Below are 1,153,433 nucleotides of genomic sequence, written 5' to 3' on the forward strand. Positions count from 1 at the left end.
ATACACTACAGCATCTCTTATGCTGAGCTGTTCTTCATCCTGTTCCTTATTCAATGGATCGACAAGGTATCACTACAAGTTGTGCCAATTTTGCTATCAGTGTTTAGAGCACGTTTGCATGATGTTTTGTAATGGCCACAATTTATCTGGTATTGGTGCACATAAACATTTTAAGAGATGGGTTTCAATATAGGGTTCTATCCTAGTAGCATTAGAATGCAAAGATGTTATTTTGCTACCGATCTCTAGGTGGTTCATACCATTGTTTGTAGTCAATATACCATTGTTTGTGGTCATTTCAACTGGACATCCATTTCGTGTGATCTGTGTGACATGTCGGTCAAGGTCATCTCTGGGTCTTGCCATAAAGTAGGATAATATTGTGATGAATTGTATGATGCCACAGGGAGATGGGTTAAGGTATGGTTTTAGGACTGTGCCTTCACATGTTTTCCTTTTTCCTAGTTTTGTTAGTGAGAGTGTCTGATGATGTGTAGGCTAGTTACCATCATTTGTTCTATAGTAAGTATTTTGTACAATAGGTTTATGGCTGAAATAATTTTCTGAAAGGATATGTACCCTGTACTATATTTATACTAGGGTTAATTGAAGGTGGTATGCTGTATTACCATGGTTCTAGTATGCTTTATGGCCTTCCAAAAATGTTCTGTAGGGATATGCACAGTGTACAAAATTTATAATAATGATGATTGAAGATGGTATGCTATATTGCCATGGTCTTAGTATGCAATATGCCCTTCGTAAATTTCTCTGCTTTATATCTAGCACACATTGACCAGCGATCGCTCTAGATTTGCTTCAGAGCTCCAGTTTGTGACATCCTCATCAATATTTGGCTCAAGTCGAAATTCCTTGCAGATGATTGGATTTGGACTTTACAGAACACCTGTATGCATATTATTAAATACAAACTGGCAATTCACTGTCACTGTGGCTCTTTTCTCTTTATAGAAACAGGCTTGTACATTGAGACTACATTGGAGCACAGTTTAAAAAGGCACTCTTAGTGTATGTGCCTTTCTATGGAGCGATTAGTTTGTCTTGTACTAGTTGAACATTTGATGATGGTCTACACAAGCTTTTACTTAGATGATGATGCATAGTTATCACAGCACTCTGAATCTGTTTGTAGTTTTTGTATAGGCAAGCTTATTCCCAGTAGGTAATCCTGGATTGTGTCACCTTAAACTCATGGACTCTGTGATTCAATGATTGAGAATAAAGCTGGTAATAATAACATCATGTATCTGTTGTTCAAGTCATTCAGGACAGTCAGAAGAACAGAGAGAGGGAGAAAGTCAAACTCCTTTAGCCCAGTGGTCGTAGCCAAATATATTGTGTTCTACTTCAACTCACATCTGACTAGAGTAGCTCCTCCCTCCAAATGTTTTTCCTCCACTCTCTTCCATTAGGGGGTTGAACCATGCCGCACTTCACCTCATCACTAAACCAAGGTGATGCCTTCTATCAGTGAGCATGGCAAGTACAACAATTGAACTAGGATTGATGATAAGTCTGGCTAGAACTGTCGACATTCAGCTCTGGAATTATTAAGGTAAGGTTTTCCTGGATGTAAGAAATTTGGGTTATTGGTTGACTGGGGTGTGAACTGTGGGCAAAAATTAACCACAATACTTGTCAGGGGGAGGCACAAGTCAAGCCTAAATTAACCGGTGCACAACCCACTGGTAGCTTGGCCCAAAGCCATAAGTCTTAACCGAGAGACAATGTATAACGTATTTGTTCAACACTTCAAACAATCTCAAAATGAAAACACCACACAACATGGATCCCACACCAAGTTAGACAAAATAGAGTATTTTTGATTAAAAAAGACAACAAAAATGGCAAAAACTCAATCAATTGAAACTGAGAAATGCAGTTTTAAAGCTTTTTGTGAAAATAATGCCAAAAAGCACCACCCGCCAGCTGTAAACAAGTGCTGGAACAAAGGAAGCTGCTGGAATTAGAAATTCTCTAACTTTACAAGACATATGGTTCCACACCAAGGGATTCTAATCTGAAGTTGCTAACTTTGCAAAAATATTAACTCAATATTATTCCCACACATCAGGCTGTAGAAGCACTAAATTGTATAAAAAAGGTGACTGTGAACATGGAGAACATGCTGGCGGGCATTTTGCTGTGCAACTAAGGCAGAGGGAAGCATAATCAGCCATTTTGGTTATTTATGACAGACATAATATTTGTTCGAGGTATTTATGACTGGCATATTATCCTACTTACCTGCCTTTGAAATATCATCAATGAATTTTGCTGCCTTGTACCCTACATTATGTACCTCTGAAGATAAAGAGGGGGGCACAGCTCAATAGTGCTTTATGCACCAAATCCCACTCCCACAGCTTTTGTTAGAAAGGGACATTACAGAAGGGTATATCGTGGAGGTGGTGAAAACTATTTGAATTGTAAATGCTCCAGGGGTGGTTGGAACTCCTGTTAAATGCTACAAAATAACAGTCAAATATAAAGTTGCCTCATTAGGGAAGTTGCACGGGAAAACTGAGCTGAGAGAAGGCCTACAACCTGATTTTAATAAGGCATAGATCTTATTGATCCCTAAGCTAGGGAAAGAGATTCTTGATTCTGTGGAAACTATCAACCTATTTCTCTTTTAAATGGCAATAGGATCCTGGTTAAGGCAACAACCAGCTGCATGAACTTCAGCTACAATGGCCAGCACCACTGTCTATCTGGCTGACAATCTGACCATCTCTGGTGACTCTTGGCACAACAACACTCAGAACATTGTCAGAATGGTGACAAAGAAGTACAAAAAACCCCAAAGCAATAGGCCTTTCCCATCTGTAGATCCAGGATCAAGAACAACAAGCCTGCATTCACTAGGGCTGCTTCAACCCAGCTCCAATATATAAAATAGCTAAAAAATGCACCTCTTTAAAGAACACTACACCATGATGGAAGAGTACACTTTCTCTCTTGCCATTCAGCTATTCCTCCAATCCACATATTGACTGTAGTTTTTCCTTGGACCTTGTATAGCACCCCTCTGCCTTTCAGGATACGTTTGTGCTATATCAATTCTACATACACACAGAAATAAATGGCAGTGAAAGGAGCACTCACACAGAACACCTTTTTTCAGAGCACAGGTGCTAGGTGCTGTAATACAATCTAAAGTGCTGCATGTGATTCATTAAAAAAACATATTTAGATGAAGTGGGGGAAGAGCAGTTTGAAGCATGAAAACAAGAATGTATTTATTTGAATAATCAAACTTAGAGCACTTCATAACAGTAAAGGTCAGCAACTATATATAAAGTACCCACTTTCTTACATTACAAGGATATTGCAAGTCATGTATTAATTCAATGACCAAATAGAAATGAGGTTAATGGAGTGATGGAACTTCAAGATTATTTGCAAAATTCTTTATCATGTACCCAGAGGATGCTTTATTCCTCACCATCACCTTTCCCACAAACCACTGAAATCCTTAGTGCATAACCTTTTTATATGAAAAAGAAAGCATATTTGAAAACATGAAGAATTAAAATCGTACCTTTATTGCACAGTTAAACATATAAAAAAAGCTGTTAGACATTTCCTGGCAAAAGTTATTCTTATCAGTTTAATACAAGTACGTTTTTTTAAATACAAAGTAGCTCAGATTTTGTAGAAACATGTAAAGGGATTCTGACTTTTCCTTAACTACCTATGGAGTGCACACAATAAACATGCTGCAATAAATATCTATGCTTATCACAGTTCAGCTAGAAAAGCCACGTTTGTTATTTGTTTCTTTTTCAACAGCTGCTTTAGTTATGCTCCTGACTTGACTTGCTTTTCCCCTCTGCTCCTAGCTGTGGCAGAAGGCATTGAGACTTCTGAAAGAGACTTCTAAATGAAGATTCCTCAACATTGGGGTATTCCCCAGGTGTCACATTGGATCTGGAAACTTTTGAGCAGTACCTCTGCAAGTTGGTATGTGGCATTGTGTGGCTTTTCCCAAGGCTTCAAAACCGGATGCAATCTGATGCCTTGGGAATATAAAAAAAGTGAGGAGTCTGCAGTTTGATTGATTCTCTACCAGAAAGAGCGTTACTAAAGGTAAGTACCTTGTTCCTCAGAACTCATCTGTAATGAGTTTTTACAGCTTAGAGGCTATGTCATTACTTTATAGTAGGCAAAGGTGTGCATCACAAGTCACCTATTATAAAGACATTAGAGGCTTTTTTATACAGGGATTGCAGAATCCTATGTATTACATTACCTGATGGCTTAACAGTAATACGCATGTTACATATCACATGTACCATATTCCTACAAGGGTACCAAGCCTGTTGCGTCCTGTCTCTAACTGTTCATGGTATGTCTTGGTTTCCATCAATACCATTATGATGTATTGTAGGGATACCTTATACCAACACTTCACCTGCAATGTTGCTTTTAACAGACAGCAAAATGACTGCTGAAAACTTAGCAGTCAAACAACATTGTAGTTGTTAAACTTGCTTTTCTGGAAGTAGTAGCTCATAGACTGCATGACTCAGATGCCAATTAGTCAAGGTAACAATAGGGCATTTACAAACAGAATGTTTCTTTCATACATTACTAAATGAAACAGGTACACAACTCATATTCTAGCTATTCAGAGTAGAGTGTTTGGAATGTATTTATTTTGCTTTTTTAGTCAGCATAATCAAAATGGTTTGAACAGTCTGACTAACTCTCTATTCTGTTCTTTATAGCACTTAAAAGGAAGCACATTGCTATAGGGTAGTCATTATTATTCCCTATATTTTGCCTACATCCTTATTTCAGCCTTTAAAATGTTATTATTAAAGTAACTCACACATTTATTTGAAAGTATTTTTGGGTTGCTAATTATATTCCCTGCCCTTCATAAAGAAAAACAAAGTGCTTTGGTGTTTTTATGAGGCCAAAAAGGATATGTGCCCTATATGTTTCATAAAAAAGTTTAGTTTTGTGATTGTACAGTATAGTTTAAAAAAAAACATTCTTCAGAATATGGAAAGGTTTCATTCTTTTAAATATATGCATGCAAATTTGGGAAGCCTGAAAAAGGCTTCAATTAAAGGCCTGTGGGATATATAGTTTACTATTTTATTGTGATGTTTAGCATGAGACAAGGCATGCAATGTTGGGTGTTTCACAACATAAAATATTGTAGATTGAGAAATGTGACAACCCTGCAAAAGATTCATGTTGCTGTTCCTATTAAAGATCTTCATAGGCTATGTTTTGATTGATGTGCATGAATAAAATAACCAGTTTACTTCTTGGAAAACAAATATTCCGTTTAATTTTGTTTGATATGTTGTGAGCTACTGCAAAACATAAACACACAAAGGTGATAGAAAGAATGCTTGCAGTACGTTTAACCACTGACCATTGCTCGTGGGCATTGAAACCCATTGTTCTTTTGCCCACCATACTACCTCAGTTTGAATCCAGCCATACACAAATCAATCTTAATCCTAGCCCGAACTGCCGTTCCAGGTTCTCTCTGAAGCAGAACACAAGCAATCCAAAGCCAAATGATTGCTAGTGGCTGGAGTTTTGCAATCATTCCTACCATCACCTTTTATTAGATTGCTGTATTGTCCTAAGGGGCAGTGGGTATGCCCAGACCTAGAGCTAACTGTGCCAGAGGATCTAAGTTATATCTCACTGACAAAGCCTAAGTAGGCTGAAACTGATTTGGGATTGCTTGTGGTCTCTTTTAAAGGGGCTTCACTTGGCAGTCTGGGATGGACTGTTCTCATGAGAAAGAGGATCTTTGCTGATTTGCATTAGGCAGGCCTTTGTCTGGAGTGGCTGCAGGGAAAAACAATGGGCTGGAATGCTAGCTAAAGTGATTGCGAGTGGTTAGACTTTTTTTTGGAAGCATCCCTCCTATCACCTTTTGTGTGACAGATTTAACACCTTAAGTAGCCAAGGGTATTGCACAGACTTGAGCCCCTTGCTCTCACTGTACCATAGAATGCAAGCTATACCGTGCCTATAAGTCCTAAGTAGGCCACAACTGATCTGGGGTTACTTATGGACTCTTTCTAGAGGGGGGCTAGCCTTGCAGCTCGGGATTTACTGTTCCAATGTGAAGCTGGTTCAGTACCGATTTGGTTAAAGTGGGCCTTTGTCTGAGGTGTTACAGTGGGACAAAAACAAAGGCTTGGAATGCTACCCCAAGCAATTGTCAGTGGCTCAACTTTTCCAAGCATTTCTCCCATTAAAGTTTGTGCGATTGCTATTACTAAACACATACAGCATCTTTAACGTCAATCTACACATTTCTAAACATGCATCAAAACAATAACCTAAAATTGCATAATACAATAGTGATCCATGCACACACAGAATTTCATCTAATACTAAATATATGCTAACAAATGTATACATTGGGCCTCATTTCGTTTTTTGCTAACTGGATACTCCGTTAACCAGTGACTGATATCCCTTCTGCTGTGTTACTTGTGCAATAGGCTATAATGCACTTGTAATGTGGGGGCGTGGGGTATTTGCCACATTTGTGATGGAGTATCCTATCTGCCAAACTAAATAAAACCTTTAGATACTGGGAGTAGGAAATGCCTCATAACTTAAACAGAAAAGTATTATTTTACCGCCACTCTTCCTCTGTTGCTATGCAACACATACTTACTTTCATATGAAACTCAGTACCAGGACAATTAGGTCAATAATTGACCTGGAATGGACCTGGTATGACTGGAGTTACAAGTCACAGGATATTCATTGGCCACATAAATTCTATGTTGATTCCTGCGAAACAGTTACACTGGAACACTGAATATTACCCAACATATCCATAGGGTGCTTGGGAACAATGTTCTGCATTAGATATGAAGGTTACTAATGGAATCATCCTTAACTTTTGTGATGAGCACGTCTTGTTATAAAACAGTTTTTACAACATTATCTAATAATTTTGTCTGTGAGGACCCTGATTTTGAGAGGCCAGAGAGGGTGTGGTGAATGGACAGGTGTCACACTCCTCTCATTTGTCCAAAGCAAAACTCAAAATGATGAACCACTTTGGCAAGCCAACTCAACAGGTTGGTGTGTTGATATCACCACAAGACTAGTTCCATTTAAATGGTCTGTGACTACAGCCCAATCTTTTCCAGTTTAGGGATGGTGGTGTAAGAATCAAGGTCAATTCCCCTGCCTTCATTTCTCTTACTTTAGGGTAGTTTCTCATATTGTTGTGATCATTTGGGGATAGATTAACTCTGATGTGGTCTCCTATGCGTACAATCTTTTTTGTGATATAATGTTTACTTTGATGGTGTGGCTAAGGGTCAATGCTTTGCTGATTTAATGTTCTTCAGAGTCAAAGACCTGTGGGTTCATTATTGGTTGTTGAAGTGCAAGACCTTCCTCTGATAACTGGAGCTAGATACATGGGAAAATCCCTGTTTTCCCATTTGAGGTCTTTCTTGATTTTCTTTTCTGCAATGTACTAGGCATGTCAGTGTGAGAAGTTGGGCTTTTGGTTGAGTAGGGTATTAACCTTGGTCAAGCAACAGCAACAGCCCCTGTCAGGGTGAACCACAAAAGTAATTACATTGTGCTTATGCCTTTGTAACCTGGCACAAAAGCAGCCAGGTTTAACATGGAGGCAAAGTGTAAAGTATTTATGCAGCACACAAAAAGTTATAAAGTGAAAATACAACACAAGAAAACCAATTTCAAAGAATGGAGTTCATTTAAATAAATTGTTTGACACCAAAACAACAAAAATGCAGTCAATGGAAAAACAATTATGCTTTTTTTAAAGCTTAAGGTAAAAACTAACATTTAAAAGAGCCATCCCCAGATATCCAGTTGCACAAGACTGGGTCAAAGTTAAAAAATATGGGCATCCACTGAGGAGCGCGAGTTTGATAGTTAAAGTTCTGTGGGGGAACGCTGCAGGCGTGTCCGAGGAGGAGGTGTCTTTCTTTGTCCTGGGAGCTGCTGGACAAACTCACAGTGAAGATTTCCACATTTGGACTTAGGCCCTGATTACGATCTTGGCTGATAAGGTTACTCCATAGCAATCACGATGGATATTCTGTCTGTCGTATTACTATTCCTTTATATCCTATGGAGATCATAATACGTTCTGTCACGTTTGTGACGGAGTGCTCCATCTGGTAAGATCAAAATCATGCCTTAAGACCCTTTTCTGGAACCCAAAATTTCCAGTGGGACAAAACTCGAGGCTGTAGACAGCGAGAGTTCCACAAGGCCGGAAACCCCTTTGGCAAAGGACCCCTGAACAGGATTTGCTGTGAAGAAGAAGGCCAACTTGTGATGCACCTTGTGTGAATAGAAGATCAGACAGGTCCCGGTCTCCTCTCAGTTTTCAGAACAGTTTTCAGTCGAAAAGTTTCTAAGTCCCCACTTTTAGATTTTGGCTATATTGCCACCTTCACAACCATCACCAAGGATCTAGGGCTGGAGGGTTTAGGACTCATTCAGGCTGGGTCCCGGTGTGGGTTAAAGATGAGTGGAGCTTTTTCTGTTCCTGATCAGGAGGCCAGTCAACTGGCCGTTGGAGTCACTCTGGTAATCCTGGGTTCAAGTGGAACAGGATTCAAGCAGTAAGGCAGACCTCTAAGGGCTCAGGCTAGCTTCTGGCATCAAAGAAGTCCTTCCAGGTGCAGCAAAGGAGTCTTCTAAAGTATACAACAAGCCACAGCAGCAGACAGTAATCTGAGAAACTAACGCAGGTCGAGAAAGTGAACTGAAAAATGGGTCTGAGGGTTCTATTTTACACCTAATGCTTTCTTTGAAGTAGGAGAAGATTCAAGAGAATTACCTTTAAAGTGCTTGAAGTTTCCTGCTTCCCCTGTCCTGGCACCAAGCTGTCTGCATGAACAATGCAGGGGCAACAAGTCCTTTGTGTGAAGGCAGAGCACATCCTATTCAGTTGCAAGTAGGACTGTGCCCGCAGTCCAGCCAGTGATGGTCCATGCAAGCACACCTAATACCTCTTTGGTGGTTTTATGGGAGGAATAAACAAAGTCTAACTGCCAAAAACACCCAGGCATGTGCCCCAATAAAATGCTACAAGCACCAAATAGCTAGAGCAAAAAAATGGCAACTTTGTAAAAGTTGCAAATTCAAACTTATGGGCCTTATTTATGAGGCTGGCAATCCGAAGACCACCAGCCTCGGGGTTGCAGTCAGACCGCTGTGGCTGTGGTAGCCAGACTGCCACATTATGAGATTGGTGGGAAGACCCACCAACCTACTGCCGTCCCTGCCAGGATCAGTGATCTGGATGGGCTGACGGCGGTCATAGTTGTAATCAGCCAAGGCATCGCTGAACTTAGCGCCACCCTGCTGATTACAGCCTTGTTCTTCGCCAACCTTTTTATGGCAGTCTGACCGCCATGAAAAGGCTGGCGGAGAACAAGTGCAGTGGGTGCCGACTGTGTGCATTTCAAGGGTGCTGGTGCCCCCTGCCTGCAGCAGCATTGCCGCCAGCTCTATTATGAAGCAGCAGGAGTGGTGCTGCACCTTTCCCACAAGGTTTCCACTGGTTAGCCAACTGAGAAAGTCATAATGGGGCTGGCAGAGAGGTCGCCAGCACTGCACTCTGTAGAGGGGGCACTCTACACTCTCTCTCTGTCCACCACCCGGTACAAGGAATGAAAAACAACAATACACAGTTGACCAGGACAATTTTAGGCTGAGCCTTGATGGAACAGAAGTTGGATGCAGCAAGCAGGTCTTTCTGGCAAAGATTTTACCTTTAGACTTAGGGAGTGATTTGTTTGTAAACAGACAGCTCACTGTTCTACCATGAAAATGGAGTAGGCTGATTTGTCACCATGATGGAGGGAGAACCTGCCTAATTTATAAATTACCTCCAAGCAGTTAGTCATTTACAGAAGCATCGGTATGAACTGCCGTCACTGCAGTTCATGTCAATGCATTGCATTTTATTCTTTGCTATAGGGCTGCAGCCCTGTATCAAGGAGTATTCTTTTTTCTTTACAAAAAGGAAATCCCCTCACCATTGGAGTCTTCTCTCACAGTTGGAGAACATTTTAATATTTTACCGTTTACTGTTTCATACACCAGATTTTACCTGGCGGTAGGAACCAGTAAAAAATGACTACATGCCCACCCATCTAAATTGGGCAGACAGACATGTAGCTATTTCTCTGACATCCCTTATCCCAGAGAAGTTTGACCATGGCAGAGACAGAGTAGTCTCTGCCATGCCAAACTGAAGGTCCATCCTGCATTTAAATTGGGTGGGCAGACCTTCATGTTGGTGGTATGTATAATCTGTCACTGTTTTGAAGGAGTATACATACTGCTAATATATAAATCACCCCTTAGTCTCCAACTACTAGAAAATGTCCTTCTGGTAAGAACTGGTCTCCTAGCTCCCCAGGGCATGATTCTGGGCACCTGATCTCTCCAGCCAATTCTCCTGCAGGTGTCAATCCTCTGTGGTCAGCTGGACCCTGTTGGGGTCAGGGTTTCTCTTGTTTCATATGTCCTTGAAACAGGCATACAGGAGGACAAACATTTGCCCCTTGAAGATCAATTCTGTTCCTTGGATTATTGTGTGAATCTTGTTCTTATAGCAGGAGTCCGATGTCATGAGTCTCTTTCAAGCAAAGCCTTCTTCTTCGGATGAAGTCTTCCCAATACCAGGTATGTTCTCAAGAGTTTGTGGTTGAGGAGCCAGGTTTAGTCTGTGCACTAGTCAGTGGCTGAAGAAATTCTGCCACCCAATCCTATTTTTTTAGTGTCCATCTACCTAAGTTTACAGCACTTTCTATTTGCCTTACTATAAACGTACCTATACACCCCTGTTTCAAGATTGCAGAACCCAACTGTCTTCAGCTCCTTGCCCACTCCCTGTTTAGATGATCCCTCCTTCCATCTGACATGGGTAAAATGAATGGGTTCTCTCTGTACAGTGACAGGGGCCTGGATGTCTGGGAGAGTCCTGGGAATTAATAGGGGAAGACCCTGCTTGGCACATCCAAGTCAGAAGTGCTAAAATTGCCTTTTGATCTGTTAACTGCCCCTATCCACTCCCAGAGAGTTAATCCCGGCTAAGTGGTCAGCAGTTAATTCCCATTTACTGTTCCTGGGATCAATGGCGGGCTAGTCAATGATGTATAACTCTGGAAATATGACAAATGATCATATAAAAAATGCTTTTCCCACATGACCAGGGCACTTTGCATTTCTGTGTTGCACTAAAGTGCATTTAAACTGCAGCCCAGCAAAAGCACATTGGTGCTCCTGACAGACATATATTTTGTCATATATGTATGTGGTATAAATACATACTGCATATGAGATTTAACTTACTATGCCATAGGTGTATTTTAGGCATCATTTACAATGGACGTACAGGAAAGCAAACTTGGCCAAGGCAAGAGTTTCAATGTACAGCACATGTTTTTACGTGGGAGGAGTGTTTTACTGGTATTCAGGCATGACAAGGTGCACAGACTACTAAAGGCAGCACAAATAGGGTGGAGATAAAGATGAAAGATCTGCAATAGCGACGCAGAAAAAGTGACTTTGCTGCAAGGTTTTTGCCAGTTGCTCAGCTAAGATCCACTTTAAAAAACAAATCTTTAAACTGACCACTAAAGCAAACGAACCAAGTAACCCTCAGAAAACTAGTCCTCATCGACCATCAGACGCTCCTAGACTGCATGCCGCGCTTCTCTACTCGGCTTTTTCAGGTATGTCTTAGTTTTCTTACATCCAGTCCACACTTCTGCCGTTTATCCTCACGGGTATTCCGTCCATAATTAGTACTTAGTATTATTAGTTCTAACTGCTGAGTCTTCGCTCACGCTCGCGTTCGCCTGGTGTTTACTTTTGGTTAACACTACCATTAGATTTACATGCTGCTTTTTAGACTTGACACACGCCTCTGCCCTTCTTTTACCACTAATCCTCACGGCTATTCCGTCGGTGCCAAGACATAGTGCCACTAATCCTTATTGCTGAGTCTTCGCTCACGCTCACAGTTGCACCCGTTGCACGCGTTCGCCTCCCGTCCACTCTTAGTTAACACTACCATTAGAGTTACGTGCTGCTTCTTTGACTTGCCGCACGCGGCCGCATTTTCTCTCCGACTTGCATCTGAAGCACTTTGTAGTCCCCTCGCCTCACAGCTATTTCTGACTACACGATTTCTTTGCCACATGTTTTTATCTTTACTGCCACTACGACCGCGATAGCATTTGGCAGATTAATTCATGTTAACGACTGAGTTATAATTGGCCTTCACGTTAGCGGTTTGTTTTACTTAGACCAGTGTTACCAATCACACTATTTAGTGACGCTTTACCTGAACTTTTCTGGCGAATTTTACCATTTAGTATTTGATACACTTCTCACCACGTCAGGATCACCTTGCCGTCATATAGGACTAAACTCATACTGGTCTCTAATCACGTAACTACAGATACACTTCCCATAGCTTGGGTCTTGTCCATCCATTACTACATCCCCTTTTTCCCTTTATCCAGGTTTACCTATTCACTATTTTTCCTTTTCCCATTTTTTTATCTGACACCTCTGTAGGTTTTGACTCAAAGCTTATCAGGGCTTTCTATACCTGTCTTAACCTACGTGCTCAATACCTTGTTCACCTGCTGCTGCTTGGGCAGCCATACTACTCTCAGGTTAACTATTCTAATAAGGTATGCACACAGTGACTGACTTTGCTCTTCAGTCATACTACTTATTCTTTTAACTTCTCCTCCAGACTACTTTCTCTTTGATTATTCCTATGACTATTCTCTGATCTTGTTTCACTATTGGCTACTCACAGCCAACTATATCGTATATAATCTTTCTTCTCCCTTCCCAGATCATTTTCACCTAACCCACTTAGCTGATTATTACCTACCACTCTGGCCGGACGGCCCAGGTAGGAGTTACTGTCTTTGGCCCCCTAGGGCCCCCCCACCTTACTGTTTCTCTGTCACTTTTTTATTATTATGGCTCTGTAGCTCCCCTTTTGTGTTCTTACTCACCCATATGCCTGGTCTCTCTCAGTCCTGCTATAGTCTCCTACTTGTCACACTTCACTCTACAGTCTCTGTACACGCCATTTACATTTTAAAATATACACTGTCCGGGATTTTTGTTCTCACCATGATTCGCATGGGCACGTTGACTCAATTTGTCTTGCATGCTTTTTAGTTCGGGTCCCTATCACCTATTTTGCTTGCCATGTTCACTCAATGCTCACTTACTCAAGCTCTCACACTGATCACCGGTCACTGGTTTCAGGTTTTGGAATCTTTTCTATATGGTCACCGATGAGTCACCAATCGATTCCAAACATATATATATGCCAATTTTTGCTTTCATTACTATTTTGCAGCCTTGATGAAGTCACCTGTGTGACGAAACACGTGTTGGCTGTATATCTATGATGGCACATTGATCTCTAATACCCACGAATAAAGGCATCATCTACTAACAAGACTTGAGACTCTTCTTCAACCTCATACTTCCTCCAACCTACAACACACCATCAGGGATATTCATCCTTGTCATATTATTGGACAATACATTCTGGGGGTGATTCTGACCCCGGCGGTCTTAGACCGCCGGGGCCAGGGTCGGCGGGAGCACCGCCGACAGGCCGGCGGTGCCCTGCAGGGCTTTCTGACCGCGGCGGTAAAGCCGCGGTCAGACCGGCAACACTGGCGGTCTCCCGCCAGTGTGCCGCCGCCCGTATGAATCCTCCAAGGCGGCGCAGCTAGCTGCGCCGCCGAGGGGATTCCGATCCCCCCTACCGCCATCCAGTTCCCGGCGGTCCGCCCGCCGGGAACCGGATGGCGGTAGGGGGGGTCGCGGGCCCCTGGAGGCCCCTGCAGTGCCCATGCCACTGGCATGGGCACTGCAGGGGCCCCCGTAAGAGGGCCCCTACGAGTATTTCACTGTCTGCTTAGCAGACAGTGAAATACGCGACGGGTGGAACAGCACCCGTCGCACCTTCCCACTCCGCCGGCTCGATTACGAGCCGGCTTCATCGTGGGAAGGACGGTTTCCCCTGGGCTGGCGGGCGGCCTTTTGGAGGCCGCCCGCCAGCCCAGGGGAAACCTCAAAATACCCACCGCGGTCTTCCGACCGCGGTACGGTATTTTGGCGGCTCCTGCCGGGCGCGCGGTGACCGCGCCCGGCGGGAGTCAGAATGACCCCCTTTGTGTGCTGTGGCCAAATTGTTCCAGATTCTAAATGTAATTTTGGTCTAATTTGGAAGCCAATGTAAGACACTCAAAATCAAAGTAACGTGGCTTGGCATGTAGGACACTCGTGATTGGAGCAGCAAGGAACTTAGGATGACTAAAGAAAATGTAGTTGGGGTATGATTAAAGCATGATCAACATTTTTCACTTGATTATAAGTGAGGACATTTTTGGAATTCTAGGGCAGATGCATGCATTTGTTGATCTGAGGAAACACCGAAGAATGGTTCTGCAAAAGTTTTTATAATTACCTTATAATTTTTTTTAACATTTTGCCCCTCATTACAACATTGGCAGTAAATGCCACTTACCGCCGTGCAGAAGACCGCCAACACACCGCTGCGGCAGCGGAAATCCGCTACAGCTATTACGACCCACAGGCCGGAATCCGCCAAAATCTAGACACCCACACAAGTCCGCCACACCAAAGGTCAGTGAGAAACTGGCGATAACAAAACCTCCACCGTCACGCCAACAAGAATACGCCCACACTATCATGACCCATGAATCCACGTGTCGGTCTTTCAACCGCAATATTCCATTGGCGGTACACATCGCCGCGCTCAAAATACACACACAATAACAAAACACAACCACATTGGACAATTCGAAATACACACACCTGATAAACATACACACACCACTCCCACACACCCAATACAATATAAAACCCACACCCACAAACCCCTACGACAAAAATTTAGAATGAAGCACAGAGAGAGACACCAGCATCAACAAACTAGCATCCACAGGCACACAACACCATCACTCACAAAACATCCACGCACCTCACACAACATACACAAACACATCCCCTCACACATCACAACACACACCACCTCACACATCACCCACACCACACCATGGCACCGCAAAGACACCGCAGGTTATCTGAGGATGAGCTCAGGGTCATGGAGGAGGAAATCGTCTGGGTAGAGCCACAGCTTTTCGGATCACAGGTGCAGCACACCTCCTTTGCTAGGAAGACGGAGCTATGGCACAGAATCGTAGACAGGGTCAACGCAGTGGGACAGCACCCAAGAACTAGGGATGACATCAGGAAGAGGTGGAACAACATACAGGGGAAGGTGTGTTCCGTGGTCTCAAGACACCAGATTGCAGTTCAGAGGACTGACGGCAGACCCCCACCTCCTCCACCACAACTAACAACATGGGAGGAGCAAGTCTTGGCTATACTGCATCCTGAGGGCCTCGCAGGAGTAGCAGGAGGAATGGACTCTGGTAAGTCAGATCTTAACCCCCCTACCTGCATGCTATCACATATCTCACCCCTTCACTCCAACACCTCGTAAATGTCCCACTATCACAACCCACACATCCCAACACAAAGCCCTGAATGCAACACCAAAGCATAGACACCCATCACCAAAGCATGTCCACTACACATACCCACACAGATCCCCAAACCAAATATCACACAAGGTCCTAGACAAGAATGTAAGCACTGGGGTACAGGGTCACCCACCCATTGCACACGATGGCACACACAGATGCAATAATCATGCCTTTACACTCCTGCAGGACCCCTACCCAACGTCACCGAACAGGAGGTTCCAGACATGTCCACCCCCCACAGAAGAGGCCCACAGTGATGACAGCAGATCTGTCCAACTGGATCCAGATGACCAGCCCGGCCCATCTGAGACCTCGGGACAGTCGGTTCTCCACACTCTGGCACGTGCCACCACAGAACCTCCCTCCTCAGGAAACACCAGCACAGCACCCACCCAGCGGGCCCATCCCTCTGTCCCCAGGACACGTCAACTACAGGGAACCCAGGCAAACCCACAAACCCAAGACCATCAGGGACCTGGGGGCAGTGGGCACACGATTCAGGGGACAGAGGAACAGGAAAACCGGGGAACTTGGAGGACAGCTCTGCGACAGTGGGAGGACAGGCCCAGGGAACCAATTCTCCACGAGGCCCTCTCCAACATCATGGGAGCATACCATCATTCCCAGGATACAATGGCAATGGTACTGGCCAAGTTTCAGGAGACCCAGTGGCTGCAGGAGGAACAGTATTTGGGGATCAGGGAGGAACCCAAGTCCATCAACACCACCCTGGTCACCATTGTAGGGGTCCTGAAGGACCTTGTGAACACCAGGAGTGGCACTGTGGCACAACAAGGGGCCCCTGACACTAGCCTTGATGATGAACTGCCCACCATCTCGGCCGGCGCTAGTGGACAGGAGGAACCGCCACAGGACCATGACACCAGCACCCACCCCCTGAAGATGGAGAACCACCCTGCAAACGGCCCCTGAGATCCAGGACAAAGACAGAGAACAATGCCAAGACCCCCGACAAGAAATGAGACCAACCTGAATGTCATCCTTATGTCCCACTTTGTCACCCTGTCCATCCTTAAACTGCCCTAGCTCCACTTCCTATGCCCCTTTGGACAATGTATCTGTGAGACAAATAACTGGACTCTGTCATGGGCATTCTTCCACCATCATCCCTGCCCATTTCCCAACCCCCTCCACTAATTTGCACTTAAATAAACACCCTTGAATCACAAAACAATCTGGAGTCAGTCTGTGTTTTCACAAATGTGTTTTTGCTATAACTAAGGAACATAGCAATGTCCATTGTATTGTCAACATACCTATGTCACACAGCTCTAGTCCATGAGGTAACATAGCAGAGGTCACACAGTGGGACCCACATCTGTGAAATGGAAAGGCAAAGTGACAGGTCAGGGTCCATACACTGGGTGAAAGTGACAGACATATGATAGGTCTAACCAGTGTATGAGATGTAGGAGGCAGTGAAGTCTTCTTACCCGTGTCTCACTAGAAGTATTGCTGGATCACGTTGTTTCTGTTGTCGATATCCTCTTCTTCTGCCTCCTCTTCTTCACTGTCCACAGGCTCCACAGCTGCCACAAGACCTCCTTCTGGACCATCCTCCTGCAGAAAAGGCACCTGTCATCACAAAGCCAGGTTGTGCAGCATACAGCAGGCCACAATGATCTGGCACACCTTCTTTGGTGAGTAGTAGAGAGAACCACCTGTCATATGGAGGCACCGGAACCTGGCCTTTAGGAGGCCGAAGGCCCTTTCGATCACTCTCCTCATTGTAGCATTCCTCTGCACTTGTCCTGGGATTTCGCACTGGGGTCAGTAGGCATGACAGGTTGGGGTACCCAGAGTCACCTGCAAATGTCGAAGGACAACTGTTAGACACACACTAACCCTTAGGGACAACCCCAGACAACTATTCACAGGGTATAGGCTCCTTGTCCTCACCTATTAGCCACACACGGTGCCTCTGGAGTTGGCCCATCACATAAGGGATGCTGCTATTCCCCAAAATGTAAGCGTCATGCACTGAGCCTGGAAACTTGGCGTTCACATGGGAGATGTACTAGTTGGCCAAACACACCATCTGCACATTCATTGAATGGTAGCTCTTCCTGTTTGGGCACATGTGTCCCATCAATGGCACTTATGATGTTAGGGATATGTCCCAGGGCATAGAAGTCATCTTTCACTGTGGGCAAATCCTCCACCTGAGGGAAAATGATGTAGCTGCGCTTGTGTTTCAGGAGGGCAGACAACACTCTGGACAACACGTTTGGGAACATAGGCTGGGACATCCCTGATGCAATGGCCACTGTTGTTTGAAAAGACCCACTTGCCAGGAAATAAAGTACTGACAGGACCTGCACTAGCACGGGGATTCCTGTGGGATGGCGGATAGCTGAAATCAGGTCCCGGCTCCAACTGGGCATACAGTTTCAGGATTGTGGCACAATGAAGTCTGTAAGTGATAATGATGTGTCTGTCTTCCATTGTCGACAGGTCCACCAGCGGTCTGTACACCGGAGGATGCCGCCATCTCCTCACCTGCCCCAGCGGACGTGCCCTATGGACGAGAACAGGGAGCACAGAGTCAGCCAACACTGAGGTAGTAAAAAAGAATTTATTGCACACATTTGTCAATCCGCTATGTGCCTGTCACTGTGTGTATGCAAGGCCTAGATATGTGTGACGTATTTAAAAATAATGCCATGTGGCCACCTGAAATGGCGGCTGCCTGACCTGTAATGTGGGACAAGGGGATAGGAGGTAACTGTGCTAGCGTTGTACACCACCGCGGTAGGCAGTCGAAGACCGCAGTGCAATCCTGCATTGGTTAACTTTGGGCCCTATGGGTCCGAGGAGCCAATGAAGATGTACGCCGGCGGTGACGATACGCACCGCCGCGGACGTGACCATCATTTTCTTTCTGTTCACTCACTTGATACCTGACCTTTGACAGGAGAGGACCTACACTGCAAGTGCTGCTGTGACCTGTGTCTGAAAGCGACGATGCTGCATGTGTCTGGGGAAAGGGCCCCTGCCTTTACTTCGGAGGAGTTGGAGAAGTTAGTGGATGGGGTCCTCCCCAGTACACACTACTCTATGGTCCTCCAGACAAACAGGTGAGTACACAGTGAGCATGCTGTATGGGCAATGCCTGTTTGCAGGGGTGTTGATGGAAGATACAAAGGGTGGGGGGGTTTTCCCCTGTACTATTCCTCTATGTCAGTGCCCACCAGAAGAAGGATATTTGGTGTGCCATCGTCAAGGACGTCCGGACCCGGGTGTTCCACCACTGACGGAGCACTCACTGCCGGAAAAGATGGGAGGACATTCGCCGCTGGAGCAAGAAGACGGCGGAGGCCCAGCTGGAGATGACCTCAGAACGTGAGAGGGGTGCCCATCGCACCATGACCCCCCTGATGTTCCGGATCCTGGCGGTGGCGTATCCGGAGTTGGATGGGCGCTTGAGGGCATCACAGCAGCCACAAGGGGGTGAGTACCGCCACATACATCTGACTCTGCACGCATTAGGAGGTGCCTGGGTGAGGAAGGTGGGCAGTGGGTTACCCTAGGCTAGGGCGAGCTTTGTAGGCAAGGACCCTTTGTGAAGCAGGCTATGTGGCACCCCACCCCCACCAGTGGAAGAGCTATCTACACCTAGTCAGGCTGATGTGACTTCCATGTGTGCAGCAATCGGGCATAGGCCTTGTACCCCATGTCCCTGTGATTAATTAGGGAGCTCTAAGTGCATGACGTAGTGCAGAGGGCTGCTGTGTCTTTAGTGTCCGCCAACAGTCGCGGTATTGCATGCACTGAACATGTCTTTCTTCTTTCTTCTCCCCACTTGTTGTGGTCTCCCTTTTCTTGTGTGCATTAGCATCATCAGGCGGAGGAGCAGTGCCACCGGAGCAGGAGGGAGCTGCATCCTACATGGCCCTGGAGGGCGAGACAACGGAGACTGAAGTCACCAGTGGGACGGAGGGTGAGGGGAGCTCCACGGCGGGGACAGGAGCAGAGACCAGCCCCACCGACTCCTCCTCTGATGGAAGCTCCCTTGTGGTGGTGGGCCCCTCTGTGCCCACCGCATCTACAGGTACAGCCGCCACCTCACCTACCAGCAACGCCCTCCCAGCAGCCCCTCAGCATGTGTCCTGTGGCCGCTCACCCAGGAGGGTGGGCATCTCCTTCGCTCCAGGCACCTCAGGCCCTGCCCCAGTCAGCCCTGCTGCCCTCAGTGAGGAGGCTATTGACCTCCTGCGATCCCTCACTGTTGGGCAGTCTACCATTCTGAATGCCATCCATGGTGTAGAGAGGCATTTGCAACAAACAAATGCATACCTGGAGGGCATTCATACTGGCCATTCAGCCCAACAGAGAGCATTTCAGGCTCTGGCCTCAGCACTGATGGCAGCCATTGTCCCCGTGTCCAGCCTCCCCCTCCAACCTCCTTCACCCTGACCCAATCCCCTGTACCTCAGCCTATCCCAAGCACACCATCAGCCCAGCATGCACACACCTCAACACACAAGGGTGGCTCAGGCAAACATAAGCACCACACATCCCACAGGCACTCACACAAGCACCATACCCATGCAGACATACCAACATCCACTGCCTCCACTGTGTCCACCTCCTCCACGTCTCCCTCCTCCCTCCCTGTCTAGTCTCCACTCACACCTGCATGCACTACATCTTCAGCCACTATCTCCAAAACCATCACGCCCATCACCACACACCGCTCACGTGCACTCACCACCCCCACTACCATTCACACATCCCCTGTGTCCTCTCCCAGTGTGTCTGTGAGCCCTCCTCCCAAACTAAACAAATGCAGTCATACACCCACCCAACAGCCATCCACCTCACAACAGCCTCCAGCCCATGCACCTTCACCCAAAGTCAGCAAACGTACACCTCCTACATCCACTACCTCTTCCTCCACTCCCAAACCCCCTCCATCTACCCGTCCCAGTGTGGCTAAAAAGCTTTTCCTATCAAATGTTGACCTCTTCCCTACACCTCCCCCCCCCATCTATCCCCTAGGGCCCACCTTTCCAGGTCCCAACCCAGCACCTCACCACCAGGCACAGTGGTGCCAGCAATAGCGGGATTCTGGAGTGCGCCAAGCAACGGGGCTGCCAGTGTCCCAAGGAGCGAGGACAAGGACATTCCCCCACCTACAAAACAGAAAAAGTTGCCCACATCCCAGAGGGAGAAGGCGAAAACACCTGCCACCAAGGGCTCAGACAAAACAAAAGTGGAAAGTGGGAAGACAGCTGCGCCACCATCCAAGGTGGGGAAGGGCCAAAAAATCAAAGGCAGGTCCACGTCGATGCCAACCTGCACGGTGGACAACACTGCCACCGGCATCGCCACCTGCACCGCCACCCCCAGCACCGCCGCCAGCTCCGCAGACACTGAGCCCTTCACCAGCACCGCAACCAGTGAGCCCGCCACCAGCAGCGCAGTCAGTGAGCCCGCCACCAGCACCGCTGCCAGCACTGCAGACACTGAGCTCTTCATCAGCACCGCAGTCAGTGAGCCCGCCACCAGCACCACCGCCACAATGACCGCCGCCAGCACCGTTTCCACAGAGCCCGTCGCCAGCACCGATGCCACAGAGCCCACTGCCAGCACCGATGCCAAAGAGTCCCACGCAAGCACCGCCGCTACTGACGCCGCCGCCAGCACTGCCAGCGGCCCCGCAACATCCTGAGCCAGTGGTAGCACCGCAGACATGGCTGCCATCCCCAGTGGTCAGTCGTACGAGGCTGGTGGTCAGTTCCAGGAGCCTGGCCAGCTTGCATGTTGCACCACCGTAGTGGAGTGTTGCATCCACCACCTCAGTCCTTGGCAGGATGAAGCACTCTGGGCACAAAGCCCCCTCCAGAACCAGTGGAGAAAGGCATTGACTACCTCAGTCCTTGGCAGGATGAAGCACTCTGGGCACAAAGCCCCCTCCAGAAGCAGTGGAGTATCACATCCACTACCTCAGTCCTTGGCAGGATGAAGCAATCTGGGCACAAGCCCCCTCCAGAACCAGTGGAGTATCACATCTATTACCTCAGTCCTTGGCAGGATGAAGAACTCTGGGCACAAAGCCCCTTCCAGAACCAGTGGAATATCACATCCACTACCTCATTCCTTGGCAGGATGAAGCACTCTGGGCACAAAGCCCCCTCCAGAACAAGTGGAGAAAGGCATCCACTTGAGAGACTGTGGCTTTGCACTCTCCAGGATAAAGCAGTGGGCAACCCACCCACTGAAAAGACTTGAGAGACTGTGGCTTTGCACTCCCCAGGATAAAGCAGTGGGCAAACCACCCACTGGAGAGACTTGAGCGACTGTGGCTTTGCACTTCCCAGGATACATCAATGGGCATGGAGCCCCCTCGTGGAGCTGGCGTCGTGCACTCATCTGGCTGAGGTGCCCTCCTTCCCTTCCCCCTGAGGTGCCTGTTTCATTTCGATCTGATGCCCCAGCAGTGTTCTCTCTGTTTGCAGTCTGGTATCGAGTGTGACCCTCACCCATGCATTTTGGGTCCAGTGGTCCACGGACTTTGAATGGTGCACTATCCGGACTTGTATAGTTGGTGTACATAATTGTTTATACTGTATTTAAAGTTTTGACTAATGGATTTTTATTGATCACAATCGTTACAATCATTTCCTTTTGTCATTGCGTTCTTCCAGGAGGGATTGGTGGTGTAAATCTATTGTTGCAGCATGTTTTGGGGTGTGTGTTGTTGTGGGTGAGGGTTGGGTGGGGGTGTTGCGTGTTGCATGTGTGTGTCACCCTCTTTTCCCTCCACCCTCCCCTGTGTTGTAGGTGCAGTACTCACCGTGGTCGTTGCCGCCGTCTTTCGTGCTCCTGGTAGTGGAGCAGGAAAACTATTGCAGGGAGTATTTGGAGTTCTGGCTCCATGGTGTCCTGGTTCCTCGTGGGTTGTGTAGAGGTGAGTGTTTCCCCTTCCAAGTCCTGTTTCTGCCGTGTTTTTGTTCGCGGTGAATCCGCCCCGGAAACGGTGGCGGATTGGCCTCTCATAATAGTGTGACTTTACAGTCAGACTAGAGATCTCTGCATGATAAAGTCTAGGAGCATATTAAAAAGTTTGTTAAACACAAAAATAATTATTACACATATCATTAGGTGTAAAAATACTGTCAATTAATTTTATATTTTTATTTTTTGATACATAACTAAATGAAAAAATCTACAGCACTATTACCTTACTTTTTAATTAACTTTTTCATGTAAAAATAATAAATCAAATTCAAATTATTTTTCTGAAGTGTAAATTAAAGTATAATTCCCACCTAGAATAAATAAATATAAAAATCTTTATTCATTTATAATTAAAAAAAGTAAAGTATAGAATTTAGAATTAATTTAATAATATTTTTATAAAATTTATTTGTGTATCACTTATTAAATGCAAAAAGGATATACAAAATATTTTATAATAGAATTATTAATATTTAAATTTTTGGGGTTCATTATTTTTAACATTAATTTAGAATTGATAATATTTTTTGTATTTAAATGCTTTTTTTAGTCCAACATTATTTCCTGTGGAGTTTTAAGTACCTAACTCCATTATTGTCTGTGGAAGAGGGCTCTCAATACCAGTAGTTGGCCATGTGTGGTGCTAACCCTACTCCAGCTCTGCGCTGGAAGTCTTTCCTATACGTTTGAGGCCCTTTTTGGCTATTGTAACTATAGAAGTGAAGTTTGTGAATGCTCTTCTGCGTGTGGGTTGATGTCCCTCCCTAAACCTCTTCATAACCCCTCCCTGACCATTTCTAAATCCCTCCTTATGCCTCCCTAACCCCCTCCCCTTTATTTATGAATTCCTCATTTTCCAGAAACTCCGCTGTGCCTCTTCCACTTTACTACAAAAACATGTCTATGTGTTTAGAGATTCTGCAGTCGAGTGAGACCTCCATATATATAGGTATAGGAGAGGCAGAGGTGTAAATTTTACTCATAGGTTTGTGAATAACATTTTGTAGTAAGTTTTGTAACATTAGGAGCGTACTGCAAATGCAGTTTGTTAAAACCACCATACTAAATAAACGATTAGCAATCATATATCATTGTATTTATCTGAAAAACAGGGCATTTTGTAAGGGTACTCCTAATGCATAACTATGGTAAACAACACATACTCACCATTAGGACATTGTTAGTGTTTGCAGCTTCTCAGCAGTAAGGGTATTTATTTCCTTCTCGTCAATGAAAATAACCCAATAAAAATAATGTTACGGTTCCAATAAAAATGTAAACATCACTTGCTAGTTAAGATATGACTTGTGCCCCATACCTCCCACCCCACCATACAGTGCTGATCACCTCACACAACATCACTTTTAAAATATCTAATTACATCTTTAATAACATTACTTATGACATCTCAACCGCCATAATATGCAATCTCTGTTGCAAACCCAAATGACATTACAAATGACATCATTGAGGTCGTCATTGCTGTATGCAAAGCTCTTTTTTACCAAGATTTCAAGATGTTGTTAATGTGGCATGACAAACCTTTTTCTGGAGAAGCACAGTTTCACAGTTTTACTGCTCTAACTCTATCCAGTCATAGTAGCATGTGTGTGTGTACAAAGTACTCTGTTAAATGTGGCAGCATTGTTTGCATACAAGATGTACTTTTATTGCCTTTCTTCAACTGCCATAATTCCTAGTGTAAGTAGCTTACACACTTGTCTTTAATAACGTATTGCACTTCATCTTACTCTATACAGCATGTTGGGCCACATGTATCATCATCTTGGTTTGCATTTCCTAAATAGCGAGTTTTAAGAAATCCCTATTTAAGAAATGCAAAATGGGATGTATGAAAATTGCGATTTGGTAATAGCGATTTCTTAAAAGTCACAATCGCTATCACCGAATCGCAATTAGGGAATGGGACTCCATTCATCCCTATGGGCCTGTAGACCCATAGATGCAAATGGCTTTGCATTACCTAATTTGCGAATTCCTGTTAGGAATTCGCAAATTAGGTAATGCAAACCCCAGGGTGCTAGGGGCCTAAGGCCCCCTTTGATGCACCCCCAAAAAATATTTGTGGATATGTAAAGCGCACACATGCCCAAAGGGCATGTGTGCGCTACATGTAATTTTTAAAAATGCATTTTTAATGCATTTTTATAAATTGCACATGCTTACCATCAAACTTGGGTTTGTGGTAATTGCATTCCCTAAATGCCAAATTTGCATTTAGGAAATGCATGATACATGTGAATAGGTCATCACAAATAGGTATTCCCTATTTGCGATTACCTATTTAGGGAATCACAAATTGCTTTGATACGTCTGGCCCGTTGTTCTTACTTCAGGTCACAATCAGTGATCTAGCAGCTTTGTGTGACCTCCAGGGTACTCTAGGTAACACTACCTTACTGTACACATTAGAACACACTAAGCAAGTCTATTTTGCCACATTTTATGCCCATATTGCCTCCGGCTCTTACCAATACGTCACCCATGTCTTAATAATTGAAATAAGAACACAAATTCAACTGCCCAGATCTTGTACACTCCCTTTTATTCCTTCATGTGCGAGAAAAGATGTTAAAGTGTGGTTTCAATTTGGTATGTAATTCAAGTGAACTTTAAACCCATCCTATCACGTTAATCTTGTCTCTCTGCAACGTTGGCACATTGTGTATATTTGTCCTTTTATAGGCTATGTGCATACTTTCATTGGCACACTGAATGCTTTTTCCCCTATAAAAAATGTACACAGTGATGGTTACAGTTGAGAAAAGCTGCGTAACTCTCTATATCCTTTCCAGAAACAGTTATGTTGAGTGTATTAAGCATGCCACTTCTAAATACTTTTTTTGAATTAAATGAGTCATAAAAGACATAGGCCCTCATTACAACCCTGGCGGTCTTTGACCACCAGGGCTGTTTCGTCGTGTTTCGGGTATTACGACCGCAGTGGAAGCGCCGCGGTCGCACCGCCAGAGTCCCCCTCCCGCCAGCCTTTTCATGGCGGTTTGAACCGCCATGAAAAGGCTGCCGGAAAGGGGAGTTGTGGGGCCCCTGAGGGCCCCTGCCACAGCCCCGTGCAGCTTTTCACTGTCTGCTGTGCAGACAGTGAAAAGCGCAACGGGTGCAACTGCACCCATCGCACAGCCGCAACACCGCAAGCTCCATTTGGAGCCGGCTCCTCTGTTGCGGCCATGATCCCTGCTGGGTCGGCTGGCGGAAAGCGGGATCTCCTAATGGGCGCAGCGGAAGTGCGGCCGCCCGGGCCACCCGCCATGGTTGAAATTACCCCCATATTCAATTACATGTACAGTGATCAAATAAAATATAGATATGAATGAGAATAACAGAATAAATATATATTACAAAAAATTACAGTATTTACGAATTTGAATAGCAGCAAGTATAAAATTCAGCACGGCATGTATCATCCCTTCACCTCCCAAGTCATGTGAATATAAATAGGCAAGATGGCTGGACCTGATACCTGTAGTCAAAAGTACTGGACGTAAAAACCTTCTCCTTGGTGCAATATATAGGTTACAAAAGAGAACAAAGCGCAAAGTGCTTTGGGGGAATTTACCATCACAGGTACATGGGAGGAGTTTTCTAAACCAAGTGCCTTGGGTGGGAAATGCTACTAGATAATGTATATTCTTCAATCGAAATCTAGTAAGTAAAAACCTATGCCGCTCATAGGTAATGAAAGTGAGATACAGCTTGGGGTGTAACAGTTGTAACAGCATGCTCTCCAGATCCCCTGGGAAGTTACTAGTCACGTTGGATACAAATATGTAAGGCACACATCCAACAAGTCCATTTGAAACAATGTCCATATCTTTATTCCATGATTCCACCACAATTGTGCATATCCTCATTATTCAAATCTTGAATTTCCAGTCAATTGGTATTCCGTCGCAACCAAAGTTCACCAACATCTATGCTTGCCAACACGTGTTTCGTCAAAGGTGTACTCCATGACTTCCTCAGGGCTGTGATTAATACATATATTTAAATTAACTATAAAATCCAGATCAACCCCAACATTAATCAGAAAAATTATAATTAGTGTTTGTCCTTCTTGCAAGGAGTGGGAAATATATTTTGTGGCAATTCCTGCCACCTCCTAAATAAAAATAATATCACGTGAGGTCTGTGTATTCCACAAGTACTCAATTGACACGCTGTTAATTGGGATAGTGTGCACAACAATCTTCATGCAGTTACAATAAAGAGATTAAAGAAGCGACCAGACATTTTTAAATAGACAACTCTATACTTATTCCATAATTTACCAATAATTCACCACCATTATATGGCCAAAATCAAGTTTACACATAATGTTGCCATATTGATCTATTTAAATCACAGTCTGGTCCCCCAATGTGCAAACATACAAAGAATATAAAATATAATAAGTGTTTGCAGACAAATAACAAGCAAATATAAAATGTGAAACCAAAAGAGGAAACCCTTCACCTCACAAACAGTACCTGCTAGATCTAAATTTTATCTCTCTTGCATTACTTCAACAGTTTCTCATGAGCTCCAATCGAGAATATCTAAAATAAATCGATGTGAATAAGTAACTCCATATACCATTTAACAATTGAAAATGAAGACCCCCATTTATAAAAAAGTTAGTAGCCCATCCTATTTGTGTGCTCCCTCTAAGTCTTCGTATAAGCACCATCTATCACTGAAAAACCCCTAAATTCTGATAACATTTATTTGGTACATAACGTACTCGGTGAATCAATAAAGACGATGCAGCTCCCGTCATTGCACAGTTCTCTAAGATTCCGCATTTGAGCAACTGCAAGTGTACAACATTCAATAGAACACACCGCTTCTAAATTGCGGAACTCTCCTCAAACATAATTCAACTGAAAGCCCAGAGGTGTAATTCCACCTGTGTCGATACCCGGGAAACCTCCTGAGTGTCTTCATACATAACGCCATGTCTTACGATTCTAAAATCATAACTTGGGAAGCCTGCGATTTCTAACAGAGCAAAAGAACCCGCTTAACGCATTGTCGCAATGTGTTCTGAACGCTGCGAGTACACGGCATTCAAGAAAAGAATGCCAGTAAAGCTCCTTAATCCTCTCTTTGGCCTTCGCCGGTATAGAATCGGGCCTGTAAATATTCGTCTGCCCTGAGGCGAAAGAGTAAGGAATTTACATATTTAAGCCAGGGGATGTCCATTGACTGAGTCAGTGACAGACAATCCAAGATCACTGATCAATACAGTCAGGCTTCAGGATTTAGCCAGACTGTTAACCAAAGCAATAAAGGTTGCAGTCTTAAATAATCAGCTATGCCCCTCAGACCTACTTCATCATGACAAAATGTGGCTGGAATGGATTGAGGGGCTGATTGCAGCCTCCTCAAAAACGTATTTTCCACTACCTGGAGCCTCATACAGTTGTGTAGCCCCACACCCCAACTCCGAACAACGCAATAGAAAAACATTTACTCTTAAAAACAGTCAGCATTTTCCTCACTGGTTTATGACCCACCTTCTTTGAAAACCTAAAAACTGAGTCTATGGCTCTTTGAAATTGGATGACACATACACCAACTAAAAATTTCCAGTTAAAATCAGCATCTATTGGGACTCCAAGGTAAGTAAAATTAGGAACTTTTAATCTTTTTGAGCCTTCAAGAACAAATTTCTTAGTTTTTTGATAGCTTTGGTCCACTCGTCATCGCATAAGACTTCGTTCTATTTATTTTTAAATCATGGCTCACCCTAAAAAGATTAAAAGTGTCCAGCAAGGTTTGAAGGCCATTTGCTGTCTTTGAAATAAGGACAGCATCATCCGCATAAAGTAAGACAGGTATTTGCTGGTAAATTAATAAGTGGCAAGCCCCTCCCCATTTTACATAAAAAATCTTCCAGGCCATTTACGTAGAGAAGAAAAAGAAAAGGAGCCAGCACACATCCCTACCCCCTTTAAGGAGGAAAATTCCTCTGTTAAATCGCCCTTCTGACTAAAACAAACCCTAGCAGAGGTGCAAGCGTGAAGTCTGCTAAGCAAAGAAATCATGTCTCTGTCCACCCCCCATGTCTAACATAACAATCCACAGTTTGGATTTGTCAAATGTGTCAAAGGCAAAGGACAGAAAGGCTAGATGGGCACAGCCTTTTTTAGCCTTGGTGTATTTTTGCACTATCAAAGTCAAGTTAAGAGTCTGTTCAATTGTGCCCAACCCTCGGCCGAAATCCAAACTGTACCTTTGATAAACAATTGGTCTCCATGGCCCAGGTTTCCAATTTGTTTAATACTACTCGGCCTAACATTTTAACAGAACTGTCTAGGAGGGAGATTGGACGATAACATTGTGGATGATCCCTATTCCCCTTCTTAAAAATAGACATGATAATCGCCTCTCTCCAGGTGTCTATCAGGGGGCCCACCACAGCAGACCTCATAACATTGATAAGTAGTGGTCCCCAGAATTTTGGTAAAGATTTATATACATTAGCTGGAATTCTATCAGGGCTGGGGGCTTTATCAAAAGGACAGTCTTGGATAGCTGACAAAACATTGGATACTCCTATTGAGTTGCAGAAGTCTATGCCTAAGGGTACATCTATACCATCAGTGGGGCTGTTCACTACTTCCTTGGAAATATTATCCTCTGTTTAAAATATTTAGAGAAGTAATACACCCACAATTGAGCTGCGATGACAGTATCTAATATGGCATTATCTTTATCAGCCAATGGAATGGAATTGACCACTAGCCAGAAAGCCTTCATATCTTTATTTTTACTAGTTTCAATTACATTGGCCCATGCCTTCTCCCTCAATTTTTTCTTCCTGGTAGCAAGGGTTTCATTGTATATCCTTCTTACCTCTTAATAGCTGTCTGATTACATGGGGCAGAACTAATAGTCTTCATTAAGTCTTTGAGGGCAGAAGTGCTTGCTTAGTTGAACCAGCGAGGGCTCCTGTCTTTATGGATACTCACTTGCTGTAACTTTTCTGCCATTTAACTTGTTAAATCAGAAAATGCCTCAATAATTTTATGTGCTGGGGTATCTTCCCCCAATGCAAGCATGACCTCCTCCAACTTATTAATGATCAGATCTTTGTGAAAACTATATTTGTCATTTTTTCCCCACTTAATGGTCAAACCTTTCTGTCCATTGACCCTCAACACCGGCTGCCGTGCCTCAGAACCAGAGTCCTTGACCAGGCCCATCCTGGTGTCCAAAATTAAAGGATTATGATTGCTTATGCAGGTTGGCATCACCATAAACTTTCCTACAAAGGGGGTTAAGTCTTTTGAATTAACTATAAAATCAATTATAGATTGTGTGCATCCCCCCAGAAACGTAGGGACCCCCCTTAACTTCCAGAGATGAAAAAATCATGGAATTGGCAACCAGTGCTCGACTGAGTGCATTCCCATAAGGGGAGTGTTTAAAATGCTGGATACGATAATCATACTCATCTGTGATCCCACAACAGTCTAAAAATTCAGGTCCGCACAGATGGGCAATGAAATCTCCAGCCCAAATAAATATTAAGCATACACTATGCTAGTCATTTATATTGTCAAACCTTACCCTTCCTCCCCTTCTTACCTGGATAGTGTTGTGTCATTGTGCTTTGCAAAGTTGTATACAATTTGATTATTTCACATATAGACGGTTTGCTTAATTTATTGCCTTTGTACTACAATTACTACATTGTTGATGCCACTGGTCATGCTATGTATGATCTCATTTTTGGTGCAACGACTAATTTCAATTGAAATGCCATTAGTTACATCATGTGTGGTGTATAGAATTGTGCATTCATTTGATTTGATTAATAGTGCATGGTGGGACACATGGTAAGGTTTACAAAGTAAAATAGAGCATAAACTACTCTTTAGATATTTTCAATTGCGTTTTAATGCTCGATTACTTAAACCATTGGAATACAAATTCATTGTGTGGCACATAAAACATTTCCAATCATTCTTTTTTTATAAAATACAATATAAATTGTTCCTTCCATAAATGCTGTTTAAAATAACTCGTTTTATAATTAATCAAAGTTAAACATATGTGCATTAAAACCCATGTATAGTTTAGATAAGTCAAAGAAGAAATACACCTTCCATACATGGTCAGCTATCCCCAGGATCCTATGTTCTTTTAACTGCCCTGTCTGTTTAATCCAGATAAAACATATGTGCATTAAAACATGAATGACAGTTTATCATGACTCAGAAGAGAACAAAGCATTCCGTGCATGGCAGCTGTCCCCAGAACCCTATGTTCTTCAACTGTCCTGTGCAGAGTAGGGTGATGGGTTGCAAAGTGTATAAGTGACAGTCAAACAGTAGTTAAAGTGCATACAATTTAAGAGAATTGTGAGTGTTCTTACTGGCTGCAAAGTGTATAAGTGACAGTCAACTAGTCAAAGTGCTAGGAATTTAAGAGAAGCTAAAGTGTGAGTGCTCCTGCCGTTCCAACCCATGGGGCATGGGGTTGCCCTGAGTCCTCATGACTACCAAAGAAGTTCTCATGCCTCGCTAATAAAATATTCAAGCTTTAAGTCAGTCCATACTGCCCACATGGACCAACTGTTCAAGTGCATGCGATATAAAAAGGCTAAAGTGCAGATGCTCTTACCCCCTTTCAGTCTATTCTCAAAGTATATTCTGATAATGCTCTAAGCAAATTATTGTATGGGCACCTTGCTGCCATATGTCTAAGGAAACGTATTCAATCCTTACAAATAAAGTGCTGGTACTCTCATGGTCTGGTCTAACACCAAAGTGCTTACCACTAAGGGATTACTGCAGTTAAAGTGCTTAATTTCTTAAAGTACTTATGCCCTAGCAGCACCTTCTAGCTTACTGTCCAGCAAGGGCAGGCTTTTGGGCAGTGCGACTGTTGTGGCCACACTGGTCACTAACCTGAAGGGAGGGCACTGACCTGTTCCTGGGGTGAGTGACAGTACAATTTAAAATCACCTGCTGCAGAGTTCCTTGTGCTTTCAGGCAGCAATAAAAATGTCATGATAACTTTTTGTTAATGTTCCTGCGAGAGAGAGAGAGAGAGAGAAAGAGAGAGAGAGAGAGAGAGAGACTGAAGTTTTGTCTAGTAGCAGTTTTGACGTGCCATAAAGTAACACAGAGGGTTAATATGACTGCTGCCAAGAACAGATCTGTATTTTAAGTGGATAGCTGAAAGGATCAGTAAAGCCAGCCTTTACCAGCGCTTTAAAACAAATGAAATGTATTTAAAAGAAGGGCTATGGAGAAATAAGGGCCATTTTTTGCTGGGTGGTAGTGAGGGAATCTGAAGAGGAGGTCAAACAGGCTTCAAAAACGATTTTGCACTGAGTGCAATCAGCACTAAAGCTGGTTCTGTGCCCAGCTATATCAGGCAGTCATGTTTACTGAAAGATTATTTACTTAAAGTTAAAGTGCAGGAGCTCATACCAGCACCAGCTGATGGGGTGTAAGAGTGCCCCAAATTCTCATGACTGGCAGTAAAGTACTCATGCCTTCTAATAAAGTGCTGGAGGTTTTTAAGTACCTCCCGCTGCCTATATTGTCAGCAGTTAAAGTGCATGCGCTCAGGAGAGGTTAAAGTGCAGCTGCTCTTACCACCTTTTAGTTATTCTGGTACTGATTCCAACAGTAGATCTTATGGGCACCTTGCCACCAAACGTTTGATGGCAAGGTATTCATCCCTTACTAATAAAGTGCTGGTGCTCTAGTGGCCCGGTTTAACACCAAGTGCTTATCACCGAAATTCCGAGGGGTGAATACTCTTAAAATGCATATACTGAGTTTCTTAAAGTGCTTATGACCTACCAACACCTTCTAGTTTACCACTTAGCCATAATGAGCAGGTATGCTTACATAAAGTTACCCGTAACTTGTGGATAATTAAAGGGTTGTACCTTGGCTGGTATGGCTACTGGGGCTCTCGCAACTTAACTGTTCACTCCCCTCCGCCTTTAACATTATAGTGGCAGCTATTTCCAACTTTTCCTGTTCCTCTACAGAGCCACTTGATGTGGGTTACACTGGATAGACAAAGGAATGAATGTTGTGCCTTTCGTGACTTTCACTGCTTCCTCGTATTCTTTGGCCTAAATCCTTTTTTCGAATCTTTGGAGAAACTTTAGCACTGCACAGTTCAATCTGGGATCAGTTCGTTCAAAGCAGGCTACCACCAGCTCCTTAAATTGGCCATTAGATGGTCATTACTACCCTGGCGGTCGGGGTTAAAGCGGCAGTAAAACCGGCAACAGGCCGGCGGTAAAAAAAAATGGAATCACGACCGTGGCGGAAACCGCCAACATAGACAGCCACTTTAACACTCCGACCGCCATGGCGGTAAAAACAAACACCACGGCGGTAACCGCCAACAGACAGGCGGAAGACAATGTACCACCCACAGTATTACAACAGTCCAATCCACCACCTTTTCCGGGCGGATTCACCGTGAACAAAAACACGGCGGAAACAGGATTTTGAAGGGAAAACGCTCACCTCTACACACCCTACGAGCAACCAGGATGCCATGGAACTGGAAATCCAGATACTCCCTGCCTTTGACTTCCTGCTCCTCTACCAGGAGCACGAACGCCGGCGGCGAAGACCATGGTGAGTACTGCACCTACGACACAGGGGAGGGGGGAAGAAAAAATGAGTGACACACACACACAACACCCCCACCCCCACCCTCACCCACGACAATACACACACTAATACATCATGATACATTACAGTTACACCCCCCAACCCCCCCTGGAAGAAGGCAAAGACAAAAGGAAATGATTTGAACATTTGTAATCGATTAAAATCCAGTACTCAAAAATATATATAACACTATAAACAAATATATACACCAAGAATACAAGTCCAAGGTATTCCACCATTAAAGTCCGTGGACCACTGGGCCCAAAATGCATGGGCGAGGCCCACACAAGATACCCGATCAAAACGGAGAGAACACTGCTGGGGCATCAGATCGAAATACAACAGGCACCTCAGGGGGAAGGGAAGGGGGAACACCTCAGCCAGATGAGTGCACGATGCCAGATCCACGAGGGGGCTCCATGCCCACTGATTTATCCTGGGGAGTGCAAAGCCACAGTCTCACAAGTCTCTCCAGTGGGTGGTTTGCACACTGCTTTATCCCAGGGAGTGCAAAGCGACAGTCTCACAAGTCTCTCCAGTGGGTAGTTTGCCCACTGTTTTATCCTGGCGAGTGTAAAGCCACAGTCTCTCAAGCCTCTCCAGTGGGTGGGTTGCCCACTGCCATATCCTGGGGAGTGCAAAGCCACAGTCTCACAAGTCTCTCCAGTGGTTGGTTTGCCCACTGTTCAATCCTGGGGAGTGCAAAGCCACAGTCTCACAAGTCTCCACAGTGGGTGGGTTGCCCACTGTTCAATCCTGGGGAGTGCAAAGCCACAGTCTCACAAGTCTCTACAGTGGGTGAGTTGGCCACTGCCATGCCCTGGGGAGTACAAAGCCACAGTCTCACATGTCTCTACAGTGGGTGGGTTGCCCACTGTTCAATCCTGGGGAGTGCAAAGCCACAGTCTCTCAAGTGGATGACAGTCTCCACTGGTTCTGGAGGGGGCTTTGTGCCCAGAGTGCTTCATCCTACCAAGGACTGAGGTAGCGGATGTGATACTCCACTGGTTCTGGAGGGGGCTTTGTGCCCAGAGTGATTCATCCTGCCAAGGACTGAGGTAGCAGATGTGATTCTCCGCTGGTTCTGGAGGGGGCTTTGTGCCCAGAGTGCTTCATCCTGCTAAGGACAGAGGTAGTGGATGACAGTCTCCACTGGTTCTGGAGGGGGCTTTGTGCCCAGAGTGCTTCATCCTGCTAAGGACTGAGGTAGTGGATGTGATACTCCACTGGTTTTGGAGGGGGCATGGTGCCCAGAGTGCATTATTCACCCCGTGACGGACTCAGTTGCGTCAGTGCCCTTGCCGCTCATGGGCCAGTGGTGCTTGAGACGGCGGTGCCCTGTTCAGCGGTGCTTGAGACGGCGGTGCACTGTTCAGCGGTGCTTGAGACGGCGGGCGGTGCCCTGTTCAGCGGTGCTTGAGACGGCGGTGCCCTGTTCAGCGGTGCTTGAGATGGCGGTGCCCTGTTCAGTGGTGCTTGAGATGGCGGTGCCCTGTTCAGCGGTGCTTGAGACGGCGGTGCCTTGTTCAGTGGTGCTTGAGATGGCGGTGCCCTGTTCAGCGGTGCTTGAGACGGCAGTGCCCTGTGCAGCGGTGCTTGAGGCGGCGGTGCCCTGTTCAGCGGTGCTTGAGATGGCGGTGCCCTGTTCAGCGGTGCTTGAGATGGCGGTGCCCTGTGCAGTGGTGCTTGAGGCAGCAGTCTCCATTGCAGGGACTCAGCTGCTGGCGGTTCTTCATGGCCCAGGACAGGTGGGCTTGTGCTGGCGGTCCTGTCCTGGGCAGGTGGGCTTGTGCTGGCGGTACTGTCCTGGGCAGCTGGGCTTTTGCTGGCGGTCCTGTCCTGGGCAGGTGGGCTGGTGCTGGAGGTGGCCTCCTGGGCAGCGGGGATGATGGTGGTCTTCTCCGCCGTGCTGCTCTTCTCACACTTTCCTGGTTTCTTGTGGCCCTTCCCAACCTTGGAGGGTGTCACAGCTGACTCCACACTCCCACCGGGACCCCTGGGAGCGGCTTTGGTGGCTGGAGTCTTCCCCCTCTCCCGCCGGGCACTGGACAACTTCTGATGCTTCACAGGTGGGGGACTGTCTGTGCTGTGGCTCCGTGCCACACTGGCTGCCCTGATGGCTGGTGCACTCCAGATTCCGGTGATGACAGGCACCACTGGTCCCGGAGATGTTTTGGCTGAGGTGCTACTTTGGGATCTAGGAGACGGACAGGGTGGGGGAGGTGTGGGAAAGAGGTCAAGGTTGGACATGAAAAGTTTTTTTGACATACTGGGATGGGTAGCTGGAGGGGGTGTGGGAGTGGAGGAAGAGGTGGTGGTTGTAGGAGGTGTTCATTTGCTGACTTTGGGTGAAGGTGCATGCGCTGGAGGCTGTCGTGAGGTGGATGGCTGTTGGGTGGGTGTGTGCCTGCCTTTGTGTATCTTGGGAGGGGGCGTCACAGACACACTGGGAGAGGACACAGGGGACGTGTGAATGGTAGTGGGGGTGGTGACTGCAAGTGAGCGGTGTGTGGTGGTGGGTGTGCTGGAAAGGGACGTAGTGGCTGCAGGGGTAGTGCATGCATGTGTGAGTGTAGACGAGACTGGGAGGGAGGAGGGAGACGAGGAGGAGGGGGACACAGTGGAGACAGTGGATGTTGGTGTGTCTGCATGTGTGTGATGCTTGCGTGAGTGCCTGTGGGATGTGTGGTGATTATGTTTGCCTGAGCTTCCCTTGTGTGTTGAGGTGTGTGCACGCTGGTCTGTAGGTGTGCTTGGGATGGGCTGAGGTACAGGGGATTGGGTCTGGTGGAGGAAGTTGGACGGGGGAGGCTAGACACAGGGACAATGGCTGCCATCAATGCTGAGGCCAGAGTCTGAAAAGCTCGCTGAAGGGCCGCCTGACCAGAATGAATGCCCTCCAGGAATGCATTGGTTTGTTGCAACTGCCTTTCTACACCCTGGATGGCATTCAAAATGGTAGACTGCCCAACAGTGAGGGACCTGAGGAGGTCAATGGCCTCCTCACTGAGGGCAGCAGGGGTGACTGGGGCGAAGGTGATGCCCACCCTCCTGAGTGAGTGGGCACGGGGCGAAGGCTGAGGGGCTGCTGGGAGGGTGGTGCTGGAAGGGGGGATGGCAGCTGTACCTGTAGATGGGGTGGCACAGATGTTGCCGCCACCACAAGGGAGCTCCCATCAGAGGACGAGTCCGTGTCACTGGTGTCAGCTCCTGTCCCCGCTGTGGAGCTCCTCTCGCCCTCCGTCCCACTGGTGAAGTCCAAGTCCGTAGTGTGGCCCTCCATGGCCATGTGGGATGCAGCCCCCTGGTGCTCCGGTGCCACTGCTCCTCCGCCTGATGATGCTAATGCACACAAGAACAGGGAGACCACAAAAAGGGGACAACGACAGAAGAAAGACATGTTGAGTGCATGCATTATCGCTACTGTTGGCGGACACGACAGACACAGAAGCCCCCTGCACTACGCCGCGCTCTTGGGCTCCACTGTTCAATTCCTGGGAAACGCCTTACAAGGCTATGGACGACATCTGCACACATAGATGTCACAGGGGCATGACTAGGTGTACTTGCACTCTACAGAGGTGGGGTGCCACATGGCCTGCCTTACGGAGGGACCTTGCCTACGGAACTCGGCCTGGCCTAGGGAAACCCACAGTCCACCTCCCCCACCCAGACCCCTCCACTGCACGCAAAGTCAGCAGAATGAGAGTGTACTCACCCTCTTGTGGCTGCAGTGATGCCCTCAAGTGCCCATCCATCTCCGGGTACGCCACCGCCGGGCACTCCTCCCACCCTGGGAGGCCATCCCCAGCTGAGCCTCCGCCATCTTCTTGCTCCAGCGGCGAATGTCCTCCCATCTTTTCAGGCAGCTGGTGCTCCGTCTGTGGTAGACCCCCAGGGTCCGGACGTCCTTGGCGATGGCACGCTAAATATCTTTTTACTGGTGGATGCTGACCTACATGAAATGTACAGGGGGAAGAGTAAGTTATTACCAACTGCACCGTCAGAGTGATTGGCCCCCATCCCTACCCTTGCCATGTAGCACATGCATTTACCGTTGTTTCATGCATGCCACACTCTCCCCCCTTCCTTCTTACATCCAGCCCTCTCCACACAGGCATAGCCCATACAGCATGCTCCCAGTGTACTTACCTGTTTGTCTGGAGGACCATAGAGTAGTGTGTACTGGGGGAGGACCCCATCCATGAGTTTCTCCAACTCCTCTGATGTGAAGTCAGGGGTCCTTTCCCCAGACACTTGAGCCATTGTCTCTTCTAGACCGAGGTCACAGCAGCACTTGCAGTGTAGGTCCTTTCCTGTCGAAGATCAGGTATCGAGTGATTGAACAGATAGAAAATGGCAGTCATGTCCGCGGCGGTGCGTACCGTCACCACCGCCGTACATCGTCATTGGCTCCTGGGACCCATAGGGTCCAATGTTAACCAATGCAGCATGGCGCCTCGGTTTTCGACCGCCTACCGGGACGGTGTACAATGCCAGCGCAGTTGCCTCACATCCCATTGTCCCACTTTAGAGGTCAGGCAGCCGCCATTTCAAGGGCCCACAAGGATTAATTTTCTACTGTGTCACACATACCTAGGCCTAGACTCAACACACATACAGGCCACCTTTTGTGTATGAATGGTGTTCTGTGTAAACTGTGGGTATGTACCTCTGAGTTGTTTGACTCTGTGCTCGCTGTTTTCCTTCATAGGCACCGTCCGCTGGGACATGTGAGGAGATGGCGGCATCCTCCGTGTACCGACCGTTGGTGGACCTGTCTGCACTGTGATTATCACATACAGGCTTGACCCTGCCACAATCCAGGAACTGTGTACCCAGTTGGAGCCAGACCTGATGTCAGCAATCCGCCATCCCACAGGAATCCCCACTCAAGTGCAGGTGCTATCAGTGCTCCATTTCCTTGCAAGTGGGTCATTTCAAACAACAGTGGCCATAGCACTTGGCTTTGCGACGACAGGTGCCTTTTCTGCAGGAGGATGGTCCAGATGGGGGTGTTGTGGCAGCTGTGGAACCTGTGGACAGTGAAGACGAGGAAGCAGAGGAAGAAGACATGAACAACAGGGACTCAGTGATCCAGCAATATTTCCAGTGAGACACAGGTAAGAGTACAGACCTGCCTACTACATGTACTTTAACACTACTACCTCTCTACTGTCTGTCCTTTTCACCCAGTGTGTTGGCACTGAGTTGTCACTTTCCCTTACGATTTCACAGATGTGGGTCCCACTGTGTGACATCTGCTAAGATTCCTCATGGACTAGAGCTGTGTGACATAGGTATGTTGACATTACAATTGTAAGAACATTTTGTCACTGTAATTGCTAATACACTATTTCGAAATCACAGACAGACTCCAGATTGTTTTGTGCTTTAAGTGTGTTTATTTAAGTGCTCAATATTGGAGGGGGTAGTAAAATGGTGATGGGTGATGGTGGAGGAATGTCCATGGCAGAGTCCAGTCTATTAGTCTCACAGGTGCATTGCCCATATGGGCATAGGAAGTGTAGCTGGGGCAGTTTATGTATGGACAGGGTGACAAAGTGGAACAGTAGGATGACAATCAGGGTGGTCTCATTTCTTGGCGGGGGTCTTGGCATCGTGCTCTGTCTTTGTCCTGGATCTCAGGGACCGTTTGCGGGGTGGTTCTCCCTCTGCAGGGGGTGGGGTGCTGGTGTGGTGGTCCTGTGGCGGGGTGTCCTGTCCACTAGCGCCGGCGGAGGTGGTGGGCAGTTCACCGTCCATGCTAGTGTCAGGGGCCCCTTGTAGTGCCACAGTGTCCCTCCTGGTGTTCACGAGTTCCTTCAGCACCCCTACCATGGTGCCCAGGGTGGAGCTGATGGTTCTGAGTTCCTCCCTGAAGCCCATATACTGTTCCTCCTGCAGGCGCTGGGTCTCCTGAAACTTGGCCAGTACCGTTGCCATCGTCTCCTGGGAGTGGTGGTAGGCTCCCATGATGGAGGAGAGGGCCTCGTGGAGAGTGGGTTCCCTTGGCCTGTCCTCCCCCTGTCACACAGCAGCCCCCCCAGTTCCCCTGTGTTCCTGGGCCTCCGTCCCCTGAACCGTGTGCCCACTGCCACTGCCCCCCAGGTCCCTGTTGTTGTTGGGGTGGTGGGTTAGCCTGGGTTCCCTGTAGTGGTGGACACACTGCTGATTGATGTGTTCTGGGAACGGAGGTATGGGCCCGCTGGGTGGGTGCTGTGCTGGTGTTTCCAGAGGGGGAAGGTCTGTAGTGGCCTGTGACTGTGTCAGGGGAACCGACTGTCCAGAGGTCCCCGATGGGCTGGGCTGGTCATCTAGATCCAGTTGGACTGAGCTGCTGTCATCACTGTGGGCCTCTTCTGTTGGTGGTGTGGACACGTGTGGACCCTCCTGTCTGGTGACGTTGGGTAGGGGTCCTGCAGTGGTATAGAGCCACAGCACAGAAACCGCCCTCTTAGCATGCACCGACAAAATCAGATCGACATGGGTGAAACCATAGCACTCATACTCCTGGATCTCTCTGCAGCCTTTGACACCGTCTGCCACCACACACTCAGCACACGCCTTCACGATGCAGGGATAAGACACAAAGCCCTGGACTGGCTCACCTCCTTCCTCACCAACAGAACCCAAAAAGTCAGACTCCCCCCCTTCCAATCGCCCCCCACCAAAATCACCTGCGGAGTCACCCAAGGCTCCTCCCTCAGCCCCACACTATTTAACATATACATGACCCCACTAGCCAACATCATCAAACCCCATGGAATCACCATCCTCTCATTCGCCAATGACACTCAACTCATCCTCTCCCTCACCCGCAACCCCAACACTGCCAAATCCAACCTACACAACGCACTCATCGACACCGCCACATGGATGACAGCCAACCACCTGAAACTCAACTCAAGCAAAACCGAAATAATCCTCTTTGGCCCACACAAAAACACCTGGGACCCCTCATGGTGGCCCACCATGCTAGGCACTGCACCCACCCCCGCCAACCACGCACGCAACCTCGGCATCATCCTGGACTCCTCCCTCTCGATGACCCAACAAATCAACGCTCTCACCTCCTCATGCTTCAACACACTCCGCATACTGAAAAAAACATTCAAATGGATCCCCACAGAGACCAGAAAGACTGTCACTCACGCACTCATCAGCAGCAGACTTGATTATGGAAACGCCCTCTACGCTGGCACCACTCTAAAACTCAAGCGCAGACTACAGCTCATCCAGAACTCAGCAGCACGACTCATCCTCAACCTCCCCCGACACGAACACATCTCTCCACACCTCAAATCCCTCCACTGGCTCCCCATAAACAAAAGGATCACATTTAAGATCCTCATCCTCGCACACAAATCACTCCACAACACAGGCCCTGCCTACCTCAACGAAAGAGTCACCTTCCACACCCCCACACGAAACATCCGCTCAGCCGACCTCTCTCTCGCCTCTGTCCCCTGCATCAAACACACCACCACCGGGGGCAGATCCTTCTCCTACCTTGCACCCAAAACCTGGAACGCCCTCCCAACCCACCTCCGCAAGACCCAAAACCTACTTCTTTTCAGGAAGAGCCTCAAGACCTGGCTTTTCGAACAGTGATCCCCCCAGCTTCTTTTCCCCTCTGTCCCCCCAGCGTCTTGAGACCCTCACGGGTGAGTAGCGCTCTTTATAAATCTCTTTGATTGATTGATTGATTGATAAAAGGGTGGTTATTACATCTGTCTGTGCCATGGTGTGCAATGGGTGGGTGACCGTGTACCCCAGTGCTTGCATTCCTGTGTGGGACCTTGTGTGATGATGGTTTAGGGGGTTGTATGGGTATGTGCAGTGGGCATGCTTTGGTGATGGGTGTCCATGCTTTGATGTGGCATGCAGGGCTTGGTGTTAGGATGTGTGGTTTGTGTTGTTGGGACATTTGTGAGGAGTTAGAGTGATGGGGGTGAGGATGAGGGTGGGGGTATGTGCTGGCATGCAGTAAGGGTGGGGGATGTAATAGTTAAGATTTGACTTACCAGAGTCCATTCCTCCACCTACTCCTGCTAGGTCCTCAGGATGCAGAAACGCCAAGACCTGCTCCTCCCATGTTGTTAGTTGTGGGTGAGGAGGTGGGGGTCCGCCGCCAGTCCTCTGAACTGCCAGGTGGTGACTTGAGACCACGGAACGCACCTTCACCCATAGATGGTTCCACCTCTTCCTGATGTCCTCCCGATTTTTTGGGTGCTGTCCCACTGCTTTTACCCTGTCCACGATTCTTCGCCATAGCTCCGTCTTCCTTACAATTAAGGTGTGCTGCACCTGTGATCTGAATAGCTGTGGCTTTACCCGGACGAGTTCCTCCACCATGACCCTGAGGTCCTCATCTGAGAACCTAGGGTGTCTTTGCCGTGCCATGGGGTGGTGTAGGTGATGTGTGGGGTGGAGTGTGTGGTGATAAGTGTGCTGATCTGTAGTGGTGTGTTGTGTGAGGTGCGTGGAAGTTCTGTGGGTGATGGTGTTGTGCGCCTGTGGATGCTGTTGTTCTTGCTGGTGCTGTCTCTCTCTGGCCTTCTTTCGGAATTTCTGGTAGTAGCGGTTTGTGGGTGATGTGGGTGTGTGTTTTATATTGTATTGGGTGTGTGGGAGTGGTGTGTGTATGTGTATCAGGTGTGTGTATTTCGAATTGTCCAATGTGGTAGTGTTTTGTAAATGTGTGTGTATTTTGAGTGCTGCAGTGTGTACCGCCAATGGAATTCCGTGGTTGAAAGACCGCTGTGTGGATTCGTGGGTCGTGATAGGGTGGGCATATTTCTGTTGCGTGACTGTGGAGATTTTGTTTTCGCCAGTGTGGGTGTCTGAATTTTGGCGGATTCCGAACTGTGGGTCGAAAATAGCTGTGGCAGAATTCCGCGGCCGCAGCGGTGTGTTGGCGGTCTTCTGCACGGCGGTAATCGGCTTTTACTGACAAAGTTGTAATGAGGGCCTAAGTCCCTTAAAGACTGTACATTAAGACGGATGAAGGAGATCTCAATGAACATGAAAATCTCTTACAATAATGGATGGAAATGGAAAATACATTTTACGGATGAGAAAGTGGACACCCTCGTCAATAATATCAGCAGACAAAAAATCAAAATTACAGATAATCGAAAGTTGCACCTTTCATCATCTAGAAAAAAATCCTGTGGCAGCCATAGAAAGGCTTAGTTGAAATTTATAATTTCGACTTTCTTCTGCATCGTGTGGGGTGTTTCACATGTACTGGATTATCCAGATAATAACCCACTTCCTCTCTTATTAAACACTGACTGAGGACCATGAAAGTTCTGCTCAACGTCTTTGTTGGATAATATTCAGTCCACCATCAAGTGCTTATAGATGCTTTTGCTGAATATGTTATCCAAAACATGACAGTGTAAACAGCATTAAGGGTTTCATTTGTATAGCAGTTGCTTCTAGAAGTAGTGCTGAACTGAAAATCAAACATGAAACGAGAAAGAAAACTCAGTGCACACGCAGACCACTTGCTTTTTTGCTTGGCAAAAGCAAACTCCTGCTTTGTTTTTGTTTTTAAAACTAAAAATGTTTGCTAAACATGTACTTCTAACAAAACCCCCTCTTTGTAACTCTGCAGTGCTGTGAGGAGTATTTCAGAGTCAGTGGCTTCCTTAACAGCAAGTAGTGTGGCACAGGCCAGAGCCTGAAGTTCTCTCTTGACCAGTGGAACATCCAGCAGGGTCTACATGACTCCCTGTACCTTTTGAAAAACATATTTTTAGATTTCCTCTATCACACTCCAAGAGAACTGGGGTCTCTGATGAATGTTAGTCAGCGAAAGGCTCACAGATTACATCAGTCATGGTGAATAAATATAGTCAGTTGGTAGTGACTATATACCACTAAAGTGCCCATGTACAGGATTTAAAATGTACATTCTCAGGCTAAGATTGTCTCCCACTCAACTCCTGTTTACAATACTGACAAGAGACTGATCCCCTTGTCAGTATTATAAGGGGATCAATTAAGTATTTTTAGGAGTTTTTCCAATGCCTAAATCATGGAATGGGGCCCGATTACTTTGATCCTGAAACCGAACAACGATCCTACACAATGTGAGTCCTATTGATCCCTGCTCAATTCAGATTATAAGATCTATACTCATATTTAAATGAAGAGACTTGGTGGGGTAATTAATATATTGATACACGAGGAACAGAAGGGTTTTAACAGAGGCAGGCAACTTTTTGAAGTGACACACAAAATGTTTGGTGCAATAGATCTTGTTCAAGTGAACAGTCACTCCTTGGAGATCAACACCATGAATGCTGCTAAAGCTTTTGATCTGGTCAGCTGGAAGAGGTATGGAGGAAAGTGGGTTTGGAGGTACTTTCATTAAAGCAATTGAGGCATTATTTAAAGACCCTGTAGCTAGGATATTGATAAATGGTAACCTAGCAAGTGAAAATTGAGCGAGGCACCTGACAGGGTTGTCCACTTTCTCCTCTCCTCTTCGATTTGTATATGGAACCTTTGGAAATCATGATTAGGTCGAATGCAAATATAATACCGTTTGGTCTTAGAGGGTGGGAGAAACAAGTGGCATTGTATGCTGATAATCGTATGATATATACTAGTGACTTGGTAGGTTCATTTCCAAATATCTGGAGGGCTCTGGAAGAGTTTGGAGGGGTGTTGGGGTACCTGACTAATCTACAGAAGACAGAGGCAATGTGCTGGAATATCTCTTACGATTCTCCCTTGGTTAAAAAAGAAATCAGATACTTGGGGGTCTAGATTACAGCAAACCTGGAGGAGGTGGTGTGGGCTAATTGTAACAAAGTATGCCTATCAACAAAGAAGTTATTAACCCCTTGGATACGGGCGTCGGCCACTGGCCTTTCTGGTGCGGGTCACGACCAGTGGCCGACACCAGGGAGGGGGTTAATAAATCCTCGGGTGCGTCGCACCTGAGGATTTTTTATTTATTTTTGTTCCGTGTCTCCCTCTGCCCCCCACCCGTCCCTTTGTGACATCAGCGCACCGCGAGGCGCGCTGACGTCACTTTGTGGATCTCCCCATCGGAGCAGGAAGCGGCCTTGCGGCCGCTTCCTGTTCAGATGTGGAAAACGGCCACAAACGGCCTTCCCCACGTTCGGGAAGGCCTTGTAAGTAAGGGGAGACTCTCCCCTTTCTTACGAGGCCTTCCTGAAAGTGTTTCCTGGCCCCCAATCGCAGCTGTGCTGCGATCGGCGGCCAGGAAACACTTTCAGGTTTCCTTGCCCCCGATCGCAGCTGTACTGTGATTGGGGGCCAGGAAACACTTTCAGGAAGGCCTCGTAAGAAAGGGGAGAGTCTCCCCTTTCTTATGAGGCCTTCTGAAAGTGTTTCCTGGCCCCCAATCGCAGCTGTGCTGGAAACACCACTAGACACCAGGGATTTCACTTGGGGGGGTCGGCCCCCTCGGAAAACGGGCCCCCCAGGGGCTAAATTTTTTTTTTTTTAAAGAAATGGATAGGGGGTCGCCAGTGGGCAGGGCGACCCCCTGTGGGGGCAATATTTTTTTTAGTTGTTGTAGGGTTTCCCTGGGGACCATTTTGGCCCCCAAGGAAACCATACAACAACTAAAAAAAATATAGATCTATATAGATAGATCTATAGATATTTATAGATATATGTATATATATATATATATAGATCTATCGATAGATATATCTATGTAGATAGATATATATATAGAGATAGCTCTATATATATACATATATATATATATATATATATATATATATCACTTTTGTCAATACATGTGTGGTTTCTCTGGGGGCTGCGATCGGCCCCCAGGAAAACCAGACCCACATATAAAAGTGATATATATATATATATATATATATATATATATATATATATATATATATATATTTGCCACCAGTTGTCTTGCAGTTGCAGCTTGTGTCTTCAAAGCAATGCACATACTTCAACTGACGCTTTTCAACTGTAGCTTTTAGGCAGCAATAAAAAAGTCAAGTAAGTATTGTGATTATGTTTCTGCTACAAAAGGGTCAGACTTTTCTAGTGGCAGTTTTAGTGCCATAAAGAAGCGCAGAAGGTTTATATGCCTACTGCAAAGAGCAAATCTGTATTTTATGTAAATAGCTGAGTACATTAGTAAAGTCGGCCATTACCTGCGCTATAATGCAAATGAAATGTAAGTGCGGGGTGGAGGGCGGCTATGAAGAGATGAAGGGCACTTTTGCTGGGTGGTAATGAGGGAATCCGAGGAGGAGGGAGTGGGAGCACCAATAATGATTGTGGGACTGGGCGCAGGAGGTGCTAAAGACTGTGACGAATGGTATGTGGCAAGGTGTTTTTTGAGTGTCTTGAAAGAACGTGCTGATTGAGGAAAGAGGCGCAGGTAAGGTGGCCTCTACTGTTGCACGTATCTCACACACACCATCGATTTTGTGACTGTCTACGTAGGCTAGTGGTTGAGAGCAACAGTTTAGCCAATAGGAGAGATGGCATCTTGATTGATGACTGCTGCCGTCCCTTGGGTTATAGAGGACAGCTCTGACATAGGATCAGAGACTGAGACATCAGATACTGAGACAGCATCTGAGGGATAGGACAATGGCGCAGACTCTGGGAGTGATTTTTCAGTCGGAGGAGTCCCATTCGATAACTCCTCTTCCAGTAAATTATGAGGGAGGTGATGAGGACAGTCCTGCTGTCCCTTCGCAAGCAGTCTCTGCAACAGGGTAATAGTGGGTTAGCCCAACCCATAGAGCAGGTGAATGCGGCGGCAAGCAGAGAGAGAGCGTGCTCTCTTGGGAGCTCCCCAATTTAGTTCAGCCCCAAATTCCACCGCCCAAATCGTATTGTGGAGACATCAAAATTATCTTTCGCAAAACAAACTGGTTTTGTAAGGCAGGCACCTGTGTTTTTGGTCCTGGGTTCGGCGGCCATATAGAGAAACACACTAAACCCAAACATTTCTGGAAACTAGACATTTGGGGGAGTCCACAGAGGTGTGACTTGTGTGGATTCCCCAAAGTTTTCTTACCCAGAATACCCTGCAATGCTGAAATGTTGAATAAAAACTCTATTTTTCTCGCATTTCTGTCACACAAACTACTGGAATATGCGGGGATCCACAAAATTCCTACCACCCAGTGATTCCTCACCTGTCCTGATAAAAACACTACCTCACTTGAGTGCCTACACCTAGTGCCTGCGTCAGGAATGGATCACCCCAGGGTCAACAGCTGCCTCATGTAAGGACCAACATTGACCGTTGTGTGATCTATTCCTGTCGCGGTCCCCAGGCCTACCCACACAAGTGAGGTACCATTTTTATCGGGAGACTTGGGGGAATGCTGGGTAGAAGAAAATTTGTGGTTCCTCTCGGATTGCAGAACTTTCTGTCACCGAAATGTGAGGAAAATGTGGGTTTTTTTAGCCAAATTTTGAGGTTTGCAAAGGATTCTGGGTAACAGAACCTAGTCAGAGCCCCACAAGTCACCCCGTCTTGGATTCCCCTAAGTCTCTAGTTTTCAGAAATGCACTGGTTTGGTAGGTGCCGGCTGAGCTAGAGGCCAAAATCCACAGGTAGGCACTTTGCAAAAAACACCTCTGTTTTCTGTGAAAAAATTTGATGTGTCCACATTGTGTTTTGGGCCATTTCCATTCGTGGGCACTAGGCCTACCCACGCAAGTGAGGTTCCATTTTTATCGGAAGACTTGGGGGAATGCTGGGTGGAAGGAAATTTGTGCCTCCTCTCAGATTCCAGAACTTTCTGTCACCAAAATGTGAGGAAAATGTGTTTTTTTAGCCAAATTTTGAGGTTTGCAAACGATTCTGGGTAACAGAACCTAGTCAGAGCCCCACAAGTCACCCCGTCTTGGATTCCCCTAAGTCTCTAGTTTTCAAAAATGCACTGGTTTGCTAGGTGCCGGCTGAGCTAGAGGCCAAAATCCACAGGTAGGCACTTTGTAAAAACCACCTCTGTTTTCTGTGAAAAAATGTGATGTGTCCACGTTGTGTTTTCGGCCATTTCCATTCGTGGGCGCTAGGCCTACCCACGCAAGTGAGGTACCATTTTCATCGGGAGACTTGGGGGAACACAGAATAGCAAAAACAAGTGTTATTGCCCCTTGTCTTTCTCTACATTTTTTCCTTCCAAAAAGACGTCTATTTGAGAAATGGCCTGTAATTCACATGCTAGTATGGAGGCCCCAGGGTTCAGAGATGTGCAAATAACCACTGCTTCTCAACACCTTATCTTATGCCCATTTTGGAAATACAAAGGTTTGCTTGATACCTAATTTTGACTCTTTATATTTCAGCAAATGAATTGCTGTATGCCCGGTATAGAATGAAAACCCATTGCAAGGTGCAGCTCATTTATTGGCTCTGGGTACCTAGGGATCTTGATGAACCTACAAGCCCTATATATCCTCGCAACCGGAAGAGTCCAGCACACGTAACGGTATATTGCTTTAAAGAATCTGACATTGCAGGAAAAATTTACAGAGTAAAATGTGGAGAAAAATGGCTGTTTTTTTCAGCTCACTTTCAATATTTATTTATTTCAGCTGTTATTTTCTGTAGGAAACCCTTGTAGGATCTACACAAATGACCCCTTGCTGAATTCAGAATTTTGTCTACTTTTCAGAAATGTTTAGCTGTCAGGGATACAGCATTGGTTTCACACCCATTCCTGTCACTAACTGGAAGGAGGCTGAAAGCACCAAAACAGTAAAAATGGGGTATGTCCCAGTAAAATGCCACAATTGTGTTGAAAAATGTGGTTTTCTGATTAAAGTCGGCCCATTCCTGAAAGGTGGGAAGATAGTGATTTTAGCACAAGAAACCCCTTTGTTGATGCCATTTTCAGGGAAAAAACCACAAGCCTTCTTCGGCAGCCCTTTTTTCCCATTTTTTTGAAAAAAAACAAATTTTTCACTGTATTTTGGCTAATTTCTTGGTCTCCTCCAGTGGAAACTACAAACTCTGGGTACCATTAGAATCCCTAGGATGTTGGAAAAACAGGACGGAAATTTAGCGTGGATAGCTTATGTGAACAAAAAGTTATGAAGGCCTAAGCGCGAACTACCCCAAGTAGCCAAAAAAGATGCTCAGCACTGGGGGGGGGGGAAGGCCCAGCAGCTAAGAGGTTAAGACTCTGGGCTGCTCTCCCATTGTCCTTGATTGGTAGATCTAACATCTTGAAAATGGTTATTCTTCTGAAATGCACCTTTCTATTTAATACTATTCCATTAGAATTTAAAACAGTATGGTTGTCTGGGCATCAAAGGGAGTTCGAATTGCTTGGAGAAAGCTGTGTAGGAAGAAGAAGCAAGGGGGAATAGTTGCTCCAGACTTGTACAAATACTACATGGTGTTCCAGTTGAAAAATATAAGGGGGCTTTTGAACTATCGATTTAGTTACACCTCGCATCATAAAGTTATGATTGAAGATACCCTGGAGGCCGGTGATCACTTTTTATATAAGTATGGCCACCCAAAGTACTTTAAAAAATTAGATTAAGGTGCCTTACTGCAGCCTGCACAATATGGTTCCCGACATGACGAAAGCTTGGGATTCTGTATTATAGTGTCTTGGCGCTGATATGGGACTCACCGGGCACTCCGGAATGCCTTCAGGATAGGTTATCCCTTCCACTACAAGAAAAAGGGGTGGTTAAGTGGAGCCAAATGTTATTAAAGCAGGAATTGATACCATATATATATGTATATATATATATATATATACATATATATATATATATATATTGGTCACCAGAGAAAATAACTGCCTTGGGGAAGGTAAAGAGACTCTTCCCATAATGTAACGAGGAAAAGGCTAACAACATCCATATGTTTTGGTGTTGTTTGAAGCTTGAGCCTTTTTGGACGGATGTGGGGAGGGTGCTCAGAGGTGTGGTAAGCCTAGCCTCTTGTTAGTAATTTTCAGATCTAATATGGGGGATGATTGCTCAGTAAATCTAGATAAAGAGCAGAGTTATATGTTATTTGTGTTAATTCTCCTGGCACGATGAGAGATATGTCTAAAATGGATTATCCCCCAGATACCAGCTTTGCACGAGTGGATTACATCAGTCGATAAACTGTACCATATGGAAAAGAGCTGATTTCAGATCAGTAGAAATAAGTTCTAGGCATTTTGGCAGGAAAGAAAGTTTGATTTAAGTTAAATTTGGCAGTCTATAGTAACCGAGAGTCCAATGATTATGAGTTTGGTTAAAGCCCACTGGTGATAAGGGTTGGTGGTAATGCAATGAACCTGCCTCTCTTGCATGGAGTCTCCTGGTGGAGCTGGTCTGTAACCAAATGGCGGTTGGATGGCTGGGCAGAGGTCGGAGGGGATGTCCCCCATTCCTCCTCTCGGTGCTCTAACCTGCTGTGTTAGTAGCCTTGGTGGATTCAATATGAGACAATAAAAAAAAAAGAGCCTGATCCCGAAAGTGCCAAGTGTAAAACTCTAAAATGCCTTAATTACAACTCCCCTTATAATAATAGTTTCCTGATCATCCAAAGAACTTTTAGGGTTCCTAAAGGGCAATCCTATATTAGGGCCATGGGATGTTTCCATGTTGTAAATCTCTGATCACCTCACTGTATCGGGTGTGACATAATGTAGGCAATTTGTAAAATAACATAGTACTTATACATCACACACATCGGGGTTTCAACTAAATACAATGAAAAGGTAACCAGCTAAATTCATTCTGCGCAGGTCATGATATGACACAAGGGCATCTGGGATCAGCCCAATAACTGAATTAATTATCAGCTCTACAAAGGCGGGCACAAGAATGTATCTAATGAGGGGATCTGAACTCAATGCCAAAGCGGTCAGATAACATACATCACCAGTAGTCTGTTACATGTAAATCAATGAAACCTTATTAAAAGCAAAACTTTGCTTCAATCTACATTAACTCTAAGCAGAAAACAATATTGCAAGTTCCCCTCTGGAGGGTCATAGGGGGCAAACGCGATGTTCACGTGGGTGGTCTTCATATACCCCCAAGTTCTATAATCAGCAGATGCCATCAAATAGTACTAGGGGCCATGCATCTTTGAATCAACAACTCTGTATGACTTCAATGGTGGGTATACTGGACAATGCCCCCATTCAAGTGTGAATTTGTAGCCCCGGAACAAGATTGTGGCTCCAGGTTTTTTCTGTCTTCAATAAAAGTATCATTTTTGATTCACATCTCTGCAGTTCACGCTCGCAGTCTCCTTTTTGTGGATAGGTCTTTATGTGGTTGATGTCATAAAAGCTCAAACCGCTGTGGTTTCCCTGCTGCAACTCCCGAAAGTACCTGGACACGGGATTGTTTCTGCCCTGATTTTTAATCCTGTGAGGTGCAGCAAAATCCAAATTTTCACTTTGTGGATTGTGCTCCCCACATCTCATACGGTATTGCACTCAAGGACATAAACATCAGACTCAGTGTAACATGTGATTATAGAACCTGATCTGCCCATAAAAGTCGCATATGTTTTCCTGTTCAGATGATGCCTCCAGGCCTTGTAATGTTTGTATTTCCGGAAGCTGAGATTTTTGCTGGATAACCAACTTCCTTTATCATCATTAATAAGCATGGTTCTAGTTAAAATATCCCCTAGTGATCTTGCTTTTTGCTAAGTAATCTGGAGATATTGGCCTACCGTTGCATTCATCATGTTGTAAAACATGCCAATTGCATGCTAAAATAGATCTTATGAAGTGATGGTCCTGATTGTAGTCCAAGAAAAAAACAAATCTCGAATTAGCCTCCCTTATTGCATGATGTTAAGGCTGACCCCTGGGTCTTCTTCTGTGTGTAGCCTTATAACAGTTCCTCCCTATTTCTGGATCTCAGTCTTTGATAAGCTTCACTCCTGTTTCCAAGAATCTTATTATCATGGCCTCTGCTTCAGTTTCAAATGACATATCATTAGAGCATATCCTCTGAGCTCTTTATAGATGGCTGTATGGAATGCTCCATTTCAGTGCTTTGGGGTGCCCACAATTACTATGTAGGATGGAGATACAGGCACTCTCCTCATGAAAATTTCTGGTATCCACCACTTGATGAACATCTAGGAAAACAATCCTGCTTTTACTCTATTGGCTGATATCTTGATATTGAACACATTACAGTTCAATTTTCCAACGTATTCCTGCGAAAGAGCTCCTTCTCCATCCCATATCAAAAACATGTCATTAAAAAAAGCGCACCAAAAACACAACCGTTCTATGTACTTGGCGTGGGTGTCAGACTAAGCCACCTCCTTCTCCCACCAGGCTACATACAGGTTGGCATATGTGGGAACAAAAGAAGCCCCCATAGCAGTCCCTTGTCTTTGTAGATAGCTCTCATTATCAAATAGAAAGACATTGTGAGTGAGGCAGAATCTTAGCATGGTGATCAGCAAATGTGTGTGTTGCGCACAATTCAGGGGGTGAGCTCTTAAATTTTTTTGGCAGGCTTCAAGGCCACAGTCATATTTGATGAATGTACTCAGTAAGGTAATGTTCACTGTAAACATAATGTAGGTGTTAAGCCATGGGATATTGGTAATCTTGCAAAGAAAATCATTTGCGTCCTGGATGGAGGAGGGTACGCCTGTGACATATTTACAGAGTGTAGGAAAGTCCTTTTTTTTTGCCTGATCACCCCCACTCTTTCTGGATAGGTACTGGTGGTTACTGACTCTTGGCTGTGCCCTGGGTACTGCTTACCAGTCCCAGGGCCAGTGCTCTGTGTAAAATGGATATGCAAATTAGGCTAATTATAATTGGCTAAGTTAACCTACCTATAAGTCCCTAGTATATGGTAGGGCATGTAGGTTTAGGGACCACAGCATAGGTGGTGCACACCTAGGTGCATTGCTGAGGTGCCCAGTGTCATTTTAAAAGCAAGCCTGCCTTGCTGGCTGCTTTTAAATTAAAGTTATATGCAAATTCGACTTTGGAATTAAAGGTACTTCCAAAGTCTTAAACTACCTTATTTTTACATATAAGTCACCCCTAAGGTGTGCCCTATGTGCCCCTAGGGCTGGGTGCCATGTAACTATAAGCAGGGACTTTATAAAAATAGATTTATAAGCCCTGGTGAGGTAAAAACAGCCAAATTCGTTTTTCCCTCATAGAAGTAAATGGCCTTCATAGGCTAGAATGGGCAGACTTTATTTAAAATTTTAAAGTCTCCTTAAATGTTACATACCAAGAATTTGGTATCAAATTGATTGTTATAATAAATCCCACAACTTCCAGTTGTTGGATTTAATATAACTAGTGCAGGTAAAAAGTTTAGACTTTACCTAAAAAGTTGCCAATTTCAGCTCTGCATTGCTTTTGCTGCTGTGCTCTGATTGGCCAGCCTGCAGCAGCTTCTGCCAGGCTACTTTAATGAGGTGTGAAGTGGCCTGGCTTCACACAAAGGAATGTGCTTGGGGGAGAGAATCTCCCCTCAGCAGATGGTGAGGCAGGAAGGGGGAGGGCTGCCAAACTGGTCTTCAAAGGCAGAGAAGGACATCTGGAGCACCCAGCAACACCCCCACATCCTGCAACCCCAGACAGCTAGGTGCCCCCTTGATTAGATTAGGAGAGGGCAGGAGAGGGGTGTGTTTATGATTTTTAGCCACACCAGTGGGTGGGCTCAGCCAGATCTCTCCTCCAAAAATCAGATTCATCCATTTTGGATTTTTAGAGACTGTTGCCTTCTGGGATGGATTTTTGCCACACTTCCCAGGAAGTGGTCATCACAGGGGGACGACCCTGTCCCTGATTGGAGAACCAGGGCCCCCCTGCTTTTCACCCAGGAGCAAGGATAAAACTGGCAGACCTGCACCCACGCCTCAGATCCCCACCAAATTTCAAGAAGAAGGAACTACAAGGAGAAGAAGGACTGCCCTGCTGGACCCCTGGCCTGCACCTGGACCCTGCACTCAGAAAGACTGCACCAGCTGCACACTTGGGCTTCACCACAAGAAGGACTTTGCCTGGCTTCCACTGGTTCAAGGAGGGACTCCCTGTTTGCTACAGGTGAAAAATTGCTATCCAGAGTCCCCTGCACCAACTCCTGAAAAAGTGACCAGCTGACCACTGTCCAGTGGCCAAAAAGGAGTTTGCGCCAGGTGCATTCTGGGAGTTGAAGTCCGCACTTCCCAAGGACCATCACAGAACTTCTGGACCCTTGGGGTGAGCTGTGGACCCCAAAAGAACCTTAAAAGAACATCTGGGTGAAGCCCCAGAAGTTTGGAAAAGATTGGAGAATTTTTTAAAAAAAGCTCCATAAAGTGACCGACCCGACGCGGAAATTCTAGCCGGCTTGCCTCAACCGCGACCCGGCCTGACTTCGTGGTTCGTCCCGGTAAAGAAAAACATCCAAAAAAGAGACTAAGTCCGAACGTAAAAAGTTGACCGGGACCTTCCAGCCATCGTATCCGAGAAGGGCTCCACGGACGTCGGATCAAGATCCAGGTTTACCCCGGTCGAAGGATTTTCATCTCGAAAAAACGACTAAGTCCGAAGGTAAAAATCACCACCGAGGAAACCGACTTCGCGTATCCGGACAAGGGCTCCAGGAGGTCGGATCCAACTGGCAGGTTCGTCCCGGGGAAGAAAAACATCAAAAAAGAGACTAAGTCAGAAGGTAACTTTTTAACCGAGGCCTCCCGCGACTTGTAGCCGAGCAGGGCTCCATCGCGGTCGGCCTGAAAGTTTGACTTTGCCCCGGTCCTGGTGCAACCAGATGACCCGATTGGCGCTTTTTGTTTCTAAGCGCTAGAAAATAATAATACTTTAAAAATTCATATCTCCGGTTCCCCTGAACCGATTTTAATCGTTTTTGTGTCATTTTAAAGATAAAAATATAAGCTATTTTTATAAATTGGTTTTGGATTTTTAAACTGTTTCCTGTGTTTTATTTAATTACTGTTTTGTGATATTTGAATGCTTTACACTTTGTCTCCTAAGTTAAGCCTTGACGCTCGATGCCAAGCTACCAAGGGTAGAGCTGGGATTAATTTACTGAGACCTAAATGTACTTATGTGGAGGTTTGTGGCTTGTTGCTAGGTGTAGGTACCTACGTACCCTACCAATAACCCATTTTCCAACATAATTGGAAGCAGCAACGGGATCCTGTACTTGTGTTCAATATCACGTTACAGTTTTAGGTAAAACAAATTAAAAATCCTTTAAATTGTCCTAGTGCAAAAATTGTTTTTAATTTTTAATTTGGATTAATTTCAATTATTGAATTTTTGTAATTTTTCTAAATTCTTGTTTCCAATTTTTGCAAAAAGTTTTTGTTGACACAAAACTAGGGAACCATGGAGCTTGATCTGGCTAGCCTACCCACACTGACAGTAGTCCAGCTTAGGGGGTTGTGTATTGAGAGGGGGTTGCCTGCAACCCCTGATCTCAGGAAGCAAATCCTGATTAAATCCCTGACAGCATGGGCTGAGGCCCAAGAGGTAGAAACAGAGGAAGCTCCAGAGGAGGAAGAAAAAGAGGAAGATGCTAACTCTAACCACTCAGGGGAGGGAAGGCATCAGACCCCAAGTGAGGAAGAGGAAGAACGGTCCTCAGTGGATACAGTCACTAGGGGCAGACCCAAAGCTAGTGGTAGGAAGGGGGTCCTTTCAGGAGGAGAGAACCCATCCATCAGAGAAAGAGAGCTGGAAGCCCAGCTAGCCTACATAGCTTTGGAAGCAGATAAGCTTGCCCTAGAAAAGAAAAAGTGGGCAAGCAAAGAAAAAAAAGATGGAAGCAGCGAGAAAGAAACTGAGGTGTCCCTGGGTGGGGGTTTTGCCCCCAGATTACCCAAAGGGGTGGTTCCTGCCTATGTAGAGGGGGATGACATAGATAAGTGGCTGGGGGCCTTTGAGAGGGCCCTCCAGATGAGGAAAGTCAAGCCTCAGTACTGGGGTTCACTCCTTTGGGAGTTAGTTCCCAACTCTGGGAGGGATAGGCTCCTAACCATGAGTGGGGAGGATGCAGACTCATACACCAGTATGAAGAGTTGCTTGACTAAAAAGTTTGGTCTAACCCCAGAGCAGTATAGGCTTAAGTTTAGGGACACCCAAAAGACAAGCACCCAGTCCTGGGTGGACTTTGTGGACATTTCAGTAAAAGCACTGGAGGGCTGGATACAGGGCAACAGGGTAAGTACCTTTGAGGGGCTGTACAATTTGATTATGAGGGAGCACCTTCTAACTAATTGTGTCCAAGAGAGGCTCCGCCAGTATCTAGTAGACTCTAGGTTGACCAACCCCAGAGAGCTGGGGGAGGCAGCAGATGACTGGTTAAGAACTAGGGTTAACCAGAGACCCCCAGGGGGTGATCAGAAAAAGGGAGGACATGGTTCTTCTCAGGGGAAGAACCAGGGGAAAGATGACAAAAAACCCAAAGAGTCCTCACAAGAGTCCCCAAAAACTTCTCAGGGAGGGGGAGCCCCGAGCCAATTCACTTTTAAAGGGAAAGGGTATCAGGGAAAGAATTTTGATCCTGCTAAAGCAGGAAAGTTTCAGGAGCTTGCTAAGGCCGGCAAGTGTTTTGACTGTCATCAGCCAGGACATAAAAGAGGAGATGCTATCTGCACCAAGAAGCCCCCCACTGGTGGGCAATCCCAGGGGATTGCTAGTGTAGGGTTGGGGGTGGAAGTTGGCCCAGGGGTGGAATCAGGGTACACTGAAGTCACCTTAGTATCCGTGGGTGGGGTGGACATTGCAACTATGGCCACCTTACCTCCCATCATGCAGAGGTATAGGCAGAGGCCTAAAGTCAATGGGACTGAAGTGGAAGCTCTGAGAGATACAGGAGCCAGTGTGACAATGGTTGCAGAAAAGCTGGTTTCTCCAGAGCAGGTCTTACCTGGTGTCTTCCACCAGGTGACTTATGCAGATACCAGAACCAAACTCCATCCCATGGCTATGGTGAGTCTGGAATGGGGAGGTGTGACTGGCCCTAAAAAAGTAGCTGTAGCTCCTGCCCTCCCAGTAGAGTGTCTGCTGGGAAATGATCTTGAAGCATCTGAATGGTCAGAAGTGGAGAGAAGGGTCCATGCACAGATGTTGGACCTCCCTGAATGGGTGTGTGCTGTGACCAGGTCACAGGCAGCACAACAGGGAAATGCTGGACACTTGGACCCTGGAACAATGGGCCAAGCCTCCAAGAAGAAGAGAAAGGGCACTGGGTCTGGCTTACCAGCCCCAACAAGTACAGAGGGTCAGGAAGAATCCAACCCTGAGGGGGAGGATCTGAACTCTGAGGGAGGGACACCTTCTCTGCAAACTCTGCCTGACTTGGCAGAACTGCAAGGGGCAGGTGGGCCCACCAGAGAAGATTTGTGCCAGGGACAAAGAGAGTGTCCCACTCTTGAGGGCCTGAGGCAGACTGCTGCCAGGCAAGAACAAGGGGATACCAGTGGTACCCACAAGGTTTACTGGGAGGATGGAGTTCTCTACACTGAGGCTAGGACCCTTAAAGAAGGGGCTACTAGGAGAGTAGTGGTCCCCCAAAAGTATAGAGAATTCCTCCTTACCTTAAGCCATGATATCCCCTTAGCTGGTCATTTGGGACAGACCAAGACCTGGAGCAGGCTGGTCAACAATTTTTTTGGCCCGAAATGTCAGAAAAAGTCAGGGAGTTTTGCAGCTCCTGTGTCACCTGTCAAGCCAGTGGCAAGACAGGGGGCAAGCCAAAGGCTCCCTTAATTCCACTGCCAGTGGTTGGGACTCCCTTTGAGAGGGTGTGGATTGACATTGTTGGTCCCCTAGACCCACCAACTGCTTCAGGTAACAGGTACATTGTGGTGGTAGTGGACCATGCCACCAGGTACCCTGAGGCAATACCCCTCCGGACAGTCACTGCTCCCACAGTGGCTAGGGCCCTACTTGGTGTGTTCACCAGAGTGGGATTCCCAAAGGAGGTGGTCTCAGATAGGGGCACAAACTTTATGTCAGCCTATCTGAAAGCCATGTGGGAGGAGTGTGGTGTTACTTATAAGTTCAGCACACCCTACCATCCACAGACCAATGGTCTGGTGGAAAGATTCAATAAGACCCTGAAGGGCATGATCATGGGTTTGTCTGACAAACTCAGGAGGAGATGGGATGTCCTCCTCCCATGCCTGCTGTTTGCCTACAGGGAGGTGCCACAGAAGGGGATTGGATTCAGCCCCTTTGAGTTACTGTTTGGGCACCCTGTAAGAGGCCCATTGTGCTTGGTGAGAGAGTCTTGGGAAAAGCCTCTCAAGGAATCCAAGGAGAATGTGCTGGATTATGTACTAGGCCTGCGGTCTCGCATGGCTGAGTATATGAAGAAGGCAAGCAGAAACCTGGAGGCCAGTCAGGAGCTCATGAAGCTCTGGCATGATCAAAAGGATACCATGCCTGAGTATCACCCAGGACAGCTGGTGTGGGTTTTGGAGCCCATGGCTCCTAGGGCACTACAGGCCAAATGGACTGGGCCCTATCCAATCCTAGAGAAAAAAGGTGAGGTCACCTACTTGGTGGACCTTGGCACCCCCAGGAATCCTCACAGGATTCTACATGTAAACAGGATGAAACCCCACCAGGACAGGGCAGACATGACCATGCTGATGGTCACTGATGAAGGGAAGGAGGAGGAGGGTGAACCTCTGCCAGACCTCCTGTCCTCAAAGGAAAAAGATGGGTCAGTGGAGGGAGTGGTACTCTCTCCCAAATTGACAGATCAGCAACAACAAGACTGTAAGCAAGTCTTGGGACAGTTTGCTAGTCTGTTCTCCCTGACCCCTGGACTCACCAATTGGTGTGTCCATGATGTTGACACTGGTGACAGCTTGCCTGTCAAGAACAAGCTGTACAGGCTGTCTGACCAGGTCAAGGCCAACATCAAAGCTGAAGTGGCTAAGATGTTGGACCTGAAGGTAATTGAGCCCTCTGATAGTCCTTGGTCCAGTCCAGTGGTACTGGTGCCCAAAGCTAATCCCCAAGGTGGGAAGAAAGAATTAAGATTCTGTGTGGACTACAGAGGTCTAAATGCAGTCACTAGGACTGATGCTCACCCCATACCTAGAGCTGACGAGCTCATTGACAGGTTGGGGGCTGCCAAATTCCTGAGCACATTTGATCTGACCTCAGGATATTGGCAGATTGCCTTAAGTCCAAGAGCTAAGGAGAGGTCTGCATTTTCCACACCAGAGGGCCACTTTCAGTTCAAGGTGATGCCCTTCGGGATGAAAAATGCTCCTGCCACCTTACAACGGTTGGTGAATAGAGTCCTGTCTGGGTTGGAATCTTTTAGTGCAGCTTATCTGGATGATATAGCTGTATTTAGTTCCACCTGGAGGGACCACCTGGTCCACCTGAAGGAAGTGCTTCAGGCCCTGCTTCAAGCAGGCCTGACTATCAAGGCAAGCAAGTGCCAGATAGGGCAAAGTTCTGTTGTGTACCTGGGCCACCTTGTTGGTGGAGGCCATGTACAACCTCTCCAGCCCAAGATCCAGACTATCCTGGATTGGGAGGCTCCAAAAACCCAGACTCAGGTCAGGGCCTTTCTTGGCCTGACTGGGTATTACAGGAGGTTTGTTCAGAATTTTGGGACCATAGTGGCCCCTCTGACTGAGCTTACCTCCAAGAAACAACCCAAGAAGGTCATTTGGACCCCAGAGTGTCAGAAAGCTTTTGACACCCTAAAACAGGCTATGTGTTCAGCACCAGTGTTACTGGCCCCTGACTATAGCAAGGAATTTGTAGTGCAAACAGATGCTTCAGAGGAAGGGATTGGGGCAGTGTTAGCACAAGTTAATGAAGAGGGCCATGATCACCCAGTTGCCTTCATCAGCAGGCGACTACTCCCCAGAGAGAAAAAATGGAGTGCCATTGAGAGGGAGGCCTTTGCTGTGGTTTGGTCCCTGAAGAAGTTGAGGCCTTACTTGTTTGGCACTCACTTCCGTGTACAAACTGACCACAGACCTCTCAGATGGTTGATGCAGATGAGGGGGGAGAACCCAAAACTGTTAAGGTGGTCCATTTCCCTACAAGGGATGGACTTCACATTGGAGCACAGACCTGGGACTGCTCATGCCAATGCAGATGGCCTTTCCAGGTTTTTCCACTTAGCTGATGAGGACTACCAGGGTGTAGGTTAGTACCCATCACCTTTCATCTGGGGGGGGCAGTGTAGGAAAGTCCTTTTTTTTTGCCGGATCACCCCCACTCTTTCTGGATAGGTACTGGTGGTTACTGACTCTTGGCTGTGCCCTGGGTACTGCTTACCAGTCCCAGGGCCAGTGCTCTGTGTAAAATGGATATGCAAATTAGGCTAATTATAATTGGCTAAGTTAACCTACCTATAAGTCCCTAGTATATGGTAGGGCATGTAGGTTTAGGGACCACAGCATAGGTGGTGCACACCTAGGTGCATTGCTGAGGTGCCCAGTGTCATTTTAAAAGCAAGCCTGCCTTGCTGGCTGCTTTTAAATTAAAGTTATATGCAAATTCGACTTTGGAATTAAAGGTACTTCCAAAGTCTTAAACTACCTTATTTTTACATATAAGTCACCCCTAAGGTGTGCCCTATGTGCCCCTAGGGCTGGGTGCCATGTAACTATAAGCAGGGACTTTATAAAAATAGATTTATAAGCCCTGGTGAGGTAAAAACAGCCAAATTCGTTTTTCCCTCATAGAAGTAAATGGCCTTCATAGGCTAGAATGGGCAGACTTTATTTAAAATTTTAAAGTCTCCTTAAATGTTACATACCAAGAATTTGGTATCAAATTGATTGTTATAATAAATCCCACAACTTCCAGTTGTTGGATTTAATATAACTAGTGCAGGTAAAAAGTTTAGACTTTACCTAAAAAGTTGCCAATTTCAGCTCTGCATTGTTTTTGCTGCTGTGCTCTGATTGGCCAGCCTGCAGCAGCTTCTGCCAGGCTACTTTAATGAGGTGTGAAGTGGCCTGGCTTCACACAAAGGAATGTGCTTGGGGGAGAGAATCTCCCCTCAGCAGATGGTGAGGCAGGAAGGGGGAGGGCTGCCAAACTGGTCTTCAAAGGCAGAGAAGGACATCTGGAGCACCCAGCAACACCCCCACATCCTGCAACCCCAGACAGCTAGGTGCCCCCTTGATTAGATTAGGAGAGGGCAGGAGAGGGGTGTGTTTATGATTTTTAGCCACACCAGTGGGTGGGCTCAGCCAGATCTCTCCTCCAAAAATCAGATTCATCCATTTTGGATTTTTAGAGACTGTTGCCTTCTGGGATGGATTTTTGCCACACTTCCCAGGAAGTGGTCATCACAGGGGGACGACCCTGTCCCTGATTGGAGAACCAGGGCCCCCCTGCTTTTCACCCAGGAGCAAGGATAAAACTGGCAGACCTGCACCCACGCCTCAGATCCCCACCAAATTTCCAGAAGAAGGAACTACAAGGAGAAGAAGGACTGCCCTGCTGGACCCCTGGCCTGCACCTGGACCCTGCACTCAGAAAGACTGCACCAGCTGCACACTTGGGCTTCACCACAAGAAGGACTTTGCCTGGCTTCCACTGGTTCAAGGAGGGACTCCCTGTTTGCTACAGGTGAAAAATTGCTATCCAGAGTCCCCTGCACCAACTCCTGAAAAAGTGACCAGCTGACCACTGTCCAGTGGCCAAAAAGGAGTTTGCGCCAGGTGCATTCTGGGAGTTGAAGTCCGCACTTCCCAAGGACCATCACAGAACTTCTGGACCCTTGGGGTGAGCTGTGGACCCCAAAAGAACCTTAAAAGAACATCTGGGTGAAGCCCCAGAAGTTTGGAAAAGATTGGAGATTTTTTTTTAAAAAGCTCCATAAAGTGACCGACCCGACGCGGAAATTCTAGCCGGCTTGCCTCAACCGCGACCCGGCCTGACTTCGTGGTTCGTCCCGGTAAAGAAAAACATCCAAAAAAGAGACTAAGTCCGAACGTAAAAAGTTGACCGGGACCTTCCAGCCATCGTATCCGAGAAGGGCTCCACGGACGTCGGATCAAGATCCAGGTTTACCCCGGTCGAAGGATTTTCATCTCGAAAAAACGACTAAGTCCGAAGGTAAAAATCACCACCGAGGAAACCGACTTCGCGTATCCGGACAAGGGCTCCAGGAGGTCGGATCCAACTGGCAGGTTCGTCCCGGGGAAGAAAAACATCAAAAAAGAGACTAAGTCAGAAGGTAACTTTTTAACCGAGGCCTCCCGCGACTTGTAGCCGAGCAGGGCTCCATCGCGGTCGGCCTGAAAGTTTGACTTTGCCCCGGTCCTGGTGCAACCAGATGACCCGATTGGCGCTTTTTGTTTCTAAGCGCTAGAAAATAATAATACTTTAAAAATTCATATCTCCGGTTCCCCTGAACCGATTTTAATCGTTTTTGTGTCATTTTAAAGATAAAAATATAAGCTATTTTTATAAATTGGTTTTGGATTTTTAAACTGTTTCCTGTGTTTTATTTAATTACTGTTTTGTGATATTTGAATGCTTTACACTTTGTCTCCTAAGTTAAGCCTTGACGCTCGATGCCAAGCTACCAAGGGTAGAGCTGGGATTAATTTACTGAGACCTAACTGTACTTATGTGGAGGTTTGTGGCTTGTTGCTAGGTGTAGGTACCTACGTACCCTACCAATAACCCATTTTCCAACACAGAGGAAAAGATCTAGGAACCTGGATGTGTTCTCCAATAGCGATTCAACCATGCTCACAATTGGTCTGTCTGGAGGATATTGTCTATCCTTGTGTATTTTGGGCAGAAAATATATACCTGGCTTCGTGGATAATTGACCTTAAGATACATGTACTCCTCAAATTATAACTGCACTTAATCCAGCAATTCCGTAAACAGGCAATGGTATTCTGCTTGATGTGCCTTTGTTGGATTAGTTTTCAAGTTCTCATAGTGATTTCCGTTGTTGAGTTGTTTGTAAGCTTACCTGGTGCATTGTTCAGTGTCCATGACAATGATATCCTGCCCTTATCTGAGGGTTTAATAATGATGGATTTATTATTTTTCAACTGGTTAACCTCCTGCCAGTCCTTGGAAGGAAAGTTGTTGACCCCCTATGTCATGATGATTTCCTTAAATTATTAATGTTCTCAACAACTAACTCATGGAAGATGTCAATTATATTGCCACTCAGTAATTGAGGATTGAATTTACTGGGTGGTTTCAAGCCACATTTACTGTGAGAATCTGTGGCAAAATCCGTTTGTTCCAACTGGCAAAAAGGTGTGTTAATTTGATCTGATGCACATGATATCCAACTACTATTTTACTTCTCTAGATCATGTAAGGTTAACAACTCAGGGATATCAGCAATAGTAAATGTATCATTCAATGAGGATGCCCGTTTCTGATTGATATCATGCAGCAGGACTTTCATGGCATAGTATTTACAAAGTTTTAGCTTCCTGATAAACTTGAAGGTCTCAATATGAAGATTGATGAAGTCAGAGCCAGTTGTGGGGCAAAAACGTAACCCATAGTTCAAAATTCTTTCTCAAGTCTCAGTGAGGGGTGTGCTGGAGATATTAATGACACTTGGATTCTTTGTAGGGTTCTCTTTCATAGTCTTTCATTCACCTGGTAAAACCAAAATAAAATGATGGACAGATTGTCAAAACTTTTCAAACACTCAGCCCCATTCAGAGAGCAGAGTTTAATTCATTGTTATTTTGCTTGCCATGTCACCCCAGTTTAGACCCAGTTATATGCAATTCAGCCTTAACCCTGCTCCCCATGGGAACAGTCCAGCCCAGCCCCAACTGCCAAGCTAGGTCCTTCCTGGACCAGAAACAAGCATCCTAGGACCAGTTGTGGGGTATCACCCTTCATCAGCCAGGCTAGCTTGAAACCAGTGGCGCAGTGAACAAGGGACCCATGTCTGTATATACCTTGGACACTTAGGGCGCACATAGGAAAACCAAAATAAAATTATAGACGGAGTGTTGCAACTTTTAAAACACTCACTCCCAGTCACAGATCCGGGTTTAATCCATTGTTATCTTGCTTGCCATGTCACTGCAGTTTGGACCCAGACATATGCAAATCAGTCTTGACTCTGCTCCACATGGGAACAGTCCAGCCCGAACTGCCTAACCAAGTCCTCACAGGACTGGAGACAAGCATTTTGGGACCAGTTTTGGGGTACTGCCCACCATCATTCAGGCTAGCTTGAATCCAGTGATGCAGCAAACAAGGGACCTACATCTGGGCATGCCCTGGCCACTAGGCAGAACATAGCAAAACCGAAATAAAATGATAGACGGAGTGTTGTAATTTTTCAAACACTCACCTCAGTCTCAGATACAGGTTTAATCTATTGTTATCTTGCTTGCCATGTCACTGCTGTTTGGACCCAGACATATGCAAATCAGTCTTGACTCTGCTCCACATGGGAACAGTCCAGCCCGAACTGCCAAACCAGGTCCTCCCAGGACTGGAGACAAGCACTTTGGGACCAGTTTTGGGGTACTACCCATCATCAGCCAGGCTAGCTTGAATCCAGTGATGCAGCAAACAAGGGACCTACATGTGGGCATGCCCTGGCCTCTAGGTAGAACATAGCAAAACCAAAATAAAATGATGGACGGAGCGTTGAAACTTTTCAAACTTTCACCCTCAGTCTCAGATCTGAGTTGAATCCATTGTGTTTTTTGATTGCCAAATCACTCCATTTTGGACTCAGCCATATGCAAATCAGTCTTGACCCTGCTCCCCATGGGATTATTCCAGTCCGAACTGCCAAACCAGGTCCTCCCTGGACTGGAAAGAAGCATCTTGGAACCGGTTTTTGGGTATTACCCCTTATCAGCCAGGCTAGCTTGAATCCAGTGGCGGAACGAATAAGGGGCAAGGGGACCAAGTCTGGGCATACCCTGGCCACCTATGGCAGTACATAGCAAAACCAAAATAAAATTATGAATGTAGTGCTGACATATTTCAAACACTCGCAGATCTGGGTTTGATCCAATGTAATTTTGCTCACCATGTCACTGCAGTTCGGACCAAGTCATGTGCAAATCACTCTTAACCCTGCTCTCTATGGCAACAGTCCAGCCAAAACTGCCAAGCTAAGTCCTCCCTGAACAGGAAACAAGCATCCTGGGACAGGTTTAAGTGTGTCACCTCTCATCACCCATGCTAGTTTGAATCCAGTGGCAAAGCGGACAAGAGATCCACATCAGGGCATACCCCGGCCAGGCCAGGCAGTTATGACTGGATTGTTGTAATGGGAAGCCTGCTCACTGTTCCTATGGATTCATGCTATCTTTGCTGATGAGGGGTGATGTCCAAAAAAAGTCCCATGATGCTTGTTTCCGGTCCAAGGAGAACCTGGCCAGGAAGTTCTGGCAGGACTGTTCTCATGAGGAGCAGAGTCAAGACTGATTTGCACATGGCTGAGTCCAAACTGGGGTGTCATGATGGGCAAAAGAACAATGGATTCAACCCAGAACTGTGACTGGGGTGAGTTTTTGAAAAGTTTTCAGCACTCCATCCATCATCCTTTTGTGATGCTGAAGTTGCCCAAAAAGGCCAGGTTATGCTCAGATTTGGGTTCCTTGCTCACTGTGCGACTGGATTCATGCTAGGTTGGCTGATGAGGAGTCTAACACAAGTCCCAGGATGCTTGTTTCCAGTCCATGGAGTGCCTTTCCAGGCAGCTTGGTCTGGACTATGCCCAATGGGAGCAGGTCCAAGTCTTATTTGCATATGCATGAGTTCAAACCGAGGTGGCATCGTGAGCAAAAGAATAATTGATTCAACTCATATCTGTGACTGTGTGTGTCTGAAAAGTTTCAGAACATCATCTATCATCATTTTGTGTTGCTAATGTTGCTGTAGTAGGCCAGGGTGTGCCCAGACGTGTGTCCCTTGCTCACTGTACCACTGGCTCACTCCTCATGAGCCATGCTAGCATGAATCCAGTGGACCTGGCAAGACAGTTTGGGCTGGACTAGTCCCATGGGGAGCAGGGTCAAGACTGACTTGCATATGGCTGGGTCCACACTGGGGTGGCACGGTGAGCAAAAGAACAATGGATTGAACACAGATCTGTGACTGTGGGTGAATCTTTGAAAAATGTTAGCACTCTGTCCATAATCCTTTTGTGTTACTTTAATTCAGCGATGTATTGGCAGCTCTTACTCGCCCTCCTCCTCATTTTGTGCCACCGCTTCCTCGGCCCCTTCCTCTGCCATGTTGTTGTGTGTCCATTCTCAGCACTCTCATTTCAGCATGATAATCCAGTTTCTCTTTGGGATCCTCAGAGGATCCTGGTTCTGAGCTCACTTTTGTTACTTTGGACCGAGCTACTGCAATCATCTTTTGCTTCACTCGCAAAGGTTTAAATTGTTTAGCAAAAGTGTATATCCTGCCATATTAGTAGTACAACTGATCTCTGTTGAATGTATATGCCTTGTACAACCTGGTTTCCTCCTCTTTTTTAACAATATGTTCCTCCATTTTGGCCATTTCCTTGTTTTTATCCCCTCCCGGTCCTTGACAGGTTCAAGTTCTTTCAGTAGTTCATCTGTTATGGCTGTATGTTGTTCTATACAGCATTTAACATGTGTTATGAAAGTACCCATCAGTTCCATTGTGCACTCCACTGCGTGTGTCCTCCATTCCTCAAAGAGTTCTGGATTTATATTCCAAAATCTAAGCATTACAAGGAGTGCCACAGGGTCTATGTCCTAGCGCCTCCTTGTGCCACATTAGCGTAATTTATTTTAACACGAATGTGGCCCAATGAGGCCAAAATCCTGACACCATATTTTCAAAGTGGTGCAATGCATGCATCGCGCCACTTTGTAACCCCTTGCGCTACATCATGCCTGCGCCAGACAAAATGTATGCAAAGGGGGCCTTACCCCATTAGGGGGGCCAAAAAAATGACACAAAGAAATCAAAAAGATTTCTTTGTGCCATTTGTTTGCCACTTTTAACACCTGCCCAGAGCAGGCATTAAAAGGGGGCTCCCATTAGTTACAATGGGCCTTAATGGGCTTTGCAGGATTAGTGTCGACATTTTTCACGCTAATCCTGCAAAGCTCTGGACTAGCGTCAAAAATTCTGAAGGTAGTCCCCCAACTACCACCATGGTGGCAGGCGCTAAGTGGTGCAAAGAAAAGTGGCGCTGCACTGAGTGCAGCACTACTTTTCTTAAATATGCACCTCAATGTATTTGGTGATTGATATCTTTTACCTACATTTCTGAAGCTCTGAGATGCAGGTTTTTACCAAGTCCTTAATTGTCACAGTTTGGGGGCCTGTATTGATTCTCTGTTGTTCCAAATTCAACATAAAATGACTCTTGAATACCTCTTTCGCTGCCTTTTCCCATTTTGCTCACCGTTCTACCATTGTATTTACTTCCCGCACCATGAACTCGAGAGTTAATGAGACAGTGATAAACTTGCTTCGGTAACAGGTGGAGAGCTGCTTCCCTTTCCTTCAAGTGCTGTTTCCTGAATCTAGCTGGGAGTGCTATTCATTTCGGCTTGTGGATCCTTTGCATGCGGGCTCGCACATGACTCATCAGCACCTTTAGTGGAACTCCTTCCACCACGATAGCTACACCACAGTCGGAGACTTGTAGACATGGAGCTTGGACACCGCAAGGTATCAATAATCTTCATTCGTTTTTTTAGTCATATGCCCCAAACACAAACAGGACACCAACGCGTTTTGGCTCACACCTTCAATTGGGCAACTCATGTCCCCACACAAAGACACAGATTTATGTGGGCCTAGCGCCAGTCCAACGCCACATTAGCATATTTTGTTTTACGCTAATGTCGCATTGGGAGGCCAATAATGCTGCACCAAATTTACAGTGGCGCAGTGATTGCATTTTGCCACTTTGTAACCCCTTGAGCCATGTTATGCCTACATATGGTAAGCAAGGGAGGGGCGTTCTGGCGCTGGTGGGGCCCAAAAAATGGTGCAAAGAAATCAAACAGATTTCTTTGCGTAATTTTCATTGACATTTTTTAACTCCTGCTAAGAGCAGGCATTAAAAAGGGGCTCCCATTGTGTTCAATGGGTCTCTGGGTGCTTTGCAGGATTAGTGTCATCATTTTTTACGCCAATCCTGCAAAGCGCGGGACTAGCGTAAAACATTATGACGCTAGTCCACCTGACTACCGTCATGGTGTGCTGTATTTTGAATACGGTGCACACATTGTGGCGTTAGGGAGATGCCAAGGGGGGAGCAAGAAAAGTGGCGTTGCACTAGGTGTAGCGCCACTTTTCATAAATCTGACTCCAAGGGCCAGATTTATACTTTTTGATGCAAAACTGCACTAACGCAGTTTTGCGTCCAAAATTTTTGCACTGGTTTGCGCAATTTCTTAATGCCCGTGCGTCAAATTTATTCTTTGAAGCACGGTGGCGCTAAGAACAGGTTAGAGTCATTTTTTCTGACGCTAACCATTGCGCCATGTTGTAAGGTAGAATGACATTAACGCAGGAAAAATTACTCTAATCCGGTTTGCGACATGGAAAAACAGATATGTGCCATTTTTCACCGCAATAGCATCAAAAAGCGATGCAAACACCACAAACAGTGCTAAGGAGCCCCAAAATGGATCCCAGAAGCCAGGAGAGACCCCAGGGAGACCTCAATCAACTAGGAACCAGCCAGGAGGACACAGACAAGACACAGGGGAGAGACAAGAAGAAGAGGAAGTCTCGTTACAGCGCAGAGGAGCATGAAATACTGGTCAGAGAGGTGACGGAGCACCAGCATCAATTATACATCACCTCTAAAGTGCCAACTGGGAGGAGAGAGGCAATACGACATCAAATTGTGGACAATATTAACAGTGTGGCAGAGGTCAGGAGAATTGTCATCGAGTGTAAGAAATGCTGGCATGACTTATAGCGCAGGACAAAGGAGAAAATGGAAAGGAACAGAAAGGCAGCACTGCAGACCAGAGGTGGAAGTCAAGCACCGCAAGAGGACCTGAACGAGATGGAGGAGATGGTTACAGCCATCATCCCGGAAGAGATCGTCACAGGAATCGCAGGACAGGACATCGCAGACTACTAGGAAACAACACATATACAGGGTAGGTTCCATGGGGCACAAAAATGCCTAAATGTCAAGTGCAAGAAGGAGGAGGCACATTCCTACTACACAATGCATGTCAGACCTGAAAATCAGGCAGTGGAAAGGGCAAAGGGGCACATCACAGGACTCCCTGCACTGCCCATGCAAGGTGCATGGGCTGTGCAGGGGCATCCAGGGACACAGCACAATACAACACCAACAACCTTTGCTTGGGAGTACACCGCCATGCCAAGGCTGCTGGAAATGCTGAAGCAGACCAGGAGGGTAGGGGAAAACGGAAAACTGGGCTGCTGTCACAGGACAGGCGGTATTTTCAGAGTATAAGCTAGGGGACAATGCCCACTCTCAGGCCATTGGCTCAAGCGGCATTCACCATTGACAACACTTGCCACTACTACCTGTGCTGTGTGTGCTGGTCAAATAGGAAATGGCAGTTAAGTGCCCATGGCATAAACACACCCAAAATGAGGGATCAGAATGACTATGTGATCAATCCCCATCAATCCCCATCCAAGTGCAACTCCTGTCAACTGCTCATGTCCATACACTCAATAAACATCAGGCACTGTTACATACATTATGAAGTATACAGCAGTAATCTTATACCCATGCTGCCCATTCCAGGGTGTTCCCCTGTGCCTGTGTCACAATAGCTGCAATGCCACCATGCAACATCGCAGGTGTCATAGTGCTTAGACAACTGTATTGAGGGGGAGGACATATGTGTGTAGTTAGGAAAAAACACCAGCATAGTCATAATAGGAAATTGAACTTTGCCATAGCCCATCAGTGCAATGCAACATAGAACACATACACAAACATCAACATGAGAAACTACCATTGGTGACACCTGTATTGTTTCATGGAAATTCAATACATGGTATGTTGCTAGGTCTCAGCACCGTATAGGTGTATGTGAAAAACGATAGACTGGGACAGGGCCCAATTTTTATGTGTGGTGCATGTAGCATCAGCACCCCAACAAGCATTGCAAGGCCTCACCATGATAATGTTAGCAGAGGGAGGGTTGATTAGGACAAGAAGGTGGCAAGCCAAAATCTGGACAGAAACCACACCTAGAAGATTTGACACTACACATGACATGCATGTGGGGCATAGGCCAGAGAGGCTTCAAACATTAATGACAGGAACAATGAATGGGAACCGAGATTACAACGTACCACCAATAGGAAGTCAGTGACGTCACATTCCAACTGCCACAACACAGACACACTAATTGTACAATATCACTTTGCAGAGGACGATTGCTCTCCTGTGGATCTGTCTGTCCTGGACTGCACTGATGACATGGATGACCAGCTGACAAACATCACCCAAGAAACCATCCAAAATGTCCTGGAAACCCTCCAGACACCACCCCAAGTCACAAGGAGGAGCACACATGTAGCAGCCATCCCAGAGGAACCACCCACCACCCCAATTGTATGACCTGTCAGATCAAACACTGCTGAGGACTCTAATGACACTGGGACCACTTTTGAGAGGACAGTTGTGGGCGTACAGCTGTAGCTGGCCAAGGAGGTGCGGATGGGGATACAAACTATGGCAGCCAGCCTTGAGGGGATGCACAAATGCATGATGACTTCCACAGAACAGTCAACAGCCATACAAGTCACCCAATCACAACTGCAAGGAGTCCAACAGTGTGTGAGGGACCTCACCACTAAGGTGAGGGAGTTGCAACAACACCTGCCCTCCCAATCTTGCAGCTGCATGCATGACAACAAGCTGGACTCCCTCAGGGCAGACATGACTGCCTACCACAGGGATGTTGCTGCCATACTCAAAAATCAGCAGCTCCTCCTTGCTGCAGTGATGTCATATCTAGCTCCACAGAGGGCAGCTGCCGGGAATTTGGAGTCCACTTTTCCAACCACTGAAGGGTGTGTTGCCCCCTCAAACCCACCACCACCACCACCAGGGGCACAGAAGACGACAGACACATCAGAGGATGAAGATGCGGAACAGATCAACTTCACCCATAAGAGTACCTGGTAGCACCAGCCCATATCACATGGGCACTGTTTTTCCTTTGTCCTGTGCTTGACAACATACCAGTGTTGCTACAGTTGGTGGCATGCACTCTTCACCCACACACTGTTAACCTTACCACTATGGACTGCAATTGTCTCTCACTACCCAACTGGCAATTCATGTTCCTCTGCACAGAATAACACTTCATCTCACCATTTTCAATGACATGTCCCTCAACCTTGCACTTGTGTTTCGTCACAATAGAATGCTTTACACTAATGGGCTCTCAAACCTGGACTATGTAAATATTGCACTACAGCACTTTAAAATAATCAGCACATACACAACCATTATGTCTCTGTGTAATGTGACACATCTACTTTGTTGGAGATTTGTGATGCATGTAACATGTCAATGGTCACAGAGTGTCAATACCAGAGTTCAGAAATAATGTGGGCAGATATTTACGCAAAAGGGCCAGGACATCTAAATCTTCTGTGCTGCCTGTGCCTAATTTCTGAAGTAAAAGCAGCACAACCGTACAAAATATAATTGTAATTTGTACGTTTGCGTTGCTGTTGCATTACAAAATGAGGCAAATGCAGTGTGAAAATAGTATATTTCAGGCCCAATGTATCTACAAGATTAAACTCAATGCTGGCCACATCCCCTACAAGACAGTCATTGTGTATGTGACATTTGCCTCAAAATATACATGTTACACCCACAGCATACAGCAGGAATGGCTGTGTGAGAGTGTTTGGCCAATAACATCAGCTGGGAGTACAATTAAAACACCTAGGCATGAATTTTGTATACTTGACCTCTTCGGAAATCAACACCATTCAGTTTAGCATTTTTCACATGAACATCAGGCTGCAGGCAGACGTCCCTCAGTACCCAAGGTTCCAACACAGCACCCAAATGATGACAGCTTTAAAATCACACCTACCTGTCCAATACATGGGAACCATAGTCACCTTGAGTGGTGGGTACAATGGATGGCAGATGCATAGAGATTTAGCTTTGTTGTAGCTGCCAATGTGACAGCTCAGTTGGAAGTGGGAATTAACATGTCAAGAGTGGGATGTGGATGCAGGATGGAATACACAGGCCAACAGAAAATTGGCACTGTACACTCCTGCAAAGACCCAGATCCCAAAACATATGACACATGCCTAAAGGAGTACCTAAAACTTTATTAACTATGCATAAAAGAGAACCTAAAACTATGTCACACACCTATGCTAACCTAAGCTATCCTAACTATACATTACCCACAACTGTCCCTGACTACCCTATGCTAAACTTACTTACCACATTTAACTAAACACTCTAAACATTTACCCCTCCCCCCTTTTATGACGGGACACATGTAGGACAACATATACTAACCCAAACAGATACTTACTAATACTAAACAAATATATATTTTTTTGTATTTTTTTAATTGTTCTTTTTCTTTTTTTTAATTAGAATACCCAAAAGCTCCAACATTAACCCCCACCCACCCACAAACTAACATGTAAAAATATGAATCCCCAACCTACTTATTCTATCTAAACTACTAGCCTACTCTAACCCACCACAAAACCACATGAACCTACTGAAACACTGGATAAGGAAAGAGATGGGAGGGGACGGAATTAGGGGTGAGGTAAGGCAGGAGTTCAAACGCTTGCTCTCTTCAGAGTTTTTTCTTATTGACTTTAGCCTCCGGCTATTCCTGTCCACATCCAGCTGGAGAGTGTCATTCTTCTTTAGGACTTTCCTCATGTTCCTATGTAGCTGTTATTGCGGCCATGTCCAAAGCAGCTGCTGTAGTGGTCTGTGTCCCTGACTTAGTTGCTCCTGCAGATGCCGTGGTTGGGGGTGCTGTAATTGAAGGTGCAGCAGGTGTTGTGGCTGTTCCTCCCCAGGTTGAGGGTGCAGCAGGTGGGGATGATGTACTGGTGGCCACTGTGCCACTGGCTGCAGTCGTGGTGGCAGCTACACCTGTTGAGGCCAATGCCGGACCCTTTGGCTGAAAGCCCTCCCATGCTCCTGTGGCTCTCTCTCTACGTTAGCGTCCTGCCATCATTCTGAACCCAGACTCCACATCCAAGATATGCCTGTACCTCACTGCCCACCTCTGGAACTCCCTAATCTCAGCGGTATTCATGTTGGCAGCTCTAAAAATGAGACAGGCAACCATTAGTGTCATCAATGTATGATGCATGTGCAGTTGATAATCTAACACTCTCCCTCAAATTGCACATGCAGTCCAAATCACAGTACAGATGATACATTGTCCCTGAGGAATGACATGGCAACACTGCCTAACCATCAAGTATTTAACAGCACAGCAAAGCACAACAAGGGGTCTACCAAATAAAGTGATCTGTGCATTTATGTAGTGCAATGTGTCACAATGCAAATGCAGCAAGTACTTAACATGTGCCAGGCCGACTAATCCCTATCATCTGGATCAACTTCAAGGCACCCAAGACCAGTCATTTGTGGATGTAATTGGCAGGATGGTATGTTGTTGCCAATCATAAGGGCTCTGTGTTGTTTGGGACACATGCATGCTTGAATTAGATGACTGTCATCTACACTTTGACCATCACACCTGCCTATATATATGTTCTCCCCCTACCCCTGTGCCTCAGGGGGATGGGCATGCAATACATCATCACAACTGTCAAGGACAACCACAAAGCCATGTCCACCTGTACATGAATTTAGTGAATGGAACACATGTGAGGAGGCCTGCCAACTAGGAGTTAGAAATCCATTGGTCAATCACATCTACATTCATGTTTCCATTTGTGGACAATCATCAACACCTGATCTGCCAACACCTTTCCAAAATCACCCACATTGATGCCAGCACACATCTGGCCTTGACCTGCATGTACCCCTATACCATACCACATAAGTGTCATGTAAATGGAGTACAACATATGGGGCTAGATGCTGGGGAACAGTTACCCATACAATCCTACATGCACAGTACAACACAGGGATGCACAATTTTGTGTTGAAAAGTGATACATCACTTGTGAAAATGAGGGTATGACTTGCTGACAATATTCTGACACTGGAGCATTTCCAAATCAAATGTGGGCCTACATGTGGCTACTAATCACCTTGTTCACATGCTGCTGCCTATTGCGGAGCACAAGACTCCGAAGATATGACTCTCTGCCTTTGAATGTCTAACCATTGATGGAACACTATGTCAACCTCCAGTCAAGTAATATATCTGATCACGTGCCAGCTCATCGTATCTTGCAGTGAGTGCAACATACAAGAATCACTCACACAACTGCTGCAATCACGACACAGGACAGACATTTTCACACTTACTGGATACGTTGGGGTCCTTAAAACGAGCCACTTCCCCGATGGTATAGGGGACCGGTCCACCTGTAAGACATAGAAAGGAAATATAAATTCAGGTCCTCATTTGGCCCTCGGCGGTCTTTTTCAAAGACTGCCGAGGTACCGCCGTGCTGAAGACCGCCAGTGCAGGCGGTTTTCTGCCCAGCGTATCATGACTGCTGGCAGCCCTCTGCCCTTTTTTGGACGGAGAGCGCCAGCAGCCATACTGGCGGTCGGTGGTGAAGTGGAGGCTGCTCCACCTCCACCACCACATCATCAGAACACCGACCACCGAATCACGTCCCAGGATTCGGTGTGGCGGTGCTCTGGTGATGGGGAGCTGGTGGCGGAGCAGCCCCCATGGATCCCATTCCCTCCCGGAGGATCACTGGAAAAGGTAAGGTGATCGTCTGTTAAGGGAGGGGGTGGGTGGGGTGTTGTGTGTTATGTGGGTGCATGGGGGTGTGCGTGTGTAGAGGGGGTGTGTGAGTGCGTGTATGCATGCGGGGGTGTGTTGTGTATATGGGACATGTGTGCGTATATGTCTGTGTGTATGTCTGCGTGTAGGTCTGCATGTATGTCTGCATGTAGGTGTAGTAGTTGTGTGAGCATGCGTGTAGGGGGGTGAGGGTGTGTGTGGCAATGTTTTGGGGGGTGGCCAGGGGGGTCCTGCCAACTTTGGTGGGTGATCGGGGGTCGTGGGTTTGGGGGGAGGACTCTGGGGAGGGGGAGGAGGGTGTCGGAGACCCCTATCAGTGACAGGGAACAAATTGATAGTGCCTACCGCCATGGGTTTTGTGGTGGTACAGAACCCCACGAAATCCATGGCGGTATGCGGGGTCATGATAACGCTGGTGATCTAGTGACGGCCGCCGGGCTGGAGACTGAAGTCTCCAGCCCTGCGGTCGTTACCACCCTGCTGGTCGGAGTGTAGAAGTGGCAGTTTGGCATGGCAGTAACTGCCATGCTTGTAATTTTTTTTTTTTTTCACCGGCCTGTTTGCGGTATTACCGCCCCTTCTACACCGACAGCCAGGGTTGTAATGAGGGTCTCAATGACTGATCACTCAACAAACATGTGGACAACATTTCACAGTGTGTGACATTTTATATGAATGAGCTGTTGATCCTGCATGTAGACACTCCAACAGACATACCACTGCAAACTTGCATCAACACTGACACTCCAGTGAGTGATAGACACACATATGCACACACGCACTCGGCCTAACAATCATGTGGTGCTAAACCTGACTACAAAAATTTGTGGCTAATCCATTTCAAATGGTACTCCATGTCATGATTTGTAATTGGGTGACAATTGCAATGGCACTTCACTGGTGCACTGCAAAACAAGTGACTCAGGTATTGTGGCTTGTGCGTCAAGGGACAAAGATTAACTGTGTGATGGACATGTGAGTCAATTTTCAGTCAGCAATTATCGTGCATTCAGTGGTCCATAACAGATGTGGCACAGTTGTACGTAGGTAACAAATGCCCCATTGGTAGTGTCCCCTAAGCCGTATATGCCCCCTATGCCAACATGATGACAGGGATCATGTGTGTGTAATGATGACAATGTAGCGCTAAACATGGATAGCCCTCTTTGCTGTCCCAAAACTGTGAATATGGTATTCTGATGTGTCTTAGTTGATCATCTTTGACAGAATGCATGGGCACAGGTGTTGTCATTGCATCTGAAGTGTGTTACTCAGGGCCATATGTTCCAAGATCAGGTTTTTTGAGTCACACATTGCAAGACTTAGCAACTAGCAATTAGCAAGTTGGATGATCTGAGGTAGAACACTCAAAATGACACTGTTTGCAATTCAAAAATGGGGCAGCAAATGACCTACCTCTTGAATAATGATGAGGTCTCATTTTGCAAACCCCTTGGGAATGGCGGCACTAACAGGGATGCTGGCCTGCTGGGTTCAGCAGACCACCATGTCTGTGACTGCTTTCAAATAGGGATGTAAATATTCGTTTAGTTGCAGCCTTATTTCAGCAGGGGTAAACAAAATGTATTTCAAAAACCCATTTTATAACTGAAGAATATTTTTGGAAGCAGTCAGTGGTCCGTGGCACAACTTCCTGCTCAGAATCAATTTTTGGCCATGCATTCACTAATCGGAAGGGAGCCCATGGCGACCCCTCAACTTTTGCAAATGGGTTAGCACTAACTTGAAATGGATGGTAGCTGCAATTGCTTAGTGCCAGCATTTGTGCCCAAGAAAAAAACAATTAGCGGCATGCGACTCGATAATAGGATAAGAACGCCCATTCCTAAATGCCACTAGCAAACCCTGTTTTGTGAATGTGCAATGTGATAGCAGAATGGTAAAATTTGAGTTGTGATTTGAATAAATATTTGTCCTGACATAAACACAAAAATTCAGAAAACTAGGCTGTTTGTGAAAATTATAAATAGCTTGGTACATATGTCCCTTAGTAATAGTCGGACATGGCTCAACAAAACTCTGGACTGCATTGCTAACATATAAACAGGTGTAATACATCTCAGTACTGGTACACTAACAGTTTGTTCTACTTGCATTTTACATGGCCACAGACAATTCATGCAGCACTTCAAGACATCTGCTACTGTCACTCAGGAGCATTCTACTGTACACATTTCTCAATGTGATACTCACCAACAGGGCCACTGATCACCACAATCAGGTGGTCCAGCAGGTCCTGTTCTTGTGCCACCAGGTAAGCCCAACGATGCTTCAGATGGTGCTCCTTCCGGGAGGTGTTGGACACACGGTTCAGGTGGAAGAGCACCTTGGCCCAACACAGCCGCCTTGCCAATGTGTGAGGCCCCAAGCTCCTCCTCACCCATGCAGCTCAGCCTGCCCTTCCCAACATGTTATAGTACAAAATTACAAAAAGAAAAGTGAAAAATTAAGGAAAAAAAAACTGAGGAAAGGAAACTTACAATCGAAATTACAAACCCCAACTAACCCAACTAATCTAACCCGGAAACAGACACCCAACAGTAAAAATACAATTCAGACAACACTAAAATACACAAAAATGCTTACACAGGTACAATATACAAATAGAAAACATCAAAAGACAAAATATAGACATCACAAGATACAATATACGCAATCCAAACAAGAGCAACCCCAAGACTCAGCCACACAGTCAAGACTATAAGTGAAAGTGAAAGTACACCCACTGTACTATGGGGGTCATTATGACCCTGGCGGAAGGCGGAGAAGCGGCGGTAAGACCGCCAACAGGCTGGTGATCTTTTTTTTTGTATTATGACCATGGCGGTTACCGCCATGGTCATCCGCCGGTTCTCCGTTCCGCCCGCCAGGGTGGAGACGACCGCCGGGTTTGAGACCTGGGTCTCCAGCCCGGCGGCTGTCACTATACCACGGCGGTATTTTGACCCGGCTTACCGCCGTGGATTTCCTGCGGTTGGAACCGCCATGATTTCATGGCGGTAAGCACTATCAGTGCCAGGGAATTCCTTCCCTGGCACAGATAGGGGTCTCCCCCACCCCCACCCCTCCCCCGACTCCCTCCCCTACACCCCCCACCACCCCTGCCACCCCCCAAAGGTGGCAGGGCCCCCCTCCCCACCCTGACCCCAAACATCACATCACCCATACCCACACGAAACGCCTACATCCACACACACAGTCAGACACGCACACCCACATACAAACATACATGCACACATCCATACAGACATACCCACAGACATACACGCACTCACACACCCCCTCTACATACACAGATGCACACCCCCATGCACCCACACAACACACAACACCCGCCCACCCCCCCCCCTACCGGATGATCGACTTACCTGTTCCGTCGATCATCCGTGAGGGGACGGGAGCCATGGGGGCAGTTCTGCTGACACCACACCACCAACAGAACACCGCCACAGCGAATCACAGGACGTGATTGGCTGGGCGGTGTTCTGTTGGTGTGGCGGTGGAGCAACCTCCACTTCCCCGCCTTCCGCCAGTATGGCTGTTGGCGGCTCTCCGTCCGTAAAAGGACTGGGAGCTGCTAACGGTCATAATAGGCCGAGTGGCAAACCACCACCACTGGCGGTCTTCCGCACGGCGGTCCCTCGGCGGTCTTGTAAAAAGACCGCTGAGGTTGTAATAACCACCTATGTCTGTAAACAGGATTTCCTATTACATCACTTCCTGTCCCCTTTGCGCCCCGTTTTCCATCTTGTCTGTATTTTTTTAGACGCATACATAGTTTGCTTGAATATGTTCGCCGCATAACCTACATGTGTGGCAAAATACCACGCATTACTGGGAAACTACTATTGTTATGGATATCCGCATGCGTCGGGTGTGCTAGTATAATTAACTCTAGGGGCACATTGATATTTGGTTTGTATTTGCATGGTTTTTCAATGCATCAACATTTCTGACTCAAACTGTGTTTGCGTGAACTTTAAATATTTAACATGCATGCAGTCTGTATCTAGACGAAGATAGAATGGTATGGCCTGCAGTGTGTGTTATAGTGTTTAGCCATATGTGGTAGACCATGCAACTGCGGCCCACATTTATACTATCTTTGCTCAGCAATCCCTTTTTTTCTGGTGCAAAAGCAGCACAAAGTTAGGAAATTCTAATGGAATTTGTAAGTTTGCGCTGAGTTTGCATCAATAAAAGATGGCAAGGCTGCGCTACAAAAGTGTAAATCATGGTCTGTGTGTTTTGTGTGTGAATTGACTGTTACAACTGTATGTCTGCTTTTGATGGAATGGCATGCAATGCATTTGTCATAATGGTCATGTATGAATGCGTTACAAATGTGTATCAACATCAGATGGCAATCAATGATGTACAACAGTCATGATATGTGTTTGTAATGTGTCGACTCATTTGATGTGTGTAGTTGTTTGACTTTGGGGACATTACATTTCCCACGACAAACAATACACAGGGATGACCGAGGATGGCAGATGAGGTCTGTCAGATATGTTACCCCTCACATGTCAATAATTGTTGGCTACGACTTCATGGTGACATGTGTAAACTACCCATATGTTGGGCATTTATACATGTTTGATAGGTACAGTGTACAGTGTACACTGTACCTGTCAGTTTGACTAATGTAAATTACCTATGTTACTCCTGTGGCTGTGGTGGACCTGCAGCCCTGGCTGCATGTGTTCACATATTTTCAGAGGTGCATTGCACAAAAGTGTCCAGTTCAAGTGTGTGGGCTTGTGTACCCTGTGTCAGTATTGGGCTCCATTGTGTTATGGTTTCGTGCAGGTCTAGTCAGGAGTCTGTTGGGGAAACCCTTGAGTTCAAAGAGTATCTTGCAAGGTAGATTTGTCCTAAAGCAGAAGATCAGCTAAAGGCATACAAGGGGTTAGGGCAGCTATGGTATGGCAGATAATACAGAAGAGTGAATACAGAGCACCCTTAGTGGGACAAATATGTAACGGGTCAGTAATGGACAAACATGCAGGGCTCATCACTAAGATTAACAAGAAAACAGAATGCAGCACGCTCAAAGCAAACACACAAAATCCCTATATGTGTCTGATACTTCACAGTACTAAATGTACAAGAGCAAGCTTATAGTATCCACAGGCGTGCAGCTCCGCCAAGGCTCCTGCTGCATAGAGAGCCACAAGAGCTTCATGAGCCCCACAGACATAAAACCCTAATAGGCGGTGCACTGCCACATTAGAATCACAGTTCGTGGAAAGTAGAATAAAAGTCTGGTACTCCAATAGTGAAGATGTAAGATATTTCTTTTTAATTCTTGTCAGTCCGATACTTTGTGTTCTCACATTTCCGTGAATACAGCAAACGGTACAGTGAAAAAAACAGCTGCTAGACAGCCAACACGTTTCGCCCACTAGATGGGCTTCTTCAGGGCTGTAATACAACAGAGCATAGAACAATTGTATATAACATGTGATCTAACAAAAAACAAAGTACAGGACAATAGATAGAATACATATAAAGATCAGAAAAAAAAGGAGAGAAAAGAAAACGTGAAAATGCATGCCAGCATGAAGTAGAATAACGAGTACGAAAAACCAAGGGGAAAAACATGAAAAACGTACGTACAGTGGAAAAAAGGGGGTGGTGTCAGGAAAGGAACAAAATATGTCATACGAGAACTGAAAAGGAAATACAAATCAACCACTAAGCGAAAAATAATTAATAGAGATAAATCTGTACTCAGACAGATGAGAGAATACAGTAAATCACCCGGTAAATGACCCAATGTAAAGCTGAAAAGATACTTTGATTGGAAAATCGCTTGGAGATCACAATAATCAAAAGGAAACTTTGTCATTTGTGACTCATTACACTGTTCATAGCCAGGACATTTTTAAAATATTTAAACGTCACTGGACCTTACTGACTGACATTCCGGGTCTCAAAGGACATTTATCTGCTAAACCTAAGATCACCTATCGTAGAGGGTTAACCCTAAGGGACTATTTATGTCCCAGCTATATTTCTGTTCCTAGTCCCACCACCTGGCTCTCTAGCATACCAAGGGGATTCTACAATTGTCATGACTGTAACGTATGCATTTTTGGCCTTGACAAAACCAAAGAATTTTGTTATAATAACACAAGGTCCTTTATTATTAAACACTTTATAAATTGTAACACCAAATTTGTTGTTTACGCTCTGCGATGTGCATGTAACTTAATCTATGTGGGCAGTACGAAACGCTCCCTGAAAATCAGGATACAGGAACACCTACGTGCTATTAAAAACCATGACTCTGACTACCCAATAGCTACACACATAGCATCTGCTCACTCTGGTGATTCACTTCTCTGGTTTCATGGAATTGACCATGTTCCGGTTCACCCCAGGGGGGGTAATAGGGAATTGGTTTTACGCCAAAGGGAGGCTGTCTGGATCTGCCGCCTACGAGCGGTGGATTTGGGCCTTAACACTGACCATGAATTTCACTTTTTTCTATAGCGCAACTACTGCGTTGGGAACAATATGACAAGTTTAGATTAGGACTATAAATGTGCAATTAGGTTTGGTATATTGTCTGCTCTTCTCCTTTTAGTTTTCTCTATTTGGAACGTTTGGTCTTATGTTGTATTATGTTCCAATTGATGGGGATCTTGTAATACTTTTTTTTTGGGCATGTGAATATGGATTTGTTGCAATTTTGTATAATTTTGTTGTGTATTTATGTTCTGTACATGGTCTGATTATACAAGACCAGGATCAAGAACAATATTTTGAATTATAAACAGCTATATTTCTTACTGTATACTTGCTTCAAATTGCCCTTTTTGCCAATTATCGTTGTACTCTTTGGTATTTATTTTTCCTAGTTTGACTTATCTTGAGTCTCTCTTCCTTATTTTCTTATTTTCCACTTGTTATCATTCATTATTATTTATTATGTTTTATTATTATTTTTTGTTTGGCTTATTTACTTTTTATCCACTGAAAGCAACTAATGTTTCTACCATATGGATTCCAGTCAGTTTAGGTCTCAGTCTTTAATTTTGTTTATCCTTTGTGACCAGTTTCTCTTTTTTGAGATTGCTTATTATCCCTTCTACCGTGTATTTTAGTCCGGTTTAATGTCTCTATTTACTTTTTTCTTTATCTATTACGAGCAACAACAGCTTCAAGATGGCCGCTGTTGTTGTCCTCTTTCGATGTTTGATTTCCGTGTGGTTTTCACACTACCCTGATATCCGGGTTCGGTGTCCCCTATTTATATTACTTCAAACGGGGGATCCCATTTGGCCTCCACGCTCACTGGGACCGGCGTTACACTGCCGCTGCGCCCTACAATTATTTTACAGGTCGCTCGGACCTGTTAAACTCTCCATACTTGATCCTCGAGGTGAACTGGTCTAAGCTACCAGGTAGGATACACCTTCTCTTTACCCTTTTTCCTTATTTTTATTGTTTTTTGTTTACTTATTACTTGGTCCTGAGACGCGGGTAGGACGTCGTTCAGGTTGTAATGCTTATTATAACAATTTTATATATGGAGGCACGTTTGAATATACATCTCTCTCTTGGAAATTAGACTATATCACCGTTGCATGCTGCTTGCTCCGTGTTTAACTTTGTACTAATTACTATCAATAGTTGTCCCACATACGTATTGGTGTTTTCTTTCTTTTATATTTGATACGGATCATTGGGCTATCCAGGAACCCTGCTCTTTTTTCTGGCAATATTTTCTCAACTATTACGGTTAAAAATACCTTCTTTTCCTTTCCAATTTTATTTCTATTTTTACTTTTGTTTTGTAGGTTCGCTTTGTACTATTTCTTTAGTGGGCTTATGACTCTCTTTTCTTCTTATCAGGCTTTATTTTTGCAGTTATAATTTGTCTACTGTGACTGACTGGACTCCAGTGTGGTAGGTTAACTTGTGTATGCACTAGTTTTTTCGACACCTTTTTCTTACTTTCACTTTTACTTAGGTATATTCTTATCTATATGGTTTTCTTGCGTCCATTTTTGGACTTTCTCTTACACATTAGTTTCGCACTCGGTCTATTCAGCCTTACATTGGGTCATTTACCGGGTGATTTACTGTATTCTCTCATCTGTCTGAATACAGATTTATCTCCATTAATTATTTTTCGCTTGGTGGTTGATTTGTATTTCCTTTTCAGGTCTCGTATGACATATTTTGTTCCTTTCCTGGCACCACCCCCTTTTTTCCACTGTACGTATGTTTTTCATGCTGGCATGCATTTTCACGTTTTCTTTTCTCTCCTTTTTTTTCTTATCTTTATATGTATTCTATCTATTGTCATGTACTTTGTTTTTTGTTAGATCACATGTTATATACAATTGTTCTATGCTCTGTTGTATTAAAGCCTGAAGAAGCCCATCTAGTAGGCGAAGTGCGTTGGCTGTCTAGTGGCTGTTTTTTTCACTGTACCGTTTGCTGTATTCACGGAAATGTGAGAACACAAAGTATCGGACTGACAAGAATTAAAAAGAAGTATCTTACATCTTCACTATTGGATTACTGGACTTTTATTCTACTTTCCACAAACTGTGATTCTAATGTGGCAGTGCACCGCCTATTAGGGTTTTTTTCTCATCACTAAGATTGTACACAGGGATGGGCTCAGAACTTCTCACAGCAACAGGGAACATCAGTGCCTCTGTGCAGATTAATCTCACAGCTAGTCATCATGCAAGCCCCATAGAAAGGTGGCAGCAGAAGTTAATCTGTCTGGACCTTCAGGGCACAAACATGGATTGTCCTTACATACACGAGACTAACCCTTGTTTGTCGGGCTGGAGACACAGTAACAAATCCTGGAACATAGCCATAGCACACTGTAACTGTTATGCACTAATTATTACATGCAAAACTAGACAAAGGACAGGGGCTGGATTAGCCTCCTAGAAACCAGGTGCCAGAACAAGTAAAAAGTTAAACAATGCTATATATAGTTGAGGACTGATAGTACACTTACCAGACACAATACCCCAAGAGGAAACAGAGAGCAAGGGAATCAACTAGGAGGGGAATGCAGGCACATGGAACAGGCTCTGGTTGACGCAAAGACTGGAACAGATCCGGGTAATAGAAAGCAGGCTCTGGCAGAAACAAAAATGAACAAGGCTGAAAAACAGGGAGAAGAGTCTGACTGGAACAAGCAGGAACAGCACTGTGTAAACAGAGAGCAGTTTCAGGCGTAATCAGGACTGCAACACAATCTAACAAGGGCTCTGGTACACAAATGAATTGTACTCCAATTCACGATGAGGAGTTTCAGGAAATGGCAGCTTCTAAGCAGTTCCAGGCAGCAGCAAGGCCACGGCAGAGTCACATGGCTGAGCTGCACGAGAGAGCTCACAGGTGTGTGCAGCTTCAGTCTCTTACAGGTCCTGGAGGAGAGAATCCAGTATAATTGGACAACTGGACATTTCCCCATAGGAAACTATGGATAGAAGATTACAGGTCTTACCAACGACCAGGCAGTGCATTATGGGACCTGAAGTCCATACAGGCAAATGTAGTTGTTCTATAGCATGCCATGTGGAAAAGGGAAGCAAACAGGAGTCAGAATGGGAGTCTGGGTGAGTGTTAACGTTGATTCCCAGAGTAAAGCTAGTCCATTTACAGCGCTCCCTAGAGAAGGGAGGGCAGAGACTTAACATATGGCAGTGACTAGACTTATTACCAGGGATGGACATCACAGGGCATGTGTTGTGACCATTGCTTGTCATACCTGGGACACTCATGCTATACATTTTCTGGATCGATGTACCTTTTGTCACACAAGCTCCTTGCCGAGATAGCAAATGTCACACTAATGTCAGGGGTCTGTTTATACATTCCTGTTACCACTGATATTTCACATACACTGCCTCATGTATGAGGCGCTTATTTACCTTATGATTAGAGATGTCATAGATTTGTATCATGTGCTACAGTAGACCATGTTGGCAACGTGGATGTCTGTCATATGCTGTGGTCCTATGATTTTGTCGTTCATATGTGAAATTGAAAACATGTTTAAAAAAAAACTGTGTGTGATGTTTGCTGTACAATCATACGCATCACATGTGATGTTGCATAAGAAGTAGTCAGATTTGTCTTTGTGACATGCTCCGTGAGGAAATACTCACATTCCTAAAGAACCAGTGATGCAGAAATAAGTAACCAGAGCAGGATTGAGTGATAAAGTGAGGTGTTTAATCACATATCGTAACAATGGGCCTGATTATAACTTTGGAGGGCAGTGTTAATCCGTCCCAAATGTGACGGATATACCACCTACTGTATTACGACCCCATTATATCCTATGGAACTCGTAATACGGTGGGCAGGATATCCGTCACATTTGGGACGGATTAACACCGTCCTCCAAAGTTGTAATCAGGCCCAATGTGTTTAAAGTGACTATTAGTGATAAAAGTTTTGAACCATCTGCTGTCTGCGATGCATTCCTGCAGCTGTGTTTAGATGTTCCCCCTCATTTTCCCTGGCGCCATCAGCCTCCTCCTCCTCCTCAGGCAGTTCTTGTTCAGCTTCATATAGGGGGATGGTCTTCCTAACACAAATGTTGTGCAGGATGGCACAAGTCAATATGAACTTGCAGACCATTTCTGGAGAATATAGGAGGCTGCCTCCTGTGATGTCCAGGCACCTGAATCTGGACTTCAGGGTGCCAAAGGTCCATTCCACAATGGTGCGTGTTCTCCGATGTGACTCTTTATTGGCACGCTCTGCTGCATGCTTGAGTGGTTGGATGGGGTCATGATCCATGGCTGGATCCCGTAACTGTAATAAGCTGAAAAAGAAAATAGGAGTAAGTATTTTGTTGTTGCTTGCACCAGGAATGTCATGTGGCATGGCAGTTGATATCTTGTGTCATCTGTGACTCATATGTGTTTTTGGCATTGTGTGTAATACTGGGCTTCTGTGAGGTTCTTTCTGCATTGGGTTGCTTGACTTGACAACTTGTGTTTGGCTCATTGACCTGATGTCTATAGTTTAGGTTCCAAACTGCAGTTCACTATGTATGTATTATACGTTGTGTAGTGAGCAACATGTTTTAGTGTGCCTTCACTGGAGGGGACATGATACTTCCACACACACAATAGATTCTGATGTGGTGGTAACATGGTTGCACTACATGGCCTGGACATCCCATCCACTTAGCCATACATCTTTGCTGACGAAATCCAGAAGTGAGGCCCTTTGATTAGGCTTGGTGACAATGCTCAACACATCTCCCTAAGTTGGCAGCATGGAGGTGTTCAGTATTGTCAATGCACAATTGTCCCATGTGTGACTCGGTTCTATGTAGACCTTTGTGGTTCCCTCTGCCAGTGGCTCACGTGCAACTGTGCACCTACACTATTGAACTTGCTCCATGTAACCTGGCTAACTGCCTTGTGAAGGTGGTTGTATCTCTATAGGAAGGGCCAGCTCCCTGTACATCTGCTATTTTGATGGACAATTGGCTCTTTCAGTGTGTGCAGTAGTGTGCAGTTTGCAGTAGTGGTACATCAATATGTGTTCATAGCACAGTCCACTTCCTTATTGCTACCTGGCAACGTCACCCCAGAAGTGATGTGTGATGTTGGAACTGCCTCAGCATTTCCATGTCCCCTACATGTGAGTCAGCAGCATCATGCAATGTGTCTTATGGTGTTTGACCTGCAGCAACACACATTGCACACCCCTTCCACAGTACTTATTGCTTTGGAGGGTGTGGGATTGACTATGTGGTCTAATGTAATAGTATTTGGTTCATCTTCCAAATTGTACTTCCAGGGCAGGCCATGTCATTGTCACTGTGTGCTTTGACATTGGTCCCTTGTAGCTCTAGAGTGGCATCTATTGTTATTGGCAGTCGTCATTTGTTCATAGGTTTCTATCCCATTGTGTCAGGATGTACAACATAACCTGTGTCACACCTCAGTGTCTTCCTGCCCACATGTCAATGTAGTGGTGTATATATTGTGTATATTGTGTGTCCTACAGGGTTGCTGTGCCGTGTGTATTTTGCTAGGTTTAATGACTTACCAACAAGAAGGCCATTGCCATATCGTCCGTCCTGGAAGTGCTGATTGATGGTGCTGTGGCGGAAGATTAAGGAATCATGTACACTCCCAGGATACTTGGCGAAGATGTTAGTAAACAATACCTGTTGGTCAACTATGGACTGCACATTTACGGAGTTGGTGTGCTTTCTGTTCCAATAGAGATGCTCTGTTGCAGCAGGTGGTACAATCCAGACAAGGGTGCAGTCAATAGCACCAAGCAAATGCGGGAAGCCATGTATTTGGTAAAACCCCTGTTTGGTCTCATGCTGCTTCTGCTGTGTGTTGGGGAAGCTGATGTGGCGGGGTGTGAGGAAGATGATGGCATCTAGGACCTTGGGAAGGAAGGCGGAGAATGAGGGCTGTGATACCCCAGCGACCAGGGCACCCATTGTTTGGAATGAGCCACTTGCCAACATGTATAGGACAGCTAGCAGCTTGGTCACCGGTGGTATATTGTGTGGTGTCTGCAGACTGGCTGTTATCTGTGGCTCAATTTTGCATAGCAGCTGGTGTATTGCTTGCCGGTTGAGTCTGTACCTCTGGATGATATCCTGTTCCCTGAGACCCTGGAGGGTTGTCCTGGTCCCGAAGATCCTCTCCTGCCTTCAGCGTTGCCTTTGGGGTCCATGTTAGGGTGGTGGTGGCTGCTGCTGTTGGTCCTGTGCTCAGCATCGTTTGGTATGCTGCATCAGTAGCACCTCCATGTTGTCCTTCTTAAGCAATGATGTTGCTTGTGTGTGTTTTCCTTAAGTAGTAGTGTGTTTGCCCCATTTTAATGCCTGCCTGCCCTGACCCAGGCATTAAAAATGTATGCAAATCACGCTTTGTGTCATTTTTCGAGTCCACATCACAACTGTGCATAATTTTTGCCCTGTTGGATAAATATGGCGCTAGAGTGTTTGAGTAATTTTTTGGACGAGAAAGCCTACCTTGCATCTCATTGACGCAAGGTGGTTTCACGCATCCTTAACGTGACGCAAACTCCAATATTTTGACGCTAGACAGATCTAGCATCAAAATATAAATATAGAGTTAAGTTTGTGTCTGATTTGCGTAAAAAAAAAAGATGCAAATCTGGTGCAAACAGAGTATAAATATGCCCCCAAGTGACTTAAAAGTCATTCTTTAGTTGCAATGTACCTAATGTCAGTGAGCTAGACCACTGCAGTAGTTCAAATATAGACCCCACTCAGATGCCATGACAGTGTACATGCAGCAGCATTGCATGCAATTTCTCCATACATTACCACGTTTGATTAGTGGATTTCTACAATATGTTGCTGTGACAAAACATTTTATGTACCATGAGATAATATAATATTCAATATCATCTGCCACATTTCTGATGTGAATGAATATATCAATCCTCCCATTGTTTACAATACATCAGTTTCGACACCTGCCTCACATTTATTTACAAAGGTGCCTGTGTGCAAAATTCTCAAACATCAAAATAAATAAATAACACTTGTAACTTGTACAACAAGAAAAATACATTTTCATTTGCATGCAACTCAAATATTTTTCTAGAGCTGAAATCTTATTCTGGGAAATTAAATTGTCTCTCAATCTTCTAGGGACACTAGTTTCCACATGCTGTTACCATCACACTGCCTGATAGTCAGTAAAGCAGATTACATTCAAATTGTCACCCGTATTGTATATGTTGATGAACCAGCGGAAAACCAATTAAAACTGTTAGGGGCGTATTTACAAACCCTTTGCAACTCCTTGTGCCACCGTAGCGTAATTCTTTTTTACGCTAAGTAGGCGTTAAGGAGGCCCCCACTGTTCGCCATATTTACAAAGCAATGGATTCATTATGCCACTTTGTAACACCTTGCTAGAGTTGTGCTTGGTACTAGGGCTAGGATTTCTATTGGTATAGAGTTGTTATGGTTACTGTTGTGATTGGCTGTCATGGCTAGGGTTGTGCTTGGCACTAGGGCTAGGATTACTACTGGTCTTGAGTTTTTATGCTTACTGCTGTGATTGGCTGTCATGGCTAGGGTTGTGCTTGGTACTCGGGTTAGGGTTCCTATTGGTCTAAGGTTTTAGGTTTGTTGTGAGTGGCTGATAGGGCTAGGATTGTGATTGGGTAATAGGGCCAGGTCTCCCATTTTATGGTTAGAAATCTGATTGGTTAGGGCTAGGCTTCTAGTGGCCAATAGGGTTATTTAAATTGTGGGCTCAGTATGTCTTAGCCTGGGCCTCAAGGCTAAGGGTGCAGAGGACAAGGGCAGTTGCCTGTTTGGGCCTGTTCGGGCCTAGGGCCAGCGATGTTGTCCAATGTTCCATCTTTCAAAAAGGACCTTAATCCGTCCAGATCCTCCAACATCCAAACACAAAATCAGCAAATGCATCCAACTCCTGCACCACAAACAAACCTTATGCAGATTGTAATGTGTTAACAACAATTACAAACCCACCCAACTTGATTTTCACACCAAATACAACTCTGTGTATTACCACTAACAAATCCACACATTGCCCACACAACACAGAGCCATATTATACATAACTTTCATCCATCCAGACACAAACTCCCTGTTCATATAAAACACTAGCACTATCCTCCAATTGCTCCTACCAGACCCCTTTTTATCATGAAAAAACTATACTTAGCCTTCCATCACACCATCCACCCACACCCTCCCCATCCTTTTACAGATTACACTCAACCATACAATCTTTACACTCCTCTCCACCACACATAAAACCCCTTCCGGTGAACAAATCTAACACAAACAAGCTTAACTCTTGTCCATCCCCTCTTATACATCTCATATACTCTTCTCCAAAACACATCACCACCCCCTCACTATTCAAACACCACTCACAAGCAGTAGCTCACATGGAAATCCTTCACAGGAAACCATTGCATCAATATCTCCTCTCACTACTCCACAAAAACTGAACAAACCACACACATCAGCACATCAAAATAAGACAAACGTTCATAATACTTTCCATCACGCCCACTCCCATCCTCAAGAACACAAAAAATACAAATGCAGACCATTCTTTACAAAAGAATTCCTACTCTTTGCCACATTTACCACATACACCCCAACACAGCAACATTTGTTCACCCGCATGTCATCCATTGCACAATTTAAAGCCTTAGATTATGATCCACATGACCTTCTACTGCCCCTAACCCATACTCCTTCCACCCTAAACAGATGAAAACAAAATAAACAACATACCATTCTTAATAGCTTCACACCCCCTGTCTATTATACAAAAAGGCTACTCTACAAAAAGAAGTAAACTCATTATGTCACTCTCAGCCACCAAGTCCACCACCAACACACACAGGTCCAACAACATGCCTCCTAAGCCTGCTGGATGCGGACCACAATATACAAAAACAACACTATTGAGGCCCTCATACAGTTATCACAACTAATAACACACCTGTTATAAGCTCAAAATATACTTCTCATCCTTCTCCAAAACAAAATAACACCACCACCAAAACTCATTTTCTAAACTGCCTGGTTATAAAAGCTCGATCACTTTAAAAATAAAAGCACCACATCTACGACCTGCTCACTGACCTAAATTGCTATTCATAACAGAATCATGGTTGGAAGATGACATGGCCCCAGTGTTACATGAAGCCGTTCTTCCAGGCTATCAAACCATCACACAAAACCAGATAGGCAAAAGAGGAGGTGGATTAGCTATTATATCCAAACAAACAATACATCTTAGCAAAACAGAAAACATTTACATACAAGGTTGTGAAGCCCTCATGCTAGTTGCAACCTGACACCAACTTCCTCCTGTAAAGTTCTTCTCCTTTACAGACCTCCACCTAACAATTCAACATTCCCAGACACATTTCTGGATACAGTTTCAAACCTTATTATGTTATACTCAACCTCTGCATTTTTGGGGACCTCAACATTGGGGGGCAGATTTAAGAGCCCCTACCTTAAAGTGAATGTGGCCGAACGGGCGAAAATCTCAGCACCAAATTTACAAAGTGGTGCAATACATGCATTGCACCACTTTGTAACCCCCTGCACCACATTATGCCTGTGCGAGGCATAATGTATGCAAGTGGGGTGTTCATCCATTAGGCAGGCTGAATGAATGGAGCAAAGAAATCCAAAATAATTATTTCCATATTTTTTTTCAGCACATTTAACACCTGCTCATAGCAGGTATTAAAAGGAGGCACGCCATTGTTTACAATAACCCTCTATGGGCTGTGCAGTGTTACATTTAACATTTTTTATGCTAGTCCTGCAAAGCTCCAACCTAGCATCAAAAGGTTTGATGCTATTTTCCTAATTAATTCCATGATGCACCATATCTTAGATATGGCACACACTGTGTGGCATTAAGGGGCGCTAAGGGGCACTGGATGCAGCACCACATTTTTAAAATCTAGCACTTGGTTTGACAAACCCAATATGCCACATTCAAATCTATCACCACTGGCTTAGTGACACTAAACCTGCAGCAGATTGTATACAAGCCCACACACATCGGTGGACACATCCTAGATGTCATTACTGCAAACTCAGAACTAGTTACAGTTCAAAGCATCATGCCAGTCACATGGTCAGGCCACCATCTGGTAATTTTCCAACATAAAGCACCACAAATCAATACACCCAAGACCACCTTACATACATCAATCTATCGACTTTGGAAATCAATTTTAAAGATTTAGAAACACAACTAACAACCAACACAGATATAAACAGAGTAAATTATTTTCCAAAACTTTAAGAATGGCCATAGGAAGCTTTCAATTTCATAATACCACTCAAGAAAACTAAACAGGACAGGATAAATCCTTGGAGAAATAAAGAACTAACAAAGATAAAACAACAAATCAGAAGGCTGCAACTAACCTGGCTCAAAACAAACAACATTCAAGACTAACATCACTACATCACTTACACAAGTTTAGCAGATTATACAAATCATCGATCCAAAAATAAAAAAAAGGTACTTCTCAGATAGAATGCAAAATGCTAAGACTGCTAATAAAGAATTTTATAAAATTTGCAATGAATTTTGAAAACCTAAATGCATGGAAGGCACTCAGGAATCCACAGTCAAACTGGCAAATCATTACACAAATAAGACAGACACATTGGACTTATATTTAAAACAAAGGAAAACCACCAGCACCAGGCTGTTTTCTAAAATCCCCTCCAAGAGGAAGCCAACCCAGTCTCTGCACTCCCTCAAACAAATATCACAAAGTGAATTTATGGATTTGTTCAAAACAACTAGGCCTTCTGGCTGCCCTTCCTACCCTTGTCCAGTGCACTTTTCAAGAACATTATTTTATCTACTTCTGCTGTCATACCAGTAAGAAGAATCATCAATAATTCTTTAACTACGGGAACCTTTCTCGAAGACCTTAAAAAGGCCTACATACACCCATTATTAAGGAAAACAAACCTAGAACCGCATGACTCCTGCGACTACAGACCAATTACAAATGTATCTTTCATGGGTAGAGTGATTGAGAGAGCAGCTTTCATCCAGATGTCACAATTCAATTGAAGATAACTCCATATTTTCTGACTACCAAACGAGATTCTGCCTAGGAAGTGGTACTGAATTTGTACTCATTACATTCTGGGATGATCTTAAAAACACAGAATGCTGCAAAGGAGTTGATAGACTGCTTCACTTGGACCTCTCAGCTGCCTTTGGCACTGTTCACCATGACACCCTAATTCAAAGACTCCACGAAGCCGGCATAGAAGGGACTGCTCTCAAATGGATCACATCCTACCTTCAAAACAGAACAAATGTCATCTTTTCTCCCCCTTCTCGTCCAAACCCTACTTCATGGAGCTGGGGTCCTTCAAGGATCAATCATCTCACCTATGCTTTTGAACATCTACATGATGTCATTACCTGAACTGATCAATGAACTTCAACTAACATGCTACAACTATGCAGATGACACCCAAATATTCCTTACATTGGAATGCCCCAACCACATTGAAAACTCACAAATCTTCAGTTGCCTCAGAGTCATTGATCAGTGGATAACTTGGAGCCATCTCAAACTGAATGCTTCCAAAACTGAAATACTCACATGTGGCAAATGGAAAACTTATGACCCACTATCTGGCCTGACGATTTGGCACTACCTCCTCAAGTATCTAAAGAAGTTAAAAACCTTGAAATTACCATGGACTTCAGGTTAGTAATGAATGCCCAAGTGGACAAATAAGCACGATCAAGCTTCATCACCTTGAAAACTCTGCGGCACATCTTCCCCCACCTGGGATTTCCACACAAGGTTCAGGCAGCTACCTCTCTTGTACTGTCTAAACTAGATTATGCCAATGGCCTCCACCATAGATCATCTCCATCCACTATGAAAAAACAACAATGCATTCAGAACTCGGCTACCAGACTACTATTACTACATGTAAAGCCACAAGCCCACATCTCCCTTGCCTTTAGGGATCTACAATGGTTACAGGTTACCAGAGGATTCACCTTCAGGCTGCCTTGTATCACCCACAAAGCAATGCATGGAACAGGACTGCTTTCTATCAGGAATAAAATCACCAAATACATTCAACAAAGAAACCTCCGCTCAAGATTGGCACCCCGTCTTAAAACACCACCATACAAGAAAAAGATTATAGGTGGTACATCTTTCTCTGTTCAAGTGGCCAAACTATGGTATTCTTTACCCCCAAATATAAGATCCACAGATAACTAACTTGTCTTCAGAAGACTACTCAAGGGTTGGCTCTTTCCATCATAACCACCATATCCAAACAGCAATGGACTGCAGATGCTTGTGTTGGTAAACATTTATAATCTGATTATGTGTATATATCTATATATGTGTATTTCTTTAAGAATTATGTATAATTACTATTTCATAATTATAATAAAATATATGCATACTCTTTAAGCCTGTTTAGCAATAGTACATTTACTCACAGTTAAATGTATATATGTGTGTATGCGTGTGTGTGTGTATATGTGTGCATATATGTATATATATAATGTATGTATGTGTATATATATGTGTATATAAATATATATGTGTGTATATTATTCTATGCTTAACATGTTCATAGATCACTGCATAGTTCCTAGATAAGTTGTTAGATTAGATACTTATGAATCCCTGCTTTCATTTTAATCTATCACAATGTGCAAATGTTATCTTAACTATTTTATCAACAAACGTTTCACTATTGAGAATTGAGAAAAGATAAAATAATATCAGAAAAATAAACAAATACATTAACTTCATATGTTGCAAATCTTGAAAGTGTGTGTTTATACAACAAAACCTTTACCCCTTCACTGCCAGGCTTTTTCCCCCTTGGGTGCCAGACCATTTTTTGGCTATATGGGGCAGTTTGCGTATAGGCCTTCATAACGTTTTGTCCACATAAGCTACCCGCGCCAAAATTGTGTCTTTTTTTCCCAACATCCAAGGGATTCTAGAGGTGCCCAGAGTTTGTGGGCTCCCCTGGAGGAGACCAAGGAATTAGCCAAAATACAGTGAACATTTCATTTTTTTAAAGAAAATGGGAAAAAGGGCAGCAGAAGAAGGTTTGTGTTTTTTTCCCTGAAAATGGCATCAACAAAGTGGTTGGGGTGCTAAAATCACTATCTTCCCAGCATTCAGGAACAGGCAGACTTGAATCAGGAAACCACATTTTTCAACACAATTGTGGCATTTTACTGGGACATACCCTATTGTTACAATTTTTTGTGTTTTTAGCCCCCTTCCAGTTAGTGACAGAATGGGTATGAAACCAATGCTGGACCCAGGACAGCTAAACATTTCTAAAATGTAGACAAAATTCTGAATTCAGCAAGGGGTCATTTTAAAAAAAATATTGAAATTGAGGTGAAAAAACTGCATATTTATTCCCATTTTACTCTGTAACTTTTTCCTGCAACTTCACATTTTCAAAAGCAATATACCGTTACATCTGCTGGACTCTTTTGGTTGTGGAGATATATAGGGCTTGTAGGTTCATAAGGAACTCTAGGTATCTAGTGCCAATAAAGGAGCTTCACCTTGCAATGGGTTTTCATTGTATACTGGGTATATAGCAATTCATTTGGTGAAATATAAAGAGTGAAAAATAAGTATCAAGGAAACCTTTGTATTTTCAAAATGGGTACAAGATATGGTTTTGAAAAGCAGTGGTTATTTGCACATCTCTGCGACAGGAAACGCAACATGGACACATCACATTTTTACATTGAAATCTGACATGTTTTTTGAAAAGTGCCTAGCTGTGGACTTTGGCCTCTAGCTCAGCCGGCACCTAGGGAAATCTACCAAACCTGTGCATTTTTTAAAACTAAACACCGAGGGAATCCAGGATGGGGTGACTCATGGGGCTTTCACCAGGTTCCCCGGAATCCTTTGCAAACCTCAAAATTTTGCAAAAATCCACTTTTTCCTCACATTTTGGTGCTAGAAAGTACTGGAATCTGAGAGGAGCCACACATTTCCTCCCACCCAGCATTCCACCAAGTCTCCCACTAAAAATGGTACCTCATTTGTGTGGGTAGGCCTAGTGCCCGCAACAGGAAATACCCCAAAACACAATGTGGACACATCACATTTTCACAAAGAAAACAGACCTGTTTTTTGCAAAGTGTCTAGCTGTGGATTTTGGCCTGTAGCTCAGCCGGCATCTAGGTGAACCTAGCAAACCTATACATTTTTTATATCAAGACACCTAGGGGATTCAGGATGGTGTGACTTGTGGGACTCTCACCAGGTTCTGTTACCCAGAATCCCGTGCAAATCTCAAAATGTAACAAATAAAATACTTTTTCCTCACAGTGCAAGTGGAATCTGAGAGGAGCCACAAATTTCCCTCAACCCATCATTCCCCCAAGTCTCTCGATAGAAATGGTACCTCACTTATGTGGGAAGACCTAGTGCCTGTGACAGGAAACGCCCTAAAAACAATACATGGACACATCACATTTTTTCTAATGAAAACAGTCATGTTTTTTGCAAAGTGCCTAGCTGTTGATTTTGGCCTCTAGATCAGCCGGCATATAGATAAACCTAGCAAACCTATATATTTTTAAAAACTTGACACCTAAGAAAATCCAAAGTGGGTGACTTATGGGGCTCTCACTAGGTTTTGTCACCCAGAATCCTTTGCAAACCTCCAAAGTTGTCTCAAAACACTTTTTCTGCACATTTTTCTTGATGGAATGTTCTGGAATCTGAGGGGCGCCACAAACTTCCTACCACCCAGGATTCCCCCAGGTCCCGCTGATAAAAATGTTACCTCACTTGTATGTATAGGCCAAGTTCCCGCAACAGGGAAGGTCCCACAATGTATTGTGGCGATAATGATAACTAAGGCGAGTGTACTTATTATTATTGGGATAGGGAACCATTTAGGGAAACCTATCAAACCCAGATGTTTCTGAAAGGTAGACATCAAAGGGAGTCCAGGAAGGGTATTGCTTGTGAGGATTTCCCAAAGTATTGTTCCCCAGAATGCCCTGCAGCGGTAAACCATTGACTAAAAACACTATTTTTCCCTGCATTTCTGTGATGTGAGCTACAGGAATATGCAGGGATCCACAAAATGCTTACCACCCTGCATTCCCCAACTTGTCCCTATACAAACGCTACCAAACTGGTGTGCCTGGCCTTACTGCATGACAGGAATGGATCACACAATAGTAGTCCTTTATGAGGGCTACTGTTGACCCCGGGCTGATACACTCCTGACATAGGCACTAGGCACAAAAGTAGGGAAGCTTTTTTTATCAGGATAAGTGGGGATCGCTGCATATTTCTGTAGTTTGCATTACAGCTTTATAGGGTATTCGGGGTATGAAAACTTTGGGGAATCCACACAAGCCACACCTTTGTGGACTCCCCCGGGTGTCTAGTTTTGGGAAATTACTTGGTTTGATAGGATTCCCCATTATGGCCGCCAAGCCCAGGATTCAAAATGCATGTGCCCATCATCCAAAACCAAGTTAATTAGTGATAGATATTTTTGATGTCTCCACAATATTATTTGGACCCTTCCCTGTTGCGGCCCTGTGCGAAGATGGTGATTACATCAACCATGCAAGTCATCCAGCAGGACTGCGAGGTGGGTTTCTGCACTAACCCCATTTAGAGCGTAAGGCCCAAAACTATCTTCAACTCTGCCAGGGAAGTGGGAGTCTTCTGGGATGCCATGGATCTGGGCCCTACAGTGCCTCCATGCTCCCACAGAAATAGTTTGGAACAGAAATCTGTTTGCTGCACAATTTGCTGAAGGAATTCAACATCCTAGAAGAGTTGGACGTAGTCAATTGGCAAAAATTTGGCTGTATCTACTTTACATCCAGCATCACCAGTAAAAGGTGCAATTTGTGGCTGAACTAAATTGGGGGGCTGCCAAGAAGATACTCTGTCTATGCTTGACCCTGAACGCACCTCCTCTCTGGCTTGGGCTAACCCACTGTTGTCCCGCTACACAGCCTGTGCTTGTGGAGGGACAGCACAATTGTTCTCCTTGGCTCCCTCAGAATACCTGGAAGAGGTGTCGTTGGATGGGATTCTGCCAACTGCAAAATCACTCTCAGATTCTGCTCCACTGTTCTAACCCTCACATGCTGTGTCAGTATTTGCTGTTTTAGTCTCTTATCCTGCCTCAGAGCTGTTCAGTATTGTGAGCAAACAGGGATTATTGTGGAGGCCCCCTAACTTTTTGCCCCCATTTTTCACTTTTTTCCAAAACAAATTCCTGACTCTGATGGTGCCCTGGGTACTGCTACCCAGTCCCAGGGCCTGTGCTCTGTGTAAAATGAGTATGCGAATTAGGCTATGTCAACCTACCTATGAGTCCCTAGTATATGATAGGGCATGTAGGTTTAGGGACCCCAGGATAGGTGGTGTACCCATAGGTGCACAGCTGAGGTGCCCAGTGTCCTTTTAAAGGCAGGCCTGCCTTGCTGGCTGCTTTTCAACTAAAGTGATATGCAAATTCGACTTTTGAATTAAAAGTACTTCCAAAGCCTTAAACTACCTTATTTTACATATATGTCACCCCGCAGGTGTGCCCTATGTGCCCCTAGGATTGTATGCCATGTAACTATAAGCAGGGACCTTATAAAAATAGTTTTATAAGCCCTTGTGAGGTAAAACAGCCACATTTGTTTTCCTTCACTGTGGTGAATGGCCTCCATAGGCTAAAATGGGGAGACTTTATTTTAATTAAGTCCCCTTAAGTGTCAGATACATTGAGTTTGGCATCAAATTAATTGTTATAATAAATCCCACAACTTACAATTGTTGGATTTAATAGAACTAGTTCAGGTAAAGAGTTTTAAACTCTACCTGAAAAGTTGCCAACTTCAGCTTGGTAGTCCCTTCTCTGATTGGCCAGCCTCTGGCAGCCTGGCCAGGCTGCCTTTATAAGGTGTGAAGTGGACTGGGCGGAACATAAAAGATGTGCCTGGGGGAGGAGAACTGCCTCAGCATATGGGGAGGCAGGAATGAAGAGGGCTGCCAAACTGGTCTTCAAAGGCAGGGAAGGACATTTGTAGCAAACCAGCACCTCCCTCACATCCTGCAACCCCAGGCAATTTGGTGCCCTCTTGATTAGATTAGGAGAGGGCAGGAGAGGGATGTGTTTAGGATTTTTAGTCACACCAGTGGGTGGGCTCAGCCAGATGTAACCTCCAAAAATCAGTTTTAGCCATGATGGATTTTTGAAGAATGTTACTCCCTGGGATTGATTTTTGCCACACTTCTGAGGAAGTGGTCATCCCAGGGGGAAGGACCCTGCATCAGCTTGGAGAAACAGCACTCCCCTGTTGTTTTGGCCCAGGAGCAAAGATCCTTATGGCAGAGCTGCACCCACACCTCAGATTCCTACAAGGAAGAACAAGACAAAGAAGAAGGACTGACCTGGTGGACCCCTTACTTGCACCTAAACGCTGCACTCTGAAGGACTGCACCAGCTGCATACTTGGGCTTCACCACTAAACGGACTTTACCTGTCTTCTACTGCTTCACGAAGGGGCTCCCTGTTTGCTACAGGTACAAAGGAGCTGCCCAGAGTCCCTGCATCAAATCTTGCAAGCAGAGCCCAGCTGGCTAGCGTCCAGTGGCCATTAGAGGATTCTGACCAGGAGCATTCTGGGAATTGTAGTCCCAACTCCCAAAGTGCAACTCAGAGCTTCTGGAACCTTGGACCAAGTTGTGGACACATCAAAGACCCAAAAAGGAACTCTGGAAGAATATCCAGAAGTTTGGAGACGGTTGGAACAACTCCATAAGTTGAAGAAGTGCATTGTGGGAGTTGAAGTCCCAGACCCCAAGAGTCAAACCGGAGCCTCTGAACCCTTGGCTGGTGCTGTTGACCACTTTCCTGAATGAAGAAACACTTCTGAAAGTAAGTGTGACAGTGTTACCTCGTGGGTGGCCTGAACTCTGGGCTTTGTCCCTTTCCAGTGTGACCTTTTTTAACCCTTTAAGTGCTAGTTGCTTCTATGCGCTAGAGAACATTAATTCTTTAGAAATTCATCTCTCCGGTTCTCCTTATCTGATTTTAATCATTTTGATATCATTTCAAAGATAAAAATAAAATCTACTTTTATAAACTGGTGTAGGATTTTTATTCTGTTTTGTGTTTTACTTATGTACTATTTTGTGATTTTTAAATGCTTTACACACTTGTCTCCTAAGTTAAGCCTTGTCACTCATTGCCAAGCTACCAAGGGTCGAGCTGTGTTTAATTTATTGAGACCTAACTGGACCTAAGTGGAGGTTTGTGGCCTACTGCTAAGTGTAGGTACCTGCCCTTACCAATAATCCACTTTCCAACAACCATAATCCGAGTTACGGCTTCAGCAGCAGTCATCCAGAAATATGCCATGTCTGCTACCTGCTAAACTATCCCTCTAAAACAATAGCCCACGTAGGTGGCAGATATGGTGACAAAACTGATAGTGGGTGTGTGTGACGTGTGAACCAGTAAATGTCAGTCACCTTCCCTCAATCACCAGGTTCTCTGAAGAAACTAAAAAAAAAAAAAAAAAGACACACTATTTACTTCTTCTTGACACATACCCATCATCACAGCCTTTAGCGCTGGTGGCACCCAGTGCGACAAGCATTTGCTGCTCCCCCTCCCATGACCTCAACCTTGGATTCCCTCACTACCACCCAGCAAAATAGCCCTTCATCTTTTCATAGCTCCCCTTCAACATACATTTCATTTGTTTTAGCTGGCTTTACTAACTTACTCAGCAATTCACATTCAATACAGATCTGTTCTTTGCAGGAGGCATATAAACCTTCTGCTTTACTTTATGGTGTAAATCGTCAAATCTGCCACTAGTCTGATCTCTTTCTCTAGCAGGAATATGTGTTTTTTGTAATGCTACCTAAAAGCTATCTATCTATCTATCTATCTATCTATCTATCTATCTATCTATCTATCTATCTATCTATCTATCTATCTATCTATCTATCTATCCTATACACATATATATAGGGAGAGAGTCTTACACATATATAGGGAGAGAGTGTCTCTCTTTCCATATGTGTATGTAAAGAGATCACTTTTTTATGTGTGTGTGGTTTCCCTGGGGGCCGATTGCAGCCACTGGGGAAACTACACATGCAATGAAAAAAGTGATTTCAATATATATATATATATATATATATATCAACACTTCGTTTGGCATTTCTCTCTCTGCACCTAAACGCCAATGGTGCTGGAATGAGACGCGCGCCACCACGTCTTTACTTCAAACACAGTTCCTTAAAGATCGTTAAGGCTTCCAGCACTCGTGGAGTGCTGTAAGCCTTAATGATCTTTAAAGAACTGTGTTTGATATATATATATATATATATATATATATATATATATATATAGACATATATATATGATAGAGATTTCTCACCCTCTACAGAGAATCTCTCTCACTCTCTCTACTTATATATATATATATATATATATATATATATATATATATATTTTTTTTTTTTTTTTCTTTTGCTTATATAGGTGTGTGATTTCCTTGGCGGCCGATCATGGCTCCCAGGGAAACCAAACATTAATGAAAAAAAAACATTGCTCTGCTCATGGGCGACCACTTGTCAATTTCATTTTTTTCTTCATTTTAATAAAAAAAAATTTAACCCTTGGGGGGGGCGATCATGACCTTCCAGCGGTCATCACACTTATTTAAAAAAAATGGCCGTAGCAGCCTGGGGAAGGGGGGCATTTTTTTATAGGGCTGAACCCCCAGTCAATATCTATATTTTCTTAATTTTTATATGTATACTTGAACCCCTGGGGGTCCCTTGCATCCCCGCAGGGGCAAACTAACTTATATGTTTAGTACACAGTCCCCCAGGAGTGGCAAATTCCTACAAGGGCTGACCCCTCCCCCCCCCCAAAAGACATCCCTGGTGCCTAGTGGCGTTTCCTGGGCATGGATCCAGGCCTGGCCTTGATCCATGCCCAGGAAACTCTTTCAGGAAGGCCTCGTTTGAAAGGGGAGAATCTCCCATTTCACGCAAGGCCTTCCTGGAAGATGGGGAGGCCCTTTTGGGCCAATTGTTTCCACCTGAGGAGAAAGTGGCCTTACCTCTGATTCCTGATCGGGTGGAGAAAACAATCTGTTACGTCAGTGTGCCTCGTGGTGCGCTGAGATCACAGGTGGGTGGATGGAGGGCAGGGGGAGGCATGGAAACTCTTCCATGTCTCCCGAGGAGTTATACGTTTTTTTTTAAAATCCACCAGTGCAAAGCTCCTACCTTGTGTCGGCCACTGGTTATGAATCCGCACCTTGGAGGATGTGCGTGTGTCTGCCATTGGCCAATACACACACTAATAGGGTCAAGCTTTACTCTGTCTCCACGTCACCCTATATCTCTATCAATCTATCCTCCATCCCACTCTCTGACTCATCTCAAACCCATTTTACTATTATGATCTCCAAAATAAACCTGCCTAAGTTCTTGCCCCCTCTACTGCTTCTGGCTTACCCCAAACCTCAGTTTTTACTATGATCTCCCAAACACCCTAATAAATTCTCCCTCACTTATCCCACCTTTGGCTCATCCAAAAGATGATCTCCCTAACCCCTTTCTACAGACTCTTCACTCCTCCATCTCTCCTTTGCTCATCCCAAGCCTCATCCTATTACTTTAAACTCCCAATTAACACTTCTGGAATCTTCCCTCCTCTGTACGTCCATTATTCTAGTCAAACCTATTACAAACTCACATATCCTCTGCTCAAATTAACTCGTACTAATACTGTACTCATATTTCCCTATACCAATCCACCACTAATTCTTTTGGGGTCTGGACTAATGTGCTACTCGCCGAAAAGCACTTAGATGCCTCATCAGGAGTAGTAAGCAAGGTACAAATACAATTACAATTACATTTTACCTGGACTAGGTATAATGTGTGCAAGGGGGACGTTCCCACGCAGGGAGTCCCTCAAAAATGGCACAGTAAAATGTACAAGATTTCATTGTGCCATTTTTTCCATCATTTTTAACGAGTGCACAGGCCAGGCATTAAAGTGACACTCTCATAATAATCTATGGGTCTCCTTGTGCTTTGCTGAACAAGTGCCATAATTTATGGTGCTAATCTAGCAAAGTGCCACAATAGCATCATAAATGATTATGCTATTGTGCTAATGAGCTCTATGAGTGCTATATAGTAAATACAGGACTAGCATGGTGATGCTGGGATGTGCAGGATGACGCAAGAAAAATGGGGCATCATAACTGATGCACCACTTTATTGTAAATATGACCCCTAATGCTAAAATGCAGAACCGCCTCCGATTTAAACTTTCAGTACCTGTATTGTACGTATTTAAGAACAGCACTAGGGCAATTAAAGTGCTAGGTGCTAAAGTGCATAACCATCTCTAACTAACATTTTCGGAGCCCCGCAGCGCTTCACAGTATATGTATTCAACCAGTAGTTTGACATGCAAGCAATAACTTGAACACCATACGGGGAAGTCCTGTACTTAATATGCCCAGTTGAATTATCAGTGGGATAATAGTATCCTTTGCACATCATATATTTATTCATTGAAAAATCAAAGGTTACAGGGATGTTAGGTTCACATTTTAACCATGCAAAACCATAGACATTCAGCAGTTATATTCCTATACAGTTATGCTTATCTGTAGAAGCTATAACTTGGGGTGCTAAGTAACTTTAGGCTACGAGTTATAGTTTCTTAACATAAGTATAACTCTAACTATAACTGCTGAATTGCTATGGTTTGGTGTGGGTAAAATGTCAACCTATCACCGTAACTTTTGTTATTTTTATTTCTTGAATATATATATATATATATATATGGCTGTCATTAACCAAGATGGCGACCAGCCGGCGGCACCACCTACCTATGATTAAGACATTTAGTCGAAACGCGTCAGGATTTGGGTGGTGCTGCCGTTTTAAAATAAAATTGAACCCTGGGAGTCAACTGGAACCGAGCCTCAGCATCGTGTTTTTGTGTTTGTTACTGGGATACTCCACCCTTTGCGCTGAGGCCGCCCTGCAGGGTTGTGTGCCCCTGATGGAGAATTTTGACTGTCTTATATATATATATATATATATATATATATATATATAAATATATCCAGAAAAATGGTGTATTTAAATCGCACACCAAGGGCTGCACATCATTCAATACCAGCTGGTAAAATACTCAGAAAACCACTTATTCTCGATAGATTCATCGGCTGCTGTTTATTGAAAAAAGATTAGATTGCAGGTAAATCACACCAGCAAAAGTTGGTACAAAAAGCACAAAAAAACGGTCGACAATGTGCTCACCATTCAAAAGACACACACGCTGTCCCAACCAAATGTCTACGCGTTTTGGCCGAAGCCTTCAACAGGACATTGGCAGACATTTTACACTCAACTATTTAAACCATATAGTCCTTCTTTGATGTTCATTGCATAGCTCAAGAGAAGTGCAAATGGAGCGGCCATTTTATAACGTCACAATTTTAACTTAAAAATGAGAAACTCCTAATCCTGTGCATGTTTTGAAATAAACTATGAACTAAAAATGTGACATTATATATTTCTCTCATATTATAATACATTATCACAAATATAGTCTGGTCACCTGTGAACACTAAAAAATTAATTAATTGTAATCACAGTCTACAATTCTTGAATACAAAACAAATCCCATGTATGCTGTTTTTTTCTCTTCTCTTTCTCAATTTTCCTTTTTCCTTTTTCCTTTTACTCTTGATGTCCACATATTACCCACTTATACCTAATAATTTTAATTTTGATTTTAATTTTAGTTTTAATTTTAAAAGCCTGATATATAAATGCAATTAATTAATAATATAAATATATAAATATATATAAATATATGTACTGCCAATTGATTGCAATACATCCACTTCATATAAAGGCTATAAATAGATGACAAATGATGACAAATAAATAGAGTAAATTCAGTCAATTCTGAAAATACAAAATAAAATACAGGTAAAAGCGATTTCAACGTGGAATAAATAAATAAATGGATATTCATCATCATAATTCATTAAATTAGTCATAGTCCTATAAATTAATATATTCTAAAAGGAATCTGAAGAGATTAATTAATAGATCCATATCATAGGTCAAATTGTTATCGATTAGGAAATTGTAAATAAACCCCACAAATTCAGCAACAGGAGAATGTATATGTGCGCCGCTATCCTCCCCAAGGACCTATGCAACAGTATAGGAATAAAATAGATGAGTATAACACCCTAAAAGTGAATAAATTATTAATAAAAAATTATTACCAAAATACACTAAGTTTCAATCCGGCAACATGCTAATAATAATAGTAATAACAATAATGATAGAATCAATCAGTAAGGATCCTAACAAAACACAATATTCTAAAAAAGTCATCAATTTCATTTCATGTTTTCTATTGGACAAAATCTATGTGTGAGAAAATGTAAAAAAAATGTGTATATCTCTGTATGGGAAAATCTAAAAACTTACAGATGTACATGAAGCTCTGCGTCCAAGTTGTGACCCCAAGGGTGTTCTGTACCTAAAAGTAAAATAGTTTTGGACTCCATTTGTCTCAAATGTGCAATTCTATTGCCTCCTCGGGGATGGGCCGCAATGGTTTTAACACCATAAAATGCTAGGGAACTACAGTTACCTTCATGTACATCCCAAAAGTGTTTAGCTAAAGGATAAGATGGATCATGATTCTTAATGGCTCTGAGATGTTGCAGGAACCTGACTTTCAGTTTATGAATGGTACTGCCCACATATTTTTTGCGACACCCACATTCAATGACATATACAACGTATTCAGTTTCGCATGTGATACGTTCAGTTATGTCACAAATTTTTCCTTCGAACGTGGTGTATGTCTGAGTATTCTGTGCATACAAACATGATTTGCAATGTCCACATTTCCAAAAGCCCAAGCTTTTTTTGGCCAACCATGACATATTAGTTTTGGGACTCTGAAATAGGCTTCTGGTAAGATGGTTACCCAAAGATTGAGTTTTGCGATATGTGATACATGGATGTGGACCTATACTGTCCTTGATGGCAGAATCATGTCTCAAAACATGCCAATTTTTCTGTATGATATTATTTAAATGCGAATGTTGAGAATTAAACTCTAAGAACAGTCTAGGTGATGATACCTTATTGTGATCTTGATTATGAATATTATCAGGCTTGAAAAGCAATTTTTCTCGAGACATATTCAAAACCCTCAAGTGTGCATCTTTAAGGATCTTCAAAGGATATCCTCTCTCTAAAAATCTCTGTGTCATCGTCATGATTTCAGTCTTGAAGCAATCATCATTAGAACAGATTCTACGAGCCCGTAGAAATTGACTATATGGAATACTCCATTTCAAAGCTTTTGGATGACCACTATTGCCATGCAAGATTGAATTACAGGCTGTTGGTTTACGAAAAATGGTTGTCTGTAAGACATCTTTTTCAATAGAGATCTGGACATCAAGAAATTCTATAGTTTGTGCACTATATTTCAAGTCTAAGTGAATGTTCAGCTCATTGTTGTTCAAGATATCAACATATTGTTTGAGAGAAATCTCGTCACCATCCCAGATAAGAAAGAGATCATCAATGTATCTGACCCATAGTATCACTTGTTCCATGTATTTACCATTAGAGTCAGACCAAGCTATCTCCTTTTCCCACCAGCCCATGTAAAGGTTGGCGTACGTGGGAGCAAATGAAGCTCCCATTGCAGTCCCTTGTTTCTGCAAGTAATGTTGATTGTCAAATAGAAAGGCGTTGTGGGTGAGGCAAAATCTTAACATGCTAATTAGCATGTTAGTATGTTGAAGAAATTCAATTTTACGAGTGCCCAAGAAGTGACAACATGCTTGAATGCCAAATTCATGCTTGATGGAAGTGTATAATGCAGTCACATCCATGGTTACCAATAGATAGTTGGGTTGCCATGGAACATTGTGAATCTTAGCAAGAAAGTCAATGGTGTCTCGAAGATAAGACGGCAATTCGGTGACAAAAGGACATAAGAAAAGGTCCAAGAAACGGGAGGTATTTTCTAATAGGGATGAGTTCATACTCACTATAGGTCGACCAGGAGGATGTTTTGTATTTTTATGAATCTTTGGTAGAAAGTAAATACAAGGGATTCTAGGAAACAAAACTTTGAGATAAAGATATTCATTTTGGTCAATTAGCCCTTTAGTGTGCCAGCTATCAAGCATCTCCCAGTAGATGGTTTGATATTCATTAGTGGGATTAGTGGTTAGTTTTTGATAATGTTGTTTATTGGAAAGTTGATGATTAGCCTCCTTCATATAGCTATTAATATCCATAATAACAATATTCCCTCCTTTATCGGAGGGTTTGATGATAATTGTGTTATTGGATTTAAGCTCATTTAGATCTTTCCAATCTGAGGCTGAGAAATTCACTCTTTGGGCTTTTTTCATTTTAACCCTTTTCCAATCATTCCGAAACCGATCAACGTCATCAACTACCAATTCATAGAACAAATCAATCATATTACCAGTCGGTAATTGGGGATTAAATCTGCTGGAGGGTTAAGTGTGTATATATATATATATATATATTCAGTGAGAAAACAGAGGTTACAGGGAGGTTATAGTTAGATTCTGAATTTACTTATACAAAACCATAGAAATTAATTAGTTATAGAGTTATTTCAAGCCATTATAACTCGTGCCCTAAGATAACTATAACTCACCATGCACTTATCAATAATTTTATTTTAAATATTGCAGTGATAATATCAAGCATGCCACAGAAGATGTCATCAATGATATATGTAGAGTAATTAGCTGTACATCTAACTTTTGTGTTTTTCAGTGAATTTTTATGTTTTTTTAATGTAAAATAATTTTAGTTACTGTACGTTAATGCAACCACAGCTGCCCGGCAGGGGTTGGCCACAGGGCCTGACCTGCAGCCAAGCCCTTACAACCACCCAATTCCTCGCTACTCATGGTCTTTGGCGGTATGCAGCGGTGGTTGGCCACAGGGTCTGTCTCTGTCAGTGGATCTGCGAGTTGGTGCGTGAGTGTCTGAGTGGGTCTGAAAGTAGGTGTGTGAGTCTATGAGTGGGTCTGAGTGGGTGCATGAGTGTCTGAGTTAGTAGTGAATGGGCACATGATTCTCTGATTGCATGTATGAGTGAATGAATTAGTTCATGAATGAGTCTGTGAATGTTTTTTTTTTTTTGCATATTCTCAAATATCCTTGAATATTTGAGAATATTCTGGAATGTTTGAGGATATTCCCAAATGTTTGTGAACATTCTCAAATATTCACGTATTTGGCGTATGGTGAAAAAAAATCATTTTAAACCCATATTTTGACCTGACCCTCAAACACCCCTATATCACATCCGGGTGGTCAGGGTACAGCCACCCTGACTCCCTATATTACTTTTCATTTAATTGTTTCAGCCCTGGGGACCGGGTCCCATTACACAAAATGTCGGGTTCAACTTTCTGGTCAGATTGCAGGCAGCCATTCACAGCAATCCTGCTGTTGAATGCATTAGCAAATTCATATCGATAACTGCGAAAATGTCGCGACAGATCAACAGCCCTAGATATACAAATGTATTTACCTTTCATATCTCAAAAACTACTGAACAGATTTGCACAATCTGAGTACTGAAAGGTAGCTTTCTGCAGAATTTGCCGTAATTCTATCCTGTGTTTGGGCTGTAGTTGTGTTCACAATTTTTTTACCCCACTTTTTCTTAGCCCCCACTTGACGGATCAATCCAAAACTTTCCATGTGCAACAGGAATCACAGGCACACTTTTTTGGGGGAGAATTTCATTAAGATTCGTCAAACTGCCAAAAATATAGGCAAGTAAAAAATAATTTTTCTAAGGAAACCTGGTCCTAGCTATAACTACCTAATATGTTAGGGAAGCCTAGGGATATTTTATTTTAGTGCAGAGAGCTCTTACAGGTATTAGAATCATGGTTCTCCTCATACAAAACAACTTAGGCTGGTGGGATATGAGATTAATGCTTAACTCCTTCTAGTGCTTGTTAATGCAGTAATATTTGTACTTAAAACAGCTGTCAGTTTATTGTGCTGCATTGCATAGTTTTTTTCCAAAGGGTTTCTGATGTAAAGGCCCTAGATGTCAAAAATGTTAAGTTCTTTTACACTCCCTTTCTTCTTGTTTCTTTGCTCACCTTTGCTATTTTGGATAAATAGTACATGAGGGAGGCTGGTAATAATGTCTCAGTTCACTTATTCTGAGATCTTGTGGCATCCCAGGGGTCAGATTTAAGGGAAAATGACAGTCTGTGTTGCTGAGCCAAATTTGGCAACGTCGCACACAGTCATTTTCACAATGCAGGGATGCACCCCTGTGTTGTCCCCTCTGCCTATGCTGAATTTGCTGCCGTGCACCAAAGCAGCAACCCTTGCCCCCCTTGTGCAGAATGACTGCCTTGAGGAGGTGATTGCTTTTGTGCATGATTGAACACCCTCTTGCACAAAAACATTCTTAAATGGCGATTTGCTCTTTCTAAGTGTGCGCACCATAAATAGAAATACAAAAAAGACAAGGAGAAATTAAAGCATTTCTCCTCATTGCGCTCTGCTAACACCACCCCTGGGGTGGCGTTAGACTTTGGTGCTGCCTTACGTTTACAAAACTTCAGAAATCTGAGGCAGCGTCAAAATGCAATGGGTGTTGCTGAGCCACGCCCAAAGCAACTCCCATTGCATGACCCTGCAACGCAAAGTGCAGCGTGTGAAGGGACCATATTTACAAGTTGGTGTTAAGCCATAAAAAGTGGAATCACTTTGTACCATAAACGTATAATGCACACAACTGTGAATATAGAGACAACTTAGACTAGCATAATACCACTCTTGATATTGAATTTAACACCCCCAAATAAGAAATGCAGGTTGAGATTCTATAATGACACATAGGCTAATATCATATTGCATATATAACATGTTATACTTTTTTTGTACTCCCACTTTTCTAGCTTGATTCTACTTATTGGTAACTACTATCTCTTTGGTCATACTTTTGTTGCAACACTTAAAGAAGGGGGACTGTTGTCATATAGATGCACTTGTTAATAGAGACAGTCTGAAAGGATTGATTGAGGGGAGTATGTCTCTCTCACATTGACTTCTTGGATTTTAAGAGTTGTGGAGAGATTTGTTTTTTATTAACAGTGTTTTATTATTTATCTTTGGTATCGTAATGAGATCAGAAAAGAGATAAAAGCATAGTAGTTTCATATATTTCAATATTCTAGTCTAAATTCCCCTCGAAAACCTTTTAATAGTTAATTGTATAGGGTTGTGCATTTTAATCTCCTTGAGTTATTAGGATAAAAATGCCAATGAGTGTAGGGGTGTGAAATCACCTAAAACGTTGGATGAGAATGTCCTTCAAGTTAGAGCAAACTACATAAAATATTTTGGTTGTCTTAAATAAATAAATAAATAAAGGTCTCTTAAATTGATATATTTAATGGTTACCTGGGGAATTTTCCAGGTACATACTTAGAACGCATGCATAAACACAGAAACTACATGTTAGTATATTAAAATGAATAATGCATGTCTTGCGATCTGTTTAACTGTTTTCCCAGAATGTTTGCTCTGTGTGTTTGCCACTAATCTATCTTTCCTGACAGTTCTGTTATAATAAACGCACACAGATTTTCTGTAGGGTATGATGTTTTCTTTACATTTTCAGCAACTGTAATTCCCAACACAGAATATAGAAGATGACCTGAGTATAAGTGGCCTATTAGTCCGGAATCGACCTGAAACTGAAGTTTTCATTAACCCCTTCGCTGACAGGCCTTTTCCCCCTCAGGTGCCAAGCCTTTTTTTGGCTATTTGGGGTAGTTTGCGCTTAGGCCCTCATAACTTTTTGTCCACATAAGCTACCCACGCCAAATTTACGTCCTTTTTTCCCAACATCCTATGGAATCTAGAGGCACCCAGACTTTGTGGGTTCCCCAGAATGAGGCCAAGAAATTAGCCAAAATACATTTTTTTTTTTAAATGGGAAAAAGGGGCTGCAGAAGAAGGCTTGTGGTCTTTTCCCTGAAAATGGCATCAACAAAGGGTTTGCGGTTCTAAAATCACCAGCTTCCCAGCTTTCAGGAACAGGCAGGCTTGAATAAGAAAACCCAATTTTTCAACACAATTTTGGCATTTTAATGGGACATACCCCATTTTTAAGATTTGTTGTGCTTTCAGCCTCCTTCCAGTCAGTGACAGAAATGGGTGTGAAACCAATGCTGGATCCCAGAAATCGAAACATTTCTGAAAAGTAGACAACATTCTAAATTTGTGTAGATCCTACAAGGGTTTCCTACAGAAAATGACAACTGAAAAAAAAAAATATTGAAATTGAGATGAAAAAATCTGCAATTTTTCTCTACGTTTTACTCTGTAACTTTTTCCTGCAATTTCAAATTTTTGAAAGCAATATACCGTTACTTCTGCTGGACTCTTCTGGTTGCGGGGATATATAGGGCTTGTAGGTTCATCAAGTACTCTAGGTACCCTGAGCCAATAAATGACCTGCACTCTGCAGTGGGTTTTCATTCTATACCGGGTATTCAGCAATTCATTTGCTGAAATATAAAGAGTAAAAAATTGCTATCAAGAAAACCTTTGTATTTTCAAAATGGGCACAAGATAAGGTGCTGAGGAGCAGTGGTTATTTGCACATCTCTGAATTCCAGGGTGCCCATACTAGCATGTGAATTACAGGGCATTTCTCAAATAGCCGTCTTTTTTACACACTCTCTTTTATTTGGAAGGAAAAATGTAGAGAAAGACAAGGGGCAATAACACTTGATTTGCAATTCTATGTTCCCCCAAGTCTCCTGATAAAAATGATACCTCTCTTGTGTGGGTAGGCCTAGCGCCCGCGACAGGAAATGCCCCAAAACACAACATGGACACATCCCATTTTTTGACAGAAAACAGAGGTGTTTTTTGCAAAGTGCCTACCTGTAGATTTTTGCCCCTAGCTCAGCCGGCACCCAGGGAAACCTACCAAACCTGTGCATTTTTGAAAACTAGAGACCTAGGGGAATCCAAGATGGGGTGACTTGTGGGGCTCTGACCATGTTTTGTTACCCAGAATCCTTTGCAAACCTCAAAATTTGGCTAAACAAACACATTTTCCTCACATTTCGGTGACAGAAAGTTCTGGAATCTGAGAGGAGCCACAAATTTCCTTCCACCCAGCGTTCCCCCAAGTCTCCCGATAAAAATGGTACCTCACTTGTGTGGGTAGGCCTAGCGCCCATGAAAGGAAATGGCCCAAAACACAACGTGGACACATCCCATTTTTTTTACAGAAAACAGAGTTGTTTTTTGCAAAGTGCCTACCTGTAGATTTTGGCCTCTAGCTCAGCCGGCACCTAGGGAAACCTACCAAACCTGTGCATTTTTTTAAACTAGAGACCCTGGGGAATCCAAGATGGGGTGACTTGTGGGGCTCTGACCAGGTTCTGTTACCCAGAATCCTTTGCAAACCTCATAATTTGCACAAAAAAAAACATTTTCCTCACATTTTGGTGACAGAAAGTTCTGGAATCTGAGAGGAGCCACAAATTTCCTTCCACCTAGCACTCCCCCAAGTCTCCTGATAAAAAAGGTACCTCACTTGTGTGGGTAGGCCTAGCGCCCACGAAAGGAAATGGCCCAAAACACAACATGGACACATCACATTTTTTCACAGAAAGATTTTGGCCTCTAGCTCAGCCGGCCCCAGGGGTGCAGAAATGGCCTAAAATAAATTTGCCCCCCCACCGGGGAGTAACCCTTGCCTAGGGGGTCGCTCCCCTTGCATAACGGCACAAATAAAAAAGATCCCCCGTGCCTAGTGGTTTCTGCCCCCCTTGGGGGCAGATTCACCCAAAATTGGCCGATTTGCCCCCAAGGGGGACAGAAATGGTCTAAATACAATTTGCCCCTCCAGGGGAGCGACCCTTGCCTAAGGGGTTGCTCCCCATCTCTAAAAAAAAAAAAAAAAAAAAAAAAAAAACACTAAAAATAAATTAGCTCTGGCGCCTAGAGGTTTCTGCCCCCCTGGGGGCAGATCGCCTAATAACAATAGGCCGATCTGTCCCCCTGGCCTAAAATAAATGTGTCCCCCCATGCCCCCAGGGGATCGACCCTTGCCTACGGGGTCGCTCCCCTTGCGTGACGGCGCAAAAAAAAAAGATCCCTGATGCCTAGTGGTTTCTGCCCCCTTTGTGGGCAGAAATGTCCTAAATACAATTTGCCCCTCCAGGGGAGCGACTCCTTGCCTAAGGGGTCGCTCCCCATCTCTAAAAAAACAAATAAACAACAAAAAAACACACAATTTTTTTTAGCCCTGGCACCTAGTGGTTTTTGCCCCCCAGAGGCAGATCGGCCTAATAACAATAGGCCGATCTGCCCCCGGGGGGGCAGAAATGGCCTAAAATAAATGTGCCCCCTGCCCCCCCGGGGAGCGACCCTTGCCTACGGGGTCGCTCCCCTTGCGTGATGGCACAAAAAAAAAATCCCTGGTGCCTAGTGGTTTCTGCCCCCCTTGTGGGCAGATTGACCTAAAATTGGCCGATCTGCCCCCAAAGCGGGCAGAAATGGCCTAAATACAATTTGCCTCTCCAAGGGAGTGACCCTTGCCTAAGGGGACGCTCCCCTTGCGTGACGGCACAAAAAAAAAATCCCTGGTGCCTAGTGGTTTCTGCCCCCCTTGTGGGCAGATTGACCTAAAATTGGCCGATCTGCCCCCAAAGCGGGCAGAAATGGCCTAAATACAATTTGCCTCTCCAAGGGAGTGACCCTTGCCTAAGGGGACGCTCCCCATCTGTAAAACAACAACAACAACAAAAATCCCCGGTGCCTAGTGGTTTCTGCCCCCCTTGGGGGCAGATCGGCCTAAGTACAATAGGCTGATCTGCCCCCATGGGGGGCAGAAATGGCCTAAAATAAATTTGCCCCCTAGGGGAACGACCCTTGCCTTAGGGGTCGCTCCCCTTACGTGAAAAAAAACCGAAAAAAACCTCCCAGGTGTCTAGTGGTTTCTGTCCCCCTTGGGGGCAGATTGGCCTCATAAAAATAGGCCAATCTACCCCCAAGGGGGACAGAAATGGCCTAAATATAATTTGCCCCCTATGGGAGCGACCCTTGCCTAAGGGGTCGCTCCCCACCTCTAAAACAAAAAACTAAACAAAAACAAACATTTTTTTTTTTTTTTTATCCCTGGTGCCTAGAGGTTTCTGTCCCCCCCTTGGGGCAGAAAAGGCCTTAAAAAAAATGCCCCCCCTGGGAGCGACCCTTGCCCAAGGGGTCGCTCCCTTATGTCCATTTCATTTTTTAAATAAAATCCCTGGTGTCTAGTGGGTGTTTTGACTGCCGGATTGCTTTCAATCCGGCTGCCAAAACGCAGAGAGAGACTTCAAAGGGAAGGAAATAACTTTCCTTCCCTTTGAAGCCTCTCTCGGCTTCCCCCACTTGATCGGAAGAGAAATGCTTTGCATTTTTCTTCCGATCGCGCTGGAAGCTGAGCCTCCATTGCAATGGGAGGAGGCCCAGTGACTAACAGCGCGCGATCGCGTGCTGACGTCACAGTGGGGGGGGGGGTCGGGGGTGGAAGGGGAAGGGATTCCCCTTTCAGCCGTGGCCTGGATGGCGACAAAGGGGTTAAAATCTGGAAACACACTGGTTGAGGGGAAACCGGGACGCCCAATATTTTAACTTAGAAATGTAATCTGCTATAAGCAGGAGAAATATGTGTATGAAAAAAATGCCTCAGCTTGAGGAAGACCGTGGGAATGAGTACAAAACCACTGATTCCTTTGTTTGTGAGACCTCAGACACATTCTTATATGACCCCTTATTCCCGTATTCTGGAAGTATCTATACCCATGGTATTGTTTCTTCAGAGTGCAGGAACACTAATGTAGTAGTTCCACACATATATATTGTTATCAGGACTAAAGCATGTTTAACAACGTAAAAATTGTGCCCCTAAAATTCCAGTAACAAGGAACCCCTTTCAAATAATCATATATATATTAGATATAAAGAATGCAACTATTGACATTTATCTTGCAACCCTTACCTTGGCTTAAAAACATCTGACTGCTTAGAGACGTCCCCTGTAAGTCACTATGACATCCTAGTGTCCAAATTGATTTGTCTAAAACAATAGTGCTGGCTGAAGGTCTTCTATACGCATGTCAGCACTTGGAAAATAGGATTGTTATTCATGTTATGATTGCTTTTTGGAATAGACCAATATATGGTGAACCCAAATCTAAACGAGTTAAGGTTTCAAATGACAAGAACAGCTCTCTTATACATATTGTCACTCGAGAGCATCAGAGAGTGAAACGTAAAGAATATAATATGATTTATTTTTTATTTTCCCTCATAACGTTCATTGAAAACAAGAAAGCTTCAAGTGGGAGATCCCTAAAATAACAGAATTTCAATTTAAAAATTCAGAGCCTTCCATCCAACTCTGGTGTGGTTGCATATATAAGCTATGTTAAGATGAGCTCCCGCAAATGCAATTAAACAGAGAATGAGGTTATTAAAATGAGAAAAAAGGTGCGTAATTGAGGCCTTTGAATCTGCGCACATATATTCACATGGAAACAAAACTAATTTATTTATATGTTAATTGGGAACTTACTAATATTCTACTCTAATTAAAAAATAAACTTAATTACTTGATTATCAAACACATTTCGGGAATTCTGTTGATGACGGAATCTAACAAGCAAACCTCACAGGAGTGCTGTGGCGCTCTTCAGGAAGCAGGAAAGTGAAACTTAAAGCGGGTAGTCACATTTCTTGCCAGCACAGCGCAAGGCCCAAAAAGTGTGGAGTTTTAGGTTTTTTAATCTCTTGCTGCCCATTTGAGATTGGAAATTAATCACAGGCGTTAAGTGCTTAGAGGTCTGGGGAAAACGACCTGGCTGCTCCCCTTGTAATAGCCATGATTAAAACACCACAAGCAGGAACTTAGACACCCAGTCTTCCTTCAAATAGATTTAAAGACACTGAAATGACCAGTCATCTCAGGATATCCCTCAAGAACAATCATCTTGCCTTCAAAGGCCTTTGGCTGTTGCCAGATGCACCCAGGCTACAATATGCCATGGTTCACAGGCCAAGAGACCATTCCAATGGCATCTGGCAAATAAGCAGGCCTTAGGAGATTCCTCTCCCATGCCCCTGAGAACTAGGGTGTGCCTTTAGACAACCCAGCTATCTCCCATGCAAATCAACACAGTGAACGATTGTGAGAAATTGGGTTGTTGGTTGACCTTGTGAACCAAAAAAGTCACAAATTTAACTGGTGCTTAACCCTTGGTATGTTAGTACAAAAAGCAGTCAGGCTAAACTCAGAGGCAATGTGTTAAGTATTTATGCAGTACACAAACAGCAAAACAGTGAAAACACAACACAATAAAAATCCCAATTAAGAAAAATAGAGAACATTTTAATAAATTATTTGACATGAAAACCCTGAACATCCTATTAGTAGAACTAGAGTTCTGAAGTTTTAGAGTTTAAGGTTCATAATAGCAAGTCCTCAGTTTTAGAAAATGGCAACAGGGCACCTTTAGCACCACAACCAAGCCCAGGAGTAGAGGGAGACCTCTTGGAATTGCAAGACTCATTCAGGCTGGGTCCAGGCACAGGTTTAAGATGGTTGGAGCCTCTTATATCCCTGTGGCTCAAAACAGGAGCCCAGCTGAACTAGCCCTTGGAGTCACTTTCAGAGTTCTGGGTGTTGGCGGTGATGCAGGGCTCTGCAACAGGGCTAGTCTCTGAAGGTCCCAAGTAGGATCCAGAGAGCAAACCAGTCCTTCCAGGTACAGCAGCAGTGTGTCTGGCAGAGTGCACAGCAGGTGACAGCAGCAGGCAGACCTCTGAGAGTCCTTCCACAGGTCCAGTAGTGAACTGAGCAGCAGCTCTGGGAGCACCTTTTTTATACCCTGATGCCCTGCTCCTAGAAGTTGGGAGAAGTTTCCAGAAGGGTTATCAGAAGTAAGTTCCAGGAATGTCCTGCTCCCCCCCCCCCCCCACCATCCTGGGTCCTAGCTGGCTTCTCTGATAATATAGGGTCATTAAGCCTATTGTGTGGTGGCAGAGCCCAGCCTATTCAATTGCAAGTGGGGCTGTGATTAGCTCTGCCCTCATCAAATCAAATAATGGCCATTCAGTCTTTGCTAATCCCCCTATTGTGTGACTGTCTTGGGTGAATTCACAAAGCCCCAACTATCAGTTACACCCAGTCATGTGACCTATGGCAGGTTGCAGGCATGGGGGCTAAGGGCAGGAAAATGCCAACTTTTAAGAAGTGGCCTTTCAAACTTATGATGATAAATCTGACCTTACCATTAAAGAGTGTTTATCATTACAAGTCCATAGGTACAAAACATAACATATTTACCACCTCTGGTTTAGGAATCACAACTTATTTATTTTAATAAGGAATCCCCAATGTCACCCTCTCAGTAGTGAGAAAACAAATTTGGGAGTTTTTCACTTCTAAGACATGTAAAACTAAAAAGGTGCATGGCCTACCTTTGAATTACACAGTACCCTGCCCTATGGGCTAATTCAAGTCTACCTTAGGGGTGACTTCTCTGTGAAGGGGAGTTTAAGGCTTGGCAACGGGTTTTAAATGCCAACTCGACATGGCAGTGGGACACTGCCTTCAAGCTGCAATGATATGCCTGGGCCAAGTTTTAAGATGCCACTGAAGGGGATGGCACAATAGGAGCTGCAGGCCCACAGATAGCATTTAGTTTACAGGCCCTGGGTATATGGTATACCACTCTAAAAGGGACTTACATGTAAAATAAAAAAAACAATCAGGTATTTGCCAATCAAACCATGTTTAGGGGAGTGAGCACATGCACCTTAGCACTGTTTAGAAGTGGTGAAGAGTGTAGATTCCTAAGACCAACAGAGCATAAATTCAGACAAAATGGGGGAAGCAGGCAAAAGGTTTGGGGGAAGACCACCCTAAGGCTGACAGGTCCAATAACTATAATACAGAGCCATTTATTGGCAAGACAAGTTGGGCAGGAATTGACAAAGTAAATATGTAAAATACATTAAACAAAATTCAGTTCCCATGATAGTATGAAGATACTTTGGGCCTGATTCACAAAGGTAAACTTACACCTATGTGTAAGTTTACTCTTTTTCTGTATTTACAAAGATTTAAGAGTAACCTCACAGCAGAGGTCCTGCAGTCAGGGCGGATAACTCTGCATATAAAATATCAGACCTTTTTGAATAATGCCTTTTAACTTGGTGATGTGCATAGATGTAGTTTGATCTGTTAGTAGTAGGTCTCCTTTTGTATGTGTTGTACTATGGAATACTGCAGTATTCTTGATATACCTGGGAAATTAGATGTATTCAGTGTTTTCATAGGCAGGCCAAATAGAAGAAAGTGCTTCTGTCTCCAATTTTTAGTATTGGTCTTGAATTCTTTATGTGGGTGGTTGCTCTTAAGGCCATTAGGTGAGAGAGATGGCTTTTGAGAAATTATCGGGATAGTTCGTCAATTTTGGTTTTTAATGCCTTGTAGTGGAGGGTACGTAGCTCACTTTCATTGAAGCGACATCAGAATTAAAATATTCCCTTTTAGGTATTGAGCAACAGGTAAAATCTTTCCTGTTTCTGTACACACAGACGGGCAGGTTTATGAAAAGTGGCGCTGCAACTAATGCAGCGCCACTTTTCTTGCGCCTCTGTAATGGCACCATATGTGCACAATATTTAAAATACGGCACACCATGGCCATAGTCAGTTGCACTAGCATCATTATTTTTTACACGAATCCAGCGCTTTGCAGCATTAGTGTTACAAATGTTGAAGCTAATCCTGCAAAGCACCCAGAGGCCAATTGAAAACAATGGGAGCCTCCCTTAAATGTCTGCTCCTAGCAGGAGTTAAAAATGCAGATAAAAATGGCGCAAAAAAGATTCTTCGATTTCTTTGCCGGAACACCTCCCTTGCATGCATTATGCCTGGCACAGGCATAATGTGGTGCAAGGTGTTACAAAGTGGCTCAATGCAAGCATTGCGCTAATTAGTAAATATGGCACAGTGTTTTTGGCCTTCCAATGCCACATTAGCGTAAACAAATTACTCTAATGTAGCGTTGGAATGGCGCTAGGCCCTCTTAAATCTGGGCCAGAGAGTTTTGTTTGCAGAAATACAAGGGCCCATATTTTGTTGGGAAGTTAAACCAGTCTGCAAATTATGAATATATTGTATTAATGATAGGACCCACACTTCACTCCTACAAAGTAAGATTTCGGAAATGATTTTGTAAAATAGTTTTAGCATTAATCTTACTGGTGGGTTCAAGTGTACTAATCATTTTGATGGAATAGAAAAGACACTTCTTTCTTTCGGGTGCACTAGTTCGGAGCACAGGTAACCGTAATGTGCTCCTCGTCTGCCCCACTAAGAAAGAGCTTGAATTTGTTTCATTATGGGGGTCATTACAACCTCAGCGGTCTTTTCACAAGACCGCCGAGAGACCTCCGTGCTGAAGACCGCCAGTCGTTTTTCCGATGGAGAGCCGCCAACAGCCATACTGACGGGCGGTGGGGAAGTGGAGGTTGCTCCACCGCCACGCCAACAGAACACCGCCCACCGAATCACATCCTATGATTCGGCGCGGCGGTGTTCTGTTGGCGGTGTGGTGTCGGTGGAGCTGCCCCCTTGGCTCCCGTTCCCTCCCGGAGGATCGACGGAACAGGTAAGTCGATCGTCCATTAGGGGAGGGGGGTGGAGGGGAGTTGTGTGTTGTGTGGGTGCATGGGGGTGTGCGCGGGTGTATGTATAGGGGGTGTGTGAGTGCGTGTATGCTTGCGGGGGTGTTGCGTGTTTTGGGAATGAGTGCATGTATGTCTGTAGGTATGTCTGTATTGATGTGTGCGTGTATGTTTGAATGTGGGTATGCGTGTCTGACTGTGTGTGTGGATGTTGGCATGTATGTCGGTGTGTGTGCGTGTATGTGTGTTGGTGGTGCCTGCGTGCGTGTCGGGTGTGTATGTGTAAGGTAATGTCGGGGGTCGGGGTGGGGAGGGGGGTCCTGCCACCTTTGGGGGGTGGCAGGAGTGGTGGGGAGTATAGGGGAGGGAGTCGGGTGGGGGTGGGGGTGGGGGAGACCCCTATCAGTGCCAGGGAAGGAATTCCCTGGCACTGATAGTGCTTACCGCCATGGATTTCATGGCGGTTCCTACCGCTGGAAATCCACGGCGGTAAGCCGGGTCAAAATACCGGCGGCGGTATTGTCACGGCCACCGGGCTGGAGACCCAGGTCTCCAGCCCAGCGGTCGTCTCTGCCCTGGCGGCCGGAATGGTGAAGCGGCGGATGACCATGGCGGTAACCGCCATGGTCATAATCCTCAAAAAAAGACCGCCAGCCTGTTGGCGGCCTTACCGCCACTTTAACACCATCCGCCAGGGTTGTAATGACCCCCTATGTGTTATGGAAATTATTAATTTTTGTCTTTTTGTAAGTTTATTATCCAAGGTGACGTAAGATTCTCCAGCAAACATAGCCCATCATCAGATGTGCCAGAACAGCTGTCAGATATGTACAGCATACCTTAAGCAAAGTCATTATAGGACAGACAGAACACAAATACTTTCATTGGGTCAATACATATCTAGGTCACCCCCTCAATCCACTTTCAAACACCCCAAACTAATCATTAGACAGTCTCTACACACCTCAAATAATCATCAGGGACCTCTGAAAGGCCCTTGGCCAGTCACATGTTTCCCTCTGCCTACATTTAAGATACCCTCAGCATGACATTAAATATCATGATGTTGCCCTCAGTCACCCTTAGCTGTTATCTAAACACATAGAGCCTGCACTCAAACAGTCTTTGTGTGGCCCCAGAAACCTCCAGTATGTTCTCAGAGATCCCAAGAATGCCCTTATATATCCTCAGGCTTACATCAGTCACCACATTCACATTCCTGTAGTTAACCCTTTGAGCCCATCGGTTGGCCATTAGATACCACCAGCAAACCCTGAAAGACATCCAGATTGTCCCAGAGACATTTAGATGGCCTACAAACACCCAACTGATCAACAAAGACCATTAGCTCATCTTCAAACACATGATAGTTATTAGTTGCCTCTAGCCAGTTTTCAGACAACTACAGCTGGCCCTTCGTCACCATTAGTATGCCCTCAGAAGCCCTTGATGTGTTCTTGGGCCCCTCCAGCATTCCTTCAGAAGTCTGTAAGCCTATTTAAAGTCAACACAGCTGGTCCTTCCTCTCTGCCATTCAGCTCTTAGAGATCTTCATCTGTCCTCAGGCATCCCCAGCAGACCTTCAAGAGGCCCTGCTAGCACCCCGAGAGACCCTAAATCGGCTCTCAGAGATCCCCACCAGTCACAACAAGCTGGTCTCCACACATCTGTCAAAGTATAATATTATCCTACCTTCCAGAACAGTATTTTCAAACAGTGTATTTAAATATACTGAATAAATACTGATTGAAGTGTGATAGCATATTTTTGCAAAGAAGCATTCATTCTTCTACTGCATTGTTATGTTATGGGTATTTGTGTAATGCACAACTCACTCAGGATGATATCTTGGTACTGAAGCAGGAGCTGCGGCTGTATGGGCCAAGCCAATGTTAGGTCTAAGTGAAGAGGCAGGTCTTGAGTTTCTTGATCAATTGAAGAACTGAGGAAGAGGCTCTGTTGTGTAGAAGCAGGTAGATTGAGGCTTTAGGAGAGAGGTAAAAGCCACAACCATAGGATCTTGTTCTGCATATGTTTTCTTGTTGCACCCTTCTCATGAAGGGATAATTCAACAAGTTGAATGTTTGTTATTCGAACAAAGGTGTGATCAGCAAATCAGGGGGCCCGGGTCAAGACATATTTTGGAGACCCCTGTTCAGAACAACACTGACATTTAATAGGCATTTCCTGCTAATTAAAACCTGCACAATCTCAAAACTATACTGAATTATATGTTAAACTCCCAGAAACAAGGGCACACAAAAATAATTTCCTTAACAGAGACCATGAAATTCTTAATAGGACACTGGGGCGAGAGAGACAGTATAAGAGGTACAGGGAGCCAGAGAGAGGGAAAGTGGTAGTAGACAAATATCAAATGGACATAATGTTAACTCTCCCCAGGGCTTCTTAGAAGATGGGGGGCCTGGGCAATTGCACACTTTGCCCATGCCTTAAAATGTCCCTGTCACAAGTTTGAATTTCGTCAATGACTCAGTGCCTCATTGCGAGTAGCGGTGGCTTTCCGACCACTGCAACTTTGACGATCAGACTGCCGGATTACGAGTTTGATGGTCATACCACTGGAAGACTGCCAGCAGACCGCTGGCACTGCCATAGTCAGTGTGGCGGGGACTGTGGCGGTCCTGACCTCGGTGCCCCAATGGTCGAGATCCTGACATTGAGACCGCCATGGCCATCATGACCTGCAGGACTGTCAAGCTTTCAATGGCGATTCCACTGCTATGGAAAGCTTGGCAATCAGGCAGGTAAGGGCCCCAGAACGAGGGGCTCCATACGGTACGGCCCCATGGAGTGTGAGGTGGGGGCCAATATGGGCCCTCCCACAAATTTAGGGTTTGGGGGTACACTGTGTCCCATGCACAACATGATGCATGACACAGTCCACCCTTTGTGCCGACAGGTAGGGATGCATGGCCGGCAGTAGCTCCATTATACTGCCCCCTTTCTCCCCCTGCTAGTCACATCAGTCCAGTTGGGAACTCCTAATCCAGCAGTCTTGGGTCCGACTGCCTGGTGCCATTTGAAAGACTGCCACCCGTAATAAGGCCCTCAGTCTTTCCTTTTCCCAAACATCTGTATTTTGATTACCATAAATTAGGCAATAGCTACACTCTCCGATTTACACCACCTAAAGAAGTCCTCTCCAAAAATAAAATGCTATTGTTTGCAGATTGTTCAGAGTTGGTAGTGCTAGGGTCTGTTGCAGCAAGGTGGGTGAAGAATTTAATATGGTGGGTGAGCAGGTGTGGAATCCCATTTCCCAAACTGGGCGGCATAAACTAAAGACAGGCATGCTTTCAGAGAATGTCAGCCAGCTTATAGCCTCTAGCTGCTCTGTAAAAAAAACCATGGTGCTGGATCTTATACCCTCATAAATATTTATATGGCCCTGTACAGGCCAAAAGATCCTGGTCTTCAGTTCTGGAAGGGGGACAGGTTGCCTCCTCTGCAACCTCCAATGTTTTCTGTTCCCGAAAAACACACGGTTTGCATTTCAAATTCTGTAAAATGCATAATGTTGTTTTCAAACGGTCCATACTTTTTATTTGTGGAGGAAAGGCGGTTCTTTTTAACAGCAACACAATTGCAGGGAGAAATCTGAGAAAATTAAAAGGCTGCAGCAAAGATATAGCATGACCAAAGGAAATATGTAAGCCAGCTTTTGAAATTGGAGGTGTGTCAGTAAGATTTTTTATCTATCTCCAAGTCAGATAGCAGACACTGCTTTCCAAGATGCGCACATAAACAGTGTGTTAGAAAGCTTGCACCGTAGTTAACTTGGAGCAAGCATATGTTAGCTGGTTTCTTGTAATTTGGTCAAAGCTAGAGAACAGTATACGAGTATTCTTATCGAGATGCCTCTCTAACCGTAAACAACAGTGTGTGCCTTACTAAAGTTCTCAGTACGCTTGAAGAAATGAAAGAAAAGAGGTTTGCGGGTGTAGTCATTGTGTAATTGAATAAAATAGTAGATCCACATGATGTGTAAGGGGAATGGCAGCATTACAGAGTTTATATTTTGGGAAACAATGTATTGACCATTTATCTTTAAAACGAGGAATGTTACCAGAAGCATCTGTCTTTTAAGGTCAAATTACTTTAGGGAATTTATCTTGTGTTTTGGTACCTTGTTCGAAAACCATACAAACATGCAGGTGCAAGGATTTCCTTCAGTAAAAAAAAAAAAAAAAAAAAAAGACAAAACCGACTGAAAGCTCCCACGTGAAATATCCTGATACTCATACTGCTAGCATGATTCAAATAATGTAGTTTTTTATTTTATGGACTTTTAGGTCACATTCAGGGCCACTGGAAATATGTGGCAGGGAGCACCAAATTATGCGACAGGGATGGCTAAATTATGTGGCAAAAAAAATAAAATTATGCAGCGTAATGCGCCATGTTTTTTTATGGTAGTATTTCTTTATTTTGCAATTTTTACACATAATAATTGTCCCTGAACAAAGGTTTCTATGCATTAGTATCAGTTTAACAAACAAGTGCATAAATAACTAACTTAAAGATGACCATTTAACCTTTGCGAAGTTACTTCCAATGCAAATTTACACATCTCGCCACGTTTCTACTAACATTTGATCCTTTTGAGCTGGAAACACTTTTTTTTGTTAAAAAAATGTGCATTTATGCAGAAGATAATGCATCATGTGGCAAATGCTGCAAATCATTAATTATGTAATAAAAAAAATGCAGCAGCTGGAGAATTGCTTCATTCCAGTGGCACTGGTCATATAACAAATATATTTAACATGACTCACAATATGAATTTCAAAAGATCCTGGTTTTGAGAAATACACCACCTTTATTTGATTTTCAGGGTTATGAAAATAAAAGGAATTAACATGTATGTTTCACTGCAAGGCTGGCCCTCCATAAAAATGTAATGTGAGAAAAATAATGCACTGAATACTCCAAGGAGCCAGATTTATCAAAATTCCCACAAAGCAATGCAGTAAGACAAATTGCTGTGCTGTGTAACAGGGAACGAGAAGGAATGCACCATATCTTTAAAGATATGGCACCTTCCTGCTCTCTTCCTGCTCTAGTGCATTGAGTGCTGCCTTTCACCAATGAACACACCCTGGCACCATGGTGCAAGGGTATCTACATTCCTGCACAAAAATAATCCGTAAAGGCATTTCCTCTTTCTGGGTGTGCAACAGAATGCAGCACATTTAGAAAGCAGAAATAAGAAGTAGAACTAAAAATATTTCTCCTTGTTACACCTCTGTTGGGAAGGTGTACCATCTTGATGAAATCCCTGGTTTAATACCCTTAGTAAATCTGGGATTACACCAAAATCCATAGGTGGGTGCATAGGAACACCCATGCTCCACCTATGGCACGCCTTCCCAGTGCAGAGTATTGCAGGGCAGCAATTTGCTCTACGTTGAGTTACTCTGGATTTATTAAGCCACTCAGAGCTGGTGGCTTTGCATGGCTTAGTAAATCTTACTTAAGTGCTTGCATTGCCTTGAGCCACCTTGCGTGGCACAAGGGCAACGCAACGGCTTAATAAATCTGGCACCTAGTCTTTTGCATTCTTGGTAAGAAAGGGTTAGCTCTTTATGATGTGCAATGTGTGATTTTTATTTATTCATTTACTTTTTGTGCTTGTAACCCTCTACATTATTCTCTCTTTTGGACCTGAATTAGTGATGTCTCACAAGGCCTGATCACCCTTTTGTATTCATGTATCTCCCAAAATTAACTGTGCCATTGTAAGTACTCTGTGTTCCATTCCATTAGCGATCTCCACCACTACTCGATTCATTTCTGCAATTGTACAACTCACTGAGATCCCTTGCTGTGCACATGGCCTCTAAGAGCTTATTTTTGTATTTGTCCTGGTCTAGTGCAGACCTTCCATCGTATCACGGTGGCAATGATTGAAAGGGGGTTTGAGGGCGCAGGTGGGTCCAGTGTGCCATGTGGGATAAATTAAGCTTATCTCACCACAAACCAATGTGGGCCTGTAATATAAGGGGTCTGGAATGCTTTCCAGGCATTCCAATCACTTTCATCATAGCATATGCCCATCATTTACCTTCAGGGTGATGGCTACACTGTCATCCCTCTTGCTTACCTCTGGCCTTCTTCTGTGGCAGGAACAAATAGGAACATGGTGCAGACAACTGAGTAAACAACAAATATTTGCAGATACTTATGACATACTGTTTTGCATATTTATGTGGGCGTTGATTGTGTTTAGTGTGGTGTTTTCCTGTAGTTTATTTCCTTCTGTTCTGTTTTTATTGTGATATGCTGTGTTGCGAAGTCTGGCACTAGCCAAAACCTTTTGAATTTCCTAAAATTATATTATGCATTGTTCTTTCTTAACGGGGTTTTCAGCAGCCCTCTAAATGTCTTGGTCTATTGCAGCAGCATCATGGGGCATTTGGTCAGGCCACTTCAATCATTTGCTAATTTCACTGTGAGTGCTAGCATTCTTTCAGGGGAAGCACATGCACACAAAGTAATACCCCAAAGTGTCTCTGCAGAAGCTGCTATAAAAATTTGAGCTGATTGAGATTAAAAAATGTCTTTCTTAAGCAATATTGACAAGAACCCTTCAGCTACCCCAGTAATACATTTTACAGGCACCATGACAAAAAAGCATTGGCAAAGTCAAATTGCTAGTAGCCCATGGCAGACCTATTGGTCATGCCAAGGCTTGTTTATGTTACAGTGTTGTATTCTCCTTGTAGAGATGTGTTATTGTGTTCTTTTAAGTTGTGATTGTCTGCTGTGTTGAGTTCAACATGTTGCGTTTTTATGGTCAATTATGTAAGGATCACTAGATAGGGACGTTGGCTCGGTCCCATGTTGGGAGCTATGAGCAAGATGTGATTATTTTGATTATCCAGCTCCCTGAGCTTGAACTTTTAAAGGTGCACACATGACATTGTAATGCTATTAAAATGTCTTAGATGGCTATATAATTAATGGAGTTTTATGTAGCAACACAGGTGGGTGGAGGGCAGTCATTAACCTAGAGTGATATTTAGGTCTGGCTTGAATGTGCAACTGTTACCCGACCTTATAACATTATCCAATATTATTCTATGCGTACACACAAATACATAACAGTTCCTAAGCTATTTACTTATAATGCTTCACATTACCAAACAGCGTTCATTTAAAGCCAGATGTTTTGGCCGTGCCATTGCCTGTTTCTGGTACAACTGTGAAAGAAAGTGGTGCACAACCACCCACCACTACCGTCACATTCCTTGTGCACCCACCATCACATTACTTGTGCACCAAGAAAAACTATCTACCACCATTTCGAAGCTCTGCAAACAGATCCCATTACAAAAGAAAAGGCAGAATTCTACAAATTGAATCGGTTCCATGCACTTACTCTGATAAGAAGCTGAGAAGACGAGCGCAGCCTCAGCCAGATAATTAAAAAATGAAAGGTATTTGGAAATTGGAGAGGCAGAGTGGCGGGGAAAGCTGGCGAAACGAAGAGGAAGGCTGTAAGTCCTTGAGGAAAGAAGTTATGTGGATGAACATCACATGACGTGTAAATAATGGCAGGTTATTCATTTGGAAATGCACGAGTCAAAAGCTGGCAAATGGAGGAGTGAAGGAAAAAACAAACTGTTTACCAACAAAAAATGCAGGATTGGGGAAACAAAAAGTGTTTGTGAACGAACAGGGAGGGCGGAAAGGAAAGGCAACAATGAAAAAAAACGAAATGCCTATAGCAAGCGTTTTGAAAATCACTTCAGAGTTTAATGAGCGTATAAAATCCTGCTGCTTTGCACCTGTTTATCGTCACACGGCTCCTCGGCGTCTTTCAGCATCCTTAGAGTGAACATTTGAGGGTACATATCTCAATTAAACCAAGTGTTACGAATAGTCAATGGCTGCGAATCGATATATATATATATATATATATATATATATATTGTTTTTTTAATTTAGCCATAGTGGCATCTATCAGAGTTGATATTAATCTATTATATCTGTATAGTCACTGCTTCACTGCATCCAACGCACGCTTCATTTCTAAAGCTGAAATGAAAAACATGGCTCGGACACGTGACCCAGCTTTTCTCTTTCAACTTGAAAATGATTCATTCTAAACAATCCAAATGCAGCTGGTAAAGGATGTTATTATTTCAATGATTGCACTGTGGCAGCTAAATGTTACCAGAGCCTCTACAACATCAAACAAGGCTCTCGCGGCACTAACAGTGGTGTATCTTAAGGATGTACAACATGATTGAGAGCCTGTGAATAAAGACTTACTTTAGTCGTTTGCTGGTCATGTTAGACGATATGAAATACATGAAACTGTAAGATACATTTACTTCAGGAGCAGTGAGAAATGTGCAGGCTTCATTTGCACACTGAATTTATAGCGAATGAAATAGACTGCACTTTTGTGAGTTTTATAAAGATGTATGCATTTTTTTAAAGGCATTTTCCTATTTTAGATTTCAGTAATGCACACAAATCTCGCACATACACATGTAATATGCACTTGTATTTCCTTTTATAAAATCAGATACATTTTACCTATGTGTAATTACACAACCGTACAGTGGTAGTCAATTACTCCAGGAACAGAGTCCCCATTTGTGAATCAGTCACACAGGAGACTTTTCTGACGCTATTTCCAATGTTTGTTCTATATATATTAAGTGTGTCCTCAGTGGTCTCCGATCAACTGAAAGCAATTTTATGCAATTTGCAATAATATGGTATTCCTGATGCCGAAAATAAACCTGACAGGACAATACATTGAAGCCAAATGACTTTAATCAAAATAACTTTATTCGGTCTAACTGCTCCATAAAATGATACATAATAAAAACACAGTACATACAGCACTTGATCAGAAAACCCTGTTGACAGAAAGACAGCTAAAACAGAAACAATCAGTAAAACCATGCATCATAAAATCACAGACAAATATTTAAAAGAGGGGACATTTACATCATTGAAGGAGCCCTCTCTTTGGTAGCACATTCTATATAAGTGGCCACCAATAAACAAATCTTGATGGAAGGCAGTGTTTGCAGAAGGCCAAACGCAGACCTGCAGGACCGTATATTTGCCTTCTTTAAGAAATGTGAAAAATTATGCTTCTTTAAGGCAGAATAGAACATGCAGAAAAGCTTACAGTGCAGTGTGCTTTGAGCAGTATGATCGTCACAAGGCCAAACTTGTCAAATTGGAAAGTAGGGACCCTGCAGGGGGAAAGGCGGCCAGAAGGTGCACCGTACTTACCCTAAATCTACTGAGAAAAATGTATGGTGCTCACGCTAAATGCAGTGCAATGCCAGTATTTCTTGAAATACCTATACACGCCTGGACAGTTGGCTTATGCACCTCGCTCTGAGTTCCAGACAATTGGCCAGAAACTCATCTTTTAAAAGAATTTAGACAGCTTGACTTTAAGCTACTCAGCGAGCGAAAAAGATCTTCACAGCCTATACTAGGACAGGTGCTGTGAATATATTTGATCCACGGAATGCTTAGGGATCTTTCACGTTTTACAATCATTGAGAACAGTCTGATTGAATGAGGTTTGACTCCTTGTTCAAATCCTGAGCCACAGGAGAAGAGGCTGCAATTTAATAAAATCATTACTATATCCTAATCCCACCTTTGTGTGGCAGACAAAGGAGCTAGTGCTGTGAGGCACAGAAAGTAAGCTTTTGATAAAGCTGTTCTCAATTCTCTCTAGGCCAGATCGTTAAAACCTCAGACCCTGTCCCCATAGGGAGCAATAGCACAGCACTTAGCCACAGCCTAGGCTGCTGGCAAAGCTGAAGACTGCCTCCACGGCCTTAGAGAAGGCAGCAGCTCTGCAGGTTTTCAAAGGGTCTCATTTGAGGCGTTTACCAAAAAGAATGCCCAAATAAGCAAACGTTAGGAGAGGCAGACCAAACTTTACTACTGTTAACTGTGAAAACAGCATTATCATGACTCTTAGCCTGATTCACCTTCAAGTCCACACCCTCCAGGAACTTGCAAAAATGGTCCAGCAGACGCGGTAGCGAAATACTGTAGAAGTCCTAACTATGAGGACAGTATCGTCAACCTATACTAAAGTTGTTACACTGCAGTCCCCAACATGGGGTCAATCCGCTCTGAGTCTCAAAAGGTCTGCCTCCAGGCCATTAATATACAATGAAAAGAGAAATGGTGCCAGGACATAGCCCTGGTGCACCTCTTGAGCCAAATTGAAAACAGTTTTGGTTCCCCACCCCAGGGCCACACCTCACACTGGTGGTGGCTTCATTGTGAAGTCCCCTGGGAAATTGATGACATACTGATCCACCCCCATATCTGACAAGATGCGCCACAACCTGGCCCTATTGGCTGAGTCCAAAGCAGAACTCAAGTTCACTAAGGCCAAGCAGAGCTTTCCCTTCTTGGCCATGGTATGTTTGCTGATTAAAGATACAGATTAATTGACTGTTCCACCATCTCAAGATCAGGTCAGAACCCAAACTATACTTCCAGAAGAACATTGTGATCACTGGTCCAGGACTGCAGAGGCTCCAGCAAGAGGCACCCCATAACTATGGCCATTGAATTAGAGAGATGGGATGGCCACAATGGGGATCACCCTTAGAGTTCTCTTTTAAACAAGGTACAGTCCCTCATGTGACCATCTCTTCAGGGGTTATGTAGTAGGGAAAACATTAAGAACATTTATGACAAGATGTCCTTTAAATCCTTTATTGCGTCTTCCACAACATCCACCAACAGATGGCCAGTACATTTCACTCCCACCTCTTCCTTCCCTGCTCCATTCCAACTGCCTCCAAGTGGAATCCTCTCAATCGAGCATTCCACTCCCTACCTCACCATCTATAGAACTCCTTGTACATATGAAACCATAACACATCTTTCCCTTTCATAACCCAACAAATATAACAAAACAACATTATAAGGATTACAATAATGGTATAGGATATATACATATAAAATAAAAAGACTAATGATATTATACAAATACAATAATGTAAAAATCACAAAACAACCAACAGGAAAATTTACATTAAATTCCAATCATTTGCATAAATATATGACATCTCAGAGGTTATTTCACAAAGTCTATGAGATGTTTTGGATGTATTCTGTTCCTCACACTTCTCAATTCCTCACTCTCACCCAGATTAAGCAGCATATATTTTTTCCTCCTTCATTGGTACATTTGGCTAGGTGAGACATGCTCCAAACCTCACCACCTTCAAGTACAACCACATTCTTCTTTACTTTTATAATTTTCTTCGGTCCCACGTATTTGGATTCACCTTTATGACACCAGAATGGCTTCTTGATAAACACCAAATCTCCCTCACACCAATTCCTTTGTCTCACGCATCGTCTCTCATTAAACCTCTTCTTGTATTTATTTTGATTCTCAATCACTCTGACACAAACAGATTCAAAGGTACTTGACTCTCTATCATTTCGGATTCCAAAATGTAACCATGAAGTATTCAATTTAGAACCTGCCAATCTGCCCTTCAAAATACAAAAAGGAGACAATCCTGTAACAACATTAGGTGCATTCCTGTGAGCCCACAACTTTTGTCTCAGCACAACCTTCAAAGGCACCGTATTCTCAAGAGCTTCCTGGGCACTCGCTTTCACCAACTGATTAATCTTCTCCACCATTCCAATAGCTTGAGGAACATAGAGTGCAGTACGATGATGGAAGATAGCCAAATCTCTAAGGAAACTCTTCATTTCCAATGGAGTAAATTGGACACCATTGTCAGTCACTACCACCTTAGGAATACCTTCATAAGCAAACACTTCAGTCAAAAACTCTATCACAGTTCTAGTGGTAATAGAATGCACACAACTAGCAGTGACCCATTTAGAAGTGTAATCAACAAGAACAATCACAAACATTTCTTTGGGTGGTAACATTTCAAATGGTCCAACTAAATCCAAACCTAGTTTGACCCATGGTTCATATGGAATAGATACTGGAGACAAAGGAGCAGTCTGTACAACTTTAGACTTGTCATTCCCATTACATTGCACACAATCCTTTACAACTGTCTCCACTTGTTTGTCCAACCCTGGCCACCAATAACATTCTCTAATACTGGCTTTGGCAAGATTCCTACCCAAATGTCCATCTTGAGCCAAATTAATCAATTTCTCATGTAAACCAGTAGGCGGAATCAATATTTTGTCCCTATACAAATTTCCCTATATGATGATCAGTTCATCCATAACACTCCAGAATGCTCTAGCACCTTCTTGGTATTAATTTAGGCACTGCAATCCTTACACTACATAATCCATGACTATTCTATGAACTGTGTCTTTACTACATTCTTCATCCCATTCTACTTTGTCAAAGGCGGATTCTTTAACCCACAATATGGGAGCATGCTCATCCATCCTATAATCATTTACTGACATTCTAGAAAGGAAATCCGCAGGAATATTCTTCTTTACAGGATAATACTTTACTACAAAGTTAAACTCGAAAAAACTTTCTACCCAATGTTTAATCCTTGGTATTGTCTTCTCAATATTCCAGCATGCAATCAACTGTACTAAGGATCTGTGATCACATCTGAGTGTAAATGGTAAACCCCATAGATAATATTTAAAATGGTTTATGGCCCAGGTGCAAGCTAGTGCTTCACACTCTATTACTGAATAGCGTTCTTCTGACCCGTTAAGAGAACGCAAAGTAAAAGCTACTACTGTTTCTTCTCCACCCAACAGATGAGAGAGTACAGCACCCAGGCCCTTTAGGCTCACATCCATAGACAAAATGGTTTTGCGTTTGACATCAAATGACCCAACGTAGGCATCTTTCCAATGTCATCCTTCACTGCATTAAATGCTTCCTCACGTTCTGGGGGCCATTCAAATCTCACACCCTTTTTCAAAGTTACTCTCAAAGGTTGGACTGCACATGTGAAATTCTTAACAAACGTAGAGTAAAATTCAGCAATACCAAGAAATGAGCGTACCTGCCCTTTGTCAACAGGTGTTGGTACTGACATGATCGATTTGGCCAATTCTAACTTGGGTTTAATGTCATCTCCAGATATTGTGTGACCAAGAAATGAAACAGTACCAACTCTGAGCATACATTTCTCTCTCTTCAAGGACTCTGAATCTCCCAAGCACAGCTCTTAAGATAATATCATGCTTATCAGTGTTTTCACCATAAACCAATATATCATCTTGGAAAAACAAGACCGAATCAAGACCTTTGAGTACCTCTCTCATCACCCTTGGGAAACAGGCAGCAGCAGAAGCTAACCCAAAAGGCATCCTAACAAACCTGAATGACTCCAAATGATTATCAAAAGAGGTAAGATGTCTTGAATCTTCATGAAGCAAAATTTGATTGTATGCTGCTGACAGGTCCATAACACTGAACATTAGCACCAGTCAACATAGTCAAATTTCATTAATATTCGGTAACAGTTGTCAGTCTACCCATATAGATTGATTAAGGCCTCTAAGATCAACACACAATCTTATCTTTGATCCATTATCCTTGGGAGCCAAAACTATAGGGGCCAACCATTCAGAGGCTTCAATCTCTTCTATGACCCCCAAGTTTAATAATTTGTTGAGTTCTTCCTTCAATTGCTGTAACATCAAATGCGGAACTTTTCTTACTTTGTATACAATTGGCTTAGCATAGGATTTCAAAATGATCTTGTGTTTAAAATTCTTTAGCAGACCCAACTTATCACTAAAAACTTCTGGAAACTCACTTGCAATCCCTGCGTCATCACTTATATTGGAGACAGAGAACCTGATTAGGGGCATTTGGGTTCAAAATCATTCCCAAATCTCTTTGATGATGCCACACCAAGAGATTATGACCACGTTTGGCTACATAAACTTTTCCCGCTGTCTCACGCCCTTTGAATTTTATTGACATTATGGAATATCCAAATAAATCAATTTTCTGTCCACCATATCCAACAGGAGCAATGTCAGGTGGAATTAACTCAATGTTATCACCTCCAAAAATTCTCTCCCAATTTTTTTAACCTATCAGTGTAAAAGGAGACCCTGAGTCAGCAAGTACCGGAACAGTTTTGTCCCCAATTCTAATATCACATTTTGGCATGACCAACTTATCCTCTGTACTCCCATTAGGTTGCAAATTTCCAGTACTAGTATTGTTAATGCATAATATCATGTGTTGACTATTAGTTGACTCATCAACCATATCCACTTTAGAACTTTTGCAAACCTTTGCTAAATGCCCCTTCTTTCCACAATTCCTACAATTAACATTCCTGGCAAAACTCTGAGGATTATTTGCCAGATGACCTATATTTCCACACTTGAAATATCTGATCTTAGATTCCTTCTGTGCATCATTACTTATTTTAATGTTCCAGTAATTTTCTGCACTAGGTCATTTTCTCGAACACAATCACACGTTGAAATCCTCGCTGACGTAGATGTTTGTCCAGAGTCCATATGAGTACTAGGATTGAGACCCACAGCTTTCATTTTTTTCACCCAAAGGATGTCATGTTCCATGCTTTCAGCAATTATTATTGCTTCCTGTAACAATGGTTTCTTCGACAATAACTTCTCTGAACTCTGGGATTGTTGGTGCAAAACACTAATTGGTCACGTATTAAAGACTCAGTTAGATCTGCAAAATTACATATCTGAGCAAATGTCTTAAGCAATGCAAAATAGTAACTAACTCTCTCATTTCTTTCTCAACAGATGGCCAGTACATTTGACTCCTGCCTCTTCCTTCCCTGCTCCATTCCAACAGCCTCCAAGTGGAATCATCTCAATCGAGCATTCCACTCCCTACCTCACCATCTATAGAATTCCTTGCTTGTATGAAACCATAACAATTCGTTAAAAGTGGAGCCCACAACGTGATATTGGACTTAAACTGGTCTGAAGGAATCCCATCTGGAACTGGAGCTTGTCCTGCCGGGCAACTAGCTACTGCTCGCAAAACCTCACTCAGCTTGACCTCTGAGGCTGAATAAGCAGAAGCCAAAGGCTGAGGATGGAAGATGAAACCACCACCCTGGGAACAGTGGCTATGGCATCAGGAATACCATAAAGGTTTGAAAAATGAGTGACCCAGTATCAGGGCTGAGTCCTTAGGGTCCTCAAAATAGTTGTAATTCACTGTGTGCAAAAATGCTTTGCTATCCTTGAGTTCACTAGCCTGTAATAGAGAGGAATACGCCTCTTCCCGTATAGCTACCTTTCTGACTCTTAGGGCATTCTTATATAAAGTTCTATGGGCACACACCAGTTCCTGGTCCCTTGAGAATTGCTTGAGGGTCTCTCTGCGCTGGTTATGGGCCTTAGTACAATTGCTATCAAGCCACTTGGCAAACTTCATGCCCCCTGATTTAGTGGGGACCAGTAGCAAATTATTGGCCAAGTTACAGATCCTATCAAAACTATCTAAAGGCTCCTGGCCCTGCCGTTCCTTAAAATCATCAACAAGGCACCTCAAAAAGTCAGAGAGTGAGGCAGCCACCAGAATATTTAACAAGCAATTGGCGACAACCCTGGACCAATTTCTAATCACCCCTCTATTCTTGGAAATTTTTATGTTACCAGTTTAGCAGGAGGATACTAGCTACTAGCACTCGGCTCATATTATAACGGACGCTCTGCAGACTTACCAGGGTCTATGTTTTTTGATTGCTTCCATGCTATCATGCGCACACCTTGCTGTGCAACTCTTGAAACTTTGGAATCCCACCGTATTTAATCCCATAATTCATATTTAGCAAGCCTTGAAAAAGTCAAGGATGACGAAACACGTGTCGGCTGTTTGTTTACAAATTTGAAAAAAAAGCACTGTGTTCATATACCACGTATCAAGTGCATTTCATGACACCAGAGGATTTCAGCCCTGACTTGTTACCAAGGAATAAAGTGTTCTCACCTTGACCCTGTGATGTGCCGTGGTTTTCTTCTTTTCCTACGTGGACTGTGACCATTTGGTCAACAGCGTACTACACCCTGTGGCTGGGTATACTACCACTGGAGCAATCTAGACTGTCTGAATCAGACACAATATCATGAACTTCCGATATCTAGGACAGAAGTAATTTTGGATGTGCGCACCGCTTATACACAGCCACAACTTGTTTGATACTTTGGTTGTTCAGTTTTGCTTTCAGTAGGCTTCTATAAAAAGAAAGAAGAATTAAATGAGAGAGCCAATAACTTGTGGTCACTGAGGGGTGAATCATCAGATGATAGTCCAATGCCCAGCCTCTCAGAGCCTGAAAAAATAATATAAAGTCAATATGACTGGGAGGTTCTCTTCAACAAAAGTAGGTGTATCAACTGGAACAGAGCTTAAAGAATCATGAGAACAATTTAAGCTATATTTGCCCAGCAAAACGTTAAATTCATCTTGAATGGGACTATGCGCAAAATTCACCAGCCCACTGACATTAGTTACAGCATGCTGACAGAGGCGCAGATTAAAGTCCGACAAAAGTATCACACATAACTCCCCTTGATGTTACTGAAACAGTCATCAAGGTCCACAAGCAACCTGCTTGCCAAATCCACAATGGACATGTCAATCACATTATTATAGACATTGTTAAATAACAGTAAATTATTTGCACATTGCAAAAAAATGAGCTGGTAATACACAGAGGCAGAAAGCACCTTGGCAGGGAGTAATAAAAACACAAAAGTAGTAAGCCCCGCCTTGGCCCTGCCCGCAGAACTCAGTGTGGCTGGAGTAAAAAAAAGTAGCAAGACCATCCATAAAGAATCAGTCAATCACATCTCTTGTAGGCAAATACTTGCATAGTGGTCAACCTGCTTGTACCACTCCGTGCTCCCCCATTTAAGTGCCAGACCAGCCACGTTCCATGAAGCAATCCACAGTGGGAGGGAATCTCTGCTATCCTTGGCAGGGCTGAAAGAGGGGCAAGTGCTAGGGGCTGGAAAAGTGCTAGAAACCACTTCATAACTGATAGATCTAGTCTGCCCCAACTAAGTGCTACAAACCGGTGGAACTGGCAACCTCCAAAGTTGGAGTAGTAATAAAACTCGGATTAAGCCTTGCAGACCCCTTCATCCCTGCACAGACATCACATCCAGCCATGGATGCAGCCTCAAGCCATCAATCCATTTGATCCAGCTGCAAAAAAGCAGCAAATCAGTTGGAAGTATACACTAAGAACCTAGATGACAGTGAATCCAGCAAGTTAGACTGGGGTCTATAAAAATAGCCAAGTGGAAGTGCTTCAATGGATGACGAAGATGGCCCAGTAAGCCTCAATTTAGCCAAAGTAGCCATGGCCACGTCTCTGTCCTTGAAGTAGACAACAATGCAGTCCGTATTATCAGGTTAGGGATTTGGTCTATCCCTGGGACTCTGTGAACAGGGTTAATCTGGGTATATAACAGTGATGGCCCTCCCAATCTGATATAAGCCCAATGGATCACTTTGTTAACCAGCAGATCGCAGTCTTTGCAAGAGCTGCAAGCTAATAGAGGAATGTTCTTTAACATTACAACAAAAGGGGGAGCCTGAGGCGGAAAATGCAATGAAGGATGCCTTGTCGATAAGAATGAAATAGTGTGCCCAGCACCAACATTTTCAACACCAACATTTCCCAGTCTCTACAAACCAGGATGTAGAGAACGGTAGCAGGACCTAGACCATTTCGGTGAGGGGCTGGTGCTTGCCCCAAAGTCATGATTATCAAAGCCATAAGAGCGGGAGATCGCGGGGCAGGTCCTGAATTAGAGACCCTTCAGGAGGGCTAATAGTCTGTGGTTTTGGAGCAATGTAATGCCAAAAAGGTGACCCTAAACTAATTTAATGCACCCTTCACCCTCTTGAGTCTTGCCAAAATGAGATCCAGTACAGACGTGAGTGAGGACAGGGTTTCTTACACAGTATGTCCGCCAATTCAGCAGTAAAGTTTGTATCATGGCAATTTAAATAATGGCTGTTAGCAGAGTTAGAAGACCCAACAGACCTGGGCAAGGCTACTGCAGGTCCAAGAAAACTGTGCTTTGGCATGGCTCCCCTTTCCAATCTCTTCCTCTTCCCCTGTATTAGCAGGGCTAGTAGGGTACTGGAGCCTTGCAGGAGAATCCTCGGGTGCAGCAGTCATTAAAAAATCTGATTCCAGACTCACAGCACTGCTAGAAATGTAAGCAACAAAAGGGTGTCTGGGGACGACAGCTGGTAGAATGATAGAAGCTGGTGCAGGGGAAGCACAAGGAGGCCCAGAATCGGAACCCACTGTGGACAACAGGGACAAACAGAGTTCAGTACGTTCTATTTCCCTGTCAATGACACCCACCACTCATTGTAGAAAACTATCAAGAGTGGTGCCTGGCACAGACTTCACATAAGAAACCCTCTGCTTCCCCATTGTTCATAAGAAAAAATGATAAAGAAGTATCAAGCACGCCCAGCCCTGCCTCTTCCAGGCAATGAAGGGTGAAGATGGGCCTGGTTTTGGCCCAGTCTTTGCCTGGGCACACGCCCAGATGTCCCCCACGTTTATTCCATGCTGGGGTGTAAATTAAGTACTTCTAAAGCATGTGGTGCCTCCTCCTTCAAGGACAAAGCCTGCTGGGGGATATACTCCCACCCCATCATATAGCAGTAACAAGCAATGGCAGAGTCTCAAGACGTGTCCCACACTGCAGTGCAAATCAAGAACTTCTATAGTGTGTGGTGCCTCCTCCTTCAAGGACAAAGCCTGGTGGGGGACCTAGTCACATCCAGCAAGGTAGCAGCAACAGGCAGTGGCAGAATATCAAGGCGCATTGCACATTGCATTGCAAATGAAGTGCTTCTTCAGATGTGGTGAATCTTCTCTCCTTCAAGGACAAAGCCTTCTAGGAGGGGAAGTCTCAACCCAGCAGGTATCAGTAACAGGCAGTGACAGAGTCTCAAGGTGCATACTGTGCTGCTGTGCAAATGAAGCGCTTCTACAGTGCATGGTGCCTCCCCCTCGTTCTTCAGGAGAAAACCAGCTAGGGGACAAAGTCCCATCCCAGTAGGTAGAAGTAACAGGCACTGGCAGAGTCTCAAGGTGAATCCTGTGCCGTTGTGCAGGTGAAGCACTTCTATAGCGTGTGGTGCCTCCCCCTTCTCCTTCAAGGAAATAGCCTGTTGGGGGACATAGTCCCACTCCAGCAGGTAGCAGCAACAGGCAGTGGCAGAATATCAAGGCACATTGCACATTGCAGTGCAAATGAAGTGCTTCTTCAGATGTGTTGAATCTTCCCTCCTCCTTCAAGGACAAAGCCTTCTAGGGGATGAAGTCTCAGCCCAGCAGGTATCAGCAACAGGCAGTGACAGAGTCTCAAGGTGCATACTGTGCTGCTGTGCAAATGAAGCGCTTCTACAGCACATGGTCCCTCCCCCTCGTCCTTCAGGACAAAACCTGCTAGGGGACAAAGTCCTATCCCAGTAGGTAGAAGTAACAGGCACTGGCAGAGTCTCAAGGTGAATCCCGTGCCGTTGTGAGATGAAGCACTTCTATAGCGTGTGGTGCCTCCCCTTTCTCCTTCAAGGAAAAAGCTGGTTGGGGGACATAGTCCCACTGCAGCAGGTAGCAGCAACAGGCAGTGGCAGAGTCTTGAGGCACATACTGCACCGCTGGGCAAATAAATTGTTTCTATAGCACATGGTGCCTCCTCCTTCAAAGCAAAACCTGCTGGGGGCATAGTCCCACCCTAGCAGGTAGCAACAACAGGCAGTGACAGAGTCTCAATGTGTGTCCAGTGCCACTGTGCAAAATAAGTGCTTCTATAGTGCATGGTGCCCCCTCCCTCCTCCTTCAAGGACAAATCCTACTGGGGGGGTTGCATTACCCCACCCCAGCAGGTAGCAGCAACAAGCCGTGGAAGTGTCTCAAGGTGCATCCCCTTTATTTTAGCTTTTGCAGAAGGAAATTGTAGCCTTCTTAGGGTCTGTGAGCACTCATAAAAGGGTTTACACAAGTGTTGCAGACTTAGGGATTTCCGATGATTGTACCAATGCAACCACACATGTACAGTAATGCTGGAGGAACACAGAGTGATTACACAGGTGTAGCAATAGTAGGCAGGCATTTAGAAGTGGCTGCCAACCCTTTGTTGTACTAGGAGACTCTACTAGGTTGCCATCATCAAGACAGCAGTAGAAGCACTAGCTCCTGATGTCTTCTGAACAATTCACAAACTATAACCAGTGATCCCTCTGCATGAGTGTGATCATACCTGCAATTATGGCACAGAAAAGATGAGGCAGTCACGTTGTTTAGAATTAGGTCAAGGGGGTGTGATTGCCCAAGTCTAAATAGGAACATAAGCAAGAAGAATGAAGGCCTTTTGGTTAAATTGTTTCATTTTTACAGAACCCAGTGACCAGACCAAGGCAACATCGAACAAAAGATAGGTTTAGTAGGAAGCATACAGAGGCAAAATTGCAACCAAGTTCTGAGTTTCAGATGATTGCACATGGAGGCAGAATTACCTGATTGCTATAGATGTTCCTTCTTCCTGGGCTCCTTTCCGCAGGCATTTCGTGTCCCAGTAGATTTCCATGTATTTGACAATGTGCTGTGATCAATATCTTATTAGTGATTCAAGCTTTGCATTGCAAGTCTTCACCAGCACTGGTCTCCCTGCTACCTCTCACTCTTCGTAGAGCCCTTGCAGCCACCTTCTTCTGGACTCTGGTGCCCATCCTGGGCTGCTTGCACTGCCTCTGTCTGCCCATCCGCCCTCTGTCCTGCTTGCATGATGCATCAAAGAGCTTCCCACCCTGTGCAATATACCTGCCTGTGTTTCGTGTGTTGATGCCTGTCTTTTTTCTTTTTTTTTTTTACTGCTTTTGTGCCTGTTTTTCTCCTCCTGCTCCTACACCGCTGTTTGTGCCTGCCCTCTATTCCTACTCTCACCCCACCTCTATAGCCTCCTGCCCATTTCTTGCCTGTCTTTCCTGTTCTTGGTGCCTACTCTCTGTTTCTGTTTCTTGTGCCACTGTCTGTGCCTGTGATTACCGTCTATTGTGTCACTGTGTGTGCTTGTTTTTGCCCCTGCTTCCTGTGCCCCCTCTCTGATTCTTTCACTCCCCCATCCAGCTCTTGCCCGTCTTCCTGCCTTTCCTGTTTTTGCTCCTGCTTGTGCTGCCCTTTTTCTGATCATGCCCAGTTCCTGTGCTCACTGTTGCTTGCACCGCACCCCTGATGATCTTCCCACCGATTTTGCCCCCGATGCCTCACCCGCCCTCCTCCCTCTGCGCTATGCTCCCCCAGGACCTAATTAATGGTGGTCACTGCACACCAGCGCAACAGGTGTGTGCAGCGGGTGTGCTGCTGCCGTACCAAAGGCAAGCCCGTCTGCGACTGTCCACCTTTAATGTGTCCAGCAAAGGGGCCCTGGTTCTTCAACCAGACACCAGAACTCCCCGGCGAGATCAAAAAACCTCAGCCTGAAGATCACAACTCCAACTGCTGCATTGCCACCCCTTCAGACCACTAAAGGCCCCTTCTCCTGCCACAACTGCTGCTTCTCCTATGGTGTTGGAGACACCAATGCCACCTTGGATCAGAAGCCCTGCAACAAACCACTACTCCACTGCATGCTACTCAACACCTGATCCTTCTGCAAGCATGCCATCGAAATTTGGAACACCATCACCACCCTCGCACCTGACATAATGTCCGTTACTGAAACATGGCTCACCCCCGGATTGACAGTGGACATCGCCAACGTGACCACCACGGGTACAAGATGATCCACCGCAATCACCCCAACAGATAGGGCAGAGGCATCAGCATCCTCCCAAGGAATCCCTCCACTACACTGGCGTGGATGACAACACAACACAGATCATGGAACACCTCAACTACCAGATCAAACCCAATGCAAACACCACCATTAGGGGAACCCTAGCCTACAGACCTCACGGACCTTGCCCAAATGTATGCAACTCTATCCTAGACTTCATCGCACCCCTGGCCATCAACTCCAACCACTACATTTTCCTGGGAAACTTGAACTTCCACCTAGAAGACCCAAAAGACACTAACTCCACCTTGCTCCTCGAAAACCTAAAGAACATCGACTTCTCCCAGCTGGTCACCATGCCAACCCACAACACAAGACACACACTTGATCCTGTCTTCTTCACAAGCGATAGAGCCAAATTCTCCCTCACCACCGAAGTAACTTGTGCCAACCACTACATTGTATATTTCACTATCGACCTATAACACAGCTCCTCAACCAGATTCCCCTCTGCCCTGCTTCACACTGGGGCAAAGTCATCGAAGCTCCCTGGATGACTGCACTCAAGGACACCAGACCCAGCCCAGCTGACATCGTCAAACTGAGTGTCCAAAACCTCTCCAACTGGCTCTCATCTGCAGGGGACAAAGGTGCCCCCCTAAACAACACCACCATTGACAGACCCTCCAAACAGACCACCTGGTTCACCCCAGAACTCCGAACCCTCAAACGCCACTGCAGGAACTTAGAGAGACACTGGCGCTCCAACAAAACATCCGCCAACCTCGACTCCTTCAGGTCTGACCTCAAAATTGTACCACCACTGACTCAGAGAAATCAAGAAAAAAGCACTCACCACCCGCATTGAAGAAGGTGGCAGCCATGCCAGAGAACTCTTCAGCATTGTCAGAGATTTCTCCTGCCCCTCCACCATCAAGAACACAATCCACCCCCCCAAGCCCTCTGTAACAAACTACCAGACTACTTCCACTACAAAACTGACATCTACAGCAACTTTGACCCCAGCCCACCACACACAACTTCCCTCCCACCCTGCCCCACTGCCCCTGAATCACCAAATGGAAGCAGCTCTCTTCTGAAGACACTCTCACCATTATGGTGACCATCCACTCCGACTCCCCGACCGACCCCCGCATGCACTACCTCTACATCCTGGGAAAGGAATTAATTGGAGCACCCCTCACAGAAATCCTAAACACCTCCATCACTGCTGCCACCATCCCCAGTGCCTGGAAACACGCCAAGGTCAAACCCCTTCTCAAGAAGCTCTCAGATCGCAGGGAGCTCAAGAACTACCGCCCCATCTCGCTCCTCCCCTTTCCCACTAAAGTTCTGGAAACGGCCATCAACTGCCAGGTCACGGACTACCTAGAACACAACAACCTGCTCGACCCATCCCAATCCAGCTTCCAACCAAACCACAGTACCAAGACCACCCTGATCTCAGCAACCAGTGACCTCAGATGACTCCTAGACCTCGGTGGATCAGCAGCCCTCATCCTCCTCGACCTATCTGCAGCATTCAACACCGTCTCCTTCAATGCCCTCATCACCAGATGCCACAGCATCGGCATACAAGAAAAAGCCCTTAACTGGAGCTCCTCCTTCCTCCAAACTTAGAGGATCCGCCTCCCACCCTACATCTCCAACCCCAAAGACATCATCTGTGGCATCCCCCAAGGCACCTCCCTCAATCCCACCCGCTTCAACACCTACATGAACCCCCTTGCTGACATTGCAGGAAACCACAGACTCAATGTCATCTCCTACGCTGATAACACTCAGCTCATTTTCTCCCTCCATGATGACACTGCCTCCATATGCTCCGAATTCCAAAACACCATGACCAACCTCACCACTTGGATGAAGACAAACTGCCTCAAACTAAACTCAGATAAAACAAATATCTCCTCTTCAGAAACAAGACATCCCTCTGGAATGACTTGTGGTGGCCAAGCACCCTCGGCCCCCCCATCCCACACCCTCCTACCACACAGGCAACCTCAGAATCATCCTTGACACCCAGCTCACCATGAACAGATCAACACTGTCTCCTCTGCCTCCTTCTTCACCCTCTGCATGATCCAAAAGATCTTCCAATGGTTACCCTTCTCCACCAGAAAAACAGTCACCTATTGTAGGAGGCTGGACTGGCTTGTAGTGAGTACCAAGGGGTACTTACACCTTGCACCAGGCCCAGGTATCCCTTATTAGTGTAAAGGGGTGTCTAGCAGCTTAGGCTGATAGAAAAGGTAGCTTAGCAGAGCAGCTTAGGCTGAACTAGGAGACGAGTGAAGCTCCCACAGTGCCACTAGTGTCATATGCACAATATCATAAGAAAACACAATACACAGACATACTAAAAATAAAGGTACTTTATTTTTATGACAATATGCCAAAAGTATCTCAGTGAGTACCCTCAGTATGAGGATAGCAAATATACACAAGATATTTGTACACAATACCAAAATATGCAGTAATAGCAATAGAAAACAGTGCAAACAATGTATAGTCACAATAGAATGCAATGGGGGCACATAGGGATAGGGGCAACACAAACCATATACTCTAGAAGTGTAATGCGAACCACGAATGGACCCCAAACCTATGTGACCTTGTAGAGGGTCGCTGGGACTGTAAGAAAACAGTGAGGGTTAGAAAAATAGCCCACCCCAAGACCCTGAAAAGTGGGTGCAAAGTGCACCTAAGTTCCCCAAAGAGCACAGAAGTCGTGATAGGGGAATTCTGCCAGAAACAACAACACCAGCAATGCAACAACGATGGATTTCCTGACGAGAGTACCGGTGGAACAAGGGGATCAAGTCCAAGAGTCACGATCAAGTTGGGAGTGGGCAGATGCCCAGGAAATGCCAGCTGTGGGTGCAAAGAAGCTGACACTGGATGGTAGAAGTTGTGGATTCTGCAAGAACGACAAGGGCTAGAAACTTCCCCTTTGGAGGATGGATGTCCCACATCGTGAAGAGTCGTACAGAAGTATTTACGTGCAGAAAGACTGCCAACAAGCCTTGCTAGCTGCAAAGGTCACGGTAAGGGTTTTTGGATGCTGCTGTGGCCCAGGAGGGACCAGGATGTCGCCAATTGCGTGAGGAGACAGAGGGGGCACCGAGCAACAGAAGAAGCCCACTCATAAGCAAGCAGCACCCGCAGAAGTGCCGGAACAGGCACTACGAAGTGGAGTGAACCGGAGCTCACCCGAAGTTGCACAAGAGGGTCCCACGAAGCCGGAGGACAACTCAGGAGGTCGTGCAATGCAGGTTAGAGTGCCGGGGACCCAGGCTTGGCTGTGCACAAAGGAAATCCTCGAAGAGTGCACAGGAGCCGGAGTAGCTGCAAAACATGCGGTTCCCAGCAACGCAGTCTAGCTTGGGGAGGCAAGGACTTACCTCCACCAAACTTGGACTGAAGAGTCTCTGGACTGTGGGAGTCACTTGGACAGAGTTGCTGAGTTCAAGGGACCTCGCTCGTCGTGCTGAGAGGAGACCCAGAGGACCGGTGATGCAGTTCTTTGGTGCCTGCGGTTGCAGGGGGAAGATTCCGTCGACCCACGGAAGATTTCTTCTGAGCTTCTAGTGCAGAGAGGAGGCAGACTACCCCCACAGCATGCACCACCAGGAAAACAGTCGAGAAGGCGGCAGGTTCAGCGTTACAAGGTCGCAGTAGTCGTCGTTGCTACTTTGTTGCAGTTTTGCAGGCTTCCAGCACGGTCAGCAGTCGATTCCTTGGCAGAAGGTGAAGAGAGAGATGCAGAGGAACTCTGATGAGCTCTTGCATTCGTTATCTAAGGAATTCCCCAAAGCAGAGACCCTAAATAGCCAGAAAAGGAGGTTTGGCTACCTAGGAGAGAGGATAGGCTAGCAACACCTGAAGGAGCCTATCAGAAGGAGTCTCTGACGTCACTTGCTGGCCCTGGCCACTCAGAGCAGTCCAGTGTGCCAGCAGCACCTCTGTTTCCAAGATGGCAGAGGTCTGGAGCACACTGGAGGAGCTCTGGGCACCTCCCAGGGGAGGTGCAGGTCAGGGGAGTGGTCACTCCCTTTCCTTTGTCCAGTTTCGCACCAGAGCAGGGCTGAGGGATCCCTGAACCGGTGTAGACTGGCTTATGCAGAGATGGGAACCATCTGTGCCCATCAAAGCATTTCCAGAGGCTGGGGGAGGCTACTCCTCCCCAGCCCTGACACCTTATTCCAAAGGGAGAGGGTGTAACACCCTCTCTCTGAGGAAGTCCTTTGTTCTGCCTTCTTGGGCCAAGCCTGGCTGGACCCCAGGAGGGCAGAAACCTGTCTGAGGGGTTGGCAGCAGCAGCAGCTGCAGTGAAACCCCGGGAAAGACAGTTTGGCAGTACCCGGGTCTGTGCTAGAGACCCGGGAAATCATGGGATTGTCTCCCCAATACCAGGATGGCATTGGGGGGGCAATTCCATGATCTTAGACATGTTACATGGCAATATTCGGAGTTACCATAGTGAAGCTATACATAGGTAGTGACCTATGTATAGTAAACGCGTGTAATGGTGTCCCCGCACTCACAAAGTCCGGGGAATTGGCCCTGAACAATGTGGGGGCACCTTGGCTAGTGCCAGGGTGCCCACACACTAAGTAACTTAGCACCCAACCTTTACCAGGTAAAGGTTAGACATATAGGTAACTTATAAGTTACTTAAGTGCAGTGGTAAATGGCTGTGAAATAACGTGGACGTTATTTCACTCAGGCTGCAGTGGCAGGCCTGTGTAAGAATTGTCAGAGCTCCCTATGGGTGGCAAAAGAATTGCTGCAGCCCATAGGGATCTCCTGGAACCCCAATACCCTGGGTACTAGGGAATTATAAGGGTGTTCTAGTATGCCAATGTAAATTGGTGAAATTGGTCACTAGCCTGTTAGTGACAATTTGGAAAGAAATGAGAGAGCATAACCACTGAGGTTCTGGTTAGCAGAGCCTCAGTGAGACAGTTAGGCATCACACAGGAACACATACATATAGGTCACAAACTTATGAGCACTGGGGTCCTGGCTAGCAGGGTCCCAGTGACACATAACAAACATACTGAAAACATAGGGTTTTCACTATGAGCACTGGGCCCTGGTTGGCAGGATCCCAGTGAGACAGTGAAAACACCCTGACATACGCTCACAAACAGGCCAAAAGTGGGGGTAACAAGGCTAGAAAGAGGCTACTTTCTCACACCCATGCACTCATCTCTAGCCATCTAGACTACGGGAACGCACGCTACATCAGAACCACTAAGCAGCTCACTAACAACCTTCAAAACATCCAGAACAATGTGGCAAGACTCCCCCTCAACCTCCCCAGAAGGACTACCATCATCCCCCACCTCAAGGCTCTCCACTGGCACCCCGTTAAAATGACACACCCATTTTAATCAATGGGGCTTCCTGTTCTTTGCTGCTATAGTGTCAAAATGTTAATGCTAGTGCAGCAAAGCACCACAATACTGAAACAAATGTTGACGCTATTGTCTAAAAACCGCCACGGTGCGCCGTATTGTAAATACGGTGCAACCATGGTGTTGTTAGGTGGGGTAGGGGCGATGCAGGAAAAGTGGTGCATTGGGACAGATGCGCCACTTTACTGTTTAGGGAATAGCAATCGAACTGACAAGGAGAGAGGTTGCCAGTGAGCGTCTGCATTATCCGCATATTAGCCACGTGTGTAAGGGCTAAATTTTTCCATAGCGCTATTAAAGGTGCTACAGATATATATTTTTTAAAACTATATTTATGATTCAGTTAGTTAAAACGTGTAAAATGGATTCAAAAATAAAATCACACATTACTAAGGTGGAGCATTCATTGCATTCTTTCTACAAATTAAAAGATAGTTACTTACTGTCCTTTATCAGGGGCAGGCTTGATAAACCACTGTGCCACACAGACAGTTTTAGGAGACTATTTTAAAGTAAACGCTCATATTGAGAGTTGACACGCTCCCAGACAACATTACCGCCACTATTTGAGGGTAATCCCTAATTGACTGCCTTTGTTAGAGCCCAACGCCCCTTCACTGCTGCATGATGGGCAACTTCTGCACTAGGTTTATCAGGCGCAGGTCTACTGCATAGTTATTTTAAATTGCCTGGTGCGTGTGAATTATCTTCCTACTGTCAAGCCTGCCTTTATTTGCCAGAGGAGGACAACCCTAGTAATCCAAACTCCTCTGACTAAATACACCTTGTTACACCTATGTGGCACCCACAAAAACGCTAGGGACAGACAGCCCAGGGAGGAGGAATGATGAAGGCAGTCAAAGGGTCAACTAAATGTCACATCTACAGTAGAAATAATTCTAAAAGAGCAAAGATATATCTTGGGATGCTTCCTCCACCTCACACAGACAAAAGTCCATATAACCTTAAATAAAATCTGTATAGAAATGAACAGGTAAGGGACAAAGAGTAAACTTTTTCCATCGAGGTTTGAGGTAAATTTCTAATATTTGTATTTAGTCAAAATGTAAGTTTAAAATGTATCACCTACGAACTATGTAACCATATGAAATGTACCTGACATTTAAAATGTGGAGATTTGGCTTATAGACGATTTGTAATAACACTGGTTGATCATCCGTTATGAAAATGAATTATTCTCCCGTAATAGATAGTGGACATTTTACAACTGTACACAGCCTAATCCATGATCATTTATGTATTTACATGTTTTATGTAGAGGCAACTTGTCGGTTAGTGGCTTGTCCACTTCTTATCCAAAGTTGCACAACATTTTTCGACGGCAAAGCTAGAATCACATTTCTACAACAACATTTTATTTTTTTAAGCAGTGCGGAAAATAAAGAGCATGGATGCTGAATTACAGTCTTTTTCAGAATTATTCAAATTGCACGAATAGAATACAAATAATATTGCAGCATCACATTATAATTTACAATTGACAGATTGAAAAAAATCTGCAAATAAAATCCTAAACCTCAATTTAAAACATTCTTTTATGCGAGGTTATAAAGAAACACCTTTGCTGAAACATATACTATGCCTCATAAGAATACCAAGGAACATTATCTTCCTGTGTGTAAGAGGGGTATAATTAACACTACAGAAAAAGGCTTTGAAGGCTTTCAAAGGAATACCGGAGTTACTGTTAAAAACATCAATTTACATGCCGAAATACAGATGTGAGGAAAGTAGACGGAAAAAAACTACCTATACTCCAAGGCAAACCAATACTTAATTGCTATAATTATAAAACAGAAGAGAAAATAACACCGAGCAAAAATGTGCCAGAGACTGCTCATTTTGGTAAAGATCGAAAGAAATATTTTCGAACAATTAAGCAATTCAGATTGTTTATATTAAAACACCCGGAAGAGTTAAGTGTTATATACCGGTTTCATGAAGTAATTCCCCAAAATCACATGATGTGCGTTTAGGCAGAAGTGTGCGTTGGCCTGATAACTGATAGATGAGCCACCTAACCCTTGTCCCTAACAGCATGAATAGTACGGCTCTTTGAATCTTAATCTTAAAACTGTGTTAATGCGTCTGTGAAGTGGTAAGAGGTAAACTGGAGACTGAAGTATTCTCGTCCTGGGATTGTGACTGACACAATCCCATTCCCTGTTAAAACAATACTTTGTAAAGTCAAAAGGTCTCGGCAATGAAAAGCCTATCTGTTAGCTTTACCAATGTGTTTTTTTCCCATTTGTATTAGCAGGGTAAAATGGCCTTCAGAGTGCCACAATGCATGCGGTCTCATGCGTCATGGTGAATGTGTATGCTTTTAAAATGCATGGCAGGCTATCTTGGAATGAGTTTCTTACTAAAGAAGACCCATTCCGTGTGCATGTACAGTAATGACCTGAAAACCCATTCTGCACATTTTTCATTTACACTTCTAATATGGCAGAGAGCCATTATAGAACGGTAAATTAAAAGTAAAAATAATAATAAAGTACATCTGTCAGGCCCTCCCTAAAATGAAACAAGCATTTGCAATGCAATGGCTCTTGCGTTTACTCGAGTTAGAGATATTAGCGTTGTAAACACCTAACCGGACTTTTCTTGCCACATAAACTGAAAATGAAAAGTAAAACCGGTTCCCAGATCTAACTGGACTTTTCTTGTCACATAAACTGAAAATAAAAAGTAAAACAGTTTCACATAAGCGAGCCAACGGTCACCATTAGCGCAAAGCAGACACACAAAAGGAAACTCGCAGTGAAACGTATGGACAAAAGTGCAATTATCCATGCAATCGGCAAAAGTGCAAATATCTATGTACCAGGGTCAATCTCATGCAAAGCGTTCGACTACTGCCCAGCGAGATCACGCGGCCTATAAAATATAGAGAAAAAGAAGTCTAGAAACCATACCGAAAACATGGAGCCATGTACGTTTTCAGTAATTGGCCTGTGAGCTTGAGTCAGGCTAAACACTGGAAAAAGCATGACATATGCATGGCTCTCACTTATTAAATCAAGTGGATTTTAAAAGGCAAGCCCACGAACCAGCCAAACTGATGGACGTGACATAGGCGTGGTTAAAAGCCCACAGAGAGATTACACCAGGGACAGAGCGATTTGCGCTGGACCCTATAAAAGTAAAATAATATATAAAAATCATACCAAAAGAAGGGTGGTGAGGAAAGGGGAGAGGGGGATGAGAGTAAACTCAAATCATATGAGGGAAGCAGAGGAGCAAGTGTTTCACAGAACAATAGAACACAACAACAATTACACTTCTTGGCAGTGCTCATAGCTAAAGAAACAAGAATTGGAAGAGCTTGTAGGTTTGGGCTCTTGTAGGTTAATGCATTCTTTGTTGTTGCGATTGTTGGATGGAAGCAAGAATGAAGATCACAGGAGCCACTAAAACATCTGCACATGAGCATAATGGATCAGTGTTTTAAAAATGTGTTTACTCAACTTGGTCTGAGGTGAGGTTTCTATTCTGTGAGCACCTGACAATTCACAGGTTAGTAACTTCATGAGTTTAAATTCTAATGCCTTCATTGTTGTTAGACCTTTCATCCCTAGGGTGGTCGTCCCACAAACATTTTGCGTCTCCTCCTCCATTTCGCAGAACTTATTTTTGTTGGCCTTAGGACTGCTAAGGAATGCTGAAGTGCTTGTGCTCAGTTTCCTAAAACTTGGTTAACATGGCTTATACCCAATTGGTATATTTAATTTAATTTTAAGTCCCTTGCAGAGTGGTATACCATATACCCAGGGCCTGTAAATGAAATGCCACTAGTGGGCCTACAGCACATAAGTAGCACAGTGTTAAACTGTAAAGGCGACTTGACATTTACACCCTCATGCCAAGTCTTAAACTCCACTTTTGTTACATATATGTTACCCCTAGGATAGGCCCTAGGTAGCCCATAGGGCAGGGCGCTGTGTGATTAAAAAAATGTGGACATGTACTTTTAAATTTTACATATCCTAGTAATGAAAAACTCCTAAATTTGTTTTCTACTGCTGTGAGGCTTAACCTTCCCATAGGATACCATTGGGGATTTCTAATGACATTTGGAGCTGATAGCTATGTCATGTTTCGTGTCTTTGGAATTGTAATGAAAAACTCTATTTAATGATAAAGTCGGGTTTTTGATAACAATTTAAACAATTGCACTTTTAGAAAGTTTGCCTTTTTCTGCCCTTAGGCCTTTTGTGCCTGTAGCCCTGCCTGGGTTGCATGACTCGGTGTAACTGACAGGTAGACTTTGTGAATTCCTCCCAGACAGCCACACAATAGGGGGATTAGGTGTGCCTTAATAGGCCACCTGCTGGTAGGATTGGGGGTGGAACTAAGCAGAGCCCCACTTGCTACTGAGTAGCCCATGCTCTGGCTTCACACGAAGGGCATAACAACCCCACATTGTCACTCAGCCAGCTTAGAGGCAGGGCAGGGGAGGCAGGGAATTCCATGCACTTAAAAGTCACTGTCCAGAAGTTTTTCCCATCTTCCAGAACCAGGGCACCATGATATAAATATGTGAAGTACTTTTCTGGACAGGTGGATACACTGCCAGAAAGAAGGACTACACTACTGGACCATTGGAAACAGTGTTAAAGGTGCTCAGATAGCATAGATCCAAAAATGGGGACTGGGACCAACCTGCTCGCCTATCTGCCCAAGGTGCATCAGCAGTCTGATTGACTTTGCGGCTTCCCCCACTCCATTCTTCTCCACAGCAGGAAATTCTTTGCAGTGGTCCTTCGCCAAATGGGTATCCGGACTCCTGTAATTGTCTTTGGCTACGGGCCCTCTGCCTCATCCCACTGGGTTTTTCAACTTCCATTTCAGAGACTAAGGGCTTCATTATGAGTTTGGCAGTTGGACCTCCAGACCGCTATGTTGCCGGTCCTAAAAAGACAGACATGTTGGCAGTCCTTCAGACCGATCTTCTACGAGTTACACATGCAGGACCGCCGACAGTCAACCAAAAAAGGCAGACCGGCAGCAGCACAGAGGCCTGGAAATAGGACAACCTCCAGCACAATCAGCACTGCTAACAACCACTGACCATATTAGAAGCACACAATCACCATGGACGACCCCCCATGGCGGTCAGCCAATGGTGGTTCGAACCACAGGAGTCCGTGGTCACCAAAGTAATACACAACTGCACGTTGGATGAATTTGAAAAGAACACAGATGACACACATTGACACACTGGACACACCTGCAAAGGACACTATAAAACACATCTCTTCACACAACACAATCCTTTGCATTTATACTGCAACACAGAAGTCAAAGCAACTTTTTTTCCACACAGTACAGATACTAGGCACCACTTTTTTTCACCAGCCAATACAACACCCTGCACACACCTTTCTCCAGTCACACCCTTTTGCACTTCCCCAGTTTAGTAAGTCAATGTCACCCATTTTTTTTGTTCCACCATGGCACGTTAAAAAAAGCAAATTTTTCAGTAGATGAGTTAAGAGTTATGGTAGATGAAGCCATAAGAGTAGAGACAGAATTATTTGGAGAACAAGTCCAGCATATTCCTCTCAGTAGGAAAATGGAAATGTGAGACAGGATTGTTGACAGAGTCAATGCTGTAGGCACCACCCTGCACACAAGGGAGGACATTAGTAAGAGGTGGAATGACCTTAGGGACAAAGTCTGTTCCCTGGTCTACAGGCACCAGCCGCAGACCAAGAAGACTGGCGGTGGGCCTCCCAGTGCACCATTACATCTCTTTCCCTGGGAGGAGAAGGCCTTGGCTATCCGGCATCCTGCGGGCTTGAGAGGAATACCTGTGGGAGTGGAGTCTGGTAAGTTACAATACAAGACATATCACAAAAATGCTATGTCATGCATGCTCATAGCTCTGCTTTTTCCACTTTTTCTGTCACTCTACTCACCAGCACAGTGTCCACAAGTCCAAAGACCTCTATTTGGTAACTCACATTTGAAGTGTACTCACTTGGGGAGATTACTTTTGTATACTGTGTGTAGTACAGGCTCTGACACGATTACAACTCCCAGCAGGCATTGTTCTATAACTCCAAACACCAGACCAGTGATCACTTCTCAAAATACCCCAGTTTGGTGGGATCAAGCCAACATGTGTGCCATCAATGGTCCCCACCACATGTGGGATGTGTGCAAAACCAAAAAAGTCAGCCTTCACATGGGCTAAATCGTCACGTCAGGGAAACCGGATACAGCTGTCAAGGTATTTCAACATTGCTGGGAGGACATCCTTCAATACCAGACTGAACATAGGATGGGACATACCAGCAGATAGGACCACTGTAATTTGGAAGGCCCTGTGCCTAGGAAGTGCAATGCTGACATCACTTGTATAATTGGTGGTATGCTGGTTGGATAACTAATAGCTGGCATCAGATCTGGCTCCAACTGAAAACATAAATCCACTACTGTTTGCCTTTCCAGGCATTAATGTGCTATTATGTGCCTTGGCTCCATGGTCTGAAGGTCTGGCAGTGGACGGTAGACAGGAGGTTGTCGCATCCTCCCTCTCCCTGGTTACCTATGTATGACAAGGCACTATTTGTAACATTAGTCAGGGTGTCCACAGCAACATACATCATGCATGTCAATGATATCATGTTACAAGGCATTTCTGAATGGACAGACATGGCAACCAGTATACATCAGAGCTACAAATAACACAAGGGTCACATGTGTCCCCATGGTTTTCCATACGTGTCCACAAAATGTATATGGACCAAATGCAAAGATGTGCAATGCAATTGCCCCTTGAAATGTGACTGGATATCTTGACCGCCAAAATGACCTTCAGCGGTGTTGAACTGTGCCCCACTGTTAAAAGCCATCTGTGCCCTGAAACATATTACAATGGTGTTTGAGTAGTAGGACCTACATGAAAAGATAGGATAAGGATGTCTGTGAGGCCACAAATCTTTTTTTGCAGTTGTGATGCAGCTTCTAAAGTCCATTATAGCATTTCAGGCAGCCAAAATGGCGGCTGCCAGACCTACTCTTCTGGACATTAGGAACTGCCTGCAACAGCCAGCTGATGGTAGGCAGTTGCAACTGTGGCAAACACAGCCATAAGCTAATGTTGCTGCCAGGGGCGGTCGCAAGCCAATGGCTGTATCCGCCGGCAGTGACAACCGCGTCTATGACGGACATAACCGCCATGTTCTGCAGATTCACTCACTTGACACCTGATTCTAATGCCAGCAACACCTCCATGACCTGAACTGCTGTGTGCTGCCTCTGGGAGCAATCATGCCATGTCCAGCAGGTGATAGGACCCCTGCCTTCTCATCAGAGGAGCTGGAGAGGCTGGTGACTGAGGCCCTAACCCTGTATGAACAGCTCTATTGCTCACCAGAGAAGCAGATAAGTACCTCATGTGCACAATTTTCTCTGAACTTCACCATCCTTTCCCTCCTTACAGTCTAGAATGTGCCCATGTGTGCCAGTTAGACTTCTTGTGTTCCTGTTGTTGCAGTCTGTGTGGAATCAATGAGGATGGACAATGTGCAGGCATTGGTCGCCAGTTCCATATGCTAAGTTCAGTCACATTCTGTTGTTTGAAGGTTTTGTGGTCCAAGATCCTCTTTGTGTTGGATGCACATTACTAGATAAGGCAACATTAATGCCATCCACAGGCATCTCTTCCCTCATGATAGTTGTCAATATCAGACAACACGTATGTATATGACAAGATGAGCTGTGTATGCATGTTGTAGGAGTCAGTTGAGAGTTATATAAGCAATGTGTATAGTGCCACAAATCTTTCAAACTACATCTGCCCTTGCCAAACTGTTGTAATGAAGGGATATCATGAATCACTCTGACCTTCGGATTGCAACACACGCTTCCTGACAAATTGCTGTTGGCTACATAATGTACTGTCATGCATGGAAGTGATGGGAATGGAGTGTCATGAAGGTTCTGTCAGTTATCATGCAGTGACCAGGGCCTGTCAAATGTATCTCCCAGTATGTGACCTAGTCTAGGCTGTGGTAGAGTCACTGTGGCGATGCAACTGTGGCACTGTGCCCTTTCCCTGTACCCCAGCAGATGCTATCATGTGGCAAATATGAGGTTCGGGTAGCAAAACTTGCCCTGAATACCTCATTTCTTTGACTAGATAAGGAATGGGTACATAGATAAATCATCAATCTAATCCACATGTGCATTTAGCATCATTGTCAACGTGTGTCCTAGACTCATTACACATCCCTTACTCTGTTGTCACCTTCACACAGGTCATAATTGTCCTGACAGGTGTATTGTATAAATGACAGTCCCACAGTGCAGACAGTGTGTTGATTCCTGGGAGGCCATGATATGTGACTCATTAGCTTGGTCACACAGCAGGAACTGTACTATGCATGCTTTTGTTTGTTGGATGCCATCTCTGTAGGCACATATGCACATATGTCCAAAGGAGTGTTCTGTGGTACAGCAAGATAACACAGAACCCCAACCCCTGTAGAGGCATGAATCTGCATTTGATAGGCCACATGTCCACACATGCACTAGGAAGACACTGTTTGTACCCACTATGCCAGCCCCTTGATTGTTACTGATGAGTAATGTTGAAGTTTGTGCTCTGGCAGTTGCCTGTAGGGACTGTATGCAGTGAGTCGTTCTTACAGAGTGTAAATGTGTTGATCCATTCATGTCTAAGAAGATTACACTTCAGACGTCACATAGGTGTGTAGTGTTTCATTGTATTGTGGCTCACATCACATTACAGTTTGTTAGAGCATGGGCTACCTGATGTCAGTAAGCTTGCTTAGTCACTGTAGGCCACGAGCAGGGTAGTGGGTTAATTGCAGATGCAAATACATATGTCTGCAATCATGTCCCTCTACTTATTGGCTTGTGTGTTTCACACTTTGGGAGTATTGACAAATAGAAAAGTCCTAACTTGGTATTACTGCCCTGTATGTGACTCAACCATTTGTGATGACACTTATGATTATAATCTCTTGATTTGTCTCTTGCATCCATGCAGGTCAATGCACATAAAAAAAAAATATATATATGAAGAGCCATCGTCAAGAAGGTGCGGACCCTGGGGGTCCACAGCCGTGGAACACCTACTGTCGGAAATGTGGGAGGACCTGAGACGCTGGTCCCAGAAAATTGCAGAGATCCAGCTGGGGATGTCCTCCCAAGGTGGGCAGGATGCCCATCGGACCACGATCCCCCTGATAGACCACATTCTGGCAGTGGCCTACCCAGACCTTGATGGGTGTTTTGGACAGCATAGCAGCCACAAGTGGGTTAGTATAGGGCATATTCTTGCCTGTCACATTGCCAAGTCAATGTGTTAGGCTCTGACAGCTGAGCCATGTGTAACACAGGAGATGAGTAATTGTGTAGTGATGTCATGTGTTTTATACGGGTGTGCCTTGCCTAATGGCCCAGGGACCTAGGACACAGCTGTGTGCAGTCCACAAACAACTCACTCTCCAGGGACAACATATGACTGTGTACAGTGATCAATCTGTACTGATTGTTGTTGTAGTGGATATAAATGCTACGCAACAGACCAGTACTCCACAATGTTACAGGCAAAAGGTAAGGAAGTGTTGGTTCACTGTGCTCAGACATGCTTTTGGGTTAATGAGTATTTTGGCATTTGCCACCCAGACGGGTGCTGGCGCCTCACTACAGTCTGCAATGTGAAGATGGCCATCATACGTGTGACAGAGCATACAATGTACTTTGGGTGCAGCTACTGATCAATACTTTCCCTTGGTGAGTAGGGAATGCCCATTGACATGATTTATGTGCCATCACTGTTGCCAACTTTCCTTGTGCCTACATGCCAGCATGTGTCCCTTTCTTATTAGCAAAACATTTGTAAGCTGCTTTTCATGGACACGATGGGCCAGATCCTAGACAATGTGCAGGAGAACAGGTGGCTGCAGGAGGGACAGTATCAGGGAATCAGGGAGAACTTGCAGGCCATCAACAACACCCTGATCTCTATAGCAGGGGTGCTGACAGACATGGCCAACATTATGAGGGTGGCGGTGCCACACCAGCAGGCCCCTGCCACTAGCCAGTCATCTGAACAGCCCTCCACTTCTGCTGCCGCTAGTGGCCAGGACGCCCCACCACAGGACCAACAGGCCACCAGCATTCCTCTCCCTGCAGAAGGTGAACCACCACGCAAACGTTCCCTGCAACCCAGACAGAAGCCAGAGACACTTGCCAAGACCACTGCCAGGAAATGAGACTCCCTGATTGTTTCCCTTGTATCCCACTCGGTCATCTTGTCCACCTTGAACTTCCTTTGCTCCCCTTCTTATGTCCCCATGGACAATGCACCTGTGCTACCAACAGTCTGGAACAATACACTGGACTTTCCTCCATCATCACCCCATTCCATTACACTTTCCCCTTTATATATTAGCACTACAATAAACACCCTTAGATAAAAATTGACTACGAGTATTTCATGTATTTCAAATATGTATTGATTGAAACAGCTACAACCATTGCAAATGAACTGTACATAGAATGAGCATAGAATTAATGACCTGTTGCTGGCTGTTGTGATCACACCAGGAGAATTTGTCAAATCACCAACATCTGCAAAATGAATATCCAGAGGTAACAGTAAGTGGGCAAAGAAGTGAGAAGTGCCAGCATGCTAATGCCACACAGAATACAATCAATGTCATAGAAATGTAAAGTTGCACTGTCTCACCTGTGTGTCATTGGAAGCACTGGTGTATCACAAATGTTCTGTTGTCCACATCCTCATCCTCTGCATCCTCATCCTCACTGTCCTCAGGGTCCACTGCTGCCACAGGGGCATCTACAGTCTCCTCCTCCTGCAGAAAAGGCACATGGCGTTTGAGGGCCAGGTTGTGCATGCAGCATGCCACTACTATCTGGCAGACCTTCTTGGGCGAGTAGCACAGGGATCCACCTGTTAGATGGAGGCACCGGAACCTGGCCTTCAGGAGGCCAAAGGTCCATTCAATGATCCTTCTGGTTCGCCCATGTGCCTCATTATAACGTTCTTTTGCCCTTGTCCTGGCATTCCTCACAGGGATCAGCAGCCATAATAGGTTTGGGTAACCAGAGTCACATGCAAATATTGAAGGGCAACATTTAGCCACACAATATATATATAATAAATATATGGCCCACACCATAGGCATACACCAACATATACTGGGTTGGAACCAGGGCTCACCTGTTAGCCACACCCTGTGCCTCTGTAGTTGGGTCATCACATTTGGGATGCAGCTATTTCTCTGGACAAAGGCATCATGCACCGACACTGGAGACTTAGCATTGACGTGGGAGATGAACATGTCCGCCAGGCACACAATCTGCACATTCATGGAGTGGAAACTCCTATGATTCTTGAACACCTGTTCATTTGGCGTGGGGGCACAAATGCAATATGTTTTCCGTCAATTACACTAATTATATTGGAGATATGTCCCATTGCATAGAATCTGGCCTTTACAGTGGCCAAATCCTCAACTTGGGGGAATGCAATGTAGCTGCACTTGTGTTTTATCAGGGCAGACAACATTCTTGTTAGCACATTTGAAAACATTGGCTGTGACATTCCTGCTGCCAAACCCACTGTCACTTGCAAAGAATCAGTTGCCTGGAAATGGAGAACTGATAGCACTTGCACAAGAGGGGGGATCCCAGTGGGGTGACGGATAGCAGATATCAGGTCAGGCTCCAATTTGGAACACATCTCTGTGGTTGTTGCGCTGTCTAGTCTACAGGTGAGTATTATCAATCAATCAATCAATAAATTTGTTGAGCACGCTACTCACCCGGTAGGGTCTCAAGGCGCTGGGGTGGGGAGTGTTACTGCTCGAAGAGCCAGGTCTTGAGGTGCTTTCTGAAGGACAGAAGGTCCTGGGTCTTGCGTAGGTTGGTGAGGAGGGAGTTCCAGGTGATGGTGGCGAGATGGGAGAAGGACCTGCCGCCGGATGTTGTGTTTTGAATGCGAGGGACTGTAGTGATGGCGAGGTCGGCGGAACGGAGCTGGCGTGTCGGGATGTGGAAGTTAAGTCGATCATTGAGGTAGGTCGGTCCAGTGTCGTGGAGGGCTTTGTGAGCTTGGATTAGGATTTTGAAGGCAATCCTTTTGTTGATGGGTAGCCAGTGTAGGGTTCTGAGGTGGCCAGAGATGTTTTCGTGGCGAGGGAGGTTGAGGATGAGACGTGCTGAGGCGTTCTGGACGCACTGGAGTTTTCTCTGGAGCTTGGCCGTAGTTCCCGCATAGAGGGCGTTGCCGTAGTCCAGTCTGCTGCTGACGAGGACGTGGGTGACCGTTCTTCTGGTTTCTACGGGAATCCAGCGGAAGGTCTTGCGGAGCATACAAAGGGTGTTAAAGCATTAGGACAATATGGCATTGACTTGCTGGGTCATGGAGAAACAAGAGTCTAGTATGAAGCTGAGATTGCGTGTGTGGGTGGTGGGTGTCGGGGCCGGTCCCAGGGTTTGCCTGTCCTCCAGTGTAGCCAAGTCCACCAGGGGTCTGTACACGGGGGTATGTCTCCATCTCCTATTCATCCGCAGCGGTAGGTAGCTGTGACGGGCCGGCACGATGTGGCCCGTGCACAAACCGGACTTGTGCTGGCGCTGCCACAAGTGCTCTGGTTCCCCATCCAGAGGAAGCCAATCAAGTATCCCATCCGGCAACGAAGGCGGGACCAGGAAGTTGTTATGCAGGACCTCGATGGATTAAAAGTGCGGCAGTCGAGAGGAGAGGCACGCACAACGGAAGAGTGGAGAACAGCGGAGCTGGACGAAGGAACGGGGGAAAACTGACAGAAACCAGAAGGAGAAGAGGAAGCGGACGGCGGAACGGACATCGCGGCATCCCAGGAGGCATAACGCAACCCAACCAGCCATGCTTCAGGAGAAGCATGGCAGTCTCAGGTGCGTTGCAGGAGGAGAAGGGAACAAGAACCAAGGGGGATTGGGAGGACGGGAGGAGAAGGGAACAAGAACCAAGAGGGATTGGGAGGACGGGAGGAGAAGGGAACAAGAACCAAGGGGGAGTGGGAGGACGGGAAAAGAAGGGGAAGGGAAAACAAAAAAAAACCCTGCACAAGACAATATAAGGACAGAGGAAAAATACCCAGCAGTAGGAAAAAGCCTATGATAGGAAAACCGAGGTGAGATTGCTACCTCTTGAGGAAAGGAGCCTGAGCGAACACAGGCAGAAGGCTAGAAAGGAAAGAAGGAAAAGGAGGTATAAACAACAGAAACTTCAAAGACAGAGAGATCCAGAGAAGAGGCAGTGGGGGAGAAGAAGCAAAGAAAGGACCGTATACTAGAAGGTGCTTCTAGGAAATAAGAGGGACATAGAGCACTACAGATAGAAGAGGTGCTAGAGAGAGAGAAACAGAGACAAAAAGATTATAAAAAGACCAGAGAAAGAGAGAGAAAAGCTCATACAATACGAAAGAGAAGAAAGGAAAAATATAGAGTAGGGAAAGACAAAAGTTGCAAGAAGAATAGGAACTTACCGATACTTCTCTTGTTCTTTCCCTCACATGTGCTTCCTGGGAGCCCTGCAAGAGAGAAAACCAAGGAAGAGGTGAAAACCCAGGAAAAGGACAACGAACAGCACAAGAAAGACTCGTATGTGACGCACTCCTTAGTCCTAAAAATCTAATAAATCACATCCTAAACCAACCAACCATATCGCTTTGTGTCATCCTTGAACCCGTACGGCTACAAGTGGTGTCAGAAGTGGGATTTGAAGGAAGACCAGTGGCGACATGGAGGAGAAACCCACCTTGGTGGACATGATAGCCCAGCTGGCCAAAGGGCAACGCCACCTACAATTAGTCCTGGAACAACAACATAAGGAGGCTAAGGAGGAGCGGGAGGCGTTGCAAACTGCTCTGAAAAGTCAAGCCACCATAATAGCCAACAACCAGTTGGTCCACAAAACAGCCCTGGGAAAACTGACCGACACCATTGCCCACACTAAAGTATATCCTAATGTACCTAGCAGCGTGCTTCAAAAATATCATGAACAAGAGGATCCAGATTCTTTTTTTACTAATTTTGAGAGGGTAGCCAGTACTGCTAACTGGCCTGAAGACAAATGGGGACAATATATCGCACCATTACTCACTGGGCAGTTGCAAGCCCCCTACTAGGCGATAAACCCCGGAGGAACCCTTCCCTATAAAGAGGTAACGAAGGCAATTCTGGAACGCATAGGATTGGATAGTGAGAGTTATAGAACGAAATTTCGACAAACGAAGTGGCAACATCAAGAGAACCCCCGCACATTGTATTACCAGGTGCACCATGCAGGGGGGAAATGGTTGCATCCCACGGAAACCACGAGAGAGGAGATGTTCAATACAATTGTACTCGAACAGTATCTGCACGTCCTCCCACCCAGCACACGGAATTGGGATAGACAACACCCGGGGTTAACAAACCAGACCGCTGTAGATCTGGCTTGTGCCTATCTTCGGGCCCCTGATTTTCGTAGTGTCTCCGGCAGACATCCCCCTCCTAACCCCGCATGACCAGGGCTAGCCAAGACTGTATCCCCTTGACTTTCGACTATGCATAGCTCTGATCGGACTCTCCCTACTGCCTCCGCAGCTCTGAGTTATCCAACCACAGGTCCCCAATGTTATCATTGTCCTAAATGGGGGCATATTACACGTAACTGTCCGTTTAAAAAAGACCCATAAGACCCGATGGAGATAGGGCTGATGAAAGGTCGAGTACTATGGTCTGGAGGTAGGAGACCTACCTATACTCTAACGGTCCTACTTAATGATATAGAAAGGATGGCTCTAGTGGATTCTGGGTGCAGCCAAATGGGATCTGACAGAATTTGGTCCTACCCGGGCAAGGGAACCCACAGAGTCAGGTTCTAATAGCATGTGCACACAGAGATCAATGGCCCTATCCCGTGGCTACAGTTATCTTAATTGGAAAGGAGATGATGAGACAATCACTGTGGGGGTGATTCCAAATCTGGGCGAGAATCTTATCCTCGGTACGGACTACGTGGACTTTACCTCTCTCCTTGAAAAAGCAGGATGAGAACATGTAACTAATACATGGTGGAAAGAGGCACTCTTTGGAGCGAGCGAGAAAGAGACCAGAAAACCGAGGATCAAACTCAGCAGAAAACGGAAGAGAGAACAACGACGGGAACATCATAACCTCCGTGACCCCAGAAATCCAGATCCTAACCCCCCCGCTATGGTTTTCACAACCACTGGAGATTTTAGACAAAGCCAACATGAAGATCCCACCCTGAAAAAGGCTTGGCACCAAGCCTTACACCCGTATGGACAAGTGGTAGATCCCAAATTCATGAGAAAAAACAATTTATTGTATAGAAGCACTTCCAACTCCGGGAAAAGAGCATTACAGTTAGTAGTGCCACAAACCCATAGGCAGCAGGTCCTACAATTAGCCCATGGCGATAATGGGGAAGGACATATGGGGAGAGAGAAATTGAGGAAGCAGTATTACGGCGGTTTTATTGGCCTGGGGTGTTCGGAGATATTAGGAAACATTGTTCTGAGTGCCCAAAATGTCAACTCCTGAATCCCTCCCCTTATCGACCAGCTCCTCTCCAACCTCTTCCCATTATAGAGACCCCTTTCACTAGAGTCAGGTTGGACATTGTAGGACCCCTAACTCCTTCGATAAAAGGACGCCAATATATCCTTGTGTTAGTTAATTACGCGACCTGATATCCCGAAGCCATACCAATCCCCAGTATGCATACAAAACCCTTGCCCAGGATATGATCAAATTTTTTTCTCGAGTTGGGTTTCCTAAGGACATCCTCACAGATCAGGGAACTCCATTTCTGTCAAGACTTATGACAGAAGTATGCAGTTCCCTAGGGGTTAAACAAATAAGAGCCTCCATTTATCATCCCCAAACAGACGGACTAGTGGAACTATATAATAAGACTATTAAATCACTACTTCGTAAAAGTATTTCAGAAACAGGAAAAGATTGGAAAAATAAGCTACCCCTAGTACTCTATGCCATACGCGCCCATGTTCAGGCATCTACAGGACATAGCCCCTTTGAGCTGTTATTCGGAAGACAGCCCCGTACACTTTTAGAAATGTTAGCAGAGCAATGGGAAGAGTCAGAAGAAGAGGTTAAGGACATTTTAACATATACCCGAGAACTGAGGGAAAACCTTCATACCATATGGGAAGATGCCCATACAGCATTAAGAGAGGCCCAAGACAATCAAAAAAGGGAAAGAAAAAAGTTACAAGAAGAAAAGGAACTTACCGATACTTCTCTTGTTCTTTCCCTCACATGCGCTTCCTGAAAGCCCTGCAAGAGAGAAAACCAAGGAAGAGGTGAAAACCCAGGAAAAAGACAACGAACAGCACAAGAAAGACTCGTATATGACACACTCCTTAGTCCTAAAAATCTAATGAATCACATCCTAAACCCAACCAATCATATCTCTTCGTGTCATCCTTGAACCCGTCCGGCTACAGTAGCTAAGGGACAAAAGAGTGAGTAGGCTGTCACAAACTGAACAATGGAGCCACAACAGCAGTCCCCAATGTGCAAACATGTTATGGGACAGTGTAATTTGTGAAGTATGTGCCTATTTATCCTGTGATGCAGCATTAATCCATAGGCCTATTCACCCCCCCTGAAATGGCATCTGCCTTTCCTATGTGGAGGCACAGGTGAAAGTGAGGTAATGCCGCTGACGTTGTGCGCAGTGGCGGAAGGTGGTCGTGAACCACCGTGCAATTCCTCATTGGTTATAATTGGGCCCTATGGGGTACAGTGGCCAATGGTGATCTACGCCGGCAGTGACGGTATGCACCACCACGGACATGACAGCCATTTTCCTAACTTGTTTCCGAACCTTCCATAAAGAGGACCTACGCTGCATGTGGTGCTGTGACCTGTGTCTGGAACCTACCATGGCCTGTGTGACCGGGGAAAGGTCCCCAGCCTTCACTTCTGAGGAGTTGAAGAGACTGGTAGATGGGGTCCTACCCCAGTACAGACTGCTGTATGGGCCTCCAGACCAACAGGTGAGTACACTATGGGCACGATGCATGTGGCATGAATGCATGGAGTTGTGTATGAGGGCCTTGTGTAAGGGGGTGGGTGGATGTCCTCTTGGCGGTCTACACTTTGTGTGCTGGGCTATGTGTGTGCCAATGGTGATGGAAACGGGTATGGTGGGCCATTTGTGTGACTGGCTGGACTGTTTGTCTAATGGTATTCTCCTGTCTGTATTGCCTCTGCAGGTCAGCGCCCATCAAAAGAAGGGAATATGGTATGCCATCGCCAAGGCCGTGTGGACCCTGGAAGTCTATGGCAGGTGGAACACCCACTGTCGGAAATGGTGGGAGGACCTCAGATGCTGGGCACGAAAGACCGCGGAGGCACAGCTGCAGATGACCTCCCAACTAGGAAGGGATGCCCGTCAGACCCTGACCCCCCTGATGACCCGCATTCTGGCAATGGCCCACCCTGAGCTTGATGGGCTCTTGAGGGCATCACAGCAGCCACAAGGGGGTGAGTACAGTGGCTATCATTGAAACTCACGGCTGGAGGGTTGGTAACCAGGTGGTGGTTGTGTGTCAGTGGGTCCGCCTAGGCCAGGCCAGACATAGCAGCCTAGGTCCTCTGGTGGCTAATGATTTGATTGTGAAATACTGCCTATCTAGCTTTTTAGTATTCCTTGCTGGTCAGGGCTGCGTGGGTCCCAGTTGTGCTGCAGTTGGTGGTGTGTACCCCTCCTCATTCCTTATTGAGTAGCCATTTCACTGGTAGTGCCATGCATAGTGTGTAGGCCTGTTCCCTGTGTGTGAGGGTGCTGTGTATGCCAATGGTGGTGTTGGTGCAGTCATTGACCAAGTGTATCCTTTGTCTCTCTCCGCTACTTTTTTGTTTTGTTATCCTGTCCTTATGTGCATTAGCATCATCTAGTGGAGGATCAGAGGCACTGGCGACAGAGGGAGCTGCATCCCACAGGACCCTGGAGGCAGAGTCCACCGACACGGAGGGTGAGGGGAGAACCACGGTGGAGACTGGAGGGGACAATATAGACTCTGATACCTCCCCCAGTGGGAGCTCCCTCGTGGTGGCTGACACCTCTGTGACCACCCCAGTTGCAGGTACAGTACAGCCCTTCTAGTAGCCCCTCAGCAAGTTGCCCTTGCCCGCCCACCCAGGAGGGTGGGCATCTCCTCGCCCCAGGCACCTCAGGCCCGGTCCCATTGAGCCAAGCTGCTCTGAGTGAGGAGGCTATTGACCTCCTGAGATCCATCTCTGTAGGGCAAACAGCCATTGTGAATGCCATACAGGGGCTGGCAGCCCAGATACAGCAATCTAATGCATTCCTGGAGGGCATTCATGGTGGATTGGCGGCCCAACAGAGATCGATTCAGGCTCTGGTCTCCTCTCTGATGGCAGCCATTGACCCTGTTTCAACCGTCCCCCTCCAACTTCCACTTCCCAGTCCCATTCGCCTCAACCCCAACCCATCCCAAGCACACAATCAGACAATCATGCACACAAGACAACACCCAAGAGTGTCACAGGCAAACACAAGCACCACACTTCATCCCACAGGCACTCACACAAACACCATTCAGTTGCAGACATGACAACATCCACTATCTCTACTGTCTCTCCCTCCTCCTCCTCCACCTTCCACCCAGTTGCATCCACACTCACACCTGCATGGCATGCACTACATCAATATCCACTACCAGCATCATCACCACCCCAATCAGAACACAGACCTCACTGGCAGACACCTCCACAACATCCATGCACACGTCCCCTGTGTCCTCTTCCACCATGTCTGTCCCCCCTCCTAAAGTACACAAATGCAAGCACTCAGACACCCAACAGTCATCCACCTCACAACAGCATCCAGCCCATGCACCTGCACCCAATTCCAGCAGACAAACACCTCCAACAACCATCCCTCATCCTCCACTCCCATGACTCTTCCCTCTTCCCATCCCAACGTCCATAAAAAGCTTTTCAATTCCTAGATTGACATCTTCCCTACCCTTCCCCCCATCCTGCACGTACGGGCAGGGTAGCAAGGACCCAGCCAAGCACCTCAGCCAAACATTCCACAGGCCCAGTGGTAGCACCACCTACTCGTGGTGGAAAGTGTTCCAGGCCAACAATACTGAAGGGGAAGGAGCCTGCATGAGTTTCAAAGAAGGGGAAGGAGCCTGCACCAGCTGCAAAGAAGGGGAAGGAGCCTGCACAAGTTGCAAGCAAGGGGAAGGAGCCTGCACCTGCTGCAAAGAAGGGGAAGGAGCCTGCCCCAGCAGGCAGAGGGGGGAAGAGTCCATCCACCAGTGCCAGGAAGGGTAAGGGACCCCCAAACCATGAGCAGGAGGAGAGGAGACAATCTATACCAGCAGAAGCTGACAGCCAAACACTGCCACCACCACCAGCTGTCACAGAGTCCCCACCGCCAGCCATGGTTGCACAGACATTAGAGGGTGCAGGGGCTGAGCAGGAGCCTCCCATAACCACCACCACAGTGCCGCCATTGGAAGGTGCAGGGGCTCAGCAGTAGCCTCCCTCAACCCTCACCACAGTGCAGCCATCAGAGGGTGCAGGGGCTGAGCAGGAGCCTCCCACAACCACCACCAATGTGCAGCCTCAGAGGGTGCACGGGCTCCGCAGGAGCCTCCCGCAACCACCAACACAGTGTAGCCATCGGAGGGTGCAGGGGCTGAGCAGGAGCCTCCCAAAACCACCAACACAGTGCAGCCGTCACCGCTGGCAGACTCCATATAGTCCAGCTTCCAAGGGCTGCTGTGCAACCTGCCCCCTCTAGAAGCAGTGGGCAAGTCACCCACTTGAGAGACTGTGGCCTTGCTCTCCCCAGGACCAAGCACAGGGCATGTTGCCTCCTCCAGAACCAGTGGGCAAGTCACCCACTCCAGAGACTGTGACCTTGCACTCCCCAGGACCAGGCACAGTGCATGTTGCCCCCTCCAGAACCAGTGGGTAAGTCACCCAATCCAGAGACTGTTGCCTTGCACACCCCAAGACCAAGCACAGGGCATGTTGCCCCCTCCAGAAGCAATGGGCAAGTCACCCACTTGAGAGATTGGGGCATTGCACTCCCAGGACCAAACAGAGGGCATGTTGCCCCCTCCAGAACCAGTGGGCAAGTCACCCACTCCAGAGACTGTGGCCTTGTACTCCCCAGGACCAAGCACAGGGTAAGTTGCCCCCTCCAGAAGCTGTAGGCTTTTTTCCGCATCCGGCTGAAATGCTCCCCTCCCCCTGAGGTGCCTGCCTATTTGCCAACTGATGCCCCTGCAGTGTTCTCTCCGGATTGGGGCAGGATTCGAGTGTTGCCGTGGACCATGCCTTGTGGTCATGTGAGCCCTGTGAACTATGGACTGGGCAGTGTCCCTTTTTTATACATATGTACAGATCTGTTTAATGTGTAAATTGGATTGTTAATTTTATTGTTGGACTTATTACAATCATTTTCGTAAATTCCTGTTGCCTTTGCATTATTCTACAGATTTTTGTGGTCAAATTGTTTTTGTTATGCTTATGGTTGTGTGTATAGTGTGTGTGTGTGGGGTGTGTGTTGTGAGTGTGTGTCACTCTCTTTTCCCTCCCACCCTCCCTTGTGTGCTAGGCGGCTGCACTCACCATAAACGTCTTCGTCGGTGTTGATGTTCCAGGTGGAGCATGACGTAGAAGATCATCTGGAAAACTTGCAGTTCAGGTTCCATGGCGGCGTGGTTCTTCTCTGTGTCTCTGAAGGTGAGTGCTTTCTCTTCTATGATGTGTTTCTGCCAGGCTTTTGATGGCATTGCTACCGCCACAGAAAAGGTGGTGGATTGAAGGGTTAAAATATGGTGGGTGGTACTTTGTCTTCTGCCTGGCAGTAGGTGGCTGTGGTGACTGTTGTTTCCACCCTGGTGGTCAGTGTGGTACATTGGCTGTCTATGGAGATATCACTGCCATGGTCATAATTTGGCGGTACTTACCACCAGCCTGTTGGCGGTATTACCGCCACTTTATCACCCATCACCAGGGTCATAATGAGGGCCATAGTTTGAAAGTTTTACATGTCCTGGCAGTGAAAACCTATAAAGTTATAATATAGCACTTAATTTTAGCTTGGGAACAGTTAGAATCATGATTCAAGAACTCATTTTAATAGTAATTCAAAATCCAATTAAATGGTCAAGTCAAATTTTATAATACTATTTTATAAATTACATGTTTAGAAAGTTGTCATTTCTCTGCCTAAACAAAATGTATCTTTCTGCCGATGCCCAGTGTCACCTGACTGTTAGTAGTTCTCCTGCGGTGTTACGTGGATTGCTCACAGAAAGTGAAAAAAGGCTTGGGGACAGAGAGGTGTTTTTCTTCCTTGAGCAGGATGGCTTTGGGCAATGTGCTGAGCCCCTTCCTGAGCTACAAAGGGTATTTACTGTGACACTGGCAGATGTAGTTCACACCTAGGTTTACCTCCCTTTGTCTTCCTAGTCAGGTTAACTTCAACCCCAGTAGGAGGTGGGATCTGCCCCAGAACTGATTTGGAGTGAGCACAAGGGAGGGTTTGCCCATTATCATAGCCACACCACTCAGTGGGCTCAGGGAACTCTTGCTGAGGGAAGAAGAGTGCTGCGTTTTGAATTTAGGTAAAGAAGGTCACTGTGGAAATGTTTACAATAAAGCACACAGGAATTGCTGCAAAAATGGGTAGGGTCACCCCTGGGAGCTTTTGCCCATTGGTTAGAGAGTGGCCAGGAGTTTCCCAACCCACAGGCTGGAACTGGGCTTGAAGGTGGCATCCCCATTACCTCTCTCAGAACACTCCCGGATCTGAGACGAATCAGAAGAAGAACTGTTCTGCTATCTGAAGAATCTGAAAGGAAGACTGGACCTGTTTGCTTAGAAGCCAGGACCACAGACGTGACTCCAAGGGTCAGTTGTCTGACCTCCTGTTTGAGCTAAGGGGACACAACAATATTTCAGAGGCCTTTACTGCATCTCCTCAGCAAACCAGTTTCAACTGGACCTGACATGGACTATCCTGCTTGCCTCTGCTGGATTGAATCTTGACCTTCAAGTGCTGCCCCTAAGGAACTGGATCCTGGAATGGTGTCAAATTGTACTCCCCCTATAGTTTCCTGAAACCTGGGACTTGGAAACTTTTTGCCAACAGTTTGCTCTGAAAAGCAATGGGAGGCAGGGTCCAACCTCGGAAGGAAATTCAGTTACTCCCGCTATGCTCTTCTCCGTAGCAGCAAATCCGATTCAGCTGGACTTCACAGAGAAGGTGTCTGGCCTCAGGGAACTCTCTTCAGCTACAATGTGCAGCCTTGCTCTGCTGGAAAAATCTGAGTTCAAAAACATTGACTAAGACCGAAAGTACAAATGTTTACCAGCAGAAGGTGTGAAAAGTACCCAGACAGCCAGAGACATTCCCTGGGCATGAAGTTCAAATTTCTCCTGCTCAGAAGTTTCCCACCAAAAGTCAATTCCAAGACCTCATCCAGTGACTATCCTCTTCTGCCACAGCCTGCTGCCTAGCCCCACTGAGGATCTTTGAATTCCATTCAAGAGACTAAGGGCCTGATTAAAATTTTGGTGGTCTTATCGCCAATCCACTGCAGGGGCGGACCCAAAAACACTGTCAAGTCGAGGTGTTCTGCCTTCTGTATTTAGATGAATTGTGCCTGAGCAACAGCGCCACAATGCAGTGCTCTTCCTAGCTATCAGGCTGGCGGGTTCCCACCAACTCTATTTAGATTTAATAGTCCTGCAGGCAGTTTTACTGGCAGGTGGACTGCTGACGGAGGAATCCCATCGCTGGATCCAATGGACACCGTACCACGGCAGTGGCAGTGGAATGGAGGTAAGTCACGCACAACCACTGTACCTGAGACATATGTGTCCCCCTGCACAATACACTACACAACACACCACATACTCACTATAATCTATTTGTATTCCAACCCCAGACAACATGTACATGCTGAAAACACACATTGCCCTACATCCATGACACAACACAGAACGCATTATTGACACTACACCCACACACGACACAACTACAACAACTGACACAACTGCACAAACACACTCAAACACATGCACACCTACATACATCACAACAATGACAACCACACAATAACACTCACAGCACAACACACAGCCAAACATCCACAGCACGCAAACATAGACATACTGACTCACATACACGAACGGAAGCACAACATCATAGATACAGGTCCCCTTACAATGTGCACACAGGGACATAGGTGACGGGTGTGAATGTAACGTCAGTGAGGTGGCAGCATTCATTTTGCAATGAATGCTGACACCATGATGACAGTTGTGTATGGGTGCGATATGTGTCATGTACTAGTGATTCCCCATCCATGTCCCATACAAATATGCTCCCAACATATGCATGTAACAATAATTCCAAAGAATTACTGTGACATGTATATTACTGCAGTGGTCCCAACCTCCTATGCAGTGACCACACAACATATACAACCAATGCCAGTTCCCTAACTTTAAGTACGGCGATGGGGTGGTTGTATTTTCTTCATGGTCCAGTGGCAACAGGGACAGAAGGTCTTGTCCAGTTGTGTCCAGTTAAAAACAGGAGTGGAATGGAGAAAAAAGATAGGCATGTACCCCATTTCCCCTCCAATCCCCCAACACAGGTGTGGAGGTCGGACAACCACAGGCACATCCAAATGTGCTCAGCAGTAATGGTGCTGGAGTCCTGCAGTCAGCCCCAATTCCCAATGCCGCAGTTGAGGTGGCTGGTGATTCTTGGCAGAGTCATAAGAACTCGGGCAGTCTTTGTTCCACCATCATCTAAATCAGGCGGGCAGACCACCTAGTAGGAGGAAGAGTTTTCTGTTGAAAAATCGACAGCGGGACTGTTACCACCAATATCTAAATCAGGTCCTGAGTCTGAAGGTTACATTTTTAACTGGGGCACACCTAGTCACTATATCAGACTCACCCTTCATCGTGGTCCGTCTTAATGTTTGACTTTGTTCTGGTCAAGCTGAAACAGATGGTTGTGATTGGGGCTATTTTAACTTATTGGATTTTTGTCATTTTGTTTTCTATTTTTCTAAATTGGCATTGGATTTTTCATACGTTGTGCTTTCACTTTATTGCTGTTTGATTACTGCATAAATACTTTACACGTTGCCTCTAGGTTAAGCATGACTGTGCAAGCTACGAGAGGGTTAAGCACAGGTTTATTTAGTGACTTTTGTGGTTTACCCAGACAAGGATTGTGATTATTATTTGAGGTAGGTTCTTACCCACTTCAAATAACACTCCAATTTCTTACACTTTTGAGCCTACCTGTCTGCCCTGATTAGTATCAGTATTCTTTTGTTCCTGAGGAGATGTTTCAGTGCTACAGAGGAGAACATTGAGAAGTTCTGGTACTCAGTACTAGTGAGTACTGGTACAAGGTGCATAAATGTGACTTTTCTACACTAATGGACTCAAGCAGTCAGTGAACATGTACATCTAGCTAACCTGCCCAATTCTCTTGAACATGAACAAGCAGATTTTCTGCAGTGCTGTAAATATAAACCGTATGTTCTAATGGCTGGACCTCCTGATAACACCTAATTCAGAGGGTCAGTCATTGAAGGGACCACCCTAAGTAATTTCTCTTCGTGAGGGGCTTTAATTAGTAAACATTTGCATGGATACTTGTGTGGTGTAAAGCAACAGAATGCATTGCTTTGATTGTCTTATCATTTAAAAGAACCAAAAGTGCAGTTTGTGGAGTCCTGATCTTTAGTAATCTACATGTCCATTTATTCATTCATTCATGATAAAACTGACTACTCCATAAACGCGAACCTCAAGGGTCACCGCATAAAAAAAAAAAACATGCATTCCCATTTATCAATGACTATTCCCAACCAGGTACTTTCATATGTCCTTGTAAGTGGTTCTGAAGATATTTTAAAGAGAGATCCTGCAGAGGGATCCTGTATTCCACTGTGCCTTAAGTTCCATAAGTGATTTAAATTTATTAAAATTCATGAAATATTCTATCGCATTTAAACTAGGATGCTCCCCTGCTTAAATATCAGCAGAGCAGAGATCCTCATAGTATGAATCAAAGTGGTTGACTTTTGATACCTGTGCTTGCACATTTTGAAATGTTCTTTACTAAACCAGACATGGGTAATGTATTAGCTTAACTCAAACTTACTTAAATTACATCTAAATAAAAATAATTGAAATGGAAATGGTGTAATTCTTAATTATTACAGAGAAGATTCATAATAAATCATTGAAAACTGGATTAGTCGAACTACAAGTTAGCAAATCAACAAAACATGAAATTAGTGCTCAATAGGAGCCTGAAGTGACCCAGGGGTGAGAGTAATGAAGGGGTTAAGGGATCCTCCCTTTGAATGCACCAAACTCACTGACCTGGCTCTCATGTGACAAATTCAGTAGAATTATTTTCTCTGAGGTAGAGATGACTTAGATGTGGTCTGGGTGGCATGAGTGGAACTTGGAGAAGAAAGGCAGGGCAATACGAGACCATTGCTTTGTGCATGTCATCTACCTTGTACAGCATTCCTAATGAGGACCAGGGTTGTGAATACTAAGAGATGAGGTGAGCAAGAGAACCAGGTCTTAGTAGCAGTCATTCTGCAATAACATGCACACTCCTTCAGGAGGTAGATTTGGTACCCCATTGTCAGAACTCATTGTCAGAAGTGGGAGTCACAGGCAGGACAACCAGGTTCTGCTTGTCCTCAACCATGAAGGTTGAGTTAATTTGCAGCTGATTTCCCAGGACCACCCTGCTATAGCTTTACAAAGTGGGCCAAGTATATACTTTTCAGGACTTGAGTTTCAATGATAGCAATGGTGAGCATTCAAATATTTTTCAGGGATATAATGTGGGGGTGCTTGATCTCAGGACTCAACAAACACAGCATACTCATTGGTTGTCCAACCAAGTGCTTTACTTTCAAGAACAAAAGTACTTTAATGCATACTCAAACCAAATACTAAACATATAATATAGGTAAGATGCATTTGTGCACCCTGAGGTTGGGTGGTACATTATCCACTTTTCCCCTTGGTTCCTCCTTCAGTTCTAGGTTGTTTCCACTAAGGTCTAACTAATGGTGTGATTAGGCATGTGTGCAGTTCATCTCCTCTATAGCAAGGTGTGCTCAGTCTTTCAAAGTTTACTTTTACCATCCTCACCAGATGAGATTTGATTGAGGCTTGGAGGCTTAGTCCATGGTGGATTCAATGCAATTTTGCAGTTCCCCAGCTTTATCTCTGCGTGTCCTCTCTCCCTCGTCTGGAAGAGCATGTGAAACAGCAACTCTACCAGGGCCTTCGCTTTGGCTGTGGGAACCAGCTTGGCTCTTATTGAGGCAACATTGGTGAAGTTGCCTACTCACATCTCAAATAAATGGAGATAGCTGTCTCAGTCAGGGATGGGGTTCTTTCAAAAGTATAGATAATACACAGAATAGTATACTGTGGTAAGTACTGCCCCACTTGGAGTGATCTTGCTTGGGAACACACAGGCAGGTCATCAAGGGTGATGTGGCCACAAACAGGCCAATCTCAGCTGGGCAACAAGGCCACCCAGTGGTTTAAGTTCTCTCAGATAAAGTGGCTTGGTTTAGGAAATGATTTCTTTTGGCATAACGGCTAAGGTTAAGCCACAGTTTCTTCTTGATTACTGGTTAAGGTCAAGCCATAAATTCTTCTAAAACAGCTTCTAAGGTTAAACCACGGTTTATTCTGGAATGGTGTCTATGGACAATCCACAATTTTGCCACTGCTGCATTGGTGGTGTCACAATTTCTTCTTGGGACACTGGCTAGGTACACTGCTATCCTTCTGGCATAGTGGCAGTACAGGTCATGCCAACTTGGATCCCATCTCTGTCTGGGTTTTGGTGCTCTTTAGGCTGTGTCATTATGGTTTCCACCAGAAGCCGTGGGAGGAGAGTCTGTTTCTCACAAACACTGGGGTACTCAGATTGCTTTGTGTAGTCCTCCACTTCTGTCAGACCCCACAAGCCTTGGGGTCACACTAAACTTTTCTACTCCTGGACAGTCACTCCTTCTGCAGAGTGGAAAGGCTCCTTCCCTCGCTCAGCAGGCAGTCTGGCTTCTCAGAAACAGCCTTTCTAGTGAGGGGTTAGGCTTAGGTGATGTCCCCTTAACTTTGTGAAGCTGACTGTCAAGCAGACACCAGTTCTGTTTGCACAGCAGTCCTCTGAGTACTGTGCAGAGCCCCTTCCTTGGTTATAGAGAACTTCGAAGTGGAACAACAAGTTGAGTACTAGGGGTCCTACTTTTATGGAGTAACAGCAGACAGGTAATGTGTGTCCACAGTCTTCACTTTCAGAGCCAGTTTGTAGAGTTTGTCTTTTCAAGTGTCCTTTCCAGTCTATTGCACAATAGCCTGGCTGTCTGCAGCCTTGAGAACCCTCAAACGAGGCAATAAGAAGTGTGAGGTCTATGCACCGGGTTGTCATCAGCCAAACAAAATGGGTGATCAGAAAAAGCCAAATGGTTGGGCACACTTCACTCAACACCACAGAATCTAAAGCCCCACCCTTCATCCCTACCATCTACCGAATGGCAGTGTTTCATCAAGACTAAACAGCAGCTCCTAGCTCAGAAAAAGGGTAAAGTGAATTTCTCCAGGAGCCTTCCCTCCTCTTCCCTCACTTCAGTATCTAGGTCATGTTAACATTACATTTCTACATGTCCTACTTTTACCTGCCATTGCTCCATGACCACATCGGCCTGGGAAACTAAACACTAAGGGCTTGATTTAGATATTGGTGGACGGGTTACTCTATCAAAATTGTGATGGATACCCCGTCCACCAAAAACTAAATCCCACAAGATATAAACGGATTTAGATTTTGGCAGACGGGATAGCCGTTACCGTTATGACGGTGTTGCTCAACTGTGAATTTACCTTGAGAAAACAAAACCTGAGACACTTGGCAAAACAGGAACAGTTGGTTTAATTAAACACTACGACTGGTAGAACAGGTATAGAAACGGCGTCTGTGGATTGTTTCAAAGTACAATCGATCTGAGAGGTGTTTTTTACATTTCTCTGGGTACCATAAAACAATTACACCATTCCTTTTCTAGGTAAGGAATGCGGGCCATTGGCTTGGAGTGATAAATAAGGTCCTGATAACAAATGCAGAGTGTGGGCTAGTGGGTAAGGTGTCCAGATGTCTGGCCTGAGGTGCGCATGATCACTGCATTTTGCTGTGTGTGCTGTGTTCTGATCGGCTAAGTGTTCCTAACTTCATGTGGCATCTGACTTTTTTTGTGTTTTGGGAATGTGTGCACCCCTCTAGCCATGGTTGTACTATTGGGGTCAATTCCCTTGGACCATTGTGGTGTTGCTGTGCCTATCTGTGGGACTGATCTCACTTTCCTGTTGATGTGTTTGTCTGTGGGCTACATGTCACCCCACCTGTGACCTGTCAATCAGTAACCTCAGGCCTGGGTCTCACAGCTGCCTGACCATGTACCACTGAGGCGGGGTTGATGGACAGTTCATGAGGGGTGAACTTGCTATTAGTGATGCAATTTCATTGATACATATGAATGTATCAGAGTGTGCACTGACATTTTCCATTTTAACAACAAAGTACCCATCCACTGAGGTCTACATCAGGCTCTAGGAGTATTATCTGCAGGAATCTGATATAGATACCTCTGTATCTTGGCCATAAAAGAAAGATTGGAATCAATATAGATGCCCAGATTGCAAACTGCCTTTACACGTGCAGGAGGCAGATGAATCAAGGAGGGCCTGTTGGAACTTCTCTAGGCTCACATTTCTTTGAATTAAATTTTTCCTAAAGGACACCAAAAGAACAATGATACATTTACTCCAAGACCCTACAAAAAGTCTAGCACTTCTAACGAGAAAATATTGAAACTGCTTAAAGATCATTCCTTGTCAGTATTTTCATGTTTAGAATTACTGCATTCACTCTTTGACCTAAAATGCTGCCTCTCCCACCAAATTTGAAAATATGGGAGCAAACTCTGACAGTCATTCAACATATTGCTGAACCAGGATTACGCACTGTGTCAGAAAAGTCAATAATTAAACTAGGTTAAAAATAGTTTTCTTGAACATAATCATATAGTGATGCTAAGTTTGAAAGTATATTTCTTGAACTTTGCCTATTTTTGAATTCAGGTTTTATTTAAAATTGCCCTTTTCATATTTTGCATTGTATGAAGATCATTGTGTTTGAGAATGGTTATAGAATGTTTTTTGTGTTTTTTATATATGTCCTCCACTATTGTCATCAGGCACAACAAGACTCAAACTGATCTGGGGTTGTTTATGTTCCTGTTCTGATGGATTATGGTCTTTCAGTGCTGACTAGCCTGTTTCTGCTAGATCAGGACCAATGTTGATTCATGCATGGTTGCTCACTTTCTGGAGTGGCTCAGTGAGTGAAGAAATGAAGGACATGCTTGTGACCCCAAGTAATTATCAGGGCTGAGGTTGATTTAAGCGCTCCACCCTTTCATTCTTTTGTTTCTCTGTGTATGACACCCTGAGAGCATTGGGTATTCCCAGAACTGGGCTCTGCAACTTACTGTGTAATAGAATCCAGGCTTCTTCTCATTGATGAGAACGAGCAAGGTTAAAACTAGTCTGAAGTTACTTGTGTTTCTGTTCAAAGAGGATGCAGCATGACAGTACAGGTTGCACGTTTGTATTGGAGCAAGATCAAGGATGAATGATATACCAATCTAGTATGGCCAAGGTAAACGAAAACATGGACTTAAATACAGTCCAATGTAATTAGCAGAAGCTTTGATTCCCTTAGTCCCTGTATGTGAGTCCAGGAGTCAGAGACAATATCCCAGCAACTGACCTAGTAACTGGCCTCAATCTTGCTGCTGTTGTACTGTAAATGTGGCAATTGCAACCACTTCCTCCATCAAACCATGTTTTTTGTCATAAGACAGATGATAAGAAAGGAGCTCATTTTACACCTCCTCTTCTCCATTTCTCAATATCAGAACCACCATGTCAATTTTGACATAGTGGGTTGTAATACTGCTGTCAAATACCCTGTTGGGATGCCTTGGTGTGAAAAGGACCACAAAGCAATTCGTTTTCCAACACTCTCCACCGTGGTGAGTGGTCTAGTTCTTGGAATTTCTAGACTTCTTTGGCTCTTCCACCTAAACATTTTGTCCAGGTTGATGTTCAGTCATAGTCACCTACTGATAATACCATTGTTTAATCTGCTCTTGACTAGCCATCAAATTTTTGTTGGGTTTCTTCAGATACTGTTACTGTGTCAGCATGGGCCTTAGTTCCAGCAGATAGTTAATTACATCTTGTGAGGGTTTCTTGGATATATACTCCAACTTCTCGGTCATGACATTCAGGATACCTATCACAGGGTGCCTAAACAGAAGTTCAAAGGTACATAAACAAATTCCTATCTGAAGAATCACCCTTTATGTAAGCAAAAGGAACAGCAACAAGATATATCAACTGATACTGAAGCCTTCTCAGGGTCATATTGAATCTTCCAACAAGCATGTTAGTCTGTTGTTTTATGGTGTAGTGTACTTGTAAGTATCTCCTGCACTCATCACAGACAGCCTTCATGAGCCCAGACATGTTTTTCCTCTAGTCTGAAACTACGTTGTTGGGGAACAATGCCCAAATAAATACAAGTACTGACATGAACCTGTTTTCTGAAGAAGTGTTACAGTCTAAATTTCTGATAATTTTCACAGGTACCCTTTGAAAAGGTGTCCCCACCACTGTCAGTGGAATATGTGGGGGACCTTTGCTGTCTTATTCGGCTTGACACTAGTCTAACATGCCATGCAGAAACAACTGAGCTTCTTCAACCAGAGTCTGATCTGGGGCAGGTAGAAGTGGCTCTCCAACTGGGCTGCAATGTTTTAAGCTGTCAGGCCTGCTGTGGCAAGTCTTACCCCTCAGGTTCTGTGTCCCCCTCCCATAGGAACTGGGGAAAAGGTTTTATGTGGCAGTTCCCTCTTCTATTTCTTATGGGGGATGAGGCTAACAATCCAGTCCCAAAACCCTATTGGCTCCGCTATCAGGCCCCAAACATCCACTTAGAAATACCCAACATAGCTGAACGTTTATATCTCAACATTAACCCATGTAAACCCATGCAGGGTTTTGTGAGTCATTTCCTTTCTACACAAATGGCCGGAATGGCATCAACCTGCGTATGATCAATGACACTCCCTCCCTCTCCACTTCAGGCTAACCTTTGCTGTGGGATGGCTCAAATCAGAGATAATCTGCTCTGTGCTCAAGTGTGTCATGCCTTAGGTCATATTGGTACCATTATCTAATCCTGCCCTTTGTGACTTTAATGAAACATCCAGTTTTGGAAACGAAAGTTCCCTGCATTGTTCCAAAGTGCCTTTATGCCCTGACTGTTATTTCATTTCACAAAGACCCGGGCTTCATGGATTGTGTACTGTAGGTAGTCTTGTTGATAGCGAAGGGCCATGCCTTTTTACCTTTTACCTCCACTGAGAGATGGCAACTGGCTTCCCCTTTGAAAAAGTGTTACCAGCATTTCTTAACCAGTTTCTTTATGCTCAAATGAAATATATGGAGGGTGAGAGCGCATGTTTTGTAAATATTATGACTGAGTGTGAGGTCTTTGCGTGTGCCTGATTGAGCTCTAGGTAGAATTTCTTTAAGAAGGCTTGGGAGAAATTGAAATTACAGCAGCATAGATCACGTAATTTTGGGAATTTCACATTATGCGTGTTACATGATATTCCCCAAATTACTCCATTATGCCACTTTGCATAATTACACATCTTTCAAAGTAAAAATTTACAGTGAATGCCCAGGAATAACAGAATGTGAATGGCTGTTGTTCACAGTGCTTTTGTTTGAATGTATCATTGTGTCAATTTTCTCTAAAGTATAGTGCAAAATAATGGATTTGTATTTCATGCATGTGATAGGAGATGGTTATTATCCTCACAACGCCTAGAGTCCTAATAGGCCATCAGACACATTAGCTTTGCCAATGCTAGATATCACAAGAGTGAGACAGAAGCCTGCTGTACCACTGGTTGTTACTATGAATCAGTATAATGAAATGCATCAATCTGCAATTTTGTATTAGATATCCAGACAAGGAGCAGCACAAATTTATAGTTATTAACCCCTTCGCTGCCAGGCCTTTTCCCCCTCAGGTGCCGGGCCTTTTTTTGGCTATTTGGGGACGTTTGCGCTTAGGCCCTCATAACGTTTTGTCAACATAAGCTACTCATGCCAAATTTGTGTCCTTTTTATCCAACATCCTTGGGATCCTAGAGGTACCCAGAGTTTGTGAGTTCCCCTGGAGGAGACCAAGAAATTAGCCAAATTACAGCATTTTTATTTTTTTATTTTTTTTAAAGAATGGGGAAAAAGGGCATTAGAAGAAAGCTTGTGGTTTTCCCCCCAGAAAATGGTATCAGTAAAAGGTTTACAGTGCTAAAATTACCATCCTCCCAGCTTTCAGGAACAGGCAGACTTGAATCAGAAAACTGAATTTTTCAAGACAATTTTGGCATTTTACGGGGACATACCACATTTTTACTATTTTTTGTGTTTTGAGCCTCCTTCTAGTTAGTGACAGAAATGGGTGTAAAAGCAATTCTGGATCCCGGACAGCTAAACATTTCTAAAAAGTAGACACAATTCTGAATTCAGCAAGGGGTCATTTGTGTTGATCCAACAAGGTTTTCCAACAGAAAATGACAGCTGAAATAAAACAAATTGTGAAATTGAGGTGACAAAAACAGCCATTTAGCTCCACATTTTACTCTGTAACTTTTTTCTGAGATGTCAGATTTTCGAAATCAATATAATGTTATGTCTGCTGGACTCTTCTGGTTGTGGAGATATATAAGGCTTGTAGGTTCCTCAAGAACCCTGGGTACCAAGCGCCAAGAAAGAGCTGCACCTTGCAATGGGTTTTTCATTGTATGCCGGGTATACAGCAATTCTTTTGCTGAAATATAAAGAGTGAAAAATAGGTATAAAAGAAACCTTTATATTTCCAAAATGGGCACAAGATAAGGTGTTGAGAAGCAGTGGATATTTGCACCTCTCTGAATTCTGGGGTCCCCATACTAACATGTGAATTACCGGGCATTTTTAAAATAGATGTCTTTTTTACACGCTGTCTTACATTTGGAAGGAAAAATTTAGAGAAAGACAGGGGCAATAACAATTGTTCTTGAATTTGGTATTCCCCCAAGACTCCTGATAAAAATGGTACCTCACTTGCGTGGGTAGGCCTAATCCCCACGACAGGAAATGCAGCATGGACACATCACATTTTTACATTGAAATCTGACATGTTTTTTGGAAAGTGCCTAGTTGTGGAATTCGGGCTCTAGCTGAGCCAGCAACCAGAGAAACCTACCATACCTGTGAATTGTTCAAAACTAGACACCTAGGGGAATCCTTTTGGGGCTCTCACCAGGTTCTGTAATCCTGTGCAAACCTCAAAATTTGGCAAAATATCACTTTTTCCTCATATTTTGGTGATAGAAAGTACTGGAATCTAAGAGGAACCACAAATCTCCTTCCACTCAGCATTCCCAGAAGGCCCCTGATAAAAATGGTACCTCGCTTGTGTGGTTAGGCCTTGTGCCCGAGACAGGAAATGCCCCAAAACAAAACGTAAACACATCACATTTTCCCAAAGAAAAATGACCTGTTTTTTTGCAAAGTGCCTAGTTGTGGATTTTGGCCTCTAGCTCAACCGGCACCTAGGGAAACCTAGCAAACCTATACATTGTTGAAAACTAGACACCTAACCCAGGACGGGGTAACTTGTGGCGTTCTCATCAGGTTCTGTTACCCAGAATGCTTAGCAAACCTCAAAATTGGGCATAAAAAACAGCTTTTCCTCATTTCGGTGCTGGAAAGTTCTAGAAGCATTCCTGCCAGGTCTCCTGATAAAAATGATACCTCACTTGTGTGGGTAGGCTTAGTGCCCGTGACAGGAAATGCCCCAAACCACTATGTGGACACATCCAAATTATCAAATACAAAACTACCTGTTTTTGCGGGGGCACCTGAGTTTTTGGTCTTGTGCTCAGCAGCTATCTAGGGAAACCTACCAAACCCAAACATTTCTGTAAACTAGACACCCAAGGAAGTCCAGGGAGGTGTGACTTGCGTGGATCCCCCAGTGTCTTCGTACCCAGAATCCTCAGCAAACCTCAAATTTAGCTAAAAAATCAAATTTTCCCACATTTCTGAGTGGGGTCACCGCACCGGCTCAAATTTCCTACCACCCAATGTTCTTCTTAGCCACCTTACTTGTGTAGGTGGGCCACGTGCCTGTGACAGGGAGGAGCCAAATACATGTCAAAAATGAGGGGGAACTAAAGTGGGCAGTTTGAGAAAAACTATTTTAGGCTGACAAGTGGGGCAGAATTATTATCGGTATAGATGCGACAATGCTGGGTGGTAGGAATTTTGTGGATTCCTGCAGAGTCCAGAATGTTCCATCACAAAAATTTGGGAAAAATGTGTGATTTCAAACAAAGTTGGAGGTTTGCAGGGCATTGTGGGTAAGAAAATGGTGCAGGGTGCATGTGAAGCACACAGCCCTGGCCTCAACCAGATGTTTAGTTGTTAGATGTGTCTAGGTCTTGAAGATTTGTCTACATGGCAGCATCCCAAAGTACAAAAAGTGCAGCCCTCACCATTTCAAGTGGACCAATTTTTTAATTTAGAAAAGCTCTCATGGCCCAAATGTGAAACCAAACCCCAAAATAATCAAATGTCCTCTTGCTTGCCATGGGATAAGATGTTTTAGTGTGCAGGGGGGAGAGCTGAAAGGCTGTTACCCCCTTCAGTTGGGGTTGGTAGCCACCACCCCACTATTTTTTTTTTTTTTTAATTCCCCAGCATCTAGTAGGCTTTCTGCCCCCCCCCCCGGGGAGTGGATCGGGAGTAATTTGCCCTATCTGCCCACCGGTATGCAGAACAACTTTGTCCCCATTTATTTGGGGTGGGGCTGTGACCATATCCCCACCCTCTTATTTTCATAAAAATCTTCCCTGTCTCTGGTAGGCTTTCTGCCCCCCTTTGGGGCAGATGGGCCTTACAAAAATAGGCCGATTTGCCCCAAAGAGGGGTAGAAATGGCCAACAGTAATGTGCCCCCATGGGGAGCGACCCTTGCCCACGGTGCTGCCCCCCCAAACACACACACACCAATCCATGGTGCTTAAATGGTTTCAGCCCTCCCGGGGGCAGATCAGCCTAATAGAAATAGGCCGCTCTGCCCCCAAGGGGGACAGAACTGGCCTAAAAACTCTCAATGGGAGTGACTCTTGCCTAAGGCATCGCTCCCCTTGTGTGAAATTGGCGCAAAAAAAAAATCCCTGGTGTCTAGTGGTTTATTGGCCTAACACAAATAAGCCAATCTGGTTCCTGCCGCCCTTGTAGGCAGATCAGCCTAATTACAATAGGCCGATCTGCCCTCAAGGGGGGCAGAACTGGTCTAAAATAAATTTTCTCCCATGGGAGTGACCCTTGCCTAAGGCGCCGCTCCCCTTTTGTGAAATTGGCGCAAAGAATTAAAAAAATCCCTGGTGTCTAGTGGTTTCTGCCCCCCCAGGGGAATCTGCCCCCAAGGGGGGCATAAATGACCTAAAATAAAATTGCCCCCCTGGGGAGAAACCCTTGCCTAAGGGGTCACTCCTCATTAGTAAAAAAAAATTACCTCGTGCCTAGTGGTTCCTGACCCCTTTGTGGGCAGATCGGCCTAATTAAAATAGGCCGATCTGCCCCCAAAGGGGTCAGAAATGGCCTAAAAACAATCTGCTCCCCCAGGGGTGCGACCCTTGCCTAAGGGGTCGCTCCCCACATGTAAACAATAAAAAACAGAACAAAGAAAGTTATCCCTAGCATCTAGAGGTTTCTGCCTCCCCCCCCCCCCAAGGGGCAGATTGGCCCAATTACAATAGGCAGATGGGGGCAGAAAAGGAATTATAAAAAGATGCCCCCCAGGTCGCTCCCCTTCATCATAAATATTAAAAAAAAATATCCATGGCACCTAGTGGACATTTCTGCAGCCCAATCGCTTCACAAATTCAGAAAGGCCTTTCTTTTCCTTTGATGCCTCTGCCTGCCCCTAGCCCCTGATCAGAAGAGAAATGCAAAAGATTTCTCTTCTGATCCACGCTGGAAGCTGAGCGGCCTCTGATGAGGCCAGCACGCGATTGAACTCTGACATCATCGGAGGTCACTATCGGGGTAGAAGTGGAAGTGATTCCCCTTCCATCCATGTCCATGGAAGGGGGGTGCATGGCCCTCGGGGGGAGCCCTAGAACTTCCCCGGAGGGCTGGTACTAGCACAAGGTGGTTATGTTCCTGGCACCTGAGTGCCACGGCCGAGGATGGGCCACCTTGTCCTGGGAACCCAAGGAGTTAAAAAGTAGTTACGAGGTGTCTCAACAGTGGCAGCACAAACCATAAATAGCATAGGCTATTACTAGATGTCTCTAGAGTGAGTAGCAGAAGCCTTTAGTACCCCAGGCTGCTCCAAAGTTTCCCGAGATTAAGAAAGGAGCTGCAAATTATTGCAAAGTGACTGCTACATAGTTTCATAAATCGAAATTTTTAGCACAAGTTTGGTGGGTGAAACTCAATTTCTGAGAGAGAATCCTTTTTTTTACCAAAGGATAATATTTGTTACCTTTCTTCTTTGTATTTGAGTCTCAGTGAATAAAGCATATTAGATAAAAATGCATTGAACGCATAGAATATTTAAGATCCTACCATATTTGTTTACATGGACTCTGACATCCTGCACTCTTTTCCCACTAATGGAAGTGGTGCCTTGAGTTTGCCTACACTGCATAGCACTCATCAATCACATTTTGCATCACTGGCACTACAGGCATCAGGGGCTATTGGACTAGGAATACCTCGTTAAAAATTTAGACACCCCATACGTTATGAAGCTGGTTCTAATCTGTGAACTGTCACCTACTAGTTTTTGCTTGGGCCTTTGGTTAGTGGACTTCTCCTGTTGTGTGGGATATCCTAACTTAGTCTCACCCTCAGTAAGCTCTATGTTACCATGAATTTTAGCTTTAACCTCCAGCGCCCATCTTCTAAAATACAATCCACTGCTTTAAGGAGATGAAGAAGTCTACACCATCAACACACTGACGGTCCGCCTGGCTCTAAATGAGGTGGGTGGGCCTTCAGTTTGGTGGAGAGGGTACTTTGTTGCCTTTGCTACAGAATACCCTCTCTGCCAAATTGTAATTTCGGTCCTATGTCTCCGGGGCAAGTGGTGCTTGCTTCTTCACTCCCTCCCAGGACTAGTTGAAGAAAGTTCTGCCTGTGATCCTAAAAGAAAAAGGGTGCTCAGCCTTTTCTGGGCTAGTTGTGTTTCTGAGTGCCCCATGTGTGGCTAAATGCCTGGGTACTTGGAAGGTACTGACTGCGAAAGTGGTATAAGTGTGTAGGACAGTGAGGTGCTGTTTCAGGTAAGAGGGTCAAGAGACCACAAGGACTGGATAAGACGGTCCCAGGTCAATACAGCCCAGATGATGTGAATGAAGTGAGTGCAGCAGTTTAGGAAGTTACAGAGAGGCACAAAGAATTAACAAGTAAAAATGGGGATCAGGGGGCCTCACAAGAGCACCACTGGTGGATGGAGTGCACCAGGAGGTGCGCAAGGCAGATATTCATGCAAAAAGTTCACAAAGAGCTGGAGTTATCACTACTAGAAGCCAGAGCTTTGTAGTGGTTTGAGCACAACACAGCAGAGGGTCAGCCACACCCATCTCATTGAGTAATTCTAAATGAAATTTGTAATTAACCCTGGAAGAGTGTGTGGCATAATGAACCCGAAAGGGCTAAATGTGTTTGTGTACTAATTTCAGCATAGGCCCTTTAGAGCTGGGGAAACCAGTGTAAGAAACAAAAACATGGATTTTCAATGAAATGTTCATTGATGTGAAATATTCATAATGGTGAAATTTTGAAATAAGGAAAAAAAAACATCAGAATTGTAATGTGCAACGATGTTGAAAAATTGATTTCTCATTTCCGATTTCACTATGAATAAGTCTTGACAAAGTCAGTAAGCTTGACTTTTATAACTGTGTACCTTTACAAGGTTTGCGATATGAACATTTAGTGGTAAGGATCAGCTAGTACACAAACGCTGCTGCAGTGTCTACTCTCAGTTTAAAAGATTAGTTGAACACTGCAACCCTTTTCTAGGTAACATGTGTACCCCCCCATGTACTTTGTGAGCCAGTTTAGGAGGAGTTCCACTTGTTTTTCCAACATGTCATTTTGTACATATTTGTCACTGTGTGTCACTGTGTGTGTATATACACTCATGGGTTAATGATCTATTGAGTGTTGCTTGTTGTGTAGCAGAGTTAGTAGCCTTATAGCACCTCCTTGCATATGTCTTAAACTGCCAAACCTTAGGCATTTAGTCCCCTGGATAAGATAACGGTGTGCATGATGGGGACTCAAGACATCAGGTGCGAAAGTGCTCAGCTGACACTACTGGGGTCCAGTAATGTCTGACTATCTTGAGACCAAGTTGCTTTCTTTTAATAATTTAATAAATAACTAGTTTGTATACATTCGGACTAGGCCTCCTCAAGCTGACTGAATTAAGGGCTGTTACGATGAACTCAGTGTAATGATTACTGATAAGTAAAGAGGGTATTCTTCAAGGGAAATCCCTTCAAATCAGTCTTGGTTGCCTTCCGATGGTGCACCACTGTTCCTAAGTCCTGACCGAGTGGGTTGGGTAGACTAAAATCATTGTGTGCCCAGACAGCAACAAACATCATCAATTTTACCTGAAACTTAATACCAAGGACCAGCTTTACAAACCCATTTGTGGTCAAAAATCCTACAACTCACAAAATAACAGTGGTTTCCACAGCAAAAGAGTATTCAACCATGTGTTAATCCCCTTAAGCTATTTGAAAACCCTTTCAAAGTCGCAAAGGGGTTTTGAGACTCACTCAAAATCACAATGAGGAGGGGGCTTTAAAGGTTAACTGGAATTGAAGTTGCAAACCATTGAAAAGTTGCCCATGAAAAATGTACTACCAGAACTGGGAAGGAATATTCTGGCTCTGACTGAGCCAAACTTTTGGACTCATAAAATAAGAGCATTCATGAGGCAAGACTTAAGCTCATCTATTTCAAGCTTCTGAGTGACTGGATTTGGTCACAGCAGAAATTATATAAACCTAACGTTGCTCCAACAGCCACCTGGTGGAGATGCAAACATGAGGACAGCAACATAGTGCAACTTGTCTACTCTTGTGCTTCCTTACAATCCTTTTAGTGAGGGGTCCTAACCGCAATGAATTACACCATGTCTTTGGACTTATGGCTAATGATTGAGCTTCTCTTTCTCCACAAGACCCTGTCCATCTCAGACCTCACCATTCACGTCAAATACGGGATAGATACCCCGCTGGCAGTGGCCAAGATGTCGATCCTCAGACAATGGAAATAATTCTCTCCTGCAACCCACGCCAACTGGGTGCTGGGGATGTCTGTGTTGAGGTCCCTTCAGCAAATCAACTATTGCTTATTGGACAACTTGGACAAATTTGAAAGCATGTAGTCCCCTTTCCTTTTACATCTACTCTTATCCAGAACAGGTTCAAACTCTGTTTATTTTGGTGACCTTTGACACACTTGGCAGGGGAAGGGGATCAACACCAGCACAAAGAGGAACAACATCCTGCTACCGTTTACTGCAATCCATTCTGTTTATTACTCTGATATCAATAGGTGACGCATTATCATGTATCTATCTTGAACATTTGTACTTTACTCCCTCGCAGGACTAACTGGTGACTATTTGCTGAATTTTGATTAAACCTTGTATATGTATATGCGGAAGCCCTTTTTGTTCCTTTTCATTTCTCTGAATGACTACAGTTGTTTATCCTATGTGCTTTGAAAAATTATACAATAAAGAAATGGTATAAGAAAAGAAACGTTACTAACACATCCTAAGTAGTTGGTATCTGATTTGCAGAATAGAAGCTGTCCCTATGGGACAACTTCCTCTTTGGAATCATGTCAAGCAGGTTTTGGCAGCCTCAGAGGGAACAGTGTCTGCTCTTGGGTAGCCTCTGGACCACTACCTGCTCTTGTAAATGTCTTCCTAAAGATAAACACTTTTCTTTTCAGTAATTCGGACTGCTTTGAAAATGTTTTCCTGTTTTGGAACCCGCATGTAGAAATATTAGTTTGCTGCTCCTTTTAGGACACCATCCCTGTGTTCATAGCCCGTCTCATGGGATCACAAATAGCAATGTGCTTCACTCATAACTGTTAGGCAAGTCATTCAAATGAAGCCTCCAAATAGGAATTTTTCAGTGTGACCTCTTAGTAATGACCTGCCTCTTTCTACGTCTGGTCCAAAATTCAGGCGTTGTTTAGAAATATTTTAGGTTATCGAGTGTGAGCAGCTAATTTGCAATAATAATATTTTCAAATAGGAGTGTAGAAATGTTGTTACTGCGTTGTCATTTGGAGGTTATTCATAATCTCATATATTCTGAATAAAATCTCAGGGTTCGCCTTAAACAAAATGATTGGTTTAAAATGTGTACATTTTAAAGTTTCTCAAGTATGTTGAACTTAATTTTATCATGGCTTTCAAACTTAATCAAGTTAATCACAGATCCTTGTTCAAAATATAGCCATTTCATTTTCTGAAGTTACCTTGATGGGGCATCTTTTTAAATAAGGTGCAAAAAAGGTGCATGCTTGAGATAGGTTTGTGCTAAAAATATTCCCAAGCACATCACTGATGAAGATAATTACTGATATGTTTATAATCATGGCCTACTGGACATTTCTAAATGTACAGGATGCCGGATAACGTGAGCAGGTTTTGTGTTGAGGAGGTTGTATGTCACAATATCACAGCTGAAATATTGACCAATAGATACATCATGCGTATCATATGACCCTCATTTCGGCTACCAAAATATTGTCAATGTAAGTGTAGATTTACTATTAACACCAAAGATGCAAAAATTGGGGAATCAGCATTATGAACACAATATATCTGATGGTCAATATTTTGACGATGATATTATGGAATAATACTGTTGGGATATATTGCCACTTGTCAAATCACTACAGCAAGAGATGTCTTTCAGTAACCTTCGAAAATATACAAAATTGCCCTTTATTCCATCCCCAGTTTATTTCCTTCCCCTTTCAAATTTCTCTGCATGTGCTTGCCAATGTCTACAGTCAATTGTGATTCATATTTTTGATCTGTGTCTTCCATCTGCAAATATTCTAGCCCCTTGAGATTTTCTTGATGGTTAAAGGAGGTTTACAACATAAGAATTTGAGAGCAGTCGATTACAAGTCCATTTTGTGAGAGAAGTATTTTGTATGGTACAATACCAATATAAACTCCCATTTCAAGTCCTCAAGATTCTTAACATAATGCATTTCACCACCTGAATATGTTATTCTTGAACTGGTGGGCTTTACGATTTTTTGATAAAAAATGGGAAGGATGTGCCAAAGATGTGTCAGAGATTGCTTCCAGTTTTATTATATGCAGATGATGCCGTACTTATTGCACGCACTGCAAATGGTTTACATGGCCTGTTGGATCTTTTTTTGAACTTCATGTTGGACTTAGATCTGAAAGTAAATTATAAGACATTTGTTATGACATGTGGCCCCCGAAATACAAAATCTAAAATATTTACTATGGGGTGCAATATCATTAATATGGTGAGGGATTTCTGTTACTTAGGTATGCATATAAGTTCCTCTATGCTTTGGAATACTCACCTTAAATTTAAGACCCAACAAATGGCAAGGAACACGGAAGCAATTTTTCGTTTTACTCGTAAACTGAGCCACAGACCATCTTCTCAGATTATAACGCTATATAACTCCAAGTGTGTCTCAGCAGCCCTATACGGGGCTGGAGTCTGGAGCTATATTAAAGTACCCACTCTCCAATGTACTGAGAATAAATGTATGCACAGATTATTTATGGTACCTAAGTGTATAGCAAACATCATTATCCACGAGGAGGTGGGTCAATGGTTTTTAGAGGACACAGTCTCTATTGCCCCCCTTTTGCTGTGGATTAGATGTTGGACGAATCCAGTGGCAAGCCTTGGGCAGTAATGTGTTACTGAATGCACACAATTGGCTAACTTGAACAGGATTCCATGGCTCTCGTATTTGCGAACATCCTTTGACAGGCTGGGGCTTAGGTATATGTATGAAGAACCACAACTGCTAACTACAACTGCAAGGTCCTTGTTGAAAGCACGTCACTCTGAGCATACTTTGCACAAAAGACTTCATAGCTGTTTGAATCTGAAATCTTTAGATTCATATACCCAGGTTGTTACGGCCTTACAGATTGAACCCTATTTGACTTGGTTTTCATGCACAAAAATATATTCTCTTTTAATCTTTTTTAGAATACATTTTATTAATTTTAAGGTAGCCTTTCCCCAGCAGTGTATCTGTCAAAAAGAATTACCACCTTGCCTCTACGATGCTAGCTCAAAGCAAAGTACTTCTCACTTCTTTCCCTTTTGCTCCCTTCATGCCACCCCTAGAAATACTTTTATCTTACCTATTTTATGCACATTAAGACTGATCCTTTATAAGGAAGCTTTGATATATTTTCAGAAATTACCAAATGTCAACATTTGTTTTCAGGTTTTAAATTTTATTAGGTCATCTATTGCTATCAGGAACCAGTATTAATATTATGTAATTTATTAATCTCACCTATGTTGATTTTTAAAACCTATTCTTTGTCTAAAATTTAATACTTTATATATGTGGTTTAGGATAGTTTTATTCCATAGGAAGTAAGGCTTTTATCACATTTTAGGGTATTTAAACAGATTTTGGTAATATATTGCAAGACACTAGTAAATGATCTGATAAGAACATTGGAATATCTGTGAATGAGGAACTTGGATTAGATTACTTTGCCCTCTTTTTTGTAATATATGTAGATGTGTTTTATTCTTTTTTCCTGTTTGTCTGTTCATTTGAAATTGTGATCTTAATTTGTACTTTTATGGCAATTGTCGAACAAAGATCTTTGACTGACTGACTGACTGAACTGGTTAATCTTATATTTTTGTCTTCAATGAAGACCTTCCAATCAAAATGTGAAACCCAAAACGTAAAGATGCACCATGGTTTTTTACTATTTTTCCAATCTAATCTATAATCAAGGGCAAATTTCCCATACGCCTCATTTATGACAGCTTTTCTGTTATAATTAGCCACTCTTGTTAAAACTTGATATTTATGGAGGATGCAATTCATGAAATACATCGTCTGCTACAGAAACCATTTAGGGAGCTACTGAAAATATTATTCAAGTATATTTTACTTAAAATCAGAAGTCACTGTTCAAATAATAACCAGAAAATTCAAAGTAGATGGCATAATGATAATCTATATTCAAATTAAAGGTTCGATGTCAGAGGAATTGCTTACGACATTTCACATGTAATGTATAATAGAATTTTTATTCGTTTTCTAAACTCCTGAAACGTACATGACAACCGTGCTTCAAATATAACACCATAGTTAAACATTTAAAATGTATCTTAATTTATAAATATTGTACATTTGGTCCAAAGAACAGGTTGCAAGTTACTAAATAATACTGTACTCTTTTAACAGGCTCTGTATATATAAGGAATATGTATATATTACATATATATTTTCATATAGAGATAGATTTGCTTGGTGTTTAGAGAATATCTTATTGCAAGAAAGCTTATATGATCATACAATATTTTTGATATTGAGGGCAGTTACTACAAAAAGGTACAGCTATTCACAATTTACACACAGTTGCTCTACAAGACTATTCTGTGCTATATAAGAATATAAGATAACAGTTTGTACAGATGATTGCTATAGAGCACGTCTGACAAACATTTCCGAAAACATTGTTTACAATCAAACATTTAATACTGCATTTGGACTTAATTACATTAAACAATAGAGAGATGTTGATATTCGTAACAAAATTCACAATTGTGATGGTATGAGTTATATGCGACAGGTACATATGACATTTCTGCCTAAACTCTGGAATGTTACGAGACAACTGTGCTGTGCTTTGCAATGAGTTCAGCTACAAACGTTTATAATTCATTTTAGGTTTTAGATTATTGTACATTTGCTATGAGACAGTACCAAAATCTACCAAACAATACTCGTTGTCCGACAATTTGAATGCATAAAATTGAAATATATGTATATATATTATTTTTTTTCTAAAATAATGTGCTTGACATTCTGAGAATATTACCTTATTGCAAGAACATATGTTTGTTACTTTCAGACAAAAACGACAAAAGAAACCAACGTGCACAGTTAACGTTTCCACATATTAGTTTTACGTTTATGCATGTGCTATCTAACATTTTACATTGCACAACAGTTTTCTGAAAGCATGTTGATTGCATTTTTCTGTCACAGTCATTTACAATCAAACATTGAATACGGCATTGTTTTGCTCTGTCACTAGCTGCCAGACTGGAAATGTAAAATTGGGGAATTTCTTGTGCTAGAGCAACAAGTCTGCTCTTCATGTTTTTCGTTGTCTTCACCATCCTTCAAAAATGAGTAAACGGGTAAACAATAAACACAGTTTTCCAGGTTTTCTGGAGGTCTAGACATACAGAACATCATGTAGTACCTTGACGGCTAACATAAGTGTTCCAAGATCTTGAGACTGAACAGGGCAGCTCACTTGTAACATCAGGAGACAGAAAAAGGTATACTTCTTTTGCTTACCATTTGCAATTTTCAAAAGAGTGTCATGTGGCCAGCAAGAGACATTTCTGCTCATGAAAATGTACATACCAGAAGCTGGCCCTGAGCTTTTCTTTACCTTCCACACTGCAGTGCTTTAAATGTTTTGGGTACACCAGAACACTAGCGCTGTAGAATGTTAGTAAAATTGTTTGTAAACTTTTTGGATGAGCCATTTCCAAATTCAAATGGTCCATGAAAATGATCGTGTGAGTCCGTGTAAATGATATCAAAATGTGAAATAAGTGTGCTTTTTACATACTCTTAAAAATGGAAGGATTAAGCCAGTAGTATTGCCTTTATATGTCAACTAAATGTAGACTCTTTGAAGTAAAGCACTGGCTCAGGAATGATTTTAGTATTAGATTGTATATTGGTCCGAAGCCTTGCAAAGTAAATGAACGCAAGTTCAAGACAATGGCACTTACTCAAGGAATTTCGAGGGCTGGCCTTTTTTTCTGAATATTCTTTGTGTACAAAATATTGTGTAAAAAATCTCCTTTCAAATTTCTTTTTTCTTTTGTAAAATCAGAAATAACAGTCTTGCGACACAGCTTGAATAAACAAATTGACATACGATTAAGAAATAATCAGCACAAAAAACCCAAGTCTTGATGCGGAAAGATCGCTTCAAATGTTGCACGCAGCTTACAAATTTCAAGAAATTCAGCTCTTATTGAGAAAAGATAAAACAGTAACAGTCTGTAGGTTGCCTGAAAAACATAAAGTATTATGTCACATCTTATCTCACACAAGGGTATGAAAATAGCCTCATCGATTTCCTTGTACTGTTCTGGTGATGGTCCCCTTTTTTAGCTTCTGGAGGTAGGTAACTATTTTTCAGACATAATTTTGTGGTCATATCAACCATTTTGTGTTGTATGTTGGTGCCGTATCATTCTCAGACAGAAGTTTAAATATATGCTTCCTTGTTTGCTGAGTTGCTCTGGGACAACTGCTCTGGACCATTTTCGGGGTGTACAATATCTTCCTTTGGTTGAATCATTGCTTGCAAACGCTAAAAAACAAAATGGAGGAATTTTAGTTAAAATGCACACAGTAAAATAATCGGTATTTAAAAAGCGTTTGGCCTATTTGCAATGGTTCTTTGATTTGACTTGTGGCAAGTTACTCATCTCTTAATCAGGATTTCTTGAGGCAGTGTAGGAGTTGGTCAAAGTGGATGATAAAAATGAGCTCTGACATCACTCAGATGTGTGTTCGTCAGTCAAAAGGTAACGTTTTGTATTTGATTGCTCAGTTCTTAGAAAACACTGCTATTTGTGTCCATGTGGTGTCACCATTCTGAAGCTCAACAGAACAGGTTCTCGCCTTTCTTGGTGGGTACAGACTAGTGTGTAGTGTCAGGTGTAAAGCAAACGTGTGATTTAATTAGTTTTATAAATTATGAATTATTTGATTCATTTTATCAGTCAAGCAACCACTGATAAGGTAACATCGCAAATTAGAAATAGAAGAAGGTCTTCAAATCAGATGTAAACGCTATCATTTTCACTGTCATTACAACAAAGCTCAGGACAGCACCAATATGCCACAATCAAAACGGGCCCTAAATCAGCCAGTCAATTCCAAACAAGTACTTTGTGGCTTCAATGTACTCCAGACGTTGTGGAAAAAGCATGCCTGTGTCTAAGGATGTTTTTCTATACCACTCCATGACACAATATGGTTATGGATGGATAAGTCATATAATTCAGTTTTGTTAGCAGAAAATCCCTTTGTCATTACACAAAAACCTTTCAAGTGATACTAGTATGTCAGTAGAAAGTCCCATATATCACTACTGATCCGCAACTACTTGCCTCATTTGACAACTGGTATCCTAGTTAAAGTTACACATAGGAAACATGGTGCTCACTGAATCAGGAGCTAAGCAAGAGACTGAAGGGAAACATGCTTTACAATGCAGTCTTTACCATGGGATGCCTGCATAGCAACTCTTCCATTACCATGTAATGCCTTTACCATGCATTACCTTTAGAATGCAAGTCTATACCAGGCATGCCTTTACAACAACATAGTAGGGATATATCATATATATATATATATATATACATATATATAGAGATATCTATCTATCTCTCTATCGCTCTCTCTCTCAATATAGATATATACATATATATATATATATAGATATAATTCAGTGGCGGTAGCCACTAGGTAGTTATAGTTAGGACCTAATTTCTGTAGTTTAACCCCTAGGGTACCAGGTACGAGCGGGTCTCGTCCTCGTACACGGTTCCCGTGTCCCGGGGACGAGACCAGCTCATCCTGCACCCGGCCTACCTCATGGGCCTCCCACCACAACCCCCAGTCACGCATGGAAGGGGAATCGCTTCCCCTTCCACCCGACCCCCCTGGTCCCCCAGTGACATCTAATAACATCAGCACGCGATCGCATGCTGACCTCATCAAAGGTCACCTCCCATTGCGCTGGAAGCATGCTTCCAGCGCGATGCAGAAGAAAAATGCTTAGCATTTCTCTTCTGCTAAGGAGGAGGGGGCAGACAGAGTCATGAAAGCAAAGGAAAGGCTTTTCCTTTCCTTTCATATCTCTGCAAACATTTCTGCTGCCTGATCGCAATGCAATCTGACAGCAGAAATGCCCACTAGACACCAGAGAGTTATTTTTTTTAATGTAATTGAATAAGGGGAGTGGCTCCTTGGGCAAGGGCCTCTCCCTGGGGGGGCAAAATATTTTTAGGCCTTAGGCAGATCGGTCTATTATAATTAGGCCGATCTGCCCCGGGGGGGGGGGTCGAAACCCCTGGACATCAGGGATATTTTTTTTGTTTGTTTACTTGCTGTTTTTATGTATGGGGAGTGACCCCTTAGGCCAGGGTCGCTCCCCTGGGGGGGGGGAGCAATTCTATTTAGGCCATTTCTGCCCCCATGGGGGCAGATCGGCCTATTTTTGTTATTTGTTATTTCTTCACACTTGCGCATAAGGGGAGAGGCCCCTTGGGCAAGGGCCGCTCCCCAGGGGGGCACACTATTTTTAGGCCTTTTATTCCCCCCCCGAGGGCAGATCGGCCTATTATAATTAGACCGATCTGCCCCCGGGGGGCAGAAACCCTTAGACCACAGGGATATATATATTTTTTTGTTTACTTTATGTTTTTATGTTTGGGGAGCGACCACTTAGGCAAGGGTCGCTCCCCTGGGGAAAGGTGGGGAATTTATTTTAGGACATTTCTGCTCCCCTTGGGGGCAGATCGGCCTATTTCTATTAGGTCAATCTGCCCCCGGAGGGGCAGAAACCACTTAGGCTCCAGGGATTGGTGTTTGTGTATGTGTGTGTTTTGTTTAGGGGGCAGCCCCTTGGACAAGTGCCGCTCCCCATGGGGGCACATTACTGTTGGCCATATCTGCCCTGCTTGGGGGCAGATCGGCCTATTTTTGGAAGGCCCGTCTGCCCCCAAGGGGTGCAGAAAGCCCACCAGAGACCAGGTAAGATTTTCTTTTCAAAATAAGAGGGTGAGGTATGGCCATACCCCCACCCTAAATAAATAGGGCCAAAGTTGTTCTGCCCACCACTAGGCAGATGGGGCAATTACCCCCGATCCACACCCCGGGGGGTCAGAAAGTCTACTAGATGCCAGGTAATTAAAAAAAGAAAAAAAACTATTGTGGTGGTGGCTACCAACTGGTATGGGCATGGTTATGCCCCACCCCAACTGAAAGGGATAACAGTCTTTCAGCTGAAACATCTTATCCCATGGCAAGCAAGAGGACATTTTGATTATTTTGGGTTTTGGTGAGCTCGGCTAACTCTCAAAATCGTCCCACTTGGAATGGTGAGGGTTGCACTTTTTGGACTTTGGGACGCTGCAATGGAGAAAAATGCACAAGACCTAGGAACATCTGAAAACTAAACATCTGGCTGAGTCCAGGGTGGTGTGCTTCACATGCACCCAGTACCATTTTCTTACCCACAATGCTCTGCACACCTTCAACTTTGCTGGAAATCACAAGTTTTTCCCACATTTTTGTGATGGAACCTTCCGGAATCTGCAGGAATCCACAAAATTACTACCACCCAGCATTGTCTCATCTATACCGATAAAAATTCTGCCATACTTGTCAGCCTAAAAATTATTTTTTTTCATACTGCCCTTTGTAACTCCGCTTTGGTTCCCCCTTAATTTTGACATGTTTTTGGCTCTTCCCTGTGACAGGCACTTGTCCCACCTACACAAGTGAGGTATAATTTTTCCTGGGAGACTGAGAGGAACATTGGGTAGTAAGAAATTTGTCTCGCTGTGGTGATCCCATACAGAAATATGGGGAAATGTGATTTTCAAGCTAAATTTGAGGTTTGCTGAGGCCTCTGGGTAAGAAAACATTGGGGGATCCACACAAGTCACACCTGCCTGGATTCCCTCGGGTGTCTAGTTTTCAGAAATGTTTGGGTTTGGTAGTTTTCCCTATATGGCTGCTGAGCCCAGGACCAAAATCGCAGGTCACCCCCCCACAAAAACAGGTAGTTTAGAATTTGATAATTTTGGTGTGTCAACATAATGTTTTGGAGCATTTCCTTTCACGGGCACTAGGCCTACCCACACAAGTGAGATACCATTTCTATTGTGAGACTTGGGGGAAATCTGGGTGAAAGGAAATTTGTGGCTCCTCTCAGATTCCAGAACTTTCTCTCACCGAAATGTGAGGGAAAAGTGTTTTTTAACCAAATTATGAGGTTTGCAAAGGATTCTTGGACTCCCCTAGGTGTCTAGTTTTGAAAAATGCACATGTTTGGTATGTTTCCATAGGTGCCAGCTGAGCTAGAAACCAAAATCCACAGCTTGGCACTTTGCGAGAAACAGCTCTGTTTTCTTTGAGAAAATGTGATGTGTCCACGTTGTGTTTTGGGGCATCTCCTGTCACTGGCACTAGGCCTACCCACGCAAGTGAGGTACCCTATTTTTATCAGGAGACTTGGGGAACACTGGGTGGAAGGAAATTTGTGGCTCCTCTCAGATCCCAGAAAAAGTGTGTTTTTGGCCAAATCTTGAAGTTTCCAAGGATTCTGTGTAACAGAACCTGGTTAGAGCTCCACAAGTCACCCCATCTTAGTTTCCCCTAGGTGTCTAGTTTTAAAAAATGAGCAGGTTTGGTAGGTTTCCCTAGGTGATGGCTGAACTAGAGGCTAAAATCCACAGCTAGGCACTTTGCAAAAAACAGGTCTGTTTACTTTGGGAAAATGTGATGTGTTCATATTGAATTTCCTGTTGCAAGCATTAGGCCTACGCACGCAAGTGAGGTACCATTTTTATCTGGAGACTTGGGGGAAAACAGAATAGAAAAACAAGTGTTAATGTTCCTTGTCTTTCTCTACATTGTTTCCTTCCAAATGTAAGACATTGTGTAAAAAAGAAGTCTATTTGAGAAATGCCCTGTAATTCACATGCTAGTATGGGAACCTCAGAATTCAGAAATTTGAAAATAACCACTGCTTCTCAACACCTTATCTTATGCCCATTTGGAAAATATGAAGGTTTTCTTGATACCTATTTTTCACTCTTTATATTTCAGCAAATTAATTGCTGTATACCGGGTATAGAATGAAAACCCATTTCAAGGTGCAGCTCATTTATTGGTCTGGGTACCTAGGGTTCTTGATGAACCTACAAGAACTATATATCCCCACAACCAGAAGAGTCCAGCAGATGTAACGGTATATTGCTTTCAAAGATTTGACTTTGCAGGAAAAAGTTACAGAGTAAAACGTGGAGAAAAATGGCTGTTTGTTTCACCTCAATTTCAATTCTTTTTTTATTTCAGCTGTTATTTTCTGTAGGAAACCTACACACATTACCCCTTGCTGAATTCAGAGTTTTGTCTACTTTTCAGAAAGGTTTAGCTTTCTGGGATCCAGCATTGGTTTCACACCCATATCTGTCACTAACTGGAAGGACGCTGAAAGCACACAAAATAGTAAAAATAGGGTATGTCCCAGTAAAATGCCAAAATTGGGTCTGTGAGCGGGTGTGTGAGTGCCTTCATGGGTGTGTGAGTAGTTGTGTGGGTCTGTAATTGGGGTGTGAATGTGTGCGTGAGTGGGTGTGTGAGTGGGCCTGTGAGCAGTTCTGGATACGAGGATCTGTCAATGATTCACACCATGGGTCATGCTGAGCACCTAGGAGGGTGAGGTCATTTTTAGGGCTTAGGAGTGGGTAAAGGTATTGGGTGGTAAGTGTATTTTTAGATTTTAGGGTGGGTAAGGATATTTGGGTGGCCAAGGTATTTTTTGAGTTTAGTTTTAGGAGGGATGTTTGGGTGGTGAGGATATTTTTAGGGTTTAGGGTGGTAAGGGTATTTGGGTGGTAAGGGCGTTATTTGGGGTTTGTGGGTAAGGGTATTTGGGTGGTATGGGTATTCTTAGGGTTTAGGGTCGGCAAGGGCATTTGGGTGTTAAGGACTTTTTAGGGTTTAGGGTGAGTAAGGACATTTGGGTGGTAGGGGAATCTTTAGGATTTAGTGTGGATAATGGTTTTTGGATGGCAGGGATATGCTTAGGGTTAGGTAGGGTTAGGTGGGCGAAGGCATTGTGTGGTAAGGGATTTTTAGAGTTTAGGGGTTAGGAAGGGTATGGGTATTTGGGTGGTAAGGGTATTTTTAAGGTTTAGGGTGGGCAAGGGCATTTGGTTGTTATGGTTTTTTTAGGGGTTTAGGGTGGTTGAGGGTATTTGGGTGGTAAAGTATTTTATGGTTTAGGGTGGTTAAGGGCATTTAGATGCTTTTCCTTACTCTTCATGTGCCAGCACCCCACCAGAATATGAAACACTGTCAGTATTGTTTATAGTATGTGACAAGGTTAAGGTATCATCCGTAAGGTTTTGCACGTAGCATCTAAGGGATGTTCGAAATGAAAGTGGTGCTGCTTGCATGTGTGAAGCTGATTCATATGCCAATTGTGGTGTTAAATTACAAGTTCTAGCTATGTGTTATGTTATTTGCATTAAGTGTACTATAGCATTCAAGGATATATTGGCGTTGAGATGGCCTGATTGTCAATCCTCAATTCAGGTGCAGAACGTGTGCAAAAAGAGGCCTGCTCTGGGTAGAGCTCTGCTCTGCCTGGTGCTACTTCTGCGCCAAGCCAGGAAAGCTCACGTTCCAGGCTGGGCCTATCTGAGTGATTAGACTGGGGGCATTTATTAGGCAGTAATATAATAGTCCTGTTAGTGCCCAGGCCTGAACTGTTTCCTTTAGAGGCTTGACAACCCATGTGCCAGGGAAGATATGAATATGTGTTTGAATTACACTCCCTAGCTGTGAGAAGTAAACTGATGTGGTGCAAGGTCTGGATACCTTATATGCAGGATTAAGACTGCTTTTGTGCAACGACTGGCCTGCTGTTCCAATAATCTGTCTGCTACAATACCAAGATGTTTCTTTCTTCTGTGAAACTGGGAATGCTCTATTGCTAGAACTTTCATGATCTTTTTTCAAAACTGAACTGATCACGAATCAAGGCATGACTGTGCATGCGGCAGTTAGAATTCCTCATGTTTTGGGCTGGTACTTTTTATCTGTAAGACTGGACTGTTTTTTGAGTATGAGGTTGGTCTTGTGTTAGGTTGACAAATTATCTGCTGCATTGCGATGACCTGTGTTTTAAAATAGGAACGTGACAGAGCGTGACAGTGTATGTACCAGAGAGACGTGTCATGTTCTCGCTCCTTTGCACGTTCCAGATGCTCAACTGTTGGCCTCAGAGTGTCAGGTAGCAGGGCTGAACAGCCTGTGTCCATGATGTTGCTTCTTCAGGGCTAGGCTGCTGAGGTTTTAGGCCGGGAATACTCATGCTATGAATTCTCCTTTGGCAGATCAGACCTCCCCATGTGCCTGGATCGGTGTGCTAATATGTCCAGCTGGGCAGCTCAAGGCTGATCTGTGTCTGCCCCTTTGGCTTGATGGAACTCCTTCAGAGGCAGGGTATGATTGCACATGCGCTTTGGCTTTGTATAATTGCCCTGGATGGATAAATCATGCACCATTGCTAAAAATACTCTTCTGCCAGGCCTAAGGTGCACACAAGAGCAAGAGTTGTAACGCTTATGTCTCAGGCTAGATAACAGCATCTGCTCTTTCTGGGACTATCTGGATGCTACGTCTAGAACAGCATTTCGTGCAGAAAATGTATATACATTTAAATGGAATTTTACTGTCATTTATTTGTTTAGCAGACGCCTTGCTGTAGGTAGAGAGGGACCAGTTTACAAAGCTATGTTCGTATGCAAGCTCAATAGGTTTAATTTACGGCTGGGATGTAATTCACGTTTTGTAGTAAAATGAATTTGAATGTACACCTCTAAATGCAGCAGCTGTTACTAGGTATTATAAAACGGTGGGGTGCTAGAAAAATCGCAGTTAAATTTAAAACAACCGGTCAACCTTTCAGGTTTATAAAAGTATTGTGATTTTGTTTTCGATCAAAAAGATTTTTTTAAAACAAGGAGATTCAAAAACCTTGTTCTCCGATTTCGTCATTTCGTCTCTTCATACTTTGTCATGAATGTTTTTGTTCCTTCTGTCTTTTCATTTATATCAACATATTTATTACCACGCACTCCATGTTTTCTAGATTCCGTAAAGTGGCTGATGGGACTCGTAGTCTTTCTTTTATAATTTCATTGTAATGAATTTCGCTGGGAGTCCCATTGGCAATCCCATTCTGATTTACAACACACACACAAAACACCCTCTAGTGTGTAATAGTGCACAATTTATTCATTTTTTATCAGATTAACGGATTTTCTTTTTGGTGGCTTTGGGGTATGTTTGATTCCGTCTCAGTCTATTCTTTCTAATTAAGAAATCAAAGCTTTAGCCTAAATGAACATGCTTGTCTACATCAAAATTGTATTATTTGCCTTAAGTGTTAAAATATTTAATCACTGCCCAATGCAGTCTTCTCATCTTTTTCAATCTGTCACCACCCCTTCCATTCAACATTATTTGGTCTCTACATACAAATGGTAGAGATTTATCAACACCTGGGCGTGTCTTCTCATAATGAAAATTAACTTTTTTTCTTGCACATGTGTGGTCAAATATTATTTTTACTGCTTTTAAGTTTACATTTCGTGAGCCCAACGTAATTTTTTTTGCAAGGTCATTTTTACATTTACACTACATATTAATTCTCACATGTGATTCCTTTCAAACCATGGGGCAGATTTAGGAAACTTGGCGCGGCACCCAGTGCAGTGCCACATTCCTTGCATCCACTACTGCCACCATGTATGCACCGTATTTAAAAGACGGAACACCATGGCGCAGGGTAGGGGGCAATAGCGTTAGGATTTTTGATGCTAATGATGTACTGTTGAGGGTTAGTGCCAAATTTGGGCACTAACCCTGAACACTACATGGGTCCATTATAAATAATGGTGTGACCCCTTTTAATGCCTGCTCTGAGCAAGCACTAAAAATGCTGAAAAAAAGTACACAAAGAAATCTTAGATTTCATTGCTTCATTTTTTCAGCCCCCCCTAGTGGGGGAACACCCCCCTTGCATACAATATGCCTGGCACAGGCATAATGTTGCACAAGGGGTTTCAAAGTGGTACAATGCATGCATTGTGACACTTTATAAATCTTGCAATGCAATTGTGGCATAGTTGGGCTGCATTAGCATATAAAAAAATGACACTAATGTGGGGCAAGCGGGCGCTAGGGGCTCTTAAATATGCCCCCATATCTTGTATATGATAAATACACACCATTGACACACACCTTGCATTTCATAAATTTATGAAACCACTTCTGTTTTAAATCCACCCACTTTTTGGTCATGGCAAAGTGACTTTTTACAACCGTGTTCTTTGTAGAGATAGCTATTGCAAATATTATCAGTGGTGTATTATGAATTTAATTCTTCAGATGTTCCTCACTTGCTTATACTGCTGAGTGCTTTGATAACATTTCTTCACTCTCCTTGATAACTGTGATAAATTTGGTTATGAATTCTATCTTGGGCCTTGCGTTTACTTTTCTATTCAATCCTGTTTTATGCAGGAGATCATTTCTTTCATTGTTTTATACTATATACGTTGTCAAACACATCTACACACAACACCACTGAGTCACACAACGACAACACCATTGTAACCTCACAAACGCATTGGCAGAGAGGTACACAGCACACCTCCACAGGAAAACACATAATGGCAGCAACACGTAACAACAGCACACAATCAATAGAAACAATAACACTGGCAAACGATGTATCAGATCACACACCACATCCACCCAACACACAAAGTACATCAAAGATGCATCACAACACAAACACCACTACCACACAAAGCCACACAACACCAACACAACACATCACAACAAGTGCATAGCACCACTCACCCACACAACTCATGCTGCTACACAAACACATCACATACACACAAGACATACACCAACTTACACACATACAACACATATGTGGCAGGAAAGGCAGGACGAGTTTGTAACCCTTGACACCAACAGTTCACTGGTGCAGATATAATACATATATAGAAAATTATGGCAAAAATACTATGTACGAAATGGGCCTACTGGCCAGTCCAATTGTTCACAGTGCCTCAGGCACAGTGGGCAATGTGTCTGGGTCCAACTTGACTCCTGACTGCAAAGTGGCCTCCACATAACAGGGGCATCAATGGGGCAGGCGGGCATCTCAGGGGTGATGGGAGGGGGGCTGAGGTGGGGGCTTGGGTTTGAGAAGGGGGTCCTTTGGTTTGGTTTAGGGGTGTTTGCCCTTAGTCTTTGACTTTAGGGGAGGGCCCGTGGTTTTGGATTTGGGAGGGCTGACCCTCGTTTTTGTGGGGCTCAAAGTCTTTGCTGTGGGAGGGGCATGGGCTGTACCAGGGGGGCCATGGGAGGACTGGGTGTGGGGAGGGTACCAGGGTGCTTGGGGGAAACCGGGACTGGGACAGTGGGATGGAACAGGGCAAACACATAGAGGAATCTTTTTTAGGGTCACAAGGGTGCTCATTGGAAAAACGTTTGGGAGTGGAGGGAGGGTGAGTGCTTCAGAGGTGTGCATGTGTATGTGCCTCAGGTGTTGGTGCATGGGTGGATGCCATGTGTGTGCTGGGTGTCTGTTGGGTGGGTGAGTGCAGACATTTAGGTGTACTGGGAGGAGGGGAAGGAGATGCAGGGAGATGACAGGGTGGATGTGTGAGTGTCTATGGGGGTGGTATCTACAGGTAAGGTTGATGTGCTGCATGTAGGGGTGTTGGTAGTCGTGGTGAGTGTGCATGTGGTGTATGGGGTGGATGTATGGGGGTCTGCTATTGTGGTGATGGTGGGCATGAGGGGACTATTTGGCTGGATCTGGGAGTGTTGATGTGGTGATAGCAGGTTTGAGTGGTGTAGTGTCTGCAAGGGAGGAGGTGGTGGGGAAGTCTGTGTAGGGAGTGGATATTGTGGTGTCTGCATGTGTCTGTTGTCTGTGTGCATGGCAATCGTGGGACTTGTAGTGCCTGTGTTTGTCTTTGTGAACCGTGTCGGCTGAGGTGGATGAATGGTGGTTTGACTGTGTGCTCTGGATGGGTTTGGGGAGAGAGGTGTGGGATTGGGCACAGGTAGCTGGAAGGGGGGCAGAAGATGAAGGGACCCTGGCTGCCATCAACAAGGAGGCCAGAGCCTGAAGGGATCTCTGCAGGGCAGTCAGGGCACTGTGAATGCCTTCCAGGTAGGAATTTGTCTGTTGCATCTGTGATGCTAGTCCCTGGATGGTTTTCTCGATGGTTGACTGTCCCACAGAGATGGACCTCAGGAGGTCAATAGCCTCCTCATTGAGGGCAGCATGGCTGACTGGGGCAGCGGCAGAGGTGCCTGCGGTGAAGGAGACGTCCACCCTCCCGGATGAGTAGGCAACTGGGTGGGGAGCTACAGGGAGGGTGGTGCTGATAAGGGGTTGGCGGACAAGGATGGTGCTGGGCTGGTCCCAGATGGGTCTGCCACGACCATGGAGCATCCATCAGAGGAGGAATCCAAAAAGAAAGTTGTTGATCAGGTCCACCCCATGACACTCCCCTCGCCCTCCGTCATACTGGTCCCCTTGGCTCCGCTGGTATCAGCCTACTGAGAAAAAAGGGTGCAATGGGTCAATACCTACCCATCATTCACACAGAGTAACAACCTCATATTCTGCTGATATGCCAGGGCATTGCATGCCTTTACATTGACATGCACAACTGTGGGAAATCATAGGGGGAACAGAAGCTATGCAGTGAAAACCTACTAATGTGGAGACATTGGCACTCTTTGACTTGATGAAAGGTACTACAATGCACAGTAGCACAGTACTTGCCACACTCCCATGGCCGTTTACATAGATATACCCTGTACTCCTTACTCAAACAATTCCTGCATGGCAAGGTAGAATGCCAACAAATCCTTTAACAATGTAGCCAGTAACATCTTGGAGCCCTGCAGCCATCTACACTTACAGTGTGAGGCAGCTGATTGAGAACTCACCAATTACCTCTGTCATAGTAGCAGACTATGACTGATGGCAATGCTCTGACACATCAGGTATACTGATGGGAGGAGCTGCTCACTCAAAAGATGTGTAATGTGTCCAGGCAAACTCTAACATGGAAGTAAGTCCCTTCATGAGTCACTGTCTGCATGGTATTGGCACACATAATCGAGACAAATCCTGCCAGGGTGGCTCATACCCATAGCCAATGTGCAACTACGAATGATCTATACTACATCTTACCAATAGTAGGCTACCCAAACCCATACATGCCTACCATTAGCAAGGTGTGAGTGTGTACTTACCCCCTTGTGGCTGCTGTGCTGCACTCAAGCGCCCATCCACCTTAGGGTGGGCCACCGCCAAAAGGATGTCCCTAGCTGGGCCTCCGCAGTCTTATGGGCCAAGCGTCTCTGGGCTTCCCTCCACGTTCTGCAGTGGGTATCTGCCCCGCACTTGTTTGACAATGGCACACCAAATCCCCTTCTTCTGATGGGCACTGACCTGCATGGGTGACACAGACAGAAGAAGAAAGTCATGTAAAGTAGCATCACAGCAACAGCAGTGGGCTTCAAGTATCAGACACATCTCATGACCATACAAACATTTTTGTACGGCACTAAAGCACCAATTCCTTTGCCATCTGCATGCATTCACTCCATGTGCGTCATCTCAACGTCTTTCAAATCCACACACATCACTGTCAGACAGGACAGGAACATTGGACTTACCTGCTGCTCTGGTGCCCCATACAGCTGTCCATACAGCGGTAGGACCCCTTTGACTAGCTTCTTCAGCTCATCCTGGGTAAAGGCAGGGGCCCTATTTCTTGCAGGATGTGGTATAATGGCTCCCAGAGACAGTACACAGCAGCTCACACAGTGGAGGTCTTGCTTGCACGAATGTCAGGAGTCAAGTGAGCTATGCAACAGAAAATGGCGGTCACCTCCGCCGCGTACAAGACAGTTACTGCCGGTGGTGATCATCATTGGACCCAGTCTCCCATAGGCAACAATGTTAGCCAATGAGGAGTTTCACGACGGTTGAGACCGCCTACCGCCATGACCACTAATGCCTGTGGAATTAGGTCACTTCCATCTGTCCTGTGCTTTCAGGACAGGCGGCTGACATTTTACATGTGGGATACTGAAGGCCAGATTCTGGTGTCTACACATCTCAGGAGGTGCCCTGCTCTACAGACCACTAAAAGTCTACCAGATCAATGTTGCCTGCTGCATGCTTCACAATGTTGCCCTGAGATGTCACATCCCATTATTGGATGTAGAGGAGGTGGCAACTGGACCAGTGGCTGATGATGGTGACAGAGATAGTGATGAGGAGGCAGATGATGAGGATGCAGCTGACACTTGAACAGAGTTGATCCAACAATACTTCCAATGAAATACAGGTATGTGTTAATTATGTTGTGTGTGAACTGTACTGCTGTCTGCCTTGTGACATTGCTACTCCTGATGTGTGCCATCAGTGGAGGAATTAAGTGCAGCTATGCCACTGTGTGGGTTTGGGGGAACATATATTGGCCATCAGGGGATGTGTTACTGTTCTAATGTCAGAGCTATTTTTACTATGCTGTTGTCTAGCATCAAACTTGCAAAGACTTGGGCATGTTGTATGTTCTCTGTACTGCTATGTCAACTACAATAGGACTGCCAACGTATTAGTGTTATCAGTATTGCTACCTATCCTCACTGTACACAATGGATGATTATGGAACATAACTTCAGCTGTGAGGGATGGACCACTAGGAATGCATGCCTGGAAAAGGTGGGTCTGCCATAATAATATGTGTTAACATTCGACTTGCCTATTTGCACTAGGGAGCTTGACTATACTGCATGTGTGGAGAGTGTGCAACATTGACTCTTATTGTGACTGTTGTCCCTTTCTTGGTCTATTTGCAGATCTGTTGGGTGGTGCTACTCTGGTTTCTGGTGGCTTCCTTGACACACGATTTCGGAATATGTCTGTTCTAGTCTCATAGTCCCTGCACATTGCTCCCCTTATGTCCATCTTCCAGACTTTTAATGGTCAATGTGTTAACTGTAATGACATATTGTATAACAGTAAATCTTACTTGTAACAATAAAGACAGGTAAGCAGCAGCTGCGCTCAGTGTTTGTTTATTGTGATTCACAAGTGGAATGGGTGATGAGTGGGGTCATGGTGGATGACATCATCAGAGTAGTGAGACCAGCTGTAGATAGTCCAGGTCCATTATCTGAGGGGCCATGGGAAACTGGAGACATGACAGTGGACAGTCAACATGGTGTCTCATTGGCATACAAGGGAGAATGTTTAGAAGAGGCTCACTTCCTGGCAGTGGTTTTGGTCTTGGCATCAGGTCCTCTGACAGGTATGTGACAAGTGGAAGGGGCCTGCTGGTGGGTGGAGGGCGCACGCAGGATGGGAGTAAGTTCCTTGAGCACCCCTGCAATGGAGGCCATGGTGGCATTGTGAGCCTGTTGCTGCTGAATGGCCTCCTGGTGGTTTTCCTCTGCAGCCTCTGGTTCTCCTGCAAGGTTGAGAGGATCTGGCCCATCTTGTTCTGGGATTGCTGGTATGATCCGAGGACTTTGGAGATGGTCTCCTGGCCAGTTGTTTCCCTTGGGGGCCCCATCCCTTGGCCCACAGGTGCCCTCCCACTTCCCCTGGTTCCCTTTCCTGTGCCCCTGACACAATGTGCCCACTCACAGTTACACCAGGACCTTCATTGTCTTGGGTACGAGGGGTTGACCCTGGTCCCTGTACTGTAGGGCACACTGCTGGAACACGTCTGGGGACGAGGAATTGGCTGTGCTGTTGTTGCCACTGGGGTGGGGGACGCAGATGTGGGCAATGTGGGACTGGTGGTGATGAATTGACCAGTTGTCCCAGATGGGCCAAGTAAGTCGTCATAGGCCAGACATCCAATGGGGCCTTCATCCTGAGGAGGGCTGGCTGTCTCTGGCATCCTCTGCGTGGTGACAGTGGCAGGTGGTACCTGTGGATGGAGAGGGAGAGATTTACATTGTAGAGGTGTATTGTTTGTTTCATAGTCTGATGCATACAGTGGCTTGACTTGCTTCCCAGTGATGGCAATGACAGATGCAGCACTGCAGACATTGTTTGTGGGAGATGGATTGTGACATTGTTTCCATGTTCCATTGAGGGTAATGGCTAGTGGATCACATTGCTGTTATTGCCATGTAGTAGTATGCAGTAGAAACATCCAGTATGTGTAGCATGTGTGATGGTTTCAAGTGCAGGTGTTCCACTGTGAGGTGGGAATGGCATATTTTCATGTGTAGAGAGTAATGCATTGTGGGAGTTGTGGTGCTTGCCCTTGTGAGTGCTATCTGTGCACTAGGCAGTGACTTTGTGGGGATAGTGGGAGTCGAATGGTGTGGCATGCAGGGGAGGGTCATCAGGTGATTGGGGCCAGAAGTGTTAGACGGGGTGAATTGGGGAGTGATAGGGTATTGGGGACGCATGCTGTGCAGGAGTCGGTGCCAGGGGAGTGTTGTTGACTTACCAGAGTCCAGTCCTTCAGTTATTCCTGTCAGGTCCTCTGGATGCATGATGTCCAAGACCTTCTCCTCCCACAATGTGAACTCTGGGGGAGTCTTGTTGATGGCAATCTGGTGTCATGAAGCTATGGAGTGCACTTTCCCCATCAGATCGTTCCACCTCTTCCTGATGTCCTCCCTTGTGGGTAGATGGGTGCCCACTGCGTTGCCCCTGTCAACTATCCTCCACCAAAACTCTATTTTCCTGTCTATGGATGTTTGCTGGAAATGTGCTCTCAACAGCTGTGGCTCTACCCTGATGATTTCATCGACCATGACCCTCAACTCTTTGTCTGAGAATCGTGGGTGCTTTTGAAGAGACATGGTGGTAGTGATGTGGTTTGCAGGTGCTGTTGTGTGCAAGGGTGGGGTGTTCGGGGCTTGTTGTCGAGTGGGGGGTTCTTAGTTTGGTGTGTTGATGTGTTGTGGTGTTTGTGTGCAGTTGTGATGTGTGTATAGTGTTGATGGTGCAGTTGTGTGGTGTGTGCTGCGTGTGAAGTGTATATGCGCCTATGGTGTATCAGTGGTAGGTGATGGGTTTGTAGCTCCTCGCTGGCTGTCTATGGTTGTAGTTGCAAAGGATTGTGGGCTGTGTGGAGGTGTGTTCTATAGTGGTGTGTGTGTTGTATCCGTATGTGTCTCAGGTGTGAGGTATTCATACTGTTCAATGTGGTGTTGGGTTCTGGTGGAGGTGATAATTTGAGTGTGGTGGTTCGCACCGCCAATGGTTTTCCACCGTGCAATGACCGCTGTGCTGATTTGTGGGTGATAATATTGAGGGCGGGATGTTGTCAGTGTGGCGGGGCTGGTGGTGGGACCGCCTCTCTCCCACACTCGGTCAACCTGGCGGTGTCGGATTTGTGGTTTTTTTTGGGCAGTCTTCAGTATGTGACTCATTATACGGGAGTTGGGATACTACCATCACAGCCAGTATTTTGGTGTCCGCCACCATGGCGGTCTTCAGAAAAGACTGCCAAACTCGTAATGAGAGCCTGAATGTCTTTGTAAGTTATTTAAAGCTACAATCTTCATTGTATATAAACTATTTTGCCTAATCCACTTGTACTTTCTATTGATTTTCAGCTTGTTAATTTTATTGATATGTTTTGTTCCCACCTTTTATGGTGGAACAAAATACTGACTTTCTTTTCAGGTTATTGTGTCCTGGCTCGTCAGTTTTGAGTCTTAAGTCTGCCATTCAGCTTTCATTAAGATTGAGGTAATCTTCTGTCCTTCTCTGTCTTCTATCATAATGTTTTATCTTTATTAGTGCTTGACACTTGGTCAACTTTTTATTTTTAAATACATTTTCTACTTTCTTCTCCCTCTGAATGATCTTATTTACATTTTTTGATCCATTCCCACCTGAAAAGACATGTTCGAAAAAAGGTAACTTTTACCTGCAACCCAACCCCCTTTCACAGTTTTCAATAATGCATTTGCAAATGTTGCAGTGATATGATCAATAATGTCATCCAACATTTCATAGGTGATGTAATATGTGCAGTAATTAGCAATGCATGGAGAGGGTACAAGTTATAGTTACCTTAGGATACAAGTTATAGATACTTAAAATAACTATAACTGGTGAATTTCTGTCTTTTTGAAGTTTACTGGACAATAAGCCTAACTATAATGTTACTTTAACCTTTGTTTGCACAACCATGAAATGGCCCCCTTCCCTTTATCTAAGTTATCAACCCTAGGGGATGGGTCCCCGGGGCCTCTTGGAGGCATGGGGTAGTGGGGCCCTCCCTAGTCTCTCCCTCATTAAATTATTGGCCCAGAGGATAGGGTCTCTGTGGCCCCTTAGGGGCTTGGGAGGGGGGCTAGGGACCCCCTTCCCCTTAAATAAATGATGCACCTTCCTCTCCTGACCCTGGCTCACCTTGGGGTGGGGGGTTGAAAGGAGCACCTTGGATCCTACACAAATTTGTGGAAACATTAAAAAAGCATTTTTGGCCCCAGGCAGGACCCTTTCTGGGACCCCACCACCATTCCTATGGGATCAGGATATCCCTACCCTGCCCATTTCTGTCTTTTCTTTGTATTTTTATTAGGACTCAAGACCAGGTCCAGGGTCCCAAAATGGTTTCCACCACTCCATGGTTGATGTGGGTGCAGCCAATTAGATCTCAGGATGAGATCTTTGTGCTCTGCTGATCTTCCATGGCATGAAATATGTATTTTTTTAACCTTAATTTTCCCAAAACCAATTGAAAGGATTCACACTAAAATACATAAAACGCACTATCTGGACCAAGATCTAGTTTTCTTCCAAATATGGTGTAAATCCGCTAAGAGGTTTGGGCTTCAGCGGTGGCTTAGGTTCCCCAGGAAAAATTAATGGGAAAAATGCATTTTTGGACCCTCTGTTTTCTTTTCTTTTTTCTTTCTTTTCATGTGCAAATTAGTCCAAAAGTAGCACTTTTTGGGGAAGTTTTGTGATGATTCGTCAAACGCACCAAAGTTAATAGCTACACAAAAAGGCATTTCCTATGAAAACACAATGCTCAGAGTATCATGTGGTATATATTGCCATTGTTGACTGTGGGGTGGGGCCATGAATCACAAGAGAGGAAGCCTCAACTGGGCAGTGAAGCCCCTCACTCAGCAATAAATACCATATTACACACTACACATCTGCATATATGGTTTATGCCATGATATTTTTTTAATATGTATTTCCTTTTCCAGAAAGTATTTTACCCAAACCAGGATTTAAGGGATTAAGAATGTGCAGTAAGGTAACATCAGAAGCCGTATGACGACTAGGAGAGTTTTTTCTCTTTGCTCCATAATTGTTACATGCAATCTGTGACATGTGAAACAGTATTTTTCTAATGTCATTTTGAAGTACTGCTGTAATAAGTATGAACTTGAACTTAGAATTGTAATGATAAATGTGTGAATGTGCGTTTGTTAGTACAGTTACTCTAAATAATGTGTTATTGGGTCACATTAATTTTTTCGGCCAAGCTTGCAAAAATGCACAAATAAATAATAAATACATACATAAATAAATACATTTATGAATACGTGAAAAAATAAATAGCAGTTACACTTTGAGCCTGCATTCTACAACAATGGGAAAAATAAAGTTTATGACCCTTGACTGATTGTGAACATTTTTATTTGAGAACACCATGAATGATCATCTTTTTAAAAGGTTTGCTATCCATAATTAGGAATATTACCAAAAACCAAAAGAAAGCAAGATTCCACGGTGGTATGTATTTGTGTAAGAAAAAAGATTTTATTTTGGAGAATCTTTCTCCACAAGCCTGCTTCCTAGTTTTTTATTTTTTTCACAAATAAATGGCATTTCTGGGATGTTGAATCCACTCTGACTGACCTTCATGTAAAATAAATCCCAAATTTTTTTTCAGAGTCACATAAAGACCCCTTTCCCATTTCTCTACTCCATTCTTCATCCTCTCCCTCTACCCTACTGTCTGAAGTAAGATTTTTTTCTGTACCATAGCCCTCTATTCCACCTAGATTCAGCTCTACACATACCCATTCCCATTTGCATCCCCTCGTCATATGCTAGTTTCTCTGCCTAGCTATTTTGTAGAACCTCTTTCATTGCCTATTCCATAATTCATCTCTAAAGCTACCTATAGCCTAATGCCTCTACCACCACCAACACTGTATTACATTAATCCTCACCATGTACTTCTTCCAGTAATGAATTCCTTCTACCATTACCTATTCTGTATATTCTATTTTTCTATCCAAGCCCTTCTGTCACTCCCTGTTCTCTATTACTTTCAGATCTACCTGTTTCTAGGCCCCTTAATCTGGACCTATACTCACCTGCACATCTTTGATCATATTTGATTATCTTAATTACTCTTCCACTACCAGTACACTGGGACCTTCACTTGTACCTCCCTAGACATGTGTACATTTATTTATGCACTCAAATATATTCAATTGTACCTCTACTCCTACATATACTCTAGTGCCACTTCTCATGCATACACCCTAGTGTTCCAACACTCACCTGTACTCTAGCCTATGTACTAGTACCTACAACCTACAGCTTCTCCCCTAACTATGACCTAGAACTGATATGCGTGCTAATTCCATTTATCTTTACTTCTAAAAATACACCTGTATTTTTAATCTTGGCGACACCCTAATATTTCTATTGTTGCCTTTTTTCATTGTACCTGTTTTTTGTTCCTCTTTCTGGTGGTATTATTTGTGGAATTTTAGTACAGTTTTGGAGGCAATGGATGGTCATCAAAATGGTACTCTCCATTTCTTTTCTTTTAAATGATGTAGATCTAATTGTAGCTTAGTCAAGTGAAGCATCTCAGAGTCATTTTATGTTATGCACCCTGAAATCTATCTTTGGCTTTTGTTTAGGGTGTTACCAACAATGAATACATGACCATGGAGACATATATTATTACTGATTCGAGGGGGTTTTACAGAGACAATTCAAACTTTCTGGGGAACCTCAAGAATAGGCACACAGGCTTGAGTAGAACATACAAGAGTCAGGCTAATGACCAAGGAAGCAAGACATTGGGCACAGCACAGCAGCAGAGGGTCTGGACCCAATGTTTAGCTCAGGACATTTATTCAATTACCCATTCTGTGCAGATGATGAAGTTCCTAAGCTCATAACTCACTAGATGGATGCCGGTGGATATCAAGCAAGAGAAAATTTGTGAGGAGTCCCTTAATACTGTTAAAGCAAACAAAATATTGACACAGTGACGGACTGATCTCACCTGGCAGAGCCATCCCTTGTAAATAGATCTTGGACAGGTATTCTCTGGCCTTTGGTGCTTAGTGACCACATCTCTGGAGTTCTTGGGCTAGCTAGTAGCTTCCACACAGTTAATCCGGTATCAGCAGGGCGGGCCAGTCAGCAGATCTATATTGGGGCATCTGACATGGTCCTAGTCTTGAGAAAAATGGCAACATGCAACTTTCCATTCAGATAGCACCATACCCGGGACCACACAGTCAATATAGATCCTTTAATTAATGAAAATAGGCGTTAGGTTGCATTCACTTGTCTTCACAGTCCTTGTAGTTGGGCAGCTGGCTAAGGTGAATCACTAGGTATGCATCCTGACAATTCAAAAATTCAACCAGTCCAGTTTGGCTCAGACTTTCTTTCCTCAAACAGAATTCTGGATGTAGCAGATCCTGCAATGTGCCTAGTATTAATTGGCAGGGCTTGTATCCACATCCCACCAGGCAGGTGCATTCTTCAGTGGCCAGTTTTGACAGCAGACCTTTTGCATTTTATATAGTCAGAAAAGGGGACAAAAGAGCAAAGCGAGAAAAACAAGAAGGACTCGATCTGTCCCTGCTATTTATCTCTAGGTACCTTCCTTCCTTAATTGGCATCATATTTCATACAAAAGGAAGGTCATGATCTTCTTAAGGTGTGTCTCACGATAGGAGTACCAAAGGTAATAAGAATCAACCTTCTTTCCACCCTCTAGGTAATGGTAGCAAACATTTACATTCATTAAAAAAATTAATATAAGGAGGCCCCTTTTACCATAGGTCACAAGACTTAATTTGCACAGGGAGTCTAGTAAAACACATGACTTGGTGTAAAGACTGAACCACAAAACTTCACAAATGCATCCATTAGTCAGGACCTCTTAAAGGGTTGAGATGCAAACCCACGTGAGACTACACACTGGAGAGAATAGTTTAAGGTCTCCTCCGTTTTAGTGTCCCATAACTCTGTTCCACTCGTGAGCACTGGAAATAAAGTTTGGCCATTTCCATAGGAATAGGGCCCTTTTAAACATGACCTAAAAAGAAGAACAATCCAGTATAATTTTAAAGAAAAGGGAAACATGGCTGGTATCAGACAGCAGAAACTGTCATTGGTACTTTCATCCTTACATGTAATGAAAAATGTTTAGGATGACTCCTGAGGTGCCTAATGGTTGGTGTAATACTTTTCAATACTACTTTCAGACAGAAATTGAGCACATCAAGGACAGTAAGCCTATTTTGGATACTGCATGGCTCCATTACTGATGATCATCCCTTAAGCTTTGTGCTTCAGTGTATTTTCTTTAGAAGATCTCCCTTGAAGAAATGATGTCTATCATTATATCCCAAAACCCTATTTCATGCTGGGAAGTCCCTGTCTCACTAGGTTAGTAAATGTAGGATGTAAGGATATAGTACATCTTGTAATGGGCATTGTAATCATTATCTCCAGGCAAGTAATGTGTCTTGTCTCTTCATAAAACAAAATCTTGATTGATTCTCAGGAACCAAGATGGACACCATAAATTATCATTTTATTACAAATATTGTTTAGCTATTAAAAACAGTTCAGGGGGGGCCTGGTCTGGCCACGAACATAGATTGCTGCCTGATTGAGGAGCTCCGCAAGGCGGCGGGCCCTGATCTTGAGCGGGAGCGACACAGGGCTGGGTACCCACTCAAACTTGTACCAAGAGGGGCTGTGCGGTAGGGCAGTTGGGGTGCCGGGCACCAGACGAGGAGTGCGGCCCGTGGTGCATGGGGGGCGGAAGGAGGAGATGCAGCCTATCACTCAGTGCTGAGCTGTGGTCTGAAATGGCAGCAGAGCACGGCTGGGAGAGCGAGGCGGAGCCAGCAAAATGTGGTACCAACGGTGAACTGACATCGGCGTCCCACCTCCCCTCCTCTCTCCCTTAATTGGGCCCTGATCAAGGGCGGAAGCGCTATGGGGGCTGGGTACACCCTCCCCCAACTGGAGCCCAGAGGAGATGTTTGGCGAGACGTGCAGCAGCATGTTTAGGGTGCTGCGCGAGGGGCGCGGCCCGCAGCACCAGGGGAGCGGAGAGGAGGTGCGGCCTACCAACAGGAGCAGAGCCATGGTCTGAAGCAGCGGCAGAGCATGGCCCAGGAGCAAAGTGGCACCACATGGAGGCAACAACGTAAGGCGACACCAATGGGGAGCAGTTCTCGGCGCCTCTCCCCACTCCCATCGCACTGACATCGAATTTGGCGTGAACGGAGGAGAAGACCCCACTCCCCCCTATCTGCTTCGGAGACACTGGGATCTTCCCACGCAATGGAGTGGTCTCTGCCACACGACGGGGAGATGACAATACCGCAAGACCGTCAAGAGGGATGGTAGGAGACCCTCTCCTACCACCTCCTCCTCCTAAGCTCCCTGGGGTCCTCCAACGACACCCCTGCGACGATCGGAAAAAGACCAGGAGACACATCCGAATAGGAGTACCAGATATTTCCTTCATCACTCCACGGTGCCCCGAATAGTCTTGCTTCATATATCGCCCCCAGGACTAGATGTCCTCCTCGATGTTACCTCCACTGGGGGACTCCTGATTCCTTCCTGCATAGAAGGACTGCCACGGCGAAGACCCAGCGGGAGTGCCCTTGAGGTCACCATTGCCACCACGGACACAGAATAGCGGGACAAGGACCACTAGACACGGCGAGACCCTACAAGAGGGACAATCCGCAATTCGTAGATTGCGGTAGCGGGTGTTACATGACTTCCCTCCCCCTCATTCGCACCCTCCCCTAAGACACCTAGCGATCAGGGTACCTGCCCTGCCCAGGGACCCATCGACATCGCCGGGACATCGGAGACTCCGTATGCCCAACGCCTCTATATCACAGGAACCACTCAACCTGCAAGAATTGAACCTGATCCCTCACTGAGCGTTATAATCGCTCCAGATAGTTTCAGACCATAGACAGTGCAGGAATCATTACTGGGAGTGACATGAGATCGCCCCCCTCCTCCCGCTCCTCATCTTTATATCACCTCCACGTCAATCCTGTACCACAAGACAACATTAGTGGAGTGGCTCCCGGGACCCCAGATCTGCGGGCTATATCCATGTCACGAGTTCTGCGATGGCCGGTGGCAAGATAACAGGCAAAGACTCAGGTTAGGAGTCAAGACAACTACTTTTTTCCGAAGCCCTCCAACATTCACAACCTCCGTCCTTCACCACAGGACCGCACCCAGCCGCTCAGCCACACACCATGGCTGACCCGGTACAGGAAGCAACCATGGAACGTTCACTACAGGAGATCTCGGCGGTAGGTCATAGACTAGAGGGGATGGGCAATGCTGTAACCTCACTGACAGCGGAGACGAAATCCATGCGCTTGGACATAACAGGCTTCCAGTCTCGGGTGACAGCAATGGAGCAATGCGTGACGACTATGGAAGGTCATATCACCATTTCACAAGACAGAGTTAAGGAACTTTTATGCCTCCGCAGTAAGCTGATAGACCTGGAAGACAGGAGCCACAGGGACAATGTCCGCATTTTTGGATTCCCAGAAAGCATAGGAGGTACAGACACCAAATCCTTCCTATGGGCGGTCCTTCCCAAACTAACTGACTTAACCTTCGACCCGCCCTTGGAGTTTCAGAGGGTGCACAGACTGGGCCCAAAACGATGGGATTAAGCCTCTAGGCCCCGCCCGATCATTGCTTGTCTCCTACTCCCGCCAACTCCTCTAGCAGCTCGGTCACATGGGCCATTTCGGGGGGAAGGAAATGAGGTCCAGATAACAGCTGATTTCTCAAAGGAGACCTGTGACCGTCGGAAAGCAATCTTGGCCCTCAGACCCCGGCTGTGCCAGCTGGAGGTGAAATATGGATTGTTTGACCCAGCGAGAATGTGAAACACTAAAAACAGTGTATCTAAGGACTTCTACGACCCAGAGGACCTGCGCCTTTTCCTGGTGGGCTTACTGCCTCAGTCCATGGATACAACTACTCCGACCCAACCGCCATCCCCATAGGAACAGGCCGTCATGAAGCAGACTTTCATCTCAGGGGTAGAGATTTAGAGAGACTCACAAAGACCCACGATGACAGGGGGCAAGTACTACACCCGGTGGCGCTACACACCCAGATATTCAACAGGGCCAAGTCTCACTCCCCCCTGAAACCCACTTTGACTCCCACTTGAAACTGCGACCGTCATACGTATACGTAATATGAGAAGCCTGAGAGCCTGGAGCTCCGACTGGAGATCAAAGAACCCTCCATCGATATTCTCGTTGTCTCTAGACAAGTCTTCTCCCCCTCCCCTCTCCCCCAGCCTTTGCCCTTCCCTCCCTCTCCCCCGTAGCCGACCTCACCGAGCTCACTGTCTTACTGATTAATCAGGCACCCTGTTGTTGCAATTGTTGCAATTGAGGGGTAACACTGCCTGCACGCGATACTCGGGAACAGGAGTAATGCATGGAGATAGGGTCTCAGCACTAGTGACGAATGACAAGTGAATGCTATAGAGTACAATGATATAACACAATGCACTCACATTGGTATGCCACTTGCGCATATTGCCACTGGCCCTGAGGGGACAGAGCCCCCCGACCCAAAACAGCCACAGCACTCACGTGGCTTGGTACCATCACTTTCGCCAGCATTTACCGGTGATATTCACAATATTAACAGTAGTAGGAGTGCTACTGCTACCCTTCCTGCCCCCTTCTCTGCCCATATCCTGGCGAAATCTGACACAGGGAGGTGCGCCCCTCCCCGTAGCCCACCTCCATCCCCTTGCGGCGTGCCGCCCCTCTCACATTCTCCACCAACATGTTCAGCCCTGTATATTATATTATTATATTATTCTTTCTATCCTCACTTGCAGCAGACCCGGTGGCAGGATAGGAATACCCTGTTCCCCCCTTCCTGGTTGGGGCTGGCCTAGCCGAGTGTGCGGGCTCCACAGGTATAGACCTGCAGTCTACAGATAAGGACTCGTGGGGCTTTGCTCCTTTGCCCCTTCCTCTGATCCTCTGATCAAAAGTCACTTCTTTTCTTTACAGTTAGTGTCTAGTTTTCTTCTTATCTCCCCCATTCTTTTTCTCCCCCCTTTCTCTCTCTTTCTCTTTTTTTTCTTTCCTCTCTTTCCTCCCTCAATTTCTACCTCACCCCCCTCACCTCCCCCTTCCCTTCTCCCCTCCCTCCTGGTGTCCTGGTGTCTCTATCTCTCCCCCTTCTCTCCATCTCCCTCCATATTAACTCCCTCCTGCACCCATCCCTTTCCCCAACACAGGTGACCACCTATCACCCCACAACACCCTCCCATTCATACTACCTAGCCCCTACCCACATTACACAACACAAAACCTCCGCCTCCCTATCCATATAACTTACTGCACCCCTCTTGTTAAAGTAACGCTGGGAGACTCCTCGATTTGTGTGGGCTCTGTATACGCACCAACCGGTCCTAAACGATTGTTCCTTTTACAAATCAACTGCCTTCTGGCTGAAATAGGGGCAACCCTTTACGTAATTGGGGGAGACTAGAACCTGGCCAGGGATACGGTGTTAGATAGGACTGGACCCCTTGATGTTGGCAACAACAATGACAGAGCCCTTCAGACTGATGTGATGATAGGTAATGGTTTCGTGGACCACTGGAGGCTGACACACCCGACCGACAGAGAATATACTTTTCTGTCACTTGTACATGGAACCCAATCTTGACTGAATTATTTTCTAATATCACACAGCATAGTGGCCCAAACCCATGATACCCGAATATTGGAATGTGGCCTCTCAGACCACTCCCGAGCCACTTATCTGCCCACATGGGCCTAGTCTCCCTGGCCGCAAACCCTGGAGTTTTGCCATTCACCACTATCCCTCTCCCCAAGACAAGGCACAACTACAGGCCCACATGTCCACCTACATGCACAACAACACCGGCAGCATAGACTCCAAGAGGGTTCTATGGGCAGCAGCTAAGGTGACCCTATGAGGACAAATGATGCGAGATGCAGCGCTCACCAATAGGGACATAAAGACCTGTCAAAAGGCTCTGGAGGCCGATACAAGTCATATTACACGGCAATACACAACCCACCCATCTCTCCCTACACGCCGATGCCTGGAACGTGCCCGCTTAGCCCGCAATGAGCTCTATACGTCCCAAGCCGAATATGCCCTGCAATGCCTACAAGGACAGCATTATGAGCAAGGAGAGAAGGCCGGTTGACTATTGGCAGCACAACTCCACCAGAGAGCGGCCGCCCAAGCCATCCCTGCTATCACTACTCCTAATGGGGAGATACTTACACACCCGCAGGAAATTAGTAATGAATTTGCGACCTTCTACCAACATCTTTATACCCCAGAGTCGGGGTCTAGCCCCGCCCAAATAGAGACCTTTTTCAAATACCACTAATCTACCTCATCTCTCTGCTTACGGTTGCGCCCTTCTTGACGGAGAGATAAGCAGGATAGAAATAACACAAGCCATCTCCAACCTTCCCTCCCATAAATCACCAGGGGGGATGGTTTCCCTGTGGAATTTTATAAGTGGGCTGGTGAGAAGGCGATTGAAGCCATACACAAGGCGTTAGGTGAGGCCTGTCAAGAGGGCTCTCTGGGTGCAATCTCCAACAGAGCAACAATAGCAGTCATACCGAAACCGGGACGGAACACCCTACTCTGCATCAGTTATCGGCCCATACCTCTCCTGAATGGAGATATCAAGATACTGGCTAGCATTATAGCGACGTGCTTGCACAAAGTTATCCCATCCCTAATTCACCACACTCAGGTGGGGTTTGTGCCGGGACGTACCTCCAAATATCACCTGCGCACTCTTTGTCATACTCTGTGGGAATCCAGGAACATACCGCATGCAGCACTACCGTTATCTCTAGACGCTGAAAGGCGTTCGATCGCATAGAATGGCCCTATCTATTTGGGACTCTGGAAAAATTTGGATTAGGAGAACAATTCATCTCCAAAGTCCGCCTGCTTTATGACAACCCCATGGAGCAGGTTAACTGCAGGGGATTTTTTTCAGACCCTTTCCCTATTCGCAGAGGGACAAGACATGGTTGTCCTCTTTTGCCACTTTTGTTTCTGTTAGCAATGGAGCCACTTGTGGCCACCCTCTGTCACTCTCTGTTGCTTACAGGAATAGCTCTGCCGAGAGGGGCCTCAAAAATTTACCTATATGCCGATGATGTTCTACTCATCCTAACTGACTTGGAACGATCTCCACCAGCCTTACTAGAGACTATTGATGGATTTGCAATCCTGTCCGGCTACCAGGTGAACTGGGACAAGAGCCAAGCACTGCCCCTCTCGCTGGTGACAACAAAAGCCTTGATACGGGGCTTCTCATTGCGATGGACCCCGAATCACCTTAAATACTTGGGAGGACTAGTCAACCGGGGCCTGGAACGTAAAGATAACTGGGACCCCCCCATTGCTCATATGAAGCTAGACTTCGAGAAGTGGCCACACTTGGGCCTTTACATGTGGGGCAGAGTACAGGCAGTGAGAATTGTCACGCTCCAATGATTTACCTATGTTTTGGGTATGCTTCCTCTTCAGGTGCCTCTCTGGACCCTACGGCCAATAGATGCAGCGATCAGAACCTTTGTGTGGGGTACCACACATCCACAACTGGCATCGGCCAAGCTACTGGCATGCCGCTCTTGAGGGGGTCTGGGGCTCCCCTCGGTGGAACACTATGCCCTTGCCCTACACCTGTCACAACTGGCATTCATGATATCTGGATTTCTGGAGCCACTGCAATGGGTGATCACAGAGAAAATGCTGCTCTCCCATCGAGGCGGCCTTGGTGGACTATACTGTAATGGCTCCTCTCCGAACAGCCCAGCTAACCCGATCCTAAAGGCGATACGTTCAGCATGGTGCAGAGTTCACCACTTCCTCGGGATACACCCTTTCTTACATGCCCAGGCTCCCATTTGGGGTAATGATAGTTTGCAAGTAGGGAGAGCGGTTCCCAGCTGGCCACAATGGAGCATGGCCGGTATTGACAACCTAGTCCAGGTTCTTGAGGACGGGGCACCAAAACCATTAGATAAACTACGAGAGGAGTACAATCTCTATCCAAGACAAGAATGGTGATACCTATAACTCAAACACTGTCTTCAACAGAATATTGGTACCACCCGGGGGGACATCAGGCCTCGCCAGTTGCTGGTTATCGTAAGACATGGGGACGACACAAAGGCGTAAAGGCAGGCCTCTATGAGGTCATTACGCAACACCTATACTCACAGCCCCTTCTCAAAACGCTACTCTCTCAATAGCAGACCCGCCTACAGAGGGCCTATGACACAGAAGACTGGACAGACATTTTGGATGCCCTAGACAGGTGCACCCAAGACGCCTGATTGAAATTCTGTCTCTTTAAGATAATCCATAACTGGTACTGGACTCCGGTGAAACTACTCAGAGCTGGACCTCTCCCACATGTGAATTGTTGGCGCTACCCGGAGACTCGATGCAACTTGCTTCACATCATATGTGATTGTCCATTGGTCCAGTCTTTGTGGGAAGCAGTGGGACTCACCCTAGCTGAATCCCTACCGCTCGGACCACCTCTCTACCCCTTTCTCATACTAATGCATGATATGGAACTTCTCCCAGCCCTGTCAGGACTGCAACAAAGGCTACTACATATGGCACTAGCAAAGATATGTATCCGCCGACACTGGAGATCGACCGTTTCTCCAACCCCGGAAGAATGGATTGCAGCAATGGTCTGGATAGTGCACATGAAAACATCATCTACAACTTACAGGATCAGGCTACCCTATTTAATCAGATATGGGCCCCCTTTCTCACATAGACACCACCATAGCCTGCACACCATCGGCCAACCCCGCTCTTCGTCCATCTCCGTCACTGTTGTCATAACAGGGGCACCAGTCCCCCCCCACCTTTAAAACCCACGTAAACCACCCCCCCTTCTAAACCCACCCCTTTTCCTCTTCCTCTCCCTCCCCTTCTTACCCTAGCCCCCTTCATCCCGTTTCCCCCCTCCTGCCTTACTGCTCACAACGCCCTCCACTCAGACGGTATAAACACAGTGACTGATACTTCACATCCCCGGATCACAGTTACTGTACTCTTCCTCCGCGCCTTTCCCCTTTCTCCCCTCTCCCGTCACCTATTATTTGTCACCTATCTAACAACACCCCCTCATTCTTGCGAACTCCTTCCCTGACGTCTTTCATACGTACCTCTCACCCTCTTTGAGAAACCAGTCCCTCCCTCCTCTTTCACCCCTCTCCTTTTCCTTTCTTCCCCAAACAACCCTCCTCCAGTACGATGGACTACTCTGCCCTGCAGCCATTGTACCTCCTCATACCCACCTACTGCACTGCACTACAGAGCCTCAGCTCGACTACACTAACCACTGTCTTAACCCGCAGTATAATATCCGTTCCTAGGCTGCCTTCCCTGAAGGCATCCCCCTCCCTTAGCCAACCACCGTCATTATCTTCCTTTCACCAGAAGTGCCGTCCGCACACCACTCCCTCCCTTTCTTCAGCGGGCCATCTATCATGAACACCAGGGAGCAGGTCCAGTTGATATGCCCTGATGATGGCTGTCGTCCTTCGCTCTCCATACCCTCTTTAAAACTTCAACCTGGCCCTCAGCATTTAGCAGCTGAACCAACAGACGGCAGATCCAGTCCGTACACTGACAATAGATTTGCAGGTACACTGCCAGAAATAATGTTGGCGCGAGGGGAAACAGCATGCCAGAACAATACAGACCCATACGACACATTCATTCCAGGATACTACCCACTAAAAGTGATGTGCAACCCCGCACAACGCAGGATTCTCCAACCCCAGTTTCCTACCTCCTCCCTATTTTTCTATAGCTCTCATTTCCTTTTCCCTTTCTTTTCCCTCTTCTCCTTCCCTTCCATCCCCTACTACTGTCCAATGGTTAGAGAAACTGTTCATCACATTTGTCATTCAATAACACCATTGTGGTATATATTATGGTGTTCTAAACCTGTACAGTTATTTCGTTTCTTTTTCCCTTCTGTACCATCATGATCACTAATAAAAAAATTAAAAACAAAGAAAAACAAAACAGTTCAGACGGCTGCTTCAATGCGGCTGTGGTTTATGTGGAATTCAATGGTTTTCTTAGGGAGAGCTACGCAGAATTCTGACCCCGCAAAGGAGCACAGAGTCTGCACTAATAGATGTATATTCTGTCATTCTGGATACCCTCTCAGAGATCTAGCTAAAATATGCTGTGAAACTCTCCATGGCCTTTGACACCCTCAGTGATCCTGTTCTCCTGGATATGTTAGTAGGTTTGGCAGGGGTAAAAGAGATCGTTAAGCTTTTTGAAGACCTTCTTATTGGATCACAAATTCAGATTTGTAGTGGTGTAGAACCTTACTGATATTATCGCCAAAAGAGCTAGGGCCCCACCAGGTTTTCATTGTCCCCACTTCATTTTAATAAATATGATGAGACAGCTTATACATAAATTCTTAGAGTACATGGGTGACCTATGAGAACTTTATACACAAATCATATCTCTTATCAATCCTGCATTGGACCATGAGAAAGATGTCAATACTTTTGTTATTTTCCAATTGGTTCAACAAAAACTGGCTTAGACACAAATGTTTCAAACACAGAACTCTAAAATGTGAGGACTAACCACAGGTTTAAAATTCACAATAATTAATTTGGATCACTATACATTAGAAGGATCGGCATTAAGGTGGAAGATAGAGTGAAAAAAAACAAGAAGGCTATTATAATCATCTCTATGGACAGCCAAGTAAATAGTGTCAGCAATTCCTCTATCATAGTAAGTGATGGAAAATGTCTGAAGTTTGTTATACCTGGAGGACTGCCCTTCTAGACCTAAACTTGTATCATACATAAAATAATCCGTAATAATACATTCTAAGCCAGGGCTAAAATGTCACAATTTGTTAAACTGCAAGTCCTGCAACATTGGTCAAGCAATGTTTGACTTGCAAGAATTGGATAACCTTTCCTTTCTCTGAAAGCTGAATCCATTGACTTTAATGCATATATTTCAGGTTAAGGCACTAAGGCCTTGATTACAAATTGGGGTTTAGATTCAGATCCCTGTGCAAAAATATTTTTCACAGGGATTGGAATTCTGAGATGTGCAGTAATTACCACATCCTGCTGCTTGTTCTTTATACATTTCTGCAAGTCAAGCAGGCCAAATGTATCAGAACAAACAGCCTCAAACAAAGCAAAATGTGGGAAATCCCACTTCTGTATATTATACCTCATTTTCAAGCTAAAAACTCAAAATTGGAGGAACTTACCACATTCAGTAAGTACTTCACCAAAGAGTAATTGTATTTTCCTGGTGTGGTAACTACCCCTCCTATTTTTCTGCGCAGCTTAGAATCAGGGCCTAGCAAGCATTTGCAATGCAATGGTTCTTGCGTTTGCTCTAGTTAGAGCTAATAGCATTGTAAATTCCTAACTGAATTTTTCTTGCCACATAAATTGAAAATGAAAAGTAAAACAGTTGACACAAGCGATTTTGAAAGTGCTACAGCCGCCATGAGCATGAGAGCAAAGGAGAGACACAAAAAGAAAAAGGAGTGCTTTCACAATCAAGCGTATCAGCAAACGTGCAATGTAATAGAGTTGATGGCTAAGGCGGTAACAAAACCACCCCAAGGAGGGACAAACAAAACATTTTCCAGTGATAACACAGGATTTTTGAAAGGCAAGCCCAGGAACGAGTGATAGTGATGGGTGAGCGGTGGGTGTGGTTAAAAGCCCACAGATAGATTACAACAGGCCAGAGCGCTTGCGTGCTCGACCTAAAAAGTGAGGATTTGTGCCACACAGCGTGCTCCCAGCTCCTGAGTTTGTACCCTATGACCTTGTTTGGAAGGAGCTGGAGACAAGCAAAAGACTGGCCTCAATGCCTTAGCTTGACTGGCCCAGGTACTGTCTCTTAAAAATAAGAGCTTGCTGGTTACTGAAAGAAATATTAATGTGTCCAGTTAGTTAATCGCGGGTGTAATTGCTGTTTGGCAGACTGTATGGGTTTTAATTGATACTTTAAGCTTCATGGTGGATGACAAATGTGTATTCTTTTTCAGAGGTGGTGCAAGGGTGGTACTTGGTGAGTTCTGGAGAGTGTTCTTTGAATAGTCACGTAAAAAAGTTGCACTAGGTGCAGACTGATTGCTGTTGCTAAAATATATATCTTGAAAGCACTTGTTTTATCTTAACTACTAAATAATTTTTTACATTTGGCGACAAACTGTGTGTAATTCAATTGTAAAATAATGACTACAGGTTCACAGTGCTTTCAGTTACACACTGGGGCAAAGGATGTAACAGTGCCATAAATACATAAGTCAGTAGTCTGTCAGGATTCAGTACTGCAACTATTTGGATACACACACTAACACCTGCATTATTGCATAATCCAATTAAGGTTTCATACCATAAAAGAGTTCTCACAGCTTAGTTTAACTGAGATTTATTTTTCACTTAAGGTGGGTGCGTTATTTTATAGGCTGGTACCTGAAGATAAAACAGAACATTTTGTTCTTATGCCCACCACTACACTCACTGCCCACCCACCCACCCCAAGGCACTCAGCATCACACATCTCATACTTTGTGTTTTTACGACTTTCAACTACCATTCACATGACAGCTAACTTGTGTTCCAGAATCATGGCAGGTAGCATACTCTATGCACATTGGCCAGAATACCACTCTGTTGGCAACCATCTAACTGAAAGAGCATCTCTTTCTTAGTGTAATGTACGTTTTAGACACAGCCTTTGAAACAGGATTTGGGCTTCCCTCAACCATCTGCAGGAGAATGCGCTGTTAATGAGGAAGAGTAACAGTGGGTGCTACACCAGGGCACCTCCATGTATTTTCGGTCAATTTATTACAGATATTGTCCTTGCACAATTTCGCACTCACTTCTTACAAACTACCTAGGTCAGTGTCAAGCACGTTCGTTGTACTTGCTTACCCATCAAAGTTTATTTGGTGGTCTTACGCCCCACCACTATCAAATTCCACCAGCCACTACTGGAGTTAAACAAAGGTATGTGCAGCACACCACACCTGCAAAAATGGCACTTGCGTCTCAATGACTGCAGCAGTGATACACATACACGGTTTGTTGCTGACTAGATATGCTGCTGCACTCGACCACATATTGTGCAGCACCATGTTGCACACCGCTTGCTGCCTGCAAATAACAGGACAAGCATTGGCAAAGCTATTAGGTCTGCTGCTGGCAGCCAAACCTTTAGCCTTGTCAGACATTGTTTTATATTGTTTTTCCAAATAGAACAATGTTGGGAATGTTGCTGTGTTCTCATCAATCTAAAAAAATAAAAAAAGATGGCTGAAGTAAATATATTTTTTGACTCAAAAACACACATCGCCAACGCAGTTGCTAGCACTGAAGGGAATTATTTTCTATTGTTGTGCTCTTTGTGAAAGAGCAGAATGCAGTCACAGTGAAGTTAGTGGCTGAAGTTGGATGACCCACTGCCCTATCCTTTATGCCGTAGTCGGCAGAGAAAAGTATTAGTGACATAATAACAGACCAGTGGGTGAAAAGGGCTGGCTGGAAGTGGCTATGAATAAGGTTCTTATAAAAATAATTTTCTTAAAATAAACAGGTCTTAGCTAACTCCAGACCTTTAAAAAAAAAGCATTGCCAAAGCCAACATTTCCAACGTTGGTCTAGGAACTAGTGGCTTGGCTGCTTTTTATTAGTTTTAATGTTGCAAGAATGCAACTTGATGGGCATCTTAGAAATGAAAAGCAGTGCTAAAGTATAAAACACACCATTCTAAGATGTCCACCTGTGCAGGGTATGCATATGGGTGCATAGGTAGCCTTCTTCAAAGGGGTTTATATATATTTGCCTTAGATGACTGGATGTACATGCAGGAGTCATTTCTAAGGGACAGAGGCTCCTCACAGGCTAACGTAAAACATGTTTAGCTCATTTTGAAATGTACTTTTACCCTGTAAAAACAATTTACAATTGTGCAACACCTGCTGAATGTCTGTTCCTTATCAGTACTTGATGGCAATGGTTCACAGACCTTGCTACCTACTGTATACTTAGGGTTAACAAATCACTAAGAGAAAATCATCTAAAGTGAGGCAGTAAGTCTGTGTGAGATCAGTACACAGGGATGTTTCAAAGCATAATTAGCTCACATCGCTGCAGAGATGTTTCGGCCAGCCGCCAAGGAGTTCAATAACAGAATTAACAGAAAAAAACAGTAGCTGGGTTTAAATACACCTTATTGGGACCATAAGGCGATCACTATTTACAAACATTGAAATTGTCATCATTGCAATGCAGAAAATAAACCTTATACTTTCTAAAAAGGAAATTGTGTTGATTTTTGGAACAAATTGATTATAAATTAGAAAGAGGGATATTTTCCTGTTTTAAAAGTAATTTCACATTCATGAAAATCTCGATGGAAGTGTATTATGATGATTGTAAGGTTCCGCCTTATTTATTGATTTGACACGAAAATTGCGTGTACCCGAAATAAATATGGACGTTACTTCACCAGTTCTGTGTGTTAGGCATTAACACAGGTTCAAATATGAATTTGTTCCTCGTGTGTACACCTTCAGCTGTAGCATGTATGTGGCTGCTATAATTAGGGGAGGTTGGGCTAACACACAAAACAGGCCTTAAATTGTGATGCAGTCAGATGCTGGAGGTCTCAGAAACAAAGAACTGAGCACCTACCAGGACAAGCATTAGTCGACTTTGACACACAGAGTTGGAGAGGCACTGTTTATAGAATGCATAGTAATAACTGGTTTAGCCGTACATGACAAAGCCGCACCTACATTTATGTCTGAATTCTTATGTTTATTCTGCAGCTTTTAGGAGACCCGGGACGCACAGCCATTTGAAAGTTGCTGCTATTTGAGAGCTTGGCGTTCAGTAAGCAGATAAGAAAATGTGCAAGGAAGAGGTGTGGTGCCAAATGAAGACACGCCGAAAAAACCCAAAACAATGGCACTGGAATTAAAAAAATTCCACAATCCTGACAGAGACTCAGCCAGGAGCCTGAATAGTGCCTGCAGTCAGAGGCAGGGCACTGTTTTAATGAACAGAAAGATGGGGCTGTCCGCAGTTGTCTCCCAATGCACAGACATCAGTCCTGCAAACAAAACTTGATGGTTTCACCTGTTTACATTGTGGTCTGAGATTAACGCCTGGATGGCCAGGATGGGGCAAGAAGTCACCTCATATTGCAATGTGCACCATACTCAACAAATAATGCTGTAAAGCAAATAATTAGAGGCATCTGGTATCCGAGGATGGACGGGCGGGAAAGGAAATAGCATTGCAAGATACCTTTTGCAGAAATAGCCAGTGAATAGGGCTGAAAAGTAACAAGCGTCGGGCTCAGCTTTCACAGACCAGGACGAGTTACAGAAAAAAAAGAGAGAACACAGTGCTGGGGGGCCAGCACGGGAAGGGGGCCCGAACGGGATTCCTTCTGCTGGTATCATTCCCTTCTCTCTAGGCTGAGCTGGGAGGAGAGACAGGAGGGATGACTGCTGCTAGTGGAGCTCATACTGATGCAGGGACGGGATGATAAAAAGGGCAACATGACGAGAGTGAGGGCGGTTTCAAGGGACCCCTTAAAGAGGCAATGCCAGGTATAGCCATTTGGGGTCCAGAACTGCCCTCGCAGTGTTTTGTGTATGTTTTTGTGCCTGTTTCTCATTTTTGCCAGTGTATTTAGTTTATCTAAATAAACTCTAAGTTGCATTTTTGCTGTATTTGAATGCAGGCTCGTGGGATCATGCTTATACAAGCATCACACCTGCAGTCACTAATCAGCAGAGCACTCCCTTTGAAGCTGCTCTGGAGCACAGCAGCTGGTCTTTTAGGGCTATGGATGACACAACAAGGAAATTAAAGCTCCCATTCCAAGCCAAGCATGGGAGCTAAGATAAACGAGGGTGAGCTGGCCCTGGAAAAGCCCCCGTCTGCTGATGATTTTATGTTTGCAGAGGGAGCTGGGTGGGAGGAGGGACTTGCCCAAGGAAGCATGGCTGCTCTGGAACACATAACCACAGTGTAAGATGAACAGCCAAAAACTAAAAAGAAAAAATAAACAAACTGCAACACAATCTTTATTCACCATGCACTCCTGGGGCAAGCCATTGCCAGTAGAAGCCACTAAAACAAGAAAACACGGGTGAGCTGGCCCTGGAAAAGCCCCTTTCTGCTGTTGGTTTTATGTTTGCAGAGGGACCTGGTGAAGATGAGGGACTTTACACCCACCCACAGTGTAAGACCAGGCAAATACAAAAAAAAGTCCCCTACAGAAGAGATAAACAGGACATTTCGTAGTTATACAGTAGTTTTTCCTGCTCCAAAAGAGAAAAAGGCAGGACAAAGAGGCAGAACGGACCACTAGGAAGCAAGGATTTTTAAAGGGCACTGTAGCCAACAAATGAAATAGCATTGAACTCACAGTATAAGTATACTCAAAAGTATATAACACGTCGAACGCTTACGCTCGACCTAGTAAGTGGTAGTGGACCAGAATATGTAAAACAGCCCTTCACTTGGCATTATCCCACCTGACTGAGGCCAGAATCTATCTGGTACTTTCTGTTAGCCTGGGAAATGCCTTGTTTTGTGGACTGAGACAGGTAAACCAGGTTCTATAATTTAGAAAATCCCACAGAATCACAATTTTTTAATTACTCTCTTTTTTTTGTTGTTTTTTTTGCTCAATAAAGCTCTTTGCTGACCAATGGGGTTTTAGATATTATAGAAATGTACTGATTCTATACTGTGAAAAGTACAGTGCTAGTTTAGTAATCCGATCATATTTGTTTCTCAAAGGAATATGTTCAAGACCAACTATTGGGAAAGTAGAAAGCATGAAGAGCCTCTTACACTGATATTATTTCATTCTTAGTTCTCCATTGGTGGCTAGTGCTGTATTACAGTTAACTATGCCCAGATAGAGAGCAAAATGATGAATGTTGCCTCAAGCAAATCTTGGGAGGCTGTAGTGAAAAAAGTGGAACAGTGATGTGAGTGAATTTGAGTTATATAGTCATAAGGCCGACCCATTAAACTAGAAAGATGTCAAGCTCACTCTCAAAAACAATTGAAAAAGAGCTGAATTTATAAAAAGCAATTCAGTCAAAGCACATGTAATTTGTTTCTGAGTGTACGATCTTGTTATCTGTTGTGATAATCTGCTACGCTAATCACTTGAGCCTATCTAGTATATGTTCACAAAATAAGGCATGCCTTTTATTTTGTAAATTTGTTCTATTACATTTCTACAAAAATGGTCTATGTAACAATAAGTGATCTTGGCACAATAGAACAAAGACGGGAGGAATAAGAGACAATGCAGGGGATCATTTGTCCAGCTATGACTATAGATGCAAACAGCTCTATGATCAAACATATTGGCAGATTTTGCACCAGAGCTGTTGTTGTCCATGTATGCTCTTTAGTCCCTACTTATGTGTCAGCATATGTAAGTGTATGGGACGCCAGTGGGCCATGGACCAGAGCAGACACGGCCAGCATGGTGAACAATGTCTCACAGGTAAATACTTATCTCCGAGCTATCCACCCACCTCCCTGTCAATCCCTCTGAAGATAAAGGGGTTCCCAGCCCGGAGGCCCCCCGGGAACACCAGTCACAGTCCAAGAGAGCATTCCATGGTGTGCATACTAGGTTCAGGAGGGACGTTCATTATCTTTTTCTTCAATTTTCCAAATGTATTTGTCTCAACACTCCTCACCCATTGTGGCCCCTCACTGGAGGCGCAGCCCGTGAGTACATCTGATCAGGCCAAGACCAAGTCAGGAGCATCTTCACCCATCCCTTTATGTCTGTTGCTGTGTATGACTTCCATGTAATAGCTATTTGGCATTTGAGAAGAATAAACACCAGGCTTTCATGAGGCATGTCTTTGTATTGTCAAGAACTGCTTTACATTGAATGTGCAGAGCTGCACAGGTTATGATTTCTAATAAGAAAATGTATTTCTTTTTTGCAGCAAACTTATAATCACAGCTGATTCTTAATTGGCAAATACATTCCCATTTGCTGTTTGATGACTATAGCAGGTATTATTATCCAAGGTAAATGGAGTACATTTTGATATGTTGTTTTTTTGTGGTATGGGCAGTGAGCATAGGTTGGGTGTTTTTCTTGATGGGGGAATCCATAGGATCGAAATACATATTTTATGTTGTTTATGCTAATTTCACAAAATTACTTGACATGAAACTTTTAAACATTCATGCCAAATGGAGCTTGGCTCAAAAAGAAAATGTTTGTGGAAACAGTAAAACCACAACTGAGAGAAACATTTCGGCCCAAGGGGAAGGATTCAAGTAGAAAATGTCTTGTGGGAATAGTAAAGCCACAGCTTTGAGACGTTTTCATATTAAAACAATGTCTCTGATTGTATATGTTAGATATTTCCTCATATTTAAGTTCCATTCAAGATACAAGCCACACACATTTTATGCAAAACCTGTAAGTTTTCATAATATTCATATTATGAATATGCTATCCTAAGCTGGAACCTTTCTGCATGTTTCTACACCTTCTGAACTACTGGAGCTTTTTTTTTATTGACTTGTATTGAACTGTTTCTAATAACTCTTTGCAACAAATATCCAACAGATTTTTAATGTGTTTAATTTTGCACTTAAGGTTTTATTTTAATTTTTTATGTTAACAAACATGTTCACTCTTCTATATGAAAGAGCCATGCACCAGGTTTTTTACGTGGTTTGTGGCACAGGTGAAGGTGTGACCATGTATTACATCAGATAAGTTACTGCCTGGCATACATGATAAGGATATTGAACGTCAAACAGCCTTGGGGTGCCATAACCTTATAAAGGAATTCAATCTTCTGTCTTGTTACTCTACATGGTTATGGAACTCTTTGGTGCCTTGCAATATCCTTATAATGTACAGCAGGGTGTACTTTATCCCAAATTTGACATATGAAACGTTGCAAAGAACAATAAAGTGATGGAAATTAATTTCAATGGTCTGGTGCCTTCTGGCAAGGTTCAAGCTATAGAAATACCACATTCCCAAATCCAGCAAATGGTGACCACATGGAGCCACATTTCAGTTCATAGTTTTCTTCCCACTATGGCACTCTAGCCAGAGGCATGCCATAAACCATAACACATTGCGAGGGAGCCAAGCATGTCAAGAGAGAATGAAGTGGTCATCTTCAACAAAAATAAAATATATCTTTGTTGGGTTTATCTTGTTTATTTTGTGAGTAAGCTTACAATTATATCATAAGCACATAAGATGGTTAAACAGAGAAGGTATATTTGGTGCATAAAATTTGACAACAATTGAAGTTAATTTTTATCTTCATTTTCTAACATTATGACATTTATCAATTCAAATCTTGGCATATTTTCATTATTACATTTAAAAACATTTCACCCAGTGTGTTAGGAAACTGCTTTTGAAATTCCACTGCAATTTTGAAGTTACTGAGAAAGTTTCAGTCCTGCATCTCGCTACAATGTGATGCACCATTGCTTAATTCTTTGTTCCCAGTAGGTGACTGTTATAAGGTAATTCTGCCAGAATATACTGAGTCTTGTTTTTATTGCTAGATTATTGCAGGTTTTTACTCATAATAAAAACTCTAATAAAAATACAGTGCTTTTGTAATCATTTTTTTGCTAACATCTAAGGTCATCATGTCAACTCAATGACCTATGTGCTTTGTACTATGATTGTACCACTTATAGCACTAAAAACAGCAGTGGTACTACACCCCAGTTCAATTTATTGATCTGTGAAGAATCAAAGGCTAAGCTGGCTCAGTCATGATTTTAACATATTTTCTGCAGTTTACAAATATATCTTGGCAGCAAATGTAAAGACTCATTTAGTTAAATTAAATAACTGCAACCAATCATCATAGAAGCAAACAAATAGCTATGAAAGAGGAACAAGACTAGTAGCTTATTGCGGTTAGTATTGGGTTTAGTGAGTCACATTTAATATAATCCAAAAAGGGCGCTTGGAACCTGGCCATTTTAAGGAATTATGACGCCAAAAGCAAATGCTGAAACATCTGCACTTCAGTTTATTTGGTAATTATTTTGATATGTTGTTGTTGTGCACCATGATGGGACCAGGAACATCGATATGAAAAATCATCTGAGGAGGCCCAAGAACTTCCACGTTCGCAAAACTCAGCCCCTGCTTTGAACACAGCTGCAGTCTGCATGAAATTGAGCTGCAACAACTGTCCCTTACCCAACAATGTTCCATTGCCATGCCTGCATTTTTACTTCTGTTTTTCTATTGTTGTAGTATTCTCCTCAGCCTTGTTACCTACCAATGAATAGGTCACACACAGATCTATGTATTAAACGTCTTTATTCATTTGCATAAAACCACAAACTCAACATTTTAAGCCTGCATTCACTTCACCACTTTTTAACACTGACATCAAAGATCTACAGAGCCCTTCAGGAGCTAAAATGGTTCCATCATTCATACTCACATGACACTACATCTACCTCTCTGTTACATAAAAAATAAAAACATTTTTGCAATCATATACATATTCATAGCTGTTCTTCTTGCCGCTTTGATTAATCATCCTGACCGGTTCTTTGGAAACTAGGAATCAGCAACAGGAGTGTCCATGATCTGCACTATCGATGTGGGAGAGATGGCAGTCTGGAAATTTCTAATTGTCCTTTCTGAACCAGTCTCTACGTTGACATCAGTATCTGACGAGTGATGAGCCATACACCTGAAATGCGAAGAATCTCATGTAATGGATGTTCCAGGATGTTGGAAAGTCAACTTGTGCCCTTTGCTGGTTATGACATGTAATGGTTCGGCATCAAATGGAGCATCACACTTCACATTTTCTCGGCTGATGGACGAGCACTCGATCTCCTGCGGTGAAGACAATGTCTTTATCATGTCGTCTCTTGTCTGCATTGGCTTTCATTTGTACAGGTTTCTTCTTGAGTTCTTGATCTTGTGTTGGTCCATTGAAGTAACTTATCCATGATTGCTTTCCCAAACATCAATGCTGCAGGGCTTTCGCCTATGGTCGAGTGAGGAGTTGAAAAGTATTCTCGGAGGGTAAAGTTCAAGGCAGTCTTGAGTTTGAGTTTTCTAATGCAGAACACTGAATAGCTTTCTTTAAAATACTCATAAAAATTCAACAGGGCCATTAGCATGTGACCAAAGAGGTGTACTCTTCTGATGCTTTACATTAATAAGATTGAGAAAGTCTTTGAATTCTCAACTATTGAAATGTGGGCCATTGTCAGATTGTAAAATCGCAGGAATGCCCATTGTCACAAGGATGTCATCTAATCTCTCAATTACTCTTTCTGGAGTGAGAGATGAGAAATCCTCTACTAATGTAAAATGGGAGTATTCATTTACAATCACCATCAGATGATGTCCACTGCCAAGAGGACCAAAAACGCCAACAGATATTCTTTCCCATGCATGTTTTGGCAACATAAAATGCTTAGGGGCCGTTGAGTGGCTTTCAGTGAAAGGCAGTTGCATAGGTGACAGGCCCTTAATTCTCTTTTAATTCTTTCATTGAGATGAGGAAACCAAACGCAATCTCATTTTGTGGCAATGATTTCACAATGTCCTTCATGGGCCACTTCAATTATCTATTGTCACTGACTCTCTGGAATGAGAATTCTTAAACCCTGAGGATAATGCCTTCTTGTGACAAGGACAGTTCATCTTTGACATTTGTAAACTTCTGGTATTCACTGTTAGTGTTAAGAGGTCGAATATGTTGGTTCCATGACTGATGTGTTTGAACGTAGCTTCAGCTGCCTTAGAAGGGTTACCTTGACATTATATAGGCACTCTGGAGAAGCAGTCAGTAGGGTTTTGATCCTTCCCTGGATGATGCACAATTATGTAGCTGTACTCTTGTAATTGTAGACCCCAACATTCGATGCATGGAAGCATGTTGGTCATTGGATTGCCAAAGATAGTCAGCAATACTTGAGGATATGTCACAAGCGTAAAAGGTTTTCCAGGTAGGAACATGTGGAAATGTTTCCAAGCCCACCCTACTGCTAAACTCTCTTTTTCAGGTTGTGAATAAGCACATTCAGTCTGGGATAAACTCCTGCTTGCATATGTCACAATACGTCTACAAGCATTTGAGTGTCCATCGTGCTGTGCAAGGATTGAACCCAACCCGACTGGGGTGGCATCAACAACAACTTCTGTATGTAGCTTTGGATAAAATATGCCATTTCAGTAGCATTTTCAATAGCTTGTTTGATTATTTTTAAACTTTGCTCACATTCATGTGACCAATTAAATGAAATATTCTTTTTCATCATCTCTCTCAAAGGAGCACTCACAGTTGCAAAGTCTGGAACAGTGACTGGGTATGCCAAGGAACGTGTGTAACATGGAATCATCTTGTGGGGGACTAGCAGTTTATAGCAAATGCACTTTACCTGGATCTGGTCTCATGCCCCATGACATGACCAAGGGATTTTAGCTTTGTCTAATTTAATTCACATTTCTCATCATTCAGTGTTAAACCTGTATCAACAAGTAAATGACACATTTGCCAGAGAGCTGTATCATGTTCCTTCTGTGTAGCTCCGAAAACGTATATGTTAATGCTATAGTTAAAAGCATTCATGGCAGGTTGTATGATACGTCTGATGCCATCTTGAAAAATCTCTGTAGCTGATGACACACCAAGCCTTTTGTATTGAAACAGAGCAATATCTGTAGAAAAGGTTGGATTGTACCTACGATTCTTCTTGAGTTCCAACTAATATCCTTTATTTAAATCAAGGCAAGACAATACTTTTGCAGCATTCAATTGTGTTATCATGTCGCCAGAACCTGGAGGTGTGGACCTGGATATGGTCCTTGTTCAATTGCCTTGCTCATTTGAAGCATATCCGTGTAGATGCATACAGCTCCTGCACCGTCTTTTTTGGGCACTATCATGATGGGAGAAACCCATGGTGTTGGGCCAGTATACTGCTCAATGATATCAGAAGTAATGATTCAAGTTCATTTTCAACAGCTTCTTGTAAATGAAATGTAATTCTCCTGTGACTTTCATAGTCTTAAGTTTTCCTCACTCTTGGAACAATGAAGGGAACTGACTTTCTGTTTCGTGATGAGCATTCATGTTGTAGTTCACTGAGATCAATCCCATATCAGCAGCGGTGCTGAGTAAAGAGGCGCTTGACGCTGTACCTTGAAGCACGTGGATGGGCACTTGCACTTTTGTTTTCTTGTGTTTCATAGCCACTATTTATTAACCTTTACTTTTCAAGAGTGTTGATGCAGCCTATGTGTACACTTTAGTTTTTAATAGTGTTTGTTGTGGCAATGGAGATAGTTCATTATATTTCTCTGCAGGCATGATATTTATCAACACACCACTGTTGATGATGAAAGGTATAGAACAACCGTTTGTTTTCAGTGTAATCTTCAGACAATGTTTGAATGACTTTGGTGCTCTTTCATGTCCACATTTCTTTGATTGGTATTTTTCTTCACATGTGTCCGGTCCAACATGTGCACATTTCTCTAAGGTAAACATTGACATTGGACAATCATCTTCTTCACTTTCGCTCAATACTTTGTTCGGTGTTGATTTGTCTCAACTGATGCAGTTGCCTGGCCTTGCGGGCATGTGCCAAGCATCACTTCTGAAATGTTCGGTCAGCCATTTTCTTATTTCAGTGTGACACACTTATTGGGGCATATTTAAGAGCCCCTAGCGCCTCCTTGAACCATATTAGTGGCATTTTGTTTATGCTGATGTGGCCCAACGAGGCCAAAATCGCTGTGCCAAATTTACAAAGTAGCACAATGCATGCATTGCACCACTTTGTAACCCTTTGCAGTATGTTATGCCTGCGCTAGGCATAATGTATGCAAAGGGGGTGTTCCCTGTTAGGGGGGGCCGAAAAAATGGCACAAAGAAATCTCAGAGATTTCTTTGCGTCATTTTTTTTGTCACTTTTAACGCCTGCTCAGAGCACTAACTATACAAAGCTCTGAACTAGTATCTAGAATTCTGATGCTGGATCCCTACCTACTGTCATGTTGCATTGTATGTTAAATACAGCCCACACATGGTGGCATTAGGGGGGGCACTAAGGGGCAGAATAAAAGTGGTGCAGCACTAGGGGCAGCACCACTTTTCATAAATCTACCCCACTTTTTCCTTTGCCTTGCAAACCATTACAAAATGGTTTCTTTACCACAGCCTTCGCATATCTGTCCAATGGTGGGGCATTTATCTTTGTGTGGAAATGACAATCTGCATCTGAAACACAACTTCTTTTCCAGAGGAGACATCACCTTCTGTCCTTCAGCTTTGTGTTTCTGCTTCCTTTTCATGTTTATGCCTGATTCACTATGGGCACCCCTGGCCTCGATGTCAGCAGCTTGTCGATCAGCACACTCCTAAGCTCTGGCAGCCATGAGAACTCACTTGAGTCTATGAGTTGTTCACAACATTCGGCATCTGAATGAATCTTACAGGCACCCGTCAATAACTCTGAGAAGTAATGCATTTTCATCTTTAAATTAATTTAATCTACAGTGTTTGATGAGTGTATCCTGTCTCTCAACAAATTTGTCTATGGTCTCACCAACTCTTTGTTGTTTGTGACTGAAAACATACCTTTCATAATCCACATTCATCATTGGATTGAACTTGAGATTCAAAGCTTCATTTATTTGACAGTACGTAGCTTCATCAGCTCACAACATTTTCTTTATGCCTTATTTTACACCATCAAAAGCAAGATTCTTTAGGTACTTCAGAATCTTTTTGTTATCTCTTCTTCTAACACATCAATGAAACCATCAAATGTTTCTATCCAAGCAGTCCATCTATTGCCAATATTTTCCTTTTAGAAGGTATCAAATCATGGTAGTGGTTAGAGGAATGCAGCAGCATTGTAACAATTCATGGGCTTGGCTGACACTGCGACTAGAGTTTTCTCCATCTCCAATTGGCGGTCTTGGTGAATTTGTTCTTGTGAACCATCTCTGAGGCCTTGTGATGTACTGGCCTCTAGGTCATCTTGGACAGTCTTTGGAACTGTGACCTGTCTCTTGATCTCTTTTAGGGCCCTTCACTTTCTGGAGACTTCTGGAGTTGTGTTGAGCTGCCACCTAGCAGCTTTGGTGGAGTGACACTTCAGGTATTAGACAGCTCAGTAAGCACAACCCTTCTGCTTCTTCTTAGGTATCCTTGCCTGCCACTGAGGTTGTACAGCTTTTCTTCCCAAGGCTCCTGTCAGTGTGACAACAGTATGCTTTGTTTTCAATTGTTCAGTCAGCTAGTGCTCTTTTTTGTATCTGTTTGTGACTGCCTTTAGAATTATTACTCCATTCACTGTATAGATTTACATTGCATACTAGCACAGTACCTCTTTGTATGACCTTGCTAGCACGTTCTTGGCCAGCAATGCATAGATTACTCAGTGAAGCTTTCTTTATCTCCAAACGCTTCACACCAGCTGGATTTGCGCTTTCACTCCACATACACCAACCGTATATTCTGAACTTCGACGAAGGCACAAATGGCACACACAAGCAGTTTGCTTGGACCACGACAAACTCTCTGGGAGAGCCCTGTCAATCTTTGTGTTACTTATCCACTATCTCATCACCAATTGTACCATCCTCAACAACCTGTGTACCCACCAATGAATAGACCACACACAGAGCTATTTTTTACTCGCCTCTATTCATTTGCATGCAACCACAAACTCAACATTCTAAAGAGTCCTTCAGGAGCCAAAAGGGTTCCCTCATTCCAACTCACACAGCACTATAGTTCCTATCACTTCTTCTAATGTCTTATGTTGTTTTCACTCTTTATCTCTCTTCTCACCATCTGTATATTCCTCTTATGCCGTTTGGTAACTATTTCATCCATCTACAATTTCTATGTGATAAATTCAATTTTTCTTCCACAGTCCTTCTGTTTTCCACATAATTATATTTTGCCCCATTTTACAGCTTCTTATTCCATCACCTCTCACACTCTCATTTTCACTTTTGTTGTATTGTTCTTCATGTCTCCTCTATCACTTTCTAAAGGTCTTTCAATCTTCCTTTTTAGCTACCAAGACCTTTCTCCCTTTATCTCTATCACCCTCTCTTCTACAGTCACATTTTCTATCCATACTTTCACACTAATTTGTATACTTCGCCTAATCTCTTTTTCCTTTCAACCGCTTTTTAATTTTAGAAATCTCCGTGAGCCTCAACTACCAACTTTCCTCTGTCTGCATTCTATTTGCTTCCTTTCACTGCGTATCTTCTTCTGTAAGTCCAACACCTACTATGTTAGAATTTGGAATCGCACAAGGCTCTTCCTAGCTCCTTGACATCTTCAATATGTTGCATGAACCCTATACTCACCATCATAATGACTCTCATTTCAAATGCCTAGGTGTATTATCACTATACATGGCATGAAATACGTTCCCTAGACAGGCTTCTGATATTGCACAACTGCTATGCCTAGATTGGACTTGGGAGACATGATCCTTTATCAGAAACCACAGGAGCATAAAGAGCAAAGGACCAAGATGGCCTCACAGTACAGTTTCAACTTCCTAGGTGTGTGGGACTACTCTGCTGACTCCCCGATCACAGCTTGGACCTGGGCATGCCACGGCCACCTCATTGTCTGCCTGCCTCTGCTGCCTGATATGGCTAACATGGTCACATGGAGACAGGATCCATGGGCGAGCCTGAGGGTGGGGTTGTGACGTGTGCATCTCATGTGGCTTGCTCGCTCTGGCGGTGACAGACTGCAGTCAATACTACCGTCCAAGACCCCCGATGTACAGTGGAGCTTAAGTGCATGCACGTTGATGGGGCGGTGTCCCTAGAGCCTACAGCTGCGCCCAGCTCAAGGAGGCCAGAGGAAGATTGCTCGATTATGTGGCGGCCTTTGCATCGGCCCCAGGCACTCTTTGGTGCATTAACTCCACCCGACGCTTATACTTTTTAACTACCGGTAATGCTGAGCAATGTGGGGCCTCACTCACCCCCTGCCATTGCTCTGCTGAAGTGTACTGATTTTAGCTACTTGCGGTCTTGCCTTGCACGTTACTACTACCCCACACACCTCCTTCAGTTTGACCATTCAAATTACATACTGCCCCAGCGTTACAGGAGAGGTGCTACTGGAACAGTCACTGAGGGCTTTCAATTGAAAGTGTCACTGTCATGAGGCCAGTGGTTTATAAACTGTCTTCCTCACCACATCTGCACTGTGTGGATACCTCAGTCTCCTTTTCTCATATTCTGCCCTTATGGCACAGGGACGGTGCCATACCACAACTCCACTAAGATAACCAGCGGTCAATCTAATTGCTCCTCTTGTTCTGAGTGATTGGTGAGGTGCTACAAGACAAATGCTTTCACACTACATTATTTTTTTTCCTTGCATTGCGTGCCCGGTCATTGCCGCTGCTGTCACACCTGCCCAAGATGTGATCTGCCCATGATTGGAGAAGTACCCTTGAGGGGACCCTTTTGGGCATCACTACACCATTCTTAACTGGTGCCACTATAAATTTATAAGACTGCTGTACTATTACGGGCATGATGGGCTGTACAGACCCCAATCAAAATAAACTGTTGATGCATCCAAGGACCCCCCACCCAGCAATGCTGAACATTCCTCTACAGACCGTATGCCTGTCATTATGGTGGAACTGCACGCTGACATCAAATCTATAGACGCACGACTTGACACCCTCACCAGCTGACTAGAGCACATGGGAGAGCGACTAGACAGGCACACTGAGCGACTGGATGTGCGGAGCACAGAATATCCTAGATGGAGGATGATGCTGGAAGCGATGGGAGAAAGTTGATTGCTAGCTTAAAACCACCATGACCAAAAACGAGGATCTAGAAGTGCCATCCTGCCACAACAATATACAAATTGCAGGAATTGCAACATAGGACACCCTAATACCTTTGTGGAGAACCTTTTCACTGATCTGTTTAGGGGACAAGTCTTTACAGATAACTTTGTTGTCGAAAGGGCACACAGATTGCTTGGACCACAACCCGTACCAGGAGCCCCACCACGCTCGATTATAGCCCGCCTCCTTAATTTCAAAGACAGGTACACTGCATCTGGCCTGTCAGGGGCCCCGCAACTATTAGGGCTCAGCACTGTCTCTCTTCCCAGACTTCATGCAGACCATGCAGGAGGCACTGAGGAAATTTGCTAGTTTGAAATGCACAGAAACTAGGCCTCGAATATGAGCATACTTTAGCCAGGGTGTCTGTGGGTAGAGGTGAATGGTTGTCACTATACCTTTCAGTCACTGGCAGAGGCGGTTCAGTTTTGCAAGCAACATAGGAATGGCGCACACTCCCCTTCCCATACTCCTCCGGAACGCTCTCCAGTCTCCAACCCCATGAACTCACGATCACCACCTAGACTGCTCCTTTTGTGCCGCTAGTAGGTTCGACTACTACTTCCCGCCATAGTGCTAAACCTGGACAGTCATGGTCCTGGTGTCTTGACTACCCACTCAATGGATAAACCTCTGCCCATCTGGGTGGAACTTCCCCTATAACATCTACAATATCTACATCTACAATATCCAAAAGGCTGATGTCCTTGGTAGTATTGCTACAACCCCAAGGTGTACACCAAAATGTTTGATTGTTTTATTTGTGGGAGTTCTGAGGGGATTTACCAGTTGCCTTTCTTCTGGTGTTGGTGGGGATCAATTTCACAATTGTTATGTTTGTTATTTTTGCTTACACAGACCATGCTCCTTTTCTGATGTTACAGATTTTCTGACTAACACGCCACATACCCGAATTCCATACAAGATGACCATGCACACTTGTAGTACATGAGAACTCAATCTTCAGTGTATGACATGAAACATAAGGAGTCTCAATAATCCTGAAAAAGAGAAATGGATCCTTTCCTATTTAAAGAGGCATAGAGTCAATCTTACTTTTCGAAAGGGAACCCACATTTTTTCCACACACAGAATGTACGTATGCTGCTTACAGGGGGGCCTAACTATTTCTTCTCACACTAGAGTTTGTACTGCCAGGTGGTATGCATGCTCATTCATAGAAGTATCCCATACAGTGACTATGTCGCTGACACGGAAGGCAGGTACCTGATGGTGAGTGCAACCCTGGAAGACAGGTTAATATTACTGGTTAATGTTTGCTCACCTAATGTGGACGCCTCAGAATTTTACCATTAGCTGTCTGCACACAAGGCTCGCTTCCAGGCAGATCTCATATTCGTAGGTGGAGACTTCAATCTCAGTTGTTACCCTCCACTTGACAACACTGGGTCCACTATAGTCACTCAACCTCACTCACTGCAGGAGCTTACTGAGCTACTTGACACTTTAAAATTGACAGGCGCCTGGCGCGCTCGTAATCCACATGCCAGGGACTTCACGTTCTGTTCCACACCGCACAATGTGTGGACCAGCATCAACCGTTGGTACGTGTCAAGAGGGGCCTTGCTATGGCTCATAGATTCACACACAAGCCCTGCAAACTCTCGGATCACGCACTGGTTGCAATGGCGCTCCGCATAATGTACCTGTATAAGTCAACTCGCTGTTGGCGGTTCCCAGAAAATACGTTACACAATAAGGTCTTTCATACAGAAATCTGTTGATGAAATTTAGCAGTATTTCAAGACCAATGTTGTCTCCATAGACAAATATTCTACAGTTTGGGAAGCTTTTAAGGCTTATATAAGAGGAATGTGCACTGCTAAACTTGCAGGATTACTGCACAGCATTCGGAGCAACCTGGATAATGTTGAGTGCACATTTCGTGGCATGGACCAGGCTGGTGTGGCTGAGGCTTCACACTCTCGGCTGGCTGGCAAATCTAAATTGCTGCAGGAGTTTTGTGACCGGGCTGAGAGAGAAGTAGCCTATTTAGTTAAATACATCAGAACTCACCAATGCACAGAAGGGGAATTGCCAGGATGTACCCTGGTATGAGTCCTTCGACCAAATTACCATGCCACATATGTTACAGAGCCCTTTACAGATGAAGACACTACTGCCGGCAACACCGTTGCTATTGCCCAGATGTTCTCTAACTATCATTAACAATTATACACTTCCCATTTTGAAGAGAGCGATGAGGCTTTATCAAACTACCTAGCCGAAATAGCCATGATGTGGCTTACTCCTGGACAACAGCAATTTCTTGCTGCCCCAATCACGAGTGAGAAAATCACACAGGCCACAGATGCCCTAAGTAGATCTAAGGCCCCCGGGCTTGATGGGTTCACTGGGAATTTCTAGAAGGCATACAACCATATCTTAGCACCTCAACTTTTGGAGGTGTACGCTGAGTCCCTAAAACCGGTCCCAGGATGCTTGTTTCCGGTCCAGGGAGAACCTGGCCTGGCAGTTCGGGCTGGACTGTTCCCATGAGGAACAGGGTCAAGACTGATTTGCATATGGCTGGGTTCAAACTGGGGTGGCATGGTGAGCAAAATAATGGATGGATTAAACCCAGATCTGTGACTGGGGGTGAATGTTTGATTGGTTCCGCATTCCGTCCATCCAGTTATGCTATCCCACAGCGTTTGTGTTTTGCTTTGCTTTTGCCGCCCTAAGTGCGCCGGGTATGCCCAGACGTGGGTCCCGGGCTCACTGTGCCACTGGATTCAAGCTAGCCTGGCTGATGAGGGGTGAAACCCCGAAACCGGTCCCAGGATGCTTGTTTCCGGTCCAGGGAGAACCTGGCCTGGCAGTTCGGGCTGGACTGTTCCCATGAGGAACAGGGTCAAGACTGATTTGCATATGGCTGGGTTCAAACTGGGGTGGCATGGTGAGCAAAATAATGGATGGATTAAACCCAGATCTGTGACTGGGGGTGAATGTTTGATTGGTTCCGCATTCCGTCCATCCACTTACGCTATCCCACAGCGTTTGTGTTTTGCTTTGCTTTTGCCGCCCTAAGTGCGCCGGGTATGCCCAGACGTGGGTCCCGGGCTCACTGTGCCACTGGATTCAAGCTAGCCTGGCTGATGAGGGGTGAAACCCCGAAACCGGTCCCAGGATGCTTGTTTCCGGTCCAGGGAGAACCTGGCCTGGCAGTTCGGGCTGGACTGTTCCCATGAGGAACAGGGTCAAGACTGATTTGCATATGGCTGGGTTCAAACTGGGGTGGCATGGTGAGCAAAATAATGGATGGATTAAACCCAGATCTGTGACTGGGGGTGAATGTTTGATTGGTTCCGCATTCCGTCCATCCAGTTACGCTATCCCACAGCGTTTGTGTTTTGCTTTGCTTTTGCCGCCCTAAGTGCGCCGGGTATGCCCAGACGTGGGTCCCGGGCTCACTGTGCCACTGGATTCAAGCTAGCCTGGCTGATGAGGGGTGAAACCCCGAAACCGGTCCCAGGATGCTTGTTTCCGGTCCAGGGAGAACCTGGCCTGGCAGTTCGGGCTGGACTGTTCCCATGAGGAACAGGGTCAAGACTGATTTGCATATGGCTGGGTTCAAACTGGGGTGGCATGGTGAGCAAAATAATGGATGGATTAAACCCAGATCTGTGACTGGGGGTGAATGTTTGATTGGTTCCGCATTCCGTCCATCCAGTTACGCTATCCCACAGCGTTTGTGTTTTGCTTCGCTGAGTCCCTAAAGACTGGTGTGCTGTCTTTGGCCCTCCATGAATCAGTAATCACCCTACTATTAAAACCTGGCAAGCCCGCCCATCATTGCATGTCTTACAGGCCATTATCACTATTAAATCATGACAATAAGATATCGGCTAAGGACGTAGCAACTCAATTTTCCCTTCAACTGCAGCACATCATTTCTTCCATGCAATCTAGGTTTGTCCCTCGTCGTTCCACATCATTGAATCTCTGCACTGTCTTTGCAGTCTTAAATCAAATCTGCTCTGCACTTTCTGCAGCGGTTGCTCTGTTGGATGCTGGAAAAAGCGTGTGACTCACTTAAATGGCCATTCCTATGGGCAACGGTGGCCAAGCAGGTAATGCCTAATGGCTTCCACGACCTCATTATGTTACTATATAATGAACCCACAGCGAGGCTGAGAGTAAATGTTACACTCACACCAGCCTTTCAATAACTAGAGGCACTCATCACATCTGCCCCCTCCCTCCCTTACTTTTTATTATTACACTGGACCACCGAGTGAGGCACCTGCAGGAGCACCATTTGGCAAGAGGCCTACGGTTTCGACATGGCTCACTTTTAGCTTCATTACACGCAGATGATATTCAATGAATTGTGTGCCTCCATCTGTTAATCCCCCCCACATTCGCTAGATAGTTGGATAGTGCGGTTTGGCACTTTCAGTTGATTATTGATTACTTGGGGCAAATTGTAGCTTTTCCCACTTACACCCTGCCTTGCAGCTTCGACGCTGGTGTACTGATTCCACTAAATACCTAGGCATCTTTTCACACAGGGAAAAATCTGAATACATACACAGAAATTACAGTCCTGTGATTGATAAGCTTACATCGCAGATAGAACTGTGGGTCAAACTACCATTGTCGGTAGCGGGATGCATCTCCATAATCAAAAGGGTAGTATTGCCCGGTTTTCTGTATGTATTCCTAAACATCCCTATCTTGCTAACCAACAACTTCTTTGCCACAGTACGAATACTATTGACACATCTCATTTGGGCGAGACTACCCTATGAACTTGGCAGGTTTGAAGTTCCAGACAGGCAACTCCACTATTTAGTGACTCAATGCCACTCTGCCTATTATTGATTTCACCCTGATGCTAGGATACCAACCTTTAAAAATCAAAAAGACACAGGCACCCGACTCCCGCCTCCCTCTCTCTTACCTCAAGGTCTTCCCAGTGATCCTTTGGATATACATTCTCTCTCCACAACATGCTGGGCCTGGTTCAAACCTCAGCGATTTCTAGGTAACAGAACCCCCTACTCCTCACACATACCACTTAGGATCAACCTGTGGCTACCACTCACACAGGGATGTGTAGTACAATGAACGCTCACCACATATCAACTGAACGTGACAGATTACATTTTTCAAATGGCAGAATGAAAAGTAGCACAGCACTAGCAGAGGGAATGTATGTGACATGTATGGATAGATTCATATTTAATCAATTGCATAACCCTATGCGTGCAACCATAACTACTTACCAGGAGGAAAGCCCAGATTTAAATCCTCTGTCCTTGGCAATATCTACCCCGGATAGTAACAGGCTGGTCTCCCCTGTGACCATTCAGATAGACATATGATTTCCACAATATGCTGGTCCTGGTTCAAACCTCAGAGATATCTAGGTAACAGTACCCTCTACTCCCCACACATATCACTTAAGAACAAACAGCGGCTACCACTCACACGGGAACGTGTAGAGTAACCATGCTGGAGAGACCATGCAATGACAATCTCTTTCTCTCTCTCATTGTCTTTCTGACAGCGGGATCTGTTTGGCAGCTCCTGCTGTCAGAAAGCAGACTTCATTAGTTTTTGCTTGGCGGGGGCTGTCAGCTCCCCCCAAGCAAAAGCAAACAGCTATGTCACAGGGATGGGCACACTGGGACATAGCAGGAGCCAGTCGAGGGTGGCAGTCCCCAGGGCCATCATTGGCTCCTCAAGGGGTGGCGCGCTGCCCCCTCCAACTTTACACAGCCCCAAGGAGGAAGGGGGTCCCCAGGGCTTGGGGGTCTCAAACAGACCCCATTCATTGTTTTATTATAGCCCTGGGGGGTGGTGGTCCCTGGGGCTGCGGGAAGGCCATGCAGCCCCGCATCATAGTTCACTAAAGCCCACGGGAGGTGGTGGTCCCTGGGGCTGTGGAGGGGCCACACGGCCCACACCATATTTCTGTAAAGTCCTGGAGAGGTGGTGGTCCCCGGGGCTGTAGGGTGGCCTGGTGCCCCCCCGCATTAAATTAACAATGACCCCTGGGCTTGGCCCACCCAGGGGCTTCAGAATAATGAAGCGCAGGAGCCTGTGCTTAGTTTTATTTTTAATTTTATCTGACACGCAATTCACTGCAAACATTTTTAAAAAAATGCTTTTTAACTTTTGGGGAGTCCTTCTGGGACCCCAGCACCAGAGCTAAGGGGTCAGGGTGATTCTAAGCTGCCCCTTTTTAAAAACATTTTTGTGGGACTCAGCTGAAGCCGGTTTGAATTGTTTGAAGTGTTGGCAGCCCATCAGAGCTGTGCATTTCCCTGCACAAGCTCGTCTTTTTTGTGATGTCGTCACGGCCAGAAATAGAAAAACGTATTTTCCCTTTAATATCGTTAAAACTACTGAACTTTTTTCCACCTAATAAGCGAAAGCACAATCTGCATATGGATATTCTGATACTGATAGCTTTCTGCCAAATTTGGTGTAATTCAGTCCAGTGGTTCGGGCTCTGGTTGTGTCTAATGGTACTATGGGAATCAATATGTGAAACACAACTTTTTTGATCCTCCCTTTTTCTTGGCCCCCTGCCTCAGTGTAAATCCCTTTAGTAGTTTTGGAGATATTAGAGTTTTAAAAATATAGATATCTAGGGACGCGGATCCTCCATGTGCTGATATCTGATTGGCTGCCAGCACTTCAAAAAGGAAATGTTGGCAGCCATATTGGGACTTGGCTTCAGCCGAGTCCCACAAAAGAGTGAAACAAGATAAGGGGCAAGGGTAGGATCATCCTGACCCCTTAGCTCTGTTGGTAGGGTCCAACAAGGACACCCCCAGGGCTAAAAGGGCATTTTTTAAAGCATTGGACAAAATCTGTGAATCTAGATCCACAGATTTTTCTGATGTTTTTAAAAAGAACTGGCAAATTCCCACCATTTTCTTTTAAATAGCCCCCGGGTGGGCCAGGTCCTGGGGGAATTGCAAGTTTAAAAAGGAGGGAGTGCATGGGGCCCCTTTTTAGGGATTTTATTGGCCATAGGGACTGCCACCTCCCCAGGGCAATCAGAAATAAGAAGGCAGGGGCAAAACATTGTTTTAATGTAGGAGAGGCCCTATGCCTTCCCCAGAGCCCCAAGGACTGCCATTTCCCTGGGGCCAAATACATTCTGTATGCAGGGGGCCACGTGCCACACTGCAGCCCGAGCACTGCCACTTCCATGGGGCTAAATAGATTAAGACTATGGGGAGTCTGTGCGACCCCCCACTGCCACGGGGACCACCACCGCCCAGGCCTAAAGACATTAAGAATGCAGGGGGGCGTGCAGCCCCCTGCATGACCAGGGACCACCACCTCCATGGGGCTAAATACATTGTATGTGAGGAGCGCCCTCACTGTAGCCACGGGGACTACCACCTCCTTTGGTCTGTGTAAGATGGAGGGGGCTGCATGACCCCCATTGAGGAGCCATAGATGTCCCTGGGGACGTCCATCACCCAGGGTTGGCTTCTGGTATTTCCTAGGGTGTCCACCCCAGGACATAACTGTTTGCTCTCACTTGGAGGGAGTTGACAGCTCCAGCCAAGTCAGAGCAAACATTCTGCTTGCAGAAAATGTGAGCTGTTAAACAGCTCTCATTTGCTGTGAGCAGAGGTTTCCTCTGTTTCCTTCCCTGCCTGCCTGAAACAGAGGAAACTATTGCTTTCAAAGAGAATGAACTGTATCCTTAGCAGCTCCCTCTCTGTGACAGCAATGTCGGCTCCTGCAGGAGGTGGGAAGCCAGCTGGGAGCATGGGGGGCCTTGAGGCTCCCTACCCGCAGTCCCACACTTGATATTTATTTTAATTATAAAAAACAAATGTTAAAGGCTTTTTAGCCATGGGGGTCCCTTTGGGATCCCAGCACCAGAGCTAAGGGGTCAGAGTGTTCATACCATGACGCCTTTTCTATTTTTTATTCTTTTTTCTGGGACTCGGCTTCAAATTCCTTGTTCAAGTGTTGGCAGCCAATCAGATCTCAGCATGAGATCTGGGGGGGGTAGTGAATCCTTTGCATCCCTAGATATGCAAATTTGGATTTCCTTGCATTTCTCAAAAACTAGTGAACGGAAAACGAGTCTTTCTGGTCCAAAATCTACCTTTCTGCTAAATTTGGTGTAACTCCGTCCAGTGATTTTTGCGCTATCATGGTTCAATTTTGGCTATGGGAATTAACATTGAAAACGCTCAAAATTTCACACCCACTTTATCTCAGCCCCACTTCACAGATCACCCCAAAACTTAACAGACAGCAGGTCACATGACTGTCGAACTTTTTTGGCAAATTTTATGAAGATTCGTCAAGCGGCGCCAAAGATTTAGGCAAGCAAAAAACAGCTTTTTTTTATAGAAACTAGGTCCTTACTATAAATATCTAGTGACGACGACCACTAAGTAATATGTATTTATATATATATATATATATATACATACACACACATATATTTTTTGAGGTACGTAGATTTGGAGTTAAGAAAAGAAGAACAGTAAATCTATAACCCCCTCTGTGCACTTACCTCTAGTAGGGCAGGAATCTACTGCCAATATTTCCCTATTTCTCTGGAGACACTTAAGATCAGAATTTCTAAGAATTCCACGCCACCTCCACTCCGTAGCACTAAAGATGCATGTGACATCAATACTACCCAGTGGCTGAGGGGGTACTGGGTTATTTTCTGGCACAGTTTTAAGTAATGTCATTTTAAGATCCTCTGGCACTGTTTTTCTCTATAGTTTAACGTTGCAGTTAGTGGACATACATTGTTAATTTCTTCATCAACAAGAGAAATGCCCTTCCTTATTAACTTATAGGTGTATTCCTCATTATCTAAGTTCAGTTCTGATTCCACAACCTTAACATATGGTATGGTGCACCCAACCAGATCAACAGTGCAGAAATGACTACCTATAGTACTTAATAAGAATGTTATCATCATCATAACTTCTATTGCAGTTCCCGTGCATGATATTGAAGAATTTAGTTAAAATTAAAGTAAAACCTAACATTCACCTGAATTTAAATAAGCATTCTCGCAATAAGTTGAAAAATGGGACACCTTTTGCTCTCCTTAACCTTTTACTGCCAAAATCCATTCAACCCTAATAATTCATTTGTTTCAGTAATCGGAATATAGAAGTTTTAATTATAAAAAATAAATAATAGCTGTCCTATCTGAAATAATATAACATTAACATACCTGCTTTAATGAGCCTTTTAAAGTTAAGAACAAGTATCCCATATATCCCGGAATCAACACCATAGACGAGAGAGCCATGAACCAGCCAACACCTTGGCCCCAAGCAGGAAACACATAATTTCCCATTTTGAGTGGAGTCATTTGGATAGCACTAAAGAGAAACACACCCTAAAAGAGAAGACAAAGATATTAGGACAACACTTAGTCTTAAGAAGTACATGCCAGTTATTGTTCAGTCGTTGTATTGTAGGATTGAATGGCCAATACCTTTACCTATATTTGAATTAATGTAAACTTGTTATTTTCGTTGTTGTTTCACACGTGGCACAGCGTTTTAACGTATTTTTTTAATGATTGCAAAATAAATAAGACACAAATATATTTGTGTAAATAATAAGTTTGAAGATCCCTTCGTATTTTCAAATTTGCTGACTTTCACAGGAGTCCTACGAGGTCTGAGGGGTAAGGAAACCGAAATTCAAAACACGCCTGATATTAAGAAGCTATTTTTTCAGTGTTGACCTCCAGTTTTGGAATTTCCTGCCTAAGCAACTGAGGATTCTTGTAACCCTTCTTTCAGGAAAATCGTAAAGCTAATCTGATCAGTCTGTACATAAGGTAAGGCCTACTGATAATATAAACCAGGGAATGTCTACTTTAATACGTAACACTGTAGTACGGCTCACTTTCATCTAATATTCACCCAGATTAACATCTTAAAAAGAGCACGTTATTATATCTTGACTAGTCCTTCTGGGTAAAATTTGTGGAACCGCATAATACCTCTCATTATCATTGAAACAATTTTTGGGTACATTTAATTTTTTTTTAAAGTTTGCACTGTCATTGTAAAGACTGCAGTAGTGTTCATTTAGATATATTTTGGGAAAACAACTCCAAATGAGTCCCTTCCTGTGTTAGACCACAAAATGCACTTTGACTGGGGCAGAGGGTGAGGGGGATGGAGTGGGAAGAATAGGTGATGGAAAATGGCGGTTACTTCTGACAGGGGGGCATTGTGATAAAAAAAAAACACAGGGAATGAGACTTGGCTGCTGCAGCCAAAACCTCAGCCAATTTTTTCGGCCTGAATTAACAGCTGGAAAATACCAGGTCTGGTTGTCCCACACCTGTGAGCCACAATTATGTCTAGTGCCCCATTGTGGGTAGGGCAAACGTCTGCCCATAACAATGCAGTAAAAGTTCCCAGGAGTTCCCTATCCACTTTTGCAGCATTTCCTATGGGTTTTATTGCAAACAATCTCACTGTGCCCTTCTCTGCCCAAAACCAACATGGCAGAACCTTTCTTCCCCTGTGCAGAGATCCTGTGCCCACCCAAGAGGTTTGGCCAGGGAAATGAGTTATCCTTCCTTTGAAGTCTCTCAAAACCAGTTTTGGGGGCACCTCCTCTCCTACTAGGGTCAATGTCTGACTGACTAGGGGGACAAAGGGAGGGGGAAGGCCCAGGTATTGGGTACTACTGCCTGTGACAGGGTCGACCCATTTGAAGCTAATTAAGTTCCTGGGCACAGTCCAGATGGTCAGAGTTCCAGAGTAAAGGAACACCTCTTCACACCCAAGGTCTTTTTCTCAGCTTTAGGGGCTAGTTCACACCTCGTCAAGGAGGCTATTCAGGTCATGTGTGAGAGCCGGAAGCTCACACAAATGGGCTTCTAGAGGCTTACACAGGAAACAGGTAACTTGATAAAAGCACCTGTTCTAAAATATTTATTGCAAATCTGACTTTACCAATGAATTGAGTTTGTAATACATAATTTAAAAGTCAAAAATTGAACTATGCAGCTGTTTCCTTAGTGGAGACAGTAATATTAAACTTGACTATCGTATCCCAATGATTTCCTAGGAAGAGCTATCTCTGCTACAGTGAGAATAGAAGTTTAGGCCTTCTCACTGTTTAACATTAAACTTTTACCTGTCCTACTCTTAAATACCATGCACCCTGCATTAGCGGGAGGCAATGATTCCTTAATATTTAAAATGAAACTATAGACCTGTCAAAAAGGATTTATTTTGACAGGCTGATTTGGAAGTGAAACCCTGCACTGCTATCTTACACATGGCAGGCATGTAGTCATGTTTGCTCTGTCGCTGTAGTGGGTGGCACAATTTGTCCACTAGTGGCATTTAACATGCAGGCCCTGGATGCACTTTAAGTACCATAAACTAAACTCCTACAGGTAAGTTAAATATGCCAATTAGTGGGTAGGACCATTTCATTATATCGAAAGTGAAGCACATGCACTTTACCTCTGGTTAGCAGGAATAAAGTGCACAAAATTCTACAGTCAGCAAAAAAAGTTAAGGCAAAAATCTGGGGGTACACCACACAAAATGTGGTCATTACCAACAGCTGATGTGTGCCGCTTAGTCAAAGGATTGTCAATAATTGTAAGCTCTGATTGTTTCCAATAAAGCAGTCTTTTCCACAAAAGTGTCAAGAAAAGTCCTCTCAATGTAAACTAGTGCCATTGCGCTGCTTTACAATACCATAAAAGCTAAACATACTCATACTGGTGTGTTAGATGCTAGTCACCACAAATGCTTGCCCTTCTAATCTGACAAAGTGGCAGGTGAGATAGGTATTTGAAAATGGCAAACAGTTAAACAGCAAAATAAGGTTCAACATTTGATTTGCAAATTGTCAATATTATTCATAGAAATATTTGTCGTGCTACCACATCTTTGAAATCGTGAGCTTTAAAATCTTTGAAACTTCTCAGTAGTGCTACCTTTTTTATATTTGACAGTAGAAAGAAGTATCGATTTTTGTTTGAGAAACCGTTCAACAGGTAGACCTTTGAGATGCATTAAAACATGGAGTTAGTCTATTTGGAGAAGGAGTATCGGTGGACTGAATTTACACACCAGGCTGGGCAAATACTTGGACAACTTTCTCTCAATGTGCTTTTCCAGAAGCTGTGTTTCCTGTAGGAATAAGCACTAGAAATTTTTATAGCAGGAAAATAAACCCAGCAACAATGCTCTCCCTGCTCTATGTTGTCAATTTCCGAGGTTTATCCACTTTAGTTAACTACAAGTGGCCTACTGAGGAAATATTTTAAGGTACAACTGAATATTATGCACTTTGAGGACGTTTTGCTGCTATAACATATTACTTATATAAGCATTTATATCATTACTTGAATACCTATATCACACTGCACCTATTTAATTATTCATTGTGCCTTTCTCTTTTGGCACAATAAAAGTAGTGTGCATAATTTTCAAGGGGTCTGCTATGGCAATGTCTGTGTAACAATAGCCTTTTGGAATCAAAATAGATAATGCTTGTACTTAAATCTAAATTTTCTGAAAATTACTCCTAGGGGGTCGTTTTAGTTATCATGATGAAACCAGGCTGAGTGACTAAAGCTACATTTTGAATCCTTTCTCCAAGAATTGTTCTAAAGAACAGGAGCATTCTGATGAATTCTACTTAATGCTGAATGTGATCTCAATTTTGGAAATTTGCTGCCTGTGAATAGTCAACATCATTTTATATTACTCTCCTGAGCCACTTGAATGATTTTAATACTTTCTTGGAAACATAGGGGGTCATTACATGTCTGGTGGTCCTAGGACCGCCAGCCTCTCAGTGACGGCCGGACCGCCACTATCAAGGCTGTCCGACTGCCATATTACGACCCTTGCAGTCAGACCGCCGTCACTGCCGGGAACATGGTTCCTGATGGGCTGACGGCAGTTGGGTTGTGCCTCTGCGACAATCACAACCACACTTACTGACAGCCTTTCCATGGTGGGGACACCACCACCAAAAAAAGACTGGCGGTAAGCCAATGCGGGGGCCCCCTGCCCAGCACCGTCAGAAAGCGCACTGTCTGCTTTGCAGAAAATGTGCATTCCAAGAGTGCTGGGGTACTACAGTATTTGCCTCAGCTCCGCAGCACAGTTCCCGCTGGTCAGCCTGGCTGGTACGTCGTAATATGATGGGGGCACCACTGGCATGGTGGTGTTGTCCTCGATGGGGCTTTGGCAGTCCTATTGTGGGACCACCAAAGTCGTAATGAGGCCCAAAGTTGTCACAGACAAACCATACAGATTAGATGCCCTTATAAGTGAAGTGGCAAAAAATATACAGGTAAATTACTTCCATGGACAGAAATTGATTATGTCATGACACATTGCAGCAATGTCCATTGTATATATTTTCTCTCTCTTAACTCTCTGTATTTTATTACTTATAATTATGCATTAGAAAAATGTAAGAAGTAAACTAACTGATTTCACAGTTATTTCTAGTTTTATGGTATGTTGGGTACGTTTAGTACTCGTATGGCGCAAAACAAATCATTCCATCTATTCACTTACCATTAAAATGACCAGAGGGCGCAGTGTAAATTGTTTAGTGCCACTGGAGAGCACTTACAACCCTCAGAAAATCTAGGCCCTTGTTTCTATCCTTCTCGGATCTTTATTTCTCTACAAAATCCTGACAACTTAAATGCAATGGTAAACAAATGGACAACAATGAAAATTGATTAACTACAAAATTGATGTCATACTTTGAACATTTTATTTCCAAAAAGCTTTAGCTATTTTCGTGCCGACAATATGTGGTTTTTAAATGTAAAGGTCGCATTGGTGCCAACTAGAGAAACAAAGGCACCTAATATTTTTAGAAACTACAAATGTTATTTTCTTGGATGATATGTTTTGTAGCCACAAATGATTGGTATCACTGCAAAGCTTTTGTAAAGTTCTCACAAACAGGCCTAGCATTGTTTAACGTTTTGACGTTTTAAAGTATCTGGTTATCGTTTTACTTGAAATGTGCCTACTTAATGCACACTAATCTCATAAATATTTCAATTTCTTTAACAGGATTGAGCAGTATTGTCTTGAAAAGAGGAATGACATTCACATGGAATTTACAAGAACCCATGATTTGTTACCAAAACTGTATTTCAACACTTCATGTCATAGGTCAGGTTGCACACTGTATATATTAGAAAAATGTATGTCTACTTACCGCAACAATTATAGGGGTAAAGAAAGACCAGCACAGTTTCCACCAGATGCATGGCCTGTAGCCGACCATCTCCTCAATGTTGTCATAAAATCTATTAACACCTATTAGAAGTATGCAAATGTAAACAAAATAACACATTTAATAAGGTTGCATTTAAAATAGCGACTCAATACATTGAACAATATACATAGAAAGACATATACTTAATTATAACTGATTTTAGAAATATATTTGAATTCTTAAAATAATACGTGACTTAGACAAGTGAAGAAAGGGTGTCAAGGAAAAAAGCAAGGGTAATGAGCGGGGATTGAGAAGGACTTTATGCGGTATGAAAAAGAGTGCTGGGTCCCAAAAACAGGCATGGCCTAAGAAGTAACTGGGAATCCTTTTCAAAGGCCATGGCCTATGCCATTAGGGCATGTCTTAAAACATGTCAACTAAAATTCTGTTCTTTCAGTACCATGACAACTGACTTGTATTTTGTGACTTCTTTTTGAGCTTGCTTTTATTGCAGTCAGGCACATGAAACATTAAAAAACATGCACCTAAATCAAGTCAGGTGTATTGGCTTTGCCAATGCTATTTAGCAGTATCAGATAAATGAGTCACAATGATTTTGTTCTGAATATTTCGAACCGAAAGCATTTCATTTCTTTAAATATTAGACTGTGAATTAAACATTACTGATGTATGTAGAAGGAGAAGCAGTTTTTGAAGTGTCTCAATCATTCCCTTTTTACCCATCACCCCACTTTACTCTGCAGTTTATCTGCATGACAGTTGCTGGACTTTTTGCTTCCATCTTTCAGAATTCCTCCTTCTGTATGTCTCACACCTTATCTCTTTTCTGCCTTCTTCTCACTCTCCTCTGCATGTATTTCTTTACATCTACACTTCACAATTCCACTGCACACACAATGCACCGACTCACCTGCAAGCATTGCGTTACTTTCACTTTCTCCCCGTCAATAATTCAACAGCTTCTCACCTGTTTCACACACTTTAGCAAGAATCAGAATTAGAATTCCAACCTGTGACCATTGTTTTGTGCTAGCAGAAGAGAGGGCAAGGTTTGGATGAACAGGTATTCCAAATACCTTTATGACCCACTGTTAGACCTGACATGCCTTAGGGTGGTCACCCCTAACTTTTTGCCTGCCTCCCTCCACTTTTTGGACCCTGTTTTGCTGGCTTTTAGACTCTGCGCACTTTACCACTGCTAACCAGTGCTAAAGTGCATATGCTCTCTCCCTTTTTAAACATGGTAACTTTGGATCATACCTCATTGGACTATTTAATTTACTTATAAGTCCCTAGTAATGTGCACTATATGTGCCTAGGGCCTGTAGATTAAATGCTACTAGTGGACCTGCAGCACTGGTTGTGCCACCCACTTAAGTAGCCCCCCTTAACCTTGTCTCAGGCTTGCCATTGCAAGGCCTGTGTGTGCAGTTTCACTGCCACTTCGACTTGGCATTTAAAAGTACTTGCCAAGCCTAGAACTCCCCTTTTTCTACATATAAGTCCCCCCTAATGTGTGCCCTAGGTAACCCCTAGAGCAGGGTGCTGTGTAGGTAAAAAGCAGGACATGTACCTGTGTAGTTATATGTCCTGGTAGTGTAAAACTCCTAAATTCGTTTTTACACTACTGTGAGACCTGCTCCCTTCATAGGCTAACATTGGGGCTGCCCTCATACATTGTTGAAGTGGCAGCTGCTGATCTGAAAGGAGCAGGAAAGTCATATTTAGTATGGCCAGAATGGTAATACAAAATCCTGCTGACTGGTGAAGTCGGATTTAATGTTACTATTCTAGAAATGCCACTTTTAGAAAGTGAGCATTTCTTTGCACTTAAATCTTTCTGTGCCTTACAATCCACGTCTGGCTGGGCTTGGTTGACAGCTCCTTGTGCATTCACTCAGACACACCCCAAACACAGGGTACTCAGCCTCACTTGCATACATCTGCATTTTGAATGGGTCTTCCTGGGCTGGGAGGGTGGAGGGCCTGCTCTCACACAAAGGACTGCCACACCCCCTACTGGGACCCTGGCAGACAGGATTGAACTGAAAGGGGACCTGGTGCACCTCTTAGCCACTCTTTGAAGTCTCCCCCACTTCAAAGGCACATTTGGGTATAAAACAGGGCCTCTGCCCTACCTCATCAGACACTTGCTGGAGAAGAAACCTGATCCAGAAACTACATCCTGCCAAGAAGAACTGCCTGGCTGCTCAAAGGACTCACCTGTCTGCTTGCTACAAAGGACTGCTGCCTTGCTGTTGGCCTGCTGCCTTGCTGAACTCTTGCCTGGTTGTGAAAGTGCTCTCCAAGGGCTTGGATAGAGCTTGCCTCCTGTTCCCTGAAGTCTCAGGACCAAAAAGACTTCTCTTTTTCACTTGGACGCTCCGTGCGCCAAAATTTTCGACGCACAGCTTGTTCCGCAGCGAGAAAAACGCCGCACACCGACGCTGATCGATGCGACGCCTTCGGGACGACCGGAACTTCGACGCACGGCTTTGCAAGGACAACGCCGCCCGACCTCCGGAGGAGAAATCGACGCAACGCCTGCCGTGAGATCGAAATTTCAACGCGCAGCCCCGCAGAACGGCGCGCAGCCGGAAAACAAGCAGGAAAATCCACGCACAGACCCGGGACATCTGGTAATCCCCGCGATCCACAGAAAGAGACTGTCCGCGCGCCGGAAAACGACGCGCAACTTCCCCGCGTGGAAAATAACGACGCATGTCCATGTGTGCTGGGGAGAAATCGACGCACACACCATTTTTCCACGTATCTCTTCTTCTGTGGCCCTCTGAGGAGATTTTCCACTCCAAAACCAGGTACTTTGTGCTTGAAAGAGACTTTGTTTGATTTTTAAAGACTTAAGACATTTCATATCACTTTTCAGTGATATCTCTACAAATTCACATTGCAACTTTATTCGTTTTGACCTACAATTATCCTGATAAATATTATATATTTTTCTAAACACTTTGTGGTGTATTTTTGTGGTGCTATATGGTGGTATTGTATGATTTATTGCACAAATACTTTACACATTGCCTTCTAAGTTAAGCCTGACTGCTCGTGCCAAGCTACCAGAGGGTGGGCACAGGCTAATTTTGGATTGTGTGTGACTTACCCTGACTAGAGTGAGGGTTCTTGCTTGGACAGAGGGTAACCTGACTGCCAACCAAAAAACCCATTTCTAACACCCACTGATAAGCACTGTGAGAATTTTGCACTCCTTTCATACTCAACTCCAGGGCTCTCATCGTTATAATCACCCAGCCACAACCTGAACTTCTGCAGACAACCAAAGACAAATCAGTTCACAGCATGCAGACAACAAAAGTAATATGCTGCATAAAAAAAACACAGACACATGATATCCTGGCTAAAGCTAACACTGGTATCACTGTATTTTACCGGTTTTACATTGTTTTGACTGTAAAGTTAATGACATGCCTATATGGTCGAATGTGGACCCGTTTCAATGCCAGTTTTTAATTAACAATGCGGGTAGAGAGGTCAATTTATGCATAACACCATGGGCTGGATGCTCAAAGAGGCTGCTTTAAGCGCAATGTTTTGCGTTGTGACTGGCTTAATTGTTTGCTGATCTAAAAATCCCTGCAGCCTAAAGTAATTTTTAAGAATCCATCGCTAAGGGCTCACCTCAGCAGTATTAATGGAGCAGAAAGCAGCTTGCAGCTTTTGAAAAGAAGCGAATCCAGTGTCAAAGGATTGCAGAGGACAGCCCTCCTCCATCCAAGCTTTCAGATTTACATTGTGCCTGCATTATGAACTCAGGGCCAGATGTATCATTCTTCACAATAGCGATTACCTAATTGCAATATATAGCGAATCGCAATTAAGTAATTGCTATTGGAATGTATGAAACTCCAGGAGTTTTATACTGCGATTTGCGAGGGCTCGCAAATGGACCTACCTCATTAATATTCATGAGGTAGGTCGCAATTTACGAATTGCGAATGGCTATAATCACAGGGATGGTGGCCTGCCGGGCTCAGCAGACCACCATGTCTGTGATTGCTTATCAATAAAGCAATTTATTTTTATTTTTTTTAATGCAGCCCGTTTTCCTTAAAAGAAAACAGGATGCGTTTAAAAATGAAAACTGAAAAGTTTTATTTTCATTTTTTAAGAGTGGGAAGTGGTCCGTTGGGCCACTGCCTACTCTTAAAAAACATTTTCGCATGCATTCACAAAGGGGAAGGGGTCCATTGAGGACCCCTTCCCCTTTGCAAATGGGTTACCACCTACTTGAAGTAGGTGGTAACTGCGATTGTTTTGCGACCGCATTCACAATTACAAAACAGTCATACATACCTCTGCGATTCGGTATTAGGAAGGGATGCCCTTGACACACCCCTTCCTAATACTAAATTGGTATGTAGTCGCAAATCCAATTTGAGATTCGGTTACAAGTTACCAAATCGCAAATTAGACTTGTTACATACCAAAATACATTTTTGTGATCGCAAATGGCCATTTGCGATCGCAAAAATGTTTGATACATCTGGACCTCAGTCACTTAAAGGGGCTCGGGTCACAACATCACGTTAACAGCTTAGGCTTTGCAAATGGGTCTTTCTATTCGCAAATAACAGTCTTGTATGCATTAGAGCCCCGAAATGCATTGCTATTAATACACAATAAGACCAAGACCAACAAGCTTTTGTATGAACTACTACCTTTGCTCACTCAATAAGTACATTCTGCAAGGCCGAGTGGTAACGGGCCACGTTTACATATTTCTAATATTGAAGGAACTCTCCAGAACACAGTGCATATTTCTACAAATAGAAAACTGCAGCTAGAAAAAAAAGTTGATAAATCTATTTGGTTTGAAAAACGGAATCTGTCATATTATTCTTGTAGTAAACATGTTCAGCATTAGTCATCACTGATAAGCAGAACACTGTCAAGTTCAGCTCAAATATATAAGCCTGCAGAAAATATTTCGAGAAACTAATGCTCCTCTGTCAAAACAATCAGCTACAAGTTCAAATCACAACACATTGCATGAAATAGAGAAGAGGTAATGTTTATTCATCTAACATCGTGTCTATATGTTGCAAGTCTACGTCAACAGAATGTGCTCCAAACTACATTTTAAAATCAGGCAGTATCACAAAATGTTTGTACTTATGTCAAAATATGCTATGTTCAGGGCCACTACAATTATGTAGCTGGGGAGGGCCAAACTATGCAGCAGGGCTGACTAAATTAAGCACTAACAACACACAAATGATATGGCACAAAGCACCATAGTTGGGGGTCATTCCTACATTGGCGGGCGGCGGGCGCCGCCCGCCAAGTGGGAACCGCCAATTGGCCGCTCCGCGGTCAAAAGACCGCGGAGGCCATTCTGACTTTCCTACTGGGCCGGCGGTCGCCCAGCGGGAAAGGGCCTGCAACACTATAGCCGGCGGTGTTGCAGGTGTGCGACGGGTGCAGTTGCACCAGTCGCGATTTTCACTGTCTGCTATGCAGACAGTGAAAATCCTGCTGGGGCCCTGTTAGGGGGCCCCTGCACTGCCCATGCCAGTGGCATGGGCAGTGCAGGGGCCCCCAGGGGCCCCACGACACCCGTTCCCGCCATCCTGTTCCTGGCGGTAAAAACCGCCAGAAACAGGCTGGCGGGAAGGGGGTCGGAATCCCCATGGCGGCGCTGCTTGTAGCGCCGCCATGGAGGATTCGCCCAACTGGGGTTAATCCGGCGGGAAACCGCCGGACCCGGTTTTCCGACCGCGGCAAGCCTCGGTCGGAATGGGCAGGGAAGCACCGCCAGCCTGCAGGGGCCCCTGTGCAGCCACATCGTGCAGGTCACTGCCCGATCTGCGTGACAGGTGCAGCTGCACCCGCCGCACAGAGACATTGACAGCGGCTCCATGTGGAGCCGCCGGCAATGTCCCAGCCAGGCATTCTGCTGGGCCAGCGGGCGGAAACAATGTTTCCCCCTGCCAGACCAGCAGAATGTATATTATACAGCCGGTGGGGTCCGGGGGGGGGGGGGCTGACAGTCTATGGAAAGACCGCCAGCATGAACAAGGCGGTGTTAACTGCTGTGTTCATAATGACGGCCAATATGTCTTGCATTTTGTGTCAAGCATTATTTTGCTAAACCACACTAGATGGGCAATGCGATGTAGAATGACAGATATATTAACAGAGGCATTACCTAACAATTTGACAAGGAATTGTAAGAAACTGTGTTAATAATTTGTAGGGGTAGCACACCACCAACCCAAAAAGACAATTTCTTACTAGGTTGCAACTCAATGAGAAAATTGTACTCAGCCCCTGATACATATGACACCAAGCAGCAGGCTTTTCCCCCAGTGAAATGTGAAATATGATGAAGTAATACAAAACAACAATAAACATTAAAGAAAAACGTGGTTTATATAAATCAATACAAATAAATTAAAATCAATCAAGAAAACAAATTGCCAATCAAAGTGAATATTCGAGGTAGGCTGGAATCTTGATGAGATTTCAGGTCAACCAGGATGTAGAAGGGGTGGGGTAAGCCTTGTAGGACTCACTAATTAAAGGGTTAGCCATGGGACTTTTCTCTAAGTCAACCTCCTGCACTGGTACAAAGCATAATACAGAAGTCCCCAAGAGTTGCTCAAAATCAGACAAGCTCTACTTGAGCGCTCACAAATGAATTTCGTTTTTGCACCAAAAACATTGATAGGGGACAAAGATGGATTTTTGCAGCTGCCATGGTAGCTTCACTGTGGGGTAAATTTGTCAGATCTCAATTCAAAGTCTTACACTAGAATGTAGTCTGTTTTCCAGTTTTCAGATTTGGCCTGTGGGGCAAAGGAGGTGACTGTAGCTGACAAGTGCTCTCCAGGGTCAAATGCTTCTTTTAACTGGGTCATTGGTTGCCTCAAACTTCACTGTAACAATCTCTGAGTTGTACAAACAGGCAATTTGTACCTTTCTAAGGCAAACATTTTTCAGTTAGCTTTTGTGCCTCATCCCGGTCCTCCAGAGCCTAAAATAATGCCTAAGTTATTTTGGATGGTGAAAGGTCACTTCTCTTCTTTCCTACAGCTACTCAGGAAAGAATTCAAGAACCCACAGATATTTGGTGTTTGTGAGTCTTACTCTGCCAAGTGGTTCAACCCCAGTCCGGGACCCATGGAAGTGGGCCTAAAGGTGCACTGTCAGCCCATCTGTGGATCCTGCTGAATCAATGCTTCTCCTCTGGTGCGCTGCCCAACCCAGAGCAGAACCACTGCACTGCATCTACTACATGGACTTTCCCAGCACAAGGACTTTGCATTGCAGCCTCGTAGCTCCTCCGAAGTAACAAATCATCTCGGCTGCACAATGCATCCTCAAAGCTGGACTTCATATTGTAAACCTTCACCGATGAGATCCTCAATGACAATGCAGGAACTCACGTCGCAGCTCCTCTGAACCGATGAAAGGCCCGGCTGTGCAACGTATCCTCAACACCAAAATTCAGATCCCAAGCCCTCATCCATGGGATCCTCGATGATGATGAACAACCTTGCATTGAAGCCTTTCAGCACTTCTGAACCTTGGGATCCCCTCGACTGGATGACGCAACCTTTACGTGGGACCTCTTTGGCGTAACAGTGTGCTCTGTTAAACTCTTACATTATCAATAAATTAATTGATCAATCAATCATTTAGACCTTTTTCCAAGCAAGGTTTCCACATTGAACTTGTCACTTGGTTCAACTGGAGAGCAGGAGACACCTCAGACTTCCTGAGATGTAGGACAGGCAAGCCTTTTTCTTTTTTTAAATATTTCTTCCAGTTCCAGCAGTGCTAGTAGTAGCTTTTGGTGGGGCGTCATTTTTATCGAGTATGTTAGTCTACAATTGACTGTAGACTATCCCAGTGGCCTCCCCTTCATAAAGCAGAAGGCAGGTACCCCTCTCAGGTGCTCTAAGTCACCCTCGGATCCAACTCTAATTAACTAAAGCCACTCCCCCTCTTTATCATCTGGGAAAAGACAGTTGTCTGAGAAAGCTCCTCTCTTTTAAGGCTTTTATCACCTAAGCTTCATTTTGGCATTTTATTGTTATAAGTTGGTCCTTGGTCCTTTGTAATACTATCTTGTCCTGCCCATTCCTAAATCCAAATCAGCATTCCAAGATTGCCCCATAGCAATCTTCTTGCCTTTGAACTAGACTGTTAATAAACAGTAAAAGGGATCTTTGTACCAGGCTTTTACTATTTTTCTACCTGAAATGTATAATAGACTTTTATTCACAATTAGGATTCTTTTTAAAAAAATGCCACTGTACACAATGACAAACTGGATCTAGAAGCTCTTTGCTGTTTCTTTAATAGACAATTCTCCATATTCAGCCATTAAGACCCTGTCCTGCAGACCACGCCTTATAAGCTGTGGCTTCTCTAAATTATAAAAGTAGAATTTTCTACAAGGCAGAATATTTTAGTTTGATATCTGTTCCTTGCTGGTTTTAAACAGCAGCCAACAAAGTCAATAGGGTGCATCTGGAGCCAGAACTCATGCTTCTTTGTTACATACATATACACAGCAGCCCATATGTGACACTTAATATCCAAGATACTGGTGAATTTCCTTCTCTGACGTACCATGGCCATACTGGAAAGTTAAATAAGCCAAATGGGTCTATTCTATTTTACATCAGATCAGTCACACTGTACTAGCGAATAGCAATGTTACAGCACCCCAGGGTCAAAATTCAAACAATTACTTACTTAAAATCAGTTTGGGACCCCTCACTCTTTCACAAGATGCATCCTATTAATTAACATTCTTATAATAATGGACAACACCACCATTAGTTTTCAACCTAACATGACACTATTATAAATTAAGTTTCTAGTTAGTAGAGGTATGTACCTTGTCCAAGTAGGGACCACAATCCTAGTCAGGGTAAGTCACAGCACAACCTAAATTATCTTGTGCTCACCCTCTGGTGGCTTGGCACAGAGCAGGAAGGCTTAACTTAGAAGGCAATGTGTAAAGTATTTGTGCAGTAAATCATACAGTAACAAAGTGAAAACGCCACAAAATGTACTCCACACCAGTTTAGGAACATAGAACTTATTTATCTGAATAAAATAAGACTAAAATGACAAAATTCCAATATGAACAAGTCAAGATATCACTTTGTAAAGGCTTAGATGAGTCTCAATCCTTAGGAATCAGTGGTTGTGTCCTTTTAACACATAGCACATGGTCTGCATCAGAATTAATGACGCAGAGGGCTGCAGAGGAGGAGATGCATTGGAAGTTAAAGCAATGCATCAGTTTTTCTGACATGACGAAGGTGATACGTCATTTTTTTCCATGCAGCAAGGTGATGTTTCGATTTTCGGGAGCGCAGCCTTGTGTTCCTCACTGAGGTTCAGGGATACTTTGACACCCAGGGATGATGACTGGAAAATCCAAAACGCTTTGTGAAGAGGCAACAGGCATGCATCGATCCGGCAGATGATGCAGCAATCTTTCAGCCACAAGAAGGCACTGTGTTGATTCTGCAGGTGTTGCTTTGAATTTTTCAGGTGTTGCATCTGTGTTTCCGGTGCTGTGGATTTTCTCCTTCAGATGAAGTCTTTATTGTTCCTGAGACTTCAGAACAGGGGGCAAGCTCAGTTCAAGCCCTTGGAGAGCACTTGTGGGAGAATGCAGGATCCTTCCAGCAGAGCCAGGGGCCAGAAGGCAGCAAGGCACAAGCAGGAGAGCAGTCCTTCCAGAAAAGCAGTCCAGATGAGTCCTTTGGGCAGCATGGCAGTCCCTCTGACAGAGCCCAGAAATGTCTGATTTTAGAGGGTCACAGGCCCAGTATATATCCCCAATTGTGCCTTTGAAGTAGAGAAAAACTTCAAAGAGTGGTTTTGAAGTACACAAGTTCCCCTTTCAACCCAGTCCTGTCTGCCAGGAGATCTGCTTGGGGGGTATCAGTCCTTTGAGGTTAGGCCACTAGCCTTTGAAGTGTAATTGAGAGCCCCTCCACCCTTTTTGCCCAGGAAGACCCATCAATATGCAGATTAATGCATATGCAGCTGAGTTTCCTGTGTTTTATGGCTGTCTAGGTGGAATTCATAAGGGGAGTTGTCAACCAGCACAGGCAAGACGTGGATTGGAGACAGGCTGTAAGGCACAGAGAGCAGTAAGTGCAGAGAAATATTTACTTTCTAAAAGTGGCATTTCTAAAATAGTAATGTTAAATCCAACTTCACCATTAAGCAGGGTTTCACACTACAATGCCAAACATGACAATGCCACTCCTCTTAGGTCAGAAATCACTACTTAAAAGTATACAAGGTAATATCCAATGCTGGCCTATGAGAGGATTAGCCTTCACAGTAGTGAAAGCGACTTTGGGAGTTATTCACTACCAGGACATGTAAAACGTACAAGTACATGTCCTGAATTTGACTTAGATAGCACCCTGCCCTGTGGGCTACCCAGGACATACCTGAGGGGTGACCTACACATAATAAAAGGAGAGTTTAAGGCTTAGCAAGTAGTTTTAAATGCCAGGTGCAAGTGGCAGTGAAACTGTTCACCTAAGCCTTGCAATGGCAGGCCTGAGACATGATTAAGGGACTACTTATGCAGGTGGCGCAAACATTGCTGCAGGCCCACTAATGACATTTAGTTTACATGTCTTGGGCACATGTAGTACACTCAAGTAAATTAAATATGCCAATTGCTTATGAACTAATATTACTATGTTTTAGGGAGAGAGCACATGCAAGTTAGCACTGGTAGCCGTGGTAAAGTGCCCAGAGCCCTAAAGCCATCAAAAATGAGAACAGAAAAAGAGGAGGAGGAAGGCAAAACATTTGGGGTGAACCTTCAGCAGGGGTCATTTTCCAACATACACTTTTATGAGAATGTCAATGACAGCAGGCAAAACAACCCATTGACTGAGTTTTTAACATTGCATTCACACCCAGGAGCTCTAATGTAAGGAGATTGTTTCATTATACAAAAAAGGCCCTTTGAAAAGAAGCATTCTGCCTTTCTTTCATGAGAATACACCAGATTCACCAATATGCCAGCATAAATTCTGATTAGGTCTTGCTGAAAGAAAGCAGATAGAGTGGCAGCAAAGAGGGGTGTGAATAATGAAGAGAAGCCATACATATATGATTAGCTCTTCGGGTCCTAGGGCAAGCCGTAACGCTAATTTGAACCTTAAGCCTATGACTACAAGTTGTATCCAGGACAATTCCGATTTGGAATTCTGCTCAGCACAATTATGTGGTAGTCATTGTTTCTGTACCTGGATTTCCTGGGATTAGGAACACAGGACTCAATTTTACCAGCAGGAGAGTTTGGCTTGTAAAATCACCTTTGGGCTTTGCCTGCAATGCAGCCCTATCCCAGCTTCCCACCTCTGCCCCATCACTGCCCAACCCTGGGACAAGAACAGGGGCAGGATTACACACAATGAAACAACTTCTCCTCTCCTCCCTTGTATACCTCCACACCATACAGACCTCCTGCAGGTATGTACTATTTGTTCAGAGGAGGTGACAACTGCCTGTGTTAAATACCATGGAAGAGAAATGTTGCGTGGAATTCTGGTTGGTAAATCCTGTCCCACACAGTTATTCCCTAATCTGTGGGGTTTTACTTATAATTGGGCAGTGTGAGAAATCCATGTCAGAGAGTCCCAGGGCAGCCATGGTGTATTGAGCCCCTAACCCCTACTGTAACAAATTGGGTCATTCACCACTGGTGTACTGCGGCTCCCATACAAAAAATTACCACCCCTGGGAACCAACTACCCCTCTTTAGCACTTGACTCTCAGAGTAGTTAGGCATAGCAGTTGAATGGGTTACTCAGGGAAAGTACTGTAGGACAGAAACTCAGCACTGAACAATGCAACATACTACACTTAATAAATTGCTGTCCAGTCAGTGCTTTATCAATAATAAGGTGGTGAATAGAATGCTTGAATTTGTCTCAGTCACTGATAACTATTTTGGACATATCCCAGTCCATCATTTGTCGCCAATCATGACACTCTTGACATAGGCTCACGTTATGGAAATCAGCACTGACCCTGCTCAATAGTCGGTTCTGAACTGCCAGCTAAGGCCCCCTTCAGAAGGACAACAGGCAACTTCAGACGGGCTTCCACCCATCAGTAGGATGTAGTCCTTTGGAACAGTGAGTACAAGACCCATGTTTGGGCATATCCACCACCCTTAGGGCATCAAATGCAACAACAACAAGGTGATGGATGGAGAGTCTGAGCTAGCTAATCTCAGCTAGTGAAGCTGCCATTTTTCACCCATCGTGACATCACCAAATTGATGCAGCCATAACCATTTCAGCGCTGGTCCTGCTCCATTAGGAACAGTCCCGCCCTCACTGCCAAACCAGGTCCTCTCTGAACCATAACAAAAGCAACCCAAATTCAGTTTGCTCCAGTTGAGTCTCTTCAGTAAGGTGCAAACTGAGTCAAGTACAGCCCCTTCAGCACTTGACTCTCAGTGGTTGCGATGGTAAGCAGGACCAGGCTTCTCATGGAGGTAGTGGGAAGGTCATCGAACTCAGCACTTACAAAACATTATAATAAATGATTATCCAACCCAGTCATCCCTTATGGTGCAGGTGGTTCCCTTCCAGGTCTGTTTTTTGCATGATTAAACTCAGATGTAGATTGAGGCTGTAGTCTTGTGCTAGTGTACAGTCTTTGGAACTTGTTTTTAACTCAGTTCACTAGTTCTCAGGCTGTCTGGCTCCTCTGATGCTTACTCACTTACCTCTGCCAGAGTAAACGTGAGCCTGCAGTTCCTCTAGGCCTACTCAGCAGTTATGTCTTAGTGGTGTGTCTGCAGCCAAAGATGGCTGCTCAGGGGAGTGCTGGATATTTTCATGATTGGTCTTGCTGGTGCTCAGTGCTGCACCACTTTAATTGCTCAGATCGTGATAAGTGTGACCATACACGACTGGGATCTTCAAGGTGGTGAAGCCTTAAACAGGCCTTGTAGGTTAAATGGCAGATGTTAGCTTCAGGAACGCTGAGGTCTCAGTTCACATAGCAGCTCTGGGTCATGGTGGAACTAGGTGCAGTGCCTTTGGCTATGCTGTGGTTTTATAATTCGGGTGCAGAGCATCAGGTCTCACTGCAACTTCATAGAGTGAGTTCAGCAGCTCAGATCAAGCTGCAGCTTCACAGATCAGGCTCAGTTTACACTGTAGCTACATGATTCGCATTGGGACTTGCACTGGAAAGTCTGGGGCCTGCCAGCACCTGGGCACACAGATTGCTGTCCAGAGTCCTCCACTTCTTCAGACTTGCTCCCCCAGGGTCTCTTTGTACCTCACTACTCCTGGACAATCACCCCTCCTGCAGGGTTGGCAAGCTCCTTCCCTCACTCAATAGACAGGCTAACTGCAAAAGCTTCAAAATAGGTAATCAGCTCCAACAGAAAAGGATGGACTAAGGTGATCTCCTCTAACCTCTGTGAAGCTATGAGGCTTGGACAAATGTGTCCATAAGTTTCTCAAATACCTGCTGGAATATCACCAATATTTGGAGCGGGCTGTCAAGAATGGACTCTATGGTCTACCTAACGAGGAGTAGAACACAAAGGTAAAGCATGCTGTGTCAGTTTATGAGGTTTCTTGGGTCCTTAAAATAGGATACTCTCTTGAAATAAAAGCTTCTCTAGAGCCTCTAAACTAATGTCTATTCTTTTTGGTTTGCCCCTTTCTTCACTTACAGACAATGTGATGTCCATACATATTAAGGTGTTTCTCAGAAATCATTCCCAAACACTGTGTTTTGGTGTAAATGCCTCTACAACTTATCCAGCCATTTTTGGATTTCCCTACTTAGAGAAACATAACCTGTACATATATTAGAGCACAAGAATAGTTTCACTATCATCTCAATGCTGGCATGAAAACTGTTATTGTATGGAAGGTTATTGGTCCCCTCTAGAGCAAATCCCTGAAGTGTTGGCTATCAAACAGTAATCTTGAGGACTGAGAAACGCAATGTGGCTTTTTAGATGTTTTTAGGAAACACACACAATTGTGCTCTCAATCTGGGCTTGACTGTGCCATTCCAACTATTCCTGAGAGGTTAGCAAATTTTGGAAGAATCTATGTCTTGTCAGAGAAAGAAGCTCTCAAACAATACCTGGAAGAGAATCTTCAAAATGATCTCATTGTTTCAAAATGGTCTCCTCATCTCCGTGTAGAGCACCCTTTTTCTTTGTTCCTGAGAGATTGAAAGGGCTCCATCATTGTATTGAATATAGAGGTCTAAGTAAGAACACAAAGGAACAATAGCCTTTGCCCCTCATTAAAGATATTTCATGTGAGTATGAGGAGCAAGGATCTTTAAGAAATTAGACATTGGAAGATCCTACCATTTCCTAAGGATAAAGGATGGGTATGTATGGAAAGTGGCATTTCAAAATCCATTTGCCCATTATGAATATCGGGGAATGCTGTTAGCAATTTGTAATGCCCAGCATTTCTCCAGCAACACATGGGTCATATTTGCGCAAAAAGTATGAACATTTATGTAGTGGTGTATTAACATCATATTGTGGTTCATGCCAAGGATTTTAAATCCCATAAAGAACCTGTCATTTCCATCTTAAACTATCTACACTTACACCATCTGTATTGTAAACCTTGAGGAATGTGAGATAAAAAGTGGTAAGATTGAGCATCTGGGCTCCATTCTAATGGTCTAAGGTCTGGCCATGGATTCCAGAGAAATCAATATGTTTAGGTGAAGGTTCCCCTATTGTTGTTCACAACTCAGTTTGGGGGCCATGGTGCCATATGTAGCAGGACTTGTATAGTTTCTGCTTTTAAAGGAATAGTACTTAAGTGTCCTTAAAGTTCAACCTACTAGTTGCTAAATGAATATGGGGTCAAATATCAAATAGTTATAATAAACTAGATGAGGGCATTTTTGAACAAATTGCCCAACTATCCATAATCCTCTCTCTAATAGAAGTTGATATAAATGAACAATCTTTCTTTCTCACACATTTTTAGGTGTTGGGCTGACAATATGTTTGAAGAATACATTCTGGGGGTCATTCCGACCCCGGCGGTCAACAGGCTGGCGGTGCCCCGCAGGGCATTCTGACCGCAGCGGTTTGGCCGTGGTCAGAACAGGAAAACCGGCGGTCTCCCGCCGGTTTTCCGCTGCCCTCAGGAATCCTCCATGGCGGCGCAGCTTGCTGCGCCGCCATGGGGATTCCGACACCCCATACCGCCATCCTGTTCCTGGCGGTTCGCCCGCCAGGATGGCGGTATGGGGTGTCGTGGGGCCCCTGGGGGCCCCTGCAGTGCCCATGCCAATGGCTTAGCAGACACTGAAATTCGCGACGGGTGCAACTGCACCCGTCGCACCTTCCCACTCCGTCGGCTCCATTCGGAGCCGGCTTCCTCGTGGGAAGGGGTTTCCCGCTGGGCTGGAGGGCGGCCTTCTGGCGGTCGCCCGCCAGCCCAGTGGGAAACACAGAATCACCGCGGCGGTCTTCTGAGCGCGGAGCGGTGTTCTGTCGGGGGAACTCTGGCGGGCGGCCTCCGCCGCCCGCCAGAGTTAGAATGAGCCCCTCTGTCACCAATGCTCTCAGATATCGGAGGTTTCTTTTGCCTTATTTTAGTCATGACATTTTAACTCCTTTACAACAAACCTGTGATTTATTTGAAATGGTGTCATGAATGTAGGCAATATGGTTTCCACTTAATGAGTCATTATCAGGAACTATTTAAAGAAAGAACCTTTCACACTCTAGCATATCCATCTTTAACATTTCTCTTGACATTTGCAGTGAAACATCATGGTGTGCAGTGAACACTTGCATGGATGTTCTGTTTGACAAGGTTTCTATTCACTTGAACATATTGCAATTTAGGCATTTGCACACTACAGAAAAATGTATATGTTTGTATGCTGTTTTTCAGATCTCAAACAATGCCACAAAAAGGTTTAGTATAAACATTTCAGTTAAAAAATCTTTATACCTCTTAAACAAGTAGTAGGGAGAACTCGCTTAAATAGAACATCTTGAAAGAATAGTTCAAAGTTCCATTCCAGAAGTAAGCCACCTGACCTTTCTTCCATCAGATTTCTGTTCACCTAACTCTTGCTCAATCGTGATGGTCAGCTCAAATAGCTACAAAAGGTTTTATTTCATTTCACCAATTGACCCTCTATTTCAGCTTTCAAGTCCCCTCAAACAACTTGAAAGGTAATCTCTCAACTCAGCCTCAAGTGGATTAGATAAGTCCTCCTTTGCGTAAAATAACACAGAGGTTTTTTTTTAGCTGAAAACTCTCTAGCCAACCTCTCAAATATCTCAAACAGATTCAGGAAGGCTCAATAATTATTTAGAATAGAATTATCAGCAGCCATTAAATGGGTAGCCCAAGACAAGTGGCCCCACTTAAGGGGCTTATCAAGTATCCAAACTAGGGCCCTGATTTATACATTTTGGGGCAAAACTGCACTAACGCATTTCTGTGCACCAGCCGGGCACCATATTTATGAAATGGTGCAAAGGGTAGGCTAGTGTCAAAAACAATGACGTTAGTCGAGGGGGCTGGTGGTATGAAAGAAGGGTGTTTTGCACCAAAAAATGACATTAAGCTGCTAAGTGTAAAAAACAAATTACTCTAACCTGCCTAGAGTCATTTTATGATGCAAAACCATCCATACCACATGACTCCTATCTTAGAAAAGACAGGAGTCATGGCCACCACCCCAATGGCCAGCGCAGGGGACCAGGGTCCCCTGAGCATGGCCATTGCACCCTGTTTCATTTCAGGACCCCCTATGGCACTTTATAAAATAAAATAAAATAAAATACTTACCTGTACTTACCTGGGATGGGGTCCCCCGCACTGTGCTGTCCCTCTGATATGTTTGGGGGTGTCCCTGGGGCCTGGGGAGGGCACCTGTGGGCTTATTCCATGGTGTTCCACCATGGAAATAGGTTCACAGGTCCCCTAACGCCTGCCCTGACCCAGACGTTAAAAAATGGGGCACAGCAAGCTTTGCCCTATTTTTTGACCTCTCCTCCCTCCCGTGACCCATTTTTGCATGGGAGTATAAATATGGCGTTAGGGTCATAGAGTCATTTTTTGCACGGGAACACCTACCTTGCGTCTCATTAAGGCAAGGTAGGTTTCCAAGTCCAAAAAATGACTTCAACTCCATAAATTTGGTGCTAGACAGGTCTAGCGCCAAAGTATAAATATGGAGTTAGTTCTACACCAAATTAGAGTAAAAAATAATGACGCTAATTCAGTGCAAACAGAGCATAAATATGCCACCTAGTTTTTCTTTAAAGAGAACTGTCCTGAATGGAAGACAAAGAAAATGATTGTGCCTTCCAAATTTTTTTGTGGCTTAGTACGATCCCCAGAGAAGTGAAGTGAATTTGATCCAACATTAGGAATGTCATTTGCTCTATTTGCCAAGGCCTGTTTTTTTAAGGCTGCATTATCTTCCCAGAGATCAAGGATTTTTTGACTAAGGTGTCACAACACTGAAGCCATATCACACTCAGGATCATAGTTACTTCACTTGGATTTTGTCTTTGCCCGAGCTTTCATGAGGCTGGATGCTGCAGTGTTTCCTTCAACCTAGCTTTGGCCTTTCCAAATGTGGAACATGGAGGCGAGCCGTGCCTGCAATAAGGAATCCCAAAAGGTGGAAAAAGTTACAGGGCAAAAAACCTTGTTATAGGCAGGTGAATCTTAGAGATAGGTAGGCAATCATTAATGGTGGTTGGCAGAGAGATAATTTAGGAGGAACTTCAGAAAACAGCAAAATGGAAAACACAGTTTCCAGTATAGCACTGAAACTCTGGAACAACACAAAGAAACGGTCAAGCATGGGCCTTCAACAGCACTGCTATGGAACAAGAAGCAGTTCTCAAGCTCATTATCAAGAGCTGAAAAAGGAAAACAGGAACCTGTCTACAGGAACTTCTTCCATGTTGGTTTAGATGATAGGAATGGAAGGTTCCAGATATTTCTGAAAGGTGATTAATTGTGGGTTTGCAAACATTATTATACTCCTTGGCCTTTAAATGCATGTTTTTCTCCAAGATGTACTGTTAACTGTAGTGCTTTGTCCTTTTTACCAAAATTCCAGTATTCCTAGAGTGTCTCAGACACAACACAACACAATAGGTCAGGCGTGAGATTTCCATGGACTGCAAAAATGCACCCCAGGAATATAGTTTTTAGTTAGAACTAAATGTGCCCAGCATCTCCGCATTTGTTCAGTCTGTCAGAATACTTATTGCATTTAGAAGTCTTTGATCTATCTGCTGGCCAGCAATGCAATTACATTGGTCCATATGGGTAGTTCAAAGCCCAAATCTTATTAATGACTAATTCAAAACCAAAATTTGAAGTGCATGAAGGAGTGTGAATATGGCCAAGTAATATTAAATTTACACTACAGACCATTGTTAACCTAGGGAAGTACACATATAAAACTTCTCCCTTTGTCAAGTCAATGAGAAAATGTTATTAATACGTAGCTTTCACCTCGAGTTCAAATATGGTAAAGCTCTACACACTTAAAGTAAAGCACTACAAACTCACAATACAGTTAAGAAGAAATAGGAATACTTTTTCTTGAAGGCTCAATTAAATATATAGCTTCCATGGCAAAAAAGCAATTAAAAAAAGATCCTGTCTGCAAGATCCTGTCGGAACTAATGGCCTGAGTCAGACAATAGACGTATTTTCTCAGTCCACACACTCAGCACCTATCTATGCACAACTGATCATGTGAACCAGTCCAGACCCTCTTTTTCCAAATTATTTGTATTGACTTTTTCAGCAACAACAATCAGAATCACAAAAAATATATGTGAGTGAGCAAGATACAGAATCAACAGTGAATGTAAAAAAGGTTACAGCAGTGGCAGGTTTAACTCTCTTCTATCGATCACCAGCCCATGCCGAATTTTAAAGGATACTGAAGGTAGTGCTGTAAACATACCCCCAAAAATACCAGCTCCCCCCTCCCCTCCCCCTACGGCTTCACAGTAGAAAGGGAAAAAGGTACTGCATAGGGAGCTTGGCTGCAAATTTCTAAACTGCGTAAGGCAGGACCCAGTTATCAAGGTTTACTGTACCAAAGCAATCATTCAGGAGGACTATCCTAAGGAGGTGTCAGCAGGTGAATCCCCTCACGGGTGGCTTGCCAGGTCACCTATCACTGCCATTAGAGCACAGGTCATCCCCCCAGGTGAGCAGAGCATCCAGTCATTTGTCATCAAGTCTAGTGCGGTGCATGTGAGCTTCTCAAGCCCTCTCCCATTCGATGAGATCATCCCACCAGCTTTTATCAGTGGGGGTAGGGTATTCAGCCAGTGTATCACACTAGGCCACTTGGAAACCATGAGAACGAGTAGTATGTACTTCCTGCTAAGCTTCTTTTTGGGGTTGTCTGGGAGTAAGCCCAGGGGACGTGATTTTGTTTGCCTAGGAACCTTCCAGCCAGTCACTGGCCTAATAAGTGTTAGTACCATCTCCCAGAATCATATTATGACCTGATGGTCCCAGACTACATCTGAATTGTTCGTACCACAACATGTACAGGGTATATACTGTATAGTGTGGAGTTTCCTTGGTGAAAGCTAGACAATATGAATATAATTATATTGGACTAGTTTGAACTGTGCATTCACCAACACAGTTCGGACCCCTGCATATATTTTTTTCCACTCCATATGGATGATGTGTTCCTCACACATTTCTTGCCACCGTTCCTCCCTCGAGAGCTGCCCTAAGACTTTGTCAGCACGGAGTGGCTGATATAGGTGGGTAATCAATCATCGACCACCAGCAAACCCTAGTAAAGTAACTAGTGTTTGTGAAGGAGCAGGAGCCTCAGGGAATGACAGCAAGAGCAGGCGTGTAGCAGCAGCTGTCTTCACATATTGTAAAAATTGGCCTCGGCCCAGCCTGAACATGTCAAAACCACCCTGCATGGAGATAAAGCAAATGTCAGGATATAAATCAGAGAGCATGATAAAGCAGCCCTCCTGACATTTTTCAGTGGACATTACTTGAGCTATTTGGGCGAATGGACGAGCAACCTATATGTCCATTTCTGGAGCATAGGGTGTCCGCTTTATCACCTGTCAGAACTTGCAGTCCCACAAACTGCAGGTCAGATGAATCACATAGGGTAATGTGTCTGGAATATCCTTGCCCCTCATGCAGAGTTCCCGTAACTGGTAGCCATTGGATAGTGTGCTGGAGATGTGCAGCCAGATATTAAAGTTCTAGATCTGGGACCTCGAGGCCTCCCCTATTCCATTCCCTCCTGAGTGTGGCAAGCCCAACTCTAGAGCATTTCCCAGTCCATTATAATTGCAATATAGGCTTCTCTAGGTCCTTAAACACCTGTCAAGGGACCTCAAACATAGCACCCTGGAAGTGTATAAGCAGTGTGGTAAGAACACTATCTTCAGTAGGGTGATCTTCCCCATCAGGGACAGTCTGATGGGGAAGTTACTAGGGAGGGCAGGATCCCAAAAATCACAGACCTGCTTCAAGGTTGACGCTCTAATGATTAGACACTTGTGGTATATTGTTGCAGCTAGGGCGTGAGCTTGCAGTGGATGCATGCAGTGGGTGCACCTAAGGCTCGCCAAAGGCAAGCCCGTCTGTGTCCGTCCATGCCCGAATGGGAGCAAGGGCCCGAAACCCTGCTCGTTTGTCACCTAGGACCTTGCTATGTACCTCTGTCAACCTAGATAAGGGTGAAACACTATGCCTGGCATGTAGCTTTATACTGTTAACCCAGGAGGAACCCTGATTCTCACTGATAACACAGGAGAAGACCTGGTAAGGCCATGGTACAAACTCTGACAAAGGGGGATCACTGAAGGATGTATCTAATTAATTGCAGGTCCTTAGCACAGCATAAAACGGAGATCAGACTTAAGCTAGAGGAGGATCAATTGGATTTTTGATTGTTTTCGACTGAAACTCGGCACCAGGAGAGTTCAGGTCCTGATATATTGATGGCCCTCCCACAGGGCTACCGTATCTTCAGGCTCAATTGCAGTGGTAAATTAGGGGGCGGAATAGCAATTATTACCAAATACATTTATGGTTGTCTTATCACTCTGCAACCTATTTCCAAGTGTGAAAATGTCCAGTTTGATGTTTCATTATCCCCCACATTTACTTTTTCTGAGGTCCTTATCTATAGACAGCCAGGTGCCCAGGCTAGTGGGGAGATTTATGAAAAGTGGTGCTACATTACATGTAGTGCCACTTTTCTTTTGGCCCCTGTGCCCCACAACCGCCACTATGTTTGCGCTGTATTCAAAATACAGTGCACCTTTGTGCAGGGTAGGGGGGCAGTAGCATCAGAATTTCTGATGCTATTGATGTGCCGTTCAGGCTTAGCGCTAAACTTTTGGCGCTAACCCTGAACAGTACATAGGGGCCCATTGTAAATAGTGGAGTGCCCCTTTTAAACGCCTGGTGTGAGCAGGCATTAAAAGTGCAGAAAAAATGATGCAAAGAAATCATTTAGATTTGTTTGCACCATGTTTTTGGCCCCCATAACAGGAGAACACCCCCTTTGCATCAATTATGCCTGGTGCAGGCATAATGTGGCACAAAGGGTTACAAAGTGGCGCAATGCATGTATTGAGCCACTTTGTAAATTTGACACCGCAATTTTGACCTAGTTGGGCCACATTGGCAAAAACAAAATAATACTAATGTGGCACAAGGAGGCACTAGGAGCTCTTAAATCTGCCCCTAAATTTTTAGAAGCCCTACCAGACATGTTAGCTAACTTAGTGATTGGGAAAAGGACCTTCTCACGACAAGGGAATCTTAATAGTCATCTAGATGTGAGACAAGACTAATTCAGGATCTGGAAGGCATCCAACTTATACAAAAATTAACAACAATCCCACTCACAAAAAAGGACATCTTTTTGATCCCATCTTCAGTAATAAACAGAAGATTGTGATAGATCATTTCCTTACTCCATTCACAGTGAAGAGTCTGGAGGCCAGTAACATAATTAAATCCACTCTGAGGGTAGAGCGAAGATGGGCCAAGCTCTCACCCACTGACTAGATGGCTACCATTCAAAACTCACTCCCTAATTTTGGGGATGAACCAGATGATGCCTATGAGTGCTGGGAAAACTGGATAGTACAGGCCCTAGATGACCATATCCATTTATCTAAGAGAACCTGTAAAACTAAATCTAAACCAGCTCCTTGGTTTAACAACCATCTTGTCTCCCTAAGGAAAAACTGTAAGCACCTTTAGAGGAAATAGAAGAAAACCTATGACCCACAATTGAAAAATGGGTATACATCTGCCATTAAGCAATATCACAGTGAAATAAAAAAAAGGCTCAAGCTGATTACTATGAGGAGAAAATCAAAACGGGCATTGAATTCCCCAAAGGAATTATTCAAGATTGTTAAATCTCTTATTATCTTTGATCACAGGAGTCCCCTCCTTCTGTCCTCCGCAGCATGTTGTAATCAGATAGCAGCATTTTTCCAGAAAAAAGGTCACAGATATCTATGATTCTCCCTCAGGTAACCCAGCCCTACTTTTCTCGCAAAACTTTACTCCCAAAACTTTACTCCCCCAAGGGCTGTGGCTCAGCACAACTGACATCCTTCTCAAGGGTTAATGAAGAAACGCTATCTGTGCACATCAATAAGGTTAAATCAGGCTCTCCCCTTCATCCGGTTCCACTGTATATTTTGGCTAAAGCGCTGGAAGTGTTACACCTGACCATCTTGGAGGTATTAAATATGTCACCGGACTCAGGGATCGTTCCAAAGAAATTGAATCATCCATCCATTTTGGCCAATTTTCGACCAATGACCCTTTTGCCTACCATGGGGAAGCTTCATGAGAAATATGTGAACCAAACATTGTTGAGTTTTCTTGAAGAAAAATATTACTTACACCCCACTCAAATGGGCTTTCGAACACAACACAGTATGGAGTCTGCTCTTCTAGTGGTTATGGAGGAGCTAAAACACCTACTTGATCAGGGAGGTGCAGCTGCACTTCTACTACTAGATGTAAGTGCCACATTTGACACATGTTCGACCTCTCAGCCTTAGGGTGGTCACCCGCAACTTTTTGCCCTCTGCTAACCAGTGCTAAAGTGCATATGCTCTCTCCCTTAAAACATAGTAACATTGGTTTATACCCAATTGGCATATTTGATCTACTTGTAAGTCCCTAGTAAAGTGCATTATATGTGCCCATGGCTTGTAGATTGAATGCTTCTAGTGGACGTGCAGCACTGGTTGTGCCACCCACATAAGAAGCCCCTTAACCATGTCTCAGGTCTGCCATTGCAAGGCCTGTGTGTGCAGTTTAACTGCCACTTCGACTTGGCATTTAAAATTACTTGCCCAGCCTTAAACTCCCTTTTTTCTATATATAAGTCATTTTAAGGTTTGCCCTAGGTAAGCCAGAGGGCAGGGTGCTGTGTTGGTAAAAGGCAGGACATGTATCTGTGTGCTTTACATGTCCTGGTGGAAAACTCCTACATTCATTTCCCGCTTCTCTGAGGTCTGCTCCTTTCATAGGCTAACATTAGGGCTACCCTCATAAACTGTTTGAGTGGTGGATTCTAATTAGAAAGGGGTAAACAGGTCATATTTAGTATGTCCACAATGGTAATACAGAATCCTGCTGACTGGTGAGGTTGGATTTCATATTACTATTTTAGAAATGCTACTTTTAGAAAGTGAGCATTTCTCTGCACTTAAATCCTTCTGTGCCTTACAGCCTGTCTCCAATCCCCATCAGGGCTGGGCTGGTTAACAGCTCCCCTGTGCATTTCACGGAAACAACCACAAACACAGGATGCTCAGTCACATCTGCATACCGAATGGGTCTTTCTGAGCTGGAAGGGTGGAGGGCCTGACGCTTACATTTCAAAGGACAGTGGCCTGCCCTCACACAAAGGACTGCCAAACCCCCTAATGGGACCCTGGCAGACAGGGTTGCACCAAATGCACTTCAAAACCACTCTTTGTAGTCTCCCCCACTTCAAAGGCACTTTTGGGTATATAAACTGGGTCCCTGACCCTACCAATCTAGACACTTCTTGGGACAGACACTCTGCACCAGAACCTGCAACCTGCCAAGAGAAGCTGCCTGGCTGCCCAAAGGACTCACCTGGACTGCTTTGATGTAAAGGACTGCTGCCTTGCTGTTGCCCTGTTGCCTTTCTGGCCTCTGGCTCTACTGGGAAGTGCTCTCCAAGGGCTGGGATTGAGCTTGCCTCCTGTTCCTGAAGTATCAGGGCCAAAAAGACTTCATCACTGCAAGAAAACGCCTTGTGTGGCAAAAATCAATGCACAGCCTGCTGGAATCGAAGCACAGCCTGTCCAGCGGTGAGAAAGTCACTGCATCACCGAACCGGAACGACGCAGCCCGGCTCCCTGAGTGGAGATTGATGCGGCGCCAATATTGCGACCGGAACTTCGATGAACAGCCCACCAGATTGATGCATCTTCGAGCCGTAATGAGGCAGCCCAACTTCCTGTAAGAGGAATCGACACAGCACCAGTTGTGCAGTAGAAATTCCGCTGCATCACCCACCAGATTGACGCAACAGCTGTGACTTTGTCTCACACGCCACGGATTTCCACGCACCGTCTCTGTGTGTCAAAAGACCCCACATCGCAAAGAGGATTTAAGTCTGCATGCCGGAATTCGACGCAAGGCACTTGCCGTGTGGAAAAGAATCAACTCATCGTCTGTGTGCACCTGGAAAACCGATGCACACCTACCTTTTTCCACGCATCTCCTCCTCTGCGGTCCTCGTATGCGTAACTTTGACACAAACCAGATACTTTGTGCTTGCAAGAGACAATTGTTTCTTTTATGAACTAAAGACTCTTCTTATCATTACCAAAGAAATATTTCAACTGGTGATTATTAAATCTTGATTGTTTTGACCTTCATTTAATCAGATAAATATCTTATATTTTTCTAAACCTGTGGGGTGTCTTTTTGTAGTGTTCTCACTGTGTTATTGCATGATTTAGTGCACAAATACTTTACACATTCCCTTCTAAGTTAAGCCTGACTGCTCAGTGCCAAGCTACCAAAAGGTGGGCACAGGATAATTTGGATTGTGTGTGACTTACCCTTACTAGGATTGTGGCCCATATTTGGACAGGGGTGTATACCTCTGCCACATAGAGTCCCCATTTCTAACAACACTGTAGAGCACTCAATTCTAATTGAGAGTCTGAAGGAGGTGGGAGTGTAGGATAAGGCTTTGGACTGGTTGAACTCTTTCATGAAGAATAGAACTTTCCAAATAATGGAGGACTCCTATTTCTCAGATACTCTGCCTGCTGTGTGCGGTGTACCACAGAGATCGGCCCTGAGTCCCACACTTTTCAATAGCTGCTTATGCCCTCTGGTAGATATCTATTACATCCTATGCAGATGACACTCAACTTGTGGTCTCTCTTACTGATAGCCAGGTCTTCAGCAGCTTGCTCCCTGCCTAGAAAAAGTTGCCAAATGGATGGCTAACTGCTGCCTAAAATTAAATGGCGATAAAACTGAACTAATGATCTTAGGGAACTATCCAGCCCTGTCACCGGGGATCAGCTGGCCAGTCTGTTTGGGGACTTCTCTGATTCACAGCTCACAAATCTGGGTATGTGGCTGGACAAAGCCCTAGTCATGGATGTCCAAGTAAAAATTGTTGGCCACCCGTTGCAGACTATTAAGGACCATTTGTAAGATCTCAGGTCTTATTCCGAAGGACTCCAGAAGAATTGTGGTCCAAACTCTGGTGCTTTCCTCCTTGGAATAGGGCAATTCCCTCTACCTCAGTTCAACGAAATATGTGACAAAAGCACTACAGCTAGTCCAAAACATGCTGCCAGAATCATCTTCAATATTTCCAGATGGGAAAAACTGAAAGAAGCCATAATATTGTTACATTGCCTCCCAGTTGAATCATCCAGAATTAAATGTAAATCACTATGTTTGGCACATAGAGCAATAAAGAACAAGGGCCCTCCAAAGATCAGAGATCGTATCTCTCCCTACTTTCCAACCATATCACTTCAATCCACTCAGGGTCGGTTATTGACCGTTCCAAAGATTCAGAGAGCCAGAGGGGAGGAATATCGTTTGCGTATCTGGTTTCTGAATTTTGGAACCCAATGCCACTGGCGCTCAGGCATCTGGAGGAGGAACCAATATTCAGGAATATGGTTAAAGCTTGGCTGTTTCGACAATAACTGTGGTTGATTCATGTCACTTCACACTTCTGTATAGTCCGCTCTCTCCTATTTAGCACTGAGATGCATCATGAGTAGCCATGTGCTTTATAAATACATAAACATAAACACATACAAAAAGGTAAGTTATTTAAAAAGTGTGAAAATGCATAGGAGATTGGCATGATGCACTTGGTAGACAAATGAAAACCATTAATCTTAAATTGAATTTTTAAAGATTTTGCAGACATAGAAGTGTGGTGTAATAATAGAAACCATACGTACCATAGCACCATGATATTGAGATACATTCAAAGAACACAAGAAACAAAAGACTCATTCCACTCGCAGAATAGTAATCAAACAGCTTAAATACGTAAATCCCACCCTGGAAAACACAAATAAAATAGATGTTCTTTAAATAGTACAAATATAATTCCATCAATTCAAAATATGTCACAAATTTTTTTCAGAAAAGCCAGAAACACATTTAAAACCATGTTGGTCCAATTTAGGGTTTGGGAGGGAAACATTCTACTTCTTTGGGCAGTAGATATTTCAACCTACTCCATACAATCAAAACGGAATCTGCCACATACACACAGGTCCACCAAAATGCAGCAGATAAGTGGTAGCTAGTATGGATGTTTTTTCCCTAAAATAGCTGAATCTGCATGTAGAATGTTACATGCCATACTGTACATACAGTTACTGCTAACCCAATTCAGAAAACAGCACAAAATGATGCCCCCACCCTGGTGAAACTCCATTTTAGTGGTTTTTAAAAATGATTGCAGCACTTTCCATTATAAAAATAGGAAATTAAAGACAAAGACACACCAGAAAGGATCCAAGGAAAACAGATGACATTTATGGTGGAAAGAGAGTGGTTTGAGCTATTGGGGAACACACACTACTAAACATTTTAAGGTAGGCATATAGCCATGGGTAAGGCATTAAGGTTTGGGTAGAGGCAGCGGCAATAGGGTATATATATATATATAGATATATATATATTGTTAGACTTTTCATCCTTGGCATGGTCTCCCTTAACTTTTTGCCTCTGTTTCCCAGGTTGTTGATGTGTGCTGGACTCTGTTTGTGCTGTTTTTGTTACTCTGGGCACTTTACCACTGCTAACCAGTGCTAAAGTGCAAGTAATCCTATAGAAAATATGTATGTAATTGGTTCTTCCATGATTGGCATATTTGATTTACTGGTAAGCCCCTAGTACAGTGCACTAGAGGTGCCCAGGGCCTGTAAATCAAATGCTACTAGTGGGCCTGCAGCACTGGTTGTGCCACCCACATAAGTAGCTCTGTAATCATGTCTCAGACCTGCCACTGCAGTGTCTGTGTGTGCAGTTTTAAACTGCCAATTCGACTTGTCAAGTGTACCACCTTGCCAGGCCTAAACCTTCTCTTTTCTTACATGTAAGACACTCCTATGGTAGGCCCTAGGTAGCCCCATGGGCAGGGTGCAGTGTATGCTTAAGGTAGGACATATACTAATGTGTTTTATATGTCCTAACAGTGAAATACTGCTAAATTTGTTTTTCACTGTTGCAAGGCCTAGCCCTCTGATAGGTTAACATGGAGGCCTCCTTTAAATACGATTAAAGTGTAGATTCCCTTTGGAAGCAGATAGACATGTGGAATTTGGGGTCTCTGAGCTCACAATTTAAAAATACATCTTTTAGTAAAATTGATTTTAAGATTGTGCGTCTGAAAATGCCACTTTTCGAAAGTGAGCATTTTCTTGTTTAAACCATTCTGTGACTCTGCCTGTTTGTGGATTTCCTGTCTGGGTCAGTTTGTCAGTTGGGCTGTTTGCACTTCTCTCTAGACAGTGACACAAAGGGAGTCGGGTGTAGCCTGCATATCCTGATGAGCCATCTATGCTAGGAGGGAGGGAGGAATGGTCACTCACACCTCAAGAGCTGTCCCTGCCCTCACACAATGCAGTCTCCAACTCCCCTCCAATGTGTTTCGGCCGTTGGAGGGGAGCATTTTTCCAAATAAACTTTTATTTATTGTCAGCAGCTTGGAGGTGTCCCGGCTTTCCTTTAATCAAGAGGAAAATGTGTTATATGTTTGGGAGTTCCGGAGCCTGCTATATATATATATATTTATATATATACACACACACACATATTTAGGTCAAGGCAACAGGGCATAGGTAAGCATAGAAGTAATAAGGTTTAGGTGGGGCTAGAGGAGCGTAGATAGACAGTGGAAGATCCTATGAATGTGAATTCAGAAATCATATTTTATCTTATCTTATCAAACAAGAAACCTCATGATTTATTTGATCTTGGTAAAAAATAGGACTAAATGGATTTCTTTTTTTTTACATGAAGGAGCATGTTTTCACCAAAGTTATTTACAAACAACAGCCACTACTCAACTCATCCCAGCAGTAAAATGTGCAATTGTCTCAGCATTTGAGAACATAGAAACTAAAGATTTGAGAAATTGAGTTTTTAATTGAGAGGGGAAGACCCTTCTCAAGTTACAGCCACAATCCTTGCCAGAGTAACCACCAAAGGTATTAAATCAACCTGTACTTAACCCTCTGGTAGCGTGGCACAAAAGCACTGAGGCATCAATTTAGAAAATTGGAGTAAAATTAAAAAAATAAAATGAGATCTTAGCGAGAATGGGTCTGTTCACAGTTGTGAAGAGCCCATAACTATAAGATTGCTCTTTATCTTCACAGGAGGAGTTCAACTTATACTTGTGAAAAGTACACTGTTCCAAAGGAAAGCAGGAAGAAGACACATCCAAATGGATGTCATGCTTCATCATAGGGCATGCTCCTCGTCAGACCGGCGCTGCAATGTCTGACGGGCTCCCCATAAGAGGGTCAATTGACCCACTAGAGAGGGAGTTACATAATGTTTTTTTCCCCTCCGTGTTTTTGATCTAATAAATGTTTGATGAATAGAAGGGTTCTGAGCCAATTTTAACTTTATTTTTCTGCTATCCTTTTTGACTTTGCTAGGCAGCAGTGTCCGGCTTTCTATCTCTCAAGGCACATTGACATCATAAAAGACCTCCGGCAAAGAGCCTCCCTTATGGGAAGCCTGTCAGACATTGCAGCGCCGGTCTGACGAGGAGCATGCCCTATGATGAAGCATGACATCCAATTGGATGTGTGAGGGCTTGAGCTTCTGACAGCTGGGTCACCCTGTGTCTTCTCCCTGCTGTCCTTTGGAACAGTGCACTTTACACAAGTATAGACTATACCCGGGAGGCTGTACACTGGACCATTAAATCTCCCACTCCCTCCTTTCTTGATATGGAGTTCAACTTATGACTGCCAAGGGTCCAGGACCTGGGAGGCACATATTGGGGATCAGGAATTCACTTCTGCAAAGGCCAGCAGGGCTCAGGCAGTTGCAGTTGTAGGGCCAGGCAGATCCAGTGCAGCAGGTCAGCTGGACAGTTGCAGGGAGGCCTCTGGACCTTGCTGTGTCCCTGTAGCTCAGAACATGAGTTAATCCAACTGAACCTTGGAGTCACTCTCCCTGGGACGAAAGGAGCAGGTCCAGTCTTCCTTGTCAGAGAATAGAGCAAGCCTTATGCAGCAGGGCAGTACTCTGGCAGCAAGGCAGTCCTTCATCTGTGGTAATCATAGGTTCAGGAATGTATGGAAGATATGATCTGAGAGTCCAATATACAGTATATAGCCAGCTTTGACATGGGAGAAACTGCTAGACGTTCCCCTCATATCGGGTTCTGGAATTTCCTTGCCTTCCTGCCTAGTCTGCAAGGGGTTTAGGATGACAATAGGCTTGTGTCAAGTTCTTTGTGAGTGTGCTGGAGGTAGCCCATTTGAAATATGATTGGGTCAGGGAAGAACTCTGCCCCTCTCATCCTGGCTTGATGGCCCGCCCTGTCAACATCTGGTCTCCCTTTAGCTCACTTCCTAGGAAGAATACAGAAAGGCCAGCTGTCAACTCTACTTAGTTATGTGACCCAGGCTGCAGGCACCAAATGGTTTGGACAAAAAAAATGCCAACTTTCTGAAAGTGTAATTTTCACACTTGTGTCTTAAAACCTGTATTTACCTTTAATTAGCATTTTACATTACAATTCTTTTGAGGCCAAACTTGACTTTTCTAACTGTTCCCAATCAAACTTTTTCACTTATTCAAAGTAGTAAGGTAACCCAATGTTATCCTACAGGAGAGGAAGGCCTCGCAATAAGGTAAAATGAATTTGGGAGTTTTTCACTCACTGAACATGTATAACATAAAAGTACAGGTTCAACTGTTTAAATGCACTGTACTCTGTCTATGAAGTACCTTAGGAGTGACTAGAATGTATTAAAAATGATGGTTTAGGCCAGTCAAAAGATTTTTTTCCAGATTGAATAGGCATTTTAAACTTGAAAACACAGGCCGCAATGCTAGGACTTAAACAAGTTCTAAAGGGCTACGTAAATAGGTGGCACAATAATTGCTGAAAGCCCACTAGCAGCATTTTGATTTAGAAGGAACTTATATGTAAATTAAATGTGCCAGTCAGATGTAGGCCAATTGTACCATGGTTTAAGGGGTATGTACAAACATTTTACCACTGGTGAACTTTAGAGTCCTAAAGTCAACAAAAATGAATTTCCACAAACAGGAGGTGAGTAAGCAAAAAGTCTGGGGGAACACTATCCGAATGGACTGTCAGGTCTAACAAACGATATATATGCCACTGCTAGGGTTAAAAGGTTAGCATGTACTCCATAGCACGAATAATTCACCAAACAGCCACCACTTGGGAAGCACACCTTCATCTTCCAAATGTGGCATTGGTGTTGATTTATACACAATTTATCATTAAGAATATTTACAAGTTTTCTGGCGTTGTTTTGTATTGCAGGAATATTTTGATGTTTTAAAAATTCAGAGGAAAAGTACATCGATGCATTTTTAGACTTTACACTTTGTACATTATTTTACCATTCTTTTTTAAGTGTTTTGCGTGCTTATTCCCAAGAAGGTTGGCCAAAAAAGATTAAAAAATGAATCTGGCTGAGTGTTTGAGTTTCACACATTCTAACAGAGAATTACAAGCAAATTAAGCATGCCTTTACTCAGCCAAGCTATGAAAACCAAAAATGTGTATGCTTTCCTAAACTCCCACTTCAGTTTCAACATGTGGCTGACTTGTATACCTATTTTGTGTGCAAATGGAAATATGGGCCTAGCACAGGTGTATATCTCAGTTTGCTAATGGGAGCTAAATTGGTGTTTTCTGCTGTAGCTAGATGTTTATTTCTTCTGCTTTCTTGGCTGATTTTTCAATACTGCCAATCTGTAAATTATGGGTATGTAGGATTTATGTAATATGCTTTCACATAATTACACAAAATTTCCAAAAATATGCAAAATCATGTTTAACTTCGTAAAGTGCAAATCCATAATTTAGCATTTATTTTAGTGCGGAAAACACAATTGTTGATTCTGATTGTTCATGTTGTTCCTGTGCTTCACGCTATAATTTTGCCAGAAATTTTGGCGTAGTAACACGACGTGGCGAAATAGTGTAATTTCAGAAATTTTGCATTTGCATTTGATACACCAGTAAAAAAAATCACCTTAAAATGCCTTTTCTATCAACAGCCTCTGTTCATCTCTAATTGATAATCTACTAAATTTACATTTGAGTCTGTATTTCAATATGATGTGCAAATCGCACTTCCCAAAATGCAGTGAAGCAGCAGCCTCTGATGACTCACAAATGGATAATAAATTTAGTTGATCCTATTCCACGTCAATAGAGGAATAGCGATTTTAAGCAAAGTCTATAGGTCACGTTTTGTAATCATGCAAATTAGCACTATCGGTAAGCCACAGCGTTTATTGAGAGGCAGGGATCAGTCAGGGCCCTGTAGGAGCCCTTTTCTCCAAATGTCAATGGCTCTGCTTTAATTGATCTCTGGTATTTCCAGCATAATACACAACGCTGGGTGATAGCTAAACGTGAAAATATAATCTGCTGCGAATCATTAAAAGATTATTTTAAATGTTGCTGCAGTGCAATCTGTACATTTTAGTGCATTTCCTATTCCATTAATAGCCGTTCGAAATGGATTCAGAGCAGCCTGTGATTCTTTCACTTATCTTTAGCAATTGCTTCAGATACCTAACATCACCAAGAAAGGGATCACAGATTGTTTTATAGCTTTTTTATATTATGTTCCGCCACTGTTGTATATTGCGGCCGTGTACAAGGTGCGGTTTGGAACTTTAAGCAGCGCACAGGGACGGGAAATGTGCTTTACGTCTTCTGGTGTAGCCACTTACCTTTGTAAACATTTTCGACCCTACTCACAGAGGCATTAGCAGCTCTAACCATATTGTTCAATACAAAATTAGGTTAATTTACTCCTGTATGGAATTCAGGATGATTCCTGACATGCCTACAGGGTTTTATTATTGCAGAATGCACCATGAGGACTGTGCAGGCCTACAAAGTACTCAACCCCATGTAAGGGATGGGCAGTGGGCATAACAAGGCCTGGGTTGCCTTGTACGATTGTGAATGTCCTAAATATTGTGAGTTTGTGGCCTTTCAGGCACTCTGATCATTTCATGTCCCCTGGAAATGATCTACGTTTTTTCTCCTGCAAAAGGCTTGAGTAACTCTCATTTCAAGGAGGGGAAGGGAATGGATCACCTCCAAATGCATACAGTTACGTATTGGAGGACAGAGGAGAACATCTCACAGGACATTCACTGTACTAAAACTGGACACATGCACATGACAAGCTTTCCAGGAGTATCACTGGGAAACTTTGTGAAACCTCAAAATAGTAAATCTTCAGGAGAGACTTCCTACTTTGTTTTATTTATCATGTCCTTGGTGTGAAATTTTCAAAAACTGGCATATGGCTAAGCTTACAATATTCTCCTACATCTCGTTGAAAATGCTACTAATTCCAAAGTGTAATGATTAATATAGTAAAACTGTGAAGCACTATTCTATATTTCTTTGTTATTGTCGTCTAACCTTTGTGACAGTCAAAGTTGCATTTTACATATTGTTCATCTGTTGTATTAAACAACTTGTTTATACTGATACAGTACATTAAGTTTGATTAGGATGGTCAGTCGATAAATCTCGCCCCAGATTTACTAATATTCTGTAATGTGGTTGTGCCACTTTTTTGTGCAGCCACTTTGCAAAATGTTAGGTGGTATTTCCTAAGCCATACAATGGCCAACTTGTGTCGCCTTGCATGGCTTGATAAAGAAAATATAACGCAATGCAGACCCTTGTGCTGCTTTGCATTACACTGCATCTGTCGGGATTCCATTGATGGAACATGGGTGTTCCTTTGCATCCACCCATGGATTTTGGCTCATTTTTCATAATTACTACAGCTAGTAAACCTGGGAATGCATCGAAATGCTACGTCTTCCCCAGTGAGGCGTAATGAGGACATATATCTTTATTTCTCCTTGTATTTCCTATTTCGATGCATGACACATTCTACATCACGCATAGAAAGAAAAAACTGCCTTACAGAATTGTATTAAAAATTCAGAGGAAAATTCAATTTATGCATTTTTGGACTTTACATTTTGTACATCAACCATTCTGATGTGTTCTTCAGCACCTATTTCCAGGCATCCCTTCCTGTAAAAAACAATACTGCCCAAAATGCAGGAAACCTGGTAGCATGGCACAAGGGTGCTTGCATTGTCGCCAGACAGTTACAAGTGAAGCTGAAGAGTGCCATATTGTAGTAGATACAGCACTTTTCAGCTATCTCCCATTCACGCAACCCATGACAGCAACTTTGCTTTCTGCCTTGCGTTTCATGAACTTTTGATAAATATGCACCTTGATCTGGATCGCTATGAATTTTATCACTGCATCTGTTCAGACCAGAGTTTATCAATCCGTCAGACAGTAAATTCTCATAAGGTTTAAAGAATGACCACAAATAAGCAAATTATCTCAATTGAAATGTAGTACCTATAAATTTGTCATAAACATTTTCAATGTGGAAATCTGCTGAAACTGCCTTGGTGTTAGTTGAGGGGCCTGATGAGCCAAGTGCTATGAAGTAACCAGAAGGCAACATGCCTAAACTGTACAGGAATCCTATGATAAGTAAATCATATAGGGGCAAATTTATGAAATGTGGCACTGCACCTAGTGCAGCAGCACTTTTCTTGCACCCCTTAGCGCCTCCCTAACACCACCATGTGTTCGCTGTATTTAATAAATGGTGCACCATGGCTGTAGTTAGGGAACTAGCGTCAGAATTTTTACACTAGTTCTGCGCTTTGCAGGATTAGTGTCAAAAATCTTGATGCTAATCCTGCAAAGCACCCTGAGACCCATTGAAACCAATGGGAGCCTCCTTTTAAAGCCTTCTCTGAGCAGGCATTAAAAATCCAGGGAATAATCATGCAAAGAAGTCTGTTAGATTTCTTTGCACCATTTTTACAGCCTCCCTAATGGGGGAACGCCCGCTTTGCATACATTATACCTGGCGCAGGCATAATGTGACACAAGGGGTTACTTTGTAAATGTGGCACAGCGTTTTTGGCCTTCTAATGCCACAATAGCATTAAAAAAATGACATTAATGTGATGTTGGAATGGAGCTAGTCCCTCTTAAATCTGGGCCTTAATATGTTAACAATTACATAACAGTGATACTAGTTCAGATTTATCAAAACAATGACCTCAAATATATAATGATTGGGAAGTACAGAGTTAGATCAGTTGTGAAAATGAATCAACATGGATACTGGTTATGTTGGAGGGCAAGGTGCGTCCATAAGGTGAGGTAAAGCAAGTCGATTAAGACGCCACCGGCACAGAGAAGCAAAGAGTGTTGTAGTGGAAACGGAAGATGTAAATGCGAACCTTTTGCTGTGGGAGTGCTTGAGAGAGACAATACAGGTAATGCAGATTCACTTATGAAATATGATTATATAATTCTGTTTAGAACGCTTGCTCTGTTCCTGTGTGTGGTGACGACACAATCAACAGCCTTATTGTGTTAAAATATTGTTAGCTTTTTCCCTATGCCTCACTTTTAAAGATTTCTCTTATCAAACAGGTTCCCAAAAGAAATGTGTTACCTTTAGATACATTACAACCAAAAACATTTCCATTGTTCTTCTGTTTAGAAGCCTTGAGGAACCCTGTGCAGGGCCAGAGATCCCAAAATATAAACCAGAAGCAGGTAAAAAAAAATCGTCATGGTAGAATCGACCTTGACTCTGTGTTGCTGCGGTCGGTCTTTAATGAGTCTTTATTGAGGTTACGTGTTGTTCCTGCGTACTCTTTTGTACTGCATCTACAAATCACCTGGCACCATGGCAACCAACATTCACGCAGAGACGCGAACCGTACAGAAATACTATCACTGAGTTCTACATAAGCTAGAATATGAACATTGCGCGCTTTTCCTTCCACCCAAAGCGCCTACTTATTTTAAGACTGCCCAAATGCATTGTTTTGCAACAAAAGTGAAAACAAGTGGCACGCTTACCTGAGTGATATTGGAAAGACCTATCAAGTAGGAAATAACGCAGACAACAGCAATGAAGATTTCTCGTCGTGTTCGCAATAGCTTGGGAAATTCATCCACTAGGGCAGTGATAAACCCTTCCACTGTGCAAAACTTAAAAACAGGAAAAGAGAGAAACATTCTTAAAATTCTGACAATTATTAATGGTTTTTCAAAGTAAATTGTCCACAGGTCTTTCAGTTTGTCAAAACAACGTCTTACCATTGCTATTTTATACTGTTTTGGCTACAAGAAACATAACATTTCGTATCATTTAATTACCTATTTTATAACTATCCACTTTAAATTGCAATGTTGTTCCAGAAACGCAGGTTCATGCGGTTTTTTTTTTCAAATGAGTGCCTTAGTATAATTTTGCAGTCATAAATGCCATTTAGGGGTCACCAGGTGGTGTAGCTCTTAACGACCCCTGGTACTGCCTTTGCGACGCCTGGCCTCAGAGGTGGCAAAATCCTCTTCCTGAGTACAAGGGCAGCTTGTCCTTATGGACGCCGGTTGGGGCGCCACGTTCTTTGTTTTCTGACAATTTTGTATTACACTAATAGTGAGTAATACTTTAATATTCACTATTAGTGTAATAAAGAATGGATTGCAATTAGCTAGACTATGACCCTCCTTGGCAGCTGAGGTAAGTAAAAAACGCTTTCAAATGCATGTGGTGTGCATGCTTGTGGGTGAGAGTGCGTTTTATGTGAGAGAGAGCGTGTGCATGTACGAATGTATGTTTGTATAAGCACTTATGTATGAGGGAAAGTAAAGGTTAAATGGTGTGTGATGTCCCATCCACTACTCCTGCCACTTCGAAGAATTGACGTTCATGTTTGCACTGAAGAATTCGGGGATAAAATCCCCACACTACGTGTACTGAAATAAACGTGGATAAACATTGGACCCGTTGTAAAGATGAAATGATGAATGCGATCAATGTGTAGAGAAGAAAGTGCTGTTCTTGCTGCACTCTGTGCTGTTGCCTCCTCCATGGTTGGTAGTCTCCTATGCCCCAGACAGCCCTAAGTCGTGGAAGGGGTGGATAAAGATACATACTATCTGAGTGGGATTGTTTCCCAGCCTGAGAGAAAAGGCTGTGTATTTTGTTTGCAGTGTGTTGTAGGGTACTTTGTGGTGGTTCTTAATTGCTCCTCAACATACATAAATATTTGACTTGGCAAATAATTTATAGGATTGTTGGATGTATTTTGAGTTGTAAGTCTGCTCACCCTAAACCTACCTCCTTTCCAGGAAACCTTGGACTGCTCGACCTGTGCTACAAGGGAAGGTCAAGTGCTATTTTATGTTAAGTGCTGAACCAGCACTTGTCCCAGTTGTTTAGAGCCCATTGTAGCCTGGGTTCCAAGAGATCATGAGTAAAAGGCTTCAGCTACCACAGTCACTCACAGAAATTCCTGCTTGCCTTGTGGCCCTCCAAAAGGGAATCTGACAGTCCATTTTAATGACACAAAAGGTTGGCATGCGTATTAGGGCTCTGTGACAGATTGCAACTCAAAGCACAATGTTTACCCTCAATTTTCCTTTCTAGTGCTCCCAAGGGAATTTAGGAGACTTTATAACTAAACAATATTCATCTGGTGCAACAGATTGTAAGGGGGTGGCACTAGTGGTATTTCAGTTAGTGAATTCTGAGGGTTTCTCCCTAAAGATTTGTGTTATACTGGACTCTTCGCTCACCATGACCCAGCAAATCATCGCCGTCTCATCCTCATGTTTCAACCCCTCCGCATGCTTCGCAAGACCTTCAGATGGATCCCCATTGAAACCAGAAGAACGGTCACCCACACCCCCACACCCTCGTCAACAGCAGACTAGACTACGGCAACGCACTCTACGCTGGAACAACGGCCAAGCTCCAGAGGAAACTTCAGCGCATTCAGAACGCCTCCTCACGCCTCATCCTTAACCTCCCTCTCCACAAACACATCTCAGCCCACCTCAGAGACCTTCACTGGCTACCCGTCAGCAAGAGGATCATCTTCAAACTCCTGATCTACGCTCACAAGGCACTCCACGACGCAGGCCCTGCCTACCTCAATGAGCGTCTCAGCTTCCACGTGCCCACCCTCCAGCTCCGCTCCGCCAACCCCGCACTCACCACCGTCCCCCATATCAACCGTATCACAACCGGCGGCAGATCCTTCTTCCACCTCGCCGCCAAAACCTGGAACTCCCTCCCCGTCAACCTACGTCTGACCCAGGACCTCCTGACCTTCAGGAAACGTCTCAAGACCTGGCTATCCGAGCAGTAGCAACCCCCCCAGGCCCCACCTCAGCGCCTTGAGACCCTAACGGGTAAGTAGCGCGCTTAACAAGTGATTGATTGATATATGGAACGCTGAATTGTGATATGTGTAGTAAGCAATTTGGAAAGGAATGTTTCTGTCAAAATTGCACCTGTAATCACAAGCACCACACTTTCAGGAGACAGAGTGACACTGTAATGATCCCTGAGATTATATAGACATCTGAATCTTGCTAATGTTGTGGAATAATACAGGAATGACTCAGATATAGGGTTGGACTGGCCTACTGGGCAATCAGGCTGTGCCCAATGGGCTCACCTCATAGGTCAGCTTGTATACTACTGTTTTTTTGGCGGTTTGTGGGCCTGTTTTATGATCTACTGGGCCAGTTGTAATGTTGAATTCTCTGATATTAAAACAAATATTGCCTGCAGCAAGCTTAAATTCATGCAGTCTTCCATTCCCTGCAAAATAGAGACACAGTGGGGGTTATTACAACTTTGGAGGAGGTGTTAATCCGTCCCAAAAGTGACGGTAAAGTGACGGATATACCACCAGCCGTATTACGAGTTCCATATGATATAATGGACTCGTAATACGGCTGGTGGTATATCCGTCACTTTACCGTCACTTTTGGGACAGATTAACATCTCCTCCAAAGTTGTAATAACCCCCAGTGTCTCCTTACAAGCTCAAAACTGCCCCAATTTGCAAACCTTGGCCACTTTTCTGTAGCTTTCTAATTCACTAGTGGGGCCAATTTTGTTATGCCCAGGCCTATTTTCTTGCACATTCTAACCCTACCCAATTAGGCAGAAATACGTGATAACATCGAAATAATGTTTATTTTCTGCTCCTGGATACCTTATTCCAGAACTCCACCTACAAACACGGCAAAGGGCAGGTCATCTGATGGTCCTCTAATTTGTGATGGGCTACTTATCACCATATTTTATGATAGTTTTGTGCATAGTTTTAGAAGTACCAGGGTGTACTTCATTTGACTGGAGAGACACCTTCCATGATTATTGTAAACATACCAAAGCACCAATTCAGATTAAGTATTAAGTTACTAATCTGCCATGTTTAAATCTATGCCTTGAAACACAGTGTGGGGTGTGGTTTAACATATCAGACTAATAGCAGCCATGGGTGTTTCAATGATGCCCAAGAGACAATACACCACAATCTGATTCCTGTGTTTATTACTTTCTTTAGCATTCTTGAAACCAAGTTGATCTTTATAAATGTACGTACAATTAGGAGCACAAAAAATGAATAATTGAAAACAACAATGATAGAATTGGGTGACACGGAATACAGCAAAACAAAATGAATTAGCTGAAGCTGTGTTATTTAGCGAACGTATAAACAGCATATATGATTGTATTGTTTTCTCTTGACCACTGAGGGATTCTCACAGTGTTTCAAAATGAACAGATAATTAAAAGTTACGCTGCTCATTTCATTCTATCATTTAGTGTTATTGCTGGAGAAAGGGAGTTAATTGGCACATTCTATTAATGTAAGTTGAGATTTACAGGTAATATCATATAAAAGAGATGACTTCAAATGCATTGGGACACATTTATCGAAGCCAAGTGTCTCAATCGAGTTGTGAGGGAGCTATTGGTAGCTCACCACTTCCTTAGAAGTAGCTCACAAAGGTGAAGCAAACCCAGTGTTCCATTCAGAGGTTATTTTCTTACTGAAAATGGCAGCACTGCTCATCTCAAGACATTTAAAGTGGTAGCTAGCCAAACCAACGGGAGTATCTTACTATAACATTCAAATAAAGAGTGTAACAGCCTATGATGTCTGCAACATGACCATTTGTCTCCACTCCAAATATAGTAAAGTCACATGGAATTTGGCCATGTTGTAAACCCTACCTCAATGGCCACACAATGTGTGTGATCAATTGTCAAGGAAAGAAGAATGCCAGAAGGAACCACTGTGGTCTCCCCTGAATGTGGGACTGTAAGAGCTAGAGTGAAAACGTGTGATTTGGGTGCAAGATCAGCTCAGGAGCCTAGGAGACAAGGATCTGGATCCCTGCAAGAGAGAGAGACAGAAAGACAGAGATAGAGGGAGAGATTATCTGCTATCACCAGTAAACAGTATAGATCCAAGAGGAAGCTATATCTGATGTTAAAGATCACTAAATGTTTATGCTGCCACCGATCATAAGGGGTTGATCTCTGGCAAATGTATTTGTCCATGATGTAATAGTGGTAATGGGATAATAATATTCATCCTCAATATATTTTTTTTGGATTCTTGGTCTATTAATGCCATACTGGAAGTTATCATTCACATATTAAGAGGCATCCTTTTACAAAATGGTGGCCATCCCTCACATTATAATGGCCCTTTTGTTGTCCAGTCTTAGCATAAAGTTGACCAGTGTATAATGGGCTTCATCAACATATACAGTCAACCATAGTGTTACAGTAAGCATCCATGGCTATGATTGTAATACATGGGCACATGAAGCAGAATCTGTTTATATGAGGAGTTTGTACATGTGACTACTTGGTAGAAATGACAAGCTGATGTTTGGGGGCTGTGTACTTAAAATAAAAAACGTAACTTTGAAAGAAACAAAATATGTTTTTTTTTCAGAAAAGGTAATTTATTTGAGCAACTGAGCTTGTTTGCTCAAAGTGGAAAGTGGTATTTGATAGAAAGACAGATACTTTTTCAGAACTGGTACTCTGATGGACCCTGCCACTAGCTCCAGTGGAATAGTTTCACTGCATTAGTTAACCACCTTTTTCTCTTTGAGGGCCCAGCACACTTTGGTCTTTTTGCTAAATTGTTCAAGTTGAAATTTCGTTTGGGACTTTTCATCTTCCCGCTCAAGTTTCTTTAGGACCAGCTCAGGGAAAGTGAGACTCATTCTAATGCACCTCATCTCGTCCTAGGCACAGGGGAACTTGGAGGAGCGCTAGCGCGCCCCCCGTGCACCCCCCTACCCCCCCAGGTGGGGATGGAAGGGGAAGACCTTCCTCTTCCACCCCCCCCGGCAATCCGATGACGTCAGCGCGCGCACAGCGCGCTGACGTCATCTAGTGTTGCCGGGCGTGCTGGAAGCCATTTGCTTCCAGCGCGTCTTAGGAGAAGGACGCATAAGGTGAGTCCTCTCCGCTTTTGGGGGGCGGGGGGTGGTGAAAACAGACACGGGGGGAAAGGAAAGGGTTTTTCCTTTCCCCCTGTGCCTTTTTTCACAAGATTCCTGCTCCACGATCGCGGGCAGGGCCCGCGATCGTGGAGCAGGAATCTCCACTAGCCACCAGGGATTTACTTTTTTGTTTATTTTGGGGGCATTTTTTTTTTTTTTTTGTATTTCGCCCCCCCCTGGGGGCAGATCTGCCGATTTTAGGGCTGATCTGCCGCCAGGGGGAGGGAGCTATTTTTTTTTTCTGTTTCGACCCCCCCGATGGCAGATCAGCCATTTTTTGGACGATCTGGCCACGGGGGGGGTGGAAGCACACTAGGCGCCAGGGATTGTGTGGTGTGTGTGTGTGTGGTGTGTGTTTGGGGGCACCCCTTGGGCAACGGTCGCCCCCCTAAGATGGGGAAAATTCATATTGGCCATCTCTGCCCCTAATTTTGTAGGCCCATCTGCCCCCAAGGAGGGCAGAAACCACCAATACGGCAGGGATTTTTTTATTTTGTTTTGTGTTGTGCTGGGGGTGCCCCCTTTGGGAAGGGTCGCCCCCTAAAAGGGGGCACAGAGGTGTTGCCCATTTCTGCCCCCCTTGGGGGCAGATTGGCCAATTGTTTTACGCCCATCTACCCCCGAGGGGGGCAGGATCCACTTAGGTACCAGGGACAACTTCTAAGTTCTTGGTGGTGGGGTGTTTGTCAACTGGCAAAGTATTTGTATTTGTGATTATAACAATTTATTTCTTCTTTTTCTTCTAGTTCAACGCTTTTGCTTCCTTTGCTGTGGATCTTTGCGGTTTTGGCAGTAGTTGTCCTGTGGTTTGCATAGTTGCATGTTTTAGGTAAGGGAAAGCAATTTACTCCAAAGGAGTATTGTTGACATGCATGAATGACATGTTTGTAGGTGGTGTACTAAATGCAGTATTGTGTGTTTGACATTGTCCTTAGATTTGAGCACAGTGATGTTTGTGTTGTCATATGTCTAATTTGCTTTTTCCTTTTTTCTTTTTAGTGGGATATCATTGGTGATTGCTGTGTCTGTGCAGAGTAGTTGCTTGGTGAGTAGCTATTTCAGGCAACTGAGTGGTATAGTTTTTTTGTAGTACATAACTCTTTGTGATAAAGCTACACTTTGTTTATTACTTATTTTAGTGCTAGTTGTTGTTGGCAATCCATTTGTTGTTAGGATCATGGCTAGCCGCAAAGTGACCGCTCAGCAGGTTGTTCGCATGCTCTTTGAGTCGTCTTCAGACCATGATTACGACACTGACTCTGCATCTGAGGCAGAGGAGGAAGCAGGAGATTCTGGAAGTGAGTTTTCTGTCCGAGAGTATTCTTCTGATGAGGAAGCTACTCTCAGTGCAGATGAAGGGCCTGTGTTAGAGGAGGACATTAATGTGCCAAGAGTGCAGCAGCCTGGGGATGAAGGGTTTCCCATTGGAAGACCTGACACCTGAATTGCCCCAAACATGGAGCAGCCACAGTTACCTGCATTTACTGGTCTCCCAGGGTGTAGAGTTAATACGGAAAACTTTCTGCCTGTCCATTTCTTTCACTTGTTTATGGGCAATGTATTTTTGGAAGAGATTGTGGAGCAGACAAATGTGTATGCAGAGCAATATTTGCGGGAAAACGCTGCCAGACTTAAGCCTCAGTCTAGAGCTACTCATTGGGTTCCCACATATCTGGAAGAGATGAAAAGGTTTTTAGGTTTGTCTTTTTTGATGGGGTTGATCAGGAAGCCGTCACTGGCTTCTTATTGGTCTACTAGTCCCTTGATGGCAACTGCTATAATTCCTGCAACTATGACATGTAATCGGTATTTGCTTCTTCTTCGTATGCTGCATTTTGTAGACAATGCTTTAGCCTTGCCACGAGATCACCCTGATTGTGACCGCCTTTTTAAGATTAGGCCTGTCCTTGATCATTTTGTGGATCGGTTTTCAGAGGTCTATGTTCCAGGCAAAGAGATAAGTGTGGACGAGTCTTTGGTCCTTTTCAAGGGGCGTTTAGTTTTTAAGCAGTACATTCCTAGTAAGAGGGCACGGTATGGGATTAAATTGTATCTGCTGTCAGAAAGCAGTACAGGATATGTGTATAATTTCCGGGTCTACACTGGTAGGGATTCCAGTATTGACCCTCCTGGTTGTCCGGCCACTTTTGGAGTTAGCGAAAAAATTGTGTGGGAACTTGCTAGACGGCTGTTTAACAAAGGTCACCATTTGTACGTAGATAATTTCTACACTGGAGTGCAGTTGTTCAAGGAGTTGTGTAGGGTGGACACTGTTGCTTGTGGCACAATCCGTTCTAACCGGAAAGGCTATCCAAGGGAGCTTGTCTGTAAAAAACTTGAGAGGGGACAGTGCAGTGCCTTGCGGAATAATGAGCTGCTAGCTCTGAAATTTTCAGACAGGAGGGATGTGTACATGCTATCGACCATCCATGATGAGAGTACTTCCCCTGTGGCTGTTTGGGCTCAGGCTGCGGAAGTGCGCAAACCTGCGTGCATTTTGGACTACAATAGGCACATGGGTGGTGTTGATAGAGTAGATCAGAGGTTGGAACCTTACACTGCTCCTCGTAAGTCTTATGTTTGGTATAAAAAGTTGGCCCTACATTTATTTCATTTGGCAACTTTTAATGCCTTTATTGTATACAAGTATTGTTCACCTGAGTCAAGGATGACATTTGTTAAATTTCAGGAGTCAGTGATAGAAAGCCTTATTGTGGTTGAACCAGCAAGAGTTCCTAGATTAGAAGTGGTGGAGGATGTGGCTAGATTGAAAGATCGGCACTTTCCAGATCACATTCCTCCCACTCCCAAAAAAGACATGCCCACAAAGAAATGTAGAGTATGTGCCCGGAGATTAATCCGGAGGGAGAGCCGGATGTACTGCCCCGAATGCCCTTCAAAGCCTGGGCTGTGTGTGCCCGGCTGTTACAGAAGTTACCATACCCCAAAAAAATTCTGGGAAATACCTTGAGCGTAAGCTGTCTGTTTTATATTTTCATATGTTTCACGGTTGGCATCTCTGTCATGTATTTAGTTAGAGCTTTTGTGTTTGTAGTTTTGTGCTTATTTTATAATTAGTGGTTTCTTTGTTGTTTATAAACAAAAAAAGTGATGGTGGTGTGCTTGGGGTGGCGCTTGGCTGGCAGTGTGCGTGGGGTGGCGCTTGGCTGGTGGTGTGCTTGGGGTGCACTTGGCTGGCGGTGTGCTTGGGGTGGCGCTTGGCTGGCGGTGTGCTTGGGGTGGCGCTTGGCTGGCGGTGTGCTTGGGGTGGCACTTGGCTGGCGGTGTGCGTGGGGTGGCGCTTGGCTGGCGGTGCCAGCCAAACGCTAGTCCACACTCCCATCAGCTGGTGTGATTCTTGTATCAGGCATGTGGGCGTATGTAAGTGATGGGCCCTTGAGTGGCGCGGTCTGTCGATGTGAGTGTTGTAATGTGCTGGGCCCGTGGCTGGCGGTGTGAATGGTCTTGTGCGTGTCATGTATGAAAGGTGTGTGAATGGACTGTAAAGCGGTTGGTGCCTTGTCGCGGCTTTACAGCTCACGAGCTGTGAGTCATTGGTTTAGTTTTTTTGCCTTTCAGTTATTAGCAGTGCATTTCATTTTTGTGAAATCTCTTGTTAATAAAATTTGATCCACTGAACCATCACTCACCCTCGTGCCAAATCCAACCAGTATGTGTGGTAAAAATGACAAAACCTGCTCCGCTATAATCAGGCGTCGCAGCACTCCTGTGACACACTAGGTGCCTCGGGTGGGACCCCGATGATGAAGCATGCCACCAACTTGGTTGGTGGGTGAGGGGTCTTCTTCACATAACCTAAGTGTGTTTCTTTTCACAATTTTAGTGTTTGGCACATCACGGACGTATGTGCACACATCAATATGATATATTACAAAAATACCTGTTTTTGGGGGGGAGGGCCCACCTATGTTTTTGGTCCTGGGTGCGGCCTTCATCTAGGGAAACCTACAAAACCCAGAAATGTTTTAAAACTAGACATCCCAAGGAGTCCAGGGAGGTGTGGCTTGCGTGCGTCCCCCAACATTTTCTTACCCAGACTCCTCTGTAAACCTCAAAATTTGCATAAAAAAGCATATTTTCCTGACTTTTCTTAGTAGGATCACCGCTCCAGCAGAAAGTTCCTACTCCCCAGTTTTCCCCTCAGTCTCCCAAGTAAAATGACACCTCACTTATGAGGGTCCCCAAAGCAGAGTCCGTCTAAAGATGTATAAAAGAATATGCCCTTATAAACTTGCTGTGCTATCCCTTCTATCTCTTCAAGTTTTGGACCTTATTCTGTTGCAGGCACCTGGCCCACCCACACAAGTCAGGTATCATTTTTATCGGGAGACTTGGGGGAATGCTGGGTGGAAGGAAATTTGTGGCTCCTCTCAGATTCCAGAACTTTCTGCCACAGAAATGTGAGGAAAAAGTGTTTTTTTAGCCAAAGTTTGAGGTTTGCAAAGGATTCTGGATAACAGAACCTGGTCCGAGCCCCGCAAGTCACCCCTCCTTGGATTCCCCTCGGTCTCTAGTTTTCAGAAATGCACAGGTTTGGTAGGTTTCCCTAGGTGCCGGCTGAGCTAGAGGCCAAAATCTACAAGTAGGCACTTCGCAAAAAACACCTCTGTTTTCTTTAAAAAATTTGGATGTGTCCACGTTGCGCTTTGGGGTGTTTCCTGTCACGGGCGCTAGGCCTACCCACACAAGTGAGGTATCATTTTTATCGGGAGACTTGGGGGAACGCTGGGTGGAAGGAAATTTGTGGCTCCTCTCAGATTCCAGAACTTTCTGCCACAGAAATGTGAGGAACATGTGTTTTTTTAGCCAAATTTTGAGGTTTGCAAAGGATTCTGGGTAACAGAACCTGGTCCGAGCCCCGCAAGTCACCCCTCCTTGGATTCCCCTACGTCTCTAGTTTTCAGAAATGCACAGGTTTGGTAGGTTTCCCTGGGTGCCGGCTGAGCTAGAGGCCAAAATCTACAGGTAGGCACTTCGCAAAAAACACCTCTGTTTTCTTCCAAAATTTTGGATGTGTCCACGTTGCGCTTTGGGGTGTTTCCTGTCGCGGGCTCTAGGCCTACCCACACAAGTGAGGTATCATTTTTATCGGGAGACTTGGGGGAACGCTGGGTGGAAGGAAATATGCGGCTCCTCTCAGATTCCAGAACTTTCGGCCACAGAAATGTGAGGAACATGTGTTTTTTTAGCCAAATTTTGAGGTTTGCAAAGGATTCTGGGAAACAGAACCTGGTCCGAGCCCCGCAAGTCACCCCTCCTTGGATTCCCCTAGGTCTCTAGTTTTCAGAAATGCACAGGTTTGGTAGGTTTCCCTAGGTGCCGGCTGAGCTAGAGGCCAAAATCTACAGGTAGGCACTCCGCAAAAAACACCTCTGTTTTCTTCCAAAAATTTGGATGTGTCCACGTTGTGCTTTGGGGCGTTTCCTGTCGCGGACGCTATGCCTACCCACACAAGTGAGGTATCATTTTTATCGGGAGACTTGGGGGAACGCTGGGTGGAAGGACATTTGTGTCTCCTCTCAGATTCCAGAACTTTCTGCCACAGAAATGTGAGGAACATGTGTTTTTTTAACCAAATTTTGAGGTTTGCAAAGGATTCTGGGTAACAGAACCTGGTCCGAGCCCCACAAGTCACCCCTCCTTGGATTCCCCTAGGTCTCTAGTTTTCAGAAATGCACAGGTTTGGTAGGTTTCCCTAGGTGCCGGCTGAGCTAGAGGCCAAAATCTACAGGTAGGCACTTCGCAAAAAACACCTCTGTTTTCTTCCAAAATTTTGGATGTGTCCACGTTGCGCTTTGGGGCGCTTCCTGTCACGGGCGCTAGGCCTACCCACACAAGTGAGGTATCATTTTTATCGGGAGACTTGGGGGCACGATGGGTGGAAGGAAATTTGTGGCTCCTCTCAGATTCCAGAACTTTCTGCCACAGAAATGTGAGGACCATGTGTTTTTTTAGCTAAATTTTGAAGTTTGCAAAGGATTCTGGGTAACAGAACCTGGTCCGAGCCCCGCAAGTCACCCCATCTTGGATTCCCCTAGGTCTCTAGTTTTCAGAAATGCACAGGTTTGGTAGGTTTCCCTAGGTGCCGGCTGAGCTAGAGGCCAAAATCTACAGGTAGGCACTTCGCAAAAAACACCTCTGTATTCTTCCAAAATTTTGGATGTGTCCACGTTGCGCTTTGGGGCGTTTCCTGTCGCGGGCGCTAGGCCTACCCACACAAGTGAGGTATAATTTTTATCGGGAGACTTGGGGGAACGCTGGGTAGAAGGAAATTTGTGGCTCCTCTCAGATTCCAGAACTTTCTGCCACAGAAATATGAGGAACATGTGTTTTTTTAGCCACATTTTGAGGTTTGCAAAGGATTCTGGGTAACAGAACCTGGTCCGAGCCCCGCAAGTCACCCCTCCTTGGATTCCCCTAGGTCTCTAGTTTTCAGAAATGCACAGGTTTGGTAGGTTTCCCTAGGTGCCGGCTGAGCTAGAGGCCAAAATCTAGAGGTAGGCACTTTGCAAAAAACACCTCTGTTTTCTTCAAAAAATTTGGATGTGTCCACGTTGCGCTTTGGGGCGTTTCCTGTCGCGGGCGCTAGGCCTACCCACACAAGTGAGGTATCATTTTTATCGGGAGACTTGGGGGAACGCTGGGTGGAAGGAAATTTGTGGCTCCTCTCAGATTCCAGAACTTTCTGCCACAGAAATGTGAGGAACATGTGTTTTTTGAGCCAAATTTTGAGGTTTGCAAAGGATTCTGGGTAACAGAACCTGGTCCGAGCCCCGCAAGTCACCCCATCTTGGATTCATCTAGGTCTCTAGTTTTCAGAAATGCACAGGTTTGGTAGGTTTCCCTCGGTGCCGGCTGAGCTAGAGGCCAAAATCTGCAGGTAGGCACTTCGCAAAAAACACCTCTGTTTTCTTTAAAAAAAATGGGATGTGTCCACGTTGCGTTTTGGGGCGTTTCCTGTCGCGGGCGCTAGGCCTACCCACACAAGTGAGGTATCATTTTTATCGGGAGACTTGGGGGAACATAGATTAGCAAAACAAGTGCTATTGCCCCTTTTCTTTCTCTAAATTTTTTCCTTCCAAATATAGGAGAGTGTGTAAAAAAGACATCTATTTGAGAAATTCCCTGTAATTCACATGCTAGTATGGTCACCCCGGAATTCAGAGATGTGCAAATAACCACTGCTACTCAACACCTTATCTTGTGCCCTTTTTGGAAATGCAAAGGTTTTCTTGATATCAATTTTTTACTCTTTATATTTCAGCAAATGAATTGCTGTATACCCGGTATAGAATGAAAACGCACTGCAGGGTGCAGCTCATTTATTGTCTCTGGGTTCCTCGGGTTCTTGATGAACCTACAAGCCCTATATATCCCCGCAACCAGAGGAGTCCAGCAGACGTAACGGTATATTGCTTTCGATAATCTGACATTGCAGGGAAAAGTTACAGAGTAAAACGTAGAGAAAAATTGATGGTTTTTTCACCTCAATTTCAATATTTTTCTTTTTCAGCTGTTATTTTCTGTAGGAAACCCTTGTAGGATCTACACAAATGACCCCTTGCTGAATTCAGAATTTTGTCTACTTTTCAGAAATGTTTAGGTTTCTGGGATCCAGCATTGGTTTAATGCCCATTCCTGTCACTGACTGGAAGGAGGCTGAAAGCACAAAAAATTGCAAAAATGGGGTATGCCCCAGTAAAATGCCAAAATTGTGTTGAAAAATTGGGTTTTCTGATTCAAGTCTGCCTGTTCCTGAAAGCTGGGAAGCTGTTGAGTTTAGCACTGCAAACCCTTTGTTGATGCCATTTTCAGGGGGAAATCCACAAGCCTTCTTCTGCAGCCACTTTTTCCAATTATTTTGAAAAAAACGAAATGTTCACTGTATTTTGGCCAATTTCTTGGCCTCCTTCAGGGGAACCCACAAAGTCTGGGTACCTCTAGAATCCCTAGGATGTTGGAAAAAAAGGACGCAAATTTGGCTTGGTTAGCTTATGTGGACAAAAAGTTATGAGGGCCTAAGCGTGAACTGCCCCAAATGGGCAAAAAAAGGCCTGGCACAGGAGGGGGAAAAGGCCTGGCAGCGAAGGGGTTAATGGTACATGGGAAGAATTAAAGCTTTGAGCATCTTTCAATTTATTAGGGTTCTCCACCCCCTCCTTATTCTCAGGAATCTTTTTCACTTCAGGGAAACTCTTGACTTGCTTTCTGTCTTTATAGGCCTTCAGGAATATATTATTTTTGCTCTCGCTCAAAGAAAACTTTCAATTTTGGATTTTCAATAATACAGCTTCCAGATTTCTCCCATCCCTTGAGAACGACCTGTTTTTTAAGAATGTTGATGATATCCTTCCCCCAGATAAAGTCCCAGCCTGTACCATATGTTTACTCGCATGTGTCAAACACATGGAACTCCAAGATATTGGCCAACTCTGTGGAGGATTCTCCAAAACTTTAATTACTTCTACATTTTCCTTGATCTTAAATATCATATTTTTCAATGGGTTCTTTTGGATTTATTCTTCTTTTCAAATAACTGTTATCTGGGAAGCATGAAATGTGTGAAAGTGGAATATAGAACGTTATGTTATGTTATGATATGTTATGCTATGTTATATGTATAAAAGCTCATAGAGCACATGTACACTCAAGGGTTTCATGGCACTGTGAAAACCAGGAGGGAGAGGAGATGGGGCTCAGATTAATCAAAAGCTTGCTTAAACAGCCAGGCCTTCCAAAGATTCCTGTACCTCAGAAAGTTAGGTTCCAGGCTGATAGAGGAAGGGAGAGAGTTCAATAAGATGGAGGACAAGACAAAGACGCTCCTGCTCAACTGGTTGGCAAGAGAGGATCTGACAGGTTGAGGAAGAACATACTTCTTAATTCTACATGCTACAAAGGCTAGATCCTGATCATGAATGGATGTGTAAGTAATATAAGACAATTTTATAAGAGCTCTCTGATTAGTGGGGGGCCAATGAAGTTTCATTAAGGCAGGAGAAATATGCTTATGTCTATGAATATTAGAGATCATCCTCACTGCTGTCTTTTGAATGATTTGTAATTTGTATAAATAAGTTGTATGGTCACCCAATACAGGGAGTTTGCATAGCCCAAGTGGGACACAATTAACCCTGCAATAGCCGCTTTCAATGCCTCAGGTGACAGAAGAGGAGCGACCTTCCTAATGGATTTCAATAGGCCAAAGCACTTTGCCATGACTCGCCTGATCATGGACAGTTCATTGTTTACCAATCTCCCAGGTGACTCGCTTGGAACAAGTGAGGTTGTTTATTATCTTAAAAGTTTCCTTTTGCTTATTTGCCACTTGATTAATGTGGTTAGAATAAAAAGGGGATTTGGTGGTGAGGAACAAGCTGTATTACTACTAAAATATTCACCTTCTAAAGTGGCTCTTAAATCACTGCCTTTCAAGTTGGCATAGCCTGAGCTTTGCTGCTTTCAATTCATCAGTGGACCACAGAGAACATTTAGAAGGATGCAACATCATTCAAATACATTCTGGGAAATGTACATTGTGGGTGTGCTGCAGCCAGTTAAAAAACAACAGAAGTCTGTTCAACAAAGGGTTGGAGACTAGGCAGGTTTTGCGAAGGGTATTAGTAATTTCCTAGAGATTCACCCTGCTCCAATTGTGGAAGCTGCTCAGGCATACATTACTCAAAGCAGTGCTGGTCCTCAGAAATGCTTCAAATTTAAGGAGGTGGTGATTTGACCATATGCAAGGGATGACTGACACCTTCTTGATAAGTACGTTGTGTGAGCATACCAGATCTAAAATATGCCCCTTATCATGGGTAGGTAATTGAACCTGCTACATGAAGGATAAAGAACACATAAGTTCAAAGAACTCTTTGTTCATGTTGGGTTGAAATCCCCAAAGACCAGCTGATGGTTAGATGAGGTGCCAAGGCTGCATATTAACTCAAAGAAGGAGTCAGTAAAGTTGGGCATGTGGTGTGATAGCCTATACACAACCATGCACACTCTACAGAAAGAGGGAATTTAAAGTTTTACCATCATAATGTCAACCTGAGGGATAGTAGTACAGATTACATCAGCTGTGTTAAAGGTGCAATGGGCTATAATGACAATCCCCTCCCCAAACTCATCGTATGAGAGCCTCTATTAGTGTTTAAAATAATAGATTTAGGGGGTAACACCTCCAAGTTATTAGGCATAGATGACTCCTCCAGCCAGGATTCTGTAAGACAGAGTATGTCTAGCGAGTTCTCTTTCACCAAGTTGTAGGATTCCAGTGCTATGCTTACTCGGGGACCTGGTATTAATGAGAGCCACACAGGAAATAATAGCAATTGTTAGAGGAAGCAAACAGAGGTGGAGAGCTGGATAAAGTGGAACCAGATGGGACGGAGGACTGGAGAATACTTCACCAGATGACAATTTCTAAGTAAGCCTGCCCTCCACAAGGTTTCAGTAACCTTGTGAAGCTCCAAGTCTGAACAGAAAGAACAAAATATCACTTTATTTGTAAGGTGTCCATTGGGAAGCTGAGTTGGGGAGGCTGAAGTGGAGGTGCAGTCAGTGGGTTTTTTACTTAGCTGTAACTACAATCTCCATAAATGTTGTCCACGGACGTCTCAACCTACAACATCAGTAAGTGTATCACTCAGGTCCTAATTTAGAAGGAATTAGAAGGAAAACAAATTTCTACTTCATATTTTTAGAAACATTAATCTTTTTGTGGGTTACACTGTGTGATGACTATCGACTGGTTACAGTGCCCACTTTTAATACTATTTAAATGTTTTTCTCTCTTATTTCTCTTCCATCAAATACATTGGTTGCCATTTTAATTATTTCAGTTCTTTCTCTTACTCATTGCCATATTTGTTAGAATCTCTGACTAAGCCATGTATGGAATTCTAATGTCTCAATTTTTCTTGTCTGTTCCAGGTAAACTGCCTATTGAATGGGATGTTTGTTTGGACATGTTTTTAGTATATTTTGATACACTAGAGGGTGAAGACTGTTCTCATCAAATGAAGTTATTATTACATAAACATAGCTTAGAAGGTGAAAGTTTAAGACAATTCAGACAGTTGCCTATTTTGATCAATGCAGATAACAAATATTTTGGACAATGCTCTAAAACAAATCAAGGCTAGGTATGGTAAGAAAATTAATACTGTGAGGGAGTATTTGAAATGTTACTCCAGAAAGCAAGAATTAGGGGAACATGTTGAAGATTACTTGGCACCATTAAGAACACTTGCTCCAAACTGCCAATTTGAAACTATTGGTTATGAGAAGGTGTTAAGGACACAGGCTCTAATAAGAACCAATAGCAAGAATATAAAGGAAAGACTCAGGCCACTCCTAATTAACACTTGACAATGCTGTGGAACTAGCTGGCACTATTGCATTTTTGGAAAGGTTTGTTAATGAGATAAGAAGGCCTTGTACTATTGAACTGAATACCATTGGGAAAAAAGATAATCCATAGAAAAATAGGAGGATACTGGGCTCAAGAGCAGTCTGTTTCAACCAGATAAAAGAGGTGGAATATCATCTTGGAATTTCATGGAATTCTTTCGCTTTTGACAAACACTTCCATTTTGGAAGAGCATGTAAAGGCAGGCAAGTAGATATGATTGTAGGAGAAGCCTACGAGGGAGCATCTAGTTTAAACACAAATCTAGTTTTAAGTGTAGGAGTAGAAAAAGTATGGTTTTCCAAAGTGTGACACTTTGATTGATGGGCAAAAAGCTGAAATGATGGTAGATTCACTCATCTGGTTAATGATTTTAGCCAGGGCAAGGAAATATCACTCACAGATCTACACCTACATGGGGTATAGAATAAATATCAGAGGGTATGTTTGGTGGGGTATTTGGACTTCCAAGGGCTCAGAGTCCAAGGTAAGACTTATGCTGTTGACAAGAATGATTCTCTCCATGGATGGCAATACCAGGAGGAGATGGAAATTAGACTGATTCCCAGAGCCTATATTACTGTACATGTGGTTGACTTTAAGCAGGATATGGTTGAAGAAGCTGCCCTACATATGTCACAGGGTGGCACTGAAGTGAACAAAGAGGCTTACATCCAAACTGTACAGAAAGGGCTCAGAGAGGTATTTACTGAAGAGATGAGAAGATATAGGGGGTCATTCTAACCCTGGCGGTCCGCGACCGCCAGGGCTAAAATGACGGAAGCACCGCCAACAGGCTGGCGGTGCTTCCCTGCCCATTCTGACCACGGCGGTAAAGCCGCGGTCAGAAAAGGGGATCCGGCGGTTTTCCGCCGGATTTCCCCTGTCTGGGCTGAATCTCCATGGCGGCGCTGCAAGCAGCGCCGCAATGGAGATTCCGACCCCCTTCCCGCCACCCTGTTTCTGGTGGTTTTTACTGCCAGGAACAGGATGGCGGGAACGGGTGTTGTGGGGCCCCTGGGGGCCCCTGCACTGGCCATGCCACTGGCATGGGCAGTGCAGGGGCCCCCTAACAGGGCCCCAACATGATTTTCACTGTCTGCTCAGCAGACAGTGAAAATCGCGACGGATGCAACTGCACCCGTCGCACCCCTGCAACATCGCCGGCTCCATTCGGAGCCGGCTTCTGGGTTGCAGGGCCTTTCCCGCTGGGCCGGCGGGCGCTCCCTTGGCGGGCGCCCGCCGACCCAGCGGGAAAGCCAGAATGGCCTCCGCGGTCTTTTGACCGCGGAGCGGCCAAGTGGCGGTTCCCGCTTGGCGGGCGGCAATGTAGGAATGACCCCCATAATGACGTCGAACATCAGATAATTCTTAAGGAAGGAGAGGTTCCTGTCAGACATTGTGATTGGAATGTTCTGTTAACCTACAGATGAAAACTGAAAGACTTCTTGATGGATCTATTCTAGAAGCATGTTATGGATTTCCCTTTGGGTCACTCTAATTGTGATTTCACTCAAGTATTTGGGTGAACATTGACTATGAGTAGATTTCTGCGGCCTTAATGATGTTATTTAGATCAACAAACGTCCCCTTCTAAATATGCATGCATTGATATCTACATTAGATGGATCAGCTGTGTTTTCAACCTGACACCTAGCTAGTGCCTGTCAACAGGTAGTCCTGGAAAAAAGCTACATGCACCTCACAGTGTTCAGCTAGTCAGAAGGTGTATTTCAATACATGAGAATGCCTTTTAGTTTGTATAATGCGGCTTCTATATTTCAATGAGTTATGAAAAAGACTCCTAAAGGTTTGGAGGAACATTGGATAACAAGATTAAGGGGGTCATTCTGACCCCGGCGGGCTGCGCTTGCCGCCCGCCTGGCGGGAACTGCCATTTTGCCTCACCGCGGTCAAAAGACCGCTGGTGCCATTCTGACCTTCCCGCTGGGCCGGCGGGTGCTACCCAAGGTAGCGCCCGCCGGCCCAGCGGGAAGGAGCCCTGCAACACAGAAGCCGGCTCCAAATGGAGCCGGGGGTGTTGCGGGGGTGCGACGGGTGCAGTTGCACCTGTCGTGCTTTTCACTGTCTGCTAAGCAGACAGTGAAAAGCTTAATGGGGCCCTGTTAGGGGGGCCCTGCACTGCCCATGCCAGTGGCCAGTGGCATGGGCAGTGCAGGGGCCCCCAGGGGCCCCTAGACACCCGTTACCGCCAGCCTCTTCCTGGCGGTGACAACCGCCAGAAACAGGCTGGCGGTAAGGGGGTCAGAATCCCCATGGCGGCGCTGCTTGTAGGGCCGCCATGGTGGATTCGCCCAGCCGGGGGTAAACCGGTGGGAAACCGCCGGCCCCGGTTTTCTGACCGCGGCTTTACCGCCGCGGTCAGAATGGGCAAGGAAGCACCGCCAGCCTGTTGGCGGTGCTTCCGTCATTCGCGGCCCTGGCGGTCTTTGACCGCCAGGGTCGGAATGACCCCCTAAATGTTGGGGGAGTGGCTTTCGAGCTCTGCCAAACCATGGATTAACCTGAAAACTTGAGACAAGCAGTTTTAATTGTCACACTGTTGAATATCTGGGTCACCCTATTTCTATATAAGGGATCAAGTCAATAGGATGCCTATGTCAATGCAATTTTTAAACCTCCATACCATTCTATGAAAGATGAATTAGTATTCTTTCTCGGACTCTCAGAATTTTAAGCAACATTTGAAGAAAACTGTTCTTGTAAGTGTAAAAACTTATGAAAATTATGATAAAATGTTGGGTTTGTTTGGGATGGAGTTCCGAATGGGCTTTCTCTGTACCCCTTATGCAAGATATCATCTAGTCCCCACCTTTAAAGCCTTTTTTGATTGTACTGTGGCGGTTAAGGCCAGTGGTTCTAGTTTGGGATTTGTTCTTCAATAGAGTAATGAACAAAGGAAAGGGTGGTGGCTTATGTCTCTAGATCCTTAGGGGAGGCAGAGAACGATTATTCAGCAATAGAAAATTAATTGCTGGTATCCACCTGGACAGCTGAATATTCATGCACGTTTATCTGGGGACCAAATTGCAGCTACAAATTGATCATAATCCTCCAGTCAACCTGCTTTCACCTGAAAGAGGAAGAAGCATGACTGACAGGCTAGTGAAACTCACTGCTAGGCCTGATAATTACCAATTTGATGTTGAGCATGTTTCAGGGAAAAGGAACCACCATGCTGATTGCATGACTCGGTTACCTTTGCCAATTTTGTCTGATGTGGATGAGAGTGAGAGCAACGTTGTTTTCAGCATTGGAGACTTTCCATCTTTTGAATTCAACCCTGGAGAAGTGTGTGAGGAAGAGGAATGGATGTGGGAATCTGAGGTTAAGGCTTAGTATTGAGTGTTGGTGGCTGAATGAAAGTAAGCTGTACGTTGAAATGTATGCCTGGGTGAAATTTAAATTGAACTGGAGTAGTTGGAGCAATTTCAGTAATTTTGCATTACTCTTTTGACATGAAATTACTGAAAATTATGTGATTACACCTGTTTGTGTCATTCTGAGTAATTTTACACAAAAACGTTACCGCAGGAGCACAAGTACAATAAATTAAGTGACCATAAGCGGCTGTTGTATGCTGCTGTTCATGTTCTGTTGCATTTATGCATCCTCGGGTCCATTTGGATTGCAAAGTGGCATTTTGCATAAAGAAAATATCACTAAATGCGGTGGTGGCTGGTGGCATTTGAAAGTGGTGGGGCATAAAATTAGGGGATGAGTCTTACGTCGCAAGTGAGAGAAGCAAGCCTGACTGATATCTGATTCTCCCCTCGAGAAAGCTTTTAAACAGAGTTCCAAATGATGAATTTTATTGCAAACTTGAGAAAGTATGATGGTTTCTAAAGCAATGTGAATGTGTACTCTTGAAATATTTAAACACATTAAAACTGAGCCATATCTGCCTGCATTAACTACATCTGACATGAGTGGATGAGTGGATGACAGTTACTGTAGTGTGCAAATTGTACAGTGAGACAAGTAAGGGTTTTAATAATCCAACTTCAGGCATGGGTGTCTCTGTGGTACAATGTAAGAAACTGGGTTAATAGTTACACAGCATAAGTGGCCTGCACAAGTAATAGGTCCACAATTGTTTCCTTACTAGGCAACAAGTACCCCATTATAGCACTTGACTTCCGGTGCAGCAAAGCAGAGCAGTCCATGGCCTATACAGGGGAAGTGGTGTGGGCAAGTAATCTCTATTTGCTGGCACTGCACTTCTCACTGCTCCATACCTTCATTGGTACTCTATGTAGAACTGTGAGCAGTCTCTCTTCCCTCTCACCATTTGTGATTTCACAGAATGTGAAAGTTCATCAACTCTAAATGGAACATGAATTGTTTAGACTCAGTTGCCATACCACCCCTCATTCCTCTATACTCAGCTCAGTCCCACCCCAGATAGTACCTAAGGCACAAAAAGTACATTAATATGTACTCATTCTGTATTTTCCTGTAAGTGAGTTTCTGTAGTTTGATGCCGACAAATGATACTGTTTGGGGATGATAACAACATAAAAATAAGATTATAGCAAATTGTTAGTAAGGTTGTTTATTTATTACTGCACTTCCTCTGTATTTACTGATGGTCTTGATCGATATGAACAGGCAAGGCCAGGTCTCTGCTCAAAAGCCACTTGCATGCTCCTGTAGTGCTGGCAGAAACTAACTTATATAGCACAAACTTAATCAGAAGTTAATCGTGCTCAGTGCTTTACACAAGCACCAGTTACGTTACACAAGATCACATTATTTTTTAAGCACAGGGAGATTATATGATTTGCTCAGAATGTTGAGCCGTCGCTGAGACTTGAAACTAGTTCCCCAGTTCCAAAGTTAGCAGCTCTAGTCGAAATGTAACTTCCTCTCCGAGTGCTGACTATTGTTTATGATGATTCCTAGAACTTCCATATGCATCACTAAAGATTTTCCTGCTCACCCTGCACTTTTCTGATGGCCACTCGCAACCTTCTCATATGTAAACAAATGTCAGGAAGTCTGCTGCCCTATGTTAAAAGGTCCCACTTCCTAACGAAGGACCTGAGACAGAAGAATTGATTTGCAGGTTATCCCACACCCTTAGTTAAGTGGTGGATGCTAGGGTTAAAAGTCAGATTTACAGGATCCAGAGGCTGTAAATAGTTTATCCAGCACATCACCATTTAGCTTTGATAAAGAATTATCTCTGTGTTCAAGGGAGTAGCCAGAAAATTAAAATACGCCCCAATTCAACCAAAGCCTTGACTGTGCCAAGAATGTGATGTAAGTGAGCCCTAACCACCCTAGTGACCTTTGTCACTTCCAATCAAGTATCTATCCATCATCCGTTCATGCTTCACCTACCTGCTCAAATCCACCATTCCACCTTTACATTCTGTCATTCATTCATTGTTTTATCCATCATTCATTTAATCATTCCCATTCCATCCATCCACTGGACATTCCATATATCTATCCATCTGGTCACACATTTGGTATCTATGCATGCATCCATCCTTACATCCATCTACCCATGCATCCATTATTTGACTTACACATCAATCAATAACGTTTTTAGCCATCAATTGTTCCTTTTGTCCATTCATTCATCTATCCTCTCAGATTTCAATGTACTATGCCATCCTTTCACCTACCCATCATCTCAGATTTCCATTTACTGTAATGCTTTCCCCCACACATCCATCCTTTGAGATTTCCATTTACTCTGCCATCAATCCATCCATCAATCCTCTCACATTTGCATCTACTCTGCCATCCTTTTATCCACCCATCTACACATCATTTCATCCACTCATCCACCCACCCAGCTATCCATCCATCCATCCTTTCACCCACACATCTTTCTACCCACTCCTCTATCCATCCTTTCACCCATTCATTCATCCTTTCACCCACCCATCCATCTTTTTACCCACTCATCCATCCATCCAGAGCCACAGTGTGACTAGCCGGGTAGTGGAGCAAAGAGATGGGTGACTGAGCCGCGCTGATGACCCTGGGAGGAGAAGGACCTGGCTGAGGGGCAGGGGAGATCCTGCCGGTGAGGAGAGGATCGCGGCCGCAACCGAAGGAGCATTGATCCAGTGATGCACCAGAGGCCCTTCACGAGGGGTGCCCACCCTGCCAGGACCAGTGGCGATCTAGAGACAGCCGGCGGCCAGAGGAGTAAGGGAGGGTACGAGGTGAGGTGTTTACTCTCCTGGGAGAGTGCAAAGGTAGAGAGGTGCTGTGAGGGAGAACCTGGTGGAGGAAGGGCCTACTGCAGTGCGAAGATGGCCAGCCTTGTGTAGCGGCCTACATGATGGCAGTGGCAGCGGGAGGCTCGGATGAGCCACAGTGAAAACAGCGGTGTGGTGGCAATAGGGCGTAGGGCGGCTGAGCCATGATGACCACCCTGGGAGGAGAAGGACCTGGCTGGGCTGCCGGGAGATCCTGCCGGAGAGCAGCGCGGCCACAACAAGAGGAGTAGTGATCCTGTGGTGCTCCAGAGGCCCAGAGGAAGAGATGTCCATCCTGCCAAGAGCAGAGGTGATCCGGGGCGGCTGGTAGCCAGAAGAGTAAGCAAGGGGACGAAGTATGGTGTGTACTCTCTTAGGAGAGTGCAGAGGTAGAGAGGCACGGAGAGGGAAGACCCAGTGGAGGAAGGGTCTATTGCAGTGCAAATATGGCCGGTCATGCCTGGGGCTGGCTGGGAACATGAAGTGCCTCGACAAACTGCTGGTGGATGAGGGGGATGGAGGACAGCAGGGAAGTGGTGCTGAGGGAGAGTGGAAACCAACCCGGTGAATGACGAGGGAGAGCACCCGGTGGCATGGGCCCAGAAAGTTCCTAATGCAGTGAGTTGGGAGTGTGTGGCCTGGAAGTGTGATAATGGTACTGGGAGAAACTGCAACAAGAGTGTGTGAAGACAACCAGTTTGGCATTGTGGCTGGGTGCATGCTGGCCCGAGTAGAGCTAGAGCCGCCAGTACCCAGTTCATTAGGCTGGTGGGTGCAAAGGAGCTTGATATATCCTACAGTCCCCCATGATGGCAGACAGCGACCTGGAGTGACCTGTGGGGATGGATCACCCTTGCCCAGCCCAGAGTCAGTAAGTCAGTGACATCTTGGAGAGACCTGTGCCGTGAAGCTCTGGGTGACAGTCGTGGTGGAGAACTTGCCATAATACTGTAACCAGAGTAAGTGGTAAATCTACAATGGGGAAAGACAAACAACTGAAGCTGCCCACCTCCCAACTGCGCATTGACAAATATACTACTCCTGGGGGTGTTTATGGAGAAACATTTGGAGATCCTTCAGCTACTGGCACAGGAGATACGGACAAAATCCTACATGTAATACAGGCTTCGCAGGTGGCTGTGAAGAACAAGATTGGAGAAATATGGGTTGATGTGACCTTGCTTTGCCAGGACTTGAGAGGCTCTATCACCTGGATGACAGATGCAGAAAATCGTGTGTCAATGGTGGAAGATGAAGTTACAGACTTGAAACTCCTGAGGTGGCCTGGGTGTGGGTGACAGAGGAGTGTCGTTTACAACGAGCTATGCCACCTCCTCTTTCGAGAGGCCTGCAACACGCTTAAGTGGAACTCAGGAACCAAAACCTGGAAGAATGAAGAGGTCCTGCACAAGATCATGCAGGCGGTGGTCTGAAGGTGGTCCTAGGTCCGCTTGCAGAGTTTGGAAGAATCTGGGCCACAGTTGGAGCAACACAGAAATGTGTCATTAATCCCACAGGAAAGGGATGGTGATAAGGCAAAACAACAACAACAACAAGAGAGACTAAGCCAAGTACCATTAGTGTAAACTAGTCACATAAAGGCAATGGACAATGTACTGGCTGGGTAGGTGATACGTTAATCCTCCCATATGGAGGGGTCCACCACTCCACATTAACTGAGTTTTAGTTACTGTTTGGGGTGCATGGGGAAACAGATGCTTCTTGTAGTTGGGAGGGGAAGTGTAGGGTGGGGGGATGTTGGAGAAGGTGGGGAGATATTTGCATGCAAGATTATTGTGATGCTGTTGAGGCCTATTTGTTTCCAATGTCACACAAACAGAAATTCCCAAAGATATCAGAGGGAACTCTGGTTAGTCCAAAAAGAAATGAGGTGTATTATGAGGTATATTATGAGGCTGGATGTTAGACCTACAGACTCTTCACATGGCAACAGTTAAGGTGGTCTCCTGGAATGTAAACAGGTTGCTAGACAAAATTAAGGGGGGCACTATGACCCCGGCGGTGAGTGTAAATGCAGCGGGAGTACAGCCAACAGGCCGGCGGTACACACCACCACATTATGAGAATGGTGGGTTGGCTGCAGCCAACCTGCCACTTCTCCACTCATACTGCCATGGAGATGTTAATCTCCAGCCCAGTACCGTCGGCAGCAGTTTGAGCATGTCTACCACCGTGTTTTTCGTGGCGTTAGCCTATCTCCCAGAGGAGACAGGCAACGCCATCTAAGCCTTAAAGGCTGGAAAGACTCCAGGTCCAGATGGGTATGCACAAATTGTATTCTAGGTTTAAAGACCTCTTGGTGCCTCTGCTGCTTGACGTCTACGAGGAGGCACTGGAAATGGGAGCCTGCCCAGATAATTTAGATCAAGCCACTGTAGTAGTCCTGTAGTAGTCCTGCCAAAGTCAAAGCCACTTTCTTTGTCATGTGCTGATCATAGGCTGATATCGCTAATCAATGGGGAGCTGAAGATATTTGCGACAGTGTTGGTAAATCGTCTGCAAAAGGTTCTGGGAGGTTTAGTTCACCCTGATTAGTGTGGGTTCATGCCCAACCACAGTACTAGACACTGTATAAGGAGGTTGAACGTAGCACTGGCACATAGGCATATCCTTCCAAGCCCCCTGGGGCTGGCGTTAATAGACTTTGAGAGGGTGTTTGACACCATCGACTGGCGGTATTTAAGACAGGTGCTTGTTAAAGCGGGCTTAGGTGAAAGGTTTCGGAACATGGTGGGCCTACTATATTGCAATCCAACAGCTAGAGCACTGGTCAAACGGATGATGTCAGAGGGATATTCTATCTGTGGGGGAACGTGGCAGGGATGCCCATTATGCCCTCTCCTCTTTGCTTTAGTCATTGAACACTGGCGTGCATGCTCTGAGGGGATCTATTGTTGATGGGTTGGTGATGGCCTAGGGTGGAGGAAGATCATGTAGCAATGTCGCAGGATGATGTGTTGTATCTGTCCAATCCGATGGAGAGTGGGCCCAGATGTCTCTATCTCCTGGGCCTGTTTGCAGAAGCATCCGGGTTGGTGCTCAATCCAAAGAAATCACTTCTGGTTCCACTGAATAGGTCTTGAGAGGCAATTGAGTGGCAATCTGCGATCCCCATAAGGTGACTTAGTTTCACCTACTTGGGCATTAAAATAGCACTGGAACCATCCCTTATGTGGGCGCTCAACATCACACTGCTTGTTCATAAAGACAGGATGGACTTGAAGAGGTGGCAAGCACTACCCCTTAATATTCTGGGACGTATTGCCATATTTAAAATGCTGGTGTTGCCACGTTTCCTTTATATTCTTTAAAATCTCCCCATACAGTTAGCAGCCCAGTGGTTCAGAGAGATGGGCACATTGGCCAACTCCCTCATCTGGCAGAATAAGAGAAGATGCCTGAGTAGAGATATCTGCCAGTGAAGCACATAGGAAGGAGAGACGGGTATATCTAATATATATTACTAGTATCTGGCAGCCCAGGTACTCGTGCACCATGACTGGCTCATAGGAGGATGGGTGGGCCCTGCCTATCGGCTGGAAGTAGCAACCCTGGGGCTAACACGCATCACGGATCTTCTATATTGTTGCTTGGTATCACATAACATCCAGAGGTGACTAGGATGGTGTTCATAGGGTGGAGAGAGACACGTCGTCGTACTGGGTGGTGGAAAAAACTAACACACCAAACTCGGTTGTGGCAGGGTACCTGGTTGGGACAGGTGAGAGCATTGGAGGGATTAACGCAATGGAACGCGTTCAGCATAACTATACTTGGGGATGTGTGGACCAGGGATCATATGCAGTCCTTCCAGGAACTTCAACAAGGGTACAAGATGTCACACACACAGTTCAATAAATATTTGCAATTGTGGCATGCCCTAAGATCCCACATACCTGAGGCTACCTCCAACCCTGAATTCAGCCCCATGTAAGCAAAGGTGATGATTGGGGTGTTGGGCAAGGGGGGAATCTCACAAATCTACAGTTCAATTGTATTGAATACCTCTGAGGCGCTTTACCCCCTGAGATCTAGATGGGAAGCCTGGGTGGGACCAATGGATGAGGAGGAATGGCGGGATGCCTTAATGGCACAATGAGTGATTGCACTATCAGCTATATTGAGACTGGTGAAATTGTACTACCTGCACTGTGCTTACTTAACACCAATTCAACTGCACTGTACAGGGCCACACCCCAGTGTTGGCGTTGCGATGGATCCCCTGCAGACTTCTTTCAAATGGCATGGTCCTGTCCCATTATTGTACACTACTGGAAACAGTTGTTGTCAGAATTCATTACAGTGGTGGGACAAACTCTGCAAACTCTGCAACTGTCTCCAGTGATGATCCTACAGGGAGTGATGGAAGGGGTTGGGAGGCTCTCAAGCAGATGAACAACTGGTGAGCACAGCTCTTTTAGCACAAAGAGGAACACTGCAAGACACTGGTCGATGGCCAATCCCCCTATGATTATGCAATGGAAGAGGCGAATGGACTAGTGTGCCCAAATGGAGAAACCTGTTTACAAGGCAAGAGAATGCCCATTGAAATACAGTAGAATCTTGTCTAAATGGACTAGTGACCAAGTGGTGGTTGTGGTAGACAACCTTTAGATCTGTTATTCATGTGTACTAATGATATACATATAAGCCGTGCTTGTAGGGATTGTTTGGAGTGGCTGGACACGCTGGAAACACGGTTTATATGTACGGCTGTATCAACCTTGTTGTGTGATAAATGCGACTTTGGTTAAAAACAAAATGTGGTAATCAAAAAAAATGTAATGAGTTGAAAGAGTGGAGGATAGGTGTGACAGGACTTTGCACCTTGCTATTAGAGCATCAACATTATGAACTGGATATGTTTCATTGGATTAACCTATAATATGCATGCTACAATAATACATTACCTGGGCTGATTACATTTCCCGTGCCCACTTATTCACCCACTCAATCTCCCACTTAGGGTTCTCCTCAGTGGCTGTTCACCCACTCGCTGACTTATTGACTTCTTGTTTTGCTGGTGCTCAGTGATGTGTCTCAGATGCTCGCACATAAACACTCAGTAACTAAGTGTCTCATAGACTCTATCTCACTTGCTCGCTTGCTCAAATGCTTAGTCACTCACTAACTCACTCACTGTGGCACTTGCTCAATCACACTCACTATCATACCGTCACACTCACACACACATGACATACCTATAATTATGAGGACCAGCCATTGACTGTAATGAAGTGTGCATTTACTATTCTAACTCCACACACACTTTGATAGTAGGGAAGGTTATAAAGTGGTTCAAGGCAAATATAACTGCTTTTAGTTTTTCACACACTCAATCAAAACTACCTATACACCCTACAGGGACCCGTCCTCCTAACGCACCAGTCCTCACAAGGATAATGTTTGTTTAGAACTGACAGTGTTTACCCATGCTATGAGCACCGAACCGATCCTCACAGTGTGGCTATACATGCCCACATACAAACACGCACACACACACACTCACATCTTCAGTAACTCATTCACTATTTCACATACTGTTGTACTGCTCATCCACATACTGAAAGACTTGCTGCCTTGTTCGCTCGCTCACCGATTCTCTCACTTTATTACAAACTCATGCTCACTCAGGAACTCACACATACATTCATTCAATTACAGTCAAGCTATCTCATTCATTTACTACAGGAGTCATCCACAAACCCAACAACTCATAAGCTGTCTCACTCATTGATTCTCTCTCTCAATTACACTCCCAACAGGTCACACAACTGCTCACTCATTGCTTCGCTTACTCATTCATACAATCACTCATATCTCACTCACATGCTACCTGTCTCATCTATTTCATTGTAATACACAATCGCTTACACTCATCCACTCATTCACACTCTCATTCACAGACTCAGTCACTCACTCATTTGCATACAGTTTTCTAAACATGGAGACCTTTTTCTCAGATAGCAATGAAACAATAAAATAGTGATGTAACTTATATCACTTATGCTCCAGGAGAAGACAGACTTTGAATTAACTGATACCAAAGGGATCCCCAGTATATAGACATGACTTGTCCCATAGTACACACAAGTGTTCGCTCTCTGTGTTTGAATCCCGAAGCATTCAGGGAGTTTGTCAAGAAAACATCTCCAGGCTGCGGCAAACTTAGAGTGCACTCAGAGCAGCAAAAGAAAGGAGTGAGTTATTTTTTAAAATACAGTCCTGGGCTATTTTGGTGTAAATCCAGTTTCATATTAGACAGTTTGAGGCTCCTCATTGATGGGTATAAGGCAGCCCCTACGTGGTAGTCCCCCAAAACTGAAGGATCTGAATGCTCAACTTGTATGAATGCTATAAAACATAGGTTTTGCACATAATATCATCTGCTCACCCCATATACATTGTGCACATAGAATCGCAAACTGCCCTAATTGCACTCCTTGATAATGACATGCAGGTGTACCTATTCTTTCACATGAGCTTGGATTGCAGGGACTTTACAGATAGGGCTATGAATGAAGAGAAGGCTCAGAGCCTCCTTCAGCCAGATACAAATCCCACTGGCCAATAGCAAATACATTCTTTGTAATCCTGTTGCTTCCATAAGGAGTTTTGGACACTTTGGAAACTTCCTACTGATTCCAGCTGCCTCTAGCCTGCACCTCCACCTGGACCTTTTCCATGAAGACCTATAAGCAGTCTCTATTCCCTTCCACCATTGAGAAGAATGTGAATGCCCACCTCCTCTGATGGAACATTGACAGTTTATACTCAGTTTCCAAACCCCACTTATTCCTCTATACTGGCACAGCCCCACACCACAATGTATCTAAGGCACAAAAAATGCTTTAATATGTACACATTCTTTGTTTGTATCTGCCTGTATGTGGGTTTCTGTATGTTGATGTCAGCAGATAATACTTTTCAGGGTCCAGATGTGAAAATGCAGTAAAAAGGATTATAGCAAAGTAGTGCTGGGGTTGTTTATTTGCTTTGTAGTGTCTATGTAATCAGGGGTGGTCAGGCCTCCCCTCCAAGGCCACACATGTGCCTTGGTGCTGCAGTTAGACATTAAGGGGGTCATTCTAACCCTGGCAGTCGGCGACCGCCAGGGCTAAAATGACGGAAGCACCGCCAACAGGCTGGCGGTGCTTTTTGGCCATTCTGACCGCGGCGGTAAAGCCGCGGTCAGAAAAGAGCAACCAGCGGTTTCCCGCCGGTTTACCCCTGGCCCAGGGAATCCTCCGCCATGGGGATTCCGACCCCCTTACCCCCATCCTGTTCCTGGCGGTTTTCACCGCCAGGAACAGGATGGCGGTAACGGGTGTCGTGGGGCCCCTGGGGGCCCCTGCAGTGCCCATGCCACTGGCATGGGCACTGCAGGAGCCCCCTAACAGGGCCCCACTAAGATTTTCAGTGTCTGCAAAGCAGACAATGAAAATCGCGACGGGTGCCACTGCACCCGTCGCACCCCTTCGACTCCGCCGGCTCCATTCGGAGCCGGCATCCTCGTAGAAGGGGGTTTCCCGCTGGGTGGGCGGGTGGCCTTTTGGCGGTCGCCCGCCCAGCGGGAATGTCAGAATGACCACCGCGGTCATTTGACCGCGGTACGGTCTTCTGGCGGGGGAACTTTGGCGGGAGGCCTCCGCCGCCCGCCGAAGTTGGAATGACCCCCTAACTTCTTTACTTCTCAGTCAGCTTCCCTTGTGTTCAGTACCCCTACTGGTGCTGGGCACGAAGGGAAAACTGATCATGGGACGGAAAATGCTGAGTCATTGCATGGCTTCAAAATTGGCCATGCTCTAATCCTTCCTCCTCCGTGATTGCTCATGTGTGCAGGAGAATACTAGAATCTACCCTACATACCCACTTCTCCTGAGCCAATCCAGAATCTGCCCCCTTGATGCTTATACTAGCAAACAGCATGAGAGCACCGCCAGGATTAGATTGTGGAAGTAAACCTTTTGGAGACCAGGGGTTATGGCTAAGATCTCACTGGCTCCTAACATTCCACAGGTAGAAGAGTCCTCAAATGCACATGTTGGGCTGGTCACAGGAAGATACCTGTTCAACCTGACATGCATGATTCACAACCAGTCAGTCTGTTGCCAATCAAGTAAACTCCACCCTCTCCCCTCCATATGCCAATAGACATGTGACCAGGTGGCAGACTTAAAAGCACTGCACCTGAATTTTTTCTTTAACATTCACTTATCACAGGCGCAGTACAATACTGAGGAGGGAAGTGCCCTAATGCCCCTGAAGAAGAACCAGCCCTGGCTAAATGCTGGGTTATCCTCCTCTCGTAATTCTGTGAAATCTTGTGTCGTTTTTTTAATAATTTTGTGTAATTATGCTACCGCAAACTATGTGGGTAACAACTATTTTTAGTGCCAAGTATTGGATGAGATTGCAATTAGTATCCTAAGGAGATGTGAACTTTCGTGTAGCAGTGACAAAGTACCTAAAACTTGTATAACCAAATTTACTCTTGGCAAGCTTCTAGAGGGGCCCTGAGTGATACTGGGAACATGTATTTGGGGGCAATTTAATGTGGCATCTAGAAGAGAGACATATATGATGTAGTGCTCATTGACTATTACACAAAGCTACCTGAGGAAAGAGTTGCACAATGTGTGACAATTGATATGACGAGTGATCATCTGAAGGATACATTTTGCAGGCAACAGACTTAGATAATGGGCCTCAATTTAGTAGTGCTAAGTTCTCAACGCATCTCAAAAGATAAGACAAGCTGCACACGAGGACATCAGTGGGGCACCAGGAACCAAACCAACAAGTGGAGCATTGCATTTGCAGTATTAAGGAGGCAGTCCAGTTGGAAGTCAGTGAAGGGATAAACTGAAGAAAAACTTTGCTTGCTCATAGTTACTCTGAGGACATATGCTTGGTTCTTTTTTAACTCCATGCTGGCTGAAGGTTATGACTGGAATCTCAGACAGCTTAGGGAAAGAGAATGATTTTGTTCACAGGTTGTTAAGTAGGAAAGTCCACAAGTAAAAAAAGAAAGAATGGTTTTGAACATGAGTTTTAGGAGAGGGAAAGTCATGAGTAAGAGTTTTAAGAGGACAGTGTGTTTGAGTGACACAGCCAGGATGGTGTCAATGAGTGGCAGGGAAATGGTCAAATCCACTGAGAGTGATTGAAATACTATAGAGAGCTGTGAGAGTGAAATGTGCAATTGTGTGAAATTTGAATAGAATTCCAATTTGTGCCGATAGAAAATTTGGGTTGTCTCCAATTAATGCATTTTCCCGAAATCATTTCCTTGATGTTGATGTTTGTTAGACCTGGCATTTTTTTGGAGTGGTTTTCCCATGCATTTTTCTTTGACCTCGTGTTTTGACTGTGTGCTGAACTTTGTTTTTGCTGGCTTTAGCACTTTTGCTGCTGCTGACCAGTGCTAAAGTGCATGTGCACTGTGTTGAAAACATGGTAATGTTGGCTTCTCGATGACTGGCATATTTGATTTACTGATACGTTCCCAGTAAAGTGCAGCAGGTGTGCCCAGGGCCTCTAAATCAAATGCTACCAGTGAGCCTGCAAAACTGATTGTGCCACCAACTACAGTAGCCTTTCAAAATTGTCTCAGGCCTGCCACTGCAGAGCCTGTGTGAGCAGTTTAAATTCATTTTTCACTATTTCAAGGACTATCCCTTCCAATGGCTAGCATTGGGGTTGCCTTAAATCAGCTTGTAGGTATCATTTTAAGTGGGAAAATATAGAAATATAAAGTGTGGTATCTCTGGACTCACAATCTAAAAATACATGTTTTGGTGAAGGTGTTTTTTTAAACTGCAGGTAAGAAAATGTCCCTTTAAGAAATTGACATCTTCTTAGTTTAACCATTCTGTGCCCTAGTCTCTGAATACATGTCTGGGCTTAGGTGGCAGCTACATGTGTTCATTCTCTACAGACAGCCACAAACAAGAAGGTCTGTGTGTGACAGGATATACATCTGCATTCATCTGCATACTGATGATAGTCCTGGGCAGGGAGATGGAGAGGTAGTTCACACTTACATCTGAATAGATAGTGTCCTGCCCTCACACAAAGGGCTGGATACCTCCCACAGGTAGTCTGGAGCCAAGGCTGGGTTGGAAAGGATCCTTGTGCACTTCACAGAATTCTTTTGAAGCTAGCCCTACAGCAAAGGCTACTTGGGGTATAAATACTGGGCCTCTGACACCATACACTTAGAACACTTCTGAACAGAGGAAATTCTACCAGGAAAAAGGCCCGCTGTGCTGTCGGGAGGGATTGTCACTTTGCTGTTTGCTCTACAGTGTTGGTACTTAAGCACTGGTTAGCAGTGTAAAGTGTGCAGAGTCCTAAACCCAGCAAAAATGAGATGAGTAAAATGGAGGGAGGCAGGCAAAAAGGTGGGCGAAGACCACCCTAAGGCTCTCAGGTCTAACAACATGGAACTGTCTTCGGCTACAGTCTTCTGTTTTGTCCCACTGGAGTTTTTCAACTTCCATTTCAGCAACTAAGTCCGAATGTAGAAATCTTCACCATGGCTTCGATCCAAAGCCATTTAACGCCACCTCCGGTTGGCCTTAACTTTCAACATTCACCCAGTTTTGCACTACTGGATGTCCACAGTGTGCGCTTTGATCATTTAGGCACTGGTTTTCCACTTAAAACATTAAAACATCATAACTTGGGTTCTACTGATTGGATTTATGTCATTTTAGTGGCAAATATTTTATTAAAATGTTCTCTATTTTTTTATTGATTTTTCTTGAGTTGTGTTTGTGTCCTGCAAAAATACTTTACAGGTATCCTCTAAGTTAAACCTAACTGCTTCTTATGCCAAGCTAACCAGGGTTCAGTAAAGGTTAATTTACACCGCCAAAAGGCCGCCCGCCAGCCCAGTGCAAAAAACCCTTCCCACGAGGACGCCGGCTCAGAATTGAGCCGGCGGAGTGGGAAGGTGCGACGGGTGCAGTTGCACCCGTCGCGAATTTCAGTGTCTGCAAAGCAGACACTGAAATTCTTTTTGGGGCCCTCTTACGGGGGCCCCTGCAGTGCCCATGCCATTGGCATGGGCACTGCAGGGGCCCCGAGGGGCCCCGCGACACCCCATACCGCCATCCTGTTCCTGGCAGGATGGCGGTATGGGGTGTCAGAATCCCCATGGCGGCGCAGCAAGCTGCGCCGCCATGGAGGATTCAATAGGGCAGCGGAAAACCGGCGGGAGACTGCCGGTTTTCCCTTTCTGACCGCGGCCAAACCGGCGGGGTCAGAATGCCCTGCGGGGCACCGCCAGCCTGTTGGCGGTGCTCCCGCCGACCCTGGGCCGCCGGGGTCAGAATCACCCCCTAAATACTAAAAGACCAGAGACTAAAACCCTTTAACTCACATCTTTATTGACTGTTCTAAAAGTTATTATCAATTTAATACGTTGTTAGATTGTTGTGGGTAGTGCTGGCTGTTCCCGGCAGGCATGAGATGTGTAATGAGTAATAAGAGGTCAGTATGGTTGAAGGTGAACATTGGGAGGTACAGTTGACCTGGAGAAGCTGGAGTCGAGGTGCAGCCAGCGCAGTTTTCTGCAGTTTAATAAACACCGTTCACTGTCCTCTCATCTAACAACATGCTTTATTTTCTAGATCTTGTAATATTTCCCCCTCTTATATGAACCATTTTTCTTACTAAATGTGCAGCTTCTTTCTAACCCTTATGTGAACAATACAGGTTCCTTGTTACTTATTGCAGTGTTATTTTGGTTAGAATGCTCAACACAAGACTTGCATACTTCTCTAAGGCCTGCATTGCTGCTCAGATCAAAGCAACAAAATGTAAGAGAACAAATTCCAAATGAAGGTTGATTGCCACAGTGGGTCATCTATTTTTAGTGCCAGTGTTGGAGAGCAGCCATTGATAACATTGTGATTCAAATAAAGCGTACGCCTAATGTAGTTTCACAATAATGTTCACAATTGGTTAACATCTTAGAAATAACATTTCTTACTAAATCAGACATCTGTTACTTAACACGCATTTATCATAGAATTAACTCAATAGTGAATATAAAAAGCACATGTCAACCTAAGTAAAAAGGAAAGAAAACTAATAATAATGTCGACATGCAAGATTGTATAAAAAAACTTCTCTAAAGCACCGCCGTTTCAAGAGTATAATACAAAAATGTACATTTTCTGTCACTGGGTTAAAAAACAACATTCAAAGCATAGTGCCACGCAACAATACACCATTTCTGACTCAGACTCTGTATCATTTAAATGCACATGAATAATGTTTAACCATGAGGCTGTGGAGTAAATGAAAATTAAATGCATTTGCAGCCAGCTACAAAGTCAAGCCTAGCCTTTCAGATACCAAATCCAGCTGGATTTGAATAACAGTAATTTGTCCTGTGAATCACATCAAAAACCTACGGGACAGTCAAGGCTAACAATGTTCAATTACCGCTTTTGACAACTTTTGTAAATTGGTGAGAATTTTTGTAACTCGGTAAGAAACAGTTATGTTCTTCACATGTGTTAAACTGAGATATCTCTGACTGTGTATAAAGCAACATCATGTGCCCAAGGTAAAATCACATTATCATGTGTCATCCCTATTGTCGCTGCACAGTCTTATTGAGAAGTCAAAGCTCTTCTTTGGTAACAAAGTGTGCATCCTAGGAATGAAGGGTCCATATATGAATGTATGCAGACGCTATTGTGAAGCTAGTCTAAAGGGAATGGAGTGCTTTACAGGGTCAATGACAAGCATAAAGTCAATAAGTGATAGGAGAAGTAACTTGGTTATGGGCGGTTAATGCAGTGTGATGTGTTTTTTCAAAGAGATGCACCTGGAGCTCTTTTCTAAACTGGAGCAGAGTTGTGCCAGCCCTGATGAATACTTGGATTTTGTTTCAGATGCTGGGATCATAGATGGAAAATGCCTGCTATCTTGTTTTGTCTATTTTACGCACCTTAGTCTGAAATTTGATGGTATTTTGGCTATGGATGTGCCAAAACCCACACCAGATGGTGAACTTGTTTTCAAGGTAAGATGGGTTTGCTGGTCGTGGTCCCTTTTGTAAATCATATACCTGGATTTGAAGAGCCAAAAGGGCTCCAAAAGAGGTCACATCACGATGGGGATGATGTGATCATATTCCTATTTGCATATTCCTTCAGACACTGTGTGAGACATGATACGGTGAGTAGGATGCCCTGAAGAGGTACACATGTGAAGTCTGGGACACCATGAAGCAGGGTGTTATCACTACCATTCAGGTGCAAGAGCACAAGGACTTGCACAGAAGTTCTAAAGTTATTTTCTGAAAGAATTGTTTTCATGTCTTTAAAAGACAGAGTTGATACCAGGCTGTCTTTTGCAATGTGCTCCATGAGGTTGGTTTTGGTGTCCAGAGTCAAACCAATTGCCTTGGCATTCATTGAAAAGTTGTGATTCAAAGCCATCAAGGTTTATGTCATTGAACCAGGTTTGTACTGTTTCTGTCTCAGTTGGGTTGAGCTTCTGGTAGGCATGGGACATCCAGGTTTGGATTATATTCAGTCAGCAATGGAGGTGTTGGATGCCAGAAGCTGCCAACCAGAAACACATTAGCAAAAACACACACAACAGCAAAGAGATCTTCGGCGTGTTCAAGGAATTCACAAACCTCGGGACAGACACTACATACATCCCCTCTCTTAACACTTGTGAAAACCTCACCACCTTTTTCCCCTGCAAAATCCAGGACATATACGAAGGATTCGAGAGCCAAATCCCACCTCCCCCGTGGACTAGCACCACCACAGACCCCACCGCCCAGCTGACTCTGAGCCAATGGACCCCCATCTCCACAGAAGACACCCAAAAGCTTATGAACTCAATCCACTCAGGGGCACCCTCGAACCCTTACTCACACCACATGTTAAGCCCAGCCAGCACCACCATCACCCGCGAGCTGTGCCAGACAATCAACCGCTTAATCGAAACTGCCTACTTCCCAGATGACTGAAAGCACGCTGAGATCAACCCGCTACTAAGGAAACCCACAGCTGATCCTAGAGATATGAAAAACTACAGACACATCTCTCTTCTCCCCTTCCCAGCCAAGGTAACCGAAAAAGCCATCAACATGCAGCTCACGGAATTCCTCAAGGCAAACCACATCCTGGACCCCTCCCAATCTGGTTTCAGAAGTAACCACAGCACCAAAACCGTCCTCCTCGCAGCAACCCGGACCATAGTTGACCACAGAGACACTGCTGCCCTCATTCTCCTCTACCTCTCCTGCCACTTTCAATACCATATCCCACACCACCCTATGCACCAGGCTTCATGACGCCAGCATCTGTGGTAAGTCCCTTCAATGGATCCACTGCTTCCTCACCAGAAGGACCCAGAGAGTCATACTCCCACCGTTTGTCTCAGAACCCGCAGAACCCCGATGTGGAGTACCCCAAGGCTCCTCCCTAAGCCCAACCCTCTTCAATATCTATCTGGCTGCACTCACCAAAATCATCAGACAGCATGGCCTCAACATAGTCTCCTATGCTGACGATACACAACTAATTCTATCCCTCCCCGATGAACTATCAACAGCCAAGAACACGGATTGAGAGGAGTCACCGACTGGATAAAAAAACAGCTGCCTCAAGCTCAACTCAGACAAGACTGAGATTCTCATCCTGGGTTCCACTCCTTCCGCCTGGGACGACTCCTGGTGGCAGGCTGCCCTCAGAAGCACCCCTCTACCCACCGATCACGTACACAACCTGGGACTCATCCTGGACTCCACCTGTCAATGACCCGTCAAGTCAATGCCGCCTCATCATCATGCTTCCAAATCTTTGCCTCCTCCGGAAGGTCTTCAAGTGGAACCCCACCAAGGAAAGAGGGTCGGTCACCCACGCACTCGTCAGCAGCAAACTCGACTACGACAATGCTCTCTATGCTGGAATCATGAAGAAGCTCCAAACAAGACTTCAGAGAATTCAGAAGGCTGCAGGCAAACTCATCCTAGACATTCCCCACCACAGCCCATCTCCGCCCACCTTAGAGGCCTGCACTGGCTCCCTGTCAACAAACGCATCATCTTCAAGCTCCTGACTCATGCCTACAAAGCTCTGCACAACATCGGACCGGTCTACCTCATCCACCGCCTATCTTTCTACACCCCACCAGACAAATCTGCTCTTCTCAACTTGAACTTACCACTATCCCTAGAATCAGGAAGAGCACAGTGGGAGGCAGATCCTTCTCTTACCTTGCAGCACAGACCTGGAACAAGCTATCTACCCATCTCAGGCCGGCCCCTCGCTGAATTAGTTCAAGAAGGACTTCAAGACCTGGCACCTCAATTGACCGGCGCCGCTTCAAGAGCACCTTGAAACCCTATGGGTGATAAGCAGCGCTATACACATTGTTGATTGTTTGATTGAATCAGAGGAGACTTTCAAGTAAAAATGTGTATCATAGGCGTAATGTTATCTGTGATTAGAGCACCTAGTGGTTCCATGTACAAGTTGAAGATGACGAGACAGTTTGACTAACCAGTATGGCAGTTTGCCTGGATTGGCTGTTTAAAATGTTTTCCTGTCAATGATCCTGTCTATTCCTATTTGCTTCTCCTCTCTTCCATGACTGAACTTCAGGTCATGGCCTTCCTAGTTAGAATCTGGATTTGCTGCACCAAGTACAGTTCAAATTAGCTTAGTCCTATATTTCCACTGCAGGAAAAAGAAGGCGAAGCAATGCATTTAACATTCTAAATTGACTACTGGCAAAAGTAATAAAGAATGGCTCAAACCTTACCTGGCTATCAATTCCAAGCATTAGCAACATTGAGAAGAATAATATCGCCCACAGGGGTGAAACCGGTAACTGTGTCACTGCTTCAGGATAAGCCAAAAATGCAAGTCCAGGGCCTGAAAGGAAAACAAGAATTGAGGTATTAGGTGCACTTATGAGTTGGTTAGGTTGGCATATTACAAGGGGTCATTTTGTAAATGAAATTCCATTGCGGGATACTTGTTTCACAGATTTCAGAAATGTATTTTAATTTTTCAGTTCATAAAATATGTTTATTAGGACCGTATTCAATAAAACAACACCTATACAAATTTCTTCTTCCACTAAAAGACTTAAAATATGGATAAAAAACCCTTGAATAGTACAAATCAACAACAATGCAGACTATATCACGGTTCACAGTAATTACACAATATACTCTTTATTTTCCTAAACAACAGTTTTATAACTCCATTAGTCTTTCCTTGATTGCATATAAGAAGTCCCTTATTGCACATACAGTAACATGGCAGTTAAAAATTCCTGCTCACTTAAATACACCATATTTAATTAAAACTGGTTTTAAAAATCTATGTTGCTTTATCCTAAATACAAACAATCCAATAAAATATGTAAGTTAGAACATTTCATCTACAACTCACACTAACAAAAGCCATTATTTTCTTTTAACCACTTTGCTGCCTCTATGGAGGAATACCAATGATTGACCCCCCTGTCTGAAATTTAAAATTTTATTTTCCCATAGCAGTATTTAGCATTGATGACAAATAGAGGAAGGTGTCAAGATCCTTTCAGGAGCCCCAACATAAAAAGTTGGACTTCTTCATTTGAATAAATCTAAGGTCTCTATTTCCAGAGACTTCCACTTATACACGTATTTAGGCCCTGATTTATACTTTTTGACGCTAAGCTGCGCTAATGCAGTTTAGCGTCAAAAAGTATACATCCGGCTAGCGCCATCCCAAATAGTATGACAGTAGCCAGTGGTAAGGCCCGGCTAGTGTCATTAAAAAGGACACTAGCCTGGTGAGAGAGACGTAGGGGGAACAGGGGGTTTATTGTCAAAGGATGACTCTAGTATGGGCAGAGGCATAAATATTGCCTCTAACCAGACTAGCGTCATTTTCTGACGTTAAAACCCCATGGACATGACTCATTCCTTAGTTAAGAAAGGACTCATGCCAATCACCCCAATGGCCATGCCCAGGGGGACATATGTCCCCTGGGCATGGCCCTGGGCCCAGTGCCATGTAGGGGGGCCCAAGTTATGCCCACCCATGGCACTACAAAAACATATTTACCTCTACTCACCTATACTTACCTGGGATGTGGTCCCCATCCTTCTCTGTCCCTCTGGTGTGGGTAGGGGTGTCCCTGGGGCATGACCATGGAAAAAGGCCCAAAGGTCCCCTAACGCCTGCCCTGACCCAGGTGTTAAATAATGGCGCTAAGCAAGCTTAGCACCATTATTTAAGGCCTCCATCCCCCCATGCTTGATTTTAGCACGGGGGATAAATATGGTGCTGAGGTCATATCGCCATTTTTTGCCCAGGAACGCCTACCTTGCATTTCATTGACGCAAGGTAGTTTTCTGCAGGCAAAAACTGACTTTAACTCCAATATTTTGGCACTAGACATGTCTAGCACCAAAATATAAACATGGAGTTAAGTTTGTGCTGCATTAGCATAAAAAAAGGACGCTAATTCTGCGCAGAGTATAAATATGCCCCATAGTTTTTCAAGAGTTTGAGTGGACCTTCACACCTTGGGAAGGCAGAGGAGTACTGTCCTTTTACAATTAATAGACCTTATCTCATATTCATCGCCCATTTTAGATCATTCTTCAATATCTTATCTCTGCAACGCAAGGATATCTTGTTACCTACGGATTTTAATAACCTGCCCAAAAATGTCATCCTATCCTTTTCAGCAAAACAAGTCCAAGACGTCAATCCCATTTCTCACCCCAAAGCTTGAACGATTGCAGAATTGGGATGAATCAAAATCGTTTTTAAAGACAGACCTTCGATTCCGTCCCAAGTACGCATCACACTCAGAAACATGATTTCCGTGCCATATAACCATTTTGACTGGACCATAAGTTTATGTGAGGTTAGGACTGGTTTTAAATCAGAACCCCAAACTCCTTCCTGAATGTGCCTAACCCCACTAAATTAGCAGTGCATTAGCTTTAACAGCTTCACAATGCACTTCCAAGTTTAATTTAGGTGTAAATTACATGCCCAGATATCGATACGTTGACACATGTTTAATCTGTGCATTCCCGAAGACCCATTGAAAATATTTCTTTCTCTCCCTGAATACCAATATATTTGTTTTCTCCATATTTGCTGCGAATAAGGAAATATAGTTCAGCTAACAATACTCCTGATTAGAGATTCAAATTTTATTACATATCATGCTTTAAAAATGTTTTTACTGACGCACAGTTCAGCCTAAGGTAACTATTTATTTTTCAGATTGCATTGTATTGTCTCTGATGTCTGAAAGAACAATATATTTTTGAGCAATTCTGGAATGTGAAGCCAGGACTCTTTACAGCTAGTAATGATATCCGAAAAAGAAGGATGCAGCAAAATACTGACTTTTTACATCACACAGTTTTAGCGCTTCTATGTACTTTATTCTGGTATAATAGTACTCGATTTTTGGACCTCAGAAGGATCATTAGCTGAGTTGGCAGTGCCAGGATAAAAAAACTTTAACATCTTGTTCACACATGACGAAGCAGCAACTGTTTTTCTCAAGGATCCATCTTTCTGGCTCGTAAGAGCAGTGTGACTCATCGCTAGGAAGCCAACCGGCATAATTACATATTTGTGATTTTGTAGACATCACATGCCACTTGCATGCTGCTTTTTGGTCCATGGACAGGATGGTGATACATCTGACTTTATTTATTGCATTCCTTTGTGTAATGATAAATCCAGCCCTAGAATGAGGAATTCAGTTAATTATATTTGAAAATGCATTTGTACCTGCAACTGGGGCAGGTGTTGAGCGCTCAGCCTTCCATTAATTTGTACCTTGTGCCCACTCTGTATCATGATTGCGTGGGATGATGGGACGTGTAGTCACTATAGTAATGAAACATATATGAATTCTACTTGCCTAGCATCTAGAAGGAAGATACGTTTTAATGCATGAGCAAAGTCGGTAATGGGTCTGGGCCCCGTCTTCCATGGGTTCTTCTGTGAAAGTAAACTTGTTCTCTAAATTACTTCTATGTATTCTTGAATCTTAACATTCAACATATAATTCAATATTGCTAGACAACATACGGTGTAAGTTACCAAAAAATGGGTAATGAAATTCAATTTTTTTAAATATAGTGCCCCCCACCCAAAATATGTCTTGCACAAGCTTCCTAAATCCTTAAGATGACACTACTAGAATAAGAGCTGGTAAGGTGTGGGTGAGCACGAGTCCACGACTCTCGCCAAATGAGGGCACGCTTGTCACACTAATAGAATAAACAAAGATATCTTAGCGTTCATTTGGGTCACCATTTGGCAGTTTTGCTAGTGCTCAAACGCTAACTACCAGAGAGGAGCTTGGGCGACAGTTCATTAAAAACATTGGAACATTTTTAAGTACAAACATTTTTAGTTCATGTTTTGAGGACAGGTCCCAAAAAAGGAAGCATATTGATATAAGGTGGTTATGTGAATGGATGGAGCTTCTTGCTCTGAAATTACCTGAAACGTATTATGGCAACTGGTAAAATCTAATGTTAGAAATGGGGTCTCTAGGTGGCAGTCGGTGTGCACCCTGTCCAAGTTGGGACCCTCACTCCTGTCAGGATAAGGGAGATACCTAGCTCAGATAACCCCTGCTCACCCCCTTGGTAGCTTGGCACGAGCAGTCAGGCTTATCTCAGAAGCAATGTGTAAAGCATTTGCGCATAACATGGTAATACAGTGAAAAGACTACAAAAGGACACCACACCAGTTTTAGAAAAATAGGCAATATTTATCTGTGTAAAACAAGACCAAAATGAGAAAAATCCAGTATACAGAAATAAAGAATTGAAGTTTGCAAGAATTAACTTAAAAATACAATTCCATCTGGGGCTATCACAGCATCATGAACAACAAATCCACCAGTTCAGTCCAGCCACGGCGTCCCAGGCCTGTTACAGTGTTGGGAAGACCTGCAAAAAAGTACCTTGAAAATGCAGGGCATTGTGATCCTCGTGATGAGACCCAGAGTGCGGCGCCGATGGTGTCACAGGCGTCGGTTCAGGAGGTTGGTGCGGGGGTCGTTGGGCCCTTGAAGTCACACGCGTTGCAGATCGAACACCAGGCTGATGAGGAAGTCAGGAGCCCTGGCGTTGATGGCAGTGGGGCTGCGGTGCAAAGTGAGACGGTGTGACATGTGGTGCCCATAGGTCATAGTGCAGGCAGTGGCATCGTAGTTGCATAACCGCTGTCGTTGGTAGGCCCAAGGCTGCAGTACGACACTGGGCGGCCTCTGTTGTGGCACCCACGGGTCACGGTGCAGGCAGGGGCTTCTGTTGATGACACTGGAGTTGATGGCACTGGCGTCAGTGGACCGGGGCTGCGGTGCAGGACGGGACAGTCTGTTGTGTTCCTCACAAGCGGTGTGCTCAGGCCACGGTGCATGCAGCAGCATCTGTGTCAGCATGGAGCCGCAGTGGTGGGGATGCCATGGCTGCGGTGTGATCAAGGAGATGTGGAATGCAGCACCCACAGGTCACAGTGCAAGCAGCTGCTCGGTGATGGTGTCAGCTGGTGGCATCGGTGAGACCAGGGTTGCGGTGCGACATGGGGCATGGCTCTGTGTGGCATCGTCAAGTCACAGTACAGTAAGCAGCGTTGTTGATGGCATCGCTGTGATTTTTCTTCTGTTGCAGCACAAAACACAGTTTCTAGTGCTGTAGGCAGAGGAAGCTAAAGTCTTTGATACCCCTGAGACTTCCAACAGGAGGCAAGTTCTACTCCAAGTCCTTGGAGAAACTTCACAAATAGGATACACAGCAAAGTCCACTCTTTGCCCTCTTTAAGGCAGAAGCAGCAACTGCAGATCAACCCAGCAAAGCACACATAGCAAAGGGGAAGTACTCCTCCTCCCGCACTTCTACTTGGCAGAGGTTCCTCTTGATCCAGAAGTGTTCTAAAAGTCTGGGGCTTTGGGTCCACTGCTTATACCCCTTTCTGCCTTTTAAGTAGGCAAACACTCATGAGTCCCAAGATTAAAAACCAACACAGCAGAGGAGCAGTAATCCAGCTCCTAAAAAGCCATTGCATGGGAACTTTGCTGAGAAGAAAATGGAGGTCATAGGACTGATGGCGGAGCTGGGCTGAGTGACTGGAGGGTCCAGCTTGCACAGGGAGGAGAGCTGGACCCTTAGCTCATGCAACTGGAGCAGGTAGGCTTGCGGACATACCCAACAACTACAGCCCTCGTGACAGGTGGGGGTTGGTGGAGTGAATCGGGCTTCTGAGACCTGATAGTACAGGGCTGCAAAGGTGGAGACGGGCCATGCCTGGCGTGGTGACTGGGGATGTGTCCCTTAAGAAGCCCATGTCTCAAGCACTTACCAGCATATAGCAGAGGAAAGCGCCGTGAATGGAGCCCCGAAAACAATCAAGAGTGCTTGGTGTGTGGTCCGTACCATATTGCTGGGCCCTCCGCCACAGCAAAAAAGCAACACAGACCATAACATCCCAGAGGATGGCATTAAATAATAGTTCTAAGGGGCCGAGCCTGCCATCATAGACTGGCTTGCTGCCGGCAGAGCGGGTTGTACCAGAAGAACAGACAAACATGTGAGGCACTGCAGAGCGGGAGAGAAAGTGCAGCTAACTGGGGGAACTATGAAAGGGATCTAGGGTGCTTGGGCAACCTCAGTGAAGGGTGCCTGGTGCGCAGAGTGGGCGGCCTAGGACTGAGATGCCTGCAGCATTAAACAGAAGGCATTGGAGGGTAGAGGGATCGCACTGAGACCCACAAATAAATAGAGGCCCTGTAGAGTTGGGCTGCACATTTCGGACATCGAGGGGCAGTGATACATAACTGTTCAATCCCACCTGCCTGTACATCTTACCACAGGCAGACTGTCCGTCCCACCCCAAGGGCAGACAACAGGGTTTCTGACTGGGAATAAAGTGCCCCGTTGTCTAGCACAACAATGAATACTGAACTAACAGACTTGCAGTGGTTAATGCATTTGGGGGGAAACCCTGCTACAGAGATCGCCATACAAAATACTGTTGGGCTGTCAAATAGTCCTCGCTAGATGAGACACCCCTGCAACGCGTGGCCTATGCTCACATATAGCTGGAAAGGAGCCCACTTTTGACAGAGAGACTGGGAGACCCTTCCATTGCATTGCATGCCTCGCTAAATCAACTGCAGTTAAGTACACAAAATGGGAAAAGCAGACAGATATTAAACTTGCCTCACATTTGAATAGAAGTGAGCCACCAAGTCCAAACAAGACGCCCTCTCGGACTTCCAAAAGGGCTCCCAAACCAAAGAGTCCACAGCACTAGAAGCTATGCTAATCGCCATGCAATAGAGCCTACAATTGAACAAATGGCAAAATTGATGTTTAATCTGTGTATGGATCACATAGCAGTTAAATTGTGCAAGCCAACGTCAAGCCTTACAGCGGCAGAACAACTCATCTCAGAAGCTGGAAATGACCTGTAAACTACAAAAGCAAAATATCTGAACACGAAAAAGGTGCTGGCGATAATACAAGCTAAAAATGTGTACCTAGAGGCTCGCTCCCACCAAAACAATCTGAGAATTACTGGTGTCCCAGAATCTACCAACACTGGCAAGATGGAACAATATGTTGAAACAATGCTGCAGGAAATATTTGGGACTGAGCACCTGTCCATTGTGCTGATAGTGGAAAGGGAACATTGATCTCTTATGGCTCAGCTGCCCCCAAGGATATCTCCAATCCCCTTTATTTGCTAGACTTCCTAATTACAGGACTGGGGCAGAGTGCTCCACCTACCTAGGGAGACAAATACCATACACTATGAAGAAAATTACATTGCCTTCTTCCCCCACTTTATGGATACCTTCCCATAAAAAAGAAGCTACAAGAGGAAAACCTACATGCCATGCTGTACCCAGCTAAGCTGTGCATAGATCATCATGGCTCCCAGAAGATATTTGCTACGCCTAAAGCAGCAATGAACTTCATTAAAAAACTTGCCACAACCCGCAGACTGTTGTCTGAATAGAATCAAGAGACAAGAGTAACTGAACCACTGCATGCATATAGGAAATAGTCTGGAACAGATAACAGTGATATGTACTGAATACATTCTGCATACATATGATCACTGGCCAAGCTGAGCATTGATACAGATGACCAGGGGCCTCCTCAAGATTGCACAGAGGAATGTTAAAGTACATTGTCCTTTGGCAAGGAAAGCAAACCCCAAAATCTTACTGAGTGCTCGCTGTGTTGCATAGCGAGACTACACGGACCAGAGTATGAAGGAGCCTCAAGGTTCCAACCAGGTGCCACTACTAACAAAGTCCCTACATGTGGTATCAGTGCTCATATGATGACTCCTTAGTCTCCTGGTCACCTTCGGCCATCTGGAGGGGATTCAGCCCTCTGGCTGCCCCTACAAGAGAGCACCCCTTATGCCTCATTGGCGTACTTTCATATTCATAGTTGTGCATTGTAATGCCCTGGAACACAAGTTGCTGAACTGGGAGGGGGGTTGTGTATGTTGTTTCAGTGGGAAACGTCATAAACACCACATTCTAAACAATGCAAACATTTCCCATGCAAGCGGAATAACACTTGCATAAATAATGACTGGCTTTTACTCTGCCTTAACCATGCATGCGTGTTAAGGCAGAGAAAAGGCAGAGAACTGTCTAGTGGATCGGGAGAGGGCGTGGTGAGGTAAGTGGGGCTGGGGCAGGGTTTGGGTGTAGGTTTTAGGGGTGGGGTGGATTTAAGGCTTAGGGTGGGTGGGAGGTTCGGGGTAGTTTATTTTTTAGGGGCAGGGTTGAGGGAGTTAATTTTTTAGGGTTTAGAGTGGTTGGAGGTTCGGGGTAGATTATTATTTAGGGGTGGGGTGGGGAAGGGTAGTTTATTTTTTCTGGTGTTTTAGTTTATTTTTTAGTGGTGGGGAAGGTTTAAGAAAGGGTGGGAGAAGGGCGGAGTGGAGAGGAAGATCGGGAGAGGATGTGGTGTGGTAAGTGGGGCTGGGGCATGGTTTGGAGGGTAGTTTTTAGAGGTGGGATGGATTTAGAGCTTACGGTGGGTGGGGGGTTGGGGTAGTTTATTTGTTAGGGGAGGGGTTGGTGGGGGTTGGGGTAGTTTATTTGTTAGGGGAGGGGTGGTGGGGTTGGGGTAGTTTATCTTTTAGGGCTTAGGTTGGGTGGGAGATCATGGTACTTTACTTATTAAGGGTAGAGGAAGGGTTTAGGGCTCAGGGGTGTTGGAGTAGTGTTTTTTTAGGGGCAAGGGTGGTGGGTCGGGGTATTTTATTTAGGGCTTATAGGGTAGTTTAGTTATTAGGGTTGGGGAAAGTTTTAGGGCTCAGGATGCGTGGTGGGTTTTAGGGTAGTTTATATTTTTAGGGGCAGGGGTGGGGGGTCTGGGTAGTTTATTTTTTATGGCCTAGGGTGGATGGGGTGTTGAGTTAGTTTAGTTATTAGGGGTGAGGGAAGGTTTTAGAGCTCAGGGTGGCTGGTGGGTGTTGGGGTAGTTTAGTTTTTAGAGGTGAGGAGCTTTTAGGGCTCAGGGCGGGTAGGGGGGTCAGGATAGTTTTTTATGTAAACAGGCATCAGGGTTTTTTGGGGGTGGGGTCGTTTTGGGCCTCATGGCGGGTAAGGGAGATTGGTTCACTTTTTAGGTTAAGAGGGAGGGGTTGTATGACACAACCACGCATGCCGTTTCCACATATGCCTTTACTAAGCATGCTTTTACAACAAAATTCATTGTGAAGGCATGTGTGATAAAGGCATGTGTGGAAATGGTTTGGTTGTGATTCTGACCACGTTGTTAAGGTATGCATGGTTCCGCATGCATGGTTGTGTCATACAACCTGTTTCAGTTGCCATCTATTTACTACTACTTTGGGTTACCTTATGAAACCCTATAAATGCTATAAATACACATTGTCATGGAACCTGCAAACACTAATATGACTTGCACCCTGGGTTACATATCCCTTAAAACATGGAATGTCAGAGGATTTAACAACTCCTAAAAAATGGCCAGGTACTTGCATACTTATACTGACATTATGTGCATATCATACTCTTGTAGGAGACACACCTCACATGCCACACGGAAAGTGCTGTTGGTGCGCACTGGACTGGTTACAGGGTGGCCTGCCCTTACTCTTCATACTCTAGGTGGGTGATTATGTTGCTTAAGAAGGGGGTGCCATTCATCGCCACACACTCGGAAAAGGATGACCAGGACTGATACATAATACTACAGGGCAAACTCTGGTCCTAACGTTGACAATCCTGAATTTTATTTCCGGCTCTGGTGATGCCTACATATACTACACCATCAGCCACTCTTGGAAGGGGGGGCCTTACCACATGTCTAGACCTAAAATTAGACCAATCTGTCACTCCGGAATTGCAAGGGAAGCACTCCACCCAGGCCCTTTGTGAGAGCATGACAGAATATGGCCTTATGGACCTATGGCACTGTTGAAACCAGAGGAAGAAAGAGGGTACCTTCACCCTCATCAGTACAGGGCTCCTGGTCATGATTGGACAAGTAGTTGGCAACTCGCGAGGTGCACACTTGGGTAAAAGACATAAAACATATGTCCAAAACGCTCTCCATCCATGCACCGGTACAGCTGGTGATTTATTAAATTCCTACACCCCCCCCAGACGGTTCCAATGAAGACTACACCCCACAGCCCTGCAGGACCCTGTGTTTTGGGAGGGACTACACATGACTATCCTCGAATACTTTGAAAAAAAAGGCACAGTATATGGAGCAGACACCCTGTGGAGGCATGTACATTCACTAACCATGGTGTATGCATTTGAATGCAAGCAGGCATCTTGGGAGACATACGCTCTCAGTTGCAGAAGATAGAGAACAACCGAGAGGCCTGGACCATGATTATGAGTTCAAACCTAGACCTAGCACTCTAGTGGCCTTTAGAGATCAGATCAATGCATATACGGATACTGAGGCATAGGAGGTATGCCACCTCTTGCTTTGCTGCGTTGTGAGGTCCTATGGCCAAAAAGCTGAAAGAACCCTGGGTATGTGCACATGTAATCAGCATAGATAATTCATCTGGAAAGCCCTGCTATGATACACCTATAATACTGTCTGCATTCGCAGAGTTCTACACACATCTCAATGAGGCCAGTGACTTGGCACTAGAGATAGTGGAGTACTTAGATGATGTAGCATTGGCATGGTTTTCCCTGGGTCACTGGGAACACCTAACACAGCCCATTACTGTAGAGGAGATCAAAGAGGCAATACGCACAATCCCAAAAGGTAAAGCCTCAGTTATGGTGGGTATACCAGGTGAATTTGATAAATAATTCACTGAGCTGCTGGCCCTGCATTTGCATACAATGTTTGAAGAGTCATATATTAAACATATACTGCTACCCTCTCTAAAAGAGGCTTTTATCATAGCTCTGCTAATACCAGATACACCACCTGAATGATGTGACTCATATCGGCCACTATCCTTAACAAACACAGATGCTAAAACCCTGGCCAAAATACTGGCCAACAGGCTCCAACCGCTACTCAACAATATGATGCTCCTGGACCAAACCAGATTCCTCCCCACCTGCTCCACTGCACAAAACTTGTGAACTCTATTTGCATTATTCCACTAACTAGATCCCTCCATGTGGGCAGCTGCAGTCCTACTGGATGCCACTATAGCTTTTGATTCCATCAACTGGATCTTTCTGTTTTGCATGACATGGGAACCCCCCTAAGCATTTTTAAGGTGAATACACCTACTATACACTGGCCCAATGGCAGGGGCATGGATAAACTTCAACATATCCGAAATTATATACATCCCTAGGGGCATGTGGCAAGAGTGTCCGCTATCACCGATCCTCGTGGTGCTCGTCCTGGAGCCCCTGGTGTGCACGTTTGATCGACGATATCCTGCCTCTGCCCTATTTTTTCAACAGCGCTCACTGGCCATCTCGCTATATGCAGATGAAATGGTACTATCTGTATGCGACTCAGCCACCCACCTGGTGCTGCTTATCTGTGAATATATATGGTATGAGCGTTATTCCGGTTTAAGCATTAATTAGTCAAAGTCGATTGCTCTTCCTCAGACCCTAGACACTGAGCTGCACACATTGAATTTTGCCTTGGAATGGAGCATGAATCCAATCAAATACTTAGGTATCAGGTTCCACAGAGGCCCGGAACTGGTTGTCAGATTCAATTATGGTAGGGCAGTATAAAAATTGGAGGATCAGGTAAATTGTTGGTCTCATCTTCCTCTGTCACTGGCAGCTCTAGTGGCAATAATTAAAATGATAGTGCTGCCAAGGCTCTTCCACCTGTTTATAAACATACCCCTAACGCTAACACAGGCTTTCTTCGACACGCTCAAATCTCACATGGTAACCCTAGCTTGGCAGGGAAACAGCCCAGAATTAGTTGGGACACGCTCATGCTGCCATACGACCAGGGGTTTCAATGCTCTGGATCCATACCCATATTATGTGTGCGCTCAGGCATAATTCACAGACTACTAGTCCCATTCCCCTGTGTACACACCACATCTGGTGATAGAAAATTATTTGAACACCCTATTTCCCTTAAATCTATACTACCACACACCTGGAGGATACAGCATGTGCAGAAATCATCATAAATTGCACCACAAGGGCACTGCGGGTGCTTGGCAGATATGCGGCAAAGACCCCACTATATGCACAACCAGGTGCAATGGCACCCGAGGGGGGGAGGGGTTAAAGAAAATGGGAGATGTGTTCTATGGAAGGATATTTGTGGACTTGACCACTGTGACACAGACCCACCCCTGAACCCTCAATCCTGAACTTCACATATTACTACCTTTGGGCTGCCCTGTGGGAATTCTATCCACAATTTCAAGCAGAACCTCCAACCCTGTGGATGCTCCAGATCCCAATCAGTAGCACCACCCTCAGGAATCTCATTAATAAATTATACAACACATCATAGCGAGACAAGACAGAGGCCCAATGAACACTGTTAGATAAGTAGAACATAGTTCTAGAGCCACAAATAAGTATAGCGGAATGTAATTTGTTCTGCACACTGACAGGCCTGCTCACACCTCACTGCAACCTGCACATCATACATTTCAAATATCTGCAGCAAATATACTATACACCTGCCAGATAGTGTAGATATGGGCTCAAGGCAGATGACAGATGCACACAGTGTAGAACTCCTGAGACGGATTTTATACATCTGATGCGGGTGTGTGATCAGATCTGACAGCACTGGGACAAGTAACACAGATTCTCACAGACATAGTGAAAGAACGATGGATCAAACCCAGATCTGTGACTAGGGTGAGTGTTTGAAAAGTTTCAGCACTCCATCCATCATCCTTTTGTATTGCTAAAGTTGCCTTAAGTGGGAAGGATGTGCCCAGATGTGGGTCCCTTGCTCACTGTGTCACTGGATTCAAGCTAGCCTGGCTGATGAAGGGTGATACCCTGAAACCGGTCCAGGATGCTTGTTTCCGGTCCAGGGAGGACCTGGCCTGGCAGTTCGGGCTGGACTGTTCCCAAGCAAAATTTGAATCTTCCAATAGCAACACTGCATGTTTATGTGGGTATTGAAAGTGACTATTGAGACTGAGGGCTTGATTTGGATGTTGGCAGTAATGGTCCCGCTGTCGACTTTTCAACTGGAAGCCTGCTTGCTGCCGTGACGGTCTGCCCACCCTCCCTATTTAGATGTCAGTGGGAGCATAGGGGAAAGACCACCAATGGCCCACCGTCACAGCCAAGAAACTTTACTTGCATGGACAGCACCATAGGTAAAACGGCTGGCAGCGGCCAAACCTCCAAGCCTGAGTTGGTGGATAGGGAGCTATACAAGGATGAAACTCACCTTTTTAACATTTTCCACGTATCCTGCCACCATGAACCCGCGGCTACCAGTCCTACTGTTACTCCTGGGCAGGGTCCAAGATAGCAATTAACCCCATCATCGCCAGAACAGAAGCTAAGTCACAGGCATTCCTGTCACCCTTGGAGTTGTAGCGTCACAGTAATACTGGACTTGTTCAACGCTCAATAATTTGTGGAAACACCACCATAATGCTGCACAATGCTAAAGTGTGTAATTTTGCAGTTAGAAAATATATGAGAACAGACTTTGAGATATACGTAGCACCCACCAATATGCTACAAGCTGCCTTTATGGGAATGGACACCTACACAACAAGTCTCAACAATCACAAATAGTAATGTGTCCACACAGGGTGTGTGCAATAATGTCACCAAATTCTCAAAAGTATCAACTTAAACAAGTTGAACAAAACAATTCCATGATAATGTAGCAACTGCACTTCAACATGCTAAAGGTGGGTGTACACAGAATGTACTACAATTTTTACTGGTGAACTGCAAATATGGCAGAGATGTATGAACGTCACATGTCCCCATGGAATGTGCAATGTATCACAAACATAAGATCCCATTTAACTGTAACATGCCAGGTCCCCTGTGGAATGTGAATGTGTATCTTATTGATGCATCATGTCAAAACAAACACACATTGATTCTCCAGTCACAAAAACAGAAACATATATTATTTTGGTGTAGGTGTCAAGTAACAACACAAATTCTTGCGCCAAAATGAATATGTCCAGCACAAGTGTACAACACTAAAGTATGTTTTGACAAAATATCTACAAGATACAACTTATGCTTTCCAATGACACAAATTAGAGTAAGTGCATGGCACAAACTTTAGCAGAAAGAACATCATCAGCAAACAATTATTAACAATCACAAAATAAGGCCAGATAAAGGTATTCCCAAAATAAAAATGTTCATAAACAAAATAGTACAGAAAAAAGGCACAAATCTAGTAGTCCATAGTGTAGGTGCATGCCCACGATTTGCCTGCTAATGTCACTGTCAAAATAAACCTCTCCTGAAAGGGGCATTTATGGAGCAGAGAGCTGGCACCTCAATGATCTCATTGGGGTGGGTGGTTTTGTGTTTGGGAGGGGTAGATTTATGTTTGGAAGGGCTGGAAATATGTTTCAAATGGGTGGTTTTAGGTTTGGAAGGGGTCAGTTCCAGGGAAAAAAGTAGGTGCTTCCTAAGAAAATGTGTAGGGTGGACTTCAGGGAGTTGGGTTTGGAGGGTAGAGGGAGTGGCTGTGACTGTTGAAGCTGTGGGTGCTTGAGGGTCTGGCATGTATGCTGTAAGCTTTGATTTGTGTCTCTTACTGATTGTTGGGTGGGTGAGTTTGGGTCTAGTATGTGTATGTGTGTGTGTGGATGTGTGTGTAGTAGATATGGTATATGTTGGTGTTGTGTCTGAGGGTGTGCTGGTGCATGCATATTTGGTGGTGGGTGAGCTGACTGGGGATCTGCTTGTGGTGTGTGTGGGTGTTGGTGTAGTCATGGTGTTGTGTCTGTGGGTGTGCTGGTGGTGGGGGGTGTGATTGTGTCATTAATGGTACACTGACTGGGGTGTTCTTGTGGTGTGAGGATGTTGCTGTAGTGGTGAGGATTATGTCTGTGGGTGTGCTGGTGGTGTGGGTGAGTGTTTTTGTTGTGGTAGGTGTGATGCCTGTGGGTATGTTTGTGGTGGTGGTATGTGTGTGGTGCCTGCATGTGCGTGTCTGTGCCTGTATTTTTTGCTGTGTTGGTTTGAAATATGCTTCAAGTGGTTGTTGTAGACACGTTCATGTTTGTGTGTGCTTTGGATGGGGTTGGATTGAGGAATTTGGGATGGGGAAGGGGTGGGAGTGTGGGCACGAGGTTGGGGTGGGTGGAAGGGTGTGGCCAGTTGGGAGGCCAGACCTTGGGATGACCACTCTAGGCCAGACAAAGCACAGTAAATGCTATCCAGGTAAGCCAGCATCTGGGTGTTCTGGCCAGCCAACCCCTGGATGGCATTCAGAAGTGCAGCCTAGTCTACAGCGATTGTAATAGGTCTACAGCCTCCCCAGTGAGCACAGCCTGGGACACCGGGGCAGGGCAGAGATGCCTGCAGCAAAGGCGACGCCACCCCATTTAGGAGGACTACAGCCAACTGGGGGGGAGATCAATAGGAGGATAAGGATTGGAATGGGGGGCAGACGAAGACGCAGGTGTCACAGACTCTCCAGTATCTGCCTCGTCTAGGGACTGGTCTTCATTCAAGGCCTCTGAGGAAGATGTAGAATCACTTGTGGCCTCCTGGTAGTCCCCTCACCCTCCATGCCTTTGGGTCCCTCAGTGTTGGTGGTGTCCACACCCTATCCCCAGTGGCCAGTTTCATCCCCACCGATGTGGCCACTGTCACCTTTCCTTTGTCCAGGTGATGCTGAAAAACAGAAACAGCAGTTTTAGGGTATCTATGAGAATACAATTGGATATCAATGTACATCACACAACATTTGCAACAAGTTCAGTAATCCCTCATCTCAGTTTCTATATCATGTATGCCTTTGTCACGTAAACACTTGTAGTTCACTCCATGACAAAAGGTTCCAAAAGCATGAGTAAAACACTAGGCCTGGAGACATCTCTGAACCACTGCAGTACAGAGCTAAAATTGATTCACTTCTCCCAAAGGGTAAGATTTTGGGATGGAAATTGACTGCTCATGATGGGACACCACAACGTCTATGTGATGTAAGCTTCCATGTGCAAATGTCCCTTTCAGTATCGCATTGCTCTCCATTATCAATTTCTCCTCTGGGTTGGGCAGAGGACACAAAAATGTTGTCTGTGGGACGTACAACTCTCTCACCAATGTGGACACATTCCTGTCTGTTGCAATCAATACAGTTTGGCAGACAAATTCACATTGGTAATCACAGACTGGCTTACGTGCACATTTGTGACAGACTAAGGACTCAGGTCCACTTGCTACTGCCCACATTAACTTATGAGATTTTTTCTGGACAAACAGCTTTCAAGCATGTGTCAGATAAGGAATGATGCCACTGTACACAGAATACCAATACTTTTGGTGTAGATGCACATTCTCATATTATCATAGCACCAACTTAACCAATGTCAACACGACTATATCAGCTGCATTTTAATTGTGAAGTTTTCCACAGTTACCAGTAATGGAGCCTAATTTCCTACACACACTTGTGACGTACCATCCCACATGACTCAATCATGACATTGTGCATTTTTGTGCAACTGTCCCTCATGCCATTGTGAAAATGCTGGCAATCCCTCTGTTTGCATGCATCCATGTGTCATCCCACAACAGTACTTGCCTTGTGAGGAGGAATATAACGTCATCCTTCAGCACAAAGCAAAACACCACACACAGCATCAGACACTGTCTGATCAACTTACATCTCCAGAAGTCCTCATGGGCTTTGATTGTGTGCCAACCTCAATGTTGATGACATACAACATAGCTAGAAAGTAAAGAGGTCAAGACACAATATCTACAGACAATGACTTACCACCTTGTTGCTGTTGTTGGGACCTCAACTGCCCATCAAGCTCCGGGTAAGCCACAACAAGAATGCGGGTCACTCGGGGTCAGGGTGTGGTGTATCCCTCTGGATTGTTGGGAAGACTGCCTGACTTGGCTCTCAGAAGACTTGGCCCTCCCACCTCTTTTGACTTTGCAGGCTACACCCCTTGTAGACCCCAGGACATTGACCTGAATGGATGACAGAAAATGCCAAGAAGAGAAAATTCAGTGTTTCTGTTTGGCAGCACTGCTGTGATATTCCATTTTGGATATTCACACATACATTCACCAACCAGTTCCTAGATTTTTTTACCCAGAAACATATTACAGGTAGGTAGATCAGAAATACTGATTTGCAGTGATTTCGTGTGCACTATCAATACTTGCTAGCTTCTCAGGCCTACAACATCATCTTGGCCAAAGCTATGCAAGTTATCTGTTGTGAGAGCCACCCCTGATTACTCACAATCATTGTGGGGTACTGAAGGCAAAACCACCTGTACAATCTGTAATCAAGCTCATATCTACATTGCCTTCCTGCCTAAAATCCCGAGAGCCTGAACCCATGGTCTGCATCACATAGAGTGACTAAGGGCAAGATAGAAGGGCTGCTATGTGTCAGTGAGCGCAGGGATTTGTGTGTGTTGGAATGGGACAGATTGGGATCGATGATTGTGAGTCAATGTCATCTTAACTTGCTGCACATAAATTAACTTTACCTATATGTGGCTCCATGAGAGGCTTAAATCATATAGAACAACCTAATACACATTATGTGCCAGAATCCAACGCGACAGTGCAGCATCAGACAACTCTAGACCCTCTACATTTTTAACTCAACATGAATATCACTCAAACATTGGTTGTATGTTGTCACTCATACTCCTGGTGCAATGTGTACTGGCGCTGGCAGTGAGTTGCCTGCTGTTTTTGTGATGATATAGGATTTGTGTGTTGCATGGGCACACATTACAGCTTCTACTTTCAGGTAACCTAACATTGCCATGCATGGACATTCCAGACAGTGGCAAAAACAATCTGTGTCAGCTACATCATGCTGTCAATCCAATCACAACACTACCCCCATTACCAAAAAGGAACTAAATAGCCTGTGTATCAAAATGGAAGAGGTTACTCAGTCAGACATTCCCCAATCAGAGAAGTGGCTATTCCTCTGAGGTTCCATAGTGCTCCCTGCACATGGACAGAACCTCCCTGGTAAGGAGCTCCAGCTCCTCCGTGCCGAAGGCAGGGGCCCTGTCAACTACTTTGCAGCATCCTGCCTCCAATAAGTTGGTAACAGCAACAAAAAACTGAGGAGGTATTGATGGCTGCAGTTTTAGGAGGCAAGTGAATCTTTTTTCACAGCGTGGCTTACAAGTACACAGTGGATGCAATCCATGACGGAGCTGGACACAGCCATTGGTTTTCATGCGCAGCAGGCACACACTTTAGCCTATTGCAGGGCCCGCTATGGAGGCTACCACCTACTATGGGTCAGTGTCTGACGGGTAGCCAATGTCCTTATGGCAAGGTCAGGCAGCTGTCATTTTAGGGTGAGTGAAGCTACGCATGTTTCAGTTATAAGGGTCTCGCCAACACTCAAAATGGAGGCTAGTGTATCTCTAAATGTCAGATATGAACAACACTTTTCTTGGCAAGAAATAACACAATAAAATGTGAACTGTGACTGTGTTTGACACCAATAGTGCCACTGGGTAGGTACTACCTCCGTTGATTGTGTTTATTTTTTAAGGAAATTAAAAAAAAATATACGTGCAAATAATATATTTTAAATCTATTATTTGCACATAATGGAAAGGAATCCATTAAAAAAATTGTAATTCATTTTGTAGTTGCAAAAATTAGATTTTAATGAGTGTACATGCATTACCCAATGACATTTCTACTGTTAGATGTGTGTTGTCATCAAAAGTACGGTGTGACCATTTCAGCTGATATTTTCTCTTCCACACATAGATACAGCACAACCCAGTCCATGGGTAGGATGAGACACCCTCAGGTGTTCTGGACCCTTCCAGACCTTGCTACCATGAAGTAAAGGGACATCATCAAACAGTTTCAACTAAATAGGCAAACTATCCTTTATGTGTGTCAGCAGTTGGAGCCTGATCTCTTGCCTAACAAAATGAATCCAGCAGCCATAACACCAATAATAAAACTCATGGCAGTACTGCATTTTGTTGCCACTGGAACTTTTCAATACACTGTGGCAGTATAAGAGGCCATGTCCCAGCCAACTTACAGTGGTATGCTAGAGAAAGTCCTTGCTTGCTTGATGAAACACATCAACAGCTACATCCAAATTGCACGCCCACAGAATTTGGCCACTGTGAAGGGATAATTGTATGCTTTGGGTGGACTACCACATGTGGTTGGAGCAACAGATGGCACACATAATGCCTTGGTGCCAACACACACAAGTGAGCAGGTCTAAAGAAATTGGAAGAACTTCCATTCCATCAATGTGAAAGTTTTCTGCTTACCAGACTTATACATCACAAGTGTGTGTGCCCGCTACCCTGGGTCAACACATGATTCATTCATATTACAGAACAGCAACAGACCCATGCAGATATCACAACTTGTCCCAGAGAGGGCCTGGCTTGTTGCTAAGTACAATATGACGTGATGATCTTTTGCCTGAATCCTATTTTAGGAAGGGACAATAGCTGGATATGTGAGTAATCTGTTGATGAGTTGTTTCGGTGTAGTAACTCAGCATGTCCTAACTGATCGTGGTTATTGGCACTGCTGACAAACCCAATAACGTCAAGGAAATTCCACTTCAATGAGGCCCATGGAAGAACAAGGAGGCCAGCGGAGTGGGCTCCTGAATGCCGTTTTAGGTACTTGGACAAGATCGGTGGAGCCGTCATCTACTCATCCGATAAAGTGTGCCACATCACGTTGCATGCTGCATTCTCCATAACATCGCCCTACGGAGGAACATCCCTGTAATTGCAGACAAGAGAGACTGTGATGAGCCCCCAGGTGAGGATGTTGAAATACCCCATCAAGATGACAGTGGTGAAGAAAGAAGGAGTTGATGTACATAAAGATGTGATTGACCACTTTTTCACTTGAGTGTAAGTTTACCTTTACAAATTATAACCTCCAGTGTCAGTACAAGTTGTGACATAGGGAACATATCTGTCTGCTGTGGAAATGTGTGAGGAATGGTCAGTGTAGGAAAGTTCAAGCCAAAGATGTTAGTGGATCAGATTTTCCCTACATTGACTGCAGTAATCATTGACAGAGATTAACTATGCTTTTGAAAGTATGTGTGTTACCATGACTTGTCAATTGAGTTCGATTTAATATTTGGTAAAAATAATTTTCCCTTATTATTCTGTTTCAGGATCCTTCACCATGTCATCTTCATTTGGACATTTCAAAGTTGTGACACTTGCTGTGATATGTTGCTGTTTGGAAGTACAAAATGAACATGTGTTGATCTTGGGAATGACACCCATTTGGGATGGACAAATCTTTTCCAGAGACAACTTGCACTCTGATATTATGGAAGTTCAGAAGATTGTATCAGACCTGTTTTCTGTGTAATACTGCCATCAAGGCTACATGTGCCACTTGACTTGCTCAAACCACATGTGTATGTAAAGCCCTAGCATAATGTTCTTCCTTCACATTGGCTAAATCTTCAATTTTTGGACAGTGGAGGTAGCTGTTGATGATTTTCCTCATAGGTGATTGAACTTTTTATTAGCAGTGTCCTGTAATGGTCATGTGGCCTCAAATGTTGTTACTGCCATGATGTAGACTATTGGTGTTACTGATCCAGGATTCCTATTGTGAGGACAGGATGTATGGCTCCAACTGAAGTCATGCATCAGTGATAATTTGCCTATTTTATTTGATACCATCGCATATTCCCTTTACTTCATGGTGTCAAGGTCGTAGAGCATATAACCTTGAATGGCATAGACTATTGGGGTTAGGCCTGGTTATTGAAACCCAGATTTCATTTCTACAAGGACTTGTTGCCAACATATGTATTTTCCAAAAACATTCTGAGTTGAGTTTTCTATGAATAAATTGGTTAACACTTTACCTCTTTGTCATTTCAACATGTTTTGGCAAATTAATGTTCAAAAGATTTGACAACCTGATGGTGGGAGACCAACATGACAAATGAAAGGCCACAAATAAACCAAAAAGAGTTTTGTAGTCTGTGTCCATAACATTTATTATCATGACTCAAAGAAGAGTAAGGTGAATCAAATGAAAGATAAAATAAAAAAGAGTCTATCATGGTGGATGGAAACATGGCAGTAGAGCCAAAAACAGTTGGGAGTCCAATGCCCACAATACAAATGTCCTCAGAAAAGATAAATGTGACACATGCAGGAGGAAATTAGGTTCTGCACCTCTTGAAGGTGGAGGTGGTAGTGTTGGTCTTGCCATCCTCTTCTGCTGGTAGGGATGACCTTCCCCTCCTGGAGGAGGAGGGCACAGGTGCAGGGACTGGGTGGTAGGAGTAGTTTCCTCATGAGGCAAGGCCTCCCTGTCTGTGGCTGGCGGTGATGTGCTTTGACCATATGTGGAAAGAACACAGGCAGGGGCAATCTCTGCACCTATGGTGATAGATGTGAAATAGCACCCCAGTCATGGAGCTTATTCTTTCATTGTGGTTCCCTAGTCCCAAGATGTGCTCCCTCTTCACCTCCTTGATTGCCCGGAGCTCGGTTACAACCTGGCCCATCAGATCTTGGGGCTGATGTATTGATCCTAAGACGTGATCAATGGTGGTTCAGCTGTCAAAAATCCCAGTGGCCTCAATTGGCTGGCACATAGATTCACTCCCATGACCCCTACCCCCACTAGCCTGTGCCCTTGAGGAAGTATGCCCCATCTCACTGGGTCCTGGCAGAACTAGAGGCTGTGTTGGTGGTATCTCAACAGTAGCCAGGACTGGGGGGCACAGGATTGGTGTGGAGCTCCTCAGTGCATAATAAGTGGAGGTGTCCGCACACTGAGATGTTGTTAAAGCTGTGGTGATAGGTGTAGGTGTGGGCTGTGTTTGACTCACTGGAGCTGTCTGACCAGACAGACCAGATTGACCAGCTGGCTCCTAAAAATCATGACTTGCATTAGTGGATTCCTCATGGAAGGCTTGCTCCTGGTTTTGAATGGAGGTGTCTTGCCTGGCAGACAGTGGTCCACTCGGCTGGGTTGTTGGGCCTGTGAAAGTTGCAGAGAATATGTAATTAATATATAGTTTGTGCACTTAATGTTTCTTTGTCTACCAATGGGCCAGCCTAGAAAAGTAGAAACAGAGTGATATACTGATTAGGCCTTTGTAGTATTTCCATTATTTTACACATGCAGCCTGATTTACACACATGACAACTCCAGTGCAGATGTTGTTGAGATGTCATGAAATGCAAAAGTGTTAATTGAGAATTGTACATTACGTGTAGCTGGCCTTGAACAAAACACAGTGGAGAGTAGATTGGAGTATGGGACAATTCCAAGGCTTAGAAGGCAACAAAACATTAGAATTCAAGTGGTTCAACTTACACATATCACTCTATTTGGTCAACTTATGGACAGTGCAAATTAACTTGTGTGTGGCTCCTACCTCCATTCAGCATGCCAAAACACATTTTAGGAAAACTTGGATTCAATAGGCAACAAATTCTAGAAGAATTTTGATCAATTCTAGTCGCTATGAGCAGGTGTCAACATGATTGTGACATTTTAATTAATTGCATGACATAGTGACTGACAAATGCACTATTGTTGTTTGTGTGTGTTCACGTGGAAATAAAGGATGGTTGAACAACATTGCTTTACATTATTGTTCTTCAGATCCAAAACTGAGCATCATGGTAGTTGTAGTCATCTGTTCACATCATAGACAATACTTGTTTGAAAAGTATGTTACGCATATCACTGTCAATTACTATACTGGAGATGAATATACATTTGCAACATGTACACACATGGATATGATGTAATCAAGAGAAAATACCAGTTAGAAACACTATACTTTCCTGTAAAAATTGATGTAGGTTTGGACCTGTTGTTGGAAGCACAACAACATAGATTGATAGAAAGTAATGAGCAGAGTCAATGCAAGGGATGATCCATGGGGAACTACACACAATCTGACATACATATTGCACATTGTTAAAAGGAGAGCTACAACCATGTTGCTAGTAATTGGTATGACACAATATATTTTGTATAGTCAAAATTAGCTATCTGTTTTGCTAATGGTGTTGCAGCATTCTAAACGTCAAACTTAAAGGCAGGACTACATTAGTGATTAGTGAGACCTACACAGGTATACCTTACCAGTCTCCACTCCACCAGGGATTCCTGTCAAGCCTTCAGGATGTAGGATCTGCAAGACCTTCTCCTCCCACGGAAAGAGTTGTAATGGGGTGCTATGAGAACCACCACCAGTCCTTTGGGACTCCAGGTGACGCTGGGAGGCCAGTGAACAAACTTTCCACCACAGGTCATTCCACCTCTCCCTAATCTCCTCCTGTGTGCAGAGATTGTTAGCTATACCATTACTTTGGACCACGTTTGCCTCTCCTGGGACATGGTTGTATTTTGGATTTGTGCTCCAAACAATTGTGGCTCTACTCCTAAGATTTCATTCAACATGGCAGACAACTCTCCCTCTGGAAAATGTGGATTTCACCTCCCTGTCATTGAGAATTTTGGAGAAAAAAAAACCTAGTGCCCAAAAAGATGAGAGAAAAACAGTTAGATATGGTTTTACCAAAGAAATGCATACGGAGAGTAAAACAGAAAGAAATCTGTTCTTGTGTGGCAATTCCTGCATCCAAATGATGTTCTGGAGTGTGATGGCAAATGATAATGGTCTATACTTGAATGTGTTTTATAGTGTGATGTGCAGGTGTACACAATTGTCCAATTTACAACAGGTGTGGGCTGCTAGCAGGAGACCGCCTAACTGACAGTCTTTTCGGGCCTGCTGCTGACACGGCTTGGTGGTCGACCGCCAACATCTAAATCGGGCTCTGAGTTTCAATATGTTATGTCAAAGGTTTCACATTAAACCAGTTGACATGAGTTATTTGCTAAACATGTAGCCTTCACTAAAGAATGAGCTGATAATCCCTAAAGTTACATATGATACCTCTTTGGGTTCAGCATTACAGCCTGGCACTGTGCACATTATTTTTTTTAATATATGTATTGTATATTAGCTTCTTTTCCTCTATGAAAAGAAGAAATAAAACAAATTTAGCAGATCACTGCACAATATGGTGAACAGAGCTAGTGAAGAATTCTTAAGCAGTCAATTATCATTCCAAAAAGATGCATGCACATAAAATAAAATAAAGGAGCTGCTTTCCACCTAAAACCTAAGAACTTCCCAGGGTTCCCTGCACCCTTTTTTGCATAATTTACGCAGTGCCAAAGCCTAAACTCTGCTAGGAAAACAGACATTTGAGTTGGACAGTTTTAAAGTGTCAGTGGTCTTGTAGAGGGTATCATGTGAAGGAGCTGATCTCCATCTAAAATGTGGGAACTGCCCCACTACCCTACCCTACACACACCCACAAGCACATACTCACAGACACACAAACATACACACACACACACACACTCCAACTTTTACTGAAACAAGTACCAACTGACTCCCATTGACTAAAAGCATATACACTTTGCTTACATATGAAATAAAAGTAGGTTACTGAGGGAAGGGAAAAATTTAGAGATCCATATATGGGCGGTATTAAAAACCAAGACCAATATATAGTTCAAACTTTAGGGACATTAACATTTACAAAAAGTTATATTGGCATGAAGTATACATCTTTCCAGTGAACCTGGAAGAATAAGCTTAAAGTAAAATTAAGGCTATTCCCCTACAGGTCGTTTTCCAAATATTTGGATTACAAAGCATCATTGCACCACAATCAATATTAGCTTGTCAAGATGTTTAACATTACCAAAAGGGATGCTATTAAAGGAATTTAAAGACCAGTCTTATACACCAAACTAACCATATGGAGCACTTCTTTACAAGAATGTGTGACTTTAGCACAGTCTCAGATGAGATAAGGAAGGCTTGAACATGATTCACCACATCTCTAATTATATATTTATTATTTGGTTAGACTGGTAGATCAAGATGAAGTGTCCAGTAACTTCACCAGTGAATAATCAGCTTGGCACTACATTGCATGGGAGCAAACTAGGAATGTTGATGAAGAACATCCCATTGATCACAACAACGACTCGCATGGTAATGTTTTGCGACAGCTTGCCAAGACAGAATAGTCTAGCCTATATAAACTGCTTCACCAGTATGGGAGTGGACGTCAAATAGCCTGACTCCCAAACGTTTCTGTACAAAGAGATTCTAATGCAGAGTCATATACATATCATGTCTAGCGGGCAGCAATTAAAATACAGTGATAGTTGTCCTCAGACACAGAACCAAAATATCTGCAATAACAGATATCGCAAACAAAAAATACCTATTTAAAATTGATAATAAAAATCTAAGGGCCTTATTTAGATATTGGCCAATGGGTTGCTCCATCACAACGGTGACAGAAATCACGTCCACAGAAATCTAAATCCCATTTTTTCCTAGGGGATTTAGATTTCGGCAGACTGGATATCCATCACAGTTGTGATGGAGTAAACCATCAGCCAATATCTAAATCAGGCTCTAAGTGTTGGACCTGGCCCTTTCTGCAGGTTCACCCCCAAACGTTTTGTCTTCTCTCCTTTTTGCTGAATTTTTTCAAGATTTGGGACTTCATCTTCACCCTCACACCCAACGTCCTCTTCCTCACTGAAACTTGGCTCAACAACACTTCTGCACCTGGCATCGCCGCCACAATACCCAAAGGATACAAGATTGATGCATCAACAAGCCTGGCAGGGGGATTGCCATCATATGCAAGAAATCCATCCAGTGCACCACCACAAATGACATCACTTTTGCCATGACACACGTCAACTTCTAACTCCAAACAGATAGCAAAACCACCATCAGGGGCACCCTTGTCTCCAGTCATCCAGGACCACCTGCAGCCTTTTGCAACTTCATCACCAACTTCATCAACCCACTTGCTATCGACTCCAAAAACATCATTCTCCTCAGCAACTTCAACTTCCATCTCAATGACCACAATGGCATCAACACTACCAAACTCCGACAGCATGAACAACATTGGACTCACCCAACTCGTCCCTGTGCACACCGCAGGACACATGCTAGACCCCCATCTTCACCTCCAGCATACGCATCAGGTACAGCCACACCATGGAACTCACCTGTACTGACTACTTCATCATCCACTTCAACATCACCGGCTCATGGACATCTGCCCCCAGTATGCCCAATGCACCCAACCGCAGCTGGATCAATGTCTCAAAGGACACATGGATCAATGCCTTCAACAACACCCACCCCATCTCCTCCAAAAACCTAGACCAGAACATAAGAAACATCAACTAATGGATCACCAACTGCGTCAACAGCATCACTTCTACTGACAACAACACCCACAGAAGGACCACCCAGTAAACCAGCTGGTACACTGAAGTCCTCAGAACCACTATGCAACAATGTAAACAACTGGAAATGAGATGGTACACCAGCAAGGACATCACCAACAAGACCGCCTTCAAGACAGCCCTTAACCTTTATCACAGCAGTTGAGACAATCAAAGAATAAGGCCCTAGCCTCACATATTGAATCAAGCTTCAATAACAGCAAAGAAATCTTTAGCATCATCGAAGAATTCTCCAACCCCTTAGCTGCAACAAACATTAACTCCTCACAGGAGCTCTGCAACAACCTTGCAATCTTCTTCCACAACAAGATCGCCAACATCTACAGAAACTGCAAACCCCAGCCCAAGGCCACCAACTTCTTCAAGCAGCACAAGAACCCCACTACTACCACAGACAGCTGACTAACCAAATGGAGCCAGCTCGCCCCACGAGACACCGTCCACCATCATGAACTTGAGCAACTCAGAGGTCCCAACAGACCCATGCCCTCATCACATCCTCAAACTAGGCAACACCAGAATCAGCCACATACTCACCATCTTGTTCAACACCTCAGTTGCCATGGCCACATCCCCCAAGGACTGGAAACATGCAGACGTTAACACCCTACTAAAGAGACCACCGACAGATCCCAGCAAACTCAACAACTAGCGACTAATCTCCCTGCTTCTGTTCCCTGCCAAAGTAGTAGAAAAAGCCATCAACCAACAACTCTCTTCACATCTGGAATGGAACCTTCAACTCGACTCCCAATCTGGATTTCACAGCTACCACAACACCAAAACAGCTCTCATTGCAGCTACCAGTGACACTAAGCCTTACTCGACTGAGGAGCGCCTGCGACTTTGATCCTCCTGCACCTCTTGGCAGCCTTTGATACTGTCTCCCACCACACCCTCATCACAAGACTGCACAACATAGCCATCCAAGGAGCTGCCCTCCAGTCGGATCTTCTCCTTCCTTACCGAAAGAATGCAAACATTACACCTTCTCCTCTTCACGTCCGTACCCAAGGAAATCTTCTATGGAGTACCCCAAGGATCATTCTCAGCCCCACCCTCTTCAACACTTATAAGACACCTCTGGCCAGCATTGCCAAAACCCACAGACTCAACATCATATTGTATGCCGACCAGAAACAACTCATCCTCTCCCTCTTGGAAGACAACACCAAGATCAACTTCCACAACTGAATGGCAGACGTCACCAACTGGATGAAAGGCAACTGTCTGAAGCTCAACACGGGCACAACAAAGGTAGTGATTTTCTGAAACAACTGATCCCTATGGGATGCACCCTTGTGGCTCTCAGAACTTGGACCTACTCCTATCCCCGCTGACCATGCTAGGAACCTAGGCATCATTATAGAGAACAAACGAACCATGATGATTCAGGTCAACTCTGTCTCCTCCCCCTGTTTCTTTATGCTCCGCATGTTTTGTAAGATATTTAAATGGATACCCTAAAACTCCAGTTGCACCATCACCCTAGACCTCATCTCCAGCTGACTGGACTAAGACAACACTCTTTATGCAGGGTTCACAGCTCACCTCCTCTGAAGACTTCAGACCATACAGACTGCTGCAGCCAGACTCAGCCTGGATCTCCCTAGATGAACCCACATCACCCCCTACCTCAGGGAACTCCACTGGCTCTCGTCCAGAAAAGATGCCAGTTCAAGCTCCTAACCCATGCATAAAAGGCCCTAAACAACTGCAGACCCATCTACTTGAACCACCACCTGAACTTCCATCAGAAACCTCTGCCTCGCATCCCTTTCTCCAACCAGCATCCGACATAGCGGATATGGTGGTCCCTCCTAGGAGCACAGACATTGAACGAGCTGCCCTTTCATCTATGGACTGCCCCATCTCTTCCAGAGTTCTGAAAGTCCTTGAAGACCTGGCTATTCGGCTTTTCAACTGGACCTTGATAGTACCTGGAGTCCCTCATGGTTGGCAAGTAGAGCTCTAAAAGTCTAATGATTGATTGATTGATGTAAACACACGCATGCATAAATAATGTGTCCATGTGATAGCACATTACCACCACCACATTTGACTTCGTCAATGCTTACTTGTGGTAGTGGCACTCGTAACGTTGGTACTACATAGATTAATAGAAGTGGTGGTATTTTGGTAGTAACATTGGTGGCAGTGTTATCAGTGCTGGTTATATTGGTGACCATATTGGTGCTGTTACCAGTGGTGGTAATGGTGATGGTATTGCAGGTGGTATTAGTACTGTGGTGGTAATATTTTTCAGCTTGGTATTGAAAGTACTAGAAGTATATGTGGAGTTCAGGTGGTGGTGTCAGTGGTTTAACAAAAGCATTAAAAAATGCAGTTGCATTAAAAAACATTTTTTTTTTAATATGATGCCTATGTGAGATTTCTAAATGAATGTCAAATATAAATAAAGGCACACGCCATAACATAAATATGAAACATACATTTCTCTTGTGTGTGGTCCATATACAAGTTCAATGTTTAATTCTCATTATATAACCGTCTTCTTTGTCCTGTAGCAGCCAAACATCAACTCAACACGTTTTGTCTAACAGGATGTATCCCATTGACTTCATCACGGCTGTAAATAGCGTATGCACAACCTTGTAGTATCCACATTGAATACATAATCATATATACGCAACAACCCAATCACCAAACCAAATGGAAGCTGAAACCAAACATAGTTCATGACATACGATGATGTTGAGGAATGATCATGCAACCGTGTACACTGGAATGCATTATGTCCACATATCCATAGTAAGTCCTCAGTGGGAACAACATTGTGATAACAACAGATATATACATGGACATATACATAAGACAAACTGTGTAGCCCTAAAATCTCTTACATCAACGCAAAATTCATAAAAAAAAATCATAAGTATACCAAGTGTAATTAGAATAACTTTGAGTGTTGGCATTAATTATATGTGCTGTCCGAAAACATCCTCAAATCCAATGGACAGTACCTGTTTTTTGAGAAGTTCCAAAGAGTACAAGTGCCAAGTATCTCTCACTCCCTAGTTCCTCTTATCTCCTAATTATTCCTTTAATACTGCCAAATATAGTTAAAGAATTAAATAAACGTGTCAAAAGTGTTAATGGCTGAAAGAGGCCGATCCATTAAACCAAAGATTGAGGGGGCTCAGCTAAGGTCCTATCTATGTATATTATAAGCAAAAGGTCAAGCAGATAGCTCCTCTGTCAATCTAGACCAAGAAAAATAGTTCAGAAGAAAGTGTGTTTTAAGATAGCACAATTTGTTATTTATTCTGCAAACCTTAACTTTCTTTAAGGTTTTTTTATTAAGGCACTGACACCATGGAGGTTATTTAGAGACTGCTAAATGCTAGCTATCCTGTGAAAAGAGGAATCAGATGCCCCAGTCCTAGGGGCGTAGCATCAGAGGGGGTGTTTGGGGGTGTTACACCCTCCTAATAAATGTATAATCTGATAAATTGTTGGGTGCAGGGGCTTTCTGTCGTGCATGGTGAGGAACACAGACAAAACGCAGACAACACTCTCTCCCTCTCTCCTTTGGGAAAGTCCTAAAAATGTTAGTTATTCTACAAAATATAAATTTTCTCTCACTTAGGAGTCCCACCAATCCACAGTCCTCCCTCTGTCTATGCCCCCTAGGACCTTCTCATCCACCCTACTTGTTGCAGAATGTTTTTGAACATTATGGGGGTCATTACAACATTGGCAGTAAAAGCCGCTTACCGCCGTGCAGAAGACCGCCAATACACCACTGCGGCCGTGGAATTCCCCTACAGCTATTATGACACACATCTCGGAATCCGCCAAAACTCAGACACCCACACAACTCCGCCACACCAAAGGTCAGTGTTAAACTGGCGAAAACAAAACCTCCACCTCCACGCCAACAGAAACACGCCCATGCTATTACGACACACGAATCCACGCGGCGGTCTTTCAACTGCGGTATTCCATTGGCGGTACACACAGCCTCGCTCAAAATACACACACATCTCCAAAACACCGCCACATTGGACAATTCAAAATACACACACCTGATACACATACACACACCACTCCCACACACCCAACATAATATAAAACACACACCCACATCACCCTCAAACCCCTATGACCAAAAATACAGAAAGAAGGCCAGAGAGAGAGCACAGAATAGACAATACCACCACACAGAGGCACACAACACCATCACCCACACAACATCCACGAAAAAACACCACACACCACTACACATCACTACACTCATCACCACATTCACCACCTCACACATCACACACACCACCCCATGGCACGCCAAAGACACCCCCGGTTTTCCGACGAGGAGCTCAGGGTCATGGTGGAGGAAATCCTACGGGTAGAGCCACAGCTATTTGGCTCACAGGTGCAGCACACATCCATAGCCAGGAAGATGGAGCTATGGCGCAGAATAGTCGATAGGGACAGGGGGACAACACCCAAGAAATCGGGAGGACATCAGGAAGAGGTGGAACGACCTATGGAGGAAGGTGCGTTCAGCGGTCTCCAAGCACAACATCGCGGTACAGCGGACTGGCGGCGGACCCCCACCTCCTCCCCCACAACTAACAACATGGGAGGAGCAAGTCTTGACCATCATGCATCCAGAGGGTCTCGGAGGAGTCGGTAGAGGAATGGACACTGGTAAGTCAAATCTTAACTATCAGATCACCCACCCTACCTGCATGCTATCACACACCCCCACCCTCACACCCTCCCCTATCACACCAACTCCACACTAATGTACTAAGAACACAAACCACACATCCCAACAACAAGCCCTGCATGACACAACTAAGCATGGTCACCCCTCACCAAAGCATGCTCACTGCACATACCCAGAACAACCCCCTAACCATCATCACACAAGCCCCCACACAGGAATGCTAGCACTGGGGTACACGCTCACCCACCCATTGCACACCATTACACACACATGCAATAATCATGCTCTTATGCCCCTGCAGGATCACGAAGGACCGTCACCACACCGGGGGGTCCAGACACCTCCACTCCACCCACAGAAGAGGCCCACTTTGACGATAGCAGCTCTGCCCTACTGGAGCCTGATGACCAGCCCGGACCATCGTGGGCCTCTGGACAGTCGGTTCCCCTTGCACAGGCACAGCCTAACACTGACCGTCCACCCTCTGGTAACACCAGCACAGCACCCGCTCAGCGGGCACAAACCTCCCTACCCAGGACGGGTCAATCAGCTGTGTGTCCACCACTACAGGAAACCCAGGATAACCCACCACCCCAACAACAACAGGGACGTGGGGGCAGTGGTAGTGGGCACACGGTCCAGGGGACGGAGGCACAGGAACACAGGGGAGCTGGGAGGGCTGCTGTGCGACAGGGGGCGGACAGGCCCAGGGAACCCACTCTCCACGAGGCCCTCTCCTCCATCATGGGAGCATACCACCACTCCCAGGAGACGATGGCGACGGTCCTGGTCAAGTTTCAGGAGACCCAGCGCCTGCAGGAGGAACAGTATTTGGGCTTCAGGGAGGAGATCAGGACCATCAGCTCCGCCTTGGGCACCATCGTAGGGGTGCTGAAGGACATACAGCAGACCTTGAGGGACACATTGGCACTCCAAGGGGCCCCTGACACTAGCCAGGACGATGAACTGCCCACCACCTCCGCCAGTGCTAGTGGACAGGACGCCCCGCCACAGGACCACCACACCAGCACCCCACCCCCTGCAGACGGACAACCACCACGCAAGCAGTCCATGAGATCCAGGAACAGGACAGAGCAAGATGGCAAGACACCCGCCAGCAAATGAGACCACCCTGATTGTCCCCCCACCGTCCCACTTTGTTACCCTGTCCATACTTAAACTGCCCCAGCTCCACTTCCTATGCCCAGATGGGCAGTGCACCTGTGAGACTAATAGACTGGACTCTGCCATGGACATTCCTCCACCATCACCCATCACCATTTTACAACCCCCCTCCATTTTTGAGCACTTAAATAAACACCCTTGAACCACAAAACATTCTGGAGTCAGTCTATGATTTTGTAAAATGTATTATCAATGACAGTGTCAAAATGCTTTTTTAGTTGTTAAGGCAACATACCAATGTCACACATCACAAGTCCTTGAAGGATGCATGCAGATGACACACGTTGGTAACCACACCTGTGAAACCGTAATGGAAAGGAACAACTCAGTTACCAAATAATCCCATTAAATTACACACTGGATAGAGTAAGACGTGTGACAGTGAATGTAATGTTAAAAATGAAAATGTTCTCACCTGTGTGTCACTGGAAAAATTGCTGTATGACTGACTCCCTGTTGTCGTCGTCTTCTTCCTCAGCTTCCTCCTCATCACTGTCCACAGGCTCCACAGGCTCCACTGCTGCCACAACACCGTCATCTGGACCATCCTCCTGCAGAAAAGGCACCTTGCATCGCAAATCAAGATTGTGAAGCATCGAGCAGGCGATGATGATCTGGCACACCTTCTTCGGTGAGTAGAATAGGGAACCACCTGTCATATGGAGGCACCTGAACCTGGCCTTCAGGAGGCCGAAGGTGCATTCGATCACCCTCCTAGCCTGCCCATGGGCCTCATTGTAGCGTTCCTCTGCCCTGGTCCTGGGATTCCTCACTGGGGTCAATAGCCAGGAAAGGTTGGGGTAACCAGAGGCCCATAATAGCCACACCCGGTGCCTCTGGAGTTGACCCATCACATCAGGGATGCTGCTATTCCGCAGGATGTATGTGTCATGCACTGAGCCAGGGAACATAGCATTTACCTGCGAGATGTACTGGTCTGCCAAACAGACCATCTGTACATTCCTGGAATGATAACTCTTCCGGTTCCTGTACACCTGTTTACTCCTGTGGAGGGGGACCAAAGCCACATGGGTCCCATCAATAGCATCTATGACGTTGGGGATATGTCCAAGGGCATAAGAGTCACCTTTCACTGTAGCCAAATCTTCCACCTCAGGGAATATGATGTATCTCCTTAAGTGTTTCAGCAGGGCACACAACACTCTGGACAGCACGTTGGAAAACATAGGCTGGGACATCCCTGATGCCATGGCAACTGTTGTCTGAAAAGACCCACTTGCAAGGAAATGGAGCACTGACAGCACCTGCACGTCAGGGGGGATTTGAGTGGGATGGCGGATTCGTGACATCAGTTCTGGCTCCAACTGGGTACATAGTTCCTGGATAGTGGCACGGTCAAACCTGTAGGTGACGATTAAATGTCGCTCCTCCATTGTCAACAGGTCCACCAGCGGTCGGTACACCGGAGGATTCCGCCATCTTCTCAATTGTCCCAGCTGACGGCGCCTAGGAAGGACAACAGCGAGGATCGAGTCAACTTTTTACCAGGTATGTACCCACAGTTACACAGAACACGACACCAAACACAAAACCCTTCTTGCATGTGTGTTGAGTGTAGGCCTAGCTATGTGTGACGCAGTAGTAAATGGAGCCATGTGGGCCCCTGAAATGGTGGCTGCCTGACCTCTAAACAGGGACAATGGGATTGTGGGGTAACTGCGTTGGCGTTGCACACCGTCGCGGTAGGCGGTCGTAGACCGCGGCGCAATGCTGCATTGGTTAACATTGTACCCTATGGGTCCCAGGAACCAATGAGGAAGTGCGCCGGCGATGATGATACGCACCGCCGCGGACGTCACGGCCATTTTCTATCTGTTCAATCACTAGATACCTGATCTTCAACAGGAGAGGACCTACACTGCAAGTGCTGCTGTGACCTCGGTCTGGAAGCGACGATGGCTGCTGCGTCTGGGGAAAGGGCCCCTGCCTTCACTGCTCAGGAGTTGGAGAAACTGGTAGACGGGGTCCTCCCCAGTACACCCTACTCTACGGTCCTCCAGACCAACAGGTAAGTACACTGGGAGCACGTTGTATGGGTTAGGCCTGGGTGGAGAGGGCTGGTTGGAAGAGGTAAGGGGGCAGAGTTCAGGGAACATTAATGCATGTGAATGAATGTGCCACATGGCTAGGGTAGGGAGGGGGGCCACGCACATTGACGGTGCGGTTGTTAATGACTTCTCTTCTTCCCTTGTGCATGTCATGTAGGTCAGCGCCCACCAGAAGAAGGACATTTGGCGTGCCATCGCCAAGGACGTCTGGACCCTGGGGGTCCACCAGAGACGGGGCACCCACTGCCGTAAAGATGGGAGGACATTCGCCGCTGGAGCAAGAAGACGACGGAGGCACAGCTGGGGATGGCCTCCCAACGTGGAAGGGGTGCCCGTCGCCCCATGACCCCCCTGATGTTCCGGATCCTGGCGGTGGCCTACCCTGAGTTGGATGGGTGCTTGAGGGCATCACAGCAGACACAAGGGGGTGAGTACAACATTATTCTGCAGACTTTGCGCGCAGTGGAGGGGTCTGGGTGGGGGGGGAGTCCTGTGGGTGTACCTAGGCCAGGCAGACATAGGTAGACTAGGCCCCTCCGTAATGCAGGCCATGTGGTTCCCTACCCCGCCGCAGTAGAGTGCCAAGTACAGGTATAGATGCCTCTGTGGCATCCATGTGTGCAGAGGTCCACCATAGCCATGTAGGCCAGATACCAGGAATTGCATCTGGGGAGGCCAGGAGCACGGCGTAGTGCAGGGGGCTGCTGTGTCTGCAGTGTCCGCCAACGGTCGCGGTACGCCATGCACTCAATCTGTCTTTCTTCTGTCTCCCTCCCCCTTTTTGTGTTCTCCATGTTCTTTTGAGCATCAGCATCATCAGGCGGAGGTACAGTGGCACCGGAGTACGAGGGAGCTGCATCCCACATGGCCTTGGAGGGCCACACCACGGACTCTGAATGCACCAGTGGGACGGAGGGCGAGGGGAGCTTCACGTCGGCCATCGGATCACCAACCAGCGACACGGACTCGTCTGACGATGGGAGCTCCCTTGTGGTGGCAACACCATCTGTGCGCCCCACTTCTACAGGTACAGCCGCCACCTCCCCTATCAGCATCGCCCTCCAAGCAGCCCCTCAGCGTTCACCCCGTGCCCGCTCACCCAGGAGGGTGGGCATCACCTTCGCCCCAGGCACCTCAGGCCCTGCCCCAGTCACCCCTGCTGCCCTCAGTGAGGAGGCCATTGACCTCCTCAGGTCCCTCACTGTTGGGCAGTCTACCTTTGTGAATGCCATCCAGAGTGTAGAAAGGGAGTTGCAACACAGTAATGCATTCCTGGAGGGCATTCATTCTGGTCAGGCTGCCCTTCAGCGAACCCTGCAATCTCTGGCCTCAGCACTGATGGCCGCCATTGTCCCTGTGTCTAGCCTGCCCCCTCCAACCTCCTCCGCCCAGACCCAATCCCCTGTACCCCAGCCTATCCCAAGCACACCATCAGACCAGCATGCACACACCTCTACACACAAAAGTAGCTCAGGCAAACATAGGCACCACACAACTCACAGGCACACACGCAAGCATCACCCACGTGCAGACACAGCAACATCCACTGCCTCCACTGTGTCCCCTTCCTCGTCGTCTCCTTCCTCCCTCCCAGTCTCGTCTACACTCACACCTGCATGCACTACATCTACAGGCACCAGGACTCGCACCAGAACACCCAGCACCACACCCCGCTCACCTGCACTCACCACCTCCACTCCCATTTACACGTCCCCTGTGTCCTCTCCCAGTGTGTCTGTGATGCCCCCTCCCAAAGTACACAAACGCAGGCACCCACACACCCAACATCCATCCACCTCACGACAGCCTCCAGTACCTGCACCTGCACCCAAAACACCTAAAGTGACACCTCCTACAACCGCCTCCTCTTCCTCCACTCCCAGACCCCCTCCAACTACCCATCCCGGTGTTCGTCAGAAACTCTCCCTGTGTAAAGTTGACCTTTTTGCCCCCCCTCCAATTCATCAGTCCCGTCGTAGCGCCTCAGCCAAAAAGCCTCCAATACCAGTGGTGCCTGTTCAAGGTGTGTGGAGTGCACTGGCCACCAGGACTGGCAGTGTGACCCGGAGCCAAGGTACTGGCAGCCCAACCCCTGTAAAGGCTTTGAAATTGGAAAGTGGCCGACGGGACCCTGTGAAGACTCCTCGTGGCAAAACAACTCACAGGGGCTCCAGGGGGATTGTAGAGTCAGCTGTGACTCCTCCAAAGGTGGGGAAGGGCCAGAGGAAGTCTGCACAGACTAGTGTGAGCAGCACGGCGGAGAAGGGCGGCATCCTTCCCGGCGGTCGGGACGCCACCGCCAGCACCGTCGTCACTGGTCAGGAGACCACCGCCAGAGTCAGTGCCCAGGAGGGCCCAAGTATCGTCACAGGTCAGGAGACCACCGCCAGAGTCAGTGCCCAGGAGGGCCCAAGTATCGTCACTGGTCAGGAGACCACCGCCACCGCCGGAGTCATTGCCCAGGAGGGCCCAAGTATCGTCACTGGTCAGGAGACCACCGCCACCGCCGGAGTCATTGCCCAGGAGGGCCCAAATATCGTCACTGGTCAGGAGACCACCGCCACTGCCGGAGTTATTGCCCAGGAGGGCCCAAGTATCGTCACTGGTCAGGAGACCGCCGCCAGAGTCAGTGCCCAGGAGGGCCCAAGTATCGTCACTGGTCTGGAGACCACCGCCAGAGTCAGTGCCCAGGAGGGCCCAAGTATCGTCACTGGTCAGGAGACGACCGCCACCACCGGAGTCAGTGCCCAGGAGGGCCCCGGCTGCCACAACCCCGCTGGGCAATGAGGGAACGTCATGCCACACACCAATGCCCAGTCCAGAGAACATCATGCCACACACCAATGCCCAGTCCAGAACCGGCATGTTGAAGAACCGCTGAACAGTCCAAACACCGCCCTAGCAAAGAACCGCTGAACAGGGCATGCACCGCCATGGCAAAGCACCGCTGAACAGTCCAGAGACCGCCATGGCAAAGAACCGCTGAACAGGGCATGCACCGCCATGGCAAAGCACCGCTGAACAGTCCAGAGACCGCCATGGCAAAGAACCGCTGAACAGGGCATGCACCGCAATGGCAAAGCACCGCTGAACAGTCCAGAGACTGCCATGGCAAAGAACCGCTGAACAGGGCATGCACCGCCATGGCAAAGCACCGCTGAACAGTCCAGAGACCGCCATGGCAAAGCACCGCTGAAGAGTCCAGAGACCGCCATGGCAAAGCACCGCTGAACAGTCCAGACACCGCCATGGCAAAGCACTGCTGAACAGTCCAGAGACCGCCATGGCAAAGCACCGCTGAATAGGGCATGCACTGGGGAAGAATGAAATGTCCGCCACATCAAGCATCGTTATACCATGTGCGAGTGGGACAGGGACGGTACAGGAACTTCCACGGGGAGACTAATCCAGTCTGGGCACCAGTCCCCCTCCAGAACCAGTGGAGGCTGTTATCTACTTTGGAAACTGTGGCTTTGCACTCCCCAGGATGGAATAGTGGGCAACCCACCCACTGTAGAGACTTGAGAGACTGTGGCTTTGCACTCCCCAGGATGGTTCAGTTGGCAACCCACCCACTGTAGAGACTTGAGAGACTGTGGCTTTGCACTCCCCAGGATGGTTCAGTTGGCAACCCACCCACTGTAGTGACTTGAGAGACTGTGGCTTTGTACTCCCCAGGATGCAACAGTGGGCAACCCACCCACTGTAGAGACTTGAGAGACTGTGGCTTTGCACTCCCCAGGATGGTTCAGTGGGCAACCCACCCACTGTAGTGACTTGAGAGACTGTGTCTTTGCACTTCCCAGGATGGAACAGTGGGCATGGAGCCCCGTCGTGGATCTGGCATTGCACTCCTCCAGCTGAGGTGACCCCCCTTCCCTTCCCCCTGAGGTGTCTCTCCGTGTGTGGACAGGTATCTTTTGTGGGCCTCGCCCATGCATTTTTTGACTAGTGGTGCACGGACATTTATATGTGCATATCTGCACTACTTCTCGGAATGTATATACTTTTGTATGGTTTGCTAATATATCTGTATATTTTTGAGACATGTATATTGATACATTACAATGTTTGGACTGATTTCGTTTTGTCTTTGCTTTCTTCCGGGGGGGTTGTGGGTTGTTGATGTGATTTTTGTGAATGCTTTGGTGTGTGTGTTGTAATATGCGAGGGTGGGGGTGGGGGTGTTGCGTGTGTGTCCCCCTAACATTTGCCTCCCCCCTCCCCTATGTCATAGGTGTAGTACTCACCGTTGTCGTCGCTGGCGCTGGCGTTGGTCTTCGTAGATGAGTAGGAAGAGAAGGGCCGGTAGGATTTGGAGTTCCGGCTCCATGGAGTCCTCCTTCCTCGTGGGATGTGTTCAGGTGAGCGTTTTCCCATTGCAGAAACTGTTTCGCCGTGTTTTTATCCACGGAGAATTCGCCCCGGAAAAGGTGGCGGATTGGTAGGTTGTGATACTATGGCCGGTACATTGTCTTCCGCCTGTCTGTTGGCGGTGACCGCCGCGCTGCTTGTCTGTACCGCCGTGGCGGTCGGAGTGTTAAAGTGGCTGTCTTTGTTGGCGGTTTCCGCCACGGTCATAATGCCAAAATTTTTACCGCCGGCCTGTTTACGGTCTTACCGCAGCTTTAACACCGTCCGCCAGGGTTGTAATGACCACCTATATGCCAGCATAGTTGTTGGAAAATCTGAAGCTCCCCCCCCCTCCCCCACCAATCTAACTGACCAAGAGAGGTTCTACCAGTTCTCTAAGCATTTGCTTTGCATTTAAAGTTGGATGAAGCACCATGTCTCTGTCTAAGGATCCTTTGTCTGTCCTTGTACATCAAATTGCCCACGCTTTTTAGGGCAGTCCTTCAGATATATATTTTTCCAGTTAGGAAGTGCCAGGAAAAGGGAAAGCCTGGTGATCCCAAACAGAAAATCAAAGAACGGATTTCCAAGTGCTCGAAAGAAATTCCCAATGATTCAGGGACATTGAGTTTTTATTTTGCAGAAATAACTCCCCTCTTTAGGGTTTATTTCTGCAATAGCTAAAAAAAATGCTATTCTTCCCTAAGCATTACAGTTTTGCACACTCATGGAAACACTTTTGGAACAATGATTGTCTTCATTTTGGCAGAGATTTTTGAGTATGTCGGTGATCTTCTACTATGGCCTAGCGAACCATCGACCATGCTTTAAATTATCCACTTTGATTTTCCTCTAACCTAATGTATAAAACTACTCAAGTCGTTCACCAGTACAAGGACAAGACAGGTGCCTCTCTAAGCTTGTAAAATACAGGTATTTGGTCAAGAGACAATCTATAAAGTCAAAAAGGTAGACAGTGACACACTTGTTGCTGATACCTCTATGTGGTCTACTGTCCAATTTTGTGAATACGTGCAAATTTGACACAGTCTATCTCGGTGATAATAAAATGAAGGAGTACCAATTTCAATCAGTCAGTAATATTTGTAGAAAATAATGACACATCAGAAGTGCTTTGAGGAAAGCACATTATAAGGAAAAAAATACTATTAACTCCTACTTTAGTTCACAGAAAAATAGTTCTTATGAGTACTTGTTAAATAAATCACACTGTAATGATTTTAAATAATCCAGTAATAAAAACTAAATGAAGAAGTTTGATACCTGAAGCTGCAACATCTGCGATTGGTCTCTTGGTGACATGAGCCATGAATCCAACAATGGAGAAGATGACAAAGCCAGCAAACATACTTGTGCATGAATTTATACAGCAGACAATTATAGAGTCCCTATATCAGAAGAAAAAAATAAGATATTGAAAAATGTAGCACATGTTCTTTAAAAGTCTTGTGTATTTCTGCAATACTCTTAAATGATTTATCAAAAAAAATAATGTGATGTTAGTCATAATTGGAAAGCATGTAAACAAGAAGTGGTGGCTGTTTACTTTGTATATCGCCCCTAGTGCTGTTTCTTTGTCTTTTCTGAAACGTACATATGATTTTTGCAAAGAGGAAACTGAAAGTGAAGAAAATAAACATTGCTCAAGACCACTGATCATATAAAAAAACTCAGAAATGCTTGATGTCCCGTAGGCTTGATAAACAGCATTAGCAATTCACTGCTTGGAAATAAATAAGTAGGGGGAAATTTACAAGGGATTGGTGTAGGGCAGCAATGCAAGTCTTTTTGCTGCGCTGCCCTACACCAATGTGAAATGACAGGAATGCACTGAATTTATGAAATATGATGCATTCCTATCCTTTCTCCTTGTTCTGGCGTACAATTGGCTGCCTCGCACCAATACATACACTCTTGCACCATGGTGCTAGGGTGCCTGCATTGCATGGAGGATTTTTTTTGTGTGGAAAGGGACAGCTTCCTGCATGAAAACAAACCTGAGAGACATTTTCCTCTTTCTATGTGTGCTGCAAGCCACTTGTAAATATTCCCCAAAGTGTCTTGTTACGTTAAAACCATCGGATGTACATTTATTCCTTAATCTCTATCTATATCTGTTTACTCTTCCGTTTAATGTTTATTGATATTGTACCCATCTGTAAAAAGTGCAAATTGCCAGCTTGATATGACCATTCTACTTTGCCTATTACAAATGTAATCAGTACTTTAATGTCATTTATGTGATATACTCTAAAAAGGACTTTCTTCCTACCTTAGAATATCACTTTGAATGTGTTTATTTAAAATAATAATGTAAAATGCTGTCACTAAAGATTTTAACATCGTCAAAGAAGAATTGTAGAATTACCTGCACGCAGTTCCCCGCTCCTTTAGAGGAGTGGGAACTGCATGGTTATCTATGCCAGAGCCTCCTCTTGCTGCTCATGTGACCCAATTGCCTGGCAGCCTACTGGCCATTGGGCCACCAGCAGGTCATAGTGACAGTTGTTCTGCCGAACATGAGTGCATGGCATGGTGGTCCCTAGCAGCAAAAGTAATTAACGAAGCAAACACTTTCGGGAAAACCACAGTACTCATCAAGGTCACTGATTTTTTTGTTTTACAAGATCAAATTCCTACTTTGCAAAGCTCTTTACCTTTGTTGCAAAAAGGGCATGGCGGCTGTACTGAAGAATTTAGTGACAACCCTAGAGAGAGTCTAGAGATTGAGGCCATAGACTTCACTGATCTAAAGGAAGACCAACCATATCTTTAAATTTACCACTTTCTTTGAAGACCCTTTGTGTTGATTCCATCTCACAAAGTGAAGATGAACCAAGTATTCTCAATTTAGTTTATTTTTCTTATTCTTCTAAAAATGATTTTCTAAAATCTCCAATATAATGAAGAGCAAAACCAACGGAATTGTTACAGAAACATCGTTCCACAGCAACAGTTTGCTTCCATTTAAAGTGTCAGCATGTCATCTCAAATGGGACTGTGTTTTATAAAAAGTTAAAGGTGTTTAAATTAGCATAATTAGCCTGAAACCTGTTAAGGAGGGTTCAACCCCAGCATATATAAGAAAACCTCATAAAATCTTGCTTTACACTTTGAACAGATGAGATTTCCTACACTTCATTGGGAATAATTACACTTTGCAACTGCAGCATAGTGCTTGTTTTACACTGTGAGCAGATGAGATTTATTACACATAAGGGGAATAGTCTGTGTTGCAGCAAAATTAACAGACTAAGGCCCTCTTTACGAGTTTTGTGGTCCGACCGTCGCACCACCATGGTTGGGTCCTTTGAATGATGCCTAGCTGACAGTCCTGTGACCCACATATTACGAGTTCTACATGGGCTGGAGTGACTAGTGGGCAGAGGCATGGGACAGCACAATAGAGATACTGCCTGCCATGCTCTCCTACCTGTCAGCATGATGGGTGGATTGTTTCCAATGAACCATGCAGTGCCTGGAACACAGTGCATCCTTGAACATTGAATTTCTTAGGAGGCCCACATGCGCCCCTGTCTCTCTCCATGTGGCCATACACACTCATGTCCCCCGTTTTGGGCCAGTCACCTGCCACACTGCCAAGCTTTCCAGGGCAGTGGAGTTTTCAATGACAACTTGGCGGTTCAGCAACTCCTAATAGCCATGACAGTCCTGATGCAGGGATCTCTCACACTGACCGCTGCAGTGAAGGTTCGCCATGGTCCCCACTATACTGACTACTGAGGTCTTTTGGTGGTCCCATAGCTAAACTCATAATATTGTGGTCATAATGCTAGAATTGTGCCGATCAGACCACCACCGGCAAACTCGTAATGAGGCCCTAAAATTTGAGTACTGGAGCAAACATGCACGGAGATGAATGAGTCGATATAGAGAAAGGCTACTATTGGGTAATAAAAGACTTCTCTAAAGCGGAGCATTTTTGTATTTTTTTTAAATTGTCATTTTGAATTTTACCAATTATATCATCACAGAAACTGGATTTGTAAACTTCTTTCATTTAAAGCTCATCATATGGTGATCAGTGCTAAATAAATAATTAAAATATTGTTTTCAAAAGGCTCTGTCTAAATTGTGTTTGTTAATATATTTTAGTGATGTTCAACTCAAACAGTTTTTGTTCACAAATATTACAGATGGACGAAACAGGACTAACAGTTTTAACTCTTGTTAGAAATGGGGTCTTTGGTTGACAGTCAGGTTACCCCCTGTTCAAGCAAGGACCCTCACTCTAGTTAGGATAAAAGAGAATCACCCTCAGCTAACCCCTGCTTACCCCCTTGGTAGCTTGGCAGAGCAGTAGGCTTAACCTCAGAGTGCTGGGCGTAAAGTATTTGTACCAACACACACAGTAACTTAATGAAAACACTACAAAATGACACAACACCAGTTTAGAAAAATAGGAAATATTTATCTAGACAAAACAAGACCAAAACGACAAAAATCCACATACACAAGTCAAGTTATGATTTTTAAAAGGTTTAAAATAAAAAGAGTCTTTAGGTAGTTGTAACAACACACTAGCGCTGCTAGCGTGTAAATGTACCTGGTTTGCGTCAAAAATAACCCCGCACGGGCTGTGCGCGTCGAAAATAACCCTGCACGGTTATATGCGTCGAAAACAACTCGGCACGGCGATGCGCGTCGAAACAGCCAGCCACGCGACGGTCCGAAAGTCCCGCGGCGCAGGTTGCGATCTCTCAGCCTTCGTCAGCGATGCTGCGCGTCGTTTCTCCTGCTCCGGGCGTCGATTCTCCGGTCGCGTTTCCTGCGGCGTCGTTTCTCAGCTGCGGAGCCGGCGTCGCGTCGTTTTCTCAGCCGCGATCGGATTCGCGTCGATCTTTTCTCCGCACGGCGCTCGGTGCGTGTATTTTTGTCCTTAGGCTGCCAGCCTCTCCTTTCAGGGTCCCAGGAACTGGAAGGGCACCACAGAGCAGAGTAGGGGTCTCTCCAGAGACTCCAGGTGCTGGCAGGAAGAAGTCTTTGCTATCCCTGAGACTTCAATAACAGGAGGCAAGCTCTACATCAAGCCCTTGGAGATTTCTTCATCAAGATGGAAGGCACACAAAGTCCAGTCTTTGCCCTCTTACTCTGGCAGAAGCAGCACTGCAGGAAAGCTCCACAAAGCACAGTCACAGGCAGGGCAGCACTTGTTCCTCAGCGATCAGCTCTTCTCCAGGCAGAGGTTCACCTTGATTCCAGAAGTGTTTCTAAAGTTTGTAAGTTTGGGTGCCCTTCTTATACCCATTTTAGTCTTTGAAGTCACCTTCCTTCAAAGGGGACTCACACCTTCTTGTGAAATCCTGCCTTGCCCAGGCAAGGCCTCAGACACACACCAGGGGGCTGGAGACAGCATTGTCAGAGGCAGGCACAGTCCTTTCAGATGAGAGTGACCACTCCACCCCTCCCTCCTAGCAGAGATGGCTAATCAGGAATGCAGATCACACCCCAGCTCCCTTTGTGTCACTGTCTGGTGTGAGGTGAAAAACAACCCAACTGTCAAACTGACCCAGACAGGGAATCCACAAACAAGGCAGAGTCACAGAATGGTTTAAGCAAGAAAATGCTCACTTTCTAAAAGTGGCATTTTCAAACTCACAATCTTAAAATCAACTTTACTAAAAGATGTATTTTTAAATTGTGAGTTCAGGGATCCCAAACTCCACATGTCCATCTACTCTCTAGGGGAATCTACACTTTAATCATATTTAAATGTAGCCCCCATATTATCCTATGAGAGAGAGACAGACCTTGCAACAGTGAAAACGAAATTGGCAGTATTTCACTGTCAGGACATATAAACCACATTACTATATGTCCTACCTTATCCATACACTGCACCCTGCCCTTGGGGCTACCTAGGGCCTACCTTAGGGGTGCCTTACATGTAAGGAAAGGGAAGGTTTAGGCCTGGCAAGTGGGTACACTTGCCAAGTCGAATTTACAGTGTAAAAATACACATACAGACACTGCAGGGGCAGGTCTGAGACATGATTACAGAGCTACTTATGTGGGTGGCACAACCAGTGCTGCAGGCCCACTAGTAGCATTTGATTTACAGGCCCTGGCACCTCTAGTGTACATTACTAGGGACTTACTAGTAATTCAAATATGCCAATCATGGATGAACCACTTACATATAATTTAAACAGGAGCACTTGCACTTTAGCACTGGTTAGCAGTGGTAAAGTGCCCAGAGTAACAAAAACAGCAAAATCAGAGTCCAGCACACATCAACAACCTGGGGAACAGAGGCAAAAAGTTAAGGGAGACCACGCCAAGGATGAAAAGTCTAACACGTGTCCCCCCCAGCTAAAAGTGGGGAGCAACTACCCAACCTCATGGGAGTTCTCATCACTAAGGCGGAAGAACCTGGACAGACCATCAGCATTGGCGTGTTCTGTACCGGGTCGATGTTCCACCGTAAAGTCCATCCCCTGTAGGGAAATGGACCACCTCAACAGTTTTGGGTTCTCACCCCTCATCTGCATTAACCATCTGAGGGGTCTGTGGTCGGTCTGAACTCGGAAGTGAGTCCCAAACAAGTAGGGTCTTAGCTTCTTCAGTGCCCAGACCACAGCAAACGCTTCACGTTCTATGGCACTCCACCTACGTTCCCTGGGTAGTAACCTCCTGCTAATGAAGGCTACGGGTTGATCTAGGCCCTCTTCATTCAGCTGTGAGAGTACTGCTCCAATACCATGCTCTGAGGCGTCTGTCTGTACAACAAACTCCGTGGAGTAGTCAGGTGCCTTCAGCACAGGTGCTGTGCACATGGCAGCCTTCAGGGCATCAAACGCGTTCTGGCAAGCCTCTGTCCAGATCACTTTCTTGGGTTGCTTCTTAGAAGTCAACTCAGTTAAGGGGGTAACAATGGTACCATATCCCTTAACGAACCTCCTATAGTATCCTGTGAGACCTAAAAAGGCTCTCACTTCAGTCTGGGTTTTGGGAGGCTCCCAAGCCAGAATCGTGTCAATCTTAGGCTGTAGGGGTGCCACCTGGCCACTCCCCACCTGGTGTCCTAAGTACACAACAGAACCCTGCCCTATTTGGCACTTGCTCGCCTTAATAGTGAGGCCTGCCTTCTGCAGGGCCTCTAACACTCTCCAGAGGTGTTGCAGGTGTTCCTCCCATGTGGAACTAAACACAGCAATGTCATCCAGGTAGGCGGCACTGAACTCATCCAGTCCTGCCAACACCTGGTTGACCAACCTCTGAAAGGTGGCAGGGGCATTCTTCATCCCAAAGGGCATCACATTGAAGTGGAAGTGCCCATCGGGGGTAGAGAATGCTGACCTCTCCTTTGCCCCTTCAGTTAAGGCAATCTGCCAGTACCCAGATGTTAAATCAAACGTACTGAGGTACTTGGCAGCTCCTAACCGATCAATGAGCTCATCAGCTCGGGGGATGGGGTGTGCGTCAGTCTTGCTGACCGCATTGAGACCCCGGTAGTCCACACAGAACCTAAGTTCTGGAGTGGCACCAGGAGCAGTAGCCTTTGGGACCAAGACCACTGGGCTGGCCCAAGGACTGCTGGAGTGCTCAATAACCCTTAGGGCTAACATTTTGGAGACTTCCTCCTTAATGCAAGCCCTCACCCTGTCAGTCACCCTGTAAACCTTATGTTTAACAGGTGTACTGTCCCCAGTGTCCACATCATGTGTGCACAGGTGTGTGACTCCTGGGATCAGGGAAAACAGTGAGGCGAACTGTCCCAGCACGTGGCGACAGTCCCTCTGCTGTTCCTCAGTCAGGGAGGGGGAGAGGATCACTCCCTCCACAGACCCATCTTTCTCTCCTGCAGACAGGAGGTCAGGAAGAGGCTCACTCTCTTCCTCCACCCCGTCATCTGTCGCGAGGAGCATGGATAGCTCAGTTCGCTCAAAGTGGGGTTTGAGGCGGTTGACATGTAGGACCCTCGAGGGGTTCCTGGGGGATTGCAAGTCTACCAGATAGGTGACCTCGCTCTTTCTTTCCACCACCTCAAAAGGCCCAGTCCACTTATCTTGGAGAGCCCTAGGCTCTACTGGTGCCATGACCCACACTTTTTGTCCAGGCTGAAACTCAACCAGAGTGGCATTCTGGTCGTACCACCGTTTCATGTCCTCCTGGCTTGCTTCCAGGTTCTCCTGAGCGAGACGCCTGAAGCGGGCAGTCTGGTTTCTTAGTGCCAGCATGTAGCTAAATACATCCTGGGGTGGTTTACTAGGAGCTTTCTCCAAAGCCTCCTTCACCAGACTGAGCGGTCCCCTCACAGGGTGGCCATAGATGAGCTCAAAGGGGCTAAAGCCAAGTCCCTTTTGAGGCACCTCCCTGTAAGCGAACAGAAGGCATGGCAAGAGGACGTCCCACTTACGCCTCAAGGGCTCTGACAGGCCCTGAATCATGCCTTTCAAGGTGCGGTTGAATCTCTCAACCAGACCATTACTTTGGGGGTGGTAAGGGGTGGTGAACTTGTAGGTTACCCCACACACCTTCCACAGAGACTTCATATAAGTGGATATGAAGTTTGTACCCCTATCAGATACTACCTCCTTGGGGAACCCCATGCGGGTAAAACCCCCCATCAAGGCACGTCCCACCACGGGGGCGGTGACCGTCCTTAGAGGAATAGCTTCTGGGTACCGTGTGGCATGGTCCACCAAGACCAGGATGAACCTGTTGCCCAGGGCTGTCTTGGGATCCAGAGGCCCCACAATGTCAATTCCTACCCTTTCAAAGGGAGTACTGACTACCGGTAAAGGTTGGAGGGGAGCTTTGCATTTCCCCCCACTCTTGCCACTTGCCTGACAAGTCTGACAAGATCTACAATAAGCAGCTGACTGCTTGTTCATCAAGGGCCAGTAAAAGTGGGAGACAAGCCTCTTATAGGTCTTGTCCTGCCCTAGATGTCCTGCCAAAGGCACATCATGAGCCAAACCCAGTAGGAAGGTCCTGAAGCCCTGGGGTACCACCAGCATACGAGCTGACCCCGGCTCAGGAACCTTAGGCTCACTATACAGGAGGCCATCCTCCCAATAAATCAGGTGAGTACCTGGCGCCCCGCCAGCCGCCTGGGCTGCAGCCTGCTGCCGCAGTCCCTCAAGAGTAGGGCATTCCTTCTGCGCTGTGCAGAATACTTCCCTGGTGGGTCCCCCTTCCTGCTGCCACTGCGACAGCTCAGGGACCTCCCCCAGTTCAGCCACCTGTTCCCCTGTAGGTTCCGGGGCATCACCCTCAGGCTCTGCCTCCTCCCGGACCGTGGGAACTTCTGGGGCGGGTTTCCCGCGCCTCCTGCCTTTCCTCTTCTTGGCGGACCCCTGGGCCACTGTTTCAGGCTCCAGGGGCTCTTGACTACCCTGATTGGCTGCCATAGACCGGGTGGATACGCATACCCACCCAGGCAGACCCAACATCTCCAAGTGAGACCTGTGTTCCACCTCCTTCCAAGGGGAATCCTCCAGGTCGTTGCCTAGCAAACAATCAACAGGCATGGTTGGACTCACAGCTACTTTCCAGGAACCTGAGACCCCCCCCCATTCAAAGGGAACCTGCGCCACTCTGCAGAGGCGCTCAGAGTTGTCTACTGCAACTACTTGGTGAAGTACCCGGGGATCAATCTGCTCTTCAGACACCAGGTGACTCCTCACTGTAGTCACACTGGCTCCTGTGTCTCTCAGAGCCTCCACCATCTGTCCATTGATGGTCACCCATTGCCTGTACTTCTTAGTGTTATCAGGCACTAGGTTTCTCTGGACCATCTCACTGTCCCCTAGTGAGACAAGGGTCATTTCTGCTGGTTCCCACCCACCTGAAACCAACTCCTCCCCAAGCGCTACACTGGCCAAACCCTGGGACGGTGCACCAGTGGGTGCCGGTGTACTTTTGGGGCATTTGGGGTCCCCCCTCACATGACCCACCTGGTCACATGAATAGCACTTACGTAGGGGACCACCTGCCATTGGCTTCCCTTTGGAGAACCATGGCCTCTTTTCACTGGGGGGTTGGGAATCCTTACCCTGGGAATCAGTTTGGGGCCCTTTAGAGAACTCATCCTGTTTGCCCTTACCCCCCCCTTTCTTCTGAGAGGGACCCTGCCCACCCTTGGCGTGGTCTCCCCCATACCTCTTTTGGACCCTGGTGCTCTCCCAGCGGTCCGCTTCCTGTGCAAGCTTCCTGGGGTCAGTCAGCTTGCTGTCAATGAGGTGCTGGCGCAGCTCTGGAAAACATAAACTGTACAAGTGCTCCCAAGCAATTAAATTGTAAAGCCCCTCATACGTGTTTACCTTACTGCCCTTCACCCAACCATCCAGTGACCTGCAACAAGAATCAACACATTCCAACCATGTTTGGGATTCCTTTCTCTTGTAGGATCTAAACTTCTCTTTGTACTGCTCAGGGGTGAGACCATACCTGGTAAGTAAGGCCTCCTTCATGGCAGGGTAGGTGAGACTCTGAGCATCCCCTAAGGCCGTCAGTGTGTCCCTCCCCTCTGCCTCAAAATGCTTCCACAGGGCTGCCCCCCAATGAGCTTCAGGGACCAGGTTCATGTGGAGAGCTGACTCATAACCCTTGAACCACAAGTAGATATCATCCTCCCTTTTATAATCCCTCACAAGGTCTTTTGGGATGTGTACCCTTCTCTCAGGCTGCACTGTAGAATTGCTGCCACCATCCCTACTGGACTGGTTTCTATGATCTATCTCTTTCAAGCTAAGCTCATGAGCCATTGTTATCTTCTTCTCCTCAAGGGCTAGCCTTCTCTGCTCCAATTGGTACTCCCTTTCTGCCTGTCTGTCCTGCAACTCTTCAGGTGTCAGACCCTTGGAGGATACACTGCTACTTGCCCTAGAGATTCTCCCCTGAGACATAGCAGGCCCACCCACTACATCAGTGTGAGTGACTTGCAACTCCTCTTCCCCCTCTGGCTCCTCATCTGTGTGCCCCTCAGCTGCTTTGGCTGCCACCCAGGCCCTCAGCGCCTTTTGCAGCTCATCCTTCTTGGATGAGCTCTCAATGGGACAGCCAACATTCCTACAAAACTGCTTCAACTGAGCCACCTTGTAGCTCTCCAATTTCTCCAAATCAAAAGCAGTTTCAGCTAGGGCATCTCCAGACTGAGACATGATGAGAGGTTAAAAAGAAAATATGCACAGTTCCAAAAACAGAAAAGCAAGTTCTCAAATGAAGTTTCAGCAAAGTCAATCCCGGGATCAGCGAAAAAAAAGAAACTGAATGCAGAGAAAAACAGTCCAAGTAAAAAAACAAAAATCACAAGACTAGTAGTATGTGGTCACGTAGTGGTCTGAGATCAAAACAGTAGTGTACACTTAATTACTGTATGTCAAGTACAAATACAAGTCCAAATCCCGACCGCTGGTCACCAATGTTAGAAATGGGGTCTTTGGTTGACAGTCAGGTTACCCCCTGTTCAAGCAAGGACCCTCACTCTAGTTAGGATAAAAGAGAATCACCCTCAGCTAACCCCTGCTTACCCCCTTGGTAGCTTGGCAGAGCAGTAGGCTTAACCTCAGAGTGCTGGGCGTAAAGTATTTGTACCAACACACACAGTAACTTAATGAAAACACTACAAAATGACACAACACCAGTTTAGAAAAATAGGAAATATTTATCTAGACAAAACAAGACCAAAACGACAAAAATCCAACATACACAAGTCAAGTTATGATTTTTAAAAGGTTTAAAATAAAAAGAGTCTTTAGGTAGTTGTAACAACACACTAGCGCTGCTAGCGTGTAAATGTACCTGGTTTGCGTCAAAAATAACCCCGCACGGGCTGTGCGCGTCGAAAATAACCCTGCACGGTTATATGCGTCGAAAACAACTCGGCACGGCGATGCGCGTCGAAACAGCCAGCCACGCGACGGTCCGAAAGTCCCGCGGCGCAGGTTGCGATCTCTCAGCCTTCGTCAGCGATGCTGCGCGTCGTTTCTCCTGCTCCGGGCGTCGATTCTCCGGTCGCGTTTCCTGCGGCGTCGTTTCTCAGCTGCGGAGCCGGCGTCGCGTCGTTTTCTCAGCCGCGATCGGATTCGCGTCGATCTTTTCTCCGCACGGCGCTCGGTGCGTGTATTTTTGTCCTTAGGCTGCCAGCCTCTCCTTTCAGGGTCCCAGGAACTGGAAGGGCACCACAGAGCAGAGTAGGGGTCTCTCCAGAGACTCCAGGTGCTGGCAGGAAGAAGTCTTTGCTATCCCTGAGACTTCAATAACAGGAGGCAAGCTCTACATCAAGCCCTTGGAGATTTCTTCTTCAAGATGGAAGGCACACAAAGTCCAGTCTTTGCCCTCTTACTCTGGCAGAAGCAGCACTGCAGGAAAGCTCCACAAAGCACAGTCACAGGCAGGGCAGCACTTGTTCCTCAGCGATCAGCTCTTCTCCAGGCAGAGGTTCCCCTTGATTCCAGAAGTGTTTCTAAAGTTTGTAAGTTTGGGTGCCCTTCTTATACCCATTTTAGTCTTTGAAGTCACCTTCCTTCAAAGGGGACTCACACCTTCTTGTGAAATCCTGCCTTGCCCAGGCAAGGCCTCAGACACACACCAGGGGGCTGGAGACAGCATTGTCAGAGGCAGGCACAGTCCTTTCAGATGAGAGTGACCACTCCACCCCTCCCTCCTAGCAGAGATGGCTAATCAGGAATGCAGATCACACCCCAGCTCCCTTTGTGTCACTGTCTGGTGTGAGGTGAAAAACAACCCAACTGTCAAACTGACCCAGACAGGGAATCCACAAACAAGGCAGAGTCACAGAATGGTTTAAGCAAGAAAATGCTCACTTTCTAAAAGTGGCATTTTCAAACTCACAATCTTAAAATCAACTTTACTAAAAGATGTATTTTTAAATTGTGAGTTCAGGGATCCCAAACTCCACATGTCCATCTACTCTCTAGGGGAATCTACACTTTAATCATATTTAAATGTAGCCCCCATATTATCCTATGAGAGAGAGACAGACCTTGCAACAGTGAAAACGAAATTGGCAGTATTTCACTGTCAGGACATATAAACCACATTACTATATGTCCTACCTTATCCATACACTGCACCCTGCCCTTGGGGCTACCTAGGGCCTACCTTAGGGGTGCCTTACATGTAAGGAAAGGGAAGGTTTAGGCCTGGCAAGTGGGTACACTTGCCAAGTCGAATTTACAGTGTAAAAATACACATACAGACACTGCAGGGGCAGGTCTGAGACATGATTACAGAGCTACTTATGTGGGTGGCACAACCAGTGCTGCAGGCCCACTAGTAGCATTTGATTTACAGGCCCTGGCACCTCTAGTGTACATTACTAGGGACTTACTAGTAATTCAAATATGCCAATCATGGATGAACCACTTACATATAATTTAAACAGGAGCACTTGCACTTTAGCACTGGTTAGCAGTGGTAAAGTGCCCAGAGTAACAAAAACAGCAAAATCAGAGTCCAGCACACATCAACAACCTGGGGAACAGAGGCAAAAAGTTAAGGGAGACCACGCCAAGGATGAAAAGTCTAACAACTCTATATTCTGTATTCTGTTTAACCACTTGTAATTTGGTTGCTTGTATTTGAATCTTCAGGTGTAGAGGTCCTCTCTGCACATCTGTTGGTATTATTTCTGAAGAAAAAAAACATGCGAAACATTACATCTCGCTCGTGCCTATCACTATGCTGCGTCAATAAAATAGTCAACCTGACTCGCGCATCTTCCTCCCTTACAGTTTCTAGATCTGCGAATATATTAATGAAACGCAAGCATTTTACACGATTAGTTACATCAATCTTTGGAGAAATCAGTTAAAGCAGTGGTGACGGTGCAGTAATCCTGGACGTAAATGGAAAAAATTGACAACTAAAGGTGATATGCACAACATTCTAATCGAATTGTTAGTGTCAGTCACGGCAGTTTTATTATAATTATTGAGACACTTGCACGGGCATGTCCCAACAAAAATTGAATAATTTAATTTTAGAGGATAATTTACACAAAACAGCACTAATTTCTGAATCGGAGACCTGTCATTGACAAAGACACCTGTAACTTGTATGTCACAATATGGGAATTTCAATGCACCTATTAACCAGCATACAAATAAAGATACTCATTTTTGCATACAGTGCGTTACATTAAATTAATCCATGTTCAGACAACTCTAAATTGCTATCACGTAGCCGGTACCAGCAGAGTGTGAGTGCTATGCCATAACAATGGCCCACCATATCAAGTAATGGTAATAGGTCCATATAGGATAAGATGAAACATAACATGAAAACACTTCATAATGTGATGTCAGATCATAAAATACAGTGTTAGGGTACTATAAATAAAGAACTCTCAATAAGCAATAAAAAAATCTTATTTTGGAATCTATATTTTTGCTTCTTTTACGGAAAAGGGTGCGTTCGGCATCTGTGTTCATTTTCGGGGACCAGGACTCATTTATCATCAATGGACTTTGATTAAAAGTAAAACCGCGAAAGGCAGAACATTTTAAAATACTGAGAAGAAGAAACAAACAATGATAAACTGAGGAAATATCAAAGAAAAAACTGTTATAGTGAAATAGAAAGACAGGGGTTTAGGGTGATGGAGAAAAGAGGCCCGAGGAGAAATCAAGCCATAACAGCCTTAGTATTCGGTATCCCGTCTTTTCAAATCTTTGAGCTCTGCACTTATTTATTTACTTATTTATTTTTACGAAGCGCTGTTCCTTCTAGTAGGAGTTACTACGTGAACTTTTAGCCAGTTGTGTTAAGTAAAACAAGATACACATCCGCGTGCACTGCCTAATGCACTGCTGGGGGCAGCCTCCATAGAGCAGTGCAGTGACATTTCAGGAGCTCCCTGTCTCCCTGTTTGATTTTAAGACATTGCCAGAGGACGGAACGATTAATACTTTTTCTGTAACTTCAACAGAAGGCTTACACAATTGAAAATGGTTCCACATGGTATATAAGTGATGTTGCTGTAACATTTACAACGTTCACACTGTTCATTAAGCAATTGGACCTCATTAGGATCACAATACTTCCTCATAACACACACTGAAGCAATTACATGCTGTTTTACGACTTAAAGAACTACAGCTGGTCGCTGGTTGTCAGAGGCTACTTATAACCTGTTTTTAAACTCTCAAGGTGGGTTGTTTTCGTTTTTGAATTGACCTCATAGGACCCGTCAGATCAGCTGTATTTGTTTATTGAAATGACCTGTCGACCTTTTCTCTTTCTTGTTTATTTGTTCATAGGAACATAACAAGATGGTTTGTAGTAGTATGTTGATTTTCGGATAAACTATTTAAATCTTAATTATTAAGGAACAATGTGAATTTGGCAGCTCATCAAAAGTCACAGTCCATGTTGGTGAAAGATTTAATACTTGAAATTATGACATTAAGGTTCAAAGAAAATACGTCCTTGCATATTAACAATTCGGATGTCAGCCAATCATATTCTCTTAAATATATTTTCTAGAAGATGCTTCAGGATTCAACCCTTTTCTAAAAAAGGGTTCTTTAAATTATGGTTGAATTAAATTGAAAGACACATTCATAAAATCATTTTTTAAAGGGCAGGAGCAGGCTTAATGAAAAGACAGCACAGAAACCACTGTGGAAAATTAAAGGCAGTAAACATGTAATCCTTAGTTTTGCATTAGCTTTATTTCGAATTAATTTTAAATCTACTATCTCTTTTCATTTACATAGATTTACATTTTCATGTTTAATCTACATAAATTACTTGTTCCGTACACAGAGAAGCCGAGGTACAATGCGCGTAAAGTCCAAAGGGAAAAAACTCTCCTGCAAGTTTGAGTGCCATTAGTGGTAATCGCAATCATGTGCCGATGTACTGCGCGGATAACAGAGCATACAAATGAACATTGTGTCTTTTATTATTCATTTTTACCCAATTTGTTCGTACGGAATGATAAAAACATAACACAATCACAGAACCATCAGTAAATCAATTAACATTTAACATCAGTCACTGTATTCAGAGTGCATTCAGGGCCAGATTTACAAGAAAGTGGTGCAGCGACCCCAAAATCAGCAGCACCACACTTGAATAAAAGCATTCCTCCTCATTTTGCCATTCTAACTTCACTCCTGGGGTGGTGTTAGTATTTGGCGCTGCCACAGATTTATGATTTCTCATAAGTCTGGAGCAGCATCATAAGCAATGGGTGTTGCAATGAAACGCCCACTACAACACCCACTGCACGCACTTCTGATGCAGAAAACTGCGTTGGAGGGGCCCATATTTAGAAGGAGGCGTAATGCCACAAAAAGTAGAGTTGCACATCCTTGTAAATATGTAGCAGTGGTTAGCGCCACAGGAGCTTTGCAAAAAATGACACGCGGCCCTTAGTATTTCATAGTCAGCCTTAAGATTGTCATTTCACTACAATATGCTCTTCATTGGCCTCCCAGTTTCTCCAATTTTATTTTGTGTTTCCTCCCTTTCTTTCAGTACTTTCCTTCTTCAAATACTTATCATTTTCATCCCCTGCACGCCAATATCTCAAAACAGGATATCAAAGTTACTTGTAAATGCCCTACTGATTTTTACTTCAAGATCATATATGATAGGCTACCATATATGTTAATTCACATTTAAAAAGTGTTCAGTAACACAGGGGCTGACATAGTGCTGGATGGATGATATAGATTCAGTGGGAATTTCGAAGTAAATCTGGTGGGTGCATGTTGAAACCATTGCATAGCCCCTATTCAAAGAAGTAGAGGGTAATCTATTGTAGTACTAACATACTTGAAATTGCCCTTCTAGTGTGTATGGTACTTTTAGGGTGTGATGCACATCTTTAACCAGAGGACTGGGGCATAACCAAAGGAATCAGGGTTTCTATACCAATATCCCATTGAGTTCCTCTCATTACAGGCACATTTTCCCGCAAAATAGCAATGCTTATCAGGGCCAAATAGGCGAAAAGAAAACAGCCCAGAAGTGTGGTGCAACTGCTGAGTTTGTAACTTGATTCTGCTATAAATGCATGTTTATGGCTGAAAGTGTGTACAGTGCTGAGCTACTATTGCTGTCCATGTATAGAGCCCACTGAGATATTTGCTGCTTAGTGAGTCCTATATTTAGGATGCCAGAACTTTGAAGACGTGAGCTCCAATAAGTGGTGTTGATAGGTAGGGCACTCAAGAAAAGATTGAGCTATTGCCTAAACAGCAAGCACACCTCAGGTTGCCATATGAAGTGTGCTTGCTGCCATGGCGACATCTTAACAGGTTCTGTCCCAAAGATCAGGCCAATCTCATACAAGGGCATAATATGAGGTAGAGAGGCTTGCCTTACATTTTGTTATCTTCAATATGTGGAAGTATTGTATGACAGGTGAAATATGGTCAGATTTAATCAAGTTTAATACAACTCTGGCTGCACTTAGCATCTTACACTTGGTGCTATCTTTGAGTCGTACTGACTGAAAGAACAGGGTACATGGTAGTCTTGTGTTCCAACCTGAATTACCCTAACATGTTAATCAGCAATTTTGCTGGAAAATGCCAAGAGTGGTCAAATGTGCCTAAGCTGTCTTGAAAGAAAGAAACAACTCCTTGACACTTCCCACTTCCCAATCAACTTCAGATATGAAAGAAAAGTCTGTATCTGTCAAGGTTTGTGGGTACATTTTAACAATCAAAGTTACCGGACACTGTCGCATTGAAAATAGCACATTGAATGTGGCTAAGGAGGATTATAAATATTTCAAACTTTTTAGTATTTAGTTTTAGTAATCTTCTTTAACATCTACCAACAGATGGATTCTTGTTGATGCTGGGCAAGATAGAATCTCAGGAGGGCTTTCGGCTTCCCAGAAAAGTCTGGGGTGTCATTCCCAGTCAGAGGGCGGTGCAGACCACCATATAACGAGTAAGGCGGTGAACCCAACGCAACACAGACAACTCACTGCCAGTACCGCCACCGGAAGCGGTAGGCAACTTCAGGTTGGCAGAAACAATGTCCCACCCACTACATTCTGAGTCACCACACCGCCAGGATATCCGGGGCAGGCTGGCCATGCCGAAATTCCTGGGGGAAACAGAAAGTACAAAAGGAGACACCCACCTTCAGGCACAGAGACGTGTCCGTGGCTGCCATGGCAAATGAACTGCTAGTCTCCCCAGCATTGTATCTCGCCATACCTCTTCAGGGCCAGCGACAACAACGAAGACGACAACCGTAAATACACCTAGCACAGAGTGGAGGAAATGGCAGTGATACACTCCCAAACATAACACACATTCCCGGCACAGACAGCGAAGGCCACACACACAGGCACACCAAAAAGCCAAGCCAAGTACCCAAATGACAACTAGACCACAAACACCTCCACGCAGGCATAGACAGGCACGTTGTGAAACACCACACATACACACACACCATAAACTGTATGTAGCAATGACACGCAATCGATAGCATTGAACACACATCCAAACAATGACACAGGTGACACATCAAGTACAACTATCACACAAGGAAATCCACGGATGCACTTCCATACACACGGATGCACACAACACCCCATACAATTCCACAAGCAAGCAGTCAGACACATAACAACATGCACATGGCACAGCCCATCTACCCAGCGCATGCAACAACACAGACACAACCCATACACAGACCACACACACCATTGCACACAGATGTCACACCACCATGTAGAAGGAAACCAGGACAAATGTATTTTTAATCAAAATATAAAAATAAACTATATACAAAATGTGCCAAATGGCAAGTCCAATGTTCTGAAATGCAGGACACATTGTCCATATATCATGGGCCCGACTTGACTCCTGACAGCAAATAGGCCTCCATGTCATAGGAGTAACAATGTGACAGTCAGGCATCTCAGGGGATTGGGAGTGGTGGGGGTGTGGGTGGCTTGGACTTGGAAGGGGCATGTCTCGGTTTGGGCTTGGGAGGGGGACTTTTGCTTTGGGAGGGTTGGTTTATTTGCTGGGCGGAGGAGCAGGGGAAGCACCAGAGGAGGAACCAGAGGAATGGGAGGTGGAAGGGCCTGGAAGGGACAGGGGAACATGATGTTTATGGGTAACACGGGGTGGGAGAGGAGTAGGGAAGAGGTCAAGGGTGGCAAAGTAGACTTTTTTAGGTACACAGGCAGTCAGATGATTGAGGGTTGGGAGTGGAGGTAGACGGAGTGCTCCTTTGACGTGTTGGTGTGCTGTATGTGGATGCTGGTGTGTGCATTGTGTGCATGTCTGTGGTGGGTGAATGTTGAGTGGGTGAGTAGGTGCATGTGCATTTATTTGGAGGAGGGGCTAGAGATGCAGGGAGAGAGAATGGGAGATGTGCAAGTGAATGTTGATGTGCAAGTGAGGTTGATGTGCTGCAGGAGGCAGAGGAGGTAGTCGTGGTGAGTGCAGATGTGGTGTGAGGGCTGGGTGTCTGTGAGTCTGCTGTTCAGGTGATTGAGGGTGTGACAGAAATGCTAGCAGGAAGAGTGTGTGATGATGCAGTGCTGGCAGGTGTGAGTGGTGATGAGACTGTAAGGGGGGCAGTGTGGGAAGTGTCTGTTGTTGTGTATGCAGATGTGTGTTGTGTGTGTGCATGCCAGAGGGTTTGTTTGTGATGCTTATGTCTATCTTTGTACACCTTGTCTGTTGTAGTGGGTGTATGCTGGCCTGTAGGTATGGCATGGACAGGTGTAGGGAGAGGGGTTGAGGGTTGGGAACAGGTAGCTAGAGGGGGGGACAGAAGATGAAGGGACACTGGCTGCCATCAATGAGGAGGCCAGAGCCTGAAACGATCTCTGTAGCCCACACAAGACACAGTGAATGCCTTCCAGGAATGCATTGGACTGCTGCATCTGGGATGCCAGTCCCTGGATGGCATTCATGATGGTTGTTTGCCCCACAGAGATGAACCTCAGGAGGTCAATAGCCTCCTCACTGAGAGCAGCAGGGCTGAATGGGGCATGGGCAGAGGTGCCTGTGGTGAAGGAGGCGCCCACCCTCCTGGGTGAGTGGGAAAAGGTAACTGGGTGGGGAGGTACATGGAGGGTGGTGCTAGTAAGGGGGTGGCAGACAAGGATGGTGATGGGGAGGTCCCAGATGGGTCCGCCACCACCAGGGAGCCTCCATCGGAGGAGGAATCTGCATCAGATGTGGTGGTTGCTCCAGTCTCCCCGTGGTGCTCCCCTGCCCTATGTCCCACTGGTCCCCTCGGCTTCGCTACTGCCAGCAGCCTAGGTCCCATGGGCTGCTGCATCCCCACTCACCAGTGCCCTTCCTCCTTTGCCACATGATGCTAATGCACACATAGACAGAGGTGGAGAGAGGAGGAGGGTGGGGGAAACAGAAAGGGCGGAAATGGTGATTACCCACACATCCACTTCACATACAAATAATACATCCATTAGCCCCTGTCTGGAAAACAAGAGACCATTTTACAGTCATGAACAATAGAGTCATGCAAGCTATGCCCAAACCTATCAGTGATCACCTCATCCCTGCAGCCTAGACACCTGATTATAAACTACTACATGCCTGTCAACTAGCTAAATGACTGATCCAAAAATTCAACCCATTAACATACCCAACCACATGTCAGCCATGACATGATGAAACAAATCTGACCTCAGAGGAACTGTGCACACAAACTAAATGACAGGAATGTGTGGAGTACATTTGGTACAGAGGTCCATTGATGCTGCAATTGAAGCATTTGCAATGTAAACAAAATCTACCTGTTATTCCCCAAATACAGTGTCAATAAGATCACCTTGTTCTACTACAGTACATGCAGAGATGGAGGATGCAGCCAGTGCAATGATAGAACATTTGAGTGACCCATATGTACAGTTGAATGTGTGTCACAGTACCACTACTTCTGTTCCTGCATGGCTCTACATAGCTAATGTGTCACACTCCTACATGATTGTTGTGACAACCAGGACTGTACACTCCCCAAATCTCATCTGACCACGTAAATCCCAAGTCCTGTGAGGGTCGCAGTACACAACCATGCAGAAGTCACCTAAAAGTCCACACTTACCCCCTTGTGGCTGCTGTGCTGCCCTCAAGCGCCCATCCAAATCTGGGTAGGCCACCACCAGTATGCAGGCCATTAGGGGGGTCAGGGTCCGACGGGCACCCCTTCCATGTTGGGGAGGGTGTCCCCAGCTGGGCCTCTAGGGTATTCCAGGCTCAGCGTCTCAGGTCTTCCCACCACTTCCTGCAGTGGGTGCTCCGCCGGCTATGGACCACCAGGGTCCGCACTTCCTTGGTGATGGCTCTCCATAACCCTTTTTTTCTGGTGGGCGCTGACCTGCATTGGAAACATTTCCAAAATGGGGGACATGATGTAAATGATAGCAAATCAGCTGCAACCTTTGGCGATAGACAACACACATGGACCATGCACATTGCTAATATAACACACACATCATGTGCGTGCAAAACCCTAAATCAGTAATAAAATGTCAATGTGCACACACAAACACCACCCGAAATGTGGGACAAAGGACGTTGTACTGACCTGTTGTCCTGGAGCACCATACAACAACCCATACAGGGGTAGGACCCCTTCCACCAGTTTCTCCAGCTCCTCATTTGTGAAGGCTGAGGCCCTATCCCCTGCAGTGTGTGCCATCATTGTTCCAAGATTCAGGACACAGCAGCACATGAAGTGGAGGTCTTCCTTGCCCAAATGCCAAGAGTCAAGTGAGCTGGCCCATACAAAATGGCAGTTACAAGTGCAGCGGTCATGACCGTCACCGCCGGCAGTGATCGTCATTGGTCACAGTTTCCCATAGACGTCACTGTTATCCAATGAGGAGTTGCACGGCGGTTCCGACCACCTGCCACCATGACAACTGCCGCAAGCCGAATGAGTTCACTTCCATCTGTCCAATGCATGCAGGACAGGCAGATGCCATTCTAGTATGTTACATGACTGTCCTGAGTTCACACTGCGTCATAACGTGCATATTGTCACAAATTGATTCATTAAGGTTACACTTTGTGGATAATCACATATGTAGTGAATTTCAGGTGACATCACCAGACTTGTCACTACATTTGTCAGTATGGACAACCTGTATGGTGGAACACATGTTTACATGTCCTGTACACGTCAATTGTCACAGGGATTATGTGGCACTGTCTGGATAAGAATGGAGTGTGGATTAATGTGTCTTCCCACAACATGACAGCCAACTTACATGAACAATACTTCATGATTGTCTTTTGTTATACTTGGTGCGCAACATTGTGAGAGGTTCCCAGATTGATGTTTGTCTCACTGCTTAGATATCGCCAAAATGGAGTGATGAGGAATGCACCCGTTTACCAGCCACTCATAGATCTTGAAACCATGGAAGAGCGCCACATCATCCTGACCTATCGACTGAACCGTTTGTGCATCAGGTAACTGGTCACCCAGTTGAAGCCAGACCTCCTGCCGGCTTTGAGAACTCCCCAGGCCATCCCTCCAACCGTCCTGATGTTGTCAGTCCTGCATTTTCTGGTGAGTGGCTCTTTTCAGGCGACTGTTGGACTAGTTGCAGGGACGTCACAGTCCAAGTTCAGAAAGGTGTTGCAGGATTTGCTGGATACCCTTCTCAAGCATGTGAACAGGTACATTAGGTTCCAACAACGTGCAGAATAGGCAACTGTAAAAAGTACCCTTCTACAATATATCAAATGTCCCACATGTAATAGGGGCCATTAATGGGACTCACATCACCTTGGTACCTCCGTGCCAATGAACTAGTATACAGAAACTGAAAGAGTACATATTCGCTCAATGTACAAGTGGTGGGTCTTGCAAATACATAACACATAAATGCAAAATTCCCTTGATCAGTACATGATTCCTATGTCCTATGGAACAGCAGTGTCCCTGCATTAATGTCACAGCCACAGGGAGAAAGGGCCTGGCTCATAGGTATGTGTACTGCTCTCCATGTCAGATGTTTGTTCTCCTCCCTACACAGTCCGCACTATGCCTAGCATTGTTACCTATAGTCATTTCCCCTTTTCCACACAGGTGACTCCGGATAACCAACCTGTTCTGGATCCTGATACCTGTTAGACATCCAACTACAGTTGGGGAGAACAGGTACAATGAGGTACATGGCCGGATGAGGTAAGTGATTGAGAGGACGTCCGGTCTCTTGAAAGTTAGATTTAGTTGCCTCCATGTGTCCGGTGGTGCCCTACAATACCGACCAGGGAAAGTCTGCAAGATCTTTGTTGCATGCCGCATGCTTCATAATCTGGCCCTCAGAAGGCACATCCCACTATTGGAGGAGGGGGACATTGATGATGGAGCAGTGTTTGGGGCTGGTGATTCTGATGCTGAGGAGGAGGCAGATGAGGATGAGGCACAGGACAACAGGACTGGCCTGATTTGTCACTACTTTCAATGGTGAGCACTTATGAGTGATTTGTATGTCATACGCACTTAGAATATGTACCTTGGGACACAGGTTTGGGAAGATGGTATCTGCTGTGCAATGGATGCCACATGGGAGATTGTTTCAGTTGTGGGCAGGGTGAGGCTGGCGATGGTGGACTGATCACCCATGCCTGGACTGATCACTCATGCCTGATGGGCCAGGTTTGTCATCCATGTCCAGACATCCAGGGGAGTCGTCCACTATTGGACCTGCTTCCAGGCCTGGGCTTACTGTCAATGGCCTCTGCTATATGGCAGTACTTGGGAGACCTGTGGAATAAGAGGTATTGGCCCTCATTACAACCGTGGCAGTCGGTGTTAAAGCGGCGGTACAAAAAATGGAATTTTGACCATGGCGGTTACCGCCATCTAAGACCGCCACTTTAACACACCGACCGTCAGGGTGGTAACGGCCGCCGGGCTGGAGACTTTGGTCTCCAGCCCGGCGGCCGTCACAATCCCACCCTCTGGATTACGACCCGGCCTACCACCATGGTTTTTGTTGCAAACTTACTGCCACAAAAAATATGGTGGTAGGCACTATCAGTGCCAGGGAATCCCAGAAGAACAGTTACCCAAGCCCTTGTAAGCAGCAAACTGGAATACGGTAATGCCCTCTATGCAGGAACCACAAGCAAACTCCAGAAGATGCTGCAACGCATCCAGAACGCCGCCGCACGCCTCATCCTGGACATCCCCCGCCACTGCCACATCACAGACCACCTGAGAAACCTTCACTGGTTCCCAGTCAGCAAGAGAATCACCTTCAAACTCCTCATCAATGCTCATAAAGGACTGCAAAACACCGGACCAGAATACCTCAACAGAAGGCTTTCCTTTCACACCCGACCTGGCATCTCCACTCCGCTGACCTTGCCCTCGCAACTGTCCCACGCGTCTGCAGAACTACATCCAGCAGTAGATCATTCTCGCACCTCGCCGACAAAACATGCAACACTCTTCCCACCCACCTGCGCCAGACCAAAGACCTCCTTACCTTCAGGAAACTTCTCAAGACCTGGCTGTTCGAGCAGTAGCATCACCCCTCTTCTCCCCCTCCTCAGCACCTTGAGACCCTCACAGGTGAGTAGTGCGCTTTACAAATTCCTGATTGATTGACATGATGGTATTGTAGATGTGATACACATGTTTGTATGCCATCATTGACTGGATTTGCAGGGCAGTAATGGCATTTACAGTTACTAGACCACTGCTTGTGTTTCCATCAGTAGAATGTTGCAAAGGCCCTATTTTGGAGAATAGTTAATATTTGTCTTGCAGCTGTCATTGCCATGTACTGATGTGCATTCCAAATACTTTTTGGTGAAGAGGCGTGACATGGTTTAACGTGCAAGTGCAGAGATGTGAAGTGGATGTAGCAGTCATGCAAGGGTAGGGAGTGTTGCATTGTGGTAGTTGTAGTAGTTGCTGCAGTGTGCAGTATCCATGCACTAGGTGTGCTTGTGAGGGAACGGTGTCAGTAGGGAGCTGTGGCATGCAAGGGTGGGTCCGTGGTGGGTTTGAGCATGTTAGGGTGATGTGAGGGGTTGAGAGGGTGGTGGGGGTCCATGCTGTGCACAGGGACATGTTGGCCGGGATGTGTAGTTGACTAACAAGTGTCCAGTCCACTAGGTATTCCATCAGCCCTTCTCAGTGTAGGATGGCCAAGACCTTCTCCTCCCACGATGATCATTCTGGGGGAGACGGTGGGGGCCCACCATCAGTCCTCATGACGGCTATGTGGTGCCTCTAAGCCGTGGCCTGTACCTTCCCCCGATGGTTATTCACCTCCTAATTGCTGGAAATGGGTTATTGGTAAGGGCAGGTAGGTACCAACACTTAGCAATAGGCGACTAACCTCCACTTAGGTCTCAGTAAATTAAACCCAGCTCAACCCTTGGTAGCTTGGCAATGAACGACAAGGCTTAACGTAGGAGACAGAGGTGGTCATTCTGACCTCGGCGGTAAAAGGCGCCTACCGCCGGTCAGAAATCCTCCATAATCCCGCCGCGGTCGCGGTAACCCGCCACGGTCATTCTGACCTGCAGCAGCCAAACCTCCGAAAATCCGACAGCCACAACCGACCGCCAGACCAGCGGGCGGCGGAAAGGTGGAGGTGACCAAACCTCCACCGTCACGCCAACAGAAATACGCCCATGCCATTACGACCCACGAATCCACGCGGCGGTCATTCAAACGCGGTATTCCATTGGCGGGACACACCGCCGCGGTCAGAATACACACAAACAAACAAAACTCAGCCACATTGGACGATTTGAATCCCACACACCTGATACACATACACACACCACTCCCACACACACAATACAATATAAAACACCCACCCACATCACCCACAAACCCCTACGCAAAAAAATTCTGAAAGAAGGCCAGAGCGAGACACCAGCATCCACAAACTAACAGCCACAGCCACTCAACACCATCACCCACACACTATCCACACACAAAACAACACACACCACCACACTCAACACACTTAAATACACATACTCCACCCCACACATCATACACACCACCCCATGGCACCCCAAAGACAACCCCGCTTCACAGACGAAGAACTCAGGGTCATGGTGGAGGAAATCGTTCGGGTAGAGCCCCAGCTGTTCGGCACACAGATACAATACACCAGCATTGCCCGGAGGGCGGAGCTATGGCAGAGGATTGTCGACAGGGTCAACGCAGTGGGACAGCACCCCAGAAATCGGGAAGACATCAGGAAGCGATGGAACGACCTACGGGGGAAGGTGCGTTCCATGGTATCCAGGCACAACATCGCCGTGCAGAAGACTGGCGGAGGATCCCCACCTCAACCCCCACAATTCACATCATGGGAGGAGGAAGTCTTGAACATCCTGCATCCTGACGGCCTCGCAGGAGTCGGCGGAGGAATGGATACTGGTAAGTTGAAGCTTCACCACTGCTTCCCCCCCACCTGCATGCCAAATCATACCCCAACCCTCACCCCCATCCTCGAACCCCACCCTCACCCCCACCCCCATCCTCACCCCCACCCTCACCCCCACCACCATCCTCACCCCCACCACCATCCTCACCCCCACCCCCAGCACACCTATTCCCCGCCAATGTCTCACCATCACAACCCACACATCCCAAAACCTAGGCCTGCATGCGTCCACTAAGCATGGACACCCATCACCAAAGCATGCCCAATGCATATACACATCCCCCCCACAAGCCACCCTCACCAAAGCCCCCACACACGAATGCCAGCACTTGGGGACACGAGAACCCATAGATACACCCATATGCCACACATTGAAACTATAACCATACCTCTATACCCCTGCAGGACCCGACCGTCAACACACCGCGGCGGAGGGGCCAGAATTCTCCACACCCCCCACCCAAGAGGCCGTCAGCGATGACAGCAGCTCTGTCGACCTGGACACCGATGACCAGCCCGGACCATCGGGGACCTCTGGACAGTCGGTTCCCCTCACACAGGCCCAGGCCACTACAGCCCCAAACCCCTCTGGGAACACCAGCACAGCTCCCACCCAGCGGGCCCATGCCTCTGTCTCCAGGGCGCGTCAATCTGCGGTGTGTCTACCACTACAGGGCACCCAGGATAACCCACCACCCCAACAACAACAGGGACCTGGGGGCAGTGGTAGTGGGCACACCGGCCAGGGGGCAGAGGCCCAGGGAAACAGGGCAACTCGGAGGGCAGCTGTGCGACAGGGGGGGGACGGGCCCAGGGAACCCACTCTCCACGAGGTCCTCACCACCATCATGGGAGCATACAACCGCTCCCAGGAGACGATGGCGACGGTACTGGCCCGGTTCCAGGAGATCCAGGTACTGCAGGAGGAACACTATCGGGGGTACAGGGAGGACATCAGAGCCATCAACACCACCCTGGTTACCATGGTAGGGCTGCTGCAGGACCTCGTCAACACCAGGGCGGACACTCAACAACACCCAAGGGCCCCTGCCACTAGCCTGGACCAAGAACAGCCAACCACCTCCGCCGGCGCTAGTGGACAGGAGGCCCCCGCACAGCAGCAGCCCACCAGACCCCCACCTCCTGCAGGAGAAGAACCACCCCGCAAGAGGGCCCTGAGATCTCGCAAGACAGAGTAGGATGTCAAGACCCCCGCCAGCAATGGATACCACCTGATGTCATCCCACTGTCCCACATTGTCACCCTGTCCATCCTTGAACTGCCCATGCTCCATCTCTCCACAGGCCTCTGGACAATGCACCTGTGTGACTGTTACTCTGGACTCTGCCATGGACATTCCTTCACCATAGCCCCCACCCACTTGAAACCACCCATCCCATTTTGAGCACTTAAATAAACACCAATTTTGCACAAAACTATCTGGAGTCTGGCTGTGATTTCAATATATTGTAATTGACGTGACAGTGCAAATATGTCCTTGTACATGGTGAAGTCAACAAACAGCTGCCACAAAGCTGTAGTCCATGGGGAAACGAAGCACAGGACTCGTAGTGGGGACCCCAGATCTGAAATAGGGAGGGAAAAGCCAAAACTCAGTCATCATACACTGGGGCAAATAGACAGGCAGCAGAGATGCAGGAGAGTAGTTAACAGTTACTAAATTATCTTTGAAATGTTACCTGTGTCCTATTGGAAGTACTGTTCAATGATTCTGTCCCTGTTGTCTGTTTCAGCCCCGTCGTCTTCCTCCTCGTCACTCTCCTCAGGTTCCACCGCTGCCACAACACCACCATCTCGACCATCCTCCTGCAGGAAAGGCACCTGGCGGCGCAAAGCCAGGTTATGAAGCATGCAGCAGGCCACGATGATGTGACACACCTTCTTAGGTGAGTACATTAGGGATCCACCTGTCATATGCAGGCACCTAAACCTGGCCTTTAGGAGGCCAAAGGTGCGTTCGATCACCCTCCTAGTACGCCCATGGGCCTCATTGTACCGTTCCTCTGCCCTGGTCCGGGGATTCCTTACTGGGGTCAGTAGCCACGACAGGTTGGGGTACCCAGAGTCCCCCACTAGCCATACACGGTGTCTCTGTAGCTGTTCCATCACGTAAGGGATGCTGCTATTCCTGAGGATGTAGGCGTCATGCACTGACCCTGGGAATTTGGCATTGACATGCGAGATGTACTGGTCAGCCAAACACACCACCTGGATGTTCATTGAATGGTAATTTTTTCTGTTCCTGTACACCTGCTCCCTGTCTCTTGGGGGAACCAAAGCCACATGGGTCCCATCAATGGCACCAATTACGTTGGGAATATGTCCAAGGGCGTAGAAATCACCCTTCACTGTAGCCAATTCGCCCACCTCAGGGAAAATGATGTAGCTCCTCACGGATTTCATCAGGGCAGACAACACTCTGGATAACACCTTCGAAAACATGGGCTGAGACATCCCAGAAGCAATTCCCACTGTTGTCTGAAATGACCCACTTGCCAAGAAATGGAGTACTGACATGACCTGCACCAGAGGGGGAATCCCTGTGGGTTGGCGGATGGGGGACATCAGGTCGGGCTCCAGCTGGGCACACAGTTCATGGATAGTGGCACGGTTAAGACGGTAGGTCAGGATAATGTGGCGTTCTTCCATTGTCGACAGGTCCACCAGCGGTCGGTACACGGGAGGATTCATCCGTCTCCTCGCCCAACCCAGCGGACGGTGCCTAGGAAGGACAACATGGAGCACACAGTCAAGCAACCCACAGGTACGTACTCACAGCTAGCACAGTAAACGATTCTCTATGCAGTGAATGGCGTGTCTGAGTGGCTATGCAAGGCCTAGGCCTGTGTGACGCAGTTGAAATTGAGCCATGTGGGCCCTGGAAATGGCGGCTGCCTGACCTGTGAAGTGTGACAATGGGATGTGAGGTCAATGCGCTGGCGTGGCACACCGCGGCGGGCGGCGGGCGAAGACCGCGGCGCGAAGCCGCATTGGTTAACATTGAAGCCTATGGGTTACAGGAGCTAATGGCGAAGGGCGCCGGCGGTGGCGGGACGCACCGCCGCGGTACGCACCGCCGCGGACGTGACCGCCATTTTCTATCTACTTATCCACTTGCGACTTGAACTTTCACAGGAGAGGACCTATACTGCAAGTGTTGCTGTGACCTCGGTCTGGAAGGGACAATGGCTGCTGCGCCTGGGGAAAGGGCCCCTGCCTTCACTGGAGAGGAGTTGGAGAAACTTGTGGATGGGGTCCTCCCCCAGTATGCGCTACTCTACGGTCCTCCAGACCAACAAGTGAGTTTAATTCAATCTGGATTTGGGGCCACTGGCTGGCTTGGGGGCCTGGCAGGGGGGCCTGGCGGGGATGGGGGGCATGTTGGGCCTGGCGGGGGCATGGCGGGGGGCCTGGCGGGGATGGGGGGCATGTTGGGCATGGCGGGGGGCCTGGCGGGGATGGGGGGCATGTTGGGCATGGCGGGGGGCCTGGCGGGGGGCCTGGCGGGGATGGGGGGCATGTTGGGCCTGGCGGGGGGCCTGGCGGGGATGGGGGGCATGTTGGGCCTGGCGGGGGCCTGGCGGGGATGGGGGGCATGTTGGGCATGGCGGGGGGCCTGGCGGGGATGGGGGGCATGTTGGGCCTGGCGGGGGGCATGGCGGGGGGCCTGGCGGGGATGGGGGGCATGTTGGGCATGGCGGGGGGCCTGGCGGGGATGGGGGGCACGTTGGGCCTGGCGGGGGGCCTGGCGGGGATGGGGGGCATGTTGGGCATGGCGGGGGGCCTGGCGGGGATGGGGGGCATGTTGGGCCACTGGCAAGGAAAATGCTGACAAACTTGAACGTGGTATTTCTTCCTCCCTGTACGTGTCACATAGGTCCGCGCCCATGAGAAGATCGGGATTTGGCGTGCCATCGCCAAGGAAGTCCGGACCCTGGGGGTCCACCATCGACGGGGCACCCACTGCCGCAAGAGGTGGGAGGACATCCGCCGCGGGACCAAGAAGACCGCCGAGTCTCTGCTGGGGATGGCCTCCCAACGTAGGCGGGGTGCCTGCCGTCAACTGAGCCCCCTGATGTTCCGGATCCTGGCGGTGGCCTACCCTGATTTGGATGGGCGCGTGAGGGCAGCACAGCAGACACAAGGGGGTGAGTACAAGCATTATCTACTCTGTTGTCGCGCAGTGGAGGTGTCTGGGTGGGGGAGGAGGGCTGGGGGTCCCCCTAGGCCAGGGCGATATCTGTAGGCTGGGCACCCCCGTAAGCCCCTGTGTCCCCAGCCACCACCCTCAGTAGTTTGTCAGTACAGCCATCCCTGGGCCGTGTCATCCATGGGTGCAGTTGTCAACTCTAGGCGTGTAGGGCATGTTCCACGGAATGCGTAGCGGACCCCAAGTGCGCAACTTAGTGCAGGGGGCATCTGTGTCTGTCATGTCCGCTAACTGTACCGGAGATCCATGTACTCAATATCCCTTTATTTCTCTCTCCCCCCCCCTTTTTGTTTGTCTTTCTGTGCTTGTGTGCATCAGCATCATCAGGCGGAGGAGAAGTGGCATCGGGGCAGGAGGGAGCTGCATCTCACATGGCCCAGGAGGGCCATGCCACAGAGTCAGACTGGACCAGTGAGACGGAGGGCGAGGGGAGCTCCACGACGGGGACGACTGGACCCTGCAGCGACACGGACACGTCCTCGGAAGGGGGCTCCCTTGCGGGGGTGGCACCATCCGTGCCCCCCGCCATTACAGGTACAGCCGCCACCCAGTGCACCATCTCCGCCCTCCCAGCAGCCCCTCAGCGTTCGCCCCGTGCCCGCTCTGCCAGGAAGCCGGGCATCTCCTTCGCCCCAGGCACCTCAGGCCCTGCCCCTGTTACCCCCGCTGCCCTCAGTGAGGAGGTCATTGACCTCCTCCGAACGCTCATTGTTGGGCAGACTACCCTTTTGAATGCCATCCAGGGGGTGGAGAGGGAGGTTCATCGTAGAAAATGCGTACCTGGAGGGCATTCATTCGGGTCAGGCTGCCCATCAGCGATCGTTCCAGGCCCTGGCCTCAGCACTGACGGCAGCCATTGTCCCTGTCTCCTGCCTCCCTCTACTAACTCCCTCCTCCCAGTCTCCTGTTCCTCTGCCTGTCCCACCCACACCATCAGACCAGCCTGCACACACCTCAACACCCAAGAGAAGCTCATCCAAACATAAGCACCACAGATCACGCAGACATTCACACACGCAACATTCCGATGCAGACATGCCAACAGTCACTACCACCTCTGTGACCCCCACCTCCTCGTCTCCCTCCTCCCTCCCTGTGACGTCTACACTCACACCTCCATTCACCTCACCATCAGCCAGTGTTTCCATCACCAGCACACCCTCCATTCCAGTCCGCACACGTGCAGTCACCACCCCCACTGCCATTTACACGTCCCCTGTGTCCTCTCCCACTGTGTCTGTCACCCCCTCTTCCACACCACACAAACGCAGCCACCCACCCACCCAACAGCCATCCACCTCACGACAGCCTATCCCTCCTGCACCTGCACCCAAAGACAGCAAACGTGACTCACCTACAACCACATCCTCTCCCTCCACTCCCATTCCCACTGTACCTCCCACTCTCCATTGTCCCAAGAAACTCTTCCTCGCCACTACTAACTTCTTTCCTGACCCTGAGCCCCCCCCTCCTTCTCGTCGGGGTAAGAAGAGCACCTCAGCCACCACCAGCCCTGCAGCCCCCTTGACAAGGGTGCAGGGGTATTGGAGCCCGCCAGCCCGCATGTCTGGATCTTCGCCCAGCAGCAAGGGGACAGCCAGCCCACCCCCTGGGAAGAGGAGCAGAAGGCGGAAGGGGCGCCGCAGGAGCCCGCCTTCTACATCCCCCCCGGACACCACCCAGACACAGTCACCAGCCACAGCTCCAAAGGGAGGAAAGGGCCACAGGCCCACGACTAAGGAGGGCAAGGGCAGCAAGTCGGAGAGGTCAGGCAGCAGGCCTGCTGCCCAGGAGGAGCCCACAACCCCCATAGCCGCTGCCCCGGGAGGAACCGGCACAGCTGCCCCGGGAGAGCCCACCACCCCCATAGCCGCTGCCCAGGGAGGACCCAGCCCAGCTGGCCAGGAGGGCCCCACCACCCACAGCCCAGGTGGGCATTGAAGGAGCACCATCCCCGCTGCCCAGGAGGGCACCACCAGGCAATGAGCAGTTGGCCATAGACCGGCCGCCGTCTCCAGAACCGCTGAACTGGGCCCCGCCGTCTCCAGAACCGCTGAACTGGGCCCCGCCGTCTCAAGCACCGCTCCGCTGGGCCCCGCCGTCTCAAGAACCGCTGAACTGGGCCCTTCAAGGCAAGGAGCGCTGAACTGGGCCCCGCCGTCTCCAGAACCGCTGAACTGGGCCCCGCCGTCTCACGCACCGCTCCGCTGGGCCCCGCCGTCTCAAGAACCGCTGAACTGGGCCCTTCAAGGCAAGGAGCGCTGAACTGGGCCCCGCCGTCTCCAGAACCGCTGAACTGGGCCCCGCCGTCTCACGCACCGCTCCGCTGGGCCCCGCCGTCTCAAGAACCGCTGAACTGGGCCCTTCAAGGCAAGGAGCGCTGAACTGGGCCCCGCCGTCTCCAGAACCGCTGAACTGGGCCCCGCCGTCTCACGCACCGCTCCGCTGGGCCCCGCCGTCTCAAGAACCGCTGAACTGGGCCCTTCAAGGCGAGGAGCGCTGAACTGGGCCCCGCCGTCTCCAGAACCGCTGAACTGGGCCCCGCCGTCTCACGCACCGCTCCGCTGGGCCCCGCCGTCTCAAGAACCGCTGAACTGGGCCCTTCAAGGCAAGGAGCGCTTAACTGGGCCCCGCCGTCTCAAGAACCGCTGAACTGGGCCCTTCAAGGCAAGAACCGCTGGCCCTTTGGCAGACGTGGCAGGGCAGGATCTATCTCGGGCAGGGCTGCAGGATGTCCTCTGGCCAACTTGCCTCCTCCAGTGGCAGTGGGGTCTGTTATGGACTGTATGGACCGTGGCTTTGCACTCCCCAGGATGGCCCAGTGGGCAGGCCACCCACTGTATGGACTGTTTGGACTGTGGCTTTGCTCTCCCCAGGATGGCCCAGTGGGCAGGCCACCCACTGTATGGACTGTATGGACTGTGGCTTTGCTCTCCCCAGGATGGCCCAGTGGGCAGGCCACCCACTGTATGGACTGTATGGACTGTGGCTTTGCACTCCCCAGAATGGCCCAGTGGGCAGGCCACCCACTGTATGGACTGTTTGGACTGTGGCTTTGCTCTCCCCAGGATGGCCCAGTGGGCAGGACACCCACTGTATGGACTGTATGGACTGTGGCTTTGCTCTCCCCAGGATGGCCCAGTGGGCAGGCCACCCACTGTATGGACTGTATGGACTGTGGCTTTGCTCTCCCCAGGATGGCCCAGTGGGCAGGCCACCCACTGTATGGACTGTTTGGACTGTGGCTTTGCTCTCCCCAGGATGGCCCAGTGGGCAGGCCACCCACTGTATGGACTGTATGGACTGTGGCTTTGCTCTCCCCAGGATGGCCCAGTGGGCAGGCCACCCACTGTATGGACTGTTTGGACTGTGGCTTTGCTCTCCCCAGGATGGCCCAGTGGGCAGGCCACCCACTGTATGGACTGTATGGACTGTGGCTTTGCTCTCCCCAGGATGGCCCAGTGGGCAGGCCACCCACTGTATGGACTGTTTGGACTGTGGCTTTGCTCTCCCCAGGATGGCCCAGTGGGCAGGCCACCCACTGTATGGACTGTATGGACTGTGGCTTAGCACTCCCCAGGATGGGCCAGTGGTCATGGAGTCCCCTCGTGGATCTGGCGTCGTGTACTCAAGTGGCTGAGGTGCCCCCCCTTCCCTTCCCCCTGAGGTGCCTGTCCTATTTTCTTTCTGATGCCCCTGCAGTGTTCTCTCCGTGGAGTTCTTGTCGTGGGACTGGGCCTTGCCCCTTTGCACAGGACCCCTGTGATCCACGGACAGTGGTTGGACTACATTTAGTAGCTGTGTATATTTTGTACATAGTTTATTTATTTATTGGGATTACTGGTGTACATATTTCAATATATCTGCCCGTTTATGATCTCTTCTTTTGGTCTTTGCATTATTTCGGAGGGGGGTGGTTTGTGGGTTGTGACAGTGATCTGTGGGAATGCATTGATGTGTGTGTTGTAGTGGGTGTGGGTGGGTGGGTGTGTGCCGGTAATCTTTTCCCTCCCCTGTGTCGTAGGTGCAGTACTCACCGATGTCTTCCGCGCCGCCGGGCGTGCTCCTGGTATATGAGCAGGTATAGGAGTGCGGGGATGACCTGCAACTCTGGTTCCATACTGCCGGAATCTCGCGTGGAGTGCGTAGAGGTGAGCGTTTTCCCGTTCGTAGTCTGTTTCCGCCGTGTTCTTATCGGCGGTGCTCCCGCCCCGGAAAAGGTGGCGGATTGGTGGGTCGTGATAGGGTGGGCAGTACTTTGTCTGCCGCCTGGCTGTTGGCGGGGACCGCCGCGCTGTTTGTTTGTACCGCCGTGGCGGGCGGAGTGTTAATACGGCGGGCTGTGTTGGCGGTTCCCGCCAGGGTCAGAATTGCATATTTTAGACCGCCGGCCTGTTGGCGGCTTGGCCGCCGCTTTATCACCGACCGCCAGGGTCAGAATGAGGGCCAGAGTGTAAAGCATTCAAATATCACAAAACAAATTAAATAAAACACAGGAAACTGTTTAAAAATCCAAAACCAATTTATAAACGTAGAATATATGTTTTTATCTTTAAAATGACACCAAAACCAATAAAATCGGATAAGTGGAACCGGAGATATGAATTTTTAAAGAATTATTGTTTTTTTAGCGCCTAGAAACAAAAAGCGCAAATCAGGTCATCTGGTTGCACCTCGACCGGGGCAAAATCAAAGTTTAAAGCCAACTGCAATGGTGCCCTGCTTGGCTACAGCTCGCCGGAGGCCTAAGTCCCGCCGTCAGAATACCGCTGCGCGGTCAAAAGACCGCCGCGGTAATTCTGAGTTTCCCGCTGGGCTGGCGGGCGACCGCCAGAAGGCCGCCCGCCAGCCCAGCGGGAAACCCCCTTCCATGAGGATGCCGGCTCCGAATGGAGCCGGCAGAGTGGAAGGGGTGCGACGGGTGCAGTTGCACCCGTCGTGATTTTCAGTGTCTGCTTGGCAGACACTGAAAATCTTGGTGGGGCCCTGTTAGGGGGCCCCTGCAGTGCCCATGCCATTGGCATGGGCACTGCAGGGGCCACCAGGGGCCCCACGACACCCATTACCGCCAGCCAGGTTCTGGCGGTCAAAACCGCCAGAACCAGGCTGGCGGTAAGGGGGTCGGAATCCCCATGGCGGCGCTGCCTGCAGCGCCGCCATGGAGGATTCCCTAGGGCAGCGGGAAACCGCCGGGACACCGCCGGTTTCCCGTTTCTGACCGCGGCTGTACCGCCGCGGTCAGAATGCCAATGGATGCACCGCCAGCCTGTTGGCGGTACATCCACGGTCCCCGGCCCTGGCGGTAGTCAGCCGGCAGGGTCAGAATGACCGCCTTAGTCTCTTTTCTGAAGATTTTCTTCAGCGGGACGAACCTGCCAGTCCAATCCGACCTCCTGGAACTCTTCTCCGGATACGAGTCGTGGGAGCCCTTGGTGGAGATTTTTACCTTCGGACTTAGTTGTTTTTTCAAGGTGAAAATCCTTCGACCGGGGCAAACCTGGATCTTGATCCGACGTCCTTGGAGCCCTACTTGGATACGCTGGCTGGGAGGTCCCGGCCAAGTTTGTACATTCGGACTTAGGGGGTCATTCTGACCCTGGCGGTAAAATCCGCCAGGGCCAATGACCGCAGGAGCACCGCCAACAGGCTGGCGGTGCTCCCTTGGGCATTCTGACCGCGGCGGTACAGCCGCAGTCAGAAACGGAAAACCGGCGGTGTACCGCCGGTTTTCCGCTGCCCTGGGGAATCCAGCTGCGCCGCCATGGGGATTCCGACCCCCATACCGCCATCCTGTTCCTGGCGGTTTTGGCCGCCAGGCACAGGATGGCAGTATGGGGTGTCGTGGGGCCCGTGGGGGCCCCTGCAGTGCCCATGCCAATGGCATGGGCACTGCAGGGGCCCCCGTAACAGGGCCCCACCAAGATTTTCAGTGTCTGCCATGCAGACACTGAAAATCGCAACGGGTGCAACTGCACCCGTCGCACCCCTTCCACTCCGCCGGCTCCATTCGGAGCCGGCATCCTCATGGAAGGGTGTTTCCCGCTGGGCTGGCGGGCGGCCTTCTGGCGGTCGCCCGCCAGCCCAGCGGGAAACCCAGAATACCCGCGGCGGTCTTTTGACCGCACAGCGGTATTCTGGCGGTTCCAGCCAGGCCGGCGGCTTCCGCCGCCGGCCGGGGTCAGAATGACCCCCTTAGTCTCTTTTTTGGAGATTTTCTTCACCGGGACGAACCCGCAAATCAAGCCAGGTCGCGTTTGAGGCAAGCCGGCTAGAGTTGCTGCGGCGGGTCGGTCCCTCTATGGAGCTTTTTTTCAAAAGTTCTCCAAACTTCTCCAAACGTCTGGGTCTTCTCCCAGATGTTCTTTTAAGGTTCTTTAGGAGTCCACAGCTCACCCCAAGGGTCCAGAAGCTCTGAGATGATCCTTGGGGGTGTGGACTATAACTCCCAGAATGCACCTGGCACAAACTCCTTTTTGGCCACTGGGCAGTGGTCAGTTGGTTGATTTCTTTAGGAGTTGGTGCAGGGGACTCTGGTTAGCAATTTTTCACCTGCAGCAAACAGGGAGTCCCTCCTTGAACCCAGGCAAAGTCCTTCTTGTGGTGAAGCCCAAGTGTGCAGCTGGTGCAGTCCTTCTGAGTGCAGGTTCCAGGTGCAGGCCAAGGGTCCAGCAGGGCAGTCCTTCTTCTTCTTTGGTTCTTCCTTGTTGGATGTGGTAGGGAACTGAGGTGTGGGTGCAGATCTGCCAGTTTTAGCCTTGCTCCTGGGTGAAAAACAGGGGGGTCCTGATTCTCCAATCAGGTGCAGGGTCCTTCCCCCTGTGATGACCACTTCCTGGGAAGTGTGGCACAATTCAATCCCAGGAGGCCACATTCTTCAAAAATCCCTCATGGCTGAATCAGATTTTTGGAGGTTACATCTGACTGAGCCCACCCACTGGTGTGCCTAAAAATCATAAACACACCCCTCTCTGCCCTCTCCTAATCTAATCAAAGGAGCACCTAGTTGTCTGGGGTTGCAGGATGTGGGGGTGTTGCTGGGTTGCTTCAAATGTCCTTTTCTGCCTTTGAAGACCAGTTGGGCAGCCCCCCACTCCTGCCTCACCATCTGCTGAGGTGAATTTCCCTCCAACAGGCACATCTCTTTGTGTAAAGGCAGGCCACTTCACACCTCATCAGGGCAGCCTGGCCAGGCAGCCAGAGGCTGGCCAATCAGGGCACAGCAGCAAAAACAATGCAGGGCTGAAATTGGCAACTTTTCAGGTAAAGTTTAAAGCTCTTTACCTGAACAAGTTATATTAAATCCAACAACTGGAAGTTGTGGGATTTATTATAACAATTAATTTGATGCCAACTCCTGGTATCCATTACTGAAGGGGGCTTTTAAAAATTAAAATAAAGTCTCCCCATTCTAGCCTATGGAGGCCATGCACTACAATGAGAAATTTGGCTGTTTTTACCTCACCAGTGCTTATAAAACTATTTTAATAATGTCCCTGCTTATAGTTACATGGCACCCAGCCCTAGGGGCACATAGGGCACACCTTCGGGGTGAATTATATATAAAAATAAGGTAGTTTAAGACTTTGGAACTACTTTTAATTCCAAAGTCGAATTTGCATATAACTTTAATTTAAAAGCAGCCAGCAAGGCAGGCCTGCCTTTAAAATGACACTGGGCACCTCAGCAGTGCACCTAGGGGTGCACTATCTATGCTGTGGTCCTTAAACCTACATGCCCTACCATATACTAGGGACTTATAGGTAGGTTGACTTAGCCAATTAAAATTAGCCTAATTTGCATATTGATTTTACACAGAGCACATGCCCTGGGACTGGTTAGCAGTACCCAGGGCACCATCAGAGTCAGGAAAACACCAGCAAAAAGTGGAAAATGGGGGCAAAAAGTTAGGGGGCCTCTGCAATCAGCCCTGTTTTCTCACACTAATGTCCTCCCTTGTGCGTGGATGGTTCCCCACAGCGTTCACCCTGATGACTATCCTCTGCTCTGAGTCGTTTTTCCAGGCAATGGATGTCTGCTGGACCTGAACTCTACTCTGATGATTTCGTCTACCATTACCCTCAGCTCTGTGAATCTGTTGTTTTTTTTTTTGGTGCCATGGTGGTTGTGTTGTGTCCGGGGGAGAGTTGTGGTGGGATTCTGGGTGTGCTGTTTGTTTGTGTGAGTTTGGGTAATGGAATGTGCTTGTGGTTTGTGGTGTTTGTGTGCAGTGGTGTGTTGTGTGATGCGTGTTCAGTGTGATGGTGCCTGTGATATATCGGTGCAGTGCATTCTTTCAGTGTGCTCTTGTCTCGCTCTAACAAACTTTCTTGGTGCAAAAGGTTCTGGGGGTGTGTTTGGTACTGCTGTGGTCAGGTGTGTGTATGTGTATTAGGTGTGGGGTAATGGTATTGTCCAATGTGGTGCAGTGTTCTGCTGTTTTCCTGCAGCGGTTCGGACCGACAATGAATAGCGTTGACACAGCAGTCTTCAGTAAAGATCACCAAAGACAGAATGACCACCTGAGTATCTTATGTGTAGATGGAGTACTTTAGCTTCAAATTATTCAGAAAATGAGGCAGACGTCTCAGGTGTCATTTAAATATGAACAGGAAGATGGGGAACATTTTGATGTACCTTCATTCTGCCTTCTTACAAGAAAATTCACTTGGTGAAATGGCCAATCTGAAACTGGAAGACCCTTTAAAACAGGAGCTCTACAAGTCAGAAGTGTGCCATGATGGCCAGCCATATAGAAGCAGTACAACAGAAGCAAATGGTCAATTGTGTCACAGTCCATGGAGAGATCTAATAAAATTGGAGCCCATGTCCCTGTGATGATCACAAGCATTCTGTCATTCAAAGCTGAAATTTGTGTGTCTGGTAAAATTGTCAGCAGGACCTATAATCATTATCGATTATGAGTATTTTAGAGGTCCAGTGGAAACAATTTCACTGCATGTATTTTGTTACATGCAATTTAATCTCATACAATTTTCCTCTCTCGTAAACTCGATCAGAAAAATCGCATGTGTGGAAGCCCCACAGGAAATTACATCACCAAACAAGAAATATGTTGTTTAAAAGCAGGAGCACGCTTCAGCAGGGGTGTTTGGGGTGTTACACCCCCCTAATAAATCTATTGTGAGTAATAGTAATAGTAATATTTGGGTACAGGTCTTTTCAGTCGGGTATAGTGCAGTGTCTGTCGGACAAAAACACACACACACACACTCACCTCATTGAATGGAAAGACTTAACATTTTTTGGTTATTTCACAGAAATAATGTGCTTTCTCTCACTTAGTACCACTATCAATCTGCATTTCTCCCCCTTTCGCTGCCCATTAAGGCCCTTTCATAAGCCCCTTCCATGAGCCAGCTGATTGTTGAGAAATCTGAAGCTCACCCCACCAGTCTTACAGCTCAAGCTACGCCCCTGTATAAAAGCTCCAACACAGAAGAGGATAGGAAAGTGTCCTGATTGTTTGACTTGCTTTTTGAAGGACCTTCTTTCATCTTCATGTACTTTATTTACACTCTTAGCAATCCAAAGTCCTCTGTGGCTGTTAATTTGCTGACCATGGTCTAAACATACAAAGCTTTTTTTTTTAATTCGCAAACTGCCCGATTTAGAGAATCGGGACATTTGTGAATGAAAAAGAGGAATTTTTCAAAGTATAAAGGCCTAATTTGTGATTCAGTAACCTATTACTGAATCACAAATTGGGTTTGAGAGTTGGTATCCAAAAGAGGCATGTTTAGGGTGTTCCTTCATAATACCGAATTGCAGAGGTATGTGTGAATGTTTTGCAACCGAAATGCGGTCATAAAACATTTGCATTTTACCACCAACTTCATGTTGGGGGTAACCTATTCGTAAACGGGAAGTGGCCCCCAAGGGGCCCCTTCCCCTTTGAAAATGGCTGTAAAAATATTTTCAAGAGCAGGCAGTGGTCCCAAGAGTTGAAAACCAAACTTCATTTTTCTTTTTGAAATGCAGCCCATTTTCCTTGGTGAAAATGGGCTGTATTTAAAAAAAAAAGAATGCTTTATTCCTGATCAACACTAATCAATCAACAGGTGAAAGAAGAGGCCGAGCTAATGGGCCATCTGCTCCATAAAAACACTGCAAATACCAGATTAAGATGTAGAATTAAAAAAAAAAAAATTAAATGCAGTCTCATACCACCTGAAGATATTTGAAGACAGCAAGAAGAACATTTTGTTGGAGATTTACTCTTGAAGCACAGATGTGAGTTCCTTTACTATAGTAGAAGGTCCTGCATTTGAACTGGAACTCACACAGTGGGAGGAATTAGTCCATGTAATTATTAATTTCACCAGTTTTGAGAGAATTAAATGAGGAAATGAAGCCGGAGTAGTTCCAGGTCAGTGTTACACAAATATACACAGTGACCTGATTGAAGCTGCCAGTCTTGATTGCCTCTTCATTACTGAAACCTGGGCCAAAGAAGACTCCAACCCGGACTTCCTGGTCATTCTCCAGACTTGATAGGCTGGGGAAGAGGGGGGGTGGGCTTTTGGTTATTATTAGGAGCAACCATCATTGCACATTTGAAGATTTAAATGTTAGTCAGGCCATTTGTGAAGGGGCATACTTTAAGGTAGTCTTCAGTACACCATACTCTTTGATGGCCTGCTAATATATTGCCCACCAGGCCCAAAGAATGACTTTATTTCCGCAAGGCCAGCCCTAATTGAACCTATTGCCCTGTCTTCCAAAGCTGTAGTATTGGGTGACTTTAATCTCCATCTGGAAGACAATCTGGACCCAGCCACTAGAGAGTTCCTAGGCACGATGTCAAGTCTTGACTGGGATCTCTCTGACCACGCCACCTCACACAGCGCTGGACACACGCTGGTATTTTCATCTGGCATGATAATTTCACCAGGCTAGATAACATGGCCTTGGACTGGACAAATCACAATCTGTTGACCTTTAAGGTAGCCGGTACATCATTAGCCACCAAAGCACCCATTGTTCCCAAGCTCGGCAGACTATGGCACAAGGTGGAGGAGGCAAGCCTGGCCAGGGCTCTCAAGTTAGGCTGGGATCAGGCAAGAGCACAGGGCTTTCCTAAACTGGAGGCTTTTAAAACAAGGCTTAGAGCAGCTATAGACACACTGCACCCCCTGACCAAACTAGGTCCTAAGGTGGGGTGCCCCTCTTCAGCTCCATGGTACGCAGAGGAACTTAAAAATTTGCAAAGACTATACCGGAGTCAGGAACGTAGATGGAAGGCACATAAGACCGTGATGGAGAGAGGCAAACTCAGGACCTCCCTTGAGAGATATAAATCAGCTATTAAAAAAGCAAAACCAGAATACTTCTCGCGTAAAATCAGAGAAGCCAGGCAGCGAATCTAACAATTAAAAAAAATTACAACCTATCTCCCTACTACTCACCATGGCAAGATTCTGGAAAATCATCTTAATACTGAATTGGCTGATTTTCTACAGGCTAATGGAGGATTTGATCCCTCTCAACACGGATTCCAACAAGCTCATAGCACGGAATCTGTTCTGATATCCTCGGCTGATATCATTCGTAGAAGAGAGGATCAAGAGGAGGACACCATTTCTGTCCTACTGGATCTTTCTGCGGTGTTCGACACCATAAGCCCGCAATTGCTGATCCAGTGCTTGCATCAGGTGGGAGTTAGAGATAGGGCACTTGACATTCTCAATTCTTTTCTTACAAATAGATCAGTCACTGTGTCCTGCTGAGATTACAGGGCTATTTAATTTTAACTACCGTGTGGGGTTCCACAAGGGTCCTCGCTCAGCCCTCCTTTGTTCAATCCTTACGTGGCGCTACTGGCTAGACTGGTGCGTTCATTTGGCTTTCAAGTAGTGTCTTATGCGGATGATACTCAGCTGATTATTCCGATCTCCCACAACTGGGAGGAGGTGACAAACAGATTCTATCTATGCATAAGAGAGATCAGCAGCTGGATGAGCAGCAATTGCCTCAAACCTAATGGGGAAAAGACAGAAATTATTTTGTTTGGTGTAGAGACTAAATTATGTAGCCCACGCTGGCAGCCAGAGTCCTGCAGTGAGTGACCAGCTCCATGCTCCTTGACCAGAAACCTGGGCATCATGTTTGACAGATCACTTTCATTTGAGCAACAAGTCAGCCTGACGGTTAAAGGTTGTTACTGCTCATTGAGAATGCTTAATAAACTGTTTCTCTTTATTCAGGGAGACCTGAAAATTGTGGTGGTCCTGGCGCTTGTGATGTCCAAACTGGACTACTGCAATTCCTTAATGTTAAATATTAGTAAGTCCGCACTTCATAAGCTGCAGCTTATTCAGAATGCGGCGGCTAGTTTGGTCCTAGATCTACCACGCTCCACATCATCCAGCAGGAGTCTCAGACAACTCCAGTGGCTTTCGGTGGAAAAACGGATTAAGTTTAAGACACTCTGCTCAACTTACAAGATGGCTGTGATTATCTTAGTTCGGTTTTGCAGCACTATCAGCCCGCATGGCTGCTTAGATCCTCTTTTCTGCAGCTCATTTCTGTGCTTCGCTGCCATAGGGTGAGATGGGGGGACAAAGCCTTCTCAGTGGGGGCAGCTAGTCTCTGGAACGCCCTCCCTCCTGCTATCAGGCAGGTAGAGTCATACTTTCATTTCAGAAAGCAATTGAAAACTTGGCTGTTCTCGCATTAGGGAGGGGGGGACTATGGAATGGTCGTGACAACAGTTTCCCTTCTGTTTTGTTTCCTGATTTCCCTCCATTTCTTCTCAGCGCTTTGATGCTACGATCAGAACACGCTTTACAAATACCTTACAATACAATACAATACAACACATGTCTAGATTCTATAATAATAAGCAACAGATTTGCAGTACAAAAAAATCATATGTTATGATAGTTCAGCCAATAATAATTTTATGGCCTTTTCTAAACCATCTTCATTACATAAGGCCAAGTGAAATATATGAAACTGAAGCAATATTAGTTTTTTTAATTTGTTTTTCTTAAAATTAAACAATTTCCCCTACTATATATGTAGTGGACACAGTACTGGAGAAGGAAAACAGCCCTCAACCTGCAATGCATCACACAACCAAGAAGACACCCAAAATGCCCATCTCCAAAACAAACTTGTATTAGAGTGTCTAGACAAAAATCCATAGGAACACCTTCATCCACAATGAGCACTTTAACTGCGCCAGCCATGAAAGGCATAACATCTCAAATTCCACTCAGCCCGCCTGCCTAGGCATCTGCCACAACTTTGACAACATCAGCTATCTTAAATCTTGTGATGGAAAATGGCCCTCTCTGAAGGGTCACCCCAAAATGTTTTCGTTCCTCCTCCTCTATTTCTGACCTTGTTTTTGTTGGCTTTAGGACTTAGAGTACTTTACCAATGCTGACCAGTGCTAAAGTACATGTGCTCTCGGCTAAAACATGGTAACATTGGTGTATCACAAATGGCATATATCATTTACTTCTGAGTCCTCTGTTAAGTGATATACCATGTACCCATGGACTGTACATTGAATGGTAATAGTGGGCCTGCAGCCCTGTTTGTGCCACCCACTTAAGTAGCCTGATACACATGTCTCAGGGCTTCCACAGCAGAACCTGTGTGTGTAGTTTCATAGCCACTTCTATTTTGCATTTAAAAACCTTTGCTAAGCCTTAAATCCCCCTTTTATTACATATGTCACCACTAAGGTAGGCCCTGGGAAGCGTACAGGACAGGGTGCTATGTAAATAAAAGGTAGGACATGTCCTGGTAGAGAAAAACTCCCAAAGTTGTTTTCAGTACTGTGAGGCATATGCCTCTCATGGGCCAGCTCTGGAAATTCCTTAATATACTTTTAAGCTATAATTCCTGATCAGAAAGGAGTAGTTGCATCATGTTTCATATCATTGGAATGGTGATGATAAATCCTCTTTACTGGTAAAATACGATTTAACTTTACTATTTTAGAAAATGCTACTACTAGAAAGTGGGCATTTCACAGATCCTACAGCTTTGTGTCCCGCAGCTTGTCGCCAATAAACGTCTGAGGTGCGTGACAGTTACACTTTGTGCATTCCCTCTAGACAGCCACTAACACAGGAAGGATGGGTGTGTCTGAGCAGTCATCTGCATTTATCTGCATTCTCATGTCTCTTACTGGGCAGAAAGAGAGGAGGGGGAGCTGACACTTACACCTGAAGAGGGAGTACCTGCCCTCATACAAAGGGTTGATTACCCCCTACTGAGATTCTAAGCTAGGGATAGGAAGAAACAAGCTCAGTGCACTTCAAAGACCCTTTTTTGAAGTGACTCCCACTTCAAAGGCACATTTGAGTATAAAAACAGGGTCTCTGACCCTACCAAATCAGACACTTCTGAATCTGTAACTCGACTGTGTCAGAAGAACTGCTGTGCTGCTTAAAGGACTCATCTGATGGACCTGGAATGCCTGATTTTCTCTTGTGTTACCCTGCTGCCTGCTGAACTCTAACTCTGCTGAAGGAGGGTGGGACTCTTCCTTCTACCTGAAGAGTGCTCCATGGGCATTTTGGTTTCCCTCCTGTTGCTTGAGACTCAGGGATATCAAAGTCTCTATCCCTGCTCCTGTGCTTGGTTCACTGGAAGTGACCCAGAAACTTGCATTACATAGATCAACGCATCTGCTGTCTGTGTGTAGCAGAACCAGCTCATCCACCTGATTGAAGGAGTATAATGGGCATATTCCTCCCAGAACCAATGCTTTGCTTAGTGAGCCCAGTTTATCGGAAACATGCTTCGCTTCTGCAGCAGTCTACAGAGATCACTGCATCTCTTGACTACATGGAGAAACCCGGCATCTTGGCTCCAGTACTTGTCTTCGGAACGGACACATCGCTTTCACTCCATTGGACAGATCAACCATCACCATCCCTGCGAGGACCCGATTGGCGCATCTCACCATGCATCTCGCTGTTGCTACCAGGAAAGGTACTTTCCTCCTGTTCACCAGCGCTTGCATGGGTCTTGTAGCTGTAGCCAGTCTGCGCTCCATCAAGGTCGGTCAAAGCTCTAACTTTGACCCGGTCCTGCATGACCTAAAGTAACACCTAAAGCGCTTGTTGTGGTGTTTTCATTGTGTAACTGTGTGTGTGTTGCACAAATACTTTACACATTGCCTCTTTAGTTAAGCCTGACTGCTGTTTGCCAGCCTACCACAGCGTGTATCCAACATACCATGGCTGGGAGTGGTGACTCCTGCTTGGCAGGGTGCATACTAGGACAACCAGAAACCCCACAGCTAACATGTTGTGAATGACACTGGTGGTCAGCCAAAGCCCACCATTGTGGTGCTACAGCTTTCTACAGGAACATAAACGACTGCCAATATTCTGAGGGCAAAACCAATGGGATTTGCCATATTCCACAAAGTATCACCTAATTGCAAATACATGAAGTGGAAGATGAAGTGAAGAAATAGCCTGTGCCACTGACACAACACAGGTCAAACATTGATTGAAGACCATTATCACAACACCATGCTATCCAGTGGCAGCTGATCAAGTCCCATCTGTGCCACTGCAAAACACACCAATGGCGTTAGATAGATTTTGCTGAGCAAAGGGCCAAGTAAGTCCATATGATGTTAGATGCAAGCTGTCTGTAAGTACACCAGCAAGCATGAAAAAGGACTGTTTTTGTTGTGTTTCTATCACTTGATATACAAACAATGTGCATTACAAATTGATTTATAATTCCAGTTAGTACCAAGTACAGAAATATGCCCTCTACAATCAGATTCAGCAGTCATTCTGCTCTACTTTTGAAAAGTTCAACACCATTCCCACAAATACTTCCTACACAGCCTCAAAGGAGGTCGACACATATTTCTCAATGATCTCACACTTCTGTGCCCTCTGACAAAAAAGAGCACCTTCATATTTATGGATATAGAGATATATTTAATGTGTATCTGTAAAGGGCACTATCACCAGTCAGAGTACCCTGGTGCTGATTAGGTGTGTTTGCCTAACCCTGTCTACGGTATTTTAATTAATTGGAAAGCCAATTCTTCAGCTTCTTGTGGAATTCAAGGAGAGAGGAGGAAGCTTTAATGTGGGGTGGGAAGCTGTGCCATACTTTAGGAACAATATAAGAGAATGCCTGTTCTCTTGATCTGGTTCTATGTATGCTTGGAATGTGTCCAAGTAGGAGTTATGCAGAGTGGAGGTGCTTGGGTGGTTGATACATGGAGATGTGACTCTTCCGGTAGGTGGGGCCTAAGTTGTATAGTGCTTTGAATTTGAAGACTGTTAGAAGAACATTTGTTATGCTATGCCATCATTTTTTTACAATATTAGCTTTATTTATCTTCTTCATTATTGTATGATTTTGTTTCAGAACAATTATAATTACTGTTAAATGTGACATAATAAATAGTATATAAACACCTGCATGTTGAAAATTGTGTTAAAAATATAATTTTTATTTGTTAATTGCTCATGTTATTAACATTTAGTTGCATGTAATCAGTAAATGTACCTTTATTTTGTTTTGGGAGATATTAAAAAAAAATATCATCTGCTCTACACAGGAGGAACATTTAGCTGTTAATTCTTCCTGTGCATTTCAACAGCATGATAAAATTGTTTGCACTTTTTCTGCATATGTTTTTTTTTCAATGCAATTTAAGTGATGGAAAAAATGACATGCAAAATATTCATGCAGAAACACTTGCAATCAGATGGCTGAAATCAATACCAAACAGGCATTGGCAAAGCCAATGCGTCTGGCCTTGTATGGCACATCTCTGGCAATTCTAGTTTAGTTTTTTCATGGCTTTTGCAAAACTATATTGTTTAGGAATCTGCAAAATGTTGGTCAATCTCAAAAAATCATTGACTAAAGCCAAACATGTTTTATGGTCTCAAAACACCACACCTTACAGTAATACTCCCTGCCTTCTAAAGGGAAGTACTTTGTGTGTGGATGTGCTCCTTGTGGAAGGGCAGTATGCTTAATTCATAGTGCAGTCAGCCAACTGCTAAAATGGGGTGACGCATAGCCCCTTGAAGCAAGCTCAAGTGGGTTGGAGGAAAATGTGAATTACACAACCATAGAAATGGATTAAGTGTGGCTAAAATCCCTATAAATAACTATATCATACTCAGAATTTCAGTAAGGTCAAAGGTCTTGGCTAACAAAGACCTAAAAAAACTATCATTGTGCCATTGGCTGCCAGCCACTTGTGTTTGGGAAAGAAAGAAAGAAAGAAAGAAAGAAAGAAAGAAAGAAAGAAAGAGAGAAAAAGAGAAAGAAAGAAAGAAAGAAAGCTAAAACAGTGTTACAGTGCTGCAAATTAAACATGATAAAGGTGTGTCTTCTTAATAGGTAAAGTTTAATACAGAACCACTGGTAAAATTGAGACTAGAAAAAAGTGTTCTGAAGACTTATTAGCTCATAAATTCACAAGTATAATATTGAAGCTTTCAATAACTTAATATAGAACAGTTTTAAATGGACTCAATCAATTGTTATGCTGTGAAATACCACAGGTTAGGTAACGGATACTCCAAAAGGAATTTACAACAGCATTGGCAGCAGACAGAAACTGATAATGCATGGAATGTGGCCTATGCCCACATTTGGTATAAAGGGCCCTGTTGTAACATCAGACTGTAAACACAAAGGCACCATCAAAGTAATAAATTTAAAAAAAAACATTGTCACAGAAAGGATCTAGCTTTTTTTCAGATGTGGTTCTCGTGTAAATACAAAACACAGTCACTCAAAGTAAAATTATCCAGTTGCTGATGTGGGCTGACGCCCTGCCCCATGTTATATGCTGTAGTCAGCGGAAGCAAAATGCAAATGACACAACAACAGACCAATGAATAAGGAAAGTTGGCTTAAAGCCCCTTTAAATACTTATATTGTACATATATATATTTTTAAATGTAAAATTCTTGGCTAATGCCAGACGTTCAACTATCCACTAATTTCACTCCCGATCAGGGTCTAGGTGCCATGTTTCTTTAGTTTGAGCAATTTGCCTAGCTTGAAAAAAAGTGGTAGTTGTATAAGGATTTCTTTCTACTATTTCATTAGTGTGTTTACCTCCAACTTTGATACTTTGGTGGTATCTCCAGGGCACTCAGTGTTAGCTCTGACAGTAGAACGTTAATCGTTTGTTTCCAGTTTAAAGCAATTTCTCCATCTGATGTTGTCTCTTGAGTGCATTATTGCTGCAGGCAGTGTAATTAGCAATGAGGTTCCTGTGCTTTCACTTTCTGCAGTAATGCTCTTTCTGAGATTTCTTTCTTTTGTCTGGTTGCACTGTATGATGAGAAGCAAGTGACTTTAGATCTAGCAGGGATGGTGGAAATAAATAGTGGGACTAGACAAGGGTGTCCTCTATTCTCAGTTTTATTTACATTTTTCATAGAACCTTTGGCAGTGAGGATTTGGGAGAATGTGGGGATAGAGGCTCCAATACATGGGATGTCAAAATTAAAATTAGTTGTGGACGACATTATCATATAACTTAGGCCAGAAGAGCAGAATTTACAGAGGATGTTGAGAGACTTTGAGCAGTTCCAAATGATTGGAGGATATAAAATCAACCAGAATAAAACACACATTTTTTATTTAATACCTCTGTAACTAATCCTCCTTATACTCTTCAGCAGCAGGCTCATTCTCTTAACCCGATTCGGTATTTGGGAATACATGTTACAAATCGCTACTCTGAGCATTTCCAAATAAATTATCAAGTGATGAGGAAAAAGATTAAGGACCTATTGGATAAATGGGCACTTCTTCTTCTGACATTAGTAGGTAGGTTGACCCTTATTAAAATGTCTATCTTACACTTGTCGATATTTCTTTTTTCTAATGTCCTAATAAAAATAAATAAGCCTTACTTCAAAGAACTTGAGGCACTTTTTTGTCATTTTGTGTGGAACAAGGAGGCCTTAACGGTTAAACTCTCAGTACTCGGGTTGGCATTGCCTCAGATATCTACTTATTATGAAGCCTCCCTTACCAATGTATTAGCTTGATCAATCAACACAAATTATTTTTTTAATGGTGCAGAAGGTGGGTTCCTAGCTCCCTGTATTCATTAAGCTGGCCAAGCTTTAAAAAAAACTAGGTATAAAGTAGTCATTTAAAATTTTGGAATGTGAATGGCTTCAAAGAAGTGGGAGATTTCTTTGTGGAGGGACTATATTACTTGGCAAAATCTTCACACTAGGTGTGGTGAGCAATGCAAGCTTTTCTTTCTTGAATTTCAGCATATTATTCAGGTAGTGAAAAAATGCTGCCCTGAGTCCAGTTCATTATCTCACCCTGCATTAGCAGCCCTCTTTAGGACAAAGCTTAGGGGGATTGGAAACTGGTATAGATTATTACGTAATGAAGCTTTTTGGACAAAATTAGTCGGACAACACAATGTACTTTCTCAGAGATGGTTATACAACACTAATTAGATGAATTTCCCGCAGGTTGAAAATTCATCATTGTGACTGGAGAACTCTTTCAGATTGAGAATAGGAAGGTGCTAAACCTAGTTTTTATTGTTGATTGCACTGTTATTTTTCCTTAGAAGAAGTAGACAAAGATTGATGTTATTTTATGTTGTTCAGTTCTTAGATTTGTCTTTTTGCCTCATATGGAGAAAATTGTAAAGGATGGTGAACTGCTGCAAGGAGAAAGTTGTTGCATCATATTGAGCCACACTGGTATTGGTCGATTGAAGTAACGCTGCGCTGTGATTGGTTGGATCTTGACAAAGGTTGCAAAATCCTTGGTTGGTTCGAATACGGAACTGTATTGTGATTTGATTAAAGGGGTTCTGTGTCCTGACTTATACAGAACAATTTCAAAACAATTACAATGCTGTAATATCAATTACTGAATTTGTTAAAATAAACACAAAATCCATTAACTTTTGTCAAAGCTTTGAGGAGCATGATGTGAGGTGATGTAATGGTTCCAGTTACAGAGGGTGAGGAAGCACCTCCTGAGTGTCACAACCCCCTTTAGTGCCCTCTGTACAGTGGGCAGGCACACAGAGCTCATGTGTTATTACACCTGTGGCACTTCATGGCCTACTGTAACACCAGGACACATATTCCCCAGGGCCCAAAACTCAAGTCATTGCTTGGGCTTATTCTTGTTCTGAGCAAGCATCATCTGTTCATTCATCTGCTGAGTTGGATCAGCACTTTACTCTTCCTCAGCCCAAGCCTAGCTGTTGTTCCTGTGATCCTGGTGCCTTTGATGCCTCCATCATCTCCGTTTCCTGCACAGCGATTACTCTTCCACTTTGGCTCCATGCACAATAGCTAGAAGACTTCCTCCGGATTCCAGTTAAAGAATGAGAGACAAGGCTAAGTACTTGACCACAGGTTAGTGAGCACTAATCAAAAAGTTCCATTAAAAGATTAAAGACAAGACTGAGTTGTTTTAAAAGAAAACACACGTCTTCCAGATATTTGAAATTTTTTCTGTGTTACAATTAATTTATCACTCTGGACACATTTACAGAGTGGACACTTCAAACTATAATTATGTCATATACAGCTTGTATTGACTCAGCCGATTGCGCAACAGTTAGTCATAACTCAGCCAATTGTTGCACAGCCTGTTACTACACAGTCTGTAACTCAACAAGCAGTTACAACTGCTCCAGTACTGATGAGTACAGCTCAGAGAGTAACACTTACAGATGCTACAGCTTCTGTGATTGAGACTCCAGCACAAATTACTGAATTGATTATAACTATGCACATATTGTTTGTACACCAGCTACAGGAGTTCAGAAGGCAACTGGAGGTATATGAGTAATGGTTTTATCCCAAAGTCACCAAATTCACAGATTACATTGTGGACACCTCCACAGATCATTCAAGCATTAGAAGAAGGAAGACAATTTTTCTTCACAACACAAACTGTGCCAGGTAAATGTAACTTAGGATGTGGTTTATTTAGTTTGAAGAGGCTGCTAGAAATTCTGTGAAAATTGAGGCTACAGAAAGACCGAGTACCAGTTCAAGTACAAATGCTAGCCCAGTCACAGAAAAAGAGAGACCATTTCATGTGCCTACATTTAAAATCAAATTAAAGGAAATTATTAGAGGCTGTTTAGATCTTTATCACATAAACCTTTATCAAGAAAAATAATTAATTTACTTGCATAAAGAAATTATGAGGGAAGCTGCAAATGTTCATGACAATTTAACTGAAATGGCAGGTAAATATGAGGTTGATATTTCTAAAAGAAGTCTAAGGGTGCAATTAGGTGATGAATCAATTGAAAACATGTATTCTTCTAGATTGCAAATTCATCTCACTGATTTAATAAAATGTGTATGCAAATGAAGTGAATTTGTCAAATTTGAAAGCAAATGGTCACAAAAACACAAAACGAAACAGGCAGAAGAGGCTGAGGAGAAAAGAAAACAAACTTCACATTCAGGAAAAAAAGAGGCAACTACTGCTTATCCTTTAAGCAAAATACCAGGTGGAGGGCGTGTACATGTCCCTTGGAGTAGAGGAGACCTTGCATCATTTTAAACACTTTTCCAAAATTGAGAGAAAGTCCAATGTGGTGGTATACACAAGTCAATAGATTGGTTAAGATTTCAAAGGTGTTATGGGTTGATTTAAATATATTTGTCAATATTGTGGTTCCGAGCGAGCGTGGGCAGAATGTAAGATTGCTGTTCAATGGCCAGATGCTCAACCAGCAAGGGATCCTGTCACAAATGCACCTTGGCTTGTGGTGATGAGTAAGTATAATGAGCTGATAACATTTTTGAAGGGCAGAGTTTCAACTAAGCATTTAATTTTTTTGAAACTGAACTGAATGCAGCAGGAAGTTAAGGAAACTATGCATTTATTCTATGAGAGATCAATGAAAGCTTTTCAGTAGCACACAGGACAGGCCAATCATGACCTGGCAGATATGGGAATTTTTATTACACAGTTTGTGTTTGGTTTGAGAGCTAAGATTTGTCATCACCTACAGCAGAATGTGATGTATTGGCATACAAAGTCTTTGAAGTAAATGTTGAATCATGCACAGTATTGCAGTGATGATCAGGTGATGAAACAGTGTAAAATTAAGGAGAAGTTTATGTTAGCACAGACTATGTTTTCACAGCGAGTTTTTCAAAATTATTTGTTTGTTGGAAATGATGGTGCAATTTAGAATATGAGTGGAATACAAATGGGTGGTTTTCAAACAGGAACTTAAGGTGTTAAGGATGGAACAATGGTGTCGGAAGGAGGAGGATAGGTCTCAGATTGATTCAAGAGCAAGTGTTGATGTTACGATGCTGAAAAAGATGACACTTTGTCACTTGTGTAACAGGGTGGGGCATTCAAAGCGCCAGTGGAGGCTTAATTCAGGTAGAACTATCAATAATCAGATGCAGGGAGTAACCCAAAGGAAGATGCCAAATGTTCCTATGCAACAGATGCAAGCACTGATGTAAAATCAGTCTCAAATGGTACCCATACCACATGCATCTGTTGTTCACTCCAAGGTAAACAATGCAAGATTAAATCAGTTGCAAAAATGAATTGAAATGTGATGGAGATGTAAATTCAAAATACAGGCCAGCAGTTTCCTATATTTGACAACACTGATGTGTTAGAGACAGGCACATCACAATGATGGTGCCCGAGAGGGGAGGCAGATTGCATGCCTGGTGCAGTCTTAGAGGTAGACCAGAGTGGACCATTGTGGAAGGTGAGGTGAATGGCTGCCAAGTGTAATTTCTTATTGACACAGGGGTTACCCATTCCACTGTGAGAACAGCGGAAGTACCAGAACTATCTGTTTCAGAAAAAGAGATCCAAGTTGTAGGAGTTGCAAAAACACAAATTAGAAATCCCGATTTCAAAGGAAGTTCCTGTGAAAATAGATTCATTTGGAGAAAACCATCAGTTTATGGTGTGAAATTCAAGTTATTCGAGGGAGAGATTTACTGTGCAAGTTAAATTCCACCATCTTTTGCACACTGTAGGGAGTTTAGTTTTAAATGCATGATAAAGAAGTATATTTTAAAACTGCCCAGCAAGATGACAAAAGAGTTGCCTGCAGATTTAAAAGGGACAGTAAATCTAGATGTGTAGGGTTTCACACGAAAGGATATCGACTTAATCAAAGGAGTAGAACCAGTCAGAATAAACCAAAAACGGAATGCAGTTTTCCTATGAACACCACCTTATCACAGGACACTTGAATTTATTGAGGGAGTAACCCCATTTATCAATGATATGCAAGAGAAGGGCATCTTGATAGAAATAATTGGGAATCCATGCAACTCATCAATTACAGGATTGTGAAATTCAAGATAGTTAAGCATTTAAGGAAGATAAATGATATCATAATCCTCTGTTGCTCTGTGGTACTGAATCCAGCCACCATATTTTAACAAATTCCATATGCAACTGAATGCTTCAGAGTGACTAACCTCTGCCAGGCTTTCTTCTCAATTCCAATGCATGAAGACAGTCAGTACTTGTTTTCCTTCGTGTTCTGAGAAAATGTTTCATCATGGTGTTGTGTTTCACAGGGCTACACTGAGAGCCCATCATTTCTTTAATCAGGTATTACAAAAGAATCTGGAATCACTGATCATTCCCCAAGTTTAGCCTTGGTGCATTGTATAGACAATTTTTTGGGAGCATCAGAGACAAGAGCATCTTGCAAAGTTGACACTACTGCATTGTTGAATCACTTAGTAGAGGCTAAACATAAAGGCGGTGATTCTAACCGCGGCGGGCGGCGGGCGCCGCCCGCCATGCGGTTACCGCCAAATGACCGCACCGCGGTCACAAGACCGCGGCGGCCATTCTGGCTTTCCCGCTGTGCTGGCGGGCGACCGCCAAAAGGCCGCCCGCCAGCACAGCGGGAAAGACCCAGCAACGATGAAGCCGGCTCCGAATGGAGCCGGCGGAGTTGCTGGAGTGTGACGGGTGCAGTAGCACCCGTCGCGAATTTCAGTGTCTGCTAGGCAGACACTGAAATTCTTTTTGGGGCCCTCTTACGGGGGCCCCTGCAGTGCCCATGCCATTGGCATGGGCACTGCAGGGGCCCCCAGGGGCCCGCGGCACCCCCTACCGCCATCCTGTTCCTGGCGGGAGACCCGCCAGGAACAGGATGGCGGTAGGGGGTGTCAGAATCCCCATGGCGGCGGAGGATTCTGTAGGGCAGCGGAAAACCGGCGGGAGACCGGCGGTTTTCCTAGTCTGACCGCGGCCGAACCGCCGCGGTCAGAATGCCCTGCGGGGTAACCGCCGGTCTGTCGGCGGTGCTCCCGCCGACCCTGGCCCCGGCATCATTGAAACAGGAACTAGAAAAGTGTCAATAGAGAGTTGAAGCTATTGGTAATGGATGGTTACTGTAAACAGTGGATACCCTACTTTTCAGTTGTGAAATGTGAAACACACAGGAGGTACAATAGTTATGTCACAGTTGACAACAAGTTTGCTGATGAAGTGGCAATCTATTGTGAAATTGTGGCCTGTACATTTAATGGATCAGTTAGTAATAAGTAATAAAAATCAGGGAGGAAATGACTTTTTCATAATGATGAGAGTGGCCGATACTTGGGATGAAGTGAGACGAATACAAGAAAATGCACCAGACACAGAGAAACAGGGATGTCAGATAGATTAGTACAATGTTTGGGTTTGAGTGGAAGGAAGACCATTATTGCCAGACAGTCTGCTATCTCCAGTGGCATGACATATTCATGGGAAAACTCAATTTAGAAGTGAAGCAATGATAAGAACCTTTAAACAGTATTGGTTTTTCCAGCATTGAGAGCCCAAGTAGAAGAATTGTGTCATAGATGTGCAACATGTCAACAGATGAGATTGAGTCACACAGGGAGATTAGGAGGTCCTTTTAACAAGATGCAGATGGACTTTAGGGAGCTCAGGAAGCACTTTTAACAGGATGCAGATGAACTATACAGAATACCCATTTGCAATGGCTTGAGATATGTCCTGATCATTGTCTGCATCTTCCCCAGATAGGTATGAGCTTATTGAACCAGGAGAAATGATAGTCTCACTGTTCAAAGTTACTGTTGAGGGAGGTAGTACCCATAAATGGCATGCCAGATTCTCTAGAGTCAGATCAAGGTACTCGCTTTAACAGTGAGATTATAAAACTGTTATATGCAGCATTATAAGTTGAACAGAAGCTACATTGCAGTTACCACCTGGAGGCTTCTGGAATAGTGGAGCAACCTAATGGGACAAGATTGGCTTCCACTTCACTTCAATGGCCGAATGCTTTGCCTCTGGTGTTGATGAGTCTACTAAGTACACCTGACAGAAAAACTGGTTTAACGCAGAAATTGAATCACAATGGGCAGAGCAATGAGACAGCTTGCAATTCCAGCAAATGCACTTGTGAATAATACAGATGACATGATACTCAATTACTGTAAGTAATTGGCTGATTTGTTACATTTTATCTCTCAACAGATTGAAGCTGTTACCACAAGTCCACGCCAGGAGCAGTATCATAACCTTAGTCCTGGTGACTGGGCCTTAGTTAAGAGGCACGTGAGAAAGTCCTGTAGGGTAGGGATAACATTTTAGAAGGACACGGAGTAGGGTTAAGGAGTTTATGTACAAAGATATTAACATTGACAAAGACTACCATACTAAAGAAAAAGAAAGATACATTTGAAAGAAAAAGACTGATTCAAGGAGAAACTAACCTGAAGAAGAATGTATTGAGATTGTTCAACATTAACAAGAAGACATAATTTGCTGTTGCAAACAATTATTAATAGTAGAGCTGATTGTAGAGAAACATATATACTGTTAATAGAACTAGGTGTAACATATTTTTAGGGATTTTACTTACACTTATAGTTTTAGTATGTGTAGCAATAATATTAGTTATACACCTGACACAGAAAAAGCTGTAGCAGAATTTGTGAATGCAGCATCTACACCAGGTATAGATTAAGATGGGTCGAAAACATCATTTGTAGTTTACATGAATGAAGATTACTCATTGACTGTTCACTCTAGACTAATACAAGAATAAACTAAAGCTACTGATGTTTAGAATTGTTTCGTAACTGCACACCTGCCATCCTCAGCAGGTGAACATGTTACAAATCACCATATTCCACCTTTCCATGCTATCTCATATAATGTATTTCTTAGACTCATATGTAGACAATGTTAGAAATGGGGTTTCTAGTTGGCTTTGGTTTGCACCCTGGCCAAGTAGGTACCCTCACTCCAGTCAGGGTAAGAGAGTCACACAGCTATGATAACCCCTGCTCACTCCCTTGGTAGCTTGGCATGAGCAGTTTGGCTAATCTCAGAGGCAATGTGTAAAGTATTTGTAAACAAACACACAGTAACACAAAGAAAACACTACAAAATGACTCCACACCAGTTTAGAAACATAGTCAATATTTATTTGAGTAAAACAAGACCAAAAAGACAAAAATCCAACATACACTAGTCAAGATATCACTTTAAAAAAGTTTAAGCAAGTTCAGTCATTGAAATCAATTGATGCAATTATTTTACGGCAAAGTACCTTAGATGTGTCAAAAATCAAAGTTGAGAACAGGCGCAGGAGACGTGAGGTGCCGGAAAAGCAAGTGATGCATCAGTTCCTTACTGCCAAAGGAGGTGATTCATTGCTTCCTTACTATTGTAAGGAGGCGATGCATAGGTTCCTTACTGTCAGGGAAAGTGATGCTTCAATTTCCGGACACTCAGCGTCACTTCATTACTGCGGTGCGGTGTTGATGGAGAAATTGAGCACCCGGGCATGATGCGTTGAAAATCCAGACATGCTGTGTTTGTCTACAGTGGCAAAGCAGGCGCTGCGTTGATTCTGCAGTGGCAGTGCAGGCAATGCATGAGCTCTGCAGCAGCAGTGCAGGCACTATGTCAAATCCTTCCAGTGATGCATCCATTTACTGTGGTGCTGGGAGTTGATGCACATTTTTCGTCCTTAAGATCACCACAACTCACTTCCAAGGGCTCAGGACTGGATTTGGCACCACTTGGCAAGTCAGGACTCTCAGCAAGAGAACACCAGGTGCTGGTAGGTGAAGCCTTTGTTGGCCCTGAAACTTCTTAACAGGGGGCAAGGTCAACTCAAACCCTTGGAGAACCTTGGGAGCCGGATGTAGAAAGTAAAGTCCAGTTCTTTCACTCCTAGGGCAGAAGCAGCAAGCAGCAGGCCACCACAAGATAGCAACAGGCAGAGTGGTAGTCCTTCCTACAGCATCCAGCTCTTCTTCCTGGCAGCATGTCCTCAGTCCAGAAGTGTTCTATCTGATGTCAGAGGTCCAGTACCTATACGTATTTCTGTCTTTGAAGTAGGCAAACTTCAAAGAGAAGTCTTTATAGTGCACCAGGCTCTGCCTTTCCCTGCCCTGGCCCCAAACTTATTCCAGTGGGTTGGAGACTGCAAATGTCAGCTCCTCCCCCCACTCTAGCTTAGGACGACCCATCAGCCTCATGATGGGCCATCAGGATATGGAGGTCACACCTCAGCTCCCTCTGTGTGACTGTCTAGAGTATATTCACAAACAACACAACTGTCATCCTGATATTTCAAGGCAATCACCGTGTTACCCTTTGGGAGAGATATGTCTTACAATAGTGAAAAATGAAATCAATTAGTAGTTTCTCACTATTAGGACATGTAAAATACACCAACACATGCCCTACCTTTTAAAACACTGCACCCTGCCCATGTAGCTGCCTTAGGACTACCTTATGGGTGACTTACAGGTAATAAAAGGGAAGGTTTGGGCCTGGCAAGTATGTGCACATGCCAGGTCCCAGGTCAACATGGCAGTTTAAAACTGCAAACACAAACACTACATGGCAGGTCTGAGACATGTTTGCAGGGCTACTCGTGTGGGTGGCACAATCAGTGCTGCAGGCCCATTAGTAGCATTTGATTTACAGGCCCTGGGCACACCTATACTAGAAACTTATTAGTAAATCAAATATGTCAATCATGTAAACCAATCACCAATACAATTTAGACAGGGATCACTAGCACTCTAGCACTAGTCAGCAGTGGTAGAGTGCCCAGAGTCCTAAAACTAGCAGAAACTAAATTAAGCACGGGTGGTCAGAAGCAAAAAAAGACAGTGGAAACAATTCCAAAAGCTGCCAGGTCTAACATCCAACAACATTTTGGATCCTTTTACTCAAAATTTGACATGGTGCTTTCTAAAGTTCTAATAATGAAGAGTATCAATCTACACCCATAGGTTAGAGAAATGGAGACTGTGTGGCATTACTTTAAACCATTTCTTCCTGTAACCACTGTTAAAGCAAATGAGAGAAAGCGAACATGCTTAATTAACTCACATGAGAAACTTTAGTTTTAATGAGAAATTAGCAATTTGCAAAAAGTGCATATAAGAAAGAGAATGTTCAAAAGAATTTTGGAGAAAAGAAGAGGATGAACTTAGAAGTAAGTTGTCTGTTCTCAAGCTTATATTGGATCAAATGCACAAAGGGAAAGTATGTGTTTTTAAGAGACGAATCAGTGGGAGAAAGATGCCAGTGGGAAACAGTCATTGTGACCATGTGCTTGAATTTTCTGGAGGATCATGGCAAATTTTTCAAGAGGATGATCCTACAAAACCTGGAGTGTATTTTATATTTGGAGAAAATGGGTATTTTAGGTTGCCTGCTTACTGGCAGTGTATTTGCTGTTTAGGCTTGCCTTCTCCAAAAACATATCACATACAGAGCTTAGTACCCAAAAGATATGCACGCAGTGCGAATGAGGGAACACAATTAGTGGGAGATATATTAGGGGCAATCATACCTGATGTAGGAGTAATCTTGAATGATGAGAAAATCTGAAAACTTTCAACAGTAGTTGATAGATTAGCAACTAGTACCTCTGGAGCTTTATCAATGGAAAACACTGAGCTTGTAGCAGTTAGATCAATGGTTTTGCAGAATTGCTCCACCTAAGATATCCTACTCACAAAAAAGGTGGAGTTTGCAAGATGCTGAAAATTGAAAATTGCTCCACCTACATAACTGAAGAGAGTAGAAAGATAGTAGATTATACTACAAATATCTCTGATATAAAGCTTGATATGGAAAATTTAGAAACTACAAGTATAGTTCAAAGCTTTGGAAAATCGTTTCCTCAGTAACTGGTTGGTTTAAGATGGTAGGAGGAGAAATTCTCAAACCATCTTGGTTCCTGTAGTAATAGTGATAGCTTGTTTCCTTGCTACATTAGCAATATTTAAAGCAATAAAAAATATACTGATAAATAAAATAGTATAGGGCATGAATAAAAGAATGAAGAAAGATTTGGAATTGAGTGACAGAGTGAATGAAGAGTATAAGAGAGGAAAAGAAAAACAAAATCTTAAACAGTAAAGACGTGATATTGAAGAAGATGAAAGAGAACACTGACAATACATTTGTGAATGTAATTCTGTAATGTTCCAAACCATTAGATGGGGGAAGGTGCTAGAGATTTCATTGAAAATAAACTCCATTTAATTAGTAATCCCTATGAATGAACTAACCAAAGACAGCATTTTAAACGTGCATTTTCCTTTCTAAACTCTGCATGGCAAGGACCCTTACTCTAGTCAGGGTAAAAGAGAATCACCCTCAGCTAACCCCTGCTTACCCCCTTGGTAGCTTGGCAGAGCAGTAGGCTTAACTTTAGTGTGCTAGGTGTAAAGTATTTGTACCAACACACACAGTAACTTAATGAAAACACTACAAAATGACACAACACAGGTTTAGAAAAATAGGAAATATTTATCTAAACAAATCAAGACCAAAACGACAAAAATCCACCATACACAAGTCAAGTTATCAATTAAAAATCAAAAAGAGTCTTCAAGTAGTTTTAAATACACACTAGCGCTGCTAGAGTGAAAATGTACCTGGTACGCATAAAAAATAACCCCGCACGGGCGGGTGTGCGTCAAAAATAACTCCGCGCGGCGGTACACGAGTCGAAAATCCAGTTGCACGATGATCCGAAAATCCCGCAGCACAGGTTGTGATCTCCCAGCCGCCATCAGCGATGCTGCATGTCGTTTCTACTGCTCTGTGCGTCGATTCTTCGGTCGCGTTTCCTGTGAGCGGCGTTTCTCAGCAGCAGAGCCGGCGGCGCGTTGTTTTTCTCAGCCGCAGATCGGATTTGCATCAATCTTTTCCCCGCACGGCGCTCTGTGCGTGGATTTTCTTGTCTTTAGGCTGACAGCTTCTCCTTTCAGGGTCCCAGGAACAGGATGGGCACCACAGGGCAGAGTAGGAGTCTCTCCAGAGACTCCACGTGCTGGCAGAGAGAAGTCTTTGCTGTCCCTGAGACTTCAAACAACAGGAGGCAAGCTCTAGATCAAGCCCTTGGAGATTTCTTCTCAAGATGGAAGGCACACAAAGTCCAGTCTTTGCTCTCTTACTCTGGCAGAAGTAGCAACTGCAGGATAGCTCCACAAAGCACAGTCACAGGCAGGGCAGCTCTTCTTCCTCTGCTATTCAGCTCTTCTCCAGGCAGAGGTTCCTCTTGGTTCCAGAAGTGTTTCTAAAGTCCGTGGTTTTGGGTGCCCTTCTTATACCAAATTTCTCCTTTTAAGTAGGCCTACTTCAAAGTAAAGTCTCTTTGGAATGTGAAATCCTGCATTGCCCAGGCCAAGCCCCAGACATTCACTAGGGGGTTGGAGACTGCATTGTGTGAGGGCAGGCACAGCCCTTTCAGGTGTGAATGACCTCTCCTCCCCTCCCTCCTAGCACAGATGGCTCATCAGGATATGCAGGCTACACCCAAGCTCCCGTTGTGTCACTGTCTAGTGTGAGGTGCAACCAGCCCAACTGTCAAACTGACCCAGACAGGGAATCCACAAACAGGCAGAGTCACAGAAATGGTATAAGCAAGAAAATGCTCACTTTCTAAAAGTGGCATTTTCAAACACACAGTCTTAAAATCAACTTTACTAAAAGATGTATTTTTAAATTGTGAGCTCAGAGACCCCAAGCTCCACATGTCCATCCGCTCCCAAAGGGAATCTACACTTTAATCAGATTTAAAGGTAGCCCCCATGTTAACCTATGAGAGGGACAGGCCTTGCAACAGTGAAAAACGAATTTAGCAATATTTCAGTGTCAGGACATATAAAACACATTACTATATGTCCTACCTTAACCATACACTGCACCCTCCCCTTGGGGCTACCTTGGGCCTACCTTAGGGGTGCCTTACATGTAAGAAAAGGGAAGGTTTAGGCCTGGCAAGTGGGTAGACTTGCCAAGTCGAATTTACAGTAAAAACTGCACACACAGACACTGCAATGGCAGGTCTGAGACATGATTACAGAGCTACTTATGTGGGTGGCACAACCAGTGGTGCAGGGCCACTAGTAGCATTTGATGTACAGGCCCTGGCACCTCTAGTGCACTTTACTAGGGACTTACTATGCCAATCATGGATAAACCAATCAACAATACAATTTACACAGAGAGCATATGCACTTTAGCACTGGTTAGCAGTGGTAAAGTGCTCAGAGTTAAAAAACCAACAGCAACAGGTTAGAAAAAATAGGAGGCAGGAGGCAAAAAGATTGGGGATGACCCTGCATAAGCAAAAAAGTCCAACAGCCGGCATTTGCTTGACCTGCTTGATTGAGCAAATTCTAAACTGCTTTAGCTCAGCAGAAATGTTTCTATTGTGACTTTTGCATGGCTTTTGCATGGTGCAAACTTCCTATGCTATAAAAAGAAAGTTATGATTGTATTCATTATTAACCCCTTGACCTGCATTAGAATCTCAAAATTTGCTAAACTAATCTTAAACTTGCTTCTTTATGAAAAGGATTCTAGTGTGAAGATGTGTGAGAGCAGAGGTGATTCCATGCAAATATACTTAAAACTTACATGAGTGTTCTTTCTTTCAGAGACCAAGCCAAATGGTAAAACTCTGTAATGTTTCACTATTCTCAAAACGTTTTATCAGTTGTACCTTATGTTAGAACTCTCTTTGTTTAAACTTACCATCTCAGTGGAAACTGTTCCTGTCTCATGATGTTTTCACCCATTCATTGGTCAATTATACAGCGTATCTGAAATATCTGTTATCATTTTACTTTCATTGCCTTCTGTTATAAAAGTGTCCCAGGGAAAGAACAGATAAGACATTTTTAGACAACACTTAATGCCAGATCAGGATGTAAGCGAGACTCAGAAACTCTCTCTTGACTTTCAGACAGACTTTCATCCCTACCTAGACTATTCACTATCAGAGTCTGAGATTGTATTCTTCATGAGTACTGGTAGCTTTACTGGCTAGACTGATCCTTGGACACTTGTTCCTTTTGGCTATTTTCTGGCTAAAATTAGTTATTTCTGCTAAACCTCATATGGCCTTTACAAGGAAGCTTATCAGAGGATACTCTATTTTAAACATACTTACTGATTTAGAAAAATAGAATAGAGATTAGTTATGGGACACTCTTTATGCAATGTCCTGCAACTTATACTTAACTAATAAAGAAAAGATTTAAAACTTATGGTAAATAAAATTTTGAAACTCGAGCTACAATTTGTTATTATTGACTCATGAGAAGCTTATGAAAAATATGTATGGATGTTAAATTTTCTGTTTCATTTCTCCCACCTTCTTCCAAAGTCCCCTACTAGGTACTAAGAGTTATGGAGTGTTTATATATTTAGGCTTCTCCGCACTTCTACCAACTTGAGCAATCTTTCTCTTTCATCCATCCATTCTCTTTTCCCCCTTCTGTCTCTTCTCCCTCTTTTATCACTTTCTCTCCAGCTTCCCCTTCCCTCCCTCTCTTTCTCCTCTTTTGAAACCCCCAGTCCTGCTGCAATTACCGTCAGCGAGCTGGGGAATGTGACAGATGCACCCAGAAAGATTTAGACCTTTTAATATAGTCCCAAGGGGCCCAGCCCACCGGGATATTGTCTGTGCAACAAAAGGCCTGTACGACCCTGCTAAATCCTATGAATATCTGTGAAATACAGCTGTGTACGATGGCTCTCTCCACGTTCTGCAGGGCGTCCACATGATTTTGCTTTCTCGCCGCAGAGTGCGTTCTCAGTTGAGCGAGTATCACGTGAGATTGAACCCCAAAAACTATTGTGGCGTATATAAGAAAATGCAATGAGCTCACGCATGTATGGTTTTCAACACTAGTAGGTTTGCAAAGCTGCAAACAGTGTAGGTAGATTTCCTAATATTTCCACAGTGGAAATTACATCCTGAGCTTGACCCGAATATTAGAGATTCCCGACAAGTCCCAAGAGGTCTGAGTTATGCAAACTTGCATTAATCGATCGATTTGTGTATTTGCTAGTTGTGAAGCGTGCTGTCACTCCAAGAAGTGGATTGGCGCTGGGATCCAGCTAAGAGATCTATAGAAGGAAAACAAACAGCCGTCTAAACTAACAGAGAAAACAAGCAGGTTATCAAAGCTTTCTGGAACAACACGAAGCAACATGGCTTCATAATTTTCAGGCATGTGTTCTTTAAATAAAACGTTCCACTAAAGTCACATGGGGCGGCACCCAATTGTGCAGATTTAAATATCTTTTTTCGGGCTACTTGTCTTTATTAAATAATGTTATGGAACTTTTGACCGATTTTGTTGCTAAAATGAATAGGTCAATCACTCGCTCCCAATTGGTGTTATTGCCTCTCATTATGTTGCCTTCCTTGGCACCCATGTTCTATTTTATACCACCGATTCAGCAGCACTTTTCCAAATGCCCAGCTCTCCCAGCTCTCCTCCGTCTGTCACCTTTAGTATTCATTCTGATTTGTCCCCACCCCCTCATTTCCCTTTAAATGCCCCTTTTCTCTGCTTTTAAAATGACTCCTTATCTCTGTATTACTGCCGCCAGCTTCTCTTCAAAATCCTCATTACTTCTGGCACATACCTGTAGTCAACTAACTCCCCTTTCAAACGATTAAAAGCACACATTTTTCCCTCTCAAGCATCCTGCAGGACCACTATGCCTCTACTCCAGCACCTATATACTTCATTTCCCTTCCTCTTTAACTATTCACATGTTTTCCCTCAAACATTCGGGTTCGTATTTGCCACTGGACCCTTTTTTGCACCTCAGTCCCTGCAGCAACCATCGTTGCTATTGACCACCGTTACTTCCTATTGCGACCATGCTCCTGCTTGTGCCGGAGCTCAGTTCCTTAAATGCCTCTAGCATTCATCCCTCAAGTTTTTTTCTGTGACCACTATTGCTCATAAAACACTTAGGCCCATATTTATACTTTTTGACGCTAAACTGCGCTAACGCAGTTTAGCGTCAAAAAATTTAGCGCCGTCTAACGCCATTCCGAAGCGCCATGCGGGCGCCGTATTTATGGAATGGCGTTAGCCGGCGCAAGCAGACCGGCGCTGCCTGGTGTGCGTGGAAAAAAACCACGTAGACCAGGCAGCGCCGGCGTAGGGGGAAAATGGCGCTAGGGCGTCTTAAAATGGCGCAAGTCGGGTTGACGCTAAAAAATCGTCTTAACCCGATTTGCGCCATTTTTTCGACGCCCAGACGCCATTTAAATGACTCCTGTCTTAGTAAAGACAGGAGTCATGCCCCCTTGCCCAATGGCCATGCCCAGGGGACATATGTCCCCTGGGCATGGTCATTGGGCATAGTGGCATGTAGGGGGGCACAAATAAGGCCCCCCTATGCCACCCCAAAAAAATTGAAAAATATAAAAAATTATACTTACGTGAACTTACCTGAATGTCCCTGGGGTGGGTCCCTCCATCCTTGGGTGTCCTCCTGGGGTGGGCAGGGGTGGCAGGGGGGATCCCTGGGGGCAGGGGAGGGCACCTGTGGGCTCATTTTGAGCCCACAGGCCCCTTAACGCCTACCCTGACCCAGGCGTTAAAAAGTGGCGCAAATGCGGGGTTTTTTGACCCGCCACCTCCCGGGCGTGATTTTTGCCCGGGAGTATAAATACGACGGGAACGCCTTCCTTGCATCTCATTAACGCAAGGAAGGCGTTCACGCAAAAAAATGACGCTCTTTGCCCATACTTTGGCGCTAGACGCGTCTAACGCCAAAGTATAAATATGGCGTTAGTTTTGCGCCGAATTTGCGTCGAAAAAAACGACGCTAATTCGGCGCAAACGGAGTATAAATACGGGCCTTAGGCCCTGATTTATACCTTTTTTGTGCCGCATTACGCAAAAGCAGCCTAAACTTACAAAATAGTTTGCAACACTTTTGCATCAATAAATGATGGTAATGCAGTGCTACAAATGTATAAATCAGGCCTTTATTACGGCTTCAACTTTTTCTGGGACAGCCAGTGGATATTTGCCAGTATCTTAATGGTGCCACGGCCCTTAATACTAGGTCACTCTAATTGGTTAGCGACGAAACTCGGACTGAACGCTCAGGGCCTCATTTACTACAAACTGACGATCGCTCACGATGCACCAGTTTTCTTGCGCTTCCCTATGCCCACCTAACAACACCATGGTAGTACTGCATTTCCAATACAGTGCACCATGGCACTTGTTAGAACAGCTGCGTCAGAATTTCTGACACTGTTGCAGCGCTTAGCTGAACTAGCATCAAAAATTTTATCACTAGTCCAGAGAAGCGCAGGGAGGCCCATAGAACAACGCACAGTATCACTTTAATGACTGACCTAAGCAGGCGTTAAAAAAATGATGCTAGAATGACGCAGTGAAATCTTGTAGATTGCACTGCATCATTTATAAGGGCGTCCTTGAGGGGGAACGCCTTCCTTGCATACATTATACCTAGCGCAGGTATAATGTAGCACAAGGGTTTACAAACTGGCGCAATAGTATCATTGTGCCAGTTTGTAAATATGGGGCGGGGTGGGGGACTGTTCGGTGCCACCATAGTGCCAGAAAAAATGACGCTTGTAAATGAGCCCCTTAGTATTCGAAAGGCAGCAAAGTCAACAGGTCATGGGTTGCGATGCAACACCCAGTGTCCACGAGGCCAACCTACCGGGGTACCGAATCATCACCAGAAGCCGCCCAAGGAGACTGCTCCCTAGGTGGGCAGATAGTGACAATGTTTTCAGAGTCTTCAGCCCAGCAGTGATGGCTGTACACATACTCTGCTCAAAAGAGTGGCATTTTGGGGTTTCTACCGAGTTATATTCAAGAGACACATAATCTTCTAAACATGCGTATTTAATTTCAGTTTCACCCTTTTTAGGTAGTACTTTATCAGCACACCAAGACATTGAGCGTATTCTAAATATTTCAGAGGCACTTTGGGCTTAAACAGCATTGGCCTATTGTCTCATTCTCAGCATTCTTTTTGCCAGCCTCAAGTAGCGAAGGTGAAAGTGTAAGGTGTAAGATTATTAAAGTTCAGTTCTTGCTATATAAAGTTATCTCAGCCCTATGGAACTTGCATCCGTTTTTAAAATATACCTGTCAGCTTGTCAGTCTGTTTGTGAGAGTCTTCATTTTAGTTTCCCTCTGACCCTTACAACCTACCAAAGAATGGACACTATTGACTTGATGTTTACAAGTAACACCTTTCGAAGTAAAAATGTGTTCATTTATACTAGTGCAGAAACTGACCAAATTTTCAAAACCAAAAATTAGGAAAGTCAATAGCCGTAGATGAAGGACTGTTATCATATAATGCACCGGTGCATAAAAGAACACATTCAAATTCAAGTCGCTGGCAGGAAAGGTATATGTTCAAGTCTTGCAACAAAAGAGAAAAATAACAAATGTTGAGGATTTTTTGTACCTTTATTATGAGAAATGTACTCAACGTTAACACATTACAAAGGTTAACATGCTCCCATGATAGAAAATCCTGGCTCCCTTTGTTATTTCCACAGTGATCATCAGCCCAATATTTGTTGTAACAAGTCGATTTCGAGTATCATGTGTTGGCCATTTGTATGAATAATGCAACCTTGATGACCTTGTTAAAAAGTCCCACTGTGAACCAGCAACACGTCCTGGATGGAGAAAGATAGATGGTTCCAAGGCTGTGTATTTTTTAGGGGCGAGGGATAGATGGGTAATTAACAACCAGTCCTGGCTCGCAAGGATTACTGGGGGTGGGGCGGTGAGCAAGGGGTGGAATTAATAACATCTAATAAAATAACATTTAAAAAAACTTACCTCTGCTCCTGTGGTGCTCCTCTGCTGCACGTAGGCACAGGCTCCCAACCTGCCCTGCAGCCAATCCTGATGCTGCTCAAAGCAGGCTCTCTCCAGCACAGCATATGCAAAGGTGGCAATTCTTCACATATGGGCATTCTTAGCATGTTGGTGTCTAGTCCTTTTGTAATGTTTGGGCTAAAAATATTGGTAATTCTTAACATTTTTATGTGATGACTGCAGAGGTTTAAGACCTGGGCCTTTAATGATGGTTTGCGTTGTCTGATTACCACCATTTATTTATCCTTGCACCAAGGTTTTCAACTAGCCAATCACTCGCCCATCAATTAGCCATAGGATCTGGCACTCACAAATTCACCCAACTCATCACTCATTCTCACATAAACATGCCCTTAAAACCACACAAGAAACTAGCAAGCCAATTAAATAGCACATTCACTCATAACCAGCCAGACCAATTGCCTTTGTCTGTACTTATTTCTAGGTCACTCATGACATAATGTCTTTCATTGGAAGCACTGAACGTGGCTACCACTGCCATTCTTAAATAGAAAATGTTGCACTTGAGAAGCACATTGCCTCATTGAAGCTGTGTAACAATGTAACAGCATAGTCTGTGCCACATGGCTTGTTTCTCACGTTTATAACGGGAGTCACAGCAATTGATCACTTTCTGTCTTCAGAACTAGCAAATAAGACATCTGCAGATGCTCCCCTTCTAACAGTGAGTGCGTATAAAGAGGAAATCACTACAGCCAGAGTACTAGAACTTATAACTAGACCTGTTGCCCGTGCCCCTATTTGCTGTTATGATTCCTTGGTATCTTGCAGTATCATCATTTCGTACAGTGAGGTGTACTTTATCTTTAATGTTAATGTATTTGTGTAGGTCTTCAAAGAACTACCTTGGGCTCTCCATGGTCATCTTAGAAATTATAGTTGTGCTTAGGTCTTCAAAGATCTACTTTAGCCTCTACATGATCATTTTAGAAGCTATAGTTGTCTCTTTGGTGAGCCAGCCTTTGAGTTTACTATCACAATTATACCTCCGTTATCAGCAGGGTGAAGTGCACTTTAATGAGGTTTCTGTTTTTCTTTTTCTTAGTGTATTGTTTCCATGCCAACAAAGAGTTCCCCTTAATCTAGTTGTTAACAGCCCCTCCAGGTTACCTGAGGAATTGGGGCTACTCTGCTATTCAGGTCTTTGTGAGGTGAAGGCCATTTGATTTAGCCTTCTGTTAGAAATTATGGGGGTCATTCTGACCCTGGCGGTAAAATCCGCCAGGGCCAACGACCGCGGGAGCAACGCCAACAGGCTGGCGGTGCTCCCTTGGGCATTCTGACCGCGGCGGTACAGCTGCCCTGGGGAATCCTCCATGGCGGCGCAGCAAGCCATGGGGATTCCGACCCCCATACCGCCATCCTGTTCCTGGCGGTTTTGGCCGCCAGGCACAGGATGGCGGTATGGGGTGTCGTGGGGCCCCTGGGGGCCCCTGCAGTGCCCATGCCCGTGGCATGGGCACTGCAGGGGCCCCCGTAACAGGACCCCACCAAGATTTTCAGTGCCTGCCATGCAGACACTGAAAATCGCGACGGGTGCAACTGCACCCGTCGCACCCCTTCCACTCCGCCGGCTCCATTTGGAGCCGGCATCCTCATGGAAGGGTGTTTCCCGCTGGGCTGGCGGGCGGCCTTCTGGCGGTCAACCGCCAGCCCAGCGGGAAACCCAGAATACCCGCGGCAGTCTTTTGACCGCGCAGCGGTATTCTGGCGGTTCCAGCCAGGCCGGCGGCTTCCGCCGCCGGCCGGGGTCAGAATGACCCCCTATGTCTCTAGTTGGCAGAGGTGTGCACCTTGTACAAATAGGGAGTACAATCCTAGTCAGGGTAAGTTAGATACAAACCCTAAATTAACCTGTGCTCACCCTCTGGTAGCTTGGGACAAGGTAGTCAGGCCAAACTTAAGAGGCAATGTGTAAAGTATTTGTGTAACACTTAAGTTACAGTAACACAGAGAAAACACAGCAAAGAGACTTCACACCAGTTTAGAAACATAAAATATATTGATATGACTAAAACAGGACCCTAACAACAAAAATCTAATAAGTAGAACTTGAGCTATTCAATTTTTAAAAATAAACTGCAATAGAGTGGTTAAAAATCAATAGAGCTAAAGGGTCACTTGAGGTCATGCCAGACATGGGCAAATGCAGAGTTTTGGCCGACCACAATGGAGGGCAGGCTGGCTACAGGACCCATGCACAGCCTGCTGAAAAGTATCTTTGATAGAGGAAGGCATTGATGTTGAGGAGTCTGGGGGATGCGCCATCGACGAGCCACACTGTCATCAAAACGAGGTCCTTGAGGTGCAGCGTCGAACCCCTTGTGATGATGGTAATGTGTCATCATACACCTTTTTTGTCTGTGCTGAGGCCAAAATGATATTCCTTCCATGTTTAGTCCTCCTTCCTAACATGACCAGAGATTCTGTATGCAGAATATGTCCTCCTACGACTCCTTCTTGGCTTGCAGTTTTGTTGTTAGGTACTTTCTGTAGGAGCCTAATTCAGGTAGCTGAACTTTACATAACAAAAATTACTACACTACGCTTTAGTTCCACTGCCCTCATTGCATGCCCCTGGCTTCTTGCTCTAGGATTCTGTACGATTCTGCTACTCTGCCATAAAGCTGTAAGGGTACCTCAAGTCCACATGTCCCCTTCTACTCAATCTTTTTCCTTTCGAAATATATGCAGTATTATACATTTGCAGCTGCTCAAGTGTTTCTACTTTGATCCTCCTCTGGTGATCGTATTTTGCCCTTGGTCACCATGTTTTTGCCCTACAATCCAGAGTATATTTGTTGTGCTATTTTTGCTCTGATTTTTTAGCACACTGCATGGTCAGGCCCCAAATCTTGTTTTTTTCATGATGGCTTTCTAAAAGTTGAGATTCTCTTGTTCTCATTTTTTATTTTTTCACCTATTTGTTGTTGCTTTTTCTTTTACCCTACAGCATTAACATTTGGTATACCATAATATCTCTCTTGGTATGGTTTTGGATAGCTTATTGTATTTACATCCATTAACTTCTTCTTGTCTTTTTCCAGACATTACTTCTTTTCCATTTGCATGCAGCATAGCTCCATTATAGTCATTTTGTAGTACTGATTCCTTCTAATATATAAGTGCTTTAATCATGCCAGCGAACAATTGAATTAACCAGTGAGACAATGTATGACCAAAGTATGGGTGCCACGCCCAATAATATATTGAACCTTAATAATTTTAACTCCCCATATTTGACCTTTGGCAGTTCTGCTCCATGGCTTATTTTGATCCAGTGATTAGAGACACCACCCTTTTTCATCAAACCCACAAAATTAGCAGAGTACGAATCAAGTAATCAAAATTATACCTGGGACCACTCAATTATTGTGTTCGAGATCAGGGAAATACGTTTTTACAATTTATTACAGAAATCTTATTGTAGGCAATACAGAAAATTGCAGTACATGGCATGAAAACCCAGACACAGAATGCAAATCAGAAATCAGAACAATAATTATTTTAAGTGTCAAACTCATAAAGAGAACTGACTGCATTCTAAAAAGAAAGGAAAGAAATCTCAAGCAAATCACAAGCAAATCGGAGAGTCCAGGAAGGAAAATGAAAAGTTGCCCCGAATACTGAGAAACCAGGGTTTTTACACATATTCTATGCATAAATAATTATGAAAAAAAGCATGACATGTTCATGGTTAGTTGACTTTATATTAATCAGAAGCAAAATTCTAATAGTTAAGACCCTTAGCACTAACCCAACTGAGGTTGGGATATGTAAAGTTTCAGGAGATATAAAATACAATAAAAAACATTCTAAAACAAAGGCTCATTCAAATAATGTTCTTCTGCAGGTCTACATCAGAACTTCTAGTGGAAGTCCTCCAAAATGATACAAAAGGGACACAATGGCATTTATATTCATGAAACATGTATTGTAAGGATAGTTATCAACTATGCCATTTCACTCAGTGCCCCTTAAAAACTGTGAGGAGAGAAGTCTTTCAGCGGGTCACTGATTCAGATGGCAGAATGAGAAGGGGCATGTTATTATTTATAATTCTAAACAATGGGGGTCATTCTGACCCTGGCGGCCGGTGACCGCCAGGGTCACCGACCACGGGAGCACCGCCAACAGGCTGGCGGTGCTCCCGAGGGCATTCTGACCGCGGCGGTTCAGCCGCGGTCAGAAAGGGTAAACCGGCGGTCTCCCGCCGGTTTACCGCTGCCCCAATAAATCCTCCATGGCGGCGGAGCGCGCTCCGCCGCCATGGGGATTCAGACACCCCCTACCGCCATCCTGTTCATGGCGGGAAACCCAATGGCATGGGCACTGCAGGGGCCCCCGTAAGAGGGCCCCGCAAAGTATTTCAGTGTCTGCTTTGCAGACACTGAAATACGCGACGGGTGCAACTGCACCCGTCGCACCCCTGCAACTACGCCGGCTCAATTCTGAGCTGGCGTCCTCGTTGCAGGGGCATTTCTGCTGGGCCGGCGGGCGCTCTTTTGGAGAGCGCCCGCCGGCCCAGCGGAAATGTCTGAATGGCCGCCGCGGTCTTTTGACCGCGGTGCGGTAATTCGGCGGCGGAACCTTGGCGGACGGCCCCCGCCGTCCGCCAAGGTCTGAATCAGGCCCAATATAATTAAGTTATTTCAAGTGCAACATTATTAGTTCATTTGAGATACCCATAAGCAACATAAAAATGATCAATTTGCCCATATAATTTTCAACCCAAAATTACACATCAGAAAAAGCTTCAACAAAGGCATGGTGCACTATGACTTTGCTTGGCTTGATCAACACTGCCACCTTTAATACACAGGGATATGAAGGGAATTTTTGACTGTGAATCTGATTTGTTGATACAATGTCTTTAAAGTCAGTTTAATATTTTTGAACCAATACTGCAGCTGTAAAGGTACTTTACTAATTAAAGCCCATAAAAAGTGATATACGTTTTTTAAAAACACTAGAGTAAATTTAGAGCCGGTGACATTTCAAGAAATACAGTTTGTGAGTTATTGCTTTGGCTACACTTATGTACAAAATGCATTGTTTTTAACCTTCAATGTTTTGTTTGGGCAGAGAGCCCATAGAATTGTGTGTGTGTTAGAAATTGTTTCTCTAGTTGGCAGAACTATGTGCCCTGTCCAAGTAGGGACCACAATGCTTGTCAGAGTATTTTAGTTACAAACCATAAATTAACCTGTGCTCACTCTCTGGTAGATTAGCACAGAGCAGTCAGGCTTAACTTAAGAGGCAATGTGCAAAGTATTTGTGCCACACTTAAAAGAGTAAAGCAGTGAAAATGCCATGCAAAAATAATCCACACCACATTAGAAAAATAGATCCTAATTTAATGAACAAAACACCACTAAAATGAAAGCAATCCAAGAGGTAGACATTGGGATAAGACATTTTAAAGAATATCTGCAATTGTACTGCTTAAAAGCTTAAAGCGCTAACCAGGGCTAACTCGTTGTGCTAGACCAGGGTAAATCCAAAGTTTATGTCGACTGCGATGGAGTGCGGGCCAGCTACAGGGACAAAGCTTGTACTGCTGAAACAGTACCTTGTGTGGAGTGTTGCATTGACATCAAAGATTCAATGTAGGGAGCAGAAGGGATGATGCAAAGGTGATGCATTGATTCTGATCAGTGTAGTTAGGGATCTGTCTTTGTCAAGCCACACAGTCATTGATGCAAGGTCCTTAAGGTGCAGCATCTAACCCTTGCCGATGCATCGTCATTAAGCTGTACAGCCAGCCAGGAGTCAGGACTGATGGAGATGTGCCAGTTCCGAGCCATGCAGTTGGTGCTGCAATATCTGCCCTCAGTGCAGTGAAGATGCATCAAGGATAGATGCAGCAGTTCTAATCATCACAGTAACAAGGATTGTGTGAATGTTTGTAAAAAAAAGCTGCAGAACCCACGTCCAAGGGCTTAGAACTATGGTGGCACAACTTGGCAGGTTAGGACTCACAGTTGACATAGCCCAGAAGCTGTAGCTGAGTTAAGTGAATTCTTTGATGTCCCTGAGACTTCAAAATAGGAGGCACGCCAGCGAGTCCTTACAGTCAAATCAAGTCATGTCCTTCTCACTCCCAGGCAAGGAAGGCAGCAGGCAGCAGGGCAGGTACAGCAAAGCAGGAGTCCAGTATAGTCCAGCAGAGTGGCAGTCCGCTTAGCAGCAGAGCAGACCTCCTTTCTGGCAGAATATCCTGAGGCCCAGAAGCGTACTGATTCGTTAGGGTCAGAAGTCCAATTCTGATACAATCAATCAATCAATCAGGCATTTGTAAAGTGCACTACTCACATGTGAGGGTCACAAGGTGCTGAGGAGGAGAGGGGGAAGGTGGTGGGGGTTAGGTGCTGCTACTGCTCGAACAGCCAGGTCTTGAGAAGTTTCCTGACAGTAATGAGGTCTTTGGTCTGGCGCAGGTGGGTGGGAAGAGGGTTCCATGTTTTGGCGGCGAGGTACAAGAATGATCTATGGCTGGTTGTAGTTCAGCATTGGAACGGTTGCGAGGGTGAGGTCGGTGGAGCGGAGATGCCAGGTCGGGGTGTAGAAGGAGAGTCGTCTGTTGAGGTATTCTAGTCCGGTGTTGTGCAGTGCTTTGAGAGCATGGGTCAGGAGTTTGAAAGTGATTCTCTTGTTGACTGGGAGCCAGGGCAGGTTTTTCAGGTGGTCTGTGATGTGGCAGTGGCAGGGGATGTTAGGGATAAGGCGGGCGGAGGCGTTATGGATGTGTTGCAGCCTGTTTTGGAGTTTGGCCATGGTTTCTGTGTAGAGGGCATTGCCGTAGTCTAGTTTGATGCTTACGATGGCTTGGGTGACTGTTCTTCTGGCTCCAGTGGGTATTCATTTGTAGATGTTTCGGAGTATGCGGAGGGTGTTGAAGCAGGAGGAGGAGATGGCATTGACTTGCTGGGTCATGGATAGTGAGGGGTCCAAGATAAATCCTAGGTTGCGTGCGTGGTCGGTGGGAGTCGGATCGGTTCCAGGAGTGGCAGGCCGCCAGGAGTCATCCTATGTGGAGGGGGTGGAGCCGAAGATGAGGACTTCCGTCTTGTCGGAATTGAGTTTGAGGCAGCTGCTCTTCATCCATTCGGCGATGGCCTTCATTCCTTCGTAGAAGTAGATCTTGCTGGAGCCCTTGGTGAGGGAGAGGATCAGCTGGGTGTCGTCGGCATATGAGATTATGCTGAGGTTGTGGGATCGGGCGATGTTAGCGAGTGGGGCCATGTGGATGTTGAAGAGGGTCGGGCTGAGGGACGAACCCTGGCGTACACCACAGATGATTTCAGTGGCATCTGAGCAGAATGGGGGGAGGCAGACTCTCTGGGTTCTGCCAATGAGAAAGGAGGTGACCCAGTCCAGGTCTCTGTCGCGGATTCCAGCACTGCTGAGGCGTGAGCGTAGGGCGTGGTGGCAAACAGTGTTGAATGCAGCCGAGAGGTCCAGGAGGATGAGGGCAGTGGTTTTGCCACTGTCCAGTATGGTTCTGATGTCATCTGTGGCGGCAATGAGAGCAGTTTTGGTGCTGTGGTTGCTGCGGAATCTGGATTGGGAAGGGTCCAGGTTGCGGTTCTCCTCTAGGAAGCGGGTTAGTTGTCTGTTGACGGCCTTCTTGATTACTTTTGCCGGGAAGGGAAGCAGGGAGATAGGCCGGAAGTTTTTGAGGTCCTTTGGGTTTGCCTTGGGTTTTTTGAGGAGGGTGTTGATCTCGGCGTGCTTCCAGATCTCTGGGAAGGTGGCAGACTCAAAGGAGCTGTTGATGATCTTCCGTAGTTGGGATGCAATGACGGAGCTTGCTTTGTTGAGGATGTGGTGAGGGCAGGGGTCAGATGGAGAGCCTGAGTGGACGGTGTTCATGATTTTGATGGTGTCGTTGACGTACAAAGTGGTGCCTTTCCAGTGGGGGAGACTTCAAAGAGAGGCCTTTGAAGTGCACAAAGTCCCTTCCTTCCTGCCCTTGGTTCAGACACAAGGCAGGGGCTTATGCAGTCCTCTGTGAGGGATCAGGACCCAACTTATTGAAGTGTGTCAGCTCCTCCCTCCCATCCTGCCCAGGATGGGCCATCAACAAGCAGAAGCTCCATTTGTGTGTGGTTGTCTGGAGGGAATGCACAAGAGCCCAGCTGTCACCCACCCAGATGTGTATTCAGAGACAGGCAGAATGCATTAGAGGAGTAAGAGTAAGAAAATGCCAACTTTCTCAAAGTGGCATTTCAGAATTACAATTTGAAACCCAACTTCACTGTAAGTTGTGATTTTGAATTGTGATTCCAGAGACAGCAAACTTGGGGGGTCTCATCTTTTATCAATTGAGAATTATACTTATAAATGTAATAAGGCAATCACAATGTTAACCCATGGGAGAGATAGGCCTTGCAGTAGTGAAAAACATATTAAGAGTTTTCCACTACTTGGACAAGTAAAGTTTACATGTACATGTCCAACTTTTTAAATACACTACACCGAACACTGGGGACTGTCTAGGGCCTATGTTAAGGGTGACTTACATGTATTAAAAAGGAAGGTTTGGGCCTTGTAAGAGGGTTAACTTGCCAGGTCAACAGGGCAGACTAAAACTGCATACACAAGCTCAGCAATGGCATTCTGAGTTATGTTTAAAAGGATTCTGAAAACTGTGGCACAAACAGTGCTGCAGGCCCATCAATAGCATTTAATTTACAGACCCTGGGTACCTGTAGTGCACCTTACTAGGGACCTATAAGTAAATTAAATATACGATTGTGGTTAAGTCAATTGTAACATGTTTTAGGAAAGAGCACATGCACTTTATCACTGGCCAGTAGTGGTAAAGTGCCAAGAGTCATAAAGCCTGCAAAAGCAAAGTCAGCAACAGGAGGTCAGAAAGCAAAAAAGTCAGGGGAGACCACGTCAAGGATACCAGGTCTTACAGTGTGGTTTTCTAAGTTCTTCAAAAACAGATGTATTATAGTATGTCAAAAAAGCCTTCCGATTTGTATTTGCAAAATCCTCATTTCCATCTTGCTGCAACAAATAATTTGTCAACTCCTAATGAGGTGCTGAAGTGGCAATTCAGTACTTGTAGTGATAGTTTGCTCAGGGTGTTCAGGTGACAGCTCATGTTAATCTGATGTTTACACTATTCTGACATGTGCTCCCTGAAATCAACAATCAAATACATACAAGTCAACCAGCATCAAAACAACTAAACTCAAATCAAGGTTGCTTTTTTCTTCAGACAGCATTGGTAGGCTGAGGTTGGCATGGAACTTTTTACTGAACACAAATTTAGAACAGTCACTGAAGAAGTATTTTAGAGATTTACTTTGGTTAAATCATGAAGAGTTTGTATTTTGTTCAGCTGATTCAGTTGGCATTTTCTCCTCTGATCCTGACGGAACATTGAATGACATGCCTTCAAGTATATTTACACTCTGATTCTGCATCCACATTAGTTGTTATTTTCAGATATATGTATGAGGTGTGTGTTCTGGAGCTAACTTGATTTGTTTCTCCTCACTAAAATCAATGTTTTCTCATTCACTATGTTTAATTGTAAGGAGCAACTTCTTTGCTGATGCTTGAAGATAGTGACTTATGTAAAGAGCAAAGCTGTGAATCCTCTCACATTTTGGAGATGGATATCTTTGAGCTGTGAGTAGCAATCCTAATCATCCTTACTGAGTCGCATTTCCATAGTAGCTTTCTAAATAATAGGGGCAAAGGCAAAAATGAAACTTATACACACAATGGAGAAACTGGGTTGATAAATTGGAGGCAGAAATGTCAGTCTAGAGATGAGCTGTTCTGGAGCTCATAAAAAAATATTCTACGGGTTAGAGTGCAAAAATAGGTTTCTGTTTGAAACTCTGGCGTTCCCGTTGCCAGCAGAGCCTTCCCTCGGAGAAAGTTTGTGTAAAGTATTTCAGCATCACCAAAATAACGATATAGTTAAAAACATTAAACTGCACTGCCAGAAAGTGAATTACTGCTTGCGGTAAGTGGTAGCCCACCACAAGTAATAATGTCACTATTCTTGTTAGGTCCAGTAAAGGTTTCGGCAATTTAAATCTGATCTCAACCTCTCTTAGCTATGGCACAGAGCAGACAGGCTTTATTTAAAAAAAAATGCCCATTTAGAAGTACCAAAACAGTCAAAAAGTAGAAAACAGAAGAGAATAAAAATCCCAGTCCAATTTAGAAAAATAGTGAATTCTTTAATAAGCAAAATTACTCCATATAAAAAACTAAAATCCCATAAGAGGAAACCAGAGATATGATTTTTTAATGTTTTAGATAATTTTATTGCCAAAAAGCACAAAGCTCCAACCACGGACATCTGGTCATGTTAGGGAAAGCTTTAAGGCTGACTGGGATGAAGTGTGGGTCTGACACAGAGGCCTGGTTTGTGACCGTGGGAAGTTGTAGCTTCTCTGAAACAGGAGGAAAAAGTCCTTAAAAGGCAAGGCAACAGCTACAGCCAGGAGGCCATTGGATGAAGTGCTGTGTGACGCAATTGACATTTTGTGGAAGAGCTTGGAACAGAAAAATTAAAAAGGTTGTGCCCAAGTAAGTTATCTCACTAGCTGGATACTTTTGGCCACCTCACTCAGGGAAGATTTCAACCATTGGACTTGGTCACCTTTGTGGAGATTGGATATCACCAGATGGGGAAGGCTGCAAGCTGTAGTCAATCATGATCGCACAAGGTTGGATACTTTCTCTAGGAAGTCCAGCTGAAATGGACTTGCTGCTGCTGAAAACCTCAGACAGGAAGCAACCTGAATCTTTGGCCAGCAGCAACACATCTTTGCCAGATTACCTTGGCAAGTTGGCTCCTGTCTTCTGTCGGATCTCCACGGAAATCTTCTTGAAAAAGTTTCCAAGTCCCAGCTTTTAGGGTTACGCAGGAGGAGGGCACTCTGGCATGTAACAAAGGGCTCCAGTACGTTAGTGACATCAGTTAGAGGTCAGAAGAAGTCACCATCAGGGTCCAGGGCTGGTCCAGTTGCGGCTGGTCAGCTGGGTTCTTCAGGAAAGTGGGGTTCTTGCAGCTTTTCTGTCCCTGTAGCTCAACAAGAGGTCAGCCATTTGACTTTTGGAGTCCATTTCCCAGTTCTGGGTAAACACCTGAGCAGGTCCAGCCATTAGGGGGCCTTAACACAGGTCACAACAGAGGTGCTGCCTCTCTTCCACATTTACAGAGATGTTCTGAAGAGGGTACTTGGAGTGCTACTTTTATGCTGAGTACCAACCTGTGGGAGGGGGAAACTCCTGCCACTCACTAAACAAGGGAGTAAGGGTTCCCAGGGACGACCCTGCCCACTTTTGCATCACATCCTGTGAGTTTCACTGTAAGCTATCCCACAGTGCCACTCTTTAGCTAAAACCAACTTGGCAGAGCCTTTCTTTCCCTGTGCAGATCTCTATGTGCTCAGAGGTGTGGCTAATGGTATGATAATTGGCAGACCCTCCCACATGGTCAATCAAAACCATTTCTGGAGACAGCCCCTCTCACACTGGAAGGCGACATTCCCATGTGTAAGCTACATCTCCCTGTGACAGAGTGTGCACCCTTTGAAGTTAATTATGTTCCTGGGCACAGCCTAGATGTTTATCCTGCAAGGTCGAAACACATCTCCCCACACCCAAGCTCTTTGTCCACTTCACAGGAGCAATACACACTTCAGCCATTAATAGTCAGTTGACACTGAACACTGGCAAAAAGGCACACTTGACTCAGGCAGGTAAATTATAAACTGAAGTTAAGCATCATAAGGTGTTTTAATGAAACCCAGTGTTTTCCCATGGGAAATCAAGACTTAGCACAATGAAAAAAATGACTTTGGAACATTTTCACTGCCAGTGCACGTAAAACATAGGAACTCATGCCATATATTTGAAATGTCATGCATCCTGCCCTTTGGGCATGTAGAGCCTACATTAGGGGTGACTTATAAGTATTCATAAGTAAATCATGTTTAAGCCAGGCAAAAGGTTTATTTTGCCACGTCCAATTGGCAGTTTTGAATCTGTCTACCCAGGCTGCAGGCGTAGGCCTGAAGATATATTTCATTGACACCTTAGTGTGGCCAATATGCGCTGCAGTCCACTAGTGGAATTTACCCTATAGGTACTGGGTACAACGTAGTACCATATAAGGGGGACATATAGGTGTTCAATATGCCAATCAGGAGTGTAGCCAATATTTGACATGTTTTAGCGCTTAGAACACATGCACTGGAGGTCTGCTTAGCAGTGTCTTAGTGTGCAGAGTCAAACAACCAGCAACATTAGTCCACAAAAAATAGAGGTGACCATGCAAAAAGAGGAATTTTTCTACATGCAAAACATCCCCAAATCAGTTTAGTAAAAGGTAGAAAAAGGCAATGGTTAAAATAACACTAAAACAATGAACACCAGTTCATGACACAAGGAGTGATAAGAACAAATAGAAACATGAACAGAATACAATGAAGAAGAAAATATTCAATTTTAATCTACGGGATGCTGTGGACAAGGTTTTCCTGAGCCTTTTCCTGTTGACTGCATTGAAATGTGAGCTTGGTTCAACTTCTGAATTAGAGCCTGATTTAGATATCAGCAGAGGGGTAACTCCGTCGTAATGGTGAGGGATATCCTGTCAGTTTAAATCTAAATGTCATAAGAAAAAATAGTATATGGATTTTGGCTAACGGTATATCTGTTACCGTTGCGTCAGAGTAACCCCTCCGCTGAGATCTAAATCAGACCATTAGGCCCAGATTTTATGTTAAAGTGGCACAGTGCTGTGCTGCGCCAAAAATAGCAGCACCGCGCTGCACCACTTTAGAAAAGCAAAGGTGCGCCATATTTAGAGGAATACGATCCACTGCGCTGGTGCTGCTTTAAGCTGCCTACCGTCAATGCAGGCATCCTTGCACCAAAGGGTGTCTGTGTTGAGGGGATAGATTGTTTATGTGCAGGAAGGTTTCCCTTTCTGCACATAAACAATCTATAATGACAATTTGGCACAAAATGCAGCACACATAGGAGTACCAAATCGTCATTTTGAGTGATTGTTTATGTGCAGGAAAGGACACCTTCCTGCACATACTAATCGTTCATGGCATTTTGCTTCTTCTATGTGTGCTGCAGAATGCAGCACACATAGAAAAAGCAAAAAACGGGGAGGTATAAAAGCATTCCTCCTCGGTTTTCCATGCTAACGCCACCCCTGCGGTGGCGTTAGTTTTTGGTGCTGCCTCAGGTTTACGACAACTTGTAAATCTGAGGCATTGTCAAAAGCAACTGGGTGTTGCAGTGGAACTCCCACCGCAACACAAATTGCAATCCCCTCTGATGCAGAAAACTGCGTCGGAGGGGCCCATATTTATAAGGAGGCGTAACACCACAAAAAAGTGGTGTTACACCTCCTTGTAAATATAGAGCAGTGCTTAGCGCCACCCGAGCATCACAAAAAGTGATGCTCGGGTGGCACTAGGGGCTCTTAAATGTGCCCGTCAGTCTCTTTTTGAGAATAGAAAAGCCTCCAGCAGGGAAATGCTGGATGCTATGGCTAAGATAAGCTCAACATATCAGATATGTTGAATTTGTTGTTCTGCTGAAGACTTGGAAATTTTCACAAATTTTTTGTGGAGGTCAAACTTCAATATCGCAGCCACGGAGGATGCTTCTTTACTAAAGTCACTTTTACGCCTCTTCCAGGTCTTGGGTAGCCTGTTGGAGCCTAGTCACATTTTTTAAGTCCTTCATTAAAGCAAGTGTGGAAGTAATCAATAAGTAGGGCATCATAAGGTCATATGCTTAATTTTTCAGGACACAAAAGAGTCTCAGATTCTGTTGCAAAATGCTCAGAGTGAGATGAATCAGGAATGTTTGACCACTGAGTATGTCTAGTTCACATAGGTTTTGAACTCTGTCTTGGTCCTGTTACAGTAAAACATTTCCAAAACCTCAACCTGATTGAAAGCTAATATATTCTTCCTGGTCACTTCTACAGTTCCAAATCAATCAAGCATACTTCTCAGAATACCAAACCACACATAGCAGTAGCAGACAGGCTTCTCAACCACTCTTCTTAGTTTGTCAAAGTCCAGCCCTACTAATGTGTGGCTCTTCTTCTAAGAACCTCTCAAGAACAATTGAGAAGTCAGATGCTATGACCTGAAAGGGATCTTAGCTCTGCAGATTCATGTGGAAGCTGGAGTTCTCTCTGTCATTCATTGAGTGACAGGAATACACATTCCGTTCCCTCTTTTGGTCTTTTTCAAGTAAAAGCAGCACTCTGATTTCAAGATCATAAGAAGTCCCAGTTTATAGATTACCAGAGCAATGGCTGATGGGTATCCTTAAACCTGTCATTGCAATGTTTTCGATTTGCACCTCTTCTCTGACTTATGGCTGAAATGATCCCAGAAATCAAAAGATTGTGGAAGTGGGAGATAGGCCAACTCTAGTCTATGGTCACCTCTAGCCCACCCTTAGACATACCTATTAGTATAATAATATCCACTCTAGGAAAAAACCTATTCGCAACTTATACTCAATGTTCAGGGAGATCATTTCCACTCTGGGAGAAGAAATACTCAAATTGGCCCTACTTCTTTTGTACCTATCTGGGAGAGAGGTGTCACAGGTTTTTGGGAAGGCCTGCTTCAAAGGCGCCTTGCCATCTGTGTCACATCTGTGACATTGAAAATAAAATTCCAAAAGACTTGTTTGTCATTGTGTGTAGCAATAGTTTTGTCTTCTCTCTTTCCCTCAAGAACTATCTGGTGAGTACAGAGAGGTATTCTCTGAGATTGCTAGCTTGTGCAATTACATTGTCCTTCTCTTGCTCTTACCACAGTCTCAAAAGGACTGCTGCTCCAAAAGAGCCATAGCTGTACAGGCAGAGGACTTAACAACTTTTCTTTTCACTTTTCTAGGCAGATTTCTGGGCTAGGGGAATCTGATTATAGACACTATAGGAGAAACCTTAAGGACATCTGATTTGGAGAAACTCCAGTTCCTGAGGGATACACTAAAAATTATTTGATAAATCTCAATGTAGCTTTATACCAAATATCTGTTTCCCAAAGTATTAGATTTCTACGAACAATTGTTTGTGTTCATAATTGCACAATTGCCTTTGCCTATACAGTATTGAGTGTATATTACCTATATCATTACGAAACATGGAAGGTAGAATGGTTTTCATGTTTAACTTCTAATATTAGGTGATCAGACCTTACTGGCTCTTCAAAGGTATATTTCATAGTTTACTAGTTTAATTTTAGGGGTTGGTTTAAATATGTCAAAACTGGTAAATTTCACATGTCAATACCAAAGATTTGCCTGCAGTGTTACACAGCAGATTTGCCAGCCCCTTAACAATATTTTGAAAAGTCTCACATCTGGGTGGTGAAAAGTGATATTGCACGACAAAGAGGATATTTTACTTTTATGCCCTGGTGCAGTTTTTATGCAACCTGATGGTGGGCTTATCTATAATTCAAACATATCGGTTGATGTTCGCCAATTAGTTGCGCTGCTTTAGGAAAAAAGTACAAGCAATGATGTTTACAGCATGCTCTCACTACCCAGAGGTTCAGATATTTTAGCAATACTGCATAAATCCATAAAATTCAAACATTCAGGGAGACAACAGATTCCGATTGCTTCACAAGTCCTTTTCATCCTAATAAATGTACAGTGTATCTCTGTACGCCTCATCCTCGACGTACCCCGCCACAGCCACATATCCGCCCACCTGAAACACCTGCACTGGCTCCCCATCAACAAAAGGATCACCTTCAGGCTCCTCACCCAGGCAAACAAAGCCCTCCACAATAAGGGCCCCAAATACCTCAACAGTCGCCTCGACTTCTACACGCCTACCCGTCAACTAGCCGCGCTCTCGCCACCGTCCCGCGCATCCGCAGAACCACCGCTGGAGGTAAATCCTTCTCCTACCTGGCAGCCAAGACATGGAACTCCCTTCCTGTCCACCTCAGGACTACCCAGGACCACCTCGCCTTCAGGAAACGCCTCAAGACCTGGCTTTTCGAGCAGCAGTAACCCCCCCAGCGCTTGAGACCCTCACGGGTGAGTAGCGCGCTCTATAAATGCCTTGATTGATTGATTGATCTACTTAATGTATCATCTCTTTGCTTTTCTCACATTTTCACTGCTTCTTTCTTGCTTTTTTGCCATACTTTGAGTACCTTCTCATTGCTTTCCCCTAGTTTTTAGTATGTTCTCCTTGCTTTTTGCCATGATTTATAACTACCTACTCATTCTTTTTCCCTTGTAGTGGGGAGTTGGAACAATGTGGGAGGTCGGCCGCAGGGCCTGGTTGAAATTATATATATCTATAGATATATTCATTGAAAAAAAACAAAGGTTACAGGGACGTTATAGCTAGGTTCTGAATATACTCGTACAAAACCATAGAAATTCAGCAGTTATAGATACTGTTATTTCACGTAACTATTGCTCATGCCATAAGATAACTATAAATCACGCCCTCACCATGCACAGTTTTCTTATCAATAAATTTATTGCAAATGCTGCAGTGAGAATATGAAAGATGGCATAAATCATTGATATAATATGTGGATTAATTAGCTGTGCATGGCGAAGGCCCAAATTTACCACACTGGGCAAATGGGAGGGGCAGTGGCAGTATAACATCCCACACTGCAGCCCTGGTCCACGTCACCAGTGACATCGACTCCAGCATCATCAACAGACGCCCCTGTCTGTACAGCGACCCATGGGTGTCGCACGAAGAGCGTCCTGCATTGTACCGCCGCCTTGGGACTACCAACGACAGTGCTTCAGCAGCAATGACGCTGCTGCCTGGACCGTGATGGGGAGATACCGCACGTCGCACCGCCCCTCTTCAGACTGCAGCACTGGTCTCACCGACGCCGCAGGATGCCATCACCAAGCCGCTGCCTGCACCGTATGACGCACTGTCCTGCTTCGCACCACAGCCCAGATGCCATCAACGCCAGTGCTCCTGACCTCGTCATCGGCCCAGAGTTCGATATGCAACACACGTGACTTCAAGGGCCCAACAACCCCTGCACCGGCCACTGGCCACCGGAACCGACACCTGCTGGCACCTGCCGACACCAGTGACTTTGCACTCTGGATCTCATCACAAGGATCACAATGCTCTACATTTCCAAGGTACTTTTTGCTGGACTTCCCACCACCATAGCTGAGCCACAAAACTGTGGCTGACCTAAACTGTTGGATTTGTTATTCATGACACTGTGATAGCCCCAGACGGAGCTATCGACTTCAAGAACTGTATTTTTAAGTTAATTCTTGCAAGCTTCATATCTTCATTGCTGTATGTTGGATATTTCTTGTTTTGGTCTTGTTTTACACAGATAAATATTGGCTATTTTTCTAAAACTGGTGTGGTGTCCTTTTTAAGTGTTTTCACTGTATTACCGTGTGTTATGTGCAAATGCTTTACACATTGCTTTTGAGATAAGCATGACTGTTCCTGGCAAGCTACCAAGGGGGTGATCAAGCGATATCTGAGATGGGTATCTCCCTTACCCTGACTAGAGTGATGGGTCCCTACTTGGGCAGGGTGTAAACCAACTGCCAACTAGAGGCCCCATTTCTAGCAGGGCACCTATTGAAATTTCTGGACTTCACATTCTCTATTATTTAATAATAGCAAACTATTAAATAGGTTTCAAAACTGTTCAAATTGCTGAAATTAAATAAGGGAAGGAACATAATTTATTTTAATTATGGTTACACAGTCCTTATGATCTTCCCATTTTTTGTGGTATGGTAATAAAGCATGCGAAGATCATATACAAAAATACTGGTACAGTTAGAATAATTTGTGTTCATAGAGGGTAAGCCAATTTTAATTATAGATGAGTTCAGCTGGCTAGATATTCCTATATTAGTCTAATAATTCCCAAGATTTAAATTCATAAAGTATAATAATGTGGGACCATCAAAAACTATCTGACCATAAGACACTGTAGTAATTTGACAAAAACAATTTATGTCTTTCAGACACAGATTTTCTAAAAAATGGGCAAGCCAGTGTCCATGAGTTTTTTGTGATGGAAAAATTTACAAATGTTTATTGTAGGGAGTGCTCTAGAAACCTGCAATAAGCTCATCCCTTGTGACAACCCTAAATTAAAATCAAATTGAAATGGAAATTCCTCTTATAATTTAATTTTTCAATTTCTAAGGTTTTGAGGCATTTATTAATCTTTTTGCATCAGATGATAAAGTGTGGAAGTTGTGCTTTTAGTTTCCCATTGTTGATTATCCAAAGATTTATGAGCCTGAAGAATTAAAGAAGGTTTAGAAAGTTCAGCCAGTGTCATTTTTAAAATTAAATATTAGCTACAGTGTTTATCAGTCAAATCAAACAAATTTTTAATTGCAGACAGTTTAAGATTCCCCTGGACAATGACATAATTAGTGACATAGGGTCTGATGTAGAGGTGGGTTGGGAGAACAGTTTTGGCTATCACATCACCCCACTTCTCACATCCCCTGTGTTAGAAATGGGGTCTTTAGTTGGCAGTTAGGTTACCCCCTGTCCAAGCAAGGACCCTCACTCTAGTCAGGGTAAAAGAGAATCACCCTGATCTAACCCCATCTTATCCCCCTTGGTAGCTTGGCACCAGCAGTAGGCTTAACTTCAGAGTGCTTGGTGTAAAGTATTTGTACCAACACACACAGTAACTTAATGAAAACACTACAAACTGACACAACACAGTTTTAGAAAAATAGAGAATATTTATGTAAACAAAACAAGACCAAAATGACAAACATCCACAATACACAAGTCAATCTATCAGTTAAAAAGCAAAGAGTCTTCATGTAGTTTTAAAAACACACTAAAACTGTTAGAGTGAAAATGTACCTTGTGTGCGTCAAAAATAACCCCGCATGGGCGAGTGTGCATCCAAAAGGGCTTGCAATGCTTCAATTTCACTCACGAGCGAGACCTTGCATTGTTTCTCCTTTTGTTGGGTTGGGCGCATCGTTTCTTCTCTCCGCAGGAGAGCGATGAGTCGATCCGGTCAGCACTCTCGGGTCCGGGCAGGCCCTGTGTTTTTTTTATATGCCCAGCTGTGTTTGCATCAGAAATCCAGCAGCCCGATGATCTGAAAACCACACAGCACAGGTTGCAATCTTACCAGCCTCTGTGAGGGATGCTGCGCGTTGTTTCTCCAGCTCCGTGCACCGATTCTTCAGTCAGGTTTACAGATGAGCATCGATTTTCAGCCGCAAAGCCAGCGGCTCGTCGATCTCCCAGCAGCAGATCGGAGTTGCGTCGATTTCCCAGCTGCAGATCGGACTTGCATTGATCTTTTCCCCACACGGCGTTCTGTGCGTGGATTTCTTCCTCTTAGGCTGCCAGCTTCTCCTTTCAGTGTCCCAGGAACTGGATGGGCAACACAGAGCAGAGTAGGAGTCTCTCCAGAGACTCCAGGTGCTGGAAGAGAGAAGTCTTTGCTGTCCCTGAGACTTCAAACAACAGGAGGCAAGCTCTAAATCAAGCCCTTGGAGATCTTCACAAGATGAAAGGCACACAAAGTCCAGTCTTTGCCCTCTTACTCTGGCAGAAGCAGCAACTGCAGTATAGCTCCACAAAGCACAGCCACAGGCAGGGCAGCTCTTCTTCCTCAGCTCTTCAGCTCTTCTCCAGGCAGAGGTTCCTCTTGGTTTCCAGAAGTGTTCTAAAGTCTGTGGTTTTGGGTTCCCTTCTTATACCCAATTTCTCCTTTGAAGTAGGCCTACTTCAAAGCAAAGTCACTCTTGAATGTGAAATCCTGCCTTACCCAGGCCAGGCCCCAGACACTCCCCAGGGGGTGGAAGACTGCATTGTGTGAAGGCAGGCACATCCCTTTCAGGTGTGATTGACCACTCCTCCCCTCCCTCCTAGCACAGATGGCTCATCAGGAAATGCACACTACACCCCAGCTCCCTTTGTGTCACAGTCTAGTGTGAGGTGCAATCAGCCCAACTGTCAAACTAACCCAGACAGGGAATCCAAAAACAGGCAGAGATGGTATAAGCAAGAAAATGTTCACTTTCTAAAAGTGGCATTTTCAAACACACAATCTGAAAATCAAGTTTACTAAAAGATATTTTTAAATTGTGAGCTCAGAGACCCCAAACTCCACATGTCCATCCGCTTCCAAAGGGAATCTACACTTTAATTATATTTAAAGGTAGCCCCCATGTTAACCTATGAGAGGGACAGGCCTTGCAACAGTGAAAAACAAATTTAGCAATATTCCACTGTTAGGACACACATTACTATATGTCCTACCTTCACCATACACTGCACCCTGCCCTTGGGGCTACCTAGGGCCTACTTTAGGGGTGTCTGACATGTAAGAAAAGGGAAGGTTTAGGCCTGGCAAGTGGGTACACTTGCCAAGTTGAATTTACAGTTAAAACTGCACACACAGACACTGCAATGGCAGGACTGAGACATGATTACAGAGCTACTTATGTGGGTGGCTTAACCAGTGCTGCAGGCCCACTAGTAGCATTTGGTTTACAAGCCCTGGGCACCTCTAGTGCACTTTACTAGGGACTTACTATTAAATCAAATATGCCAATCCTGGATAACCCAATTACATACACATTTTGTAAAGCAGCACTTGCACTTTAGCACTGCTTAGCAGTAATAAAGTGCCCAGAGTAACAAAAACAGCAAAATCAGAGTCCAGCACACATCAACAACCTGGAAAACAGAGGCAAAAAGTTAAGGGAGACCACGCCAAGGATGAAAAGTCTAACATCCTGCCTCATTTAGTACACAGGAGGTGCCAGTTTTCCCATGGTGGAACCAAAATCAGGGAATGGTCAGACGGGCTACCTTTTTTAGAAGATCCCTTCAAATTAATTTCACTAGATCTTTTTTTGTCACGGTCCTACATGTAAACCATTGTGACACTAGAAGGGAAAAGTCAACAAATGTCCTCTACATGCTTTAAGACCTCTTCTTGAGAAGGGGGCATTATTTATATTTTTCCAAAGGACAATCACCACTTTTGTGGTCTATCTTTTGTAAATTAAGTTACAGTAAGGACATCATTTAGGTGTGCCATGGTGCACCTGCCCTCACTGCCTTCTTTTCCTAAAGAGGCAGTAAGCTGGGAGCCACCTCTAAAAGTAGCGAGCTAAGCACCAATGGGTTACTGAACCATTGTTGTTGTGCCGGCTTGTTGAGGGCTAATTCAGGTCCATACCGTCATTTTTAATACGATATCAACAGTGAAAGGTTTTAGATTAATGACCTACGGTCCAGTTGAGCTGGAGAGATTGATTCTTTTAAAGATGCTAAAAGTTCACTAGAAAAGAACAACAATGTAATATTTAGTGCGGCAAAAAACTGGACACTGTTTCTCACTTCTAAAACCTAAATGTCTGTGGCTGACTGAATTTTCCAGCACCATTTTGGTTTCAATATTTCATTCTTTATTATGTATTTGAACTAGCTAAATAGTGGTTCTATTGTTGCAGCCACCTCAGAGAACTTACAGGCAGAGAAAGGGAAAAAGGTTGTGTTTTCTAAACAATGGGAACCATATTGAACTATTCATTTTATGAAAAGAGAATGCTTGATTTTGTCAGAATATTTTTTTAGAGAACAAAATTAATCTTTTCCGCATACCAATTTTTTGTTCTAGATAATTGAGTGATAATATCCAGTCTCACTAATCTTGTGATGTGGGATGGCATTTGCTGCTAGAGTTAAAGATGCAAATTGTATCAGAATATATTGTGACATTGTCACATACCTGCCTTTTAAACAAGCCAGCGCAGGTTAGTGTGCATAATTTGAATGCATCCTATTAGATATTCCTATAGCAATGCTGAGGAGTCTTGATGAGGAATGGAAGGAAATGCTGACAGGTGTAGAGTGAAAAGTGACAGGTTATAATGAAACAAGCTTAGAATTTTAAACTTCATCAAACGGAAGCAGCGAGCATCACATTCAATAATTCAGAAATCAGATGCACAAACAACAGCCCATGCAACTCTTAAATGTCTTTACTGAAGATCATTTCTACTTCATTTGCTGTCTAGGTTGTTATGAAGATCTGATATATAGAATACATTTTTAATATTTACGAACTTGATTTGTAAGATAGAAAATGAAATATGCATGAATGTTGACAACGGAAAGGCATAAGAAGAATGAGTGCGGAACTATCACTACAAGGGTTTAAGATAAAAGTTGGAGGGTGTATTGGGACAATAACAACAATATACCAAATGTAATCATAAATCTGCAAGTAATTTAATACAGGCTCCAGATACGTGTTAAGATGATAAGACAAGATAAAGAGATAAAATTAATAGACTTAGGAGGTCATTACGACACTGGTGGAAGGTGGAGAAGCGGCGGTAAGACCGCCAACAGGCTGTCGGTCTTTTTTTTTTTATTATGACCATGGCGGTTACCGCCATGGTCATCCGCCGCTTCGCCGTTCCGCCCACCAGGGCGGAGACGACCGCCAGGCTGGAGGGTAGGAACCGCCATGAAATCCATGGCAGTAAGCACTATTAGTGCCAGGGAATTCCTTCCCTGGCACTGATAGGGGTCTCCCCCGCCCCCCACCCCAAATCCCTCCCCTACACCCCCCACCACCCCTGACACCCCCCAAAGGTGGCAGGGCCCTCCTCCCCACCCTGACCCCCAACATCACATAACTCACAGACACACGACACGCACGCAGGCACCACCAACACACACACACCGACATACATGCTTACATCCACACACTCAGTCAGACACGCACACCCATATACAAACATACACAAACACATCCATACAGACATACATACAGACATACACGCACTCATTCCCACAACATGCAACACCCCCGCAAGCATGCACGCACTCACACACCCCCTCTACATACACAGACGCACACCCCCATGCACGCACATAACACACAACACCCCCCCACCACGCTCCCCTAACGGACGATCGACTTACCTGTTCCGTCGATCCTCCGGGAGGGGACGGGAGCCATGGGGGCTGCTCCGCTGACACCACACCGACGTGATTCGCTGGGCGGTGTTCTGTTGGTGTGGCGGTGGAGGTGGAGCAACCTCCACTTCCCCGCCGCCCGCCAGTATGGCTGTTGGCAGCTCTCCGTCCTAAAAAGGACAGAGAGCTGCCAACGGTCATAATACGCCAAGTGGCAAACCGCCACTGCTGGCGGTCTTCCGTACGGCGGTCCCTCGGCGGTCTTGTTCAAAGACCACCGAGGTTGTAATGACCACCTTAGTGCATACGCCTGATGTCTGCATGCATGCATTTAGCAATAAGGGTCTGAATCTGCATACATTAACTGTACTTTTGTCTCTTCAGCCAGTAGTAAACAATGCTGCTGGTATGATGCTTTGAAAAACACACAGACAAGAATATACAGGGATAGCCGTATTACATAATTGAAACAGGAATGCCAAAGCAGTGCATTTTAGGTGATTTGAGCTGAACTACTTTTCTGCAGAGAACACTCGGGCCCTCATTATGAGTCTGACAGTCCCTGGACCGCCAGACTCACGGTGGTGGTCGGACCAGTGCAGCGGTCCGGATCCACATTATGACCGTGGCGTACGTGCCACAATAGGACCGCTGGCACTGCCACCTCCCCCCCTGCCGGCTTTTACATGGACGTTGCACCGCCATGTAAAAGCTGGCAGAGATGGTGTGCCGGGGGCCCCATGAACAGCCCCATCATGCTTTTCACTGTCTGCTTAGCAGACTGTGAAAAGCACAATGGGTGCTGTTGCGCTGGATGCACAGCAACATAGCCGCTGGCTCTATTACAAGATGGCGTTAATGTTGTGGGCTGTGTCCCACTGGGCCAGTGGGCAGAAACTCTGTTTTCAGCCACTGGCCGAGTGGGAAACTTGTAATAGGGGCCGCGTGAGGGCTGCCGTATAGGTGGTAACCCAACCATAGGAGTTTGGCGGGTGGACTTTTCCGCTCGACAAACTAATAATCAGGGCCTCAGTCCTCTCTAATTCTCTGTAAATGAGTATTTACCCATGCGTCTACTGTCCTATTTAAAATGCTAAATGGATGTAATTGATTTGTGATAAAGATAAAGCAATCGATAGCCCCTTTACAAATGTTGGCTGAAAGAATGTGCTGCTTTTCTTGGTCTGAGGATCCTTCTACTGGACTTTATTAAGGCCTGAATGGAAATAGTCTGACAGCTGGTGGAATGACTGTCATGTTTGTAACAGAGTAACCTGTCTGCTAAAATCGAAATAAGGTTCTTCGTGATTGATCTGTTTGATTGATATGCTTGATAAACTGCATGGAATAGCAACACCACCCGTCAGTGGTGAGATATGGTATTCTTTTTTTATCTATGACTACAATTAATACATCAGTGCATTTTTCAGACAATAAGTACAATTTAATTTGCGATATCTCAGTTGAAAGGAAAGCAGTGAAAGTGTACCTGCCCTGAGTACATTCACAAGATATATGTGAACATGATGGACATGAATCACAATGGTATTTACACTCAGTTGTATGCTCAAAATATAAATATACACAAGGACTTGCTCCTAGATAGTATTACACTGGTATTGTTCAGTTCTAAGTGTGAATGAGTTTGCATGCATGGGCAGGTTGGGGAAACTCAAAGGTGGAAAGGTCTGCTTAAAAGTTTGCAGGGCATCCCAGCTCAGTTACAATAGAGGACCTACTTCACTCAAAGGAAGGAGTAAGTGCCTGATGTACTCTTCCAGCTCACACACCACGGTTGTTCATTTTGCATACTAACTGGTTTGCAAATATGTTTTATAGGAAATCTGCCTTTTCCATGTGGTCATGCCTGATTGTTTTGCTTTCTCTAGACATTATGGCCCAGATTTAAGAGGGCCTAGCACCATCCTAATGCACAATAGCGTCATTTTTTACACTAATGTGGCATTAGATGGCTAAAAACCAAGCACCATATTTACAAAGTGGTGCAATGCTTGCGCATAATGTATGCAAGGGGGCATTCCCCTGTTAGGGGCACCAAAAAATGGCTTTGCAGGTTTTGACGTTAATCCTGCAAAGCGCTGAACTAGCATAAAAAATGATGATGCTAGTTCCCTAACTACCGCCATGGTGCGCTGTATATTAAATACAGCGCACACATGGTGGTGTTAAGGGGGTGCTAAGGGGTGCAAGAAAAGTAGGGCTGCACTAGGTGCAGTGCCACTTTTCATAAATCTGCCCCTATGTATGCTGACTTTAGGACTCTTGGCACTTTTCCCCCGCTAACCAGGAATACATTGCCTGTACTTCCTATTTAAACATGGTTGAACCGGCTAATTCCTGGGACTTGCCCATAAGTCATTTGTATATGATGTATCAAGCGTACCCAGGGCCTAGAAGTTAAATGCCACTCGTGGTCTCTAGCACCAATTGTGCCATCCACTACAGTGGCAGTGAAAACATGGCTACAGATCTACCTTGCATAGCCTTACTGCTGCAGTGAAAAAGCTGCAACTCAACCTGCCAAAATATCCCTTCTTGACTGCTAAATACCTGCCTATTAAATATCAGTAAGTCATTCGTATTGAGGCCTTGTAAACCACAAAGCAGGTATTTAAACGTGGGAAAGGTAGAAAATTATTACTACCATGTGCCTACTGTGACAATGCTGAAAATGTTATTTGCCTGTGACAGGCCTTGCTTTCCTATGTGGAAAATCAAAGTAAAGATTAAAATACCAATCCTACTAACTAAGGAAAAGGACCCTATACAAAAATAGCTATACCACTATATTTAATTGATACAAAACAATCAAATTCAATGGTAAAGTGTATTTTTAACAAATATTATGCAAAGTATTTTTTAGAAAGTTACACTTTACATGTCTGAGCTTTCAGAAAGCTATCTGACTCTGTCAACTACCAGCATTTGCTCAGCCTTGAATGAGGAGTGCAATTCCTCCAAGGACCCACACAATAGGTTGACCTGAATTGGCAGAGATTACTCATTTAAGCTCTGTATAATCTTTGGGTAGGGTCTGGATGGATCCTATTAAGAACATGGTGTCAAATCTTGCATTATAGGTCTGTTTGAGCCACAAGTAACACTTTGGTGCACTTGAAAGGAAGAAAACAGAATGACAGAACAATTCTTATGTATCCCTTGTCTATGTGCTGTTGAACCCGGACTTTGACCTGCAATAATTTTTTCTCCTAGTTTGATGCAGGTACAGGGTCTGCTTCAAACTGGATTTTAGATTTAGATTTGGGAAGACAGAAGTGATTGTCATGGGCCACTGTGCTAAACACCTACAACACTCAGACCCAATAGTAGTGTAGCCAAAGATGTTCACCATCTTGAAAATGCCTTGACACATGGCAATATGGGAACGTGTTCAGTAAGACAAACAGGAAACCATGGAAAAGTTGGTGGGGTTGCCCTTAGGAACTATCACCCCATTAATTATTCAGTGCAAAGGAGTCATCCACACCCACTAGTTAGTGCCAGGCATAAACATGGAACACCAAGGCTTTCCACCAAAACAATTTATGGACCTGCATGACAACAGAGGAAGACTGGACCTACTATCTGCTCCTCCTACTCAGGACAAAGATGTGAACTTCAGGGGTCAGCTGGTTAACCTCCTGTGTGGCTACAGGGACACAACAACCAGAGGAGATGTTTTTCCTAAGGTGTCCAGCTGACCAGTGTCAACTGGACTTGGACTTGACTTTGCTATTGCTCTCTATCTTATACACTGAGAGTCTTTAAGTGCCCTACCTTGAGGTCCTTGTTTCCCTTAAATGTGTACTCTTGTAATTGTTTTGGTAACAGAAGAAAGTCTGAAAGCTTTGCAGCCAGGGCTCCATCAGGATCGACCTCAAACCATGCCTATTTCCTGAGCAACAGCTTCAGTATAATATCATTGCTTATTCTATTTCTGTAATGACAGAAGTGAAACTTTGGGCCATATGTATGAAAGGATTTAGCATTTCTTAATAGACTGAATTGCAATTTCAGTCCATTAGGAAATGCTAAATTGCCTTTTCCAAATGTACAAATCCAGATAGGGACTTGCAAAATGTGAATTCAACCCACTAGAAATCACATTTTGTGATTCCCTAAATAGGAAATTGCAAATAAGGATTTCCTATTTGAGATGTCCTAAGCACATATACAAAGCATTTCCAAAATGCAAAATGGGTATTTAGGAAATGCTATTACCATTGATTCCACGGTAAACATGTTCAATTTTTTTAAAAAGCTTCTAAAGTGCATTTTTTTAAATGCCATGTAGTGCGCACATGCCCCTAGGGGAATTTGTGCGCTTTACATGTGCACTACTTTTTTTGAGGTTGCATCAAGGGGGGCGTGGGCCCATAGGCAACCTTGATTTTGCAATTTCTAATTTGCAATTTCCTATTAGAAAAGCACAAATTTGGAAATGCAAAGCTATTTGTACCTATGAGCCTTTAGAATGAATGAATCAATGAACTGTCGCTCAAAGTTGAGCATCCTGGTGTTGGGCATTGAGCTGTAAAGAATTCTAATCACAACAGAGAGAGGGAACTAAATGAAGGCGTGGCAAGTAGAGCGGGGGCATCCAAAAGGCAGGTTTTAAGATGGCGTTTGAACAAGGCCTCATTATCTAAGTAACAGAGGAAGTTTGGAAGTTGATTACAGGCTTTGACCCCAAGAACCAAAAAAGATTTACCTCCCCACAAATTCAGTCTAAAAGATAGGGGCTTAAGGAGGTTGGCTTCAGAAGATCTTAACACCCTTTGAGTTTTGTAATGAAGAAAGTGGTTCATGAGATATTTAGGTTCACTAGAATTGAATGTCCTAAAAGCCAGCAAGAGGATTTTAAAAAGGAGCCTTTTATGGATGGGTAACCAGTGAAGTTTTTTTAATGCGGTATAGGCAGAGCTTGATTTTAGAAGTTTCAACACAATTCTAGTTGCTGCGTGTTGGACTAATTGAAGCCTGTGTAGTACCTGCTTGGATGAGCCTGCATACAGACTGTTGCAGTAATCTAATCTAGACGGTATTAAAGCAAAGGCAACTGTCTTCCTAGCAGTGAAAGGAAAGAAGCGAAAAAATGTATTAAGTGTCTAACCAGTTGAAAGCAGGTACCAGCTCTTCCCCTGTGTATAGATTGGAGGAAAGAGCGATATCAAACTTAACACCTAGATTTTTGGTAACCTTCACAGTGGCAGGAGGAGGAGAGACCGAATTAGGCCACCATAGGGTGGGCGAGAAAAGATTGGTCCTACCAAATAACAGAATTTCCTTTTTTTTCTGAATTACATTTCAAATGATTATTTTGCTTCCAGAGAATGACACTAGTAAGGCACTTTTGAACATTTTGTTCAGAGACCAAAAAGCTTTTATCCAGGGATAAAAGTAAATGAGTGTCATCGGCGTAGGAGGTAGTGGCTATGCCAAAGGCAGTAATCAGGAAAATCAGAGAAGCGATATAGATGTTGAACAATGCTGGGCTCAAAGAGGAGCCCTTTGGGACTCCCGAGGTTACAGTTCTTTCACCAGAGAGAAAATTCCTGAGGGTGACTATTTGTCTTCTGTCGGTTAAGAACAATTTGAAATAAAAAAGTGCCATATGTGAAATCCTGCAGTCTTGGATCCATTGGAAAAGAATGGAGTGGGAAATAATATCAAATGCTGGAGAAAGATCTAATAAGATCAGAATCCCATTATTCCCCGCATCCAAGGTCATTTTAACTGTTTCCGAATCCAATAGGAGACAATGTGATTTATATCCGTCATCGTTGTTATGGAGTATCCCCTCTGCCAAAATCTAAATAAGGACCTTAGTCTTATGGAGCCTCATTAGGAACATTTGAATGAAATGAATGAATAAAATGATGTACAGAGTGTGCTGTCACTCCCAAGGGAGCATCCTGGCACTGGGCAGGCACACATATGATTGCATGACACAATATACCAAAATCCTACAGATTAGAGCATAGGCGAAAAACAGAGAGAGTCGGGAATACCAAAGATCCGTGTTTTAAGCTGCCTTCTAAACACAGCTTTCAATTCTAAAAATCACAGGTGTATGAGAAGGTGGTTCTGTGCTCGTGCTCCCAGTACTACAAACAATTTTCCTCCTTGTGTTTTAAGTCTGAAGGTGGAGATCTTGAGTCGAATGGCATTTGAGGCCCTCAGGAACAAGAGTGTTGTATGATGAGTAACTTTGGTGGCTAAATATTTTAGTCCCAGCATCCTGTAAGCTCTGAACATCAATAAAGGAATTTTTAACAGGACCCTTTCATGCACTGGCAACCAGTACAGTGTTCTCAAGGCTGTTGATGCAGAAGAGCGACAGGGCAAATTCAGAGCCAGTCTGGCAGCAGAATGTTGAACCAAATGTAACTTCTGGATGGTTAGCTTGGAGGAGCTGGCATACAGACTGTTGCAGTAATCCAATCTCAGTGTTATTAAGGCAAAGGCCACTGATTTTCTGGCAGCCAGTGGAAGATACTCAAACCATTTTTCAAAGATTTAATGAGACCAAAACATCTTCCTGCCTCTGTGGTCACCTGTTGCCGGAAGGACAAGGCTGTATTGAACTTACTTCAAGATTTCTGGTGACCGTGACCATAGTTGGAGGTGTTGGAGTAGAGGTAGGTCACCATAGTGTAGTCTCAAAGGAATTAGATTTCATGAGAAGCATAATCCTTGTTTTATCGGTGTTGCACTTAAGATGATTAACTTTTATTCACTGAATAACCTCATTCAGAAATTTTGTGACGTTGACCTCAGAGCCCTGAGGGTCTTTCCAAAATTTCCCAAATTTGACAGAAATTTTGTCTGCATGATCATCTTGGCAGTTCCATTTTACAGGAGATTATTGTCAATACTATAAGTCAACTGTCTACTTTCTCTGCCAGTTGTTGCAGAATTGTCTTATAGGTGTGAATGACTCTGTCTTCTTCTTCCCTAAAATTGTTTATACAGAGCTACTTCATAGTGTTTTGTGGCTCTCTGAGTTGAGCGTTATGTACACGAGTGACACTGTTGTGCAGTGGCAAGACTTCTGTCTTTGTCATCATAGTCTTAATTTCAGACTCTTCACTAAACTGATCAACCACTACAAAGACTGTAATCATGTCCCTCCTCTGTTACCATTGTACAGGGAAAACAAACAATCTATATCATGCACTGAGACTACTCTCTACCCACGGATAAATCTACAGTGCCTGCACTGGAGAAGCCAGATAAGCACTGTTAGAAATGGGGTCTTTGGTTGGCAGTCAGGTTGCCCTCTGTCCAAGCAAGGACCTTCACTCTACTCAGGGTAAAGGAGAAACACACCTTGGATAACCACTGCTCACCCCCTTGGTAGCTTGGCACAAGGAGTAAGACTTATCTCAGAGGCATTGTACAGCGAAAACATTAGAAAATGGACATCGCACCAGTTTAGAAAAATAAGGAATATTTATCTAAATCAAATAAGATCAAGATGACAAAAATCCAACATACACAAGTCAAAATATGAATTTTCAAAAGAATAGGAATCTTAATCCATAGAAAACAGTGAGAAAGTTGTTGTTACACAAAATACCTGGTTTGCGTAAAAAATAAAGCTGCACGAGCGAGCATGCATCGGAAAAATCAGCGATGCGTCAATTCCTCACTCGCAAGTGAGACTGTGCCTTGTTTCTTTTCTGGTCAAATCAGCGATGTGTCATTTTTCTCCCACGTAAAAGAGCGATACGTCGATTTCCGGATGGGCACCTCAGGTCCAGGCAGACTTTGCATTTATTTTTCAGGTACAGCGATGTTGCGTTTCAAATCTGGTCGCACGGTGTCAGGAAACCGCACTGCGTGGGGTTTGCGTTGTTATCAGGAGCTGTAAGCAGGTGTTGGGCATCATTTCTCAAGCCGCGATGTGTCGATCTTTCAGCCGCGATGCAGGTAGAGAGTTGATTTCAGCCCCAAGGCCTGGCGGCAAGTCGATTATCGAAATTGTGAATCGAAGTTGCGAATGGTGCATCGAAACTTTCCCAGCACAGCGGTCTTTGTGTGGATTTCTGTTCTTTTCTACCACCTTCACCTTTTAAGGGTCCAGTGACTGGATGGGGCACCACTTGGCAGGGCAGGAGTCTCACCAGAGAGTACAGGTACTGACAGAGGAAGTCTTCGATGGCCCTGAGGCTTCAACAATAGGAGGCAAGCTCAGTTCAAGCCCTTGGAGATTCTTCCCAAGAAGGAATGCACAAAAATGCCCAGTCTTTGTCCCCTTTCACAGGCAGAAGCAGCAACTGCAGGATAGCCCAACAAAGCACAGTCACGGGCAGGGGCAGCACTTCTCCTCAGCTCTTCAGCTCTTCAGCTCTTCTCCTTGGCAGAGGTTCCTCTTGAATCCTTGAAGAAATCAAATTTTCAGGGGTTTTGGGTCCAATACTTATACCCCTTTCTGCCTTTTAAGTAGGCATACTTCAAAGGTTAGTAGCTGTTTTTCACAAGATCCTGCCTTGCCTCAGGCACACACCAGGGGGTTGGAGACTCCATTGTGAGAGGGCAGGCACAGGCCATTCAGGTGTAAGTGCCCACTCCTCCCTCCACTCTAGTACAGATGGCTCATTGGGATGTGCAGGCCACACCCCAGCTCCCTTTGTCTCACGGTCTAGGGGGGATTCACAAACAGCCCAACTGTCAAACTGACCCAGGCAGGGAATCCACAAACAGGCACAGTCAAGGAATGGTTTAAGCAAGAAAATACCCACTTTCTGAAAGTGGCATTTTCAAACTAAAACTCTGAGAACCAACTTTACTAAAAGTGAGTTCAGAGTCACCAAACTCAAAATTTCTATCTGCTCCCAAAGGGAATCTGCACTTTAAAGTCATTTAAAGGCAGTCTCCATGTTAACCTATGAGAGATTTAGGCCTTGCAACAGCTAGAACTGAATTTAGCAGTATTTCCTGTTAGGACATGTAAAGCACATCAGTACATGTACCACCTTTAACATACACTGCACCCTGCCCCTGGGGCTACCTAGGGCCTACCTTAGGGGTACCTTACCTGTATAAAAAGGGAAGGTTTTGGCCTGGCAAGTGGGTACACTTGCCAGGTTGAATTGGCTGTTTAAAACTGCACACACAGACACTGCAGTGGCAGGTCTGAGGCATGTTTACAGGGCTACTCAGGTGGGTGGCACAACCAGTGCTGCATGCCCACTGGTACCATTTGATTTACAGGCCCTGGGCACCACTAGTACACTTTACTAGGGTCTTACTAGTAAATCAAATGTGTCAATAATGGATAAACCAATCACACATACATTCTACACAGGGAGCACTTGCACTTTAGCACTGGTCAACAGTGGTAAAGTGCCCAGAGTACCAACAGCAAAAACAGAGTCCAGCACACAGTCAAAACCTTGGAAGCAGAGGCCAAAAAGTCAGGAGAGACTATGCCATGGATACCAGGTCTAACAAGCACAAAGAGCATCGAAGACAGAAAATAGCCATGCGTACATCTCATCTATGATACAAATGACCTAGACACCTTCCCAATCACAGATGCAGCTGCCTGATAGTCAGTGCACAATAATGTCACTGCCACTATGAAGTCATGCATGCCCTTTTAATGCCTAACAGGTTTATTTTCAATTTATTAAATGGAGCAAAATAATCCACTTCTATCCCAATTTGACATCACAAGTAGAACAATAATTTTGCTCTAACCTGCAGGTTTTTCTCAGCACATATACCTCTCTATTGTACTTGAGAGAATTTTCATGAGAACTAGGTCCCCCTTCTGTAGTTTGCAAGTCACATATGAGTAAAATATCATTTTGTCATGTGGCAAAACCTAACCCTCATGGTACCCCCCCATTCAAACCTACAGAACACAGAATAGAGACATAAAATCGACCCAGGTAAAAATGAAAAATGCTCTATCCTTTTTTTGTCCACTCTTATTTTACGCCACAGAAGATTTAGGATGAGGCTCAAAATAGTTGAAATAAATATAATAGTAATTTTGGTGGTGGGGGTTCTTTCTGACTGTAACCAAGGATGTGTGCTGCTTTCAGCATGATCCAGCACAGACATCAAAGTATTAAACAAACTCACAGATAAGGGAATCCCCTTGCCATTGTAAATGAGGCAACACTGATTGAAAATAATTTCAATGGAAATTAAAAAGTTAGCTATATATAGCACTGAAACAAACAGAACAGTTAAATCCACAAGGCTGAAAACTGTTTCAATGAAATCCATATGTTTCTAAACAAAAAGTTCACCAAAAAAGTGTTCCATCCTTAATTTCAACCATTCATTAACTTTTAATCCTGGCTCTAATACTAACCATATCTTTGCCCACACCTTGTTTCCATCTGTATCTTAACCCAAACCAAAAATTGCAGTCAACTGCCAAACTGATGCTAAACAAACCCTTGATCTCACCCTATCCCTAACCTTGGTTCTTGCCTTTAGCCTAGCACTGAGCTAACCCTATCCGTGTATCTATTCCTTATCCTGACCATTATCTATACATTAGTCTTCCACTTACCCTTTCTCTATCTGTGATCCTGAATTTAAACATTTGCTTAGTACTACTCTTGATCCCATTCTTCTAACCTAATTTTGATGAATTCTGTTTCTTCTCAATCTGTTTATTCCTGAACATAAAATTGTTCAATGTCGTTTACCAAATGTGCACAGCTCTATTTCTTACCACAGTGCAAACAATTTACATTGACTAAGCTCCAGGCATACTGTATTGGTTTGACATACCCTGGGACCACAGTCCTCATTTAGAGTCAATATCATATTCAATTCCAGTAGAACCAGATAACTCCCATCAATATCTATACCAACAAAGCAGTCAAGATTCAGGGAAATCAGAACCTTCAAAAAGCCCTTCCATGAACTCATGTGACAAATGAAAGTTGCAGTTGCACTGCTTCTCTGGAATGATCTTCAAAGCCACTGCAACCTGAGTACAAGCCAACATAGAAGCTTTATAATTCTCCCATCCAAATTTACCACCAGCTGTGCTACCTGGTACTGAAGAAACAATGGTGTATGACACAGTGTTGCCAATTTAGCAGCATAGATCCCCTTTGAAGACCACTTTTCAAAGTTCTTCCTGATAATCACCTTTTCAGAAGATCTTGGGGGAAGTCAAAAAGTTCAGGCTGACCACGCTGGAGGGTGGGCCAGATACAGGGAACCAATGAGGCCCGCTGAACAAAAGTACCTTATTCCTGGTTGCGTCAATGTCGAAGATGCGTGGAGCAGGCTGGAGCGATGCGCTTGTGTTGATCTCCACAGTGGCGGCGATGCGTTGAACCTTCCCACTCAGTAGCAAAGATGCATCAATTTTCTCCACCCAAAGCGGTGATGCCTGGGCTCTGTGATGCAGTAGTTCTGAAGGCGATGCACCAGGGTCGATCCACTCTAGAGAGGTGATGCGTTGACTTGAATTTACACAAGGGGCTAATGTGCCAGTTCTGATACTTGTAACAGGGACTATACTCTGGCTCCAGTCCATGCAGCACCAGTGATGCATCATTTCAGCTGCAGCAATACCTTAAGCCTACCTCCAAAGGTCCAGGACTGAGATAGCACCACTTGGCATGGTAGACTCACAGATGGCAAAGTCAAGACGTAGATGCAGGTGGGTTTGAAATCTTTTATGTCTTGGAGACTTCAATCAGGAGACCAGTCAGCTGGCTCTTGGTGGTCACTCTGGGTTGGAGGGATTCAGTTCCAGTCCTTCTCACTCCCAGGCAAGAGGTCAGCAGGCAGCAGGTCAGCACAGCAAAGGAGGAATCCAGCAGAGTAGCAGTCCAGCAGAGTGTAAGTCCATGTAGCAGCCCAGAAGTTTTTCTTCCTGGCAGAGTATTCACAGGTCCATAGGTGTACTCAGTTGGTAATGTCAGAGGTCCAGTACCTGTACCCAGTTTGGCCTTTGAAGTGGGGGACACTGCAAAGTCAGATCTTTGAAATACACAAACGTTATGCACTTCCTTCCCTGACTCCAGACTCACAACAGGGGGCTATGCAGCCCTTTGTTTGCCAACAGAACACAGCCTATTCAGGTATAAGTGTGAAGCTGTGCCCAACTCCTCTGTACCATCCTTCACCAGATGGCCCACCTGGATGTGGAGGGTCCATCAAGTTACACCTAAGCTCCCATTGTGTGTGGCTGTCTAGGAGGAATACACAAAACTCAGCTCACCCCACCCTAGACATGTGATCAGGAACGAGAAGCAGGCACCAAATGGATAAAGGAAGAACATGCTAAATTCTAAACATGGCATTTTCAGAATTAGAATTTGAAATCACCTTAGGTTGTGGTTTTAAATTGTGATTCAAGACACAACAAACTTGAAAATCTTACCTCTTCCAGATTGTGAATTACACTTGTAAGACGAAATAGGGTAATCATAATGTTATGCAATGGAGAGATAGGCCTTGCTGTAGTGAAAAACAACTTTGGGGAGATTTTCACTCCCAGGACAGGTAAAATTTAAAATGTAAAGTACATGTTCTGCCATCTAAATACCTTGGACCCTGCCCTCTGGGATGTCCAGTGCCTACCTTAGGGTGACATATGTATAACAATGGAAGGTTTGGGTGTGGCAACAGGATTACTTTGCCAGGTCGACATGGCAGTTTAAACTGCACATACAGGGTCTGCAATGGCAGGCCTGAGTTATTGTTAGGGGGCTACTTGAGTAGATGGCACAATCAGTGTGGCAGGCCCACAAGTAGCATTTAATATATAGGCCATGGACACATGCAGTTGACTGTACTAATGACTTATTAGTAAATTAAATATGCCATTTGGGAAGAAGTCAATATTACCGTGTTTAGGGGAGAGAGCACACTCACTTTAGCACCGGTTAGCAGTGGTAAAGTACAGAAAATCTTAAATCCATCAAAAACAAGGTCAGGAAAGTGGAGAATGTAGGCAAAAAGTTGGGTGAAAGACCACCCCAAGCCTGTCAAGTCTAACAGAAACTCCCAAATGTAAAGATTATTGTCTATGGAATGGAGTTAGCATGGTGGCCCTAATCTAAACATTTGCATGAATCTCCCTTTCTTTGTACACCGAACAGTTCTACCCTGTAATCTGTGTGTCTTTTCTGCACAAACTCATATACAGTACATGAGCATTTGTGTTCAAGAGCAATGAGCACCTACTATGTGTAACCTTCCACATGGAAAATGTAGTTGCCCCAGATGCAAATAACCAAACAAAAAAGACTGGGTAAAGTGCAAAAAATATAGGCAAGTCTACCATAAGCATAAACAAAGTCTATTGTGATAAATATATTTACAAGGAACAAAACCGAAGCAGGAAGACATTCAAAATATGTTGAAAGATAACTGACCTGGACATGCTAACAACCCTTTGTGTGGCCTAGCAACACTGAAAAAAACTTCTGGCACTACTAGATTCCATTGTAACCAAATTCTGCAGCTTCATTTCTTACCTTACTCGCTCCACATACCATCTGATTTCTAGTGCAATCTGTATTCACCTCAAACTAGCAGACAGGGAAGATTTTGACACAGACACATCAACACAAAAGTGGCAAATTTGCTATTCCAGCTTTGCCCAGCTTTGTACATGTAGGAGTTCTTCCCCTCATTCAAAGTGGACACCCTGATCTTGATGAAGGCTTCTTTCACACGATGGGCATCCCAGGTTACAGAAACATTCCATAGTCAATTATCAGTTGTGGCAGACTAATACGCTTTGTTAAGTTATACCTAGGCCCCAGCAGCCCTACACCCAAACACATGGAAAGAAGACTTCAGACATTTGTAGCAACAAGTGTCTTTCACAATCAGCAACCACATATAAGGTCAGTATTGCACTATGCATCCATCATGGCTCACAACAGAGAAGCCCTCAACCTCATCCTGGATGAGGACTAGAAAAGATGCACCCTTGTGTAATTTGATCTCTCGGACCTATGACACTTTTGAACACTACATGCTGCTTCAAATGGTAAATTAGCAGATTGAAGCATGAGGTTATCACTTGACAATTCACATTGGGTCTGTGGAGTCTTCAGTATGGACATTTTGAGGTGGAGTGGAATAGGAGGGCACCCTTAGACTGCCTACTGTTGAAATTATCCCTGCTCCATGTAGTTCATCTTATAACACATTACAAGAAAATTGACATCATAAGCCAACCATGTCCAAATCCACTTCCAGCTGAAGAAGATATCAAGCAAGACAAAGATCATGATGCACCTGGATGATATGTTTCACTAAAAAAACTTGTCTTAGCAGCCTGACCTAAAAAAACACAGTAGGATATATGCTGCAAAAAAATGTAATTATCTACAGATACAGAGCTCTACAGAGCGGCTGAAGTTTTAAAGTAAAACTTGCTATTGTGCATATAGAATTTAGCAGACTACAAATATTCTACTTTGTGACTTTCACGACATGTCTATGCAAATATTTATTAGGGGTGGGCAGAACTTGTGGCGTTTCACTCTGCAGAATTCCATGGTGTTACATGAAAAGTCTGCAGTATTCAGTGGAGTTCCATGAACAGGTGGAAATCAGCATGTTGTACTGCTTGTGCAGATTTTAAGTGCCAGGAGCTCGTTCTGCTCTGAAAAATCAGCGTGAATAGCACCATATGGTTCACCAAAGGGTGCTGTGCTAGAGCAGCTTTCTCACATCGAACACACCTGTGTTGGAAAAATCTCACCATGTGCCCACCTAGCACCCGAAAGTCGTGCTAGGGGACATCAATTGTCGCTCACCAACTTACTGTTGGCGAGCCGCACAAGAGAAAAAACTCCACCATGTGGTAGTTGGCAGAATTTGACCAGAACTCTGTGTTACAAACATAATGCAGAGTGGCTGAAATTCCATCAACTGCACAGGCAGAGAGGAATTGATTGGCCACTTCTAATATTTACACCACAAACTTTCAACATTCACATCAAAGTCCTGCCTTTTTATGAAAATGTATTTTATAAGTATCCTTTTTATCAAAATGGTCCAGCATGAAAGATACTTTGTAGAAAACAGTGTGTTCTTTGTCTGTTCAATGCCATTTTGCAAAAGGCTAACAGGTGGACGGGGCTGTTGCATAAATTTTTCAGATTTGCCATATTCAGTCATAATACAAATTAAATCTATGCATCACCTCACAACACGGAAAAAAACTTCGCACATGAGGCAGTGAGCCAGTCAAAACTGTGAACTTCGAAAGAAGTGAAAACCTGAAACTTTGCAACATTTCACTAGAGGAAAAAACATTTTCACAACCCTAAAACATGAATAATATAAACTGCATTTTATTGTCTGCAATGTGCAGAATATAAGGCCAGCAAGGCCCCATCACCTTTATACTCTTTTCAAGTTGCTTACCTATAGACGTTATTGTGAAAAGAGTTGTAGCTTCCAAGCGCTATGAGTGAACCCAGACCCAAACCATATGAGAAGAAGATCTGTGTGGCAGCATCAAGCCATACCTAAAGGCAGAAAAGTAAAAGTACCATATGAGCGCATAAAACAAGTACTATTCCTATTTTCAAGATATTTCAATAGTTGACATAGGGCTGTGAAACGCTTACCTCAGAATCAGAAAGTTTACTGAAGTTTGGAGTTATGTAGAACAAAATGCCTTCTCTTGCTCCAGGCAGTGTTACTCCTCTGAAGAATAAAATAATCAGCATAACATAAGGATATGTGGCAGAGAAATATACAACCTAAGAGAGAAAGAGAATAACGTGCTGTCAGCCATATTGGGGTTTAACTTCAACACACAAAAGCCTTGTAAATCAAAGGCCATTTAGAATGCTCTCACACTACTGACATTGAGGAGAATGTTCATACATCATCATAACCGAATGTACACATAGCGGCCAGAGAGCTGTTTCTCTCGTGGACACATAGTTTCTGTATACTTACATTTTGTTTCATTTTGTGAAAGAATGCCCTCAAGACTGTCATCGAGATTGTGTTGCAGAATTAAGGGGTATAGGCACATTTCAGATTTTTTTTAACTGTTTTTATCTAGTATTTCCTACCCCTGACGAGTTGGTGAAGCACTTTATGTCAGGCAGCACTATACTACGAGAACCTAATGTTAGTGATTAGTTCAGAGTTTATTGGTTACTGAAAATAGTTTAGTGCTCTCATGGAAGTCATTCCATGCATTTACTTACGTCTCTTTGTGGTAGATTTAATGAATATGACTCAGGTGCGATCATTAAGGGTTATGTGAGTTCATGCAGATGGTTGTAGGATTGATAAAAGATTAAAAGGGAATGCAGGGATATTACTTACAAAGGGGTTTGTTGTGATATTTGGAAGGGTGTGAGGGAAAATTTGCAGAAAGACAGTGACAGGAATTAAGGTGAACACCCCTGATAGAGTAGTCTGCGTTCAGATAAAGTAGGAATGCATGGAGGGAAAGTGGGAAAGTCCCAAAAAAGGAAAAAAATGAGAGGTGACTATCAGAAGTTTTAAGTCAGAGTTGGTTTTCATGCTGGGTTTTAGGAAGATGGAAAAAGCTTTTTGTGGTACCAAGTAATATGCGGTTGCAACACTGTCATTATTTGCATATATATTAGTGCTCTACTCGATACTCGATACTTTTTGTCAGATTAACAGTATGCCCACTACTCAAATACCACTAAACTACCGCTTCCATATGAACAGCTGATCAGCTCAGGAAATTAAAGTGTAACGTAATGACTGAATGCATATCGGGAAATATCAAGAAATTTAGGCAGCTCTTGAAAGAAGCAGCCATTTCATACTTGTAACCACCTGAGACCCCATAGAGATACATAATGAAAAAATTGAAGCAGATGTCTTTTGATGTTTGATCTTCTGAATTCAACCCTTAGAGGTGCATTTGTAGTTAGGTAGGCAGGCTTTCCTCAGTGGTGGGATTTTTCACAAGAGACATGCTTTATTGAGTGAAACAACTCTGTTTTCTTAAGTGTAGTGTTTCCTTTTCATATTTTTTGCGAATAATAGAAATTAGATGCTCGCATCTCTATGTAAATGGATATTTGTATTCTTAAACCTAACAGTTTATGGTTTGTTCGAATCTTTTCTGTTTTCATTTAACTTTTGACTACAAACTTAATATCCGGAGTGTAAACTCCTAAGCGGTGCGAGTTGGAGAGGTTTAACTCTTATAATTATTATTTGTCAACCAGGCTACTCACATTTCTCAGGAAAGCCTTGTTTGTCCATGAAAAGAGTGTTCCTGTATGGGAATAAATGGAATCCGTGCTTCTGATTCCAGCCACCACAGCAATAAAAAAAAAAAAAATGGGTTTATTGTTTGAAGGTGGTGAGAACTCACTTCAAATAATAATCACAATCCTTGTCAGGGGGAATCCACAAAAGTCCCTAAAGAAACCTGTACATAACCCTTTGGTAACTTGGTGCAAATCAGTCAGGCTTAACCTAAAGGCAATGTGCAAAGTATGTATGACTCAAACAGTAATAAAGTGAAAACACAACACAAGGACAATCCCAATCTAATTTAGGGAACTATAGAATATTTTCATAAATAAAATGATGCCTAAATAACAAAAGCTCTAATAGGTAGAACCAAAATGATGAATGCCTAAAGCTTAAGGAAAAATAGTGCCAAGAAGTGGAAAGGGCCAAATGCGGGTAACTGGTTATGCTGGAATGGGACAAAGGCAAAAGTTCAAGCTGACTGTGATGAATCCATGGTCTGGTATGAGAACAGGTACTGCCCGCTTGGAGTTGTACCTTTGTCCTAGGAGTGGGGCTGAGCAGTTCGCTCAGGTCCTGGACCCTTGATGCGACTTAAGGGGAGTTAAATCCATCTGTTGGGCTCTTTGCAACAGTGAACAGGCCCGTACCTACTGAGAACGCACTGCTCGCACTGAAAACCAGCAGAAGCTGCCGTCACCTGGAAAGATATACTATTTTCTTTTACAAAATGACACCAAAACATAAAGAATTCACTAGTTTTACAGCCCGTTCGGATTTGTACTTTTTGACCTTGGAGCGGGACTGAGCAGTGCTTCAATACAAGGCTCTGCATCATGCTGCATTGGATCCGGTGAACCCACCAGTCAGGAAGTGCACAGTGTTATGATATGAAGTGTGTCATTCTGCATCACCGTACATCAGGTCCAGAGAAGCCACCAATCAGAAGCTGTGAGGTGCTGGGATGTGAGGTGTTGCATGTTCCTGTGTCAAATCCAGTAAAGATTTACCTAGGAAAGCGAGGTCTGCACTCTGGCTCCAGCTAAGGGTTCAGGGCCTTGAGGACAGCACTTCAGGGTGTCACGTCTCCCTTCCACAGAAGTCAGCAGAGGGGACAAGGTCAGTTCCAGTTGGGTCCGGTTAGCTGGAACACATAAAAGGCTTCTGGAAGCTTGTTGAGCTCATGTAGCTCAAACAGTCCATCAACCAACTGACCCTTTGTGTCATATCTTGGGTAATGGGCTCAACACAAGCATTGCAGTCCTTCTTCTGAATCTTTTCAGGTCCAGGTGTATTCTGATCAGCTGTCCTGGGGTTGCACGTTTATGCCCACAATCGGCCAGTGGACAGGGAGGGAGCATCCTCTTTGTCAAGCCCTTTCTGCAGGGTCACCCCCAACTTTTTGCCTTTTACCTTCCACTTTTTTGCTGAATTCATTTTTGTCCGCCCTAGCAGTCTGTAAACTTTACCACTGCTAACCAGTGCGAAGATGTTTGTGCTCACTCCCCCAAAAACATTGTTAGATTGGTTTATAACCAATTGGCATATATCATTTACATATATGTCCTGTGTAGAGTGGTATGCCATATACCCAGGGCCTGCTAATCAAATGCTAACAGTGGTCCTGCAGCAATTATTGTGCCACCCACTTAATTAGCCTTAACCTTAACACATGTCCCAGGCCTGCCACTGCAGCCTGATTGCAGTTTTATCTTCCATGTCGACTTAGCAGTTAAACTCCATTGTCAAACCTGATGTCTCCTTTTATTACATAAGTCACCCTTAAGGTGTGCTGTAGGTATCCCACAGGGTAGGATGCTGCATAGTTAATAGGTTGAACATGTTCTCATACTTTTTTATATGTTCTGGTAGTGAATAGCTGCTAAAATAATTTTCTCTACTGTGAGGCCCACCCCTCCCATAGGATAACATTGTGGATTCCTTAATACATTTAATACGCTATCATTTCCAACTGTGAGCTGATAGATGTGTCATGTGTGGTGTCTTTGGGATTGTAGTAAAGAGCCCACTTTAATGGTAATGTCAGGTTTTTGATCATAATGATAAGAACACTTTTACAAAGACAGCATTTTTCTGCCTTTAGTCCTTTCGTGCCTATACTCCTGCCTGGGTCACATGGCTCAGTGTAACTGACAGTTAGACTTTGTGAATTCCAGTCACACAATAGAGTGATTAGGTGTGCCTGAATAGGCCATCTGGTGACAGGATGGGGGGAACAGCTGAGCCCCACCCGATTTACAACTACATAGGGTGTGCTCTGCCTTCATACAAAGGGCCTAACGGCCCTGCATTGTCACATCAGCCAGCTTGGTGCCAGGGCAGGGGAGACAGGAAAGTGCATGCCCTGCAAAGCCACTGTCTAGAACCTCCACACACCTTCCATAACTAGGACACAGGAGTATAAAAGTAGGACCTCAGACACCAACTCTTCAGTACACTTCTGGATCTGTGGAGACTCTGCAAGGAAGAAGGACTGCTGTGCTGCTACAAGGACAGCCACTCTGCTGGACTGCTGCCCTGAAGCGCTTCTGGACTACTGCTTTGAAGGCCTGATACCTTGCTGTTCTGACATGCTGCCTGCTGCTCTCATTCCTGGGTGAGAAGGACTGGACCTGCATGTGTTGAACCCAGGATCTCAGAGTGACTCCAAGGGTTAGTTAGCTGGCCTTCTGACTACAGACTCAAGGACAGAAGACACCAACAACCTTGAACCTAGCACCGGGGCTCTGCCATCTGTGAGCCCTACCCTACCCTGCCAAGTGGTGCCACCCCAATCCTGAACTAATTGAAGTGAACCTGGCAGAACACAGCCTGTTCAAGTGTAGATAGGGATATGTCTAGCTACACCCTCCCATCCTACAAGGGCTGGCCCATCTAGGCACATCTAAGCTCTCTGTTGTGTGTGGTTGTCTAGGATTAATACGCAAAGCCCAATTGTCAGCTACGCCAGTCATGTGACCCAGAATCAGGCTACAGGCGCTAGTTAGCTAAGGCAGGACATTGCCAACTTTCTAAAAGTGCCATTTTTAAAATTACAATTTGAAATCCGACTTCACCATAAGAGAGGTTTTTTTTTCAATTTCAAAGATAGCAAACATTAACTGGTTAATTGTTACCATTTGGAAGTTACAGCTTATTAAATTTAGTAAGGTAACTCTAATATTATCCTGTCAGAGAGGTAGGCCTTGCAGTAGTGAAAATGAGATTAAGAGTTCTCCATTACCAAGATATGTGAAATTTAAAAGTGCATGTTGCACTTTTTAAATACACTGCACCCTTCCCTCTTGGCCGTCCTGGGCCAGCACTACAGCTGATTTACATGTAAAAAAAGGAAGGTTTGGGCCTGGCAAAAGGTTTATTTTGCCAAGTCAAAATGATAGTTCATAACTGCACACACAGGCTGCAATATAGGTCTGAGACATGTTTAACATGCTTCTTTAGCCCGTGGCACAATAAGTGCTGCAGGTCTATTACTAGCATTAAATGTATAGGCCCTGGCTACCTGTAGTACCACTTCACTAGGGTCTTGTTAGTAAATTAAATATGGCAATTGGGGATGAGCCAGTATTACCATGTTTAAAGGAATGTGCATATACACTTTAACACTGGTCAGCGGTGGTAAAGTGCGCAGATTCCTAAGGCCAGCAAAAAGAGATTTAAAAAAATAGGCGAGGTGAAGGCAAAAAGTTTGGGGAAGACCACCCTAAGGTTGACAGTTCTATCACAAACCCTGTTGTTTTGAGTGAAAATAAACTCATATTTTATTAATATTTTATTTTACTGAAGATGCTGTGTGGAAATGTTGTGGTCAAATTTTCTTGTGTTAAAAACAACATACTTAAAACTATCTACAGGATGATTGCTAATTAATTAAAGAGAATCATAGTTTTCTTATAAAATGTATATTGGATGAACTCAGTACACTATACATCAGAATGCATGCATTTATTTAGTTTGAGTTTGCATAATTCTGATACTCCACAGAATGATCAAGCATGTATCAGGTAAGAAATAATTTATTTCAAATTAAGCCATGGACTACCATAATAAAATACTTTATTGCTGTGGCATATTGAGTCCAAATTAGGTTCCCCTGGACATGTTAAGAAGAGTCCCAAATACAAAATATCATGAACTGGATGAAGTAATTTAAATTTAATTATTTGCATGGGCATTGAATTTCACATTTAAACTTTAAGGTAGGCTGAGACTTACTAGAAATACGACATTAGGAGACATTCTAAGACCTGCACATGTTCTGGAAACTAGTGATATAAAATGGAAACATCGAATTATACTGATTAAATTCTGGATTGCATTTTGTTACTGAATGTTTTACATGTCTGCATCATTCAGAACGTCCACAACTCCAAGAAAACTGACAAGCGCTATTCACAGATCCCCGGACAAGAAACTGTGAGAACATGGATTTCACTAGATTGAGCTCCTACATGGCACCAGACTTTCAGACTTTGAGTTTTGTTGAACGGTCACTGCAGTGCTTAATTTTAAGTGCATGGGCTCAAAGTTTTACTAAGAAGCTCACAGTCAGGGCTGTCAAAGGTGGATGGTGTTGAATACCAAGGGGGCATTATCTTTATTCCACCTCATGCCTCTTACTTCCACTACCAGACACTTTCTTTCACTCTTTCTGGTGGATCCCTGCATTCATTCTTTGCCACAGTTTTTCCGTCTTTCATTGCCTCGGTCATTAGCACTTATACATGCTTCTCTTTCTTGCTCCAATTCAAAGTCTGATAAGTAAAATAAGTACAATCCGCAAATGGAACCCACCTGCAATTACCGGCTCACATTATGAATTGGGACTCAAATCAGCAATCTTTTAACAGATTAACAGGTTATAATAAGAATAATCTAAACACCCTGGTACCATTCAAGGTTGGAACACATAATGGCCTGCCTGTCCTGTTTGTTCTGGAGCAGGCTTTTAGGGCTGTTTTGACAGTCACAATGGAAGGATGCATAATAACTGGGCCATCTTCTTGAACTTTTCAGCAAACAGATCATTGCCATAAAACATACTTGTTACTGTGATTATAGTGATAGTTACCAGAATGGACTCATAAAGGAATGGGCTGGTATACCACACCAGCATGTGGTATAAACGATATAAATTTGCAATAGTTTTCAGATGTTCATTCATTAACAGAAATAATCTACGATGTCTGCCATCGTTTTCTCTTTTGACAGTAGGAACCTGAACAGCCTGTAGAAAAAACAATCGAAATAGAGAACACTTTTTCTTGAATCTCAATCAATCAACCAATCAGTAATTTGTTAAGCGCGCCACTCACCCAGAAGGGTCTCAAGGTGCTGGGGGGTAGGTGCTTTGCTACTGCTCAAAGAGCCAGGTCTTGAGGCGCTTCCTGAAGGTCAGGAGGTCCTGGGTAAAGTGTAGGTTGACGGGGAGGAAGTTCCAGGTTTTGGCGGCAAGGTGGGAGAGGGATCTGCTGCCGGTTGTGGTACGGTGGATGTGGGGGACGGTTACGAGGGCCAGGTTGGCAGAGCGAAGCTGGCATGTCGGGATGTGGAAGTTGAGACGCTCGTTGAGGTAGGCAGGTCTGGCATTGTGGAGAGCTTTTTGAGCATGGATCAGGAGTTTGAAGATGATCCTTTTGTTGACTGGGAGCCAGTGGAGGTCTCTGAGGTGGGCTGAGATGTGTTCGTGGTGAGGGAGGTTGAGGATGAGTTCTGGATGCGCTGGAGTTTCTTCTGGAGCTTGGCCATTGTTCTCGCGTAGATGGCGTTGCCGTAGTCCAGTCTGCTGCTGATGAGGGTGCGGGTGACCATTCTTCTGGCTTCCACGGGGATCCATCTGAAGGTCTTGCAGAGCATGTGAAGGGTGTTGAAGCATGAGGATGAGATGGCGTTGACTTGCTGGGTCATCAAAATCGAAGAGTCCAGTATGAAGCTGAGGTTGCGTGCTTGGGTGGTGGGCACTGGGGCCGACCCCAGAGTGACAGGCCATCAGGAGTCGTCCTGTGCTGATCTGTTGGGGCCGAAGATGGTGATCTTGGTCTTCTGCGAGTTCAGCTTGAGGCGGGTTGCTTCCATCCAGTTGGCGATGGCGTGAAGTCCGGTGTGGAGGTTGGTCTTAGCGTTTGCGGGGTCCTTCATGAGAGAGAGGATGAGCTGAGTGTCCTCTGCGTGAGAGACGTTGTTGAGGCCATGGGATCGAACGATGTTGGTGAGCGGTGCCACGTAGACATTGAAGAGGGTGGAGCTGAATCTGCTGTGCATTACTGCACAATAGCTGCCCAGTGTTTGCCTCTGTTTATCTATGTTGAACGATATTTGAGTCTTGGTTGAAATCATCCAGCAGAGCGGCAGAAGGTTTAAAAGTAAGGGCCAGATGTATGATATTTGTTTTTGTGACTCGCATTTTGAGATCCTTTTGGGAATCGCAAATTGAGAGTCGCAAAACAAAATGCACGACAGTGTAAAGCACACTATTTGTGATTCCCAAAGGGGCTGCAAATGACCTACCTCATCAATATTCATGAGGTAGGACACAATTTGTGACCCCATTAGGAATTGATACATCACAGGGATGGTGGCTTGCTTGGGGAAAGCAGACCACCATGTCGGTGACTGCTTTTTGAATAAAGCAGTTTTTTTTTTTACCCTAATGCAGCCAGTATCCTTAAAGGAAAATGGGATGCATTACAAAGAAAATGAAAAGTTTTCTTTTCATTTTCTGCAGAATAGGCATGCCTGCTCAGAAAAACGTTTGTGCCCTCATTCACAAAGGGGAGGGGGCCTCAAGGGACGCCTTCCCATTTGTGAATGGTTACCACCAACTTGAAGTTGGTGGATACATGCCAGTGCTGTTCAGTTTAAGGAAGGGACGCCTTAAACATGCCCCTTCCTAATACTGAATTCCAAAAGCAAAAGGTGATTCAGTAACATGTTACCGAATCACATTTAGCCTTTTGTACATGGCAAAATGCAGTTTACCGAGCGCAAACTCCCCGATGGGTCATTTACGACCGGTAACATGGTTTGTACACCTGGCCCTAAGTACCCCATCACAGACATGAAATATCATATCCACTTGACTCAACAGCTCAAGAAGGAGCTGAATATGAATGGTGAAAAATAAGACCTCTGTGGAATTCCAGCCTCAACCACAAAGATGTGCAATTAAAATCCTCCTAACTCAACTCTGGCTTTCAAATAGCTCCAATAACACAGGAACTCTTCCTCAAGCCGTCTGCAATAGAAGAGCATTAAAAAGATATAAAAGATGAAATTATTACTAGAGATATATGTCTGGATGCTTTAATTAATAAGCAGCAAGGACTACCTTTATTGCCAGCACTTTTCATACCATGAATTGATAAAATAATTTTATCACTGCTATCGAAACAAAAAATATTCTCCTTACAGACAGGTATCTAAGTGATGCTCTGTCTAACCACTACCATGGAGGAATATTAAATAACTCTACCAAAGCTGCTAAAGGTGCCATATAAATGCAATAAATCCTTAAAGTATTCAATCAATATGAGTTACAAAGCATACATTGCCTTTGACAAATCTTCGGCTGTTTTGGCACCACTTTCCTCAAGTGCTTGAAATTGAATTTAGCAAGACCAGTTGCATGAAACGTTTTAATAGTTAATACTGGAAGAACTCTATGTTTATCTGTTGGAATGATTTTGTCACCATAACAACCATATTTGTGCACTTCTTTTCTTTGGAAGCCACCATGGCTTATAGTTCTTTTTTTTTTCTAGCCCCTTCCTATTTTGCAGAGGGTTGTTTTAGGTTCTTTGGTGGTCATTCTGACCCTGGCGGTCTTTGACCGCCAGGGCGGAGGACCGCGGGAGCACCGCCGACAGGCCGGCGGTGCTCCAATGGGGATTCCGACCGCGGCGGTAAAGCCGCGGTCGGACCGGCACCACTGGCGGGGTCCCGCCAGTGTACCGCGGCCCCATTGAATCCTCCGCGGCGGCGCAGCTTGCTGCACCGCCGCGGGGATTCCGACCCCCCCTACCGCCATCCAGATCCCGGCGGTCGGACCGCCGAGATCCGGATGGCGGTAGGGGGGGTCGCGGGGCCCCTGGGGGCCCCTGCAGTGCCCATTCCACTGGCATGGGCATTGCAGGGGCCCCCGTAAGAGGGCCCCTACATGTATTTCACTGTCTGCTGCGCAGACAGTGAAATACGCGACGGGTGCAACTGCACCCGTCGCACAGCTTCCACTCCGCCGGCTCGATTCCGAGCCGGCTTCATCGTGGAAGCCTCTTTCCCGCTGGGCTGGCTGGCGGTCTGAAGGCGACCGCCCGCCAGCCCAGCGGGAAAGTCAGAATTACCGCCGCGGTCTTTCGACCGCGGAACGGTAACCTGACGGCGGGACTTTGGCGGGCGGCCTCCGCCGCCCGCCAAGGTCAGAATGAGGGCCTTTATGTCTTGTTTAAACAGTCACACAAAAGTTGCCTATCTATACAGTATTGTCTAAAACACAGACAAGGTCTGCTTTTACCATGAGTGCTAGTAAAAACACATTGATGGAAATCAGGGGTGGGCAAAGAGACTGAACGAATAAGTCCATTAAATTGTGTGTGTTTTCCTTCTTCTCTCAGCTCGATCTCCCCCATCACTCCTCTTTTTAACTGATCATTTCCTCCATTTTTATTCCTTTTTCTCTTTCCATCCTGCTTCCCTACTATCACTTGTCCTCCCTTGTCCACACCCTCTTGTTATTGTTCTGCATACTCCACTCATAGGGTCAAATGTACAAAAGCATTTAGCATTTTCTAATGGTGCAAATCACAATTTCGGACCGTTAGGAAATGCAAAATGTCATTTCTGTACGTAGGAAAGGCATATGCAATTTCTATCCAGTAGAAATCACATTTTGGAAATCATAAAATAGGAAATCACAAATAGCTATTTCCAAATAGCAAATCACTAATCGCATGTGCAAAGCATTTCCTAATCGTGAATAGTCAGAAAATGGACATTTAGGCAATGCAAATACCATCAACCTAGATCTGGTGGTAACCAGGTGCAAACTATAAAAAGGTACCCAAAATGCATCAGCCCCTTTCAAAATGGCAGCCCTGTATGTTTTGGCAAGGATGATGAGGATTGTGGCTGGCAGACAGAGAAGGAGCAGGGGGCAGTAGAGGATTTTATGGGTGAGGGTCATCTTGTTTGAGCAGATAGAGGAGGACATATTTGAGAGATACAGACTCAGTAGTGAAATAATCACGGAATTTACTGCTGTGTTACAACCACAGCTACAGGCCCCAAAACTCCGGAGCAATGCAATCCCACCACATGTGCAGGTATTGTGTTGCCTACATCTTCTAGCAATGGCAGTTACTAGGGGTCATAGCAGTGGCAGGGGGAGTGTCATAAAGTGTTTTTCCAGGTTCTTCCACAAGTTACTGGGCATCATGGTTAGCAAGGTTAACCAATACACATTTTTCTCAAATACCCACCAATATCTCAACACAAAACTAATGTTTTACCAGTTAGCACTGTTCCCCAATGTCATCGGCTGTGTTGATTGGACACATATTGCCATATGTCCCACCTCAGCAAATTAATACACATATAGGAACAGGAAAAACTCACACTCACTCAATGTGCAGGTAGTGTGTGATGCCACATGTATCATAACAGACCTTGTGGCCAGATTTCCAGGCAGCATCCATGACTCCTTTATGTTCTGCCGCAGTGGAATACAAAACTGACTCTAACAGGTTGAATTTGGCAAAGTTTTCTTACTTGGTAAGAGAATAGTTGACTCCATGAATAGAGTGGACAGAACTGTATGTGTAATGTAACCTAATGGTATACTTTTACATGGCCTTAAGGAGACAGTGCATATACCTTGGGTCGCCGGATTCCCACACCATACCTGACTCCTTGAGCAAGAAGTGAGGCAGTACAACAGGGCATATAGGACATCGCACTACACATGAATGACAGGGCCTTTGGGATGCTGAAGTCCAGGTTTCATTGCCTCCACTAGACTGGCATAGTACTGCTGTATAGACCTGAGATGTGCTATAAGATCATCACCACATGTGCCATGCTACGCAACATCTACATTAGGAAGGGTATGTTCAACATCACCACTGAGGAGGAATCTGACTCAGATGATGATTTACCACCACTACATGTGCAGTAGGAGGGGAAACGTGGAGCAAAGGGTCAAGCATGATGCACAGAGATCACCAATAACTGTTTTTGAGGTAAGAGCAGTGTTTAATTTGTACTTGTTTTTTCTGGTGGTGAGCACCAGCACTTATTTTTCAGGGCCGGTGCTTATTCTACTGGCTCAAGCATTTACTGCAAGCAAAAGACACATAGGGGAAAGACAGAGGAAGAGAAAAATGAAAAAGCGTCACAATGTGAGAAAGCAGAAAGCTGCAAGAGTGAGCTGAAGGGGCAGGGAGTGGCTTTAAATGGATTGAAGAGGCCCGAGATGGCTTCAGTATTACGCTGCCTCAATATTCGTGCTCACACATTTAAATGCAGCATCCGCGTGTTTAAGTAGCGAGCTCTGGGCACCAGCACATTTTTATTTACAAATTAAGCACTGTGGAAGAATCAGGGAAGAGTGGGGACCTGTCAGATCCAGAAGTGTTCTGGTGTGTACGCTTGGTAAAGCATACCTCCTGCATAGGAGTGGCACTGATGCTAGAGCCGTCTTCACTCTGGAGTGGCAAGAGTATATTGGGGACAGAAAGGTTGTGCGTCAGTATGTTCTCAAGGGCTCTGGTTACCTGAACTAGCCCATGAGCAACATCCTGACAGCAGTGCACCAGGTCATTCTATATGTTGACAGTTCTCCTTGCCAGAGTTAGTTGTTGTAGCTACTGCCAATCAATTGATGGAACTGGTGAAGGCATCAAAGCGTGCCAGGTACTGTCTGTCTGTTTCTCTGCACCTGTTGCTCCTTCTCCGTAGCAGCAATCCAATGGTCCTTCCCCTTCCGCAATTGCTACATCAACTATGACATATCGAGCACGAGCCTCTTGACAGTCTTAATTTGTTTTGTTTGCAGGCGCTGCACAGAGATAATGGACTTCTCCATGCCCTCAAACTCAGCAGAACTTTCTGCCATGATGTCTGACACTTGCTCATTGTGGACTGTACCTGGCTGCCCCTACGGTGTTTGTGTGTCCTACCCAGAGACGTGTTGGTGTCCTTGCTTTGGGCTTGTCCATAATCACTGTTCGCAGAGCCTGGAAGTGGAGTAACGGTTGTTCTTCTAGCAGTTGAAGTTGGGCTGATGAGCACAGGCGCTGCTGATGTAGTGGCCTCCATTTCAACATGTGTGTGTCAGTAGCTTCTCAAACCTCAGTTGTTCTTGACATGTCCTGGGTGTGATCTTTGAAAATTAATGTCTATAGTTTATGTAAATAAATGGTTAAATGCTAATGTTGGTTCATAGTTTTGTTGTAACAGTGCTTTCTCTGTGTGACATGTTGGTGATAGACTGGTCTATGTAGTTTAGTGTAAAGAAAGGGGCCTCTGCTAATAATAACAAGTTCCAACCCAGGAAGAAAGCACAATCCAATTGTAACAAAGTCTGGACACTCTGTACTTGATTACATATACAACTTCTAATTAGTTTCAGGGCCAGGGCAAAACCAATGCACAACAACACTCTGCTTATTATCATTATTTATTATAACTCCAAAAACAGGGGACTGTTTTCTCCAAAACCAAATAAATGACTCAACACATAAAGAGTTTTCTCCTTGCATGTGGGAATGATTTAAAATTTTCTCTGCCAGTGTCTGGCATGCAACACGGAGAAGAAGCAATGGTCGACCCACCCTCAATAATGGGAGATGGACATTAAAGTGACCCGGAGACCCACTCGCAGAAGGTCATCCAGGTCACAGGTCTCAACTTGCTGATGCAGCAGAGGCTTAGCTGATGTAAATTTAGCAATTCCTTAACTCTAAATAGAGTTGTGGCACAACAAGTGGGGACAGCTGGACCACTACGGATGTACAGTGGTGTCCCTACTCCACCAAACTCTAAATAAGGCTAGATAAGAACCTTGGCTGTGCTTGGCTAACAACAACTGCTCACTTATCTCAACATATAATATCTGTTCATGGATAACTGTAACAAGATGATTTGTTAAGAGCTAATTCCAGCACCACTAAATGCCCTGTCCACACAGCAAGTGGAACTCCAACTGCCAACTGCATGGAGTTCATAGCAAACACAACAAAGCACTATGGCATAATCTAGGTGCCAGATGAAGCCCATCATGCTTAACAGTTACATCATAACACTAGCACCCCTTCTCTTTCTTTCCTGTCTCAATATTTTAAAGTGTGACCACACATGGCTTTAGTTATATGCTAGAATTAATGTAATCAATAAATGAAAAATACATAGACGGCTTTGTGTCATTCTCCAATGGCTTCCTTGCATTAACAATTACTTCATTTCAAGTGATTTTCGCATCACATCTTGGATCAACCTACATGAGTATTAGGCAAATTTACACTTTGCAGTGGTGATTTGAAATAGAGTCGATCTCAGGAGTACTGTTTTCCTTCCCATAGTGCTGAGGGAGCGTAACTCTTATACTTAAAATGAACATGAAATATTTATGATCCAATGCATAATAATGCTGCATAGAAGATGTGTTAATGTTTTTCTGCTAAACGTGCGCTTGAAATGTGCCCATGGGGAGTGGCCGGCCGCCAAGTTATACGATGATTAATGAAACTGACTAAACTGACTAATAATGAAATAATGAGAAGTTAATGTATGATTTTATACTAATATTAAGGGTTATATGTTAAAGATTAGCTAATAAGTCATTAGGCCTTAGTTAGCATGAGTGGAGGCCTAGCTGCCCGGTTTCACATTAAATGTGGATGATTGTAACCGTAGTAGATCCGTTCTCATGAAATTTGACTTGCTCAAGAAAACATTCTTGGTGAATGCAACAGTGTAGACTTGTTAGAGGTACAAGGTCACCTAAACCGGTACAGACAATGGGACCACTGACTAGGGATGCGAAAAGGACCACAAGAGTATGAAATCATACCGGACATTCTACCCATTGGAGAAGTCAATCACAAGAACCAATAAACTATGTGAGAACTGTTATAGGGAGACAATTTTGATAGTACCACTGGAGAATCATTGGATGGAGATAGTGAGGTGCCAACCTCACCCAATTAGGAATTAGGGGACTGTACAACAGAAAAAGTGATAAAACCCTCTGACACGAGGAGCCGAGAGAGAGATGCCATTGCAAACTTTTGCTGTGACCCAGACACTTTGTCACTCTGCCTAGAGACTTTGCCGTTGACTCTTCAAACCATCCTCACCCTTACCTTGCCCGATTCTATACTTTTTCCTCCTTATGAGGGAAAGTGTCCCTTCTTAACCGTCTTGCTGAATTCTTGGCCGATGGCGAATCAACTGATGTCCTGAGGACGAAGACTGACTCTGTATGCTGACCCATTACGGAGGGTAACTATATAATGATGAAATTGTAATTGTCTGTTTGCCTTTCCTTTCTAGGTACCAACTGCTTCTTTTGACAGAGACCTTAGTTAGAGGTTTTTCCAAATTGATGTTGCTAAATTGTTTTGCATGGAGGCCAACATGCCAATGCTAATTCGAGGTTAGTTGAGGAGTTCACTAAAATAGACGCAAATAGACAAATGACTGAATCTATGCTTTGTTGAATAACGTGATAATAATACTCTGCTGGGGTTAATCCATGTTAACTTAGTGCTATGTTCTGATGTTCATGATCTTTGCTTTGATGAAATCTTATTCCAGTTGCCATATTGTGACAATGTTGATGTGTTTCATTGTTTTGAGACTAATAAACTTTCTAGTAGAATTGTAATCAATAGGGAATAAACATCATGAGATCAAACTAAACTGGTGTGGTTATTCATGACTGAAAGGTCATGGTGGTTTCTGAGTCTTATTAATGTCATTGATTAATTTGAATTGTCTTGTTATGGTGAATTTTGATGACGTTATTGACATATTGATTGACATGTTGATCAGTTATCTCTTCCTAAGGTGTCTTCAATCAGGGTCAAAAGATTCATTGGCCTAAAACGAGTCCCAGAGTCAATAAATTAGCCAGAAAGGGACGCGTTAGCAGTTCCATGGCCACAAAGTTCCCAGTCATAGTTGCCACAGTATCTGTCTTCACCTCCGCTGCAGCTCCTGGGACTCCACTATGTATTTAGCATTTTAATGGATGTTTACATTTATACAACACTTACTACCGTTTTGCAAAGTTCTCTGATTTGAACTAGAATCCTCTGTACACTTTTGACGTGCAGAGTTGGGCAGGGTGTTTGTTGTAGATTGACTGGCATGGGGTTTTGGTAGGATATGTTTGGTTTAGGGTTATGTTTTAAATGTGGAGAAGTATCATCACTGTCAATGAACATAGGGTGTTGTTCACCTGCATTTTTCTGAGTATACAGGCGGAGCACTCTGACCCTAGATAATCAATCGCACCCTCACAACCCAGCACGGACATGTTCATATAGCACACAAAAATTAAGCAAAATCATTAGACTCACAAAGTGAAGATATAAATACGTGCTGAAGCCACACCTTCCCCATAACCTGTCATGTCCAAAAACACCTTTCAGTATTTTGCCTTTGTTCCATTCAGCACTCAAAAAAGGGAAAATTAAAAGAATGTTCATAACTTCAGGCAGCCTGAGATCGAGGGGGATAAGATGTTAGTTTTAACAGGGATGCATATAGAAGTTACAGCAGAAGCCTAATCTGCAACAACTTGCAGCGGCAATGACTGGCAATGACTGGTGTCTGACTGCAATGAAACATTAAATAACAGCCTGTTGTTACACGGCCACCCTCAATTCTAGAATGAAAGAATTATTGAGTCATTAAAAATATACGTGTATTGCAAAACTGCACTTGGAACATACTATTCAAACATACTACATTTTAAAGGAGGTGACTCGAGCGCAGGAAAGAACAGGATAACCCGTTGCTCCATTCACATGAGGGGAAGTGGTACATAGCATTTCATAAAGCATATATCTGCATTACTGACTGAATGCAAGATTTCATAGAAAGAATATGTATGCCAATAAAAGGAAATATTCTCTGATTTTATAAACACTTTATATGAACTTCGGTACCGTAGCTGGATTGTACATTACCCAGTAACACTCAACTTCAAAACCACATTCTCAAACATATGTATTTGCTCTCATAAATAAAACAAACAATATTTGCAGTGAGAAGACGCAATATGTTTACCACACGACCCTAAGACCTGCTATCAAAGAGAACCTGAACAGCTGCTATAACAGGAGACATATATGTCCAGCTAAGGCGTAAATGTTCAGCAGGTTCCCTGCATTTCCTAGAGACAAAGTGAATCTGAAGCTAACGACTTCTCAACAGCTGGGCTTTTAGTAGTGTTAATAGCAGTGGCGGCCGGCAGCTTTGGGAGGAGGGCGGGCGGGGCACACACACAAACACACACACACACACACACACACACACAGACTCATTCTTTCAGACATGCACGCACGCACGCTCATCCATTAACAACACTCATTCCATTCAAACATGCACGCACGCACCAAACATTCATTTTACAAGATCACACCCATTCATTCTTTCACACACACACACGCACGCACATCCATTAACAACACTCAAAAATGCACGCGCGCACCAAACATTCAATGTAAAACATATCACATACATACACACACACACACACTTACCTTTAGCCTCCAGGTCCAAGGAGGGTTTAGACTGCTGCCTTCCCTCATTGGCTGACCTTAGGACCACTGCCTGCTCTGAAAAAATATTTTTTTCGACATTCACAAAGGGGAAGGGGTCCCCTGGGGACCCCTTCCCTTTTGCGAATGAGTTACCACCAGTGTGACACTGGTGGTAAGTGCGAGTTGGTTTGCGACCGCATTCGCGGTCACAAATCAACTCTGAATTGCGATGCGGTCGCAAATAGGAAAGGAACACCCCTTCCTATTTGCGAGCCGCATTCCCAAATTGCGAGTCGGTACCGACTCGCAATTTGGGAAGGAGCATCGCGTTCGGCCGTTTGCATGCCGCAAACTGCGATTTTTGCAGTTTGCGACATGCAAACGGCTTACTACATCTGGCCCTTACTCACTTCTGGCCCGTTTGTGCCTTCTACTCTTGCAAGGGCAGAGTATGCATGCGCAGATATTAAGGCATGTTGGCAACCTGGAGAGTGGTGGTTGTGTCAGTAGCTCTGACGGGCATGCTTATGGGTGACTTTTGTGGGAAGAATCCTGTGAGTAAAAGTGGGAGCAGAGTGCCAATACTGAAAATTCAAAGGAGCAAGTTCCTGATTGGGAGATAATCAATTCATCAGCATTCTACACCTTCTCCATTTTATATATGCTGTCTGGGTTCAGTTCAGAACAGCCGCTTCTCTCTTTGAAGGTGATATCTATCTGGTTTGTGCTTTAAATCTGATATATCGAACTGTATTTTACAGTATATTAAATTCATTAAAATTATTTCAGTTTAAATAATGCATCCACTGATAATCATGTTAGAATAAATTATATCATTTTAAGGATAAAGAAGGGTTGGTTGCAGCCTATTATTTGGGAATGCAGTATCAGTTTAGTGCAATTGGTCTTTGTTTTTGAAAAACAAAACACTAATGGTCCCACACCCTGGGAGCTTTGTCCCAGGGTATAGGGGCCATAACAGTTTTTTGTGTCCCTTAACAGCAAGTATTCTCTGGCGTTAATAAACAGCAAATAAAAACGTTTACACTGCCCACTCAAAAAATGGTGGGCATCGTAAAGTTCTTCCTCAGACAGCCCCTACTCCATCTAGCTCCAAGAGGAAGTATTCAGTACAGGGAGACAATGGGGGCTCTGTTGACAGAATACTTAAGGTCTGCTCAAATTTAAATGAGGTAGGCATATTGAAGATTTGGTAGAAAGGGTACTTGTGGCATTTGTAAGACGTACCCTGTCTGCCAAACTCAAAATCACGGTCTCTGTGTCCATGTAATTTGCGTTTCAAGTCAAATAGCATTACTCAGCCGAAAGGGTGAACCTTGGCAGGGCACCACGTCCCATCACAAATCCATTCAGTTTCATGTTTGATATTTGGGTACATGAAAAATAAACTATGTATTTGATGCAGACTTGTATTAACCAACAGTAAACAAACAATACAATGTTTTTATTTTACCCAGTCACAGTCAGGCAGTCAGTGAAACAAGGGAATCACTTTCGTGGCCAATTACCTCCTTTTCCAGGTGATTGAGAAAGATCCGCGTTCTCTTCTTTCTTGTAGGACATTTTTACAGTGCCCCCGAGTACTAAATTGAATGTATTGCACACAATCAAATCAGATATGCCTGGATTTAGAAATTATTGGTGTTATAAAGTCTGTCGATCACAGGTATTGCCCATGGAAAGGTGCATAATCTTGCACTGCTTACCACTCCAAAATCCACGTGTCCTGGAATTAATCAAGTGCTTTCCCCTTGTAAATAGTGGCAGGTTTGATCTGCCAAACTATATTGGTAGATGTAGTTTTTCACACTCTGGGATTACCCGGAGTTTTAAATTCAACACATCATGTATTTCTGACCCCTGAGCAATTAGGAGTTTGTGCATGGCTCGGAATATAGCAGGACGCTGATAATCCGGTCACTAGTATGAATGGTAATAACTGCACATTGGAGTGTATCACGTAATTACTTCTTTGCCAACAGTATTTGCATTTTGGGCGACACAAGTTGCATCAGTCTGTCGATCAATTAAGTTAACATTTTTACCCTTATGGCCTCCTGGGACTTCAACAAGTTCATTTTAAAAGCTCATGAGAATAGAATTTTGTGGGTGAAAAAGTAAAGGTAAAATTTATAGAAGTAAACGAGAAAGGCCGTTGGCGATATTTGCCATACCATGCAAACAAATTTGCTTTACTGTTATTCAGGTTTTCCTGTAGAGAAAACTGTCAGTGGTATTTTAATTTGTTGGGCAACTTGTTGCGAAACAACAGGCAATCATGTAAAATACATAATAGGTCTCATTACGAGTTATCTGGTAAAACTTGGGTGGTAATACTTCTCCTGGTATTTCTGATTCCAGATTGCATTACCAGATGATTATACATTTTAGACTTAAATTGTGAACATGCAAGGCCTGGGACACTTGCGCTGTTTATTTAATCTTTTCCGAGTAACCAGACCGTTTTCAGGTCACATATTCTAACTGCTGGTAGAAGGTGCAATATGTAGTTCACTCATCAGGTAGTACTGAGTGCAGAATTTCACCTGAGAACGACTAGTGGATTTTCACACCCAGTAAAACTTGTATTGTGAAGACGGGTATGTCCACAGGAAAACAGGAAAAAATAAGCCCCTATGCAACTTGTAATCTGGCCTGATGATGGTGCAATATGGTGCTGTCATCAAGCAGTGTGTCATTTACTGCACAGATATGAAAATATGCCAATATCAGTTAACACTGAAGCATAATAATACTAGAACAGGTCAAATATCATCCACAAATTCCATAGCGCTTTCACAAGTTTATGGACGTGATATACTCCCCTGTGCATTGTCTAAGAGAGGCGAATATATAAACGGGCCTGTGAATGATGTCACTGTGGAACTCAAAGCCCCAGCTGACATTCGCAAACAAATAAGACATTCTAGAAGGTCTGCTGATAATGAGTGTTGGAGATGCGGAACTGGGCAAAGAGAACTGTTGTGTCTCCTCCTTGCACTGCCCCTTTAAAAGCGGAATTAAATATCTCTAGCGTTCAGTGCATTTTCCGCCCACCAGCATTTACTCTAAAAGCCAGTGTGTTCTTCCTGCTTCAGCACTTCATTCTGGAGGAGGAACTGTTTTTTTGCTAATTAAAAGAGCTTAAGTGACAAAGAGGAAGCATGTCAACCATGAAACGTAAAACCCTCCTTAACACACTGCGGGGGGATCCAGTCATTTGTCTTCATTAGTTGAAGATGGTGGCTGCGGTGTGCGCTTTAGAGGGCACCGACAGGCATCGAGATTCAATGAGAGCAAATATAATGTGTTTCTGCAAGGACTTGCTTTTCAATCTGCAGTCGAGAACGAACATTTCCCTCTGTTCAGTTAGACGCAGGGTATGTCCTTTCTGCCCATTTATTGCTAACAAGTTGGATGTGTGCCTGCTGTGACTCCTGACCTCCTCCAGGTAGTTAATAGTGAGGAGGTTTCACCAGCGGCGTAACAAAGTCCCCTGCAGCTCGTGCGGGGGGGATGAGCCTCAAGGGAGGGGGAGGGGGCTCTGCACAGTACAGTGTACATGGGCGGCATACCCCTGACTAGGTCTAGGGGGATGGGGGCCCATAGAGGTACTTTGTAGAGGTCTCCCTTAAGTTTTGTCACGCCACTGGGTTCCACTTGTAAAACGCAGATTGCTGCACCTTATGTTAGCACTATTATTCACTTCAATTAAATTTAGCCGCTGTGATAGATCAAGGTTTTAATATCACAGAAAGTAACACAAACCTCATAAGCCTCACCAAGGAAAGTGACTTCGATATACTGTGGAAGACGAAAACTGGCAAACAAACCTACCACGTTCCAGTTAAAGAAACAATGGCCATGGCACATAAGTCTAGCATTGATCATTCAATACGCCACCTTTTGTTTGGCATTATCTAAGATAATGCTTACTTCTGGGACAATGAGTCAAGCTACATTGAATGTCAGAGTTTATCTATTACAATGTGCTGGTAAAATGTGACAGAATTAATTTTCCCCTTTGAGACTAGTATAGTTTTGTAACTAAACACTGCAAACAGTAGGCAATGTTGTGATTTATTTCTCAGTAAGACTTAACAGAGTGAGAAATGCTTGCCCATAAATGCTAAAAAAACACAGTTTATCCTGGACTGGTAAAACTTAGGCCTTGATCATTTTTCTGGAGTATAAATGATCCACAGATCTTTACAAGAAAAAAGGCATGTGAGAAAACAGGGCTGATTGCAGAGGCCCCCTAACTTTTTTGCCCGCATTTTTCACTTTTTGCTGGTGTTTTCCTGACTCTGATGGTGCCCTGCAAACTGCTAACCAGTCCCTGGGCCTGTGCTCTGTCTAAAACAAGCATGCAAATTAGGCTAATTATAATTGGCTATCTCAGCCTACCTATAAGTCCCTAGTATAAGGCAAGGTATGTAGGTTTAGGGACCCCAGCATAGATAGTGCACCCACAGGTGCACTGCGGAGGTGTCCAGGGTCATTTTAAAGGCAGGCCTGCCTTGCTGGCTGCTTTTAAATTAAAGTTATATGCAAATTCGACTTTGGAATTAAAAGTACTTTTAAAGTCTTCAGGGACCTTACTTTTACATATACGTCACCCCTAAGGTGTGCCATTTGTGCCCCTAGGGCTGGGTGCCATGTAACTATAAGCAGGGACCTTATAAAAATAGTTTTATAAGACCTGGTAAAGCTAAAACAGCCAATTTTGTTGTTCCCTCATTGTAATAAATGACCTCTATAGGCTAGAATGGGGAGACTTTATTTTGATTTATAAAGTTAACTATCAGATAACTCAAGTTTGGTATCAAATTAATTGTTTTAATACATCACACAACTTACAGTTGTTGGATTTAATATAACTTGTGATGAAGAAGAAAAAGAAAGGCTAACAAACGCTTATATATCATGTAACAAAATTGTATAAGGCAATGTGATTTTAGCAAAGAAAATAATGTATGTGGAAATTGTGCCCACGGAGTAGTTTGCCATTATTATAAACGAGCTTAATTAATCATGAAGAATCGACAATGTAGTAATCCGTCATAATTACAAATGTATTTTATGATTTTCTTTTTGAAACTGTTATATGCTTAGCCTAAATTTAGCAGAGGGTTTGGCCTAGTTGCCTGTTCTCAAATTTAACTGTGTGGTTTTCACTTGTATTAACAAAGACGCATTTTAACTTTAAAGGCTGTATTTTTCCAGTAGAGTGACTAATACACTTATCTCAAGGTTTTGTGCTAGGCAAGTTTCATCCCCTTTCAAGCAAGGTCAGTTTCTGCAGGTGCAGACAATAAAGACACTGATACAGAAATAATTGGCAAACTTTGTTGCTACTTGTGTTCCAAAACTCCAAGGACACCTTATGCATAAATGAGTGCTAAGAGAAAGACACTATTCATTGGTCAAAGAGAAACCACCCTATGGACCCTCCAATGGAAGACCCTGAAGAATTTGGAACATTTCTTACTTAAACCCATCGGACAAAGAGAAGTCAGCCATTTTCTTTGATGCCATTTTGAAGCAAGATTCAAGAAGCCATTTTGATGACCCTTTGATGCTTTTTCTCCATCTTAGAGAGAGAGAGAGAGACTTTAAGAATTCTCACCCTAGAAACTTTAACTTTAATTTTACCCCTTCTTGCCCATACGATAACTTTTGCCCCATTTTCCTTGTTGCTGCAAGGAAAACTTGTCTTGAAAACTTTGCACCTTTGAAGTCTGCCCCATGTTGATCAAACCGGTACCTGAAGGACGAAGACTTTTCCTTGAATGCTGATTGTATTTGGTAATTATAAAAGGATAATTGTATTGTGCATTGTGTTTTCCTTCTTAGGTACCAACTGCTTATTTTGACAGAGTCCAAGCTAGAAGTTTTCTAAATTTGTGTTGACTAAATTCATTTTGCATGAAGCCCCACATGCCAGTGCTAATCAGAGGTTAGTTGAGGTATTCATTTGATGCACCATGCTGAATTGAAATCTTGTTATGCTGACCGATGTATGCAATTAGTCAAATTCAGTTACTCTTATTAGTGATTTGATTTGCATTGCTGTAACTGAGTGCATTATAATCCAAATTTTGCGTAGATTGTGTTTCTTACCTATGGACAGCTAGTAATGTTCGTATACGTATATCATTTGATTTTGAGACTTACTTATATTGTATTAGCTTTGTTAATATAGGAAATAAAATCATTAACCTTTAATAAACAGGTGTGGTTATTCATGACTGAAAGGTCATGGTGTGTCTAATTACTGATTTTCTGTTTAACTAATTTGTTGTTTGATGTATTAATTGAGCATTGGTCCTTGATTATAAATGGTTATTAATTATTGATTTGAGGGATCCGACTATTCTTGGATGAGGAGAACTCAACCCGGCTAAAAGGTTCACCGACCTTAGGCGTGTCCAAGTATAAGTAATTTATAAGGATTGGACGCGTTATCAGTAGATGGTAGAAGAGATTGATGGTTTCGCCCTTTGGGACCCAATCCGAACAATAGACGGATTCAAGTTAGAATTTTCTTTGATAAAACAAGTTGGAGAGATGATGATGCCCTAAATCCCCAATGACTTTCCCGGAATCTCGGAGCTTGCAAATGGAGGAAATGGAGGTGTGAGAATGTTTTCGGCGTTTCTAGTGACAGTATGAGTGAAGTTAGGGTTTCGCACTTGCACAGCTTATGCCGCGGATGAATTGTAAAAGTTTGCGAGAATTTTAGTGGGTTACGAACTCCAATCAAAATTTTAAAGGAGTGATACTCCAAAGTATCAGAGTAGGGAAGTCGTCGAACTTCATATGTGTGTAGCGATATGTGCAGGAAAAATTGTCCACGTGGTTGTTGATGTTGAAACGGGCCCTGAGAGGTCAAGAGACTCCGGAGTATGTTGAAAAGTGTATGAGACACTTGATGGATGTTGTGATCTGTTCGGTTTAATAGGTTGATCGGGCGTGGTCAACGAGTCAGTATGAATATTGAGGAATGAAAGGAAATTTTTGACTTTGAGATTTGACGAATTCTAAAGTGCAGTAGAATGGTTCATTGATCAGTTGAGAGTAAAGTTTGGGGGTCAAATTTTGCTTGCGAAAGTGGGAAACCGAGAAAGATGGAATAACTGCTGAGGCTAGTGAAAAATCCCTAAGGTTTCTGAAGCGATTGTATTACCTTTCCTGTAGTAAAACAACAGATTTGTTTTCTTCCTTTTTGATTAGTGCTCGCGATATATTGCAGAAATTAGTTTTGAGTGAAGCTGAATGAAGGAGGACAAGCCGCAAGACTTTGTCAGCCGCAGTGTGTGGGTGTGACATCACTAGGAGCCGCGCTGGGATAGGTTGGTTGGTGAGAAGGGTCGCGCATGGATTGGACGCAGTCCGTGAAGCGCAATTGGTGGGGAAAGGCAAGCAACGAGTATTCCAGGAATTAAAGTCACTTATTGATTACATTTTGAGAAAATAAAAGACGGAAAGATGAAATTTTTCAAAGCACTTAAGCGTGCCTTAAGGGGAGATGTACCTCCTGAGGGTACACCAGCTTACATCGTGATTGAAGAAAAGGGTGTTGCACAATGTCTTTGGTTAAAGCAATGGTGTAAATTAACAGAAAAGCATGGAAGTGTAGCGTTTCCCATCCATGGGATGTTTAACCTAAGAATCTTGGAGAATCTAAGATTTGCGCTATATGACATGAAAATACCTCCAAGACCAGCACCGTTTGAAGCATTAGCAATTTGGGAACAAATGGCTAGTAGGCAATTACAAAAAAAAATTGAGACAAGAGTGAGAAAAGTAGAAAAGACACTAGCGGATGCTAGATGGGATAGTACTCAAAAGGTTTGGAGATCAGATATATTGCAGGGAATTACATTGTTTCCAACAATTAAGACGAAGCAGAGATGGAAGGAAGGAAAGCTACCTATAAAACAAACAGGAGTCAGTCCAGAGATAGAGAAAACAATAGAAACCCGAAAAGGTCAGATGAATCAGACGATGAGGAGTTCATTCTGCAATTGCTAAATGACCGTCCACCACCATATGTGGAAAACGAAAATGGCCCAAGCACAAGTACTGCCCCTCCAGAACCAATACAGGATACTGTAGCCCCGAATTTGAGAATATTGCAGAGGCAAAGTAGTCCCGATATGCCTTTTACACCAGAAATACCACAAGTTCAGAGAATATATCCTGACGTGGCTAAACTGAAAACTGTCAATGACTATCAGCCACAGGTTCAAAGGCGCTATTATGATGAGCATAATTTGGAAATGACTTCTAATTTAATGGTGCAGGGAGGACAGAATTACCAAAGACCGACATTGATTCAAACCGAATCAACACAAATTTTGATGCCTCAAAAGCAGATGCAAGAAGTGCCAAAATACATTCAAAAAGCAGAAAACCAGTTAGACATGCCAGCAATGATGAACCATAATGTGGGGACTAACATGCCATAGAATTTGGGGAACAGACAGAATCCGGACGCAATATCTTTGCCTATCACTGTAGGTCCGCCAGTACCATTATATATACAAGCAAAATCAAATTTATGCGATCAGGGTGTAATGACGCAGAATGAGACAGGAAGCACATACATAGAAAATACTCAAAAAACGACTCCTGTAGGAACACTGTCAAACAGATCTGGGTCTTTGTTGGAATTTAGTCCAATTACAATTTGTGCTCCGTCAACTGTGGAAAGGTCAAGTCCACCACTAATAGTACCGCTAACTTCAAAAACAGAAATGTTACAGAAACCATCAGTAGCAGTAGACATAAATGCCACATTAATGGGACTGAACGCACAACAGTTAACACAATGGTTAAACAGCCTGAACTCCCCACAGAGTACACCCTGCGGGAAAGGAGAAGAATATTTGAATAAAATAAGATTGGCCATGGAAGCAGATGAACTAGTAGAGGGAACGATGGGTCTGAACAGGTTAGAATCATACACAGAGGAAGAGCTGAGATACATTTGCCCTAGAATTACAAGAGAAGTAAGCAGCATACATAGGAGGTTACAAGAAATTGCCGACAGACACAAAATAGACATAGGTAAAACCAAACACTTGAGCAGAAGTTACAGGTTAGACTTTGAGACAAAAGATTTTGAACACATGAGGTCTGCAGGAATGAAAACACACCTTAAAGAGATACTGCAAAGCGCGCAGGTTTGGAGATGTTTAGACAAGTGGGAGAGCAGGTGGGTTAAGAAAAAGGATAAGAAGAAAGAAAGTACCCCAGATCGGAATGAGAAAGTACAACAGAATGATGATATTATAACCATGTTACCAATGAGAGAAACAGCAGGGGGAAACTTGTCCATGTACCATGGCACAGGTGTGATATTCAATCCTTTACAGATGATTACCCTAAGTTAAGAGGGAAACCGATCAAATGGTATCAACAAACAGATAGATTTGTGAAACTCGCAAAATGTCTTTGGGAAGACCTGAATACTTTATTTGAAATCGTAGTTCCGGCAGATTTGTGGGAAGATTGTAAAAGGGCTGTAGATTGGCCAACGAGTGAACCAGAAAGAGATAGGGACACAGGTGCACCATCGCCTACGGTAATGAGCATGTACCATAAAGTGATTGAGTACCTGAAAACAAAGGTTGCGTAGAAAAATGTAGATTGGCAGAAGATTGACAGAACAGCACAGGAGGTTAAGGAGTCGATACATGCATATTATGAGAGATTGTTGAAAGCATTTAGAAATTACAGTGGCACGGAAACAATTGAGGCAAAGGACATGCTCCATTTTGTGTTCAGATTTGTGGAAGGATTGAGACCCGAAATCAGACAGATGATTAAAATGCATTTGATTTGTTGGCAGTCAAAATCGATCGATGAAGTGTTGAACTATGCAAAATACTGCAGTGATGAGATTGAGACAAAGCAGAAAAGGTTGAAAGAAAAAGTGATGGTGATGCAGATTAGAGCAGCTCAGACAGGTTTGCAAGGTTTCCAACAACAGTTGCCGCTGCAGCAACAGCAGGGAAATGCTATCGTCCAGCCACAGATGAGAGGCAGAGGCCGAGGAGGTTTTGTGAATAATGGTTCTGATTTAAATACTGTCGCGATTCCTAATGGTATACAGGCAATGAAGAAAGTGATGCCATGTCACACATGCGGAATCGTCGGACATTGGAAATGGGAGTGCCCAATGTTGGTGCAGGAAGGTGTAGGTCAGCTAAACAATGATGTCGATACATTGCAGAATATGAGAGGACCGAAATTGAGAGGTCCAAATCCAAATTTCCGAAATGATGTAAAACAGATGCAGGGTCTACAACCCATACAACAACAGCAGGTGCAAATGCCTTGTGTACAAATGGCAGAAGCACAGCCAATGCAACAGCAGTTTCCTATTGTACCTAATCAGCAAATGCAAATACCCTTAGCACCAATGAATCAGCAACAAGTAATGCTTCCTCAACAGGTTACAGGTCAAGGAATGAATCAAAGTAACCCGGTACACCAATTCCCGTTACACAGTGAGAATGGAATTAACAATGAATGGGAGAGTGGAAGTTCAGATGAGGAGGGAAATTGTATGCTTGCAGCATCTTTGGAAGTTGATCAAAAGGGACCATATGTGGAAGGAAGAGTTATGGGTCACAGCGTTTCATTCTTGGTTGACACAGGAGCTACACACTCTACAGTCCGAAGTATCGAAGTAGCAAATTTGCCACTTTCAGGGAGAACAGTTCAAGTAGTGGGAGTAGCAAATAGGTATCTTACAAACCCAATTACAGGTCCAGTGCAAGTCAAAATTGGTAACTTTCAAGGGTTACATAAATTTGTGGTGTGTGACTCAAGTCCGATATCCCTATTAGGGAGAGATTTATTGTGCAAATTGGGATGCTCAATTATGTGCTCAAATAATGGAATTAAAATTCAGACAAACAGTGATGAGGAAGAAGAGGACAGTTTAGGAGAGGACGAAATGGAAACTGTCGATGAAGAGTATCCCCTGATTACTCTTTATCTATGCTCACTGAAGCAGATATTCCAGCTGAGTTACAGGAGACAGTTGAAAAAGAAGTGTGGGATATGACAGGGAAAGAAGTAGGATTGGTCAAAGGAGCAGAACCAGTGAAAGTGACTGTAAAACCTAATGCAGATTTTCCACAGACTCCACAATATCATATGTCACAAGATACGCTCATGAAAGTCGCCCAACTCATTGACGAATTTGTGAAATAGGGAGTACTGAAAGAAGTACTAAGTAGTCCATGTAATTCACCAATCATGGGACTAATAAAACCAAGTGGAAAGGTCCGAATTGTTCAAGATTTGAGAAAAATAAATGACATAATAGTCAAATGTTGTCCCGTAGTACCAAATCCAGCTGTAATAATGTTTCAAATTCCCTGCGATGCAGAGTGGTTCTCAGTCATCGACTTGTCACAAGCATTCTTTTCTGTGCCTCTTCATGAGGACAGCCAATTTCTCTTTTGTTTCAAATTCCTGGACAGTGTCTACAGTTGGTGTCGAATTCCTCAAGGGTTTTCGGAGTCACCATCAATTTTCAATCAGATTCTAAAGAAAAATCTGGAATCATTGGAATTACCATTTGAATCAACCTTAGTACAGTACATTGACGATTTACTGATCGCATCCAAAACAGAAAATGACTGTACGATTGACACTGTTGCCCTACTGAACCATTTGGGAAGGAATGGACACAAAGTGTCTCCTTCAAAATTACAATTCTGCCAGAAGAAAGTGAAATATTTGGGTCACCAAATAGAGAAAGGGTTGCGAAGAATCATGAAAGACAGAATAACCAGTGTACTTCAAATGAGTCCACCCAAAACGAGAAAAGAGGTGAGAAAGTTTTTGGGAATGGTGAGCTACTGTCGCCAATGGATTCCCAATTTCTCGACTCTAGCCAAATCTTTACTGAAACTGACCCAGAAAGATGCGCAGGACGAAATAATGTTGAAAAGAGATGAAATGGATGCCTTTGTTGAATTAAAGGAATGCATGTGCAGAGCTCCAGCTTTAGGTATGCCTGATTACACAAAGCTGTTCACATTGTTTTGTCATGAACGTGATGCATGTTCCTTGTCTGTCTTGACTCAAGCCCATGGTGGCGTAAACAGACCAGTAGCATATTTTGCAGCTACTTTGGATCCAGTCGCAGCAGCCTTACCGGGATGCTTGCGTGCTGTAGCAGCAGTTGGTATTAGCCTAAATCAAAGTGAAGGAATAGTGATGGGACATCCTTTAACAGTTATGGTCCCTCACTCAGTCAAAATACTTTTGGATAGTCCCCGAACACAGCACCACAGCACATGACTGGTGCTAGGCTTACAAGGTACGAGACAATAATTTTGGGATCACCAAATGTCCAATTGAAAAGGTGCACCACATTGAATCCAGCAACTTTGTTTCCCAGTGAAAATGTTGAGATTGAACATGCGGATGATATTGAGCATGCCTGTCTTCAAGTGACTGAATTTTGTCCAAAACCAAGACCTGATATTAAAGACACCCGATTGGAAGAAAATGATCAAATTATTTTTGTTGATGGTTCAAGTTTAAGAGATGCACTAGGAATATTGAAAGCATGATATGCTGTATGTACAATAACTGGTGTTCTGGAAGCATCTTGGCTTCAGGGAGTTTACTCTGCACAGGTAGCGGAACTAGTAGCTCTTACTAGAGCTTGCCAACTTTCCGCATTGATGAAAGTCACCATTTACACTGACAGTCAGTACGGATTTGGAATAGTGCATGATTTTGAACAATTGTGGTCACAAAGAGGCTTCATGACCTCTTCAGGATCACCAGTGAAAAATGGTGAAAAAATAAGAGAATTGTTACATGCCATCCAGTTACCAGGAGAAGTAGCAGTGGTAAAATGCAGTGCACACTCAAAATCACAAGACTTCGTTTCCTTGGGAAACGGATATGGAGATCAAGTCGCAAGGTTTTGCGCATTGAACTGTATTTTGCTCAGAGACGAATGGAACTTGATAAATGAGCCAGAACTTGAACCAAGTGAAGCCTTTGCTCTAAAAGTCGTAGACACAATAGAAGAATTAAAATTCCTACAAAATAATGTTAGTAAGGATGAAAAACTCTCATGGAGTAAATTACAATGCGTGAAGAAACCAGATGATTTGTGGGTTTCAAGTGAAGGGAGACTGGTTTTGCCAGACAGTCTTTTGATGCAATTAGCCAGGTTATATCATGAACAAGCCCACCTTGGAAGGGATGCCATGATTAGATTATTCAAAATTGATTGGTTTAATCCCAAATTCCACCAAGTTGCTGAAGCAGTTTGCCATCGTTGCGTCATTTGCCAACAAATGAACGCAGGGAAGGGAAGAATAGTAAATTTGAGCCACATTGGAAGAGCAGGTGGGCCATTCAGAAGAATGCAAATGGATTTCATTGAGATGCCTATGCAAGCAGGCTTGAAATATGTGTTGGTGATTGTGTGTATTTTTAATCACTGGATTGAAGCATACCCTACATGCAGAAATGACAGTCTCACAGTTGCAAAACTACTCTTGAGAGAACTAATACCACGTTTCGGATTCCCGATCTCTTTAGAATCAGATAGGGGAAGTCACTTCAATAACGAAGTAATCAAATTACTGTGTGCAGCACTGAACATTGAACAAAAATTGCATTGTAGCTACCGCCCTGAAGCATCAGGACTAGTGAAGCAAATGAATGGCACGCTGAAATCAAGGATGGCGAAAATATGCGCATCCACAAACTTGAAATGGCCTGACGCATTGCCCTTGGTGTTAATGTCAATGAGAAACACAGCTGATAGAAAAACTAGACTATCACCGCACTAAATTCTCATGGGCAGACCCATGAGACTTCCAGCAGTTCCTGCAAATGCTCTTGTAAATATTACAGATGATATGGTATTGGACTACTGTAAATGTCTGGCTGATGTGGTCTGCTCTTTTTCTCACCAGGTGGAGGCAACCACCTTGCCACCGATCCAAGGTCCAGGACACACCCTGAAAGCAGGTGACTGGGTTGTGATAAAGAAGCACATGAGGAAGTCGTGTCTGGAACCCCATTGGAAAGGACCTTTTCAAGTGATTCTGACAACTACCACCGTTGTAAAGTGTGCGGGAGTTCCCAACTGGATTCACGCCAGTCACACAAAAAGGGTGACGTGCCCCACAGAAGAGGAAATTGAAGCGCTGAAATTACCAACAACTGACAGGAAAGTACCAGGCACTGAGACAGAACAAAGCCTGAAAGCGAACAAGAAGAAATCGAGACAGAAGAAATATTCTCTGAGGAGGACGCAGTCGATCCTTTTGAGGACAAAAGAGAAGAAGCCTCAGGAAGTGACAAAGATCCTGGAGATGACAAATATCCTATCTCAGGTGAAGAAGCAGGAGAGCCTAATAAGAGGAGGGCTTTCCCAGAAGCAGACGATACAGGAAAAGAAGGAGAAAACCTGATTGACCTCCTAGTGGAAGGAGACAAGACAGAGCAGAGCAAAATTGTTCAAATTCTTCCAGAACCGGTTGCAGGTCCATAAGGTGAAAGCAGCACGAAATGAAGACAAAGCATATCAAAGACTAAAGAGGCATTGAATGAAAACAAATGGCCAAAATTGAAGGAGAAAAGAAAAGAAGTGTCTATTGTAATAACAACATCGAATGAAGAAAAAGACACAGCCAAAGAACAAGACATAAGCGAAAGAGAATCGAAAGGAGATGCAAAATTGAAAAGGAAAAGAATACCGAGCAGAAGATATTCTGGTCCAGAATGGGCACACACAGCCACTAACGATTGGTCTGACAAATTTCTATCTCTCAGTCTTGAAAACGAAGAAGCAGAACAACACTTTGGTACTTGAAAAGTGAAATTTCATGAACATTACCGAATAGGACATTGATAACCTGGTTGACTTTTGAACCGAATAAGACATTGATAACCTGATTGACTTTGAAACAGATTTCGAGACAAAGCTGCTAAACCGAAAAGAGACTAAGCTGCTAAAGAAAACCGTGTGTACTTTGACCTTGTTCATCCTTTATATATATCTGCAAATCTGATCTGATAAAGTGTCTTCAACTTTCTGATTCTACATAGATCATGACAGGCTGCACTACACAAGGACATAAAATGAAATATTGTAAACATATGTGTATAGGTCTAATAACTGCATGTGTACTAATAATTATAGCAATAATTCTTGGAATGCATGGAGGGAATGAAAGAGACACGAATGATGCTTCTACTTTTAAAACTACTACTGAACTAACTCCTTTGAAGAAACTCGAACAAGACGAAAAATATTTGCATGACAAGAAAGAACTCTCCTCTAATGTCTTCTATCGCTTGCTGAGTGAGTTTGTTGAGACAATGGACGCGAAAGATTGTTATGTGTGTACACAAATACCTACCTCAGTAATAGAAGGGGTGACATATCATAGCATGCCTCTTACGTATGGAATAACGTGTAGCTTGTTACTAACCAGATTTTATGGCCAGGACTATATTCAATACTTCTATTCCAATCATGATGTTGTATTTTCATATATCCCCATAATTGAGTACCTGAGTAAAGTAGCAAGAGATTATTATATACAATTAGTTAGGGGTTTCTTTGAACCATTATCACCTTTTTCCACAGTTCACGCACATAAAGAAAACCTTACATGCTTGCTTTCACCTGTAGAGAATTTATTTTTAGATCACACTGAAGTAGAAGGAAAATGGTAAAAGAAAAATTAGAAAAAGAATTACACAAAAGGACATCTGTAGATAACTATGCTTTTGCCGCAATAAAGATACAAGGGAAACTAGCTTTAGACGCAATACATATAGGGAAACTTTGTATATATAGACCTAAATCATACTATGGCACAATTTTTGTAGGAACGAGTGAATGTAAACACGTGTTTTTATTCCAGATTAAATGGACGTTCATGTTAAATGGCCTAGATCCAGCTACTCCAGGAGTATACTATTTTTGGGGACTCAATGCCTATTATCGTCTTCCAAAAGGATGGTATGGGAGATGTTATTTGGGAATAGTATTTCCAAAGATTTTTCAACTGGATGACTTAAATAAATTTCCAAAGCTGTCTTAATTACATCGTATTCAGAAAAGGGAGACAACTTCTGGTGTGGTAGGAGATATATTTGGAGCAATGATTCCTTCTGTAGGAGTTATATTGAATTCAATCAAAATACGAAAGTTGTCTACTATTGTGGATAACATGCTCACAAAGTTCTCAGGAGCCATGATCCTGATTGGTGCTGAACTTGCTGCAGAAAGAGCTATGACTCTTCAAAATCGGCTTGCTTTCGACATTCTTTTAGCAAAGAATGGCGGCATTTGCAAAATGCTTAGTGCACGTCACTGTTGTTCATATATACCAGACAACAGTGGACAAATTAGAAATATGCTTACAAATTTAACTAACAATAGTGCAGATTTGAAAGAATTGAAAGAACCAGGAGTATGGGAAAAGGTTGGAAAAGGATTTGCTTCCGTGGAAAATTGGCTCAGCAACATTTGGAATGGAATATTACTGAAAATAGTAAAAGGGATATTAATAATATTAATTTGCTTACTAGGTATTTGGGGAATATGGAAAGCTATTAAATTACTGAAATCAAGAAACAAGAGAAGAAGAGAAAAGAAAGAACAAAATAGAATAGTAGAAATATACAGGGAATAATCAAAGGGAACAAAAAGGAAGAGGGAGATGATTGAAATGACAAATTACTAAAACAGAATTTTAATGAAATAAAATTTGTGGTGGAAGATTTAATGTGATGACATAATTAGTCATCAGAGGAGGGATTGAAGAAGCAGAAAAAGAAAGGCTTACAAATGCTTATATATATCATGTAACAAAATCGTATAAGGCAATGTGATTTTAGCAAAGAAAATAATGTATGTGGAAATTGTGGCCACGGAGTAGTTTGCCATTATTATAAACAAGCTTAATTAATCATGAAGAATCGACAATGTAGTAATCCATCATAATTACAGATGTATTTTATGATTTTCTAATTGAAACTGTTATATGCTTAGCTTAAATGTAGCAGAGGCTTTGGCCTAGTTGCCTGGTCTCAAATTTAACTGTGTGGTTTTCACTTGTATTAACAAAGACGCATTTTAACTTTAAAGGCTGTATTTTTCCAGTAGAGTGACTAATACACTTAATTCAAGGTTTCGTGCTAGGCAAGTTTCATCCCCTTTCAAGCAAGGTCAGTTTCTGCAGGTGCAGACAATAAAGACACTGATACAGAAATAATTGGCAAACTTTGTTGCTACTTGTGTTCCAAAACTCCAAGGACACCTTATGCATAAATGAGTGCTAAGAGAAAGACACTATTCATTGGTCAAAGAGAAACCACCCTATGGACCCTCCAATGGAAGACCCTGAAGAATTTGGAACGTTTTTAAACCCATCGGACAAAGAGAAGTCAGCCATTTTCTTTGATGCCAATTTGAAGCAAGATTCAAGAAGCCATTCTGATGACCCTTTGATGCTTTTTCTCTATCTTAGAGAGAGAGAGACTTTAAGAATTCTCACCCTAGAGACTTTAACTTTAATTTTACCCCGTCTTGCCCATGCAATAACTTTTGCCCCTTTTTCCTTGTTGCTGCAAGGAAAACTTGTCTTAAAAACTTTGCCCCTTTGAAGTCTGCCCCATGTTGATCGAACCGGTACCTGAAGGACGAAGACTTTTCCTTGAATGATGATTGTATTTGGTAATTATAAAAGGATAATTGTATTGTGCATTGTGTTTTCCTTCTCAGGTATCAACTGCTTATTTTGACAGAGTCCAAACTAGAAGTTTTCTAAATTTGTGTTGACTAAATTCGTTTTGCATGAAGCCCCACATGCCAATGCTAATCAGAGGTTAGTTGAGGTATTCATTTGATGCACTATGCTGAATTAAAATCTTGTTATGCTGACCGATGTATGCAATTAGTCAAATTCAGTTACTCTTATTAGTGATTTGCATTGCTGTAACTGAGTGCATTATAATCCAAATTTTGCGTAGATTGTGTTTCTTCCATCGCTATGGACAGCTACTAATGTTCGTATACGTATATCATTTGATTTTGAGACTTACTTATATTGTATTAGCTTTGTTAATATAGGAAATAAACTCTATAACCTTTAATAAACAGGTGTGGTTATTCATGACTGAAAGGTCATGGTGTGTCTAATTACTGATTTTCTGTTTAACTAATTTGTTGTTTGATGTATTAAGCATTGGTCCTTGATTATAAATGGTTATTAATTATTGATTTGAGGGATCCGACTATTCTTGGATGAGGAAAACTCAACCCGGCTAAAAGGTTCACCGACCTTAGGCGTGTCCAAGTATAAGTAATTTATAAGGATTGGACACGTTATCGCTTGTTCAGGTATAGAGTTTTAAACTCTACCTAAAAAGTTGTCAACTTCAGCCCTGTAGTGCTCTGCTCTGATTTGCCAGCCTCTGGCAGCCTGGCCAGGCTTCCTTGATGAGGTGTGAAGTAGCCTGGGCTGAGCACAAAGGAATGTGCCTGTGGGAGCAGAACTTCCCTCTGCAGATGGAGAAGCAGGAAGGGGGAGGGCTGCCAAACTGGTCTTCAGAGGCTGGGAAGGACATTTGGAGCAACCCTGCACCTCTCTCACACCCGGAAACCCCAGACAATTAGGTGCCCTCTTGATTAGATTAGGAGAGGGCGGGAGAGGGGTGTATTTAGGATTTTCAACCACACCAGTCGGTGGGCTCAGCCAAATGTAACCTCCAAAAAACAGTTTCAGCCATGATGGATTTTTGAAGGATGTTGCTCCCTGGGTTTGATTTTTGCCACACTTCCCAGGAAGTGGTCATCACAGGGGGAAGGGCCCTGCATCTGATTGGAGGACTAGGACCCCCCTGTTTTTTACCGAGGAGCAAGGATAAATATAGCAGAGCTGCATCCACACCTCCAACCCCTACCAGATCCCTACCAGGAAGAACTACAGGAGAAGAAGGACTGCCCTGCTGGACCCCTGACCTGCACCTGGACACTGCACTATAGAGGACTGCACCAGCTGCACACTTGGGCTTCACCACAAGAAGGACTTTGCCTGGTTCCAACTGGTTCAAAAAGGGGCTCAATGTTTGCTACAGATGAAAAATTGCTAACCAGAGTCCCCTGCATCAAGTCCTGCAAGCAGAGCGCAGCTGACCAACGTCCAGTGGCCATTTGAGGATTCTGCCCAGGTAGATTCTGGGAATTGTAGTCCCAACTCCCTAGGAGCAACTCAGAGCTTCTGGAACCTTGGATCAAGTTTTGGACACTTCAAGAACAAAAAGGAACTCTGGAAGAAGATCCAAAAGTTTGTAGACGTTTGCTGCAACTCCATAGGTTGAAGAGGTGCATTGTGGGAGGTGTAGTCCCAGTCTCCAAGAGGCAAACTAGACACTCAGAACCTTTGGCTGGTGCTGTGGACCACTTTTATGAATCAAGAAAGACTTCTGAAAGTAAGTGTGACAGTGTCAGCTCGTGGGTGGCCTGAACTCTGGACTTTTTTCCTTTCCGGTGTGACCTTATTTTTATCCCTTTGAGCGCTAGTTGCTTCTATGCATTAAAGACCATTAATTCTTTCAAAATTCATGTCTCTGGTTCCCCTTATCTGATGTTAATCATTTTGGCATGATTTTAAAGATACAAATATGATCTATTTTTATAAATTGGTGTTGGATTTTTATTGTGTTTTGTGTTTTACTTATTCACTGTTTTGTGATTTTTAAATGCTTTATACAATTCTCTCCTAAGTTAAGCCTTGTCACTCGTTGCCAAGCTACCAAGGGTTGAGTTTGGTTTAATTTATTGAGACCTAACTGGAGGCTAGTGGCCTATTGCTAAGTGTAGGTTTTTACCTGCCCGTACCAATAACCCATTTTTCAACAAGCAACATTGAGCTTTTTAATCCCTCAAAGCCACGTCAAAGTTCCTTTCACAGGACATCAACTTAGTGACAATGAGTACCATAAATATATATAAATTTTGAACTTTTAATTTGTCTTAGGCAGGTGGATGTAAAAAAGAAAACACTCCACGGCAAGGCTAGCTAGGGGCCTCATAAATATGTAAGTAATCATTGTTTAACTGGTCTGATTACAAAAAATACTATTAGAGCTTTACCTTGTCCGAGTGGGGAATAACATGCAGATTTTGATACCTTCTGCACCAAAATCCACATGTACCAGAGTTTACCAAACTTCTTTTTTACCTGTCGGATTTCAGCTAGTATGGACCTGCTGAAATTGAACTCAGTCAAACTTAAAATTGAAACCATTGCACAAACAGGCATTTGAGAAAGGGTCACATCCTGCTTGTTCACTTGTGATTGTTGATTACAACAATTACGAGGTGTCACAGGGACACTGGTATCACTTTTGTAAATGATAATTAGTTTATTGTTATAACTTCTGCAGTTGAGACGTCATACCTTACTTTGGTGTAGCCGGGCTCTCAAACCTGTCAACACAGTACAAGCCACAAAGCTGTGGCATCACCTAATTTTTACAATCATAATTAAAAAGGAAATACAAGTTTCTAACCATTTTCTCTTTCATTCATATTGTTTCCAGTAAAAACTAATATCATTGCAAGGCAGCCACCACCTTCATACTAGAGAGATTTACAAGGTCATTCTTTTTACATTGAACTGAAAATGTCCCTTTTAATGGTTTCAAAGATATTGCAGTTTGTGCACAGAATGAACTGAAAATGCCCCTTTTAATGGTTTCAAAGATATTGCAGTTTGTGTACAGAACACCTCTGTCATATCATCTCCTAATAAAATGTTCTCACATTGATGCCTAGATTGGAATAATCCGATTTCATGCTAGATGAGAATAGTTAGAAAAAGTGTTGTTTTATTGTAACATTTTCTTTAGATTCACTGTGCATTAATTCTGAGTGCTCTCTGAAACCCTTCAGACAAAGTCAAGTTTACATTACAACTTGCACAAAAGCTTGCATCCTTCTGTTCTTACTACTTTGCACCAATATACATGTTGATGTGCTGACGTCACAGTACGCAGCATAATAACAGCATTGCATCACCACAGCTGCAGTCATTTTTTCTGCCTGTGGACATTAATCTGATTTTACAGTGTGTGCAAATACGGTGAACAGAATGGAAGACCATGTTTTCAAACGAGCTTTTAAGGAAGATGTACTTAAGAGTGTTGCAATGTCTCCTTTCGGTGTGGTATTCCTAGGTTTTTGTCATTTTATGGATTGGCGTTTGGACACTGGGTACTGTGCACCTACCAATAAGTATCACACTGTGTGTACTCTGTCCCTCAAATATGAGGTAGTACTGGTTGCATTGAATAGGCTTATTTGCATACAGCCACAGTACAATTCCACAAGAAGTGCACCAGTGATGCAACAAGTAAATACTGTGTAGGGGCTACAGTGTACATTTCACCCACCCACATGCATAACTGAAAAACCATGACTTCAGGTTCACTGTTTTGGCTTAGCTGGCTTCAGCTTCAAGCCTTGGCTAAGACATGGCATAGGAAAATTGCCTGAGATGTAGGAATCTTACTTTCATTTATGAGCTGCATTACCTCAGTGGGCCTTGAAGCCAAGTGGTTTGGAAGGTTAATGTTTAAACGTGGGACATGCTAAGTATCAAGTAACATATGCCCCACAGAGAATAGCTACACAATGTCCTTTTCACTTTATAAGTCAATTGCCATTTTTCTATGGAGAGGTCTGGTTGTGATTAGAAGTTAATCTTCACACTTCAGATTGGAAAAATGCTGAAAAACCTAATTCCAAGTTTCACTATAATTGTTCATTCAGGTGAGATAGCTGACAGTGCTCTAGTTGTGACTACCCATCAAAAGAGCTCCCAGATAAATAACAGTTATACTTCCCTTAGTAGATAAACAGCTTCTTTTTTAATATCTAATCTGTAGAGTTTACACTCAGGAGTGAGTTGAGGTTTGGTGATCCAGCATGGGCCAACGAGCCAATAGGTAGTAATAACCATGATTAGAGGCAGCAGAGACGGATGATTTGATGTGTAAAAAAGGAGCACCCTTTAACTGAAGGAGGTGAGCATAAGGTCTGACTAGTATGAAGTTCCCTGGTTGTGACTTTTGTAATTGACGTCATAGTTCAAGAAATAGGTTGAGTTAGAATGTAACTCTGTCAATCCTCATGAACTCTGTGATGGATTTATCACTATACATCTCTTTATTTTGAAGATGGGTTAGTTTGTGTGCAAAATTTCCCTTGCTTTAAGAATTTTGCGTTCCCAATGTGTTTGTAAGATCTTTTATATTCTAATTGGACACATGACCCCTGCAAAATATTCCAAAATCTCCATTCTAAAATAAGTGTATAAGAATATGCAGATATATTTTATGGTGTGAATTATTACATAAGGAGGACATAGGCCTAGAATAACATCAATAAGTGAGAGGACAGTGCTCTTCTCTCTCCTTTATCCTCACTGTCTTGTAGTCTAAGTCTTAGCTGTTTTTGCTGTGTACCTAAAGCTCACAAAGCCTGAAAAACTACATAGACCTATGAGACCAATTTGGAACAACTATTGTAGTTGGTATTAGAAATAGTTAAATGTAGACATAAACAAATTAGGATGTTTTTAGTACATGGATGTTCATTTCATCGCCTGTGACCTAATGCTAAGTTTACAATGATGCAGTGGGCCTAAGATTATTTCTTCTTTAAATAGAGATGAATCCAAAAGTATAATAGATCTCCAAGGCTCTATTTATTCAAGAATTTTTGACAGATTTTTGTTAATGCAAAATCCAATTATAAGGTAGCTTTAGATTGCTGCGATGAAAAAAACAGGAGGCCTATTCACAAACAGCTTTTTGTAGTACATTTAGTAGTGCTAGAAAACTACAACTATGGGTTGCATTTGGGGAGGGGTAAGGGAAGAAAAAACACCAACCCACAGGAAGAAGTCCATTGCTGTTCACAAATTGCACTTCTAAAGTTACTACAGCCCAAAAGGACCCAAAACAGTGTAGATTTTCTCATGTTTACTCTTGGGTCCTCTTTACAAACAGCACATAAAGTAGTACTACAGAAGTACTACGTATGTACTAAAAGTACAATTCAGAAGCCTATTGGTGGAAGTCTCCACCTCCACATCTCCTATTTTTATAAGGAGATATTCTTACATATGTAAGTTTACGATTTAGTGTTAATTGTGGGGTGGACTGGGAGAGTGACTGTAAAATGAAAACTACTTACTACAGTTAGAGGGGTTTAGAAAGGGGTAAGCAGTGGGTTTCTGGAAAGGCATGGTAATGCAAACACTCTCAAAAGAGTAAGAACATTGCTATTCACAAACTGCACATCTAAAGTTATTACATTCAAAAGATCCACAAAACAGTTGTAATAGTACTCCATCCTTGCATTAGAGAAGGGTGAGCACCACAAATGACCATTCACAGGTACTGCAACACACTTCCATAGAAAGTAATGATCTGATGCCAGGAACTTTGTAAGAAATATTCCATAAAATGCATCATTTCAATGTTGATTTGTTTTTATTAAGATGTATGTGTGTGTGTGTGTATCATTATAGGGAAAGAGATGAAAAGGAGAGCTCTAATTTCCTACAGAAGGGCATGGTCTATAAGAGAGGTATTAGTAAAACATCAAGTAACTACAACGAAACAGCAGTGCTAAGAACAAAGGAAGCTTTTAAAACATGTAACAAATGTAAATCTTGCTTGAAATTACTCAATATTGCTGAGATAGTTACACCTTTTAAAAAGAAAACTAGAAAGAACATGGCCTCGAACTGTAGAACATAGTATGCAGTAAATATGCTTCAATGTCCTTGTCACAAACCGTAGCTGAGCAATACTATGTTGCCTGCACAGCACCTTAGAGCGATTAAGAACAGAGATACCAATTGTCCGATCACTCGCCATTTCCTGAGATTCCATGGGGAAGAGGCTAAATTATTAAAGTACAGTGCAATTGACTGTGTGCTAATAAGTATGAGAGAAGGAGACTTTGAGAAAGAGTTGAGAAAGTTGGAGTATAGATATGTTCAACAAATGGGTTTAAAGGAACACCAAGGGTAAACATTGATGAAGAGATGTATAAACATTCATAAGATGGCCTTTTGTCTCTAGCTGGTTTTAATAAGAGGACTGCTAAATGGATGTTGCTTCACCAAAATCCCAGGAGTAGTGCATGTGACATGACTTGCCCATTGACCATCCCCTCTGACATCACAGGATGTGACACCATACAAAATTTCACCTGATATCCTAAGAAGTGATGTCACTTGATATTTTCCTTTGATGACATCATGAAAAGGGACATCACTGGAGTTACAAATTCTGAAATAAATACATGGCTGATCAGGAGGTTAGGTCATGACTTTATGATCTCCCTCTTACCTGTGTCTCTCATTTAGCTGTCTCTATCTAATCTATCTGCCTCTTTATCAAAGCACTCACATCTTCCCCTCAGCTCTCTCTCAAATCTTTACATTTCTGTTTCTGCTCTCTCATCCCTCCCCTCTCTCTTCTCTTGAAGTGGTATATCATCTACATCTCACCTGTGATCCCTCCCTACCTCTCTCAGCTATTTGAATCGCAGTTGCTATCTCTTCATCAGCCACAACTCTCTCACTTGTCTCCCTCTCTCTAAAGTATCCATCAGATTTTCTTTTCCTCTTCACCTATCTCATAGTGTCTCTCATAACAAAGTCTTTCCCACCTGACTCCTTAGTACTTCTCCCACCTTTCTCACACAGCTGGTCTTCTACACCCATCTATCTGTTTCCCTTTCTCACTTCTCTATAACATATACCTTGCACCAGTGCCTTTGCCCAACCCTCTCTCATCTGCCTGTTATCTCTCTATTACCTCTCTAGATCAATTCCTCCTCTCTCAGTGGTCTCTTTATGTCAGTTTGCTCTCCGCTCAATTGTTTCTAACCCCCTCTCTCCCAGCTGTACCCCCTCTTTCTCTCTGTCTCTCACTGAGCTCTCTCACATCAATATTTCTATATCACCTTACTTACACCTGCCACCTACTATCCGTCTCTTTAAACTGCTTCCTACTCACTTGTCTCTCACCTATCTCTTAGATGTCTCTTTTTCACCTGGTGCCCTCTCTGCAGTGTTTGTCTGGACTCTCTCTCTCTTTTAGCCCTTTTCTCACACCTGTCTACCCTTGTTGTCTCTATTGTGCTTTTTTCCTCTATATGCCTGCCCACCTCTATATTTTCCTTTGTCTGTCAGCTGTCTCTTTTTTACCACTCTGTCTTAAACTTCCCTCTTATCTCTCTTTCTCTCACACCTGTCTCTCTCTCTCTCTGCAAATATATCTCTTTGTCTCTACTGTATCTTTTTCATCTGTCTGTCACATTGCTGTCATTCCGTCTATCAGCGGTCTCTTTTTCACCAGTCTTAAACTTCTCTCTCTCACATCCATATGTCTATATCTCTTCAACAGATACCCCTTTGCCTCTATTGTATCATTCTCATCTGTCTGTCACATCTGTCTTTCCCTCTGTCAACTGACTTTTTCACCTGTCTGTCTTAAACTTTTCTCTTGTCTCGCTATTTCATACATGTCTGTCTCTATCTCTCCAATCTCTCCAATGTATATCTCTCAATATTTCTATTTCTCTCTCTCTCTCCCTCTCATGCACAGACACACACGCAAAACACCCACACATTCATTTTTGCTTCGACTTCCAGTTCTGATCCCTTTGAGGCTTCCTCATTCCTTAACACTTCTTTTCTCTCTACTGTATTTCTCCTCTTCCCTGACATGTCCAGAGACATGAAGACACATTTTTTGGGCCTTCTCAATCGGCAACCATAAATTATATTACATGTTTTGGTATTTTCAGTTTACCACTGTACTAGGTTCTTGGTGGATTTGCACTTTGCAAAAGCAGCTCAGCCCATGTCCACAGGTCACAAATAGCAACATTTTGTTTGTGTGTAGTATATTTTCACTGCTGAATGTTTTTTATGGCAGGCAACCTGTTAACGTTGGCTGAGAGGTAAACACAATTAAGCTCAGGAAAGTCCCGTTTAACCTTCTTGACACTGCTTTAGTGATCTCCTAGGAGAGATGTTGCAAGGGTAGAGCCAGAAATGTGCCAGTACAGCATTTAATAACTTGGAATTAATATTTAGAAATTGATGTCTGAGAAGTCTGTTAAAAATAAACTTTTCTGTATTTGAAATCATGATGAGGCGATATGATGCAAAAGTGACATCTTTAGAAAAGGGTAAGAGCCCAATGGGACTTAATATTGACTTTATAAATAGTAAATGGTCTAATGTTTATGGCAGAGGTCTTCAAACTGGGGGGCGGGCCCCCCTAGGGGGGCCTCAAGTGATCCCAGGGGGGGCGCCAAACTCTGGCCAGAAGAAATATTATACAGATAACATGCCTTTGTTTTAAGCACAAGCATGTTACTGCAGTTTTAAAAAGGTAACAAGACCTAACTGCAATGTTTAAATAGGTTAGACATATTTAAACATTGCCATCTTTCTAAAATAATTGTGAAAAATTCTGAGGGGGAGGCAAAGATTTTTATTTTTCAACTAGGGGGGCGCGGCATTAGAAAGTTTGAAGACCACTGGTTTATGGTGTTGAGAAATCTTTACAGAGATAACGATATTAATATGAGAGAAAATAATTGCTCTAGTCCAGTTCACTTTTACCAAAAGGTCTGACCAATGGATTGAAATTTGTATAAATAACTATCTTGATGAATTTATTTTGTTTCTCTAATCTATGAATGCATTATATGAAGTATTGGTCAAAGTGATCATAAGGATACCATTTTACAGATATATGTTTTTGGGGACACTTAAGAAATGATGCACATTTGGTATGTTTGATATTATAATGCATGTGTTCTTTGAAACACTTTGCACTTTCCAAGATGGTGCTGTTTATGCTAAGAGGGGGCGGGTCTGTTGTTTATGTTTACAAAATGAGCACTTTCTATTTCTTGAATCACAACATTGTGGTTGGTGTTGTGAGCAAGGTGTTTTTCACAGAAACACTTTGATGTCTATTTTACACAATGAATGATTGGAGCTGCTTTTGGAGTTCTGTGCTCTTTTCTGGGATGTCAGGGAAAGGGGAGGTGATTTGAGTGTAGTGGCATCAGCATAAGTTTTGGTGTTCTATTAAATTATGAATGACGCACTTTAAAATGTTAAAAATGTATATTTACATTATATAACTAAATAAATTATTACTTTTTTCTTTAAAATATTTAAGATAATGTTAAAGTACTCTGTTGTAATATTTTATTAGATCTAGTTCAATAAAAAAATATTTAAAAGTAATTTACAATGTCATTTTCTTTCAAATATGTTCAATTAAAAAAAGAATAATAAACTGCATTGTCTTCCTCATATATTACAATAAGGAGATTTCTGCCTATGTGATGAAGGTATCTGGCCTCATGGTGTAAATCTCTGCCTATGTGTTAAAAGCTACTGGTAGTAACTTTAAACTCATAAATTCAGTATTCACTCCTGGTTTCAAGGGGTGAAGACATGTCTGACTACAATTAAGTCTATGGCAAAAAGTGTACAATACATGTGGGCAAGTTGGTATGTGTAAATTTACATTTGTGAATAGGAGCTATGGACTTTGTAGTAGCTTTGCTATTGGTATTTCTAGTCCTTTTGATGAGTTCCAAGAGTATTGCTACTCGAAATTGTAGACATATCCCCACTCCCTGAAATAGGCAAATTAGAGCAAAATTCACTAGTGTGAAGTTACTTTTAGTAACTTTTCCTCATAGCCAGAGATATCTGCCACTGGGGTAGAGATTACCCAAAGGTAAAGTGTAGGGAAATGTAAAAAAGATTATTAAATGCTAACAAAAATTAAACATATTTTTATGTTGAATATTAATGTAAAATAATGTTATGAACTTTCTTTAAACTTTGAAAATTAAAACAGTTACAACACTAGCATATGAAAGATATAATAAAAAAATATTTAATTTAAATCTATGTAATTATTTATTAATTTAACGATGTATTAAACTTACCCCCTACAGTAAGATCTTGATATGAATCTAATACATATTGAAATAACTAAATATTATGTATGGAATTAACTTTGATTAATTTAATTTTTTGCTAAAACAAGTTTCATTGTATTTCAAATGTTAAAATGTTTATTAAAATTATAAAAAATTATTATTTTTATATATATTTTTAACAGGAAAAAAGTCTGGATATTTGTAAATGCCAGTATGTGTTTATTTATTTATTTTAACATAATTTCCAATGGGTTTATTTTCAGGTCCATGCCTCCATAATCTCTATGGAAGGGTGTTGCAGTACTAGTGGTGAATTTGTCTAGGTCTCAGATGAATTGCTAAGATGAGGTTTTGGAAAAATCAGCAACAGGACTAAATGTAGCTGGAAGTAATTTTCTTTGAAAAGGGAAGTGGTCAGCTGTTGTGAATGACACTGATGGGCTACTCCAAAATTCAAAGTGAACAATCTTGCTGAGTTGAAATGGGACAGAATTATGTGCACCTACAAAGATTAATGCTTTTTTTTAGCCTCACAAATATTTACTCTAAGGAGAGAAAATGGCTCCCCTTTGTGTACCAATGTTTGTTTTTATTCAGGAGCTGCCCATTCATCCTAGCATTCCCTTAACCTCTGACTTGACTGTTCAGGAGGGATTAGTACCCTATTTTCTTCATTTTATTTTTTCTCATTTTGCTTTTCTTTGCTATTGTATCTCCAAACCTATTTTTTTTGTAACAGATTACTTTCGCTGTTTTTAATAGGGTAGGTGAGTGTTGTGTGCAGCCACAGATTGGAATAGGAGCTTTTGTACCTTAGCATAAATGGTACAGAAGAGAAGCTAGCAGCTGAGATTCTCTTCCAGCAGGACCACTTTACAACCATGTAAGTGAATGGGCTTACATATGAAATCCTCCTTTCCTTTTGCCCCCTAAGTTATTTGACCTCTGCTGTGGCATAGGGCTCTTTAAGGAAGCATCACCCACTGTAGTGCTGTATGGCAAATGGTTTTGAACTATAACCTGCGCTGCCCACCTTGTAAAATAAGCTCAGCTAACGAGAAAAATAACATTAAAGGCCATAAGCCTTTCCTGTGTGATTATGAGCACCACTAAGAAAGCAGATAGGCATACCTTTAGAATAATGGACGTTTGTTACAATTTTGCCCTAAGCCTATACAGGGGTATTGGTGTTTTAGAGTCTTGGCTTGCTGGTACACAAATTGTCACACATTATATAGTAGATAATTGGAACAGACCAGATTTGAGCAGTTAGTGGCCTTATTTTGACATCTCTTAATGGTTTGTGTTTTACATCCAGGTTATTCTGAAGTCTTTCTACAAGAGGGCTTGCAACCAGTATTCACTGTTTGCCCACTCTCTCTGTATTATCCCATTCATCACTTTTATGTTACTTTGCTTCTATGTCAGCACAACTCTCAGAGATATAATCCATTAACCCAGGCACCTGTTAGTACTGTCTTGTTTTTAACTCACAGTAAAAGATAATGCCTGGAGCTGGACCTGGACATGTGCTAACACAACACAAGAATATGTATTTTCGGAGTTCACATTGTGAATACAACAGACCCTGGGTTTATTTTCATGTGTTCCTCAACTTATCTTGTTGACTAACGGGGTGTGGTGATGCATGAGCAATTCTTTACCACTGAGAATAAGGGGGCAACAGCAGCAACTAAGAAAAGGTAAAAAAAAAAAGTCCCAGGGCACCAAGTTCAGCTAGAATCATTCTTATCACGTTAGTTACACTCAGGGTGACAGCCAGTCAGTACAACTTTGTAAGTCATCAATAATAAAAAAAAGTTAATCTCATGCACACGTTTTTATTATGGTAGTTTGTTAACCATATGACTGTGCTATTGGACCTGGGCCTCTCTGCAGGGTTACCCTTTAACATTTTGCCCTTACTGTCCACTTTTTGCTGAATTTGTTAATGTTGGCCTTAGGACTCTGTGCACTTTACCACTGCTGACCAGCACTAATGTGAACAAAAGTGCTTGTGCTTTCTCTTTTGAACATAGTAGAATTGGCTTACATCCAAATGGTATATTTAATTTACTTGTAAGACCCTAGTAAAGTGGTACTGAATGTACCCAGGGCCTGCAAATTAAATTCTTCTAGTGGGCCTGCAGCACTGATTGTGCCATCCACTTAAGCAGCCCTTTAAATATTACTCAGACCTGCTATTGCAGCCTGTATGTGCAGTTCTAAACTAACATTTGAACCTGGCAAAATAAAGCTTTTGTTAGGCCTAATCCTTCCTTTTCAATACACATAGGTCACCCCTGTGGTTGGCCTTGAGCAGCCCAGAGAGACGGTGCAGTGTATTTTAAAAGTTGAATATCTGATTTAAGTTTTATATGTGCTGGTAGTGAAAAACCCTTAAATTAGTTTATCACTACTTCAAAGCCTACTTCTCCACTAAGATAACAGTGGATTATCTTATCACATTTAATAAGTTATAACTTTCAATTGTGAGTAGGCGAGCAGTCCAATTTTGGTGCCTGAAGAATTATAATTAAAAGTCCTCTTTAATGGTAAAGTTGGAATTGTATCACGGTTATGTAAATGCCACTTTAAGAGTTGGCATTTCCTTTTCCTAGCCATTTGGTGGCTGCAACCTAATCCTGGGTCTCTGTACTAGGTGTAGCTGGCAGTTGGTCTTTGTGATTTGCTCCAAGACAGTGAGGCAAAGAGAATCCAAGTGTTAGCAGAATGGGCCAGCTTACCGAGCGGGGAAGAAATGTCACCTACCACAATTGCACATCACAATGGCTCTGCCTGAGCACACTTACTGGCCTTTTGTGACCCTAGAAAAGCAGGGGCCAGGGCAGAGAGGATGGGGAATGAATACCTCTAAAAATTTCCCCTACTTGAAAGTAGGCACCAGGTTTAAATATTGGACCCTTCGCCCCAACTCTTCATTGCACATCTGGACCTCTGGAAGACTAAGAAGAAGGACTGTTGTGCAGCTTTGCTGCAAGAAGGACCGTCACTCTCCTGCTATACTGTGCTGCCTTGGTGCCCTGCTGCCTGGGTGAAGGAATTAGCCTGCATCTTGAACCTAGGACCACCAGAGTGACTCCAAGGGCTAGTTAGCTAGTCTGATGATCAGTGGTCTCAGGGACAGAATATACTTTCTCTACCTTGAACCCAGCAACAGGGCTCTGCCAGCTATGAGTCCTGTCCTCCCACGTTGTGCCACTCCAGTCTTGGACCCTTGAAAGTGAGCCTGAAGGTGACTTGTTAACTCTGGTCCCTAGAATCAACACAGTGCAATTAATCGCCACCCAAAAACTCTGCATCAAATCCACTGCATCACCAGCTGAGGACTTCACATCACAGCCCGCAACATCATTGGAACTGCCACTGCAAGACGCATCATCTACGCTGGCCTTCACATCACAAGTGTTTCCTCTGCGACCTCCTCAACCTCGATGCAGAACTCCACATCACAAGCCCGGCAAATCTTTGGAACCAGCTGATGAACAAGGCATCCTCGGCTCCGGTCCTTGCATCTGAAGCCCCTTGTTCATGACATCCAGGATTTATGGTATTCTTGTTTAGTGGGCCTGACTGGGTCCCTGTAGCCAGCCTGTGCTCTATCGTAGTTTGCCTGAACTTGGGAGTTTGTCCTGGACTGGCCCCACCATATAACCACAGTTGGTGCATGATGCTTTTTGGTGCTTTTTTACCTTACATCTTTAAACCTCCACTTCTACTGACTGTATTGTTGTTGTTTCAGTCTCTTAAATTATTTATCAAATGTTACTGTATTTTTCTAAATTGGTGCTGTGTTTCACTTTCTTACTGTTTGAAGTACTGCATAAATACTTTATATATTGCTTCTAAGTTAAGCCTTACTGCTTTTCTGCCAAGCTACCAGAAGAACAAGCACAGGTTAATTTGGAGACACTTGTGACTGCACCCTAATGAATTATTGTGGTTGCTCCTGAGTATGGTTTGTCCCTTCTTAACCAACCACCTAATTTCTTACAAATACCATGAGCCAACACATACTTTGTATCTCCCCGATTACTTCTGAAGCTTTATTTTCAAAAGGAAATGGAACTGAGGTGTTCCATACAACACTTGCAAAGACCATTAAAGAAGGCAGAGCATATGTGCTTGTACGGTGTTTAGATATGTTAAAAAAATGTAACTTTTTATTAAATAAAATAGATGGACAATTCAGGAGAAGGTAAAATAATGCAGCAAATAATTCATAAAAGTGAGAATTGGATACTAGAAGTAAAAAGTAAAGTATCTAATAGAATTATTCATAAACCTTCACAAACCTTCACTTCTTTAACAAGCCTCTTCGACATCCAGATCATGAAAGAGCCAGTGATGCAAAATGAGTATTAAACAAAGTACCATGATGAAGAAAAAGGTGTTTGGTGAGGATGTTTTGAATGTATTGAACGTGACTAAGAGACAGGCAGATGTGCACTATGCATGCAGGCTGGATTGCTAAAATGAGTTTGCATTGAACATTGCACTTTTGCACTCATGAGGTGTATGGTGAAACCACTTGGTAGAATTCCCAGTTAAATCCACTGCAACAACACAAATGATCTTGCCCTAGGCAAAACTTCCAATGTACCCTACGATTTACTTGAAAATATAAAATAATGTAAATTTATGTGATAAGCACACATCTATTTTATGTGTGTATAGAATCGGTAAAATCGCAGACACCAGCTTGATTAAAGAAACATGGGAAAATGAATTTTAACAAACTAATCTAGCTGTAGTATTGATAAACAGTGCATGTCAGCCAGTCTAAGCACAATCTGGGTAAGACCCAAGAGAGAATCAATTTGATGATATAGCTGTAAATATTTTGCATATGTATCAGCAACTGAGCATCTGTTACATTCATATTTTCACAAGACATTGACTGGAAAGGAAGCAAACTGATTTCACTCAGCTGTTCTGTGTCACAAGCAATTCCTGACGCCAGATGGTTTGAAAAGGCTGTTGGCCAACTTCCACATGCAGCAGGATCGAATAACACCAATTTTACAGACATTTAACTGACATCCTGTTGGTATTTTCTGTCTCTTTTGGCATGTATTTAAACAATATCAAACACAAACTACAAACCTATGACAGTGCACAAGCGGTACCTAACCAGAAACTAAAATCAGTCCTAGCAAAAATTATGAAACAACAATGTAGTGTGAGATCAAGCCCATTCACCTCCCAGGAGCTGCGGGGGTCCTCCATCAGGTAACTATTTGCCCCACCCACTCTAGGGATAGTGACAGAATATGATTCAAAGTGCTTCACTGAATAAATGTCCATAAAAAACCTGAACGCTAAAAAATATAAAACCAGTTTAATATTCTGTGTCAAAAAGGACATAGAGCAATACGGTGAACGAGGCCTATGGAATCACCGCTGGATAGCAGGGTAAGGAGTATGTTGTTGCGGGATGTACTGGAGGAATGTCAAAGGAAAATGACAAGGGCAGATGACAAGCACATCGAAAATTTAGCAGACTGTAGAATGATCTATCAGAGATTATCTGCCTTCCTTCTCCCAAACAGGAAATCACTCTGAATAGCCTGTCAATGCAGCAACTATACATGCTAAGGGCGAAGACAGTATGCATGACTGGAAACTACGAGGGGGTGAAGGATGATGTTGCCTCCACTAGTAACTAGTTACTGACAATAATATTTTAATATGGTTTGTAGAGGTGACTAGTCCGGGGAACGGGATGATGTCTTGTATTTTGTGGTGATTTTTTTTTTATTCTGACATAAGAATTCCGAGCTGATAACTGACCTTTTTTCCGAAAATGTAATATCATAATTATTGCCCCTGGTTTGACAACTTTATCTGATTTCACCTGACGTTTCCCTAGAGATACAAAAAGTAACAACGGAGACAAGGAGGCCAATATAAATAGCATAGTACAGTTAATATATCATACTGCTCATTAGATTTGCATAATTTATAGCAGCCAGTACGAAAGAATGTATGGAAACAATTTATGTTCATAATGTAGGTGTTAGAAGTTAGCATTCTGGGTGTCAGAGTATATACCCTGTACAAGCAGGAATCACTAATTCTGCTCAGGGTACGCTAGAAATACACTTAAAGATGACCTGTGCTCACCTTCTGGTAGGTTGACACATAGCAGGTAGGCTTATCTAAAGAGGCAATGTGTGAAGTATTTGTGCAACACACACACAGTAACACAATGAAAACACCCCAACAATATTTAACACATGTTTATTAAAATAGAGAACATTTATCTGAGTAAAGCAAGACCAAATGTCAAAGATCCAATCAGTAGAAGGTGAGATATGAATTTTTAAAGAACAAACTAAAAATAGTGCTTAGAAGTCACTAGCAGTCAAAAGCTTACTTGAGGTTGCAAGCATCTACCCTGAGGAGAAAATGCAAATCTGATGTGTCGGTTCCGATTCCCACAGTCGGGTGAGAGCATCATTGCTGGGCCTCGCAGTGGGGCCCTGCATCAGCATCAAACTCTGTTGAGGTGAATGCAATGCATCGTGCCACCTGCGCAGAGCATCCTCGTCGGGCCATGCAGGCTGTGGATCCACTGTTGTCAAACAGCCTCTGAGTTGTCATCAAAGCGCGATGCATTGGTTCTGACCAACACAGTGGTGATGATGTGTTGGTTTTTGTAGAAAGCAGCTGCAGAACCCATTTCTGAGGCCCAGGACTGGGGCACCTCAGGCAAGGGTAGGACTCACTTGTGGCATAGTCCAGCACCACCAGGAGAGTACTTTGTGTCACCAAGACTTCAGAGAACAGGAGGCTAACCAGCAAGCCCTTGGAGTCACTCTGGGTTCAAGTGAGAGGTCCCAGGCCTTGTCATCAGCAGGGCAGATTTCAGCAGGCAGCAAAGCAGCTCATCAGGCAGAGAAGCAGCTCCTCAGAACAGTCAGTACATTAGCAATCTTTACAGTACAGCAGTCTTTACTCCAGCAGTGTTCTTCCCAGGTCCAGTAGTGTCCTGATTTAGTAGTGAGCCCCAGTTCTTATACCCAAATGTGCCTCTGATGTGGGGTTTACTTCAAAGAAGGGTATTTGAAGTGCACAGAGATCCGTTCTTTCCCAGTCCTAGCTCCAGACAACCAGTAGGGGGTGTCACCTGCCATTTATGTGGGGACATTCACTTCCCTATTCAAGTGTAAGTGTCAGCTTCCCTCAACCATTCGTGCCCAGGAAGGCCCAACAGAATGTTACAAATGCAGGTGAGTGCTCCAACAAACCTAACCTTCCTGTTTGTGGCTCTCTAGAGGGAATGCACAAAGTGTAGCTGTCACCTCACCTGAGAATAGTATTGGGGAAAGACTGCACAGCACACAGAGCAGGAAGAGCAGAGAAATACCCACTTCCTAAAAGTGGCAGTTCTAAAATATTAATTTTAAATTCAACCTTATCTTTAAAGATGATTTATCATTTTGATTCCAATGATATGAAACATGATGTAGCCATCCCTTTCTGATCAGGAATTACAGCTCAAAAAGTATATTAAATAATTCCCAGTGCTGACCTATGAGAGGAGTCGACATCATAATAATTAAAAACAACTTTGGGCGTTTTTCTGTACCAGGACAGGTAAAACTTAAACGTACATGTCCTGCCTTTTACTTACATATCACCTTGCCCTATGGGCAACCTAGGGCCAACCTTTTGGGTGACTTATCTGTGTTAAAAAGGGGAGTTTAAGGCTTGGCAAGAGGTTTAAAAATCAGATCTAAGTGGCAGTGAAACTGCACACACAAACTTTGTAATGGCAGACCTGAGACAGGTTTGAAAGGCTACTTGTGTGGCTGGCACAGTCAGTGCTGCAGGCCCACTAGTAGAATTTAATTTACACGCCCTCTGTATATGGTATACTACTTTACAAGGGACTTACACATAAATTTCATGTGGCAATTGTGAAAATCTCAATGTTACTACATTTAGGGTAGAAGAGCATGCACTTTAGCACTGGTCAGCAGTGATAAAGTGCTCAGAGTCCTAAGGCCAACAAAAAGATACAGCAAAACTGTGAGGCAAAAAGACAAAACATCTTGGGGGAGACCAACCTAAGGCTGATAGATCTAACAGTAGGGCAGCAACATCTTGGAGAATCAAAGATGATCCATTAAACAAAAAATAATGTATGAATTAGAGGAAAACCCTTAAAACAAACTGAAAAAATGGAGCTTAGAATTGAAGCCTAAGGTTATGTGATAAGGCAGTGTTTTGACTGATAACACGGTATCCAGAATGAAAAGCAGACAGAGAACATACAAGGAGAGAACAGTAGAAGAGGGAGCAGGAATCAAGGTCACAAATCCTCTCAGAGCAATCAACAAGATGAAAAAATCCGGAATCACTTCCTCACAACATTTATATAAAAAGATTTTTTGAATAACATTGTCTAATGATTACTATAATTTTTGAGAGATTCTGGGATTCTTTGGGACTGCTTCTTGAGATCTATGTCCGCTCTGAATGTAAGTAACCCATGCCCTGCATATATGGTACAAGATATCTTTAGAGGATTTCCAATCCAGGAGAATGATTTTCACAGTTACAGCTAAAATGGGATCTAGTAGGTACATGTCATTTTCTTTCAGATTAAGTGCTACAATGGTAGATCAAGAACCCAATATAACAGTTGGGAAACCAAACTTCATAGCGATGTTGAAAATGTTATTGATTTGCAGCCTCGCAATATTCTAAAAAGGTTTAATATGCTTGCAGCTGAAAAAAATATCTTCAACATTTATTTCTCAACCTCACAGTTCCAGCACTTGTTTGTTTCTGTTAAGTGCAGTTGATAAGGTTTACTTGGAATCCAGTGTAGATGCGCCAGATTTCTTGCCCACCCACCGTCACCTAACAACAGCACGGGTGTGCCGTATTTATAATACGGCGCACCATGGGGCACAATAGGCCAATAGTGCCAACAATTTTGATGCTTTTGTGGCGCTTTGCTGCATTAGCATCAACAATTTTCACTCTAGCGCAGCAAAGTGCAAGGAGGCCCCATTACTTCAATGGGTGTGTCTTTTTAATGCCTGTTTTGAGCAGGCATTAAACATTACGCCACAAATGACGCAATTAAATCTTGTCGATTTCATTGCACCATTTTTGGGGGCCTCTTAACACCAGAACACCCCCCTGCATACATTATGCCTGGCACAGACATAATGTGGCGCAAGGGGTCACAAAGTGGCACAATGCATAAATTGCGGCACTTTGTAAACGTGGCACAGTTATTTTTGTCTCGTTAAGCCACATTAGTGTAAAAAAAAAATGAAGCTAATGTGACGCCACGTGGCACTCGGGGCTTGTAAATCTGGCCTCAAGTGTCATGGTAGTTTCAAAGTTGTTTCTGAATGTTATATGCCAGATGACTAGAAAATGAGGGTTATAGCCTGTTGATCAAGTGAAAAATGTAAGAAAAGGGTAGTGCCACTTGCGGTAAGGTCCTGTTGTCCTGTGAGCAAGAACTACAAGCACTACACAGGAATCCTTCAGTCTATAACTACACCTATCACTTCAAGGCTTTAGAGGTATTTTCTTGAGTAAGAATAAAACACACACGGGGTCATTACAACTCTGGCGGACGGTGTTAAAGCGGCAGTAATACCGCAAACAGGCCGGTGGACAAAAAAAGGGAATTATGACCATGGCGGAAACCGCCAACATAGACAGCCACTTTAACACTCCGACTGCCACGGCGGTACAGACAAGCAGCGCGGCAGTCACCGCCAACAGACAGGCGGAAGACAATGTACCGTAAATAGTATCACAACCCGCCAATCCGCCACCTTTTCCGGGGCGGATTCTCCGTGGATAAAAACACGGCGGAAACAGTTACTGCAATGGGAAAACGCTCACTTGAACACATCCCACGAGGAAGGAGCATAGCATGGAGCTGGAACTCCAAATCCTACTGGCCCTTGTATTCCTACTCATCCACAAAGACCAACACCTGCGCCGGCGAAGACAACGGTGAGTACTGCACCTATGACATAGGGGAGGCAAAAGTTAGGGGGACACACACGCAACACCCCCACCCCCACCCTCACCCACGACAACACACACACCAATGCATGTCCAAACAGCACAGTAAAAATCCACAACCCCCCCGGAAGAATGCAAAGACAAAATGAAATCAGTCCAAACATTGTAATGTAGCAATATAAATGTCTCAAAAATTATATACATATATTAGAAAATCATACAAAAGTAAATACATTCCGAGAAGTAGTTCAGATATGCACATAGAAATGTCCGTGCACCACTAGTCCAAAAATGCATGGGCGAGGCCCATAATAGATACCTGTCCACACACGGAGAGAACACTGCAGGGGCATCAGATAGAAATACTACAGGCACCTCAGGGGGAAGGGAAAGGGGGGCACCTCAGCCGGAGGAGTGCAAAGCCAGATCCACGACGGGGCTCCATGCCCATTGATGTATCCTGGAGAGTGCAAAGCCACAGTCTCTCAAGTCTCTACAGTGGGTGGCTTGCCCACTGGACCATCCTGGGGAGTGCAAAGCCACAGTCTCACAAGTCTCTTCAGTGGTGGTTTGCCCACTGTTCCATCCTGGGGAGTGCAAAGCCACAGTCTCACAAGTCCCTACAGTGGGTGGTTTGCCCACTGCTCCATCCTAGGGAGTGCAAAGCCACAGTCTCACAAGTCCCTACAGTGGGTGGTTTGCCCACTGTTCCATCCTGGGGAGTGCAAAGCCACAGTCTCTCAAGTCGCTACAGTGGGTGGGTTGCCCACTGTTCAATCCTGGGGAGTGCAAAGCCACAGTCTCTCAAGTCTCTACAGTGGGTGGCTTGCCCACTGGACCATCCTGGGGAGTGCAAAGCCACAGTCTCACAAGTCCTTTCAGTGGGTGGGTTGCCCACTGTTACATCCTGGGGAGTGCAAAGCCACAGTTTCCAAAGTAGATAACAGCCTCCGCTGATTCTGGAGGGGGACTGGTGCCCAGACTGGATTAGTCTCCCCGTGGAAGTTCCTGTCCTGTCACTGTCCCACCTGCACAAGGGATAACAATGCTTGATGTGGCGGCCTTTTCATTCTTACCCGGTGCATGCCCTGTTCAGCAGTGCTTTGCCATGGCGGTTCAGGACTCTTCAGCGGTGCTTTGCCATGGTGGTTCAGGACTCTTCAGCGGTGCTTTGCCATGGGGGTGCATGCATTGTTCAGCGGTGCTTTGCCATGGCGGTTCAGGACTCTTCAGCGGTGCTTTGCCATGGTGGTTCAGGACTCTTCAGCGGTGCTTGGCCATGGCGGTGCAAGCATTGTTCAGCGGTGCTTTGCCATGGCGGTGCATTCATTGTTCAGTGGTGCTTTGCCATGGCGGTGCATGCATTGTTCAGCGGTGCTTTGCCATGGCGGTTCAGGACTCTTCAGCGATGCTTTGCATGGCGGTTCAGGACTCTTCAGCGGTGCTTGGCCATGGCGGTGCAAGCATTGTTCAGCGGTGCTTTGCCATGGCGGTTCAGGACTCTTCAGCGGTGCTTGGCCATGGCAGTGCAAGCATTGTTCAGTGGTGCTTTGCCATGGCGGTTCAGGACTCTTCAGCGGTGCTTTGCCATTGCGGCGTCTGGACTGGGCATTGGTGTGTGGCATGACGTTCTCTGGACTAGGCATTGGTGTGTGGCATGACGTTCTCTGGACTGGGCATTGGTGTGTGGCATGACGTTCTCTGGACTGGGCATTGGTGTGTGCCATGACGTTCCCTCATTGCCCAGCAGGGCTGTGGCAGCCGGGGCCCTCCTGGGCACTGACTCCGGCGGTGGTCTCCTGACCAGTGACGATACTTGGGCCCTCCAGGGCACTGACTCCGGCGGTGGCGGTGGTCTCCTGACCAGTGACGATACTTGGGCCCTCCAGGGCACTGACTCTGGCGGTGGCGGTGGTCTCCTGAGCAGTGACGATACTTGGGCCCTCCAGGGCACTGACTCTGGCGGTGGCCTCCTGACCAGTGACGATACTTGGGCCCTCCAGGGCACTGACTCCGGCGGTGGTCTCCTGACCAGTGACGATACTTGGGCCCTCCAGGGCACCGACTCCGGTGGTGGTCTCCTGACCAGTGACGATACTTGGGCCCTCCAGGGCACTGACTCCGGCGGTGGCGGTGGTCTCCTGACCAGTGACAATACTTGGGCCCTCCAGGGCACTGACTCTGGCGGTGGTCTCCTGACCAGTATGTGGCGGTGGTCTCCTGACCAGTGATGATACTTGGGCCCTCCAGGGCACTGACTCCGGCGGTGGCGGTGGTCTCCTGACCAGTGACGATACTTGGGCCCTCCAGGGCTCTGACTCCGGCGGTGGTCTCCTGACCAGTGACGATACTTGGGCCCTCCAGGGCATTGACTCCGGCGGTGGTCTCCTGACCAGTGACTATACTTGGGCCCTCCTGGGCTATGACTCCGGCTGTGGCGGTGGTCTCCTGACCAGTTCCGATACTTGGGCCCTCCTGGGCTATGACTCCGGCGGTGGTCTCCTGACCAGTGACGATACTTGGGCCCTTCTGGGCAACGACTCTGGCGGTGGTCTCCTGACCAATGACGACGGTGCTGGCAGTGGCGTCACGACCGCCGGGACGGATGCCGCCCTTCTCCGCCGTGCTGCTCACACTAGGCTTTGCAGATTTCCTCTGGCCCTTCCCCACCTTTGGAAGAGTCACAGCTGACTCTGCAATCCCCCTGGAACCCCTGTGAGTTGTTTTGCCTCCAGGAGTCTTCACAGGGTCCCTTCGGCCACTTTCCAATTTCAGAGCCTTTACAGGGGGTGGGCTGCCAGTGCCTTGGCTCCGGGTCACACTGCCTGCCCTGGTGGCCGGTGCACTCCACACACCTTGAACAAGCACCACTGGTTGGACAACGGTGAGTACTGCACCTATGACATAGGGGAGGCAAAAGTTAGGGGGACACACACGCAACACCCCCACCCCCACCCTCACCCACGACAACACACACACCAATGCATGTCCAAACAGCACAGTAAAAATCCACAACCCCCCCGGAAGAATGCAAAGACAAAATGAAATCAGTCCAAACATTGTAATGTAGCAATATAAATGTCTCAAAAATTATATACATATATTAGAAAATCATACAAAAGTAAATACATTCCGAGAAGTAGTTCAGATATGCACATAGAAATGTCCGTGCACCACTAGTCCAAAAATGCATGGGCGAGGCCCATAATAGATACCTGTCCACACACGGAGAGAACACTGCTGGGGCATCAGATAGAAATACTACAGGCACCTCAGGGGGAAGGGAAAGGGGGGCACCTCAGCCGGAGGAGTGCAAAGCCAGATCCATGACGGGGCTCCATGCCCATTGATGTATCCTGGAGAGTGCAAAGCCACAGTCTCTCAAGTCTCTACAGTGGGTGGCTTGCCCACTGGACCATCCTGGGGAGTGCAAAGCCACAGTCTCACAAGTCTCTACAGTGGGTAGTTTGCCCACTGTTCCATCCTGGGGAGTGCAAAGCCACAGTCTCACAAGTCCCTACAGTGGGTGGTTTGCCCACTGTTCCATCCTGGGGAGTGCAAAGCCACAGTCTCTCAAGTCTCTACAGTGGGTGGGTTGCCCACTGTTCAATCCTGGGGAGTGCAAAGCCACAGTCTCTCAAGTCTCTACAGTGGGTGGCTTGCCCACTGGACCATCCTGGGGAGTGCAAAGCCACAGTCTCACAAGTCCTTTCAGTGGGTGGCTTGCCCACTGTTACATCCTGGGGAGTGCAAAGCCACAGTTTCCAAAGTAGATAACAGCCTCTGCTGATTCTGGAGGGGGACTGGTGCCCAGACTGGATTAGTCTCCCCGTGGAAGTTCCTGTCCCGTCACTGTCCCACCTGCACAAGGGATAACGATGCTTGATGTGCCGCCCTTTTCATTCTTACCCGGTGCATGCCCTGTTAAGCAGTGCTTTGCCATGGCGGTTCAGGACTCTTCAGCGGTGCTTTGCCATGGCGGTTCAGGACTCTTCAGTGGTGCTTTGCCATGGCGGTGCATGCATTGTTCAGCGATGCTTTGCCATGGCGGTTCAGGACTCTTCAGCGGTGCTTTGCCATGGCGGTTCAGGACTCTTCAGCGGTGCTTGGCCATGGCGGTGCAAGCATTGTTCAGCGGTGCTTTGCCATGGCGGTGCATGCATTGTTCAGTGGTGCTTTGCCATGGCGGTGCATGCATTGTTCAGCGGTGCTTTGCCATGGCGGTTCAGGACTCTTCAGCAGTGCTTTGCCATGGCGGTTCAGGACTCTTCAGTGATGCTTTGCCATGGCGGTTCAGGACTCTTCAGCGGTGCTTGGCCATGGCGGTGCAAGCATTGTTCAGTGGTGCTTTGCCATGGCGGTTCAGGACTCTTCAGCGGTGCTTGGCCTTGGCGGTGCAAGCATTGTTCAGTGGTGCGTTGCCATGGCGGTTCAGGACTCTTCAGCGGTGCTTTGCCATGGCGGCGTCTGGACTGGGCATTGGTGTGTGGCATGACGTTCTCTGGACTAGGCATTGGTGTGTGGCATGATGTTCTCTGGAATGGGCATTGGTGTGTGGCATGACGTTCTCTGGACTGGGCATTGGTGTGTGGCATGACGTTCCCTCATTGCCCAGAGGGGCTGTGGCAGCCGGGGCCCTCCTGGGCACTGACTCCGGCAGTGGTCTCCTGACCAGTGACGATACTTGGGCCCTCCAGGGCACTGACTCCGGCGGTGGCGGTGGTCTCCTGACCAGTGACGATACTTGGGCCCTCCAGGGCACTGACTCCGGCGGTGGTCTCCTGACCAGTGACGATACTTGGGCCCTCCAGGGCACTGACTCTGGTGGTGGTCTCCTGACCAGTGACGATACTTGGGCCCTCCAGGGCACTGACTCCGGCGGTGGCGGTGGTCTCCTGACCAGTGACAATACTTGGGCCCTCCAGGGCACTGACTCCGGTGGTGGTCTCCTGACCAGTATGTGGCGGTGGTCTCCTGACCAGTGACGATACTTGGGCCCTCCAGGGCACTGACTCCGGCGGTGGTCTCCTGATCAGTGACGATACTTGGGCCCTCCAGGGCACTGACTCTGGCGGTGGTCTCCTGACCAGTGACGATACTTGGGCCCTCCAGGGCTCTGACTCCGGCGGTGGTCTCCTGACCAGTGACGATACTTGGGCCCTCCAGGGCACTGACTCCGGCGGTGGCGGTGGTCTCCTGACCAGTGACTATACTTGGGCCCTCCTGGGCTATGACTCCGGCGGTGGCGGTGGTCTCCTGACCAGTGTCGATACTTGGGCCCTCCTGGGCTATGACTCCGGCGGTGGTCTCCTGACCAATGACGATACTTGGGCCCTCCCGGGCAACGACTCTGGGGGTGGTCTCCTGACCAATGACGACGGTGCTGGCAGTGGCGTCACGACCGCCGGGAAGGATGCCGCCCTTCTCCACCGTGCTGCTCACACTAGGCTTTGCAGATTTCCTCTGGCCCTTCCCCACCTTTGGAGGAGTCACAGCTGACTCTGCAATCCCCCTGGAACCCCTGTGAGTTGTTTTGCCTCCAGGAGTCTTCACAGGGTCCCGTCGGCCACTTTTCAATTTCAGAGCCTTTACATGGGGTGGGCTGCCAGTGCCTTGGCTCCGGGTCTCACTGCCTGCCCTGGTAGCCGGTGCACTCCACACACCTTTAACAAGCACCACTGGTTCTAGAGGCTTTTTGGCTGAGGCGCTACGACGGGACTGATGAATTGGAGGGGGGGCAAAAAGGTCAACTTTACACAGGGACAGTTTCTGACGAACACTGGGGTGGGTAGTTGGAGGGGGTCTGGGAGTGGAGGAAGAGGAGGAAGAGGAGGTGGTTGTAGGAGGTGTCACTTTAGGTGTTTTGGGTGCAGGTGCAGGTACTGGAGGCTGTCGTGAGGTGGATAGATGTCGGGTGTGTGGGTGCCCGCGCTTGTGTACTTTGGGTGGGGGCGTCACAGACACACTGGGAGAGGACACAGGGGAAGTGTAAATGGGAGTGGAGGTGGTGAGTGCAGGTGAGCGGCTTGTGGTGCTGGGTGTACTGCTGCGAGTCCTAGTGCCTGTAGATGTAGTGCATGCAGGTGAGAGTGTAGACGACACTGGGAGGGAGGAGGGAGACGACGAGGAGGGGGACACAGTGGAGGCAGTGGATGTTGCAGTGTCTGCATGTGGGTGATGCTTGTGTGTGTGCCTGTGGGTTGTGTAGTGCCTATGTTTGCCTGAGCTACTTTTGTGTGTTGAGGTGTGTGCATGCTGGTCTGTAGGTGTGTTTGGGATAGGCTGGGGTACAGGGGATTGGGTCTGGGTGGAGGAAGTTGGAGGGGGGAGGCTAGACACAGGGACAATGGCTGCCATCAGTGCTGAGGCCAGAGATTGCAGGGTTCGCTGAACGGCAGCCTGACCAGAATGAATGCCCTCCAGGAATGCATTACTGTGTTGCAACTCCCTTTCTACACCCTGGATGGCATTCACAATGGTAGACTGCCCAACAGTGAGTGACCTGAGGAGGTCAATGGCCTCCTCACTGATGGCAGCAGTGGTGCCTGGGGCGAAGGTGATGCCCACCCTCCTGGGTGAGCGGGCACGGGGCGAACGCTGAAGGGCTGCTGGGAGGGCGGTGCTGGTAGGGGAGGTGGCGGGTGTACCTGTAGAAGTGGGGGGCACAGATGGTGCCGCCACCACAAGGGAGCTCCCATCGTCGGACGAGTCCATGTTGCTGGTTGCTGATCCGGTGGCCGACGTGAAGCTCCCCTCGCCCTCCGTCCCACTGGTGCATTCAGAGTCCGTGGTGTGGCCCTCCATGGCCATGTGGGATGCAGCTCCCTCGTACTCCGGTGCCACTGTACCTCCGCCTGATGATGCTGATGAACAAAAGAACAGGGAGAACACAAAAAGAGGGGGGGAAGACAGAAGAAAGACAGGTTGAGTACATGGCAGACCGCGACCGTTGGCGAACAATACAGACACAGCAGCCCCCAGCACTACGCCGTGCTCCTGGCCTCAACAGATGCAATTCCTGGGATCTGGCCTACATGTTTATGGTGGACATCTGCACACATGGATGCCACAGGGGCATCTGTACCTGTACTTGCAACTCTACTGAGGTGGGGTAGGGTGCCACATGGCCTGCATTGCGGAGGTGCCTAGTCTACTGATTTCTGCCTGGCCTAGGTACACCCACAGGCCTCCTCCCCCACCCAGACCCCTCCACTGCGCGCAAAGTCAGCAGAATGAGAGTGTACTCACCCCCTTGTGTCTGCTGTGATGCCCTCAAGCACCCATCCAACTCAGGGTAGGCGACTGCCAGGATCCTGAACATCAGGGGGGTCATGGGGCGACGGGCACCTCTCCCACGTTGGGAGGCCATCCCCAGCTGAGCCTCCGCCGTCTTCTTGCTCCAGCGGCGAATGTCCTCCCATCGTTTACAGCAGTGGGTGCCCCGTCTCTGGTGGACCCCCAGGGTCCGGACGTCCTTGGCGATGGCACGCCAAATGTCCTTCTTCTGGTGGGCGCTGACCTACACGACATGCACAAGGGAAGAAGAGAAGTCATTAACAACCGCTCCGTCAATGTGCGTGGCCCCCCTCTCTACCCTAGCCATGTGGCACATACATTAACATGCATTAATGTTGCCTGAACTCTGCCCCCTTCGCTCTTCCAACCAGCCCTCTCCACCCAGGCCTAGCCCATACAACGTGCTCCCTGTGTACTAACCTGTTGGTCTGGAGGACCGTAGAGTAGCGTGTACTGGGGGAGGACCCCGTCTACCAGTTTCTCCAACTCCTGAGCAGTGAAGGCAGTGGCCCTTTCCCCAGACGCAGCAGCCATCGTCGCTTCCAGACCGAGGTCACAGCAGCACTTGCAGTGTAGGTCCTCTCCTGTCGAAGGTCAGGTATCTAGTGATTGAACTGATAGAAAATGGCGGTGACGTCCGCGGCGGTGACGTCCACGCCAGTGCGTATCATCACCACCGGCGCACTTCCTCATTGGCTCCTGGGACCCCTAGGGTCCAATGTTAACCAATGCAGCATTACGCCGCGGTCTACGACCGCCTACCGCGACGGTGTGCCACGCAAGCGCAGTTACCCCACAATCCCATTGTCCCAGTTTAGAGGTCAGGCATCCACCATTTCAGGGGCCCACTAGGCTCCATTTACTTCTGCGTCACACATAGCTAGGCCTACACTCAACACACATACAGGAAGGGTTTTGTGTTTGGTGTTGTGTTCTGTGTAACTGTGGGTACATACCTGGAAAAAAGTTGACTCGATCCTCGCTGTTGTCCTTCCTAGGTGCCGTCAGCTGGGACATTTGAGACGATGGCGGAATTCTCTGGTGTACCGACCGCTGGTGGACCTGTTGACAATGGAAGCGCGAAATGTAATCGTCACCTACCGGTTTGAGCGTGCCACAATCCAGGAACTATGTACCCAGTTGGAGCCAGACCTGATGTCACCAATCCGCCATCCCACTGGAATCCCCCCTGACGTGCAGGTGCTGTCAGTGCTCCATTTCCTTGCAAGTGGCTCTTTTCAGACAACAGTGGCCATGGCATCAGGGATGTCCCAGCCTATGTTTTCCAATGTGCTGTCCAGAGTGTTGTCTGCCCTGCTGAAACACGTAAGGAGATACATAATTTTCCCTGAGGTTGAAGATTTGGCAACAGTGAAAGGTGACTTCTATGCCCTTGGACATATCCCCAACGTCATAGGTGCTATTGATGGAACCCATGTAGCTTTGGTCCCCCACCACAGGAGTGAACAGGTGTACAGGAACCGGAAGAGTTATCATTCCATGAATGTACAGATGGTATGTTTGGCAGACCAGTACATCTCCCAGGTAAATGCTATGTTCCCTGGCTCAGTGCATGACGCCTACATCCTGCGGAATAGCAGCATCCCTGATATGATGGGTGAACTCCAGAGGCACCATGTGTGGCTATTAGGGGACTCTGGTTACCCCAACCTTTCCTGGCTATTGACCCCAGTGAGGAATCCCAGGACCAGGGCAGAGGAACGCTACAATGAAACCCATGGGTGGACTAGGAGGGTGATCGAACGCACCTTCGGCCTCCTGAAGGCCAGGTTCAGGTGCCTCCATATGACAGGTGGTTCCCTATTCTGCTCACCGAAGAAGGTGTGCCAGATCATCATCGCCTGCTCGATGCTTCACAATCTTGCATTGCGACGCCAGGTGCCTTTTCTGCAGGAGGATGGTCCAGATGATGGTGTTGTGGCAGCTGTGGAGCCTGTGGACAGTGATGAGGAGGAAGCTGAGGAAGAAGACAACGACAACAGGGAGTCAGTCATACAGCAATATTTCCAGTGACACACAGGTGAGAACATTTTCATTTTTTACATTACATTCACTGTCACACGTCTTACTCTATCCTGTGTGTAATTTACTGAGAGTATTTGGTAACTGAGTTGTTCCTTTCCATTACAGTTTCACAGGTGTGGTTACCAACGTGTGTCATCTGCAAGCATCCTTCAAGGACTTGTGATGTGTGACATTGGTATGTTGCCTTAACAAATATAAACGCATTTTGACACTGTCATTGAAAATACATTTTACAAAAGCATAGACTGACTCCAGAATGTTTTGTGGTTCAGGGGTGTTTATTTAAGTGCTCAATATTGGAGGGGGGTTGTAAAATGGTGAGGGGTGATGGTGGAGGAATGTCCATGACAGAGTCCAGTCTATTAGTCTTACAGGTGCACTGCCCATCTGGGCATAGGAAGTGGAGCAGGGGCAGTTAAAGTATGGACAGGGTAACAAAGTGGGACAGTGGGGGGACAATCAGGGTGGTCTCATTTCCTGGCGGGGGTCTTGCCATCTTGCTCTGTCCTGTTCCTGGATCTCAGGGCCCGCTTGCGTGGTGGTTGTCCGTCTGCAGGGGGTGGGGTGCTGGTGTGGTGGTCCTGTGGCGGGACGTCCTGTCCACTAGCGCCGGCGGAGGTAGTGGGAAGTTTATCGTCCTAGCTAGTGTCAGGGGCCCCTTGGAGTGCCACGGTGTCCCTCACGGTCTGCTGTATGTCCTTCAGCACCCCTACGATGGTGCCCAAGGCAGAGCTGATAGTCCTGAGCTCCTCCCTGAATCCCAAATACTGTTCCTCCTGCAGGCGCAGGGTCTCCTGAAACTTGACCAGGACCGTCGCCATCGTCTCCTGGGAGTGGTGGTATGCTCCCATGATGGAGGAGAGGGCCTCGTGGAGAGTGGGTTCCCTTGGCCTGTCCGCCCCCTGTCGCACAGCAGCCCTCCCAGTTCCCCTGTTTTCCAGTGCCTCCGTCCCCTGGACCGTGTGCCCACTACCACTGCCCCCAGGTCCCTGTTGTTGTTGTGATGGTGGGTTATCCTGGGTTCCCTGTAGTGGTGGACACACCGCTGATTGACCTGTCCTGGGTACGGAGGTTTGGGCCCGCTGGGTGGGTGCTGTGCTGGTGTTACCAGAGGGTGGAAGGTCAGTGTTGGGCTGTGCCTGTGCAAGGGGAACTGACTGTCCCGAGGCCCACGATGGTCCGGGCTGGTCATCAGGCTCCAGTAGGGCAGAGCTGCTATCATCACTGTGGGCCTCTTCTGTGGGTGGAGTGGAGATGTCTGGACCCTCCTGTGTGGTGACGGTCCTTCGTGATCCTTCAAGGGCTTAGGAGCATGATTATTGCATGTGTGTGTGTCATGGTATGCAATGGGTGGGTGTTTGTGTACCCCAGTGCTAGCATTCCTGTATGGGGGCTTGTGTGATGATGGTTAGGGGGTTGTTCTGGGTATGTGCAGTGGGCATGCTTTGGTGAGTGGTGACCATCCTTAGTTGTGTCATGCAGGGCTTGGTGCTGGGATGGGTGGTTTGTGTTCTTAGTACATTAGTGAGGAGTTTGAGTGATGGGAGAGGGGGTGAGGGTGTGGGTGTGTGATAGCATGCAGGGAGGGTGGGGGATCTGATAGTTAAGATTTGACTTACCAGTGTCCATTCCTCCACCGACTCCTACGAGGCCCTCTGGATGCATGATGGTCAAGACTTGCTCCTCCCATGTTGTTAGTTGTGGGGGAGGAGATGGGGGTCCGCCGCCAGTCCGCTGTACCGCGATGTTGTGCCTGGAGACCGCTGAACGCACCTTCCCCCGTAGGTCGTTCCACCTCTTCCTGATGTCCTCCTGATTTCTTGGGTGTTGTCCCACAGCGTTGACCCTGTCGACTATTCTGCACCATAGCTCCATCTTCCTGGCTATGGATGTGTGCTGCACCTGTGAGCCAAATAGCTGTGGCTCTACCCGTACGATTTCCTCCACCATGACCCTGAGCTCCTCTTCGGAAAAGCGGGGGTGTCTTTGGTGTGCCATGGGGTGGTGTGTGTGAGGTGGTGTATGTGTTGATGAGTGCAGTGATGTGTAGTGGTGTGTGGTGTTTTGTGAGTGGATGTTGTCTGGGTGATGGTGTTGTGTGCCTCTGTGTGGTGGGATTGTCTAATCAGTGCTGTCTCTCTGGCCTTCTTTCAGAATTGTTGTTGTAGGGGTTTGTGGGTGATGTGGGTGTGTGTTTTATATTTTATTGGGTGTGTGGGAGTGGTGTGTGTATGTGTATCAGGTGTGTGTATTTGGAATTGTCCAATGTGGCAGTGTTTTGGAAATGTGTGTGTATTTTGAGCGCAGCGGTGTGTACCGCCAATGGAATACCGCGGTTGAAAGACCGCTGCGTGGATTCGTGGGTCGTAATAGCATGGGCGTGTTTCTATTGGCGTGGAGGTGGAGGTTTTGTTTTCGCCATTTTAACACTGACCTTTGGTGTGGCGGACTTGTGTGGGTGACTGAATTTCAGCGGATTCCGTGCTGTGGGTCATAATAGCTGTGTCGGAATTCCGCGGCCGCGGCGGTGTATTGGCGGTCTTCTGCACGGCGGTAAGCGCCTTTTACCGCCAATGTTGTAATGACCCCCACAGTGTGACTTCAACACACATTTCCCTACTGAGAGAGGATTCCCTAAGGAATCTTTTTTGATTGTTGACTTTCTTAGATGAGGATTGATGACATCAGCTAATGCCAGTAAGATAGATTTGGAAATAAAATTTAGAGAATGACAGAAAATGCAAAATGAGCTATCTACAATATATTTTTCATGAAGAATTGACACCAGTATCAAAGTATGCTAAAAACTAAATCTGACAATATCCAATCATGGAAGACTCATCAAGCACCTAAAAAGGTGCTTTATCAGGCAGTAGAATTTTGTTTTTGTGCAACCAATTTCTCTTTAGCACCTCTAATAGGAGTTCCAAGCAGTTTCTACTGGAGGTCCATTGTAAGTGAGTTTATGGCAGGAGTTCTTTCCATTTAGCTAATCCCCTTCCCGCTGATGACAAGACTCTTACTGCGGCTTTCCACTCGGAGCAATCAACAGCATTTATCTCAATGTTGCACATTGAGAGATCCTTTAATAGAGGTACTTACAGTTCTACCTTAAGTTCAGAAATAAAGCTGTCTGTACACGCTTGTGTTTGTTCCATTTGCTGGACAGATGTGTATGTAGGCCATGTGTGGCTTGCTGTCCCACTGTTTCGCTGCTGACAATGCTTTTCTCTACTACTTCCAAAGTTTGCCAGCAAGTGAAATTTGGCCTGGAGAAAGGGGTGCTTTTGTATCTTAACAGAACACAGTTTCAGAATACAAAACAGCTCTTAGAGACACCAGGATAAGGTGGTAATTTATGGCACCTCAGCAACTTTCACTTTAGTGTTCCATCAATGATTCCTTTTCCACAACCTTTTTAACCTGTAGCTATCCAGGCCATGAGAACACACAGGTAGGATCCAAAGTGACTGAATACAACACCATGCCAGAGAATAAGTGATTACAGGAAATTAAGGAGATAGAGTGTAAGGTAAAGAACCAGGAGAAGGAGGAAAGGTATGGTGAAACTTGGGATACAACCAGTGCAAAGGAGATTCCCAATCTCCTTCCACTTACTATCTGTGCGCTCACCTATTATATTCCCTCTGTAGCCACCTCTAGCAGCTACCAGCTGCATTCAAATCCCAGCAATATTGTCTCCCACACACTCTCTTCATCTCCAGACTTCAGTAGCCTTCACTGCCCATTTAACATCTAAGTGTTAGAAAATTGGATTATTAGTTGAGTGGGGTGAGAGTCCCACTCAAAATATTCACCACAGTCCTTGTCAGAGTAAACCTCACAAGTCGCTAAATAAACTTCAGCTTAATGCCCTTTTAGCTTGACACACAAGCAATCAGGTATTACTCAGAGGCAATGTGTAAAGAATATATGCAGCACCAAAACAAAAACAAAGTGAAGACACAACAACAGCAAAATTCCAAACTAATTAAAGAGTAAGTTTAATAAACAAAATGACAAAAATCCAATAAGTTGATCCGGAGTTATGAATTTTGAAGATTTAATTAAAAATACTGCTAAGAATCATAAAGCACTCAGGGCCTGATTTATGAATAGTGGCGCTGCACCTAGTCCTCTTCTTGGATTTTTCTGGATTATGATGAGGAAGATGATCCTCCTGTTGCTAATATTACACCTACATCAAAATTCATTCAGAAGCAGAATCTTTTGATAGAGTTTCCATCTTCACTCAAATTTGATCCCCTTTCTCATTCGGCTAGGCATCCTGCAATTATGTCTAATGAGGTCCCGATTTCTGACTTTGTTGACCACAAGGTTGAGTCCTCTCTGAAGAAGTGCTTTTAAGGTTTAAATGAACTTCTTTGTGCCGCGATTTATTCAGTGAATGCCTCTCACTCCTTCGTTAACGACTTCCAGTCCCTGACTACGGCAATCCAGGATGGGGTTGAATGTTCAGCACTGTATGCTAATATGGAGAGTCAGGCCACGTTCTTGGCAGATGTTTCTTGTGATGTGTTGAAGGCTTCTGCTTCGGCCATGGCTTCTTCTATTTTGGTCCAGCTCCATGTTTATTTGTGTGCCTGGAAAGAGGATTCTGCTCAGAAGTTGGGATTGCTACACATGCACTTCACTGGCAGCTGCCTCTTTGGAGATGATCTAGAATCTATGTCTCACAAGGCTTTCAAGAAGGCATGCCCAGCTTTTTTGTTGTCTGCGCTTTTGTGTGGATGGCCTTCACTGGCAGTTCTGGGTCCCTCCTTTGGACTCACCACCTCTCCCAGAGTGTTCACCAAGGTTATATCGCACTGGTTGCTTATCTTCATGGTCTGGTGGTGATGATTCATCCCTACTTGGATGACTGGCTGCTCCATCATCCAGTGCTGTCTGTTCTTCAGTTTCAGATTCTTTTGGTGTGCCGTACTCTGGAGGACTTTGGCCTTCTTATCAAGTGGGACAAGTCGCATCTTGCCCCCAAACAGGATCTACAGTTCATCGGGGCTCATTTCCAGACTGCTGTGGGAATGGTCAGTCTTCCTCAGGACAGGGCAAAGGTGTTGTTTGATCTGTTGCTGTTTCTAGGCCAGAGACCTATGGCAACCACACAAGAGTGGTTATGTCTTCATTGTAACATGGTAGGTGTATTGTATTAATCTTGATTGAGACCTGTTCCTTTTGGGTTGGCCTCTTATATTGTCTCCTTCTTATTTCAGGTAACCTGCAAGTTTGTCATTCGTTGGACACAGCTTCACCTGGGTCCTTTGGTACATCATCTGCTCTCACATTGGAGGCTGGGCTGTCATCCTCTGGAGTCCCTGCTGCCAGTTTCTACACACATCTGGCAGATGATGCAGTGGTGGCTGGATCGCCTGAAATTATCTTGAGGGTCCTTCTTGCCCTTTCTGAATTAATACAGATGCAAGCAGGTTGGGGTGGGGTGCGACCTTGGACAGCCTCCCTGTTCAGGGGTGAAGGTCTCCTCAGGAGAACAGGCTCTCTCCGAACTGGAGGGATTTGAAGGAAATTTCTCTGGCCCTTCTTAATTTTTTCTCCATTGCTCAGCAATTTGGTGGTTTTGATGAGGACAGGCAACACTGAGGCCAAGTCATACATCAAAAGGCAAGTTGGGACAGGTCTTGGTCTCTAGCTTACCTGGCATTTCAGGTAATGAGCTGGACGGAATCTCATCTCTCTACTGCATGCATTTCAGGGAAGGACAATGTACAGGCAGACAGTCTCAACAAAGTTTTCCCTTCTTCCCACAACTTCTATCTGGCTCCTTGTATTTTTTCTCAGCTGTGCCAGTGGTACAGCACTCCCCAAGTGGATTTTTTGACTCCTCAGGCAATTCTCTGCTTCACAGATTTTTCTCTCGGTCCCCAGACCCATGGTCGTGTGGGGTGCATCCCTTGTTGTAGCCCGGCTCTCCCTGCTTCTACATACTTTTCCTCCATTTTCTCTTTTCTTCAAGCTTTTGACCAGACTGCGTAGGGAGACAGTGTATCTCATTCTGGGCACCCCATTTTAGGCTCAGGTGGGTTGGTTTCCATTGTTGAGGCTGCTGGTGGTGGCACTGGAATGGGTCCTCTCCTTCTGCCTTGTCCCCTCTGTGTCCCCATTCTTACAAAAGCCACTCGCCAGCAGGTGTGCCTGACAATATGGCTCTTGAAAGGAGGGGTTTTAAGTTGCAGGGCATTTCCTCTCTTGTTTCGGTCTCCATTCAGCATTCTTGTAAGGGTCCACTAGGAGATCTTATAGTCATTATTGGTCCTTCTTTTTCAAATGATGCATAGGACGATCTCTGGATCATACCACTTGTCCATTCGGATGGGCCCTTCAATTTCTGCAGGATGGTTTTCAGAGGGGCTGTGTGGCGCTTACCCTGTGAGGGAAATAGGCTGCAATTAAAGTAGTTTGCTCTCCTTTTTAGTATACCTGAACTTCTTTCTTTGGGTTCCCAACTCCTTCAGTGCTTTTCTTTGCTTAAACCAACTACTAGGTCAGAGGTGCCTTTCAGGGGCCTGCATTTGGTCTCCTACTTTTGAGCCCCTAGACATTGTGGGATTGACGTTCCTTACCTTGAAAATGTTTTTTCTGGCTGCCATTACTTCTGATCAGAGGTTGGGTGAGCTGGCATCCTTGTCTATTAGGCCTCCTTATTTACTGATGTTCTCTGACAGGCTTGTCTTGCAGTTGGGACCTGAGTTCCTTCCTAAGGTGGTCTCCTCTTTTCACAGATGCCAGGAAATAACTTTGCCCTCTTTCTTTTCAGCACTTGCTACTCCTGAGGAAAAGGCCGCACACACAGATATGTTACGGGCTGTGAAGATCTATTGAGTTGCACCATGGACTTTTGTCAGTGCGAGAATGTGTTTGTGAACTTGGTTTGAAAGCTTCCACGCTCACTTTGAGTTGGTGGATAAGTCCCCTGATTTCACTGGTCAGTGAATCACAACATGCATGTCTGCCAGGTGGAGTACAAGGGAGATCTACCAGGGGCATGTGGGCTTCCTTGGTGGAGGCTCAGGGTGTTTCAGTTTTGGGCATTTGCAACTTAGTCTTCTCCACCTACCTTTGTTTCACATTACAGGCTAGACGTGAGACATTCTTCAGCCTTCGAGCCTGTCTCTCAGTGAACAAGCTGTTCTCCTGTATGATGCCTGCCTGGTTATAAAATAGAATTGCTTGAGCAGTGACCAGGTGCCTGTGACATTCTTTCTTTCTGGCAGATTCAGGTTGTTCTGTTGTTGCTTTGGTATATCCTCATGTGAATAAGAAGTTGAGAAGGTAAAAATTACATTACTTTCAGGTAATCTTCATTACTTTGAATACCCTATTTCTCGTACCCCCCCTTGTTCCTTCCCGGATCACAGCCTGAACCCCATGATGTTTTGCTAGGGGATGTAAAGGTGTTTTTCTGGACTCTATTCATTCATATCACCAGATTGGAGGGAGGTGCTTGGTGGTTAGGAAGGGGGAGCTTATTAGCATTGAGCCTATTTGATTGGTTCTGGCTAAGGTACCTGGGCCTGGGTAGAGTTGAAACACCTCATGTGAGTAAGTATTGGGACAAGAAAAAGGGTGTAATGAAGATTACCAGTAAGTAATGTAATCATGTATAAAGATTAAAAGGTAACATAATGTTAGTCTATAAGAGAGAGAGACTGGCTACAGTGGAAAAACACCTTTGGAGGGTTTTACTACCAGGACATGTAAATCACAAATACACATTTCCGCCTTTTTAAATACCATGCACCCTGTCCTATGAGCCTTTATGGCCTACCTGAGGTGTAACTTACAAGCCTTAACCAGGACAGTCGAGGCCTGGCAAAAGGTTTATTTTGAAAGGTTGAAATGGCGATTTAAAACTTCACTACAGGATGCAGTGGCAGGCTTGAGACATGCTTTACAGGACTACATTAGTGGGTGGCATATTAAGTGCCACAGACAACTAGTAGCATTTTAAGTCCCTGGGTACATATAGTACCATATATTTGGGACTTTTAAGTGAATTAAAATATCCTATCAAATGTACACCAATTTTGCCATGTTTAAGAGGGAGTGTAGAAGCACCTTACCACTGATTAGCAGGAGTAAAATGTGCAGAGTCAAAAAGTCAACATAAAACAGGTTCAGCAAAGGCAAAAATCCAGGGTGGCCATCCAACCTAAGAATGTATCTTCTTTCTAAAAAAAATTATAATTAATAGGATGGTGGATGTATAGTTATACTTAACTAATATAAGAAATAGGGGAAGTTATGCTTGGTCCTAAAATCACTTAAGTTAAGGAATTTCGGTGTAAGTGGATAAGTGAAGGAAGACCTAACTCCAAATAAAAACAGCACAAAATGCAATCCAACTCTTACTTCATTCACAGGCAGCTAGATCCATGCAAATAGATTGAACTGCAAGCAATCAAGAGGATTTGACACAAAGAGATGGGACATTAAGTCTGGGAAAATAATTTGAAGGAGACATATTGTGTTAGCAATAGAAAGCTGTATAGGGGTTTCTGATGTCTTTAGTTCTGTGTTTGAGAGGATCAAAACACAGAATTCAGTGCTTGCCTGAAAAAAAACAAAAAAGAGTAGAAAGAAAGTCTTCCAGAAGATGAGGAAGGAGAGCCTCTCTACTTGAGGAGAGAGAAATGACTACAGCCTGCCACAGATAATAAGAGGGCAAGATGCAAACAAAAGAAATAACTCTGATGAAATAAATCTTAGGAGAACAAAGATGGGACAATATCTCTTGCAAAAGCTAGAAAGTGGAAAGAGATATGACAGAATGAAGAAGCTATAATTCCCAATGGAGGTGTAGAAAGGAGGTTTTTGACTTGTGCATCCTGAAAAATATCTGAAACATACCTAAAAGCATCATCAAAACTAATTCATTCAGAGTTGGTTTACATAAATCAAAAGTACCAAAGTCATACAACTATTACTTGCGTTGAATTTCACAATTACTATTGCCTGTGGTTTACTCACACAAGCAAACTTGATACTCAAACCATTAGATGAGATCATTACCAATTGAATAAGCCCAAATGTAAAGTACAAAATAACCAACATCAAATCTTTATTGTCCATAGTTAAAAATGAAGAACTAAAACAAATAAATGCCAGTCAAAATATCATAATCTCCAATGTACTCATGTGAGGCAGCCACCCTGTGAGCCATACGTTTTCCTGTGATCTCCTATGGGGTTTTTCTCTGGAGTGGTTTTAGTACAACCCTAGCTCACAAAACATGTGCAGCACATATATTTCATAATGCATGTTATTTTGTCGGTACGGCCCAACTGTTACTGTGGAGACATTAAAATTAAGTCAGTTGTTCATATAAGCAGGTGGTCTGTCCTGCAATCATATAGAACCTGATTTGTTTCACAGCCCAGATGGCACTGTGCCTTCAGTAGTTGTTTGATACATATCTTGTATACTACCCCTATTAATGCTAATAGACAGTAGCTCTGATGATATATGCTAAACTTTAAATGCCATTCCAATTTCTAAATTAAATGCAAATAAGATGAACTATGTTTCAGGGAATAAATTAAATAAAAACATACCTTCCCTGTCCAACCAACTCCTTTCCAGATACAAAAATATACCAAGATCCATGCGATGGCCAGTGTTATTGCTAGAGGCCATCTGATTTGCCCAGGTTTTTCCAGACCATCTGTCATTTGATGCATGTTTCGCCTGTAAAAGATCAATCGTTGTTAATCATCAAATATACACATAAAGCGTAATGTTCTTGCTTAGGAGGTGAACATTAATTATAATGAACCAATGTGTTAAAAAATGTTTCTTTCTTTTATGATAACATCACATGGTATCCCATAATGACTGTAGATGCTACAATGTGCAGCTCACAGTAACTAGATGAAATTATTCTGTGTATACATAGTGATGTATATGCATAGTACATGAGCCATGTTTTTTTTTTTCATTTTAATGGTTTTCTACACATCTCTTCAAAATTAATGCAACATAGTGACATCAGTGTAAGGCATATTAAGCAACCTAAAACAAAAACAACAGAAAGAGGCGAGCCCATGATCCAGTCCTATTTCATCTAAAACTTTTATTTTTTTTAAACAAAGATTCACTTATCAGCCAGTCACCCCATACATGCCAACCAAAACCATATTTGCCATAGATAATTTCTTTCCAGATTATTTAGAGAAAGGGATAGCTCCAGCCCATAAATATTTATGAACTGCTTATATTAACTGGCAGCCAATGGTGAAATGCGTAATAGCATTCAATTCCAAGGGAGCTGCCCCAGAGAAAGCAAGAATAATCAACTGGGCCCAGGGATAAATAGGACTTTGAATGACCCTGGAGGTCACATCAAATACCCTCTTTCAGTATTGAGACATTGCCCTAAAAGAACAGAAAGTATGCACTGTATCTGCACCTGGCTCAGCACACTGAAAACATTCTAAACATGTCCGACAATCCCAGTTAAATTGGCGGTTTGGTGTATGGTAAATATCTTAGAGAACCTTACAATGATGGGTTTTCAGCCCAGATATATTCACAAAGCAGTTATTCAAATAGATAGATTCAATGATCATATCAACATCGATTTGTGTAGACAATTTGCGAGACAATTTAGAGGCTAAACCAGATAAATTATATGGTTGATCACCAATTAGTAACTTGTAAAAGTTACTAATCCTCCCTCTACCACGAGTAACAAACAAACGTTCAATGCAAGGTATGTTATCCAGCATACCCAGGTCCTTAATTCAACTATTGAAAAACGTTTTTGAACTGCAGATATTTAAAGAAACCTGTGCTAGGTCCCATGAATTAGATTAATAGATTCGAGAACAATAAGACCTAGGAACCACCGAACAGCTGGCCTACTAATTGCAGGCGTGACCAACTTTCGTATGAATTGTGAGAAAAGGAGGGAACATTTATATTTAACCATAAGGAATGTTAACGTGTAAGTACAGAGATGGTCAACTTATCTTTAAGATTTTGCTAGACTTGTGAGAATACTTAGAGAGACTCAAATTGTCAGAATGACCGCCTGTCCGCGGCGGGCGGCGGTAGCCGCCCGCCATGCGGTCACCGCCATTTGCCCGCTCCGAGGTCAAAAGACCGCGGCGGCCATTCTGGCTTTCCCGCTGGGCCGGCGGGCGCCTGCCAAAGGAGCGCCCGCCGGCCCAGCGGGAAAGGCCCTGCAACATAGAAGCCGGCTCCGAATGGAGCCGGTGGTGTTGCAGGGGTGCGACGGGTGCAGTTGCACCCGTCGCGATTTTCACTGTCTGCTAAGCAGACAGTGAAAATCATGCTGGGGCCCTGTTAGGGGGCCCCTGCACTGCCCATGCCAGGGGCCCCACGACACCCGTTCCCGCCATCCTTTTCCTGGCGGTAAAAACCGCCAGAAACAAGGTGGCGGGAAGGGGGTCGGAATCTCCATGGCGATTCAGCCCAGACAGGCTTTACCGCCGCGGTCAGAATGGGCAGGGAAGCACCGCCAGCCTGTTGGCGGTGCTTCCGTCGTCATCCACCCTGGCGGTCGATGACCGCCAGGGTTGGAATGACCCCCATAATCTTTTAGGGAGAATCATCATTTTGATCAGATTACAGCGCCCAGTACGACCTAGGGGTAGCCTATTCCAACACTCAAAAACATGTTTTGATTTCTGTATCACTGGCTTATAATTGAGTGACACAACATCCTCAATCACTAGTGCAAGCCAAACCCCCAAATACTGAGCAGACTCTACGTAATGCTTATCGTCCTCTGGCCTAGTTTGATTATGAATAATTTCCTTCTTAGACATATTAAGCTTATAACTAGACAAGGCCCTAAGTAGAAGCTTCACTCTCAATTGCCACAATAGACGTAGAAGGTTCAGTATTAAAAACTGCTACATCATCCGCATATGCTACGATGCTGTAAAATGCAGCTTCAATCCTCAACTGAATCAGTTGCGCTGAATTCCTTAAATGGTGCAAATATGGTTCAAGGCAAAGCACAAATAGTAATGGGGACAGCAGTAACCCCTGGTGTGTTCTTCTTTAAATATCCATTTTCTCAGGAATGGAACCACAACAAAGCACTGATGTGGATAATTTAGAATAAAGAGCTTGAATTGATGGGGATGGAATCCAATTTGTTCGCGGTTTAGGAGAGAATGCTACATGGTGCTCCAATTGCCAAATATGCTGAGTCTGGTTTATAGTGCCCTAGCCTTTAGAGACATATGATATGCACCTGAGGTTTTTCCTAGTTGTACAACGGTGGTGCTTGGCGGCCCGATTGATTTTAACAGCTCGGTTGTTCCAGAGGGTGCTCTGCTGGTCGTCGTACTGCGCAATGGCTTCAAGTGTGTGAGGTCAGTCAAGGACGGCTCTGGAGAAGGCTCCTGGTGGCTCATGGAGCGAAGGGGGCACGTGGGAATACTGCAGCTGTTCCCGCTTATCCTGCAGAGTCTGAGACAGAACCTTACTCTGCAGTGGTGGGACACCAGCAGTAGCCATTTCAGCACAGGACAACCCCAATCTTTAACTCAGTGGCTACTGCAGTGCTACAGATTACCTCTGCTATCACAGGATTGTCAATCCTAGTAGAGGAGGTACCCTCTGCTGGTGACCTACAATTGATGTTTCTTACCTCAAGGAGAGTCTCGCTGTAATAAGAGAAATCACGGATGGTACAGGCTTGATTGAATCTGGCATATTTGAGACAGGTAATACAGCACAATTAAGTGATAAAGAGCTGATTATCTTCACTGAAGATGGACTTGGATGCTGGCCCGTGAGAAATAATTCCAATACTCTGATAGAAAGACTGGCTACTTATGCTAAAGCCACCTCCAGCAGAGATCTGGTTTCTGACCCTGGAGTGGTGTCAGCTACTTGTATACTTAATGCGTCAATCTTCTGTCCGGTCCCCCTAAAATCTGTGCAACCTAATAAATTAGCATGGGACTCTATGTGTATCACACTGAAAAAGGGTCTGACGGTCCGTGTTAATAATGGGAACACCAGATCTGGGAGTGAAGGAGGAGGAGCCAGTTTGGTGTGCAAGAAGGCGGGTGAGCTGATTGGACCCATGGGTAATCTAATATCAGGCAAGTTGGAGGGTAATACTCATCCTGATAAGACTACATTAATCAGAACTGGTGATGCTAATCTTTCAGACCCAACTGGAAGTGTTTTCTTTGTCTGACTATGCAGATGATGACTGGGCAAGACAAAAGTCAGGAAAGAGACAGGATATCAATGAGCAGTCCAAATTATGCACCAGGGACAGAAATCCAGTTGGATGCAGACGGGCAATGACTGGGCAGTTCGCAAGAGTGGAAATGATGAGCTTGAAGGAAAGCTGCACTCAGATCTAACAAGCTACAGGACACAGTCTTCCTCCACTGTCAGGATGGATCAGCATCCCCCAGGAAATATGGGAGGGTAAGATGTGACACCCTTCTCCACAGACTCCCTCCATATTGCCTATTTACAATCCTTTGAGTGCTCATAAAGAAAATACACAAAGGATTCAGCTGCAGTCAAGATGTCACATTTAAACATGCAAGCGAAGAATCTGCAACCTTGAGGTTAAAAATAAGGGGTGCTTGTTCAACCTAGCCCTCTCTGCAGGCCCATCCCCCAACTTTTCACCTTTTCCCTCCACTTGTTGCTCAATTCCTTTTTGCTTGCTGTAGGATTCTTGGCACTTGACAACTGCTTACCACTGCTAAAGTGCATGTGCTCTCTAATCTAAATATACTAATATTGGCTTAACCACAACTGGCATATTTAAGTTACTTGTACATCTGTAGTGAAGTACACTATATGTGCTCGGGCATGGAAATTGAATGATAATAGTGGGCCTGCAGTACTCATTGTGCCACCCACTGCAGTAGCCCTGTAAACATGTTTCAGGCCTGCCACTGTAGAGCCTGTATGAGGTGTATCACATGCCAGGTTCAAACCTTCTTTTCTATTACATGTAAGTCACCCCCTAAGGTAGGACCTAGTTAACCCCATTGGTAGGGTGCAATGAATTTAAAGACTTAGACATGTACTTTTAACTTCAAGATTTCCTGATTATGAAAAACCATCACATTAGTTTTTCATTTCTGAAAAGCCTATCTCCCCTACAGGTTAAAACTGGGATTGCTTTAAAACATCTTTTAAGTGTAGTTTCCAATTGGGACAAGATAGAAATGTGGAGTTTGGTGTTTCTGCACTCACAATTTAAAATCACAACTGATGGTGAAGTCAGATTAAAAATTTTAATTCTGAAAATGCCACTATTAGAAAGTTTACATTTTCTTACTTTAATCATTATGTGCCTCTGTCATCTCTGAATAGATGTCTGGGGTGTGACATTTGCATCCTGATGGTCCCTCACAAGGCTGATGGATCTTCCTGGGCTCAATGGGAGGGAGGACTTTACCCTTACCCCTGATTAGGACTGTGCCGCTTCCCACACAAAGGGCTACCTAATCCCCTGTAGAGTTTCTGGAGCCAGAGAAGGGCAGAGACCTTGTGCACTTCAAAGGCCTCTCTTTGAAGTCTCCCCCACTTCAAAGGCTCAACTGGGTATAAGTACTGGACCCCAAACCCCACCAAATCAGAACTTTGCTGAAACCAAGGGACTGCCACTTTTCTAAATGTTCTGCTGTGTTGGGCTGCTGCCTGCTGATTGCTGTGTAGTAAGAGGGACTGCCACTTTGCTACCTGCATTGCTGTGTTGGCCTGCTACCTGCTGCTTCTTGCCTGGGAGTGAGAAGGACTGGACCTGTTCTATACATCCGTGAACCCAAGTTTCTCTAAAGGCTTGCTCCCTGTTCTTGCAGTCTCAGTGACATCAAGGACTGCCTGCAACTCTCCTGCAATTACTGTTAATTGACTGCACTGACAGGCAGAGACGCCTTATTATGCACATGTGTCTCACGGCATGAGGTGAAGTATCCATTGCCTGTGTAAAGGTCCTCTGGTCAAATTCTAAAACAGACCCAAAAATCATCCTAAAATTTAAACCTAAAATATATGCCAATCTGGTTGGTTTATAAACACATTTTAGTAGAAACATTTTTCACCTTCTTCTTTATTGTAATAATAATAATAATAATAATAATAATACTAATACTAATGTGGATAATAATAATAATAATAATAATAATAATAATAAAAAAAATTAAAAAAATTGTTGTTGTATTCAATAATAATAGCTAATATTACTTTAGAAGTTTAACAGTGCCTCAGAACATAGCAGCAAAATATGTGTAAGATCATCAGACCCCAGCGGGGAAAAGCCCACAACATTGACAGCAGCTCATAATTGAGCCGGCGGCAATGTTGCAGTGCGTAGGGTGCAATAGCAATGCAGAGAGTGAAAAGTGTGACGGCTGTCCTTGGGGGCTCCTGCACTGCCCATGCCAAGTTCATGGGCAGTTAGGGGCCCCCATGATGCCCCCTGCATCCCGTCTTCACCAACTTTTACATGGTGGTGCATGTAAAAGCTGGCAGAGAGGGGGTTGTAATCCCCAGGAGGGCACTGCATTTAGCGCTGCCCTGGCGGATTAGGACCGCAAGCACCACCAGTCCCTTCAATGAAGGTAAACTGGCAGTGCTGGGGTCTGACCGTGGCCCAACCTCCACAGTCATAATGTGGTGGTCTGACCACCGCCAAAGCGGTTGAGCCACCGCTTTGATGGTGGTCTGACCGCCACCACTGCCGCCAGGGTCGTAATGATGGACTAAGCAAGCCACACCTCTTGGCTGGCTCTTGAGTTCAAGTATCTTCAATTGAGCCCACCTCACATCTTGAAAGCTACACTTTACTTTCAAAAGTGCAATCCCAGAACAACGACTGTGGAACTGTGAGTCTTTGTTGTTTGAGCCTGCTACTTTGTTTTAGATAACAAAGTACAAACTTTTTTGTGGTAAAGGAGCAAAAGAGAGAATAAAAAAAGGCTGTAAAGGGAATAGCCAAGGCAAAGAATTTGATTGGTTCTTCAGATTAAGGGGCAGATTTAAGAGCCCCTAGCGCATCCTCGCGCCACATTAGTGTCATTTTTTATGCTACTGTGCCCCAACGAGGCCAAAATCGCAGCACCAAGTTTACAAAGTGGTGCAATGCATGCACGACGATCTGCATGGATTTCTGTCCTTTTCTACCAGCTTCACCTTTCCAGGTCCCAGAGACAGGTTAGGGCACCACTTGGCAGGCAGGACTCCAAGCAGAAAGCCCAGGTGCTGGCAGAGAGAAGTCTTTGATGTCCCTGAGACTTCAACAACAGGAGGCAAGCTCAGTTCAAGTCACACAAAAGTCAGTCTTTGTCTTCTCTCAGGCAGAAGCAGATACGGCAGTCCAACCAAGGAAAACACAGTCACAGGCAAAGGGGCAGTACTCATCCTCCAGATTCCAGATCTTCTCCTTGGCAGAGGTTCCTCTTGGTTCCAGAAGTAATCTGATTTTCAGGGGTTGGGTGCTCTTCTTATACTAGAGAAGTCTCTGTTGTTTTCAAGATCCTGCTTTGCCCAGGCTAGGCCCCAGACACACACCAGGGTGTTGAAGAGTGCATTGCGTGAGGGCAGGCACAGCCCTTTCAGGTGTAAGTGACCACTCCTCCCCTCCCCTAAGCCCAGATGGCCCATCAGGATATGCAGGCTACACCCCAGCTCTCTTTGTGTCACTGTCTAGCAGAGAGGTTCAAACAGCCCAACTGTCAAACTGACCCAGACAGGGAATCCACAAGCAAGAAGAGTCACAGAATCGTTTAAGCATGAAAATGCCTACTTTCTAAAATGCCTACTTTCTAAAAGTGGCATTTTCAAATGCACAATCTGAAAAACAACTTCACTAAAAGATGTATTTTTAAATGGTGAGTTCTGAGACCCCAAACTCCACATGTCTCTCTACTCCCAAAGGAAATCTGCGCTTTAATAATATTTAAAGGCAGCCCCCATGTTAACCTATGAGAGAGATAGGCCTTGCAACAGAGAAAACCGAATTTAGCAGTATTTCACTGTGAGGGCATGTAAAACACATGATTACATGTCCCACCTATAACATACACTGCACCCTGCCCATGGGGCTACCTAGGGCCTCCCTAGGGGTGACTTACATGTATAAAAAGGGAAGGTTTAGGCCTGGAAAGTGGGTACACTTGCCAAGTCGAATTGGCAGTTTAAAACTGCACTCATAGACACTACAGTGGCAGGTCTGAGCCATGTTCACAGGGCTCCTAATGTGGGTGGCACAACCAGTGCTGCAGGCCCACTAGTAGCATTTGGTTTACAGGCCCTGGGCACTTCTAATCTACTATACTAGGGACTTGCTTGTAAACAATGTGCCAATCATGGATCAACCAATGTACACATATCATTTATACAGGGAACTCTTACACTTTAGCACTAGTCAGCAGTGTTAAAGTGTCCAGAGCAAACAAAACATCAAAAACAGAGTCCAGCACACAGAAACAACCTGGGAAGTAGAGGAAAAAAGTTAGGGGAGACCATGCCAATGATGCCAAGTCTAACACCGATCCACAAAGAGCGGCCTATCTGGTACAAAGAGTTATACCGGCACATTGGGCACAACATACAACTATTATTGCATCCATCCTCAGGCTCTCATTCATTCAATCCATTCAGCCATCCACCATTCCGCTGATACTGCCATTCATTATTACCTTCATCTAGGCATTCAACCTGACCTTTGCATTCATTTAGCTTCGTATCCATGAGTACTCATTCTCATTCTAGATATCTAAAACAAGTATATTCTCAATATGAATGCACTTAAAGGCTGATATAATATCAAAGTTGCTATGAGTAAAGAAGTGAAAACTGAGAGGCGTGATTAAGCCTCAGGGACTTTAAATTTTGTCACATACCCCATATGTTACATCATATACGGAGGACTATAGCTTTTGAGGGTATTTATTAAAGACAGTACATTCATTAGGTTTGTCTAGACAAATAATATTGCTTAATACTCCTCTGGCAGAGTGTCTGTGTGAGTGCATGATACTCCTTGGACAGAGAATGTGTTTGTCTGCGCGCTTGTGTGGGTGCACACCTATCTGTATTTGTGTTCAATGTACAGAGTTCATTATCGCATGTTCTTGTCTCATTTTTGTAATATCAGTCAGGGTTGACTGTTTTCTGTGTTGATAATATTGAGTTGAAAGAATACAAATTGAGCTCTGCAGTTCTAGCAACCTCGGGAGCACTTTCACACCTACATAATGAATAGACTTCTAAAATCAAAGAGGCAAGAGGCACAATCCCTTACTCTTTGCCTTGTCAAGAACCAACGTTTTAGGAGAAGATTGCACATCCTACAAAGCTATTCATCCACCAGAACATGCGACCCCCTATATCTGATAACCCAACACCGGTACAGGAACACCTCAACTTCCAACTCCACACAGACAGAAAAAGCACCATCAGAGGCACTCTTGTCTACAGACCTCCAGGACCATGCCCCAGCTTTTGTAACGACATCCCATCGCTGCACAAGCAATTGACTTTTAGCACTACATATTCCTTGGGGACCTCAACTTCCACCTTGACAACCCCAGCAACTTCAGCTCCACCAACCTCCTGTAAAGCCTGAGCAACATAGGCCTCAAACAGCTCGTTACTGACCCTACCCACATCGTAGTACACACACTCGACCCCAACTTCACCTCCAGCGACAGCGTCAGGTACATCCACACCACTCACCTGGTCCGACCACCACAGTGTACACTTCACTATCTCTGAACCCACATACCCCGGCGCCGTGCCCCTCCAGATCCACATGAAGAAACTTGAACAAGCTATCAGAAGACCAGTTGAACAGCACTCTCCACTCCCAGACTCTACACATGACCCTGAACAAGTAGCAAAGTGCTTCTCCTAGTGGATCACAGAATGTGCTGATGCCATCGCCATCAACCCTGCCAAAACAGACAAGGCCAAAGAGCAAAGCAAAGGAGCAAGCTGGTCCACAGACAAACTGCACTCCTCCAAATACAACTGCTGACAACTTGAAATGAAGTGGCACATCAGTAAAAAAACAGAAGACTGCACCACTTTTAGGACTGCCCTCAACCAGTACCACCACCTCCTGAAATAAAACCAGGAAGAACGCACTAGCAGACCACATCAAAGCCAGCACAAACCACAGCAAAGAACTCTTTGCCATTGTGAAGGAGTTCACCAATCCAGCATCCACCAAGAACGACATTACTCCCTCCCAGGAACTGTGTGACAACCTCACTGACTTCTTCCACAACAAGACGTCAGCTATCTACGAAAACTTTCAACCCCAACCCCTCTGCCACAGACAGCATCAACCAGCTCACATGCACAAACGCAAACCCCTAAGACCTTCTCACTCACTGGGAACTCCTCACCATGCAAGACACTATCTCCTTCATGAACTCCGTACACTCGGGTGCACCCATGGACCCTTGCCCCCTCAATCTCGGAAACAAGACAATCGGTGACAAGCTCAGGAAGGTTCTGAATACTTCCATCACAGCTGCTTCCTTCCTGGAGGTCTGGAAGCAAGCTGAAGTGAGTCTCCTCCTGAAAAAAAACATCTGCCAGCCCAGCTGAATTGAAGAACTACTGGCCCTTCTCTCTGCTCCCCTATCCAGCAAAAGTCCTTGAGAAAGCAATCAACCAGCAATTCCCCCAAAACCTAGAAGACTACAACCCTCTGGTCTCCTCCCAATCTGGATTTCGAGCTAACTACAGCAACCACTGATTGAAGACACAGATGACATCAGAGCCTGTCTAGACCAAGGAAAAACAACCCTCATCCTCCTGGACCTGTCCGCCACGTTTGACACTGTCTCCTACCTCATGCTGATCAACAGACTCCACCACATTGGGATTCAAGTAAATGCCCTCAAATGGATTGCCTCATACCTCACCAGCAGAACCCAAAGGATCAGTCTCCCACCATTTACCTCAGAGCCCAAGAAGATCACCTGTGGAGTCCCCCAAGGATCATCCCTCAGCCCAACCCTCTTCAGCCCCTACATGACCCCCCAGGTCATCATCATCAGATCACACAGACTCAGTATCATGTCCTACACTGACAACACACCGCTCATCTTCTCACTGTTTGAAGATCCCTCCACCACAAAAGATAATTTTCATAGATGCATGATGAACGTAGCGGATTGGCTGAAAGACAACTATCTCAAACTCAACACCAAAAAGGCAGAAGTCCTCATCTTTGGGAACAACACCTCACCATGGACTGACACATGGTGGCCCGCAGAGCTCAGCACACACCCCTGCCCCAACAGACCATGCCCGCAACCTAGGCATCATCCTGGAAAGCAAGCTATGCATGAAAACACAAGTGGACGCAGACTCATCTGCCAGCTTCCACAACCTTCACGTGCTCCGCAAGATCTTCATGTGGCTCCCAGCAGATACCAGAAGGTCTGTCATGCAGGGCCTCATTACCAGCAGGCTAGACTATGGAAACACCCTATAAAAAGGATTCACAGCATGTCTCCTGAAGAGACTCCAGACAATACAGAACTCAGCGTCAAGACTCGTACTCAACCTCCCCAGAAGGACCGACATCATAACCCATCTAAAAAAATGACACTGGCTCCCGAATCAGAAGAGATGCCAGTTCAAGATGTTGACCCAGGCCTACAAGGCCCTGCACAATGAAGGACCAGCATACGCCAACAAATGGCTAAACTTCCACCAAACGACCACACACTATGATCAGCTTCCCTCTCCCTTGCAGATAACCTCGAATCTGTTGAGCCAAGAGTGGAGGAAGCGCCTTCTCGCACATAGCAGCCAAGGCTGAAACAACCTCCCCCTGCACCTCAGGACGGCACTGTCACTCCAGCATTTCAAAAGCGAATTAAAGACCTGAATGTTAGAATGATCATTCCTCCACACAGCAGCATGCAACTCCAGCGTCTCAGACCCTCACAGGTGATTTGCCGTGCTCTATAAATGTTTGATTGATTGATTGATCTTGGAGCCATAGTACCCTTGTACTTGATCAACCAGGAATAGAAAGCACATATGTCTCAATAGCCTACAATCCCACTATATCAGCGAAAGCCTGAATCACAGAACCCCTTCTTCCCTTAAGCTACTTTGAAGCAGGCAATGCAGTATCACCGAAGCTATCTAAACCCTGTATTTCATTCTATTAGAGCCTCGTTTTGAAATCCCAAGGAGTCTTCTGGTGTCTTTATCACATTTCCCACATCCCCAAGGTTGATTGCAATAGGTACAGGGAGGCTTTAAGAGAGGGAGAAAGAAAGTGAGAAAGGAGCCAGTGCTTAATTTGAGACTGCAGTTGGTGGTGGGGGCTACCTGCACTTATTTTCGAGATCAGCACTTATTTTTCCATATCAGATAATTAACAGGTGTGAGAGAGGGAAAAACACACAGTTTGGAAAGAGGAAAACAAAGACAGCAGAACCATCACAAAAGGATAAAGCATGAAGCTGCAAAAGTGAGAATAATTAGCAGGGAGTGTCTGGTAGTGGATTAAAGACTACCAACTTTCCTATTGAGTGCACCAGCGTTTAATTGCACAGACTGCTGGCTTCTGGACAGAACTCCAGGCCCCAGCACCAGTGCTTAATTTGTGCTTGTTGTTTCCGGTGCTGAGCACCGGCACTTGTTTTTGAGAGCCGGAGCTTATTCTTCTGGCTAAAGCATTTGCTGCGAGCAAAAGACGCACATGGGAAAGACAGAGGAAGGGAAAAATGAAAACGTTTCACAAAGGAAGAAAGTAGTAAACTGCAAGAGTGAGCTGAAGGGGCAGCGAGTGGCTTGAGTGGATTAAAGCGGTCCGAGATGGCTTCAGGAATACACAGCCTCAGTATTCCGTGTTCCCACATTTAATTACAGCCGCCGTGTGTTTAAGAGGAGGGCTTTGGCCACCGGCACGTTTTTATTTACAAATTAAGCACTGCCCAGCACTCTTTTTCACAAATTAAGCACTAAGAGTAACTGGTAAGAAAGAGATTGGAAAGTGAGAGGAGAGCAAGAGGAGAGAAGGAGAAGGAGAAAAAGGGAATGGCTTCAAAAGAGAGTTAGAGGGAGGACAAGAAGGGAGCAGGGCTGGTTTGAGCATTTTTGCCAGAGCTGTTTTTGTTTCCACAAGCCCGTTCTTTAGAATACTAATACACCGCCAAGTAATGTGACCAAAACAAAATGTTAAAGGAATAACATGAACATTTAAATAATGATGTGTATATCACTAAATGGCGCTTACTCCCAAAACTCTACAACAGCGCTCGTCATGTTCGTGGTGTTAGCCATGCTGTAATTGGAGAAGCATAGTTCTGTGTTCCATGAGTTTCCACAGTGTTTCCAAGGGAGATTCTGAAAAAAGCAAAATCGCACATCATTGTATTAATATCATCCATACTATACTAACTTTGCATATTGCAGCACTGCGAAAAAGCAGGTCTTTGGCCGTGATGCACGACTGTGATGCTGGAACAAACTGTTTTTCTTGTAAGGATGCATTTTTAGCATGGGCAAGATCATGAACAGCTGCGCTGACTCAGAGCAAAGCACCTGTTTTTTTATGCTTGCACTGTCTAAAGTGCGTTTTAATAACCTGATGTTAATCCGAGTTTATCAGATGACAGAGCTTGGAAACAGTGAGATGGGTTTACCTGTTTCTGTTTCCGGGCTGTGTTGTCTAAAATCATGCACTTTTAGGAATATTGGGTTAAATTATAGCTCTTTATAGAATGAAAACACTTAAATGCAGGCGCTTGGTTTGCTGTTTGCCAGTGCAACTGTCCTTGATATTGCTCTTAAAAACATAAGGCAGAATCAGATCTTCATCTCATTCTGCACAATAAGTATCATTATCAACATTTGTATTTGCAATGTAACATAATTGCAGCCTCCTCTCCTTAAGTGACGGTTTAACAATGCATAATGAGAGAACATATTGATTCCAGCAACCTCCATATGCAGGCAGCAAAATGTCTGAAGTTCATATTTTATGAATAGTTACTAATTGTTCTCACCACTCAGTAATAAGTCAAAGCTTTGCAACTGCAGGAGTGTTTGCATAGCATTTGTGCACTCCCTTTAGAGTCACAAGGGGTTAAACATTCCTTATGACGCCTCTTTCTCTTGTGACTCACAGAGGCTTGTAAAATAGGCATTGCAACCGTATAAACTGAGGTTTAAAACACACATTTCTAAAAAATGGGTTATTAGTTGAGGAGGGTTTAAGTCCTGTCCAAGTAACAAGTCTAAAATCAAGTTTAACAAATATACCTGGGCTCAGCCTCTGGTAGCTATGTTGCAGAACAGACAGGCTTAACTTAAGCAAACGTGTGTAAAGTGTCTAGCTGCACCAAACAATTAAAAAGTCAAAACACAACCCCCCCAAAAAATCTAACAACTAGTATCTAATGACAGAGCAAAAATTAAATATGTACATTACACCAACACAAGCAAAATTTAATAAGAGGAACCAGAGGTATGCATTTTTTAAAGTGTTAGGGAAAAGTGCCAAGAAAAAGTAAAGCTACAATCAGGCACTGTTCACTTTGACTGGGACCAAGGTGTGATTTCATGCCAACAGCAATAGAATGTAGATGAATACACCAAGCAGGTTGTCCCGGTCAATGATTCAGGGGGTCATTCTGACCCCGGCGGTCTAAGACCGCCGGGGCCAGGGTCGGCGGGAGCACCGCCAACAGGACGGCGTTGCCCCGCAGGGTTTTCTGACCGCGGCGGTTCAGCCGCGGCCAGAAAGGGTAAACCGGCGGTCTCCCGCCGGTTTACTGCTGCCCTTAGAATCCCCCATGGCGGCGCAGCTTGCTGCGCCGCCATGGGGATTCTGACACCCCCTACCGCCATCCTGTTCCTGGCGGTTCGCCCGCCAGGAACAGGATGGCGGTAGGGGGTGCCGCGGGGCCCCTGGGGGCCCCTGCTGTGCCCATGCCAATGGCATGGGCACTGCAGGGGCCCCCGTAAGAGGGCCCCACAAAGTATTTCAGTGTCTGCCTAGCAGACACTGAAATACGCGACGGGTGCAACTGCACCCGTCGCACCTTCCCACTCCGCCGGCTCAATTCTGAGCCGGCATCCTAGTGGGAAGGTTGATTTGCCCTGGGCTGGCGGGCGGCCTTTTGGCGGCCGCCCGCCAGCCCAGGGCAAATGTCAGAATCACCGCAGCGGTCTTTCGACCGCGGTGCGGTGTTCTGACGGCGGTACCTTGGCGGACGGCCTCCGCCGTCCGCCAAGGTTAGAATTAGGGCCTCAGTCTCTTAAATGAGAGTCATAGCCCCTAGATTTCAGACTGTTTCCAGTGAAGTTCTATGGAAGTCGGAAACCTATTAGGTGAGGGCCTCTAAAGCCATTGCAGGGAGTCCCCACAAGGTACTGAGAGTATTTCTAGGTGGCTGTGGTAAGGGAGCCTTCACAAGGGCATCTTTAATATTTCTACCCCATTTAAAGGAGACTAGTGGTTCTTCCTTATTGATCATGTGATATTTTACTAACCCCCAGTGTTATTTTATGATCTTCCTAATTTCATTAATGCCTGGTCTGATGTTTGTCACATTAACATATGGTCCAGGCTATCCTTCTTAGATTAAGATTCTAACTGATGTTCTCCATGATTGTACCAGGCCCTTTTTCTTGCCTGTGTTACTTACCATCATGGGTATCCTCTGATGATTAATTTTTAATGAGGATGTTGGATTCTTTGAAAAAATCTACTCTTTTGGTATACTTTGTAGGGATACGCAGGAATTGACCAAAGGCACACTGTGCCTCAAAATCCTTGGGTGGCTGCTGGTATAGTGCAATCGGGAGTTCCTCTCTGTAGATTGCGTGGAAAGTGATACAAAAACCTTTCCTTGGTCTATGGTGACATTAAGATCCAAAAACGGTATGCTATCATAACTGAGATCCACTGTGAATTGAATATATGGAGACCTAGTATTGAGCCAAGCATGAAATGAGACAAGGTCATACAGTGGACCACTCCACATTGCCTGTGTAGGATGCCTTTTGCATATGTTCTCCTTAAAAGGATTCTCTGGTGTGAAAATCTTGTGTCTTTATATTTGGCCACAAAGAGATTTGCCAGATCCAGCACAAAGCGTGCCCCCATAGCCACTCCCTTTGTTTGAAAGTGAAAACAATTAAGTGGAAATAGTTTCTGGTCATGGCAATCTTCATTAGCTGAACTATGAACGAACTGGGGACATGTATGTGCTGTTCTTTTGCATCAGTAATGTCACTGATTGCATCGAGTGCTTCAGTCTGAGAAATATTACTATGCAATGATTGTAAGTCCACAGTAATCAAACGGTCAGTAGTTTTGTCAAATGGGATATCTTCAATCATGTTGATGAATTGCATGCTGTCTATGATGTATGAGTTTGACTATTAGTACCCATAGTTTAAGGACCAAATCTAGATACTGACGGAGTGGCTCCAGGATTGAGCCACAAACCGATATGATTGGTCTTCCAAGTGGATCTTCCAATCATTTGTGAATCTTGGGCAGAGTGTATATCACTGGTATCCCTGACTGTTCTCTGTTAAGAAATTGAGGTAAATTTTCACTTAGAAAACCCAGGTCCAAACCCTTTTGAGTCATATTGGCTATCAAGATTCTGAGTTCACCCGTAGGGTCCTTCGTGATATTTTTGTAGCAAGTATTGTCACTGAATTGGTTTAGTATCTCGTTCTTATAGTCAGTTTCATCTTTAAAGACTATTCCACCCCCTCTATCTGCAGATTTGATTAATACCTCAGTGTAGCTCCTGAGACTCCTGATGACCATGCTCTCATCATGAGTGTGATTGTTTTTAATACATCTCCTCTTTTTGCTCAGTGTATCTATATTCTTCATGACACCTTTTTAAATTGTCAGTATCTCTATTGGCATTGTGTGTGAAGAGGGCATGAACATGGAGGGTGGTCTCAGCCCAGTATAGTATCCTGGGTCAACACTGTAGAGGAATGGAGGCAAGCAGCTTTCCTCTAACATTCCAATCCTCGGACAATGCAGGAGTTACACGGGGTGTCCAAGGGCTCTGTTTTCAAGGAACTGCATCTGTGAGAGCCTAGGTTGGTGCAGCAGTGACCATCTCATAAACAATATTTTGTTGCACCCATTGTGTGTAAACCCTTCAGATGACACGTTGCTTGTTGCACCTTGGCGAAATTGTACCGTTTTCTTTTTTATCATTTTCCCACATATTTATGTGGTTTATTATGGTGATTTTCTGGTGTAATCTCAAAGGTACTCATTTTATGATTTATCAATTGCCCTTGCAGACTGTGTCCTACTCTAGTCGCTTTTTTGGGTGCTCATGTTTAATCATCTACTCTTGTTATAGGCCTCCTTTCTTATGCATGTTATTTTGCATGTAAAGCCATTTTAACGGAGTGATTGTAACCCCTATGCTAAGTTTATTGTATTGGTCTTTGTTAGACCTGACAGCCTTAGGGTGGTCACCCCTAACTTTTTGCCTGCCTCCCTCCACTTCTGAGATACTGTTTTTGCTGTTTTTAGACTCTGAGCACTTTACCACTGCTAACCAGTGCTAAAGTGCATATGCTCTCTCCCTTTAAACATGATAACATTGGATCACACCCAATTGGGCTATTTAATTTACTTATAAGTCCCTAGTAGAGTGCACTATACGTGCCCAGGTCGTGTAAATTATAAGCTACTATGGGCCTGCAGCACTGATTGTGCCAACCATTTCAGTAGCCCCTTAACCTTGCCTCAGGCCTGCCATTGCAAGGCCTGTGTGTGCAGTTTCACTGCCCATTTCGACTTGACATTTAAAAGTACTTGCCAAGCCTAAAACTCCCCTTTTTCTACATATAAGTCATCCCTAAGGTGTGCCCTAGGTGACCCCTAGGGCAGAGTGATGTGTAGGTAAAAGGCAGGACATGTACCTGTGTAGTTTACATGTCCTGGTAGTGTAAAACCCCTAAATTCGTTTTGACACTACTGTGAGGCCTGCTCCCTTCATAGGCTAACATTGGGGCTGCCCTCATACCTTGTTTGAGTGGTAGATGCTGATCTGAAAGGAGTAGGAAGGTCATATTTAGTAGGACCAGAATGGTAATACAAAATCCTGCTGACTGGTGAAGTTGGATTTAATATTACTATTATAGAAATGCCACTTTCAGAAAGTGAGCATTTCTCTGACTTAAATCTTTCTGTGCCTTACAATCCACAACTAGCTGGGTTTAGTTGACAGCTCCTTGAGCATTCACTCAGACCCACCTCAAATACAGGATACTCAGCCTCACTTGCATATATCTGCATTTTGAATAGGTCTTCCTGGGCTGGGAGGATAGAGGCCCTGCTCTCACACAAAGGACTGCCACACCCCCTACTGGGACCCTGGCAGACAGGATTGAACTGAAAAGGGACCTGGTGCCCTTCTAAGCCACTCTTTGAAGTCTCCCCCGCTTCAAAGGCACATTGGGTATAAAAACAGGGCCTCTGCCCTACCACCTCAGACACTTCCGGGAGAAGAAACCTGAACCAGAACCTGCACCCTGACAAGAAGAACTGCCTGGCTGCCTAAAGGACTCACCTGACTTCTTTATGAAGAGGATTGCCTTGCTCATGCCCTGCTGTCTTGCTGCTCTCTTGCCTTGCTGCAGAAGTGCTCTCCAAGGGCTTGGATAGAGCTTGCCTCCTGTTCCCTGAAATCTCAGGACAAAAAAGACTTCTCTCCTGCAGCTCAAATCCCCGTGCAGTGAATATTTGATGCACTGCCTGCCAAGAACGATGCACAGCCTACTCGCGGTGAAAAATTCACTGCACGCCGAGTCCAGAACAATGCAACCTGACTTCGCGACAGACGATCGATGCAGCGCCAGCGACATGAACTTTGAAGCACGGCCCTATTGGATCGATGCAAGCTGACTCAGAACGACGATGCCCGACTTCCTGAGAGGAATTGACGCAGCGCTTGCCGTGCGGAAGAGAATTCCAAGCATGGCCTACCAGAATCAACACAGCCCCTAAGACTTTGCTCCGCAAGCCCACTCACCATTTTCCATGCACCTCCTCCTCTGTGGTCCCTTAAAATGATTTTTCAACGCAAACCAGGTACTTTGCCCTGCAAGAGACACTTGTTTCTAGGAGACCTTAAGACACTTTTTATTGCTTTTACTGTAATATTTTAACTCTAAGACACTTGATATCACTTTCAGTGATATCCCTACATTTGCTTATTTCATCTTTAATAGTTTTGACCTGCATTTATCCAGATAAATATTATATATTTTTCTAAACACTGTGTGGTGTATTTTTGTGGTGTTATATTGTGGTATTGTATGATTTATTGCACAAATACTTTACACATTTCCTTCTAAGTTAAGCCTGACTGCTCAGTGCCAAGCTACCAGAGGGTGGGCACAGGATAATTTGGATTGTGTGTGACTTACCCTGACTAGAGTGAGGGTCCTTGCTTGGACAGGGGGTAACCTGACTGCCAACCAAAGACCCCATTTCTGACAGTCTTCATTTGTGTGCACGTCATGGTGCACATGGCGTCATTGAAATAGAGTAACTAGAAAAAACTTGTGCCTTTCAGCCCTTGAAGCAAACAGGCCAGGAGGTGTAACTCTGTGCGAGTGAGGCCCGAGCCGTCAGTGTATGTTGATACGACCAGCTTCACTGAAAAGATTCATCCCGCTAGAGGTAAGCTCTTTGTTAGAAAGTTACTTTCCACTGGCTATAGTTAATTGATGGCACATCTCATGTGAGCGCACAGCCCTTGGGGTTATTTACTTTTTCAAGCGAGCTGGCTGACATTGTCTTGTGACAGCTCACTTTTCTGGGCTCTAACTTGATTACGCTATGGTCAAGGTGAAGCGGGCACACTTGACCTTTCGGAAGTTATCAAGGACTTAATTTACTTGTAAAGGCTTCTTCATTATAGGTCCTTATCAGATGGTTGTGTAAATAATTTCTTGGATTTTTGAATACATATATTTGTAATAGGTTTTGACAAAACAGAAAATGTTTGTACCCCACGTACCGTGAAGTGTAACTCAACAGCCCTTTGTGTAATTTGTAATTAAGGTTTTCCTTAGTGATAAGGAATTTTTGCTCAGATACTTTTATTTTATCTTTCCCCAGCCCGATGAGCCTGTACGATTGAACGACTGGGAACAGACATTTGTTTTCCCTTTTGCTGGTTCAATCTTACTACGCCATTGTGCTAGCAGATATACACCTGCCATATGGATCTATTAAAAGTGTGGCTACTTACGTTGGTTGGTAAGTCACTATAAGCAGTGCATAATGTCGTTTAGACTCATGTATGTAACAAGGTTGATTTGGTTTTGGATACAATGATTGATAGATGGTTGTTTTGTTCTCAGGTGTCTCCTGTAAATTCCTCCGTACTGATGATGACCCTTGTCTGAGTTATCATCTGGGTCGAAACATCGACAATTTTTATAGTGGACTGTTTTTTTTAAAAATATTTGATAGAGGATTTCAACACTCACTTCCGTGGGTGTTGTTTGCAACTTGATGTGGCTAACAGTCATGTGTATATATTTGTATCTTGTATAGCACTTGTGCACTCATTTTTCGCTTGATCACTTGCACTGCGCTGTCACACCTTGTAGGAGCACGTGCTACTTGCATACTATTTTAAACCAAATCGAGTATCTAATTTGCATAAGAGTTTTTTGCTAATAAATTTGTTTTCAATGTAACCTAATTAACGTGGGTTCATGTATAACTATCGCCGTGGAAGTCAAGGATTATACTTCCCCTTTTTAGGACCTATTGTGCTTTGTTTTTTGCAGGCTAGGAGTGCTGACCGAATAATCAGAGCTCTGGCGTTATTAGATTTCCTATATTACCAGGTCACTGACTTAATCCTACATTTCGCATTGGAGATCTGTCATATTGTAAATCGGGGCACATTCAGATATATTGCATCTTTAGAGCCCTGGCGAAATTAGAGCCCTGACATATTTAGATCTCTCACATGTTTAGAGCCTTTATGTATTTACATAGTGGGAACAATTATGGCCATGACATGTACAAAGCCTAAGCACATAGTGACAGAATCTATTTTGTAACTCAACAGAATAATTTTAAGTAATCCCTGGCAAAAATTGGGAGCAGTCAGCCTTTTTTAAAAGACTGTCAAACAATGTACATATATAGAACCGTGGGCTAGCCCAGAACGATGTATCTTTAAAACGCTCAGTGGCTGCATGTGGGGTTTGATGATAATACCAAATCCTTTGGTTTCTATGTAGACAACAAATTCACCTTCATGATTCACACCACAGTAAAACATGTCAGGCATCAACTATCTCTGCTTTGTGAAGTGAGTACATTCATGGTGGAAATGAAAATCAGTAATGGTGAATGCTGTCCAAGCATTGGTCCTGCCGAATCTCAATGGTTGATAATATTCTGCTTGTTGTCACCTTGTCGTCATCTGTCGAAACCGGCTTGGGGTTAGTGACATCATACTTAGAAACTCTGCAAGATGGGTCCTGACTGCTTTAAAATAATGCAGTTTTAATTTCCTTATACTGCACTAAGGTGCGTGCTTTTGGAGGTGCCTGGTTCCAACTTAGATAGGCGACAACTTTGAAAGGCTTATTTTAAGTTTATGTTTTGTGCTTTCCCACTGTGTGTTTATTTATTTTTTATTTCCGTGTAAATTTGCCCCAAAGTAAAACCTTTGGAAGCAAATTGGAGTGGCTGGACTCTAGTTCACCCCACCTCCATTATGTGCTGACGTGATTCGTCATTGTTTAAGTCACACAACCCCATTCATGCCGGCCTCTATCAAGGAAGCGGAAGCGTGACCGTGCAGCCTGTGAAACAGCCTTGAGATTAGTGACAACATACCTAGAAGTGCTTTGTAATACAGATCCTGAATACGTCAAAATGGCAGTTTTAATTTCCTTGTACCAAACTAAGATGTGCACTTTTAGAGGTGCCTGGATCCAATTTACGTATGCGTCATCAGGGAAAGGAGACTGTAGCCTTAGTTTATGTTTTATGTTTTCTCACTGTTAATTTAGTTCATTTTTATTTCCATGTTTAGTTGTCCCAGGTGAAGCTTTTGGGAGCAAATTTGAGTTGTTGGACTCCAGTTCTGATATTAAGTTCGCTACCCCTTCATTTTGTGCTGACGTGACACATAATTGTTTTAGCCATTCCCCCCATCCATGCTGGCCTTTATCAAGGAAGCGGGAGAGTGTCCACACAGGTGACACACACAGTGGGTGCTCCTAAGGCAAGCACTTGCGCCCATATAACTCATATAACTCCACTGGATAGATATCTCACTGACCCAATCAGTCAAAGGTCTTTGTAAGAATGTTGGATTTGAACGCATCCTCAGCCCAGCTGGACCACTCTTTCAGCCTAGTTATCATTAAGAGCCTGAGGCCTCATTAACAAAACAGTTGTTTGAAGCACCACCTTATACCTGACAACCAAGGTTAAGACATTTGTGAATCCTGCAAAACTCACAGCACCAACAAAGCAAGTAAAGTCCATGCAGAGATGAAAAGACAAAACAACAAGTATTCTCTGGCTACGAGGTGATAGTCCATTCTACTCCAGATCTAGCCAGACCTTTATCTCCTTGATCACTTCTCTAGGTAGCTGAAGACATCTTTCTTTAAACAATGCTTGATCACATAATGAACTCCTGCTTACTGGAATTCCCTGAAGAGAATCCTCACTTTGCACACACTCCTTACAGGTGTCGTTTATCCATGACGATTATCATGCTCTACAACACCTACGAATAAAGGCACTTTCTACTAACAAGACTCTGGACGTTTTCGTCAACCTCAAACTTTCGCTTACCTTCAACATACCATCAGGGTTTCTCATCCCTGCAATACTATTGGACACTACATCCTGTGTGCTCTGGCCAAATTTTTTTTCTCTAGGCTTGGTTGTGGGTATTCTGTTACTCACTTTTGTGCCTGCTGGGTAGTAGGGCACTCGACCTGATTGCACCAGACATTGTTCTTCCATATATATTTGCTAAAAACTACTGTGTTACTACCTAGAAGTGCGGCTTCCGTCACCCTTACTACCCTTGTGTTTCTTTCACTTCCAGGTTATATTCTACTAGAGTAGCTTAGTCCATGCCCAGCAGGTCATGAAAAGCACCTGTATTTTCAGCTGTGAACCCAGCAGTTCTGTCGGCTGAATTTGAGAAGTTAATAAAACCTGAAAGTCCATTAAGAAGTAGGATTCCTACCAATGTATCCACCAGCTATTATGCTAGCCTAATAGATGATTGAAATAGGCATGAAATTATCAGCATCAAACCTAGTCATGTCCATGCTCGTGGACTGCAGCATGTGCATCAATTCACCCCAGAGCCATTCTTCTCTAAACTGCAGCAAAGGGTTCCTTCATTTGCCCCCAGCGGGCCATGGCCTTCCTCAGCTGATTTTAGCCCCTCAGCCATTGCCAAAAGAGAGCAGCGCATAAAGATCTCTTCCTCTCAGAGCCCAAAACCACTGGGTGGTACAGGGAGGGAGCTTGAGAATCGTGCTGGGAGGCCAGGCTGTGTGTTCAGGATCGAGGTCCCAAAATTGACCCTGGGGCTAGAGAGGATGAGGACTTACTAATAAATCATGGCATTTATTACATAAGGTCTGTGTGGAACTGTTATTCCCTAATTCACTCAGACAGCACACATGCAAAAAGATGTCATGGTTTATTAGTGCACGAGGGGGACTTTGACTATATCAAGATAAGATTTAAGCCTACCCACAATGCAGAAGGGCTTGTGGGACATGAACTATGTAAAAATCCTCTGACCGGCACTTTAATCCAGTTCAAATTCAGTCCCCCTCATGCTGTCCTCCTTTCCCCCCAACATCCAACCTTTATCCTCCAACAAAGATCTGGTGGCTTCCATGGATGACTGTCTTGGAAACAGGTGCCATTATGTACCTGTTAGGGATGGGGTTTTTTCGCTGTTACTGAGGTAAATCACTATGAAACTCATCCCGGGGGTTGGTTCTACTCTGTGCACCTTGACTGGTGGAGACTACAGTATCATCACTGGTCAGGCAAATTAGGAACCCAAATACTATTAACATCTTGTCTTGGAATGTGGCGGGTGTGAGATTTAAGCTTGGCAATCCCGCATGGAGGATGTTCATAGACTGGTTTATTTAAGCCTATTTCAAGAAACATGGAGTCTTGACTCTGTACATAGGTCTGGCTATGTAAATGTTTTTGCCCCTGATAGCCCCAATGGAAAAGGCTGCTCTTCTGGTGGTCTTTTGGCCTGGGTACAAACTTCACTAAATGTTAAATTGTCTCTTCTTGATATTTTCTCATCTGACATTCAAGGCATAACCATAATAGGGAAGAAAATGTACACGTAGTATTTGTATAATGTGCATAATCGAGGGATTAGAGGGAGAGGCGAAACACCTACATTGAAACAACTCATGGCCCACAAGGAACAATTCAAAACACAAATCCTTAATTATTGTGGGAGATTTCGATACCACTTTCAAACCGCTCGATAATAATGGTTACCCCCTTAATCAGGCAGCGGAATGGAGTGTCCCTGCACTAGATACTGTGTCTGTGAAGCAATGTACAGATGCAGCATATCAATTACCCTCACTAACGCTATCTAATGGTCTGAGGGCATCCAATGGCAGCATAAAGTCTGATTTGCAAGCACTTCACACCTATAATCATCCTGGCCAAACCAGCAGGATTGATCACATACTGATTTCCTTCCCTCTGTGAAGATCTGTTATGGATATGAGGGTTGTTACTAATATAGTAGGAAATGTTTCCTACGGAACCACCATGGAGTGTACCATTGGTCAAACCAGATTGTACAGGGTACAACAATGATTGCAGGAAAGCAAAAAATGAGCTAAACCAAGCCCTGGAGAGTGGTAGCACTAATTATATCAGATTAAAAAGGAAGCACTACAAAGAGGTTCAGGCAGAAGCTCACAGTTATTGGGATACTCAGATTTGGGAGGACCTGTGTGATGTAGCAAAAACCAAGGCTGCAAAGAAATGTTGGTGTTTGGTGGCTAACGGGGCGCAGAGTGGTAAATATCTCCTGGCAAATTCTATACACCTGAGACCTGGTACAAGCATTTGTCTGACCTATATGGTCTAAACCAGGGGTTGTGAAACTGTGTGCAATTAAGAGAATCACCCTTGGAAAAGCTGCTGGGACCAATGGGGGCAATGGGGACCTCTTTCATTCAGACTCATTAGGGAATTAGGCCATATATATATAAATAAAATATCCAATGCAGTACTCTGGGGTGTGGATATCCCAAGTAGCTGGAAGGCAGCAGAGACTCTTCCAGTCCATGTAAAAGGCTCCAGGGACTCACCTCTAAATTATAGATCGATAAACCTCACTGATGTTACCCAGAAAGTCTTTTGTAGGCAGATCTTAAACAAGCTCAACATCTGGATAGAAGAGCATGAATCACTATCAGATTTGCAAGCGGGCCTTAGGAGAGACATAAGTACCATTGACCAGGCCCTTAGACTTCTGGCCCTCTACTGGAAAAAGATTGTTATCCTTCAGAAATCTCAACTATATTTAGTATTTGTTGACTTGAAGTCTGCTTTCGATCTCGTTCCCCACCACAAACTTTGGAAAGTATTGAAGCAGAATGGCGTCCTCTCTAATTTGTTGGTTATTTGCATGCACCTACACTAAGATACATGAGCACAAGTGTGCTGGGGACCCTTGGGTGAGCTAACAAAACACAAAGGTGTACGCCAGGGATGCGTTCTTGCTCCAACCCTATTCTCTCTCTATCTTAATGACGTGGTAGCTCAACTTGAGTACTGCAAGAATGAAACAAAAGAATGCCGAAAGATCCCCCTGCCTTTGTTCTCAGAGGACACCTTGTTGGTTTCCAAGACTCTGGTCGTCCTGCAGACCTTGTAGATCAATTCACGGCTTTTCTGAGCTGATCGATGGTTGGTGATAAATCATACATAAAACAATTTTATGACTATTAACCCTCATAGATAGTTTGAGGCTCTATTTTCCTTGAGGGAACATGCCTAGACAATGTAACTGTTTTAGATTACCTTAGAAATAGGCTAATCAGGAACATGACATGGTCTCTCAAAAGTTAAGAAAAGTAGTCTAAATCAATGCCAACATGTGCCTGGAATACTGAGGTTATATTAGTCTGCAAAACCAACCCAGCTTTCGCCAGTACTGAAGGTTTACAGTATAAAGGCAGAGGGCAGTGCCCAATATGGAGCCGAGCTGTGGGGTTCCTGAGGACTGGCTGCATGGGTGTAGCTATAAACAACTTCTTAAGATCTTTGCTGAGCCTTCCTAAAAGCACGCCCTTAATGACTTTACAGTGGGACATGGCCAGTAAACCACATTATCCACAAAGCACAACTAAAACATGTCCTGTATTAGCATAGGTTAAACCATACCCCGGCCATCGAAGAGTGTTATAATGCCTTTAAGGAAATAGTGGACATAGATAAGAACTGTAAAATAAAGTGAGTAAGCCATAGCAAGGATATTCTGTTCCAACGAAGCCTTGAGGACCACAGGAGAGAAAAGGGACATTTGCTACATTTCTCATAGGCCTCTGTCAAGGTCACCTTTTGGGCTCTCTTGTGGGCCTTGAGGTGAGCAACAAGATTCAACGATCGCTCACCACAGATTTTTTAGATCTTAAATCCCACAGTGAGTTTGAATACTTCCTTGACTACATTTAACACCAGCTGCCAGACTTCTGTATGTTAAGTATCAGCATGGTACCCTACCACTCCAGTGCTTTTGCTCAAAATGGAAAATGGAACTCTAAAGTAGACTCGAGCACTAACTGCCCAGTGTGTTTGCAAGCAGAAGAAACTCTGCCACATTTATTTTTCTGTCCTGGCTATAAACGCCAGAGCAAGTGTTGGATTCTTCTGATTTGTAGACAGAAACAAGAATCCAGAAGACCTAGAGAACCTATTCTGTAATTTATGGGTGTACTGAGCTTACAAATTGCTGCTATGGCTCCAATTATCTCTTCAAGGCTTTCACGATTCTTCTATATTAAGTCACCTGCTACTAATCCACTTATTTTGCAGCTTGATTTTATCTAAATGTGCAGCGGAAATCTATGACATTTTGAGTAGTGTTTTTAGTTTGATTGAATATTTGATTTTATTTTAACTTATTTGTATTGTTTGTGTATTGTCTTTTGTACGTTTATGTTTTTTGACTAAATAAAGTATTTGATAATGATGATGGTATTTAAAGGGATGAGCCCTGATGGCCCCCATGGCGAGTCACCTCAGAATATATCATGGAAGGCCAGGATACAAATTTAGGCTGCCCGTGCATGTGGTGTCTCTTCCACCATTTGGCTCTACTCTCTTTCTGTCCTGATATTTAATCTGTGCTCATCATAGTTGCACTCTTCTCTGCTCACCGACCACACTCTTTCTCTAGGGACTTTAAATTATTTTATTTTCATGATTTGTCCTATGTGATCATTCTCACTTCTTTGCTTCCTCTGTTGGCTTTCATCCTTACCACCTGCCTTTCTTTAATCCAATCCCATCTTATTGTGCTCCCAGTCTCTCTCATCTCTCATCAAACCTGAAGTTTTGGTCCCTATCACTGCTCTTCCTCTCCCACTGCTCTCTTTTATCCCATTGTTTTTGTGCTATCTGGTCCCCTCCTCCGTTCCATGCTACCATCACTTAATTGATGTCTTATCACTGATCTTCCCACACTCCAGCCTTTAATCCAGTATTTTCATCTTTATACTAATATGCTCTTTAGCTCAGCACCTCCATGAAGCGCCATCAGGACTCTCACAGCCACACCTAATTCTGTGCTCCCAAATTGATGTCGAATTTTCTGCTTCATCTTTGCTTTCCATTTCCTTTCACCCATTCTGTTCCCTGTACCCCTCATGTGCCTCGTCCCTCCTCTACCCATGTTTGTGTGGCCTGATATTCTTCCAATCCGTCTAGTGGGCTGTTTAGCTATGTTTATCTCCTCTTCACTTCCAGGGCTCTAATGATTTGCCAAATTTCCCACCTCTCTGCATTCTTCTCGCTACTGCTGTCATCTATGAAATGAGTTTATCGGCAAGCTGCTGCAAAATAGTAATAGCTCTGTTAAGAGGGCTGCCAGACCACACCCAATGGGAAGTACTGACACTCCATATGAAGCATCCAGTCTATGATGAGAACCCCCTGACTCCCTATGAGAAGCAGCCAGAAACATATAAGTACCAATGTACCTCACATAATATAGGAAGTGTGCAGCACCTCATGCAAAGCCCCTTATGAGATCACCCACAATCCAAGAAATAGAACTCAGAATTTTATTGGTGCATCAGAAACACTCAGAACAATGCTGGAAAAACCCTTCCTTGTTTTGGGGACACTCATGCCTCATGGAGTGCCTATTGCAACATTAAGGGACACTAGGATCCTGTGGAAATGCTTGATAGCCTGTGAAAAGCAGTGACCATCCTACAATAGTACCCGTCACTTCAATGAAAACATCCAGCACATCACAGAAATCACTCAGTTACTTTTGGAAAGAGGGATGAATTTCATTAGAAGACTCTTGTACCCAGAAGGATCTCACTCCAGTGGGCTTTTCTAGTCCTCGCATCAGAAAAGATTATTCACACATGTTTTCTTAGAGAATTGAAAGTCTCTCCCAGTTTTGTCCTTTATTAATCATCAATAGATATTAGAGTTGAGCACTAGCTGCCTTAGTCAAAGATGATATGCTAGTTTTGAAGGTTTATTCAAAGGCTCATGTTAGTTTATTCTATTCAGTAAATAAATTTTGTGTTTTGTTATGCCATACATCATATTTTAGCATTTTTTAATTCCTTGTTGAACTGTTCCTGTGTGTTCATTAGCTATCTCAGCAAGAAGAGAAACCTTTGTAATGTAATAATGAATACTACCTTGCATTTCAGTTACTACATTTTTTCACAAACTGTTATTAAAATGGTTCCTCTATCCTATTAGTATAATCAACAGTTGCAAAATAAAATAAATGAGACAATGCTTACAAAATGATTGAATAGTTCTCATAGTTAACATAACATCTTTCAATTAAAAGTATAGGGACTGGACATTTGCTGCAGGTAAAGTGGATGGTATGCATGCCAGTTTTCTTTGCACTTCTTGATAACCATCCAGTAATATTTGTTTAATATATTTGAAATAGTTTTAACTGCATGGATATATAACATTCAGCCAATCCTATAAGGTAAATAAATTGTGCCAAATGCTACCTACTACAAATTTACTGACCATATTAATTGCAGACAAATTCTTGAACTTATGCACTGAAGCGGGACACAAGATATGTTTATATGAGATTGTAATTCTGAATAGCAAAGATGGAATATTATTGAGAGGTCACAATATCGTAACCACAATAGTGAAAATTAAAATATGAAGGAGATAAGTACTCAGAGTAGGTGGATAGGTTTATTATTGTTAACTCCATTTCTACATACCTTGAAAATATATATTATCAAGGTAAGATGATGTGGTCTTAGGTGTAGAAAATCTATACACATTTACTTTACAATATTTTGGTTCTTGGTTAGTCCTTGATATTGTGAACATGATATTGTGACCACTCAATATTCCATCTTTTTAATATTTTGAATCTACACCTTTCTTCAAGACTAATGATGCCAAAATGGTTCTTAATGGAAATGGGACGGACACAAAACTTTAAGTACTGTGCAAATAACCACTGGATTGAGTGCACACTTGACACAAAGGGAGTTAAATCATAAGCCATGATGGCTCTGTGTTGTCCTTCTAGATCACAGAAGGACCATACACGTGGGAATTATAATTGGACTGGTAAATTATCCATTGCTAATGCAAATAGTTTCTGTCATTAAATAGGATTTCTTGCATGTTTAATATGGCATAAGAGTAGGACCTCCTCTACACTGCTCCGCTGCTCGAGCTTAGCAGCCAATTGTCCCAGCCACCTTCAAATGCAAGTATTGAAATAGGACAGAGGAATACCTCAGGAGGGAGGACAGCCCATGACTGGCTGCTGGTGACTGATCAGCACCGATGTATCAGAGGTGTCTGTGGCTCAGTTGCCCTTCCAAAATGGCAGCTGATGCACAGACTACGGGTGGCCTGGGCCAGACTGGATCACAGCTGGGAGTACACCTGCAAACCGCCACCAGCCCTGGAAGAAGATTCTGCTTCTGCACTCTCACCATGAGAGCTCGGACCCTGGTGGTGCTGACAGCCCAGACATCTACCAGTCCAACTCCTGTCAGAGGGTTGTGGGGCCTACTGCAGTCAGCCAGCAATCCAGCTTCTGAACTCCTGCAGCAGTGGCCTAAGCACTGAGAAGCAAACTCAACCTCTCCATCGATCACCAGGGCCTTACCTAGCACCCTCTGAATAACATGGGGGCCACTGTGCCTCTAAAGACCGGGACCTGACACTGAGGGGCCACCCTCACACTATTTAGAGGCCCTGTCTAAGGGCTAAGCCCCGCAAGTGCAGCATCATCTGTCTTGCCTCACTACCAGCACCCACCAGAGAGCCACGGGCCCCTGTCTGCAACCCAGATTGTGGGGTTCCTGGGCCCATAAGTACCCCGCCAGCAGCCACCGGTCAGCTACTCTTCAGACTTCTGAATGAAGGGGGAGTACTAAACTCAACCCAGAACATACTTCTACACTGGGATAGCACCACTATGCACCTTGAAACCCACCCATCCACGCTTCTGCTGTGCCACCAGGAGGGGTGGGGTCAGCATGAAGACTGCCCTTCTCTAGAGCCCATACACACCTCCAGATAATGCAGTCTTATTAAAGTGACCCAAAGGGATTTATGGCTGCTCACAGCCTCATTGGCCAAAACAGACTCCACCTTAAAAGACATGATATCCAATGCAAATGCCAAGAAAACTGACTGCCAGCAATACCCACTAATGGTTAGCCATCCTCCACAGAAAGCTGCAACGCCAAGCACAGACATAGAAAGCTGAGAAGGTGCCATCACTCACTCCTTTATGGAAGCCCTCTTCAGGAAACTAAGATACAACTTCACCACCCTGATTGACAAGGTAACCACAGACATTAAAGATGTCTGGACAGACCTAGGCCAACAAGTGGCAACAGTGGAAGATACCAGCGACGCTAAGGAGGAGGAACTGGATCCTCATAGATGCACACTTTTAGAGCTTTAAGAGCAGAACTTTGACCTCTGCACTCAGCTAAAAGACCTAGAGAACAGGTCACGCTGTTCAAACATCTGAGGCATTCCCTTCAATGCAGAGAAAGGTGTCCTGTAAAGTTATGTCACCTGCCTCTTCAAACAACTTCTTCCACAGCTGGTGGAAGCGGACATTATCCTAGACCGCACACATACAACAGATCGTCCAGCTAGTTCCCACAGCAAACCTTAAGATATAGTAATTTGTCTCCATTACTTAAGCAGAGAGAGCCTATCCTGTCTGCAGCAAGACTCTATTCTCTTTGAGGGCAACAAGATGTGACTTTATAAAATCCTATCACCCATCACGCTCCAGCATCAACATGACTTCTAAGAGGCCGCAATCCTTCTATGACAACAAGGTGGAAAGTACAAATGGGGGCATTCCTTTTCACTCATCTTTGAGCGGGACAAAAACAAACATAGAGTATGGACCATGGAGGAAGTCCGTATTATTCTGGAATTCAATCCCCCACATCACAACTTAGCCTCAATCACCAACACAGACAAATCTCCAGCACACAAGAGGTTCAGAACACAGACTTGGCAGACACCCAAGCCAAAAATCCACAAGCCCACAAGCCCCTAGATTCTGAAAGCCACCAGGAGCACTCTGAGCTGCTACAAAAATTGCAACACCAGGATTCTATACAGAAGTGAAAGCACTGATCCCTTGCATCAGTGTGCCATTTCCACAGTCTTGCCCTCTCCTCCTTAACAATACACCACAGCACCTTACGCAACACATTTATCTCAACCCATGCAATGCTGGATGCAGATGCCCAAAATGGAGCACAATCCAACATTCTAGCCATCGACTTGGACCCCACTACAACAGTAGGGGTGGGCAGAATTGGTGGGGTTTGACTTCATGGATTTCCATTAAGTGTCCATGAAATTCCATGTAATTCTGTGACAGTGCGGAGTGGAAATTTGGCACTACTTTCTTAGCACAAAATCATTCCTCACGTCCAAAAATGGACGTGAGGGTGAGGATACATTTTGAGCTAAGAAATAGTGCAGACAAATACCTAGTACACTACATTTGTAAGCAATGCCCAGCACTGCTCTACAGTAGATACCCCTTGATACCCTTACATACTGTGCATGTAAGGGCACTGAGGGACATGCACTGCTGGGCAGTGGTTTCTAAATAGGACTGGAAGAAGGAGCAGTCTTTCTATATTTAAAAATTACTGCAGCTTAAAGTTTAGTATGCAGTGTTTTTCTAAACATAGAGAGACTGCTACCTCCCTCTGCCCTGTTTAGAAGTCATAGCAGTGCATACCCTTCTGTGACCTTCCATACTCTGCAGTAGTCCTGCACAGCATTTAATGGTGCTGAGTGGTATGTACTGTACTGCACACTGCTTGGAGCTCTTACATACTCTGCAATAATCAAAACAGAGTATGTAAGGGCAACAAGGGTTTGCACTGTAGTGCGTAACTCTTAGTACCCTTACATACTCTGTAGTAATCACTGCAGAGTATGTAAGGGTGCAAAGGGTATGCCCTGAAGTGCAGTCAGAGGTTTGTAAACAGGGCTGGAAGAGGGAGCAGTCCCTCCATGTTTAAAAACCATTGCAGATTGAACTTTAATCTACTGTGATTTTTAAACATTAGGGACTGCTCTCTCTTTCAGCCTGTTTAGAAACCAACTACTGCAGATTAATTCTGTCAGTGAAGTAGTGGAACTTATCAGTAATTTAATGTTACAAGAGAAATGCAGAATTACCAAATTCCTCTGGTTCTGGTGGGTGGAATTAAAAAACCTACCCAGGCCTATACAACAGTTGCTGAAGCCCCCAAACCTAGATTACCCAAGTTGTCTGTTATCACCCTTCTTTGGTACCCTTACCCAGTCCTGTAGATTTTGTCTAACATCTACCTAATTAACTATTACACAAATATACAGTGACCACTGAATTTCCACTCCACCAGCCAACAAGACCAGTCCTTATGTCACATGCACCCTCAGCCTAATGGGTACAATTTTGATCCTCAAAGTCAGAGGTCTAAATGCCCAGCAAAATCTCTAGCCACGCCATCCCTGCTGCGAGATTCAGAATGCAACATCTGTCTCCTGCAGGAAATTCACTTGCTGAAGAAGGGCTGGGGGAGACTGCGGTCCAGATGGTTCCTAACCAATACCTAATACCTCTCTTGAGAAGCCTGCAGGAAAGCGGGGGTCATCATGCTCCTAGCCAGCAAATTTCAAGGACATGTCCTCCGGACTCAGGCAGAGATCCCAGAATGGTTTATCTCCCTTCAGATCGCTTTGGGGGACTATACCTTCACCCTGGCCACATTCTATGCACCTAATGGCCACAAAGAACAATTTGTTACCATAGCTCTTGCTCAAGTGCTCTCTATCCAAAGAACTGGGCAAACTGGGGTGCTCTCGCCAGTGGAATGCAATGACTTCTAGATACAGGCCTCGTGGGTCTTACACTTTCTTCTCTGTCTCACACCACACATACACCAGTTTGACTACTCTCTCACATCCCCTCAAATGCTAGCAACAACTTCACAGACAGATGGAGTCTCTGAGCTTGCCATGAACACTCAGCAATGAGCTCTTCACATATGAATCCACCTGAAGAGACACACAGGAGGCCATTCAGCAATACCTCTGTAGCGTAGGCTCTCATTATTCTAATTGAGCGGCAGAATCACCAGCAGCGTGGGAGACTAAGTCTAAGCCACTGCAGGTGAAACCTGTCATTCCAATCCGATAATGGTTTTAATAAAACAACTGCATCTTCGATACCAAAGCATGAGCTGCAGTAACCAGAGAAAACAGCATGACAATATTAAAATGGTAACGAGGAGAGTGAAGCATAGAAATAATGCTATCACATTGTCGCTACTGTTAATAGACTAATTCCTACCTAAGCTATAATAGAACACAGCGTGTTAAGCTCTAATTCTGCCCTTCAGATTCCCCTGGGAAGACATCATCCCCTATACCTGAGCAAAGGCCTGCAGTCTGCGTTAGCATCTGTAGCGAAGCATTCGGCAATTAGCATACAGTCGTGGTTCTCTGGCTGGAATCTCCCTCCAACGTGTTAAGGGACAAAGAAGTGTTCTTACAACAACACAGCTAATGCTCTGAGAAAATGTCCCCACGCAAGGATGTGTGTTTTCTACGAATGTCAGAGACTAAACTTATACAACGTTCACCAGCAATGTACCGTGCTGTAGCCTTGGAAGAAGCACAGAGTGAGAAAGAATGTCTTGCTTGAGAACATCGTGCTGGCTTAGGAAAACAAGTAGACAAACAGAAAACAAAACAAGACTGTGAAAGTGGCCATTGTAACAATAAAATGACGTAGAATAAAATATATCTAGGCTAGAGTGCACAGCGGCTTGGCCTAGTGTGTTAAAATAACGTGCACGGAGCTACAGCTAAAATGGCCACACAACACCTCCACCCGATGACAAACTAGAGACCCTAGTCCCACTACTGTAGAAGACTCTGAAGGCGGTAACCATGGGGACTATCCTGGTTATCTCAGCCCACCACAAGACTTGGAAAGCTAAATAGACAGACCTGAAAGGGCAAGTCTGGACCTGAGAAGATGAGCACAAATGGACGGATGCCAACAAAACATTTAGCGAGCTGAACCTAGTCAGGAAGCAACTCAAGGTTGATCAAGCCAACATGTACATCTGAACACCAGTCACAAATACTATGCTTGGGGCACCAAAGTGGGATGCCTCCTTGTGTGCAAGCTTCAGGCCAAAACTAGCAGTGACATTCGAACTGTACTACTCCATTCTCTACACATCAGAGGAGACACTCCCAGGCAAGGCTAATGAGTACCTCGCTGACGTCAACCTCAACAGCCTGCCACAGCAAGCTGCTAATACACTAGAAGCTGATCTACGGATTGACAATGTCCTTACCACAATAGCAAACCTACAACCTGGTAAAGCCCCTGGCCTCAGTTGGTTTACCCCCTCATTCTACAAAGCATTTATTTCCCAAATGGCCCCATTCTTGCCCACTTACATAACTCCTTTGGGGACTTGGGCTCTCTCACATCCACGATGTGTGAAGTTTTCTCATAGTAATCCCAAACCAGGGAAATATCTGACCCAATGATCCTCATATCGGCTTATCTCCCTCCTAAATGTAGATGTCAAAGTCTTCACTTGCATACTTGTTTCCCGTCTTCACCCATATATGCAAGGCTTCATCAACCAAGACCTGAATGGAACAGCAGTGACAACATTAAGTGCCTGCTCTATTTAATAGACAAGACAACACATGCCTTAAGACCAACAATCCTGGGGGTCAATGGACTCAGAAAAAGCATTCATCTGAATCCTATTGGCCATTCCTGCACAACGTTCTAGACAGACTGGGCCCAATTTTTAAAATTCGATACAGTAAAGTTACAATCAGCTCAACGCCAGAGTTAGAGTCAATGACACCATATCAAAATATTTCATAGTTGATAGAGGGATGCAGCAAAGGTGCTCCTGTTCCTGCTCTTCTTTGTCCTCAACATGGACTGAACTGTTCAAGCACATCTGAAAATCACCAGCATCACAATGGGGAGCCAGGAACAAAATTTGATGATGTCATGAGGACTTAATCGCAGCCACATACTTCTATTCCCACCCTTCTCAGTGAACTCGAGACTTTCAAACAGGTCTCAGACTTTAAATTAGCATACAAAAATCACATATTTTGAAACTACTCTGATCTACTAACTGGGGCCTGCTCAAAAATACAAACGTGTAGATCTGGAGTCCTTTTGTGGATGGGAAACATGGCAGCAGTAAAAATGATATGCCTACCCCAGATCCATGCAGACCCTGCTCCTCCAGCCACCCCCCTCCATAATCGAATTGCAACAACTAATTGAAAGCTTCATTTGGGAGGGTAATAGACCCACATCACAGCTGTATTACACAGTGGAATGGACCAGGCCCCTCACGCAAAAAACCTTGGTGCTTCCTGTACCAAGATGTGGTGAGGATCCATAATTGAGCAATACCTTGGCTTCCTAAAAAACACAGACCCCAGAAGCCTACACCTCCCCTGTGGTAAGAGTGAGAGTGGATGCCTGGGATAAGGTGATATTTACTTAGGGCTAGCCTCACACCTATCCCCAGGCACAACAACACTGGGCAACTCCAACTTCCCACAGGCCCAGGCCAGCAAGGATTATCTTGCATTGTAGAACAGAAAATGCAAAAGAATAGGCTACCTTTTTAATCATGCTTGCCTCCAGACCTTTGCGTAATTACAAGCAAACTACATTCTACCTGAACACAACTAATGGAGATTTACATCCATGAAACCATCGATCACCAAACCTCACACTCGACCCCATGGCAGCAAGCAAATTATATCCTTTAAGAAATGGATAATCACCCGCTCAGGTGATAAGTAACTACTGTCTGTCATATACAATTTCTTGAACACAGCTCCCTCACCAACAAAACCCACTGCAAAAAAAGGTTGGAAACAGGACTGGAATGCTTTTCCACATTAAAATGGTTAGATATTCTCCATTGAACATGTACCTCTGCCCACAGCACATCTAGAATGGAAGCCCTACTCAAAATAACTCATTATTGGTGCTACACCACTGCTATGATGGCAATATGGAACCAAGGGCTCCCAACAAATGCTGGTATAACTATGGATAGACAGGCACTCTAAGCCACCTCCTCTGGTGCTGTCCCACAATTAAATCATATTGGGATGATGTTCTGAAGGACATCTTCCGCACCAGAATCCCATGCTTCCCCTATAGAATACATTCTACTGAGGCAGCCCAATGCACTCATTTTCTCACTGCGCATCCAAAAAGGGAACGCTATAACACTAGCCTTATGCGCTAAACAGAAGATCCCAACTAACTTGGAATTCACAAAGGGCACTTACGAGTAGTATCTTTTGGTCTGCACTGGGGGCAGATCTCTGCCTCAAGTGTGTTCCTAAAGATAGTACTCGTAAATGCCCTTTTTGAATTCCCAAAGTTGTAAACTTGGACATTTGGTCCAAGTTTAGACCAAACGTCTAAATTTACCTTTGAGAATCGGGTCCACAGACAGCAGAAAAAGGCTGGTTGGTTGCATCTTGAATATAGGTCCACTGACAGTCATCTTCACAACAAAAAAATATATGCTTGTGAGATTTCTATTTTTATATTGACATCATACATGTTGCTTGCAAATCATTACAGCAACCAGGCATGTGAATTTGCAGATTCATATTTCACCACATGCATATATTAGTTGTTGCTTACAAGAGAACCGTGCTGAACTATAAAGCAGATCTACAAGCTCGTATTAGATGACCTTTAAACCATTCTTTGAATAAGAATTGTTCATGTGCATTTATTTTTATCACCTTCATCACTGCCATACACATACAGTACACATTACAAACAAATACAGGGAAAAGACAATATACCACTTCCTAGTTCTATTGATGGTTGGCACACAGCACTGTCATACTAATAGTAAGACCCCTGAATTAGATCTGGCACATGATATGCTGAATGGCTAGGCCAGCACTCAACTCACTAACACAGGAAACATGGCAGAGCCCAAGGTAACAGAGAAATCACAAATCCGTCCTGTCCTTGCAGACCAGTACACTACCTTGGTCACACGACACGGCTCACCTTACACAGGCATATCAGCACTACAAAAGGCAAAATACACAATAGACACAATAAACAACACACTCCATATGCAGGCACCCTGGGAGAGGGGAATGCAACCAACTTCCCTGGGACAATTCCATCCCTGAGCCCTGGGGATCACATGCCCTGGGCCTCACCCAATTACAAAAAGGGTACAAGGGCTGTGTGGCCCCTCTCCCCTGGCCAATTTTGGCCGTGAGGACCCCAATCCCCCAGGGCCTGGCCAATAAATGCAAGGGGAGGGGGCTGCATGGCCCCCAGGCTGATCTTGGCTCCGGAAATCCCATCGTCCGGTACCTGGCCAACTACTGAGGGGTAGATTGTGGGCCACACAGCTCCCCCTTCCCTGGGCCAATATTGGCCCCAAGGACTACATCCCCCAGGACCCAGCCACTTCATTTTAGGTGTCCTGGTCTTACCTAGGGCTCCCAGGGTACAATGTTGGGGGCCATGTGGGGGACTGAATGCCCCCACAGCTCCTGCCAGCTCCTCACCTTTAGCAGGAACCAGCATTGCTCCCGCATTTAGGGGTTAGCAAAAAGATGCTGCTCCCTGCTTGTGGGGGCAATTTTTTTAACTCCGCTCCCAGTGGGCGGGAGCTGTTTTCCTGCTATTGTCTGCTAGCAGTAGACTTACTGTTTGCTCTCACATGGCGGGGGCTGTAAAAGCTCCCTCCAAGCAAAAAGAAAACTTCTATGTTTTCTTTCCATGCCACAAATCCTTCTTCGAAATCCCTGGTCACTGGCCAAAATAGGTGGGGATAACGGTGATCAACAAGGCTGAAGGTGTGTTTACTATGTGGTACCTGAATAATGAAATTTGTGCATCACAGTCCCATACCTATTGACCGAATATTCCACAATATGTGGGCTTATGGAGTGAATTTTATCAAATATATGATGGATATGTGACTACTGCTCAGTTGCAGGATGGTGGAGTCATGTAAATGAAATGAATAACAATTGTGATCTCTTCAGGCTGGATTAATGCGGGTCTGATGTTTCTGCAACTAAACCACTAGATATCTGGGCCTCTACTAGCCAAGGAAGTTAGAACGAACCTATTTGACATACCAGGAATGTTGTGATGGCCTTTGTGTAGATCGGGCCCTCGCGGGTTGAAAAACAGGTAAAATGATGTCATGTGAACATGTTGTGTTAAAAATAATGGTTTGAGAAACTGTGACTTGAAAAATGGCGAGTGCTTACAAAATTGTTTGTTTGCCCGTCAAAAAACCTTTAGTATACAAAACTGTGGTTTTCTTGAACTAAGGGGGAAATAGGAGAGTCAGCGTTTGTTCTGCAAGTGAAACATGGGGGAAAAAATGTGGATCTGATATGCTGAAAAAGTATGGAATGGCAAATACCCTCAAAAATTAAGAAAAAGGAGAAAGAAAAGAACATTTAAAGGTGCAAGAGAGCAAAGGAGCACCCAACCACCATGAAAAACATTAGATGATGTTGATGGAAAGACATTAACAGATTTAGGGCCAGATGTAGCAAGGCATTAGCGCCTCGCAAATGGCAAAAAATGCCGTTTGCGAGGCGCTAATGCCCGCACGCGATGGAGAAACACATTTTACGAGTCGGAACCGACTCGCAAAATGTGTTTCCGACTCGCAAATTGGAAGGGGTGTTCCCTTCCTATTTGTGACTCGCACCACGATGTAAGTTGATTTGCGACCGTGAAAGCTCAAATCAACTCGCAGTTACCATCCACTTGAAGTGGATGTTAACTCATCCGCAAACGGGAAGGGGTCCCCATGGGTCCCCTTCCCCTTTGTGAATGATCACAAAATAATTTTTTCAGAGCACTGCCTACTCTGAAAAAAACCGAAACAAAAGGTTTCGGTATTTTTTTCTATTTGCAGCTCGTTTTCCTTTAAGGAAAACGGGCTACAGATGGGAAAAAAAAACTGCTTTATTTAAAAGCAGTCACGGACATGGTGGTCTGCTGTCTCCAGCAGGCCACCACCCCCGTGAGGGCCTAGACTCGCCATGGGGTCGCAAACTGCGACCCACCTCATTAATATTAATGAGGAGGGTCTTTGCGACCCCATAGCGAGTCGCAGAAGGTGTCTGAGACACCTTTCTGCGTAGCAAATTGCAAGTTGCAATTTGTTTTCTTCCTACATCTGGCCCTTTATTCTTATTATTCCAGGGGAGTCATAGTGAATCAAATAAAAATGAAAGTTTTTCACACTTATTTTTATAAAAACAACTCACATTTATACGGTGAGATTTTTAATTATCAGTTTGGAAGTGGGTACTACACCAACTTAATAATGCAATCTCTTAGTAGTTCAAACCACAGTTTCATTGAAAATAATCTTGCTCTATCCAGGTAGCTAAGATAAAAGCAGCAGAATTTTCCCTCCGAAGTGCACATTAACTAATTAAACAGCACCAAAAGAACGTTAAGGTCAGAACACCGAACAATACATTTCCCAAAAAAACAATAAAAATAAGAAAATAAACAAACAAAACACAATAAGATACCACAATAAACATCGAATTAAGGGAACTAGAGACGTGAACTTACAATGTTATGAGGAAAAATACACCAGAAACGAAGTAACAATACAAAACAACGATTAAATATAGCGTTGGTTGTTTTTTTTAGCCCACCAGGGATGGAGTAGGGGGTGAATAACCCTAAGAGGCCACATAGGAAAAAGCTGGGTCATAGTGTGGGATTACGAGGTCCCTTTTAATTCAAATACGGCTGGTTACAATGGACTCTGATACTACTGGAACATATGATCTCCACTAGAACTCTGAAATTATTTTAATTCAACAAGAGATTTTGGCAGCTGAAAGAAGCCACATTTAGGGGCTTATTTACAAGGAGTTTGCGCCGCTGTTGGGTCATATTTTTTGACTCAGCAGCGGTGCTGTGCTAGCTCAACATACATTTGGCCAAATGCATCATGTTTCCTGAACCTGTGTGAAAAAATGCCTGCTCAGGATCCAGCTGTGTCATGTAAAAATTAATGCCTGCATGTAATAATCCAGCAAAGGCTAAATGGGCGATTTGCAAGGCTTTTCTGAAATCCAGCCTCATTCATATTGATGAGGAAGGATTCTTTTGGTAAATCATTGTGAATCTCTGCACATTTAGCGATAACGGCCTATATGGCTCAATATATTTCATCTCTGAATTCACTTATGCAGTGTACTGACTTTAAATCCTGCTGCCTTCAAAGGCAATTTAGAAAATATGCACATGAGGAAAGAGACATTGAGGCAGCATGGAACTGGGTATGAGACTATTGTCTAATCCCATCAATTCTGGCAGCTCTCCCTCGCTGAGGAAGGCGGTAATTTACTCCCTTCAACATCCAATACAAATGTCAAGGTTTGAGATACATTTTGTGTTGACAAGGACATTTGCATTTTTCAGCAATACCTCTGCAACTACAAATTTACATTAGAATGTATATCCCATGCTACTTTAAGTTAGTAGAACACAATCACTTATTTACTGAGTCTTTGGACCTAACAAGAAGATCTTGTAAGGGACTGTTGGTGTGCTTACTGGATTAGAACACATTTGGATATGGAATAGGGGTTTCATTTTGTTCTTTTCAGCCTCTGTCGGAAGCTGCGTTTACTACTTTTTATTCATAGCTAGTCCTATGCTTAAAGACTTTTTTTTGTAAAAGTGGTGAAAGGTTTTGTCCTTTTTGAAGCTGGTGTCGATGGCACTGTGCTAATCAAATGCTTTACCATCTGCTAGAAAAGCAGACATTTGAGGTGAGCAGATTCAGAATGTTGGTGGTGTTGCAGGGTGTTCTATATAAAGGAGCTGCTCCCCGCCATAATATACATATGAATTGATGTTAACATATATATAGAGGTATTACATTTCTGTTTTAAAATGTAATAATAATCCTAATTTACATTTAATTTTAAAGGAAATTAAATTGCTTGCTTAAAATGTGTTAAATAATTAAACAAAATTGTAATTAGTTCTACGTCTAACTTTTAAGAACATTTGAGATAGAATAAATAAAAATGCTGCTGTGGGTGGGATGTTTTTTTAATTAGTCTTAAAGAAATATTTATAAATGAAAATAAATATATTTAAACCAATAATGCATTAAATATTTAATGTATTTAATTGAATGAGTTAATGTGCTGTAAACTTTTTATAGATTTAGGTTTATAATACGTATTTTACGTGTGAAAAGATACTAGTAGTAACCTTAAACTGGTATATCCTGTTATAGGAGGCTCCATGAGGTGGTGGAGAAATTAAAGTGTACGTTTAGGTATACAGCTACACTTGTAAATCATCAAAAGTAAGAAGTTGTACATTTAGGCCTTGGAACATTGGTAGATTTACACAAATAAATCTACTCATGTATATTTACCTTTGTGAATTGGGCCCTAGGTGCTGTTGCAAAACAACCTCTACATGTGTAAGAGCCTCTTAGGGGTAACACACTGACATGGTCTGCTAGATAATACACTTAACACCTGAATCCACAGTGGTGGACACATAATGTATTTGTTGTTCTTCATGAACGTAGGAGCATATTTAAGAAAAGTGGCGCAGCACACAGTGCTGCGCCACTTTTCTTGCGCCCTTTAATGCCCCCTACCACCACCATGTGTGCGCCATATTTAAAATACATTCTGGCGCTAATCTTGCAGAGTACATAGGGGCCCATAGTGAACAATGGTGTGCCCTCTGCTCTGAGCAGGCGTAAAAAGTGTGAAGAAAATGATGCAAGGAAATCTCTTAGATTTCCTTGTGCCATTTTTTTGGCCCCACCTAAAAGGAGAATGCCCCCTTTGCATACATTATGCCTGGCACAGGCATAAGTAGCACAAAGGGTTACAAAGTGGCACAATGCATGCATAGCACCACTTTGTAAAGATGGCGCAGCAATTTTTTCCGTCTAATGAAACATTAGCGTCAAAAAAATGACAGTGTGTCAGTAGATGGCGGCAGGGGCTCTTCAAAATGCCCCATAATATTTTACATGTCTGCGAGTCTGCTATATTTATTCAATATCTTTGAAAAGTTTGCGCTGACCTACTACCTAACTCCTCCTTTTATCAATTTTGTTAAATGCAATCTCTGTCAAGTACATCAAACACAAACATTGGCCAATCCAATGAATATTGAGAGTTGTTTGACTGGACGGCACGTGACCTGGTACAAGTGTTCAACCAGCACCCATTATGCAGTTGCAGTTGAAATAGAATTGAAATGGCAGTTCTTTTTTTAATAAACATCAATGCTCTGACATCACCAGATGCTACAAATAAGCAGGATTTAGTGCAACGAAATTTCCATCTGTGGATTAGGTCACGATGTAGCTCATTGAAAGAATATTGAGCTGTCTAGATGCAACTTCAATAATTTCTGGCAATTATGTGAATACTGCCCTGCTACTTAGGTAACTGCTCACCTCCAGGTTCAGGTAGAAGAACAAACGGTACAGGTTTTAACTCATTCTGACGTGTTTTTTTGCCAGGCAAGATACTGGTGTCATGGTTATGTCTGCCTAAGCCAAAGGACCCCCCATTTATGTGATTTTCTTTGTCAAGCAAGTATCTTTTTTTGTTTTGTTTTTTGGGACTATTTTTTCCCTACGGACTGTTTCACTTGTGACTTAGCAGATGAAAAAATCTTGAACGGTACTTCTATAAATAACCCCGAAAACATATCCTTTTTTATATATCTTAAAATGATCATGACGTATTTTTCCATCAGAAAAAAATCGCATTCAGTAGACTAAAATAAAGTTTGCCTAAATTCTGTCCAAGAGCATCATAAGTGGGTTTGTAATGAAAAGCAACGTTTCTTTTATCAACTCAATTCAACCAGTTTGCAGGACTTTAAGACCGAAGGCTTATTCAGCATGTCTGTCTGGAAACTGGGACATCACGATGAAGAGCATGGTAATGGACGTTTGAAGATGGATGTTCATATCAATGTTATCCAGATGTCTTTTCTGTGTGGCTATGTATGTGCCCAGCAAGCATTTTCGATGCTGTTCTCTTCACAGCCTGACACTACAAAACATTGTTGAATCCATCAAACTGTCAGTGGTTTCTACCAAATAATAAGGCATCAGTTCTAAAAGGCAAATCAAAGTGTCCACGCATTCTTACTGATTTCTTGTGCCAGTAAAAATGCAGGATGCATGGCACCATAAACAAAAGTGGATGTGGGTGCGTATATATATCACTTATATTATCCCGATGTGCAAAGTGTAATGTGATATTACCCTTGAATCTTTATATGGGGCGGGAACCTTCCACGTTCAGGTGTTTATGTTAGGGAAAATCATTCTCTGGTGAGTGCATGCTGCAGGCCTGCAGAAACATCCTTCATATATAAGACAGAGATCATCCCAAAGTAGCACAGAAAACAGACTCCAACGCGTGTCTTGACATGCTTGATTTTCAGCATTTTCACTTTTTAAAATCGTTTTAGCTAATGTTTTAATGTTTTTCATGTGCGTTTTTACGTTTTCATCAAGACAGAATTCAGGGGTCGGCCAGTGCCCCAAGTGATAAAGAAAGACAGATGCGCAGGCTGCGTGGGATCAAGCTTTTCAGGATACTAATTTCCACATTTTCTTTAGTAAGCAGTGATGCATGCTGGTATCTATTTACAGTTTTCTTTTTACCCTATTTTTTCTCTTTTGAGTTCATACATTTCTGTTGTGTGCAACTTGAAGACACGTGCCTTAATAGCAGGTTCTCAAATTATGCTTAGTACTAATGTGAAAATCCAATTATATGTCAACTTGGGTACTTTCTAGAAGGTCGTATTAATCTAAAAGTGTGACCGTAGAGTGCAAACTCACCGAAAATGTCCTGGATTTTAATATTCAAATGTAAAGGACATAGGTGGAATGCTTATAAAAGTCGTATCTACTAGCAGTAATTCAGGCCACATTTCAGACCGTTGTTGTTGCCCCCTGTGCCTTCCAGACAGGGACCAGCCTCATGTAAATCTATCTAAAATGTTCTCAAGTAGCAAACAAATAGGCCAAAATGCCCATCAGAAAGGGAGCACAAGCAGAATTAAACCAATTTTGGCTAATTGGGATCTTATAAGTGAGGTGCAGTGAGAGAGAGGATCTACATTGCGGCATACTCATTGTTCTTAAAGTACCACACTAAAACACAGAGGTTATGCGTCGGGTGACTGTGAAACCCTCTGCTGCCGACATCATTTCAGGTCTCGATTCCTATCTATCATATTGATGCTCACTAAGCCACTCCAGGAAGAGAATAGCCATATGTAAATGAAACATGCTTGCCCTTGAAGGCATTTGGCCGCAAATGGGGAAAGGACCAGCCATCTGACACATGCTTAGCTTGTAATTTGGCCCATGAGAAAGAGGAACATACTTTGGTATTCTGCCCTGGATATTGCGGCTTGCACCAAACATGGATACCTCCAACTTGTCTTATCTGCCCTGCGAATCTTAAGAACTGATACTTTTGGCCCAGTTGTATTCTTGGTCTACTGCTTTTGTGGTTCAAACGAGTGAAGCTACACATGTAATCTCCTAAACACTCGTGGTAACCAACGTTGCTGTACAGTTAGCTTGTGTCTTGTTTTTTGACACAGCTGGCATAACTGAGTAATTTACACGCACTGGCTGCTGTGATATTTTTTATGTGTAGAATATTTAGGTTTGAAAATAAACTTTTGTACGTACCTGTATTTATTAACTTTTGTACTACGTTGTGTTATACTGTCCACTTTGTCTTAAAGGTTGTGCTTCTGGCATCTGTGCATTAATTTTTGTATCGTGCTATGTTGCACTGCCCTTTCTGTTTAGCCTTTTAGGGCATGTTGCTTTCTGATATCCGTGCAATTTATGAACTTTGCACCTTATTTGGACGCCTTGTTACATTTTTATACAGTCTACTAAACCTGATTTCTAGTTCTAAGGAGATCGCTCTATATGTACGCAGTGGATGATTTCTAAGGAGATCACTCTGTATATACGCAGTTTATGTAGCTTTTTTGTGCTTCGTGCTACTATGTGAGTATTTGCGATAAAACGTCTATGGTGATGAATGTAATGAGAATTGGATTACTGCATGTTTTTATATTTTCAATATTTTATTATGATCTTAATGTACATTTTGATGGTTATGATAACCGAATAAAGTATTCTGCCTCACAACATGCTCCTGCTCTATTAGAAACCATGCAGCTTGCACGTCCATGCCAGGTCCCTCCAGAACACATTTCATACACAGAAAGAATTGCGAGGGGCAAAAACAAAAATGCATTCTTAATATATTTATTGTCCAAACACAAATACACCAACACGTTTCACCATAAAAATCACTTAATCAGGGCCTGTTTAATAGTCCCAGTAGTTCAGTAATTCAACGAATTCGTATTTTCAAAGAAGGTTTTCCTAATAGCAGTGATATACTCAAGTTTCAAATTAAAGGCAGTTCTAGAACAATGAGAAGAGTAACCAGCGTAGTGCTGCTCCACTATCAGTGTATCAGTAAAGGAAAGCTCCAGAACATAACCACAAACAACCCCACACCAGGTTTGGCCTTGTTGAGCTTCATCAATGAGTTATAGCTTGAGTCCTGTCACACAGTGAGCATGGTATTTCTTGACATACATATCATCTTGTTTGATCCATACATTCCAAGTGTCTAAAAAGCACATCAAACCACTTATTGCCATCTCAGAGTTATTGGACAAGTGGTAAAATGTGGAAAGAAATGTAAGGCTGTCACACCAGCACATATTAAGAACCTGGCAGTAAATAATGATAATGTTCTGAAGTTTTTCCGTAGTAGGGAAAATATTAAGCAATTCCTGTGGTGATAAAACACTCAGTGTATAGGCCTCAAATACATATCACTTCTACACATTTGGTCATTAGCCATCTATCAAAAGTATTTGGGAATGTACCAGGTAGGATTCAAAGCTTTAATTGTGCCCAAAATATGAGGAATACAGGCCAGATGCTAAATTGAAGAGATAACATTTCAAAGCTCTTCTAATCTTTAGGAAGTCTTTTCCCAACTTTAAGGAAAGCAGAACAGAGTTCCATAAGGTAGATCCCTGGAAAGAAGATCCATAATCATACCTTTTAAACCTAGGCCACCTGATGGCCAACAGATTTGCAGTACCAACATTTTGGTAACTTGATGATGGATAGGACTATGAACGTCTCTGCTATTCACCTAGATCATAGCCAGGAAGCGATATGAGAGGAGAACAGCTGTGCCCCGTAACATGAAATGAGCCATAGGTTAGGTTAGGTTTAGATTACTGAAAAAATGAAGGACATATATGTTCAATGTAGAATGTGTTTACTATTAAGAATATGTGTTTGAGAGATACAATGATGTATTTGGGAAAATGTGCTATTGTGTACAAAAAATATTGGGAGACCCGATTAGTTTTTCTTAATCCAGGTTCTTCAAAATGTAATTGATTTATAGTGTTTGAGTATTTTGTTTAAATGTATTCATTTTTCTTTATGCATGTGTGTGCTGCCTTTAAACTAGGAGTGGAAAGGTAGAGCCCTGGAGGAAAGATCCATAATCATATCTTTTAAACCTAGGTTTTCTGATGGTCAGTGGATTTGCAGAGGCAAAATTCTGGTGACTTGATGATGGGTAGGGCTGTAAAAGTGTCTGCTATTAGTGTAGATCATAGCCAGAAAGCGATATGTGAGGAGAACAGCTGTCTCCTATGACAATAAAATGAGCAATATCATGCTTAGGTTAAGATTACTGAAAAAATTAAGGACATATATGTTCAATGTAGAATGTGTTTACTATTAAGAATATATGTTTGAGAGATACAGTGACGTATTTGGGAAAATGTGCTATTGTGTATTAATAATATTTGGAGACCCAGTGAGTTCTTCCAAATGTATTTGATTTATAGTGTTTGAGTACTTTGTAAATGTTTCTTCATTTTTATTTATACATGTGTATGTTGTCTGTAAACTAGGAATGAAAATAAATTGGATTACATTTTGTATAAAGTGATGCTCAAATCTTGGCACTCTTTAATGTGTCACAAGCTAACATAAGTGGATGACTTCATAATAGAATGATGATCAATATATAATTATAAGGAGAAAGAGGACAATAGGAAGGTCCAAATTAAATAAGAGGCTTGTAAACTCATACTTGCCTTTTTAACTGTTTCTATAATAAAGCTATGTAATTTCAACCAGCACAGATTATTAATTACCTGGAGCCCTTGGTGTGATCTGAGAGAAGGTCACAAAGGTTAGAATCACACATATGTGATGCAGCATGATATTTGCTCTTTAGCACTTTCTTTAGTGATTACCTGGGAAGCGCTTTGAGGATGCTGTTACAACAAGAGAAGATGAACCATCCCAGAGAAAGAAACAAGGTGATTTTTAGTGGAATAGGATGAGGAGAAGGATCTTCTGAAGGACACATAGATTTTCAGAAGGCACGCTTTACGTTTGTAATAACACAGGAGGTGAGGCTGTTGATGAAGATAATTACTCAGGTGGTGATCTTTCTGAAGTGATGCTCAAGGTGGGTTTTGGAGTCCTGTTAGGTGAAAACTGAGCTCATAAGCAGGATTTCCAACTGTAGACTATTCAGACAAGGCAATTTTGTAGACTTTTTTGTTGAACTTCTACAGGCCATTTGCGCCTTTATGGTCTTCCTTGGATCAGTCCTGCTTTGTGAGGTAGAGCTATGTGTCAATCCAATACATATGTTAGCTGACATCAAGGGAATCCAGTATGTGTGCCAAAGGAACCAGGTAAATGTTTAGACTATGTGAAAGTGCTGAGCCTTGCAGGCTCCACATGTGGTAGAGTCTGTAACTGAACAAAAAAAGCCACAGTTTGATTCTGTGGGCCTGGTTGACTAAGAACGAATTGAACCACATGAAGCATAAACTCCTAAGCCTAGAATTGTCATGGGAAGGTCAAAGGGATTTTATGGTGAAGGCATCAACATAATTATATTAAACTACATAACTACTGCTAACAAAATAGAGATGATTCTATAATACACATAACTGAATGAGTTTGTGACACAAAGATTCCTTGCCCTTATCACCAGACTTACTGCTCTTACACAGGTATTATAAAGAGAAAGGCATAGTGTTGCGGTTCCCCTCCTGCTGTTTATTTCAATGTTCTTGAGCACAGGAATATTGTAATGAAACACAGGCTCCTTAATCTAATATCTCTGAAAGCATCTGTTGAAGCGACATTTCGTGCATATATATTTTTTTTACTGGTGCCACCGCAATTTCATATGCACACTGAAAAAATATTTCAGAACTACTAGAATGTGTTATAATATAATGAATTATAATTCCAAGATGATTTAAGGAGTTGTAATTCTGGCATAATACTAAGCACATCTATACCTCTGCATCTAAGCTAAACCATTATATCATGTAATAAGTTAGCATTTTTTTAAAAGGCTCATACTACAAATGTTACTATTATCTTTGATGAACATTGAAATGATGTAAAAAGGCACTTACCGTTGTGAATGAATTATATAGATAGTATATGGCCCAAGCTATGATCACGATATAGTAGATATTTAGCCAAAAGGCTAACACAGCAGCAGCTAGTCCTACACCTATTGAAAAAGAAACACAGTAAAATATTGTTATTTTTCATTCATAAACAAACATGACTTAACAATTAGGTTTTTTCAACTTGTTTATGCAACTCAAACACGCATTTTATATAATATTCACAAACACCCCTCATTTTCAACTCAGTTGTATGAAACTTAAAAACATCTAGGCCCATATTGATACTCTGTTTGCACCGGATTTGCATCATATTTTACGCAAATCCGGCACAAACTTAACTCCATATTTACATTTTGGCACCAGACATGTCTAGCGCCAAAATATTGGAGTTAACAACATTTTTTGCCTGCGGTAAACTACCTCGCGTCAATGAGATGCCAGATAGGCGTTCCCAAGCAAAAAATGCTTAAAAGGCCCTAGCACCTTATTTATCCTCCTGTGCAAAAATCACGCAAGGGAGGAGGAGGGCCTTAACTAATGGTGCAAAGCCTGCTTAGTGCCATTATTTAACACCTGGCTATGGGCAGGCGTAAGGGGACCTGGAGGTAGATTTCCATGGTCAGAGACCAAGGAAATTACCCACAGGTGCCCTTCCCTGTCCCCAAGGACACCAGGAGGTCACCCACGGATGAGGGACCCATCCGAGGTAAGTCCGGGTAGATAGTTTTTTTTTTCTATCCAACGTCGCTCGGGGGCCCTGACTTGGGGCCTCCTGCATGGGGCTGGCCCCAGTGGCCATGCTGCTTGTGCACCTGAAAATGGTGCTACACTGCTTAGAGGCAATTTTTTTGCCTCCAAACTGTGTAGCAGCATAATTTGACATACAGGCCCGGTTCCTCCTACACCTCCCAGGCCCTGTTTGCGTCCTTTTAAAGGACGCTAACAGGGCCTTAGTGCCAGCTAGCGCCATTTCTCAAATATGGCGCCGGCAGGCGTCTAGGAATGGCGCTATACTTTTTGCCGCTAACGCAGGTTTGTGGCAAAAAGTATAAATGGCCCCTACTGTCTCAAAATATCAGTTCATTTTGTACCACTGGTTAACCCTGCCCCATGGGCTTTAAACTGAAAAGGCTACTAATGTCCAGCACGCACCACTTGTCAACACTCTTTTGATCTTTACAAACAATACTCCAGCTTTGACTTTCTTTTCAGATGAATGACCAGTACATTTTTCTTTCAATCTCAACTATTTCTTGTGAGAAGGATCACTTTTCTCTTTACACATACAATGTTTAAGATGAAAGTAACTATCTCTGATTTTTTGTATTACGTTTGCAAGTTGTTATTGCTCTGAAACACTCCAAAAATACACAAAGTCACAACATTTGGCAATAATGTTTTTTCCGCAGGTCTTAACTGCAACCAATATTTTTTCTACTTCCTTCATTTCTGACTTCTGACGGTGTTTACAGTCACTGTAAATCTTGTCTTTCGAATTGGAAATCGGTTACTCCTTCAAATCCAATAGCTATAGAAATGCAGAAATGTAATACACCATCACCGTCTGATGTTTGAGTTGGAAAATAAAACACTTTGTGTCTGCTATGAATGGCACAACCCCATTTTGGCTGTGTTCTGATTGCTTCTTTCGGGTCATTTTCAAAATTTTCTGATGAACACCTGTTTTTTGAATCAGGAAAATACTATATTGGAAACGGTGGCAGAACTTACAACTTTATTCCTTGATTCTGTTTCTTTCTTAAAACTCTATATTTGTAGGCATTGTTCTTGGAATCCACTGCCTTGAAGTGCACTGTTGACCCCCATTTGAAGAGTGTCTTGGTAGGCACAACTTTCTTAGAAAAGCTGGCTTGCTTCTATCTCTCAGGTGCTATTCACCAACCCTGCTACCAGTTCTTGTGTGTACTTTAGGTACTCATCATTGAAATTGAAAGAACAAACATTTGCAATGCAAGGGGTCTCGCATTTGCTAGAATTAGAGTTATAAGCAATGTTAAATTCTAACCAGACTTTTCTTGCCACATAAATTGAAAATGAAAAGTAATACAGTTTCACATAAGCGTTTCGATTCACAGCACCATGCGCATCAGCGCAAAGGAGAGACACAAAAATAAGTTTGCTTGCAGTCAAACATATCAGCAAAAGTGCAACTAGCCATGTAACGGGGCGATGGCCACAGTGGTAACAAAACCTCCCCAAAGAGGGACAAATGTAAAGCATTTATCAACGTCATCAAAGGATTTTTGAAGGGCAAGCCCACCAATGAGTGGTAGTGATGGGCGTGACGTGGGCGTGGTTAAAAGCCCAGATACATACCAACACGTCGGAAAAGCAACATTTTCTGTTTTCGTTGGTGATCATGGAAATGTGTTCTTATACAGTACCAGAACTAACTCTCAGGAGCATCAGTGGTACGAAATCCGTATGTCATTGAATACAACGTTGAGTAAATGAAAACGTAACTATAGCACAACAAAAATAACAAATTGCATTTTTCAGCAACATTAATGTGCTTACATTCGCAGTGACCTCCACTAATAGTGTTGCAGTCCGTTTCCAAATCTAATTAGTAACTTTTAAACGAGTTAAAAATCTTTTTATGAAATAAAAGCTGCTTCTTGGCCAGAGAAATGTGAGACAAACTTAATAAATGGCCCCTTGAATTAGGAGAAAATGGCACAAGGAAGAAAAGCAATGATTTCATAGCTTCATGCTCCCTAGTGGCTACTATTCCCTCAGCGAGTTAAAGAAAGGGTAAATGTAGCTCAAGACTATTTGTTCAGTCAATTCTTTGGTCCATCTGGGATGGATCCATTCTTTCTTTATTCAACTGTAACTACTCCCATTGTTCTTCCGTTAAAGCATTTCTACACCTAAATGTTTTCATCAGGAGAGGGGACTTGTATTTGGGTGGCTTCTAAATAATTCCTTTTTGGTTTTTGCCTTAGCACTACAGACTTCAGGATTGTTTTGCTTGATACTTCCCTGCATTATTTGTCATTCAGACTTGCTGGTGCAGTAAGTGTTCTTTACTTCAGATATGTGCTCAGCACTGTCCGAAGCCCTCTCTTTAAAATTCTCAGTGTCATCTATATTTAGAGCCTCATTTAGGACATATTGGTGTAGGGCAGTGCCACCAGGATTCTTGCTGCCCTACTCTGCATCAAAAGAAAAGGGCAGGAATGCGCTGTATCTATGAGAAATGGCGCATTCCTGTCCTTTTCCAATGCGATGGCGCACAATGGGCCACCATGCGCCAATGCAGGCACCCTAGCACCATGGTCCAAGGGTGTCTGCGTTGCAGGGTTGATTGTTTTTGTGCAAGAAGGGACACCTTCCTGCACAAAAACAATCACGAGAGGCATTGTCCTCTTTCTATGTGTGCTGCAGAATGGAAAAATTAGAAATAAAAATGATTTCTCCTTGTTGCGCCTACCTTACGCCTCCCCTGGGGACGTGTATGCTTTTTATGCTTCCTTAGTTTCACAAAATCTTTTAAATCTAGGAATGTGTCAAATGCCATGGGAATTACGTGGGAACACCCACCATGACGTTCATGGTACGCCTCTCTATCAAAATGTGAGGCAATGCAGCAACTTGCACTCCGTTGTCTCACTCCATATCTACAAGGACGTGTAAAGTCACGCAGTGTGGCTTTACATGTCCTTGTAGATATGGATCTGCAGTGTGCACCAGCAGACAGTCATAAATACGACATTCTGGTGGTGAAGAGGGGCTTGTAAATAGGCCTCTTGGTTTATACTTGTTTCTTATTCGACTTAGATTTAGGAAGTGCTCATACTTCAACTAAAATGACCAGGTACGCTGCAGCGTAAGTGCTTGAAGCCAAAAGTAACTTGCCATGCTCCCTCTCTACTGTGCCTAGTCACACACCACACCTCTATCCTAACCACAAATAAAACTTTGTACATCACTTATTGTTCCTTTTTTCTGCACAACTAATAGACAGCTAATTCTAGAGAGGTTTCTAGAGAGGATTACGTTGTGCAAGAATGGAGGAAATACATGTTTAATTTGTGAAGGATAGATACATGTTGGATGAATAGACAGGAAATGGACACCTCGAAAAAGTAACGAGTGGCCTTTTATGAATGAGGGATTAATCTTGTGTACAAGGGCAAAGAACGGAGAAAAAGTCATAGTGCTGAGTGTGCACTTGCATATCATGTAATATCTGAAGAGCTACAATAATCTGTGCACTTGCAAATATAATTTTTAGTCTATTATTTCACTAATGCTGTATACAAAGGCACAATGTGGTATGTCATTTAGAGTGTAATTCTAAATATATCAAGTGAAGTCATTGTGCAAATATATTTTTATGTGTAATTTAAATGTCACTCTAGTCTAATAAAGGATACATTTTACTAAATTGTCCTTATATGTGAAACAACTATATGCTTAAAAACATTTTTTTTAAATGTATATTCGAAATTACCTTTGAACATTGGAGCAAGTCTCCATACTCCCAGGCCTCCAATAGATGTGAACTGACCGAGGGAACATTCCAAGAGAAAAAGTGGTACTCCAGCAAAAAACAAAGTAAGAAAATATGGAATCAAAAATGCACCTAGAAGTAATACAAAAGAATGCGATGAAACAAAGCTCTTTAGGACAAGTTATCCGATGCACAGCCCATTTTATGCGCTGCACACTTTACAATTGTTTCACTTTGGACACTCAATAGAAACCATAAAATATATTCAATACTAGATCAATATTAAATCAGCCTCAATTGAAAGTAACAAAAATTCATGAACATGGAAAATAGTCCAGAGTTATGCAGCCCTTAATTGTATTATCTCAAAGAATCTAAGTGATTTTGCATTTACATTTGAACTCTTCTGTGCAAGATACTATTTTCGAAAGTTGCTTTACGAACACTTTATAAGAACGTGGACACTAGGACCCAATTCAAAATGTGTGTGCTCATATCACATAATTAGATGTACAAAAATAGTTTCAATTATAAATCACAGATTCCTAATCACACAATTGGGGTTTCTGAAATTTGCATATCCACCATTGTAACTTCAGGATTGAAGGTGTGAGGCTGGGTATTTCATGATGGGCTACCTTTCAGACGTAGGCGAAGCACCACAAACAGAACATTTCTATGAATTCACGTATCTCTTGAAAGTAGCTTTCGGCTTGCGAGGCACACAAATGCATTTCCTTGAGAGGGGTAAGTTAGTGTTGTCAGAGTATAAGCAAGAAGAAGGAAGGATTCCACCTGGTGGAAACTTTGTATGAGTACTTTTTGTGATGTGTCATATTTATTACTATCTACAAAGTGTCATAGATATTCAGGTGTTCTGTGTGAGTCTCATTAAAGTCAGAAAAGGGACAAATACTACAAGTGTGGATTTTCGACTTTAAAATAAAAACTTTGAGGTCCTAGATCATAAACAGATAATGTGATTTTGGTAAATCTCAGATAAAACTGAGCTTCAGTTAACAGGAGGTGATTGGACACCAAACCTGTGGCCTAGTCAAATTCACCCACTCCTGATTCAATTTTTCAAAAGTAAACCTTTGGGGTCTTAATTAACCAGGAATCATTTTTCGTCTACAAATTTATGAATACTGGTGAACAGGTTTCATTGTTTTGAAAACACTGAAAAAGATCCTGTCATTCTTTTCAACTCAACACCATGTGCAAGTGGTTGGCACACATGGACTACTGCAGTGAACTGTTTTGTTGTCTACTAGAGCATCGTACCATCTAATCCCACATTTACTGACTGGCATGTGGGTTATGGAAATTAAATCATTTGTCTCAGTCTGTACAATCTTCTCTAGCGACCTGTGGAACAAAGAATTCAATTAAATTCAATTACAAGTTCTCTGTTTAATACACAGAGCTATCGATGGGAATCTGCTTTTCTATCATGTAAAGTGACTCCCTAGAGCAAAATGCTGAGATCCAGCTACCCCTTGATCCTGGAAGTCATTTGGTTTAAATTTGCAGGATCTGGAGGCGGGGCCTTATTAGTTCTGGGTCTTCAGCTCTAGGACAGCCTCCAACTAGGGTTAGGCAGCTAACCAAATGTCTTTAGTTGAGCTTGTAAATCTAATCTGTTATGGTAAACTGGTATGTTTTTTTGCTTCCTGTATTGTTCCTAGCATCAAGATGCTTCAGCGAATGGATGGGTAAGAAATGAAAATAATAATAACTTTAATCATCATCATCATCATAATATGATATGCCTCACAAGACAATCAGTGAAACATCACCCACATCAGTCTTTGCTAGTATGTCACAAGCATGTCACCAGCACTGTTTTGGAGCTATGATTTGGGCTAAATCCCTTTTGATATGTATCTAATAGCTGATGCTGTCTATGAAATCTTGAAGCTGGATGCCTCGATTTTCTCCAAGCTATTCCAGCATTATTGTAATAAATATCAGGGCCAAGAGAGGGATGTTTTAAAGTTAGAGTAATCATTTTTGATACTCAAGGTGCAAAAACTGAGGCCATCATTTTAGCAGCAAGACCTGTTGAAATATTCGTGAAAAATAAGCTTCAACTTTCTCATGAAAGATGCGTTTCTCCCAGCACCCATATCTTTAAAATGAAAAAAAGGAGTGGATGGGATTTTTAATTCATTGACACAGACCCACATAACTCCTCATTCAGTTCCTTGGCAATAGTTGATAAAGTAACTTCTATTTGTTGACTTGTGGATGACTATTGTTGTTTGGATAAGGAACATGTGGAAAGCGGCAGCTTCAACCCATGATGGATTAGGTCTCGGTGATGAGCAACCTGCACTCAAAAATGAACTCAACAGAAAAAAAGAGCTCTTTAGTGCTACTGAGTGCTCTCTAAAATCTCCTATTTGGTTTCTCCTCGAAAATTGCTTATTCCTAATAATGATGTTGATATCTCTTCTTGCTTTGGCTTCTTTGGAATTGGCACCTACAGCTGTGTTTCTTGTTGGGCAGATGCCTCCACATGATGTTACGTATGAAATAATGATGACCTGCTTCCATGGACAACCAGCAAATATATAGAGCTGATGTATAAACAACATTGACGGTGCTACAATTTGAATACACAAAATCATAATATATTAAAAGTACATTGTGAGTCCTAAATTTTGCTATGTTAATTTTGTGACTAATTAACAACTGTTAAAAAGAGTGAACTTAAAAGTACACCCTCCCCTTCCGAATATCTGTAATGTACAGTGTCAGTGGTGAGTAAACTTAAGTGTAGTCACGACCTACTGATTAGATACTAACATCTGAAAGGGGGTGTCAAGCATTTACAAAGTGGATGCTGATCATAAAGGACAGCTTTCCCTCTGAGAATGTGGGCGGTGAGTGTGTGAGGGAGCACCCAGCTATGCAGGAGGTGGCTGCATGGCCCCACTCACTTTCTATCTTTTCATTACTAAAGTCTGCATTTCGTGAATGTGAAAGGAGGGATTGCAGTCTGCTATCCTTTGAGGCCCTCAACCTTGTATTTGCAGCAATTTCTGTAGGATTCACAAGCAAAAGCCTGACTCATTTATTTTAATGTGGCAAGACTCTGCAAATGCTAACCAAAGATCATTTTTGCACTGTGATGAACTGTACACCTGCTGCACAGCTAATTTCATGTCACTTACCAGTAATTTTAGCAACCCATTGAACCTTTTATGACCTGGGATTTGTACAACCGTCCGTTGTTTTTGTCTCCCCTTTAAGTCTGTTGCAGCAGAATCTTCAACCATAAGGTTTAAAGGTTAGGATAATGAGGACAGTTACAAACAAGCATTTGATTTAATGGGCAGAACCATGTACTAAGAAAAGGGATGTGCTTACTTCGGGGTAAAATATTATCCTTTTTGGCTAAGTGTATTGAAAAGGGAGACAATCTAGTGAAAGATGGTCTATCCAAAGTAAATTCACACAAATAACTGCCCAGTTACAGCCAATATACTTTCTGTGTATCAGGCAAAGGCCTCTTAATAGGCTTTAGAAGATAGTATTCAGGCTGAATCTCTGAACGAGTTTGTCATCCTTTACAGCCCATCCAAGTTAGGAGTGCTCCGGCTAGAAAGGCCCTGTAAGAAACAGTCGATTTGCGGGCATCAATAACCTAAACTATTATTTAGAGTTAGCATCCCGTGGGTTTTTCCCAATCAATTCTGGACACGTGCAAAGAATGATCTGTTGGCAGCACCCAATATTTGGTTAAGATCAATCGGAAGCTTTCACGGTACAATGAGAGCTGTTTCTTCATAAAATTCAATCTCCCAATGTTAGGATACATTCTCGTTCCATCTGGACCATCTTTCAGTCACTGTCAAGGTGGGAGTATTTGATAGGAGAACCCAAGAGCAAAGAAAAGGTTTCTGTGTCCTGGGCTTGCTAGAAACTGTAATACAATTCATTAAATTCTGCACCTTGCTGAACGGCTTCGAAAATTATCGCTAATCCTAACCTTTTGGAGAGTATGATAGTTATGCAGTTTCCACGCAATGACAGATTTTTGCATTTTTTGCAGTTTCTATATAGAGTAGGAAACATCGTGAGAAGTATTAGAGTAGAGCTATCGTGCATAGTATTCTGCATTTTAAATGTTTAAATATTATCAACTGACACTTCAGCTATCTAAACGTTTTAAGCAGGCATGTTTTGTCTATTGTTTTGAAACTGTATTTTATGTTGTTTTGGGTATGTATTCTAAATTATAGACAATGAACGTGGAAGAGTGATTTTTTAAGACTATGCACTTTTGTTTGTGGTCATTACATTAAAAAATTATTTGCGTGAAATTAACTGGACTTGTGGATACTGTGCCAGGAAGAAGGACTGCTGTGCTGCTGAAAGGACTGCCACTCTGCTGGACTGCTTCTCTGCTGGACTCCTGCTCTGATGTGCTATCCTGCCACACTCCTTGCCTAGGAGTGAGACAGACTGGACATGCATCTTTCCAACCCAGAATCATAGTGACTGCAAGGCCTTACTGGCTTGCCTCCTGACTTCCAACTAAACTGTTACAGCATCAGGACTCTGCCAGTTGTGAATTGTGCCCTGTTAAGTGGTGCCAATCCAGATCTGGACCCTTGTCAGTGGGATACAGCATTGCTCCAGTCAAAATCTATGCATCAACGTCATTGGGCTGCTTGGAAATGGCACATCTCCATCAATGCCTAGGCATTGCAGCTGCTATGAGGATTGAGGACATTGCATCGCCGATGGTATGGTGCATCACCTCCATTTCTGATTCATCTACGACTTTGCATGGCACAGGACCTATGCTTCGCCTACATCCTAAGGATCAATGACAGTGCATTGTCCTTTTTCCCCCTCGTATCTCTCTCGAAGTTGATGTAAACAAGGTACTTTGCAATATCGCAAGTTCTACTTACTGGATTTTTGTCATTGTGGTCTTGTTGTGTTCACGAAAATAAGATCTATTTCCTTTCCATGTGTGCTATCTTTTTGTGTGCTGTTTTCACTGTTTCACTGTTTGCAGTGTTGCACAAAACCTTAACACATCACCTCTTAAGTTAAGCCTGACTGCTCTGTGTCAAGCTGCCAGGAAGTAAGCATATGTTAATTCAGGGTGAGTTTGTGATTTACCCTTACTAGGATTGTGGTTCCTGCTTGTACAGGGTGCACACCTCTGCCATCCAGAAACCCAATTTTTAACAGGCTTAATTTTGACCCTCATGCAATTCCGGACCGAGCATTTTGTAAAAAACAAAATTACAGGTTATGATATTTAATTGAAGTCCAGAAGACACCATTATTAATTTATAAACACATTTTTTCAGATGTATTAAAGTCTAAAATGGCATAAATGGGAAAATTCAGTCTGAGGAAGTTGACATGAACTGGACATAGCTAAATTGAAAAACATGAAAATGCATTACCTTTGAATCCTTTCAAGCTTAATCAACAACTATATTAGGTGTTAGTTACGTTATCATGAAAATAATGTCTGAGATGCAATAAAGGTTTGATTTTGGATTTCATGTTAAAAGTAGTGTATAATAAAACAAAGCTGTGTTTAATACTACCAACCAGCTATCTTGACGAAACAAACGAAAAGCCCAAAGTCTCCATGAGTAAAACTAATTTAACAAAACACTGTTATTATTTTTCTGAGACCGGTCACTTAATAAATACAACAGGCACCAGTGATGTGGTCTAGAAGTTATTCATTTCATGTAAAGATTAATTACGAGTAAGTTATCATATACCTCCACCATTTTTGCCGCACAAATATGGAAATCTCCACACATTCCCTAAACCAATGGCATATCCAACACATGACATCAGGAAGTCAAATCGTCCTTTCCAGTTGTCTCTATCTGGATCTTCTACTCTTTTCTTCTGAACTTTCACTACCAGGGTCTTGGGTTTGTCATTTGTTATAGAGGCTTCACTGAGCTCAGTGGATATTTGTCCATCTGCAGCTTTTGTTCCATTGGTCGCCATGTCTCGGGGTTTGGAGTGAGGGTGCCTGGGAGCCAGACAAGAGATTTCAGCACCAGTCCACGTGGACAGCAGCTTCGCGGCTGTAAATTACTCAACTAGGGATATAAATTGTTGGTAAAGTGTAAATACAACGTCACTCTTCCAGCGTGATGTCCTGTGATCAGCTCCTGTGATCTTCTGCATTTATCTGAAAAATAATAAATAAGAAAATCAATGTAGTATAGTCATGCTGCACACGCTGATTTTTTTAGTGCTGGGAGCTTCTGACATGTTCTATAATAAGCCCGGACAGTACCACCCAGGGTGCCAGATGGTGCTTCTTCTTTCTGCCGCATGAGTAGATTTTCTACTTGAGCAGCATCTTTCTCAATACGAGTGGCAACATTTTCAACGCAAGCAGTAGGGACCTTCTGCGACCACCCACATTGAGAAATCTCCCCGGGAGGTGGTCTAGTGATCAATATTCTCACTCGCCAACTTAATGTTGGCAAGCGTCAGGCAAAAATAAAACTCCACCACACAGTGGTTGCTGAACTTTTTCTGGAACTCCTCACTCAAAATGGAGTTTATCTCCCACCCCTACTGTTAATTCCTCAGCAATTTTAAGAACTTCAGAATTAAGTCCTAAGTGGATAACTTAAAGTTTTTATGGCAGAACTGTAAACAACAGGATGTAATTAGACGACTGAAGAGTCAAACTTCTGGTAAGACCAATTTTTTAGATTAAAGATGCAGGGTGAGGTATATTATATATATGATTACTTTTCAGTGTTGTGTTTTGGAATGTGTGTGTGTATAACCAGAAGTCAACAGGTTTATTGCATTTCAAGGACCTTAAGTAAATATATCACACAAGTATATAATATTAATATTACATATAATACATGTTCGAAAATGGTTACTGGTTGACTGGGGTGTGAGCCCTAGTCAAGCAGCAACCACAATCCCTGTAAGATTAGTGCACAAGCAAATCCCAAAATAACCTGTGCTCAACACCCATGGAACAGAGAAAGCAGGCGTAACATAGAGGCGATGTGTAATGTATTTGTGCACCACTTTAAGCACTAAAACAGTGACAATCCCACACAAAAAGTATGAAATACCAGGTTAGTATAATAGATCTAAATTTAATAAATACAACACGACCCAAATGACAAAGGTCCAATTAATAGATACTGAGATATGCAACTTTAAAGATTTAAATGAAAATAGTGCAAAAAAGTGCAAAGACCCTACTGTAGTTATCTGGTTGTGCTGGACTAGGACAAAGTCACAAGTTCAGGCCAACCGCAATGGAGAGTTGGCTCACCACAGGGACCCATCTAGGTCCACTGAACACAGTACCTTAAATTCTGGTGCGTAGTCTGCGTGGCATTGCTTTACAAGACTTTGTGTCATCTGGCGTAAGTTCTGAGGAAGCTGTGTGGCAAGACTGCAGGGCTTGGCATTGCTTTGCCTTGGTTCAGAGGAGCTGTGTGGGCTGGCATCAGTGTGGTGAGTCTTTATGGGGCTTTGCGCTGTTTGTTGTTGATTCCAATGAGACTTGCACCTGTGTGGGGAGGCTTTGCAGGGCTTCATGCCACTTTGCACTGGTTCAGATAAGGACCACAGCTTGCCCTGGCAGAAGCACATTGAGAGCCATTTCCAATAGCCAGGACTTAGGTGGCACCAATTGGGAGGGCAGGAATCACAGATGGCAGAGTCCAGGTGCTGGAATCAATCATATAATTTTACATATCCTGCTATATGTCTCTTTTGTCTCGTATGTCTTTCTCCTCCTATTTACATGCTTCGTCACCCATTCTCTTCCCTTATCTCACCTTCACCTTCTAGCCTGGTGTGTCTTTTTCCTTTTCAACATTCCTCCTCTCTGTATCCTTCTCTGTCATGTTATAGTTTCTTTTACTTCTTTTTTGCCCATTCATATATTCCACCTCTCATAACTTTTCCTTCTGTCAGACTCCTTCCTAAATACCCTGCTAACTTCTCTCCTTTTTTCAATATGTTCCACACCAAATGTGCTCTTCTCTCCTTAGATCACAGATATGACTGCATTTTCCGTCTCTTCTACCATGCCCTTCTTGATTACCTCTACCAGTATTTAATTTGTAGAAGTATAAGTGCTGAGGCAAATGATTTATTCTAAAGCCCATAGACAGTGTTTTTGAAGGTTGGGGTGCTACCTACGAAAGCTGTGTATTCCTAATTTCACCCAATGCCTCCTTAACCCACCAACAAACACTCCCTGCCTCTTTATCTCATTCTTGCAGGTTATTGTTCATCCCTGCTTTCCCCCTTTGCTCCTTTGCTGCTGTTTTCCATCTTTCTCTCCCCCCATCTTTCTTTGTTTTGGTGTTTTTCTCTCTCTTGCTCTGTATTAAAATTTGTTGAGGAAAATTAAGCGAAGGTCCTCTAAAATGAGTTCCACGCTAAGATATCCCACCACCCTTCTGACCTTTTTCTACGGGATAAGCAATGATGATCGGTGACCAATGTAGGTAAAATGGTGATGTGGTACCCTTGGAGTGAGTGCAACGCCAAGGACGCACCTCAACCAACCTGTATATGGTAATAGCATACACCAATTTGGGCGTAAATATACACCAGAAATGTCTGGCAACCAGTCCACTGACTGACATAAGGTGACTTAAATGTGATAAAAATGACAAAAAACAACCAATATTAATATGTGACATCAATATAGAGTTAGTCCTGATGAAAGCACAGGACCTTTTGACATGTCGACAAGAGGTTAGAGTGTAACAGTAGTGACCCGCAACACCCATATATATTTATGTACTTTTTTACCTATACCAAAGGCACACAATAATAAAGGGAAACTGGGGTGTCCTTCAAACATTTGTAATATTTCAGATCCTGTTAGAAATAATATTCAAAGAGCTCCCTGAAATATGGCTGAGCCCCCCTGGATTATGAGGAACAGGGTGAGACCCAACAATAAAACATAGCACCAATAGGATCTTTAGGTTGTAATTTTCTCTTCAGAAACCGGGTAAAACAGAGTCTTAAGGGTTGCAGGATACCTTACTGTAGAACAGAAATGAGGTAGGTAGGTAGGTTGTATACTGCGATTCCCCTATAGAAAATCTTTCTCCCCCACAAGGACGTGTGGGAATAAGGCATAAGGCTAAAAAATGAGTGCCAGTGGGCCTACCTGCAACCACCAGCCCCAATTAAGCACTGACCTGCACTCATCTCAGTCGGCCTAGCCAATGTTTTCCCTATCTATTGTGCTCAAAACCTTTTAAGTAAATAGAAGTGTGAAAGAGAATATTTAATTTTTACTTCCTTCCTGACGTGGTTCAGGCATTTGTTTGTCAGATCCCTGCAAACGATACATTTATGTCTTCGAGGTATTTATTTATTTATACTTTTATTATAGAATGAATGACCCTCGTGCATCAGAGTGCTTCACACAGTAAACAATCTATTCATCTTTAGTGCTAAAACTCTCTCAAATATATGTAAGGATGATGTAACATTAAATAATTTTACCAAATGTCTCTTCTCTGAATCAACAATTGGTTTATAAAACATCAATTAATTTGTTCCAAAGTCAAGTTTTTCTCATATGTGACATGAAGCCTTACCCTATGCCAGGTGTAACATGTTGCAAGGAGAAGCACTGCCAGGATGTATGCACTTATAACATTTTGTGAAAGAGGAAGCCTCACCGGTGGGACTACATAGAAGCTCTGGGTTTGAACTTGATCAGTCTGCTGGAGCATAGCGTTTAACTTGTACATATGTCGAACAGTCTTTGTAATTGAATTGAATTGGAGTATCTGATTTTGGAAGATTTGTATGTTATTATGTGACAATAGGTTTTGAAATGAAGACATAATTCGATAATTCATGTTAAAATGTCTATCTCTACTGTAACATGGCAATATCAAGAGAATTGTTCCATGTATCTATCCTTATTCATGACGTGTCCCTTTTTAACACAGACCAATTTAAAAATAAGCATTGAAAAGTCAGAGGGTCTGGTCTTAGCAAGCTGGTGAGATGGTTGCATTGTTTTTGCAAGCATATGGTGAACAAATAAAGAAGAAAAATAAAATGAATGTATTAGAATTTTAAAAATACCAATTGCATATAATTTTATTAGACTTGAATGGGTGCAGTGCTTCCTAGCAGGCTGGCATACTTAGAATAGATACAGAAACCTTTTTTTGTTTTTAAAACAAATAGCAAGAGAACACAAGTTTTACTTGCACAAATATAATATGCTTGTGGATTTTATTTACTGTAACCCGAGGACATTATTTAAATACATAAAACTAGCAAAAATGTTTAGGAAAGGAAGGAAATAAAAACACTCTCAAACTAAAGTATTGATTCATCATTCCGGCAGTGACGTGCACTTCCTTTCAGGTGGATGTACTTATGTGATCAGTAAAAAATGCTGTCACTCGCAGTGAAAGTGATCCAGTAGTGGAAAAGGGCCAACCAATTAGGCCTTGCTATGTTCCCTAGTGGGCAGAGCACTATGTGAATGATATATATGTTGTGTATATGCTGTTCTGCATGTCATGTTTGGTTAATTCAGAGTGGTAAAAGTGTGTTAATTTTTTTGGGATGCCAGCAAAGAAGTCTAGTGTTTATACAGCTTGGCCTCCAGTCAAACTGAAAGTAAAGTAATCGAGCTCTGCTATCAGTTTTGGGTTTTGTAGACTTCCACATTCTAGACACATGGGCCCCATTGTCCTTCCTTAATGTTTGAGCCTATTGAAGCTTATTGGTTGATCAGATGTGTCTTTAATGAGTGGAGGATACCGTTGAGCTTGTACAGTAGAGCTGTGTTTCTTTTTGTTGGTATAGAGAAACGTTGATCCTGCATGCCTGGTGAAAGAGTAGATCTTAAATCTCATCCTTGCATCCACAAGGAAGGAGTAAATCAATGTTGAGGCTGACTTGATCTGGTCTTGATAATGCCTCTTCAGGTGCAGTCACAGTCTAGCAGCTTTCAAAGCATTTTAATGAACTCCCTTGGATGCCTAGTGTAAACCATAGTACAGCAGTCTAATCCTCCTACCACAAGTGATTTGGTGCGCATCACCCAGTGATTTGATTTGGAAAAGAGAGATTAGGAGAGCTGGAAATTGTTGCCCTTGACCACCTCATCTACTTAGGGCACACAATATTGCCCCACTCTGAATATAATGGAGAAGAGGCTTACATAGCGGTATGACATTGAGATTTTGGACTTTATAATTGGCAGAAGGCTTCACAAGTCTTTTCTAGCATCTGGATTTGTCAGCTTGTGGTTGATGTTGAAAATCACCCTTGATTTGTGTAGGACATTGCTGAGCCCTTTTTGGTTCTCCTAACAGTTTTATGATAGCTTCTCCAAAGTGTTTTACATTGGTTGTTGTCTTCATCTATAATTTATAACAGCCCTAGACACTCAGGGCCTCATTACGACTTTGGCGGTCTTATTGTAAGCTGCTGCAGCCAACAGACCGCCATATTAGGAGTCATTGGAGGACTTCCGCCCATTTGTGGTTGGAAGTCTGATTCCGAAGAAGCAGTTGCATCACCAGCACCGCCACACCAGTAAGACTCTGCCCGCCGTATTATGAGACGTAATACGGCTTGGCGGCGTCTTGCTGGCGATGCAAAACCACCAGGACCCATCCCCTCCTGGATGACCAGCTGGCCGGAAAAGGTAAGCTGATCCTCCGACAGGGAGGGTGTCTTTGTGTGTGGGTGCGTGAGTACGAATATGCAGAGGTATGAGTGTGAGTATGTAGAGAGGGGAGGTGGGTGGTGAATGTGTGCATGTATGCAATTGAATGTGAATGATTGCGTGTGTGTATGTGCGCGTGAAGGGGGCATGCATGCGAGTGAGTAGGGGTGTGTGTCTGCATGTATGCAAGTGAGTGGGGGTGTGTGTCTGCATGTATGCAAGTGAGTGAGGGTGTCTGTGTGTATGTATGCATTTGCTGAGGGGTGTGTACTTGAATGCATGCATGCGTGAAGGGGTGAGGGGTGTTTGTAAGTGTGTGGACGGGTGGGGGGTGTCTGCATGTGTGTGGACATGTGGGGGTGCATGTGTCAGTGACAGGAATCGGTATTCCTATCGCCGGGTGCGTTACCGACAGGGTTTTTGTGGCAGGGTGACCACCACGGAAAGCCTGTTGGCCTGCAACCTCCGGATTTGAGGTGCTCACTGACGGCCGTGTCAGTGCAACCGCACCGGTGGGCCATGCGGCCTTGTGGAGGTTTGGCTTCTACCAAACCCCACAACTTGTGATGTGGTGGTCTTTACCGCCGGATCCGCGGCGGTAAGACTGCCATGGCGAGGCTGGCAGTCTGATGACCGCCAGCCTCATAATGAAGGCCTCAGTGTTCCAGCTAATCTATTTTTGCTCAACCATTTCTTTATTATACCATTTGTTTGTATCTTTCAGGCGTGTAGCCTATTTTCCAGTTTTGTGTGATGCAAGCCTGCCAAGTAGGGACTGAATATGATGATGAACATTTCTCCACAGTGAATAAGTTCAGATGTTTTCAAGATATATTTAATTGTGCTCTAGGTTACCTCAAATGCCTACAGCATTTCAAATAAATGTTTTATAGTATCTGACAGCAATAAATTAGGTATTTGGCTGCACGGTGGATGGTAGAGGAGTACAGCTGCTTTGACAAATGAAGGACTGTAACAGAGTGGAATATAACTGAGATTATAGCTGCACAGACACAGAACATTCCATGATTATGGGAAACTATTAGGTCCAGCCTCTTCCTCTAAACTGAAAAGCTGCTTGCAGGCTTGTGTGAGGCATGAAAGGTATCTGCTCATTCCAGGCAACCACCAATCGTTTCGTCATTGCCCTGTTAACACCCACTCTTCTGTTCATCTGTCCTCTATGGCAAGCTAAGGCAGCTGCTCTGAGGTTTTGTCAGAAATGTTCTGGCTGTTGACTGCTCATCCCTCCCACTGTTATTTATGTCCTTATTGTGAGCCTCCTCCTTCCTCCACCAGCATAGAGTGTTGTTACAAGGGTTTTGCAAGATCTACGAAATCACTAGTGAACCTCAGGTCTTTGGAAAGATTCAGGACATGATCTACATTTTATAAGTAGATGACCTTACACTTGCCTGTGAGTAAGTAGGCATTTACATGCAATAGAACCTGAGCGGAACAGAGCATAACCATATATGTTAACTGTTAGAAAGTAAGTCCTAGATGAGATGAGCTCCTGTCAGTCTTTTTATTTACCCATTCACACACATTTATTCACATGTTTCAGTCTTCCCATATGCTAACAGCCATGCAAACATGTATTCAAGCAAATCAATACCCATTCATCCTCAAAGCCAATGAATGTATTATCTATCCACCAACATAATAATTCATTCATTTACTCACACCATGGGGTCATTCACCATCATACCCACACCCATAAACTCATTAATTCACCCAGTTATGAACCTGCCGCCCTCCATCTTTTCACCCATGGAGCCTATCATCCATCTATCCACTGACCCAGCTACATCTCTGGGTACATTCACCTGCTCTGATGATTACATTTATCATCTATGCAGCAGCCTTAACTCATTGATTCAAGTGTTAAATTTATTTGCAAATTGAAACATATTATTTCATCATCATAAAATACACTATTTAATCAATTCAGCTCCACATAGGTTCACCACCAAGGTAGTACAAATAGTAAAAATATGCAGTATCACACAAAACAAATGTTACTAATTAAAAAAGAACAGTAAAAAAAGAAAAATAAATATAATCCTACGCATTCATTGGTAAAACAGTATACACATCATGATAGAGAGCTAAAGCTGCAATAGCAGTTTTTGTCTAAATGACCATGCTGCAAACAGGAACTTTGAGACCACCACCACTACCACAGAGGACGAGTCACTCTTTCAGATCCTTAGAGCATTGCCCTGATCTGTAATTGTCAAATTCCTACATAGAGGAACACTCCACTTACATTTAGAAGCGGCATATTTATGACAAAAAAAGTGCAGGTGTCCCTCTGTTTCATTGTTAGAAGGAAACAATTTACAAACTCTAGACCCATCAATGGAGGAAACCCAGCATGCAGTGAAGGTGGCAATTGGAAAAATTCCATACCTAAACTGGAGTAACAAAGCGTGAACTCGCACTTGAAAAATATAGTTGAGAAACTCCTCAGCTTAAGGTTCCGATTTGTGCATTAAAAACATCTGGACAGAATTTCTCTATAGCTTGCTTGTTGAGTTTGGGAACCTGCTATCGCTCAATAACTGTGTTTGACCATCAAAGCTGCACTAACTAGGATAGAGGCAGGATCCTCCCAGAATTCCTTTTGGCCCAACTCAATCCATGTTATTTTCATATTCCTTAACCATTCAAAATTCAGAGCAGATGGCTGGACCCGCATCGCATCGCTAAGACCAGATCTATATCTCTGGAGTTCATTGGTAGGCCATATGCAGACCCAATAAAGCAGCAGTCTTAAAGCTGCAAGCTCTGCAACAGAATGGATCTCCAGATGTAATGTTAAGGGCTGCATGGGGGGGGCTTTCCCAACCCTGTGATAGCTCTGAAGAAATGATTCTCTTTAATGCCCAAAATACACAATTTGCAATGGCCTCAGAGTTCCTCCACATAGACTGCCACTCCCCCTGCCTTCATTATGTATATTTCTATTGCAGGAACAACAGAAAACCACTGGGCCTTTTTAGACATCCTAATGATGCCCCCTGCTTTGGGGCTCACAGCATGAGAGTGTTTCATAATCTGAGGTGACCAGGATCCAGAATCTGGTAATCTGATTCCTAAGTAATCAAACTAAGAAACCCTTTCCAATATCTCATTGCTAAAAGTGACCATTCCATTCAGCTTCCTCCTCTTTGTGTATACCATCAGCTTTGTTTTGGCAACAATGGCTTCTAGGCCAAAGGCTTTGCAGAATGTGCAGAAGCTAGCAGGTTTGGGGGCCTATCCTAGTTTTTACTAATAGGAGGGTATCATCTGCATAAAAAAGGGCAGGGATTTTTTTCCCAGCAAGTGAGGGGGAGTCGTTAGCACAGTTAGTTAGATAATCAAAACAATCATTAATATACAGGAGAAAAAGTGTAGGTGCTAGAACTCATCCCTGGTGAACAACTTTACTAACACGTACAGGGGGCCTGATTTATACTTTTTAGTGCCACATTTGTGTCATTTTTTTATGCAAAAGCAGCGCAAACTTACAAAATGTAATGGAATTTTGTAAGCTTGCTCCGCTTTTGCATAAAAAAATGATGCAAATGCGGCACAAAAAATTATAAATCAGGCCCTTGGTCTGTTAATTCACCCTTAGTGCCATAGAGAATCCTGGTGAAGTTCCCTTCATGGAGGTGTACTATAATACTTAGCAGATCGCTAAAGAACCCACATTTCCCAAAGTGTGACCCACAACATTTCCCTTGGGACCAAATCAAAGGCAGCACGGAGGTCTACAAAAGCCACAAAAAGATCTCTGCCTCCTAAATCAACAGTTTATCACTCGATCTGCATAAATCGAAAGACTTGGTTTCCTTTAGTGCTGTAGAGAATCCTGGTGTAGTTCCCTTCATGGAGTCGTACTATAATACTTAGCAGATTGCATGGAGCCCCCATTCCCTAAAGTGTGACCCACAACTTTTCTATTGGGACCAAGTCAGAGGCAACGCAGAGATATACAAAAGTCACAAAAGATCACCGCCTCCTAAATCAACAGTTTATCACTTGATCGGCATAAAACAAAAGACTTGGTCAATGTAGATAATCAGAGGTCTAAACCCTGCTTGAAGGTTAGAAATTGCATTATTATAGTCAATCCACTCAACTAACCAGTCCAAGATTTTCTTACAGTAAACCTTCTGGAGATTACCCAGAAGGCTGATTGGGCGGATCACTTGAGTTTCCTTTTTAGGCATGATCTCAGTTCCTTCCCACATAGCTTGTATTAGTGCGCAACGACAATTGCATTAGTAATAGTGTTGATGTACAGAACCCAGACACTACTGTCAGATTTGTAGAGGTCATCTGAGTTTTTATTGAGACCTGGGGCCTTCCCTTGTTTAAGTACAATAACAGATTAAGTGGTCTCTTTAAGAGAGAACTCGAGTGATACACAGGCCTCCTCCCCAATATGGGAGAGAGCTGCTTCTTCTGTGGACTGATCAATATCAGGGAGACCTGATTAATGATTGCTGAAATGGGAGACCCATTCACACAGGAGTAGTGAAGACCCAGCAGGAGTTTGAGAGATCCCACTGCAGAGATCATTGAATCAACCACTAGCAGTATTCTCTCTGACTGTACCATTGGACCTAGAGATAAAGAAATCCCTCATTCTATTAAAAGGTTTTATGTGTTCAGCGATACCTATTTCTCTGTCACGCCAATTTTTGTTCATGACCTCCATATGCGTGGCAAGAATCTGGTGCAAGTTGGAGAGGACCTCAGAAGAATAGTTTACACCCTCCCATTGAACAATTCTGCAATCATGACAGGGGACTAGTGTTAACAACTTCTTGACAAAAAGTTCCATGGGTTCATGATCACTTTCATCTCATACAGTTACCACTATGTCAACCATATGCTTTCAGATCCTAATGCCCAACAGAACATAATCAATGTGGCTTACATAAAAAGCACATCTGAATGTAGGAACAGGTATGAGACTGAGCGACCATTACATGCCTGCAACCAATGAGCTAAAGTAATATCCAGTAACTGGTGGGCTGCACTCGATAAAGATTTCCTGGGTGGTGCGTTCAGCTCCTGGATACTCTACAATTGATCTTCTTCAAGAGATAAATCCTGCGTTGTAGTGTGAGACTCATAAGAAAGATTGAATTCACGCATGATAATCATGTAATGAGCTCTTAAAAAACCCACGAGGATCTTGTCCAGTGCCAGCAGTATTGGGTACTCGCAGCATTTCCCTACACTTCTGTTGTATATGTTGAGTAACACAATAGAAACACCCTTATCTAGAGAAAAGATTAGCCCTTGGATATCTCTAGATCCTAGTCTAAGTTTGATTACATTGCAGAAAAGTAACACACTTACCCATATGAGCAAACCGCCCTATGGCCATCCTGCTACTGATCCGCTGGCTGGGAACAAAAACTTGTATAAGCACTACAATATATTAGATCTATCGTCCAAGTTTCTCGAAAAAGACATATTTGGTGATTACCAATTAATTTCTCCAACGATGGGTTATCCAATTTAGATCTAACCCTGCATTATTCCAGTTTAAAATGCCAACCAGATTGTCTATGGGGGGTCACAAGAGGGGTATCTAATAATTTATCAGCAGAGGGTTCTCATTCACCTGGGGATCGCACTAGTGGTAGGTCTCCTGTCACATCTATGTCACATGTTTATGGCAAACTAGAGACAGCTGCTGTAGAATGAGAACTAAGTACATCAAAAGCTGGTAGCTCTAACAATTGGAAATCTAAACATTTGCTGGGTGGAACATAAGTAATGTGTGCTGAAGTTGTTGGACAATGTTGCTTAATAAACTGACCATGATCTAAGGGGACTGAGGTATCCAAAAGGCCACTCCGTTTGAGTCAGTCATTCTCGGTCAGGAGGGAGTGGTCCTCTTTCTGCAAATAAAGACCCTGAATAGGGATAACTCTGTTTTAATTACGAGGATAAATCTTTCTCTTTGCTTGAGCAAATGTAGAGGCAGTTTCAGTATACAAAGCTGGGTAAAAAAGCATAGAGGGTGAAGGGTTATACCAAACTGCAAACTGTCACCAGCATAATAATTGGAAAATAATCGGTGGACAAGGGGACGAGAACTGAAGTTAACAATCTCACAATCACCAGGGGATTGCTTAGGCAATGGACCATAAGTATAGCAGAAACTATTGGGAATGGGAAATTAACATGTATATGTAACCAATGGAGAATCTTGTTCTTCAATTGGGCGTACAATTCACTAGTGTTACATTAGATATCACAGCCATTAATGAGAAAGCTTCAGGAAGAGATCAAGAACTGTTGGATTTACTTGATTCCCTAGACATTTAGAACCAATACTCCCACTGTCTCTGTTTCTCAAGTCCTCTTGACCCACTTCATCACTTCTCCAGTACATACAACTGGCTACCTAAAGGTCACTTCCAAGAGCTGTAGGATGTTGAATGTTGCCTCTATTCAGGAGCTCATTCTCAATGCACCTGTCACCTCATCCTTTTGCAGGGTGGAGCAGCTAAGCTGCATGACATGGGTTGCGGAACGGTTGTAGGGGTAATCATAGGGGTAGCAAGGGGCATCATACATAGCCTAGAATTCCTAAGAGTGTTTTTATCACATTTAACCGTTTATTCATTAGCCTCAGTTTTGCTTCTAGTTCATCCACAAGTTCAAAAAATCCTCGACTTTGTCCTTGTTTCAGTCATCTATATCATCCTGTGGCTTTCTTGTCACTGTCCATTGTTGCATAATTCAACTCTTTCATCTGGAGTCATGTTGAGCCGGTGAAGCAGTTTTAATCAGGGATTCTAAGGGCACACGAAGCACTGGGTTTTAAGTGACCGGAAGGGAGGTGTTAACATATGAGTCCACTGATGTACTTGGAATTTCAGCGTTCATTACAGAGCACACATTAGGAGGAGCCAGCGGTGACACTTGCTGGGGGGAGGGGTCAGAGGAGAGATGGTCACCTCTCCATTGACACGATTTCTTCATTTATTACACCCACCACGCATTGTAAAAAACCTTCCAGTGTGTGATGTTAGTGCTGGTCTTATTGGGGCTATTTGATGTACTAAACTTCCCCATTTTAGGTGCACAGCATGCCAGAAGGCTTTTAAGAGGAATCAATTAAATCATTAAGTTGTGTGCTGTTTGTAGTCTAAAAAAATGAATTCCATGCCCCTATTGCTTGTGCTCATGAAGCAGAGGCAAGTCTTAACATAGCATTGCCACAAAATTAAAAGATAAAGGAAAAGATCTCCTCACTGGGCATACCTTTTGTTCTAGAGATGTCAAGGGGTGGCCAAGTCCAGCCTCCTCCGGATGCTGAAGGGTGCAAGATGAGCCCACCCTTGACCTGAGCCTCGCCCTGGCCGCATCCTGCGTGTGTCCCGTGCAGCAGGACTGTGTGATGTGCTTTATAGTGCTTTTCCACTGGCCAGCTGCAGCCAAAGACAGGGGCCACCTCTCTGCCCTGTGGAAGCCTGGGACTTGTAATCTAGGCACTTTTCTATCCCGCTGGACCCTGTAATGTGCTTTTTAGTGCTTTCCCACTGGCAAGGTGCAGGCAACAATGACATGGGATGTCTCCCTGCCCCCATGACAGTCTAGGACTTGTAGTCCAGGTGCCCTTCTCTCCCGCACAGAGAGACCCTGCAATGCACTTTACAGTGCCATGTGCAGGCAATTATGACAGGGGCCATCTCCCTGCCTCCTGGAAGTTTGGGACTTGCAGTCCAGGTGCTCTTCTCTCTATGCAGCAGGACCCTGTAATGCGATTTATAGGTCTTTCCCACTGGCCAAGTGCAGGCAATGATGACAGGGGCCGTCTCCCTGCTGCTGGGGCAGGCTGGGACTTGCCCTCCAGGTGCTCTTTTCTCCCTCGCAGCTGGATCCTGTATTGCACTTTATGGCGCTTTCCCACTGGCGAGGTTCAGGTAACGATGATAGGGGTCTATCTCCCTGCCCCAGTGGTAGGCTCGGACTTGCAGTCGAGGCCCTCTTCTCTCCTGCTCATTGATTCATTAATCAAATTAACTACTGTGATGCATTCAAGCACTTAACTACACATGATCACCCATCTATCCACACCAATTACTCTCTAGGAATATCCATCAGATCCATCAATTAATGCAGCCCCGTATCTGCTTGGTCCTACAGTTATCCCTCCACCTAGTCATTTATACATCCAATATTTTAATTTGTGTATCTATTAACTTACTGCCATATACCCGTGTGTGCATGTGTTATTTGTGATGTTTTGGGGGCTTGCGTGTGTGTACCTGTGTGTATTTGTGTCCATGTAGAATACTGTCTAAGTATGTCGGTGTGTGTGCACAGATACCTATATCCTTATGTGTGCTTTACATGCCTCTCTATGTGACTGTGTTCTGTGTGCCTCAGTATGAATGTACTATTAATTGGCATAAGCATTAGCACTGCTATTGCTAGTTGATTTAATGAGTACTTGAATACTCTCTGGATTGATCTTGGTCTTTGCTCCCTCTTCCACACAGACATACGGTAGGCGGAAGCTATTCTCCTTATCTCTCACCTCAAGAGCAAGCTTACGGGCTGTTCTTTTCACTCGGAACCCAGGAGTTTACATGAAATGGTTGGCATTCGAATATCACAGTTTTAAGACATTAAATTGGCAGGGAAATGTCTACTTTCCATTTAAACTGTTCACATACTCAAACCAGAATTGAGTTGAAAGCAAAAGCTTTAGGATTAACTTTGTAAAATCACTTAATACATATTTAAATAAATTCTGACTTGAAGAAGGCGATGAGCTATGCATTAATTTATTACAATTTTGGATCTTGTACATTAAAAACACTCCAAATGCAAAGCGAGAGAATTGTGAGATTCTTTATTTTTACAAATAGGGCTGTAGAAACACAGAAATATGTGGCTTATCATTGATTTAACCAGAGAGGTTAAAATAGCTTATCACTGGGAGAGCTGAAGTGATATGATATTCACACTTTGATTTTTTCCCAGAAATCAGGATGTACCCTTAAAATGCTTGTTATGTGAAAATGAGCGCATTTAGGGACTCGTTTACTAGAAAGTGGTGCAGTGTGTGGCGCTGCACCAAATTTGGCAGCACCACACTGCATCACTTCAGAAATGCAGGGATGCACCGTATTTGCAGCAATACGCTGAACCCCTGTGTTTTCCCTAGCGCTGGCCCTAAATTAAGCTGCCTAGCACCAACGCAGGCACCATTGCACCATAGTTCAAGGGTGCCTGTGTTGCAGAGAATGTTTTTCATGTGCAGGAAGGTGTCCCTTCTTGCACATAAAGAATCAGTCATTGCGATTCATTACTTCTATGTGTGATGAAGAATGCAGCACACATAGAAGTAACAAATCAACATTACTTAATGATTGCTTATGTGCAGGATTGGGCACCTTCCTGCATGTAAACAATCATTGATGGTGTTTTGCACTTTCTATGTTTGCTGCAGGTTGCACCACACAGCAAAAGCAAAAAGAAGGAGAAATAAAAGTATTTCTCCTCCTTTCACCATAGGGTGGCTTTAGTTTCTGGCACTGTCTCAGGTTTATGATTTCTCATAAAACTGGGGCAGCGTCAAAATGCAATGGGTGTTGCGGTGGAACGCCCACGGCAACACCCAATACACACCCCTTTCACACTAAGTGATGCATGTAAAGGGGTCGTATTTACAATGCTGCGTTAAGCAACCGAAAGTGGCTCAATGTCGCCTTGTAAATATGGTGCAGGGCATTGAACCACCAGAGCATTCCTAAACGTGATGCTCTGGTGATGCAAAGGCCTCCTAAATGAGGTCCTTAGTGTCAGTCAGGCCTCAGTGAATGGAACCGTAACTTATAATTTTTTCATCATACAAAATAGCGATGGGACTATTCCTTTAAAACTCATGGTCACTAGTTTAGCGTCTACTGAAACTGTCTACTACTGGCTAGTCCCTGTATAGCCTTAGGTTGGTCACAATATTAAACTACTGCATGTGCCTACTGCTGCAACTGTAGGTTCATTTACTGATACTATGTATCCTAGTTACACAAAAATTTAAAAATACGACTTGAGATTCATGCTTCCGCTTAGTCTTACTTTTCTGTTTTTTCTAGTTCACAAACGTCCCCAGAAGTATGTCTGCAAGCTGAACCAGACACAGGTCACTGGAAGTACCTCTTGGAACGTCGTGTGGATTTTATAAAACAATATAATTCCACTTGTGCAGAGTTTTCCAAAGCAGAGAACTCCACACAGTTGGAGTGGAACCTCCGGTGCAAGTATTTTTTTTCTCCCTGGGGATAACATTTTCCCTGTGGAGAAAGCCCTTTCCCTAAACACCGCCGAATTAGTGGTTTGAAACATTGCTTTTCCCATCCTGAAGGGAGATATTCCATCCCTTGGCTGGAGTAAATATCCAACCATTTCCAGAGTGGAAAGGGGACAGAAAAGAGTCTGAGAATGTCCTCAAGCATACATGTTGGTGGACGTTCCCAAAGTTACATGGCAAACCACATCTTGGAACATCAATTTCATACAGGAGGAGTGGGACACACAACTGCAGATTTATACGTCCTGTGGTGGAGAAATTCTCACACATAAATGTATGCAAGTCTGCTATGAATTCCCTGGTGAGATTTAAACAGAGTAAACAAGGTACATTTGGTCATATACTTATGTTTTTATCATTTTATATACGGACCCATATATTCTTGCAATTTTGTTTCATATTTTATTCCTATGTTCAGTTCATAATACCCTTTTTGTCTTTGTGAAATAATTCAAATGATGCCTGAATAGAATTCACGTTATTGGAAATGTGCAACGTTTTCACTGATTATGGGGGTCATTCCAAGCTTGTCGGGCGGCGGGAGCCGCCCGCCAAGCGGGAACCGCCACGGTCATTCTGGGTTTCCCACTGGGCTGGCGGGCAACCGCCAAAAGGCCGCCCGCCAGCCCAGTGGGAAACACCCTTCTACGAGGAAGCCGGCTCCGAATGGAGCCGGCAGAGTGGAAGGTGTGCGACGGGTGCAGTAGCACCCGTCGCGAATTTCAGTGTCTGCTAAGCAGACACTGAAATTCAAAGTGGGGCCCTCTTACGGGGGCCACTGCAGTGCCCATGCCATTGGCATGGGCACTGCAGGGGCCCCCAGGGGCCCCACGACACCCCTCACCGCCTTCCTGTTCCTGGCGGTCGAAACCGCCAGGAACAGGATGGCGGTGAGGGGGTCGGAATCCCCCAGGGACACCGCCGGTTTTCCGTTTCTGACCGCGGCCATACCGCCGCGGTCAGAATGCCCTTAGGAGCACCGCCAGCCTGTTGGCGGTGCTCCCGCCGACCCCGGCCCTGGCGGTCAAGGACCGCCGGGGTCGGAATCACCCCCTATGTGTTTTCACACATAGATGCTTTTATTGCACTTTAAAAACTGCTGTTTGTTCTGTCACCAGTGTTTCATGAGTGGATTTTTTCCTTGGATCCTCTTTTGTTGGTCAACTAGTCTGCTGCTGACTGACAATCTTGAGACCGATGTTTGCATTAGCAAATATGTTTGTCATGCCGCACATTTTCCTGGGAAAACAGTGGGTCAGGTATTAATGTCAGTGCTAGCTACTGTAATCTCAATACTTTCGTAGCGTTGATTATTGTTTTCAGAGAACATTGTGTAGAAGGAGATCCATCATGAACAATTAATGTATTATTCAGATATTACAAGAATCCAGCTTCATAGTTATCCATTGATAATCTTTTAATTTATACTCCGTTTTGCTACCAAAAAACGTTCACATTAAACCTACAGCTTTAAACAATAAAAATTAATTGAAAATCATGTATGTTTTGTTTAAGCGATTGGGTTGTTGGTTGACTGGGGGTGTGAGCCATGGTCAAACCACAATCCTTGTTAGGGTGAGTCACAAGGCAACCCGTAATTGAACTTTGCTCAACCCTTTGGTAGCATGGCACAGAGCAGTCAAGGCTTAATTCAGAGGCATGTGTAAAGTATTTGTGCAACACCTCAAACAGCAACAAAGTGAAAACACCACACAAAAACGATCACCCACGAAGTTAGAAAAATGAAGTTATGTTTAATAAATAAAATAGGACTAAAACAACAAAAATTGAAACAGTAGATGAGAGATACGTAAATTATTTTTTTTAGTAAAAATATGGCCAAAAAGCACAAAGTGGTGCTAACTGTGGATATCTGATAGCACCGGACTGGGATAAAGTCACAAGTTCAGACTGACCTCGATGCAAAACAGAACAGATACAGGGACCAGTTCGGCCTGCTGAACAAAGACCCTTAAATCCTGGTTTGCAGAGCGCTGCGAGGAGTCACATCAAAGACAAGGTTAATGGTACTCCTATTTGTTCAGCAATCACAATTTATGATTCATTGTAGTAAGGACTCCGAACAGCTCATAAGAATGTTAAACAGGAAGGTGGATGGAATCTGACTATGGGAGACTCCGCAGTTGAGACGTATAGGAAACTGAGCTGGAGAAGGGTAAAAACATCCTGGATGCGTGCAGTAAGATACACAAAAACCACTCCTGAAACTAGCTTGATCCAAGTGATTTAACAGAAGTGCTCAGGTAATGGTGTTGAAGAAGCAGAAATTGAAGGTTTTACATTTATTAATGCGTAAACGTAGTGTGAAATAATCATGTGTGACTTTAACCGAACTAATAAAGATTGTACGGGGACAAAATGTGCCCTCAGAGTAGTTTGCCAACACTTATAAGCGTGCTTTATATAACGTGATGTATTAGAATTGCACTAATCCGACATAATTATAAACGTGTGCTATGATTTGCTTGTTTGAAATGATCTAGCTTAGCATAACTTTAGCGGAGGCTTTGGCCTAGTTGCCTGGTCTCACGGTTTAGATGCTCGTATTTTTCCAATGTGCTAATAAATGTGTATTTTTGCTTGAAGCTGTACTTTTCCACTGAGATCGTTCACATGCTTATCTTAAGGTTTCGTGCCAGCCTGGCATATTTTCTCTTTACTCCAAGGTCGATCTGCAGGTGCGGACAATGGAAGCTCTGAAAGTGAGTTAATTGGTATAAAATGTTGCAACTTGCGTACCCATCTCCAAGGATAATGTATGCTTAAGCAAAAGCTTGAGAACTGTAGTTTTTTGATTGGATAATTTGAAGCTAACCTATGAACCCTCCAATGGAAGACCCTACTGGATTTGAACTGTTGTCTATAAAAACCAGGTGCACGAGAAGAAGGTAGCCATTGCGCTATCATCCGCCATTATTGGACATCCCGCCATTTTGTAGACTTTGCAGCTATTATGGCCCACTTTGCTGCGAAGCCATTTTGAAAGAGACTTTGATGCTTTCTCTAATAGGAGAGACCTTAAATGATTCTTGCCTTAGAGACTTTAACTTTGATTTGATCCCTTGCATGAAGTAGTAGTTTTACCTTGCCGCCGTGAGGCAAATTGCCCCGTCCACCCCTGCCCCTTTGCCCCGTCCCATGCTGATCGAAACGGTACCCATGCTGACCGAAGAACGGTACCTGTGAGACGAAGACTTCCTTGTATGCTGATCGTAATTGGTAAATATGAAAGGAAATTGTACAATTGCATTGTGTTTCTTTTAGGTAACCAACTGCTGATTTTGATAAGAGCCCTAGTTAGGAGTTTTCTAAATTAATGTTGCTAAATTGTTTTTGCATGAAGTCCCACATGCCGATGCTAATTTGAGGTTAGATGAGGATTCCTTATGTCGCACGATGCAATTTGAGATCTTGTTATGCTGACTAAATGTATGCAATTAGTTCGTTACAGATTATAGTTTTAGTGATTTGCATTGCTATTATCGAATGCCTTGTGATTCAAATGCTACATAGATTGCACTTGTTTCGCCGCTACGGACAGCTATTAATGTTCATTTATGTTTATCATCTGATGTTGAGACACATCTATATTGTGCTAGCTTTGTTAATATAGGGAAATAAATTCACTAACTTTGAATAAACTGGTGTGGTTATTCCTGACTGAAAGGTCAGGGTTCGCCGAAATGTATTCTGGATTAATTGTTAAGTGTTATGTTGATCAAGGTATTGCTTATGTTCGTTATTGATTATTGATTTAAGGAAATTGATCGATATAGAGTACGGAGAGTTCCACTTAGTCAAAAGATTCATCAGCCTAAAGAGCGTCCAAATACAGGTAAATTATTACTACGGACCGCTCTATCAGTAGATGGTAGCAGAGGACGGTTTCGTCTTTTGGGACCCTGTACTCTTAGAGTACATGGTGTTGAATTAACGAGCACACATTTTGAGACCCTACACGAGAAGTTGAATTAGATTTTTCTTGGATAAAATAGATTGACAGAATGATGATGGGCTAGGTCCACCGCGACTTTCCCGGGATCTCGGAGCTTGCGAATGGAGAGAATGGAGGTGTGGATTCGGCGTTGGCGGTACTAGTGATGGTATGAGTGAAGTTAGGGTTTTGCGCTTGCACAGCTTATTGCCGCAGGGTGTGTGAAAAGGTTGCGAGGATTTTTCTTTTAGAAGATAGCGGAGGTGCGACTCCGAGTGTAGAAGTAGAGAAGTCGTCGAACTTCATAGAAATAGCGGAGGTGCGACTCCGAGTGTGAGAGTAGGGAAGTCGTCGAACTTCATGTGCGTGTGGCGCTTTGTGCATAAAAAGGTCCACGTGGTTGTTGTTGTTGAGACGGGCCCTGCGAGGTCAAGAGACTCCGGAGTATGTTGTTTTATGTTGTGGTCTGGGCGGTTTAGTAGGTTGATCGGGCGTGGTCAACGAGTCGGTACGGGTGTTAGGGAGTGAAAGAAACTTCGACTTCGGGCTTTGACAAGATTCTAAGTGCACTAGAATAGATCATTGACAAGTTGAGAGTAGGTCTGCGGGTCAGATTTGCTTGCGAACGTGGGGACCGAGAAAGATGGAATAACTGCTGAGGCTAGTGAAAAGTCCCTAAGGTCCTGAAGCGATTGTGTTACCCTTCCTGTAGTAAACCGACAGATCTGTTTTAGTTTTTGGTAGCTCGCGATACATGCAAGAAGTTGTTACGAGAGGAGCTGAGTGAAGGAGGACTAGCCGCGAGGCTTTGTCAGCCGCAGTGTGTGTGAGTGTGACGTCACTAGGAGCCGCGCTGGGATAGGTTGGTTGCAGAGAAGGGTCGCGCACGGATTGGACGCAGTCCGTGGGACTCGATTGGAAGGGGAAAGGCAAGCGAAGAGTATTCCGGGAATTAAAGTCACCTATTGATTACAAACTTTGTGAAATAAAAGACGAGAAAATGAAATTCTTTAAAGCATTCAGGAGTGCGATGAAGGGGGAGTCTTACATTAAAGCGAACGTAGGAGAAGAGACGCCACCCGAAGGTACACCAGCTTACATTGTAATGGAGGAAAAGGGGGTAGCTCCGTGCCTTTGGCTAAAGCAATGGCACAAACTGACAGAGAAACATGGGAGCGTAGCGTTCCCGATACATGGGACATTCAATATAAGGATCCTAGAGAATTTGAGATTCACGATGTACGACATGAAGATACCTCCAAGGCCAGCACAGTTTGAGGCTCTAGCAATTTGGGAACTAATGGCTAGACAGCAGCAGCAAAAGAAGTTCGAGACCAGAATGAGAAAGGTAGAAAAGACACTAGCGGATGCTAGATGGGATAATGCACAGAAGGTGTGGAGGTCAGATGTATTGCAGGGGATAAAATTGTTTCCCGCAATTACAAAGGAAGAAGGGGAGGCAGGTAAGAAAGCTACCTGTAAGACAGACAGGAAGTGTTCCAAGGATAGAGAGGACGAGGAAAAGTTGAGAAGAGAAGAGGAGTTAGAGGACGAGGAGTTAATAATGCAATTGCTGAACGACCGTCCACCACCTTATGCAGAGAATGGACAAGGTCCAAGTACCAGTTCTGCCCCTCCGGCACCGGTACAGAACAGTGAAACTCAGAGTTCAGGAGCATCATCGGGGTCTAAGGACCCGAGTTTATTGTTCACCCCGCAGATACCGCAGGTTAGGAGAATATATCCAGATGTGCCCATGTTGAAACCAGCAGAAAATTATCAGCCGCAGATGCCAGGGTACTACAGCAGTGACAACAGTGCAGGAATGATTCTAGATCCAACCGTAAGGGGAGGACAGAATGGTCACAATCCAACATTGACACAAGCCGAATCAACCCAGTTTTTGATGCCTCAAAAACAGATGCAGGGGGGAAACGCACATGCTCAAATGACGGGGAGTCAGATGGGTATGCCGGCAATGATGACCCATGGTGTGGGCATGAATATGCCTCAGAACATGGGAAACGGACAGAACCCAGACGCGATATCACTACCCATTACTGTAGGTCCACCGGTACCTTTGTACAGTCAGCCTAACTTAGGTATGAGCGGTCAGGGACCAATGCTGCAGAGTGGGACAGAAAGGAGGTGCATAGAAAACACCCCAGGGATAACTCCTATAGCGGCTCAGCCAAATGGATCTGGGTCCTTGATGGAGTTTAGTCCCATATGTGCTCAATCAGCACTGGTGAGGTCGAGCCCCCCCGATAATACCTCTAACATCGAACACTGTTGCCGCAACCATCAATGGCAGTCGATGTGAACGCTACACTGATGGGGGTGAATGCGCAACAGCTGACACAGTGGTTCAACAGTTTGAATTCCACACAAAGCTCGGACAGTGGGACGGGAGAAGATTATATGAATAGGATGAGATTGAACATGGAAGCACAAGAATTGGTGGAAGGGACTATGGGTGTGAATAGGTTAGAGTCCTACTCGGAAGAGGAGCTGAGGTATCTATGTCCAAAGATTATGAAGGAAGTGAACAAGGTACATAAAAGCTTGCAGGAAATAGCCGACAAAAACGGGGTTGACATAGACAAGACAAAACACTTGAGCAGAAGCTACAGGTTGGATTTTGGGGCCACAGATTTTGAACACATGAGGTCAGCAGGCATGAAGGCACACCTTAGAGAATTGTTGCAGAGTGCACAAGTGTGGAGGTGCTTAGACAAGTGGGAAAGTAGGTGGGTAAGGAGAAAGGAAAAGAGGAGGGACAGTGCTACAGAGCATAATGAGAAAAGACCACAGAGCAGCGAGGCAGTAACCATGTTACCAATGAGGGAAACAGCAGGGGGAAAATTAATACATGTACCATGGCACAGAAGCGATATTCAGTCTTTTACGGACGATTTTCCCAAACTGAGAGAGAAGCCGATTGAAAGGTATCAACAGACTGACAGGTTTGTGAAGCTTGCAAAATGTCTCTGGGAAGACCTGAATACTCTATTTGAGATTGTGGTTCCAGCAGATTTGTGGGAGGATTGCAAAAGGTAGGTTGGCCGACAAGTGAACCGGAGAGAGACAGGGAGACGGGTGCACCATCACCTATGGTGATGAGCTTGTACTATAAGGTGATTGAGCATTTGAAGGCGAAGGTACCCGCGAAAAATGTGGATTGGCAGAAGATTGATCGAACTGCCCAAGAGGCTAAAGAGTCGATTCATAGTTACTATGAGAGGTTGTTGAAGGCGTTTAAGAACTACAGTGGCACGGAGACAATAGAGGCGAAGGACATGCTTCATTTTGTGTTCAGATTTGTGGAAGGGCTGAGGCCAGAGATAAGTCAGATGATAAAGTCGCACTTGATTTGCTGGCAGTCGAAACCTATTGATGAAGTATTGAATTATGCAAAATACTGTAGCGACGAAATTGAGGTGAAACAGAAAAAGCTGAAAGAGAAGGTGATGATGATGCAGCTTAAGGCAGCTCAGACAGGTTTGCAAGGTCTGCAAGGGTTGCAAGGGTTCCAACAGCAGGTACCGCAACCGCAGCCGCAGTTACAGGGAAACATGGTGTTTCAGCCACAGGCCAGAGGCAGAGGCAGAGGAGGTTTTGTGAATAATGGTCCGGATTTGAACACTGTTGTGACTGGTGTGCAGGCAATGAAGAAGGTGATGCCATGTCACGTGAGCGGAATTGTCGGTCATTGGAAACGCGAGTGCCCGATGGTGGTGCAGGAAGGTGCAGGTGCAGGTGCAGGTGTTGGTCAGCAAAACAATGATGTCAATGCATTTCAGACAATGAGGGGACCGAAAATGAGAGGTCCAAACCCACATTTTCAGACCATAAATCAATTGCAGGGATTACAACCTATGCAGCCGCAGCAGATGCAGATGCCCCGTATGCAGATGACGCAAATGCAGCCAATGCAACAGCAGTTACCCACGGTACCTAATCAGCAAATGCAAATACCCTTGGCACCAATGAGTCAGCAGCAAGTGATGGTTCCTCCACAGGTCTCGGGTCAGGTAATGAGTACAAATGCCACCGTGCAACAGTTCCCACTACACAGTGAGAGTGGAATAAACAATGTATGGGAGAGTGAAAGCTCAGAAGAAGAAGGAGATTGTGTGCTTGCAGCATCCTTGGAAGTTGATCAAAAGGGTCCGTACGTAGAGGGAAGAGTAATGGGTCATCGTGTCTCGTTCTTGGTTGACACGGGAGCCACACGTTCAACTGTTAAGAGCGGTGAAGTACCAAATTTGCCACTCTCAGGGAGGACAGTTCAAGTGGTGGGAGTAGCAAACAGGCACCTGACTAACCCAATAACAGATCCGGTACCAGTCAGCATCGGTAACTATCAAGGGGTGCATCAGTTTGTGGTATGTGACTCAAGCCCGATAGCACTGTTAGGAAGAGACCTATTGTGCAAATTGGGTTGTTCGATCATGTGTTCGAACGAAGGAATAACAATCCAGACGAGCAGTGATGGGGAAGAAGAGGACAGCGTAGAGGGGGATGAGATGGAGACTGTCGATGAAGACTATCCTCTGATTTGTCTTTTCCCGATGATAACTGAAGAAGATATTCCAGCTGAATTACGGGAAACAGTCGGAAAGGAAGTGTGGGATATGACAGGGAAAGAGGTGGGATTGATGAAAGGAGTGGAACCAGTGAAAGTGACTGTAAAGCCCAATGCAATCTTTCCCCAGACCCCACAATACCACATGGCACAAGACACCCTCATGAAAGTTGCCCAACTTATTGACGAATTTGTAAAACAGGGAGTACTGAAAGAAGTGTTAAGCAGTTCATGTAATTCACCAATAATGGGACTAATAAAGCCGAGTGGAAAGGTCCGACTTGTGCAGGACTTGAGAAAAATAAATGACATCATAGTCAAGTGCTGCCCTGTCGTACCGAATCCAGCTGTGATAATGTTTCAAGTCCCTTGCGATGCTGAGTGGTTCTCAGTCATCGATTTGTCACAAGCGTTCTTCTCTGTGCCTCTTCATGAGGACAGCCAATTTCTCTTTTGTTTCAAATTCCTAGACAGAGTGTACAGTTGGTGTTGAATTCCTCAAGGGTTTTCTGAGTCACCGTCAATCTTCAATCAGATTCTAAAGAAAGATTTGGAAGCATTAGAATTGCCATTCGAGTCAACCCTAGTACAGTACATTGATGACTTACTGGTTGCATCAAAGACAGAAAGTGGCTGCACAGCTGATACCATTGCTCTGTTGAATCATTTGGGAAGGAATGGACACAAGGTGTCTCCTTCCAAATTGCAGTTCTGTCAGAAGAAAGTGAAATACTTGGGTCACCAAATAGAGAAAGGGTCACGGAGAATAATGAAGGAAAGAATAACAAGCGTACTTCAAATGAGTCCACCAAAGACAAGGAGGGAGGTGAGGAAGTTTTTGGGAATGGTGGGCTACTGTCGCCAGTGGATTCCCAACTTCTCAACTCTAGCGAAGCCTCTACTGAAACTGACCCAGAAGGATGCTTTGGATCAAATTGAGCTGAAAGGAGATGAGATGGATGCTTTTGTTGAACTGAAAGAATGCATGTGCAGGGCTCCAGCTTTAGGTATGCCTGATTACACAAAGCCTTTCACATTGTTTTGTCATGAACGTGATGCATGTTCTCTGTCTATCTTGACTCAAGCCCATGGTGGCGTAAACAGACCAGTAGCGTATTTTTCAGCTACTTTGGATCCGGTCGCAGCAGCACTCCCAGGGTGTCTGCGCGCCGTAGCAGCAGTTGGTATCAGCCTCACTCAGAGTGAAGGAATAGTGATGGGACACCCAGTAACAGTCATGGTCCCTCACTCAGTTGAGATACTTTTGACCCGCTCCCGAACGCAGCACATGACTGGAGCAAGACTCACAAGGTATGAAACGATAATTCTGGGCTCACCGAATGTGCAGCTGAAAAGGTGCACTACGTTGAATCCAGCAACCTTGCTTCCTGGAGAAAATGCTGAAATTGAGAACGCTGAAGACGTCGAGCATGACTGCCTTCAGGTGACTGAATTTTGCACAAAACCTCGACCGGACATTAAGGATACTAAGCTTGATGAAAATGACCAAATTCTTTTGGTTGATGGTTCATGTCTAAGAGACGGGATGGGGATTTTGAAAGCAGGATATGCTGTATGTACTGTAACAGGGGTCTTGGAAGCGGGATGGCTTCAAGGAGTCTATTCTGCACAAGTAGCAGAACTTGTAGCCCTTACCAGAGCATGTCAACTGTCTGCATTGATGAAAGTCACCATTTACACTGATAGTCAATACGGGTTTGGGATTGTGCATGACTTTGGACAACTATGGTCACAAAGAGGTTTCCTGACTTCTTCAGGATCCCCAGTGAAGAACGGGGAGAGGATAAGGGAATTGTTACACGCCATTCAAATGCCAGCCGAAGTTGCAGTGGTAAAGTGTAGTGCTCATACGAAAGGACAGGACTATGTTTCTCTGGGAAATGCATATGCGGATCAAGTCGCAAGATTTTGTGCCTTGAACTGTATATTACTCAGAGATGAATGGAATTCAATAAGTGAGCCAGAACTCGAACCAGCTGAAGCATTTGCCTTGAAGGTCGTAGATACAATAGATGAATTAAAAGCATTACAAAGTAATGTCAGGGAGGATGAAAGAGATTCCTGGATTAAATCACAATGTATAAAAAGACCAGATGAGTTATGGGTTTCAAATGAGGGAAAATTTGTTTTGCCAAATAGTCTCTTATCACAGCCTGCGCGGTTCTATCATGGGCAGGCTCACCTAGGGAGAGATGCCATGATAAGATTGTTCAAAACTGATTGGTTTAACCTCAGATTTCGTCAAGCTGCAGAAGCAGTTTGCCATCGATGTGTCACTTGCCAGCAGATGAACCCAGGAAAGGGAACAGTTGTGAACGCGCACATTGGTAGGGCAAGCGGGCCTTTTAGTCGTATGCAGATGGACTTCATTGAGATGCCTGTGCATGGAGGTCTGAAATATGTGTTGGTGATTGTGTGCATTTTTAGTCACTGGATTGAGGCATACCCCACACGTAGAAATGACAGCCTTACAGTTGCAAAGCTATTGTTGAGGGAGTTGATACCACGTTTCGGATTCCCGATCTCTTTAGAATCAGATAGGGGAAGTCACTTCAATAACGAGGTGATAAAGTTACTTTGCGAAGCGCTGAACATTGAGCAAAAGCTGCATTGTAGCTATCGCCCTGAAGCCTCAGGACTGGTGGAGCAGATGAATGGTACATTGAAATCAAGAATGGCGAAAATATGTGCATCGACAAATTTGAAATGGCCTGACGCATTGCCCTTGGTGCTAATGTCAATGAGAAACACCCCTGATAGAAAGACTGGATTGTCTCCGCACGAAATTCTCATGGGCAGGGCTATGAGACTTCCTGCAGTTCCCGCAAATGCGCTTTTGAATATTACAGATGATATGGTGTTAGACTACTGCAAGGGTCTGGCTGACGTGGTTCGCTCTTTCTCTCACCAGGTGGAAGCGACCACCTTGCCACTGAAAGCAGGTGACTGGGTCGTGGTAAAGAAGCACGTGAGAAAGTCGTGTCTGGAACCCCGTTGGAAAGGCCCTTTCCAAGTGATCCTGACGACAACCACTGCTGTGAAGTGTGCGGGAGTTCCCAACTGGATTCACGCCAGTCACACAAAGAAGGTGTTGTGTCCCACAGATGAGGAAGTTGAAGCGCTAAAACTGCCAGTGCCTGACAAAACAGTGCTGAGTGCTGAGACAGAGCAAAACCGAAATAAAAGCGAACAGGCAGGAACGGGAGAGAGGGAGATATTCTCTGAGGACGAAGAGACCAATTCGCTTGGGGGAGACCAAGGAGAAAGTTCAGACAGCGACGAAGCAGCTGAGGGTAGCAAAGAGCCTGAAGCAGCTGAGGGTAGCAAAGAGCCTGAAGCAGCTGAAGGTGACAAAGAACCTGAAGCAGCTGAAAGTGATACAGAGCCTGACGAAAGTAACGGTGACGAAGGGCTCGAAAGAGGTGAAAAAGCAGGGGAGCCTGATCAGAGGAGGGCTTTCCCAGAAGCAGACGGTATAGAAAAAGAAAAAGAGAACGTGATTGATTCCCCAGAAGGAGGGGACAAGGCAAAACAGAACGGAAAGGTTCAAGCTTCCTCAGAAAAGATCGCAGGTCCATCAAATGGACACGGTGCAAAGAGGAGACTAAGTATATCACCAATAAAAGAAAGGACTAAAGAAAGTTTGAACGACGGAGAAAGGCCAAAAGTGAAAGAGAAAAGAAAGGAAGTGACTGTTGTGGAACAATCCTCAAGTGAAGAAAAAGACTTGACAAAAGAGGAAAGTACCAGCGAAGCAGAATCAAAAAGAGAAGCAAAATTGAAAAGGAAAAGGATACCAAACAGGAGATATTCCGGTCCTGAATGGGCATATGTAGTCAATGACGATTGGACTGACGAGTTTGTATCTCTAAGCATCGAGAACGAAGAAGAGGAAGAGATACCAATAGAAAAGAAAAGTTTTATGGACTCTGTCGATTGAAAGGGTAATAAATGATATTGCTTGCTACAATCTAACGTGATACAAACAACCAGCTGAGACATATTGCTAAACCGGATGAGACATTTGCTAAACCGATAAAGACTGAGTTATTGCCGAGCTGAGACAAATGCTACTAACCGATAAGTGACTGGCCTCCTGAAGAAGACGGTGTGAACATTGTGCTCGTTCAGCTTTGTAATTCAATTGCTAAATAGTTTCTTTTACAGGTGCTTCTAGCTCTCTGATTCTATACAGATCATGACACAAAACAGTAGAAAGAAATATTGTAAATATGTGTGTATAGGCTTGATAATTGCATGTGTACTAATAATAATGGCAATTGTGCTTGGAATACATGGTAAGACTGAGAATGAGAGAATTGATGCTTCTACTCTTGCTCCTGTTACTGTCACCAAACTAACCGCATTGAAAAGACTAGCATTGGATGAGAGACTCTTGCACGATAAGAAAGAGCTTTCGTATAACGTTTTCTATCGCTTGCTAACAGAATATGTTGAGACTATGGATGCAAAAGATTGTTATGTGTGTACACAGATACCGACATCAGTGAAGGAAGGGGTGACTTATCACCACATGCCTCTTACATACGGGATTACATGTAGTATAGTAATGTCTAGGTTTTATGGTCAAACTAACATACAGTATTTTTACTCAAATTATGATGTTACCTTTGCATATGTTCCTATAATAGCACAGCTAAGCCAGATTGCTAAAGATTGGGATGCTAAAATTATGAGGGAATTTTTCGAGCCAATGCAACCTTTTGAAACGGCTCACGCTCATAGGGAAAATCTCACCTGCTCGCTCTCTGCAGTAGAAATAAGCTTTTTAGATCGCACAGATGATAGAAGGGCACAAATGAATGCAAAATTAGAAAAGGAGCTACATAAGAGGACTTCAGTAGATAATTATGATTTTGCTGCAATAAAGACACAAGGGAAAATAGCTTTAGATGCTTGGCATGTAGGGAAATTTTGTATATATCGGGGTGAATCCTATTATGACAATATTTTTGTAGGAGCGAGTGAGTGTAAACATACGTTTATCTTTAAGGCCAAATGGACATTCATGATGGACGGACTTGACCCTGTCATTCCAGGTGTATATTACATTTGTGGGTATAATGCCTATTATCGTCTTCCAAAGGGATGGTGGGGGAGATGTTATTTGGGTATAGTGTTCCCAAAGGTTTATCAACTGGATGACCTATCGATGATTCAAAAGACATCTGGATCCCATCGTATCCAGAAAAGAGAGACCGCAGCTGCTGTGGTAGGAGATATATTTGGAGCCATGATTCCTTCATTGGGAGTTGTGCTGAATTCCATCAAAATAAGAAAGTTGTCTACTATAGTGGATAACATGTTGACAAAGTTTTCAGGTGCTATAATCCTGATAGATGCTGAACTTGCAGCGGAAATAGCTATGACTCTTCAAAATAGGCTTGCTTTAGACATTCTTTTAGCAAAGGATGGTGGCGTTTGCAAAATGCTTGGTGCACGACACTGTTGTACATATCTTCCTGACAATAGTGTGAAAATTAAAACTATGCTTGCTAATCTAACAAAAGAAAGTGCAGATTTGAAGGAATTCAAAGAACCAGGAGTGTGGGAGAAGGTTGGAAAAGGACTTGCTTCAGTGGGACATTGGATTGGGGGAATTTGGAATGGAATATTGCTGAAAATAATAGAGGGAATATTAATAGTAATAATTTGCATATTTGGAATTTGGGGAATAAAAAGGGGAATAATAATGATTATGGAAAAGAAGAGAAAATTATGAAAAGAATGGCAGAAGAATACAAAGCGCAAACTAGGGGAATTAAAAGGAAAAGGGAACTGACAGAATTTTAATGGAATAAAATTTGTGGGCATGGTTTGGTGTGATGACAAGTAGTCATCAGAGGAGGGATTGATGAAGCAGAAATTGAAGGTTTTACATTTATTAATGCGTAAACGTAGTGTGAAATAATCATGTGTGACTTTAACCGAACTAATAAAGATTGTACGGGGACAAAATGTGCCCTCAGAGTAGTTTGCCAACATTTATAAGCGTGCTTTATATAACGTGATGTATTAGAATTGCACTAATCCGACATAATTATATGCTATGATTTGCTTGTTTGAAATGTTCTAGCTTAGCATAACTTTAGCGGAGGCTTTGGCCTAGTTGCCTGGTCTCACGGTTTAGATGCTCGTATTTTTCCAATGTGCTAATAAACGTGTATTTTTGCTTGAAGCTGTACTTTTCCACTGAGATCGTTCACATGCTTATCTTAAGGTTTCGTGCCAGCCTGGCATATTTTCTCTTTACTCCAAGGTCGATCTGCAGGTGCGGACAATGGAAGCTCTGAAAGTGAGTTAATTGGTATAAAATGTTGCAACTTGCGTACCCATCTCCAAGGATAATGTATGCTTAAGCAAAAGCTTGAGAACTGTCGTTTTTTGATTGGATAATTGAAGCTAACCTATGAACCCTCCAATGGAAGACCCTACTGGATTTGAACTGTTGTCTATAAAAACCAGGTGCACGAGAAGAAGGTAGCCATTGCGCTATCATCTGCCATTATTGGACATCCCGCCATTTTGTAGACTTTGCAGCTATTATGGCCCACTTTGCTGCGAAGCCATTTTGAAAGAGACTTTGATGCTTTCTCTAATAGGAGAAAGAGACCTTAAATGATTCTTGCCTTAGAGACTTTAACTTTGATTTGATCCCTTGCATGAAGTAGTAGTTTTACCTTGCCGCCGTGAGGCAAATTGCCCCGTCCACCCCTGCCCCTTTGCCCCGTCCCATGCTGATCGAAACGGTACCCATGCTGACCGAAGAACGGTACCTGTGAGACGAAGACTTCCTTGTATGCTGATCGTAATTGGTAAATATGAAAGGAAATTGTACAATTGCATTGTGTTTCTTTTAGGTAACCAACTGCTGATTTTGATAAGAGCCCTAGTTAGGAGTTTTCTAAATTAATGTTGCTAAATTATTTTTGCATGAAGTCCCACATGCCGATGCTAATTTGAGGTTAGATGAGGATTCCTTATGTCGCACGATGCAATTTGAGATCTTGTTATGCTGACTAAATGTATGCAATTAGTTCGTTACAGATTATAGTTTTAGTGATTTGCATTGCTATTATCGAATGCCTTGTGATTCAAATGCTACATAGATTGCACTTGTTTCGCCGCTACGGACAGCTATTAATGTTCATTTATGTTTATCATCTGATGTTGAGACACATCTATATTGTGCTAGCTTTGTTAATATAGGGAAATAAATTCACTAACTTTGAATAAACTGGTGTGGTTATTCCTGACTGAAAGGTCAGGGTTCGCCGAAATGTATTCTGGATTAATTGTTAAGTGTTATGTTGATCAAGGTATTGCTTATGTTCGTTATTGATTATTGATTTAAGGAAATTGATCGATATAGAGTACGGAGAGTTCCACTTAGTCAAAAGATTCATCGGCCTAAAGAGCGTCGAAATACAGGTAAATTATTACTACGGACTGCTCTATCAGTGTTGAAGGCTGCTTAAACAAATGGCAACTATTCTGATATCACCACAGTCAACGTCTAATTATTTTAGGGGTAGCTACTTAACACATGTGGGAAATACCTCCTATTTCCAGTTTTCAAGAGTAAAATGAGTCAAAACATGTAAAAGTAGTATTTAACACACTAACTTTTTGCATGTTTTTCCCTTTTTAATTTACGTTTTCCCATTACATTTCAGCAGGATTGATCCATGCAATTTATCAGGGAAAAATAGAAAGGGTTTGACAATAATCATACAACTTATTATTTCGATCCCTCTGCAAACTTTTGTTTGTAGAGAGATTAGAATTTAACCCTTACCTTGATCGGAGGATTAGTTATCTAATCACTGTTACAATATCATATTTGAACAGGTTTAAAGTACATCCTCACAAATAGGGAGCTGCCAGTTTAACTACCGATGACACTTTTGTTTAGTTGTGTTTTCAAAGGTGTTACCAACAAGCAAGGGAGCACTTCATGTATTTGTTCATAAATGGTACTTGAGGTTTGTAGTAGAGAACCTTATACCGACACTTCTGCATCATTTTTCAGTACTTAATGTTTCACTATGTGAAATATACACCTATTGATAGGAGTGTGTATATTTGTTTTTTGGCACCTTTCACTATTTGTTCTGCCACTTGGGACAAAAAAAGGGCTAACTAGTGTCTTAATAATTTAGCCCTAAAGCAGCTGATTTTGATTTAAAGTATGGATTTGAGCCGCATTTAAAAGAGAACAGTAAGAAGGTGCCACTAAAAGTGATAAATGTTTTTTTTTCACACTCAACTCTATAGGGCATATTTACAAAATAATGATGCAGCCCAGCGCTGCAAGCCATCTTGCCATTAGGAAAGTGCAGAGATGCATCATATTTACAGCAACATGACGCATCTCTGTACTTTCCTCAGTGCTGGTGCACCATTGGCAGCTGAGCGCCAACATAGGCACCCTTGCACTCTGGTGCAAGGGTGCCTGCGTTGCAGGGATGATTGATTATGTGCAGGAAGGGACACCTCCTCCCTGCACTTAAACAATCATTAATGGTGTTTTCCTCCTTCTATGTGTGCTGCAGAAAACAGCCCACATAGAAATGGGTAAAAAACGAGGTGACAGATTTTAGAAAAGTGGCTCTACAAAACATATATTGACACTTTTCTTGCTGCCTCCTTGCGCCCCCCTACTGCCACCATGTGTGTGCCATATTTAAAATACAGCACACCATGGTGCAGAGTAGGGGGCAATAGCAGAATTTCTGATGCTATAGATGTACTGCACAGGGTTAGTGCCAAAACTTTGGCCCATTACACAGTACATGGGGGCCCATTGAAAACAATGGCATACCCCCTTTTAACGCCTGCTCTGAGCAGGCACTAAAAGTGTTAAAAAAATGACACAATGAAATCTCTTAGATTTCATTGTGCCATTTTTTCGCCCCCCCCAGTGGGGGAATGCCCCCGTTGCATAGATTATGCATGGCCCATGCACAGAGTAGCGCAAAGGGTTACAAAGTGTCACAATGCATACATTGCACCACTTTATAAATTTGGTGTAGGGAAAAGGCCACCTTAGCGTAAAAAAAATGATGCTAAGGCGGCACTAAAGTGGCGCAAGGCCATCTAAATCTGGGCCAAGGAGAAGCAAAGATATTTCTTCTTGTTGTGTCATTTTTACACAACCTCTGGGGTGGCGCAGGAATCTGATGCATTTCCAGCCTTGTACATCTGGGAATGTGTCAGATTCAATGGCTGTTGTGTAGTAACACCCATGAAATGCCCCTTTCACTCAGAGTAATGCATGAAACGGGCCATATTGGTGGATTTGTATGACCTTGTAAAAATGGACCAACATGCTGTGCCACCAGGGCATCAAAAAAAGTGACACTCCTGTGGCGCTTGGGGCTTGCAAATATGCCCCTATATTCCTCTACCTCATTTAGATGTGGGGTAAATACTGTGCTTCTGACAATGGGGATGCACGAGCTCTTCTGTGGAAATTCTTGCAAACCAGTTGCTACACTGACAACAATTCTCTGTGGTGCAAGGCCTGTTCTATTCGGAAAAGGAATTCCAGTGCCATTCTTTTCTGACCAGGACCACCATGCAGAGTATAATCATCTAAGCACAGAAAAAACAACACTGCCAACAATCAGCAGAGAGGAAAACTCACAGCTCTTCAGGCCATTGTTTTTTTTTTGTTTTCCGAAAACAATATTCTACTTCGATTTTGGGAAAGAAAAAAAACCTGACTGGCCTGCATTTTACAATGGCATTTGCAGGTAGGCTAAAATTTGTTGGCAGAAGTACTTTTAGTGAATATTTCCTCCCACAACAGAATTCATGCCTCCATTTAGGCACTTGACTGTGGCTAGAGATGGACCATCCAACAATGTTATTTTTTACCTGTTCCAAGCCAGAAATTAATATGCTTTATTTTTGCTTAAATTTGGTATGGTTGGATGCTGTAGACTGGATACTGAGGCATTTAAAACAATAACATACATACATTGTTAAATACTGCTAGTCATGACATACCCTCTACACCATTAGCAATGCTTACTTTGAGATGGCTGTAGCAGGTGGTGCCCATTGGCACATATTTTTCTGCAACAAACTTTGATCCAGAGTAAAAAAAATGGAATACACAAACGAAGGTAGAAAATTGACAAACTTTGCCAAAGGAAAAACACACTAATGAAAAAGAATCTGCAAGGGTGACATAAAGTAGCAGGAAGTGTCTGGTTTTGGACTAAAAGAGGCATGAGATGGAATCAAGTATACACAGCCTTGGTATTCAGCGTGCTGACCTTCAGCAGAGTAGGCTGTGGGCTTTTAGCAAAACTTTGGGCCCTACACATATTCTTTTACAGATTAAACTGATCATCATAAATGCTTCAAGGTATCAGGGAGAGATGTTAATAGCTAAAACAGTTAGAATGTTCTCTATAGCATGGTGTACCATTTCATTGCTTCCAAAGACAGGCAAGGGTTAGTCCCATTTCCTGACGAATGGGAAATAGTCCATAGCCAACCTTGTTGTGGGAAATATTAATTACCCAGCCACTGTTTGCTTTGAAAAAGCAGAATCCAAAAGCAGCAGCAGTCATTTTCTCAACATGGTATGTCTACATGTGAGAAAGGTTGACTGACTAATGGGTGTTCTTGCTTTGCTTCAAATTTTACAACAGTGAAATTCAGTTATGCCTCATCATTTGAATCGACTGATGAGCTAGAAAGAAAGTGCTCCAACCGACTGATGCTAAGTGCACCAGACGTTAATCGCAAATGCCATTTAGAACTGGTTGGTTGATGCAAATTACGTACTAAATTGCACTGCACCAGTGTAATGTTACGTAATTTGTCCCCAGGCTTGGAATGGCCTTGGCTTTGCAAATGAGGCGACCAATGTGACAAACCACTGTCAAGCTTCAGAAACGTTAGGCAGACTATTGGGAGGGCTGTTATAAGGCCCAGAGGTATGAAAAGCACTCATCTATTTAACTTGAAATTGGAAAATGTATTAACATTTTCTCACAAAGTGGTTGAACATTCTTTCAGAAATGTACAGTTCCATAAGCCATTAGTAGATATCTCTCATGCATCATATACTTGACGAATGTTTCAAAAATGTGTCATACCATAAGCTATTATCAGAACATTGGAATGTTGGGAGCTCCATTGGAGACAATGGAGTGCTCTGGACTTTTACTGGCAACAAAGCTTGGAGCGTCAACCTTCCAATGTTCTTTGTTCACAGCAGCAGCTGTGAACAAAGGCTTCACGGAGCCCGAGGGGATTTTAATCCACTCAGGCTCCATGAGGACTTTGTTTTATTTATTAGACCATTCTGCCCTCTAGTGGCAGAATGTTCTAATAGCCTTATAGCCCTTTGTAGCTGGGCTATATCGGCAATTAAAGTCCTGCTCCCTTGTTAGAGGCCCTCGCCTTATGGCTCAGGACTTTAACGCTGGAGCTGGCCTTTAATGGCCATATAGCTCGCTATGGCAGACTTTAAGGCCATATTGGATGCCTCTATTGAGTCTGAAATAAGTCTTCCTTAATCCTTTATCAGAGGTCCCAGCTGTGTTCTCAGTTACAGCAAACATGGCTGCCCTCTCAATTTCAGATTGTAGAGAATTGTGAATAAAATACATCCCTGAATGTCTCCTTTTGTTGACAGTGAAACCGATCAATGACAATACTGTCAAGTAAGCATGTCAGATCATTTGATTTTAACTCACACATTTGCTAGTTTATAGATGTTTGCCTATTTACTATGAACTGGATAGATTTGCCAGTGTGGGCTATAGTAGTGCTATCTAGTATAACATGCCCTTACAAATTTACTTGAAGAAGCAGATGAAGACACTTTAATAATCCCATCATGACACCACCTCAGATTAATACAAAATTATTAAGAATAGACTTGCTACATTTTTCCCTCTGGTTGGAAGTGGAATAGAAAACTGTTGAATTTCAATGGTATTTTTTGACACAACAGATCAGAAAGGGAGCAGTTTCAACATATTATTTTGCATACTGACTTTTATCACTTGAATTATTTTTTGCTTGCTTCGTATAGGATAACTATTTATGTTAACACTGAGTCATGATAACGATATTGAGTATGGCACGCTGAGTGCAGCTCCTCCTTGTTCTACCTGAAAATCAATAGTTATAGGTATACTTCCCTAGCCCCTTACCGAAGGACCTCTAGGTTTTGAGGTACCACTTTCCACTCAGGCTCAGGATACCACAGAATTATGAGTAAAGGAGACCACATAAATGTCTACTTTTATTGGCTGTGGAACAAAGCAATAGCTAAAAAACCTGGATGTCCTTTTGAGCATGACAGATCAGAAGTAAACATTGCTTTAATACATAAAGTTGCATATTCTCTTTTGTTTTTATAATAATATTTGCTTAATTTGTAAGGCCTAGAAAATATGTCAATGCTGTGTTATGATGATGACATGGACAAAGCTCTCAGTGTCACTCTCGTATGTTCTGCAAGAAGCAGTTGAACGCGCCCTAAAATTTATAGGAATCACAATCACTTAAACAGTTCTGTGAACTCTCCTCTTTTTCTTTTACCTCTTGTTTTTCATGGTCTTGGTGGTAGCTGCTGATACGTGTATTATTACATTTTCTTAGAAGCTACAAGAAACAATAATGTGGAGAGTGGTTGATGGGTTATTGCAGTACTGCAAGCCCTTACTAGATATTCCTCATGGATCTTTCTCATGCCCACGAGTGTCGCTAGTTAAAACAAATACCAAAACTCCATTAATCGCAGGAAAACATAATATTATAAAAAGAAGAACACACCAACTTTAACATTTCCCATTATGGAAAGTAGAACAGAACAATGTAAATAAACTTGACTTCACTATTGAACATAGCAGACTATAGAAAAGTCCCAGCTTTAATACCAAAAAATGCATATTCTGTTATCCTAGGCTAAGGTTTATTTGCTCCAGTTGCATGGGTAAATAAATATGTCAATAAAGGGTTATGATGGTGAGAGTAATTATTGCTATGTATTATCTAATATTTATAGGCTTCACAAGTCGCTGTTACTTAGGAAGTTCTTCTGTTTGCACATTAAACTGCTCTACTATGTTACAATTTGCTACACCTACAAAAAGGAATTGTCTGGGATGAGCACAGGTTAGAGAATTGTTGCAAAGATTTAAATTGGACAACGATATTTACTCACAGGAGACTACACAATGTCTTAGAGGGGATACACTGTTAGCCTTTCATCTATGCAAAATATAATGTGGAAAATGTACAAAATATGAAATCCACCAGATAAGCGATAGATCAATGGGCTGACCCGATGCCTCTTTATGCCTATTTCTTTTTTGCTGCTCATTTTGCAATGACAGTATAAAGCTAGCATGTAGCCAAACCTATAAAACAATTAAATCCTATGTAAGATAGCCTAAGACTTGTAAGTTGACAGGACTACAATTAGATTGTTAAATTGATTAGCTTGGGCTGATGTCAAATAGACTTCAACAACCTCAGATCCGATTGCCGGAGCTGGGTAAAAGCTCTTTGTATCACTACAAAAGCACAGCATTACCTAAAAGAGCTGCACTAGTCATCATAGTGATTCTAAAGATTCTTGCATTGAGGTCTAAAGAGTTGCAGTACCACACATGCAATCCAATGGATTTTGAATCTTATACAATCACAGCAGTGATCTCACACCTGGGATTTATCTTCTGATTGTTCCCTTATGAGCCTACCTACAGCAGAACAGATAGTGGCAATGAATGTAATGACATGTCACATTCATTCATTGCCAACTAGAAATAAGGCTTTAAATGTTCAGCCATTAGTACCAATTAATTATGAATGAAAGTCACAATGTCCCATGTCTCAGTATGACTTTCTAAAGAATACAAAAAGTGATGGCTGGAATGCTTGAATTAATCTTAGCCACTGGTAATTACCTGGGGTCGCATTCCAATCCATTGTTATTTTGCACACCATGCCACGATATGCAAATCAGTCTTGACCCTGTTCCAGTGGGAACAGTCCAGTCCAAACTGCCAAGCCAAGTCCTCCCTGAAGCAGAACCCAAGCAACCCGCAATCGGTTTCGTCCTAGTTATGAGCTCATCAGGCAGGTATAGCTTGGTTCCAGTGAAACAGTGTGCATGGAACCCATGTATGGGCATACTAATGTATACACAAAAGTGAGGGATGGAATGCCTGAATTAATCTCAGTCACTGGTAATTACTCAGGGCCATATCACAGTCCATCAGTCACAGGTACCGTTGTCTTCTGGGCTCAGCAGACCACCATGCCTGTGACTGCTTTTTAATAAAGCAGATTTTCTTTTTTTAAATGCACCTTGTTTCCCCTAAAGGAAACTGAACCACATTTAAAAATAAAGGTTTCTACTTTTTCTTTGTTTAAGAGGAGGCAGTGGCCCTGTGGGCTATTGCTTCTTCTTAAACAAACATTTTTCTTTTCCGTTCACAAAGGGGAAGGTATCCATTGAGGACCCGTTCCCATTTGCAAATGTATTACCACTACACTTCTGTAGTCACTAAAATATTAATGTTTTGCAACTGATCACAGACCATTAATATGAACAGTTCCGATTTGTTATTGGGAAGGGATGCCCTACACAAGGCTTTTCCAAATGGAGAATAAGTATGTAGTTGCATTCCCAAATAGCAATTTGATAACATGTTCCTGGATCACAATTTGGGATCAATACATACCAAAATGGCTTTTTGAATTTACAAATGGCCAGATTCAGCAAATCAGGCCATTTGAGAATGCAAACAGGCTTGATACATCTGGCCCTAAGTTCCTGAGGCCTGTAATGACCCCAGCAACATTTGTTTTCATGTTGCGGTCAGACAATCAGAATGCTTGCTCCTGCTGGACCCTCACTCCTGTGGGAGCCTGGAGGCTGAAGTAGAAAATAGCCAGTAGCAGCCAATCAGAAATCTCTATTTTTTCAAATGTGCTTGCAGGAGTCTCTCGTGAGTCCAAACATGAAAATATTTTTTAACCTTGTTTGTTTAAAGACTACTAAATTGACTACACCAAATCACAAAAAGCAAACTGTCTAAACCAAGATCTAGCTCCTGTCAACTTTGTGGTAATTCCGTTCAGCTTTTTTAGTTGCAACAAGTACCAAAAGTCCCTATGCAAATTGCATGGGTAATTGAATTTTGCCCCCCCCGTTATTCTCGCCCTCCCCCGTGACAGATCACCCTAAAACTTTCCAGGATGGAGCTCAGCATTCTTTTGGAAAATTTTATGAAGATTCATTAAAATGAGAGTTGCTAGCAAACCAAAAAAGCCTATGGAAAGGTAGTATCAAACTCTGTTGCGTGGCGAAGGCTCTACTATGCAGACCCTTTGTATGTGGACACCTCTTCACATACAGTCCAAACTCTCCACACATGCAAGCCCCCATTAGACTTATTTTTCAGCAGTACAGAAGCTATTGAAAATTTGCACTAGGTGTGGCTCACTTAATACCTTTAAATGTCAGAAGCGTATAGCAAACTGTCACAGTCATTGAATGATGTCATCACTGATGCCATCAGTAATATAATCCATGATGTCATTTGGGATGTGATCAGTGACATCATCAATTATGTAATTTAACTTGTCATGAGTGATGTAGTATGTGAGGTAATAAGTAGTCCGTGGCAGGGACGCAATGTAGCTCAGCTGAGTTAAAAATTGTATTTTCTAAAAGACATTTTCACCTAACAAAATGTCACTGTAGCAATGTTACTTTTTTAATGTAAAGTAAGATATTATTACCAGACCTAACTGTAACCTCACTTTAACCTTTGTTTTGTTAGTGGATTTCTAGAGTTTCTTTTTTTTACGTAAAGCAACAAAATATGACCACCCCTAACTATAATGTCTTGCTAACCTTTGGGTTTTTTAGTGCATTTTTCTATGAATTCCTAGTGTGTTTTTTTTTTAGCCTAAAGTAAAATATTACTAACATATCTAACATACCTAACTATACAAAGGAGTCCCTTCTCTATGTAGGGAGGCATGAGTATGTTGAAAGAGTAAGCTGTCTATGAGGAGCTGTACAGAGATTGCAGCCTTTCTGTAGTAGTGGCGTGCCCGCCTAATTGGGTCTAGGTGTCTGGAGGGAGTGGTCTTTCCATGAAGGTTAATGTAGAGAGTGCTGGTTGTGCATAGAAGTGGCTTGCTCACCTAAGGGATTTGGGTGCCCGAAGAAAGTAAGCTCACTGAACACAGACTTGCATAGTATTGACGCACAAATGTTGATTTTATTTTAGTTTATATTTTGTCCACATTAAATTCATAGGATGATATTTCCTACATTATATTCTGGTACTATATATGAGAAAGTTCTGCCTCCGCAATATTATTTCTTAATTTTTTTTTATTTTTTTTATGCAAGCTGGAATACCTAATAGAACATTTTATGTGGGTAAGCCAAATATATGTTACATTTTCCCTTGCTTAACTCTAGCCAGATAAATCCTGGCAGATTATCTGCAGTGATTACCAAAACATTCTCTGCCTCATTTATAAGGTTTTGGCATAGGGCAGCATCGCAAAGAGTCTAGCTACACTGCCCTGTGTCACAGGAAAAGGGCAGGAATGCACTGTATATATAAGATATAGTGCATTCCTGTCCTTTTCCCCTGTGCTGGAGCACAATGGGCTGCCATGTGCCAATGCATGCACCTTTGCACCATGGTGCAAGGATGTCTGCGTTACAGGGATGATTGTTTTTGTGCAGGAAGGGATTCCTTCCTGCACAATAACAATCACAAGAGGTGTTTTCCTTTATCTATGTGTGCTGCAGAAAGGTATTTTTCCTCATTGCTTCTCCTTTATGCCTCCTCTGGAGAGGTGTAGGCTTTGGAAGCATTCCCATTTTTACAAAACCTTGTAAATCTGGGAATGTGTCAATTGCCATGGGTGTTATGTGGGAACACTCAAAGTAACACCCATGGCATGCCTCCCTGTCACAGGGTGAGTCAAGGCAGCGACATGCACTGCATTGACTCAGTCCATATTTACAAGGCCAGGAAAAGCCACGCAGGGTGGCTTTATGTGGTTTTGTAAATATGGCCCTGCTGTGTGTGCCACCAGACCGACACTAAAAGTGACATTCCGGCAGCACAGAGGGGCTTGTAAATAAGTCCCTCCGAGTTATGAAAAGGGGAAACATACACTATTGCACTATGCATTATATGTCCTATTGCATCCTGCAAAACTCCAATTGGGGACATAATGGTACATACCATACCCTTTGCTGTCTGTATTTACTGAGTATGTTTTTACCTCTCCAAATAAGAGACCACTCAGAGTGAAGCACTATAACGTTATAAGTCCATGTTTTGCAATGACAGTTTGAAATTGGTTAGCTTGATCGATGATTTCAGAATCAAAAGGACAAACATGAGGTGAGCTTTGCAGAAATCAATATAGGTGCCATTGCAATAGTGTTATAATGGAATCATGACACTTGCTAAGAGCCAGCAGTTGAGAATAAAAAATATTTCATTTTATTTTTCAGCTGCTGGCTCAGCTGAGCCAGCATGTGAAGGGAGGGTTGGTACTGGGCCATGGGAGGGTGAGAAGCAGTGAGGTGCACTTAGTGCTTATGTTCATTTGTCCGGCCGTCTTAGGCCATCCAAACTGACATACACACTTAGGTTTCTCCAACCTGGCTGTATTACACAGATGGGTTAGAGAAACTGAACAGACTCCAGTGCAGTGTGTGAGCGGCAGACCAAGCCGCTCAGATCAGTCCTGACACTGCTCTCATGCTAGGTATGGAATGAGAGCAAGTCCAGGATTGCATGGGGAGCCTGTGCTACTGTCCAAGGGACTGCTGGGACACCATCAGAAGAGGAGCGCTAGGCGGCTGGCAGCATTGGGAAAAGTAGGTTTTTTTAATTGTTTTTATTTATGCCCCATCCCATCCTCATCCCCTCCCACGCCTGCGGCCCCTCCCTTGAGATTTGCAGCGGCTGCTGCTTGCACAGACATACTTTACAACCTTTCCACCTTGCTCCTGCTCTACACAGTGCAGCACACACAGGGAGAAAGAAAATCAGTTCTCTATTTTAGGCCTTGTCTCGAGGAGAGCTCAAAGCCCTTTCTACTATTGTAAGTAGATTGAGCTTTGCATCAAAAATACAAAACATTACAAAGCACTATTTTGGTTATATTTCGGGTTACTTTATAAGGAAAAAAATGTTATCAACATTGTGCACCTGTTTACGTCACTTTTTGTGACTTTGCAAAGGTGCAAATGGTTGATAAATCTGCTGTTGAGTTTCACAAATGCACAAACCAACGAGGATTTAGAACTGTGTCCTAAACGGTCAATGTTGGTCTGCAGCAAACACCATATCCATATGAGCGCCAGAGAAAAGTAAAAAATATATAAGCAAGATACACTTAGTATGTATTAAATGAAACTAAAAATATTTGACATGACCATTTATGATTAAAGTGGATAGATTATTCTGTTAATAAGTCTCCTAGAATTTAGATACGAATCTGCATACCATGTCAAATGCAGTAGCCAGTAATACAATTCCAAATTCATGATTGTAGATTCCGACACACGTTCATGAAATATAAACCTTGAAGAAAGCATGAGCTACCAATTACCGGTCCTCCCAGAGAGTCTATTCCTTTTGGGTTTTAGCCATCAATTGCATCTATTGTAAGAAGGTGTCTATTGGGAATGTGGTTGAGTTTGTTATTAGCAGACACATTCACGCACTGAGGTTTTTCAATGTCAGTTCGAATGCTCTAGTAGGCCATAATGGCCTTTCGGCACCTGACACAGTGCAACTGGACAGCGAAAGTGCAGTTTAAGCAATTAATTCTATTTATATTGAGGAGTGCTGACTACTGGCAAAGTCTGGCGCACGGATTAATACATCTGTCTAAATTGATGGTACGGGTTTCTAGCAATCTAGGGCCATGTAACAGAAACTTCCTTGAAAGCGCGATGGACGTATTCACAAACTTTTTCCATACTTGCGGAACTTTGGAATTGCGAATGTGGCTGCAGCTACCTTTGCCACACCTCCTGTATGAAAGCGTGCAGTGGCACAAAATGTGCACGGCTCCGTGTAAGTCACAGAACACCTTCTCCCTTGCACTTGTGCTGCATTACAGACAAGGGCACAATTGTTAAAAAGGTTTTGAGGAAGTGCACTTACCCTGCATATTAAAAAGTGAGTGTGCCCCAGGATGTCCCTTGAGACGGGTAGAATGTGATCCAAGGACCCCCAGGGCATCGCCTCACAAGTGGTTACAGTCACACACTACACCAGCTTGCAAATGGATCCATTCCCCCTCTTAAAAATGAGGCTGAGTTCACTGACATTGAGAGAAGGAGTGGAGGTTTCAAATTGGGATTCATCTTTTATAGATGCGCTTTGCCCAAGAGTTTGCGCCTGTTCTGGAGACAGTACATTTTTTTCTACAATCTAATGCTATGTTCTGGTCTGTGTCCGCCACTCATTTAATGGTTCGCCACACTGTAGATTGGGACAGTGCACCTGATCGGTAGCACAGCAACTTTACTATAACTGAATTATTCAAAGAACTTTAATTTAACAATATCTGTTTACGTGCAAGTTATAATGCTGAATCATGACCGATGATGGGAGTAACAAGTCCCAGTTTGACACATATACTGTGTGAGACAGTGCATTTTAAGTCTAAAGCAGTATGGTTTAATTCCAGAAAACAATGTACCATAGGTGCATTTAGGGGCATATTTATACTCTGTTTGCGCCGGCTTTGCGTCATTTCTTTTTATGCAAATCTGGTGCAACCTTTATTCCATATTTACATTTTGTCCCTAGACATGTCTAGTGCCAAAATTAGGGAATGAAAGTCATTTCTTGCCTGTGGAAAACTACCTTGCGTCAATGTGATGTAAGGTAGGCGTTCCTGGGCAAAAAACAATTCTAAGGCCCTAGTGCCTTATTTATCCTCCCGTACAAAAATCACGCACGTGGGGGAGGAGTAGTCAAAAAATGATGCAAAGCTAGCTTTGCACCATTTTTTAACGCCTGGACAAGGCCAGGCGTTAGGGGACCTGTGGGCCTATTCCCATGGTGGACACCCCCACCCAAACCAGAGGGACAGTGGAGGATGGGGGACCTGATCCCTGGTAAGTATAGGTAAGCACAGGTAAGTATTTTTTTTAAAGTGCCACTGGGGGCTCTGAAATTGGCTCCTCTACATGGCACTGGGTGGAATGACCATGCCCAGGGGACCCTGGTCCCCTGTGCTGACCACTGGGGTGGTGGGCATGACTCCTGTCTTTTCTGAGACAGGAGTCATATGTTATGGATGCTTTTGCGCCAGAAAATGACTCTAGGCAGGTTAGAGTATTTTTTTTTTTTTTTTACTCTAACCAGCATAGCGTCTTTTTGTGGTGCAAAATCCCCTTCTTCCATACCGCCAGCCCCACCCGGCTAACATCATTTTTTTTTTTTTACTCTAGCCTACCCTTTGCACCAGCTTGCACCATTCCATAAATATGGTGCCCGGGTGGTGCTCACAACTGGTGCAAGCTAGTGCTAAACTTTTTGATGCAAAACTGCGTTGGTGCAGTTTTGCACCAAAAAGTATAAATCAGGGGCTTAATACTCTGCATCTGATTCTGTATTTATGTTGCCCAATTCGTTTCTTCACCTCTTGGTGTGTTTTCCCTATATATGCTTCCCCACATATGCACAATACCAAAACAAAACATTTTTTGTTTTCTTTTAGTAAATTCCAAATGTTTTATGATGTCCCCATCGTACTTAAATTCATCCCCATCAATCTTGCCTATCTTTGATGTTATGGTTTCTTAATAAATCAAACAATTGAAGACTCCTAAATTGTTTGATTCCTGAGAGGATCTTCCAATTGTTTTTAAGAGCCTTTTTTACCAAATTAGTTACTCTGTTGAAGGAAGTTACACAAACCAAGCAGTCCATCAGTCTTTTCTCTTTTGGGGTGAGAAAGGGTTCCCGTTGGGGACACCAGGCATGTTTCATTGCTCCTTTCAGTAATGTTTTGGGGATACTGTCTCGTCCCTAGGTCACTGAGTAGTTTGTTCTCATTACTGAAATAATTTTCTCTCTTACAGCAGTATCTTTGAATGTGCAAAAACTGGCTATATGGAGGATTGTCTTTTAAGTCTCTTTGATGCAATCTTGAGTAATGAAGAAAGGTATTCCTATCTCTGTCCTAAGTGTATAAATCGTGATAATTTTGCTATGTTAATGCTTGATTGTTACTTCTAAGAAATCGATCTCTCTTTTACTCTTTGTGATAAAAAGATTGGATGTCCCTGCTCCTTGTATTGAGCCATTCCCAAAATTGTCTTAATTCTTCTTTTTGTCCCTTCCATATCATTATGATTATATTATTGTAATGTTTCCGTTTTTCGGAAGTTCAAAATGCATTAGTGCACAATAGAAGGATAAGGAGGGTGAGGTACATAGGTGGAGGATCCCAAAAGAATGATTCTTGCAAGTTCTCTGAAAAGTAAGAGATGTTTGAAAAATGTCACTCTCCAGCGGTGTGGGAACACTGACATTTCAGCCATTAATTCAATTCATGGACTGATAAACTGCATATATTTTTATATTGGACTTTTTATGTTGCATTTGATGTATATGTGGAATATACTGTATATCACATTTGATATCTATGTGGAACAACTATAATCTTTTGTTATTTTGTCTGATTTGGCTACTGCCACTATTTTTGGTATTCCAATGTCTTCTGATTATACAGTGTCCATGCATGTTTCTCTAAAAATATAGGAAAAGTCCTTAAATTATACTTTATGTGCCTATTTAAGAGTTGTGAATGATTCAAGGACAGGGCTGTGAAGTACTTTGAGAAATCTGAAAAAGGTTTTTTTGGGTAGTACACACTGACTGACTCCACTGTGTCTAAATAAGTACCTTTGAATATTTGTGGTGGGGGTATCCTAGATGTGTACGGAGAGTTAAAGTGTCACCTGTGGACTGCGGTGTTCATTGTGCCATTGACTAGTCTGACAAAGAAAATCATTGCTTCAGACCTGCCATTGTAGTCTGACTGCTGCAGGGCAAAACTTGCAGTGTGTCCTGTTAAAATAACTTTTTTTGGCAGTTAAAAACGGAAATTTGAAATATTAGTCAGCCACCCCCATGTAAAACTTGTAGCCTACAAGATAGTGAGCATGGTATTTAAAAGGGGGATGTGTAGAAACTGAAAGTTGCCATGTCCCTCTAGTGACAAGGTCTTAAAAGCTGTTTTCACTGTGGCAGGCCTAGCTGTCTAATGTGGAAAATCAGTGTACAGATGAAAATACTAATACAGTACCATAGGAATGACACCGACTAGAAAAAATATTAAACCACTATGTCTAAAAGTAATTAAAATCCAATTCAAAGTTGAAGTCAGATTTAAAATAAATATTAAATCAAAGCAGGCTTTCCCTGCATGAGGTTCCTGGAAGCTAATTTGCTTTAACTTTACAGCAACTCTCTGTCTGTACTTGGGCTGAATGAGGTGTAAATGAGATGTAAAATTCCTCTATGAAGCTACACATTGGGGCACTGTACTTAGCAAGTCAACCTGAATTGGCAGAATTGACTCTTTTGAGCTCAGCATGTGTGTGGGAGCCTGCCATCCTGCTGTCATCCTGTTTACACAGCAATATCAAATCCTGCCTGACAGGACTGTTTGAGGCACATGTGACACTTTGTCACACTTGAAAGGGAGCAAACAGGTAGACAGACCTTTTGTATCCCCTGTCAAGTGCTGAGGGATCATGCTTTTATTTTACCAGGCATCTGTTTCCTGGTTTGTCGTTGGTACAGGACCTCCTTTAAACTGGAGTTCAGTGTTTGTTGTGAGTGAACACTGGTGATTTCATAATCCACACCCTGAACCTTCAGACTCAAGTTTAGTGTGGCTGAAGATTCCACCCATCTTGGCATTTTCTTGGCACATGGTATTTTGGGACCGTTTGCAGTAAGCAAACAGGAACTTCTGAAAAAGTGGATAGGATTTCCCACAGAAACTAAAATAATCTGAATCTTGTTGTTTTGTGTATATGTATACTCACTTTTTGATGCACTGCATGAGCACTTTTTCACATACCACTTATGAAGCACCTTATTGTTTGATTAAATCATTAATTGTCATTTAATTACTGTAAATGTATGACATTTATGAATTGCTTTGTCTGGGCCTGAATGGGTTCAAATTTATGTCCATGTTTAAGTTTCATTTATGAAAATGTTTGCATTTATGGAGTTTGTTAATTTGGCATGAATCTTTATCCGACAGGACCATTGTTCTATGAATGATGTGTGCAGGAGAAGCATTACCCTATGCACTGATTTACGAGAGAGCAAACTTGTCCTAAAGATTACAGAAGGAGCCAAGCAACAAAACCATATTTCACTGAGCTATCTCATCTTGCTCTGCAGCAGACATATTATTCTGTTTTATAATGTTTCAAACATGTTGCTAGGGATTACACTCAGCTCCCAGCAGCAAGTGAATGATCCTCTTGACTGTTCTTACAGTATCATATATGAATGTTTATTAGATTATTTGGGACAAAATAACATTTTAAAACAAAAGGAGTACATAGAACAGAGGGCATGGATGTCATAATAATCCAGATCAACCAGTTGTGTTGCAGATTTATTGCACAAGCTACCTTGATCTCACTGGCAAAGAGAGACACATCTAAAAACATGTGAGCATGGGGAGCAGTACTGTAGCTGAATGTGTCTCTCCATTTATAGAAGAGGACAGTTCAGAGCTGTTTTGAACCACTATACAAGCATTTCCTTGAACATTTGGTTTGTGGTCTTAGTGAAGACAGTTTAGAAGGTTGAGGTGTCAGAACTAGAAGACAACTCCTATCAGCGTGGGTTTGCCTAAGAGGCTGTGGTAAGTGGGCCTCAAGCTGAGGGCATGTGCATAGATTCAAAGAAAATCACAGAAGCAGTTGAGTGCCATGCCATTTGTACCCCATAACTTTACATTAAAATAATATTGTACTCTAAAGTTTACATTAGAATTATAGGGACATGTCACCTCTCCACCACCAGAAGAGTTCAACAGTATTTTCCATGTAATACATGAGCAGTTTATACATTCACGCGTTTATCTGTGGACTCTGGAGATTGTGTTGTTGGTGCTTCTATTGCAGATCAGTACGTCCTATTTATGCCTATTAAAGAAAAATATATGAGCTAGGTCAACAAGGTAGAGGATGTGTGTTTTTTTCAGTTACAGCCCTCCTGCAGGTGTACCATTCATTGATCTGTTGTTGGGTGGTAGTGGCCAGCAGCCAGGGTAAAAGCTAAGACATTCACATGGCCTCATCTCCAAGAAACAACAGAATCATGCATTGCCTGGTCCTTAGTTGTCCTTGTCCTACCAGGATGTGTGCAGTGCCCCATTTGCAAGAAGGACAGAGCTGAAATGGAAGGGAATGCAGGTTCATGGGCATTCTCATGAGCACAACATTTTGCTCACGCTACAGTGTTATCTCACTAAAATATTTGATAGAACCTCATCTTATTGCTCATGATATCACAAAGATGGGTGAGGAGAGCTCTCAAATCCTGCAATAGAGGGTAATTAGGTTAGCAAGAACACTAGTATCACTAGAAACGTTCCAAAACATGTTCCAAGTCAAAAGTGAGATGATTTTATTATTGTAAGCACATTTTGACATAATAAGGTTTTGTTAAAAGAAAATAAAGTAAAAGCTCTCCCCCTTGTACAAAAAGATAAATGAATTATATTTCTAAATAACCAAGAGTCACACTGATTTATGTGGGGAAGCAGGCGCTGTTCTGATTCTACAGCGGCGGTGAAGGTGATGCATCAATTTTGCAGCAGCAGTGCAGGCGCTGTATCAGATCCTTCTAGAGATGCATTGATTTACAGCAGTGCTTGGAGCTGATGTGTGGATTTTCTCATTAAGTTCACCAGAACTCACTTCTAAGGACTCTGGGACAGGATTTGGCACCATTTGGCAAGTCAAGATTCTCAGCAAGAGAGTCCAGGTGGTAGCAGGTAAAGTCTTTGATGGCCCTGAGACTTCTTAACTGGAGGTAAGCACAGTTTGAGCCTTTGGAGAACCTTGGAAAGCAAGATGTAGATAGCAAAGTCCAGCACTTGCACTTCCAGGACAGAAGCAGCAAGCAGCAGGCCAGCCAACAAAGCAACAGGTAGAATGGCAGTCCCTCTTACAGTATTCAGCTCTTTTTCTGGGTGAAATGTCCTCAGTCCAGACGGTTCTAACTATGTGGTGTCAGAGCTTCAGTACTTTTACCACTCTCTGCCTTTGAAGCAGGTAAACATCAAAGAGAAGTCTTTGTAGTGCACAAGACCCTGCCTTTCCCTGCCCTGGCCCCAGACACACTCCAAGAGGTTGGAGACTGCATTGTGTGAGGGCAGGCCTGGGTGACTTTCTAGAGTGAATGCACAAACAGCCCAACTGTCCTTCTGACGCAGATGCGTATTCAGCAGACATGCTGAGGCACATAATGGTTAAGCAGAAAAATGCCCACTTTCCAAAAGTGGCATTTTTAAACTTACAAATCAAAAACCAACTTCACCAAAGAGGTACTTTAGTGTCTGGAAGTGGATGTTGCATGTATTCAGGAGAACTGTCGGTCATAGCTGAACTCAAAATGGTAGGCACAAAGTCACAATTTACACCTTATACAGACCCATTATCAATGCTGCCTCATTGTTAGAACATCTTCTAGAACATTTTCTCAATGGGCCTCAGATTGTATTATTTTTAGAGATTTAAACATGTCAGTATACCCCTTATTTTACTCTTCTATCTGCTGACCTCCACAGAAATGTACAGAGTTAGAAAAACAGGTTTTTATCTCAAAATCACACTTTGGGTCATAGATAGCTGGTGATATCTACATTCCATTACATATAATTATGGGGATAAACATGCCATCATGCAAAGCAATGACTTTAGGCTTAAATACTTGAAGATGAACCTGCAACATCCTCAAAACATGGAGTGTTATTCTAGCTACTAAAATTATGCCACAAATAGCTCCAACAAGCTCACAATTGTCAAACACTTTTTGTTGCTTACGCATATGGATTAGAAACAGGAATGATCCTGTTGGACCTCCCTAAAACCAAATAATTTTTGCTTGGATTAGAGTTCTCAGCAGAGATACTCTTCAATACTAAGAATAAACCACACACATAATAAAGATAACTCACTATACATGAACCATACACTGTAGTCAACAACAAATGTAAAACTAATGATCAACACAGTTGCTTCACAAATTACAAAGCAGAGGTGAAGGAGAGCAGTGCTCATGGAAGGTGAACAGGTGGTAACTAAAATCAAAATGTAGAAGATTTATTAAAATGAATCAAAACATAAAAATTCACAGTAACCAAGATAATTTGAACATAAATGGTGTTGATGTTTCAACTGTTAAATGATGATTCAAAGAATTTAAAGACACTAGGGGCATCATTATGAGTTTGGCGGGTGGACAAACTTTTTGGGACGGAAAACCGACACTCTAGTTTTTTGCCTGCTGGCCCTATTACGAGTTTCCCGTTGGGCCAGCGAGTGAAAACCGTTTCTGCCCACTGGCCCAGAGGGAAACTCACCACAACATTGACCCTTGCCTGTAATTCAGCTGGCGGCAATGTTGCAGTGCGTCAGGTGCAACAGCACCCAACGCACTTTTCACTGCCTGTAATTCAAAACGCGACAGGGCTGTCCATGGGGGCCCCTGGTACCCCGTCTCCGCCAGCCTTTGCATGGTGGTGAAACCATTAGGCAAAAGCTGGCTGACATGGGGGTGATAAACCCCAGGGTAGTGCTGCTAGCAGCGCTGCCCTGGTGGGTAAGACCTTTGGTGCCACCAGGCCGTGGCCTAAAAGTGGTGGTGCGGGTGGTTCGACCATGACGTTTTTGCCACAGTCATAATGTGAAGGATGGACCGCCACTTTGGTGCCACACTCGTAATGTGGGCCTAGGTCTTCATTAAAACAACAGTGATGGATACACCCTGTGTAGTAAAAGGAAACTGATGTCAGACGTATATGTATAAAGGAATTTAAAAATCCCTTATATGAGTGCAAGAAAGCCTGACCTCCTATGCTTTGTTGTGGAAGACAGTAGATTTGCAAGACCTTGAAGCAGGTATCTTCCTATCTACCTTTGCCACTTTGAAATACCTTGCTGAGACTTGGAGATTTTTCCCTAACCCTTACAGAAGACTCTTGACCGGGCGTCTGACTTGCTGATGTCCTTTTTACCTACTTTCGCCTACCTTAGTAGATAACTTATTTGCTAAGATTACCCTTCTCCAAATTCTTTATGTCCTTTTTGTTCTTTTTTGTCTTTTGGCCTCATGGGTTCCTTTCTCATATGTTTTTCCTTAATTGGCTAAATTGTAGGATTTCTCTGTGCCCAGCTAAATTGAACTTTAATGATTTGAACTACCTTAATGCTTCTGAAAACTGAGCAATGTTTATTTTCTGTACATCAAATCATCCTATTGATATTTTGGATTGTCTTTGTAGAGTATCTAGCTCTCCAGGTGTTAGTTCACCTGAACCAATTTCATCGCCTTGGTCAACTCTTGGTGATTCTGTATCTTTATACCTTTGTCTTGCAACTTGTCTACCTGACTCTGAGCTTAAGTTTGCAATAAACTCTTTAACTTTATTTCTGACTGGAGTTGTCCATGTAAGGCCATATTGGTCACACTGTGAAATTTTATTGGTTTGTATTGGAATTTTGTGGTATGGTTCTATCACATTCTATGCAAGGTTCAAAGATACATTGACCTCGATGAGCACTGTTTCTTGAAGGATGAAAATACTCCATCATGATTTATTGTCATGTCAACAAATGCCCTCAGAGGCACTACTGGACCTTACCATATGGTATCTATACATGCAATCTTTCTATAATTATGTTCATGATATAAAAGCGAGAAACGTATTTGAGCAAAAAAATACATGTAATATCAAATGTACATGTTAGATAAACTGAGTGTACTAAGTAGGCTGATTTACAATTAGCTACATGATATTTAATTACGAATGGGCTACTATATTTTGTGGTATCCCAATTTTTATTTTACATTTTGCTGTACTGAAAAACATTTTTTCAAAACCTACTAGGAGGTTTAAATCAGGAAAATAGAAAATAATAATATCCTGCTTTGCAAAATCTAAAAATTGTAAATGAAAATTGTATAATAGAGGTGCCATCTGTAGACAGAAAAATAAATTAACACAGTTCTCAAGACACAATCCTGGCACAAAAGAACTTTCTCATAATTTTGCTGATGAAATCATTATTCTAAAAATATCGCTAAGGAAATACTGCATTTGTGACTTGGGAAATAATATAACAAAGGAACCAGAGCCAATTCTGTCACTGTCATTCATGCAGCCAAGCATCACACGTGCTCCATATCTCAAACTTCATTACATACTACAGAAAAAGTAGTATTCTGTAAATAAGTGGAATGTGCTGCATGCCTAGCATGGAAGATCTATCTTATAAAAGCATATTTTTCTATTTGTACAGAAATGAAAAACGGCTCTAGGAACCTTTTCTGCAAAGGTGCATTACAAATGAAGAGCAATTCCCAACATGGGAAACAATAAATATATCTACTACGAAAATATGAAATTATGCATGGAAATTCATGTTGTTTTCCCTTTTTGTGCGGTAATACAGAATTGCTTTTATTGATTTAACCAGATTCTCTCACGTGTATATAGTTCTAGTGATGCCTGACTTATGATTGCAGGTCTGAATAAGAATCACTTTGGAACTGAGCAGTATCACTGAAAATGCATTGACGCTGGGCAACTGTTCACTGGTGTTGGCAATTTTCCACTGGAGACTGGCAATTTTACAGCAATGCTTCCACCAACAACCAGTTCAAAAACACACATTTGCTGCGAATTACATGGTGAAAGAGCCAATTCATACCAGACGGTCAGTGCAAACATCGGTTCAAGACTAATTAAATTCCCTGGTATAAGTGTAATATTTCCCGACATCAGTGCAGAGAGAGAGTCACTGTAGATCAACAGTGATACAGTTCTCAATTTATGCAATAGCAATAGAAATGTTTCCCAGCTCAACTCTCTACTATCCTAGATGATATTTGAGGAAGTGGATCCAGTAACAGGGGGTAAAAGAGATGATTGTATCCTGGCGGGAGTAGAATGATATAGGAAATATTAAAAGAGAAACATAGATGTCAAGTGGTCCCATACTACTAGTGACAACTTCAGCTAGTTCCGGCTTTTTCTCCATCCTTCAATTGCTTTCATTCCGGCATATGTACTGTCACTTTTAGCACTGCAAATTTGAGGTCAGACAGATATGTGGGGTAGGCTTAAAATCAAGGACTGGCTAAAAATGTCAATCATGACATTGGGACACTGGTGATTTTGAGACTAGAAAATGGGAAGAAAGAAGAACCAGGTAGGAGAAATAAACTACAGCCAGGTAGAGGAAGAGAGAAGAAGAATAGAGATAACAGCAAGGAAATCCAAAAAAGATTAAAAGAGAGAGCACCCATGCAGAGGAAATAGGACACATCCTGGCAGGAAAAGAGAACAGATAGGAAGAAGGAAGATGTAGAACCCACACATCATATTTGTGCTTCAAAATTAAAACAACTGCTGTCTTGCTGATACCTATCATACCATACTGTTACCGGTACTTCAGTCCTTCTGGGATGTGCGAAGCCATGATATTGAGGGCCTGATTTATACTTTTTTAGCGCCACATTTGCAACAATTTTACGCAAAAGAGGTGCAAACGTACAAAATATAATTGAATTTTGTAAGCTTGTGCCGCTTTTGCGTAAAAAAATGACGCAAATGTGGTGCTAACAAAGAATAAATCAGGCCCTAAAAGTGCAGCACTCCTATTTGAAATGCAAGCACTCTATCTTTAATAGAGTGCAACTGCTCATAGCACTAGTTATCAAATATATTGACCAAATAACAGAGATTGTTTTCACTTTCAGCAGATAAAAAAAAGATTTTTTTTATAGCTCCTTGGAAGATTTGTAAACATTGATCAACTACAATGACACATAAAATAATTCATTGAAAGATTCACATTTACAAATGTTACCAGAACAGCACCAAGGCGAATTGCTAGAAATCACCTGACCAGATATAGCTATTGCCTCTCAGAGTTTTGCTCTCCACTGTACATTATAATCTAAAATGTATTTTCCTCACTAGTCAAAAAGATGCACCCTGCACACACTCATTAAGTGCTTGAAGTGTTTATTTCTTTTTCACCTAAAATATCTACAGTATTTCATTGTCTTTCACCATCACAGAGCTCTGTGGAGGTGAAAGAGAAATAAACAATTCAAACACTTTCTGAATGTAAGTCAGCGCCTATTTTGGAATTGACAAGGAGGATTTTGGATTATGTGCAATTATTAATATGAATCCATTTTTTCAAGTGATTTTATGGTGGAATCACCTGTTATAAAATCTGTGCCGTAATGCAAGTTATGTCCCCACTCTGCAGAATGTGATGAGAGCCCTTGAATTCCCAATTTCCCACAGATGTTCATTGACCATGGGTTGCATTGAGTCCCATTGAAGGGTTAGGACTTCCTAAAAGTTTGGCCCACCCCCTGTGTTGCAGGGGCTGCAGGAACTGTGTTATGCCCATGTATTCAAGTGTTTATCAATAAGGAGAGCTTTGCAACTTTGTCACGAGTGAGCTGCTTTCAATCAGAGTAAATTAAATAAATAAATTGATTAAACTTTCTGCAGCAGTTGATGAATGAATTACTGCAACATGATAGGGAGCTCTCAAAATAAATCAATAAATGGGCAAGACATTTCAACATAAAGTCCACAGAAGTGACATTGCAAAGAGGAAGCTGTGTTTGTTTTCCAGTTGAAAATGTTATCCTAGGAAAAATTAACTGAAGGCGAGTTGTACATTAGCAAATATGATGTGCATTTCAACATGCTACAATAATTAATGGAGTGATATACTTTCTGTTTCATTGGATTATCATATACAGGACTGTAAGTAGTATAAGTATTCCTTTTTTGCACTTGACAATCGTAATCTAAGAGAATATGTTTAAATTGTGACTTTCAAATTACTTTTAGTTACATATATTTCGTTGTCAATGAGGCATGTACTAGTTATATCAGATTTAATAAATGCACCTATTAAGTACAAAAGAATACAAAACTACATATGGTGTGATTTACAGTTTAACAAATGTAAAACATTCACAAAAAGGATGCAGAACTCCCATCCACCCTGTTTAAATGGCATCTTTACACTGTAAATAACGCAGATGAGGCATTAGACACTTTGTGGTGGATATCACAAATCCACCAAAAATGGATTGAGGCCCAAAGTTTCCAAATGTACAGCTAGCAACTTAAGTTTTAAAAAAGGAAAAAGAGAAGGTTGTTAGCAACAGCTTTGTGTAAAGTTAAATACATCTTTAGAGTTGCCTGACAGTCTAATGCCCAGGAGGAGGACATATCCAAAATTGTTCTAATGACTTACACATTATATTCTGTATCTTCTCTGTACTGGACTTTCAATTGAATTAATAGACTCATTTATTAAAAAGCTCTATAAAGGATATATGGGATCCAAAAATCACTACAGGAACAACTCTTTATAGAACACACTTTTAAGAGGCAATAAAGAACACCTCCCCAATTATTCTGAAACCTCACTATGGCATTTGACAGAGTGTTCTTGGAAATGTTTTGGTGGCATACATACAGTCTCATGTAAAGTAACTAACCAATAATATTCAGAGATACCAACACTCATAATGTCAGGAATCAATATTAATATGATTTTGTTATCCCATGATATGCGAAGCTTCTGTTTTATCAAACCATGTGCTTTTGCCAAATGGCACTACTGCAATATAACTGGTTTCTCACATAATTGATTTTTAATCAGGATTGAGATTTCAAAGTTTTTATAAATGTTATGGAATATATTGTGGATTGAGATGATATATTGTGGAACCATACTGTAGAAGAAGAGACAAAGTTGTGGGGTTTGGTCGAAGCCAAATCGCCACAATGCCTCCTGGCCAGCCGTTGTGGTCGCATCATCGTGGCCAAGGGTGAGCTCCTCCGGCCCAGTGGCAGGCCTCAGGCCGCTGGCCGCATTACAAGGCAGCATATCGGCAGGCTTTTTGCAGCAGTCATCCCACCACGAAAAACCTGGCGGTCACACACCTGTAGACAGGAATCCATTTCTGTTGCCGGCACATCCACACACACATCGACACACCCCATGCACCCTCCACACTCATCAGCATACATGAACACACACCCCCTCCAAATTGACACTCATGCACACCTCCCTTCATCCACACACATGCACACACCCCCACCCCCTTCATCCACACAGATCCACCCCCTTCATCCACACTCATCCACACCCTCCGTTCATCCACACACATGCACACACACACCCTCCACGCACACAGACATGAACTCAGTCATTCAGACACACAGACATGTATCATAATACGGCAGACGGAGTCTTGTTGGCGTAGCAACACTGGTGGTGAAAGCACCTCTTCAACTCCATTGGCCAGGCCAAAGGAGTTGGATTTCAACCCGTAAATGGGTGGAAGTCCTTTCAGGACCTGTAATATGGCAGTCTGCTGACTGCATCGGCTTCAGCAGTCTTCAAAAAAGACCACCGAAGTCGTAATGAGGGACCTAATGTTGAGATTTTATGCTTCGAACAGATGGTTCTTTTCAGTGATCTTTATGTGGAAATATATTCTTGTGGCTTGCTTAAATATGCCCAATAGGAGAACTTTACCCAATATTCTTTGTTAAAGTGACATAGCCTTGTCCTGTGGGAAGAAAATCTCAAATCTTGATTTATCTGAAGCAAAGCGATTGTGCATATGGATAACACCAGCAACAGGCCTCAGCAGAATTACATGGAACCACCAGCAAGCTGAAATTATAATCAATGCCATGAGGCAGCATAAGAAGAGCTAATGGGTACCACTTCTATCAACAGATGACACGCCTTTATTGTAAGTAAAATTAGCATTCATGGCAAATGAACAGCATAACCCCAAGACAGCTGGCCAGAGTCTCACAAAATTGGAAAGCTATCTTGATGGTAGGCTGTCTCATGTTACAAAAGAATGACCTAATAAGGTGAACATTTCATGTTTAAGCTCACTCCTAAGTCTTAACAAAAACATTGCAAAATAGCTGCTGCAATGAGAATAATAACAACACGTTAATGCTTATTTACAGAAAGCATGAATGAAATAACAAACTAAATGAGTGGTAACTGGATCCACCTTTTATAGGTAAAATAGTCCTTTGTGGATTGCAATGCAAGCACTCCATAGGAGGTTGAGTAATACATCAAACAATCAATTGTATGTGGTGAATGAGAAAGACTCCTGTGTATTAAATAGCCTATATAAGCCTCAGTTGAGTAATTGTTGCAATAACGAAAGGTAACAAACCACGGACATCACATCATAAAATGCATTCGCATGGAAAATGTATCACTGACTAAGAATGTTAATTTCCAAATATAGACACCTTTGTATTCTGGCTGGAGTTCAATTTAAAACACTGCAATGTCACATGGCAATGAAAAGTGTTTGAGAATGGAGGAACTCCTTTTTTATGCATTTGAAAAGTAACCCCTACAGTTTGTCTTGTAAGGGCATAGGCAATGATGGTAATATTTAAAAGTGGAGCATGCTGGTTATTAACAGTGAACATGTACATAAAGCAGTTTGTCTTTGGGCAGGCAAAACCATATTATCCATGAGCATGCCTAGTCATGAATGAAAATCATTTTGTCATCACTTTGCTTAGGAAAATGGTAGAGCTTTCAATCAAAACTGTCCATTTGATATTATAAAGGTAATTTTATTGTGAAAGCAGATTTAGATAATGGCAAGGGACTTTATAAAAGTGAATATTATACTACCTTAAGAATAGGTGGCTAGGGTCCCCACTACAGAAATTAAATAAGCATTTCAGATTGGCTATTAATGGTTCTCCTCCTGGGGTTTTAAGGGATTGTGTTGGAAATTGGGTTGCGGGTTGGCAGAGGTATGCACTGTGTCCAAGCAGGAACCACAATCACAGTCATGGTAAGTCAGATACACACCATAAATTAGTCTGTGTTCACCCTCTGGTAGCTTGGTATAGAGCAGTCAGACTTAACTTAAGAGGCAATGAATAAAGTATTTATGCAGCACTTCAAAAAGGTAAACAGTGAAAACAAAACACAAAAAGAAACCACAGCTGGTTACAAAATAGAGCTTAATGCTCCAATACTCCAATAAGTAGAAGTCGAGTTACGAATTTTTTAAGACTAAAATACAATATAGTGCCTCAAAGCACAAGGTGCCATCTGGGGCAATCTGTTCACACTAGTCTGGGTTACACCTAAAAATTCAAGATAACCGCAATGGAGCATGGGTCAGATATCATCCCAGGCTAGTCACGCTGAAGTTTTCCCTTTCAAGGGTTGAGCCCCGAGAGTCCCTTTCACGGGAAAGAAGTTTGAAGAACGCAAGACTCATGAAGAGTCAGCCGGGCATCAGGGACAGGCAGACTAGTGCCTCACTGAATGAGGAGATGAACTTGTGGCAGCTTGCGCTGATTCTCCACTCGAGTTGTGCAGTTTGTGAAGAGCCCAAAAGCTTGATATCAGGAGCCAGAAAAACACTTCCTAGGACCCAGGACTCGAGAGGAGCCTCTTGGGGGTTGGAGCTGGCAGACGATAGATCCAGGTAGCAGGGAGTCTTTTGTGTCCCTGGAACTTCAGAAAACAGGAGGCAAGCCAGAAAGACCTTGCAGTCACTTTGGTTCTGGGAAGTAGAAATGCAGATTCAGTCCTTCTCTCTCCCACCCAAGAGAGCAACAGACAGCAGGTCAGACCAGCAAAGCAGGATTCCAGCAGAGTAACAGCTCAGCAGAGTGCCAGTCCTTGTAGCACCACAGCAGTCCTTCTTCCTGGTAGAATATCCACAGGTCCAGGAGTGTACTGAGTTGGCTGTATCAGAGATCCAGTACATATACCCAGTTGTGCCTTTGAAGTGGGGGAGACTTTAAAGAAAGGTCTTTGAAGTGCACAGAGATCATCCCATCCTGCCTTGACTCCAGGAGCACTAAAGGCTGGTATGCAGTCCTTTGTGTGGGGAAGGACACTGCCCATCCAGGTGTAAGTGTCAGCCCCTTTCTACCAACCTGTTCAGGATAGCCCATCAGGCTGTGAATGCCCCATCAGTCACACCTAAGCTCCATTTGTGTGTGGCAGTCTAGAGGTAATGCACAAGCCCGGCTGTCACTCCACCTCAGATGTGTATCCGAAGCATGCAGTAGGCACCAAATAGCTAAAGTAAGAAAATGCCAACTTTTTAAAAGTCCACAGACATGAAACTTGACAGACTTACTTCTTCTGAACTGTGAATTACACTTATAAAATGCAATACGATAATTCCATTATTATCCTATGGAATAGATAGGCCTTGCTGTAGTGACAAATTAGCATAGGGGTGCCTTACATATATATAGAATAGAAAGGGAAGGTTTGGGCCAGGCAAAAGGGTTATTTTGCCAGGTTGACATGGCAGTGTAAAACTGCACAAACAGGCTCTGCAATGGCAGGCCTGAGATGTGGTTCGAGGGCTATTTAAGTTGGTGGCACAGCCAGTTCTGCCGGCCCACAAGCAGTACTTAATTTACATACTCTGGGCACATGTAGTGCACTTGACTATGGACTTATAAGTAAATTATCTTAGCCAACTGGGGTTGAGCCAATGTTACCATGATTTAGGGGAGTGAGCACAAGCACTTTAGCACTGGTGAGCAGTGGTAAAGTGCACAGAGTCCTAATACAAGCAAAAATGAGGTCAGAAAATGGAGGGTGCCAGGCAAAGCGTTGTGGGGAAGACCACCCTAAGGCTGAGCGGTCTAACAGCTTGCCTCTGGGATGAAGGAGACTGAGGTGGTTTTAACAGTGACAGCTTAGCAGGGATTGGCCACTTAGGAGGCAGAGAGGATGAGTGTGCAACACAAACAGCAGGTTTCACATCTCTTCCTTTTGCTGTTCAGATCCCAAAAAAGATCTTGGGAACTAAGTCAGTCATGTCCAGAATCACCTGTTGTATTCCTGAGACAAGGAAAACCATTAGCAGCACTGTTAGAGGGAGAAAACCTCATATCCATTTGGATTGGACTAGAAGTAGAGATACGGCCCTTCAAATATAGCAGGCCTAAGGTCACTTTGGATGAGGTGTTCTGGGAAGGTGTTTAGTGGTTTGAGAAAGAAAGTGTTGAAAAGATTGTTTAGATTTTGGTGGAAAGTTGCAAGCAAATTCAATAATCACAGGCCAAGATAAGGCTGATATTTGATAACCACCTCCTCAGAAGATTACTGGACCTTAGAAGAAACCTCTGAAGAAGGAGGACTCCGTCTAATGGCAGTGAGAAAGAAAAGACAATGACATCTGATTCAGATATGAAGGGACTTGAACTACTTTCCAAAGTTCAAGCAGTGGGCCTCTTGTAGCTGATACAGAGACCTGCAAGGCAGAAGCTCTCCCTAATATGAAGAATATTCATCTGAACACTGTAGAATGGAGGGTTCTGCAAAGTAGGTCCTGGAGATCTGGGTCTATGCCAGATTTTCAGCATATCCACATTTAGAAAAATGTAGATTTCTGAAACATCTTTTTTCTAAATGTGGATATGCTAAAAACCTGACATGGACCCGGCTCTCCAGGACCGACTTTGCAAAACCCTGGATTAGACTATGAAACAGTACTTCCTGAAGAAAGGCCTGGTGACCTGGTGGCACTTTCTTAGCAACAAGAACCTTCTGAGAGTCATTTTTCCTGCCTTTAGTGGACCAAGATAAAGTGCTGAGGTTTCACCAGGGCCATCACACCCTTGGTGGGCAAGCTATTGAGGTTGTTTTAGTTGAAGATTTATACAGCATAGAAAGGTACTTCTGCATCACTTCAGAGTGAATTTATTTGGCCCTGTGAAGCCCGCTCAAACTACAGCTTAAATCTTGTAACTTAGGGGAGTTTTGATGGCCAAAAAAGTGACTAATCTTTTCCTATGCTAGCTCTTCCATAGAACCAAATATATGGCGCAGATGTGACAGTGCAAGATATGTAAAAGGCAAGGGTATCATAAAGGGAAGACAAAGAGAAGGCAAATTTCTTCATGGACAAAAGTATTACCCAATGTTCTCTCGTTCCCCATTGTGCCCTTTGTCTTATACTGCCCCTTCCATAAACAAAATACTAAATGTAGGTGTGATGTAGTAGAATTTGGTAAATGTGAAAGAATGGAATAAAAACCATCAGGTTATGTTCAAACCTCCCTCATACTACAACAGCTACAATTGGGTTTTTATGTAGTAATGACCAGTCCACTTTCCAATTAGTGCAACATTGATTATAAAATTTGTGAGCTGATATTAGACAGTATCAGTCTGAAACATTTTACCTATAATGTCACCTCATATTCCCTATGTTCTATATCATATCCTGTAATGCCACTACTATAATATCTAGTAAAAGTGCAAGGAGAATTGTGCAAGGTCGCTATAAAGTCCAATTATGGCATTAAAGCATTGAATAGCATCAGACTGAACCTTTTGCTCGTACTTCCTTCACTTTGCCACATCTAATCCTTTGTCTAACAGCAACCTTTCTGCTTTTATAATAGGTTTTATGAAGGCTGCAATCACTTAGGGATTTTTTCACTCTGTAGACTAAAGAGTAAGGTGTGACAGGCATGTTCTGATACCATTCTGATTAATAATGTTGTGCAGCAAAACCTTGTATTCCGTCAAATGCATGAGGCAAATTGGTATGATGTGAGTCCAGATTTAAGTATATTGATGACAAAGCTTGCACTTGGAACAAAGAGGTTTAGTTGGCCATTTTGGCAGGCAGTTGGTAGTTTGACCTAGGCCAAAACGTAAATGATGCAGCTTAATTTTTAAAAAATAATCTCACTGAAGCAGTTAAATATGATTGCGGACTGGGTTCTTTGTAAGAGTGAATGACCGTCTATGCATGTCTTCTTTTTCTAAAATCTTCCTTATCCCTCTTCCTTTAGATCTTCTTTATTTGTTTGTTTAAAGATGTTTTTTGAATAGGTCATTCAGGAGTATAGACTCCCACGGACATTTGCCTCTAGATCGTTCAATGCCAGATCAAAAGCCTGCAACAAGCTATCTGTTTTTTTCGGTAAAGCTGTTTCGATTTCTCTCCATATCTAGGAATGCAGTGTCGCCTGATTAGACAGCCTTAATAGTGACACCTACTTAAGAAAGGAGCCATGTTGAACCAACGCTTCATTCCGCAAACCGAATTCAAGCCACAACTGGGCTTGGGAAGTACTTTGTGACAGTCTAAAAAGAGTGCGAAAAACCTTACTTTGGGCACAATTAATTTAAGAGCCAAACTTCCCTGGGAAGGCCACTGTGTCACCGTTATATGGTGGAGTTAGTTTGGCTTTCATCACTGCAAGGAGATGCACCAACATTGAGATTTGCAATTTGGGATGTAAGGATTGAAAAGCTGCAAATAATGAGGCAGTCTTTGGCTTCAGTAAGTTGAGGTGCAAACAGTAAGACATGCGATCCTACAGCCACACCTTGCAATATTAATAGCAAGAGCTTCTTCAAACTGGCAGACCACCCAGTCAACAGCTACCTTTCTCCCCAATCCTCCTTTTGAACACCACGATCTTAGTTTTTGTAAGATTCACCACCATTTCTTTCTCAGCACAATAAGTATGGAGATATCCATCATGTTTATGATGGAGTACTCATCGGTTAAACCCTAAATTAGGCCCTAAGTCTGAAGGTAAACTTGTAGTAGGGCAAGACAACAATGAAATCCTAACTATTCATAGAGCCGTTGATACAGAAACTGAAGGCTTCACAGGGAGCTTAATGACAACAAGTCCTACTTCAAATGACAATTAATAGCTTCAGCATTTTGATTTGCATCTAAGTACTGGTCAACCACTGTGACTTTTAATTGGTGCTCTGGCTTTTTGTGTTAGCATTCTACACTAAAACTTTAACAATTACATGTTCGGTTCCTCTTCTCCCGGTTTATTTGTTCTTGTGTCTTTTATCTTATAACATTTTCTTGATGGTTTCAAATTTATTTGGGAGTATTATTGTGGGGTGCTCATGAATTTAATTTTGTTTGGTACCTCTTAAACTTAACATTCTCTCCGCTGAGAAATTGCCTGCTGCTTGTGCCACTGTTACCAGGAGTAGGACAAGGATTCTGTTAAAAATGTGTTGTAACTCACCAGACATTAAATTGGTAGGGGTAACATTCTTAAGTATAAAGTTACACAATTTCTAACGCTACTGAACAGTTATTGATGCATTTTGTGAGGAGATGAGCACCAAAATGTGGTTTACCCATTGCACACAGAAGAAGAGTGTTCAGGACTTTGTCTTGCCGGCATCAACGTGGACTAGGGATACAAGTGGGAGAATGCAGCCTTTATCTGTACCTTCTTTTACTAAACATCCAAAGCCTCCTGATTCTTCAGGCACTGTGATAGATGTCTTCCTGACTTCAGACAAATTTAAATACAGTTTAGTTTTTACATTTGTTATGTTCAGCTGGTGCCCAAATCTACTGTGGGAAATGTAATCCAGGTTGTACATTATTATGCATGTCTATGGATATTCTTGTTTCACATCCAACAAGGGGGAACAGGTAGAGAATGAAGTGCATGAAGCTTTGTAGCCATATCTTCAAATTCCAAGCCACGGAGCTTGGCACAGCCTTAGACATTAAATTGTGCTTTAGATGGGGAAATACATTGGGTTCTCTACTCAAACTTCTAATGGTCCAGGGAACTCATCCCCTGGGACATGCATAATTACAGCCATGCATGTTGCCAGCCTCCTGTGCTCATTTCTGAGGGAATGGGGCATACTGGTTCAAAGCTTCCCTGCCAGCAGCTAGTGTGGGCAGGAGAAAACTAAACTGCTCCTCCCTGTGGGTGCTGGCTCCAGCCATGGCAGGCAAAACTTTTGTTGGCCCCCATGCACCACACAGTGCATGTCCAGGGAGTCATCTAGGGACACTGAGGCCTTGGAGCTCCCCTCAAACTCCAAACATCCCACAAGAAATTCATCGGATTCCCAGGTTGGCTTGGGACCTGCATAAGATGAGGACAAAAGTGTAGACAAGGCCACCACGAAACAAAAGAAAAGTGGCAGTGCAGCTAAAGAAATATTCAAGCTCCAGTCAAGAAGCATCTATATTCCTCCCTGAGATGGGGTTAAGCATTTGCAAATCTGCTCCTTGAGGTACCCCGAGGAGGGATGTGAAGTAACCTTTCAAATTGTTTTTTTTCAGGGGGGGTGGCTGGAAAAGGGCAGCAGTCCTCCAGAAATATATATATTTTTTTTTAAGTTAAAGCTCACCCTAGGTTTCTCACAGGATTATCATTATGTCCCCTGGGAGGTTTGCCTTGATTTCAAAGGTATAACTGAGCTTGTGCTTTAGCACATCAGTTTAGGAAGGTACGGAGCTGTAGTAGTTGGTCCTTAGAGCTGCAGTAGCAGCATAGTGAAAGTAGAAAAAAATAGTTTGAAACCCATGTTTATCAACACATTTATTCATGAAGCGTATAGTTAACTATGCAAGGTTTCCCAGTATATTGAAAGCTATTGGATATTGGTACTACTTCCATGACTTCAAAGGAGGATTATAATATATATTGTATTTTGGAACTATCCCCACTGATTCGAATGGTATTTCAATAGTGAAATATAGCATTCCCTGTCCTTTCACTGATGTGGTAACAGCCTGACAAAGCCAGTATATCTGCCTTTTTTATAGTGACATCCATTTATATTGTGATATTGCATCACGTATAGGTGAGGGTATTCAGGTTCTGGGTCCTAGGTTCTGGGGTTCAGGACCTACTAGTAGTATAACTTATATGAGGGTGCCACTGATGGTATTTTCTTCTACCTAACTGTGTATATTTGCACTTAGTGCATAGTATTAAGTAGAGTGTGTGCAATAAAGTACTATCTTTATGAAAGAAAACTCACTGATTGGACAGGACAATAGTTTATGGAGTTTTGTTTGTACTAGCAAGCTGGGGTTACTAGCCCACACCACCTTCCCTGAGTATCCTGGTCTGCTCTCTTTTCCTACACTGCAAAAATTAGTACTTAGTTCCCTGTAAAAATGCAATTTGGGACTTTTTACTTGTTAAGAAGGCATATCCTTCACAATCAATTTCCCATAGTAACTGAATAAAATATTGTGTATCCATGAACAGCTCAAAATCACTCAAACATATTTCACTGTCTTTCCATGAAGAAATAGAAAGTCAATTAATACATCTAGTGCAGCCCATAACGCCCATGTTATTAGTAACTAAAGTGTCACAGTAGAATGAATATTTATCAATATTTCATGCTAATATGGTGTCTGATTCATGAAGGTATTTGTTCATTTAATTTAAAATAAAATGTGTGCAAATGAATCTATTAGTGAGGACAAAATTACAATCTTGATACACAGAATGAAAACAATAGAATTTAACCTTGCAAATCGTACAACTGATAGTGGAAATTCTATCTGTGTGGTGGAAGTTCTGGAATCTTAAATGTAGTGGAATTTTTGGAACTTTGAATGATAGTGATGGGAAGCAATGGGGTGATATTAGGGGGCTGATTCTAACCCCGGCGGTCTTTGACCGCCGGGGCGAGGGTCGGCGGGAGCACCGCCGACAGGCCGGCGGTGCCCCGCAGGGCATTCTGACCGCGGCGCTTTGGCCGCGGTCAGAAAGGGTAAACCGGCGGTCTCCCGCCGGTTTACCGCTGCCCTCAGAATCCCCCATGGCGGCGCAGCTTGCTGTGCCGCCATGGGGGATTCTGACCCCCCCTACCGCCATCCTGTTCATGGCGGGAAAGCCGCCATGAACAGGATGGCGGTAGGGGGGGTCGCGGGGCCCCTGGGGGCCCCTGCCGTGCCCATGCCAATGGCATGGGCACGGCAGGGGCCCCCGTAAGAGGGCCCCGCAAGGTATTTCAGTGTCTGCCTTGCAGACACTGAAATACGCGACGGGTGCTACTGCACCCGTCGCACCTTCCCACTCCGCCGGCTCGATTACGAGCCGGCATCCTCGTGGGAAGGGAGTTTTTCCCTGGGCTGGCGGGCGGTCTTTTGGAGACCGCCCGCCAGCCCAGGGAAAAACTCATAATACCCTCCGCGGTCTTCTGACCGCGGAGCGGTATTATGGGGGCGGAATTCTGGCGGGCGGCCTCCGCCGCCCGCCAGAATTAGAATCACCCCCTAGGTGTTCTTTCTTTCACACATTTCTGAACATCCAGAAACATGTACACTTGTAATCAAATTGTCTTGTGGTTAGTTTATCAACAGCAAAAGCAAATTTATTTCATAGGTAAGAGTAAGTCAACTTGTACAGTGGGCATTGAGAATGAATACCTCCATATTTATCAGTGTGCTTGGGAAGGGAGTTCTCCACAAGGAATTTTTGTCTCCCTTTTCAAGAACAAAAAGTTGAAAATGTCAGTGTTTATTATCCTAAAATTTCTGAACGTGTTTTGCTTTTGGACAACTATGACTGTCATTGTTTTCTAGGAGTACACATTTAACATTTACTGATTGCATTGTTTCAGACGTTTGCACTAAATGCCTTTTTAAACCTAGGGCAGTACATAATTAGACCATTTCCCCTACGGTGTATACATTTGGTGCTTAAACATCAGTCTCATAAAAATGGCAAGATGTGGCTTCAAACATTGTTGATTACTATTATGTTGGCAAGCAGATTTTTTGTAAGAACAAATTAAACAGATGTTTTTGACAGTGGTATTTTCCTCCTCTCACAGTTTCATTTTCAGTGGCACAACCTGCTATAATAGCACATCAGTGTAAGCAAATCATACATATTCAGTGGCCTAGCGTTTACAATGAATTATCCATTGCAGCCTAAGGAAGCAAATGTGTAATTGTTTAATTATTTTTCTATGCTATGATTTTTTGCAGATTTGTCAGAATGTCTTCAGGTTCTATGCAAAAAATACCAAAGTCTACGAAATATGCTTTTTTAACATCAGTTGAAACAAGTAAATGTTTAACTGTAATTCTCTTGTCTAAAAAAATATTTATTCTTAAAAGGTACATTTGACCCAATTTATAGATTATTAAAGTGTACTTCCCAAGTTGTATTTCCACACAAATAATATAATTTAATAATGCTTAAATAATGCATATTGCAATTCATGTATGTTAATAATAGAGAAACACCCTTGAAAATAATTTGATAATCACGGTCCTGAGGAGCTTGGCCGGCAAAAAAATAAAACACCAATGTGTTAAATCCATATGTTCTCATTTAGAACAGTATGGAAGCCTATTCTACGTGTATTTAAATGTGTTTGCAAAACAAGCTTGTAGGATGGAAAGAGCACACAGAGAAATTCACCAAGATTAACAACTCCTCATAGAATCAATATGCAAGAAAGATCCCTGCGCTCCAGCAGTTATATTATCTTGTATGGCACACACACAGTTGTCAAGGCAACCTGTATCCTTCTACCAACTCTATTATTACGGCTATTACAGTCTATTATAATCTCTTGTGTCCGAGCCATCAATTCCAGATGCATTCAAATAGATTTTTTTGCTAGCTAATAGCCTTGAAGTACAATGGGGATGCAAGTCCAGTGAAGAGCTTGAAATAAGGCACATTCTATATAAACAGACCCAGAGGCATAGAAATTGGGAAAATAACTGTAATTATTACCGGAAAAGCAACTCTTGCATAAAAATCTGAGCTAAATTTCGGAGTTGAAGGACAGTTCAAAAGGACCAAGTGAAAGGAGTTAACTGTGTTTTCCTGACTAAATTGTGTGAAATAGCTTTTTCGAAAAAGAAAAGATTGGAAGTATTATTTATTTTTATTAAGTTTGCACTAATCAACAATGTCACCACATTCTTTCATAAATCCCTTGTTTTTCAAAATGAAATCTGCACCATTATTTGATTTTTGAGGTCAGTATTTTGCACGTACGCCAACCGTTAAGTATTCTAATAAATAGCATGAGTATCCTATTGTGTAATGAAATATCATTTTAAAGAATTTGGTTGTATCCAAGGAATAGTAACATGTACCAGATTTTGAACTATAAATTGCAGCTGTTTTGGCTCCTATTATGTCCAGAAGTGACTACGTATTACACCAACAATCCTCAGTGTGGAATTAAAAAATCTGTCATGTCTGTGATGTGGTACGCATTACAGAAGCTGCACAAACATTCTAATGACTGTGTCGACTACAGTTGTTTTCAAAGCACTGTTCATTTATTAGTGATGAGCATCTTGAATTCATCCTACCTAAATTCTCTTACTGTTACCCAAATACCCATCTGAGGTCTTCACGTAGTCTGCTTTTCCCCTACATTTTGTGAAATTTCAAGAAAATTATGTCAAAATATGCATGGTGTGTAAAAATACTTGATCCTGATAACTAGCTTGACACTTCTAGGCATTGACATGCTTCATATATAAAAACCACTCAAGGTACTGTAGGTGAATAGTTCTAATAGAAAATGTTGTGAGACATTTTCTGCTCAACAAGTCTTGTGAGTGCAAACATTTGGTGAAATTTGTGATATGTGAAGTGGTCATAATTTTGCACAATTCATACATTTGCACATTTCGCAGAGCAAGGAATTTGAGAATTGCAGACGTTTAGGCTTGTGTGCTGAAAATTATGCTTGGGAGTGTTAAAGGTGACAAAATTAACTAGCTCTATTAAGAAACACATTTTCAAATCATAGAAGACTCACCCAAAAAAGGATTGAATGATGAAAAATTGCTTCAAAGTAGGAGGAATGTATACATGATAGCATTTTTAAAGTGGACAACTTGATAAAATAGTATGGGTTCACACCATTAACACTAATCAAATCTCCACCAACACTTCACATCTGGTTTAAAGTGAATAAAAGACATGGACACAATACGCCTCACCAAAAATAAACAAGAAATATATCTTATCTGGCACCATTATTTGAAGACGCCCGTCATTAGTAAAACTTATATATTCACTCAGCATCCTGTTCCTGAAATATGGAACTCTGATAAGTGAAAAAGTAAACAGTCTTTTTAATATGAAACTCCTTCAAGGAAAACAAATAGTAAGATATTTGTTTCTAAGGGATGAATGTCAACAAAAAGAAATATTGCTTTGATTTCTAGATATTAACCCTAAGAGCCTAGGTTTTCTATTTACATCTAGTCAACACTTTGACAGTGTTAAACAACTCCTTGGGCCATTACCAACACTAATTATAATTCAGGAAATCTGTAGTATGGACACACCCCTATGTTGCTCATAATATATTGTCCCTCAGAAGTAAGATGATTATATTTGTTGTTGTAGCTTCAGTGACGAAGAGATCACCTGGAAGAGCATGGACCATTTGGATAGGCAGAACGATTTAACTATGGCCATCGTGTACAAGTGGAATTCATTTGGCTCCTGAAGGCATCGCAGGCAGAACTGTCACTGTCCTTCAGGACCAGCCAGGAAATCCAAAGCAGCCCTGGCAAATTTTGTCAGAGTAGCCCCCATAGGGTACACAGCGAGTGAGCCTTATAATACAATGTCGCTTGAGGGGATGCCCCCACCCAATAAACATTGAAAAACATGGCAAAAAGGGTGCATTCTACAACAAATTTTTCATTATATATTCAATTGTATTTGTTTTTAACGCATAGTAAATGATGACCTTACAGTGCACTAGGATACAACAGTCTTTAGTGTGCCTCTTCAAAGATTTCCTCACCATCAACCTCTAACAGTGCCTCTCAACTCTCCACAGCCCCATCTCACATATTTTTCATTTGTTTTAAAGTGCCTCTCTTACTAGCATAGGATGCTGGAGCATCTTAACTCATGCACTCATACATGGACTGTTAGAAATGGAGTATTTGGTTGGCAGTCAGGTGGCCCCCTGTCCCACCAAGGATCCTCGCTCTGGTCAGGATAAGTCACACACAATTCAAACTATCCTGTGCCCACCCTCTGGTAGCTTGGCACTGAGCAGTCAGGTTTAACTTAGAAGGCAATGTGTAAAGTATTTGTGCAATAAATCATACAATACCACCATTTAGCACCACAAAAATACACCACACAGTGTTTAGAAAAATATGTAATATTTATCTTGATAAATGCTGGTCAAAATGATAAAAGATGCAATAAGTAAATGTAGAGATATCACTGAAAAGTGATATAAAGTGTCTTAAGTCTTTTAAAAGCAAACAAGGTCTCTTTCAAGCACACAGTATATGGTTTGCATGAAAAATCTCCACAAAGGGCCGTGGAGGAGGAGATGCGTGGAAACAAAGGGGTGTGCATTGATGTCTCGGGCCGCACACGGCGATGCATCATTTACTTTTTATGAAGAGATGGCTGTGCGTCAATTTCCAGTCCTCAGTCATGGAACATCTGTGGGTTGTGGGGTTTTCAGATGCCCCGGGGACGAGGCGTGGATTTCCGGCGCTGCTAGGACGAAGTCACAGGAGCTGAATTAATCCGGTAGCCGTTGCATCGAATTTTCTAACACACAGCAGGCACTGAGTCAATTCCTCTCTGGAAGTCGGGCTACGTCTTTCCGGCTCGGCTATGCGTCGATCCAATGAGGCCTTGCGTTGAAGTTCCAGTCGCTAAGCTGGCGCTGCATCGATCTTCTCGTTGCGAAGTCGGGCTGCACCGTTCCGATTCGGTGTGCAGTGAAATTTTCACCGCGATGCAGGCTATGCGTCGTTTCTGGCAGGCTGTGCGTTGGATTTCACCACACAGAGTCCTTTTTGTAGAGATGAAGTCTTTTTGGTCCTGAGACTTCAGGGAACCGGAGGCAAGCTCTATCTAAGCCCTTGGGGAGCACTTCTTCACCACAGCCAGAGAGCAGCAAGGCAGCACAGCAACAGCAAGGCAGCAGTCCTTCACAGAAAGCAGACAGGTGAGTCCTTTGAGCAGTCAGGCAGGTCGCCTTGGCAGGATGCAGGTTGTGGTTCAGGTTCTCTTCTCCAGGAAGTGTCTGAGTTGGTAGGGGCAGAGGCCCTGTTTTGATACCCAAATGTGCCTTTGAAGTGGGGGAGACTTCAAAGAGAAGCTTAGAAGTGGACCAGTTCCCCTTTCAGTTAAATCCTGTCTGCCAGGGTCCCAGTAGGGGGTGTGGCAGTCCTTTGTGTGAGAGCAGGCCTCCACCCTCCCAGCTCACGAAGACGCATTCAAAATGCAGATGTATGCAAGTGAGGCTGAGTAGCCTGTGTTTGGGGTGTGTCTGAGTGAATGCACAAGGAGCTGTCCACTAAACCTAGCCAGACATGGATTGTAAGGCACAGAAAGATTTAAGTGCAGAGAAATGCTCACTTTTTAAAAGTGGCATTTCTAAAATAGTAATATTAAATCCAACTTCACCAGTCAGCAGGATATTGTATCACCATTCTGGCCATACTAAATATGACCTTCCTACTCCTTTCAGATCAGCAGCTACCACTCAAACAATGTATGAGGGCAGCCCCAATGTTAGCCTATGAAGGGAGCAGGCCTCACAGCAGAGTAAAAACGAATTTAGGAGTTTTACACTACCAAGACATGTAAACTACACAATTACATGTTCTACCTTTTACCTGCACGGCACCCTGCCCTAGGGGTTACATAGGGCACACCTTAGGGGTGACTTATATGTAGAAAATGGGGAGTTTTAGGCTTGGCAAGTATTTTTACACGCCAAGTCATATTGGCAGTGAAACTGCACACACAGGCCTTGCAATGGCAGGCCTGAGACAAGGTTGAGGGGCTACTTAAGTGGGTGGCACAATCAGTGCTGCAGGCCCACTAGTAGCTTTTGATCTACAGGCCCTAGGCACATATAGTGTACTCTACCAGGGACTTATAAGTAAATTAAATAGCCCAATTTGGTATGATCCAATGTTACCATGCTTAAAGGGAGAGAGCATGTGCACTTTAGCACTGTTTAGCAGTGGTAAAGTGTGCAGAGTCTACAAAACAGCAAAAACAGTATCTCAAAAGTGGAGGGAGGCAGGCAAAAAGTTAGGGGTGACCACCATGAGGCTGTCAGGTCTAACAAGGACAATAAATCATATGTGTATAAATCAGTGTATGGAAAATGTGACATAAGGCAAAGGAAACTACAAGGTGTAGGATCTAGATGTCATCTATACTGTTAGGCATTTTTTGAGAGTACTTATTCTGAGAAAGCATAACCTCAGGATTAAGAATGCAACACTGTGGTAAGGGTTGACTTTACTAATAACAATTTATTTTTAACAAAACAAACACTTTCTAAGCAAAATTAGGACTAATTATAGACTGAGAAAAAGCATAACTTTCTAACCTGTTCCATGCAGTTTGCATGCAGCTCCATGGGCTAAATTATAACTTATGAATTGCATGCATCTCTATGACAAAATGAGTATCCCACTGAGCTATGCACATAAAATACTGTTCTGTAATCTGCATAGTACACGTTCTTTGCAGTACGCATATATACCTTCTGCGCTACCTCGGATGAGCTGAAACAAGCACTAGACAAAACTCTGATCTCTCTCCAGAAGGTACATAAATCACCAGAGTTATCTTCGATCTCTCTCCAGAAGGTACATAAATCACCAGAGTTATCTTGGCACTTTCATTGTTGCCTGAAAACTGTTGGATATACAAGGAACTCTGTGGTGCTTTTAAAACTTTTGCACTGCTACCAAACCACCCCCTGTAAAAAGAGCAGCCTCCCACCCTTCCAGGCTCCTGGGGAAACGACTGATGCCCTGTGCGGCCAGTCCGGCCTTTCTGTCCTTCAGTGAAAGAGATTGAACTTAGGCCTTACCTCATTCAATTGCTCAATGTAGACAGTGACCGCCTTACTACAATCTATCTCCTAAAACAGGAAACAAAGAGTCTTCCTCTTCTGCCTCTCCTCAGCTTGATAAATTCCATTCCATATAACATTGCACTCCACACTATTGACACCAAGAACCAATTGACTTCAGGCAAATTTACCTACATTTCATTCAATGCATCATTCAATGCACAGTATATTTCTGTTCATATACCATTGCACTAGTAGCATCATGTATTTCCATGCAAAATTCCACGTCACATGTAATTTTTTTCACACAGAATTGCACTCTGTATAACATACTGGTGTCTGCAACATTCCACCCAATGTGAGTCTCTAAAACTTTCCATCACATGAAGTTTTCTTTGCCTTGCAACACTGCTTTCATGTAACAATCCATTCCATGCAATATTCCATGGCATATAACATTCCTTTAAATGTAACACTCTCCTCTATATAGCAACCCATTCCATCCCACATTCTACTCGATGTAATATTTAACGTCATGTAACATCTCACTCCATACAATATTCTACATTGCTGTACACGCCAGGCAATGGTCTACCCCATTCAGCACGCCAATCTTTGAAACACTAGTCTCCATATAACATTAATCTCTATCAAAAATCCACTTCTTGTAACATTTTATTCCCTGCAGCATTGAACTCTGTGCATCTTGTTGGTCCATCTGACCTTTCACTACATGTAACATTTTACTCTCTGTAACATTTCACTCCATTACAACTCAGTTCTTTTTTTACAATTTTTTCACACAAACATTCTGGTCTATGCAACACTTCATGCCATGCATTATTCAATTTTTTTCATTGTACATTGTATTCCATTTCATCCAATATCCCACTCAATTCAAATCAATTCTTTTATTGAGCCTTATAGGTGGCTCTTTTTCCAAACACAAGACATTAATATAAATATCTAAATGAATTTCTGCAAAGAAATTAAAGTGGAAAATGCAATTCAACATTCTTGTATTACTGGAGAAAAAGCAAACATTATGGTTCTGTTCGATCAGATTGGGGAAAATATATGCATATACAAACAATATTGCCATGAATTTTCTTTCTCTGCCTACATTTTTACTGCAGTTCTCAAGCTCTTCAATTGAACTCAAGGAACATAACATCCACCATTTAGCCTCCCCGTAGCAAATGGGTTCCACTCATTCAATCACCCTGGATTTTGCGCTTTTCACTACCCCATTTTCGCATTTTACTGTGAGCGAGTCTCACTACCTGAGTCTCTCACTCATGGTAGATTCTATGTAAATGGCCTGAGAGTGCTGACCAAAGTGCCTGACTTTTAAAGTAAGGTTGCAGCTGTGCAGCCAGGGTAAGTGGCTATGGGCTGGTTACATGTGAGCAAACGTATGTGTAGGTGTGCAGGTTGCACGTATGAGACTATCCATTTTGTGCTGTGTGATATCTGTGCACCGGGAGCCTGTTGCAGAAGAAGCCCTTCAAAGTTTGGTACTGACCTGGGGTAGGCCTTATAACACAAGCAGGCACTCATAGTGTGGGTCTGTAGTGCTTATTATAAGTCTTAATGTTTAACTGAATTACATATAATAAGAGAACGCTACACAATAACAATGTTTCACGCTGCTTGGGTTGACATAGTCCAGTACGTTATCAATCTTAGAGTAAACAGGAGCCGCAAGTGTAGATCCACAATCTCTTTAATCAACCCACAATCATATTCCAGGCCTTTTCCCCACTACTGTGCCCACTTAATTACTTTGCTAGCCAGCAGGAGGACCAAAGGCCTCCCACACAACGGAGTCATCAATGGTACTGGACCCAATTCCTAGGGGAAAAAAGGGATAGGAAGGAAATCTTCATCTGTTGATCTGCATGTCGCACTGCACTGAGGCTAGTAGAGCCATGGCCCACAAAAATTAAAAAAGAGTGCTAGACTGGAGGGATAACCCTTTGAAGTGTTGGTGGGAAAGGATAGGCAGTTTTGCCTGCTGGGGGTAGAATTGAAGCCATCAGGGAAGCTCTTTTAACAGAAAACTTTAAATCGCAATATTGGGATGTGTAGAGGAGGGTTGGAACTGGTGTAGAGGTATGATGCATCAACCTAGTATTGGCCAGGAGTGCCTTGATTATAAAACTTTCCACCCACAAGTAAAAACTCCTGCACAGGGAGAAGCCGTAGGAGAATGGACCTGGGATCAAGACAAGAACAAAAATATCTAGTTACAGAGTAAAGCCATCTGATACCATGCTGCAAGGATGGGTTGATGGACTAATTACTCTAATTGTCCACCTTGACTAGGATGGGCCTTTATAGGGCCTGTATCTTTGGCCTCCTTATGGCCACTGAAGAACAGTTGGGGGAATAGATTTGCAGGGATACTCTGGATGCTCCGTTGGGACTCCTATGGACTAGCTCGTGACTCTGTTGACACACAGATGCCTTTCAAGAAGCCAAGAGTCTGTGGGACCTGGGAAGAGCAGCAAGGAGGGTGTTCCGCTGGCTGGCTGTGGAGGGCCAGTGGAAGATACCCAACCTCAAGCAGGTGAGAGCAAAGAAGACAACAAGCATAAAAACAGGATCCTTAGGCTGACTCTTCAGATCACTTCTGGACCTTTCAGGGACCCATAAGAAGAACTGTTCTGCCGCCCTGCTGCCTGAGGAAGAAGTACTGGACATGCACCTTGAACTCAGGAACACCAGAGTGACTCCAAAGTCTAGGTGGTTGGTCTCCTGTTCTGAAGCTACACAGACAGAACAAGCTCCAGCAACCTTGATATCTGCACCTGGGCTCTCTTTACTGTGAGTTCTGACTTCCCAAGTGGTGCCTTCTAAAGTCGTGGACCATTGGAAGTGGGGCTAAAAGTGCTCTTCCAGCCGAGCTATGGTCCCCATCTGAACAGAAGCAGCACATGCAATCAGACACAGGACTTTGCAACCTGGCCCTCACAGCTCCTCATTAGAACCAACGCAGGGTGACACAAGACAACATGGACCTTGCCTCACAGCCCCCATTAATCCTTATCAGAACTGACACAGCACGATGCAGGACCTCACATCGCACCTCGGAACTTCCTCTGCTCGGCGCATACCCCCATATCAAGGACATAAGTTGTATTTCTCAGCGGACCTAACCCGATCCAAATATCTGACCTGCGTTCCATCACAGTCAGCCTAAACTTGTGACTTTGTCATGGTCTGGTGTGACCAGATAACCACATTTGGCACCTTGAGATTTTAAACACTATTTCTACCTAACAATTAAAGCAGCACATCATCAGTTCTACTAATTGGGGTTTTGTTATTTTTGGTGACAAATAATTTATTAACATTTACTCTATTTTTCTAAGTTAGTTTGGGATTTTTTGTGTTGTGCTTTCACCTTATTGCTGTTTGTGTGCTGCCTAAATATTTTATAAATTACCTCTGAGTTAAGTCTGCCTGCTTTTGTGCTGAGCTATCAGAACACTAAGCTCAGGGTAATTTAGTGACTTTAGTGGTTCATTCTGATGGCGAGTGTGGCTGTTGCTTGTGAAGAGCTCATACCCTCCTCAACCAACAACCAAATTTATCACAGTACTGTTTAAGGAAGGCTATAGGAATAGTATTGTTCTCAGCTCTCAACTGCAGGTGCAATCATAGTTCAATATTCTGTCCCATTAACCCACAGAAAGGTTGAGCTCTAAAGGAAATTCACATTTACCTGACTTCCATCCAATAACGTGGTGGACGACCCTGTAAAAATCCACCAAGTCAGTCACTTATATTCCTTGCAGAAGTTCCTCTCCATCTCCGAGCTAATCACTGACGAGAGACAAGATCATTCTCCTGTTCTTGTACCTGATTTCCTCCCACTGCTCAAAACTGTACTACAAAAATAATAATTTTTACCAACAATTGCATAGAAGACTTAAATCTCAAATGTTATGACTAAATATTGCAGTGTTGTGATTTCTTATAAAGCAATGTGACAGATGGATGATTTGATGATGCACACATCCTGCAGATGGAATAGATCAACAAGAGAAAGAAAATGAAACATTTCTTAAGCAATGCCTACTGCCAGGCTATGGAACCATGTCTCCAGGCTGTGGAACCACATCCCCAAAGAGGCTATGGGCCTCATATAGACTTTGTCAGATGGATACCCCATCGCAATTTAGATAAGAAGTCTCCAAACTATGGGGAGAGCCCTCTAGCAGGCCGTGGCTGCATTCGTGGGGGCGGGGAGTGCACGTGTCTTCAGTAACTTGTAAATGAAGATGGTCTTGAAGCGCTCTTTTGTATATTGACACATTTCCATGGTCTTAATTTACATAAAAAAGTATGTGAACTGTGATCTTGAGTGCCATTGGGTAGGTTCAATGAGTGGAGTTACACGGTCAAATAAGAGGCTAAAAAGAGCAGCAGTTTCTGTAAATATTTAGTTTAGTTTTCACTTTCAAGTAACCACATATGAAATAACAGGCACATGTTAAATGAAAAATAAATGTAAGTTAGACTAATGGTTGGGAATTGTGCTATTTTAGGTTGTGCAGTAGGAAGTAGTGGCTGTGTATTTATACTGCTTTATCATAATGCAACAAAGTCCCAGATGTTAATAGAAATCACTGTATGTCAGTCATTATTTATATCTATATATATTTTATTAACAAGTAGTTGGATTATACCTCAACCCTTTCATATAGCTGTCTATTAAAAGAACACACGGAAGAGCCCATCTGGTCCTCACATTACCCTCTCCAGAAGAATAAATATTTGTCACTGTGGAGCTCCACGTGACTCCACTAGCTGAAGCCTATACCAGCTCCCAATCAATCTTTATATTTGGTGATTAACCCATTGCACACATTTATCTTTCAGGTAGCAGAGATGAGATAAGTGTTTCCTTTTTTTAACACAAAGGTGTCTCAGGCCTAGGAGGGATGTCCCAGCTGAGTGGTCAGAGCAGACAGGCTGCTTCGTAGAGCTGTAGGTATGATTGGTGCTGCTGGTGCAGGGGCATAAAATACCAGTGGTATGAGGGGCAATTTGAATTCCATGTCTATTTTGCTAATCTTGCTAATTAGCATTAGGGCCCAGTGGACACTTGCTCTGGGCCTCTGAGTAATGGTCAGGGTAGGGAGAATTAAAGCAGAGAAGAGACCTTAATTTGAACATCAGATGGCAATCAGAGAGAGATGGAGCAAGATGAGTGCCCATGTTTTAACAAAGGACATAAGTAAAATCCCTCATCATGAGGCAGTAGCTGTTATCAATGAAGCAGGTGCAGTGGCACGAGGGTCCAGGGGTCTAAGGGGCCCACAGTATTACCATCATGTCTTTCTTTAGTAAAACAGTTATGGGGCTCATTTCCTTGTTGGCCTAGGGCCAAGGGCACCTCTGCTGCAAAAAAGAAGGGGCAAGATGTGGGAGCTCTTTTTTTCCTGAAAGGGAGGAGATGTGGCCTAATGGTGAGAGCTGTTGACTTTGGAACTGGGGAGCAGGCTCAAGTCTCAGTGTTGCCTCAACATCCTGTGATTATGAACAAATCACTTAATCTCCCTGAGCCTCAAAAACAATTTGACCATGTGTAATGTAATTGAAGCTCATGTGAAGTGTCCCAAAATCCTTGCAGAAAACTTAAAATAAAAGGCACAGCAAGCATTGGCTCAGGATTGAAATTATCAGGCACAGTGGGGAAGGGTCTGAAAGAGGCAGAGGTGATTGCTTGGTACTCACGGTCACAGCTATCATTAGGGTCGAGGAGTGCAAAGGACTTATAACACCACAGTTACAGGGGGCAGAGATGTTTTGGACAATTTATTAATTTTGTTTGATGAATTTGTTCTTTTACAAGTCTCACAGTTGGTAGGGATTGCACATCACAGAAAATGTCTTCCTGAAATGATCTCATAAACCCAACCCTGTGTTCAGCCACACCCACCCCAATCCTTGACATGTTGGTTTGAGGGGAGCACTGACTTCAAAACATTTTATTTAGGGAGCTTAGAGTAAAAACATTTCAAGACCTCCAAATTAAACAGACATTTTGTCTGCCATAAAAAATGTTCCATGGGATATAACGCACATTTCTACACAACTTCACTGCAGTCAGCATCCTTTTTGCTAGATGTTAGAATTTGTTGTACAGTGTTAATGTAAAGAACCAATGAAACATGACTAATTTTTATTAACTGGTGGGACAAACATAGGCAAACTGATCTAGCACCAGACTCATTCTGACAAAACTTCTTTCCTTTACTCAGATAATTGAATCAATTTATGAAGTATTTAGTTGTGGGCAAAGTGGTATAAATAGTTTTTTTTACAGTTGCTACAATTAGCCCCTTAGGTAGTATTAACTCAGATATTTATAAAATCAAGTCCTAATTATTTCTCCTGAAATTGAGTTGATTTTACCCAAGGAAGCAAGCCACCATCACCTGAACATTGAGTTTTTTTGTTTTTTTTTTTATAAATGAACAACCTTGTGGTGAATGTGCTCTTGATCAATATTTGAACATCATTCATGGCATCTGAGTGGGAACTTGTATTAAGTTATGATGATAATTTTATTGATAAATTATGAATATGTATGCATTATGGTTATAGACATTTGAACAATGTTTGCCTCCAAGATCATACCAAGCTTCTAGATCTGTCTTCAATACAGAATGAACAACCATGATTAGGGCTCCTATTATCATGACACACACAGAATTAGGTTTGGCTAATGTTTACTTTTGACATGTAGAGTATTGTGAAATGTCCTATAAAAGCAATTTTTGGATTTCACCTAGAACTTGATAAGATGGCGGCCAAGCTGTTGAGGCTGCTCCTTCACTGGCCCAACTGAGGTCAACCTTGCTATCTTGGCAGGGTCTTTTCATCAAAAATGTGTTCTCCTACAAAGCGGAAGTAACTCTCAGAAAATACAATGCTTGCTATTCCCCCACGTGTTGATTCATTTCTGGCAAATAGTAGAAACAATTAAACTTAACAAGAGAGTTTCAAAAAGGCCAGCACAGTAAACTTAGGAAATTCACATTTACAAAGATCTTTGTTCAACATATACATGATATCATAATGTAAGGACATTAACCCAACACCACCTTGTACGAAGTGTAATTGATAAAGCAAAAGTGGGATGGAATCAAGATAAAAAGTGCAGAAACTATAAGAAAACCACAGATTAGCAATTAAATAATATGGTCCTTGAAATAAAGCAGTAACTGAAATGCAACAAACCATAAAGGTTCAGAAGATTTACATTGGCCCATTAACTAGATACATTTATTTAGCTTTTTTTAGACCTTTAAAACCACCTTCCCAATTTCTATTTCATACAGCTTTTTAGAGGATTATTTGTCTTAAATCAATGTAATAGCTCTGCCATTTTTTACTAAGTATGTGTAATTTTACCACAACCGTTCATATATGTATGTTAAGAAAGATATGAAGACCCTTTTTAATTAAGCACAGTGCTCTCAAGAATGACCCATAAGTTGCATAAATACTAATTGATCTAAACATTCTTTTTTTAAATGTCTTAATTTATTTGTTGGAAGGTGGTGTATTAGTAGGAGTTAATAGGTACCCACCACTAGTAATAAGGAGACAACCACAAGATAAGGTCAAGGTCAAGGTCTAAATAAATTAATCCCTTGCTCAACCCCTGGTAGCTGGCAAAGAGCTGGCAGGGGTAACGTAGGAGACAGATGTGTAAAGTATTTAAAAACACCAATATTTTAAATAATTAAGACACAACACACAATAAAAACCCAACACCAATTTAAAATAAAATATTAAATATTTTTATGAATAAAATGGCACCAAAAGTACAAAAATCCAATGTAGGAACCCAGAGATATGAATTTCTAAAGTCCAAAATTAAAACTAGTGCTTAGAAGCAAACGTCACTCAAAGGGTTAAAAAAGGATGGACTGGACAGGGACAAGGTAAAGAGTTCCAACTATCCGGGATGTAACACTTTTACACTTACTTTCAGAAGTGTTTCTAGATGCAGGAAAGTGGTCCACAGCACCAGCCAAGGGTTTAAAAGTTCTGGTTTGCCTCTTGGGGCCTGGGACTGCAATTCTTACAATGTACCTGGTCAATCCAAGTACAATCCATGTGAAGCTTGTCTGCTGGAGTTGTCCTTGTTGTTGATGTTGCCGGTTGCCCTTCCAGCACTTTTTTACCTGTTGCTAATCAGGGAGTCCACTCCTTATCCTTTAAGACAGGCAAAGTCCTTTTGTGGTGAAGCCTTGTGAGTGCAACAGGAGCTTTCCTTCTGAGTGCAGACCTCTTTTGTACAGTCCAAGGGTCCGGCAAGACAGTCCTTCTTCTACAGTTGTTTCTTGTGGGTCTCCAATGGTCACCAACACAAATCCAAGGGTCTAGAAACTCTCATATGGTCCTTGGATGTTGGGACTATGTTTCCCAGAATGCACCTGGCCAGGTCCTTTAAAGGCAACTGGAGGCTGTCCAGCTAGATTCTTCTTGATGGAGATGGTGTAGGTGGAGCTCTGTTAACCTGTTACTGTCATGGAGTCCACTCCTACACTGTTGAAGCCAGGCAAAGTCCTTAGGGATGTAGTTCCACAGTGTCTCCACCGTGTGCAGCAGGTGAAGTCTTCCAGGGTGCTGTCCTTTGGGGTGCAGACCAGGGTTCAATTAGACTCTTCCTTATTCTTCTTGTAGTTTCAGGAATGGATCTGATTTGCTGGGCAACTCTCATATATCTATTTAGTGTTCCTGGGCTGGCAAGCAGGGGGCAGCCCTGACCAATGGGGTGCAGGGTGCCAGCTTCTGGGGTGACCACTTCCTGCAAAATGTGGCAAAAATCAATCCCAGAAAGCACTTTTCTTTTAAAATCCAAAATGGAGAAACTTTCTCCTGGAGGTTGAGATCTGGCTACGTCCTCCCACTGGTGTGGTCAAGTTTCTTTAACACTCCCCATCAAGCCCCTCTGCTAATCTAATTACTGGGGCCCTCATCTGGCTGGGGTGGAAGAAAGTGCGGGTTAGCCTGTGTCCTATCCTAACTGTTGTTCCCCCTTTGAAGACCAGCTTGGCTACCCAGCCCACTCTCTTTCTTTTGCTCTGCAACTTGCAGATATCCACGAACCAGATCTCCCACAAGGCATTCTACCCCTGTGGCACTTATGGAGACCTAAAGGGTGACCTATATGTAAAACTAAGGTAGATTGAGACTTTGGAAGTTTCTTTAATTATAAAGTTGAGTTTGCACATAAATGTAATTTAAAAGCAGCCCGCAAAGTAGGCTTTTAAAGTGAAAGCAGGTCATTCAGCAGTGCATACTTAAGAGCATTTGAACTCCTGGGCCTCTAAACCTACATGCCCTACCATATACGACTTACAGGTAGGTTGTGATGCCAATTATAATTATGCCTAATTTGCTTATACCTTTCAAATAGAGTATTGGTCCAGGGTTTGGTTGGCAGAGCCCGAGGCACAGTCAGAGATAGAAACCAACTGTATCAGTCAACAAATGGGGTGGTCAGGGCAAAAAGGATGACTTTCTCACATTAAGGATTTTTATGTAGTGCTACAATTTATCTTTGGTTAACTTCAGAGTACTGATAGGTAACAAGACGAGTATATTATTGCAGTGGAAGTTAGCATCCAATTTGGTGGGGTGAATATTCCAGTCCTATCGTCTTCAGCCACGGCCCAGTTTCTAGAAAACTTCAGTAGATGGCATTTCAAAGAACATCAGTTTTAATAATTATGAAAGTCAACTGGCTAAATTCAGCTTTCAGGTCGGAGTCAACTGATTTCGGATACCCGCATGTCCATTTCCAGAGATCTGACTCCATGCTTCATTTTCTTTAAGGATCCAAAACTAAGACAATGGGCGGACCTTGAGAATAGGTCTCTGATGGGATGTAGGCTGTATTGGTTTCTGAACACATAGAGGACATTTGTATCACTACACTTTGTGACTTGCGCACAAAGTTTCAATATGAATTCTGGAATTTATTGGGAACCATTGGAGAGTTTTAAGAGCAGATTTGATGTGGTCTTGTATTGTGAGACAACAACCATTCTGGCTGCCTATTTCCAAGGTTTTAGAGGCTGGCATTGTGTTTCCTTGGTAGACCAAGGTAGATGATGTCATATTGACTCCGGCCAATATGATTCTGTATTTATGAAGGAGTGGTAGAAGTGAGAGCTGCATATTTACACCCTTTGTCTCACTAATAATGTAGGTGCCTAAGGTGATGTTGGATTCCAAGGTGATGTTGGATTCCAAGTAGATTCCATTGTTCCATGTCATTCATGAGGTCAATAGGTATGTTCCAAGGACAATTGCCAGGAAAATGGTGATGCATCAGGCTTATGAACCTTGATCTCTTGCATCACTGTTTTGGCATCAAACATACAAAGAAGGTGTCCTTCCAGCGAAATGCAAGGTTCAGGTACAAGAGATATTGCTCTGCTTCTCTAGTCCATCAACAAAAGTGAAAGTGGATTTCAGTATTGTTGGCCTACATATGAATGGTCTGCCAATAAAATTCATGGAGCTCTGTTATAAGATTTACATAGATGTTGGAGAGAAAAGCAAGAGTTTGAAGGAGCTTAAGGAACATTGCACGTCATTAGGTGTCTACAGAGTAGTCATTAGCACTAATTTTCTGACCATGTACTTGACAACAAGCACACACAAATTGGTACTACTGCCAGCCATTATATTGGTCAAGGTGATGCTGCTAATCATAGTGTTTGTAGCTCAGCTTCTGTTTGTGCTAGACATCAAAGGTTTGGTTTTTTCGGCTGTGTATGTGGCCAGGACTGAAGATATTGTAATGGAAAGTATGTCACATTAGGAGGTGGTTGCATTAGTTTGCCCACTACATGCAAAAGTCTCTTTGAGCAATGGTGATTGTGATAACATTATTGGTGATTGTCGAGGCACTGCTGTTACTATTTAAAGGTTGGTACTACTTGGGATTGTTGGAGATGCTGCCTTTCTTGAGGTAGTAATGTGGTAATCCCCCTCTGTCTTCTTGTACTAATCATTGATCTTGTACACCATTTGTATTTTCTAGTCTGATTGCCATTTATCCATATTCAAGGTCAATCATCCAAAGCCAAGTGTAATTGTCATGTATAAAGTGTGGGGAACACAGAAAGAAAGGTCAACAAATATAATTTTAATCTTAATAATCCATCCCAACAAGTTCTGTACACCCAATCCAAGCCCAAAACCTCTCCATCGCTCAAACGCCTTAATTATCACAATCAAAGCACTATGTAATGGTCTGTGAATGTGATTGTTAAAATTCCCACACCTTCAATTGAGGCAATAAGTAGGCTTTGAAGGATGTTTATATGGTTGTTACCTGAGTATAGGAATAATATGTTTGTCAACAGGACATTCTGCACATTACATATGCTGCACCTTCTCCCTACACCTTGGCCGGACATTACTGTAGAACCAAAACTGTTTTCACAGTTAGGCTCTGCTTCTGTCAGTGGAATTAATGCTTGTTTTTACCTTGTAGGAGTACTGTGGAATTAAAGTTTTCTACCTACCCCAGGTTGAGAATGTTGTGATTCAATGTAACAAGTTTGTCCATGATGCTGAAGATGGGAAAAAATAAAAATAAATATTAATTTGAAACATTAATAAGTTGGAAGAGGCAAACGTAATAACATGAGCATAATGAGGATACTATAGTAATTGCCTTGATTTACTTTTCTGTGGGTAACATTGTATTTATAAGTTGTGAGTTTAAGATGATTATGTTGCAATGAGTTCAATGTCAAATGGAATCACAAAGAGCAGACACATAGTATGAGTGTTCAAAAATAGAGCTTGATTTGAGTAACTATTTCGTCATTGTCAAGAGGAACATAAGCAAATCATTTGTTATGCATTGTGGAATAAAATGAATAAACATATTTATTTTCTAAAGAGGGTAAGATAGCAATGATGTAATTTGCACAGAAACTATGTAATTTGATACAAGTAACTTCCGAATTGGGCAACATAATTGCCACAGGATGTCTTTCGTCCTTAATGGACTTTAGAGCCACACCAGGAAGGACAGGCAGTGGCAGACTCATACCAACTGGATGCTCTGTAGTAAATTATATTGTGTAGAATGTGGGAGAGATTCTTATTGGGTGCACCATTGCCAATTACAGTGGCTGAAATAGACTCCAGTTTAAGCCAATTTGATGTCAGCTAATGACCAATCAAAAATGACACCTGTATTGTAGCCAAACACATTGGATAGAGGACAACAATTTACATTACCTGATGTCTGAGTTGCTTTGCATACTCGTATTTCTGGCCATGAAGGCTAAAGACAACTGTGGGGTGCCTTCTGAAAGTAGGAACAGGGTTCTGATGATACAGAAATCAAGAGTGGAACTAACTTTGTTTTATCCGACTGGCAAAACTCTGAGAAGGATGGATTCTGCACCCTTTCACATTCTGGAAAATCATTTGCCCATCCCTATTCCTGACTTAATTTATGGATATACTGCTGGAAAAACATTTGCATTTTTTAAACTCAAGCACTCTGTTTTGATTGTATTCACAGTTATCTGCTTCATGAACTTTAACAACTGGCAATTTCCAAACAATAAACATAGAAATGAAGCATATGTTCTTAAAGTTAAATGGAAAGTCTACACTTTCAAGCTACAGTAGTAAATCATTTGTTTGCACTACATTATTACATTTGTGTAGCTCGGTATAACTAGAGGGAGTGCACTGAGATTACTATTTCTCGTACAGGTATTTCACAAGATAGTGGCTTTGGATAAAAACTACAATACCATATGCTTCCTTGTTTCCTTAGTTTTTAATTAAACCAATATTTTATGTTGGTAGTTCTTTTTTTGTCCTTGGCTGCATCTGACCACAGTTGCCTACCCCAGTATGTAATATCTCATTAGTCAATGTTTAGATTCATTTTCTTCTGTGGTGTATCTTATTATGGCAGACTAAAATAGGACAGTCACAGAGACAAACAAGGAGTGTAAGGGCACTGAAAGCCAGAATGTATATTATTTGTAGAACAATGCAATGTAGCTGTATTTTACTAACACAAGAGTGTCCGTTACCATTCAGATATGAAATCAAATAAAAAAAATAATTTTCTACTAGCCTGTCAGATAGGCAAAATAGTTCTTGCTAAGTGCAGATAATTGCTTCAATAGGTTTCAACAAAGAAGAAGAATCAACTTGGTCCAGTTGAACCAGTAGGCAGAGCTTCACAGAAATTTTATAAAGTGGTGATTTCACCAGTTTGCAACCACTACATCCATTAGCAGGGCTATACTTGTGGTGTCATTGTGTCTGTGATTACTGAACATTTGGTTGGATGGATGAATGAATGAATGAATGAGTGAATGAATGAATCAACTGAGATTTCTGAAGCGCAACAGCTACCAAAAGTTGTCAAGTGTCTGTGCACTAATGCTCAACAGTGACAAAGGACCACAGTAGAAAAAGGAATTCCTATGAGAAAAAGGCAAGTCTTTAGCAGGGACAGAAAATAGGCCTGGCTACCAAAATAAAAGTGGCCCTATTCATGAATCAAGTAGCTAACAAAGGGTCCCACATTTGTAAATCAGGGCAGTTTTGAACTTGTAACGACATGCTGTATAAGTGTTTTGGAAGATAGCAGAGAGGCTGCATTGATGTGCTAACTGCAGGCAATATTTTGGGCAATGTTAGGGAAAACAACAGTAAAAACTGTCGTACCAGAGGATGAAACAGGCCTGCAAACATCAAAAGACTGGCCCACATTCTGACCTGTCATATCAGCCCACCAGGCACTGCCTGATTGTCTTTTAGGCCAATCCAATACTAGTCTTCAGCAGTTTCCCAAAAGTGAAATGGTTATTTTGTTCGAGAGGAAGAGGGATGGGGAAAGATTGTTTGCTTTTCTGTGAGTGGCATCTATAGAGCTGGAGGGCTGGCTCGATGAAAGGGGTCCAATTGGTGCTATTAGTATATGATTTAAAGTTTTCTGAGAGAATGTAAATCAAAATGTCCATCAGTCTTTCAGCTTCAGATGACAATTCTTCTATTTGATTGTCCAAATTCTGATACCATTCCACTTGCTGATAGTAATGTTTCAATCATATTCAGAGGTATTGGGTAAGATATAAGCCATCTGGAATGGCATCGGAATTTGGACAATCAAATATAGGAATGAGATGATAAGATGAACTTTTTGATTTATAATTTCTCAGGAAACTTTAAATTATGTACTATTACAAAAAACACAGTTGAAGGTAACCAGTTTCTGGGAGTAGCGCTGGGCATTTTTTTCTTTTTCTAGTTCAAATTATCCAATTTCTGTTATGCCTAATAGTTATCAAGTAAGAGTTTCAAGGTAGCTAATTGACTAGAAAGAGAAACACATCAGTGATTGTCAGGAATGACACCAGCCGATGCTGACCGTTTATGTGAAGAGAGATGCAGTAGTTGCTGAAATGGCATAAAAAAATTATGGGAAACCAAAATACGCCTTTTCACCAAGGCCTAGAAAACACAATAAAAAGAGCAAAACGAATGAGTAGTATTTGTCCTGTCAACAATTCTGTCAAAATACCCCTTGAAGCAGAACCCATCCCCTCACATCCACTAAGTGTTTTATTATTTCACTTTCTTTGTGTCTCAGGCAAAACAATAAAGCAATTCAGGTGTATAATATTTTTGACTGAACCTTACTAATCAAAGACTTTACACTTGACTTCTCAGTTTAATCATAAAATGATGTTTGTTTGGATTGATAACATTTCCCATGACCCCCCTGGACATAATCCCAAAACTAAACATGAATCTATTAATTCAATCTGTACAAAATTCATTTCTCATAAATGTGCAATGAGATGCTGTAACTCCTATTGCAAGCGGCCTGGTGTTTGGGCCTATTTTACTCAATAAAATCCTATTTTGCCAAGAAGGAGTTTAACAAGTCTGATGAATAACTCCCAATTAAGAGTTTGTCCCCAGTAATGTGAACTTATGTTTAGGTTTTAGCACTTAACACACCATAATTTGCATGCCCCGCTAATTATTGGGCATTTTTTCCATGGTAAATTTCTGTTGTTTTGACCTGCCGTAATTTTTGGGGCAGAAAATGTGGGAGTGCGATGTTAGCTGAGAAACATCTAATTGTGATATGCATGATAACAGTAGTTACTGCACATACTGCATTTAACCAGACCATTCATAATGAGAACCATTGTGTCTGATGACTAAAATAGTGCCTTAACCAGACCTAGTGCCTGATTTCGATATTGGCAGATGAGTTACTCTGTCACAACAGTGAGGGATATTTCATCACCCGAAATCTAAATCCCATAGGATGTAACAGGATTTAGATTTTGGCAGACAGGATATAGACAGTACATTTAAACAAGAACGATAAAATACATAAAAAATCCATAGATTGGTAAAATTATGTAAAGTGCACAATAGTTCTTGTTGTAAATGACAAATTGCAAATTGTGAAAATCCAATATAAAATACATAAGACAAAAGACACATAACAGATAAGACTAAGCATTTCACAAATGTGCAAACTGCAAGATACTGTATTCCAATATTAAGTGCAGGATTACAAAATAACAGAAAATCAGTCAAAGCAAACAAATCTTAAATACATCTTATATGCAAGAGCACTAAAGAGATTTCACCACTGAAATCAAGATTTTCTACATAGGAAACACAAGTGAGTTAAAAGGCCAATGCAGGCCCAATTAAAAAAAAAAATGTAAAATACATTCAGGAAGCATGTAACTAATGTAACATTTTTCATGCAAGGCATCTCAGTGGGAGGGCCGAGCAAACAGAGTTTAGCATCAGCAGCCAAAGTTATATTATGTTTGTGAAAAAAGAGTTCCAGGAAACTATGTCGTACAAAAGACAAATTTGGGCAACAAAAATAACATGATTCAAATTCCGGACATGGGAAAGGCAAAGCACACAATATGTCTCCTCCCACAGGATACCCTCCCAGGCTCCTGTAATATCACATAGTGGTAGTAGAGTCAGCATTACTAACAAGATGACTTTACGTACCTGATGCAGAAGATTCCATATGAGATACGGTTGGGGTTGTTTATAGATGCTGCTACCAATTATTGTTTCATTTCTCTCAGACTGACTGCAAAGAGAGCTATTTCTACTCCTACTCATTGTGAACAATACACTCTTTATCAAATGTTTTAACACAGGTTTCAAAAGAGGGAAAACTACAGCTTGTGTAAGATGAAACATTTCCATGCCTTTCATAAAGGTACAATAAAAAGCAATTTTCCCTCTCATAATTTGATGTCAAACTTCAGCGATGGAGCCAGTTTCACAAGCAAATATACTGTTCCCTCACCTCAAAGCTGCTGCCAATGTGAGTACAAAAGCTGAAGGTAACCCAAATTCCAACCGAACAGCTGAGGGGGACATGGGATTCAAATTACAAATTTGGAGCTAAATACATCCCATAGTCTTTTCAAAGAAAGCCCAGCAATGAGCATCCATCATTTCACAAGTGTAACTCAAAGTGGGGGGAACGTTTACCTTGCACACTCATAAAACACGTGAAAAGTGCCTCTGCCAACAACATTTATACAATCTTTGTATGGCAGAGCCGGTACTTTTCCTTCTGCAGTTATTTATATGATCAACACTACAACAATTACTAGTAACATTTCTACCAAGATAAGTGTGAAACTGCATCATAACTTTGCTCTTGGGAATATTTATCTTTAAAAAAATGCTCCTTAGCATATTTTTCTTAACCATTATGCTGTCTTTGAAGAACTACTAGTGATAAGTCCAACAAAAAAAATCATCCGCGTAAAGGAGCCAGCCAACGTGCATCAGCCCAAAATTAAGTGGGTCTCCTTTCACAAAATCAACAGCGCTAGGCAGATCATGAGTATAAAGGGAGAAGAACAGTGGTGCTAACAAGCACCGCTGCTTTAAGCCATAATGTGTACTCTCCTGGATAGCCCCTGATTAGCCCTATCAGAATGTGGGTCCAAGTGGAAGAGTGCAATGTAATGTCACCCAGTCTACCCTATTGAATGCTGTGGAGAAATCAATCAAGGCAGAATACAGTGTCATGCACCTACTCTTGGGGTGCTTTTCTATCAGTGTCTGAATGGCAGTCATATTATCAAGGGTCCCACAATTCTTTTGAAAGCCCGCCTATCCAGCTAGAATAAAGCTATTCCCAAATTGACAATCTTGGAGATGAAAAAGTAGACTTTTAGCAAATAATTTACCAGTTGCATCCAAAAGAGCTATTTGTCTCTAAATGGCCGGAAAGGACTTCAAAACTTTTTTTATATAAAGGTACAATGATATTTCCTTTCCAGGAGGATGGAATATCTCCCTATAGATAGCAATGCTGAAATAGGAGACATAGAAAAATAGACCATGGAGCCAACTCTTTTTTTAAGAGTGATTGAAATTTTGTCAGGGCCCATAGCTCCTGAAGTTCGAGCACTTTTGATGTATTCTTCAATCTCCATTCAGGTGGGTTGGCCGAATAACTCCATAATCTCTGCCTTAATACTAAAAACAGGTTGATTGCAGTTACTTGAATTGCTTGCATATAAATCTCAAATATACAATGCCCAGGCATCTTCTGAAATTGAGATAGCTTGATTCAGGACTCTAGAGTCACAGTATCTAGCAATTAAAGCCAATATTTCCTGGAGTTACATGAGACAGCTGCTTCCCTCAAACTAATCCACTTATTGTTTTCCTCCTTCATACGTTCTGCTGCCTTTAGTCTCATTCTTACCCGCTTAAGGCGACTACACTCTCTTTATCTAAAGGGTTCAGAAAGCTTAAATTGTTCCCTCACAAGGCAATTTATTTGTTGCTTTACCTTTTTAACATCCCGAGCAAACTTCAGATTAGGCTTAAAATGATTAACACTTTCTTTACCCCCTAGAGTTTGAATGAGAGCCATCTGTTATTCGAGCCAGGAGATTGGATCATAGGAATAGAGGACAGGTGGCCACAAACAGGCGGAGTCCAGATTCTGATCCAGACGCTTCATTCTAGCATGAGACCAAAAAGTATGGCTGTTAGTTTTATTATATTCTGTTAAAATTTGCGTTAGGTTCCAGTCATCAAGGACCATGAAATTTAATTCAATAACTGCAGTGAGGCTACTATGATTACTCAACTCAGTCCGCAAAATCCTCAGTTCAGTACAAGTATTAAAGAATTGATGAGACACCACCATATAATCAATTAACAACTGTCCTCAAGGACAATAAAATGTGTAAGAAGCTGGAGAATGTTCATGACACGGACCATTCAAAAACACTAATTCATTAGATCTCAGACTTTCTGAAAAACAAATCCCCCTATTGACTCTAATTTTGGGGGGCAAGACCGCATCAGGAATACCGGAGGCCTTACCCATTTCAGAATCTCTAAAAGTTGTGCCTATCAAGTTGGATACCTTGCATTAAAATCATCAACAAATATTATCAAAGAACATTGTTCCATACTACTTATGTTATGCACAAAGGAAAGCAGAGAGTTGACTAGCAAGTCTTTTGCTTTACCAGGGGGAATATAAACATTTGAAGGCAAAAAAGGATGACAACGTCCTGTTACTAGCTGACAGCTTTAACCAAAGGCATAGATGATTGGGGGGCACAAACACCTTTGGATTCCAAACGAAATTGTTTTGAAGCAAAATGCAATCACCCCGCTGGCATGTCCTTTAGCAGAAGGAGTTGCTCCAAAGGAGGAAACCAAGTAATTGTCAACTGGAAAATCAGTACAACCTCAGATTTCCTGCAAACATATAATTGACGGCATTAGGTGCACTATAAAATTAAACTTAACATTGGATTGCCCTAGGCCGGCCATATTCTAGGAGACTAATTTTCCACAAAGACTACCTCCGTAATACCAGGAGCTTAGCATTGATTCTGGCCCTATTCAATGAGCCTGCTACCCAATTCCAAAAGGAAGACTCATCTTCCCCACAAGGGGTCCAACCTCTTGCAGTCTCCTTTTACATAATACTTAATACTCTCCTACCTGTGTCCTTTCCTTCAGATATGGTTATATCTTTCAGGCTAACAGATCCCATAGTATGTATATCCTGAACGATATTCTCAGAATTCTGCAAGGAGTGATCATATTTTAACTCTTTTCGCAGTCCAACACAGATGACAGTTATACTTTTTAAGATGAACAGATTTGTCATTTTCAGTGTGATTGAATGATTTAAAGGTATATTTTTTAGATCATTTTTGAAATGGGAAAAAAGGATATACCAAGGGACTTCATCAAACCTTTGACTTACTTATAGAAGGACAAGAGATTCACATCTACAGAAAATATCTTGTACATTTGTAAAGTGGATCTTTACCATTTGTAGTTGATTAGTAGATGTTCATTGTTATCCAAATCAATTGTAGAAATGTTAATAAACTCAAAAGGATGAAATGCTCTGTGGGCCTACAGGATTCAAAGCTGTGACCTTGAGGTCAATCAGAGAACCCTGGAAATGATGCATTAGCCTAATGAGTAAACAGACACTGTGTGCATAATCTGGTAAGAGACAGACACAGTCCCATCTCTTGAATATTAAATAGTGAATAAGCAATGGATCATTCCTCTGTGATGCTGGGCCTCATCAATGAGTCATTTCCTTAGTGAATGAGGGAGTTTGTGAAATCAGGTAAGATTCTGTGCAAATTAAATCAGCAACAGTCACTCCTCATGAAATGCTCAATTTTAACAGTGTAAGCTGATCAGAAAATCAGTGAGTTTAGTGCTCAATTCCGAATTCAATAAGTGTCACGCATAACACAAGTTTGAATCGCTGTAGGGTGAACTGATGCTCATGCTTCTGAAGTCTATAAATTAAATTGTGTATTAGTGAAACCTATTTCAGAGAACTTGAAAAGGGAAACTATGTAATTAACTTCAGACGTAATAGGGACTTTTTTCATTTTTTAAGAAGAACATGTCATAATAGGCTCTCTTCTATCTCCCAGCAGTATTAAGTGGAAGATAAAGGGCCCTAATTTGCCAGAAGTTAATTTGGAGTTCATGGGAATACTGAAAGGGACTATTACAGATCACATGGCAGCTCACAAATTAGAGTACTAAAAACAAGCCTTTGTATCCAAATAGTTTCCTTGCAAGTGTATAAGACTTTACAATCAAAGACCTTTGATTTCCTACAGCAACAATTTAACTAAATCCAAGAACTTGGGAGTGATTATGTTTATATCAAAGTCTGGGAAGAAGACTGAACATTGTGGTAATTACCACTAATTCTCAGTTTTTAATGTTGATTTTATAATTTTTTCAAAATTATTAGTGGTGAAGCTGAATACAGCTTTCCCACACTCATTCAGGCAGAACAGAAGACTTTTACAGCAGGTCAACTTGTGTGTGATCTCTCTCGGGATCCAAGAAGAGCTACATAAGTTAGTACAATTGATACGCTGTCTTTGGCAGTGATGACAATATATGGTACTACAGCATTTGATCACCTTGATTTGATGTAGCTCTGATAGGTCTAAACATTTCAAATTAGATCACAGATTCACTGCGATAATTCAGGTGCTTTATTCAACTTCTACAACAGCAAGAGACAAACATGGCTTTCCTATTTTTTTCTAACTTATTTGAATTAGACACAAAATCTCAGGCAGGGAGTAGTCAGATTGCTGAAATATTTATTCCTTCATCAGTAGTTGGAAGCAGGAAGGCCATTCTGTTTGCAGACAATATTATTCTGTAAAGATCTGGACCTTCAGTTTAATTAGTGGAAGTTGTGTTGATTACATTTGGCTCCTTTTTGGGATATAGGGTCAGTAATGATACACTAGGGGTGCTATGTAGGAGGTTATTGTGTCATTCCAATGTTTTGAAACAAGTCATAAAATGTCATTTTTCACCCTGCATTTTACTGTTTATATGTAGGCTCAATATTATGAAGATGACAGTGTTGCTCCCAACCACCTTCTTATTTCATAAAATACCCTTTTGATAAATGAGTGTTACAAAGGATCTAACACGTATTGACTAGTTGGATCTGGATCTGTAAATCTGCAAAATTATATGAATTTTCTGGGTACCGCAGAATGAGAAATACTGTGTGGTTTTCCCACCCAAGAATTCTTATACTGACCAGTATTGTCATCAGAAAAACATGAAGAGATTTAAAATAACAAAAAAAAACAATTCCCAGTACCACACCTCCTGCCCGTGCAAAAGTTAGCCTACTACTAGTATCCTTGCTATGTCTGAGCAGCCAGATCACACAAAACTTATTTTTGGCAACCATTTTATCAATTTACAGTGCACTACAATTCACTGAAACAAAGTTCAACCATGTGATATGATGTGCCAACTACAAACCATGGCCTCTGAGCAACTCAGAGAGTACTAATTTAGCAAGCCAGAATTGCTGGTTCTGGCAGCAATATTGCCATAGAAGAAGCCAGGCTAATGGGTCATTTCTTACCTGAGACCAGTGCCAACACAAATAATTTTTGATTACTGCAGTTTTGTTACCCATCCATCTCTCACTCACCCCCACATCCTAGGCAGTTGAAGAAATGGTTTCAGTACCTATACGTTGAATATGGGAATTACTTGCCAAACATCAAGGATCCTTGCAACTTGAGGAGTGTAAGTGCCAGAGCTAAAGTTGATCCCTTGGCAGGAACTGTCCAAATCAGTAACAGTCTCATTAGCATTGATGGAACAGAAGATGGGGTTGGAGCAGGAAGAGATGAGAATCCAGATGATTTGCAGACACTATAATACTATATATATATGTCACAATTAGATGCAGATGGCATGTTCCATATGCCGAGATAGTGAAAGGTATGAAGGAGAGGCTGTGAGTAAACTATATGTCCTCTTACAAGATGTCCTCTAAGGTAGGAAAGGCCCATAAATGAAAGAAAAAGACAAATATGGGTATGCAATATCAAGGTCCAAACCAATTGAATGTCACTTATACATAGCCAAATGAGCAGACCTGACTCAGGAAATTACTACACAGTTGCTACATGTTCTAATATCGGATTTGTAGGTCAATAAGCAAGCAAATAATGTTATCATTCCAGGTGACATGCACAGAAGGACTCAGTCCAAACCTTTATGAGCTATACATCACCCCCAACATCTGCAAAACAAGCAATGTACAAGACATCCTAACAACTCAGTGCAACCAATGTGTCAAAATCACAGACACTGGCTAGAACTATCACAGCTGGCAGCACTGCTACTGTTATCTACAGCCATGCAGCAAGTGTCACTTAATCTGAAACTCCACCCCGATTGCCTAAGTCACACCCAGCCAGGCTGCCCAAGCTCATTAAGGGGCATCAACAACTGTCACTGAAAATGGCACTACATTTGCTGTGGCTGTATCAATTCCACAAAGTGTCAGAGATGTGCCTGTGCAGGAAAGAGAAGAAGAGAAAGAGGGAAAAGAGGGAAAAGAGCATGTGCCATTGCCAGGTCATAGGTGAGAGACAGATTTGAGCCCACTTGGAAAAGAGACATAGCTGGTGGTAGCTGAGATATGTCTAGCAATGCCCACCACCACTAGCACTGTGGCTCAAATATGGGACCAAATATCTTGAAGGAATATAGGTGGTCATGTGGCAACTGAATAGATGCCCACAAGATGATGAGTAATCATATACAGTCCTTGTGAGGCAACATCAATCAGCAGGTGGGAGAGAAGCAAAAGGAGCACGGATTTGCACACCATTGCACACAATTACATGCCAAGATAAATTCTGTACAAAGAAAACATGATCCATCTTGCAGGTCAACTAAAATGACCACTCACTATTTGATGCACGCTGTGCATGATTTTACAAGCCTGGTTAGAGATGCTCAAATGGCGAGGTCATGGTCATTTGGGGCACACACTGGTGCCCTACAACTAGGACAGTTCTAGCACCTGCCTCACACACAGGTGCATGTTCCAGACAGCAGTTCGAGAAGCTGTTCCCCATCACCTTACATATGTTCTACAGTTTCACAAAAGTTGTCTCCCATGAGGCTGCATGCATTCTTGACGTGCAAACCCCAGTCATCATCCTTGCAAAAAAGCATGCAGCTTAAGGCTGAGGAAATAAATGTGCTAAACAAATGGGGGAGAAGGAGGGTTAAAGGAGAGGGTCTATCCTCCTTGAAGCTTCAGTAAACGTATTTAGAGACACAACCCAGAGGGGGAAAACTTCCACAGAAAAAAAGTTTTTGTTGGAAAAACCCTCACCCACCAGGGTTACCCCTTGGTGTCATGCTTCATCATTGAGTTTCTTCTTGTTCTGCTGCAGAACGAGGTGTGCTGCGACCATCGGAACAAGTGGGAGCACTATTGGTATCAGTGATGCAGATGCTAGAAAAGGATAGGAGTGGTGGGGTCTTGGTAAATTAAAAATAACCCCCCTCTGGATGATATTACTAGTTTAACATGTCTCACAGGGGTGGTATGATTAAAAAGGGGTGTCAGGAGGGTGGGTATATGATGTACCTGTCCTCCTTAGTGGTCTACATGTTTCGGAGTTTACCCCTAAACTCTTCTTCAGGACCAAAGTGATCTCCCTAGTATCACTTCTCATGCGTCTTACACTAGTAGAAGTATTTTTACTATTTACTGTGGTACGGTGATATATACCAATTAAATTAAATTAAATAAATACTACCCATCAGTGTCAATACTCTGCTGGGCAAATTTTCAGTGTTTATGCTAATTGCATCATAGGTCCTCCAGGAGGGGGGTGTGCTTATAGTCACCAGTGGTTTTATTTCAGGCCATGGCGAGGTGAGTAGGTTTTTAGGCGGGAGTGTCGCTTTGAGGAACATGTGACTATAAGCACAGGCAAAGAAAGGAATGGTTGAATTAATCTCAGTCACTGGAAATCATTTGGGTCACATTCCAGACCGTCACTTTTTACCCACTGTACCATTCTAGACAGAGACCTGCCTTCTGCAAATCAGCCTTTGTCCTGCCTCAATAGGAACAGTCCAGATAGAACTGTCAAGTTTGGTCCCCTTTAGATGTGAACACAAGCAACAGTGACCAGTTTTGAGTTACTTAGATCTCATCAGTGACGTATAGCTTGCAGGGGTAAGGGGCAGGAGAGAATGCCCTGAACTCTCGCAGTGAAAGCAGATAAAATCTGGCTCCAAGAATATGGAAATTATAAATGCCAGCAAATCTGAAACTAACTCTCCTAGTGTCTTGAGCCCACCAGAAGGAGCACAATAAGCTACACCTCATTAAATATAACCCAATGGGGTTAGAGAAATCACCTGTTGGTTCACCTCATGGGAGAGCTGCTTGTTGAGTAGTGAATCAGATTGTACTTAACAGTTCATTCATCATCCCCTGGGAAGTTTGTGGAACACAAGGACCAATGTGTCAAGATCACAGACACTGGCTAGAACTATCACAGCTGGCAGCACTGCTACTGTTATCTACAGCCATGCAGCAAGTGTCACTTAATCTGAAACTCCACACTGATTGCCTAAATCACACCCAGCCAGCCTGCCCAAGCTCATTAAGGGACATCAACAACTGTCACTGAAAATGGCACTACATTTGGTGTGGCTGTATCAATCCACAAAGTGTCAGAGATGTGCCTGTGCAGGAAAGACAAGAAGAGAAAGAGGGAAAAGAGGGAAAAGAGCATGTGCCATTGCCAGGTCATAGGTGAGAGACAGATTTGAGCCCACTTGGAAAAGAGACATAGCTGGTGGTAGCTGAGATATGTCTAGCAATGCCCACCACCACTAGCACTGTGGCTCAAATATGGGATCAAATATCTTGAAGGAATGGGGGTGGTCATGTGGCAACTGAATAGATGCCCACAAGATGATGAGTAATCATATACAGTCCTTGTGAGGCAACATCAATCAGCAGTTGGGAGAGAAGCAAAAGGAGCACAGACTTGCACACCATTGCACACAATTACATGCCAAGATAACTTCTGTACAAAGAAAACATGATCCATCTTGCAGGTCAACTAAAATGACCACTCACTATTTGATGCACGCTGTGCATGATTTTACAAGCCTGGTTAGAGATGCTCAAATGGCGAGGTCATGGTCATTTGGGGCACACACTTGCCAGCAAACCTGAAACTAACTCTCCTAGTGTCTTGAGCCCACCAGAAGGAGCACAATAAGCTACACCCCATTAAATATAACCCAATGGGGTTAGAGAAATCACCTGTTTGTTCACCTCATGGGAGAGCTGCTTGTTGAGTAGTGAATCAGATTGTACTTAACAGTTCATTCATCATCCCCTGGGAAGTTTGTGGAACACAAGGACCAACAAGCTAGACTACTCTGTCGCTTCCCAAACTTATAGTCTCTGGTGAAATCAAGTGTCTCAGAAGCAAGCCCATGTGGTCAAAGCAGGCATGACCCATATTCACTTTTGATCCCTATCTAAGACTCAATTATTGGGAGCACCGGAATGTGCCTCTCCAATTCCCCCAGGCAGTGTGTGGGGAGAGGGGGAACATACCAAAGTTCAGAAGTAAGGAGGCTAGGACCCGTGCCAGTGATACAGGAACTGTTTAGTGCATGTGAAGCAGCTAGAACCACACGGAGCATGAGGTCAACTTGTGGTTGGGATAACTAAATTTAAAAACAAAATGCTATGTCACAGAGTGCTTTGATTGAAAGAAAAAATGAAACTAAAAGCTGAGTGGATACGGCCATCTCAAAGGCAGTACTGCAGCATACTTGCTTATCTAAAGGCATGTGCCATAAAGCACTGATGCTTTCAAAATCTTTAGATTTTTCATACTGTGGTGCCCCCAGATGGAGGAGGCACCACAAAAGTTTGCTTTGGAACTGGTGGGTTGCCATGAGTTCGGCACAGCTCTACGTAGGAACCACCTCAGCATTACAGATTTACTGGCCTATGGTTCATGGGTTCTTGAATTCATGACCTTGGAGACTTTTATTCAGATTTTGAGTACACTGGTGCTTATGCTTTAGTTGAGTAGCTATTTTACAGCAAGAGTAAAAGCAGAAGAAACATGCACATGCTATACTGAGTATTAAAACCTCTCTGTTGCTAAAAACAGTATGAATAATGAATTACTTCATTTACTATTGAAAGGTAGTACCACTCTCAAATGTTTTAATAATGATTGCATTGTGTTTTAACGTCATGATTATGCATTTAGCAGACCACTATAGATACCACCAGTGCACTGGCAGCACAGTACATTTCGGGGTTTTCTGATTTATAGGACCTTTCATTAGTTTTGGACCCATGTTAGTTGTGAGGCCCTTAGAGGGTGTCACCATAAAAATTTCCTTCGCCCATTTTCTATGTATTTGTAAAATTGACTATGGTACTTGCAGTGTGTTCAGTAAAGTACTTCTTCCTTGGATAAGGAAAATGAATGAATTGACAGCAATAGGAGTTGTTTTTTGAGTTGCAGAGTGCCAAGTCTCAAGCTCCAGTACCTCTCCTGTGTAAGCCTTCAAGTTCAAGAGAGAAAGAAAGTGAGGAAGGAAGGGGGAAGTAGAACAAAGAGGGAGAAGAGAAAGAGGATAGAAGGAGAGAGAGAAAATGAGTGAGAAAGATAGCACAAGGATATTAAGAGAGCAGGTTTGGTCACGCATTTTGGCTGGGACTGCTTATGGTTCCCCAGACCGGCTTTGTGTGTGTGAGGAATAGTGCTGCACTGGCAGATAAGCTGGATTAGAAACAAAGGTTGAAGATACGGTGGGGATTTGTGTGATGTGATTGCTCATGATGCCTTATAAATGGAATCCTCCACTTATTTAATTCCATCTTTTTTGCAGCTGATCTTTAAGTGTCTACTTTTTCCTATAAAGACTTGTTATAACTATCAGATCCGAGAAATTGTGGATAAGTAATTTGGTTTGGGTGAGCTCCATGTTCCTGGATCTACTCTATGTTGGAAGTCCTAGACATTACACAACCTCAACTCAACTGACCCCACTGTGCTACGGTCCAAGACTGTCACATTAGGCTCCACTCGCCAACAGCTATAGCATTTCAACCAGGCAGGTTCATATAAAAGAGCGCTTTCAGGCACTGCGTGGCAAAAGGGTAGATTAGCTACAAAGCACCCTTGTACACCTCCGTAAATGCAAATATGCACAGATTAGGAAGGGGATACAGTGTAAAATGGAGGAGCAGGTGTGTACTAAAGAAAGAAAGTATTCCAGGAAATCAGGGTTTGATTTATGGCTTTAACTACTACAGCAAAACATTATGAGTGATTAATTTTAACATGAATACAATCTATTTTATATGGTGTCATGACCCTGAACCCCCTCAAACCCTTCTCCCACCTGCTCTACTGCTTCACTACTATGAGTGAGAAGAACGGAGAAGGATGTGCATTGTAAATGACAGCATCTAGTCATGGGTGGTGTGTGGGGACTGGCTACCACCTACTGCCTTAAACTGTACTAGGCCTTCAAATTACAAATTAGAGATTCTCACACTTAAAAAATTGACTGGAATTGCCATGAGGACCGGCAGTGTAAAGCCAGTCCTGAGGGAGTGTAGAACTAAAGGACGGAAGAACCCTCCTCCAGTCCAAGTGAGCTTGCTACTCTTTCTTTGCTACAGGTCCAAGCTCTTGGTCGCACAGCAGTCCCATGGCATTTCAGTGTGAGGCTCAGTTACCCACACCACTTCTCTATGGGACAGATGTACAAAGCTAGTTAGTGTAATTTGTCAGTTGAGACCGCTAAATGGCCTTATGCCATGAACCAACCTTACTTTTCTAGTTGGTAACCTATTACCGACTCGCAAAATAGGGTTTGTGAGTCGCTATTAGGAAGTGGCGTGCCAAGGGCACCCCTTCCTAATAGCAAATTGCACTGGTTTGTTGAAATATTTTGCACCTGGGAATGTGGTCGTGAAACATTCACTGTTACCACCAACTTCAAGTTTCAAGTTACCACCAACCTCAAGTTGGTGGTAAGCCATGCCCTTCCTCTTCCAATGGAAGTGTAAACATTTTAATTTTTATTTTTGAAATGCATCCTATTTTCCTTTAAGGAAAATGAGCTGCATTACAAAAAAAATTGCTTTATTGAAAAAGCAATCATAGACATACTGGTCTGCTGACCCAAGCAGTCCACCATCCCTGTGATTGTAGCTATTCACAATCAGTCACAAATGTCAACCTGCCTCATGAATATTGATGAGGCCTGTCCCTTTCAACCCATTTACAAATTGCAAACAGTGTTAAAGACACTGTTGTACATTAGGGATTGTGACTCGCCATTTGCACATCTGGCACTAAGGGCCAGATGTATCAAAGAGTTTTACCCATTCTGTGTCTATGGGAAAATGTGTTCTTACATCTGGCCCTAAGTGCTTATATGTGTATACTCTGTAGTGTCACTCATCTAGCTGTGGAATTCATGATTAAAGAGTCAGTAACTTCCTTTCACTCTGTCATGCCCATGCTTTCTCATTCTCTCGCACCTTCTCTGTGTCTTAATGTCTCTAAGCTTCCCTTTCATACTATCTTGTCCCCTCTACTCCCCTTCTCCTGCATCATTCTCTTTTTCTTCCCGCCATTCCCTCCTTGTCTATCCCTCTGTAGATGTCTTTCATCTGTTTGTATCATTAGTACACGCCTCCTCACTTTTAAATCTGTATTCCCTCTGTACCACTCTCCCTCTCTCCTTATCTCTTGCTGTTTCTCCCCTTCACTCTCTCCCTCGCTGCCCTCTCTCTCTCTTTCTTCATCACCCCATCTTTCACTTCAGTTCAAATCAATTCAAGAAAGATTATTTGACATGTCTAATGTGTTCTGTTCCCTCCTTTCTACCTTTCTTCCTTTCCCTCGTATGTTTGTATTTCTTCATCACTTTCTTTCTCTTCCTTTTTTTTATTGTTAGGTCCGTTAACACAATTTAGCGGTCACACAAGAAAGCAAATGACAAACACTTCAATCTCTGCCAAACGAAAAGACAAAAGCTGCCGAAGAGCCAAAAAAACAACCTTGGAAGAATATTTTCAATTTTGAATAATATAATAATTTAGCACCCTTAGAGGAGGAGAAAGAAGAATGTAAGTTTTGAGCTTATCTACTCTATGTGGAGTCGACCATGCTCCTCGATGGATTAATCACAGCTAGGTATTTTAATTATCTATTCAACGTTATTTAAATATAACACCATCATACATTAATTAAAAATGCACTTCATAATCGCGGCACATGAATCCAAAATTAAAATCATGTGTCGACTGGCACATAAATTGGGCAGTTCAAATTGCAAAAGCAAGAAATTGCCACAGTTTGATAGTGCTTGACTTTCCTCTGAGGCCTGGGGTGTCTGTCTGTTTAGGTTAAGCCTGACGTCCGTGGCAGAACGGGAAAGAAAATGTAAATTACAACTGCGCCTATACGTCGCATATTTAAAAACCGAGAAGAGAATCGACTTCTGTATCCATTCTCAAAGATTTAAGACCCTTCCCCTCCCCAAGAAAAGAACACCTGGCTTGAAGTGGACCCAAGGCTAATCTGTGAACTCTACTGATTGTTTAATATGTGTGTAGTCCTGTAAAAACAGTTTGCGTGAAATGAAATAAAGCAGCTATTTGCAATAATGACCAAAATCCTGAAAAAACATTTTACAGGCCCGAATTATTATATGTTCTGGCATAGGAAAAGATGTATATTGAATGTTAACTATACATTTCCATTTGAAACAGGTGACATAGATTTTCATGTTAAATTGTGGGGCAAAAATAGATTTGGAAATATTTGCTGTTGTAATATGATCTATCTGACTGTAGAGCAAGCCAAGGTTGTCGTTTTGAACAGAGGTTATCTATATAAGCCATGGTAAAAATGTATTGTTTTCCCTACACCCTGACCAAATTATTAGACGGATGACTTGGAGTTGAAGTCAAAGTTTGCAATAATCGTAGATAAAAAGTAAATGGCAACCATTTTTGCAATCTAGATTCAAACGGCTTCACAACAGTTATAGTTTTGGGAAAACTCCACACATTAGACACCATGCACAGCTGTTGGAAAACGCTGTGCATATTTATTCATGGATAATGTGGTGGTCATATGATGGGCTCGCTGCACGTTTGTGAAGGGCACAGCAATCATCCATTCCTGTCAACGCCAAAATCGCTACAAATGAAAGCAGTCACTGTAATCTCACCTATTGCCAGATGCATTCGAATCTAGTGGAATAGGAACGCCACTTCGGTTTGTACCTTATTTCGAGCTCAGGCCTTGCCAGTCAAGCCTGAGCTGAATGTCACTTTCACTGTTTTCAGCATTTGGACAGCTCATAATGGCGCTCGAGCTAGCAAGATACGAGTGCTCTAATCGTACGCTCTGATCAGCGTATTAGAGAGCAGTTAACAGTCCGGCTAGCTAGTCGAGTCAATAAGTGGTAAAATCAATCGGGCTTTTAGAATGACCAATAAATACATTTGCAACTTATCTCCAATCAAATTCAATGTATTTTATTGACCCTAATGCGCAGCCCTCATGGAAGTGGTGAAATCCCGATTTGACTTCACTATTTAATAGCTCATGGAGCTTAGCTCTAGTTTACATGATTTCCATAAATATTCACCATAAAAAAGCGAAATGCTACGTAGATGTTTGTTTGTTGTAATGTTAAAATTATAATATACCATCCCATGCGGGTAAAATAGTTGTGCAGCATTAAAATATGAAATCAGAAAAGAAACGTATCTGAACCTACCCATGTGCAAGTCAAAGAACAACATTTTGAACCTTGGAGACTCAATTCACAACCTGATTGTTACACGTACTGCAGCGATATTCATGCAAATGGACCTACCGGTCTATGGTGGGGAATTAAACATGAATATATATTGATTTGGTCCAGCTGTGAGTTATAGGGGTTTAACCCTCTTGGAGTGTCTAAAGGCGACCTGTAGATTTCCAAAAATAAAATCCATTGACCCTTATATTCATTTTCAACTCTAACTAGATGGTAATCTCGAAGCACAACGTGTAGCTTTAATTTTGCTAACTGTCTTCAACAGGAAATGACGTCTTCTTTCCACCAACAAGAAAACGTATCCACCTTCAGTGTTTAAATGTAATCAATATATTCTTCCTGGGGAGAATTTTGATAGTGACTTCCAGCAAAAGTTAAAACATTGATTGCAGTGAACAACACGTTTTTGGACAAACACTTGTTTGTGTCCTATAATCAGTATGTGCCTGAGCGAGTACCAATATAAACATTTTCACTTATCTCCTTATCACCCATTCGCCAAATATTTTACTATTCTCTTTGACATTTAATGAGCGTTTTAATGAAGCTTAGTTTGGGATGGGTCTGTAAAATGCTGGTTCCCAGTATTTTTTTTTATTTTCTGAACATTGTGTACGAGCTTAGACGTCTGCATATGTACATTTTACGGGTGATCCACATTGTATTGTATATGCTTGAGTATTCAATAGCAATAACTGCATCAGATTTGCAGTATTCTGAATTTGCATATTCACAATTGGCATGCTTGGATAGATGTGGCCAGCATTCATTATAATATATTTAGTAGCAAAGCAGACTTCAATAGGTTTTGCCTTTTATAATAATTGTATTTAGAAGCGTTTGCACTCTAAACAACCATGGCGATTCACAAACAGTGCTGTAGACGTACATATATATTCCAATAGACTGCCATTACACACTATGCAGGACCTATAACTATTGAATGGAGCAAGGATGTGTGTGTTCACACAGTATTCAAAGTACAATAATAACATTTTCTGAATCATGGCAAAGGGGCGTTCAATCTTGGATACAGCAGCTTGCAGCTAAAAGTTTAAAACGTTGGAAAAAAAGTAATTTCTTTGAAAAGGAACAGGAAATTGTATTGTCTAAAATGGAGGCACGTCAGATCGCCTACATGTCAGACAGTGGCAGTGGTTTTCTTCTCCAGGGAGGTGTGTTGACGATGAATGCTTCATGTTGTGTGATAAACAGGTGACTGCCAGGCATCCTGTCACACAACTGCCGGGCGAGGACATGTCCCTCTTCTTGATGAGAGACAAAGGCCTTATCTCTTAGAGACAGCACTTCAGTGGCCTACATTGTCTAATCCACTTCATCTCCACGTCTTCAGTTCGAAGGAGAATGTCCAAGCTATTCAATCACAATCGGCCTTCCATTTTTTTGCACAAAGCAATTTTCTCCAATTTCGCTGAGAAAAATGATTTTGTCTCATCGAGGTAATGAGAAAATTCCCTTGGGATGAGCAGTTGAAGGTGTGCTGTGGCCTGCCTTTTTTTGTTCATGAGAGAGAAGCGGATGAGCCCCTACAGAATTAGTGTGTCTACATATGCCTTCATTTCCATGTTTTTTTTTTCATTTACTAAGCTACGGGCATTATTAAAGAGCTTATCCAGTTAATTATGTCACAAAAGGCCCCCAATGCCAACCAGTTAAAACGAAACAAGGGGACATTGTAGATCCTTGTTATTGGTGATTTTTGGTGGTGAAGTAGCAGTGGGGAAGATAATTGGATTTCTTATTTTCCAATACATGACCTTTTCAAATTGGGTTACCGTGAAGGGGTATTGAGGGCTGTGTAATGTGCTTTGTGTGATTCATAAAATATATTGCTCTATGATCTTCAGCAGGTGATAACTGATATTTCAGCAGTGTTTTATGAAACGTGATTTAGAGCGCCAGAACCAAAAATCCATGAGATGCTTTTTAAGGTGACACTGGAGACTCTTTCTATAGAAAAACTGGAGGTAGCGGGAACATTAAATCTACAAGAATGGGTTGAGTAATTGAAATAAATGTCAAAAATATATACTAAGGTATTTTTAATTTATATATCCAGTTTTCCAGGGGTGTGGGTTTTTATTTTAAAATCAAATCTTGCCTGCTTTTATGTTTTGTTCAAAAACAAGCATTTGCATATTTAACTATGGTACGTACTGCTAATGTTGTTATAATATTAAATTATCATTATTAGAACGTGTTCAAGATGTATATTTCCCATTATGAACTTTATGTATTGGGTGTTTTATTTGAACAACATGGCACAACAGCTAATATTTAATTGTAAGACAGCACTCAGGTGTTCACAGTTGTGAAAGAAAATCACTAGGTGAATTCCAAAACATGTAGCATATCCTTGAATGACCTTTCATTGCCCTTGAGAATGGTTTCATCGCAGGAAAGATGTCATGAATGGCCTTTATTTGGAGTGTATCGCCCTCGTACATTAGCATTTACCCTCGAGGTAATCATCAAATCTAGTGACCAGAAAGCCCTGATGTGGTACCGCATAATTTGCCTCAGCTCTCAATGTAGCGATGATCTTTTTATGCCACAGTGAACAATGTGTCTTCCCTACTCATTGTAAGACTTGAATTTTTTTTCTATCGAGAATGCACATTTACTGGCTCTTTAAAGGGTTTATATATCAGTCATACCATGCCGGAGATCCCAGTTGATAATACACAATGTTTCTTAAGAATTCCAGATTATTATTTTTTTGCAATTTGAAATGTGTCTCATGCAAAATACAAGGAAAATTCTGAAAAACTGAAACCAATCGGCAATAGTGAACAATAACAAAATCAAATACACATCTAAAATCAAGATGTATTTTCTCCATAACAGTTCTGCAGACGTCCAAAAACGTGTATGTCTGTAGCTGGTGAACTGGAATATGTATGAGTGTCATGAATCTGCTTAGCATCCTCGACTTTTACATGTGTACATAACATAAACAGTGGCTGGTTGGACAAAAACAATTCAAAACATTATCATCTAGACTGACACAGATTTGACAGTTTTTCCTTTAGAAAACACTGCCTTGAGCATGTCATTATTCAAACATTGTTGATTTGCAATCATTAGGTACTTTAAGTGGAGTTTAAAAGTAAAAATGTAATTGTGTCTGTGACCACCGAATGCTCATTTGTACAAGCTATTTATGACAGAGGAGCCGCCATCCTCATAATGTACAATATTATTCATCTTCTAAATATCAAAATGCCATCTTTCAAGCGTCATCCTAAAACCACGTAGGTTGGTGTGAACAAAGAAAATGACAGGTGGTCAGCTATTTGCCCGGCTCATCTTCACATAACCAAATAAGTCTTCCAAGACGGTTTTAGCTGTCAAAATTGAAATACCTGAACGACTCCAAAAAATCATAGGAAACCTACATATATATTTCATGTGCATTTCACCATCATGAGTGAGTTACTCTCTTCTTAAATCAATACCCAGATGAGGTATCCTACTCTACTCTTGCTAGGTTTTCGATCTTGTTTTAAAGCACATAGTTATACATTTTAACTTTAATGTGGTGAGTTTATAGGCTCAGTAGAAGAAGAGAACCACAAACACACTGCTGTTTGCACATCAGTTCAACACCTTAGAAGATTGAAACTGATTCATGCTTTGGTGTCGTTGTGTTTTACCTCGTGTAAGATCAATACTCACAGGAACAATGACTTTGGTATTGATTATTATTTATGTCCTCTTCATCATCAATAGGTACATACTGATACTGCGTGGACCTCAGTTTCTCGTAATGCTCAAAAGTTTGTGATTTCTCGATGGCAGATAGTTGTCAATATAGCTGTATATACTTGGCCTGCTCTTTATATGGGATTCTCAGGCAGTTTTTTTTTTTTATTGTAATATTTCACTTGGCTTTCCTGCCCAATTTGTTAATCTTTGCACCTGGGCGGAGGTTCAATAAAATACAAAGGTGGGATTTAATTCAATTAGGGTTTAATCATTGCTTGAATAATCTAGAGAAATGACAGAAGTTAGCATTTATATAAAATATCCTGAAATTCTAGAAGTTGAAGCACATCTGCAACATCAAAGGCGTTTTAAATACATTGACGGTGTAATGGCCTTTGTAAGAGCAAGCTTGATATATACGTTTTAGCTTTTTGTAAGAAACGTGTAATATGCTGGCTTTGCAAATAGAGTTGTAAGCCATGGCTTTGTAGCACTTCTTTGTCTTGTTTTCCCTCTGATTTGTAATAGCCTCTTCACTGTTGTGTATGCAGCAAAGCCTGCTGCTGCCTAACTACCAGGATCTGCCTGAATTGCACATATAATTCCTGAAAGGTACCCTTAACAGAGACGGATGGAACTGCAAGCTGCTCCTGCGTTTTTTTTTTCCAAAGGTCATTTGCTTATTGTTGATTTAACTGTAGTGTAGAATTTGAGTTCATCGGATGATTTAAATGCTTTTTTAATCTTCTGCCGCGGATATGGCAGTGTTACCCTTTGCTCATTTCATGTAATGCCTAGTTTTCACGGAGGAAGTAGAGGGGAAGGTTCAGATGCGCATTATCCAATAGCCCTCTTTCTGGCTGTATAAAATCTGATTTTGCTGTGTTCTTCCACCTGCACGCGCTGCTCTTGATCCATCCCAAGGGGATTAGGCGCCTATATAAACATCCATAACATAAAATGGTTGATATTCTGAGATACAAATTTCCTTTCAGACAGGTTTCTTAAAGTGTTAAAACATCCTTAAAGAAGAAAAGAACACAGCTTGTCTCACCTTCGCTCAATCTCTATCTTCATAATTTCCACCTGCTGTCTTGACTAACGCCTCCTTTGATATGTAAATATGTATTTCCAAGAGTCCCGAAATGTGCATTAATCAATCAGATGGCCATATTTCGGTGTACACGTCCATCCCTCGAGTTGTCTGTCCATCGATATATCCACCTGTACGCCCACCCACATTTATCTATCTTCTAACCAGCCAAAACACTGATGCACGCATCTACGCATCTACTCATCCTTAAACACATCTACCCATTGAACAACATACCGATCTAGTCAACCAAAACTAATCTACCCATAATTTCTACCCCTCCTTCCCATCCTCTCCTTCTCTGGTCATCGCCCCTCCTCTTCTGTGTCCAACCGCTTTAAGATCCAACGCAACCACATGCACAGTATCTAGGCTGCCTGCTCATCTAACATGTCACCATCCTACCATTCATCCATTCTCTACATCGGCAAAGTAATCTACCAGCAAAAAAACTCAATCCACCCACCTATCGTTCCAGCAGATCACCCCTAAATTAATCTATCCATCCACCCGAGCCCCAATTCTCTAACACATTCATCATCTACGTGTATAAACATAGATCACTATATACTATCATTCATTTATCTACTCAACCATTTAACGCCACTTATTATTTAGCACATCCTATACAAACACCTACAGACACTGATCCATTCATCCATTCGTTCTTTCGTCCCTCCGTTCATCCATTCATCCAAACCACATATTTACTAATCCACCCACTTCTACATAGATCCTTCCAGCCCACCACTAAACTACCCACACCCATCTTCAGAATATCACAATGATAAAACAGGAATACGTGTGCACGCCATGGTTAGTTCTTGCTCTCTACGACAAACGTGGTGCATTCGAAGTTATCCCTTGAGCGTATCAACAGATACCGGTATCAATGTTGGGGAAAGGATAGTTAAAAAATGCCACAGACATGAAACGTATGTTATTGTAAGGCAATCAAAACTTTTGTTTGTGTCAACATTTCGGACAACGTCATCGTGTTTTTAAGTATTGGACACGAGCTGTCTACTCTTCGTGGGGTGACAGACAGTACTCCCCGCTGCCCGAAGTGGATTGTGCCGACAGGTGTCTTCCCCCTAACACATAGCATGTCGGCTTGCCTGCGAGAGGTGAAGGAATTTGTGGCGGTTCAGACCGGTGTTGGACTAACAACCCCTGACCAACTCACAAGGGGAACCCCTGACAGCCTCTGACACTTACCTGCGTCGACAGGAGAGCAGTGCGCGCTCTACCCCAAGATCCGGCCTGTCCTGCAGTCCCGCCGAAGTGATGCTGAACATGGAGAGCTGCCGAGGATGGTGGGCTGCTACGGACTCCCTGCTAACTGGGATCGAGACTCTTCCCCCGAGGGCGGAGATCGGAGCAGAGCCCCGCCCCACTCATTTGCAGTGCCCTCCCTTTCAGGCAGAGTGATTCCATGAAAGGGGCGTGGTAAAAGCCACAAGCGGTTGACATTACTCTAAGCCACGCCCTCCACAACCTCCCCTTCCTCTCTACATATAAGTGATGGGTTACTCTTGTTCTCAGAGCTGTCTGTCATCATACCCTGGTCTCAACTTTACACCTGGAAGAGGATTCTACCTCTGGCGGGGGAAGGAAGACACACTAACTTAATTCTTACCTCTGAACCGTCAAACACAAAGGACGTTTTATGCAGGAGAATCATTATTCTAGTGAGAAAGCATGGCTGGGGGAACGAGAGACTCGGATTTCCGTCGATCCACATTGAACTCAGGCAAATACTTAAATCTACCGTGCACACTTTAAGCCCTTAACCAACCTCGAGCGTGTTGACAATGGCATAATGGCAGTGTAACGCGTAAACATAAAAAGGGGCATGTGCAACTACTGGAGCTTAATAGGTAACGTAAGCGTTCAGCTGTGTACAGCTAATGTTATTGCCGATCCAAGGACGGAAAGGGACAAGTCTACTGTTCTCTAAAATTACTATTCCTACTACCAATACGCTCATTCTTAAAAACAGAATTAACAAAACCCTCTTTTTTAAAGTTTTCATCACTATTTAGGACGAGTCGGAACCTTTACATCCGTATTATTTTCTTTGAATGAAATGACAACGTTGACGAAGTAAGGATGTTCACGTTTCAAGCAGGATCTTTACTTTTGCAACTCTAAATATCTAAGGTCACCCAGGCGATGTCTATTAGAACTTTAATGCTGTTGCATCAGCACAAGCGTTACATTTCAGCTGACTGTAGTGGCAGGCTAATTAATTTATTTCCAAAGTCGAAGATTTTTGTTTTTTAATTTGTATACATTGTGTCGCATTGTTGTACGGCTTTGTGTCTACAAGCGTCGTGCATTTTCTTTATGCTGGAGTAGTTTCTATGACACAGAGTATTACGACCGCATTATAGAATTTGCGCACACTCGCACACCGTTTCATCAGTCTTCACCTCTTTCTTGTGGGCGAAAAGCAAGTGAAAGATTTGTGGCCAAGGTTGTAGATATCATTAGTGCGACGGGTGCAGTGACACTGTCGCCTTGGGGTTTGAGGGACCCACCACAACCCACATTTGACTCTCCTTTAATATATTTTTGAAGGAGAGGAGACATTTTCGTGCTTGCATTAGGGCTAATGGCACCCTTGCTACACCACTGCCTGTGTGATGGTCCCCTTAAACCACCTTTCCCGCAGAACATAAAATTGCTAGTTAGCCTGGGGATACAATCCATTAGTGAGAGGAGAGGTCTATAACCGTTATGGAAAGAAAATGACAGAGCACAAAAAAGGATAAGAAAGGAGCAGCTGCTTCTCTATTCTTGACAATGAATGTGGCAGAGGGACAATCAGCTAGATTACTTGTGCATATCACCAACTCAATCTTTATTTGAGATTCCTCCATTCTTTAGCCCCAAATGCCGATTTGTCGCTACTAATGTGGCTCTATTCCCACTTTTTTCACTGCATCCTTCTGAAAATACCACCTTACCACAACTAGTTTCTTGGATTCCACCAGTTCTGAGCACACAGTGTGCAGAAGTGGGTCATGGCAAATTTTGTGAAAAGTATGTTTCTACAGTGACAAGAATAAATGTGTTGTTTCGCTAATTTAGCACATCAAAAATACATGTACTCCATGGTGCATAATGCCTTTCTCATTAACAAGAGGTGATTTATTTTTATTTTTCCACACAAAGTGTCTGTTTAGTTTTTCACTAGGAAATTCTTTGAGCGAAAACAATCTGGTGTTATTCTGTCTTAAATGCTTTCAGCCAGTAAGTGCTATTATGAGAGGCATATGCGGGTACAAAATGGTGCTGTCACTGTCCTAATTATATCAAATTCCAATGGCCCTAGGGTACCAGAAAAGTAATGCTACTCTTCCAATATATAATTTTAAACAAGTGCTTGCACAGACCATTTTTTACAATGTGGATTTTTTTTATTTTTTTTATTTCGTGATATATGTTAGACCTGACAGCCTTAGTGTGGTCTCCCCAGCTTTTTGCCTGCCTTCTCCATTTTCTGAGCTCATTTATACTGGTTTTAGGACTCTGTGCACTTTACCACTGCTAACCAGTGCTAAACTGCTTATGATTTTCCCCCTAAATCATGGTAACATTGGCTCATACCCAATTGGCATATTAGTAGAGTAGTACTACATGTGCCCTGGGCCTGTAAATGAAAAGCTTCTAGTGGACTTGCACCACTGATTGCGCCATCCACCTAAGTAGCCCCTTAACTGTTCATTGGCTCTCCAGGACCACTGGACTGGCCCATATGATATGAAGTAGCCAAAGGGGAATACCATCTACCTGGTGGATCTCCAGACCCTAGAAATCCCCTACAGGTAATCCACACCAACAGACTCAAGCCTCACTTTTAGGGGTCTGTAGTGAGCATACTCCTTGTGACAGATGAGAGAGTGGTAGAGGAGAGTAAAACTCTCCCTGACCTCATCTCTGCACAAGAACATGATGGGTCAGTGGAGGGTGTCAACCTCTCTACCACCCCGACCCCAGAACAGCAGGTTGACTGTTACCAGTTGCTGGGACTGTTTGCCTCACTTTTCTCACTCACCCGTGGACTCACAGATCTGTGCATCCATAATATTGACTAAGGAGATAGTCCCCCTGTACAGAACAAAAATTATAATCTGTCAGACAGGGTGAGAACCAGCATCAAGGAGGAAGTCTCCAAGATGTTCGCATTAGGGGTGATTGAGCTCTCTAATAGTCACTGGTCCAGCCCTGTGGTGTTGGTACCAAAGACTGCCCCACCCAGTACCATCACAGAACTCCAGTTCTGTATGGACTACAGAGGACCTTACTCAGTCACCAGGACTGATCCGTACTCCATCCCTCAAACTGAGGAACTCATTGACAAGCTAGGTGCTGCCAAATTGCTCAGTACCTTTGACATTTGACATCAGGGTACTGGCAGATTGCCAGGACTAAGAGAGCTAAGGAGAGGTCAACGTTTTCAACCCCAGATGGCCACTTTCAGTTTCAGTTGATGTCCTTTGGATTGAAAAATGTACCTGCTACCTTCCAAAGGTTGGTTAACAAGGTCCTGGTTGGTAAGGAGGCCTTTAGTGGCACCTACCTAGATGACATTGCTGTTTATAGTTTCAGCTAGAAGAAACAACTGCACCACCTCCACAAAGTGCTTCAGACTCTGCAACAGGCAGGCCTGACAATCAAGGCCGGTTAGTGCCAGGTTGGGCAGGGTTTCATGGTGTATTTGGGATACCTAGTAGGTGGAGGCATGGTGCATCTCCAAGCCAAGATGGAACCATCATGGCCTGACAACCATCAAAAACCCAAACAGAAGTGAGAGCTTTCCAAGGCCTCACTGGCCATCAGTAAAGATTTGTTAAGGGTTATGGCACCATTGTAGCCCCCTTACCTGAGCTGACTTTGAAGAAGCAGCCCAGATTGGTAATCTGGACAAATGCATGCCAAAACCCCTTTGACACCCACAAAGAAGCCATGTGCACAGTACCTGTAGTCAAGGAACCTGACTTCTCCAAGCAATTTATCATGCAGACAGATACCTCAGAGCATGGCTTGGGGCAATATTAACACAGCTGAATGATGAGGACCTAGACCAACCAGTAGCCATCATAAGTAGTAGGTTACTTCCACGGGAGCAGAGGTGGAGTGCCATTGAAGGAGAAACGTTTGTTGTTGTCTGGGCACTGAAGAAGGTGTTACTAAACCTGTTTGGGACTCGTTTCCTGTTTCAGACAGACCACAGGCCCCTAAGATGGCTCCTGCAGATGAGAGGTGAAAATCCCAAACCGTTGAGGTTGTCCATTTCCCTTACAGAGAATGGATTTTATGGTTTAAAACCGTCCGGGTCAGACCACACAAATGCTAATGGTCTCCCCTGCCTTAGTGAAGAGAGCTCCTAACGGGTTGGGTAGAACTCCCTACTTTCAGCTGGGGGGGGGAACATGTGCTAGACCTGGCAGCCATAGACAGATCTTCCCCCAAATTTTGCCTGCTCCAGTGGTTACAGTGAGGCTGGACTGGAAAAGATCAAGTGAAAACACCAGAATGTACTAATTGCAGCATATACCGCATATATAATGATGATCTTGGAGCCCTTGTTTTTTTCCACAGAGCAGGCGCTAAGGGCAGTTAGCGAGCGGGTCTCACCGGTAGCCCCACAAGCCGCACCCAGTCCTCACAGGGACGCCTCTTGTAGGGGACGGGGCACACACTCAGTGGCAGCCCCCTACGGCTCGCGCTATTCTAGCTATCCCTTCCTGCAACTGGCGCTTCTACTTCCACTTTTCAGGCTTCTCCCAAAATCGCCAGTCACCCACTGCTTACTGCTTCACGGCTCCCTCATGCAATGGGGGGGTCAGCGGCGGGCCATAAAACAATGCTGTATAGTGGTGGGGAAGAGGGGTTCTCCCACGGTGGATGACAGATGGATGCAACCGGGCTGCCCAACTGCTGAACTGCTCCGAACAGCCCAAATCGGATGGATGGGCGGCAGGCACACATGCCAAAACACTGAGCGGGGCCACTCTTCTCTGCTGTGCTTTGGTGGAGCAGTGGCAATCAGCGGGCAGGCATGAGCTGCCAAGCTGCTCTTGATGTGTGCTCACTGCAGAGTGCACTTCCGGGTCTCCTCCTCTCTTCTCCTCTCGCCTCACTTAGCCCTTCAGAGTCTGCAGGCAGGACTCTCTCCTCAGACTCTAGGATGTCACAGGTCCCTCTCACAAAACCTTGGGGCTTCCTGTCTCCTCCTTCAGGATAGCCGCCCGTTCCTGAACTGGTGTAGGAAAGCATCAATCATTGAGGGCACTGAGACACCATAGACCAGAGTCCTTACTCAAGTCTTTGCCAAAATTAATTCTGTTCAATCGCTGTATAAACTAATACAGCTTTATTTCCAATTTTAAGTCAGCCGGCACTGCTCTGCTATTGCACAAGCAGCAAAACACCACGGAACACAATTCCTCATATAAAATATACATATATAGAAATGCATATCCATATTTTGTTTGAGTTTTTTTCCATCAATTAATTAGTATTATTAGTTTTTATTAAATAATAATTTTGCTTTATGTATAAACGATTTCTTTCCGTAATAAGTATATTGAATAGTTAGCATCAGCACATATTTTCTGTGTAATCATACTTATATATTGTGATATGAGTGATTATAATAAATAGCAATCCATGAACATGAAGTCAGATACTTATATCCTATTTAAATAATGACCTACATATATATTTTTAGAATGAATATAAGTAGTGTATATATTGTAACCAATATTAGTGTATACATTTGTGCTTTTGTTAAGCATAAAAATAAGGGAGTATATATATATTTTTATTAATAGCTAAAATGTGCATTTGTACAAAGAGATGCACATAACTGAATACATGCATATAATCAAAGTATGCATGTTTATGAACCATTTGTGGTGCATTGGGCATACTATTGCTGTGTGTTTGTTTTTTGAATATGGTGGTCCTGTAGGGAAGAGCTAGCTCTTGAGTAATCTTTTAAAACTAAGATGGTTATCTGTGGATCTTATGTTGTGGTGATGACTTCTATAGTTTGGCTAGTTGAGCAGAGAAAGTTGTTCCATCCATGACTTTTTTCTTGTATGCTAGAATTTTGAGGCAGGGCACCTATCTGGAGCAGGGATTTCTTTTATTGTATGCACTTTGTAGTTTTATTTCTAATGAAAAGTGGTACTTGTTCCATGTATTGCTTTGTGGGTGATACAAGCAACTTGAAAGTAGATCTTCAGATAACTGGTAACCAATGTAAGGCCTCTAAGGCAGGGTAGATGCAGTATTGTGGTCTGGCAGCAAAGTTTTGAATTTGTTGTATTCTTTTCATTGTTGATAGAAGTAATCCATGGTAGAGGCTTTTGGCATAATCAAGTTTAGACTGTACAAGAGAGATTGTAGCTGACCTTGTGTGGAAATCGTAGCTGGGGGAAGATGTATTGCAGTTTTTTTTTATAGTAATTAAGCTTGATCTTGCTAACTTATCCATTTGTGCATTCATTGATAGGTTAGAGTCCATGGTACTTCCAAGGTTTCTTACTTCCTTGGAAAGTTTAGGCGATGGTTCCACATCTTCAGGCCAGGATGAGAGTGCATCATAATTGTTCTTATCGCACAGGTGAGTATTTAAGTTTTGGATGCATTTAATTTGAGATAGCTCCATGCCACCTAATGAACAACAGCTCAGAGGCAACCGAAGATTTTTCAGTTTACAATGTCCTTTGAGTTTTTCAGTTTAGGAAGTATTTGTGTGTTATCTGGGTAGTTATAGCAGGTGAGATGAAATTCATTCATTGATCATTGCCGGTAATTACTTCATGTAGATGCTGAAAGTATTAGGTTAGATGATAGAGCCTTGATTGATGATGTAGGCACCCCTTAGTACATAAACACAGCACCCCTGATTTTATGATGTAGGGTTTAGATGAGAAAATGAGAAAAGAGGAATGTGGGTAACATTTGTTCTCTTTTAATGTAGGATATGATCCAATCAAGAGCGGTACTCTCTATGCGTGTTTTGCACAGTCATTGGATCAGAGCATCATGATCAACTGTGTCAGAGGCAGCTAAAAGGTCCAAGAGAAGTAGTGCAGCAATCCTTTTGTGGTATACTGTGTTTCTAAGGTCACCCCAGATGTAGATTAGCAGGTTCTGTACCTCTTCCTGGTTGGAAATCTGTTTTGAATTCAGAAAGTGTGGTGGTATCTTCAATAAACCGAGACATCTGAGTGATTGATACTCTTTCCATTAGTTTTCAGAGGTATGGTCTAGTTGATTGGGTCTTGAGAATCCAGATTTGTTTTCTTTGATAATGGCTATATGTATGCCTTTTTATGTTTTTGGGGAAAATCTTCTGTAGTCAAGGAACAATTGATGACTGTTCTGGTGGGTGACAGTAGAGGTTGTTAAAATGATGTTTCTGAAGATTTGTGGTGGACAAGGGACAGAAATGCAGCAGGCTGGCCTGCTTGTTTTGACAAGATCCATAAATTCAGTTTCTGAAAGTTGATTTAAGGAATTCAGCGGCTGAGTTAAATGACTGTTTGGAGGGGGTAGTTGAAAAGGGGCTAGTCCAGGTGGTTTTCATTTGGTTCAAATATGAATCCAACATATACCAACTTTAGTGAGAGTTTTATAAAATTCTTCATTTACACATTTTGCTGAATTCTTCTTGAATAGTAGTTTTTTGTAGTTTTTTTGATAGATGATTTGAATATTCTGTGGTGTTTGTGTAAGCGTTGTTTGTTTTGAGTGTTGTTTGTTTTGAGCCAGGGGTGTTGCAGATTTGCAATTTGTTGTATCTTTTTTAGTTCTGTATACATTCATGGTTCTTCTTTTCTTTTGCCATTTCTTTTTTTTTTTTTGTGGAATTAAGATATCAAAACCGTCCAGGAGCCAAACATAGAGTTTATGAACTGAATGTATTCTGTCCATATCTGTTTTGGTTGTTACTTGTGTTTATAGACCCTAAAAATTCACTTTGCTCCAGGTTCAACATGTGCTTTATGGTAAAGTGGCCTTAGGTGTGGAGAGATGTGCTGTCTTGTGTTGGAAAGCTACCAGATGGTGGTCTGATGGCATGATTGGAGACTGGAGTAATCCTTTGAAAACTGACTAGTACTGGATTAGCAAAAATTACATCTAGGATGTGCCAAGTAATGTGTGTGGGTTTGCTGGTGTTCTGATATAGGTTTAGTATGTCTAGGTTACTGATTATAGTTCTGGGATGCAGCATATTAGCTTTACCAAACCATAGAGTTAGGTCGTCTACGATGTATATGTTGGAGTCTAGTATCTGAAGGTTAGAAATCTTCTCTAGAAATGTGTTTGGGATTATTGCATTGTTTGCCTGGAGGAATAGCTTTGGGCAATATTGGTCCGATGTCGGTCCCTAACCATGATTTGGTAATGAAGCGCGAGTCAGGTTATGTTTCTGTGATTAGCCTCCTTCAACAGAAGATCAGAATGCAAAGCACTTAGGACTGGAAAATCAAAACAAACAAATATAGTTTTGCTCTGTTTATTTATTTATTTGTTTATTTAGGTTGTGTGTAGAGCACACTGTTATGTATATCATGGAGTCTCCTGGCACTGGAGAAATAATTTTAAATCAACTACAAAGCAATAGTTAGACAAGATCCCTTGATCTGATTTCCTTATAAAACATGGGGTGCGTGTTAGTGCCCACTCCGTTACTTACCTTCTCTTTCCATGATGTGGTTACTACATTATCTTCATCACTTGAGCAATGCACCTAACAGACTACATTACTTAACTTATTGTACTTATTATCTTGTTTATTAAAATACTCCCACACCAATCCATTTTATAGCACTGTGTGTGAACTAGGTTGCTGAAAACTACTAAAATGCTCAAATGCTATCAGGTAAATGGGAATATTTTCTGCAGCTCAAAAATGCTAAGTGCTTACTTTGTTGATGCAGATTTAGTGTCAGGACATAACCCTCTCATGAAATCCTCCTCATCCCATTCCTAAACTGTGAGACATCCAGCCTCCCCAAAAGCCCATAAACACCTACATTATATAAATAACACAACTTTTAACATTGATATTGACTGAAGTCCTTCTTCTATGTCTAGTAGTGCTATTACAAATAATTCCTGCCCCCAACCCTCCTCCTGTTTTATTTCCTGTCTTTGTGATACAGGTTGTCGATTGAGATTAGACCAAACACTTTTATTAATATTATTGGGAAATATTCATCTTCATCTTACCTTTGTGAATGGAGATTACAGCTGTCAGGGTCTCTGTTTTCTGTTGGGACTTTACATTCTGCTACACATGAAGTTGTTTTCCTGTATCGTTTGTTAGTGACTCACCATCCATGTTCTGAGTTGAGTTGTAGAGGTTACAGGTCACAAGCAGATGAACTGTGCAAGCACTCTGAGTAGACATATCCCTTTTTCATTACCAAAATATGTTTATACCACAAGAAGATTTGAGAAACTAAATCATAGAATGAGACCATGACTCAGCTTTAGCTGGGCACCTGGGTATCCAGAAGACCGCAGAGAAAATTTTAGATATTTCTGGTGGGAAAATATTCAAAAAGAGTTTCAGGCTCACATAAATTCTTGCCCTATATGTGCTTATAATAAGACTCAACACTAAGTACCCTCGAGTCTTCTACATCTATTAAGCATTCCATCAGCTCCCTGATATACAATCAGTTTGGATTTGTCACTGATTTACCAGAATCTAACAAATTTACCACCATTCTGGTAGTGGTAGATATGTTATCCAAAATGGCCCACTTCATTACAATTAAAAAGATACCCTCAGCTGTGGAGTTTAGTGATATATTCTTGCCACAAATTGTTGGATGACATGATTACCAAATAAGATTATTTCAAATCACATTTCACAATTCACGTCACTATTCTGGAAAGTCCTATGTACTACATTAGAAATTGAGGTGGCTCTTTCAATATGCTATCACCCCAAACAGATGGTCACACAGAGAGAGTCAATCAATCTTTAGAACAGATCCCTATGTGTTTAATAGCCACTCTTACTAGTTAACAGGATTTGGCCTTAGCATTGGCAGAGTTCTCATATAATACTGCCTTGGGGTGCTCTTCTTCTTTCTCCCCGGTTATCATCTATAGTCCCTTGCAGTGATGTTACCTAGCACACCAGAGCTAATGCCTTCAGTCTACGAAAGATTACTGACATTACCAGACACACAAGAGCAAACTGATTAATGTTTAAAGGAAAACAAACTAATCATGAAAGCACAAGCTGATAAACGTATAACTTCTGAACCTAAACATGAAAATGAAGACATGATGTGGTTATCCACTCACAACATCAAACTTGAGTGCCCAAGGAAACTTCAAACATGATTCAAAGGTCCTTTTCTGATTATTGATATTCTGACACCTGTCACAGTAGGTTTACACTTACCAGATAAATATGCTATACATCCAGGGTTTCACGTTTCTCTTATAAAACCGTCATCCACACCCATGAAAGGATATATCTCCTCTCTCAGTGCTGGTAGGAAATCATATAGAATATGAAGTACAACGTATCCTAGATGCAAAATGCATTCAAGGACAAAATTTATTTTTGGATTGATTGGAACCCTCCTGAACCCTTCTGAACGCTCTTGGGAACTAGCCTTCTTTATCAATGCCCCTTGTCTGATCCAACGTTTCTATGGTATGAATTCCACTAAACCTTGGCTTGTTGGTAGGCCTTTGGGAAGGGCAACTGTCATCGTACCAGATGTGAGCAGGGCTAGTTATGCCTAAGTCATGCCTTATTCCCTCCCTTATGAGTTGTTTTCTTTTCATCACAGTACCATTTTGAAACATTTTGTACCTTTGAAACTTTGTGTAACTTGGCAAATCAGTTCTTAACATAATGGCAATGTTTAAAACAGATCTAGACCAATGCTTGCTGTCAAGATAACTTCTGAACACCTAGGCCTCACCCAGGTAATCCAGGAATCACATATAAACTATCTAAAACAACCTGGGCCTCCCCCAGGTAATCCAGGAAGCACACGTCAACTGTCGACAACTGTTGGTTCTTTAATCGATCCTCTTAATGAAAAAATACAGTTGAGAAAGTTGCAATTATAATAATGAATAATGAGTTCCTCTGTGTTTCCCATGTATTTCCTTGCACCTGGTTCAGGCTAGCTATAAATGCTGGCATTTCAAACTAAATCCTGCTAAGCCTCATTTAACTTGGAAGCAACGCTTAACTGTCTTCAGTCTGTGGCAGCCTTCCCTTTGAAGTGACAGTCCTCATTTTGCTGTGGCTTGCATACTTTCACATCAACAGGCTTCTCCTTGAAGCATGCTCTATCTGAGTTCTGACCTAGTATTTCCGATATTCTCCACAGTTACCACAGTGCGTGTAAAACACGGGCAGCTTGCAATTCATCTCTTGCATCATGCTTTCTTGCGCTGGCAAAAAGACACAAGTCATCCCAAATAAGATAACACAAGTTTTTTTGTTTAATTTGGGATCTTACTCAGTGTTGATTAATCAAACTTATCTGAAGCCAGCAATAATATTCAGATCAATCTCGGACTTAAAAGACATTAGAGAAAAGTCGTATTTCTTGCAATAGCTGCACTTTCCTGAATCTTGTGCTCATAGTTGGTAATCAATCTGTGTTTTCTTGATGTTGGTGTTCTAAAGACTTTTGGGACAATTGAGAACTGTAATCTGATTGCCATTGTATGCTTGCATATGAACCTTGAACTCTTGAGACTCTTGAACTCCTGAAGAACTTGAAGTAGTTTTGTTAGAAATGGGGTCTTTGGTTGGCAGTCAGGTTACCCTCTGTCCAAGCAAGGACCCTCACTTTAGTCAGGGTAAGTCACACACAATCCAAATTATCCTGTGCCCACCCTCTGGTTGCTTGGCACTGAGCAGTCAGGCTTCACTTAGAAGGCAATGTGTAAAGTATTTTTGCAAGAAATCATACCAGAACACCATATAGCACACCACAAAAATACACCATGCAGTTTTTAGAAAAATACATAACATTTATCTGATAAGATGCAGGTCAAAACGATTAAAATGCAATAAATAGATGTAAAAGTAAAAGTGATATAAAGTGTCTTAAGGCTTTGCAAAACAAGTAAATATCTCTTAAAAACAATAAAGGCCTCTTGCAAACACAAAGTACCTGGTTCGCGTGCAAAATCTCTGCAAGGGGCCGCAGAGGAGGCGATGCGTGGAAAACAGGGAGGTGTACATCGGTTTCGCCCCTTCGCACACTGACTTGCGTCGTTATTTTCCACGCAGGGGAAGGCTTTGCGTCGTTTTCCAGTGCACAGACTTGGTTCAAGCCTTTGGAGAGTACTTCTCAGCACAGCCAGAATTATCAGCAAGGCAGCAGGGCAACAGCTAAGCAGCAGTCCTTGTCAGAAAAGCAGTCCCAGTGAGTCTTTTGGGCAGCCAGGCAGTTCCTCTTGGCAGGTCTGGTTCAGGGATCCTTCACCAGCAAGTTTCTTGTCCAGAAGTGTCTGTGAGGTAGAGTGTCTACCCCAAGAAGTGTCTAAAGTCTGTGGTTTTGGGTCCTTTTCTTATACCCATTTTGGCCTTTGAAGTAGGCTTACTTCAAAGGAAAGTCTCACTTGTTTGTGAAATCTTGCCTTGCCCAGGCAAGGCCTCAAACACACACCTTGGGGTTGGAGTCTGCATTGTGTGAGGGCAGGCACAGCCCTTTCAGGTGTGGTGACCACTCCTCCCCTCCCTCATAGCATAGATGGGTCACCGGAATATGCAGGCTACGCCCCAGCCACCTTTGTGTCACTGTCTGGAGAGAGGTGCAAACAGCCCACTGTCAAACTAACCCAAAAAGGTAATCCATAGAGTCACAAAAATGGTTCAATCAAGAAAATGCCCACTTTCTAAAAGTGGTATTTTCAAACACACAATCTTAAAATCAACTTTACTAAAATACGTATTTTTAAATTGTGAGTTCAGAGGTCCCAAGCTCCACATGTCCATCTGCTCCCAAAAGGAAGATGCGCTTTAATCATGTTTAAAGGCAGCCCCCAGGCTAACCTATGAGAGAGATAGGCCTTTCCACAGTGAAAAACAAATTTGGCAGTATTTCACTGTCAGGACATATAAAATACATTAGTATATGTCCTACCTTTACCATACACTGCACCCTGCCCATGGGGCTACCTAGGGCATACCCAAGCGGTGTCTTACATGTAGGAAAAGGGAAGGGTTAGGCCTGGCAAGTGGGTACATTTGCCAAGTCGAATTTACAGTTTAAAACTGCACACACAGACACAATGGAGTGGCAGGTCTGAGACAAGATTACAGTGCTACTGATGAGGGTGGCACAATCAGTGCTGCAGGCCTACTAGTAGCATTTGATTTACAGGCCCTGGGCACCTGTAGTGCACTTTACTAGGGACTTACTAGTAAATCAAATATGCCAATCATGGATAAACCAATTAGCATTACAATTTACACAGAGAGCATGTATACTTTAGCACTGGTTAGCAGTGGTAAAGTGCTCAGAGTTCAAAAGCCAACAAAACCAGGTCAGGAAAAGTAGGAGGAAGGAGGCAAAAAGTTTGGGGATGACCCTGCTAAAAGGGCCAGGTTCAACAAGTTTGTTATGATTAACCCAATTATTTTCTCTCAGTGGGGATACTTGTACATGATACTTCCAGTTCATAACATTTCCTGGAGAATTCTTGAATCACACTGGGGAATGTTTCTAGTGTGAATTATTGCTATGTTGATTTGACGTTAGTTAGTGACAAAGATCTCTAATCCTGGTTGCTAGTATCCTGAATCCGGAACCAGACTCCAGATATCCTTGAAACCAGCAGAGTCTGGAGAAGAGACATTAGAATACACAGCAGTCCTGGTACTTCTATATTTCTCACTTCCCAAGCCCCTTACCCTGGGAAACTCCTAGGACTGCAGTGTGTTGTTTATTGCTGCCCTGTCAGTTCTCATTGGGATTCAGGGATTATCGTCGTCCCATTGGAACTACCTGAAGTTCAGGTGAGTGGTTCTCAACACATGACCTGAGTGCATTCCATAGTCCTATATACTCATGGCGGTTAGGAAAGCTACGGAAAAATTGTGCATTGTGCAGATTGAACAGGACGAGGAGGAGGGGGTGTTGCAGATATCCACATCAGATTTGCAAGAATTTATTATTGAAGCAAGTGATACTGCTTTGACACAGCCTCAGTCTAACAGGGCTCTGCCAGATGATAGTGGGAATTTGGATGAATATCCCAATGGAAGACAGACCCAGCCAAATCAATTGGGGGAAGTCCTTAAGCATAGTGGAGAGATGCTGGCTTTGAGGAAAAGGCTCAATGGGCTGATGGATTGATTGTGCTTGTTTGACACACAAGAGTCAACTATTCTTTCTCTGCAAGAAGTGATACATTTCATGAAGCTTAAGGAATAGAAAGGTGTTGACAAGGTGTCCATTTCTAGCTAACCAGATAACTCAACAAGAAATATTTATTGGAGGAATTTGAGGACACTTTCTCACAAACTCCAAAGGTGAACACAATTCTAGCATCAACTCCTTCTTTGGCTTAAGAGAACTCTACATTATTTGATCCTGTGGATAAGAAGGTGGCAGCCTCTCTCAAGCAGTGCTATGGAGCTGCTAGCTACGCTTCTAGGGTCAATACATATGCAGCATACGCTACTCAGGTGTTATTGAAGGACTTTCATACCTGTCTGAATGCATACAGGCTAATGATGATCCAAAATCCTTATTAGACATGATGTAAATGTTAACCCATTTTCTTTCAGATACTACCTTTGATTGTTTGTGGGCATCATCTGTGGCTAGTGAATTGCTAACTGGACAGTGGACATTATGGATTAATTTGTGGAAGTTAAAATCATGAGAGAAGGTGTTACTTTATAAATTGCCTTTATTTGTTCTGAAATGTTATACTACCGAGTTGGATGATTTGGTACAAAAGGCAGCTGAAAAGAAGAACTTTCAAGTTTTTTTTAATAATAAAAAAGCTTCCTTTGACAGGAAGTCAGCCTTTATTCCCCAGGAAAAGTGACCCTTTTGTGGATACGCCCAAGTTCGAGGGTCTGCGTTATACAGCAGATTTCAGATCCTCTTCGTTATGGCAAGAGACAACATCCAACAAAAGCATTATTATAGTTGAAGGATGGATAAAACAGTTCCAACCTCAGTCCTCAGTGGGTTCAGACAATTAATGAGTTCAAATTCAAAGAAAGACTAGGGTCATTCTTCAAGACTATGCTTCTTTCAAGGGACAGGATCAAATGCTTTGTTTTGATAGCATGAGTTCAAGCCTTATTGGACAAAGGGGTTCCAGTCTCACCAAGTCAAAGGCTGACAGCATTCTGTTCCATTATGTTTTGAGTGCCAAAAATGGACAGGAGACACCATCCAGTATTAGATCTCAAAGCTTTGAACACCATTGTGCTAGTGGAACTCTTCAGAATGGTAATTCTTCAATCGATCATTCCTCTCATTACAAAGGGAAACTATCTTATGACACTGGACCTTCAGGGCACCAATTATCTTATCAAGAGGCATGTGTACAGCTAGCAGTTCATAAGGCGTGACCAAAGTGACCACATCACTTCAAGAATTGGAATTCTTGTTGAACCTCAAGAACCCACAACTGGTTCCATCACAGGTCAAACAATTCATTGTAGTCAGGTTCAACACTGCTGTGGGTGCAGTGTGTCTCCCAGAGGAAAGATAGAGATTAATAAAGCCTAATGTAGCAAGCCGTCTGAAAAAATTGCAGGCGACTGCCACATCTTGGCTCAGGCCTCAAAGTCCAATAGGGGCATCTACAGCAGTAGTCCCCTGGGCTAGTTTTCACTTAAAACCTGTTGTCAATCACATTCTGGAACATTGGTCTCTGAGCTCAGCAAAGTTTGACCAGTATATTCCACTAACCATCAGCATTGACCAGAATCTGTCACTGTAGTTGGAGGAAGATCATCCCAAGAAGGGGGTGTTCTTTCAGTATCCATCACCAGTAATGTTGACCACAGATGCAGGCTTTTTTGGCTGGAGACAGTCGAAAGAGACAGGACAAGGGACAATAGAAGGAAAATCCATGATCTCCTTTGGAAAAGGTTTAGTCATCCAATGGGACAGAGTTTATGCAATACTGAATGTTCTCTTGCTTATTCACATTTGGCTGAAACATAAGAATGTATTAGTGTAAGGAAATGCCTCCTTGGCATGGTTACCCCCTGACTTTTTGCCTTTGCTGATGCTATGTTTTGAATTGAAAGTGTGCTGAGGCCTGCTAACCAGGCCCCAGCACCAGTGTTCTTTCCCTTACCTGTACTTTTGATTCCACAATTGGCATACCCTGGCACCCAGATAAGTCCCTTGTAACTGGTACCTCTGGTACCAAGGGCCCTGATGCCAGGGAAGGTCTCTAAGGGCTGCAGCATGTATTATGCCACCCTAGAGACCCCTCACCCAGCACAGACACACTGCTTACCAGCTTGTGTGTGCTAGTGAGAACAAAATGAGTAAGTCGACATGGCACTCCCCTCAGGGTGCCATGCCAGCCTCTCACTGCCTATGCAGTATAGGTAAGACACCCCTCTAGCCGGCCTTACAGCCCTAAGGCAGGGTGCACTATACCATGGGTGAGGGTACCAGTGCATGAGCACTGTGCCCCTACAGTGTCTAAGCAAAACCTTAGACATTGTAAGTGCAGGGTAGCCATAAGAGTATATGGTCTGGGAGTCTGTTTTACACGAACTCCACAGCACCATAATGGCTACACTGAAAACTGGGAAGTTTGGTATCAAACTTCTCAGCACAATAAATGCACACTGATGCCAGTGTACATTTTATTGTAAAATACACCACAGAGGGCACCTTAGAGGTGCCTCCTGAAACTTAACCGACTATCTGTGTAGGCTGACTGGTTCCAGCAGCCTGCCACACTAGAGACATGTTGCTGGCCCCATGGGGAGAGTGCCTTTGTCACTCTGAGGCCAGTAACAAAGCCTGCACTGGGTGGAGATGCTAACACCTCCCCCAGGCAGGAGCTGTAAAACCTGGCGGTGAGCCTCAAAGGCTCACCCCTTTGTCACAGCACCGCAGGACACTCCAGCTAGTGGAGTTGCCCGCCCCCTCCGGCCCCGGCCCCCACTTTTGGCGGCAAGGCCGGAGAAAATAATGAGAATAACAAGGAGGAGTCACTGGCCAGTCAGGACAGCCCCTAAGGTGTCCTGAGCTGAGGTGACTCTAACTTTTAGAAATCCTCCATCTTGCAGATGGAGGATTCCCCCAATAGGATTAGGGATGTGACCCCCTCCCCTTGGGAGGAGGCACAAAGAGGGTGTACTCACCCTCAGGGCTAGTAGCCATTGGCTACTAACCCCCCAGACCTAAACACGCCCTTAAATTTAGTATTTAAGGGCTTCCCTGAACCTAAGATTTTAGATTCCTGCAACAACAAGAAGAAGGACTGCCTAGCTGAAAACCCCTGCAGAGGAAGACCAGAAGACAACAACTGCCTTGGCTCCAGAAACTCACCGGCCTGTCTCCTGCCTTCAAAGAACTCTGCTCCAGCAACGCCTTCCAAAGGGACCAGCGACCTCTGAATCCTCTGAGGACTGCCCTGCTTCGACGACGACAAGAAACTCCTGAGGACAGCGGACCTGCTCCAAAAAGACTGCAACTTTATCCAAACGAGCAGCTTTAAAGAACCCTGCAATCTCCCAGCAAGAAGCGTGAGACTTGCAACATTGCACCCGGCGACCCCGACTCGGCTGGTGGAGAACCAACACCTCAGGGAGGACCCCCGGACTACTCTACGACTGTGAGTACCCCCCTGAGCCCCCACAGCGCCGCCTGCAGAGGGAATCCCGAGGCTTCCCCTGACCGCGACTCTCTGAAACCTAAGTCCCGACGCCTGGAAAAGACCCTGCACCCGCAGCCCCCAGGACCTGAAGGACCGGACTTTCACTGCAGAAGTGACCCCTAGGAGTCCTTCTCCTTTGCCCAAGTGGAGGTTTCCCCGAGGAAGCCCCCCCTTGCCTGCCTGCAGCGCTGAAGAGATCCCTTGATCTCTCATTGACTTCCATTGCGAACCCGACGCTTGTTCTAACACTGCACCCGGCCGCCCCCGCGCCGCTGAGGGTGAAATTTCTTTGTGGGCTTGTGTCCCCCCCGGTGCCCTACAAAACCCCCCTGGTCTGCCCTCCGAAGACGTGGGTACTTACCTGCTGGCAGACTGGAACCGGGGCACCCCCTTCTCTCCATTGAAGCCTATGCGTTTTGGGCACCACTTTGAACTCTGCACCTGACCGGCCCTGAGCTGCTGGTGTGGTAACTTTGGGGTTGCTCTGAACCCCCAACGGTGGGCTACCTTGGACCAAGAACTGAACCCTGTAAGTGTCGTACTTACCTGGTAAAACTAACAAAAACTTACCTCCCCCACGAACTGTGAAAATTGCACTGTGTCCACTTTTAAAATAGCTATTTGTGAATAACTTGAAAAGTATACATGCAATTGAAATGATTCAAAGTTCCTAATGTACTTACCTGCAATACCTTTCAAACAAGATATTACATGTTAAATTTGAACCTGTGGTTCTTAAAATAAACTAAGAAAATATATTTTTCTATACAAAACCTATTGGCTGGATTTGTCTCTGAGTGTGTGTACCTCATTTATTGTCTATGTGTATGTACAACAAATGCTTAACACTACTCCTTGGATAAGCCTACTGCTCGACCACACTACCACAAAATAGAGCATTAGTATTATCTCTTTTTACCACTATTTTACCTCTAAGGGGAACCCTTGGACTCTGTGCATGCTATTCCTTACTTTGAAATAGCACATACAGAGCCAACTTCCTACATTGGTGGATCAGCGGTGGGGTACAAGACTTTGCATTTGCTGGACTACTCAGCCAATACCTGATCACACGACAAATTCCAAAATTGTCATTAGAAATTGATTTTTGCAATTTGAAAAGTTTTCTAAATTCTTAAAAGTCCTGCTAGGGCCTTGTGTTAGTCCCTGTTAGCATTTTCTTTTAGAGTTTAAAAGTTTGGTAAAAGTTTGAATTAGATTCTAGAACTAGTTTTAGTTTCTTAAAAAGTATTCCAACTTTTAGAAGCATAATGTCTAATACAGATGTGAATGTGGTGGAACTCGACACCACACCTTACCTCCATCTACAGATGAGAGAGCTAAGGTCACTCTGTAAACTAAAGAAAATAGCAATGGGCTCCAGACCTTCCAAACTACAGCTCCAGGAGCTGTTGGCAGAGTTTGAAAGAGCCAACCCCTCTGAGGATGGCAACACAGAGGATGATGATAGTGACTTGGAGGGTGATTCCCCCCCACCAGTCCTATCTAGGGAGAACAGGGCTTCTCAAGCCCTGACTCCACAAATAATAGTCAGAGATGCTGGTTCCCTCACAGGAGGGACCAACAACTCTGAAATCACTGAGGATAACTCCAGTGAAGAGGACATCCAGTTAGCCAGGATGGCCAAAAGATTGGCTTTGGAAAGACAGATCCTAGCCATAGAAAGGGAAAGACAAGAGATGGGCCTAGGACCCATCAATGGTGGCAGCAACATAACTAGGGTCAGAGATTCTCCTGACATGTTGAAAATCCCCAAAGGGATTGTAACTAAATATGAAGATGGTGATGACATCACCAAATGGTTCACAGCTTTTGAGAGGGCTTGTGAAACCAGAAAAGTGAACAAATCTCACTGGGGTGCTCTCCTTTGGGAAATGTTCACAGGAAAGTCTAGGGATAGACTCCTCACACTCTCTAAAAAAGATGCAGAATCTTATGACCTCATGAAGGGTACCCTGATTGAGGGCTTTGGATTCTCCACTGAGGAGTATAGGATTAGATTCAGGGGGGCTCAAAAATCCTCGAGCCAGACCTGGGTTGACTTTGTAGACTACTCAGTAAAAACACTAGATGGTTGGATTCAAGGAAATGGTGTAAATGATTATGATGGGCTGTACAATTTATTTGTGAAAGAACACCTATTAAGTAATTGTTTCAATGATAAACTGCATCAGCATCTGGTGGACCTAGGACCAATTTCTCCCCAAGAATTGGGAAAGAAGGCGGACCATTGGGTCAAGACTAGGGTGTCCAAAACTGCCACAGGGGGTGACCAAAAGAAAGGGGTCACAAAACCTCCCCAGGGGAAAGGTGGTGAGACAGCCAAAAATAAAAATAGTAAAGAGTCTTCTACAAGCCCCCAAAAACCTGCACAGGAGGGTGGGCCCAGAGCCTCTTCACAAAACAATCCTGGGTACAAGGGTAAAAACTTTGATCCCAAAAAGGCCTGGTGTCGAAACTGTAGTCAGTCTGGACACCAAACTGGAGACAAGGCCTGTCCCAAGAAAGATACCACTTCTAACTCCCATCCAGCTAAAACTGGAATGGCCAGTCTCCAAGTGGGATCAACAGTGTGCCCAGAGCAAATCAGGTGTCACACTGAAGCTACATTAGTCTCTGAGGGTGGGGTGGATTTAGCCACACTGGCTGCCTGGCCCCCTAACATGCAAAAATACAGGCAGCAGCTCTTAATTAATGGGACAAGTGTAGAGGGCCTGAGGGATACAGGTGCCAGTGTCACCATGGTGACAGAGAAACTGGTTTCCCCTGGCCAATACCTGGCTGGACAAACTTACCCAGTCACCAACGCTGACAATCAGACTAAAGTATATCCCATGGCTATGGTAACTTTAGAGTGGGGAGGGGTCAAAGGCCTGAAACAGGTGGTGGTCTCCTCAAATATCCCAGTAGACTGTTTGCTTGGAAATGACCTGGAGTCCTCAGCATGGGCTGAGGTAGAACTAAAAACCCATGCAGCCATGCTGGGTATCCCTGAACTGGTGTGTGTCAAGACTAGGGCACAGTGCAAGGCACAGGGTGAAAAAGTAGAGCTGGAGTCTGGAAAAATGGCCCAGCCTACCAAGAGAAAAGGAAAGTCAGCTGGGAAACCAGCTGCAACACAACACCAAAAAGAGAACCTCTCTTCTCAGGAAGAAGTTCTGCCCTCTGAGGGAACTGAGCCTATGGAGCTGGAACCTTATCAGGTTGAGCTCTTGGGCCTAGGGGGACCCTCAAGGGAAGAGTTGTGTAAGGGACAAGAAACCTGTCCCTCTCTTGAAGGCCTTAGGCAGCAAGCTGCTGAAGAGTCCAAAGGCAAGAAAAATGGAACACATAGGGTCTATTGGGAAGATGGACTCCTGTACACTGAGGCAAGAGATCCCAAACCTGGTGCCACTAGGAGAGTGGTAGTGCCTCAGGGTTTCAGAGAGTTTATTCTGACCTTAGCCCATGATATTCCCCTTGCTGGGCATTTGGGACAAACCAAGACGTGGGAGAGGTTAGTCAACCACTTCTACTGGCCCAATATGTCCCAGAAGGTTAAGGAGTTTTGCCTCTCCTGCCCCACCTGTCAATCCAGTGGTAAGACAGGTGGGCATCCAAAGGCCCCCCTCATTCCACTTCCAGTGGTGGGGGTCCCCTTTGAAAGATTGGGTGTGGACATAGTTGGTCCACTAGAACCTCCCACAGCCTCAGGAAATATGTACATCCTAGTAGTAGTGGATCATGCTACTAGGTATCCTGAAGCTATTCCCCTTAGGTCGACTACTGCCCCTGCAGTAGCCAAGGCCCTCATTGGTATCTTTACCAGAGTGGGTTTCCCTAAGGAGGTGGTGTCTGACAGAGGTACCAACTTCATGTCAGCATACCTAAAACACATGTGGAATGAGTGTGGAGTGACTTACAAATTCACTACACCATATCATCCCCAAACTAATGGCCTTGTTGAGAGATTCAACAAGACATTAAAGGGCATGATCATGGGGCTCCCAGAAAAACTCAAAAGGAGATGGGATGTCCTCCTGCCATGTCTGCTTTTCGCTTACAGAGAGGTGCCTCAGAAGGGAGTAGGATTCTCACCCTTTGAACTTCTGTTTGGCCACCCTGTAAGGGGACCACTTGCTCTTGTTAAAGAAGGCTGGGAGAGACCTCTTCATGAGCCTAAACAAGACATAGTGGACTATGTACTTGGCCTTCGCTCAAGGATGGCAGAGTACATGGAAAAGGCAAGTAAAAACCTTGAGGCCAGCCAACAACTCCAGAAGTTGTGGTATGACCAAAAGGCTGCACTGGTTGAATTTCAACCAGGGCAGAAAGTCTGGGTTCTGGAGCCTGTGGCTCCCAGGGCACTTCAGGAGAAATGGAGTGGCCCTTACCCAGTACTAGAGAGGAAGAGTCAGGTCACCTACCTGGTGGACCTGGGCACAAGCAGGAGCCCCAAGAGGGTGATCCATGTGAACCGCCTTAAGCTTTTCCATGACAGGGCTGATGTAAATCTGTTGATGGTAACAGGTGAGGACCAGGAAGCTGAGAGTGAACCTCTCCCTGATCTCCTCTCATCAGACCCTAAAGATGGCTCAGTAGATGGAGTGATCTACTCAGACACCCTCTCTAGCCAACAGCAGTCTGACTGCAGGAAGGTCCTGCAGCAGTTTGCTGAACTCTTTTCCCTAACCCCTGGTCAGACACACCTGTGTACCCATGATGTGGACACAGGAGACAGCATGCCTGTCAAAAACAAAATATTTAGACAGTCTGACCAAGTTAAGGAAAGCATCAAGGTGGAAGTCCACAAGATGCTGGAATTGGGAGTAATTGAGTACTCTGACAGCCCCTGGGCTAGCCCAGTGGTCTTAGTCCCCGAACCTCACACCAAAGAAGGAAAGAGAGAGATGAGGTTTTGTGTGGACTACAGAGGTCTCAACTCTGTCACCAAGACAGATGCTCATCCCATTCCTAGAGCTGATGAGCTAATAGACAAATTAGGGGCTGCCAAATTCTTAAGTACCTTTGACTTAACAGCAGGGTACTGGCAAATCAAAATGGCCCCTGGAGCAAAAGAAAAGACAGCATTCTCCACACCTGATGGGCATTATCAGTTCACTGTTATGCCCTTTGGTTTAAAGAATGCCCCTGCCACCTTCCAAAGGTTGGTGAATCAAGTCCTTGCTGGGCTGGAATCCTTTAGTGCAGCTTATCTTGATGATATTGCTGTCTTCAGCTCCACCTGGCAGGATCACCTGGTCCACATGAAGAAGGTTTTGAAGGCTCTGCAATCTGCAGGCCTCTCTATCAAGGCATCCAAATGCCAGATAGGGCAGGGAACTGTGGTTTACTTGGGACACCTTGTAGGTGGAGGCCAAGTTCAGCCACTCCAGCCTAAGATCCAGACTATTCTGGACTGGGCAGCTCCAAAAACCCAGACTCAAGTCAGGGCATTCCTTGGCTTGACTGGGTACTACAGGAGGTTTGTGAAGGGATATGGATCCATTGTGACAGCCCTCACAGAACTCACCTCCAAGAAAATGCCCAAGAAAGTAAACTGGACTGTAGAATGCCAACAGGCCTTTGACACCCTGAAACAAGCTATGTGCACAGCACCAGTTCTAAAAGCTCCAGATTACTCCAAGCAGTTCATTGTGCAAACAGATGCCTCTGAACATGGGATAGGGGCAGTTTTGTCCCAAACAAATGATGATGGCCTTGACCAGCCTGTTGCTTTCATTAGCAGGAGGTTACTCCCCAGGGAGCAGCGTTGGAGTGCCATTGAGAGGGAGGCCTTTGCTGTGGTTTGGTCCCTGAAGAAGCTGAGACCATACCTCTTTGGTACTCACTTCCTAGTTCAGACTGACCACAGACCTCTCAGATGGCTGATGCAAATGAAAGGTGAAAATCCAAAACTGTTGAGGTGGTCCATCTCCCTACAGGGAATGGACTTTGTAGTGGAACACAGACCTGGGACTGCCCATGCCAATGCAGATGGCCTTTCCAGGTTCTTCCACTTAGAAAATGAAGACTCTCTTGGGAAAGGTTAGTCTCATCCTCTTTCGTTTGGGGGGGGGGGGGTTGTGTAAGGAAATGCCTCCTTAGCATGGTTACCCCCTGACTTTTTGCCTTTGCTGATGCTATGTTTTGAATTGAAAGTGTGCTGAGGCCTGCTAACCAGGCCCCAGCACCAGTGTTCTTTCCCTAACCTGTACTTTTGATTCCACAATTGGCACACCCTGGCACCCAGATAAGTCCCTTGTAACTGGTACCTCTGGTACCAAGGGCCCTGATGCCAGGGAAGGTCTCTAAGGGCTGCAGCATGTATTATGCCATCCTAGAGACCCCTCACCCAGCACAGACACACTGTTTACCAGCTTGTGTGTGCTAGGGAGAACAAAATGAGTAAGTCGACATGGCACTCCCCTCAGGGTGCCATGCCAGCCTCTCACTGCCTATGCAGTATAGGTAAGACACCCCTCTAGCCGGCCTTACAGCCCTAAGGCAGGGTGCACTATACCATGGGTGAGGGTACCAGTGCATGAGCACTGTGCCCCTACAGTGTCTAAGCAAAACCTTAGACATTGTAAGTGCAGGGTAGTCATAAGAGTATATGGTCTGGGAGTCTGTTTTACACGAACTCCACAGCACCATAATGGCTACACTGAAAACTGGGAAGTTTGGTATCAAACTTCTCAGCACAATAAATGCACACTGATGCCAGTGTACATTTTATTGTAAAATACACCACAGAGGGCACCTTAGAGGTGCCTCCTGAAACTTAACCGACTATCTGTGTAGGCTGACTGGTTCCAGCAGCCTGCCACACTAGAGACATGTTGCTGGCCCCATGGGGAGAGTGCCTTTGTCACTCTGAGGCCAGTAACAAAGCCTGCACTGGGTGGAGATGCTAACACCTCCCCCAGGCAGGAGCTGTAACACCTGGCGGTGAGCCTCAAAGGCTCACCCCTTTGTCACAGCGCCGCAGGACACTCCAGCTAGTGGAGTTGCCCGCCCCATCCGGCCCCGGCCCCCACTTTTGGCGGCAAGGCCGGAGAAAATAATGAGAACAACAAGGAGGAGTCACTGGCCAGTCAGGACAGCCCCTAAGGTGTCCTGAGCTGAGGTGACTCTAACTTTTAGAAATCCTCCATCTTGCAGATGGAGGATTCCCCCAATAGGATTAGGGATGTGACCCCCTCCTCTTGGGAGGAGGCACAAAGAGGGTGTACTCACCCTCAGGGCTAGTAGCCATTGGCTACTAACCCCCCAGACCTAAACACGCCCTTAAATTTAGTATTTAAGGGCTTCCCTGAACCTAAGATTTTAGATTCCTGCAACAACAAGAAGAAGGACTGCCTAGCTGAAAACCCCTGCAGAGGAAGACCAGAAGACAACAACTGCCTTGGCTCCAGAAACTCACCGGCCTGTCTCCAGCCTTCCAAAGAACTCTGCTCCAGCGACGCCTTCCAAAGGGACCAGCGACCTCTGAATCCTCTGAGGACTGCCCTGCTTCGACGACGACAAGAAACTCCAGAGGACAGCGGACCTGCTCCAAAAAGACTGCAACTTTATCCAAAGGAGCAGCTTTAAAGAACCCTGCAATCTCCCCGCAAGAAGCGTGAGACTTGCAACACTGCACCCGGCGACCCCAACTCGGCTGGTGGAGAACCAACACCTCAGGGAGGACCCCCGGACTACTCTACGACTGTGAGTACCAAAACCTGTCCCCCCTGAGCCCCCACAGCGCCGCCTGCAGAGGGAATCCCGAGGCTTCCCCTGACCGCGACTCTCTGAAACCTAAGTCCCGACGCCTGGAAAAGACCCTGCACCCGCAGCCCCCAGAACCTGAAGGACCGGACTTTCACTGCAGAAGTGACCCCCAGGAGTCCTTCTCCCTTGCCCAAGTGGAGGTTTCCCCGAGGAAGCCCCCCCTTGCCTGCCTGCAGCGCTGAAGAGATCCCTTGATCTCTCATTGACTTCCATTGCGAACCCGACGCTTGTTCTAACACTGCACCCGGCCGCCCCCGCGCCGCTGAGGGTGAAATTTCTGTGTGGGCTTGTGTCCCCCCCGGTGCCCTACAAAACCCCCCTGGTCTGCCCTCCGAAGACGCGGGTACTTACCTGCTGGCAGACTGGAACCGGGGCACCCCCTTCTCTCCATTGAAGCCTATGCGTTTTGGGCACCACTTTGAACTCTGCACCTGACCGGCCCTGAGCTGCTGGTGTGGTAACTTTGGGGTTGCTCTGAACCCCCAACGGTGGGCTACCTTGGACCAAGAACTGAACCCTGTAAGTGTCGTACTTACCTGGTAAAACTAACAAAAACTTACCTCCCCCAGGAACTGTGAAAATTGCACTGTGTCCACTTTTAAAATAGCTATTTGTGAATAACTTGAAAAGTATACATGCAATTGAAATGATTCAAAGTTCCTAATGTACTTACCTGCAATACCTTTCAAACAAGATATTACATGTTAAATTTGAACCTGTGGTTCTTAAAATAAACTAAGAAAATATATTTTTCTAAACAAAACCTATTGGCTGGATTTGTCTCTGAGTGTGTGTACCTCATTTATTGTCTATGTGTATGTACAACAAATGCTTAACACTACTCCTTGGATAAGCCTACTGCTCGACCACACTACCACAAAATAGAGCATTAGTATTATCTCTTTTTACCACTATTTTACCTCCAAGGGGAACCCTTGGACTCTGTGCATGCTATTCCTTACTTTGAAATAGCACATACAGAGTCAACTTCCTACAATTAGTCTGAATGGACAAGCAGGTGGTGAGAGTCTATCTGACCCATCTGGAGGGGGGGAGTTGAAAGTACAGTCTCTCAACCAGCTGTAAGTTCAAGGTTTTGCTTCGGCGGAGAGACGTGTCCTGGCATTGAACATGGTGTACATCAAAAGAGAGCTGAACTATTTGGCATATGGTCTGAGTCACAGTTTACCACCATTAGTCAATTTTCATCAGTCTGTTCACAAGTTCAGTCTGATATCTCTCAAGTGTGACACCAAATGGTTGAAATTCTTTGTCTCCTAGGACAATGCGATGTGCCCAGTGTTTTGTACACAGACACAATATCCTCTGAAATGGGCTGTGGATGCAATGTCAGTCCAGTCGTCTCAGGGGTTACTATATGCATTTCCTCCTATTCCCCTCTGTTAGACCTGACAGCCTTAGACTGGTCTTCCCTCAATCTTTTGCCTGCCTCCCTCCATTTTTCTGATCTTGTTTTTGCTTGTTTTAGGACCCTGCACACTTTACCACTCCTGTCCAGTGCTAAATTGCTTGTACTCTCTAACCTAACCATGGTGACATTGGTTCCTACCCAATTGGCATAATTAATTTACCTATACACCCCTAGTAAAGTGCACTAGATATGCCCAGGGCCTGTAAATTACATGCTACCAGTGGGCCTAAAGCACTGATTGTACCACCCACATAAGTAGCCCATTAACCATGTCTCAAGCCTGCTATTGCAAGGCCTGTGTATGCAGTTTCACTGCCACTTCGACTTGGCATTTCAAACTACTTGCCAAGCCTTAAACGTCCCTTTTATTACATATACGTCACCCCTAAGGTAGGGTCTAGATAGCCCATAGGGCACGGTGCTATATAAGCAAAAGGCAGGACATGAACTTGTAGGTTTTACATGTCCTGATAGTGAAAAACACCCAAAGTTGTTTTTCACTATTGTGAATCCTGCTCATATCATAGACCAGCATTGGACATTTCCTTATATACTTTTAAGTGGTAATTTAAGATCTGAAAGGAACAGCATTGTCATGTTTGGTATTGCTGGAATGGTAGTGAGAAATCCTGCTTACTGCTGAAGTTGGATTTATCATTACTATTTTAAAAATGCCACTTTTAGAAAGTAGGCAAGTCTCTGAACGCACTGCTCTCTGTGCCTTACAGCCTGTCTCCAATCCACATCTGGTCTGGGCTGGTTGACAGCCCTCTTTGTGCATTCCAACCAGACAGACATAAACAGAGGACACTCAGCTGCATCTCCATTCATCTGCAAACTGATGGGTGTTCCTGGGAAGGAAGGGTGGAGGGCTCTCACTTTTACTTCATAGGCTAGTGGCCTGACCTCACACAAAGGACTTATCACCCCCTCAGATCTCCTAGCAGATAGGACTGGGTTGAAAGGGGGACTGGTACACTTCAAAACTATTCTTTGAAGTGTCCTCCAATTCAAAGGTACATTTGGCTGCATATATACTGGGTCTGTGACCCCCTAAAATCAGACACTTCTGGACCTACAACTAGACTCTGTCAGAAGGACTGCTTTTGTGGAAGGACTGTTCTCCTGCTTGTTGCCCTGCTGCTCCCTGACTCTGCTAGAAGGACTTTGGCTTCCCCCATAAGTGATCTCCAAGGGCTTGGACTGAGCTTGCCTTCTGTTAAGAAGTCTCAGGGCCATCAAAGACTTCACCAGAGAGAGAAAATCCACTATGCTGGAAAATCAAGGCAATGCATGGAAAAATCAACACATCTCCTGCAGAATTAACCCAGCGCTTGTCTTGCATATAGAACATCACCACAGCACCTACTGAGTCAATGTAGCACCTGTTTTATCCTCACAGCACATTTTGGATTTTCAACACATCTGGGCATTCTTGGCAATAAGGAGCCAAGGCTGCGCATTTGGAAATCGACACTTCACCTTGCCTGCAAGTAAAGAATCGACACATCACCTCCGCCACACCGGAAAAATTGATGTATTGTTTTCTTTCCGACACATCACCTCCTCTGCATTCCTCTGCATTGTTATTTTTGATGCATCCCAGGTACGTTGTGCTAAAAAGATAAATCCATTGCTTTCTATGGGTTACCACTTACCAAGACTTCTAAAAAGTGATCTCTGGACTTGTGCTTATTGGATTCTTTTCATTTTGGTCTTATTTTATTCATATATTATCTATGTTCCTAAACTGGTATGGAGTAATTTTTGTGGTGTTTTCACTGTGTTATTGTATGAGTTATTGCACAAATACTTTACACATTACCTTCTAAGTTAAGCCTGCCTGCTCTGTGCCAAGCTACCAGAGCATGAGCACAGGGTAATTTAAGTTGTGTTGTGACTACCCTGATCAGGATTGTGGTCCCAACGTGGACAGGGTGCATACCTCTGCCAACTAGAAATCCAATTTCTAACACCCTCATACCAAAAGGCCCTGTTATGGCTAGGATGCTCTTGGTTCTCCATACTTCCCAACATGTCAAGAGTGAAGTTGTTTCATCTCCTGATAGATCAACCTCTATTGGAGTTTCCTCATCTTATGAGAAGCAATGCTTCTCAGTCTAATGGCTTGCCTGTTAAACGGTTAGGATTACAGGGTTGGGATGATCAGAACAGGTGGCTTTGGAGATCCAGTCCTCTAGAAGCGACACTACACTTTGCTCATATAAAAAACATTGGAGTGTGTTTGCTAGGATCTGAGACTTTATTGAACATTGATCATTTTAGGAATTTGGATTTTCTTAGGGGTAGCTTACTCAAAGGCCTGGCCCCGTCTACATTGAATTTCCAGTGGGCTGGCATTAAAGCTCCTGTCATTATGTTTCAGAAAATAATGCTCTGTCCAAAAAGATTTAGCAGTAAAACAGGCCTCAGTGGTTGGCTACTGTATAGTTTGAAGAGTCTATATTCACAAATATGCATGCAGCATCTGTGTATGACAAAAATGTGCTATACTACTTGGAAATTACTAGATCACCATAAGGAGAACGTTTCAAAAACAGAATTTCCAAGAGTCATTCCCAATTTATTGCTGAAAGGAGTTTAATCCCAATAATATAATGTTTCCTCACTGTGATAATATAAGCATGCTTTAGGTTATCATTGTAGAATTGGCGATTTGCCTATTATCTGATTGTGAGATACGAACCCTTACATTAGTGTGAATGACATTTGTCTAGTCACAAGTTACTAGAGTAAGATGGGCCAAAACTATTAGCGCCTCCACCTGATTCATGCTGCGCATATATTGAAAAGTATTCCAAGAGCTGTGGGAGTTTCAGTTGGAAATTTCAAACCAGAGAGTGGTGGATACAGCATAAATCAGTATTTCCGCAAGGTGAAATTATTACAAGTTTGCATATTGGAATGCATGAGACATTTTACATGTTTTTAACGCTTTGAAATACCAACGGCTAGATTTATAAACTTTTTGCACTGGGTTTGCACCTGCGCAAAACGTTTTTTGTTGGATTACTTTTCAACAGAAAACTTGTTTCGCTCTGGGAATTTGCCTCACAACAATGCAAAGCTCTGTTTTGCGCACCTACCGCCAGTGGGACATTACATGTGTGGTACATGTGTGTTCGATTGCTACCACCCATGCAAAACAATAGTAGAAAGGGTTTTGCATAAAAAAACATAACCCCAGTTTGAAGCGGGCATAAAAAGATAATTAATTGTATTTCTAATTTCTTTTTGGACTTTGCATGTGTGCTTCCCTGTACAGCACACATACAAAGTAAGAAACGTTTAAAGTTATCCTAAGCAATGTATTTTGTACTGGAAGGGTATAGTTCCAGGACAAAACTTATCCTAGACTCATGCAGACACCCTCGCACTTTGGTGCAAAGGTGTTTATGTGATGCACAGCTGCCTGATTGTGTGCTGGCACTAGGGAGAGAGGAGGAGAGTGCCATATCTCTGTAGCTGTGGCACTCTCCTGCTCTCTCGTTCTCACGCAACGCAGCAACTTTAGGTACTGCAGTGCATTGCCTGGCATCTTTATAAATCTAGCCTTTACAGTATTATAATTTTGCCCTGCATACACTTCACCAGATTTTGTTGGGTGAAGGTTGTGTGGTAATAACTGCATGATCTGGGTGAATGCTGCTCACCAGCTGTAATCACGTTTTAAAAGCAAACTCCTTTTTGCATCACAAATCTATATTGTTGCTGCCATCAGAAGATGGACCTCTGTGGCTAGATAGCACACAAGAGCTCAGATTCTAAAAGGTGATAGGCAATGCAGCGTAGCACCCAAAGATGCTGCACTGCGTTGTGTGACAGAGAGAGAGCAGTAGAGCGCCATATTCACATAGACATGTCTCTCTTCTTTCCTCTCCCTTGCGCCAGCACTGATTTCAGCTGCAGCGCACCACACACACACCTTAGCACCATGGTGCTAGGTTGTGTGCGTCAGTCTAGCATAAGTTTTGTACACTATGCTTAGACAAGTGAAAACGCTTTCCCTACTTTGTATGTGTGCTGTACAGTGCAGCACACATGCAAAGTTGGAAAATCACAGAAAAATGAAAACATTTATCTGTTTAACGCCGGCTTTCAAAAGGTGTTATTTTTTAATTCAAACCCTGTCTACTAATGTTAGTGAATGAGAGTTAGCATCAAAAAGCTTGGGTGATAGAACGGTACACCCATGTACCACCCATGTAACACCCCATTGACTCAAAATAATGCAAAGCAGCGTTTTGAGCTGCTTTGCATTACTGTTCCATACAATCCAACGCAAATACCAATTTGCGTTGGTTTGTGAATCCACAAAAAGGTTTAGCGTCAGATTAGTGTTAAAAAAGTAACACTAACCTGATGCTAAACCTTTCTGAATCTGGACCAAAGTTTAAAAGACAAATAATTGTACCAGTTTGTCCGGTGCCTGGAAAGGACACTACTGTCAACAGAAGGTTGCCTGGATTACCCTACTTCACAATGCACTAAAAAAACATTTAAGGGTCAACTGTAGCATACATTTTTCAGTTGTTGCCTCAGATTCGTTTTGTCATATTTTTAAGTGCTACTATATGACTTAAGATGGGATATGATTTCGGATGAAAATTATGCAATCGTAAGCTAAAATGGTCTCCGTACACGTTTAATTTATTTTATAATATTCCCTGATGAAAGATAATGATATTGCATTTGAGATAAATGTAAATAGTAGTTGGGAGTTATTTCTCCAATATCTCTCCAAATCTTAATGGATATTCTTCATAAAAGTCACGAGTTCTGCTTCATTGTGACTGTAGCTACATAGTATTGAGTGATACATGTTACATTTGACAATGTTACAATCAGATCCCTGGGTGCGTTCTGATGGTATAAGCTGCAGTATGAAAGGTCAACGCTGTTTCCAGAATATGAAATGTACTGGTACTCAATGTACTAGCTTCAGAAAGATGGACGACTGAGTTGGCACTGGCGATGATCCTATCTTGCGGTCTAAATTGTATGTCAGTAACCAACAATTAGAGTTAACAGAGACAGTGTTAGACCTGTCATCTTTGGTGGGGTTCCCCTAACTTTCTGTCGTCGGACAATCTGTTTTTGCTGACTTTGTTTTTGCTGGCCTTGGGATTCTGCACACTTTACCATTGCTAACCAGTGCTAAAGGGCTTGTGCTCTTTCCCTAAAATGAGGTAGCATTGGCTTACCCCCAATTTGCATATTTATTTTATTTATAGGTCCCTAGTAGAGTGTACTATGTGTGCCCAGGGCCAGTAAATTAAATGCTGCTAGTGGGCCTGCGGCACTGATTGTGCCACTCACTTAACTAGCCCTCATTCAAACCTGTCTCAGGCCTGCCACTGTGTGCAGTTTCAAACTGCCACGTCGACCTGGCAAAGTAAACCTTCTGCCAGATCCAAACCTTCTTTTTCAATACTTATAGATCACGCCTAAGGTATGCCCCAGACAACCTCAAGGGCAGGGTGTAGTGTATTTAAAAAGTTAGACATGTACTTTTAAGTTTTATATGCCCTAGTAGTGAAATACTCCTAAATTTGTTTTTCACTTCTGCAAGGTCTATCTCTCCTTAGGTTAACATTGGGATTAACTTATTACATTTTATAAGCATAATTCACAATCTGGAAGGGATATACATTTCAAGTTTGGTGTCTGTGGCAGCACAATTTAAAATCTCAGCTCATGGTAAAACGATATTTTAAATTGCAATTCTGAAAACGCCACTTTTAGAAGGTTGGAATTTTCTTTGTCATCCTAAACCCAACTTTACCATTAGTAGAGAGTTTAAATTGTGAGTCCAGAGACACCAGACTCAAAATAACTATCTGGCCCCAATTGGAAATTATACTTATAAAATGCACTAAGGCAATCGCAATGTTAACCTATTGGAGAGATAGGCCGTGCAGCAGAGAAAAATGAATTTGAGAGTTTTTCACTGCCTGGAGATGTAAAGCTTAAAAGTACATGTTCAACTATTTAAATACACTGCACAGTTCCTTTAGGGATTTCCAGGGTCTACCTTAGGGGTGATTTGCATGTATTAAAAGAAAGGTTTGGGCCTAGCAAGGGGGGTAATTTGGCGTGTCATAGCAGCCCACTAGTAACATTTAATTTACAGTCCCTGGGCACCTGTACTGCACTTTACTAGGGACGTATAAGCAATTTAAATATGCCATTTGTGGATAGGCCGACATTACCAAGTGTTAGGGAAAGAGCACATAAACTTTAGCACTGGTCAGCAGTGGTAAAGTGCCTAGAATCCTAAATCCTGCAAAAGTCAGCAAACAGAAGGTCAGAAGGAAAAAAGGTTTAGGGAAACCACGCTAAGGATGCCAGGTCTAACAAGTACACTTCTGGACCTCTAGATACTCTGCCAGGAAGACTAGAGTGTGAGCTCTGGTCAAACAGCAACCACAATCCTAGTCAGGATAAGGCACAAGCAAATTACAAATTAACCTGTGCTCACCCCATGATAGCTTGTCGCAGAGCAGTCAGGCTTAACTTAGAGGCAATTTGTAAAGTTTTTGGTGCAACACTTCAAAAAATAAGGCAGTGCACAGGCAACGATCCCACATCAGGTTAGATGAATAGGGATAAATTTAATAAATCAAACTTTACCAAAATGATAAAAATCCATCGAGTAGAACCGGAGTTAAAGAATAAACTCAAACATAACCCATAAAAGCAAAAAGCGGCAACCAGGGATATCTAGGTGCCCTGAACTAGGCAGTAGTCAAAAGCTCAAGCCCACCCCAATGAACAGAGGGTCAGATACAGTCCTAGATTAGTCCAGCTGAAGTTTTGCCTTCTAAAGTTTTGTGCCAAGAGTCCCAATTACTGGGAAGAAGTTTGCCAAGAGCAAGGAGAGCGTCTCTGGTGATGGTGGTCATGGAGTGAGGAGGAGGCTGGGCATAAAGAGTTGTTGGGCTAGAGCTTTGTGGTAGAGTTCCACATGGGCAGGCGATGATTGCTGTGTAAAGAGATGGACTTTTGGCAGCTTATGATGATTTTCCATGGGATTGGCACTGTATTGGTGAGAATGGGCTGGTTCACAGTCACATTGAGCGCAAAAGCTTGACATTAAGGGCCTAGGACCTAATAGGAACCTCTGGGGGTCAGGAATGTGTTGAAGATGGGTCCAGGAGCTGTGGGGAGCCTGTTATGACCCTGAGGCTCAGATCAGGAAGCCAAAAGACTAGCCACTTGAGTCACTCTCGACTCCTGGGTTCAAGATGGAGGTGCAGGTTCAGTTGTTCTCCCTCAGGCAAGAGGACAGCAGATAGCAGGTCAGGAACTCCTTCTGAGTAACAGTCCAGCAGAGTGGCAGTAATTTCAGCAGCACATCACTCCTTCTTCCTGGCAGAATATTCACTGGTCCAGAAATTTACTGAAGTGGTGGTGTCTGAGGTTCAGTATTTATACATAGTTGTGCATGTGAGCTGGGGATAAGCTTCTAGAGGCATGCCTTTGAAGTGCACAGATGCCACTCCTAGGTGGTGGTCAATAAATTCCGCTCTGCCAGCAGAGTCTGCGATGTTTTAGCACTGATTTCCATCCAAATTCTGCCAAGTGCTAAGTGGTGATGTTTTTTCTGATGCATGGCTCACTAACAGTAAGTTGGTGAGTGCGAGCGAGAATTGGCAACTCCAAGTGCAATTTTTGGGCTGTAGGAGGGCGCGTGGCAAGATTCTCAACATGGACAGTTGTAGGTGGTTGCGACCATTTGCATTGGGAAAGCCAACATTTGAGTAGAAAATCTACTTGAGTGGGAGTAAAACCAACTCGAGCAGTAGTACCCTCTGGCATGAAGTGTGGGGCAGTTTGCGCTGATTTTCTCAATGTGCAACAAGCTCCTGGTGCTAAAAAAAGCAGCACAACATACTGATTTCTGCCAGCTTGTGGAACTCTGCGGAATCTCGTGGATTTTTTATGTAACTCCATAGATTCTGAGAGGTGAAACTCTGCAGGCTGTCCACTCCTAACCATGCCCCCCCATTGCCCAGCCTCCAAACTGGATGGAGTGGCAATGCAGGGTTTGTGTGTGTACAGAACACTGCTTAATCAGGTCTAAGTGAGACTGTATCCAGCTCCTCCCTCCGATCCTGCTTGGGATGGCCCATCAAGTCACAGCCAAGCTCCCTTTGTCTGTGGCTGTCTAGGAGGAATACACAAAGCTCAACTGCCATCTACACCCAGTCATTTGACAGAAACAGTCTGCAGGGCCCAAACGACCAAGTTAAGAAAATGCCAACTTTCTTAAAGTGGCATTTTCAGAATTGCAGCTTACAATCCGAATTCACCATAAGTTAATATTTTGAATTGTGATTCAAGAGACACCACACATGAGTCACTCATCACTTCCCATTTGAAAATTACACTTATCAAATGTAATAAGGCATCTCCAATGTTGTCCGACGGGAGAGATCGAAGTAGAAATAGTTAAAAATGAATTTAAGAGTTTTTCACTACTAGGACATGTAAACTTTGTCCAACATGTTCGACATGTCCAACTGAACCGTGTCCTTGAGGCTGTCTGAGGTCTACATTATGGGTGTCTAATATGTAATGAAAATGACATTTTGAGCCTGGTAAAAGTGTTTATTTTACCAGGTCGAAATGGCAGTGTAAACTATACACACAGGCTCTGCAATGGCAGGCCTGAGACCTGTTTAAAGGGCTACTTAAGTGGGTGGCAAAGTCAGTGCTGCAGGCCCACTAGTAGTGTTTAATTTACAGGCCCTGGGTGTATATATAGTGCACTTTACTAGGGGCGTACAAGTAAAATAAATATGCCAATTGGGTATAAACCAATGATTCCATGTTGTAAGGAGAGAGCACATCCACTTTACCATGGGTTATCAGTGGCAAAGTGCTCAGAGTCCTAAAGCCAGGAAAAACGAGGTCAGAAAAAATGGAGGAGGAAGGCATAAGGTTTGGGGGTGACTGCAGTAAGGGCTATTTCCAACAATAACCATATAACATCAAGGTCCACAAGCTCTAAGGAAAACACTTGTTGAAGCAAAATCCCCTTTTTTTCCAGTTAACCAGCTGGGAAATAGTGCAGAAAAATATTGTTTTCAGAATTTTCACAAAAAGTGACATTTCCAGTTAGACGCCAATGTCTCTCAGTTTGTCTGGGGAAAATATTACCTCACATATATGCTTCTCCTGGGCTATGGAGGACAAGACAAACAGGCATAGAAATGACTATGTAACTTGGTTCGGTGTTCCTCATAAGGCAGCAATTGTACACTGTTACTCTTATAATTCAGCTACCCCCAACCTATGACATGTTGCCTGGGTCTCTCATGCCTTTTGAATAGGTTCAAGCTGAATAAATATTACATACTTATATTCATACAGGTGTGAAACTAGATGCTGCACAGGACATGTTCAAAAAAGAGGTTTATCAGAAGAGGTGGTTTGTAGTTTCAGAAGATATCAACCCTAGGATCATAGAGAAAGATAAAAAAGACCATGCATTCCCAAATTCTGAACATATGTATCAATATGTTTCTGATAGAGCTTGGCTTTCCCTTGAACTTAATTAAAATGACTATGTTTAAAGGTCCTAATTACAGAAATGATAATATTTATTTTCAAATCATATCTGTAGTGAAACGTCATACACATATGTGTAACATTTGATTTCCTATGAGCTGAGACACATCACATACATAAGCACGGGGACGAGGGTCCTTATGCATGTTATCAGTCCATGATATTGTTTTCAACACTATGGGTCACAAGCCTTCACATTTTATGAAAAAGTGACCTAGGACCACCAGGATGTAGGGAAAAATCTATGTTTTTCTAATTCATCAAGCCTTCAGTATTTTATTTGGGGGTAGCAGTCCAGATTGCTCCTCATTGCCTCACCAGGGGACTACACTGAAAATGCGCTTAGCTTGTTTTTGCTCAGAAAGCCTTCCTTCTGAGAATTGCCATAACTCTCATGTATGAATGAAACTGAGGGTCATATTTCTGAGAAGTGATGTATTGCTGCGTTTCCGTAGCGATGAATCAAAAAAACATGTGCAGTGCTACAACAGAATTCAGCAAGATGGATGTGCCATATTTATGGTGTGGTGTACTATACCGCAAATCCTTACACATCTGTGGGAAGGATGCTACAGCGCATCTGACTCAAAAGGTGCTCACTGCTGAAGCTGGGCTTACGACAATTGCAACTTCAGCAATGTGTCAAAAAACAGAGGTGATGCATGGGTTCCGACTGACACAACTGGTCTAATGTGTGAGGACTTATGTAGTAGATTATGAAATAGTGGAAAAATGACCTTGGGCAATATTCCATTGGTCCTGGATGTAAAGAATATAAGTATGAAGTATAGCTATGTGTCGCATTACGGTGGGCATAGTCTATTTATGTGTACAAAGATACCCAAGTATATGTGACATATTGAGTGAAATCTTAAAGTGAGTAGATACAAGTAATTAATGTAATGTAAAGTAACAATTTCTGTGTTACCTAATTTATGTGTGTACTTACCTTTATGCCTGGGCTGAGTTTGCAGAGTTCTACTACGCAGAAATCTACAGATTAATTAAAAAATTCCACTGCGCTACTTGGAGTTCTGCGGGTGGGCAGAGTTTCTTAATTGCGCCAGTTTGAGTCATGTTTATGTGAAACGCAATGCAGAGTATGTCCTCATGTTCAAAATCAAATGCACGTGGCACCGTGTGGTTCCCATGGGCTCAGTCATCTTCTTTTCTTAGTCTGTTCACGGTGATGGGCCTGTTTTTAATTTTTTTTTAATCCCTTTCTTGTCTTTTCAGTCCTCCGCCCTCCTCATTAATCCACCCCTTTTTTATTTGTTGTATTAGTGTTTGTTTTTGTGTCTGCGTATTTATACATTTTTTTCCATTTTTTTGTGCTTTTTTTTATTTTTGTATTTGTGTTTCTTTTTCCCTTTACTTCCTTATTCCTTCCTTCCTTCCTTCCTTCTCCTTTTCTTTTTTTTTCTTCGCCCCACCTAGCGCCGTGGCAGAGCAGGCGGCGAACAGCGGAGCGGCATTGCCATGCCCCCCTGAACAGCCAGCAGCAGCTGTCTACCTTATGGGTGGTGGCACCACCAGGGAGTGCAGCCCAGGCTCATTTTTTGTGAGGCAGAAATAGAAGCGCTGTTTTTTATGTGCAGTGCCACCTCACCTCCATACTGGCAGCAGGAGGCAGACCTGGCAGCAGGCACCCTCGCTGAAGCATCTGGAGCATTGGGGGACGGTGCGCAGGTGTTTGATGTGCACCAGTCCAGCGCACCACCCAGCAGCTGATGCACCGCTGGGCAGATATCCTCAACCAGTATTAGGACCTGCTTGGCCTGCTAGGTGTTGAGATTCCAGGGTTCTGTGAATATTAACTATATTATTTGTTTTGTTTGTGTTCTACAATGTTAACTTTTTTCCCAAATTGCATGCTGCTCCCACTCACAGGTAAGTTACGTTTAATTTATGTTAAGAATAATATTATGTGATCCAGCATGAGCTAGGAAGGTGCTGGGTGCTACCTCTTCGGACTAATCAGTACTTGCTTTGGTTGATTATTCAAAAAGCCATTGCAATGCACACTCCTCTGTCCTCATGTCATCTTAGTGAATTAGTTATACCAGTGAGTTAGCATTCTCTGTGACTTTCTTCAAGCTTGTACAGTCTCAAACAATTTCACGGTGATGTGTAGTACTAGTATGCATCCATGCATTGCAAAAAAGGGAGACTAAGTTGATCCATCAAGGGGACTGAGAAATGATAATTAAATCAAGCATCATTCATTGCAATGAATTAGTTGAAAAATGTAGTTTTTGTTAAGGAAATTTGGAATAGCGATTTTAACAGTATACTCAGCTCAACAATAGTCGATACTAGTACTATAGGAGATCTGATTTAGATAGGTACACTGTTACTATGTTTGGCTGTTATAATAATTTCATGGAGATTAACTGTACCACTAATCTATTTTCTATCTTCTTTATTTCTTACATCAGCACCCAATGGCAAGTAAAGGGGCAGCACAGAGGTGGGTCAGAAAAGAGCTGGGGAGAAGGTGCTGACCTCCAGCGCCAATGCTGAGGGTTCTGCCCATCCCAGTTAGTCCTATTCTTTATGAATATTATTTCCCTAACTTTTACCTCTGCCTACTATCATAATACTTTCAATTTTGCCTTGTTTATTTTTGATACTGTCTCCTTTTTTCAACTTCCCTATCCACATTGTATTTAGTTCCTGTTATCCCTGCATTATCTTTTTTTCCTTACTTCATGTTTTTTTTTGGTAGCTGACTTTTTCCAGTCTGTACTAGTCTGTAGATTTCATCTCCTTTGTTGGTAATCTTTCCCTCTCCCCTATTTATCTTGCGGTACTGTAAGACTAAGAACATATTTTGGATCTCTACTGTCTACTGTGAAGATCGCAGGCCCAAGTAAGCTAGTATTATTAATAATATTCACCATGTACATTTATTGAGAAGCCTTCTTTTCTTGCTCATGCTCTAACAGTTAATGAGAAAGTGGCCATGGTCATTGACCACACCTCCAACCCCCAATGTTGTGCAATTCATTTATACAGCATACCAGCAGTTCCCTTGACAATGCACATGGCTGGTAAGTATTAGGTCCCATTGCATTTGCCAACCAACACCATATGTCTTTCATTGACCATTAGTATTCCACCCCTTTCAATGATTCAGAGTCATCATCATCACAGGCTATTGCTCTGCCCCTCCATTACAGGAGGCTTGACTTGGATTGACTACCTGGCCTTTCTAATATTGTGAACCAAAACGAGTGCACAGAGTGATATTTGCAATAGAAGATGGTGATACTCCTGAATTCTATAGCAAAAGCTCTACCTACTTGCCTAATCCATTTGCCTTACCCTGCTGTAGAGTAAGTCGAGCTTCCTTTCCTTATCACTCAGTGAATGAATTTGTTGAAAATTTGTGGTGGTGGGTGAGGCCAGTGACTAAAGTGGGACTAAGTGCCTGATCTGATTTCAAGTTTGCCATAAGGGATATCCTGTGATGGACATGCCAAATACAAACTATATACCTGTTCCTTTCCCTGTAGTGCAGTGCATTGTTTTCCCCACCATCTACTTATGGCAGACAGGATAATAATATCACATTTTATTTGTGATGTATGTGACGTAGTATCTTATTTATTATTCATCTGCTTCTTTGGAGTCTTTAAAGTCAGGGTAGAAAATGAAAGGCATTGGGAGAAAAGCATGGCCATTGGAATTAAAGATAGATAGTTGTCAACTACAGCTGCCTTGCTGCAGATAACAGCAAAGTACCCGGAGTGCTGACTAGCATGCCTCTATTAATTTAGCAGCACAGCAATCAAATTGCAATGGCCCTAAGGAACCAGAAATGTACTGCTACTCTGCTACCCACTACTTAATTTTAAACAAGTGTTTGCACTGAGCATTGTTTACATTTTGCCTTTTTTTTTCTCAATACAGCTACTCCTGATGGTCTACCAGCACTACAGACAAGGCAGGAGATAGCGGCCCATCTCCGGTAGCAGAGGCTAGAGACCACATGGGCTGAACACTGACTGCAGGTGTCCAGGAGGATGAAGAGGCAGAAATACAAGCTCCCCCTGACCCGAGCCCCAGTTCAGCAAGCCAGCCTTAGCCTCTCAGCCATTACTTCACTGGTGCCACCACCAGCAGTCAGGAACAGAGGACATTGCTCCAGCCCATCCTGTAGTGGCTAGACTGCCTGGAGAGGTGGGTGGAGAGCTGGCTGGTGAGGATCAAACATAGCCTGAGCCAGCTCCAGCCCCAAATTAAGAGTTCCCTCTGCTGAGCCCTTTTTTAATTCTTTCTTTTGGTGGAAGGGACTTGTTGTGGGTGGAGAGGCTGGGAAGGGAGTTGGGACAAGGTTTTGGAGTGGGCTTTTGTTTGACCTTTGGGAACGGGCCCTATTTTGGAGCGAAGGATGGGCCTATTGTGGAGGAAAAGGGTGGGTGTTCTATTTGTAAAAATAAAAGGGAATAATTTATTTACTTCATTTATGCCTCAAATATTTTTTTGTGTTTTAGTTTGCACTGCTATTTTTAATGTAGACTGTTTTTAATCCTACTGAAAAAGTGTATGTCATGTACTTATGCCCTTGCTCTACTGCTCTCTGTAACTATATTGACCATTAGGGGATGATTGTTATTGCCTATTTTGCCAACAAAAACCTAAATACACTCAACACAACATCTTCTTCAGTGGAGGTTAATTACTATTCTTCTGTTACCTGAATAGATGAAGCAAGGGTTAATACCTCAGTCCTCTTAATGCAGGGTTTTTCCCAAGGTGTCATCTTAAGTGGGGGGTAGAAATAGAAGCAGACTAGTGCGCTAACAGGGTAGATACAAGGTACCACTCCCACCTATGCAAACTCCAACTGCAGGACTAATCAAAGGGTTATGCAAACTCCAACTGCAGGATTAATCAAGGGGTTATCCATCACTATCAACTAGAATGAAAGAAAACAGAGAGATAGCGGTTCATATATTATATCATAACATTAGGAAGACTGAGACCAGACTAACCCAATGACAGTATTTGACGCACAACAAAGAAGACCTGATGTGATGATGAAAACTAGAAATATCAACTTCTTTTGAGCAACGGGGAGGTAGCCTTTAAAAATTAAACTTAGGAAATGAGAAGTGGACTAAGAGATAGCAGTGGTTGGACAAGGTTAAGCGCTTACGCAACACACACCACAAGACCTTAATGATGATGTTGGTGGGGCTGGTGTGGAATTTTGCTCAGGTAATGGAAGGTCATGCAATGAGTTAATATCGCTTTCACTATATTCACCCCAGCAAGTGTGTGATGCGGCCTGCGGTATGCACACCCCCAACCCCTCCATGCACGCATACATTCACACACTCCCCCCTCAACATATGCACACCTGAAAACACCCCCCTCATCCGCACACTTGCACACACCCCTCCCACCTGCACACTTGCACACAACCCCCTCATCTGCACACTTGCACAAACACCCCTACTCACTTGCAGACTTGCACACATGCACCCCCACTCACATGCATCCCAATACACACACATACTCACTCACAACCGACACACCCCTCTCTCCTGCGCATACATGCAGACACACCCTACCAACCGCACGCATACATCCAGACACTCCGACTCACTCACTGACAAACACACCCTCAGACACCCCCATTCACACACATACATGCACTCAGAAAGATACCCCCATTCCTCTGCATACAAACAAACATGCACTCGCACCCCGACACACCGCCCTCCCCTCCACATAAATGAAGACACACACACCACCTCCATGCACATATACATACACACACACACACCCATTCAGGCATACATACACGCTCACACCACACACATGCACCCAACACCCCCACCTCCCCTTTCGGACAATCAACTTACCTCTTCCAGTGAGGTGGTTATCCGGGAAGGGCTGGGTCCTGGTTTTTCCATCACCAGCACCTCACCGACGACAGGATTCTGCCACACCATATTACATGTTGTAATATGGCGGACGGTGGCTTGTTGCTGTCGTGGTGCTGATGGTGGAACTGCCTCTTCAACTCTGTCAGCCAGGTCGAGAGAGTCGGATTTCTGCCCATAAATGGGCAGAAGTCCTTTCACGTCTCCTAATATGGTGGTCAGCGATTGCAGCGGCTTTGGTGGTCTTTGACAAAGACTGCTGAAGTCGTAATGACGGCCTGAGTTTTCCTGTGCCAGTGTGAGGTTGCTGAGGTGGATGATTCTGGTTCACTGCTCTGGACATGGATGCTTTGCATAAGGATGTCTCCCTTGTCTTCCAAACCTTCCACTGTGATTTGACCAGTTGTAGCTGATGTTTACCAGTTCCCAGACAGAACCCAGGAAATACAATTCTTGAGAGGGGGGTAACACCTCAAACACTCATATGAAGCTACTAACCTAGTGAATGAAATCGCTCCTTGTTTTAGCAGAAAATGCAAAGGCTCTCCTTTTTGGTTTAAAGACTGATTCATAATCTTGAAAACAATCTTGTGATGCTTTTCATTGCTTTCACCATACATTCTGGATTCCAAAAGTTGGACATCCTGGCCCACCTGTTAAAAGTAATAGCCCTTTTCCATACAAATACTTGGGTGAGAATCAAATTAGGTGATGGCACGCACCTCTCCAGAGAAATTCCAACCTCTCAGGGTCTGAGGCAGGGATGCATGCTCGCTCCTATTTTCAACCTCTTTCTGGACGATTTACCATTAAGGCTGGACAAGGTGAACTCGCATCCACCAAGATTGGGGAAAACTGCTATGGCATACTTGATGTATGCTGACAATGTTATTCTCTTCAGTCATACCAGAATATGGCTACTCAATACAATGGCTGAATTTTCAGAAGTAAATGCTCTTCTCATCAACTTGGGAAAATAAAAATCATGTTCTTCAGGTCAACAGTGCAGCTGAGGCACCAGTGCTACCTGGGCAACAGTAAAATTTAATCAATGTAAAAATACAAATACCTAGGTGTCCCCCTTGATTGCAACGGCTCTCTTAAGTCTCACCTGGAAAGTCACACCCGGAAATCCATCTTGCTTACTTTTGCATTTATGCATGTTAAAAATGCCACTGGTTGTTCAACATACCTACTGCTACTGAAGGTCATTCAAGCCAAAATACTCCTAACAATTAATTATGGCAGTAAAGCATTGAGGGCTGAAGGAGGAGAGCATTTGGACAAAATGATTGTTAAGCACTTCTAGGGGCTGTTTAGTCTGCCAAATCGTGCTTCACCGTCCCAGGTCTGTCCTGAATTTCGATTGGTCAGACAGTCTCTTGCGACAAAAGGGGCATTCATTAACTTATGCTCCAAACTTAAGAAGAAAGACAAAGCACTTTAAGCTCTCTCATCTGGGCTGAAATTCCTGCGCTATACAATTCACTTTTCTTCTTTATTTTGAGTCCTCTCTGACAGCACTGGGACTGGCAGACCAACTACCCCAAATCAGCTCATACTAGCTCGTGAAGCGCGTGATGAAAGAAAGCATCAAATCTCTTTCACAGTTATTGGACTAAGACACCCTATCAAAATGAAGCCACACCTGGCTCGTCTTGTCATCATATGATAGCCTTGTCCCACAGGCTTACCTGGGAGCAGCAGTCAACCCACGGTTTAAAGCAGACTTCATGAAATACTGAGGGGCATATTTATACTCCGTTTGTGCCGGAATTGCGTCGTTTTTTTGATGCAATTTCGACGCAAAACTAACTCCATATTTATACTTTGGCGTTAGAGGCGTCTAGCGCCAAAGTCCATGGAGTTTGCGTCATTTTTTAGCGTGGACACCTACTTTGCGTTAATGAGATGCAAGGTAGGTGTTCATGTCAAAAAAATCGACTCCGAGGCATGTGCGTCGGATTTATACTCCCGGGCAAAATTCACGCCCGGGAGTGGGCGGGTCAAAAAAATGACGTACGGCCGCTTTTGCGCCGTTTTTTAGCGCCTGCAAAAGGCAGGTGTTAAGGGACCTGTGGGCTCTGAAGGAGCCCAGAGGTGCCCTCCCATGCCCCCAGGGACACCCCCTGTCACCCTTGCCCACCCCAGGAGGACACCAAAGGCTGGAGGCACCCATCCCAGGGACATTAAGGTAAGTTCAGGTAAGTGTTTTTTTTGTGCCATAGGGGGGCCTGATTTGTGCCCCCCTACATGCCACTATGCCCAATGACCATGCCCAGGGGACAGAAGTCCCCTGGGCATGGCCATTGGGCAAGGGGGCATGACTCCTGTCTTTGCTAAGACAGGAGTCATTTCTATGGGGGTTGGGAGTGAAAGAAAATGGCGCAAATCGGGTTGAGGCGAAAAAATTGCCTCAACCTGACTTGCCCCATTTCTTGACGCCCAAGCTCCATTTTCCCCTACGCCGGCGCTGCCTGGTGTACGTCGTTTTTTTTAACGCACACCAGACGGCGCCGGTGGCTAACGCCGGCTAACGTCATTCAATAAATACGGCGCCCGCATGGCGCTTCAGAATGGCGTTAGCCGGCGCTAATTTTTTTGACGCAAAACTGCGTTAGAGCAGTTTTGCGTCAAAAAGTATAAATATGGGCCTGAATGGGCTGTCTTACAGGTGTCCACCTGCAAAGCAACATGACAGGCATCTATCGGCTCTGCGGATTGGCCCCGGAAACACTGCTCCATCAGATGTGCCCTTGTAAAAGTACTATGGCGACCCGTAAAAGGTTCCTACGACGAGCATGGCTTCAAAGGGGCCTGCACAGGTGCAGGCTGGCGATGTTGGCTGGATTCAAAGGGAATGATGTGTAGCTTAGTTGCAGACTGGTGACATTTTTGGAAAAATTAGGAAGTCAGCTCCCCGAGATTGAGATAATTAGTTAGCGAGCAAACCTGTAATATTCCACAATTAAACTTGCATATATTATTTTAAAATCGGTCTTTTAGTATTTTATGATATTATAACTTGTCTTTATTGTTTGTGTGATGTTTGTATTTAGCCAAACACTGTTAAGGAAAACAAACTGGATGCCAAAAGAAACTATGACAGGTCAAATCAAAATTGAAAAATAAACAGTTTTTAGTCAATCTTACTATTTTTCAGGTCTTCACAATGCCCTTGCTACTTTTCGCTTGTCTTCCATGTACCCTACTCAACGCATTTTCTTCCTTCCAAGGAGTAACTACAGCCTCTTAATTGTTAAGCGAAACAACCGTTCTACTAGGCCTATGTGCCATCAGGAAACGCACTGTCTTCTTTCTCATTTATATACCTTATGTAAATATGTTCGATGTTTCAACCAACCCATCTTCAAATTGTGGCTCTTGACACCTTCTCATTAGCTGCCTAGGACTGCAAAGATTTCTTTATTCTCTAGGTTTCTCTACTTTTTACGTACCAATCTGAGTCTTTCAATTTCTAAAGAGGTTTGTGGACTGATTATGAAATCGTTTTGTGCTCACAAACATGGATTTACAAAATCACAGGGTGTGTGACTGCTAACAATGATGCCACTATATACTTTGCACGTTATAAATGTATTTAACTGCCAAGTTTTTTTGAGTCTCATTCTGAATTGCAGTTCGAAGGGGTCTTTAAAAGGTCATCTTATTCCTGGATGTGACATAGAATATAATTTATCAGCAGTGTGTGACTGCAATTGCAGTTTACAAACTAATGATCAGATACTGACATCTGACTGGAATGGTAGCTGATTAGTAATCCGACAGCCTCCCATTTGGGAAACAGAGTGAGGACAACTGCTGGCTCCCACAATATTTTTCAAGAATCAACATTTTCTTTAAAGGTCAACAGCAGTCTTTAAAAAAAAAAAAAGTCTCTGGAATTAGACTACAGTGATGGAGGTCTGGTGTCCCTCTCAGGCCCCCATATCAGTATTTGCAGCCATTCACTGGGTTGCATAATGTCTCCTGCACACTTAACAGCTATGAGGCAGGAGGGTTTGTAATTTCCTGTGAATGAAGATTTTGTGATGCATCAGATTAGTACATCAGTGGTACTGCAAAATACAGGGCAATTCCCACACAATCAGTGTGTAAAAGCATCAACTGGTTTGTCATCATAAATCGAGGCATCATTTTTCGGATCTTATAGTTTAGAAAAAGACTCCATGTGCCATCTTGTTCCATAGGTTGCTTTCCTAATGTCTACAAATCAATGGCATAACAGGCTATGTGTTTTGAAACATTTTTCTCATAGCAGGATTTAAAAAACACCCAGAGGTCTGACCCCTTTGCAAGCTCGTGGGGTCAGTGAGCTTGCAGTCAACCAGGTATGGACATAGTTCTGGAAAAGTGTGACTGGACTTGTGCCTACCTCTCCCATAGGCCAACATTGAGATTACCTTATTAAGGCCCTCATTCTGACTTTGGCGGGCGGCGGTCGTCGCCCGCCAAAATCAGGCAGCCGAAAGACCGCTCCGCGGTCAAAAGACCACGGCGACCATTCTGGCTTTCCCGCTGGGCCGGTGGGCGCCCGCCAAAGGAGCGCCCGCCGGCCCAGCGGGAAAGGCCCTGCAACAATGAAGCCGGCTCCGAATGGAGCCGGCGGAGTTGCAGGGGTGCGACGGGTGCAGTTGCACCTGTCGCGATTTTCACTGTCTGCAATGCAGACAGTGAAAATCTTTATGGGGCCCTGTTAGGGGGCCCCTGCACTGCCCATGCCAGTGGCATGGGCAGTGCAGGGGCCCCCAGGGGCCCCACGACACCCGTTCCCGCCATCCTGTTCCTGGCGGTAAAAACCACCAGAAACAGGGTGGCGGGAAGGGGGTCGGAATCTCCATGGCGGCGCTGCTTGCAGCGCCGCCATGGAGATTCAGCCCATGCAGGGGAAATCCGGCGGGAAACCACCGGATTCCCTTTTCCGACCGCGGCTTTACCGCCGCGGTCAGAATGGGCTGGGAAGCACCGCCAGCCTGTTGGCGGTGCTTCCGTGGTCCCCGGCCCTGGCGGTCTTGGACCGCCAGGGTCGGAATGACCCCCTAAATGTTGTAAGTGTAATTCACAATCTGGAAGACATAAACGTTTTGAATTTAGGGTCTCTGAAATCACAATTTAAAATCACAACTCATGGTGAAGTCGAATTTTGAATTATGAGTCTGAAAAAGCCACATTTAGAAAGTTGGCATTTTCTTACTTTAGGCATTTGGTGCCTGCTGCCTGCATTTGATCACATGCAAGTAAACAAAAATAAAGGTAATACTCATATAACCCACAGTTCCTGGGTAAATGGACAAAGAGGGAATAGATGAACAAAACGTGCTTCTCAATATTGACACCATAAATTGGACACGCATTAATTATGAATTATATATTTTATATGTACAGACATAGCAACTATGCTGCAACACCATCAGCAACATATTGATGAAATTATGCAGTTTACTTAAAAAAGGAATGAACAAACACATCCTGTGACGTATCAGATTCCTTGTGACTTCCAAATTTAAAGGTGATTATAGCCAGTCCTTTTGCTGCAGAATTCACCTGAAAGTAGTCCGTGCCAAGCCGAGGAAAAATGTGCCAAAGGCTACCTAAACTCCTTGCTAACCCTATTCTACAAATACTGGAATTTATAGGTCTCCTCCCATGGCTGTGAATGCATTTCAGCCCCTGCTTATTCAGGCCTCATCAGGATAAAGGAAGTCAAGAAATGTTCCTCCGACTCTGGGGAAACCCATTTGGCATAGGTATTAATAAAATATCCACAGGGCCACCTTTTGTGGTCACCCAGGAGTAACAAGGCTCTCCGAAGCAAATCAGGAGCACACCATCAATTGCTATGGTTCAGCAACCGCTGATGATTACTATCAAGTGGGGCCCGAGCAATGGTCAGAATACCAAAAAGCAAGCTCACATTTGCCTGGTGCCAGAATATGTGTTTGGTGCTTATTGCCTGTATCTGATCATGTCTGGGGTGAGTGACATCTGGGCTTTGTGTATTCCTTCCTGACAGTCACACACAAGAGGAGCTGAGGTGTGACTGGATGGGCCACAATGAGCCATTAACTGGCTTGAAGGCGGGGCAGAGCTCAGCACTGTCTCACTTATTCCTGACTAAGCTGTGTCCTGTCCCCACACAAAGGGCTGCATACCCCTCTGTAGTGAGTTTTGAGCCAGGGCAAGAGCAAGAAGGGCTGAGCCTTTGTGTACTTCAAATGCATGTCTTTTAAGTTTTCCCCACTTCGAAGGCCCAACAGGGTATAAGTACTAGAAGTCTGACACCGCCAACTCAGTATACCACTGCACCTGTGGATACTCTGCAAGGAAGATGGACTGATGTGCTGTGTCAAGGACTGCCACTTTGCTGGACCGCTACTCTGATGGACTCCTGCATTTCTGTTCTGATCGTCTGACCTCATACCTAGGAGTGAGAAAAGACTAGATATGCATCTCTCCAACCCAGAACCCAGAGTTACTCCAAGGACTAGCTGGCTGGTCTCCTGTTTATGAAGTCTGAGGGACATAAAAGACTTCCAACCCTTTTGCTGCTGCACCTGGTCTCTGTCATCTGTAGGTCTGCCCTGCCGAGTCATGCCATTCCAGTGCTGGACCCTTGAAAGTGATGCCTAAGGTGCTTGCTTCAACCAAACCCAAGCATCCTCATCAGAACTGGCACATCTTTGACGGTGCAGGGATCAGAACTGGTGCATTGTCGCCTTTGTGGATGCCAGTGCATCACCCTCAGAATTGATGCATCCTCAGCTACTGGAGCAGAACTGTTTCATCACATTCCAGACCATCACAAAGCCCTCTGAACCAGTGCATCTCCTTCAGAACGGACACATCCTCTGCTACAGCCGCATCGCATTTGGGACCAGAGCATCGCTCTCGGAACTGCCGCATTGCAGACTTTGCATAGAGAAAGCCAATAAATCTCCCTCAGTTAAGGGATCGGAACCGACCCATCACCTCGGCTGCACCCGACACCTTCCTCTACGTGGGTGCAACAGGGATCAAGATAATTTATTTCAATGAGTGTATGTAGGACCTTGTATCTGGCCCGCGCCCCATTGTGGTCGGCATGAACTTTTTACTTTACCGCGCTACAGCGTGACCACATATCCCAAATAGGTGCTTACTGCTTCTAAGAGGTATTCTACAGTTTATTCTTTAAAAAATCATATCTCTAGTTCTGATTATTGGATCTTAGTAGTTTTGGTCTTTATTTATTTATTCAATTAAGCTCTGTTTTTCTAGCCTTGTGTGGAATATTTTGTGGTATTTTCACTGTGTTAATTTTTGAAGAGTTGCACAAATACTTTACACATTGCCTCTTAAATTGAGCCTGACTGCTTTGCACCAAGCTGTCAGAGGGTGAGCACAGTTAGTTTAGGATATGTTTGTGAATTTCCCTGGCTATGATTGTGGTTTCTGCTTGGGCAGGGTGCATACCTCTGCCAACCAGAAACCCAATTTCTAACTGTTATGATATGTTTCACTACAATAAAGTGGTTGATATATGTACCAAAGGAAATAAAATACCCTAAGTGACATTTTTGTAAAGAAAAATGTACTCTAATTGACCTCCTGCTCTTTGCTCACTTCCGCAGCTGTAGGCACTTCAACAATGTTGAAAACGTTAATATATTTGGATTCACCACCTTTATGAGATCTAGTAAAAACAGATCTGTGGTAGTTTTGTTTTACCATGGCCTTAACCAGAATCGCCATCTTTCCAGGATTTTTGGAAAATGGGCACTTCCTGAGCCTTCATCCATCTGGTTAATTAGGGTGTGGGGGGTCTGTCACCCACACTGAGTTTCCTTAAGGTGCAACAAATTAGAAAATGAGAATGAAATGTGTCCAATGGTTGTGTGTTCACATTTGCCTTTGAATGGACAGTATACCGTAATCAGTGGTTCTGCATTGCTTTGAGCACCTATTTCATGGGTGCCTTTGTAAATCTAAACAACTATGACTTTATGAGCATTTACCAATACTCGCAACATTCAAGACAGCTTTTCTTTGTTTATTCTTTCAGCTTTATTCTCTTGAGAAACACTACAGTTTGTTTAATATTTTTCTTAGTTTGTCAGATAATAATGCTTTTTTCATCATTCAATCGATATGATGATGCTGTCTAAAGCCTATAGGTTTTTAGGGTGTAAAACAAGGCAAAGGTGATATGTTTTGCCTTTGGCATTTGTTGATTTAACAGAAAAGAACCAGAAAAAGGTGTTGGTACTGTAGTACACAAGTTTAGTTGTACTGAAAGGGGCTGGAATGGTGGTGTAAACAGATGCTATTGGAGAATCACAATTTTACATTTGCATAATTAAGGCACTAATTAGCAAAGTAAGATTCACATGGCTAAATAAAGTGTGCATATTAATAATATAATTTATAGTTGGTGACCAAATTTAGCCATTATGAGCAGCACTGAGTTACCATGTGTGTAATTTAATTTAGCCAAGTTTTATTGTCATATTGAATGTTGTATTTTACACGTTTAAGTCTAAGAGGCCCGCACATTTCATTTTCATTTGCATTTGCACATTATGGGCCTCATCACAAGTTTGGTGGTTCTGTGACTGCCATGCTGGCGGTCCAATTGCCAACGGTCTGGCGGAGTGGACTGCTGTATTATGAGTTGGCTGTCATACCCACAGAAGCTTGCCAGTGGTCTGCTGCCGCCACCACGAGGCAGCACAGACCGCCACAGTCAAAAGCAAGCACAAACAGGCTGGCAGAACAGGTGTTTCCACCGGACCCAATATGAGGATGCACACCACCAATGTGACCGTGGCGGTCCAACCACCAGGGGCAAGCTTGCAGAAACGGACAATATAAAGGGAGACATTCACCAGCAGGCAGCCTCACACGTCCGGAGCTGGCATGGAGCCCTTTGCAAACATCAAGTCACTGCTCCTGGTCATCCACAGACAACGGAATCAATGTCGACATGGGCGAAACTAACGATAAGTACACACTCACACCTGTATCATTAACCATGAAAAACTGCACATAGCGCTGGTAAAACCATAATGGGGGGGACGCCACGTGCAGCAGGCACACTCACTGACTGTCAGCAATGTCATTGCCCAGATTAATGTATAAAGTAAAAATAAAAGAAGAAATACAAAACTGAGAAAAGCACAGCTGTATCCACACTGGAAACATTTTTCATCATCAACTATTATGGCCTAGAACAGATGCCTGCATGAATTTAGTTGCTTCCTGTTTTCAGCTGGCAAGACGTCCAAGTTATTGGTTTAGTCTTTGGTCACGCGCTGTACCAGTAGCTTCTAGCACACGTGCACCAGATTGAGACGTTGCACTTCAACTGAATTCTTGAGAGAAAAAGAAGTGTAATCATACCTCCCGTTTCTGTGGAGAAAATCTGCTGTTGCCATAGTGGTAGTGTCTTTGGTTTGCGCATTAGCATAGCATTCATTTCTCAACATTTTATTCCAGTACGCTTACTCAACCAGCACAACTGCAATCCTTCAGAATGTTCAATGCTTCCAGAGCGTCTATCCAAAGGACTTAATTCAGCCCTCTAACACAGTATTGAGGTACCATTCCGATTCTAGCATATGCTCAAGACCCCAAAACATTTCCAGTAAGTGAATATTGGAGTGCTGTTGTAGGTGAGCCTATTTTCTTTATCTCGTTTAAAGAACAACATATTTTCAGCAATTATATTGCTACATTGAATGACAAGCACTCACTGAACTTGAGAATGAAAATAGGAACAGAAAGCAAAAGCCGTGGCTTTGTAATTTTTTTTTTTTTTAAAAAGAGTATATATCTATATATATACATATATATATATATATATGTGTGTATATATATAGATATATATTTCTTTTTTATATATATAATTATATATATAATTATATATATGTTGGAAAATGGGTTATTGATAGGGCAGGTAGGTACCTACACCTAGCAACAAGCCACAAACCTCCACAAAAGTACAGTTAGGTCTCAGTAAATTAATCCCAGCTCTACCCTTGGTAGCTTAGCATCGAGCGTCAAGGCTTAACTTAGGAGACAAAGTGTAAAGCATTCAAATATCACAAAACAGTAATTAAATAAAACACAGGAAACAGTTTAAAAATCCAAAACCAATTTATAAAAATAGCTTATATTTTTATCTTTAAAATGACACAAAAACGATTAAAATCGGTTCAGGGGAACCGGAGATATGAATTTTTAAAGTATTATTATTTTCTAGCGCTTAGAAACGAAAAGCGCCAATCGGGTCATCTGGTTGCACCAGGACCGGGGCAAAGTCAAACTTTCAGGCCGACCGCGATGGAGCCCTGCTCGGCTACAAGTCGCGGGAGGCCTCGGTCAAAAAGTTACCTTCTGACTTAGTCTCTTTTTCGATGTTTTTCTTCCCCGGGACGAACCTGCCAGTTGGATCCGACCTCCTGGAGCCCTTGTCCGGATACGCGAAGTCGGTTTCCTCGGTGGTGATTTTTACCTTCGGACTTAGTCGTTTTTTCGAGACGAAAATCCTTCGACCGGGGTAAACCTGGATCTTGATCCGACGTCCGTGGAGCCCTTCTCGGATACGATGGCTGGAAGGTCCCGGTCAACTTTTTACGTTCGGACTTAGTCTTTTTTTCGGATGTTTTTCTTGACCGGGACGAACCACGAAGTCAGGCCGGGTCGCGGTTGAGGCAAGCCGGCTAGAATTTCCGCGTCGAGTCGGTCACTTTATGGAGCTTTTTTCTAAAATTTCTCCAATCTTTTCCAAACTTCTGGGGCTTCACCCAGATGTTCTTTTAAGGTTCTTTTGGGGTCCACAGCTCACCCCAAGGGTCCAGAAGTTCTGTGATGGTCCTTGGGAAGTGCGGACTTCAACTCCCAGAGTGCACCTGGCGCAAACTCCTTTTTGGCCACTGGGCAGTGGTCAGCTGGTCACTTTTTCAGGAGTTGGTGCAGGGGACTCTGGTTAGCAATTTTTCACCTGTAGCAAACAGGGAGTCCCTCCTTGAACCAGTGGAAGCCAGGCAAAGTCCTTCTTGTGGTGAAGCCCAAGTGTGCAGCTGGTGCAGTCTTTCTGAGTGCAGGGTCCAGGTGCAGGCCAGGGGTCCAGCAGGGCAGTCCTTCTTCTTCTTGTAGTTCTTTCTTCTTGAAATTTGGTGGGGATCTGAGGCGTGGGTGCAGGTCTGCCAGTTTTATCCTTGCTCCTGGGTGAAAAGCAGGGGGGCCCTGGTCCTCCAATCAGGGACAGGGTCGTCCCCCTGTGATGACCACTTCCTGGGAAGTGTGGCAAAAATCCATCCCAGAAGGCAATAGTCTCTAAAAATCCAAAATGGATGAATCTGATTTTTGGAGGAGAGATCTGGCTGAACCCACCCACTGGTGTGGCTAAAAATCATAAACACACCCCTCTCCTGCCCTCTCCTAATCTAATCAAGGGGGCACCTAGCTGTCTGGGGTTGCAGGATGTGGGGGTGTTGCTGGGTGCTCCAGATGTCCTTCTCTGCCTTTGAAGACCAGTTTGGCAGCCCTCCCCCTTCCTGCTTCCCCATCTGCTGAGGGGAGATTCTCTCCCCCAAGCACATTCCTTTGTGTAAAGCCAGGCCACTTCACACCTCATAAAAGTGGCCTGGCAGAAGCTGCTGCAGGCTGGCCAATCAGAGCACAGCAGCAAAAACAATGCAGAGCTGAAATTGGCAACTTTTTAGGTAAAGTCTAAACTTTTTACCTGCACTAGTTATATTAAATCCAACAACTGGAAGTTGTGGGATTTATTATAACAATCAATTTATTTGATACCAAATTCTTGGTATGTAACATTTAAGGAGACTTTAAAATTAAAAATAAAGTCTGCCCATTCTAGCCTATGAAGGCCATTTACTTCAATGAGGGAAAAACGAATTTGGCTGTTTTTACCTCACCAGGGCTTATAAATCTATTTTTATAAAGTCCCTGCTTATAGTTACATGGCACCCAGCCCTAGGGGCACATAGGGCACACCTTAGGGGTGACTTATATGTAAAAATAAGGTAGTTTAAAACTTTGGAAGTAACTTTAATTCCAAAGTCGAATTTGCATATAACTTTAATTTAAAAGCAGCCAGCAAGGCAGGCTTGCTTTTAAAATGACACTGGGCACCTCAGCAATGCACCTAGGTGTGCACCACCTATGCTGTGGTCCCTAATCCTACATGCCCTACCATATACTAGGGACTTATAGGTAGGTTAACTTAGCCAATTATAATTAGCCTAATTTGCATATCCATTTTACACAGAGCACTGGCCCTGGGACTGGTAAGCAGTACCCAGGGCACAGCCAAGAGTCAGTAACCACCAGTACCTATCCAGAAAGAGTGGGGGTGATCAGGCAAAAAAAAGGACTTTCCTACACTGCCCCCCCCCAGATGAAAGGTGATGGGTACTAACCTACACCCTGGTAGTCCTCATCAGCTAAGTGGAAAAACCTGGAAAGGCCATCTGCATTGGCATGAGCAGTCCCAGGTCTGTGCTCCACTGTGAAGTCCATCCCCTGTAGGGAAATGGACCACCTTAACAGTTTTGGGTTCTCCCCCCTCATCTGCATCAACCATCTGAGAGGTCTGTGGTCAGTTTGTACACAGAAGTGAGTGCCAAACAAGTAAGGCCTCAACTTCTTCAGGGACCAAACCACAGCAAAGGCCTCCCTCTCAATGGCACTCCATTTCTTCTCTCTGGGGAGTAGTCGCCTGCTGATGAAGGCAACTGGGTGATCATGGCCCTCTTCATTAACTTGTGCTAACACTGCCCCAATCCCTTCCTCTGAAGCATCTGTTTGCACTACAAACTCCTTGCTATAGTCAGGGGCCAGTAACACTGGTGCTGAACACATAGCCTGTTTTAGGGTGTCAAAAGCTTTTTGACACTCTGGGGTCCAAATGACCTTCTTGGGTTGTTTCTTGGAGGTAAGCTCAGTCAGAGGGGCCACTATGGTCCCAAAATTCTGAACAAACCTCCTGTAATACCCAGTCAGGCCAAGAAAGGCCCTGACCTGAGTCTGGGTTTTTGGAGCCTCCCAATCCAGGATAGTCTGGATCTTGGGCTGGAGAGGTTGTACATGGCCTCCACCAACAAGGTGGCCCAGGTACACAACAGAACTTTGCCCTATCTGGCACTTGCTTGCCTTGATAGTCAGGCCTGCTTGAAGCAGGGCCTGAAGCACTTCCTTCAGGTGGACCAGGTGGTCCCTCCAGGTGGAACTAAATACAGCTATATCATCTAGATAAGCTGCACTAAAAGATTCCAACCCAGATAGGACTCTATTCACCAACCGTTGGAAGGTGGCAGGAGCATTTTTCATCCCAAAGGGCATCACCTTGAACTGAAAGTGGCCCTCTGGTGTGGAAAATGCTGACCTCTCCTTGGCTCTTGGACTTAAGGCAATCTGCCAATATCCTGAGGTCAGATCAAATGTGCTCAGGAATTTGGCAGCCCCCAACCTGTCAATGAGCTCATCAGCTCTAGGTATGGGGTGAGCATCAGTCCTAGTGACTGCATTTAGACCTCTGTAGTCCACACAGAATCTTAATTCTTTCTTCCCACCTTGGGGACTAGCTTTGGGCACCAGTACTACTGGACTGGACCAAGGACTATCAGAGTGCTCAATTACCTTCAGATCCAACATCTTAGCCACTTCAGCTTTGATGTTGGCCTTGACCTGGTCAGACAGCCTGTACAGCTTGTTCTTGACAGGCAAGCTGTCACCAGTGTCAACATCATGGACACACCAATTGGTGAGTCCAGGGGTCAGGGAGAACAGACTAGCAAACTGTCCCAAGACTTGCTTACAGTCTTGTTGTTGCTGATCTGTCAGTTTGGGAGAGAGTACCACTCCCTCCACTGACCCATCTTTTTCCTTTGAGGACAGGAGGTCTGGCAGAGGTTCACCCTCCTCCTCCTTCCCTTCATCAGTGACCATCAGCATGGTCATGTCTGCCCTGTCCTGGTGGGGTTTCATCCTATTAACATGCAGGATCCTGTGAGGATTCCTGGGGGTGCCAAGGTCCACCAAGTAGGTGACCTCACCTTTTTCCTCTAGGATTGGATAGGGCCCAGTCCATTTGGCCTGTAGTGCCCTAGGAGCCATGGGCTCCAAAACCCACACCAGCTGTCCTGGGTGATACTCAGGCATGGTAGCCTTTTGATCATGCCAGAGCTTCATGAGCTCCTGACTGGCCTCCAGGTTCCTGCTTGCCTTCTTCATATACTCAGCCATGCGAGACCGCAGGCCTAGTACATAATCTAGCACATTCTCCTTGGCTTCCTTGAGAGGCTTTTCCCAAGACTCTCTCACCAAGCACAATGGGCCTCTTACAGGGTGCCCAAACAGTAACTCAAAGGGGCTGAATCCAACCCCCTTCTGTGGCACCTCCCTGTAGGCAAACAGCAGGCATGGGAGGAGGACATCCCATCTCCTCCTGAGTTTGTCAGACAAACCCATGATCATGCCCTTCAGGGTCTTATTGAATCTTTCCACTAGACCATTGGTCTGTGGATGGTGGGGTGTGCTGAACTTATAAGTAACACCACACTCCTCCCACATGGCTTTCAGATAGGCTGACATAAAGTTTGTGCCCCTATCTGAGACCACCTCCTTTGGGAATCCCACTCTGGTGAACACACCAAGTAGGGCCCTAGCCACTGTGGGTGCAGTGATTGTCCGGAGGGGTATTGCCTCAGGGTACCTGGTGGCATGGTCCACTACCACCACAATGTACCTGTTACCTGAAGCAGTTGGTGGGTCTAGGGGACCAACAATGTCAATCCCCACCCTCTCAAAGGGAGTCCCAACCACTGGCAGTGGAATTAAGGGAGCCTTTGGCTTGCCCCCTGTCTTGCCACTGGCTTGACAGGTGACACAGGAGCTGCAAAACTCCCTGACTTTTTCTGACATTTCTGGCCAAAAAAAATGGTTGACCAGCCTGTTCCAGGTCTTGGTCTGTCCCAAATGACCAGCTAAGGGGATATCATGGCTTAAGGTAAGGAGGAATTCTCTATACTTTTGGGGGACCACTACTCTCCTAGTAGCCCCTTCTTTAAGGGTCCTAGCCTCAGTGTAGAGAACTCCATCCTCCCAGTAAACCTTGTGGGTTCCACTGGTATCCCCTTGTTCTTGCCTGGCAGCAGTCTGCCTCAGGCCCTCAAGAGTGGGACACTCTCTTTGTCCCTGGCACAAATCTTCTCTGGTGGGCCCACCTGCCCCTTGCAGTTCTGCCAAGTCAGGCAGAGTTTGCAGGGAAGGTGTCCCTCCCTCAGAGTTCAGATCCTCCCCCTCAGGGTTGGATTCTTCCTGACCCTCTGTACTTGTTGGGGCTGGTAAGCCAGACCCAGTGCCCTTTCTCTTCTTCTTGGAGGCTTGGCCCATTGTTCCAGGGTCCAAGTGTCCAGCATTTCCCTGTTGTGCTGCCTGTGACCTGGTCACAGCACACACCCATTCAGGGAGATCCAGCATCTTTGCATGGACCCTTCTCTCCACTTCTGACCATTCAGATGCTTCAAGATCATTTCCCAGTAGACACTCTACTGGGAGGGCAGGAGCTACAGCTACTTTTTTAGGGCCAGTCACACCTCCCCATTCCAGACTCACCATAGCCATGGGATGGAGTTTGGTTCTGCTATCTGCATAAGTCACCTGGTGGAAGACACCAGGTAAGACCTGCTCTGGAGAAACCAGCTTTTCTGTGACCATTGTCACACTGGCTCCTGTATCTCTCAGAGCTTCCACTTCAGTCCCATTGACTTTAGGCCTCTGCCTATACCTCTGCATGATGGGAGGTAAGGTGGCCATAGTTGCAATGTCCACCCCACCCACGGATACTAAGGTGACTTCAGTGTACCCTGATTCCACCCCAGGGCCAACTTCCACCCCCAACCCTACACTAGCAATCCCCTTTTCCAAACTTCTGGGGCTTCACCCAGATGTTCTTTTAAGGTTCTTTTGGGGTCCACAGCTCACCCCAAGGGTCCAGAAGTTCTGTGATGGTCCTTGGGAAGTGCGGACTTCAACTCCCAGAGTGCACCTGGCGCAAACTCCTTTTTGGCCACTGGGCAGTGGTCAGCTGGTCACTTTTTCAGGAGTTGGTGCAGGGGACTCTGGTTAGCAATTTTTCACCTGTAGCAAACAGGGAGTCCCTCCTTGAACCAGTGGAAGCCAGGCAAAGTCCTTCTTGTGGTGAAGCCCAAGTGTGCAGCTGGTGCAGTCTTTCTGAGTGCAGGGTCCAGGTGCAGGCCAGGGGTCCAGCAGGGCAGTCCTTCTTCTTCTTGTAGTTCTTTCTTCTTGAAATTTGGTGGGGATCTGAGGAGTGGGTGCAGGTCTGCCAGTTTTATCCTTGCTCCTGGGTGAAAAGCAGGGGGGCCCTGGTCCTCCAATCAGGGACAGGGTCGTCCCCCTGTGATGACCACTTCCTGGGAAGTGTGGCAAAAATCCATCCCAGAAGGCAATAGTCTCTAAAAATCCAAAATGGATGAATCTGATTTTTGGAGGAGAGATCTGGCTGAACCCACCCACTGGTGTGGCTAAAAATCATAAACACACCCCTCTCCTGCCCTCTCCTAATCTAATCAAGGGGGCACCTAGCTGTCTGGGGTTGCAGGATGTGGGGGTGTTGCTGGGTGCTCCAGATGTCCTTCTCTGCCTTTGAAGACCAGTTTGGCAGCCCTCCCCCTTCCTGCTTCCCCATCTGCTGAGGGGAGATTCTCTCCCCCAAGCACATTCCTTTGTGTAAAGCCAGGCCACTTCACACCTCATAAAAGTGGCCTGGCAGAAGCTGCTGCAGGCTGGCCAATCAGAGCACAGCAGCAAAAACAATGCAGAGCTGAAATTGGCAACTTTTTAGGTAAAGTCTAAACTTTTTACCTGCACTAGTTATATTAAATCCAACAACTGGAAGTTGTGGGATTTATTATAACAATCAATTTGATACCAAATTCTTGGTATGTAACATTTAAGGAGACTTTAAAATTAAAAATAAAGTCTGCCCATTCTAGCCTATGAAGGCCATTTACTTCAATGAGGGAAAAACGAATTTGGCTGTTTTTACCTCACCAGGGCTTATAAATCTATTTTTATAAAGTCCCTGCTTATAGTTACATGGCACCCAGCCCTAGGGGCACATAGGGCACACCTTAGGGGTGACTTATATGTAAAAATAAGGTAGTTTAAAACTTTGGAAGTAACTTTAATTCCAAAGTCGAATTTGCATATAACTTTAATTTAAAAGCAGCCAGCAAGGCAGGCTTGCTTTTAAAATGACACTGGGCACCTCAGCAATGCACCTAGGTGTGCACCACCTATGCTGTGGTCCCTAATCCTACATGCCCTACCATATACTAGGGACTTATAGGTAGGTTAACTTAGCCAATTATAATTAGCCTAATTTGCATATCCATTTTACACAGAGCACTGGCCCTGGGACTGGTAAGCAGTACCCAGGGCACAGCCAAGAGTCAGTAACCACCAGTACCTATCCAGAAAGAGTGGGGGTGATCAGGCAAAAAAAAGGACTTTCCTACAATATATATATGTGTAAATATATATATATAATTATATATATATATATATATATATATATATATATATATAGAGAGAGAGAGAGAGAATGAGAGAGAGAGGAGGAGGACATTCTTATGCTACTAGCATTCTCTAAAAAAGAGAGAACTGGTCATTGCTGTGCTAGTATGATCTTTCTCATCTACATGAATAAGACTTCAATTAATAAGTGTCATTTTCCTATAAGTCAGATATTATACATAAGCGAGAGGCTCTAGCCTTGTGAAATTTGTGTAATGACAATGTTAATGTTTGGCAGTCAGGTTACGCCCCGTCCAAGCAAGGACTCTCACTCTAGTCAGGGTAAAAGAGAATCACCCTCAGCTAACTCCTGCTTACCCCCTTGGTAGCTTAGCACGAGGTGTAAATTATTTGTACCATCACACACAGTGACTTAATGAAAACACTACAAAATGACACAACACAGGTTTAGAAAAATAGAGAATATTTATCTAAACAAAACAAGACCAAAACAACAAAAATCCACAATGCACAAGTCAAGTTATCACGTAAAAACCAAAAAGAGCCTTCATGTAGTTTTAAACACAATGCTAATGCTGTTAGCGTGAAAATGTACCTTGGGTGCATAAAAATTAACCCCGCATGGGCAGGTGTGCGTCAAAAAGGGCCTGCAATGCGTTGATTTTACTCATGAGCGACACCTTGCTTCGTTTTCCCTTCAGTCGGGTTGGCGTGCGTCGTTTCTTCTCTCTGTTGGAGAGCAATGCGTTGATCCGGTCAGCACTCTAGGGTCCGGGCAGGCCTGGCATCATTTTTACACGCCCTGCGGTGTTTGCGTCAAAAATTCTGCTGCACAATGGTCCGAAAACCATGCAGCAAGGGTTGCAATCTCACCGGTCTTCATCAGCGATGCTGCACTTAATTTCTCCAGCCGCAGGCGTCGATCTTCTGGTTGCATTGCAGGCGAGGGTCGATTTTCAGCCACGAAGCCGGTGGCGCATCAATTTTTCCTGCACGGCGGTCTGTGCGTGGATTTCTCACTATTGGGCTGCCAGCTTCTCTTCTCAGGGTCCCAGGAACTGAATGGGCACCACTTGGCAGAGTAGGAGTCTCTCCAGAGGCTCCAGGTGCTGGCAGAGAGAAGTATTTGCTGTCCCTGAGACTTCAAACAACAGGAGGCAAGCTCTAAATCAAGCCCTTGGAGATCTTCACAAGAAGGAAAGCAACACAAAGTCCAGTCTTTGTCCTCTAGCACATGCCGAAGCATCAACTGCAGGACAGCTCCACAAAGCACAGTCACAGGCAGGGCAGCTCTTCTTTCTCAGCTCTTCAGCTCTTCTCCAGGCAGAGGTTCCTCTTGGTTTCCAGAAGTGTTCGAAAGTCTGTGGTTTTGGGTGCGCTTCTTATTCCCATTTTGCCCTTTGAAGTAGGCTTTCTTCAAAGGAAAGTTTCTCTTGATTGTGAAATCCTGCCTTGCACAGGTCAGGCCCCAGACACACACCAGGGGGTTGGAGACTGCATGGTGTGAGGGCAGGCACAGCCCTTTCAGGTGTGAGTGACCACTCCTACCCTCCCTCCTGGCACAGATGGCTCACCAGGAAATGAAGACTACACCCCAGCTCCCTTTGTGTCACTGTCTAGTGAGAGGTGCAGCCAGTCCAACTGTCAAAGTGACCCAGAAAGGGAATCCACAAACAGGCAGAGTCACGGAAATGGTTTAAGCAAGAAAATTCTCACTTTCTAAAAGTGGCATTTTCAAACACACAATCTTAAAATCAACTTTACTAAAGGATGTATTTTTAAATTGTGAGCTCAGAGACCCCAAACTCCACATGTCAATCCGCTCCCAAAGGGAATCTACACTTTAATCATATTTAAAGGTAGCCCCCATGTTAACCTATGAGAGGGTCAGGCCTTGCAACAGTAAATAACGAATTTAGCAGTATTTCACTGTCAGGACATATAAAACACATTATTATATGTCCTACCTTAAACATACAATGCTCCATGCCCTTGGGGCTACCTAGGGCCTACCATAGGGGTGTTGTACATGTAAGAAAAGGGAAGGTTTAGGTCTGGCAAGTGGGTACTCTTGCCAAGTCAAATTTACATTTTAAAACAGCACACACAGACACTGCACTGGCAGGACTGAGACATGATTACAGGGCTACTAATGAGGGTGGCACAACCAGTGCTGCAGGCCCACTAGTAGCATTTGATTTATAGGCCCTGGGCACCTCTAGTGCACTGTACTAGTAAATCAAATATGCCAATCAGGGATGAACCAAATACATTCATATTTTGTATAGGAGCACTTGCACTTTAGCACTGGTTAGCAGTGGTAAAGTGCCCAGAGTAACACAAACAGCAAAAACAGATTCCAGCACACATCAACAACCGGAAACAGAGGCAAAAAGTTAAGGGAGACCACGCTAAGGATGAGAAGTCTAACATGTGTCCCCCCCCAGCTGAAAGTGGGTAGCAACTACCCAACCTCATGGGTGTTCTCATCACTAAGGAGGAAGAATCTGGTCAGACCATCAGCATTGGCGTGTTCTGTACCAGGGTGGTGTTCCACTGTAAAGTCCATCCCCTGTAGGGAAATGGACCACCTCAACAGTTTTTGGTTCTCGCCCCTCATCTGCATTAACCATCTGAGGGGCCTGTGGTCGTTCTGAACTCAGAAGTGAGTCCCAAACAAGTAGGGTCTTAGCTTCTTCAGCGCTCAGACCACACCAAATGCCTTACGTTCTATGGCACTCTACCTACGTTCCCTGGGAAGTAACCTCCTGCTAATGAAGGCTACTGGTTGATCTAGGCCCTCTTCATTAAGCTTTGAGAGTACTGCTCCATTACCATGCTCTGAGGCGTCTGTTTGCACAACAAACTCCTTGGAGTAGTCCGTTGCCTTCAACACAGGTGTTGTGCACATTGCAGCCTTCAGGGCATCAAAAGCGGTCTGGCAAGCATCTGTCCTGATCACCTTTTTGGGTTGCTTCTTAGAGGTCAACTCAGTCAAGAGGGTATCAATGGTACCATATGCCTTGACAAACCTCCTGTAGTAGCCAGTGGGACCTAGAAAGGCTCTCACCTCAGTCTGGGTTTTGGGGGGTTCCCAAGCCAGAATGGTGTCCATTTTTGACTGTGGGGGTGCCACCTGGCCACTCCCTACCTAGTGTCCCAAGTACACCACAGAACCGTGCCCTATTTGGCACTTGCTTGCCTCAATAGTGAGACTTGCCTTCTGCAGGGCCTCTAACACTCTCTAGAGGTGTTGCAGGTGTTCCTCCCATGTGCAACTAAACACAGCAATGCCATCCAGGTAGGTGGCACTGAACTCATCCAGCCCAGCCAACACCTGGTTGACCAACCTCTGAAAGGTGGCAGGGCCATTCTTCATCCCAAATGGCATCACTTTAAATTGAAAGTGTCCACCTTGGGTACAAAATGCTGACCTCTCCTTGCCCCCCTCAGTTAAGGCAATCTGCCAGTACCCAGACGTTAAGTCAAACGTGCTGAGGTACTGGGCAGCTCCCAACCAGTTCATCAGCTCATCAGCTCGGGGATGGGGTGCTCGTCAGTCTTGCTGACCTCAGTGAGTCCCCAGCAGTCCACACAGAACCTATGTTCTGGAGTGGCACCAGGTGCAGCAGCCTTGGGGACCAACACCACTGGGCTAGCCCAAGGTTGGCTGGAATGCTCAATAACCCCTAGGGTTAACATTTTGGATACTTCATCCTTAATGCAAGCCCTGACCCTGTCAGTCACCCTGTAAACCTTTTGTTTAATGGGTGTACTGTCCCCAGTGTCCACATCATGTGTGCACAAGTGTGTGATTCCCGGGATCAGGGAAAACAGTGAGGCAAACTGTCCCAATACGTGGCAACAGTCACCCTGCTGCTCCTCAGTCAGGGAGAGGATCACTCCCTCCACAGAACCATCTTTCTCTCCTGCAGACAGGAGGTCAGGAAGAGGCTCACTCTCCTCCTCCACCCCATCATTTGTTCCAAGGAGCATGGACAGTTCAGTCCACTCAAAGTGTGGCTTGAGGCGGTTAACATGCAGGACCCTTAAAGGGTTCCTTGGAGACTGCAAGTCCACCAGGTAGGTGACTTCACTCTTGCGACCCACCACCTCAAATGGCCCAGTCCACTTGACCTGGAGCACCCTAGCCTCCACTGGTGCCGTTACCCACACTTTTTGTCCAGGTTGAAAGTTGACCAAAGTGGCATTATGGTCATGCCAGCGCTTCATGTCCTCCTGGCTGGCTTCCAGGTTCTCCTGTGCAAGACTCCTGAAGCGGGCAGTCTGGTTTCTCAGAGCTAGCATGTAGCTGAATACATCCTGGGGTGGGTTTACTAGGAGCTTTTTCTAAAGCCTCCTTAACCACACTTAAAGGTCCCCTCACAGGGTAGCCATAAATCAGCTCAAAGACTAAACCCAAGTCTCTTTTGAGGCACCTCCCTGTAAGCGAACAGAAGGCATGGCAAGAGGACATCCCGCTTCCGCCTCAAGGACTCTGACAGGCCCATGATCATGCCTTTCAAGGTGCAGTTGAATCTCTCAACCAGACCATTACTTGGGGGGTGGTAAGGGGTGGTGAACTTGTAGGTTACTCCACACTCCTTCCAAAGAGACGTCATATACATGGATATGAAGTTGGTATCCCTATCAGATACCATTTCCTTGGGGAACCCCATGTAGGTAAAAATCCCCATCAAAGCATGATCCACCACAGGGGAAGTGATTGCCCTCAGAGGAATGGCTTCTAGGTACCGGGTGGCATGTTGCCCATGGCTGTCTTGGGATCCAGAGGCCCCACAATGTCAATACCTACCCTTTCAAAGGGAGTACTAACAACATGTAAAGGTTGGAGGGTAGCCTTACATTTCCCCCCACTCACTCTTGCCACTTGCCTGACAAGTGTGGCAAGACCTGCAATGTGCATCTGAGTGCCTGCACATTAGTGGCCAGTAAAAGTGGGTGACAAGCCTCTCAAAGGTCTTGTCTTGCCCCAAATGTCCAGCTAAAGGCACATCATGAGACAACCACAGTAAGAAGGCCCTGAAGCACTGGGGTACCACCAGCACTTTGGGATGACCCAGGCTCAGGAGCCTTAGGTTCACTGTACAGGAGGCCATCCTCCCAATAGATCAGGTGCGATCCTGGCTCCTTGCCAGCCGCCTGGTCTTCAGCCTGCTTCTGCAAACCCTCTAGAGTAGGGCATGTCCTCTGTGCTGCACAAAATGCTTCCCTGGTGGGCCGCCCTTCCTGCTTGCTGCTACTGTGACAGCTCAGGGACCTCTCCCAGTTCATCCACCTTTTCCCCTGTAGGCCCCAGGGCGTCACTCTCAGGCTCCGCCTCCTCCCGCACGGTGGGAACATCTGGGGCCCGTTTCCCACGCCCTGCCCTTCCTCTTCTTGGCGGTCCCCTGGGCCACTGTTTCAGGCTCCAGGGGCTCTTGACCACCCTGACGGGTTGCCATTGATCGGGTGGATACGCACACCCACCCAGGCAGACCCAACATCTCCAAGTTAGACCTATGTTCCACCTCGTTCCAAGGGGAATCCTCCAGGCCTAGCAAACAATCTACAGGCATGGTTGGACTCACAGCTACCTTCAAGGAACCTGAGACCCCCCCTCATTCAAAGGGAACCTGCGCCATTCTTCAGAGGTGCTCTGAGTTGTCCACTGCAACTACTTGGTGAAGTACCCGGGGATCGATCTGCTCTTCAGACACCAGCTGACTCCTCACTGTAGTCACACTGGCTCCTGTGTCTCTCAGAGCCTCCACCCTCTGTCCATTGTTGGTCACCCACTTCCTGTACTTTTTAGTGTTCTATGGCATGAGGGTTCTCTAAACCATCTCACTGTCCCCTAGTGAGACAAGGGTCATTTTAGCTGGCTCCCACCCACATGGAACCAACTCCTCCCAAGCGCTACACTAGCCAAACTCTGGGACAGCGCACCAGTGGGTGCAGGTGTACTCTGGGGGCATTTGGGGTCCCCCTCACATGACCAACCTGGTCACAGACATAACACTTACGTGAGGGTCACCCTGCCACTGCCTTCCCTTTGGAGAATCATGGCTTCTTCTCACTGGGGGGGTTGGGAATCTCTACCCTGGGAATCAGTTTGGGGCCCTTTAGAGAACTCCCCCTGTTTACCACTTACCCCCCCTTCCTCATGAGAGGGACCCTGCCCATCCTTGGCGTGGTCTCCCCCATACCTCCTTTGGACCCTGGTGCTCTCCCAGCGGTCCGCTTCCTGCGCAAGCTTCCTGAGATCAGTCAGCTTGCTGTCAATCAGGTGCTGGCGCAGCTCTGGAAAACATAAACTGTACAAGCACTCCCAAGCAATCAGATTGTAAAACCCCTCATACGTAGTTACTTTACTGCCCTTCACCCAACCATCCAGTGACCTGCAAGGAGAATCAACACATTCCAACCATGTTTGCGATTTTTTCTTCTTATAGGACCTAAACTTATCCTTATACTGCTCAGGGGTGAGACCATACCTTGTGAGTAGGGCATCCTTCAAGATAGTGTAGGTGAGATTCTGAGCATCCCCTAAGGCTGGCAGTGTATCCCTCCCCTCTACCTCAAAGTGCTTCCACAGACCCACCCCCAATGAGCTTAAGGGACCAGATTCATGTGGAGAGCAGACTTATACCCCTTAAACCACAAGTATATGTTGTCCTCCCTTTTGTAATCCTTCACAAGATCTTTAGGAATGTGCACCCTCCTCTCAGGCTGCACTGTAATGTGGCTGCCACCATCCCTACTAGACTGGCTCCTCTGATCCAGCTCCCTCAAGCTGAGCTCATGAGCCAACAACAACTTTTTCTCCTCTATGGTCATCCTCATTTTCTCTGGTGTCTGTAAGTAGGATGGGTGAGGTGGCTATATCAGTGACTGTTGATGTGGTGCCTGTAGGTATGCCTGATATTGTGTGTGTGATGCTGGAGGTGTTGAGGGTGTCAGGGAAAGTTGTGACTGTTGCTGTTTGTGGGTGTATGTTGTCTGTGTGTGTGCCAGTGTATCTTGTGGGACTTCTGTTTGTGTGCGCTACCTGTGTCTGTTGCGGTGGATGCTTGAGGGCCTGTTTGTGTGCTTTGGGTGGGTCTGGGAAGGGGGATTTGGACTGGGAAGAGGGAGGTGGTGGGGGTATGGAAGGTGGGGGGTGACAGGCTGCCCTCAGTGTGGAAGCCACAGCCTGAAAGGATCTCTGCAGACTGGCCATGAATGCCCTCCATGAATGCGTTAGTCTGTTGGAGTTGTGTCGCCACTCCCTGGGTGGCTTCCAAAGTGGCTGACTGACCCCCAGAAATCATCCTCAGAAGGTCAATAGCATCTACACTGATGGCAGCAGGGGTAACAGGGGCTATGGCAGAGGTGCCTGTTGCAAAGGATACACCCATCCTCTTGGGTGAGCGGGCATGGCAAACTGGGTGGGGAGCAACAGGGAGGGTGGTGATAGAAAGGGAGGTGGTAGACAAGGATCGTACAGGGCTGGTCCCTGATAGGTCTGCCTGCACCAGGGAGTGGCTTCTGAGTGGGGAATCCAAAAACGATGGTCCCATTCTCTCCCGTGGCACTCCGTGCCCTCCAGGCCACTGGGTTCCTCTGTGTTGGTTGTATCTTGACCCGAGGTCCTATGGCCAGATGGTGTCCCACTCGGCTTGGCCCATCTCCTTCGCTTGCCTGTGCTGATGCTGCAAATACAAGGAGAAATAGTGTCAGGACAAGTACGTGACTACCCTCCAACCACAACTCTGACTGACAGACAATACCATCATCTATTCCCCAGCAAAACCTACAACTAAGCAGCACATTCATGTGCCATCACATATGCACGCATTCCTAACTGGACTTCCCAAAGTCACCCATCATAAAATCAGGATCTCAGACAACTAAAACTGAATGAGTGAAGTCTAGCAACCACAAAAACATTACTACAAGTAGGTGAACTCTTCATTCTCCAAGATGTGCCACATGCAGCAGACCCCAGACACCTTGTAGCCAACAATGGTATCCCACTGTAAACTACTCTGCCATTTTTCCACACAAGCAAACGTACACATCTAACTTGAAGTTACACGATCTACCAACAATTAGAGATGATGCAAATGAAAACAAGCTACTCATATTCCTATATGCAATATCCTGGAGTAAGTCACATGAAAATACCTATGTCAGAATGGACACATACCAACAATGTCCAGCCCAATAAGTTACACCTGTCCCAATTGAGTCAAGAAGGTAATAGCAGGTCACCAAGATAGGCCTAACATGTGGTCTGAAAATGACCAATATTGAAGTCTGGTCTAATATGTCAGGGGGGAGATGTATCGAGAAAACACACAACAATGAATCAGCAAGCCACCACTAATGGCTGACACAACTCACAATGATATCATCTGAGTATGTCTGTAGTAAACACCGGTTACTTGCATGTTGGAGAGACACATAAATCTGCAATAACCAATAGAAGGACACCAACCCGTTGTCTAATGTGAAGCCACATCTCTACCCACATCTCAGAAATGGCAAGCCTGCCATCTGTCTGTGGATGAATACCTGAACCCAAACACCTGTGATGTCAACATCACTACAAGTCACTCCATGATGCATTCCTACAGTCAGGTGACAATCCCCAATCACTACACAAGTGCAGTGCACTAATGAACATGATGCCACATCAAGGGCATGGGAAACAGTGAATTGTCCCACAGTCTAGAGCTACCTGCCTTATTCCTTAGTATAACTGCAGTTCTGCATGCCAAATGACATATTGTGACACAGGAAGGTATCAGTCAGATGATAACCAAAGGTGGCAAACTCCTGTCTGTGGCACAACATGAAATGGACCACCTTTGTAATTCAAACAATCATCAACTGTTTTCTATGAACTAATATATGTCTGACTACCTACATCATCCCTTGAACATGGGTAGAACATGCATAACATTGCAGAAAGTAATGCACCCATAAGAGAAAAGGACACATGCTGACATGTGGGCACAATGGTATGTTGGCTACAGTCATGGGTCATAATTCTTGTCATTGAACATTCCCCAATTTAATGAGGAAGAATTTCCATTCCACCTATCTCCATCTACCTGGGTTCAGTCCGTGATGCCTTCATCAGGTGGAACAGTGCAATTCCACAGCTGATGTCATGACTGTACCCATAGAGGGCCTGGCTTTTTGGTAAGTCACATATGTCATGTCAATTTTTCTCAGGCAATGTCTGTTGTTATGAAAATGATAAGAGGGACTCATAGTTGCACAATTCTCACATTCCCTTACAGGCGACCCAAACCATCCATGGTTGTTGACACCGGTGAGGACCCCAGCTACGCCTGAGGAAGTCCACTTCAACGATGCCCATGGAAGAACATGGCGGGTCATGGAGTGGGCTTTTGGGCTCCGGAAAACCAGATTTTACTGCCTGGACAAGACAGGCGGAGCCCTCCTCTATTCAGCCCAAAAAGTTTGTAAGATCATTGTGGCCTGCTGCATGCTCCACAACATTGCCCTGAGGAGAAACATCCCATAGTTACCTGAGATGGAGGAGCTAGCAGTGCCATCGGGTGAGCCCCGTGAATTGCCAAGTGAGGATGACAGTGATGAAGAGGAAGATGAAGGCTTACTGGCAGATCTCATTAATCAATACTTCACTTGAGTGTAAGAATGTCAGGTGATGTGATTTCTGTGACTGTCTGTGGAAGTGTAGGGGTCAGGATGTGCTGAGTGGGCTTATTTCCCACTAAAGAAAGGGCATCCAATGCTATGCACTATACAGCCAAGCTTTGCTGCCGAAATCAGACTAAGACATATAACTACCTTTATGATCTGCCTTGTTTGTGTCAGTCTCATTGCAATGTGAGGGGATCTACAGTGCCTTGTGATGTGGTGTGGGTAATATTTATGACTGGTTATGCCTTAACTCCCCGTATTCCAATTTTTCACCCAGGCCTCTTCATCATGCCATCATCATGTGGGCATTTCAGAATTGTGACTTTGGCAGGTAGCTGTAGCTTTTCTGACATGTTAAGAGGACATGGATTGATCCAGGTAAAGTAGGTCACAGATCTGGTGTGTGGGTCCTGTGCCAAACGAGCCTGGACGTTGGGTGGGGGTAGATCTGAAGTCAGAATACTCTTGTGATTTGTGGTGTGATGGGCCAATTGCTTCATGTGTGTGACCATGTGGCCTTGCTACACTGAGGGTTTCATCCATGCGGGTTGTGGAAGTTTCATCAGTGGTGTCAGTTGTCACAGTGGCTGCTTAACCTGTTGATGTGAGAGATTCAATGTTACAGGTTGTATTTTGACATCTATCTTCAATATGTGACAGTGATATTTGGCTAGGGCCATGTACACATTGCTCTTAGCAGCTTTCCCTCATGTGACAGGTTCACATGCTATCCTTTGTAATGACCTGAGATTAGAGTAACATACCTATTCAGATTCAGTCAATTGTCTTCAGAATGCCTGAATACCTTTGCACTTGGAGGGATGGTCATAGACTCATATCTTGCCAGGAGAACAGGAAAAACAGTGTCTCAGAAGGGTGTTGTTTGGGTCATCTTAATACCTAGTTGGCTGTTATGCAGGCAGACCCAATACCTTGCAGTATATTTGATAGTTGTCACCATGTGGTCAGTGCATTGAGAATATGTATGCTGCCAATACCATTAAAATTATGCATCCTGGGGCATTTGATCTGTCATAAAGTTTTATAGTCCAAATTTTGAGCTGTCCTTCCTGTCCACAACATTTCATCTTGGCAAAGCTGCTCAAGATCGTTCTGTGTGTGTTGCCACATCACAGGTTGTACCATGGCCTGTATCGTGGTCCCTCTCAGGTGGGTAAACTTCATTAGCGAGTTCACAGACAGATGCACAATGTCACATGGCCACTGGCCTGGTGATAGGAGTTACATGGACTTGCCCTCCTGGGATTTACAGTGATATTTCTCCAAGTACTACACAGAGTATACATGGATCATCCTCTGAGGTGAGTACACTTGCATTACTAGTTAACCTACAAGCATATTTGACCATATGCAGAGTGGGCTGGTGAATTTGGTAGACCTAGCCTGATTTAGTAATCATGTGACTCCCTGTCCCACCCCCAGGTGAGTGCAATCTATGTGTGAATTTCGAGGAAAATTGTACTTTGGCAGGTGTTCACTGGGCTGGTACTTGGAATGGCAGTTGGAGATCTTCCTGTGTAATGTAGCCATTTGACTCCCTGTATCACACACACCATACAGGTGTGACCCTTTCTAGGTAAGTACAGTTCAATGTCTGAGTAGAGGTGGAAGGCTCATTATGGCAGAGAACACTGTGTTGGCTGACACTACCAGTGCAGCATGGCCTATGTATTCCTGTCAGTGCCTGTCTTACACCCACACAATATACAGTTGTGATTCTTTATAGGTGAGTACAGTCAATGGCTGAGTAGAGGTAGTAGTCTAGTTGTAGCAGGGGACAGTCTGTTGGCTGAGTGGGGTCACACTGTTAGTGCCACCTGGCCTTGGCAGTTCTGTCTGTACTTGTGCTACACATGCACACTGTGCAGTAGAGCTCCTTTCTAGGTGAGTACACTAGTTCATGGTTTTGCAATACATGGTAAATTTGTATGTGATATGCAGTTCTGTTTTTGCGAATTGTAGGACAGTGCCTGCTAGGAACTGTAGTGCTGTCAGCTTCTGTCCTGAACCCAGTATACACAGATGAGGTTCCCCGAGGTGATTGTAGTTCACATGTGAGATGGCAGACAGTGGTCTTTAGACAGGTGCAGACTGGGCTGGTGATTGTGGTGGTAGTGAAGTTGTCCAAATGTGAGCAGTGAGCATGCATGCCTATACATTTAAGTACAATATTTTGTTGTTGTGACTTACCTGTCTCCTTTCCCCCAGTTATTCCTGTCAAGCTATTAGGATGCAGGATGGCCAAGACCCTCTCCTCCCATGATTTTAGTTGTAAGGGAGGAGGTGGGAGACCACCGTCAGTCTTATAGAGCTGCAGCTGGTGCCTGGATGTCATGGAACGGACCTTCCCTCTGAGTTCATTCACCGCAGTCTGATGTCTTCCCTGATGTGCGTAGTGGAGCCTACAGCAATCACTCTGTCAATGATCCTTTGTCATATTTCCATTTTCCATGCAATAGTAGTTTGCTGGACTTGGGCACCAAATAAATGTGTCTCTATTCTAATGATTTCATCCACCATGACTCGTAACTTATCTTCAGTGAAAAGAGGATTTTTCTTCTGTGACATGGTGGTGTTAAATATAGATGGGTGGGTGCTGGGAAAATAAACAGGTGACAGGAAGTAAATAGAGTAGGGGGTATGAGGTGTGTAGTTGGTGTAAATTGGAGAGGTGCCTATTTTAGTGGATTTGGAGTTTCAAAAAGTTTGCGCTGTCTTGCGGGTCTTGCTGTGAAAATGCAAAGGACTATGGTATGTGAAGGGGTGTGTTTTATGGTATGCTTTGCAGGTGTGTCAGGTGTGTGAATGTATGTCAGCAATGTTGTTTTCAAATCTATCCAATGAGGTGTAGTATATTACTGTGGTGACCATGAAGCACCTCCGTTTGGTCCACCATTGGTAGACTGCCATGGCTGAATGGCCATTATGACTTTTGACTTGTAATAGGTTCGGTGGTTGGTTGGCGAGCTAGCAGTGCTGGTGGTCGGACCGCCTATTTCCCACCCTCACAAGTCCTGGCAGTGTCCGTTTTTTGGCTGGCTTTTAGCAGGACTGACTGTATGACTTGTAATATGGCGGTCTATGTGACCTCCAACATGGTGGTCTTTTGGTAGCCATCAGTATGATGGTCTGGTGGCCCAACAGCTAAACCCGTAATGAGACCCTATTTGTTTTTCCACTGCAGATACTGTGTTTTTCCAGACAACTTTTGTTAGCTTGTGAATAGTTTATTGGTATGTACTAGACAATTAATCAAGAGGTTGTCATCGAATGAAAAAGGTACCGGGATGTCGGAGCAAACCATGGGAAGAGCTGACTGTACCTGACAGCCTGTACAGTGTAATAATTCAAGGACATAGTCATGCATGGACCACTGTGTTGCCCTAAGAAAGAGGGAAGTTTACCAGCTCCCAGACTATGAAGTAAAATGATTGGCTCCCAAAAGTAAGAATGAGTTGTAATGTTGAAAACTAGTATCTTGCTGAAAAATATTAGTGTGTGTTTCTTACACTAGAGAGGAGATGCCCACTGGCTTCGAAATGATGAGACCCTTCTTAGCTTAGCTGATCTCCACTGGCCGAGTGCCAATGCTTTGGGGGTCATTCCAACCCTGGCGGTCGGTGATAAAGCGGCGGCCAACCCGCCAACAGGCAGGCGGTCAAAAAAATGGAATTCTGACCCTGGCGGGAACCGCCAACACAGCCCGCCACTTTAACACTCCGACCGCCATGGCGGGACAAACAAACAGTGCGGCGGTCACCGCCAACAGGCAGGCGGCAGACAATGTACCGCCCACCCTATCACAACTCACCAATCCGCCACCTTTTCCGGGGCGGGAGCCCCGCCGATAAAAACACTGCGGAAACAGACTACGAACGGGAAAACGCTCACCTCTATACACTCCACGAGGAAGGAGGACAGCATGGAACCCGAACTACACATCCTACCAGCTATTGTCTACCTGCTCATCTACCAGGAGTACGAACGCCGGCGCAGACGACAACGGTGAGTACTGCACCTACGACACATGGGAGGGAGGAGGAGGAAAGGTTACGGCACACACATACGCGATACACCCACCCCCCCTCCCCAAATACCTACACACCAATGCAGAGCAACAAGTCAGAGTGACACCCCCCAAACCCCACGGAATAATGCAAAAACAAAATTAAAATGAACTTCAAAATTTAAGTATATTATAGCTCAATTGAAGTTTTGGGAAATATGCAATATGAAATATACATATTAAATAATGAACATAGTGAAAAATATATACATAGGCAATAAGTCCTGCACATTTTGGCAAAGTTCCATAGTCCGTGGGCCAATGTGCACAAACACATGGGCAAAGCCCACACACGAGACCAGATACCATTGGAGAGAACACTGCTGGGGCATCAGATGATAAAACTACAGGCACCTCAGGGGGAAGGGAAGGGGGGGCACCTCAGCCACATGAGTCCACGCCGCCAGATCCACGAGGGGCCTCCATGCCCACTGTACCATCCTGGGGAGTGCAAAGCCACAGTCTCTCAAGTCTCTACAGTGGGTGGCTTGGTCACTGTTCCATCCTGGGGAGTGCAAAGCCACAGTCCATCAGATGGATTACCGACTCCACTGGAAATGGAGGAGGCATGGTGGCCACAGTGCTTCATGAAGCCTTGCTCGACACAGAACCGGCACTGCCAATGGGCCAGCGGTGCTTGAGACGGCGGTGCCCAGCGGAGCGGTGCTTGACAGGAAGGGCCCAGCGGAGCGGTGCTTGAGACGAAGGGCCCAGCGGAGCGGTGCTTGAGACGAAGGGCCCAGCGGAGCGGTGCTTGACAGGAAGGGCCCAGCGGAGCAGTGCTTGACAGGAAGGGCCCAGCGGAGCGGTGCTTGAGATGAAGGGCCCAGCGGAGCGGTGCTTGAGACGAAGGGCCCAGCGGAGCGGTGCTTGACAGGAATGGCCCAGCGGAGCGGTGCTTGAGACAGCGGTGCCCAGCGGAGCGGTGCTTGAGATGAAGGGCCCAGCGGAGCGGTGCTTGAGATGAAGGGCCCAGTGGAGCGGTGCTTGAGACGAAGGGCCCAGCGGAGCGGTGCTTGACAGGAAGGGCCCAGCGGAGCGGTGCTTGAGATGAAGGGCCCAGCGGAGCAGTGCTTGAGATGAAGGGCCCAGCGGAGCGGTGCTTGAGACGCAGGGCCCAGCGGAGCGGTGCTTGACAGGAAGGGCCCAGCGGAGCGGTGCTTGAGATGAAGGGCCCAGCGGAGCGGTGCTTGAGAAGAAGGGCCCAGTGGAGCGGTGCTTGAGATGAAGGGCCCAGCGGAGCGGTGCTTGAGACGAAGGGCCCAGCGGAGCGGTGCTTGACAGGAAGGGCCCAGCGGAGCGGTGCTTGAGATGAAGGGCCCAGCGGAGCGGTGCTTGACAGGAAGGGCCCAGCAGAGCGGTGCTTGAGATGAAGGGCCCAGCGGAGCGGTGCTTGAGACGAAGGGCCCAGCGGAGCGGTGCTTGACAGGAAGGGCTCAGCGGAGCGGTGCTTGAGATGAAGGGCCCAGCGGAGCGGTGCTTGACAGGAAGGGCCCAGCGGAGCGGTGCTTGAGATGAAGGGCCCAGTGGAGCGGTGCTTGACAGGAAGGGCCCAGTGGAGCGGTGCTTGAGATGAAGGTCCCAGCGGAGCGGTGCTTGAGATGAAGGGCCCAGCGGAGCGGTGCTTGACAGGAAGGGTCCAGCGGAGCGGTGCTTGAGACGGCGGTGCCCAGCGGACCGGTGATAAAAACATGGCGGAAACAGACTACGAACGGGAAAACGCTCACCTCTATACACTCCACGAGGAAGGAGGACAGCATGGAACCCAAACTACACATCCTACCAGCTATTGTCTACCTGCTCATCTACCAGGAGTACGAACGCCGGCACAGACGACAACGGTGAGTACTGCACCTACGACACATGGGAGGGGGGAGGAGGAAAGGTTACGGCACACACATACGCGATACACCCACCCCCCCTCCCCAAATACCTACACACCAATGCAGAGCAACAAGTCAGAGTGACACCCCCAAACCCCACGGAATAATGCAAAAAACAAAATTAAAATGAACTTCAAAATTTAAGTATATTATAGCTCAATTGAAGTTTTGGGAAATATGCAATATGAAATATACATATTAAATAATGAACATAGTGAAAAATATATACATAGGCAATAAGTCCTGCACATTTTGGCAAAGTTCCATAGTCCGTGGGCCAATGTGCACAAACACATGGGCAAAGCCCACACACGAGACCAGATACCATTGGAGAGAACACTGCTGGGGCATCAGATGATAAAACTACAGGCACCTCAGGGGGAAGGGAAGGGGGGGCACCTCAGCCACATGAGTCCACGCCGCCAGATCCACGAGGGGCCTCCATGCCCACTGTACCATCCTGGGGAGTGCAAAGCCACAGTCTCTCAAGTCTCTACAGTGGGTGGCTTGGCCACTGTTCCATCCTGGGGAGTGCAAAGCCACAGTCCATCAGATGGATTACCGACTCCACTGGAAATGGAGGAGGCATGGTGGCCACAGTGCTTCGTGAAGCCGTGCTCGACACAGAACCGGCACTGCCAATGGGCCAGCGGTGCTTGAGACGGCGGTGCCCAGCGGAGCGGTGCTTGACAGGAAGGGCCCAGCGGAGCAGTGCTTGAGACGAAGGGCCCAGTGGAGCGGTGCTTGAGACGAAGGGCCCAGCGGAGCGGTGCTTGACAGGAAGGGCCCAGCGGAGCAGTGCTTGACAGGAAGGGCCCAGCGGAGCGGTGCTTGAGATGAAGGGCCCAGCGGAGCGGTGCTTGAGACGAAGGGTCCAGCGGAGCGGTGCTTGACAGGAAGGGCCCAGCGGAGCGGTACTTGAGACAGCGGTGCCCAGCGGAGCGGTGCTTGAGATGAAGGGCCCAGCGGAGCGGTGCTTGAGATGAAGGGCCCAGCGGAGCGGTGCTTGAGACGAAGGGCCCAGCGGAGCGGTGCTTGACAGGAAGGGCCCAGCGGAGAGGTGCCTGAGATGAAGGGCCCAGCGGAGCGGTGCTTGAGATGAAGGGCCCAGCGGAGCGGTGCTTGAGATGAAGGGCCCAGCCGATCGGTGCTTGAGACGCAGGGCCCAGCGGAGCGGTGCTTGACAGGAAGGGCCCAGCGGAGCGGTGCTTGAGATGAAGGGCCCAGCGGAGCGGTGCTTGAGAAGAAGGGCCCAGTGGAGCGGTGCTTGAGATGAAGGGCCCAGCGGAGCGGTGCTTGAGATGAAGGGCCCAGCGGAGCGGTGCTTGACAGGAAGGGCCCAGCGGAGCGGTGCTTGAGATGAAGGGCCCAGCGGAGCGGTGCTTGAGACGAAGGGCCCAGCGGAGCGGTGCTTGACAGGAAGGGCTCAGCGGAGTGGTGCTTGAGATGAAGGGCCCAGCGGAGCGGTGCTTGACAGGAAGGGCCCAGCGGAGCGGTGCTTGAGATGAGGGCCCAGCGGAGCGGTGCTTGAGACAAAGGGCACAGCGGAGCGGTGCTTGACAGGAAGGGCCCAGCGGAGCGGTGCTTGAGATGAAGGGCCCAGCGGAGCGGTGCTTGACAGGAAGGGCCCAGTGGAGCGGTGCTTGAGATGAAGGTCCCAGCGGAGCGGTGCTTGAGATGAAGGGCCCAGCGGAGCGGTGCTTGACAGGAAGGGTCCAGCGGAGCGGTGCTTGAGACGGCGGTGCCCAGCGGACCGGTGCTTGAGATGAAGGGCCCAGCGGAGCGGTGCTTGTCTTGGTGGGGCCCTGTTCAGCGGTGCTTGTCTTGGCGGGGCCCTGTTCAGCGGTGCTTCTCACGGCAGGGCCCTGTTCAGCGGTGCTTGTCTTGGCGGGCCCTGTTCAGCGGTGCTTCTCACGGCAGGGCCCTGTTCAGCGGTGCTTCTCACGGCGGAGCCCTGTTCAGCGGTGCTTCTCACAGCGGGGCCCTGTTCAGCGGTGCTTCTCACGGCGGTCCCTGTTCAGCGGTGCTTGAGCTGTGTTTCTTGGGAACCAGACCTGGCCAATACTTCCCGCTCAGTCGCCATCCGACCTTTCGGTTGTGGGCCCTCCTGTGATGGATTCCTGGGCCCGTGGGTGTCGTCCGTCACCCCCGGAATGGGGCTGGTGGGGCCCTCCTGGTCAGCTCGCCTGCTGCCTGACTTGTCCGCCCTGCTGCCCTTGCCCTCCTTCGCTGAAGCTCTGTGGCCCTTGCCTCCCTTTGTTGATGTGGCAGGTGACGGGGCAAGGCTACTGTCCTTGGTGGCAGCCGTCTCAGGCTTGTCGCGCCGGCCCTTCGTTTTTTTGGTCCTCTTCCCAGGGGGTGGGCTGTCTGTCCCCTTGCTGCTGGCCGATGTTCCTGCCCTAGGAGCTGGTGGACTCCAATAGCCCTGAACTATGGTCCTAGTAGATGCAGGGCTTGTGGTGGCTGAGGTGCTGCTTGTACTCTTACCAGATGGAGGGGGTGGGTCAGGTGATGCAAAGAGTTTAATTTTGGAGAGGAAAAGTTTTTTAGGAGCAATGGGAAGGGTAGGTGCAGTGGGTATGGGAGTGGAGGAAGAGGATGTGGTTGTAGGAGAGTCAAGTGTGCTGTCTTTGGGTGCAGGTGCTTGTGACGGAGGCTGTCGTGAGGTGGATGGCTGTTGGGTGGGTGGCTGCCTGCGTTTGTGTGGTTTGGAAGAGGGGGTGACAGACACACTGGGAGAGGACACAGGGGACGTGTAAATGGCAGTGGGGGTGGTGACTGCACGTGTGCGGACTGTACTGGAGGGTGTGCTGGTGATGGAAGTACTAGCTGATGGTGGTGTGCATGCAGGTGTGAGTGGAGACATCACAGGGAGGGAGGAGGGAGACGAGGAGGTGGGGGACACAGAGGTGGTAGTGACTGTTGGCATGTCTGCATCTGGATGTTGCTTGGGTGAATGTTTGTGTGATCTGTTGTGCTTATGTCTGGATGAGCTGCCCTTGGGTGTTGAGGTGTGTGCAGGCTGGTCTGATGGTGTGGATGGGATAGGCAGAGGAACAGGAGACTGGGACTGGGTGGAGGGAGTTTGAAAAGGGAGGCTGGAGACAGGGACAATGGCTGCCATCAGTGCTGAGGCCAGAGCGTTGAACGATCGCTGATGGGCAGCCTGACCCGAATGAATGCCCTCCAGGTATGCATTGCTCCGATGCACCTCCCTTTCTACACCCTGGATGGCATTCAAAAGGGTAGACTGCCCAACAATGAGCGTCTGGAGGAGGTCAATTATCTCCTCACTGAGGGCAGCAGGGGTAACTGGGGCAGGGCCTGAGGTGCCTGGGGCGAAGGAGATGGCCGGCATCGTGGCCGAGCGGGCACGGGCCGAACGCTGAGGGGCTGCTGGGAGGGCGGAGCTGGTGCGCTGGGTGGCGGCTGTACCTGTTGTGGCAGTGGGCACGGATTTTGCCGCCACCGCAAGGGAGCTCCCTTCCGAGGACGTGTCTGTGTCGCTGACGTCTCCACAGGTCCCCGTTGTGGAGCCCCCCTCGCCCTCCGTCTCACTGGTGTACTCAGAGTCGGTTGCATGGCCCTCGGGGGCCATGTGAGATGCAGCTCCCTCGTGCACCGATGCCACTTCTCCTCCGCCTGATGATGCTAATGCACACATGAACAGGAAGACAAAGAAAATGGGGGTAGGGGGGAGAAATGAAGACAGGTTGAGTGCATGCATTGGCAACACCGTTGTCGGAGAAGACAGACACAGACGCCCCCAGCACTAGGCGGCACAATCGGGGTTATTGTGACTAGGCCTACAGGTCTATGGACGACAAATGCACACATAGGTGAGGCCGGACCATGGATAGCTGTACTTGGCACCCTACAGAGGTGGGGGGCGGAGGCACAGGGCCATGCCTAACGGAGGGGCCTAGCCTACAGAAAGCGCCCTGGCCTAGAGATAGCCACAGCCCTCCTCCCCTACCCAGACACCTCCACTGTGCGCAAAGATAGCAGATTGTGCTGATACTCACCCCCTTGTGTCTGCTGTGATGTCCTCACGCGCCCATCCAAATCGGGGTAGGCCACCGCCAGGATCCGGGACATCAGGGGGGTCAATTGGCGGCTGGCACCCCTCCTACGTTGGGAGGCCATCCCCAGCAGAGCCTCGGCGGTCTTTCTGGTCCCGCGGCAGATGTCCTCCCACCTCTTTCGGCAGTGGGTGCCCCGTCTGTTGTGGACCCCCAGGGCCCGGACGTCCTTGGCGATGGCACGCTAAATGTCGATCTTCTGATGGGCGCTGACCTATGTGACATGTACAGTGTGGGAAAGGAAATATCGTCACTTTTCGGCATGGTCAATGTGAGTGGCCCCCCCTCACCAACCTTGCCATGTGGCACATGCTCTCATCTGTCGTGCGTTGCACTCCTCATTCGCTCACCTCCCCACCATCTTACATCCACCCCACTCAACACAGGCATAGCCCATACAACGTGCACCCTGTGTACTAACCTGTTGGTCTGGAGGACCGTAGAGTAGCGCATACTGGGGGAGGACCCCATCAACAAGTTTCTCCAATTCTTCTGAAGTGAAGGCAGGGGCCCTTTCCCCAGTCGCAGCAGCCATTGTATCTTCCAGACCGAGGTCACAGCAGCACTTGCAATATAGGTCCTCTCCTGTGGATGATCAGGTCTCGAGTGATTAATCAGATAGAAAATGGCGGTCACGCCCGCGGCGGTGCGTACCGCCGCAGTGCGTACCGCGACCGCCGGCGCACATCGTCATTGGCTCCTGAAACCCATAGGGTGCAATGTTAACCAATGCGGCTTTGCATCGCGGTCTTCGACCGCCTACCGCCACGGTGTGCCACGCCAGCGCATTGACCTCACATCCCATTGTCACACTTCACAGGTCAGGCAGCCGCCATTTCAAGGGCCCACATGGCATATTTTCTACTGCGTCACACAGGCCTCGGCCTTGCATTGCCACTCATACAAGCCTTTCAATGCATAGCGAATCGTGTACTGTGCAAGCTGTGGTTACGTACCTGTGGGTTGCTTGACTCTGTGCTCCATGTTGTCCTTCCTAGGCACCGTCCGCTGGGACTTGCGAGGAGACGGATGAAACCTCCCGTGTACCGACCGCTGGTGGAATGTCGACAATGGAAGAATGACATATCATACTTACATACAGGCTTGACCGAGCCACTATACAGGAACTGTGTTCCCAGCTGGAGCCAGACCTGATGTCCCCCATCCGCCAACCCACAGGGATTCCCCCTCTGGTGCAGGTTCTGTCAGTACTCCATTTTTTGGCAAGTGGGTCTTTTCAGACAACAGTGGCCATGTCATCAGGGATGTCTCAGCCTATGTTTTCTAAGGTTTTGTCCAGAGTGTTGTCTGCCCTGATGAAATACATGCGGAGCTACATTGTTTTCCCTGAGGTGGGCGAATTGGCTACAGTGAAGGGTGATTTCTATGCCCTTGGACATATTCCCAACATCATTGGTGCCACTGATGGGACCCATGTGGCTTTGGTTCCCCCCAAAGAAAGTGAGCAGGTGTACAGAACTAGAAAAAGTTTTCATTCTATGAATGTCCAGGTGGTCTGTTTGGCTGACCAGTACATCTCCCATGTAAATGCCAAGTTCCCTGGGTCAGTGCATGACACGTACATCATGCGAAATAGCAGCATCCCTTATGTGATGGAACAGCTACAGAGACACCGTGTGTGGCTAATAGGTGACTCTGGTTACCCCAACTTGTCGTGGCTACTGACCCCAGTGAGGAATCCCCGGACCAGGGCAGAGGAACGGTACAATGAGGCCCATGGGCGAACTAGGAGGATCATAGAAAGGACCTCCGGGCTCCTGAAGGCCAGGTTTAGGTGCCTGCATATGACAGGTGGATCCCTAATGTACTCACCAAAGAAGGTGTGCCATATCATCGTGGCCTGCTGTATGCTTCACGATCTTGCTTTGCGACGCCTGGTGCCTTTTCTGCAGGAGGAAGGTCCAGATGGTGGTGTTGTAGCAGCTGTGGAGCCTGTGGAGAGTGAAGAGGAGGAAGACGACTGGGACGACACGGACAACAGGGATACAGTCATACAACAATATTTTCAGTAGCACACAGGTAAGAATCACCCACGCCATTTTACATTTACTTAAGGCCTCCTGCGTCTCTAATGTCTGTGTTTCCCCCCCAGTTCCTTTTAACTGATTTGTGACTTTCCCTTCCCTTTTCAGAGCTGTATGACCCACTGCGTGACTTCTGCTTTGTTTGACCATGGACTAAAGCTTATTGACATTGGTATGTTGTCATCACAAAGTAACTGAACATTATTGCACCGTTATGTGTAATACATTTGTTAAGAATACAAGCAGACTCCTGATTTTTTAAGTGCAATAAGTGATTTATTTCAAGTGCTACATATAGCTCACAGGTGCATTGTCAATATGCCTGTGGAAGGATGGAGCAGGGGCAGTTAAAGGTTGGACAGGGTGACAATGTGGGACAGTGGGATGACATCAGGGGGTATCTTATGCTGGCGGGGGTCTTGCAATCCTACTCTGTCTTCTTGTGAGATCTCAGGTTCCGCTTGCGGGGTGGTTCTTCTTCTGCAGGAGGTGGGGTTCTGGTGGCCTGTTGTTGTGTGGGGGCCTCCTGTCCACTAGCGCCGGCGGAGGTGGTAGGCTGTTCCTGGCCTGGGCTAGTGACAGGGGCCCTTTGGGGTGCCACATGGTCCCGCAATGTGGTGACTATTTGGTTAAGGGCCACGACAATGGTCCCCATTGTGGAACCAATGTTCCTCAGTTCCTCTCTGAACCCCATGTACCGTTCCTCCTGCAGTGCCTGGATCTCCTGGAACCTGGCCAGTACCGTAGCCATAGTCTCCTGGGAGTGGTGGTATGCTCCCATGATGGAGGAGAGGGCCTCTTGGAGAGTGGGTTCCCTGGGCCTATCCCCCCCGTCGCACAGCAGCCCTCCCAGTTCCCCTGTGTTCCTGGGCCTCTGTCCCCTGGACGGTGTGCCCACTACCACTGCCCCCAGGTCCCTGTTGTTGTTGGGGTGGTGGGTCAACCTGGGTGCCCTGTAGTGGTGGACACACCGCTGATTGACGTGTCCTGGAGACAGAGGCATGGGCCCCCTGGGTGGGAGCTGTGCTGGTGTTCCCAGAGGGGGTTAGGTCTGCTGTAGCCTGTGGCTGTCTGTGGGGAATCGACTGTCCAGAGGTCCCCGATGGGCCGGGCTGGTCATCTGGGTCCAGGGAGACAGAGCTGCTGTCATCGCTGGGGGCCTCTTCTGGGGGTGGGATGGACATCTCTGTACCCTCCGTGGCGGTGTGGTGGCGTTCGGGTCCTGCAGGGGTATAAGGGTATGGTTATTGCTTCTGTGTGTGGCATTTCGTGTGATGGGTGGGTGTCCGTGTACCCAAGTGCAGGCATTCCCTTGTGGGGGCTTTTGTGAGGGTGGCTTGTGGGGGTGATGTGTGTGTGCAGTGGGCATGCTTTGGTGATGGCTGTCCATGCTTTGTGGTCGCATGCAGGGCTTAGTGTTGGGATGGGTGGGTTGTGATGGTGAGCCATTTGCAAGGAGTTGGTGTGATGGGGGTGGGGGTATGTGCTGGCATGCAGGTGGGGTGGGGGTGGGAAGAAGTAGTTAAGATTTGACTTACCAGAGTCCATTCCTCCGCCTACTCCTGCGAGGCCTTCAGGATACAGGATGTGCAAGACTTCCTCCTCCCATGCTGTAAATCCTGGGGGAGTAGGTGGGGGTCCGCCGCCAGTCTTCTGCACCTCAATGTTGTGCCTTGATACCATGGAACGCACCTTCCCCCGTAGGTCGTTCCAGAGCTTCCTTATGTCATCCCGATTGCGTGGATGCTGTCCCACCGCGTTGACCCTGTCCACTATCCTTTGCCATAGCTCCATCTTCCTGGCAATTGTGGTGTGCTGCACCTGTGCCCCGAAGAGCTGGGGCTCTACACGAACTATTTCCTCCACCATGACCCTGAGTTCTGCGTCAGTGAACCTGGGGTGTCTTTGGGGTGCCATGGGGTGGTGTGGATGAGGTGTGGGGTGGCATTTGTGGTGATGAGTGTGGTGCGTGTGGTGGTGTGTGGTGTTTTGTGCGTGGATGTTGTGTGGGTGATGGTGTTGTGTGCCTCTGTGTTGTGGGATTGTCTATTATGTGCTCTCTCTCTAGCCTTCGTCAATAATTTCGGGTCGTAGGGGTTTGTGGGTGATGTGGGTGTGTGTTTTATATTGTGTTGGGTGTGTGGGAGTGGTGTTAGTATGTGTATCAGGTGTGTGTGTTTCAAAATGACCAATGTGGCAGTGTTTTGGAGCTGTGTGTGTATTTTTAGCGCGGCGGTGTGTACCGCCAATGGAATACCGCGGTTGAGAGACCACTGCGTGGATTCGTGGGTCGTAATGGCATGGGCGTATTTCTGTTGGCGTGACGGTGGAGGTTTGGTCATCGCCATTTTTTCGCTGACCTTTGGTGTGGCGGACTTTTGTGGATGTCGGGTTTTTGGCGGTTTTCAAGTTGCGGGTCAGAATGACCGTGGCGGTTTACCGCGGCCGCGGCGGCGTTATGGCGGTCTTCTGACCGGCGGTAAGCGCCTTTTACCACCGAGGTCAGAATGACCCCCTTTATGCCTAAGCATTCATATTCTGTCATCCGAAGAATTTATTTAGTTTTCTGAAGCTGACACCTTACCTTATTTGCTTACCAAATTATCCTTCCTTCCCTATACCTGTTTATTTAGATTAGGGGTTTCCTTTATGGAAAACACTCTTTGGGTGTTGTGCCTTTTATGAAGTTATTTTTAATGTTGGTCCATTTAAACTTGCAATAATGATGCTTAAATCGGAATACATAATGAATTAATGACCTGGATTAATCTAAACTTGTCAATAATTCCTTTCAATCCTACCACAATTCTCTTGTCATTTCCCGTGAAGCCCAACTCGTCTTCACTGTCCTGGAAATGTATGTATATTATTGCTCCTAGATTTCTCTCCTCATGGAAGAAAATGGTCCATGCTAACAGTGGCGGGGTTTGTATGATGATTACGCCTGTTGTTTGTGATTTAACAATCCCCACTCCATCACTATTTATGAAGAAACTTAAGCTTAAATTGCAAAAAATGATTTATATACAGTGACCACTCCACAATATATACATTTTTCTACCAGGCAAAGAATTGTTGAGGCTTGACGTGTATTCACATGATGTGATGTCTGCTCAGTGTCTGAATATCAAAGAAAACAAATTCAAGAAAGCAGGGTTGAACTATGGGAGTAACTATGACTCTCTCCACCACTTCTTAGTTGTAGTGCCTTTTACTACCTAGTGATTCCACTGATGACTGTCTCTACACTACAGACCATTTGGTAAGAAATCTATAGAGATTGGCCAAACAAGTTTTCTATTATGGTTCTGATGTCTTTTTCTAAAATGTTTAACCTCATTACCGATTTTGTAAACTTTCCGCCATGCTCCAACAGCACAATTGACAACAACAAAATGAATCGCTTTACATCTATTTGTTCACCCTAAGTACTAATTGAGATTTAGAAAATCATTCATCTCAGTGAAAGCCTTGAATTTGTTGCTTCTTCGATTAAACACACGACAGACCCATCCAGAATGACAAACTGCAAGACATTTATGATGTTGCGGACAAACCTAATGAGAAAAAAGTTAACTGTACCAAAAAAGTCACTTACTGAAAATACCCTAGTGAGAGGTATAATTGCAGTTCATGTGGAGACACAATGGAATCCTGCAAATAATTTACAAAATCACATCTCTAATAAACACAAAGATTCATGCTTAACAATTTACCTGAATTGCCTGAATATTTACTGATGGGGCAAAGGACATCACATGTCAGATCATTACACATGACGTTTTTAAAATTTACTGTCAAGCCTGGAACATTAACCTATTTAGTGCTTGCTTTTGTGGGAGAAAGCTGGATCCATGTTGTTGGTTTCAAATTAAATGGAATCAGAGAGAGAAGAAAAGTCTGTTCATCAGCTGCAGATCACCACTTAAATAATATGGGAAGCAACAATATTGTGGAACAGAAATCTTGCTCAAAAATATTGATAGCAAAAATACAGTTTTCCTGTACTTATAAAATCAAATAATTTCACATTCATATTGTTAAAACATGTACATGAATATCATTTTTAATGTATTTAGTTCAAAATAGTTAATCTTAAATATTTTAATAAATAGCAGTAATATAAAGTAAATTAAATATATTTACATACTATTTAATGCTATGTAACATATATACTTATATAAACACATACACGTGTGTATATTTTATATACATATATAAAGTAACACTTGTTAAAAGTATACAATTTACAAGTTATTACATTGTTTGAGTTAGGTTTTTAAATGTACTACTAAAAAGCATCTATATATCTAAATATGTATGCATATATATATATAGATATATATAAATATATATATATCTATATATATATATATATGGCATTTAGAAATATTACAAATTAATAAATTAATAGCAAAAATGTAAATAACTTACTGTATTATTAAAATATAAAAAAGTAAATTTCCAATTAAAGACATCACTTAAAATATTATACAAATTATATATCCTTTCTTAAACCAGCGGATATCTGACGTTTGGAGTAATAGGAATTTGTGTGGTATTTATAGGGGATTTCTACCTGGTCTGCCGCGCAGGGCAAAAAGCAAAAAGGATTACAGCAGCTTTTTGACAGAGCCAAATATATACTGTATATATATATATATATATATATATATATATATATATATATATATATATATATATATACTGTATATATATATATATATCAAAACAAATCCCTTTCAGGGTTAGAGTGGCACATAAATTATGCAAGAAAGAGAAGAGAACTCTGGGTAGTTTCCAAGCACTCTAGATTTGCCCACCTCAAATGTCTGTTTATCTTGCAAAGTTTTTAAGCATAGGATCAGCACAGTGCTATCCACTTTGCTGTACAAATGGAAAAAGATTTTGTCCTTATCTAGCTCGGTGTGGATAGCACTGTGCTGATCCTATGCTTAAAAACTTTGCTAGATAAACAGACATTTGAGGTGAGCAAATCTAGAGTGTCGCTGGTGTTGCAGGGTGCTCCTTATTGGAGCTGCCCTCCACCTAAACTTGGAAACTACCCAGAGTTCTCTTCTCTTTCTTGTATATATATATATATATATATATATATATATATATATATATATATATATATATATATATATATATATATATATTTATACATAGGAAACAGAATAAAAGACCCCTAGACTTTCACTAAAAAGGCAAAGGTCACATGGACGTTATAGTTAGGTTCTGAATTTACTCGTACAAAACTGTGGATATTCAGCAGTTATAGTTACCTGAGCTAACTATAACTTGCGCTCCCGTAATGCACTGCTTATAACCTCACATATGACATCACTCATGACATGGTCATGATAACAGAGGCTGCCTGTCTCTCCTTGCTGGTGATTTAAAGCCCAGGACTGGAAACTTAATATTACCTTTTAGAGTCACGTTTTTCGAACATTTATTCAGTGGGTTGTGTGCACTTCAAAGACTCGAGTTACATCACATGACGGAGGAGTCATATCCCTCTGAATGTAATGCACAAAAGGAATAATTCGTACAGCAAAGTACTCAGCCTCAACATCATTTATATTCCCATTACCGGAAATGACTTCTATTTTGAGGGACTAAAGTCATCAATTATTTTTCTCTTGCCTGAGACATCAAGGTCACATCTTTCTTCTATACTTCCCTGAAGAAGTTATCTGGACTATATACGGTACTGCACGAACCACGCTGGTTGCTTTTTATGCAACACCAATAGAAATTGAAGATAAAGGTCTATAAGAAATGTTAAAAGACTGAATAAGTTATTTTTGTTCTAGTCCGCTGCTCTATATATAAAGTAAGCTGGAGACAATGGTGGGAACAGCTGCACAATAAGAGCAGATAAATCCTCTCCCAACGGGTGAACTGACGAAAGTTATCCTCCTCTTGATTCTTAGGGCATTTGGAGGTAGTTCTGTCTGAGTTAGGAGTGAGATGCACTCCTTGCACCATTTCTTCACAGCTGTGCAGCACTTAGTGCCAGTTGCAACGTTTAGGTTTGCGCAAGTACGCACGCTGGTCTTTCGCTGCATTGGCAGCAGCCCCGACATTCTGGAAACAGGACATTTGAGCCCCTTTGAGTTGGCCAGTTGACCAGGTGGTCCTGGTGGTTTGTAGGGCGCCAGGCCCCATTGTGTATTTGTGGTGCTAGGAAATGTATTTCTTGTAGTTTGATTGTCAGACCCTGTTCTGGCTACCTCTAAAGTGTGTTTTATAATTCTGAGGTCGTCTTGCATACTTGGGGTTATGCTAGTGAAATTATGTTCCACCCTGTGCTTTTTGCCCATAATGTTGGTGATACTTAGGAGGTAAGTGTCTAATATTAGACTGTTGAGATTTTGGGCGTACAATGCGTTTGATACCTATTGTGATGCTGTGTTTTATGTGGTTTACATCTCAGGATGATAAGTACAGTGATTTTCCTCTCACACCACTCCATCTTCAGTCCTATCTTGTTGAATCAGCCCTGTTCTGAAGTAACAACCTATCCCTAATCGCCTCACTTTCCTGTCTCCACAATAACTCAGGTTCCTTCACCCGACGTCTGGATTACGTGCCCCCTTCTTGCCCTCATACTTCTCCCCACCACCACCGTCCTAGTTACACCCTTCCCTTATCCCCACCACCCTCCTCCTCCACAATTTCCCAACATGGCCACCGCTCGAATTAAGTCTGGAATTAATTGCTACAAAATCATCTACCCTTCTAACCTGACTAAAGCTGCAGCTAAACGTTTCAAGCATAACACCATTGAATGTTTCCCCGATTCCCTTTTTGTCGATCAGTTTTCCAATGGTCGGTATGGGGGGCTCAAAAACGATCTAATTTTTTTCACGCACGACATACCCTCTTGGTCTACCAGCTTTTACAATTCCTTTAACGTCACCTCCTCCTCCTCTATCCCTCATGGGAAACAGCTAAAAATTTCCCCCTCTGCGGGTTTTAACAGCTCCCTCACTTTCTCACTCTATAACAACGGTACTGTTATGATCCAAGCCAAAGACACCGTTCTCTCTCTCTTTGACCGCCTCTTCCCTTCCCTACTCCCCTCCCCTGCGACCGGGCTATCCCTTGACTCTCCATCTAGCTCCACCAATTACTCCCTTTCTCCTCCCTTGACCCCCCCACTCTACAATAGGCTGCACCCTGGGGAGGCTCAGGTCGACCCTCTTCTCTCCCCTCGGACCTCCCCTCCCATTCCTCCCCCTCACAGTATGCCCCTCCCCTCTTCACTTCACCCCTACCTCTAGCTAACACGCTCCTCGTCCATTCTGCATCGTCCCGGCACTCCATTCTCATCCCCTCCCCCCTATCCCTTCCGGCCACCCCCCTTAGACCACCTCTCCTCCAGCCCTCTCCCCTTGTCTATGTTCCCTACGTTCCCCTTGTTCCCTCCTCCTCTCTGCTTTTCCGCCCACTCCTCCCCTCACTATGTACCCCGATTTCCCCACAAATACATCCCATCTCTCTCCCTCCCCACTCTCCTCCATCAATGCTGTGCTACCCCCTTCCCTCCCCTGGTAACCCCTTCCCTCCCTCGGACCGAGCAGAATCACTTCCTTTCTTCAACTTCCCTTTCTCCCAATCCCCCCCACTCTGTCTGATACCCGCTCCCTCACAGCCACCTCACTTTGCTACCAGGACCTATCCAACCCCCTCCCCTCCCTTCCTTCCAAACCTCCCTAATCCCTATGACTCCTCACTCTCCTCCCCTCTCCTACCGCCCCACCGCCCCAATCCTATCCTATCGCCCCCTAATTTTGCCCTTAATTCCTATCCTTATTGCAACGCCAACAACGACAACTCTCCTCTCACGCCTGGCGCACCAACTCCTGCTCTCATCCAAAACCTTTTCCCACTCCTGAACCCTTTACCCCTACTCACCTCCCATTCCCCCACCTTTCCCTACCGTACACTGCCTAGTGCACCCCCTCCTGTTTCCATCGAGCCACCCAACATGCTGTGCTCTTCCTTACTCTCTCTGGAAAATAAGCTAGGCTCTCTAATCACCGCCATCTCCCAACTTGAAGCTACCATTTTAGTTTTAAGCTCCAAGATCTCGACTTTTCCACACACCTCAATTCCTTTGGCAAACACTCACCCTTTCACGAGATGCACCTCACCCCCACACTTCAGTATAGCTAAGCATAGCCTGTCGTCTGCAATTCCACACAAGCACTCGAACGCCACCCTTCCTTCACTTCCACTTACCAGTAACCCTGTTATCTACACTATTCCGACCATCTCCTCTGTCAGAACCACTCGCCCACCTAAACCCTCCCGAGCGCCCTCATATAAGTACAATATCCCTATCACCCCTCATAGCCCAAGTGCCCCCGACACCAAAACAGTTGCGTCAGAGCTGCGCTGTTTGCTCCACAACTGCAGATCTGCAATAAAACACAAACTTGAAATCTCCGATACCATCAACTTGCACAATATTGACATGCTCTTCCTCACAGAGACCTGGTTCAACGATACCTCTCACTCTATGTTTGATCTCCTTGTACCCACAGGCTATTCTATACTTAGAAATGACAGAATTGATAAAGTTGGGGGAGGTGTTGCAGTCATCTTTAGAAACTCCCTTCAACTTAAGGCTCTTCCTAACAGCTCCTTCCACACTTTTGAATGCCTATCTCTTGAGCTTCAATTGCACCACCGCTCACCTCTCAGATTCCATGCTATTTACCACCCGCCTGGTAGCAGCCCTTCGTTTATGGAGGAACTCACGGACTGCATCAGCGACCAATACACGCAAAGTGACAATCAGATCTTCGTGGGTGACTTCAATGTCCACTGGGGCTCGCCTCAAGACACCTATGCGAATTTGCTGGCCACCTTCCTCTCTGCAAACGATCTTATCCAAGACTGCACAGAAACAACACACTCTAAAGGCTCAATCATGGACCTTGTTATTTCTAAAGCAGGCTTGCTGACTATCGCTACCCCTATTCATGTAGACTGGTCGGACCACCTCCTCATCCCATTCTCTCTTCACCTATCACACTCTATAACTCTTGGCCAGCCTAAGAGGGCTACTTCCTGGTTCCGTGACACTAAAAATATTGACCTCAGTACCCTCTGTGATTCTGCTTTGCTATCACTTCCAAGGCTAGACCCGGACCTAGATGTTAACGATCTCACCTCCCAATGCCTCACAGTCCTTGCAGTCGAAATCAATAATGTCGCTCCTCTCCAAAGCAAAAAGAAAAGGCCCACTCCCTTAGCACCTTGGTTCAACAAATCCCTCTATGAAGAAAGGAAGTTCCTAAGAGCCCTTGAGAAATAATGGAGACAAGCGCCCTCCACTGAAAATGTGGCCACGCTTCGTTCAGCAAGATCCAAGTACCACAAGCTCATCTTTCTTGGAAAAGCGTCACACTACAAATCCCTCCTTGACTCAGCCAAAAATAGACCCAAAAAACTATTTGACCTCATCAAGAACCCAAGCAGCTCTCCCCCAACCTCCAAATTGGAAGATTCAACAAAGAAAGCAGCGAAATTCGCTGTATTCTTTGACGAAAAGGTAAAATCACTTGTAGATCAGGTCATTCATCCTACCCCTACAGAGGAGCGCAAATCCTTAACCATTTGGCAAAACTTTGACCCCATCTCTGACGATGCTCTCCTTAAATGCATCCTCGATACAAAGCCCTCTAACCATTCTCTTGACCCCATCCCTAGTGCCATTGCCATTGACTTCTATACTAACTCTCTTTCCTATTGGACCACTTTGGTCACCTCTCCCTCAGTCAAGGCTCCCTTCCTGTTTCCTTCAAAACTGGGCAGGTCACCCCTCTGCTTAAAAAGCCCACCGCTGATGCGAACGACCTCAACAACTACCGTCCCATCACTAACCTACCATTTCTTGCGAAAATCACAGAAAAATGTGTAGCGAAACAACTTTCTCGCCATATCAAGGAAAATAATCTTCTTGACAATTTCCAGTCTGGCTTCATTCAAAACTGCAGCACTGAAACAGCCCTGCTGCTAGTGATTGATGACGCGCTGCGGATACTCGATTCAGGGGAGTCTTGTCTTCTAATTCTTCTTGACCTTTCGGCAGCCTTTGACACTGTCAATCACAACACTCTCCTTAACACTCTTCAACAGAGAATGGGCATGGAGGGCACTGTGCTCAAATGGTTTGCCTCCTTCCTCTCTGATAGATCCCAAACGATCAAAATAGCGAACAGTCTTTCAGCTCCTTTAGCGGTCAGTCAAGGTGTTCCTCAAGGCTCCATACTTGCACCCACACTGTTCAATCTCTATTTAGAACCGCTGGGAAATCTCCTGAGTAAATCCGGGATCCACTATCATCTATATGCGGATGACACTCAGATTTACCTTAAGGTGGCCTCCAATCACGATCTCTCCTTCCTTAGCTCTACTCTCGACTCCATTCAAAACTGGATGTTAACTCATCAACTGATCCTGAATCCCTCCAAAACAGAATTCCTCCTCCTCTCCTCCTCACTTTCTCATCCCCCAGTGCAATCATGGATAGATCAGATCAATCTAATGAACAATAAGCCCATCATTGTCGAGAGCGCAAAATCCCTTGGTGTCATTCTCGACAAAAAACTCAATCTACTCTCCCACATCGACTCCATTGCAAAGTCTGCTCGACACCAACTGCGCCTTCTTTGGGGAATTCGTCGCTTCTTCCCGGAGCACGACCTTAAAACCCTGGTCCAATCGCTGGTTCTCTCCAGATTGGACTACTGCAACTCTCTTCTTACTGGCCTTCCCAAATCCCACCTTTCCCCCCTGAAGTCTATTCTCCATTCAGCAGCTCGTTTCATATATGGGGCCAAAAGAAGCGACCACATTACACCCATTTTATCCACCCTCCGTTGGCTTCCCATAGAGGCAAGATCTATCTACAAAACTGCATGTATCACCCACAAAGCCTTGCACTCCTCCTCCCCTCGTTACCTGGTGAATAAACTGAAACTCTCTGGGGGCTCCAGACCATCACGTAATGCAGAAAAGTTATTGCTTGAACCTCCCATTTTCAAGAAGGAAAGATCGATGGCCCAATCCTTTTCAGGCAACGCGGTGAGAATCTGGAACTCACTTCCGCCTCAGCTTCGGACCACCACCTCTTCCCAGGCCTTCAAAACTGACCTCAAAGCTCTCCTCCTTCAAAGACACTTCCAAATTTAATTCAAGCCCTCTATTTTCTGAAGGAAGTCCTTCCATTATAGGAAATTCTGTTCTCCATGCCTATAGAAGTGCCTTCCCAGGGTGTTTTTGTGTTTTGAGTGTCTGCCATTTAGTGCAGTTTTATACCTCTACCTGTATTTTGTACTCTTTTGTATCATGCACACGGCACCTTTCCTTTTACAACGTATCATTTGGTACCTCTTTTATCTTGTTTACTTTTGATACATGCACAACGGCCACCACTGCCTCATGTAACGTAACTATTGTTTTAGTGTTTTGAGTGTCTACCATTTATTGCTATTTTATTTTTTTTGTCCTCTACTCGTACTTTATTTGCTCTTGTAACCTGCACACGTCACTTTCTCCTTTTGTATTGCCTCATGTAATGTAACGTTTGCGTTTTTATCAGGCTCACTTGTAATTCCTCTCCTCTTGTATCTTTACTTTGCCTATTGTGAAGCGCTCTGACACCTTCGGGTAAAGTCCGCGCTATATAAAAACGCATTAAATAAATAATGGTCAGTGACATCACTCATGACATCACTGAAGACACCTCATATGACATCACTGAGTGGCTGGAGAAAGTGCTCCACCACCACCTGCACAGTCTCAAGAAATTCCTGAAGAAGATGATTCTCAACAGGTGCCTTTTTATGTAAAAAAGAGAATGATGTATGGAAATGTTTTACCATACCTAGTGGTGAAAACAAAGTCAGTGAAAGAATTCTGAAATGCGATCTCTGTAAAAAAAAACTCTTTTGTGGAACATCAAAGAAATACAGCCACGGAATGTCGAGTACGTGGAAACATCTGTGCACAATCCATGAACAGCCATACCAATGAATAATGAGGGAAAAAGAACCAACACAATTAATTGTAGAACCTGGTACCTCATCATCTAGCCAAGCTACTGCTCAGAATATCAGTATGTCAGCTACATGCACCAAATTAGGTGAAATTGTAACATCCTGCAGCATCTGCCCTAATTTTGTGGTTGCAAAATTAAAAAATGTCAATGACTTCTTTTTGCAGGTCAAAAGCCACCATTGCTTATTTGTTTTCATATGGTTTTTCTTCAAACTAGCTGTTATTGCACACTGTTGTGCTTTCATAATGCAAATGTATTGCATTTAAGTTTCTCCCAGGTTTCCAATGCATTTTCTGAAAAAAAGAGCTGTGTTCAAGTCTTTATTACTCATCAGTATTTCCATACGTGTGAGTGCATATATAACTTTAAATTCCATGTTTAAATGTATTTTTCAGTTTCGGTCTTGGTCTCTCAATGTATCCAAAATTGTGTCCCTGGGTGTGCTACTGTATGTGTAAATCTGATCCTGGGTATGTCTGTGTACATGATAGTGTCTACCTGTATGTTTGAATGGAAGCATTACTATATAACTGGCTTTGTTAGTTTCTGGATTAGTGTCTGCCTGGGTCTCAGTCTATGCATCAGTGTGTTTCTCAATGAGATAGTGTGTATCAATGTGTATCTGGGTGTATTAATCTTTACATTAGTGTTCATCTAAGTGTGCCAGTGTATCTAATCATGTTGGCCTGTGTTTGTCAGAGCATGTATCATTTTGCATTTGGATATGTCAGTGTATGCAGTAGTATCTGTATGGCAGTATAAGTGATTAAGTGCATACATTTGTACATGACTGTCTTAGGGCATGCATGAGTTTCTGGCTGGCTATATCAGTGTATGCATCAGTGTGTGCTTGTGTATGGTAGTTTATACATCAGTGTATTCCTAGGTGTGTGAGTGTCACTCTATCAATCTTTCTCTCCCTGGGTGTCTCAATGTAAACATCACTGTACATCTGAATGGTTCTCTGAATACATCAGTGTCCTCTTCGCTGCATCACTGCATGAACCAATTTGTGCCTGGATCTGTCAGTAGATGCATAATTGTATCCCTGGATGTATCAGTAAATGTAAGAGAGTGTGTCTGGGTGTATCTCTATATACATCAGTGTGTGTCTGGCTCTCCCAGTCTACAGATCAGAGTGTATCTCTGTGTCCCTGTAATTGTTTTGGCGGTTAGTAATCACACATGAATCGCTTGTTCTATATACGTGATGTTTATTTGAGGTATTTTGGGTTCGAGCTATGGTAGTTCCTGGTCTCTCCTCTTTTGTTTTTGTTTCTTCTAGCTTGGTTGGATGTTGTGGTATTGGATTTGCACTTCACACTTCTCCTTTGTCTTCTCGTCTCACAGGTTCCCCGGGAAGTGTATGTGGAGAGAAAGAGAGGAATAGAGGTAAGTGATTTGTAAGGCACTCGGGGTATTTTCCTCTTTTCTGTCGCCTTCCTGCCTTTCCTTCTTTTTGTTTCATTCTACTTTTGGTATACTGATATCTTTTCTACTTTTACTCTTTTCCTACCTCTCTGATCTGTCTCATTAGAGTGGGATTACTCCTATGTCTACCCCCTTGCCCTTATTCTTTTCCTTCTGCAAAAAAAAATGGTATGGAGTTCTCTTATTCTCTTAAGCGCCCATCCATCTCTGGGTAGGCCACCGCCAGGATCCTGAATATCAGGGGGGTCATGGTTCGACGGGCACCCCTCCCACGTTGGGAGGTCATCCCCAGCTGAGCCTCCGCTGTCTTCTTGCTCCAGCGGCGAATGTCCTCCCATCTTTTCCAGCAGTGGGTGCTTCGTCTGTGGTAGACCCCCAGGGTCCTGACGTCCTTGGCGATGGCACGCCAAATAGCTTTCTTCTGGTGGGCGCTGACCTACATGAAATGTACAGGGAAAGTAGAGAAGTCATTACCAACTGCACCGTCAAAGTGAGTGGCCCCCATCCCTACCCTTGCCATGTTGCACATGCACCCACCGTCTTTCATGCACGCAGAACTCTGCCCCCTTCCTTCTTACATCCAGCCCTCTCCACACAGGCATAGCCCATACAACATGCTCCCTGTGTACTTACCTGTTTGTCTGGAGGACCGTAGAGTAGCGTGTACTGGGGAGGACCCCATCGACGAGCTTCTCCAACTCCTCCGATGTGAAGGCAGGGGCCCTTTCCCCAGATGCACGAGCCATTGTCTCTTCCAGACCGAGGTCACAGCAGCACTTGCAGTGTAGGTCCTCTCCTGTCGAAGATCAAGTATGGAATGATTAAACAGAAAATGGTGGTCACGTCCGCGGCGGTCACGTCCGCGGCGGTGCGTACCATCACTGCCGGTGTACATCGTCATTGGCTCCTGGGACCCATAGGGTCCAATGTTAACCAATGCAGCATTGCGCCGCGGTCTTCGACCGCCTACCGCGACGGTGTACAACGCCAGCGCAGTTACCTCACATCCCGTTGTCCCACTTTACAGGTCAGGCAGCCGCCATTTCAGGGGCCCACACGGCCTAATTTCCAACTGCGTCACACATACCTAGGCCTAGTCTCAACACACATACAGGACCACCTTTTGTGTAAGATTGGTGTTCTATGTAAACTGTGGGTACGTATCTCTGAGTTGTTTGACTCTGTGGTCGCTGATGTCCTTCATAGGCACCGTCCGCTGGGACATGTGAGGAGATGGCGGAATCCTCCGGTGTACCGACCGCTGGTGGACCTGTCGACGATGGAGGAAAGACAGTTGATCATCACCTACAGGTTTGACCGTGCCACAATCCAGGAACTGTGTACCCAGTTGGAGCCAGACCTGATGTCAGCAATCTGCCATCCCATAGGAATCCCCCCTCAAGTGCAGGTGCTATCAGTACGCCATTTCCTTGCAAGTGGGTCATTTCAAACAACTGTGGCCATGGCATCAGGGATGTCCCAGCCTATGTTTTCCAACGTATTGTCCAGAGTGTTGTCTGCCCTGCTGAAACACATGCGGAGCTACATCGTTTTCCCTCAGGTAGAGGATTTGCCTACAGTGAAAGGTGATTTCTTTGCCCTTGGACATATCCCCAACATCATAGGTGACATTGATGGGACCCATGTGGCTTTGCCCCCCCCCTCCCCCACAGGAGGGAACAGGCGTACAGAAACCGGAAGAGTTATCATTCCATGAATGTACAGATGGTATGTTTGGCAGACCAGTACATCTCCCATGTGAATGCCATGTTCCCTGGCTCAGTGCATGACACCTACATCCTGCGGAATAGCAGCATCCCTTATGTGACGGGTCAACTCCAGAGGCACCGGGTATGGCTATTAGGTGAGACCCTGGAAGCAAGACAGTGGGAATGGGTGTCTGGGGTTGTCCCTACAGGTTAGTATGTGTCTAACAGTTGTCCCTCGCCATTTGCAGGTGACTCTGGGTACCCCAACCAGTCATGGCTACTGACCCCAGTGAGGAATCCCAGGACCAGGGCAGAGGAACGCTACAATGAAGCCCATGGGCGAACTAGGAGGGTGATCGAGCGGACCTTCGGCCTCCTGAAGGCCAGGTTCAGGTGCCTGCATATGACAGGTGGATCCCTATTCTACTCACCAAAGAAGGTGTGCCAGATCATCGTGGCCTGCTGTATGCTTCACAACTTGGCTTTGTGACGACAGGTGCCTTTTCTGCAGGAGGATGGTCCAGATGTCGGTGTTGTGGCAGCTGTGGAGCCTGTGGACAGTGATGAGGATGAAGCAGAGGAAGAAGACATGCAGAACAGGGACTCAGTGATCCTGCAATATTTCCAGTGAAACACAGGTGAGAATACATTCCTGCCTACTACATGTACTTTTACACTACTACCTCTATCCTGTCTGTCATTTTCACCCAGTGTATGGTCACTGAGTTGTCACTTTCCCTTACGGTTTCACAGGTGTGGGTCCCAACATGTGTCACCTGCTTAGATTCCTCATGGACTAGAGCTGTGTGACATAAGTATGTTGACATTACTATTTCAAGAACATTTTGAAACTGTAATTGCAAATACACTATTTTGAAATCACAGACAGACTCCAGATCTTTTTGTGCGTTAGGTGTGTTTGTTTAAATGCAAAATATTGGAGGGGGAAGTTAAATGGTGAGGGGTGATGGCGGAGGAGTGTCCATGGCAGAGTCCAGTCTATAAGTCTCACAGGTGCATTGCACATATGGGCATAGGAAGTGGAGCTGGGGCAGTTTAAATATGGACAGGGTGACAAAGTGGGACAGTGGGATGACAATCAGGGTGGTCTCATTTCTTGGCGGGGGTCTTGGCATCGTGCTCTGTCCTGTTCCTGGATCTCAGGGACCATTTGTGGGGTGGTTCTCCGTCTGCAGGGGGTGGGGTTCTGGTGTGGTGGTCCTGTGGTGAGGCGTCCTGTCCAATAGCGCCGGTGGAGGTGGTGGGCAGTTCATCGTCCATGCTAGTGTCAGGGGCCCCCTGTAGTGCCACAGTGTACCTCCTGGTGTTGAGTAGTTCCTTCAGCACCCCTACGATGGTGCCCAGGGTGGAGCTGATGGTTCTGAGTTCCTCCCTGCAGCCCAAATACTGTTCCTCCTGCATGCGCTGGGTCTCCTGAAACTTGGCCAGGACCGTTGCCATTGTCTCCTGGGAGTGGTGGTAGGCTCCCATGATGGAGGAGAGGGCCTCGTGGAGAGTGGGTTCCCATGGACTGTCCGCCCCCTGTCGCACGGCAGCCCTCCCAGTTCCCCTGTGTTCCTGGGCCTCCGTCCCCTGGACCGTGTGCCCACTGCCACTGCCCCCAGGTCCCTGTTGTTGTTGGGGTGGTGGGTTATCCTGGGTTCCCTGTAGTGGTGGACACACAGCTGATTGACGTGTCCTGGGGACAGAGGTATGGGCCCGCTGGGTTGGTGCTGTGCTGGTGTTTCCAGAGGGGGCAAGGTCTGTGGTGGCCTGTGCCTGTGTGAGGGGAACCAACTGTCCTGAGGCCCACGATGGTCCGGGCTAGTCATCTAGTTCCAGTTGGACAGAGGTGCTGTCATCACTGTGGGCCTCTTCTGTGGGTGGAGTGGACATGTCCGGACCCTCCTGTCTGGTGACGTTGGGTAGTGGTCCTGCAGGGGTGGAAAGACATGATTATTGCATCTGTGTGTGTCATGGTGTGCAATGGGTGGGTGACAGTGTACCCCAGGGGTTGCATTTCTGTGTGTGAGCTTGTGTGATGATGGTTTAGGGGGGTGTATGGGTATGTGCAGTGGGCATGCTTTAGTGATGGGTGTCCATGCTTTGTTGTTGCATGCAGGGCTTGGTGTTGGGATGTGTGGTTTGTGATATTGGTACATTTGTGAGGAGTTGGAGTGATAGGGGTGAGGGCGAGGGTGGGGGTATGTGATAGCATGCAGGTAGGGTGGAGGATGTAATAGTTAAGATTTGACTTACCAGAGTCCATTCCTCCACCTACTCCTGCGAGGCCCTCAGGATGCAGAATCGCCAAGACCTGCTCCTCCCATGTTGTTAGTTGTGGGTGAGGAGGTGGGGGTCCGCCGCCAGTCCGCTGAACCGCCTAGTGGTGTCTTGAGACCACGGAACGCACCTTCCCCCATAGGTCATTCCACCTTTTCCTGATGTCCTCCCAATTTCTTGGGTGTTGTCCCACTGCGTTGACCCTGTCGACTATTCTTCGCCATAGCTCCATCTTCCTTGCAATTGAGGTGTGCTGCACCTGTGATCCAAATAGCTGTGGCTCTATCCGGACGATTTCCTCCACCATGACCCTGAGCTCCTCCTCCGAGAACCTGGGCTGTCTTTGCTGTGCCATGGGGTGGTGTAGGTGATGTGTGGGGTGATGTGCGTGGTGATAAGTGTGGTGATATGTAGTGGGGTGTTTTGTGAGGTGCGTGGAAGTTGTGTGAGTGATGGTGCTGTGTGCCTGTGGATGCTAGTTTGTTGATGGTGGTGTCTCTCTCGGGCCTTCGGTCGTGAATTTTGGTCGTAGGGGTTTGTGGGTGATGTGGGTGTGTGTTTTATATTGTATTGGGTGTGTGGGAGTGGTGTGTGTATGTGTATCAGGTGTGTGTATTTCAAATTGTCCAATGTGGTAGTGTTTTGTAAAAGTGTGTGTATTTTGAAGCCGGCGGTGTGTACCGCCAATGGAATACAGCGGTTGAAAGACCGCTGCATGGATTCGTGTGTCATGATAGTGTGGGCGTATTTCTGTTGGCGTGACGGTGGAAGATTTGTTTTCGCCAGTTTATCACTGACCTTTGTGTGGCGGACTTGTGTGGGTGTCTGAATTTTGGCGGATTCCGGGCAGTGGGTCATAATGACGAGGCGGAATTCCACGGCTGCGGCAGTGTTTTGGTGGTCTTCTGCACGGCGGTAAGCGGCTTTTACCGCCAATGTTGTAATGAGCCCCTATGTCCTAGGGAGGTCTGAACATGGGTACGGATTGCGTATAATACAAGAGGTAGTTTTTTCTCCCAATCTTTACCGGCCTCTGATATGCTTTTTCTGAGGAGTGTTTTAATTGTCCTATTGTACCTCTCTACTAACCCATCTGTTTGTGGGTGATAAACAGAGGTCCTGATTTGTTTCACCCCTAGGGATCGGCACACCTCTGTCATGAGTCTGGACATGAAGGGAGTCCCTTGGTCAGTCAATATTTCTTTAGGGAAACCCACCCTGGAAAAGAACTCTATCATTGCTTGTGCAATGGCTTTTGTGTGCATACTGGGTATGGGAATCGCTTCCGGATACCGGGTGGCATAGTCCACCAATACTAAGACATATTGTGGGCCCCGGACTGAGGGTGTGAGAGGTCCAATAATATCTATCCCAACCCTAGAAAACGGGATGTTTATAATAGGAAGGGGTTGGAGGGGAACGGGTTTATGTGGAGAGGGGCTATACAGTTGGCATTTGGGACACTCTGCACAATGTTTACGAATTTCCCCGAATACCCTAGGCCAATAGAACCGTCTGAGCACTGCTTCCTCCGTCTTCTCCCTTCCCAGGTGACCTTCCCCGTTATCTCCATGGGCTAGGTGTAACACCTACTGTTGGTGACTCCTAGGAACAACCAACTGTAATTCTTTTCCCCCGTTGTGGTGGGTCTCCTATATAGTAGGTTATTGTGGATCAGGAATCTGGGACCTAACCCTTGTTCCTCTGGAGACAATGCTTGATGCCATGCGTGTTTCAAAGAGGGGTCCTCGTTTTGATTCTGCCGAATGTCTCCCATAACCGTACAGACTCTTCTAGCAACCTCTGTTCCGTCCAGTTGTAGGGATTCCTGTGCATAGTAATGTCGCTGCTCCCGTTTCTGTTTTCTACTGAGGGTAACCCGGGCTTCTTTGGGTTCCTCCATATCGGATCCACTGGGGGCCTCCTCCCACCAGGTTCTCAAGAGATGTTCTTGCCCTGCTTTAGCTAACAGAGAGGGGAAGTCCTCATAATCGGTTCAGAGGATTATATCCTCGTCCAGTCGGGAAAGAACCCCCACCCGTAGGGTCTCAGTTTTATCCCTCCAATTCAACCGTATGGTAGCCACTGGATAATACCACTGATCGCCATGCACGCATGCGATTAGGACCTGGGTTTTGGAATCCTCTTGACCAGGTAGTACTAGATCCCGCCGGATTACACTCTGGCTACACCCTGAATCTATTAAAGTTGTTCTTTCCACCTCATTGATGAAGATAGTCAGGGTATATTTTGGTTTCTCCCCTCTGGACCAGAAAACCCTCCCTCTTGTCAATCCAATCTCCATGGGTTCCTCAGTGTCTTTTCTATGTGGGCAATGTCTGGCGATATGACCCCACTGTGAGCAGTTATAACACTGGGGACCTGTGCCTGGGTAGCCGGGAGTCACCGGGGCTGCTGGTTGTGAACGTTCGGGACCATGTATTAGTACCGGCCGATGGGTGGTGCTCCTAGTCATGGTGGGTCGGACAGGGGAGGGAGGTGGTGGTCTGCTAGCTGTAGCATGGAAGTCCGGGCCCCTATGATATGCACATGCAAGGTCCACAGCTGTTTCATTAGTCAGCCCGGGATGTTGCCTTACCCAATTACGTGTTGTAGAAGGCAAAGCATCCAGATACTGTTCCAGGACTATATCGTCAAACATTTCTTCCCTGGTTTTCTCTGTTGGATGTAGGCACCTCCCTGCTGCATGCTGGACTCTGTAGTATAAAGTGCGAGGGTTCTCCTGATGCTGCCTTTTCACTTGGCTGAACCTAGTGCAGTAGCTTTCACTGTGCAGCCTAACCCTTTCCAAAATAGTTTTCTTGATCTCTCTGTAGGGTAGAGTGCCACCGGTATTAATAGCTTGGTAAGTGGCCTGCAAGTGGCCTGTGAGTAGTGGGGCTCTATACTGGCCCCATTTCTCCTCTGGCCAGTTGGCCATGCTGGCAACTCTCTCAAAGTTCGTGAAGAAAGAGTCTGGGTCCTCCTGTTCCTGATAGCACTGCAGTACGCTACTTGGTACATTAGGGTGCACCTTTGAATGTGCGATGGTGTCTGTAAGCTTCCCCACGGCTGTTTCATGTACCAGCTGGTTGTTTGCCATAATTGTTGCTTGGCTCTTGAGAGCTGTCTGCAGAGCCTCACGTTCCCCCTTGGCTTCTTTCATTTGTTGCTCCCATAACAACTGGAGGCGTCGCTGCCCCTCTGCCAACTGGGCTATCATGTCTGCCATAGTTGCCTTCTCTTCCATGGTAGCGGTCCTCAAAATCCCACTTCTGACACCACTTGTAACGGTTTTGGCGGGTAGTAATCACACATGAATCAGTTGTTCTATGTGCGTGATGTTTATTTGAGGTATTTTGGGTTCGAGCTATGGTAGTTCCTGGTCTCTCCTCTTTTGTTTTTCTTTCTTCTAGCTTGGTTGGATGTTGTGGTATCGGATTTGCACTTCACACTTCTCCTTTGTCTCCTCGTCTCATAGGTTCCCCGGGAAGCGTATGTGGAGAGAAAGAGAGGCATAGAGGTAAATGATTTGTAAGGCACTTTGGGTATTTTCCTCTCTTCTGTCGCCTTCCTGCCTTTCCTTCTTTTTGTTCCGTTCCACTTTTGGTATACTGATATCTTTTCTTCTTTTACTCTTTTCCTACCTCTCTGATCTCTCTCATTAGAGTGGGATTACTCCTATGTCTACCCTCTTGTCCTTATTCTTTTTCTTCTGCAAAAAAAAATGGTCTGGAGTTCTCTTATTGTTCGATTTTTTTGGTGGTTCTCTGTGCGCGGTGCCTTGGTGCTGAATCTCTCTGAAATGCTTCTTTGTTTTGTGCTCAATATTTTGGTGACTGCATGCAGTAGTGCTCTCCCACCCCTTTTCCCCTTCGTACTGTTACCCTTCTCTTTTCTTTCCCCACGCCCCCTTTTCTCTCCGCCCTCCTGCTCCCTCATGGCAGGACCCACACACACCTGGAACTGCCACGCTTCTCCAGAAGCGTGGCGGGATGCAGCGTTCCGTCTTCCCGCGTTCCTGCTGTGTCAGGGATCCCGTCTGTGGTGTCCGGTCCCCGTCGCTTGGGTAGATGCCGCTCTCCCGTCTTCAGGCACCTCTCGATTCTCCGATCTTCTTCGTCCTCTTCCTTGTCGTCTTCCTCGCCGTCTCCTCCTCCGATTCCATTTCCGTCTCCTCCTCCACACCCCTCTGGTCCTGCTACTGAGTCTTTTTACCTCCCGGCTTCCGCGTCGGAGCTGCCGCCAGCCAATCACGGGAAGGGAAGTCGGGGAGGTTCGAAACAGCGCAGGCAGCCCCAGCACCAGTCAGTCTTATGTGCGGGCGGTCCCCAGCTACCCCGTCACTGTCCCATACATGCATTACTGCATACCTAAGTGTCTCAGTGTATATGTCAGTGTATCCCTGAATGTGTCAGTGTATGCATCACTCTCACCTGGGTATTATAGTGTATCCAATAAAGAGGACCTGGGTGTCTCAGTCAGTGCATCAGTGTGCCCCTGGTTGTGTCAGTGCATGCAACAGTGCATGCCGGGATATGTCACTGTACTCATTAGTCCGCAGCTTGGTATGTTAGTCTATACATCACCGTGTACATAGGTGCGTCAGTGTACAGATCAGTGTGTGCTTACGTGTGTTGCATCAGTGCGTCCCTGGTTGTGTTATTGAATCTATCAGTGTGATCCCTGGTGCATGACTTGGTATATTATTATCTGCACAAGTGAATACACAAGTGACTGTATGACTATTTCCCTTGATACGAGACAGGCTGTATCTTTTCCTTAGTAGCTATATAAGTATCATGTGTTCTAGTAGAGTGCATATATACCTTGGAATGGACAACGGCCTCTACAATGTTTCATCTCAGTCACTAAAACTCAGAACAACATGGTTCATCTTTGAATACAAATACACTCTCTTCTGGGTACCTACTTATTTATTTATAATCAACATTTATATGGCCCAATAAATTATTATCTTTCCTCAATTTCATTACTATAGGTTTGTTCATCAAAGAAGCACAGTGTTTACAATCCTATATACACCGTACCTTTTTGCCGTTTTGTATATTTTTTCCCTTCACATCCAGCAAATATTGGTGGTCATTACAACATTGGTGGTAAAAGCTGCTTACCGCCGTGCAGAAGACCGCCAACATACCGCTGCGGCCGCGGAATTCCGCCACAGCCATTATGACCCACATCTCGGAAACCGCCGAAATTCAGACACCCACACAAGTCCGCCACACCAAAGGTCAGTGATAAACTGGTGAAAACAAAACCTCCACCGTCATGCCAACAGAAACACGCCCATGGTATTACGACCCACGAATCCACGCTGCGGTCTTTCAACCGCGGTATTCCATTGGTGGTACACACCGCTGCGCTCAAAATACACACACATCTCCAAAACACCGCCACATTGGACTATTCGAAATACACACACCTGATACACATACAAACACCACTCCCACACACCCAACACAATATAAAACACACACCCATATCACCCACAAACCCCTACGACCCAAAATTTGAGACGAATGCCAGAGAGAGAGCACAGCAATAGACAACCCCACCACACAGAGGCACACGACACCATCACCCACACAACATCCCCGCACAAAACACCACACGCCACTACACATCACCACACTCATCACCACATACACCACCCCACACATCACCTACACCACCCAATGGCACGCCAAAGACACCCCAGGTTTTTGGAGGAGGAGCTCAGGGTCATGGTGGAGGAAATCGTACGGGTAAAGCCACAGCTATTTGGATCACAGGTGCAGCACACCTCTATAGCTAGGAAGATGGAGCTATGGCGAAGAATCGTGGACAGGGTCAATGCAGTGGGACAGCACCCAAGAAATCGGGAGGACATCAGGAAGAGATGGAACGACCTAAGGGAGAAAGTGCGTTCCGTGGTCTCCAGGCACAACATCGCGGTTCAGCGGACTGGCGGCGGACCCCCACCTCCTCCCCCACAACTAACTACATGGGAGGAGCAGGTCTTGACCATTATGCATCCTGAGGGCCTCGGAGGAGTCGGTGGAGGAATGGACACTGGTAAGTCAAATCTTAACTATCATATCCCCCACCCTACCTGCATGCTATCACACACCCCAACCCTAGCCCCATCCCCTAAAACTCCAACTCCTCACTAATGTACTAATAACACAAACCACACATCCCAACACCAAGCCCTGCATGACACAGCAAAGCATGGACACCCATCTCTAAAGCATGCCCACTGCACATACCCATAACACCCCCCTCAACCATCATCACACAAGCCCCCACACAGGAATGCTAGCACTGGGGTACACGCTTACCCACCCATTGCACACCATGACACACACACATTCAATAATCATGCTTTTATACCCCTGCAGGACCACTACCTAACGTCACCAGACAGGAGGGTCCAGACATCTCTACCCCACCCACAGAAGAGGCCCACAGTGATGACAGCATCTCTGTCCAACAGGTTCCAGATGACCAGCCCGGACCATCGTGAGCCTCGGGACAGTCGGTTCCCCTCGCACAGGCACAGCCCAACACTGACCTTCCACCCTCTGGAAACACCAGTACAGCACCCACCCAGCGGGCCCATGCCTCCGTACCCAGGACACATCAATCAGCAGTGTATCCACCATTACAGGGTACCCAGGATAACCCACCACCCCAACAAAAACAGGGACCTAGGGGCAGTGGTAGTGGGCACACGGTCCAGGGGACGGAGGCACAGGAACACAGGGGAACTGGGAGGGCTGCTGTGTGACAGGGGGCGGACAGGCCAAGGGAACCCACTCTCCACGAGGCCCTCTCCTCCTTCATGGGAGCATACCACCACTCCCAGGAGACGATGGCTACGGTCCTGGCCAAGTTTCAGGAGACCCAGCGCCTGCAGGAGGAACAGTATTTGGGCTTCAGGGAGGAACTCAGAACCATCAGCTCCGCCCTGGGCACCATCGTAGGGTTGCTGAAGGACATACAGAACATCATGAGGGACACCGTGGCACTCCAAGGGACCCCTGACACTAGCCTGGATGATGAACTGCCCACCACCTCCGCCGGCGCTAGTGGACAGGACGCCCCGCCACAGGACTACCACACCAGCACCCCAACCCCTGCAGACGGACAACCACCCCGCAAACGGTCCCTGAGATCCAGGAACAGGACAGAGCACGATGCCAAGACCCCCGCCAAGAAATGAGACCACCCTGATTGTCATCCCACTGTCCCACTTTGTAACCCTGTCCATATTGGAACTGGCCCAGCACCACTTCCTATGCCCATATGGGCAGTGCACCTGTGAGACTAATAGACTGGACTCTACCATGGACATTCCTCCACAATCAGCCATGACCATTTTACCACCCCCTCCAATAATCAGCACTTCAATAAACACCCTTGAACCACAAAACAATCTGGAGTCAGTCTGTGATATTGAAAATGTGTATTAGCTATAACAATGACAAAATCCGTTCTCAATAGTAATGTCAACATGCCTATGTCATACATCACATGTCCATGAAGTATGCAAGCAGATGACACACATTGGTAACCACACCTGTGAAACCATAATGGAAATGTACAACTCAGTTACCAAATACTGCTTGAAATTGACAGACAGGATAGAGGTAGAAGTGTGAAAGTAAAAGTATTAGTAAAGAAAGTGTTGTCACCTGTATGTCACTGGAAATATTGCTGTATGACTGAGTCCCTGTTGTCAATGTCTTCTTCCTCTGCTTCCTCCTCATCACTGTCCACAGGCTCCACAGCTGCCACTACACCGTCATCTGGACCATCCTCCTGCAGAAAAGGCACCTGGCGTCGCAAAGCAAGATTGTGAAGCATACAGCAGGCGATGATGATCTGGCACACCTTCCTTGGTGAGTAGAATAGGGAACCACCTGTCATTTGGAGGCACCTGAACCTGGCCTTCAGGGGGACGAAGGTGCGTGCGATCACCCTCCTAGTCCGCCCATGGGCCTCATTGTAGCGTTCCTCTGCCCTGGTCCTGGGATTCCTCACTGGGGTCAGTAGCCATGACAGGTTGGGGTAACCAGAGTCCCCTAATAGCCACACCTGGTGCCTCTGGAGTTGACCCATCACATAAGGGATGCTGCTATTCCGCAGGATGTAGGCGTCATGCACAGAGCCAGGGAACATAGCATTTACCTGGGAGATGTACTGGTCTGCCAAACATACCATCTGTATATTCATCGAATGATAACTCTTCCGGATCCTGTACACCTGTTCACTCCTGTGGGGGGTGGACCAGAGCTACATGGGTCCCATCAATGGCACCTATGATGTTAGGGATATGTCCCAGGGCATAGAAGTCACCTTTAACTGTAGCCAAATCCTCCACCTGAGGGAAAATGATGTAGCTCCTCATGTGTTTCAGCAGGGCAGACAACACTCAGGACAACACATTGGAAAACATAGGCTGGGACATCCCTGATGCCATGGCCACTATTGTTTGAAATTACCCACTTGCTAGGAAATGGACCATTGATAGCACATGCACTTGAGGGGGGATTCCTGTGGGATGGCGGATTGGTGACATAAGGTCTGGCTCCAATTGGGTACACAGTTCCTAGATTGTGGCACGGTCTAACCTGTAGGTGATGACTAAAAGGACGCTCCTCCATTGTCAACAGGTCCACCAGCGGTCGGTACACTGGAGGATTCTGCCATCTCCTCACATGTCCCAGCTGACGGTGCCTAGGAAGGACAACAGCGACTACAGAGTCAAGCAATTCAGAGGTATGTACCCACAGGGCGAGGGGAGCTTCACGGTGGTCACCGGATCAGCAAACAGCGACACAGACTCGTCCTCCGATGGGAGCTCCCTTGTGGTGGCGGCACCATCTGTGCCCCCCACTTCAACAGGTACAGTCGCCACCCCTCCACCAGCACCGCCCTCCCAGCAGCCCCTCAGCCTTCGCCCCGTGCCCGCTCACCCAGGAGGGTGGGCATCACCTTCGCCCCAGGCACCTCAGTCCCTGCCCCTGTCACCTCTGCTGCCCTCAGTGAGGAGGCCATTGACCTCCTCAGGTCACTCACTGTTGGGCAGTCTACGATTGTGAATGCCATCCAGGGTGTAGAAAGGGAGTTGCAACACACTAATGCATTCCTCGAGGGCATTCACTCTGGACAGGCTGCCCATCATCGAACCCTGCAATCTCTGGCCTCAGCACTGATGGCAGCCATTGTCCCTGTGTCTAGCCTCCCCCCTCCAACTTCCTCCACCCAGACCCAATCCCCTGTACCTCAGCCTATCCCAAGCACACCACCAGACCAGCCTGCACACACCTCAACACACAAGGGCAGCTCAGGCAAACATAGGCACCACACATCCCACAGGCACTCACACAAGCATCACCCACATACAGACATATCAACATCCACTGGCTCCACTGTGTCCCCCTCCTCGTCGTCTCTCACCTGCATGCACTACCACTACAGCCACTAGGACTCGCACAGAACACCCAGTACCACACCCCACTCACCACCCCCACTACCATTTACACGTCCCCTATGTCCTCTCCCAGTGTGTCTGTGACGCCCCCTCCCAAAGTACACAAACGCAGGCACACACACACCCAACATCCATCCACCTCACGACAGCCTCCAGAACATGCACCTGCACCCAAATCACCTAAAGTTACACCTCCTCCAACCACCTCGTCTTCCTCCACTCCCAGACCCCCTCCAGCTACCCATCCCAATGTTCGTCAGAAACTTTTCCTCAGCAACGTTGACCTCTTTCCCACCAACCCCCCCTCCAATTCATAAGTCCCGTAGTAGCACCTCAGCCCAAAAACGTCCGGTACCAGTGGTGCCTGTTAGAGGTATGTGGAGTGCACCGGGCACCAGGGCAGCCAGTGTGACACGGAGCCAAAGCACATCCAGTCCCCCCCCTGTGAAGCACCAGAAGTTGGACAGTGCCCGACGGGAGAGGGTGAAGACTCCTGCTGGCACAGCCGCTAACAAGGGTCCCGGGGGGAGTGTCGAGTCAGCTGTGACTCCTCCCAAGGTGGGGAAGGGGCAGAAGAAAGCACCAAAGTCTGGGAAGAGCAGCACGGCGGAGAAGGCCGCCATCATCCCCGCTGCCCAGGACACCACCGCCAGCCCGATCGTCACTGGTCAAGAGACCACCGCCAGAGTCAGTGCCCAGGAGGGCAGCACAATCGTCATGGGTCAGGAGACCACTGCCAGAGTCAGTGCCCAGGAGGGCAGCACAATCGTCACTGGTCAGGAGACCACCGCCAGAGTCAGTGCACAGGAGGGCCCCGGCAGCCACAGCCCCGCTGGGCAATGAGGGACCGCCATGGCACACACTGCTGCACAGGTCAGAGACAGCAAATTGAAGCACCGCTGAACAGGGCAGAAACCCCCATGGCAAGCACGGCTGAACAGGGCAGAAACCCCCATGGCAAGCACCACTGAACAGGGTAAGCACCGCTGAACAGGGCAAAGACCGCCATGGCAAGCACTGCTGAACAGGGCAAGCACGCTGAACAGGGCAAAGACTGCCATGGCAAGCACCGCTGAACAGGGCAAGCACCGCTGAACAGGGCAAGCACTGCCAACTCAAGCATCGCTAGCCCATGTGCGGCAGGGCCAGTGGCGGAACTGGGACCGTCACGGGGAGAGTGATGCACTCTGGGCACCAGTCCCCCTCCAGAACCAGTGGAGAACAGCATCCACTACCTCAGTCCTTAACAGGATGAAGCACTCTGGGCACCAGTCCCCCTCCAGAACCAGTGGAGACTGTTATCGACTTGAGAGTCTGTGGCTTTGCACTCCCCAGGATGGTCCAGTGGGCAAACCACCCACTGTAGAGACTTGAGAGACTGTGGCTTTGCACTCCCCAGAATGGTCCAGTGGGCAACCCACCCACTGTAGAGACTTGAGATACTGTGGCTTTGCACTCCCCAGGATGGTCCAGTGGGCAACCCACCCACTGTAGAGACTTGAGAGACTGTGGCTTTGCACTCCCCAGGATGGTCCAGTGGGCAAACCACCCACTGTAGAGACTTGAGAGACTGTGGCTTTGCACTCCCCAGGATGGTCCAGTGGGCAGACAACCCACTGTAGAGACTTGAGAGACTGTGGCTTTGCACTCCCCAGGATACATCAATGGGCATGGAGCCCTGTCGTGGATCTGGCGTGGTGCTGTCATCCGGCTGAGGTGCCCCCCTTCCCTTCCCCCTGAGGTGCCTGTTGTATTTCTATCTGATGCCCCTGCAGTGTTCTCTCCGTTTCTGGACAGGTATCGTGTGTGGGCCTCGCCCATACATTTTGGGCCCAGTGGTCACGGACATTGGATGGTGCATACCTGCACTACTGATCGTGATGTATATTTTTGGCATTTGTATATATTTCTCTATATATTAGCTTACTGTATTGTGATACATTACAATGGTTGTACTCATTTCCTTTTGTCTTTGCATTCTTCCGGGGGGGTGGGGGGTTGTTACTGTGATGTTTGTAAATGCATTGGTGTGTGTTGTAGTGTGCGAGGGTCAGGGTGGGGGTGTTGCGTGTTTGTGTCCCTGACTTTTGCCCCCCCCCCCATGTCGTAGGTGCAGTACTCACCGTTGTCTTCGGCGCCGCCGTTGCTGATGTTCGTAGAGAAGCAGGAACACCATCGCAGGGAGTATTTGGAGTTCCGGCTCCATGGTGCCCTCCTTTCTCGTGGAGTGTGTTAAGGTGAGCGTTTTCCCATTGAAATGTCTGTTTCCGCCGTGTTTTTATCCACGGTGAATCCGCCCAGGAAAAGGTGGCAGATTGGCCTGTTGTAATACTGTGGGCGGTACTTTGTCTTCCGCCTGTCTGTTGGCGGTGACCGCCGTGTTGTTTGTCTGTACCGCCATGGCGGTCGGAGTGTTAAAGTGGCTGTCTATGTTGCCGGTTTCCGCCACAGTCATAATTCCCTTTTTTTTTTTCCGCCGGCCTGTTTGCGGTCTTATCGCCGCTTTAACACCATCCGCCAGGGTTGTAATGACCCCCATTATATTAGCCCAGGTGCCTCCCAATCGATCCATGTTATACTTCTTTAAGAATGTCTACAAAAGATTATTTTCTAGTGATTTTTTAGAATTGATCTGAATTAACTTAGTCTTTCATTGACTCGCTGATTCTGGTGACACAGGAGAAAGGCAGATTATAACATTCTACTAGGCTACATAAGTGTTTCAATAGGGCGGATTATATCATTTTTGCCAAATTTGATTGCTTTGTCCAAAATAATGTTCTTACAATATAGATTGGAATATATCTGTTTACAGTTAATAATGAGGGAAATTTGTACTCATAATTCATTGTCTTTATTTAGATTGATCACACTTATTCCAGAATGGACGTTCTATTATGAACAAATTTTTGGTACAATACTTTCTTATCCCTACTTTATTCATCACGATATATATTCCGTTAAGATACTCTCACCAATACATATACACTAATGGGATCGAATTTACTTTCCCCCCCCCTCTAGCACCAGTCTCACATTCCTTAAAAACATCACAATCAAACATCACAATTTTACAATCAATCAATCAATCAAAAAATTTCTAGAGTGTGCTACTCACCCGTGAGGGTCTCAAGGCACTGGGGGGGGACAGGGGGTGCAGGGAAGGTCACTGATCGAACAACCATGTCTTGAGCTCCTTTCTGAAGACCAGGAGGTCCTTGGTTTTGCTAAGGTCGATGGGGAGGGAGTTCCAGGTTTTGGGGGCGAGGTAGGAGAAGGACCTGCCTCCTGTGGTGGTGCGGTGGATGCGGGGGACTATGGCTAGGGCGAGGTTGGCTGATCAGAGGTTGTGTGTGGGAGTGTGGAAGTTCACTCTATCATTGAGGTAGGTCAGGCCGGTGTTGTGGAGGGATTTGTGTGCGTGGATGAGGATCTTGAATGTGATTCTCTTGTCTATGGGGAGCCAGTGAAGGGATTTGAGGTGTGGTGTGAATCATTTGTGGCGGGGGAGGCCAAGGACGAGGTGTGCGGTTGTGTTCTGGATTCTCTGGAGTTTGCGTTTGAGTTTGAGTGTGGTGCCGGCATAGAGGGCATTACCGTAGTCCAGTCTGCTGCTGATGAGTGCCTAGGTGACTGTCTTTCTGGTTTCTGGGGGAATCCATTTGAAGGATTTTTTTAGAGTGCGGAGTGTATGGAAGCAGGAGGAGGTTAGATCATTGATTTGCTATGTCATGGAGAGGGAGGGGTCAAGGATGATGCCGAGGTTGCCTGCGTGGTTTGCGATGGTGGGTGCGGGGCCAAGGGCGGTGGGCCACCAGGATTCGTCCCATGTGGTTTTGCTGGGGCCGAAGATGATGATCTCGGTTTTGTTTGAGTTGAGCTTGAGGTGGTTAGTGGTCATCCAGTTGGCAGTGTCGAGGAGAGTGGCGTGTAGGTTGGTTTTGGCGGTGGTGGGGTTGCAGGTGAGGGAGAGGATGAGTTGGGTGTCATCTGCATAGGAGAGGATAGTGATTCCGTGTGCTCGGAGGATGTTGGCTACGGGGATCATGTAGATATTGAAGAGTGTGGGGCTGAGGGAGGACCCTTGGGGGACTCCGCAGGTGATCTTGGTAGTGTTGGAGTGGAAGGGTGGAAGGCGGACTCTCTGGGTCCGGTCGGTGAGGAAGGAGGTGAGCCAGTCTAAGGCTTTGTGGCGGATCCCCATGTTGTGGAGGTGTGTGCGGAGTGTGTGGTGGCAGACGGTGTCAAAAGCTGCAAAGAGGTCTAGGAGGATGAGTGCGACGGTCTCGCCTTTGTCGACTTTGGTCCTGATGTCGTCAGTGCATGCGATGAGGGCGGTTTCTGTGCTGTGGTTTTTGCGGAACCCGGATTGTGAAGGGTCAAGAGTGTTGTTTGCTTCTAGGAAGTGGGATAGGTGGGCATTGACTAATTTCTCTGCAACCTAGGCGGGGAAAGGGAGGAGGGAGATGGGGCGGTAGTTGGAGAGGATCTCCGGGTCGGCTTGTTTTTTTTTTAGGAGAGCGATGATTTCCGCAGGCTTACAGGGGTCTGGGTAGGTGGCGGAGTCAAAAGAGGAGTTGATTATGTTGTAGAGTATGGGGGCGATGGTTGGGCTAGCTTTGTTGTAGATACGGTGTGGGCAGGGGTCGGAGGGGGAACCTGAGTGGATGGAGTTCATGTTTTTTTCGGTTTCTTCGTGTGTGGCGGGGGCCAGGTGGATAGTGTGGTGGGGGGGTCATGAGTGGGGGTTGGGTAGGGTGAGTGAGGGGTGTGTGTGGTGGGTGTGTGTGGTATGAAGCTGTTGTGGATGTCCAGGATCTTGTGGAGGAAGTGGTTGGAAAGGGCGTCACATAGGGGCTGTGTGTGTGTGTGGGGTTTATGTCGCTGGCTTTGGATTTGGCAAGTTCATTGATGATGGTGAAGAGTTCTTTGCTGTTTTGAGAGATGTATCTTTTCCCCTTTAGTGACACCTTCTTGCAGGTTAACTTGCTGTATAGGTTGAGGATCACAGGACTATCAATTTCGTTCTTGCTATCCTCTTCTTTCCTTCCATCACTGGAACAATGGGTTTATCCTAAGTTGGCTTTCCTACCTTGCACTCAGCTTTATTATTTTGCTGCCTAACTGTTTGACTTAATCCCTACTTACCATTTGCAGCCTTGAAAAAGCCCCAGGTGAACTAACCACGAGTGGACGAAACATGTGTCGGCTGCTTTCTTCTACATGTTCAAGATTTCTACAGGTAACATGACTATCAAAGACACCTACGTTTATTACCATCAATAAATGCACTTAAATGGAATGTAAAGACTGGAAGCATCATTATTGATTTCAAACTGAGGCACTTTTTCAATATTGATACTTTACATGGGTGGGCTATCTACTTCTTGGAGCACACTCTCTTCTATAGTATACATGCATTTCACTTTAAGGGTGACTTTTCTTACAACACACAGTATAAACCTACTTAAACACATAGGGGGTCATTACAACATTGGCGGTAAAAGACGCTTACTGCCGTGCAGAAGACCGCCAACACACCGCCGCGGCTGCAGAATTCTGCCACGGTCATTATGACCCACAGCTCGGAATCCACCAAAATCCAGACACCCACACAAGTCTGCCACACCAAAGGCCAGTGATAAACTGGCGATAACAAAACCTACACTGTCACACCAACAGGAATAACCCCACACTATCACGACCCACGAATCCACGAATATACACACATTTACAAAACACGACCACATTGGACAATTCCAAATACACACACCTGTTACACATACACACACCACTCCCACACATCCAATACAATATAAAACACACACCCACATCACCCACAAACCCTTACGTCAACAATTGCGACTGAAGGCCAGAGAGAGACACCACCATTTACAAACTAGCATCCACAGGCACTCAACACCATCACTCACACAACATCCAAGCACCTCACACAACACACCTCTAAATATCACCCCACACATCACAACACACACCACCCAACACATCACCCACACCACCCCATGGCCCGCAAAGACACCCCAGGATTTCTGAGGAGGAGCTCAGGGTCATGGTGGAGGAAATCATCCGGGTAGAACCAGAGCTATTCGGATCACAGGTGCAGCACACCACTATAGCTAGGAAGATGGAGCTATGGTGAAGAATCGTGGACAGGGTCAACGCAGTGGGACAGCACCCGAGAACACGGGATGACATCAGGAAGAGGTGGAACGACCTACGGGGGAAGGTGCGTTCCGTGGTCTCAAGACACCACCTTGCGGTTCAGAGGACTGGTGGCGGACCCCCGCCTCCTCCCCAGAACTCACTACATGGGAGGAGCAGGTCTTTGCTATACTGCATCTTGAGGGCCTCGCAGGAGTAGCAGGAGGAATGGACTCTGGCTTTAACTACTTTATCCCCCACCCACCTGCATGCTATCATATACCCCCACCCTCGCCCTCACCCCCATCACTTCAACTCCTCACGTATGTCCCAATATCACAAACCACACATCCCAAACCCAAGCCCTGCATGTAACACCAAAGCATGGACACCCATCACCAAAGCATGGCCACTGCACATACCCATACACCCCCCTAAACCATTATCACACAAGGTCCTACACAGGAATGCAAGCACTGGGGTACACGGTCACCCACCCATTGCACATCATGGCACACACAGATGCAATTATCATGCCTTTACACCCCTGCAGGACCCCTACCCAAAGTCACAGGACAGGAGGGTCCAGATATGTCCACTCCACCCACAGAAGAAGCCCACAGTGATGACAGCAGCTCTCTCCATCTGGATCAAGATGACCAGCCCGGCCCATCTGGGACCTCGGGACAGTCGGTTCCCCTCACACTGGCACCGTCCACTACAGAGCTTCCCCCCTCTGGAAACACCCACCCAGGGTGCCCATACCTCTGTCCCGAGGATACGTCAATCAGCAGTGTGTCTAGCACTACAGGGAACCCAGGCTAACCCACCACCCCAACAACACCAGGGACCTGGGGGCAGTGGTAGTGGGCACACGGTTCAGGGGACAGAGGCACAGGAACACAGGGGAACTGGGAGGGCTGCTGTGCGACAGGGGGAGGACAGGCCCATGGAACCCACTCTCCACGAGGCCCTCTCCAACATCATGGGAGCCTACCACCATTCCCAAGAGACGATGGCAACGGTACTGGCCAAGTTTCAGGATACCCAGCGGCTGCAGGAAGAACAGTATTTGGGCTTCAGGGAGTAACTCAAATCCATCAATTCCACCCTGGGCACCATTGTAGGGATGCTGAAGGAACTCGTGAACACCAGGAGGGACACTGTGGCCCAACAAGGGGCCCCTGACACTAACCTGGACGATGAACTGCTCACCACCCCCGCCAGCGCTAGTGGACTGGAGGCACCGCTACAGGACCACCACACCAGCACCCCACCCCCTGCAGATGGAGAACCACCCCGCAAGCCGTCCCTGAGATCCAGGACAAAGACAGAGAACAATGCCAAGACCCCACCAAGAAATGAGACCACCCTGATTGTCATCCTTCTGTCCTACTTTGTCACCCTGTCCATACTTAAACTTCCCTAGCTCCACTTCCTATGCCCCTTTGAACAATGCACATGTGAGACTAATAGGCTGGACTCTGCCATGAACATTCCTCCACCATCACCCTTGACCATTTTACAACCCCCTCCACTATTGAACACTTAAATAAACACCCTTAAATCACAAAACAATCAGGAGTCTGTCTTTGGTTTTGAAAATGTGTATTAGCAATAACAGTGGCAAAATGCTATATCAAATGTAATGTCAACATACCTATGTCACACAGCTCTAGTCCATGGGGAAACAAAGCAGACGTCACACAGTGGGACCCACATCTGTGAAATCGTAAGGGAAAGTGACAACTCAGTGACCATACACTGGTTGAAAATGACACACAGATGAGAGGTAGTAGAATTAAATCAGATGTAGCAGGCAGTGTTGTCTTCTTACCTGTGTCTCACTGGAAGTATTGCAGGATCACTGTATTCCTGTTGTCTATGTCCTCTTGTTCTGCTTCCTCGTCTTCACTGTGCACAGGCTCCACAGCTGCCACAACACCTCCATCTGGACCATCCTCCTGCAGAAAAGGTACCTGTCGTCGCAAAGCCAAGGTGTGAAGCATACAGCAGGCCACGATGATCTGGCACACCTTCTTTGGTGAGTAGAATAGGGAACCACCTGTCAAATGGAGGCACCGGAACCTGGCCTTCAGGAGGCCGAAGGTCCGCTCTATAATCCTCCTAGTTCGCCCATGGGCCTCATTGTAGCGTTCCTCTGTCCTTGTCCTGGGATTCCTCACTGGGGTCTGTAGCCATGACAGGTTGGGGTAACCAGAGTCACCTCCAAATGTCGAGGGAAAACTGTTAGACACACACTAACTCATAGGGACATCCCCAGACCCAGACACCTAGTCACACTGTATTGGGTCCATGTCCTCACCTAATAGCCACACACAGTGCCTCTGGATTTGCCCCATCACATAAGGGATGCTGCTGTTCTGTAGAATATAAGCGTCATGCACTGAGCCAGGAAATTTGGCATTCACATGGGAGATGTACTGGTCTGCCAAACACACCATCTGCACATTCATCGAATGGCAACTCTTCCGGTTTCTGTACACCTGTTCACTCCTGCGGGGGGACCAAGGCCACATGTGTCCCATCAATGGCACCTATGATGTTGGGGATATGTCCCAGGGCATAGAAATCACCTTTCACTGTAGGCAAATCCTCCACCTGAGGGAAAATGATGTAGCTCCAGCTGGGTAGACAAAACTCTGGACAACACGTTGGAAAACATAGGCTGGGACATCCCTGATGCTATGGCCACTGTAGTTTGAAAAGATCCACTTGCTAGGAAATGGAGTACTGACAGCACTTGAGGGGAGATTCTGTGGGATGGTGGATAGCTGACATCAGGTCTGGCTCCAACTGGGCACACAGTTCCAGGATTGTGGTACGATCAAGTCTGTAGGTGATGATCACACATCGCTCCTCCATTGTCGACAGGTCAACCAGCGGTCTGTACACCGGAGGATGCCGCCATCTCCTCACATGCCCCAGTGGACTGTGCCTATGGAGGAGAACAGCGAGCAGAGAGTCAACCAACTCTGAGGTACGTAAACACAGCTTAATCGGAAAAAATTAGCAAATCGACATATGTCTGCATTAGTGTTTAAGCAAGGCCTAAATATGTGTGACGCAGTCCAAAATAATGCCATGTGGGCCCATGAAATGGCGGCTGCCTGACCTGTAAAGTGGGACAAGGGGATATGAGGTAACTGCGCTGGCGTTTTACACCGTCGCAGTAGGCGGTCAAAGACCACGGCGCTATCCTGCATTGGTTAACATTGGACCCTATGGGTCCCAGGAGCCAATGACGATGTACGCCGACGGTAATGGTACGCACCGCCGCGGACGTGACCGCGCGGACGTGACCGCCATTTTCTATCTGTTTAATCACTCAATACCTGATCTTCGACAGGAGAGGACCTGCACTGCAAGTGTTGCTGAGACCTCAGTCTGGAATGGCTCGTGTGTCTGGGGAAAGGGCACCTGCCTTCAGCACGGAGGAGTTTGAGAAACTAGTGGATGGGGTCCTCCCCCCGTACACGCCATTCTATGGTCCTCCAGACAAACAGGTAAGTACACTGTGAGCATGCTGTATGGGCAATGCCTGTGTGGAGTGGTGTGGATCAAATATAGGGGGGGGTGAGAATGATGCGTGCATGAAACAACGGTGAGTGCATGTGCGTCATGGCAAGGGTAGGTAATATCTTCTCCTTTTCCCCTGTACTATTCCTGTAGGTCAGCACCCACCAGAAGAAGGACATTTGGAGTGCCATCGCCAAGGTAGTCCGGACCCTGGGGGTCTACCACCAATGGAGCACCCACTGCTGGAAAAGATGGGAGTACATTCGCCGCTGGAGCAAAAAGACGGCAGAGGCCCAGCTGGGGATGGCCTCCCAACGTGGGAGGGGTGCCCATCGCACCATGACCCCCCTGATGTTCAGGATCCTGGCGGTGGCGTAACCGGAGTTGGATGGGCGCTTGAGGGCATCACAGCAGCCACAAGGCTCTCATTCTGCTGATTCAACGTGCATTGGAGGTGTCTAGGTGGGGGAGGTGGGTTCCCCTAGCCCAGGGCGAGTTTAGTAGGGAAGGTCCCTTCTTAAGGCAGGTCCTGTGGCACCCCACCCTACCTGTGTACAGTGCCAACTACACCTAGTCAGGCTCCTGTGACATCCATTTGTGCAGCAATCGGGCATAGCCTTATAACCCATGTCCCTGGGATTAATTAGGGAACTCCAAGTGCATGGCCTAGTGCAGGGGGCTTCTTAGTCTGTAGTGTCCGCAAACGGTAGCGGTATTGCATGCACTGAACATGTCTTTCTTCTGTCTTCCCCCCCCTTTTTTGTGGTCTCCCTGTTCTTGTGTGCATTATCATCATCAGGCGGAGGAGCAGTGGCACCGGAGCAGGAGGGAGCTGCATCCCACATGGCCCTGGAGGGCGACACAATGGAGTCTGAATTAATCAGCGGGACGGAGGGCGAGGGGAGCTCCACGGTTGACCCAGCACTAAGACCAGCGATACGGACTCCTCCTCTGATGGGAGATCCCTTGCGGTGGTGGGCCCATCTGTGCCCCCGCATCTACAGGTACAGCCGCCAGCCCCCCTGCCAGCACCGCCCTCCCATCAGGCTCTCAGCGTGTGTCCCGTGACTGCTCACCCAGGAGGGTGGGCATCTCCTTCGCCCCAGGCACCTCAGCCCCTGCCCCTGTCACCCCTGCTGCCCTCAGTGAGGAGGCCATTGACCTCCTCAGGTCCCTCACTGTTGGGCAGTCTACCATTTTGAATGCCATCCAGGGTGTGGAGAGGCAGTTTCAACAAACCAATGCATACCTGGAGGGCTTTCACTCTGGTCAGGCAGCCCATCAGCGAGCTTTTCAGACTCTGGCCTCAGCACTGATGGCAGCCATTGTTCCTGTCTCTAGCCTCCACCCTCCAACTTCCTCTACCCAGACCCAAACCCCTGTACCTCAGCCTATCCCAAGCACACCATCAGACCAGCATGCACACACCTCAACACACAAGGGAAGCTCTGGCAAACATAAGCACCACATATCCCACAGGCACTCACGCAAGCATCATACACATGCAGACACACCAACATCCACTGCCTGTACTGTGTCCCCCTCCTCCTCGTCTCCCTCCACCCTCCCTGTCTCATCTCCACTCACACCTGCATGCACTACATCGTCAGCCACTACGTTCATCAGAGTGCTTCATCCTGCCAAGGACTGTGTTAGTGGATGCTTTTCTCCACTGGTTCTGGAGGGGGCTTTGTGCCCAGAGTGCTTCATCCTGCCAAGGACTGTGTTAGTGGATGTTTTTCTCCACTGGTTCTGGAGGGGAATTTGTGCCCAGTGATGCTGCACCTGGGGTGTGGCAGTTCCCATTCCCTCACCTGGGGTGTCTGAGCCACGGGATTTTCAGGGAACAGGTAGCATGATACTCCATGGAGGCAGGGCCACACTCCACCTCTCGATGACCTAGGCTTTGAAATGCTGGTAGTGCCAGTGCTGGTGCCTCATGTAGTGTGTGCAGGGTCCAGGATGTCTTCTGCAGCCTCGGACGCCTGCCCACTGGGGATGCTGCTGATGTCCGCTGTAATGTTACAGGCTGGGCACGTCGCGGGGCAGGTGGCGGTGGCTGCGGTGGTAGTCTGCAGCAGAGATGGTGGCGGTGATGCATGTGTCTGTAGTAGTGGGGGAAGACATCAGGCCGTCTCCTGCAGCCTCGGACGGCATCCCACTGGGGATGCTGCTGATGTCCGCTACAGTGGCACTGGCTGGGCACGTTGTGGGGCAGGTGGCAGTGGCTGCAGCATTGTCTGAGGTGGTGATGCTGGAGATGCTGCCTTTGGTGCAGGTGTCTGTAGTATTGGAGGGAGACACCAGGCTGTCTCCTGCAGCCTCGGACGACTGCCCACTGGGGATGATGCTGGTGACTGTAGTTGTGCCAGCTGCCGTGCAGGTCGTAGTGCAAGTGGCGGTGCAGGTGGCGGTCGTTGGACCGCGCTCACCGTGGTACAGGTTACTGGCCAGTCATGAGAACTGGGGGTCAACAGTCCCTCACCAGGAGGCTCCATGCCCTGAGGTGATTTCCCTTTGCTTTTGTGTCCCTTCCCCACCTTGGTAGTCACTGCTGGGACCTTGCCACTGTCCTCTTTGGTTCTGGATGAGGCCTTGCTGGGTGGGTGGTGCGGCGTTTCCCTTCTGCATGCTGGCCCCTTCTTTACCTTGCCAGGTGCGGAATTGGGTGGTCCTTAGCTTCAGTAGGTGTAGGTGGCACACTGGCAGCCCTGATGGATAACCCCTTCGTTCCTTCCGGACTTGCAGGGACCACAGTGGACGACGATTTGGTGGCTGAGGTGCTGGTCTGAGGTGTAGGGAAGAGGTCAATGTTAGCCAGGAAAAGATTTTTAGACACTCTGGGATGGGAAGATGGAGGGGGTTTGGGAGTGGGGGAAGAGGTAGTGGTTGTAGGAGGTGTACGTCTGCTGAGTTTGGGTGAAGGTGCATGGGTTGGAGGCTGTTGTGAGGTGGATGGCTGTTGAGTGGGTGTGTGCCCGCGTTTGTGTACTTTGGGAGGAGGGCTCACAGACACACTGGGAGAGGACACAGGGGACGTGTGAATGGTAGTGGGGGTGGTGACTGCACGTGAGCGGGATGTGGTGGTGCATGTGCTGGTGATGGTAGTAGTGGCTAAGGATGTAGTGCACACAGGTGTGAGTGGAGACAAGACAGGGAGTGAGGTGGAGGATGTGGAGGAGGGGGACACAGTGGAGACAGTGGATGTTGGTGTGTCTGCATGGGTATGGTGCTTGTGTGAGTGCCTGTGGGATGTGTGGTGCTTATGTTTGCCTGAGCCACTTCTGTGTGTTGATGTGTGTGCATGCTGGTCTAATGGTGTGCTTGGGATAGGCTGAGGTAGAGTGTGTTGGGTCTGGGTAGTGGAAGTTGGAACGGGGAGGCTGGACACAGGGACAATGGCTGCCATCAGTGCTGGTGTCAGAGCCTGAAATGCTCTCTGTTGGGCCGCCACACCAGAACGAATGCCCTCCAGGTATGTATTTGTTTGCTGCAAATGCCTCTCGACACCCTGGATGGCATTCAAAATGGTTGACTGCCCAAAAGTGAGGGATCTCAGGAGGTCAATAGCCTCCTCACTGAGGGCAGCAGGGCTGACTGGGGCAGGGCCTGAGGTGGCTGGGGCGAAGGAGATGCCCACCCTCCTGGGTGAGCGGGCACGGGAAACACGCTGAGGGGCTGATGGGAGGGCGGTGCTGGTAGGGGGGTGGCGGCTGTACCTGTTGTTGCGGTGGGCACAGAGGTGCCCACCACCGCAAGGGACCTCCCATCAGAGGAGGAGTTGCTGTCGCTGGTGTCCTCTCCTGTGCCCGTCATGGAGCTCCCCTCGTCCTCCCTCCCACTGGTGCCTTCAGAATCCATACATTAACTCTCCTGGGCCATGTGTTATGCAGCTCCCTCCATCTCCGGTGCCTCTGCTACTCCGCCAGATGAGGCTAATGCACACAAGGACAGGGTGACAAAACAAAAAGGGGGGGGAAAGACAGAGGAGACACATGGTCAATGCCAGCAACACCACTACTGTTGGCGGACACAACACACAGGGAGCAGCCCTCTGCACTAGGCTGTGCACTAGCAGTTAGTGGGAAAAACACCTGCCCATGAGGGACTATGCCTAACCCCATTTGCTGCACACCTGGAACCAACAGGAGGCTGAGTAGTTGTAGATGGCTACTACCACTATTGGGGTTGGAGTGCCACAGGGCCTGCCTAACAAGGGACCTACCCTACCAAGTTCGCCCTGGCCTAGGGGAACCGACAGCCCACATCCCCCACCCAGACACCTCGTGAAGCACGCAGAGTCAGCTGAATGAGACTGTACTCACCCCCTTGTGGCTGCTGTGATGCCCTCAAGCGCCCATCCAACTCTGGATATGCCACCGCCAGAATCCAGAACATCAGGGGGGTCATGCTGCGACGGGCACCCCTTCCACGTTGGGAGGCCATCCCCAGCTGGGCCTCTGCCATCTTCCTGCGGCAGTGGGTGCTTCCTCTATGATAGACCCCCAGGGTTCGCAGTTCCTTGGCAATGGCACGCAAAAATACCCTTCTTCTGGTGGGCGCTGACCTAGAGGAAAGGTTAAGGATGAAAGGAAATTACTCTCCCATCTGGTTTGTCATACTCATTGCCCACCACTTCCCACCCATGCCCTCACACACATACACTCACCATCCTCTCATGCAGGCCTCAGCCCCCCATGTATCTTCCATCCACACCTCTCCATACATTCATGTCCCACGCATTATGCTTACAGTGTACTCACCTGTTTGTCTGGAGGAAGGTAGAGTAGCTTGTACTGAGGGAGGACCTAATCCACTAGTCTCTCCAACTCCTCCGAAGTGAAGGCAGGGGCCCTTTCCCCAGACACTTGAGCCATTGTCACTTCCAGACACAGGTCACAGCAGCACTTGCAGTGTAAGTCCTCTCCTGTTGAAGGTCAGATATCAAGTGAGTGAACAGATAGAAAATGGCGGTCACGTCCGTGGCGGTGCGTACCGTCACCGCCCGCATACATCGTCATTGGCTCCTGGAATCCATTGGGCCCAACGATAACCAATGCTGAATTGTACGGCGGTCTTTGACCGCCTACTGAGACGCTGCACAACGCCAGCGCAGTTACCTCATTTCCCCTTGTCCCTCCTTACAGGTCAGGCAGCTGCCATTTCAGGGTGGCACATGGCATGTCACCTAACTGCGTCACAGCACATTTGGGCAGAAATACTGACAATGCCACACACGGATTTATTCATTACTGCAAAAACACTTCTGCAACCTATGTGGTACATGACCCTCTGCTCACCATTCTCCTCCATAGGGCACATCTTCTGGGGCAGATGATGAGATGGCTCATCCTCCGGTGTACAGACCCCTGGTGGACCTGTCGACAATGGAAGACAAACACATCATTATCACCTACAGACTTGATCGTGCCAGAATCCAAGAACTGTGTGCCCAATTGGAGCCAGACCTGATGTCAGCTATCCGCCATCCCACAGGTATCCCCCCTCTAGTGCAGGTCCTGTCAGTGCTCCATTTCCTGGCAAGTGGTTCCTTTCAAACAACAGTGGCCATGGCAACAGGGATGTCTCAGCCAATGTTCTCTATCGTGTTGACCAGAGTGTTATCTTCCCTGCTGAAACACATGCTCAGCTACATCGTTTTCGCCCAGGTGGAAGATTTGGCCACAGTGAAAGCTGACTTCTATGCCCTGGGACATATCCCCAACATCATTGGTGCCATTGATGGTACACATGTGGCATTTGTCCCCCCCAACCCCACCCCCCCACAGGAATGAACAGGTGTACATAAATCGAAAAAAGCTACCATTCAATCAATGTGCAGATGGTGTGTTTGGCAGACCAGTACATCTCTCATGTGAATGCCAAGTATCCTGGCTCTGTGTATGACGCTTACATTTAGAGGAATAGCAGCATCCCCTATATAATGGGCCAACTCCAGAGTGTGGCTAATAGATGAGCCCAAGATCACTACACAGTATGAGTAGGTGTCTGGGTATGGGGTAGTCCCTAAGGGTTGGTGTGTGTCTAACAGATATCCATCGACTTTGCAGGTGACTCTGGTTACCCCAGCCTCTCATGGCTACTGACCCCAGTGAGAAATGCCAGGACAAGGCCAGAGGAATGCTACAACGAGGCACTTGGGCGAACTAGGCATATTATTGAGCGGACTTTCGGCCTCCTGAAGGCCAGATTCCGGTGCCTCCATCCAACAGGTGGTTCACTATACTACTCACTGAAGACGGTTTGCCAGATAATCGTGGCATGCTGCTTGTTGCACAACCTGGCTTTGCAATGCCAGGTGCCTTTTCTGCAGGAGGATGGGCCTGATGATGGTCTTGTGGCAGCTGTGGAGCCTGTAGTCAGAGAGGAAGAGGAGGCAGAGGAAGAAACCGAAACAACATCATCATGCAGTACTTCCAGTGAAACACAGGTAATAGACTGGCATAGCTCATCTCATATCTGACTACTGTAGGACGTTGTATAAGTCAGCCTTTTAACCTCTGTGTATGGACCCTAACAGTTCACTTTGGCTTTCCTTTTCACAGATCTAGGTACCTCATTCTGCCTTCTGCTATGTTTACTGCTGCCCAACAACTGTCATACATTGGTATCTGCAAATGAACATTTACATTGATATTTGTTGAAGAAATTCTAATAATACATTTGTGAAAGTACAGACTTACTCCAGATTGTTTTGTGATTCAAGGGTGTTTATTTAAGTGCTAATAAGTAGAGGGGGATGTGCAATGGGCTGGGGTAATGGTGGAGGAATGTCCAGGATAGAGTCCAGTCTATTTGTATCACAGGTGCATTGTCCAAGGGTGCATAGGAAGGGGAGTAATGGCAGTTCAAGGTGGACAGGGTGACAGAGTGGGACAGAGGGGTGACAATCAGGAGAGTCATATTTCCTGGCATGGGTCTTGGCAATGTTCTCTGTCTTGTGCCTGGATTGTAGGGACCATTTGTGGGGTGGTTCTCCTTCTGCAGGGGGTGGGGTGCTGGTGGCCTATTGGTCCTGTGGCAGGACCTCCTGTCCACTAGCGCTGGTGGACGTAGAAGGCTGTTCATCGTTCGGGCTGGTGTCAGGGGCCCAGTGGTATGCCACTGTCTCACTCATGGTGTTGGCTATGTCTACCAGCACCCCTGCAATGGTGACCAGGGTGGTGTTAATGACTTCAAGTCCTCCCTGATCCTGAAGTACTGTTCCTCCTGCAGCCGCTGGGTCTCCTGAAACTTGGCCAGTACGGTGCCCATGGTCTCCTGGGAATGGTGGTATGCTCCCATGATGGTTGAGAGTGCCTCATGGAGAGTGGGTACCCTGTGCCTCTCCTCCCCCTGTTGCACAGCAGTCCTCCCAGCTTCCCTATTATCCTGTGCCTCTGCCCCCTGAACCGTGTGTCCACTGCCACTGACCCCAGGTCCCTGATTGTCTTGGGTTGGTGGGTTTGCCTGTGGTCCCTGTAGTGGTGGACATACTGCTGATTGACGTGTCCTGGGGACAGTGGCATGGGCCCCCTGGGTGGGTGCTGTGGTGGTGTTTCCTGAGGGGGGAGGTTCTGTGATGGGTTGGGACTGTGGCAGGGGAACTGACTGTCCAGAGGTCCCTGATGGGCCGGGCAGGTCATCTTGATCCAGGCGTGCAGATCTGCTGTCGTCACTGTGGGCCTCTTCTGTGGGGGGACTGGATATGACTTGCACCTCCTGTCTGGTGATGTTGTGTAGGGGTCCTGTTGCAGTGTAAATGCATTGTTATTGTATCTGTGTGTACCATCTTGTGCAATGGGTGTGTTTCCCACTACTACTGGGCTTGCAATATCGCCTTGGCCCTTGTGTGAGTGGTGATTGTGTGTCGTGAGTGAGTCTCTCCCTTGGACATGCTTTGGTGGAAAGTGTCCATGCTGGTCTGTGATGGGTGTCCATGCATTGATGTCACATGCAGGGCTTGGTATTGGGATGTGTGGGTTGTGATAGTGTGGTATATGTGAGGTGCTGGGGTGATGAGTGTGAGGGTAGGGGTTGGGGTTTGTGATGGCATGCAGGTAGGGTGGGGGGGATATAATAGTAGAGGTATGACTTACCAGAGTCCAGTCCTCCTGCTACTCCTGTGAAGCCCCCAGGATGCATGATCGACAAGACTTGCTCCTCCCATGTTGTTAGTTGTGGGGGAGGGGGCGGGGGTCCACCGCCAGTCCTCTGTATGGCTACCTGGTGTCTGGATCCCACAGAACGTACTTTCCCCCGTAGGTCGTTCCACCTCTTCCTGATGTAATCTCGTGTTCTTGGATGCTGTCCCACTGCATTGACCCTGTCGACAATTCTCTGCCATAGCTCCATCTTCCTTGCAATGGATGTCTGCTGCACCTGTAATCCGAATAGCTGTGGCTCTACCTGGATGGTTTCCTCCACCATGACCCTGAACTCCTCCTCAGAAAACCTGGGGTGTCTTTGAGGTGCCATGATGTGGTGTGAGTGATGTGTGAGGTGATGTGTGATGTGTGGGGTGATGTTTTGGGGTGTGTGGTGTTTTGTGCATGGATGGTGTATGAGTGATGGTGTTCTGTGCCTCTGGATGCTGGTGTTGTCTTAGCTTTTCTCTCTCTCTCAGCTTCTTCCAAAAATGTCATTGTAAGGGGTTTTGGGCAATGTGGGTGTGTGTTTTATATTGGATTGGGTGTGTGGGTGTGGTGTGTGTATGTGTGTCAGGTGTGTGTATTTTGAATTGTCCAATGTGGTTGTGTTTTGTAAATGTGTGTGTATTTTGAGCGCAGCGGTGTGTACCGGCAATGGTTTACCGCGGTTGAATGACCGACGCGTTGATTCGTGGGCCGTGATAGTGTGGGTGTATTCCTGTTGGCGTAACGGTGTGGGTTTTGGTATCGCCAGTTTATTACTGACCATTGGTGTGGCGGACTTGTGTGGGTGTCTGTATTGTGGAGGATTTCTAAGTGTGGGTCATAATACCCATAGCGGATTTCCGCCACGGACACGGTATGGTGGCGGCAGTCAGTACGGCGGACAGCGAACGTTAATGCCAGTGTTGTAATGAGGGCCATTGTGTTTTTAGAACTCAATTTAACATTTTTAACCATTAAATTACTCATTAGTGCAGTCTCCATACTAGCTTCAACATACATTTTAATATACAGATAGAAACTGAAAACATCCAGAAAACCCATATCCATGTTCAGCTAAATACCTTTCTTATATAATGAATTACTTGTATAATTGATTTACATAAATCACAAACCTAGTATTTATATCTTTTATAGCATTTTCTGAACACACTGCTCACTTTCTTCAACCTAATATGAATGTATTCATATACAAACACTTTCTCAACCAAAGTACATTACACTTCACTTAACTGAAGTTTCTCTTCCTTGTGCTCTATGTTTCTCTTTCAGTATCAGGTAGAAATTTCTTTGCACTGATCAAAGCTCATTAAACCAACTACAAGAACGGAAGTCACCTCTCATTGCAGGCAACCAGTAATGGGAACCTCTTCAACTCTACTTTCAAGATTACTGAGTCAGTAAACCAATCACAATCTCTCTTTTATGTTAAAACACTGTTCAACTTCTCACTGGTTTGTATAATTAAACCTTTGCAGTGCTGTTGAAAAGTTAGCCAATATGGTGAGAGTTTCGCCGGATCTGTGGATTCACTGTGGTGCTCAGGGCAACACCCCTGTGTAAATGCACGTGTGGATCTGTGGATGCACAGGGAAGTTTGGAAATTATTTTTTTGTTCTTATAAAAAAACACATCCATATGAACACTTTTTTTAGAACACGAAAGCAAATCATAACATTAAATAACCATTATGAATTATTGCTGCCTCTCTAAATGTGATAAAACAAAGTCACATACTAGTCTTTTTTTCTATTTCCTTCTCCCTCATACTCCTCCAGCTCTGTTACCATGGTTATACAGTCTATAAGATTCTGTTGCACCAGGTCGCAAGTTCATAGCAGTTCCTGACTAGAGTATGCTTAGTTTCAAGCCACATTTAGCAGGCGTGGTTGAATCTTTCACAGCTAATTTGACTGTTTTCCAATTTTCTAAACCCAATCCAACATATACTTACAATTTAAATAACTTCACTACCTACCTTCACCCAAACTACAACAGTCAATGGAATTGCTTATTCCAGACTATACCTACTACCCTTAATTTCAACTGGTTTTCATTTCATACCAGCCTCATTCAGCTGAGCCATCCGCTGTGTGCTTCTCCAGATAACTTCCAAGATGCTCAGAGTGTAGATTGTGGGTCACAGCTTTGTGTTTTGGGCAAGGGAGAGTGCAAAAAGAAGTGGTATTGACAGGGACCTAGATTTGTCCAATGTGGATGTTACTTGGATTGGCCAGAGGGGGTTGAAGTGGCATCAATTACTTTCTTTGGTTGAAACTATTGAGGATTGCCAACATCCTTATGATTATACCCTGTGGTGACAATGACCTAGATGCAGTCACAGGTGTTGGTTTGGAAATCTTAATGAAAGAAACCTTTGGAAAATTAATGACACTCCTCCTACTTACTGCCTTGGTTTTTTCAAACATTTGCCAAAGGCAGACGAGGAACTGGTCAACTCAATTCTGCCCACTAATAAAGAAATCCAGGGAATGTGTCAATAAAACTGTTTGTGCATTCCTCAGGGACAATAATTTTATTTATATATACCACAACAGCTTACAATTTGATATGGAGGGCATATAGAGAAATTACGGAGTTCACCTAACAGAGAAAGGCAACATATTTTTACTGCATAACTTGAGAGACTGTATCCCCTATCATGTGTAGTAATCACATACACATTGTAAAGACAAAGGCTCTTTTCAGAGCCAATCTATTACCCATATACATATATATTTCTATTTAAGTACTTCCTTTTTTTCAAATCTCGCTCGGATCTGCGAATGGCTCAGCAAATCTAGTAAAAGGAAAACATTTTTTTTTTTTGATGCAGTGGTAGGTGTGAGAGTGTCTCTCTGAGTGTGAGAGTGAGTGTGAAACTGTTCCTGTAGGTGTGAGAGTGCTTGTAACAGTGTTGCCTGGATGTCAGACTGAGTGTGAGAGTAGCTGTATGGGTGAAGGTCAGAGTGCGTCTCTGGGTTCAACATTACATGTGAGAGTTTATATATTAATTGAGATTGAGCATGAGAGTCTGTGTCTGGGTGTGAGAGGGAGTGTGACAGTGTTTGCCTGGATGCAAGAGTGGGTGTGAGAGTGTCTCTCTGAATGTGAGAGTGAGTGTGAGAGTGTCTATGTACATGTGACTGTGGATGGCACAGCATCTCTGTAGGTTTGAGAGTGACTGTCACAGTGTCTGCCTGGATGTCAGACTGGGTGTGGGTGTGAGGGTGAGTGTCAGAGTAGGTCACTGGGTTTGACACTACATGTGAGAGTCTCTATGTTACTGTGAGACTATACATGAGAGTTCTGTGACTGGGTGTCAGTGGGAGTGTGACAGTGTCTGCCTGGATGTGAGGGTGTGTCTGAGAGTGTCTCTCTGACTGTAAGAGTAAGTGTAAGAGTGTCTGTATACATGTGACAGTGGATGTCACAGCATCTCTGTAGGTGTCAGACTGGGTGTGAGAGTGTCTCTCTGTGTGTAATACTGAATGTAAGAGTGTCTCTCTGTGTGTAGTACTGAATGTGAGAGTGTCTCTATTAGAATGCACTTTAAAAAAAATGTTTTCCAAGCTCTGTGGATCCATCTGCGATTTCACACCGGGCCCATTCTGGGCCGCACGGGTGGAACCACAGATCTTGCTAATATCAACCCATTGGGTCAGTGAACCAGTACCCTGACCCCATCAACTTAGTTGCCCCCCACATTTCAGCCCCGGGAACCTTTTATCAAAAAAAGAAAATGGCGGGCGCAACATTTCTCTCAGTTTGCGGGCAGCAAATCAAATTCTTCCTGTGGCATGTGGATACGCAGATTAACCCGGAGTGTATCTGCGGAGGGTCCACGTCTCTATACATCAATATTTTTTGTCCTTAAAGTTCCCCAAAACTACTGAACAGATTCACACCAAATCACAAAAAGCATAATCTATGGAACAGAATCTAGCTTTATGCCAAACTTGCAGTAATTCAGTTCAGTGGTTCGAGCTGTAGACGAGTCTAAAGCTCCAATGGAGAAATGAATGGGGAAAATGTGGTTTGGGACCCCCTTTTTCTCGGCCCCTACTTGACAGATCACCCCGAAATTTTCAAGGCAGAAGGTGAACTTAGCAAAGTATGAGTTTTGAAAATGTCATGAAGATTTGTCAAGTGGCGCCAAAGTTATAGGCAAAACAAAAAAATGTCTTTCTATAGAAACTAGGTCCACCAGTAGCTAATTGTAGGAAAGGCCTCCTTTTTGCCCTGGTCACCCCCAAACATTTTGGACAGATACTGGTGGTTACTGACTCTTAGCTGTGCCCTGGATACTGCTTACCAGTCCCAGGGCCTGTACTCTGTGTGAAATAGATATGAAAATTAGGCTGATTATAATTGGCAGTATCAACCTACCTATAATATGGTAGGGCATGTAGTTGTAGGGATCCCAGCATAGGTAGTGCACCCATGGGTAAACTGCTGAGGTGCCTTGGGTCATTCTAAAGGTAGGTCTGCCTTGCTCGCTGCTTTTAAATGAAAGTTATATGCAAATTCGACTTTGGAATTAAAAGTACTTCCAAAGTCTTAATCTACTTTATTTTTACATATAAGTCACCCCTAAGGTGTACCCTAAGTGCCCTTAGGGCTGAGTGCAGTGTAACTATAAGCAGGGACGTTTAAAAATATTTTTGTAAACCCTTGCAAGGTATCATAGCCAAATTCGTTTTTTCCTCACTGTAGTGAATGGGCTCCATAGGCTAAAATGGAGAGCCTGTACTTTAATTAGTAGAGTCCTTATAGGAGCCAGATATTTCAAGTTTGGTATCAAACTGATTGCCATAGTAAATACCACAACTTGCCATTGTTGGATTTAATATAACGAGTCCAGGGAAAGAGTTTTAGAACTCTCTCTGAAAGTTGCCAACTTTAGCTCTGTAGTCCCCTTCTCTGATTGGGCAGCCTCTGGCAGCACAGGCATGCTGTCTTGATGAGGTGTGAAGTGGCCTGTGGGAGGAGATTTTCCTCAGCAGATGGAGTAACCAGGATGAGGGAGACAACAGCCAAACTGGACTTCAAAGGAGGGAAGAAAATTTGAGCAGCTCACGACCTCTCCCTTTTCCTGCAAACCCAGACAACCAGGTGCCCTCTTGATTAGATTAGGAGAGGGCAGGAGAGGGGTGTGTTAAGGATTTTTAGCCACACCAGTGGGTGGGCTCAGTGAGACTTTGGCCCTCATTACAACATTGGCGGTAAAAGGAGCTTACCGCCGTGCAGAAGACCACCAAAACACCGCTGCGGCCACGGAATTCCCCCACAGCTATTATGACACACATCTCGGAATCCGCTGAAATTCAGACACCCACACAAGACCGCCACACCAAAGGTCAGTGATAAACTGGCGAAAACAAAACCTCCACCGTCACGCCAACAGACACACGCCCATGCTATCACGACCCACGAATCCACGTGGTGGACTTTCAACCGCGGTATTCCATTGGCGGTACACACCGCCGCGCTCAAAATACACACACATCTACAAAACACCGCCACATTGGACAATTCAAAATACACATACCTGATACACATACAAACAACACTTCCACACCCAACACAATATAAAACACACACCCACATCACCCACATACCCCTACGACCATAATTCACGAACGAAGGCCAGATAGACAGAGAGCAGAGCAACTGAGAACCCCACCACACAGAGGCACACAACACCATCACCCATACAACATTACACGCACAAAACACCACACACCACTACACATCAACACACACATCAACACTTACACCACCCCACACATCACCCACACCACCTCATGTCACGCCAAAGACACCCCCGGTTTTCCGTGGAGGAGCTCAGGGTCATGGTGGAGGAAATCCTACGGGTAGAGCCACAGCTATTTGGCTCACAGGTGCAACACACATCCAGAGCCAGGAAGCTGGAGCTATGGCAAAGAATCGTGGACAGGGTCAACGCAGTGGGACATCATCCAAGAAATCGGGAGGACATCAGGAAGAGGTGGAACGACCTGGGGGGGAAGGTGCGTTCTGTGGTCTCCAGGCATTACATCGCGGTACAGCGGACTTGCGGCGGACCCCCACCTCCACCGCCACAACTAACAACATGGGAGGAGCAAGTCTTGACCATCATGCATCCAGAGGGCCTCGGAGGAATGGACACTGGTAAGTTAAATCTCAACTATCATATCCCCCACCCTACCTGCATGCCATCACACACCCCCACCCTCACCCCCCCCTATCACTCCAACTCCTCACTAATGTACGCATAACACAAACCACAAACCCTAACACCAAGCCCCGCATGGAAAAACAAAGCATGGTCACCCCTCACCAAAGCATGCTCACTGCACATACCCATAGCAACCCCCTAACCATCATCACACAAACCCACACACAGGAATGCTTGCACTGGGGTACACAAACACCCACCCATTGCACACCATTACACACACACATGCAATAATCATGCTCTTATATCCCTGCAGGACCACTACGGAACATCACCACACCGGAGGGTCCAGACAACTCCATTCCACCCACAGAAGAGGCCCAAAGTGACAACAGCAGCTCTGCCCTACTGGATCCTGATGACCAGCCCGGACCATCGTGGGCCTTGGGACAGTTGGTTCCCCTTGCACAGGCACAGCCCAACACTGACCTTTCACCCTCTGGTAACACCAGCACAGCACCCACCCAGCGTGCCCATACCTCTGTACCCAGGACACGTCAATCTGCGGTGTGTCCACCACTACAGGGAACCCAGGATAACCCACCACCCCAACAACAACAGGGACCTGGGGGCAGTGGTAGTGGGCACACGGTCCGGGGACGGAGGAACAGGAACACAGGGGAACTGGGAGGGCTGCTGTGCGACAGGGGACGGACAGGCCAAGGGAACCCACCCTCCACGAGGCCCTCTCCTCCATCATGGGAGCTTACCACCACTCCCAGGAGATGATGGCGACGGTCCTGGACAAGTTTCAGGAGACCCAGCGCCTGCAGGACGAACTGTATTTGGGGGTCAGGGAGGTGCTCAGAACCATCAGCTCCGCCCTGGGCACCATCATAGGGGTGCTGAAGGACATACAAAAGACCATGCGGGACACCGTGGCACTCCAATGGGCCCCTGACACTAGCATGGACGATGAACTGCTCACCACCTCCGCCGGCGCTAGTGGACAGGACGCCCCGCCACAGGACCACCACACCAGCACCCCACCCCCTGCAGACAGACAACCACCCCGCAAGCGGTCCCTGAGATCCAGGAACAGGACAGAGCAAGATGGCAAAACCCCCGCCAGGAAATGAGACCACCCTGATTGTCCTCCCACTGTCTCACTTTGTTACCTTGTCCCGATTGGAACTGCCCCAGCTCCACTTCCTATGCCCATATGGGCAGTGCACCTGTGTGACTAATGGACTGGACTTTGCCATGGACATTCCTCCACCGTCCCCCATCACCATATTACTACCCCTTACATTATTGAGCACTGAAATAAACACCCTTGAACCACAAAACAATTTGGAGTCAGTCTGTTATTTTGTAAATATGTATAATCAATGACAGTGTTGAAATGCGTTTACAATTGTAAAGCCAACATACCTATGTCACACATCACAAGTCTTTGAAGGATGCAAGCAGATCACACACGTTGCCAACCACACCTGTGAAACTGTAATGGAAAGGTACAACTCAGTGACCAAATACTGCTATGAACTGACAGACAGGATAGAGGTAGAAGTGTGAAAGTGAATGTAATGGTAAAAACAAAACTGTTCTCACCTGTGTGTCACTGGAAATATTGCTGTATGACTGGCTCCCTGTTGCCTATGTCTTCTTCCTCAGCTTCCTCCTCATCACTGTCCACAGGCTCCACAGGCTCCACAGCTGCCACAACACCGCCAACTGGACCATCCTCCTGCAGAAAAGGCACCTGGCGTCGCAAAGCAAGATTGTGAAGCATCGAGCAGGTGATGATGATCTGGCACACCTTCTTCGGTGAGTAGAATAGCGAACCACCTGTCATATACAGACACCTGAACCTGGCCTTCAGAAGGCCGAAGGAGTGTTCAATCACCCTCCTAGTCCGCCCATGGGCCTCATTGTAGCGTTCCTCTGCCCTGGTCCTGGGATTCCTCGCTGGGGTCAATAGCCATGACAGGTTGGGGTAACCAGAGTCCCCCAATAGCCACACCCGGTGCCTCTGGAGTTGACCCATCATATAAGGGATGCTGCTATTGCGCAGGATGTAGGATTCATGCACAGAGCCAGGGAACATAGCATTTACCTGGGAGATGTACTGGTCTGCCAAACATACCATCTGTACATTCATGGAATGATAACTCTTCCGGTTCCTGTACACCTGTTCACTCCTGTGGGGGGGGACCAGAGCTACATGGGTCCCATCAATAGCACCTATGATGTTGGGGATATGTCCAAGGGCATAGAAGTCACCTTTCACTGTAGCCAAATCCTCCACCTGAGGGAAAACGATGTAGCTCCGTACGTGTTTCAGCAGGGCAGACAACACTCTGGACAACACGTTGGAAAACATAGACTGGGACATCCCTGATGCCATGGCCACTGTTGTCTGAAACCATCCACTTGCACGGAAATGGAGCACTGACAGCACCTGCACTTGAGGTGGAATTCCTGTGGTCTGGCGGATTGGTGACATCAGGTCTGGCTCCAACTGGGTACATAGTTCCTGCATAGTGGCACAGTCAAACCTGTAGGTGATGAGTAAATGTCACTCCTCCATTGTCAACAGGTCCACCAGCGGTCGGTACACCGGAGGATTCTGCCATCTTCTCAAATGTCCAAGCTGACGGTGCCTAGGAAGGACAACAGCGACCACAGAGTCAACAAAATCCCAAGTATGTACCCACAGATACACAGAACACGACAACAAGGATAAAAATCTTCCTGTATGTGTGTCGAGTGTAGGCCTAGGTATGTGTGACGCAGTTGCAAATTAAGCCATGTAGGTCCCTGAAATGGCGGCTGTCGGACCTCTAAACTGGGACAATGGGATGTGAGGTAACTGCGCTGTCGTTGTACACCGTCGCAGTAGGCGGCAAAGCTGCATTGGTTAACATTGGACCCTATGGGTCCCCGGAGCCAATGATGAAGTGCGCCAGGGGTGATGAGACGCACCGCCGCGGACGTCACTGTCGCGGACTTGACCGCCATTTTCTCTCTGTTCAATCACTTGATACCTGATCTTCGACAGGAGAGGACATACACTGCAAGTGCTGCTGTGACCTCGGTCTGGAAGAGACAATGGCTGCTGCGTCTGGGGAAAGGGCCCCTGCCTTCACTGCTCAGGAGTTGGAGAAGCTCGTGGACGGGGTCCTCCCCCAGTACACGCTACTCTACGGTCCTCCAGACCAACAGGTAAGTACACAGGGAGCACGTTGTACGGGCTATGCCAGGGTGGAGAGGGCTGGTTGTAAGAGGGAAGGGGGCAGAGTGCAGTGAACATGTGCCACATGGCAAGGGCAGGGATGTGGGCCACTCACTTCAACAGTGCTCTTGCTAATGACTTCTCTTCTTCCCCTGTGCATGTCATGTAGGTCAGCTCCCACCAGAAGAAGGACATTTGGCGTGTCATCGCCAAGGATGTCCGGACCCTGGGGGTCCACCAGAGACGGGGCACCCCCTGCCGGAAAAGATGGGAGGACATTCGCCGCTGGAGCAAGAAGCGGGCGGAGGCTCAGCTGGGGATGGCCTCCCAATGTGGGAGGGGTGCCCGTCACTCCATGACCCCCCTGATGTTCCGGATCCTGTCGGTGGCCTACCCTGAGTTGAATGGGCGCTTGAGGGCATCACAGCAGACACAAGGGGGTGAGTACACCCTCATTCTGGGGACTTTGCGAGCAGTTGAGTGGTCTGGATGTGGGAGGAGGGCTGTGGGTTTCCCTAGGCCAGGGCGACTCCCATAGGCTAGGCCCCTCCGTAATACAGGCCATGTGGCACTCCACCCCACCGCAGTAGAGTGACAAGTACAGGTATACATGCTCCTGTGGCATCCATGTGTGCAGATGTCCACCATAGCGACGTAGGCCATATCCCAAGAATTGCATCTGTAGAGGCCAGGAGCACGGCGTACTGCAGAGGGCTGCTGTGTCTGTATTGTCCGCCAACAGTAGCGGTAAGCCATGCACTCAACCTGTCTTTCTTCTGTCGTCCCCCCCCCCTTTCTCTGCTCTCCCTGTTCTTTTGTGCATCAGCATCATCAGGCGGAGGTACAGTGGCACCGGAGCACGAGGGAGCTGCATCCCACATGGCCATGGAGGGCCACACCACAGACTCTGAATACACCAGTGGGACGGAGGGCGAGGGGAGCTTCACGTCGGGCACAGGATCACCAACCAGTAACACGGACTCGTCCGCCGATGGGAGCTCCCTTGTGGTGGTGGCACCATCTGTGCCCCCCACTTCTACAGGTACAGCCACCACCTCCCATACCAGCACTGCCCTCCCAGCAGCCCCTCAGCATTCGCCCCGTGCCCGCTCACCCAGGAGGGTGGGCATCACCTTCGCCCCAGGCACCTCAGCCCCTGCCCCTGTCACCCCTGCATGCGCTCAGTGAGGAGGCCATTGATCTCCTCAGGTCACTCACTGTTGGGCAGTCTACTATTGTGAATGCCATCCAGGGTGTAGAAAGGGAGTTGCAACACGGTAATACATTCCTGGAGGGCATTCATTCTGGTCAGCCTGCCCTTCATCGAACCCTGCAATCTTTGGCCTCAGCACTGATGGCAGCCATTGTCCCTGTGTCTAGCCTCCCCCTTCAACTTCCTCCACCCATACCCAATCCCCTGTACCCCAGCCCATCCCAAGCACACCATCAGACAAGCATGCACACACCTCAACACACAAAAGTAGCTCAGGCAAACATAGGCACCACCCATCCCACAGGCACTCACACAAGCATCACCCACATACAGACACAGCAACATCCACTGCCTCGACTGTGTCCCCCTCCTCATCGTCTCCCTCCTCCCTCCCAGTGTCGTCTACACTCTCACCTGCATGCACTACATCTACAGGCACTAGGACTCGCACCAGAACACCCAGCACCACACCCCGCTCACCTGCACTCACCACCCCCACTCCCATTTACACGCCCCCTGTGTCCTCTCCCAGTGTGTCTGTAATGCCCCCTCCCAAAGTACACAAACGCGGCCACCCACACACCCAGCATCCATCGACCTCACGACAGCCTCCAGTACCTGCACCCAAAACACCTAAAGTAACCCCTCCTACAACCACCTCCTCTTCCTCCACTCCCAGACCCCCTCCAGCTACCCATCCCAGTGTTCGTCATAAACTCTCCCTCAGCAATGTTGACCTCTTTGCCCCCATCCCCACCCCTCCAATTCATAAGTCCCGTAGTAGCGCCCCAGCCAAAAAGACTCCAGTACCAGTGGTGCGTGTTACAGGTGTGTGGAGTGCACCGGCCACCAGGGCAGGCAGTGTGACACGGAGCCAAAGCACTGTCAGTCCACCCCCTGTAAAGCATCTCAAGTTGGAAAGGGTCCGACGGGACAGGGTGAAGACTCCTGGCGGCAAAACTGCTCACATGGGTCCCAGGGAGATAGCACAGTCAGCTGTGACGCCTCCAAAGGTGGTGAAGGGCCAGAAGAAGTCTGCACAGTCTGGTGAGAGCAGCACAGCGGAGAAGGGCGCCATCCTCCCCGGCGGCCGTGACGCCACCGCCAGCACCGTCGTCACTGGTCAGGAGACCACTGCCAGAGTCATTGCCCAGGAAGGCAGGAATATCGTCACTGGTCAGGAGAGGGCAGGAGTATCGTCACTGGTCAGGAGACCACCGCCGGAGTCATTGCCCAGGAGGGCAGGATTATCGTCACTGGTCAGGGGACCACCGCCGAAGTCAGTGGCCAGGAGGGCCCCAGCTGCCACAGTCCCGCTGGCCAATGAGGGACCGTCATGCCACACACCAATGCTCAGGTCAGAGACCGCCATGGCAAAGCACCGCTGAACAAGGGAATCACTGCCATGGTGAAGACCGTTGAAGAGGGCACAGCAACGCTGAACAGGGCAGAGAACCGCTGAACAAGGGAATCACCGCCATGGTGAAGACCGCTGAACAGGGCTAAGCACGGCTGAACAGGGCAGAGAACCGCTGAACAGATCAGAGACCGCCATGGCAAAGCACCGCTGAACAAGGGACCACCGCCACATCAAGCATCGTTATCACATGTACAGCTGGGACTGTGACGGAACAGGAACCGTTACGGGGAGCCTAATGCAGTGTGGGCACCATTCCCCCTCCAGAACCAGTGGAGACTGTTATCCACTTGAGAGACTGTGGCTTTGCACTCCCCAGGATTGAACAGTAGGCAACCTACCCACTGTAGAGACTTGAGAGACTGTGGCTTTGCACTCCCCAGGATAAAACAGTGGGCAACCCACCCACTGTAGAGACTTGAGAGACTGTGGCTTTGCACTCCCCAAGATGGAACAGTGGGCAAGCCACCCATTGTAGTGACTTGAGAGACTGTGGCTTTGCACTCCCCAGGATGGAACAGTGGGCAACCCACCCACTGTAGAGACTTGAGAGACTGTGGCTTTGCACTCCCCAGGATACAACAATGGGCATGGAGCCCCGTCGTGGATCTGGCGTGGTGCTGTAATCCGGCTGAGGTGCCCCCCCCTTCCCTTCCCCCTGAGGTGCCTGTTGTATTTCGATCTGATGCCCCAGCAGTGTTCTCTCCGTTTGTGGACAGGTATCTGTTGTGGGCCTCGCCCATGCATTTTTGGACCAGTGGTGCACGGACATTGATATGTGCATACCTGCACTGCTTCTCGTAATGTATATACTTTTGAATGTGTATATATTTATCTGTATATATTTGGTAACTGTATTTTGATACATTAAAATTTTTGGAATGATTTCCTTTGGTCTTTGCATTCTTCCGGGGGGTTGTGGGTTGTTACTGTGATGTTTTGACATGCATTGGTGTGTGTGTTATAATGTGCGAGGGTGAGGGTGGTGGTGGGGGTGTTTTGTGTGTTTCCCCCTGACTTTTGCCTCCCCCTCCCATATGTCGTAGGTGCAGTACTCACCGTTGTCTTTGCCGCCGCCGTTGCTGGTGTTCGTAAATGAGCAGGAAGACAAGGGCAGGTAGGATTTGTAATTCTGGGTCCATGGTGTCCTCCTTCCTCGTGGGATGTGTAGAAGGTGCAAAAGCTGTTTCCGCCGTGTTTTTATCCACAGTGAATCCGCCCCGGAAAAGGTGGCGGATTGGCGGGTTGTGATACTGTGGGCGGTACATTGTCTCCCGTCTGTCTGTTGGTGGTGACCGCAGCGCTGCTTGTCTGTACCGCTGTGGCAGTCGGAGTGTTAAAGTGGCTGTCTATGTTGGCGGTTTCCACCACGGTCATGATTCCCTTTTTTTTGTCCGCCGGCCTGTTTGCGGTATTACCGTCGCTTTTTACACCGTCCGCCAGGGTTGTAATGACACCCTTAATCTCCAAAATTCAGTTTCAGCTATTTTGGATTTTTAAAGAATGTTGCTTGGATTGATTTTTGCCACACTTCCCAGGAGGTGGTCATGCAAGGGGTAGTACCCTGCATGTGATTGGACTGTTGCCCACCATTGCTTTTCACCCCAGGAGCAAGGATATATTTGGCAGAGCTGCATCCACACCTCAGATCCGTACAATGAACAACATCAGAAGAAGAAGGACTGTCCTGCTGGACCCCTAACCTCCACCTGGACACTGCACTCTGAGGGACAGCACCAGCTGCACACTTGGGCCTCACCACAAGAAGGAAATTTCCTGGCTTCAACTGGTTCAAGAAGGGACTTCCTGCTTGATACAGGAGAAAAATAGCTAACTAGAGTCGCCTGTGTGAATTCCTGGAGGAACTGACCAGCTGACCACCGTCCAGTGGTCATTTTGGAATTTGAGCCAGGTGCGTTCTGGAAGTTGGAGTCCTAACCCTCAGGAGCAACTCAGAGCTTCTGGAGCTATGTGGTGAGCTGTGGACTTCTAAAGAACCTTCAAAGACCTTCTGAAAGAAGATTCAGAGGTTTGGAGAACATTGGAGAACTTTTGGTAAAAAGCTCCATAAAGGCTGACCCACTGTCAGGAGTCAAGCCGGCTTGCATTGACCGCCACACGGCCTGACTTGCAGGTTCATCCCACTGAAAAGCTCCATAGCCCCAGACTTCCAGTCCCATATGCTGGAAAGGCGATCCGACAGTGTTGACTCAAAATTGGCTTGCTGTGGAGGGTCGTCCGACGTCGGAGAGAAAAAGCTCCAAAAAAGTGACAAAGTCTGAATGTAAAAAGTTTACCAGGACTTCACGCACAGCGTATCTGAGGAGGGCTCTAGGGATTGGGAATCAGAAAATTTGAAATACGGGAGAACTGAGAGATGATAATGATTCAAACCAAGATATTATAAAACAAACAAACTAACAATGAGGTTGGACTATGTGATATGTGTGGACATATAGATTGAATCGTAGACAGTGGATAAAATACATGATACAGTATATACAAATAAGTTATTTTGGACATTATTTTACAGAATTGGACTCTTTTGAATTTGAGACTTGGAGTGTGTTTTTTTCTTGAACAGAATATAAGGTAGATTAAGAAACCATATTGCTATGGGATTCTGTGGCCACTTTCTAACTTCACCTTCATACTTTTTGACACTATTACTAAAGCATGTTTCACATAATATAATCATTGAGGTCCTTTTCTTAGGCTTAATAACTGTCTTTTTGAAGCTATGGGTGTCGGACTATACTTTCATTTCAAGCTCTTCCCTTTATGTATACTTGGCACTGTGGTGTTAAATAAAGACAATAGTATGGGCCACTTGATTATAAGGTGATTTTGATATTTTGCAATTATCAATTGAGAATTGGATGTTACAAACATCTGTGAGTGGATAGATACACGAACTAGATGACAAACATTTTTTTTCCTTTTTTGGTGTTAATGTCTTAATAAAGTCCCAGAGTGGGACGAAACACATGTCGGCTACAACATCTTATGGGCTGAAACTCACCTCTATTGGTTGAGGATTTATAATTACAGGCCATTTACCACACGGGCTGAAATTTATCTCCATCATTTGAGGACCAACAAGGAGTAATCATTTGGATCTGTATCATATGAACTTCCTTTTATCACCATTGGCCAATGTGCCACAAAGATTGGATATTTGAACTTTATTGACACCGAAATGTTAGATAAATATTTCTTTAGTTTGTTTCTCTAAGTGAACTGGTTTGTCACAGTTTTTTTATGTGTTTCTATGAATCATGTTTTTGATGAATTGTATAGTGCCTTTTTAATATATAGAAATAAATTAACATTGTTAAAGATGTTAATGTTCAAATGAATGTGGACACCCATATGGTTCCTTAGTTAACATTTTCCTGCGTGATTTTCCCTCTTCCACCTTTACGCCAACAAAACAACACCCATCACATTATGACCCACGAATCACCACGGCGGACATTCAACAGCGGTAAACCATTGGCAGTACATGCTGCCACGCTCAAAATGAACACCCACATACAAAACAACACCACATTGGCCAATACAAAAAACACACACCTGACACACATACACACACCACACCCACAACACTATAAAACACACACCCACATTACCCACAACCATTTACGAACAACAGTTGCCACCAGGAGACTGAGAAGAAGAGCACAGAGACAACTAGACACACACACCACTTACACCCATACACCCCTCATGCACTCCACATCACACATCCCACCACATCACCCAACACACCCACACAACACCCATGGCACCAAAAAGGCACCCCTGTTTCACTGAGGAGAAGTTAAGGGTCGTGGTGGAGGAAATTCTCAGGGTAGAGCCACAGCTCTTTGGAGCACAGGTACAGCAGATATTTATAGCAAGGAAGATGGAGCTATGGCGGAGGGTCAACGCTGTGGGACAACACCCAAGAACAAGGGACAACATCAGGAAGAGGTGGAATGACCCATGGGGGTAGGTACGTTCCATAGCAGCAAGGCACCAGCTCACCATACAGAGAACTGTTGGTGGACCCCCACCTCCTCCCCCACAGCTCACAGCATGGGAGGAGCAGGACCTGGCAATACTGCATCTTGAGGGACTCGCTGGAGTTGCTGGTGGACTGGACACTGGTAAGTCAATATTTACTACCTATCACCCCCCCATAACTGCATGCCATCTCACACCTTCACCCTCACTCCCATCAGTCCAGTCCATCACACACACTGCACCTACACATCTCAATAATCCCAATGCCAAGCCCTGCATGCCATACCAATGCATGGACACCCCTCCCAGCCCTGCATGGACACCCATCACTAAAGCATGCACAGCATAGGGAAACTAACATAACCACAATACATCACCACACACAAACAAAAGCTGGCAGGGCAACACCAACCATAGAGGGTATGCTCTGGAAGTACAAATGTCATACACTTGAAGCATAATACATCATTTACACCCCCACAGGTACCCCAGACAATGTCAGTGGAGAGGAGGTACCACCACTATCCAGTACCCCAACAGAAGATGCCCCCAGTGATGACAGTAACTCTGAACTTCAGGATCTGGAGGACCTACGTGGCCTATCAGGGACCACTTGTCAGCTGGTCACCCAAGCCCACACACAGACTACCACAGAGCCTCCCCCATCAGGAACCAACACCACAGCACCCACCCAGCGTACCCACATCTCTGTCCCCAGGACACGTTAATCAGCAGTGTGCCTACCTGTACAGGGACCCCAGGCCACGCCTCGCCCCCAAGACAATCAGGGATCGTGAGTCAGTGGGCAACCATTCAGGGGACAGAGGCACAGGCCAACAGGGACACTAGGAGGATTGCTGTGCTCCAGGGGGAGGACAGGAGCAGGGAACCGACTCTCCAGGAGGCACTCTCCGAGATCTTTGGAGCCTACCAACATTCCCAGGATACGATGGGCCAGATCCTAGACAACGTGCAGGAGAACAGGCAGCTGCATGAGGGACAGTATCAGGGGATCAGGGAGGACTTGCAGGCCATTAACAACACCCTGCTCTCCATAGCAGGGGTACTGGCAGACATGGCCAACATCATGAGGGAGGGAACAGCGCACCAGCAGGCCCCTACCACTGGCCAGTCAACTGAACAGCCGTCCACTTCTGCTGCCGCCGGTGGCCACAGGACCCACAGGCCACCAGCATACCTCCCCCTACAGAAGGTAAACCACCCGCAAACATTCCATGCGACCCAGACAGAAGCCAGAGACAATTGCCAAGACCAGCGCCAGGAAATGAGACTCTCCTGATTGTCCCCCTCGTGTCCCACTCAGTCACCTTCTCCACCTTGAACTGCCATTGCTCCCCTTCCAATGTCCCCTTGGACACTGCACCTGTGCTATGAACAGACCGGAACAATACCCTGGACTTTCCTCCATCATCACCCTTTTCCATTGCAATTTTACCCTCAATTTCTTAGCACTACAATAAAAACCCTTGGATAAAACTCGACCACTAGTATTTCATGTATAGCAAATTTGTATTAATTGAAACATCTACATCCATTGAAAATGAACTGTACATATTAAGAGCATAGAATGAATGACCTATTGCTGGCTGTTGTGATCACATCAGGACATTGTTGTCATATCACCAACATCTGTAAAATGATAATCCATAGGTGACAATAATTAGAGGTAACAAGTGGGTAATGCCAGCATGCCACTGCCACAAAGAAAATAACAATAGTCATAGAAATGTGAATTTGCACTGTCTCCCCTGTGTGTGTCATTGGAAGTACTGATAAATCACCAATGTTGTGATGTCCACATCCTCATCCTCTGCCTCCTCATCCTCACTGTCCTCAGGGTCCACTGCTGCCACAGGGACATCTCCAGTCTACTCCTCCCGCAGAAAAGGTGCATGGCTCCTGAGGGCCAGATTGTGCAACATGGAGCAAGCCACTACTATCTGGCAGACCTTCTCGGGTGAGTAGCACAGGGATCCACGTGCCAGATGGAGGCACCTGAACCTGGCCTTCAGGAGGCCAAAAGTCCTCTTAATGATCCTTCTGGTTCACCCATGTGCCTCATTATAACGTTCTTTAGCCCTTGTCCTGGCATTCCTCACAGGGGTCAGCACCCACAATAGGTTTGGGTAGCCAGAGTCACCTGCAAGTATTCAGGTATAACATTTAGCCACACACTATCCTATTTGGCTAACAGCAGAGGTGTGCACTAAGTACACTGGGTGGGGACCAAGGCTCACCTATAAGCCACACCCTGTGCCTCTGTAGTTGGCCCATCACATTTGGGATGCTGCTATTCCTCAGAACAAAGACATGATGCACTGACTTAGGATTTCTAGCATTGACGTGGGAGATGTACTGGTCCGCCGGGCACACCACCTGCACATTCATGGAGTGGAAACTCCTAAGATTCCTGTACACCTATTCATTCTGCCGGGGGAGGGGGGGAACAAACGCAATATGTGTTCCATCAATCGCACCAATAATATTGGGGATATGTTCCATTGCATAGAATCCGTCCTTCACTGTGGCCAAATCTTCCACCTTGGGGAAAGCAATGTAGCTGCACCTGTGTTTTACCAGGACAGACAAGACTCTTGCCAGCACGATTGAGAACATTGGCTGTGACATTCCTGCTGCCAAGCCCACTGTCACTTGGAAAGAACCTGTTGCCAGGAAATGGAGCACTGATAGAACCTGCACAAGAGGGGGGATCCCAGTCGGATGATGGATAGCTGAGATCAGGTCAGCCTCCAATTGGGCACACAGGTCTATGATTGTGGATCTATCCAGTCTATAGGTGAGTATTATGTGCCTGTCCTCCAGTGTAGCTAAGTCCACTAGGGGTCTGTACACAGGGGTATGTCTCCATCTCCTATTCATCCATAGCAGTAAGTATCTAAGGGGCACAAGAGTGAGTAGACTATCACAATTTGAACAACTATACTACATCAGCAGTTCACATTGTGCAATCATGTATTGGGACAGTATGTGCCTATTTTCAAAGTATGCGCCTATTTATCCTGTGTCGCAGCAATTATCAATAGGCCTGTTGACCCCCCTGAAATGGCGACCACCTGTCCTGTGTGGAGGGACAGGTCGATGAGAGGTAACGATGTTGTGCGTTGTGGCGATAGGTGGTCATGAACCTCAGTGCAATTCCTCATTGGATAATATTGGGCCCTAAGGGGTACAGTGGCCAATGGGGATGGACGCCAGTGGTGACGGTGTACACCGCTGCGGACATGACCACCATTTCCTTAATCATTCCTCAATTGTTTCCTGATCTTCCACAGGAGAAGACCTACACTGCATGTGTTGCTGTGACCTGTGTCTGGAACCTACCATGGCCCGTGTGACCGGGGAAAGGGCCCCAGCCTTCACTTCAGAGGAGTTGGAGTGACTGGTGGATGCGGTCCTACCCCAGTACGGACTGCTGTATGGGCCTCCAGACCAACAGGTGAGTAAACTGTGTGCATGATGCATGTGGCATGGATGCATGGGGATGTGTGTGAAGGCATTGTGTAAGGGGGGATTATCTGTTGGTGGTGTACCTGCAATGTGTGTGCCAAAGGAGATGGAAACTGGCATGGTGGGCCATTTGTGTGACAGTTTGGACTGTTTGTTTAATGGTGTTATCATGTCTTTATTGCTTCTGCAGGTTAGCGCCCATCAAAAGAAGGGAATATGGCATGCCATCGCCAAGGAGTTATGGACTCTGGGGATCTATGGCAGGCGGAGCACCCACTGTCGGAAACAGTGGGAGGACCTGAGACGCTGGGCACGGAAGACTATGGAGACCCAGCTGGGGATGGTCTCCCAAAGAGGAAGGGGTACCCATCGGACCCTGACCCCCCTGATGACCGCATATTGGTGGTGGCCTACCCAGAGCTGGATGGGCGCTTGAGGAAATCACAGCAGCCACAAGCGGGTGAGAACAGTGGGTATCATTACAACTTATGGCTGGAGGGGTGCTATCTGGGTGGTGGTTGTGTGTTAGTGGGTGCCCCTAAAGCCAGGCCAGACAGTGCAGCGTGTTGTATGGGCAGGGTACCATGGACAAAGCCCAGCACCTCAGCCAAACAGTAAACAGGGACAGTGGTAGCACCACCTACTCATGGTGGTAAAGATACCAGACCCACAACACTGAATGGGAAGGAGCCATAACAACCAGGGAAGAAAGGGAAGAGTCCTGCACCAGCTGTGAGAAGGGGAAGGGGCCTGCACCAGCTGTGAAGAAGGGGAAGAAACCTGCACCAGCTGTGAAGAAGGGGAAGGAGCCTGTACCAGCTGTGAATTAGGGGAAGGGTCCTGCACCAGCTGTGAAGACGGGGAAGGAGCCTGCAACACCAGGCAGAGAGGGGAAGAGCCCTTTCACCCCTTACAGGAAGGGTAAGGGATCCCCGACCCATGAACAGGAGGAGACAAGGCACTCTACACCAGCGGAAGCTGTCAGGCTAACACCACCACCAGCTGTCACGGGGCCCCCACTGCCAGCTGTGGATGTGCAGCGATCAAGGAGCGCAGGGGCTGTCCAGGAGCCTCCTTCAACCACCACCACAATGCAGCCATCAGCGAGTGCTGGGGCTGCCCAAGAGACTCCTCCAACCACAACCACAATGCAGCCATCAGTGAGTGCAGGGGCTGCCCAGGAGACTCCTCCAACCACTACTACAGTGCAGCCATCACCACCGGCTGACACCATGTAGGCCACCCTCCAGGGGCTACTGTGCAGGCTGCCCCCTCCAGAACCAGTGGGGGAGTCACCCACTTGAGAGACTGTGGCCTTGTACTCCCCAGGACAAAGCAATGGGCATGTTGCCCCCTCCAGAACCAGTGGGCAAGTCACCCACTTGAGAGACTGTGGCCTTGTACTCCCCAGGACAAAGCAATGAGCATGTTTCCCCCTTCAGAACCAGTGAGCAAGTCACCCACTTGAGAGACTGTGACCTTGTACTCCCCAGGACAAAGCAATGGGCATGTTGCCCAATCCAGAACCAGTGGGAACGTTACTGTATTCAGCTGAGGTGCCCCCCTTCCCCTGAGGTGCCTTCCCACTTGCAAAATGATGTCCCTGCAGTGTTCTCTCCGGCTGTGTCAGGGAACATGTTAGGCATTGAAATGTGCCCTGTGGACTTGTGTGTCCTCATGACTTTGGGTTGGGCATTGGCCCTTTATGGACATTTGTATCAATTGGGTTTGTGGGGTGGATTTTGCTATGCTAATACATTGTCATTACTCCAGCATTATGGTAAGTGTATTATTCTGCTGTGTGTCTTGTGTGATTGGTTTACATGTGCAGCTGGTTGTGTGTATGGTGTGTGTCGTGTGTGTGTTGTGCATGTGTGTGTCACTCTCATTTTCCTCCCTCCCTCCATTGTGTGCTAGGCGGCTGTCCTCACCATCATCGTCTTCATCGGCGTTGGTGTATCAGGTTGAGCATAACATAGAAGATCATCAGGAAAACTTGCAGTTTGGGTTCCATGGCAGCGTTGTTCTTCCCTGTGTCTCCAGTGGTGAGTCCTTTCACTTCTGAGCTCTGTTTCCGCCAGGCTTTTGCTGGCATTGGTACCACCTCGGAAAAGGTGGCGCATTTTTGTGTCAAGATATGGTGGGCAGTACTTTGTCTCCCATCTGGCTGTTGGCCGCTACTGCAGTGGTGGTTGTTGTTTCCACTGTTGCGGTTGGTGTGGTACATTGGCGGTCTATAGGAGTTAACACCGCCATGGTCATAATTTGGTGAAGCTTAATACCAGGCTGTTGGTGGTATTACCGCCACTTCATCACCCACCGCCAGGGTCGTAATGAGGGCCTAATTCTTTAAAAATTCATATCTCCGGTTTCCCTTATCTGATTTTATTCATTTTGGTGTCAAATTAAAGATAAAAATATTTGTGGATTTCTAAACCATTTCCTGTGTTTTATTTTACTACTGTTTTGTGATACTTGAATGCTTTAGACACTTTGGGGGACATTATGAGTTTGGTGGGCAGTTTTTTACCATTTGCTGAACTTCCGACAGGGAGGTTGCAGCCACACAGGCTATCTCCCCGCTGGCTCCATTAACAGTTTCTCACTAGACCAGCAGGTGAAAACCTGAGTTACTGCCCCCCGGCCTAGCAGGAAACAGGCTACAACATTGTCTCCAGCTCATAATCAAGCCAGTGGCATTGCTATAGTGAGCAGGGTGCAGCAGCACCCTGGCAATGTTCACTGTCTACAAAGCAGTCAGTGAACACTGCGATGGTACTGGCCAGGGGCCCCCCTGCACTGCCCATGTCAAATGCAAGGGCAGTGCAGGGGGCTTTCTGCACCCATTCTCTGCCAGCCTTTTCATGGCAATAGTACCACCATGAAACCGCTGGTGGAGAAAGGGGGTCGCAATCCCCAGGGCAATGCTGCTTGCTGTGCTGCCCTAGCAGATTAGGACCGCCAGCACCTCCAGATCCATCCTAACCACCAGGGTTGTAAGGTGGCACTCAGACCACTGCATTGACATCGGTCCAAACGCCATCCGTGAGTCTGGTGATCTAGTGACCGTTAGACTCGTAATGAGGAGGTCCTAAGTTAAGCCTTGTTGCTCATTGCCAAGCCACCAAGGGTTGAGCTGGGGCTAATTTATTGAGACCTAACTGAACCTAGTGGAGTTAGCTCCATTCTCTCGGCTGCAGGTTGTGTATTCAAGGGAGTTTTTGTTGAACCATACTGGCTACCTCACCGCCAGACCCATTACGACTTTCCCGCTGGGCTGATGGGCAGAAACCAAGGCTTCCGCCCGACCTTTCTTACACGTGAGCAAAGCTGTTTTTTGGCCAAAACACCTGCACCTGAGGGAAGTTGAGTATCTGGTCACCAATTTTACACTGCACTCCCTTGGGTGCAGGCTCCATATTTGAGGGTGGTTTTGTTGAACCATACTGGCTACCTCTGCGCCGGACCCATTATGACTTTCCCGCTGGGCTGACAAGTGGAAACCAAAGTTTCTGCCCGTCAGCTCAGCAGGAAAGTGGAGACAGCATTATCACCGGCTTGTAATTGAGCCATTAGCAGGGGGCACTTCTACCCTTGCAATGGTCATTGTCTCCACAGCACAGCAACAGTGAGCATTGCAAGGGTGCTGGGCATGGGGTCCCCTGCACTGCCCATGCCAAGTGCATGGGCATTGCAGGGCCCCCCTGTGGCTCCGTGCATCTGTTCTCCACCAGTGTTTACATGATGGTGGAACCACCATGAAAAGGCTGGCAGAGCACCAGGTTGAATCAGCAGGGTGGCGCTGCATGCAGTGCCGCCTTGGCTGACTCCGACCTCCGCCACTGTCAGCCCATCTGGATCATCAATCCTGGCAGAGACGGTGGTATCCTGGTGGTCTGACCGTTAGGGTCATAATGTGGATATCGGACCACCTCAGCAGCGGTGGTCCTCAACACCACCGGGAGGCTGGCGATCCCAAGACTGCCAGCCTCATAATGAGGCCCTCAATGTCTTCTACAAGAACAAAATTCAATTAACCAACACTTTTAAATGGATGTGCCTAGCTATCTGCCTTAAACACCCATAGATTCTGATAAATCACAGTGTATACCTTATTTTCATCTAGGTTCATAACATGGAAAACCTCAGTTAGAATCTGTAAAACAGGAATTTTATCACACAAGAATTTGCAAATTATGTATGCTACAATTTTATACTATGCCCAAGAATAATGTAGTCTTTGTTGATTTTTTTGCATGCTTACAATCAAATGTTTTGTGAAAAACAGGCAAGTCTAAGTTTGTTTTGCAATGTCTAGCACAAGCATGTTGCCACCAAGAATCATGTTTTCCAAAGAGTGATTCTTTCCCTTGCATTTTTTTCTTCCATGACTCCATTGCTGCTGAATACCACCTTGAATTGCTGAGGAAGCAGACCACAAGACTAGTCCGGGACTGAAGAGCACCGGACCGATGTGTGGCCGAAGACCACAAGACCGTCACAGGGAATGGGAATTCTGCTCAGGTATCTATTCTAATATTAAGGGCCTAATTATGAGTTTGGCGGACAACAGACCGCCAAACTCACAGTGGTGGTTGGACTGCTGCAATCCTGGTGGTCTGACTGCTGGATTACGATCCTGTCAGCCGGATCCTGATGGGCTGGTGCCGTCAAAATCGTGGTCAACCATTGTGATGCTGAGTTCTGCACTGCCGTGCTGATCATGACTTTGCTTTCTGTCAGGCATTTCATGGTGGGGTCACCACCATAAAAAGGCTGGTGGAAAGGTAGCAGTGGGGGCCACAGGGGGGCCCTGCACTGCCTACTGTCACTGTGGGCATGTTGTGGGCAGTGCTGGGGCTCCCCTGCCAGCACCCTCGGAATGTGCACTGTACTATTACAGACAGTGAACATCCTGAAGGTGCTGGGTCCAATGGCATTGGCCTTATCCCTAAGGTGGCTGAGGCCAATGTTTGCAGCACTGTTTCCACCGGGCTGACCAGTGGACACAACATAATATGATGTTTCTTCCAGTCAGCCCGGTGGAAAGATCATTATATGGCAATGGTGAAGCCCCCGGCTTAATGGCAACCTCACCACCACCTTATTGGAGTTGTGGCGGTTCAACCGTTCAACTCCTAATCAGGCCCTAAGTGTGTGTGAGGTTGGACACAATTTAAATAGAGAGTCACACCTAAATATCTGCCGCTATTATGAGATTTACTTAATCTCGTGAGAGTGGGGTTATACCAGTTATCAATTTTCCTGCGCGGAACAAGGACGTGCGCTGGTCATGATTCTGACGATACTTAGCACCGAAGGATCAGTTGGTGCTCTGAAGCTTAAGCAATGTTTGAGGTGCTTCCAGTGAGGGCATCAATACTTCCCACATCTTGGGAACAAACACGGGGCTTTGGTATCGTATTTTAGTAATTCGTCTTTCAACACTTGAAAGTCTGCAAATTGACACTTACAAAGAAACAATTGAAAAAAAAGGGAAATTCAAAAGCTACCCCGGTTGTCAAAATCTCAGGAGAATGTAATTATGAACCTTTGTGCAAAAAATCACATTTCTTGATTTAACACAACCATTGAAGATGCTAATCTGACCAATGCAGTTGGATCTGACAATGTTGGCTTAATAGATCTATACAATGTAAATAAAAAGAGCCAAGATTGCTATCCAGAATTATTTCAACCTGGTTGGAAATGAGAAGAGTCCTAGGAATGCTCAGAGTATATTAAAATGAACAGATCAATTTTAATTCAGAACAAGCCCACAAACAAACTGATGAAAACATGCATTTAGACACTGATCACCAAGGGTGTATTATTTTTTGTATTTATAAAGCGCATTCCAGCATAAGCATCGAAGTGCTAGGAACAAAGGTGAGCGGGCCACAGGGACACAGCACAAGGAGGGATGAGTCCAAGTTACAGTGGAAAGAGCCAAGTTTTTAACTTCTTTCAGAAAGTCAAGAGATCGTGTTATTTCCTCAACATAGGAAGGAGCATATTCCAATATTTAGCTGCAGCCACTGAAAATGCCTTATCACCCCATCTGGCTTTTCGAGTCCGTGGTATGAAGGACAAACTGGCGTCAGCAGATCTGAGCTGGCGGCTAGGAATATACCAGCGAAGCCCTGAGTTCACAAGATCTGGGCTGCTGATATAGAGAGCTTTGGGGGTCATTACAACCCTGGCGAACGGTGTTAAAGCTGCGGTAATACCGCAAACAGGCCGACGGAGAAAAAAGTGAATTATGACCGTGCGGAAACCGCCAACATAGACAGCCACTTTAACACTCCGACCGCCACGGCGGAACAGACAAGCAGCCCGGCGTTCACCGCCAACAGACAGGCGGGAGACACAGTACCACCCACAGTATCACAACCTACCAATCCGCCACCTTTTCCGGGGCGGATTCACCATGGATAAAAACACGGCGGAAACAGCCTTTGCAATGGGAAAACGCTCACCTTAACACACTCCACAAGGAAGGAGGGCACCATGGAGCCCAAACTCCAAATACTCCCTGCGCTTGTCTTCCTGCTCCTCTACGAACATCAGCAATGACGGCGCCGAAGACAACGGTGAGTACTGCACCTACGACATAGGGGAGGGGGGAGGCAAAAGTCAGGGACACACACACGGAACACCCCCACCCCCACCCCGAACCTCACCCACTACAACACACACACCAATGCATATCCAAACATCACAGTAACAACCCACAACCCCCCCGGAAGAATGCAAAGACAAAAGGGAATCAGTATAACTATTGTAATGAATAAAAATACAGTAAGCTCATATATACAGAAATATATACACATTCCAAATATATACACCACGATTAGTAGTGCTGGTATGCACAATTCAATGTCCGTGGACCACTGGGCCCAAAATGCATGGGCGAGGCCCACACACGATACCTGTCCAGAAACGGAGAGAACACTGCAGGGGCATCAGATAGAAATACAACAGACGCCTCAGGGGGAAGGGAAGGGGGTGCACCTCAGCCGGATGAGTGCAAAGCCAGATCCACGATGGGGCTCCATGCCCATTGATGTTTCCTGGGGAGTGCAAAGCCACAGTCTCTCAAGTCTCTACAGTGGGTGGGTTGCCCACTGTACCATCCTGGGGAGTGCAAACCCACAGTCTCTCAAGTCTCTACAGTGGGTGGGTTGCCTACTGATCAATCCTGGGGAGTGCAAAGCCACAGTCTCTCAAGTCTCTACAGTTGGTGGGTTGCCCACTGATCAATCCTGGGGAGTGCAAAGCCACAGTCTCTCAAGTCTCCCAAGTGGGTGGGTTGCCCACTGATCAATCCTGGGGAGTGCAAAGCCACAGTCTCTCAAGTCTCTACAGTGGGTGGGTTGCCCACTGTACCATCCTGGGGAGTGCAAAGCCACAGTCTCTCAAGTCTCTACAGTGGGTGGGTTGCCCACTAATCAATCCTGGGGATTGCAAAGCCACAGTCTCTCAAGTCTCTACAGTGGGTGTGTTCCCCACTGTACCATCCTGGGGAGAGCAAAGCCACAGTCTCTCAAGTGGATAACAGTCTCCACTGGTTCTGGAGGGGGACTGGTGCCCAGAGTGCTTCATCCTGTGAAGGACAGATGGAGTGGATGCAGTTCTCCACTGGTTCTGGAGGGGGACTGGTGCCCAGAGTGCTTCTTCCTGTGAAGGATTCAGGTAGTGGATGCAGTTCTCCACTGGTTCTGGAGGGGGACTGGTGCCCAGAGTGCTTCATCCTGTGAAGGACAGAGGTAGTAGATGCAGTTCTCCACTGGTTCTGGAGGGGGACTGGTGCCCAGAGTGCTTCATCCTGTGAAGGATTCAGGTAGTGGATGCAGTTCTCCACTGGTTCTGGAGGGGGACTGGTGCCCAGAGTGCATGACGCTCCCCGTGACGGTCCCAGTTCCGTCACTGTCCCAGCCGCACATGAGCTAATGATGCTTGAGTTGGCGGTGCTTGCCCTGTTCAGCGGTGCTTGCCATGGCGGTCTTTGCCCTGTTCAGCGGTGCTTGACTTTGCCATTTCTGACCTGTTCAGCGGTGCTTGCCCTGTTCAGTGGTGCTTGCTATGGCGGTCTTTGCCCTGTTCAGTGGTGCTTGCAATGGCGGTCTTTTCCCTGTTCAGCGGTGCTTGACTTTGCCGTTTCTGGCCTGTTCAGAGGTGCTTGCCCTGTTCAGCGGTGCTTGCCATGGCGGTCTTTGCCCTGTTCAGCGGTGCTTGCCATGGCGGTCTTTGCCATGTTCAGCAGTGCTTGCCATGGCGGTCTTTGCCGTGTTCAGCGGTGCTTGACTATGCTGTCTGTGACCTGTGCAGCGATGTGTGGCATGACAATCCCTCAGTGCCCAGCGGGGCTGTGGGTGCCGGGGCCCTCCAGGGCACTGATGCTGGCGGTGGTCTCCAGACCAGTGACGATAGTGCTGCCCTCCAGGGCACTGACTCTGGCGGTGGTCTTCGGACCAGTGACAATAGTGCTGCCATCCAGGGCACTGACTCTGGCGGTGGTCTCTGGACCAGTGACAATAGTGCTGCCCTCCAGGGCACTGACTCTGGCGGTGGTCTCCGGACCAGTGACGATGGGGCTGGCGGTGGCGTCCTGGCCAGCGGGGAGGATGGCGGCCTTCTCCGCCGTGATGCTCTTACCAGACTTTGGAGACTTCTTCTGCCCCTTCACCACCTTGGGAGGGGTCACAGCTGACTCGAAACTCCCCCGGGACCCTTGTGGGCGGCTTTGCCGGCAGGAGTTGCACCCTCTCCCGTCAGGCACCGTCCAACTTCTGGTGCTTTACAAGGGGTGGACTGGCAGTGCTTTGGTTCCGTGACACACTGGCTGCCCTGGGGGCCGGTGCACTCCACATACCTCTAACACGCGCCACTGGTACCAGACTTTTTTTTGGCTGAGGTGCTAGTACGGGACCTATGAATTGGAGGGGTGAGGGTGGTGGGACAGAGGTCAAGGTTGCTCAGGAAAAGTTTCAGACGAACACCGGGACGGGTAGCTGGAGGGGGTCTGGGAGTGGAGGAAGAGGAGGTGGTTGTAGGAGGTGTAACTTTAGATGATTTGGGTGCAGGTGCAGGTTCTGGAGGCTGTCGTGAGGTGGATGGATGTTGGGTGTCAATGTTTGTGTACTTTGGGAGGGGGCGTCACAGACACACTGGGAGAGGACACGGGACATGTAAATGGTAGTGGGGGTGGTGAGTGCAGGTGAGCGGGGTGTGGTGCTGGGTGTTCTGGTGCGAGTCCTAGTGGCTGTAGTGGTAGTGCATGCAGGTGAGAGTGTAGACAACACTGGGAGGGAGGAGGGAGATGAAAAGGAGGGGGACAGTGGAGGCAGTGGATGTTGCTGTGTCTGTATGTGGGTGATGCTTGTGTGAGTATCTGTGGGATGTGTGGTGCCTATGTTTGCCTGAGCTGCCCTTGTGTGTTGAGGTGTGTGCAGGCTGGTCTGATGGTGTGCTTGGGATAGGCTGGGGTACAGGGGATTGGGTGTGGGTGGAGGAAGTTGGAGGGGGGAGGCTAGACACAGGGACAATGGCTGCCATCAGTGCTGAGGGCAGAGATTGCAAGGTTCGATGATGGGCAGCCTGACCAGAATGAATGCCCTCCAGGAATGCATTAGTGTTTTGCAACTCCCTTTCTACACCCTGGATGGCATTCACAGTGGTAGAGTGCCCAACAGTGAGTGACCTGAGGAGGTCAATGGCCTCCTCACTGAGGGCAGCAGGGGTGACAGGGGCAGGGGCTGAGGTGCCTGGGGCGAAGGTGATGCCCACCCTCCTGGATGAGCGGGCACGGAGCGAAGGCTGAGGGGCTGCTGGGAGGGTGGTGCTGTTAGGGGGGGTGGCGGCTGTTCCTGTAGAAGTGAGGGGCACGGATGGTGCCGCCACCACAAGGGAGCTCCCATCGGAGGACGAGTCCGTGTCGCTGTTTGCTGATCCAGTGACTGACGTGAAGCTCCCCTCGCCCTCCGTCCCACTGGTGTATTCTGTGTCCCTCCATGGCCATGTGGGATGTAGCCCCCTTGTGCTCCGGTGCCTGATGATGCTGATGCACAAAAGAACAGGGAGAGCACAAAAAGGGGTGGGGAAACAGAAGAAAGACAGGTTAAGTGCATGGCTTACCGCTACTGTTGGCGGACAATACAGACACAGCAGCCCACTGCACTACGCCGTGCTCTTGGCCCCTACAGATACAGTTCCTGGGGTATGGCCTACATGGCTATGAGTGTCATCTACCCACATAGATGACACAGGGGCCTGTATACCTGTACTTGGCACTCTACAGAGGTGGGGTGGAGTGGCACATGACCTGGATTCCGGAGGGGCCTAGCCTACGGAAATCGCCCTGGCCTAGGGAAACCCACAGCCCACCTCCCCCACCCAGACACCTCCACTGCGCGCAAAGGCCTGAGAATGTGAGTGTACTCACCCCCTTGTGGCTGCTGTGATGCCCTCAAGCGCCCATCCAACTCCGGGTACACCACCGCCAGGATCCTGAACATCAGGGGGGTCATGGTGCGACAGGCACCCCTCCCACGTTGGGAGGCCATCCCAAGCTGAGCCTCTGCCGTCTTCTTGCTCCAGCGGCGAATGTCCTCCCATCTTTTCCAGCAGTGGGTGCTCCGTCTGTGGTAGACCCCCAGGGTCCGGACGTCCTTGGCGATGGCACGCCAAATATCTTTTTTCTGGTGGGCGCTGACCTACATGATTTGTACAGGGGGAAGAAAAACTTATTACCAACTGCACTGTCACAGTCATTGGCCCCCATCCCTACCCTTGCCATGTGGCACATGCACTCACCGTTGTTTCATGCACGCCACACTCTCCCCCTTCCTTCTTACATCCACCCCTCTCCACACGGCCATAGCCCATACAGCATACTCCCAGTGTACTTACCTGTTTGTCTGGAGGACCGTAGAGTGGCGTGTACTGGGGGAGGACCCCATCCACGAGTTTCTCCAACTGCTCCGATGTGAAGGCAGGAGCCCTTTCCCCAGACCCTCGAGCCATTGTCTCTTCCAGACTGAGGCCACAGCAGCACTTGCAGTGTAGGTCCTCTCCTGTCGAAAATTAGGTATCGAGTGATTGAACAGATAGAAAATGGCGGTCACGTCCTCGGCGGTGCGTACCGTCACCGCCGGCGTACATCGCTATTGGCTCCTGGGACCGATAGGGTCCAATGTAAACCAATGCAGCATTGCGCTGCGATCTTTGGCCGCCTACCATGACAGTGTACAATGCCAGCGCAGTTACCTCACATCCAACTGTCCCACTTTAGAGGTCAGGCAGCCGCCATTTCAGGGGCCCACATGGCTTAATTTTTAACTGCGTCACACATACCTAGGCCTAGACTCAACACACATACAGGCCACTTTGTAGATTATGAATGGTGTTCTGTGTCAGCTGTGGGTACGTACCCCTGAGTTGTTTGACTCTGTGCTCGCTGTTGTCCTTCAGAGGTCCCGTCCGCTGGGACATGTGAGGAGATGGCAGCATCCTCCGGTGTACCGACCATTGGTGGACCTGTCGACACTGGAGGAAAGACATGTGATCATCACCTACAGGCTTGACCGTGCCACAATCCAGGAACTGTGTACCCAGGTGGAGCCAGACCTGATGTCAGCTATCCGCCATCCCACAGGAATCCCCCCTCAAGTGCAGGTGCTGTCAGTGCTCCATTTCCTTGCAAGTGGGTCATTTCAAACAACAGTGGCCATAGCATCAGGGATGTCCCAGCCTATGTTTTCCAACGTGTTGTCCAGAGTGTTGTCGGCCCTGCTGAAACACATGCGGAGCTACATCGTTTTCCCTCAGGTGGAGGATTTTCCTACAGTGAAAGGTGATTTTTATGCCCTGGGACATATCCCCAACATCATAGGTGCCATTGATGGGACACATGTGGCTTTGGTCCCCCCCACAGGAGTGAACAGGTGTACAGAAACCGGAAGAATTATCATTCTATGAATGTACAGATGGTATGTTTGGCAGACCAGTACATCTCCCATGTGAATGCCAAGTTCCATGGCTCAGTGCATGACATCCTGTGGAATAGCAGCATCCCTTATGTGATGGGTCAACTCCAGAGGCACTGTGTGTGGCTATTAGGTGAGCACCTGGAAGCAAGACAGTGGGAATGGTTGTCTGGGGATATCCCTACAGGTTAGTGTGTGTCTAACAGTTGTCCCTCGCCATTTGCAGGTGACTCTGGTTACCCTAACCTGTCATGGCTACTGACCCCAGTGAGGAATCCCAGGACAACGGCAGAGGAACACTACAATGAGGCCCATGGGCGAACTAGGAGGGTGATTGAGCGGACCTTCGGCCTCCTGAAGGCCAGGTTCTGGTGCCTCCATATGACAGATGGTTCCCTATTCTACTCACCAAAGAAGGTGTGTCAGATCATCGTGGCCTGCTGTGTGCTTCACAACTTGGCTTTGCGACGACAGGTGCCTTTACTGCAGGAGGATGGTCCAGATGGCAGTGTTGTTGCAGCTGTGGAGCCTGTGGACAGTGAAGATGAGGAAGCAGAAGAAGAAGACATGAACAACAGGGACTCAGTGATCCAGCAATATTTCCAGTGAAACACAGGTAAGAATACAAACCTGCCCACTACATGTGCTTAAACACTACTATCTCTCTACTGTCTGTCGTTTTCACCCAGTGTATGGTCACTGAGTTGTCACTTTCCCTTACGATTTCACAGATGTGGGTCACAATGTGTGACATCTGCTTTGATTCCTCATGGAATACAGCTGTGTGACATAGGTATGTTGACATTACAAATGAAAGAGCTTTTTGCCACAGTAATTGCTAATACAGTATTCCGAAATCACAGACTGACTCCAGATTGTTTTGTGCTTTAAGGGTGTTTATTTAAGTGCTCAATATTGGAGGGGGTTGTAAAATAGTGAGGGGTGATGGCGGAGGAATGTCCATGGCAGAGTCCAGTCTATTAGTCTCACAGGTGCATTGCCCTAATGGGCATAGGAAGTGGAGCTGGGGCAGTTTAAGGATGAACAGGGTGACAAAGTGGGACAGTAGGATGACATTCAGGGTGGTCTCATTTCTTGGCGGGGGTCTTGGCATTGTTCTCTGTCATTGTCCTGGATGTCAGCGACCGTTTGCGAAGTGGTTCTCCCTCTGCAGGGGGTGGGGTGCTGGTGTGGTGCTCCAGTGGCGGTGCCTCCTGTCCACTAGCGCCGGCGGAGGTGGTGGGCAGTTCATCGTCCAGGCTAGTGTCAGGGGCCCCTTGTTGGGCCACAGTGTCCCTCCTGGTGTTCACGAGTTCCTTCAGCATCCCTACAATGGTGCCCAGGGTGGAATTGATGGATTTGAGTTCCTCCCTGAAGCCCAAATACTGTTCTTCCTGCAGCCGCTGGGTATCCTGAAACTTGGCCAGTACCGTTGCCATCGTCTCTTGGGAATGGTGGTAGGCTCCCATGATGTTGGAGAGGGCCTCGTGGAGAGTAGGTTCCATGGGCCTGTCCTCCCCCTGTCGCACAGCAGCCCTCCCAGTTCCCCTGTGTTCCTGTGCCTCTGTCCCCTGAACCGTGTGCCACTACCACTGCCCCCAGGTCCCTGGTGTTGTTGGGGTGGTGGGTTAGCCTGGGTTCCCTGTAGTGCTAGACACACTGCTGATTGACGTATCCTCGGGACAGAGGTATGGGCACCCTGGGTGGGTGCGGTGCTGGTGTTTCCAGAGGGGGGAAGCTCTGTAGTGGACGGTGCCAGTGTGAAGGGAACCGACTGTCCCGAGGTCCCAGATGGGCCGGGCTGGTCATCTTGATCCAGATGGAGAGAGCTGCTGTCATCACTGTGGGCTTCTTCTGTGGGTGGAGTGGACATATCTGGACCCTCCTGTCCTGTGACTTTGGGTAGGGGTCCTGCAGGGGTGTAAAGGCATGATAATTGCATCTGTGTGTGCCATGATGTGCAATGGGTGGGTGACCGTGTACCCCAGTGCTTGCATTCCTGTGTAGGACCTTGTGTGATAATGGTTTAGGGGGGTGTATGGGTATGTGCAGTGGCCATGCTTTGGTGATGGGTGTCCATGCTTTGGTGTGACATGCAGGGCTTGGGTTTGGGATGTGTGGTTTGTGATATTGGGACATACGTGAGGAGTTGGAGTGATGGGGGTGAGGGCGAGGGTGGGGGTATATGATAGCATGCAGGTGGGTGGGGGATAAAGTAGTTAAAGCCAGAGTCCATTCCTCCTGCTACTCCTGCGAGGCCCTCAAGATGCAGTATAGCAAAGACCTGCTCCTCCCATGTAGTGAGTTCTGGGGGAGGAGGCGGGGGTCCGCCACCAGTCCTCTGAACCGCAAGGTGGTGTCTTGAGACCACGGAACGCACCTTCCCCCGTAGGTCGTTCCACCTCTTCCTGATGTCATCCCGTGTTCTTGGGTGCTGTCCCACTGTGTTGACCCTGTCCACGATTCTTCACCATAGCTCCATCTTCCTAGCTATAGTGGTGTGCTGCACCTGTGATCCGAATAGCTCTGGTTCTACCAGGATGATTTCCTCCACCATGACCCTGAGCTCCTCCTCAGAAATCCTGGGGTGTCTTTGCGGGCCATGGGGTGGTGTGGGTGATGTGTTGGGTGGTGTGTGTTGTGATGTGTGGGGTGATATTTAGAGGTGTGTTGTGTGAGGTGCTTGGATGTTGTGTGAGTGATGGTGTTGAGTGCCTGTGGATGCTAGTTTGTAAATGGTGGTGTCTCTCTCTGGCCTTCAGTCGCAATTGTTGACGTAAGGGTTTGTGGGTGATGTGGGTGTGTGTTTTATATTGTATTGGATGTGTGGGAGTGGTGTGTGTATGTGTAACAGGTGTGTGTATTTGGAATTGTCCAATGTGGTCGTGTTTTGTAAATGTGTGTATATTCGTGGATTTGTGGGTCGTGATAGTGTGGGGTTATTCCTGTTGATGTGACAGTGTAGGTTTTGTTATCGCCAGTTTATCACTGGCCTTTGGTGTGGCAGACTCGTGTGGGTGTCTGGATTTTGGTGGATTCCGAGCTATGGGTCATAATGACCGTGGCAGAATTCTGCAGCCGCGGCGGTGTGTTGGCGGTCTTCTGCACGGCAGTAAGCGTCTTTTACCGCCAATGTTGTAATGACCCCCTATGTGTTTAAGTAGGTTTATACTGTGTGTTGTAAGAAAAGTCACCCTTAAAGTGAAATGCATGTATACTATAGAAGAGAGTGTGCTCCAAGAAGTAGATAGCCCACCCATGTAAAGTATCAATATTGAAAAAGTGCCTCAGTTTGAAATCAATAATGATGCTTCGAGTCTTTACATTCCATTTAAGTGCATTTATTGATGGTAATAAACTTAGGTGTCTTTGATAGTCATGTTACATGTAGAAATCTTGAACATGTAGAAGAAAGCAGCCAACACATGTTTCGTCCACTCGTGGTTAGCTCACCTGGGGCTTTTTCAAGGCTGCAAATGGTAAGTAGGGATTAAGTCAAACAGTTAGGCAGCAAAATAATAAAGCTGAGTGCAAGGTAGGAAAGCCAACTTAGGATAGACCCATTGTTTCAGTGATGGAAGGAAAGAAGAGGATAGCAAGAACGAAATTGATAGTCCTGTGATCCTCAACCTATACAGCAAGTTAACCTGCAAGAAGGTGTCACTAAAGGGAAAAAGATACATCTCTCAAAACAGCAAAGAACTCTTCACCATCATCAATGAACTTGCCAAATCCAAAGCCAGCGACACAAACCCCACACACACACACACAGCCCCTATGTGACGCCCTTTCCAACCACTTCCTCCACAAGATCCTGGACATCCACAACAGCTTCATACCACACATACCCACCACACACACCCCTCACTCACCCTACCCAACCCCCACTCATGACCCCCCCCACCACACTCTCCACCTGGACCCCCACCACACACGAAGAAACCGAAAAAAACATGAACTCCATCCACTCTGGTTCCCCCTCTGACCCCTGCCCACACCGTATCTACAACAAAGCTAGCCCAACCATCGCCCCCATACTCTACAACATACTCAACTCCTCTTTCGACTCTGCCACCTACCCAGACCCCTGTAAGCATGCGGAAATCATCGCTCTCCTAAAAAATGTAGCCACAGTGTCCCTCCTTGTGTTGAGTACTTCCTTCAGCACCCCTACGATGGTGCCCAGGGCGGAATTGATGGCTCTGAGTTCCTCCCTGAAGCCCAAATACTGTTCCTCCTGCAGGCGCTGGGTCTCTTGAAACTTGGCCAGTACCGTTGCCATCGTCTCCTGGGAGTGGTGGTAGGCTCCCATGATGTTGGAGAGGGCCTCGTGGAGAGTGGGTTCTCTGGGCCTGTCCGCCCCCTGTCGCAAAGCAGCCCTCCCAGTTCCCCTGTGTTCCTGGGCCTCCGTCCCCTCAACCCTGTGCCCTCTACCACTGCGCCCAGGTCCCTGTTTTTGTTGGGGTGGTGGGTTAGCCTGGGTTCCCTGTAGTTGTGGACACACTGCTGATTGACGTGTCCTGGGGACGGAGGTATGGGCCCGCTGGGTGGGTGCTGTGCTGGTGTTTCCATGGGGGGAAGGTCTGTGGTGGCCTGTTACTGGGTGAGGGGAACCGACTGTCCCGGGGTCCCCGATGGGCCGGGCTGGTCATCTATATCCATTTGGACAGAGGTGCTGTCATCACTGTGGGCTTCTTCTTTTGGTGGTGTGGAGATATGTGGACCCTCCTGTCCGGTGACGTTGGGTAGGGGTCCTGCAGGGGTATAAAAGGATGTTCATTACATCTGTGTGTGCCATGGTGTGCAATGGGTGGGTGACCGTGTACCCCAGTGCTTGCATTCCTGTGTCGGACCTTGTGTGATGATGGTTTAGGGGGGTGTATGGGTATGTGCAGTGGGCATGCTTTAGTGATGGGTGTCCATGCTTTGTTGTTGCATGCAGGGCTTGGTGTTAGGATGTGTGGTTTGTGATGTTGGGACATTTGTGAGGAGTTAGAGTGATGGGGGTGAGGGTGATGGTGGGGGTATGTGATGGCATGCAGGTAGGGTGGGGGATGTAATAGTTAAGATGTAACTTACCAGAGTCCATTCCTCCACCTGCTCCTGCGAGGCCCTCAGGATGCAGAATCGCCAAGACCTGCTCCTCCCATGTTGTTAGTTGTGGGGGAGGAGGTGGGGGTCTGCCGCCAGTCCGCTGAACCACAAGGTGGTGTCTTGAGACCACGGAACGCTTCTTCCCCTGTAGGTCATTCCACCTCTTCCTGATGTCCTCCCGATTTCTTGGGTGCTGTCCCACTGCTTTGAACCTGTCCACTATTCTTCGCCATAGCTCCATCTTCCTTGCAATTGAGGTGTGCTGCACCTGTGCTCCGAATATCGGTGGCTCTACGCGGACGATTTCCTCCACCATGACCCTGAGCTCCTCCTCTGAGAACCTGGGGTGTCTTTGCCGTGCCATGGGGTGGTGTAGGTGATGTGTGGGGTGGTGTGTGGGGTGGTGTGTGGGGTGATAAGTGTGCTGATATGTAGTGGTGTGTAGTGTGAGGTGCGTAGAAGTTATGTGGGTGACGGTGTTGTGTGCCTGTGGATGCTAGTATTGTTGATGGTGGTGTCTCTCTCTGGCCTTCTCTCAGTAATTGTGGTCATAGGGGTTTGTGGGTGATATGGGTGTGTGTTTTATATTGTATTGGGTGTGTGTGAGTGGTGTGTGTATGTGTTTCAGGTGTGTGTATTTTGATTTGTACAATGTGGATGTGTTTTGTAAGAGTGTGTGTATTTTGAGCGCGGCGGTGTGTACCACCAGTGGAATACCGCAGTTGAAAGACCGCCTCGTGGATTCGTGGGTTGTGATAGTGTGGGCATATTTCTGTTGGCGTGACGGTGGAGGTTTTGTTTTCGCCAGTTTATCACTGACCTTTGGTGTGACCTTTGGTGTGGCGGACTTGTGTGGGTGTCTGAATTTTGGCGGATTCCGTGCTGTGGGTCATAATAGCTGTGGCGGATTTCCACTGCTGTGGCGGTGTGTTGGCGGTCTTCTGCACGGCGGTAAGCAGCTTTTACCACCAATGTTGTAATGACTGCCATTGTCTTCAAGGCAATATGTTTCTTCACAGGCAACCAATGTAGTTGCCTCAAAGTGGCACTGGCCGACGTGGAGCTGGGGAGATTGAGTGTTAAACGAGCAGCAGTGTTCTGGATCAGTTGAAGTTTGCTATGTGACAGCTTATCAGTATTAAACAATAGGACATTGCAGTAATCCATTTTTTAGATAACTAGAGCAAGAGATACCATAATTCGGAGCTTCTCTTGTAAAAAGGAAAATATTTTTCTCAAAGTTTTCAGTATCCAAAAACAGGTATTAGTGATGGAGTAAACCTGTGGTTTAAAGGATAAGGCAGTGTCGAAGATGACCCCCAGATTCTTAGTAGAATCAATCAGAACCGGTAGATCTGCACACACTGATGGCCACCAGCGGGCGCTCCATAGATTTCTACTATGCCCAAAATTAAGAATTTCCGTTTTGTCGCCATTCATTTTGAGCCAGTTCATGCCCATCCATCTATTATATCACACATACATTGCTGGAAGCGGTCAGCGACTTCTTCCAAATTTCCATGAATAGGGATGATCAATTGAGTATCATCCGCGTAAGAAGAGGTCAGAAAGCCAAATGAGCGAATCAATCTGGCTAATGGAGCCTTGTACAAATTAAACAGGGTGGGACTGAGTGAAGAACCCTGAGGTATCCCTCATGGTAACTGGTATGCAGGAGCTTTAAAGTCCCCGCATGTTACTATAGTAGATCTTTTTTCAGGAAAAGTCTTCAGAATGTCTACAGCTGTGCCTCTAATGCCTGCGTGATGTAGGCGATGCGTCAAACTTTGAGGAGAGATGGTATCAAATTCTGCTGATAAATATAAAAGTACTAAAATATTGCCAACTCCCTCATCGACTAGTTTCCGAATCGTATCTGAAGTAGAAATCAGAGCAGATTCAGTGCTATGGTTCTTTCTAAGTGGGATCTAGACTACCAGAGTCTTGAAGAAAGTTGGCTAGTTATTCATTGATATGTTTTTCAAAGATCTAAGATTGAAAAAGGCAGTCAGGTAATGGGCCTTAGATTCTTGAAGTCGTTAGATTTACAATCTACTTTCTTTTTCAAGGGAATCACCGTCACCTCCTTCAAAGAGGAAGGGAACACCCCGAGGTCAAAACCTCCTGAAAAATGGGGACAAGAGCAGTGGAAACTAGATCCGGGACCAGCTGTAAAATATGAGGTGGACAAGGGGCACTAGGGGACCCAGATTTAATGGTTGTCATAAGTTTTTTAATTGCCTCTGAGCAAAGAGGCTGAAAGTTTGTCAGTGTAAGGTTATCATCTCTTATAAAATTATTTGGGGGTTCATGTAACTCACACATGTTCCCAGATTGTGGAAAATCTGCCTGGATGTGTAAAATTTAGTTTTCAAAATACGTTGACTCCTTATTGCAGAAATCTTGAGAATACTCCAAAGCTGTGGGCATATCAGAATTGGTGAGAGAGCGTACTGTTCTAAAGAGTTCTCTAGGAGTATTAATGGCTTTCTCTATTCTACTGTGTGACATTCATGAAGCAATCAACAAAAATCTTAACAAATAATCACACTCTTTGTATCTTTGAATGAATGACAGAAGGCTTTGTGAAGGTGAGAGGGTGTCTTGAAAATCTAACACTGCTATAGAATGTTACACACGGAGCATAAAAGATTAGAAACGCTCCTGCGGTGGTCCTCACAAACATCAAAGCATTCATCACTATCAGTAACAATAACATCATGCGGAGTCTTGAAAGACAAATTGTTTTTTCTTATTTTTGACATCTAATGAAAGACCTAAGAACAGACTCATAGAAAGCACTCATTGGAAAATGCAATGAATCAACACTAAAAATATTAGTGAAGTCTGGCACCTTACCATCCCTAGTATTACTTAATATTTACATAGATCCTCTACTATGTGATCTTTAAATTTAAATTTGCATTTGATTCATTTGGACTTCTAAACAAGTTACTGCTCTTGCCTTTGCAGATGGCTTACTAGTACTTAGTAAAACATGGGAAGGCATGATTACTGACTTGAAGATCATTGAATAATGCAGCAATGCAACTTACTTTAACCTGAATATCAAAAAGAAACTTAGGCCCTCATTATGTCAATGGGGGTAATGACTGCCTAACGCTGCGGCGACGGCCGCCAAAACACCGTCGCCGTGGCTACCTACCGTCTGCCATATTATGACCATAGCCAGAATTCCGCGAGAAGGCTGGTGGAATTCCGGCTATGGTCATGGAGGCGGATGGTGGTAAGGCAGCAGTGCCATGCCAGTAGACCACTGCAGACCGTATCATGATCCATGATATGGCCTGGCGGTGTTCTGCTGGCGGATGCTGCTGCTGACAGCAGCGCCATGTCCCGTCTCCTGACGAAGCACCCCTTGCAAGCAGGTAAGTCGGGTGCTCCGACGGGGGGGGGTGTTGTGTGTGTGGGGCGGGGGTGGGTGTATGTCTGTGTGTGCATGCATGCGGGTGTATGGAATTTGTGTGTGCATGAATGGGTGTGAGTGTGCGTGTATGTTGTATTGTGGGAATGCCTGTGCGCTTGTATGTATGTCAGTGTGTGTGGATGTGTTTGTGAATGTACGTATGCATGTGTGCGCAAATGTGGGTATGAGTATGTGTATGCATGTGTATGTTGGTGCCTGAATGTGCATTTATGTTGTGGGGGGGGTCAGGAGGGGGAGGATGGTGGGGACTCTAGGGAGGGGGAGGCGGGCAAGGGAGACCCCTATCAGTGTCAGGGAAGGAATTCCCTGGCACTAATAGTGCTTACCGCCATGGTTTTTGTGGCTGTACGAATGCCATGTAAACCATGCCGGTAGGTGGGGTCATAATCCTGCAGATGGGACAGTGACGGCCGCTTTGCTGGAGACTGAAGTCTCCAGCCCTGCAGCTGTTACCACCCTGGCAGACGGAGTGGTACATTGGTGGTTTGGCTTGAGCTAATTCATGTCATATTTTGGGGAGAGGTACCGCCAGCCTGTTGGCAGTACCTTTCTCCAAAATACCAGCATCCGCCAGTGTTGTAATGAGGACCATGGGCCTTATTACAAGGCTGTCAGACCTAGGACCCCGTCGGGAGTTTGTTAAAAGGGTGTTCATCTCATAATCGGGCCCAAATTACTTGGAAAATAACCCAAACTCGTTTTGATTTAACATCTTTTTTCGGCCCAATCAAAATGGCCATAAACGTCCATAGAAATGCATCATAATACATGTAAAAACATCAGTAAAGGTAAAATATGTAAATACAGCATTTGTGACACCTCTTGTGTTATCCGCTACAATAAAATACTGTTCCTGAGATATATTGCCTCCCATATAAAAAATGCAATATTAAAGCATACATTAGGATCCCCAAGTACAAGCAAGTAGCATAGTGCAAGTTTGTAGTCCCTAATATTTTGTCCATTAAAGATAGGTTTGAGATAATGTCACCTTATGTTCTCGTAAAAAACACAGAATAATATACAGTGCTGTGTGGTTTTCTTTGAGAGGCCATCACAGAGGCAAGGATTCATCTATCTGATTGTTTCCTCATTTTTGGGGAAAGCAACTAAGTGGTGTAATTTACCTAGTGGAAACCTAATAAAAAAAAACAATGCTGGATATTGTTCACCCAAGACAAGTAATGTTGACATCCCTCAAGGAAATTGATAGACATGTCAAAAGCAACCACAGGCTTCCTTTGTTCCTCACATCTTCTACATTCCTGTCTATATTTTGAAAAGAAAGCCTTAATTATGCTCTTATCAAGAGACAATATTCTAAGGGTATAGATATGTTAAACAACAATGAAAATTCCATTTGTGTAGGAAAGCCACTGATTGTTAGAAGCATGATCTACAGCTAAACAATCTAAAATAGCAGATTTGGTAAAATGTGTTTCTGTTATTGTCCATAGGAGAACCATAGAGAACCAAAGTCATAAAGGTTTCAATGGTAGCAAGTCTTCCAAAAATGCAGTCCGACCTTCTTAAGGGCTGCAAAATATGATGTGGAGGCTGGCAAGCATAACAAACACTTAAGAAAATAATTCTCTTCAACCTGAAGATAGTTACTAGAAGTGTGGCCCCATAGACCTTCCCCAAATGTAGCGGTGGCCGGCCCTTTGCCTTATAAATATTGATTATCTCTTTGATAGGGTAGCTACCAACCTTGTGTGAGAACTTTAAAATTCCATCCCTGATTGGACACATCTTTGACCTGGCATTTAAAATCTATTGAGTCGATGTGCCATTAGTTGTAAAAAAGATCCCTAAATAACAAAAATAACTTATTCTTGCAATTTGTGAGTCCCCAATATAGAATGACCTGCACTGCTGCACCTTTTTCCTACAGACCATTATATATGTTTTTGATTTATTGATCACCATTAATTTTTCTAGCTTCCATGAAGTCCCAGAATGTGTTCATTTGACTTTGCAGGCCAATAGGTGTCCTAGATAATAGGATGATGTTGGCGACGCACAAGAACACAGGGACAGAACGTCTGGCAACAATAGGTGCACCAATCTGCAGAGCCAGAAGGGTTCCATCAACCCCATTAAAAAAAGGTGAAAACAAAAAAGATGCCAATACACAGCTGTGCCTGATTCCTCTCTTTTTTCTAAATGGAGAGGAACATTCCCCATTGGGGCCATACTGGACCTTAGCAGACAGATTTTCATGTAGTTGTGCAAGGAACTGACTATGTTTTCTGGGGTGCCAAGTTAAATCAAGATGGACCAAACGACCAAGTGGTCTACCAAGTTAAAAGCACTGCTTAAATCAGCAAAACATAAATAAAGGGACCCTGTTGTAGCCCTTGTATACTTTCCAGTGAGCAGTTCAAGCTGATCTAATGTCCCCAGGCCTCTCTTAAACCTGAACTGTACCTCTGATAAAATAGATTTATTCTCTGCTCAGTCCTCCCGTCTCTATAAAAATATCTTACCCATCAGTTGTGCAGATGAGTCCAAGAGGGATCCAGGATGGTAGCAATTAGGGTCATATTTATCCCCCTTCTTGAAGATAGGTATTATGATGAAAACCACCCATGAAGGGAGAAGCATACTCTCAGTGGCCACATTAAAAACCCAAGTCAGGATGAGGTCCCATAGGTCCCCTGCTACTTTAAATGCATCAACTGATACGCCATTGGAGCACAATGCCTTCCCCCCTGCACTTTGTTCAAGCACAAGGAGAACCTCCTCAAAAGTAATGTGTAATGGAAGCTGATGCCTACATATCTCCCATGCACCCATTGCTGGCCAAACATCAACTTGATTTGAATCGAAAATGCCAGAGAAATGGGTGACCCATGCTTCACAAGAAATAAAGGAAGTAAACTGCTGGATAGAATTATTTTTTTTAAGTGGCATTTATTGTGCTCCAAAATGGTGTCATATCCATTGTCTCAGCATCCTGAAGCAATTTTGACCATAGCTATATAGTCCCTAGGGGAGATATGCAAGGCAGTTTACAAAAACTTGGAAGCCTGGGTACATGAGTAGATGAACCACCCATGGTTCCTTGGTTTGTTTGGTCTGGAGGGCCATGTGGGTAATGTGCTGAGGGATCTAGCGATCTGTTGAAAGGCATGCAATAGCCTGTCATGATCCATCACCTTATCCAGACAGTAGCTGAACTCAGCAGAGTTTCTAATTAGCATTTGTTGCAACACACTACCACTATCAATCCCTGCCCAATTTACATGAACACCACTAGCCTGACTGGTGTGATGTTTTCAATATGTGCCAATTCTTTAGCATTTTTAACCCAGAAGGACATTACCTAATGGGTTGTGGTCACGTGCTACTGTCGGAATAATGCTAGGTGTACACACCAGATTACATTCAGAGGAGGAAAATCAAGACATGATCAATAGTAGTATGAGCCTCTCTACCGATAAAGGAAGGAATCTGTTTACTGGAATCCATGCACCTACTTTCCAGTGTGAGAAGATCATATTTAAAAATTCAGGTGTTTACTGTTGTTCCATAGTCATTATGTGGGAAATTAGGAATTCCTACCCATACTACATTGGTTACCCCACTTACCTGCCTTTCAGGGAGTGGGCAAATCTGTCAAAACCCCCAAAATCTGCAGTGCCCTGACTCCTGTGAAGAGGGGGAGAAGAGCAAATTATCTGTATTTCCAAAGATATCTGCTATGGCAAAGGTGTTGCCCCATGTGAATCTATTGTGTTGAGTGATATTACAGATATTGCAGCTGAAGCAGAATCCAAGATGGCCGTCAGGTCGTGCTGGCACTGATTTTCATTCTAGTGTTACTCTGCCCAGATCATGTGTAGAGTAGGCGTGTGCTGCTGGAACGCTGTGCACCTCAACTGAGCCCCGACTGGAGTTTGGCAGCAGTATTTTGGAGCACTTTCCCCTGAGGTAAAAAGTGTTGATGAAGATGTCGTAGTTCAAAGAATTGAAACAAGTATTTAGTAAGTCTTGATTGAACATTACAGTGTGACGACAGCAAGATGTTTCTAAGCGCCCCACAGCATAATAGGAAGTGCGCTTAGAAATTTTAGTGTAAACTTGAGGAGGGCAATTCAAAAGTCATAAAGGGCGTCAACAAACTTAATATTTAACATTTCAAGTGTTGGAGCAAATAGCATAAATCTGAAAAAAAGATTTGTTAAACATTATTTCACAAAAGGAAAGTAAGGCAAGATATGAACTGATATTATTTGCTTACAGAGACATTAATATTCCATGACCAAACAGAAAACCAACTATATATCAAAAGATATACAGCCTTGCATGTGATCTATTCATCATTAATTCAATCACATATAAGTTGAGAGAAAGAGAGAGGCAAATTCCTATGGAAGTACAGGTAAAGAGTGTAAGGCTTAAAAGAAGAAAGACATTAATTAGTTGTTGCTAATTATAGTTGTTAAAGAAAGAATATCTGTCCCTAGAAACTGTGATTTCTTTAGGTCTCGCCTCAAGAACAATATATAATAGTCACGTAGACAGAACTGAAAGAAGAAGAAGCAGACCGGCTGAGGCAGTCTCTCTTGTACCATTCCCTTTTCCCCTTTCAGGGTGCTCTAGACGAGATTCTATTTCATTGCGAGTATCTTGAGTTGGGAATTCAGGACTAGTCATCTGATCCTGAGGGAATCGAATTAAGGTACTCTGACAAAATCTGAATGTTAATATTGCCTACCCATGAAATGATATAATTGTAATGAATTGAACACAAAAAGCTTCCAACCTTGCATCAACGGCATGTATAACAGCACTGCGGGAGGAATCAAAAACATTGTTATAGAAAATGACCACCACCAAATCAGTACCACCCTTTAATGATGATAAAGAAACTGTGAATGTGGCAAAACAAATGCTGAACGTCTTGTGATGGTAGGTAACATATTTGAAATTAGAATCTGTAAGCCCCCTCTGGCCTATCCTGTTGGAGATGGTATTGCACTCAGGAAGTCAGAGAAAAATTCCTTTAACATGGATTGGGTCCACACACCAAGTTTCATGGACACAAATCATGTCAGAAACAAAGGAATCCAGCTAGTGATGGAGCCCACACACACTCCAGGCGACAAACTGGCAGGCTTCTTCCTGGGCCTCATGGCAGACTTTTAGGGTTAACTCGGGGAGCCCAAAAGTGGCTACTTTGCCATACATAGTTGGCTGGTGACAATAAACAGTGGCAGAAGCCTCTGGAATGATCGTACATGTGAAATTAGAGCTTATCAGCCATGTAACCTGGTCAGTCAGTCTGTACACACGTTTAGCCATGGTACTGGAGAAAAGAAGTCTCCTCTGGAGTATAAAGTCATTTATTCTCCTGCAAGCAAATGATGGCCTGAAACCTGTTAGACAGAGCAATTGGAGGAATTTGAGGTGGGTTATGGGCAGTGAGCATCTGATTAAATGATTGATCAGAAGACAACATATGGGGCTTGGTATAAATGGTGGTTAAAGTAGCTCAGTGGGAGAAGTGCAATGTTTTCCCCAAATGGAGTAAATGACACCAACCTTTTCATGGACTTTGTTACCAATCTGTGTTACTTGAAGTTAATAATGACACAATCCCTCTAAAGCTCTTTCTTAGAAAGACCAATCCACCCCACTCTCATTGTAAACAGAATATTATTAGCTCTAGCAATAGGAAATTTGGCCTTGGACTGAAGCCAATCTAGAACTTTACTCTTTAGCTGGCCAGGAGTTTCAATTGTACCCAGAGTCAAAGGGGGAACAGCGACCAATAACGCCATGTAGGCAACTGGCCAGAGACAGGTTGATGATCACTAGATTGGAAGAGGCCTCCCTGTTATTTCCGTTCCTATTCCTTACCGAACCACCGGGGGAAGGTTTCGGACAGTTGATTTACAATTAAATTAAAATTCCTCACCAGGCCTACAGGGGTAATTGATTGATGCTGGGGCTCTCAAATCCAGGTCAATATCCTTTCTGACAGAGGGGGGCGTCCTGTAACGCTTCATTTGGAAACATTATGGGCGTGGCGTTGATGATGCTACTATCTGTATTGTTACCAATGGGACCATTCAGTGGTGGATTCTGAGTGTTGGTAGACATTGCAGAGGCCGATTGTGCCACCCCAGATGGGGAAGCATGCCTGTTAAACTCGCAGAGTACAAATTCCTGAGAAACCGCAGGAGTTTTTCAATCCCTCCTAATCTTTGGAGGATGGGTAGGAATAAGCTTTCTATAATTCCCTTAACATTGTCAAGGGGTTTTCCCTGGAATGTGTTCCCAGATATCGGTGAGTTAATGGGGACTGGCCCAGTGATGACGTTAGTTGCAATTAGGGGGTTTGAAGATGATGTGCCTTTCATACTCCCTGGTATCTTTTCCTTTTCGCTGGAGGGGGTTTATTGTGAGAGGATACTGACAACAGGCTATTATCTTGGCCATGATTAATAGGTGTAGGAGCTGCATTGAGGCACTGCTCATGAGATTTGTGGGAGAGACCCTGGAATAAGATCCAGAGCTATAGTAAGGATAGGCTCAATCAAAATCTGTGGTGTTTTGTCAGGGGATAATGGCTGTCCAGGGACCAATGCAATAGTGGCAGATAGACAGCATTCTGCGTGTTCAATTTTCTTGTTTAGAGTGCCCATCGCCTTTCTAAGATAACAATCCAATGTGGTAGCTCCAGTCTTAGCTGTAGAGGTGGCTTGTGCTTCACCATCGTAAGGAGAACAGCAATTGTAATTTTTTTTATCAATTTAACAGTACATTAAAAGGTCATCAAAATAGTAAAGCCCAGAGGGGTCGCCCAACTCAGCCTCTATCACGAGACGACCTATGCAGCGGGCAACATGCCATGTTATATAGAAGTGTCAGTGGTGTGGTCATCTCCTCCCCTGCATCAGGTAATGCTTCAGGTGATGGCCACTCCAGGCTCAAGCTCTCATGGGACTCAAAGTCCCTTGGGTGCCAAATGTGCTGTGTTCTCTGCACAACCAGAACTGTGACACACTATACAGCAGTGTCAGGGGGTGTGTCTGCCTTCTCCAATGCCTCAGGTGATGCCCAGGTGATGGTGCCTCGAGGCGCAAGTTCTCCTGGAACTTAAAATGCAGAGTGTCCACTGTGCATTGGGAAGCATGCTGAACTATTTAGCAGTGTCAAGAGGTGTTATCACCTCCTCCCAGCTCAGGTGATGCTTCAGGCACCAGTATAGAGAGGCAGTCCTTGCAGCAGCACATGAATCCTTCTCCCTGACAGTGTTCTTCACAGGTCCAGAAGTTTACTGAGTTAATAGGATCAGACGTCCAATACTTCTACCCAGTTGTGCCTTTGAAGTGGGGTTGACTTCAAAGAAAGGTCTTTTAAGTGCACATATGTTGTTTCTTCCTACCCTTGCTCCAGACTCACTACAGGTGGTTGTAACACCATGTAGGTAGACCCCGCTAAACATGTAGCATACACATGCACTTCTAGCATCCCACTACAGGCCACAGGGTGAAATGTCTCACACTGCTCTGTGAAATAAGCTCTTGAATTCCACGGTTTGCCGGTTACTAAGATCCGCCAAAAAGAAAATGAAGGCGAGCACAGGCAGACCCAAAGGAGAAAAAAGTACCTGGTTACACTGCAACCCCTTGACAGTGCTGGTGAGGACCTCTTGAAGGCAACAGGTAGAGGAAAAGAAGAAGGGGGGCTTAGGTGTGCCCTGCCTCTTCCTGGCTCTGACAGGCACAGGACGGGTCTCCCATTGGCCTCGGCTATTCACAGGCACGTCCTGTGCAGCGGGAATGCTGATGCACTTAAGGGCACGTCAGAGGAGGACCTGCCCCTTCAAAGTGACAGGCAGCAGCTGAGCCTCCTGGCATGTGCAATGATGGGGGGAGAAGTCCTCTGATGACATCAGGGTCTGTGGGGGTCAGTCTCTCCTAAACCAGCCTCTGAGATGTCCCACACAGCAGGAATATTGAAGCATAAAAGTAAGTTGGATGATTCCCCCAGCCCCTTTAAAGCAACAGGAAGCAGCTGCACCTCATGGCACATGGAATGATGGGGGAAGAAGTCCCCTAATGGCAGTAGGGTCAGTGGGGATCAGTCACTCCTAAACCTGCATCTGAGATGTCCCGCACAATGAGAATACTGAAGTGCTTATGCGTGCGTTGGAGTAGGTCTCGCCCCTTCATAGCAACAGGCAGCAGCTTTGCCTCCTGGAATGTGGAATGATGGGGGAAGAAGTCCCGTGATGACAGCAAGGTCTTTGTGGGGTCAGTCACCTCTATACATGCCTCTAAGATGTCCCAAACACACATTTTCCAAGTATGAAGGCTATGAAACTGAAGTAAAATCAGAAAATGAATACAAAGCTGCTCTTATCTTAAGAGCAAATGCCTTAAATATGAGCAAAAGGATTTCGAAAGGGAAAGGGATTGATTATTTGGTACCTGTGGATTTTGCAAAGGTGTTTGTAAGCCAGGTCTTTCCCTGAGTTCCTGATACCTGAGCATGAGGATAGCCATGAATTGATCCCTGACACCTAAAATGGCCACCGGAGTTTGCAGATTTTGTCTTGGAATAGCGGACCCTAGCCCCATCTCATGCTTGACACCTGAGTTAGTCCTGCCTTTTTGATGAACAGAAGTTGCATAATATGGCCTGCAGTTTTTAAATTGTAAGTATGGGCCCAAACATTTTATTGAGGAAACTGCTCTTAGCTAAAATGTCAGACCTGTTTGCACATGCCACACACAACATAGGCCAACTGGGCAGATATGATTATCACAGGAAGATATCCCATTTCATAGGTTGTTGTGTATACAAAGAGCAGTACTAAAAATATGGCTAAAAATAACATAAGGGACATACTGCTGTACTGAGAAAGGTCATGCATAGCTGGCATTCCAATACTGTAGCCCATCTGCCTGCCTGGACATCAGGAAAGCAAGACAACATCTATATGCAATGCACCATACAGCTATGTTCCTGATTGACTGCAGCACGGGAGGATGTTTTGTTCCTTTACCCTATATTCTCCCAGAAATGACCAGTGTAACACACGTAATGGGAAAAAGGACAGCCCAATATGCCTAATACAAATCTAGGACCATGCACATAAGAGAAACAGTGGGTCATTGTACATTCATTTCTCAAACTTTTAAATACCCTTACAAGTAGGCCTAGGCAAAATTTCATAGAGCTAGTGTAATCTGGCATAATTTCTCCAATTATGTTTTACCAATGTGTAGGAAAGGACAGTCTTGGCTGGTTCAAGTCTAAAGAGAATTAGGTGAAGATCTGAGGAAAAGGTATGGATCTGTCAGAGGCACAATTTCACTCTTATTCTCCTTGACCTTGTCATAAAATTCACAGACTAAGAACCTCATTCCGAGTGTCGTGGTCCTCAGACTGCCACACTCGTGTTGACGGTTGGACTGCCACACTCGTGTTGACCGGCAGACCACCACACTCCAGGCGGTCTGACTGCCTAATTACAACTCTGGCAGGCGAACAAGCCAGGGGACTGAAGTCCCCACCAGGAACTTGGTCTCTGATGGCATGACACCGGTCAGAGTTGTACTCAGCCAGGACAGCGCTGAATTCAGCACCACCTGGCTGATTAAAAGTCCCCTCACCATCAGGTCTGACCAAAATGGAAAGGCTGGCAGACAGTGCGCATTCCAAGGGTGCTGGCTGACCCCCTCTATGCTACAAGATAGCACTTTCTTCCTTTACTGGAGCCTAGTGCTATTTCATAGTACTGGCCTGCTGGTCTGACCTGTTGGAATGCTCTATTTGAATGTTCTCGCAAGTCATACCGATGGGATCATTGTAATAACGCTGGGTGGGACACCACCATGGTGTCCTTCCCGCGAATTTGGTGGTCCCTCGGTGGGACCACCAAACGCTTAATGAGGCCCTAAGTATGAAGGTAAAAGCCTTGACTGGGCCACCCTGCTTGGTACATACAACCTCATGGTGCAACACTGTTGGCCTCAAAGTGCGCCTAGACCTGGATCTATGTAGGAAGCTGGCTCTCTACATAGTGCACTAAAATTAAGTACACTGTGTAGAGATTACATTGGATCCCCAAAGGTTTGCAGAGGCAGAACTATATAGGTTGAGTGCTCTTTTTGTGGTAGTGTGGGTGAGCAGTTAGGTTTATCAAGGAGTCGTGTTAAGCAATCCGAGACCAATTTAGAAAAATAACAATTGCTTTTATATATGCCTTGAACCAAAGAACTTCATTATAAAGTAAGCAGTTTTTATATTAAGTATACTTTGCTGTTTCAAAAATCGATTTTCAGATTCTTCAATGTTAATCTATGGGGAGAAAACAAGAATGCAGTTTTACAATTTACAATCCCAGTTTTTAGGGTTTTAGACTAGCACCTGGCAAGGTTCAGGTTGGTACCAAGAGTGCACAAACAGCAGCACGGGGGTGGCTGGGTGCAGAAGGCAAACTCAAAGTCAGAGCCGAATGTTAATCAATGGAGACTGGGGGGGATGAAAACATGATGCTCCCAGGTAAGTACAAGCGGTGTCAGAGGTTGGTCTCTGGGGGTTGAGGTGAGCTCTGGGAGGGGACTACAAGGCAGCAATAAGCTTATATCCGCAGCAGCACAGGGCCGGCCGGGTGCCAAGTGTCAACACAGCGTCAGGTGCCCAATGCTATTTAATGGAGAGAGGGGGTATCTGCTGAAGTGCTGCTTAAAGGTGAGTGAAGTGGGGTCAGGGTCAATCTCCTGGATATGAGGTAAGAACAAAGGGGGCCACAAGGCAGCACCAAACTTACTCCCTCAGCAACACAGGGGCAGCCAGGTGCAGAGTGCCAACCAAGCCTCGGGCACCCAATGTTATTTAATGGAGGAGATCACTTTCAGAAACAGGCTTCAGGCTCTGGTCAGGAAGCCGGGTGTGGTCAACCCATAACTGCTGAAGTAAGCAGAGATGCCATGGTTCATAAGGACATGGACAGTCCAGCTCCCCAAGGCCCAGGGGCTGTAGGTCCAGGAGTTACTTTTTGCAATAGAAACAGCTTACAGAGTAGGTTGCGGTCAGGGAGGAATCCTCAGATTTAGGCTGCAGGTGTCACTGTGGAATCCGTCAGGGGTCAGCCCATGGTGGACTCTTCCTCAGAAGTGCTGTGGAACTTTCACTGGACTGGTGGGCCACATGGACTCGAGCTGGGGGCATCGGGTGCAGAAGTGGTTCCAGGCAGCAGTTTTGCTAAGGCAGAATTCTTCTTCTTTAGAGATGATTTCTTTTGGACAGGTCCGCTGTCCACAGGAATTCTTGGTCTTTATCAAAGACAAGCATTCCTCCCAAGGATTTGGAGGTCACTCGGCTGCAGAAAAGTTGTCTTCTGGGTGCAGGTTCTTTGAAGGCCGCAGACAGGACAGTAGGACTGGGACCAAGTCAGTTGGTATTTTCAGTCTTCTCTGCTCCGACAACTTCTGTGTTGACTGACTCTTCTTAGGTTAACAGGAATCTGATTCTAGGGTGCCACCTAAATACTGAATTTGGGGGTGCTATAGGGAGTGCCAGGTGGTAGCCAAGGGGCTACTCACCTTTGAGGTGACTATACCCTTCCTATGACCACTTCCTTTGGGAAGTGACATGACCCTAACCCTATTGGCCTGATCCCTTCCATGCAAGATGGAGGAATGTAAAAAGCAGTGTCCAGTTCAGCTTGTCCACCCTGGGGCTGGGACTGCCATGAAGTGGGCACAGCCCCTGATTTACTTAAATTTCCCACCAGTCCTGCCGCAAAAAGTGGGGTCAGGAACTTGAAGTCCACCTGCTCTACCATTTGGAGAGGCCTGGGATGTATTTCAAAGGCGGCAAGGCCTTTGAAGCTCCCTGCCCTGGAATGTTCATCCAGCCTGGGAGAGGAGGTTACACCTCTACCCAGAGAAGGCCTTTGTTCTGAGCCTTCAAGAGCATTGGCTTTCACCCCAGGGGTCCAGAAGTCTGTCAGAGGTGGCTGTCCTGGTTCTGACCAGTTGGTACTCATGCTAGGAGTTGGTAGGCTTTCAGGGGGTACCTCTAAAGTGCCCACTGAGTGTATATATTAATAAATTCATCAATGGAGTCAATGAGGGTTTATTAATACAAGATGTTTGAGATCAACACCTCTATTGTCAGTGAAGCCATCATGTAGCTGTGGAACTCACAATGACCATTGTCAGGCACATGTACTTAAAATGGCTTTACTGTTCACTTACTATGTCTGAGAATCAACAAAGGCCTAACAGGGGCATATTTTGTCATGCAGGTATGCCCTAACATGTAATATAATACACACTGCCTTTAGCGCTGGAAGGCCTGCTAGAGGGGCGACTTACATATATTGTATGGAGACGCAGAGACGCATGTCACGTTGTTCGCTCACCAGGAGGCGTCAGGAGATGGAGCTAGGAGCTCGCCGCACGGAGCCGCCGCAGCCACCGCAGCCGGTGCCCGACGCTGCAGGTGAAAGTGAAAGTGAACTGCTGCAGGGCGGTAAGGGCCCCCACACAACCTCTGTGCAAGGACCGAGGACCAAGAGGGGCGTTTACCTGTCATCGCCTCCTCGGGCCCCCGGCCCTCGGGCCCCATTTTTCGTGGGAGCAACTGTGTTTGAGGAGCAGGGCAGTGGTGTTGCGACTTCCTTGCTGGATTTCCTGCCTGCCCCCCCTGCTCTACTGCCTAGTTTGTCTCTGGTTACTTTGGGCAGTTGTTGCTGGTTGCTGCTGGTCCCTGGTACCTGGATCCCTGGGCTTGTTCGTGCAGGGACACCTGGGCCAGAGGGGGGCCTCGCACTACACGATCGACGGCCCCTTGGTGGCCGCACGAGAGGATTCTGGGCCTGGGCTTAGGTCAACATTGGACTTTTTAGGACTTCTCAGGACTGCCTTGGCGGGAACTACACAGGAGCTATATAGGAGCAATATAGGAGCTACACAGGATATGGTGGCTTCAGGTAAGTGCTTAACATCCTGCAAGTTGGGCTAAGTGAAAGTGTTGGGGAGCACACAAAACTGTTGCATAGGCTGTAGGTGAAGGAGGCGGCTGGCGTTAGGCCAGTACGGCTTGTCTGGACCGTGTTGCCTTGCCTCTCCTGCCGTCCTGCCTCTCCTGCCCTCTAACCTAAACGTTTCTCCTCCATTCCTTCCTTACTTTAAGCCTGCAAGTCCCCAATTGGAGCACAGATATCCCACAAGTGCCGCAAAGCACTCTTTTAGGATTTACTCACCTTCGCTGAGTGACACATTTCCTTTTCTGAGCTTCCCCAGATTTGAAGGAAGGGCTTGGAGCCTGTTGCATTATGAGGTCTGGTAAAGTAAGGAAGGAGCACCCAAATCCTCAAAAGTGCAAGAAATGACGCTGCAGTGTCGATGTGGGCAATGCCACTTCTCAGTCACCATCAGCCTCAGCCTCTGAAAAGTGGTCTTATCCCCCTTCACCCATTGCAATTACAGCAGCACTTCTTCCACCAGCTGCTGATCTGCCTAGTGAAGCAATTTTGAAGTCTCAACTTTCTGTTGTTCATACGCCGCATCCATGACCCTCGAAGCTCCGCGAGTCTTCTCTTCTGACTTATTTTAAGAAAAAGCCTAAATTGGAACTTTTTGGCAAACGGTGGGGAGATTAACCCGGAGCCAGACCGGAGTGTTCTTATGGAGCCTGCAGTCATCAATCTTTTACCCAATGCTTGTGGTCATTTCACAACAGTGGCACAAGTCCACTGTCCAGTTTCACCCGCCTCCCCCCAGTTAGCAACTCAGAGTGAAGTGAGCCACTCGCCGCCTCATGAGGACCAGCCATCCTCATTTTTGCCAAAACACAAACTTTCACCAGATATCATCTCCAGTAACTACTCTTCAAACGTAGGGGAGCAGGTGCCTTCTTTAGCAGCCTCTCCAGCAGTTCTCCATTGGTTGGCCGGGCAGGAAGGGTTGACTGTAGGCTGCTGCGATTCCCCGCAGGACCTCAGCATTCCCCCACCATCTAGCCCTCCGGCAGCCCAATGGACCCGGGGTTCAACTGTCAGTATTCATCCAATGTTACCAATAAGATCTAGCATGGATGTTTTCAGCCCGTAAACTGAGTTCATTAAAGGCGAGCTCAATGATCAATCGCTCCTTGACCTTTCTTGTCTTCAAGCTGATTCCCTTAGCGGTGCTGACAGGGAATTCAACCCGGTGCCCTCTCCTACGATCATGGCAACTGGCTCTGTCTGGCCTCAGCTTTTGCAAACTCTCAAATCCACTGTGCTGGCTTTGAATTATCACTCCGACAAACTGAACGTCCAAGTTGATCTGCTGAGCACACTGGCTTCTTATATAGCTGGTATTGATAAAAAAATTGAAAACCTCAACCAGCTAATTACTAGAGCACAGATAAACTCCAATTTTGTGCAACCAACATGTTGCTGTTCTACAATTATCGAAAGCCTTTCATCTTTACCCACCTTTTTAAGTTCAGATGTATGTGAAATCAAGAGGCTATCTTCAGCTCCTGTGCCCCTGGTGTCCCCGCCGAACATAAGTTCCCTCTCTGATTTGGCTCAGGGGCCCACCCAACCAAAAACATCAGACAATTACTTTCTTCCTGCTAAGAGTGTAACCTCCATCAATCTTCCTCGGCCAGTTGCTACTGGTGTCCCGGATCTTATCATTGCGGCCAACAGTACTTCTACGATTCCTTCCTTACCAGAACTTGAGTCCACGGTGTCTGCCTCTTCCCATTTTCCCTGCATTCCTGCACAACCTGCTTCAGTTCAACCAATGCCCTCAGGAGCTGATCTCGTCGCTCAACTTCTGTTGAGCAAGAGGCGGAAAAAAAGACTCCGTAAGCAACAGAACAATAGGCGGAGCCAACCCTTGCAAGCATTTTCAACAAATGTTCACCTGTCAGTTCGTCCTGAGGTGCAGCAGTTCTTACAGTTGCAGGGTGCCCCGTGGGCGATTTCACCACCCAATTCCCCAATGACCTCACCCATCGGCCTTCCCCTCCAGATTGAGCCTGTTAAGGCCCCTTCGGCTGGCTCTACTTTGTAGGAAACCGAACCCCTTCTCAAGGACCATATGACTTCGGCCGAGAAAGGCAATCTAGGCAGTGTGTCGGTTTCAGTAGCCCCGCATTGGGATAGTGGAGTGCCTGCTCGCCTTGCAGCCACACTGTTTGTATCCAAAACTGTTCATGGGAACATTGATGGTGATGCTTTGGACTTTGGTTTTTCCAATTCCCTTAAATTGCTGTCTGATAATAGAAGCAGCATTCCTGTAATTTTGCCATGAAGCCTCTGGTCCGTCTCTGCCGATATTCCAGCCTTGGGGGGCCCTGTGGGCCTCTTCAATGTAGAGGAACAGTCACAGCCTTCACTCCCCCTGTGTCCCTCCATGACTCCATCGGAACGCTTAACTCTTAAACTTGTGTTTACTCCAGAATATTGATCGAGGGGCCCTCATGACATACTGAATAGGGGAATATTTTCAGACTCTTTAATGCTATCCCGGATCTTAACTACATTGGTTCCAAAGACGTTGTGTTCATTGAATTTCTGGGCTCTAGGGGGCCCCATCCAAGGGACTCCACCCTGGTTTCATTAATTTATGCCACAATAGCTCACCCTATTCTCTCTAAGAGAGATTTATTTCTCTTGTGGGGCATCACAATAACTCCCTATGAGGAGTCTGGTTACCCTGTGTTACTATCAGAATCCCAATGTTCAACAGCTCCTATAGTTATGAAGCCCTTTTCAATTTTGAAAAGTGCCCTAGGTGGCACCTCTACTTTCAATGGCTCTTCTCGTACCGGCTCTGGTTCCCTAGGGGTCTTCTAATTGGGATTGGTTGCCATCTACCCTCTTGCATGGGTGTCCCTATTGACCCCCAAGGGTTGGGGTTTCTGTTCAAACACTTGGATATCTGTCCTTATGTTCATGGAACATCAATGGGGTTTGCCTCGTGTTACCTTTTAACATTTCTGAACAGTTATGACGTAATCACCTTTCAGGAAACATGGGCTGAGCACAGCTGTCCGTTGCCAGTGTATTTAGAAATATGGAAATCCGCCCATAGAACGAGCATGAATGGCTGTGCCAAGGGAGGATTGGCGATCTATGTATCTGTTCAATTAAATGGGAGTATATTACCACTGGTTTGGGATGATAACTGGGTCCAGGGGATTGTCATAAGGAACGGGACTGCGCAGCGGACCCTTATAGTAATTAATGTTTACATTGTTCCTGGAACAAAGGAAAAAGGGGCCGGTTGACTCGACTGACGCAGATTGTGGGCAACTTAGTTGGCGAATATCCATGTGCTAATTATCTTATAACTGGTGATTTTAATACAAACCTGTTTCAGGACACATGGGAGGCTCTTGAGGGCCCTGACTGTGGTAACCGCCAGTTAATTCCCAAACAATTAAGGCCCCAGGGTTGTCTGCATTGCCCGTTAGGAGAGTACTTAGTAATGTACCTTAACAGAATGGTCTTTAAAGTCTTGAATGGCCCTTTTCGTGATGATGCCCCCCCGTGGACAGGATCAGATGGTCGATCACGCTCCTATTTAGACTATACAATTTGTAATACTGAATTGTTTCCTTTCATTGAAAGGTTTCTGATTTCCCCACGGAGTGAGAGTGATCACTGTCCACAAACTGTATCTATCAAATCTAGATTTCCTGTACATGATGTCATGTGGGCAGTGGGTGGTGGTGTTTTTTTTGATTCACTAAAGCGCATAAAATGGAATGCTTCTATTGGCGGCATAGTATTGACTGAATGTATTTTTTTTTTTACTCTGAGGGGTTGAGCCATGTGACCCCAATTCAGCTATGGGTTAAACTTTCTTGCCTTTTATGATCAAAGTTCTACCAATCTGCACATAATTGCGCTCCTCCCCGGTTCTTTGCCATTTCCAGGGAGACCAGGAACCTAAAGAAAGCGCGTAATAGGTTAGCAAGGGCAATTAGAAAAAGCCCTGAGTGTTTATTCATTGAACACAAACAACTGAGGAAGGCTGTTTATGATGACTACCAGACCTATCTTAGTCAGTTTTGGGCTAAACTTTTAAGCGCAAGTAAAGATCCAAATTCCATGAAATGTTTGTCCCTTATTAACAATTTAAATAGTAACCAAAGAGGCACTGCCATTGTCGATATTTCAGAAGGAGCTTGAACGTCTTACTTGACCACCCACTTTTCCGCTAGCGAGCAGGATAAGAAATTGCTGGTTGAGGGGGCCCATAGATCCACCCTTGCTTTGCTATGTGTCCCTTGTTTATAGGGTCTTTAATTCCCTTGCAGGGAGTGAGGAAGTTTATTCAATCACGTCTGCCCCATATCATCTCAAGTGCTAAGCAATTTGGAGCCTCTGGTCCCAACAGCCTTCCACAGGCACTATTCAAACAGGATCCTCTCTTTTGGGCTAACCATCTTACATATTTGTTTGAGTACTGCCTCTTGACTTCAACAATACCTGAATCCTGGTGTGGTGCCATCCTTCATCCACTATATAGAAGTGGTTCAAGGACAGACCCCGCCAAGTTTAGGATAATAGCCCTGCAGGACAATGAGGCTAAATTCTATGCCAGTCTTTGGTTGCAAGATCTCCGTGCTTGGGCTGAATCGAAGACTTTAAATCCCATTGTCCAAATAGGATTTTCTGCTGGCTCAGGCACTTCAACCAATTTATTAGCACTTTCTATTTTGATCGACAGGGTGATTGTGTCAGGTCTGATGCTGAATTGTTGTTTTGTGGATTTTAAGGCGGCATTTGATTGGGTCCCCCGGGGTGCCATGTGGGCTAATTTACAAAACTGTGGCATCCCTCCAGTACTCTTGGGTGCTATCATAGAACTCCATACAAACACCTGGGTCTGTATTAAGCTTGATGACGGGTGCTCCCTCTCTAGGAAAATTCCCAGCGCCCGTGGTGTGAAACAAGGTTGTGTACTTGCTCCCCTCCTTTTTAATCTGTTCATTGTAGATATGTCAACATCTCTTGATGCCATTAATTCTCATTCCCCCAAGATTGGTGGCTTTAGTTAGTTGCACTAAGATTGGCCTCCAACGGCTGCTCAACCAACCTGCATCTTATACTTCAGCGAATCAACTGAAAGTTAATTTTCTTAAAACAAAAGTGGTCTCGTTTGGGAGTAAAAAACACTGGGGTTTAAGTTGGTATTATAAAAGCTGTAAACTTGTTACTGACCAGTATTATAAATATTTAGGGGTACATTTCGATTCCAGGGACAGTTTTGTTAAACATAAGAAGGAAATTGAACTTAAAGCTGTGGCATTGCAGGGGGCATTCTCTAAATTATCTAATGTTTAAAAGGGGCCGACCCTTCTTCCCCTAATGGAAGTTATGAGAGCAAAGATTATCTCCTTGCTGGCCTATGTCCAAGAAATTTTGTTAGGCAAAGACTCGTGCCTATTAAATAGGCTGGTCATCAAAATCTACAAGAGAATCTTTCATGCCAAACGCGTGGCTTCACCGGCGCAGGTCCAGTTGGAATTTGGGCTTCCGGATTTGGTGGCAGTTGGTGCTGGCCCTTTTCTGAAGCTTTGTTATACATTGCGTGAGGTCACAGATGGTCACTTGGAAGCAGTCTTGTGACAAGAAATTAGTGAGTCGAAATCGAAGTGCACTTATTCTCATTTCTTGGTTGAATGCAAACGGCGATTAGATGCTGGTGATCTTTGGGCAAGTAATTTCCCCTACTCTCTGTTTAAACTAGAGGTTAAAAGGCTTATTCACCTGTATTCTTATTATTCAGACTGCTCCCTCCTTGTTCAACGGAAGCACGCCTGGGCAGTAATTGAATCCTTTAAACCAGGTACGTCTTCTAGTTTTTTCTCTTGCCCTTATGGGTTTTGGGTGAAAAAGGCCTTTATGGCCTTAAAGGATGGGCGGTTGTTTTTTTTTTAAACATCTCCCCCAATGGCAGCTACCTTCTGGGGTCAGTGTGACATGTAGCGGTTGTAGTAATGCAGACAAAAGCATTGATCATGTGGTTTGCCTGTGCCCAGCTTTACTGAAGGAGCGTAGATTTCTGCTTCGGAGCAAATGGTATGAATTGGGAATCTGCTCCTGTCGACAGGTTATGATCCAGTCTTTGGACCCAGGGAACCCAATGCTAAATGTGTTATTGACTAAATTTATTAAAATTGCACAATCCAAACTCAACGGCACTGCGAGCAATGAACAGGTATAATTGGAATCTCTTTAATGCTCTTGACATATTACCCGTTATTGGTTTGGTCGATGAGTTCTAACCGCATATGTTGATGTTTAGTGCAATTAATATTTAATGAACCATGTACTTTAGGGCTGTGGCTATGTATTTTGTCTTTGGTATTATGCGGGGTACCGGGTTGGGTGGCTTCTTTTATTTTTATATTTCAGGATTGTCTTACGCTTCTAGGCAGGAATGTATTTTTTTTAATATGTCATGTGTGTTTAATTTATGGTTTTTAGCATGAATTTAGTCTTTGAGGGTATTTACTTTTGATTGCTTTTTTTGTATTGGATTTTATTATCTGTACAATAAATTATCATATATATATATATATATATATATATATGTATATATGTATATATATATATATATATATATATATATATATATATATATATATATATATATATATATATGTATGCAGTGTAAATGGACAAGACAAAAGCTGTGTCCCATGTAGTATTTTCATTTTAGTTCTGCATCAAAAGCAGCATTGTGTGTTCTTAGTGAGAGGGTCCCTGAGGGTGGCACAATTTGTGCTGCAGCCCTCAGTGGCCTTCCTTTTATACTCCATGCCCTAGGTAACAGGGTTACCATTTACTAGGGACTGACAGTGGTAGCTAGAGGTTTGCCAATTGGGAAAAATGACTCTGCAGTTTTTGGGGAAAGAGATCTAGCACTGGGGACCTGTTTAGAAGGGACACAGTGCAATACCAGACATCAGCCAAAAAGTGTGTGTGTGTGTGCTGAGGGGGGGTGGAGATGACCATGTCAGAAAGAGGCCCTTTCCTACAAGGTGGCCTTCCCCAAACCTTTTGCCTGCTTTGTCTCATATTTCTGCTATATGCTTTCTATTGGCCTTAAGACTCTGAGCATTTTACCACTGCTGACCAGTGCTAAAGTGCATATGCTCTCTCTTCTAAACATGGTATGACGGATACATCAATAATTGGCATATGTAATTTACTCAGAACTCCCTAGTAAAGTGCACTATTTGTGCGCAGGGCCTCTAATGCTACTAGGGACTGCAGCACTGCTTGTGCCACTCACTCAAGTAGGCCTTAACACTGTATCAGGCCTGCCATTGCAGGACCTGTATGTACAGTTACACTGCCATGTCGAATTGGCATTTAAAATTATTTGCCAAGCCTTAAACTTCCCTTTTATTACATGTCATCCCTTGGGAAGCCATAGGTAGCCAAAGGGCACAGTGCTATGTAATTAAAAGCAAGACATATATATTTAATTTTGACTTGTTATGGTAGTGACAAACTCCCAAATTAATTTTTCACTACTGTGAGGCTTACCCCTCTTAATTGTTGTTATTGGGGATTCCTTATTACATCTAATAATCTGCAACTCCTAATTGAGTGGGAGCGATATATCATGTTTAGTACCTGTAGAATTGCAATATTAAATCTTCTTTAATGGTAAAGACGGATTTATGGTTAAAAGTTTGAAAATGCCACTTTTAGAAATTTTGTACTTTCCTACTTTTAGCCATATGTGCCTGCAGCCTGACTCCAAAACATGTCTGGGCTGGGTGACAGCTGGACCTTGTGCATCCCTCCAGACCGCCACACAGAAAGGGAGCTTAGGTGTGACTGATGGGCCATCAACATCCTGTTGGCCCACCCTGGGCAGGATGGGAGAGAAGAGCTGACTAGTTGGTATCCTGCTTCAACACAAAGGCTGCATAACTCCCTGTAGTGAGTATGGAGCCAGGGTAGGAGGGAACAACCTCTGTGTAAGTCATCCCCACTTCAAAAGCACAACTGGGCCTAAGTACTGGACCTCTGATTCTACTACCTCAGTACACTACTGGACCTGTGAAGAACTCTGGCAGGAAGAAGGATTAGTGTGCAGCTGAAAGGATTGACACTCTAGACTGCTGCTCTGCTGTGCTGTCCTGCTACCTGCTGCCCTGTGAAGGAAGGACTAGACCCAACTTACTTGAACCCAGAGTAACTCCTATTCTGAGGTCTCAGGGGCATCAAATATTTCTCTTCAATCTACAAATAGCACCTGGACTTTCCTTTCTGGAAGTCTTGCTCTGAAAAGTGGTGTCAACCCAGTCCAGGACCCTTGGAAGTGAGTAGAAGGTTCTGCAACTACCAGAACCCACTCATCTTCATCAGAAATGGTGCATCTTCTCTGTTGTGTGGAAAAACCCAGAAAATTGCACTTGGAACAACCACATTGTCCCTGCAAAAACTGCATCAGAACCAACATATCATTGCCACTGCATGAAAAAGATCAACGCATCGCCCTATTCAAGGAAGATTAACTCCACGCATGACACTCAGAACCACTGCACTCAGAACCAGTGCGTCACTCAACATAACTGACACAAAGCCACAGTTGCATGGACAAATCTGGTGCAACACCCCAAATGTGTGGGGGCAATCAACGTATCTTGTGCTGCAACAAGGATTGCGTTATTTTTGCTCAGTGGGCCATGTGAGACCTGTAGCTGGCCTGTGCTCCATCATGGGTGGCCTGAACCCTTGTCTTTGTCCCAGTCTAGCACAACCAGATACCCCAATAGGCGCTTATTGCTTCCAAAGGCTAATTTTACATATATTCTTTAAGAATTAATCTTTAAATTTCTACTTATTGTTTTTTTTTTTGTCATTTTGGTTTTGTTATTTATAAAATTATAAACTATTTTTGGAACTTGGTATGGAGTCCTTTTGTGGTGTTTTCACTGTGCTACTGTTTGAAGTGTTTCACAAATAGCTTACACATTGCCTCTTATGTGAAGCCTGACTGTTCTGTGCTAAGCTACCAGAGGGTGAGTTCAGTTTAATTTATGGTGTGCACCTGCCTTACCTTTACTAGGATTGTGGTTCCTGCTTGTACAGGGTGCATACCTCTGCCAATCAGAAATCCAATTTCTAACATTGTTGATCAGCTGTGAGTATAGGATTGTGTTTGTGTAGTGCCATACAGTGACTTGGTGTATACTACTACCCCAAATCTAGACTAATCCAAGCCAAATCTAGCCGATGGATATTTTCTTTATTTCCCCAAATGTTTTCCATTCCCAGTTTTTCTGTGTTATCTGTGGCCTCACCTGACAGGATGGAGTTTGAGCTGGCCAACCTAGAGAGCTACACTTTGGCCTAGCTCAAAGGATTCTGCCAAGGGAAAGGGTGTTTTCTAAAGGGGGATTTAAGAAAGCAGAGCTCCAAAAACATTTAAGAGCACTGACAGAAGCCTACCATATCAACACAGATAATGAGGGTAGACCAGGATCTGAGGAGGAAGGGAACATCCTCCCAGGACTGGAAGTCCATCCACGTGCAGGGAACAGTGTGTCCTCCATGAACCTGAAACTCGAGGAGATGGAGGACAATAGGAAAGGTAGGAAATTGAGACTGAAGTTTGCAAAATTGGAAAAGGAGCAGGTTCTAGAGAAGAGTAGACTGGCCATGGAGGAGCACAGAATGGCACATGAGCTCAGTCTCGAGGAGCTGGATCTCAGATCAAAGCAGATGGATTCCAGCAGCAACGGTGGCAGCACACCTACAGTGTCCAGTGTTGAAGTAAGGGTCCAAATCCCAAAAGATTTTATGCCCAGTTATGTGGTGGGTGATAACATAGACAAACGGTGTGCAGCCTAGGAAGTGGCTCTAAGGGTGCACAAGGTTCCTGATGAGCTCTGGGGGTAGCTTATTGAGGTACATGCCAATGGTGGGAAGGGGCCCACTGTTAACACTGGAGGTAGATGAATACATATAGGCGGTCATTCTGACCCTGGCGGTCGGTGACCGCCAGGGTCACCGACCACGGGAGCACCACCAACAGGCTGGCGGTGCTCCGTCGAGCATTCTGACCGCGGCGGTTCAGCCGTGGTCAGAAACGGAAAGTCGGCGGTCTCCCGCCGATTTTCCGCTGCTCGGGAGAATCCTCCATGGCGGCGGAGCGCGCTCCGCCGCCATGGGGATTCTGACACCCCCTACCGCCATCCTGTTCCTGGCGGGTCTCCGGCCAGGAACAGGATGGCGGTAGGGGGTGCCGCGGGGCCCCTAGGGGCCCCTGCGGTGCCCATGCTCATGGCATGGGCACTGCAGGGGCCCCCGTAAGAGGGCCCCACAAAGTATTTCAGTGTCTGCCATGCAGACACTGAAATATGCGACGGGTGCCACTGCACCCGTCGCACCCCTGCAACTCCGCCGGCTCCATTCGGAGCCGGCATCCTCGTTGCAGGGGCATTTCCGCTGGGCCGCCGGGCGCTTTTTTGGAGAGCGCCCGCCGGCCCAGCGGAAATGTAAGAATGGCCGCCGCGGTCTTTTGACCGCGGTGCGGTCATTTGTCGGCGGGACTATGGCGGGCGCCCTCCGCCGCCCGCCATAGTCAGAATCAGGGCCATAGTATCAAACCAAGCTTTATTCAGTCATAAAACCATCAAAGCAAATAACCAAAATGTCCCATATAAATTACAAAAATTGATAAAACAGGTAAAATCACTATAAAATACTGGCACAATAAAATTAATCAATTCTCCGAGTCCCAAGCCACAGAGCATACATAATTAACACCATTAGTCAAACATACATAAAAGAGATATAGATTACTAATCTTTCAAAAAGTGAGTAAGTGTGTACCACACAGCCACAAGGAACTTGCTAACTGAATGAACTAAGATGGTTGAAGTATTACTTTTTAGAATCCTAAGAGCAGTAACATGTTGTCTAATGCCCAGGTTCTGGCAAATTGGAAGTATCTACTTATGCCAGGAGGAAGCATAAGCTGTAAAAAAAAATCAAAAAGTGTTCAACCGACCAATGTCACAAGCTGGGCATAGGTTAGATGCAGAGGACACCATCCCACTACTTATAAAAGACATTAACGGCATGCACCCATAACAGAAGTGGACATAAAAGCTCTTAGCAAAGGATTCCGGGATGACATCTAAAAAGGACTCATACTGGGAGTACCATTGAAATTCAAGGAATTGATTGGTCAGCTGCACATCGGTTGTACCAAGGGGGTAATTATTCTTGACATAAGACCGATAAGCTAATTTCAGAGATTGCTTCTGGGATTTCCTTATGACCTGTGGATTCTCCCAATAATTCCAAAGACCCAAATTATGAAACCAATTTGACACATGTTTAAACCATGGAATCGAAGCTACATTGGGTCGCTTTAAAAGTTAAATAAGTGAGTTCCTATAAATATTGAGTTATGGAGTAGACCAAATCCTTACCCAAAAGAGCAATGGTCTTAAGGCTAACATTTCTGATATTTGATTGAGGCCAAGTTCCAAAAAGACAGGAACCAGAGGGGTACTGCCTGGACATGCAAGTAGTGCCACACCTCCGCACCACAGGCAGCAGAAATTTGTGCTTTTGCCCAGTAAATCCTTAGAGCCGGAGAGATGGTTCTCATGACAGTACTTCTATATAAGTGCAAGATGGCACCTGACCTATGTTAGTGAAGAGAAACTCTCCTACTACTCTGGTCCTCGCAGTAGAAAATTATGAGAGATCCTAACACATAGATAATCTATCAAACTGACTTTATCTAAAGGAACCCCGTCTACAGAGATTGTGCATCTCGTGGCTGGCCTAGAACTGAACACCATCAATTTAGTTTTGCTGACATTCAGTTGCAGCCCACGATCTGCACAAAACACTGTGAACTTATTAACAAGTGTCTGTAACCCCATCTGAGTCTCGGAAATAAGGAGGGAGTCATCTGCAAAAAGTAGTGTGGGTTTTTTTGAGCATTCAAAGAGGGAGCATCATTCTGGCAGAGAGACACAGCTTTAACCACCTCATTTGTATGTAAAGTGAATAGTGTTGGGGCCAGGACACAGCCTGGCAGACCCCCACTGCATAGGGATGTGATCGGTTAGTTCTCCCTGATTTCTCCATCTCACCAGAGCATAGGTTCTCTCATGTAGCCGTTGTAAAAGATGAATTAGATTCCCTGGAGTGCCCGCTTCATGTAAAGCCTCCCACAGTCTCCCTCTGAGAACCAAGTCAAATGCAGACCAAAGGTCCACAAAAACAACGTACAAATTTGGTTTGGCAAGAAATGCACGTTTCCAGTATAAAAGAGCCAAGCGGAAGACTTGACCCACAGTACTTGTTTTGGATCGGAAGCCCGTCTGAAGGGGAGAAATCACATGATTAGCTTCAGCCCATTCCAACAGCCAATCCAGTATCTGTTTTGCGAAAAAACCTTTCAGGTTGTCGATAAGTCTGATGTAAAATTGCAGGAGGATTCACTTCACCCTTCTTGCAAATGGGTATTATTTTGGCACCCTTCCAGGTAGTGGGCATTGGGTCCACAGCTGCCACTGCATTAGATATCATATTAATATAACTCGACCAGTTTTTTGGCTCAGACTTGTAGAAATCCCCTGGTATCTTATCTAGGCCAGGGGCTTTTGAGGGTCTTAGGGAGGCAAATGTGGCAGTGGTTTCCTCCCAGAGTAAAAACAGTGCAGTCATTGGGGTTGCTGAAACCCACCCTGGCCCTCCTGGCTGTGTTTGCATTTCAACCAACATCAGAGGAAAAAAATTGTGACTGAATGTATCACAGGGTGAAGCATAAAGATTGGAAAAATGATCCACCCAACTATCTGGTTGAATATGAGTACGAATAAAACTCCTACCCTCATTGTGATTATTAGAAATTAATAAAGGTCACATTATCATTTCATTAGTTTGTGTAGAGCAAATTCTGCCAGGTTGTGTCTTCCCAGCTTTTCTTTGCCTGTGCTATGACCATGTTCTAAGCAGTTTTGGCCTTTCTAATCATCCCATGTATGTGAGCAAGACAAAATAGCTGACTTTAGGGCTGCCTTAGCCTTACAGCAATCATTGTTAAATCACTCCTTTTTTGTGTATAGAAGCAGTTCGCTTGGTGGTAGTCTTCCTATAGAAAATATTCTGTAAATTAGGCTCCAGGATCTCATGGATGCTGAGGATTGGGATATTTCCAACCTCAAGCTCTTCTTAGTTTGCCATAACATCAACAAACAATTTAAAAATTCCCTTGTGCCATTATGGATTTGAGAACACTTTTGGCGAGCTTACATGTTTGTGGTTGTTTACCACTTGTGGCTCAGAGACAATGGCAGAGTCGGTCTTCTGAGATCTCCTAAATACATCACTATGTAAAGTAAGAGGCAGAGAATTGTGATCGATATCATGGCGAAAATCAACCATCATATCTTCCAGCATCGGCCACACCCTAACATCCACTAGAAAGTAGTCAATGACACTAGTAGACTGGCCTGCTTGAAAGTAGGAGCATTACTTAGATCATGGCGTGTACACACATTACAAGCTCTGTTAGCTGAAGGGCAGCACAAGAGCAGATACTCAGATGTTTTCCTGTCAGTAGTGGAGTACCCCAATATTCATCCTCATCTGCCGTGGGATCGCAGTTAATAAAAGAGGGTTGAAATGTGCAGTTAACATCACCTGCAACCACTAAATTAAAGGAATAGTACAATGTGTTAATAAATTCAGTTAACTGTGCCAAGGTCTGAGACTCAGCTCCCTGTGACACTGACCTAGCATATACGTTAATTACTATTAGCTTAAAACATCAATTAAATTCAAGCTGTAACCTAATATATCATGGGACTTCATTTTGAAAGCTGAGTGATTACACTGCAGATTCTTATTTATCAGTATCAAGAGGCCCCCCTTGGCCTGACTGCTACCCCCAACTGTGGGTTGGGCCGCCACGTAGTAGGATAAAAAAACATCCAGGAAGACTAGGCCCATGGCCCAAGTCTCCAGGAATATACATATATCCTGCTTGTTTACATAGGTAGCCCACTCAGGATCCACTAGCTTACTAGATAGCCCAACCAGATTCCAAGACATAATGGATAATTCAGCACTATCTACCAAGATACTAGACCCATATCGCTGGGCTTTGACCACTTCCCAACAACTGGAAGTCCCGACCGACACCCCAAATCTGCCCACAGGGGTCACTGGCAGAATTGTTGCATGGAATTCGGTAGGTAGTCAATTGACAGCTGTCGAGAGAGGGAGGTTGTTTGCTGCCTAAGCAGGAACATGTGTTTGAGGAGATTCACACTTCCCAGCTGCTATCCCGCTGCAGATTGTAGGTGTACTGATGTCAGGCGGGGATGGTTTTAGCCTGTTGGCAAGCCCTCTAGAATTCCTGAGGTAGGAGGTGCACAATTCAGAAAGGTTGGTCACTAACAACTTGTCAATAAGAAGAATAGAAATAAAATCATGATTTGATCCTTGCTGCCTATGTCTTTCAACCTATAAGATGTCTGCTCTAACAGCAGAAAGGCAGTTACGCTGAACTCTCAACCAATAAATAACCTTATTTACCAGGGAGTCCCATGTTTCTATGGACCCTAGTGGCAACTTTGTACCTCAACCATAAAGATAGTGCCTCCTGATCTCCCCACACCCTGGGCCTGCTTCCTAGATGTTGACGATCTTGCATCAGACAGTTGTAAAGTACAATCTAATGTCCTGGTATGTTGTACTCTAGAAGTAACTCCTCCAGCAGGCACCTAAATACAAGTCTACCGACAAGGGCCCCCTATACACCCAGCAGGTTGAGCTTCATCAGGGCAGCCTATCTCAACATGATTCCTCCCCTTGAAATCGAAACTGCGCTTGCGCCTCCTGGCATCAGAAGGGGCCTGCAATCCCTCACCTTGAGGAGCAGATTGATTGATAAGAGGGAGATTAATAGCAAACCCAGGGGGCTGATTGCCTGATAGTAACCTTGGTTCTGACAAAGCATTGCCAATTGACTTTCCCTCTGAAACATGCATAATACCCATACTTGAGCTTGCGCTTCTACACCTACAGAGTTGTCCAAGATCCACTGTTACTTTGTTCAACTGCATCAGCACCATGCTCTTGACTTCATTCAATTTCTGGTGAACAGATGTCAAATCAGTGTTACTACACAATGCCATCAGCCTTCCCAAGCCCTAGGATATCTTGGCCAAGGTATTGTCTCCAGCACTTACCCCAGTGCATGTGGGGGTAGCAGCATCACAGAGCCCCCTGTTCTCCACCAGAGGCCCATACCTGTTGGAACATAAAATATTCGGGACCATAACGACTTCAGGACTTAGGGAAGGGCAGGGGGGCCTCTTCTTCCACTTCAGGGCTGCCATTATAAAGTTGCAACATAGCCGAGCCAGTGCACTGAACGGTAGTCATCACAGGGGATAGATCTAATCTTGTAGGTTGGATCACTTCCTTCTTACCAGGCTCCTTTAGGGTTTTAGATGGTGGTGGCCTTTTCTTGAACATGTCAGGGATTTTATTGGCAAAGCTGCCACAGTATTGCAGGGGATGTATTTATGTTACTTCACATAATGGCCTCCACTTCTTCAATTAGAATGTCTATGTACTCTAGGGTGTTATTTTACTTATTGCCCAAAGAGCTGGTTTTGTTAGTAGGACGATTCTTGTTTTTTTTTAGAACCACACATATGTATAGGAGCGTCCACAGCTTTACGCTTTCCCATGGCCCAAATATGATTCAAAGAAGATAACTAACAAAGAAAGCCTGATGATTGTGTGGCTTAAAGTCTTTAAAACCAATTTCTAGGTCATAAGACTTACTTCTAGACAAGCAATAGAAGTGTCCATCCCAGCCCGCCTTGGCCAGGTCTTCCCCTGGGCATGCGCCTAGGCACGTCACTCGCTGTTGAGATCAAATAGTTCTTTAATAGCAAGAGAGCAGGCACAGGGGGCTCAGTCCTGGAAGCAATGCATTCTGGGGGATAAAGTCCCCCACCAGCTGATGTTGTGGCACAGAAGGTTCCCCAAAGGCAAGCACGTCCCTCACTGCAGAGATCAAGTAACGCTTTATTAGTGTGTGAGCAGACACAGGGGGCTCAGTCATGGAAGCAGTGCAGTCGGGGGGGATGAAGTCACACCCCAGCCGATGTCGTGGCCCAGAAAGTTCCCCAATGTCAAGCGCGTCCCACGCTGTGGAGATCAAGTAGTGCTTTAATAGCACATGAGCAAGCACAGGGGGCTCGGTCCTAGAAGCCGTGCAGTATGAAGGATGAAGTTCTACCCCAGGGAATGCTGTGGCCCAGAAGGTTCCCCAATGACAGGCGCGTCCTGTGCTGCGGAGCTCAAGTAGTGCTTTAATAGCACGTGAGCAGGCACAGGGGGCTCGGTCCTGGAAGCAATGCAGTCTGGCGAATGAAGTCCCGCCCCGCCGATGTCTTGGCCCAGAAGGTTCCCCAATGACAAGCGTGTCCCGTGCTGCGGAGATCAAGTAGCACTTTAATAGTGTTTGAGCAGGCACAGGGGGCTTGGTTCTGGAAGCAGTGCAGTCTGGGGGATGAAGTCCCACCCCAGCTGATGTCGTGGCCCTAAAGGTTCCCCAATGACAAGCATGTCATGTGCTGCAGAGATCAAGTAGCACTTTAATAGCACATGAGCAGGCACGGGGGGCTCGGTCCTGGAAGCAGTGCAGTCTGGGGGATGAAGTCCCACCCCAGCCAAAGTTGTGGCCCAGAAGGTTCCCCAATGGCAAGCGCTTCTTTGCGATGAAAGCCATTCTTGTCAGCAAATTTGGTCTGACCCCGAGAAATATAGGCAGAGATTGAGGGGGAACCACAAGCTCTCATCACAAGCATGGGCAGATGTTCCAGACTGTGCCAGCAAGGCAGTGAAGGGCTGACTGAGGAGCAGCATGATTGATGATCATTCAAGGTTGTACAACTTAATTTTGAACGAGCATATGCTTGATACAGGTTTTCCAGAGCTGTGTCAACACCTGGTTGATAGAAAGCTGATTGACCCCATGAAGCTTGTTGAGGAGGTGGACATCTGGGTCAGCACCAGAGTGTCCAAGAAGGCATCTGGTGAGGGGGACTCCCATAAGGGTGGTCAGGGTTCCCACCAGAAAAAGGATGCAGGAGATAAAAATAACTTTGTTTCAGGCTCCCAAGAAGTTCACAGAGGAAAGGGGTCCTGTTCCAAATCTGGCGACCAGAAAAAGAGCACCCCTGACAAGAGGCAGACAAAAACTCCCAAATGCTATTAGTGTTTCGAGTATGGGCACTTCAAGCAGATCCCAAGAGACCAAAAAGAGCACTACCTTCCCCTGAAGGAAAGACAACATGGTAGGTGAGTATATTGCTTAGGAAGGAGTTTGTTCAAGTAATTGGGGGGAACTGAGAGAGGTTACCCTATTGTCCCTGGGTGACAAGGAGATGGTTCCTAAAATCTATGTGCCCTCTAGTGCTGCAAATTATAGGCAATGAGTTACTGTCAACGGGCAAGGTGTTGAGGCTTCGTAGGACACAGGAGCCAGCATGACTCTGGTAAGATGTCAGCTGGTGACCTCAGAACAAATTATACCCAATACATTCCACAGGTTGTGGTAGCCGGTAAATGTAAGGATCCAGTTGCCCTTGTTTCATTTGATTGGGGGGGGTCTCAGGTCTTCTGGAAGTTGTAGTGAGCCTAGACATGTCTATGGATTGTTTGTTAGGAAATGACCTTGAACACATTGCCTGAAAGGAAGTGGAGCTCAGGTCACATCTAAAAATGTTGTAGTTACCGGAGTGTGTGTGTGCAACCACCAGGTCCATGGCTGTCCACAAAGAGAATCAAGGAAGTCTGAGCCTGGAATAATGGCCCAGACAGCTGCCAAAGGGAGAAAAGGCAGGGGGCATGGGAATGCAGACCTTGAATTACTCCCAGCTGAGGTGGATGAGGTGCAAGAGGAGGTGGTCCCGGAGCCCAGTGGAGAGGACATAGCCTCCTTTTGTGATCTATCTAAACTTGCTGAATTGCAAGTGAAAGAAGGACCCACCAGGGTAGAATTCTGCCTGAGAGTGCATGAGACAGCAGGCTGAGCCCCAAGCAGCACGTGATGCCTCTGGTAATCACCACATTTACTGGGAGGAAAATCTCCTGTATAGTGAGCTTAAGGCAACCATGCCTGGGGCAACAAGGGCCCTGGTGGTTTCCTAATGCTACAGGGCCTTCCTACTGGCGCTGTCTCACAAGATAATCCTGGCAGGACATGTGGGCTAGGATAAGATCTTTGCCAGGCTTGTCCCCTACTTTTACTGGCCCCAGATGAAGGTTTCCTTTGATACCTTCTGTAAGACCTGCTTGACCTGGCAGACCAGCAAAGCATCTTGTGCTGTGACAAGGATTGAGGTACTGTTGCTCTGTGGGCCCTGTTTGTGTCCTGTAGCCAGCCTGTGCTTCAACGCAGGTAGCCTGAACTCTTGACTTTATTCCAGTCCAGTGCAACCACATACTCTGATAGGTGTCTATTGCTTCTAAGCGCTATTTTCACATATATTCCTTAAAAATGAACATCTCAACTTCTACTTACTAGATTTTTGTTGTTTTAGTTTTGTTTTATTTGTAAAAATTTAATCTATTTTTCTAACAGTGTGGAATCTTTTTGTGGTGTGTTTGAAGTGTTGAACACATACTTTAAACATTGCCTCATAAGTTAGGCCTGACTGCTCTGTGCCAAGCTACCATGGAGAGAGCACAGGGTAATTTATGTTGTGCGTCTGACTTAACCTGACTCGGATTGTGGCTTCTGGGTGCATACCTCTGCCTTCCCTGAACCCCAAATTCTAACAGCTCTGTTTTTACTTAACATTTTAAAATCATATATTCCTGGGTACCCTTTGGGGTTTTTTGTTTTCTTGGTGCCATGCAATACATTAAATTGTACTCTATTTTTCTTTTTATTATTTGATGTTTTAACTTATCACTGTTTTGGTGCTGCCTAATTTGTTACACATTGCCCTAGATTAAGCCAGTTTGTTTTGTGCCATAGCTTGCAGAGGGTTGAGCTCAGGTTAATTTATTGACTTTTTATGATTCATCCAGACATGCTACAATTATTATTCTTTGAGTTGAGCAATAGCCAACCCCGAATAATAATCCACTCCCTTTCAAATTGCTAACCTACGTAGTGGAATTCATAATTTACACTGGTAAAAATCTGATTACGGAATGAAAGGGGAGAATATAAACAATGAACACAAAAGGATTGTTGGTCAAATGAGAAGTCATCTTAAAAAACAAAATACAAGATGCGTCTGGCAAAACAGGAATGGTTTGTTTAATCAAACATTACGGCTGGAAGAGCAGTTACAGAACCAGAGTCTGAGGACTGTCTCTCATTGTACATCTGATTGAAGCAGGCTATTTATACATTGTGATAAAACAATTAACAGTTTTTTCTTGATAAAAAATGTGAGCAGTTTTCATGGAGTCATAAATTCAATTGCAGTTTGGCCTTGACCTGGCATGGAAACAATGTGGGTCAGGGAATATGTGTCCAGATGTCTGGCCTGAGGGCATAATGGTCACTGCATGTGCCTTATGTCTTGTGTCCTGATTGGCTAATTGTACCTAACTACATGTGGCATCTAACTTTATGGTATTTTTGGGAATGTACGCATTCTTATGGTCATTTGTGTTTTATTGGGGCCAATCTCCTTGAACTATTCTGGTTTTGCTCCTATCCATGGGATCTAATGTAAGTTCCTGCTTGTGTGTCTGGCTGTCGGCTAAGTGTTACCACACCTGTGACCTGTCAGTCATTATCCTCAGGCCTAGGTCTCAGAGACTTCCTGACCATGTACGTATGTGTCTGGGTTGACGGAGAGTTCAACACAGGGGAATCTAATAATGGTGATGCAACTTCATTAAAGTATATAAATGTATTGCTGTGAACATTGCCATTGATTAATCCAATAATCCCCCTTTGGTTGAATTTTCAACTACACCATCAAACTCGCATGTCATCACAGTCACATTGTCAGTGCCTTGTTGTCCCATTTCCAAAGCTATTTGTACTCTACCCAATTTGGGGACTTCATTTTTACTGAAGGAAACCCCTACTTGCAGGAAACCACACAAAACAGTAGTACAACAAAAATGGGCAACAATGACGTATACAGACCCACAGTCCGGTCAGCCATTGGGGGGAGCCAGGAGAACCAGTTTGTGAACTACTCCTGCTCAGGGAAATCCCCTCTTCAGGGATGTCTTTCTGTAGTTGGTTCAATGCTTGAATGGCAAAAGTCAGAGTTCCATTGTCCCTGTCATTGGCAGATATAAAAGTGCAGCAAAATGGATGGATCTTCGCGCACACCCCATCCTCAAGTCTAACACATACCAATGTTGCATCACCATGAGGTGGATGGCTCTCATTTCTTCCTTCATTGCATTAAGGCTGATCCCAGTGCTGTTCATCATTTTAAGCATTTTCCACTGGGTTATTTGCAACCACCGGGCATTCGCTTTTGTCTGTAAGGCGAAGAAGGGTATGGACCCTCCTGCCGATAACTTGGGTGTCAGTGAACAGTCTAAACACATTGGGAATGTCCTTGTACTGAGCTCAGCCAAAATAATCAGCAGTTCTTTTCCTTTGGGTCTGATGCAACAGTGTTGTTTTCTTCCTAAGCGGATGCAGGTACAATTCAGACAGATCAACATGCCAGATGCAGTCTTCCACAATCACTATGTCCTCTGGTTCGAAGGATTCCTCCTCTAGTCAAGGTCTGTCATATTGATCACTTCTCTCTGTTCAGCAGTCTAGAAGGTAGCAAAAGGGTAGTGCGAAGATTTCACCTTCCTAATGAGCTATATATCCCTTGGGGTTGGTTTACCTGTGCGCATTCAGGTGGAGTGGCGGACGTTGTCATCCTTGCTGCTCTCCTCGTGCACACACAAAGGTGCCATCTTAGTCCTTCTGTGTCTAAGGCTGGGTTCGCACCAGGCTGCCTTGGTCCCCTATTTCCTGGTCAGTCCCTCTTCTTCGCTGGTGCTCTGGAGGGATACGGATCCCAATCAAAATATTTCATTCTGATTCTACCTCGAATTCCTCTCTGACTGAGGCTCTGTATCTACCCTTGCTCTCCGCAGGTGGAGAGCGTGTTGCTGTATTCTCTTGTTGAGCTTCCAGGGTGCAAACTCTATCTCTCCCTCTTAGTTCACACCTTTTCTCTGACTCCCATCTAGATTGCCTCTTTCGCACTCAACTATGCACTGCTCTTCTAATTCTTGACCTGCTCTCGAGTTCACTCTATGCGGTTTTCTCAGCTACCTGACCATTTCCTGTGGCTTCCTCCCCATCAGATCACAGAGGGTTGGGACCCCTTTCCTCACCCTCGCTAGTTGTCACATTGTCTAGAACAGGTATGAACCTCCCTGTTACTCCGGTGCACTCCCCGGAACCAGCTGTAGTGAGTGCTCTCTATGCCTCTGGGGTTTAGTGGCCTGAACTCAACAAACAGGAGGTCAAACTTTTAGGAGAGCTAGTGCTGGAGTGGGGTGGTGCAGGGAGTAGTTCGGCCTGTTGAATCACCATCCCTAGACCTAACAGCTGACTGTTTAGTAGGGAGCCCTTGGGCTCCCTTGACTGGCTGATTGGTGTACCGTAATGCAGGGAAAGCAGGCTTCAGGGAGAGTTCCTTGATTTCTGCATATGGCGGGGGAGGTGAAAGTGCCTTAATTGCTGACTGCAGGTTGATGTTATTGGTCTGGACCTCCTCGATGATGGCCCATATTTCTAATAATGCTTTCTGATTGTCCTTCTTTTTCCTGTGTACTTTGACTGTATGTGTGTTCTCATGTGTTCAATTATGTTGGGGGTCATAGGTTCCGTCTTTTGGCCAGGGAAACCATTCATGGCAGAACTTGTCAAGCTTTTTAGCCTGTGTGTTGAATGTATCCTTCATGTGCTTTAGCAGCATTTCCATGATAAATTTGGGTAGTTTTTTAGGTGATGGATACTTCTAGCATTTATGTTGTTATTAGGGATTTTAAACAATACACTTCAAATTTTTCTGTTTTTTAGGGAATTTTAAGTTTTGACTCTGATGGGGAAATATGTACATGGTGGTTACTAAATCCACCCTGGTAGTGGGAAAATATACACAAAGATTAATGGATCTAATCTGGTACAGGGAAAGTATACACAAGGGAATTGCTAGATCTAATGAGCTCAACGTTATTCACAGATGCATCAAAATAAACATTTTGACAGACACAAATACCACACAAATGAAAAAAACAGAGTCAAATTAATTCACCAGTGTCACACTTACAACAAGCACAAAATAAAACTGACAAGTCACAAAAATAAATAAAGGGAACAGCCTATCAGAGATACCTTAGTCTGCTTTCAGCGCACATTATCCTGTGACCAAGGGAAGCTCTGCTCAGTGCTCTGTACTAAGCCTGATAATCAATTACAATTTATGCAGAGAAAGAAAGGAAGAACTTCAATAAACACAGATGGCTCTCCACCCGAGGATTCAGCAGACCTTCCTATCAATTGTGGTGTCTGCCCCCCTTTCTTGATGCGCAAATGTGAATCCATCCGGGCAAGGTCCCTTTCCTTCGTTGCAGTCGGGCCCGATGAACCAATCACTTCCTGGCTATCTCCCCAAAATGTTGCTCGAATGAGAATTTACCTTAAAAAGCAAAAGACAAGAGGCTCCCAGCAAAACAGGAAAGGTTCATTTAATTAAACATTATGGTATGGAGAACAGTTACAGAAACAAAGACTGAGGACTGCCTCTCATTGTTGTTTGGATTGAAGCAGATTTTCATACATTTCTCTGAGTGTCCTAAAACCATAAACATTCTTTTTGTGGGAAAAAATGTGAACAATTGTCATGAAGTCATAAATACAATTCCAGATAGAGAATGGAGGTGGGCCTTTACTTGGCATGGACACAGTGTGGGCCAGTGAGTATGTGTCTAGATGGCTGGCCCAGGGGCGTGTGGTCGCTGTGTGTGCTGTGTCCTGATTGGCTAAGTGAACCTAACTACATGTGGTATTTAACTTTATGGTGTTTTTGGGAATGCACACATCCCTCTGGCAATGTGTATTGTATTGAGACCAATCTCGGAGGACTATTGCGGTGTTGCTGCCTATCTGTGGGATCTGATCTAAGTTCCTGTTTGTATATTTGGCTGTCGGCTAAGTGTTACTCCACCTGTGACCTGTCAGTCATTAACCTCAGGCCTGGTCTCAGAGCCTGCCTTACTAACACCTACATGCCATGGCTGATAGAGAGGTCACAATGGGGGAATCTAATAATGGTGAAGAGATTTCATTTGTGTATATCAATGTATCGCTGTGCACATCAACATTGATTAGTCCAATATTAACAGGAAGAGTTTTTAGGAAATCTTTAGCACAAAATGCAGCAATGGGCAAAAATGGATGCTAGGTTCCGTTTTGCACTATAGAATAGTGCAAAACGCGAAGCCGGAGTTTTGTGTAATAATTAGGCATGGGCAAAATTTTGCTTGATTGCACGTTAGTTGCAGTAAAACGTTATAGCGAAGCATGCCATTCGTGGTAAAAATTAACTGTTAACACATGACACAAAGACACATTTTGCTCTAAAATGAAGAGCAAAATAGCTGATTTGCATTTCATGTAATTTTGCATAATTTTTTACAAATCTCCAAGAATTAAACAAAAGCAAATTACACAAATCTTTCACACTTCTTGTAATAATGCATAATTTTGGCTAATATTTATATCTGCAATATCTGCAAATAAAACTATGCAAATTATGCAAATAATTGAATTACTTAGTACAATTACTGTCTAAGAATAAAGACTAGACTGAAGCAAAATGTTTTAATAAATCAAACAAGGAGAATGAATGTGATCAACAGAAAGGCAAGTGAAGTACTCTTCTCTTACTCATGCTTTTAGCCATCAGTACGAAGATATGGGATTGGCTAGGGCAGTGAGCTGAAAATGAAGAGTGGGCAAGAAGATATGGGGTAGCACACAAGGAATGGAAGGTGGGCATGTGGGGCTGTGAGTTTAAGCTTACAGTGGTCTGTTGAGGAATGGGCTTGGTGAGCAAGCTGGCAATGGAAGGGAGGTTGGTGAGACTTGGGAACAGGCTGACAATGGAGGGTGGGCGTGACGGTGGGGGAAAGCCAGGAAACAATGGAGCATGTGCAGGACTTGCTGGAGCAGCAGGCATACATGAGAGGATGAACAAAAAGGGATGGGGAAGCAAGCTGATAACAGAGTTGAGGTGCAACAGACTTAGACAGCAAGCTATCCTAAAAGGGATGTGGGAGGAACAGAAGAAGCAAGCCAACAGCAGAAATAGTTCTCAGGGGGCCTCGTGGGGTGGTCCCTTTAGTTAAAACTGAAACAATAATTGAATGAATCAAAATGCTTTATTCGGTTAAAAAATTCAAAACCATAAAATACATATCCAATTAAAATAAGCTAATTTCTTTGCAATCTCCAGCTGAGATTTTAGCACCTTTGCCAAACCAGAAGACCTGTCTAACCATACTGATGTAATCAAATATAAATTGTGTTGAATCCAGCTGACCATGTAGCCAATGAGTTTTTCTAAGCTGGTGGTTATCCTTCGTTGACCCAGCCTTCAAAAAAATGAATATTGGTCAAAACTATGACAAAATGTGTAGATGCCGGGGGAAGATCTAAGTACATACAATCAAGGTCAACCGAATCCACCCTATTACCTACAATGGAATCCTCATTTTGTTTGGTACTCATCAAGCTGATGTGTGTGAAAGCATCAGGCACTCCCGTAAAGGAGGGGACAGATGCAGAGACACAGATCTTAACTGTTGAGCTTTTTTTCTGCTTTGCAGGAGCAGTGTTAGTGGGCTGGTTAGATGGAAGCTTAAGGTGTGGTATCGGACAAAGGTCAGAAGTAATTGTGGCAATAGAAGATACTAACATTTTAGAGGCCAAATAACTGACAAGGGACATTGGTGAGGTAGTAAGAATACCACTGATAGCCTTTTCAAAATTAACAAGTCTGCCATGATAATTCTTAAAAGATTTCACAATCAAGTTTCTTATATTCCTCAGAATGTTACACAGTTGGGAATCATGGAGAATACTGGTATTTCTGTTGGCCTCAGGATTACAGGCTAAAGCCTTGTCAAGGACCAACACTTACAGTCTTTTCTTTCTTTTAGGTTGATCACCTGGGAATGCGGTGATAAAGTCACCTGGCTGATGAACAGGCACATCAGAAATAAATATAGTGCAAAAAGAAGGAGTGTTCACTGATTCAAGGGTGTGATTTGTATGTGGATTTGGAGGATAAATAGAGTGAGGAGCCAAGGGGGAGAAAGGGGCACCAACACCAGGAGCATTAATTGTTGAATCCAGTACTTTTTCTACAATTGAAATCTCCTCAGTGATTTCCCCACTGCAGAAGTTAAAAATGTGAAAAATTTCAACCTACGGCCTCCCCCTCATAACCACTAAACTCCGCACTATGCATAGCCTTCAGCAGGGAATGGCCACAGGGTCTGGCCTGTAGCCAGGCCCTGCGACCTACCCTATGGCACTCATGAAGTGCTTTCTTCTGCTATAGATGTGATCATGTTCCTGTACATCAAAAAAGTGTCTCCAAAATCGCTGGGAAATGCGCTAGGGGGTGTCCTCCCTTTAGTAAGCTGTCCATCTCCCTTGGAAAATGGGGGGAAGATTTATATCATTAATGTTTATTGGGTGGGGCCATAAAGCAAGCAATCTATCTATCTATCTATCTATCTATCTATCTATCTATCTATCTATCTATCTATCTATCTATCTATCTATCTATCTATATATCTTTCTATCTGCACAGTTTTTTTATCAAACATTTTACCACAAATATTATATTGATATTATCAATGATGTTCTCAAAGAATTCATGAGTGCAGTAATTTGTGGGGTAATTAACAGTGCATGATGAGGGCGCGAGGTATAGTTAACTCTAACTAAAACAGAATAATTTCTATGGTTTGTACGTTTAATATGTGAGCCTGACTAGAATGTCAGTGTAACCTTTGGTTTTTTTTAAGTGAATGTCTATGGTTTTTGTAATTCTATTTCCTAACTGTTATGCCCCTGTAACCTTTGTTTTTTTCAGTGAATTGGAGAAGTGGAGCAATGGCAGGGCAAGGTGGACAGGGTGACAGAGTGGAACAGAAGGGTGACAATCAGGAGAGTCTTATTTCCTGGCGGGGTCTTGGCAATGTTCTCTGGCTTCTGCCTGGATCGCAGGGACCGTTTGCGGGGTGATTCTCCTTCTGCAGGTGGTGGGATGCTGGTGACCTGTTGTTCCTGTGGCAGTGACTCCTGTCCACTAGAGGCGGCGGAGGTGGAGGGCTGTTCATCGGTTTGGCTAGTGTCAGGGGCCCGTTGTTGTGACACTGCCTCCCTCATGGTCTTGGCCATGTCAGCCAGCACCCCTGCAATGGTGACCAGGATGGTGTAGATGTTTGTTAGGTCATCCATGATCCCCAGGTACTCTCCCTCCTGCAGCCGCTGGGTCTCCTGCAGCTTGGCAAGTATCTGGCCCATGGTCTCCTGGGAATGGTGGTATGCTCCCAGGATGTTGGAGAGTGCCTCATGGAGAGTGGGTTCCCCGGACCTGTCCTCCCCCTGTCATACAGCAGTCCTCCCAGCTTCCATGCTATCCTGTGCCTCTGTCCCCTGACCGTGTGCCCACTGCCACTGACCCCAGGTCCATGGTTGTCCTGTGTTTGTGGGGTTGCCTTGGGTCAATGTAGTGGTGGACACACTGCTGATTGACGTGTCCTGGGGACAAAGGGATGGGCCTGCTGGTTGGGTGCTGTGCTGGTGTTTCCTGTGGGGGGAGGCTCTGTGGTGGTTTGGGACTGTGGCAGGGGAACCAACCGTCCAGAGGTCCGTGATGGGCCAGGTTGGTCATCCTGATCCAGGCGTTCAGAGCTGCTGTCGTCACTGTGGGCCTCTTCAGGGGGGGACTGGATGTTGCTGGCACCTCCTCTCTGGTGAAGTTGAGTAGGGGTCCTGTGGGGATGCAAATGCAGTGTTAATGTATCTGCGTGTGCCATCTTGTGCATGGGTATGTTTCCCTGTATGGTTGTGATTTCCCTGTCAGCTTGGCCTTGTGTGAGTGGTGATTTTGTGGGTCGGGTGAGTCTCTGTAATGGGCATGCTGTGGTGATGGGTGTCCATGCAGGTCTGTGTTGGGGGTCAATGCTTTGGTGTTGCAAGCAGGACGTGGTATTGGGATGGGTGGGTTGTGATGGTGGGGTATGTGTGAGGTGGTGAAGTGATGGGGTAAGCGTAGGGGTAGGGGTTTGGGATGGCATTCAGGTGGGGGGGATATAGTAGTAAATATTTGACTTACAAGAGTCCAGTCCTCCTGATACTCCTGTGAGTCCCTCAGGGTGCATGATCGCCAAGACTTGCTCTTCCCATGTTGTTAGTTGTGGGGGAGGAGGTGGGGGTCCACCGCCAGTCCTCTGTACAGCTACCTGGCATCTTGCAACCACGGAACACACCTTCCCCTGTAGGTCGTTTCATCTCTTCCTGATGTCATCCCTTGTTCTTGGGTGCTGTCCCACGGCGTTGACCCTGTCCACAATTCTCTGCCATAGCTCCATCTTCCTAGCAATGGATGTCTGCTACACCTGTGATCCGAACAGCTGGTCTACCCCGATGATTTCCTCCACCATGACCCTTACCTCCTCGTCTGAAAACATGGGGTGTCTTTGTTGTGCCATGGTTGTGGTGTGAATATATGTGTGAGGGTGTGTGGGGTGATGTGTTGGGGTGTGTGGTGTGAGTTGCATGTATGGTGTATGGGTGATGGTGTTCTGTGCCTCCGATTGAGTGGGTGCTCTTGCCTTGTGTCTCTCTCAGTTAGCAATATATTTTTTTTTTTCGTGGAAGGGGTTGTGGGTAATGTGGGGGGGTGTTTTATAGTGGTTTGGGTATGTGCGTGTGGTGTGTGTATGTGTGTCAGGTGTGTGTAGTTTGAATTGTCCAATGTGGTGGTATTTTGTAAATGTGTGTGTATTTTGAGCGCGCATGTGTGTACCTTCAATGGTTTACCGCGGTTGAAAGACCGCCGCGGTGATTCATGGGTCGTGATAATGTGGGTGTATTCCTGTTGGTGTAACGGTGTGGGTTTGGATATCGCCAGTTTATCACTGACCTTTGGGCTGGCGGACTTGTGTGGGTGTCTGTATAGTGGAGGATTTCTCTGTGTGGGTCGTAATACCGATAGCGGAATACCGCCGCAGCCACGGTATGTTGGCGGCCGTCAGCACGGAGGTAGGCAGAATTTACCGCCACAGTTGTAATGAGGGCCTAAATGTTATACTTGCCAATGTTGAATTTAACATAACTTACCCAGAAAAAGAGTTTAGGAAATCTTTCTGAAAGATATCAAATTCAGCCCTGTAGTGCCATTTCCTGATTGGTCAGCCTCTGGCATCCTGAGCCAGGTCACCTTAATGAGGTGTGAAGTGGCCTGGTCTGAGACAAAGGAAGTAGTTGGTAGGCAGGGAACTGCTGCAGCAAATGGCAGAGCAGGATGGGGGCAGAAAGCTAGCTTTTGTTATGCAGATTACACTTTCACTTATTTGATGTAAATCTGTCAAGTAGTTTTGGGGATATTAAAGGGAAAACAAATTTGTATATCTGAGGTTGTGACGTTTTTGTGAAGATCACAACATATTCACAAATGTGTGTGCACATAGAAATGCTGTGATTGGCTGGCCACAATCTGACTAGAACGTTGCGGCTGCCATTTTAGGGAACAGGAAACAGTCCCTGGGGCTGATTTGAAATGAAAAATGTGATAAGGGGTTAGGGTTGAGTTCCTGTGACCCCAGGGATCTGATATAGGAATCTTTGAGGGTGAAAATATTACTTTATAATTATCTGGGACAAAAACTGGACCTCCGCCATTTTCTGTTCCCACAAGCTATATAGGAACCCCATTAAGTAGATTAGGTTAGGAGAGGGACTGGAAGAGGTGTTTTAGGGAAACTTGACCACCACACCAGTGGATGGGCTCAGCCAGATGTAACATTCAAGGAGAGGTTTCCTCCATGTTGGATTTTTTGGGATTGATTTTTGCCATACTTCACAGGAAGTGGTCACCCCAGAGGGTGTTGGCCTGTACCCCAATTGATAGGAGCACACCCTGCTTCCCATCCCCAGGAGCAAGGACAAATATGGCAGAGCTGTCCCACCATTCAGATCCCTGCTAGAAGAGGATACTGGAGAAGAAGGACTGCCCTGCTGAACCTCTGGTCTGCACCTGAAGGACTGTACCCGCAAGGACTGCATCAGCTGCACATTTTGTGCTTCACCAAGAAAAGGACTTTGCCTTGCTTCAGCAACTCCAGGAGTGGACTCCTTGTAAGTTACAGGTGCAAAGGAGATGACCAGAGTCCCCTGCATCAAGTCCTGCAAGAAGAACCCAGCTGGCCAGTGTCCAGTTGCCTTTTGAGAATTCAGACCAGGAGCATTCTAGGAATTGTAGTCCAAACACCCAAGTAGCAACTCAGAGCTTTCTGGTACCTTAGATCGAGTTTGTGGACACTTCAAGGACCTGAAAAGGACCTCTGGAAGAAGATCCCAGGGTAGATCCTCTGCTTGGGCAGAAGAGCGTCACCCCACCACCACAGCAACCTCAGGGATGTGATATAGGCATCTTTAAGGGTGAAATTATGATTTTATCATTATTTTTTCCCACGACACACGACATTCATGAATACGTCAGAACGCTCAGCGCAGTTCCCCTGTGTAACATTGCATTGAATTTTTGAATATCAGCAACAACAAAAAAGTAAGAGTTATTTGTACTCTAATTGATTCACTCATAGATGCAGTGAGAAACCCATGTACCCATTTTCTTAGCCAGTCACAGACTCACAGACCTCCCCGTAAACCCACCCAGACTGTCTTGCACCCATTCACAGATCCACTCAGACCCTGATTTACTAACTTTCAGACCCACTCAGAGTCTCATACGCCCCACTCAGAAACCCAGTCAGACCCTTATGCAGCCATTGACAGACTACGTCACACTCTCATGCATCCATTTTCAGACCCAGTCACACCCTCATGCATCCATTCACAGATTCAATCACACCGTCACACACCCATTCGCAGACCCAGTCACTCTCTCATGCATCCATTCACAGATCCACTCACACCATCACAGACCCATTCTCAGACTCAGTCACACCCTGATACATCCATTCGTAGACCTAGTCACACCCTCACACACTCATTCACAGATCCAGACACACCCTCATGCACCCATTTGCAGATCCACTCATACCCTCACGCACCCATTCGCAGACCCAGTCACACCCTCACACACCCCTTCACAGATCCACTCATACTCTGACGCACCCATTCGCAGATCCATTCACACCCTCAAACACCCCTTCACAAACTGACTGACACTGCCATGCACCCATTCACAGATTCAAGCACTCCCTGATGCACCCATTCCCAAACCCACTCACACCCTGATGCACTCATTTGCAGATATGGTCACACACTCACACACCCATTCACAGACCCAATCACTCCTTATGCACTCATTCACAGACCCAGTCATACCCTCATGCATCCATTTGCAGACCCAGTTACACTTTCATGCACCCATTTGCAGATCCACTCAGACACTGATGCACCCATTCTCAGACCCAGTCATACAATTATGCACCCATTCACAGGCCCAGTCACACCCTCACACACCTATTGACAGATCCAATCACAATCCTACGCAACCATTCTCATATCAACTCAGACCCTCACGCACTAATTCACAGATCCATCCAGTCCTTTAGGCACCCCATTCAGAGACCCAGTGACATCGTCAGACACCCATTTGCAGACCCAGTCACACCCTCATGCACCCATTCACAGATCCACTCACACCCTAACGCACCCATTTGCTGACCCAGTCACCTTCATGCACCCATTCATAGACTCATTGACACCCTCATAAACCCTTTTGCAGAGCCAGTCACACCCTCATGCACCCATTCCCAAATCCAGTCACACTGTTACACACCAATTTGCAGACCCAATTACACCCTCATGCACCCATTTATGTATCCACTCACACCCTAACTCACCCATTCACAAACCCACTAACATCCTCATGCTTCCATTCACTCAGTCCTACTTTGATGCACCCATTCGGAGACCCAGTCACACCGTCATGCACCAATTTACAGAAAAAACTAAGGTTACATGGAACTTATAGTTAGGAAACAGAATTTAAAAAAAAAGTATACATTTATTGAAAAAGCCAAAGGTTACCGAGATGTTATAGTTAGGAAATAGAATTTTTAAAAAATAGAAATCCACTGAGAAAAACAAAAGCTACAGTGATGTTATAGTTAGGAAATATAATTTAAACAAACTTTAAAAATTCACTGAAAAAAACAAAGATTACAGATACGTTATAGTTAGGCTCACATTTCACTCATACAAATCCATTGAAATTTGGCAGTTATAGTTACCTGAGATAACTATAATTTACGCCCCTGCAGTGCACTGCTTATGACCTAACATATTACATTACTCATGACATAGTCAGTGACATCACTGATTACATCATTGATGACAACTCAACTTACATCAATGATGACAACATCCATGGAACCACTCACACACCCACTCACACTCTCACACAATCTCTAATACACCCCCTCACACACCCACACAACCACTCACAGACCCATTCACAGACCCATGCAACTACTGATACACACACACACTCACTCATACAGCCACTCATACAGCCACACACCCTCCAATACATCCAGTCACACAGTCACTCACAGACCCATACAGCTACTTACACTCACACACAAAACCACTCACACATTCACTTACAGACCCATACAGCCACTCATACAGTCACTCACACAACAATACAACCATACCCATTTAGACATGCACCTAGCCACTCACACAACTATTCACTTACTTATACAAACACTCACACAGCCACTCACTCACCCATATGGCTACTAAAAAAGCAACTTACTCTTACATACACCCACTCACACATCCATTCACACATTCACAAAAACATTTTGATACCTATTCACACATAAAGACAATCACTCATGTACCCATTCACTCATCTGTACAATCGCTGACATAAATACTTACTGTGCAAAACATTCACTTACACACCCACCCACTTACCCATACACCAACTCAAACAGCCCCTAACTTACACATACATCCACCTACACACCCAGCCACTCACCCATATAGCCATTTACACCACCACCACACTCACTGATATAGCCACTCACATACACAGTACCCCATCCATACATCCACTCATATAGTCACTCACTAACTCACCCATACAGCTTCTAATGCACCCACTTCCACACTGATAAAGATAGTAACAGTGCCACTCAGATGACCTATATTAGATACAGAATCACATGTTACTACTAGAAAAAGAATATAAATGTAGCTTATGCAGTAGCTTACTATATATCTTTAACTCTCACAATTGTTTGCGAAACACTTATACTCACTGCAATATGTAAGCAGTGAAGTCATCAGTGATGTAATTTGAGATGTCATTAATTATGTCATCAATGATGTCACTGACAATGTCACAAGTGATGTAATATGTGAGGTCATAAGCAGTGCATTGTAGGGACGTAAGTTATACTATATAATGGTTTTGTACGAATGAAATGTGAGCCTAACTATAATGTCCCTATAACGTTTTTTTTTTTTTGTGTGAATTATGAAGATTTTTTCAAATTCCATTTCCTAACTACAACGTCCCTGTAACCTTTGGTTTTCTCAGTGAATATATAATAATAGATAAAATAGAAAATATATATATATATATATATATATATATATATATATTTATTTATGTATATATATATATGTGTATATATACACACACACACATATATGCATATATATAAATATACAAATACATATTGTTAGATCTGGCATCCTTGGCATGGTCTCCCTTGTCCTTTTTGCCTCTGTTTCCCATGTTTTGACTGTGTGCTGCACTCTGTTTTTGCTGTTTTTGGTATTCTGGGCACTTTACCACAGCTGGACCAGTGCAAGTGCTCCCTGTGTTAACTGTATGTGTAATTGGCTTTTTAACGATTGTCACTTTTGATTTACTAGTAAGTCCCCAGTACAGTGTACTAGAGGTGCCCAGAGCCTGTAAATCAAAGGCTACTAGTGGGCCTGCAGCACTAGTTGTGCCACCCATATGAGTAGCCCTATAAACATGGCTTAAACCTGCCACTGCAGCGTCTGTGTGTGCAGTTTTAAACTGTCGATTTGACCTGGCAAGTCTACCTACTTGCCAAGCCCAAACCTTCCCTTTTTATACATGTAAGGCACCCTATGGATAGGCCCTAGGTAGCCCCATGGGCAAGGTGCAGAGTCTGTTAAAAGTAGGACATGTACTGATGTGTTTTACATGTCCTAACAGTGAAATACTGCCAAATCTGGTTTTCTCTATCTCATAGGTTAACATGAGGGCTGCCTTTAAATAACTTTTATGTAAAGTTTCCCTTTGGGAGCAGATAGAAATATGGGGGTTGTGGTCTCTGAACTCACAATTTAAAAATACATCTTTTGGTAAAGCTGGTTTTTAAATTGTCAGTTTGAAAATGCCGCTTTTAGAAAGTTGGCATTATCTTGCTTAAAATGTTATGTGACTCTGCCTGCTTGTGTATTCCCCGTCTGGGTCAGACTTACATTTGAGCTGTTTGTGAATCCCTTCTAGACAGTGACACAAAGGGAGCTGGGGTGTAGCATGCATATCCTGATGGGTCATCTGGGCTAGAGCAGAGGGAGGAGTGGTCACTTACACATTAATTGGATTTCCCTTTCCTCACACAATGTAGTCTCCAACCCCCTAATGTGAGTCTGGAGTCAGGCCTGCTCACGGCAGGATTTTATGAACAACAGAGGCTTTCCTTTGAAGTTTGCCAGCTTCCAAGGAAGAAAGGGGAATAAGTAGTGGACCCAAAACCCCAAATTTTCAGATTACTTGTGGAACCAAGAGGAACCTCAGCCAAGGAGAAGAGCTGAAGAGCTGGAGGAAGAGTACTGCCCCTTTGCTTATGACTGTGCCTTGATGGGTTGGCCTGCAGTTGGCTTCTACCTGAAACAGGACAAAGGCTGGACGTTGAGGTATATTCCTCCTTGTGAAGTGTCTCCATGGGCTTGGACTGAGCTTGCAACGTGGGTGTAAAAATGACGCGCCACCCGCCTTGTGGCTGAAATTGATGCACCACATGCATAGCGGCAGGGAAATCAACGCATCACCGGCATCGCGGCTGGAGAAATGACATAAACCCCATGCAGCATGGATTTCTATCACCGGGCGGCCCTGATCTCTCATGCATCATCGCTGAATGTCAAAAATGATTGTGAACTTGAGCAAACCCAAGGTGCCACGTCTGGAAAACGATGCAAGGCCCCACTTGCATGTGAGAAAACAGTGCATCGGTGACTTTTTCAATGCACGTTCGCCCAGGCAGCTTTATTTTTGATGCAAATCAGGTACTTTGTGTAAAAACAATGTTTCCATTGTTTTCTATGGAGTAAGACTCTTTTTACCTTAAACATTCATTTCTTAACTTGTGTATTTTAGATGTTTGTTGTTCTGGTCTTGTTTGATTTAAATAAACATTGCCTATTTTTTCTAAACTGGTGTGGTGTCTATTTTGTAGTGTTTTCGCTGTACTACTGTGTGTTTTGGGTGCAAATACTTTACAACCTGCCTTTGAGATAACCCTGACTGTTTGTGCCAAGCTACCAAGGGGGTGAGCAGGGGTTATCTTAAGTGTGTATCTCCATTGCCCTGCTAGAGTGACGGTTCCTGCTTGGACAGAGTGCAAAGTGACTGCCAACCAGAGACCCCATTTCTAACACATACATTATAGTTAGGATCAACTTTCCATGGAAATATTGTTTTTGACATGGTTATATCTTAGATGCCATTTGATGGAACTTCATGAAGTTTTCCCAAAAAGTTTCAGGGTAGATCTTGTTGTGCATGCAAAGTTTTGGGGTGAACCGTCAAGCTAGGCAGAGAAAAAGGGGTGAGGGGTAAAAAAGTGTGTTTCCCATGTCACTTCTCATTGACTCTTCACAACCGCTTGCAGCCTGAACCGATGGATGGAATTACACCAAATATGGAAAAAAGGTAGCTTTTGATCTGCAGATCACACTTTTTCTTATTTTGTGTAAATCTGTTCAGTAGTTTTGGAGATGTTAAAAAAAATCACATCTGTATATCTAGAAGTGCAAATACTTCACAAATAGACACAATCTCACGCTGAGATTTGATTGGCTGCCAACATTTCAGTAAGGAAGTGTTGGCAGCCATTTTGGGATTCAGTTTCATCCGAGTCCTGAGAAAAAGGGGCAGGGTAGGAAAACCCTATGCCCCTATCCTAGGTCCATGGGTCACCATGGGACCCTGTCAGGTCAGAAAAGTATTTCTTTTTAATTCTTTTCAAAATTCAGGAATATTTACTAATTTTGCAGTAAGTTTTTAAAACAAATCGAGCGTGGTCTCCGGCATTTCATTTTAATTTTACTCCCGGGTGTCCCAAGATCCCGGGGGGCATACTTCTTATCATTATTATGGAGGGGATGCACTAGGGCCCCTCCTAGGGCTTTCAAAAGTCCCAGGGACCACCTTCTTCCTGGGGCTCCATGTAATATAAATGCGGGGCCACGTGGGCCACCCCAGGATGTATGTGTGTGCATGCGTGTATGTGTGTGTGTGTGGGTGTGTTTTTGTATATATATATATATATATATACATATATATATATATATATATATATATATATATATATATATATATATATGTATATATATATATATATACATATATATATATATATCTATATATGTCTACATGAAAAGCAAAATTCTGAAGCCAATTCCTAGTAACACCAAGTTATTTCAAAATGAAGTGGCTGCATGTTCACATTCCAGACACGTTTCGGCACTACTGCCTTGTTCACAGGAGAGTAGTTGTGTTTCACACAGGTGTTTAAATCTTAATTTAATTTTATTGCAAATGTTTCTGTGATATTATCAATGATGTCATAGAAGATGCCATGAGTGATGTACTAACTGGGGTAATTAGCAGTGCATGGCGAGGGCACGCGTTATAATTACCTTAGGGCACAAGATATAGTTGCAAGAATTAACTCTGACTATAACGTTTGAACTTTTATGGTTTGTACATGTAAATTCTGATCCTAACTAAAATGTCCCTGTAGTCTTTTTTTTTAAATGACTTTCTAAGGTTTTTAAAATGCTAATTCCTAACTATAACATTACTGTAACCTTAGGTTTCTTAGTGAAGTTATCTATAGCTATATATATATATATATACAAAATGTTGTCACAACCGGGAATTATCAGTACTTGAAAATGGTCATTGCCTAAGGTTTGTGCATGTTTTGTTTATCAGGTGTGGTATTCACCACATACGGTAAATAGCACACATTCAGTATTTAACACAAGTGGTAAAAATTAATCCTGGTGTCCAGGGTGAAAACTCATAATCACTGTTATTTAACACTTATTATTTACTAAACACAGCATATTTGGTATTTACCCCATGTGAAGTTTTGGTGGGTTTTACCACCAAGCTCGTAATTAAGGTCTATGAGCCTCATTATGAGTCTGTCAGTCAGAAAAGCCGACCGCCAGACACGGGTGAGCAGATCTCTGCAGAACTGGTGGTCTCCCCTACAGCCCAAGTACAAGGTTTCCACTGGGCTGACCCGGCAGAAACCTTGTCAGCCCAGTGGAAACTGTGCGCCAGCATTGGTCTCGGCAAATGCCATCGTACAGGAGGCCTCCCAGTACCCTCTGAATAATTCTTTCAGTACTGGGCAGGTGGGCCCTTGCACTGACTATCAATTGCCCCCCTAGGCCCCCCAGCACTGGCTTACTGCCAGCCTTTTCATGTTGGTTAGACCTCTATGAAAAGGCTGGCGGTAAGTAGAGTTGTAATCAGCCAGGCAGTGCTGAAGTCAGCCTGGCCCTAGCTGCGTACAACTCAGACCATTGTTGGAACAACAGAAACCATGTTCCTGGTGGGGACAGTGGTTGACCACCAGGGTCGTAATGTGGCAGTCAGACCATTGGACCGCCAGCCTCATAATGAAGCCGAACGTCACTAAGAGTGCAGAGGCCCTTACCAAGCCTTTGCTTGAAAGTCTAATACATCCTGGTGATCACAGTCCTAGCACTCTTCAATAAAATCAACTTAACGGTAGTATCAGAATAAATTGCTTCATAAAAGGAAAGCCTAGGACACGGGTATTCTGTCCTTGGTAACAAATTAATGTGGTAAAATTTATAATCAGCTTGTTCGAATGTAAAGATGAGAAATATGCAGAACTGAACGACATGAAAGCCATTTACCAAGAAGCGTTCTACGGTTCACTTCTACAGGGATACTAACACAGGCTATTATTACTCACATAGTGAGCCAGCTAAGGAAAGCCAACTGGTGCAAAATGTGTTGCCGTATAAGGTCCACCTAGTATTCTGCGAAGGGGAAATTGAATCACGCCATTAGGAACCAAGTTAGTCTCTGTTAATATCTTGACAGCTCAATTGAGCAAGATGAACATGGTCTTTAGCAGACAGCTATTATGGGCAGGCGGGCAATCGGGCGAACAGCTCGGAAAGGGCCAGTCGTTAAGCTGTCTGCAAGATAGATCGTCGTAAATTAAAGCAGCCAGCTCAAATACAGCATTCGGTCTATCACTGCTTGGTATTTAACGCCTCTAACCAGAATTAGTTTACAAAACAAGATATCAGTGAACTCCAATTTTTACACCTCTGGTCTTTTTTAATTGCATTTACGTAAACTGGAAGAGATTGGCTACACCATATTTTATCAAAAGAATACTGTTTTTAACTGAACAAAATATATTTAGAGTAGCTGCAGAAATGCTTTTCCAAAACGTGCGCTATGTCGTCCACTCAGGTAATGTATCTTAATAGAATTACGGCATATTTGCGACAACAGATAGCAAAATAGTAATGTTATTCAATGACTTTACAATATTCCCGAAAACGCATTTATATACTGATTTTAACTAACTGCAACCCATTGCAGAACATACAAATATTATTTGTGATAATACGTACATCTGTAATTCTATGGCTTTTTTGCAAAGAATGTGGAAGGAAAAACTATTTCCATTGAGCACATATGTCCTATATTCACTGATCACATTCATTCACAAAAATATTACCCTTTTTTATGTCCTTGCTGCAAAAATAAATAATGAAGTAGGAGATAGACAGAGGCATTCTCCCTGGAACCCAATTCACATACACGTGAATTAGATTAATTAGCCCCTCCCTCTTGGGTTATTACCAACTTGACATTCTCAGATGAGTGTGTTCCCTCAACCTGCTAAACCTACTACGAAAGCCAACGCCTTTCCTGGTTATCCTGGCAATTCTTTTAAGTTTCAGTTTTACAATTCATCCATAGGTTGGTTAAAAAACAATTGTAACCAAACAGCTTGAGGCTTTCTTAGGAGGCACAACACAAACTCCTATACGAAAATAATTTAATGATTTAAGTTGGCATTCAACCATGGCCTTCCACATATAGAACACGTGCTGTGTGTCATATGGGAGTCGTTATTTCATCTGCTCTGCCATCACATTTTCCATAATTTGTAAATGGAAGGTCTTAGACTCTACAGAAGTGTGTTGGGGACCCTGTGTGCTAGTCCACATTAAGATTATGAAAATGCACAATTTCCTCTCATAAGCCACAGCTCACCTGACAAGTTTACAATAGCTTGTCATAAACCTTTTCAACCTATTTAGACTAATGGGACGCAACCACTAACTGTGATCATCTCAAAGTTTATGCGTGCCACTTGTTTTGAACTAGTTCTTGCACTTCAGCGAAAGGTTAGCAAGTGCGTATTTTAATTCCTACTGTAAGACCTGGTATATAGACATGACCTAAAGATATACCAGTCTGGAAAGGTGAAATCAAAGAGTTTATGTCTGAGGCTAAGGATTATTATTGACTTTTTCGAAATACAGTACCACAGCAGCACAACTCTATTGGTTATCAACTTCTCTAAAGGATTTTACGGTTAAGTTAACTTATCAATCGTGATCCGATGTAACATTTTGAAATGGACATTGGGACTGTGCAACTGAAACAGAATTAGGTTTATACATTAGATGGGAAAGTGAATAATTGGGATGATGGCTTTATAGTGCACCAAGAACATGTGAGAAACTGTGGGGGTTATTTGTAAGCCCATTGGTGCAGGGCAGGGCAACACAGCAAGTGACCTTTGTACGCTGCCCTGCACCACAGGGAAAGGGCAGAAATGCACTGTCCTCTCCCCCTGTGCTGGGTCATCGATATTGAAGAGGTGTGGGCAAAAGCATACCGCTCCTCCGGTGGAGTTCATGAAGTTTTGCCCACTCCGCAAGGAGTTCTGAAAAACTCTGTGAAGCGATGCAGAGCAGAGTTTTTCTCTTGTGTTTTTTGCCAATGTTAAGATCGAGAGCAAGAGAAATTGCTATGTTTGCAAGCAAGAGTGACATTTCTGAATGCGGACAGCTGAGACAGGCCGCTACCGCCACGCTGAGAAAGCTGCTGTTTGCGTTGAGGAAACAGCCACTTGAGTAGAAAATCTACTGAAGTGGCAGAAGGAAGTTAGCGCCCTCAGGCTCTTTGAGTGATACCAGTCACACTGATTTTAGAGTGCAGAAGAAACTCCTGGTGCTTAAAATCAGTGCAAAGATCAGGACTTCTACAAACTCTGTCACTCGCGGAACTCCGCATAGTGCAGCAGAGTTTTTTGGGCACTTAGCAGAGTTCCGTGTAGCAGATCTCTGCCCAGTTCCAATATTGGGCACAATAGGCTGCCTAGCTTCGGCGCAGGCACCTTTGCACCCTGGTGCAAAGAAGTCTGTATCTCGGACAGGATTGTTTTTGTGCAGGAAGAGGCACCTTCCGGCAAAAAACAATACATGGAGGCGTTTCCTCTTTGTATGTGGCACACATAGAAAGAGGAAAAAAAAGGATAAATAAAGATATTTCCCTCATTGCACCATCCCTTGGGGAGGCGTACGATTTTGACGCATTCCCAGGAACGCCTACCTGTTGCAGTGTAAGGCAACGCAGTCACTTGTGCTGTGTTGCCTTACACCATAATTACAGGGACAGGGAAAGACAAGCGAAGTGGCTTTGTGTGACCTAGCAGATATGGGCGTGCACTATGTGCCAACAGTACATCAGAGAAAGTGACATATCGGCGGCACATAGGGCTTGTAAATAAGCCCTGGTGTTTCAATGATTCTGATGACCATAGGCATTACAATTTATCAGGAGCAAAGCCTGGTGAGGGGGTGAACTGCAGGTGTCCCAACAATCACGCTGGAATATAACGTCAAATTACATTATTCAACAATCACTCTGGCAAATGATATCACAATAAGCAGGGTACATGAGAGGGACTTAAGGGGCAGTGGAAAGGGAGACGAATGTGGATTGGTTGGGACACTTAATGAAAGAAAACACAACATTTTTTAAAATAACTAACATTTTTGAAGACTTTCATATAAGAGAGGGAGAGAGTATGTGTGCATTTTTGTCTGTTTATGTAAAAAAAATCCTTGTGAAGTACGACAGACACCTCACCATACCTGACTGAAAGCACCTGTACCCAACTATTTTCCAGAAAATACATTTATTAGGTGGCTGTAAAACCTCAAACACCCCCTTGAAGCTAGGTCCCTGCAATTTATATCGTTTTTTAATTTGTTTTTATTTGATTGTATCAATCATAAACAAAATAGTTTCACAATACTCTAAATATACTCATATTACACATCAAATATACATGTAAAATATTACAAATATGAGTATGGCTGATTGAAAAGCTTTATCAAATTGACATAAGGAGTACTGAACACTCACATACAAAACACATTGTCAAGTAAAGCACCCATATCCATCCAGCTCCACTTAAAATCATATCACCTCACTTATAAGGCAAAAAGTGGCAAAGCTATACAAATTTCCTCAGCTGATTAGTTTTTCTAGCATATAGATATTCAAAATTCCTTACCATTTTCATTTTTGCCTGCCATTGACTAAACAAAGGATATCTTGCTTATTTCCAATGTTGCAAAATCAAAGATTGTGGAATTGAAATTGATATAAAAAGAAACTTTTGCTCACTTTGGAATAGTATTATTAGCTGAAAGGCCAGATATAACAGTCCAGGCGTCAGCCGATCGCTGTGGCCATACCCACAGGAATCAAGAACAGGAATCTACAGCTACTAAAATGTATTTGTATGCACCATCAGGCTGTAAGGGACCACAATGGTCTAGGTACACACATCTTAGTGGCTTGTTGAACACTAAGAGGGATGTCTGCGCTGGGCGTTTGATATTAGAGCCCTTGATCTGCTGGCAAATGTCACAGCAAAGGACATATTGTTTAGTTTGTCTGCATAGACCAGGCCACCAGAATCGTTGCTGTATGAGTGTTATTGTGGCATGTATACCAGTATGTGCAGAAGCGACACCCTCATGCATTGCTTCAATTAGAGCTAATCTCTGGTCTTCATTGGGGATCACTCGATCTCCAACCCCAGGAATCGTTGTATAAGCAACATTCTGTGCACTGATATGGTAAGTATAGTTTGTAGGGTATCCTTTCGGAAGGGGCTTGCCTGCAGCCGAAGTTTTAACGGCAACCATATTTCATTATCCATTCTCGTTTGTGAACGAGTCACTGCAGCCACAGAAGCCGTAGCTACTGCTATTTTGGCCGCCTCATCAGCCAATGTATTACCGGTAACGTGTACTCCTACACGTTGGTGTCCCAATGTATGGACTACATGGACATCCTTAAGATCAGCCACCCTCCCCCACAATGTCTTGTGTTTAACGGTGTTCCCTTTAGAATCTCTAAACCCGTTCAGTTTCCAATGATTGAGATATTCATTGTATGACTGGACGCAGTAATATGAGTCACAGACTATCAAAGTCTGGCATCCTGTCTCAGTATGTTTGAGCGCTAGAATAAGAGCTTTAAGCTCAGCCAACTGGGCTGTGCAGTCCACTAAGGTCTGCATGTAGGTATTGTGAGGGTGGAAAACTCCGTCTTCCATCACTCCGCTCACAGCTGTGCAAGCTGGCGAGTATTGATGTTTAGTACCTACAGCCGGTTGCGCCGAACCATCAGTGTATATGACAGTATGGTAGCTGTCTGGTGGCAAGATATTTAGACGTGAGGGGTACTCTTGTTCATACTGGAGAAAGTCCTGTGTCTGAAGTTTTGGATCAAATATATAATCGACATCAGTGGCGTTCAGAGATGTTGCCCATTGAATCCAATGCAGATGTAATGCTTTAGCGTCAGAACGCTTGCTTTGGTGACAGCCTCTAAGGCCGGCACCGGGGAGACAACAATTATACGTTTCCCCTGGGCAAGTGGCCTCTCTTTTAAGACGGCCATCTGAACTGCCGTCAGAATCTTTTTTGTAGGTGCAAAACGTTGTTCAGCATTTGAGTATAAATGTGATTTATATGCTATGTGTCATCCTCATTAAAGGTGACATAAGTAAATCCAGTGGCACCAGCAATTATTCTGATGACCAAATTTGATTTATTGTCAAGTGTGTGTAACTGTCTAGCTTCTAGCATGTCCTGTTGCATGTCCCTAAGGATGTGCGTGTGTTCACTTGTGCAGTGTCTGCTAGAAAATTTGGGCTAGACTAAGTCATAAAGTGGCTTGATGCGGTCTGCATAATCTGGAATGTATGTTCTGCCAAAATTGAAGTAACCCAGTAATGACTGCAATTTCTTAAGTGTGTTTGGAGGCTGTAGTTGAGCACACTTCTCTAGAAAGTGCGGGCCAGGCTCTTCCCCTCGCTTGATAGCTCATATCCCAGGAATAATACTCTAAGAAAGGCTATCTTGCTTTTCTTAAAATGTAATTTATAACCGAGGTCTGCAAATCCCAAAATGATCCGATCGACCCTCGCAAGATGAATGTCGAGGACGTTGTCTGTGAGATATATGTCATCCACATAGGACAATGCCTCGGAATCAATATCATGTAATATTGATGTTACTCGGGCTGAAAATAGTCCTGGGCTATTTTTATAGCCTTGAGGTAAATGACAAAAGCGTTTCTGAGAGCCAAATGAAAATGCACTTAGGTCCCGACTTTCATGTGCTTAATTCTGGCAGAAGAACCCATTAGATATGTCTAATGTTGTTTTTTTATTTTTTTATGCACAATATTGTTTATCAGTGCCGTGCTGTGTGAATTTTGTAAAGCATACGTGCGTGTAGGACTATTTAAGTGTCTATAATCAACGACTATTCTATATGAATGGTCTGGTTTTGCAACGGGGAATAACGGTTTATTCATTCCAAATGTACAGGGCTCAATTACACCCTGGTACTCAAGTTGTGATAAGATCTACTTTACCGGAGCTTTCGCTTCATGTTTAACAGGGTATTGTGGCTGCAGTTGGGGTGTAGACCTAACGGGAATAATATGACAAGGAGACTCCTTGTCCCCACCTACATGATTGCGGTATAGCGCAGGTGCCTGCGCTAAAGCCCATTCAGCAGCATAGGCTTCTTTTGCTGCATCTGGAACAAGATCGGAGAAAGAAGGCAAAATTACATCTTCCCCATGCGGGAGCTTGCGGACGTGTTCAGGTGGCCAGTCTCTTTCTGCCAATAGGATATCATTAGTAAGTTCATCCCAAAATATCACACTAACACCACGTCTCCCTCTATCTGAATTTTTAAATCATAAACCCTATCGGGGGGAAGAACGCAGCCATCCGCTGTTTCAACCGCGTTGTAATCGCTAGTTGCTGTCACATCCAGATGATCTATCAGACTCTGGTGACATTTTGTGACTTCTGCCATGCTGTCTAACAGAGTCACTGCCCACTTCTTGTTCCTCAACAGTGTTCTCAATTTTACTGGCATTTTTAACTGTCAGTGCTGCCACGTTCTTCTTTTTAAATTGTGGCTTTTGCTGAGGAGTCTTCTCTTCTTTTTTAATGGTAGACTGCTGTGAGTCTTTCTTTTCTTTCACGTATTCTGGACGTCGATCTGGACGGCCCCCTCTCACGCTACGTTTATCCGGTGCATCCTGAAAGGAACGAGAGGGACGTGAATAAGAATATCTGTCTGGAGTTTTAATGTTCTCCCTATTTCTGAGATTATATCTCCTTTCGGAGTTCTCCGGGTGTGGAGAATCAGCTCTCTTATTTCTTCTGTCTTTGAAATCTTTTTGTTTGTCCCAGCGCTTCTTAGAGCCCTCTTGTGCCTGCTTTGTACCCTCCTTATGGGCGGTACGTTGTAACCCCAATTTTTTAGGTTTGGCTCCCAAACTATCCCATCCTATAGTAGTATAGGTATCGGAAATTATTTTCGGTAGCTGTCTCTTTTGTTCCTGGTGTGAAGTTTCTCGGAGACGCTGGCAAATTGCAAGTGCTACCGCTTCCAATTAATATTACCAAGTATTATTGAGGATACGGCGTCAAAGTTACGCATTAATTTCATCCCCAAATCCAGGGCTGGTGCATCCCCATGCTCATTTTGTATTTGTTTTAACACTTCCGGTAAATTGGCAAGTGTTGGGGTACCATGTGTGGTAGTATATATGGCAGTGAAGACTGTACCCCATGTGGCACAGTGATCCACTGAGGGAACCATCCCAAAAGGCAAGCACATAGTGAGCAACCTATGTTTTTCCTGTGGTCCCATATGGGGAAACACAGCGTCCAGCTGATTCGTTTTCTGGGCAATCCAGAACGGTATTTTTTCCCGTTCCGTGGACACTTTACCCATAATAGTATGCACTGTTTGCGGATTAATCCCAGTAGCCAAATGATAACCACCAGCTACTGGCGGTGCTGGACGCGCTGGTGTTGTGTTCAATGTTCGCATTACGAACTGGACTAATCGTCTATATAATGCCACTAATTCATTATATAAAACTCGTCGATCTGCTATTGGCATATTTTGTATGCCTGGGTGAGGTGTGTATGTGGCAAACATAGGCCATGTAGGTCCATCATGGTAGGGCGCTTTCGAACCAGTTCTGATGCTCCTTGTATGTGAGCGATATTTCATGATACTGGTATGCTTGGTACCGTAAAGGTACGTTTGCAACTTCATATGTGTAGAATGTCTTTGTTCTTTGGTCAACCTCAGGAAAGGTGACCCAACAGTAAAATGTTTCTGTTTGGTATGCTTCAGTAGCTTCTATTATTAGAGTAACATTCCTGCCCTCATCTGTAAGACCATGCGTTAATAAATGTTGTGTTAGTGCTTGTCTAGTATTTTCAGGAATGTCAATGGCATCAGCCATATTTGTTTAGAGAAATGGAACACCAAAAAATGCGTAGTAAAGTCCTTTTATGAGTTCGAGCTCAAACAACCTACAGCTTAATCAGGTGTTACCTTTTCAGCTGAGGAGGATTCTTCCAAAGACCACGGACGTCTCCGTATAATGGTGCTTGGGGTATCTGTTGTCTGTGAGACAGTGATAGTCAGGGTATCGGTAAATTAGTGGCGCCATGTCGTAATTTGGACTCTTGCTCTGAGCAAGACTGCTGGTTAAGGATGACAGAACTTTTGTTTGCAGGCGACTACGCCTTTCCTACAACAAGTCGCAACTGTTGTCCCCACCTTACCGGCTCACTATCAGCACCTCACCAGAAACACAATAGTAAAAGGTGATTTATGGCAGCCGTTACGCATGGACTCGAGAATAAGATATCTCAAGGAGTGTCGTAGTTAAACGGAGATTACCCTTTTCTCACAGATTTGTCATGTCTCATACAAACACATGCAATGACACAGATGCAGTAGAGTTTCAATAGATTTTGTTTAACATAACTTCAATTTGCGATAAGTTGCATGGGCTGCAATGATTAGTGTTAGACTTTTCATCCTTGGCGTGGTCTCCCTTAACTTTTTGCCTCTGTTCCCCAGGTTATTGATGTGTGCTGGACTCTGATTTTGCTGTTTTTATTACACTGGGCACTTTACCACTGCTAACCAGTGCTAAAGTGCAAGTGCTCCTGTTTAAAATGTGTATGTAATTGGGTCTCCATGATTGGCATATTTGTTTTACTGTTAAGTCCCTAGTAAAGTGCACTAGAGGTGCCCAGGGCCTGTAAATCAAATGTTACTAGTGGGCCTGCAGCACTGGTTGTGCCACCCATACAAGTAACCCTGTAATCATGTCTCAGACCTGCCACTGCAGTGTCTGTGTGTGTAAATGTGCATTGTAAATTTGACTTGGCAAGTGTACCCACGTGCCAGGCCTAAACCTTCCCTTTTCTTACATGTAAGGCACCCCTAAGGTAGGCCCTAGGTAGCCCCAAGGGCAGGGTGCAGTGTATGGTTAAGGTAGGACATATAGTAATGTGTTTTATATGTCCTGACAGTGAAATATTGCTAAATTCGTTTTTCACTGTTGCAAGGCCTGTCCCTCTCATAGGTTAACGTGGGGGCTACCTTTAAATCTGATTAAAGTGTAGATTCCCTTTGGGAGCGGATGGACATGTGGAGTTTGGGGTCTCTGAGCTCACAATTTAAAAATACATCTTTTAGTAAAGTTGATTTTAAGATTGTGCGTTTGAAAATGCCACTTCTCGAAAGTGAGCATTTTCTTGCTTATACCATTTCTGTGACTCTGCCTGTTTGTGGATTCCCTGTCTGGGTCAGTTTGTCAGTTGGGCTGGTTGCACCTCACACTAGACAGTGACACAAAAGGAGCTGGGCTGTAGTCTGCATTTCCTGACGAGCCATCTGTGCTAGGAGGGATGGGAGGAGTGGTCACTTACACCTGAAAGGGCTGTGCCTGTCCTCACACAATGCAGTCTCTGACCCCCTGGTGAGTGTCTGGGGCCTGGCCTGGGCAAGGCAGGATTTCACATTCAGAAGAGACTTTACTTTGAAGTAGGCCTACTTCAAAGGAGAAATTGGGTATAAGAATGGCACCCAAAACCACAGACTTTAGAAACACTTATGGAACCAAGAGGAACCTCTGCCTGGAGAGGAGCTGAATAGCTGAGGAAGAAGTGCTGCCCTGCCTGTGACTGTGCTTTGTGGAGCTTTCCTGCAGTGCTGCTTCTGCCAGAGTAAGAGGGCAAAGACTGGACTTTGTGTTCCTTCCATCTTGTGAAGAAATCTCCAAGGGCTTGATTTAGAGCTTGCCTCCTGTTGTTTGAAGTCTCAGGGACAGCAAAGACTTCTCTCTGCCAGCACCTGGAGCCCCTGAAGAGACTCCTGCTCTGACAAGTGGTGCCCTATCCAGTCCCTGGGCCCATGAAAGGAAAGCTGGTGGAAATCCAAGGAAATCGACTTCGAACGACTTCGGACCAACGCCGCTGCTGAATCCGGTGACACAGTCTGCACCCGACGCCGTGACCTTCGCTGGAACGCGACGCTCTTCGCAGGCCCGCTTCCGCGGAAGTCGCCGCACCACATCGTGACCGACGCCGCTCGAAGTGCGCGGATTCAACATTTCGTACAGACGCCGCAATCCCCGACTTCTCGCATCGGCTTGTTTTCACTCTTCACCAAAGGTACTGTACTTGGGGGTCTACGCGACTCCGTTTCCGGCGCCCCTACTGTCGGCTTGTTGGGAACGACTCCATCACGACGCCGTGTTAACACCTCATCGAAGCATTTTTGTTTCTAAGTGCTATTTTTGAGTTTAATCTTTAAAAATTCATAACTTGACTTGTGTATGTTGGTTTTTTGTCGTTTTGGTCTTGTTTTGTTTAGATAAATATTTCCTATTTTTCTAAACTGGTGTTGTGTCATTTTGTAGTGTTTTCATTAAGTTACTGTGTGTGTTGGTACAAATACTTTACACCTAGCACTCTGAAGTTAAGCCTACTGCTCTGCCAAGCTACCAAGGGGGTAAGCAGGGGTTAGCTGAGGGTGATTCTCTTTTACCCTGACTAGAGTGAGGGTCCTTGCTTGAACAGGGGGTAACCTGACTGTCAACCAAAGACCCCATTTCTAACAATTAGGATAATGAATAATGCAAGAAACAGAATTGTGAAGACGAGAGTCATTATTACAAAGACCCCCACCATCTTGCAATACGTAGAAAAGATATATGAGATGTAATATGCCCTAATACCCTAATGTGAAAGGCCTAAACTCCTACCTAAAGGAGAGCTGGGTTTGTTAAACCTAATCTGCCAATGCCATGTCCATGAGAGGAGCCCCCAACCCTCGTTACCTTGGAATAAGGTCTCTATCTCAGACTCTGCAGGGACACGAAGACTGGGTCAGCGTCAAGACGACTGCAGCATCGGTATCAGCGATGGTGGCGATGCTCTCTGGTCGGAATCCCTCTGATTATCTGTCTAAAGTGTGATGTATGTATACAGATATACAAGGACCCCTGACATAGGTGTGTTCCTAAACAATAAATAACTGACATGCTTGGGACGGCAATTAAAATAAGCAATCCCTCGAAAGTATAGAGAGGGAAAATCCCTAAGTGTGAACACCTACTGTTTGTTTGTCTTTGGTGCTTGATCTTGACGCCTTGGCGCAGTGACACTGATAATGTTACCCATAACAAGTGGCCTATCTATAAACAAGGCAGCCATCTTAGAAGAAATAAATAATGAAATGGGCTAAGACAGAGCAATCTAAGTAGGTTAAAAGTCACTAGGTGACGGGGGCACGAGTCTGCAAGCCAGAGGCTAAGCTAACTCCTGTTATCCCATTAAAACGAACTAGGATTCAGTACAATAGGGTTTTAGCAGGTTGTTGGGTGTGTAGGGGAATCCGGTGGGAAGCAAAACAAGTGATAAATAATTGCCAAATAATTATGAAGTGTTAATTAAATATATAATGTATTCCAAATAATTTAATTTATAGAATACCTATTTATTTTTACTCACATTTTAGTCACTAATTAATTGAATGTGTGCCCCAGGAAAAGAACTAGCTCTAGTGTCATCCAATCTAAAGTTTCCTGCTGGAATGCCCATGGATTGAAGGGCAAGCAAGATGATGCAGACTACTTTCAAAGTTTTTCCGTGATTGCCCTACAGGAAACCTGGGCCCTGGAACCAATACCCATCCAGGGTTATTCACACTTCATGCTACCCACCATTAAGGAAGACAAATGTGGCCACAGCATAGACAGTCTAGGAGTCTACCTGTCCACTACCCTAAAGTTTAGCTGTAAGGTGCTCTCATTAGTGGCGACAAATTTCTAGCATTGCATTTGACCTTTGATCATAGAAGGAAGGAGGAGGGATGGGGTCTACTTGTCCACTGCCCTAAGGTTTAGGGAATAAGGAGCTCTCTTCTGGGGGTGAAAAATTCTCATGTTGAATTTGACCTTTGATCACAGAAGGAAGAGGAGGGATTAATTCTAATAATGTCTATTTGCCTCCAAGACAGAAGTACCAAGAGGAGACGTCAAAATTGCTTGTGGATCATATTCTCCATCTTTCATTAATAATAAGAGGGGATTTTAATATGAACCTACTTGAACAATCTGGAATTAATGAAGTGATTGAGGCCCAGGAGCATCAGTGATTCATCCCCAAGCAGTTTCGGATTAAACAAGAAAGGAGGGGCTCAATTGGCCCACATCCATTCGGGTCATCAGAGCACTTAGGTCTAAAAGCCCTAAACAGCGGAGACACACTCCATCACTCTCACTCTCATTTAATCGTATAAATGGTAAAATAGATGTCACATGGGTCTCTCTGAACTTTCAGCAGATGGTCCTTTCCTTTAAAATGGTCCTAAGATCAGAAAGTGACCACATACTGCAGGAAATGTAAGTTACCATTACTCCCACAGTCAACGAGTACACTGTTTAAACTGTCTGCTCCGAATATTCATGCCACCTAAAAATAATTAAATGGTCCTCCACCTCAATAGGCATCCTGACCCAGGAGGCAGATCACCAATTCCAAACTGCATTACAAACTGAAGGGTCCGCCAAAGAACAATGGGAATCATTCTTTCAATTTTACACCAAGCAATTTGCCAGGAAGGTCACTACACCAAGGGGTTCTTCTAGTACAATTCCAAAGCACATGAAGAAGTTGCAGGCTACACGTGTCCTGAGACAACTGAGAAGGAAGGTTAACCAAGTGCTTCGGCTATTCATCGTTTCACAAAAGAATAAGGCCTTCTTGTGAACCTGAGGGAAGCAAAAGTGAACCTCAAGCAAGCAGTCTGGGCCATCAGGAGGCAGAATCATGATCAGTATTGGGAAAAACCTGTCTGGGATGTCAGAAATAAGAATGCAAGCAGGTTTTGGAAAACAACAAACATCTACAAAATTCCTGACATCTTCAAAACAGAATCGTGCATATTACAAGTTGATTAGGTGTCTTTCCTAAAAGCTCACTTTAACCAATCTAACCATGACAATGTCTCAGAGAACAGTGCACCTTACAGAGAACCATCCAGACTGAGTCATCTTACTGAATTAGACCATCTTACGACACCGCATGAGGACAGTGAATTCAGCGTCACTTCAGACGCTATTCGATGGCTGATAGCCAAGGAGAGGAAAACCGGACTCCTGGTCCAAATGGGGTGCCACAGGATGCTTATAAGTCTGATCCATCAAAACGGGCTGATGCCACGATCCCTCTTTTCAAACATATGCTTGCAGGGGTTCCATTCCAAAATCCTGGACAGGATCCATCATCTCTCTAATTCATGAAGAAGGGAATAAAGCCAACACAAGGAATTATTGGCTGATAGTAGTAATTGACAATAAAGCAAAATACTATGCTGGAGATCCTTTATAACATCTTCGCGAGTGGGACACTGAGAATTTGCTAATTCTCTCAAACCAAACTAGGTTCACCAGAAAGACAGTGACAGAAACAAACATCATGGCCTTATTTGCAATTTACGTTTCCTCAGAGACCACCAAACTTCCACTTTATCTTTGCTTCATTGACTTCTAAGCTGCCTGTGGCAGCGTCAGCCGAAGAAAGCTATGGAGGAAACTCAACAGTTGGCAAATTCTGCCACAGCTTCTGAAAGCAATTAAGAATCTGTATTCCACTAACTGGGTCAGGATAAAACTGGGGAACAGATCTAAACTCTCAAGGAAGAGCTCAACAACTAGGGTCCTAAAACCGGACTGTGTGCTGGCTCCAACATTTTTCAATCTCTTCTTGGCTGACCTCTCAACCGTTTTGTCCTTTACACACTTGCATGCATCAAGGCTCAGTTCGAGTGTATTGTTAAATCTTCTTTACACCGAAGACAGTGTTCTACTTAGCTAAACCTGGGTAGGCATGAAGTGCCTATTGAACACAACCAAAGCTTATGCCCCGAAGGAGGGCTGCAATTAAATTACAAAAAGACTAAAATCATGACTTATGGCAGATGATTCTTCAAGGAGTCAGTCAAGTGGAGTCTGGACAAAAGCAAGCTAGAAGAACAGCGAGGTACATATATCTTGGTCTCTTATAATGACTCCTTCATTAGACGCATGGAAGAAATAAGATAGGATGTGGTTGCATTGTCTTCAGGGCTTCGGATGCTCTTGGAAAAACTGAACAAGCATTCACTCATCCCACTGCTCAAAGTAGCCAGAGCAAAGGTGGTCCCTACTCTGGCTTACGGAAGCATTGCTCTTTGCAGCAGAGACTCCAAGGTTCTGGAGGTTACCATACTATGCATATAGCAGCATCTTTTCCAGCTCCCCTGATATACCTCACCAGCTCGGATCAGGTTGTAGTTTGGTCTTCTCAAACAGTCTCTCACCAGGTGCACAGACTTCAGTAACCTTTGTCACAAATTGAAAAATACAGCTCGAAAGAAGTCCTGCTCTCCGGCCCAAGACTATCTAGGTGCCTCAATTGTACAGCTAGGCCTGTAGAGGTGATGGTCATCTTCTGTAAACCACCATCTCTTTAAATCAATAACCAAAAAAAATGACAAAGCAACTGAAGCTGGCCGAAGACAAATTCTGACACATGGCATCATGCTTGGTTATTCTAAAATTAAACCCTCAATCGTACCTGGTTGAAGTCCTAAAGTAGTACAAAAAGGAAAAACATGCTCCATCATTTGGGGATCCTTCCGGTTAACAAGCATGAGAGCCCATGGCTTTGTCCCAAGAAGGACAGGCCCGACCTCCTATGTGGGCTTTTGCCAGAAACCATGATCCATATTTTCTGCCTGTGGAATGCCACCTTGACTGCATGCCAGAAATTGCTGTACCCACTGTGGATACAGCTGGGGGCGAGAATGTGCAGGATGTGATCTTAAGCTGTCTTAATTTAGCAAATCAGAGACTGATCTCTCAGACTGTGAGATATCTTGCAGGAGTTGAGCAGGCTTTGTATGGCATAAACATCTCTGAGTCTTAACACTGGCCCACTGCTTCATGGCCTCTGTTCATTGCTGTGGTCCAATCTTAATGAGGCCTTGAGTATTTTTACTGTGCATCCATTTTAGCTCTCTGATTCATATCTGATTTTATTAATAAAGTTCTATGGTCATTTCACAATGATTCTAAGCAATCAAATAATAAAAGTTTTTCTTTACTAGTGATGCATGAACTGCAAAACAAATGTTGCCAACTGTAAATTTAATCTGTGTGAGGCATTTCAGCACATTAGCACCTTTCTTGATCCATTATTGTAGTCTTATTAATGAATTAAATGAAGGAAGCATAAGGAAAAACAGAACTGTATGTAAGTAAAAGAAGAAGCTATCGTTTAGTGACCACTTTTCAATTTATGACAGGAATTAGGGCATTTTAGTACCCAGGCACATTAGCACTATAGTTATTACAATGTCTGTGTGGATATGTTGAATATTATTGTGAATTCTGGGTTTTAAATAAGAATTTTATCATCAGTGTATTCGTTTATACTAACTATACACTTCTAAATACAAATCTTACACACACATATTTTAGTTGTGGATGGCTTGGTTTGTAGGAATCTATGGTGGGTAGTCAAGTAATAATTAAAAATGTAATTGTACGTTTTAATTATTTAAATCATTTTTGTTGGACTTTTTGCCTTACGCAGGGTCATCCCCAGTCTTTTTGCCTCCTTCCCCTTGGTTTTTCTGACCTCTCGCTGTTGGCTCTATGAGTCTGAGCACTTTATCACTGCTGACCAGTGCTAAAGTGCAGGTGCTCTCCCATCTAAAGTTGGTATGATTGGCTTATACCTAATTGGCATATTTAATTTACCTATAAGTCCCTTGTACAGTGGTATCTCTATACCTAGGGCCTGTAAATTAAATACTACTAGTGGGCCTGCAGCGCTGCTTGCGCCACCCACTGAAGTAGACTTTCAAACCTGTTAAGGCCTGCTAGAGAAGGGCCTGTGTGCGCAGTTTTCTGCCACAGGGACCTGGCATCTAAACTTACTTTCCAGACCCAGAACTCCCCTTTTACTACATGTAAGTCACCCCTAAGGTACGCCCTAGCTAGTTCTATGGGCAGGGTGCCATGTATGTAGAAAGGCAGGATATGTGCCATATTGAATGGCCTGTCCTGGTAGTGACAAACAGCCTAACTTGGTGTCTCACTGCTGTGAGTGCTGCCTTCTCATAGGATTGCATTAGAAATGCCCTGCCTTATGTGTAAGGGGTATTGTCTGATTTATGAGGGGTAGCGTAGGCGTGTTTGGTATGGTTGTGATGGTGATAATAAGTGCTGCTTACTGGTGTGGATGTATTTTTTATTACTATCACAGAAATGCCACTTCTAGAATGTGCGCATTTATCTGTGCTTATGACTCTGGTGTTTTGCAGCTTGACTCCAATCCACGTCTGGACAGAGTGACAGTTGGGGCTTTGTGCATACTTTTCAGACAGCCTGTACACAGGGAGGGTGGAGGTGTCACAGAGGTGCATCTGCATACTGAATAGTCTTCCTAGGCTGAGAGAAGGGAGAGGCGGGCACACCTGCATTTGTAAAGACCGGGCCCTGGCCTCACACAATAGGGTTGTTACTTATGTTTGGAGCCTGTGCTGAAAGGAGAGAGGGGGCACTGCCAGAACCAGTTGTAACTGGCTGGAACCTCCTCTCCCTACCATTGTAAAACACTGTAAGAACTGACTATAAGTACAGGGGAATTTTCCTCACAATTTGGAGACTCTTGGAATCATCTTGGAACTGGACACCAAAGGCTGAAAGGACTCACCAGGAACCGCCATGGACTGCTGCTACTGTGCTGACCTGTGACCTGCCTGGTCACTGTGAAGGACTTGCCACTTGCTGCCTTTCCCTTGTGCTGGCCTGTAGCTGGGCCCTCCCCTGAGGACCTTGTCTTAAGATTCTGCTCCCCAGGGGCAGGGTGCTGTGGCCCCTGACCCCTGCATCCATTTCTTCACGAGGGGTGCTTCTTCATGTTTGCGGATGCCATAGCACTGATTGCAGCGTGCTTATGGAGCCTTGGGAGCACGTAGGCTCCTTGCTACATTGTGCCCCTTTAAATAAGATCACCGCAGCGGCCCGGGAAGCTGGAAGAACACTCGCGCACCGCATCGGGTGCAGGCGAGTGTCTGCTCGGGCCCCAGGAGGGGTCTGATCTTCATGTGGCTTCACGGCAGGAGAAGGGGAAGGTGTGGGGAGTGCCCCCTTCCCCATGGCCTCTGCGTTAGGAGCAGGATGCTCCTTTTCTGCTGTTAGGTAAAACTGGCATTATTGTGGTCCCCCCCATTGATGGAATGGCCAGTGGAGTCCTGGGGGGGCCCCCAGAGATCGCGGGTCCCGGGAGGGGCCTGTCATTAAACCAGAGGGGGTGTGTGGTGCCCCCCTCCTGCCCTATGTTGTTTTTGCTGGCTTTTAGCCCCCCTCGTGAGTGCCGGTTGAGGCCTGGGGGGCCCCCAGTAATCATGGACCCCGGAGGGGCCTGTCTATAAAAGAGAGGAGGTGCATGTCGCCCTCCTCTGACCCCAGAGTATAAGGGAGGCCCCCATTTTGTGCATAGGAGCGCCGGGGGCTCCATTGTTCGCCTTCTAGGCACTGGAGGTGCCTTCATCCAACCAGGTACTGTTTAAAGGACCAATATAGTTGCAATCCAAAGTTCTTTCTACAGACTTTTGTTTGATTCATATATTACCTACCTGCATTTAATGTTTTTACATATGTGTATGAAATGTTCCTTTTATGGACGTGCTTGCTAATATGTTTTTCGAACTTGCCATATGTTTTCTAATGTTCCTACTATGGGCATTTTATGATATTCCTATGACAAGTGCTGTGATGTAATAACGTGTTTTCCTGACTACTGCTTATGTTGCAGAATACTGAGTAACCTGTGTGTTATGTGTGACTACTGCTAGGTTGCAGAGTAATTAATGTGTAATGTTCTGACAACTGCTAAGGTAGCAGGATAGTACTGATGTGTGATGTTTGGTCTGATTATTGCCTTGTGTACAATACAGTATATTTTCATATAATCTGGTGTTGTGTTTCCTTTGTGGTGGGGATATTGCGTCACGTGTGTTGTGTGTGTTGAGCAAACGCTTTACACATTGCCTCCAGGTTAACCCTGACTGCTCGTGCCAAGCTACCAAGGGGGTGAGCAGGGGTTATCTTGGATGTGTAACTCCCTTGCCCTGACTAGAGTGGGTAAGTTCTGCCTGGCTGAGGGGCATACCCAAGCCAACCAGAAACCGCATTTCTAAAATTTTTTGATTATGTAAGTATAGAATAATTATTTTTGTATACTATTTTGGTTAGCAGGATGCTATGTTTGTAGAAGTATAGGATGGGAAATATATTTAATTAATAATTAATGTATTACTAATTATTTTTTGTAATGTATGTGTTTAATTGAATTTTACATATTTAAATTATGGACTAATTATTTTAATTATATTTTAAATGGGGACTGCTATTTTTGTAGAGGTCTAGGCTGGGAAGTTAACTAATTAATAATTAATTAACAATTACTTATCAATTGGTAATTAATTATTTAATTGATTTTATACATATAAAATATGGAATACCTATTTATAATTGATAATTAATTATGTTTGAAATGAAGAACGTTCCCTACTCTTTTTAGACTACAGTAGGAATAATACAATCAACCTCTTTGCAATTTGGCACTTTCCACACAGTTGAGTGACTGGAGAGGAAATAGTACATTTTATCCCTCTACAGTCCACATTTTCTATACTGTTGCACAGCCTGGAGTGGGAATAGTAAATGTTATCCTTTCAAAGTCCAACACCTTCCCTACTGTTGCACTGATTGGAGTTGGAATAGTTAATATCACCCCTCCGAAATCTAACACTTTCCTTACTGTCACATAGACTGGAGTGGGAATAGTAAATTTTACCCTTCCAAAGTCCTACTCTTTGACTACTGTTGTGCTGTTTAGATTGACAATAGTAAGTATCACCCCTTCAAAATCCAGCTTTTTCTGTAGTGTTGCTCAGATTGGAGCAGGAATAGTAAAGTTTACCATTCTATTGCACATACTGGAGTGGTAGTAGAAAATGTCACCCCTCTGAAAACCAACATTTTCTCTGGTGTTTCTTAGACTGGAATGGGAATAGTAGATTTCACTCCACTGAAAATCCATCGTTTTCCCTACTGTTGCACAGACTGGAGTGGCAATAGTATATTTTACTCCTCCAAAGTCCAACACTTTCCCTACTGAATTAATCTAGAGTGAGAATAGCATATTTAATAGTCTTTGACTCCAACTGTTTTGATAATGTTGGTTAAATAGCGTTTATAGCATTAATTGTTTCATTTTTTATATTTCATTTTATTTGTTTTTATTTTGAAATAAATTTTAACTTAACCCCTTCGCTGCCAGGCCTTTTCCCCTCCTGTGCCAGGCCTTTTTTTGCCTATTTGGGGCAGTTCGCGCTTAGGCCCTCATAACTTTTTGTCCACATAAGCTAACCAAGCCAAATTTGCGTCCTTTTTTTCCAACATCCTAGGGATTCTAAAGGTACCCAGACTTTGTGGGTTCCCCTGAAGGAGGTCAAGAAATTGGCCAAAATACAGTGAAAATTTCGTTTTTTTCAAAAAAATTGGAAAAAGGGGCTGCAGAAGAAGGCTTGTGGTTTTTCCCCTGAAAATGGCATCAACAAAGGGTCTACGGTGCTAAACTCAGCAGCTTCCCAGCTTTCAGGAACAGGCAGACTTGAATCCAAAAACCCAATTTTTCAACACAATTTTGGCATTTTACTGGAGCATACCCCATTTGTGCAATTTTTTGTGCTTTCAGCCTCCTTCCAGTCAGTGACAGGAATGGTCATGAAACCAATGCTGGATCCCAGAAACCTAAACATTTCTGAAAAGTAGACAAAATTCTGAATTCAGCAAGGGGTCATTTGTGTAGATCCTACAAGGGTTTCCTACAGAAAATAACAGCTGAAAAAGAAAAATATTGAAATTGAGGTGAAAAAAACATCAATTTTTCTCTACTTTTTACTCTGTAACTTTTCCCTGCAATGTCAGATTATCGAAAGCAATATAGCGTTACGTCTGCTGGACTCCTCTGGTTGCGGGGATATATAGGGTTTGTAGGTTCATCAAGAACCCGAGGAACCCAGAGCCAATAAATGAGCTGCACCCTGCAGTGCGTTTTCATTCTATACCGGGTATACAGTAATTCATTTGCTGAAATAAAAGGAGTAAAAAATAGCTATCAAGAAAACCTTTGCATTTCCAAAAAGGGCACAAGATAAGGTGTTGAGGAGCAGTGGTTATTTGCACATCTCTGAATTCCGGGGTGACCATAGTAGCACGTGAATTACATGGAATTTCTCAAATAGATGTCTTTTTTACACACACCCCTATATTTGGAAGGAATAAATGTAGAGAAAGACAAGGGGCAATAACACTTGTTTTGCTATTCTATGTTCCCCCAAGTCTCCCGATAAAAATGATACCTCACTTGTGTGGCTAGGCCTAGCGCCCGCGACAGGATATGCCCCAAAACACAACGTGGACACATCACAGAAAACAGAGCTGTTTTTAGCAAAGTGACTACCTGTAGATTTTGGCCTCTAGCTCAGCCGCCACCTAGGGAAACCTACCAAACCTGTGCATTTCTGAAAACTAGAGACCTAGGGGAATCCAAGGAGGGGTGACTTGTGTGGCTCGGACCAGGTTCTGTTACCCAGAATCCTTTGCAAACCTCAAAATTTGGCTAAAAAAACACATGTTCCTCACATTTCTGTGGCAGAAAGTTCTGGAATCTGAGAGGAGCGACAAATTTCCTTCCACCCAGCATTCCCCCACGTCTCCCGATAAAAATGATACCTCACTTGTGTGGGTAGGCCTAGCGCCCGCGACAGGATATGCCCCAAAACACAACCTGGACACATCACAGAAAACAGAGCTGTTTTTAGCAAAGTGACTACCTGTAGATTTTGGCCTGTAGCTCAGCCGCCACCTAGGGAAACCTACCAAACCTGTGCATTTCTGAAAACTAGAGACCTAGGGGAATCCAAGGAGGGGTAACTTGTGTGGCTCGGACCAGGTTTGGTTACCCAGAATCCTTTGCAAACCTCAAAATTTGGCTAAAAAAACACATGTTCCTCACATTTCTGTGGCAGAAAGTTCTGGAATCTGAGAGGAGCCACAAATTTCCTTCCACCTAGTGTTCCCCCACGTCTCCCGATAAAAATGATACCTCACTTGTGTGGGTAGGCCTAGCGCCCGCGACAGGATATGCCCCAAAACACAACGTGGACATATCACAGAAAACAGAGCTGTTTTTAGCAAAGTGACTACCTGTAGATTTTGGCCTCTAGCTCAGCCGCCACCTAGGGAAACCTACCAAACCTGTGCATTTCTGAAAACTAGAGACCTAGGGGGATCCAAGGAGGGGTGACTTGCGGGGCTCGGACCAGGTTCTGTTACCCAGAATCCTTTGCAAACCTCAAAATTTGGCTAAAAAAACACATGTTCCCCACATTTCTGTGGCAGAAAGTTCTGGAATCTGAGAGGAGCCACAAATTTCCTTCCACCCAGCGTTCCCCCATGTCTCCCGATAAAAATGATACCTCACTTGTGTGGGTAGGCCTAGCGCCCGCGACAGGATATGCCCCAAAACACAACGTGGACATATCACAGAAAACAGAGCTGTTTTTAGCAAAGTGACTACCTGTAGATTTTGGCCTCTAGCTCAGCCGCCACCTAGGGAAACCTACCAAACCTATGCATTTCTGAAAACTAGAGACCTAGGGGAATCCAAGGAGGGGTGACTTGTGTGGCTCGGACCAGGTTCTGTTACCCAGAATCCTTTGCAAACCTCAAAATTTGGCTAAAAAAACACATGTTCCTCACATTTCTGTGGCAGAAAGTTCTGGAATCTGAGAGGAGCCACAAATTTCCTTCCACCCAGCGTTCCCCCATGTCTCCCGATAAAAATGATACCTCACTTGTGTGGCTAGGCCTAGCGCCCGCGACAGGATATGCCCCAAAACACAACGTGGACATATCACAGAAAACAGAGCTGTTTTTAGCAAAGTGACTACCTGTAGATTTTGGCCTCTAGCTCAGCCGCCACCTAGGGAAACCTACCAAACCTGTGCATTTCTGAAAACTAGAGACCTAGGGGAATCCAAGGAGGGGTGACTTGTGTGGCTCGGACCAGGTTCTGTTACCCAGAATTCTTTGCAAACCTCAAAATTTGGCTAAAAAAACACATGTTCCCCACATTTCTGTGGCAGAAAGTTCTGGAATCTGAGAGGAGCCACAAATTTCCTTCCACCCAGCGTTCCCCCACGTCTCTCGATAAAAATGATACCTCACTTGTGTGGGTAGGCCTAGCGCCCGCGACAGGATATGCCCCAAAACACAACGTGGACATATCACAGAAAACAGAGCTGTTTTTAGCAAAGTGACTACCTGTAGATTTTGGCCTCTAGCTCAGCCGACACCTAGGGAAACCTACCAAACCTATGCATTTCTGAAAACTAGAGACCTAGGGGAATCCAAGGAGGGGTGACTTGTGTGGCTCGGACCAGGTTCTGTTACCCAGAATCCTTTGCAAACCTCAAAATTTGGCTAAAAAAACACATGTTCCTCACATTTCTGTGGCAGAAAGTTCTGGAATCTGAGAGGATCCACAAATTTCCTTCCACCCAGCGTTCCCCCACGTCTCCCGATAAAAATGATACCTCACTTGTGTGGGTAGGCCTAGCGCCCGCGACAGGATATGCCCCAAAACACAACGTGGACATATCACAGAAAACAGAGCTGTTTTTAGCAAAGTGACTACCTGTAGATTTTGGCCTCTAGCTCAGCCGCCACCTAGGGAAACCTACCAAACCTGTGCATTTCTGAAAACTAGAGACCTAGGGGAATCCAAGGAGGGGTGACTTGTGTGGCTCGGACCAGGTTCTGTTACCCAGAATCCTTTGCAAACCTCAAAATTTGGCTAAAAAAACACATGTTCCTCACATTTCTGTGGCAGAAAGTTCTGGAATCTGAGAGGAGCCACAAATTTCCTTCCACCCAGCGTTCCCCCACGTCTCCCGATAAAAATGATACCTCACTTGTGTGGGTAGGCCTAGCGCCCGCGACAGGATATGCCCCAAAACACAACGTGGACATATCACAGAAAACAGAGCTGTTTTTAGCAAAGTGACTACCTGTAGATTTTGGCCTCTAGCTCAGCCGCCACCTAGGGAAACCTACCAAACCTATGCATTTCTGAAAACTAGAGACCTAGGGGAATCCAAGGAGGGGTGACTTGTGTGGCTCGGACCAGGTTCTGTTACCCAGAATCCTTTGCAAACCTCAAAATTTGCCTAAAAAAACACATGTTCCTCACATTTCTGTGGCAGAAAGTTCTGGAATCTGAGAGGAGCCACAAATTTCCTTCCACCCAGCGTTCCCCCATGTCTCCCGATAAAAATGATACCTCACTTGTGTGGGTAGGCCTAGCGCCCGCGACAGGATATGCCCCAAAACACAACGTGGACATAGCACAGAAAACAGAGCTGTTTTTAGCAAAGTGACTACCTGTAGATTTTGGCCTCTAGCTCAGCCGCCACCTAGGGAAACCTACCAAACCTATGCATTTCTGAAAACTAGAGACCTAGGGGAATCCAAGGAGGGGTGACTTGTGTGGCTCGGACCAGGTTCTGTTACCCAGAATCCTTTGCAAACCTCAAAATTTGGCTAAAAAAACACATGTTCCTCACATTTCTGTGGCAGAAAGTTCTGGAATCTGAGAGGAGCCACAAATTTCCTTCCACCCAGCGTTCCCCCATGTCTCCCGATAAAAATGATACCTCACTTGTGTGGGTAGGCCTAGCGCCCGCGACAGGATATGCCCCAAAACACAACGTGGACATATCACAGAAAACAGAGCTGTTTTTAGCAAAGTGACTACCTGTAGATTTTGGCCTCTAGCTCAGCCGCCACCTAGGGAAACCTACCAAACCTGTGCATTTCTGAAAACTAGAGACCTAGGGGAATCCAAGGAGGGGTGACTTGTGTGGCTCGGACCAGGTTCTGTTACCCAGAATCCTTTGCAAACCTCAAAATTTGGCTAAAAAAACACATGTTCCCCACATTTCTGTGGCAGAAAGTTCTGGAATCTGAGAGGAGCCACAAATTTCCTTCCACCCAGCGTTCCCCCACGTCTCTCGATAAAAATGATACCTCACTTGTGTGGGTAGGCCTAGCGCCCGCGACAGGATATGCCCCAAAACACAACGTGGACATATCACAGAAAACAGAGCTGTTTTTAGCAAAGTGACTACCTGTAGATTTTGGCCTCTAGCTCAGCCGCCACCTAGGGAAACCTACCAAACCTATGCATTTCTGAAAACTAGAGACCTAGGGGAATCCAAGGAGGGGTGACTTGTGTGGCTCGGACCAGGTTCTGTTACCCAGAATCCTTTGCAAACCTCAAAATTTGGCTAAAAAAAAACATGTTCCTCACATTTCTGTGGCAGAAAGTTCTGGAATCTGAGAGGATCCACAAATTTCCTTCCACCCAGCGTTCCCCCACGTCTCCCGATAAAAATGATACCTCACTTGTGTGGGTAGGCCTAGCGCCCGCGACAGGATATGCCCCAAAACACAACGTGGACATATCACAGAAAACAGAGCTGTTTTTAGCAAAGTGACTACCTGTAGATTTTGGCCTCTAGCTCAGCCGCCACCTAGGGAAACCTACCAAACCTGTGCATTTCTGAAAACTAGAGACCTAGGGGAATCCAAGGAGGGGTGACTTGTGTGGCTCGGACCAGGTTCTGTTACCCAGAATCCTTTGCAAACCTCAAAATTTGGCTAAAAAAACACATGTTCCTCACATTTCTGTGGCAGAAAGTTCTGGAATCTGAGAGGAGCCACAAATTTCCTTCCACCCAGCGTTCCCTCACGTCTCCCGATAAAAATGATACCTCACTTGTGTGGGTAGGCCTAGCGCCCGCGACAGGATATGCCCCAAAACACAACGTGGACATATCACAGAAAACAGAGCTGTTTTTAGCAAAGTGACTACCTGTAGATTTTGGCCTCTAGCTCAGCCGCCACCTAGGGAAACCTACCAAACCTATGCATTTCTGAAAACTAGAGACCTAGGGGAATCCAAGGAGGGGTGACTTGTGTGGCTCGGACCAGGTTCTGTTACCCAGAATCCTTTGCAAACCTCAAAATTTGGCTAAAAAAACACATGTTCCTCACATTTCTGTGGCAGAAAGTTCTGGAATCTGAGAGGAGCCACAAATTTCCTTCCACCCAGCGTTCCCCCACGTTTCCCGATAAAAATGATACCTCACTTGTGTGGGTAGGCCTAGCGCCCGCGACAGGATATGCCCCAAAACACAACGTGGACATATCACAGAAAACAGAGCTGTTTTTAGCAAAGTGACTACCTGTAGATTTTGGCCTCTAGCTCAGCCGCCACCTAGGGAAACCTACCAAACCTGTGCATTTCTGAAAACTAGAGACCTAGGGGAATCCAAGGAGGGGTGACTTGTGTGGCTCGGACCAGGTTCTGTTACCCAGAATCCTTTGCAAACCTCAAAATTTGCCTAAAAAAACACATGTTCCTCACATTTCTGTGGCAGAAAGTTCTGGAATCTGAGAGGAGCCACAAATTTCCTTCCACCCAGCGTTCCCCCACGTCTCCTGATAAAAATGATACCTCACTTGTGTGGGTAGGCCTAGCGCCCGCGACAGGATATGCCCCAAAACACAACGTGGACATATCACAGAAAACAGAGCTGTTTTTAGCAAAGTGACTACCTGTAGATTTTGGCCTCTAGCTCAGCCGCCACCTAGGGAAACCTACCAAACCTGTGCATTTCTGAAAACTAGAGACCTAGGGGAATCCAAGGAGGGGTGACTTGTGTGGCTCGGACCAGGTTCTGTTACCCAGAATCCTTTGCAAACCTCAAAATTTGGCTAAAAAAACACATGTTCCTCACATTTCTGTGGCAGAAAGTTCTGGAATCTGAGAGGAGCCACAAATTTCCTTCCACCCAGCGTTCCCCCATGTCTCCCGATAAAAATGATACCTCACTTGCGTGGGTAGGCCTAGCGGCCGCGACAGGAAATGCCCCAAAGCGCAACGTGGACACAACCAAAATTTTGGAAGAAAACAGTGCCTACCTGTGAATTTTGGCCTGTAGCTCAGCGGGCACCTAGGGAAACCTACCAAACCTGTGCATTTCTGAAAACTAGAGACCTAGGGGAATCCAAGGAGGGGTGACTTGCGGGGCTCGGACCAGGTTCTGTTACCCAGAATCCTTTGCAAACCTCAAAATTTGGCCAAAAAAACACTTTTTCCTCTCATTTCTGTGGCAGAAAGTTCTGGAATCTGAGAGGAGCCACAAATTTCCTTCCACCCAGCATTCCCCCAAGTCTCCCGATAAAAATGATACCTCACTTGTGTGGGTGGGCCAGGTGCCTGCAACAGAATAAGGCCCAAAACCTGAAGAGATAGAAGGGATAGGTATTTTTGCAATATATCATTTTGATGTGTGCACATACGTCCGTGATGTGCCAAACACTAAAATAGTGAAAAGAAACACTTAGGTTATGTGAAGAAGACCCCTCACCCACCAACCAAGTTGGTGGCATGCTTCATCATCGGGGTCCCACCCGAGGCACCTAGCGTGTCACAGGTGTGCTGCGACGCCTGATTACAGCGGAGCAGGTTTTGTCATTTTTTACAACACATACTGGTTGGATTTGGCACGAGGGTGAGTGATGGTTCAGAGGATCAAATTTTATAAACAAGAGATTTCACAAAAATGAAATGCACTGCTAATAACTGAAAGGCAAAAAAGTGAACCAATGACTCACAGCTCGTGAGCTGTAAAGCCGCGACAAGGCACCAACCGCTTTACAGTCCATTCACACACCTTTCATACATGACACGCACAAGACCATTCACACCGCCAGCCACGGGCCCAGCACATTACAACACTCACATCGACAGACCGCGCCACTCAAGGGCCCATCACTTACATACGCCACATGCCTGATACAAGAATCACACCAGCTGATGGGAGTGTGGACCGCCGTTTGGCTGGCACCGCCAGCCAAGCGCCACCCCACGCACACCGCCAGCCAAGCGCCACCCCACGCACACCGCAATCACTTTTTTTTATTTATAAACAACAAATAAACTACTAATTATAAAATAGGCACAAAACTACAAACACAAAACCTCAAACTAAATACACGACAGATGCCAACCGTGGAAAATATAAAACAGACAGCTTACGCTCACGGTATTTCCCAAAAGTTTTTCCTTGTGTGGTAACTTCTAAAACAGCTAGGCACACACAGCCCAGGCTTTGAAGGGCATTCGGGGCAGTACATCCGGCTCTCCCTCCGGATTGATCTCCGGGCACATACTCTACATTTCTTTGTGGGCATGTCTTTTTTGGGAGTGGGAGGAATGTGATCTGGGAAGTGCCGATCTTTCAATCTAGTCACATCCTCCACCACTTCTACTCTAGGAACTCTTGCCGGTTCCACCACAATAAGGCTTTCTATTACCGACTCCTGAAATTTAACAAAAGTCATCCTTGACTCAGGTGAACAATCCTTGTATACAATAAAGGCATTAAAAGTTGCCAAATGAAATAAATGTAGGGCCAACTTTTTATACCACACATAGGACTTACGAAGAGCAGTGTAAGGTTCCAACCTCTGATCTACTCTATCAACACCACCCATGTGCCTATTGTAGTCCAAAATGCACACAGGTTTGCGCACTTCCGCAACCTGACCCCAAACAGCCACAGGGGAAGTACTCTCATCATGGATGGTCGATAGCATGAACACATCCCTCCTGTCTGAAAATTTCATAGCTAACAGCTCATTATTCCGCAAGGCACTGCACTGTCCCCTCTCAAGTTTTTTACAGACAAGCTCCCTTGGATAGCCTTTGCGGTTAGAACGGATTGTGCCACAAGCAACAGTGTCCACCCTAAACAACTCCTTGAACAACTGCACTCCAGTGTAGAAATTATCTACGTACAAATGGTGACCTTTGTTAAACAGCCGTCTAGCAAGTTCCCACACAATTTTTTCGCTAACTCCAAAAGTGGCCGGACAACCAGGAGGGTCAATACTGGAATCCCTACCAGTGTAGACCCGGAAATTATGAACATATCCTGTACTGCTTTCTGACAGCAGATACAATTTAATCCCATACCGTGCCCTCTTACTAGGGATGTACTGCTTAAAAACTAAACGCCCCTTGAAAAGGACCAAAGACTCGTCCACACTTATCTCTTTGCCTGGAACATAGACCTCTGAAAACCGATCCACAAAATGATCAAGGACAGGCCTAATCTTAAAAAGGCGGTCACAATCAGGGTGATCTCGTGGCAAGGCTAAAGCATTGTCTACAAAATGCAGCATACGAAGAAGAAGCAAATACCGATTACGTGTCATAGTTGCAGGAAATATAGCAGTTGCCATCAAGGGACTAGTAGACCAATAAGAAGCCAGTGACGGCTTCCTGATCAACCCCATCAAAAAAGACAAACCTAAAAACCTTTTCATCTCTTCCAGATATGTGGGAACCCAATGAGTAGCTCTAGACTGAGGCTTAAGTCTGGCAGCGTTGTCCCGCAAATATTGCTCTGCATACACATTTGTCTGCTCCACAATCTCTTCCAAAAATACATCGTCCATAAACAAGTGAAAGAAATGGACAGGCAGAAAGTTTTCCGTATTAACTCTACACCCTGGGAGACTAGTAAATGCAGGTAACTGTGGCTGCTCCATGTTTGGGGCAATCCAGGTGTCAGGTCTTCTAATGGGAAACCCTTCAGCCCCAGGCTGCTGCACTCTTGGCACATCAATGTCCTCCTCTAACTCAGGCCCTTCATCTGCACTGAGAGTAGCTTCCTCATCAGAAGAATACTCTTGGACAGAAAACTCACTTCCAGAATCTCCTGCTTCCTCCTCTGCCTCAGATGCAGAGTCAGTGTCGTAATCATGGTCTGAAGACGACTCAAAGAGCATGCGAACAACCTGCTGAGCGGTCACTTTGCGGCTAGCCATGATCCTAACAACAAATGGATTGCCAACAACAACTAGCACTAAAATAAGTAATAAACAAAGTGTAGCTTTATCACAAAGAGTTATGTACTACAAAAAACTATACCACTCAGTTGCCTGAAATAGCTACTCACCAAGCAACTACTCTGCACAGACACAGCAATCACCAATGATATCCCACTAAAAAGTAAAAAAAAAAAAAGCAAATTAGACATATGACAATACAAACATCACTGTGCTCAAATCTAAGGACAATGTCAAACACACAATACTGCATTTAGTACACCACCTACAAACATGTCATTCATGCATGTCAACAATACTCCTTTGGAGTAAATTGCTTTCACTTACCTAAAACATGCAGCTATGCAAACCACTGGACAACTACTGCCAAAACCGCTAAGATCCACAGCAAAGGAAGCAAAAGCGTTGAACTAGAAGAAAAAGAAGAAATAAATTGTTATAATCACAAATACAAATACTTTGCCTGTTGACAAACACCCCACCACCAAGAACTTAGAAGTTGTCCCTGGTACCTAAGTGGATCCTGCCCCCCCTCGGGGGTAGATGGGTGTAAAAAAATTAGCCGAAATGGGCAACACCTCTGTGCCCCCTTTTAGGGGGCAACCCTTCCCAAAGGGGGCACCCCCAGCACAAAACAAAAAAATCCCTGCCGTATTGGTGGTTTCTGCCCTCCTTGGGGGCAGATGGGCCTACAAAATTACACACACACCACACAATCCCTGGCGCCTAGTGTGCTTCCACCCCCCCGGGGCCAGATCGTCCAAAAAATGACTGGTCTGCCATCGGGGGGCCGAAACAGAAAAAAAAAACTCCCCAGGGGAGAGACCCTTGCCCAAGGGGTTGCCCTCAAAATAAACAACAAAAACAAAATCCCTGGTGTCTAGTGGATTTTGCCCCCCCGCCCCCCCCCCCCCCGGCGGCACATCAGCCCAAAAATTGGCAATCTGCCCCCGTGGGGGGAGGGGGGGGCAAATACTAAAAAATGTGTCCCCCAGTGGGACGCCCCTTGCCCAAAGGGTCGCCCCCCCAAAAAAAACTTTACAATAAAAATAAATCCCTGGTGTCTAGTGGTTTTCAACCCCCCTCGGGGGCAGATCTGCCAAAAAATCAGCGGATCTGCCCCCCGGGGGGGGGGCTAAATACAAATAAAAATTCCCCGGGGGGGCCACCCTGGCCCAAGGGGTCGCCCCCAAAACATACACAAAATATAAAATCCCTGGTGTCTAGTGGTTTTGGCCCCCCCCCCGGGGGCAGATCCGCCGAAAATTTGGCGGATCTGCCCCAGGGGGGGGGCGAAATACAAAAAAAAATTGCCCCCGGGGTGGGGCGACCCTTGCCCAAGGGGGTCGTCCCCAAAATAAACATAAAATACTATATCCCTGGTGTCTAGTGGTTTTCGCCCCCCCCGGGGGCAGATCCGCCGAAAAATCGGCAGATCTGCCCCCAGGGGGGGGCGAAATACAATAAAAAAATGCCCCCGGGGGAGGGCGACCCTTGCCCAAGGGGTCGCCCCCAAAATAATAAATATAATACATTTTCCCTGGTGTCTAGTGGTTTTCGCCCCCCCCTGGGGGCAGATCCGCCGAAAAATCGGCAGATCTGCCCCCGGGGGGGGCGAAATACAAAAAAATATTGCCCCCGGGGGGGGGCGACCCTTGCCCAAGGGGTCGCCCCCAAAATTATGGCAAAATAACACTATCCCTGGTGTCTAGTGGTTTTCGCCCCCCCCTGGGGGCAGATCCGCCGAAAAAACGGCGGATCTGCCCCCAGGGGGGGGGCGAAATACTAAAAATAATTGCCCAAGGGGTCGCCCCCAAAATATTGAAAAAAATAAATCCCTGGTGGCTAGTGGAGATTCCTGCTCCACGATCGCGGGCTCTGCCCGCGATCGTGGAGCAGGAATCTAATGAAAACAGGCACCGGGGGAAAGGAAAAACCCTTTCCTTTCCCCCCGTGTCTGTTTCCCACCACCCCGACCCCCAAAAACGAAGAGGACTCACCTTTCGTGTCCTCCTCGGTAGACGCGCTGGAAGCAAATGGCTTCCAGCGCGCCCGGCAACACTAGATGACGTCAGCGCGCTGTGCGCGCGCTGACGTCATCGGATTGCCGTGGGGGGGGGGCGGGGGTGGAAGGGGAAGGTCTTCCCCTTCCATCCCCGCCTGGGGGGGGGAGGGGGGTGCACGGGGGGGCGCGCTAGCGCGCCCCCAAGTTCCCCTGTGCCTAGGACGAGATGATCTCGTCCAAGGCACAGGGGAACTGTAGCCTTGGATGAGATCATCTCGTCCAAGGCACAGAAGAGGTTAATAGTATTTTTTGTAAATGTATTATTTTGATTTTTTATTTTTTTAAATGTTATATTGTGATGATCAATTCCTATATTTTATCATATTACATTATTTATATTTTTCTGATTTCATTATACATATCTATCTATCTCTCTCTCTCTCTCTCTCACTCTATATATATATATATATATATACATATATATATATATAGTATAACTCTATTTTATTGAGTTTATAATATAGAACAACCAAAAGATAAAAGCAGTGTAGTGCATATCAGTGCGAGATACCACAATATCTATTTATTACCCGACTGGAAAGAGATGACAGTTACAGACAGAAAAATGAAGCAAATCCAATCATTGCATCCGTGGATACCCCCATTCTCCCCAACACAAGGACCTCCCATGTAACCAATTTGTTCATCATATAATATCTCTGCGATTAGTAACCTGCACATCTTCAGCATTTCTAATGTGGAGAATGGGAGAGGATTCAACTTCCCGCTTGAGGACCCACGCCAGTAACTTGTCTCCCTCCTTGTCTCCCTCCTTGTAGAGGCACTGTCTATACGATCTAAGTGTGACTTTATCTAGCGTGTCCCAGCTGCCACTGACCTTCTTATACAGCAGGAGCTGCTCTTGTTCAACCTCCCTGGTTATTGGCGTCTAGTGCTGCAACACCTCCAGCGCACCCTCCCATTCAGTATGTTCCTGTTCCGCACAGCCTGTGGGTTGTTTGCGCACCCCACAGGGAGTGCCTAGACAAACTCCCCTTAGTACGGCCTTCATGGCTTCCCACTCCAATCCCCTAGAGTTGGTTGTGCCCCAGTTTAGGTCCATGTAGTCCTTAAGGGCCACCTCCATTTATTACGACAGCCAGCATCCATCAGAAAATTTGTAGGCATGCGTCAACTGCATGTCACTTTGGCATCAGATCCCCACAACACTTGCATCAATAGTGGTGCATGGTCGGACAAAACCCTACCCATATGCTTGATATCCAAAGTCTTTTCACCCAGGAGGAAACGGTCCAGCTTACTATATGTATTATGCGTCTTACAATGACAGGTATATTCCCTAATCTCCGGATGCAGTTCCCTCCATCCATCCCTGAGCCGTAAATTGTGCATAACCTCTGTAAGGGATCTCGTCATTAATGGTTTAGTGCCCAATTTAGATGGATAACAATCCTTCTCACCATCCAATATGCAATTCTAGTCTCCAGACCATATTAGTGGAACAGCAACTCCCTCCCCCTGCACCTCAGGTATAGTATCATAAAAGGAGTAATCATCTCTGTTAGGTGCATAAGTGTTGAGAATAGTAAGGGGCAGTCCATCCAATGTACCCTGTAAGAATATATATATCCCCTCCACATCTGTCTCACTGTAGATATGTGTAAAAGGGACCCCAGGCACAATCCATATCATCACTTCCCTTGCATGAGGAGAAGGATGAGGAGAACACCTGACCCGCCACTTCTTAGTCAATTTGTGCGATTCCTCCTCTGACATGTGAGTTTCCTGGAGACACGCTATGTGAACCTTATGTAGCCTCAGTAAGGAGTGCACCCAATAGCGCGCAGTATAGTTCTTCAACCCCTTGACATTCCACATCAGTATGGTAATCTGTCAACCCATGTTGAAGGTTCATATCTTCCAACCCCCATGTGCCTCTTCCCAACCTCTCTCCCAATGGAGAAGGTAAGACAAGTCCCCACTACACATCCCACACACAACCATGCACTGCTGCTGTAAACATCAAACATATGCAAACGTGTACAGATAACCCCAAACGCCTATGCCCACCCTGGATAAACAGTAAAACAGACACATCAAAACATACTGTAGATCCGTGTGTGTATATGCTGGCAGGACAACAGCCTAAACCCCAACCCCCTGAAACCTTACCACCACAGTGGAACTGACCAATCCCCGTCCCGAATACATAATACGCTGTGCCCATAACCCTTACCAATCATAGTCTAGGAAAAGAACTTGTCCCCCCCTTTCATATAATACAGATGCATGAAGTGCCCCTTCAAATCCATATCCATATTATTCCAGATGCCCCCTTCTATGTGAGGTGAGTGCCCCAGGCCTAAGCACAGGACCCCGTGAGTCCGTAAAAGCAGCATCCACCAAAGAGCAACAAGATCAAGTGTCAAAAGAGAGCATTTCCACTCCCTTATCAGATGGCTCAGTAAGTTCGATGGCCAGCTCAGAATCCACCACAGCCATAGAACAATCCTGTTGGATTTCAATTCTGCTGTCAGAGTTGTCACTTTGCTGCGTGGAGACCTGTCTCTGGCTCTCCCCACGCCTCCTCCAGTCCACTCCATCCACACCAGAAGAACGAGCCATCTCAAATCCAGACCGCCCAGATCGGACCGAGCCAACTTTGTCCCATAGCTCCTATCATCTCCAGACCTCCTCAGGATGTTAAAAAAAATACGACTTGCCTCCAGCGATCACCTTCAGACGCCAGATACAGTAACATGCATCTGATATTCATGGCACGAACCTTGGCCTTCACCTCCAAAAGCCTCTTTCTAGAGGTCTGGACCTTGTTCGTACAGTCTGGGTAAATGGAGATTTTGCAATTCTCAAATACAGCCCTATTGATTTCACGAACAGTCCGCAGGATACAGTCCCTATCTTTGTAGTTCAAAAGGCTTGCAATGATAGCCCTTTGAGTGGCTCCAGGCCTAGGAGACGCAACCAGTGCCCTATGTGCGTGCTCCACCTCAAACACCTTGGATAACCCCTCAGGTTGCAATACATCTCTGATCCATCGCTCAACAAAACCTTCTGCCGTGGAGCCCTTCACCCGTTCCGGAAACCCAAGGAGGCGCACGTTGTTCCTTCAGGATCTGCCCTATGAATCCTCCAATTTCACCTCCAACATCCCGACCGTGGAAGTAACTTGTCCCATCTGTTTGCGCAGGGTGCCTACCTCTGTGTCTGCAAATCCACAATAGACCCTTCTGCCACCTTGACTTTATCAGAGACTTTGCCGAGGTCCGTTCGAAGAAGGTTCACCTCCACAGCCACCATTTCTATATTTCCCTCTTGAGCCACTCTCGCGCCTTGATTAGCAGCTAAAAGTTCAGTGCATAAAGGTTCCTCTGCAGTAGCCGGCATGACCAGTGCCTCTCCAGGCCCGCCCATATGAGTCTGGTGCCGCGGCAATGGGCTAGGCATAGTATATATGTCCAGGTAGACGTGCCGCCAGCCCAAACCTCACATGGGTCAAGTGTGCTTAGTGCATACCACATCGTAGGTCCCAAACACCTACACACATCAACACTGCTCCAGTGCCACAGAAAACACTCCACTGGTTCAGAGCAGACACATACCAATGCCCCAAATGACGAACTCCATCATCTCACCGCAGGAAAATGCTGTAGTCCACTGGGTTACCTTAGGCCACTCCTTCGCAGCCCAAAATAAGATTTGCGCTGTTGTGCACCCCGGCCTTCACTCCTCACCATCCGCAGATAATGCCCTCACACCCCGACCTCGGACCGATCATTCATGCAGGTGGAAATATGGTGGACCCCTGCCAAAATCACATACAGCAGGCCATACCGGGACACCACGGCCATCCGAACTTCCAACTCCAGGCCAGCACAGCTGGGGGGGGCGAGTGGCACATGAGTTCCCCCCTGGGAGAACCAGGCACCAACACAGAGTCTGGTCGGGAAGGAGATCCCATCCAGGATGGCCGAGACAAGGCCCCACCCAAACTACTCACAGCCATGCTCCTCGCCGATAAGGCCCGACCTCCAAACGCCATCCGATATTGGGCCCACCGGTGTCCAAAATTGGGGTGCGGACCAAACGTGTAAGTTGGAGCATTGCTCCTGTCTGTTCGGGGAGTGCCTCACCGCTTAGGCACCCCAGGATGCCTGTAGGATCGAGCCAGGATTGTGGAGCGCACTAGAGACGCGTCCCGCAGGCCATCTTTCTTGGCCACGCCCCGATATATATATATATATATATATATATATATATATATATATATATATATATATATATGGGATAATATAGTTTTAAAGAAATATTGATTTTAGAATTTAGTAGATGCATTTTTTTTATATTTGTAACTATAAAAATATACAGATAGATGTATTATTTCTAATTCATGAATTTACAGTTTGAAAAATAAATATAATATAAAATAAATATTTTTTAATTGTTACACAATCTGTGTCTGTCTATCTATCTATCTGTCTCTCTATCTATAGTATTAAATATTAGTTGAACATATTTAATATACATTGATATTAGTGTCATGATATTTTTTCCAGATTATTTTGTGCTTACCGTTATAACTATAGGATCACTATAGTATGATAAACTATGTTTTTCTTCGACATTTTTGACAACGATATTCCTTACAATGATATTGTGTCAGTGATCCACAACTCAATCTTGATTTAGTTGAGCATTAATCAGCTAAATTCAAGGACACTTTCTTTGCAAGAATTTCCTAATTAATACATCAATCTCTTTAAAATATCCCTTAGTCACATGAGGTATTTAGGGATTATTTGGGGTCACAGTTGCAACCACTAGCTTTCTCCTTGCGACCCCTGGCACTTAATTTTTGATCCCAGGCCTCAGAGGTGGCAAAATCAATGACAGGAACATAGTGGAAGTACATGCTTATAAAACTTGATGTGAGCAGTCCAAAACAGAAATAAGAATGGGTATGAATCAGCACCTCAATTAGCAAAACTTCACATATAATCTACAAGGGCACAGATGGCATTTCTCCAGCAGTTTTCATTTTGCAGTTATTCAGCATAGCCATGTAGCTTAATGTAAAAAGGTCAGAAATACTAGATTTTTAAAAAACGTCTAAATATTGAATGAGCTGCATCCAAGAAAATTGGACCCTGATTTGGGCTGGGAGATCCAACTATACAGCTTTAAACAAACGTATTTCAGAATTGCAGTGCCCCCTTTGCTTCCAGGTGTTTACTTCATTGAAACCACCATAAATGTCAACAGACACTGTTTTAGCCCCAACTAGCTATATAGTTTATCTGAGGATGGATGTGTGATAATAGGTTTGTGAACATCTAAAGTGCCTGTGTGGGAATTTGATGAAAAGCATGTAGGGAGCTGATTGTGTGTGTGCCTAGATGTCTGATTATTGTCTGTGGACACACTGTGGTGTCTGTATTGTGCATGTGGGTGTCTGGTCATGATTGTGATGTGTGTTTTGGTGGGTGTATTGTGTGTGATGTTAAGTGTGTATGCATCTGATGGTAAGTATGAGGGCATCAGGGCATCAAATTGGTGTGTTCTGTCTGATGGTGAGTGTTTAGGTGTTGAATGGTGTGTGGTTGTACAACTGTGCATGTGTAGGAATCTGATAGTAAATCTATAGACTTTTGATGGTGGCCATGTGCATGTGTGTTGATGTGTGTGGCAAGTGAAGGTGAGAGTAGGTGCTGAATTATGCATACCTGATTCTGGCTGTTTGAGAGGTGTGTAGGTGAGTAATGGTGTGTGTGCAGTGGATGGTGGTCACACTGACAAATGTAGGTGTCTTTGTGGATGTCTGGTGTTGTATGTGCAGGTACCTAGAGTTGTGCACTGATGTGTCTGACAGTAGGCATGGGAGCTTGTTTGCATGTGTTCAGATCCCATCAAGTGTCTGAGAATCTGATAATGTTTGTATGTGTAAGTGCACATCAGTGTGTAAGGACGCCTGATGTTGTGCTTTGGTGGCTGATATTGTGTTTAGGTACTTGAATGTGTACTGGTGTCTGACGTGCATATCAACAACATATAAAGTACAGTATTTGGCCCTTGTGTGCCAGCCTATGATGGTGGGTGTGCCTGTAGGTCATGATTGATGTGGGCACTTCAAGGGAATGTGTAGGCATATGAAAGCTTTGTGGAAGTGTGAAGGTGAGTGTGTTGGCATCTGATGGGGTGTGTGAGTGCATGATAGTCAGATGTTATGAGGGTGTATGCCCTTGTTTAGTTTCCAATTATGCATTGCATTTGTTTTTAAACCTCACACCCAGTCTACGAAAATGCTGGGAAAGATGTAGAAAAGACAGGAAGAAGTGAACTACCCTTTGCCTTTCAGAATAGTGAGAATGTGGGAATTTCCTGCTTTTACCCACCTCATCTGGCCCAAGGGCAAAGGGTTTTTTGTCTACCAAGGCCTTGCACAAGTGAAGCTCCATCTGCTCAACATGCTCAAGGTCATGGACCTTAGTGGCAAGGGATGCAGCTTAGGAAGTATGCCCAGCTTGCCTATGAATGGAAACATATATGTCTTTGCCCAGGTTGGAAAAGTGTAGTTTTGTAACTACCCTTCTCTTGCCAATGTAAGTGGGCAGTGAGTGCCATGTCCCCTGCTTTCCTAGGGGTGTGGGCTATATCTGATGTTCCATCTTTCCAAAGAAAGGATTTCTTTGTGACCCCGGATTGCCCAGGTCTGTGTGCGTGTAGGTAAAAAAAAAAAAAAAAAAAGTAGCAGGAAGCTGCTGCTACCTGACCTAATTATTTGTGGTTCACCAAATTCTGCAGGTTTGTAAATTATTAATAAAGAACTAGAACAACAATGAGCTGCCCATCTCCTTCGTGGCCTGCAACATTTTGTGGGCCACAGAGGTGCGGGCAGCTCAGTTGTACACATGTAGCTATGTGGTCTAACAAGCAGATATTCTTATAAATTGCATTTCTTCCATGAACTGATTATGATTTAGGGGCTTGTCATAGCCACAGATATGCTTTTTTAATTGGTTGATGCAATAATGGTCAAAATCTCTGAAACATAAACTAATTTTAATTATCTCATTCATTATGAATTTATCAGAGGCTCACAATTTTATATTGTATCTGAACAAAAAGCAAAGTTCACACATGGGGGTGTGTGGCCAACCATCATGGCTGCCGGGACGTGATCCGTTAGTGGCTCCACAGTGTATTGCTAAAACGGAGACACGGGGTCCTTCCAGAACACAAATGCGGTTCCCCTCGGACTGAAGACAGCGAGCGGAAGCTGCAGGGAAGCATCTAACAGCCCGAAATGCTTCAAAAGAGGATGATGTGAGATGGAAATCGGAGGAGGCCTGAAGCGGGAAATGGCGGATATGGGGACTCACCCAAGGGGGTGAGAGGTAGGCGCGGAAACATGGAGAGACAGAGGTGTCCGATTATGCCTTACCCCAACATGGTGGCCACCTCGGTGACCCAGATCGGATAAACAGTCAGGAAGCACCGAATCGCTGACACAAGGAGAGCGAGGTGGCCTGGGCAGTGTGCCTGGCATGCCCCATCAGCTCACCGAGGGCCAGTGGACACAGGACCAGGTGAGGACCAGCATAACGGAGGTGAACTAGACAATAATGTGGCCTGTAGCAACCACAAGGCTAGCTGGGACACCCTGGGACAACAAATACAGAGCTACCAGGTGTACCACATGGGCCCTTTGAACACCGGAGCAGAGTGCTACCAGGGGAAGAGAGGAATAATGCAGAGATTTTAAACAATCATGGGTCTCATTACAACCACGCAGCACCGTTTCAAAGTCGGGGGATTTGGACAACTAACTGGAATTACGGTGCTACCCTGGCATCCCAATCTTACCAGTGAGAATTCGACGAGGCACAAGGCCCATAAGAAAGTAGTGAAGAACAGACAGCCATTAAATCAACATCCCTATCCCTTCGAAGAAAAGCCAGTCCAATAAAGTCACTGGCTACTTTGCCCAGCCACCAGTTCGGAACCGAGACACTGAGCACACACTAGCATTGACAAAAGAGAACCTTCTCACCTCCCTCAAAGATTTTAAAACAGAACTCAGGAAGGAGCTTCGCACAGACCTGACTATCTCTAGACACCCAGAAGGCAGATATTAAGGCCCGAGTATCCATTATACAGACAGACATTGAGGCTATCGGATCACACACCATGGATCTGGCAGCCCACTACGCAGAGCGTGAAAAGTGCGTGGCACCACTGGAAAACAACACTGAACAGATCCATGCCCACCTACAGGCTGCCATCCTTAAGTGTGAAGAAGTAGAGAACCGTTCTCGATGGGATAACATTCGTATTAGGGGCCTGGAGGAAGGCGCAGAAGGGCCGGACCTGGAGGCATTCATGGTTGAGCTTTTTTCCAACCTGTTGGGAGACGACCAGCCAGAAGTGAAAGTGGAGAGGGTACATAGAATGGGCCCACAGAGAATAAGAGGCGGGGCCGGAGCAGAGATGTCTTAGCCAAGCTGCACTCCTTCAAAGTCAAACAGAAGATCCTCTTAGAAGCCCACAAACGAGAATCGATTTCCTTCCAGGGAGTAATGTGCTAATTATTTCAGGATTTCACACCCGCCACTCTGATTTAAGCCAGTCACGGATTACCTGAGACAGGAACGGGTAAGGTACAGATGGACATATCCATTCGGCATTTCCTTTGATTTCCACAATAAACGTCACCACTTTATGGACCTGGAAGATGCAGCAGCTTGTCGAGGGATCACTGCTCCAAACATCAGCGATAAAATTGAATCTAGAAAACACCAACCTACAGACCACCCAGAGGCAACAACAAGTGGACAATGGCAACAGGAGTCAGCAAGCGCAAGATACTGTGAGGAGGAGGCTAGTCCACAGGGGACCATCAATCCCAACCGAATTGAAAAAGGAATATTAATGAACAGAACTAGCCCCAAAGCTCCCTTAGCAGGGTGATGGGTGGAGGATCCACGATGGGAGTATGGACCCTATGCAAATCTCTCCATTTGATTGATATTATAGACCGCCCCTGGACATGGAAGGTCCAAACTAACTGTAACCTGTGTCTCGTTAAGCATCTATTTTATCGTCAGCAGTAAATGTGGAACTGGACCCAAGTTCGCAGGAAATATAACACAAAGGTTAAATTAATCTGTTAGTGAGGAGCCTTGGCTCCTTAGTATGTTACAGTTTTTAAGATTTAAATGGTTTATTATGGCATGTCGGAGTGGTGGGTTAGAAAAGGGGGGAAATGGGGGATGAGACAGGGAGCAGGGTCAGTGGCAGTGGAGAGGAGTGAGTCACTGTTCAACATCACAACCTGCAAGACCATTACACTTTAGAAGGAAGATTCTTCCCAATCTATGGCAATTACACTAGGTAGCTGGTATCTAAAAGCCCTCAATTCCCCCCACAAGCGTGTGAAATTCTAGAAATATCTACTTGATCATAGATTGGACATTGTGGCCTTACAGAAAACTCATATGAAATGATCAGAAGATCATAGGTTAAAACATAAGACTTAACACTTGATTTATAGATCAACAGCCACAACCAAGCGTAATGGAGTAGCCTTGATGTTTCACTCTTCACTTACGGTTTGCACAACACAGGTCAAGACGCACAAAGAGGGAAGGAGGTTGATGATGAATGGAACTATGCGGTGGCGACGCTGTACCATAGATGAAGTATATGCTCCAAATGCACACCAGTCAGAATTTATAACTGCATTTCTCAGTCAGTTGGCGGAGTTCACCAAAGGAAATAGGATAATACTTGGAGACTTTAACCTAGTTTGGAACCACCAGTTACATAGTACCCATCCACAGAGGTCGCAAACAGAAACATATGCTTATTTCCTGCAGCAAGAAGTCACGCAGTTAGGGCTCTTAGATGCCTGGTGTATAGCCCACCCCACCTCTAAAGACTATACATATTTCTTCCATTCCCATAGGACATATTTCTGTACGAGCACCGTGATACTCTGGTGCTGCTAGCAAGCTATCGTGAGCATTTGCATTGTTTCTCATTGCTTCCGGCTGTGTGTGCAAAGACTTCACGTTCGATTGCGCTGCCTCAGATGTGATGGCAGCCAAAACTGTCCAGCTTGCGAGTGCGAATTCACCTGGAGTAGATTTTCTACTCGAGGTGCTTCTAAATCTAGTCAAAAGGAGGTTCTTGACTGGATTTCCTTCTCCAATGGACCCTTCAAGTTGCCTTTTTTAGCGTGAGAAGCCTTTTTTTCTAAACACAAAGGAAGTGCCCAAGAGACTCCAACTTCCTGTTCCTGTCCAGCAGGCTCCTCCCAGTGCTTTGTTTATCTTCTTGTCATTTTTCACTTGGATTTTAAGGTGGAAGGATCACTTTCTTTGTCTCCTGGAGATATGTTTGGATTTAAGGACTTTGTTTCAATAACGATTGCATAAGGGCGTTGTTTGTTTGCTTGAGCATTCACCAGTATTTCATTGTACTTTGATTTAATTTTTACATTTTATAGAGGTGGGTTGCCTGGAGTTTAAATATGAGTCTAGTCATTAGTTATTTTGCATTTCATTGACTTTTCACCTTTTGTAAAGTGCAATTGTTGCAAAGCTGAATACCTTTTTCTTCATGTTTGTAACATTTACAATATTATTTTACTATGTGACCTAAATTTCCAAAAGGCCGCCTAGCTAGCATGAGCCAGTACTAGTAGTCATCATTGTATGAAATAAATGTTTCAGTGGTATATGTTTTTAAAACTTTATTTAGGGCAGGGGTGGCATTAGATTAAATTGAAACTGCTCGCTATTGTTTATATTTCATGTGTTTTTTTTTTTAAGTGTGTGTGTTGTGGGGTAGTATTTGATGGCATAGGAGAATGTACGTTTTGACATTTTTATAGCTCAGTTAATTTTCATGCTTTGTTTGCTGAATTAACGTTATTGTTTTCTTCAGTGTTACCACCATGTATCCTTATGGCCAGTGTGTGTGTGTATGTGTGTGTGTGATCCACCATTTGTCTTTGTTCTCCATGCTTTGTGGTCAGGGGCCATTTTGTATAGTCTATGTCCATTGGCTTCCATGTGATCTTTATTCTCCATGCCTCCTTGCTCTCTGTTGTTGTATGACCATGTGGCTGGCACACATTTTGTGCATCCAGTCAATGTGCATTTGCCAGAGGCTTGCATGTGTTTTTTGTTCCCCATGCCTCCTTGCTGTCTTTTGTTGTTTGACCATGTGGCTGGAGGTTGTTTTGTGCATCCAGCCAGTGTACCATTGTCATAGGCTTGTATGTGTTCTGTGTTCCCCATGTCTCCTTGCTCCTAGTTGTTGTTGATATTTGAACATGTGGCTCATGCCCATTTTGTGCATCCAGCCAGTGTCCCGTTGCCTTGCATGTTTTCTTTGATTGCCATGCCTTCTTGCTCCTTGTTGTTGTTTGACCATGTGGCTAGCAGTCATTTTGTGCATCCAGCCTGTGTGCTTTTGCCATAGATTTGCATGTAGTCTTTGTTCCCCATGTGTCCTTTCTCATTGCTGTTGTTGTTGTTTGACCATGTGGCTGGCAACCATTTTGTGAATCCAGCCAGTGTCCCTTTGCCATAGGCTTGCATGTGTTCTTTGTTTGCCATGCCTCCTTGCTGTTATTTGACCATGTAGCTGGCAGCCATTTAGTGAATCCAGCCAGCATCCCTTTGCATAGGCTTGCATGTGTTCTTTGTTTGCCATACCTCCTTGCACCTTGTTGTTCTTTGACCATGTGGCTCGAAGCCATTTTACCATTCCAGCTAGTGCCTTTTCCCATAGGCTTGCATGTGTGCTTTGTTTGCCATGCCTCCTTGCTCCTTGTTGTTGTTTGATCAAGTGGCTGGCGGCCATTTTGTGCATCCAGCCAGCATCCAATTGCCACAGGTTTGCATGTGTTCTTTGCTTGCCATGTCTCCTAGTTCCTTGTTGTTTTTTGATCATGTGGCTGGCAGCCATTTTGTGCATCCAGCCAGTGTGTCTTTCTTATAAGCTTGCATACAAAAATTGGTAATTATTGATCATATTTACGACCCATATAAAAAAGCATCATGCAATCCGGTGGGAGGATCATCCTAAAAAAATAGTTGAACGTGGTTGCTGTGGTGAAGTTGAGGAGATCCCTGAAACATAAGCAGTGTGACATCCTCACACAAAGCAGCTTTGTCTCCAACAGTGCACCGGAATCACCCACCTCAATGAGCTCACAATGGCACAGGAAGACTCAGAGTCAAATGGAGACACCACGGCATACAGTGACTGAACCGTGACGCACCTTGAGTCTACCATCTCATACATCTCAAAAGTCACCTGTGTTAGTTGCCCCACAAAAGAAAGTCCAGGCTACTATTACAGCCATGTTTAGGCAGAGGATCCCCACAACAGCAAGCACTCAATGGAATGCTTGTACAATGGGAAGCAGGCAAAAATGTTAGTGCTGGACTTCCTCCCTTTTTCTTCTGTGGAGGGAGTGGGATTCTTAGACATTGTGGCAGCCATCTACCCAAAATTGAAGGTTCCAAGTCGGACCTATTTTGCCAGAGTTGCTGTTCCAGTGCTTCATCACAATGCGCTACAAGAGCTTTGCACCTGACAACGGACATGTGACTAGTTGTCAGGCTGTTGTTTAAATGGACGTCACTGCATGCTGAATCTCTTTTGCTGTAGTAAAGCAAAAGCTATCTACAGGTCTTGGCCCCGCAGAAACTTTTAAGAACATTCAGCGCCATGCAACAGTAGCCATGTTCACCATGAAGAAATCACATTCAGCTGCAAACATCTTGGACGATCTGAATGGCAAGGTGTCAGAATGGCTGCAGCCCATAGGTCTCCAAACTGGATTTGTTGCCACGGACAATGGTGGACGGTGGCAATTTCCGGGTTGTGTATTTGGCGTCCTGCATCAATCTGGCTGTGAAAGACTTTCTCAAAAAAGAAGACATAGGGCCTGATTCTAACTTTGGAGGACGGTGTTAAACCGTCCCAAAAGTGGCGGATATACCACCTACTGTATTACGAGTCCATTATATCCTATGGAACTCGTAATACGGTAGGTGGTATATCCGCCACTTTTGGGACGGTTTAACACCGTCCTCCAAAGTTAGAATCAGGCCCATAGTCAGCAACAGACTGACCACTTGCAGACAAATCTGCACTCATTTCAGCCATTCTTTTAAAGCCCAGAAACAGTTGCAGATTACTCAGTGTGGTAACAGAGTAACAGTTAAAGCCCTGATACAGCAGGTGTCAACACATTGGAACTCAACCTATTATATGTTGCAGAGTCTGTTTGAGCACTACTGACAGATCAATAACAAGTTATTTACCATGGATTCAGAAAAATGGGGCCTAGTCAAATGTTTGACAAAGATGTTGCTTCCTTTTGAAGTTTTCACACAGGACTTTAGCAAGGAGGACAGTATGATGGGCCAAGTTATCCCATAGGAGCATCTGCTACAGGACCTGCAAAGAAGGTATCTGAAAGGTTCACACTTGGAGGTGTGAATGAAAACCCAGAAGCCCATGCCTTGGTTGAGAGCCTAAGTTAATGCAATGCTGCAAAATAACATTATCTTGTCCAAGGAGTACATCTGTGCCACCATACTTGATCCACATTATAAAAAATGATTTCCTTTTTCTGAAGGGGATTTTTGAAAATACAAGAGGTGGATTGTTGAGCAAGTCAGAGAACTGGAAGAACAATGGCTAGAACTTAGAGTCCCACTCTGCAGTTTTGGGGTGCCACCTTCAACTTCCAGAGAGGGCAGTCTTATCTCACAGCAGCCAACAGGAGGAACACGAACACTGGCAACAACAGCATCAGAAGAATCTGCATTGGCTTGGGTTTGAATGGCAGGTCTTAAGTCCATCGGCTTGAATTCAAGTGGCAGGTCTTAAGTCCATCGGCTTGAATTTAAGTGGCAGGTCTTAAGTCCAGGGCAGAGGCAAAGGCAAAAGAGGTTGTGCAAGTGGCAGCACCAACAACCATTCAGAGGATATTTCAGAAGCGTGTGGATGACCCAGAAGAGGTTCATGTGGATCAAAACACATTTTGTGTATTAGTCTGGGAAGATCCACAAGTGGCAGGAACTCAGCAGACTGGAAATAATGCATCTGGCTTGTCCTGTAGCCTGCGTGTCTTTTGAGTGTGTGTTCAGTTCAGCTGGCATAGTTGCTTCAGTGAGAAGGACCAATCTCTCACCTCAAAATGTGGAGAGATTGACAATCACCAGAGTGAACCAACATTGCATACCCCCTGATTACACCATTCCAGAAACACCACAGGAGGAGGAGGATGAATGGTAACAATCAAGAATGTTAGCTGACCAACTTCTGAGTGAACCACCTGGATTTGAACACAAACTCTACTTACCAGACTCAATTATTTCTTGTTGATCTTCTTTCTTTGCAAAAAAAGGAAATAATGGAACTTTATATTTGTGGCAGCTGTTATGCTGCCACACCATTTTAGTCACATATATGGCTGGATTGGAGTTGGACTAGTGTGCAGTGATGAACCCTCAACAATACCTTCATGACATAGGAGACAATGCCTTCCTCCCTTGCATGAGCATCCTTTTTTTTGCATCACTTAGCAGGGCTGCCCCAAAAGATCATTTATTTACAAAAGTGCCAATACAAAATTCCAATGTGTCACCTGTGTCAAAGATTCAATTATGTACCTAACCTACCCGTGCTTAGATTGGAGGTAACTATAACTAAATACAACTATTGCAACAATGAGTGAGTGATTGTTAGTGATGATTGATGAGTTATGTGGTGGCAGACAACGAGGGAGGGTGTTCAATCAATAGTAAACTTTGATCAATATTTGGTGCCTGATGGGTGATAATTTTTCCTGGAGGTGATTGAAACCTTACTTAGCAAAATGTTACCTGTGCAGTCTACTCCTTTTTTGGGGTTCTTCAGAGACCAGACTAGTCACTTTAGTTAGCAAGCTCAAATCTATACAACATGCAGCAATTCTGTTCCTCTACTTGTTCTTAACAGCAGCGCACTACATATCTATCTTGCTCAGGTGAAGACTGGGACAGAGTTACTCAGAATCAGAGGTGCGTTGATTTGGGGAAAATGCTGATGAGTGTGTGTGTTTCACTGGTGGCAAAAGTGAAACTATGAGTCCTCTTGTTTTCTACTCTGCCTCTGAGACTTCTTGATACACTCCTCATGAAGCATGCCATATTTCTGTCCTTCTCTTTGACTCTACAATACAGTTTCTGTTTTACAATCCTCAGGACTTCTCCTCTCCTACATGAACAAAAGGCAAAAGATAAGCTCAACACTCCTGCTTACCCACCGGGCTGGTTCAGACAGGTACCCAAGAGTGACGGGCATTCCTGGGAGAATGCAGATGCACCACCAAGTTTGGCAATACAGTATCATCTTTCTTTTAACAATCATTTTTCTTGGAACTTGGTGGGTTTAGTTCACTTCTCCATAATTTGATTTTTTAAACGTAGATGATAGAACATTTAGATATCTATAACATGGGTCTCTGGGTAGAATATGTATGTAATACATTTGACTTAACTGTGCCATACTCCTTCCTTCAAATTGCGATTCTGAATTTGGAGTCGCACTTTTAGGGAATCTCAAAAAAATTGAATTCACTAAAATGGGACTTCCTACGTCTTTCATACACTTGGAAAGGCTATTTTGCATTTTCAAATGGTGGAATTTTGTTATTCCCACTGTTTGCAAATGCAAAATACTTTGATATATCTGGCCCCTAGTCTCTTAGGGCCTGATTTAGATGTCTGTGGATAGAATACTCCATCACAAACATTATATCCTATGGAGATCGTAATATGGCAGACAGGATATGCATCTAATTTGTGACAGAGTATTCCATCTGATGAGATCTAAATTAAAGTTAGAGAAATAAATATCATCAAGAACTTACTGGGACCAGCAGAGCCATTTGCTGTGGCTGCATGCTGGTGGTCGCGGTGGAACTTCCACCCACTGCAGCACTGATGCTGGCACCCTCCCTCTTTGGCCCGACTCTCTAATGCCCTCTTCTTGTCCTTAAGTACTTATGTAAGAAATAAAGAAGATAACAATAAAAGATTAGTGGTACAGTTAATCTCTTAGAAAATATTTTGACAGCATCCTAAACTACTTTTGGAAATACTAATGCATTGCAACAAATCTTCTCTGCTTCACAAGTCTCATTCGTAACCCCTTTTGATGGGCCAATTCAGTCAGTTTCTCATTTCAATGTATAGATGCTTCTATACATCACTAGAAGATTGCTAGGGATTGTATGAGCTATCTAAAAAGGTAGACACAGACGATGCTAACTCACTGATATTACTTACTATCACTATCACAGTATGACTATCTCACTGACGGGAGGACAGAGGAGTTAGCATAACATCTTAAATATATAAAGAAATGAACAGAACTAGATAGCACTGATCACCTGGCTCACTCAAATTGGATCACATAATAGTTGTCACGTTATGTTACGTGAACTTAATTTACCTCTCTGTGTGAGCAGCATGCTTTCTGCAAAAAATAATTTGCATTATAGGACACAAAATTAGGAGCATATTTATACTCTGTTTGTGCCGGATTTGCGTCATTTTTTATTTTACGCAAGTCGGGTGCAAACTTAACTCCATATTTATATTCTGACACTTGACCTGTCTAGCGTCACAATATTGGAGTTAACATCATTTTTTGCCTGCAGAAAACTACCTTGCGTCAATGAGATGCAAGATAAGGCGTTCCCGGGCAAAAAGTGACACTAAGGCCTTTGCACCTTATTTATCCTCCCATGCAAAAATCACACGGGAGGGGGAGGGCCTTAAATAATGGCGCTAAGCCTGTTTAGCGCCATTATTTAACACCTGGCTCAGGGTAGGCGTTAAGGGACCTGTGGGCCATTTTCCATGGTCAGAGGCCATAGAACCAGCCCAAAGGTGTGCTTCCCTGCACTCAGGGACACCCCCCCCCACACTTGGAGGAGACCTAAGGATGGGGGGACCCATCCCAGGTAAGTCCAGGTACATTTTTTTTTTTTTTTTAAGTGCCATAGTGGGGCCTAACTTGGGCCCCCCTACATGACACTGCGCCCAATGGCCTTGCCCAGGGGACATACATCCCCTGGGCATGGCCATTGGGCTGGGGGGGGCATGACTCCAGTCTTTACTAAGACAGGAGTCATGTCCAATGGAGATGTGCATCAAAAAATTACTCTAATCAGGTTAGCATCATTTTTCTGACTCTAACCTGACTAGTGCCATTCTTTGATGCACAACCTCTTGCTTCCACTACGCCTCCCCCACCCGGTTAGTGTCATTTATTTTGACGCTAATTGGGCCTTAATGCCAGCCAGCGTCATTCCTTAAATATGACGCTAGCAGGCATTAAGGCCCAATTAGCGTCAAAATAAATGACTCTAAGCGGCTGGGGGAGGCGTAGTGGAAACAAGAGGTTGTGCATCAAAGAATGGCACTAGTCAGGTTAGAGTCAGAAAAATGATGATGTGCTGGCATCCTGGAATGGCGCAAGCCGGCAGTAAACGTTTTCACGCAAACCTGTGCTAACGCAAGTTTAAGTCAAAAAGTATAAATCAGGGCCTTCGTCTCCAAACCCAGCAACCTGGATCCCCAGCAGGTCCTTTACCTAGACAAGGATATCGTCCAAGTGGTACATCAGCCACTGATGGGTTTGCCGAACCCCAGTGCAACGGCGGATACAACGGCATACCCTTCTCCACAGTAGTTGACGCTTCCGTAGGCCATACCCACTCCCAGGCCTGTCATCTGCTGCCAGCATGGAGGGGAGGTGGCAGGGCACAAAAAAGCAAGTGCGGCCACCTGCTGCTCGCTAAAGAGAAATGAGGCTGCACCCCTCGGCGGGGCTGGCACTCGCAGGGTGTGCAGTTCAAGGCATCCTCTACAGTTGTGCTGTCTCATCCCCCACAGTCTGCCATGGCGCTGGGTGGAAGAATACAAAAAAAGACCAGGAAAAGAAGGAATAGAAAGGAAGAAATTAAGTTAGGGGAAAATTAATAAAGGGATAATAAGCTCACAGAAAATAAAAAAGAGGTAAAAGCGTAAAATACACAACAAAAATGCACACATTAAGTAAATAAATGTAAAACAGGGGAGGGTTAGTTGGATAAAGTAAGAATGGCTAAGATAAAGTAGGGATTCCAAAGTACAGAACAGGAAAAACAAGATGGCTGCGCTTGGGTGACCACGTGGTTCTGTTTGTGCTCGTGTTGTAACGCAGAGCATGTAACTCACACCAATCAGTGTGAACGGGTGGCCGAGCACAACCCTGCAAGCTCATGTGGAGTTTGGTGGAGTTTGCAGAGTTATTTTTTTCACTCTGCAGAATTTCTCATAGAAGAACTCCACGAACTCCACCCAGGCCTATAAATAAATATGAAGTTGATCTTTCTAAAAGTATTCCATTGCAGAGAAGTTTGAGGGTACAGTTGGATGATGAGTAATTAGAAAATATGCGTTCTTCAGGAATGCAATTTCGCATCACAGAATTAGTAAAATGAGTATGAAGATGGAGTAAATTTGACAAATTAGAAAATAATGGTGATGGAAAGTGATTTATTAGTAATGGCAGGTAGGTACCAACAATAACACCACAATCACAAATAAGTTTCAGTCAAAGTCTCAATAAATTACTCCTTGCTCAACCCTTGGTAGCTTGGCTGATGAGCAGTCAGGCTTAACTTAGAAGACATGTGTGCAAAGGATTTAGGGCCTGATTACGACTTCGGCGGAGAGGGTTAATCCGTCCCAAATGTGACGAATATACCCCCCGCCCTACTATGAGTTCCATAGGATATAATGGACTCGTAATTTGGCGGGCGGGATATCCATCACATTTGGGATGGATTAACCCTCTCTGCCGAAGTCGTAATCAGGCCCTTAACATCAAAAAAACAGCAAATAGGTAAAACACAACACACAATAAGAATCCAACACTAACGTATTAAAAAGGGACATACTTTCTCTATACAATGCACTACAAATGTCAACAATCCAGTGGAGAGAACCAGAGATATGAATTTTTAAAGTTTAAATTACAAAACTGCTTTCTAGTGCCCAAAAGTGAAAATTGCCAACCAAGGCTATTTGGTTGCACCAGATCCGGTCAAAGTCAAAGTTTGAGACCAAACGCAATGGAGCCAGGTTGGATACAGTGAGTGGTAGGCCTCTATCAAAATTTTATTTTTACTTTTAGTAATTTTTTTCCTTGTCATCTAGCAGGTCTCCTTGGCAGGACAGCTTTCGAGCCGTCGGCAGCTTGGTTCAGCCTGAGGCTCCGGTGAACTCTTGCCGATGGGCAGAGCTCTGAAGCTTTCAGTGGGGCGAATCTGAATTTTAGGCTAAGTCGCAGTTTGACGTCACTGGCTTGACTCTTGTTGACAGGTCAGTCAACTTACAGAGTTTTTTCATAAAATTAAACAAATGTCTCCAAACTTATGAATCTTCTTCGAGAAGATCTTTTGGATCCAGAAGATCTTGAAGAGTACACAAAACCATCTAGTGTTCTAGAAGCTCTTGGAGAGTTGGGACTACAATCTCCACAATGCATCCGGTCCAATTCTTAACAGTCCACTGAACTCTGGTCAGCTGAGCTATTCTTACAGGAGCTTATGCAGAGAACCCTTGGTAGCTCCTTTGTACTGTTGCCTACAGGGAGTTCACTTCTGAGTCTTGGAAGCAAGACTAAGGCCCTCATTATGAACATGGCTGTTCGGCCCCCATGCCGGCAGTGGCTGCTGAAGCCGCCAGCCGTCATGGCGGGCCGAACCGCCATATAATAAACATGGTGACAGCCACCAGCGGCAGCCGTCACCCACCGCCAGGCTCCCGCCATCAGGAGGAGGCAGAGGGGGTGCCCCAGGGCACCCCTGGGGGCCCCTGCACTGCCCTTGAACTTTGCATGGGCAGTGCAGGGGCCCTGGTGCAGAGCCCCGTCGCGCAGGTCACTGCCCGATTTTCACGCAGTGACCTGCACGGCGGGTGCAACTGCACCTGCCGCACAGAGACATTGACGGCGGCTCCATCTGGCTAAGTACCCCCTTTTGGGGGCCCGACAGACACTGCTGCGCCGGAATGGCTTGGAGCGGGCCCTATGATGAAGCATGACATCCAATGGATGCGTGAGGGCCTGTACTTCTAAATATTAGAAGAATTGCACTTGAACCTGTGCCTATATATTTGATGTCTAGGAACTGTGTACCCTTTTTGGTGTGTTTACAGGCACAGAGCCAGAACTAATTTCCATCCTTTTGTGCATAAGGTGCTAAATAACACTTCCTTGTCTGGAAGAGGAGCAGCCAGTCAAATGCTTCCATCAAAGAGGGCAAACATTATATTAGACATTTAGGAATTAAACTCCAGTCTGTTCTTTAGGCAAGATTCAATTGCTTGTTTTAATTGAGTGGTCCACAGGAGTAGGAAGCTGTATTTGCTTTTAAAAGTGTCCTTTCAGAATTGCTTTACTGATCTGAATTCAATACTTTCTAAAACTACTCTTTTTATAGCAACCTTAGATTAACTAAAGATTTTAGAAAAAAAACTATGGCCCTCATTACAACCCTGGTGGTGGGTAATAGAGTGGCGGTAGTACCGCCAACAGGCTGGTGGTAACTACTGCCAAATTATGACTATGGCGGTGATATCTCCGATAGACAGCCAATGTACCACACCGTCCACCAGGGCAGAAACAACAGTCACCACGGCGTTAGCCACCTACATCCAGGCAGAAGGCAAAGTACCGCCCACCATATTTTGAAACAGGAAGCCACCACCTTTTCCGGGGGCGGTACCAACGCCATCAAAAGCCTGACAGAAACAGAGCACAAAAGTCAAAGGACTCACCATTGGATACACAGGGAAGAACCACGCTGCCATGGAACCCGAACTGCAAGTTTTCCCGATGATCTTCTACGTTATGCTCCACCTGGACTCACCGGTGAAGACGACGACGGTGAGTACAGCCGCCAAGCAAACAAGGAAGGGTGGAAGGAAAAATAAAGTGACACACACACGCACGACACACATCCGACACACACACCATGCACACAACAATATGCAGAACAAAAACAATTTGACCACGAAAATCTGCAGAATAACGCCAAGGCAACAGGAATTTATGAAAATGTTTGTAATCAGCCAACAATATATTCAACAATCAAATTTACACATTAAACAAATCAGTACACGTGTATAAGAAAGGGACACTGCCCAGCCCATAGTTCACAGGGGCCACATGGCCACAGGGCAAACGCCAAGGCCCCACTCGAATACTGCCCCAATCCGGACAGAACACTGCAGGGGCATCAGATGGAATATAGGCAGGTGCCTCGGGGGGGCACCTCAGCCGGATGCGGAAACAAGCCCACTGGTTCTGGAGGGGGCAACATGCCCTGTGCTTGGTCCTGGGGAGTGGAAGGCCACAGTCTCTCGAGTAGGTGACTTGGCCACTGGTTCTGGAGGGGGCAACATGCCCTGTGCTTGGTCCTGGGGAATGGAAGGCCACAGTCTCTTGAGTGGGTGACTTGCCCACTGGTTCTGGAGGGGGCAACATGCCCATTGCTCTGTCCTGGGGAGTTCAAGGCACAGTCTCTGCAGTGGGTGACTTGCCCACTGATCCTGAAGGGGGCAACATGCCCTGTGCTTGGTCCTGGGGAGTGCAAGGCCACAATCTCTGGAGTGGGTGACTTGCCCACTGGTTCTGGAGGGGACAACATGCCTTGTGCTTGGTCCTGGGGATTGAAAGGCCACAGTCTCTTGAGTGGGTTACTTGCCCACTGGATCTGGAGGGGGCAGGCCACACAGCAGCCCTTGGAGGCTGGACTATATGGCATCCACCGGCGGTGAGGGTTGAACTGTGGTGGTGGTTGTGGGAGGCTCTTGCTCAGCTCCCGCACCCTCCGATGGCTGCATTGTGGTGGTGGTTGTGGGAGGCTCCTGCTCAGCCCCTGCACTCTCTGATGGCTGCACAACCAAGGCTGGCGGTGTTGGGCCTGTGACAGCTGCTGGTGGTGGTGGTGTATGGCTGTCAACTTCCGCTGGCATAGATTGCCTCCTCTCCACCTGCTCATGGGTTGGGGGTCCCTTACCCTTCCTGGCACTGGTGGATGGACTCCCCCCCACCCCGCCTGCTGGTGCAGGCTCCTTCCCCTTCTCTGCAGCTGGTGAAGGATCCTTCCACTTTTTTGCAGTTGGTGCAGGCTCCTTACGCTTTTTGCAGCTGGTGCAAGCTCCTTCCCCTTTTTTGCAGCTGGTGCAGGCTCCTTAACCTTTTTTTGCAGCTGGTGCAGGCTCCTTCCCATTTTGTGCAGCTGGTGCAGGCTCCTTCCCCTTCCTTGCAGCTGGTGTAGACTCCTTCCCCTTCTGTATTGTTGGCCTGGAAACCTTTCCACCATGAGTAGGTGGTGCTACCACTGGGCCCGTGGAATGTTTGGATGATGTGCTTGGCTTGGCCCTTGCTACCCTGCCCAAATATGCAGGGTGGGGATGAAGTGGTAGGGAAGAGGTCAATCTGGGAAAGGAAAAGCTTTCTAGGGACGTTGGGGTGGGAAGAGGGAGGAGTAATGGGAGTGGAGAATGAGGCAGTGGTTGTTGGAGGTGTTTGTCTACTGGATTTGGGTGCAGCTGCATGGGCTGTATGCTGTTGTGAGGTGGATGGCTGTTAGGTGTCTGAGTGCTTGTGTACTTTAGTAGGGGGGACAGACACAGTGGGAGAGGACATGTGCATGGATGTTGTGGAGGTGTCTGCCAGTGAGGTGTGTGTTCTGCTTGGTGTGGTTATGATGCTGGTAGTGGATGATGATGTGGTGTATGCAGGTGTGAGTGTGGACGTAACTGGGTGGGAGGTGGAGGAGGAGGAGGAGGGGGAGACAGTGGAAATAGTGGATGTTGTAGTGTCTGCAAATGAATGTTGTTTGTGTAAGTACCCGTGGGATGAAGTGTGGTGCTTGTGTTTGCCTGTGACACTCTTGGGTGTTGTCTTGTGTGCATGCTTGTCTGCCTGTGTGCTTGGATTGGGTTTGGGTTGAGGAGAATGGGACTGGGAAGTGGAAGTTGGAGGGGGACGGTTGAAACAGAGACAATGGCTGCCATTAGAAAGGAGGCCAGAGCCTAAATCGATCTCAGTTGGGCCCACAATACACTGTGAATGCCCTCCAGGAATGTATTAGATTGCTGCATCTGGGCTGCCAGCCCCTGGGTGGCATTCACAATGGTTGTTTGCCCTACAGAGATGGATCTCCACAGGTCAATAGCCTCCTCAGTCAGGGTAGCAGGGCTCACTGTGGCAGGGCCTGAGGAGCCTGGGGCAAAGGAGATGCCCATCCTCCCAGGTGAGCGGGCATGGGCAACTCGCTGAGGGGCTACTGGGAGGGCAGTACTGGTACGGGGGTGGTCGATGTACCTGCAGCTGGGGTGGTCACAGAGGTGTCCGCCACCACCACGGAGCTCCCATCGGAGGAGGTATCTGTGTCTGAACTGTCCCCTCCAGTCTCTGCCGTGGTGCTCTGCTTGCCCTCCGTCCCACTGGTGCCCTCAGCATAGGTGGACTCTGCCTCCAGGGTCCTGTGGGATGCAGCTCCCTCTGTCTCCAGTGTCTCTGCTCCTTCGCCTGATGATGCTAATGCACACAAGGACAGGATGACAAAACGAGAAAGGTGGGGAGAGAGACAAAGGATACACTGGGTCAAAGACTGCACCAACACCACCATTGTTGTACACAGCACCCTCACACACAGGGAACAGGCCTATGCACTATGCATGGTCCTACCAGTGAAATGGCTACTCAGCAAGGAATGAGGAGGGGTACACACTGCCCACTGCAGCACAGCTGGGACCCACGCAGCCTTGACCAGTAGTGAATACTAATGACCCAGGTAAGCAGTACTTCACAATCAAACTCTAAGCCACCAGAGGACCTACACTGCTATGTCTGGCCTGGCCTAGGAGGACCCACTGACCCACAACCACCACCCGGATACCACCCCTCCAGCCGTGAGTTTCAATGGTAGCCACTGTACTCACCCCCTTGAGGCTGCTGTGATGCTCTCAAGCGTCCATCCAGCTCAGGGTAGGCCACCGCCAGTACGCGGGCCATCAGGGGGGTCAGGGTCTAATGGGAACCCCTTCCTCATTGGAAGGCTATCCCCTGCTGGACCTCCGCAGTCTTCCGTGCCCAGCGTCTCAGGTCCTCGCACTGTTTCCGACAGTGGGTGCTCTACCTGCCATAGACCCCCTGGGTCCACATGTCCTTTGGGATGGCATGCCATATTCCCTTCTTTTGATGGGCAATGACCTGCAGAGACAATGCAGACAAGAGAACACCATTGGGCAAACAGTCCAGCCAGTAACACAGGTGGCCATCACCACTGGCACACACATAGCCCAGCACACAACGTGTACACCGCAAAGAGGGCATCCACCCACCCCCCTTACATGAGGCCTTCACACGCACAACTCCATGCATTCATGCCACATGCATCGTGCCCACAGTGTACTCACCTGTTGGTCTGAAGGCCCATACAGCAGTCCATACTGGGGTAGGGCCCCATCCACCAGTCTCTCCAACTCCTCAGAAGTGAAGGCTGGGGGCCTTTCCCCAGTCACACGGGCCATGGTTGGTTCCAGACACAGGTCACAGCAGCATATGCAGTGTAGGTCCTCTCCTATGGAAGGTCAGGAAAGAACTGAGGAATCTGATAGACAATGGCAGTCACGTCCATGGCAGTGCATACTGTCACCACCGGCGTAGATCACCATTGGCCACTGTACCCCATAGGGACCAATTATAACCAATGAGTAATTGTACGGCGGTTCACGATCGCTTACCGCCACGGTGCACAACGTCAGCGGCATTACCTCACCTCCACCTGTCCTTCCAAATAGGACAGGCAGATGCCATTTAAGGGGGGGGGTGGACAGGCCTATGGATTAATTCTGCGTCACAGGATATATAGGCACATACTTCAAAAATGACATTGTCCCATAATATGTTTGCACATTGTGGACTGCTTTTGCGGCTCCATTGTTCAGTTTGTGACAGCCTCCTCATTGTTTTGTCCCTTAGATACCTACCGCTATGGATTAATAGGAGATGGAGACATACCCCCATGTACAGACCCCTGGTGGACTTGGCTACACTGGAGGACAGGCACATAATACTCACCTATAGACTGGACAGGGCCACAATCACAGAGCTGTGTGCCCAATTGGAGCCTGACCTGATATCTGCTATCCGTCACCCCACTGGGATCCCCCCTCTTGTGCAAGCGCCATCAGTTCTCCATTTCCTGGCAACTGGTTCATTCCAAGTGACAGTGGGCTTGGCAGGAGGAATGTCACAGCCAATGTTCTCAAATGTGCGAGCAATAGTGTTGTCTGCCCTGATAAAACACATGTGCAGCTACATTACATACCCCAGGTTGAGGATTTGGTAACTTAAGGCCAGATCCTATGCAATGGGACATATCCCCAATATAATTGGTGCAATTGATGGAACATATATAGCATTTGCCACTCCCCCACCCCCAGAATGAACAGGTGTTCAGGAATTGTAAGAATTTCCACTCTATGAATGTGCAGATGGTGTGCTTGGAGGACCAGTACATCTCCCACGTCAATGCTAAGTATCCTGGGTCGGTGCATGATGCCTTCATCCTGAGGGATAGCAGCATCCCAAATATGATGTCCCAACTACAGAGGCACAGGGTGTGGCTAATAGGTGAGCCCTGGTTCCCACCCAGTATATGTTGGTGTATGTCTTTGCTGTTGACCATATAGGATAGTGTGTGGCTAAATGTTGTCCCTCAATATTTGCAGGTGACTCTGGTTACCCAAACCTATCATGGCTATTGAACCCTGTGCGGAATGCCAGGACAAGGGCAGAAGAATGTTATAATGAGTCACATGGGCGAACCAGAAAGATCATTGAAAGCGCCTTTGGCCTCCTGAAGGCCAGGTTCCGGTGCCTCCATCTAACAGGTGGATCCCTGTGCTACTCACCCAAGAAGGTCTGCCAGATAGTAGTGGCATTCTGCATGTTGCACAACCTGGCCCTCAAACTAAATGTTTATTTTCTGCAGGAGGAGGAGACTGGAGATGCCCCTGTGGCAGCAGTGGACCCTGAGGACAGTGAGGATGTGGACAACAGAACATCTGTGATATGTCAGTACTTCCAATGACACACAGGTGAGAAAGTGCAACTTTACATTTCTTTGACTTTGGTTGTATTTTGTGTGACATTGACATGCTGGCATTTCCCACTTCTTTGCCCACTTACTGTTACCTCTGGATATTCATTTTGCAGATGTTGGTGATTTGACTGGTGTGATCACAACAGCCAACTACAGATCATTAATTCTATGCTCATTCTATGTACAGTTCATTTGCAATGGTTGTAGCTGTTTCAATCAATACATATTTGAAATACATGAAATATTCAAAGTCAAATTTTATCCAAGGGTGTTTATTGTATTGCTAACATGAAGAGGGGAAACTGCAATGGGATGGGGTGATGATGGAGGAAAGTCCAGGGTATTGGTCAAGTCTGTTTGTAACACAGGTGCATTGTCCATAGGGACATTGGAAGAGGAGCAATGGTAGTTCAATGTGGACAAGGTGACTGAGTGGGACACAAGGGGGACAATCAGAAGAGTCTCATTTCCTGGCGGTGGTCCTGACAAGTGTCTCTGGCTTCTGTCTGGTTCACAGGGAACGTTTGCGGGTGAATCACCTTCTGCTGGGGAGGGGTGCTGGTGGCCTGTTGGTCCTCTGGCTGGGCCTCCTGGCCACTAGCAGCAGCGGAAGTGGAGGGCTGTTCAGATGACTGGCTAGTGGCAGGGGCCCGCTGGTGTGACACTGCCACCCTCATAATGTTGGCCATGTCTGCCAGCACCCCTGCTATGAAGCTTAGGGTGTTGTTGATGGCCTGCAAGTTCTCCCTGATCCCTTGATACTGTCCTTCCTGCAGCCGCCTGTTCTCCTGCACGTTGTCTAGGATCTGGTCCATTGTGTCCTGGAATTGTTGGTAGGCTCCCAGGATCTCAGAGAGTGCCTCCTGGAGAGTCGGTTCCCTGGTGCTGTCATCCTCCTGGCACACAGCAGTTCTCTCAGTGTTCCTGTTTGCCTGTGCCTCTGTCCCCTGAACGGTGTGCCCACTGCCACTGACCACGGGTTCCTGATTGTCTTGTATGTGAGGTGTGGCCCGGGGTCCCTGTACTGGGGGGCACACTGCTGATTGACGTGTCCTGGGGACAGAGGTTTGGGGACGCTGTGTGGGTGCTGTGGTGTTGTTTCCTGATGGGGGAGGCTCTGTGGTGGTCTGTGACTGGGCTTGGGTGACCGACTGTCCAGTGGTCCCTGATGGGCTAGGTAGATCGTCCAGATCCTGAAGACCAGAGTTACTGTCATCATTGTGGGCCTCTTCTGTTTGGGGACTGGATAGTGATGGCACCTCCTCTCCAGTGACATTGGCTGAGGTACCTGTGGGGACGTAAATGATGTATTACGCTTCATGTGTATGACATCCCTGGCTTCCTCTCTATGGTTGGTGTTACCCTACTAGCTTTTACTTGTGTATGTTGGTGTATGGTGGGATTGTTAGTTTCCCTATGCTGTGCATGCTTTAGTGATGAGTGTCCTTGCAGGGCTGTGAGGGGTGTCCATGCATTGGTACAGCATGCAGGGCTTGGCACTGGGATTAGTGCGATGTGATGGTGCAGTGTGTGGGATGGAGTGGAGTGATGGGAGTGAGGGTGTGTGCTGGCATGCAGCTATGGGGAGTGATAATTGTTAAAACTCCGGCCAGACCCTCAGGATGCAGTATTGCCAAGACTTGATCCTCCCATGCTGTGAGTTGTAGGGTAGGAGAGGGGTGCCACTACCAGTCCTCTGTATAGCAAGCTGGTGTCTTGCTGCTATGGAATGTACATTCCCCCATAGGTGGTTCCACCTCTTCCTGATGTCCTCCCTTGTTCTGGGGTGCCCACCCACAGCGTTGACCCCGTCCGCGATTCTCCACCATAGCTCCATCTTCCTTGCTATTGATATCTGCTGCACCTGTGCTCCAAATAGCTGTGGCTCTATCCTGACAATTTCCTCCACCATGACCCTTAATTCCTCCTCAGTGAAACGGGGTGCCTTTGTGGTGCCATGGGTGTTATGTGATGTGTGTTGGTGAGGATGTGTTGGGTAATATGTTGGGGTGTGTGATGTGGAGTGCATGAGAGGTGTATGGGTGTGAGTGTTGTGTGGGTCTAGTTGTCGCAGTGGTCTTGATGTCAGTCCTGTGCTAATGATTTGTATTCGTAAGGGGTTGTGGGTACTGTGGGTGTGTGCTTTATAGTGGTGTCGGTGTGTGGGTGTGGTGTGTGTATGGTTGTCAGGAGTGTGTTGTTTGAATTGTCCAATGTGGTGTTGTTTTGTATGTGGGTGTCCATTGTGAGCGCAGCAGTATGTACCGCCAATGGTTTACTGCCGTTGAATGTCCGCTGTGGAGATTCGTGGGTCATAATGTGATGGGCGTTGTTCTGTTGGCGTAACGGTGTGGGTTTTGAGACCGCCCGTTTATCACTGTCCTTTGGTCTGGCAGATTTGTGTATGTGCCTGAATTCTGACAGATTGGTGTTTGTGTGGCATAATATGTTGAACGGATATGCGCCACCGCAGCAGTAAGTTGGCGGCCGTCAGCGTGGGGGTAAGCGGGATTTACCGCCAGTGTCATAATGAAGTCCTATGCTTCTAAATCTATGCATCACAGTTTGTGTGCAGCTGTTTGATGCTAGCTCACAGCTCACTGTGCCATATCAGGGGTGTAACCTATGAACTGCTAAAAGCAACAAAATAATTGTTGTGACTAAAGCCGTAACCCACTGAGCTACCTACAGAAAATGCAACTCTGTGATCTGTCTGGTATACGATTTATTTTGCAGGCGGCACATTAACCATCCACATCTCTTTTTCGGATGAGCTAAAACTGCAATTAAAGAAAACAGATTTTTCCAGCAGATACATTCATCACCCACGTTATCCTGACATTGTTATTATCGGCTGGGAATATAAGGAATTCTGCAGCATGGATGAGATATATGCACCTGTAGCAAACTGCAGTCGCCCACTCGGTGCTGTGTCCTAAAGCTGGCATTGATTGTCATCCTTAGAGCTGGATAAATTAGACATCACCCTAACCCTAGGCTACCGTGATGCACACAAATTTGTGCTTGTTGTTTCCGGTACTGAGCACCACCACTTATTTTTGAGGACCGGGGTATATTCTCCTGCCTCAAGCATTTGCTGCTAGCAAAAGACACATATGGGAAAGAAGGATGAAGGGAAAAAAGAAAAAGCGTCACAAAGGGAGAAAATAGAAAGATGCAACAGTTAGCTGGAGGGGCAGGGAATGGCTTTATATGGATTAAAAAAGCCCTAGATGGCTCCAGGATTACGCCGCCTCAATATTCCATGTTCACACATTTAATTGCAGCAGCCACTTGTTTCAGAGGAGGGATTTGAGAACCGGCACCTTTTTATTTACAAATCAAGCACTGACACAAATACACGAGTTTGAAGAGGTGCAAAGCATGGACTTCATTTAGGGATCTCTAGGGGTGCAGCTGCAACCCCTGGCTTGCCCTTTGTGACCCCTGACTCTTCTTTTGCGATTCCAGGCCTCAGAGGAGCAACATCCTGCCGGGGACACAGCGGGTCTACCTTATGGATGTCCAGGGGCTCCCTCTCCTTGTTTTAGTCAATTTTTGATTACACTGTTAGTGAACAGTATTACATTATTCCCTATCAGTATGATAGAATTGGAGTGCAATTAGCTGGAATATGACCTTCCCTGGTAGTTAAGGTAAGTGCAAAAATGCTTTTAAATGTTTGTTGCGGGAGAGAGTGTGTTTATATGAGAGGTTATGTACATATGAATTTATTTGTATATGTGTAAACAGGTGTGTGTGAGTGAAGGCCAAAAAGCGTGATGTCACTTCTGGTACCCCTGGCATATTGTTGAGTTGACCTCTGTGGCGCAAAGCTGGTTTGTCAGAGCACTCTAGAACAGCAGTAGCATGTTTTCACTTTGTTGTCTTTTTTCCTATGTTAGAATAACACCATTCGTGTCAAACTAAACAAACGTTAGCCCTGGTTGCTATTTGCTTTTTTCTCTCTCCAACGAGCTACGTCTCCTACAGATAACCAGGCATTTATCATACCTTAATTGCTCCATCCAGGGAGGGATCGCAGGAAGGAATGTGAACTAATTACCAGAATTCAAGGTGCAGAGAGGGGGCTGTATTGAGGACATGGATTTTATTGGCAGAATGCCAAAGGAGCAGCAGACCTAACATCTTCACATTTACTCTAAAATATAATGACGCGCTATTTACCCCATTGAGTACAGGTGGCTGCATCCCTCTCTGTGCCGAGGCTGGGCTAGTCCCAGTAAGCCATGCATGGTGGTCAAACCAAGGGAAACAGTCTGTAATACCAACGTGAAGCTCTGCTGGTGACGGCACATGCTGGAGTGGACCCCACCAGCATTAACATAGGAAAATGTCATCAGTTTGCATGTAAAGTACTCCAATACCTTTAGGTAGAGCCCCACTGTATAAAACTTCTAAAATATATGCAAAGAAAAATAAAAACCATATGGGTGTGCAAGTGAGGGAGGGATGAAAATGGCAGACGGAGGAAGATCAGTGGGATAGAAGTGAAAAGAAGACAGAGTGGGAGGGAAGCGTTATGGAAGGAAGAGACTCGTTGCACTGAGAGGCCTATCCGAGCAGCCAGACGCACCTCATGTCTTGGGAATGTGTGCATGAATGATCCCTGTCAGCACTCATAGACAAGACACACTTCTGTGGGCTATATATAAATATAATAAACTAAAGTGAGAAACACCATACACACAGAAAAGGAACACACCTGTATTCGGAATGATGGGATGAAAGAGAACTGCGCACAGTAGACTCCCTGACTCATTCTCTCTAGGACCCGGTGTATGGATTGGATCAGCATACACTAGGAACCCACACATACTCAACCAGGAAGGAAGCTACTGGGCCCCTACCACTGCCTCGGCCCACCTATCAGAAGAAAATCAACAGGAATTGCTGGGTGGAAGTGAAGGAGACAGAGGTAACTGACACACCCACTCCTATATTGCCCAAAGGGCCTGCCCAGTCCCCGGCCATTGAGATTAATGGAGGTCTTCCAATCCCACCCTGAGCATTGTAAATGAAAATCTGTTCCGTGCAGAAACATACACCACGCCCAGCAGTGTGTGGTCAAAGCAAGGCTTCTGATTCCAGGATGAGGTTTTCCTTGCCTAGCCAACAGATGAGCAGAGCCCAGGGGCCATCACCCTCCCTCCCAAAGAAAACACAGATTTAGACAGCTTTGTCATTGAGCAGCAAGCAAAATGTATTACTAGCTGTTCAGAGCATCATCTTATTCTTTTGTTTCTCTCTTGGGATGGTAGGGTGATGCCCCTCAGTGCCATTACCACCAGCTGTCCCTGATCAGGTTTAGCTCGCAGGCCTATGCTTTGGCCCTTCTCTTTGCTAGGGAGAAAATTTGCTTGTAACAAAAGGGCCTATGTTTTAGCTCCAGAAGCATACAATCCATTTTTAGGGTCGAGCCTGCACTAGCATGCCCTTGCGCATGCGTATCGTTTGTGAGGTGCTCTAGTAGTTAAAAAAGGGCTCGGAGCCCCATCCATGTCATGTCAGTGTCTTTTAATGGTTTGTGGCCTTACCTTTTAAAATCTGCTTGCTTTCATTAGTTGAAGGCATGCATACGTCATGCCTTTTCCGGTGGTTAGCCCTCCTTGAGCGCAGCGACCAAGTACTGAAAACATACGAGGCTCGCTGTTTTCCTTCTGTTCGTGGACTACTTTTTCTCCAACGCGATCTCACTTGGCAAAAGTCGAGCGTTTTGTATGAAGTCGACCCTGTTACATAGTTAATTGCACTTTTGCTGGTTACGGTAGATAATTGCACTTTTGCCGATAGGTTTCACTGCGAGTGAACTGTATCAACAAGATTGCGCTCTTTTTTTCCATTTAATGAGGCAAGAAAAGTCGTTGGGAGTTTACAACTGCTAATAGCTCTAACTCGGGGAAATGCGAGACCCATTGCATTGCAAATGCGTGTTATTATTATTTTCCGGTTGAATCACCTCCAAAGTAGGTTTGGGTCCATTACCCTGAGGCATACTTATTGGCTTTGCTCTCTGTTATTCTTTCTGAACGTCTTACTATGATGCTCTTTTAGGCAATGGAAGTTCAAACTTGAGCCCTTCCTATGGATATCCTTGTCGCCATGGAAAATTAGAGTTTTAGGCCCATATTTATACTTTTTGACGCAAAACTGCGCTAACGCAGTTTTGCGTCAAAAAATTAGCGCCGGCTAACGCCATTCTGAAGCACCATGCGGGTGCCATATTTATTGAATGACGTTAGCCGGCATTAGCCGCTGGCGCCGTCTGGTGTGCGTTAAAAAAAACGACGTACACCAGGCAGCGCCGGCGTAGGGGGATATGGGGCTTGGGCGTCAAGAAATGGGGCAAGTCAGGTTGAGGCAATTTTTTCGCCTCAACCCGATTTGCGCCATTTTTTTTCACTCCCAACCCCCATAGAAATGACTCCTGTCTTAGCAAAGACAGGAGTCATGCCCCCTTGCCAAATGGCCATGCCCAGGGGACTTCTGTCCCCTGGGCATGGTCATTGGGCATAGTGGCATGTAGGGGGGCACAAATCAGGCCCCCCATGCCACAAAAATAAATTTAAAAAAAACACTTACCTGAACTTACCTTAATGTCCCTGGGATGGGTCCCTCCAGCCTTGGGTGTCCTCCTGGGGTGGGCAAGGGTGACAGGGGGTGTCCCTGGGGGCATGGGAGGGCACCTCTGGGCTCCTTCAGAGCCCACAGGTCCCTTAACGCCTGCCTTTTGCAGGCGCTAAAAAACGGCGCAAAAGCGGACGTACGTCATTTTTTTTGACCCGCGCACTCCCGGGCGTGAATTTTGCCCGGGAGTATAAATCCGACGCACATGCCTCGGAGTCGATTTTTTAGACGGGAACGCCTACCTTGCATATAATTAACGCAAAGTAGGTGTCCACGCTAAAAAATGACGCTAACTCCATAGACTTTGGCGCTAGACGCGTCTAACGCCAAAGTATAAATATGGAGTTAGTTTTGCGTCGGAATTGCGTAAAAAAAAAAAAACGTAATTCCGGCGCAAACGGAGTATAAATATGCCCCTTAGTCTCTTCAAAATGTTGCCGGCCAGATACACTTTAGACATATTCAGGGTTCTTGTTTTACAAGGGAATTTGTAAGTTACATGAAATTAGCGGGAATAACAGAGGTATGTAGCTCCGCCCTGTCTCTCTTGTGGCAACAGAAGTCGCATCTCTAAGAAGTAAGGGATAAAAGGAATGTAACCACGTATTTGGATTGGCACAGATAATACTAGAACCTATCAAGGATTAATCAGATGTGGGATAATTATCACAATCCTATTGGGATTTTAAGGGTAACTCTAGACGTTATGGTAGTTCATGGAATCCAGGGTTTCTTCCACAATGCTTGTAGAAACAGGACGAGCATGACAACGGATGAAAAGCACTTCTGGTGATAGCAGACAATGAAAATTAGGGTGCAATTTCTGTAATTCATAGTGATGAAAAGAAAAGATATCTTGTTGAGAGGCAACGAGGAAATAAAATAAAAATCCTTACCAAGACACACATAATGGAAAGTGATAGTATGAAAGGAAGGACATATCTGTAGCACCTTCTGACCATTAACTAATACCTTTCTCAGACACGATGAGCATGTGCAAGGAAAGCCTTTAGAGGGAACACAGAGCATTCCAATTTAGGTGTAGTGGATTTGAACCTTATTGCACACGCATCTAGATTAATATATATGGTAATTTTCGTTTAAAATCGTGGATGTATTTTTTTATTTTGTGTGACAGGTCAAATAAATGATGAATGAAGCTACGGGCCGCCCAGGGACATTATTAAATGGGGTCAGGGGCTGTTATGTTCCAAGGCAAATATGACGATAGCATTAGTTCGCCTAGAGAAAGGCATGTGAATATGCAAAAATGGGCGGTGATAGTGCTTTTTTCTGTGCTGACTTTAGGTGTTCTCTTTTTTTACTACCATCTGTTGGGTGGCCCCAGTCCCCGATTGAACACATGTGAAAAATGTTGGAAAGCTTGGTATTTAGTTCAACTGACTGAAATCAATCTTGCAAGATGTGACTTTGGCCCAGACTGCACCAATGACGGTTATCGGAACGATGTCTGAGGGGCTGAAGGAGGTATTTTTTCAATCTAACACCCAGTCTACGTTTCTGAGGAAAAACAGGCATAATCTGAGACAATGAGAAAAGGAAGATCTTTAGATTTCCTTTTCTCCTATTTGCTTCGTCATTTATCTATCTCTCATTTTTCCTTTCTCTATGGAAAGAATCCGTAGACCTCTTTAGTTATATTTAGGGACAAAAATGTTTTTTAGTGTGGATGAAATGTATTCGTTCCCTATTGTACGGGGATTTGAAATAATGATGATTTTTATTTGTTGTCAACAATTTTTTTTTTTACCTTGCTTGGTGAGTCCTTTAGACACAGAAAATGGCTGTAATACGGTGTCATCAAAATGAAATCTCTGGGGGGACATGAAACACCCCTGTGTTATTTCCTGTGAAATAGCAAATGCAATATGTAGAATCAAGAAATTCAGGGGCAGATTTATGAAAAAGTGGCATTTTTCTTTCGCCCCTTAGTACCTCCTAACATCATATTTAGTATAGTGCACACCATGGCGATAGGGAACTAGCATCAACATTTTTGATGCTAGTTTGGTGCTATGCAAGATTAGAATAAAAAATGTTGACGCTAATTCTGCAAAGCACCAAGAGACCCATAGAAACCAATGGGAGCCTCCTTTTAATGCCAGCTCTGCGCAGCCATTAAAAATGCCGGAAAAATGACACAAGGAAATCTCTCAGATTTCTTTGCTCCATTTTTTCGGCACCCCCTAATGCCGGAATGCCCCTCTGTATACATTATGCCTGGCACAGGCATAATGTGGTGCAAGGGATTACAAAGTGGCGCACTACAATAATTGCGGGCCTTGTAAATATGACACAGAATTTTTGGCCCTAACTCCACAGTAGAGTAAAACAAATGAGGCTACTGTGTCGTTAGATGGCGAAAGGCCCTCCTAAATCTAGGCCTCAGTTGGCGAAGTGATGTGTTTATCATTATATTGGTGCCAATTCACAATGCTATTTATGAACATGTGAGGTAGTACTGGAATACAGATGAATATGGCAACTAGATTTCATGGGTGCTCAAAGAGTGATCATTAAATAAAGAAAGTCTCGTAAACCAAAATATTATATAAGCTTAGTTTAAAATTTGGCTAATTCGGGACAGCATTTATAAATAGGTTTATATTGCTACAGGAGTATTACTTTATGTACTCTAGTTCCTCAGTAAACTCGCCTTATTATCATCTCCGAAAATATGACCTTTCCTTGATCTTTTCTCTGTCCCGCAGAGTAAGAAGACTGCTGTATATTTGTCTGCCCCATTATGTAGGTGCATGGCTTAGACGGTATTCTCTGTGTATGTAACACTGAGCAGGATCACGCAAACCACTGCTATTAGTTGTAGTTCTTTCTGTAGCACTGAAAGCTTTTATTCTCAATGTATCGCTGTCTCTATCACATTATAGTTTTGAGGCCACAACGAGTGCCTTGTCACCTTAATTTTATTCAGTAAGGGTATGCTGCTATTAGGGCTGTGTTGGAGATTATAACTGTTTTGAAAAAACACTTTTCACCCCCACTTTGTCACTTCTAGCCCCTTCGCTGCCAGGCCTTCTCCCCCTCCTGTGCCAAGCCTTTTTTTGGCTATTTGGGGAAGTTCGCGCTTAGGCTCTCATAACTTTTTGTTCACATACGCTACCCACGCCAAATTTGCGTCCTTTTTTCACAACATCCTAGGGATTCTAAAGGTACCCAGACTTTGTGGGTTCCCCAGAAGGAGGCCAAGAAATTAGCCAAAATACAGTGAAAATTTCGTTTTTTTCTAAAAAATGGGAAAAAGGGGCTGCAGAAGAAGGCTTGTGGTTTTTCCCCTGAAAATGGCATCAACAAAGGGTTTGTGGTGCTAAAATCACCAGCTTCCCAGCTTTCAGGAACAGGCAGACTTGAATCAGAAAACCACATTTTTCAACCCAATTTTGGCATTTTACTAGGACATACCCCATTTTTACGATTTTTTGTGCTTTCAGCCTCCTTCCAGTCAGTGACAGAAATGGGCGTGAAACCAATTCTGGAACCCAGAAACCGAAACATTTCTGAAAAGTAGATAAAATTCTGAATTCAGCAAGGGGTAATTTGTGTAGATACTACAAGGGTTTCCTACAGAAAATATCAACTGAAAAAAAATATATTGAAATTGAGGTGAAAAGAACTGCAATTTTTCTCCATGTTTTACTCTGTAACTTTTTCCTACAATGTCAGATGTTTGGAAGCAATATACCGTTACGTCTGCTGGACTCTTCTGGTTGCGGAGATATATAGGACTTGTAGGTTCATCAAGAACCCTAGGTACCCAGAGCCAATAAATGAGCTGCACCCAGCAGTGGGTTTTCATTCTATACCGGGTATACAGCAATTCATTTGCCGAAATATAAAGAGTAAAAAATAGCTATCAAGAAAACCTTTGTATTTCCAAAATCGGCACAAGATAAGGTGTTGAGGAGCAGTGATTATTTGCACCTCTCTGAATTCCGGGGTGCCCATACTAACATGTGAATTACAGGGCATTTCTGAAATAGACGTCTTTTTTACACACTCTCTTATATTTGGAAGTTAAAAATGTAGAAAAAGACAAGAGGCAATAACACTTATTTTGCTATTCTGTGTTCTCCCAAGTCTCCCGATAAAAACGGTACCTCACTTCTGTGGATAGGCCTAGCGCCCGCAACAGGAAATGCCCCAAAACACAACGTGGACACATCAAATTTTTTCACAGAAAACAGAGGTGTTTTTTGCAAAGTGCCTACCTGTAGATTTTGCCCTCTAGCTCAGCCGGCACCTAGGGATACCTACTAAATCTGTGCATTTTTGAAAACTAGTGACCAAGGGGAATCCAAGATGGGGTGACTTGTGGGACTCTGACCAGGTTCTGTTACCCAGAATCCTTTGCAAACCTCAAAATTTGCCTAAAAAAACAAATTTTCCTCACATTTCGGTGACAGAAATTTCTGGAATCTGAGAGGAGCCACAAATTTCCTTCCACCCAGCGTTCCCCCAAGTCTCCCGATAAAAATGATACCTCACTTGTGTGGGTAGACATAGCGCCCGCAACAGGAAATGCCCCAAAGCACAACGTGGACACATCCCATTTTTTCACAGAAAACAGAGGTGTTTTTTGCAAAGTGCCTACCTGTGGATTTGGCCCTCTAGCTCAGCCGGCACCTAGGGAAACCTAGCAAACCAGCACATTTTTTAAAACTAGACACCTAGGGGAATCCAAGATGGGGTGACTTGTGGGGATCTGACCAGGTTCTGTTACCCAGAATCCTTTGCAAACCTCAACATTTGGCTAAAAAAACACATTTTCCTCACATTTCGGTGACAGAAAGTTCTGGAATCTGAGAAGAGCAACAAATTTCCTTCCACCCAGCGTTCCCCCAAGTCTCCCGATAAAAATGATACCTCACTTGTGTGGGTAGGCCTAGCGCCCGCACAGGAAATGCCCAAAACACAACGTGGACACATCCCATTTTTTCACAGAAAACAGAGGTGTTTTTTGCAAAGTCCCTACCTGTAGATTTTGGCCTCTAGCTCAGCCGGCACCTAGGGAAACCTAGCAAACCAGCACATTTTTGCACACTAGACACCTAGGGGAATCGAAGATGGGGTGACTTGTGGGGCTCTGACCAGGTTCTGTTACCCAGAATCCTTTGCAAACCTCAAAATTTGGCCAAAAAAACACTTTTTCCTCTCATTTCGGTAACAGAAAGTTCTGGAATCTGAGAGGAGCCACAAATGTCCTTCCACCCAGCGTTCCCCCAAGTCTCCCGATAAAAATGGTACCTCACTTGTGTGGGTGGGCCTAGCGCCCACGAAAGGAAATGGCCCAAAACACAACATGGACACATCACATTTTTTCACAGAAAACAGAGGTGTTTTTTGCAAAGTGCGTACCTGTGGATTTTGGCCTCTAGCTCAGCCAGCCCCAGGGGGGGCAGAAATGGCCTAAAATAAATGTGCCCCACCAATCCACCCAGGGAGCGACCCTTGCCTACGGGGTCTCTCCCCTTGCGTGACGGCGCAAAAAATAAGATCCCCGGTGCCTAGCGGTTTCTGCCCCCCTTGGGGGCAGATTGACCTAAAATTGGACGATGTGCCCCCAAGGGGGGCAGAAATTGTCTAAATACAATTTGCCCCTCCCGGGGAGTGAACCTTGCCAAAGGGGTTGCTCCCCATCTCTAAAAAAACAAACAAACAAAAACACAAAAAAAAAAGTAGCCCTGGCGCCTAGAGGTTTCTACCCCCCGGGGGCAGATCGCCTAATAACAATAGGCTGATCTGCCCCCTATAATAAATTTGTCTCCCCCCCCCAGGGAGCGACCATTGCCTACGCTGTCGCTCCCCTTGCGTGACGGCGCAAAACAAAATCCCTGGTGCCTAATAGTTTCTGCCCCCCTTGGGAGCAGATTGACCTAAAATCGGCCGATCTGCCCCCAAAGCGGGCAGAAAAGGCCTAAATACAATTTGCCCCTCCAGGGGAGTGACCCTTGCCTAAGGGGTCACTCCCCATCTCTCTAAAAAAAAAAAAAAAAAATTAGCCCTGGTGCCTAGAGGTTTCTGCCCCTCCAGGGGGGAAGAAATGGCCTAAAACAAATTTGCTCCCCCAGCCCCCCGGGGAGCGACCCTTGCCTAAGGGGTCGCTCCCCTTGCGTGAAATTCACGAACAAAAAAAAAAAAACTCCCTGGTATCTAGTGTTTTCTGTCCCGCTTGGGGGCAGATTGGCCTCATAAAAATATGCCAATCTGCCCCCAAGGGGGCCATAAATGGCCTAAATGTAATTTCCCCTCTATGGGAGTGACCCTTGCCTAAGGGGTCGCTCCCCACCTCTAAAACAAAAAAACAAAACAAAAACATTTTTTTTATCCCTGGTGCCTAGAGGTTTCTGCCCCCCCCCCCCTGGGGGGCAGATCAGCCTAATAATAGGCCAATCTGCACCCAGGGGGGCAGAAAAGGCCTTAAAAAAAAATCCCCCCCCTGGGAGCGACCTCATGCCAGTTTCATTTTTTATAAAACACCCCTGGTGTCTAGTGGGCGTTTTGACAGCCGGATTGCTTTCAATCCGGCTGCCAAAACGCAGAGAGACTTCAAAGGGAAGGAAATAACAAAGCATTTTTCTTCCGATCAGACTCCGTGGACTGGGGAGCTCCTTGCAGCAGTCCCAGTTACTACAACGTTGCTAGTTCTTTGTTTTTTTAGTTACCATATTTCGGCTCTGTTATTCTCTTGATGCGTGCGGTATGAGAACAACCCATCTGCTGACATTTTGACAACCAAGCCTTCACTATCCCGGCCACACGCTCCTCTTCTAAGCTCTGTATGGTTCCACGGATGATCTATTGATATCCCAGTCCCTAGATTTAACAGATGCCTGGTGGTTGTTGTATCAGCACCTTAGTGATCTACCCATCTGTTATGTTATGTTATGCAGATATGGAGAGCGTACTTTCATCCGGGAGGGTATCCTAGCACTGAGCAAGAGTGAGTCTAAGCACTGCAAGGGCCTAGTAGGTGTACTCGAAAAGATAGGTCTTCAGAATTGAACCCTCAAGAATGCAGAATTCAAGAAACAAGGGGGAAGCTCTTATGTGTAGCTGCAGGTTTTTCCATGCTTTCGGAGCAATTTAGAAGAAGCACAACCCTCAGGTCTGATTTTTCATATGTGTGAGGATTGTCCAAGTAGGAACCCGATATGACTGGAGGTGTCAGGAAGGTTTGTGAAATCAGAGGGGATTGTTGATGTATGCCAGGCAGTGTTATGTGGTGCTTTGAAAATGTGGGTGAGGAGTTTGAACTTTGCTCATGGAGCGCTTTAGGGTGGTCATTACAACCCTGGCGGTCGGTGTTAAGACTGCCAACAGGCTGGCGGTAAAAAATTTGCAATTACGACCATGGTGGAAACCGCCAACAAAGGCAGCCACTTTAACACTCTGACCACCACGGCGGTACAAACAAACAGCTTGGCGGTCACCGCCAACAGACAGGCGAAGGACAATGTACCGCCCACAGTATCACAACATACCAATCTGTTACCTTTTCCGGGCCGAATTCACTGCGGACAAAAACACGGCGGAAACAGGACTTTGAAGCGCTCACATCTACACACCCCACGAGGAATCCGGACGCCATGGAACCCGAGCTCCAGATCCTGCCAGCCCTCATCTTCTTGCTCCTCTACCAGGAGCACGAACGCCGGTGGTGAAGACAACGGTGAGTACTGCACCTACGACACAGGGGAGGGAAAAAACAGGCACACAGACACGCAACACCCCCACCCACACCCCTACCCTCACCCACTACAACACACACACTAATACAGCATGATACATCACAGTTACACCTCCCAAACCCCCCAGAAGAATGCAAAGACAAAAGAAATGAGTGTAACCATTGTAATCTATTAAAATCCAGGACGCAAAAGTATATATACACTATAAACAAATATATACACCAAGAATAGTAGTCCAGGTAGTGCTCCATTGAAGTCCGTGGAACACTGGGCCCACACAGCATGGGCGAGGTCCACACTCAATCCCTGAACATGACGGAGAGAACACTGCAGGGGCATCAGATTGCAATAAAACAGGCACCTCAGGGGGAAGGGAAAGGGGGGGCACATCAGCCGGTTGAGTGCACAATGCCAAATCCACGAGGGGCCACATGCCCACTGTTCAATCCTGGGGAGTGCAAAGCCACAGTCTCTCAAGTCTGTACAGTGGGTGGTTTGCCCACTGCTGCATCCTGGGGAGTGCAAAGCCACAGTCTCTCAAGTCTCTACAGTGGGTGGGTTGCCCACTGTTTAATCCTGGGGAGTGCAAAGCCACAGTCTCTCAAGTCTCTCCAGTGGGTGGTTTGCCCACTGCTGCATCCTGCGGAGTACAAAGCCACAGTCTCTCAAGTCTCTCCAGTGGGTGGATTGCCCACTGCTTTTGTCCTGGGGAGTGCAAAGCCACAGTCTCTCAAGTCTCTCCAGTGGGTGGTTTGCCCACTGCTGCATCCTGGGGAGTACAAAGCCACAGTCTCTCAAGTCTCTCCAGTGGGTGGATTGCCCACTGCTTTTGTCCTGGGGAGTGCAAAGCCACAGTCTCTCAAGTCGCTCCAGTGGGTGGATTGCCCACTGCTTTTGTCCTGGGGACTGCAAAGCCACAGTCTCTCAAGTGGATAACAGTCTCCACCAGTTCTGGAGGAGGCTTTGTGTCCAGAGTGCTTCATCCTGCCAAGGACTGAGGTAGTGGATGCCTTTCTCCACAGGTTCTGGAGGGGGCTTTGTGCCCAGAGTGCTTCATCCTGCCAAGGACAGAGGTAGTGGATGTATCTCTCCACTGGTTCTGGAGGGGGCCTTGTGCCCAGAGTGCTTCATCCTGCCAAGGACAGAGGTAGTGCATGTATCTCTCCACTGGTTCTGGAGGGGGCCTTGTGCCCAGAGTGCTTCATCCTGCCAAGGACAGAGGTAGTGGATGTATCTCTCCACTGGTTCTGGAGGGGGCCCTGTCCCCAGAGTGCTTCATCCTGCTGATGGCCAGTGGTGCTTGTTGCAGCGGTGTCCTTGGCAGCAGCTCTTGTTGCGGTGGTGTTCCTGGCAGCGGTGCTTGTAACGGTGGTGTCCTTGGCAGCTGTGCTTGTGGCGGCGGTGTCCTTGGCAGTGACTCAGCCGCTGGCGGTCCTGTCTGGCCCAGCGGGGCTGGTGCTGGTGTTCCTGTCTGGCCCAGCGGGGCTGGTGCTGGCGGTCCTGTCGGGCCCAGCGGGGATGGTGCTGGCGGTCCTGTCTGGCCCAGCGGGGCTGGTCCTGGTGGTCCTGTCCTGGGCAGCTGGGCTGGTGCTGGCGGTGGCCTCCTGGGCAGCTGGGCTGGTGCTGGCGGTGGCTTCCTGGGCAGCAGGGCTGGTGCTGGTGGTGGCCTCCTAGGCAGCAGGGCTGGTGCTGGCCTCCCTGGGCAGCTGTGATGATGGCGGTGGCCTCCTGGGCAGCGGGGATGATGGCAGTGGCCTCCTGGGCAGCGGGGATGATGGCGGTCTTCTCCGCCGTGCTGCTCTTCCCAGACTTGCTGACGTTCCTTGTGATTCTCTATCAACCCCTGCATTTTCACTTAATTTACAAGCCCACTGGTCCTCTACCATTATCGCCTCTTAGTGTTTAGTAACCATCTGTGGCAATACCAGTCTGCTTTACAATTCCACTGACGTTCCTGTGGCCCTTCCCCACCTTGAAAGGTGTCGCAGCTGACTCCACATTCCCACCTGTACCCCTGGGAGCGGCTTTGGTGGCTGAAGTCATCCCCCTCTCCCACCGGGCAATGTTTGCTGCTTGACAGGTGGGGGAGTGTCAGTGCTGTGGCTCCGTGCCACACTGGCTGCCCTGGTGGCCGGTGCACCCCAGATTCCAGTGACTACAGGCACCATTGGTCCCGGAGATGTTGTGGCTGAGGTGCTAGGTTGGGACCTGGAGAGTCGGGCCCTAGAAGACTGACGGGGTGGGGGAGGTGAGGGAAAGAGGTCAAGGTTGGACAGGAAAAGTTTCTTGGGAACACTGGACGGGTAGCTGGAGGGGGTTTGGGAGTAGAGGAAGAGGTTGTGGTTGTAGGAGGTGTTCGTTTGGTGACTTTGGGTGAAGGTGCATGCACTGGAGGCTGTCATGAGGTGGATGGTTGTTGGGTGGGTGTGTGCCTGCGTTTGTGTATCTTGGGAGGTGGCGTCACAGACACACTGGGAGAGGACACAGAGGACGTGTGAATGGCAGTGGGGGTGGTGACTGCACGTGAGCGGGGTGTGGTGGTGTGTGTGCTGGTGATGGAAATAGTGGCTGTAGATGTAGTGCATGCAGGTGTGAGTGTAGACAAGACTGGGAGGGAGGAGGGAGACGAGGAGGAGGGGACACAGTGGAGGCAGTGGATGTTGGTGTGTCTACATGTGTGTGATGCTTGCGTGAGTGCTTATGTTTGCCAGAGCTTCCCTTGTGTGTTGACGTGTGTGCATGCTGGTCTGAAGGTGTGCTTGGGATAGGCTGAGGTAGAGGGGATTGGGTCTGGGTGGAGGAAGTTGGAGGGGGGAGGCTAGAGACAGGGACAATAGCTGCCATCAGTACTGAGGCCAGAGTCTGAAAAGTTCGCTGAAGGGCCACCTGACCAGAATGAATGCCCTCCAGGAATGCATTTGTTTGTTACAACTGCCTTTCTACACCCTGGATGGCATTCAAAATGGTAGACTGCCCAACAGTGAGGGACCTGAGGAGGTCAAAGGCCTCCTCACTGAGGTCAGAAGGGGTGACTGGGGCAGGGGCTGAGGTGCCTGGGGCGAAGGTGATGCCCACCCTCCTGAATGAGCGGGCACAGGACAAAGGCTGAGGGGATGCTGGGACGGCGGTGCTGGTAGGGGGGTGGCAGCTGTACCTGTAGATGTGGGGGGACAGATGTTGCTGCCACCACAAGGGAGCTTCCATCAGAGGACGAGTCCGTATCACTGGTCTCAGCTCCTGTCCCCGCCGTGGAGCTCCCCTCGCCCTCCGTCCCACTGGTAAACTCCGAGTCCGTTGTCTCGCCCTCCAGGGCCATGTGGGATGCAGCTCCCTCCTGCTCCTCCGCCTGATGATGCTAATGCACACAAGAACAGGGAGCCCACAAAAAGGGGGGGGGGGAACAACAGAAGAAAGACATGTTGAGTGCATGCATTACCACTACCGTTGGCGGACACAACAGACACAGAAGCCCCCTGCACTATGCCGCGCACTTGGGGTCCACTGTTCAATCCCTGGGACATGGCCTACAAGGGTATGGCTGACATCTGCACACATGGATGACACAGGAGCCTGACTAGGTGTACTTGCCACTGTACACAGGTGGGGTGGGGTGCCACAGGGTCTGCTAGAACAAGGGGACCTAAATAGCACACTCGCCCTGGCCTAGGGAAACCCACAGCCCACCTCCCCCACCCAGACACCTCCACTGCTCACAAAATCAGCAGAATGAGAGTGTACTCACCCCCTTGTGGCTGCTGTGATGCCCTCAAGCGCCCATCCAACTCTGGGTACACCACCGCCAGGATCCTGAACATCAGGGGGGTCATGGTGCAACGGGCACCCCTCCCACGTTGGAAGGCCATCCCCAGCTGGGCCTCCGCCGTCTTCTTGCTCCAGCAGCGAATGTCCTCCCATCTCTTACGGTAGTGGGTGCTCTGTCTGTGGTAGACCCCCAGGGTCCGGACATCCTTGGCGATGGCACGCCAAATATCCTTTTTCTGGTGGGCGCTGACCTACATGAATTGTACAGGGGGAAAAGAAAAGTGATTACCAACTGCACCGTCACAGTCATTGGCCCCCAACCCTACCCTTGCCATGTTGCACATGCAGTCACCATAGTTTCATGCATGCCTCAATCTCCCCCCCCATCTTTCATCTACCCTACTCCACACAGGCATAGCCCATACAGCATGCTCCCCGTGTACTTACCTGTTTGTCTGGAGGACCGTAGAGTAGCGTGTACTGGGGGAGGACCCCATCCACGAGTTTCTCCAACTCCTCCGATGTGAAGGCAAGGGCCCTTTCCCCAGACGCACGAGCCATTGTCTCTTCCAGACCGAGGTCACAGCAGCACTTGCAGTGTATGTCCTCTCCTGTCAAAGATCAGGTATCCAGTGATTGAACAGATGGAAAATGGCGGTCACGTCCACGGCGGTGCGTACCGTCACCGCCGACGTACATCGTCATTGGCTCCTGGGACCCATAGGGTCCAATGTTAACCAATGCAGAATTGCGCCGCGGTCTTCGACCGCCTACCGCGACGGTGTACAACGCCAGCGCAGTTACCTCACATCCCATTGTCCCACTTTACAGGTCAGGCAGCCGCCATTTCAGGGGCCCTCATGGCTTAATTGTTAACTGTGTCACACATACCTAGGCCTTGCCTCAACACTCATACAGGCCAAATTTCGGATTATGATTCGTGTTCTGTGTAAGCTGTGGGTCCGTACCTCTGAGTTGGTTGACTCTGTGCTCGCTGTTGCCCTTCATAGGCACTGTCCCCTGGGACATGTGAGGAGATGGCGGCATCCTCCGGTGTACAGACCGCTGGTGGACCTGTCGACAATGGAGGAAAGACATGTGATCATCACCTGCAGGCTTGATCGTGCCACAAACCTGGAACTGTGTGCCCAGCTGGAGCCAGACCTGATTTCAGCTATCCGCCATCCCACAAGAATCCCCCCTCAAGTGCAGGTGCTGTCAGTACTCCATTTCCTTGTAAGTGGGTCATTTCAAACAACAGTGGCCATAGCATCAGGGATGTCCCAGCCTATGTTTTCCAATGTGTTGTCCAGAGTGTTATCTGCCCTGCTGAAACACATGCAGAGCTACATCGTTTTCCCTCAGGTGGAGGATTTGCCTACAATGAAAGGTGACTTCTATGCCCTGGGACATATCCCCAACGCCATAGGTGCCATTGATGGGACACATGTGGCTTTGGTACCCCCCCCGCAGGAGTGAACAGGTGTACAGAAACCGGAAGAGTTATCATTCCATGAATGTGCAGATGGTGTGTTTGGCAGACCAGTACATCTCCCATGTTAATGCCAAATTCCCTGGCTCAGTGCATGACACTTACATCCTGCGGAATAGCAGCATCCCTTCTGTGATGGGGCAACTCCAGAGGCACTGTGTGTGGCTATTAGGTGAGCACCTGGAAGCAAGTCAGTGGGAATGGTTGTCTGGGTCTGGGGCTATCCCTACAGGTTAGTGTGTGTCTAACAGTTGTCCCTCGCCATTTGCAGGTGACTCTGGTGACCCCAACCTGTCATGGCTACTGACCCCGGTGAGGAATCCCAGGACAAGGGCAGAGGAACGTTACAACGAGGCCCGTGGGCGAAGTCAGTGGATTATAGAGGGGACCTTCGGCCTCCTGAAAGCCAGGTTCTGGTGCCTCCATATGACAGGTGGATCCCTATTCTACTCACCAAAGAAGGTGTGCCAGATCATCCTGGCCTGCTGTATGCTTCACAACTTAGCTTTGCGACGACAGGTGCCTTTTCTGCAGGAGGATGGTCCAGATGGCGGTATTGTTGCAGCTGTGGAGCCTGTGGACAGTGAAGCATAAGACGTTGGCCACTGCCCGGAGGGAGAAGGGCAAAACACCTGCCACCAAGGGCTCTCCCAAGACTACAGTTGGGAGTGGGAAGACAGCTGCACCACCATCCAAGGTAGGGAAGGGGCACAGAAAGAAAGGGAAGTCGCCACCAACCTGCACAGTGGACAAGACCGCCACCAGCACCGCTTCCCAGGACATTGCCGCCTCCAGCACTGCTTCCCAGGACACCGCCGCCACCAGCACCACTGCCAAGGAGACCGCCGCCACCAGCACTGCTTCCCAGGACACCGCCGCCACTAGCACCTCTACCAAGGACACCGCCACTACCAGCACCGCTGCCAAGGACACTGCCGCCACAAGTATCACTTCCCAAGACACTGCCGCTACCAGCACTGCTGCAAAGGCCACCCACCAGCACCGCAGGACAATGAGCGCCGCAAGCACCGCCGCTACTGAGGCCGCCATGAGCAGGATGAAGCACTCTGGGCACCAAGCCCCCTCAAGACCCAGTGGAGATTCACATCCACTACCTCTGTCATTGGCAGGATGAAGCCCCACTCCAGAACCAGTGGAGATTCACATCCACTACCTCTGTCCTTGGCAGGATGAAGCACTCTGGGCACCAAGCCCCCTCCAGAACCAGTGGAGACTGTTATCCACTTGAGAGACTGTGGCTTTGCACGCCCCAGGATAAAGCAGTGGGCAAACCACCCACTGGAGAGACTTGAGAGACAGTGGCATTGCACTCCCCAGGATAAAGCAGTGGGCAAACCACCCACTGGAGAGACTTGAGAGACTGTGGCATTGCACTCCCCAGGATAAAGCAGTGGGCAAACCACCCACTGAAGAGACTTGAGAGACTGTGGCTTTGCACTCCCCAGGATAAAGCAGTGGGCAAACCACCCACTGAAAAGACTTGAGAGACTGTGGCCTTGCATTCCCCAGGATAAAGCAGTGGGCAAACCACCCCCTGAAAAGACTTGTGAGACTGTGGCTTTGCACTCCCCAGGATAAAGCAGTGGGCAACCCACCCACTGGAGAGACTTGTGAGACTGTGGCTTTGTACTCCCCAGGATAAAGCAGTGGGCAACCCACCCACTTGTGAGACATGTGAGACTGTGGCTTTGCACTCCCCAAGATAAAGCGGTGAGCAAACCACCCACTGGAGAGACTTGAGAGACTGCGGCTTTGCACTCCCCAGGATAAAGCAGTGGGCAAACCACCCAATGGAGAGACTTGAGAGACTGTGGCTTTGCACTCCCCAGGATAAAGCAGTGGGCATGGAGCCCCCTCATGGATCTGGTGTCGTGCACTCATCCAGCTGAGGTGCCCCCCCTTCCGTTCCCGCTGAGGTGCCTGTTGTATTTCTATCTGATGCCCCTGCAGTGTTCTCTCAGTTTTCATTGGGTATCTTGTGTTGGCTTCGCCCATGCATTTTGGGCCCAGTGGTCCACGGACTATGTATGTGCAGTACATGGACTTGAATTATTGGTGTATATATTTGTTAATAGTGTATATATATATATATTTTTGAGTACTGGATTTTAATTGATTACAATCATTACAATCATTTCCTTTTGTCTTTGCATTCTTCCGGGTGGTTGGTGGGGTGTAACTGTAATGTATCAACATGTATTTGTGTGTGTTTTGTAGTGGGTGAGGGTGGGGGTGTGGGTGTTGCATGTTGAGTGTGTGTGTCACTCTCTTTTCCCTTCACCCTCCCCTGTGTCCTAGGTGCAGTACTCACCGTGGTCTTCGCCGCCGGCGTTCATGCTCCTGGTAGAGGAGCAGGAAGACAAAGGCAAGTAGAATATGGAGTTCTGGCTCCATGGCGTCCTGGTTCCTCGTGGGGTGTGTAGAGGTGAGCGTTTTCCCTTCCAAGTCCTGTTTCCGCCATGTTTTTGTTCGCGGTGAATCTGCCCCGGAAAAGGTGGCGGATTGGCCTGTTGTAATAGTGTGGGCGGTACATTGTCCGCCTGTCTGTTGGTGGTTACCGCCGCGGTGTTTGTTTGTACCACCGTGGCGGTCGGTGTGTTAAAGTGGCTGTCTATATTGGCGGTTTCTGCCATGGTCGTGATTCCATTTTTTTTTTACCGCCGGCCTGTTGGCGGTTTTACCGCCGCTTTAACACCGACTGCCTATGTCATTGTTAACTTTAGATCTCCATTACTGGCACTGAACCTGCTCATTGGTCATCTAAGCAAATTGGTAGCCAGGCGAAATATCAAACTACTACCTCTAGGCTGTTTTTACAAGCCATGCACCCAAAAACAGTTGACCTGGAAGCGGCAGCCACAAAGGGCTTGTACCCCACCAGCGCTTGCTCATGATAATACTATGTGCAATGTTGATGTTTTCAAACTTCCAATTTGAACTAGATATGATACTTTAGCAGGTTAGATTGATCCAACAGTGCTACCCAATACTCCTCCCCTAGCACTGGGTTAACAGGGATTGTCAATACAGGCGTAAACTTAAAGAGTTATGTGGGGGGGCAGCGGATTACTTACATTTATTGGGGCCATTGACCATGACTTGATTCTATTAATTGGTATCAGCCTAGGCCAGTGGTTCCTACTGGTCAAGTTTCAGCCAAACCAGAGATACTTAGCACTGATCTTTTGCCACACATGCATATGAATACCCCTAGTCCAACCTCATTAGGGGTGGGTCATCCAATCCAATGCAAATTATTTAAACAAATAGTACCAGTGGAATTAGGGCTGGTCCTGTACGTTTTACATTACCCAGAGAAAATAGGGATAGCAAGTCCCCTCCACAGACACCTGAAGCAACAAAGAGTAATGGTTTGTCTCCTTCCCCACTTGATGGTGGGGTACATGTTGCCAGCATTACAGCTCCATCCATAAAGTTGATATCATAGAATTTAGCAGGAAAATCATCTAACTCAATATGCTCAGAACAGTGCCAATTTATTGATCAGTATGATTTCTGCCTTTTCCAGGAGATATAGTCATTGAAGCCCCTCTTCCGCACAGGTTTTGTTAACCTTAGCCTGAAAGCTATACCTAATGGGAAGGGCAGGCCATCGATAGGTTAACGGTCTGGGCTAGAACTACTTTAGCATGTTCGATCAAGGTGATCATAACTCAACTCTTGTGATATATTGTGTATCAGACAGACAGTTGCCCCAAATGCAGTCTACAACACATACAATATACTGTAGACCAGTAGGGAATAAAATAAAGTTCCCAGTTATAGATTTTCTGAAGTCACACCTAGCTGCATTACTTGTAAAAGTTATAAGAATTATGGGGGGCAACTTTAATTGTCAGTTAGAACCATTGGACGCAAATGGTGATGCCCTTACAATTGAAGAGGACAGCAGATGATCCATTCTGGGATTAGTAATCCCCCATGCAGCAATGGTCACCTTTAGCCATCCCACTAAATGCATTCACCCTTAACCAGGGAGTATTAGCCTGCAACCGTAGAACAATCTCTGATAAAGATGGAAACCACAAATTCAACTGTATACACAACCCTAGTTTTATCAGCTACATATTGTTGGATGCAAGGTTGTGGCCACACATGATTGACATGACCATAATACCTCACCAAAATAGTGACCATAATGCCCTTGCTCTCATCTTCAGGATGTCAATCTTTCCTAGATCTAACAATTGTGTGGAGCCATTTGACAGAAGGCTTAGAATGACCAAAAATAGGAGTAGAGTCAAATGGAGTGCATGATACACTCCAAGGAGTCTGTCAGGGAGTTTTACAGGCTTGTAGCAGATGGTATAGGAGGTTTGCTGCTGTTGGACCTGTCATGGGATGAATGGGAAGCACTGGTTAAGGTCTGTGCTGTACACAATCAGATGTTTCAAAAGCTAAGGGATGACTTTTATATTGAGGGCAGTAGCAAGGAAAAGTTCCATCTCTTGGTATAGCAAACAGCGCAGAGGTGAAATGAGAGCACTGATGCGATAAAGAAGCAAGATAGATTGCAAATTCAGGCTACCAGGGGGGCCTATAAAAACACCATTATTGAGGCAAAAAGAGAAAGGGATTAACGGAGATGTGAAAGTCTGTTGGCTGCAGCAGGGAGTGAGGACCATTGTTCCTTCTGGAATACAGGCCCTCATTATGTCATTGGTGGTAAAAACCGCCAACGCAGTGGTGACAGGCGCCAAAATACCATCACCACGGCTACCATCCATCCGCCATACTATGATCACTGCCGGACTTCCGCCACAGGAAGGGCCGAAATCCGTCAGTGATCATACTGGCGGATGGTGGTAATCTGGCGCTGCTGCCACCAGCACCGCCATGCCAGTTGAACGCCACCAGCCGTATCATGACCTGTGATATGGCCTTGCGGTGTTCAACTGGCAGGCGCTGCTGGTGGTAGAAGCGCCCCTTCCCTTTCCTTGCCAGAAGACCACCTAGAAAAAGGTAAGCTGGGCTTCCGACAGGGAAGTGGGGTAGCAGGTGTTGTGTGTGTGAGTATTGTATTGTATTGTAATAGTATTTATATAGCATTTACTACCCATGACGAGGCGTCAAATCGCTTTTTGGTGAGGAGCACACTACTCCGGAACCCAAAAGGAATTAGTGGTGGATTAGTGTAGGGAAATATGAGTACAGTTTTAGTATTATTATGAGTTAATTTGAGCTGCGGATGTGTGAGTTTGTTAGTTGGATTGACTGGAGTATTGGAGGGGTAGAGAAGGGAAGAATCAAGAAGTGTTAATTGGGAGTTTATGGTAAAAGGCTGGTGTGTGTGTCTGGTTGTGTGCATGAATGTGTGAGTGTGTGCGTGAATTCTTCTTTATGTGTACTGTAGTGTTGTTTGCGTGGGTGTATGCATGTGTTTGAATGTGTGTAAGAATGGTGAAGTGAGTGCGTGTCTGCATATCAGTGTGAATGTGTGTAAGAATGTGTGTGAGCATGACTGGATGTATGCATGTATGAATGCGTGTATGCCAGTGTGAGTGAGTGGGTGTATGCGTGGTGCTTGTCTACATGTCTGCGTGTGTGTGCATGTATGGGGGGGTGAGAGGATCGGAAGGGGGAGTGAGAGGATCGGAAGTGGGGGTGAGAGGATCGGAAGTGTGGAGTTTGGATGGAGGGGGATGTGGGGGGTGTCAGGTGGGTGTGGAGGTGGGTAGGGGAGTCACCTACCGGTGACAGGGAAGGAATTTGCCACAAAAACCATGGTGGTAGGCAGGCTCAAAATGCCACCTGCAGTGGTATGACAGCTGCCAGGCTGGAGATTGACACCTCCGGCCCATCAGCTAATACCGCCATGGCGGTCTAAGTGGAGAAATGGCGGGTTGGCTGCAGCCAACCCACCATTCTCATAATGTGGCGGTATGTACCGCCAGCCTGTTGGTGGTACTGCCACCACATTACCACTCACCGCCGGGGTCATAATGACTCCCATAGTGTCCACTGAAAGCTGAGATGGTTTCTGCCCAATAGTAAATAATATTGTAGCAAAAGATTGGGATACCCACTTCTCCTGTTTTTACTTCCAGCTGAGCGAACAAATGGAACACAAAAGTGACCAGATTGGGTTCCTGACTACATGGCAATATTGTAGAGGCCGAGTGGCAGAGCCATCTAGTTCTATGACAGTGTCATACGGGCCCAGTGAACAAAGGGACCAGCTTGATAGATCACATATATCAGCCCCTGAAATAAGCAATGCTATTAGGAAAACTATCCCTAATGAAGCACCAGGACTCAACAGGATCCTAGGAGATTTATTGTTAGATGAAACAGATATCTTGAGTACCTACTTAACAGTGATTTTCAATGTTATTATGAAAGGGGCACCCATCCCAGCAACCTTGGCTGGGGTGGAAATCATCCTCATATTTATAAAGGACTCCTCATACCTTCCGACCAACTATAGACCCTTAAGCCTCATGGATAGCTCCCAAATGCTGTTCAGTAGCATAATCATGGATAGACTACAGAATTGGCCAAGTAGAAATTAAATTTCAACTCCCTTGCAAGAGGACTTTTGAGAACGTACAAGTAGTATTGACCATGTCTTTGTCATCGGGCAGTAGAAAACCTAGTGCACATGGTCTTCATTTGTCCAGCTTTGGCTGCTGAAAGAAGATAAATATTGAACAAAGAACTAAGGGCCAGATGTAGCAATCTCCGAATTTGCGATTCAGATGCAGAACGGTGTCTCAGACACCGTCTGCGAATCGCTATGGGGTCGCAAAGACCCACCTCATTAATATTAATGAGATGGGTCGCATTTTGCGACCCCATAGCGATTCCCTGCACTCACAGGGATGGAGGCCTGCTGGAGACAGCAGACTTCCATGTCTGTGACTGCTTTTTAAATAAAGCAGTTTTTTTTTTTTATTGCAGCCCGTTTTCCTTAAAGGAAAACAAGTTGCAATACAAAAAAAATAACGAAACCATTTGTTTTTGTTTTTTCAGAGTAGGCAGTGGTCCAGGGGACCACTGCCTGCTGTGAAAAAAGATTTTTGGCAACATTCACAAAGGGGAAGGGTCCCATGGGAACCCCTTCCCTTTTGCGATGGGTTACCACCAGTGGGACAATGGTGGTAACTGCGAATTGCTGTGCGACCACGTTCACGGTCACAAAGCAATTTAACATCGCGGTGTGAGTCGCAAAGAGGAAGGGGACACCCCTTCCTATTTGCGAGTCGGTACCAACTCGCAAAATGTGAATGAGCATCGCAATGCGCAGTTTACATGGCGCAAGCTGCGATTTTCGCAGTTTGCGCCATGCAAAATGCTACCTTCATCTGGCCCTAAATGTATTAGGGGTCAGGTCATGCAGACAAGCTCTAATTGAAGCATTTAATCCTAGAAACACCATACTCAATATTAGGCTTGTCCAATTTCTGGAAATCTTTATTTCCATAATTTTCTCCACTAGACAAGCTAGTACTTAGGGATTACGCCAGGGGTAATAAAAGCACTCCTCCATGGAATATGAAATCTGCCTACTATCAACAAACAGGTTGGAAAAGAGGAAGGGCACTTAGTTAATATAGTCGCGCATCTAACCAACCCTGTAATTAAGTCCTGTACGAGTAATCGTAGTTAAGTGGGGGCAAACCTGTAGAATGTATTAAATTATTTTATTTCATTGTTTTACCGCACTACTAATGTTTTATCTCACCAATATTGTTCTGCTTAATTTTATGTTGAAGGAATATTTTTATGGTTTTAATCAACTAATAAAATAAACATTCATTCATACTAGCAGTATTGACCAGGTGTTTTGGGTCCATCAATTTTTTTGGAAAACACTTTCCGTAGGCAGCAGTCATCTTTCTATTTGTAGATCTGTTTTCCACATTCAACCTAGTGTCAAGATACTCTCTCTGGCAGTTAATCTCCAAAATGAGGGTTCCCAAGTACCTGCTGGGTATCATGATTAAACTTCATGGTAATAACTATGCACAATATAGAAGTGGACAATTGGGCAGACTATCCAATCTATTCCCCCTCAGAAGAGGAGTCAGGCAGGGATGTGTTGTTACCCCTACATTATTCACATTGTACTTATATGACTTAGGGGGTCATTCCAACCCTGGCGGTCAGTGTTAAAGCGGCGGCCAACCCGCCAACAGGCAGGTGGTGCAAAAAATGGAATTCTGACCCTGGCGGGAACCGCCAACACAGACCGCCACTTTAACACTCCGACCGCCACGGCGGGACAAACAAACAGCGCGGCGGTCACCGCCAACAGACAGGCGGCAGACAATGTACCGCCCACCCTATCACAACTCACCAATCCGCCACCTTTTCCGGGGCGGGAGCCCCGCTGATAAAAACACGGCGGAAACAGACTACGAACGGGAAAACGCTCACCCTACACATTCCACGAGGAATCTGGACAGCATGGAACCAGAACTACACATCCTACCAGCAATTGTCTACCTGCTCCTCTACCAGGAGCACAAACGCCGGCGCAGAAGACAACGGTGAGTACTGCACCTATGACACAGGGGAGGGGGGAGGAGAAAAGAATACGGGCACACACATACGAAACCCCCCCCCACCCAACTACCTACACACCAATGCAGAGCAACAACTCAGAGTGACACCCCTCCAAACCCCCCGGAAGAATGCAAAGACAAAATAATATGTTATTGGAATTCAAATATATTGTAAGGCTAAGTAAATAAGTAAGTCGAACATCCCATAACTATATACACATATGGACATTGTCCCGTCAAAATTGGCTTTCTGTCATTGTACTTGGGCCAATGGTCCTCAACACATGGGCAAAGCCCACACACGAGACCCAAATCTATTGGAGAGAACACTGTAGGGGCATCAGATAGGAAAACTACAGGCACCTCAGGGGGAAGGGAAGGGGGGGCACCTCAGCCACATGAGTCCACAACGCCAGATCCACGAGGGGCCTCCATGGCCACTGTTCAATCCTGGGGAGTGCAAAGCCACAGTCTCTCAAGTCCCTACAGTGGGTGGCTTGCCCACTGTGCCATCCTGGGGAGTGCAAAGCCACAGTCTCACAAGTCCCTACAGTGGGTGGCTTGCCCACTGTGCCATCCTGGGGAGTGCAAAGCCACAGTCTCTCAAGTCCCTACAGTGGGTGGCTTGCCCACTGTGCCATCCTGGGGAGTGCAAAGCCACAGTCTCACAATTTCCTACAGTGGGTGGTTTGCCCACTGTGCAATCCTGGGGAGTGCAAAGCCACAGTCTCACAAGTCTTTTCAGTGGGTGGCTTGCCCACTGTGCCATCCTGGGGAGTGCAAAGCCACAGTCTCACAAGTGGATGACAGACTCCAGCGGTACTGGAGGAGTCTTGGTGCCCAGAGTGTATCGTGCAGCCCTGTCCGACACGGATCCGGGCCTGCCCCTTCTGCCAATGTGTCAGCGGTGCTTGAGTTGAAGGGCCCAGCGGAGCGATGCTTGAGAGGAAGGGCCCAGCGGAGCAGTGCTTGAGAGGAAAGGCCCAGCGGAGCAATGCAGAGACGGGGGTGCCCAGCGGAGCGGTGCTTGAGAGGAAGGGCCCAGTGGAGCGGGTGCAGAGACGGCGGTACCCAGCGGAGCGGTGCTTGAGAGGAAGGGCCCAGCGGAGCGGTGCTTGAGTTGAAGGGCCCAGCGGAACGGTGCTTGAGAGGAAGGGCCCAGCGGAGCGGTGCAGAGACGGCGGTGCCCAGCGGAGCAGTGCTTGAGAGGAAGGGCCCAGCAGAGCGGTGCTTGAGTTGAAGGACACAGCGGAGCGGTTCTTGAGAGGAAGGGCCCAGCGGAGCGGTGCAGAGACGGCGGTGCCCAGCGGAGCGGTGCTTGAGAGGAAGGGCCCAGCGGAGCGGTGCTTGAGTTGAAGGGCCCAGCGGAGCGGTGCTTGAGAGGAAGGGCCCAGCGGAGCGGTGCTTGAGAGGAAGGGCCCAGCGGAGTGGTGTTGAGACGGCGGTGCGCTGTTCAGTGGTGCTTGTCTTGAAGGGCCCTGTTCAGCGGTTCTTGAGACGGCGGGGCCCTGTTCAGCGGTTCTTGAGACGGCGGTACCCTGTTCAGCAGTGCTTGTCCTGAAGGGCCCTGTTCAGCGGTTCTTGAGACGGCGGGGCCCTGTTCAGCGGTGCTTGTCTTGAAGGGCCCTGTTCAGCGGTTCTTGAGACGGCGGGGCCCTGTTCAGCGGTGCCTGTCTTGAAGGGCCCTGTTCAGCGGTTCTTGAGACGGCAGGGCCCTGTTCAGCGGTGCTTGTCTTGAAGGGCCCTGTTCAGCGGTTCTTGAGACGGCGGGGCCCTGTTCCGCGGTGCTTGTCTTGAAGGGCCCTGTTCAGCGGTTCTTGAGACGGCGGGGCCCTGTTAAGCGGTGCCTGTCTTGAAGGGCCCTGTTCAGCGGTTCTTGAGACGGCGGGCCCTGTTCAGCGGTGCTTGTCTTGAAGGGCCCTGTTCAGCGGTTCTTCACATGTGTCTCCAGGGCACCAGATCTGGCCAATATATGGTGTTCACTCGCCATCCGACTTCTCGCTTGCGGGGCCCTCCTGTGCTGGTGTCCCGTGCCCGTGGGTGTCCTCCTTCACCCCCGGAATGGGTCTGGTGGGGCCCTCCTGGGCAGCTCGCCTGCTGCCGGACTTGTCGGCCGTGCTGCCCTTGCCATCCTTGCCTGATCCTCTGTGTCCCTTGCCTCCCTTTGGAGATGTGCCAGGTGGCACCCCACTTCCTGACGGTGCCAGGGTGGTGCCTGTGGAGGCTGCCATCTCTGTCCTCTCGCGCCGGCCCTTGCCTTTTTTGGATTTCTTCCCAGGGGGTGGGCTGGCTGTCCCTTTGCTGCTGGCCGATGTAGCTGCCCTCGAAGGTGGTGGACTCCAATATCCCTGGACTATGGTCCTTGTAGGTCCAGGGCTTGTGCTGGCTGAGGTGCTGATTGGACTTTTACGAGATGGAGGGGGTGGGTCAGGTGATGGAAAGAGGTTAAGTTTGGAGAGGAAAAACGTTTTAGGAGCAATGGGAAGGGTAGGTGCAGTGGGTATGGGAGTGGAGGAAGAGGATGTGGTTGTAGGAGAGTCAAGTGTGCTGTCGTTGGGTGCAGGTGTTTGTGACGGAGGCTGTCGTGAGGTGGATGGCTGTTGGGTGGGTGGCTGCCTGCGTTTGTGTGGTTTGGAAGAGGGGGTGACAGACACACTGGGAGAGGACACAGGGGACGTGTAAATGGCAGTGGGGGTGGTGACTGCACGCGTGCGGAGTGTTCTGGTGGGTGTGCTGGTGATGGACGTAGTGGCTGATGAAATGGTGCATGCAAGTGTGAGTGGAGACGTCACAGGGAGGGAGGAGGGAGACGAGGAGGAGGGGGACACAGAGGAGGCAGTAGCTGTTGGTATGTCTGCATGTGGATGTTGCTTGTGTGAATGCTTGTGGGATGTGTGGTGCTTATGTTTGGATGAGCTTCCCTTGGGTCTGTAGGTGTGTCTGGGATAGGCAGAGGGACAGGGAAGTGGGACTATGTGGAGGGAGTTGGAGGAGGAAGGCAGGGGACAGGGACAATGGCTGCCATCAGTGCTGAGGCCAGAGCGTTGAACGATCGCTGATGGGCAGCCTGACCCGAATGAATGCCCTCCAGGTATGCATTGCTCCGATGCACCTCCCTTTCCACCCCCTGGATGGCATTCAAAAGGGTAGACTGCCCAAAAATGAGCGTCCGGAGGAGGTCAATGACCTCCTCACTGAGGGCAGTAGGGGTAACTGGGGCAGGGCCTGAGGTGCCTGGGGCGAAGGAGATGCCCGCCTTGGTGTGCGAGCGGGCACGGGGCGAACGCTGAGGGGCTGCTTGGAGGGCGGAGCTGGTGCGCTGGGTGGCGGCTGTACCTGTTGTTGCGGTGGGCACGGACGTTGCCGCCACCACAAGGGAGCTCCCTTCCGAGGACGTGTCGGTGTCGCTGATGTCTCTATGTGTCCCCTTTGTGGAGCCCCCCTCGCCCTCCGTCTCACTGGTGAAATCAGAGTCCGTTGCATGGCCCTCCGGGGCCATGTGAGATGCAGCTCCCTCGTGCTCCAATGCCACTTCTCCTCCGCCAGATGATGCTAATGCACACATGAACAGGAAGAGCAGACAAAAAAAGGGGGGGGAGAAATAAAGACATGTTGAGTGCATGCATTGGCAACACAGTTGGCGGAGAGGACAGACACAGAAGCCCCCTGCACTACGCCGCGCACTTGGGGTACACTACTCAATCAGTGAGTCTTGGCCTACAAGCCAATGGACGACATCTGCACACATAGGTGACACAAGGCCATGGATAGCTGTACTTGGCACCCTACAGAGCTGGAGGGCGGGGGCACAGGGCCATGCCTTACGGAGGGGACTAACCTACAGAAATCGCCCTGGCCTAGGGATACCCACATCCCTCCTCCCCTACCCAAACACCTCCACTGCGCGCTAAGATAGCAGAATGTGCTTGTACTCAACCCTCTTGTGTCTGCTGTGATGTCCTCACGCGCCCATCCAAATCTGGGTAGGCCACCGCCAGGATCCGAGACATCAGGGGGGTCAATAGACGAGTGGCACCCCTCCTACGTTGGGAGGCCATCCCCAGCAGAGCCTCTGCGGTCTTTCTGCTCCCGCGGCGGATGTCCTCCCACCTCTTGTGGCAGTGGGTGCCCCGTCTGTTGTGGACACCCAGGGTCCGGACGTCCTTGGCGATGGCACGCCAAATGTCGACTTTCTGATGGGCGCTGACCTATGTGACACGTACAGGGAGAGAAAACAAAATATCAACATTTTCTGCATGCTCGATGTGAGTGTCCCCCCATCCCCACCCTTGCCATGTGGCACATGCTCTCATCTGTCGTTTGATGCATGCCTCATACGCTCCCCTCCGAACCTTCGTTCATTCACCCCACTCAACCCAGGCATTGCCCACAAAGCATGGTCCCAGTGTACTAACCTGTTGCTCTGGAGGACCGTAGAGTAGCGCATACTGGGGGAGGACCCCATCCACGAGTTTCTCCAATTCTTCAGAAGTGAAGGCAGGGGCCCTTTCCCCAGTCGCAGCAGCCATTGTCTCTTCCAGACCGAGGTCACAGCAGCACTTGCAGTATAGGTCCTCTCCTGTGGATGATCAGGTCTCGAGTGATTAAGCTGAGAGAAAATGGCGGTCACGCCTGCGGCGGTGCGTACCGCGGCAGCGCATACCGCGGCGGTGCATACCGCGACAGCCGGCGCGTACCGCGACCGCCGGCGCACTTCATCATTGGCTCCTGAAACCCATAGGGTTCTATGTTAACCAATGCGGCTTTGCGCCGCGGTCTTTGACCGCCTACCGCCACGGTGTGCCACGCCAGCGCATTGACCTCACATCCCATTGTCACACTTCACAGGTCAGGCAGCCGCCATTTCAAGGGCCCACATGGCTTAATTTCTACTGCGTCACACAGGCCTAGGCCTTGCATTGCCACTCATACAAGCCATTCAATGCATAGAGAATCGTGTACTGTGCAAGCTGTGGGAACGTACCTGTGGGTTGATTGACTCTGTGCTCCATGTTGTCCTTCCTAGGCACCGTCCGCTGGGACTTGCGAGGAGATGGAGGAATGTTCCCGTGTACAGACCGCTGGTGGACCTGTCGACAATGGAAGAAAGACATGTCATACTGACATACAGACTTGACCGAGCCACTATACAGGAACTGTGAGCCCAGCTGGAGCCAGACCTTATGTCACCCATTCGCCAACCCACAGGGATTCCCCCTCTGGTGCAGGTTCTGTCAGTACTCCATTTTTTGGCAAGTGGATCCTTCCAAACAACAGTGGCCATTTCATCAGGGATGTCTCAGCCTATGTTTTCTAAGGTTTTGTCCAGAGTGTTGTCTGCCCTGATGAAATACATGCGGAGCTACATCGTTTTCCCTGAGGTGGGCGATTTGGCTACAGTGAAGGGTGATTTCTATGCCCTTGGACATATTCCCAACATCATTGGTGCCATTGATGGGACCCATGTGGCTTTGGTTCCCCCCAGTGAAAGTGAACAGGTGTACAGGAACAGAAAAAGTTATCATTCTATGAATGTCCAGGTGGTCTGTTTGGCTGACCAGTACATCTCCCAGGTAAATGCCAAGTTCCCTGGGTCAGTGCATGACGCGTACATCATGCGAAATAGCAGCATCCCTTATGTGATGGAACAGCTACAGAGACACCGTGTGTGGCTAATTGGTGACTCTGGTTACCCCAACCTGTCGTTGCTACTGACCCCAGTGAGGAATCCCCGGACCAGGGCAGAGGAACGGTACAATGAGGCCCATGGGCGGACTAGGAGGGTGATCGAGCGGACCTTCGGCCTCCTGAAGGCCAGGTTTAGGTGCATGCATATGACAGGTGGATCCCTAATGTACTCACCGAAGAAGGTGTGCCAGATCATCGTGGCCTGCTGTATGCTTCACAACCTGGCTTTGAGACGCCAGGTGCCTTTCCTGCAGGAGGATGGTCCAGAGGGTGGTGTTGTGGCAGATGTGGAGCCTGTGGAGAGTGAAGAGGAGGAAGACGACGGGGACGACACAGACAACAGGGACACAGTGATACAACAGTATTTTCAATAACACACAGGTACGAATCAACACCGCCATTTTACATGTACTTACAGTCTCCTGCCTCTCTACTGTCTGAGTTTCCCCCCAGTTTATGTTAACTGAGTTGTGACTTTCCCTTCCGTTTTCAGAGATGTGGGCCCCACTGCGTGACCTCTGCTTTGTTTGCCCATGGACTTCAGCTGTGTGACAGTGGTATGTTGTCATCACAATGTAACTGATCATTTTGGCACCGTTATGTCCAATACATTTGTTCAAAATACAAGCAGACTCCAGATAATTTTAGTGCAATAAGTGATTTTATTTAAGTGCTAAATTTGGGGACATGCTTGAAAATCGGTGATGGGTGATGGTGGAGTAATGTCCATGGCAGAGTCCAGCTTTTCAGTCTCACAGGTGCATTGTCCATATGCCTGTGGAAGGATGGAGCAGGGGCAGTTCAAGGTTGGACAGGGTGACAATGTGGGACAGTGGGATGACATCAGGGGGTATCCTTTGCTGGCGGGGGTCTTGGCATCCTACTCTGTCTTCTTCCTAGATCTCCGGTACCGCTTGTGGGGTGGTTCTTCTTCTGCAGGAGGTGGGGTTCTGGTGGCCTGTTGTTGTGTGGGGGCCTCCTGTCCACTAGCGCCGGCGGAGGTGGTAGGCTGTTCCTGGTCCATGCTAGTGACAGGGGCCCTTTGTGGTGCCACATGGTCCCACAATGCGGTGACAATCTGGGTAAGAGTCACGACGATGGTCCCCATTGCGGAACTAATGGCTCAGAGTTCTTCCCTGAACCCCATGTACTGTTCCTCCTGCAGTACCTGGATCTCCTGGAACCTGGCCAGTACCGTAGCCATCGTCTCCTGGTAGCGGTGGTATGCTCCCATGATGGAGGAGAGGGCCTCGTGAAGAGTGGGTTCCCTGGGCCTGTCGCCCCCCTGTCGCACAGCAGCCCTCCCAGTTCCCCTGTTTCCCTGGGCCTCTGTCCCCTGGACCGTGTGCCCACTACCACTGCCCCCAGGTCCCTGCTGTTGTTGGGGTGGTGGGTCAACCTGGGTGCCCTGTAGTGGTGGACACACCGCTGATTGACGTGTCCTGGAGACAGAGGCATGGGCCCGCTGGGTGGGAGCTGTGCTGGTGTTCCCAGAGGGGGGTAGGTCTGCTGTGGCCTGTGGCTGTGTGAGGGGAACCGACTGTCCTGAGGTCCCTGATGGGCCGGGCTGGTCATCTGGGTCCAGGGAGACAGAGCTGCTGTCATCACTGGGGGCCTCTTCTGGGGGTGGGATGGACATTTCTGGACCCTCCTGGGCGGTGTGGTGGCGTTCGGGTCCTGCAGGGGTATAAGAGTATGGTTATTGCTTCTGTGTGTGTCAAAGTGTGCAATGGGTGGGTGGCCGTGGACCCCAGTGCTGGCATTCCCTTGTGGGGGCTGTTGTGACGGTGGCTTGTGGGGGAGATGGGTATGTGCAGTGGGCATGCTTTGGTGATGGGTGTCCATGCTTTGTGGACGCATGCTGGGCTGGGTGTTGGGATGGGTGGGTTGTGATGATGAGCCATTTGCAAGGAGTTGGTGTGATGGGGGGGTGAGGGTGGGGGTATGATTTGGCATGCAGGTGGGGTGGGGGGAATGAAGTAGTGAAGATTTGACTTACCAGAGTCCATTCCTCCAGCTACTCCTGCGAGGCCCTCAGGATGCAGGATGTGCAAGACTTGCTCCTCCCATGTTGTAAATTCTGGGGGAGTAGGTGGGGGTCTGCCGCCAGTCTTCTGCACCGCAATGTTGTGCCTTGATACCATGGAACGCACCTTCCCCCGTAGGTCGTTCCACCGCTTCCTGATGTCGTCCCGATTTCGTGGATGCTGTCCCACAGCGTTGACCCTGTCCACTATTCTTTGCCATAGCTCCATCTTCCTGGCAATGGTGGTGTGCTGCACCTGTGTCCCGAAGAGCTGAGGCTCTACCCGAACTATTTCCTCCACCATGACCCTGAGTTCTGCATCAGAAAACCTGTGGTGTCTTTGGGGTGCCATGGGGAGGTGTGGATGAGGTGAGGGGTGGTGTATGTGTTGTAGAGTGTGGTGAGTGTGGTGGTGTATGGTGTTTTGTGCGTGGATATTGTGTGGGTGATGTTGTGATTTGCCTCTGTGTGATGGTGTACTCTATTCTGTGCTGTCTCTCTCTGGCCTTCAGTCGCAATTGTGGTCGTAAGGGTTTGTGGGTGATTTGGGCGTGTGTTTTATATTGTAATGGGTGTGTGGGAGTGGTGTGTGTATGTGTCTCAGGTGTGTGTATTTTGAATTGTCCAATGTGGCTGTGTTTTGTAAAGGTGTGTGTATTTTGGAATACCGTGGTTGAAAGACCGCTGCGGGGATTTGTGGGTCAGAATAGCATGGGCGTATTTCTGTTGGCGTGACGGTGGAGGTTTGGTCATCGGCAGTTTTTCGCTGGCCGTTGGTGTGGCAGACTTTTGTTGTTGTCAGGTTTTTAGCGGTTTGCCAGTTGCGGGTCAGAATGACCGTGGCGGTTTACCGCGACTGCGGTGGTGTTATGGCGGTCTTCTGACCGGCCGTAAGCGCCTTTTACCGCCGAGGTCAGAATGACCCCCTTAATATCTTATTTAGATCAATGTGACAATGATGCACCAAGCATGGCAAACATCAGCCTTCCCCATCTTATGTTTGCGGATGACACACTACTGTTTCTAAATCACCCATGGATCTCCAAAAATTATAAATTGATTTGAGTGATTTTGGAAGCAGAGGGGATTGGAGATCAATGAACTAAGAATATAATGTTAAAACCCTGTAATTTGACTAGATCTCATTCTTCCTTAAAGGGGATACCATTGGAGTGTGTCCATACTTTTGATTATCTGGGGATTACATTAACAGAACAGCTCAAGTGGCATTTCCACATAACTAAGCATAGGCTCAAATGAGAACAAATAACCGGGGTGATAGCATAAATGCTTTGGGCCATATTTGTACTTTTCGACGCACAACAGCGCCAACGCAGTTGTGCGTCGAAAAAGTTAACGCCGGCTAACGCCATTCTGAAGCGCCATGCGGGCGCCGTATTTATTCAATGACATTAGCCGGCGTTAGCCGGCGGCGCTGCCTGGTGTGCGTAAAAAAAAATGACGTACACCAGGCAGCGCCGGCGTAGGGGAATATGGAGCTTGGGCGCCAAAAAATGGGGCAAGTCAGGCTGAGGCAAAATTATTGCCTCAACCCGATTTGCGCCATTTTTTTCTACTCCCAACCCCCATTGAAATGACTCCTGTCTTAGCAAAGACAGGAGTCATGCCCCCTTGCCCAATGGCCATGCCCAGGGGACTTCTGTCCCCTGGGCATTGTCATTGGGCATAGTGGCATGTAGGGGGGCACAAATCAGGCCCCCCTATGCCACAATTTTTTTTTTACAAAAATACTTACCTGAACTTACCTTATGTTCCCTGGGATGGGTCCCTCCATCCTTGGGCGTCCTCCTGGGGTGGGCAAGGGTGACAGGGGGGGTCCCTGGGGGCATGGGAGGGCACCTCTGGGCTCCTTCCGAGCCCACAGGTCCCTTAACGCCTGCCCTGACCAGGCGCTAAAAAACGGCGGAAAAGCGTCTGGATGTCATTTTTTTTGACCCGCCCACTCCCGGGCGTGAATTTTGGCCGGGAGTGTAAATATGGCGCACATGCCTCAGAGTCAATTTTTTAGACGGGAACGCCTACCTTGCATATAATTAACGCAAAGTAGGTGTCCACGCTAAAAAGTGACGCAAACTCCATGGAATTTGGCGCTAGACGCCTCTAACGCCAAAGTATAAATATGGAGTTAGTTTTGCGTCGGAATTGCGTAAAAAAAAAACGACACAATTCTGGCGCAAACAGAGTATAAATATTCCCCTTTGTTTCAAAAATGTCATCCCATTTCTCTGGCATTCCAGATTTACAACTACCAGACACTAGGAGAAGCTTTATATGGCACAGTATTGTGGGTGCAACTGATTTAGTAACATCTGAAAATCTATTTCTGCACCTACTGACTGGTCTTCCTATTGGTAATCCTGTGCTCCCACTTAGATTGGAGCTAGGGCTCAGGCCAATCTCCGATAAAATTGGAGTGAGACTCATCTTATATTGAGGAAGAATCTGGGCTACCCCTGAACTGTGCTCCTACTGCCAGGGTCTAGAATAAATATTACATATCTCTAACTCATGTAACATACCCTGGCTAAAATATGTAAAAGCGACCCATGTAAAGACTGGGAGCGAGAGGCTATAGAATCCCAGAGGAGGCTGGTGTGACCTCCAAGATGTCCATTAAGTCAACCTATTGACAACATAAAGAGAGACTCATATAAGCTCAGGCAAAATATGATACCTTAACTGGAGCCTTTCCTACATTGAATGATTCATTTTTGGAAGTGCTAGAACCTAAAAAGGCCAGGAGATTATTTCTCCTGTTTTGCTACTGGACATGCCCTCTCCACTCCTTTACTGATAAATTGGCACAAGATCCCAGGATGGTGGATTGGCAGTGCCCTTCCTGTGGAGGACTTAAAGAAATGCTTGCGCATGTCCTGTTCTTCTGCCTGGCCTATTTGAGTAGGAAAAAGAATTAGATAATACCACTGTGTCTAAATGTAACTGTCTTTCTAATCTCCCAGTTCTTGATGTCAGTGTGGCGAGTCAGACAGAAACTGAATATCTCTCTAGGAAATTAAGGTAGTGGTACCATATTTCATTGTGCAGAATTCTAATGCCACCAACTTTGACATTCTATAGTCTTGACATTTGGTTAAACAATCTATAGGTTAGCTACAAATCTTGCAATAATTGTATATTTGTTTTAATGAAATGAAATTGGCTATCGATGTATTTTACATTTTTATTGATCATGTCAGATTGTATACATATATATATATATTTTCAGATTTTTTGAGAATGTGATGTTTTGTATGTACTTTTATGGCTTTTGTGCCAAAATAAAGATTTTTGATGATGATAAAACATTGGGCAACATTGTAACTATTTATAATGCTTTATTTCAGAGTAGGAGCAGCTAGACCATGATTCAAGAACTCATTTGAATAGTAATTTAAGAATCAGCTAATGGAGAAGTTGTGTTTTACATCACTACTTAAGAAATCACATTTGTAGTAAGTTGTCATTTCTTTTCCAAAGCCAAAGGCGACTTTCTGCATGCGTCTAGGGTCACCTGATTGTTAATAGCTCTTCTGTGGTGTTAGGTGTATTGCTTCCTGACAGTAGACAAAAAGCTTGGGTGTGGCGAGGTGTCTGTCTTCCTTGAGATTGATGGCCTGGGGGGAAGTTGTGACTGCCCTTTCCTGGGCTTCAAAGAGTGCCTACTGTGTCACAGCCGTTGTTGTCGTGCAGCGGCGGACTGCGGTGTGAGCCGAGCGTTCGGCTCGGGCGTGGCCGCGGGTTTCTGGTGGCCTGGTGTGCTGTGCCCCTTCTGTTCTTTATTTCCTCACACGAGGCCCCAAAGTGGGCATGGGGCCTCAGCGAGTCTTGGGCGCGGCGTGCCCTCGATATTAGACGTGGGCACCTTCCCCCCAACCCCTCAATTACCTGGTGCAACCTGTTCCTTTCTTCTTTTCTTCTTTTTTCTTTTCTTTCTCCTTTTCCTCTTGTTCTTATTTTCACACTTAGCAGCCAAGTTTTTCTTTCTCCCAGCATGCCTTTCTTTTTCCCTGCATGCCTTAGGACCCTTTTTAAAAATGGCACCTTTTCTCTATATTCTCTTATGATTCTTTCCCAATCCAATATGGTGTCTTTCATCTTCCTGTTGGTCATTTCCTATTTTAGGGTATATAAGGTGTGTGATTCTTCTTCTCCTTGCGCTGCAACACTTCCTTTGGTGGTGATATTCGCTCCTGTTATTTTTTCTCCAGTTTTTTCCCTCGCTTGTTCCAGCTTCTTCCAGTATTGTTTTTCTTGTTGGAAGACTTACCTTTTTTGCTTCTTTTTTGTTCCAGGGAGTTCCTGCTATAGAGGTTTTTCCCCTTGGGTTTTTTTCCTCTGGGACTCCTTCAGGATGGTACGGACTGCCTATTGGCGTTCTTTCATCAGCAGCACCGTGGCTACCAGAAAGGGACACCCTTACCTTGGTCATGGCAGAACCTACAAGAATCAAGACCTCTCTGCAGTTCAAGTGGGCCAAAGACATAAACGACGAGTAGTCCATGACAGTTGTAGCTCACAGCTAGGTCTGCCTACCTTTGTTTTCCTAGTAAGCATGGATCCAAACCAAGTGGGGGGGTGCCCTTGAACTGGTTTAGAGTGACCACAAGAGGGAGTTTGCTCATTATCATAGCCACACCTCTAGGTGGGAACAGGGAGTTTTGAACAGGGGAAGACATATTACAGCATGATGAATTTAGGTGGATAATTTTAGAATAGATTACAGTATAGTGCTGCAAAAGGAGGAAGGGTCACCCATAGGAATGCCAGCCCAGGCTCCCAGTCTGCGTTGGAGCACCCAGCCAGCGATGGTGGATTTGTTGTGGCATTTGGTTTGTCATGTCTGTTTTCCACCATCATGTTGTCAAATCTTTTGAACATTTTTTGCAAATGAATATTTGAAATGACAATAAGGTAACGTGTTTTCCTTTTCATTCAAACAAAACAAAAACAATTCATAATGTATTGGGAACATACATATGTTGCTAACAAGTCCTTGAAGACATCAGAGCTGAGCTTCAAAACCATGCACAACAAAAGTAGTTTGTGCCATTCAGGGGTGGATGAGCCACACACTCAACACTATGGAAAAAGGGAATATTGCCCAGGATCAACACATGTCCACTTTGTACTTTCCTACAGCAACATATCACTGCAAATGTCACAACCTTGAAATGTCCAAATGGAGATGACATAGTGAAGGACCTGGAAACAGAATTACAAGGGATAAGTAGTGATTTTACCTATTAAATTTGACTCAAATAACAAGCTAGGAGGACACACATACTTAGCACAAGCAAAGTTAATCTATGTCAATAACCACAGTAGTCAATTGTAAGGAAACTCTGATCCACTTACATCTTTGCCTTGAACTTTCCTGCACTGACCATTCCTATCAAATTACCCTTGCAGACTAATATGTCCCCTATGTTACAAGTTGTTCTCACATTGGAGGTTACAATTTGCATAGGTAAATTTACACTCAGGTGAAGAAGTAGTAAATCACATCTTGACGTACGCCAACTCCTTCTTCTTCACCATTGTCATCTTCATTGGGCATTTCAACATCCTCTTCCGGTGGCTCTTTGCGGTCTCCCTCCTCTGTGATAATAGGGATGTTCCATCGCATGTTGAAGTTTTGTAGCATGCAGCAGCTAACCGTGATTTGGCACGCTTTATCGGGTGAGTAGAGGAAGGCCCACCTGTCATGTCCAGGAATCTAAACCTGGCCTTTGGGAGCCCGATGGCCCAGTCCCCTGGCTTCTGCATTCTTCCATGGGTCTCATTGAAGCTGACTTCCCCGGGCGTTATTGGATTTATCAGCAGTATCAATAAACATGGACGGTTAGGATACTCTGAGGCTCCTACATGGAAGCAACCCATGAATATATTAATAACATGTCAAACCATTGTCCCTTCCTAAAGTCATATTGTATTTATTAACAAGCTAGGCCCTCTCTGGTCCAAGTTCTGACATCTGTAGGGGTACGGTGCTGTTCCTTAGCATAAATGAATCATGTGTTGACCCAGGGAAGCAGGCACACACACTTGAGATGTATAAATCTGGCAATCAGACAACATTCTCATCGATGGAAGGGACGTTCTTCTGATTGCTGTAGAACTGTTCCCTGGCATGGGGTGGCACTAAGGCAATATGTGTGCCATCTCTTGCTCCGATGTCATGCGGAAGTCCACCCAAAGCATAACATTCTCTCTTAACAGTGGCAAGATCCTGTTGATTTGGGAAGTGTATGTGACTGTTGGTGTGTCTCATCTGGGAAGAAAGGACCTCTTGCAGCACACCACTGAAAGATGGTGAGGACATGATCCCAGACACTGCCACAGTATATTGAAAAGAGCCACCAGACACAAAGTGAAGTACTGTCATGAGTTTCACTATTGGTGTTATTGCTGTTGTATTCTCATTGTGAGGCAGGAGATCAGGCTCCAACTGCTGACACAAATCCATAATAGTTTAGCCAAAAATGTTTGTCACATCCATTTCATCCTTGGTGGAAAGTGCAGAAAGGGCCAAAACAGCTGAGGCTGTTGTCTCCTACCGATGGCTGGATTCAAAATCCTGCATGTATGGCAAAGAAAATATCAGCTTAAATGGTCACACAATACTTTTAACATCTGCACATATCTTGGTGACATTAGGAATGTTATTGTATAGATGTACACACATTGTTATTGAATGTTTGGAACTTCATAACTCATTTTTTTATTTTTTTTTATTGTGTAGAAATAATACATTTTAAAAGTATTATTTGCACATAATTTTATTAAAAAACACCATCCGTGGAGGTATTACTTCCCCTGGGGCACTATCGTGTCAAACACAGTCATGGTTCACATTTTATTGTGTCATATATTGCAAAGAACAGAGTTGTTCATATCTGACATTTATAAATACTCTAGCCTCCCTTTTGAGTGCTGGTGACTCACTGACAGCTGAAAAATGCATTTTCACACCCTAAAATGGTGGATGCCTGACTTTGTCATCAGACATTGGCTACCTGATGGCCATCAGCAGAAGTGTACTGTAAAGTAGGTGGTACCCTTGATGACAGTCCCTGCCATATGCTAAAGTGTGTGACAGCTATGCACAAAAGCCAATGGCTGTGTCCCTCTCCATCACAGATTGTGACGGATGTGTACATGTATGAGGGGTATTGACAAAAAGATCACTTGCCTACTAACACTGCAGCCAGCAAGACCTCCTCTTTATTTTGCTGCTGTTACTGGCCTCTGGAAGCCAGGATGCTGAGCAAAGCAGGTGACAGGGTCCCTGCTTTCAGCACGGAGGAGCTGAGCTCCTTGCAAGGGAGTTCTTGTCCCTGTACCGCCAGCACTATGGGGACTCCAGAGGAACAGGTACATGTCTTATTGGGAAACGTTTGACTAACTTACTCGTTTCTTTTTTGTCCACAGCCTAATTTGTCCCTTTTTGTTCATGGGTGAAGTGTGATTTGAGTGAAGTGAACTGAAAGATCTTGCTGGAGACTGAATGTTGTTTGCCACTGTTAAAAATGTCTGAGCATGGAAATTTAAAGTCACCTGAAAGGAGAAGCTATAATATCTGTCTATGTAACTCACAATTGCAGTTTCATCAGACAAACTGCAGGCCCCTTAGTACTAATGACCAGTAGACACAGTACCAGTAGTAAGAGTGACAACATACAGCTAATATCAAAATGATAGTGGTGTGAAGTGGCAAAAAATGTTTTAAAGTAGTTGTCTGATGCTGTCCTTTTAAGTGGGATTACAGCCCATAATGTGGAATAGGGTGGTCTGTGTGGTTTCACACGTCATGGGGCCACATATAGGATACATTATTTCCTGTTCTGCAAGTTCAAATGCCATTGGATCTCAATCATCCACAGTATGTCCCATTCCTACACTCACTTGTTCAGTGTCATACATTCACCAAATCGCTGCTCTTGCTGACACATACCTACCCTTCCATACTGCCCTTACTACTGTATGTTATGCAAGCCATAGGTTCTGACTCTTAGGAGTTTAAGCCTAAAGACAATGAAGCTGGTCATGGGGTTATGTGCAAGGATTGTACAGGTTGTTTAGCCTGTAGTAGCTCACAATGATTGTGAGAAATCAGGACAGTGTGTCACAACAGGATCTGTTTCATAGCCCTGGCCGAGAGGATGCATTGGGTCTGAACTGGTAACATGAAGCGATAGACAGTGTTGAGGGTGCTCATACAAACCAGTATTTTTTCTAGTAACCTCTAAACGCCCTAGGAAAATATGGAGTTACTGTTTGGTGAACGCATGTGAGCAATGGCACAAAATTGTGCCACAGCACTACAGCCAAAACAAATCAATAAAAACGTATTTGTTCTTTTCTGTCATCCATACAGATCAACATCAATCAAAAGTGGGAAATCTGGAAGGCCATTGGCAAGAAGGTGCAGACCCTGGGGGTCCATAAGTGGCACAGCCTGCATTGTGGAAAAGATGGTAGGACCTACAACGATGTAAGCACAAGTCTGCAGGTGTCCATCTCGGTCAGTCTTCCCAATGATCCAAACAGGTGTGCCACACTCTGACCCCCCAATTGCCTGCATCCTTGCAGTGGCTTACCCAGAGCTTGATGGGCAGTTGATGTTTGTAGGTATTTTTGTTGTTTAACCTTTTTAATTTCCAGCAATGTTGTATGGCAACAACATGATGGTTGGCGCACATACAACGCACATAAGGATTTCTGGAGGTATAAGTTAATCAGACAGTGTCTGATGATATGTGTGGTGTATTGCTTTGTGCTGAAGTTTGCTACTAGATTCCTTATCACAAGTCAAGTACTGCTTTGAGCAGACACATGGCTGCATGTGGTCAAAGGGGTACCTGCATTTTCTCTATGTCATGAGGTACGGTTGAACCAATGGTGCCCCACCTAATGATTGGGTCAGGTGAGATGCTCCATCACCAAATTGAGTAGGTCATGTAGACCCTGTTACTGGTGACATGGCTAACTGTGCTCGTATGATGCAGTTGATGTATCAGACTTAACATTGGTAAATTGGTGCTATGGCACAATGATAATTATTTTCTGCTTCAAAAGGACTGGAAACGTGTGCAGTGGCATCATTTCTAATCTGGAAAATGTTTGAAAGATGTTTGTACAGTCAATTTCTATTCAGTTCATGTGGACAGAAGCACGTTGGCATTATGGCGGTCATTCTGACCGCCACCCGCCATGCGGTTACCGCCGAATGACCGCACCGCGGTCAAAAGACCGCAGCGGCCATTCCAACTTTCCCGCTGGGCCGGCGGGCGCCCTCCAAAAGAGCGCCCACCGGCCCAGCGGGAAAGCCCCTGCAACAATGAAGCCGTCTCCGAATGGAGCCGGCGGAGTTGCAGGGGTGCGACGGGTGCAGTGGCACCCGTCGCGATTTTCACTGTCTGCGAAGGGGGTCGGAATCCCCATGGCGGCGCTGTAAGCAGCGCCGCCATGGAGGATTCCCTGGGCCAGGGGAAAACCGGCGGGAAACCGCTGGTTCCCCTTTTCTGACCGCGGCTTTACCGCCACGGTCAGAATAGCCCAGGAAGCACCGCCAGCCTGTTGGCGGTGCTTCCGTGGTCCCCGGCCCTGGCGGTCATGGACCGCCAGGGTCGGAATGACCCCCTATGTCTTAGTCCTTCACAAATATGCATATAAAGCAGTGTGTGTGAAACCAAGTGAAACTGTGTGCCAGACTATATTGGTTTCAGCAGACAGGAATGTTTCTGTATTGGAGACAGATACACATACCCCAAACAACATTTTGGTGTCCTTCATTTTCTCCAGTTGAGAAATCAATGATAGTGAGAAATGTGACAGTTGCAGATGGAAGATTACATCACGTAGATGTTGTGGTCAATTTCAAGTCCAACACATGCCTCTTTTGGATACGTGAATATATTTCAGCTCTGTACTGCAGTGGGTTAGAAATGTCTAATGGCTTATGTGTTTACTCATGATGTTGAAGCCCTTTGTCATGGAGGGGTCTACAAGTGCATAAGGGACAAAGGCATTAATGTTACAGTGTTGTGTAGCCATTTTAGTTATAGCTCCATGCACGTTATGTTAGCACACTAGGACTGCCTGTGTGCACTTTAACCTAGATGTATTTTATTTAGCTTTGTTTATTATTTTAACAGTAGCCACATTAGCGGTCTTGTTTTATTTCTCTCTATCTAGCTGTTCTTTGCTTAGGCCAGAACTACATTCTTAAACAAGACATTCTTGTTCAGTCTGTGCTTCTCTCAAGGCGTCAGTGCGATAGTTTGCAGTAAAATGTGACAACGCTTTGTCTCTGTTATTCATAGAAATATACACATCCTCATGTAGGGACATTTTCTCGGAACACCAGCTGTTTTATTATAAAAACACTTCCCTGCCCCATACATGTTAGAGGGAGATCCCAGCCAGATGACCACGACTGTATGTTGATTGCTGAACGCTTCACTACGGCTGCTTATGCAGACTTCAGACCTTTGCTCAGGCATGGGGGATGATGTCTTCCCAGGGGAACCTGAAGGGCAGAACTAGAGCTTAATATACAGTGCTCTACTATAGCCTTGGTAGGAAGTAGTCTATCGACTCTAGTGACAATATGGCAGCGTTATTTCTATGCTTCACTCTCCTTGTCAAGATTTTAAATCTGTCATGCGTTATCATTCTGGTTATTGCAGTACATGCTTTATTATCTAAGATGCAATTGCTTTGTTAAAACCATATTGAAACATGTACTGCCTCTGTTTGTCAGTGTATATGTGAGACTAATGTAACTGAGAGAAACTGATGAGATCTGAGTGACCATGATTTCCCTGAGGACTCAATTGTGTCATGCGCTCGGCTGCCCAATCATCCCTGTTCTTGCGTAAAGATGAGGCAATGCTAGTTAGCTGTAGCAAAACCCATATTAGGGAGACAGGTGTCACCTGCAGTGGTTTAAGACTCACTCTCCCACACTGCAGGCAACTCTGCCGCTCAAATCTAATAGTTTCATTTGAATAATGAGAGCCTACACAACACTAGCATGAGGAATTTTTAGACTTTGAGCTAGTGTTGACTGATGATTTTTCAGGTCCAATTCTAACTTACCAGATACACTACAACTGTTGTACCAGTCCTTTTAGCATCATCTGGGCAAGATGAAGGTGACAGCGACCATGTCAGTGGGGAGGAAGTTGGCCACTTCGGTTCCAGTGTGGACACCACAGACACTGATAGAGCCAGTGGCACAGAGGGTGAGGGGACCAGCACAGAGGCTACCAGTGACTCAACATTTTCTTTGGAGGCCTCCAATGAAGATCAGTCACTAGTGTGGGTGGACCCTGGAGAAACTGTCACACCTGGGCCATCATCCACCACCCATGTGTCTATCTCCACCACCATCCCTCTTGCTCACCCCCAGTTGGCCGTAGCTGCCACCTTAAAAGTAGTCACCTTTGCTGCAGGTACCTCCCCCTACACCGGTGTCCCTGGCTGAACTCACCCAGGAGGCTGTTGATCTTTTGAGGACATTCGTTGTAGGCTAGACTGCATCACTGAATGCCATCCAGGGGCTGGCCAGACAGAATCCAGAGGATGACATTCATGGTGCCCTGTCTGTCCTACAGTGGTCCTGTTTGAGTGTAGCCTTCCACCCACCCAATCTAGTTTCCGGACTCCAAACCCTTCCCAATCCAAAATCCCTCTACCCTTCTGTATCCCAAATACACTCAAACATTTGCACACACCCCCTACAATGACCACATGCAGCACATCCTCACAGCGACATAGCAAAAAAAAACAGACACAGATACACACATGCAGTTACCAGACACAAACACACACTACCACCACAGACATCCACACTCACTACAGCACACCCACAGTCAGCACATCCACCACTACACCAATACCCACACACACCACCAGCAAACCCACAGTCAGAACACCAACCGCTACACCAACATCCACACATACCACCAGCACACCCACCATTACACCAACACACACACACTAGCAGCACACACACAGATAACACAACATAATACATACCCTCCACAACAGACACAACCATGCACAAACATCCTGAACACAAATGCTCACACTCACCCACCCAATAGACAATCAGTAAAAACACAAATTAAAACATACAGCACATACCCCAGACCCTCAGGCATCCACACCTTCAACAGACACATGCAAAACAGACACAGCCACTCCATCTACCTTCCAACCTGAACTTCCTGCAAACCATCCAGTGGAGGACCTACGTTTTGTCCTTGCCCTGACCCCTTCCAAATCCAAAACCACCCCTCCAAAAATATTTTCTAGCCCTTCCATGACCCAAACCACCCCTTCCGCATCCCAAACCACCCCTTCCACATCCTTCCCCACCCCATCCCTCCAAAACAAAAATCTACCCCCTAAATGTTTTTCACCCCTTCCAAATCCCAACAACTCCTTCCAAGTCCCAAACCACCCCTTAAAAATCCCACCCCATGCATAGCAAACCCAAACACACCTCTCCCAAGGACCCCCTCCCAGTGAAATCATTGAGGTTCCTGCTCTCTGCCCCGTAGACGCCCCTGCCAGAGGACGTTTATTTTGTCAGTGACACTAGGAGGCAAATTGTGGGCATGCACCCGCACTGTGAACTACCGGTCTAGTGCCTTTTTTCTTATGTATAGTTTCTTTAATTTGTTTATAAGAGAATTAGCTCATGCTTATAAAACATTTTTATTTAGAGAATAACTTTGTCCTGGCCTTATTTAATGAATGTTACTAATTGTTTGCTGGCAATGTAATTTCTGCTAATGTGTGTGCAATGCACTTACTCTTCTTTGTGACAGTGACCAGCACAGATTGTGGATTTTAGTTATTTTTTAATTTTATATATTAGTGTTGTACATTTGTGATGAAAGCAAAAAGAACAGATGATGAACAAAATACTGAACAATGCAAACATTCAGCCCCAGTCACAAAGATCTAGGTTTAATCCATTGTTTTTTGCCCACCACGCCACCCCAGTTTGGACTCAGCCTTATGCAAATCAGTCTTCACACTGCTCTCCATGGGACTGGGGGTGAGTGTTTGAATAGTTTCAGCACTCCATCCATTATCCTTTTGTGGTAAATTTGTGATGGACATGTTCATTTTGGTGCAATCATTCATGTTGTGACTGTACACATATACCAATATTAAATGTGTTTCTGCTATTGTGACTGGAGAATGAATGTGTGTTTATTGTGAATTGATATATCCATGATATGCACATATGCATCACACAGGGGCCCTGGCAGTTTATAGTTAAGAGACATCTAATGTTTGTGATATATTTCCATGTTTGCAATTTAGAGGTAAGATTGGTAGTGCATTCTGTGTACACCCACTTGTAGCATGTTGTAGTGGAATTGCTGCATTATTATGAGATTGTTCAATTCCTACTGGGCGTACTGTTTCAATTAATATTTTACATTTTATTCAGTAATTATTGCTCACACCTGTGTGGACACATTCCTCTTTTGGATTGTTGTGACTTTTTATGTGGGTGTCCATTGTCATGAAAGCTGTTCATACCCGATTGGTGGGTGCTACTTATATCTCAAGGTCTGGTCTGGTCTGATACATTTTCCAATTACAACTTTACACACATAAGCATCTTTAAGGTGGTGTTTGTCAAAAATATCTACACATATGCACGATTTCAATACTACTATGAAGCAACAATTCCGAGGATAGCAGGTGTAACTGTGGCATACCTTCTGTTCCGGGGATGACAGTGTTGTTTCCATCTTTTGCCGTGGACCAGGAGCAAAGACAGGACTGGTATGAGCTGGTTCACGGAGGCAAGAAATGTGGAAAACGTAAAAACTGTGAGTTTCATGCTTCTATCATTCCCAATTCGACAATTTAGGCGTGGGGGTTTTGCCGCCATAGTTGGATCAATGGGAATGCAGATCGTGATCGGGTCAGTGGGAAAAAGGGCTGGTGTCCCGTCACAAGCAATTCTAACCTATGGTGCCGTCAATGCGATTAGTGATTCTTGATGATGGAGCGGATCGTCTGTGGTCTTTCACCTATGTGACTGCTAACATCTAAATAGGGCGGGCAGACCATCATGGCAGCATACGGGTTTTCAGACAGAAAAGCGATGGCAGGACAGCTACCCTCAAGATCTAAGTCAGGCCCTAAGTCTGAAGTTAAAACTGGGACAAACCTGATCCCTGTATCCGACTCACGCTCCATCACTATTGGCCTTCATTTTTGACTTTGTACCTGTTGGGTGCAACCAGATGACCACAGTTGGCCTTAACTCTCCTTGGAGCTATTTTGATGAGTCCAGTTTTGCTTAAGTGTGTTGTAATTTGGTGTTCTCTTATTTATGAAAATGTGAAAATGTACTTTATTTTTCTAAATTGGTTTGGGATTTTTCTTGTAACGCATTTTATTTCTGTGGGAGAATTGCATAATTACTTCACACATTGCCTCTAATTTGAGGCTGACTGCTTTAGGTCCAGCTACCAGAGGGTTAAGCAAAACCTTTTTTAGTGATTTGTGTGTTTCACCCTGGTAGGGATTGTAATTATTACTTGAGGATGGTTTCCACCTCACTCAGCTATTCCCCTAATCTCTTTCGCAGTGGTGTTCAGAAGTGGGATTCAGTTCTTGTATTTTTGAAGTACCACCAAGTGAATTATGGTAAATCAATAATCCCTTGCTATAATCCGACATCAAAATCAATTTTGGATTTTTAAAATTGCTTTTTATTTTAAATTGGTCTTTTTTTTATCTTTTTCCAAAATTGTACTCATGTCCTTGAATTTAAGGTGCATCTTAGTAACACTAAAAGCTTTATTGTAGTAGAGCTGAAAAAGTTATGTTAGGAGAGAGGGCTGAAGCAGACCATTGGTTCCAGAATGCTGGAGTACCAGATAGCTCTCCGAGCCTCAGAGGAGGTCTGCATGCTCTAGTCTGAAAGGGGTGATGAAGTGGAGAAAGAAGTGATGACATGGTAGTGGCTGCAGAGCTAAGAGAGGAGGCTTTTGCTGCAGTGGTCCCTGATACAAAGGAGGAAAGAAGGCCCCAATAGCAACGTAACATGCTCCATCCAGAGCTAGAAACTGGGGCCCATATTTATACTTTTTTAGCAACGCATTTGCGCTGCTTTTTGATGCATAAGCAGCTCAAACCTACAAACTACAATTATATTTTGTAACTTTGCGCCATTTTTGCATAAAAAAATGATGCAAACACGGTGCTAAAAAAGTATAAATATGGGCCTGTGTGTCCTCTCAACACCTGATCCCTGCCGAACCGGAGGACAGGAAAGAGGAGTGGGTAAAAAATTACAGCTGATTACTGTAGGGAATGGGGTTACTGGTTAAGGGGGTAAAAACCGATCCAAGCAGCAACCACAATTCTTTTCAGGGTGAAACACAAGCAAACCCCAAATTAATCTGTTCTCAACAAACTGATAGTTTGGCATGAAAGCAGTCAAGCTTAAGTTGGAATCAATGTACTATGTGTAAAGTATTTATGCAGCACTAGTAATTAAGTGAAAACATCACACAAGAACAAACCACACCAATTTGGAAAAATAGAGTGCAAGTTATTATATTATTTGACACCAAAACATAAAAAATCCAAACAGTAGAACCAGAGGTATGCAATTTAAAATTTGTTAGGGAAACATAGCACTTAAAAGAACAAAGCACCACTCGTCGTTATATGGTTGTCTGACAATGGCTGAATTTCACAAATTCAGACAGACCTTTCTGAAGTGTAGGCTGGATACAGGGACCAGGTCAGTCCCACTGAAAGGGTTACATATGTTTATTGTGAATAGTCCAATTCATAGTGGAGGAGGCAGCGAGGAGCAGTGAAAGTGACAGAGTGTTGTTTTCTTCATAAGTAAACTCTTTATTAGGCATCCACAATAAACTGCACAAGCACCAATCTCACATCGCTGCTTCTTCTCCTCTCCTCCCAACCGTTTTGCCCTGGAATCCTCATGATGTAGAATTCCACTACCAAGGCAACACTTAAAGAAACCTCTACCCACATATTATTAACAACAGAACATAACACATCTCCCCCCTTTATAACAATTTCAAAGAAATTATAACAACGGATTACCATAAATATATACATATATAACAGGAAAAAAAATAATAGCAAATGTGCAAATAAACTACTAAAGAGTACAGGAAGTACTGCTACAAAACGCACACCAACAATAATTAGAGTATAGCTATACACAGTTTTATTGTTTAATTCACAAAATCCTTGAGATGTTAATGATAGATACTGTTCCTTGCACTTCTTCTCAATCCCACACTCACACCCAAATTGGGCAAAACATCTCTTTGTTCACCCACAAACTTGTTACATTTGGCTAATCGAGACATACCTCAAACTTCACCACCCTCAAGGACAACAACATTCCTCTTAACTTTCATAATCCTTCTTGGTCCAATGCATTTGGATTCTCCTTTGGGACACCACACAAGTTTCTTGATAAACACCAAATCTCCCTCACACCAATTTCTCTGACGCACACAATATCTTCCATCAAACCACTCCTTATATTTAGCCTGATTCGCAACCACTCTAGCATTGACATGCCTAGAGTTGTCAGACCTTGCACCTTCTTGAGTTTTAAAATGCAACCACGAAGGATTCAATTTTGAACCTGCTAATCTGCCCGTCAGAATGCGAAAAGGGGACATCCCAGTAACAACATTGGGTGTGTTCCTGTGAGCCCATAACTTCTCACTCAACACAACTGTTGGAAAATGGGTTATTGGTAAGGGCAGGTAGGTACCTACACCTAGCAACAAGCCACTAACCTCCACCTAGGTACAGTTAGGTCTCAGTAAATTAATCCCAGCTCAACCCTTGGTAGCTTGGCAACGAGCGTCAAGGCTTAACTTAGGAGACAAAGTGTAAAGCATTCAAATATCACAAAACAGTAATCAAATAAAACACAGGAAACAGTTTAAAAATCCAAAACCAATTTATAAAAATAGTTTATATTTTTATCTTTAAAAGGACACAAAAACGATTAAAATCTGTTCAGGGGAACCGGAGATATGAATTTTTAAAGAATTACTATTTTTCTAGCGCTTAGAAACAAAAAGCGCCAATCGGGTCATCTGGTTGCACCAGGACCGGGGCAAAGTCAAAGTTTCAGGCCGACCGCGATGGAGCCCTGCTCGGCTACAGGTCGCGGGAGGCCTCGGTTAAAAAGTTACCTTCTGACTTAGTCTTTATTTTGAAGATTTTCTTCACCGGGACGAACCTGCCAGTTGAATCTGACCTCCTGGAGCCCTTGTCCGGATACGCGATGTGGATTTCCTCGGTGGAGACTTTTACCTTCGGACTTAGTCGTTTTTTCGAGATGAAAATCCTTCGACCGGGGTAAACCTGGATGTTGATCCGACGTCCATGGAGCCCTTCTCGGATACGATGGCTGGGAGGTCCCGGTTAACTTTTTAACTTCGGACTTAGTCTCTTTTTTGGATGTTTTTCTTTACCGGAATGAACCACGAAGTCAGGCCGGGTCGCGGTTGAGGCAAGCCGGCTAGAATTTCTGCGGCGGGTCGGTCCCTCACTGGAGCTTTTTTCCAAAAATTCTCAAATCTTTTCCAAGCTTCTGGGGCTTCACCCAGATGTTCTTTTAGGGTTCTTTTGGGGTCCACAGCTCACCCCAAGGGTCCAGAAGTTCTGTGATGGTTCTTAGGGGGTGCGGACTTCAACTCCCAGAATGCACCTGGCGCAAACTCCTTTTTGGCCACTGGACAGTGGTCAGCTGGTCACTTTTTCAGGAGTTGGTGCAGGGGACTCTGGATAGCAATTTTTCACCTGTAGCAAACAGGGAGTCCCTCCTTGAACCAGTTGAAGCCAGGCAAAGTCCTTCTTGTGGTGAAGCCCAAGTGTGCAGCTGGTGCAGTCCTTCTGAGTGCAGGTTCCAGGTGCAGGCCAGGGGTCCAGCAGGGCAGTCCTTCTTCTCCTTAAGTTCTTTCTTCTTGAAATTTGGTGGGGATCTGAGGTGTGGGAGCAGGTCTGCCAGTTTTATCCTTGCTCCTGGGTGAAAAGCAGGGGGGTCCTGGTTCTCCAATCAGGGACAGGGTCGTCCCCCTGTGATGACCACTTCCTGGGAAGTGTAGTAAAAATCCATCCCAGAAGGCAACAGTCTCTAAAAATCCAACATGGATGAATCTGATTTTTGGAGGTTACATCTGGCTGAGCCCACCCACTGGTGTGGCTAAAAATCATAAACACACCCCTCTCCTGCCCTCTCCTAATCTAATCAAGGGGGCACCTAATTGTCTGGGGTTGCAGGATGTGGGGGTGTTGCTGGGTGCTGCAAATGTCCTTCTCTGCCTTTGAAGACCAGTTTGGCAGCCCTCCCCCTTCCTGCCTCACCATCTGCTGAGGGGAGATTCTCTCCCCCAAGCACATTCCTTTGTGTGAAGCCAGGCCACTTCACACCTCATCAAGGCAGCCTGGCAGAAGCTGCTGCAGGCTGGCCAATCAGAGCACAGCAGCAAAAACAATGCAGAGCTGATATTGGCAACTTTTTAGGTAAAGTCTAAACTTTTTACCTGAACAAGTTATATTAAATCCAACAACTGGAAGTTGTGGGATTTATTACAACAATTAATTTGATACCACATTCTTGGTATGTAACATTTAAGGAGACTTTAAAATTTAAAATAAAGTCTGCCCATTCTAGCCTATGAAGGCCATTTACTTCAATGAGGGAAAAACGAATTTGGCTGTTTTTACCTCACCAGGGCTTATAAATCTATTTTTATAAAGTCCCTGCTTATAGTTACATGGCACCCAGCCCTAGGGGCACATAGGGCACACCTTAGGGGTGACTTATATGTAAAAATAAGGTAGTTTAAGACTTTGGAAGTACCTTTAATTCCAAAGTCGAATTTGCATATAACTTTAATTTAAAAGCAGCCAGCAAGGCAGGTTTGCTTTTAAAATGACACTGGGCACCTCAGCAGTGCACCTAGGTGTGCACCACCTATGCTGTGGTCCCTAAACCTACATGCCCCACCATATACTAGGGACTTATAGGTAGGTTAACTTAGCCAATTATAATTAGCCTAATTTGCATATCCATTTTACACAGAGCACAGGCCCTGGGACTGGTTAGCAGTACCCAGGGCACCATCAAAGTCAGGAAAACACCAGCAAAAAGAGGAAAATGGGGGCAAAAAGTTATGGGGCCTCTGCAATCAGCCCTGTTTTCTCACAACAACTTTCAAGGGCACCCTGTTCTCAAGAGCTATCTGAATACTCGCTCTCACCAACTGGTTCATTTTCTTAACCAAACCATTGGCCTGAGGAGCATAAAGTACAGTACGGTAATGGGAGAATGCAAGGTCTTTAAGAAAAGTCTTAATTTCTAAGGAGGTGAATTGAACACCATTATCAATTACTGTTATCCTTGGAATTCCCTCACAAGCAAATACATCAGTCAAAACATCTACTACAGTTTTGGTGGTAACAGAATGTACACAACTAGCAGTGACCCACTTGGAAGTGTAATCAACTAGAACAATCACAAATCTTTTATTGTGTGGCAAAGTTTCAAATGGTCCCACTAAATCAAAACCCAATTTGACCCATGGTTCATCAGGAACAGAAACTGGGGACAAAGGGGCAGTCCGAATAAATTTGGACTTGTCATTTCCAGCACATTGTAAACAGTCCTTCACAACCATCTTTACCTGTTTGTATAATCCTGGCCACCAATAACATTCTCTGATACTGGCTTTGGTGAGATTTCTACCCAAATGCCCCTCATGATCTAACTTAATCAATTTTCATGAAGGCTTGTGGGAGGAACTAGCCTGTTGCCTCTGAATAAATTCCCATCAATGATGCTCAATTCATCCTTAACATTCCAAAATACTTTAGTACTTTCATAACAATCATTCAAACATGGCCACTCTTGTACAACATTGGCGGTAAAAGCCACTTACCGCCGTGCAGATAACCACCAACAAACCGCTGCGGAATTCCGCCACAGCTAATATGACCCACATTTCGGAATCCGCCAAAATTCAGACACCAACACAAGTCCGCCACACCAAAGGTCAGTGATAAACTGGTGAAAACAAAACCACCACCGTTACGCCAACAGAAATATGCCCACACTATCACGACACACGAATCCACAAGGTGGTCTTTTAACTGCAGTATTCCATTGGCGGTACACACCGCCGCACTCAAAATACACACACTTTTACAAAACACAGCCACATTGGACAATTCAAAATACACACCTGATACACATACACACACCACTCCCACACACCCATTACAATATAAACACACACAAACGTAACCCACAAACCCTACTACCAAAAATTCCGAAAGAAGGCCAGAGAAAGACACCACCAGCAAGAACAACAGCATCCACAAGCACACAACACCATCACCCACAGAACTTCCACGCACCTCACACAACACCCCACTACATATCAGCACACTTATCACCACACACTCCACCCCACACATCACCAACAGCACCCCATGGCACGGCAAAGACACCCCAGGTTCTCGGACGAGGAGCTCAGGGTCATGGTGGAGGAAATCGTCTGGGTAGAGCCACAGCTATTCGGATCACAGGCGCAGCACACCTCAATTGCAAGGAAGATGGAGCTATGTCCCCTGTGTCCTCTCCCAGTGTGTCCGTGACACCCCCTCCCAAGATACACAAACGCAGGCACACACCCACCCAACAGCCATCCACCTCACGACAGCCTCCAGCGCATGCACCTTCACCCAAAGTCAGCAAACGAACACCTCCTACAATCACCACCTCTTCCTCCACTCCCAAACCCCCTCCAGCTACCCGTCCCAGAGTGTCCCAAAAACTTTTCCTGTCCAACCTTGACCTCTTTCCCACACCTCCCCCATCCCGTCCGTCTCCTAGGTCCCGAACTAGCACCTCAGTCACAACATCTCCGAGACCAGTGGTGTCTGTAGTCACCGGAATCTGGAGTGCCGCGCCCACCAGGGCAGCCAGTGTGGCACTGAGCCACAGCATAGACAGTCCCCCACCTGTGAAGCATCAGAAGTTGGTCAGTGCCCGGTGGGAGAGGGGGAAGACTCCAGCCACCAAAGCCGCTCCCAGGGGGCCCGGTGGGAGTGTGGAGTCAGCTGTGACACCTTCCAAGGTGGGAAAGGTCCACAAGAAACCCGGCAAGTCTGGGAAGAGCAGCACGGCGGAGAAGACCGCCATCATCCCCGCTGCCCAGGAGGCCACCTCCAGCACCAGACCAGCTGCCTAGGACAGGCCGGCCAGCACTAGCCCACCTGCCCAGGACAGGCCCGCCAGCACAAGCCCAGCTGCCCAGGACAGGTCCGCCAGCACAAGCCCAGCTGCCCAGGGCAAGACTGCCAGCACAAGCCCACCTGCCCAGGACAGGCCCACCAGCACAAGTCCACCTGCCCAGGAGGGGCCCGCCAGCACCAGCCCACCTGCCCAGGAGGCCACCGCCATCACAAGCCCCGCTGGGCCATGAAGGACCGCCAGCAAAAGCCCCGCTGGGCCATGAAGGACCGCCAGCAAAAGCCCCGCTGTGCCATGAAGGACCGCCAGCAAAAGCCCCGCTGGGCCATGAAGGACTGGCAGCAGCTGAGTCCCTGCAATGGAGACCGCCGCCTCAAGCACCGCTGAACAGGGCACTGCCGTCTCAAGCACCGCTGCACAGGGCACCGCCGTCTCAAGCACCGCTGCACAGGGCACCGCCGTCTCAAGCACCGCTGCACAGGGCACCGCCGTCTCAAGCACCGCTGAACAGGGCACCGCCGTCTCAAGCACCGCTGCACAGGGCACCGCCATCTCAAGCACCGCTGCACAGGGCACCGCCATCTCAAGCAACGCTGCACAGGGCACCGCCATCTCAAGCACCGCTGAACAGGGCACCGCCATCTCAAACACTGCTGAACAGGGCACCGCTGTCCCAAGCACCGCTGGCCCATGAGCGGCAAGGGCACTGGCGCAACTGAGTCCGTCACCGGGTGAATGATGCACTCTGGGCACAAGCGCCTTCCAGAACCAGTAGACACTGTCATCCACTACCTCTGTCCTTAGCAGGATGGAGCATTCTGGGCACCATGCCCCCTCCAGAACCAGTGGAGACTGTTATCCACTACCTCTGTCCTTAGCAGGATGAAGCACTCAGGGCACCATGCCCCCTTCAGAACCAGTGGAGACTGTTATCCACTTGAGAGACTGTGGCTTTGCACTCCCCAGGATATGGCAGTGGGCAAACCACCCACTGTAGAGACGTGAGAGACTGTGGCTTTGCACTCCCCAGGATTGAACAGTGGGCAACCCACCCACTGTAGAGACTTGTGAGACTGTGGCTTTGCACTCCCCAGGATTGAACAGTGGGCAAACCACCCACTGTAGAGACTTGTGAGACTGTGGCTTCGCACTCCCCAGGATTGAACAGTGGGCAAAACACCAACTGTAGAGATTTGAGAGACTGTGGATTTGCACTCCCCAGGATTGAACAGTGGGCAAACCACCCACTGTAAAGACTTGTGAGACTGTGGCTTTGCACTCCCTAGGATTGAACAGTGGGCAAACCACCCACTGTAGAGACTTGAGAGACTGTGGCTTTGCAGTCCCCAGGATGGAACAGTGGGCATGTGGCCCTCTCGTGGATTTGGCGTTGTGCACTCAAGCGGCTGAGGTGCCCCCCCTTTTTTCCCCCTGAGGTACCTGTTTAGTTGCTCTCTGATGCCCCTGCAGTGTTCTCTCCGTCATGGTCGGGGATCTTGTGTGGGCCTCGCCCATACCGTGTGGTCCAAGTGTTCCACGGACTTTCTTAGAGCACTACCTGGACTACTATGCTTGGTATATATTTTGTACATGGTGTATATATATATTTCTGCCTACTTGCTTTTAATATATTACAATGGTTACACTCATTTTCTATTGTCTTTGCATTCTTCCCGGGGGGCTGGGGGGTGTAACTGTGATGTATTGAAATGCATTAGTGTGTGTGTTGTAGTGTGTGAGGGTAGGGGTGTTGCCTGTGTATGTCCCTGTTTTTTCCCTCCCCCCTCCCCTGTGTCGTAGGTTCAGTACTCACTGTGGTCTTCACCGCCGGCGTTCGTGCTCCTGGTAGAGGAGCAGGAAGACTATTGCAGGTAGAATTTGGAGTTCCGGATCCATGGTGTCCTCGTGGGGTGTGTAGAGGTGAGCATTTTTCCTTCGGGATTCCTGTTTCCGCCATGTTTTTATCTGCGGTGAATCCGCCCTGGAAAAGGTGGCGGATTGGCCTGTCATAATAGTGTGGGCGGTACATTGTCTCCCGTCTGTCTGTTGGCGGTGACCGCCGCGCTGTTTGTTTGTACCGCCGTGGCGGTCGGAGTGTTAAAGTGGCTGTCTTTGTTGGCGGTTTCCGCCACGGTCGTAATTGCAATTTTTTTACCGCCGGTCTATTGGCGGTCTTACCGCTGCTTTAACACCAACCGCCAGGGTTGTAATGACCACCATAGTCCATAACCATTCTGCGAACAGTGTCTTTACCACATTCCTCCTCCCATTCTGTCTTGTCCAAAGCAGATTCTTTAACCCGTAGACAGGAACTCGCTTATCAGGACTACAATTGACCAATGGTGACCTAGAAAGGAAATCAGCAGTAATATTCTTCTTTCCAGGATAATACTCCACAAGAAAATGAAAATCTAATAAGCTCTCTACCCAGTGCTTGATTTGTGGTGTAGTATTCTCAATATTCCGGCAGGTAAACATTTGCACTAAGGGCTTGTGATCACTCCTTAGTATAAATGGTAAACCTCACAAATAATATTTGAAATTATTTATGGCCCAGGTGCAAGCCAATGCCTCACGCTCAACCACTGAATATCGTTCTTCCTGTCCTTTAAGAGAATGCGAAGCAAAAGCTACCACCTTTTCCTCCCCATCTACCCATTGTGAGAGGACTGCACCAAGACCTTTCAAACCAGCATCAGTGGACAAGAACTTTTTACGCTTTACATTAAAATGGCCCAAAGTGGGCATTTTCCCAATGTCGTTCTTCACCGCATTAAATGTCTCCTCACACTGTGGAGACCATTCATACTTCACACCCTTCTTCAGAATCATCCTCAAAGGCTGAACCATACTAGCAAAATTATTAACAAATTTAGAGTAATACTCAGCAAGTCCAAGAAATGATCGTACTTGATCTTTGTCAACAGGTGTTGGTACCGACATGATTGACTTGGCCAACTCTAATTTAGGCTTAATACCATCCCCAGAGATAGTGTGACCAAGAAAAGAAACAGTTCCAACTCTGAACTTACATTTTTCTTTCTTCAAGGTCAACCCATTCTCTTTTAATCTGACAAGCGCAGCTTTCAGGATAACATCATGCTCGTCAGTGTCTTTACCATATACAAGAATGTCATCCTGAAAAAGTAAAACCGAATCAAGACCTTTGAGTACCTCCTTCATTATTTTCTGGAAACAGGCAGCAGAAGAAGCTAACCGGAAAGGCATCCTAACAAACCTGAATGCCCCTAAAGGAGTACCAAAAGAGGTAACATGTCTCGAGTCCTCATGGAGCAGAATCTGATGGTATGCTGCTGATAGGTCCATAACACTGAACACATTAGCTCCGGTCAGCATAGTCAGAGTCTCATTGGTTTTAGGCAACGGTTGCCGGTCTTCCCAAATGTATTGATTGAGACCCCTAAGATCAACACACAACCTAATCCTTTTTCCATTGTGCTTAGGAGCCAAAACTATGGGTGCCAACCACTCTGAGGCTTCAATCTCCTCTATGACACTCAAACTCAATAACCTATTGAGCTCATCTTGCAAGGGCTGCAGAATCAAATGAGGCACCTTCCTCACTTTTTATACAACAGGTTTAACATTAGACTTTAAAACAATCTTGGGTTTGAAATCTTTCAACAGTCCCAGTTTATCTCAAAAGGCCTCTGGGAAATCATGTATGATTTCCGCATCATCACTCAAATTAGAGATAGAAAGAACTTGATCAGGAGTATTTAAGTTCAGAATGATTCTCAAATCTCTCTGATGACGCCAACCCATGAGATTGTCACCCCGTTTCGCTACATATACCTTCCCTACAGTCTCACGCCCTTTACATTCTATTGACATCACAGGATCAATATCAGGTGGAATTAGTTCAATTTTTTCATCCGCAAATATTTTTGCCCAATTTTTATCCCCAATTAACGTAAAAGGAGACCCTGAATCAGCAAGGACTGGAACAGTTTTCCCCCCAATTCCAAAATCACATTTTGGCATGACCAATTTGTTCTAATTGAATTGTTGGTTCCCAGCGCTGGCGTAATCAACATGTAATATCATCTGTTGTTTACTTGCTGACTCATCAACCATATTCACCTTCGGGCTTTTGCAAACTTTCACTAAATGTCCCTTCTTCCCACAACTTCTACAGTTTACATTCCTATCAAAACATTTAGGGTTATTAGACAAATGGCCAATATTACCACATTTGTAACATCTGATGTTGGCTTTCTCCTGTGTATTACTACTTATTTTCATTTTACTAGATACTTTCTGTACAAGGTCACATTCCTGAGCACAATCACAAGTTGAAATCCTTGCTAATGTGGTCATAGAACTACATTCTACATGAGTGCCATGACCGGGGCCTGCATTTTTCATTTCTTTCGCCCAGAAAATGGCATGTTCCATGCTCTCAGCAATAATTCTTGCTTCTTGTAAAGTTGGGTTATTTGCCTGCAATTTCTCTTGGACTCTAGAATTGTTGGTGCAACGTACAAGTTGATCATGTATCAAAGAGTCAGTTAGTTCAGCAAAATCACATGTTTGAGCCAATGTCTTTAGTGAAGCAATGCAGTTACCAACCCTCTCATCACTGGCTTGCGTTCTCATAAAGAATTTATGTCATTCCATAACAACATTAATGCGACCACCAAAATGCTGCTTAAGCATCATGAGTGACATCTCGTAGACATCCCTTGGTTCACCTTCGGCTGTACCAATGTTTATCAAATCCAGGCTATCATAAATATTCCGTCCCTGAACCCCTAAATTGTGCAATAAAATGCCTTGTTTCCTCGCAGGGAAAAGATTTTCACTGCCAATCCCATTTAAATATGAATCAAACAAGTTAATCCATTTCTTCCACAATAGAATTGGCTCTCCCTGTTCAGACAGAAATTGAGGATATTGGTGAGACATTTTATAATTAGTGAATGTCAACAAGAAGAAAAATGTAGAAATAGATTCAGTAAACTGAATATCCCAGGGTTTGAATGAAAACTGTCAAAATACTTGCATTAGCATTCTAGTTTTTATTCACTTCCTGTAATGAGTCACAAGGTGGAGCCAAGAAAGAGTCAACACGGCTTCCAAGAATATGATTCACTGCAGTTCACCTGGAAACTCTGTAAGACACGGTATATAGAAACTTAAAAGAAAAATGATTTCAGCTGTCACGCGAGTCTAAAAGGATCAAGGGTTTCAGCAGGTGCAAAAGTAGAAAACAGAATCAAAAGCTTCAGCTGCTGCGTGAGTTGAAGAATTCATGACGGAGACATTTTGCACTACACGGTTGTATAAACAACCAAAATTAAAATAGTTCAATTTAAGTGTTACACATTAATCGGTCATCACTCGCGTCAGCTAAAAATCCATCTTTAGCTGAATAACCATCACTTGCAGTCACTCGCGTGAGCATAACGTTTTTCCATTTGCCGACAAACACAGAGCATTAGAAACATAATACCGTTAGTAGTCGCGTAGCCAGCGCATGGGTTCTGTGAAGGGTGGATGCCTTAGCTGTACCTCGTCACCACTTGACACAGTGTTGTTTTCTTCATAAGCACCAATCTCATATCGCTGCTTCTTCTCCTCTCCTCCCAACCGTTTTGACCTGGAATCCTCATGATGTAGAATTCCACTACCAAGCCAACACTTAAAGAAACCTCTACCCACATATTATTAACAACAGAACATAACAGAAAGCATCGCAGATGGTCGTTGCTGTGGCATGAGGAGCATTGTTAGGTGTCATGGACAGTTATTGTTGGAGTATGAGCTCAACCAATTGATACCACACCATGGGTCCAGGACCTTAGGTATACCTCCTGGGAATCAGGAACACACCCCACCAAAGGCCATCAGGACTCAGGAAGTTCCAGTTGCCGGTCAAGTTGCAAGTCCAGGGAGCAGGTCAGCTGGGCATTTGCAGGGAGGCTTTTGAAGTTACTTATTTCCCTGTAGCTCAGAACAGAATGTCAGTCAGCTGAACCTTGTAGTCACTTCAGCCTAGGATGAAAGGTTTATTTTGCCAGGTCAGAATGATAGTTTAAAACTGCACACCAGCTGCAGTGATAGGCCTGAGGCATGTTTAAAAAGACTACTTCAGTGGGTGGCACAATAAGTGCTGCAGACCCATTAAATTTACAGGCGCTGGGTATAAGTAATACCACTGTTCTAGGCAATTACAACCAAATTAAATGTACCAATTGTGTGTAATCCCATTTCACCATGTTTAAAGAAAAGAACACAAACATTTGAGCACTGGCTAGCAGTGGTAAAGTGTGCAGAGTCCAAAGGCCAACAAAAATGAGTTCAGCAAAGACAGGAGGAGAAAGGCAAAAGGTCTGGAGGAAGACCACCTTAAGGCTGACAGGTCTAACAGAGAAGTGAAAACATCTACATTCCTATTGTGGTAGGGGTGACATTAAAAATTAATGTGCAGTTATGATGTAACCTTTCATATGCACAGAGATCCAGAGTAGGACTTGGGGCTAGTCTATGGGAACGCATGCCAATTGTTGGGAAGGATACCCTATTGGCCTTAGAAGTAGATAACTAGATGACCTATGGCCCCATGGAGGAAGCCATTGTCACAAAGTTTAGTCAAACCACTGAGAGGTATCACCTGAAGCTCAGGGATAGCCAGAAGTCACACCAGTCCTGTGTAGACTTTGTGGACTCATCAAATAAGGCACTAAATGGCTGCAATTTAATGATTACAATGGGCTTTCTACTTTGTTTTACAATTTCAACATGAAGGAACACATACTGAGTAATTGTTTTACAGAACTGGGCTAGCACCTAACTGGTTTTAAACTCATTGTACCCAAAACACATGGAAAGGAGGCTCATCTCTGGCTCAGTACCAGATTGTCCATGCTGACTCCACAAGAAAGATGGATTAAGTCCCCCTCTAAAGGAGGCTGGGGAGAAGAGGAAAAAACACAAGGAGTTCTCTAAAATTCCCCAAAAGAGTTTTCAATGGATGGAGTCCCAGTCACTTCTGACCCGATGATGGGAGGTTTTTTTGGGAAGAGACCCCTGGGGCCTTCCAGCTCAAGTGCTATGAGTGCCACCAGAAAGGGCATAAGAACAGAAATGCCACCTGCTCCCAGATTAAACAGCCCCCTACTGGTGGATCAAACCTGGATTGTTAGTGTAGGGTTGAGTTTGCACTTAATTCTGCTTGAGTACTTCATACATACTATACACATTGCCCCTAAGTTAAGCTTGACTGCTTTGTGCCAAGCTTCCAGAGGGTTATGCCCAGGCTTATTTAGTGACCTTCGTGCTTCACCGTGAAAAGGATTACTATTTGAGGTGGGTTCCCACTGCCTCAACAAATACCCCAATCTCTTAGAATAATTTTCCAAAATGATTCTTTATTTGGTTAAGTTGTTTAGTTTTTAATGAGGAGCATTACTATTTAACTTAGTAATTAGAGGAAATTAGTTTAGAACTGTTGGAAACTGGGTTACTTGTTGAGGGGGGGTGAGACCCCACTCCAACAGCAACAACAATCTCTGTCAAGGTTGAATCTCAAGCAAACCCCAAATTAACCTAGGCTTAGCCTCTGGTAGCTTGACACAAACAGTCATGCCTAACTTAGAGGCAATGTGTTTCATATTCATGCAGTGCTTCAAACAGTAGTAAAGTAGTAAAGTGAAATGGCAATGCTAATGAAATCCCACTAAAAAATAGAGTAACATTGAATTAAATATTCAAGATCAAGATGACAAAAACTCAATTGGGAAAAAGGGAACTTTTTAATTTAAAAGATTTATGTAAAAACAGTGCCTAGAAGCACAAAGTGGCAAATATGGTTATCTGGTCATTCCTGACCATGACAAAGTCACAAGTTCAGGGAGACTTCAGTAGCATGCAGGCAGGATACAGGGACCTGAACAAAGTACCCTAAAATCTAGTGGTGTAGAGTAGTGAGATCCTGCTTCGAGAATCCATCATGCAGCGGAAGTTCTGAGGGAGCTACAGAGCTGTGATGCAGAGTCCTGTATCAGATTTGAGGATGTTGTTGATGAAGGACTTGTGAGCCGAAGGCCTGTGTTGAGGATGCTTCGCATAGCAGCAGTTGAGGGTGCACTGCACAGTGGAGGTTCAGAGGAAGCAGTGGTGCTGTGATGCGAAGTCCTGCTTCGTTGCTGAGGATTTCATTGATTAGGGGCTTGTGATGAAAAGGCCAGCATCAAGGATGCATCATGCAGCAGCAGCTCCCAGGAAGCGGCAAGCTGTAATAAGAGGTCCTGCCTCAGAGATGCATTGTATAGTAGTGATTCTGATGAAGATGCAAGGAAATGCATTGCATAGTGTAGGCTTTTGCTCAAAGGGCCCTAGGTGGGCTAGCAGAACACTTTCAGGTTCACTTACAAGGGGCCAGCACTGGGGTGGCACCACTTGGGTGGTAGACCTCACAGCAGATAGAGTCCAGGTGCTGGGTTCAAAGTGGTTGGAGCCTTTTCTGTTCTTAAGACTCTGATCAAGAGTCAAGCCAACTAATACTTGGAATCACTTTCATGGTCCCGGGTTCAAGATGCAGAAATGTCCTTTTCATTCAGGCAGCAGGGCAGCAGGGCAACAGAGTATTTGTCCTTCTTGCAGGGCATAACAGCAGTTCTTCTGCACTGAAGAGTATTGGCTGAGGGTCCACTGTTCATACCTAGTGCCTACTTTGAAGTAATAGAAGTGTCTGAAGGATCCCACCCCCAGAAGTGCTTGGAATTTCCTGTCTCCCTGCCCTAGCTCCACCTTGCTTGGTGTCACAAAAGACTAGTGTCAAATCCTTTGTGACTTTACTGAGACAGATCCTTTGTGATGTGCAAGTGTGGTAGATGATAGCTCCTCCCACTTACTAAGCCAGAGATAGCCCATCCTTCCAACTCCTATTCTCAGTTTGTCTCACTGTCTCGGAGCAATGCATGAAGAACAACTGCAAGCTGTACTTAGTCATCTGACCCATGATGCAGTTTGCAGGCACCAAACAGTTGAGACAAGAAAATGCAACTTTTTAAAAGTGGTCTTTTCAAAATTGTGACTTAAAATCTGACTTTACCATCAAAGAAGGTTTTAAATAGCAATATTTTTTTTATATCAAACTTGACATTCCTACTTGCTCCCAAGGGAAAGTTATCACTTATTAAATGTAATTAGGTAACTTAATGTTATCCTAGGAGAGAAGTAGGCTTTGCAGTAGTGAAAAATGTATTTACCAGTGTTAGAAATGGGGTCTTTGGGTGGCAGTCAGGTTACCCCCTGTCCAAGCAAGGACCCTCACTCTAGTCAGGGTAAAGGAGAATTACTCTCAGTTAACCCCCGCTCACCCCCTTGGTAGCTTGGCACGAGCAGGCAGGCTTAACTTCAGAAGCAATGTGTAAAATATTTGCACCTACACACACAGTAATACAGTGAAAAACACTACATGTAGATAATATTTATCAAAAAATAAAAACAAGACCAAAACAACAAAAATCCAACATACACAAATCAAGATATGAATTTTCAAAAGAAATTAGAGTCAACCCCTCGGGTGCCCTGGACGAGCTGGTCTCGCCCTCGCCCACGCTTGCCATGTACAGAGGACGAGACCTGCTTTTTCGGTACCCGGCCCATGGGTGGGCCTCACACCCCCCTCCCCTGAGCAGGGATGGAAGGGGAATCGCTTCCCCTTACACCCTGATGCCCACATCCCCTCAGTAACATCTGATGATGTCTGCATGCAATTATTCGCTCACCTCATCAGAGGCCGCCCCATCGCACTGGAAGCACAGTTTCCAGCGCAAACGGAAGAGAAGTGCTTGCATTTCTCTTCCGATCAGGAGTTGGGGGTGGGCCGAGAGACATGAAAGGAAAGGCTTTTCCATTCCTTTAATGTCTTTCTGAGAATGTCTGCACCCCAATCATGAAGCGATTGAGCAGCAGAAATGCCAACTAGACACCAGGGATTTTTTTTTATAAACAATGAAGGGGAGCGAACCCTTGGGCAAGGGTTGCTTCACTGGGGGGCATTTTTTTATTAGGCCTTTTCTGCCCCAAGTGGGGCAAAAGCCACAAAGCACCAGGGATCTTTTTATTTTTTTACTTTTTTTACACGTGGGGAGTGACCCCTTAGAAAAGGGGGCAGATCGGCCTATTTTTCTGAGGCCAATCTGCCCCAAGGGTAGCAGAAACCACGAGACAGCAGGGTTTTTTTTTCACCAATTTCATGCATGTGTCGCTCCCCTGTGGGGCAAATTTATTTTAGGCCATTTCTGCCCCCTTTAGGGGCAGATTGGCTATTTAAATTGTGTTGATCTGCCCTCAAGGGGGGCAGAAACCACTAGGCACCAGGGTTTTTTTTCTTTTTTTTACTGATGGGGAGTGACCCCTTGTCAAGAGTCACTCTCTTGGGGAGCAAATTTATTTTAGGCCATTTCTGTCCCCCTTGGGGGCAGATTGGCCTATCTCTTATAGGCCGATCTGCCCGCAGGGAGGTAAAAAAACAGTTAGGCACCAGGGATTTGTATGTGTGTGTGTGTTTTGTTTGGAGGGGCAGCCCATTGGGCAAGGGTCACTCCCCATGGGGTTACATTACTGTTGGCCATTTCTGCCCCCATTGGGGGTAGGTCGGCTTATTTTTGTAAGGTCAATCTGCCCCCAAGTGGGACAGAAAGCCCACCAGACCCCAGGGAAGAATTTTTTTTTTTTAAAGGGTGTCGGGATATGGCCCTACACCCACCCCAAATAAATGGGGACAAAGTTGTTCTGTCCACTGGAGGCAGATGGTGCAATTACCCCTGATCCACTCCCGGGAGGCAGAAAGGTTATTAGATGCCAGGGAATAAAAAAAAAAAATTGTGGGGGTAACAGTCTTTTGGCTCTCCTACCACACTAAAATATCTTATCCCAACGGCAAGCAAGAGGACATTTGATTATTTGGGGTTTTGGCTTTACATTTGGGCCATGAGAGCTCGTCCAACTCTCAAAATCGTCCCACTTGGAATGGTGAGGGCTGTACTTTTGGGACTTAAAGATTCTGCCATGTAGAAAAATCTATGAGACCTAGACACGTCTTAAAACTAAACATCCAGGTGTTTCCAGGGTGATGTTCTACACATGTACCGGGCTATTTTCTTACCCACAATGCCCTGAAAACCTCCAACTTTGTTTGAAATCACACATTTTTACCACATTTTTGTGATGGAACCTTCTGGAATCTGCAGGAGTCCACAAAAATCCTACCACCCAGTATTGTCAGATCTATACCGCTAAAAATTCTGCCCCACTTGTCAGCCTAAAACTTTCTTTAGTCAAACTGCCCTTTTAGACCCGCTTTGGTTCCCCCTCAATTTCAACATGTTTTTGGCTCTTCCCTGTCACAGGCACTTGGCCCACCTACACAAGTGAGGTATTATTTTTATCAGGAGACTGAGGGGAACGTTGGGTGGTAGGAAATGTGTGCCTGTGCGGTGATCCCACACAGAATGTGGAGAAAATTAAATTTTTTAGCTAAATTTAAGGTTTGATGAGGATTCTGGGTAAGAAAACACTAGTGGATCCACACATGTCACACCGCCCTGGACTCCCTACGGTGTCTAGTTTTCAGAAATGTCTGGAATTGCTAGGTTTGCTTGGATGGCTGCTGGTCCCAGGACCAAAAAATGCAGTTGCCCCCCTCAGAAACAGTTAGTTTTGTATTTGATAATTTTGATGTGTCACGTAGTGTTTTGGGGCACTTCCTGTTGCGGGCACTAGGCCTACCCACACAAGTGAGGTACCATTTTTACTGGGAGACTTGGGGGAATGCTGTGTGGAGGGAAATTTGTGTAACCTCTCAGATTCCAGAACTTTATATTCCCAATGTGAGGAAAAAGTGTTTTTTTTTTGCCCAATTTTGAAGTTTGTAAAGGATTCTGGGTAACAGAACCTGGTGAGAGCCCCACAAGTCAACCCATTCTGGATTCCCCTAGGTATCTACTTTCCATAAATGTATAGGTTTGGTAGGTTTCCCTGGGTGCCGTCTGCGCTACAACTGCAGCTTTCACTGCCTACAGCCCTCACCTGAATTCAGGCTAGGGCCATAGGCAGAAAAAGCTGCTGTTTCTGTCTTTGTTTCTGCACCAGTGTGCACACACAACAACAAAAAAAGAGAAGAGCACTTACCTGGGGCTTCCCCATTGGTCCCTCCTCCGACAAGTCCTCCCCTCAGCGCAGCTGCCTCCCTCCTCTGCATGCTTCAGCCCAGTTATGGGCTCCACAGCACATGCACAGACAGTGTGCGCTTGTGCTGTGCAGCTGATACTGGGCTGCAGCACACCCTGGGTGAGCTCCGCTCCGCTGGCAGGGCTAGCTGAGATTTTTGGACAACTCCGCGCTCCAAATGGAGTACGAAGTTCTAAAAACTCCATTAGCTCCACCAAAGGAGAGGAGCTCCCTGCACACCCCTATTTTTAAGAAAGTTCCAAAAAACAAAATGCCCACCCGATATTTTGATTGAAGAGAATTTATATCGGATAGTAATAGGCGGAGGTGCATTTGGCATATAAATTGTGTTTTTGTTTTTTTTCTAGCTGCACCGATCACCTGTGCCAGAGTCAGCAGCGCTAGTGCTGAATCGGCTACAGAAACGGATATGGGGGGAGTCTCAGTGACAGAAGTGGCGGGCGGTGATAAGTCCTGTTGTTTCCTTATTGACAGTTAGTAATGTATAGTCACTACAAGTGTTTACTTGTGTTGTTGACTCACTCGTCAACAACACTCTGCTTTTGTGGATGCAGCAGGAGTTAAGTAAGTATTGGGCTCTTCTATCTGCAGTTCAGCAGACTAAGGTTTTTAAAATGAACTTGAACTCTGTGTTTTGGAAAATTGAAAAAAGGATGGAAGAAGAATGGATGGGTAAAATATAATGTGAGTGAAAGGATGTATGTGTGGATGTGGATGAAAGGGTGCATAATAATGATAATATATGTTTGTGATGAGGAGGATGATAGGATGCATGTGTGGATTAATGATGGAGGGAAGGGTATATGGGTGAACAATGATAGGCCAGGTGGGTGAAAGGGTATGGGTGAAAGGATTTCATGCCCGGGTGGGTGAAATGACTTCTTGTGTGGGTTAGATCTCTTGGATGGGTGAATGGTTGAAAAGATGAATGGGTGGCTATTGGTTAAATGTATGTTGGTGAAAGATTAGTAGAGATCCATGTTTGGATTTCGGAAAAAGGACTGGATGAGAGGATGTAAAGCTTGGCTGAAATGGTGTGTATCAAGCCAAGGGTGAAGAAGAATATGAGTACTAGAAGAAGACATTTGAAATGATGATGATGAGATAAATGGGTGGAATGAAGAAACAAGGGAGCTGTTCTAGATAAGGGCATTCTGCTCACTCACTTTACTTGCTTGGAATGTTTTTTTTATCAAAGGTTTGATGCAAAGGTTTGGATGGTATTTCAGAATATTCCCTTGACTCAAAGTATTTTTCAAGCGAGGCAGGTAATAATATGTATTCCAGCATCCATTAACCACAGCCTTCCTCCCTCACAATGGCTTTTAACCAGTGCCACCCATGATGACCTAACAGCTGCCTGGTTCAATTTGCCAGAATCAGCATTGTAATGTTGGCTGTGCAGTGTGCGTCTGTCAGCCTAAGTTAATGTGTCAAACACTTTTCAATGCATGACAATGCTAAAAAAGTGTGCTTCCCAGTTTCCTCCCAGTGCCTACTGTGTCAGTCACTTCCTAGTACTTCACTCAGTTAATTTGTCTTAAGTTCTCTCCCAGACTTCAGATCAATTTGGGAAAATCTATCTTTTTTCAAGCAAAGTGGTGAATAAAATGTATTATGGCTTCCATAATGGATTTACTTCTGTTCTAATTTTTCCCTTTCAACATTTGCCAACCACAGTGAGTCATACTACTAGCCAAACCTTAGGCACATGATGTTGATGAGGAATTGATTGCCCTGTAAAGTATGTGCTCTACCTTCCTATCCTAATCAACTCTACCTTACCCTGCAGTTGAGTATATTAAAAAGATTCCTTTCCTTACTGCAAAGCAAAGTTACATATTTTTGCAAAAAAGTAGTTATTACAATGTCTGGAGGTGGAGGGGCCTGAGGATAGTGAATTTAGTGGTCCATAAGTAATTGCCTTGATTTTTCTGAATGGGACAGTCTGACAATGTCAATGTGTCACATACAATCTAAATCACATTCCTTAAACCTTTCCCTCTACTGCAGTGCATTGCTTCTCTCACCACCTACTTATGGCAGACAGAACATCTGCATGATTCATTAAAATATTTATGTGGCATGTTTCATTCTTAGTATTCATCTGCCTTGTGGTCCAGGTACAAGGAAGAACAGGGCCAGTGGAATAAAATAATTTTCAAGTACAGCTGCCCAAGCTGCAGACAGTAACGAGTACGACTATGGCGCCAGCTAAGCTAGCAATGCCACAATTAATTTAGTATAACATTAAAGAGAAGAATACTTTTACTCCACAATGCTATTATGGCTGTGACATTTATCACCTTAAAATCAAATGGCCTGAGGTGACCACCAAATGTACTGCTAGTGTGGCACTACACTACATGATTTTAAACAAGTGCTTTTCACAGACCATTGTTCACAATTTCTCTTTTTTCTTTCCTGCTGTAGCTATTCCTGCTGGTCCACCATCACAGCAGGAACTAGCAGTCTGGCTGCGGCATACGAAGCTGGAGGCCATACGGGCTGACTACCAGCCGCTGCTGGTCCTCGAGGAAGAGGCGGAGGAGGCAACAGTAGTTACTGCTACCGGTACTCAGGGCCACAGTCAGGCCCCGGTGCCCCCAGTCCAGCAACACCTTTGCTCCAGTGTCAGGGCTTCCCCACCATCACATTATCCCTTCCATCTCCCCCTTCTAAGACCTCCTTCCAGTGCCACAGCTAGAGGCCCATCAGGCACATATGGAGGGGCTACTCAGGAAAATCCTGGTACACCTATATGCCCTCCTCTGGCCCTTTTATAATCTTTTATTTTGGTGGGTAGGACTTGTTGTGGATAGAGAGAATAGGTTTTTACAGGGCTTTTTTTGCCATGGACAATTGAAATATTATTTCTGTTTTGGACATTCTTTTGGGGAAGGGAAAACTGTTTGGGGATAGCGGTGGGCAAGTTGTGGGTGGAAGGTGTGGGTATTTATTTATTATTATTTTATTAGGGAAGGGTTTAAAATAAATAGTTATATACAGTTCTTTCTGCCTGAAATCTTTTTTTGGGTTGTTTTACATTGCACTGCTGCCTTTACGCAGCATGTTTTTCAAATCTACTGATTATGTATTCCTTTTAGCGCAGCATGTTTTACAAATTTGATGATAGTGTATAAGAATTATTTATGCAGTTAGGTAAACTTGTCCCAATACTCTTCTAGCCTTTGCAGGGCATTCTTCAAAATTTGACCCACAGGAGTGGAGTGGAGAGATTTTCCATTGCCAATTATATTGCCTAAGCTAAAGGTACAACAATGCTTCATAATTATCTTACCTGAATGGATGAAGCGAGGGCTGCATGGTTTCTCAAGTACCATGGCGATGTGGCAGTAACATGCTACTACAGTGAAGGCATCAGAAGCGAGGTCCCACTCCACAAAGGTGAACTGGAATGAAGATCCTGCACACTAACTTGATGTTGCTTCTACCACATCCACTCCACGAAGTGTGAGATTAATCAATGGTGTAAGATATGAAGTAACACCTCAATCAATTACACAGCATGGGAGAAGAGGATTAGGGATTTGTTGATTGGATGGTGAAGGAATATTGGGAAAGGCATGACAAAAAGACACATACAACACAAACACAATATTCACCTGGGAAATGATTATCAGCCTGTTGTGGAAGGAATAGAAAAAAAAAAACATGACTATGTATGACACAGATAACAACATTCTGTCAGCCCCAGTGAGACCCAAGTTGTATATATTAAAAAATGTTTTGTCAGCTATGTTTGCAAAATAGTACATAATATATTAATTATAAAATATTAATTCATCTTGGGGTGAAGGTAACACACACACATTTCTAAAAAAAGAATATTGAAAGAAAAATGATGCTAGTCTGTATTGCCCAAAAATTGGATGGTGCATCTGCAATCTTCTGGAATTGCCCCTTCAATCTTCTTGGGTGTCTGCTTGAAGCAGTCCGATAAGGTAAGCATGAGTGTTATGGTGCAGGAGAAGAGAAGGCCTGTGGATTGTAAAACAGAAATGCTTATCATCCTGATATTGTAGAATAAAGAAGTATAGAATGGAAGGTAAACTTCATGAGGAGTAGTATACCAAGAAGACTTAGAGGTGGCAGAGCAAAAGCAAAGACCTTTGCAATCATTCAGCAACAATCACAGACAATGTCAGCAGCATGTATCGGGATGATGTAACTCGCAACTGTAATGCTCATCATAACAATTAGTCTAGAGCACTGCATAATGCAACATTATTATCGTCCATCACATGTCTGTCTCCTCCAGTTTCCTACAACAGGCCCCCCACCCAACTACATAGTTTCAAGCTTGGCCTGTCTGCAGACACACACAGCAGCATTACATTTTCCAAATCAAACAATTGAGGCACCTCTCACCACCAGTCCACAGATTGGAGTAGGCCTCTTAGACTACTCCTCACATCATCCCTATTTATATCAATGAAGTTGATAACTTCCTTCTTCTGGCAGTTGTTTAGACTCTGCTTAAAGATTATTATGTCTAACTCAAGTCCATGCCAACTGCTATTGAGAGTCCCAGTCCCAGTCACAACCCAATTGAGCTAGAGCAACCTGTGACTGTTAACAAGAGAAACATTGAGTATTTTTTTATTTTCTGGACTAGAATTTTGTTTGTTAGCTAAATGGACTGGTCAGGTCTCCTTTGACAAATGTGAACCAGAAAGCAGAGCACCAGAAAACAAAGCAGTGTGAAAATGCCAGCAAACAAATTTCGGTAAGTGTGAAAAGGGGAAGGGAAAAACAATGTCACCAACTATTATTTTTATTTTTATGCTATCAACATTGTAAATCGATCATGACACAAACACAAGCCAGAGTAATATATTTAAACAATAGAAACACTAACTCTCTCTATCTGCCACCTTACCGCTGTGCAGAAGACCGCGAACACACCGCCGCGGCCGGGGAATTCCGCCACAGCTATTATGACCCACAGTTCGGAATCTGCCAAAATCTAGACACCCACACAAGTCCGCCCCACCAAAGGTCAGTGATAAACTGGCGAAAACAAAACCTCCTCCGTCACGCCAACAGAATTACTATCACTATCATGGCCCACGAATCCACGCGGCAGTCTTTCAACCGTGGTATTCCATTGGCGGTACACACCGCCGCGCTCAAAATACACACACATTTACAAAACACATCCACATTGGACAGTTCCAAATACACACACCTGATACACATACACACACCACTCCCACACACCCAATACAATATAAAAGACACACCCACATCACCCACAAACCCCTACTACCAAAAATTCTGAAAAAAGGCCAGAGAGAGACAGCACCAGCAAGAACAAGAGCATACACAGGCACAGAACACCATCACCCACAGAACTTCAACGCACTTCACACAACACCCCACTACATATCAGCACACTTATCACCACACACTCCACCCCACACATCACCTACACCACCCCACGGCATGGTAAAGACACCCCAGGTTCTCGGAGAAGGAGCTCAGGGTCATGGTGGAGGAAATCGTCTGGGTAGAACCACAGCTATTCGGATCACAGGTGCAGCACACCTCAATTGCAAGGAAGATGGAGCTATGGTGAAGAATCGTGGACAGGGTCAACACAGTGGGACAGCACCCAAGAAATCGGGAGGACATCAGGAAGAGGTGGAACAACCCACGGGGGAAGGTGCGTTCAGTGGTCTCAAGACACCACCTGGCGGTTCAGCGGACTAGTGGCAGACCCCCGCTTCCTCCCCCACAACTAACAACATGGGAGGAGCAGGTCTTGGCGATTCTGCATCCTGAGGGCCTCGCAGAAGTAGGTGGAGGAATGGACTCTGGTAAGTCAAATCTTAACTATTACATCCCCCACCCGCATGCCAGCACATACCCCACCCTCACCCTCACCCCCAGCACTCCAACTCCTCACATATGTACCAACATCACAAACCACCCATCCCAACACCAAGCCCTGCATGCAACAACAAAGCATGGACACCCATCACAAAAGCATGCCTACTGCACATACCCATACAACCCCCTAAACCATCATCACACAAGGTCCCACACAATAATGCAAGCACTGGGGTACACGGTCACCCACCCATTGCACACCATGGCACACACAGATGTATTAACCATCCTTTATACCCCTGCAGGACCCCTGCCCAACGTCATCAGACAGGAGGGTCCACACATGTCCACACCACCAACAGAAGAGGCCCACAGTGATGCAGCAGCTCTGTCCAACTGGATATGGATGACCAGCCCGGCCCATCGGGGACCTCTGGACAGTCGGTTCCCCTGACACAGTCACAGGCCACTACAGACCTTCCCCCATCTGGAAACACCAGCACAGCACCCACCCAGCGGGCCCATACCTCCGTCCCCAGGACACGTCAATCAGCTGTGTGTCCACCACTACAGGGAACCCAGGCTTAGCCACCACTCCAACAACAACAGGGACCTGGGGGCAGTGGCAGTGGCACACGGTCAAGGGGAAGGAGGCCTAGGAACACAGGGGAACTGGGAGGGCTGCTGTGCGACAGGGGGCAGACAGGCCAAGGGAACCCACTCTCCACGAGGCCCTCTCCTCCATCATGGGAGCCTACCACCACTCCCAGGAGACGATGGCAACAGTACTGGCCAAGTTTCAGGAGACCCAGCGCCTGCAGGAGGAACAGTATATGGGCTTCAGGGAGGAACTCAGAACCATCAGCTCTACACTGTGCACCATTGTAGGGGTGCTGAAGGAACTCGTGAACACCAGGAGGGACACTGTGGCACTACAAGGGCCCCCTGACACTAGCATGGACGATGAACTGCCCACCACCTCTGCCTGCGCTAGTGGACAGGACACCCCGCCACAGGACCGCCACAGGACCACCACACCAGCACCCCACCCCCTGCAGAGGAAGAACCACCCCGCAAACAGTCCCTGAGATCCAGGAACAAGACAGAGCACAATGCCAAGACCCCCACCAAGAAATGAGACCACCCTGATTGTCATCCTACTGTCCCACTTTGTCACCCTGTCCATACTTAAACTGCCCCAGCTCCACTTCCTATGCCCATATGGGCAATGCACCTGTGAGACTAATAGACTGGACTCTGCCACGGACACTCCTCCGCCATCACTCCTCACCATTTTACTAGCCCCTCCAATATTGAGCACTTGAATAAACACACTTAAAGCACAAAACAATCTGGAGTCTGTCTGTGATTTCGAAATAGTGTATTAGCAATTACAGTGACAAAATGCTCTTACAATTGTAATGTCAACATACCTATGTCACACAGCTCTAGTCCATGAGGAATCTAAGCAGATGTCACACAGTGGGACCCACATCTGTGAAATCGTAAGGGAAAGTGACAACTCAGTGCCAACACACTGGGTGAAAACAATAGACAGTAGAGAGGTAGTAGTGTTAAAGTACATGTAGAAGGCAGGTCTGTACTCTTACCTGTGTCTCACAGGAAATATTGCTGGATCACTGAGTCCCTGTTGTTCATGTCTTCTTCCTCTGCTTCCTCGTCTTCACTGTCCACAGGCTCCACAGCTGCCACAACACCGCCATCTGGACCATCCTCCTGCAGAAAAGGCACCTGTCGTCGCAAAGCCAAGTTTTGAAGCATACAGCAGGCCACGATGATCTAGCACACCTTCTTTGGTGAGTAGAATAGGGATCCACCTGTCATATGGAGGCACTGGAACCTGGCCTTCAGGAGGCCGAAGGTCCACTTGATCACCCTCCTAGTTCGCCCATGGGCCTCATTGTAGCGTTCTTCTGCCCTTGTCCTGGGATTCCTCACTGGGGTCAGTAGCCATGACAGGTTGGGGTAACCAGAGTCACCTGCAAATGGCGAGGGACAACTGTTAGACACGCACTAACCTGTAGGGATATCGCTAGACCCAGACAACCATTGCCACTGTCTTGCTCCCAGGTGCTCACCTAATAGCCACACACGGTGCCTCTGGAGTTGCCCCATCACATAAGGGATGCTGCTATTCCGCAGGATGTAGGCGTCATGCACTGAGCCAGGGAACATGGCATTCACATGGGAGATGTACAGGTCGGCCAAACATACCGTCTGTACATTCATTGAATGATAACTCTTACGGTTTCTGTACACCTGTTCACTCCTGTGGGGGGGACCAAAGCCACATAGGTCCCATCAATGGCACCTATGATGCTGGGGATATGTCCCAGGGCATAGAAATCACCTTTCACTGCAGGCAAATCCTCCACCTGAGGGAAAACGATGTAGCTCCGCTTGTGTTTCAGAAGGGCAGACAACACTCTGGACAACACGTTGGAAAACATAGCCTGGGACATCCCTGATGCTATGATGCTATGACCACTGTTGTTTGAAATGATCCACATGCAAGGAACTGGAGCACTGACAGCACCTGTACTTGAGGGGGGATTCCTGTGGGATGGCAGATTGCTGACATCAGGTCTGGCCCCAACTGGGTAGACAGTTCCTGGATTGTGGCACGGTCAAGCCTGTAGGTGATAATCACATGTCGCTCCTCCATTGTCGACAGGTCCACCAACGGTCGGTACACCGGAGGATGCCGCCATCTCCTCACATGTCCCAGCGGACGGTGCATATGAAGGACAACAGCGAGCACAGAGTCAAACAACTCAGAGGTACATACCCACAGTTTACACAGAACACCATTCATACACAAAAGGTGGCCTGTATGTGTGTTGAGTCTAGGCCTAGGTATGTGTGACGCAGTTGAAAATGAAGCCATGTGGGCACCCGGAAATGGCGGCTGCCTGACCTCTAATGTGGGACAATGGGAAGTGAGGTAACTGTGCTGGCATTGTACACCGTCACGGTAGGCGGTCGAAGACCGCGGCGCAATGCTGCATTGGTTAGGATTGCATTGGTTAGCATTGGACCCTATGGGTCCCAGGAGCCAATGACGATGTACGCCGGCGGTGACGGTACACACCGCTGCAGACGTGACCGCCATTTTCTACCTGTTTAATCACTCGATACCTGATCTTCGACAGGAGAGGACCTACACTGCAAGTGCTGCTGTGACCTCGGTCTGGAAGAGACAATGGCTCGAGTGTCTGGGGAAAGGGCCCCACATCGGAGGAGTTGGAGAAACTCTTGGATGGGGTCCTCCTCCAGTACAAGCTACTCTACGGTCCTCCAGACAAACAGGTAAGTACACTGGGAGCATGCTGTATGGGCTATGCCTATGTGGAGAGGGCTGGATGTAAGAAGGAAGGGGGGAGTGTGCGACATGCATAAAACGACGGTGAATGCATGTGCCACATGGCAACGGTAGGGATGGGGGCCAATTACTTTGACGGTGCAGTTGGTAATAACTTACTGTTCCCCCTGCATATTTCATGTAGGTCAGCGCCCACCAGAAAAAACAAATTTGGCGTGCCATCGCCAAGGACGTCCGGACCCTGGGGGTCTACCACAGATGGAGCACCCACTGCCGGAAAAGATCGGAGGACATTCGCCGCTGGAGCAAGAAGACGGCAGAGGCTCAGCTGGGCATGGCCTCCCAATGTGGGAGGGGTGCCCGTCACACCATGACCCCCCTGATGTTCAGGATCCTGGCGGTGGCCTACCCGGAGTTGGAAGGGCACTTCAGGGCGTCACAGCAGCCACAAGGGGGTGAGTACACTATCATTCGGCTGACTTTGCGTGCAGTGGAGGGGTCTGGGTGGGGGAGGTGGGCTGTGGGTTTCCCTAGGCCAGGGCGAGTTCCGTAGGCAAGGTCCCTCCATATGGCAGGCCATGTGGCTCCCCACCCCACCTCTGTAGAGTGCCAAGTACACCTAGTCATGCCCCTATGTCATCTATGTGTGCAGATGTCATCCATAGCCTAGCACGGCATTTCCCAGGAATTGAACAGTGGAGCCCAAGAGTGCGGCGTAGTGCAGGGGGCTTCTGTGTCTGTCGTGTCCGCCAATGGTAGCGGGAATGCATGCACTCAACATGTCTTTCTTCTGTCGTCACCACCCTTTTTGTGGTCTCCCTGTTCTTGTGTGCATTAGCATCATCAGGTGGAGGAGCAGTGGCACCGGAGCACCACGGGGCTGCTTCCCACATGGCCATGGAGGGCCACACTACGGACTCGGACTTCACCAGTGGGACAGAGGGCGAGGGGAGCTCCACAGCAGGGAGAGGAGCTGAGACCAGTGACTTGGACTCGTCCTCTGATGGGAGCTCCCTTGTGGTGGCGGCAACATCTGTGCCACCCCCATCTACAGGTCCAGCCACCACCGCCCCTTCCAGAACCGCCCTCCCAGCAGCCCCTCAGCCTTCGCCCCGTGCCCACTCACCCAGGAGGTTGGGCATCACCTTCACCCCAGGCACCTCAGGCCCTGCCCCAGTCACCCCTGCTGCCCTCAGTGAGGAGGCCCTTGACCTCCTCAGCTCCCTCGCTGTTGGGCAGTCTACCATTTTGAATGCCATCCAGGGTGTAGAAAGGCAGTTGCAACAAACAAATGCATTGCTGGAGGGCATTCATTCTGGTCAGGTGGCCCTTCAGCGAGCTTTACAGACTCTGACCTCAGTACTGATGGCAGCCATTGTCCCTGTGTAGCCTCTCCCCTCCAACTTCCTCCACCCGACCCAATCCCCTGTACCTCAGCCTATCCCAAGCACACCTACAGACCAGCATGCACACACCTCAACACACAAGGGAAGTTCAGGCAAACATAAGCACCACACATCCCACAGGCACTCACACAAGCATCACACACATGCAGACACACCAACATCCACTGCCTCCACTGTGTCCCCCTCCTCCTTGTCTCCCTCCTCCCTCCCAGTCTCGTCTACACTCACACCTGCATGCACTACCTCTACAGCCACTACGTCCCTCTCCAGCACACCCACCACCACACCCCGCTCACGTGCAGTCACCATCCCCACTACCATTCACACTTCCCCTGTGTCCTATCCCAAAGTGTCTGTGACACCCCCTCCCAAGATACACAAATGCAGGCACACACCCACCCAACAGCCATCCACCTCATGACAGACTCCAGCACATGCACCTTCAGCCAAAGTCAGCAAATGAACACCTCCTACAATCACCGCCTCTTCCTCCACTCCCAAACCCCCTCCAGCTACCCGTCCCAGTGTGTCAAAAAAACTTTTCCTGTCCAACCTTGACCTCTTTCCCACACCTCCCCCACCCCGTCCGTCTCCTAGGTCCCAAACTAGCACCTCAGATACAACATCTCCGGGACCAGTGGTGCCTGTAGTCACCGGAATCTGGAGTGCACCGGCCACCAGGCCAGCCAGTGTGACACTGAGCCACAGCACAGACAGTCCCCCACCTGTGAAGCATCAGAAGATGGCCAGTGCCCGATGGGAGAGGGGGAAGACTCCAGGCCCCAAAGCCGCTCCCAGGGGTCCCGGTGGGAGTGTGGAGTCAGCTGTGACACCTTCCAAGGTGGGGAAGGGCCACAAAAAAACAGGAAAGTCTGGGAAGAGCAGCACGGCGGAGAAGACAGCCATCATCCCCGCTGTCCAGGAGGCCACCTCCAGCACCAGCCCAGCTGCCCAGGACAGGACCGCCAGCACAAGCCCACCTGCCCAGGACAGGACCTCCAGCACCAGCCCACCTGCCCAGGACAGGACCGCCAGCACAAGCCCAGCTGCCCAGGACAGGACCGCCAGCACCATCCCAGCTGCCCAGGACAGGACCGCCAGCACCAGCCCAGCTGCCCAGGACAGGACCGCCAGCACAAGCCCAGCTGCCTAGGACAGGACCACCAGCACAAGCCCACCTGCCCAGGAAAGGCTGCCAGCACAAGCCCACCTGCCCAGGAGGCCACCGCCAGCAAAAGCCCCGCTGGGCCATGAAGGACCACCAGCAAAAGCCCCACAGGGCCATGAAGGACCGCCAGCAGCTGAGTCCCTGCAATGGAGACCACCGCCTCAAGCACCGCTGCACAGGGCACCGCCATCTCAAGCACCACTGAACAGGGCACCGCCGTCTCAAGCACCGCTGAACAGGGCACCGCCATTTTAAGCACCGCTGAACAGGGCACCGCTGTCTCAAGCACTGCTGAACAGGGCACCGCCATCTCAAGCACTGCTGCACAGGGCACCACCATCTCAAGCACCCACTACCTCTGTCCTTGTCAAGATGAAGCACTCTGGGCACAAAGCCCCCTCCAGAACCACTGGAGAGAAGCATCCACTACCTCTGTCCTTGGCAGGATGAAGCACTCTGGGCACCATGCCCCCTCCAGAACCAGTGGAGACTGTCATGCACTACCTCTGTCCTTGGCAGGATGAAGCACTCTGGGCACCATGCCCCCTCCAGAACCAGTGGAGACTGTCATCCACTACCTTTGTCCTTGGCAGGATGAAGTACTCTGGGCACAAAGCCCCCGCCAGAACCAGTGGAGACTGTCATCCACTACCTCTGTCCTTGGCAGGATGAAGCACTCTGGGCACAAAGCCCTCTCCAGAACCAGTGGAGACTGTCATCCACTTGAGAGACTGTGGCTTTGCACTCCCCAGGATTGAACAGTGGGCAAACCACCCACTTGTGAGACTTGTGAGACTGTGGCTTTGCACTCCCCAGGATTGAACAGTGGGCAAACCACCCACTGGAGAGACTTGTGAGACTGTGGCTTTGCACTCCCCAGGAATGAACAGTGGGTAAACCACCCACTGGAGAGACTTGTGAGACTGTGGCTTTTCACTCCCCAGGATTGAACAGTGGGCAAACCACCCACTGGAGAGACTTGTGAGACTGTGGCTTTGCACCCCCCAGGATTGAACAGTGGGCAACCCACCCACTGCAGAGACTTGAGAGACTGTGGCTTTGTACTCCCCAGGATTGAACAGTGGGCATGCAGTGCACTCGTGGATTTGGCGTTGTGCACTCAAGCGGCTGAGGTGCCCCCCCTTTCCCTCCCCCTGAGATGCCTGTTTAGTTGCTCTCTGATGCCCCTGCAGTGTTCTCTCCGTCATGGTAGGGGATCTTGTGTGGGCCTCGCCCATACCGTGTGGTCCCAGTGTTCCACGGACTTTATTAGAGCACCACCTGGACTACTATGCTTGGTATATATTTTGTACATGGTGTATATATATATTTCTGCCTACTTGCTTTTAATATATTACAATGGTTACACTCATTTTCTATTGTCTTTGCATTCTTCCAGGGGGGTTTGGGGGGTGTAACTGTGATGTATTGATATGCATTAGTGTGTGTGTTGTGGTGGGTGAGGGTGGGGGTGTTGCGTGTCCCTGTTTTTTGCCTCCCACCTACCCTGTGTCGTAGGTGCAGTACTCACCGTGGTCTTCGCCGCCGGCGTTCGTGCTCCTGGTAGAGGAGCAGGAAGACTATTGCAGGTAGAATTTGGAGTTCCGGATCCATGTCGTCCTCGTGGGGTGTGTAGAGGTGAGTGGTTTTCCTTTGAGATTCCTGTTTCTGCCGTGTTTTTATCCATGGTGAATCCGCCACGGAAAAGGTGGCGGATTGGTAGGTTGTGATACTGTGGGCGTTACTTTGTCCTCCGCCTGTCTGTTGGCGGTGACCGCTGCGCTGTTTGTTTGTACCTCCATGGCGGTCGGAGTGTTAAAGTGGCTGTCTTTGTTGGCGGTTTCCGCCACGGTCGTAATTGCAATTTTTTTACCGCCGGCCTGTTGGCGGTCATACCGCCGCTTTAACACCGACCGCCAGGGTTGTAATGAGGGCCATAATGTCTCAACCCCCACAAAAGAGATCCAGTGTGCAGTGATGCACATGTAATCAGTGGCTGGGTAACTGGTCCACATGTCTGTCATCAGGTGGATTGTCTGGACAGCACTCTGCTGCAATGCTTGTCCAACTAATTCCCCCACATCATGATGTAACGCTGGAACAGCAACTCTGGTGAAATAGGTCTGGCTGAGAACCTTCCATTTAGGATCGATAGCTGCCACAAATTCTAGAAAACCCACTCCTTCTACAAAAGAAAAAGAGAGGAAGTCCAACGATAACATTTTAGCCAGCTTCCCACTGTACAAACATGCCATTGGGTGGTTGCGTCCGGACTGCCCCTCCTGCCTAAACATGGTAGTAATAGTAGCCTGGATTTTTTTTGCTGATACCACTGATGCAGGTGACTTAGAAGGTGCTGACAGGCTCAATGTGCATCTCAGGGAGGAAGCCACTGTAGGTTCTTGCTGTAGGTGTTTCGACCTGACTCTCAGTCTTCCTCTGCCATTGTGATGTTGGTGATGTGGGCGACCATACTATGGCAATGTTGGGGACAGGGCTGATTTGTGTAACAAAAATGTCACCCTCCTCTTCACCTTCCACAATGATCAGATCATATTCCATGCTTTCAACACCTTCACTAACACCAAATGCAGGCTTTTCCTTTTGGCCGCTAAGGTGCGCTTCCCAGTGGATTGTGTGGTGTTTTCGCAAATGGGTTGTTTGGCCTCTGGTTCTATAGGTTGTACCAAGCTTACCCTGATTAACACTTACTCGGCAAATGTAGCGTATGACAGTGTTTGGCTCCTTTTCACTAACTGTAAACAAGTCCCAAACTGGGGAGGTCACCTTTCTAACACTGGTGCCACTGCCAATGTCTGAAGAAGTGGCGGTTGGTGGATGTTGTTATGATGATGTTTGCCTTTCTGTCGTGCCTTCTTCTACTGAGCTGGGTGTGGATGTAGGTCCTCTTCTTCATCCATAACGCTAAGGCTTCCAGGAACCTTTAATTTCACTCCTTGCCTCTCCTGGCGTGTCTCAGACTGAGGTCGAATCCATGTGGAGTCTTGATCATGAGAAGGGAGGGTCTTGAGGAAGAAGATGGTGGAGATCTGGAAGACAGTGGGTCATGTGAAAGAGGGGCTTCTTCGGCGTCTTCTGCATGAAGCTCAACATTTCCGGCAATGATTGAGAAAAAGCTACATCCAATTCAACGTCACTGCTTGTCGGCATTCCTGTGATTAGAGTGGCTGCCTCTGTGCCAGACATGAGCTTGGGCCTACTTTGGGATGGGGCCACTGATGCAGGAGTGGTGTTCCAGGCTTGCTCCCTAAGGGCTCGTGCAGCAGGCACACATCTTTGCCCCAAAAAAGGTCTAGGGGACATACCAGTGGTGGGAAGCTCCTTCTTATCACTTGCCGCTTTCTTGGTAGCAGCTTTCTTTGGGGCCATCTTGAAGCTGTCAGTTGGCAGTAGCACTTAGCTTCAGCAGCTGAAGAGATGTCCGTGTAGTCGTGAGTCTGGTCACGCATTACGTAAAGCACAGGCCTTCTGTCAGTGAGTACTATGGGTGATGTCTCTTTCTCTTTGTGCACCTAAAAGCAAACATGCAAGAAGGATCTGTGAGACATGGCCAGGCTGTTGCAGTTGCATAAGTAGTAGAAACAAACAGTATCATAGAATGGTTTATTAAATAAATAATTATGAAATACAGTGTATCCATTCATAAAAAAAAGACACCAACAATAACTTTCACTAGCATGTAAGTCATGAAGGATAAAAAAGAGCAACAACTTCAACATACAGAATGTAACTGTTACCTTTATCTGTCTGCATCAAGTTGGAATGTGGTACTCAGGGAAGTGTTGGTGACAAATGGAATAATAATAATAATCCTTGAATAACGTAATGTTATAAAATATAGGCCTATGGCAGACACGGGCTAATGGGAAAAATTAGAAAAAATAATAATAAATGTATGCAAGAAAATCAAAAAGCAAGAAAAAAATATAGAAAAAATAAATATTATTATTATTATTATTATTATTATTATTATTGTTGTTATATTATAAAATAAAATAAATGTTTTGAAAAAATATAGAAGAAAAGGAAAAACATTATTTTTAAAAAGATTACAATTACTGATGTATGAGGGCCAGGGGACTAGCATGAAAAACCACAGGTATTTGGGGGGGTGGAGGTGAAAGATTCAAACAAGTATGTAAATATAAAAAACTGTGCATACACTCAATTTAGTAATAAGCACCATTGACTTACTGGGCCTGAATAAACAACACACAAAATGGCCACCAACAACATGGTCAAAAACGACCAACAAGGAGGCACAGTAACAAACGCAAGCAGGCCTAATGCACACTGGCTGCCTACACAAAATGGCCCCCAGCCACATGGTTGAACAACAACCGGCAAGGAGGCATGGCCACAACAACAAAGAAGAACACAGGAAGGCCTTAAGCACAATGGCTGCCTGTACAAAATGGCCACCAATCACATAGTCAAACAACAACCAACAAGGAGGCATGGCCACCACAACAAAGAAGAATACATACAGGCCTAAAGCACACTGGCTGCCTACACAAAATTGTCGCCAGCTAAATGGTCAAACAACAACCAGCAAGGAGACATGGTCACCACAACAAAGAAGAAACGCAAGAAGGCCTAAAGCACACTGGCTGCCTACACAAAATGGCCACCAGCCACATGGTCAAAAACAACCAGCTAGGAGGCATGGCCACCACAACAAAGAAGAACACATGCAGGACTACTGTCTACCTAAACAAAATGGCCAACAGCCACATCAAACGACAAGCAGGATGAATAGAAACATGGGGGCCTATGACAAACACTCTCACTCGCTGGCCAGACAAAGATCACATTGGTACAGGAGAAAAAAACAGCATTGTCAATATTAGCAATTCCAAAAACTTAAATTAAAGGGTCTACAAAATTTTACTGCAACAACAATACACATCATGCAAAGACATCAAGTACTATATAACTCCTCCATGCTCTGTTTGCAAAAAAAGTTAAATGCAACCAAACATTTTGTTATATTTAGTCCAATGCCAACCATTAAGTCTCATTAATAATTATTTAAATTAATGTATACAATTAATTAAAAATAGTTGTATTATTTTTCAATAAAATATGCTGCTACTTTATTCTTCAAATTCAAAAGACATTATTACGATATTGTTAACAGTCTTTCAAATTAAATGGTACATTTGTAACTATTTTGAAACAGGTTTAACATTAATATATACCAATTTATATTTTTAACTATTTTAAATCATTTAATTTATTTTAACATGATTTCCTATGGGAGAGACTTCTAGTGCCAATGGTTGGGGTTGGCAATATGTAGTGCTGAACTTAAAACTGTTAATTTAGTGATAACTTACAGCCATAGTATTACATTTATTTAAAAAAAGGCAAGTTACCTTTGTGAATCAAGCTTTTCCTCTTTATTTTGTATGCCTCTCCACATACCTTGACTAAAATGGCAGTAGAATTGTTGTATTTCTGTGTGTGGATGAGTTGTTGGAATTGTGGAAATCATAGCTCGTAAAAAAAAAAAAAAAATGTTTTTTAAGGAATTCTAATCATAATTTTTTTATGTTTGCTTTCTGTTAAAAGTTCATTATAGGTTGCACTTTGCTTTTTGGGCAGAAGGGACATTTGTGTTATGATATTGTAGAAACAGAACCCAAACCCCATATTTTAATGCACCCCATAATTTAGACCACCCTAAAATTGAACACCGCCATTCTGCTTCAGCACCCTTGATCCTGTGATAACAGACACTCCCACAACATTTGCCCACCTATAAACATTGCTGAGTAATTGAAAAAGTAACTGGGACCACTTAGTAGTTTTAGCTCAGTTGCAGTTCTAATGTGCGCCTCTTAGAATAGACTAATGTATGGGTTATTGTTTGAAAATTGTTTCATATTGTGCTGTGCATCTTTACATCAATTTCCTCAGCTCATGCAACAGATTCCTGTTCTAACTCAAGGTAGTTCGTCCTGTGTCTCTATCTCACTCTCAGATTCAGTTCTGTAATTGCACTCATACTGACAATAGCTATTTATTGGGTCAACATGTTCTACTTCTGCAGCTTCTTATTCTTCCAGTACTGTAGATGGATATACCCATTAAGGTGAAGCATACTTCTTTACTACTGATCCACCACCACTAGTTTCATTCTCAGTTTGACTCTCAATTTTCTCAACTGGCTCAGTGTTTTCCTTTGCAAATTCTCTTTCACAAAGTATCTTCTAAATCTTTTGTTCCTTTGGCCACTGTCTCTGTCAGAGTCTCTTTATTTTCACAGATACTCGAGCTTGCGCTTGAACTTGTACTTGAACTTAATCAGCTTATGTTTACTGTGAATTTCTTTCTTCCTCTGGAGGTATTTGTAACTTTGATTTTCAGTTACAGATTCTCATTGTTTGGATCTCAGACTATGGGGCTCATTACGTGTTTGGTGGTCCAAACAGGAGACCACCAAATACACGAAGAGGACACCAAGACCATGGCGATTGCACCCCCGCCCTCCTACAAGGTTTCCATCGGTCTGACCTGTCTGGCCGGCAGGAACCTTGAAATGGAGTGTTCCTGCCGGTCAGTCCTGCTGGAACAATGCTGCAAGATAGCACTCATCTCCATTAATGGGGCCAAGTGCTATCTCAGCACAGAGGGGGCCGACCAGCACCCTTGGAATGCATACCATCTGCCCCCTATGGTCCCCTGCACTACCTCTCTACCAGCTTTCTCATGGCAGGATGCCAGCCATGAAAACGCTGGCAAAAAAGGGGGTTGTAATCAATATGGCGGTACTGAGTTCTGTGCCGACATGGTTGGATACAAGCCTGACTACCGTCATGTTGTTGGGAACCATGTTCCAGGTGGGAACCGCATTCCTTTGTCGGTCCAACCATCAAATTCGGAATTTGTCAGTCGGACTGTAAAAGCTACAGCGCTCTGACCACCACCGTGAGTCTGATGGTCTGAAGACCACCAGACTCGTAATTAGGTCCTATGACTTCTTTCTGCCACCCATGCTTTTTGACTTTAGAACTGCAACACGCTCTACAGTTTGATCTCTGCTTTAAAACTGGGCTTCAGTATTTTCAGGCTCTTCACCAGAACTTTCATTAGCTTTAAATTTCATCACTTCATTTCTTTAAAATTCGTCACCAGTTGTTGATGTTGGACTGGTTAAAGATGATGCACACAACATCAAAACATTCTTATACACGAACAATAAATTTTCATACATAAACAAAATCGCATCACCACTGTTAGATTCCCCCGTCGTGAGCTCTCCATCAACCCCAAGTAGGTACGTGGTCCGGGAAGCTTTGAGACCAAGGCCTGAAGGTCAATGACTGACAGGTTACAGGTGGGGTAACATTTAGCAGACAGCCAAACACACAAAGCATGCAAACTTAGAACAGATGCCACTGGCAGGCAGCAACACTACAATGGTCCCCAGAGAATGGCCCCAATAACGCACATATGGCCAGAGGGATGCATGCATTCCCAAAGCATCATAAAGATAGATGCCACACATGACAGGCAAGGGGATGGGTAGTGGTGGTAGAAAGGGGTGCACTTCCCACACGATGAGCAAGTATAGTCAATAGTAGTTCCTGTCGAAAATCGTGCAAACAAGGGATGGGTTATGGTGCTATGCAGTAAAATGATCCACTACCCAAGAGCATACGGTAGAGCTTCAAAGAAACACTAAACATGAGTTTACTTACTATTATTATATTTTTTGTCCTCATACACCTCACAAAAACTCCTATATCAGCCCCATAGTTGATCTTTGCACCCTTTCCAGAGTGAAGCTGATCATGCCAAGGAGCCCCCATTTTCTCTCATATAGACATCGAACAGTAGATAGAATATCTACTCCAGCCAGTCTAACGAAAGGGGGGGAGGAGGAGAAATAATCATTGGATGTTAGTGTACAAGACCTCACTTTATACCCTCCCTATTGCAATAAGGCCTTACTTAGCCTCTTCGTTACTTGAGCAAAGGGGCCCACATTTCCTCTTTCCTCTTACTTGAGCCTCCCACCACCAAATCCATTCTTGCAATATTGAAGAGGGCCTGCAGCCAATCCTTGAGAAGAGGAGGGGCACTCACCATCCATTTTCGACATATTTCTCTCCTGGACGCCAAGATAGAAAAGAAAATTACGTTCTTATGAGCTTTATGTCCGTTGTGACTTTCATTACCTACCCCTTGTGTCTGCCCAAAAATAATCAGAGGGAGAGTTACCGGAATTTCCCGTCCCAACATACTAGAGAGAAAGTTACACAGATCTTTCCAGAAGAGCTCCACAACTGGACACTCATAAAACATATGTATATCGGAAGCAAGCTGTAAGTCACATTTAGGGCACTTGATTGCCTTCTTACTATGTATTTTAGAGAGTCTTCCTGGAGATAAGTATGCTCTATGTATAGTGAACAGATGGTTCCTCCACAAAGACGCCGGCTTAACTATTTTAAACAGAGTTACCATAGAGGATTCCCACCACTGCACAACTTTTCCTTGTGGCGTAACTTTCCCCCAAACGGAGATGGGCAGTGTAAATTCCCTATCCAATCCTTCTAATATCTCCCAAAACCAATTTGAAACCCGCTTGAGACTGGGGGACACTGCTAACACACACTCCTCCAAAAAGCAGGCAGCCCCAAATGATGCTCGAGATTCCCGTAACCAGCCTTTTATTTGAGCATATTTCAGTATAGAGAAAGCACCCCCCAGCTTACCCGTAAGGTCCTCCAGGGAGATTACCACTCCTTTGCTAAATAGATCCCCGCAGGTCACTATACCTGCCTTCTTCAGTGGCAGTGGTGGGGAGTCCCAAATCGGAGCAAAGGGGCTGCAATAGAGAACTCCCGCCGCAACACCCAAATGATACCAACTTGCCGCAACATCGCAGAGGGTTTTCAATTTTATCTTTTTGAGGAATTTTGGATCTCCAAATTTGTAAAGATATCCCTTAGAGGCTCCGTTGACAGTGCCCAGCATAGCTTTAAACATTACACCAGTAGCCGAGGAGTCAGTAATAGAAAACAGCATTTTTACGGGTTCAGTTGGAATGCCCAAGCATAATAGCTTAAATCGCGAAGAGCCAACCCCCCTTTTTCTCTCTTTCTCCTCAATTTTGCCCATGAAATCCTAGGGCCTTTTGATGCCCAAATAAAGGAAGTAATAGCCCGTTGAAGCTTTAGCAAATACTGCGTATGCATTAGTAAAGGTTTAGATTAGAGCTATTCAGAAAATTGACTTTGGGCAGAATCATCATTTTTACCAAATTAACCCTCTCAACCAATGTCAGGGGAGATACATCCATCTCTGAAGAGATTTACACCCTTCCTCTACCACTGGCTTTAGATTTGTCATTGCAAGCTGATCAATGTCTTGTGTAAATGAAATCCCTAAATATCTAATTTCTCTCTTCAGTTGTATTCGTCCCACCGACTTATGATTCCATGCCATAGCCTCTGTTTTCTCAGTATTCACCCGAAACCCCAACACTTTACCAAAGTCTTCAGCTAAGGTCAACATCGTGGGCAAAGCGATAATAAATCTGCCGTATATACTAAAAGGTCATCAGCATACAGGGCCACCTTTTTCACCCATCCATTATAATTGAAGGGTACAATAACCAAATTCCCTCTTATTTTCCTAGCCAGTGGCTCTATATGCAAGTCAAACAACAGCGGAGAAAGAGGGCATCTCTGCCTAGTGCCCCTCGTGATCTTCAAAGGCTCTGTAAGATTGCCATTTACTAAGACTCTTGCAATGGGATCTTTATATATAAGACCTATTGTTCCACACAAATTTTCTCCTAGACCAACTGATCTCAAAATGAAAGCTAGGTATTTCCAGTTCACTCTTTCAAAGGCCTTCATTGCATCCAGGGTAAATACAGCCAAAGGCGTTTCAAAAGATGTGGCCATGTCTATTGCCCCCACCAGATTATACGTCAATTTGTGTAGAAATGTGTCAGCAAGAATTTTAGCAAATATCTTATAATCACAATTCAGAAAGGAGATAGGCCTATAAGACTCACACTTAAACAGACTCTTACCCGATTTCAGAATTAGTGCAATCATAGCCTCATTCCATGAACCTGGGATAGGGGCCCTATCTTAAAAAATTGGCGCAAAAAATTCTACCAAAACTGGAATTATTTAACTCAGCCATCGTTTTATAGAATTCCATAGGAATGCCATCTGGCCCAGGTGCCTTGCTGTTCTTATTACCAATAAGCACCTTCCTAATTTCCCAAGCAGAAATCGGGCTATTCAAAACAACTTGCTCCTCTTGTGAGATAGTTGGGGGCATATCATCCACCAACCATTTACCAATATCCTCCTCTCTTACCTCAGCCTCTTCTTTATACAATTCAGAGAAGAAAGAATGAAAAGCTGTCTCCATTGCCTCGCTACTTGAAGATCTCTCGCCTGCTTGATTTATCTCTACTTCCTTAATATAGTTCCTCACTAAATCCCGCTTGCATTTCCAGGCTAATGACTTCCCTGCATTCTCACCGTATTCAAAGTGAGCTATCTTAGTAGCCTGTACACTTTTGACGACCCTAGCTTGTAAAACCTCCTCCAACTGAAATCTCAACTCCTTCAACTTGTTCTCCAGAACCTCACCCTCCTCCTTCTTAGTACTCCCCAGTAATTGACTCCTTACTTTAAGCATTTCTTGTTCCAACTGAGAAGTAGCAACCCTAAACTGCTTATTCTTATAACTGTCTATGCTCATAATTTTGCCTCTCCTAACTGCCTTAAAGGTATCCCATACCATTGCCAAGGAAGCCGAGCCCAGATTGGCTTTAAAAAAGACCTCCGTCCGTCTCCATTCGTATCTGATCGAGAACCGCCAAATCTTGTAGTAGCATACGGTCAAATGTCCATCTACTAGCACCCGACCCCCCAACCACCCTTAAATCTAATATCACTGCTGCATGATCTTAGAAGTGGGCAGGCAGATAAGTAATATTTCCTACCAAACCCTCGAGCCTCAAGTCAATAAGAAAATAATCTATATGAGAGGCATGCTTATATTTTTTATTGTAGAAGGAAAACTCCCTTAGAACTCCCTTTCTCTGCTGCTATAAATCCCTTAACCCCCACTCTTTCACCATTCCTCTCAAAAAGCATTGAGATTTTGGAGTCCCTAATGATCTGCACTTCTCAGATCTATCTAGTTTGTTATCTAGCATAACATTAAAGTCTCCAGCAATTAAACTGGATCCGGAAAGTCTACTAGCTGTGAGAAACACTTTTCAAAAGGGCCAGTATCGCCACAGTTCGGTCCGTAGAACCCCATCACTGTAAATCTTCTGTGTTAAATTTGTAATTTGACTATAAGCCATCTACCCACTGGATCAGATCGTATCTCTAATAATCGTACCTTGATCCCATGGTTGACTAATATAGCCACTCCCCTGGTATTAAAATTGTACTCCATGCAAGCATAGGAGTGTGGCCATTTTTGCTTTTTAAAGAGTTCAACCTGGTCAGATGGGTCTCCTGTAGAATTTAAATTTGAGCTGGGGAGTCTTTTAGATATTGTAAGATTTTATCTCTCCTGCCCTTTGTTCTTAAACCATTAACATTCCAAAAAGTATCTGGAAAGAACTACACCTGGGGTCCCGGCATTCACTACTCTCACCAACCATTATCCCCTGGTTGCCACATTAATTGAGGTGAAAGAGGAACCTTTTTTTCTTTTTACCCCCACATGCTCTCCACCCTGTGACCCATCCCCTCCCACCTCTCCCTTGGAGAACCCCCTTCGAATAGTGGACAGAGATATGTCCACAATTAGAGCGCACGTGACTCCCGGGCGAGGACCACAAATGCTACTTTCCCGTAGCACTGTCCCCCAACTTGAAAGTTGCCAGTAGCTTGTCCGCAGACTTCCCATCCCTTACATTGTACATCTTATTATTAAACATGACCCTAAGAGTAGCAGGGAACTAAAGTTGTGCAGAAGCCCCCAACGATATAAATTCCTCTAGCCGTTGCCCCAACTCCCACTGCCTATTGATGGTGATCCTGGAGAGGTCTGATTTGATCTCAAAGGAAAAATCCTGTGCTTTTATGGTTCGCAATTTAAGTGTCTTCAACAAGTTTTTTACCTTCAGACCATATGTTAGAAAATTAATCAGGATTTTCCGAGGCTTGCTGATGTTTGGATTTTTCCTGAAGGGGTCTCTATGTATCCTTTGAATTTCCAGCGCAATTTCTTCTTCGCTCTCCTCTAATGAGAGCATGAACTTCAAAAGTGATACTAGAAATACCTTCAAATCATCTCCTTCTGCCCCTTCCGGAACATGCAGTACTCTCAAGTTATTTCTCCTTGACCAATTCTCCAATTGTTCCAGTTTACTCTGGAGAACCTGTTCAGAGTCTTTCAAAGCCTGAATATCGACTTTATGCACTTCAATTTCCTCTTTCATAATTCCCACGGTAGCTTCCAGAGCCTGAGTTCTCAATGACAGGAGGTTAAGCTTCATTTCCATAGCCTCACAGGCCTCTCTTATGTCTGCCTGATTTTTTTCAGATATGGATAAACCTTTCCCGATATCCTTAGAAAGGGAGAGTAACATTGTTTCTACTGAGGGATTATCACCAGAAGCAAATTGAGAGGGGTCCAACTGATCAACCAGGTCCTGACAAGGGACACTATCCTTCAAAGAACTCTGTATTCCCTTACGACAGGAGGAGCTTTGATGCCAGCTGCCTGTGGACAGCTCTTCACCAGCACTTAAAGGAGTCTCCATTACTTGGAGTGAGCCCCCTAATCCAGAGACCCTTATATCAAATTGCTCCTGCATCTCCGTAGTGCCTTGACAGTACCTTTTCTGTAAAGTCTCAAATTTTTTAGATGGGAAAACTTCTACCCCAGGCTGAATTTTAAAGTAAGATCTCACAGAGGGGGTCATTTTAGTGGTAGTGTTGCTATTTTTTCTGCTGCCCAAACCTCTAGTCCATTTTTTTTTAGCCTGACCCAGTGCACAGGTAGAAACGGCTTCACCCCTGGATCCCCGGGACCCTTCACCCTCATCTAAACTGGCAGAGTTAAAGAAGTTACCAGCAGTCTCCATACATAAAGGGTCAGAGAGCCTCCTACCTTGTTGTTGAGCCCCACTCCACGAATTCCGCAACAGGGCCGTCCTTGTTGGCCCCATGAAAACTTTCCGGGCCCTTCTGGTGCTCCACTCTCCCTCCTCACCATCTTGCAGCTTCCTGGTGGAGCCTTAAGCCGGCCAGGGCTAAGCCAGCCTTTGCCTGTGCTGGCTCTGCCCATGCCTGCTTCACCGCAGAGGGGGGCCTGCGCCATGGCCCTCCAGGAGCGTTGAAGCTCCAGGGCTGCTCTGTTCCACCACAGAGCCCCTGGAGAGCTAAATCCAATATTCGAGCCACCTTGCAGCTCACACGGCATCAGGACTTCCTGAAGTTTGTGCAGGCACATCGGCATGGACAGGGAGATCTTGCCCAACCCTCGCCCTCACCCGGAAGATGCGGTGCTCAGCGCACGGCAGCGCAGCTGCAGCCCGCCATTTTCTCTGCCTCAGTGAGTTTACTTACTATTATTGTTCAATACTGGCGGACACTGTATGCCTGTGTCATGACTTTGTTTTGAGTTTACAATATGTATACCTATGCCAGGAGATGTCTGCCTACACACTGTTAATAATCAATATCACTTCACAGACGTAGAATGGTGGGATCTACTTAGCATTACCTCGAATATCTAAATATAATTACAGTGTTTTACTTACAGCTCCTGATCACTCCTCATCACCCTCCACCTCTAAACTTTTAAAGCTACTGCCCTACTTTACTGAGCATGTTCTCTACCTCTTGTGACAGGTGTTGGGTCTTGAAGCCTGGGTGCACTATGGATGTAAATAGCACATTTTTACACTAGCCACTTGTGTCTTTCTCCTTACTTCTCAGCCCCAGTTTTGGACCACAGCTTTTCTTCTTTTACAGTTTTAATCCAGCATACTTCATTCTGGCCCCCTATTGACGCACATTGCCCTGCAGACTCCACTGCAATATTTACGGTTTTCTTTTTTTTTCAACTGTCTTTTTTTTTTCTTAGCTGGTTTTCTTTTGTTATATTTCATCAAAATTTCTAATATGGACCAGTACGATCTAGCCTCTACTTGGACATTCGCTTTGACACCAATAAACGCTTATTGGTGCCCCCATCTGTGGTAGATTGTAGAATAGAAAGAATGCTAGGGCTTGGCTGAGGTCTCTTTGACAGTTAGAAGTAGAAGTTCTGGGTTGGATTCTTGACGAGGGCAGTTAGACTGGAGGAGAGTTGATAGAGTGAAGGTGTTTTCCTGATCTGTGGATGGGATACTCCTAATAAAGAACCTACAAGTTTTTACCCTGGGTCCTTTCTTCATTACACCATCCAGTACCGTGCGTTCCCTTTACACCAACCCTCTCTGTCAATTTGCCATAGATCTCCCTCTTCTATTTTTTTCAGCTTTTTGCGCTCTCTGGCTTTCCGTCTAGCTTGTAGGTCTGACTCCATTTCCTGCGTAGATGTGGTCGACATAGACCAGGTAAGCTACTCCATACTACCCAATGTTATTTTGTGCCTTGTTACCCTGCCTTTTCATTAATACCCACCTTGTTCACCCTGTTTTATGTCACTCTCTTTGGTCCGTTTTTGTGGACCATTTAGTCAGCCGGTTTAGATTTGTTGTACTCTTAACATCTAGTCGCCTTCTCACTGCCTCGTTGCACGCTGCACTGGGCTACTGCTACAGGAACCACAGTCTTGGTCAGCAGGATTTACCCTTCATCCTGTTAATTTTACTAGTGCATGACCTTACTTACTTCCCTACTTACTATGTCATCTCTAAGGTGAGTTACTGATGCATGGTTTGGTCTCTTTTACACTCAACCTACCTCTTATTATGCAGGGCTTTTGACTTAAATTTTTGTCAATTCTCTCCTTTTAACTGAAGTTTAATTTCTTTCCAGCATGTCTACACAAGGAGGTACTACCATCCTACTGCTACTCCCTCATACACCTTAATTTTGTTTTTCTTTTAATATGTGGTCTCCCACTAATTGGTCTAATCATGTTTGGGCTTTCTGAGTACATAATTCCCAATTCACTTGTGATGGTGTTATGGTTTACTCACATTGTGACAGATATCAAGACACTGCTATGTGGTGGGCACACTCTATGAGATGGCTCTTGCTAATTTACACAGGTTAATCTGGTTAAGATTGCCTTATTTCAAAGCCACTTTGAGCAGATTTGCACGGGCACGTCATCACCCGTCCTTCAGTTGATTATGGACGCATGCCTTATTAAGTGAATTCACACGTGCAACCACTTTGCTATCATCCTCTATTTTGAATTATTGGATTGGGCAACTACATCTCTATGTATATTTTGCAGCCTTGAAAAAGTCACCTGTTGTGACGAAACAGGTGTTGGCAGTGTATGTGGAACTTTGCTCAACTGACTACTTGGCTGTATTTATTGATCAATGCTCAATCAATCTCTTTCGATGTCCCTTGCTACTAATTAAAGGGATCCACAGCAACCAACTCAACTGGAGGACATCTTTATTTTGAACATTGTTTTGAGTGCTGTGGCTTCTTTGCTAAATAGATGCCATACATAGTTAGGTGCACTTAGCAAATCAGGACACAGCACAAGCAGTGACTACACACTCCTGAGGCTGGATATCTGGACACAGAGCTGCTGGCCCACATTGTGTCCAAGCCAGCTTGAGGCCCACCTTCTTTTCCTATCTAGAATTGTATCTAAGAGTCCATGACAAATGTTTATTTTTACAACTTTTTTGAACCCAAAGAAATGTATAAACCTGTGTTGATTCTATGTACTATGAGAGACACACCCCAGTTCCATAACTGCTCTCCTAGCCATAATGTTTACTTAAACAAATTATTTCCTGTTTTGCAAGACACCTCTTGTACTTTGTTTGTTAAGTTGAATTCTCATTTGAATAATACAGTTTCAAAATGTTCACCTCCCTCTGGATTTACGCTGCAAACTGGAGCTTGGTGTGAAGCTTGTCTTTGTGCTTGCCTCTGCACTTGAAGTGTACTCAGCTCTGAACCCACTGATTCATCCACTGTTTCAGCTGCTTTCACTCGGTTTGTGTAAGTAGCATGGTTCGACTGCAGTACTCCTGCACACTTAATAACAGTACTTGTTGTCAGAATGATGACCTTGAAAGGATCCTCCAAAAACTCTTCGAGCTACCGAACACCAGGATTGAGATTGTGACACCTGATATCCTTTGCTTCTTTGGTTGCCACATTTGTCTAATGAGAGACAGATTTTATCATGTCAGCCAGATCTTTGCAGTAATCTAGAATAATGTCATAATGTTTTCAAAGTAGTGCAGCTGATGGGGTAAATGCAAGTCTCATTGCTCTGCCCATGATCAATTCATGGGATGATAAATCAGTTTTTCGGTTGGGACTACTACTTCTGCTATAGAAAACAAGAGGATGAGTATTAGGCCGCTTTAACATAGTTAAAACAAAAATCTTTACCAGTTTATTTTTAAGAATGCCATTTCCTCACTCTACTGCTGCTGAAGATTGAGCTTGATAACTACAATGAAACTTTTGGTTGATTTCAAATGCTTCACAGATTTGCACAATGTAATGTTTAAAATTAGTTCTACAATCTGTCTCAATAGAAGCTGGGAGCCCAAAATTTGGAATGAATTACCTCAAAAACAATGTGCCAACTGTAAGATTATCTGATTTCCTAGTAGGATATGCCTCAACCCATTTGGAGAACAAGTAGACTGCTATTACGTTTCACCACCGTCCATTGCAATCTGGCATTTCAATAAAGTATGATTAGAGTCTCATAAATGGGCCTTCTGGTTTGCCAATACGACTTATGAAAACCCGGATTAGAAAGGCAAACTCAAACTTTCTAGATCTTTTTTCAAGATTTAGGAGAAAATCAAAGGACTTCCATCATACATTTGTGGGATTCTACACCACATAAAAAACTTTATATAAAAATTTAAATACAAAGAGCAACTCTGGTTCCTCATTCACGGGAATTGAGAAGAATGCTTGGCATAAGACAATTACTGATTACCATTCTGCATCAGATGGAATTTGGAGGCTGCACTGTTTAGTTCGCAAGAACACTACAACTGGTTTAAGCTTAATTTAGTAATTAATCCGGTCTCTTTTCTTGTAAAATCTCATACTTCCTGAAGGCCCCTTTAGGAGTTTCCAGCTGGGTCAGCGGACACAAACATTGTTTCCTCTCACTGGCCCAGCGGGAAACAGGCTACAACTTTGACCCTGGGGGCCCCCTCCACCCCGTTTCGGCCAGCCTTTACATGGCGGTGCTACAGCTATGTAAAAGCTGGCAGAGAGGAGGGTCGTAATCACAAAGCGGTTGCAACGCTGCCCTAGAGGATTCAGACCACCAGCACATCCAGTCCCTCCTGTGAAGGGAAAGTGGTGGTGCAGGAGGGTCCCACCGTGGCGCAACTGCCACGGTCATAATGTGGTTAGACTGTCCCCAAAGCAGTCGGACCACTGCTTTGGAAGCAGTCAGACCACCAACGTGACTTTTATGGTCTCAAGACCACCCAGGTCGTAATCAGACCCTATGTCTTAAATCTAGAGGCAAGTCATTTTTTTGCCAAACTGAAAACAACTGAACTCTTGAGTCTTGTGAATTTATATTAAACATCAAGTACTCAACTTATGTTTCAATAGTAACACTATCTGGTGTGAAACAGATCACATAATTAATTTTCTGGAGCAACTTCACAGGACTTGAGTCAAACAAAATAAATTGATGTTTGTTCTCCATCTGACCAATTTTAACTGGAATATCGGCGAAAACCTAATTAACAATTTTTTTAATGCCGACTCATCAAATTTAGACTTCTCTTCCCTAGGACAAACTGTAGATCTGGTAGTCCCAATAAAAATAATGGCCATTGAGCTCTTGATTACCATAAGGACCACTTTGATCTACTTCTAGTACTGCCTCAAGCATGCAATTCTCCTCTCCCATCAGGCAACCTCATTGTGAACTGGTCCCTGCAAACTCATCACTCAAACAAAATGGATTTTGTTCTTACCCTGCACTGCAGGGCATTTTGTTTCTCATGTTTTGCTGCATCACTGGAGTTGATGACATCAACATTTAACATGATTTCTGATTCTACACAATACACACTGTCTGCTTTTTCATCATTTCAACACTTGTACATGACCTAATTATTCTTCATTTCTCTTCTACCACCTTGCTGTGCCACTCCATTCCCCATTTGTCCACCAAGCATTTGATTAATTCCATTCATTCAAGACTGTACACAATTTATATGTGAATACATGTGGTATTTGGACCCTTTCTCAGTTTCCTTTGTCTGAGGGATCATCAGCTAAGTGACAGCCTTATATTTGTCAGATACCATCACAGATGGAAAATTATTAAAACTAACTCATGATGGTTCTTATGTTGGCCACCCAACTATAGCCCTACTCTCTTCCCACAAATCAATTGGAACCACAAGTTGAATGTAAGTCAGTCTATGCTACCTGAGAGCTGCTTGTCAATTTATGTACTTCCTTGCACCACTTTCTTGCCTTCTCTCACAATTTCAGAAAATTATGAGTAAAAGCATATAAATCAGCTCACAGCCAAGACACATGCACCAAATACCCTCCATGAACTCCCCTTAAACAAAACTCCCAAACTGTTCCTGACATTGCTTCTGTATTGCTCGCTATACTACTTGCCCCTCCTCCAGTCCCTTTTGATTTCTTTTTACTTGCTGTACCTCAATTCCATATTTCTTGATTGTTTTTCATATCGCTCCACTCTCATGTTTTCTCAACCAAATCATTAACATGAGCTCTCAAAGCAATCAAGTACATTTCTTTCTTAGTTGTAGCATCTCCAAAGGTTCCACAACTTGTCTCACTTGTCTCTGTTGCTCTGGCAGTATTTGGAGGAGGTTTTGTATTCAAAAGTTAATTTATGAAATTATCCTCCTCATGTCTGATTTTTGACATTAGTTTATTTAACTATAGCAAGATATGCCTTTGTATCTTCCCTAATAACCTTCCTTCAGCCTTTCTCCCATTGATCCAATTTGTTTTAAAGCCAGAGTCTAAATAAACCCCTGACCTAGTTTCCATTTTCTTTCTCTTTTTTTCTGTCACCATCCAAACTCATATTTGTAATGCTTCAAACTGTGTTGGTCTGAGTCCTGGATTCATGATACTCATGGTTTCTGAAAATTAGAAGCAGTATGATCATACCATTTAGATATCCAGATGCATGTGTGAAGTGCAGGCATTCTCTCTGTTGGTAATTTCTGACCCTAAATGCACTGCAGTAACTTTAGGCTTTTTCACTACCTCTCCTATTATGTTTAGCTTCAAAGCAAATTCAAATCAACTCAAAATCAAGATAAGCATATTAACAAACAACACCTAATCACAGCAGAGCTCTGTCAAAGGTCAACCTATCACAGCGCTGATTTGTCAGCAACCAACCAATCAGAGCACAGATATGTTTAGATGTTTCACCAATCCCAGCGTGACTCACTGGCTGACTAATCAATCACAGCACAACCTGTCCATGAACAGGATAAAAATGGTAAAACCCTTTTTAAACAAATAAACTAAGTAAGTTCTTGTCTGATTATCCTAAAAAGGATAGGAAATCAGTGAATCAAAAAAAGACACAATCCTAATCAATAAAAGCTCAGGAAACACGAAAACATGAAGTCAAATTTAAAAGGGAAAACAGAAAGCTCCAAAACCCAGTTCACACTAGGCAGCCTCCTGTCCACTGCACATGTATCCCAGCCAGTGTGTTCACGCCCATGCACTCAAGAGCAAGAGTCACTAACCCAAATTAAGCATGCAACCTAGAAACAACAACTGTTAGTTCAGAATTGCTATCAATATGCATGTAGCACTTTATATTACACTCCACTGTATGTAGACAAGTAAATCCAAGATATTTTGAGATGTTGGATTTGGATGAATCTGGTAACTAAACCAACCCTGAACCAAACTTTATAGAATTCAAATATAAATAATGTATCAGCAAAACAGTGATTAATCCATAAATTGAACCCCCAATCATCATTACATATCCAAATAACTCACACAAAGATCAAATCAATCAGAAACACTTAGCAAGTCACTTCACAGGCAGTTTCTGGCATCCAAACAATTCTGCCTGGTGCTGTGCATTAAAGACTCAAGAACATTAGGGAGCAACTCTAGGGCACTAAAGGGAGGAGGTGCCCTTTTGCAACCATCCTCTGCTACGGAACTGTGGAAGCAGAACCCCAAACCCCTAATTGTAATGCACTCCAAAATTTAGATCACGCCAAAACTTACATTCGGCCATTCTGGTTCAGCACTCTTGATCATGCAATAAGAGACACTTGGTACCACATTGACCCTAACATAAATATAGCAGAGTAATACAATAAGTATCTGGGATCATGCAGGATTAGGAAACAAGTTGGAGGGTTTTATTACAAAATCTCAAAAAGCAAGCAGAACAGAATAAAAGTTAAATTCCATAAAGATATGAATACAGAGTATCCAATTGCACACCATAAGCAGCTGTGGCCAGAGTAAATGAATTAAATGAAAATAGAAATAGAACAAATTACACCTCCATATGTATTAGAAATGCATTAGTGCATTCTATCTTCCAAAGCATTTTGATGTGATACCATTCAAAGCCAAAATAGAATAAGTTATACGCTTGCATATATTATAGGTATTGATGAGTTACAAATATTGAGATCTGTAATAGTACACCCAATTATCAATGGATTTGTACCTAATTTCTTCCAAAGTGAAAAGTAAGATTGTTACTCTTGCTCTTTTAAAAATCAATACAAAATTATTCTTATGTGCTTGGATTTTAATGTAATTAGAAAATATTATGGGCCTCAGTATGAGTTTGGCGGATGGGGCATCCCGTCGGCCAAACTCCTGAGAGGATGGCCGCCACCATAGTGGCAACCAGCCCGTCGGACTTATTAGGAGTTTCCGGCTAGGCTACCGGACGGAAACCTCTGTTTCCACCCACCGTCTAGCGGGAAACAGGCTACAGCATTGTCTCTGGTTCATAATCGGGCAGGTGGCAATGTTGTAGCCCAAAGGGGGCAACAGCACCCTCGCAATGTTCACTGTCTGCTGTGCAGAAGGACCCCTGCACTGCCCATACCAAGGTCATGGGCAGCACAGGGGGCCCCCTGTCGACCCTTGCACCTCTTCTCCACCAGCCTTTTCATGGCGGTGAAACCACCATGAAAAGCCTGGCAGAGAACGAGGTCGTAATACGCAGGGCAGCACTGCTTTGGAGGATTACGATTACTCCCTCCGCAGGCATTAATTCTGAGCAAAGACTGCAAATTCAGCATGGTATGACTAGTAACATCACATATTGGGCAAATCAGATATAGCAGTGCCACATCATAACAGTAACCAATTTTTGAAGAAAACTACAGCAGCTTTTTTCTTTCTTAATGTCACTGTTCTTTTTTGATGTCACTATTTGGATGGAAATACTTTTTAATAATAAAGTTTATTTTTCTGAATGTGTATTTTTTTTACATTTCAAAAAGGTTTGTCAGTTTATTTTAGAGGTTAGCATTAATTTGCATGTTTATTTATTATACTTACATTTAATTTTATCTTTATTGTAATAATATTTTTCTACTATTTTTGCTTGGTCTTCTTTTTCTATTCTTTGATGCCCTCCTTTTACTCAATCTTGGTACTTGTGTTTTGGAGATAGATTTTCTAAATAATTTTTAGCTTATGTTGTATAGATAAACATATTGGTATTTTTGCAGTTATGTTTAAGTTATGTTTTGTTCAGTATTTACTTTATAATTGTAGGGACTTTATTTTTTTTAGAGTTGCAGTTTTCCTGCATATAGAGTTGGGCAAAAGGATGCTTTCCAGCAGTGGTGGCTACTTTTGCAGCACTTAGTTGCCCATTAAAGTTTACCTTCATACTATTTTTAATTGGGAAGATATTTCTATTTCATAAATGTTTTAAGGTTTAGGGTCAATTACGAGTCTAGCAGTCCAAAGACCGCCAGACTTGCGGCAGAGGTTGGACCACCACGGCTGTGGCCTTCTGACCGCCACATTACGACCCTGGTGGTCAGACCATCAAAAGATGGACATCTCCGCCTGGATCTTTGAACCCGAATGGGATGACAGCGGTCAAGGTTGTAATCAGCACGGTGGCATTGAAGTCAGCGATGCCATGCTGATTACAACCATGTTCTCTGTCAGCCTTTTCATGGTGGTTCAACTGCCATGAAAAGGCTGCTGGAGAACAAGTGCTGGGACCAACGGGGGACCCCTGCACTGCCCACAACATTGTTGTATGCAGCGCAGGGACCCCCCTCTTCCCAGCACCATCTGAATGTGCATGTTCTGGGCTGAACAGCAGAAACCTTGGTTTCCACCAGTCAGCCCAGTGAAAAACTAGTAATGGGGCCGGTTGGGAGCCTACCAGCACTGCGGCTGTCTCCTCAATGGGAGTTTGGTGGTCAGGTTTTTCCGACCGCCAGACACTTAACGAACCCCTTAATGTCCTTGGTTGCAGGATCAGTAATTGAATGCTTATGAAATATTTGAACCTTGTGTGGTAAATGCAAATTATGTTTTTTTGTTTGGTACTCTTATAATTAATAGATACATTTTTAATATAGTTTTGGCAATATTTTTTATTTGTTTTCTTGTGTTGAAGGTATTTTGCATCTCTTTAGTGTTGTTTTCAATAGTTATTTTTGATATTCGTATGTCTAGATTTTTATTCTCAATATTTGTGTTTATGTGGTTTATGTATACGATGGTGATCAATGGCTTCTCAATATTTTTGTGATGATATTTTTTGTCTCAATATTATTTAACTCACTATTGCATCATCAAAGAACTTTTAATAAAGTAAGACTATGGCGGCGGCAGCATGAAACTGAACCATAACCATATGGTTGCAAATATTCTCTGCAGCCCAAGGTTTGCTTAATAAATATTTTTAGATTAAATTCAATAATTGTAATAAAACGTCAATATTATTGCCATAGGTAAGTTTTAGATTTCAAAATCACACTCGGTTTAGTTGCATTCCATTCATTGAAAAAAAAAAGAAAAAGTATCCAACTATGGGCCTGATAATGACCTTGGTGGAGAGGATACTTCCTCACAAACATGACGGATATCCCGTCCGCCATATTACAAGTTCCATTATATCCTATTGAGCTTGTAAAACGGTGGACGAGATATCCATTACGTTTGTGATGGTATCCCATCCACCAAGGTCGTAATCAGGCCCTATGTTACTCACTCCTAGACCACCGTCTCCATTGATCAGAATCACATTCCGGTGCTTTTGGAAGCATTTATATTTCATGTTCTTGGAAACAAGCAAATGAGCTTATTCACAAACTGCATTTTGTGATATGTTTAGTATTAGGACAATATTACCCCTAATATACCAAAATTGCTATTGAGGCACCTATGTGGAGAACTATGCTTCTGTCTCTCCTATCTTTTGTGGATAGAAATCCCAGCTCCTACGGAGATCTCTGAACATATTAGTATATGTTATACTAGTACATGTGGAAGGGACAGAGGGGAGTGTCTGCAAAATGGTTAATAATTACTACTAAAGGGAAATATTTAAGGGAAGAGTAAAGAAGGTTAAGGGAGGGTTAAAGAGGGTTTAGGGAGGGAAATGCAGCCATGCACAAGAAAAGAGTAACCACATTGTCATTCATAAACACTTTTATACTCACTACAACTAAAAAGGACCGAAAGTAATCATAAATATACTCCAGCTCAGAGCTGGAGTACATCCAGCACCACCCATGCCCAATCACAAGAACAGCAACACCCCCTATAGAAAATAACACATGTAGGAACCTAAAACAAAACCCCCTATGAACCAATGTTAAAATATTTAAACTGCTAAAAATAATTACATTTGACCTAATGTTACAAATATCTCAATATCTCGAATTAAAACATTGTTATTCATTTATGTTAAAATATATCATTGATCTTTTTGACATATAAAAAATAAGGTCTCATTAATATTTATTAAAGTAGTTAATGTACTGCTATTTAATTTTATATATCATTTCTAATCATTTTAAAAACATAAAAGGTGCATAAAATGTTAATTTAAATGGGACTTTTTCTTTCTTTACACTTAAAAAATGTTTTAATTTTAAACTTAAGGTATTCAAAATAATTAAGAATTCAATTTAAAATTAAATTAGAATTTCTTTGACATATTATTATACTGTGCTACATATAAAATATAAAATAAATATGCTAAATGTAACTTGAAAGATTTAGAGTAAATTACTTGAAATTACCTGAAATACATTATATTATTTTTTTAAAGTTTAAAAAACCTTTAATCTTTTCCCAATAATTTACCAAGTGTAGATCTCAGCCCTGATAGCGGAGGTTAATGGCAGGTGTGTTAGTATTAATTAGTAGTGTTGGCAGTAACTTTATTGCCTTGTTGATTTTTTAGTGACTCTAGGGGGTGGGCTATCTATTTCTACACATTTGTGTAACTTCACACTCTATAGCCCAAAAGTAGTAAAGTTGTTCAAAAGTGTAAGAGTAAAGTTGCACGCATAGATTTACTCATATGTAAGATTCTCTTTTTGAGGCGCCAATATTTAGTCTGTACTTTTTCAAAACAATCATCAATTTGCATAAACATCTAATTATGTGCCATTGCCAGTATTGCAAAATTGTAACTCATAAGCCCATTCTCACAAAACAAATCATTCTCACATAGCCCCAGTAGCAACAATTGAGCTTTTACAATACAACTGACTATTGAAGCTTGGAAATTCAGACATGACACTTACATAGGCATGCACTGGGACAGGTATAGGTAGGTTAGTTAGGAAAAGGAGCAATGTAGTGAGTGAGCTTTAGGTTGCCCTCCTCATAGCAGACATCTGCTTGTTTGGATGATTGCCAAAGAAAACAACAGTTCTTATTGTGCTGCACTGACCTCACAGAAGCAAGTCTTTGAAATTGTCCTCTCTTAACTGGTGGAGGATAGGGAAAGAGTAGACAGAACAATGATGTTGCTAACAGTGTTAAGATAATAACAAAATATATTGTTTTTAAACATCTTGATAAACTTTAAGATAAACGTAATGTTAGATTACGTTGTGGCTTTTGGTATGCAGTCTGGCAGTATTCAAATGGTTTAAACTCATTTGCAAGAAACCATCGTGAATGGTGAGCAAATTAAATACAGCACATGTAAACCTTGTCTGCATCAGTATTTCTATGGAGAAATCTCCCTTCATCATCAGAAACAGCGTCTGCAGGTAATAGAAGTAATAGTACATTATGTTATCATATATATAACCTTCTCAAAGAGTTTGATGCATGATGTCAGATTTAGTCCTTAGCAAAGTTTATTAGGGTGCTGTTTATCTGACAATGGATGCTTCTTCCTCTTCTGAGAGCTGCAAAGTTCGGTTTTAACCTCTTGTTCCTAACTCTGGGCCTAGATACAAGTCTGGAGGTCTTGGCACTGCCAGTTTGGTGGTCTGACTGCCAAGTTAAGAGTTTGGCGGTCGGACTGCCAAACCACAGCTGCCTCCACTGGGAACAATGCTCCTGACGGGGAGACAGCGGTCCAGGTTGGAATCATCAAGGACGGCGCTGAACTCAGCGCTGCCTTGCTGATTACAACCTTAATCTCTACCAGCCTTTTCATGGCGGTTTCATTACCAAGAAAAGACTGGCAGAGACAAGGTGCAGGGGCAACTGGGGGGCCCTGCACTTGCCCAAGCACTTCGAATGGGCAGTGCAGGGATCTCCATGCCCATCACCCTCGCAATGCTCACTGTCTGTTTTTCAGACAGTGAACATTGTGAGTGTGCTGATGCACCCTGCGAGCAGCAGCATTGCTGCTGGCTCGCTTATGAGCCAGCAACAATGCTGCCACCACTTTTCCACTGTGCCAGCCCAGCAGGAAAGTCGTAATGGGTCCGGAGGGAAGGTAGCTAGTAAGGCAGCAACCTCCCCATCGGAAGTTTGTCAAACTTATGACCATGTGAGATAAATCTCCCTATTCTAATTTTGGCAGTTGAAGCATAACATGTACAGTGTCCTTAGTGCTGCCTGAGAGGATATTGGAATTTAAGTCAGTGTGTCTTGCTGCCCCACTCCATTGACTGTGATTAGCATACATCATTAGAGTAAGCAATTGACATTTTGAAGGCCATTGCAACTGCCTCTGGAAGCAGAATGGCTATTGTAAGTGGACTTGGAGAAAACCCTGGCTAGAAATAAAGCTGCTGCAGGGAAGCCTGCCCTGAGGAAGTTAAGGCTGTAGAAGAGACCAGGACTGACTTTCCCAGCATCACAAAGTAGTGAGAATCTTGGTTGTAGGAGGAAGTCGAGGCGTAGAGATCTGTCCCACCCTTGACATTATGATTGGAGTCCCCCAGAAAATCACCAGGAAGATTGCAAGCATTGAGGTGTACCTGCATGGAGGCTTACTGACCCTATATTGGTATCTTGACAGAACTTTGAATAACACTAGTGCAGAGGCATTTTGGCAATTTCTGATCAGGAGGTGGTGGTGGACTCTGGGGCGGTGCAGTGTTAATATGTATAAGCACTAGGCAAAATGTTTGTGTCAAGTTTTAATTTTATTTGAAAAGACAGAAGAAGCCTTTTGCATTCAGGGTAGGGAACTCAATGTAACTGCGGGTGCCTAAATAACAAGAGGTTCTTGTGAGATTTTGTTGTCTTGAAGAGCCCTACTGTTGGTGGTTTCACTGTACTGGACACGCTGAAGCCATAAATCAGAAGGGCATACGAAGTTACAAGAAAGCAACACACAATTAAGAAAGTTACAAGGGAACAACACACAGTTCGGGGAGCACAGAGGCCCCGGAGGTAGGAGGAGGTTAGAGCAAGGACACTGCAATGTCTGGAGGCAAAACAGCTGGCACACGTACCTCAGGCACCAGATACCAGAGTGGTAAGGAGGAGAACAAAGGAGGCAACCGGAGACAATTGTGAACTACAAGCACAGAGCAGCACAGGGTCAGGGGCTAACTGTAATGATAGCACAGGTCACATGTTCCTGTGGTAACTTCTGGGGGGATAACTAACTGTGGTAGGCAGTTCTGGGTGCCCAACCTCATAGTGCAAAGCTTGAGGAGCCACTCAATTGCGTGTCCTCAGGATGCCTCATGGCAGAGGCATGGGGATCAGGCCAAGGGTCAGCAAAGGGTCAGCAAAGGGTCAGCAGAGGGCAGACAGGGCACTTGCATCTTGGGTTAGGCACAGGGACAGCCCAACATAGATCATCAAGATGTGTCCTAGAAGTCACAAAAGTGCTAGATACCTGCTGCAAAAGGGGCTATTGCTCAAGGTGCTGCCAGGAAGTGTTGGCGAGACCACTTGCACTAAAATGGAGCTGGGACAATGATGGCAACAATGTGGGGCTATGCATTATGAATTTTGATCAATTAAATGTTTGACTTTTGTATGTGAATAAACTGTGGCTGTTTTAAACCCTCAGATGATACATGTGTTAACAAGGGGAGGAGTGGTGCATTACAAAAGCCCGGGAAGCAAACGGAGCACTCGCCCATTTAGGAGGAATTATGTGTTTGAACATAATTAATTAAGACTGCACACATGAAAGAATATTCACAAACAAAAGATCACCTGAAGACAAGTTCAACATGAAGAGTATTGTGAAACAACACAGACAACTCCTGAAGCACAGATATCATAAAAGTGAACAAAATGTTAGGTTAAAGAAAGACTAATTGGTCTTTTTGAATTAGGAATATTGAAGAATTGCAATATATATATATGGTGGAGTTTCAGGTATGGAAGTTGATCTTTACATTGAGAAAATAAATGTTTCAAAAGTATGTTTGAGAAAGTGGTGACACATAATTACCATTTCTACCTTTTCCAAATTAAGACTTCATAAAGAAAAGATAAAAGGAACTTGGTTGAAGAGGCCAAGCAAGATGATCTATTTAAGGAGATGAATTCTGCATTCTTTCTTTCTTCTTTCATGCACATCCCTGTTCCCACAACCAACTGATGTGCACCTTACTGTTGGATAATCACTGAATATAATCAGTTCAGTGGTGGAATTTGGTACCAGCATCCGACGTACTTTCCACGTTGCAAGCTCAGAAGCAGCTCTGGGTTACTGCGCTGAGTTCTAACACCCTACAACTGATATTTCATAATCTGTGAAGGAGAATAGTTTGCTGGTATTGTTCCCTTATTTTCGTTCATGGCACAAAAGCGCCCACTTGATGTTTTTTGAGTACTACACAAATGAGGAAGAATTACTTTAACATTGTCTGCATTGCCTAGTGTATTCCTAGATTATTTTTAACCAACCATGTTTGTGTTTTTCACTTTTTGGTATGTTCTTGATTTTCCTAAATTTGATTTAAATTTTTTGTTTATTATTTGTTTTATGTTTGTTTTGTACTGCTTTTACTCATCACGCAGGTATCTGGGGAACTGCTGACTAATTATGTCATAGGCAGCAGGGTTTAAGAAGATTTTCTGTTAGAATTGTGCTGTTTATATTAACTTACTAGGGCTAGTCCCCTCCCAAATCACTAACTCAATTTCTGTCAACTTGCACCTCCAAAGTACTGTTATATGGTACCTACCAGAATAATAGGCCTGCGTATTAGGACGATAGAACTTCAGAACGTGGGGACTGAGTTCATCCTCACCATCAGAAGCTGTTGGGCAATTTCTGGCTAGCTCACTCGGCCTCACCCAAACCCCTAACCTTGCAGGTATGAACGGTGATTATGGAAATCTGAACCTGACATTCTGATCCACAAAGGAATCGTGGAAACAGATCATAACCTTTAGTTGTCTTACTTATGCATGCCCAAGGAGAACCCTGCAGGACCCTATCAATGCCACCACTCACAAAACAAAAGAACCTTTCATCGTCACCAAGGTATTTGTTAAACTACAAGATGAGGCCACTAACAACCCTCCATCCCAGGACCTCTGTGACAAATTAGCCGCTTTCTTCCATTGTAAAATCAAGGATATCTACGACAGCTTTGGACCCCAAGACTCTCCAAACTCACCAACAATGCCCCAACTCAGATCCATTGAACCCCAACAGTTCCTGTATACCTGGAGCCCACTCATGACCGACGAGACTCGCATCCTCTCCAGAACTCCCACGATCCTTGCCCCAACTACATCTTCAACAAAGCTAGTGCTTGAATCGAACCCGAGCTACACAAGACCATCAACTGTTCCCTACAGTCAATCCACTTTCCCCGAGGACTGGAAGCAAGCTGACATCTGCCCGCTCTTGAGAAAACCCATGGCCGACCCCACAGAACTCAAGAATTACGACCCCATCTTGCTGCTACCTTTCCCAGCCAAGGTCGCTGAAAAAACGATCAATGTTCAGCTCTGCCAACACACTGAAGACAACAACATCCTGGACATCTCTCAATCAGGATTCAGGACTAAGTATGAAGTGAGACCTCCCTGCTCACCGCCACAGGTGACATCCGCTCTCTCCTCCACCGCAGCCAAACAGCATCCCTCATCCTACTGGACCTATCGGCCACTTTCAACACAGTGTTCCACTGCACCCAATGCGCCAGACTCCACGCAGCAGGCATACACAGCAAGGCCCTTCAGTGGAACTCCTTCCTGACAGGCAGAACGCAGAGAGTCAGACTCCCGCCACACTTGTCAGACCCTACAGAGATCAGCTGATGGAGTACCCCAAGGATCCTTGTTGAGTCCCACACTGTTCAACATCTACATGGCCCCACCCACCCCGATCATCAGAAACTACGGATTGAACAATGACACCCAGCTGATCATCTCTCTGACCAAAAACCCCACAATGGCCAAGAAGATCTTCCAAGACTAGATGAAAGCATTTGCCGCCTGGAAGAAGGAAAGATGCCTTAAGCTAAACTACGACAAGACAGAGATCCTCATCCTGGGACCCTCCTCCTCAACCTGAGACCACTCCTGGTGGCCCTCCACATTTGGCAGCCCCCCACCCCTACAGACTGCGCACACAACCTTGGCATTTTCTTCGACTCAGCGCTAACCATGACTAGACAGGTCTACTCTGTCGCCTCCACCTGTTTCCACACCCTCTGACTCCTCCAGAAGATCTTCAGATGGATCCCAAAAGACTGCCACAAGACCGTGACACATGCCCTGATCACAAGCAGACTTGAATACTGCAACACCCTCTATGCTGGAACCACCAAGAAGAACCTGAGCAAGCTACAACAAATCCAGAACGCCTCCGCCAGACTCATCCTGGACATCCCCTACCGAGAACACATCACAGGACACCTGAGAGAATTCCACTGGCTTTCCGTTGAGAAGAGGATCAGTTTCAAGCTCCTCAAACACGCTTACAGGGCCCTCGACAACCTTGGACCCATCTACCTAAACCACCACATCACCTTTTACTCCCCTGCCATACCTCTCCGCTCCTCATAGCAGTCGCTCGCCACCGCACCCCACATAAGAAAGTCCTCGGCTGGAGAGAGAGCTTTTATCTACCTTGGGGCAAAATGTTGGAACACCCTGCCTTTCTACCTCAGGCAGTCACCATCATTACCTCAATTCATGAAGAACCTTAAGACAATGGTCTATGATTGAATCTTAAGGACCTAACCCGTACAGCCTTGGGACCCCATAGGCGAGTAGTGTGCTTTAAAAATGCTGATTGATTGGGATGGTGTCTGTAGGTGTGGTGGATGTGGTGGATGTCTGTGTGTCTGTTGGGGAGGTGTTGGCGGGCATGGTTCATGTGGTGGATGTCTGTGTGTAAGTGTGGTGTCTGTGGGGATTGGGGTGTGGTGGGTGTGTCACTGCCTGTTGTGGTGGTGCCTGTGGGTAGGCTTGATGTGAATTGTGGGTTGGTGGGGGTGGTCAGGGGTGTCTGAGGAAGTAGTGGCTGATGTGTGTGTAGGTGTCTGCTGAGTGCTTGTATGCTGCTGTGTTTTGTGATGTTTTGGTTTATGTGTGCTGTTTGTTGAGGCTGTTGAGGTATGTGTGTGCGGATCTGTCTGTATGCTTTGGATAGGTAGGGGAATGGGGGATTTGGATTAGGAAGAGGGAGGTGGAGGGGAGACGGAATGTGGGGGGTTGACTGGTTGCCATCAGTGAGGAGGCCAGAGCCTGAAAAGATCTTTTTAGGCCAGATATGGCACTATGAATACCTTCCAGGAAAGCATTGGTCTGTTGAAGTTGGCAGGACAATCTCTGGATGGCAATCACAATGGAAGTCCGACCCACAGAGATACTACTCAGGAGTCTCCTCATTCGGGGCAGCGGGGGAATAGGGGCTGTGGTGGAGTTGCTTGTGACAAAGGAGATGCCTACCCTCTTGGGTGAGCAGGAACGGCCAACTCGGTGGGGAGCAACAGGAAGGGTGGTGATAGAACTGGCAGAGGTGGAAAAAATGGTACTGTAGTATGTCCCAATGGGTCCGCCACCAGTTTGGAGTGGCCACTGGTGGAATAATCTGATGATGATGATGATATAGTTTCAGCTTCTGTCGTGGCACTCCCCTCACTCTCCGGGCCACTGGGGCCCTCTGTGTTGATGGTCACTTGACCCAAGGTCCCATGGCCAGATGCATCCCCACTTTTATGTGCCTTGTCTCCTTCACTTGCCTGGGCTGATGCTGAAAATACAAAGAGAAATAGGGTCATCACATGTCCCTGATCAATTTGAACAACAGCTGTGATAAGAAAACATTGCAATGATGTCAAGTAGTCCCCAGGCAACAAACTCCACCTAAGTGGCCCCTACATGTACCAGGCCATATGCATGCATGCCATCTAAACTGTCAACAGTTGTCCAAAGGAAAATTAGACAACTACAATTGTATGGCTGAAACTGTGCAATCACAATAACCATTGAACAAGTAGGAGACCACATCACCTTCAATGCTTTGCTTCATGGAGCATACATCACTTACCTGTTGTCATACATGCCAACTGCATTGCCACAGATCCAATACAAGGTCATACGGACACTTATTTGTCACACACAGAATAACACAACATGAGAAATATAATGCTCCCAGAACATGCCATGTTGCTAACAACAGTACAGTAGTCTTGAGCCTTGAGAAAGCGACATGGAAATACTCATGTCACACTGGAAACATATCCACAATACACAGTTTACCTAATGAAATTTGTCCCAGTTGAGTCATGGATGTAGTATCAATGTTGCTCTAATAGGCCACATATTTGGTATGAAACTGTACATTGCAAACATCATGTGCAAATAGTCAGGGAGATATGTCCCTAAAAACTTCAAGACAGTGAATCGACAAACCCCAGGGAAATCACCACTAATGTCTAGCACCCCTTACAATTACACACTCTGATTACATCAGTAGAATCCATTAGTGCTTTGTATGTTGGAGAGACATAAAGATTTGCAAGTACTTGTAGTAGGGCCTCAACATGCTGCCCAATGGGAATCTACATCACTGTCTCCATTCTGGTCCTGCAAACCGAGAAGTTTGTGGATGAATGGTTGTACCCAAATTCAAGGGATTTCCACATAACTGTAAGACATTCCATGATGCATGCCAACAGTCAGGTAAAAAACCTTACCCATTACACATGTGCAGTGTGCTTTGCTTCATGATACCAAATCAATGTCCTGGGCCCACTACTGGCAGTAGGAGGGAGCTGGACCACAAACCCCGGTAAGACATGAGGTGGAAGGCCACTCTGGCAGCAATAGAGCACCAGAGGTGTGATAAAAGGACTCTGCAGGCCCACTGCGCAGGACACACTACTGGCAGCAGAGTGGGCTTTAGACCTCAACCCCCAGCAGGTCATGCACCAGAAGACCGCTCTGGCGGCACTAGCACACCCAGAGATGTGATAAAAGGACTCTTTGGGTCCTGCTACGTCAGCAGGGGGAGCTGCACCACATCTCCCAGCAGGCCACATGACGGAAGGCCTATCTGGCAGCTCTAACAGGTGCCGAGGTGTGATATAAGGACTCTTCGGGCTCCGTTGCACAGAACACGCCCTGCTGTGTGCCCAGGCAAAGACTGGGCCAAGAGCAGGCCATTCTGCAGCCAGACAAGGCCGGGCTGGGCCGCATCTCTTGGACCTTTGGTTTGTTTTCTTCTGTTTTACCCCAGCCAGGACCTGAGATCGGAAATTTTTGTGGATCACTGGATAACAAGGTATTGTGAATCACAGAGGAGTTTCCTCCATCACAAATGTGGCTGATTTCCCGTCCGTCGTATTATGATCCCATTATATTCATTGGAGATCGGGATGGGATATCCGTCATATTTGTGATGGAGGAAACTCCTCTGTCAAGGTCGTAATAAGGCCCTTAGTGTGGGCTCCTTTTAGTAGACCTTAATGCTCTCACTGTGGGTATTTGCCATTCCAAATTCTAATTGTGTGTTTGGAGCATTTCCATACGGGTAAGTAGGGGGTAAATATGGGCGAATGCAAAAATGCACAGGCAGCAACCTCCACTAATAGTACCTTGGATGGTTTCATGCAAAGATCAGTGGACATTATTACCAAATAGATTGAGTTAGCGGAGAGCAGGCTGTCTCAATCCTGGTCCCTGATTCAGACATGGTTGAAGATACGACACAGGCACTGGGGGTTGTGAGGAAGATTTGCAGGAGGCAATGTGGGCAGTTCAATCAATATTTCCGCTTAGTACCATTGTTGTTTGTGATGACCTCCACAAAGAGTTTCCTAATTGTTCCTGATCTCTGGCTCAAAATAAGGGTGAGGATGTGATCCCTAAAGCTAATGGTGGGAAAAGAAAAATGCATTCAAATATAAGTAGATGATGTAACAGATTCTGGCAGTGGTGTGGACCTGTCGTCAAACGTTCGCGTTGAGTCTGTACATGTGTATTCCACCCTACAAACGTCTTACAACCCTGTGATTGGTACTAATTCAGGAGACCATGACAGGGGTTCTTTGGGCTTGCCATGGAAGGCACAACATCATTTTTGAGTAGGCTTAAGAACTCACTGAACCATCTGCACACAATCCCTCTACCTAAATGCAAAGTGGCTTTTGATTGTTTACATCTTCCTACTGAGAGTACCCCATGTACACTGGTATTTGCTGCTGTCCCGCCCCAAGAAGCCAATATGAATGCGCCCTATTCCAAACACAGGTAGGAATGCACATTAGTGATCAGGAATTGGGCATTTTACAGTCATTTTTAATCCTGAGGTCGTGCCTTTAGAACAGGGAAAAGATATTGGGTCACTGATCCCTGTGGCAAGTGAGTATTGGTTAGCTGATTTGATTATTCATGCATCAGTTGTGAAAGCAATTCAATGCACGGCCAATGGTAAGGCCCCAGGTCTGAATGGGGTCTCAATAGGCTTCTTTAAATAGAACATAGATTTTTAGGCCCTATTGTTGACTAATGTCTTGAGGACAGCAGCTAAGAGAAATCATGTGGTTTCATGGAGAGAGGCAGTCCCAATTTTTAAAAAGGGCGATCAAAATTTGCCCTCTTGTTACCGCCCAATTTCATCATTAGGCTCAACAGTTTAAGTTTTAGGGGAGGTCATTTTGGATAAATTAGAGACATGAGCTGAATCATCTTCCATTTGTTCCCTATTACACTATGGTTTTAGACCCTGCTTGGGGACAGTTGAGCAGTCACTTACCCTGATTCGTATTTGGAGGAAGTATGTCAGAGCCAGGAGAGGTGCCCTCCATATGGCCTTCATGGACCTCTCCTGTGCTTTTGACTTAGTGGACTTGGAAATATTATGGGAACTAATGGACCAGGCAGGGATTGACCATTTATTGTTGGTCTTAGTCCAGCGTTTCCACTAGGACATAACCATAAAGGTGCGCTACACATTATTTGGGAACTGTTCAAGACCAATTGGGGTTTCTAGAGGTGTGAGACAGGGCTGCATTTTAGCTCCTTTTTTGGATTTGTTATATATTAACTCTTTAGGTACCTTTTTAGAGTAATATACCAAAGATGTCCCCCACGTTGACACACAGGCTGTTCCGGTCCCCTTCAGGATGATGCTCTTCTCTTGGCACTAAGAGCAAAGGTTTGCAATATCTTTAAATAGGTTTCATGATTTTAGGGTAAAGTTTAACCTTAAAGATAACCATCAGACATCATTTGTTATGACCAGTGGGCCATAAGATACCAAAACTAAGGGTATCATTATGACCCTGGAGGTCGTCGTTAATGTGACAGTAGTACCGCCAACAGGCTGGTGGTACTTACCACCACATTATGACATTGGCAGGTTGGCTGAAGCCAATCCGCCAGTGTACCACTCCATCCGGCATGGTGGTAGCAACAGCCTGGCAGCTGTCATTGTGCTGCCTGCAAGATTATGACCCTGACTACTGCCATGGTTTTCGTGGCATTCGTAATAACACAAAAACCATGACGGTAGGCCCTATCAGTGACAGGGAATTCCTTCTCTGTCGCTGATAGGATGCCCCCACCCACCTACCTTTCCAAACACCACACCCCCTTACCTCTCCAAACACCCCAAAACTCTACAGCCACACCCCCCATGCACACACATACGCAGACTCACACTCATTCACACATACATATACGCATGCATACAACCAATCACACACACACACTTCAAAACATACATGCGGCCACGCATTCCGATTTCTATACTGTACATACACACACTCACACTTCCATACATTCATGCACGCAATCAACACAAAACACACACCCGCATTCACGCACACACTCACACATACATGCACACACACCCAGACACACACACAACACCGCCTACCTCCTCCCTTGTCAGAGACCTGACTTACTGGATACAGGGGGTCTTCCAGCAAGAGAAGGGACGTGGCACAGCTACCGCCAGAAGCACCCACCAGCAGGACACCGCCAGGCCGTATTATTTTTCATAATATGGCTGGCGGCGGTCTACTGGCGTGATGCTGCTGGTGGTAACAGCGCCACCTTACCTCCATCCGCCAGTATCCAGAGCTGGATTTCCGCCCTTCTTGTGGCAGAAATAGGGCTGTGGTCATAATATGGCGGACGGCTGGTAGCCACGGCAATGGTCTTTTGGGGTCCGTCGTCCCGGCAGTAGGCAGTTTTTACCATCAATATCATAATGAGGGCCTAAATGTTGTAATATCAGAGGGACTTTGATAAATAGAGTATCCTTTTTTAGTTATCTTGGCATTTTGTTTAATGGCAGCAGGTCTTGGGAGAGACTTATCGCTCAAAGAACAATGCAAATGGGGGCAGTGTGTGACTGGATATTTTGATTTGCCAGTAGGGTACACTGTAAACTAATTAAAGAAATTACACATCTCTATAGTAGTAAATGTTTTTTGCTCTGTGTGTATGGAGCTGTTGTTTGGGGCTGTATTACACCTGGGAAATTGCAGGCTGTTGAGAATAAGTTCTGTTGCTGTCTATTAGCACTTCCAGAAAGTACAGCAAGTTTTATTACTCATATTGAATTCGGAAAGGGGTTCCTGGAGGAATTTGTGGGTATGGCTCCTTTGTTGCTATGGATCAAATTATGAAGTACTCCCAGGGGCTGTTTTTTTTCCGAGGAAGTTATAGCGGACTGCCTAAGCCTGGATAAGGGGCACCCCATACAGTGGTTGCATTATGTCAGGGGCAAAGTTTACAGTCTTGGCTTGAATTCCCATTTTGATTCCCCAGAAAAGATCTGTTCTCAAATGAAGGAAAAATTCAAAAATTGTTTTTTGTCTCATAAAGAGGAACTGTGAATTGTAAGATCTCTCAATATGGATTCTGTGCTGAGTTATGTGTACATTTTAAATGCTCTTGGTTTGAATTCCTATTTATTTTAGATAACTAATACCCAGTATAGGTTTTATTTGACACATTTAAGGCATAATACAGTCCACTAGTTAGTTGCCTTCCCCGTAACTGGCTCGAGAGTAACTTTCTTTTCCCACTGTCCTTGCAATGATGTTTCATCACAATCAACTGTGCATTTTATTCTTTTCTGTAAATTGTATTCTATATTCAAGGCCCAGTTTATTTGTTCAGTTTTAAAGCATAAGCACCTTAGGTCACATGTAGATGGCCTTAGTTATCTGTAATCTACAGCAACTCCTGAGATCTGCTTTTATGTTGTAAGTTACATTAGGGCTGCTATTAAATTAAGGACAACCTATGGTATTTAAATGGATTATCAAGGATGTTTGAACATGACTTGTTTTTGAAGTGTTATTTGAAGTATATTATTTGGTGCTGAATTGGGGGCTGAAATTTCAGCTTGCTTTGTAAATTATAATTCAATGTAAACATTATTGTGATTTTATTTGATGAATTATTAAGAGGATGTTTTATTGTGTATATATTTATGGTCAATATTTGGACCGAATAAAGTTTTATGACTGACTGACAATGGCCTGGAATGCACATTGTGCTAAAATATCTAGTCATACAGGTCTTGTCCCTCATTGCTACTGCAGTTGTATCTGCCAAATGACATGCAATGATGGCTGAGGGTATGTGTGAGCCAATAATCAATGGTGGCACACTCCTGTCTGTGGCACCACATGAAATGTACTCTCATTGCAAATGCCCTATTCCAAACACAGGTTGGAATGCACATATATGTTAGACAATACAGGAATCATCCCATGTACGCAGGTAGACCATGCATGAAACCACAGTATACACATTTTGTCAAAAGGAAAAAGGACACATGCTAACATGTAGGCACAAGGAACGACGGCAACAGGTATGGCACACAAATCATGTCCATGGACAGTCCCCACATACCAAGAGAAAGTTTTAATCTGTAGCTGCACCCAAACATAAATTTATGCTCTGTCACATGTATGATGGCCATCTTCACATTACAGACAATAGGGAGGCACCAGCACCCATCACACGCTGAAGACAAGAAGTCTCTGGGTGGCAGATGGTAATATACTCATTTAACCAGACACATGGCTGCGGACAGTGACCCATCACTTCCTTTACTTTGGCCTGTAACTCTGAGGAGTATTGGGCTGTTGCATAGAATTTACAACCAACAGTTCTTGATTAATCAATGTATACAGACATATGTTGTCCCTGGACAGCAAACTGTTTGTGGGTTGTACATAGTTGTGTCCTAGGTTACTGGGCCAATGGTCAAGGCACATCAGTATGCACCACAATGCATATCTACACAAACAGTCACTCATCTACTGTGTCACACATGACACATGCCTAACCCTCAGGGGGAGATGCTACAACCTAACACATTAACATGGCATTATGACTGTCAGGATTACCCTGTACTCATCCCCCTAGTGGCTGCTGTGCTCCCATCAAAAGCCCATCAATGTCATTGATATTATGGGGGTCATGGTCTGACATGCGCCCTGCCCATGTTGGGAGGACAGCCCCAGCTTGACCTCTGCACTCTTCTAGGCCCACTATCTTAGGTCCTCTCATCTCTTGGGACATTAGGTTCTCCACTGGCTGTGGATCCCCAGGGTCTGCACCTTCTGGGCAATGGCTCTCCACATCTGTTAGGGTTTGTACACAGCAAAGAGCATGTCCCCTCTCACTGCACTAGTGGGTTCTGTAATAGCTCCCTTTTAAACTTACTATTGAAAGCCTTTCTTGTTATCTCACCTTCCCCCCCCCCCCCAGGCTTCTGTGTATGTTGTTTAATGTGCTGTTTTGTTTACACATTGGGCCTTGCTTTTACCAAGGCTTCTTTAAAATACTCCTCCCTAGGCCATGTGTTAATCCAACTCATTTGTATAATAACTGAAACTCTGCACACCTTTCAAGAACATGTGCAGCATGTGAGGACCACACCCAGCTCTTCAAACCACACCCAGCTCTGCACACCTTCCAAGAACATGTGCAGCATGTGAGGACCACACCCAGCCCTTCAAACCACACCCAGCCCTGTCTATAAAAGGCATCCCCCGAGCCTCACCCAGTGCTTGTGCTCGTCTACCTCCCGCTTACCTGAGAACAGATCCCTCGGCGCTGGCACTCCTGCTCTTTACAGACTTTCATTGACTTCAATGGGCGCAGCTTCTGGCTCTTCCTTCTTCCGGTTTCCGGTTCCTCCTTGCTTCAGCCTCTCTCCTATGAGTAACCTGCAAAAGAGAAAGAAGACAAGGTTAGACTGATCAGTATCTCTTGCCAGCAACAAGTAAGTGCAAAACCTTTTATTACCTGAAAGAACTTTGACAACAATTTCTTGATTCGTGTATAGACAATTTGAAACGAAAAACCTTCCACGAACATTGTGATTCAAACTCTTTGTTACAAGAATATTTTGCAGAACTTTGTGAAGCAAACATTGTTTTTTCTCATGGAACTTTTAAGAATCGAACAGTGGAAACCATTAACAGCAAGGCAAACAGTAAATCAAGGACTTGCACAAATTACATGCTGTATTTTGATGTAAAAATACAGTATTTGTTTTATAAAAGATTCTGGAAATATGGGAAAAGTGAGTTTGCTATTGGGAATTTAGGCTTTAGTTATATTATGATGAATGTTTGATATTGGTAATTCTGATAACGGTATTTGTTTAATGTTTTAGAAGCTTTACAGTAAGAGAAAACACATCCCAGAGCAGTAACACATTCCAAACCTGGAAACTAGAGACCAGGATCCAAGAGGTACTTTTAGAAGAGAATTTCTAATAAATAAAGGGATAGTCAGGAACCCATTTAGGAATAGGTTGCACTTATCTGTTCTTTGTTTATGTTTCATTAGGCACCAGTTTCTACAGAAGTCAGAAAGGGCCGCAGATTTGTGCAGCACTTCAACAGTGGAAACGCAAGAACGGTGTTGTCTCTCTTTTTTATTTTATCCACTTCCCCCCTTCCCTTGAACTTCTGTTCTTAGTGCACTGTTTTAAAAACTAGTGTGCTGGAACAAGCAGTTTCAGGGTGGGGTCGGATTGTCTTCAACCTCCATCAGAACTGAACAAGAACTCAGGTGAGCTGGGCTTTGACAGAAGCACAAGCCTTAAAAAATTTCAGTTCTGGTGGACGATGAATACCGGGGAAGAAATAGAGGGCATTGACGTCACGGATATGGCGCAGGCCCTAAATGAGGACTTGGATCATAATGAATCAGTGTCTGGCATCTTGCAACATATGCAAGAGGAAATAGAGAGATTAAAGATGGAGAATACCTCTTTAAAACAGGATTTAAGCAGGTATAAATTTAGGGGATCTCAGTGGAACACAGCTTCTACGCCTTTGTTTAAAACCTCCTCAGAGACAGGGGCGCCATCAAAACATACAACTTTGCCTTCCCCAGTTGAGGTTACTGTTAATGTTCCTAATGTTGTGCCCTTAGCAGCACCTGAACGTTTTCGTGGAGATAGTAACAAATTCCATGTTTTTATCAATCAATGTCAATTACACTTCATTTGTAAGCTACAACAGTTCCCTACTGATGATACGAAAGTGGCATTCGTCTTGTCTTATTTGGGTGGCACAGCAGCCAATTGGTCAATTCCTTTCGTGGATAGAGATGATCCCATCCTCCATAATTGGAATCAATTTAAACGTACCATGACCAGCCTTTTTGCAAAACACACTTTCATGCAGGCAAGTGATAATGAGCTTTTAAATCTTAAACAAGGTAACAAGGATTTATTGACCTATCTCACTAGTTTTAATCGTTTACTCACCGAGACACAGTGGCCAGAAGAAAAGCGTGTCTCCCTTTTTTATAAAGGTTTGAGAGACGAGTTAAAAGACGCGCTGGCTCATATCGTTGATTTGCCAAAAGACTATTCAGACTTTGTAGATTTAGTTGTGAAATTAGAACATAGACTAGGGGAAAGAAATGGAGATAAATACAAACTGGAATCACGGTTAACTTTTATTAGACACGAGAAGAAAGACACAGATAATAAACTCCCTGAACCAGAGCCTATGCATATAGGGACACTCAGAGGTCCACTCACATCAGAGGAAAAAGAAAGAAGGAGAAAATTTCAATTATGTTTATATTGTGGCAGGGCAGGTCACTTTGCCAGAGAATGTCCAGTAAAGCCTAAAACTCCACGAAAGGGTGCTGTTTCCTCCACCTCCTCAACTGAATCGGGAAATGATTAAGCTCGACAAGGGGAGAGGTTACTTGTTCGAGAAAACATCTTAATCAAACCTCTAATGCTGCAGCCTTCAGGGTACCGCACATACCTAGACATTTCATAATTCAGGTCGTTTTAATTGTTACTACCCAAGTGAGGCATTCTCTCCCTGTCCTACTGGACTCAGGCGCGACAGGAAATTTTGTGGATAATAAGTTAGCTGAAATCTTAGGACTTCCTATGTGCCTAAAGCCTTGTCCAGAAGCAGTATGTGCAGTGGATGGGTCAGAATTGACCTCTGGATTAATCACAAAACAAACAAGTCCACTTGTTATGGTCTGTCAGAACGGGCATACAGAGGTGATTAGCTTTGATCTGATAGATACTCCTAATTTTGGTTTGATTCTCGGGGTACCCTGGTTAACAACTCATAACCCAAAAATTGATTGGGTGAATAGAACTGTTACTTTGGATTCCTCTTTCTGTAGAACCAATTGCTATCAAGAAGCAGGTACAGAACAGAGCACAGTATTACACTGTGCTAGTGTTACACAAGATGAACCAAGTCTCCCTCCTGAATATTCTGACTTTAAAGACAGACGTCTTTGATCCAGTAAAGGCTAGTGTGCTGCCCCCACATCGGTCTTATGACTGCCGTATAGATCTTATCCCAGGGGCCCCTTTACCTAATAACAGAGTATATGCTTTGACTGACGAAGAAACCAAATACTTAAGAACCTACCTAGATGACCTACTACAGTCTGGGTTCATCCGTCATTCCACATCTCCGGTGTCATCTCCACTCTTTTTTATCCCGAAGCCGGATAAATCCCTGCGCGCGTGTATCGATTATAGAGGACTAAATAAGGCTACAATAAAGAATAAATATCCTCTTCCTCTAATACCTGTGTTGTTGGATCAATTAAGACATTCTACTGTATACACTAAACTAGATCTGCGGGGAGCTTACCACCTGGTCCGAGTAAAAGAGGGGGATGAGTGGAAGACAGCTTTCAAGACAAAGTTTGGTTTATTTGAGTACACAGTAATGCCCTTTGGGTTATGTAATGCCCCTGCGGCCTTTCAGTTCTTTATAAATGAGGTCCTACACGAATTCCTGGACGTTTGTGTCATAGTATACATAGACGACATCCTCATTTACTCTAAGAACTCAGAAGAACATACCCAACATGTTCGTGCAGTATTATCAAAGTTAAAAGAAAATCATCTTTTTGCTAAGTTAGAAAAGTGTACTTTTAATGTCAACAAGGTGGACTTTTTAGGATACTGCCTGTCACCTCAAGGAATAACTATGGATGTAAAGAAAATCAGTGCTATTGCTGATTGGCCAGAACCATCCTCTGTAAAAGATATTCAGAAATTTCTGGGTTTCGCCAATTTTTATAGGAGGTTTATTGCACATTTTGCAGACATTGCGGCTCCAATAACTACCTTGTTGCGGAAAGGGCAACGATTTCTTTGGACTGATGAGGCGGCACACGCCTTTCAACTCCTAAAACAAAAGTTCACTTCAGCCCCAATTCTGAAACATCCTGATCCTGACTTGTCCTTTTTTGTTGAAGCGGATGCTTCACAAGTAGCTTTAGGAGGAGTTTTCTCTCAACGAGATGCAGTAGATGGCCAGTTACATCCTATAGCCTTCTATTCTAAAAAGTTATTGCCAGCTGAACAAAATTACACTGTGGCTGAAAGGGAACTACTAGCTATCAAAGTAGCCTTTTCAGAATGGAGGCACCATTTAATGGGAGCCAAGTACCCAGTTACAATCTTTTCTGACCATAAGAACCTACAGTTTTTTGGATCACTTAAAGCACTAACACCACGTCAGATGCGCTGGTTAATTTTTTTTAGCACTTTTGACTTTGTTATAACCTATAGACCAGGTGCACAACAAATTCAATCTGATGTGTTATCTAGATACGGACATACCTCAGACATGAAACAAGATAAAATAGGAGAACCCATTATTCCTCCCCAAAAGTTGTTGGCACCAGTACAACAGAAGGATTTCATCACAGATCTATATAATGCACACATGCAAATAGCACCTCAGGATTGGTTAAAGGATTCCCATAACACAATACAACGAGGTTTATTGTATCACGACAACATGATGTTAGTGCCCACCTCTGAATTACAAACACAGGTGATAATTTGGCATCACGCCTCACCGTTGGCAGGTCATCCTGGTTGGGTAAAAACCCTGGAAAATGTGCAAAAACACTTTTGGTGGGACACTATAAGAAAGGACATTAAGCAATTTGTCACTACCTGTCCAATTTGTGCAAGACATAAATCTTCTCATAAGGCTCCTGACGGCTTGTTAATACCAATGCCAACACCCAAACAACCTTGGCACACTGTGAGCGTAGACTTTATTGTAGGTTTACCACCTGTAAAATCCTTCACAACAGTGTTGGTTATAGTGGATTTTTTATCTAAAATGGCACATTTTGTACCATTACGGAAATTACCCACGGCAGCAGAATTTGCCGATATTTTTATAAGGGAAATTGTGCGTTTACATGGTTTGCCAAGCAAAGTGGTGTCAGACCGAGGGAGCCAGTTCAACTCCAGATTTTGGAAAAAATTATGTGAAAAACTGAAAATAGATGTGGCCTTATCCACTGCTTTCCACCCAGAGACAGATGGACAGACTGGACGACTGAACCAAACCTTACTTCAAACGCTACGTTGTTTATTGGCTGATTATTCTAGTGAATGGTTGGAAGCTCTCCCTGTAGCAGAGTTTGTTTATAATAATACTGAGCATTCAGCTCTACTTTGCTCACCATTCTATTTCTTGCAGGGGTATCATCCAAGAGCTATACCCATTTTGTTAGAAGATTCCCTGTTGCCTACAGTAACGGATAGACTAACGAGGTTAGGTGACATACAAGACAAAGCCAGGAAACATTTATTAAAGTACAAGGAAAGCATGAAAAGACAAGCAGACAAACACAGGTCTAAGGCCCCAATGTATAAAATTGGTGACAAGGTATGGCTCTCCACAAAGAACCTAAACATAGAGGGATCCCGAAAGCTGCAACCACGTTTCATTGGACCCTTTAGTATAACTGCCATAGTAAACCCGGTAACAGTAAAATTAGATTTACCAAAAGAATATCCAGTACATACTACATTCCATGTGTCCTTGCTTAAGCCGTACAACTCAAAAACCCGACCTGAACCACCACCTCCACCCATACCAATTAAGGGAAATCTGGAATATGAAGTGAAAAGCATAAAAGACTCAAAAAGAATTAGTGGGCGTCTGTTTTATTTAGTAGAATGGAAAGGATATGATGAATCTGAGAATTCATGGGAACCAGCATCATATGTACATGCCCCACATCTGATTAGACGGTTTTATTTAAAAAATCCAGGAAAACCCCGTCCTGTAGGAGGGCCTTTGAGGGGGGCAACTGTTAGGGTTTGTACACAGCAAAGAGCATGTCCCCTCTCACTGCACTAGTGGGTTCTGTAATAGCTCCCTTTTAAACTTACTATTGAAAGCCTTTCTTGTTATCTCACCTTCCCCCCCCCCAGGCTTCTGTGTATGTTGTTTAATGTGCTGTTTTGTTTACACATTGGGCCTTGCTTTTACCAAGGCTTCTTTAAAATACTCCTCCCTAGGCCATGTGTTAATCCAACTCATTTGTATAATAACTGAAACTCTGCACACCTTTCAAGAACATGTGCAGCATGTGAGGACCACACCCAGCTCTTCAAACCACACCCAGCTCTGCACACCTTCCAAGAACATGTGCAGAATGTGAGGACCACACCCAGCCCTTCAAACCACATCCAGCCCTGTCTATAAAAGGCATCCCCCGAGCCTCACCCAGTGCTTGTGCTCGTCTACCTCCCGCTTACCTGAGAACAGATCCCTCGGCGCTGGCACTCCTGCTCTTTACAGACTTTCATTGACTTCAATGGGCGCAGCTTCTGGCTCTTCCTTCTTCCGGTTTCCGGTTCCTCCTTGCTTCAGCCTCTCTCCTATGAGTAACCTGCAAAAGAGAAAGAAGACAAGGTTAGACTGATCAGTATCTCTTGCCAGCAACAAGTAAGTGCAAAACCTTTTATTACCTGAAAGAACTTTGACAACAATTTCTGGATTCGTGTATAGACAATTTGAAACGAAAAACCTTCCACGAACATTGTGATTCAAACTCTTTGTTACAAGAATATTTTGCAGAACTTTGTGAAGCAAACATTGTTTTTCTCATGGAACTTTTAAGAATCGAACAGTGGAAACCATTAACAGCAAGGCAAACAGTAAATCAAGGACTTGCACAAATTACATGCTGTATTTTGATGTAAAAGTACAGTATTTGTTTTATAAAAGATTCTGGAAATATGGGAAAAGTGAGTCTGCTATTGGGAATTTAGGCTTTAGTTATATTATGATGAATGTTTGATATTGGTAATTCTGATAACGGTATTTGTTTAATGTTTTAGAAGCTTTACAGTAATAGAAAACACATCCCAGAGCAGTAACACATTCCAAACCTGGAAACTAGAGACCAGGATCCAAGAGGTACTTTTAGAAGAGAATTTCTAATAAATAAAGGGATAGTCAGGAACCCTTTTAGGAATAGGTTGCACTTATCTGTTCTTTGTTTATGTTTCATTAGGCACCAGTTTCTACAGAAGTCAGAAAGGGCCGCAGATTTGTGCAGCACTTCAACAGTGGAAATGCAAGAACGGTGTTGTCTCTCTTTTTTATTTTATCCACTTCCCCCCTTCCCTTGAGCTTCTGTTCTTAGTGCACTGTTTTAAAAACTAGTGTGCTGGAACAAGCAGTTTCAGGGTGGGGTCGGATTGTCTTCAACCTCCATCAGAACTGAACAAGAACTCAGGTGAGCTGGGCTTTGACAACATCTCCTTCTTCTGATGGCCATTGACCTGCATGGATGCAAGAGACAAATCAGCAGTCTACAATCACAAGTTTTCACAGAAATGGTTGAGACACACATATGTCAGAAAAACCAAGCTAGAAATGTTCAATTTGTTAACAGACCACAAGTGTAAAGCACACAAGCCAATAGGCACATGGCAATGACACTACATCTTAATCAATTCCATCAATTCCATTCATGACAGTGAGCATCAGAAATCTGAAGGGCAGAGTGAGTGGAGTGAGGATATGCATTCCAGATGACAGTTTGGCAAGGCCAGACATGGGGGAAAAATCTGTGGTACTATACACATTGCTTACAAGATCCTCAAATGACTCATACAAAATGCACACACAGCTCATGTTGTCATACACATACATGCTTGCTAACATTTAAAAATATTGTAAAGAAAAATATGTCAGTGGATGACAGCTGAGTCTCTTTGGCCTGTTATGTGCATCTAACACAAGGAGGATCTAGGATCCCAAAATCTCACACAACATAATGTGACTGAACTTAACATATGTTACTGTCCACCAATACCATCACCATGTATGTCTCATTGATACCACACAGACTGCAACAACAGGCACAAAAGAAGTTTCACTGGCACACAGGGGCACATTGTAGCTGATGAGGCGGGAAAGGATGTTGCCAACCAGTATCAATTCTCTCTGTGAGATTCTTACCTGCTCCTCTGGTGAGCCATAGAGCTGTCCATACAGTGGAAGGACCTCATTGACAATACTCCCCTGCTCCTCTGGAGAGAAGGCAGGGACCCTATAACCTGCTGGACAAGGTATAATTGCTCCCAGAGGCAGCACACAGCAGCTCGGGTCATGGAGGTGTTGCTGGCAACAGTGCCAGGAGTCAAGTGAGTGAATGTGCACAACATAGTGGTCATGTCCGCCATGTACACTGTATTCAATGCCGGCAGACACAGCCATTGGGCAGTGACTGCCACAAGCAATAATGTTAGCCTATGGCTGTGTCTGTTGCAGTAGCAACCGGCTACTGTCCTGACCAGTTCAGCTGGCAGTCGCAGGCGGTTCCTAATGTCCAGTGGAGTAGGTCAGACATCCGTCATATTGCCGGCCTGAAATGCTATATTCGGCTTTGAAACTGCCTCAGACCTACACTGTATGTTAAGTTGCATCACAAACAATCTTATTTTGTCTTGTCATGTAGGTCCTTCTACTCAACCACCACTGTAGTTTGTTGCAGGGCACAGGTGGCATTTAACAGCGGTGCATGGCCCACCACCGCCAGCACTCTTTTTGTTGGTCGGAATATACAGTCACACCTCGAGGGGCAATGGAGTAGCACATCCTTGAGTTTCATCCAAATCCATGTTGTGGACACATGTTTTGAAAACCACGGTGGTCAATCGTGACCCTTGTGTGGTTTCCAGATGGGATGTGTACTGGGTGTCATGTCTATCCAGTCAGAAATGTGTTGTCACATGATATTGTTGGCATGCATCATGTATGTTGCTGGGGACACACTGATTAGTGTTACAAATCATGTATTGTTGCAGACAGGCAGCCTGGCAGAGGGAAGATGTGACAACCTCCTGTCTACCATCCACTGCCAGACTTTCAGACCATGGAAGAACACCCTGTATTACAACTCTACATTCTGAATAGGCAAACAATATTGGACTTATGCCGTCAGTTGGAGCCAGATCTGATGCCAGTTATTAGTTATCCAACCAGCATACCACCCATTGTACAGGTCATGGCAGCATTGCTTGCACTTCATGGCCGCAGGGTCCTTCCAACATACAGTGGCCCTATCTGCTGGTATGTCCCAAACTATCCTCAGTGTGGTGATAAAGGATTTTCTTTCATCAATGTTGAAACTCACTTACAGCTATATCAGGTTTTCCCAACATGAAGATTTAGCCGATGTGAAGGCAGACTTTTATGGTTTTGGCCACCTTCCACATGTGATAGGGGCCATTAAAGGCACACATGTTGTCTTGGTGTTACTACAGGGCACTGAACAAGTCTATTGCCACAGAAAGAACTTCCATTCCATCAACGTGCACGTTGTCTGTTTGGTATATCTCTACATCTCGCATGTGCAGGTGGCAATTATCCGGGTTCAGCCCATGATTCCTTCATAATGGAGAACAGCACCATACCCCAACTGATGTCATAACTGCACGCAGCGAGGACTTGTCTGGGCGAAAGTCACATCTGTCCTGACTGTGTGTGTACAATGTCAGGTGCTGCAATCATGAAGTGAGGGATTCATTGTTGAACTCATGACTCATTCCTTGAGGAGAGTCTGCATAACCAAAGCTACCTTGGCTGTGGATGCCACTGGGGAATCTAACTACACCAGAGGAAGTCTGTTTCAATTAGGTCCATGGAAGAACACAGCAACCAGTGGAGTGGGCCTACGGGTGCCTGAAGGCCAGATTCTGCTGCCCGGACCAGAATGGAGGAGCCCTCCTCTAATCATCTGGGAATGTTCCTCAGATCACTGTGGCATTCTGCATGCTCCACAACATCGCCCTGCGGAGAAATATCCTGTACATCCTAGATGAGGGGGAGCCTGCAGTGCCATTGGGTGAGAATCCTGAAATACCAAGTGAGGATGATAGTAGTGAAGAGGAAGCAACAGCTACTTTTCATGAGTGTGAGTATGTCATGTGATGTAATGATTGTGCCTGTACGATGAACTGTAGTTGTGGAATGTGGGGATTTGAGTGTTTCAGAAACAGCTAGGGAGCAAATACTCTACAATACTCAGCCAAAGGCTGCTTGTTAAGGTAGCTTTTGGCACATCCCCTCCTTAGTAATGTAGCTTTGTTTGTGTAGGTTCCCTGCAGTGTGCTTTCTTTTCCATTTGCTTGCTATGTGACTTGCGTAATCGGTGTGGTTTCAAGTCTATACTCCTTGTTTTGTTCTTTGTGCAGGTACCTTCACCATGGCATCTTCATATGGGGATTTCAGGGTTGTGACATTGGCAGGTATCTGATGCTGTTCTGATATACAAAGTGGGCATGGACTGTTCCTAGGTAATGTTGTTCACAGAGTTTGGATATATGAGACCTATAGCAAGACAGTTGGCACAGTGTTTGGGTGGAGGTACAGAAGTGCACATTACACTTGTTTTGTATCTTGTGGTGCACCTGATACATCATCTGTGTCATCATATGGTCTGAAAATGTCTTGTTCTAATGTTTGATCAAGTCCTTTTTCCTTCACATAAGCTAAACACTCTTTATGTATGACCTGTATAGAGCTGTGGATGTTTTTCATCATTGACGTCACAGTGCCTGTGCCACAACACTGACATATGTGACCAAAGACAGGGACATTGGATTATGATAGGCCTGTGATCAGGGACTATTGTAGTGCCATCTGTCTGTATCTTGGATTATGTGACATCAGATTACTTTGGTGCGGTATGTGAAGGCTGAAGCTGCTGACATAAATCACCTTAATGTTTGCCTATTCTAAAAGACAATGTCTGACAAAGCCCTTGCTTCCATGGTCTGGGGGTTTGTACCTTGACATATGTACTTTGAATCAGTATGAGTCACACATTTTCCTTCCTTAGAGTCCAAAAATATTGACAGCCTATGTGCGGTACACTGGAATACATTTGTTTGTTTGACCAGACACTTGTACTGATGTTTTGTGTGTAATGTATGTAATCCTGAGCTGCACATGGTGTACCTGTAACATATCCCTGCTTGTGCAATTAGCTTGTGACTTCATAGTATAGTTCACATGGTCATGCATCTCTATATAGCGAAATGTGAAAATTAAGCAACCAGACAATGAGTTTGTGATGGGTGAATATATTACAATGCTATTTTGGGAAATAAAATTTGGACAGGAAGGAACCAAAGAGTTAAGGTGAAGGGGTCAGTCATGGTGAAAAAAAATCATTGGTGTAGATGGCACGGTGTCCAAATTCCAGAGTACCCTTCCCATTGGAACTGGTAGATGGTTGAGGATCAGTCAATAGAGTGAATGTGTGGCACACAAAGGAAGTCCTTTAGGAAGAGGTAATTTGCTGGCAGTGATGAATGTCTTGCCATCTGCACCTCTGCACCATGTCCCTCTGTAGCTGCTTGATTTCCCGGAGTTCAGTCAAGACATGGCTCATCACACCTTGGGTTTCCTGATAGACCCCTTAGGCATGGCTGATGGTGTCCTGGTCAAGACCAGCCCCAGCTGGCCCACTCATCTCTCCCACTCACTCTAACCCCACAGGCCTGTGCCCTTGCCACAGGGTGCCCTCTCCAATTTGTTCCTGGAACCTCATTTTCGTAAGTGTTGCACTGCAACTCAGGATCTAGGACTGGGGAGCAGAAGATGGTAGACACTGTGCTCGGGACACAGTTTGGGAAACAAACGGCTGCCTGTGATGTTGAGGCAATCAAGCTGTGAGGTGATGTAGTGGCCACAGTGAGTCTCACTGCTGCCATCAGAACTGTCATCCACGTCCAGACGTCAGAGAGTGTTTCATCCAGGGGGTAGTGGCAGACTGTTCTGTGGCCTCTGTTTGCCCTGGAGCAGTTCTACCTGTTGAGGTAAAATGAACAATATTAATGGTTGCATTGTGACATCTACCTCCAATGGTTTAATGTTACTGTAAGCAGAGACCTTGTAAAAAGTTAAGTTGCAGGTAATCTTATAATGGCAAGTAGCCATGGTATTTGGTGTATTTCCATGCCATGTGTGAAGCATGCCAATTCATTTGGACTCAAGCTGCTGATGAAATGTGCAGATCAATAGAACTTGGGAGGATGGCCTGAAAATGCCACATTGCCACCAGTGCAGGCAAAACAGTGGGTAGGCAAGATGTGGCTTTGCCCTTTAGGAGGCCTAGTTGAGTGTGATGCAGGCAGACCCTTTACTTTTTTCTATATGTGACTGGAGTCATAATGTGCCTAGTGCACTGTGAATGTGTCTGCTGCCAATACCAATAAGGTGATGTATCTTGAGGTCTTATGAATACTTGTTATGCACAGTGTTTAAGGTGTCATTCCAGTCCTCCAATATTTAATCTTGGGCTAGCAAGTCAAGATGGAGGTATGTTGACAGATATGTCTGCTATTTGGGCATGATCTTGTGGTTGATCACTCCCTGGTGAGTATACTTCATTTGAGAGTTGACAAACAAGGGTATTTGAACAAGTGGCCACTGTGCTGGTGTTTGGAGTTAGAGTTACAGTGCCTATTGGTCTTTCCAGTCATGTTCCTCCCTCCACTTCCCAAAACTTCACAAATGGTATCCTTTGAGCAGATCAATTGAGACATGCCAAACAGGTGTATGTGGAACTGGCTTGGTGTTTAGAGTCAGCTAACCTTTGCCTCCTGGGAACAGGGAGTCAGCTAAACTTTGCTTCCAAAGAGGGGTCTTTTGACAGGTGAACACTGTTCTGATGTTTGGATTTGCTGAAACAGTGCCTCCTGGGACTTGCGGTCTGGTCACTCTCTCTAGTACACACATTATACAAATATTATCCTCCCAAATGAGTACACTTCAATTGGAAGTTACCCAATAGGGGTATTTGGGCAAGTGTACACTGGGCTGATGGTTGGATTTACAGACACAGGCCTTTCTGGGCCTTAGCAGTCAAGCCAATCCCTCTACTTCCCTCACTTGGCAAATAGTATTCTCCAAGGTGAGTACACTTCATTTGAGAGTTATCAAAAAGGGTTCTTGTGACAAGGGAACCCTGGTCTGGTGTTTGGAGTTGTTGAAACACTGCCTCCTGGTAGTTGCAGTCAGGAAACTCTTTGTACTATACACACTATACTCTGTGATTTCAACTTTCACTTGGAGAACCTTCAAGACCACAACTCCACCTCCCTCATAGACAACCTCACCAACCTCGGACTCAAACAACTGGTCACTGCACCCACCCACTCAGCAGGACACACGCTTGATGCAATTTTCACCTCAAGCCAACACATAACCTACACCCACACCACCGAACTCCACTGGACTGACCACCACTGCGTCCACTTCTCCTTCACCAAACCCCCCACACACCACCATCAACATACCACGCCCTACCCCATGTGGGACAAGATCCCCACAGAACGCCTGAACTCCCAACTGGCTCACAACCTCCCCCGCACACCAACGACCACAACACAGGAGCACACAACCTCTCTAAATGGATCACTACCTGCGCAGACACACTAGCCCCCCTCAGAAACCACATCGCCACCCGCAACATCAAGAACGCCCCATGGTTCACCCCCGAACTCCAAGACTCCAAGTGCAAATGCCGGCAAGCAGAGAAAATATGGCGACAAGAACCCTCTACAACCAACTTCTCCACCCTCAAAGCTTCCTTTCGCACCCATCACCAACTCATACGCACCACCAAAAGGGATCACTACAAGACACACCTTGACAACAACTCCCAAAATAGCAAAGAACTCTTCACCATCATTAAAGAGCTAGCCAAACCCAAAGCCAGCAACATAGACCCCACGCACATAGCCCCTATGTGGCGCCCTCTCCAACCACTTCCACCACAAAATCCTGGACATTCACAACAGCTTCATACTACACACACCCACCACACACAACCCACACTCACTCAACTCAACCCCCACTTGTGACCCCCCCACCACACTTACCACCTGGGCGCCAACCACACACGAAGAAACGGAAAAAACAATTAATTCCATCCACTCCGGATCTCTCTAAGACCCTTGTCCTCATCGCATCTACAACAAAGCCAGCCAAACCATAGCCCCCATACTCCGCGACATAATCAACTCCTCTTTCGACTCTGCCACCTACCCAGACCCCTGGAAGCACGCAGAAATCACTGCTCTCCTAAAAAAAAACAAAGCCGAGCCGGAGGTCCTCTCCAACTATCGCCCCATCTCCCTCCTCCCTTTCTCCGCCAAGGTTGCCGAGAAACCAGTCAACATCCGCCTATCCCACTTTTTAAAGGAACACAACACTCTAGACCCCTCACAATCCGGGTTCCGCAAGAACCACAGCACGGAAACTGCCCTCATTGCATGTACTGACGACATCAGGACCAGAGTCGACAAAGGCGAAACCGTCGCACTCATCCTCCTAGACCTCTCCGCAGCTTTTGACACTGTCTGTCACCACACACTCCGCACATGCCTCCACAACACAGGAATTCTCCACAAATCCTTAGACTGGCTCACCTCCTTCCTCACCGACCGGACCCAAAGAGTCCACCTTCCACCTTTCCACTCCACCGCTACCAAAATCATCTGCGGAGTCCCCCAAGGGTCCTCCCTCAGCCCCACACTCTTCAACATTTACATGATCCCCCTAGCCAACATCCTCCGACCACACGGAATCACTATCCTCTCCTGCGCAGACGACACCCAACTCATCCTCTCCCTCACCCGCAACCCCACCACCACCAAAACCAACCTACACGCTGCTCTCCTCGACACCGCCAACTGGTTGACAACTAACCACCTCAGCTTAACTCCAACAAAATCGAAATCATCATCTTCGGCCCCAACCAAACCATATGGGATGACTCCTGGTGGCCCACCGCCCTAGGCCCGCACCCACCCCAGCAAACCACGCACGCAACCTCAGCATCATCTTGGACCCCTCCCTCTCCATGACACAGCAAATCAATGCACTAACCTCCTCCTGCTTCCACACACTGCACACTGAAAAAATCCTTCAAATGGATTCCCCCAGAGACTAGGAAGACATTCACCCATGCACTCATCAGCAGCAGGCTAGACTACGGTAACGACCTCTACGCTGACACCACACTCAAACTCAAACGCAAACTCCAGAGAATCCAGAACACAGCTGCACGCCTCGTCCTTGGCCTCCCCCGTCACGAACGAATCTCACCACACCTCAAATCCCTTCACTGGCTCCCCATAGACAAGAGAATAACCTTCAAGATCCTCATCCATGCACACAAATCCCTCCACAACACCGGCCCAACCTACCTCAACAAAAGAGTGAACTTCCACACTCCCACCCACAACCACCAATCAGCCGACCTAGCACTAGCTACAGTCCCATACATCCAACGAACCACCACAGGAGGCAGGGCCTTCTCTTACCTCACCCCCATAACCTGGAACTCCCTCCCCCCAACCCACGCAAAACCAAAGACCTCCTGCTCTTCAGAAAAAACCTCAAGACATGGCTGTTCGAACAGTAACCCCACCATATCCCCCACTAGCACCTTGAGACCCTCCATGAGTAACGCGCTTTCTAAATATTTTTGATTGATTGACTATACAAGTGTTGTGTATTACATATCTTTATGCAGACTGCATTTGGGTTTGGGCATACATTTACCTGTTTAGACATACCATCAGTCATGTTATCATTTTTTGATAGTGAAAAACTTACAGGGGCCATTTCACCTTATGGCATGTAGTGGGCCTGGGTAGCTGTGCTGTTGGGTCCAACAAGGCAAATTGGCAGTGTTTAGACTTAGATACTCTGGATATTGAATGTTGGTGGACACATGTGAAAGACAGTGGGTAAATATGAGATATGAGTGTGACGACATAGCATTTTTTGTCTGTGTTTTTGTTGTGACTTAGAAGGCTCCACTCCCCAAGGTATTCCTGTCAAGCCCTCAGGATGCAGGATGGCCAAGACCTTCTCCTTCCGCAGAAAGAGATGTAACGGGGCAGTGGGAGGGCCACTGCCAGTTTTTCTGGCCTGCAGCTGGTGCCTGGAGACCAGAAAATGGATCTTCCCCCTGAGGTCGTTCCACCTCTTTCTGATGTCCTACTTTGTGTGCAAGATGGTTCCTAGAGCATTGACTCTGTTGATTATTCTGTCCCACATTTCGAGTTTCCCACTGAGAGGAGTATGCTTGACTTGTGCTCCAAACAATTATGGCTCTACTCTTATGAATTCATCCACCATGAATCTTAACTCATCTGCTGAAAAATGTGGATTTTCAACCGTGACATGGTGGAAAAAAAGGAAAAGTGTGACAGTGGCTTATTTTACAGGGTAAGTGCAAAAGGGTGTGAATGGAAAAAAGTGTTTGCAGGGTGTCCTATGCGACGGTGAAAAAGAAGGGTGCCTAATCTATTAAGTGTTTTGGGAATAAGATGCTATGGCTTCTATGTTTTGGGTTGAAAATGCAGAGGTTTGAGTCTGTGAACAGGTGTGTGTTTTCTAGTGTTCTTTGCAGGTGTGCCAACTGTGGCAATCTGTGTCAGTTGTGGTTTTTCAAATGTATCCATTGTGCAGTTGTCTATTACTTTGCTGACTACAAACCACTGGGGTTCGGACTGCCATTGGCTGATCGCCAGGAAGTATCCACCACAGCGACTATGTGCTTGCAATATGGTCTGTGGTTGGCCATGGTGCTGTTGCACTGGAGATCGGATTGCCAATTTGCCAATTTCCAGGCAACTGTGCTGATGGCAGTCTGCATTTTTTGCTTGGAGGTCGGCGGTCCTGCCTACGTAATTCGTAATAGGGCAGTCTGAAAGACCATCAGCGTAGTGGTGTTTTCAGGCCCACCAACATGGCGGTCTGGCTTTCCGCCCGCCAAATTCATAATCAGACCCGTAGTCTTGTATAGAGAGAATGAGTTGTGATAATTAGGCAGATGAAACAAAGCAAGTGTATCAGCATTACAAACATAATAAAATAAAATAAACAGTCCAACAAGGCAAATGATGTCTAGATATTCCTACTGATTGCAAAGACTATACTGAGAGCATAGTGAATGTACCTTTTGCCTTCGCCCAATCTAGGAGAATAGCCTTAGCCCTGTTATCTGAAGAACTGAATCGTGAATTGGCCTGTGATGTAGATGACAATGTTTTCTGCAAACTGGACGATCAGCACCAACAGAGCTGCATGTAGAACACAGCCACATATGTCGCATGATGGAGTGCCCCTCTGACCCCCTGGGTCAGTGCATTGTTTATATAATCAAAGCAACACTGTCAGAGGCACATGTCTAATGCAATTATAAGTGTAACTGTTACAAGCTGTTGCTGAACGGGCAATGCGAGCTCTAGGATATCTTGAACTGTGTTACTAGTCTTGAACATAACATACAGATTAAATGTTGAGAAAGGATACCTAAAACAATAGGAGGTAAAGTAGAGACTGGTAACATGGAGTGACACAATGTACCTGTGAAATACAAATATAACTAATTTTCTGGAGGAGCTAAAGGCAAAAATGCCTTTTGTTTGCTGCATCCATAATTTTGCACCATTAACATAGTTTTGACAAGAAATGCCTGAATATAAGGATCTGCAGACATAAAGTGCCCATGAGGTCTGGTGATCCCAGAAGAGGTAAAATGTATCAAACATGGGAGAGCTGACAGCTTATTGATGGTATCCCAGATAAACACAGACTCACTTTAAGGGTTGGCAGTATGAAATAGACAATCCGTGACTGAATGCCCAAGTTAAACATCAGACTGAGTTCGACATCCATAATACAGATAGTCAGAAGATGATTTATATTTGCTAAACTATGGACTTAACATAATCTCTACCATTCAAAAACATCCATGGGCAGTGCACCAGAATTGAGAATTTTCAAACTTGAAGGATTTTGTATTGGTATTTTCCAAGGTCACTTGGGCTAGCTACGATTTCTTCTTTTCGATTGTACAAAATTATGAGAGAGGTTGTCATATTCAGAGTAGTATTTAAGTCAGCCTCTGCTTCAGGAGATTTAGATTTTTTAATGTTATTCCATAAATCAGTGGTAATGGACTGAATCCTCTCCATGACCCAATTAACAGTCTTCTTATCCCTACTAATTAGCTGCAAAGGTGGTGACTGTTGGACTTTACACTGAACAAATTGAGGAATAAAATAAAATGGTGTCCAATGAGTTTCTTCTAAAAAAAATGGTATTTGGTCTCAGGGAGTTGGTGGTCCCTGGGACCAGGGTTCCACACTTACCCTCTATTTAATGTCTTACTTAGCCCCAGGGAGGTGGTGGGCCCTAGGAGGGGGGTCCTCTTCTGTTTATCAAAAATGCCCCAAGGAGGTGGTGACCGGGCCCAGGGCTGTCCATTCAACCCCCGTTTATATTTGTATATGTAGCCCTAGTGGGTAGTGGTTGGGGGTTATGAAAACCCATGGAGGAGGGCCCTGTGTGTCCCTCCTAATTTTATACAATATAAATGACCCCTGGGACCTGGCCCACCGGGGGCTAAAATAACAACTCTTGTTTTTTTTAATTTTTATTATCATTGGATTTGCAGATCCTCTGTGAATTTTGTAACAAATGTAAACAAAAATTCATTTTTACCCTGGCAGGAGTCCCAGGGGTACCCCAGCACTAAGGCTAGGGTCCAGGGTATTCCTAGCCTGCCCCCTTTTTTTTAACTCTTTTTTTAGAATTTGGCTAAAGCTGAGTCCCAAAATGGCTGCCAACACTTCTTGGTTGAAATGCTGGCAGTCAATCAGATCTCAGCACGAGATCACCAGGATCCATGAAGCCTTTGCGTTTCTATATATATATATTTATTTTCCCTTTAATTTCTCTAAAACTACTGAACAGATTTACACCAAATGACAAAAAGCACCCTTTCTGGACCAAGAGTAAGCTCTCTGCCTAATTTGGTATAATTCGGTCCAGCGGTTCGGGCTATAGTCATTTTCAAAATCCCAAAGTGACTTGACCCTACCTTTTTCTCAGTTCCTACTTGATGAAATACCCCTCAATTTACCATTCACAATAAAACACAGATGGACACTTTTTTTTTTTTTATTTGTGAAGATTTGTCAAATGGCTCCCAGGTTGTAGGAAAGTTAAATATATAAATTCACTGAAAAAAACAAATGTTACAGGGACGTTATAGTTAGGAAATAGAATTTAAAAAAACGTAGAAATTCACTTAAAAAACAAAGGTTACAAGGACATTATAGTTAGGTTCAGAATTTACTTGCACAAGACCATAGAAATTCAGCAGCTATTGTTAGAGGTATTCAAATAAATATAGCTTGTGCTCGAAGGTAACTGTTGCTAGTGTTATTTTAATGTGAATTTCTATGTTTTTTTAATTCTATTTCCTAACAATAACATCCCTGTAACCTCTGTTATTTTCAGTGAGTTTCTATGATTCTTTTAACATTAAGAACTTTTTAATTACTATACATTATTCCAACCACTACTGCACATGACCATAGGCAGTGTGCGGCAGGGTCTGGCTGCTGGGCCTGGACGCACAAGCTCCTAACAACATCCAACCCATGTCATTGTTTGGAGAGACCACTGAAGTAGCAAACTCTCTCTCTCTTCACCATCATATCATTATATGAAAGAGAGAGAGAGAAAGAGAGGAGGGGGCTTTTTAGGCTTTGATAAATGATATACTTAGAATTATATATTTTCTGATATTTAGGCCTAAGGAGGTGGGGGCCCCTAGGGCTGGAAGTCCACAATAGACCCCATACTTTACATTTGTTTCAACTCCGAGGAGATGGTCGTCCCCGGGGCTACAGGGGGCCATGCAGCCCCCCCTTATTGAAGTCATTGCGTCAGGGAGGTGGTGGTCCCCAGGGCAGGGGAGGTGCATGCCCCCCCTGAAATAATTGTATGTTTATCCCCAGGGAGGTGGTGGTCCCCTCGGCTGTGGGCCGCCGTACAGACCCCTGTATTAAGTTTGCATGATGTGCCGTGGAGAGGTGGAGGCCCACAGGGCGTGGACAGGCCAAATGGGTCCACCAGCCTACATATGTTTAAGTGCGTCAGTGGGGTGGCAGCTACAATCATTTGTTTAAGTGCCCTGAGGAGGTGGCGGTCTCCAGGGCTGCAGGGGGTCTACGCAGGCCCCCTCATTTATCTATACACATTTGCCATGGGGAGTTGGCGGTTCCCAGGGTGCGAGTGGGCCCAGTGGGCCCACCCGCATGCATATTTTTTAGTGTTGTGGGGATATGGCACCCCCGCATAATTAAAAAGCAGTGTCATGGGGAGGTAGCGGTCCCTGGGGCTTTCATATGTCCTAGGAGGGGGGCCCCATGCACCCCCTCCTATTTTTGTGCTATGCCCTAGGCATATATATAAAGACGTTATAGTTAGGCTCACAATTTAACCACATGCCACCATAGAAATTCACCAGCTATAGTTAGAGTTGCCTCAAGTAACTATAACACTTGCCCTAAGGTAACTATAATTCGCGCCCCACGATGCACAGTTTTTTCCTAAAATGTTTTACTGAAAATATTACACTGATATTATCCATGATGTTATGAAAGACGGCATGAGTTCTGTAATTTGTGGGGTAATTAGCAATGCATGGTGAAGGCGCAAGTTATAGTTACCTTATAGCACAAGTTATAGTTAATCGAGGTACCTCCAACTATACCTGGTGGATTTCTATGGTTTTGTACACTTAAAATGTGAGCCTAAAAGCATAAAGCACCAACCAGGGATATCTGGCCATGCTGGACTGGATGAAAATTAAAAGTTCAAGCTGACCATGATGGAGCACTGGTCGGATACATTCGCAGATTAGTCCAGCTGAAGGTTTGCCTTCTCAAGATTTGTGTCAAGAGTCCAGCTCATGTGGAAGAAGGTTAACAGGAGGAAGGTGAGTGTCGTGGATGGCAATCGGCATGGTGCAAAGAGCAGGATGGGCATTGTAGATGGCTGGGATACAACTTCGGTTTGGTGGTCCTAGATATACTGACAATGCTGCTGTTCAAAGAGATGAGCTTGCGGTGTCTCACCCTGACTTTCAGTGGGAATGGGCCTGTATGCAGTCGCAAAGGGTCCTAAAGCTTGAATTTAAGAGTTCAAGAACCACACCAAAGGACCAGGATGTAAGGGGCACCCTTGGGGATAAGGAATTCACAAAAAATGGTTCCAAGAGCTGTTGGGGAGCATGTTCTGCCCCTCAGGCTTAGATCAGGAGGCCAGCAGACTTGCCCTTTGAGTCTCTCTGAGGTCCTAGGTTCAAGATAGAGTTGTAGGTCCAGTTCTTCTTCCCAGGGCAAGAGGGCAGCAGGCAGCAGGTCAGCACAGCAGGGCAGCAGTTCCTTTTAAAGCAGCAGTGCAGCAGAGTGACAGTCCTTGTAGCAGCACAGCAGCCCTTCTGCCTGGCAGAGTGTCCACAGGTTCAGAAGGGGACTGAAGAGTTGGTGACTGACGTCCCCTTTTAATACCCTGGTCCCCTGGTTCTGGAAGGTGGGAGAAGCTTCGATACAAGTGCATAGAATTCCCTACCTACCCTGTCCGGCTCCATATTGGCTGCAGTAATAATATTGAGTTGATAGGTCTTTTTGTGAAGGCAGAGCACAGGCTAACCAATTGACGCTCGTGCTGCCAGCATATTGCCCATTCAAGCACACCTAACCCGACTATTGTATGTCTGTCTGGGAGGGATTCACAACGTGTGTCAGTTACACCCAGTCACGTGACCAAAAACAGACTACAGGCTCTAAATGGCTAAGGCAAGAAAATGTCAACTTTCTAAAAGTGGCATTGTGGTAATTGCAATCTAAAATCTAACTTCATCATAAGTTAGGATTTTAAATTGTGATTCCAAAGACACCAAACACAACTGATTTTCTCTTCCCATTTGGAAATTACACTTATAAAAAGTAATAAGGCAACTCCAATGTTATCCTTTGGGACAGATAGGCCGTGCAGTATTGAAAAAACAATTTGCGAGTTTTTCACTACCAGGACATTGAAAACATAAAAGTACATGTCCTGCTTTTTAAATATATTGCATCCTGCCTGCCTTCTGAGCTCTCCAGGGCATACCCCATGGGCAACCTCTATGTATTAAAAAGGAAGATTGAGCCTAGCAAAAGACTAACTTTGCCAGGTTGAAATGGCAGTTGAAAACTGCACACACAGGCTCTGCAGTGGCAGTGGCAGGTCTGAGACATGTTTAAAGTGTGACTGTAGTGCTTATCACAATCAGTGCTGCAGACCCACTAGTAGCTTTTAATTTACAGGCCCTGGGCACATGTAGTGTATCTCTCATAGGGACTTATAAGTAAGTTAACAATGCCATATGTTTAGAGGACAGAGCACACACACAGTTCTAAAGCCTGCAAAAACGAATTCTGCAAAAAAATAGGAGGAGGAAGATAAAAGGTTTGGACATGACCCTGCAGAAAGTGCCAAGTCTAGCCGAGGTACACTTTTTTCTTTGAAAAACACTCGGATGTTCTTGGAGCTTACTACATGCCATACACAAATATATATAAAAAAAAAAAAAATTCATGAGCAAAACACTTGGTCTAGGCATGTGTTCGGGGACGAACAGGCCTGAGTGGGTACACTGATTAGTGAATCTATCTGAGAATGAGGGATGCACCAGCTTCTAGCTCAGCTTTCATATCAAATGTTGCACGATCACAATCTTCATCTGCACCACTATACACACAGTACAATATCAATCACTCTGTTAATTCGGTGATTGGTGATTTTTTGCCAGTCTACTCAGATGCAGGTTGGCAAAATAATTGTGAGTCTGTCTCTCGTTTTCATTCATGCTCCAAAGTATTTACAGCACTCCGTCTCGTGAATACACACTAATACATTGAAATTGTGTGTAAGAGAGGGTTTGTTTTCTGAGGACCCAAAAAATGTTAAATCCACTTAATGCTGACATCATCACCACATGACCAATTAGGCTCTCCTTGTGTGAAAGTCTCACTTTAAGTACGTGGAGATTATACTGCACAATCAGATGGCTTCCAAGCCTTCCGACATTCTGCAATCAAGGAAAGGTTCAATCAGCTTCGAATTCTAAAAAAGCTTAAGCTATTTTTATATTTCATTGCACGCAGTAATAGAAGTTTATTTTCCCATAGCATGCTGTGAACGGCGGAGGATTGCCTGCAATCAGCACAGAATGGTAGAGGTTGATGTTTAGTGGGTAAAGGCATTCATCCTAAATATTCACACTATGCTTACTTATCATTCAGTTCTCTGATTAAAACATGAAGGCCCTTTCTCCTTTCCACGATCTTTTTATTATCAGGTTTACTGTACTTAAATGGAAAGCATTCGTATTCCTAAACCATAGGTCAAAGAATCTCTTACTGCTTTCCGGGGATAATCACATTCTGAATTAATTTCTTTTTATACCTTCAGTCATAGAAAGCTCCTCTTGACCCACCTCAATAAAAAACAGTATTGCGCTTATGTTCTTTCAAGACACGTGGCACGGTTGCCTGAGCCACTTCAGAACTATTTGAGCAGCTGCTTGTGATACCAATGACACCTCAGTCTGGAACCATCATTTCTCCTGACATTTGGAAATGAGCATGAAATACTATGGGCCTGGTTCACAGAAGTAAAAGTGTAAGTACTCCCTTTATTTACAAACCTGCACTTTAATCCCTTAGTTGGTGGGGCTCCCCCCCTGCCCATAGCACCCCCTCCCGTACCCCCGTGTGCTGAGCCCTTTTTTGGCTATTTGGGGTAGTTTGCGCTTAGGTCTTCATAACTTTGTGTCCACATCAGCTATCTACACCAAATTTGCATCCTTTTATTCCAACATCCTAGGGATTCTAAAGGTACCCCAGAGTTTGTGGGTTGCCCTGGAGGAGACATTAGGTGAAATACAACTAAAAAAAAAAACAATTTAGAAAAATGGGAAAAAGGGACTGCAGAAGAAAGCATGTGTTTTTTTCCCTGAAAAATGGCATCAACAATTTGTGGTGCTAAAATCACCAACTTCCCAGCTTTCAGGAACACGCATACTTGAATCAGAAAGCCATATTTTTCAACATAATTTTGGCATTTTACTGGGACATGCACCTTTTTTACTATTTTTTGTGCTTTTAGCCTCCTTCAGTTAGTGACAGAAATGGGTGTGAAATCAATGTTGGATCCTGGACAGCTAAACATTTCTGAAAAGTTGACAAAATTCTGAATTCAGCAAGGGGACATTTGTGTAGATCTACAAGGTTTTCGTACAGAAAAAACAGCTGAAATAAACAAATATTGAAATTGAGGTAAAAAAGCCATTACTGTCCACGTTTTCTTGTATAACTTTTTCCAGCTATGGCAGAGTTTTGAAAGCAATATGTTGTTACGTCTGCTGGATTCTTCTGGTTGTGAGGATATATAGGGCTTGTAGGTTCATCACAAACCCTAAGTGCCCAGAGCCAATAAATGAGCTGCACCTTGCAATGGGTTTTTGTTGAATACTGGGTATACAGCAATTCATTTGGTGAAAAATAAAGAGTCAAAAAAAGGTATCAAGGAAACCTTTGTACTTATTTGCACATCCCTGAATTCCGGGGTCCTCATACTAGCATGTGAATTACAGGGCATGTCTCAAATAGACTTCTTTTTTACACAATGTCTTACATTTGGAAGGGAAAAACATAGAGAAAGACAAAGGGCAATAACACTAGTTCTTCTGTTCTGTGTTCCCCCAAGTCTCCCAATAAAAATGGTACCTCACTTGTGTGAGTAGGCCTAGTGCCCGCAACAGGAAACGCAACATGGACACATCACATTTTTATATTGAAATCTGACGTGTTTTTTGGAAAGTGCATAGCTGTGGATTTTGCCCTCTAGCTCAGACAGCACTTAGGGAAACCTACCAAACCTGCACATTTTTTAAAAACTAGACAGCTAGGGGAACCCAAGGCGGGGTGACTTGTGGGGCTCTCACCAGGTTCTGTTACCCAGAATCCTTTGCAAACCTCCAAATTTGGCAACAAAATAAACCTTTCCCTCAGATTTCGGTGCTACAAAGTTCTGGAATCTGAGAGGAGCCACAAACTTCCTTCAACCCAGTATTCCCTCAAGTTGTCCGATAAAAATGGTACCTCACTTGTGTGGGTAGGGCTAGTGCCTGCTACAGGAAATGCCCCAAAACACAACGTGGACACATCACACTTTCCCAAAGAAAACTGACCTGTTTTTGCAAAGTGCCTAGCTGTGGATTTTGGCCTCTAGCTCATCCGGCATCTAGGAAAACCTAGCAAACCTGGACAAGTTCTGAAAACTAGACACCCAGGGGAATTCAGAATGGGGTTCTCGTGGAGCTCTCACCAGGTTTTGTTACCCAGGATCCTTTGCAAACCTCAAAATTTGGCAAAAAAAATAAACCTTTCCCTCAGATTTCGTTGCTACAAAGTTCTGGAATCTGAGAGGAGCCGCAAACTTACTTCCACCCAGCATTCCCTCAATTCTTCCGATAAAAATGGTACCTCACTTGTGTGGGTAGGGCTAGTGCCTGCTACAGGAAATGCCCCAAAATATAACATGGACACATCACACTTTCCCAAAGAAAACTAACCTGTTTTTGCAAAGTGCCAAGCTGTGGATTTTGACCTCTAGCTCATCCGGCATCTAGGAAAACCTGGCAAACCTGGACAATTGCTGAAAACTAGACACCCAGGGGAATTCAGAATGGGGTTTTTGTGGAGCTTTCACCAGGTTCTGTTACCCAGGATCCTTTGCAAACCTCAAATTGTTTTAAAAAACACACTTTTCCTCACATTTCAGTGACAGAAAGTTCTGGAATCTGAGAAAAGCCACACATTTTCTTTCACACAGCATTCCCCCAAGTCTCCCGATAAAAATGGTACCTCACTTGTGTTGGTAGGCCTAGTGCCCGCGACAGGAAATACCTCAAAATGCAACATGGACACATCACATTTTTACATTGAAAACTTAAGTGTTTTTTGGAAAGTGCTTGGCTGTGGATTTTAGTCTTTAGCTCAGCTGACACCTAGGACAACCTACCAAACCTGTGCATTTATGAAAACTAGACACCTAGAGAAATTCAGGATGGGGTGACTTGTGGGGCTCTCACCACGTTCTGTTGCCCATAATCCTTTGCAAACCTCAAAATTTGGCAAAAAAACACTTTCCCTCAGATTTAGTTGCTGCAAAGTTCTGGAATCTGAGAGGAGCCACAAACTTCCTTCCACCCAATATTCCCTCAAGTCATCCAATAAAAATGGTACCTCACTTGTGGGGGTAGGGATAGTAGCTGCTGCAGGAAATGCCCCAAAACACAATGTGGACACATCACACTTTCCCAAAGAAAACTGACCTGCTTTTGCAAAGTGCCTAGCTGTGGATTTTGGCCTCTAGCTCATCCGGAACATCAAACTCCACATGTAAAATCATGGGAAAGGCCTTTGTTTTTATGTGCGGAATTCTCTTCCCCAACTGTGGATTCTCCACTCTGGTAAACGTACTATTTAAATGCAGTTTTGTGAATATTGAACAACTGCAACCTTACACAAAGGTGTACTATTACCTTTGTGAATTAGGCCCAGTGTAAGTAGCTTTCCAAACCTGTTAGTTATATCCCATCAACATCTCTTAAATAAATGTCTCACTATAAGATTATAGACATTCTCATAAATCATTAATCTAAGTGGGTGATTTAAATAAAGCAGTATAGTTGAAGTGTTGTGCAAGTTAGTTGTTCGGTTGTAGTTGAAAGAGTGGTATGGCAAAAAGAATATGTACGCCCCATTGGAAGTAGCTTCTTAAATGTAATTGCCAGTTACTATAAAAAAAACACCCTATGTTAAATTTAGCAGGTCAAATCTGCCTGAAGATAGCAAGAGGAAAAAGACTTGGGGCATGATTTATGAAAAGTTAACGCTGCCTATATGTCATTTTTCGATGCAAAAGTGGAGCAAACTTACAAAATATAATCATATTTTTTAAGTTTGCCCTGCTTTTGCATCAAAAAAATGATGCAAAGGCAGCGCTAACTTTTCATCAATCTGGCCCATGGTATTTACAGGAACATTCCAGATTTCAGTTCCTCGCTATAAATTGTGGATCCATTTGCACTTATTTAAAATGGAGCTCAGTGTGTGTTGGTGTTGTTAACATTAAAGGGTGTAACAGAGCACGTGATCACCAATATTAAGACCAGCTGAGAACAACATGTTACTTTAAGATACAAGGATGTTGTTTGCTCTGTAAATTCAATAGTGAAGTTGCAAAAGAGCAAGGTTTAGAGGACTGTTCTGATCAGATAACTTGGACAGAAAACACCACCCAAATATATGGACACATTTCATATGCTCAATGAAGGGGCAATTGCTGGTCCTAGTTGCATAGCTATCTTTTATGGCGCTGCAAAGTGCAACAAGCGATGATACTATTCTGTGCTTCTACAGTACTCTTAGGCATATGCCCTAATCAGACTTAATTACAGTTGTTTCTCCATACCTGACATCCAATAGAATGTACCTATTGCTGTTGCATATTCCATCTCAGGATTATGCTCTGACTGGGTCAATAAATCTTTTGATCCAGCATAAGGGTGCGGAGAAAGAGGCATCAAGTTGCACAACAAATCATTTAGGATGACAGTATGACCAATGGGGCCACATTTTGGCCCGTATTTATACTTTTTTTAGCGCCGCATTTGCGCCGCTTTTTGACGCAAAACGGCGCAAACCTACAAAATACGATGGCATTTTGCAAGTTTGCGACGTTTTTGCGTAAAAAAACGACGCAAATGCGGCGCAAAAAAAGTATAAATACGGGCCTTTATGTGTTTATTACACATTAAGGCTCAGAGAAACATAAATGATTCTCAAAACAAAACTACGAAAATATGGAATCCTTACATGTTGTCCAAACCTGCTAGAAGTTCAAACACGCTAGCATCAAAAGGACAATACATTCAAGCAACTCAATACATAACAACAATAGGAACATTTGAAAAGGAGGAAACAAACTGTCTAATTCTGTAATCATTTAGCTGTCAAATCCTACAATGTAATAACCTGGGCAAGAGATAACCCTACGAGTTAGCAATTCCATGTCTTTGGTATTCTGGTCAAGCACATGAGGTCAAAAAGGCAAAAAAGTACAAAATGAACAAAAAGGATTTCAAAAAAGGAAATCTGGGGAAACAGGTGACTAACTAAGGTGGATAAAAATTAAGTAAAAATGGAAAAAGGGAAGGCATTATCATTTCAGAAGCTCACACAAGAGTCTTCATCTTTGGGTCAGGCAAAAAATGTCTAAGCCCAACAAAGCATTTCAAAGGGACAAAAGGTAGGGAGGACTATACCTCTCTGAGTCCAAGGGGTTCAGCAAGAATCAATGAGTGGGGAAAGTCTCTGAAAGAAGAATGCTGCAAAAACCAACTGAGGAACACTATATTAATATTCATAGGGCACGATGAATCATCTGTCCATCAGTCCACATGACGCAGAAGTTGAAATCATCCAATAGAAAGCAATCAATCGACACAGACAGCAACATTGCAAAAGTTCTCATCACCAACAAGTAGATGACATCCCATCTTGGCTCATTCGTATGGATTGAAACAGATGTATACATAGTCTATTCCACAGTTCCTGAATGTACTGTGCTCAAGGTTGGGTTCCCAGAAACACTATGTTTAAAACAATAGAACATCTATTACCAACCTAACATTCTCATGAGAACGATTTCTAAAAAAAAAAAATACATGTTAGCAAGAAGGACTATACATTTTCTATACATTTTCTGCACATTATGGAAAACAGGGCATTGTAGGCCTCACTTAGGCTAAGCAAAGTGAATTAAAACAGCACATTCATTTAATACCAATACAATGCATTTAGCATTCAAGATTATAAATTCAACATTAATGAGCTTTAGAAATGGTCATGTTACAATATGTGTGAAATGAAAAAAACTGTTAACCCATTCATACAGCTTTGGTGCATAACTACAGACTACAACTTTTGCATGTTGCTGTTTAAATACTTCTTTCATGAAAATCATTGATATTTAAAGCCATAATACGTGCCTTTAGGCTAATTATCTGTTCTACACTGAATGTGCATTAATATGGCTTTCAGGGCACCACTTTAGAACTGAAATATTAATACTTTGATTAACAAAATGCATATATTTTCACATATAGATGATCACTGTGACATGAAGGACAGTTCTAAAGTTTTTGCTATCACTACCAATAGTGAAATATACACAGGGCTACTCAGTGAAGGTCTAAGGGGGTGGAGCCAAAAATTGCGGCATAGTGCAATAAGCAATGATACTGTTTCTGTACTTCTTCAGTACTCTTAGGCATGTGCCTTCTTCAGACTTAAATCCAGTTGTTTCTCAATACCTGGCATCCAATAGAATGTACCTGTCGATAGAGAAATATACATAGATAGGACTGGGCTACTCAATGGAGTTCTGAGGGGGTGGAGACAATAATTTCAGCTAGTGTTACTCACCTCAGTTTTAAAAGAAAAATATATAATTTTTTACTCTATTCCATTCATAGGGCTGCAAGAGCAACAGCTGTCTCATGTCATTATTAGGCAAATCTGAGTTTGCCCCACCGGGAAGCATTTTGGTCTCACTGTTTTCGGAATGGATGAGCTGTGTTCTTCCACACGAAACTATTTTATTATTCACTTCTGATCACATCATGGGATTGGATGTGCGTCCTTGCTCTCTATCTCTTTTTGTTCTTTATCCTCCTGATTCTCTCACACTATCTTTTTGCTTACCTCAATCCAATACTCCCTTCATCCCTCACTATCTGGCTCTAAGTGTTAGTATTTTATTACTATTTTTTTTATGAGGGAGCTGCCCACCGCAAAGTACTACCAGGCCTTTTGTTCCCATTATCGTGCTTTGCGCACACTTCTTTTCCCTCCCTTAACTTACTCTGGGCCCCACCCTACTTTCCATCTCCTTCCAAATGGTACTTTTTTACACGTCAAGCTTAATAAATTGTTACATACTTTTCCTGATGTCTCCCCATGTTTGAAAGGTAAGGTAAAAATGGGCAACTGCATCACAAAGCACATGCACACACTCAGCACAGTTCATTCATGCACATAAGCAGCCATACTTAGATTTATTTTCTTTGATAGACAACACATTACAGGCTTTCCAACCAGATTAACATGTATGTGCGTGCAACTGGAAAAGGCCATTTGCAAATAGCTCAGCCTTTTAGAATTTAAGACTGCTTGGCTTTGCCACTGGTAGCATACCCTAGTGTGAGTGAGTTCAATTTGAGGGGATCTAATAAAGAAAAGGACCAAAATCTGAAGTTAAGAAAGGGTGGCTTTGGTGAGGGCAGTCAATACTGATTAGCAAATCTAAGGCTGCTGGTGGGGTGTAGCAGGTTTGACTATTAGAGATGTATTTTGAGTTAGTCATTTATAAAAGAATCTGGGCCTGATTTAAGAAAAGCGGCGCTGCACCTAGTGCTGCGCCACCTTTCTTGCACCCCTTAGCACCCTCCTAAAGCTACCATATGTGCCCCATATCAAAGATACGGCAGACCATTGTGGTAGTTAGGGAACTAGCATCAAAACTTTTGATGGTAGTCGAGTGCTTTGCAGGATTAGCGTCAATTGTTTTGCGCTAATCCTGGAAAGCCCATTGAGGCCCGTTGTAAACAATGTTGTGACACCCTTAAACACCAGCTCTGAGCAGGCGTTAAAAGTGCTGAAAAAAATGCCGCAAAGAAATCTTTTAGATTTCTTTGTGCTGTGTCTTCCCCCCTAATGGGGGAACGCCCCATTTGTATACATTATACCTGGCGCAGGCATGAAATAACTCAAAGGGTTACAAAGTGGTGCGGTTAATGCATTGCGCCGCTTTATATATTTTGCTCTGTGATTTTGGCCTTGTTGGGCCACAATAGCGTAACATAAATTATGCTAATGTCGTGCAGGGAGGTGCTAGGGGCACCTAAATATGCCCCTCTGTTCTTGGCTCAGAGGCAGTCAGCATAATGTGAGTTTGAGGTTGTTCTATGGTGATTATATAGGAGTTTGGTTTCATGTTTAACATTGTGTCAAGAAGAGAGCATGAGCAAAGTGGAAGGTTCATTAGTAGACTATCAAAATAATTTAGTTTTCCGATTACTAGTGAGTTTATCAGGGACAATGGTGTGTTGGAAGGACTATAAGGATTTAATTTATGTCTGTTTAAAAACTGATATTTTGACTGTATGGCAGTGGTGATGATGAAAATGTCCCTCCCTTTACTGGCTGGGTTGAAGAAATCTCCAAGGTTTCTGGCTAAGGTGGGGGGGAAAGTTAGTGTGGCAGAAGGCAAATAGATTGAACTATTTATAAAGGTTGAAGGAATTAAAGTCTCGGACCTGTTGTATATCAATTCAGCATGAGAGAGTGAGACAGTAAGATAAGTGTTATTGGATGAAACTTTGGAATGAGAAAAATATTTGGACATCATCAACCTAAAGATGGTAGGAAAGGTGTGGTGTTAAAGTATTGTAGTCAGAATATTTTCTGTATATAAAGTCTGCCCTAAGAATATTTGACAAAATATATTGCACCAATGGAGTCTACACCCAAGCTGATAGCATTTTTATAAGTGATATACATGCCACAATAGTACTAGCATGATTTGTATGTGTAAAAAGGCACATTCATACCTTGTGGAATTTTAGTGCTGAATGGCAGATGTGTAATGCTACTCAACTCGCTGGAGCTTATTTCATTGACCTCTGAAAAATGAAAGGCTTGACCATAAGTTTAAAAACAAATCTGTGAAGTAGCTGTATTACACCCTTTGCTAACTGATTTTATTTTATTGTTTCAGTTAATTAAAACCATAACAATTATGCAGTTTACATGATTAAAAAAAAGATGTGACACTGTAATTTAAAATTCGTTTACAAAGTAAACTATTTTTAAAACACGGCATGCACTGTAAATTTGCATTTTAGCTGTCCTCAGACATCCTGATCTCAAGAATCCAAAAAGTGCAAGTGCTAAGCTATAATAAATCGTTCATTAATTACCATTTGCTTAATTTTTTGACAAAATACAATCGGATTTTGTAAGTTTGCGCCAATTTTGCGTCAAAAAATGACACAAATGTGGGGGTAAAAAAAGTATAAATATGGGCCTAAATCTTCTAATATACTTGAATTAACATCAACCCCCAACGTCTAAATTGCAACATCTCATGCTTTGGGAGTCTTTAGCTTATAAGGCCCTATGTCTCATACTAGTGGATAAATGCAAATGCCCAAAGTGCAATTGCGGTAACCTCAACATATACTGAAGGGATTAGAAGTTATGCTGTTTTAGTAATCCCTTACAGTCTGACTGTAAACTTGTGCCTCCCTTTTGTCACAACGCTGATGCCAAAAACTTGACAAACTTGCAGTTTAGCTGAGGATCATGCAGATTAAAACAGGCTACTATAGCTGCTCTACAGGTCGGAATACCTCTATCATTGAACATTCCCTGTAGAAGCCTCCTTTGAAGGTCATGCGTACCTGGGCAGATACAAAGGGCCATATTTATACTTTTTGACGCAAAACTGCGCTAACGCAGTTTTGCGTCAAAAAAATTAGCGCCGGCTAACGCCATTCTGAAGCGCCATGCGGGCGCCGTATTTAATCAATGACGTTAGCCGGCGTTAGCCGCCGGCGCTGCCTGGTGTGCGTGGAAAAAAACGACGTACACCAGGCAGCGCCGGCGTAGGGGGATATGGAGCTTGGGCGTCAAAAAATGGGGCAAGTCAGGCTGAGGCAAATTTTTCGCCTCAACCCGATTTGCGCCATTTTTTTCGACTCCCAAGCCCCATAGAAATGACTCCTGTCTTAGCAAAGACAGGAGTCATGCCCCCTTGCCCAATGGCCATGCCCAGGGGACTTCTGTCCCCTGGGCATGGTCATTGGGCATAGTGGCATGTAGGGGGGCACATATCAGGCCCCCCTATGCCACAAAAAAAAAAATATATATATACTTACCTGAACTTACCTTAATGTCCCTGGGATGGGTCCCTCCAGCCTTGGGTGTCCTCCTGGGGTGGGCAAGGGTGACAGGGGGTGTCCCTGGGGGCATGGGAGGGCACCTCTGGGCTCCTTCCGAGCCCACAGGTCCCTTAACGCCTGCCTTTTCCAGGCGCTAATAAACGGCACAAAAGCGGGCGTACGTCATTTTTTTTGACCCGCCCACTCCCGGGCGTGAATTTTGCCCGGGAGTGTAAATACAGCGCACATGCCTCGGGGTCAATATTTTAGATGGGAACGCCTACCTTGCATATCATTAACGCAAAGTAGGTGTCCACGCTAAAAAATGACGCAAACTCCATGGACTTTGGCGCTAGACGCGTCTAACGCCAAAGTATAAATTTGGAGTTAGTTTTGCGTCGGAATTGTGTAAGAAAAAACATAGCAATTCCGGCGCAAACAGAGTATAAATATGCCCCAAAATATTTAAATGAGATCTACCTTAAGATATGTACAGTGCCTGTATTGCGCCAAACTTGCGTTCCTCCATGATGGAGCGTTGGCTGAGGTTGCAGGTTGCCCCGTTGCATCATCATTGACTGGTGTTTAATTTGTGGGACGTAGGGTGTGGAGAGATAAGCAGCCACTCTAGTTTAACATAATGCCTTATGATCATCCATGCGTGAAAGTGGGCACTGAATTTGGCTTTATCTTGAGTGAACAAAAGGAATTTACTGGCCTTATTGACACCTCTTGTGAATGAGTTATATACCGGTGGTGCCTCCCATAGGTCTTGCAGATGTAGTTGGCTAATGGATGACTGTAGATACTTATTATAAGCTGGCTGCTGGTGAGTTTCTAGAGCCAGCCATAGTGTGCCATTCAATTTGTCAGCTGAGTGGCTAATTTTGTTATAGATTTTTACTGCCTCTGCTTTTGCTGCCAGATCTTGACAAACTAACCCAAATTTCAGGCAAAGCTGAGCTGGCGAAGCTGACTGTGGTAATTTAAAAACTTTTGTAAATACCTTGAGCTGTATTTTGTCTATAAGAGGTGCTTCCAGGCCACACATAACCACTCTAGCATAGGTAAGTGTAGGAAGCAATCTGGAGGAGATGACATTTAGCAGTGGGGGGAATGAAGGGCTTTTTGCCAGGAGAGAGAAGGTATAGATCCTGCTGATGCTCTTTGAGCTATGTATTTCCTCTGTTGGCTGAAGGTGTCTTCAGCATCTAGGCTTACTCCTAAGTATTTGTAGTATGGCTCTGCTCATAGCAAAGCGTTGTGTAAGGCCACCCTAGGATTAGAAATTTTGCTTGCAGCCTATTCACAATATTTTGGATTTTGACATATTAATTTCTTGATGGTTGGACTGAACATAGTTGGCCAGAATGTTTAAAGGTCATTGTAGGCCAACCTTAGTACAGCTAAACAAGACCAGATTGTCAGAGTATAGTAAATGTGTCAACGAGATCCCTCCCAGATAGGGTGGATGAACATTTCCCATGTCCAAAGCTGGGAAGAGATCTACCATAAACAAGTCAAATAAATGCAGAGCGAGCACACAGCCTTGTTTCAAACCAAAGGTTGTGACGATTTTCCTTGAGAGTCTTGTGCCGTTCCCAGTTTTTATTCGTACCCATGTGTCAGAGTATAGGGAGATTATTACATTCAAGAGGTCAAAGGCGGCCTTGGAGTCAATAAAGCCAAGATATAACTTCCTGTGCCCCCGTCTGCTCTGCTCTTCAAGGAAGAAGTTTCTTAGAATATTAATCGTGGTGCCCACACCTTTTCTAAAACCTGTTTAATTATGGGGGATATTATTGTGTTTTTCTGACCATGTTGTTAGTTCGTCGAGAAGCAAGGAGGCATAATTTTTTGCCTCTATGTCAATAAGGGTGAGTCCCTTATAATTAGCTGGGCTATGTCTGTTGCCTCCCTGGAAGAATGGATTAATTATGGAGCCTCACCAACTCTCTGGGATTACTCCTCCCAGTTTAACTTCCTGGTATTGGGAACTCAGCAGCTCAGACCAAAAGGCAACTTCTTCCCTGAAGATAGCTTGTGCAAGGCCTTTAGGCCCAGGGGCCCCTTTTTAGCGGGCTTGAAGGAGTGTTCTGTCAGTGGACAGAGTGAGGTCAGTCATCTCTTCATTAGTCAATGAGAGGTTATATCTCCTGCTTGATAACGTTGATGTTATTGGGGGACTATTTAAGCAAGGTTGGTGGTTTATTGGAAAAATTGTGTTGAGGTACCTCACCCAATAATTTTTAGTAATGTTTGAGTTATTGATTAAGTTTCCTCAATTGTTTAGGTGATTGATGATTTCCCAGAATTTTCTAGATTTTTTTTCTTTAGCAGCATGTGTTAATTTTAACCAAAAGGAGTTCTTGCCTTTAGCTTTTTCCTTCCGTGTTTGCATTTTATATTCCTTTTTAGTATTTTTCAGTTCTTCCCAGGGTGTTGGCTGCCTGATCACACCTTCAAGCCAACTTTCTTTGAGCTTTCTTGAGAAGATGGCTTAATTTTGAGAGACAGGCAGGGGTGGTTTGACTAGCTCATCGGGAAGACCGTGATGAATTAGGGAAGAATGCTCATTAAACATTTTCTTTCCAAAAATTTCGCAGGCTTCTAACATGCGACCATGAGTTTTAAGATTCTCCAGCATAATCAACTTGGCAGAGGATGATAGGGCTGCCATTGTGTCAGATGACCACCATAATCTCTTCAAGTTCGTTGACTCTGTAGTGTCCACCTGTGCCAGAGCTTGAGAGTGAACAGGTGGACAAGATCCTAGGGTGGGTATTTGACAAGAGTGGTTGCTAGATGTACTATCTTTTATTTTTAATTGCTGTACCAGGGGGATCAAAGGTAATGTAACTAGAGTGTAATCTAAAATGGACCGTGAGTTTGGGCCATAATAAGTATGGGTTGGTGGGGAATCTCCTGAGAATCTTCCATTTAGGGCCCATAGTTTAAGGTATTCCAGCAAAGTCACTAGCTTCTCTCCCTGCTGGTCACACCATTGAACATTCAAAAGCGTCTGTATTTGGACGTTCCAACAGGAGTTGTCAACACTTAATATTTCATCATCCTCTTGGGCCTTAATTAGATTTAAATTGAAATCTCCAGTTAAGGTGATATCCTAGTCTGGATGAAATTGATGATAATTCGTAATGATTGCCAGCAGCCTTTTTATTGCAGCCTGCTTATGGGAAGAGCTAGGATGGATGTTTGAATTAACCAGAAACAGTGATGGTCTGTCATTTACGGTCCAATTACTAAGTTTCACTACTTGGCAGTTAAAGCCTTCTTGAAAAAAGCTCTTCTATATCCATCTTTAAATCTAATGAATAGTAGACTGCTAGTCCCACACTGGGCCTGCCATGCCGCTTGTGGTTAACAGCATTTATTTGGTAGGACATGAAGTCTGACAATGGGAGTTCCAGTTGTGACCAGGTTTCCTGAAGAGCGATTATGTCCATATGATGCCAGGCTCTGAGTGGGAGACCATTTTCCAGTAGTGATTGAGCACCTGCTATATTCCAAGATAGAATACTTAAGGATTTCTGTTCTGGGCATGCCTCTGATGGGGGTGCTTCTCATGCTAGATATGGATATGGAGCATTGAGGGCCTGCGGAAGCCAGTCCCATCTGGGCTCAACAGATGATTTTGGGGTTTGATAAATTCTTTGATTTTCTGAATATGTGGGGGAAGATCCTTGTGCATCCCTTAAGACTGTTGTGATCTTTTTGTCCACTCCCCGAGGAGCATTACAACTTGAAAGCGGAAACGGATACCTAACCGACCCCTATCTATTTATTGTTATACACCAGGCCTCAAAGCTTGGGGAAAAAGAGAGAATAAAGTCTGCTATTTCTGCCAATGCAAAGGTTGTTAAGGTGGCCTCTGATTGATTGTCACCCTTAGCTGGTTGAAACTCTAGAGTAATTAGTTCTGCTGAAGACAGGGTGTTGAGCTCTGGAATTTCTTTTCAGAGCCTCAATATATTCCCTCTATTAAGAATGTCATGGTTACCCTGGGAGGTATAGTGTGGTTGGAAATGCAGCTTAAAATGGAATCCCTCATAACTGAAAGGAGATGATTGCTGCAACATTACATTTTGGACAAATAACTTTTTTAGTGTTTTGGGGCATTAAGAGGGACTAGGGCAGGGAACTTTTGTAGTTGTTCCCCTACAAGATTTTCCTGGAGCTTGTATTAAGGTACTTAGATTTGACTGGGCAGAGGAAACTTTGCACGAAGTTAAGTCTTGTGATGACGCTGTGGTTGGCCTTACCAGAACTGAGCATCCCTGCCGTCCTGCATTCAATATTGGTAGGCTGTCTGAGGAGGGGCCATTTCTAGATTCTCAGTGTTAGCTTTTAATGCACCACAGTCCATGATAGGGGATAGGGGTGTTGCAGTGACGGTTCTTACTTTCGCTTGTTGATTGGTGTACGCATCCAACGGGAAGCTCCTAGGTTGTTTAGTTGTAATTACATTTTTTTTGTTGCAGCCGAGAGGCTTAAATAGAGGTCTGAAAATTTAGCAATTTTTGTTCCTGTTGCGGTCTAGAATTGATCAGGATCTCAGGGTAAGGTGTGTACTGGATGGCCCTGTGGGAGGATTGCACTATTTCAGAGGTGACGGGTTGGTTTCCAAAATCATCTTGGTGACTAGTCCTGTGTTTATTTATGTTTATTCCATGTGGTTCCGTCCAGGCAACTTGAGTTTGGGACTGCGCGATTAATACATTTTGATCCTGTTGCGAGTCAATTTTGCAGGAGATCTGAAGATGCGTTGAAATCAACCTGCTATTATTAGTAGATTGTTTCACTATGGGGTGAAAGATCGCATTGAATGTTAAGACTGACAAAGATGATTCTGCCAGGTCCAAGAAACTACTGCCCTCATATATGCCAACATCTCTTTCGGCATTCTTTTTGTCATGCTTGTCAGTCTGTTTGATGAATATAGGATATTATTATTTTGTTTGTTCTGTCTTTATGATCTGATTGTTTCTTTCACACTTTTCTTAAGGATTTGCGTTGCCTCTTTGTTAGTTTTTGAGAAGTAGATGTGTTACATATTGGATTTGGCCCTTCCAGTGAGGTCTTCTTAAAGCATTGCTGAGTAGCTGGGTTGATCTGATTAGCGGGCGTTTGTGAGTCGCAATTCAGCTCAGCGTGGATCAAGTCACCTTCCGACTTATGAAGAGAATCTATGAGTTGTGGTCTAATGATTGTTTCTTGTTTACTGTCTGGCTGTATAGATTTTAAAATGTTTGACAGTATGTCCAGAAGTACATATGATTTATCAATAATAGGGCCACAGGAACATTGCTCTTGAATCGATATGAGTTCTACCTGTGGTTTCACTATTATTGAAGATAAGATCTCAATTTTTTTATTTATTCCTGCAATTTGCTCTGGCATTAGATTCTAGAAGTCTATCTGTGTGTCCAGCTTTTCTGACTGAAAATTCAAGACTTCCCTAGATGACTTCTTACACACTTTATTTAATATTGGCTGCCAAGTTTTGCCAGATCTCATATTCTTTCATTGATCTCTACTATGGTGCAGTCCCTAGGTTGTTTAGAGCTCGACTACATGCACCTATTCCGTGATTGTGTTGCATATATTGTGCATATTTTGTACTTTGAACTCCCACTACCACTGCCAAGGAAGGTCTGGTTTTCTCAGGCAGAGAGGTGGGAATCGGAGGGGGGAGCTCACTCGACCACAAGCAGCACCAGAACCTAGCCTAGCCGCTCCCATGGTAAGGGGCTCAACCTTCTTATAGGAGGCCTAGTGCCTACCGTACCCTGCTGAAGCCACCTCAAGCCTCAACCTTGCTGTTTAATAATTCAAGCATGTTGTCCAAAGGCCTTGGGTGCTTCATTTACCACCCCTCCTGCACTTATCCTGTGCCGCCTCTCCTCCCTGTTTAACACCCCTTCGAATTGGGGGTGGAGGGCACAAGCATGCAGTTTATGATAGAAATTATCATTAATACCTTGGAAATTGCTTTAGAGATTACTGAGTAAATTGCTGGATGCCAAGTCCTGCCAACTCCTGCTGAGCTAAACAGGGATGATTAGATCTTTATGCAGCCACCCTATGCCCCCTGTTCACACACTTACCGCCTCATTGCAACTTCAGCATTTCCCCCAGGTCCTGGTGGATGCCTGCTAATTCTGTCATGCTCTCCGTTCCCTCCATGCCACCACCTCCACCGGCTCTACTGCGGTCTGGTCTGGTCTCTGGTCTGGTCTCGTCCCTAGCTCAGCTCCCCTCAAACTCCCTCAACCTGGATCCTCTTTGAGCTCCCTCAAGCCTCTGCTCACTCAGGGCTCAAATTAGCCACGGCAGCCAGACAGCAAGGTTAGGGCAAGGGTTATGGCAGAGGGTCATGGAAGCAGCACAAACTACGCACCTGGTAGGTGGGGAGATAGGGGCCCGACTTGACCTGACCCCAATGGCCCCTAAGCCCCGACCCCCAGGTGGAGCAGATAGTGCAGAGTTGTTTGGAACCGAGGGCTGCAGTGAGCAGGCGAGCAGTGATGACAATCTCCTTCTCCTCCTCTATGTCTCTACGTCTCTACATCTCAATTTCGCACCAAATGACTCAGCTCGGTTTTGTCAGGTTCTATTTTGATATACATGTTGTGGGAGAAACCAAAAGATAGAGCAAGAGGGAGTCATGTTGAGGATCTTAGGAGGATATTAAGTAGGGTGTTAAACATCATCAAAGGCTACAGAAAGATCAAGAATTATAAAGAGATGAAAGGTAAATATGATTAGTTGATAAAGTTTGCCATGTGAAAGACTGCTTATTTCTGCAGATTGAAGTTCCTTGGAGCTTGACTGAATGGGATTAAGCAGATTGCTAGTGATAAGAAAGAGTGTAATTCTTTTGTAAACAAAGGCCCTCAGTAGACCACCGCCTGGCGTATTATGACCTCCTGAACACCGGTAAGTGGGTGCTCCGACAGAGGTGGGGGGTGAGGGGTGTTTTGTGTGTGTGTGGAGGTGTGGGGGTGGGGGTGAATGTTTGTGCATGCGTGTATGCGGGTGTGTACTGTGTTGAATGTGCGTGCATATATGTAGGTGTGAGCGTGTGTATGTTGTGTTATTTGAAATGTATGTCTGCGTGTATGGATGAAAGTGTGTGCAGGTGTGTGTGCGAATGGATGTATGCATGCGTGGATATGTGTATCCGTGTGTGTGTGAAGGGGGTGTGAATGTAAGGGGGGTGGGTTTGGAGAGGAAGAGGGTGTGGGGAGTATCTGGAGAGGTGTTAGGGTTGGGGAAGACCTCTATCAGTGACAGGGAAGGGATTCCCTGTCACTGATAGTGCCTACCACCATGGTTTTCATGGTGGTAAGGAAGCCACAGAAACTATGGCGGTAGGCGGGGTCATTATCCCGCAGGCGGTACAATGACGGTCGCCGGGCTGGAGATTGCTATCTCCCACCCGGCAGCTGTTACCGCTGTGGCCGTCGGTGTGGTACATTGGCGGTTTGACTTCAGAGAAAATCCTAATGTTATAATATGGTGAAAAGTACTGCCAGCCTGTTCCACCATATTACAGCTGACCACCAGGGTCATAATGAGGGCCA

At 44.9% G+C, this 1,153,433-nt stretch overlaps 1 protein-coding gene across 4 annotated transcripts; it reads right to left on the reverse strand.

The window, feature by feature from the left end:
- Positions 1-189,564: 189,564 nt before the first annotated feature.
- Positions 189,565-718,308, reverse strand: SLC6A1 (solute carrier family 6 member 1). Of its 4 annotated transcripts, XM_069206663.1 has the most exons (16): positions 718,157-718,253; positions 692,868-692,915; positions 607,405-607,829; positions 601,640-601,771; positions 597,160-597,260; positions 560,958-561,067; positions 548,281-548,413; positions 473,800-473,934; positions 473,594-473,697; positions 368,616-368,740; positions 328,800-328,912; positions 289,815-289,946; positions 280,585-280,687; positions 253,992-254,092; positions 248,980-249,147; positions 189,565-191,901 (listed from the first exon to the last, which is right to left on the reverse strand). In XM_069206663.1, exons 3-16 carry the CDS (start codon positions 607,640-607,642, stop codon positions 191,797-191,799), a joined length of 1,800 nt encoding a protein of 599 aa, XP_069062764.1. In that variant the 5' UTR covers positions 607,643-607,829; positions 692,868-692,915; positions 718,157-718,253; the 3' UTR covers positions 189,565-191,796. The 4 variants fall into 4 exon arrangements, with proteins under 4 accessions (XP_069062764.1, XP_069062763.1, XP_069062765.1 ...); XM_069206662.1 differs by lacking the exon at positions 692,868-692,915 and having other exon boundaries at positions 718,157-718,308; XM_069206664.1 differs by lacking the exons at positions 692,868-692,915; positions 718,157-718,253 and adding an exon at positions 716,900-717,585.
- Positions 718,309-1,153,433: the final 435,125 nt, after the last annotated feature.

The sequence above is a fragment of the Pleurodeles waltl genome, chromosome 9 (assembly GCF_031143425.1).
Source record: "Pleurodeles waltl isolate 20211129_DDA chromosome 9, aPleWal1.hap1.20221129, whole genome shotgun sequence".
NCBI classification, from domain to species: domain Eukaryota; kingdom Metazoa; phylum Chordata; class Amphibia; order Caudata; family Salamandridae; genus Pleurodeles; species Pleurodeles waltl.

Bases quoted from the DNA above. Each gene is read 5' to 3' on its own strand.
- SLC6A1 (XM_069206662.1), bottom strand. From the start codon at position 607,642: ATGGCGACCAATGGAACAAAAGCTGCAGATGGACAAATATCCACTGAG. The intron at 561,068-597,159 runs GTAAGTGCCTTT...TGCTTTTTTCAG, and splicing joins TATATAATTCATTCACAACG to AATCTCCCTTGGAAACACTG. The intron at 548,414-560,957 runs GTAAGCGCCATT...GATCTTTTACAG, and splicing joins GCTGTTGTAGAGTTTTGGGA to GCGAAACATGCATCAAATGA.